Genomic DNA, 1,116,375 nt, shown 5'->3' on the forward strand with positions numbered 1-1,116,375 from the left:
ACACTGCTGCTTGTGTGGCTGCACAGTGAGGTGAAAGCAAGAACGGCCGCCACTCATCTGCCAGGAAGGCAGGCAAGCTCCTGACTTCCCCGTAACCCTCCGGAATAGTGGCCAGGTGGTTGTGTGTATGACCTCAGTCTTTAGTCACTTGTGTGTTTTACTGGTTCCTGTACTGCAATTTTCTTTAATTTATTAGACCTCGGTGATATTTTAGTCTAGAATGAAATCACATATCAAGAAATCACTAATTAAAATGGAGGCTCTGTAACTAATTTGAATGCTGTGAACCCTTTGGGGAATGGGTATACAGATTGATGTTTGTGACATGCTTAATATTCTTAACAAGGAAAACAGGTTTACCTAATTAATGATCTCTTCTGATGACAGGAGGAGGTAGTTAATCCATCTTTTGATGCATTATATACTAACTGTTGGAAATGCTTTACCTTAATACTTTGAGATGTTGAGCTTTAAGGAATAGTCTACTAAGTTGTGGTTGTGAGTCATATTTAATTCTTCAAATATTTCTTGGAGGGGAAAAAACTCTATTTTCTCATAACACGACATTTGCCCTTAGATCACTGAAGTCCCCATTCCTTTGGGGAGACTCCACATATCTCTGGAAAGAAGAAGACTCAGCCTGGAATCTTGGGCTTGGGGTGAGCATACCATTTCAGAAACACTTGAATCCAATATCTCCCTTGGACAGCTTATCTAGCCAAAGCCATTACTCAAACCCTGCTATTCAAAAGCATCAGGGAGAGAACATCTGTTGAAAAGTAAACCAAGAGCTAATTATACAGGATTAAGAATATTTAATATGCAGCTATTTTTATCTATGAAATTAAAAATAAGCTCCTGATGAAGTGAAATACTGAGGCGAGTCTCACAATCAGTGAAACCTACCAGACGGGGTTCTGCGGGGAGAGCAGACTTAGCCCGCTCTCCCCGCAGACAATCGCTACTGCAGCTGTGGGCAGCCGGATTGGCTGCCCATACGACTGCCGGCTGTGTCACAGAGCCGGCAGGGGCTGTGGGGATTGGGCTGTGTGGCCCCGGAAGTACTTGCAGTCTCCCAGACAGGGGTCTCCTCGTGTGTGCGTGGCAATACACAATCAGGAAGCCCGGTTTAGCAGAGCTCTCGCTCCGCTAACCTGGGCTAAGGGGAGGGCTACTTTGGCAGGCTAGCAGCCAGGGAACCACCGGGCTCATCTGCGAGCCTGCTGATTCTCACAATGACAGGAAAGCGGGCTAAGTTCCCTTAGCCCACTTTCCAGTCACCGTGAGAATACCCTCACTGAATGAGAAGTAAAATGAAATACGTTGATAGGGTCCCCACCCCACCCCCACTTCGGAACTGTACATTGATACAGGCGTCCCAGTTCTGGAATCTTTTTAAGCATCTTGTGTAGTCTTTAAAAATTCTGGCTTGATATACCATTTGTTTGTTGATAGAAATTGATTCAACTATATGACATCACTATTGTAATCAAACCTTCACAGCTAGAGCATACTAATGACATTTAATGTAACCAGATGCACCAGGGAACAGGGCGCCTGTGGCTATAAACATGTGTAGGAGGAGAGTTAGAGAATGTGCAGCTTGTCTCAACCCTGCAGCACTATAATGTAGCTGCTCAGATTCCTTCTTCTACACCAGGGCTGCTTAACTTCAGCCCTCCTGCAGATGTTGGCCTACAACTCCCATAATCCCTGATTATTGGCCTCTTGGGCTGGGGATTACAGGTGTTATAGTCCAAAAACTTCTGGGAGGCCTAAGTTGAGTGGGCCTGTTCTACACAATGAGTAAAGGTACAAAGAGGCCTGTTCTCTGTTGAATTGGTCACCCTAATGACAACAAACCCAAGCCCCACTCATAGTGCATTCAGTGCTCTAGAAATGCTTAGTACATGTTGTATCCAGTATGGGGGGTGCAAAGTGAGGTGACAAGAGAAGCTTGATGATTATATACCATCCATGTATGGCAAATCCATAGAAAAGCACCAGTGCAGACATTTCCTTGTGATTGCATGCTTTCTTACAAATCCATACTTGGTAGCTCTAAATAAGCGGTTGGAAAACATTAGAACCAAATGAAGAGAAAAGGACAAACTGATCTGTGCAGGCAAGTTTATTAAGCTGATTTCCACATTTCTTCAGATGTCTCAGACAGCCCTCTCTTTGCCCCCATGCTGTGACAAAGCTTGATTTCTTGGTTTCTTCAAGCAAACACAGTGAGGTGCTACATTGCTCCAAGAGTGATCTTGAGACACAGCTGTCTGCAGCTGCTTCGGGAACTGACAATCACTACAGCTGCCAGGAGTCTTCTTCACATGTAAATGGTATAATGCCTTATTAAGAGGCAAATGGATGAACCAGGGCTGCATCCCCAGAGAAAAGGGTGGCTGTTTTTATCCAGGCATGGTTTTTCACTGCTCATGCTCCCAATAGCTCACCTGATCTCAGTTCCAGAATGGAAACACAAGCAGTTGCCATTAGTTATCCCTTCAGTGTACCCAGTGAGATAATTTGATAGGAAAGAAAGAAGTTGGTATCTTTTCCATAGGAACTTTTTCATACAAACATCCAGCTTCCCTCTTTCATCACCTTACTTTCTCCACTGAGAGCAGCTTGTTGCTGTTACACTTTTTTGATGGCAAGTGATAAATCATCAGCATGGGCTGTGTCCAAAAAGTAGACAAACCTCTATAGAACAACTCTTGGATTCCCCCTCCCCTCCTGTGCTCTGATCTCACATCAGTACACCAGCACAATTGGCAGAGAATCATAAGCAAGCCTTGGCATAATAGGCTTTTCATTTTTTTTAAAAAAAATGCTACATTAAAAAGGCGAATGGACTTAGGAAAGATATTTTAAAGAAACAAAAAATAGAACAAAGGGGAAAGAGACTGGAATGATCAAAGAAGGCACACATCTATCTAGGTACATGTGTTCCTGATTTACTGCCAGTCTACATATTTTATGCAGGCTTTGGGAAAACAGAACTGAAAGACAAAATTGTGAGTGGCAGGCAAGGTAAAAATTCTTAGTTCTAGAAATTCTTAGCAACATCATGTGTCTATAGAGTAATATTTTGCTATATACTTCATAACTGGAAACCTATATCTCAAGATGAGGTTATTCAAATTAATAACCACCCTACCCATGGACACATACACCAACCATTTGGCCTAGTGCTCTAATGTTCCATTAGCTATCTGGTTTTTTTCTTCCCATAACAGAGTGCTGCTTTCCTTGATCCTAACTTTCCCATTAGTTCCTGACTGCTTCATTTTCCTGCCTCCTCAAGCTAGAAACCCCACGGCTCACAGACATTGCTCTGACTGTCCCTTTTTAAGTGTTCAGTAAAATGTATCAACACTAAAATGTATCAAATTCATTTGGGTACCCAGATGCACAATCATATGAGAAAATAAGCCTTGCTTGTTTGTGTGAATTAGCCATCTGCTCTCTGAACTCTGCCTCTACCAGCTCCTTGCTTTTAGCCTTCAGCCTATTGCCTACTTTCTCCGTCCTCTTTCTTCTTAGTCACCCTGGTTCCTAGTATCCTGTCCCTTAGCTTTGATACTGCTAGGACCCCGTTATACTTACAACTCAACCAGAGGCGCTCTTACCTCCAGACTTCGGGCCTGAAGTCCAGGGCCTCCACAGCCCTTAGGGGCCCCCAAATTCTCTTTATTATGTCCTGGGTAGTGTGATTACCCAGGCAAGCATGATGCTGCTTAATTTGCAGGGGGGGGGGTCTCCAATGGCCTTTAGGTCCAAGATCCAAAATTACCTAGGTGTACCTCCAAACTCAACTTTCAAATCCAAATTCCTATGCTGGCCAGCAGTCCTTCCAATTGTCTACCAAGGTATTTCAAAGAATTATGGGAGCTGAAGCAGTGAGGTAGACAACTAGAGCACAAATGGAGAAAGACTCAACTTGCATCACACAGATCACAACATAAAGCATATCTGAAGATCTGTGCTCCAGTAATACATGTGGCAAAGAAGCAATTCTTTTCTGCCTGCATTGCATACACAAGTTCATGTCCAGCGGAGTTGTCTAGGGTTGTGAAAGGGCTAATACGATCCCCCTCCTCCTTGAACCCAAATTTAGAACCATTGATTATTCATTGTGATGCATTCAATGATTTTTTTTGCAGAATAAATCTCTCCTGTTCGGGCCAAACTGGATTCCACATTTATTGCAGAGTTTAGTAGGGAAGCATCCAGCAACTCTTCTTATGTGGTCAGATTGGATCACTTTCAGTTCGTGACTCCTGAGGATGTGGACAAGCTGTTTCGGACTGTGCAATCTACCACCTGCTCTCTTGACCCTTGCCCACCTTGGCTTATTTAATCTAACTTTCAGATAGTTGGAGAGGGTCTGGTAATATCATAAATGCTTCTCTGAGGGAGGGTAGGATGCCTCCTTGTCTTAAGGAGGCTATCATTTGACCATACTTGAAAAAAACCTACATTGGGCCCCCTCAGAGTTCGGCAACTATAGGCCCATCTCAATCTCCCATGGTTGGGCAAGGTGATTGAGAGGGTGATGGCCTCTCAGCACCAGACACTCCTGGAAGACACTGATTATCTAGACTCATTTCAAACTGGCTTTTGGGTGGGCTATTGGGTGGAGACTTTCTTGGTCGGCCTGATAGATGAACTCCAATTAGGTATTGACAGAGGGAGTGTGACTCTGCTGATCATTTTGTATTGCTTGATGGAGTTCAGTACCATTGACCATGGTATCCTTCTGGGTGACCTGAGGGAGGTGAGATTAGTTGGCACTGTTCTACAATGGTTCTGTTCCTATCTCTCTGGTAGATTCCAGATGATGTCACTTGGTGCAGGGAGTTATAAATATGCTGATGACACCCAAATCTATTTCCCCCTGTCAACTTCATAAGGAAATTGAATCTTCCATAAATGCCTGCCTGGAGGCGGTAATGGGCTGGATGAGGGATAACAAACTGAAGTTGAATCCAAATAAGATGGAGGTACTGACTGGGGGGGGGGGGGTCAAGACCCAAGTGATGGTTTAGATCTGCCTGTTATGGACAAGGTTACACCCCCCTGAAAGATCAGGCATGTAGCTTGGGCATATTCCTGGATCCAAAACTCTCCGGTTTCTCAGGTTGAGGCAATGGCCAGGAGTGCTTTTTATCAGCTTAATCTGATGTGTCAGTGTAACAATCAGCCAGTAACAGCCTTTCCTTTCCCCTAAAGAGTGAATCAGAAGTGTACCGTGTCCTGACTGACAGGCTAGTGCTTTGCCGGGCCTTCTCTGTGGCTTCCCCAGGGCTTTCAAATGCACTGCATGTCAAAATTAGAACTTCTCCATCTCTGATTGCTTTTTAAAAGACTTAAGACACACCTGTTTCCTCAGGCTTTTAATTAAAATTAATTTTAAACTGTTTAATTGTTATCCTGTTAAATTATTTTAATTGTTTCATTCTATGCATTGCTTTTAATTGTTTTTATTCTGTGAAAGTTTTTTGTTTGTTTTTGTTTTTATAGTCTAATTTGGATTGCGTACACTGAGTAGAGATGTATATATCAGGTGGTGTGTGTGTGTACCCACACACGCACACACGTATGTATGTACACACACACACACACACACACTTATATCAACAGTGTTCCTTGCCTTTAAGTTTCGTTAAGTGTTTCATAGCGAAAATAATCTTTCACTTCCACTAGTGTTTTTCAATATTCCATCATTCTCAGTAGTTAGAATGTCTGTCGGTATTCCATGACATCACAGCATCTTAGTCAACAGTGGCAGGACATTCCCAACAATCTTTGGAAAGGGGAGGCCCAGGGCCAAATGGCATGCACCATAGAGGAACTCAAATGTAAAATTGTCAAACTCCTTGCAAAAATATGTAACTTGTCCCTACAATCAGGCTCTGTACCAGAGGAATGGAAAGTAGCCAATGTGACTCCGATTTTCAAAAAGGGTTCTGGGGGAGATCCGGGAAATTACAGGCCTGTCAGCTTAACTTCAGTGCTGGGTAAATTGATGGAAAGCATATTTAAGGACAAAATTGTTAAACAAAAAGAAGAAAAGGCCTTGCTGTAGGAGAACCAGCATGGCTTCTGCAAGGGCAGGTCTTGCTTCACTAACCTTTTGGAGTTCTTTGTGAGTGTCAACAGGCATGTGGATAAAGGTGATCTGCTTGACATAGTATACTTGAACTTCCAAAAGGTTTTTGACAAAGTTCCTCACCAAAGGCTCTTGAGTAAACTTAGTCATGGGATAAAGGAGCCGGTTCATGTGTGGATCGGTAATTGGTTGAAGGAAAGGAAAGAGAGAGTAGGAATAAATGGAGAGTTTTTACAATGGAGGTAGGTAGGAAGTGGGGTCCCCGGGGGATTGTTATTGAGACAAGTGCTCTTTAACTTGTTCATAAATGATGTAGAAGTTGGGGTAAGCAGCTAAGTGGCCAAGTTTGTAGATGACACTAAACTATTTAAGGTAGTGAAATCCACAACAGATTGTGAGGAGTTCCAAAAAGATCCCTCCAAACTATGGGAGCAGGTGACAAAATAGCAAATGTGGTCCAATGTTAGCAAGTGTAAAGTGATGCACATTGGGGCAAAAAAAAACCCCAACTACACATTATACACTGATGGGATCTGAGCTATCAGTGACTGACCAGCAGAGAGATCTTGGGGTTGTGGTGGACAGCTCACTGAAAGTGTCGGCTCAGTGCGGGGCAGCTGTGAAAAAGGACAATTCCATGCTAGAGCTCGTTAATAAGTGGATTGAAAATAAAAATGCTAATATTATAATGCAAATCTAGGGTGCGGCCACATCTGGATTACTGCATACAGCTTTGGTCACCGTATCTTAAGGATATTGTAGAACTGGAAAAGGTGCAGAAGAGGGCAACCAGGAAGATCAGGGGCCTGGAGCACCTTCCTTATGAGGCAAGGCTACAGCATCTGGGGCTCTTTAGCTTAGAAAAGAAACAACTAAGAAGAGACATGATTGAGGTGTACAAAATTATGCATAGAGTGGAGAGGGTGAAGAGAGAGAATTTTTTCTTCCTCTCTCATAACACTAGAACCAGGGGTCACCCCAGAAGCTGCAGGTCAGGAAATTTAGGACCGACAAGAGGAAGTACTTTTTCATACAGTGCATAATTAATCTATGGAATTCCTTGCCATGGGATGTGGTGATGGCCACCAGCTTGGACGGATTTAAAAAGGGTTTAGAGAAATTCATGGAGGACAGGTCTATCAATGGCTTCTAGTCTGGTGGCTGTGGGCCACCTCCAGCCACAGAGGCATGATGCCTCTCAATACCAGTTACAGAGGAGCAACAGCAGGAGAGAGGGCGTGCCCTCACCTCTTGCCTGTGGGAAGAGGTGCTCTTACCTCCGGACCTTGGGGCCCCAAGCAAGCCCATCATAATCTATTTCAACTGTGCAGGTGTGCTGGAGTGCCTCACAGTTATCCAGAGTTTTTGGCCAGATGGACAGGCCCAGCAGTTGCTCCAGCTGCTGCTGCTAGGCAGGGGGAAATGCCTGCTCAGCTCACACACACCCCAGCTGCCACCCCTCGGCCACAAACATGGCAGCTTGAATTATGGGTGGGAGGTTTGGCACAGCAGGGTGGGGTGGCTGCAGGAGGCCCATAAAAGTCAATTGGGTGGACCTCATGGCGGGGGCAGTCTGGGTGCCAAATTTTCCTAGGTGCTCCTCTTTCTGTGGGCTCCCCAGCGGCATTTGGTGGGCTACTGTGTGAAACAGGATTCTGGACTAGATGGGCCTTGGGCCTTATCCAGCAGGGCTGTTCTTATGTTCTTATATAACTATAGAGTTAGTAAGCATGTTTTTAAGAAAGGAAGTTTTTCCTGATTTCAGATAATTACATTCTGACTCAGTTGGCCAAACTGAGACAATTAATAATGATCAGTTTCTGTGATAAGCTGTATTCTTCTCAGTCCCACTATAGGCAAAAAAGTCTTTTCATACGAGTGTGGCCCACAGGATTCTCCCCCTGCTCATCTTTTGCATGCTCTCATATATATTCCCTGTGAAAACAAAAGTCAGCTTTCAAAAATCACTATTATTTTTGGAATATAGTCCATATTGTGAAATCCACTACAAATAATACAAACAATTCCATCACTCAGGGCAATGGCTGACATACAGAGCAAGGAAGCACAAGTGCAGTGAGAGGAACAGGCTGAAATAACTTCTGAAATAACTGAACTGGCACAGGGATGAAGCAGCAATTTTTGATGATCTCTCCTTTCCCAGGAAGTCCTCTGTTCCATCCTCAAATATATCCCTGAGAGTTGCATAGCCCTCAGGGACATATTTTCAGGTGGTAGACAGGGCTTCCTTGAGAAGGGGAGGTCATTTAAAATTACCCCTTCCTCAGTGCACCAGTTCAGTTCAGAGATTGCTGTTAGACTATTCCTCTCACTACACCGGTTCTTCCATGCTCTGTATATCAGCCACTATGTATTAGTTAGTCTTTAGCAGCTGCATAGTTGTGCTTACTCTGACTTGCAGGGCTTTTCTGGGTTGTCCAGCTATTGCCACGCAATTCTCTCCATGCTTCCACATTGTCATTAATAGTTTTGCAGCAGCATGCATAATGGGAAGCAATTGAAAGGCAGCAGCCATTCTGCTTGGTGTCAGCGCTCACCACAAATGAAGCAGCCACTTTGCATGAATAAAAGTGCCACAAATGTAGGAACATGTCCTGATTTTAAAAAAATATTAAATTCCAAGGGCTCATTGACCAGAACTAGCCTAAGGAGCATGTTTGGAAAGCACGAATTCTCACCCAGTAGTTCAAAAGCAAGCTCCTTGCCTATCTGAAATAAGAGATTAATGTATAGAGCTGGATTTTCCAGCAGAGGGAATAAAGCAACAGACCTCCAGTCTCATAGGTGCTCCAGGTATGTAATGATGGGGAAAGAAGTTTTGCCAATGCCATATTAGTCTCTGTGTTAGTCGTGTGTGTGTGTGGACAAATCAGTCTCATTCCCTAACACAGAAGTCACCCATAAATTTAGTCTTCTAAAATAAGAGCATCTTCAATTCTCGACCAGACATCTGCCAACCCATCCACAAGGCTAATAAGTACCAAGCCACTGTTTTGAAATGACTAGAGCAGGATGATTCTCTCCTTATTGTTTCCCAATCCATAGCTTCATATAGCTAGCTTCATATGACAGCTGCCATACAGCGGCCTGAAGATGCATCCACGTGGCAGCAGTGTCACATGGCAAGATAATAAATGCATAGCAGTTCCCAATGTAAGCTGGCCACAGCCCCTACTAACTGGGCAAAGAGGCACCTTATTAAAGTGGTAGTTCTCTTTATTGAGCAGGGGGAGAGCAACTGGCCTTATCCATCCCCAGCATTGTACCCCTCCAGTGACGGTTACTGGTGCCTATCTTATGGATTTTTAAAAATTATTGTGAGCCCTTTCGGGACAAGGATCCATCTTGTTTGTTTGTTTGTTATTTCTCTGTGTAAACCACTTTGGAAACTTTTGTTAAAAAGCAGTATATAAATGTTTGTTGTAGTAGTAGTAGATGCTGTGATGTGTCTATACCTACAAAGATTAGAACACATTCAGACAGTGGTTTACCCCATGATACTTTATGGGTACAATAGCTGGTCTTTGAAGAAGCAAGATAGAAAAACTATTGACACTTTTGAACTTTGGTGCTGGAGAAGACTATTGAGGATACCATGGAGAGCCAGGAAAACAAACAAATGGATCATAGAACAAATCAATCCAGAATTTTCAGTCGAGGCACAAATGACCAGGCTCACACTTTCATACTTCAGGCACATTATGCGAAGACCCAGCTCCCTTGAGAAGTCCATAATGCTGGGGAAAGTTGAAGGAAAGAGAAAAAGAGGACGACCAGCAGCAAGGTGGATAGATTTGATTACAACAGCAATGAATGCACCACAGAGAGACCTTAAAGGCCGAGTTGAAGACAGATCATCCTGGAGAGAATCTATCTATGTGGTCGCACTTGATGGCACTTAATCAATTTTTTAAAAAATCAGTAGTAGTAGTTTCTTCCATGCTGCCACATACTATTCTCAGGAATGTTTTGAAGCAGCAGGGAAACAAAACGATATAGCAGAAGTCAATCCACATGAGGAGCTGCTACTTGAGAGCCGTTTCCCACACGGAGCAGCCATTATGTGTGGAGCGGGTCTCATTAACACAGGAACATGTTCCGATTTCAAAGCAGCTATTAATCTAAAGAGCTTGTTGACCACTGCTAAACCTCCTAATAGGAGTAAATTTGGAAAGCGTTCAAGTGAATTCTCTCTTGATAAGTCGGAAGCCAGCTCCTTGCTTTCCTGAAACAGAGGTTAATTTACAAAGTTGGTCAGAAAGTTTAAACAGCAATTAATTTTTTGAAATATTAATGCAGAACCATAGCTTGGTGCCAGGGAGGAAATTGCATTAGAGCTGCAATAGCCCTGCTCTCTAATGTCTACACCTAAAATGTATGCTTGGTTTTTATGCGCTGCTATTCATTTGATGGAAGACTCTAAGGATTAAATTTACAGTAAAAAAATTATTTGAGGTTATAGGTACATTTCTGAATTTATGGCATTTTGACACTCAGTGTGTGAGACTGAATTCCTACTTCCATAACCTACTAATTACCCATGCACAGAGTCAGGTAATGAATTGAGTGAAGGACAGCAGAGCAGAGGAATTTGGCTGCAATGAATCACCAAGCAGTGCATTGAATGGGAAACCTCTATGGCAGGTAGCTGAGCAGAAAATATTTTTTACTTGACTTAAGCCAGGGTCAAAGAAAGGAGAAAAGAGAACTCAGTACTTAATACGTAGCCTGGAGGCTTGGTGGGCTCCTTGTTAACTTGCCACAGACATTTCCCATGATCTTGAATAGAGCCAAAAAGCATTTCTGAGTGATTAAAATTTCTTTAACAATTAATTGCTGGCACTCATTGTTTTAATACCTGCAACTCTGACAGGATCTATTATCTCTTCCTCTGTTGGTGTTTTCCCCGCCATCTTTTTTCTTTTTTTGGCATTGTTTTCTCTACCTTTAGGCTCTAGGGCTGGGAGGAAGAGGGAAGGAAGTTTGGCTGGGTGAGGAACAAGCCCCTACATATTATAGAATCCAATATGTAGGGGCTTGGTATGCAAGGACAAGGCAGTGAAGTGGAATCAGGAATGTTAATAGTTTAATGAAATAGATCTTATGTATTAGAGAGGCAAGTGCAGTCTGTCTTCAGTGCTCTTGCTGCCAGCTATTTGTTAGCCCTGCCTCTACCCCCAGAACTGGGATACAAGTCACTAAAGAATCATTCAAAGGTTGTCTGGATTTAGGAATGGATTAACCAAAAACATACATAACCCTTTCAGGTGCAACAAAATGGGGGCTTCTCCGCTAGGGGGTCCTGAAGGTAAGAGGCCTTCTCTGATACCCATTAGTTTCAATGGGAAATCCATCCTAATTGAACCTTTAAGGACCAAAACAAAACAACAGCCACAATGAGTGATAATACCAAATGGTCTCCACATCTATGACAGGGGACTGTTTGATATGACCGCAGAGGATTTCAACAGTTGGCAACTTTAATTGTAGAGCTACTACCACGTGGACAGAACCTCCACATCCCCATTTCTCTCAGGCTGTGGGGGAGCTTTGAAAGAATGAAGGAACAGATTTAAATAGGGAAAAGAAAATGGGGAGGGAAGAGAGGGGACACAGTTTGTTGCTTCACTTCAGTCAGCACAGAGTCACATACATGAACTAGGAATTCCTTAGTGATAATGCTGCAATCTGCTTCAATTGTGTCTTATTTTCTACAGCTATATTGCATTCTTTATCTTTTAGTGCTAATGAGTACTGGGTCCTGCAATTAATTCACTTTTTGCGAAGCAGCAGACCCTATGCAATTATCTTTTTTCAAACGTTCCATTGAATGGTTTTCAAATTAATGGATACACAAATGTAGCTCAGTTACTGATTATGAATATGCAAGTTGTCCCCCCCCCCAATTTACTTGATTAATCAATTAAAACCATGGTATTAATCAACTAAATATTTTTACTCCTCCAATAGCCCTGATATCTCTTTTATGCACAAGAATACTTACTGCAATTCCTGGCAGTTGATGTGGGGAGGGGAGGGAAATGAAACCTCAAGAAGCTGTGATTAGAAAGGCCTCCTTGAAGTTACAGAATAAGACATCATTCCGGGTGCAAAACTGTGGGAAGATACTCCAGGCCCAAGGAGTCTAAAACCTTCTATTTCCATCCACACATATTGTCTCCACTGACACTGCTTCAGTGCATTCACATACCTTCTCCAACTGTTGTATTTGGTACTGCAATTCACCTTTACAACAGTGTGGATTAAACTAGAATTAAGCAACAACAACAAAAAACCAAAACAGGGTTGATTTTTGCAAACACTAGCTAAGGTGATGGGCAGTCAGATCATAGCTGCATTGAGACAGGAAGCCTTCAGAGTACTTGCCCTGCAGCTTGATGGGCAGGACAGAGCACAGGAAGATTGGGAAGTGATTTTTGCTTCTCTCTGCTCCCTCCCTCTTTTGCTTACAGAAATATGTTCCTAAGAGCTGCACAACCCTCGCAGGTATATTTCTGGCAGTGAACGGTGCTTTTGCAGGGAGGAGAGAGAAGGGAAAATTGCTTTCTCATCTCCCTCCCTGCACACTATCCTGCCTGCAGGACAACTACTTTGAAGGTTCCCTTTCTCAACGTAGCTCTGATCCTTTCAATGAATCATCCACAGTTTTCCTGAAAGGAGCCTTCACTTGTGGACATTAGGCAGAAGGGAGTATGGGAGCGGGGAGCTGAAAGGTTCAGAAGGTGTTTGGGAGGTGAAAATAAATGCCAGGTTAACCAGACTGTTTTGGCATGCTGTGCTTTGCTGGTGGACCAATGCAGTAACACAAGACAGGGAGCATCAGCATCAGAAATGGGCCAATGAATTCCCTCTTCCTTGCTCCATTTGGAGTGAGGCAACATGCACGTTTCATCTGTAATGTAACAACATTGGCCACATTCGTACATAACACTGGACCAGTGGTAAACATGACAGAGGGTTGAATTTGCAGGCATCTGAATACATTAAACTGCTGTTTTGTCACCCACCCATGTCTTGGTTTTTGACCTCAAAACTGAATTTGAACCTTCAGTTGGTAGTGAGTTTTGCTGTTGAAACCTCAGGTTCCAAAGGGCCAGTGAGCTGGGTCTCATGATCTGTGAGACCCGGTTTGGGGCGGTGAGTGGGGACAGAGGGCTAAGTCGAGCTGAGAGGAGCCCTGGGTGGCCAGATCGGCTGCCCACATGTCTGCCGGCTCTGTGACCATGCGGCCGCTGCAAGCCCCAGTATGCCCTGAGCGAGCACGCAGGGCATACTGGGGAGACCCCCGGAGATGGTAGGTGGCTTTTTGCCTCCCCTCTGGGGGTCTACTCACGAGTAGGCATGGCACAAAGCCACGCCACAGCTACTCACGATACTAAAAACCAGGTTTGCGGAGCAAGCACTCCATTGCGGAGCAAGCATTTTTGATCAGAGGTTCTTGAGTGGTTTACCCACTCTAGAACCACCGGGCTCACAGCCGAGCCTGGTGGTTCTTACGATTAACAAAAATAAGGCTAGGCTCTCCTAGCCCAATTTTTGTTAATTATGAGAATAGCCGCATTGTTTCATCTAAATTCTGTCACCATTGCAACCTGGATTTTGTGCTGTGGCTCCTCCCAAAACTATAAAGAGGGCTGCTCAGAGCAGCCCAGAAATGGGTCATCTTTATGCTGGCTGTGCTTCTTGTTGGCCACCTCTTGGAGCTGTTGCCCAGCCCTCTGCATGGGCAGTGGTGTAAGTGGTGTAAGGAAAGGGTTAAAATGTATTTTCCCTGCCAAGGGCGGACCAAAATGGCATGATTGCAAAAGCCATGCCCAAAAGGCATGAACAAACTGGGGATGCCTCCTCAAAGATCGTAGCCAGTGGTTGCTGTTTTACTGACATCCTGATGCCTTGCTTGTGGTCCGACAATGCACGTGGTATGGAGCTTGCTGAGCAGCAGCCTCGGCAGAACAAGAAGACGGATGAGTTTCCCTGCCCAGGAGCCAGAGTTTGCTGAACTGCAGTTGAACGATCATCTGCAGGATGATTTCTGCCTTCACAGATTAACCACAGGTTTGTCTACCCAAGGTTTCACGTTATGTCCAAATGTGCCCAGTGCCAGATCAGATTAGTTACATGCCATCTCACTGGTTACATAATCCCTGATCACAGATCATGCAGACAGCAAGAACAAGTTCACTCTTTTTTTTTTTAATGTACTTTTAAACAAATTGAAGTGCCAAGAGAGGCAATAATCAGGTGCAAAAAACAGAAAGAAGAACTTTCAGCAGAGTGACCCCCAAAGCTCCCATTTAAGCTAAAAATGTTTGATGGCAATCATGATGAAGCACAGTTCTAGGGACCTCAGCATTTCAACCAGGAGCTCAAAGATAAGACGGAGCCTACCTGAGATTGCATAGTTTTAGGCTTCAGAGCCTAAACCTTTTACATTTTCATGCCCAGAAGCTAGGAGGGATATGATGTATCAGTCTCTGTGCCTGGCAGTTAGTATGAGGTCTCCTAATATTTATATCGCACCGAGGGAAGCTCTTCACATGATCGGTGAGAAGAGCTTCTGTTGGGCTTGCAGGGAGAGTGGAAGCCCTCTCTCCCTGCAGATGAGCAGCCGGTCGTAGCTGGGTGGCCGAATCGGCCACCAACACAGCTGTCGGCTCCGTCACAGAGCTGGTGGGAGCTGCAGGGACTGGGGGCTGCACAGCCCTCAGAAGTTCCAGGATGCCTTGTGCGAGCACGTGGGGCATCCTGGAGAGACCCCCGAACCCAGGAGGCTGCTTGCAGCCTCCCAGTTGGGGGTCTACTCGTGTGTTGCTGCATGCCATGGAGACACACGAGAAAAAATGAGGTTAATGGAGCACTCACTCCATTAACATCATTTAAGGGGAGGGGGAATCAGGTGGGCTATCTGCCTTGGGAGCACATGGCTCGCCTGCAAGCCTGATGGTTCCCACAATCCCTGGAAAGCGGGCTAAGGTCCCTTAGCCTACTTTCCAGGGATGATGGGAATATTTATTTATTTGTTTATTTATTTAACATATTTTTATACCGCCCAAAACGCAAGTTCTCTGGGCAGTTTACAAGACAATAAAAAAAACCCAATAAAAAGATTAACATATTTCAACAATTAAAATTTAAAAAGTTAAAACTATTAAAACACAATTAAAACAGAATCAAAATAGTCTCTAATTAAAAGTCTGGGTGAACAAATGGGTCTTGACTGCCCTTTTAAAAGTTGTAAGAGATGGGGAGGCTCTTACTTAAACAGGAAGTGTGTTCCAAAGCCTGGGGGCAGCAATGGAGAAGGCCCGTCCCTGAGTTGCGACCAGACAAGCTGGTGGCAACTGCAGACAAACCTCTCCAGATAATCACAATGGGTGGTGTGGTTCATAGCAAAGAAGAGGTTGTCTTAAATACCCAGGGCCTAAGCTGTTTAGGGCTTTATAGGTTATAACTAAAACCTTGTACTTTGCCCGGAGACCTATCGGCAGCCAGTGTAGCTCTTTTAAGATAGGAGTGATATGGTCTCTCTGAGATGACTCAGACACCAACCTGGCCACAGCATTCTGGACTAACTACAGTTTCCAGACTACGAACAAAGGCAGCCCCACACAGAGCGCATTGCAGTAGTCGTTTGGAGGTGACCAGCAGATGTACTACTGTTCTGAGGTCATTTATCTCAAGAAATGGACGCAGCTGGCGTATCAGCCAAAGCTGATAAAAGGCAACTCTGGCCACTGCCTCAACCTGGGACACCAGGAAGAGTTTTGTGTCCAAAAGCAGCCCCAGACTGCATACCTGTTCCTTCTGGGGAAGTGTGACCCCATCCAGAACAGGCAGATCAAAATCATCTCCTGAGTTCCAACCCTGCACAATATGTATCTCCATCTTATCTGGATTCAGTCTCAGTTTGCTACATCTCATCCAGCCCATCACTGCCTCCAGGCAGGCATTTAGGGAGGTTATGCCTTCTCCTGATGACGTTGACATGGAGAAACAGATTTGGGTGTCATCAGTATACTGATAACACCCTGCACCAAATCTCCTGATGATCTCTCCCAGTGGTTTCATGTAGATGTTAAACAACATTGGAGACAATACAGAGCCCTTAGGGACACGATATCGAAGTTCGGTTTTTGAAGAACAACAGTCCCCAACAGACACCATCTGGAATCTGCCCAAGAGGTAAGAGTGGAACCACTGCAAAGCAGTGCCTCCAACCCCCAACTCCCTCAGACGCTCCAGAAGGATACTATGGTTGATAGTATCGAAAGCTGCCAAGAGGTCCCAAAGGACCAACAGAGTCACTCTTCCCCTGTCAATTCCCAATTGGAGACCATCCATCAGGCCGACCAAGGCAGTCTCCACCACATAGCCCACCTGAAAGCCGGTCTGAAATGGGTCTAGATAATCAGTTTCATCCAGGACTGCCTGGAGTTGGGAGGCAACCACCCTCTCAATTACCTTGCCCAGCCAGGGAATCCAGGGCAGGCTTCTTCAGAAGTGGTCTAATAATTGCCTCTTTAAGACAAGGAGGCATCCTGCCCTCCCTCAGAGAAGCATTTATTATCTCTACCAGGCCTTCTACAACAACGTTCCTTCCAGATAGTATTAGTCATGTCAGTCAAGGGTCAAGAAAACAGGTAGTAGGCCACATCGCTCCAAGCAGCTTGTCCACATCCTCACGAGTCACAAACTGAAGGTTACCCAGCCCTAACCACATAAGAGGAGTCACTGGACACCTCCGATTCAGACACTGCAGTAATTGTGGGATCTAAATCCATGTCGGCCCGAATACGAGATATTTTATCTACACAAAAACCATTAAACACATCACAGCGAGTAATAAATGGTTCCAAATTCTGATTCAAGGGAGAGGGGCACTCACTAGCCCTCTCACAACCCTGGACAACTCTGCCGGACATGAACTTGCAGACGCAATACAGGCCTAAAATAATAGCTTATTTGCCGCCCGTATTGCCAGAGCATAGGTCTTCCAATGTGCTCTGTGTTGTAATCTGTCAGATTCGAGTTGAGTCTTTCTCCAATTGCACTCCACTTGCACTGAGGAATAGCCTCAGTCTTTTGTGCTTCCTTGGTCAGAAGAGGATTCTGCCTTCTGTACTTCAGCTTCTCCAACTTCAGAAACTCTTCTCAGAGACCCTGGACTGAATCACTTACCTGCCAAGTGTAAATTTGGATATGACTACTCTCTGCTCCAGCCTCACCCTGACATATAGCAATATTGGGGGCTGGGGGTGGTGTAGATAAGAACTGCATTCTTGAATGTGATTCAACATCCAACTATTCCAGGATTCTCTTTCCAGGAACGTCCAGACAGATGTAGAGGAGAGCTGGTCTTGTGGTAGCAAGCATCACTTGTCCCCCTAGCTAAGAGGGTCCACCCTGGTTGCATTTGAATGGGAGACCACAAGTGAGCACTGTAAGATATTCCCCTCAGAGAATATCTCTGGGAAGAGCAGAGGTTTCAAATTCCTTTTCTGATTCTCCAAGAGAGGGCTGAGAGAGATTCCTGCCTGAAACCTTGGAGAAGCCGCTACCAGTATCTGTAGACAATTCTGAGCTAGATAGACCATTGGTCTTCCTATGTTCCTATGCCTTTAGGAAGCTGACAACATGGTGCAAAAGCAAGAGTTTGCCCTGTTCCTAGTCCCTAGCATCTGACAAGTATACTACTCCTGAACATGGAGATTCCACTTGACTATCATGGGTAATAGCCATCATCAATAGATGTATCCTCCATGAATCCTCCATGCAATCCCTTTCTAAAGCCATCTAAGCTAGTGGCCATCTTCACCACATCTTGTGGCAAACAGTTCCACATGTTAATTATGCATTATGTTAATTGTGCAACATTTCTTTTCTTTTTTTGTCATGTATCTACTGCCAGTTAAGTTCACTAAGTAACTTAAGTCTGGTGTGATTTCTATGAGAGGGTATAACATTTCCTGACCACACTGTTCCCCATCGTCAGTGCTCTGGATAAGGAGATTATTAGGATTTGTATTCAGTACAGAACTGGAGTAAGAATATTAGTTGGTTTCCAATGGTAAGAGGGGCAGAGCTGTCAAACATAATATGCCACTGTAGCTACTGCTGCACTGTAAATGACTATTTGTACTGTGGATGGACTTACAAGACTCAGCTGCTATTTACTATTATATTCAGTGGCCACCATTGAAAATGATGTATTGGGGTTTGGGATTTTTTTAAAAGGAGCTGTTTAACATTACATTGTTGGAATTAGCTTATTGCTCAACAATTCCAGGAAAATAGCCCATGCATGAGACTTCTTGAATAAGAGTAGCCTTCAGAATGACCAAATTCAGTTATAGCTGAAATTATAATGAAGTAGTAATAAAAAATAAAGTCTTACTCTTTTCATCCAAGGGCAATAAGTATGAGTAATGGATCCTCCATGACTTCTTTTTAGTCACTCTTCTCTTAATTATGAATGGATACAAAACATTCTTGAAGATTGGGCTTCCTAGATTTTCAGATGCGTGGTGATTGATAGCACAATCACTTTCCACACTCCTTGTTATTTGCTGTAATTCAAAAACATGTGCAAAGGAATTCTGTCAAGTTTATTGATGGGTTGCAGTGAGTAGAGCTTCTCTTAAAGCATTATATGGCTAAAATTATTGACTCTCTGTGCATTCCTCATAAGAACATAAGAACAGCTATGCTAGGTCAGGCCCAAAGCCTATCTAGTCCAGAATCCTGTTCCACACAGTGGCCCACCAGATGCCTCTGGGGAGCCCACAGGCATGTGCATGCCCTCTCTCCTGCAGTTGCTCCCTTGCAACTGGTATTGAGAGGCATCATAGCTCTGAGGCTGGAGGTTGCCCACAGCCACCAGACTAGTAGCCATTGATAGACTTATCCTCCATGAATTTGTTGAAGCCCCTTTTAAAGCCATCCAAGCTAGTGGCCATCACCAGCCATGGTGCTCCTAAATTCCCCGACCTGCAGCTTCATGGGGTGACCCCTGCTTCTAGTGTTGTGAGAGAGGGAGAAAAAAATTCTCTCTGTCCACTCTCTCCATGCATAAGTTTGTACACCTTGATCATGTCTCCTCTTAGTCACCTCTTTTCCAATTCAAAGAGCCCCAGATGCTGTAGCCTAGCCTCATAAGGAAGGTGCTCAAGGCCCATAATCATCTTGGTTCCCCTTTTCTGCACCTTTTCCAGTTCTCCGATATCCTTCTTAAGATACGGTGACCAAAAATGTTCACAGCTACCAAGCACTGAGTTGACACGTTCAATGAGCTGTCCACCACAACCTTAAGATCCCTCTCCTGGTCATTCACCGACAGCTTAGATCTTGTTAGGTAGTGAAATCCACAACAGATTGTCAGGAGCTCCAAAAACATCTCTCCAAACTAGGGGAGTGTGTGACAAAATGGCAAATGCAGTTCAGTGTAACCAAGTGTAAAGTGATGCACATTGGGGCAATATGTAGCTGGGTGATTGGCCGCCCTCACAGCTGCAGGGATTGGGGTTCCAGGATGCCCTTCACGAGGGGCATCCTGGAGAGACCCCCGAGCCTCGGAGGCTGTTTGCAGCCACCCGGTCAGGGGTCTACTCATGTGTCGCTGTGTGCCATGGCAACACACAAGCAACAAAATGCAATTAACGGAGTGCTCGCTTTCCGTTGATCATGGGAATAGCCTCATTGTCTCCTTGCATTTCTTTTGCCAGAGTTTATGTTCCTTCCTGTTCTCTTCGTTTGGGCAGGACTTCCATTTTCTGAAGGAAAACCCTTTCTAACCCTTTCTAACCCTTTCTAAGCTTTGCTGACTTTACTTGTTAGCCATGTTAGGATGTTCCTGAACTTGGTGGTTTTGATCCTAGTAACACATTTCCTTTGTAATTACAATTTGTAATTATAGACCTTTTTCCTTATTAAGGTTATTTCCATATTTTGAGTTACCCTAGTGATCTTTATTTCCTTACGATTCTTCCATTAATTTGTAACTCTTGCTTTAAGAGGATGATATTATGATATCCTTTAAAACATCATTACATTTCATCAGACTTATCTGATTTTAATTAGATGAAGTGGATGTGAACCTAAAAAATGTAGATCCTACCAGAAGCCTAAGCAGTGCACTTGCTCATCTTCATACATCTTTTTTCCTGCGGGGCCTACACAAGAGAAGCTTCCAGTGGATTCCCACCATGTAACCTTCCCACCATGTATTTTATTACCAGTGGGGAGAAGATGTTGTGCTACCAGCTTGCAACTCATTTCCAACTCAGATTTATTTGAGCGAAAGGGTGAACAAAGTACAAGAGAAAGACCTGAGAGGTACTCAGATTCCTCTCAAGTATAATTAAGTCATGGCATAGCCATTTACTGCATTCTGTAGAGGGTCAGCATGGCACTAAAAGCTTAACCTCTCTGTACTGGGGAACAGATTCTATGGTGCAAAGTAATAATGGACAATATTAAAGGCCAAGGTCAATTAGACCTTATTAACACAGGAACGTAATTAGGTGAGCTCACATCTAGTAACGATGTTGCTGGTAATGAATGGCTAAGTGGTTTATCAGGCAAACAAGACTGTAATAAGTAAATGTATGCCAAGGCAATGCTTCTCAAATGTGAACACCTGAAGTGAAGTCCATCATTATTCAGTACAAGGCTTCTGATGGCTTCACCAGAGCCATTGGCAACTTGGTGATTAAGCGCATTAAGGTTGAGCTTTCCTCCCACTGATGAACTCAGATTGTGGATGGAGAAAAAGAATACTCTGAAAAAGCCAACATATGACTGATTATCAGAGAAAGAGCTATCACACTGAAATTGTAGTTATGAGATATAGAATGCGGCTATGTGTGCATCTTACTGATATAACTAAAATAGAAAGGGCTAAGGCACATGGAAACATAGGAATCTTCCATATATTGAGTCAGATCATTGGTCTTTCTAGCTCAGTATTGTCTTCACAGACTGGTGGTGGCTTCTCCCAGGTTAGAGGAAGGAGTCTCTCTCAGCCCTATCTTGGAGAAGAAAGGGAGGGAACTTGGAACCTTCTGCTCTTCCCAGAGCGGCTCCATCAGGGGATATCTTACAGTGTTCACACATGTAGTCTCTCATTCCTATGCAAGCTGGGTGGACCCTGCTTAGCAAAGGGGCAATTCAGGCTTGCTACCACAAGACCAGCTTGTCTCCTCCCTTTCTAGGCAGGTTAACTGGAATAGAGCTGGATAATGCAATGAGGGAGGGGACAGCCTTGTTTGCAGGTAATAATAAAGCACTCTTGAAAACCAGATTTGTCTCAATCAACTCTGTTAATAACACACAATCTCATAATGTTTTCTAACCTGAGCTTAGACTGTAAAGTAGAAGAACACAGATGAGGTTAGGAGTTATAGAAAGCAAAGGAAGAGGTGACAGTGAAATAGATCAAAGAAAGGAGAAGCCCAGGACAGAAAGCTCTTGCCCAAAAGCGCCTTAAAAAGCCCCATTAATCGCATGTGTGGGAATTTCTCCCCCATCTTCCCAGGTGTGACTTAAGACCTATGTGCCTTGTGGGAAGGTAAGGAAGGAGAAGGCCAGGTAGGAAAGCTCTTGTTAACAACTCCTGAGGAGACCACATTGGCCTGACACAGGATAAGTTCATTTTAACTTTGTAAAACTTAACTGTTGTTTTAGTAATTAAATACTTGAAAATGATCTTGAGTGCCTTGGCAGAATGGTTGTATATACATGGTGGAGGCAGAGAGAGGGAGAGGGAGAGAGATGCCCATGTGTTCTGGTTGGAAACATACCAGTGATCCCAGATATAGGGAGAAGGGGTAGTAGGATTAAGGTTTACATGTACGAAATAGTCTGCGTGACAGGTATGGTATCAAAAAGACCTACTTGTTAAAGGCAGTAATTGGGAAACTTGTTTCTGAGAGGGTAGAAAGACCTATAGATTGTGTTTTTGCTCTATTTAATATGTCAATCCAAGTCCTGTTGGATTGTGGGTTATGTGCAAAACATTCCACATATTTGATTGCCACATTCCTTGTCAAGTTCATTATCTACTAGGATGACAACAACAACAAATATTTATATACTGCTCTTCAACCAAAGTTCGCAAAGCGATTTACATAGATAAGTAAATAATACATAACTAAGATGGTCCCCTGTCCCCAAATGGCTCACAATCTAAAAAGAAACATAAGGCAGATACCAGCAACAGCCACTGGAGGGATGCTGTGCTGGGGTTGGATAGGGCCAGTTGCTCTCCCCCTGCTAAATATAAGAGAATCACCACTTTAAAAGGTGTCTCTTTGCTCAGTTATCAGGGGTTAAGATCTTGTGGCCATACTTACTGTCAAAGGAGTCTAAATTTCAGCTATAGCCCCCTGTGGACAGAATTTTATGAACTTCCCCTGCATTTTGAGATATGCCGCTATTCATTACTTCAGCTGATGACACATACACATTTTTTCCACAGGAGTTCAATTCTAGATGTGTTGAGATGAGGTTTGACCATAGGCTGGTCAGAAATTCCAAGGCCATGCTTGGATTCCTTGTATATTGCTTTGGAAATAACTTGTTTCTCATTTTGTTTTTGAAAGCTCCAATTTTAGAATGACCAGACTAGAATCCAAATCAGGGTGAGCCTACTTTATCCAATATAACCAGAACAGCAATTGAGAAACTGACCTCTTCATGCGTGGTTTGGAGAGCTGAAAAAGCAAGCTGTAAGGGCTACAAAATAAGTTCTACCTCATTACAAGATTAATTGTATCTAAATGAAAAGCAGCAGGTAGTAAAAACTTTGAAGTGCTGAAAAAGTATTGCCCAACAGACAGGTAATCCAGTGATATATGGTGTACGTGCTGCCTTTTGATATGCATTGGCCTTAATTGTAATGAAATGAATTAAATTAAATCCCTGTAGAGTTAAATATTTTCATTGTGATGTGAAAATGCTAAGGTGTAGATTTAGCCAGCCAGAATTTTAAAATTGCGTCTGTTTGATAGATCAGAGCATCATTAGTTCAGAATGAAAGATGCAGCCAGTTCTTCTTTTATTTTAACTTAATTGCTGCATTTCCCCAAAACTCAAAGTAATATAAACCCCTGCTAACTTGACACAGAGGCACCTTTCAATGTGGTGATTCTCTTTATTTAGCAGTGGGAGAGTAACTGGCCCTATCCACCCGCAGCACAGTACCTCCAGTGACTGTTGCTGGTGTCTGTCTTGTGTTTCTTTTAGATTGTGAGCCCTTTGGGAACAGGGATCCATCTTATTGATTTATTATTTCTATGTGTAAACTGCCCTGATCCATTTTTGGAAGGCAGTTTGGCAGTATAGATTAAAATTAATAACTAATAAAAATAGAAAACAAAACAAAAACACATTAAACTCGAAGAAAGAAACAGAGGGTTTAATATTGGCTGCACAAGAACAGGCACTAAGAACAAATGCAATAAGAGCCAAAGTTGAAAAATCAACAACAAACAGCACATGCCACCTTAGTAAAGAAGCAGATGAAACAGTGGACCACCTAATCAGCTGTTGTAAAAAGATCGCACAGACTGACTACAAACAAAGGCATGACAAGGTAGCAGGGATGATACACTGGAACATCTGCAAAAAAATACAAGCTACTGTAGCCAAAAATTGGTGAGATCATAAAATTGAAAAAGTTGTAGAAAATGAAGATGGGAAGAAAGAAAAACAAGTTAAAATAATCAACATAGCAATACCAGGGGATAGCAGGACAGAAGAAAAAGAAATAGAAAAAATCACAAAATCCAAAGATCTACAAATTGAAATTGAAAGGCTGTGGCAGAAAAAGACCAAAATAATCCCAGTAGTAATTGGCGCCCTAGGTACAATTCCAAAACACCTTGAAGAGCACCTCAACACCATAGGGGCCACAGAAATCACCATCGGCCAATGATAAAAAGCAACTTCACTGGGAACAGCCTATATTTTGCGACGATATCTATAATAACCAACAGTATTGATGATAAAATTCAGCCATCCCAGCTCCTTGGGAAGGACTCGATGTCTGGATTAAACAAACCAGTCAAAAACACCTGTCTGGCTGTGTAAACAAGAAATAATAAAAAAGTAATATACAACTAATAAAAATATAAAACAAAACAAAAATTCATTAAACACCTCATTTTTTTTTTTGCTTGACCCAAAAAATTATAACCTCTGTAAAGAGACAATAGAGAGGAAGCTTTCCTTACCTCTTTTGTGTTAAGAAGTTTCCACAATTTGGGAGCTACCACTGAAAAGGCTCAAACCCTGGCATCTAATGTCCCAGATATTTAATGCACAGCACGGACAGCCAGACTGACTGATCTGGTCTCAGGTGGTGAGCTGGCTCATATGGAGAAAACGGTTCTTAAGTTATGAAGGTCTAGGCCATGTAAGACTTCAAATGTTAAACATTTTAAACCAGCACCTTGAATGGACCCAGAAGCAGAGCAGCAACTACTGTAACTGGTACAGAACAGATTATTTGCCCACCTCCGTGTGTGTGTGTGTGTGTGTGTGTGTGTGTGTGTGTGTGTTAGAAGGCAAACCACTACATTCTATAACAGTTAAACCTGAGTAATCTTTGAGGGCAGCCCCACGTGGAGTGCATTTCAGTAATCAATCCCAGCTGTTCTAGAAGCATGGATGAGCATGGCAAGAGCAGACCTATCTAAGAGAAGAATGGAAAAAGCATTCCTGGCAACAGCTCAGAGCAAGAGTTGCCAGAGCAAGCACAAAGGTTTCATTTGGTCAGATAGGAAAACACAGGCCCCTCTCTGGCAGGCTCACCCTCCAGCATCACCTCTGTCTTGCTTGGATTCATTTGGAATCTCTTCTATCTTATTCAAATGACCATTGCTGGGAAGTTCTGTCAAACTCTAGCATGGCCAAGAAAGGGATCCCAAGTCAAGGTGATAGTGCAGAAAGTGAGCTTGGTTCTGCAGGGTGATAGTGCAGAAGTGAGGAATTATCCCTATATTGCATTTATGGGGTTGAAACTGAGAGCACGTGTTGCCTAAGTCCTAGTGAGTTACTGTACTACACTGGGGCTCACTGTTATATGAGTCAAGAGTAAACAGCACCACCATCATTCTCTATTGATTTTGGTGAGTCATACTAGCAATGCTCAATAGTCTCATGAAATGTTCATATTTGACAAATAAGCAGACTGTTAGAACCTGCTTAAATGGAGCTATAGCATGTAATGCATACTCTAATGCAAAATCAAGTGTTTTCTGCAGAATCATATATCTACCTTCAACTCTTAAAAAGTAAGTTCCTAGTCCTCACCAATGAAAAAAAAAAGGAACAGTATTGGCAGATGAAAGTTTGGTCTCAGCACAAGCACATGGGGCTTTAAAAACTCTTCAAATGGCCACCTTGTTGCAACTGGTGATTCTGTTGCTAGATTAGCCAGTTCATTTAATGTGTCTGTTGCTTTTCAGTAGACTTATCTGTGCAATACAATGCATTTTGCTTGTATATCTGATTTCAGTAGAGGTGGCGGTTGTTTTGCCATCCAGCAAGCATTATTTTCAGTTGACTAAATCCTCCACAGAATGATGTTGTGCAAATCAGAAACTGCTTCACCAGCTACAGCAGCATGCCGGTCTATGAGCTGCAGTATAAGAAGAGGATAATAAAAGATGTTCTGGAAATAGGCAATAATGTTAAAATGATGTTTTGACAAGGAAGCCCTATTTAGTGAATGGGGGGAATGAACAGAGTAGATTAGAGAGTCAGTGTTGTGGCGGCGGGGAATAAAATACAGGAGCAGATTAGACTGCTATTCAGCAGATCCTGGACTAAACTGATAGATTTTGCAGAATAATTCTCAGGTGTTTTTCTCTAGTGCTCACTCTGTCCTGTCCACAGACTGCATCCTGGGATCACAACTGGTTATGGCCAGCTGCCCCTGGTGCACCAGGCAGTACCAGCAAGCTCTAGAGAAATAAGGACTTAAGTAGAGCATATCCCATCCTGTAGACAAAACAGTTCCTCTTCCAGGTTTTCATTCCAACTAAGCATCCTCTAGCCACTTCATTAAATATGGAATGCAAGGTCAGTTTTGACTATTGGTATGAGAATTGGTAGTACAAGGGAGGGGTGATTGCTCTGAATACAGAAAATTCTGTTCCAGTCCCTCACATTTCCAGCTAAAAGATTTCAAGTAGCTGTGCTTGAAAAGGAAGATCTAACCAGCAGTGACTCTCTCAAACAACCACTGCCCGTCAGGGACCCAGGACAGCTGGACCAATTGTTTAACTATTTTATACAAATTTTTATATGACAGGGCTGCACAACACAACACAGGGCTGCACAACTCAAAAAAAGCTGCTGTTGGACTACATCTCCCTTCATCCCCAACCACAGTGGCCAATAGTCAGGGATGATGGGTGTTGTAGTCCAGCGCTTTCAAGAGAACCAAAGTTGTGCAATCCTGATATAAGGGTATGAAACCAAGCAAGGCAGTCTTATCATTGCATGTACAGTAGCTCTACAGAGTTACAGGCCAATATTCTGAAGGCCAACTAGGAAAATATGTATTGTAGGTGCACACACAAAATCAGAAACCGGTTAGAAATGCATACAAATGATCCTAGCATTGTTTGAAAGTGAGTTCCAGCATGCAAGATTATCATATGATCCCTGCGACATGAAGTTATGATGAACAAGTGAAACAACCAGCAGATCTGGCACCGTAAGCAGAGCTGTGCCTGTAATCTTTGTTGAAATGGTATACCAAGGTTTCAGAAACTGAGCCTTCTTTCATATGCAATCATTCAATCAATTCCTTTATTACAGTCACAGACCAGCAGAGTTTATAAACAGAAGCCCAACAAAAAAACCTACATAACCTACAGGGTTATGATACAGTAGTTAAGTACATAGTTAAGCATAAAGATCAGTTAATAATGATTCTTAATGAACTCCTGGTGAATTTACTGGCTATTAAACAGAACTTAGCCACATTATAAGATCTCAAGTCATTCTGGTCAGTTAAAAGATAATCAAGATAAAAAGAATCTGTACAACCTGGATGGCAGTTAATAAAAGGGGTTATATGTTTATGCCGTATATCTTGGTAAAAATGGCAATAAAGGAGCACATGAGCCATTGTTTCAATATCTCCCGATCTGCAGAGACTAGTATGTTCTTTATAGGGGATTTTTTGATATCTCCCTTCCAGGACTTCTGTTTGCAAGGTGTTGCATACTTAGGTGTTACATAATCCATATGTAACAGGCAGGCAATGCTCTGCGGTATTTTGGCACAATTATCTGGTTTAGGTATCTGGCAGGGTTGAAACTCAGAACTTGGTTGCCCAAATTCTTTCATATTCAAATCCCAAGGAATACCAAAGCAGCATATATACTGTAGCTCCAGGGAAGATATCTTGCCACAAACATACAGTATCGAAACAAAAAATTATAAATATGAAACCAAAGCCTTATCTTCAAAGCTTGTGCTTACACAGAAGATTGGTTCATATGGGTTGTGGATTTCCATGCACTTTGGGTCATTCTATGGGTAGAACAGTTCCCAGACATGACCAGCTCCTCGGAATACCTCTCTGGAAGCCATAGCATCACAGTGCTTTCCTGTCTTTTTCTAACCAATCAAGAACACAGTGCAAATGGCCCAGAACAAACTTTATATGATGTTCAAACTCTTTACAATCCATATGTAACAGGCAGGTAATGCTTTGGTCTATTTTTATATACATGTGATCCCGTATATCCATATCCATATCCATGGTTCCTTTATCCGCAGTTTTGCATATCTGTGGTTGGGAAATATGGATCTGACTTTATTATCCACAGTATTGCATATCCACAGTTTTTGACACACAGTTTCGTCCTTCTATAGTCATGCTCCTCCTGCACGTGCTCGTGGGTTGTGAGAGGAGGATGGCCTGCATATTTAGAGTTTTTTGTGTTTCAGTAATTCATTTTTTAGAGCATTTGGTATCCTTGGGGAGCCTTTAGGAGCCATTGCTCCAGTGCTTTTTGAGCATTTTTGGAGATGTTTCTGTGGAGCCTTTGCAAACCTGTGGGAGCCTTTGGGAGATGTTCATGAGCCATTCCTGTGGAGCTCCTTGGAGGATCCTCTTGCAGCATTGTGCAGCCCTGCTTAGATGCTGATTATCATTTGAATAGTTTTCTTTTTCATTTTGAAATTCAAATGAAAAATTCAATTTTAATCTTGAAAATTAATTACAGTATGGTAAAGTAAAGTAAAGTTGTGCTGTCGAATCGGCATTGACTCCTGGCGACTACAGAGCCATGTGATTTTCTTTGATAGAATAAAGGAGGGGTTTACCATTGCCATCTCCCATGCAGTATGAGATGATGCCTTTCAGCATCTTCCTATATCGCTGCTGCCTGATATAGGAGTTTCCCATAGCCTGGGAAACATACCAGCAGGGATTCAAACCGACAACCCCTTGCTCCCTAGGCAAGTTACTTCCCCACTGTGCCATTAGGTGGCTAGTATGGTACTGTATGGTACTGTACAGTATAACTGTAGTTAATTTAAATTGCAATTAAAAATTCAGTTGACTTTAAGTATTCATTAAAATTGCTTTTAAATACTCTATCCATTAAAAATTGATTTTAAATACTGTACTGTATCCATTGAAAATTGATTTTCATTATCAATTACTGTACTGTACTTTATCAATTTTGTGGATGGGAGTTGTTATGCAAAATTACTGTACTGTACAGCATTGTGCAATTATTTCCTTCCTCCATAGCCAAAATGAGCAAGCGCACAGTGGAGAGCTCTGCTGAGCGAAGTAGCAAAAGGTTAGCCCCCATAAAAGGGGGTGAGCCCCCCTTCACCAACATCATTGTACAAAAAATATACCTTAGCCATTGCATAATTCCTGGTTGGGGATGCCTTTTAAACCCAAACCCAGGTATGACTGCCCTGCCATATATGGCCACCTCAACATTCTAATGGGGTTGCCCTGCTTATGTTGCCACCTTGAGTCCATGTGCCTGTCAACATATATCTTTGTTGCTTCATTTTTGGGGAGCAAAGCCATTAGTGCCTGTCTTGCCACCTCCTGGTTGCAAAGAAGGAGAAGCAAGGGACAGCGTAAGAAGACGGCATGCCCCTGTGTGACTTTGCCATTTGACAGGATGGCTTGGAGCGGGGCGTCATAGCATCCCTGTTGCCGGGCAAATGCTTTGTTGGATCAGAGATGGGGGTCGGGTGAGTGCTTGGAGAGGAAGCCAATGAGAAATGCTGCAGGCCCTGGGTGGGTCTGCGCTGCTGTCTCTATGGTTATGGTTCCAGAAAGTGGACGAAATTGCAGTTATGGTGCAATCCATGTTCGGATTTAATGCTGTCACCAAAAAACTCAGGTCAGGTAGCAGAACTCACTACAAACTGAAGGTTCAAACTGAAATTTGGTGAGGCAAACCTCAGGTCACTTTTGCAGTGAAATCATGGTTGTACACATTTGGATGGAACAGAATTCCAACATCTGCCCTATATGTGTGAATGCAGCCAAGGTTTCATTATCCGTGATTTTGTTATTTGTGGATCTTTTATCCACAATTGATGGAACCCCATGAATAATGAGGGTCACCTGTACTAAGTAATATTTCCTTAACAAGGATTAAGTTACATATATTTCATTTTATTTTAGGAATTTAGAACAAACTCCTTCTAACAGTGATAATTAGTTTTTATTTTGTCATCTTTCCTGATGTGTTCTTTCACTCCCTTCTATTTATTGTGTTGTGATCTGTTATATAAAAATATGTCAAAATTAGACTTTTTAAAAAATAATGGCTCTAATGTGTTTAGATGAGGTTCTTTGTGCCCTAAAACTGCTGCTGGAGAGAGAAACACACCACCAACAAAAAAAAAACTAAACTGAGGGGCATGGAACCCCCAAAATTCAAAGGGCATGGGGAAACCAGAGTCTAAGTCAGCTCATCCTCTAAGCAGCATGCAGAGGTGCTCTTTGTGGGGACGGGCAGGAGGAAAAGGGGGGCCATGTGGGGGAAAATAGCACAAAACCTCCAAGATGCCCTTCTGGGGTACACACCAACATCTCAAGGAAAGGAATTGGTGGGACAAACCCACCCACTCAAATGAAGTATCAAAAGGGAACAATGCAGGCGACAGAACCTTGCTGCTGCCACCCTACTTTTGGGAAATCTGGGAGTAACCCAAACAGAAACAAGAGACATCATTGCTGATGCATACTGTATAATTGAGAAAGCCAAAGAATACCAAAGATAAGTCAATATGTGCTTTACTCACTACAGAGAAGCCTTCAATTGTGTTGACCATGTCAAGTTGTGGAATATCCTTAGGAAAATTGGTGTCCCAGAACATCTCATTGTTCTCATGAGAAACCTAAACAGAGGACAGGAAGCCACAGTCCAGACAGAACATGGTGAAGCAGATTCGTTCCAGATCAGCAAAGGAGTAAGACAAGGCTGTATACTTTCTCCTTCTTTATTCAACTTATATGCTGAACATATACTGAGAGAACTAGCTGGATTGGAAAAAGATGAGCATGGGTTTAAAGTTGGAGGAAGAAACATCAATAATCTGCACTACGCTGATGACACCACTCTGATAGCTGAGAATGCCGATGATCTGCAAGCTCTAGTAATGAAAGTCAAGGACCACAGTGGAAAAATGGGACTACAACTAAATGTCAAGAAGACTAAACTAATGACAATGGGTACAGCAACGAGACTCAGAACTGACAATGAAGACACTGGTGGATAGCTTCTGCCTTTTAGGACTGACAATCAACAGTAAAGGATCCAGCAGTCAAGAAATATGCTGCAGACTATCACTTGGTAGGGTTGCAATGAAGGCCTTGGAAATATTTAGATGCCATGAGGTGTCTATATCTACAAAGATTAGAATTGTTTAGACAATGGTTTCCCCGATGATACTCTATGGATGTGAAAGCTGGACTTTGAAGAAGCAAGATAGAAAAAGTATTGACGCTTCTGAACTTTGGTGCCAGAGAAGACTTTTGAGGATACCATGGACAGCCAGGAAAACAAACATATGGATCATAGAATACATCAATCCAGAATTTTCACCCAAGGCACAAATGACCAGGCTCAAACTATCATACTTTGGATACATTATGTGAAAACCCAGCTCCCTTGAGAAGCCCATAATGCTGGGGAAAGTTGAAGGAAAGAGAAAAAGAGGATGACCAGCAGCAAGGTGGATGGACTTGATTACGACAGCAATCAATGCAATACTGAAAGACCTTAAAGACCAAGTTGAAGATAGATCATCCTGGGGAGAATTGATCTATGTGGTTGCTGAGAGTTGACACCAACTTGATGGCACTTAATAAATCAATCAGTGAGTTTAGTATTGATTGTTAGAATTTGACTTCAGACTTTCAGGTTTCCGGAGAACTGGGTGTTTGAATTTTGATTTTGTATGTAGCTTAGCATTTAATAAAAACCCTGAAATTCAGATTTTATTAATGAAACATGACTTCTTCCACAAATACCCACATTTTCTTCCAGTATGTCTGTCTGCAGCTGAATCTGTCGATTCTGAATGTGAAAGGTTTTGAATTCCTTTCTCTTTTTATTTCAGCACTACTTAGTTGCTTCAGAAATGTGCCCTCTGAAAATGCAGTGTTGAATGCCAAGGGTTATGGATCAAAGCGTGGTGTAGTGGTTAGAGTGCTGGACTAGGACCGGGAAAACCTGAGTTCAGATCCCTATTCAGCTGTGAAAACTGCTGGGTGACTCTGGGCCAGTCACTTCTTTCTCAGCCTAACCTACTTCACAGAGTTCTTGTGAGGAGAAACTCAAGTATGTAGTATACCGCTCTGGGCTCCTTGGAGGAAGAGCGGGATATAAAATGTAACATTAAATTAAATTAAATTAAATTAAATTAAATTAAATTAAAAGCCCCAGTCCAATTCACTGTGCTGGACTGACTCCACCCATTTTCTTTTCCCTGATTAGAACAGGACCAAATCCCAAATAAAGAAGGTTCTGTCACTCTATTTGGCCAGAAAACCAGTAAATGTGGGATCTGACTGATACTTAAAGAAAATCTTGTAATTTTGATTGAAACCAAATTAAATCCGGACCTGTAGATGACCTTCATGTGTATGTGTGGAGCTGCCAAAAAGAGTAGCCGCTTTAATAGACAGGGAGGTGAATATTTTTCCTTGCATATTACAAGATCGAGTGAGTAAACAAATAATTATAAATCAATGTTAACACTTGCAGTTGTGACATTTGCCTTTGACTTCCTGAGGATTATCATGAAGTTGAAATACCACCTTCCTATTAGCAGTGAGAATATCATGCTTCATTCAATATTGCTTGTAAGAACCTCTTATAATATGCAAGAGATGCCCAAGTAATTCATGTGCTTGAAGTCGCAAACCTGCTGCAAATGTACTAGGGATGTGCAAAATGTTTCAACATCAAAATGTTCTGACTTGAAATGGGCCATTTCGAGTGTTTCAAATTTCAAACAAAACCCCCTTTTAAAACAGCTTGAAACAAAACAACCCTGTTTTGATCATTAAAAATTGAAGTTTTGAGCACCATTTTGGAGGCCTGTTTTTCCCTTGCTGATTGGTTTTATGGCACTGGCTTCTAAATGGCTCCTTGCTTCTTGGTTGCCTTGTTATCATACAAATCAAGTGTCATCATGGGCAACTGTGCCCCCATTGGCTGGGGGAGGGAGGAGGAAGGGGAAAACACAAAAGGAAGGAGTTTCAAAATTATTCAAAGGGCTGGGAGGCAGAGAGAGCCCTTATGCCTCTCTTGAAGAGGATACATAAGAGAGTAGGAAGGATAATTTGATTTTGTGGTTTTCTTTTATCAGCATTTAATATAATATGCTGTGATTGATGCTATAACGATCTGGTTTTGCTGATCTGAAAGGCAGAACCTGGGTTCCTGCCTTCCTTGTGTTGTGGTTTGGTTTGGTTTGTTTGTTTGTTTTTTTAGATAGTGGGGCAATTCTTATGACTACCCTGGGCAGGCAGGGAGGGCACAGGGTAAAGGCTGCTGTCCACTTACCTCCCCCCCAGATGACCAAGCTGGTTGGCTTTGGCGTGCCTCCCATGCACCCACACGGACAATGCTGCTTCATGCAACTCTGTGGAGCATGGAACAGGGCAGAGGGATCTGGGGCCAGAACATGTTGTTCCGGCCTCCAGGCATCCCTCAATGCAATGTGAGGCATGCACATTGCATTGGGGATTTCCCCTTTGCTGGTGCTATATGCACCTGTCTCTGTGATTCCTCAGGCTGCACAGTCTGAGGAATCGCACGATTTCCGGTTGCCAGGTTAAGGATGCAAGAGCACCCTTAACCTTGGCTAATAGGCGGGGTTATTAAGGGGGATAGGTAGGAGGGGAGTGGAGGGATCTGTGAGGATCCCGCTGCTTCTCATGAACAGCTTAACCCTGCTTGGGGCAGCCCAGGCAGGATTAGACAGGTCGTGAGAAAAGCCTCAGTGTTGTGGAGAGAAATAGATAGTGGACTCACTCTCTCTCTCTCTCTCACTCTCTCTCACACACACACACACACACACCCATAATATTTCTTGGTGATTGCTGTGATGAGCTCCATGTCTGGCCTTGAGACTAATTTGTGCTTCCCTCACTGCTCTGCTCTGCTCTGCAAATGTGTTCTGCAAATCTGCATTTCGACTCAGTCAAAAAGTGGCTGGAATTGTTCTAGTTGGGTATATGGGGGTGCTGCTGTGGTGGTTGTTGTAATGCTAGGAAGTAAAATGAGTCATAACTGTGTGTGAGAGAGCAACTTGTGCCAATGATGCAGGCACTGTGGCTGACAGTGGATTCTGGGTCAAGGATACTTTTTGGCCATTTTTGGACTGTCTTTTGATTCTGTGTCAGGAGGGACAGATTCCCTTTACTGTGTGCTTCTGCAGTGTTTTTTAAGCCTGGGTTGCAAACTCTGTGCACTCTGCTTGTTCTGGCCATAGGGAACAATGGGAAGCTTGAAACACTTCATTGTTCCTCATGAGTATTTCTTAGGGACACCAAATTGAGTTGTGTGGTAGGGCATGGTGGGTGCCACCTATCACCCAACCCACAAAAGAAATGGCTACGAGGGTGATTTTAAAGCAATATTTAACCTTTCCTCACAGGATCATGTGGGGTTTTGGGGGAAAGGTTAGAAATTTGTTAAAAATCATCTGCTTGCCTATTTCTTTTGTGGTTTGGGTGGTAGGTAGCACCCATCATGCCCTACACTCTGGGGCACCCACCTGTTGTCTAGTGGCCCTATGATCCTGTGATTTAGCACAAGAAGCATCCTATGATTTAGCACAAGAAGCTGCAATTGTAATGGGAAATTGAGTGGATCTGAATAGAAGTGTGGAAGTGATCAGGTGATGATTAGATCAAGAAGTCACTCTGAAGCTATCAAGTTTTTTTTTGCAACAATTGCTTATCAGATTATACAACACAGCACAACAAAGAAGCACAAGGGACAATTTATATGAAACTGTATCTATATATTTTCTCCTATGAAATCCGACATCCTCATATCTTTGCTCATATGCAGTGGAACATGTTTGCACACATGCAGAGTATTTCCATTCCACAAGAATGGAAAAACTATTGCATACATGGACTGAGGCTTCATTGTCTTATGTGTTCCCATTACATTATTTTCACATTCAAATATTGATCCCGTTCTCATGATCTATGAGAAAGGGCATGAAGGGCAGGAGAGGAAGGCTCAAAAAGCTGACCTTCCTCTCAGATGATCTCCTTTTTTTTTGCTGAGCAGGCAGATCACCTGCACAGATGATTGGTGGCTGTTGCTGGCAGCAGGGAGGTTTAGTGGCTGGAAGGCCCCTGGAACTCCCATAATGCACCGCACATGTCCACAGTGCATTATGGGGATTCCCCCAGCAATGGGTGGTCACCTGTCAGTGTCAGAGCATTGGCTGAAAGCAGCTGACACTGCCACATGATTTAAAAAATTGGACTAAGGGAGTACTTGCTCCTTTAACCTCAATTAAGCGAGTGGCTGCCTCAGTGGGTTTGCTGCCAAGGCACCGCCAGGATTGGACATGATCCCGGCAGTTCCTAGGCATGGGCAAGACTGGGTTTAGCTTCGTTAGCCCAGTTTTGCCTGCACATGAGAACAGCCTCATTTCTAGCTCAATCCCCTGACCTAAGCCAGATTTTGTAACCAGTGTTTGCTCCAGGCATTAACCCTTTTGTAGATTAACATCATCCCAAGAGGCTGTAAGCAGGATCCCTCACATTCCAGCAATACCCACACAAGAGAACTTTGGCCCCACCTCCTCCAACCTAGTCATCTCCCCCCACACACACACACCTTTGTTCCCTCTCTGGTGGACTGCAGTCAGATCTGTTTGTTCTTCCCTAGTTAAGCTGGCCTCAAAAGACTTTATAAGTAACCCCTGCTAACCCCTGAGCAAAAAGGCATCTTTCAAAGTGGTGATTGTCTTTATATTAAGCAGGAGAAAATCTGACTCTATTCTGCCACAGCACAGCATCCCTGCAGTGGCTGTTGGTGGTGGCTATCTTGTATAGGACAACCTTGTTATTTGTGGAACCCTCGTTCGCAATTCCATGTATCCACAGGGTGTCCAATAGACACCCATTTCCAGTATCTGCAGATACAATTGTTAAAACTCATATATCCATGTTTCCTAGAGGGCAAGGAGTAACCACAGGGGTTACTTCTGCCCTCCATTTTGTCTCAATGAGCCATTTTGTGGCTTGTTTATTGCAAAAATCTGACTCCCCCCCACCATTTTTCTCTTTTCTGAGGCATTTTTTCTTTGGGGGGAATTCCTGGGTACATTGGGGACCCGTGGAACATACCACGATAAGTTCTCGGCCATTTGAGGGCATTAAAAAAAAATTCCCTCCACCCTGGAACCTAACCCCCCTTTCTCCATAGCCGAAATGCCTCATTACTCATGCTTCCATTACTCGCAGTAGTAAGTAGAACCTCTAGTAGAAGTAGTAGTAGTGGAACCTCCGCGAGTAACAAGGGTCTCCTGTATTTCCTTTTGCACTGGGAGCCCTTTGGGGATAGGGAGCTGCATTCTTATTATTTTCTATGTAAACTTCTTCAAGAACGTTTTTGTTGAAAAGCAGTATGTAAAAAATAGTAGTAAAAGTTATATGCAAGGGAGTGTGTTCTTGGGTGAGCCAGCATGGTGTCGTTGCTAGAGTGCTGGACTTGGATCAGGGAGCGTTGATTTCAATGCTCTAAAAGTAAAGTGTGCCGTCGAGTTGATTTCGACTCCTGATGCCCACAGAGCCCTGTGGTTTTCTTTGTTAGAATACAGGAGAGGTTTAACATTGCCTTCTCCCACGCAGTATGAGATGATGCCTTTTAGCATCTTCCTATATTGCTGCTGCCCAATATAGTACCAGTGGGGATTTGAACTGGCAACTTTCTGCTTGTTAGTCAAGCATTCCTCCGCTGTGCCACTTAAGGTGACTTATGTCTTCATCCTAGGCATGCATTCTGACTCCCAGAGTTCCTTTCCACCTCACTCACATACCCTCTTAACTCTTTCTTCCCAACTCCCCTCCTTCACAGCTCACTGAATGGCCTTCAGTTAGTCGCCAGTTCTCAGCCTAACCACCTCCATCCATGTTTTTTTTTTAGGACAAAATTGTGGTGGTACCATGTAGGTGGCCCTGAGTTTCTTCCTTAGAGGAAGTATGGCTAACAACATAGGAAATAAATGGCCAGTTGGTGCATTTGAAGTTTTGGTTGTGTAACTACTTTACTTGTTAGCTGCTTTGAGTTATAAGAAAATGTAGGACATAAATGATTAAAACCAATGTCATGTTAATATAAGTTAATAACATGTTTGCCTTCCTAATCCCAATGATAGTGTATGTCCATTTCACAATGCAGACTACTCCGTCATTTGCTGCAGAAGATGTTGGCTTCTTTCCAGGATAATTCATGGCTTCAGGTTTATTGCAAATGTATGTTTCTATCTCTTTTTCTTGAAAATAAAACAATGATATACTTGGATGTGCTGTAGAGGCAACCTGTGGAAAAGACAGCCCTGTGTGCAAGGCTCTGCCACAATGATCTCTGTTGATCCAGAAGCCTGTACTTCTTGCCTGTAATTCTGAGATGCTGGCAGTGCTACCATGGATACGGCTGGTTGAGGTACCCTTGCTCAGAGAAGATCGGGTTGATAGCAGAAAGGAAGGTCACGTTCATAGCACTGTGATTTATTATTTACAGTGCAGCAAAGCTGAAGGCCAATTAAATATCTTTTGTCTTTCTGAAATAGCATTGGTACAATTTATTTTTATCTCCTGTGTTGAAACAACAAAGCTGGTTAATAGGGGGTCAGTTGCTGTGGTTACTTGATGTGACAAAGTCTTCGAGTTTCTCCTGTTGATCCATGGCACAGCCTGGGAGAAATCAGGAGGTGGGAAAAGGATAAGCATGAATAAATGTATATTTTTTCACACTCAACATAAACTGGTAGCAGTTTCAAGGGGATGTCATTTCATATTCTTTTGCAGAGCTGTATTTGTTTGCCTCAACAAAAGAGTGAGCTGTTAGCCTCCTTTTTCCTCTGGAGAAAATTAAAGGCATCTGTTATGCTTGTTTCATCAAATGAAGGGTCATTTCATCCCATTTGGGAGATGTGTGAGAGGTAGGATGGGAAGGTAAGATGAAAAGAATGTTTGTTCTTAAATTAGCCTTGGCACTGAACAATGAAGTATATGGAGAAAACACATTTTTGTAGAGAAAAGAAGTGCCAGAACAAAGGCTTGGTGTGTGATCTAGTCCTAATCACAAAGCTTAAAACAAAAACCAGCCATAGGTGGGATATTCACTGTTTTGACTGATATCTGAAAGTGAAGTAGCAGTCTCAAAAATAATTTTAAAAACCACTAGACAGCACATTCACACAACCATTTGGGGGTGGGTAGGACCCAAGGCAAACTGCTGCCCCATCAGTAGCGCATGAGCATCACCTCAGCTTGGCTCGACAAACCCAGCAAACATGCAAGCATGACTGCTGAGACTCCATTACAGAACTCAGCACAGCAGATGCAATGGCGGATTACCGCATAGGCAGTATAGGTAGCCGCCTATGGTGGCAAACCTCCACCCGCCTCCTAAACCATCACAGGAGGTGAGGTTGGGCACTGGAGGACAGCAATGAAAGAGGTCCTCCCTCAAGCCCAGCTTACTTGCACATGAGGCAGAGTGGGCGATTTTGGGCCTCTACACATGAGTGTGCAGAGGCCCGAAATCACCTGCTATGTCTCATTTGAGAGTAAGCTGGGCTTGAGGAAGGACCTCTTTTGCCGTGGTCCTCCGGTGCCCGACCTCACCTCCTGTGATGGTTTAGGAGGTGGGCGGAGCTTCTGTCAATACATGGTGGCATTTATAAAGGTAAAAGACAGAAATAAGTTTCCCACCCCCCGCCAAGCCCCCTTATCCTTGTCCCTGGGGCAGCAAATCTGGCTGCTTATAGGTGGCCAAAAGATTAATCCGCCCCTGAGCAGATGCAAGCCCCACCTCTTCATGGAAGGCCCTCCAAGAGTACGGATGTCTGCTCAGCATGCTTCTCAGCATGAAGGAGCAGGAGGCAGATGCAGTCCTTTCAGAGCTGCTCCAGCTTCAGGGTCATAGTGTGTGCTTTGCAGGATAGCATGTCCACTAGGACTGTACACATTTACTGACTGTAAATGTCAGAATTTCATTTCAGAATGCCCCCCACCCCCACCCATGAGCTTCATCACTCCCTGTCTGCCCCTCCCAACACTCCCAAGGAGTGCTGCAGGGGCCGCCCAGCTTTCCCTGCAGCAGTGCTAGGTGTTGTTTTTTTTTTAAGTCACCACCACCACCCTCCTTCCTGGGGCAGTTGCTTCCTTTTTGTGGTAGGAGCTGGGACTGCTGTAATGGAATTCCAACATTTACCCATGTCCACTGATGGCAGATGCCAAATGCACAGATCTCTATGGTTTCCAAGCAGGGGAGGGCATACTGAGTTCCAAGTGACTGGGTAAAAGGGTCATGAGGAAGACTTTTAGGCATCATTCCCATTTTACATCTTTTGCAGAGGCAAACTGCAGCAGGTTTGCCACCGAGCATGTAAACCAAAGACAAAGTTGTACCAGGGGTGGTCCAAGACATTATACTGTCTGGGACAAGCAAGGACAATATGATGCTCCCTGATCTGCAATCCCACCCACACACCCACAGTGGTGGGGGATGGCTCTTCCCTATCCTTGCATCCCTCCTCAGACTTGCGCCTGAAGCAACCACCTCGCTGTTTCATGGAAGTGATGCACCTGGACTGTAGCCAATCACAAATCTCTGATGAATGCACTAGTATAATATACCCTGGCAAACATATTTGTTACATTCCTGCTTTACGTTTGTAGAGCGTATACTCATAAAATCCCCCCTAACTATTTGAGGAGTCCCACTTCATTTTATTGAATGACCCTGCCAAACCTAAAAATCCATGTCTTCCCCCAAAAAGTGTATTTCTCCCCTGCCAAACCTAATGACCCACATATGCCTGCAATGTTTCTTTCTCCCTGCCAAACTGAACAAGGCATGTCTTGCTCCCAAAAGTGTCTCCTCCCCACTGCCAAGTCTAACAAGCCAAGTATCCCCCACAAAAGTGTCTTTTATCTTCCCCCAAAAAATCTGAGGTGTTGCTCCTCAAACCTTCCCTCTGTCTGCAACCCTATATAAAATCATGTGTGAAGTGGCCCAAGGAGAGAGGGCAACGTGAGAAATTGTAACACAAATTGTTTTCTCATACAGAGGAAAAGTCCTATCACATACCACACATCTGGAATGTGTTTTGTCCTTTGAATAGTGAAAAGGGCAAATTCCATTCTGGGGATCATTAGGAAAGGGATTGAAAATAAAAATGCTAATATTAAAATGCTTTTATACAAATCTATGGTGCGGCCACATTTGGAGTACTGTGTACAATTCTGGTCACCATATCTTAAGAAGGACATTGTAGAACTAGAAAAGGTGCAGAAGAGGGCAACAAAGATGATCAGGGGCCTGGAGTACCTTCCTTGTGAGGCAAGGCTACAGCATTTGGGGCTTTTTAGTTTGGAAAAGAGGTGACTAAGGGGAGACATGACAGAGGTGTATAAAATTATGCATGGAGTAGAGAGAGTAGACAGAGAGACATTTTTTTCTCCCTCTCTGAAAACACTAGAACTGTGATCATCCCATGAAACTGAAGGCCAGGAATTGTAGGACCAACAGAAGGAAGTACTTTTTCACAGAACATAGTTAATCTATGGAATTCTCTGCCACAGGATGTGATGATGGCCACTAGCTTGGATGGTTTTAAAAACGGCTTAGACAAATTCATGGAGGACTGGTCTATCAATGGCTACTAGACTGTTGGCTATAGGCTACCTCCAACTTCAGAGGCAAGATGCCTCTGAATACCAGTTGCAGGAGAGCAACAGCAAGAGAGAGGGCATGTCATCACCCCCTGCCGATGGGCTTCTCAGAGTTATCTGATGGGCCCCTGTTTGAAACAGGATGCTGGACAAGATAGGCCTTGGGCCTGATCCAGCAGGGCTGTTCTTATGTTCTTAATCAGTGGCCATTCCACTCCATCATTTCTAAAGTGAACATTCTGGAGTCTGCATCGCCTCCCCACCGCCATCTCTCTGCTCTTTCTTCTTCCTTTTGTGTCACGTCTCTGACTGTGTTATTCTAGTGAGAATCTGTCTATTCTGTTCTTTGTACAGTGCTTACTAAGCAGCATTTTAAGTGCTTCATGAATAAGAATAATTATTAATAGTCAGTTGTCAAAAAAGACACAGTGACCATAGCGTGTTATAGTAGATAAATGATGAGATCTGGAGAGTTCACAATGTAAAACATTATCATGACGATTGCAAAAGGCTGTACAGTTTTCAATCTTTCATGCTCTGCCCACAAAGCATTACTACAAAGCTTATTTCTCCATTATTTGATTGTTCTTGAGAGTTCTTGACATTCATCTGCACTTGGGTTTTGCCCTTGACAGCCTTTTGTTGTTGTTACCATAAAACTGTTTTGGTTTGTGTTTGTGTTTTTTTTAACTGAGAAAATCAGTCAAAGAGATTTATCCTTGCCAGTAGTAACTGTGAGTGTTCGCAATACTCATGTTTCACCAAATCAATACTACACTGATCACTGTAGCTAACTATAATAAGCACATTTCATTATGATACTACACAGTAATGTCAATCACACAATCAAAAACTGTGTTCTACCCAGGTTTGGGAGCTGTGTATGCTCCTAATTTTTGGTTGTGTAGAAGCAAGGTAAAAGGAAAACTTGGGTAGAAGTGATGGTGTGGAAGGAAGGTAGGAGGAAAAGCTACCCTCTCTACCTTGCTTCCACACAACCAAAAATGGAGAGCACACACAACTCCCAAACCTGGAAAGAACACATTTTTTGGACTGTGTGAATGACCTGAGTGTTTTGAATTGTTATATCTCTGATAGCTTCTGTCATGTCATCTCCCTACCAAAAACAACAACAACAACAAAAAACACCCACCAATGACTTTATTTGCACACTAGGAACAATGTTGTTGTTTCTGCCAATGAAACACATCTTATGAACATTGGACTTCTTGACTTGCCTCTTACTGTCAGTTGTGGCATGAGTTCCCATAGACAAGACACATGATTTGAAACTGCCTTGATCCATTTTTGGAAGGGTGGTATAGAAATCAATCAATCAATCAATCAATCAATCAATCAATCAATCAAATAAATATTTGTACCCAAAAGATGTTGGATAATTGGAAGTATACAGACCCAGGGTATACAGGAGGAGAATTCTGCTTTACAAGGTTGAATGATTTCATTGGAAGCTGCCTTATGCTAAGTCAGACCACTGGTCCATCTGGCTCAGTGTTGTCTACTAGGGCTATGCAGTCATGTCATTCTAACAGGCAAGTTGGACTTGATATGCCCTCTGTCGAGCACTGTCGGAATGAGTCCAGACATGACGGGGGGAGTCCTGACAGCCGGAACCTCCAGCTGAGTCACTCAGTTTCATTTCTGAACTCAGCTGGAGTGCCAGCATTCCTGTCAGACCATGTGAAATGGCCCATGAACCACCTCTCAGCTGATAGGTGCTGTGCTGGACATTTAACTTCTAAATGGCCTGTGTGCCGCCTCTCAGATGAGCTTTAAACATTTATCTTATTTATTTTTTTCTTTGTAAACTGCTTTGAGAACTCTTTTGTTGAAAAGCGGCATATACAAGGGATGTGCACAAACCAAGGTTGGTGCACTGGTTCAGCACCACAGGGAAGGGAGCAGCGAGTGGCATCTTTTTAAAATGAGGAGAGCATGTACTTACCTGCTCTCTGCCACCACATGCAGCTTCCTGCTGTGATGGTGCTGCCCCCAAGAACCCACATGTGGCGCTGGCATGCACATGGTGTCCATGCATGCGCGGGTGCCATTTGCATGGTCAGCAACATCATGCACATGGTCAGCAACACGTCAGTTTGTGCTCATCCCTAGCTCATACGTTCAGCCTCTAGGCATCAAATGTAGCTACATCAAGTGGTGAACATGCAATGTGTAAGATTTAATTTACCAGAATCAGGGCCAGTCATAAGAAAAGGGAGTGAGCACTGGGAAGAATTGCCAGAGTTGAAATAAGCCATTCGTAGCAGGAGAATAAAACACATTATGGTCTTTGATTCCAATGAGGAGCGTCCTATGAAAGTGTAATTTGATAATGAAATGTCTTATTTTGTCACCTCATGCATATATGTTGTCTGTCTGATATACTGTATATCTGAAGTCAGTAATATGTTGCAATCTGTTCTGCATCTGGACATTACTATTTTGAATTTGATGTGATGTAAAAATATTATTAATATTATGTTTGGTCTTTTTGTTGTTTTTGTTCTTTAGACTGCAGACAAACTGACTGGAGAAACCTGGAAAGACCCATCCTTGCAGCTGAATATTTGGCCAAACACAGACTGTAGGTGCAATAAATTTATTTTGGGGTAATTTAATTTCTCTTGAAATGTGCACATGTGTGATTAACTCATGTATATACTGTATATCATAATGTTGCAGTCAAGTGATTAACATCCATTATGTCTGAAATGCCTTTTGGAGTCAAGCTGAGGAACATTCGGTCTTTGCAAGCTGCTGCTTTAACCTGCACCAGAAGAGGAGTAGGTCCCCCAAGAAAACAAAGATAAACAGCAAACTGAAACCTCAGTCAAAACCCATAATCAAATCAAACAAATGGCAATAAATCTGTATTAAAACTACAAACTGTAAGTACAAAAAGTCATCAACATATGTATTGATTATGGTTTGTATTTACAGTCATTTGTAGCTTTAATGCAGATTTATAGTCATATTTTTGATTTGATTAAGGTTTTTTTTATTGAGTTCTAATTTGGCTCCATCCAAAGCTTAGCACTGCATTTGACACCACTGTGTTGGTAGTAACTTAATCACATGTGGTCTCTACTCCAACCATGAGATCCAAATCAGCCCAGCATCCTCATGTTTTATCTGCTTTTTAAGCATTTTTTGGTTTAGTGATCCTGGGAGACTGAAATATACTGTTAATGGCAACAAGAGGTGCTCTTGTGTAGACATACCATGCCCATGACAGGAGGTGAGAGCTAGGGGTGTGCACAAAACCGGTGGGCCTGGTTTGGGTCGAGTCTGAACCAGACTTGAACTGGACCACACCGGTTCCATTTTGCACCCCCTAAAAAACCCCAGGTTTAATTTGGGGGGGTTGGTTCAAAGTTACCCCCTCTGTGGGAGCACTGCTGTGGCCGTGGGGGGTCTCTGGAGGTTCCCCCTCCCCCAGAACCAGCCACGTAGAGGCCCATGCAGAGGCTTCCAAAATGACCACTACAAGGGCAGGCCTAGAACAGGCCAAAGACCACCTGAACCGCGCAATTTCTGGCACTAATGGAGGCCAGCGGGGGAGGGGAACCTCTGGAGACACACACACACAGCTGTGGAAGTGTCCCCCCAGTGGGGGTAAGTTGAACCCCAAACAGGTTGGTGGGTTCAACTCGATGCCAAACTGAACTGGGTGTGTGTGTGTGTGTGTGTTTGGCTCGACATCGAGCCATCGATCTGAACCAGTTCTGTGTTCTTTGCACATCCCTAGTGAGAGTGGTGGTGATAGGCTACTTGATAGTTGTAAGCATTTGAGAATGTTGCAAGGCACAGTGTCCAGTTTACTTGCACTTTGGCAAGTAAAGGGTGCTTATAATCATTTGTGTCTGCCTACTTGGATTGCTGATTACACATCAGTAAGCTTTTTTTCCTGGCACTTATCACAGCTGTAGTCCTCTGTGGGCAGAGCTGATATTCACATTTCAAAGAAAGGTTAAGACTAAAGCAGGCTAAATATAACACAGATTGTTCTCTTAAAAAAAAATAAAATAAACAAAAGGTGTTTGTGTTTTTTTAACCAGATCATGGGGGATTGGCACCAACTGCTTCCTAGATGTTAACCAGTGATACTAAGTTTATAAGTGAAGTTGGGATGGCAGAATTATTATTCTTATGAGAATATAATAATTCTCATATTATTCTTATGAGAATTTAGGAATTCAATTGGACTTAACATTAGTTATGAGAAACTTGTCTTGTTGATTTTGATGGTGCTTAGTCATGACTAACTAGTCTGGATGCTGTTCACTATTATTAAAGAATATTACCATTTATAAAATAAATAACTTAAAGTTATTTTTATTACCTATCTATGCTTCTCTGGGGTGGTGTAGGGTTGCTCTACCTGGCCCTGGTTAAAGCATAAGGCTGGGGGGGTTAATGATTGGTTAGGAGGAAGAAGGGGGGAATTGGAGCTGTTGAAACTCTTGACCTCCAACTCCTCATTCAGTATTTTAGCTGCATTCCTCCCACCTGCCCAGGAGAGGAGTGTGAGCTTTGGCTGGTCCTCCTGTTGGAAGCCAGAAAGAACTTTTGGCTCTTTGACTGATTGGCTTTTGAGGGAAAGACATTTTGCCTACCTCATACTGGAGATAATTAGGTTCAGATTGTTCACAACTGACAGGCCCAATGCAGATCAGAACGTTTACTGGTGAGCACCTTACAGCATGTGTTTAGTGTGAAGAAGAGCATGGGAAAAGCTACCCAGGTTTTCCTCCTACCTTCCTTCCACACAATCACTTCTACCCAGTAGAAGTGATTGGTTCTCCTCTTACTTTGTTTCCACGCAACTGAAAATTGGGATCATACAAATCTCCTAAACCCAGACAGAACACAGTTTTTGATTAGGTAAATGAACTCATAGTCATTGGGGCTATTCTGACGATCAGCAAAAATCGGGCTAGCCTCTGCTAGCCCGATTTTTGCTGATCGTCAGAACCACCGGGCTCACAGCCGAGCCTGGTGGTTCTGGAACGGCTAACCCGCTCTGTAACCCCTGGTAAAAAGCAGGTTTGTGGAGCGAGCACTCCGCAAACCTGCTTTTTACAATCGCGAGTAGCCGCAGTGCGCCTTCGCGCCACGCCTACTCATGAGTAGACCACTGGCCGGGGGTCTCCCCAGTATGCCCTGTGTGCTCATGCAGGGCATACTGGGGCTTGCAGGGGCTGCGCAGCCCCCGCTTCCCCCCTGCCAGCTCCGTCATGACAAACGTGTGGGCGGCCAATCCGGCTGCCCAGGGCTCCCTGCCCACTCATCTGCGGGGAGAGCGGGCTTAGCCCACTCTCTCCGCAGTTTCTAAAAAAGCAGGTCTCATGGATCGTGAGACCCACCTCATTCTCTAGTGCCTTTTTTTCTCAGGGTATTTCCAATGAGAATGCTCTCAGACACTGGGGCATCATCAGCGTGAAAGGCTGAATGCTTTAGGGTGTGGAGTGGTGTTTCTGGTGTTACCGTGACCTCACTTTGAAGCCAGCTATGAGGAGTAGGAATCTGCTTCTGGGCTGTGATGCTGCTCTGAACTGGGATGTAATCACTTGAGAAGTTTTGGCAAAAGAAGTTACATCTTGCCTGGCTCAGAGACATTCTTAGTTGCGCAGGGCATACTGGAGCTGGGAGGCAGCTTTTCGCCTCCCCTCTGGGGGTCTACTTGTTAGTAACTGCGGTGCGGCATGAAGCCCTGCCGCACCAACTCACGATCTTTAAAACCAGGTTTGTGGAGCGCTTGCTCTGCAAAACAGGTTTTAGGGCAGGGGTAGTTCAGCCGGTTACCCGCCTAGGAACCACCAGGATCGCAGCCGAGCCCGGTGGTTCACATGATGGGGCAAAATCGGGCTAGCCTCTGCTAGCCCGATTTTGCGCCATTGTGTGAATAGCCTCCATGTCTCTCCTCTGGCTAAGTGTAAGAGAACCCAACTTGTGTAGGGGAGATTTTTAGTCAACCCCTTATTCAGCAGGGAAACCCAGTTGGATGAGAACAGAGCTTACAGAGAAGATCTCAAGACAATGAGGCTCTACACATGATCCGTGTGTAAAGCCTAACCCGGCTCTGCAAGGAGAGTGGGCTTAGCCTGCTCTCCCTGCAGATGAGCAGGGAGCTCACCCTGGGCAGAAGGAGCAGCCACCCACATAACTACCGGCTGTCACAGAGCCGGTAGGTGTGGTGGGGACTGGGGGGGTCATCTGGTCCCCAGAAATCCCAGGATGCCCTGCGGAAGTGCACGGTGCATTCTGGGCAGACCCCTGAGGTGGGGAGACTTGCTGTAGCCTCCCAGTCGGTGGTCCACCCACGAGTCGCCGCGGTGTGGAGCCGCACCATGGTGTCTCATGATCAACTAAACAGGGTTAGCAGAGTGCTTGCTCCGCTAACCTCATTTAAGGGGCGGGGCAATTATGCCGGCTAACCACCAGGAGCCACATGGCTCCCAGCAGTTCACACGCCGGGGGAAACCTGGCTGGGCTCCCCGGTTTCCTCTGCATGTGTGAATAGCCTCAATGGTTTAAGGGCTAAAACAAGTAAAGGTTTGTTTTAAGAAGTCACAAACTGCATGCTATGTTAGCTACTTCATGGTGGGAGAGAGGAGGTGGCAGTCCTATACTCTCTGCCTCCTAATGTCCCTAGTGGACAATATGAATTATTGTTGTTAAAAGAGTTGATGCCTATGAAGTCACATCTCTAACAACTTGGAAGGTATGTCTTTCCGTAGTTAGCTGGGGGACATAACCAAGTGCGATAAAAAAAATAGTGATGGTTCATTCCCATGAACACACTGCCTTATAAAACACAAAAGACATTCAGAACAGACTGTGTGGATGGTAAATTAATGTTTGTGTGTCTTCAACTCAGCTGCCACTCCTCCCCTAAGCTGAAAGCAATTTAACGGGATTCCTTCATATGGGAAGGAACTATTTGTAAAGGCTGGAAATATGTTTTATGCCCCACATAGAACTTTGAAATGTGCAGAATGCATCGCCCATTGAGATAATCCGGAGAGGTTTGTCTTCAGTTGCCACCGGCTCGTCTAGTGGCCACATGGGAATCAGCCTTCTCTGTTGCTGTCCTGATACTGTGGAATGCACTCCCTAATGAAATATGAGCCTCCCCATCTCTGACAACCCTTAAAAAGCAGTTGAAGACTTACCTCTTCACCCAAGCTTTTTATTCTGACTCCAGTTTTAAATTGTTTTAAGGTTTTTATTTTCTGTGCTTTAACCTGCTTTGTGTCGCTGTAAACTGCCTAGAGATGAAGGTTTTGGGTGGTGTACAAATTTGATAAGTAAATAAATAAATAATCTGGGGAAAGACATTTTATTGGTTTTGAAAGCAATTCTGACCGAATGAAAACAAATGATGTGAAAATGGCATTTTTAACCTCTACTTTGAAATTGTGTTATCCACTGAACAAGTTGCTGCAGATTCCGTTCTTCCATTCTGCAGATTCCATTCTATAATCATTATCTGGTATCTGTTTACTGCATCTCAGAAAGAGAGATGCAGATTCAGATACAGATGCAAATGCAGATGCATGTTGCTAGACCCAAAAGCTCATCCCTAGATAAAGAAAGCAGAACTGCAGACTGAGGTAAGTCTCAAGGTCAGCTTCCCCCTTGTTCCTGTGGGTCTCAACCAGTCCATAAAGCCTCAGAGCTTGTACCAATGAGGAAAGGGAGGTTACTTCACTTCTTCCCCCATGGCCTCAACATGACAGTTTCAGTGAATCACAGGCACAGCCAGCATCCTTCACTCCTCTCTTCCTGGCCACCCTCCTGGTCAACAGCAGTCAAGGGATGCTTATGGATCCAAGCCTCTCCCTGGTCTCCCAGGTTGAGGCAGTGTCCAGAAGTGCCTTCTATCAGTTTCAGTTGATACGCCAGCTGCGTCCATTTTTTGAGATGAACGACCTCAAAACAGTGGTACATCTGCTGGTAACCTCCAGACTGGATTACTGCAATGCACTCTATGTGAGGCTGCCCTTGTATGTGGTCCAGAAACTACAGTTGGTCCAGAATGCGGCAGCCAAGTTGGGCTCTGAGTCATCTCGGAGAGATCATATAACTCCTGTATTGAAGGAGCTACACTGGCTGCCAATATGTTTCCGGGCAAAATACAAAGTGTTGGTTATAACATATAAAGCCCTAAACAGCTTGGGCCCTGGGTATTTAAGAGAACATCTTCTTTGTCATGAATCCCACTGTCCACTGAGATCAGCTGGAGAGATCCGTCTGCATTTGCCACTGGCTCGTCTGGTGGCCACTCAGGGACGGGCCTTCTCTGTGGCTGCCCCGAGGCTTTGGAATGTGCTCCTTAGTGAAATAAGAGCCTTCCCATCTCTGACAGTTTTTAAAAAGTCTTTAAAGACACATCTGTTCACCCAGGCTTTTAATTAATATTGTTTTAAGGGTTTTAATGCTGTTTTAAAATCTTGTTTTAAAAATTTTAAATTCTTGTAATGTTTTAAACTTGTTCTTTTTGTTTTAACTAATGTTTTACTTTCTGTTTTTATTTTGTTGTAAACCGCCCAGAGACGTAAGTTTTGGGCGGTATAAAAATATGTTAAGTAAATAAATAAATATAAATATTAGTGGAGCTTGATTTAAATAAGACCTGGCAGGGTGAACACATTCACCTATTGGTGGAGTTTCCACCTCGAAAGGTTTCCATCCCTTGTGTGGATGGTAAGGAGCCCTCCAACTGACTGACACACCCTTTGGGCTGTCCCAAAGTGGCCCCTGATGACCTTCGCCAGCTGATGATATCATCAGCCGGTGTCACCAGGGCCGACGAGGGGGTGGGGAGCTGGTACAAATTACTAGGGCCCGCCAGTCCAGAATGGGCCTGGGCCAGGGTGGTGTGCATTTGCACTCCCTGCTCTGGGAAAGGGGGTGATCTTTTAGCTGTTTTAGGTGGCCGGGTGTGGGGAGACTGCTGTACTACTGCTTGCCTGTTCACCCTTGCCCAGGATTGGCGAACAGAAGCACCCGTCCAGTCACAAAAGCAAACTTGGGCTTGCTTGGAAGAGCTGTGCAGAATTCAGTCCAGCTCAGCAGGGAAAGTGCCCGGGCTGTTGTGAGGGGAGAGGGGGTCACTGAGTGTGGTAATACATGCAGCCTCCTGCCCCCCCCCCACACCCTGCCCATGTTTCTTTGAAAGCAAACCCCACTGTTTTCAATAGGACTGACTCCTAAGTAAGTATGCATAAGATTCTTCTGGATATTAGTGCACTGTTAGTCCCGCTTACCTCTATCCTCATCACCTTGGATTTTTACACCCTCACATCTGCTCCTTTGAAGGTTGTTCTGCCTTAAAAAGCAAAATACCTGATTCTATCAGGCGCTGGACAAAAATCAGTTCGGGTTCTGCTGCTGCGGTTTGTTTACATGATTATATGGTTTGTTTACTTGATTTTGGGGAGGTTTCAGGGAGTATGGATTTGAAGTCTCAGGGGAAGGATGGAAATTGCAACCTCCGGCCAAAACTGAGCACTTCCAATGGGAGAGATTGGCACTCAGCAGCCCTATCAATCCTTGGCGTTTTTTCCCCTCCTTACCCCATCCAAAGCAAATATGGTCACCATATCAGCATTGCAAAACAATACCTATAGAGAGGGGTGTGGTGGTTAAGGGTATTCATGATGTGGAGAAGGGCGATCCCTCCAAATATGTGGCATCATTGCCCGATATAAAGGAGGACCGTCTTGGAACCAGCTTCCCACAAAATCTACACCCTTCTTGCTTTGCATTCCTGTCTTTCCCGAACATCCCGAGTTTTGTTTGTTTTAAACCCAGCCACCCTCTACTGGCTTCGGGTGTCCCTTTTTTTGCAGAGGTTTGGAGCCACGTGGACTCTGCTACCCCTTTCTGCCACTGCAGGCTGTGCAAGCTCACATGCGCCCGCTGGTTGGTTGCCACCTTCCTGCCCCTTCTCGCAACCCGCATTCCAGAGCCTGCAAACACTCTTGACAAAAGTGGGGGAGAGCCTGCAAACACTCTAAGCAAGGGCACATAGGGCTGCAGCCTTAACCATGTGCTTTATTCTCCCATTTAAATCAAATTTCAAATGCTTCACCTTGACTGGATGTTGCCTTCTCTTGAGCAACACCCTTCCTGTCTCCATCGGTGCACCTCACAGTGAAGGCCCCAAAATCTCTTTTTCACCTGGGCCCGAACCAGCTCTTGGCAACCCTGGGTGTTACCATGGACAACAGACAGTTTGCACAAGGACAGCGATGTGTCCAGGCAGCTGCTCAGCTTGTGCCACCCAGATCCTGACACTTTACTCCAAGTAGTCCCTCATCCAAGGCCAGGCAGTCAGAGTTACTGAATGACTTACTGAGACCTAGCAGTATCTCCGTTGACTGTCAAGGGACAATCTTTGAACCCACAAGACCTTTAGATTGGCTACTTTAACATCTCACTTCCTTTCACTCATTGATTTTGTAATTTCTGTTGAACTTGATGCTCAGCAGATTGATCATTGTGTATAAACCTTAGTATGGCAGCAACACCAAGTCTCATGAGCTTAGAAGAGCGGTTTTCAAACTTCTTTTCTTGCAACCCAGTTGAAAACAATCACTTATCCCTGTGACCCAAAAGAATAATTTATTCTCATAAGAGTGTTCTTAAAATCACAGTAGGGCAATACATGTTAGGGCTTATTGATTGCATTTTGAAGCTCACATCTCTGCAGCAGCGAGCAGGAAGGTATTTGTATGTGTTGACTGACTACATTCAAAACTGCTACTTTGTGCACATAATGTGTAAGCTTAAATTTAGCAATCTTACCAGAAACAAACAGTTTGCCCTATATCTGAATGCCTGTACTTTTACTTTAAAAATGTATAATTAAGAAATGTATATGATCTCTTAAAATGAGATCATAAACATTTAACTAGCAAGAGATCTAGTGCCTAATATCCTGTGACCCAAAAGTCATGACCCTTATTCTGAAAACCACTGGCCTATGTTCACAGCTCGGAGGTTCTCCTGTTTTATGTGGGGTTGCCCTTGAAAAGCATTTGGAAACTACAGACAGTGCAGGTTGCGGCAGCTAGATTGATTTTACAATGCACATGTTACAGCACTATTCTAAAACACTGCACTGGCTGCCAGTCTGCTTTTGGGTTCAAGGTGCTGGTTATTAGCTTTAAAGTCCTAAATGACTTGGTCACTGTGAGCTCAAGGACCACTTACTCCCAGCTGAATCTGCCCACCTGACTAGGTTGGCTGGGAGGGTTCTGCTGCTCCATGTGTTGATACCTAATTAGGACTGTTTGTTGACTACACAGGACAGGGCCTTCTCAGTGATTGCTCCCAGGCTGTGGGACTTGCTTTCAGATGAGATCTACATGGCTCCCTCACTCCTAATTTTACAGACGAGACTGAAGACTGTCTTCTTAATGCAGACTTTAGCCAATGGGTAACCTTCTGGTTTCCTTTTAGTTGACTGTAGCTGTATCTATTTTGAGTATGCCTTTAATTTTATTGTGATTTTTAAATTGGTTGTTCACCACCTGGAAGTCTCAGGGGGAAGGGCAATATAGAAAGGTAAGTGAACCATGTGAACCGATGATCAAATATCTAACCTTGGCCATATGTCTGCACACCCTCATCATTCCGTAGATTGAAGTTCTATGTACTTGTAAAGGTAACATTGGTGAGAGTTGCACAGCCCTTAGGGACATGTTTTTGGGAGGAACAGTGGATTTTGGAGGGAAGGGGAGATGGTCAAAGGGGCAGCAATAGTATGTGTGTTGCACCAGTGCAATTACCTTACAGGGTTATTGTAAATGGGGGTGGCAAAAAACATGTGTGCCGACATGAGCTCCTTGGAGGGAGGATGAGATTAAAATTTAATTAATAAATAAAATGAATGAATGAATGAATGAATGACGACTCGCCAAAGGCAAAACAGGCACAAAATAGATACAATGTTGTGCCAGAAAATTTGGACCATCGTTGGGGTAAAGAGGCTACTGGCACATATTAGAGAGCTTGGGAGATTTCTTTATCTGCTCCAGCTATAGTGGAAGTACACAGCTAGCTAAAGGAGAGCACTGCTAACTACTATTGTCTGGAGACGTGGAGTTAAAGTTCTAAATAAAGTAGTTTATTGGGAAATCCATCAGGGAGATAGATTAAGGCCTACATGCCTTGCTGCGAGCTGCGTACAGGAAGAGAGAAGGGAGAAGAAGGAAGTTTCTCTCTCCAGGTGAGAGAATGAAACCTGAGGCTGTCAGTCTAACCAGTGGCGGAGCCTGACCGCCGGCAGCCTCTGTGTGGCTGCGGTGGTGGCCCTGCTGGCCCCGACCCCTGCATCTGACATCAGACACAGGGGCTAGCCACACCCCCACATCTGATGTCAGATGTGGGGGGGGCATGGTCTGGCTCCTGAATGGAGCCTTGAGGCCTTGAGTTGGAGTTTAACTGCTGAAGGGGCCGTGCGGCCCCTTCGGGAGCTAAACTAAGGCTGGTGCTGCGTTCGCAGCGCAGCCAGAAGCGGCTCCTGGCTGTGCTGAAAACGCAGTGCCAGCCTTAGTTTAGCTCCTGAAGGGGCCGCACGGCCCCCATTCACGAGCTAAACTTGCACCCCTGTGTCTGACATCAGATGCGGGGTGTGTGTCAGGGCCGTGAGGCACGGCTCCTGATTGGGTGCAGCCCGGGTTCTTTGAACCCATTGACCCAATGGTGGCTCCACCCCTGAGTCTAACAAAGGGGAAGTAGTGTAGAGAAAGCATGGTCAGAGAGGGAATGCCCTTATTGGCTGTCTCTACCCCTAATGCCCCTAGTGGCCAATAGGTTCTCTGATGCTAAGAGTCAATGCCATGCAGGAGCTGCATTTCCAACAGTACATAGGTAGGTTTAGAGTGCTACAAGCCACTCCAGTGCATCCAGGACCAGGAAAAGGACTTTCAAGGGCCAACATCACATTTTAGAAATTAAGCACTGTCAGAGTCTTTTCCATTTGCTATGTTGTCACTTCTAGAAGGGTGAGGTACATTCATTAATTCTTCTGAGGGGTCACATCACATCATTAGTTTTTAATCTGACCTCCACATTGATTTCTTAGAAGAATTCATTATGAAGTTTGCTATAGAAGGAATTAATAAGAAGTTCAGAATTCAACTCTAAATTAATTAAGGGAAACTTCTGAGATGAACTGATCGGAGGCAATACTGTTTCTCAGCTCCATGAAATTGTTTCTGGTATATTTCCAACTTGGGTCAAAGACCAACTGGGAAAAAAAAAATAGGGTTCTGTTTATTCTAAACAATGATTTAATTAAGCTTTGCTTCTCAAAGGAAAGGAAATCTAAAGGGTAATTGCAGTTGGTGAATTTGCCATGTGGTGGCTAAATCAAAGAGCCCTTTCCCCTTAAAGGCACCTCACTGATGCTGGACAAAGAATATCACTGCATGGTAGGAATGGTCATCTCCATATGGTGCCAGGGGCTGTGCAGAATATTCAGCTTTGGCCAAAGCTTCACATAAGCCAATATATAACTAGTCATGGAGCCACGCTTAGGGTTAATGGAGGCTGACCCTGGCCCTGGGCCTTACAACGTAGTGTACTGGTTTAAGTCACTGCATAGCTGCTGCTGCATCAAGCTACACCATTGGGGCTGCTTTTCAGGTTCCATAGCTGCCCCACCAGGTCTCTAATGTCAGTGTTCTGCTGTGTAGAATGCTGGTGGGCCACTGTCTGTAGAAATTCTTCTGCTTAAGTTACTGTTCCCTCAGCAAAAGAGAGCCCAGTTCATAAGCCTAGGCCAAGATCCATGAGCGATGTTGTAAGCTGTATGGTCACTTTCCAATGTGGTTGTGATTTTAAGCTCATGTAATTCTGTTTGAGCCTGTACGTATTCCCTAGATCCGATGGGCTTTTGAATTGCACCTTATTGGCAAAGATTAATTGGTGCTAGTGCCTTGTATCAGAGTGTCTGTCGGGCTTGCAAAAGACATGGGCTGCCTTCGTACATAATGGCAAACAATGTCAATGGACACACAGTTTGCTCCCATTCCGCCACCACACTCCCGGATGATTCCAATCTTCAGTCCTGGAGACTGCAAGTGGGGAGGAAGTGGCTGTGCGGGCTTCCTCCTTCACATGAAGGAAAGCCAATGCAGCCAATCAGAGAAGGAGGGAGGGAGGAGCTTCCTACCCTCAACTCCAATTTTACACAGCGGCAGCCTTCAGACAACACGGTGCAGCTTTCTGACCTGAGGTTTTGGCAGTAAAACACGTGTGGAATCAAAGGTTCCAATTCAGGTTGGTTACTTTTGTGACAGAACCGTGGGTTCCCGCATTTGGATCACCACAAACCTGTACCTCTGGCATGTTTGCCTCCGGTTGGGTGTGATGTCCAAAGGAGGCCATGGAGACACAAATAGATGAAGCTATCTTATTTCAAGTAAGACCATTAGTATGTTTCTGGGCTGCCTCTGACTGATAGCTGTTCTGGTCTTTGCTAGCCTTTATACCTAAGTTTAATTGTTTAAACTTAGTTTTAATTTGGAACCATCTACAATGAAAAGTGTTTTTACTTCCACTGTGCTTTGCATGCTTCCCTTATGGTATTTGCTGCTTATGGCATGTGATCAGGTTTCCTTTAAAAAAAAAAGTTTGAGTGAGACTTCATATTTAGCAGTTATGAACATGACGATGTCACAGGTGCATGCCTGATATGAGAACACATTAGGAGACAAATACAGGGATGCTTGCAAATTTCTCCCTTCTTTAAGGTTTCTGAATAACCTGGTCTTTTATATGGAGCAAGACCAATATGTTAGCAATCTGCCAGTCAATGTGTCATTTTTCATTTCTGTACTCTGCTTAGATCTTTGTGCATGCACAGTTTTCAGTTTGCATTTCCCCCTTTACTGGTTACCAGAGTATAACAGCGCATATGCACATGATTAATACACCAGGCAAAAATAAATCCTGTGATTGCATAATCATGTCAGGATATCTGTTTACACTGTGATTTAATTCATGTTTGAGCTGTGTTTTAATCAGTGCATATATGCACATGTGCACATCAACAGTCAGTAAGGAAAAGAAAATGTGAACTAAAAACTCCAGCAAATTGTGCATGCATCAATTCCAAAATTAAATTTATTAATTCTCCTAGTTAGACTAGAAGCCAGGAAGAATGGAAGGCAAGACAGAAGACCAATCCACAGAACAATTGCAAAAGAGAACAGGGGACATACACTCATCTCTAGAAATCAGAAATAGCCTAAATCTAATTGGAATTTTTTCTGTTAGTCTCTGCAGAAGTGAAGTAAAAGGGAAAGATGACCAGAGGGTAGAATGAGAAGTAGAATATATATTATTTCACTGTGTGGTTAAGAGTTTCTAAATTAGCTTCATTCATGCAAAATACCACAAGCTATTTCTTGGCACAGAAAATTCCAAAATGTGAAGGGTTATCACGTTCCTTATTTTATGCACATTGGAATGGAAATACAGCAAAGATGCATTCAGAGAAAACTGATTTGCAATAGAGATGGGGCTATGGGGCTGAGTGCCATTTTTGATGTGAATAAACAAGCTTTGAAAACAAGATTTTTTAAAATATATATATATATATATATATATTTGCTTATATATTGGAAAGAGGTTTTAACTCCCAGCATTATATGCATTTATTGTACAAAACACTCCGTAACTTATTAATGCACCTCCCTTACTTCCCTTAATAAACATCTGTTCCATGTATGACTAATCAAGCCAAATGCTCCTTAGTTGTGCCTTCCATATGATGAACACTAAATGATGGGGGGTTTTCTCCAAGTACTCCCACTTTCTGAGTGTTGGCAGCTGGTGACTGGACAGGGGGCTTTCTCTGTGATGGCCCCCAAACCATGGAACTTCCTCCCTACCCATGTTCACTTGGCAACATATCTGTTATTTTTTAAATGCTATTCAAAATCCATACTGTTCTCTAATGCTTTTGATTGTGTTTAAGGACATTTCAGTAACTTTGAGTTGCTGTCTATCTGCTGGCTCTGTTGTTGTTATTCTTGAAATTTTATTGTTGTGTTGTGGTCATGGTTGTTTTCTAGGAAATTCAAGAATAGAATAAAATAGAATAAAATTCTATTGTATGTTACGGCTTGTTGTGAGCTGCCTTGAGGTTAATTGTGTCAAAGGGAGGGGATAAATCCTATGAATGAGTGTATGTCCAAGGATAAATTACCTTTTTAAGGAAATTATTTTAATAAAAAGGGGATATATGTTTGCAGTGGCAGATAAAAAGTAATCAAAATAGCTCCATTAAAATTAAAAGAATAAATCTCTAATTTCAGTGGGACTACTTTGAGTAAAGTTTCACATCATGTCAGCCTTATATATGGTGTGAGGGTGAGATGACAAGTAAAGATTTTTTGTTCATCATCTCACTCTCAGATTTCTGGCAAGATTCATCCCCCCCCCCCACTCTCAATTTTAGATCCAGAGCCATGCCAAGGACTTGTCCTTGCCCTTCAGAACATATTAATCTATAACATATTCCCACCCTGTCCTATTCCCTTCCAGCAATGAAGTCTCACATGTATGATGGGTCAAAGTTTCAGTCACAACAGAAGAAAACATTATTTTGCCATTGAGATTGCCAGAAACTATAACAGAAAAGTCACAACTACACGCTGATTTGTTTAGTTTCTTTAAATGTCCATTCTGCCCTATCCTGAAGGCTTCATAAGGATTAGATCATGAAAACAATAATCAAATGAATAACTCCATTGTACACACAGTCTCTCTTATGGATCCCAGCTTCCCCAGATGTGTGGAAGCTTCCAGGGCTACAATTCCAGCAGATGCTCATAGTTTGAATGCAATCCTCCTGGCCATTCCCCACCAGAATTAAAGCAGATTGGGGGCACACAGAGGGTCCTATTCATGGCATGAGGGCTGAAGAAAGGTCTGAGGACTCTGGGCCATGGCTTCCAGGGGGGGTGGGATCTGGACCCAATCCAGAGTTTACATAGGAACACAGGAAGCTGCCATATACTGAGTCAGAGCATTGGTCTATCTAGCTCAGTATTATCTTCACAGACTGGCAGCAGCTTCTCCAAGGTTGCAGGCAGGAATATCTCTCAGCCCTATCTTGGAGAAACCAGGGAGGGAACTTGAAACCTTCTGCTCCATCCCCTGAGGGGAATATCTCACAGTGCTCACACTTCTAGTCTCCCATCCATATGTAGCCAGGGTGGCCCCTGCTTAGGTAAGGGGAGAAGTCATGCTTGCTACCACAAGACAGCTCTCCTCCTCTATATTAATATTATTGACATCCACTTGTATTTGGATTATTTCTAACTGTGGATTGAAGGGAACAGAATCTTCTCTATTGACTGTATCTACGAGTGCCAGATTTAGGCACAAGCCAAGAAATTATTAGCCTAACTGATGGCATAGATTTGAAATTTATTTTTTCAAGAACGTCCTAGAGCAAATCAGTACTTTAGAGGTGGAAGTGCACCCACAAATCTCACTTGGCTATAGCATTGCCCAGCTGATGGCCAGAAAATTGCTGTGAGACATAATCTAGTGATGTCAGTGGAACTGGTTGCGTCCATGAGGATCGGGCTCAATAATCTACAGCAATTCCTATAGCTTTATATGCTCATGAAAAATAAAAGATGAATTACATTTTTCCTACCCTAATTCCTCTATCCATGCTCCTTAACAGAGTGAGGCTACAATCCTAAACACACTTACTTGGGAGTAAGTGCCAAAGGAAGTTAATTCTAAACAAACATAGATAGAATCATACTGTGGCCCCATTCGGACATAATGCCAAACCAAAGGTAAAGCAGAGGTTTGAATTCATAATAATCATAAATCGTGAAGCCACATTTTTGTCACCTGACCTTGGCTACATTTTTTTTCGCCCAAAACTGAATTTGAACCCTCAGTTTGTAGTGAATTTTGTTGCTGAAACCTGAGGCTGGAAGGCAGCATTGTGTTGTCTGAATTCTGTTGCCACTATAACCTGGGTTTTGTGTGCAAGTTTCTCAAGCTACTATCACAGCTCAAGTTCGAGCCAGTTTGAGGGCTCACCCTTGAGCCGGACCAGGCTCAATTTGGCTTGACCTCAAGCTGAACAACCCAGGCCAGCTCAGTTTTAAAGTTTAAAAAGAATTAAAGTTTACTAGCAGGTCCAGCAGCCTCTGGGGGTGCTGCCATGGCAGCAGGGGGTCTCTGGAGGTTCCCCCTCCCACCTGCTGACCTATCCTCAGTCTTCTTTGGGGCAAATTGGTCCATTTTGTGGACGTTTTGGCCTTCTCCATGGCTGTGGTGGCCATTTTGGAGGCCTCCGCACATGCACCCTGGCCATTTGTGTGGCCAGGTCATGAATCCCATGGGGGAATGCCCCATTCTGGGGGAACAGGCATTGTACTGATGCCTAGGGCAACAGTCATAATGAGCACACCTGGCCACATGTAGAAGGAAAGCTTTCACAGTCTATCATTAACCAGGTAAAGTAGGAAGAGAGGGGCCCAATCCTCTCTTCCTGAGAAAGGGAGGAAGGGCCCCCCAAATCCTTTCCTCCCCGAATGGGAAAGACTGTTTGTCTCCCCCCAGGGAGATTAAATGAGGAACCCCCCCAAGGAGAATGGAGCGATCCTCACAACCAGAAGTGACAAGCCATTTTTTGGGTGTTCAAGGCCAACGTGGTAAACAGATTCCCCCTAGGGAGAGTCCATTTGCTGGTTGTAGGCTCATGTCCAATGGTGGGGAGTGGGTTAGCACTGGAATCGCTACCAGGGCATGTCCCTATGACAGTGATCACAGACTACAAACAGAACCCCCCTCCCCAATCTTTAAGCTGGGATGCATACAACGCAGGTAACACTGCCTGCCCAAAGGTGGTGGTTACAATGGCTTCACCAGGTGCCACCTTTTGGGGCAGGCAGCAGTTCCCAGAAACACCAGCAGGGCAACAATGGGCAACCATTAATTTGCATCATATCTGCCACTGGGTCGGGGATCAGCTGTGCAGACACCACATGGCTTCAATTCTCAAGGTGCACCACCCCTTCTTGCACCCCCAAACCAACAGCCCACCACCCACTTGCCCCCATTCCTCAGGTATTTTTCAGCATTGCTTCCCCCAAATCCCATGACAATTTGATAGTGCCCCTAGCCATCCTGCAGTTGTCAATTATTGTGTTTGTGCATGACTGTCTGGTTTCATAGTTCTCACTTTGAGTGCTGCGAGGAAAGAGTTAATATGTATTCGCCCTGCCAAGGTCAGGCAATCAATGCAAAAAACAAAAACAAAACAAAACACACACCACACACACGACCCCTCTAACATCATAGTCAATGGTTGCAGCTTCACCAGCATGCTGATGTCTTGACCATAGCCTGGTGACACAGGTGGAATGGAGCTTGCTAGGAAGCAGCCTGAGTGGAGGAGGGAGAGGGAGGAGTTCCTCTGCCCAGAAGTCGCAGGTGTCAAAGCCACATTTGAATGATCTTCTGTGGTATGATTCCTGGCTTCACAGATTAAGCGCAGCTTCATCTACCTGAAGTTTCATGCTACATCCAACGGGGCCTGTACATCATTGAGGATCCACTCATATATGTTGTTGTTGTTTCTGTCACGAAACCAATCCTGTACCCATATAATCCAAGGAAAGGAAAAGAATGGAAATGACAGTTGGTGCAGCCAAACACAAAAAACAGCAGACTTGTTTTCTGGAGAAATGAAAGGCTGAAACATTACATTTGGAAGCCACAGCAACTTATGACATTGCATGGGTGGAAGGAGTAGGTTGTACTCCTTCTGTTGTACAAAGAAAGGTCTTCGGGTGCTGGAGGGCTCAGTTAAAGAGCACATATCTGAGAAAAAAACAAATCCTCCCCTCCCAGTCTCTTGGTAGTTTACCACTACCTTGTTGAGATCTGGCTAAGCACAGAAGACAGCTGACAGCAGCACCAATAAGCCAATCTCTGCCTTGTTAGCATGTTATACTTGTCTAATTAAATGCCAATAAACAACACATTGATGTGAAGACAGTGGGAGGGGAAGTTGTCTAAGCCATTCATGTGATTTGCTGAAAAATTAATTTGAGATCTTTTCTGGTTTTTTCATGTCCCAGACTGTAGAGATAATTCATTACCGAAGCATTGATGTTCTGTCACAACTTGAAAACCAGTAAAGTGTGGGGTGGAGAAAGGAGTTCCATGACCAAAGGCCAGGTTTCACTTTCATGTGAGCTTCACAGTGGGCCTCTAACAACTGCATTTTATCATGCTAAATTCTTAAAAGGAACAATGATGTTTTGTGACATGAATGCTGTTGCTAACAAGCAAATACAGAAGCAGCTGGTGGCGATGGAATCAATGGTGTTTGAACATTTAGCAATGTTCATTCAGCACTTAATGTCACTGCAGCTCTCTGAAGGAGAGTGCTGTATTGTCAGGATTATGGGAAATCATTCTGTGTATTCTTCATTGCAGCATCCCACCGTGCCCTTGTGACGTTTTTTAAAGGTCAACCAAGTATTGTTAATCCATTGTTTGGTTTGCTAATACTGAAACAAAACTACTCATGTATTTTTAGCTTGTTCATGTTTTCAGCTGTTTCTCAACACTTTGTCTTGCGTAGCCTTTCAAGGTCATCATGATAGAATGTTTCAAAGCAAATGGCCAGTTTAGGAACACCAGTGATTTCTTTGAGAGCTAGCATGATGCTGTATAGACAGAATGATGGATTTGGGCAAGCTCAGGTCCTGTTCAGCTACAAAGCTCACTTGGCCTTGTGCACATTTTCTTGGCCTTGTGAAATTTTCAAATTTCATGTCATGTTAGTCATGACTAACTTGTCCCATTTATTTCAATGGAAATGAATAATTTTGTTGGGATGTCAGTCAGTAAGGCAGTTCACATGACCATGAACTGGGTAGGACAAGTGTGCTACCCAGCTTTGGGAGCTGTGTATGCTCCTGCTTATTGATCTTTGACCTAAAACCTAGGTAGGAGTTGGGGAAGTGATCATGTGGGAGGTGGGCACAGGTTTTGATGGCATTGTCTTACCCAGCACTTTTATCCAGCAAATTGCCAAGGGTGGAGGAAATGCCATCAGAGCCTGCACTCGCCTCACAAATGCTCAGTTCCCTTGATTCCTACCTAGGTTTTAGCTTACTTATGATTTTAAAAAATGGGAGTGTGCACAGCTCTTGAAGCTGGGTAGGAAGCTTGTCCTACCAGTTCATGGTCATGTGAACTGCCTTGCTGTGTTTCTGATGAACCTAGCTGACAGGATAACATGGAGAAGTCATTAAGGACAGATTCACATGTAGTTTCTAGTCATAACTAGTTTCTCCATGGACTCATGGAGTCATAGATTATGCTGGGAAAATCCATAAAATAATGAGAAAATAAATGTGGAAAGGAAAAGATTGCTACAGTGATTAATGGAATCCCAATCAGATTTTTTCCCCCTCCCAGCTGTACAGTACTGATGAAGATCTCCTGAAATCTAGAAGAGCCCAGCAACAGGAGGTGGGGGAGTAGCTACTTTGCTATTGCTTAAGGCCATAAATTCTACTTCAAGCTCAAAATCAAGGAAAAGTATGAACCACCCAAATGTCTTTAACAGACTGACATTTGGATTGATTTCCACGCTTGTTACAGGCCACATCTCAGGTATTGCTTTAATTGGATTCTAGTCTGGTCAAAGGGCTCATAAAGATACCAGCATCAATATCTCCTTTATGTCAGTTGAGAGGCTTAAAGGGGAATCTATCCAAACCTGAAATTGTATCATTAATGCTATACTTGTAAAAAAAAAAACTAACTAAATTCTCTTTCAAGTTATCTGTCACTGGTTCTGCCCTAAGTACATTTTAGTTAATGTAATTAAACCCTTCTTTGTATATCAAAGGTCTTTAGCGAGTCATACATTTCAAATGCAAGGTTAGGCTTTAATGATTCCCATACAAAATAATAGTCATCTCAACCCAGAGAAGAGGTAGAAATAAAGAACTTAATGGATCAAATAGTCCATGGAGCTACGACTATGCAGGAATCTGGGTTACTCATGATGTCCGTAGGTGAGTTCTGCAAATGTTTTGAACCTTGCTCCTCCTTGTGAACTTCCCTTATCATGTGGCTTCCCTAACCCAACACCAACAGTCTGTTCTAGAGGTGAAGGACTGGAGATTCCCAGTTGCACGTACCCTATTGAGCTGCATGTACCCTGTTGTCACATGTCAGGATCTTTGAGTTGGAGTACTGAAGTGAAGGAAGCAGCTATAAAGGTTGCTTAACATACTGGCTCACCCCGCATGCCGCTCGCAGCTCCCCACTGCCATTTGGCTCCCCACTGCCATTTGTCACCGCCCAGTAGAACTGAATCACTGGCTGGATGGCTCTTTAAACAGGCCACCTGTGCGGTGCTGGTGGAGTTCAGCAATGATCACGCAAATGTCCTCCACGCATGCATGGAGACCACACAAATACTTCTGTGCGTCCATGGAGGGGGTGGCAAGTGGGGGTGGGGAGCGTTGGGGAGTGGTGATCAGGGTTGAGCCAGTAAGAACCTTGTAAGCAACCTTTCTTAATACTCCCCCGCCCCATTACTTGTCAAGGGGAAACCTCATGGTTTCTCCTTTACAAGTATTCCTGCCTGAACCACCAAACTGGTTCAGCGAACTGCATTTTTGGGTTCGTGCACACATCTAGTTCTTTTCTGTCTGCATTGCTTCTACAAGCTTGCATCCAGTGGAGTTGTCTAGAGTTGTGAGAGGGCTAGTACATACCCCTCCTCCCTTGAAAGAGAATTTGGATCTGTCAGTTACCCATTGTGATGTTTTAAATGATCTTTTTGCAGATAAAATCTCTCATATTCAAGCTGAACTAGACTCTACAGTTACTGCAGAGCATACTGTGGTGGTGTCCAGTAGCTCCTCTTGTATGGTTAAATTGGATCAATTTCAGTTTGTGACTCCCGAGGATGTGGACAAGGTGTTTGGGACACTTAGCCTTACTACATGTTATCTTGAGGCTTGCCCAACATGGCTTATACGATCAAGCAGGGAGGTTATTGGAGAGGGTCTTGTTAAGATTATTAATGCTTCTCTAAGGGAGGGCAGGATGTCTTGTCTCAAGGAGTTAGGCAATTGTTAGACCACTGTTGAAGAAACCTGCATTGGATCCCTCAGAATTAGGCAATTATAGGCCTGCCTCCAACCTTCCATGGTTGGGTAAGGTGATTGAGAGGTAGAGGTGTACAGAACCAGTTCAACCAGTTCATGCTCAAACTGGAATGCCCCCCCCAAAAAAAAAACCAGGGGGACAGTCCAAGTTCAAACTGAACTGGACCCAGTTCAGATCAAACCAGTTCGACCAGTTCGATTGCTTTGTTTCTAAAAAGGAATCTGGTAAGGATTCCTCATTACAATCAAAGGGGGGTTCCTATCTAAAAAGGGGTTTGGGGGTGGGCGAGAGGGCACCTTACCCACTGTGGTGGCAAATATGGTGGCAAAGGCAGCTTTGTGACAGCAGCCCCTCTCAGCCCCACCGGTGCTACCAACCTCCACCACAGGCCAGCGGGCAGCCCAGTTCCGGGCTCCGCACATGTGCAACAAACTAAGAGAGAACAAACTGAGGCTGAATCTAAGCAAGACGAAAGAACTCATTGTGGGAGGTCAGAACTTAGGTAGCTTAGATCTACTTGATCTGGATGAGGTTACAGTCCCCCAGAAAGACCATATACATAGTCTGGCAGTACTTCTGGACCCAAACCACTCTCTGCTCTCTCAGGCTGAGGCAATGGCCAGGAGGGCATTCTATCACCTTTGGCTGATATGCCAGCTATGTCCATTTCTGGAGATAAACGATCTTAAAACAGTGGTGCATATGCTGGTAACATAAGACTTGATGACTGCAATAAACTATAAACTGAGCTGCCTTTGTACATAGTCCAGAAACTGCAGTTGGTACAGAATGCAGCAGCTAGTTTGGTCTCTTGGGTTATCTGAAGAGATCATATTACACCCATTCTAAAAGAACTTCAGCCAATAGGTTTCTGGGTGAAATACAAAGTACTGGTTATTACCTATAAAGCCATGAATGGCTTGGGTCCAAGGTATTTAAGCAAACATGTTCTCATGAACTCCGACACCTATTAAGATCATCCGGGGAGGTCCGGTTGCAGTTGCCACTGGTTTGGTTGGTGGCAACTTGAAACTGGGCCTTTTCTGGGGTTGCCAGGGGACTTTGGAATGTGCTTCCTAACAAATTTAGAGCCTCCCCTTCCCTGGATGCTTTTAAGAAAGACCTGAAAAAGCATGTTTAGTCTGCCTTTTAGTTTATAGTGTTAAAGTTTTAAATTTTGGAGTTTTTATCTGTATTTTAAACTGTTTTAATTGTGTTCATGTTTTAATGGTTGCATTCTTAGATTGTGAACCACCCAGGGAGTTGTGTGTGGGATGGTATAAAAATGTGTTAAATTAATACAGTTGTCTCTCACCAACTGTGTGGGTTCCATTCCTGGAAACTCACATGGTTGGCAAATTTGCGGTAGATGAGCCATTGGTTTCAGTGGCAAATGGGGGTAGGGAATCATGGTTGTGAAGTGAATGAAAACAAGGTAAAAAATTGAAAGAATTGCCCCCTGGCCTGCAGAAATGACCCCCTGACCCCCAGAAATGTCTCCCTGTTCCCCAGAAATGACCCCAATACCCCAAATCACCCCCAACCCCCTCAATGACCCTCTGACCCTGGAAATTTCCCCCTGACCCCCAAAATTACCCCCCAACCTCCCCCCATTTTTAAAAAAATCACCAATCCACAGATACTCAGGTCATGGTTGCCGAGGGTGGTCACAATTTCCCAGTCACAGATACTCAAATCCACAATTGGGGAAACTGTGATAGGCGAGGGATGACCATAAATACAATCCCATTGACTATACTAGGATTGTGCACTTATATCTAAGCAGAAAGGAGCAACCTAAATGTGGAATAACCAAATTAAGTAAAATTACAAAAAATTCTACTTAACTTTAGAAAGCGGTGATTTCTTCCATGTTGATCACTTTCACAATATCAATCTGCTCTGGCTCCATTTTAACTCTTGGTTGAGTTTAATACACATATTTGATATGGAAGAGCAATTCATTTTTAAAAGCACAGTAAACATACAATTCCACTGATCTGATTTACTTCTTATGAGCCACAAAAGGTCCATAATTACAGTTTATAGTAATGTTGACTATAGCAGTGGAGTAGCCTGTTTATTCCTGCAGTCTAGAAAATAATTCAGTGATTTTTAAGATTTATCAAAGGCCTTTCAGCCCTATACTTCAATTCTTCATAATTTCATATGAACTCTCAAATTTTAGAGACAGGAACTAGGGGATTTCTTCTCCCCCAGTAGTTTGGGGATCAAAGTGGTGTAACTAAGAGGGGCGCACTTTGCTCGGTTCATTGTATAATAAATGCTCAGAGATGCTAACTCCCAGGAGCAATATTTGCAAAAGAAGCAAATTCTAAAAGCAGCCAGCTATTAACACAGATACAGAAAGTCTTGCTTTGCTAGGACAATGAAGGGACTACTGTGTAGTGCACCGACCACACGAATAGTTAAAAGACATCAATACAAAATTGTCTCCCCACCCTCATATTCATGCCTGTTCCAACAAATACCACATTAATAAATTGACTCACATTTTGCTTAGAACTCCACACTTGGTACTGAAATCATTTCAACCCTGGTGACTCAAATGGTCCTTACTGCATGTCGGTGGTAACTCACAACTGTTTTTGAAAATTTCTTCCTTGAGTGTTATCTTGACTAGATTTGGAGCTTGTTCTCATGATCAGCTCTGTCTGGGCTGGAGCAGCTCTACCCAGGTGGAGTGGCTTGTGCGAACTGCCAGGGTTGATCCCAATCCCAGTGCTCCTCAGCAGTGCTCTGTCTTCAGCTGGGGAGCCTGGGATTTTTACCTGGGCTAAATGTAAGGTAGGAGGGCATGTGCACGTGCTCTTACCCTACCACCTGGTCATGTGGGCAGCCATTGAAATGATAGAGGCTAGGGGAAGGAGCCACCCTGCCTCTAGCATTTCCACAATGCACTGTGCTGCTCACACAGTGCATTGTGGGCTGGACTTCACTTCTCCAGCCTCCAGATTGCTGTGCTACTTGCTGAAGTGGCAATCATGTGGGCTGGTGAGCGGTGCAGCTGCAGCAGAACTTCAGTCATGTGGGAGAGAGAAGGAATGATCCTGCCCCCCCCCCTGCCACCAGACCTCCCTAGCCAGGTATAATGGTCACGAGAGTGACCTTTTGGTCTCTAGAGATACCCATGTCTATGAGATTAAAACTCACAGCTAGAGTGTGTTCCAATGTTGAACTTTAACCTAGGCAACCAGATTGAAATTCCAGTCACAAGCCCTCCATGCCGCTTTGTTGTCACAAGCCCGCCATGCCGCATGCCGTATCACTGTCACTATTTTAGACTGCAAACTCTTTGGCCCTTTTGCTTATTTTACTCCGTAAACCATCATGTATATTGATGGTGCTGAACAAATAATAAAATGATACTAATAAGGATAATGAGGCCTCAAATCTTTGCTTTTTTGATAATTAAATATTTTATTCTATGAATATTTTTTAAAAATAGTAAGAAGGGAAAGTATCAAAAGCAAAAAAATCCTTCTACCCATTAATACTAGAATTATCAAGACTACACATATAAACAACCATAATACATACAAATGGAAAACTGCTTATGACATCAAAAAACAAGTCTATACTATTGTAAATTAAGAATTAATATTGCAACATTTTGTAAAGTGTGTCCAAGTTTGAGTAAATTCATTCTACTCCATTTTGGAGTCCCATCCCAAGATCATCTCTTTTCTAAGGGTTTTAATTTTGCAAGCATGAATCACAAATGTTCTTATTCAACAAGCATACCCTTTTAAAGCAGTTGCACCAACCAGCTATCCTGGTTGTCATCAGGAACATTAACACCAGTGTTCTCTCTCATTTTTGTTCTGGGTGGCAGCATCAAGGCCATGCGTGCACATGCATTGAGAGTTGAGCCTTCCTGATTCAACCTGAGTGGGATCTAAAATTAACTGAGCTGACATCAAAAAACTTGTGAGTTTTTAGAGGGAACACCGGTTAACACCAAGCTTTTCATTTCTTAAAAGTCTGAATGCAGTTCAGCACCATCCCCAGTGAGTTGCTGCAATGGGGCCATGTTTTCAGGCATGGTTTTTTTTAGCTCTCTTGCTCTAGGTGAAGAAACTGAGGAACAAATGTAGCATGGCAGTTCTTGTTCCTTCCCCAGACACATCGGGATTGCAAATGGTACAACCATCACCACAAGGCACAATACATCACACGGTTGATCCTGTGTCACAAGAGCCCTTCCAGGGTCCTCTGCCCATTGCTCTCATGCCAAAATGTGATTCACTAAGGCTGGCAAAGCCGAAATGGCTGCAGCTGTTAGAGGTTTATTGTGACTTCTGAGCCAAATCCACTGTTCATTTGTCCTCTAGGGCAGATTACAACAGCCCTTGAACAAGCAGGAATAAAATCCCTAGATGTGCTGGGGAAAATAGATGATATGGGCATTCACTACAAATTCTAAGTGGGGAAAGTGTAGTGTGATTGGAATCTGGATTGTGGATTGTGTTGCAGATTGACACCAGCATGAGAATCTGGTGTCAATCCACAGTTTTGCCAGCTGTGCTCAGAATAGACTGATACTCTGGTCAAATCCATGTGCAATCTCTCTTCTCAGCTTCATTGTTTCTCTTTGTATCTCTCAAATCAGAGGTAAAATTCTTCTGAGTATTATGGAGAAGGAGGTTATGCATCCAAGACGTGTACTGATCTTGCCTTCTTTACGTGAAATGAAGTCACATGGGGATTTTGCAACTTAGTTTAAGGAGTAATCTGATTTTATCTACTGAAGAGCATATAATAGATTTGTAGGCCACTATTCCCAGACTTGCAGCCCACCAAAATGCCTGAAATATTCAGGCAGGTTGGACAGAAATTTCAGTAGATCTTTCCCATTGAATTGAATGGGAAATAAAAGCAACTGATGAGTGAAAGTGGACAAAATTCATCACAGAACAATGTGGTTTTAAAAAATGAATAAAGAATGGATGGAATGTTAATAGTGAACATGAACAGAATAATGAAATGAAAAACATTCTTGCATACCACTATTGGGTCATATAGTGGTCTTCTGAGAGCACCAGCATGCAGTCAGGTCTGGCTTTGGCATGCAGCTGGATTTTGGCAACCTCACTTCTGTAGAATAGAAGTGATGGAGTGGGAGTTCATGCCCCCATCATGACTGTCTGGAAAGTTGGTTTGTAAAGTCATATTAATCCACCTCATTGCCTTTCTTAATATACAACGGCTTGATTGTCCATTACAGAAGAGATGTGCAGCTTAGAAATCGCTAAAATTGCCTCAAATTTTTAACCTTTCCCCATATGATCCTATGGGTTTGGGGCAGGAGGTTAAAAACATGTTTAAAATCTCCCACTTGCCCATTTATTTTGTGAGTTGTGTTGTTGAGTGGTAGGAAGCACCCATCGTGCCCTACCACCCAACCTACTTTGGTTTCCCTAGGAACTACCCATGGGGAACAATGAACACCCCATTGTACCCTATATCCAAATCACTTGAGTCATTTTGAGGTTGATTCATCGGTTTCAATGAATCATTTCAAGGATTTTGCTGTTCGTTTCAAAGAACACTTCCCCAGGAAGAAAGAGGAATATACTTCCTGAAGCAACCAGGAAGTGCATTTTATCTCATTATTTTAGTTCTTACTGGGGGCAGTGCCAGGAGGAGTCCCCTAGGAATCAGATTGGCTGGAACAGCTTGAGTAGCAACTCTTCCAGCCAGTAAGACAAAAACAAAAAGTTATAGGCAGGGGCTGAGTAGCTGTAAGAAGCTCCCTGCTCTGAAGGTTTCCCTGGCTGCTGCTAAGTCTGATCCTTTATTAGCTTGTTTGTTTTTGTTGGGTAGGGACACTGCCCCTCCTGACCAGCCACCACTGGAGCTGGGTTTTTAAAAATCTCACTATTGAAACTTTTCCCTGGCTATCCATGAGCACATATGCTCCATTACTCTGGGGTCTGGTCCTTACAGTTAAATTGCGCTGTTTGTGTATCTGCATACAGAGCCTGCCATTCATGAAAATGGTCCATTTCCATGGCAAAACATTCTACTGGTTCCCAGATTTCAATCTTGAGATAGTGCCCTTCAAGGTGTAGTGGAAAGTATGTGCACAATTTCATTGCACATAAGGCCCATTCACACATTGTTCAACACTTGTATGATGAGTCTACAGTGTACACAGGTGCAGATCTGGACACAGGTACAGTGATATGTTGAATGCAGGTACAGAAGTACACTTCCTATCTTAACCATGCATTTGAAGGTCCTGTATCCAGGTTCACTATTAAAATGAACACAGGTACAGTCATTCACACAGACATGTTTATGCATGTACGGACATTTATACACTTGTACAGCATAATGTCTGATTCGGGCTGTAGACTCAGGAATGAAGAGATGCGATACAAGATCTGAAGTTAAATAAAGTTCAAAATTTGGAGTAATTATTAAAGAGTATGCAATGGAATGGGTTCTGTTTAGCTTTTTAGCTTTCTACCTAGCACCCTTCCCTCGTGTGTGTTTGTATTTGATTGGTTCCTACCAATCAAAGTTCATCATTTTATTAGCATAGAAGGTGTAATTTACAATATACTTTAATTAACAATAAAAAGTAATAAAAGCTCATCATTTTATTACAACATGAAGTGATGGGTTGCATGTGTGAATGAGCTATCCAATCAAATCATCTTTATTACGGCCCAAGACCAGCATAAGACAGAGCAGTAGAGCATGATTCAAAATGATTAGATAATAAAAACAAATTATGTAACCATAAAACTATATTACGTGTGTGTGTGTGTGTGTGTGTGTGTATAGACTATATTTTATATAAAACTATATATATATATATATATGTATATTACTATATTACTATAAAATTACTACTCTAAAAGTATAGCTATATTATAATAATATAAAGCTGCTATCCTTAAAGAATATCTATGAGATTAATAAACAGCTGCATTAGAAAAATTATGAACATATAAAATATGAAATATATAGGATGCAAAAAGCGGTGGCTAAAACAGGATATATAAAATAAGGCGTCTAAATAGGAACACTAAAAAAGATAGAATAGTCAGCAGTTTAAAACTATGCAGAAGTGATGCAAGGGCATGGCCTGGCAGTCACTCACAACCCAACGGATACTACTAGCTGCCATGCAGAACTTGGCAGTGTTATTCGTGAAGGCTGTGTCTTCATCCGAAAGCCATAACTGTGTATAGGCATGGTTTGGGTGGCCAGGGTATATGTGAAGTAGCGGAAATATAAGCTTGGCCTGAATGTCTCTGTAAAGGGGGCAAAAGAGGAGTACATGTTCTTTGGTTTCTACCTCCCCAGTGTCACAGGGACAAAGTCTCTCTGTAATTGGGATCTTTTTGTATTTGCCTTCCAGTACAGCAGAGAGAGTCACCTTAAGTGGCGCAGTGGGGAAATGCTTGACTAACAAGCAGAAGGTTGCCTGTTTGAATCCCCACTGGGACTATATTGGGCAGCAGCAATATAGGAAGATGCCGAAAGGCATCATCTTATACTGCATGGGAGGAGGCAATGGTGAACCCCTCTTGTATTCTACCAAAAGAAAACCACAGAGCTCTGTGAGCACCAGGAGTTGAAATTGATGATGGAGGGAAAGGCATGACAACAGAAGGGGGTATAAACCCTTCTGTGGCTTGGGATTTCTAGCTGTGACTGGTATGCGGAAGGGAGGCAGAGTATCTGAGCCTTTCCAAGGACAGGAAGGATGGGTGGATGGATGGATGAGTTATCACAATATGAGGTTGCTGCCTGTAGAAAGAACTGCAGTAGATGGTACTACTAACCCCTGCTAACTGGGCAAAGAGGCACCTTTTAAACATGGCGATTATCTTTTTTTAGCAGGGGGAGAGTAACTGGCCCTATCTACCTCCAGCACAGGACCTCCAGTGACTGCTGCTGGTGTCTATGTTATGTTTCTTTTTAGATTGTGAGCCCTTTGGGGACAGGGAACCATCTTACTTACTTACTATTTCTCTATGTAAACCACTTTGAAAACTTGTTGAAAAGCAGTATATAAATATGTATTGTTCTTGTAGTTGTTGTACAGCTTCTCTGTTAAAATCCATCTGTCATGCTTTGGGACACAGATCAAAACCAAGATTTGGGAAAGGTAAATTTATCTGAAGGTTAATGCTCCTTTTTATGCTCCTTTTTATGGTATACTGTAGGTGGCAGGTGGCCATGAGGTCCAGTGTGAACTTTGACTTGGCACTTATTTGCATTTACTGCCTAGCACCATAAGACTCACACCTGGCTCATGCCCCTAGATGCTACAGCAAAAGAAATTTCAAATGGCCATAGCTGAAAATATGTGCACGGTCAAAGCCTAATATGAGAACTGTGACCTGAACCAGCTAAGACATGATGTCTCAAAGAAAGGACCGAGGAAATTGCCAGGGCATGCGGAAGCAGTGAGCTCCCTTAACACACAGAAAATAGACAGCCAGGATGTATTTCTCAGCTCCTTGATCAAGGGCTGAATTCTGTCAGTTCTAAGGCTATTGTGGTAGCAGCGATAAAATATATACATTAGACAGACAGACAAGCCAACAAGTTATTTGAACTCTATGTTCTGGTATGCCTAAGGCTTAGCGGCAGTGGTTTTTTGGAAAGGTAATGACAGGAAGGTGTGATCCGATTTACAGGGCAACAGATAGAAGTGACATGACTTCCAGTGTTTATTTAGTTTTGAAGAATAGCCATGATAGTTACGGGGAGATTAGAGATAGTGTTAGATGACAAGAAGGGTTTGTGCGGCTATCAGAGAGGTGCCATTTCAGTTGCACTGTTAGATTACTCAGTTGCAACATCATTTTTGGGCATATACATTCAACAGCTGACCTCCAGACTAAATTACTCATGAATAGTCCCATTGAAATTAAGGGGACAAGTTAGTCATGACTAACTTGTCCCATTAATTTGAATGAGATTAGGATGTCAGTCAATGTTTTTAAATGTCCACAAATACTATTTTATCAGGTTACTGATGCCTGGATCCTCAGGTTGCCTTGAAAATTCCACCATAAGAAGCCTGCAGGGAGCACGAGAGCCAGCATGGTGTAGTGGTTAGAGTGCTGGACTAGGACCAGGGAGAGCTGAGTTCAAATCCCCATTCAGCCATGAAACTAGCTGGGTGACTCTGGGCCAGTCACTTCTTTCTCAGCCTAACCTACTTCACAGGGTTGTTGTGAAAGAGAAACTCAAGTATGTAGTACACCACTCTGGACTCCTTGGAGGAAGAGCGGGATATAAATGTAATAATAATAATAATAATAATAAGAAGAAGAAGAAGAAGAAGAAGAAGAAGAAGAAGGTCCTTGGGAAGGACTCGATGTCTGGATAAAACAAACCAGTCAATAACACCTGTCTGACTGTGTAAACAAGAAATAATAATAAATATCTCAGTTTTATTGATTTCTCCCCACCTCCAGTGTGTCTTGTGATTTTTAGTCATTTGGTTTTCTCACTACTCTGAGTGACCTGTCTCCCTGTAGAATTTGAATGAGCTTCTATGTGGCCAAAGGCAGCTCTTCAATGAGGCAAGGTGAGATGACAGCCTCAGGCTGCAGCTGCACCTTGGGATGGTGAGAGTGGACATCTTGCCCCACCCACCACTACCTGCAGATGTTGACTCTTTTCCTTGCTCTGAGCAAGAGAGAAAAAGGAAACTATCCAGGTGACTTGCAAACCACCTACAGACTGGGAGATGCCATGTGCCCTGATGCTGGCCATGCCTACTGATGCGGATGCATTGGCATCAGGGGGGCTTACTGGCATCAGGGCATGGCCAACAGCATCTTGACATTGCTTTGGGCCATGCAGCATTCAAACAAGCACTGGTTCCAAGCATAAGAGGCAACACAGGGACAACAGGTGAAGTCATCTGAGGGAGGAAAATAATTTTAGATGGCCGAGGTCCATGGAACTGGAGAATAGAAGGCCACAGGCAAGAATGTGTAGGGATGTAAGAGCAGAGAGATATGTGGAGGCCAAGGCCATGGAGGGTTTTCTTTAGTTCACATACCTTGTGTGAACCTCAAGTCTTCATTACAACAAGGCTATCCAGCCTAGGTAATTCTGTATAGAAATGCTAAAATAACTGATTACAATTGCTTCAAGTAGTTCCATATATAACCAGGTTAATTTTTAAATGGTTGATTACAGTAACAGGTTACACTTAGAAGTTGCTGCCCCAAAGAGCTAGTCTCTGTTCAGAGCAAAGGCAAAATACATTGGTAACCATCATATTTATTTCTCGATAATCATGTCAAAACAACATCATCATGCTTGTTTGGAGCTGGAGATGTAAAAACTGAGGTTCTCTCTCTCTCTTCTACATTTAGACAAGCTTCAGAGTCGTATAGCCTGATCCTGTCTGTTGAAGTGCTATTTGTGTTTACAGTGCCTCTCAGAACAAAAAAGTAAAGATGAACTCTGGTTAACTGTGCATTAATGAGGACAAATATCACATTACTAAGCTTCAAAATAACTGTTGCAGAATTCTCTTCTTTATTTAGCCAGAAGAAAATGGAAAACCCTGGCCAGTCTCAGCATAAATCTGTTGTGCAGAAAAGCAACTATTAAAGTGAGACTTGTGGTATTGGTTCAGGTAAGAGCTTCAATGAAATCTCAGCTCAGTTTTTTGCAGTAATCCCCAAACTTTCCCTGTGGCCATCCTGGAGAGTATTTGGATCCTGTTGGGCCAATTACAAATTAATCTCATACATCTCAGGGCTAAGAAAAGGTGGGATACTGTAACAAAACTTAATACCTGCCTAAACCCTCTGCATCATATCAAGGTAAGATGCCAACCCTTCTGCTCAAATCAGTTGGATACCTTCAGCATAGCAGAGGCATGAGATAAATCTATAATATACTAATAGTTAAAGTGTGGTCTGTGAGCACAGAAAAACACAAGCAATTGCAACCAATTTTTTTTAAAAAAAACCCTGAAAACATTCAGCGGAAATTCTTGGGTATTAATTTGCAAAATGGGCAAAGGATTGATGAGAATCTAATTTGGGATTGTGTACGTTCAATAGATTTTTATAAGCAGATATGCATGTGTATTGTAATCATTAAAATGGTTTTTGTTCCTTGATGTATGTTATTAGGATTATAATATATGTTACATTTATCTGATTAATGTAATCTCTCTTTTATTAATCACACAGGCTTTTAAAAGGCTGCTCTATATAAGACACAAAATGAGGCCATTAATTGATCCTAGAAAAGGTTGGGTTCAGTGCACAAATTGTGGAGGGGGAAAATACAGGGGCTGATATTGAAAATACAGTCCATCCCATATTGGTTTTCCCTCAATTTCAGCCAAACTCTGTTCATATACCTGTATCCTTATAAAAAGAGTAGCTGGAAGGAAACATGTAATGTAATGAGGTACCTCCCTCTGCCCCCTGTATATCAGGGTTTGTTCTGATGTGTAGCTGGACATATTTTGTGTAGTGTGGGAAATTGTGCAGTGGGAACTAGGTTTTTGTGTGGTTGGGAATATAAGGCTTTAATAAAGAATTGATGGGGTATGTGAAAGACATAGACATGATTACTGTTTCCTTTCAATCTTCATAGCTTTATATTGATAGTATATTATTGGGACTAACTTCTTGAGTAGTCAAATACATTCATTAACTCATTGAATTCTATATATAAACAGTATAAGTAGGTACAAGTTACATAGCAGTAAAAAACCAAACATATGAACATAAGATCAGCCCTTCTGGATCAGGCCCAAGGCCCATCTAGTCCAGCATCCTGTTTCACACAGTGGCCCACTAGATGCTGCTGGAAGCACACAGGCAGGAATTGAGGGCATGCCCTCTCTCCTGCTGTTACTCCCCTGCAACTGGTACTCACAGTGAATGAATGTGAAGACAAAGAATGTGAAGACAAAGAAGTCTTCAATGATAATGTCACGTGTCATTCCTCCTCTCACATTATATCAATCACTGTTATGTTTTTTTTCCCCCCAACTAGGATTTGGGAGGTGTTCAAGGATTGGGGATGGTGGGGGGTGGGGGGCTGTGCCAGCTGCTTGTGAACCTGTGGTGGCGGGGAAGTCTAGAATAAACCCTGCTGTAAATCAAGCAGATTCCAAAATACATAGAAGCCCAATGCAGGCTAGTCGCATTTTCTGAAACAGCACCTCAATTCCTCATTTCATTTCCACAATATTCTCAGGATCTCCATTAACTTTTCCTCTGTCTGCTGCCACCAGCAATAGCAGAATCCACAACTCACTTCTTCTAGAGCTATTCCGTTGACTTTGATGCAGCTACACTGGAGTCAAAGGACTGCCTCCCCATTACAATGTGACCCTGATTCCTGAACTACTTCTTCTGACTGAGAATCCTAGACAACTCCATAGACCTGTTCCAGCATTAGTGATCTGAGAGCTGCAACCCAGATTTTATCTACATGACCAACCTGTCTCCAATTTTCATTTAACATGCACTAAATTTAAGCACTGTTGGTTATACTTGAGTAAGGAAGTCTACTGAGTGAAGTATACCTGCAAGGACTGAGTCTGGTGAAAAGGCAATAAGAGAGATGATGAACTATGAACCTTTTCTTTAGTACCCAACCCGCTGGTTATGAATTTTATTTCCTAATTTAATGGAAAATTTGGAACAGTAGCAAAGAACTCCCAGGTTAGTGTTTTTTTAATGGAAAAAAGAAAGGGGGACAAGTCACAAGAGAGAAACTGCTGCAAAATCATAGCACAGCAAGGCGGTCACACCATCATCAATTGAGAGGGGAGTTTAAGCACACAGAAAACTGGAGGAGAGCTTGGACATTTTATAGAAGGGTGACATAATGTGGCACCATTCCCAGCAAAGGAACTTTGACATCTTTATCTTCCAATTTTATGCTTTCACCTGCTTGCAAAAAGCTAGACAAACGTGAAAGAAGATTACAGATAAGGAGATTGCAGATCTTTATTGAATAACTACTGCAGTGCCAATGAAAATATGTATGGAGATACAGTCATACAGGTACATGGAACCCGAGTCATGGGGGAATGTAAACCCAGACTTCCTTCCATGGAAGGAATGGATATTATTTTCCCCCTTTCCTCTGGTTTATCTCTACTGCTGCCTCTCTTCCCCCATCTCATCTGCACTCTTACTGCATCTCTCTCATGCTACTCTCTAGTCCTATTCAGTGGTAGGTCTTCTTTGTGGTTATGTTAGCAAAATGGAAAGTAAATGTTTGACATACAGTATATCAAAATATAGTGAAAAAGATGGGCTGTGGCTGGGTAAACAGATGAGTGGCAACCCCAACTTCAGCGCTAGAACTGCCACACTTGTCTTACTATTGGTCCCTACTTACAGAGGTTTGGCAACTTTTTTTTCCCTTGGCAAGTGTCCTAGACTTTTAAAACTGCTTGGCATGCTCAACAGAAACCACTAAGCTGTTGCTGGATCTGCAACAGGTTTTACCTTCCCATCTATCTCAGCTATCTTATAGTACCTCTCCTGCTCATGCAAGTAAAATGGCTCAATAGGAATGAGGTAGGGAAAATTTGCATGCACAAATATTTGGGGCACGATGATAAAATTAGAAAATACCAGTCTATCCAGGTTAACTGGTGGAGTATAATGCCTAAAAGCATGAATTGTGACCGAGCCCATGAACTCACTGGATAGCCTTTGGCAAGCCATGCACTAGGTACATTGCCTTTTGAGGAAGGATTTTCTATCTAGACCCTAGTCTTTAGACCCTTCTTCAATATGGGAAGGTGTGACTATAATGGGAACAGATGAAGGGAGATTGCCTATGAAAATATCCTCGAGCATCCTCATCTTGAGCAACCCCAGCTAACTTGGCAAAGAGGCACCTTTTAACATGGTGATTCTCTTTATTTAGCAGGGGGAGAGTAATTGGCCTTATCCACTCCCAGCACAGTACCTCCAGTGACTGTTGCTGGTTTCTATCTTATGTTTCTATTTAGATTGTGAGCCCTTTGGGGACAGGGGTCCATCTTATTTATTTGTTATTTCTCTCTGTAAACCGCCCTGAGCCATTTTTGGAAGGGCGGTATATAAATTGAATGAATGAATGAATGAATAAATAAATAAATCTTGAGTGACATCTGCTGGTTGGCTGCTTGGCAACCTTGGTCACTAGCCTGTGGCTGGCTGCTTGGCAACCTTGGTCACCAGCCTGTGTCTCAAAGACCACCGCCTCCTTTCCCCCCAGGCCCAGCCTATATACACCGTCTGTTGCTCTATCCCAATTGCAAAGCAACAGTTAGAATGCCTTGCTTCGCTGCTACCCGAGAGATGCTGCTAATTTTTTTTTTTTAATCTGTTGAAGTGTCTGCAGTATGCTTTAGCCTTAAGGTGGCAATGCGTGTCTATTAAACCTTATGACAAATGTTTCTTTTAGCAAAGTTCATCTCTTAGTTTGTGGTCCTTAAGTTCAGACTCTGCCTTCCTCGCTAGTGTTCAGACAGAATGGTGTTGCCCGGGAATTCTAGGATTACGTTAGGTATGATGCTACTCACTGGACTTGGACTTAGGGCCAAATTGCTTCCAGATCTCTGCTTGAGCTCTCGATCTGATCCCTTGAGAGGGGCAGGTCGCTCCAGATTCTCTCTCCCTCTGCCCCACGTTGTCCCCTTCCAAAGGGCATTTTGGAGTGAAGTCACTGGAAAGAGAAGGATCGGAGAAGGGGGCGTCGGGCAGAAGTCTGCTCCACGCAAGGAGCTGTCCGCCATCCTGTGGTGCTGAACGCGCCCTCTCCACTTGTCTCCTTAACTCTGGAGTGGGGGCGACGACGAGGCTGGGCCAAACAGCGTCTCTTGAAGCTTGGTGGGACTGCGCCATCTATCTGCTGAACAGGAACCGAGCGGAGATGTAGCCAAAACGGTGGAGAGACACGAGGGTGGGAGGGGGCATCCACGCGCATTCGCAGCAGCAGCACGCCCAGCTCCTGCGCCCTCTCGGTGTGCCTGCTGAGCGGATAGGATAAGAGCGCCCCTGGCAAGCACCTCCCCCTCCCTGCGCCCGCCCTCCCCTGCCCGGGCAACTGGAGTAAGCGCCTTCAGCATCTGGATGGCAGCCCCACAGCCCATCTGCTGAAGTGGCATCCGGGAAGACGATGGAATGGCATGCTAAGAGAGCGCCTTGCCCAGAAGGTAAGGTGAAAGGCACACCGGAAGAGTGGGGTGTGTGTGCGCGCGTGTGGTGGAGAGAGAAAGACAGGGGGAGGATGAATTGCCTCGCAAACAGTAAGAAACACGAGTTTGCATTTCTCCTCTCAAGTCTTTCCCTACATATTGGACGGGGGATGCTCTGGAAGCGGTATCAAAAGGAGGGATGCTAACGGTCCTTTCTCTACAACGATGTTCTTTCCTCTCCCTGTTTTTGGGGTTTTGTTTTTTGGTTTTTGTTTGCTTTGCTTTTTCTCGTTTTGCTCCCAGAGCTTTATCAATTACCTATCCGCTCATTCCTCTGAACTCACACACACACACACACACACACACACTCCTTAAGTATAATCTGAATCTCCGAATGAGATGACGCACGCCGGGAAAGCAGCTGAGCGCCTGTATTTCTTGTACGTATTTGTCTTACTTTACCGAAGTCACTAAGCCTCGCTGCAGCGCATCAATCACTCCCTCGGGTCTTCCTTAACTCACAGGGCAAGAGTGCTCTGTTTCTTGTGATCCCTTGAATGGAGACTTGTGCAAGGTGGGAAGCCAGGACAATGCGGAGTTCACCCAAAAAAGGCGGAAGCAAACAGTTTTCCACACTGGGTGTGGGTGTATCTGTGGAAAACTGAAGGAGTGGAAACTTAGATCCCAAAGAGGTGCATAAGAGAGGAAGAGAAGAGCTGAATCTCCCTTCCATCGACATAAAAATGAGCATCGCGAACTTTGGCTGCAAGATGCACCTGGGGAAAAGTGGCTGGCTACCTAAGTGGAAGGGTTTCTCTCCAACAGGTGACTTAGTCCAGCCTCCAACTCCTATTAACATTCCGTGTCAAACCTTGTATGTTTATGAGTGACTTCATTGATTGGTGTCACTCTCAGCACACAAAGCCTGTCTTCAGCATAACAGAAGTGTCTGTTAGAATTTGTTTTCTAACTGCCTTCCAGAGGAGACATTCCTAACTGGTCTCTGATTCTTCTTTACCAAGAAAAGGAAAAGTTGGAGTGTTTGGAAATCAATAGCATTTCCAGACTCATCAGGCACATCAAATCTTCAAGCTGGATTTGAGGGTGGAGGGTTGTTGCATGTGTCTGTCAACTCAGTAGCTTGAGCAATAGCAAGGTAAGCTGTTTAGTCACCTTCTTCTCTACTTTTCCTGTGCTGATGACATTTCCTGATTCCTCCTACCTGCATGTGGTAAATCTAGAGAAAGGCAAGACAATTCACATGCATCCCCACAGACTAGCCTTTCCCCCTCCCTTCTAACTCATTTTGTGGGTGCCTCCTTGATTGTGTGGATATTTTCTTTCAGGTATGATCAAGGCAATTGGGGTCTTTGTGTGGTGTTGGAGGGGAATGCAAAGTTGAAGTTTTCATGTCTGTCTTGTTGCACTACTACACTTTGCTTTCACTGAGTACTTCAGCTTGGGAAAGAAGAGATGAAGAAGCCCTTTGCAAGCAGTTTTATTATCTGCCATGGGGGAGGAGAAGGAGGAGGAAGGGATCTAATTGAGAAAGGGTATAGCAATCTCATCTGAGCATAGTTTGCATTTTAAATGAAAAGATCCTTGAAACTGGAGTCTGACACACATAGAATAGGATAAAGAAAGGAAAAGGTGGTAACCAGAACACCAGCTTTCTTTTCTTTTCTCTACTCTTTCTTTCATGAAACTTCAACTCCTCCATTCATCAGCTTCCCCTCCCCCAGACACAAACAAACAATCACACTCTGAAGTTAACTTATATAGAATAAGATTTTAAAAAACAACACCACCTGACTAGGGGTGTTCAGAGGCACCCCGATCTATTAGCATGGTTGGCAGATGTTAATGAGAATCCATCATTTATTTCCTGTTCCTCCCGAGTGAACAAGAATAAATATATGTTCTGTAAAGTTATTCTCCAGTGCGCTATCGATCCCAGAAAGGAGGATGGATTTGTATTTTCAAAGTAGAAATCAAATTATTGTCAGCCAAGCAATCTGTAGCTCAAACAAGGCTTATGTCTATATACGTAAGGATGGATGGGGTGGCAAGAGAGATCAGATCTTCAAAGGAAAGGTCATTTTCAGAAAGCAAGAGCCTTTGCTTACACTTTTCTTTGCACCCTTTGGGTGACCTAGAGAAAATATAGTCTGTTTGCTTCCTTGATGTTGACATTTAGTTTAAGTGAAAAGGGTCATATCATTCTTCGAGTACACAAGCTCCTCTATTCTAAAAACCATCAGGAGAGTGATAGCTAAAGGACACTGGCAAGACAGCTGTATGTATGGCAAGACTGTCTGTATGCAATATACTTAGTAAAAAAAACCCCACTTATGCTCAGTTTATGTCTCTATGTGTCTAATTGAAACTGAAACAATTCCCCCCTTGGTTGTGTTAGATATTTGGAGGATGAAACATTTACACTATCTACTTTGCTTCTAAAGGTATCCTTCATGGCTCAAAATTCTGTCTCACAGCAAATGCTATATTTGTGTAGTTCTGTGTATGTAAGTGCTTTTCTCTATATTCTAGGGAAGACAATTCAATCAAAAGCTTTGTTTAGCAGCAAAACTGTGGTAAACCAGATAGTCCATATCATACCCACATGCATAACTGGATATGATGAAAATAGCTGAGAATTCTTTCTTTTCTCCTACCACTTTTTTGGCATTTATTTGGCAAAAGAAAAGATTGCTTGCATATAATGTAAACATAGATCACCCTTTTAAACACATACACTTGAAATACTATTTTGTTCTAAATGGGATGAAGAGTGAATTCACATGTACACATTCAGCACTCAAATGACTACAATATCGCATGATAGTTTATATGTACAAAACAGACATAAAAAGTAAACATCATAGTCAAAACTGTCTCCTCACATTACTTCACATATAGTACTTTTCAATGGAGGTTGTTCACAGCCCTTGCAGCAACTCACTGAGTGAGATGTCATTAGGTGATGTATACATATGTGAACCAATCACCATTCCAAGAAAAGTTCATTTGCAACCCTCATTTCACTTTGAGGCAGCCTTTAGAAAGCCATTGAACTAATAGTTAACTGGTTCACATAATGTCAATTTTGAAGCGGAAAAGTTATATTAGAAGCAGAGACTTTACCTGTTCTGTTTCTGAGCAACAAATAAAAAACTTTGTTGGCACTCTGAATATAATGTGTGTGTTGGTCACAAGCCAATAACCAATAAATTTACTTAACATTCCCTATACTTCCTTCACACCCTGGCCACTGGTAACTAAATGATAAACTTTAACACAGAGGTTCTTAAATTTGGGTCCTCAGATGTTGTTGGACTACAACTCCCATCATCCAAGCCACTATGTCTTTTGGCCATTGTGGGAGTTATAGTCCAATGATATCCAGCGACTGAAGCTTGAGGACCTCTGCTTTAACAAGTAGAATGTTCACAATCATCACTCACACAATTTCTTTGCAAGATAGCTGGGGTTTAGTGTTTCCCATAAAACACACACAAACCTGGAATAATCTTTTTGACAACATTTTAAAAATGTGTAATCTATTTGTGAACTATTAGTGTCTTAGTATTGTTTTACGGAACGTATTTAGAGTGCCTTTGGCAACAGTGGGGTGGGAGTGACTCAACACACTGACAGAATTTATAAGAAAGATCTACATTATGCAGCTGTGGATTCTGATGCCTCTGAGGAATTTTGAGAGAAACTCAATTTAAAATACACAATTACCACATAAATCCAGCATTGTTCTATGCCCTTCCAATATGTTCCAAAAGTCCCTTTTGGGCAGCCCAAGTGTGGATGTTCATAATGGCTTTTCCCATTAAAATTGTTTAGCCATGTGAGCCGAGAGTGGTTTGATGTGTCCCCTTGATGTTGTCAGAATCCTTTGCACAGTTCTATGTTGCCACTAAAATACAGCAGACGTGTGTCAAGAGGCTTTCTTACAAGAGATCACAAATAATCCACTTTCCTCATAACTGATTTCACTGTTTCTTCCTGGAAAGTGGTTGCTCAGGTGAAGCTTCTGAGTTCAGCTTCTTTAACAGCTTTCAACAAGCATCCCTTCTTGCCATTTTCTGAGGAAAGTCATAAATGTAGCAAACAATCATGTCACTGCTGCCATGTTTGTTCTAGAAAATGAAGTACCACCCAATAAGTTGATTTTTTTTACACGATGAAAACTTGTGGGTGTCACAAAACTCTTCTTCCAGTCCAAATTAAAGCCCTTTGTTGACATCCTGACTAAATTACTTGGTGGAAGCCCAACTGAAATTAGTACAAGTTAGTCATTACAACTTGTCCTATTAATTTCAACTGATTTCCACTGAGTAATTTACTCAGGATGTTAGCCAGTATTCTACTCTTTCTTCTTTTCCTTTTTTCTACATTCAATTCTATCAGCAGAACTTGTCCACAATAGGTCAGGATGTACCTCTATAAAGCAGCCACTTAATGACACAGTGGGGAAATGACTTGGCTAGCAAGCCAGAAGTTGCCGGTTCGAATCCCCACTGGTTCGACACTGACTCGATGTCACACTTTACATTACCTCCATAAGGGAGAGCAGTGCTTGCTTCATTGGCTCCTGCCTGTCTTCCTTTTATCATAGACAACAGATGCCAAACAAATATACTAGAATAGCAATTAGCTTAATGGTGTGATTTTAAGAATATTGAATTGTTGAAAATTATGTGCTCTACTTTGTGTTTGTTTAGCTCGTGAAATCCACTATTGCAGTAAGTAGGAAATATCACCTATGAATCCTGTTTAAGTCCATGGGGCTGTTTCTTTCAGTGGTGAAGGTGGATTATATTTTTTGCCAAAACACTAATATTTTGTTAGTACTTTGTAATGATTTCCTAATACTCCACACTTTTATGTTTATGCTAATTTTCAGCTCTGATTTTTTTTAAAAGTCTATTTATCATTATGTTCTGGTAATAACCAAAAAGTCAATATATTCTCACCCATCTTTATCCTGTATTAAAACCACTAATTTCTATAATGGGGCAACATGTACTGCAGAGTGAATGTGAATAGTCTGCACCATCAGCATCACTTTGACATTTATCCAATGCATTCTTGTAAGTAGTACAAAGTAGTTCACTGTATTTGGGAGGAAACACTCACTCCTAGCCCTCTTGAAAATGGGTGCAGAGATGGAGCTTTAGTTTTAGGAACATTAAAGGTAAAGTGTGCCATCGGGTTGGTGTCGACTCCTGGCAACCACAGAGCCCTGTGGTTGTCATTGGTAGAATACAGGATGGGTTTACCATCGCCATCTCCTGTGATATACATATCAGGTGGTATTATGATAGATAGATAGATAGATAGATAGATAGATAGATAGATAGAATGATGCCTTTCAGCATCTTCTTAAATTGCTGCCAGCTGATAGAGGTGTTTCTCATAGTCTGAGAAACATACCAGTGGGGATTCGAACCGGCAACCTCTGGCTTGCTAGTCAAGTCGTTTCTCCGCTGCACTATTAGGTGGCTTTTAGGAACCATATACTGAGTCAGACCCTTGTTCCATCTAACTCAGTATTGTCTACACACTGACTGGCAGTGGCTCTCCAAGGTTTCAGGCATGAGTCTTTCCCAGCCCTACTTGGAGATTCCAGCCTGGAATCTCCAGGGATTGAACCTTGGACCATCTGCATGCAGAGCAGATACTCTTCCTCTATGTCCTGCATGTGCACATCAACATTCATGATGATATCTGTCCTCAAGGGAGATGCCATGCTATGTCTATATAGTTGAAAAAATGTGCAGTGATTGAAGTGGGGGTTCATCCTTGAAATGTGGAATGTTTTTCCAAATGTGCCCCCCAGGTTTAATTCTGATAGTTCAATTTTCACTGTAGATACTACATTGCATTTAATTTTGCATGTTCATTACAGGTATGAAGGTCAAGCTGGGCTTTTTTCCATGCTTGAAGCAGAGAATGTTGCCCTGAGCACAGCACCATGTCCATTGTGACATCTCAGACTTTGTGGAAGATCTCTTATAATCACAGCATTATATTTTGTATTTTCCTCCTTCTTTGAGAATGGCTATGGGGGTAGAGCTGGTTTTGAAACCTGGAACATAGAACTGTGCCCTGAAGTTCCGTGGGTCATAAACCACTGAGCACTGAAACCGCAATTTCAATATCTCACTGTTCAGTGGAGTTTTTGTGTCACAAATGCATTTTCAAATGTAACACTGAACAGGTCAAAGTTAAGCCAAGGGCCTTGCTTTCCTCAGCCAATTAAATGGTGTCTCTCTTCACTGTCTTGCACCAAGGATTTTAGTTGGGTTTTTTGTCAAGAAATGTGAAGTTGATGAATGTTGTTACAGTGCTCAGTAAAATGAGCATTGTTTGGTGATCGTTTTAACCAGTGATTAAACCATGGACTGGTTCTCTCCATTCCAATTCAACATTGCAACAACATATTGTTTATGTCAGTTGCTGTGGGGTCCCGAAGAGGAGTGTAGAACTCTCTGTATCAGTAAAAGGAAAATGCTTCATGGTTAAAATAACACTGTATAGAGAAATGGCATGGATCCAAAAAATGAGATTGTTGTGTGTTGAGTGAACTAATTAGAAAAGAAATCGTTGTCATTTTTGCCCCGGTACATTTTTCAGTTAAACCTCATTTTGAATATAATATACCTGCAAAATGCCCAGCATGATCATGGGTGTAGTGTATGGTGACAGAAGGTTTATATGTTGCAAAGACCTGTGAAGAGGTGCAATGTGATTCACCCCCTGCAGTATCCACTGTTAGTAACAGTACACACACACACACACACACACACACACACACCAGAGGCTGAGAACAAACTCAAGAAAAGTATAATGTAGCATTTTACTTTTCATGTACCACAGAATAAATCTGAACAGTATGACACTCTCAACATCACCTTCAGCATTTTATTTTTCTCCAGAGGAGTGAATAATAGCCATTCACTTGTATAGGAATAAGAAAGCAAAGAGATCATACCAGGAAAGGGCTGTAGCTCAGTGGCAGAGCAAATGCTTTGCATGCAGAAGCTGTTCAATCCCTGGTATCTTTGGGTAGGAAGAGAAAGACCTCTGTCAAATCTGGGGGGGGGGGCATTTCCAGTCAATGTAGAAAATATTAAACTGTTAAACTGGGGCTTAAACTGTTTCCTTGCAACCCCAAGCATTAAAAATCACTGCTACATTTGTCTGCATGGTTCCAGCCTCTTCATTTTCAACATCCCATCCTGAGTTCTATTTCCAAATTCTGCTACAGTATGACAGAAAGTTTGAAACTGGCTCTTCTAGATAGTGCCTTGACCAAGGCTATTAGTCGCTAATCTGTGCAACTGTTTAGCAGCAACTAAATAGTTGCTACTGTTTTATTATAATTTCTGCCATTTTACTGTGTGTGACTATTCATTTTATTGGTTTCAATGATTCTCTTTCTCCTGCTTGCTTGCTTGCTTTGCTTCTTTTCCCTACATGTTTTGTAATTATATTAATAGGTTGGTACAGCTTACATTAATTAATGGCTGACATCCTGACTAATGCTGTGTGCCTGCTTCAAAGAACAGAGTGCATGCAGTGCTAGCTCTCACGCTTCCAAAGTGTGGGTGCTCTTGGGCAAGAACATGGCTATTTTTGTCACTCTACTTGCACATCAGAAGCACACAGTGGAAACACATCCCCGAACCCCAGGATATGTTTCTGCTGTTTCCAGGGCACAGGGAGAGTTGTGCTGTTGTGCAAGACAGCCCATGCTTTGGAATTGTGGGGACCAGTGTGGGGGCTAGTGTTGTATGTATGTCTTTCTTAGAAACAGGCAGCTGTTAGTCAGGGTGTTAGCCAATGTTTTTATCAGGGTTTTTTTTTTTGTTTTTTGTTTTTGGCTTTATTTGTTGTGAATCATTTTTCAGGCTGCACAGTGGGAAAGTGACATGAAAAGACGTAAATTAAACAATGCAGATGTGAGAGTGAATGCAAAGGAAAACAAGGCTATAATAAAGGGGTGAGTTGATGAACTGATGGAGACATTTGCAGTCCAATCCTTAGCATGGCATAAATCATCTATCACCAACAGGCATCGACCAACATCCAGGCTAACCTTCCACAGATGCAACAGGTTTTCCTGCTGTGCAAGAAGGAAGGGGTGGTTTTCACCTCTCTCCCCTCCCCTCTGCAGCTGGTTGTGCCTCTCAAAACGATGTCCTCAAAAACTGGAAGAGTTAGGGGGGCACAGAGGTGGCTGCAGAGGGAGGAAGGAATTACTTAAAATTGCCCCTGTCTCTTTTGTACAATGGAAACCTCTGTAGAAGGTTAGTCTGGATGTTGCCCTTCAGCATTTCGTTCTCTGAATTTAGAATATGCCTTTTCCTCATGGGTTTTCCAGTAATAACTCCCATATACCTACTTTATCATTCAGTCCCTCCAAGACTGGAGCTTTGGCTAGCTAGAACCCCCTTTGCTTTTCTTCCTTCTTCTTCTGAGAATGTTGCATGTTCATGTTATGTTTGCTTTATTTATGCCAGAATGGCATGCTGTGTACACACAGAAGTGCATGTCCAGTTCAAAATGGCTGTTTTCAGAAATGCTATACAGTGTGAGAATACTTTGAGTAGCTTATAGTGGTCTGATATCCCACTACAGAAAGGCTGGATCTTTCTGAAAAGACCAAAAATGCCATCTGTTTAGCAATAAGTAAGTAAGTAAATCTCAATTTGAGGAAATGCATTATTGGACAATATTCATCTAGTTATAAGAAATGAGGTGGAATGAAAGTTTGTTCCTTATCAGTTGAACAATTTTTTCCTGATTAACCTTAATTTGGCTTTTGCTTTACGCTTTATGAGTGGTTTGGTCTCATTGAAGCAAATATCTCAAATTAAGTAGTAGGAGAACTGTCCTCATTTACAGGATAACGTTCCTTTCAATTTGGAAACAAACTCCCAAGATTTTGTGAGGTTCTACAATTCTAATTCACACCCTGATTTTGCACCCAGATCCAATGAAGACATGAGACAACTGTAATGGATTAAAATGGGCCACAGCTTTAATAACAACATTCAATTTAAGGAAGGAGGATTGGTGCTTGACCCCCTACAGTGCAGAAGCTAAAGACTTGCTGCTGCTGTGCCAGTCAAACCTAAATGTATAGGGTGACACGCCTTGACTCCCAAGCAGCATCCACCCTAAGGTTGGTGTTGCCATCTTAGCCATCCTACTGTCAAGGCACTTACTTTAGGGATCACCAGCCCCAAGACACAAAGCCTTTAAGGCTAGTGATTCCACAGCAGGTTGAAGTGAATCCAAAACCAGTGCTCCCTGACCTGCAAAGCCTCTAGGGACTGACAGGGGCTCCTCCACATGCCAAACACTTCCCTATAGGTGCTCACCAACCCTATACTACCCGATGGAAACTGCACTGTACCTACCACAAGAAGAGGCTAGCCTAGCTTAGCCCCTTCTCCACGCACCACCCTTCCAAAACCACAAACAATCCTCCCTTCAAATCAGCCAAAAGAAAATTTGAACCTAAGGGAGACAAATGTACACCATCGTCCCGAAACAATTCAGGATGGGTGAACACAATGAGGGACAAATCCACACCCCACGCAAGCTGAAACAAATCTGCCCAAATCCCAGTTAATCTTTTTACATGACCTGTCAGTTTTACCTGGCCGCCCAATGCCTTGCCACACTTGGCGCTGCAACAAGTCAGACCAAAGTAGGAGCACTGCCAGGACCCAACGCTGAATAACTTCAAGATCACCAAGAGCCTGAACTGACACAGCCAGCCCTAGTCCCAAGTTGTTCTCCCCCAGATGGAGTAAGCGAATATCCAGAGGTGGGTTGCTCTAAAAATCCCCAAATTGCAGGGAGAAGCTGCTCAAAAAGCATTCCCCTCCTACTGTTCCATGAGATCAATGCACAGTGACTCAGCCCAAGCTGTGACCCAAAATTGGTTCCTCTCACCCGCTTGGAGCGCAAAACACAATTGAATATCCAGTGATCAACATCCTTGCTGGTCTGGGAGGCAGACTGGGAACTGCCAAGAGAAAACAAAGAGTTAGGCAACTCCATTTCCCACACTTGTCAATGGTATGCCTTGGAACACCATCATCCAATCCTCTTGACGTCCTGTTCAAAAAAGGCAAGCTGCTGGTGCTGCTCCAATCTGAAAGGAATGCAAGGAAAATGCACCCACCAGCCAACCCTTGCTCTGCAAAGCATGCTAAATGACCAATCAGAACTGGTATTGGGTCAATGGAGACCTGTCCTCATGGTGAAACAGGCACCCTTGAAAGAGCCCTGCCACAAAGAGGTAATGTTCCAGAGCCCGAACAGGGCATAAAGTTGAGCTCTAATCCCTTTGGAGTGTAATGAGTTGACCCTGACCTCTCTGGGCCATTTTGGGAAAATGAAGCATGATAGCCACATGCCGAGGGGAGAACCTAACTTCTGCCCTCTGCACAACCAAGGAAATGAGCCCATACTTTCCCCTTGGAAAAAGCTCAGATGCCCTAAACGCACCAAAAAATGCTACCAGTGTCATAGTGTGAAAAGGGGCTGCACAGTGAAGGAAGGAGGTCCAATACCAGACTCCAGAATGCCTGGTGTAATGGACCCCCTGGAATCAGGCTGGGGTGGGTATTCACGAGACCAGCCTTCCACCATCCTCCACACTCTGAAATCCAAGGTAGAGTCTTTCAGACCCTGTGCTTTGAAATAAATTGCCAAAGCCGCAAGATACCCAGCCAGAGCAGTGGCAGAAGCCCAGCAGATCTAAGATGAACCAGGTATTGCATCAAGTAATCAGCTGGAGTGGGCCAAACCTTATCTAACCCTAAATGAATTCCATAGGACTGCCAATACAAAACATGTAGTGGCCCAGCCTTGCTTCATGCCTCATTATGAGGCCATGGCAAAGAGCCCACCACCCACCCATCCCCAACAAGATGAGGGGCTAGGCCATAATCTAATTGGAACAATTTTGCAGTCAGATAATTTACAGGGATTATTTTTAAATGCAATTATTACATTTAATGCCCTGCTCTTATGCTTTTCAGTTATAGCATGCTGCCAGCAACAATGATAGCATCAATTAAAACATAAGTGCTTTTCTTCATATGAACCAGCACTGTAGCTGGTTGCTATGTAAGTATGAGTTTATCTCTAATGATACTTGGAAGTTTATAGTTCGAGACTGCAATTCTATGCATGCTCACCTGGAAGTAAGCCCCTTTGAACATGGTAGGACTTACTTATGAGTAAGCATGCATAGGATTACACTGTACATTTTATTGCCCTATTCAACATAATTTTTGAGCCCCCCTTTCTTCGGGGGGGCTCCCAGGGGGGCATCCTTGGGAGGGGGCATTCACTTTCCCCAGCACTCCCCAAGCATTCCCCCCTTTCTCTTTTCCAGTTTTATTATATTGCCCACCGCATGGGAGGGGAGCTTTGTAGGGAGGGTTGGTTTTCACTGCTTCCCTCATTGTGTGGGTTGAAATTTTTTTTCAATCAGGTACTCTATTCATCATTTATTGATAGGCAAATCTGAGGGGGGAAATCATGCTCATTCCGTCTAGTTTAGTCATTCAAGATATCCTAACATATGGCATTGAAAACTATCTGCAATCCACTTAGAGACACTTCGGTCGCATTGAAAGCATAAGCAAGTTACTGTGCATTTGAGCCTCATGGAATTCATTGGCTTTTACATTTAACTTTCTCCAGATTGCACTCAGTTTGTAATGTGTGCTTTCTCTATCAAATTCATAATGCAATAGCCTGCAACCTATTATTAGCATACAAAGTATTTCAATAAGCAAATCAGTAGGTAGTGCTGCATTTCTTGGGATAGTTCAGTGTTAAAGTACTGGAACCCTGTGTATAAATGATGTAAACAATTCTTAAGCATTAGAGTGGTGTGGTTGTTCGTGTATGTGCATGTGATTGAGTTTATGCACACTCTTGGTGTAAGTAATACTGTCTCCCATGATTGGTGCAGGTGATATGCTCCACTCCCCTATTAATTGATCCAGAACAGAAACATGTTAAGCCTATTCTCATGACCAAGAGTTGGAGGGTAGGAGGCAGAAAAGCCAGCTATTGCTGGTTGTGGGAACTCAGGACTCCCAACAATTCTGGGTAGCCTGACTTTTCTACTAAGGTACTAACTGAGGTAGGATTAAAATAGCAGCTGGCTTACCTCAGAGTTTGGTCATGTGTTGAAAATGGTGCTTTAAAATCTTCCCGGCTACCAGCTGCCATGTTTGCAATAGAGTTCTGTGGCTAGGGGGGCTGGTCCAAGGAGAGCTGCTGCTGTAATGAGGCCTGCCTCTCTGCTGCAGCCAGGGGCATAGCAAGGTTGGAGTGGGCCCAGAGACAAGATTTTAAAATGCCCCCCCCCTCACTCACTGAAGCTCAGCTCATGAAGTAAAGAAATCTTAAATGAGGCTGAATAGTACTGTGGACGATGCAAGTCATTTAGTGGTATTAGAGAAAGACATGCTGTGGTGGTAGCTCCAGGTCTTAACACTCACATCAATTTCGGAGGATGAATACAACTGAAGGAAGCCCGGGCGGGTATGCAGCTGGGGGAGTCAGTCATGTGACTTGCCTCTTGGGGGCCCCAGACAACTGTCTCCCCTTGCCCTATTATAGTTACACCCCTGGATGCAGCTGTAATGCATGCTGGGAGACTTAGAGTATCCAACACTGTTTGTGGCCCTAGTGTTGTGGTCCTTGAGTATACTGAGGTTCCTGCTGCAGACCTTGCAGAGAAACAAAACTATATTGTCTAACCACCTAGAGCCTTTGGAGTTAGGAAAAAGGAAAGATGTTGACACCTGGTGACCACAGAGCCATGTAGTTTTCTTGGTAGAATACAGGCGTGGTTTACCATTGCCTTTCTCCCGTACAGTATGAGATGATGCCTTTCAGGGCCTTTCTGTATTGCTGCTGCCTGATATAGGAGTTTCCCATATTCTGGGAAACATACCAGCAGGGATTCAAACCAACAGCCCCCTGCTCTCTAGGCAGGTTGCTTCCCCGCTGTGCCATTAGGTGGCTCTTGGAGTTAGGTGGTATATAAATTGAATGAATGAATGAATGAATGAATGAATGAATGAATGAATGAAGGTATAAAATACATTTTCATTCATATTGACCCTTACCTGATGGTGAGTGCTATGTTTCATAGGGTCTTAGTCTATTTTTATTTATGTTGTTATTACATTTGGTGAGAGTATTACAAATCTATCTACAAATCTATCTTGGTCTTGTGATAATAAAAATGTACTCTGCTGGATGAGTAGCCAGTTAAATAAATCAGCATTTCCAGTTATTTCTGACAGCTGTATCTGGAGTGATCCTATAGAACAGAGGTTCCCAACCTTCAATCCCCAGATGTTGTTGGTCTACAGTGCCCACCATTCCCAGCCACAATTGCTTAATTTGAGGACCCGTTGGGAGGCCCTGCCATAGGACATGCTCAGTTTATTATCCTACATGTGTGAATACCGCCCTGAGCCATTTTTGGAAAGGTGGTAGAAATCAAATGAATGAATTAATGAATGAATATTGATATGGCATCACTTCTTGGCATTTTGGCTAAAATAAAGTGTAGATATGGAGCTCGCGCTTTTGGAATAGCTGTTCTGCATGTGGAAAAATTACACTGGAGGCTTGTTCACACAGTCATCTGGGGATGGGTAGAAGGGCAGGAGCATTCCTACCTTGACTTCCAGATGACTAGAACCTTTGAGTTTGCAAACTCATCACCCAGACAAGCGAGGCTCCGGTGGTAGGCTTCATTGAAATCAGGAGCTGCAAGCCCCGCCCATCTGTGGATGGTCCTCCAAACATGCCCCTGCCTTCCCAGCATGCATTGTACTGCTAGATACCTGGAAAAACCTCATGATGGCAGTGTCTGCTCCCTGCCAACCACTCTGGCCATGGAACTCTAGGGTGGGATGTGTGGCATTCTGCCCAGTGAAAAGCTTGCATGTGCCCACACAACTGGTGGGAAATGTAGGAGAGGACTCTTTCCCCTCCTACATCAGCAGTGGTGGCTCTTGTGTATGGGCAAAGTGGGCTTAGCCCCCATACAGATCTCCTTCTGCAGCTGCCATGTTAAATTATAAGTTGCAGGCATCATTTTGAATTCAGAAACATATGCATCCTCTCTATCTCTTAAGACTGAACTGCTCCAGGACCTGCAGTTTGTGTGGCTATGGTGGGCTCCAGGCTCTCTGTGCTTAGCATAAGAATTCCCACCCCAATTTTAATATTAAAAAGCCACTGAGCCAATAATCAGCTTCTTGTTTGTTGTCACATGGTGGGCTAATCCTCCAGGAGCCTCAGTCAATAAGGAAAGGCTCAGCTATTTGAATTACCTGACCACTAATCAGGAGCACATGGAGGCTGGCACAGTTTTTGAATGAGGCTGGGAGGAAGCAGGAAGCCCCATTTGTATTAGAGAGAGCACATTGTATTGGTGTTCCATCTTTTGTGAAATGTGGTCATAGGTAGTGCAAAATGGGGGCACTCAGTCTGCAAGCAAATGGAGTTCAGAAAGGTAGGAGCCCAACCAAGCCCTCAGAAGGCATTGGATTTCTCCGGCACTTTATGGGAGCTTTTCTTCCTTCCTTTCCTTTTTTTTGGTATTAGAATTTTGCTAGCAAATCTTAGTAACGTTCAGAGATATAGAAAAGGGAGTGGGAAAGGGGTAGGGATGTGCATGGAACCAGTGGTTCCGCCAGTTTGAAGGTGGCGGGGGGCTCCCTTTAAGAGCAGGGGAAGGGTACACTTACCCCTCCCGCCGCCTGCCACCCTGCCAGTGTCAGGTTTTTTAAAAGCCCATTGGGGTGGCAGCGTACCTTCCTGCTGCCCCATTGCCCTCATCTTGCAGATATGACCGGAAGTCGGCAATGAGCCTGTGTAGAGGAAAAGGGGTGAAATATGGTGGACTGACACTTCCTCTGGGGAGTTCTTTTCATAACAAATGACCACTTCCTTTCTTCCTACTCGTTCTGGGACTTTAAGGCAGGCCTATTGCTGGCTCTCTTGTCTTTCTCTTAATTTCTCACCTCTCTGGAGGGAGGGAGGGTTGTTGTTGTTTTAAGCTTCCAAATAAAACATGGAGCCGGGTATCATGATCAGTGAGACCCGGTTTGTTTTGTAGCCAAATTTTCCAATTCCAAATCTGAATCGATTTGTATTTTTAAAAAGGGTCCCAGGGCAAAAAGAGTGGGTGGTGGTGGTAGTGTCCAATAGGTGGAAGCTACCACCCAAATTTCAAAGGAATTAGGCAAAGGACTGATATTTTTTGTTATTTTTTTAAAAAAGTTTACACATCTTTAAGAATTTTCCCACAGGGAATAATGGGGATTCCAGCAAATGTATCGCTTCAAATCAAGGGGAAAGGGATGACCCAGAGCAGAGTGTGGTGGGTGGTAGTGCCCAATGGGGGCAAGGAAACTTCCAGAATTATTTCAAAGGAATTGGGCAAAGGGCTGATCTTTTGTGATTTGTTGAAGTTTATGTGTCTTTAAGATTTCTCCCATGGGGAATAATGGAGGTTTCAGCAGCTCCATAATTCCACTTGGGGGGCACTGGGGTTGCCCAGAGCGAAGGGTTGTGTAGTGCACATAGGGTGCCAACCACCCCCACACCCACAAGCCTGTGGGGTACTGGGTATTGTTGTTTCTGAGGTGTTCATTGTAGATTCTCTGGTAGCATATGAGATTTTCAGTGAAAAACAAGAATCCACTCTCATATGCTACCAGAGAATCTACACTCAGAACACCACAGAAACAGCAGAACCCAGCACCCCATGGGTTAGCAACCCTTCCCCTGGCCAATGTGGGGTCAGTAAAGAGTGGGAAGAAGCAAAAGAGCCAATGGGGAACAAGGAGGGAATTGTCAGCAGGTCACCCCATGCTTCACCGATCAGAAGGCTGGAAGGGTGGGAAATTCAAAGAGATGTCAAACACAAAATGGAGACTGACTCAGAGATCACCTCAAAATGGAGGTTCGAAACAACAAAACGTTTTGTAGCCGAAACAGGAATGTTTTGTTTTGTATACAAAACTTTTGGATCTGGAAAATGGGTGTTTTGTTTTGTCTACAAAACACCCGAAACAGGCTCTTTTGGGTACAAAACGTTTTGTATCTGAAACGTTTCGCACATCCCTAATTGAAAGGAGAGATCTCCAGCATAAATTCTTTGGTCAGGTCTGTGATCTATCTGTCTATTTAATTCTCTTAACCGGCATGCGTGTCCTCCTGGATTTGGTGGCGGAACTCTCATGAGAGTTCCTAGCATTGGGCGAGAGTTCAAGGCAAAGGAAAAATGGCGGCTGCTGGGAGTTGGCGGTGGGATGACCTGGCCTGGCCAGGCCATGCCATCCCAGGTAGTGGGGGGAGGCAGCAGCGGCAAAGCCCAGCCTGCCCGCAGGAGGTGAAAGGGAGTGGCGGGACGGCTGTCCTGCCCATCCCAGGTAAGGGGAAGGCAGCAGCAAAGCCCAGCCTGCCCGCGGGAGGTGGGAGGCCATGGTGGAACAGGCGGGGCTGCTGTCCCAAGGAAGGGGGAGGCAGCAGTTGCAAAGCCCGGCCTGCCCGCGAGAGGCGGGAGGCGGTGGCGGGATGGCCGTCCCAGCAGTCCTAGGTAAAGGAGAGGTGGGGGCAGTGGCGGCGAAGCCCGGCCTGGCCGCCAGGGGTGGGAGGCGGCATGCCAGGCCGGTGAGACAAGTAAGTGGCGGGGAAGCAGCGGAGAGACTGCAAAGGGGGTGAGTGGGAAAGAGAGAGTGCAGAGTGGGGCAGGAGGGAGGGGGAGGGGGCAAGAGAGAGTGGGGCAGGAGGAGGGGGGCAGGATGGAGGGGGAGGGGGCAAGAGAGTGGGAAAGGAGGGAGGGGAGAACAGCCAGCCCCAAATAGCACACAGATGCTCTGTGCGGGTAGGCTAGTATGGCTTACTTTTCAAATTGGATAAAGTAAGTGTTGCCTAGAATTGCAGCCAATTCTGTATACAGTTTCCAAGTAAAGCTTTAATGAGCTCATTACTTACATACTTACTTATTTGATGTCTATACTGCCCTTCCAAAAATGGCTCAGGGCAGTTTACACAGAGAATGAACAAATAAATAAGATGCATCCCTGTCCCCAAAGGGCTCACAATCTAAAAGAAACATAAGATAGACACCAGCAACACTGGAGGTACTGTGCTGGGGGTGGATAGGGCCAGTTACTCTCCTCCTGCTAAATAAAGAGAATCACCATGTGAAAAGGTGGCTCTTTGCCAAGTTAGCAGGGGTGGGGGCTTACCCCCAAGTAACTGTTGTGTGCAAAGGATTGCAGCCTAAGGACATATCCTTAGGACAAATTTTAAAATGTTTTAAAATTTTCAATCTTTTAAATGATTTTAATTGTTAAGTGATTTGATGTTTTAAATTATTTTAATGGTAAACCGCCCAGAGACGCAAGTTTTGGGCAGTATAGAAATAATAATAATAATAATAATAAGAATAAGAAGAAGAAGAAGAAGAAGAAGAAGAAGAAGAAGAAGAATAAGAATATCCTAGAAATGTTGTGTGTGTGTGTGTGTGCGCGCGCGCAGCGCTGTCTTTAGGGCGTGGCAAGCAGGGCAACTGCCCCAGGCCCGGCTCTTTTAACCCCCACTAGAATTAACTGGAAGGAGGCCCCACACTGGCTAATTTTCCCCCGGGCCCCCACACTCTGCCAGGGCTCTCTAATGACAGGTGTGTTTGTGTGTGTGAGTGAGAGAGAGAGAGGGAGAGAGAAGGCTTGCATTTTTAAAAAAGTATGCATGTGTGTATTTGTGAGAAGAAAGGAAACTAGTAGGTTCTTTGTGTGCAGGTGGGGGACAAATACCTTGTAGTATTTTCAAGCAGTGCTATTTCCCCACACTGACACCACAGTCAACCCAACTAAGGCCATGATTCCTTTACATGCAGGCAACCGAGGGGCAAATTTAGCACTAAACCATCAACTGTCCAGTGCTGTTATGAATAATGGAGATTTTGGTTGAGACAAGCAAACAACTTTACAGACTGGAGAAAAACATGGGTGGGCAATTGCCTTTACACTTCTTTTTAACACGTCCCAGGGTTGGCCCTGCCTACTCTTAACCTAACCTATGGTTACCGCCCTGCACTGCCCCAACAGGCAGCCACCACTTTACATCAGTTAAAAACAGGGTAGAGGGTTACCCAGGTTTGAAAAAGCTGTGTTGGAGGGATACCCATGGCTCCACATTAGCCTGAATAGCTGGGTTTACTGCTCCTACCCAGAAATTGGTGGTTGTGAGAACAGGCCTTGAATCTCATGATGCACTTGTGGAAAAACTGCACTGGGTCTTATGATGCTGGATAAAATTAGCAGAGCCAGACATTCACCTGTTTGGCATGTGGGCTATCACTGGAGGCATAACTGGAAAACTGAGTAACCCCAAAAGATGAGGAAATGGCCTACAGGACATTATTGTCATGCATATGCCAATGCAATGAACTGCCACCCCACAAGACATTGGAAGATGTACCTTTCTGTCTGCCTCTAGATGATAGTGTGAATGCTACACCAAATCTCTCATCACTGTGAATGTTTTTTCCACATGCAGGGACAGTTGAATGCAATGTCTTGTTGCCCAGAGTTTACAGTTGTGGTATAGTGTTGCCCAGTCTCTACACCTCTGGTATATATTAAGTCTGTATATAAGGAAGCCGATTTGAATTAGTTGTGTTGATACTACCTTTACATGCTTTTAATGAGGAATGATTTGCTATTCAAATATTCTGTATATAATAGCAGCCTAACTTTCCCATGCTGATTATTGTGTGCATTTGTAAACCATCTTGTTTTTCTAAACAGAAATCTGAAACAGGTTTGAATATTAAGGACTGAAAATGAAAATGGAGGTGGGGCGTGGGACATGCAGCCCACTCCTTAGAAGTGACAGAGACTTGCTGCACAGGAAGCCTCTTTCTTTCACTATTAGAAATAAGCCTATGGGCCAAAATGGACAGGGGTTCTGGGAATATAATAGCCTGATCGGATGCCTTTCAGAGCTGGGCTGCTTGGTGACTGGGTCTCTGAATCTTCAAGTAGATGTCAGGAATGACTTTAAATGCAGCTGAGGTCACATACAATCGTTGCATTGAAAACCTGTTTCGTTTGTTTTAGGGACATTATAGAGCTACTTAAAGCCATCATATGATCCCCACCGCATGTTCAGGTCATCTGGAGAGGTCCATCTCCAGCTGCCACTGCTGTGTCTGGTGACGACTCGGGGCAGGCTTTCTCTGTAGCTGCTCCTGGGTTGTGGAATGCAGTCCCCACAGAAATTTGTGGTTTAGAAACATTGCTGGCCTTTAAGGGAGCCCTTAAAACTTTTTTGGGGTGGGTGGTCTGGCGTTCCAGAGTTTTTCAACTGCTGTTTTAAACAGTGCTTGAATTGTTTAGATTTTATGTGGCTTTAAGTCTGATTTCTAAATGATTGGTTTTGGTTTTGTAAACCACCCAGAGCTGTTGAATGGGGAGGTATAGAAATGTAATAATAAATTTTTAAAAATTAATGGTAAAAAAGAAATGTCTGCTCACATTGTATTTTATTTTATTTTTAGATGGAAGTGAACTGAAGTCAAGAGGCTTATAGACAAACTGCCTTCTGCCATCCTGAGCTGAGATCCATCATGGCAGCGGGTGTAGCAGCATGGCTGCCCTTTGCCAGAGCAGCTGCCATAGGATGGATGCCAGTAGCCAACTGTCCTATGCCACTGGCCCCAACGGATAAAAATAAGCGGCAGGATGAGCTGATTATTCTTAATGTGAGTGGCAGGCGTTTCCAGACATGGAGGACTACACTGGAGAGGTACCCAGACACTCTGCTTGGCAGCACAGAGAAAGAGTTCTTCTTCAATGAAGACACAAAGGAATACTTCTTTGACCGGGACCCTGAAGTTTTTAGGTGTATCTTAAATTTTTACAGAACTGGCAAACTGCACTACCCAAGGTATGAGTGCATCTCAGCCTATGATGAGGAGCTTGCCTTTTATGGGATCCTACCCGATATCATCGGGGACTGCTGCTACGAAGAGTATAAAGACAGGAAACGGGAAAATGCGGAGCGGTTGATGGACGACAATGATTCTGAAAACAATCAAGAGTCCATGCCAGACCTGAGCTTCCGGGAGACCATGTGGCGAGCTTTTGAGAACCCCCATACCAGCACCTTAGCCTTAGTCTTTTACTATGTCACTGGCTTCTTTATTGCGGTCTCTGTGATCACCAATGTAGTAGAGACTGTCCCTTGTGGCACAGTTCCTGGTAGCAAGGAACTGCCTTGCGGAGAAAGGTATGAAATGGCATTTTTCTGCTTGGACACAGCTTGTGTGATGATTTTTACAGTTGAGTATCTTATGCGACTTTTTGCGGCTCCCAGTCGCTACAGGTTCATCAGGAGTGTGATGAGTATCATCGATGTGGTGGCCATCATGCCCTACTACATTGGCTTGGTGATGACAGACAATGAAGATGTCAGTGGAGCCTTTGTGACTCTGAGGGTTTTCAGGGTATTCCGAATTTTCAAGTTCTCCCGGCATTCCCAAGGCTTGCGCATCTTGGGGTACACACTGAAGAGCTGTGCCTCTGAGCTTGGTTTTCTTCTGTTTTCTCTCACTATGGCAATCATCATCTTTGCTACTGTGATGTTTTATGCAGAGAAAGGATCTTCAGCCAGCAAATTTACCAGCATCCCGGCTTCTTTTTGGTACACTATTGTCACCATGACAACCCTTGGGTAAGTGCTGCACTTCTCTTTCTGGAGCAAAGGTCAATTGTTGTGATTGATGGGATTTGGTAACATTCTGAGGTCAAATGTCTGCTTTTCTGGAAGACTGGCCAAAAATTTTAGCAGCTGTTATAGATTTTTTTCCTCTTTTATTGCCACCTTAACTTACAACAAATCAAAGTATGCTTTAGACAGTTTCATATCTCCCAGAAGAGAATTTCATTGTGAGAGACTTTGCAGCAGTGATAGCTGGCCAACAGTGTTGTGGAAAACTGGATCCTGTGTTTTACTCTGGCATTACTATAAGTTTTATAGAAGGATCAGGGACTGTATTACTTGTGAAAGCCTTTATTTTGTATTGGTGTGCACTTTTAATCCATATTGTTATCAGAATACATTCCACATTTCCTTTGACAGAAGATAAAATGGTAGCATATCCAAATAGGAATCAAAATGAGAAATAGGGCCACATTGAGACAGCAAAATGGGGAGGGAAGCAATTTTAAAGTATAAAGAACCAAATGTATTAAACTTTCTTTAAACAGCTCACCTATTAATGTTTTGAGCATCTGCTCTTCCTTAAAGATATCTACTTAAACATGGTAATATTTATCTTTGTATTGCTAGCAATACTTCTCTTTTAAAAAAAGTTTCTTTCAGCCTATCTTTTAATTGTCAACTCAAGCCAGAGGCGTAACGATAGGGGGGGCAGGGGGGGCACGTGCCCCCGGCGCCATCTTTGCAGGTCACGTGGGGGGCGCCGCCATAACCGCTGCCGATCCCAAATTTTTTATTTAAATTTATTATTATTTTTTATTTGAATTCCCCCGAAAAATTCTGGGCGGGTGGCAGCGTCTCTCTGGCTCCAGGGTGCCTGGGTGGTGGTGGACCTGGCTGGCATGCACCTGCAACCCTGCACCGCAGCAGCAGCGCACTCAAGAGATCTCTAGGTGGTGGGCGGCGGATAAGCGCTCCCATTGGCTGGCGGTGAGCATGCTCCTGCCAGTTCACTCGAGAGAGTGGCGAGAGAGCGTTGTCTGCTCTACTGTGCTGCTCCTCCTCCTGTGCTGTGCTTCGAGCTGCTGTGCCTGCTTGCATGCCGTGATCCTCATCAGCGTGTTACTAGCTGCCTGCTGCTGCTATAATCTTGAATTTATCTCTCTAAAGTGTGTGCAGAAAAAGGTAACAAGTTAGTTGCTTCACTTGGTTCCCCTTCTTTTATCATCACCACGTGTGCTGAGTCCAAGTTGCAGGTGGGTGCAGTGCAGCGGGCAGGCACAAACCCAACCCACTTTGTTTCCCCCAATGGGAGTGTTGAAAAGACTCTTGTTTTGGATTGCATTTGTGTATGTTTGTTGTTGTTTTTCTTTTTAAAGAAAAGTTTTTATACCCCATGGAGGGGGGCGCGTTGAGGAAACAGTTGGGTGAGCTGGCTTCTGGGTGTGTGTGTGTATCTTGGGGGCGGCGGGGGTGACCTGAACCCTCTCCCCTCCCTTTGCTAATGAAATTGCCGTCCAGTTCCGCCCCCAGCCCCTCTCTGCCTTGTAATGCGCTTGGAGGAGTAAAGGAGGAAGTTTCAATTATATCATTTAGGGACAAGTCTGAACGGAGAATCGGGCAGTGGAGGGGCGGTGGGTGTGCTGAACAATTCAAGGGAGCCCACTCAGCCCCGGCGCAGCAGCCTTCCCTTAGCTGACGAACAGAGCAACCAGGCACACGCGCTGAGTTGGAGAGTTGGTTAAACTAACTCTCCCCATGCGGTTTCCTGGTCATGTGTCATCTCTCCTCCTCCTCCTTCCACCCCCCCCCCCGTGTGTGTGTGTGTGTGTGTGTGTGTGTGTGTGTGTTGAGCTGCTGCCTGATTTTTCACTTTGGTATCTATTCTCTGGATGGAAATAAGAAAGGAGAAGGAGTCCTGGCCTCGCCAGAGTGGTGGGGGTGGGGGCTGGAGCAGAGAGCGGGGTGGAGGGTGAGCTCAACAATTCAAGGGAGCCCAGCCCACTCAGCCCCAGCACGGCAGCCTTCCCTTAACTGAGGAGAGGAGCAGCCGGGCACACGCACTGAGTTGGGGAGTTGCTTAAACTAACTCTCCCCATGCAGTTTCCCAGTAATGTGCCATCTCTCCTCCTCCTCCCTCCACCCCCGTGTATGTGTGTTGAGCTACTGCCTGATTTTTCACTTTGGTATCTCTGGATCCGGACTTGAAGGAATAAGAAAGGAGAACGAGCCCTGGCTTCACAAGAGGGGTGGGGTGGGGGGTGGAGTGAAGAGGGAGAGATTTTTTTCTTCTCCAAGAAGATGACGCTGCTGCTGCAGTTTCCTCGGGAAAGGGAGTCAAGTTTCTTATTTTGAAAATGTTTTGAGAAACTTCCTCATATCGTTCTGTGACAATAGCTGATGGCATTTAGATAATGGGGTGTATAGAGAGAAGCTGTCTCCCCACCATAGTCCAACAAGAGGAGCGTGAAGCCCCTTTGGGGAAGATGCTGGGAAATGTTAACTGGGTGGAGTGAGTGATATATTGGTTGAGTGCAAACCAGTTACATTTCTCCTCATTTATTCTGCACTTAACTTGTAGCCTTCTCTTCTCCCATAGTGTTCAAGTTGAAATGCCTTCCTTATGACCGTTCACTCTTTATCCTTACCCTAAAATATAAGACAGCCCTCAGTGATGAAATGATTAGCTGAAAACTTTGTCACCACAGTCACTGTTGTTAAAGGCTTTCTAAAACTCATCTATTTTGTCAAAAAGAAGACTGTGCGTCAGACTGTAGTACAACATTTAGGATGAAGTTGAAAAACAAAAGCTTCCATTATATGTTCCTGCTTGTAAAAGGATGAGGGGGGAGAACTTATGGAAAGGTTGGGCAAACAAAGGCAACCTAAAAACAGGTGGGGAAATCATGGGTTTTGGAGAAGACTTGGCATTGAAAATGACAAATGATGTAGACTCTGCTGATCCATTGGTTAGAGAGTGTCAACTTTAATATTTTGTTCAGATATATCATTTTTTATTTTGGAATTGTTGGCTCCTTAACAAGTGATCCTCCTCATGACTAAAGAATACAAACACAATGCAGGAATGCCTTTAAGCTAAGCCAGCAAGCTGTGTAGCTTAATCCTATACATGTTTACTCTGAAATAAATCCCATTTAGGTTGGACCAAAAGGTGTCTTGTGTGAGTGAAAAGATAGTTTTGCTTGCACAAGACCACCCACCCCTCTCGTTTCAGCCAATTGCTCTTCCTGCTACAGATCCCTGCCCCCCATCTCATGCTATTTTGAGGGATTCTCTTACTTTCAATAACAGATTTTGAGGGGACTAGGGTGGGTGGGTGTACAGGGCTTCAATCTTTACATAATAAGCCTCGGATCACCACAGCACAGAGTTATAGGTTTGGATAGATAAGGAGCGGGTTCGGCCAGGATGAAGAAGAGCAGGTTACACACATGAAGGGAAGTTGTTGTTGCCCTACTGTATAAATGCATATTCAGCAGGCTAGTGAGTCTAACTAGCTCAGCATGAACTTTAAAACCAGACACAGCAAGGCACAATGGATTTCTTTTCTCTATACATGATTTTCTGCTGGGAAACATTATAGCTTGTAGTCCAAGTGATTATGTATATGTATGTATGTATTTAAACTTCTATACCATTTCTTTCCATTACCAGAATCATTGCACTTCATCTGTGCTTCTTGAGGTCCCAAAGTAACTACACATTATCTTAAGTGCATCCTTGATTCTGATGCCCTTAGCTTTTGTTTACTAAATAGCAGCTATGTGGTATGGAGTCAGAATCTGTCTTGGGTCTGTAGCAGGGAAAAGCCACAGTCCCAAAACAGATATTTACTCCAAAAGCCGCCCACCCCATGCTTTGCAGATGGCAGTTCAAGAAGGAGAGGAGAGCTGGTTTTGTGGTAGCAAGTATGACTTGTCCCCTTAGCTAAGCAGGGTCTGCCCTGGTTGCATATGAATAGGAAAATTCAAGTTTTCTGAAAGATGCGTGTCAGATGTTTGGGCGACGGGGGGTGGGGGGCGAAATTTCAGTGCTTGCCCTGGGCGCCGTTTTCCCTAGTTACGCCTCTGACTCAAGCAGACATCCTAGCATTTTAATATTTTCGTTCTCGACTCGGTTTGTTCACTGCCCAGGAGATAAAATGAGTAGTACTGAGAAAAAGCATAAAAGCACTGGGGTGTCTGTTTAAAATGCCTATTAGAAAATAAATGGAAATAAGTTTTTATTATTGCTAGCGATACAAATATGAATATTGTCATGTTTAATAAAACATTCCTGAGGAAACACATATCCTCAAGACATACATTGGATTTTTGAGAAAGTTTAATAAATGTAGGCTGACACAATGCACAGTCCTAGTGGGGATGGGAGCATATTATGGTGCCACTGCTGTGGACTTGGAATCTATGGGCTACCAGCACTACCATAGTTTCTCCCATTTGCTCCAATGGGATATAACAACCAGTGTCCTCACCCATGGCACCACTGAGAACGGGTAAGGTTAAAGAGACAATGAGGCGCTTCACACAATTGGTGTGAAGCGCTGGAGGGGGTTCTGGGGGGAGAGCGGGCTTATCCTGCTCTCCCCACAGATGATCAAGAGGCAGCCCTGGGCAGCCGGATCGGCCACCCACACAACTGCCGGTTGCATCACGAAGCTGGCGGGGGCTGCAGGGATCAGGGACTTTGTGGCCCCTGGAAGTTCCCGAAGTTCCCGGAGAGTTCCAGAAGTTTCCAGAAGTTCCTGGCAAGGCCCCTGGAAGTTTCTGGAGAGACCTCCAAGCCCAGAAAGCTGTTTGCAGCCTCCTGGTTGGGTGTCTACTTGTGTGTTGCCACGCGCCGCAGCAACTCTTGAGCAAAAAGATGAGGTTAACAGAGTGCTTGCTCCGTTAACCTCAACTAAGGGGAGGGGTAATTAGGTGGGCTAGCTGCCTTGGGAGCACTGGGCTCGCCTGGTGGTTCCCATGATCCCTGGAAATCAGGCTAAGCTCCTTTAGCCTGCTTTTCAGTGATCGTGAGAATAGCTTCTATGATTGGCTTGTTAATAAGAAATTACCCTGTTTACACTGTTGACTTATAGGTCAATAAGAGAGGAATTTATTGTGGCCATTGTAACACGATGGCCAAAATCTAACAAGAGTTAAGCATGCTTAAACGCCCTGAAATAAATGTGTTTAGATCATATGAATGTATCCTAATGGATACAGACAGTGGTTAACATCCTGACTAAAGAAACATGTGCTCTTCTACCATTAATGTCCACACAATGCTAGTCTCTGCTGCACTGGTCTCCATGCTTTCCAAAGTGTGGGCACTCTTGCACAAGAGCACAAATACTTACTGGTGCTCGCCTGTACTCCATAACTTCTCTTTTAGAGTAGAAACATATTTATGGGCAAGCTCCAAAAAATGTTTGTGCTCTTGCCCTTTGGAGAGTGTGGAGACCAATGCCATGGCTTCATGAGCACTGATGTTAGCAGCACCCATGCTTTTTTAGTCAGGATGTCAGCTAGGAAACTTTTACTCTATAGGAGATGTGTGGGTTTTTTTAAACTTCATGTTGATTCTGGCATGGCAGCTTCTTCCAATTAAAGTTCAAATGGGTGATTCTGTTGCTAAGAGCTGAAGGTTCTATTAAGAGAAATGTATTCTCTCTCTCATGAAGGATGATAGTAAATAAAGTCAGTGTTAGTTGCTCCAGCTATTTAAAGCAGTCCAACCTACCACCATTTCCACATGTAATTAGATACAAGCTGGCATTAGAATGTTATTGACAAGACTAGAAAATGTGAACATTTTTCATTCAAGTATATTTCTACCTTGGAATTCCCGTAGCTCTTCATTTTTACCATACATTTTTAGCGTACAATTATAACTTCCTTGATCACTAGAATTTGTTCAGCGCTGCTTTTGTTTTTATAGGCTTTCACACTGAGCATGAACGTGCAATCTATCACAGGTTGAAACTATTAAAACATAATTCATCTCTCAAAAAGGCATACAGCTGTGCCTTTGGGATTTTCTATCATCTAGGAAATGTACAAATGGGAAACCTTAATGAGCATTATGCAATCTACTCAAGATCTCATTTTAGTGAATGGTCATATCCTTACCAATGTCAGGCTTTTCTGTCAAATCTGGAACATTGCCAGAGGAATGAATGAATTGGAATGTCTACTTCTTAACTATACTGGTGTATACTTGTGCATGCTTTTCTGACAACAGGTCAAACATTGTTAGATGTTTTAGCAAGTCATGGTCATCTGGAATGGACAGAAATGTGGACCTTTAAAAAGCTCATTTCTTCTCGCACATACATTCAAGTGATGGTTACAAAAGAAAAAGGTGTTTTTGAAAGAATTGTACTTATTAATATTAATAAGTACAGTATTTATTATTGTATTATGTTATGTTGATGATGTTGACAATGATTGCAAAGGTTATAATGTTATACTAGTGTTTCATTGGTGGGTCATGTTTTTTTAAAAGTCATTTCCAGAATGCTCTCACTAATGTTTAAGATGGGGGAAAGAATGCATATCACCTGTGGAGTTAACGCTTTTAAAAATGGTCCATGATGTTTCACTTTCTATTACTCCACATTTCTAAATGCAAATCAATATAAGAGTGTGTAGGTGCTCCTAAAAATGTTGCTATAATGTCAGGATATGGAATGGTTTAATAAAGCAAGACTTGAGAATGTTGGCAAACAGCTAGCATTTGAAAAGAGAGGCACTTTGCTACTATTTTCCCCTTTGTCAATGACAAGATACTCTGAAATGAAACATACCTCCTTGTCAAAACATATACGGAAGAATTCAATGGTTTTTTTAGTTATCTGTTTGGCGGAATGAAATGGTCTCTTGCAGAAAGCACCTTTCCTTTCTGCATATAATGATAGTCCAGACTGTTTCTGAGTACTCTAAAGTGTTCTCAGTCTAGGATAATCATATAAATTATAGTTGGAGTGCTCTAAATTGGTTGATGAGGCTAAAAAATGTAGACACTAAAATGGGATGTTTAACATTTTTTAAAAAGATCTATTTAAGCTTTCCACAAAGTACTGTCCTCCCAAAGAGATTAATGTGCACATATCTGTTATTATTGTTTGTCTGTGATGATTTTAAGTGGAAGAACCAACTATAGCAATCAGCATGTGTAATCTAGATTTCTGACATCTTTTTAAGACATCTTTGATACTGACTAATAAGGTCAAAACATCAGATAATGACAATTGTTCACTCTATGTATAGCTTTCTTTAATCTGACATGCTTACATATCATCTGTTGCTGTGGCTGCTCTGACAACTTGTTGCTTTCCAGATCTTGTGGAAATCCCATGCTGTCATGTGGCGAATCACAGATGTAAGCTTTGCAAAGGGCAGCCCTAAGCCAAGATGGACACCAGAACGGTTGCCAAGGTGTTTCTGTACGATTTGAAACTGTTGTGGAGTTCAGTTTGGTCCAAAGAGTGGTTGCCAATATTAGTTTCTGAACCAATATCAATAAGCAGGATTTTTGAAAACTAAAACCCAAACCTTGATTATTATTTTTTTTAAGGCTTTTGTTAGAGTCAACTCCTATCAGGTTGTGGGCAAGGGAGCATATGGGAAAGATGTAGGGGCTTAGCCACAGGGAGGATGTGGGGACCTAGCTTTCTCAAGGATCTTCCAGGAAGTTTTTCACACCCATCTTTTAGTTTGCATCACCTCCGGAATGGAGGTGTGCGTTCACATACTGGCCAAATTTACCCTGAAGTCCCTGAGAGCTATCAGGGAGCACTTCACACACAATTTGGGTTTTTCATCATTAAAGATTATAGCCCAATTTATATCCAGGGTTTTAAAAATCCACTTTTGGCATTGTGTTTATTATTGTGTGTGTTTTTAAAAAAACTTTGAACTCGCATAAAACCCACGCTAAAGCCTACTGTTTAGGAAAGCTCCTGGCCCCATCCCTGAAAGAAAATGTTCTTTCTTTTTTAAGCAAGTCTATTTTATTTGTGGCAAACCAAGAGAAAATGTGTACTCAGTAGTCTACCCAACTCTTCACTAAGAAGTACTGCAGATTCATAACTTTAAACATGCTAGACTACCTGTCAGACTGTTTTGCAATGAGATTCCACTTCCTTAGCCCCCCACTACAAAATTTCTGGTTATAGGCCTGCAAAGGGGGTGGAAGCAACTGAGCAAGACTAACCTGGAAGCCTTTATAGATGTCAAATGACAGGCTGGTTGATGTGGGGTTCCTGGAAGTTTTTGAATAAAAAATGTTCTGGAATTTTTAAAATCTGATTTGTCCTCATATACATAGAAATTTGCATAAGATTTTTTCATTAGAATATGTTACTATGAGAAATATATTGATGCCCTAAATAGATACGGGTCTGATTTGCTGTGCTATTTGCCTTGATGTGGGTCAGAAAGTTCTCAGCAGAAAAATTTGGTAGCAGGAGATATTCTGGTCCGCATTACTGCTGCAGGCAATTAGTACTATAGTTAATAGGTTTCCTAGCTGGGTGGTTGGTTAATTTCTCAATAGTTCCCTCTTTTGGTCAGTGCTGGGAGTAGTATGCAACACATCCCTGATGTCCCTCAAATCCCAGATTCAGCACTTACTGTGGGTTTGAGTTCTAACATCAGAACAGTAAAATGTGACATTTTGATGAACCACCTAGGACATCATCTGGGTGGGTTAAAGCTCAGATATAGGTTGAGAATTCTATAGGTTTTGATAAAGTCTCAAAGCCATCATTGGTGCTGCTGCTTAACAAGTTTCTTAGAATAAATATACTAAGAACTGTAAAGTACTTTGGACATTCTGAATTGCCGTAAGACAGTGGGAGCACCAAAGAAGGTTGAGGGAAGGCACAGAAGGGGCAAAGTGCATCTATGGGTGGGCAAGCTTTGTCCCACATATTAATTTTTTGAAATAGAAAGGGGGGCAGATGGGGGGCAAACACTTATCTGAGGGGGCTCTTGTCCTCCTTGCCCCTGTCTGGAGCTATCCTTGCATGTAGGAAAAAGAAGTAGATAAAGGAAGATCAGCCTTACCTAAAGAATGTCTCAGATTGTTTCAACCCTACTCAACTAACATATGCATTACACAACACTTATTTATAGCAAAAGATCAAAAACATCAAATGTGGGAGCTGTACTCAAAACACACGAAAATCCATTTGTCACACAAGTTCGAAACATCTTAGCCGTATCTTCTAAATCTCTGTTAAGCTATAATCTGAGTCTGGGACACTGTTTCCTTAGTTTATTTTTAAACACAGGCAGTTTCAAACTAGAATAGAAGAGTGTTTTCATTTGAGGGAAGCTTTAAGCTACCATTTCAGGGGAAAGCATTTGGTGTCCCAGTTTAAGCGTAAGGTCAATTAGATGTATCATCCTCTTCACCGTTTATAAAATACCTCAAAAATCTAGGTGCTGTAAACTTAACCACGTACTCCATTGCTAAAGTAATGTGCATATCAACAGTGGTGCCTTTTTGATATAATGAAGGAAATGTGAGAATTCATTTTTAATAGATACTTGAAGCAAATAACTACAACTCAGATTTAAAGTTTAATACAAAGCACTAACATTGCCTCTGGAGTTCCCCTCTACAAAACTAGCTATTGTTGTACTAGGGGTGTGGAGAACTGATTTGACCGGTTCAAGCTTGAACCAGACCAGCCCCGCAAAAGAGAGGGCCGGTCCAAGTTCGAACCAAACTGGGCTCAGTTCTGATTGAATCAGTTTGGCCCAGTTCAATTGCCTTGCTTGTAAAGGGGAATCCGGTAAGGATTCCCCTTTTCAAGCAGAGCGGGGTTGCCTATGTAAAAAAGGGGTTTGGGGAGCCTGCGAGAGGGCACCTTACTGGCTGTTGCAGCAGCAGCACTGGTGGTGGCATCTTGGCAGATGATGGACCTTTCCCCCATCCCCATATTTAATTGCAGACTAGGCTGAATGTAGCCTGATGAAGCTACATTCAGCCTAGACATGATTTTGACACCTAGACATGATTTTGAAACTACAGCACAGAAAGAAATGCTGAAAGTTCTGATGTCAGTATTGTGGCATGATAGAAAGGATCTTGGCGATGTAGAAGCAAGGTTTATTATAATGTGCTGTACATATTTGTGGACTGCAAAAAAAAAAAAAAATTGTGTCATGGAAACTAAGGTTTTGTGCAATTGGGCCTATGGGGTTTAATAAAGAAGTAGGAAAAAAGAGTAAAAGAGAGCAAAGAAGAGAGAAAACTGTTTCCTTTCAGACTTTATAACCTTATATAAAAAGTGTATTAGAGCCTTCCTTTACTCTCTACCATTCTTTGCAATCCATCTCCAGGGTTGCCAAATTTCAGGGGTATACTCGTGCCATCTCCATTTCCGCCGCCCCCTCCTCTCTGTCTTTCCTCCATCCCTCTCTTCATTCATTCATTTCCCCTCTCTCCCTATCTGTTTTTCTTTTTATGTTCATTTCTATTCATTCTCATTTCCCTTCCATCTTCCTTCCTTCCTTTCTCTTAGAGAATTCTGGAGTAAGGAGCCTCGACTTTCAGGGGCCCAGGGACATTTGAAAACCCCACACACACACCCCCACACACAAACTATGTTCCTGGTCACAGCACTAGAACCCTGTAAAGGAATCGGCTCAGAGGAGTCAAGAGACTGCTGAGAGAAGATGATAGGAGTAGAGGGAGAAGAAAGGCAGAACTGGAAGCTGTAGCTGCTATACAGTTGCAAGTCCCATGCGAAAAGGAAGGAGACTTTTGCTAACCTTTGAGGGCTCAACTATGAGTTTAAGGAGTTATTGCCAGTGGCAGAGCTATAATTGGGCAGATGGATTCAAAGAACTCGGAGTGAGGAAGAGGACAAATAAAATACTCAGCCCACGATGAAACTGTCTGGGAAATGAGCTGCAGAGGGTGCTGACCACACCCCCTGCGTGGTACCAAGGGACCACCAGGGAGAGGGGCCACTCTCCCCTAGCTTCACACCTGGTTATTGTATTGTATTAATATTTATAAGCTGCCTACATCTTGCTTTAGAAAGGCAGGACAGACATCCCAGAAATAAACGAATGGATTGATAAGAAATCGGAAGGATTACTGAGATAATGTATAAGTAGCACTTTGAATAGTTAGCCCAGAATAGGAACAACATTCGTGGCTACATTATTCATCTGAATAATAATTGCATGTATCTGAATACAAAGAAGAGGTGACTTAACATGGTTTTTGGTTTCCTTATTATTTACTATGTGATGGCTATTTATAAAAGGTTTCTTTCCAACTTTGAGCTTCAGTTTTCCTACAGCAGAGGCTGAGTGCTACTTTCCAAGTCATTCAGAGGTCTCTTTCCAGCCAGGCATACTTAAACAATGCACTTTGGGGGCCATTTTGGCAGGAGCATATTCCTAATTAGTGTATATTTGCAATTCCCTACCTGTTGTATGTTGCCAAAACCATCCAACCCTGCTCTCTAGTGTACCACACAATAGGCCTGTACCTTGCCCATTTACTGGCATCACAATTTGCATCTGAATAGTTCTCTGAGCTTTTATAAACATTTCTAAATTATTGGCTCAGTTGCACTTTACAGCCCAATTAGCATTTTTGAAATTGGGTTGGACTAGCCAAATTTATGTGTGCTTTAAAATAAGAATTAGAAGAGAATGTGCATTTATTTTATGCATCAAATAATTTTATTTGGGTAATTGAGTGACTGGACTTGTTCTTGTTAGTAAAACAGATTGATTTATAAATACTTGGGAATATGTAGGTTAACTTCCCTCACATTTGGTTCATTGAGGCAGATAGAAAGGTTTGCTAAAATGTATGCATGTCAAAATAATAATTAGATATTTGTAAGTGCTTTACTTGCTGTTTTTTTTCTTACAGACCAATCACAATATATTTAATCGGCATGCTAGGTTTTGCAAGCACTTTTCATTTAGGGTTGGACCAAAGAAAATGCCAGATGGAGGTGAGATTCATGAGGCACTTGATAAAGGGCATTTATAAGCCGCCTTTGGACATAATGCCAAACCAGAGGTAACCGTGCCAGAAGTTTGGTTATGTGGCCGTCCGAATGTGTGAAAGGAACCCTTTCATTAATAACACCCCTGAGCAAATGTGGCTGCCCAGCAAGGCATCCTTTCTAAGGTGTTGTGTGAGGAGCATGATCAGTCAGCAGGGCATTGATTTCCCTGGATGCCTGGACAGTGCCTGTATTATTAAGGTTCTTGTGGATGGTGCTGCTCCCTCCAACTGTATAGAGAGGTCCACTAAACACTGCACATATATGTATGCGTATCCAGATGACTAGCCTTGCCCCCCACCCCCCAGGTGCCCCAGACTGGTGCGAAACCATGCATGCCGGCAAAGGAAAGTCTACCATCAATGAGAGAACCTGAAGTTTGAGTTAAAAGATAACCCCTAGAATTTATAAGTGGTTCTGTTCTGTTGTCTTTACCAATTTGTAGGAGAAGACAGGCCCAGCCCTTTCCCCTTGGGTGCAAGCATGCAGTCACAGACATACCTCATAACCATCCTGGGTTAAACCTGGATGATGTTTGGACAGGGATGGGCTCAAAAGCTCAGTGTGATAACAGAACATCCAATATGTGTACGTCTATTCTCCCAAGGATTGCTCTCCACTTCCATGAGAATGACAGGCTATAGAGACATGCATGCGGGCCAGAGGGCTGTTGTTGCCCAGCCTGATTGCTAGATCCCTGCAAGCCCTGGAGAAGGGTACGCCAGCAACACCTTTCCCAGTCCCAGTGACTGCCACAAAGCAGGAGTCCAAGCATTCCCTCTGACATTCTGGTCTCTCCGCAACACATACTATTGGGTTGTGGGTTTTTTTTTTTTTTTTTGCTCTGCATGGCCACCTGGCTTGCCAAGGATTGCTGTAATCCATGGATGCCCTGACCCAGGATGCCTCGCAGTGTCCAATCTACATATGCCACAATGCTTGTCCCAGCCCAGGATGTTTGGATGTGGACTATGATCTATCCCCAGTGTTTCCCTTTTCTGCCCACCCAATACCAAGTGGAGATGGGAAGGTCTGGAGTATGAATTTTGTTATTAACCAGAGATACAAGGGAGGGCAACATCAGTGGGCCCCCTATAATTGGATGGCCTATCTCAAGAGAATGCAGTCCAGTGGAGACCCAAAACTCATAAAGCCTCTGGTCCTTTCCAATGGACTGGCCCTCTTGTGAGAGGGCTAATCACCAGCCGATACAAAGGCAGGAGTGTGCTCGGGCTTCCTAGACTGCTTGGCTCAGGTCTGAGTCCAAGAGTATCCTTTGTCACAGTGGACCGAACTCCCCTCCCCTCCTTGCAGCCTGGAAATTCCTTGTGCCAGGGAGCCTACAATAACTGGCAAGAGCTCAGAAGTTGCCCAGGGCTAGGGCTCTATCCTCTAGCAGAGGTTTGTTTCCTTCACAAGGCCTCTGCTGGATGTTCCTGTCCCTGACTCCAACCTAAGTAATAGAGCTCCTGCTCCTCCAAACCCTCCTCGAGGTCTGGCTTTTCATCACTGGCCAGTTGGTTCTTGTACAGCTGCTGGCACTCAGAACAGCTCTGCAAAATCTCAGCTGGAGTTGAAATCTGATCAAAATCTCACAATAACTCACTAAGCCCTCTCAAGATGCTCCCCAAGTCTTGTGAGGTCTCTGACATCCTGGTCTTCCTGCAGGGGCAAGCTCTGGAGGGCATGGGCTGATGTCTCACTGGTGCCATGGCATATTGGGGTAAGCTGGGCTGTTGGGGATTCCCAAACCTGGGTGTCGGCACGATCCTCCCAGCCCTCCTCCCCCAGGTTGAGGATTCTCCCACACCCAGGATCCTTTGCCCACCCTCATATACATGTTCCCTCCTAAGAAGTCATCATGGCCCCTTCCAGGAGTAATGAAACTAGTGCCCCTCTGCACCCCCCCCCCCATACCAGTAGTTGTGCTTGTGCAAGACTGAATGGCCGCGGGGCCCTTTCCCTGCTCTGGGTGGCCAATTGATGTTGAAAAGGTGCAATTTCACTAGGCATACAACCCATTGATCAAGGCCAATGGTTGCCATTCTACCAATGTCCTGATGGCTTGCCCACAGTCTGGCAATGTGAGTGCTATGGAGCTTGCTGGGATGTAGCCTGGGCAGACCAGGAAGAAGGAGGGGCCCCTCTGCCTACAAGCCAGAATGTGGCTCAACGATTGTCTGCAGGATTATTCCCGGGCTCACAGATTAACCACTGATTCGTCTGTCCGAGGATTCATTCTATATCCAAAGGTGGCCATAGAGTGCTACCTCAGTGAACAGGAATAATAATTGTAAGTGTGACTTAAACGCTGAATTGACACCAGACAGGGGTAGTGCACTTTGTGTCACTGAGCTGTAATTAGTCGCCTCTGTAGAAGAACTTGCCAGAACATGAGAGAGAAGAGATTGTAAAGCTGCCTATTCGTATTTGCAGGTCCACAAGGCTGGATTTAGAGGAGGCAACCCAGGAAGCCATCTGAAGTGCTGAGCATTTCAGGTGCTGAGCATTTCAGTTATGCATGAAATTAAAAAGGTTTCTGTACAATTACAGAAACAAATTTGGTTTTAGTTGCTTGTACATGGTGTGTGTAAATGGAGGTTTTCAGATCCATATGTGCAAATTTATCATCTTACATTAAAGGAATAAATCAAAGGCAAATGTAATAAAAACGGAGATATCAAAGCATTAAATGTGAAGTCACTCCTTGGCTGGAGCACCATTTGACTAAGGCTAGACCTACTACTGGTGTGCGTGTGTATTTTAAAGGGACATCAAAACCACAATTGATTTTAAAGCAAAATTTTGAGATACAACTAATCTACTTCAAAATGTTAAATAATCCTGTGCTACTTACAAAGATCTCTACCATCTTCGTCTTTGCAGTCATCATGTGAAGAGGGCCACTCTTATTCCCATTTTACAAGTAAGAAATGTTTCTGCTTATGATACAGCTAATGTTGTCAGACAGAATTCTAACACTTTGCCAGGTTTGGGGGCAGCACACAGAAAGAGCATGGTCTGGAGACAAAAGGGGCAGAGCTCAGCAGAGGTGTATCTAGGCAAAATAACGCCTAAGGCAAGCACTGAAATTGCACCCCTGTCCAAACATCTGACACTCATCTTTCAGATAACTTTACCATAATGTCAGCTGAAAAATACAAGTCAAGCTCATTAATCTTTTAATATTTCAAAAAGTATTTAGTTGTGGATCTAGCCAGACCAAAAAAATGCTGGAAAACTACACATTTCAGTGTGCTGGGGCTCATGAAATACTGAAATACTAAGTGGAGTTATACTTGGAAAACTAAACAGAAGTGCCTGTCTAATTCTCTACTATACATTGTAGCATCACTATTACATAAGTTTTAAAAATAAATGGAGAATTTGACGTTTCCCAGATACTCTGAAAATAATTAAAGGATATGCAGAGTAAACTGTGTCACTGCTTGGAATATATTCTAGTATTTCAGAAAGACAGTTAAAATGAGAGAAAGAGAGCAAGAAACACCCAGTGGCCTTAATACTAAGGATTTCACACTGACTCAAAGACAAACTCACCATTAATAGCCATATTATTAAGACAGCACATTTAACTCACTTATCACATGAATAAAATCCTAGCTCATAAGCTTCAGCTCAGTATTCTCTGTACATAGTGCCAGTGTGAATATGTGTACAGGGACTAGATAGATAGATAGATACACACACCTGTAGCCTCTTCGGGGGCCTTCCTAAAGGCTGTGGGGCGGGGTCTGCAAAGGTTCCCCCTCCCCCACTGGCCTTTAGGGCCTAGCAGGGACTATTTGAGCATGTGCAGTGGCCATTTTTAAATTATTATTTTTTTAAAGGCTACTGAAAACAAAATGGCCACCGTGCATGCTCAAATGGCCTCTACAAGGCCTGGCATGGCCTAGGGCCTCACAGAGGCCATTTGAGCATGCGTGGTGGCCATTTTGTTTTTAGCAGCCTTTAAAAAAAAAATTTAAATGGCGCCCCCCTTCAAGTGGCGCCGGGCACATGCCCTGCCTGCCCAACCCTAGATACACCCCTGGAGCTCCGCAGTAGATGCAGATAGAAAGGTGTGCAGCTATTGTCTAATGCTTGCAAGGCTCTGGTAAAATTCCTCTATAAAGGAGAGACTATTTTAAGTTTAAACTCATCAATTCCTTTATTGGAGATCTCATGTTTTCAGGAGAGAGCTCTGCTTGCTTGCATTTATCACACACTCCCGTGTGTGCAACCCAATTTTAATCAATAACAAAACTAATAAACTCTTAAAAGGATTATTCCCAAGACCCCTATCACCAAGCATATTGTTCATATGTACTACTACTGCTACTACTACAGATATTTATATACTGTTGCTCTTCAACCAAAGTTCTCAAAGCAGTTTACATAGAAAAATAAATAATACATAAGTAAGATGGTCCCCTGTCCCCAAAGGCCTCACAATCTTGAAAGAAACATAAGGTAGACACCAGCAACAGCCAGTGGAGGGATCCTGTGCTGGGGCTGGATAGGGCCAGTTGCTTTCCCCCTGCTACATATAAGAGAAACACCACTTTTAAAAGGTGTCTCTTTGCTCTGTTAGCAGGGGTAAATACCAGGTCAACACAGATCAGCCCAACAACCTAGACTTGAACTGCTTCACCAAGCAAGACCTAAAGGTGTATAACTCAAGTAGCTGAGCCCAGGCATATGTATATACGACTCATTCATCTATCTAGCATATTATTAAGCAATTAAGCATTTAGCAGATATTTGAAACAACACCTACTCATTTCACTGAGAGAAAACACTGAGAGTCTCTAGTGTGAAGGGCAACCGATGACAGAGAACTGAAAACCCACATAAGGTTGATCATTCAAGGAAATGGGCCAAGTTGCAGGCTACGTATCTATTGAATGCATGGCAGTAAACTCAAAATCTGTGCAGAATAGATCAGGTCACTCAAAGGAAAAAAAAAACCTGAGCCAAATTAGCTACACATCAAGTCACAATGAAGCTCTTCTCACGTTCAATGAGAAGAGCTTCTGGCGGGTTTGTGGGGAAAGCAGCCTCCAAGCCCTAGGCGGCTGGATCGGCGGCCACCCACATGACTGCTGTTTCCATCACAGAGCCAGTGGAGGCTGCAGGGATTGGGGGCCACCTGGCCCCCAGAAGTTCCAGGATGGCCTGTGCAAGCACGCAGGGCATTCTGGAGAGACCCCCGAGGCCGGGAGGCTGGCTTCAGCCTCCCAGCCAGGGGTTTACTCGTGTGTTGCCAAGTGCCGTGGCGGCACATGAGCTAAAAATGAGGTTAATGGAGCACTCGCTCTGTTAACTTGATTTAAGGGGAGGGGGAATTAGGCATGCTAGCCGCCTTGGAACCACCGGGCTCGCCTGTGACCCCGGTGGTTCCGACGATCAGTAGAAAGCAGGCTAGGTTCCCTTAGCCTGCTTTCTACTGATCATGAGAAGAGCTTCAATATGTATTATGTGGTCAAGGAACTGAAGGGAAATGTACCTGTTGCATACTCCCCCATATGTTCTTTCAGTGGCAGCACCAGAAGAAAACATTGAGGTAGACATAGAAGTGGCAAAGTGCATTTATGGGTGGGTGAGCTGTGTGTGCCCCACATATTAGATTTATCAAACAGAATGGTGGTGGTGGGGAACTATTTGCCCCCCTTGTGCTCCCTCTGGAGCCACCCTTGCACTCTCTGAGACCCTTTCATAGATACATGGAGTCACCTATAAAGCCCTAAACAGCTTGGGTCCTGGGTATTTAAGAGAATGCTTTCTTTGCTATGAACCACACTGCCCATTGAGATCATCTGGAGAGGTTCGTCTGCAGTTGCCACCGGCTCGTCTGGTGGCTACTCAGGGACGGGTCTTCTCCATTGCTGCCCCAAGGCGTTGGAACACACTTCCTGCTGAAATAAGAGCCTCCCCATCTCTTAAAACTTTTAAAAAGGCAGTCAAGATGCATTTGTTCACCCAGGCTTTTAATTAGACTTTGGACTCGGTCTCACGATCAGTGAGACCCGGTTTCTTCCACTGAGCGGGGAGAGCGAGCTAAGCCCACTCTCCCTGCACACGAGCACGGAGGGAACCCTGGGCAGCTGGATCGGCCGCCCACATGATTGCTGGCTCTGTGACGGAGCCGGCGGGGACTGGGGAGCTTGGGGGCCGTGCAGCTCCCGGAAGCCCCAGTATGCCCTGCGCGAGTGCGCAGGGCATACTGGGGAGACCCCCAGAGCCAGGAGGCTGCTTTTTGCCCACCCTCTGGGGGTCTACTTGCAAGTAGCCACAGCGCGGAGCTGTGCCACAGCTACTCACGATCAGAGAGCCCGGTTTTGCGGAGCACTCGCTCCGCAACCCCAGGCAAAGGGCAGGGGTACTTGAGCGGGTTAACCACTCAAGAACCACCGGGCTCGCAGCTGAGCCCGGTGGTCCTTACGATCGGCAAACTATTGATCGTCAGAATAGCCCCATTGTTTAAACTGTTTTTAATTGTGTTTTAATAGTTTTAACATTTTACATTTTAATGTGTTGATCTTTTTATTGGTTTTTATTGTTTTGTAAACCACCCAGAGAACTTGCGTTTTGGGCGGTATAAAAATGTGATAAATAAAAATAATAAAATAAATGATTGCTGGCTGTTGCTGTCCTATTCCTGTGGTGGTTGGGTTGGGTTTGTAGATTGGGTGATGGTGGACGTCTTAAGCAGGCTGAGTAAGTGAGTCAGCCAGCCAGTCAGCACAATGTGGCTTTTCACCACTTTGCTGTTTGCTCTCCTCCTCTCAGCTGTGGCACCATCTCAATCCATGAGCGAGGAGCCTTCCAGGCTCTTCATTGCCTCACTCCCAATGAGAAGGAAGACCAGGCTAGCTAGGAACAACTAAGTCAAGTGTGCAGCAGCATAGATTTAAATTTCTCCCAGTGCTTTGTACAAACACACCTCCTTCCAGGGCATCCTGACCCAGTATACCTCAATGCGCAAAATATAAACATGTAAAGATTAAACAAAAATGAAATGGAAGATGATGCAGGGGTAGGAAAACTGGCTTTCATATCTGTCACTCAGGGACTGAGGGGGAAAGAAGCCCCAGACCAGTCAAGTTAGTAGTTTTTGACTAGTTAGCAACTCAAGGTAGAATTCCACAACAGTACATCTCTATTTGGATTTAGGAAGGTAGACACTGTCCTGCACAAATCTTTGGAGAACAAGTGAATATGAAGAGACAGGTAATGATAGCAGCCCTTGCAGAGTGGGAAACAAGACAAAGGAATCAAATTATACTGATCCTGCATCTTTTCTGCCTCTGTTGTGCTCATCAGTTTCTGATTTAACACAGGCTGTTTTTAATTTAGCATCATTTAAATTTTACTCAGGAGGTTTTGTAATGAAAGTGTTATTCTTGGGTGCATCTTTAATCAATCTGAATTACTGAAACAGCTCTTCAGAATTAATTCTAAACCAGCTGCCCACTTCAAGGCAGAGACTTTCTCTTCTGGAGGTTGCCAGCCTCCTCCATCCTTCTGTGAAACATCATTCAGTCTCTGTGTGTATGCCTCTGTTGTGCATGCACATGTGTGCATGCACATGTGCGTGCAGTGGGTCATACCCATTCAGTGTACATAGTGCTGCTTATAGGTGAACTGAGGAGACTCAAGTCCTCTTTCAGCTGGACTGTGGTCATGTCTCAGTCATGGGGGCGATTCACACAATCATCCCTGGGCAGGCTGGAAGGGCATGGGGGAAAGGCTGCACTTAACCTACCTTCCCCCAGATGACCAAACTTTACTTTCTCAGCGTGCCTTACATGCACCCACATGGTCAGCCCTGCTATGTGCAGCTCCTTGAAGCATGGAGCAGGGTGGAGGATCTGAGGCCAGAACTTGTTGTCCTGGCCTCCAGGCATCCCTCAATGCAATGCTTGGCTCATGCGTTGCATTGGGGATTCCCCCATCAGACAGGCACTCTATGAGCCCATCTCTGTGACTCTACACACAGCCTGAGGAATCATATGATACCTGGTAGCCAGGGCAAGAGTGCGAGAGCACCCTTAGACTCGCCTAAAAGTCAGGATTGTTAAGGGGGTTAGGCGGGCGGGGAGTGGATGGATCCACGAGGGATCCCGCCACTTCTCATGACCAGCCTAACTGGGGCAGTCCAGGCAGGGTTAGGCTAGTCATAAGAACAGCCTCAAGAGCATTCAGCCTAACCTTCTTCCTAGGGTTGTTGTGAGGATAAAAGGGGTGGACTCTGAACTGAGCTCCCTGATGGAAGGCAGGATACAAATATTAATATAATATGAACAAGAATAATATGATATGAACATATAATATGAACAAGAATAATAATGGTTTATTCCCAGCCCAGCTTTCTAAACTCATATTAAAACTGAAGATGCAGAAATGGTACCTGAGTCTTTCTATATGCAAGCATTTGCTCTACTACTGAGCTATGCCACTTTCCTTCTAAGATGTTCAGAGGTGCCACTATCTTCATTCTCCTGAGCAGGGTGGATTCAGACAGGCCACCTGCCATTTCCCAGAAAGAACTAGATGCAGAGAGACATTGGGGTTGAATATAAGGACCATCTGACCCAGCAGTCAACACTCTCAGCCACATAGGGCTTGTAAATGTTTGTCCACAATGAATCCCTCCTTGTTAGTCTCTAGCTTACTATATATTTAAGATTTCTGCTTCAGCGTGGAAGCAGAAATCTCAATTCATACGGAGGCCTGCCAACAACTGCAAGGTGAGGTGGGCAAAGATGCTCTTTTGCATGTGTCTGTGCCAGTCAGGGCCATTGCTTCCCTTTCCCCACCCTTAATGGCTGGTGTCAAAATGCCTAGGGATCACTACTCTACACATCCAGCAACAGGAGGTGAGGATGAGTATCCTGTGGAGCTATAAGCAGACTGGATCAAAATTAAGGTGATGGGTCACTTTTTAAAATGCTCCTCTATACAATATGAAAAACTCCTTGCAGGTGGTATTTCAGGGAACAGGCTGGGTTAAAATCTTTCTCTTTTGAGGTGCTAGTTTTTACTTGCAGGTAGGTGGGGTTTAGTTGTTTGTTTTACACGGGGAGCATTAAAAACTGGTATCCCTGTCCATTCCACCATCCCAGGAACTTACCACCTCATTCTGTTGCATGTATAAACTGCAATGTGAAGGAGAAATTATTTACAGTTTTCCATTCCTATATACTGCATTGTAGCATCATGCAGGCTCTGCACGTAATCAGACTCTGCATGCTTTTTCTAAAAGCCTGATATTAAAAAAAACCCTGAGTACATCCTGACTAAATTGCTCAATAGTACTACTCAGGTGCTTCTCTAAAGGACTATGGAATTTCAATAAGAGTTCCTATAGGAAATTTAGTCAGGATGTCAGCCCGAGAAATTTAGATTACTCCTACCAAATACATTCCAGACCTGATGAGATAGACCCCAAATGGAGTCTGGTTATGCTTATAAATTACTTACATTCCAGTCTACAGTTCAGTTTTGTGGATTATAAATAAGGGCTTCAATCAACAACAGATTCTGGTCGTCTTTGCACATAATGCCAAACTGGAGGCGAGCAAGGCACAGGTTCGATTTTGTGGTCGTCTGAATGTGTGAAACCATGGTTTTGTCACAAAAGCAACCCGAGGTTTCAGTCCCCAAACTGTGAATTGAATCTTCAGTTTGTAGTGAGTTTCTCTGCTCATACCTCAGGTTTGAAGGCACTCATCCAAATTCTGCTGCCACTGTAACCTGGGTTTTGTGCTATGGCTGGTGCCAAAACCATAGAGGGCAACTCAGACAAGCCCAGAAATGTGTCAACTCTATCTCGGCAGCACTTCTTGATGGCTGCCTCTCAGAGCACTTGCCCAGCGTGCCCCCCCCCCGCCCATGCCCCCTTATGTCTCCACACTCCTCCAACTGTTGCTGGGCAACAGGGATGCAGCATTACCATGCCTTAAGCTTCAAAACATGCAAAGAGGAAAGGCTGCATTGGGGGATGTCCGCTTTCCACTGTGTCTCTGCAGAGAAAGGGGATGGGATGACAAGATGGGCCCTTTGTGGAGAGGTCTCCACAAATCAAGTGATGTCTATATACTTGCACCAGCACATAAAGTCCTGCTGGCACCATAAATTGGGCAACCCAGTTGTTTCCTGACAAAGATATCACATGCCAGGGGAATGATACATGGGGTGTGGGTTGAAAGGCAGCCCCTGGAATTCTTGAGTTGCTCTGCTCTAATTTTTGTACAAATTAATAGGGGAAGGGGGCCCCAGCCCCTAGCCCTTGGGTGCAAGCATGCAGTCTCTGGCATTACTTATGAGAAGGGGTACACCAGGATGGTGATTCAAGGGCTAAATTGTTAGTAATGTGTGCTTATGCCCCTTCTCCCAACGACTGCACCATAGACACACACATGCCCCTTCTCCCAAGGACTGGCCATAGAGACATACATGCAGGCCGGAAGGCTTGCACCACCCAGCTCTGTTGCTAGATCCACTCAAGCCCTGGGGAAGGGTACTACACATACATCTTTCCAGGTTGTGGCATCTTGCGGAGACCAAGAGTACAGCACTCACTCTGTCAGTCTGGTCGTCCTTTGGCACATATGCATGTTGCTATTTGCCCAGTATGGCCACCTGGCTTGTCAGGGAAAGTTAAAAATAGGGGCTTCCCTCACCTGCAGTGGCCAATCTGCATATGCCACAACACCGGTCCCAGCCTGGGAATGTTGAATGTGTACCAGGAGCCATCACTGATCTTGCCAGACCAAGCCCACAGGGAAACAGCCAGACACGTGGAGTGGCCCAGGCCCCTTGGGAGTCAATAGGAGTTGAGTGTAGAGGGGAAGGCGAGGAGAGTGAGTTATATTCTTTAAACAGATCTATTGGGGCGGGGGGGGGGGCACATCAGCAGGGGCCCTGTATTTGGATGCCCTAACTCATGAGGCTACAGTCCTATGGAGACCTGAAGCTAATGAAGCCTCTGGTCTCTCCCAGGACTAGCCCTCCCATGAGAGGGCTAATCCCTGGCTGGCAAGCTGACACATGGGCAGGAGTTGGTGGTTCCTGGACTATGACCAGGTCTGCTGTCACAAGAGCATCCTTTGTCACAATAGAACAGACCCCAGGATCCTTTGCCTGCCTTCATATACATCCTGAGTCTATGCATATGTGTGTGCAAAACCAGGCTAAGGGAGCCTGTGCTGGTTTTGCACGCACGTGTTAACTGCCAGGATTTGGCTGATCCCAGGGGCTCCATGGCAGCAAACCCACTTAAATAGCCACCCTGCTAAATGAGGTTAAGGGAGCAAGCACTCCAACCTCATTTTCTTGATCATGTGGCAGCTGTGGATGCCATACTGCAGGGAGCCTGGGGAGAGGAGGGGGGATCCCCATGATCCTGGTCGTTCTGGGGGCTGGGGCAACACATCCCAGCCCCTACCCTCCCTGCTTCCTCAGCAAGCAGGGGATCGTCAGGGAGCACACCCAGCAACACAAGTGGGATTGTCTGTGGGGAGGGTAAGTTTAACCCACTTGCCCCACAGCCCGCTCTGGAGCCCTTCTCCATAATCATGAGAAGAGGCTCACTTCTTCCTAGGAAGTTGTCATGGTCCCTTCCCGGAGTAATAGCGAAATATTTTCCCTCCCCACCCATTACCAGTACATGTGCTTGTGCGAGTCTGTTTTGGCTGCGGGGCTCTTGTGAGGGCAGTAAAACAAGTGTTGTGAGGGAAAGTGTTTAAATGCCATTTAAAAGGGTTTAAATGTCCTTTCCCTGCCCAGAGCGGGTGGTCCATGCTGAAAAGGCACAATCACACCCTTGAAGATCGTGGCCGATGGCTTCTGCCCAGCTGATTTGCTGATGCGTTGCCATCAGTCTGGCGACGTGAGTGCTACAGAGTATGCTGGGATGTGGCCTCCATAGACCAGGAAGAGGGAGGGGCTCCTCTGCCCTTAAACCGGAGGTTGCCTGGCCCAGGTTGGAAGATCATCTGCCAGATGATACCCAGTTGCAGGATTTAACCTCAGGTTCATCATGCATGATGACAACCATAATCTTTGTAATAGGAAATTACAAAATAGGAAATACTTCTGTCCAGCACAAAAATAACCACGAGAATTTCAGCATTTAATGAGAATTTTAACAATAATGATAAAAAAGCAATGAAGTAAATTAGTGAATGATGAGATGCTAAAAATGGAGGAGAGAATTGCCAATTAACAACACAAGCCATTCATTTTGGGATAAAAAAGGCAATCTTGAACACAAGCAGGCTATTATGGGCACATTAAAAGAAAACCTGAACACTTTTTCTTTTAATTACCTTCATTTCAGCCTCAGTATGGATTTTACTTTTTGGTCCCATGGGTTTATTATTATGTCCATTTATTTATTTATTTATTTATTTGATTTCTATACCACCCTTCCAAAAATGGCTCAGGGCGGTTTATACAGAGAAATAACAAATAAATAAGATGGCTCTCTGTCCCCAAAGGGCTCACAACCTAAAAAGAAACATAAGTTAGACACCATAAACAGTCACCGGAGGTACTATGCTGGGGGTGGATAGGGCCCGTTACTCTCCCCCTGCTAAATAAAGAGTATCACCACATTAAAAGGTGCCTCTTTGCCCAGTTAGCAGGGGTATATTGAAATGGCCCCCTCACTGAAAGCATTTCTTAGAATCATAGAATGTTAGAGTTGGAGGTCTTATAGTCGAACCACCTACTCCATGCGGGAAACTACTATAGTATCCTTGACAGATGCTCTCTAGCCTCTGTTTGAAAATCTCAATTGAAGGAGACCCTGAGGCTATTCTCCCAATGGGGGGAAACCAAGCTAAAGTAGCCCAGCCTGGGTTTTTCCCCATCGTGAGAACCAGCGGGCTCGTGGGCGAGCCCAGTGGTTCTCTGGCAGCTAGCCTGCCAAAGTAGCCCTCCTCTTAGCCCAGGTTAGCAGAGTGAGCATTCCACTAACCCAGGTTTTCTGATCATGTGCCGCCATGGTGCAGCTCCGTGCCATGGTGACACATAAGGAGACCCCCGCTGGGAGGCTGCAAGCAGCCTCCCAGGTTCAGAGGTCTCTCCAGGCCATGCAGCCCCCAATCCCCGCTGCCCCTGTCGGCTCTGTGATGGAGCTGGCAGTCATGTGGGCAGCTGGCCTGGCTGCCCTGCTACAAGTGGCTGCTCATTTGCGGAGAGAGCGAGCTAAGCCTCTGGCGCTTCACACCAATTGTGTGAAGCGCCTCCCTACCACAACATGAGGTAGACTGTTCCATTGTTGAACAACTCTTACAGTTAGGAAATTCTTTCAAATGTTTAGCCAAAGTGTGCTTCCTTGTAATTGGTTGTAATTAGTACCCTGCTAAATGAGCAAAGAGGCACTTTTAAAAAGTGGTGATTCTCATTATTGAGAAGGGGGAGAGCAAATGGCTCTATCCAACCCAAGAACAGCATCCCTCCAGTGGCTGTTGCTGGTGTCTATCTTATGTTTCTTTTTTTAGATTGTGAGCCCTTTGGGGTCAGGGATCCATCTTGTTTGTTTATTTCTATCTACATAAACCACTTTGGGAACTTGTGCTGAAAAGCAGTATATAAATATTCATTGTATTCGTATTGTAATTTTAACCCATTGGTTCTAGACCTGCCCTCAGGATCAACAGAGAACAAGTTCACACCTTCTTCTGTGTGACAGACAGTGAAGATGGCTATCCTATTTCCCCTTAGTCTTCTTTTCTCCAGGCTAAACATACTGTACTCCATTTCTTCAACTGTTCTTCGTAGATCTTGGTTTCCAAACCGTTCACTTTATTGATTTCCCTCCCCTGAACCATTAGTGGGAATGATAGCGTTTTAAAACATTTTAGCCTGTAGCCATTTTAGCCTGTTTTATATAAATAATTCACATAAATGATGTTCTCAGATTTCAAAACTGAAATTTTCCAGACTTGAAAAATGTCAGATTGTGAAATATCAAATTTCCCAAGATGCAGAATGCATTTTTCAAACAGCTTCATATGCCAGTAGTATTACTGTGCCCATTGTTAACACAATTAGCAAGGTTTGTGGAACGTGCTCCCCGTGGATATGAGAGGATTATCTTCCTTGGAGGCCTTCAAGAGAGCCTTAGGCCCATCATTTTAGCCTGGCCTTTAATGTTATTTAATTTTAATTTTAATTTTAATCTGCTTTTAAATGGTTTTTTAATTGTAATTGTTATGTGTTTTTGATTTTAATGTAAACCACGCTGAGCCACTTTAGAAAGGGTGGCATATAAATTGAATGAATGAATGAGTGAGTGAGTGACACAATTAATATTCATACACCAATATTCCATTACAGCTCTGTGGATACAATATTAGATTTGCATCCCCAGCCATGAACTCAAAGTTAGTGGGGAGGAAGCCTCAAAAAGCTTACCTCCCCACAGACCAGCAGGTCCTTCCCTCTGGGTGGGTGGATTGCCCGCCCAGGCCATTATTGGCTACTGCCAGTTGCTCCAAGGGTCGGGGTGCTGGATGCTTCACCCTGCCCCCCTGGAGCTCCCATAATGCACCATGCAAGTGCATTATGGGGACCCCCCCTTCCCTCCCTAGAACAGACCAGGAGCTCTACAGTCAGCCATGGCTGGTAGATGATTGAAAAAACAGGGTTAAAAGAGTGCTCGCTCTCCTAACCTCCTTTTAGAGCAGGGATTCTCAACCTAGGGTCCCCAGATGTTGTTGGACTTCAACTCCCATAATCCCCAGCCCCAGTGGCCTTTGGTTGCGGATTATGGGAGTTGAAGTCCAATAACATCTGGGGACCCAAGGTTGAGAATCCCTGCTTTAGAGGGAGGCTCCATAGGTGGGTTTGTTGCCATGGTGCCGCCATGGTGCCACCGGGATCAGGTTTTCCACCATGGTGCTTCCAGGATTGGGCCTGATTCTGGTGGTGCAAAACTGAGTTGGGCTTCCTTAGCCTGATTTTGCATGTCCATTTGTGAATCGTTTCAATGCATGACAAGATAAAGCCAGCATGATCAAGTTGTGGGTAGACCATAGTCCAACAGAAGCCATGTTCAGACATTATAAAAATAACTGTGGCACACAAATCTGAAAGTTCTGCCCCCGCGTGTCACTATCCCCTCACCTATGCTGCTCACAGTTATGACATTTGCCTCAGAGGTGAAGCCACCATTGTGTGGATAGGTCCAAAGAACCTGGCCGCCACTTCCTGTGGAACCACCCCATCCACCCAGTGTGTGTCATCAGGCACAAGGGGTATGGCCATATTTATTATTATTATTATTATTATTATTATTATTATTATTATTAAATGTATACCCCGCCCAAACTTAGGTCTCTGAGTGGCTGATTTCTGGTTTCCCTATGAGGAAACGGGGCCCCGTGGCGCTTCAGAAGGCGCTTCAGCCAGCGCTGGGTTTCCAGCCTGGCTGGGAGCACCTTTCCCTGCCTCAAAAGCAAGAGAGGTGCATTCCCTGGGAAGACAGCCAGGCTGGAAATTCAGTGCAGGATGAAGCACCTTGCGAATGGGGCCGCATGTCCCCATTTGCTCATATGGCCACACACTCTGCATCTGATGTCAGATGCAGGGGGGCATGGCTAGGGAACCTAGGGGCTGCTGGAAGTGGGTTCAATCCACAGTGCCACCATCTTCCTACGCACCTGGTTTGCCACTTCAGACTAACATCTCCATAACCATGAGCAGGGGGGTGAGTGATGCACCAGAGTGGGACTTCTGGACCCACTTTTGGTGGTGCTGTAAGCATGTGCCATGGTTCTTTTTATAATGTCTGCATAGAGTCCTTGTAGAATCAGGTCCAATCAAGAGCTGGTTATGGGAAATGCAGAGAAATTTAATCAGATTATTTATGTTAACTAAAACGAAAAAGAGGAATACTTAACAATAAATTCATTATAAAAAGATTTGCCCCAGAGATAAATTCCATCAAAAATGGAAGCCATGAGTGGCCCAGGATAACAAGCAGCGAGCTAGGAGTTTGACAGTAAAGAGAGAATTCTAGAAACACTGGCTCTTTTTTCTAGCTGAGACTTTCAGCATGCACACAAAAAAGCAGCTACCAGAAACCAATATATTAGGAAGGGCAAGTTGAGAATTATTGGCAAAAGTCAATAACGTTGCAGCAAAACCAGCTGTTTATCAGTGCCTCATCAACTTCTTCCTGTTTCCTTTTACTAGGGTTACTAGGAGGTTACAATGGTCAGTGCAGGGCAGAAGTGAGACTATTTGTGCTATTGAGCTGTTTGATCCCAGCTTAGATACCAGAAGACAGGAGTTAAGCAATGCACACCCTCCACAGCTAGAAGGTGCCATTTTACTTTTAAAATTATTTTCTGACTGTGTTCTCATGATGATGGTGAGTGAACACCAAGCCCTGTGGACACCAAACCCTGCACAATACTGTGCAGTGTGATTTGAGAATGCGGTATTTCTGGGCAATCCTGGTCAAATTACAGTGATGAAACAGCATTTGATTGGAATCAATAACCAATCAATCTGCCGTGCTCAAGGTGTCCGGATGGATGACTAGCCCAGATCTGATCCTAGATATAATATCCTGGTTTACTCTGTAGAATCTAACTAGGATACAGAATCTAACTCTGTAGAATCAAACTATGATCACACTAATCTTGGTCAACCCCATTTAACCAAGATTAACACAGTCATGAGAATGTGGCCTAACTCAATTGCACTCCTAATGCAGCGGCAAATTTAGACAATCTTTTCTTCCCCAGGAAGTGCTCTATGCCACCCAAAGGACCCTCTGTCTCTGAAGGTTGTACAGCCCTCAGGGACATTTTTTGGGTGACACAGAGGGCTTCCCGAGAAAGGGAAGGAAATTGAAATTCCCCTCCAGATGTACTGGCATCGGTGAAGCGTTGGTCTAGAACTCTTCAGAAACACTGGTGCCACACTGGTGCTTCTCCCATTGCACCAGTGCTTTATTATAGGATGTCAGCCTCTGGGTGCAATCTACTAGCTCTCCTTTGTAAACCTTACAGAAAAGAATGAAAGGTGTACAAGAGTACTTTAATTTAATGAGGCTTGTGCAAGGGAATCCCTTGTAGATTGCACCCACTGATTTAGATGTTTGTTTCCCTCAGAAATGGGAGGGGGAAAGGAAAATAACAAATCAGTTACAGACCAGTGTTTTTCTCTGGATCCAACTAGGAAATTTTTGCATCTCAACAACCATATTTAATTTGTTATAGTTTGAACAAGAATAATTCAACTCCTTCCAAGAAAAATAATAATAATTCCAGTGTATTGCCATCCTTCATATTTTAACATAGTTGATGGAAGGACAGATGAGATGCAACACAGACCCTTCGTAATGATCAACACTGACATTCCAGCAGCACCACTATTTTCTACCAAGCCAGCCAGCCTAATATTTTCAACCCAAAGAACCGCTTGAATTTATTATAGTGAAAGTCCAATAAAACAATAAATTGCTGAAGCTATATAAAGAAGTCATTTTTGGAGCCTTCATTCTTATAATTCTAGCTTTTTTCCTGTGCACATTTCCTTTTCCTGTGCACATTTCCTTTTCCTTTCACTTGAAACAAAAATGGATATCAATTTTTAGCCTACCTCCCAGTAGGCTTATGAGATCACCCAGCATTCCGTGTATGTGTGTGTCCCATCAACTTCTCAATGCCTGGACCAATATGAACCAAATTGGGTACAGTTGTAGGAACTCATAGGGACACCTCAATGGCATAGTTTGTGATGATGTCATCCACTCCAATTCAAGAGTGTTTTTATCCATGTATAGTTTTTTGTATTTGTATATTATATATTTTAATATCAGATTGTTTTTATATTTTTAGCTAGATACTTTTAATTCATTTTTATTATGTGTTTTAACTTTTGTAAACTGCCTTGTGATTGTTTTTAATGAAAGGCAGTATATAAATTTATTATTATTGTTATTATTATTAATAATAATAATAATAATAATTCAGTTTCTACACCACCCTTCCAAAAATGGTTCAGGGCGGTTTACAAAGAGAAATAACAAACAATAAGATGGCTCCCTGTCTCCAAAGGGCTCACATTCTAAAAAGAAACATAAGACACACACCAGCAACAGTCACTAGAAGCACGGTGCTGTGGGTGGACAGGGCACCCCTAATCTAGGAATAAAATAAAATAAATAAATAAATAAATATAAGATGGTGTATGAGTAAACATTTGAGGCACAAGTGGGCTAACCTGTGAACTGCCTAACCAATTTGAACCAAATTTGCTACAGGTGTAGGGACACATAGGTAAGGCTCAAGGGCACAATTTGTATTGATGTCATCTACCCTGATTCAAGATGGCAGACACATGAATATTTGAGGTGCAAATGAGAACTGATTTGGACCATATTTGGTACAGTTGTTGAAACACTTTGAGACACCTCAAACACATAGTTTGTGATGATGTCATCCACCCCAATTCAAGATGGCAGATGCATGAACCTTTGAGGTGCAAGTCAGCTAACTTGTGAACTACTTAATCGATTTGAACCAAATTTAGTCCAGTTGTAGGGACAGGTAAAGGAAAGTAGGCAGATTAGTTCTTACTAAAACAACTTTTAAATTAGTAAAAGATTTGTAGATATTACATCTATGGGTGGAATTTATTTGAACTGGGGTCTCGGGATGTGCACTAGTGTTTTGTGCACATCTTGGGGGTGGGACAGAGAGTGGTTGCTTTAACAGGAGGGAGGCAGGTCTTACCTGCCTCTCCATTGCCCATTTGCCACTGCTGCCATCCCAGTGCAGCACTGTCTGTATTAAGCAGTCACCACTTATGAATGGACAGTGGTGGCTGCTTAATACAGGCAGTGCCGTACTGGGACGGCAGGGTGTGGTGGAGGAGGGGCAGTGGAGGGGCAGCTAAGACCTGCTTCTCTCCTGTTAAACTGAACACTCACCCCCACCAAAAATATTCAGCTGGGGCAGCTGGAAGCTTTTTGGCACCTCAAAATAGAGATGCCGAAACACTTGGTGCACATTTCTACTGGGTTCCATTCTTGCCTACAATTCAGATGTGTAAATATTTTGTAGGATGCAAGTGCTAGTTAAATCAGGAAGCAACTCTCTGGTTGCTGTGGTACTTTTAAAGAAACAAGCACAATCAGAACTAGGGTTGCCAAGATAGTCAGGGGAAACAAATAAAAAACATCCAGGGCTGCTCCTGCTTCTTTAATAAAAGTTTGCTATGCACAAATCAGCAAGTGAAACATTTCATCAACCAGAAAGAGAAGAAGGTTCCAGAAGCTAAAGACCAACAGACCAAAGGTAGGCAACAAACTTGAATTTCAATCAAAACATAAAAATAAATCTCTACTGAAACTACAGGTAAGTGGAAAATACAATCAATCCGCATATGTAATATACATGCATGGCATGCAGTCCATGACAAGTGATGAGTTTTCAAAATATCGGCTCATTTCAATGCTTTATCAAACAATACAGAAATTAATACATGTACATGAGATGACTCAGTGAAAGTGACCCATATCAGGCTACAATCCCAAACTTAAATATAAGCAGCTGAATTCCTCAACTCCATAGGATTGTACCTGAATCAACCTTATTAATCTTGTAGCAATTTTTCACAGGCAACTGTTTAGTAGGGCTATGCAATTGTATCAACTGGAAAGGAATATTGGACCAATATACCCACTATCAGGCCCTATTGGAAGGATTTCAGATACGACAGCAAGGCGACCCAATAGTTGTAATTCAAACTAAAATACCTGTTGACCTATTGGAAATCCTTCTACTTTTGATAGGGGTATCAAAACAAAACCAGCCCTGTGGCTTAGAGAGATTTTCTCTCCACACTGCCTCCAGGCTGGCTTTTAAGGACTATATCCCTGAAATCATTGGCATCCTGTTGGTGCTAACTTTTAAATAAAACTTTAATTACTGTTCTGTGCATTTTCCCCTTCAACTTTCTTCTCTCTTTTAGCTTTACCCCCGGCAGTTAAATAACAACCGTATTTAACTGCCAAAGGTAAAGCTATAAGAGATACAAGAATAGAAAGCAAAGCTAGAAGAGAGACTGTATAGTACAGGTCTGCACACAGTAAGCCAATGTGGGCCACCAGAGTGTGTCTGATTCAACAAAGCATTGGTTGACCCTGGGGTTAAAGGTTAGCACCAATAGGAAACTAGAAGAGAGACAGGAATAGGAGGTAAAGCTAGAAGAGAGACTGTATAGTACAGGTCTGCACACCAGAGCATGTCTCATTCAACAAAGCATCAGTTGAACCAGGGGTTAAAGGTTACCACCAATAGGATGCCACTGTAGTTATATTCTAAACAATTATGTGTAAGATACATTTAGACATTGGAATCCTTGTCTTTTGGAAATGCAGGTTGCCAGTCATAATGTTTTGACAAAGGGTAAACTTTTACTGAATCTTGCAGTTCAAAACTATAGCTTCAGTTAAATTATTTGGCAATGTATTTCTTTCCCACGTTAAGACAAATTCTTTACTGGCATCATAGGTTTAGTCTCCCCCCACCCCCCGGCCCCATTGTATCTGGAATTTCTGATATTTGATATGGATTTGGGAATTATTCTCAGCAAATCAATTTTCAGTTCTCTTCAGCTCCCTCACAAAACGGCAACACTTATGATGAGAAATGTATCTTTCCTCCTTCAAGGAAGAGAAGCTCAGAGAAATAAAAACCTGCAGGAAGCTACTAAGTCTCATTTTCCAAGGAAGCTGTTTGTTGCTAGGCCGCAAGGCCAACACCAACACTATGGCCTGAAGAAGCCTGCTGCTTTAATCATGGCTGGCCATCTGTGTCAGAATTGAAATTCAGATCTGTTCTAGCTTTTTGCCCTCAGCCCTTTGGAAAACCTGGCTAGAGCGTCTCCCAGTCAGGTCTCTGAGATGGAGCTACAGTGTAGCCTCCACAGAAATTATAACCTCATGGAATTGTGCTAGCAGGTGGGGAGAGAGAGAGAGAGAGAGAGAGAGATATTTCAGTTGAAATGAATGCTAAATGAACAAAATCCACAACTGCAAGTTAGATTGTTGCAGGATTGTGCATGCAGGATTGGGGGTAAACTTGGCAGTAGTTTCTTCACCTAATGTCCTTTGCTTGTACACCAGAGCTTCTGGATCAGATTGCACAAGAAGAACTGCTGAACCAGATTATTTAAACAGCAAATTGGAAATGAATGCAAAATTACAGTTGGGAAATCTTGTTTAAAACAGAGATTGAATTTTCAGATAAATACTGGCCAATAAGGAAAGAATTACTTACAAGAGAAGGAATACATAAGGAGGAGTTTGATTCTATTTTCAGAGAGGTGTGATTCTATTCAGCAGCTGTTCTTACCTAAAGTTAACTTTTAAAATAACTGGCTACTCTTTATTGTCTATCAATTGCTTTTTGTTTGAAGGCAACTGTATGGCTTTCAGGGGAAGAGGAATTGGGAATTGAGGGTACTACAGGTTTAATCCTTAGGTATAAGCAAGTATGCATTGCTTATGTAGCTTTCTGTATCTACAGTATGCTTTGTTTATTTGCACTTCTGAAAATCTAATTACTGTTAATAACAAAAATGCATGTCAGTATTATTAAAACTAATTTCCAAAATGTTGGTATTTTGGAGATTGACAGTAGCCCTATTCAGACATTTTTAGAATGCCGCTGTAACTGTGTACAGCAGCGCAAATGGATCAAAAGTCCTGGTCCTGATCCGTCACTCACTGTCATGCTGCACTACTCATACATACAGTGGTGTTTGAACAGGAAAGCACTGAAATAAGCACTGGGTGCTTCACCAAAGTTTCACCATGGCATAGAATTGCCCTGAAACAATACAGAAGTCTGCTTTGTTTTTTCAGTACCCCTGAAGAAAAGGATTAATTCAAAACCCCAGGTGTAATAAAACATTTCTAGTAGGGAATGTATGAATTGATTTGTGGCTAAATTGATTAGACTCAAATCTGGGCGATTCAAGTTTCAAACTCAAATTGAATCACACTTGAAGATGCTTACCAGTTTTGAGGTCGAATCAAATCACCCTCAATTCTAGCTCAAATCAGTTTGGCAATTTGAACCTCCATTTTGTCCCCAGCAATCTCTGTTTTGTTCCCTCTGAGCTTCTACCATCGCTGCCAGGGGTGGATTTTTAGGAATTTTTACATGTGGATTCTCAGTTGTCAAATGACTTCTTCATAGGGAATCTCTTTGAAGAAGTCATTTCACAACTGAGAATCCACAACACATAACAATTCCTAAAAATTCACCCCTTTGCCTGATTCCTTTAGGGGTTGGGTAGCAGTTGGCACCCATGGGGCCCTGCCAGCCAAGCTGCTTTGGTGCACCCTAGCCCTTCAAAATCTAGCCAAATTTATGATTCAAACTCAAATCAAATTGCAAAAATAGATTTGTGCACATCCCTAATTTCTAGTGCACCTGTGAGGGCGCACTCCTCTGTTATTTTGACTTCTCCTTGGCCAAATTCGTGATACCATTTAACTAAACTGGTCCAACTCACATTTCCCAGCAGCTGAAGTGGCTTATTACTGCTTTGCACTTAAGTTTGTACTTTGAAAGCTGAAACCATAATGACTTCCCATGAAAAGCATGTAGTTCAGTTAGAATTTGTGCTCCTTCTAGATGTCAGATTCTGCAGTGAAGATTTCTTTTAATATCTCAAACTGCAGGCCCACACCCATACACCACAAGAAACCTCATCTTGGAAGTTTTTTCACATTAATTTGCATTCCATTACAGACCACCAGACTTGTGAAAAGGGAGGCCACTACTTGTCAACAATGAATGTTTGTAGCTCCATGTGTCACACAGACTACTTCCTATCTTTTTTACTCCAGTCTAGAATTTGTTTCAGTGAACATGTACAGTGTGCTAAGCCTCTCGTACGCATCAGTGCTGTAGAATGTGGGTGGGGTGGAAGGAAAAGATGCATGCTGCTATCATCATCCTGATGGCAGAGCACCTTACTGCAGATCCCAGTGCACTTGCTTAGGAATTGTGTTGTGATGGATTGATGCCCGATTATTCATTCCCTTAAGATTAAAATTCCTCTTAAAAGAAACTCTTCTGCTCATATGGATATTTCGTGTTTGATGTAGAAATTCCTGGGCCATTGGTAGAAATTGTTGGGCTATTGATAATCTCTGCACCCTATGCTGTGCTTTACATCATGACTCAAAACTTAAAATTCTATAGATTCTAAATGTTCTAGAAGCCTCATACCTGACCTCAGCATTACAACAGTACAGTTAGATCTTTTACTACTACTGCTATTATCACTGAATGATTTATCTACCCAATTGGTTTTGCTACCCACTCTGTTGTATTAATGACTGAAATATTTAAAGAGGATATTTAATGGCTATTTTGTCGAGGTTAGAAAGAGATCATTTTCCATTTATAAATGTTTTCTATTATGGTGAGAAGCTTCGTATTCATTTTGATGCTTGATAGATGGTAGGAAGGGATAGGAAGGAGGGTGGATTTCCAGAAATGGTCATTAGCTTGTCTTGCCAGTTTGAACTTTGCTCTGGTAGTCTTGCAGTAAGTGTGAGCAACATCAAATTAGATTTCAGCGACATCAAATTAGATTTATTCTTGAAAGATGAAGATGAATTTACTATTTTTTTTCTAACAATGGATGCGGTATAGATTTGTTCTGTACTGAACTTTTCATTCAAAAGTTGCCAAACACCTGGATAAAGCCACGTTTATTATTTTATTTATTTATTTATTTATTATTTTATCTAATACATTTCTATACAGCCCAAAATGCAAGTTCTCAAAATGTTGGCCACTTGCAAAACTTGCGGTCTGAGTTGTAGCATTTAAATATGGGGCTGTGTTATTTGTATGATTAATTGTAGTGAATATTTTTCATATGTCTAATTTACTTGATGGTAGGTCTTCCAGAAGTTTTGCCTGAACCATTTCATTTACTAAATTTTATGAAAGTTTACTTGGTATAAGCTAGAGTATTCAATATCCAGATCTTTCCTTTCATGTTAGCTGAGTTAAATAGTCAAGCCAGTAAAATCACAATGAGCTGAGAAGCAGTTCAGTTGTGTGATGAAGCAATCCGATGACTGCTTACCATGCAGACACATATTGGTAGTAGGCATGAGTTAATTAGATGTAAGACCCATGATACAATGCTACAATCAATTTTTGCATTGAAAATTAGCCTCTTAACATGTTAATTCCTGTTAAAACAGTCATGTTGAGGCTATTCTCACGAGCAGCCTAGCCTGGGCTAGACTGCTTGTATGTAGTGCTGGGATCCACATGGATCCTGGTGCTCGCGCCCAGCCTAATCCCACTCCTAAACCCAGCTCTTAGTGCTTGCTCCCTTAACCTGGCTGCCAGACTTGTGTGTCGCCTCAGATTCCATGGAGCCCAAGGAGACACAGAGAAGAGTGCTTAAAGTGCCTGTCTGACAGGGGAATCCCCCAAGGCTCCGTGCTCACAACACAGTGCATTGTGGGATATCTGGAGGCCAGGAAGATGTGTCCCGGCCTCTGTTGAGCCGTGCTGCCAGGAGCAGCATGGCTAGTGATCCATGCTGCTCCTAGCGTCGTGGGTCATGTGAGTGTGTGGGTCATGCACCAAAGGGGAAAAGCTCGATCATCTGGGGAAAGGTAGGTTGAACCCTGCCTTCCCCCCATTGAATAATATAACTCTTGACCAACTGTTCTAAAACTGAGATTTGAAAAATGGAAAGGTGGGCACATTTAGAGATCAATTGATTTACATGGTGCACATTCCACCTTTCCATCAAGTTTCTCAGTACGGTGTACAAACAAACCTTCACGTTTCATTCTGCCAAGTTAGCAAATTTACACTTAAAGACATTTGTAAGTGACAGGACTACATGGTAGAGTACATGCTTTGCATGCAGGTAGTCTTAAATCCTAGAGAACTGCTACCGGTCAGAATAGACAATACTGAACTAGATGGAGCAGTTGTCTATAAAGCAGCTTCTTATTTTTCAAACAATTGAATGTATTATCCATTTCCTCCTTCATGTTCCTTCTCCTATCCCATTGAACTCAGTGGAACTTAGCTTTTAAAAGAAATGCATAGGGCCATGCTGTCTACAATGCATTTTTATAAATCTGGCAGTGATTCTATACCTCAGACAACCATTAGGGACTAAGCTGGAATGATTTCTGCTTTTATGTGTTTATTGGACTAGCAAACGAAGCCTGCTGTAATGCTATATCTCCATCATATTACTCTGCCAGTAAATAACCCTGACCTTATTTTATTTATTTATTTATTTTTGGAGCTTAGAAGACATTTCAGTCTGGATGCCAATTTAAAGATCTCTGGGAACTGCCTTAGTAAAACCTGACAGGCATGCTGCATTGTGACACATTTTTTGGTAGATATATTATAAAGAGAGGATATAATCCTTTGGCTCAGACATTTAAATCTCTGCACTCAAAGATCTGGTCTATTCCAAGGCCATATGCTGATCAAAATTGTTTGCAGTCATACTGAGTGAGAAATACAGAATAGGTTTCAAATGGGGGGGGGGGATCACAGACATCTGTGCTGTTAAGTGTGTTGAACCTTAGAACCATTATTAACAGATTCCCTTCTAAGGTACAAAATGCCTAGAGGTGGCTTTGGAGATGCACTTAGTAGGGCTGTGCATTGAATTGGAACAATAATAGGATCTGGCTCAGTCGGCAGCATTTTGCATTGTATTGTTTTAGATGCAAGATCACTAACCTTGGCATCACCTGATACAATATTTTCTATGTCATATTGGATGGATGGTATCAAACTCCATCCAGTGATTGGATGGTTGTTTACATACCTTTCTCTGCTGATATCACAAATCTCGTTTGCCATCAAATCTTGTGATGTGCTGTATATGGGAAATGCTGCATCGGGGTGGGAAGAACAGTGGTGTGATTGACATCTCTGCTTCAGTGCCTCAGGCTTGCAGCTGCTCCAAGCATGTTGCAATTGGTTTATCTCCCTTCCAGTCTCAGTGTTTGGGAGAAGGGACATGAAAATGTATATTGCAAGGTATTTGAGCCCTTCTGTAGTGACACTTTAGAGCAATGTTGGGAAGGTACTAATTGCCAAGGGAGGTTGCACTTGAATATTGTTGATCACATCTGAATATAAATATTCAAAGCAAACATCTCTGGGTGTTTTGGGGAGTCATGGGCATCTGGGGAGTCAAGAGTTATCCCCCCCCTGGATTGAGTCAGTTCCCATGTAATTCCATGGGGCATACTCTCAGGGAGGAGAGATATTGGATTGCTGCCCGCCCTCCCGGAAAGAGTCCTGCAAATGCCCAAGCTTCTCAGAAACCTTGACACATCTGCATGAAATTGGAGTGGTGTCAAGCTCTAAAAAGGGTCCACCATCAACTCTAAGAGAGGTCTACCATGTGTGAAAATTTTACCTGATTCTGATGTGCAATAATATATTTCAGTGATTTCCTATGGGCCATTATATCTTATGGAACCATGCAACCATTGTATCAAACAATTGAATCTGAGCTGCTCAGTTATTGGATGCACAATTCAATAACTGATTGCTTTGGATTGGAATTGGATCAGATCTGATCATTTTGTCTGGCACAGCCCTAGCACTCAGAACTCTGAAGAATGTGGTTCCTTACAGATGTGGTCACCACACATACAAATGCATGCCTTCATTGTTTATTTCCAGCATTTTCCATGCTTAAAAATAGCAGACCACCAAAAAGCCACCCTCCAATTTCACTTTTGTTATTCTCTGAGACAAGATGAGTGGTCTTCCATGAATGGAGTTTGGCAGAAGTTTGACATTCAACATCAGTGACAAGTGAGTGCTTTTTTTAAAAAAAAAGAAAGAAAAGTTTTGTTGTTAGGCAATCATAAATCACAGTTGCTTTTTAGCATTGTGTTTCCCAGTCAAACCTGAAGGGACTGTTCTCTTATTACATATTTATCTAGCCAATCCATGTTTACTCACAAGTTAATTAAGTATGTCAAAATAATATCTTGGATCACAGGAGAGCACAAAGGAGCAAGCACAACCATGCTTGCCTTGAACCTGACAAGAATCAGTGTCTTATATACCAAACAGTGAGGCGGGTCTCACGATCAGTGAGACCCACTTCTGCCGGTTTTGCGGGGAGAGCGGGCTAAGCCTGCTCTCCCCACAGACAAGCAAGACAGGAGCCCTGGGCGACCAGATCGGCTGCCCACATGACTGCCGGCTCTGTGACGGAGCCCGTGGGGGCTGGGGAGTTCGGGGGCCGCACAGCCCCTGGAAGCTCCAGTATGTGCTGCTTGAGCGCGCAGGGCATACTGGGGAGACCCCCAAGCCGGGAGGCTGCTTTTCAGCCTCCTGCCGGGGGTCTGCTCATGAGTAGCTGCACCGCGGAGCCGCACCGTGGCTACTCATGATCCCAAAAACTGGGTTTGCGGAGCGCTCTCTCTGCAAACCCAGTTTAAGGGCCAGGCTACTTGAATGGGTTACCCACTCAAGAACCACCGGGGCTCGCAGCCGAGCCCATTGGTTCACAGCATTGTAGGAAATCAGGCTAGCGGAGGCTAGCCTGATTTTCTACAACTGTGTGAATAGCCTCAGTAAGTCACCTGAGTCTGTTCACACAACCAGCCTAATCCAGCCTGGGGCAGCCCAGCCTGGGTTAGGCTGGTTGTGAGAAGTGACAGGATCCCTACAGATCCCAACTCTTCCTGCCCACCTAATCCTCCTATCAACCCAGCTGTTAGCTGAGGTTAAGGGTGTGCTTGCACCCTTAAAGTGGCTGTATCATGCATCTCCTCTCTACACCCATGTATCCTGTGTTTCCTCTCTACATGTATCCTGTCTCCTCTCCACACCCGGATCCCTCCGCCCTGCTCAGTGCTTCATGGAGCAGAGCTGCTCATGTGAGAGCATGTAGTGCACTCCCACCACCAAGCCTTGGACTGTCTGTGAGGAAACTAAGCTCTTTGGAGCCTTCCCTGCCCCTCCTGCCCACCCGCTCTCAGCGGTCACGAGAATTGCCCCACCTGTCTAAGCAACAGGCATGCTTACCACTTCTGAGCTGGCATGGCTTTGCGTGGGGAGCCTCCATGTTTACTAATGAGTGCATCCTCTCATTCTACTGCATCACCCATTGGGAATAATGGAGGTACATAGGAACATAGGAAGCTGCCATATACTGAGTCAGACCATAGGTCCATCTAGCTCACTATTGTCTGCACAGACTGGCAGAAGCTTCTCCAAGGTTGTGAGCAGGAATCTCTCTCAGCCCTATCTTGGAGAAGCCAGGGAGGAAACTTGGAACCTTCTACTCTTCTCAGAGTGGCTCCATTCCCTGAGGGTCTTGCAGTGCTCACACATCAAGTCTCCCAGTCACAGGCAACCAGAAGCACACCTGTCACTATGTAGGATGAGAGCCAGTATATGATACACACTGTTGTGACAAGCAGCCAAGGCATAATGTAACAAAATTCTGCAACAGTGGCATTTCTACAAATGCTGCATAGCTCTAAAGCAGAGTTAGGCAACCTTGGCCCTCCAGTTGTTGTTGTTGAACTACAACTCCTATAATCCTTAGCCACAATATATGGCTGAGAATGGTGAGAGTTGTAGGTCAACAACAGCTGGAGAGTCAAGGTTGCCTACCCTTTCTCTTCCATAGCTTTGTCAAGGCCCACCCAGAAAGTTTTCCTTCATTCTTATAATATTTTTGCTGATGCAAACTTTATAAATTATGTTGATGGGAGAGTGAAGTGTGCCATAAAGCAGGTCCATCTAACACTATGCAGTTGTTATATCCCAAAATGGCTGCTGCTGTAGCTGTTCTATCTAGACTTGGGATGAATGTGCTCCAAAATATTATCTGAAGAGTCTCAGGGGGAGAGCATGAGGTGGGATGAAGGTTGCCATCTCCCCCAGATTTTCAGGTATTTACTGGATTTTAAGCATTCTCCACAGTGCCCGGTTAGCCATTGGCTTGTCTGGATCCCCAGCTTTCATTAAAATGAAGAAGAAGCTAAGCTCTAGCCCTTATGAAAGTCGAGTTAAGGAGCAAAACCTGTGGTCACTATTCTGTTCATCTGCTGGACTTAGAGAAAGGCAACTGAAGCACAGGAGACTGGTGGGAAAATAAATAAATAAATAAATAACAAGTTTATTATTAGTTCAAAATAAATCTCCCTGAGGAATGTTGCCTTTTCGGGGGCGGGGACAGGGGATCTCTATAGGGCAGTTGAGAATATAGCTTGATTTTGATGTAAATCACTGTCTACTTGTAGAGATGTGCATGACCAGGTTCATGCCCTCCCAGGAGGTGGGGGGTTACCTTCAAAGTGTAGGGAGGGTGCCTAATGCCCACCCTCCTTGCCACTCCCCCACCCAGTGCTGTTTCCAAAAATGGTGGCAGGGGGCTGCTGTGTACTTCCTTGCAGCCCCGGTCAGCATTATACTGGAAGTGGCTGGTGCGCATGTGCACATCGCATACATGCATGCACACCAGCCACTTCTGGTACGACACTGAATGGGGCTGTAAGGAGGTACGCAGCAGTGTTTTTGGAGACAGCAATGCTGGGGGGATGGGCACCCTCCCGGCTCCTTAAAGGTAACCCCCCACCTCTGAACCAGTTTGAACGCCAGACCTCTGGACCAGTTCGATGGTCTGTAAAAAGACTGCCAAACCGGTTCATGCACATCCCTACCTACTTGTGTATTGTAATGTTTGAAGTGTTTAGCTTTATAGTGCAATCTATCTGTGCATGCCTGCTTAGAAGTAAGTAACATTGGTTTTAGGGGTGTGCATGAATGGTTTGGTGCTGAACCGGTTTGCCTTGAACTGGGCCAGTTCAGAGGTTCAGTCATGGACCAAACTGGGGGCAATTTGGTCCACGATCAAACTGAACTAGGCCCAGATGGACTGGTATGGTGCTGAAGAGGTGGCCAGGGGAGCAATGAAAGCATTTCTTTAGAAGTTTGATTACCCACCAAGTGCTCTGCCTGTGCTGCCACATGCCCTGCTGGCACAGCCCATAGCTAAAGCATGCATGATCCTCCCTCCTTTACCAAGCCACTCACTTGGCAGTGGCTTGGTTACGGCATCCATGCATGCGCAGACTCTGGAGCTGAGCTGCCGCCAAGTAGGTGGCTTGGTAAAGGAGGGAAGATTGTGTGTGCTTTAGCTATGGGCTGCTCAGGAGGTGAGGGGTGAGAGGCAGTGCAGGATGCAAGCTTAGCAGGTAAGCAGACCCTTTAAGTACCTCTTTCACTGCCTCCCTTCACAGGAGCCAGGGTCCCCCACCCCTTTCTTTTTAAAGGGGAATCCTCACTGGATTCCCCTTTGCAAGTATTAGCCATCAAACCGCCGATCCAGTTTGGTCAAACAGACAAAACCGGTTCAGCAGTACGTAGTTTGGTTTGATTTCAATTAGAATTTGATCCAACCACGATTTTTGGTTCATGCACACCACTAATTGGCTTCAATCAGATTTTCTTCCAAGTAAGTGTGTATAGGTTTGCAGCCTCAATTGAAAAAATCAGTGTATTTTTTGTTCTCTTGCTCTATTCATATCTCAAACTTAGTTCCATTTTTTAAACAGATATTATTTTGGTTGAGTGTGCTTTTAAATTTTGTTTTCAGCCACCATCAATTCTCTCTGCCCCCTTCCTTCTCTTTGCCAGCCTATACTAGTATTATAAATCAAAAGGAGTTATTCTGGTGTTACATTTTATGTACTTATCTGAGGATGTAAATGGTGACTGTGACAAAGCTCAGGCATGAAAGCTTTAATCCCTAGTGCCGGTTTTGTAGGGTCAATTGTAGAATTTAGTGGTGATGAAAATGCACTTGGCACTGCTCCTCAGAGTGAGCTTTGATTTGGTATCTTCACCTTTGCAATAAATAGCATATTTAAATTAGTATATTTAAGCCAATAAATAGCACATTTATTCACCAATAAGAAGCATATTCCCAGGGATGCAAGTTTTAGGTGGGATATATATATATATATATATATATATATATATATATATATAACCTAAAACTTGCATAATACCAGAAAATATATATTTATTTAGATAGATAGATAGATAGATAGATAGATAGATAGATAGATAGATAGATTCCGGTATTAGAAAATGGAGTGGGGTGGTAGTCTGCAATTGGTGAGAAATCCACGGTTGCACTATATACAGCTAATTATACAAAGTTAAAAACTGAACTTGTATATTAGAAAGTTCTGGGATATAAGTCTGGATGTTTAATGCTCAGGTAAAGAGATCCTCCCCACTATTGCTGACTGATATCCAGGGCAAATACAAATCAACTTCATCTGCTGATTTGCATAGCATGCAAATTTGCATGCCTGCTGGATTTGGAGAGCTTGAATATGGCAACCCTAAGTGGGATTGATACTTTTCTGCTGAGCTTCAAAATACAGTATTCTTCAAATATTCACTGAATAATTCTCATGCTATCATTTCCAGAAAACATGTTTTCTGGAATAAGAACTAAGCCCCAAACAGGTTTATTTCCTGGTTAAGGGAAATATAGAACAATTAGAGTGGATCGTTCTGGACTAAACTGATCTTTACATTTGAACCAATTGAACCATTACATCCCAGCAACATGTAGCTCCTAGCCCTGCTGCTTATTTGCAATACTATATATCTACATATATCACACACATAAAACAATGACCATGAAGGCAATACGACACTTACCCATATACAGACTTTTAAAAGTCAAATCTTGCAGTAAGAATAGACTAACAACTGTCCGTGTTAGTAGTACCTCGTCCAAGCCAAAAGTTTTATATTAGTATGAAATCAGCATTGGCAGTTCCCATGGTCAGGCCAAATGTGGTTGCTGAAGTTTAAGCATTACTCTTTAGAGATTACATGAGGTGATCTTGGTTTGGAGTGGGTGAGCTCTCCCTTGCTTATTGCATATTAATTCAGTACTTATCTGATTTCTTCCTGAAAAACTGAGAAGAGACTGGATTCTTTTCTGAGCCAACATGAAGCTTGGAAAGGTCTACCCCCTGTCCTTCAGCCCTCCAAAGCATGCCCCTTACTCACCTCTCTGGCATCAGCAGCAAGTAGAAAGGGGTGGGGGAGAGAGACCTATGTTCCTTCTTACCCTGGACTGTAAGGCACATTAACCTGGCCACTTTATACCAGGACAGGAATAAAGCATGGGAAGTCTGAAGTCTTTCCCTGACTCCTCCCTCCTTTCTGTTGTGTTGACCTGATACACTGTGTCCTCAATACGTCTGGAAGACAGGTGAGGTTGAGCAGCTGGTGGGAATTGTAGGGTTTACAGCCTGGCCTGCTACTGCTCCTACTGTTAGTGTGTGAGTGAAAGATGCATTTGTAGGGTTTGAAGGGCTGGTGGGGAAGGTTGGTAATAAGGGAGCAGACTTTTCTGAGTTTGGGCTTGGAAGTGAGCTTTGAGGGTTTGGGATATTACCTTTTCTTTCACGGGGGCTTTTATTAGCCTTCAAAATTTGTTTCCAAGCTGAGCTGAGAGAACTTCACTGGCATCACTAATCTTGGTGGGTGGAATAGCTCTGTTGTGTCTTCTTCATAACTCTCCTTTCCCCACATTTTCACTTAAATATGTTTACCACAGCTCCCCTCAGATACTGTATAAATGGCAACTATATTCAGCTGAGAGAGAGAGAGAGAGAGAGAGAGAGAGAGAGAGAGAGAGAGAGAGAGAGAGAGAGAGTTATTATATTAAGGCACTTTACAAACCAAATGTGTGGAATTTGTATAGTGCCATTAATATCTACTTTCCCAGCAGTATCAAAACATAGTGAGCTGACATTGCCTGTGTTGCCTTATATGCACTTGACTATGCATTAAATTAAGTCAACCATTAAATGATCACAGCGAATGAGAGAGCTTTTATCCGAATCTGTATGTGCAGAATGCTCTGCCTATAATGTGGAAAACTCATGGTGAAGAGCATCCGTGCCCGAAATCCCCACAGAAAGCAATCTGTGCACATTTGCAGGAAACAAGCATTGCTAATTCATCATCTCAGGAAGAAAGGCGATTCCACACAACCTCTGGGTAAGTAACGTGCTTCTAAGTGATCAAGACACTAGTAGTATGTGTAAAGAGAATGTATATGGTATCCTAGAAGTACAGCACCAGCTAATAAAATACACACAGAGCACTATCGGAAGTATTAAAGGCAGAATCTGAATGAGTTTCATGGCTCAGAAACCATAAAATGCCCAGGAAAATAAAATCTTGAGTACTCCAAGAAGCTGGTGGGAGCAAACCTCACCCTGTTAACTGAGCAAAGAGGCACCCTTTAAAGGGGTGATGCTCTTTATATCAAGCAGTGGCCCTATCCAACCCCAGTACAGCATTCCTCCAGTGGCTGTGGCTGTTTTTACTGTGACATTTTTTGGGATGGGAACCATATTATTATTTCCCTATAAGAACATAAGAACAGCCCTGCTGGATCAGGCCCAAGGCCCATCTAGTCCAGCATCCTGTTCCACACAGTGGCCCACCAGATGCCACTGGAAGCTGGTTTGAATCCCCGCTGGTATGTTTCCCAGACTATGGGAAATACCTATATCAGGCAGCAGCAATATAGGAAAGATGCTGAAAGGCATCATCTCATACTGTGTGGGAGATGGCAATGGTAAACCCCTCCTGTATTCTACCAAAAACAACCACAGGGCTCTATGGTCGGCAGGAGTCAACACCAACTCAACAGCACACTAGTAGCAGCAGTAGCAGACCTCTCTTCTTCCTCATAAATTCATTGGGATAAGCTGACAAAGAAGACATATGAATGAACAAAACAAACTGGGGACTGTCTAGAAAAGTGAAAGGAATAGAATGTCCCAATCTATGGTGAAAGCAAATTAGAGAAAATATATTTACGTTAGCTGGCCCAGACACAGAGCATCTGCACCTTTAGTTCTCCCTTGTTCTCAGCCCTCCCCTTCCTCTTTCCTCTTCATCTCTCCCATGATTTTTCTCTCTGGCTGGCCACCTGACCAGCTGCTTTTGCCACTCTCCCCCACCTCCGGCTGCTGCCGCTTTCACCCCGCCCCGCTGCTGCTTTCGTTTTCTCTCCTTCTGCTACCGCTTTCTCTTTTTCTCTCTCTGCCACCGGCACTTTCACTTTATGTCCCCCTGCCACCCCCACTTTCTCTCCCCACCCGCCTGCCTACCCATTTGCTTTATGTTCATTGGCCTTATGTTCCCCACTGCTGCTGCTGCTTTCCTCCCTCCTTTCACTCGTGAACTCTCGTGAGAGCTGCCATGCGTGGGATTAGCCACAGGTATAGATAGATAGATAGATAGATAGATAGATTCACACTCACACACACACAAACCAGAAGGATCCAATATATGCATACATGTGGTTCATCCATAACACTGGATACATATTATGCCTCTTCAATGTAAGTATTTGATATTCCCAAAATGCTAAAATGTATTTGGTTTTAGTAAGCAAAATAACAGTCAAAAATCTGAAGACATATTGAACATATTGTTTCTCCCACTTTATAGTGGGAAGCTAAGAGACCTTTCAAACACTGCTCTGCCTTCTTTGGAGAGTACACTGGAGTCTATATGACATTTCTGCCAGAATCTGCTCACACATTTACAAGCTAAAAGGATGGAGGAGGAGCGGCCATTAGCACTGCCAGTTCCCCTCCTACAACACAATCAGTGCAAATCAGGACCTCACTAGAACCCTGCACTGTTTTTCTTTTATCAGTCTCTCCAGCTTTCACCTGTTACTCCAAATCCTCATAACTCCACCTGGGACTTTTACACACAGCAGGTTTTACCACGAGTTTAACAGGAAGCTTTACTGCAAACTCAAAGTTGTCCCAAAAAACTGCTGCAAATAGTGGATTTTTTAAAACCCCAGGTATAAATCAAGTTACACTCTAACACGCAGTGAAAAACTGAAATTGTGTATGAAGTGCTCCCTGTAGCTTGCAGGGACTTTGGGGTAAATCTGGCCAATATGTGAATCCAACCCTTCCATTCTGGAGGAGATGCAAATTAAAGGGCTTCAAAAGCCCTGTGTGAAAAGCTTCCTGGAAGTTTTTCACACAGGGCTTTTGAAGCCCTTTAGCTCACATCTCCTCCGGAATGGAGGGGCTGCATTCACATATCGGCCTGATTTACCCCCAAGTCCCTGCAAGCTAACAGGGAACACTTCATAAACAATTTCAGTTTTTCACTGCGTGTTAGAGTGTAACTTGATTTATATCCGGGGTAAAAAGAAAAATCTACTTTTTGCATCAGGTTTTTGGGATAACTTTGAATTTGCAGTAAAGCCTCACAGAAAATTCATGGTAAAGCCTGCTGTGTGGAGAACTCCCTGCTTCATTTGTACATCAAGGACATGCTCTGTGGAGATGTCATTAAAGATAGTAATTGAAGAGGTTACTGGATTTCTCTCTTGCCAAAATTTGCAAAGGAGCACATCGAACCGAACCCCTACTGCATTCCCAAGTGGACTGGATTTTCTAAACAGTGGTGATATCTATGGGTAATATACATTTATTCCATACATTTGTGGGAAATATGTATTTAAATGAGTGCTTCATTATATATCATTGTGCCATTTGTGAAACCACCCCTTCCTTATTATATGTGCAAAAGGTTCTGACATCACACAATGTTAGTCTGCATGTGGTCTCACTGTTGGCTTTCTCTTCACACAAAGAGTTTCTGTGCTCTCATAGACATATCAACTTGATTGATTGATTGATTTATAAATTTCTATACCGCCTTTCATTAAAACAATCTCAAGGGGGTTCACACAAAAGTTCAAACAAGACTATAAAGACTACACAATTAAAATATTAAGCTAGAATATAGAAGTACAGATCTGATTTAAAAGATTTTAAAAACAAGGACAGTCTAACCATAAAAAATACAAAGCAGCAACAATAGAAACAACCATATAAAAGCCTGGGTAAAAAGCCAAGATTTCACACATTTTCTAAAAACTGTGATGGAGACTGAGGAGCAGATGGCCACCAGGAGAGCATTCCAGAATCTATGGGCAACAACTGAGAAGGCCCCGTCCCGTGTGCATGACAGCTGATCTTCCCTCATTGTTGGCACCTGGAGCAGAGCCCCCCACATGACCTTGTCAAGCGGGCAGCAATCCTTGGGTGCAGGTGGTCCCTCAGGTATCCAGGGCCCAAACCATTAAGGGCTTTAAACATCAAAACAAGCACCTTGAATTGGACCCAGAGACAAAACTTGCTGGTATTACATGATTAAATATAATTATAAGTATTGTATGCAGAAGTTTCCAAATTCCCTCCTGGACATCTCCAAGATAGGGCTGAGAGAGATTCCTGCCTACAACCTTGTTTGGAGTCTGTGTAGACAATACTGAGCCAAATGGACCAATGGTCAGTATAAGGCAGCTTCCTATGTTCCTATTTAACAACCCTTACAGAGTTTCCTTTCAGGACATGAGGCCTCTGACCTTTTACTTTTCCAACATATTCCCTCTTCAGTTTTAGATTTTGTTTTGATAGACAGATAGATAGATAGATAGATAGATATTGTAGGGAGGATATAATACAGTATTTACCCCAGCATCTGTTGATCTGCTCTCAATCTGTAAGATACAAACACCTGGAACACTGGCTGACATCCTGACCAATGATCCTGACCAATGAAGTACTGGTGCAATGGGAGAACCATTCATATTTCTGAAAAGTTCCACTAACTCAGCTCCACTATTGGCTCAGTGGTGGGGGCAAAGTTTGAAAACCTCCCCTTCCCCAGAAAGTGCTCTATGTCACCTAAAATATGTCCCTAAGGGTCTCACAGCCCTCTGGAGCATATTTTAAGGTGACACAGAGGGCTTCTGAGGGAAGGGGAGGTTGTTGAAATTCATTCTCTCTCTCTCTCTTTCCCTTTCTCGCATGCACAAGCACAGCATTGGTCTGGAACTCTTCAGAAGCACTGGTACTACACCAGGAATACACTTCGCTCATCGCAGCAGTGCTTCATTAGTCAGGATGCCAGTCATTGTTTAGAAGTGTAACTTGTTGGTAGCACAAATGCTTTGCATGTAGTACTACGTATCAGATTCAGTTTCTGACATCTCTAGGTAGGATTGGAAAAGGCCTCTATCTGAAATCATGAGTACTACTGCTTGTTGGTGTAGACAACTCTGAACTAGAAAGACCAATGATCTGACTCAGTATAAGACAACTTTATATGCTTTTTGCTAGCACTGATTTTTTTAATCAATAAAAGAACAAAGGCTAGCTATCTGATAACAGTAGATTTATAAGAAGTTTGTACAGTACAGTGTGCATATCAAATGTTTTTTCTGCATCTGTGGTGGCTTGTTTTAATGATCAACAACTGTACTGGTTCTGACATTCTGCATATTATATATTATATACCAGTCTTGGTATATACAATATTCTTCATATTGTATATATGATATACAATATTCCGCATATTGTATATTGAATTATGGTTTCTGTTATGACCTATGTTCCAAACAAATCAATTTTCTTCTCTGGGAAAGAGTTTCATTGAACCAGTTGGTCAGTTTTTTACAACCAAAGGTTGATCACTCTCGAGAGCCTATCTACAAATTGCCTAATGTTACACGGAAATGACCAGTGCAGTAAACCAAACATCTGTACAGGACTGCTGCTTGTAATGAATGGAGTAATGTTTGGTGAATTGAACCCACTTTTTCTAAGTTTTCCAAAATATGTAAGGTTAGCACTGAGCACAGTTTCAATTATAAGATTCTGGAGGCGGGGCAGGGAGCAGTAAATGGGTAGCACTTTGTATTTCATAGGAAGAGGATGATTTAGCCTTCTTGCAAAATTAATTTACAATTCCCTCATAAAATGTTGTAAATTAATGTACGCTCAAGATCATTCTGCCAGGAAGACTGTATATCTCTAGGTTTCACCAAAATGTATTATTCAATAGAAAAAATGCTGTAAATGAAGGATTCCTGTTGGGTTTCATGAATTATTGTGGTAGTTGAGCCTATTTCATCTTTGCCCATAAATTAAGGTTCCTTTTATAAATAGTTGATAGAGGAAAATATATATTAAAAGATTGATATCATAGTGGGATTGTGAACCCAGTATGAAAAAATGACACATTACTTATAAATGTATACAGCATCTTTTACTCAAGGGTCCCTCTTCCCACTCTCATTTTCTAGGCCCTATGTGGTCATGCTTCAGCATCAAGTAAGAGGCTGTTGAAAGTCCAAGGGATCAAGGAGAATGCAGTCCACCAAAAGCATATAAGACAAAACAAGTTTAATATCTTGCTGCCTGGCCTTGGGTTGGTAGAGAACATGGTATACTGCTGAGACTGAATCTGCTGTCCACAACGCCTTCTGTTTCTTCCTTGGACCAATCCAATCTGACCAGAAAAGGCCATTGCTGTGAGAGGGAAGTGCTGCTACATAGCTATGTAGCTTCCCTCAAGCCAGTATCACTATTAATAATAATGATTATGGAAAATGTATACATCGCTTTCAACAAAGAAGTTCTCAAAGCAGTTTGCAGAAAGAAAGAAAGAAAGAACCCTCCCTGTTCCAAAAAGACTCACAGTTTAGAAATGAAAACATTGAGGCTGTTCTCCCGAACATCCTAACCCAGGCTAGGGCAGTCCAGCCTGGGTTAGGCTGCTCAAGTGAGGCACAGGGATCTTTGCAGATCCCGGCTCTGCCTGCCCACCTAACCCCACTTTTAAGCCTAGCATTTAGCGCACCCTTAAACCTGGTGCCAGGATCATGTGTGTGCTTGAGCACAGATAGGCTCCTAGAGTGCCGTCTCATGAGGGTATTCCTCATGCACCACTGTCATCATCTGGTGCATTGTGGGATATGTGGGAGGTTGGGATGCATCGTCCTGAACTCTGGAGATCCGCACGGCTACATGCAGCACGGATTGTGTGAAGCTTCCCACCAATGTAGAGGAATAATCTGGAGAGGGAGATATGTTTAATGCAGCCTTCCCCCTGCCTGCCCTCCCCACCCTCCCTGCCTCCCAGTCATCTGTATACCCTTACTGTGTCCAGCATCCTGACTAAGCTTGCTGGTGTGTGCTCTAAACAAGTGTCCCTGCTGCAGAGAACATTCTTAGCTCTACAGTGTCCAACAGACAAAAATCACAGGGCGATTTTTACCAATCCCATCCTTCCCCCAGAAGTTCCCAGTGTCACCTGAAAAGATGTCTGAGGGCTACACAACCCTCGTGGACATATTTTTGTGAGGCACAGGACGATTTCAGGGGAAGGGGAGATTAGCAAAAATTGCTACTCCTACACTATAGGCACTACAGGGCTGAGAAAACTCTCCATAGCATCCGCATACATAGGACACTGCACACACCAGCAACAGCTACGGGAGAGATTCTGTACTGCATTGAACAATTGCTACACTCCTGACTAATAAATGAATGCCACCACTGCCTCTCTTATCCAGTAAGAAGGAGTTAATCTATAGAGTGCAGAATTTCTGCCAGGAATCAAATTAAAAGTGGCATGCTCGCCTAAAGTCCTGAGTGATTCTGTGCATGTGTGATGCATCTAAAGCAGATGGACATCACTGCCATGGATGATCAAGCAGTAGTGGCTGGTGCAGGTGCTGCTGGGGCAGCGGCGAGAGGAACCTTTGAGCATAAATTAGTAGCTGCTCACCTCCTCTCTGGCCACACCTGCAAGCTACTCTGAGCAGCAGCTCTCCAGCAAGCACTCCTTGCAGCGGGGGATCGGCTCCACACCTCACCTGGCTGCTGGTGGGGGATCAGCTCCACGGAAGCCATGGAGCTGATCCCCTGCCATAGGGAGTGTATGCCCCCTGCCCCCCGCAGCACCCACACCGGCCACTACTGTGTTCAAGGTATGCACAGGAGCCTACTACAGCCTCTGGTGGTGAATAGAACTCTATTTCTGCCATCCTCATCACTTGGTAAAACAAAGGGGGTGAGCTTAGTGGATGGTGGGAAAGGCCCCATTAACAGCTTGATGCTATAGCAGGATCTTGACCCCCAGGTCCTTGTACACTGTAGTGATTACATTGTTGCTCATAAGGACTCAGGTGTTTAACATTTGGAATATCAATACAGTTGTTCTGGATTATTTTTCTGAAGTGGATTGTGGACATCCCCCCACCATCTCTAATTCAGCTCACCCAGTCCTCAAACTCTTTCCCTTACAATCCCCCCCCTCTCATTTTTGTTGAGGATGGCATTTGCATGGCACAGTCCTTCTACATCTTGAAATAAGTGCAAGGCAAGACAGTGGAAAATCAGTTCAATTTTTTTTTTAAGTTGCCTTAAGCATTTGAGCTTCTCTCCTGCAATCCAGGTTAGTGTGTGCTTGCATTTACCATTTTAAGATCACTTTTTATTTTCCACATAAACAGTGGACACAGTAATGGAGCACAAACCATTGGAGAGTCTAGGAATCACAGAATGCTCCAACCATTTGCTAAACATCTTCTGTGTGCCTTTCTCCAGATGGTAGCCATGTCAAGTCAATAACACCTCCCTCTCCTCCACTCCTGAATAGCACCAAGTCCCTATTACGATATTCATATTCACAGCTGTTGAGCAGATCAATTACAAATATTCATATTAGGAGATGGTATTTAAGGCTATGAAGATTATTCATCATTTCCATAGTACTTTCGATGTACACCATTTATCTAAATGTAGAGTTATTTAGTGGAACTGTAAATTCAGTGGGTCAATTTAACTTTTAATTTCTCAATAGCATGCCACAAATCTGAAAGCATCAGCTTCACTGTTGTATTTAAATAAATCATGCACATTTGTGAGGGTTTTTTGTGGTGATCACTCACACTCTAACAAAGGAATGAGGCCATGGTTGCATAGCAGAGATGCATGGGGTCCCAGGTCAATCCTTAGCAACTTTGTATATCAGGTGACTGATGTCTCCTGATATACAAATATACAACAATGATGTCTCACATCTTTATTCTCGGATCTGCAAACATTTGTACAATCTTGTGCCAGCCTTTATTTCTAAAAGAGGAAAACTCTTTCGCGATGATTCCTTGCAATAGATGGAGCTGATGGTTCTGCCTCCCTTTCTAAGGAGGCAGGAACAAATGACGCTACTGTTGCTGCAGTAGTTCAAGTTATGATAGTGAGATGGATTGCTAGGAAATAGATAACTGGATTCTCTGGTGTGTAGGTCAGGTATCAAAGGTTTGGGATTTGAGACTCATAAGTAAATTTTAGAAATGAAGTCCACAGGACTACTTTTGTAGAGCTGAGAATTGTAGCCCTACGTTCACATATCACTTAGAAGAACCTTTGAGTAGTGCCAAGTCAAAACAAGATGCACTTTATTAAAGCTTTTGTCAATTTCAAAAGCATCACAGAATGTGTCTTAATGCCTTTTGGGGTGGGGCTGCAATGTGTCCATCTATTCAAGGTGAGGGCAAGAAATGTTGCCCTCACTCTGAACTGGCTGTGTAACATCATCGCATAGCCAAATCCTATTGGTTATGTGGCATTATAGTGGCAGCACTAACATGGACTATGAAATTCCTGATTTCCTGTGATCAAAATCCCATTCAGCAGGAAATAACACTTGAACAATGGCAAAATAAGCATATAAGGAGATGATGTGTCAAGGCCCCAAGAAGAGTTCACCACAATGCCATGCCGAGAGGCCAGTCTGGATCAATTTTGTGGAGGGGTGGCTTCCCTCAGTCCACACCTTTGTGTACTTCTGTTCTTTTCCAGATGTTAGGTGATGGGACTACAGTTAGCTCCATGCCCTGTCCTCATTGCTCATTCCCTGGGGCTCTAGCAGCTGCTTCTGAGCTTGGTGTCCTGGCCATCAGGCAGAGAAGGTACCCAGGTTCCTTCCTATTCTCCCTCTAACTGCTCTAGGTTGTCCTCTCCTCTCTGTGCTGAAAGAGGAAGACATTTTTAGTCAACTCTGAGAGGAACACACCTTCCCACTTCCCCTATCTTGCCCAGCTTGCTACACTACTTTAGTGGCTTTGGTCCAACCTGTGTCTTGTTGATCCCTCAAGGGTAGTGCAGCTGCCAAAGGAAAAGCCAGCCTGGATTCATGTTGGCAGTAGCATTAAAGTTTCCTGAGCTTCAGGAGATGGATCCAGCAAACTGATAAGGCGTGGAGGTGGCACCTGTGGCCAGCAGAGTATAAAGGATCGAGAGTGCACCCCCAATTCCAGATAACTCCACCCAGAAACATCCAGTGGTTGATGTGTCCAGCCGTATAATGCAGGTGGTGCAGACCTACCATTGCTTTCACATAGATAGTGATGCTGCTCCTCAAGAGGGCTGTTCTGTAGCTTACCTTGTGCAATCACAGGTTGCACACTCTTTGCCAGGAGTGGCCGGTAAGGGCAGCGCTGGGGGAGGGGCAGTAAGAGGCTCCTTTAAGTTGGTAATAAGAAGATACTTACCTCTTGCCACACACCACTTCCCCAGTGCTGCCCTCACAAACCGCTCCTACCCTTTGAATTATTCCCAATGCATCACACTGCAGGTCATATCAGCTGGCGTTTTCTCTCTGGGTCTGTCTCTTATAAAGGGTTTGTTGTTGTTGTTGTTTTGCTATCATCCTACCACAGTCCCTCAGCATAAAGGGGGGATCATTCTTTCCACATTTTGACAAGTATCGCAGTCTAAAAACTGGAGAGAGATTCCCAACTATCAGGAGACTCTCTCCTGTCATTAGTTTCCATTGATTGAACTGATCATTAATCAATCACCCTGGGCTATTAATGAGCAATCAGCTTAATGGTCAGCCAGCCATAACACTATTTATAATATCCGTTAAATGAGGAATCTGAAGATTTCTCAAAGCAATTGATAGTGTGTGCGTGCGCATGCATGTGCGTGCATAGGCATTATCAGTTACTTTGGCACTCCTCCAAATTAATTTATTTCATTTCCATTTAAGCCTTTCTCTATAGGTTGTTTTTTCTCTTCCATCTGAAATAATTTCCAAATGAGTTGTGGTATGACATCACTTGGCCTGGCCTTGCAACGCCATGCAAAAACAGCAGTTATCAGAGGCGGAAATATAGACTCATGCTGTGCTTGTGCAAATATCCCAAAGCTGTGCAAATATGCACAAGCACAAGGATGTTGCACTAGCTACTCTGTGTGCTCTGTTGCACACAGAGCTTGTGTTTCAGATTAGTGTTGTGCTCGTGCAATTTTGTTGCACTATCTCAATGACATAGTGCAAAGATATTGCACAAAAGAAGGAATGTCTGTTCCAGACTAGTCCTTGTGCTAGCACAAGATACTGACAATTTGCACAGCTTTGTAGCACAACCTTGTATATTTGTAGCACAGTAACCTTGTATATTGGAGAAAGTCTTCTACTATTGGTTGTGCAACATCACAACTTTACGCAGCTTTGCAAACTTCTTACAAGTCTGCAACTTCTTGCATTGTGCTAGTGCAATGCTAGTCTCGATATTATGCCCTGTTCTACTATCCTTGTTGCGCAAGTGCAATGCCTTGTTGCCCAAGTGCAATGCCTTGTTGCCCAAGTGCAATACCAGTGCAATGAGAGCTCAAAAGGTTATGCAACTTTGAGCATCCACAGTTATGCAGTCTTCTTTTCATGTGTGCAAATTTGTTGCACTAGCCCAAAGTTAGTCTGAAGTAGGGATCTGCTCAAAACACAATTTGGCATCTGGATTGCGGGCACATCCCTTTAAAACCAAGGGCTTACACAACCCTTTTAACACAGAGGAGAGCAAGTCCATACTTGCTCCTCCTCTGCTTGCTGCCACTTCTGTAATGGCGGCACTCCCCCCAGCTATGACCGTGCACTGGTGGCCGCCCCTGTGCGACGCCAGCACACACATGGCCTCTGCGCATGTTGACCATGCAGATGGCCACTACACTTGCATGGAGATCATGTGCGTGCCAGCATCACACAGAGGGGCAGCTGGGAAATGCCCCACCAGCACTTGGTCATAGCTTGGGGGAGTGCTGCCATTACAGAAGTGGTGATGAATGGAGTAGGAGCAGGTCCTGCTCTCCTCCATGTTAAAGGGGCTGTGTAAGCCTTCAGTTAGGGATATGCATGGATGGCTCAGGCATTTGCGTGCTAATGCTGTGTGGATGCTGCAGGGAACAGCATGCAGCTGCACAAGACCTTTTGGAGATTCATACTGTGAGAGCTTTGCAAAAACGGAAGAATCTGTACAAAGTTTACACCATTGCACAAAGTTTAGACATTGTGTTTAGCCTGTTCCTCCTTCATTCAAGGAGACTGTCTACTGACATGAGTGATGGAATGTGGGCTAGGTTCATAGATCTGTGCTGCAGGAATATCTGCCATTCCTCAGTTGCCAAGTTCTAGTTTCCAGAGATTGAACTTCTGTTAGTAAATAAATAATTAAATAAAATAGAAATGCATACATACAATGAGGGCTCATATTTCTGTAAGATCTATGAGCTCTCATTTTTATTTCTTTTAAAAATATGGTGGCTGTCTTTCTACAGAGAGCACTCAAGGTGGATTAATGGACATATAACATCATCAAAGTACAAATATACAAGTACAAATTAGAACATTCACAGCGGCAGCCAAACAAAGGTATGTCATAATACAAAAGGCAGAGCCACAAAATCAGTTGTTAAAATGTTAAGCCCCCAGAGATAGAGGAACACAAATATCACAACATTCAACTAACTGATAAATATACACTAATTAAACAACCACCTGGTGAAACAGACAGACTTTGCTGGGTGCCTAAAGGATAATAAGGATAATATAAAGCCCTTAGCAGCTTAGTTCCAGGGTACTTAAGAGAGCGCCTTCTCTGTCCTGAACCCTGTCACCTATTAAGATCATTTGGAGAGGTCCGGTTACAATTGCCACCAACTCATTTGGTGGCAACTATGGACCGGGCCTTCTCTGTGGCTGCTTCAGGGCTTTGGAATGCGCTCCCTGCTGAAATAAGAGCATCTCCTTCTCTGTTTGTTTTTAGGAGGAACCTGAAGATGTACCTATTTCCCCAGGCTGTTAACTGAAATCTATTTTTTTAAATTTTACAGTGATTTTATCTCTTGTAGTTTTTATCTGTTTTATGAATTTTAAATGTTCTATATTTTATATTATGTTTTAATCTGTACACCACCTAAAGATTTCTATATTAGGTGGAAAGCAATTCAATAAATAAATAAATAAATAAATAAAGCACTTGATGTGTTATATGGCACATGGAAAAAATATTTCCTGTGAGTGTAGAAGGTAGTCATCATAAGATGTGGAACAGACTCTTGTATTGTTGTTCAGATTCTTTACACAAATAAAGAACTTTATCTATCTATCTATCTATCTATCTATCATTTTTATATACCACCTGATACGTGTATCTCTAGGTGGTGTACACTGTTTAAAACACAACAAATATATAAGAGTAATAACACAATTTCGCAGAAAAAGTTAAAACAATTTCATGGGATACAAATAATTAGACAGTTTAATTTCAGTTAATTTCAGTTAAAACAGGTCTGTCTTGAGGGTCTCTTTAAAAGCAATCAGAGATGAAGATGCTCTTATTTTGACAGGGAGCATTGTGATGGGAAATGTGATGCATATGAACTTTCAAGTCTAGATTAAAGGTTGTTTCACATGAGCAGAGCAATCTACGTTAAATATCAAATCCAAGATTCACACAGCATCCATATTCCTGGTTTCCAGTTGTGAGAACCTGGACTTTTTCAGTGATGTCAGAAAGCATCGTGCATACCCAATTTTTAACGAGGATCAACAACCATAGTTGAAATCATAGATCAATGATCCTTGTTAAATCTTGGCTTGGTGTGGTGCCCACCTGACATCGCTGAAAATTCTGAGTTCTTACGACAGGAAATCAGAAGCCCAATCACTGTGTGAATCTAGATTTAATGTTTAAGGAGATTGCTCTGATTATGTGAACCAACCCTAAGAATATGAAGTCTTTCTCTTCCATATTCTTCACATAAGCAATTATTTTTGTGCATGTTATTGACATTCACATACATCTGGTATCAAATCATTGCACTGCTTGAGGACTTCAATTGTTTTGGGTCCCTTGCATCACAGTTAATCTAGCTCTAAACTCTTGGCATATATTCTGTTTTGTTCTGCACATGCTGCCCTTTCACCTATGTGATGTAACTCTGACAAGGTCAAACAGTATTAAACCATTCAAGACTGATGTGAGTGTCTTCCTACCCCTTGCTTTATCAGAATTGCTTCTAAGGATAGTAATTTTTTTCCTGTTTAAAGTTAATTAGGCATTTAGTAGATCATCTCCTAGGAGTATCAGCTTTGCTTAATGGGCTTTTGCATCAGTTTATTCATATGCATCTTCCATTTATAACTTAACTTACCATTATTGATGGGGAGGAGATTAATCTTTGGTCAAAGAAGGGAGTATGATTGCTTTTTTAGTAATGCTGTTGAAAGAGCAAAATCCCTAAAGGCTTTGGAAAAGCTCTTCATCTCCAATCCATACTTCCCATGATGGGCAGGAGAAAACACTGCCAATGAGACAGTCCACTGTAAAGAGACATTCTGTGATTATTGCATTATATGTTGATCAAAATATTCTGATGACATGAGTAGCATGATGTCCTGAGATCCTCAAGCTGAGTTTTATTGTGATGTTTTGAGATTGTTCTGGAAGATATTTCCATGGATATCTAATTTTTGCACAAATGGATGCACCTATTTTTATTTTCAACAGCCTACATGGTTTTGATGCAAGCAACAGGTAGCTCCCAAGCAAAGAATTGTACCACACTCTGAAAATGTTTGCCCCTTGAGATTATAAATCAGATACAAATTTATATCCTGATGTGGAAAACACTTTGTACTCGTGTCCCTATTTGTTTCGCCATTGACTGGGTGAATCTATCCAGATGAGGACTATACTGGTAATCAGATTGGGCTCAGTTTTATCTCTATTTAATATATACAAATGGCACCAATTGAATAATTTTAACCTGAGATGGGCAAACTGATCCATTGCAGCTGGCATGGTATAGTGGTTAGAGCATTGGCTAGAAATGGGGAGACCAGAGTTCAAATCTCCACTGAGCCATGAAACTCACTGGATTACTCTGGGCCACCTATCTCTCAGTCTAACCTATTGCATAGAGTTGTCGTGAGAGTAAACATAAAGCATGTACACCACTCTGGGCTCTTTGGAATAAAAGCAGGCTAATAAGCAAACAAACAAACAAACAAATAAATTCCCATTTGGGATAAGCTGGGCATTTCTGTTCTTTTCTTTTCTTTTCTTTTTGAATTCAAGGAAAATCGTAATCTTTATCTCAGAATTCTCCAGAGCTTGGAATGACTCTGGGATCTAGAGAGCTTCTTCACCATTCTCTTGACTGCCAACTTCTGGTCAACCTTTTCCTTCCAGCAATTTCCAAAAGTAACAGATTGCAAGGGATGGGAAGGAGGAGAGAAAGCAGCAGCCCATTCATCTTTCAAAGGCTGAGTGCTATGCTCTCCCTAACTTTACAAGGCAATGAAAAGATCTGAGCTTGCTCAAACCCTCCATGATTAGGTGAAGCTGAAAACTGTATTCTCAATTATTTATTTCTTTTGGTAAATAAGCCCTTCCCAAAGTCAGCAATGGAGACTCAGAGTGTGAGGATGTTCATACATGCAGCAAAGACTGGGCTTAGGAAGCCAAGCCTGGTCTTTGCTGCACATGTGAACAGATGGGAGCTAGCTGGCTCCTGGAGGCGGCGCGGTGGTAAACCCTTTAGGGAGCCCCAGGTGTTAGCCAGGGTTAAGGGCGCAAGCGGTCTTGTGGTAGCAAGCATGACTTGTCCCCTTAGCTAAGCAGGGTCCACTCTGGTTACATATGAATTGATGTGTGAGCACTGTAAGAGATTCCCCTCAGGGGATGGAGCCACTCTGGGAAGAGCAGAAAGTTTCAAGTTCCCTCCCTGGCATCTCCAAGATAGGGCTGAGAGAGATTCCTGCCTGCAACCTTAAAGAAGCCACTGCCTTTCTTTGAAGACAATACTGAGCTAGATAGACCAATGGTTTGACTCAGTATATGGCATCTTCCTGTGTTCCTGTGTATCCCAGCTAACTGATCATGTGTTGGTGCCATGTGGCACCTACACATGAGTAGCCTCCCAGCCTGCGTCAGGAGGCTCCCCATAATGCACCGCACACTCACACAGAACATTATGGGAGTTCCCGGGGCCTCCCAGCCTCCCAAACCTTCATGCTGCTGAGAGCAGCCAGCAGTCATCTGGCTGGGTGATCTACCACCCAGCAACAGCAGGGAGCTTGTCTGTGGGGGAGGTAAGCATTTTGAGGCTTCCTCCCCTTGCCCCTTTTGAGCCCTTCCTCCAGATGATGAGAAAAGGCTAAGTGTCTTCAAAATATCTTTCTCTGAGGGAAAGGAAGCACTCAGAAACAGCCCTTGGCTTAATTCTAGGAACTGAAGATATGGTCCTCCTGGCCAATGAGTCAGCAAGAACAACCAGAGTCCACATGTGAACAGGAACAACACAGAGAACAGGAACAGCTGAGATGCAGTCTATAGTTTTAGCCTCAGCTGCTGAAGAAGAGGAAAACTGACTGAAAGACTGATGCTGACTCTTTCCAAGCTAGAACAAGACTCAGCAAGAGGATGAACTTGGCTCATAAGGACTAGGAGATTTCTGAATTGAGGACTTCACTTCCATATCTCCCATTTCTGAAATCCTTCTCCATCCCTAATTCTAACAAGCCCTGTAACTGTTTCTCCCCTTCTCTGAGACATTTATAGCTATGAGTCACTTCAGTTTGACTCAGCAACAGAAGCAAATTATCTACTCATCATAATCCTCCAATGCAAATACACACAACTGTACTAAGTACAATCTCTTAGAGGAAGTAGGAAAGGCATATGGAGAACTTGCATAACCACTTCATATTTTACATTTTTTTAGTTGTATACCGAAGATCTCTTGAGTGTGTATAGAAATGTCAAAAGCAAATGCAGCAATTGAAATTTATGTTTAATAAATTGTTGGCAAAAACAATACAAAGTGAATGCAGCAAACACATTTGTGGAAACACATATATCATGCGCACATTTGCATGCATGCATGTATATGCTCCCTGTTGCATATAAATTCAGAAGGCAGCTGAGGTTTTCTTTCTGTTGCTCCAGATTTAGCACAACTAGCTGGAGCAACAACGTTGTGCTAGCACAAACACAGTGTTAGGATATAAACTATTAGCTTCAGATTGGGTTTTTCTATCAAAACCCATAGAAAATAATGATGTTTTGACTTTTAAGAAATGTTTACAAGTGTGGAATTGTGTACAAAGTTCATTTTAAAAAATTATATCTCATTTTTCTTCTATAATTTGAAGCTCACAAAAATGTGAAAATACACATTTTGTTTTGTTTTGTGAAATACACAAAACAAACAATAAACCCATAAGCAAGTATTTCCTGTTAAAAACAGCAGAGAGATAAAACCAACCAAGTGTGGGAAAGCCAGTTGAAATAAGTAGGTTTTATGGCTGGAGAATACAGACCAATCTTATTGTCCATCTCTAGAGATCCCCTATGTACAACTCAAATTATCTCAGAAACAATCAGATCCCTTTCCCCCAGATCAGACCGTTTTACAAGCGAATTTGAGGCTTCCCTCACAAAACAAATGAATAGTCTACACTATGGGAAGATATTAGGAAGAAACATTATAGCACTTAGAGAATTTTTAAAAACACGTTATAAGATATTAAATCACACTGCAGATAATTAAAGGGCACAAAGGAGTTAAGTGCGATCCTTTGTTTCACTCACCTCAAAGTTCAAGTAATACATACCAAACCAATTTTTAAAAATTGTGTTTTCCCCACACACTGCTTAAAAATGCACGGAAGTGTTTTTTAACCTTTAAAACTAATGACTCTTTTCTAAAATGATCAGCCTCGTTTATTTGCATGTCATCATTCCAAATTGCTGCTGTTTGATATTCAAGAATCAATGTAATGAATGCAACAAATTATCTACTTAGGCGATGGACAAAGTCCAGTTTTGGAATTTTTAAGACAATCACTCTGCTTAATTGTTATTCACTGGATCTTTTCTATTCCCTTGTACGGATCTGTCACTGGGTGATAAAATAGCACACGATTACTATTATCCTGAAGCAATTACAAGCTACATGCACAATAGGGAACTTGGAGCACACAACACAAACACTTTTAAAATATAAGATGTAATTGCTAAGTTTTGTTCCCTTTATGGGAACCAGCTAGAATTCTATTCATGCTGAAGAGAAGAGGAGGAATTCCGTTAAGGAGGCTAAAATTGCAAGCAACATCTCTAGGTACGCATTAGGTCTGAAGAAGATCCAGTGAGAAGAAAGAAACTCCATGCAGCATTCTGTGTTTATTTTGAGCTCTAAAATTTACATATAGAGACAAAAGCAGGAACTACTGTTTGTGAAAAGTGTGAAAAACCTACATGAACAAAAAAGGCAGTTTGACTTGAAGTTGTTCCCCAGCCAATGGATGCCAATTGGAGCAAGTGTGGCATAGTGGTTTGAGTGCTGGACTTGGACTAGGGAGACCTGAACTCAAATCTCTGTTCAGCCATGAAACTCACTGGGTGACCCTGGGTGGGTCGCTTATCTCTCAGTCTAACATACCTCATAAGGTTGCTGTGAAGATAAACATTAGGCCTGTGTGTTTTCAAAAAAATTAGATTCAGATCTGACCTGATCTTACTTCAATGATGTCAGATTCAGATTCTATAGGCTCTGGCAATGTCAGATATCACATCAGACTCGGACTTCAAATCTGAATTCTGACTTCAGTTTACATGGAGGGGAGAGCTGGTCTCAAGCATGACTTGTCCCCTTAGCTAAGCAGGGTCCACCCTGGTTGCATATGAAAGGGAGACTAGAAGTATGAGCACTGTAAGATATTCCCCTCAGGGGATGGAGCCACTCTGGGAAGACCATCTAGTTTCCAAGTTCCATCCCTGGCATCTCCAAGATAGGGCTGAGAGAGATTCCTGCCTGCAGCCTTGGAGAAGCTGCTGCTAGTCTGTGTAGACAATACTGAGCTTGACGGATCTATGGTTTGACTCAGTATATGGCAGCTTCCTATGTTCCTATGACTTAAATTCTGATTTCCCCCCCATAGTAGTCAATGGGGAAACTGGGGGGAAAAATCACCAAAAATCACTGGTTGATCTTAGACCTTGAAATGTGCTACACATGTGGAGAAGGAGGCCAGAGCTCCCTGTCATGAATTTGAAGATCATTGGTGAATCTCCTTGTTTTGGGTAAATTTTTGATTTTTAAAAAATGGCTAAAAATGGTGAAATCTGGCTTGTTTCTGGATCTGAAGCCCCTACTTGGACCATCATCCCACCCCCAAGTGGAAGGGAAAGGACATTCCTTTCATTTTATGTTAAAAAAATTTATTCTCCATTGCAGGAACAAGCAGACCTTTTACAAGGGATTAAAAAGACTTTACACCTTTTAATCTCTTAATAGCTAGAAAGGAGAGTGAGGAAATACTTTCTAATCTAACCACAGAAACAGAAACATTCAAAATACTTCACTTTTACTGAATGTATGCTTCCGACATTTAACCTCGCATCAGTTAACAAACCATGGTTTATTTTGGGCAGTGAAACCAAGATAAGAACCCAAGGTTTGAAGTTAGCTTTGTGGACAAGTTCACATGATTAATACAATGTCAGTTTGGTGGGAATCTGATATCCTCGCTGTGTGCACTATCACAGAGAAAGGAAGCCATGGAAGTGATTAGCAAAGCACTTGCAAGCTAGGAAATGTGGGAGGGTGTATGTACCCTGATGCCCTGGTGGCAGGAAGCAGCAGCAAAGGCAGGTGAGGCAACAGCTGCGGGCAGTGGGGACATAGCAATAGCAATAGCAATAGCAATAGCACTTACATTTATATACCGCTCTATAGCTGGAAGCTCTCTAAGCGGTTTACAATGATTTAGCGTATTGCTCCCCAACATTCTGGGTACTCATTTTACCGACCTCGGAAGGATGGAAGGCTGAGTCAACCTTGAGCCCCTTGGTCAGGATCGAACTTGTAACCTTCTGGTTACAGGGTGGCAGTTTTACCACTGCGCCACCAGGGGCTCATTACATGTGCCACCAGGGGACATGACATGCCCACATTTGCTGCCCCAGGGCACAAACTATCTATCTATTTTATTTATTTATTTATTTATTTATTTATTTATTTATTTATTTATTTAACATATTTGTATACCACCCAAAACACAAGTCTCTGGGTGGTTTACAACAAAACAAAACAATGAAAACAACAAGTAAAAAGGTTAAAACATTACAACCATTTAAAACTTAACATTGAAACTATTAAAAATCATCAAACTATTAAAACAGTATCCAATTAAAACCCTGGGTGAACAAATGTGTCTTGACTGCCTTTCTAAAAGTCGTCAGAGATGGGGAGGCTCTTATTTCAAAAAGGGAGCACGTTCCAGAGCCTCGGGGGCAGCAGTGGAGAAGTCCACAATTGCTTCTCCTCATCTCATGCGTGAGCATGGAACTCCTCTACATAGTTTGAATAAATAATGGCCACTTCTGCTACTCTGTAGGAAGCCATTTGAGTGTGAGAACTGAACTGCATGGGAATCTAGCTCTGGGTGGCTCATTCACACAGTCCAAATCCACGTGGATCGCATGGCACTGTGACTGCAACAGTTATAGCACTCCAGGAAGCTGATGAATTATAATGACAAAAAGAGGAAGCTACAGATCAGCAAGTCTTTGGATCAGTGGCATGGCCAGCAGAAGGGTGGCCCATGTCCATCCTGCTGGTGGCCCCCACATGTGATGTCCATATGCATTACTATTGTTGTTTACACAGTCAGACAAATGTTATTTACTGGTTTGTTTTATCCAGACATCAAGTCTTTCTCAAAGACCTGGGGTGGCTGAATTTTATTATCTGTATTGTTGCTGTTATTATTATAGATATCGTCGCAGAATATAGGCTGTTCCCAGTAAAGTTGCTTTTTGTAATTGGCTGGTGGGGATTTCTGTGGCCCCTTTGGTGTAGAAATGATCTTCAAGGTGTTTTGGAATTGCACCTAGGGCACCAATTACTAATGGGATTATTTTGGTCTTCTTATGCCACAGCCTTTCAATTTCAATTGGTAGATCTTTGTATTTTATGCTTTTTTTCTATTTCTTTTTCTTCTATTCTGCTATCCCCTGGTATTGCTATGTCGATTATTTTAACTTATTTTTCTTTCTTCTCGACTACAGTTATATCTGGTGTATTGTGTGGCAGATGTTTGTCTGTTTGTAGTCGGAAGTCCCATAATATTTTTACATCTTCATTTTCAACTACTTTTTAAATTTTATGGTCCCACCAATTTTTGGCTACAGGTAGCTTGTATTTTTTGCAGATGTTCCAGTGTATCATCCCTGCTACCTTGTCATGCCTTTGTTTGTAGTCAGTCTGTGCGATCTTTTGACAACAGCTGATTAGGTGTTCCACTGTTTCATCTGCTTCTTTACAAAGGCAGCACTTGCTGTTTGTTGTGGATTTTTCAACTTTTGCTCTTATTGCATTTGTTCTTAGTGCCTGTTCTTGTGCAGCCAATATTAAACCCTCTGTTTCTTTCTTCAAGCCACTGCCACGTCTTGGTGATGTTTAATTTTCCACTTATATTGTGCAAATATTGACAATGCAATGGCTTCTTTTTCCATTTTTCTACTCGGTTCTTGACTTGTTCTTTCTTGTAGGCCTGCTTTGTTTCATTGGTGTTGAATAGTTTCTCATTATTGACCATTTTAAGTGCATCTTCTTCACTGTCCTTGATATATTCTTCAAGGCCTCTTTTCTCCTCCTCTACTGTTTGATGGACTTGCAGCATTCCTCTTCCACCTGAGCTGCGAGGGAGGTAGAGCCTATCTACATCACTGCGGGGGTGCAGAGCATGATTGATGGTCATGATTTTCTTGGTCTTACAATCTAGCATCTCTAGCTCTGCCTGGGTCCAGTCTATTATTCCTGCAGTGTATCTGATAACAGGTATAGCCCAGGTGTTTATGGCTTGTATGGTGTTCCTGCCATTGAGTTTGGACTTGAGGATTTTTCTAACTCTCCTGATGTATTCACTTCCAATTTTTCTTTTAACTTCAGTGCTTTTATTTTTATTTATTTATTTATTTATTTCATTTCATTTCATTTCATTTCATTTCATTTCATTTATAAACCGCCTCATCCAGAGGCTCTGAGCAGTGTACAACTATTTTTTTTTAAAACCCATAAAAGCAAACATCATGTAAAACACACTACTTAAAACAATATAAAAACAATTTTAACACAATTTAAAACTAATTAAAATGCTTTTAAACAATTTTAAAACCTTGGAAGGCCAGGCCAAACAAGTAAGTCTTTAGGGCTCTCTTAAAGGCCCACAGTGAGCCTAAACTGTGGCTATCTTCCAGAAGTGCATTGCATAGGCCAGGAACAGCTACAGAGAAGGCCCGATTCCGAGTTGCCACCAGACGTACTGGTGGTAAGTGGAGACGGACCTCTCCAGATGACCTCAATGTGCGATGCGGATCATACAGAAGAAGGCACTCTCTAAGGTAGCCCAGACCCAAGCCATTCAGGGCTTTAAAGGTAATAACCAGCACTATGTATTTTGCCCAGAAACATATTGGCAGCCAGTGCAACTGTTTGAAAACAGGCATAATATGGTTTCTCTGGGTTGCCCCAGAGACCAATCTAGCTGCCGCATTTTGAACTAACTTAGGTTTCCAAACTATGTACAAAGGCAGCCCCACGTAGAGTGCATTGCAGTAGTCAAGCCTGGGGGTAACCAGCTGATACACCACTGTTTTGAGATGGTTCTCTTCATGGAATGGACACAGCTGTAAAATCAGCTGAAGTTGATGGAAAGCGCACATGATGTACTCATCTTGTCACACGCAAGGGGGACATGGCCAGATCGCCACTGTGCAATTGGGGTGTCGTCCGATAGTCAGAGGGCCCACCTCAGCCCTCTTGATCACTTTTCCAGACAACAGTTGCTGGCTGGATGAAGTTATTTTCCTTTTGCTCCCTCCAGTGATGGACAGAAAGGGAAATAAAGGCATCTGTCTGCAATCGGGAGGGCCGGGGTGGTCCTTAGGCCATGCCCCCTTTGTGTGTGATGTCATGCTTAAGGAGGGCACTGGAGGCCCTTTTAATTGGTGTCATTGGAGCCAGCGAGGTGTAGTGGCTAGAGTGCCGGACTAGGACCGGGGAGACCTGAGTTCAAATCCCCATTCAGCTATGAAACTAGCTGGGTGACTCTGGGCCAGTCACTCTCTCTCAGCCTAACATACTTCACAGGGTTGTTGTTGTGAGGAGAAACCTAAGTATGTAGTACACCGCTCTGAGCTCCTTGGAGGAAGAGGGGGATATAAAAATGTAAATAAATAAAAATAAATAAATAAATTGGTGGACTGGGGTCTTTGAACCCTACTGCGCAATGGTGGCTCCACCCCTCCTTTGGTTTGGAACTTAGATCTGCATGAACCTTTGTCAACTGTAGTTGGGAATGGGTGTGTTTCAACTGCTTATAAATTGCTAGTGGGTCTGTATCACATAGATTCATGTGCCTCTGTCCCAACCCCATCTCTGCCCTAGCTTCAGAAGGGTCAGGTCCTTCTTTTTCTTGTTTCCTTCCCCTCTGTTGCCCTATTCACACATTCTGTTCAACACTTGCACAACAAGTGTGCATTGTACATAGGTACAGATCTATACACAGGTACAGTGATTCACATGCTATATTGAACATGGCACAGTGACTACACAGGTACAGCAGTACACTTCTTGTCCAATCCATGCATTTATAGGGCCTGTATTCAATTTCACTTTAAAAATAAATGCGGGTTCAGTCATTCACATAAAAGCATGTGCAAGTGTTCAGACATCTGTACACTCATACAAGATAATGTCTAAATAGAGCTTGTGTAACTGTGCTGTGTTGGGCAATGCACTCTCCCTCCTATTTCCTTGTGACCCGGATATGGCTGTGCTTCTTCTCTCCATTCTACAAGGATTACTAATATTCTCATTCTTCTGTGCTGCAACTCCATAATGTCGCTGCTTGGATAATATATAATTAGAACTGACTACAACAAACAGAATAAACTTTACCAGAATACATGGAGAGGGGGGCAAGTCTCCTTGGAGAATTATTTTTGGAGGGGTAGAGTTGCAAAAGCTACCAAATAGCTTCCATTTGAGTCTGTAGGAATTTCTCTGGTTTGTATTAGGGCTAGATCTATCTAATCTACCATCCTCCCCCTCCCCCTCTCTTCCTAGTGATAGGACTAGCAGTTCTGCAGTTTCTTAATCAACAAAACACCCATTAAGAAGCCATGTCTTTACACATGCCAGATATATGAATTAATAATGTCTTCACAGAGCCAGGTTCAACACATTTCCAGGTTCAACACATGATTCCCATCCTCGTTATTTACAACCAAAGATATCTGCTTTGATGAAAGGAGCTTTGTTCTGCCTCATCTTCCCTCACCCCCACTGCTTGTCCCGGACATTGACATCAGAACTGTCCCTCTTCCGCATCATACCTTTGCAACTGTTGAAGCCCAATTATATGCTAGAAGCCAAGGATTTTGATGTCAGGTGGAAAATGAGCAGCAGGAAGTGCTCATAGCAAGAGACTCTGATGGAACAAAGCATCAACCTTCCAGCAAATGACTACAGTTATGGATAATGAGGCTCAACAAGTATGAGAAAGCAACAGAAGTACTTCTAAATAGGAGGCTTTGAAGACTATTCCATGAGGCATTCACTGCTGGCTTTATCAATGCCTTGATCTTAAACTTCTGAGGCAAAAAGAGATTATTTTAAAAAGAAGTCTTTTTTCATGTGTGGCCTCCTGCCTCTTTATGTAACACACAATAGTGCACTTTTTAAAAGTAGGTCCGCAAGATGTGAGTAGAGGCAGTGGCCTATAGAAAGTACACTTATGCAGAGGTGCACCTAGGTAGTTTTGGAGCCTGGACCTCAAGGCCTTTGGAGCCGCCCCCCCCCCACTGCAAATTAAGCATCATCATGCTCCGCTGGCTGACCACACTACTTGGGACAGACTAAAGAGGATTTGGGGGGCCCCAGGGGCTGTGGGGGCCCTGGACTTCGACCCAGAAGTCCAGGGGTAAGAGCACCTCTGCACTTATACATACTGTTTGAAATAACCCTTGTGAGTGCCTCAAAGCAGGAAGGGGAAGAGGCTGCTTGACAAAGGAGGCATGACTCTTTCTGAACCCCTTCCCGGGTGCATGTTGATGTGTAGCAGGCATATTTGGGGCAGATATCTAGCCGCATAAAATACACCAACAATGCAGTCTCGTGCCTATTTACTCAGAAAAGAGTCTCATTAAAGTCAATAGAATTTACTCCCTAGTAAGTAATTTTAGGATTGCCGCCTAAGTTACTGACCATGTGGTGCAAGTACTACAATAACTGTTTAACCATTTTATCGTAAAATATGTTTGAGTGCTGGGAAAAGGCAGTGGCTGACATTCCCCATAGGAATGTCATTTGAGGTTGCAAAGAGCTCAGGAATGACCATATTTACCAGCACAGAAGGTGACTATAAATTTAGGATGAAGCCTAAAAGATAGAGATTAAATATAGGTTATATCTGTATTTACCCAAAAGAAAGAGGACACTAAATCTAAGATGCCCCCCCTTTAACAGAAAAGAACTGGGGGGGGGCTTGTCTTAGATTTGGGTAAATATAGTCATTCTTTGCCTTCTTATCTCTGCAGCCCAGCAGCAGCAGAATGGGGGTGTGGGTGGTGGTATGTGAGTTTAGCTGCTTTCCTGTCTCTCCTGAAAGCACGATTCCCTTGCAGGAATAAGTCCTTGCCATAAGGGACACATTCCTGCATGTAAATATTGCCATTCTTAAAGGAGAGAAGAGAAAGCAGTTAAAATCACATCCATCTCCACCTTCCACTGCTGCTGAACTGTGGTGGCAAGAAGACACACAACTAGTTCCGGTGCTCTCTTTGTATCCTCACAGGGCTCCTTCCATTGTCTGAGCACTGTCAGCTAGGGATGTGCACAGAACTGCATGGGGGAGGCTCGAAGGCGGCCAGGGTGCTGCTTTAAGAGTGGGGTAGAGTACACTTACCCCTCCCGCTGCTCCCCCCCCCCAATCCAAAATAATGTATGGGACCAGACAGGTGCAGGAGACAAGCTGCTTCTCTCTATCTTCACTCCTAGCCACAAGGCAGCAGGCAACCATCTTCTGTGGCCTGAATTTTAAAATGGCTTCTTTTTTTGCTTCCCCTGCAGTCCCAGGAATGGTGCAGGTACTCCTGGAATTTGTAGGCTTTTTGGAGGCTGTGGCCATAAAAATACAAAACCAAATGGGAAATGAACGGGTTTCAAACAATCACCTCATTCATTAGTATCCACATTCATTTTGGAACAAATAGAAAATGAACTGAATAGGCCACATATGGTTGGTTTCTCATTTATTCTGAAAATGAATGCAGAGCCCTATAAACTGCAGTTCTTCAGCCCACAGGATTGATGTGAGAGTAGCTTCAAAGCTGTCAGATCAGATGACAACAATGTTCAGAGAGGTCTCTCAAATAGGCAGATAATAACAACTTCAGACATCCACCTAAATGTCCACATTCATATAACACTGACAAATGCTTGTGGGCTTGCCTTATGTCATTCTTCTCAGCAGATGGCATTAAAATTGGCTATTTAGTACTGCTAATGAAGTCTCATCTTCATGTCACCTCAGGGAGGAAAAAGGAGCCCGAAAAGAGGTACTTGCTCCTTTGTTTGAATGCAGGTTATGGTTTGTGACCCTAGCTTAATGCAATGATGAATGAACCTGTACAGCTCTTCTTCACTTGCCAAGAATGGTGCATCTAACTCTTTGGAAAGTGTCTGCTTATATGTATTACCTAGTGTGAGAACTTTCAACACTTCCCTAAGATAATCTGACAGTTGGGATCACTCCAGCCACAATCAGAAAACAAAGAAACATTTTTTAAAAAAATTATTTCCCCAACGTTGGATTAAATAGTACCCATTGGATTAAATAGTATGTAGACATATCTATATAGCTATCTCTGGACTGTGGCCAATATCATACTGAACTGAGCCAGGGCAAATTGCAGTGTGCTTGACTGGACACTTCTAGAAATGCTCGGTCAAATTCCCAGGATCTGCCCCCCAAACCATCGTCTTTTCTGTCATTGCCCTGATTTTTGTACTTCTGGACATATTGGCTGACATCCCAACTATTAGAGTACTGATGCAATGGAAGAAGCACTGCTGCTTCTGAAAAGTCCACCTAACTAGCTCCGCTGCTATCTCAGTGGTGGCCCCCATATAAACGCCCCCCCTTCCCAGGAAGTGCTCTGTGCCACCCCAAAATATGTCCCTAAGTGTTGCAACACTCAGGGACAGATTTACAGGTGACACTGAGTTCTTCTGGGAGAAAGGGAGGGCACTGAAATACACACACACACATTCAAGCTGGTGCAACCGTAGTTTGGAACACTTCAGAAGCAATGGGGCTATACCAGTGCAGCACTGCTTCATTGATCAGAATGTCATGCCATTCTCATTCTCATCATTGTTTGTTGATTAACTATAAATTATGTTTCCAGGGGTATCAGGGGCGTAATAAGGCTGGAGTGGGCCCAGAGACAAAATTTTAAAATAGGACCTTCGCTGATACACACACACACACACACACACACACACACACACACACACTTACTTCACAATATGTGACTTGCCTCTGGGGGACCCCTTGAGGTGTGGGGGCTCCCAGGCAGCCGCCTCCCCTTGCCTAATAGTAGTTACGCCCCTGATGGGTATTGTTTCCATTATTCCACTAATGGTGTTAGCTTTCACAGCATCAGTTCTTAGTTTAGCAGGTATGGATGTGGCTACTTCATTCGTTCCCAGATTTACCATCTGCAGCACTCTCTCCCTTTCCCTCGGAGCAGAACTACGTGTTGCAATAAACACAGGGCTGCTGTCAACAATGTGTTGAGCTCTCCCTCCCTCCATAACAGGTAGAAAAAACTAGTCATCCTGGCATCATCATGCTGTGTATTTCTCTGCCTCCCGCATCAGCAACCTATTTGGAGCAGCACAACATTATGTTATCAGGACCTGGGTACGTGTCTCTACACCAGCATCCAAACATAATTTCTTGAACACTGTCTGAACATTTAACATGGACCCCCATTCCATTCTTGCCACAATTACTTCTCTACTCTGAAAAATTAACAAGAAAACCATTGCCTATTTTGAAAAAAAAAATCAGGATTCATTGTTGTCCTTTTAGTTTATTTTGGTTCCTTTTGTTTATGCTCCTCAAGTTTCTAGCTGATGGATTTATATTTAAAGTCAGATCCAGCAGTATGGCATTTTGTGTATTAATTATACACTAGCCGGGCCAGGCACAGAGTATCTACGCCTCTAGTTTCCCCCACCCGCTGCCACTACTTTCTTTCCCAGCATGCCTGCTGCCGCTTTTCCACCCCTCCCACCCACAGTCACTGTTTTGTTGCCTTGGCCATCACCATTGCCATTTTCTCCCACACACACACACACACACACCTGCCCCCGCCATTTTCCCCCCCTCCTGCCCCTGCCGCCGTCCCCCCACCCCCCGCACCACATGGCTCTGCTGCCATTTTGTCCCCCACCCTGGCCACCCTTTTGTTTCCTGCCTCGCCTCTGGTGCTGCTGCTTTCCTCTTCCACTGCTGGCAGCTTGCTTGTGAACTCTCATGAGAGCTGCCACACATGGGATTAGCGACAGGTACGCTTAAGAGAAATATATATATAGATAAGTTCACTGACAAATGCTACTTCTCTGTCTCCAGAATCTAGTGACAGTTGTATGAATGCTGGAGACCAGAAGCCCCACTCTAACTCATTGAGTCACATATGGTATGGTTCCCTGTAAATTCTACCAACAGAAGTGGCTTCTGCTGTCCCTGGGATGTATCTGATTGTTATGGTGCTTGTTCCTCCCTCCTTCGTCAGCTTGTTGCTAAACACTATTGGCTCCTCCTGGCTGTGCTTAGGAAATGCCAGCAGCAACTGGTAACAAGAGTTGGTCTTGTAGTAGTAAGGATGAATTGTCCCCTTTGCTAAGCAGCATCTGCCCTAGTTTGCATTTGAATGGGAAACTACATGTGTGAGCACTGTAAGGTATTCCCCTTAGGGCAGGGTTTCTTAACTTTGGGTCCCCAGACACAAAATCCATGGCTGGGGATGATGGGAGCTGTAGTCCAACAACATTCAGGGACCCAAGACTAAGAAACCCTGCCCTAGGGGATGGGGCCACACTGGGAAGAGCACCTGCATGCTTACACACATAAGGTTCCAAGTTCTCTCCCGGGTACCTCCCTGGTACCTCCAAGATAAGGCTGAGAGAGACTCCTGCCAGCAACCTTGAAGAAGTCACATAGGAGAGGAGAGCTGGTCTTGTGGTAGCAAGCATGACTTGACCCTTTAGCTAAGTAGGGTCCACCCTGGTTGCATATGAAAGGGAGACTAGAAGTGTGAGCACTATGAGATCTTCCCGTCAGGGGATGGAGCCACTCTGAGAAGAGCAGAAGGTTCCAAGTTCCCTCCCTGGCTCCTCCAAGATAGGGCTGAGAGAGGTTCCTGCCTGCAACCCTGGAGAAGCTGCTGCCAGTCTGTGAAGACAATACTGAGCTAGATAGACCAATGGTCTGACTCAGTATATGGCAGCTTCCTATGTTCCACTGCCAGCCTGTGTAGACAATACTGAGTTAGAAGGCCCAATGGCCTGACTCAGTATAGGGCAACTTCTTATGTCGCTGTGTTCCTAACTATGGAACTTTGAGACTTGTAGTTCTTGAGAGAGCACAATACACTGAAAGGTACATATTTCATTGTCTCTCAGACTAAAAACTCTTCCTCTTCCCAGTCCTCTGTTCTTGAAGACTTGAGTTCGCAGCTTACAGATCAAAATATTAGTTCTGTTAACATTGATTGGCTCCAGCAGATCTCTTAAGATCTTGCAAGATCTAGATGTCTAATATATTTTGGGGGAAACTTGCATAAACATCCTCAAGCAGGATCTATAATTTAGCCTCCATTTTAACTCATAGGAATGGGCTTGCAGTCTGGACCAGAGCCCCGGGCTCTAAATGTATGTGGCGCTACATGTTACAAAGGGGAGTGAGAGAACTTGACAGCAAGCCAGCATGTTTAGGCAGCAACGCAGCATTTATCTGACTGCAGCTCTATCCTCAATCCTGTTGGTTCTTACCTAGAGATCTGCATTAACTTTTCTATCTTATTTGCCTCTGCTTTATTTTTTGGCTCCTGTTGTGGCAGCCTAATTATGTAAATGAGCTTACAGCCACATATGAAAGTTTGCTCTGTAGGTACAAAAACATGTCATTAATATTGGTATGACCCTTAACAATTGACAACTGCTGTGGAGCTAATCTGAAGCACTATTAAAATTGGAGAGTGTCATGAAAACGTGAAGGAAAAAGAGATCCTACTTATTTATCACAAAGCAAAATGCATGCTCAAGGCTTGCAGCAAAGGGAAGGATCTAAACATGACTGTCACTACCTTGGGAATTAAGCCATTCCAAGAAAAGCCCAACAGTAGCAGCTTAAGCTAAAAAGCCAAGACTTAGAAAGTTTTAGTTTTTGTGTACACCCCACTGCAATATCTATCTATCTATCTATCTATCTATCTATCTATCTATCTATCTATCTATCTATCTATCTATCTATCTACCTACCTACCTACCTACCTACCTACCTACCTACCTACCTACCTACCTATGGATCACAATTTCTGGTTAGCATTTACAAGTCTTTCCAGAGGATAATTTCACTGTGCAGTAAATGAACAGCTGTTGCTCATCTTTTTATGGACATCCAGATACCTTCCACAGTTTGTTGTGAAGCAAATTGCATTTTCCCAGCACTCAATCTGCAATGTTTTATCACTGAGAAAATGCAATTTCCTTCCTGCCACCTCACTTATTGCAATAGTGAGTCCTGAATGAAAGGATTGTGCAGGTTTTCTGGGAGAGTGCCTGTAATATTACTCTGATAAGCCACACAGATCTCCTGTCTTCCACCCATGATATTCTGTGATCTTTAAAAATGTTCTACTGTATTATTTTATGGTTCATACTTAAAACATAATTTAAACATGTTAGACAGAATTTATATCAACCTTCTATCAACAGCAGCATGTGGGAACAGGATATCACACAGCACTACTCTCATGGCATATTGGCTAAAACCACAAAGGAGAGTGGTTTGGAAAGGACCTCTTCAGAATGATACCAAAGACGAATAATGGGATTGTCTCAGACATGGATCCTTATCACTATAAAGCCAAATAGTTGAAAGAATAGAATTTGAAGACATTCTAGTGGGGTTTCATACTACATCAGAGTTTGCCACTGGTGGTCTTACTGGCTGGCATGTCACACAAAGGTAGGCCAGCCCAGAAATATCTGCATGCAGTTTGTGCAGCTGTGTAGACTGCACAAGCCCCCAAAATGTGGAGGCCATGTTACACAAAAGTAAGCCTATGAGAAATGATGGGCATACTCTTTCTGTAAAGTTTGCACAATTTTTGTATTTGCATAATTGCACAAATTGTGTGCATACAACATTACTGGGTTGATGTACCCTGGCATGGTATATCAGCCACTGTATTTTAAAAACTTAAATATGGCCATTTGTCTCTGCTGACTGCATGTAGTCTCAGAGGATGCTGCAGCTGGTTGATGGAATCCTTTAGCTTGTGATGAATTTGGTTGTTATCAGCTGAAAGAAGAGTTTAGACTGGGCTTCCAAGTAGACAGGTGGCTGAGGAGGTGGCTGAGGAGGTGCCGCTATTTCCCTCTCTTCACCACCCGGCGGGGGGTGAGTGGAGAGGATGAGGCTACCACCCCTGGCAGCAGTGGGCTCAGACAGGCCTCCTCCCCATGCATGTGTGCAGAGGAGGGCAGTTTGCGCAGGATGAGGAGGCCCGCCTGCACCCACCACCACGGGGGGGGGGTGAGTGGATTGGAGCAGGCAAGCAGTGGCAAAGGGGAAATAGCAGCAGAGGCTGGGTAGCAGCGGTGGGGCATCGGGGCACTGTGTTCCCCCCCAGGCATTTGAGGGGGCCCAGGAGTCAGCAGGCCACAGACCCCCACCCTCTGGTCCATGCCTAAATGTGCCACTGCCTGTCAATAAACCATGAAGTGCCTAAGCAGTGTTTCCTTCCTAATACTTGTGTAGGGGCTGGGTTTGGGGGTGTGAGGGACAAGATGAGAGAATTGGAGAAGTGCTTAGTTCTTCCCATGCTCACTGGTTCTCACCTGCAAATGCCCTCCTAGGCAACTTTTAACTTTTTTCCAGCTGATCTCCAACCTGGACAGACCCCTTCTAGCAAGGCCATTAAGTGATCAGGAGCAGGTAACTAACTCTCAGTTCTGCTTATATACAGTCCTGCTGCTCACTAGCTTTGATCTCCATTGGCTGGCCAGCTCTGACTTGCTGGATGCTACAACAACCACAGCACTGAGCCCTCGAGGCTGCTTTTCTTGACATTTGTACAGGTGGTTGAGCAGCATTCTTGCAGCACAGGAGGAAACAGGCTGCATTCGCACGTAATGCAAAAGTGGAGTTGAAGGGGCCAGAGGTTGCCAAACTTGTACATCCAAATACAGGACACCCCTTCCAAATGCCGGTTCCGTGCAGACTGCGACTTGAGGCTCTATTCTCCAAACTCCAGTTTGAACCCTCAGGTTGTAGTGAGTTTCACCACACCAATCTGAGCTTGAACGCAGCCTGTGTTACATGCAAATTCTGAACTGCAGGCTGTGTTCTCTGAAACCAGAGGTGAGAGAGGAAGCTTCTCCCTTTCTCTGGCTGTGTTTGGCTTTGTGGGCTGTCCTTCATGAAAGAAGGAAGCTCACACAGCCAATTCCCCCTCCTCTCTGCAGTCTTGCTGACTGCAGGCTCCCTGCTCTCTTTTATGTCCAAATTCAGACAGGAGAGCAGGGTGGGGAGCAGAACCACAGGCCCAAGGGACCCACGGCTCTGTGTTACATGTGAATACAGCAATAGCCTGTGATTTCTAGTCCCAAAACAATTCTCAATCCAGCACCTCACAGCCTTATGTTAGCTCCTTGGACAAAGAATTTTTAAACACCACTACTTTTCAGCTTTCCGACACACATGCAGACGAGTCAAGCCAGTTGCACCCTCCACACTGCAATGTTCAAGATACATTCCATGTGAGTTTAGAAAAAAGAGTAATCAGATTTTCAAATGGCATTCATTTTCTTCCATACCTGCCAAAGCCAAAAGGGAGGCCATACATACTATATGGTGATTCATACCATCATGCTGTTGCTTAGCAGACCATGTGATTTTTTTTTGTGCTTCCACAGCAGAAAAAGCTATATGGGAAGGCTAAATAAATAAATAAATAAATAAATAGTGCACTTGTGAGTTTACATGAAGCATCACATAAAATTCTGTTTGATACCAGAATCAGTCTACCCAATTTGTGTGTGTGTGGCGGGGGGAATCTGTGGTTCATATCCTATCTAACAGAGTAGCTGGAAGTAGACAGAAACTTCCAAAGATTAGTCTGATGAACCAATCACTTATGGCTGTCAAAAAGTTCCATTTGTATACCTTAACAAGCTGAATCTGTGGTCAAGGATACTTAACTAGAGAATAATAATTCTGTCAAAATAGTTGCTGAAATATTCTCCGGTTTCTCGTGGATATTGGCTTTGTGCTTACTTTGAATAATAGGTTTTGTCAAAAATGATATATTTTAAACTAATTAGAACTCATGGTTGTCTTTCAAATGTACATAAGAAACTACAAAGAGCTGTGTTAGCAGTGATCTGCCCAAAGACTGCTGTGAAATGAGAGTTTGTTATGTCTTGTGTGTGTACACACACACACACACACAGCCAGTGTTCAAGGAGTAGGAAGCATTGCTCTTCTGTTTTGTTATAGAACTAGTGATGAACGTGGTCAGGGATGGATATGGAGGACAAGCAAAGCATTTCAGAGTTCTGGCAAAGCTTCCACCCACATTTATTATCCAGCTTGGTGTAACACAACACATGTAAGCCATTTTCAGTGCCATGTAGGAGGTTCAATAGAAACTCATTAATAGAAGTGTGAATTCCGCTTTCAACAGGCAAATGCTTGGCAAGGGATCTTAGAGCCCATTTGCACCTCTGCCAAAGTGGGCACTCTAAATTTGTGATGGAATAAATGGAATCTTCTTTTTGATCTCAAGCTGAGTCAAAGACTTCCTGTTCATATTGTCCTTGCAACATAATCCTTCTCATCTGATCTTCCTCTCTGGCCTGATCTCAATGCTTTCAAGAACCTGCTATCACTATTCCATATAAATATTACCGCAGGAGCTGATGGGGTTGATAATTCCCAGTTACTGGGTCCTTTCTTGACTGCCTACACTTCAGTCACTGAGTAAGGAGGCACACACTCATGTCTCTTGTCTGTACTATAATGCCAAGTGTTGAAGAGAATCTTAGCACTCCCCCACTTCTGTGGATTTCAGGTGCAGAAGTGTCACAACTCGGCAAGACCTTTCAACTTGACAACTGATCAAATGTTCCTCAGAGACTCACTTGAGCAGTCACCTAAGGAACTGCTGAGTGTGATGCCATTACAGGTACTATGAACTACCTCTACATAGTATCCAAGGCACTGGAAGTGTCAATTTTGGCTGATGTGAATTTCACACTGACCCTTTAAGTTTTCAGCTTTGACATCATCTTTCTTGCTATAGGACAGAGCATACATAGAAAAGAGAGAAAGCCACAGGTTTGCTTTGCTGTTCCCCTTTTCTGGGTAGCACTCAGCCCAGGCGTGTAGCAAGGTTGGTAGTGGCCGTGGGGCAAGATTCAAGGATGGGCAACCCCCTCCCCCTGCCCATCCACTGCCTGCCGACCTGCTTACCTTCTTCACTGCCACTGGCCTGCTGGTTGACCAGCAGCCTGCACTGCCAGCACCTGCCTCCCTACCTGCCTTTCTGACTTATTCTGTGTTGCCACCAACCAGCCAACTGGTGGCCTTAACTGCAACCACACCTGTACACCAGTGCAGCTTGATCAAGCTGGTGTGTAGGTGTGAGCTCAGTGGGGCCAGGCTGCAGTGAAGCCGGATCGCTGTCTGCAAAGCATCCAGGGTAGGGGGTGTGGGATGAACACCTATCAGCCCCCAAGCAGCAGTGGGCCAGCAATGTCTTGACCACAGCTACACCTCATCACAACTGTCTCTATGCCCCTGAAGCTCTCTTGTGATACTATGATGGGGAGGGATGTTCATTAATTGAATGTAGCAAACCCTCTCTATAATTTAGATTTTGTCCTCTTGGTCCTTTTGTCCTTTTAAACAGAGCATGTGTGTTATAGCTATAATGCCTTAAACTGGAGGAAGTCTTATGATTACAACACAAAAGCAGTTTTGTGCTGCAGTGAGTCTGCAATTCCAGGAATGCCCTATGGAGGCCACAACACAAACATGAGATGATGACTTACTACTGACACTTGAGGTTGGCTACATGGTATTTACTTTGTCATCTCATTCATTTCTTGGTCCATCTTCTCTCTGCACATACCCCCTGCCTCTCCAGAGAAAGGTCAAATAGTTTAATAACAGAAGTCAGACACATGCGCACACCGCTCTATAGACATATCTGCTCAGCACACACATGCAATTTGGCAGAACACTGTAGAATCCAGAGGAAAACGTTGTGGCATGCAAGGACAAGGCAGTGGAGTAGAATCAAGAATATTAATGGTTTATTGAAATAGATATTATTTACAGAGAGGCAAAGTGGTCTTTGTGGCTAGCTGCTTCTTAACCCTGCTTCTACTCCAGGACTAGAAATAAAAGTAACCAAAGCACCATTCAGAAGCTGCCCTGGATCAAGGAATTGATTAACCACAAACACCACAAACACAATCTCTTTATTTTCTACAATTGAACCTGGTTTAGTTTTGTGGATAAATAATGAAAGAATAAAAGGATATGTTTTTGTTTGGTATCTGGGTGATCAAGTTCTTTCAAGTAATACTGGGTGGGGTGGGGGCGGATTCTTTGTCCCCTTGACAGTTGCTAGAAATACGAGGGGTGTGTGGTTTTATAGCAACCTGTCGCCTGAAAACAGAATTTATTACATGTTTATAGTTCATTTTCAGGCAGACAGCAATCACAGGTTCTAAAAAGCTGAAAAGCTTTTCACACATTTAGAGACAAATGTGATGTGTATGTGTGGTGTTTGTTTTTTAAAAAGAGATGTACATGCAGTAAGGGACAGTGGTTTGTCATGGCCTTGCTGGTAATATATACATATAATTCATGCCATGTTATATGTCTTCTAGAGCAGGTGTTTGTAATCTGTGAGGAAGATTTTTCGAGTGTGGCATGTGAATTAACCCTAAGACAGTACCGAAACTGTAGTACTCCTATGGTTATTCAAGTATACTTCACACCTAGGGTTTGCACACTCCTATAAATGGCAGAAAAGGTGAGCATTCCCCTTAAAATGGTATATATTTCAATTCACATGATACCTTACCACCGTTTACTACGAGAACAGAAGTGAAGATAAGGTGAGTTAAGTCTTGAGAATGCCAACTTATACATAAAGGAAGAATGCACTGAGTCCACAGAAAATTAGGAAATGAAAATAACATTGCTTTGTCAGCTTGGAAGAGAGGATGTGGTCCTTGGCCCTTTAAATTCCAGTAGTTCCTTATGACCAGCTAAATGAGACTGAATGGATCATAACTTAAGCTAGACTTACACCATGGTGCCAAAACTGAAGACAAACCTGTCTTCCTACCTTGGAAGACAAACCTGACTTCTTTCCTTCTCATGTTGATCACAAATTGGGTCCATACTTGGGTCAAGGGGATTTAGGTCCTCTTTATAGTTGAAGCACCCTGCTGCAAGCCCTCCATGCTACCAATTTCATCAGGTTTTAAAAGCCCAAGTACAGAGCTCACAATTGCAGGCACAGGCTGGTGGGCAGGTGGGGGGAACCTACCTACCTCCCCCCTCCCCCTGGTTATCTTTGCCTCTTGGGCATGCTGCTGCATGCCCACACAATCTGCGCTGCATGGAGCAGCGCAGATCTCTGGAGGCTGGGACCCGTCCTGGCCTTCAGAACTCCTACAATGCACCATGTGATGAGCATGGTGCATTGGGGGATTCCCCCAGGAGTGGGGGCACTCTAGGGGCTCAATTCTGTGCAGATACATGAACCTGGCACCGGGGTTAAGTGAGCTCATGCCCTTAATCCTGGCTGAAGGCCGGGGTTAAAAGTAGGGTAAGGGTGGACGGGAGCCACCCTAGCACTGCACATCAATAGCCTAGTCCAGGTTGGGCTGCCCTAGCCTGGGTTAGGCTGCTCATGTGAACGGCCTTATAGAAAGCTAGCATGTAAGGGAGAAGAGTTCAGCCTAGCCTTCACTGTATGCTATACCTGGTATACTATTTTGTCGAGGAAATGTTTCTACAGGTTTGGGGTTGTTGTTTTTTGCTAAATGTGCAAACTGAAGCTGAAGGTGCCCTTCAGGGGGATTTTAATTTCCTCCTCAACTTAAGAAGGCTCACTGTGAAACAGCAAGCAAAGATTAAGGAGATGTTCTGACTGATGATATAATTAAATTTGATGGTAACTTCTGGGCAAAACTGAGTAGATAGTCCTTCTTCTGGTTTTGAAACTGATCTGCAAGTGAAAGACTGGATCAGGCCAATATTTTAGAACCATCACTTTATTCAGCTGTTCATTGCATTTATTCAGTGTCCATTGCATCAAAGACAAACAAGTTAACTCCCATATATTTATGACTAAGCTTGACATTAGCTGAGGCTGTTCTCACATGCACTCTAACTCAGGCTAGGGAAGCCCAACCTGGGTTAGGCTATGCATGAGAACCGCTGGGATTGGGCCCAATCCCGGGAGGGCAGTGCAGCCTCTCCAAGCTTTCCAACCCAGCTTTTAGCCTGACTTGAACCCTCAAGCTAGCCCTTAACCCTGGCTCTGAGATCATGTGTTCAGCCCCAGCAGGCACAGAGATGGATGCCTAGAGCACCCTTGTCCTGGAGGAATCCCCTCCAGGACATGTCGCACAGTGCATCGGGGGATATCCAGAGTCCAGGACATGTCATCCCAGCCTCTGGAGCATCGCACTGTGCCACACAGTGCAGATGGTCTGGGAGCACAGTCAGTGCTCCCAGCAACATTTCAGTGATCGTCTGGGGGGATGGTGAGTTGGACCAGCCTCCCCGCCACCCGCCTACCCAGTCATGTGATCCTGGAACCACAGTTGTCATACCAAGTCACCTGAGCTCAGGATAACTGGGAGACCAGACATTAGGGATGTGCGCGAACCAGGTCGGAGGAACATTTATAGGCCTCGGAACTGGTTCGATCGACTGGCAGTTCTGCCAGTTCAAAGGTGGGGGCGGGTATAGCTGTAAGGACAGGGGAGGGTGCACTCCCCCCGTAACACTTCCTCCTCCAGCCCTCTGTGTAAAAATAGTCTGGCGGGGCAGGAGCGTACCTCCTTGCCTCCTCTTTGATCTGCCGATTGGAGGTGCCCAGAAGTGCCCAGCGCGCATGAGCACATCACGGGTATGCGTGCATACATCATGTGTGTGTGAGAAGTGTATGTGTGTGTGCCCACAATGTACGCACACATGCCAGGAACTTCTGGTCACTTCTGGTCAGGGAATTAACCGGGGGGGCAAGAGGTACTCTGCCGCCCTGCTGAACTATTTTTACACAGAGCACCGGAGGGGGAAGAGTGACGCGGGGGGGGGGGGATGCACCGTCCCGCATTCTTAAACCTATCTCCCCCACCATCAGCTCGAAGGGTGCCGGTTCCGTGCTCATCCCTATCAGACATATGCAGAAACCAAATGATTGTCAATAAATTGCCCATCGAGGAGAACTCACTGTTTTACCTCTTCCAGGAAATCAAACATTTTCCATGCAGCAAGAAAAAAAATAGATCTCAGCCTTTGAAAAAAAATGACAATATCTTCATACAACACGTCCAGGGACTTCACGTAGCCACATAAAGCCCAGCCAGAACTAAAGAGCATTTTGTGGTTTTTAATTGCATCCTAACCTTTCATTAATTGGGCTCTGTGTAACAAACAGCATCACAATAATAGTTCTGCAGCCTCTGTACAGAATGCAAATGGGCATCAATCAGGGGAGAGATACCTGAGAATTGTGGACTGGCATTCTCCGCAGGAGCTAATGCGATCATCAAATACCATGGATGGTCTCTAATTATCCATCAGCCTTTTGTTTCACTAGAATTACTCTGAAAACAAGTGACCCATGAATAGCACACTTTTCTGCCAGAATTGCTGAAAGTATTGGCAAGTGTATGTTAAAACGTGACCAAAAAACCACGCCAAGACATGACCATAGGAAAGAGTAATCTAGGACTGATGGATAAATACATGTGAAGAAAACATAGAGGTCATCCACACAATCAAAAACTGGGGCCTTTCACATGATCACATGAGAGAGCGGGGGGGCAGGGTTAAGCCTACCTTTGCAGACAATCCAGGCTGTCCCAAGCCATGCCGCTGTGCACACGATCACCATGGTGGTGATCTGTGTGCCTTTCCAGAGGTCGAGGGAATCTCAAAATGCACTGTACATTGAGCGCAGGGCATTGGGGGATTCCCCTGGCAGACCGTAGCTCTAGGTACTCGTCTCTGTGCACACCTGATACATGATCCTGGAGCCAGGGTTAACGGTGTGCTCATTCTGTTAACTGTTAACTGAAGCTGGGCTTCGGCGCTGGGTTTGGTGCTATGGCACCGTGAGAACGGCCTCACAGTGTTCTACCTAGGTTTGGTAGCTGGGTGTGCTCCCAATTTTCAGTTGTGTGGAAGCAAGGTAAGAGGAAAACCTGGGTCGGAGTGATGATGTGGAAGCACGGTAGGAAGAAAAGCTATGCAAGTTTTCTTCCTACCTTGCTTCCACACAATCACTTTTCCTTAGGTTTCCCTCCTACCTTGCTTCCACACAACCAAATATTGGGAGCACACACTGCTCCCAAACCTGGGTAGAACAGTTTTTGATTGTATGAATGGCCTCTTTGTATTTGCTTCTCTTGAATACATAGGAATCTCACTGCATTTGAAACTGAGGGGAGTTTCAAAAGCAGTGTGAGATCTGGCATAGAGATCAGATATTCAAAGACAAAAGGTTGCAGATCCCACTGAGCTATTGCAAGTCCTTTCCATGAGTCTCAGAGGACCTTTGGATTCCAGCCAAAACTCCAAGTGGTTTGAGTCCATTATTCATGACTGTTTGCACTGTAGACAGAAAAATGTGCTTCATCTTGCTGTAATATACTCACCACTCTCTCCTTCCAATTCAAGCATTGATAAAAGAGAAAAATCAATATATAGGGACATGAGCTTTCATAGGCAACATACTATTTCAAGTGTGTCATCCATGACTTGTGCTGCACCAATTCAAACTTAACGAACCAGCCAATTACTGTATTCCTGGTGCTTGCAAATAGAGGGAGGCAGCAAAAAAGGAGGTTTATTGAGCCTCAGGTGGGACACTGTGGAGCTCTTCTCATGACCAGTGAGAAGAGCTCTGGGAGAGCGGATTACACTCACCATCCCTGCAGATGAGCAGCTGTCACTCCTTGGGCAGATGGATCACCTGCCCAGACAAGCACAAGCTCCTGCTGGTTGCTCCGGGGCTTAGGGTGCTGGGAAGTGCCAGCATGCATGGCCCCACCCCCCGGAGCTCCAATAATACACCACACAAGTGTATCACATGAGAGAGCAGGGGGGCAGGGTTAAAGGTGTGTGGTGCATTATTGTGATCTCCTCCCCTCCCCAAGTGTGCCAGCCACAGCTTCAAGCAGCTCCATCTGACACACGAGCACAAACATGGGGTTAAGGGAATGCTCACTCTCTTAACCTTATTTCGAAGGGAGGCTACTTAGGCAGGGTTGCCGCTGTGTAGCCGCAGGGATCAGGCCAGATCCCAACAATTCACACAAACGTGGAAACTGGGCTGGGTTCCCTTAGCCTGGTTTTGCACACATGTGTGAATATCTTCAGTGGCTGATGGGTTGTGCTTGACGTGATGGCTCACATGTCACGTAGGCTTCAAGTAGAAAAGCTCATGTCATACTAGATCCATTTGTCTTTAAGGTACAGGCTATTGCAGAGTTATGTGGCAGCTCTTCTGGCATTTGTATTGGTCCCGTCAAATTGGTTAAGAAGCTACGGGAAGGACCATAGCTCAGTGGAAGATGATCTGCTTTGCATGTAGAAGATCCCAGTTAAATCCCTGGCATTTCCAGGTAGTGCTGGGAAATACCCTTCTGGAACCCTGGAGAGTGTATACAATACTGAGCTAGAAGCTGCTCTCTTCCGAATCAAAAGCCTGACTTGGAATAAGGCAGCTTCCTATGTAATCCTATGGTTTCAAATACATGCAAGTGTGTTAGCGTCAAGCTGAGCAAACCAGTTACTCTTTAAAATTCAGATTCTGAACTATAAAATGGACACGATCGTTCTATGCATTGCATAGGTTTTCCAACGTGCAAATTGTGAGCTGGTCATTCTGGACAGACATACCCTTGGCTGGCCAATCTGCAGGCTGGAAGGGCTGGAAATTCAAACAGATGTCAAAACTCAAAAAGGAAACTGAAGGAGAAAGACTTGTCGCGATTGCAAAATGGAATTCCAAAACAGCCGAAACAACAAAACATTTTGTATCTGAAACATGGACCTTTTGTTTCGGCTACAAAATTTTCTGTTTTGAGCACTGGGTGTTTTGTTTTGGCTACAAAACAGCTGAAATGGCCTGTTTTGTGCTCAAAATGTTTTGTATCCGAAAAGAAACACACATCCCTAGCTCTTCATGGCTTCTGCTGTTGCTGTAGGACTTGGCTTCCTGTGGGCCAGCAAAAAAGTCCCCGTGGGCCAGATTTGGCTCCCGGGCCCTATGCTGTGCAGACCTGCTTTATAGGAATGTCCAAAAAATGGCTGTAATCCAGTGAGGCACAGTGAAACCAAGACTGCTCCACTTTTGCTATTAAAATGAAAGTTCTCTCTGAGCATCTTCACATGACATGAAGCAGTCCATGATCCACTGGTTCCCAGTGAGCAAGCACTCCTGGCTCAAGCCACAAGTTCTGGTCCCAGTGTGTTGTGTGAACCTGCCAATGTCAGTTTGCCAAGACAGTCTCCCATTGTCACCTAACCAAAATTTGAACTTGGGTGGTGGAGGGAAGTGCAGCTTAGCTACACAGTACACTGGGACCAGAATTTGCAGCTCCTGCCAGAAGTGCATGCTCACCAGGAACTGGCAGTTTGTGGCAGCCGTACTTGCCACATGTCGTGTGAAGCCACCTTCTGTTTGTGAAGCACTTTCTTCCCCATAAAATGCACACTTTAACTCTTCCCTATCTAACATGATTTCCTAGATCACAAAAGTTATGGTCTCTTGAGCACAAGACCACCTAAGTGAATAGAATTTTAGCAGACACAAATGTGGGTCAGATTCCAAACTGGGCCTAAAGAACAAGACACATCCAGTATCATTGCACTCATTGCTTGTCCAGTGGACCTGCAGATTATATTTCCCAACAGGCTCCTGTTGTCTGTTGGCAAATACGATGCCATTTGTTCTAATTCTTGTTGACATTTCATTTCACATGCTATTAAATGAACCCCTTCAGAAGGATGAAAAAAAAAGTGCTTTAAAGGAGAGAATGTGTGATTTGGTGTAAAACAAGCTCTTGATTTATGCTTCTGATCATACAGGTGGCACTAATTATTTGTGAGGGTTGCGTTCTTGCCTATAGGCACAAATATGGAAACCACAATTAATGAAACTTTACCCCTATGGGAATCTAGGGGTTAGCTACCTACACACAAAGGCTAAAAATGGAGTGGGGGGAGCATAAACAAGAGAAATAAAGTACTCTACTTTGCTCTTCAGGTCTCCAGCAATGTCCCCATTTAGGTCCCAATTCCTCCAATTTTCACAAAAAATGGTGGTTTTTTTTTTTTTTTAAGTCATAAAATGGCTCTGCGCTGTAGAATGGTGGCCAGAAATGACATCGGAAGTCATTTCTGGGTTATTCTCAGCCACTCCAAAACATGAATCGGTGGAGTTTAGCCTATTTTTATACCACAGATATATTATTTTTATATATCACTAAGACCTGTCTGTGGCTATGCAAAACTGTGGTTGTTGAAACCGTGGACAATGAGGGCCACCTGTATATATGGAGCAAAGCATCCAGCAGCCCTGGTCTGCATAGTGGTGTTTGATGTAATATCGGTATGGATGACTATGACAGTGAAGTCACTAATGTAATTTGATGCTTGCAGATGCTTCTGTTATTATTATTGGTTTCTAGACTTAACAGTGATATTTCTAACCCGCTCTTACTAACCTTTTCCCTTTATTGGATAACTGGATATGAGCATACCTTCTTTAAACACCCAGTTGCATTGCCCTTTATAATTTGAAAGAACAGGTACAAAAGAGCTAAAATGAATCATTTTTTATTTGCTGAGTTTACCAGTGGCATATTATGTCAGTGGCTGCCCTTGGGGGGAAAGCATATATCATGTCAGTTTTTAAACACATTTTGAGATTCAGCAGCATAAAGAAATGAAAATAAGGTACCACCTCCAATGGCAACATCGGAGCAATATTAAGTAGGAATGAGTTGCACTGCCAGAGAACATTATCTTCAATTTCAGCCTTTTTTGCAACATCTTCACAAATCTGATTGACTACATAATGTTGGGACGTCACTGTATTGATCACATTACCACATTTGGCTGGGATCACATTCTGAAGACTCTGAAACATCAGCCAATTGGGGAGAAAAAAGAGTAGCAGACGGGATAGTAAACAGGTGAAAAATGAGGTGAATGATGGGGTCAGAAAATATCCCCCCTACCCCGCAAAAGCTTCCCTTTTACTCTGAAAAATGAAACAGACCAACATTCTGCACAGCCCTAATATTAAGGACTGTTTCACACAGGCAAACAGCACCCATATGACTTCTCAGTTTCTCGAGTACAAGAAATTCAGAATCACACCCAAAGGTATGTAGAATATGTGCTTGTTCAGACATACAGAGCCAGGTCTCACGATCAGTGAGACCGGGCTTGTAAGAGTGAGCGGGGAGAGTGGGCTAAGCCTGCTCTCCCCGCACACGAGCAGGGCAGGAGCCCTGGGCAGCTGGATCGGCCGCCCACAAGACTGCTGGCTCTGTGACCGAACCAACGGGGGCTGGGGAGTTCAGGGGCCACGCAGCCCCTGGAAGCTCCAGTATGCCCTGCACAAGTACGCAGGGCATTCTGGGGAGACCCCCAAGCCGGAAGGCTGCTTTTCAGCCTCCCGCCAGGGGTCTACTTGTGAGTAACCACGGCACGGAGCCGCACCGTGGCTACTCATGGTAAAAAAGACTGGGTTTGTGGAGCGCTCACTCTGCAAACCTGGTTTAAGGTTTAAGGGGCGGGCTACTTGAGTGAGTTACCCGCTCAAGAACCACCGGGCTCGCAGCTGAGCCCGGTGGTTCTCATGACTGTAGAAAATCAGGCTAGTGGAGGCTAGCCCAATTTTCTACAATCGTGTGAATAGCCTAACAGTGTTTGTTACTGGAGTATGACCGAATGTGGGAAACCACAGTTAAGCCTCAAAAGTTAACTCCAAACTCCAATTTGAACTAGAAATTTTCCCCATGGTTCGCCGCCAATAACTGCGGTTATGCAGCATTATACCCAACTGCAGCATTATACCCAAAGACAGACCCATCCCTAACCTCAGTTAAGCACCCAGTTCCTAACTCCAATCACAGAGGCGGTGGCACAGACCCACCTGAGGATGTGGCTGCTCTAGGCTTTCAGCACTTCTTGCTGTCAGCCACTTGAAAAACCAGCCCCCCACTCCTGTCAGCCACACACCTATGGAGTTGCCAGGCTACAGGGACGCCAACACAACCCATCCCAGACTGGCCAGCCTGTCAAGCAGCTCAGCCACCTGAGGGCAACAGGCATGGGTGTCCACAAGCACCCCAAGTGGAAGCACAAGTCAGGCATCCCATCATGGCACTGGGAGGGGGAAGGCCAAAGGCAGACCCAAGCAGAGCAGCTTCAGCAGCCAAGTTCTATTCTTCACACAGAAAGGGTGGGGAAGAGGGGGCAGCTGCTTCCCTTGGTGGGGTGTTTGTTCACTGTGTTATACTCATGAGAAGAACCATCCAGGGAAGTGATCAGAATTCTCATGTGATGCAGGTGTGGCATCCAGATAGCACCCTGCCTTTACAGACCAGGACTGCTCTCTCATGAGAGTGACAGGCCATGGTGGCACACATGTGGGCCATAGGGCTGCGGATGCCTAGATGGGATACTGAGGCTATTCACACGATGGGAGAACCACCAGGCTCGGCGGCGAGCTTGGTGGTTCTTAAGTGGGTCACCTGCTTAAATAACCCTCTCCTAAGCCCAGGTTAGTGGAGTGCATGCTCTGCTAACCTGGGCTCTATGATCGTGAGTTGCCGCAGCACAGCTCTGCACCGCGGCAACTCACAAGTAGACCCCCGACCGGGAGGCTTAAAAGCAGCCTCCCAGCTCGGGGGTCTCTCCAGCATGCCCTGTGTGCTCGTGCAGGGCATGCTGGAGCTTCTGGGGGCTGCACGGCCCCCAATCCCCCCCAACCCCTGCTGGCTCCATACTGGAGCCGGCAGTCATGTGGGCAGCTGGTTCGGCCACCCAGAGCAGACTGCTGGGTCATCTGTGGGGAGAGCAGGCTAAGCCCGTTCTCCCTGCTAACCCTGCTGAGGTGATTCCCACTGATTGTGGGAACCGCCTCACCATGTCCCTGCAAGCCTCAGGGAAGGGAACCTCAGCAACATCTTTCCCGTTCTCGGTGGATGGTAGATAGCAGGATCACAACCACTCACCTGGCAGCCAGGTCACCCCATAGCACATATGCATGGATTTCTCCACCCACCACACCCAGGCAGCTTGGCAGGGATCACTTGAAATGCCCTCTCCTCTTGTCCGGGGTGCCACGCAGTGGCTCATCTACCTATGCTGCAATGATGGCCCTGGCCTGGGGATTTTGAATGGCTGGAAGGGCCTGCTTCACAGCCCAGTGCCCGCACCATCCATGCAAATGGTTTGTGTGGGGGAGTTATTGCTGAAGTCTGAAAGGCAGACGCAGATGGGATTCCAGAGCAGCCAAGTTCTGTTTGTCACCAAGTAAGGGTGGGGAAGCAGGGAGAGCTCTGCTCCCTAAATCTCGCTCATGAGAAGAACAGTCTATTAGGAACTAGTGCAAACGGCATGAGGCAGTACTACTGCTGTACAAGCAGGCAGTTGTGGTTTGGGCAACAATGGCGGGCCACAACCCCATGGTCCATGCTCTCACAAGAGTGGCAGAGTAAAGGGAGCTAGGGAGGATCCTCTGCACAGGAAAGCTGCAGGTATGGGCACTTGGACAAGCAGTGTCCTCATCTTAGTGATTGGCCACAAAGCTGCTGCCAACCCCTCTGCCCTGCCATCCCACCCACCAATGTGGAGATGTGTACCCCTTCCCATGGCCCCAAATGTGTGAAGCAGCCATTCCAGGGTGGCTGGAAACTGGGGCTCTCTAATCTTGGGAATCTCAGCTCCTACAGATTGTGCTCCTATAGAGCTCCTATGCTGGCCTATAGAGCACAATGTGCTCCTATAGAGCACAATGCTGGCCCTGGGCCAGGAGTTTCAAATGCCTTGAACGGTCTGCTCCGCCACCCGATGCCTGCTTCTTTATTTTGGTTGTGGAATGAAAGGTTGACCCCAAATGGATTCCAGAGTGGACAAGTTCTACTTTTAAACCAAGAAATGTTGTGGAAGCGGGGGCCTGGCTCCTTCCCCTTTTGGGGGTGGATGCCCACAGAGGCTAGCTCATGAGCAGGACAGGTCACAGAGGACAGTCTTGGGCCAGCCAAGATCATTTTTCAAGGAAACCACTGGCTGATCCAGGGCTCAGTGTCCAAGCATGAGAGTGACATTCCATGGGGTCACCCCCCAAACAGTTCATGAGAGGTAGCATCAGAGTAGAGAGGAAAGAAATGAATTGCCCAGACAAATCTGCCATGATGTCTGATGGCAAAACATCCCTTTCTTCACCTAACACCTCCCTCATGAGAGTGTAAGGTCATGAGTGCTCTGAACCGCGATCCTGGGGAGCACATTCCTAGTCTTGAGGACCACGGGCATGCTGCCACAATACCATGCCCCCTTCCTGCCTGCATATGCATAGAGCTCTAGGGAAAGCCCTGGAAAGAACTCCACTTCCCAGCACTCCCTATTTGTCCTCCAAGATGGTGCTAGAATGCAGCATGGCTCCATTCTCTTTAAGGGGCCTTCAGAACCAGTAGGGAGTTAGGGTTTCAGGTCTCACTCCCCTCCATGTGCTGGCAGCTGGACTGTGTGTATTATCCAACTTCAGCTAATCAGAGCTAAATATCTGCACAGGCCTACTAGTTATGATGGCTATGCATTACCTCCCGTTTCATGCATCTGAATATGAGTTGTTGGGAAGCACCAGGATATATGGCTATTTGCATATATCTACATATCCCACTTCTGGCTTCCCAGAAGCAGGTGGTTGGCCATTGTTGGAAATGGGATGCTGGATTCATGGAACCTTGGTCTAATCCAGAAGGGTCCTTCTAATTTTCCTGTGGTACTCTAGGATACCAGTAGCCTAAGATGTATCATAACACACATATGTTATCCATGCCATCCATTAAGAGCAGACTATGCAGAGGTGCACGTAGGGAATTTTGGAGCCCGGACCAAAAGGCCATTTTTTGCAGGTAAAGGCCTGCAAATTAAGCATCATCATGCTCAACTGGGCAACCTCACCACCCGGAACAGACTAAAAAGGATTTGGGGGGCCCCAGGAGCTGTGGAGGCCCTGGACTTTGGCCTGGAAGTCCAGGGGTAAGAGCGCCTCTGAGGCTATGAACTGTTCAACTTCCAATCAGACCTACTGCTGCCATGAGAACTGCTCCCCACCAGCTAACACCAAAGCCTCTAGACAATGAGGCTATTCCCAGGATCGCCCAAAAGCAGGCTAAAGGAGCCCAGCCCGCTTTTGGGTGATCGTGTGCTGCAACGGGAGCTGCGTGGCTCCTGGCAGCTAGCCTCATTAAATCCCCCTCCCCTTAAACGAGGTTAATGGAGTGATCACTCCATTAACCTTGGTTTTTTTGTTCGTGTATCGGCACGGCACACTCACCCGGGGCATCCTGGAACTTCTGGGGGCCACGCGGCCTCTGATCCCCATAGCCCCCACCAGCTCTGTGACGAAGCCAGCAGCCATGTGGGTGCCTGATCCAGCCGCCCAGCTATGAGTGAGCGCTCTGCAAACCTGGTTTTAATTATCGTGAGTAGCTGCAGCGCTAGACTTCATGCCGTGCCTACTCATGAGTAGACCCCCGTAGGGGAGGTGAAAAGCCGCTTCCCAGCTCCAGGGGTCTCCCCAGTATATGCTCACGCAGGGCATACTGGGGTTTCCAGGGGCCATGTGGCCCCCGAGCTCCCCAGCCCCAGCGGGCTCTGTCTCGGAGCCGGCAATCATGTGGGCGGCTGATCCGGCCGCCCAGGGCTCCCTCTGCACTTGTGAGCGGGGAGAGCGGGCTTATCCCGCTCTTCCCAATCACTGCCCCAAACCAGGTCTCACGGATCATGAGACCCAGTCCACAGTTAAGGGATAGAGCATTTCCTTAACCCCATTTTCTGGATCATCTGTCAGCCATGGCTGTAAGCAGCCGTGGCTCACAGACTCAGTGAGGGGGATCCCTATAATGCACCATGCACTTGCTCAGTGCATTATTGGACCTCTGGGGCTGGGGTGGGGCATCCTGGCACCCTGACCCTCAGAGCTGCCAGCAGGCAATCTGGGTGGGCAATCCATCCACCCAGGGACATCACGAAGTATGTCTGTAGGGAAGTAAGCGCTTTGGGGCTTCCTTCCTGCAGAAATGGGTAGCCCTTTCTCACTGCACATGTCTCTAAGTCGTTCTGTCATTGCTACCAAAGGCCTCTGTTGCACCTGTTTAATACCTCACTGCTTGTTAGCTTTTCTTAAAATGCCAGCCTCCATACTTAACGAGGAAAAACAAGTTAGTTGAAGCCTTTTAGGTTTTGTGAAACTCGTTTATCAATTTCATAGCACATCCCATTTATGTCCATACATCCACCCAACAAAGAAGCAAACCCACAGTGAAGGTAATCTCCAGTTATACATAGTCATCTCCATTTTGTCATCTCCATTTTATTATCCCAATAAACTGGCTAAAGGAAATACTCCCTCTTATAACCATCTGAGAAGGACTCAGCATATTGTCATCTTGCTCAGGTTTGATGTAACTAGGAAACCAAGGACCCTTGTGTTCTCAAAAACCACATTTACATCCCTCACACAAAACCTTCTATTTAATGCACAACCAAGAGCTGCTGCCATTCCTCACCAACAGTGGTGCAGCTGTAGGGAGCCAGAGTCTGGCAAGGAGACCCAACTCTTTGTTCGACAATGAGGCTCTCCACATGAGCAGTGTGGAGAGCCAGATGGGGTTGGGCGGAGAGCGTGGGCTTGACCCGCTCTTGCCACACATGAGCATTCAGCCCTCCCTGGGCAGCCGCTTTGGCCACCCACACAATTACTGACTCCGTCATGGAGCCAGTAGGGACAGCAGAGATCGGGGGCCAGGGAGCCCCAGAATGCCATGTGCGAGTGTGCAGGGCATTCTGGGGAGCCTCCTGACGTTGAGAGGCTTGCTGCAGCCTCCCAGTGGGTGGTCTCCTCGTGAGTCACTGTGGTGTGGAGCCATGCCATGGTGACTCATGATCTGGAAAACTTGCTCTGCTAACCTCATTTAATTGCGGGGGGGGGTTAAGCGGGCTCGCTGCATGGCTCCCAGCAGTTCACACGTGTGGGGTAAACCGGGCAGTTTCCTCTGCATGTGTGAATAGCCTCAACATTTTTCACGCCCTCGTTCATAGACCCAGAGGCCAAGAAAGTGAAGCGTTATTTCTGAACAATAAGGATACAAGACAGGAAAGCTGAAATAAAACAGTTGATTTCTGCTCGTTGGATAGTCCAAACTATTCAGAAAATCTCTCCAAAGAGGGATAGAGTGAGAAAATACGTTCTGTGCATCATTAAGGAGGCATAACATTGTGCTGTGGGGCTGCAGTGGAGCTACAAGGCAGCCCCCACACTTCTGAGACTGGGCGGTTATGCAAGCAGCACTTTCACAGATTTCCCTCAATCACATCGTCTGAAGAACACTGGGATTGCCTTAGGTTCCCTGTTAACCCCAGAGCCCAGCATTATGCTTTGTAACACTGCACAGAATGTCAGCCAGAGCTGTTTGTGCTCATACAACTTCCTTGGAACACTATGGTGGGGAAAACTTCGTGAACTCATATGAATATGAAAGCCCCACTTCTGTATACCAGGTTTCCTCATTAGTTCAAAGCTACCCTGTCTGGCATTTATTTTATGACAACATATGGCTAAGGAATACAAAAAAGCAAAACAGCCCAAGGTCTTGTGACACCTCAAAGACTACCATATGTATTGTGGCATCAGCTTTGGACTAAAGCCAGTGACATCAGATGCCCTGGGTCAGGTGAAGTAGGTTCTGGTCCCCCAAAGCTTATGCCACAATAAAATGTTCATCTTTACGGTGCCACAAGACTCTTGGTGGTTTTTGCAGACTAAGACCGCTACGCCTCTGGAATAGAAGCAAGCAATCCTGCTTTCAGTAGCCTATAGCAACTGCATTGCACAACCATCTATTAGAACCCTCTTGGGCTCATTGTATAATACATAAAATCACAGTGTAATGACAGCTGTACTTTTAATCATGCTCATGTGCGCAGGCCTTCAATCAGTGGCCAACCTAGGAATATGATCCATCTATCAGTCTGCATCTAATCCTTACAAGTACATAAGGCTTTGGGCAGCTGAGGAAAAAAATACCTAGATGTTCAGAACATTATGTATTTGGATTGATCTCTGCCCAGACACAGCAGAAAGCCGGCCAAGACACTGTTGATTCTGGGACAATTTATCAAACCCTCTCCACAATTCTATTATGAGCTAGCTGAGTGTAGCTTAGTTTTATTGCTGTGCCGGCAACTGACACTTTGTATTTCTCTCTCTTCTTGTACTCCGAGTATCTTCATTTCCATTCAGTATTTTTCACTTTGTCAGAGTGGGCTTTTTTAATTTTCATCCATTGGAACTTGAGTCCCCTGTCAGGTCCTTTTCCTTTTCAATTAGCATCTTAAAAGAAAAACATTGTTCTCCAAAATGAATGGTTGTGTTAAGCCAGAGCTTCCATCAGTCGGTAGCAAGACAGTCCATTACTTTCAGTAGGCTGTGCATTAAGCATTTCACAGTATGCAAGCTGAATTCCATTAGGTACTGTTTATAAGGCGTCACTTGTGAGCAGCCCCTGGAGGAGACAAAGAATGCACAGAGAGGCACTTCACACAGCCGAAGCTGTGCCGGACCCCAGAATGACAGAGATGCCATTGGAGGGCTCTTTGGAAGGAGCAAAGGGGGAAATGGACCCATAAAAAGCACCAAGCAGGTGTCCCCATTACAGACTAGGAAAGCTCAGAAGAGCATTCTCTGTGTAAAGCTGAAGCACAGAAAGGAAAGCCAGTTCCATGTGGGAAGTCTCTAAAGACAAGTTTCTGCCTAGGATGCCAAAGCACTTACAGGATGCATTTATGGTCACAGCCTGCCTAGCTTTTATCCAGGAGCTCTGAGAGTATCAGACTAAGAAAAGCCCACAGACAGCACTCCCTTTTGCCCATCTCACACTGCACAGCACAAGGTCTTGTCAGGCTGCAGGTGTACCTGAGAGCAAATGCCTGGAGCTTTGGACAGTGATCTCAGGGACAAGACATCTAAGGCCACAGCCGAGGATGAGCCGCAGCTCACTGGAGACCGCTTGTCTGCTTCTTTGCCAGCTTGCACATACATCTGCTTGCAGAATGGTGTACCTGTCTTATGAATTTTAATAAATGCCATCTAATTTGAAACTTACAAATAATTTACTTCAGAATGTAGCTGCATTGACTGCAAGGGATAAAGTGAATAAATAAGTTTTCACAGTGGTGGATCCTCTTGGTGCCTAAGATTTTATTTTATTTTTTAAGCATCATGGAACACATTTCTGAGGATGAACGGCTTACAGTGAGATGCCAGTGAGATTACTCTGGGCCAAATTTCAAATAGTGATATTTCCCAATTGCTCTCTCCTCTGCCCCCCACCCCAGAAAAGCACTTACAGGTGGCTGGAACCTGAAGCAGAGGTCCAGTGCTGAGGTATGACCACTTGCATTTTCTCTGCCAAGAGTTTGCTAAAATTGTCCCTCTAGCTGCTTTTCCTCAGACAGGGGGAAGATACACAGATCCATAGCTCATGAGTTCGAAAGGAGCTGGGGAGTGATTTTGAGTGGGCAAACAGCTGGCAGCAGAATGGTTAAAAAGTCCCTCCCCACTCCAGAGTTCCGTTTAATGAAGGTCCTTTTCCCTCTAAATAAATAGTTGGGGGAAAGAATCATGGAACTACACTTGATGTAATTTTACACTCAGAAATATGTCCCCCTAACTAAGCCCATGGAACTTACTTCATGGTGTACAATGTGTGCAGAACAGCAGATTTTAAAAGATGATTTTTTCCAGCCTGAGGGAAAAACGATAACTTGGGGATGATTATAAAGGTTTATACAATTATGAACAGTGAGGAGGGAGTGAATCAAGACAAATTATTCTCTCTCAGACACAAAAACATAAACACCTCATGCTAGGAGAAAACTGAGAAGATTCAGGACATTTTTTTCAAACCAAGAAGAAAAATCTCTTCACACAATACGTAATTAAGTTAAGGTATTTATTGCTGCAGGATGCTGTTGCAACTAATAGTGGGGATAGCTTTCTTAAATGTATATCAATGAATGGTAGGAATAATCCCTCTATCTTCAGAGGCATAATACTGGGACAGTTATCTTCTTTATGCTCAGTTTGTGAACGTTCTGGGGCATCCGCCTAGCCAGCATTGGAGACAAAGAAATGGACTAGGTAGAATTTTGGCTCACAAAACATTATCTTGAAAACTTTGATGGTTAAAAAAAGAGAGGACAGCTGGCCGAGAACAGAGGAGAGCTGGTGTTGTGGTAGAAAGCATAAATTGTCCCCTTTGCTAAGCAGGATCTACTTTGGTTTGCATGTGAAAGGGCAACTTCATGTGTGAGCACTGTAAGATATTCCCTGCAAGGCATGAGGCTGCTCTGGGAAGAGCACCTGCATGCTTGCATGCAGAAGGTTCCAAGTGCCACCCTTGGCATCTCCAAGAGAGGGCTGAGAGAGACTCCTGCCTGCAGCCTTGGAGAAGCCACTGCCCGTCTGCGTAGACAATACTGAGCGAGATGCACCAATGGCCTGACTCAAGGAGGCTATTCACATGATGGGAGAAAATCGGGCTAGTGGAGGCTAGCCTGATTTCCTCCCTTCGTGAGAACCACCAGGCTCGGCTGCAAGCCTGGTGGTTCTTAAGCGGGTCACCCGCTTAAGTAGACCGGCACTTAAACCAGGTTTGTGGAGTGAGCGCTCCGCAAACCTTGTTTTTCTGATTGTGAGTTGCCGTGGTGTGGCTCCTCACTGCAGCAACTCGTGAGGAAATCCCCGGAGGGGAGGAAAAAGCCTCCTCCCAGCTCGGGGGTCTCTCCAGCATGCTGGAGCTTCCAGGGGCCAATCAGCCCCCGCTCCCCCCAGCCCCCGCCAGCTCAGTAACTGAGCCAGCAGTTGGCCACCCAGAGCAGACTGCTGGGTCATCTGTGGGGAGAGCGGGCTAACCCTCTCCAGGCGGCTCCCATGGATCGTGAGAAACGCCTCAGCATAAGGCAGCTTCCTATGTCCCTAAATGAAGAAGTGGTGGGGCCCACATGGTTTGGGTGATGAACCATACCAAAAAGCATCCCCCTCCCCCAACAAACACAGACAAAGTGGTGGTTTAGCTCTTCTTGATGATTATAATCCGTCTGATCCACATGGAGCCCACTTCACACAAGTGGCTATTGCATGCAGAGATGCCCACACTGTTCTGCTTCCTGATGACTGCCACACCACTTGGTTAACAGGTGAATTTTTCCTTTCATCCCCTCTAGCCCAACAACATTGTTCAATATTGCTCAAGCAATAAATGGTCAGGGCAAACCCTTGTGGGGGAAAGTTAGTTTGAAAATCTCTAAATGGTTTCTCAACAAAGCCTGGACTCTTCCCATTATTTATTGTTTAAATCAAGATAACAGCATGTGCTATACTGAAAGTGACCCCCACCGCTGCCTGGCCCCAGCACTTTTTACAGTGAATAACAGCTAATCATCCATTTCTTTTCCTTCATGGTACTGTCCTTCTAAATTTGTCTATCTAATTAGCTCTTTTTTTCCTAACACAATATGATTAAAAGCTCCCAGGGCAGGCACACCTGAGTGTTTGCTAAATTTAGCAGAGGACAATATCTAATGGGTTATTTTAAATGAATGCCGGAATTGCTGCATAAATGCATTTTGATTTGAATTTCCACAGCCTCTTAACAGGATTTTCCCTCACTTCCCCGGCTCCCTTAAATTGTATATCAAGAAGATTAGAGAGAATAATGGGCAAATCTACCTGCTGCCATCCATCAAACATATTTCAGAACTACATTAACAATGAGCCCGTCATGAAAAAAATATCAGGGAGGTGGGGGAGGGAGCTTGAGAGTTTCTTTGTACTTCACCTCCTTCATTTCATGATATGTCAGAATAGAAGCCAACATAATACAGCTTTAAAAGGTGCTTTTAAACAATGGGACTTGGATAAATACCTTGTGTTGATTTCCGCAGGGAGCAGTTGATCTGCATTTTGGGAAGAGTTTGCTTCAATGGATTAGGTGTCAATACAAGGCCGACATTTTTCAGGATTATGAACTTGGATTCTAAAGCACAAGACTCTGACCTACTTTGGAAGGCAGGCCTTGCTGCTATGTTTAGGATACTAGTGGTTCATACTGGCAACAACCAACATTGTCAGATGCAAAAAGAGAATTGGACTACATAGGCTGAGGCACAATGAAGTAATTTAACCAGGTGAGCACTCAGGACAATAGGAAAGGAAAGGAAAGGTCCTGATAGTTGAACATCAATAAAATTCATAAGGGCTGTTCTCAGGACCATAAAAGCTGGGTAGGTGAGAGCAAATCCAGCATTTGGGGGTCATCTGGGCCCACATCTGTCCCATTTGGACCTGGGTAACCTGGCTTCGTAACCCAGGTCCAAACTGATGTAGGAGAAAAACAGCTCATCTCCTAGCCTTGCCTTTGGTCATCTGCATGTGTGATCAGCAATAACTGCAGCTCTGGCTGCTGGCAGCCAGCAGTATCAAAGGGTCCTGCAGCTTGCGGGGCCAGGCAGAGTGGAGTTGCTGCAATACTGAAGGCTGCCTTTCCGCTGCTCATGCAATGCATTGTGGAATACTGGAGGAACAAATCTGGGGTTTTGCCCTCCTGGAGCCTGATTGTAAACCCAACTGGGTGGCTGGGTGGGTTGTCTGGGAGGCATAGGGTATGAGCATGCCTCCCCTCTAGCCCATCCCCATATGGTTGTGTGAAAAAGCCCATAACCTAATATTGGAGAGGGCATGAAATATTAATAATAAATACTAAAAGTGCATACAATATATACCAAAGGAAAAGCAACAATTATACTTGGTACAGGTATATGGAGAAAGGACCAGACATAATCCTTATTCGAAAAGTGTTAGTAAAGCAGCCAACTTTGTTAAGAAATTCTAATCCTGTAGCCTCTTGTTCCAGTACACATTTTAAGTACTATGACTCTAAAGTCTGATGTAAATGTTCTCCTTACCTGATTTCTATACATGTGAGCCTTGTTTAGGGATGTGCAAGAACTGGTTTGATCCAAACAGATCCAATAGATGCCTTTAAAATTAATTTAGTAGTAGTAGTGGTACCGCTGCTCCGGGTAGCTTCCAGGTGTGGTGGCGCTCCCCCCCCCCTCCCCAAAGCCCATGCTGCTGTCATGAGGGTTGCTGGAGGGATGTACCACCACACTTAGAAGCTGCTTGGAGCAGTAGTACCACCGGTAAGGACCTACTAAATTAATTTTAAAGGTGCCTCTCACTGACTCACTGACCCTGTTCTCATTAGCCCTCAAATGGCAAACTGGTTTGAGCTGGTTCAAACAAACCGACCGTTCAACTGAACCGATTCACAGACTCATAATTCAGTTTGAATTCAATACAAATTTGGACCAAACCATCAAAATCAGTCCGTGCATACCCCTACTCTCATTATTTGTGGTCCTGGCACCCACAGTTTCATGTATCCTTGGTTGGGTCATAGGGACCCAGTGTCTTTAACAGCAGTTTTAAAAATAGGTAAAATTCAACTATCTGCAGTTCCTGGGTGGCCAGAAATGACTTCTGATGTCATTTCCAGCCACCATCTTGCAGCATAGAGTCATTTTGTGGCTTTTAAAAAATAAATCCTCAAGAGTTTTGGGGGAAAATCTCAAAATTTTGAAGGATTTGCAGGCTTTGGAGGGCCTTTCTGGAGAGCTGGAGGCCTGAAGAGCAAGGTACTGTTTTATTCTCATTATTTCTGCTTTTTGGACCCCTTTCAAGAAACCTAGCCCCACAATTCCCATGGAGTCAAAGTTTCATTATTCACAGTTTCCATATTTGCACCTGTAGGTGAAAGCGGAACTCCCGCAAATAAGGGCCACCTGTATATTTCTATTTTTATGGTCCATTCATTCTCTAACTAAAGAGCTGTTCCTTATAGCTGATGAAAACAAAAAGGAATTGCTGGCAGGTGAAAGATCATAGTGGACCAACTGCTGATCATATGGAGAATGTTATTTGGCCTAGTAATTGAGTTGCCGGAGAAGATCAAGGAACAGATCTGGAAAGAGGGCTTATTACCGAGCTTGGTACTTTGATCTGGAGATCTAAAAGCTCTTTTCTGCAACTGGTTCCCTGTGTGCCCTTTGGCTCCATTCCTCTAGTCAGAGTCAGCACTGAGACTCTGCACTAGCAGGATCATGGACTTTCTCTTTTCATCAGTGTCCTGTCTGTGCAAATGGGAATGAAGCCCTCTGCTTTGTCTTCCTTTGTTAAGCAATTTTGGAGGTGATGAAGAAATTGGAAAAAATGTGATCTTCTGTCACTAGATCATGCTTCCACAGAGTTATCTAGGAGGATAAAATGTTAATGTCAGTGCCTGCACATGTTAAAACATGTTTTAGTATGATGAGCAGGAAATACATAAGGGATTAAGAGCAGTCTACCCTTTGGGGTGATTTATGTATTCACTTCCCTGATACCAAATGCTATCACAACTTGGACCTCTGCTATCTCTGGACCTCTGCTATCCTAACTTGGACCTCACAACTTGGAGCATCAAACTACAAGCATGAAACTTTTGGAATCATACTGCATGATTCTTTCTAAGTCTGTAGTGATCCAACGGATGTGGTTTCTGATATGAACAATTCTGCTGGTGCCATTAGTTATCCTGAGTGGGGGGGTGCATGAACAGTTCATCCTGAACCGGTTCACCTCAAACTGGAGCTGGTTCGAAGGTTCGATTGCAGACTGAACCAGGGGCAGTTTGGTCTGTGATCAAACCAAACCAAACTAGTTCGGGATGAACAGGGGCATTTCTGAGGTGGTGGCAGCAAGAGGGAGAAAAGCTGGTTACCCTGGCTGTTTGCTCCCACTCACTCTCCCATCCTTGCCACACTTTCCATGTGCGCTCTCACTTCCTTTAGCCAGCTGCCGGCTCACTAAAGGAGGGGAGAGTGTGCATGACAGGTGCAGTAAAGGAGCCGAGAGCGCACATGGCAAAATTGGCACGGCCAGGAATGTTAACGGCAGCAAGCGGCTGGGATAATCAGCTTCTCCCCCACTCTCACCGCTGCCACCTTGGAAATGCTCCGCAGCCCCTTTACTTGTAAATGGGAATCCTCGCCAGATTCCACTTTAAAAGAATATCCTCTAAACTGGTTTGGCTCAGTTCAATGGACAAACCGGACCAGACTCAGTTTGGGTGGACACAGAACCGGACCAGGCTGGGTCGGTTTGAATCCAGTTCAGATTCAAACCCAACTGGACAAACTGGTTCTGTGCACACTCCTAATCCCAAGGGCACTCATTAAGTCTGATTATATCCAATATACTTTCTACTGGTGTGGAGGAGAGGAGGATATTGTGAATGGATGCACAAAACTCTTGCATAAGCTAGTTGGAGGGGGAAAGTGATTGCTGGATATGGAAACTAGCTACCCCTAATCAGGAATTTAAGACAATGGAGTGCACATCCAACTTATGCCTGCGGTTTCTAAACAATATCCTTTCTTTGACATTTCTTTGAGGCCATAGAATAGAAAAACAGAATGCTCTCTGGAAATTAAGACACAGATTTCCTGGAGATGTGCAAATTGATTTGTTGAATCAATTTGAGCTTGAATTGGGCCAATTCAAGTGATTCAAATTTGAATTGAATCGCCCATAGAATAAAGGGCCTGATCCAAATTCAAACAGAATTGTCCCAAACATAAGGACATAAGAACAGCCCTACTGGATCAGGCCAAACTCCTATCTAGTCCAGCATCCTGTTACACACAGTGGCCCACCAGATGCCTCTGAGAAGCACACAGGCAAGAGGTGAGGGCATGCCCTCTCTCTTGCTGTTGCTCCCCTGCAACTGGTATTCAGAAGCATCTTGCCTCTGATGCTGGAGGTGGTTTCAAGCCAGGGGCAAAGCCATCATTGGGCGAACGAGTTCAAAGACCCCGGGCTGCCACCAATCAGGGACCATAAGCATGGGCCCAGACACACCCCCGCATCATGGCTAGCTGGCCTCCTGCATCTGACGTCAGCCACAGCAGGGACAAGGGGGCTGCAGTGGCGGCCACACATGGGCCACCACCAGTCTCCCTGTGCTTCTGTTTCAAGCTCTAATCAATTTGAGTGATTGAGTGCCATTCTGGTTGGCTCCTCCCCTCCTCACTGATTGGTTTTCTAGCACTGGCTTCTGATTGGCTTGAAAACTCCTTGCTTTTTGGTTGGCTTGTTATCATACAAATCAAGTGTTGTCATGGGCAACTGTGCCCCCATTGGCTAGATGGAGGCAGGAGGAAAGGGGAACAAAAAAGGAGGGAATTTCTAAATGTTTTCAAAGCGGCTGGGGAGGAGAGGCAGAGAAAGCCCATGGTGTGCCCCTGAAGAGGTTACATCAGGAGATGAGGAAGGAAGGAATCATGGAAGGTATGATTTTGTGGTTTTATTTTCTCAGCACTGAGTATAATATGCTGTGCTATTGCTATATTATTAACTATCTTGCTTTGCTGGATCTCAGATGAACAAAGGCAGAACTTGGGTGCTTGTCTGCCTTCCTTGAGTTGTGGTTTGGTCTATTTGTGAGATAGAGAGGCTATTCTCACAACCATTGGGAAGCAAGCTAAGGGAGCTTAGTCCACTTCCCAGTGATCATGGGAACCACCGGGCTTGCTGGTGAGCCCGGCGCTCCCGAGGTGGCTAGCCCGCCGAATCCCCCCTCCCCTTAAATGAGATAAACAGAGCAAGCGCTCCATTAACCTCATTTATTTGCTCGTGTACCACCATGGCGCATGGCAACACATGAGTAGACCCTTGACTGGGATGCTGCAGCCTCGGGGGTCTGTCCGGGATGCCCTGTGCACTCGCGCAGGGCATCCTGGGACCTCTGGGGGCCAGGCGGCACCTGATCCCTACAACCCCCGCTGGCTCTGTGACTGAGCCAGCAGTCATGTGTGTGGCTGATCCGTTCGCCTCAGGGCTGCTCTTTGATTGTCTGTGGGGAGAGTGGGCTAAGCCCACTCTCCCTGCAGACCCAACAGAAGCTCTTCTGTGAGAAGAGCTTCAGTGTTGTGATGAAAAATGGACAGTGGCAGCTCAGCTGTTTATGTGTCTGTGTAATATTTCTTGGTGATTGCTGTGATGAGCTCCATGTCTGGCTTTGAGACTAACTTGTGCTTTACTCACTGCTCTGGTCTGCTCTGCCATTTGCATTCAGTATTGCAAGGTATAGTTAGTCAAACTGTGGGTGGAGACGTTCTAGATGAGCTTATGGATGTGCTTGCTGGTTCCAAGGGTGCTGCTGTGGTAGCTGTTGCAATGCTGAAGTAAGGAGTCATAATTGTCTGAGAGAGAGCAACTTGTGCCAGTGATGTTACTGCAGCACAGGCACTGTGGCTGGCATTGGATTCTGGGTCAGTTGTTCTTTTTTGGCCATTTTTGGAGAAATATTGTTCTGCAAAATATGGTGTTCTGTGTTGGGAGGGACTGTATGCTTTTGTTCTGCAGTGTTTTTCAAGGCAGTGTTGCAAAATTTGTGCACTCTGATTTGTTCGGCCATAGGATAAAATGGGGAACTTGAAACATCGCATTGTTCCCTGTGGGTAGGTCCTAGGGACACCAAAGTGGGTTGGGTGGTATGGTATGATGGGTGATACCTACCACCCAACCCACAATAGAAATGGGCAAGTGGGTAATTACATTTTTTGCCCTACCCCCAAACCCCCATAGAATCCTATTGGGGGGTTGGGGTTGGGAAAGATTAAAAAAAAATAAAGACTGCTGCTTGCCATTTCTTTTGTGGGTTGGGTGGAAGGTAGCACCCATCATGCCATACCACCCAACCCACTTTGGTGTCCCTAGGACCTACCCATGGGGAACAATGCGGTGTTTCATGTTCCCCATGGTTCCCTATGGACAAATCGCTAGAATTACTTGAACTATTTGAGTTTATTCATCAAAACAGCCAGCAATAGCTCCTGTTTTGATGAATCGATTCAAGTATTTTGTAATTCACTTCAAGCTAAAAATCACATTGCGAAATCCAATACTTGCAAATCTCTACAGATTTCACACATTCCTAAAGGTTTTTCCTTAAAACAAACCTGAAATGTGACCCATTTCCACCTCATTTTAGAGCTGAAGTAAATGGAATAGGGCTCCCATAGTTGTTTCTGCTGTGCCAAAATAGCCATTTTCCATAAATGCCATTTTTAATTAGCCTACTTTTCTTAAGGGAAGCATGATTATGAGATCACCTGGCTGTGTGTGTGTGTCTGTCCCTATAAACTTTGCAGTGCCTGGACCAATACGAACCATGCCTGGACCAATATGAACAATACGTACAGTTGTAAGGGATATGTTGAGGGACACCTCAACAGCATAGTTTGTGATGATGTCAACTATCTCAATTCAATATGGCAGACACATAAACTTTTAAGGTGCAAATGAGCTAACTTGTGAACCAACTAACCGATTTGAACCAAATAAGCTACAGCTGTAGGGACACATAGGGGCTCCTCAATGGCACAGTTTATAATGATGTCATCCACCAAGTTGGCAAACACATGAATGTTTGAGGCACAAGTGGTTTAATTTGTGGACTGTCTAACCAATTTGAACCAAATTTGGTACCATTGTAGTGAGTGACACACAGGGATGCTCAATGGCGTAGTCTGTGATGATGTCATCCACCCTGAATCAAGTTGGTGGACGCATGAATGTTTGAGGCACAAGTGGGAACCAATTTGGACCAAACTGGGAAGAGTTATAGGGATACATAGGGATACCTCAAAGGCACAGTTTATGATTATGTCATCCACCCCAGTTCAAGATGGACGACAAGTGGGCTAACTTGTGAACTGCTGAACTGTGAACTGCCTAACTGATTTGGACCAGATTTAGTCCACTTGTAGAGATAGTGAAATTTAGTCCAATTGTAGAGATAGTGAAAGGAAAGTAGGACTTCTTGTTATTCAGTTCCTCTGGCTGGAAAAATCTTGCTTGCCTATTTAAGGGGGAAAGATGCAAATTTTATGACAAAAGTGGAAAGTCAGTATCATCTGTCCCCACTTAGCTATGCACCAACCCCTTTCATAAAAGTCCGTTTGTCCAAAAAGAAAACCACACACAAAACACAATTCCATCTCCATAATTACAAACATGGCCACCACTGGAGACATTAAAGTGTTTTCTTACTGAGGAGCTGAATTACTTCAGTTATTGCCTCTGAAATCTTCCATTCAGGAAGGTGTAAAGGCTGGGAATACCTTAAAAGTAATCAATTTTGCCTGATTGGTTATGTCCAATAAAATTAGAGGGAGTATCTCTCTCCCCCACCCCCGTTTCCCCTTTATCTGATGCTGGTAAAATCCCTCTGTCATCTTCAGAGATGCTATTTCCACCCAGCAAAGATTAAGGAAAGCCATTCTGTGGAAGCAAATTAAGTGTAGTTTCTGGCTCTAAAATGATAGCTAAAAACCACACAAAGTCCAAAAAAGTCCTTTGCACTTTGCGCATTAAAGTGCTATTTTCCAGTCTTTTAAAAAAATGTATTCTATTTCTTGATCTCAGCACACTTCAGCACAGAGGAAAGGACTGCTAACTCTACCTCATTGTTAAGAAAATTAAAGCATAAACCTCAACAGTGGGAGAGATGGAATATAGCTTTTGTATTCAACAAATCAGAATGGTCCAAGGGGTTATGTGTAAAGTTGTGTCTTGGATGGGTGTACAGTTCCAGTTTACACCAATGTTCTGGTTCAGATTATCTGGTCCTGGGCAGCCACCCATCACACAGAGAGGAGCAAGGACACACTGCTACTCCCTGCTCACCTGGTTTGTGACCCCCACCCCTGTATGGCTATGTGGGGCTGGAAAGTCCAAACTGCCATGTGGAGGCAGCATGCTAGCTGAGCAGGGATGTAGCAGTGTACCCTTGCTCCTCTTCACAAGGGGCTCAAGGCCACTGCATCCAAATGATCCCATGGTATTCTGCATACTGGAGACCCTCATTATTTGCGGGTTCACCATTTACATATCTGTGTATCCATGATCAGGTCCTAGGGACCCAGTTTCTTTATTTGTGGAGTGAAAATATGGATACTTTTGCCTATCTGCCGTTCGTGAATGGCTGGAAATGACTTCTTACATCATTTCCTGTTGCCATTTTGTAGTGTGGAGCCATTTTGTGGCTTTTTTCCTGCAAAACAACAACAAAACTGAACAACAATTGGAAGATTTGGGAGTTTGGGGGGCATTGCTGGAGAGCAAGGTACTGTGCATATTTTTGCTCCCTCCCGCCCCCACACTTTTTCTTGTGTTTTTTACACACCTCTGTGTGCTTATGAACCTATCCCCCCAAAGCCTGTAGGGTTAAGCACTTATTATTCATAGTTTCATTACTCAGGGAAGAGGACCTCTTGCATATGCATATCAGTACTTTTGTGTTGAACTCCAGCCATATATACACAGTCCTAAAAAAAATTAGCCGTTTTTGGTAGCTGACTATTCCTCTCCAGAACCAGATAATGTTTATTTTTATTTTTATTTTACTTTTTATTTATTTAACATATTTCTATACCACCCAAACTCACGTCTCTGGGCGGTTTACAACAGAAAGGTTAAAACATTAGTTAAAACAGAATAAATGACCGAAAAGTTAAAACATTAATTAAAACAAAATAAATGATAACAGAAAAGATTGGCGCATTACAACAATTTAAAATGTTGCTTACGATACATGTAGAAATACTAGCCAACATGATACCCAAACCTTACAGTGATGTGCTTATATTGCTGCTGTTGCAGACACATGACTGAACAATTGTAGTGAAGGGAGAAACTGAGGTGATGCAGATTGAACAACCATGGGTCCACAATTGTGGCAACATTGCTTCCATGTCCACAGCAGCTGCAAAAGTCTCACCATCGCCATAAGGACTGTGCATTATGTCAGTCATTAAATGGACGTTTTCATTACATTTGTACTGTATTCTGCCCTTCCTCCAAAGAGCTCAGGGCAAGGTACACAGATTCTTCCAGTCACCATCTCTCAACCTAGCCTAATGCACAGGGTTGTGCATTAGGTTAGGTTCAGAGATAGTGACCAGACTGAAGTCACCCTGCAAGCTTCATGGATGGATATATTAGCCCAGTCACCATCACCAACAATATGAGCCAGGTCTCATGATTGGTGAGACCCAGTTTGGGAAGCACAGCGGGGAGAGCAGGCTAAGCCCGCTCTCCCAGTAGATTATCTGGGCGGGAGCTCTGGGCAGCCAGATCAGCTGCCCACATGATTTCCGGCTCTGTGACGGAGCCGGCGGGGGCTGGGGGGACGGAAGCTCCAGCATGCCCTGCACGAGCACGCAGGGCATGCTGGCAAGACCCCCGGAGCCAGGAGGAGTTTTTTGCCTCCCCTCTAGGGGTCTCCTTGTGAGTAGCCGTGGCGTGGAGCTCATGATTTTTTTTAAAAAAAATGGGTTCGCTCTGCAAACCCGGTTTTGGGGAGGGGTATTTAGGTGGGTTAACCGCCGGGAGGCAACCAGGCTTGCTTGCAAGCCTGGTGGCTCCCAGCATCAGCCAAAATCAGGCTAGGCTCCCCTAGCCCGATTTTGGCTGATCGTGGGAATTGCCTCTATATATGTGAAATTCAGGTAGTTAATGGTTCTGTAGTCTGAATGGTTAATCAGTTATAGCTCTATTCAGATATTAAGGCTGTAAATTTGATCAGATGAATGGCAGAGGTTGTTTCCCTTCTGGCTCTTTTTCATTCTCAAAATTGCCTCCCCAACTGTTTTCTCACTTGCGGTAGGGTAGGGTGGGGGAGAAAGGACTCCCGGGAGTTGTCATTCCAGAAAGCAGAGTGCTGCCACTCAGCTGAAGAATTCATCGGTTTTCAGGAAGGATGGACTTGCTTAGTGAGCAAAATCCAGGTGCAAGCTTGACCTCAAGTATAATGAGGTTCCCTGGGTACTAATTAAAATACTGTTTTTCTCCCTCTGCTAGTCAATAACATAAACAGTAGGCCATCGGCATGCAAAGGACTTGTTTTGGTGCACTGTGGATTCTCTAAGAAACTTCACAGCATTTAGGAACACAAAAGCAAGGCTGCTGATGTGTTTATTGTTGTGCAGACCCTGGGTCACTATTGGCTTTCAGCTATGCCTTCAGCAGGGGCGTAGCAAGGTTGAAGAGGGTCTGAGGGCAAGATTTGCAGCAGCACCGATGCAGCAGCTCAGTGGCATCAGAGAGTGACTGGCCAGCAGGAGTTGAGGCAGAGTGCCTAGTGTGGGAGGGGAGGTAAGAGTGGTGGCTGGTGGCCCCTGGATACTCATGGTCCCCAGGCACACAGACACACACCCCTACATCCCTATCCTTCGGGGGGGGGAGCAAGTGGTAAAGCCCCCATGAACTGTACTATTACTGAATTCAAGCTTGCAACACACACAAGCTCTCTACAGTGCAAAAGCTGATACCTCAAGAGAGTAGGATTCTTGATTAGGCTGTGTACATGGGGAACTGAGCATGGGAGATACAGATCTGAGAAAGCTCTTTATAAATATTGATACATGTTTTTAAAAATGAGGTGACACCACATTTGTAAATGTTTCTCTTCAGCCATGAGGACTAGAAATGTCTATTGTATTAAAACCAGGAGCTAGGGTTTGCAGGTTTCTACATATGCAGGTTTCTACATAGGGTTTGCTGGTTGCCACCCTTATTTAGCACATCAAAGCCTTGCTGACCATGGGATGGGAGTGAAAAATATAGGCCGTAATAGTACTGATTAAAATCCATCTCTCTTTAATCAGTTCTTCGTTGCATCAGGCACAGGCATTATAATGAGATTTTGATTCTTATTGTACTGTCCTCAGGGAAGACAGCAGCAGATGTACTTGGGAGCTGAAAGAGGGCAGTAGCTGATGGGGTCTAAGGGCATCTAAATTTGAGTCCACTTTTTCAATCAAAGGCCCCAAATAGGTTGAACTGAGCTGATTATTCAAAGCCATATGCTCAGCTCTAATGTCTAGGCATGATGCAGGCAGTTGCCCCCATCCAAGGAACTAAAGAAAAGAGCTGTGCCCATTCTGCTGTGCTCACATAAGCCCAGGAAATGATTCTCCAGGAGAACCCAAGAAAAGTCTGCATGATGGGATCCAACTGGGGTAATGCATTCTGTATATGTTACTACACTATTAAATGTCGATTCTCCCTCCTCCATCCCCAAATAGCAGCCTGTTTCATCCCTGGTAAAGCAGATGCACACATAGAAGTTGTTTCCTATGCCTGGCTGCATCCAGCCTAATGAAATACTTGCTGCAGTGATGCTACATGTGCTCCGAGGGAGGGGCGATATTCATTTAGCTCCTCTTCCCTCTGAAACCAATGGTGACTTCCAAAATTATGTCACTGAGGGTCATGTAGCCCTAAGGGACATATTTTTGGGAGTCACAGAGGGCTGTGAGGAAGGGGAGATAAATGAAAACCATCCTTCTATTGTTGTGTGCACAGTGTTAGCAGTAACAGTATTTTGTTAGTCTGGATGTCAGTCCCTGATTACCAGTGCTGCCCAGGAGACCAGTTATACAATCTCAATAGCACTCCAAAGGCTTCATTCAAAATTCTGGATTATGCCACCTGATGAGGTGAAGCACCATAGGCCTAACCGCATTGGTCTCCAGACCTCCTGGAATTATCTCATGTACTGCACTGGTCACACAGTACTTGAATTTCCTGATTTTCTTCATCCCTTCCTGTTCTTCCTACCTTTTGTATGATGTCTATTAAACTGCAAGCATTTGCTATAAACTGTGAACTGTCTTGAGTTCATTGGCATAAAGGCACTATTATACTTGTGATAGATAGATAGATAGATAGATAGATAGATAGATAGATAGATAGATAACCTGTCCAATCCCAGACTGTGATCTTAAAATGATTCAGAAAAGTATGTTTCGTTTTAAGATCTGAAGACCTTGATCTGAAATCTCATACAGCTGCCTGAGAATGCACTGTTACTTTCAAGCAAGAGACCAAATTACAGGAAGAAATGATTTCACGTACTCCCTAAGGAAATTAAAGAGGTCATATTAGAGTCATCCTCTATCTCTGAAAATAAAAGAGGCCCATGTTATCTGTGAAGCTAACGCTTTTGTGAAATAGCTGTGTGCAGTCACAGACAACTCTTGCACTGAAATGCTTCTGTTATCACAGGAAAACCTTGCAGTGTACTCAGGACTTCCTTTGCGGTGGGGAGGTGTTATACATAGAAACATTTTAAATGTGCCTTTTATTTGCTTGATTCAATTTTATGGGACTGTGCAGCGTATTAGGACATTGCAGCAAAAATATCGTGATGTCTTAAAATGTGATATGATGACGTTTTTCTTTAACACTTCACACAGACCTCCTATCAGTGAAAAAATAGTTGAAGCATTCTAGTATCTGCAAAAGTGTTGGTAGTCTACAAAATAAGGGAAGGCATTAGGTAGTTCAGGAGCTACTAGTAGCTGCCGGGCTTATCTGAAGTAGATCTCCAGGCTTTGGGATTCCCGTCCCTTCCACTTCCAGCCATATTGGCTGCCTTCAGATAGCACTCACTTACATTTATATACCGCTCTATAGCTGAAGCTCTCTAAGCAGTTTACAATGATTTAGCATATTGCCCCCAACATTCTGGGTACTCATTTTACCGACCTCGGAAGGATGGAAGGCTGAGTCAACCTTGAGCCCCTGGTCAGGATCGAACTTGTAACCTTCTGGTTACAGGGCGGCAGTTTTACCACTGCGCCACCAGGGGCTGATGTAATTACTCTGGCTGGTGATCATGTGTGTTGGGCTTCCCCCAGGACTGCTGGGCTCCCCCCTGGACCGCTGGGCTCCCCCAGGACCGCTGGGCTTCCCTCTGGACCACTGCCATTTTAGACAGCGAGCTGGGGATGCGGGGGGGGGGGGAGAAGTGGCCATGCAGAGCAGAGCAGTAAGGATAAGGGCATCAGTGTGCGCACACATGCCTCTCCTTTAGCATCTAGCTCCCGTGGTACTGGAAAGCCCACTCATCTCTCTTGTCATTCAAACGAAGAGGTAGGCGAACTTCCCAGCACTGCACAAGCTGGATTCTAAATGAGGGGTGTGCACGCGTCCTCATTTGGCGTCAAAGCACAGTCAAGAATTCTCATTTAGTATAGTATCCAGCTCCCATGGCACTGGGAAGTTTGATCTCCCCTCTTGTTGCTCGAACAAGGAGGGAGGTGAACTTCCCATCAGCTGTGGATAGTGAACTTCCCATCAGCTATGGAGGTGAACTTCCCATCAGCTGTGCAAGCTGGATACTAATTGAGAAGTGTGCATGCACCCTGATTAGGCACGCACACCTGTTATTTAGCATCCAGCTCCTTAGCGCTGTGTAAGTTGGATGGGGGGTGGCAGCGAGGAATAGCAGTGGCAGCAAAGGAGGAGTGTGCATGATGAGGAGTGCTGCTCACCCCCAGCCCAGCACTCTCCCAGGTATGGCCCTACAAGCCTGCAGAACCAGTCTTCTGCCCTTTATGTACAACATGTCAAGGCAATGGATCCAACCGTGTATTTTTCCACACACTAACTGGCTTATCAGGATTTTTCTTAGGTGTAAGTCGATCTGACTTCAAAGAAGGGGCGCACATCTCCACATATAATGAACAGTGACTAACCTGGATCCTAGCAGCCAGTTCACTTTGAAATTCCCTCTTGATCCAAGGGTTTTTCATTGTGTTTGGTGCAGGGACAACATTCATCTCCTTATTGAGTGGCTTAAAAAACATTACATTGCAAATCCCTGTGAAGTTCACAGAAGCTTTTGTAAGGCTTACGTCTATTAAATATTGAGGCTGGAGCAGTCGAATGATGTGGGAAGAGGGAACCAGTCTGAGTGGCAGGAGCATACTCCAGGGATGCCCTTCGTCTGTGCAATCAAATCCACTTTGTAGCTGCTCCAAAATGCATAGCTGCAGCATGACACATTAACAAATAGCAGCAGTGGCTGAAACTGCATCGCCTGGAATTTAGAATAAGTCAAGGTATCATGCTGCAATTTTGTTGTGTTTGTGTGTTACATATTTATAGCCCTTCTAGGTTACTTGTAAGTCTCCGGGGCCCGCTTCAAACCCATTATGCAAGAAAGATATCTGTAGGCAAGGATGCAATGCTTAGGCTTGGTCATACACGTTCTCAGGTTCAGTTAGGAAGCATATTCTCAAGAATGTGCATCCAAAGAGGTAACTCTGCCCACCCAACTCAGTTCATTCAAGTCAATATATGGATAGCTGACTCAGTTCCTTGATAATGTGTGTGCGATCACAAAGTTCAAAGTGGCAGTTCATCAGTTCTGAGCAAACTGGATGGAATGTTGCTAGAACCCCCAACTGGACAATCTGTGGTAGATAAACAGGGAAGTAGACAGCAATACGTTCAGGAACTTCAGAATAGGATTTTTCTTGTCTTCAGTTTGTTATGACTCTAAGAATCTGTTCCTTTATGTTATCTCTGCCATATAGCTTTTTATCTCCAGCCACACACTTCATTTCTTTTCCTCCTCTTGGTCATATGCACACCATTCCCCACAGCTGAGAGGAAGGCAGACAGAAATCTTCCAGATGAATATATCTGCCCATCAGGAGCTTGACCTTGATCCATCTCTTCAGGCACAAATCACAGCTGATGGGAACCAGCAGCAAAAGCAATCCAGATGCTACATGTGGAACTTGCTGGGAGCTAAGCATGGCAGACTCTTATGATTCTCTTCAGCATAAATGGAATTGCAAAGCTTGGCAGCTGGGTGCTGCAGATGCTAAGTGTAACCTTCTGTGGTCCACAGAACTGGCTCCTCTGTTGTTTTGAAATATCAGAAGGAGAAAGTGGAAAGCATGAAGTTCAATATCCCAGCAGCACCAGCGTGGATGAAACATTGTTTACAATCCACAGGCCAATTCTGCTTTGTCATGAAAAGACTATTTCTAGAAGTTGCAGATCAAAGCAAGATGCATTGCCTTTACTCTGGGCTGGCTCTACTAATAGGCTGGGTAAGGTGGTTGTCAGAAATTGTCAGTTATTTATAATTGCCATATATACATATATATATCTCCCCATCATGGTGCCATATGGATTTTCTGCTTACTTCATTAACATTTCTCAGGTCACCTCTGTAGCTTTTTCAGATGCTAATAAATAAATGAAATGAATTTTGCATGATGCGGAGGAGCAGCATTGTGGCAGCAGTAGACTCATCCCATTGTCTGTGTGTCCATTAGAATATGTATAGAAAGCCCCTGCTTACAGATAGATCTGTGGTGACTCTCTACGCATGATGTAATGAATGCATGAAGGTTGGTGAAGGAGCCTGCTGCTACAATAGGAACCAAGTCAATTGGTCCATCTAACTCAGTATTGGCTACCCTGACTGCCTGCAGCTTTGCAAGGTTTCAGGTTGGAGTCTCTTCCAGCCCTACCTGGAGATGTGGATGTGCCCGAACCAGTTTGGCAGCTCCTTAGGGGAAGTGCCGAAATAGTTTGGGCACCGGCATTTGAACCAGTTCAGTGGGGAGAGGATTGACTTCATATAGACTCAGTTCCTAGCAGCCTGGAACACACATGGCCACCACACATGTGCGGCAGCCATTTGCATGGTCAGCATGGTGTTGCTCACAACCATGTGCATGCCAATGTCACGTACAGGCTGCTGGGAGCAGCACTGCAGCTGTATGTGGCCTTTTGAAGAGTGTGCACCACACCCAGAAAATCAGTGTGGCAGTGGAGGAGCAGGTAAGGTCCTGCTTACCTGCTTTCAAAAGGAACTGATGCCCGCCTGCAGCTGCATGAGCCATTCATGCACATCCCTACCTGGAGATGCCAAGGATTGAACCTGGGACTTTCTGTATGCAAATCAGATGCTCTGCCACTGATCTGTGGCCCCTCCCCACCACCCACAGATGATTAATGTCTGAAGAGGGCTAGCATCTTCCTTAAATGTATAAAGCAGGGTTTGTGTTTTTCTTTCTTCAAGCTTCAGGTGTAAGAAACTAGACATAAAGAGCAAGAGGAGATGCAAAAATGTTATTGAAATTCAGAATATGGGGAAATTGTGCATGCAATACTCATTAAAGTTTTTTAGACATGACGTTGTACTTGTATACAGGTACAATGTTCACATGTACATGTTTTTGTATGAATGACTACTACACATGTGTTTACTCAAAAACTGAATGTGGATACAAGACCCTCAAATGCAGGGTACAGATATGAAGTATGTGCTGTGTGTGCATTGAATAATATGTGAATAACTATATGTGCATGCAGATCTGTACATAGATTGTACATACATTTAATGTTTGAATAGGACTTTTCTCAAAATATATCCAGGATGACTGAATGTGTGTAGAAGGGAGAACTATAGTACATGCATTCCTGGGAATGTCTATATGGAGTCAACCCACATACAACAGTATGAATGTAGGGCTTTTCTCCCTGCAGTTGAAAACCATGCTTTTCCAGGACTCCCAATCTCATGAAGAGAACCCTAACTTGTATAGGTGTACTAACGTTGATTCCACACAGATACAGAAGAGGATTCACATAGGTCATGGCAACGTCTGCTGCCATGATCCCATTCTCTGCCCTATGGATATTTACTCACCCTAGGTATTTCATGAGAACAGGGCTCTTATGGAAATATTCATAATTAAGATATGAATAACCAGAAAACTAATTAAAAGGAATGCCATTATACTAACCTGCAAATGTACTGAGAACCCAGAGAATAGGGGAAAGGTTTCCAAAAAATCTATTAGGGAATATTCTACTTAACTTTGAGTTACTCTTAAGCATTATAGGTAAGATGGTATTTGAGGGAGTACAGTCTGTCACCTGGTGATTTTATCACCTCCTTTTAATGTGAGGAAGAGTTTATGTGAAATAGGACTCATGGGGAAATGGGAACAGGTTCCATATGAAATGAATCACTTCAAAAATAGAATTTCCTCTGATAATTATCACATGGAGAAGTCATATGAAAATAGAAATGATCACATCAGGATTTTGCCACCTCCCATAAAAACATAAGGATCAATCCATAGCAAACTTTTTCACTGAAGTATTTGCATAAAACACCAGTCCAGAATTACTTGGTTTGCTTATTGTGCAGGGGACCAATGATCCAAGTGGTCTTGGGATAGCAAGTATGAATTCTCCCCTCTGCTATGCAGGATCTACCCTGGTTTGCATTTGAATAGGAGACTACATGTGTGAGCACTGTAAGATATTCCCCTCAGGGGATGGGGCCGCTCTGGGAAGAGCACCTGCATGCTTGCATGCAGAAGGTTCCAAGTTCCCTCCCTGGCACCTCCAGATAGAGCTGAGAGAGACTTCTGCCGGTAATTGTGGAGAAGCTGCTACTAGTCTGTGTAGACAATACTGAGCTAGATGGACCAATGGTCTGACTCCATAGAGGGCAGCTTCCTATGTTCCTATGAGAGGTGCGCCCATGTGTTTGTGAAGGTAGGGCTACTCCATGGCTACTGAGGAGTGCATCATCACAGTTGTGAGGCAGCTCCCATCATTCACAATGGTTCCCTGTATAATATGTAATCCTCTGTTTCTTGGATTAAGTGCAGGGCCCATGTCAGGGGTCATTATTGCTATTCAGCTGTCCAGAGCCTTCAGAAGGACCCATGGCTGATCCCCGACACCACCTTTGTGCCCACAGCCATCATGTGGTGGCAGCAGCAGGAATCTTTCAGGATCTATTCAGCCAGACTTGTGGAAGGCAGTTTGCCAAATGTCTCATGAGTCCTGGAGCTGACCCTGATTCAGGGATATCCATAAGATCACTTCTCATCTCAAAGCCCCCTAAATCTGAAGCAACCCCTCTAACAGTTGGTGTTCATGCATGGTTCAGCATTTTTCTATCACCATTTAAATCTGAAGTTGTCACATATATATTTTTAATCCTTCAATGAAAACCAAAAGGTTTTGGTGTAATCATTTGTTTTCATCTTTTGAAATGTTGCCTTATAAGAAATAGCAACAAACACCGAGGGATAAAGTGATTCCCTTCACCTCTTTAGCTTCTCTTTCCTTTCATCTTCCTCTTTCTTCCCATTTCAACAGACACTCAAAAGAAAACATTGCTCTTTGTGGATGTAACTTTTAGCAATAAGGGGGGGAAATAGTTATCACAGAACATCTTGTCTTGTACCTTTTAATGATCAGTGTGGCACCAGATTTCCCAGAGGGTGTCTCTTGGGGTGGGATGTTTAAAGGAGCTCGGCTTGAAGAACGCAGATGGGTGTTGACCATATGGCTTGGCTGGCCCAGAAGCATTTGGAAATCTTTCTGTTATACACCTTAAAATTGCTAAAGCTTCACTTTCACTTGAGAGAACAAAAGCACCATTCACTGTATGCCACTTTGGAAGCTGATTCTGGTGGTGGTGGTGGTGGTGGTGGTGGTGGTGGGGAGGCACTAAATAAATGCATACTATTAGAAACAAAAACATGTTTAGGATTTAGGTGTCAGTATCCAATTTGCTATAGCAGTATATGTTGTAGTAGTAGTCACTTTATTTCGATACATGACCAGAAACAGCATTATATGTGATTAGAGTCAGGTTGCAAAATTCAGTGGTACTTGATTATTACTAATTTGCACAGGACTATGCCCACTGAATCTAATGTTTAATTCTTGCACTTCTTTTTGTTCTCATAATCCTAAGGGTTACATTGTGGCATTTTTCCTTCCCTTCTCCTCTGCCCCACACGGCTAATGTACAGGTGTCTCTCTCTTTCTCTCTCTCTTCTACTTAAACAAAAAGCTACCTGTACTTTTTCTGCATGCATCAGTGTCAGTATTCATCCAGCTACCTATTAATTTATTTAGCCTCTTCATTCTCCCTACTTCCCTCTAGGAATTAACGCTGCACTTATCACCATGAAATCTGGAATCGAAAATGACAGTAGAATGGTCAATTGAGCAAATACATTTCATTCATAAAAATAAAAGGCACTAAAGTGGGTCAAATGGCAAAGGATTGGGCTCAGTGCCAAGGGTAATCATATCAGGGTTTAAATTTAGATCCTTATAGCAGAGGTGCTTGAAAATGTTAATTGCTAGGCCCGATTCTGCCTGTTCCTAAGTACACAAGCAATGCTTACTTAGCAAAGCTACCCTGTAGCATATATGCTTTTGAGAGGGCTGTTAATTTGGAAAAGGTGCAATGATAATTGACATATGGGTACACATCCCTTGAAGGAGACTGTGGAGTATGTTGACTGAATGATGAGTACGCCCACTTTGTAAAATGAATGATCAAGAGATGAATAAGATGAACAAAAATGTGCATAAGTACAGATGCACATATGCTACATGCATGTACTATAAACACAAGTATAGCGGTACAGGAACATGCCTGATAGCTCTGCCCGCCCCCTCCCTACATGCACAAAGCATAACTTGTGAAATACCCTGCACATGTATTTATTTACTTATTTACATTTACATTTACATTTCACTCTTCCTCCAAGGAGCCCAGAGCAGTGGTTAGGTTTATTGTCACAAGAACCCTGTGAGGTAGATTAGGTTGAGACATGAATGATTGGCCTGGAGTCACCCAGTGAGTCACCCAGTGACTTTCATGGCTGAATGGGGATTTAGCTCTGTACATATAATCAGCGACTCTGCAAATAGGAGCAGGACACAAAATATGGATGAATCCTATTAAGACAATGCTTAATTCTGCATTGTAACATCTGTTCTTGATTGACTCGCAACTGAATTTTTGAAAATATTAGTTTTCTAACCCTAAGTCAATTGTAGAAAGTTGGTCACTCCATTGCTCTTGTTGGATGTAGTGGATTTCCTATGGCAGGGCCTTTCTGGCTGATCAAACAAAGCTGCATACTTGTTTGTAGATAATGTAATGTATTATGTTACGTATGTATGTTTTTGTTATGTATCCATGTTTTGTATGGATATTTTTAGTTATGTATCCATGTGCCCAGATGTTTGTAATAATCAGTTTTAGAAAGTTGATCAGTCAAACCACTGATGCCATTGGAAGATTTGTTCCTTGGAGTAAGGTCAGCTTTGAGGTGGACATATTTTTGCCAGGACTGAGGTGTGAGGGCAGGGGCGTAACTACTATTAGGCAAGGGGAGGCGGCTGCCTGGGGGCCCCCATGCCTCAAGGGGCCCCCCAGAGGCAAGTCACATGAGGCAAGTCACATGACTATATATTGTGAAGTGTGTGTGTGTGTATCAGCGAGGGGCCCATTTTAAAATTTTGTCTCTGGGCCCACTCCAGCCTTGTTACGCCCCTGTGTGAGGGGACAGCTTTAAGTACTTATTCTTCCCAGTCCCAATCCTGATCACATCCTGTGGTTCCTACTGATAGGACTGCTGAGGAGTTGGGGTACAGGAAACCCTGTGGTTTCCCCCCCAGCATGGGGTCTGACAGGGGCAGTGGGGGGGGATGCAAAGCTATGCATACATACATGGAATGGTCATTCCATTGAACTTACTCTTGTGTAAAGAGTAGGATCAGAATGTCCCAGTTTCTCACAGAGCTTGTGTGTGCTTGTGTGGCTGGAGGGGGGAGGAGTAATGGCTGGGCAGCAGCAGCAACAACGATTTATATACCACTTTTCAACAAAAATTTACAAAGCGGTTTACATAGAGAAATAACAAATAAATAAATAAGATGGATCCCTGTCTTCGAAGGGCTCACAATCTAAAACAAAACATAAGATAAACACCAACAATGGTCACTGGAGGTACTGTGCTGGGGGTGGATAGGGCCAGTTACTCTCCCCCTGTTAAATAAAGAGAATCACCATGTTAAAAGGTGCCTCTTTGCCCAGTAAGCAGGGATAAGGGATAGCAAGCGATCCTTGCCCATCAGCAGTTATTTCCAGTAGATCGTGGATGGAAGGCCCAATTCATATACAGTATACAACACTCAGAAAATCCTGTTGACTTGACACCCTTGACCATTTCGCTTAAAACACATGTGCATATGACTAGACCACACATTTAATGTAACATGTAGTTTATCTCTCAATGTGCAGAGGGAATATGCTACTGAATACCAGTTGCTGGGGAGCAACAATGGGGAAAACCTGTTGTTCTGCTGGGAGTTATTTGCACATGGCTTCATGCTGCAGGGTAAATGTTGAGCGAAGCCACTTCGAATCACACTCACGACATTGAGGGAAGCAGCCCCTCCCCTCTGCTCTTCGGTTTTGTTTTGGTGCAAGTTCACATTGCATGCCTTCGTGTTTTCCTTCTAGCCAATGGGTGGGGGAGACTTCTAAAGAGTTATATCTGCATTTCTAAAGACAGTATCCCTTGTATCATGCTAATGATTCTATGTCAGTGCCCCTCCCTATTTGCTCCAGCATTTTCAGAAAAAGTAGCTTAAAACCAGCATTTTAAAAACTCTAGCATTTGGAAGACAAAGGCCAGTTTATGTCTGGAGTGCTTCCAAGGATCAGGGACTTCAGGGTAAGTTTGGTTGGTGTGTGAACTCACACACTGTCTTCCAAAGGAGATCCTGGGTAACAGCCCTGTCTGTAAAGCCTCCTGGTGGGCTTTCTGAAAGCATCTGCTGACCACTATGGGAAACAGGATGCTTAATTACAGAGACCTTTGGTCTGATCCAGCAGGGTTTGTTCTATGTTATATTCTTAATCCCATGTAGTATCTAACATAGAGATATGTATTGGAAAATATGTCTGTCACTTTAAGAGAAGGGTGCTCTCATACAGGAATGAGGATACAGAATAGAAAAGAACAGGGAGTTGCAAGCTAGGCCAGATACTATTCAGTCTGTTCAAGGCTGAATGTTATGCTCATGTTTTAAGTAGCTTAAGAAAGCTGAGCATTACTCATCAGCAATAGTATACCCTTTAAGGTAGACAATAGCATCCAACCAGCAATGCCTCCACCTCCAATCATGTGAGCAATGTGTGTGCACACACAACTCCACTCCACCAAATGCACCATTCTATAGTCATGTGTGGGATGGACCATCCAGCAGAAAAAATCTCTGCCAATGGACTGAATGTATATTTGTGCATCTCTAAACTGCCTGAAAGGAAGGAGAAATACTAAAATAACAAAGACAAAGCTGTTTGTTATTTTCAGACTGTTTTGAACGGTCTTCTGAGGGAAAATAAAGTCTGATTTGATGAGAACAGAATCACATTATCTGTGTAAACAGAACACAACACATTTCCTAATTTGCTGTGTAAACTAAAACAATAAAAATAGATTTACAGCAACTGAAAAGCCCGGTGATATCGAGCCATCCTTAAAAGCAGTTCCCACACCTTTCCTTTATCTAGCAATAATTGTGCTGCACACCTTGGTAAATTTTCAAATTGCTATATCTGCTTACACGTTGCATATTTAAGAGGATGCTAGATGCAGATTGTGACTGAGCCACATACTTAATTGTACACCTCCCTCATTTATTACCATATGGTTAATAAGATTTCCAGGAAGCATTAAGAAGCAGTCAAGCCCTATCACGGAACATGCAATTTAAAGCCCCAGCAGGGAGATGCAAGACCAGTGAGGAGGAAACATCAACAATTCAGAAGCATGAAGGAAACAGAAAAGCAAAGAGAGAAAGTTCAAGATGATGCCATATGTTATATAACCAGAAGGTGTGTCTATGCCATCGGCAATGCCAGAGTCTTGATTCTGTCTAAGGAAGGAAGGCAGTATTTGACATATGTGGAGTAGTGCAGAGTCCTAATTATGTCAAGCCCCACTGGACTTCTACCCCAAAGAAATGCCTCTTCTTCTGTCAGATTTTGGCCCACCATGCCTTCCTTCTGGACTCAGTCAGTCAGCCAGCCTAGACTTCAGATCCAATGGCAATGTTGTACAAAAGAGAAATACATCTTGTCCTACCTTATTCAAGGCCATTCATGACACCAGACTGGCATGGGGAGTATTGGGGTGTGTGTGTGTGTGTGTGTGTGTGTGTGTGTGTGTGAGAGAGAGAGAGAGAGAGAGAGAGAGAGAGCGCATCTATGCAGAGATTGGTAACAGGATGAAACTGGGAAGTGAATAGATGATGTTTGTTTGTTTGTTTACATTTATATCGTGCTCTTCCTCCAAGGAGCTCAGAGCAGTGTACATGCTTATTTTTATCCTCACAACAACCCTGTGAGGTAGGTTAGGCTTAGAGATACATGACTGGTCCAGAGTCACCCAGTGAGTTTCATAGTTGGATGGGGATTTGAACTTGGGTCTTTAATTTAAATCCAATATTAAAATTTAATTTAATGTCCATTTAATATTTAATTTAATATCCAATTTAAAGATTGGATATGCTAAATAAATGTAAAACTCCATGTAGGGAGAAGAAAATATCAAGTCTTGAAGTCCATGTCAATTTTCTTGCTCACTACAATGGGCTTGTGCAGGTAACCATCAATATGGGGGGTGATACATATTATTTATGTGTACACATAAGGATTCATAGCCTGCCTTCTTGCAAACAACCTTGAGTAGGTTCACAAATAAGATGAAAACAATAAAATAACAAAACAGAAGATGACAACAATAAAAAAGTAGCAGATTAAACTGCAAGACCATGAGTCAGTAAAACCAGCAAGGACCAAGGAATCATCAAGACTTCCGTTAGGCCTGTGCGAAGATTCAGCTTCAAAGAGTCAAAGCTGAATCATGTGCATGTTGCTGCTGGCCCTGCATGGAGGCTGCTGCTCCCACCTCTTACCTCCTTGCAGAGTGTGCACAGTGCTGGGAAGGACCCTTGAAAGGAAATGGAGCTGTGGGAAGCCCCAGTGATGTCTTGGAAGGTGCTCAAGGGCGTGCTAGGAAATGTAGTACTTCCCAGCACTGTCTCAGTAGCACTCTGTGATGGGGAAAGTGCTGAGAAGGACTTCATTTCCCACTGCTCCACACACACTTTCCATCACTGGTGTTGTGGCCCCATCACCAGGGCTTTCCAGGGCTCGGTTTCCCTTTAAGAGCCCTTCCCAACACTGTGCATGGGATTGCTCTGCAAAGATACTTCAGGGAGCAGAAGCAATATGCTCACAATTTGTCTTCAAGCCTTTAAAGCCGGATCTCTATACAGGCCTAACTTTCATCTATTTAGAAGGGGGTCCAAATGTCATAAAAGGCACTCAGATGCTACTAAAAGCCCCCCCCCCCCGGCAAATAGGAAGGACTTTGCCTGGTGCCTCAAATATATAAATAAAAGTGCCAGGTGAACATGCCTAGGGAGAGAGTTCCACAATTAAGGTGCCATCACTGAAAAGGCCCCCTCTCCAGTAATTACCCTGTTAAGAAGGGAGCAAGGCCCATAATAGTGGTTTGTAGATGCGACTTTTAAAAGTTTTTAAAATGAACTAGCTAACCTGACGCAGAGCACCTGCGCCCCTAGTTCTCCCTGTCTGTCCTCCCCCATCTTCATTTCTTTCTCCCTGCCTTCAGCCCCATTTTTTCTCTCTCTCCCCAGCCCCATTTCATTTCCCCCTGCCCCAGCCCATTCTCCCTCAGCGGCCAGGCTGCTTCTTCTTGGCCAGTCGCCTGCCGGCTGCTGCTTCTCCTTTCTGGCGGCCTGGCGGCAGCAGCTTCCCCTGCACAGCTGGCCTGGCAGCCAGCCACTGCTTCTCCTCCGCAGCCAGCTGGCCTGGCATGCCGCTTCTCCTCCCGTCCCTATTGCTAATTGGCAGCTCACTCGCAAACTCTCACGAGAGCTGCCACACACGAGATTATCGATGGGTGCATTTAAGAGAACTAAATATATAGATATTCCAACTCTCCAGGCCCATTTGGGTGATACTCGCCCGCGCCACCGAACCAGCCCATGCAATTAAGAAGGTGGATGTGCTGTAAGTAACCCCCCCCCCCACACACACACACATTCTGGCACATTCCAATGTCCTGCCAAACCACCCCCACGTGATAAATAGAATGTGCTGGCAGGATGTGAGGATGTGTGGAAAGATGTAAGGACATGCACACTGTTAGCATGTCCCCCTTTTAATTCAGGTTCAGGGAGAGGGAAGAAGTATCTTCCCAACTAAACCATTGTTTGAACAATATCTCTTTCAGTGCTGAACAGCTTTCCCACATCTTCCTGAGGATGTTTTTCTTCCTATAGAGTTGCAGCAAGCAGTGTGTCTCTTCCACTTGCCAAGACATTTCTTCGTTGACCTCAGAGCTAATTGAGACAAATGCTGTCTGCATGTCAGCACTGACTTGTCAGAAACAGCCTGGATTCTTCAAGTTCTCTCCTACCCATCATGAATTCCTGCTTCATGATGTGTTCTAACGTAGCAACTGCAGGATGACAAGAGGAACAGACAAGGCCTAAAGAAAGCTGGGATAGCACCCTAAATATATGAATGCTGTACTCAAAGGTGCCTAGACAACATCATTATTTAGAAGTGAACCCCCTCCACCATAGTTGGTGCTCCAGAAGGTTTTTCGGCTTTCAGAAGGGGCTTTGCTCTGGGATACTGGATACCTTCTCATGAAGGCATCAGAACCCTCCATGCATGTTCAAAAGCTCTCAGTGTGGCTCTTCTTTATCCACCCTATTTGCATTAAAAGGTCTTGTGCACTTTTTGAGTCTTGTACACCTGTGTATTCGTGGGGCTTTACTCACCAGGAAGCTATTCACACCCAACTTTTAGTTCACATCTCCTCCAGAATGGAGGGTGTGCATTCGCATATCGGCCTAATTTACCCCTGAAGTCCCTGTGAACTATCGGGAAGCACTTCACAAATAATTTGAGCTTTTCATTGCACATTAGAGTGCAGCCCAATTTATATCCAGGGTTAAGAAATGGACTTTTTGCATTAGTTTGTTTGGGCAAATTCAAACTCGCAATAAAGCCTCATAGTAAAGCCGTGGTAAAGCCTGCTGTCTGGGAAAGCTCCAGTGGTGTGCATAGGATTGTTGCTTCTGCTGACATACTGCAGTCTAATTAGTTAGTTAATTAGTTGATACGTATCCACAGACTGTTCAGCTGAGACTGCTAGTATATCTTTGTGAGCTAGTAGTGATTCCATCCAAAGCTGGTGATGATACTGCAGATCAGGGGCATAGTCACCATAGAGACCGGAGGTGTGGGTGCCCAGGGGCCATGCACTGCCTCCTGACCTCCCTGCCATTCTCTGAAATCAGCCAGACTGCCCCATCCCAGTGAGAACAGGCAGCCCTTTTAAGGCAGCCTGTTCTTGTCACATCAACACAGCCCTCCATGGGCTTGGTGATATCAGAGACAGCTCTGAGAAATATCTGGACCAGCCCTGTCTCTCTGCCCCTCCCTCTAGTTGAAGAGTATCACCTTCTGAAACTCAGAGAGAACTTCCAGGCCATCAGGAAGCATTACTGTTATTAGTTAAGCTCCCTAGAAACTCATTGGTCACTCTTTCACAATGCTCAAGTCATTCCACGCTCATGACAATGAGGCCTTTCCCACATTCTTGGCTGCCCATTAGAAGCGCTGGATTGCAGTGGTGCCACAGTGCCAAATCTAGTGCCGAAGCCCAACTCGTACCCGAGGTTACGGGCATAAACACACCATTAACCTGGCTCCCGGGATCGTATGTCAGCACAAGCAGTTGACACAGAGACAGGTGCCTAGAATACGCAACCCCTGGAGGTTCCGCAGCATCCTGCCCATCTTGCGGCACTGCGAGAGAGTAAGAGAGATCCGGGGTTCCAAACCCATGCATTATGCCATCTGCTGAGTTGCTCTGAGATTGTCAGAGACCAGAAAACTGTTAAGCTGCTTGACCAGCAAATTGTGTCCCACCTCCTCTACTTTTGGTTTTTGGTTTAAGAAATGTTGTTCTATCTTAGTGGCAAAATAGAAATGAACTGGACCAGAGCGATCCGCCATGCTCCATACTGCACGGAGCAGGGCTGGTCCTGTGGGAGCACACTCCCACCAAGGACTGGCCGGTCATCTGGGAGTAAGGCAAGCTTTGCAAAGCCTTCCACCTGCATACCCGGTAGGTCATGTGAATGGCCCCAATATATTCTTACAAGGGTCAGTACCAATGTGTTATGTCCTGCACAAGTAAGTGTTGCCAAAACAATATAATGGGAAGTAATGATTTGTAACAACAGAATGGGAAGATATATTGACTGATTACAGGGAAATATAGAATTCAGAATGTGCAAAACCTGTCCCCTTATTGCAGTAAGGTTTTTCCACCCCATGGTCTCAGATGATGAGGCTCTACACACAATTTGTGTGGAGAGCTTGAGAGGGTTCTCCCTGCAGATGAGGAGCCAGTCATGGAGCCGGTAGGGGCTGCAGGGATTGGGGGCAATCTGGCCCCCAGAAGTCCTAGGGAGACCCCAACACCGGGAGGCTTTTTAAAGCCTCCCATTGGGGGTCTCCTCACATGCAATGCGGAGCCACGCCATGATGACTCACAATCAGGGAAACGAGGTTAGCAGGAGGGCTTCTTTGGTGGGCTAGCTGCCAGAGAACTATCGGGCTCGCCCGCGAGCCCAGTGGTTCTCCCATTGCGAGAATAGTCTCATTGTGGAAATGTCATGGGTAACTTGGATATCCTTGTTTTTATAACGAGAAACCTCTGGTGTAAATTGGATGAGTATTGAAATGTGCACCTGAATGTGAATGCCCTCTTCCCGCTCCATTCCTTTCAATGGGTTGTACATTTGGATGTACATTTGGATGTGCATTCCATATTTATTCTTAAACTCCAACTCTGTTCTGAAAGTGTTTCTCTACATCCAGATGTCATTTTCTTGCCTTTAACTAACTGGTGGAAGGATTTATGCATTCAAGTAATGATAATTTTTCCCCGTACTGAAAAGTATATCTGATGGAACTGGTCATAAGGAAAGCTCAGGATGGGTTTCCACACCAGCAGAGAAACAAAACCAGTATCAATCGTATTGATTACTCCACCATTCCTACCAAAACATGGAAAGGAAATAAGAACATTAAAATAGCCCTACTGGTTCAGGCCAAGACCTATCTAGTCAAGCAACCTGTTTCTTTCAGTTTCCCACCAGATGCCTCTGGGAAGCCCACAGCAGGAGATGAAGAGTCTACATGACCCCTTTCCTGCCATTTAATTAAAAAAAAATCAGGAAAGGAGGTTAAATTGAAATGAGCTCATCCTCCTATTTCAACAGTTTTCTACTTTTCATTTCTACTGTTTTCTCCTGTTCATCCCAATCTTCTAAAACTTAGGCTACCTGGATACGGTTTCACAATATACATAGGAGTAAAATGTGATTAAAATAATTCTTTCTAGCTTTGATTTTCTTCCCTCTCTGATCTGCTTCCCTTCTCCCTCCCCATACTTTGTAGGGTGACAGCAAGGAGTTGTCATGGCAACATAACACAAAGCCACCCTCTTTTGTGGCAAGAAATGTTGAACAGCTAAAAGAATTGACTTGGGGGGGTGCAGGAAGAGGTTACCTGGGAATGCAGCTAAAAATAGGCAACTTAATAATGGATCCATTAAGGGGAAAGCATCTGGGGGCTTTGTAGCCTCTAGCCTTTTTTCCTGAAGCCTTGTTAGAGTACTAAATGTAATTTTGCATCTTTTATTCTGAGAAGGAGTAAGGAGGAAAGAGAAAGGGATGCTTTATTTCCAGCTGTGGAAAGAAAGATGACAGAGTATATGTCCATGTCCAATTTACTGCACTAATTACCAGCCCCATTCCAGAGTCATAAAATAAAACCCATTCTCTTTTGGAACCTGGAGTGCATCCTTCATCCCTTTCTTAAATGTGGATGTAGAGTACACCTTGTTCATTACTGAACTATAAATCAGGACAAACTGCATTTTGATGCCTTTTCTGATTTTACAACTTGCGACAAATTAGTCCTGTTATAATGTTCCCTTTGATAACCACTGTGGTTACATTAATTATGATCAATGCCTTCTGCACTGGCAACATGGGAATCCAGTGCATAATTCCACCAGAGCAGGATTTACAGGTCCCACACATATTCAATAAAACAACTCGGAGGTTATTTTAGCATGTCAGTTTTGTGTGTTGTTGATGATGATGATGATGATAATCATCAAACAGTAGAGGAGGAGAAAAGAGGCCTTGAAGAATATATCAAGGACAGTGAAGAAGATGCACTTCAAATGGTCAATAATGAGAAACTATTCAACACCAATGAAACAAAACAAGCCTACAAGAAAGAACAAGTCAAGAACCGAGCAGAAAAATGGAAAAATAAGCCACTGCATGGTCAATATTTGCACAATATAACTGGAAAATCAAACATCACCAAGACCTGGCCATGGCTTAAGAATGGCAACTTGAAGAAAGAAACAGAGGGTTTAATACTGGCTGCACAAGAACAAGCACTAAGAACAAATGCAATAAGAGCAAAACTCAAAAAATCGACAACAAACAGCAAGTGCCGCCTTTGTAAAGAAGCAGATGAAACCGTGGACCACCTAATCAGCTGTTGTAAAAAGATCACACAGACTGACTACAAACTAAGGCATGACAAGGTAGAAGGGTTGATACACTGGAACATCTGCAAAAAATACAAGATACCTGTAGCCAAAAATTGGTGGCACCATAAAATTGAAAAAGTTGTAGAAAATGAAGATGTAAAAATATTATGCGACTTTCCACTACAAACAGACAAACATCTGCCACACAATACACCAGATATAACTGTAGTCGAGAAGAAAGAAAAACAAGTCAAAATAATCAACATAGCAATACCAGGGGATAGCAGGACAGAAGAAAAAGAAATAGAAAAAATCACAAAATCCAAAGATCTACAAATTGAAATTGAAAGGCTGTGGCAGAATAAGACCAAAATAATCCCAGTGGTAATTGGCGCCCTAGGTGCAATTCCAAAACAACTTGAAGAGCACCTCAACACCATAGGGGCCACAGAAATCACCATCAGCCAATTACAAAAAGCAACATTACTGAGAAAAGCCTATATTTTGTGACGATATCTATCATAATAACAGCAACAACATTGACAATAAAATCCTGGCATCCCAGGTCCTTGGGAAGGACTCGATGTCTGGATAAAACAAACCCGTCAATAACACCTGTCTGACTGTGTAAACAACAACAACAATAAAAAAAATTGGAAAGGGCCTGATAATTAAAGTATCAAATCCAGTCAATAACATCTGGTAGACTGTGTGTAAATAGCACAATAATAATAAATATAATATATAAAACCCAGGAGATAGAGGAGCTGACAAATTTGAACACCATCTTGACACTTTTGGCATCAATAAAAGTACAACACATCAACTATACCACGACAATAACTTTATTTTTTCTTTAGTTATCCTAGACGCTTGGAAAGGGCGCAATAATTGAAGTACCAAATTCAGTCAATAACATCTGGTAAACTGTGTGTAAATAGCAGAGAGAGAGAGAGAGAGAGAGACAGACTCTCTCTCTCTCCCCCCCCCCCGGGTGGCTCACAAACCAACATTAGTAACACATGAAATCACTAGAGATGTGCACAAAACTGGTTTGCCCAGTTTGGTTTGCATTCAAACCAGGTTCGAACCAGGAGGGGGTGGTTCGATTTTGGTTTTGCTCGATCCTCCCCCTGGTTCGGTTTGAATTTGAATTGTTTTGAACTGGTTTGAACTGGTTTGGACCAATTCAGACATCCAAAAATAGTAGGGTGGTATCTGGCACCCAGAGGTATCTGCCACCCAAACCCCAAAGCAATCAGACACTAGTACGATTTTTTATGAATTTATGAAATATATATTTATTTATTTTTCTCATAGGGTTAAATGGAACTCGAACCAGTCCATTATTCCCTATTGTGTAGCACCCATGAGTGCCAACAACCATGCAAACCCTGAAGCAATCAGACACTCCAATAATTTTTTATGAATATTTGAATGATTTTTAATTATTTTTCTCATAGGGTATAATGGGACCCAAACCAACCCATAGCCCCTATTGTGGAGCACCTAGGGGCACAAAAGTGGGGTGGGTGGTAGACACCCAGGGGTGCCTACCACCCACAAAGTTCCAAGGCAATCAGACACTCCTCTGATTATTGGTGAATTTTTAAATTATTTTGGAATTCCTCTTAGAGAATAATGAGGATTGCAGCAAATGTATAGCTTCACATCGGGGAGAAACGGGTGTCCTAGAGTGGAGTGTGGTGGGCGGTATTTCCCAAGGTGGGCAAGGAAGCTATCAGAATTATTTAAAGGAATTGGGCAAAAGGCTGATTTTTAAGTGATTTTTGAAATTTGCACGACTTTAAGGTTTTTCTCCATAAAGAAGCATGGAGGTGTCAGCAAATGTATAGCTTCACGTCGGGGGCAAAGGGGTGGCCTAGAGCAGAGTGTGGTGGGTGGTAGTGCCCAAGGGGGGCCAGGAAGCTATCAGAATTATTTGAAAGGTATTGGGCAAAGGGCTGGTTTTTAAGTGATTTTTGAAGTTTATGTGTCTTTCAGATTAGCAATGAGAGTGGATTCATGATTTGTCATTGAAAATCTTATATGCTACCAAAGAATCTACACTCAGAACACTTCAGAAACAACAAATCCCAGTACCCCATTGGTTAGCAACACATGGAGGTGGTTGCCACCCTTGCTCTGGGCCACCCCATTACCCCCCAAGTGCAGTTATGGGGCTGCTGAAACCTCCATTCTTCCCTATGGAGAAAAACCTTAAAGCCACGTGTGGGGTGCTGGGATGGCCCAGAGTTAGTGGTGGCCTAGTGCAAAGAGGGTGCCAACCACCCCCATGGGTTGCTAACCCATGGGGTACTGGGTTTTGTTGTTTCTGAGGTGTTCTGAGTGTAGATTCTTTGGTAGCATATTAGATTTTCAATGACAAATCATGAATCCCCGGTCATCTGCTAACCTTAAAGATGCGTAAACTTCAAAAATCACTTAAAAATCAGCCCTTTGCCCAATTCCTTTCAAATAATTCTGATAGCTTCCTTGACCACCTTGGGAACTACCACCCACCACACTCTGCTCTATGACACCCCTTTGCCCCCGACGTGAAGCTATAAATTTGCTGCAATCCTCATTATTCGCTATGAGGAATTCAAAAATACTTTTAAAATTCACCAATAATTGGAGGAGTGTCCAATTACCTTGGGGTTAAGTGGGTGGTAGGAACCCCTGAGTGCCTACCACCAACCCCACTTTTGTGCCCCTAGGTGCTCCACAATAGGGGATAATGGGCTGGTTTGGGTACCATTGTACCCTATGAGAAAAAATAAAAATAAATTTCAAAAAATCATTAAAAATCGTACGAATGTCTGATGGCTTTGGGGTTTGGGTGGTAGGTACCTATGGGTTCCAGCTACCACCCCACCAACATTTGGAGGTTCTAACAGGTTTGAACTGGTTCTAACCGGTTCAAATCAAACCACCCCCTGTTTGGTTTGAATTTGAACCTGCAGCTTGAACCTGATGGCTGGTCTGGTTTGAATTAGAACCTTTGAACCACCCTGGTTCAAATTTGAACCAGTTCAAATTCGAACCGGTTCGCACATCCCTAGAAATCATAACACACCCAAAAAACAAAAAAGTGCCCTAATGTGATAAGAGTTGGCATTTACAGCACCATGGCAAATACATTTTTAATGGTTCACTCCTAGCACGCACATCTTTTGCCGCACATGCCACAAGGAGTGAGTGCAATAATGGCTAGAAACACATCTTTGCAAAGAGTATGCACTATTGTTCTATTATATCCAGTAAGCTTTTGTAGTTTGTTTGTTTGTTTGTTTGGACATTCATCCCAGGGCGGATCCCATAGAGAGTGTGTGGGGGGGGGGATTCAGAAAGGAAACTGGAGGGAAATGAGAAGAGAAAATGGACTTGTTGCTGAATAAACCTTTAATTAATCTACATAAGATTTCCTTGTGTGTATGAAGGAAGCAACTATTTAAAAAACCAAGCTTTTATGGATGCACACAAATGGTATTTGTGCAAAATGTAATGACTGCAATGGCCCATAATAAATACCAGCTCATGCCATATGAGGGTGAGAAAAGGAAATATTTAGCATGTAAACCAAATTCTTGGTGCCTTTACTATGCCAGAAAGTGGGATTGTGTGAAGCTTAGGATTGCTATTTTGGTTTGGTTTAGATTTGGGCTAAATAGGGCATTGAATAGCTAAATCCAAATCGAATAGCTAGACCTCCTAATTGCATCAGCAATGTCTGAACCGATTTGGTGAGATCTGGATATGCTGTGGCTTTTTTCATGCTGTTTTTCAGTGGCAAACATTGTATTGTTGAAACTGAGGAAAGGAAGAGCATAGGATGATCTTCCATATGTGGAAAACACAGAGGGTGAGAAAGAATGTTTTGGAATGGACATAGCAAGTTGGTCAATTAATTTGCTCAGCCCCTCAATTCCCTTCCAATCACATTGCATTGTGGGAGGGATGTAGAAAGGATTTATCAAGTTCTGTTATTCTTTTTTAGCTGAAAAAAGGCACATGTGCAGTGCTGACACCTCTGCTTCTGAAATATGGGGGCTTGCATGTGGGGTGACTTTAACCTTTCTCCCCTTTCACCAGAAGTGCGCCATGCAACCAAGAAGTAATTCTCTGAGGGGTATGTGACCTTCAATGAACTACTTTCTAGGTCACATGTACCATTTCCAGAGGAAGGGAGGGTCAGCAAAAATTGCCCCCCTCTGAACCTTCAGAGGGAACAAGGGCACTAGTGCTACACATGTGCCCTTTTGAGCTGCATGCATGCAGCATTAGGATGTCACAGCCAGTACTACTTAAGTGATATAATTCTCCCATTTTACATAAACCAATTATCTACCTGGTTGTGGTGATTTCCTTCAAACTACTTAGTATTAGCAGAACTTGAACATAAATCCTCCGTTACTATTTATGTGGGTTTTTTTTAAAAGACCTTGGTTCAAGTATTGTTTGAAAAGATCCTTCTGAAAAAATCACTTTCTATCAGTCATTTTATCTGAAGCACGACAAGCTTAGATGAGCACTTACTGATTCATCCCATTTTTAAAAATGTTTAAATACACTTTGCTGAAGCTCCATCATAATGTCACCTGTTTCTCCAATGAATTATTCATCTTGTGCAATTCCTTTGGAAATGCTAGAAGGATTCCGAGGCCTCTTCAGACTGAAATGGTTGCAAAAACTTACACGAACCAATGAAATCTTCAGCATAAGCAATCCATATTAGTCTTTACTGAAGTCTTGGTGTGTGGAGACTATGCATGAGTATCCATTGTATACTGGCAATGTAAGTTTTGTAAATCAGGCAGGTCTTCCCTGAGCCGATCGCAATGAGCTATAGTCCAATTCTGTCCTCAGGAGTCCCTCCTAGGAGTACATAGAAACAGACAAAAGCTTACTGCCCCTTATGCTTGGAACAGAACACCTGTGCAGATCCAGAACACCTGTGTGCATCCCCCTCTCTTACTTCCCTCAAATCCCTCTTGAAAAACCCCTTCTTTGCTGTGAAGCCTTTGGCATAATCCCTTAGAGCAGGGGGTTCTCGAACTTGGGTCCCCAGATGTTGTTGGACTACAACTCCCATTATCCCCAGCCACAATGGCCATTGTGGGATACATATCCCAACAACATCTGGAGACCAAGTTTGAGAACCCTTATCTTAAGCACAAACAAGACATGAGGTGGAAGTTACTAACCGGAACATTCATTTTTCTTTCCTTCTTCCAAAAGACAGCCATGGGTTCTGTTTGGATGACGGCTGTGGAACCCTGGGGAAGGAATTCTAATATTTTACTCTGCACTGTCATTCCAATCCAAATCATCCCCCAAAGCTGGTATTAAATGTGGAAGGAAACAACAGTGTGCCCATCGGTTCACCCCTCCACCAGCTTGGGGAGGTGCAGTTTAAGACAGCAACTGGTATGGAGATTAAGTCTTCCCTCCTTCATGCCCCTTAGCCTTGCTCCAAATAAGCCCCCTGGATTTTTGAAAATGAAGAAGTCACTGGGAGTAGAGATGTGTGGGCCAGCTCACATTGAGCCAGGCTCAACATTGAGCTGGCTCAGTTCAGGCAGTCCAGGTTTGAAGGGGTGCTGGTCTGAGTTCGAATTGCGGGGTATATGTCAGGTTCTATAACCGGGGAGTATAGATGCCAACGGTCTTCTCCATTGCCACCCTGAGGCTTTGGAATGTGTACCCTGCCGAAATAAGAGCCTCCTCATCTCTGACAGCTTTTAAAAGGGCTGTTTAGCTGCATTTACTCATCCAGGCTTTTAATTATTCTTATACTAATTCATTATGATTTTTAAAAGAAATAATGTTTTGGTTTTGATTTTATTGTAAACCTCCCAGATATGTGAGTTTGGGGTAGTACAGTACAGTATATAAATATGCTAAATAAGTAAATAAAAGTAGTAGTAGTAGATGTATCCCTTCTCTTCCCACTCCCCAGTCCCTGGATAATACAGTGGTACTGTTCAGAATCCTGTTTTGAAATGTATGGAAACTGTTTGGATAGATAAGAGTGAACAACATTAAAGGGGAGTGTCTAAGAGGCAAAATCCTGTGGAGTTGACAAAATGGTGTGTGTGTGGCCTGAAGGGGTCAGAGAGGCTCTTACCCTCCTATTCACTGTGCTGGAAACCATTTTCCAAGGCAAGTGAGCAAGAGGGGTGAAAGTAAGGAAAGTAAGGCCTCACCTCATATGCAGAAGAATGAAGGAGCAGAATCCTCAAATGGCAGAAGGCATCTGGTGGGCCACTGTGGGAAACAGGATGCTGGAATAGATGGGCCTTGAGCCTGATCCAACAGGGCGGTTCTTATGTTCTTATGCTGAATGGATGGTACCTCTTCAGACTGCAGGTACTGGGAGATACCAGTTATGAATGCTACTCCATGTTAAAACTAATACTGCAGGTTAAAAAACTCACAGACTAAAAACCAATTGAGAAGATTTCTAGCTCAGCCCACTTCTTGATGTGCTAATTTCCTGTATCTAGAGATTGGGTTTTAAACAAAAGATCCTCCTCCCTAACCTGCAGTCTGAAATGGCACAGTACATTTTACCATAGCCTTCCCGGCTTATTCTTCTGCATGTGTAGATCAGATCAAACTTGGAAGGTCAATCAGCTTTGTCTAACAGAGCCAGCTTGGAGTGAGCTATACACTCCACCCAACCCAATATGATGCACCCCACATCTTAGAACATGGTTCTTCATTGTAAGGCCTGGGGACCAGTCATGGCCCCCATCCCTAAATGCAACCCTAATTGCTTATTGGGTCTGTGTGAAACTGTGTGAAAGGTGAATACTCGGCACAGTCCCCCTGGCACCACGTGGAGACAACCAATGCCACCGTGCAGTGCTGCACTTTGCTCAGTGCCGGGAGAAGCTGCTTTAAGGGAAATTGAGTCCATTTGAGCCCCTGCACCAGCTTGCAGATGGTATGCACAGTGTGCTGGGAAGTGTAACCCTTCCCAGTGCTTTCCTCCTAGAGTTCTTAAGAGAGGGCTCTGTCTCTCTCTTAAAGGGCCTTCCCAGCACTGAGAAAAGTGCAGTCCTGTCCAGAGGTCACCACAGTGGGAAATGGCTCTCACGTTGCAAGATTTTTTTGCCAAAGTGGTTCCCACTTGAAAAATAGTGAAGATCACTGTCCTAGAATATAAGAGCAGCTTCATATGTCATAGTTTTAAAGAGCAATCCACCACTAGAAACCACTGCCTCTTTTTGTAACATTTGGAGGCATTTATTTGTGTGTCTGCAAATGCTCAATAAGCACTAGTCCAAGACTTATGTTTGGCTGAGGTTCTTGTGTATGTGTCCTCAGAAATACAGATACTATAGAAATAACATACTCAGTCCATAGTAGAATAAGAATCAGTCTTCACTATAAGATGTGAAATGGCCCTAAAGGTATAGAAACTGGGGGGTGGCGGGGGAACCCTTGAACTGTCTCCTTACATATAAATAGTAAAAAAATAAAAAAATAAAAGAGACATAGGGCAATGGAACACTCTATAATCAGATGCCAAGGCATATCTGTGAATCAGTGACAAGTGCAGAGAAAACTCTTCTTGAAGATGTCTGTCAAGCAGCCATATCAGAAATGACATTGATTTTTCCCCCATGCTACTACTACCTAAGGGAGGGCCTTTGTCAGTTCTATATTTAGCCATTAGATTATGTGCATTACTAATACTCAGGTAGTGCTTCATCAATTTCCATCGCAGCAGGGAGCAGCCTGAAAACCTGGCATGAATGTTGCTTTCTATAGAGCTGCTGTTTGTCAAAGGGGGAAAAAGTCTTAATACAAGGGGTGGGAATGAAAGAAAACCAGGGAATTTGGCATAATGGCTAGAGGTACTTCAAACAGCAGGGTAAAATGACTGTGTTCAGCAGAGGGTATAAATGGTACATTTACTTGCTGGGGTCAATGCCATGGAATCCATCAAGGTGATAAGCAGGACCAGACAATTGAATGCAGCTTGTACCTTGTTTAGAAATGATTCAGACTACATCCAGTAAACAGTGCGCACACAGCCACTGCAAACAGTAGTGACTCCTTCACATGGCAAAGGAGCCAAATGGAAGTTAATTGCATGGATGGGTTGTTCTTGTGAATTTCATATATTGTGATTCTGGAGTCTTGAATTATCACTTTAGATGCAGATCTCCAAATAACCACATCATGATTTGTAGTATAAAAGATGCCCAGTTTTCAACTGAGGTGGCATTTCTATACATTTGTGTATGTGCTGGGGAGAAAGGATTTAATATAAAAAGCATATATATATATATATATATATATATATATATATATATATATATACACACACACACACACACACACACACACACACACACACACACACACACACACTTAATAAGAGAAATACAGTTTTATTTAACTCAAGGGCTTTCTTTTGGACCACAGATGGAAAGTCCGCTGCTTAATTTCTTAAATCAGCAATTCTGTGGTATAGATTCTGCTTATGGTTATGCAATGGCGAAACAAAGTTAGAAACAGCTGATGGTTCTGTTCATGCACTAGGACTGGGTCGAACAGGTTCGGCCCAGTTTGGCATGCTTCCAAAAGGGAACCCAGTAAGGATTCCCCTTTACAAGCAAAGGGGGAGCCCTATGGGCTTGAAAAAGTTGGGTGGGGGCCGGGCAGGAGGTCACCTTATGCTCTGCAGTGGAAGCACAGCTCCTTGGCGGTGGCGGGCCGCCAGCAGCTCCTCTGGGCCCTGCCGGCACTCCCCCCACCCATTAGTGCTCAGCCCCCCCCCCTTTTGGGAGGCCGGTCAGGTTTGAGCTCGAACCATTCGAACTGGTTCTGCACATCACTATCAAGAGCGTTGTATCCTGTCCTGTAACATATATGGACTGAAGAAGAGGTTAGCAGGAGGTGTACCATGGGTTGCTGAAGTCCACTCTGTTGCACCAGTGTTGCACAAATGTAAGGATGTTGCACTACCTACTTCTGGTAACTTGGGAGCTTGTGTTCTAGGCTACTGTTTATTTTTACGTGTATATCCTCTCTTCCTCCAAGGAGCCCAGAGCGGTGTACATGGTTATGTTTATCCTCACAACAACCTTGTGAGGTAGGTCAGGCTGAGAGATAAGTGCCTGGCCCAGAGTCACCCAGTGAGTTTCATGGCTGAGTGGGGATTTCATCTCAGATTTCCCTGTTGAATACAAAAAGCTTGCTGTGGTCCAGGAAAACATATTTTGGCATATATATTTTTAATATGATAAATTTTCTCTTTGGGGAGGCAGGTTTAATGTGCTTAAATACCAGTTTGATACAATATGAAGCATCAGTATATAGGCCTTGCATTCTCAGACCAAGATGGTAAATAGTATTTTACATAAAAAATATTGATTTGCATTAACATATAGAAGGATGATTTTATTATACAAAGGACTGGAAGGAGTTTGAAGGTCACCTTCATGATACAACTGCAGGAACTCAAAAAAGGGTGTTCTGTATAGCATGGCCTACCCTTTGAAACTTTCTGCCCTGTCTATCTGTTTGGCCCTACCCCAATGGCATTTTTCTGCCATGTATAAATCTTCTTATTTCGTCATGCTTTGGCACAATTATTGAATGATTTTATCTTCTGCTTTTTAATGTTAGTTGCTTTGGTTGTTTTATTGTTTCACTGTTAGGAATTGAGGAAGCTGCCTTACTGAGTAAGACCATTGCCCCACTAGCTCAGTACTGTCTACGCTGACTGGCAGCAACTCTCCAAGCCCTACCTGGAGATGCCAGGGAGTGAACCTGGGGCTATTTGAAGATGGTCTTCCATGGAGCTATAGCCCCATCCCCTAAGGCATGGGTTCTCAAACTAGGGACCTCAGATGTTGTCTGGGAATCCAAGTTTGGTAACCCCTCCCTTAGGAGCCTTTGGTCATTGTGGCTGGGGATTATGGGAGCTGAAATCCAACAACATCTGGGGAGCCTCATATCACCCGGAGATTTACTCATATCACCATGTATAGATGATTATTCTATTTTCAATATAATCTACATTTATATATTTATTGGGGCTATGGTTTTCTGTTATATCATTGGATCTGTTAGTTTGCTTTTTGGATTCTCTTATTCAGATCAGTAACACTTTTTGTTTGAAATCCAACAATATCTGGGGAGCTGAGTTTGAGGACCCCTGCCCCCAAGGGGAATTACTGTACTTACATGTAATCAACCAACCAAATGCTAACCAGGGTGGACTCTGCTTAACAAAGGGGACAATTCATGTTTGCTACCGCAGAACCAGTTCTTCTCTCCAAGATTATCTGTTCTGTTCCAATGAACTGACTGGATGCAACTTGTCATGAGGATGAGGATATGGCCACCTTTGGACATCACGCCAAACCAGAGGCAACCATGTCAGAGGATCAGGTTTATGGTTATCTAAATGTAGGAACCTGTGGTTCCATCCAAAAAATGATCTGAGGTTTTCGACTCCAAACCTGAATTAGAACCTTCGGTTCCACTCGAGTTTTACTGCTGAAACCTCAGGTCAGAAAGGGGCATCATGTTGTCCAAAGGCTGCCACTGCTTAAAATTAGAGTTGAAGGTAGGAAGCTGCTGCGGCTTTCCTTCATGAAAAGGAGGAAACCATACAGCCAGTTCTTCCTCCCTTGCAATCTCTCTGATTGCGAATCAGCATCATCTGGGAGCACAGTGGGGGCATGGGAGAAAACTGCAGGACCGTGGGGCTGCCGTTTGCCATTATGTGTGAAGGCAACCTATAATTCCCATCTGGAGCCCACTGCATTGTTGCATGCAAAATGTATAGCCAAAATGCTTAGCACATAATCACATACAGCAAAAAAGAGATCCATGACCATGACACATGACGATCTACACAGTTTCTTCTTGGAGGATATCCAAGTTCCACATGCAGTGAGGTGATGGAGCAATCCAACAGCTCACACTTTTGTCACCAGCACACCTAAATGTGACATAGATATATATGCACATGCCCATATATTGGTGTGGCCTATCTGCTTGATCTGTCCCTGTCAAAAAGAAAATGAGTGGGTTATTTAATTGGAGCCATATGCACATGGGAAAGTGCATGCATGAAATACAGTGACCCAGTCCATTTCATGTTCATGGCTAACTGTCATACTTCACAGCATATAAGTGCAGGGGTGACATGTGGGCCAGCAGATAAAAACTTAAAACTTCCAGGAAACTGTCTTATATCAAGGCAGACCCAGGAGCGACTTGTCCTAATAAGCCAAGCGGAGTGAAAGGATCTTTCTCTTTCTTTCTTTCTTTCTTTCTTTCTTTTCTTTCTTACATATTTGTATACCTCCCAAAACTTGCATCTCTGAGCAGTTTAGAATAAAACAATACAAACAAAACAAAATAAAAAGGTTAGAAACATTATAATAATTTAAAATTTAATACAATATTAAAAAACTATTAAAACAGAATCTAATTAAAAGCCTGGATGAACAGATGTGTCTTAACTGCCCTTTAAAAAGTTGTCAGAGATGGAGAGGCTCTTATTTCAACAGGGAGTGCATTCCAAAGCCTTGGGGCAGCAATGGAGAAGGCCCTTCCCCCACGTAGACAACAGACAAGCCGGTGAAAACTGCAGATGGACCTCTCTGATGCTCTCATGGGTGGTGGGGTTCATGGTGAAGAACATGTTCTATTTGTTTGTTTGTTTGTTTGTTTAACTTGTATACCGCCCAAACCTTTGTCTCTGGGCGGTTAACAATGACATAAAAACAATTAAAACAAATATAAAAGGTTAGATTTGAACCCTTTGGGAACAGGGGACTTTCCTTCTTTCTGCAAATTGCTTTGAGAAGTTATGTTGAAAAGTGGTATATAAGTAGGAGGAAGAAGAGGAGGCTCATCTGCCTCTCTTTCTAGGAGCTCCGTTTGCTCCTCTTACCTCAGTGTTTTCTACACTGACCGACAGCAACTCTCCAAGGTTTCAGGCAGGAGTCTTTCCTAGTCTTACCTGGAGCTGCCAGGCATTGAACCTGGGACCTTCTGCATGCAAAGCAGATGCTCTGCCACTGAGCTGCAGCCCCATCAATTGGAGCTATCTATAATATACAACTGTTCTTTTACTCGTGTGCTGTACTGATCTGATGTAATCTGTAAGCATCTCACTTGAACAATCACTTTTATTTTCTTATACAGACAAGCCAAACCAGAACTGACCAAATCACTTCCATCTGAAAGAACCAATAACTAAACGTGGCAGCCATTTCCACAGCCTGCCAACACATGTTTGCACATTTTGTGCACAACAGTGGCAGGCTCACTGAAAGCAAAAGAACACGGAATTTCTTCACTTTCCCCCATCCTATTTGGAATTTGTTTTTAGGCTTAATTAATTCCCAACAATATTGGCCTGCCACACCATTTTAGCTGAGCACAGACTTAGTTGCTAAGTAAGCTTTAGAGATGTGTACATTGAAAGTGTGTACCTTTCGTTAGTCAGTTGAAATTTGGAATTATGACTTTTCTTTAGCAGAGTTGAAACAACCACACCCCAGAATTTATTAGAACAGAGAATGAAGTATTCTGGTTTCAAAAGGCAAATTCAAGGCTGACAATCCAAATGTGTCTGCAACCTTAATACTGCTGATGTATCTGCTAAAGCAGAGGTTCCAGGGTGTGTGCGAGTGTGTGGGTGAGAGAGAGAGAGAGATACATGCATATGGTCTATGCATACAGCAGAATGAAGCAGCAGAATGGACTCTGCCATGTCAGGATGCAGATGGGCAATCACATTTTTGAATGCTCCCCTGTGTTAAAAACATTCTGGAGATGGAAAATGGCCACAGCTGGCAGAGCAGAGGGCTGGGACAGAACCTCTCTCTTTGCTGTGCTAGTTTTCTATTTGAAGAGTCTTTTCTGTGAAGGAGCATTTAAATGTGGAATTCCCCACTTGCAGTGTCAACTAATGTAATTCATTTTGCTGTGTCAATCACCTGGAGCTTTCCCAGACAGCAGGCTTTATGGCGGGTTTAGTGTGAAGTGTTACTGCGAGTTCGAATTTGTCCCAAAAAGCTGGAGCAAAAAGTGGATTTTTAAAAAACCCGGACATTAATCGGGCTAGGCTCTAATATACAATGAAAACCCCAAATTGTGTGTGAAGTGCCCTGCAATAACTCGCATGGGCTTCGGTGTGAATCCAGCCAATGTGCGAATGCACACTCTGCATTCCAAGCTAAAAGCCCCATCTGGAAATGCTCCAGCATATGTAGACAAATTCTGTGCAACTGTAAAGCATCTACATAATGAGCAAAATTTCAGTAAAGAGGTTAGCAAATGAGATTTTCAATGAGACACCATGAATCCACTCTAATATGCTATCAGAGAATCCACACTCAATACCTCAGAAACAAGAGAACCCTGTACCACCACTCACTCTGGGCCACCCCAGCACCCCCTCCATGTGCACTTATGGGGCTGCTGAAAGCTCCATTATAACTTATTATGAGGAAAAACCTTAAAGACACGTAAACTTCAACAATTAACCAAAAATCAGCCCTCTGCCCAAATCCTTTGAAAAAATCCAGGTAGCTTCCCTGCCCCTACCCACACCACTCTAGGCCACCCCTTTCCCCCCAACGTTAAACGATACACCCTTCATTATACCTAATGGGGGGAAACCTTAAAGACGCGTAAACTTCAAAAATCACTTAAAAATCACCCCTTTGCCCAATTCCTTTCAAATAATTCTGATAGCTTCCTTGCCCACCCTAGGAACTACCACCCACCACACTGCTCTCTACGACACCCCTTTCCCCCCAACATGAAGCTATACATTTGCTGCAATCCTAATTGTTCTCTATGAGGAATTCAAAAATAATTTAACAATTCACCAATAATCAGAGGAGTGTCCAATTGCCTTGGGATTTTTTGGGTGGTAGGCACCCCTGTCTGTCTACCACCCACCTTGCGTTTGTGCCCCTAGGTGCTCCACAATAGGGGATATGGACTGGTTCGGGTCCCATTATACTCTATGAGAAAAAATAATTAAAAATATTTCAAATATTCATAAAAAATCATAGGGGTGTCTGATTGCTTCAGGGTTTGCATGGTTGTTGGCACCCATGGGTGCTCCACAATAAGGAATAATGGCCTGGTTCAAGTCCCATTATATCCTATGAGAAAAAAAATAAAAATAATTTTCAAAAAATCATAAAAAATCATACGAGTGCCCAATTGCTTTGGGGTTTGGGTGACAGGTACCCCTGGGTGCCAGCTACCATCCTACAAAATCTCAGGTATCCAAACCAATCCAAACCAGTCCAAACCGGTTATAACCAAACCACCCCGGTTCAGTTCGGATTCGAACCGAACCAGGGGTGGTTTGGTTCAGATCCGAACCTCCGAACTGGAACCAGTTCGGATCTGAACCGGTTCGCACATCCCTACCTGGGAGTGGAGTCTCCTACCTCACTGCGTGCCTCCTACCTTACATGCCTCCTGCCTCACTGCCTGGTCATGTGGCCACCTGTGCTGCTGACAGCTCCTACCAGGCTGTTGGCAGCCATCCTGGCCATAGAAGCCAGGGGAAGGAGCAGCCTGGCAGCCAGGAGATATCCCAGTACAAGGCGCTACTAGTGTGGTGCATTGTGGGATATCTGGTGCTTCAGATGCCTTCCCCCTGCCTCCTGCTCATCATACCAGTTGCAGCCGTGCCACTTGTGTGGGTGCACAAGTGGCAGAAACTTCTGTGGGCTCAGATCATGGGGTGGGTGGAAAGGCAGGTAGGCTTCTACCTTTCCCGCAGCCCCCAGCCCCCCAGCCCCAGCCCTAAGGTCGCATGAATGACCTTATCTTGTCAGAGAAAGTGCTTGGAAGCAAGAATTTTTTTAATTCTCTTTTATGTTGTTTTAAAGGGTTTAAAAAAAAATGTTTGTATTGCTTTTTTTTTGCTTTTTTTAATTTTTCTGTCCTGTATTTTAACTTGTGTGAACTGCCTTGAGATGCAAGTTATAGAAATGCGTTAAATAAAGCAAACATATCTTCCGTGTCAGATATTTGAATCTGGCTTTTGTGCCAAGAGGGAGTTTAAAAAACAGACATTCCACTGACAAATGGTAGCTTCTCAACTCCTCATGCCCCACCTCCCTGCAAATTTCAAAAAGTATTTTCAGAAGTGATAAATTGTGTCCATCAGTTGTCTGTCTTGAAGAGCATTCAAACAGACACCAAAAGATCACCTTGTGGAGATTTCTCAGTGACCACCTCTGTTGTTGATCTGAATCCCCTCTAACTCAGAATAAGTTTATTGTGGGAAGAAATTCTCATGCACCAGACTACTGAAATAATTTAGTTGACAAATCACTGTGGCTCCTTGACTTAATCTAAACCTTTTGGCCAATCACAAAGGGTCTAAATCACCCTCTCTGCTCTTGTCAATTCATGATTGCCGGGCTCGCAGCACAGCATGTCCCACAAATTATGTATCAAATGGCACATTACAGTGCATCCAAGTGCTTCCCAATGTCTCTGAATGCGTCATTGCCCAAGTTCAGAGTTGAGGACCAAAAACCTTCATTTTTATTTCATGAATATTTTACACACACTTCTGAAGGAATTCCTATACTGCATCATGCAACTAACTCAGTTTGAAATTTGAAAGCATCTGATCCTTATTGTTACACATTTCAAGGATTATTGGGAACGCTGAACCCTATCATTTCTGGCACACCATATCAAATTCAATCTGTAAGAATAAATTGAGGACATCCTTCTAGGACAGCTCTGGATATAGTGTGTGGCTTTGCTATAGACCTGCTGTAATAAACCACATAGAACTCAGACAGAACTAATTCACATCGAACTAATATCAAGGACTGAGTGGCCCCATTCTTGCATGAACTAAACTGTGGGCAAAGGGCGCTTTAACCCCCCCTTTCCCAGCAGTGGAGCAATTGGAGAATGGGTCTATGTTCATGCACTGAACATGGGCAGCCTCCCTCCCCCATACCGCTTCGCCACTGCTCCTGCCACCCACCCACTCACTCACCAGGGCTCCCAGGCCCATCTTGTTTCCATTGGGCCCAGAAGCCCCCTGAGAATAAGGGCAAACATATGCCCAGTGTCTCCATCAGGGCAGATGTGTGCCCTCCTACCCAGCAGGCTCCTGGCCTGAAGGAAGCAGGATGGGCTCGGAAGCCAGAGCGAGTGGCAGTGGGAGGTGTGATGGTCAGCTGGCTGGCCAGCCAAATGGCCAGAGGGGGGTGGAGCTGAGGTCTGCCTCCCATTGCCTGGGAGCTGGTAGACAGAGGCAGTGTGGGTGGTGGGTAGAAGACAGGTGAGGAGCTGGCGGCGGCAGCAGAAGTGGCCGCCTGGCCACTGAAGGGGGAGCGAGGCAGCTCCCAGATGCTGTGCAGCTTTTGTTCCACTGGCTGACCCTAGGATTTGGTACTCTAGGCAAAGTATGCCTTTGGTGCCCTCCCAGCTGAGAACTGCAGAGTCCTGTGTGTATGCATGCCCAGCAGCCAAAAGTGGTACATATACAGGGGTAAACACCTTTTCCTCCACAGCCCTCAAGTCCTAACCTAACCCAAACCTTGCCCCCTCAATGTCAGGAGACCAATGCAAGGCTCCACAGGGTGCATAGCTCACTTTCTCTTCTTTCATGGGAAGAGAGTGCTTGGTTAGATGGACAGTGCACCCAGATGCACAGGGCTGCTGCCTTTGCTGGATGATATCAAATGCTTTCGGGTAGTGAAATCCAAAACAGATTGTGAGGAGCTCCAAAAGGATATCTCCAAATTGGGTGAGTGGGCAACAAAATGGCAAATGCGGTTCAATGTTGGCAAGTCTAAAGTGATGCACATTGGGTCGAAGAACCCCAACTTCAAGTATACGTTGATGTGATCTGAGCTGTCGGTGACTAACCAGGAGAGGGATCTTGGTGTCATGGTGGACAGCTCGTTGAAAGTGTTGACTCAATGTGCGGCAGCTGTCAAAAAGGCCAATTCTATGCTCGGGATCATTGGGAAGGGGACTGAAAATAAAACGGCTAATATTATAATGCCCTTATACAAAACTATGGTGCAGCCACACCTGGAATACTGTGTACCATTCTGGTCACCACATCTAAAAAAGGACATTGTAGAACTGGAAAAGGTGCAGAAGAGAGCAACCAAGATGATCAGAGGTCTAGAGCACCTTTGTTATGAGGCAAGAGTACAACACCTGGGGCTTTTTAGTTTAGACTGCAGGGAGACCTGATAGAGGTTTATAAAACCATGCATGGTGTGGAGAAAGTGGATAGAGAGAAATTCTTCTCCCTCTCACATAACACTAGAACCAGGGGTCATCCCATGAAATTGATTGCCAGGAAATTTAGGACCAACATATGGAGGCATTTTTTCACACAACGCATAATCAACTTGTGGAATTCTCTGCCACGATGTGGTGACAGCTAACAACCTGTATAGCTTTAAGAGGGGTTTGGATAACTTGATGGAGGAGAGGTCTATCAACAGCTACTAGTTGGAGGGCTGTAGGCCACCTCCAGCCTCAAAGGCAGTATGCCTCTGAATACCAAATGCAGGGGAGTATCAGCAGGAGAGAGGGCATGCCCTCAACTCCTGCCTGTGGGCTTCCAGCAGCATCTGGTGGACCACTGGGGCACACATTCACCATAGCTCAGCCCAGGCCCTGCTAGTCACCACCAATGCCTCCTCCTCTGCCTCCTCTTCATTGCCACTGCAACATCAATGAAAGGGCCCAGCTGGGGCAGCTGCTGGGGTCTTGGTGCCCCTTAAAACTTGGTGCTCTAGGCAATTGCCTAGGTCACCTATATGGACAAGCCAGCCCTTTTAGTAAGAGACTTCCTCTTGTTGAACACCTTTCTTTTCTGCCAGGCATTGGCCTTTTAAATCTCTCTCTCTCTCTTTTAAATCTCGGATGCTGTTCTTGCCTGTATACCGCCCTGAGACTGTGGATTGAGTGGTATATTAAATCTCAGATAGATAGATAGATAGATAGATAGATAGATACCTCAACTACTTATCTCAAGACCCAAGCACAAGGCTCTAGCAGAGGCTAAATAAGCCCTTGGGAGCTGAATTCACCACCACTGCTACCACCACTATTTAGTGGTGTGCAGAAAACCGGCTGGCCTGGAACCTGAACAGGACCAGGCCAGTTCGGTTTTGCCCCCCATGGACGCCCCCCCCCTGATTTGGTTCAGTTCAGGGGGGTTCGCAAGTCAAAATTTTAAAAAGTTTTTTTGTCCTTATCCCCTTCAGGGGGCTTATCTGAGGCTATGGGGGGATGTCTGTGGAGGTTTCCCCCCACACACACACTGACTTCTCTTGTGGCAGAAATTACCATTTGAATGTTCTTCGGCACTTTCTGTGGGCCTCTTGGTTCATCATCCTTGGGTCATGACCCGGCCATGCATGGGCTCATTGTGCATGCCCGGTGGCCTCTAAAATGGCTGCCACAATGGGGGAAAGGCTTGGAAAGTGCCAAAGAACACCTAAGCTGGGCGATTTTTACCACAAGGAAGGTCGATGGGGGGAGTGGGAACCTCCATGGACCGCATCCCCGCAGCCTTGGAGAAGCCCCTTGGAGGGGGTAAGTGCTAATTTTTTAAAAAAATAATTGACTCACTAACAGCTGGGCGGGGGAGGGCAGGTTCAGTCCAGGGTCTGTGGTTCATTTTGACCCTCAACTGTCAAACCTGTTTGTACATTCCTACCACTGTTGTCTGTCTCCAAACCAAACAAAACCAAACACATTGGACAACAACTGTGATTCAGGATGGTCACTTCTGCCTTAGGGTTTAAGGTGATTCAGGATGGCCTTAGGGTTTAAGGTGTGAGATTCAGGATGGTCACTTCTGCCTTAGGGTTTAAGGTGATTTCCTTTTCATTTCTCTTCAAAACAATCCTGTCATTCACATTCATTTGATATCATTCATATTCTCATCTTACGATTGGAGAACTGAGTGGTTTTTCTCAGCCCACTTAGAAGGTTTATGGCTCAGGAAGGCTTTGAGTCCAAATCTTCCAAATCCATTGCTCTAATGAAAGAACATGCTTGGGTTTTTTCTTTTCAGAATCAGAATTTGTCCAAGACTAACTAGCGGCTCCAGGGATTTGGATTCAAATCTCAATTCAGCACTGTTTTCTGGACCACATTGGATCTGATAAGTGAAATGTGGTCTGAAGGTTGAGCAGAAGTAGGTTCTTGAGTCTGCAGTTGCAAAAGGCACTTAAATGACAGAGGACGGAAAGATAGTTAATGAAATGAAAAAATTGTCTACTGTGGAAATCTATCATTCAAAGCCAAGTATCAGGTTTGTGATTGTGAGTTTCACTAAATACCTTCAGTAAAGTAGACAAAACATTCCATACAACTACAAATCTCAAATGGTTGTAGTGCCATCAAACCACAGAATAAGAGAGCCTACAGCTGAACATTCTGAAGGTACTGAAGGGCTAAACTAGATGTGATTTGGCAACCCACATATATCATCCACATGGTGCTGGGCACACACATGACTCAGTTGTGTCTAGTTTTGTCCTTATCATTTCTGAACATTGTAAACAGCAACCATCTCTGTATAAAAGGACTGCTAACAACTGTGTATTAGGAAAGGACTCTTGCCTTGTGAAAAACCATGACAGTAATAGATGCCTTCAAACCCCTCTCCTAGAACTAATCTGAAGGCTGCAGTGTGAGTAGCTATGGAATTCCAGGCACAAAGGAAAAAAGTTGTTCTAGTAAGAACTAATCAGCAGACTTTCTTTTCACTGTCTCTACAACTGGACTAAATTTGGTTCAAATCAAGGACCACAAAGATCTCTTGTATCTCAAATGTTCATGCATCCACCATCTTGGATCAGGGTGGATTAAATCATTACAAACTACACCATTGAGGTGTCACTTTGTGCCACTCACTACAACTGTATCAAATTTGGTCCAAATCACTTAGATAGTCTTCAAGTTAGCCCACTTGCACCTCAAAAGTTCATACGTCCACCATCTTGGATCAGGGTGGATGACATCACCACAAACTACACCATTGGGGCATTACTATGTGTCCATACAGCTGTAGCAAATTTGGTGCAATTGGTTAGACAGTCCACAAGTTAGTGCACTTGCGCTTCAAATGTTTACATGTCTGCCATCTTGAACTGCATTGGATGACAGCTGTAACAAATTTGGTTCAAATTGGTTAAGCAGTTCACAACAGCAACAACAGCAGCAACAACAACTTATATACCACTTTTCAACAAAAGTTTTCAAAGCAGTTTACAAGGAGAAATAATAAATAAATAAGATGGCTCCCTGTCCCCCAAGGGCTCACAATCTAAAACGAAACATAAGACAGGCACCAGCAACAGTCACTGGAAGTACTGTGCTGGGGGTGAATAGGGTCACAAGTTAGCCCACTTGTGCCTCCAAAGTTTACATATCTGTCATCTTGAATCCGTGTAGATGACATCATCACAAACTATGCCATTGAGGTGTCCCTGTGTGTCACTCAGTGCAACTGTATGTAATTTGGTTCAAATGAGTTAGACAGTCCACAAATTAGCCCGTTTGTGCCTCAGATGTTCACACAGCCACCATCTTGATTTGGAGTGGATGACATCATCACACACCACACCATTAGGGCATCCCTATGTGTCCCTACAGTTGTAGCAAATTTGGTTCAAATCGGTTAAGCAGTTCACATGTTAGCCCATTTGCGCCTCAAAAGTTTACATGTCTACCATCTTGGATCAGGGTGGATGACATCATCACAAACTATGCTGTTGAGGTGTCCCTATGTGCCACTCACTAGAACTGTATATTATTTGGTTTAAATTGGTTAGGCATTTCATAAATTAGCCCGTTCGTGCCTCAGATGTTCGCACAGCTGCCATCTTGAATTGGAGTTGATGACAGCATCACTTACTATGCCATTTGGGCATCCTTATGTGTCCCTGCAGCCATAGCAAATTTGGTTCAAATTGGTTAAATGGTTCACAAGTTAGCCCACTTGGCCTCAAAAGTTTACGCATCCTCCATCTTGGTTCAGGGTAGATGACATCATCACAAACTATGCCATTGAGGTGTTCCTATGTGTCCCTACAACTGTACTCAATTTGGTTCATATTGGTCCAGTTTTTGCAAAGTTGATGGGCAGGGGACACACACTGACACACAGACAAGCGGACACATTGACACCCGGACACATGCACAGAATGCCGGGTGATCTCATAAGCCTACTGGAAAGTAGGCTAAAAAGCCAGAATGGTGCTTCTTGTAGGAACAGAATTCAGCTAGGATGGGGGAGAAAGCAACCTTGTTTGATGCTTGCTTTTTAATGCATTATGTCATACTATTCCCAGGTAATACATCTAGCACTCTCCACTACACACTCTGAATGAAAAACGAGGCTACCTCTTTTATCTCTCTGTGGGTTAAGCCTGCCCCAGTGGAAGCTAAAATTAAATCTACTTCCCAGTAGGGAAGGAAGCCTTTTTCTTTGAGCTGGCATTTGTCTGCATCTTCAAATGCTGCCAGAGTCTGACCCATTTAAGGCCAGCCACCAGGGATTTGTGTTTTCTTCTCTCTGAAAAGAAAAACAGAACATTTCAGTGTAGGGTTAAATAGCCCTTGAACTCGAGTCATCAAGGTCTGGGAGTAATTTCTGGATGCCAGTTTAAGGATGAATCTTATTAAATTAATTTCCTTAAGGAGAATTTTATTTTTTTAATGGAGGGGGAAACCCTTGATCATCCACATGAAAATTGATCTCCCACATAAAAATGTTGTTAAAAGAATACTAACTATTCAGAAGCAAGTTGATGGAGAAGGGCATAGCTCAGTGGCAGATCACCTGCTTTGTGTGCAGAAGGTCCCAGTTTTAATCTTGTTCTCGCCAGGTAAGACAGGGAAAGACCATTGCCTGAAAGCCAAGAGAAGTGGAGTAGGTTAGACTATACTGAGCTAGATGGATCAATGATCTTATTCAGTATAAAGCAGACTTGTAAGTTAACATAAAGTCATTAGATATGTCACCATATGTGGGAGATGTAATATACTTTTTTGAGTGTAAAATCTTCGTATTGATTGTAGTTATTTTATTTGCTAACTTATTATATATTAAGGTTGTTCACAAGAGCAGCCCAACCCAGGCTTGGGCAGCCTGGGTTTGGTTGCCGGTGTGAAGTGCTGGGATCAAGGCTGATCCTGGTGCTGCCTCCCCTGTACACCTGGGGATTTATTCCAGGCCTTAACCTGGGTTAAAGGGCACGAGCACACCCTTTATCCCAGGAGGATCGAGGTCGTGTGTTTGTTCGGGCTGCACACAGCCCAAGCAGAACCAGAGCCAGGTGCCTAGAGTGCCCGACTCACCGAGGAATCCATAAATGCACCATGCTACTTGTGTGGTGCATTTAGGGATTCCTGGAGGCTGGGACTCATTTTCCTGGCCTCCAGAGATCCATGCTTCTGGGAGCAGCACAGATCATCTGTGCGTACAAGTAGCACATGGAGCCCTAAGATGCCCTCTGGGAAGAGCATCTAGGCTCCAAGTTCCTTCCCTGGCATCTCCAAGATAGGGCTGAGAGCGATTCCTGCCTGCAACCTTGGAAAAGCTGCTGCCAGTCTATGTAGACAATACTGAGCAAGATGGACCTATGGTCTGACTCAGTCTATGGCAGCTTCCTATGCTCCTATGTTTCATATGCAACCAGGGCGGACCCTGCTTAGCTAAGGGGACAAGTCATGCTTGCTACCACAACACCAGGTGGTGGATAGGGGAAAGTAAGTTCAATCTTGCCTTTCCCCTGTGCCCTTCCCCCCTGCAGTAAATGGTTGTGTGCATGAACTTATCGTATTGTCAAAGTCAATCATTATTTTTAGAACCCTAATATTTTCATTCAGGTGGCATTCATATTGTGAAAGGTAGGACAACAGATTTTGATATTTTGGCAAATTCTTTAGATAATGAAGCCTCAAGGGAAATATACCTTTAATGTGTCCTTTGAATCCCAACCTTTTGACCCCCGGCCCAATTTTGTGGTGACTGTTCCACTCAGTTCTCAGATATTTCCCCCCTGACCCATGTGGGTTTTGTATACACTCAGGGTCTGTTATGACGGATGGGCACCCCAGTCATTTTATTGGAGAGGACTGATTTGTATGCGGAAGAGCATGTGAATGTGGATCTGCCTTCTCCATTGAAAGGAATGGACAAATGTTTGTGGATGGAGTAGCTCTGTGTATGCATCAGAGTTTCCCCACCAGTAGGAAATTACTAGAACATTTTAGGAGAAACATTCAATTTGTGCCATGCACCATGGTTCAGTGGCTTTGACAACAAGATGTTCTAACTACTCATTGATACCTAACAGTCACCACCAAGCTCAACATAATGGTACATTTTCCCTCCCTTATTCACCTTGTTAAACAGACCCTGAAATATAGTTGCTATTTCTGGTGCATTTCTGGGTTTTGTTTCTCTCTGACCCCTTGCAGAAAAAGCCTAATAAAACCATATAATGAATTTTCTCAGAAGAAGAGCTTCCCCGCCAGGCTTACTCTGGGCACCTTTGGCCTTGTATCCCACAGAAATTGGTCTTTGCAACATTTCATGCCTGCTATCTGTTCACATTGCATTTAACATTGTGTTCTAATCCCTAGTGGCTTTGACTCGAATCTGAACTAGACCCTCTGTGTGTGTGTGTGTGTGTGTGTGTGTGTCTGGAATCAGTTTTCAGTGTGTCTGTAACATTTTCTTTTAAAAAAAAAAACACCAGGAAGCATTATTTGCGGGGGAGGGATGGAATCCATAGCTATATGAATATATCTGAATAAATAGATGCAGAACTAGATACATTGTTTTCTTGACTAACCAAATATGCTATTCGTCTGGTTTATCAATGCTTCCAGGTTTTTGTTTGTTAAATTTAAACTCTGAGGGTTTGGGAATAAACAAACACCATTCACAATCATTACCCTTGTTTATTTTGGTTAATAGTATTAATGAACTTGTAAGTAATTAGCAGGGATGATTCCCCTGTAGGTTACCAATAGCAGTAGAGCGAGTCAGCTGTCATGGCTGCATTTGATAAACTGTTTGCAGCATGCTGGTATCTGGATTGTTTTATGGGCTGAAAAACTAGACTACTTTGAAAACAACAATATATAATAGTTGATTCCTTTTACTATGTCTTAAGAGAAAGCTCAAAGATGAATTGATCCTGGGGAGCTAACTGCCCTTTCAGCTCACAACAGGTATTAAGTGAACTATCGACTTCATTGAAACTGATGGAAAGTTTAGCCAGTCTGATGGTAAATGTGTCAGAGGTTTGGGTTTGTGGTCATCCAAATATGTGAAACTGGTTTCATCACCCATCCACAGCTCCGTTTTTGCTCCCAAACCTGAATTTGAACTTTTAGTTTGTCGTGAATTTTGCTGCTGAAATCTGAGGTTAGAAGGCAGAATTGTGTCATCTGAATTCTGCCACCACTGTAACCTGGGTTTTGTGCTCTAGCTTCTCATGAAACCATAGAGAGGGTAGCTCAAAGCAGCCCAGAACTGGGTCAGTTCTATGCTGGCTGTATTTCTCGCTGGCCGCCTCTCAAAGCAGTAGGGCATTGGTTGCTTTGCATGCCTAAATATTGTCTGTATTTTAAAAGTCCCTGGGGACTTTACTTCCGCCAACTGTACAGAGGGATGTGTATATATATAGAGAGAGGGGGGTGTGTGTGTCGGGTATCCCTTATCCGGACACCCAAAATCTGGAATGCTCCAAAATCCGGACATGAGAAAGGGGGGAGCACCTCAACTCACTTTTAAAATACGGTCAATCCGCCCCCCTCAGAGCCAGGCTAGGCCAGGCTGCCCCACTGCCGCTCACCCACTCCCAGCACCACTACTCGCCAACCTCCACTGCCACTGGTGCCTCCCACCCCCTCTGCTCACCTCTTCAGCCATCCGCCTCCTCCTTCTCGCTGCCACCATTGATTGTAGCCCCTGGAACTCTCATGCGCTCTTGCGAGACTTCCACCTCACTATAGAATATACTGGACGTTTCCAAAATCTGAAAAAGTCAAAAATCCAGAACACTGCTGGTCCAGAGGAGTCTGGATAAGGGATACCGGACCTGTATGTGTGTATCTAGATGTTCAGCTTTGCTCCCCACCCCCAGTTTGGAGGTACCCCAGACCTTGTCATGCCTTTGTTTGTAGTCAGCAAGGATGATACACTGGAACATCTGGAAAAAATACAAGCTACCTGTAGCCAAAAATTGGTGAGACCATAAAATTGAAAAAGTTGAAGAAAATGAAGATGTAAAAATATTATGGGACTTCCGACTACAAACAGACAAACATCTGCCACACAATACACCAGATATAACTGTAGTCGAGAAGAAAGAAAAACAAGTTAAAATAATCGACATAGCAATACCAGGGGATAGCAGAATAGAAGAAAAAGAAATAGAAAAAAATCACCAAATTCAAAGATCTACAAATTGAAATTGAAAGGCTATGGCAGAAAAAGACCAAAATAATCCCAGTGGTCATTGGCGCCCTGGGTGCAGTTCCAAAAGACCCTGAAGAGCACCTCAACACCATAGGGGCCACAGAAATCACGATCAGCCAATTACAAAAAGCAGCTTTACTGGGAACAGCCTATATTTTGCAACGATATCTATAATAACCAACAGTATTGATGATAAAATTCAGCCATCCCAGGTCCTTGGGAAGGACTCGATGTCTGGATAAAACAAACCAGTCAATAACACCTGTCTGACTGTGTAAACAAGAAATAATAATAAAGTGACTGGCCATGGAGACACACATGCCGGCCAGAGGGCTGTTGCCACCAAACCCAGTTGCAAGTTTCATGCAAGCCCCAAGGAAGGTTCTCTCAGCAAAACCTTTCCCAGGCCCAGCAAATGCTGCAAACCAACAGTGTAAGCTCTCTCTCTGACATTCTAGTCACCCCATAACACATGTCCATGCTTTTCTTTTCTTTTTTTGCCCAGCATGGTCACCTGGCTAGCCATCGATCACTCAAATTTGCAGGTGGGATGCCCTGGGATGCTCCATGCTGATTTACATACTCCACAACACCAGTCCAAACTTGGCCTGTTTAGCACTGGACATAGGATCCATCCCCAGTATTTCCTAACTCTGTCCACCCAGAACCGTGTAGACATATGAAGCGGATCAGGCTCCTTGGGAGTATGGAAGGGTTGGGTGGAGAGGGGAAGGTATGGAGTATGAGTTCTATTATTAACCAGAGATTCCGTGAGCCCCACATCAGCTGGGGGCCCTGTAGTTGGATGTCCTACCTCATGAGATTGCAGTCCATCCTCATAGACCAAGAAATTACTCAATAGCATTCAACAGCAACAATAAGAGCTTCTTTCCTGAGGCAAATACCCAGACTGGGACCATGGTGAACACAAAGAGATAACACACACACACATATACTGACCCTATGCTATGTGGATCATAGACACACCTACACCCTGAAGCTCTTATTAAGGGAATAAAAATCCAGCACCTCAAAAGACCTATTAAATTAATAATATAACCTGCAGTGTGGCCTATGGCTTAACACAGAGGTGGGTCAAGTGGTTTTGGAAAGACAGTCTTGACATTCTAGGTTAGACAGGAGATTTACAAGACAATTAGCTATCCATAACTGTAAAATGCAGACAGCAGCAGGCAGTTTTTGAGTTTGGCAGAAATGTAATAGGATGGTGCTTAAGAGGAATGGGCTATCAATTACGCCAAGGAAGGAAGCATTACAGGTTTTATCAGAGCATTGTCAGGTGAAGCTTGGATAAGAGAAATTTACATTCAAAAGGGATGATTGACTTAGCTAAAACCTGCACTGCCTGGGTACAGACAAAGTGCAGGGGGGTGGGGAGAGAATAAAGAAATGCTTTTACCAAATGAAATTGTGACTCCTAATTTAATAGAGGTCTGATATTAGAGACAGAACTTGCATGTGTCAATACTAGTAATGCAGAACTGAACAGCTCAATCTTATGCAGAGCTGAACAAGCATATGACCATTGATTGATTTCCAATGGGTTTTCAGGGCCACGCAACTTTGGCTCTCCTGCAGATGTTAGCCTACAACTCCCATCATCCCTCACTACTGACCACTGTGGCTGGGGATGACGGGAGCTATAGTCCAAAAACAGCTGGAGGGCTGAAGTTGAGCAGCCCTGGTTTAGATACAGCTAATAGTCTTTGCATCTTAGACTGCCAGGCTGTAGTCAGCTACCCCTCTGTTGCCAGGTTGGAGTTGTGCAGTACTGGTATCACACAATTGCTACAGGGGTACTTATGGATGGTCGTGCCTGTATGCATGCTAGGTCTATCGGTCAACATAACTCTACAAATTGTGATGTTTGTTCAGCAGAAAAGGCTTTGCACCCAATTCTACACAATTTATGGTTAAACCACTGATGTCTAGAAACTGGTTTCACCTTAGCTTAATTTCCAGCATGCCAGCTTACCTGAATTCTAAATTGTACAACCAAGCCTACTTTTTGAAAGGGGATATGTAATATACGTTTAGAATTTTGATTTAAGTTCCATTAAAACTCTAGTTTCCTTGGAGTATGCACAAATGTAGTAAGCATTTCCTTCTGGAATTTTTTTTAATTCACATGCTGATTTTGGAATGCACTTAAAGTCCCAGGATGTTAGACATTCATGTAAAATCATATATTCATATTTAGTGCACATGTCATTTCAATAAGTTTTCCTTAGTGATCATTGCTTGTGTACTGTCTTGAAAATGAGTTTGCTTGTTTTAAGGGTGGGTTTTATTTCTACTTTTATTTAGATTGTGTTTGTAATTTAATTGTTCATGTTCCAAATGTACCTCTGAAAGTACTCATCTCTAAGCTTTACAGCTTCCCAGAGAGTTCATAACCATTCTCCTATTGTAATCAGTTGGCTAGTAGCAACTTTCTCAAATTCTTTGCATTCTACAGAACAACAAATTACTCAGCGGACCGGGTCTCACGATCCTGGTGAGCGAGAAGTGCGGGCTAAGCCCTCTCTCCCCGCTCACGAGTAAGCAGGGAGCCCTGGGTGGCTGGATTGGCCGCCCACACGATGGCCAGCTCTGTGCAGGGCATACTGGGGAGACCCCCGAGCCAGGAGGTGGCTTTTCACCTCCCGGCCGGGGGTCTACTTGTGAGTAGGCACGCCGCGAAGGTGCGCCGTGGCTACTCACGATTGCAAAAAGCAGGTTTGCAGGACCGCTCGCTCCGCAAACCTGCTTTTTAGCAGGGGTTCTCGAGCGGGTTACCCACTCAAGAACCACCGGGCTCAGCTGCGAGCCCGGTGGTTCTTACGGTCACCAAAAATCGGGCTACCCTATGCTAGCCTGATTTTTGCTGATCATGAGAAGCACCCCAGCAAGTTCCTATGAGCCATATAGTTTTCTATCAGTTCAGATCAATGTATAGACTTGGTTCAATGACCCACACTAGCTATTTCGGGAAAGGAATAAAATACACATTTGTAAACTTTCTCCTGTGCTTTGGCAAGTGAAAAATAAAATTAGCCACAAAAAGCTGGTCATTTCAAGTTTGGTAAAGTCTGATCCTAAAAGATGTTTTTTTCTTTTTTTTCTTTTTAGTGGCATCAAATATTATAGATGTCTATTTTATTTTCTATGGTTTTGTTTAGAAAGTTAGCATGAAGCAAAAATGTAAGTCTGTTTTTAGTGGTAACTTGTTCCTGTAGCCCTCTCTCACAGCTGTCTAACTCTTCCGATAAGTAGTGACTGGAGAATTTTGGATTTAGTGAGGCTGTAATAGAGTTGTTATGCGCATCTTAGCACACCTATGGTTTTTTCTTGTGCCTCTGTATATTTTTGGACACACCAGCCTCTGCACAGTGAATAATCATAGCCATACCCACTCACCCCCTCCTTTCGTGGAGAATATCTACCAAATCACTAGCTGCATTAGTGCATTACCTAGGACTTTCCAGGCAGAAATGTGCCTCTGATGGGTATGCAGGGTACATCTCCCACACCACTGAATAACCAATGATGCCCCCTATTCCCCACCCTCTGTCCACTTCAGCAATCATATCTATTGAAACACAGGTTACCATTTCCGTCAGGGGCATAGCAAGGTTGGAGTGGACCCAGGGACAGAAAGTGAAGATGGACCCCTTCCTCTTCAGAGGTGGGAGGTGGGGGCAAAGAGCAAGCTGTCACCCAGCCAGCCAGCCACACCCCCCATTCCTAAAACCGCTGCCTCAGAAGGCCAGGGACATTTGTCCCCTCCTTTTTCAATTGTGGCTGCACCCCTAACATAGTATGCACATTTGACAGCCTAGATTTGGGAAACTGGAATATGGCATAGTACTCCTGGGTAATTGCACATACAATAAGATAATTATGGGATTCTAGAGTTGGAAGGCACTTTGGTGGTCTTCTAGTCCAGGGATTCTCAGCGTTGGGTACCCATATGTTAGTGGACTTCAACTCCCATAATCCCAAGCCCCGGTGGCCTTTGGTTGGGGGTTATGGGAGTTGTAGTCCAATAACATCTGGGGACCCAATGCTGAGAATCCCTGTTCTAGTCCAACCCCCCCGCTCAATGCAGGAGACTACTACAGCATCCTTAACAGATGGCCAACCAGCTTCCCATTTGAAGACCTCTAGAGAAGGATATGTCTAGCTCCTTCTCAGTCCCCATTCTGATGTGTATTTGTTTTATGGCTAGCAAATGCACAAAACATGGGGGGTGGGGGAAGTCTAACTGCAGCCCCACTTTGAACTGAATGATCTGGATGTCATGATGGTAAAGGAAGAAAGGATGTTTCATATACCATTTCTTGTAGCACATGCCAAATTATTATGTCAGAAGCTGTGTGAGAAAATAATGACAAAGGTAATCAAACCATGAAATTAATGCTCCTTGCTTGCAGGGAATAAGTTGTCTGCTTCAGTAACTAGTGTAGACAGGTATATGTTGCATGGCCTCAGCATAGCTGCATTAAATATTTAATGTTACAGCCAATGGGCTCTGAAGGGCTGAACTTCTAGATGACTACCAGCTATAATGGAAGGGTTAAGAGAGGAATACAGAGACGCTGGGATGACAAAAGGGATCAATGACAGCTCTATCTCTCAGCTGCAAAGTAAGACAAATGAGGTCCTGTTAAAGCACCTGATAAGAAACGATATTCCTTTATTAAAAAGTAACAGTTCATTCTTTACATTTAGTTTAATATTTTCTGTAATTACTTAGCAGTTGGAAAACAATTTGCTGAGTGTATATATATTTTTTATTGTTCAGCATCTGAATTTTTTGAAAAAGAAAACAATCACCAGGAAATAAAGCAAAATGAGATAGGTAGCAGAAAGTATGATGTTTAAATGTTTGCACAATAGAAATTCCAATAAGGTTTAAATGAGGCATAAGACAATTTTGCTTTTGTTGTCACTTCTATTGTTCTGTTGTTCATTACTTAAGATGCTGTGTGTATGATTGCACCTTTGCTTGCTCAAGTAGATATCCAGAGTAACCTTCATATCGCGTGCAGAGTTTCTGTTGATGCAGCATCAATGTCAGGCAGGAAAAGGTCACAGAAACGGCAATGTAGGTTCTTTCAATGCTTTATTTACTGCACAGAATGCTATGCTACCTCAATTACATTACTATTCCATAATTTTGATGGTCTTTTCCTTCAAGTATTCCTGCATTTTTGACAAGCCAGCAAGACAAGCCATTAGCTCCACTTTACATATCATAAGTTTGGAAAGGACCAAAGGTCCCCTAGTCCAATTTTCTGCCCAAAGTAAGACAATCTATCCATTTGGCTCTATAAATTAACCTGTATAACCTATAGTGTGCTGCAAATAGAGAGCAAGAAAATATCTGCAAAGAAAATAGCTATGTGGCTGAAAGAGTCAAGGTGCAGTGGAAGGCAGCACCAACAACCCCAGAATATCTAGCTAATTTGACTTGGGGGGACCTTTATGACCCCAGCTCTGTGATGCAATTGGCCAGTATGTTTGACTGCTAAAAATAAAACAAGTGGCTCAAATCCACCCAGGAACAGCTACAGATGTGTCTGTGCTCTACCCTCAATGTGGTGAGGTGGCCTAGTGAAGGTCACCTTATCGGAAGCTAAGCACCACTGGCTTAGACTGTAGTACCTTCTCTCATATGTAGCTGCTCATACACTGTGGTCATTATCACAGGCATTATTCCATGATATTCCATGCCAGCCTTCCTTCACAAATTATTATTACATTTACTGTTAATTACATTCATGATTTATATACCACTGTTCAATATAAAGTTTACCAAGTGGTTCATATGGCAGGGAAATGAAAGAAAAAGGATCCCCTGCCCCATCAAGACAAGGAAGGAAGGAAGGAGAGATACCAACAACAGCCATTGGAAAATATTCTTTGCTGGGACAAGCCACTACTTAAAAGATGCCTCTTGCCGCATTTAGCCGAGTTAAAATTTGTATAGTGTTTTGAAGTGTTCAAAGCTCTTCACTTGATTTATCTTGATGTAATCCTTAAAACAACCCTGCAAGGTATTATTATTAACCCTATATTTGGGGAGGGGGGTCGATGAGGTTGAGAGAGGATGGCTTGCCTAAGGCTACCTAAGGCTAGTGGGTTCATGGCAGAGTCACGATTCAAACCAGGGAGGTTGTGATTCACAGCTTAGTCCTTTAGCTACTGTGCTATACCAGAGCTCTACACCACATATGAGGAGTTAGGGGAGGGGGGGATAGGGCTTTTTCAGTGGTGGTGCCCAGATTATTGAAGTCCCTTTTAGAAGAGTTGTGATGGCATTTTTCCATCACCAAGAAGATTGATTTATTGAAGTGGGCTTTTGCATGGGCAGAGACTGCTGTAAATACAGAAAATAAGTAGTGATGAAGGAGATTGACTGCTATTCCATTGTGTTCTGCCTGCTTGGGTACCACTCTCACTGCCATGTCAGAGGAAGGAAGGACCATAGAGCATATGCTTTGCATGCAGAATCCATGTTCGTACACTGGCATCTCCAGGTAAAAATGATAGCAGATATTGGGGCAGTGAAAAGACCGAGGTTCATGCACATCCCCAGAGACTTCTGTCTGAGATGTTGGGGAAATATTGCTAGTCACAGGCCTAGATGGACAAGTCTGACTCAGTGTTAAGCCAGCTTCGTCAGTTCAACTAAAGCAATCTGTCCGATCCTAAGCAAAAGCAAAGCCCACTGCACAAGTGATCCTGATGAAAACGGTCTTGGTGCAACTCCATGCTGCTTAACATTCTGACAGGTGGTGAGAATTGAGAGTAAAGGAAACAAAAGGCAACACCAAGCCTGCCAAGTTATGTCTTTATTGTTCTGCTTTTATAGCAGACACAAATTCAAAACTCGAGTTGTTGTTTAATTCATGACTGGCAAAGAACCCCAAGATATTGGTTTCATTCAAGCTGTTACGGACATTATCCTCCACACGAATAATGTGAAACATGTGTGTGTGAGGGGGGAGTAGAGCTTTACCTACAGGCCAAGCCCTGACATCTATATGCCCTTTTAGCCATGCCTCCAACACCCATACATCCCATCGAATATGTGAAATAGGTCTCTACATGAATGCTTTTCAAATGATCTCTGGGTTATGGATACCACAGACACCGAGGCTATTCTCATAAGGGAGGAGGGAGCCCAGCCTAGTTCAGTATGGGCATGTGCTGCAACGGGAGTGGCATGGCTCCCAGCATCAAGCCACCCTAAATGCCCCTTCCTTAAATGAGGTTAGCTGAGTGTGCGCTCCACTAACCCCGTTTTGGGGATTGTGAGTTGCCACGGCATGGCTCCGCACCATGGCAACTCACGTGGACACCCCTGCCTGGGAGGCTGCAACAAGCCTCCCCACCTATGGGGTCTTCCCAGAATGCCCCACGCACTCACACAAGGCATGCTGGGACTTCCGGGGGTCAGGTGTCCCCCAATCCCCACCACCCCTACCAGCTCTGTGATGGAGCTGGTAATCGTGTGGGCAGCCAATCTGGCTTTCCAGGGCGGGCTAGCCACTCGTGTGCAGAGCAAGTGGGCTTGAACCACTCTCCCCATCAAACCCCTTACGGCTCTCCACACTGCTCATGTGGAGCCTCACCATGGGCCTGACCAGATAATAATAAAACTTTGTTAGCCGCCCCATAACAAATTGTTCTCTGGGCAGCTTATGCACATAAGCGTCAGGAGAGGTCAGTCTGCAGTTGCCACTGGCTTGTCTGGTGGCTACTCAGGGACAGGCCTTCTCCATTGCTGCCCCGAGGCTTTGGAATGCACTCCCTAGTGAAATAAGAGCCTCCCCATCTCTGACAGCTTTCTAAAAGTCTTTAAAGGCACATCTGTTCACCCAGGCTTTTAACTGATACTGGGGCTATTCTCACAATCAACAAAAATAGGGCTAGCAGAGGCTAGCCCGATTTTTGTTGGTCATCAGAACCATCGGGCTCGCAGCCGAGCTGGTGGTTCTGGAGCGGCTAACTCCTGCAAACCTGCTTTTTGTGATCGTGAGTAGCCGCGGTGCGCCTTCGTGCCGTGCCTACTCATGAGTAGACCCCCGGCAGGGAGGCTTAAAAGCAGCCTCCCGGCTTGGGGGTCTCCCCAGTAGCCCTGCAAGCTCGCGCAGGGCATACTGGGGCTTGCGGACGCTGCGCAGCCCCTGCTCCCTCACCCCCTGCCGGATCCGTCTCGGACCGGCCATCGTGTGGGCGGCCGATCCGGCCACCCAGGGCTCGCTGCCCACTTGTGAGTGGGGAGAGCGGGCTTAGCCCGCTCTTCCCGCTCACCAGACAAAACCGGGTCACAATGATCATGAGACCCGGTCCACTGTTTTGATTGTTTTTAATGTTGTTTAATGTTGATTTAGAGCATTGTTTAAAAAAAAAATTAATTGTTGTGTTTTAAATTTCTTCTTTTCTTTTTAACTAATGTTTTAATCTGTTGTAAACCGCCCAGAGACACAAGTTTGGGGTGGTATAAAAATATGTAAATAAATAAATAAATATAAACACCAAGAGCACGTGGAGATTGAATATATGGCCTTGGGGTGTGCTGTCCTCCTCTGCTCCCTGCTCCACATGTTCACTGAAATACATGAAGAATAATTCTTGAACAGGGTTTCAGTGACAGTAGCATATGTTCCAGCAGTGAAGAGCACGACAAATTCTGCCCTCATTCAACAATAGTATGTGAATGAAGCATATTTGGTGGAGCCAGCGACATCAACAAAAGCTGTGTGAAATGTGCAGCCATTTTTATAATAGCCAAATTTGACCATAGGACAACTATCACTTTGTACCAAAGTATTCATTTTACATTAGTCATTAGGAAGAATCCTTCACTAATCAATTGCATGTACTATCCAAGGTGAACGTGAACCTTGTTGACATTGTTCAGCCTAGCTGAACTCACAGGGTTGTTAAGTCTTGACTCAGGCGTCACTAGGGTTAGTCAGATAACCTGTTTCAATCAGCACCGAGAGTAATGATGAAGAATAAAGTTATTTTGATCATCTACAGAGTGTTGTACCCTTATTGAACATTTGCTAACAGCCTTAACAAATCTGGAATCAGGGTGACGCTCCTAGGTCAGAAAGGGAGACTGCCAAGCTGACACCTCTTACAGTAGAAAATAAGCATAGTTGTTTTGGGGATGAAATGAAGTGTAAAGCAGTTTCACTGCAGGTATGAACATACACATCAGTGGTGACAGGAATAATTTATCACAGATTTTTATGTTGCAGAATAGTTGCTTATTTAGGAAGGCAACTTTAACTGAGAAACAAGAGTTTGATATTTATTACTTACGAAACATAGGCTAAGAAAATAATAAATAGGCTAGCAGTCTCTTATGCAGGGAGCAGGAGAACCTTTCAGTTGGAATTCAAGACAAGTGTGACTCTGCCCCCAAGCCAGTATATAAGACACATTCAAACATAGATAAGGATGGAGACAATGCCTATGGCAAAGTGCCAACATTTTCAATGTATTTCTATTTGGCTCAAGGGGAGTAGGGCCAATCGTCGTAGTTTTGTGGGTGGGTCTTGAAACAACTGCAAATATTTTGGGGTAGGGGTTGACTTATCTTTTTTTTTCTTTTACAGAAGGTACCTTGCCTGTGCCTTAATCACTGCTGCTCTTCCAAGCAGCTAGTTAGTACCAATCATCATTTCCCTCCCAGAATGCACTAGGCCCAGTGGGGAGATGGTAGTCCCATATTATTGTATTCTGGGCAAAGTTTACAACACCAATACAGAGCACAGATGTGACATAGCCTTCTGCTATGAACTCACTTTTAATCATGAATAACTCCACCCCAAAAAACCTGCTAGGTCTCCATCACAGCAGGAAAGTAACCCTTAGGTTACCACATCTATACAAGGGGCCACCATTTTTTCAGCAAATGCACTGGGAATGATGCAGCATTTTACGATGTCATTCCTGGGGCATTCAGGAAATTAAAAAATGATTATCTGTACCCTGCGTTTCTTGAGTAGTAAGAGTTATCTTATACTTAGTAACTCCCACCTCACAAACAGTCATAAGAATTGACTGTGTTGCTGAATAAAGATAGCACTTGCCTTGGATGGCGGGTGGGGGGGAGGAATCTATTTTTGCTTCTAACTCTAGCTTAGAAGGTTTAGTCTGCATGTTCCTTTGCGGTTATTACACATCCATGGATTGTTTTCTCTTCTCGCTAATTAACCAGCAGAGACTGGGGCTTCAGTTCGGATTTATAAATTAAATGGAAATCTCTCTGAGCAACTGCATTTAATCCTCAGTTTTGCACTAGCAAATTGTTATGGTCAAGTTAATATCTTCTGAAAATAAGAATACGTTGTTATGGCTATATAACTATCTGAACATTTATGAAAGCATATAGGGATTAATCTTAGTTTTCTTTCTCGCAGAACAGCACTCGGGGCGTTTAACCTGTAGGGGAACAAAAACTAGAAGCTACTTAATCAGACATTATGAACTGCACTTACTCATTCAGATACTAACCTAACCTAACCTACTTCACAGGGTTGTTGTGAGGAGAAACTTAAGTATGTAGTACACGGCTCTGGGCTCCTTGGAGGAAGAGCGGGATATAAAGTGTAAATAATACATACATACATACATACATACTAGGAAGATACGCATTCAAATATTCATTATTCAGATATGACAAAGAACAAAGAAAGCAGAAAGTTACTCATACTTCCTATGTTTTCTCTTCTTCATAGTACCTAACCGAGGCCTGCCCATTTTCCACATTGGGAAATTCATGTTCTGCAATGCAGGAATAGCTCATGTATTTCACTATGCCTATAACCTAGAAGCCCTATTCAGACATTCCAGTGCCTGTACACACGTACTTGTTTTTGTGTGAGTGACTATGAACCTGAGTGCAGGCCTTCGGAATTACAGGGTACGGATGGCAAAGGTATTCCTGTACATGCTTTCAACATAATGTATTAATAATTGCACATGTAGAAAGGTCAGTGCATGAGTACATTTTGCACAGTATATGCATTGAACAGAATGTGTAAATAGGGCTCGTCGATTCTCCTGCCTATAGTATTGAGAAGAAAGCATGAAGCAGCTGTTATTTAATTTACTTACTTACCAAATTTATATACCACACAAAACTTATGTCTCTGGGCAGTTGCCACTTAACTTTAAGGTTGCCTTAAGGTTGAATTTTTTAAGGTTGCCTTTTAAGGTTAAGTTAAGGTTGCCACTTAACTTTTTTAATTGGACTGGCCATTACCAGACAAGTACTCAATTTATTTTTAATGGAAATGAGGAATAAGCCATGTGAGACTCGTGGATTTTCTGTCTGGCCTCAACATGGAAGGAATAGCTGCCCAGGAGCATAAAGTCTACAGTCTCTTTCTTAGAAATAATCTGTTTTGTAGATTCAGTGGACAGTGTGCAATTGTCACGTGTTTGTTTATTTATGACACCGGTGTTCCGTCCTTTCCCAAAGAACTTGGGGACAGGCAAGAATCATAAGACTCTCCAATGTCATACCCCCAGAACAATGCAGTGAGGTACTTTAGGCTGAGATTAACTTGATCAAGGCCACCCTCCAACCTTCATGACTAAGTAGGAAACTGAACCCAGGTAAACACATTATTTATTTATTTATTTGATTTACATACCGCCCTTCCGAAATGGCTCAGGGCGGTTTACAATTAAAACAAAAAACATTAAAAACAATTAAAACAGAGATACAAATATAAATAGCAATTTAAAACAACTTAAAAAACAGGCCAGACAGATAGGTTTTAAGGGCTCTCTTGAAGGACAGCAAAGAATCAAGATTACGAATTTCCGCTGGGAGTGCATTCCACAGTCCAGGAGCAGCTACAGAGAAGGCCCGCCTCTGAGTCGTCACCAAACGAACCGGTGACAACTGGAGACGGACCTCCCCAGATGACCTTAATGTGCGGTGGGGATCATGTAAAAGAAGGCGCTCTCTAAGATATCTTGGACCCAAGCCGTTCAGGGCTTTAAAGGTAATAACCAGCACTTTGTATTTTGCCCAGAAACATATTGGCAGCCAGTGTAACTGTTTTAAAACAGGCATCATATGGTCTCTCTGGGTTGCCCCAGAGACCAATCTGGCTGCCGCATTCTGAACTAACTGAAGTTTCCGGACTACGTACAAAGGCAGCCCCATGTAGAGCACATTGCAATAGTCAAGCAGGGAGGTTACCAGCTGATGCACCACTGTTTTGAGGTCATCCTCTTTGAGGAATGGGCACAGCTGTCGAATCAGCCGGAGCTGATAGAAAGCACTCCTGGCCATGGCCTCCACCTGAGATACCAGGGTGAGGCCTGGGTCCAGGAGTACTCCCAAGCTACGCACCTGCTCCTTCTGGGGGAGTGTAACCCCATCCAGCACAGGAAGATCTAACTCACCCCTCAGATTCTGAGCCCCCACAATGAGCACCTCCGTCTTGCTTGGATTCAGCTTCAATTTGTTCTCCCTCATCCAGCCCATTACTGCCTGTAGGCAGGCATTTAGAGAATGAGTGCCATTTCCTGGGGATGAAAATGAGAAGTAGATTTGGGTGTCATCAGCATACTGATAACACCCAGCACCAAACCTCCTGATGACCTCACCCAGCGGTTTCATGTAGATGTTAAAGAGCATTGGTGACAGAATGGAGCCCTGAGGGACTCCATATAACAGCTCCCGTTTTGAGGAGCAACTGTCACCAAGCTCCACCATCTGGAATCTGCCCAAGAGATAGGAACGGAACCACTGCAAAGCAGTGCCCCCTGTCCCCAACTCCCCCAGGAGATCCAGAAGGATACCATGGTCGATGGTATCGAACGCCGCCGAGAGATCCAGAAGAACCAGCAGAGTCACACTCCGTCGATTCCCCAGTAAAGGTCATCCATCAGGCTGACCAAGGCTGTCTCAACTCCATAGCCCATTCTAAAGTCAGTTTGAAATGGGTCTAGATAATCAGTTTCCTCCAAGACTGCCTGGAGCTGGTCAGCCACCACCCTCTCAATCACCTTGCCCAACCAAGGGAGATTGGAGATTGGCCTGTAGCTGTCCATCGCTAAGGGGTCCAGGGAAGGCTTCTTTAAGAGTGGTCTAATCATTGCCTCCTTCAGGCAGGGGGGCACCCTACCCTCCCTCAGCGATGCATTTATGATATTAATTAGGCCATCTCCAACAATCTCCCTGCTAGGTAGAAGCAGCCAAGTCGGGCAAGGATCCAGAGAACAGGTGGTAGGCCGCACCGCCCCAAGCAGCTTGTCCACATCCTCAGGAGTCATAGATTGAAACTGATCCAATCTAATACTGCAAGAAGGATTGCTGGACACCTCCTCCATAGACCTTGCAGAAATAGTGGAGTCCAAGTCAGCCCGAATACAGGAGATCTTATTCGCAAAGAACCCATTAAAGGCATCACAGCAGAGCAACCCCGGGGACTCATTGGAAGTAGAAGGAGGAGAAACCAAACTCCTCACAACCCGGGATAGCTCCGCCGAGCGTGAACCTGCAGCTGCAATGCGCGCAGACCAGAATCTCTTTTTCGCTGCGTGCACTGCCACCGCATAAGCCTTCAAATGGGTCACGTGCTGAATCCTGTCAGATTCGAACTGAGTTCTCCTCCACTTGCACTCTAATCGCCTACCCAACCGCTTCAGCCCCCGCAGCTCCTCAGTATACCAAGGGGCCCTTTTTGCAGCAGGTCGGAAGGGACGCTTAGGAGCAATCATGTCTACTGCCCTGTTGAGTTCCCTGTTCCAGGTTCCCACCAGGGCATCGACAGAATCACCGGCCGCACCAACGTCAAAATCCTCCAAGGCCTTTTGAAATCCCACTGGGTCCAGCAGCCTTTTCGGACGGACCATCCTAATAGGTCCACCACCCCTGCAGGGGTGGATTGCGGCTGTGAGACCAACCTTAACCAGGTAGTGGTCCGTCCATGACAATGGGGAAACCACTGGATTCCCCACCCACGGAACACCCCCCTGATCCGAACAAAAGACCAAATCGAGTGCATGGCTGGCAACGTGAGTCGGTTCAGAAACTAGTTGAGATAGGCCCATAGTTGTCATGGCTGCTATGAACTCCTGAGCCGCACCAGACAAGCCAGCCCCAAAGTGGATACAGTAATCCCTCGACCTACGAACTACTCAACTTACGTTTTTTTCGAGTTACGAGCGACAAAAAAGACCGGAAGTAGTTGCCGGTTTAGAATCAGTTTACTTGACCTACGAATGTTTATATGCGGCTTCCTCGAATTACGAGTGTTTTGAGACTTCCGTGGTGCGCTCCTCGACTTACGAAAATTTCGACCTCCGAACGTGCGTTCGGAATGGATTATTTACGTAAGTCGAGGGACCACTGTATTGAAGTCCCCCAGCACCAAAAGTTTGGGAGACTCCAACACCAACTCCGCGACCAGCTCCATCAGCTCAGTTACGGAGTCAGTTGGGCAGCGGGGTGGACGGTACACCAACAGAATCCTCAATCTACCCCTAGTTCCCAGCCTCAAAAATATGCACTCAATAAAAGTCAGCTGTCTCACAGGGGCCCTGGTAAGGGAAATGGTATTCTTATGGACCACAGCCACTCCACCACCACCCCCCGCCCACTTCCCCTAGCCTGTTCCACGACAGAGTAACCTGGTGGGAGAAGCCGAGCCCACACAGGACCACTCGCCTCCCCCAACCAGGTCTCCGTTATACATGCCAGGTCAGCTCCCTCATCCACGATCAGATCGTGGACAATTTCAGTCTTATTCTGAACTGACCTGGCATTGCAAAGGAGTAAGGCCAGATTCTGTGGGTCATTGGAGCTGCTCCCCAAGGTCGAAGAGTTGACAGAACAGTTGGAAGTGGAAACAGTTATTAAATTACTGACTTCCCTTCCCCTGTAACGGCCAGCTGCTCTTCCAGTGCCAATTCTTCTATTCCCCACCACTACAGTAATAGCTGCCCCCGAACTGCCAGGCACACCCCCAGCACCATCCCCCCCAAGAGAGCCCAAACACATGTCTGCAAGAGGCCTGGCCCAACCCAACCCCCCAGCCCCACCCCTGAAGGCCTACAGGCGGCCTGACGGCCACGCCAACAGCTACGCCTATGGCGAGCCTCCTTGCTTTTAAGCCTGCAAGCCCCAGAAGCCACTCCTCACACAAGCAGCTCCCAGGACAGGCGGCAGGTGGTAGAACTTCAGCAATCTTCAGCAAGCTGGGAGGCTGGCAACCAGCCAGCTGGAACTTGGCAGCCAACAAGCAGGCTGCACTCCGTCTGAGCTGGAATGTCCATGTAGGGACAATGGAGATGGGGGGATGTCCCTTGGCATTGGGGTCTAGTGGGGCATCTATCAAGATGCCTCCTCATTCCCACCTCACTTAGTTATCCCTTCCCCACTGCTTCTCCCCACTGCTTCCCACCCACTGCAGAGGTTAGGCATGCGATTGCATGCCCACCCACCCCCCTTCCCCTGTATCATCATGTCAACACAGGGGACATGACCAGTACGGGGGGGGGGGAGTGTAGAGGGAAAGCAAGCAGCAGCGGCAGGCAGGCGGGAAGGAGGGGGGAAGAACACAGATGCACTGCGCCCAGCCCAGCTAGTATATATCTATAAGTCTTGTCAAAATAAGTGCTGAAAATGTCATAGCCTTAAAGCTGGTATTTACCATTTATTTTGGACTTGTCCTTTGATTATGCAGTTCTGGTTGAAAGTTTTGGATATTATAAAGGAAATAACAGGATATGTGTTTTTTTTCATATGATTCAAAAATAGTCCTCTTTGGTTATGTCAAAGAAGTCGTTCTAGAGAATGATTTAGAATTGGTATTTTGTTTGCTATCAGCAACAAGATTTTAAGGTCGTTCACACTACCTTAGCAGCTGAGGCTGTGGAGGGCTGGGGAGAAAGTAGGAGCTTACCTGCCTTCCCCCCACATGATCCTCACTGGTCCCAGCTCTGCCATGCCACGTGCCCACATGACCGTGTGCGAGCGCTGCTAGAATGGTGAAGAGGACTGGGGAAACCTGGCTACATCCTCTGGGATCCCACAATGCACTGTGCAAGGAGCATGGTGCATTATGGGATTCCCCACTGCCAGACTGCTCCTTCGACCAAGTTCTATGGAAGCTCAGGCTGCTGGTAGTCCAAGCTTTCACATGACTGGGTGGTGAGGTAGGAGGGTGTGTGGTCCCGGTCCAAATCCCAGCGGTTCTCATGACTAGCCCTACACAGGCTAGGGTGTATTTCATCTTTGTATTTCATCTTATTGGAAATCCCTGTATCCACACCCATTAATAGATTGGTATAATATAAATATATTTAAAACATCACGTTACTTAAAAATTAACTCCTTTTAGAAAATCAGAAACTGAATGAAAAAGCAGACATTTGTACAATGGTAGATTTTATGTATTGTTTTTTTGAATCATTAATTTTTAATAATGATGTCCTTCTTACTCTTACTTTGTTGTGATTGTATTGTATTGTATTTTTAATTAAGTTGTTTTTAAAGCCCTTGAAAAGTGCACCCCAACAAAAAGATGTGCTTCCAACTGGAACACCTCTCTTTTACCAAAAACAGCTGAGTGGGGGGCAGTACTGATAGGGCAGAGATAGAAGTTAACTCTTTCCACTCCCTTTGATTTCCTGCCAAAGCATCCCCCTACCCTCAGCAACTGTTTGCCCCCAGAGTGGCTACAGTATTTGCTACAAGAACAGGTACAAGATCTTAGGCTCAAGAAAAGCTGAAGTTGAACCCAAATAAGATGGAGGTACTGACTGTGGGGGATCAGGATCCAAAAGATGGTTTAGATATGCCTGTTCTGGATGGGGTTACACTCCCCCTAAGAGATCAGGTACATAGCTTGAGAGTGCTCTTGGACCCAAAGCTCTCCCTGGTTTCTCAGGTTGAGGTGGTAGCCAGGAGCGCTTTTTATCTGCTTCAGTGGATACATCAGCTACATCCATTTCTAGAGGTGAATGACCTTAAAACAGTGGTACATATTCTGGTAACCTCCAGGCTTGACTACTGTAATGCACTCTACATAGGGCTGGTTTTGTATGTAGTCCGGAAACTACAATTGGTACAGAATGCGGCAGCCAGATTAGTCTCTGGGACAACACGGAGGGACCACTGGTTTTGAAAGAACAGCGCTGGCTGCCAATATGTTGGCACAAAGTGTTGGTTATTACCTATAAAGCCCTAAATGGCTTGGTCCAGGCTATTTAAGAGAGCACTTTCTTTGTCATACAGTAAACCCTGCTGTGAAACAGGATACTTGACTAGATGGGCCTTGGGCTTGATCCAGCAGGGCTGTTCTTATGTTCTTATGCCTGTTACAATCCTCTGGAGAGGTCTGGTTACGGTTGCCAGCAACTTGTCTGGTGGTGACTCAGGACCAGGCTTTTTCTGTAGCTGCCCCAGAGCTTTGTAATATGCTCCCTGCTGAAATAAGAGCATCTCCTCTGTTTGTTTTAGGAAGACACTCAAGACTCACCTGTTCTCGCAGGCTTTTAATTAGAATTAATTTTAACAATTTGTTTTTAAAAATTTGTGTTATGCTACTGTTTTTATTGTGTTTCTGCTTTTATGGTGCTGTTTTTATTATTTTGTGTATTTCTGTGATGTTTAGATATTTGAAATTTTGTACACTGCCTAGAGATATACATATCAGGTGGTATACAAATATGATAGATAGATAGATAGATAGATAGATAGATAGATAGATAGATAGATAGATAGATAGATAGATCACTTTTTCGAAAGCAATGAGCATTCATACAAAACTGGACATTTTGTTTCACTAGCCAAGATATGAAAGTAATGAGGAAGGAGCAATGGGTTTGTTGTGAAGACAAAACAGCAGCAAACCATTCCTGTTGTAAAGGTTACAGTGCATAATGCATTTATTGTACCCAGTTCAGTCAATAAAGATACAAGCAGACAAACCATTCTCCTCTTCCTCCACCCCATCCCCACATATCTCAGAAGCAGGTTCAAAAATGTGGAGGGGAGCAGAGCTTGATATGTCTACCAGACGCTAAACATATCTGATTCACTGATGAAAAGATGAGCCACTGATTTGCTGTTGCTCTTATGAACATTCATCAAAAACAATTTCATGTGCTTCTGGAAGGGGGAAAAGCCCTTCAATGGGTTATTATTATATTTTGTACATTACGCTCTGGTAATGGCTAAAAACAGGTTGTGATGGTTGCTAAGTGCATCTGTAAAGATTCTTCCTAAGAGGTAAAATGGGATTTGGTTTGGGAAGGAAGGAAGGAAGGGTTGGAGGTGGGGGGAGAGAAACAAAGACACCAGAAAGATGCCTTTGTGTCACTCAAGAAACTAGCTGCATACCAATTGCTTGATTTTCAACATAAAAATAGGCACTTGTTTCTGCCAAGCCTTTCTTGTGATCAATTCAAATGACTATGAAACCAGGCTGAAAATATGGGTTGAGAAAGTGGAATTCATGCATGTGGTGAAATGTTCACATGACAAAGTTATCATATGCCCAAATCCCAATTTTTAAAGATGAACGATATTTTGCAGTGCCAGTGCTTGTTGTATTACAGTAGACTGTCTGCCTTTTGCATGTGAAAATGTGAGGCTTTGGTGCATAGTGAGGCAATAGAACAATTACTCACATGCAATCAGGTTATATTTCCTCAATGGGGTGGGGCCACAGCTTAGCAATAGAACATCTGGTCTGAATGCAGAAGGTCCCATATTCCAGCTCTAGTGTCTGCATTAAGAAAGCTAGGGAAGTCTTGGGTCTGAGATTCTGGAAAGTTGTTGCCAGTTGGAGCAGACATCACTAGGCTTGATGAGCCAAACGTTTGACTCAGAAAAAGGCATCTTCATATACAGTATGCAATGGAGGTAACACATGCACTCATCTGAATTTGTTACCCCTCTCAGAATTCTCTCAAACACTGAGCCTGGGAAGGATGCAGTAAAGAACAGACGGAAACCTACCTGGAAGAGGAATGTGACCTTAGTGTAGTTTATGTCTAGCAGCAGCAAACTCATTCCCCAGAGAATCTGTCCCAGAGAAGCAATTTCCTTAATAGTTCTATTATAATAATAGTGCTTTGATAATGTAGCTGTATGAGACAACTTTTATATATCACATCTCTCAAGCAAATGGTGTCCCCTGCCCACTTTATGGCATCAAAGTGATAAAATGGTGGACATTTTGCATAACAAACGACTGGGAACAAATGTATAAAGGCATGTATGGTGGAGAAATTAAAGCACTTAATCTTCAGGCCAATAACTGAAGGAAAGAGGCATGTTAAGAAGTAACAGGAAAGGGGAACAAAGTCATAGTCCTGGTTCTTACCTTCAAAGGTTCTTGAATACATGTACTGGGCTGGTAAGAATCATAGTCCTGGTTCTTACCTTCAACAAACCCTTGTGGGGCTTGTTGCCTGTTTACCTACAGAATCGCCTCTCCCATCCAGTTACATCCCGTCCTGTTAGATAATTTCAGATGGCCCTTTTGTCGGTCCCTGGTTTTCGAGAGGTTCCAAGTTCTAGGACCTGCTGCCCCACTTTTTTTGGAATTCTCTTCCCCTTCAGATTTGTCTAGCCTCCTCTTTACTGGTCTTTAAATCCTTACTGAAGACCTTTCCTTTCCACCAGGCATTTGCCCTGTAGTTTACTCTATTTCCTTTCCATTATCTATTTTAGTTTGCAATTTTTAATGTAATTTTTGATGGTAATTTTTAATGTTACCTTATTTACATGTTATTGTACACCGCCTGGAGTCTTTGGAGTGGGTGGTATATTAAATGCTTCTAATAAATAATAAATAAATAAGTACTTAAAGCTGAAATGAGGAAGGCCCAGTACATCTATTCAAGATGTAAGCAGTGAAAGAGTGATCTTCCCAATTTTTTAAGCAGGTGCCATTTTGGCCAAAAAAAACCCACCCAAAAAACCCTTTAATGTGAAAGCTATTTCCTACTGTGTTGACCTCTGCACAATACTGTACTTTTCTCAGTGCTGGGAGAATCCTGATGAGAGACAGAGCCCGCTCATAAGAGCTCTGTAAGGAAAGTGCTAGGAAGGGTTACATTTCTCACACTCCAAGCATGCTTTCCAAGATGCTGCAAGAGCTCAAGAAGGCTCAGTTTCCCTTAAAGGAGCCCCCCTCTCTGGCACTAGGCAAAGCACAGCCCTGCAGGGTGAGAGTGGTCATCTCCATATGCTGCCAGGTGGACCATGCAGAGTATTCAACATGGGCCAAGGCCAAAGCTTCCAATAGGCCCAATAAAAAACTAGAGACCAACATGTACCACAACTGGCCCCAAGGCCTTACAATGAAGAACACAGCAGTAAAGGGTAAAGACAGACAGACAGACATTCTAAGTGGGGTGTAAAATAAATTGTTTGAATACACCTTCTCTGCTCTGGAAACAAATCCTTGGAAATCAACAAATGTGTATTTAAGCCACTTATACCATACTTCAGAATGTTAATGCTAGCAAGCATCAGCTTTATCCTGTTTTAGATAATTATGAAGTATACAAAAGCTCCCATTCCATTTAAGAGTCTAAATTCTATGGCCCACATGTGGACTAAGGCTGTATGAATATGTTCCACACCAATGCAGTATTAGATCTCAACAACTATCATTTGGAGACGAAACAAGAACAAACAGAACGGGAACAAAGACTTACAACCAGCGGGCCTGCAGCTCTCTACGAAACTGCGGAGTCACAGCTTACATTCTAACAAAGAACCCCACAATCAGGAAGCATCTTAAAGCTACAGAAACTTATTACACCAAACTGTTCCATACAAAGATACCGTCAATTCCTCTTGAAGTGTTGCTGGTGTTGCTGCTGCACTATAAATTATTTCAGCTTTATTTTTTGTGCACGATGTGCAATGTTCACCAATCTCCTCTGCCACTCTTGCAACCCAGAAGTAGGTCCCCAAGGGCAGCATGACCCTCAGGAACCTACTTCTGAGTTGCACAAAGCACTTCTAGGGTCATGGGAGATCAGGGGGGAAAAAAAACCCCTCCGCGCAGTCATTAGTGCAGACGTGCTCTACGTCTGCGTGCACATCCAGGCGTGTTCTACATTGGTTCAGTAACCTAATAGTGATATAACTTTCCTTATCCCTAGTTCTGCAGTGTTAGCATGCAACCGGAAGAGCAGGAAGCATCCCAGGGAAAAACAGGGAGCTCCTCCCCCAAGACAGTTCTATGGGGAAGCCATTTATTTGGAACTGCACACAGCTCACACTGGTCATATATCTTAATTGTGTTCTTGTCACTGAACATTTTGGACAGTGCCTCTCAGGGACTCTGAGTTCTGCAAGCCTGATGGTCCAGTCTGAGTAAGAGTAACCTACAGAGACCATCTCAATGAAGAAGGCTTTATACCTGAATCTGTCTGGGACTCAGATGCTTTGCATTATGAACCTGAGCCTGCTTTTCTCAAGCATCAAAGCAAGAACCCATCCTGTCTTCATTTTCATGACATACTGCCCTTGGAAACTCTGATAAGAGTGACATTTCTGCAAAAAGGAGAAAACAAACAAACATATGGAGCATTGCTTGATTGTTCAATTTGTATACCATCCCAAGGCAGTTTACAAAATGCAATCAAACTCCATAAAAATCACATTTAAAGTCTTAAAAACAGTTTAAAAATGAAAACCATAAAACACACACACACACCCCATAAAAATGATAAACAGAAGCAAGAGAGTGGAGACGAGCAATACCTCCATCTTGTCTGGATGTAACCTCATTTTGCTAGCCCACATTCAGCCCATCACTGCATCTAGTACATCCACTGCTTCCCTAGAATCTGATGTCAGAGAAAGGTAGAGCTGGGTGTCATCTGCATATTGATGGCACTACAGTCCAAACCTCCTGATGACCTCTCCCTGCAGTTTCATGTAGATGTTAAACAGCATGGAAGACAATACTGAGTCTTGCGGGACCCCATAGTCCAAGGAGTCAAGCAGAAGTGCCCCAGCACCACCTTCTGGAACTTCCCACCAAGAAAAGACTGGAACCACTGCAATGCACCACCCCTGATCCTTATACCTGAAAGGTGGTCCAGAAGGATAATATGGTCAATAGTATCAAATGCCACTGAGAAGCCCACCAGAACCAATAAGGATGCACTCCCACTGTCTAGTTCCCAGGGTAGGTCACCCACGAGGGTGCCCAAGGCAATTTCAGTCCGAAACCCAGGGTGAAAGCCAGATTGAAAAGAGTCTAGAGAATCTGTATCATCCAAGACCCTTTGCAGCTGCACAGACACCACATGCTCTATCACCTTGCTTTAAAAGGGACGATTTGAAACAGGCCAATAGTTAACAGGGTTGGTGGAATCAAGGGAGGATGTTTTTTTAATAGTGGCCTTAGCACCATCTGCTTGAGGCGCGATGGCATCTTTCCCTCCCTTAGTGAAGCTTTAATAATTGTCTCCAATCACCTACTTGTTCCTTCCCTGGCAGATTTTACTGGCCATGAAGGCAATGGAGGCTGGTGGTCACTGGGGCTGGGAGGGGCAGAGAGTAGGACAGAATGGAATACACTCTGCTTGTGCTCAGAGGCACTCTTTCCACTCCATCACTCACATATTCTTCAGACTATGTCAACCTTCAGCTTAACTCTTCTGCCCACCTCACCCATATTGCCACCCCAATCTGATGCCAGGCTTACCATGGCATACCATCTGCCTGTGCTCAGAGACCTTCTTTCCTCCTGCTGAAAACATATTTAGATTTCCTGAAGACTTTGTTCCCTTCATAGTTACACTTACAATCTTCAAAAGCTCTCTGAATGCAGTTTATCTGCCTTTTACAGAAGATAAAAATGAACATGCTAACCTCCTTTATTTCATGTTGCGGGGCAGGAAGATCCTCCAAGAAAATCATCAGTGCTTCATTTTTGTGACAGACAGCAACACAATGAGGCTATTCGCATGAGCAGTGGAAACGGGGCTAAGGGAGCCCAGCCCAGTTCCCACTGTGTGTGAGACAGGGGTGTGCAAACAGGTTCAACGTCGAATGTGTTCGACATTGAACCAATTCGGTTTGACCATTCGGGGTCGAATCAAACCACCCCCTATTCGGTCCGACCCTGGACTGAACACTCGGAGAGGATAGGTGGTTGGAGAGGAGAGCTGGTCTTGTGGTAGCAAGCATGACTTGTCCCCTTAGCTAAGCAGGGTCTGCCGTGGTTGTATCTGAATGGGAGACTTGATGTGTGAGCACTGCAAGATATTCCCCTCAGGGAATGAAGCTGCTCCGGGAAGAGCAGAAGGTTCCAAGTTCCCTCCCTGGCTTCTCCAACATAGGGCTGAGAGAGATTCCTGCCTGTAACCTTGGAGAAGCTGCTGCCAGTCTGTGAAGACAATACTGAGGTAGATAGACCAATGGTCTGACTCAGTATATGGCAGTTTCCTATGTTCCTATGTTACCCCCCAAAGTTCAGGGGGTTCACAAGCTTGTAATTTTAAATAATAACAGGTGCACGGCCTCCATAATGGCTGCCGGGACGCCAGGTGAAGGCCAAAAAGTGGCCAAACCAGCCGAGGGGGTGATTTCGAAGGCTGACGGGGGGTAGGGGGAACCTCTGCGGACACACACACCCCTGCTGCCTCCAGGAACTCTCCTGAGGGGAGTAAGATAATATAGTGTGTGTGTGTGTATGTGTGTGTGTGTGTGTGTGTGTGTGTGTGTGTGTGTGTGTATTAATTTATCAAGAGTTTAAAGAAATTCTTATTCCTGAATTTTTAGTGATGTGTAATGAGTAACATCAGGGCAGCTCTTTCCCAGGAACTTGCAACGAGTCTAAAATAACCATGATCCCCAAGGCTGGTAAAGATATGCAAGAGGTAACTTCATACAGACCGATTTCATTACTTAATGTAGACTATAAACTTAATACTAAATTATTGGTAAATCATCTCAAGTCAATGATAAACAAAATAATACATTTAGACCAGTCCAACTTTATTCCAAGAAAGAATATATCCAGTTCTATCAGGAAACTGTTAGACATATATTTTTGTAAAATTAATACACTTTCATTAGCAATATGTTGATTAGATATATTTAAAGCTTTTGATTGTTTGGAGGGATCCTTTTTAAAACAAGTACTACAGAAATTTAAATTCAGTCCCCTGTTTCTTAATATGATTGATCAGATTTATAGTCCAACGAAAGCTCGGATAAGGATCAACAACCATGTTTCAGAACAGATTTCGATTTCTAGAGGTACTGAACAGGACTGTCCTTTATCTCTTTTGTTGTTTAATTTAGCAATGGAGGCATTGGCTATTGCATTGCGTACTAATAATCAAATTTGTGGGATAAAAATACAGGCTAAGGATTATTTATTAAATTTGTTCATGGATGATATGATCCTAACTCTTGCAAACTCTGGATGTTCAGCTAAATATATTAAAGAGGAGTTATAAGGTTTTGTGAAAGTGTCAGGATTAACAGTTAATTTTAAAAAATCTCAATTGATGTTTTTTCATACTCCCCCTATAGTTCAGAAAGAGGTATCTAATATTTTGGGAATACCGATGGCTTATCGTTCTTTTCGATACCTAGGTATTAATGATACTAAAAATTTCAATAAATTATTTAATAATAATTATATCCCAGTTTGGAAAAAATTAAGTAAAGAGATGAAACGTTGCGGGGGACACATATTAATATATTTGGTTGGATCGCAGCGGAAAAATGATGGTTCTTTCAAGATTTAATTTTTTGTTCTAAACCCTCCAAGTGGAAATGGCTGATAAAATATTATCACGATGGCAGAGGGAAATTGAAAATTTTTGTTTTAGCTCTAAGATATTGCAGACTAAATAGGAAGATTGTATATAGACCACAGAAAAAGGGAGGATGGGGAATTTCAAATTTAAGTTTATATTACCAAGCAGTAAACCTTGGACATATGATACCATTTATATTAGAAGATTAAACAGTGGGTCCAAATAGAAAATGTTCAAGGGGCAGATGGTTTTTTAAATACAAGTTCTTTTTTGTTCAAAACATTTTTCAAAGATAGCCAAGATTAACCATTTATTTACTAAAGCTATGTTCCAGATATGGAAGAAAAGATATAAGGACTTGATGGGGACTATTTCCCCATTAACACCTTTAAAGACATATTTTGACCCTGGTAATAAATACACACTGATTCAGCTGAATTTATTGAGGAAATATGGGTTATATAGATTTTAGATTTTTTTTTTTAATGAGGAGGGGTCATTTAATAGGGAATAGATTGAGTATAAAATAGGTTATCTCAATCACTTAGTATTTTGAAAAATTAATTTTGGCTTATCAGGATCAGCCCAAAAGGATTGTTTCCAAAAATTTTATTCTATTGTTACAATTAGAAATAGGGGAACCCTCCCCCTCAGAAAAGCTCTGAAGGATATTTGGGAAGTGGATTTGGGAAGTCCTATAGAAGAGAGTAAATGGAAATCATTATGGAAGTCTGCGGGATTCCTGTCAGCTTCTATACAAGAACTACAATGGAAGATTATACATCGGTAGCATTTAACTCCACTAAAATTAGCATACATCTCTCATAATTACTCTGCTCAGTATTGGAGGGGGTGTAAGCAAAAGGGAACATTTTTCCATATGTGGCGGTCCTGTGAAAAAGTGGTATGCTTTTGGAAGAAAATATTTGGAGAAATAAGAATTATAATGAAACAAAACATTAAATGCTCTTCGGAATTAGGGTTATTACATATTTTTGTAGGAAATAATGCCTAGTTAAAAAATAAGGAACTTGTAATTTTTTTTAATCCTGGCAGCGAAAACACAAATTGTTCAACAATGGAAATAGTTGGATCAATTAACAATTGAGCAATGGTATAATAAGGTGTGGTCAGTTGTGCTTTTGGAAAAGATCACGGATAAGATCAGGTTAATGCAGGCTGTGAGAATAGAATCACAGTTTCACCGTACTTTGGCAGATTATATTTATTATATTAACAGTACTAGATTTTATTCTGGAAAATATGATTGTTAGATATACTGTCTTATTATGTTACTGTTCGATGTTATTATGTGAATATTGCAAATAATATGCATTATTGCAAATAATTTGTAATATTCACATAATAACATCGAACAGTAACATAATAAGACAGTATATTTAACAATCATATTTTCAAGAATCAAATCTAGTACTGTTAATATAATAAATATAATCTGCCAAAGTAGTACGGTGAAACTATGATTCTATTCTCACAGCCTGCATTAACCTGATCTTATCAGTGATATTTTCCAAAAGCACAACTGAACTATCTATCTATCTATCTATCTATCTATCTATCTATCTATCTATATATGACAAGCTCATGAACCCCACCCCCAGACTGAACCGAACTGGGGGTGGGGTTTCGAGGGGGTGCCAGACTGAACTGGTCTGGTCCAACCTCGAATTCCGTGCACATCCCTAGTGTGAGAACCACCAGGAACCGTGCGGCCCCCGGCAGCAGCAAACCCTCTTGGGTAGCCCACCACCTAACATGGGGTTTGGGGTACAGGAAAAGCAGGTTAACTGCTTGTGTTGCTGCGGCACAGTTCCATGCTGCAGCAACTCACAAGTAGCCCCCCAACTGGGAGGCTACTCCCAGCATTGGGGGGGCTCCCTCGAATGCCCCATGTAGTCACGCCAGTCATTCTGGGACTTCCGGGGGCTGGGAGGACCCGAACCTTGCTGCCCCAACCAGCTCCATGACAGAGCTGGTAATCATCTGGGCGGCCTTCTTCCAGGGCTTCTCCCCTCATCTCCCCCATGCCACCATTCTGCAGCTCCTTGGACTCAGACTGCCAACCAACCTGCCATCCTTCCTGCCATCCCATCTTTCTACCACCATCTTTCCCCTCTTTCCCAAAGCGTCTCACTTCCACCCAACTCCTGGCCACTGAACAAGATCTTATGGATGGAGCAACCTGGTTTCAGTCTTAAAAAGCAAGGTCACTCTTCACCCCTTTCACTGTGTTAGCAGGGATATGGGATAAGTGGTGGGGGGTGAAGTTGTGGGCCCAGCACAAGAGATGGGCATGTGAGCTGCCATTTTAGTCCCCCAGCAATGACACTGGTGGACCAATCATAAGCAAGGAGTGGCTGCATAAGCAGTTGGCTCCGTTGCTCTGTCTTTCAGTTGCTCTATGGACAGACACCCTGTCGCCTGCCCCTGGGCTCAGTGAGGGATATTCCAGTCGCCATTGGGGCCAAATAGGGATTTTTTAGGTCTCAACAGATTGGCTTATGTTGGGGCCTTTCTTCGCCTACTTCTCACTGATTTCATTAAGGCAGTCCCAGGAGTTAATTGGTCATTTTGCAGATGAGTGCAGGTCAGGGTAGGTTAATTTACATTGGTGTTGGGCTGGAGCGCCATTGTGGTGAATGGGAATATGGAGGAAGGCTTGGTCATCTCGTGACTCTCAGGCTAGATCTGCTCCCACTCGGATGTATGCCAGTGAATGCTGCTCAGTGCCTCATGACCTGGGATGAGGTGGGCTGGCATGCATCCCCTTGATGGGGGTAACCTTGTGGTAGAGAAGAGGTTTGGACTGGGTACAGAGCCAAATCAAAGCCCGGTCCTTCACCCCCCTATGAGATTGACCCACATAGGGGATACCCGCACTTTAGTTAAGATTCCTTGTTGTAGGTTTTGTAAATATTCAATAAAGTGACCCTAGTTTTTTTCCAAATACGCGTGTCCTATCATTATTTGGGCCTGGGTTTGCAATCCCTTCTCTCAGAGGTGGGCAGCCACTGAAGTGACTCTGGGGCACATCATGGTGCCTAATTGCCCCCCAAACAAGTTGCCAGGCAGTGTGTAGAGCCTGCCTGGAGACTGCCCTCTTGTTGGCTGCATGGGGAGCTGTGAGGGTAAAGGAGGAGAGGGAGGAGAGGAGAGGAAGCAGAAGCAGGGCCCAAAGGAAAGGAAAGGAGGCAGAAGGGGGGAGAAAGGAGATGGCACAGAGGAGGGGACTGCATGATTGACCCCTCCCTCCCTGCCAGCTTGGTCAGTCTCCCAGTGAGCTCTGTACACTTCCCAAGCAATTTGGATGAGCTGCAGTAAGGAGCTGTATCCCACAGCCACTTCAGCTGCTGCTGCCACTAGCAGCAACACACTTGCCTTCCTCTGCACCCTTCTTCTCTTCCCAGCCAAATGGAGCACATGTGCAAACTCAGCCTTTGCAAGGCGAGAGTGGCAACGCTTCCCCCCCTTTCAGGAGTTTAAAGAAACCTGCAGAAAAACAACGCATTGTGGGTTCTTCTGGGGAGTGAATATGCTAATTGTGTGGGACGGGATTTGGTCCAGCATTTACTGCAATTGTGAATGCCAGATTTGCCGCCCATCTTTGCGACACACATTTCTTTAGGACTTGTCTTTGCACACAACACAAAGGCAGAAGAAGTCCCTGCTTGGACAGCAGTGGAACTGCAATCTAGTAAGTTTTCTGACAGCTAGAGGGAGATGGAAGTAGAAGAATGGATTGTTTGTGTCTCTTCAGTAGAGGGGGAGCAGCGCCCTTCCTGCCCTTAAAGACTAGCTGCTCATGCATGAAGGGCAAGAGTCCAGAGCACGTTGTCCACACACTGCCTAGGAAATTGTCCACTTCCTCAGGCTGCACTAACTGAAAAGAATCCATCACAATAGGACTAGATGGTTGCTGAGGCACATCTCCTGGAACTGCCAAAATCCTAGAGTACAAATAGGCATGGATTTGAGTGACTTTATATGCAAAGTGACAAGCAAAGTGGTTACAGCAGGCTCTTGATGGTTCATGCCCAGTCACACGAGGCCTGTGTGAAGCAGTGACCTTGCCACATGAAACAGTTCCTCTGGCCTACACTGGGCAGACACCATGGAAGTGGAGAAAAAACATTTTTCACCACCTCCAGCACCACGGAGTAGTCCCTAAAATGGGCTCTAGCCCGTGTTTGGTCAGATTCATTATGGGTTTTCCTCCAGCATTATTCTAGCCACTGTCCAAGTTATTTCATTGCCTTAAGCTCCAAGGAGAGACAAAGAGCAGAATGGGCATCTGGGAAATAGGTCATGGTGTTGACCGGAGTCACACAGATGGCCAGTGATCATGTATGGTGGCCTACAAAATGGCACCACCAGCATGAAGAGGCCCAGAAAAGGCTAAAAACCACCTGAACTGGACCATTTTGAGACTAGGGGGAGGCTGAAGAGAGGACAGTGGTGGGTAGGGGAAACCCCCAGAGATCCCCCTGTGGCCACGGCAGCACCCCCCGAAGGCAATGAGTTGTTGTTGTTTAATTATGTTAGAACCCCCGGACCGGCTTGAATTTGGAGTGGGGGACTGAACATGCCTGGTTCCGTTCGAGTCCAGTTAGGACTTGAACCAAACCGGGCATACCAGTTTTGCACATACCCCTAATTCTCTGAGGATGAGGAGCAGGAAGAGCTACTGACAGGAAGATGTGAGGGATCACTGAGCCTCTCTTCATTTAGGGATAAGTTTGTGGGACACACACACACCATCAGGGGGCCAAGGGTAGGGCTTTACCCTAAGACAACCTGCTGTCTTTGCTGATCTCTAAAGGGATTATCACATAGTAGGGCTGTTTTCATGATTATTATTAGGCTAGAAGAAGCCTTCTATCCTCATTAAGGATCTGTTATTTGATCATGTGTTAGATAAAAGCAAGGTTGGAGGTGGGGAGCTTGCTCATCTGTGTAGTAGGGTTTTTTCTCCTACCATACATATATTTAGGTATTAAGTGCAGATGCTGGTGAATGCCAACAGCTTGCAAATTTGCATCACTTACCAGCTAGAATTGAAAAATGCTCTGAGTGCTCAGAGTAGATTGAGAACATTTCTGTTTGTGTACAGGTGTCCATGGGTGTGCACGGCCTGGTCTTGGGCCAAAGGGTGAATGGTAAATAAACCTAGCCTGTCTCTCTGATAAAAGGGAAGGGACTTGCTTTTTTAAAAAATGTGACCTCCTTGGACACATGCACATACAGCTTGCATTCTCTAAATGAGATGCAGACTTGATTGCCACTGCAAATGCCACTTCCATCAACCTACGGTTGGTCTTTTCATGCAAAGTGATAGCTTCTCATGCTTGCATTCCATCACATTTCTACTTGACCGGCTTTCTGCTGATGTGCTGGCTTCTTATGTGTGGTGTATATACTTGGACTGTGTGCACACTTTAACTGTGAGACATAAAAATGACACGTTGTGTGCATGCTTTGACTTTTGGCAATCCAAATGATCCAGTTTCAGCCTTTGTTCACAACCAAGACATTTAAGTTCAGCTTTATTTTTCTTTTGCAGATTCATTCTAACTATTTTTTATTCTCTCATCAGTGAGTCAACTGGTAAGGCTTAAGCATCTGTTAAATGTACTGTATATCATAAATTTATCAGTACAGTTTGCAGTCCACATACACAGGTAAGTTCCTAGCTGCCACCACAAATGCCCCTCTGCCAATGTTAAGAAGTGTAGTGATCGAATGTTCACATTCCAACATCCCATCTGGACCTCCTAGGCAGTAGGGATGTGCACAGAACTGGGTGGTTCAGTTCTAGTCTGAACCGGACCAGAACCAGACTGGGCCAGTTCAGTCTGGCAACCCCTCGAACCCCCCTCCCCCGGTTTGGTTAGGTCCGGGGAAGGTTCATGAGCTTCAGTCTGGAGAAGGTTTGTGAACAAACCTTCTTTGTTCTCCGAAGGTTTGTTGTTCTCCAAGGCAGCTGGGGGGGTTATGGAGGTCCCCACCACCGGCCAGCCTCCCATCCATCCATCCATCCAAAACTAGCCTATTTCCCCCCAGCACAGCAGCCATTTTGGAGGCCACCCTGCCTGTACAATTGTCCTCCAAAATGGCTGCCGCGGCAGTGGGAGAAAGTCCCAAACGGGCCATGGATTGAATGCTGTCAGGGGGAGGGGAAACCTCTGCCCACCCCCTCGCTGCCACCTCAGAGACGTTAAAAATGTTTTTTAAAAAATTTAAACAAACAAACAAACTCGCAAAACCCCTGAACAGGCTGGCGGGGTTCAGTCTGGGGTTGATGTCAAACCTGTATGCACATCCCTACTGCCCAGCAATGTGGTGAGGTGTTGGCTGCTGTGAGATGGACTTCATGCCCTGAGTATGCTGGAAAAGAGAGTCAGAGATGTCCAAGCATCATATATAAGGACAAGCTAACTTGAAAAGAATTGTTTTTACCAATCCCCAGTATACAGTTTGCCTTTATGGGTTTTAGAGCTAAATAAAAGTACATGTTAGTAATAAATGTGTTAATAATAATAGGCCATTTACTCCTGGCTTATATTTAGCAGAGAAACATATGAGCATATAAAGCTGCCTTATATGCAATCAGATGACTGATCCACGTAATTCAGTATTGTCCACTCCCAGAGCTGGCTCCCAGGGCCCTCAGCAATTGCTCTCCATGGGCTTCCTCCTACCTAGTGATTCTATTGGAGGAATCACAGGCTGCCCAACAATGCTGACTACTGCTAGCCCAGTTTGCTCTGAATGGCAGTGACTCTCCAGAGAGGTCCCCCATCCCCAGCTCTTCTTGGTATGCCAGGGATTGAACCTGACACTTTCTGCATTAAAAACATGAGTTCTAACAACTCTGCTATGGCCCCTCCCAAATCTTTAGTTAGCATCCTCTAATAAAATCTGTATCTCTTCTCAACCCAACAAGTGTAATTTGAAGCATGTTCTTGGCATTACGTCCTTCTGTAGGGATTAAAAGTAGTTGCCATGTTGATTACTCAGTGCTTGGTTCTGTGCATGACCCAAGTCCTTATGCTAACAAAGCTCTTAGTCCTAAAGCAGTTACTACTCTGTGTTTTTAAAAACTTGGAATGCAAAATTCAAAACTGATTCTGAGATGGGATGACTTTCAATTAGAACCATATATCTTTGTTATAACTGCTCATTTTCTTTATTGCCAGATGATTGTCTCTGTACTTTAATGACAATGGCAGCCAGTATATCCCCAGCAAAGTATTTTAGACCTTAGAAAAATCACATGAGTCAGACAAATGGCAAATATAATGTTACTTTTCGTGCACTATATACAGTTACAGTAAAAAGCAACACACTATTTTTAACTCTGTTTTTAATAAAACACACATCCTTACATTCAAAATCTATGCATTATAAACTCCTGTTTATGGGTAACTTGGGAATTGTAGTTGTTTAGATTCAGAACGTTCAGAAATTGGAAACTTGTCTCCCACCTATACCGTTCTCTAATTCAATCCAATTTCCTCCCACCCACCTCTTCCTATTACCTCCCTCCTTAATCATGGTGCTTACTTATCCCAACTCTTTGCTCTCCACAAAAGCTTCTCCCACCTTCAAAGATCCAGGCTGGCTTTTTGAAGAGTATGAATTTTACTCATGCACTATCTTTGCTCATTGATTAGAACAAATATTATTTTGAACACTTAAAATTCTGCTAAGAACTGAACAAAGAATCAAAATGGGCAGGTTCCTAAAGAATAAGAAACACTGGAGGGAAGAGGAAATAATGCAATCCAGAGATCATGTCAAGGTACAATGACTGACATACAGACTAATGAAGCGTGCATGCAGCATGATGCATTCCAGTCTAAAGCAGTACGGTCACTTAGATGCATGGGGAGTGATTTTCACTTATCTCCACTTCCCTTTGGGGTGACCCTCGGGGACATATTTCTGGGTGGCCATAAAACCATATTTTTGTTTGGCCATAAAACCCCATTGGGAGATGGGGCCGCAGCATATTGGTAGAGCATTTGTTTTGCATGCAGAAGGTCCCAGGTTCAATTTCTAGCATCTCCAGGTAGGGCTGGTCTGGGGGAGAGAGCTGGACTTTTAGTAGTGAGCCTGAGTTGTCCCTTTTGCTAAGCAGGCCCACCTTGGTTTGCATTTGGATGGGTGCCTACATGTGAGTGCTCTAAGTGATACCCCTTAGGGATGGGGTCATAGTTAGAGCAGTTGCATCCTTGCATGCAGAAAGTTCAAAGTTCATGCCCTGGCATTTCCACATAAGGCTGCGAAAGACTCCTGCCTGAAACTTTGGATAGTCACTGCCAGTCATTGTAGACAGTACTGAGCTAAATGAGTTTTATTTTATTTTATTTTATTTTTTATTGAAAGTATTTAACCCCACCCCTCCAGTACACTACTGCTTGGAGCAGCTCACAACATAATAAAAAGATAACATGAAAAATAAGACTAATAAAGTTAACCAAATTTAAACTAAACAAGTTAAAAGACCAAGCTAAAACCACATTTAAAATTATGGGTGTGTGTGTTTTTAAAAAAAGTTTCATATTAAAAGTTATTTTAAAAGCTAAAAACAGAACTATAAAAACTAAAGAACCTATCAGATATAAACAGAGACAAAACATTTAAAAGCCTCTTTTTAAAAAATGTGTTTTCAATTGTTTTTAAAAAAATTCTGAGGGAGGGAGCACGGCGAAGCTCTTCAGGGAGGGCATTCCAAAGCCGAGGGGTCACAACCAAAAAGGCCCCCCCCTCTCTCTAGTCTCCACCGGGGACAAGCATCTTATCACTTACTTTTAAAGGCTCTTGTCACCCTCCTGGCCGCCCTTTAGAAGCCTTTTGTGAAGGATTCACAAAATCTTTCACAAAATCCTTCACACACACAAGATTTTGTGAAGGATTACCCATTGCTTGTAAAGGGTTATCCTCACTGGATTCTTCTTTACAAGCCCCTGTACATAGTCCCTTGAACTACCAAACCATTTCGAGCTGGTTCAGTCGAAGGGACCAGCCCAGCCAGTTAGTTCGACCGAACCCGCTCGCAGACTTGCAGTTTAGTCCAAATTCGGATCGAACTGCAAAAAAACGGTCCTCACACACCCCTGCAAGCAATATGCCCCATGCTTCTATGTCTGCTCCTTGCAAACATACAGAATCTCCATGGCACTTAAGTACAGTGTCATCTCTGTAGCAATGCAGTTCTCATTAGGAATTGAACCTGACATTTTCTTCATTAAAAACATGAGTTCTACCAGCTGAGCTATGGCCCTGCCCAAATCCTTTGTTAGCATCCCCTAATAAAATTTTTATCTCTTCCCAACCCAAGAAGTTACTAAACATGGTTACCTATAATTAATATCTTGTGTATTAATTCGGGTTTTTAAATTCAGCTTTTCAGGTTTTATCTAATTTCTAACTACTGTAATTTAATAATCAGTTTTTAATGCTGCTTTGTATTGTATTTTGTGTTTTATTTTCACTTTTCTTGTCTGCTATGATTTAATGTGTTATGTGTTTTTATTGTGTGTATTAATCCCTGTTGTAAGCTGCCCAGGCACTTTCCAGACTAGCCCCTACAACGGGGTCAGGACGTATTTCTGAAGTGTGCTTCCACTGCATTGTGACACCACAGTCCCTACCCAGACAGCAGAGTGCCATTCACATTTCCAATGCCTTGTTGCGAATTTAATCGCTGTAATACACAGCAAGGATGTTGTATATCCAGTGTGAAAAAGTTGCTGTTTTTTCAAGTTGTTAGTTGCTGCAAGTCTGCGCGCCGTGCTGTTTACATTCTGAATGTGACTTGCCCGAACGGAGGTATTTTGCTGCTGATGAGCAGCTAGTCTGGAAAGCACCCCAGAGAACAATTTGTTATGGGGCGGCTAACAAATAAAGTTTATTGTTGTTGTTGTTGTTGTTGTATGTGTACATTGTACAATCAACATACATGTGATTGTTGATCTGATGCACTTACATGTCAGGAGTATACCTTCTTGGTTATTTGTATACACATTATGTATGATTTTCACACTCACAGTGTAACTGGTTATACTTCATTGCTTCATTTCACATTAGCCAGCGGTCTGGAAAACAGTCTTGAAAACGCTTGTATAGTGTTATACAGAAGCTTTGATTTTTCATTATGCTTAAGGCAATACAGATGTGGGTGGGTTTTTTACTTACTAAATGTCCAAACATTCAGCACTGAGATAACTGTTGGAGGTTCCAGCTGTGCTACTATGTTTGAGGAATTATTTCCTCAGGAAGTCTCACCTGGAACCTACACTGCTGTTTTCTCAGAGCCAGGCAGAAACCTTCTTATTCTCCAAGACCTTTAAAATGCTGTTTGCTGCTGCTTTTAATCTGTTGTTTTATTACTGCACTTACAACTGTACATGCAAAAAACTCTCTGGAAAAGCAGGGTTCCCACTCATGTGGAGGGAGCACTGCGTGTGCACGATTCAATTTGTGTTCCTTCCATGCAGACATTCAAGTGAGCATATGTACATCAAAAGGCAGAGCCTGCTGTCTCATCCTGCTCCCCTCTGCATACATTCACTCGCCCTGAAAAGCTTATTTGAAAATCAACATGCATTTATTCTTTTTTTATGAACATTTGTGCACACTGGCTAACATGATACACACTGCCTAAGATCTCTGTAATGCTCTGCCCTGGGGCTGCTACAGACTCGGAAGCAGCCTTGACACTGTTCTGAATGAGTGGTTGCATAAGCAGTGCTATTGCAGTTTTCCTCATTCACACAACGGCTTGTTCAGAACAGCATCAGGGCTGCTTCTGAGTCCACAACAGCCTTGGGGCAGAACCTTATGGAGACATTAGCTTGTGCATCACGTCAGTGTTGTATTCTATCCAGTAGCTTTTATATGTTGTTGTTTAGAAGTTTTTCCCAGTGGGGATCCTGCAAAGAGTGGTGGGCGGGGGGGAGTCAGAAAGAAAAAGGGAGGGAAAGGAGAAGGAGAAAGTGCAATTGTTTCTGAATAAACTCTTAGTTAGCTCTTTATAAGACTGCATTGTGTTTGTGAGGGAAGCAGCTATTAAACAGTCAGCCACTGTGCACATGTGCAAACACCTGTAAGTGTTCCCTTACTACATGTGACGTGAATACAGCTAGTCTGTATGAATGTTAAAAGTACTTCCTGATAACCCAACATGCAAATAATTTTGTGGAATTTCTTTACACCGGACTTTAATGTACTTTGAACTGCCTCGATATTTACTGTACACTCATTGCTAACCAGAATTTTAAAACTCATTTGCTAGAACGGGTCATATTACAGTGGTTGATAGAGTGTAAATCTTTTTTTGAATGGGTCTCACTTCCTTTCACATTAAATTAAAATTGAGCAGGAAGGTTAAAAAGAAGAAGCAAAAAGAGCAGTGGGAAATGATGACAAATTGTGCAAGCCTCAATGGGCTCTTGGTTTACCTGGGAGAATTCGGTGAGATTAAAATGCCAGCAGATATCTAGGAGCCTCCGGAGTGAATGCATAAGTTCAACCTGTGTGGGAACCTGATAAGAAACACGGACACTTGTGTGTGTATTAAGCTAAAGAGTCAGGCTGTGGGTCAAGCAAATAACACTGCCAGTGCATTAGCAGGAAAATAAATCCAGAGGGTACAGTGCTAAGAGGGAGGAAGGCTCCATTAAGGGGAAAGAACAGCAATGGTGTGATATTAAACCAAGGAAAAACTAAATTTAATAACAGAAAATGCTTTCTAATAAAAAAAAATCTTGCAGACAATGTGTAGTGCCCCTACAGAATTCTGTTCTATTCTGGTGTGTATATAGCACAGGCGTGTCTCCAGGAATCCATTTTTGCTACATGCTTCTAAAATTCAACTGAAAATGACTACACGAGTATACATTAGGAACCATTTTAAGACTCCTGGGTTCTCTTTTTTTGTCAAATATCAGCTTCTTCATTTTTCCCATTAGAATTTTGTTCTTTGCCTCATTTATATAGTCAATAACACTTGAGAACATTTGGGAGCTTTTAAAACAACCAAGTAGTTGTATACAATTTAATGCAGACATCCCATTTTCCTGTAAAGCCTTGTACACACACATACCATCAAGTAAACTGGGGAAGTGTTTCTTCTTTTGATTCCTATTTATATTATAGCTGGGTTTGTTTGTTACTGTAAGCACATAAGCAAAGGAAAAAAGATAATATGGAACAGAAATACTTTAAAATTATGGTTAGAGAGCCTTCTGAAATGTTGAAGATTTCAACTCAAGCCCCTGAAGCTTAGCCTATGGGATTACTTTGGATAAAGTGGTTTGAGGAAGGCTGCTTTATAAGAACAGTTTTGAAGGTCAGCTCACACATACCTGGGTGTTTCCCCTATAGCAGCATGCTGTGTGAAATTTCATAACTGCTTTTTTTGTAACTTGAGGGGCAGAAGGGAAATGAGAAAATTGTATTCATTTGGCACTGGAAGCCGCTGTGGGGGAAACAGTTTTCTAGATCAGGTGTCTACAGTCCATTTTTTACATCATAAAATCTCCCACACAGAGTAGCCTTCTGGTAGATGGATTAACATGTGAGCTGAGGACCCCACTTCAAATACTTAAGAGAGTGCACAGTCGGGATATCCAAGATCATATAACACAGACAAATTATGCATAGCAGTTCAGAGTTCCTGATTATGAACTCTTGCTTTGCAATTTTCAAATACGCATCAGAGGGCCATGAGTGTTTTAATTTTCTTAATTTTAAAGAAGTAGACCGCACAAAACTAAAGTCAGTCAACCAGTGATCTAAAAGACATATTTCCCTACAGTACTTTTCACTGTGAATATGCATGAAATAAAGTAGGTAAGGCTGGTAATACTTCAGGGATGTGGCTAAATAGAATTTGTGCTGTGGTTTTGAATGCACTGGCTGAATCATTCAGTGAAGAGCTGATTTGCAAAGATAATGCAACCTGAGAGAGAGAGAGAGAGAGAGAGAGAGAGAGAGAGAGAGAGAGAGAGATCTCCAAACCAGACCCTTTAGTTCCATATCACTGTATAATCAGTGCACCTTGAAGAGATAAATACATAGACTACAAAACATAGAATTCCATCATTTCAGAATTCTGACTGATGAAATCACAATATTTGTTCTGAATTCTATGTTTTGTTCATCAAGATGGCACTCTAATACACCTGGAATGGCTGCATTCTGGAATGACTTGATTCTGGTATCCAAAATCTCCAACAGATCTCAAACCATTCACTTATGAGTTATGGCTATATGAATATTATTTACACTTGCAACATAGTCATTTCTGGGGCATAAAATAAACAGCATCTGCACATCTAGTTCTTCATTCAGCTAGGATCACAAAATATTCTAGCTGGATGGAGGCGAGTATCTTCTGATCATCCCTGGGAATGCATGTATAGACAATGTATGTAGATACAGCTCCAATAATCCAGCAGGGATTTCCTGATAGCATCCTGCTAGGTGGATGCAACTGTATCTTTGGACATGATAGGTTATACTTTATGTTTTCCATATTGTTGCAGGCCTGCATGCAACCTTGGATGATTCAGGGGGCATTGCACATTGGCACATTGAAGATTTGACTCTTCAAGAGGTATCTCACACTGCTGTTTTGAGAGATATGTTGTAGTGAGCCTAAGGTTGTAACAAACCTCCTAAAATATATTTATACTTTGAATATAGAAGAGATTTTTAAGATTTCACTTGTTAGTGTCTAAAAATGAGCAGAAGATGAGCAAAAAACTCAGACACTTTCATAACCTTACATAGCTATGTCTCATTGGATTTCTCCTGCTTAATGCCTTAGTGTGGAATTAAGCTGGATTTATTACTGATAGATAGCCCAGGCATCTATCTAAATTTGACACAAAACATTTAGAATTTCAATAAGGGCTGAAAAAAATCAGTCCAGAACTTTCCTATAAAAGTTGAATCTCAAGTACCCATGAGCCTGACATGGGCTATTCAAAGGACTGTTGGACTGATTTTTTTTTAAGTATAGCATTTCTGATCTACAAAACCTCCAATAAGATCCAGTCAGTCCCTCTGAATACCAGCTGCTGTGAAGCAGCAATTGAAGAGGTTATTTACCTATATGTCCTACTACTGGGCTTTCCAGAGGCATCAGTTGGCCAATGTGTGAAAAGGTGCTGAACTAGATGGACCTTTTATCTGATCCAGCAGGGCCCATCTTATGTTCCTTATGAAACATGGGCTTGCAAAGCTCTGAGGGGGGAAATGAAAATTAGAAATACTGAGCTCCAATTTTTTTTCTATAGGATCATGGTGTAGCGGATTTACCCAGCCTTTGTCTCAGAGCAAGCCCACATGAGGGGAAGCAAAATGCTGAATCATCTCCCCTCTGAGCTTTCTGAACAAAGACTTCTCCCCAAAACTTTCCCATACTTAGAAGTTTATTTGCTGCAACCACACCCTATTAACAGAGTTCATTCCCCCCCTAGCTTGAGTGAATTTCCAGGGAAACTCTCCTTTTTGTACTATTGGAAAAGTACAAAAACCTTCCATGTGCATGCTTACATGTGGTGAGAAAGCTTGGTAGCTGAACGATCAAATTGAGATGTGTTTGCACCAGAGTAAACCCCTTTCCAGCCCCACTTTCATGAGTTAAAATCCACTCAAAGAGGCTTTTGAAATTGTAAAGAACAAAAAAAATAAAAATAAACTTTATTCAAAATACTACAGACTGCTTCCATCTGAGGCTCTCTCAGCTTTTAGTTACAGGTAAATGAAACACTCAGTAGTTGCAAGAATACTTCAAAAGGTACCCCAGTTGCAAGGAACCAGGATGTAGGAACATACAAAAGCACCTTTAAAAGTTTACAGAGACTTTTGCAACACCCTGGAAGGATGGGCACACGCTATTGTTTCTTATCTTCGTTAGATTACAGGTAGACAGTCTTAGACCAGTTGCAAGGATATACAGAGAACACGAAAGGAAAATAAAAATCCAACACAAACTGACTAACAAACCTTTCCCTAGGCTAAATTTCCAGAAGCCCTAGCTTCCTCCCCCCTTGAACTCACCCTAAACTCCAGGAGAGAATTCACACCCCTGCAGTCTTATCTTCCAAGAACTACAGTTCTCCTTTCTGCAGCCATTTCCCTGGCAACACATCCTGCTGCAAGCCCAGCCTAGCTTCAACTGAACAAAGAAAAATCCTTCTCTTCCTGCCTCATGGTCCTCTAGTTCTCACCCACCTGCTGGCTGATTGGTTGAGCCCTGGAAGTCACCCGCCTGTCAGTCAGGACAAGGTTCACTTCCAGTTTGCTCTTTAGGGGAAGGGAGGGGTTGTTACTGGCTGATCATTACACATGGGTTAATTCATTCCACTTCCATAAACATGAAGACTGGTTCATATATGCAGCAGAATGATGCAGAAGAGTCTTGTGCTTCCAACCCCCACTCCATCTTCCACCAGCTTCCACTGGCTTCCACTGAGTTTCCATACTACATCTCATAGAATAAGAGCATTCCCTCTGATATGGTTATTTAAAAAAGAAATATTCAGGAATCTAATTCAAGAAAGCAATTAAAAATCTCTGCACACAATCTGAAGTGGTACAACCCATTCTACCATCTCAGATTCTGTTACCTCATTCTGCTGTGTGTGTAGACCTGGACTGAGATGGCCAGCAGATGGGCATATTTATTTTATTTTATTTACATTTTATATCTCGCTCTTTTTCCAAGGAGCCCAGAGTGGTGTACTACATACTTAAGTTCCTCCTCACAACAACCCTGTGAAGTAGGTTAGGCTGAGAGAGACGTGACTGGCCCAGGATCACCCAGCAAGTATCATGGCTGAATGGGGATTTGAACTCGGGTTCAAATCTTGAGGTTTGAACCCATAAACATTGGGTTTATGGGTTTATGGGTTTTTGAACCCATTGAATCAAATATTGAGGTTGTTCGCATGACCAGCCCTACCTGTAGCCTGGGTAGGGCTGGTTGCAAGAACCTCTGGGATCACTCCCGATCCTGGTGCTCCTTTGCTGGGTAGCCCAGGTTTTAAACCCAGGCTAATAGTGAAGTAGGAAGATGCACACATGCCTCCTTCCTCACCTCCCATGTGTGTGGAAGCTTGGACTTCCAGTAGCCCAAGCTTCCATAGGGCTGGGGGTAAGGGATGGCATGGCAGTAGGGAATCCCCTGATGCTCTGCATTCCTCATGCAGTGCATTATGGGTTATGGGAGGATGCAGCGTGGTTTCCTTTTGTACCTTCACCACCCCAGGATTGCTCATGCACCAGTCGTGTGAGCATGTGGCAGAGCCCCAGAGCAGCAAGAATAATGTGGGGGAGGGAAGGCCTTCCCCTCAGCTCTCCCCAACCCTGGCATAAATGGTCACGAGAATGGCCTCATTGAATGAATCTTCCATGATTCAATGTTCCATGATTCTCTATACACACACACACACACACACACACACACACACACACACACAAACCCCTGAAGACTTTCTTTTATCTGGTACAGCAGATATAGGCACCTTCAGATTGAGCAGAGGTATGGGGGCTATTTAACCCCCATACCTATTTGATGAATTTGAAATGTTTGTTTGTGAAGTTTACTTCTTGTTCTCTGACTTTCACCCCTTATTCTTTATGATCTCATAGTTAGTTTTGGACAACCACATTTGCTGGCTTGATTTTTAAAAACAGCATTTTACTTTCCATTTTTAGTTTTCAGCAGTTGTTAGTGGAAGAGATGGATATTCTCCCTATTTTCATTCCATCCAAACTTCACAGTTTCCTGTTATTTCCCTTCAACTTTCTTCCATAAAAATCCTCATATCTATTTCCATCACCCAAAAAAGTATTTAAAATGCATCTTCCCAAGTATTTTCACATATTTCCTACCCAAACAGCTAGCACACTAATATGTTGCAAAGAATGCATATAAATACAGGTTTTTACACAAACATGTTATCGCACCAGCTGTTTGGGTATGAAATATGTAAAAGTACCCAAAATACTTTGCAGTGATGAGGAAAAAAACCTTGGGATTTCACAAGATTCATAGAATCCGTTAATGTCACCATATCTTTTTAAATCCACTCTGCCGGGGATTGGGAGGGGTCTAAGAGCCATGATTTCATCACACACCTTTTGGCAAAAGAGGAATTTGGTAACATCCCTAGTTAGAGGTCAAATGAGCAGTATTTGGCAAGGAAGTGGCAAGTATTTATGTGCTTACTGATTGATAGAGCTGCAAAGAAGCTTTCTTCTTTTAATCTTCATGTGCTGCATCCATCACTCCAATAATTTAGTATCACTCATGGCACAGCAGGCACCATCTTCAGCGCAAACTGAGCCCATTGCATTGTCCTTTGATGAAGGACACACAGACAAGATGGAGAGGAAGGGCTGTGGCATTATTTCAATGAGTATGCACACTCCTGCCCCAGCACACAGATGCATAGCATTATCTATCTATCTATATAATTCTCCTGGGTGTGCCTTTAGAATGTGCGTCCCGGCAGCCCAGCTGATTGGCTGGGCTGAGGGGCGCCTGATTGGCTAAGGCGCACCCAGGAGAATGCAAGGCAGTGGTGGCGGGCCTGGCCATGCAAGGCGGCGGCTGGCGGGCCCAGCCCGGCCGCAGATGTGAGGCGGCGGCGGCCCGGCCCGGCAGCACAGTGGTGGTGCAGGAAGAGCGAGGCAAGTCAGGGAGGGGCCGCCTGTGGGCAGCTGCCAACCGTGGGATCATGAAAAGCCATTAGTCACTAAACCCAGAGTCCCTGTGTATTAGTCACTAATTCACAGTTAAAACTCTGGGTTGCGCTTTCCGCATCTTCCCGATCCCTCAGGGCTCTGCTCCTCAGTTCCTCCTTGCTCTCCCCCTCCCCCTCACGGAACTCTTTCCACCATGGGGTCTTTTAATCTTTCTTTTGGGGGTGGGGGAACGTGATTCTAGGGGTTACGTGAGTCGTGACCCACACAGCTCATCATCTCCATCCCAAATGGAAACGGTTTAAAAAATCAAGGCGCAGGCTAGAAGAGCCGAGGGTGAAGCTGCTTTATACCGACGTCAGACTCCGCATTGAGAAGCAGCATCAGTCAGGTCCTAAAAGAGAGAACCTTTGAAAGGGAGGACTCGCCCTGCCTGTTGCCTCCACCGCTCTTTTTCCTCCTGCCAGGGAGATAGTAGCTAGGGGAGAGGGGGCCCTGTTCACCCCTCTCTCTTGCAGCCCTCAGTGAGGGAGATAACGAAGAAAATAGGGAGGGTTGGAGCTGTGGGGGCGTGCTCTTAACCCTTTTGCTCAATTATAGCTACACCCCCCTGCCTCCTGCTGAACATTCTCCTCTCGCAATCCCCCTCCTCCTTTTCTTCCGCCTTTAAACTACATTATATAATTTATTCCCTATAAAGTTATGTGTATTCCTCTTTGTATAATCAGACAAGTATAAATGCAGATCAGAATCGCCAGTCCAAGTGGTTCAACCAAAAGCAGTATCTCAACTCCGCCCCCCACCCTAAACCAAACACACCAAAGCAACAGGCAGCTCGCCAGTACCGTCGTCGGGTCTCCTCCACCATTATAGCACAGAGGGGTAAGAGAGCGTGGGGCAGAAGGGAGGGAGATTGGGGCAGGAGGGAGGGGGGAACAGCCAGCCCCAAAGACTGCACAGATGCTCTGTGCGGGGTCAGCTAGTATATACATAATATTCTCAGAAATGCATTACAGTTTTGCACAAATATCCAGCATTTCTTTCTCAAATTCATTTCTTTCATATGAATTCAAGTGTTCTGTGTGGATCTGAAATTATTATATCCCACTCTTATTGGCAACTTGCTGTCTGGGTTGTCAGGCCAGACTTGCCAGGAAAACAAGCATCAGGGGTTCAGGATGCTTTCTGCTAAGGAAAGCATTAGAAATCTCTGAATTCTGTTTTGGCTCACACAGTATTTTTCTGTTGAAATCCATGGAAACATTGATGCAAGGAGTAGCCATTGTAGGGGCAACCCTGACAGGGCAAAAGCTTAATTGCTGCCCCTCCACACTGTAGTCCTAGTTTGGATTAATGCTGCTATGGCTTCTATTTGGAAGAGAAAACAAGCACATAAGAACCAATCATATGCTGGCCATAACATGTAGTTTGGCTCTTACACAAGTGATTTCAAACTGTTTCTGGTAAGTACAGCTAAGCAAAGATTCCTCAAGAAGAAGTTCGATATTTATTTTGTTCTCTGGGTATTTAAGAGAAAATCTTCTTTGCCATGACCCCCTTCTCCATGACTCCCACTGTCCTTTGTGATCATCTGGAGAGGTCCGTCTACAGTTGCCATTGGCTTGTCTGCAGCTACTCAGGGACGGGCCTTCTCCGTTGCTGCTCCAAGGCTTTGGAATTTGCTCCTTGTTGAAATAATAGCCTCCCCATCTCTAACAACCTTCTAAAAGGCAGTTAAGACACATAAGTTCATCCAGGCTTTTAATTAATAATAGCCTCCCCATCACTGACAACCTTTGAAAAGGCACTTAAGACACATTTGTTCACCCAGGCTTTTAATTAGATTTACAGTTTTCTTAATCATTTTTAACAGTTCTAACACTGTGTTAAATTGTAAATTGTTTTAATGTTTTAATTCTGTTTTAATTTCTACTGTTTTTATTGTAAACCGCCCAGAGACATACGTTTTGTGCAGTATATAAATTTGTTAAATGAATAAATAATAGGGCAGACATTCCTGAAAGACAGTTGGGTCACTAGTCCAGTATATCCTAAAATCCTAAAATCCTCTGCTATGCACAGTGTTTTTGTGACAGACACTCAGGTATGTTCCCTGACCTGCACAATCCAAGACAGAGCATGTCACATTCAAATATCCAAACTCTACTTTTCTAAATATTTGCAAAGCAAATAGGGCCAGCCAAGCTCAGTCACCTGCAGAAACCATTGCCACCAGTACCAGTAACCAGTTTCACCTGGGACAAAATCTCTTTCCATGTATTTGAAGAGAACTTGAGCATCAACAAAATCTAGTATGCACCAAAACTCACATTCATTTGTAGATACTTTCTCTCCCTGCCGCCCACCACCCTGGATTAGCAGAATGGGGTATTTTAAAAGTTATACATTTGATATTAGTAGTTCGTATTAAACGCCATTCTTGTGTGAGGTAAGCCAGTGTTTAAATCTGAGTGATATCTTGTAAGTGCAGTAAAGCAGCAAATAACTGGATCCAGTGACTTACAGGCAAACATGTTTGAGGTGCCAGGAATCCACAGCATCTGCTGAAATTAAGAGATTTGAATTGGTTCTCAGATTCATTTTAAGCTGTCAGGCCATTTGTGTCCTTTGATTACTAACATCAGCAAGGACAGTGGGATTAAGACGACAACATCATTGATTAACCTTTCCCCTTAATCAAGGAATGGAATGCAGGAGGCACCCCAGCAGATATGAAAGGCCATATTTTCTGCTGCTATAAATTAATGAAGCTCTGAAGTCAATAGAGCAGATGAGGTTATTTATGGCCGTAGATAATTTGGCCCACATGCCTTGATTAGCTCAGTAATTTGTCTGATGGTGGCTTTTTGCATGAACGTGAAGAGTAAATGCTCTGCCAGCATGGTCTGTTTCCTGTATCCTTGTATAACTTTTCAGGGCCTTATATTTTACCGTACACTGAATGAGGTTTTAAGAAAATGCCTGCTGAAGCTGCTGATGGTGATAAAAATAATTTCTTTTAAAACCATACACAAATACAGAACCTCCTTACTGGCACATGCTAGTAACAAATGTTTTACTACCCGAGGTAAAGCCTCTATCTCCATCGCCTCACAGTGTAGCCTGTCATATCCAATCAGCTTCTGGTCTTCTGAAACTTACTTGCACTTGAAATAGAATGGAATTTTCAGTCTATTTCTGCATCAAGGAAGCATCAACCTGCCATCATTTCACAGCTGCTTTTCACCAGAAGTGTCAAGAAGGGTGCTTGTGATGAATTAACATTGCCAATATGTCTTAATTCAAGGGGGACAGGGCAGCCTTCAGCCCTAGCTTATTCCTTGTTTACTCTGAGGTAAAACAGCAAAAGTAATGACAACAATACCTACTCGGGCTTATTTCAAAGTGCAAAGCATCAGGCTATCAATTTTAAATATATATATCTATTCCTAATTTTTCCCACTATTTTTGTTCTCACATCAAAGAGCTAAATGGAGGTTGTTAACGCAGATCAGCCCTATAATCTTATAAATTGTGCTCAATGCATACAGATCTCAGGGGTGCCTGATGACTGGTTTTCTCAAATCTCTGCTCCCGTGGGAAGCAGCTCCTGTGCTCTGTCTCGTGAACCAAGTAGCTCCCTCAAGGTGACATGGTCCTGTAATGATATTTGTCACTGACAAGCCTCTCAGTATGGTGAGTCGCTGTCAGCATGGGGGTGAGCGAATGACACCTCCAGTATAAGATGCTCTCAGGCACATGCTAGAAATAAGCTCTAGATATAATCTATAAGATGCTGAGTACCTTCTTTAGGGTACACTAGCTTTCTATTTTGTGAGTGTGTGCCATCTGGGTGATTTTTCTTCCATTTTGGGAGGCACATGTGTCTGCAGAGGAGAGTGATAGCCAAGAATCACCCCTCACCCATGAAAAACCCTGGTGCATCAGCGGGGGGGGGGGCATTAGTCTGGATATTGGTCAATGTCAATCAACACAAATATACAATTTGAAACAGCAAATGACCCCAAAAACTTCAGACAAGAGATGGGCCTTACAGCTGTTTCAGTGGCTTACATGCAGTGCCCCTTCAATTAAAAAGTAGGAACACAGGAACACAGGAAGCTGCCATATACTGAGTCGGACCATTGCTCCATCTAGCTCAGTTTTGTCTACACAAACTGGCAGTGGCTTCTCCATGGTTGCAGGCAGGAATCTCTCTCAGCCCTATCCTGGAGATGCCAAGGAGCAAACTTGGAACCTGCTGCTCTTCCCAGAGCGGCTCCATCTTGAGGGTAAAAGCTTTCAGTGCTCACACTTCTAGTCTCCCTTTCATATGCAACCAGGGCAGACCCTGCTTAGCTAAGGGGACAAGTCATACTTGTTACCACAGGACCAGCTCTGCCCATGCACACTGGTTCAATGTGGCCCATCTATGCTGCTAGCGAAGGCTCGGTGCTCCACGGCTACTAAGGGCTCTGCCTTCACTGTAGTGACACTTCTTCCATCATTCCCAATGGGAGAAACATCGCTACAGTGGTGATGCACTCCTTAGTTGTAGGTGTGTACACAGACTGGTTTGTGGTTGAACCAGTCCGCCACGAGCCGAACAGTTCAAACACTTTGATTGCAGTTTGAGCTGGTTTGTTGGTTTGACCAGCTCAGCCAGTCAGTACAACTGAACCAGTTTGCAGAGCAGCGGTTCAGAACAAATTTGAACTGAACCACTGCAAGCTGTCCATGAACAGCCCTACTCAGTAGCCATGCAGCCCTCCACCTTTGCTATCAACATGGGTAGGCTTTAAGGTCACATGGAAGCAGCATGCATGCCCCGCTCTCAGATCAGTGGGGTACTGCGTAGAATGTTAGTCGGTATCAGGCAGCTTCCAATGTTCAATATTGCAAAACTCAAATTGTGTTAGGATTTCATCTATCAGACCTTTCAAACTTGCCTCCTCAGACCTCTCCCCAACCCCCAAACCACTTTGATAGGAACATAGGAAGCTGCCATATATCGGGTCAGGCCATTGGTCCATCTAGCTCGGTATTTTCTACACAGACTGGCAGCAGCTTCTCCAAGGTTGTAGGCAGGAGTCTCTCTTAGCCCTATCTTGGAGATGCCAGGGAGGGATCTTGGAACCTTCTGCATGAAAGCATGCAGGTGCTCTGCTCAGAGCAGCCCCATCCCCTGAGGGGAATATCACACAGTGCTCACATGTAGTCTCCCATTCAAATGCAACCACAGCAGACCTGCTTAGCAAAGGGGACCATTCATGCTTGCTACCACAAGACCAGCTCTCCTCCTATGGTCCTTTATGAGAAACATGCTTCAGGAACAAACAAAAATGCTTGCAACTTTATATCATGAGGGGAAACAACAACAAAAGCAGCAGCTCAAAAGTGCTTAAAAGTGTCTTTAATACAAAGGATTTTTAAATGTCCAGCACACTTTGATCCTCCCGTGACTCTTCCTAAAGCAATTCCAGAAAAGTTAGCTAGAGAGCTAAGTTTTCCCCACTTTCCCCCATCTTCTAAATGCCATGGACTTAGAAAGATCTTGTGTATTTAAGGCACTTTTAAAGAACCTTAAGGACGTCTCCTTTTGTTTCTTCTCAGAAAGCCATTGAGATATGATTGCTATTCCACTGGTTTCCATTCTACGTATCTGGGCAGTTGTGACTAATCACGTTCCAATAGTAAACTGTGGAAATCATAATCATCAACATTTTTGTCTGGGGATTACATAGGAAACTGTCTTATACCAAGTCAGACCATTGATCCATCTAGCTCAGTATTGTCTATTTTGACTGGCAGTAGTTCATCAAGGTTTCAGACAAGGGTTTTTTCCAACCCTTCTGAGTTCTCTACACAGAAGACTCTACCGTGAGTTTTCTGTGAGGTTTTACTGCAAACTCAGTGCTATCCAAAAAACCTGGTGCAAAACGTGAATTTTTTTACCCCAGGAATTGAATGAATAAATGAATGAATGAATGATAAATCAGGTTGCATTCTAACAAGCAGTGAAAAATCCAAATTGTATGTGAAGTGCTCCCTGATAGCTCGCAGGGACTTGTCGGGTAAATCTGCCCAAAATGTGAATATGCCCACTCCATTCTGGTGGAGATGTGGGCTAAAAGCCGGATGTGGAAAACTTCCTGGAGATGCCAGGGGTTGAATTTGGAACCTTCTGAGTGCCAAGCAGATGTTCTGCCACAGCCCCATGTATGACACCAAATACATGCTCAGAACCACCATACCACTTAGTCATAGTTTGGTGAGGTTAAGTTTATCTTAATTCTCCTACTTTTTCTGTTACTCTTAACTAATACACTTAGTGGATGCTAATAAGCTAGTGGGTAGGGCCATAGTGCAGTGGTGGGTCATCTGCTTTGCATACAGGAGGTTCTAGGTTTAATTCCTGGCATCTCCAAGTAGGTCTGGGAAAGATACCCATCTGAAACCCTGGAGAGACAATGCCAGTCGAAGTAGACATTATTGAGCTAGATGGACCAATGGTCTGATGAATTATATGCCAGCTCCTATGGAAGCTTCTTTGCTCTCCATTTTTACTACCGCTTTTGTAGAGGCAATTTCCAGTTGGGAAACAGGAAAAATGGTGTGGAGTGATGGTCTTCCCTGTACTGTTCCATCCCTAGTCTTTTCCTTCCTGCCAAGTTAAAGTTTCACTTTACTGGGCTGTTACCTCATAGCTTGATATAATTTCCTGTCACTACCAGTTCCGACTGGTTTGTGTAAATACTCAGAGTCAAAACACATAAAATGCCAAACACGACATTTCTGTTTTCAGTTTCTTTTCTCAACTAAAATAGCAGTTGCAGGGGCGGTGGAACAGGTTGGGGACTGCAGCATATGGAAAGAGGGCATCTAACCCTTTCCCTGTGTGCCGTGTTGCTGATGAAAATGTCTATCCCAAAAGCTCGTACAAGCTCCCATAGAAGCTTCCACTGGTGCCAATGGCTTCCTTCCAGTTTCTTCCAATTTCCATTTCAGTAGTTGGCTTTCTTCTGTTTTGTAGGTGGTCTCCATTTAAGGCAGTCTCATTTAAGGCACATCCATTTAAGGCAGTCTGCTTTGTCTTAGAATTCCAGCCTTTCCCCACTCAGGCAGACCTGTTGAAATTTTAATTTATTCACCTTGGAGACAAGGAGTCAGTGTTCCTTGTGTCTGCCTCAGAGGCTAGCTACAAATGCTTGCATGACGTATAATTCCATAACCCAAATGCTATTGTATTAAGCATGGAACACAGACACCATCTCAGAGGGGAAGTGTCAGCCTCGACTGCTGTTGTCTTCATGGTGGTTTATCTTTTTTGCATTCATTATTCATTTTATAGCAACCATAAAGGGGCCTTTCAACACTCTTTGGTTTCCTAAGGGGAGATTTATGACTTTTCTAGGATGCTTGTGGGAAGACCTAACTACAATTATCCAAGCACTTCTAGAGTACAGAAGGAAGCCAAAGGCAGATATGACAGAGTCCAATAGAGCCTGTTCATTAACAAAGTTAGTTTGCTTCTCTTACCTGATGGGATTGACATGGGGTGCCAGCAGCTTCTTTCATATTAATTTGTTCAAAGCAGGTTGCAGCACCTGTTCAATGTCTACAATAAAATGATATCTATATTTAGAGTGTTATAGAATAGGGAATGTAAGATGTCCTCAGTCCCTTCCTCCTCCATTAAGGCCAGACTGAATGAGCCTATTCTTCTCGGAAATATTGATCATTCCCTGAAATATCAATAGATGTTTTCTCTGAAATATCCATAATTGTCCAATACTTTCAGGGTTGGTGCACACATGGCCCAAGCAGGTTGGTTATTCTAATGGTGATATGTGAGTGTGAACCATTGGCACCCATTCCCACCTTAGTGTGATCAAAAGCAGCACTACAGAGAGGCCCTGTGTGCATTGTCTTGTGTGGGTCCAAGTTCCCTTCACAGTCGGCACATGCTTCAGGAGGGCATGTGGTTCATCCCTGCATTCTGCCATATGGATAATCTCTGTGCTCAGTCAAACCGTCTTACTAGCCCTCATTCAAACACTTTTACTTAAGGTTCTGGAGGCAATTTGTCATCTATAGGCAGCTTAATATGTAACATGGCAAGCAGGGCTGTCATGCACTGCCAGTTCCTGAATGCACATGGGAAGCTGACTTCTGCTGTTGAGAAGGCTATGCCAACACTGAGTGTGCCATTCGAATCTGCCAGTGGCAGCATATTCTACCCTACTTGCAGTTCTGAATGTGTAACCACCTTCAAATCTTGATTACAGATGCCAGGTCTGAGCCATAAGTAGGGTAAAATATGTCAAAGTTGGAGGGTTCAGACAACATGCCTGACTTGAAACAGTTACACTGGCTGCCAATATGTTTCCTGGCAAAATATAAAGTGCTGGTTATTACCTTTAAAGCCTTGAACGGCTTAGGTCCAAGTTATTTTAGAGAGCGCCTTCTTCTGCATTATCCCCACTTCATATTAAGGTCATCTGAGGAGGTCCATCTCTAGTTACCTCCAGTTCGCCTGGTGGCGACTTAGAGGCGGGCCTTCTCTATAGCTGCTCCTGGGCTACAGAATGCACTCCTGGCAGAAATCCGTAATTTGAGTTCATTACTGTCTTTCAGGAGAGTCCTTAAAACCTATCTGCTTGGTCTGGCTTTCCAGAGTTTTTAAACTACTGTAAACTGTTGTAAATTGTTTTAGATGGTTGCCCGGGTTTTCCAGGATTTTTAACTGTTTAAATGTTTAATTGGTTTTAGTCTGCTTTTATAGTTTATATTTTAATGGTTAACTGGTTTTAATTGTTATAAAATGCACTGAGCCATTTTGGAAGATTGGTATATAAATCAAATAAATCAATAAATGCCCAATGTCAACATCGCCTTCCCAACTCCAGAAGTCAGGCTCCTGTGTGCACTCCAGGAACTGGTGGTTCATGAAAACTCTATGAGATCAGGAGTCTTGTGGTAGCAAACGTGAATTGCCCCCTTTGCTCAGCAGGATATGCCCTGGTTTGAATTTGCATGGGAAACTACATGTGTGAGCACTGTAAGATATTCCTCTTGAGGGATGGGGCCGCTCTGGGAAGAGCACCTTCATGCATGCATGCAGAAGGCTCCAAGTTCCCTCCCTGGCATTGCCAAGATAGGGCTGAGAGAGATTCCTACCTGCAACCTCGAAGAAGCTGCTGCTCGCCTGTATAGACTATACTGAGCTAGATGGACCAATGGTCTGACTCGGTATATGGCAGCTTCCTATGTCCCTATGTACTTGCTATGGTACATGTGAAGCTGCCCTATGAGTCCATCTAATGATCTTCCAGAACTGAGGCCAGGGTTCCTTTATCAAGGAACTTTTCTAACTTCCCTCAAACAGGGTGGTAGAAGCTGACAGAGGCTTCTTCTAGAAGCTTTTAAAAAGCTACATTAAGTGATGAATTCAACAGGTGCCTCTGCCTCCTACCTGCACCTCTATGACACAAAAAGCTGTTTCCGTGTAATTTCATCCTGTTGTGCAATTGCAAAGGGAATGTGAGCCTCAGGCAGGTTCTTCTGACAATCCTAGCAGTGAAAAGAACATGTTAAGATCTGGTCCTTTAAAAAAAACCTTTTATGCATATAGGGTTCTTCTGATTGACAAGGAGAACCTAGTCTAATTTTGCCCCCAGGAACTAGGTATTGTTCCCCAAGGGCAGCAAAGATTATAGAAGTGACCTAAATCTTGCTTTCCTGGTTACAGCTACAGTAATGAGCAATCCAGCCCTTCCCTCTTCATTTGTTCTGCTAAACTGAAAAGTGTCTTGGCATGAAAATCACAGCTTCTGCATCCCCTTCTGTGCCACTGTGATAGTTATAGGACATGTCAACATGTTCACTGGTATTACAGTGTGCAATACATGGTTTCTGTACCCTGGGGCATTGTGTCCCATATTGTTAGCTGTTTAAAATAATGGCTTCATTTAATCAAATAGTCGGGACCTTATGGAGAGAGTACCTGATGACTGCTGCTAGCATTAAATCAGGGTTTTATATGACACTGTAAACTGTGTAAACTATACAGTTTGCTTGGTCTGCCTCAGTGTTAACTTAATGTAACACAGTTGCACATTCTGACATGCTACCTCTTGTGAGCCCAGAAAACTATTGAATGGCCCACGATGATAACCCTGGCTTTTCAACAGGGCATCCAGGAACCTGCAAGGAAAAGAACAACAACGTTAACCACTCATAAATGCACATAATGCTTGTAAACATGAGATTGCCAGTGCCCAATGCACATGACGTCGCCCTTGGGAAAGGCCAACCTTGCAGCCACAGACTCAACCCCAATCCTGAAGGAATAGAGAGAGAAAACCCCAAGAGGCCAACCTCCCCACTCCAAAGCCTGCTTCATCACAGCCCAAAACTGATACTCCATCAACGGGGAATCATCGCTATACTGGAAAAGGCAGCCCTGCCAGTCCCCTAATAGCACCAAATAGTGCTCCAATGCCTGCACCGGGCATAAAGTAACCAGTTCAGACCTATGGAGCAGAACCATCTGGCCCCATTTGGTCTGTCTTTGAATACTGCAACTTGATTACCACCCTGTCAGGATGCAGCAGCACCAATGAGCACTGTACGATTCTGCCCAAGGGTCCTGCCCTTCCCCTAGGCAAGAGTTCAGAGGCCCGAAATGCACCAAAGAACATGACCACAGCTACAGCACAAAACAATGCAAGCTCATAAGGTGACAGGCACACAAGGAAGAAACCCAGAATAGATTCCATAATCTCAGGCATGTTGGGCTGCCTGGAATCCCACTGAGGAGGGTGCTCACGAGACCAGCCTTCCACCATCCGCCATATGTGGAAATCCTGGGTGGAGTCCTCCAGACCTTGGGCCTTAGAATAAAAAGCCAAGGCTGCCAAATGCCCTGCCAGGTAGTTGGAAGAATGAGCAGTGGAACGCAAGTGCACCAGATATTGCATAATATGATCCACTGGGGCTGGCCAAGCACCCCTCAGCCCCACCCACTCTCTAAAGGATGGGAAGGCCCTAATCTTCCTGCTGTATGCAGCCCTGGTGCTTGGAGCAAGCAACACCCACACAGTTCTTTGGGCTTCTATTCACCAAGGCTCTATAACCATAGTGGCATCCTGTCTGGGTTCTGCCTCACCCCTGGGGCCAGCATGCGAAAACTTTCCTCCTCTGAATGAGAGAGTGCATCCGCTATACCGTTCTGCAGCCCAGGGACATGTCTAGTGATGAAAAGTATGTGGTGCCACAGGCATTGTAAAACAAATGACCGAATTAAAACCATGATCCTGGGGGACTTGGATGTTTGTGCATTGATGACATGAACAGTGGCCAAGTTTAGGGGTGTGCATGGAACCGCGGAGCTGCAGTCCGGCACTGGGGTGGAGGGTCCCCTTAAGGGCAGGGAGGGCTTACTTACCCTTCCCGCCGCTTTCCCCCCTCCGGCACCCGTATTTTATTCAGTAATTGGGGCGGCAGGATACCTCCCTGCCGCCCCTTCTCCCGGTGCTGCTCTGCTCTGCTGCTGCAGTGTGTGCAAGCACACATATTTTCTTGAGTAATTGGGCAGCAGGATACTTCCCCACCTGTCCAGGCACATCACTAGCCATGTTATCACACCAAAACCAGACTGTGGAATCAGCAAAGGCAGAGACCCATATGTGAACAGCAACCACAATGGGGGGGGGGGGGACTCCAGAAATGTAAGGTCTCGAGTGAGACCTCGCTTTACCCATTCTGCAGGCCATTGCGCAGCACACCAATGCCACCTAAAATAAACACCAGAACCAAAGCCCCCAACTGCGTCCAAGTGGACCTGCAGTTCAGTCTCTAGGAGGCATGCAGAACACTAGAAGGAGACCCCATTAAATATTTCCAAAAAACTCTCCCAAACCCGGAGGTCCTCCCACATCTGGGCTGAAACCTTAAGCCTATTGTGTGGGGCCCTAAGACTCATGGTAGCATCACAGAGGTGCCTGCCAAGTGCAGTCACTCAGCAAATGAAGTCAAGGTGCCCCAACAACTCCTGAAGCTGTCTAAGAGAAACTTCTGATGCAGATAAGCAGTCCTTTATTAGTGTCCTCAGTACCTGAAGCTTGTCCAGCAGCAGTCTAGCAGAGCCTACTACAGAATCTATCTCAATGCCCAGAAAAGTGAGCTGCCCCATTGGACGCTCAGTTTTATCTTTTGCCAAAGGCACCCCCAGTTCCCCACACAGCTCCATGAAGGAACTGAGTAGGAAAGAACATTGCCCTGATGCTACAGGCCCAACCATCTAAAAAATGTGCTGTGGTGCTCAGGCCTGTCCATTTCTGCAAGGCCCATTCAAGCCAAGTGCTAAATGCCTCAAAGGCTGCACAAGAAATAGAACAACCCATGGGCAAAGCATGGCCTACATAATAATTCCCCTGAAAACAAAACCCCAGCAGCACAAAGTCTTCAGGATGTACAGGCAGGAGGTGAAAGGCTGACTCAATGTCACATTTTGCCAAGAGTGAACCAGCCTCACAGCCTTGCATAACACCTCATCAGAAGATGTATAGCGCAAAGAGCAAAGCTCAGGCGGGATACCGTTGTTGGGAAAGGAAAGGTGGTGAATTAATCAAAACTCCCCCAGAGCCATTTTGGGAACCAGCCCCAGTGGTGAAATTTGTAGTTAGGCACGGGAGGCATTGTAAAGGGGCCTGGAACCCTTCCCAGCCTAACTTCCTTGTTGATTTTTCTGAGGATGGTGTCCTCCATGCCCTGTACAGACTTCAGATTCTTAGAAAAATATGATGTCCTAAGAAATATACATGGAATCTGAAAACCTAAAGTAAAACTATCCAACAAATAGTCGGCTTGCAGATACCCCTCCAGCAGTTGCCGGAGAACCCTTACATCTATGGGACTAGGTCCCTTTTTCAGTAGTACCTGGTGTGCCGCCAGCTCCTCCCTTTCTGTTCTGGCCTGCGTCCTTACCCCCTCTAAAGTTCCAGATTCTGGTGCAGTTAGTGCTGGGATGCTTAGCACCGCAGAATCCACAGTTGTGATGGAATTTGCACAAGGAGTGCATGCACCTCCCCCTGTGTTGAAGTCCCAACACACCACCTGGGGTTGAACCAGCTGGCCACCTGTCCCTACGGTGACAGACCCGGTTGAGGTTTTTGAAAATCATGTGGCCCCTATCGGCGCATTCCCCTTGCATAGGATGGGAAGATGGCATTATGAGAAGCCACAGTTCCTGGTGCTGTTTATCCTGGGAAGGGTGGGTTCAAGGGATGCCCTAAGGCAGAAACTCTGGTCATAGCACTGCCATAAGTTGCCAGAGAAATCCCTATACCCCCTATAAATAATATAAAAATATTTCTCTAGGGCTGGCTCACGAGCGGACTGGACTTGGAACACTACACCCATATATATGGTAAAAGTAGATCACCAGTTAGACCAATTCCACTGAATGACCTTCTTCTTGCTCTTACTCACTCTCCTTAGCAACTGTCTCAGGCTCCCTGTAAAGAAGCTGAAACACATCAACATACTGGTGGGGAGCCCCGCCCACTGATGGCCCTCCAGCCAATGGCTGTCCATAAAATGCCTCGTGCCTTTGTAAAGACCATGGCAAAGATCCTCCCCCCCCCCACACACACACACACAGAGATACGCTGGGGAGCAGCGGACCAGTATGGTCTGCACTAACTGGCAGCAGCTCTCCAAGATTTCAGACAGGAGTATCTCCCAGTCCTGCCTAGAAATGCAAGGGAGTGAACCTGGGGCCTTCTGCATGCAAGCAGATGCTCTTCTGCTGAGCTATGGGCCCATCCCCTAAGGGAAATATCTTACAGAAGACAGCGCTCACATGTAGTCATACATCTGAATGCATACCAGGGTGGATCCAGCTTAGCAAAAGGGACAATTCATGTTCACTACTGCAAGACCAGCTATTCTCCCTGTCCTGTGCTATGGCTCTACTACACCAGAGTTCAAGTCTGTTTAGTTCCTTATGATATAGCATTTGAATAAACTTGTAAAGTATGAAAAGTAAATAACACAGCCAGGAAAAGGAAGATGTAATGGTAATCATAGCAGAGCAAGAGGTTCAGTTAATCAACAAGAGAGGCCTAAAAAACCCTCCCACCAACTTATTAAATCACTATCTATTATAACAGATAGCTATACCCCTGCTAACTGGGCAAAGAGGCACCTTTCAATGTGGTGATTCTCTTTATTTAGCAGGGGAGGAGAGTAACGGGCCCTATCCACCTCCAGTGACTGTTGCTGGTGTCTATCTGATGTTTCTTTTTAGATTTTGAGCCCTTTGGGGACAGGGAGCCATCTTATTTATTTGTTATTTCTCTGTGTAAACCACCCTGAGCCATTTCTGGAAGGGCAGTATAGAAATCGAATCAATCAATCAATCAATCAATAGAGAACAATAATAAATAATAGAAACATAGGAGCGGAATTACAATTTACATTAAAATAAAAACACAATGAGGGAAAATATATGTATATCATCCTTTTGGGTGGTACAAAATTATGGGGTGGGGGTGGGGGTGGGGGTGGGGGAAGCTACTCATAATTAAATTGTGTCCCTGAATTATGTTATGATAAGAGACCTCTGTGGAATTGCTATAGATCCTGTTTTCTATCAGATAATGGTAGGAACGGGAACAAAATGGAAGATCACAGGGAAACATTGGGAAATATTTCCCAAAACCCACCAGAGAGAGACTTTGGACCTGATGGTGACCTGCAGCCCGGCTATTAAAGAAAAAGATCTAAACACTCTTTGCCTTGAAGCATATCAAAAGAAATGTATGCCTAAGTGAAACTGTGACAGCTGTTTTGTTGGTCTCCCTTCACACCGAGACTGAACCTGTGTGACCTGTTCACTTTTCTGCATGTAGAGCTGTATGATCAGATACTGTAAGCAGATGTTGAAACAGATGTGCTCTGAACCTGGATCAGTCTCAAAGGTAGCCACAGATAGCATATGCCTCATCATGCAAGGAACACATTTCAAACACTTTGTGCACCTTCTGGCTGTTGTTGTGCTCAGTCTGCTCTAACAAGAATACGAGTTCCAGTGTTTCAATAATAGTAACTCCAGTCATGCAGTGAGTTCCTTCAGTCACCTCCAGCAAGCATAGGCAGAGACAAGCATTTTCCTTGTTTGTAATGCATGGTGTTAGGGCAGTTCACACAGTCACACAGAGGAGATCTGGTCTTGTGGGAGCAAGCATGACTTGTCCCTATAGCTAAGCCAGGACTGCCCTGGTTGCATATGGATGGGAAACTAGAAGTGTGAGTACTGTAAAATATTCGCCTTAGGGGATGGAGTCGCTCTGGGAAGAGCAGAAGTTTCCAAGTTCCCTCCCTGGCTTCTCCAAGAGAGGGCTGAGAGAGATTCCTGCCTGCAACCTTGGAGAAGCCGCTGCCAGTCTGTGAAGACAATAGTGAGCTAATAGACCAATGGTCTGACTCAGTATATGGCAGCTTCCTATGTTCCTATGTCATGATTAGGGTAAGAGAAGCAGTAGGTGAAGAGGCTGTGGACATCTTGCCTCTCTGACACCAGTAATTGACTTCCCAAGGCTACTGTGTCACCTCTGATGGTACACGTGAATGAAAGGATCATGTGCCATCAGAAAAAGTAGGAGGGTCTTAAACACCATTGTGCACTCTAACTGCTCATATGACCATTTGCGTTATGTAAATAAATCTGCCTAGAAAGAGAAAAATTGCCGTGGCAAGAGTCTATGGGTTTTTTTAAAAAATAGTCTGCAAAATTATTAATTTATATCACTCCTCTCTTCTACCATGGAACATGAGCACATAGGGTCCCCAGGCAGTTTCCCATCCAGATCTAGCCCTATATAGCTTCAGCAAGGTTGCCATATCATGTGTCATCATCAGAGATGCTTCTTCCATACTTTACTCTATGAAGAATCTGTTTCAGAATCTCTGGTTGAATTTGTAAACTCTGGATGGAAGAATTTTGGTTTAAGGGGTTAAGCTGTTCAAGGCATGGTTTTAAAAACTCTCCATGGGAAACTTTTAGAAGAGCACAACTAGCAAGCAAAGCTGCCAAGCACTGTTCCCCTTGTTTCCAGAGATTTGCTGGGCACCCTTAGGCAACTGGCTTCGCTTCTCCTTGCTTACTCACTGTCAACGCTTGTATAATAATATCTACAGGTCACAGGGGTGCTAATTAATTGAAGTTTCTAAAGTTCATTGAGATTCTTGGATAATATATGCTGCATAAATTCAGAATGCCACTATAGAAATCGTGATCCAGGAGTCTAGCAGAAGTCAGGCAACAGTAGTCTGCAGAAGGGGCCAAATCTTTAATAATGTTGGGGTCCCACATTATTAAAGAGATCTGATATAATAATAATGATGGAAGAGCAAAAGTACCTAAAGGAGCAGTTCATGTTGTGGGCATAGCATTATTGGATTTTGCTCTAAAGGTGCTGGATGCAGCATCTAAGGATTTAGATATCTGGGCATGTTAGACAACATGTGGATATGGTATTTGCTCATTCTGTCCGATGCATATCTAACTTGGACTCCAAATGCCCTATGGCTATGACATGATTGTATCTCAACTGGAGTTATTGTAATATCCAAAGTCTGTTGGCTTAAACTCTAATACTTGATATTCAAATTCAAAAATTCAGTGTCAGACTTCACCAGGGAAATGCAATGGAGAGTGGCACCAGATCCCTGGAATCAGTTAGACTTTGGGGATTAAATTAATCAGTCAAATGGTATATACTGGGCAGAGCTCCAACTCTCAACAAATCACAAATAACTCACCAAAGACATCCACCACATTAGTGGTTGGAAAGAGCTGAAACTGATCCACATAAACAATGATGAACACCATCCGCCTTGCATTTTGACCTTAGAATGAAGGGAGACATGGTTGGGAACCAAGATAAGTGTCAGTTTCATAGGCATGCAAACATGACACTTATTTCTCATTCTAGCTGATGTTGACAGCAGTGTTCCCTCTAACAGGGATCCCCAGATGTTGTTGACTACAACTACCAGAATCCCCAGTTGCAATGGCTTTTGCTTGGGGATTATGGGAGATGTCATCAACAACATCTAGGAATCCTTGTTAGAGAAACACTGATTGACAGGAACCACCAGCCAATCAAATCATTTAAAAGGAATGGTTGCCTTCCATATGGATCCTGCACCTTTAAAGCTCTTGCAACTGAGAGGCTGCATTCTCAAGTAACGGCAAACCACGGTAGATGAACCCGAGGTTAATTTTTGTAACTGTGAATCGCATCGCAGACGTTCGTCCAACTGTAGCCCAGCAACCTCCGGTTTCAGGGCAGGGGAGACACTCCCTCTTCCTGGTCTGCTGAAGCCCATCCAAGCAAGCTCCATAGCGCTCACATTGCCAGACTGTGGGCAAGGTGTCAGAACGTCTGCAGGGTGGGAGCCATTGGCCATGATCTTCAAGGGGGTGTGGTGAGCACGACCATGCCTTTTTGGAATGGACCTCAGCAGGAAAAGGCCATTTAAATCCCCTTAAATGGCATTTAAACCCTTCTCCTGACAGCAATTGCACCGCTGCCCTCATAAGAGCCTCGCCACAAAACAGTCTTGCACTAGTTTTCTGGGAAGAATCATGATGACTTCCTATGAGGGAATATACAAATGAGAGGTGGCAAAGGCTCCTGGGGTCTGGTCCACTGTGACCAAGGATGCTCTTGCGATCACAGACCCCAGCAAAGGAGTCCAGGAATATCGAAGCACACTCATGCTCCGTGTCTGCTTGCTGACTGGGGATTAACCCTCTCATGAAAGGGCCAGTCCACTGGGGAGGACCAGAGACTCATTGAGCTTTGGTCCTCTGTTGAACTGCAGTCTCATGATGTAGGCCATCCAAAGAAAGGGTGCCCCCATATGGGACCCCCATTCTCTCTGGTAAATAATAGAACTTGTGCACCGTGACCTCTCCTTTCCAGGCAACTCTTTCATACTCCCAAGGAGTAGTGGCTGCTCCATGTGTCCAGGCAGTACCATGTGGACAGACAAGAGAAATACCTGGACTGGGGATAGATCTTTAATCTCATTCAAATTTCCAAGGTTTGGACCGGCATATTGCATCCTCAAGTTCACATCCAGAGGAGTTGTCCAGGGTTGTGAGAGGGCTAGTGCCCCTCTTCCCTTGAATCGGAATCTGGAACCATCTACCACCCTCTGTGATGTGTTTAATGAATTCTTTGTGGACAAAATCTCTCGTATTCGGGCTGACTTAGATTCCATCTCCACAATTACTTCAGTGTCTGATGTGGAGGTGTCCAGCGACTCCTCTTCTGTGGTTAGGTTGGATCAGTTCCAGTTCGTGACTCCTGAGGATGTGGACAAGCTGATAGTAATGGTGCGGCCCACCACCTGTTCTCTTGACCCTTGCCCAACATGGCATGTTCGATCTAGCAGGGAGGTTGTTGTAGAAGGCCTGGTAGAGATCATAAATGCATCTCTGAGGGAAGGTAGGATGCCTTCTAGTCTTAAGGAGGCAATTATTAGACTGCTTCTAAAGAAGCCTACCTCGGATCCCTCGGAGCTGAGTAACTACAGGCCTGTCTCCAACCTTCCATGGCTGGGCGAGGTAATTGAGAGGGTGGTGGCCTCCCATCTCCAGACAGTCTTGGAGGAAACAGATTATCTAGACCCATTTCAAACTGGCTTCCGGGCTGGCTATGGGGTGGAGACTGACTTGGTCAGCCTGGTGGATGATCTACAACTGGGAATTGACAGAGGAAGTGTGACTCTTTTGGTCCTTCTGGACCTCTCAGCGGCTTTCGATACTATCGGCCATAATATCCTTCTGGAACAACTAAGGGGGTTGGGGGTGGGAGGCACTGCTCTGCAGTGGTTCTGCTCCTACCTCTCAGGTAGGTTCCAGATGGTGTCCCTTGGAGACTGTTGTTCTTCAAAATCTGAAGTTTTGTATGGTGTCCCTCAGGGCTCCATATTGTCTCTGAAGTTGTTTAACTTCTACAAGAAACCGCTGGGAGAGATCATCAGGAGATTTGGTGCTGGGTGTTATCAGTATTCTGATGACATCCAAATCTATTTCTCCATGTCAGCATCTTCAGGAGAGGGCATAAGCCCCGTAAATGCCTGTCTGGAGGCAGTAATGGGCTGGATAATGAATAACAAAGTGAGACTGAATCCAGATAAGATGGAGGTACTCATTTTGTGGGGTCAGAACTTGAGAGACGATTTTGATCTGCCTGTTCTGGATAGGGTCACACTTCCCCGGAAGGAACAGGTACGCAGTCTAGGGGTGCTTCTGGATCCAAGTTTCTCCCTGGTGTCCTAGGTTGAGGCAGTAGCCAGAGGTGCCTTCTATCAGCTTTGGCTGATACGCCAGCTGCGCCTGTTTCTTGTGACGGACGACCTCAAAACAGTGGTACATCTGCTGGTAACCTACAGACTGGATTACTGCAATGCACTCTATGTGGGGCTGCCCTTGTATGTAGTCTGGAAACTACAGTTGGTCCAGAATGCGGCAGCCAGGCTGGTCTCTGGGTCATCTAAGAGAGACCAAATTACTCATGTATTGAAAGAGTTACACTGGCTGCCAATATGTTTCCGGGCAAAATACAAGGTGCTGGTCATAACCTATAAAGCCCTAAACAGCTTGGGCCCTGGGTATTTAAGAGAATGTCTTCTTCGTCATGAACCCTACTGCCCATTGAGATAATCAGGAGAGGTCCATCTTCTTTTGCCACCAGCTCATCTGGTGGCTACTCAGGGACAGGCCTTCTCCGTGGCTGCCCCGAGGCTTTGGAATGCTCTCCCTAGTGAAATAAGAGCCTCCCCATCTTTGACAATTTTTAAAAAGTCTCTAAAGACACATCTGTTCAACCAGGCTTTTAACTGATATTGTTTTAATTGTTTTAATGTCGTTTTTAGAATATTGTTTTTAAATTGCTGTGTTTTAAGTTTTGTTTTTAACTAACATTTTATCTTTGTTTTTATCTGGTTGTGAACCACTCAGAGACATAAGTTTTGGGCAGTATAAAAATATGTTTAAATAAATAAATAAATAAATATGCAGATCGGCCACCGTGGGCAATCTTTGGAGAGGTGGGGCCCAATTATCAGTGATCCCAGGAAAGTAGGGTGGCTGTACCATGCAAAACCGAACATGGATATGTGCCAATGGATGACCGAACTAGCAGAGGGACTACTTGGACTGCTTCATTGGGGCAGTCACCAAGACAGGGAAAGGTGTTGCTGGGTACCCATCACTGTGGTTTGCTTGTATCAACCAACCAGGCGGGGCAGAATCTGCTGTCCAGCCTGCAGACATGTGTCTATGGACTTTCAGTCTCATGAGAGAGCAGTCCTTGGGAGAAGGGGCATCATCATACATTATTAATGATTCTGCCCATTCTCTTTGTACCCCAGGATGGTTCTTCTCATGAGTAATGCCAGAGACTGCATGCTTTTACCTAAGAAAAATGGAACCCCCCTTCCCAAACTTTATTGTACCAAAAAATAGAGCACAGCCATTCAAGAATTCCTTGGTGGGGCTGCCTTTTAAACCTGGCCCCAGGTATCACTGCCCTGCCATGTGTTATCTTTGCAGCAATCTAATTGGGTTGCCTTGCTTATGGTGCCATCACATTCCCAGAGGGGGGAACAAGAGAGAGTGGAAATCAGGTATCCTCCCAAGGTGACCTTTCCCTTTAATAGGCTTAGAATGGGACAATGTGGCATCCCTGTAGCCAGGCAACGGCTTGAGGAGTGCAGGTACGGAGGGGTGGCGCAAGTGCTCAGAGAGGCTTGGAGAAGCACAGCAGGCATGGAGTGGGCACATTCCTAGGTGGATCTGGGCTGCCCTCTATGATTTCTGTTCCAGAAACAACATGAAAACACGGTTATGGTGGTGTCTGTGTTCAGACGTAACACCACCACTTCCAAACCTGAGGCTGGAGCAGTGAAACTTGCTACAAACCAAAGGTACAAATGGGAGTTTGAGGAACCACAGGTTGCTTTTGCTGCAAAACCACAGTTTCATGTGTTCAAATGTACACCAACCAGTTATCCCACAGTGCACCGCATGAGCAACATGGTGCATTGGGATACCTCCCTGCTGCCGAGTCACTCCTTCCCTCTGACTCTAAGGGTAAATGGCTGATGGAAGCCCGGGAGGCGATGCCAGCAGACCGCTCACCTGCAGAACGAGTGAGATAGAAAGCGTGTACACATCCTGCACTGTAAGCCCAGGTAGAAAAACAAGGCTACCCGAGAGAGGAGCAGTGTGATTGGGAGTGATCCTGGTGCTTCTCACAACCAGCCCTACTCGGGATAGCCTTATCCTACCTATGTAGGGCTGGTCATGAGAACAACCTCAGTGGGTTCTTTTGTGTGTCAAATCCAAGATTTGATAGAGGGCAGGGAAAGCAACATTAAGAAGCATGGGTACTAAATATCTGGGGACATAGCTCAATGGTAGAACGCATGCTTTTCATAATGAATGCTCCAGGTTCAGTCTTTGGCATCTCTATTTAAAAGGATCACAGATAATGGGACTGGGGAAATTCCTGTTTGAATTGTTCCCAGTTGATAATACTGGGCAGTAGTCTGACTCAGTATACGTCCAAGTTCGGTGAAGGTCTCAAATAGAGTTTTGCACAGACCAAGGGTGCCCATATGATACAAGCAAGTGTGTGTGTGTGTATGTGTGATGTCAGTCTTAGATATGAGCAGAAGGGCCTGCTGGTCTAGTCGCACTTGTACTTCTATGGTTGTTACTCAATTTCATCTCACTATTATCATCTCACTCTAACAAAACTACATCACAGGGAGGAGGGTTGCTAGAATGCATGCTAGAATTCCACTACTTCATACTTTGGATTTGACTTCTGGCACACTTCCTATTTTTCTTCCCTTCATTCCAGCACTTTATGTGAATGTGTATTAGTGTCTATTGAATGCATTTGACTGCATTAGTTAGTCTCACAAGATTCCCTGTATGGATAGGAATGCCAGCACCATTATGACTACATGTTTCTGACATGTGCTTGTATAGAATCAGATACAGGCTTCAAACCCAAATGAGCTCCATGAAGTTTAATTACTAGAAAGCAACCAATGCCTGTTAAATTGCCTGAGGAGGGGCAAGCTCTTAGGGATTCATGTAGGATAGAGGATAAAATGCAAATCTTGAAGGCATTAGTCATGTAAGTACAAATGGCAATCACAGAGATTCACTAGTTTGTATTTGTCAATCATTTGTCAATCCTTTATGAATCCCTTGAGTTGTAATACTGTGATGTGAAGTAACAGCAGCCTACATCTCTAGAGGGGTTCTCAGGGAGAATTCACAGATAACATGGATGCAGGGCTACAATAATGACCATCCCTGAATACATGGGAGTAAATGGAATGTCTGAACTAATTAGTGCATAGGCTAACATTTCCATAACACATCCATAAGACCTGGAATTCTCAAATGAACTCAGTTACAGAGCTCCTTTACCAAAAAAAGGACCATGTGTTGTGCAGTGGTCACACAAATATCTCCAGGATCAGGGCAATAGTGATCATTGTGCAAGGGGGGACAATTGTCCCCAGGCCCCAAGGGTCTGCCCCCCTCACAAGGCTCCCCTTGCCATCATCAAGGGCACCCACCTGCTCCCGCCCACACCCAGCCAGCAAGCAAAGCGCCATTGGCTGGGAGCACGAGGCACATCCCTCTCCTCTCCAGCCAGTGTTCACACTGGCTGGGGAGGGACAGACTTTCTGCTCCCCCCAGGCAATGACCCCTCCCCTGCATCTGGCATCAGATGCAAGGGGACGGGCTCAGTGCAGAGAATCGCCTGCTGGTTCAAAGGTGGGGGGGGATCTCTTTAAGGATGGGGGAGGGTGCTCTTATCCCTCCTGCTGCATTTCCCCCACTGGCCCTGTCTGTTAAAACAGTCTGGTGGGGCTGCAGCATACCTCCTTGCCACCCTGGCACCTTCTTGGATTGGAAGTGGCCGGAAGTGCCCACTGTGCATGTGCACATCGTGTGTGCGTGTGTGTGGTGTGCACACGACATGTGTGTACATGTGACATGTGCACATGCATGACATGTGCATGCACAGTGGGCACTTCCAACCACTTCCGTTCCAAGGAGGCAGGGTAGCAAGGAGGTACACTGCTGCCTGCCAGACCATTTTAACAGACAGGGCTGGCGAGGAAAATGTGGCGGGAGGGGTAAGAGCACCCACCTCCATCCTTAAAGATATCCCCTGCCACCTTTGAACCGTCCCAGCTGCCGGATGTTTGAACTGGTTTGTGCACATCCCTATTCATCAGTGGCTCCTCATCAAGCTGGAAGGAGGTTTCAAGAAGGATGCCACAGGGCTCTGCCCAACACGGAGGTAGGCACATGCAAAACCTTTGAAATCAAGCAGCTTCACATTCATTGCAATTCATCTCCACTGAAACTAGAGGAACAACTCAAGTCTTAATGCCTTCAACAGGACTTAGTCATGATCTGCACAGGCTGGTCATTCGACCAGGCAAATGTGCAGCCTGCATGGCACAAATTAAAGCTGTTGGCTCTGCACTTCCTAAATTTCACTTAGGACACCAAAAGCCCTAGGAGTCATAACGCCCCTGACTCTCAGCCCTACTGGAATAAGAAACAGCAAGTACAGCTGGAAAGAAAAAGTTTTTAAAATAAATGAGTCAGTGGCATCACTAAAACATAACTCAGGATGAGTCAAAAGCAAATGAATAAACATGAGATGTTCTGAGATACGCTAATTGTTCTTGAGTTAATGCTACAGGCAGTTTGCAGCTGGTGCCCCTGTTCAGAGAAAGATGATGGAAGGGTTGTGGGTTTTGTTTTGTTTTAAGCTAATATGTTAGCAACTAACTAACAGCTTGTGAGCCTTTCTGCTGCTTTCCTCTCCTTTTCTCCCAGGTTTCCAAAAGCAGTTCCCTGACTTAGTGTTAAACTGAGAGGTTTTGGTGTTTTGCTAGACACCAGATGTCTAGTAACGTGTCCGCATCTAGCCGGCTAGTCATTCGTGCAAGTCTCAGCTTTCATGAATGAACATGTGCAGATGTGTCTAGCCAAGCTGTAAGTGAACCTGGCAGGCTATTTATCTGGATGGCTCCCAAGGCCAAGGGGTTGAGCTCAGTAACTCCAGAACATAAAAGTGTAGGGGTGGGTGGGGTGGGAGTTGTCTGAGAGAGCAGGCTGTTCAAAAAGAAAAAAGAAAAAGGCGGGGGGAGGCTGAAACCATCCAGAGGGAGATTAGAAGAGCTAAAGCTGAACTTGGATAAAAATAAAAGCAGAGGAATGTTCAGCAATGAGTTGAGTGGCCCATCAGCAGCTATTGCCAAGAACAGGAGGCAGCAGACTAGATTAGGAGAGTAATATAAAAGCAGGACGAATCTGTTTGTGTTGTGACATGTAGAAATCCCAAGTAGGATTCACAGAGGAATTCCCCACGTCCCATTGCAATCATTGGCCAATTAACTAGGAACATTTTACAGGCAGTAAAGTGGAATGTACAGAACTTATGCATGCGATTTGGAAGCCATTCCCTAGCAATTTATTGGGTGATAACATTGGATCTGTCCAGGGCACCAAAACAACTATTTGTGGTGCAGGAAAGAAAACCTAACTGAGAACATAAGAAGAGCCTTGCTAAGTCAGGCCCAAGGCTTATCTAGTCCAGCTTCCCTGTTTCCCACCGTGGCCCACCAGATACCTTGAGAAGCTGCACAACCAGTAGATGAAGGCATGCCTTCGTCTCTTGACATTGCTCTGCTGCAACTGGTATTTGGAGACATCCTGAATCCCATGGAGGGATTCAGGACATGGAAGTAGCCTAGGAACTGATAGCTAAGGAACTGAAAATGATAAACCACTACATTAAACAAAGTGATTTCCATTTTTCCTCTCTGCTTCCTAAGCCTTTTTGGCCTTGTTATTTCCATAAGAGTAGTGTCATGTGAATAGAACTTGGTTTGACGTAGTTCATATGTGACGGAATAGTGCCTTGAACTAGGAAAACAATGGGAAGTTTGTTGTTGTTAATTTTTTTTTAAAAAAAAATTCAAAGCAGTTTACACAGAAAAAGAATAAGAAGAACATGATTCCTTGTCCTTAAAGGGCTCACAATCAAAGAAGAAACACAAGGTAGACACCAGCAACAACCCCTGGAGGGATGCTGTGGAAGGAACAGGAACTGTTACTTTCCCCCTGCTAAATATAAGAAAGCCACCACTTTAAAAGATACCTCTATATCCAGTTAACAAGGCAGAATTACTATTTTGAGTGTGCCATACTTATGACCAAAGAATGCCAGTATACTCATGTAGAGATTTTGTGTGTCCTAGAACCTAGAAAAACCTAGGTTCATCTCTGATGTGAAATTTTGAGCATTTCCTGTTCAAATTACTGTACCTCACTTACTTCTTAGTAGACGGAAATAAAAGACAACAAACTACTGACCACTTTTGTCTTGGCTTTATGTAAAAGAACTCTTCACACAAATTCTCTGCCTTTACAAAGCCTTGGAAAAGACCAAGTGCCTCTGGAGTCATTTTTCCAGACTGGCTTCATTTAAGCATCCGGCTTCACTAAGAACCCAATGCAGCAACGTATGCCATGTAAATCTATAGGAGTACATCAGACAAAGAATGAAAGCCTCACTGGGATTAGGTTTCCATCTCTTAACATCTCTCTACATGACAGATGGGATTAGTAAATGAATACACCACTGAAGTAAGGAGGGCAGATTAACGATGGCAAATAAAACAGGTAGATAATCAGCCCTCTGGAAAGGAGACTTCAGGCGCACCCAGCACAAGCAGCACTGGTTTATTTACCGCATTAAGAGAGCGATATAGAAAATGAAAAATGGAAAGGGCTGTTTTTCATTAATCCACAGGCCTGGCTGGGACTGGCTATGGCCTGGGAAAGTCAATTATGAGCCACTAACAAGAAGAGAGCACTCCACACAAATGCCCTGCCCAGCATAATCACCCCATCACAGGGCAGATTAGAATCCCATTTCGGTTCTCATTGCTTATAGAAGGCATTTAATCTCTGATCCTATGCAAGTCATTAGAGAGAATGACGGTATGATTGATAAATGACTAACTCCTGCGTTTAGATGCTCGAGCAGGGCACTAGATGATTGCAGCCTAATTCCTCCTGTCATCAAGTTTAGCTAGCTACCTAGCTCTGGTAAAATCTCAGGGCTAAAACTCCCAATGAAATATCTGTTTATTAAAATATTTAGTATTTAATCCACAGCCCCGAATCATGATGATGAGTAGATAGCAATCTTGATATTATCAGGTAGTTTTTTAGGAATATGCAAAGGTGTTTTGTTTTTTTTCACTCCCCCTTTTCCAAGAAATGGGAAACATTACAGGGTTAGTTTTCTTTGGACAAGGGATAGTGATATTGTTGTATTCTATCTAGTAATAGTTTATTTGGTGTTTTTGAGAACTTTGTTTCAGTGGGGATCCTGCAGAGAGTGTGGGGGATAGAGAAAGAAAGAAAGAAAGAAAGAAAGAAAGAAAGAAAGAAAGAAAGAAAGAAAGAAAGAAAGAAAGAAAGAAAGAAGGGAGGGAAAGGAGAAGGAGAAAATGGAGTTGTTGCTGAATAAATCTTCAGTTAAATTTTTGTGGTTTAACATCTTTACCAGCCTTCAAAAGAGCACTTAAGACACATTTTTTAGGCTGGCTTTTAGTAATCTTTGGGAAGAGTCTCATGATCACAAAGGGCGGGCGGGGAGGGCACAGGGGAAGGATGTTTTCAGCTTACCTTCCCCCCCAGATGACCAAGCAGCAGGTCATCTTCGGTGTGCTTCTCATGTGCCCACACAGGAAGCCCTGCTCAGAGCTGCACGGAACAGGCTTGAGGGATCCAGAGCTGTAAATTGATGTTCTGGTCTCTGGGCATTCCATAATGCAATGCATGGCACGCTCATTGCACTGGGAAATCCTCCATCAGACAGACACACTATGCTGAATTCACCCCAAGGAGACACACGATACCCAGTAGCCAGGTTAAGGGTGTGAGTGTACCCTTAACTTTGGCTAATAGGCAGGTTCGTTAGGAGGGTTACGTGGGCGGGAGCAGAGAGATTTGCAAGCATCCTGCTGCTTCTCACAACCAGCCTAACCCAGGCTGGGCTGCCCCAGGCTGGGTTAGGCTGGTCATGGGAACTGACTTTAAATCTTTTAAATTGCTGTTTTAACAGTTTGTTTTATTTTGTTTTTATTGTGTTTATTCTTGTGAACTGCCTAGAGCCTTTGCAGTCAGGCGGTATATAAATTACATTGATGATGATGATGATCATCATCATCTACTTAAGTTTTCTCTGTCTGAATGAGGGAAACAGCTATAAAACATTTGATGATGAGATTTTGACCCAGCTAAGTGTGTGAGCCTGCAAAGCATATGAAGAAGAGCTGGTCTTGTGATAGCAAGCATGACTTGTCCCCTTAGCTAAGCAAGGTCTGCCCTGGTTGCATATGAATGGGAGACTAGAAGTGTGAGCACTGTAAGATATTCCCCTCAGGGGATGGAGCCGCTCTGGGAAGAGCAGATGTTTCCAAGTCCCCCTCCCACACCCCCTGGCTTCTCCAAGGTAGGGCTGAGAGAGATTCCTGCCTGCAACACTGGAGAAGCCGCTGCCCATCAGTGTAGACAATACTGAGCTAGATGGGCCAATGGTCTGACTCAGTATATGGCAGCTTCCTGCGTTCCTATGTTCCTACTTTTCAATTGGAGAAGTACTGCATGTAAGCCAATGAAACAGCTGTGAGGACCTTCTCTTGCCTGATGTTTCTGGAGTTGTTTGCTGTTTCAAATTGCATATTGGTCTGACTCAGTATATGACAGCTTCCTAATGTACCTGCAACCTCATTTCCTTGCATTACTGGGCCTGTGTTCCTGAACTCTTCTCTACTGTTGCTGCTGCTGATTATTATATCTCCAGCTTCCTGACCAGCACAACCCCTTTTCCCTCATCAATCCTGGATTCTGTTGTTCACTTGGATGCCCACTGCAGCATGGCCAAGATCCCACCACCACCTTTTTTCTTGTCCACCCCAGGGGAACCGGCTCTTCCCTGGAAACAATGGAGGTGCTTTTTCTGCAATTACCTCCTCACTATACAGAGCCCTGATTTTACTCCAGCAAAGCAGAACGCTATATTACTTCACTGCCTGGGACCTGAAGACCACAGAATATAGAATCATTTGCCCTTTCCTACCAAATTGGAAAGGGGATTCCCATTCTTATGAAGCTGCTCTTTAAGCCTTAGATGATCATTTCAACCCTACTTTGAAAGTGAATGCTGAATGTGATGAGTTCTATTCTAGATCCCAACTGCCTGGTGAATCTATTGATCAATATGTCACAGCGTTGCATGCCTTAAGTGTAACCTGTGAGTTTGCCAACTTTACTGGTAAAATCATCAGGGATCAGGTTGTTATGGAAACAAACTGCTCCAAACTCCATGAAAAACTGCTATGGGAGTGGAAACTTGCCTTTGAAAAAGTTATAGAGATGGCTAGGATGGTGGAAGATGATCTTCACTGTACCAAATTGCTATCTTTGGTACTCCAAAACCCACCTCCTGAAATCCAAGATGTTCAGTCTAAATCCTTCCAAACCCAATCTTCTAATATGCCACTGTCCCAGAAAGTGGCAGCACAGGAAAGGAGGTGCTACCAATGCTACCAATGTGAGGACTGCCCACAAAGCCAATTTTGCTCACTGTTCTGCACAGAAGGTCACTTGCAACAGGTGAAAAAAAGGGGCACTTTGCTCAGGTTTGCAAGTCTGCTATCCACTTCATTACTGAGTGGATGATGAGGATGAGGCAGATGAATCGCTTCCTGACAGCCTTTTAAGTGTGACTGAATCAGAGCCTGCTTCTCCACATTGTCAAATTAAACTTAATAGCCTTGAAGTGCAGATGCTGGCTGATTCTGGTTCTCCTTACATGATCATTTCCCATCTACTTTACAAGAAACTCCTCACTACATCAGATCTACACTTGAAGCCTTCCCACATCCACCCATGGGGTTATGCAGGCTCCCCTATTGTCATAAATGAATACTTCACTGCTGTCCTGGAATACAAAGGATGTACTGCGGAAGGGAAAGTGTATGTGTCACAAAAAGGAGTCTCAATATTGGACTGGCAACATCAGAAAGTTCTACAGATTGTGTTGGATCCAAATAGCACGTAACCCATATTACAGGTGATGGAGCATCCATACGCTGATATGAATGCTGATTTCTCAAATTTTTTTGCTGATAATCCTGGCACTGCTATACATTTCAAACATAAAATTCAGATGAAGGCAAATGCTATATCTGTACCACACAAAGTGAGGAACGCACCCACAGCATTGCTGACATCATAGAACCAGTTGATGCATCACAATGAGTCTCTCCCATTGCTCTTGTGCAAAAATCAAACAGAGGGCAATAGCCCTCTGGCCTGCATGTAAGTCTCCATAGCGTTCCCCTTTCATAAGAGAGTGGTCTGCTCTGGAGCATAATCTGTCCTCAACCAACAAAGGAGCATTATCTTCCTCATCATACAGGAATGTTATTTGATTGAATAATGTTCCAGATGGACAGTTCTTCTCATGAGTTATGCCAGAGACTACCTGCTTGCACCTAAGGGGAAGAGTCTGGGGCCCTTTAACCTGACACACGTGTACAAAAAATAGAGCAGCACCACTCAAGAATTCCAGGGGCCATCTTTTTACCCAAATTTCAGTTATTGCTCCCCTATCATGTGTGATCTAGGGGTGCCAAACTAGTTTGCCTCAAACAGGGCCAGTTCAGCGGCTCAATCACTAACCAAACCTGCGGCAGTTCAGTCCGTGATCAAACTGGACCAAGCCCAGTTCAGGTGAACCAGTTCAGCAGTGAAAGAGTAGGCAAGCGGTGGCAGCAAAAGAAGTAGAAAGGTCCTTACCCAGCCCCAGCCCCAGCCCCAGCTCCAGCTCCCCGCTCTGCCCCAAGCACACACAAAGCTTTTTTTTTCTGAAGCTGCCCATGCAGTGCTGGTGCAGTTCCAGCTTCTGCACATCCATGGAGGCCAGAATCACACCACTCCCAGCAGGCAGCTTCCGAAACAAAGCTTCACACGTGCTTGGGGCCACGCCGGGGGGGGGGAGCAGTGGCACCGGCAGCCACACTGGCCAGGTAAGGACCTTTCTATCTCTCTTGCCACCCCCGCTAGACCACCCCTTAACATGTCCTGGACCCCCACACCTTCTCATTTACTTGTAAAGGGGAATCCTCACCTGATTCCTCTTTGCAAGTATTAACTGCCCGAACCGCTGAACAGGTTTGGTCAAAGGAACCGGACTGACCGGTCAGTTCAACTGAACAAGTTCCGCAGCATGGAATTTTTCAAATTCGAGCCAAACTGCATTTCTTGTTTTGTGCACACCCCTAGTGTGATCTTTATTGGGGAACAACTGAGCTGCCTGGTTCCTGGTGTCACTGGGACTCCATGTGATTGTGCAAATACTTCTGTAACCCTTGCTTTGTAGAGACCTCTCCCATTGTGCCCATCTTGTCATCCCACCCCTTTTTTGTGCAGATTGGGAAAGGGGGGAGCATAAGATGTAGTGGAAAGTGGACCTCCCCGGTGTGGGTCTCTCCCTTAACATGCACTGAAGCTTGTAACATGGCAACGCAGTGTCCCTGTTGCTGGGCAAGGGCAGGAGAAGTGTGGAGACTCTGGAGAGTGGGGCAACTGATCTTAGAGGTAGCCAGAGGTAGCATGGCAGACTGACACATCTCTGGGCTTGTCTTCTCTATGGTTTCAGGAGCAGGCACAGCACAAAACCCAGGTTACCGTGGCAGCAGAATTTAGACAACATGATGCCGCCTTCAAACCAGAGGCAATCTTAGCTCTCCATTTGTTGTTGAACTACAATTCCCATCATCTCTAGCCACAATAAATGGTGACTGGGGGTGATGGGAATTGTAGTTCAACAATTGGTATATAGATAATCCAGAGCATGGTGGACCAATGAACTAACTCAGGGATTCCCAACCCTGAGTCCCCAGATGTTTCTGGACTACAACTTCCATCATCCCCAGACACAATGGCAATTAGCCATTGTAGCTGAGGACGATGGGAGTTGTAGTCCAACAACATCTGGAGACCCAAGGTAGAAACCCTTGGTCTAACTCATAAAACAGCTTCCTGTGTTCACATATGACAACTAATGGGGGAAATGACAGAGATTTATAGCATGGTGTGATAAAAGTAGATAAAAGGAAGTATATTCTCCCTCCAGACTAGAATTCTGGGCCACCCAATGGAACTGATTGGCAGGAGACTTGTGGAAAACAAAAGAAAGCATTTCTTCCACTCAAACATATTTTATGGTAATCTGGGGAGTCTCTTCTGTATCTTCCACCACTCAAAGAAAGACGTCTGATGTGCACATGGGAAAGAGCCTTCTAGTTAAAAGAGCCCTTGCTGTGCAATGCCCTGCCTCAGGATGTTCAGCTCAGCTCTTCTGTAGTTTGCTTTCTCCATATTTACCCCTTCTGTAGTTTGTTTTCACCACTGTCTGAAAATGTACCTTTTAAAATGGGCTTTTAATCTGTCCCCACCAATTCTTGCATTACATGCTTTTGGCTGGACTAATTGAATCCTCCAAAAAACAATACTGAAAATAATTTCGAGGCAAACTTGATAATTAAAAAGTGTAAAAGTAATCAACCCTCACAAATACATATTCTACACATTTAATACATGTGTATATTTAAAAGAAAACACCCAATTCCCAGTTCAGAAGAGTAGAAGATATGTGGTGTAAATGAAACTGGTTTTGCCGGTTCGAATCTGGACTGGATTCAAACAGCAGCAGCCTCCTCAAAGGTACAAGTACCTTTTCTTTCACACACACACATACCCGCCCCCACTGGCCTTTAGAATAGGGAATGCCGGATTCCCCTTGCCGGATTCCCTTTTACAAGTATATCCCCCAACCAACTTGTGAATGGGTTCTTAGAATCAGGCCCATTTGATTCGAACCATGGGTTTGAATCGAACTGGCTCACACATCCCTTGTAGAAGCCAGTAAAACAAAACAGACTCCAGGAGTCTCACAGATTTTTGTAATCCACACAGGATGTGATTACAAATCCTCATGCTTCTCTGCTTCTCCTCATGCTTCTCCTGCTCCTCATGCTTCTCTGCAGTTCTTAGGCCCAGTCTTCCTTGCTCCTGGTACTGAATCTGCAGCTGAATGAACAGTGCTGGAGAGAAAGCTGCTGTTGTCTTCTTTTAAAAGTTCAGTCTTTCCCCTTCCTCTTCTTGTCACAAACTCTCCTCTTCTTAATCTCCCTCCTTCTTTCTTTTCCCTCATGAAATCTTTTCCTCAGAATTCTCTCCCTCACAGACACTACCCTATGGCAACCCACTAGGGCAAAAAGTTATTAAATTCACTCCCCATCCAATAGTGGGCTATACACACTCAGGGTTACACTTTCACTGCCTGCTTAGGACTAGGAAAACTGCAGGTGCAGGTCAGTTACCTGACAATACATAGTTGGTGAGCTGCATTTAGTTTGATGGGTCACAATCTGCATTTAGCTTTGTGGGCCACCAGCCCTAGGCTAGACGCAGCATTGGAAAGATCTTTTCTCATATTTCTGCATTTTCAATTTAATTATGATTTCATAGCCAGTTGCGGCAATATTGCTTCTTTACATATTCAAAACATCTCTAAGTTAGTGCATTGATGGTTTCAAATAAGGTTATATACTTCCTGGAATAGAAATTTATTAAAAAGAGTGTTTGCATTTTATTGGCTTTCCACTGAACCTTGAAGCTTTCCTGCTGTCACAGGTGCTGAAGATTGCTTAGCTGATTAACACCTGTGAAGGGAGAGGGAGGCAAAAATATAGCAAACTTGTGAAAAATGAGCTCTGCACTATAAATAAGGATGAGGAGACCCCTTGACTTTTGAAGAGGAATGTTTGTACTAAAATATGCAATCGCTTTTATTAGAATATGTGCTGCTGTTTCTGTTTTAGTTTCTGTCAACTGGCCTTCAGTTCTACATGAGTAAATATTTAAATATCTTGTGAATTTTAAGAATACATTCGTGTGTGTGTGTGTTCACACCTTGTTCTCGAATAAGTTTAAAGGTTCTGAAACTTGGGTCCCAAGATGCTGTTGCACTACCATTCCCATCATCCCTAATCATAATGACCTTTGGCCCTTGTGGTTGGGATGATGGGGGCTGTGGTCCAACAACATCTGGGGACCCAGGTTTGAGAATCCCTGGCTTAACTGAGGCTGGTGTGCTGGTCTATGACTGTAACGATAACCTTGCTTCCTTACTAGAGTAGGTTTTGAATGTCCACAGTTGCTCTGGATTAGTTAAACCAGATTCGAACAGACTAGATAACCAGACAATTTTTTATTATTTATTTATTTATTAAAACATTTTATACCGCCCAAAACTTATGTCTCTGGGTGGTTTACAACAGAATAAAAACAAAGTAAAACATTCGTTAAGACAAAAATGGGGGGAGGGGACACACACATTACAACAATTTAAAAATTTTAAAATAATATTTTAAAACAGCATTAAAATCATTAAAACCATTAAAACAACAACAACCATTAAGACAAGCAAGCAATTTTAGATTTATTAACACCGGTTTATCTTAAACATTTTTATAGTAAATTAGGACTTAGCTTTCCAAATTGACAGTTTTAGTTTATTCAGATAAGTTGCTCTGTGAGAAAAGTAAGAGATTCCTATCTTTATTTGTCATAAAGTGATCTATTATAGGCTGGTTTAGCTTGTTCTCAGATTTAAAGAAAACAAAAATAAGTCACCATTTATTAAATATATTGTTTAAAATGTAACACTTTTAAACTCTAAGTAGGAATGTGCATCCTTCTAAGTAGGGATGTGCTCCCAGGCACTCCTGGGAAGGCGGGGGGTTGCGGAAGGCACTGCCTACCTGTCAGCCCCCACTGAGCTGCTGCAGTGTTCCTGCTTGCAGGCCTGCGTGTGCATGCCAGCCATGAGCATGGCGATGCTGCTGGGGTTGCAAGTAGGAATGCTGCAGCCCAGCACACCCGCTTTTCTGGAGAGCACCTGTGGGGGGGAAGCAGTGGGGCGGGGAATGGCTGGTAGGCAGCACCTTCTCTCTCATTTAAACCAATGCCTGCCCCCACCCCGCCCCTGCTCTCTGAACCATTTCAAATGTTGGTGGATGGAACCCGTTCGAACGCCAGTGGCCAGAACCGATTCCATGCACATCCCTAACCCTAAGGCAGGCTTGCTCAACTTTGGCCCTCCTGCAGATGTTGGCCTGCAACTCCTATAATCCCTGGCTATTGGCCACTGTGGCTGGGGATTATGGGAGTTGTAGTCCAAAAGCAGCTCGGAGGCTGAAGTTGAGCAGGGCTGCGGGGACTTTTATTTGCAGAACATACTCTGTATGAGGAATTGAGTTCAGTCTGTTGCACCAGTTACAATAGTTCCTTGTGTGCTTCTAGGCCCAAGCCAACTTCCTGTTTTTAACCTTTAATATCTTGCATGGCCTGGAATCTTCATACAGTAAGTACCAACTCTTTCTATATGAGCCCATTCCGCAACAGAGGCCAAATCAAGCAGCCTTGCTGTTTGTATTTAGTAGGTTTGGACAATGGCAGCTTACAGTAGGTATTAGTCTTTTCAGCAGTAGTCCCCAAATTGTGGAACCTTCTCCCCAAAGAGACAAGAAACCTGTCTCTCTGTTGTCCATTTGCAAAGATTGTAAAACATCTTTGTCTTGTCAAGCCTTTGAGTGGAAATGTATTTTTTGGAGGTGTTTTGTTTAATGTCTGATAATGCTGTGGTTTTAAATATTGTTTTAGTTTGTTTTGTAGGTTGCGCACTGCTTTGAGCTTTGGGGTATTTTAAATAAATACAATTTTAAAATACAATTTATTTTAAAATAATACAATTATTTAAATAAATACGTAGAAATGAAAATTGTTCCCTGGAACCAACAATGGTTTTACTTCTGGGATCTCCTGTATTTTCTATGGCAAAGGTCAGTCACGAGAAAAGGAGGAACAAGTGTCTCTAGAGCTAGAGAGGGTTAGGGTCTCTAGACTATAAAGTCATACACTTGAACACTGCAGCCCAGCAGGGAGGGTGCAGGGAGGAAGGAACGACCAAACTTACCTCTCCCCCCCCCATGATCTCCTGTGTTGTGAGCAGCACATTCCTCATGTGCCCACACAAGCTCCACACTGCTCCTGGCAGCGCAGATCTCTGGAAGCCAGGAAAATGAGTCCTGGCCTCTAGGAATCCCTAAATGCACTGCACAAGCAGTGCAGTACATTTAAGGTTTACCCCATGAGTTAGGCATTCTAGGCACCCAACTCTGTATGCTTGGGCTTCCTGCAGTCTTAGCATACACATGATCCCAGCGCCAGGGTTGATGTGCTCACACCCTTAACCCTGGTTAACCCTGGTAAACCCTGGCAGGAGGGCAACGTTGGGATCAGGACTGATCCCAGCACTGCACACAAGCAGCCCAACCGAGGCTGGGCTGCCCTAGCCTGGGTTGGGCTGCTCTTGTGAACCGGCTTTATGAGTGCATTAGCTGAGCTCTTGAGGAAGTATTAGTCAGAGGGTATGACACATGCATTTTTGACCATTTGACTAATTTTTATGTCTAAGTGTTAATTGCAACCCAGAGAGTTCCAAGACCGTTGGTCTGGGGGTGTATTGCCATATGTTATGTGTATAGTTAATTAACATAGCGCAGCTGCATTTCTATCCATCTGTATTATAGATTAGATTGCTAGCACACTTCTAGGCAGGAATCCCACAATTCATATTTATGAAAATAATTACCCTGAGAACACGATGGTTCAGCAGCACTCATTCAAGTAGCTCAACATTGCTCTGAACTAGGAATATTGTCTGCTTACTTATGAGGCAGTTGAGAACTCAGTTGATGGACAAGGTTACATTTAAATAGGCAGGGCTTCAAACAAGCATTTAAAAACAAAACAAAAAAAGGCATCATTTTATGAGGGTCAAAGGCATCCAATTTTAAAACCAGGATGATTTCTAGGGCTGTGCATAAAACTGGAAAACCCGGTTCAGTTCAGATCAAACTGGACTTGAGCCAAACCGGGTCAGTTCTGGTTTTGTATACACTTGAACCAGGCCTGGTTCAGTTCAGACCAAGCCCGGTTCAGGTGGGCTCAAAGCCGTAATGGTAAAGGATCCAGCAAGGATTCCCCTTTACCAGCAAAGGGGAAGGGGGGATCACAGGGTGTAGCTAAAGAGTTGAGGTGGCAACTTTGAGGTAAAATTTAACTCCCCTCCTGCCCCCTGCCCCTCCCTTCCCGGATTCCCCTTTACCACTATGTTCTTAGCTGAACTGGGCCCGGCACGAATTCAGACCTAACTGGGCCTGCTTCGGCTCAAGCAAAACTCCATCAAGCCCAACGGCTTGATGTCAAGCCAGCTTGCACACCCCTAATGATTCCTTCTTATTGCCTTCTCCCCCATCACGTTCTGTACACATTTAGCTCATTAATTAATTTGTGTGTATAAATAGAATGACTGCTCCTCTTTCCATCACTTATTATTTTTGTTCAGAAATATGTCTGTGTCAGAATGGCAATAAATATGCAGTCATTCACATACATAAGCAAACATAAACACATATTAGTAATAATGGCTGATATCCTGACTAATGCAGCATGGGTGTTTCTGACATCAACGCAGACACCATGCTAGCCCCTGTGCTAGTCCTTGCACATCAGTGTTCTTGCACAATAGCGCAAATACTTTTGGCGCTCACCCATTGCTTGACCCTCACTGAAGCATTTCTGCTATAACAGAATGCTCCTAAATGCACGCAAACTCCAAAGGTGTTTGCACTCTTGCGCACTTTGAAAGCACAGGGACTAGTGCAGGCCCTAATGTTGCACAGGCATTGATGTCAGAAGTGTCCATGCTGTGTTAGTCAGGATGTCAGCCAGTGTTCACAACTGATGTTAATACTCAAGGGAGTAATAATAGGGAGAAGCTATAGTTCAGTGACAGAGCTCATGCTACACGTGTAGAGTTTCAATCTAGGTTAAATCCCTGGCACCCTTAGGTAGGCCTGGAAAGACTCCTATCTGAAACCCAATAGTCACTGCCAGCACAGTGCCCTCCCAGTCCAAGAGTGGGGCACACATGTTCATTCCATGCCTCACCAAATAGTACCCACACTGTCAACAAGCTTGCAGAGGCTCTGTTGCTGCTAATGATTGCATCATAGCTTCAGCAATGAGTCTCACATTGGGAATAATGGGGAGCTCGTTGCCAGGGGCGTATCTAGGGGTAGGGCAGGCAGGGCACGTGCCCTGGGCTCCACTTGAAGGGGGGCGCCACTTTGCAAAATTAATTAAAAAAAAAAAAAAAAAGGCTGCCAAAAACAAAATGGCCACCGTGCATGCTCAAATGGCCTCTGTGAGGCCCTAGGTCTTGCCAGGCCTTGCAGAGGCCATTTGAGCATGTGCAGTGGCCATTTTGTTTTCAGTAGCCATTTTTTTAAAAAAGATTTTTAAAAATGGCCACTGCATATGCTCAAATGGTCCCTGCGAGGCCCTAGAGGCCAGTGGGGGGAGGAGGAACCTTTGCAAAACCCCACCAGCCTTTAGGAAGCCCCCCAAAGGGGCTACAGGTAAAAAAATAATAATATATAATATAAGTCACTGTACACATATTCAGATATACAGAGAATCAGGGCTTGTGAATACTGAGCTGATGCTTATGAGCTAGGATTGTATTCATTTGCTCTTACTTTGCTTCTTGTGATAAGTGAGTTAAATGTGATGTCTTGCTAATATGGCTATTAATGGTGAATTTGTCTTTGAATCAGTGTGAAATTCTTAATATTAAGGCCCACTGGGAGTTTCTTACTCTCTTTCTCTCATTTTAACTGTCTTTCTGAAAGACTAGAATATATTCCAAGCAGTGACACAGTTTACTCTGCATATCCTTTATTTACAGAGTATCTGGGAAAAGTCAAATTCTCCATTTATTTTTAAAACTTATGTAATGGTGATGCTACAATACATAGTAGAGAATTAGACAGGCACTTCTGTTTTGTTTTCCAAGTACACCTCCACATAGTATTTGGGTATTTCATGAGCCCCAGCATACTGAAATTTGTAGTTTTCCAGCATTTTTTGGTCTGGCTAAGTCCACTGCTAAAATAGGTTTTGAAAGATTAAAAGATTAACGAGCTTGATTTGTATTTTTCAGCTGATATTATGGTAAAGTTATCTGAAAGATGGGTGTCAGATGCTTGGACAGGGGGCGCAATTTCAGTGTTTGCCCTAGGCACTATTTTCCCTAGATACGCCTCTGCTCGTCGCTGCATTGATGATACAGTCATTAGTCGTGATGGAGCCTCTCTGAGCTCATTAGCAGTATGGATGCAATTTGGAGAGGAATGAGCATGTGTGCCCCACTATTGGATTGGTGGGGGGCTGCGCTGTATGTAAGCCCATGTAGACAATACTGATCTAGACGGTCCAATAGTTTGATTCATTATAAGGCAGCTATATATGTTCATATAAATCGTAACCCAGGTTCAAGCTCTTTTCATAATTCATGCCTGTTTGAATTTGAGCCTCTTGCTTTGCTTCACTTTGCTTTTCTTTGCTTTCATTACCTTTTGATAGCATCCACCAAACTCTTTGCAGTTGTATGTAGATGTACTGTTGCTTCAGCAATCTGGATCAAACAATAAGTGGAACACTAAAAATAAGTCAGAGTTCCATTGAAAATGACACATCAACATTAATTATTTTACAGTGACATCTCATCACATCACACTGCTTCAGAATTATTTTGACACAATGCACAGATCTGGATTCATCAGCCAAACTTGCAGAGTAATAGATTGAATCTTTCCCCTGCTAATATGAAGTTTCCTAGTCAGAAGTCAAATCTGAAAATTGAAACTGAGCTGAGCTATATGGATATTTCAAGAAAGCTTGCAAGACAGAGCGTGTTTTAATATACTAAGTTGTATTTCTTTACTAAATTTGGAATGTGGATAATGAAATATATACATATGTGTGTGTATTTTGCCTGCATATTAAGAATTAGGTTTGGCATGGGAATTGTTTGCTCTTTTCCATACTCCCATGTACTAAGCTCCTTGAGTCTTTCTCAACAGTAAATTGTACCAACTCCAATGTTGATTTTCATGGGGAATGTTGCTGCCCGTATATAAATTATGTTCATTCCATTCCACACTTTTCTACCATGAATAGTCCTCAAATCCATGGAAAAATTAAAATTACATACCCTGGTTTGCTGGGTGGATTGTGGGAAGAGATTTTGAATGTGTTAGATTGCAGCATATAGACACTGTCACTGGGCTTCCATTGGAGGCGTAGGTGGGGCCATTGCCTTCTCTGGGATGTATGGGGTGGGTTTGGGGAGGAGGGGAGGAGTTTTCTTCATTCCTGTCCACACCTTTCTGCCTTGGTCATTATTTGCACTTTTTTGCCTGCATTTTCTGGGCTTCTGGGAAGGAATGTGTGGCAGCCCCCTTCCCCTCTCCAGCCTGCAAAGAGCTTGCTTCATGCTGGCAGACAGGATGCTTGGGGGAGGCATCCCACTGTCAGGAAGCAAGTTCTTCACCTTGGAGAGTCAGTAAGCTTCTGCATGTTTCTTCCCAGCCAGCAGGAAGACTCAAGGAAGAGGAGTGTAGCCAGTGCATGAGAGTGCTTGGCCTCCATGAGGAGGGAGAGAAGTATGGCAGGAGAACATGGTAGAGAAAAGGCAGTGGTGCTGGGGGACGAAACTGCATGTCATTGGTGTGTGGTGGAGGGAGAAACAGCCATCCAGCTAGCTGTGCCCCTGCTTAAAGGGGATGAAATTATAACCAGCTGAATGAAAGAAAGAAAACCCTTTAGTCTTATTGGGCAATAATACAGTTTGCACAAACTGCCCATGTGGGCAGAAAAAGTTGGCAGCCATGGCGTGTGGAGAGTAAAGGGGGCGGAACTACCATTGGGCGACCAGGTTCAAAGAACCAGGGCCGCTGCCCCTCAGGGGCTCCGCTTCGCAGCCCCAACACACACTCTGCGTCTGACGTCAGACGACACGGGGCTGGTTTAGCTCCCAAGCGGGGCCACACAACCCCATTTGGGAGTTAAATGGCCATCACTCTGTTCGCAGCATGGCCAGGAGCAGATCTTCCCTGCCTTTAAGGCAGGGAAAAGCCGCTCCTGGCCACGCTGCGAATGCAGCACTGGCCTGAATCTAACTCCCAAATGGGGCCGCGTGATCTGACGTCAGATGTAGGGGGTTAGGGCGAGTGGGGCCGCTGTGGCAGCTGGCCACTGGCCACTGCTGGTCTGGCCCTACTACTGTCTGTATTCTATCTAGTAACCTTTTATGTTTTGTTGCTTGGAAGTTTGTCCCAGTGGGGATCCGATAGAGGATTGTGGGGGTAAGAGTGTGGGGGAAAGAGTGTGGGGGGGGGAGTCAAAAGGAAAAGGGAGGGAAAGGAGAAGGGGGAAAGTGAGTTGTTTCTGGAATAAAGTCTTCATTAAATCCACATAAGATTGTGTTGTGTTTATGAGGAAAGCAGTTATAAAATGTGATGCATTAAACTAGCATTTTGTAATGTGGAAGACTGAGGAGTCTCCACAGGAAAATGAGCAAGAAACAGTAGGAAAAACTGTCACTTTGGATAAAATTAAGTGTGTAAGGCCATAGATCTAAATACAACAAACCCTCTCTCTTAGAAAGGCTCCTTCTTCCCTTAATATCATTCAAATACACCTTTTCTCACTGTTGAAGTGTATGTGCTTAAATGTCCAGATCCTTCCCAGCTGGTGACTGATTTATCCTTTCTCCTTATATTGTTCATTCACAAAGTCAATTCTGTCTCTTGACATGTATTTATTTTACATGCTTTTCAAATAAATAAAGCTTCATAAACATTAGGCATGTACCCTGCCTCTGATGAATGGCCAATAAACGTATACACTTGTTGCAGCATTTAGTATTCATTGAGAATCTCTCACTGGAAAAAAAAAATCTAACAGGCATATTTGTATTCCTAGGCAAGAAAGGTCTCTGGCAGCTGCAGTGGAAGCTTTTCTCTTATGCTGTGCATGTCCCATCTATTAAACCACTTTCTCTGGCCTGGGGAATATGACCAGCTAGCGTGCCAGCTCAGTGCCAAGTGTTTATACTAGTAATGAGACTAAGATCATCAATCATTTCAAAGAGATTTCCCAAAATATGTCTCATGGTCAATGGTCAGAAAACCTGTTTAGAAAGACCACTTGAGCCAACATTTACAAAAGGGCATCAATGTTCTCTATTAAAATAGCACCTGTTCTTTCAAAAGTACATTGGGTTTTTTTATTTTATTCCATGCTTAGAAACTCAGATTTTATAGTTCTACTTACAGGCCTGACTGAATTCAGTTGCCTAGAGTGGGCACCTACATTCAAGGTAAGAGCATTTGTGTGTTTTTTTTTACACACATATATGCCACCCTATATAAAATTTCAGGGCATTCTACAGTGTAAACAAACAGCAACTATAACCTAAAAATAATATAAACCAGATTAAAATTACCATAAACAAATCTTTAAAACATTGAAACATCATAAACTAAAAGCCTGATGTAACAGGAGTGTTTTCAAAAGTCATTTAAGAACAAGCAGAGATGGGGAGATTCCGATTTCATTTGGGAGTGTGTTCCGGAGCCCTGGGGCAACTCTTGAGAAGGCCCACTTTCGGGTCACCACCAAGGAAGCTGGTGGCAACCAGAACCAGACGTCCCCCAATGATCTTAATAGGCGGTGGGGTTCATGAAGAAGAAGGCACTTTCTTAAATGCCATGACCCAAACCAGGGCTTTATGTAATTTAATAACCAGCACTTTAATAACCAGATGGTGGTGGGTAAGCAGCCCAGTGGGGGCTATGGAGATGAGCAAGCAGTGGGTAGGTGGGTGACTGTGGAGGTGAGCAACCGGTGAGTGGTAGTGGTGTGCATGGAACATTGTATTTTACCTGGAAACTAATGGGCAGCAGTGTAGTTCTTTTAAAATAGGAGTAATGTGGTCTTTAACAGGTGGCCCTAGATTCCGGTGGAGATTCCTTCAAAAGTGGTCTAACAATTGCCTCCTTGAGACAAGGAGGCATCCTGCCCTCCCTCAGAGAGGCATTGATGATACCAAGACCCTTTCCAATAATGTTGCTGCTTGTATGAGCCATGTAGGGCAAGGGTCAAGAGAACAGGTGGTAAGGCGGACTTCTCCAAGCAGCTTGTCCATGTCCTCAGAAGTCACAAACTGAGTCCAACCTAACCACACAAGAGGAGTTGCTGGACACCTCAATAATAGACTTTGCAATAACCATGGAATCCAGTTTGGTTTGAATCTGAAATATTTTATCTGCAAAAAATTCAATAAAGGTGTCACAGGGAGTCACTGATGATTCTAAATTCTGATTCAGGGGAGGAGGGGCATGTACTAGTCTCCTCACAACCCTGGACAACTCTGCTGGACATGAGCTTGTGGATGCAATGCATGCAGAAAAGAACTGCTTATTTTTGTCTGAGCATAGATCTTCATATGTGCTCTGTGCTATAATCTGTTAGATTCGAGTCAAGTCTTTCTCCACCTGTGCTGTAACTGCCTGCCTTGCTGCTTCAGCCCCTGTTATTCTTCTATATACTAAGGGGCTAATTTAGAAGTGGGTCGCGAGGGGTGCTTAGGCGCAATCGTGTCTACTGCCCTAGTTAGTTCATTATTCCAAGTCTGAACCAGGGTGTCAACTCGATTGCTGGTGGAACCAACCTTAAATCCTCTGAGGCATCTTGGAATCCTATTGGATCCAATACACTTCTCAGGTGGACCATCCTAATAGGGCCTTCACCCCTGCAGAGGAGGGTTGTGGAGGTCAGTCCAAACTTAACCAGGTGGTGGTCTGTCCTTGACAACAGGGAAATCACAGGTGTTACCACCCATGGAACATTGCCCTAACCAGAGCAGGAGAATAAATTGAGCATGTGATCATCAATGTGTGTCCGTCCTGAGACTACTTGGGACAGGCCCACAGTTGTCATGGTCACTAATAACTCTGAGCTGCTCCTGACAAAATGGTCCCAAAGTGAACCATCAACCTGGGTGACTCCAGTGCCAACTCTGCAACCAAGTCAGTCAGCTCAGGGATTCTGTTGAAAAGCGGAATGAATGGTACACCAACAGAACTCCCAATCAGTCCCTGGTCCCAGACTTAGGCCCACTCATTTGACATAGGTTAATTCCCTGCCAGAAATCCTGGTAAGGGCAATATTATCCTTATGGACCACAGCCACTCCACCTCCCGCCCATGTCCTCTCACTTACTCCACAACAGTGTGCTCTGGCAGGAGAAGCCAGGACCAGACTGGGCCACTAGCCTCTCCAAACCAGGTCTCTGTGATACACACCAGGTCAGCTCCATCATCAACAAACAAGAAGTGGATTATTTCTATTTTACTTTGAACCAATCTGACATTACAAAGAAGCAAAGTGAGATTCTGTGGGTGATTTGTACTTCTCCCCAAGGTCAAAGAGCTGGCAGGAGAGCTGGAAGGGGTAACAGCTATTAGGTTTCTGATCTCCCTTCCCCTGTAATGGACTGCTGCTCTGCTAATGCCACATCTCCTTCTGCCTATGTAATAAAAAGCATATATGCATAGCAAGGATCTCTGAAGAGAAACCAAAATAACCCAACATCATTGTTCAGGCTGGAGATCTGACCAGCACTTTTTAATTTGTTCAATTCTTTGACCAGAGGACAAAGGGGTATTTTATTAAGCAGACAGCCAGGTGGGCAACTTGATGAACCAGATGTAAAATGGAACTGCATTCACTGATCACATACTGGCAATAATTTGAGTCTACAGGTCAAATTTTAATATTGTTAAGCAACCAGTTTTTGGGCTAGATTTTTCAGAAGACCTCTGCTCTCGTATATGTATGAGCATTATTCAATACAATAATGCAATTTTATAAATGCTGAGCAGCCAGTAGTTTCTGCTAGAAGATGACTCGGCACTGGCAAAAGAGTACTGGGACACTTTGGACCAAACTAGACATGTCATTAATCACATCATGCAGCCCCACATATTTTTGATTTTGAGAGTTGGTAGCTGATTAGGATTGAGATTGCAGTGGGGTGGGGGTAAAGAGAGGCTTGAATGCTTTTCCTCTGCTGCAATCCCAGTTTGGACTGGAATCTCTGTGGTGGTTGTTCTCACCATTAGAGAAACTCTGATTGACACAGACCTACAGACATCTGACTGATTAAACATAGGCTAATGGCTAGATCTTTAGTATCTACCTGCCGTCTCCACTCACTAGGGATGTGCACATAACTGGTTCGGCAGCCCTTTTATGGACCTCCGAACTGGTTCGTATGTCCGAAGGTGTGTGTAGGGAAAACCTTTAAGGACTGGGGAGATTCTTACCACCACCACCCGCCACATTTACCCCTCTGCCACTGTCATTAAAATCGGTCCTGCGGCATGGCAGTGTACTTCCTTGCTGCCGCGGTACATCGTGGACCAGAAGTGGCTGGAAGTGTTGGCTGTGCATGCTCATGTTGCACTTGTTCACATGCATGTCATAACATGTGCAGGTGTAGCAGACACTTCCAGCCACTTCCAGTCCATAATATACCAGGGCGGCAAGGAGGTATGCTGCCACACCGCTGGACCAATTTCAATGACAGTGCCGGTGGGGTAAACACGGTTGGGGGGAGGCTAAGAGCACCCTCCCCAGTCCTTAAAGATATCCCCCTCTTTGAACTGGCAGTCAACGGTTCCATGCCCACCACTACCGCTCACCAGTTGCTCACCTCTGCAGTCACTCACCCACCCACTGCCCACTCGTCTCCATGGCCGCAACTGGGCTGCTCACCCACCCCCATCATCACCACCACGAACTTGCCTCTTTTTGCTGGCCGCAATCTGGTCTAATGACATCACCACCCCAGCACAAGCCCATCCCAGCAATAACAGACGCCAGGGCAGTGACATAATTAGACCATGCTGTGGCCAGCAAAGTAGGCCAGCTGGTGATGGAAGTGAGTAAGCAGCCCAGCAGGGGTTGCAGAGGGGGCAGTGTGTGGGTGGGGGCTATTAAGGTTAGCAGCATACCCCTGGGTGATATACATGAGGAGGTGCACATCAGCTCTCCCACCTCCTGGCCCCATTTGGCAGCCCATATGCGATGCACATATTTGTTCAATTATAGATGAAAATATGGATGAAATATCTTTGTCATCTGGCCTTTCCCCATCTTTGGCTGTGAGAGGGTCATGCTGCTGTTCTGGCTTCTGCTGTCTCCCTGAAAGTTATCTTTAATGTGTAGCACCCGCTGGAGGGAGGCCATGAGAGAGAGGTGGGGCTGGCTCTCCTGCTGATAAGAGGGAGATGAGTGGCCATCTGGTCTTTGGCAGCCAGCTTTAGTGTGGGATGGATGGTGCATTGTGTTTGTTTGTTTTTCTTGTATTTCTGACAGACTTTGGGTGGGGTCAGAGATATTTATAGCCAGTTTGTGGGGGAGACATTTTTGTAGGAGGTCCTTTCTGTGATTATTTATTTGTTTGTTTGTTTGTTTGTTTGTTTGTTTGTTTCAATTTCTATACTGCCTTTCCAAAAATGGCTCAGGGTTACTTCTCTTACACAGAAAAATAACAAACAAATAAATAAGATGGATCCCTGTCCCCAAAGGGCTCACAAACTAAAAAGAAAAATAAGATAGACACCACCAACAGACACTGGAGGTCCTGTGCTGGGGGTGGATATGGCCAGTTACTCTCCCCCTGCTGAATGAAAGAGAATCACCACATTAAAAGGTGCCTCTTTGCCCAGTTAGCAGGGGCTGCTGTTTCAGTTCCCTTAGGTGTTCAGTGTACCATGGAGCCAGTTTTGAAGCAGAATGGAGAAGGCATTTAAGGGTGATAGTGTCTACTGCCCTGGTAAGTCCCCTATTCCAGCTCTCCACCAGGGCATCAACAGAATTATGAAGGGACTCTTTTTTCCTCTTTGTTAGTGCCCAGCTAGTTACAGTTATGTGTCAGGGCTCTGGTACAGATGGGGGAGTAGGGAGTGCCTTTGGGGGTTCAGGAGTGGTTATTACAGTAGTGGTGGGGAATAGTTTGGTGTTGGCAGGTCAGCAGGCCGTTACAAGGGAAGGGAGACCAGAAATCAAATAGCTGTTTCTCCTTCTGGCTGTCCTGTCAGCTCTCAGGCCTCAGTGAGTAGTTCCAACCCCCCTCAGAACCTGACCCTGCTCCTTTGCAATGCCAGGACTTGATCATGGATGAGGGAGCTGACTTGGCTTGGATAACTGACACCAGGATGGGATGCTATTGGCCCAGTATGGGCTCATCTTCTCCTTGGTGCTTACTCTGTGGTGGAGCAGGTATGGGGAAGAGGCGGGGAGTGGAGTGACTGTGATTTATTGGAATAACTTCTCCCTTACCAGAATCCCCGTGAGACAACTGAACCATATTGAGTGTGTGTATCTTGGCCTGGGGAATTGGGATAGATTGCAGGTTTTATTGGTGTATCCTGTTGCCCAATGGAGTCCCTAACTGAGCTGACAGAGCTGGTCGCAGAGTTGATGTTGGAGTCACCCAGACTTTTGGTGTTGGGAAACTTCAGTACTCACTTTGGGACTGGCTTGTCTGGTCCAGCTCAGGAGTTCATAGTGGCCATGACAATTATGAGACTATCCCTATTGGTCACAGGGCCAATGCACAATGCTGGTAACACTCCAAGAGGCCTTTGAGAATTTTAGAGTTGGTTCTGCTGGTGATTCTGTTGATGTCCTGGTGGAGAGCTGGAATAGGGGACTTACCAGGGCAGTAGACACTATCACCCTTAAATGCCTTCTCCATTATGCTTCAAAACTGGCTCCATGGTACACTGAACAGCTATGGGAGCTGAAACAGCAAGGGAAAAGACTAGAGCATAAGTGGAGAAAGACTAGACTTGAATCCGATAGGACACTACATAAAGCCCATCTGAAGGCATATTCTGTAATAATATGTGCAGCAAAGAAGCAATTCTATTCTGCATGTTTTGTGTCTGCAAGTTCACGTACAGTGGATCTGTTCAGAGTTGTGAGGGGATTTGACTCAGTTTGCCTCCTCTCTGAACTTAGATTTGGATTTGTCATCATCCCACTGTGATGCTTTTAACAATTTTTGTGGATAAAATCTCTCACATTCGAGCCGGACTCCATGGTTATGGCGGGGTCATTCACAGAGGTGTCTAGTAACATTTCTGGTACAAATAGAATGGATAGTTTCAATTTATGACTCTTGAGGATGTGTACAAACTCCTTGGAGCTGTTCAGCCTACACCTCCTTTCCTTTGGATCCTTTGGATCCATTTGTCCTTTGGATCCATGCCCAACATGGCTTATAACATCTAGCAGGGAGGTTGTTAGAGATGGCCTAGTTGACATTATAAACGCCTCGCTGAGGGAGAGCAGAATGCCTCCATGTTTGAAGGAGGCAATTCTGTGACTTTTACTTAAGAAGCTTGCTCTAGTGCCCTCAGTGATGGATAGGCCTGTCTCCAACTTCCCTTGGGTGGAGAAAGTAAATGAGAGGGCGGTGGCTAATCAACTCCAGGTAGTTTTGGAAGTTATTGATTATCTAGATCCTTTTCAAACTTGCTTTAGAGAGGGCTATGGGGTGGAGAGAGCCTTGATCGGCCCGATAGATGATCTGGTGGCAAGGAATAGTCAGAGGAATAGAATGGAAAGAAGGGGGGTGACTCTGTTTTGGACCTCTCTGTGACTTTCGATACTATCGACCATATTATCCTTCTGGATCGTTTGAGAGATTTGGGAATAGGTGGTGATGTTTTGCAGTGGTTCTGTTCCTATCTCTCAGGTAGATTCCAGATGGTGTTGCTAAGAGATAGTTGCTCTCTGAAACGAACCCTATTGAATGGTGTCCATTCTCTCTCTGATGCTCTGTAACATCTACATGAAACCACTGGGTGAGATCAACACGAGATTTGGAGCAGGGGGTTATCAATATGCTGATGACACTCGAATCTATTTCTCCATGACATCATCATCAGGAAATGGCATAACCCCCCTAAATGCCTGTCCACGGGCAATAATGGACTGGATGAGGGATAATAAATTGTAACTGAATCCAAACAAGATGGAGGCACTCATGGTAAGGGGGTCATACTTCAATGGTTGTGATAGATCTTCCCGTTCTGGATGGGGTTGCACTCGTCCCAAAGGAACAGGTACATAGCTTGGGAGTGCTTCTGGACCCAGGACTCACTCTGGTTACTTGGGTTGAGACTATGGCTAGGGGTGCTTTCTATCAACTTCAATTGATATGACAGCTGTGTCTATTCCTTTAAGATAATGATCTCAGAACTATGATGCAATCTCTGGTTACCTCTGGGGTTGACTACTACAATGTGCTCTCCATGGGGCCACCTTTATATGTAGTTCAGAAACTTCAATGATTCAAAATCTAGCAACATCTAGATTGGTCTCCAGTTTTTCTTGGAGAGATGATATTATGCCTTTTTAAAAACAATTGCTTGGGCTGCCAATAGGTTTTCAGGCAAAATATTAAGTGCTGGTAATTACCTTTAAAGCCCTAAATGGCTTAGGACAGGGTTACCTGGGAGAGCACCTTCTTCTGCATGATCCCCACTGCATATTAAGGTCATAGAGAGAGATCCTTCTCCAGATGCCAGCAGCTCATCTGGCAGCGGCTAGGGAGTGAATCTTCTCTACAGTTGCTCCTGAGTTGTGGAATGCACTTCCTATAGATATTTGAGGCTTAAGTTCTTTATCAGCCTTTTAAAAAGTCCTTAAGACACATTTTTAAAGCCTGGCTTTTAGTAATCTTTGGATGTTTTAAGTTGTTTTAATTCATTGTTGTTTTAATAGTTTGTTTTATTGTGTTTGTATTGTATTTATTGCTTTTAACTGCCTAGAGCCTCAGAGTCAGGTGGTATATAAATTAAATACGAATGAATGAATGAATAAAACTTTCCACTGGACAATCTTCTTTAAGGAACTTGCCCATGAAGAAATATGTCTGAGTGATGATAATCTATAACCATTTGTTGTAGTTTAGACTCCAAACTTAGATTCCACGTAGACTCTTGTTAGATCAGACTACCATGTTCTAACCCAACCAGCTCCAGTTCATTTTCATGGAATTTATGCGGAATCACTTCTCAGTGGATTGTGACCCATGAAGGAGTGCCATTTCAGTGTTACATCTCAGGCATCAAAATGCCTGGCTTGTAGTTGTGAGTGAGCAAAGTCATGGAGTGCTTCATTGCTGCTCTTCTTGCCTCTCTGAGCCAAACTACATATGACATTTAGAGCATGATTAGCCCTGATGGGCTTTCTTATTCTTTTGTCAGAAACACCCAGACTGAGCTCCCTGCAGATTGGGACCATGGCAGGAGGGCGGGAAGCTTGAACTGCATGGGGGAGGACTGATCTGATTGGTTTTTAAGAAAACCAACACCATCAGATTTAATAAAACTGTAACATCATATATAGTATGGCCCTCCTACTCTTGATGCTTGCAATATCAGACATGCTCTGGACCCCCCCCCCCAAAAAAGTACTCAAAATGTATCAGAGGAGGAGGACGAGGTGGATAACATCATCCTTTCTCCTCCAGGGCTCTCTACCTCCTCTCCAAGTTGCTGCTTGCACATACCATTGAAATAATTTGCGAATTTGCAAGCAATGCTGAAGTGCTTTCAAAGAACTTTGCATACTTTTTCACAGGAACATGTATATTAGCCTTAAGAGCCCACATCTATCTTTCTCTTCATGATTTAGAGTAATGTAGTAATGTCGGGGAGGAAGGTGACTCAAATACAACTTTGGGCCCTGGTAATATTAGGGGGCAAAAGCTAATGGTGTGGAAAGTCATTGGGCTACTTTCAATCAGCCTTCCTGCTTGACAGATGAAGCCAGACATTTGCACATTGCCAGTTGAAGAATCTGGGCAGGTTTGGGTTTAGATTGTAATTAGAAAAGAGTCACTTTAGCTGGAGGGCAGAGATAGGGAGATGCCTAGGAGGGAAATGCTTAAATCATCAGCCGTCAAGTTGTTTTCCTGTGAGGGGATTTTTCTTTTATTTATTTTTAATTTTTCAGGGATGTAAAAGAAAAATGAACATGAATAATAATGGCAATACTGCTTGGAAAAGCCAGAGAAAAGGGAACCAGCAATACAGCTACAGATGTCTCTTTAAATGAGAAACTATCTTTGACTGATACTTTCAGTATTCACAGTTTAGAAATTATTTCACCTCTTCTCCAGCCATGAGGGTAGTTCAACATTCAGCGTTCAAGGACAGACATGGGCTGCTGCTGCTAAGAATATTTATATACAACTTTTGAATAAATGTTCTCAAAGCCGTTTATACTGAAAAATAAATAATAAACAAATAATATAGTTCCCTGTCCCCAAAGGATTCAGAATTTATTTTTACATATACATCCCATTCTACCTCCACAGAGCTCAGAGCAGTGTAGATGATTATGTTTATCCTCACAACAACCCTGTGCAGTAGGTTAGTCTGAGAGATAAGTGACTGGCCCAGAGTCACTGAGTGAGTTTCACGGCTTAATGGGATTTGAACTCAGATCTTCGTTGTTCTAGTCCAACATTCTAGCCACTATACCACAGTGGCCACAAAATCTAAAAAAGAAAAAAGAAACACAAGGTAGAAACCAGCAACAACCACTGGAGGCATGTTGTGATGGGGTTGGATGGGTACAATTTCCCCCTGCCCCATTAAAGAATGAGACAAAAGCTCCTCTCTTGGGTTCAGTGATATTTATTTGGGACATACAAAGCGGTAGTTGGCAGCACTCCACCCTTCTCAGGATCCTATCACTTGAGGAGGCTCATTCCCTCATAGCCCACCTCCTACCCTCTGGGCTCTTGCCATTGGGCTCACACTGAATGTCAACAGTCCTTTGGGTGTTGGCCTCTCTTCCTCCCCTCATATGTGGTGAGAAATTTCCTACTGCAATGTGTAGTTGGCATCCTGCACCACCCTATTCTCTGGCCAGCCTAACATTCTTCTAAGAACAACTTGAGCTGTGTTGGCATGTGCCTGCTGGGCACATCTGAGAACAATTCAAAGTGCTGAAACGGATAGCTTGGAACCCATCCTAAAGGACCATTTTTTCTCACAGGAACCTGTTAAGATCATCTTTGAAGGGCCTTCTGTGAGTGCCCCCAACTTCAGAGATGAGGCAGGTGGCAAGTGACCTTCTCAGGTGGCATTTTCAGTGGCCTTCTCAGCTGTGGCTCCCTCCTAGTGAGCACCTTTCTTAGAGAACCTTTTGCCTTTGGGGCACCAAGTGAAGATCCCCACCACCACCACTTTATCTGGACATTTTAATTTGCTAGGTGAGGGTGCCATTGAAGGGTGAGGTAGTAACTATCCCAAATAAAATAAAAAAATAAAATAAAATAAAATAAAAATTGTTCCCCAGCTGAAGGGACACATCCAGAGGCCTGATGGAGAAGTTGCTGGCTCCCTGCAGGTGCAGTTTATGCAATAAGAAGCATCTGGTCTCCACAGGGAAATCCCCTCAGATGACCCTCCGTGCCCTAATGGTTCAAGTCTTCCCAGGGTCAGGGAAAGTGATGGGTGTTTGGTTTAGAGGGAAGCAAAAAAAAAAATCCCTTACAAAATAAAGATCATGCCCACGAACCCAGTCAGCATGAGGAGTGAGACTCATAACATATCCTCAACCATACAGATTCTCCTCCTAGTACATATATACTTGTATTGAACTGTATAGTCTCAGTCAGCAGTTCCCAGCTGATGGATGTAGTAAGAACTCTTTCATTACAATTTAACTCCCGCCCACATGATTTGCTCTACCCCATCTGAGCAACTACTCACAAGACTAAATTCATCAACAGTTGAATTGCCTATCAGCAATCCTGTTGGTCCATGCATTTGTACTTGTCACAACTCTTTCCTTTTCCTTTCTATGGAAACATCCCTGAGACATAGTTACATAGGAAGCTGCCATATACCAAGTCATCCCATTGGTCCATCTCACTCAGTGTTGTCTACACAGACTGGCAGCAGCTTCTCCAAAGTTGTAGGCAGGAGTTTCTCTCAGCCCTATCTTGGAAAATGCCAGGGATAGAACTTGGAACCTTCTACATGCAAGCATGCAGGTGCTCTTCCCAGAGCAGCCCCATCCCCTAAGGGGAATATCTTACAGTGCTCACATTTAGTTTCCCATTCAAATGCAAATCAGGGCAGACCCTGCTTAGCAAAGAGGACAATCCATGCTTGCTACCACCAGACCAGAAAAAATTGAGCTAGATGGACCAGTGGTCTGACTTGGCATAACGCAGCTTCCTATGTTCCTCTGTAAGCTCCCAACTTAGCAGAACTAGTTAGTGCAATGTCCTTAAGCTAACTGAACACGTTTTCTCAAGCGCATAGGTCTGGAGTATTCCCCACTGTGTTCAGGCTAGCCTGCATGATGGCAGCCTTAACTTCTAGAGACAACTCTACTCTTTTTCTTTTTTCTTTTTCTTTTTAAACGAAAATCAGGACACTGAGTCAGTGTCACAGACTTACCAGCAACAGGGACTAGAAAATAGGGACTGTCCCTAGAAAATATGGACAGTTGAAGCATATAATTATATGGTATCAGAAGTTGTTCCATTTTCTCACTGAATCAGCACATGCCTCAACTAGCAGATTGTAAGCTACAATAATAAACAGAGCCATTTAGGAACCCACCAGTTATGCATAACAGGCAACCTGGATGAATCCTGGAGATGCTTGAAGTTATTTCTGATTTACCTGACAGTTAACAATGGCAATTCTCCAAAAAATTTAAAACTTGCTATTATACTTCATTCTATTAGAGACAGAGCATCAGAAATGTATAAAAATATGTGGAATGCATAAGCAGATCCTGCAAATAAAACTCGAACAGAATCCGTAAAAGCTTTTTTATTGTGAATGAAGAAGGAAGCAATTTTTTGAGGGGTAGGAAGCTTACTTTTTGAAAGCATAAATGTGATGAGGCAGGTGGAATAGATAACTTTGTATTAGGGTGAAAACAAAAAAGCAAGAGGTTTGGAATTTGGAGATTTGAGTACCTGCATCTTTTTTCCTGTGGGACAAAGAACAGTTTGGAAGGTGCAGTTTTGACCTGAAAAGCATCCTGCAGGAAACAAAATGTGCCCCCCTCCCATGTGGATGTTTTCGATCCCGGTTGCAGTTTTCAGCCACTGGCTTTGGGTAAACAAACAAATAAACCTGAGGGTTGAATTCAGGCAGAAAATTGTTATTTGACTCACAAGTTCAAGGAAAAGCTCCTAGAAAAGCCCACTCTAACACATGCCCAAGCTGTTGATATTTGCAAAGCAAGACCACTAGCAAGAGCCCAGGCTACAGTTAGCATGTGTAAAAAATACTTTGAATTGTTCAAGAGCAACACACACCCGGCAGTCAGATCTAAAGTAAGAGAGTCCTCATCCAAATGAGCTGTACCAAATGACAGTGATGCAGCACATCACTCCTGTAGAACGTGTGGATATGTTCACAATATGCCATGCATATGGCATTACATGTCGCAGGTGCTCTGGCACCAATCATTTCATCAAAATGTCTCAACACATTTTCATCAAAATGTGAAAACACAAACAATCCCCTAGCTAGAGAAGGCCCTATCCAACATGCACCTCATCCCTCCCGTGGCTATTGCTGGTGTCTACCTTTTGGAGGAAGGGGATGGGGCCATCGCTCAGTGGCAGAGCATCTGCTTTGCATGCAGAAGGTCCTAGGTTTAATCACTGGCATCTCCAGGTAGGGCTGTGAAAGACTCCTGTCTGAAAACCCGGAGAGCTGCTGCCAGTCAGTGTAGATAACACCGAGCTAGATTGGCCAATTGCCTGGCAGGTTATAAGCCAGCTTCATATGTTGCTTTGATTTGTTTTAGATTGTGAACCCTTTGAGGACAGGAAACCATCTTGTTTCTTTTTTATGTTAACCATTTTGGGCTTTTTTGTTGAAAAGCAGAATATAAACATTCATATAGTAGAAGTACTAGTCGTAGAGAAGAGTGTGAGTGCATTGTTTGCTGGAATAATGTCAGTGGCATCACAACCAAAAAGCAGAAGGGGCCAAGATCCATATTGCTGAAATTGCAGGTTTGTGAAATTCCTACAAGCAACAGTGGAACTAAGGAAAATATGACAGTAGCACTGGACAGCAGAAAACATGACAGCTGCACTGGACAGCCGGGTGCAAAAACATGCACAAACAGCTTACTAGTTGCATTGACAGGTATCAGAGTCCTAATGAAGCAGATCTCACACTTTTACATCATGGACCATCACTGCTTGGCAGGGAAGAATGCACCACCCCTGGACTTCATTGGAGGGATTATGAAGTTGTAATATTGCTTCGCTAGGGATGCTTACATCCAAACGTTTGCCTAGATCTTGGGGTTTCAAATTATCTGTTTATTTTGCATGTTTTGTGGAGCACAAAATATGTTTGGGATCGGCCATTTCCCCACTTTTGATTTCCAGGTCTTGTTCAGACAGCTGCACATGAGCATTTTTCTACAGTTTTCAGTTCATGGCAATTTTTTCTTATGGGTTACCAATGCACATGAGGGGATATGTGCATTGATTAGAACACCACACAAATAGGTGGAATTGCACAGTTGCCTTAAGATTCTGATTTTTTGTGCTGTGATTGCTCACATGTAGAAAATTATCTACTGATGGTGGGCCAAAGATAACAACTGAGGAGCAAGAATGATTGTGGCACTTGGCTCATCAAAGCACTCAAAGGACTAACAGTTATGTAGTGGTCATTGGTCAAATATGAATGCTCCAATTGAACTCTGGGCTCCAAACATATGCCATGCCAGGAACTCCAACCCAGCAACTTAAGGGAGTCCATGATTTCACATTATACCTTTTGTTGTTGTTAAAGATCCCCTTAAACATCTTTGACTTCTACAGAGTTCTTATTGATGGTAGATTATTTTTCAAAATAACATATTATAAGACATGCGTACGTGTGTGTGTGTATTTACATACATGCATACATATCTATATTATATCAACTTCATGAAGATGAAAACTGTGTCTGAAAGCCATGGGATTTCTAAGGAATTAGTAAATTCCATTGGCCAACTGGGTGATGTAATACTTTACGGCTGAGTGGAGCATCAAACTGATCCATTCAAATCCAGACCACCTTCTGTCTAATGGGCAAGCAGTCCATTCAGACAGTCAAACACATGGTTTTGAAAGACATTGCAGGACAACATGTAGAACTGCTGACTTGACTTTTGCCCCTGCTCAAGAATTAATGGGAAGATTGTTATGTAGTACTGTACCCACTACTACAGTGTTGTGTCACAAGAACTGCCAGACATAATATCAGGGAGGTATCTAGGGTAGGGCAGACAGGGCACGTGCCCCGGGCGCCACTTGAAGGGGGCGCCATTTTTCAATATCTTTTTTTAAAAAGGGCCACCAAAAACAAAATGGCCACCACACATGCTCAAATGGCCTCTGTGAGGCCCTAGGCCATGCCAGGCATCTAAGATGCCATTTGAGCATGTGCGGTGGCCATTTTGTTTAGGGTGGCCTATATATATATATGTGTGTGTGTGTGTGTGTGTGTGTGTGTGTGTGTGTATAGGGCCACCACACAAATGGTCCCAGTGAGGCCCTAGGCTTTTCCAGGCCTCGCAGAGGCCATTTGAGCATGTGTGGCAGCCACCATGCCTATGTTTGCAGGCCCAAACAGGCCCGAAAATCAGCATGAGACGGGCTGCGGAGGTGAATTAAGAGGCCAGCAGGGGAAGGGGGATCTTTGCAGACACCCCCACAGCATTTAGGAAGCCCCCTGAAGGGCTACAGGTAATTTTTATTAAATTTTATATAATATAAGTCACTGTACACATATTCAGTTTGGCACTATGTGCAGAGAATCAGGGCTTGTGAATACTGAGCTGAAGCTTATGAGCTAGGATTTTATTCATTTGCTCTTACTTTGCTTCTTGTGATAAGTGAGTTAAATGTGATGTCTTAATAATATGGCTACTAATGGTGGGTTTGTCTTTGAATCAGTGTGAAGTCCTTAGTATTAAGGCCACTGGGTGTTTCTTGCTCTCTTTCTCTCATTTTAACTGTCTTTCTGAAAGACTAGAATATATTCCAAGCAGTGACACAGTTTACTCTGCATATCCATTAATTATTTTCAGAGTATCTGGGAAAAGCCAAATTCTCCATTTATTTTTAAAACGTATGTAATAGTGATGCTACTATGCACAGTAGAGAATTAGACAGGCACCTCTGTTTAGTTTTCTAAATATACCTCCACATAGTATTTGGGTATTTCATGAGCCCCAGCATACTGCAATTTGTAGTTTTCCAGCATTTTTTGGTCTGGCTACGTCCACTGCTAAATAGTTCTTGAAATATTAAAAGATTAACAAGCTTGACTTGTATTTTTGAGCTGATATTATGGTAAAGTTATCTGAAAGATGGGTGTCGGATGTTTGGACAGGGGGCGCAATTTCAGTGCTTGCCCTAGGCACTATTTTCCCTAGATACGCCTCTGCATAATATCTTCTGGGAACATGAAGTATACTAACCAAAAACCAGGGATCAGATGTAACCAATTAGATTAACAAATATTAAGATTTAAAGGCATCAGAGATTGGATTTAAAGAGAGCCTTTGGCCCTGAATATTTATTCCACTGGTTCCCAACCTGTGGTCTGTGGACTAATGGTGGTCCACAAAGATACTGCAAGTGGTGCAGCAAGGGCGGGTTGTGGGGAGAGATAATGCCATAATAATCAACATCAGCTTTCTCATTAGGTAAGTGTACCCACTGGTAGGCCTACTGCAGGCAAATGTCCTGTGATGAGTGAAGTATGTTTGTGAGTGAGCATAATATATTATGCTGCATTTTAAATACCCCTTGATAAATATGTTTGACTCCTGTCAGTCATAGGCTATGTTAAAAATATTTAAAATGACTTGCTTACGTGGTGATCCGCAAAAGCTTTTGATGATGACGTAGTGGTCTGCATAAAGGAAAAGGTGGTAAACCACTGATTTAGCCCACACCATGACTGGGTTATTGGCTTGCTAAAGTAACATCAACCGCTTTTTAATAACATATTCTGAAGACCCCATTTTCCACCTAATGCAGAGCACATACACACCAAATTAGAAAGCAAGCCCTTTTAGAGTGAACTAAAGACAGTATCTTCTCCTTGGCTGAGGTCACACAAGTCTAACAGCCTCTCAATTAAACAGCTAGAAAATTAATATTATTGTGCAATTGGTTCAACTAGTTTAGCTTTTTTGATTTTAATTATCATCTCAATGGTATATCAAAATAGCAATTATGACAAGCTGTACAGGAAGAGGAAGGGAAGGAGACCAATCTCTGAGAGTCAAGTGAAAGTTTGTGAATAAGCTTTAATCCTTTAAAAAGATCCAGGGCATTATGTGCATTCTTTACTCACTGTCTCTGCTCGTTAATGTTTTCGTATTTGTAATGCTCAAACAACCCAGAATTCTAACAGAAGGTTTCTCTTCACACAAAAGCTGCTTATCAGCATCAAAAGGAGTGGATTGAATAAAAACGATGGTAAGAGGGAAAATGTGATCTTGGGGGGGGGCGGAATTGTGTTGCATTAGGAGTGTGTTTGGCAGAACTTGCTTTTAAATTCAGAAGAAACGTTTTGCTTGTATTTTCAAGGTTGGCCCCCAGTCACAACTTCTGAAATAAAAAAGCTAATAGCACAGCTTAGACAGAGTAAGGTCCCTAGGGCTGATTATATCTCTGCTGAAATGATTCAAAATAATGGTGACTGGTGGGCCTCAATTCTGGCAGCTCTTTTCACTACTATTGATCATGCTGTGCAGATTCCCAATGACTGGGACCTGGCGATAATAGTCCCCCTCTATAAAAAAAGGAGTGATATCTGAGCCTGCAAATTATTGGCTGATTAGATTACTTAGTGTAGTGGGGAAGCTTTATGCCAGACATTTATGCCGGAAATTCTGGTCCTGGTTGGACAGTGAGAGAACAGTTAGGCTGGCCAGTATATGATAGATCAATGTCTAGTCTTACAACATTTGGTAGAGAAGTACAGCTCTAAGCCATGTGGAACTCTGTTTACTGCATTCATTGATTTCAAATCAGCCTTCAGTTCTATTTCCAGGGAAGGACTTTGCATAAAGTTGGAGATTTCCTCTGTTGATCATAGATTGCTCACTCTTATTCGTATGCTTCCTATTTTCAAGCAGTATCTGCAGTCTAGATTCGAGTTTTGGAATTTCTTCAGAACATAAGAACAGCGCTGCTGGATCTGGCCCAAGGCCTATCTAGTCCAGCTGATCGGGAATTGTCTAATATAGCGCATCAATAATCAATAAGTATAAAAAAGTTGATTCAAGCTTTTAGCAAAAGGCTTCTAACAAAGAGTGTCAGGCAAGCCAGGAAGAGGTTGTTGTTCAAGCCAAAAATGCGAGGTGTCCGGCCAAGAGATAGTGACTACAAAAGGATGCCTATAAGAACCAGACAGCACCTCAGCTAGTTGGCACCTTATGAATACACTGTCTATTCACCCGAAGTCCGATAAGAAGTAAGCCAAGGAGAAAAACAACGGTATGTGCCAAGTTTGGCTGGCAATGTGTGAATACATCTATTTTTTAATGACAAAGATATGTATGTGGAGCCTAGCTGATTTGTTTTTGATTTGCCTGCTTACTTATTTGTAACCTATAAAAACTAAGGAGCAAGAAAACTTGGGCCCATAGCGCATGCCAGATTCTTAGCTTGTGCTATGATTTCATGGTCCGTGGCTAAAGACTAATGTTAAACACACACACACTTGCTGTTTGCTTCAGTTGTTGAACAGCAAGACTTTTTGCGGGAACCTGGTCAATCCAGAGGAATTCCCACTACACAGCATCCTGTTTCGTTCAGTTGCCCACCAGATGCCTCTGGGGAGCCCACAGGCAAGAGGTATGTGCATGCCCTCTCTCCTGCTGTTGCTCCCCTGCAACTGATATATTGAGAGGCATCGTGCCTCTAAGGCTTGAGGTGGCCCACAGCCACCAGACTAGTAGCCACTGATAGACATCTCCTCCATGAATTTGTCTAAGCCCCCTTTAAAGCCATCCAAGCTGGTGGCCATCACCACATCCAATGGCAAAGAGAGAGATAAGTTTATTCAGTCATTGACAAGCAAACACTTACAATAAAACAGTATTTTACACATAATACAATAAAACAGTATTTTACACATTTTACATAAAACAGCATTTTACACATAATTTAACAAAACTTGGCCACGCCAGAGATAATGTCATTATCCACATTAGTTAAAGATAATTTAAGTAAACTCATGGCAAAGAATTCCATAGATTAATTATTCACTGTGTGAAAAAGTACTTCCTCTCGTCAGTGCTAAATTTCCCGACATTCAGTTTCATAGCGTGACCCCCTGGTTCTAACGTTGTGAAAGAGGGAGGAAAATTTCTCTCTGTCCACCCTCTCCACTCCATGCATAATTCTATACACCTTGATCATGTCTCCCCTTAGTCGCCTCTTTTCCAAGGTAAAGAATCCCAGATGCTGTAGCCTAGCCTTATAAGGAAGGTGCTTCAGGCCCCTGATCAACTTGGTTGCCCTCTTCTGCAGAAGGAAATAAAGAATGATTCACACAAAGCATTTCTCCTCTACCAAAGCAGAATTGTCCTTTCTTGGTAACATATGTTCACAGGTAAATATATGAGTTCATGGATATGGTCAGCAGCAGCAACTTAATTTCTCGGGAAGAGAAATAGCATCCTTATACTACGCAACTGCAAGTTTTCCATACCATAGAATCAGCTACGAAGGGGACATAAATAAACATTACATTGGAGGCTGAGTTTTGCAACTTTCTAATTAACAATCGAATAATTTGCCAAGGGAGGTCACTGCAGCTAAGTCTCAACTGAAGATGGAGGGCACCAGAGGTAGAACATAAATAGATTCAAACACCAAGGTCACCTGGATAGATTAGATGGCCTGGATGGTCGATTCCAGCTTTATCTTATGTGATTAACATTTAATTAAAGATACTGAAGCAGTTCAAATGTTAGCTAAGGAGGAGGGAAAACCTGTTTCAAAACTGCTAGGTACATTGTTCCTTTTGAGGCATACGGAACTGTTTCCTAGAGGTTTTAGTAAAAATATTCACATGCATATCATTTGGAAGTGGACAATGTTTTTATTTATTTGTTTGTTTGTTTGTTTGTTTGTTTGTTTGTTTGTTTGTTTGTTTGTTTGTTTAAGGGATATATCAGATATTTATGCCTATCTATTGCCTACTGAGATCATATGGGGAGGTCCATCTGCAGTTGCCACCAGCTCATCTGGTGGCTACTCAGGGATGAACCTTCTCCATTGCTGCCCTGAGGCTTTGGAATGTGCTCCCTTTTGAAATATCTCTGATAGTTTTTAATAAAGCAGTTAAAACACATTGGCTTTTAATTAGATTTATAGATTTCAAGATTGTTTAAATTTTAAATTATTTTAATGTTTTAATTTTGTTTTAATTTGTGCTGTTTTATTGGAAGTCACCCAGAGACATAAGTTTTGGACAGCATATAAATATGTCAAATAGGTAGGTAGGCAAGTAGGTAGGTAGATATACTGTGCCCACATCAGCATAGCTATTTTAAGTGGATCAGGGGCATTTCCATTGCACTCATAAGCAGCCCACAAGGCATGCAAGTCTTTACACACACACACACACACACACACACACACACACACACACACACACCAGTTTAAGGGCCAGTGTGTGTTGCTTGATTTGCTTCAACAGAACAACAAACGTAGCATAACTTTGCATATGTGCATTCATCTATCTCAGCTTATAAGAAGGAGGAGTTTGAAGGAAATGAAGAGGAAATAATATATGTTGGTTTAAGCAGAACTGGTCTTGTGGCTAGAATGAATTAATCCCTATGTTAAGCAGGTTCCACCCTGGTTTGCATATGAATGGGAGACTACATATGATCACTGTAAGAGGCTACTGTTAGACCTTATTTGAAGAAACCTGCATTGGATTCCTCAGAGTTAGCTAAGTACAGACCCGTTTCCAATCTTCCATGGTTGGGCAAGGTGATTGGTTGCCTCTCAGCTCCAAGCAGTTTGGGATGATGCAGAGTATCAAGACCCATTTCAAACCAGCTTTCGAGTGGGCTATGGGGTTGAGACTGCCTTGTTCGACCTGATGGATGATCTCCAAGAATGTGACTCTGCCAATCTGTTTGGATCTCTCAGGGGCTTTCGATACCATCAATTATAGTATCCTTCTGGGTCGCCCACGGGAGGTGGGATTGGGTGGCACTGTGTGACAGTGATTCCATTCCTACCTCTCTGGTAGATTCCAGATGGTGTCACTTGGAGACTGCTGCTCTTCAAAGTGAGAACTAAAGTATGGAGTACCAAAAGGCTCCATACTGTCACCAGTTAGGGATGTGCATGAACCAAGATTCGTGCAGTGATTCAGCATCCAAGCAGTGATGCTGATCAGCATCCAAGCAGTGATGCATCAAAGCAATGATGTGCAGTGGCTTGGCATCAATTTCAGATGAGGGAGGTGAGCAGCAAGCGGGATCTTTTAAAAAACAGGAAAGCAGGTCCTTATCTGCTCTCCACCACCACATGCAGCTTCCTGATGTGATGGCACCGCCTCCCCGAAGAACCCATGTGCAGCACCAGTATGCACATGGCACCTGCCCGTGTGTGGGCACCATTTGTGTGATCAGCATAGTGTTGCTGACCACACAAATGGTGCCCACACATGTGCAGACACCATGTGCATGCCGGCACCATGCACGGGTTCTTGTGCTGCTGCAGCAGGAAGCTGCATGCGGTGGTGGAGAGCAGGTAAAGACCACCTGGAATTCTTTGTGTGTGTCCATCCAAACATGTTGTTTGGCCCTGATTCTCCATGATTAGAAACCTCTGGGAAGTTCACACACTGAAGGGAAGGGAAGGGGAAAGGAAGGGAAGGATTGTTACAGAATGATAGTAGTGCATATTTCGTACCCTGAGGCTCCAGCATTTGATCTCTCATATAAACTCTGAGGGCTGGTTCTCATGACCACCAGCAAGGTCAGTTTACCAGAATCCTAGTGGACACATGATCCCACAGAGCATGTCATGTGGGTTGCTGATCTCCAGTTGGTAGCACCCCAAGTGGACATTTAACCCAGATCAGTCATCTGATATTTGAACTCATGATGGTCAATCCATGTTAAATGTTGGTTGGCAACAATGTTGGTTGGCAACTGATTAAAAGAATATTCTGAATAGGATACATGAATATGCAGGATGTGGCTGACTAATTTTGCATGCAGCAGCTAACTCTATGAAAGAAAGAGGATCTCACTGTCCTATCCTAACTGCTGGCAGGAGCCCACAGAGCACAAGGAGGTTCAGAGGGAGGCGACTCAGCCATAGTCAGTCAGTCAATCAAGGTAGCAAGTAAGGTCTTGCTACCCTGATTGACAACCCAAGATCGGGAGGTTTTTTGCAAGCTACACAATGTGCTCCATGCGAGCCCACACCCACTGGGTATCCCAAATTTCAGTAAACTGACATTGCTGGTGATCCTGCCAACCAGCCCCGAGATTCTGCTTGAAACCTTGGAGAGTTGAGTCTGAGACTTGAAGATGCTGTTCAGCCAAATCAGTTGGACTGTGTCCTGGGGAATCCTGGGATTCCTTGCAAGTTTATTAGTGGTTTGTAAATAAGAAAATCAATTAATGGTGGATAGGTTTTCCCGAAATACAGGAAATCCTGCAGTGGAGTATACAGGCCATGCTCTCTATTCACAAATGTTGACAAGAAGGCCCTTCCAGTGTGACATGTCCCCCCACTTAGTGTGGGTGCTAGAACATGTCCCAGGATCCTTTGCAACAGAGAGGCAGTGGGGTGCTAGGCTCCAGGACAGATATCTACCTCTTTGAGAGTCTCTATTTAAGTGCAGACATTGTTGGAGTAAGTGGTCTGCTTAGAGCTAGTCAGGTTCCTGGAACTCCATTTGGACCTTACTTGCTACCTGAGTGACAGACTGACTATGGCTGAGTTGCCTCCCTCTGAACCTCCTTGTGCTCTATGGGCTCCTGCCCGCAGTCAGGAGAGGACAGTGAGATCCTCTTTCTTTCAGAGTTAGGTGTTGTATGCAAAATTAGCCAACCACATCCTGCATATTAATGTATCCTATTCAGGATATTCTTTTAATCAGTGTTTCCCAAAATGCCATGCACAAGTAAAGTACGCATGCACTTCTTTCTTCAACCTCTTTCCTCCTAATTTGACATGAGCCGAAAACTGCAAGTAGGTCACACAGGACTCTGCAGAATTCAAGAACAAACATTTCTCCGGTGAACTGTTCAGTGGCCTAGATCTTGAGTAACCAAGCCAAGAGGGGCAGAACATTTCAAACAGCACTAAACAAATGCCAGCAGTGTTTTTCAGGAAAAGAGATGAAAACTAGGGTGAAAAGCTACAGTCCAGACCTAAGTCCCTTCCCAAGTCATATAAACATGTGGCTGACAAGGAAATGAGACAGTTGTGTTTCTGTTGTCCAGCTTGCATGATAGCACTGTTTTTTGCATGCATTTTACTATTTTATTTGTTTAATTAATTCCAATTTCTCTTTTCATATTTAGTAAACTTTCCATGAATTTTTCTTGTCCATCAGCACATCCCGTAGCAGTGAGTTCCACAGATGATCTATGTGCTACCTCTTACAGAATTTCAGAATTGTTTACCTAACATTTCTGATCTCACTTTTTCTTCTTGTGTAGTCCATGTATTATTTATTTATTTAGAATATTTATGCCCCAGCCCTCCAGCACAATTACTGCTCGGGGCAGCTCACAAAATGTCTTGAATACAGAACTCACAATTAGCAGCTTAAAGTTGTATTCTATTGATATGGACTTTTCAAGAACAAACTAAAGAGCATAGGGGCAATCAATAATCTACCTAAAGAAGCAATGGGTTCTGGGTATTTAGAAGCATTGTATATCAACACAAGTATTCCAGTCCTTGCATCTTCTAGGTCTTTACCATTACGGAGAGTGAGACAGCCTGCCTCAGGTGGCCTATTTTGAAGTCCCCAGTGGTGTTAGATTTTCTTCTTCAGTCACCAAAATATCTTGTACTGCCTCTACTCATGTGAAGTGTTATAACTCATCTGACAGCACATCAGACACCACCGGCTCTGCCAAAGCATCAGGAAGACTTCAAGAGTTCTTTGCCCAACAGAGCAATCCCCCAGAGAGCCTGAGACTGCCCAGCAAAAGAATGTTGCTGATCTCCTCCCAGTACATGATCACAAGCTTCCACCAACCCTGCAGGCCAAACCGGTCAGGATCTGAGAAAAAGAACCCATCTCCCCAGTAGAAGAGGGTGGGCCTTCCAAAAGACAAAATGGCTACCCAAAGACTTTGAAACCTGATATGGATCTATTATAGTTTCTGGCTTCAGTGATGGCTGTGAAGAAGCACATCCTTTTCCGCCTGATTCAGTTTCTCCCTGACAAAAATAGTGGTAGTGGTCAACAAATAGCTGAAATGAAACATAAGGCTTCATTGTGTATGAACATGGCCTTCTCCCTTGCTTTTAAGGGTCAACCATACACAAGAGCCCACTGAACACTATTTGGTGGTAGACTCTGCCACAGTAGCTGAGTTGCGCTGGTGACATTATCAGCAGACACCACCTGGTCCGTCAGTCCACCTGCTGCAGTCTGGCCACCCACTCTGCCTCTGACCGGCAAGGGAACACCTCCCACCTCACCTGTCCTCCTATCCAGCCTCCTGCCCGACCTCCCCATGCTCTCGCCCTCTCTTCCTCCATCAAGGTAAGCCGAGGTTGCTGGCAGGGAGGCTGGACAATTGATGTTAGGTAACCTATTAGATACATCATCCTTTATTTCTGTGATTTCCATGTTCACCGTATTATGCTGTGTAGTGACATTAATGAGCTGATAGCATTTACACCTGTGAACACACATCTCATTAAATTGATTAGCTTTAAAAATGCATCTTTTTAAAAGTATCTTGATATTTACTCGTTTTTGCAGCTGTGGTTCACAGGGCAGCTGCCAAGTTATATTGATTGTCCCTTTATTTGAGTAGGAGTAATTGTATAAACTGAGCATTATACCTATCCTGTGTCTCAAATGCACTTGCTGTTCCCTTGGCTTCAATAATGTTTTCTTTAAAAGGTGCCACCTCCTCTAACCAATGAATATGTTTTGCTGGCATTTCCACTCAGTACATTTCTCTGAGGACTTATTGGCTTGCCTTTAGTCGATTCGGCTGTGATTTTGGAAAACTGGCATTTAAACCTAATTGAACTTGCATCAATATCCACTCTCCTGGCTCCAAGCAACAAGCAAACTTTGTTCATCTAATGATCACGCAAAAAATTCAGTGATTGGGGAGAGAGAGCAAGCAAGAACACATCTGTCAGAATGGCCTGGGTGCTAAATGGGAAACATGATTAATCGTGCTCCTGCTCATCCTCTCTTTGATATCTGTGCAAATTCAGTTAGTGGGTTTAAAAAAATAAATAAAATGCATTACACTTATTCCTGGATTTAAATAAAATCATTGGCTTGGAAATAAAATGCAGACGCTAAGATGACTGAAGTAAGCAAGTAATGTTTAATGCAAGACCATCACAGCATCCATTCCCTCTTTTCATATGCCCCAAGCATCATTCATATAAAGAAACAACACTGGCCAAAAATAGACTCTCTAGGATGTCAAACATTTGATCATAATTTGGGCTTGGAAAAACTGCCTGCTGTTCCCATTACTGTATCAGAGAGAGGTGGTTCAAAGCCAGCTGGTGAATTTTGCCTGAAGCCTTAGCCAAAATGCATGACACATAACCATATTCTCTCTTTTTTTTTTCCATCTGCCACTTCCATTGCCATTGTGGCTTAGTGCACTGAGGACATCCACTGCCATATAGGACTGGTTCACATGATCAAAATCAATGTCTGTTTACTGGGAATCTGGGATTCCTGAGGGGCACACCCTCCCACAGAGCATATCATGTGGGCAGCAAAAAGCAAAACAAACAAAAACCTGCCCACTCCCAGGTTGTCATTTGCCAACCTGACATTAAACTGGGATTGGTAATCTGAGATTTGAACTTGGTCTATCATTCCCGGTTAAATGTTGGTCCGTGCACTGCCAACCTTGGTTCAGAAGGATTTTGCTACCTACACAATATATCTGCAGGAGCACATGCCTGTCAGAAATCCCAGATTCCTGGTAAATGTACATTGATTTTGTTCAAGCAAACGAGCCTTTAGAAATGTTTTTCATTCATAGCACATGTAACTGCCTCTAGCTTAGATGTGCATGCACTGTGGCCACTGTGCATGTGCAACAGAAATCAAGATAGAGGTAGGAACTGAGAGAGATATCAGTGTGGTTGAAACAGAAAGAGTTTGCCTTTGCACATAATGGCAAAGCAGGGGTCCAATGGACCCACAGTTTGCCTCCTTTCCCCCCATGCACTCCTAGATGAGCCCGAACTGCAGTCTAGGCGACTGCAAAGTGAGAGAGACACTGGCTGCAAAGGTGCCTTTTGACACATGAAGGAAAGCCACAGCAGCCAGTCAAGTAGGAGGGAAAGAGGAGCTTCCTACCCTCAACTCTGGTTCCACGCTGTGCCCAAATTTGGATGACACGATGCTGCTTTTGAACCTGAGATTTTGGTGGCGAAAGTTAAAGGTAACCAAGGATTCTAGTTCAGGTTGCGGGGCTAAAACCTACCCTCAGTTTGGAGACGAAACCGTGGGTTCATGTATTCAGACAACCCAATTTTTGAACCTCTGCCATGGTTGCCCCCAGTTTCGTGTTATGTCCAAAGGTGGCCTCAGTTAAAACCAAGCCTAGAGGTCATCTTTCAGCCATTGTTTTAAAAGATTAAATAAATGCTGCTAATTCAGCCTAATGTCTTAACATAAAATCTTTGTATGGGGTGGGGGGATTAATCTCAGCCTCCAAAAAATTCACCCCATGAAGATGCTTGAGCTATAGGAAGACAGCCTCTGCTCTAAAGTATTATTTTATCTTAACTCAAACTCACATCGGGTTTAGTCCTCTGCACATTGACTTGGTAATAAAACTCATTGAACTACCTTCCAAGTAAACATAGATAGCATTAAGCTGACTACCAAGTATTCCTGTCTTTTCTTACTGTCAAATCCAATGATTAGGTGAAAGGAGAAAGATTGAAAGAAAATATAAGGGTGGAAACAAAGACTCTAGAACTTTACAGGTGAGTGAAGGATTAGATTAATGTTATGGCTGCATAAATAAAACATAGAAAGCCTATGTAACTTACTATGGCCTGCAGAGAAGTACACAGACTGAACCATATTTTATTCATAACAACCAAACAAAACAGAATAGACAAGGAAGGAGGCTCCCCAGATAGTGAGTGATGCAAATCCCTTGCTCAACTTTTAATATCCAGCTTCATACACAAGCATTTCACCAAACGCTTCTATACTATGCATCTTTTTGGCCCTCATCTCCATAGTTTTCAACAGATCCCATTTCAAAGAGCCAGTCCTCTTTTTTTAATCTCAGCATTTCTAGGGCATGATTTCACCTTAATTTTGTGTTTTTTACAAGTAGTACAAAAGTGCATCGTGATTTGAATCTGGATAGAAAGTTGGGATGGGGCCATAGGTCAGTGGTAGAGCACATGCTTTGTGTGCTGAAGGTGCAGTCCCTGGCAGCTCCTGCTACAGCTTCAAACACCCCTGCTGAAACATTGGAGAGTTGCTGTCAGTCAGTGTAGACACTGGGAACTCGAGGTATTAACTTTCTGATTCACTAGAAGGTAACTTCATGTGTTCACCCCCAAATCCACGTTTCTGCCGAAATGTGAAATGTGAACTAGAATGTTTTTTGCTCTTTTATGCAAAGAGTTATCTTAAGTAGTTTGTTCTCTATTTTAAAAAAAACACCATGATTAGACTGCACAACAAATGATGTAAAATAAATTTATGATTGCTCTGAATTTTAAGATATAAGTAAGAACATAAGAACAGCCCTGCTGGATCAGGCCCAAGGCCCATCTAGTCCAGCATCCTGTTTCGCACAGTGGCCCACCAGATGATGCTGGAAGCCACAGACAGGAGTTGAGGGCGTGCCCTCTCTCCTGCCATTACTCCCCTGCAACTGGTACTCAGAGGCATCCTGCCTTTGAGGTACTAGGTACTAAGTACTAGGACATATGGAAAATGTGAGGAAAGTCACTCAAAGGATTTTAATAGCACTGTCTGGCCCTATTCATCCCCCAGCACAGCATCCCTCCAGTAGCTGTTATTTCTTATCCATCTTATCTTGCTTTTTTAGATTGTGACCCCTTGGGGGCAGGGAGCCTATCTATCTATCTATCTGTAAACCACTTTGGGAACTTTAGTTTAAAAGCATTATATGAATATCTGTTGTGTATTAAGTGGTGCAGCAAGGAAATGCTTGACTAACAAGCAGAAGGTTGCCAGTTCAAATCCCTGCCAGTATGTTTCCCAGACTACGGGAAACTCCTATATCTGGCAACAGCGATATAGAAAGATGCTGAAAGGCATCATCTCATACTGCGCAGGAGATGGCAATGGTAAACCCCTCCTGTTACTGTATTCTACCAAAAGAAAACCACAGGGCTCTGTGGGCACCAGGAGTTGAAATCGACTTGACAGCACAGTTTACCTTATTCATTTGTGTAGCAGTGTACCCCACCCAATGTGCATGGCATAGAAGCTCAAGCTAGACTGAGCAAAATGCAATATAGATCTCATACACTAGAAGAAGATCTGTTAAGCAGAAGCACCTCATTGAGGAACTAATTTTGTAATAGTGATGTCTGTGAAACAGAAAATCCTTTCTGCCACAGTCACACCTGAAATCAGAACTGCCTCCGAAACTCTCTCATTAAAAGCACTCAAACAATCTCTTGGGTAGGAGTGTGGCTGGCACCCTGAGCAGAACCTCTAGCTGTGATAAGCCTCTAATAGCAGGCACAACACATGTTGCATGATGAGTGAGTTAGGGAAGGGATAGTATGCCTTGTGTCTTTATAGATATATCCTTCTCAGCACCATCCCCCAGCTTTTAAAACATGATGTTCTCTTGATTACACAGCTGGAATCAGCTCTTGATCCTGATAAGAATGGCTGCTTCCATGTGCCAGTGGGGATGGAGGCAGAGGTAAGAATACATATACTTACCTCTGCCTACCTCCAAATTGGTGCATGGAAATCTGTATATGCTCAGAGAAGTCTCCCCCCCATCCCCACCCCAACCCTGATCTGTCTTTGACATCTCTGAAAGAACTCCAAACTCTTCCTGTGGTTTTCTACTGTAGCTAACTGCATTGTGATTTTTGAAAATGTATACTGTTAAGACATACTTATGGTGGTAATCTTCAAAAAAATGAGATTTGCATATTTTAAAAACAGGCAGAAGAGAGTGAAAACCCCCTTGATACAATAGAGAGTGAGAGATATGATTTGCATAAGGTGACACATACACACCGAATGAATTCTTCTAAACCGAAGCAAAGAACAGTAACATGAAATACTCATTTGTGCCTTACATGAATCATGCACTTTGCTGGAGAATATAATATACTAAATGTATTATTCTTAGTGGCTTATGTACTGAGCAGCACCCCACTAACCCAAGATTGGGGTGTGTCCACTGGTTCTGAAATATCCGAGACCTATATCGCTGCCACTAGCAAATGTGGAGAGTCTCCATGGCTCCTAAGGATTGAGTCGCCATTGCAGCAATGCTGCCCCCATTATTTCCAAAGGGAGCAGCATTGCTACAGCAGTGACGCAGTCCTTACTGAGGCTCTCCACATTTGCTGACAGCAGTGACGGACTCAGCAGTAATGGATGTGCTGCTCAGTATGTCAGCCTATATTTTTGCACTCCCTTACATAGGTTACTTGCTGACTTTGAGAAACAAGCCAGCTCAAATAACAAAAAGCAGCACTTTTAAATAAGCAAAAACAGATTATGAGGAACATTCATTTGCCGTGTAGGAAACATGAAAGATGGGAGGACCACCATAGGGACATTCTTTCCTTTATTTTCCCCCCAGTTACCTATTGGGGGATCAATTTGGTATTGGCCCCTTTATAGGTACAACTGGTTTAAATTTGGTTTAAAGCAATTGTACCTATAAAGTAAAGTGTGCCATCGAGTCGGTGTTGACTCCTGATGACCACAGAGCCCTGTGGTTGTCTTTGGTAGAATACAGGAGGGGTTTACCACTGCCATCTCCCGCTCTGCGTGAGATGATGCCTTTCAGCACCTTCCTATGTCGCTGCTGCCAAATATAGGTGTTTCCCATAGTCTGGGAAACATATCAGCAGGGATTCAAACCGGCAACCCCTGGCTTGCTAATCAAGTCATTTCCCCACTGCAGTAATCTAAATTGGTTTAAATTTAAAATGATTAATTTTTTACCAAAATTTAAAGTGCTTTCAATTTTATCTTAAGGACTCAATCTGGTTGGTGGGAGAGGTTTTAAACCTTCTGTCCCAACTATGGTCCTGATCAAGACTGGGCCTACTTCAGCTGCTATTTGCCCTGAGGAAACCCTCCCATCTGGACAATGGGAGCATCAAAGGAACATAGGAAGTTGCCATATGCTGAGTCAGACCATTGGTCTATCTAGCTCAGTATGGTCTTCACAGACAGGCAGCGGTTTCTCCAAGGATACAGGCAGGAATCTCTCTCAGCCCTATCTTGGAGATGCCAGAGATGGAACTTGGAACTTAGATGCTCTTCTCAGAGTGGCTCCATCCCTTGAGGGGAATATCTTACAGTGCTCACACTTCTAGTCTCCCTTTCATAAGCAACCAAGGTGGACCCTGCTTAGCTAAGGGGACAAGTCATGCTTGCTACCACAAGACCAGCTCTCCTCTCCCCACTAGGCAAATACTATGAGGCCTCAGTCTGGATTGGGACATGGCAAGGAAGAGGGCAAAAACCCCTTTCCCCCATGCTGCATTTCCAGTCCAGCTGCTCTTTGCAAATAAAAAGAAAATTTGCTAGCCCCAATCACATGCTTAAAATATACTGATAATAGTCAGCTCAGACCTTCCTTTCTATCAGAAAAATGTTCAGAAGCATCAGCTACTGCAGAATGTGGCAGCTAAGTTGCTCAATGATGTTGACCCGATGGACCATGTAACACTGGTATTGCTGTGACAGCACTGTCTCTTGATTCACTTCTGAGATTGATTTAAGTTGCAGTTGCCTTTAAAGTCCTAAACAACTTGGGCCCAACATTCCTGAAGGACCGCCTTCTCCCCATATGACACTTCCTGCTGTTTACAGTCATTGGGCCAGTTCAGACAATACTATCAATGTGTGATTAGGTTCCTCTTTACATGTACAAATGATCATCCATACTGAAAAACGTACATTCAGTAGCCTGGATTGAAATACTAGACACAACAACGTAAGTTTTTATCCAGGATAGGATCATTCACCCTACCCACATTAGTCTATTTGTCTAAATTTGTTTTCCAAGTGGGTATTAAAAAAACCATAGATATATTAATTGTGTGTTTAAAAGTCTCATCTGAACTTGCCCATCTGGGGAGGCTTTCCTGGGTGTCCCACCTTTATTAGAAGGACTGTTGGTGGGCACATGGGAGAGAGCCATTTCTGTGCAGCATCCAGCTTATGGAACCTCCTCCTTCAAGAGACTCATTTTGCCCCCTCTGCATCCTGCTTCCATTGTAATCTAAAGATGTATCTGTTTAAAACATTTAATGTTCTTTGGCCATTGTACTACTCTGTTCTTTTTAATTGATTGCTCTTATTTGATTGTTGTGAATTGGTGGGATATAAGCATTTTAAATAAACATGGCAGCATCTTGCTTGATCCATGCAAGTGAGATCTCAGGAACCACAGAATATCTTAAGGTTCTCTATAGGAACATAGGAAACTGCCATATTTTGAGTCAGACCATTGGTCTATCTAGCTCAGTATTGTCTTCACAGACTGGCAGCAGCTTCTCCAAGGTTGCTGGCAGGAATCTCTCTCAGCCTATCTTGGAGAAGCCAGGGAGGGAACTTGGAAACTTCTGCTCTTCCCAGAGCAGCTTCATGCCCTGAGGGGAATATCTTGCAGTGCTCACACATCAAGTCTCCCATTCAGATGCAACCAGGGCAGACCTTGCTTAGCTATGGGGACAAGTCATGCTTGCTACCACAAGACCAGCTCTCCTCTACCCAAACCAGCTCTCCTCTACCCTCTACGAGCAGTGTGGAGAGCTGTGAGGGGGTTTGCGGGGAGAGCGGGCTTAACCCACTCTCCCCACAGATGAGCAGGGAGCTTACTCTGGGCAGCCGGATTGACCACCCACACGATTATTGGCTCTGTCATAAAGCTGGTTGGGGCAGTGGGGAGCTTGGCCCCTGGAAGTCCCAGAATGACCCGCATGAGTGCGTGGGACATTCTGGGGACACCCCCCCTCCGATGCCAGGAGGCTTGTTGTAACCTCCTCATGAGTCACTGCAGTGCAGAGTCACGCTGCAGCAACACATGATCCAATAAACGGGGGTAGCGGAGCGCTCGCTCAGCTAACCTAGTTTAAGGGGAGGGAGTTTTAGGGAGCCTTGCTGCCAGGAGCCACGCAGCTCCCACTGCAGCACATGTCCAGGCGAAAACGGGCTAGGCTCCCTTAGCCCAGTTCCACCTGGCCGTGAGAATAGCCTCCTTGACTACCTCTGTGAAGTCTTCAGTCATCTGGAGCAATACAATGGTAGAGACTAGCTTCTGGCCACTAGGATCTCAATTTCATGAGTCAGTGACAAGAAATCAAAAAATTAGTATGGCATGGTTATTCTTAGAAAAGCAAATCAGCAAGAGTGTAATGAGGATGGAACTAAGCTGTATTATGGTCCAGGAAGCATCCACAATCTGAGGTTTGAAAAGTCAGTATCAGTTGATCTCTGTATAAAATACCTGTAGCATGGAACTATGACTGTCCTTATCATGAAACCACTGGAGTTGAACATCAGACTACAGGTTCAAATGCATTTGTTCTTTGGTACGTTTAAACAAAGTCTAACCTTTTGAAACAGTGACTGTCAAAGAGCTCATGAATATAAATCAGCTGTTTAAAATTGCCTCACTCAAAGCTGGCACTGTTATTTCTATGTCAGGGTTGTACATTTTAAACCACTCAGAGTCTAACTCATTTCCTTACCCAAAGGACCAGATAGGAATCTAAGTGTGAAACAGATGTGGAATGGATCCAATCTTTATGAATATTAAACCTATGTCCAAAACAACAAGCTCAGGCATTCTCCAGCTCTGTGAAATTAGTCTCTGGGGTAACAAAATTGCCTCTAATAAGGGACTTTAATCTACAATGTGCCTACAATTTTAAAAGGTGGGCAGCATCCAGACTAATGCTGCCCTTGTGTTAGAGTATTTTGTGTACACAATTTTTGCCACCACCACCCCACCTTCCTTCTGATGCCTGGGAACACCACCACCCCCAGCCACCAGGGGGATATTGGGGGGGGGCAGGAAAGATTGGCAAAAATTGTTTGCATGAAACATTCCTACCTGAGGACAGTGTTAGTCTGGATGCTGCCTACTATGTGTTGTCATGTGGATGGGATCTGTGTGAGCAGAAGTAGGGATGTGCGGACCGGTCCAGTGGTCCGGTCTGGGGGTTCGGGGTTGAACCGAACCACCACCACCCCGGTTCTGTCGGACCGGAACCAGACCGCTGGGTCCGCTCCAGCCAGTCCGTGATTTTTTTAAAAATTAAATTTGATGATAAATGCCTTTAGCCCCTTTGGGGGGGCTTGCTGAAGCTACGGGGGGGGGTCTGCGTGGGTTCCCTCTCCCCCTACCGGCCTTCCTTATCACAGCTGCGGCTGGGTAACTTGAGAATTTTTGGCCCTTTCGGGCCTCCGTAAGAGTGCATGGCTGCCAGTTTGGTGGCCTCTGCACATGCACCAATGCCCTCTGTGAGGCCACGGCCTTGCAGAGGGCATTGGCACATGTGCAGCAGCCACCAAAATGGCGGCTGCGCCCTCTTAAGGAGGCCTGAAAGGGCCAAAAATTCTCAAGTTACCTGGCCGTGGCAGTGATCAGGAAGGCCAGCGTGGGGAGAGGGAACCCGCGCAGATCCCCCCCCCCAGCCTCAGCAAGCCCCCCCAAAGGGGCTAAAGGTACTTATTATTGAATTTAATTTTAAAAACAAAAAATTCACGGACTGGACCAGGACTGGACCAGACTGGGAGGGGTTCGACGGGGGACTGGACCAAACTGGCCCGGTTCCATTCGAGGCCGGTCCGGCCTCGAACCGAACCAGTCCAGATGGTTCCGTGCACACCCCTAAGCAGAATCAGGCTTCTATAGGGAAGGAAACATGCATGTAATATAAACACAACAGAAGGGGGAAGGATTTGGTGGGAAAAACTTTCTTCCCAGAGGAGTGTGTGTGGAGGTTGCAGTTGTGGATCTTGGGATTGACACCATTAGGGGTGTTCAGAAATGATTCAAATTGAACCGGGTTTGATTTTAACCGGCCCGGTTCGACCAGTTCAAACTTGAATCAGACCAGCTTAAAAAAAAAAAGGTGGCCTGTCTGCGTTCAAATGATATGGACTGTACTATACAAGCAAAGTAGCGGGGAAATCCTTATAAAGTGTTTTAAGGGAGGTCAGGGGGGTGGCGAGAGGGCACCTAACTGGCTTCAGAAGCACAGTGGCGGCTCCTCTAAGCCCTGCCAGTGCTCCCTTCCAGCAGCGCAGGCCAGCAGCGGCCCAGTTGCAGCCTCCATGGTTGCGTGGAGGCCATTTGTGTGACTTCTGCAGATGCAGTTTTAAAGGATTCCTCCACCCCTTTTACAAGGTTAGCCCTCAAACTGGGTCAAACCACATTGAACTGGTTCGACCCAGTTGGATTGAATAGACCAGACCACTGGCTGGTTGTATCGAACTGGCTCGTGGACCAGCGGTTCGGTTTGAATTCGGTTTGGATTTCAAAATCCGGGCACACCCCTAGAAACCATTAAGCATCATCCAAAACTTCAGTGTACACTTGGAGCACCCAGTGAGCATGGGCTTTCACATTCACTGGAATGTTTGACAATAAAATTGACAATAAAATTCAGCCATCCCAGGTCCTTGGGAAGGACTCGATGTCTGGATAAAACAAACCAGTCAATAACACCTGTCTGACTGTGTAAACAAGAAATAATAATAATAATAATAATAATAATAATAATAATAATAATAATAATGGATCCAGAATTCCAGAAAGGGTCCATTCTGGAGGGTATTGGAGATAATTCAGATACAAAATAGGGAGGCCACTTTTGGTCCAGAATTATCCAATACAGTCTGCATTTTTCCATGATCGCACTTGGGTGGGGGGCATCTTCTGTCAACTATCAGCCTGTCTGTGCATTTTTTATTTATTTTATCATGATTATGATTATGATTATTTTGTAGCCAATAACAATATGAAAAAATAAAATGGTAAATTCTCGTATGTTCAATGCTTTCCTCTAAGATTCTCAAATGTTACATCACTTTTCTTCCATGATTCCCTATGAGTGCAATTTCTGGGTTATTTTTTTAAAAATTAGTTTGAAATCGACAAATGGTTGGACCCACTTGTAATTAATTACACAGAGTCCAACCATCCTTACCTACTTGTGTGCCAACTTTCAGAGCTCCCTTTCTAGCCAATTTTTTCAGTGATTTTTAAAACTTTCCTCTTAGATTTCTATGGGGATTTTCTCTGTTACAAAAGTGAATTCTGAATCTGATACCAGAATTCTGAAGGGTCCAGAGGACCAGCACTGATATCTGTGGTTCTGGATTAGATCTGATCTGATCCAGAATTTGTGACCATGCACAGCCCTATAAATGCAGTACCGCCATGCAAAGGAAGCATGCAACTGCCGCAAGTTCAAGTGACGAGAAGAATAACTGGGGTGGGGGGGACAGGAGTAACATTCTAAAATAGGGAATTGGAATTTCAAGCCTTCGAAACATTTATCTGCCTCTCTGAATATGATATGACCTGCATCAGGTTATCTTTAGTTTGTTCTGGGTCTCTCTGGCTGCTGAGACACAATTGTTCAGATACACTGCAGGTTTATCTTCATTTTCTCTGGTACCAAGAATCTGGAAGCACACAAATAAAACTTTGTAATAACTCTCAGCTTGTGTGCATTCAAGTCTGCTTCTGAGTTGGATCATGGTTCTGAATCCATGATTGTGCTCCAGGATCCTTGCTGACATTGGAAGGGATTCTGGGATGCATCTCTTGGGGAACATATTGGCTCAATGGATTCCGTAAACATATTGCCCAAGTAGCCACTTTAGTTGTCTGTGCAGTCAGGCAAGGCCCACTCCAGATTGGATCATAAGAGTATGTGGGGAGCTTAGTGTTCAGTCTGTGGGAAGAATTAAAGGGAACAACATCAGAAAAATGAAATCTTCAGACAGGAAATCCCAGAACTTTCTCTTTGGAGAATAAGAACTTCAGGCTCTGTTCCCTGCTGAGAAAGATTTTAAATCAAAAAGGTACTGAGCTTCTCGTATTCCTTTTTCTTCAAGGGTAGGTTTGAAGAATATATACTAGTCACAAGGATAAACTTTCTAGTTTCATTATTGCCTCTCTTCTCGTGAATTTCACTTCCATTATAGGACAGGGATGTTTAATTGGGACAGGGATGTTGTGCCTGTTATGCAAATAAAAGACAGAATTATGACAGGTGCAGCTTTTTCCATTTCTGCAGCAGTCTAAAGGGAGATACTTCAAAAATGCTTCCTTCCATTTAGCTGTTCTGTATAGTGTTATGTATCTTTAGTAGCGAATTTGACAACCCTCAGGCAAACCTGAGCACTATGAAAGGGAGCATGAAGCAGTGCTGGATAAGCAGGTGGTGGGGAAGCAGTACAGGGGCTTGTTTTTTCACTGCTAGACCACTTTTGCATGGAGAAAGGGGGAAGCACTGCAAAAAAGGTTCCTGTCTTGGAAGACCATTCAAACTATTTGTTCTCATAGGGCAGCCTGCAGCTGTCATGTTTCTAGTCCTCTGGGAGGAAGTGGTTTAGGACTCTAGGTAGGGATGTGTCCAAACATCAAGCTTCGAAGCACGGTTCAAGCACTTTTAGGCAATTTTTTAAAAAGAACTTTAAGAAAAAGGAGAGCAGGTCCTTACCTGCTCTCCACAGCACTATTCAGCTTCCTGCTGGGGAGGCACACATCCCAATAAACCCCCGCATGGCATCAGCATGCACACGGTGTCTGCGCATGCCAGCATTTGCATGGTCAGCAATGCTATGGTGATCATGTAAATAGTGCCCATGCATGCGCAGATACCATGTGCATGCTGATGCTGCATGGGGGGTTATTGGGATGCGCACCACCCCAGCAGGAAGCTGAATGGGGCAGTGGAGAGCAGTTAAGGACCTGCTCTCTTTTTTTCATAAAGTTCCCTTTCTAATTTCCCTAAAAATGCTTGAGCCACACTTTGAATCGTTGTTCAGGCACCTCCCTAATTATATGAGCTGCTGCAGCCCCACAGCCTGTGGCAATAAAATAATATGTGTATTGGGTGAACATCTTCCTTCCTGAATATGGTATAGTCTTCCAAAATTAGAAGACTAGTATAGTTCCACTTCAGTGACATGGATGGAGAACTGTTCAGCTGTACAAAAATCACAAGATGTTGCTTCAGAAGATTCATTTCAGAATCTCTGGCAGGTCATTTACTTTCTTTCATGGGTCCTGAAACAGACCTGCCTTTCCCCCTGAAAATACCAGCTGATGTCCAGTCTAAGGAAGTACTGGTGTTATTCCAACTTCATCAGGGAATGGCATGACCACCCGCCCCAAGTGCCTGCCTAGAGGCAATATTGGGCTGGATGTGGGATAACAGGCTGAAGTTGAATCAAAACAAGACAGAGGTACTGTCTGTAGGGGATCGGGAGCCGAGAGATGGTTTAGATCTGCCTGTTCTGGATGTGGTTACACTCCCCTTAAAAGATCAGGTTCGTAGTCTGTGAGTGCTTCTGGATCCCAAGCGCTCCCTGGTTTCTCAGGTTGAGGCTGTGGCCAGGAGTGCTTTTTATCAACTCCATGCCAGATATGTATAGTTCTAGAAACAATTGACCTTAAAACGGTAGTACATATGTTGGTAACCTCTAGGCTTGACTACTGTTATGCGCTCTATGTGGGACTGCCTTTGTACATAGTTCAGAAACTACCATTGGTTCAGAATGCGGCAGCCAGATTGGTCTCTGGATTTACCCAAAGCGACCATATAACACCGATTCTAAAAGAACTGCACTGGCTGCTGATATGTTTCCAAATGAAATACAAATTACTGTTTATTACCTATAAAGCCCTTGACGGCTTAGGTCCAGCGTACTTAAGAGAATGCCTTTGCTGTTGTGAACCCTGTTGCCTATTAAGATCATCTGGAGAGGTCCAGTTATGGTTGCCGCCAACTCGTTTGGTGGCAACTCGGGACTGGGCCTTCTCTGTGGCTGCCCCAGGGCTTGAAATGTGCTCCCTGCTGAAATAAGAGCATCTCCTTCTCCGTTTGTTTTTAGGAGGACTTATTTTCCAAGGCTTTTAGCTGAAACCAAAGTTTTTATCTATTATGATTTTTATCTTTTTATGAATTTTAAATGTTTTAGATTTTATATTATGTTTTAATTCTGTACACCGCCTAGAGATTTCTATATTAGGTGGTATATACATTAAATAAATAAATTTTGAATACAATGAATGAATTTGAGAAGTGGCCTTGTGGATTTCCTGACTTGTGCACCAGCGGTGCTTGCATGGTGGAAGGGCATATTTCAAAGACCTCCCCTTTACCCAGAAGCACAGGGCTGTGTGACCCTCAAGGCCATATTCTTCCATGGCACAGAGCACTTCCAAGTGAGGAGGGGTCAACTGAAATTCACACACTTACACACACACACACACACACACACACACACACCCCGGCATGATTGCTGCTGCTGAATTAATATTATTTATTTATTTATTTATTTTCACATAATTTTATACCACCCAAAACTTACGTCTCTGGGCGGTTTACAACAAGATAAAAACAACATTAAAACATTAGTTAAAAACAAAAACAAGAAATTTAAAACACAATTTAAAATTTTAGAACAATGGTTTAAAACAATATTAAAACGATTAAAACAGTATTTAATTAAAAGCCTGGGTGAACAGATGTGTCTTTAAAGACTTTTTAAAAATTGTCAGAGTCAATTAGTCAAGACATTGGGAGTGCCACTGCTTCTCGCATCCATGTCTGAATACCAGCCACTCGGATGCACCACCCACTTCTGAGTGGAAACAAAGAAACTCCACGGGCAGCACCACAGAATTTCATTTCCTTTGGGTAAGAGGGCGCTCATGATGCCTGTGTAATAGGTGATTTATTTACCAGTATGTAAGCAGAGCATAATATGGGCAAATACATCCCTATAAACAGACACTGCAACCAGGCACGTAGGAAACTGGCAGTGGCATGGGTGCAACCCGCCATCGGTGGCCCCTAGGTGCCCTAGCCACACCCCCTGAGTCTGACATCAGAGGCAGTGGGCATGGCCATATGTGGAAATGGGGCCATGTGGCCCTGTTCGCAAGGTGCTTCAGCCAGCGCTGGGTTTTCAGCCTGGCTGGGAGTGCCTTTCCCTATCTCAAAAGACAGAGAGACACATTCCCAGCCAGCCTGGGAACACAGCACTGGCTGAAGCTTCTCACAAATAGGGCCATGTGGAGGCAGCTGGCAGGGGCTGCAGATGGCTAGCAGTGGCAGTGGCAGCAGCAGGAGCCCCAGCCAGAGGGAGGGGAGCTCAGCAGCTCCTCCCAGATGCTTGACAGCACCCAGAACAGGTTCTTTGAACCTGCCTGCTCTATTACAACTTTGCCCCTGGAAAGATAAGGTGAAACATGAGAGGGGAAAAGGCTCGGCACCTTTTCTCTCATGCATGCTCCTTTTACTGTTAGGTTCTTCACACACACACTTAGAATGAAAGAAACACGTGTCCACCACCGCTATGCAGTGTTCCCTCTAACAGGGATTCTCAGATGTTGACTACAGTTCCCATAATTCCCAAGCAAAAGCCATTGCAAGCTGGGGATTCTGGGAGTTGCAGTCAACAACATCTGGGAATCCTTGATAGAGGGAACACTGCTGCTATATCTAGCATGGCCCTCTATCCTACCAGCAAACTCTTGATGGGTGTGGCATTCCAAAGGCTAGAGCCATCAAACAACATTATGGTTCATTTATTGAATCCCTGTTCCCCATCAGGTAAAATTATAGCGATAGATCCACTTACTGCAATCAAGACAGCTCAGATTCACAGCAAAAATATATATATATCCTCCAAAGAGACTTTCTGAGTGATGCTCAGAAGCCTTGAACTAAAAGGAGCTCTGTGCTGGAAACACTCACTAGGGACTTCAGCATTTGCCAAAAACTCTCACAAACTTCCTGTTATTTACCCATTAGGAAAGTAAAAGACCGATTTAAAGGCGCTGCCAAGAAGAATCAAAGCACAAGCTGCCAGAGATCTCATACTGCTCCAAGTGAACTTGTTGAGAAGCAGCAAAACTGCTTGAAGCTTGGCTGCTCTCCTCTGACTGAGAACACAGAGATGTGAGGATTCACACAAACAGAACTTGGTCTAATGATTCTCCCCGTCTAAAAGTTAGCAACATCAGCACCACCCACCCCAACTGAACCTAAGCCATCTATACCACAGTGTACTCCAAGTAGCGCCCCCACCCCACAAAAAAATGCAATTTATTTTATTGCCTGCAGAACAATAGCTTGTGTTAACATGAGCATGTTAAGTCAAGCCATCTTAAGTGCAAGGGAAGGGGGGAAATCCTCAGGCCATGGCACTGAAATTTCACCCAAAGTGAAATTTCAAATAAGAAATTTCACCCAAAATGAAATCTAAAGCGATGTTAAGGGTTCCCGGCCAAGGCAAAACATCCTGAGCCATTTTGGAAGGGCAGTATAAAAATCAAATAAATAAATCAAATAATAAAAATAAGCCAAATGTGTGTCTATAAGAAAGTGAAATTTCTCAGGGGGGTTCTGCTTATCCTTCTCAAGGGGAAAGTTCTTCCTGACTAACAAATAGACCAAAGAAACCCCAATCCCCAACAGTAAAGGGGAAGCAATATCTCTTTAATTGTGACAGAACCTAATGATTCAGTGTGGAACAGGAGGCATGGGAGAGAAACATACATGTACAGAAGGGACATTAGGATCAAACTAGACAAAGTTCTATCAAATGAAGCTAGCCGAGATGACAGAGATTCACATTTTCTCTAGTGGGCAAATAACAGGGCCACGAGGGGTGGGAATGATTTTCCTCAATAAAATAAATGACACAGGTAGAAAAAGTGAGCCCCCCCCCGAGCACTGTGGAACTGATCCAGAGTGTCATCACCTGCTTTGCAGCTGCTATCAGGGGTGTGCACGAAAACGGCTTGCCCAGTTGGGGTGGGTATTTTTTTAAATTGTTGTAATGTTTTAAATGTTTTGTTTGTGTGATTGATAAATAAATCAATCAATCAATCAATCAATCAATCAATCTGGACCAGACTCAAACCAGACCGGGCATGTTGGGTTTTCTGCACCCCCGAACCCCCCCTCCCCCCAGTTCAAGCCAGTCTGGGGTTTGAAAAGTTTTTAAAAATAAATAACTCATTGCTGGGCCCAGAGTAATTTTGCCATCTCGGGGGGGGGGGGGTGTTCCCATGGTGATGGGTGTGACTCTGAAGCTTCCCCCTCCCCCCCCGCCTGCTTCACCCTGGTCTTTTCCGGGCCAGTTCATCCCATTTTGGGGCCTTTGGGGCCCTCTCCCTGCTCACAGTGGCCATTTTGAAGGCCACTGCAGTTGCGCATGGGTGAATGCTCAAATAGCCCATGCAAGGTCAGGACGGTTCGCACATCCTTAGCTGCTATTTGCCAAAATTTAAAGGTCTCATTTGGGTAGTCCTTAGCCCCACTAAACTCCACCACATAAGTTGCACAATTTTAAAAGTGTTTTTTTAAAACGCTTGTGTGAGGTTGCATCACTGTTTTACTTGTAAATTCTTTTTGCTTGTTCTATTTGCATCTTATGCCAATTAAACTTTGACAGCCAGCATGCCATTTTATTCTGGGTCTTTCTAACAGCACCATGAATTTGCAAACCAGGCAAGGACCACATCCATACAAGTATGTGATAGCGGCCTTTTGCCTTACAATTAGAGGATCAGCTCACAAAAATTATCTTCCAATAGCAATGCTGAATTGTCTTCTTCTTTGGGGCAAAAAGTGTGAGGTCCTGAATCATAGAGCTCTATAAGTGTTATGCTTAAGAGGGCTGTGCACAGATTTAAATAGGAATCATTATTGGCCCAATCCCAGTAAGTATTAAATTGTGTCGCTGAGGCTGGAGGTGGGATGGATCACATTGAGCCAATACATGGTATAAGCTCAATCAATGCACTGCAATGCAATGCAATGACAGGCTTACCTGTCCTGAAGAACCAGCTTCTTCTGATCTTGTAAGTAGAAATCATCTTTGCAGTGGTGACATTTTAAAATGCTGCCTTTCTTTCCCTCACCCTGCCCACCCCCACAATGCTGTGGAGAAGGAAACAATGACATAACGTTACTGGAGAGAAACATGGCCACACTTTTCAGCTATATCATGATGTTGCTTCCTTCCCCACTGCTTTGTGGAGTGAGACAAGGGAAGGGAAGGCAGCCAATATTTACTTACGAGACTGAAGGAAGCTGGTTCATAAGAACATAAGAACAGCCCTGCTGGATCTGGACTAAGGCCTATCTAGTCCAGCATCCTGTTTCCCTCAGGGGCCTACCAGATGCCTCTGAGAAGCCCACAGGCAAGAAGTGAGGGCATGACTTCTCTTGTTGTTGCTCTCCTGCAACTAGTATTGAGAGGCATCGTGCCTCTGTGGCTGAAGGTGTCCCACAGCCACCAGACTAGTAACCATTGATAGACTTGTCCTCCATGAATTTGTCTAAGTCCCTTTTAAAGCCATCCAAGCTAGTGGCCATCACCACATCCCGTGGCAGAGAATTCCATAGATTAATTATGAACTCTATGGGAAAGTACTTCCTTTTTGTCAGTCCTAAATTTCCCAACCTTTATTTTCATGGGTTGACGCCTGGTTCTAGTGGTGTGAGAGAGGGAGAGAAATTTCTCTCTCTCTACTCAATCTACTCCATGCATAATTTTATAAATCTCTATCATGTCTCCCCATAGTCACCACTTTTCCAAACTAAAAAGCCCAGGTTCAGTGTGGTACAATACAATATCTTGGGGCTATTCCCACAATTGGGGGAAATCGGGCTAGGAAAGCCTAGCCCGATTTTCCCTGATCATCAGAACCACCAGGCTCGGCTGCAAGCCCGGTGGTTCTGGAGCAGGTAACCCGCTCGAGAACCCCTGCCCCAAAACCAGGTTTGCGGAGTGAGTGCTCTGCAAACCTGGTTTTTTAAATTGTGAGTAGCCATGGCGCAGCTTTGCACCACACCTACTCATGAGTAGACCCCCAGAGGGGAGGCAAAAGGCTGCCTCCCAGCTCTGGGGGTCTCCCCAGTATGCCCTGCGCACTCACGCAGGGCATACTGGGGCTTCCAGGGGGCACGCAGCCCCTGAACTCCCCAGCCCCTGCAGGCTCTGTCTCAGAGCCGGCAATCGTGTGGGCAGCCAATCCGGCCGCCCAGGGCTGCCTTCCCACTCACCGCCCCAAACCAGGTCTCACGGATCGTGATACCCGGTCAGCCAATTACAAAAAGCAGCTTTACCAGGAACAGCCTATATTCTGCGACGATATCTATAACAATTGACAATAAAATTCTGGCATCCCAGGTCCTTGGGAAGGACTCGATGTCTGGATAAAACAAACCAGTCAATAACACCTGTCTGACTGTGTAAACAAGAAATAATAATTTGATTTCTATACCGCCCTTCCAAAAATGGCTCTGGGCGGTTTACATAGAGAAATAATAAATAAATAAGATGGATCCCTGTCCCCAAAGGGCTCACATTCTAAAACGAAACATAAGATAGACACCAGCAACAGTCACTGGAAGTACTGTGCTGGGCATGGATAGGGCCAGTTACTCTCCCCCTGCTAAATAAAGAGAATCACCATGGTAAAAGGTGCCTCTTTGCCAAGTTAGCAGGGGTTAACCAAGTTAGTTAGATCAAATTGTATATCTTTATAACAGACATTGTACAACAGGATCATTTCTAGTGAAAACTTCACCAATACAGCTTGCATCACCTTGAATCTGATCATTGGTCCAATTTGATGCACAGCTCTAATACATATATTTATTGCATTATCTGCTGAATTTCTTGACTTTATTTCTAAGTTTTGCTAAGGTTTTTTTTTTTTTTTTTTAAACTGTTGAAGCTGGAGTGTGGCCATTGCAGGTATGAATCTCTTGGCTGAGAGAAAACAACATTTGTTAGGTTATGAGCTGCTGCCACTTGCCATGGATGCTAATAACTGAACAGAATAGAAGTCTAAATAAATAAAGCAACGCAAAAGTCAGTGTATCTCTTCTGGGACCAGGATCCTTTTCTGGCCACCACTACTGGCTCTAGAAGACGTAGTTATTAATTCAGCACTAAATTCCCACAGAAAAAACACATTTCCAGTTATTACAAGAAATTGACTTTTTCAAGCAACCACTCAAGAGATATAATCTATCCAATAAGATAAGGGAAACTCACACTAAATAGAAATGTGGTGTGTGTGTGTGTGTGTGTGTGTGTGTGTGTGTGTGTGTGTTGTAATAATGATATTGGTTGCATCTTATAGCTGCTTAGTGCATATTTGAAATCATGACCAATATTAGCAAAATGCTAATTATTATGATCAGGAGTGAGAGGCTATTAATTAGAGGGAGAGTCTGTATTTTTCAAGGACTAATATGGGAGACATATTAGGGGGAAAGAGCTGATCTTAAGCATCAATTGTCCCCTTTGCTAAACAAGGTCTGCCCTGATTTGCATTTGAATGGCTGACTACATTCAAATGGCTGCCTACATTCAGTTAAAGCCCTGCTAACTGAGCAGAGAGACACCTTTTAAAGTGGTGATTCTCTTATATTTAGCAGGGGGAGAACAACTGGCCCTATCCAGTCCCAGTACAGCATCCCTCCAGAGGCTGTTTCTGGTGTCTATCTTATGTTTATTTTAAGTTTGGTTATTTTTATGTTTATTTTTAGTTTGTGAGACCTTTGAGGACAGGGGGCCATCTTATTTATGTATTCCCCACCCCCATGTAAACTGTTTTGAGAACATTGGTTGAAGAGCAGTATATAAATAGTAGTAGTAGTGGTAGTCGATGATGATGCATTACAGCACCGTCTGCTGTAAGATATTAGGAAATAAGGCCATAGCTCAGTGATAGAACATCTTGCCTGCAGATGGTCCCAGGTTCACTCCCTGGCATCTCCAGGTGGGACTGGGAGAGACTCCTGCCTGATAGTTTGGAGAGCCACTGCCAGTCAGTGTAGACAGTACAGAACTAGATGGACCAATGGTCAATATAAGGCAGCTTCCTATGTTCCCATGACACCATTGTTTGTCTTTATGAACTGTGTCCATTGATTGCATCATGGAGAGTGCAATCTAGCAGTGGGCCAAATGGTGCCCCCAATGCAACAATGTGCCCAAGCTCTTTACTTTTTCCTATAGAAGGGAATGACAATCATTCAGTTATATGGGAGGAAGTGGAGGAGTTAAGGCAGGGACTGCAGCAGCTAACCAATCATGGTCCTTGATTGCCCTAGTGTCTGAAAAGAAGAACAGCCTTGCCAGTTTACCTTGTCCCAGAGGGAAATCTAGGCAGGATACTAAGGAAGGGGACATATTTTACTCCCACTCATCCATATCTTAGATTCTAGCATATTTACTTTAACCCACAGAACAAAATGGAAGACACAGAGAACCACCACCACCACCCCTGCCCTGTCTGCAGAGTGCCATCCAAAGATATGCATAGTCCTTTTTAAAACTTGGTTTCTTGGTCACAATAAAGTACAACAAAGAGGTAGAACTGAGGCAGGAAAAGGAGCTGTAGCTCAGCAGCTGAGCACAGGACTTGTAAGCAGAAAATTCCAGGTTCAATTTCTGGCATCTTCAGAGATGACAGAAAGACCTTCATCTGAAAGCCTGGAGATTCACTGATAATCAGTGTAGACAATACCAAGCTAGATGGACAGATGGTCTTACTCAGTAGAAGGCAGCTTTGTATTAACTGAGGAGAATGGCAGCCTGATGATATCATGATTGCAGTCTATGATGAGTCCATAGAGAGTAGAGGATGGGATGTCCTAATAGCAATGGATTGGGTCCGGTGGGAAGAACCAGAGAGGGACAGGAATGTCAAGGAATGGCATAAAGACCTGTGGAGATAATGTCGTCTCTCAGAGACTTTCTGCCTGTGAAATTTTGCTGCTGGCTTTTTGAAACTCGACATCAGTCAGTCAGAGAGAGAGCCAAAGGGCCGGGTGAGCCTAATGTAAGAGTACAGCACTCTCTGAGTCGCACCATTTCAGATTGAGTGCCTTGCCTTGCATCATCACAGGCTGCTGCGTTCTGGCTTGTATTTCATTTCATGCACATTGATAGTTCACTCTGCTGGCTCTAAACTGTCACAGTAATGTGTCCTGTACTTCCATTAAAGCACAAGTGACTTCCTTCCTAGCTGCTAAGATGGGGACTGGGAAAGGGATCTACAAATTCAGAAGTAGATACAATATGCTACTGGCTTTTGAGTCTGTCAATACTTCATTTGTTGAAAGCAAAGGTCATCATACAGAAGGAAAATGTAACATGGGGAAATAATTTGAGTGCAGTTCAGCACAACTAATCCAAGATGTACCTGTATAATACAAATGAGACTGTAGATCAAATACATTAGCATCATTCTTGCTGTGGGGAAGAAGCCATCGTTCAGTGGTATGGCACATGCTTTGCTTGTATAAGTTCTTAGTTTAGTGCCTAGCATCTCCAATTAAAGGATGTCAGATAGCAGGTCTGGGAAGAAGCTATGACAAAGAGAGACCCTGGAGAGCCACTGCCAGTCAGAGTAGACAATGTTGGGTTTGCTGGATCAATAGTCTGATTCAGTGTGAGGCATGTTCATATGCTCATAGCATGATAACCTTATACCAAGTGATCAACTTGACAGGGTATAGCAGTAGATTAAATATGCTTGTCTCTAATTTTCTCAGCTGCAGCTGCATTCTTATTATAAGTAACTTATCCACATAAGCTACCAAATAAATCAGCTTGTTCACTTTATAGAACAAACAATGTTGGAGGCATTTTTTGTACAGTTGACTGTTCATGTGGTTTTGTCAGAAAGTGAGAAATAAGATGCCAATCAAGTATTTGCTGAAACACTTGCTGAGGTGTGTGCATGTCTTCAGGCTTCACAAGCCTCTTCTTCAGGCAAAATGTACTGTTAATAGGGAAATGGGGCTATTATTTGAAATAATCTAGGTACGTTTTTAATATGGCTTCACGATGTGAGCCACAGGCCAGAAAAGCTGAGGTCCTTTCCTAAATTCAGATAGATGGGTGTAACTATTTGTGGATCATAGCCAGATAGCCCAACCATATGTGTAGGTTTTAGTGTTTTGCCCTGTGAATATAGGGACATCCTGTATCTAGCAAGCATGAAAAACTAACAGGTTTTCCAGTTCGGGAAATGCATACAGAGATCTTGAGCTGCTGCAACCCCAGTGCTTTGCAATGAGGTCATTCACACAACCAAAAACTGGGTAAGACAAGTATCCTACTCAGGTTTGGGAGCTGTGTGTGCTCCCAATTTTTGGATGTTTGGGAGAAAACAACTAGGTAGGAGGAGGGAAAAGTGACTGTGTAAAATCAAGGTAGGAGGAAAAGCTGGTTATTGCTTGATTGATTGATTGATTGTTGCGTTTATATACAGCCTTTCTTTAAAAGACAACCCCAAGGCGGTTTACAAAAATTAAAACATACAATAAAAAGACAATAAAAATATTAAGCTAAAAATATAAAAACAAACCAAATTTAAAATCTATAAAATACAAGCATAAAAACAATACAACAGGTAAAAACCCACAGAAGCAGCAGTAAAAACGGTTATGTAAAAGCCTGGATAAAAAGCCAAGTTTTAACAAGCTTTCTAAAAGCCGTGATGAAGTCCGAGGAGCGAATGGCCACTGGGAGAGCATTCCGAAGTCTGGGGGCAGCAACAGAGAAGGCCCTGTCCTGAGTGCATCACAGCTGGGCCTCTCTCATTGTCGGCACCCGGAGCAGGGCCCCCTCAGATGTCCTCGTCAAGTGGGCAGCAACCCTTGGGAGCAGGCTGTCCCTCAAATACCCCAGGCCCAAACTGTTAAGGGATTTAAAGGTCAAAACCAGCACCTTGAATTGGACCCGGAAACGAACTGGCAGCCAATGTAACACTTTCAGAATGGGGGTGATGCGCTCACAACGGGCAGCTCCAGATAAAACCCTAGCTGCCGCATTTTGCACTCTCTGGAGTTTCCAGATATTCTTCAAGGGCAGCCCCACGTAGCGCTCGTTACAGTAATCCAGCCGCGATGTGACTAAGGCATGGGTAACCATGGCCAGATCTGCCTTCTCGAGAAAGGGATGCAACTGGCGCACTAGCCAAAGCCGTGCAAAGGCACCCCTGGCCACCGCCTCCACCTGAGCTTCCAAAAGCAGAGCCGGGTCCAGTAGTACCTCCAAGCTGCGTACTTGCTCCTTCAAGGGGAGTGCAACCCCATCCAGAACCGGTAAAATCTCCTCATCCCGATTGGCTCTCCTACTGACCAACAGTACCTCTGACTTATCCGGATTCAATTTCAGTTTATTAGCCCACATCCACCCCATCACAGCTTCCAGCCCCTGATTCTGGACATCCACCGCCTCCCTAGGATCAGATGACAAGGAGAGATAGAGCTGAGTGTCATCCGCATATTGCTGATAACTCAGTCCAAGTCCCCGAATGACCTCTCCCAGCGGTTTCATGTAGATGTTAAACAACATGGGGGACAAGACCGATCCCTGCGGGACCCCACAGGCCAACGGTCATGGGACCGAGCAGTAGTCCCCCAGCACCACCTTCTGGACCCTCCCCCCAAGAAAGGACCGGAACCACTGCAACGCAGTGCCTCCTATTCCCATACTTGAGAGGCGGCCCAGAAGGATACCATGGTCAATGGTATTGAACGCCGCTGAGAGGTCCACCAGAACCAACAGGGACACACTCCCCCTGTCTAGTTCCCAGCGTAGGTCATCCACTAGAGCAACCAAGGCAGTCTCATTCCCATACCCGGGGTGGAAGCCAGATTGAAAAGGGTCCAGATGATCCATACCGTCCAAGACCCATCCAAGCTCCATCACCTTGCCCAAAAAGGGAAGGTTAGACACAGGTCTATAGTTATCCAGGTTGGAGGGATCAAGGGAGGGCTTTTTTAATAGTGGTCTTACCAGCACCTCCTTGAGGCATGATGGCATCCTGCCCTCCCTTAATGAAGCATTAATGATCACCTCCAGCCATCTGCCTGTCCCCTTCCTGGCAGCTTTTATTAGCCATGAAGGGCAAGGGTCAAGAGCGCATGAATCCGCCCACACACTGCCCAGGATCTTGTCCACATCCTCAGGCCGCACCAACCGAAAATAATCCAACACAACGGGACCAGATGGTACCAGAGGCACGTCTGCCGGAACTGCCAAATCTCTAGAGTCCAGGTCAGCACGGACGCGAGCGACTTTATCTGCAAAGTGACAGGCAAACTGATCACAAAGAGCTGTAGATTACTCCTCCCCCATTGTCTGGGGGGAGTGGAGCAAGGTTTTTACCACACGAAAAAGCTCTGTTTGTCTGCACTGAGCAGGCGCAATGGAGGCGGAGAAAAAGCATTTCTTCACCGCCCCCACTGCCACGGAGTAGTCCCTAAAATGGGCTCTAGCCCGTCTTCAGTCGGATTCATCACGACTCTTCCTCCAGTGTCGTTCCAGCCGTCGCCCGAGTTGCTTCATCGCCCTAAGCTCCGAGGAAAACCAAGGAGCCGAACGGGCTCCACCAAGCCAGAGAGGGCATTAAGGAGCAACCGTGTCAACAGCCCGGGCCGTCTCTCCATTCCAGAGATCAACCAGGGCCTCGACAGGGTCACCAGCTCTGGACACTGGAAACACCCTGAGGGCCGTCTGGAATCCAAGCGGATCCATAAGCCTCCGGGGGCAGACCATCCTAATCGGCCCACCACCCCTGCAGAGGGCAGACGGAGCAGTCAAACTAAACCACACCAGAGGATGATCTGTCCATGACAAGGGAGTCGTCTCAAATTCCCCAACCTCCAGATTATTTATTTCCCGGTCAGCAAAAACCAGATCCAGAGTGTGTCCCGCCACGTGGGTAGGGCCCGATACCAATTGAGACAGGCCCATGGTTGCCATGGAGGCCATGAAATCCTGAGCCGCACCCACTAGGGGGGCCTCACCGTGAACACTGAAATCCCCCAAAACAATAAGCCTGGGGGAACCCAAGGCCACCTCCAAGACCACCCCCGCCAGCTTAGGTAGGGAGACTGAAGTGCAGCGGGGTGGTCAGTACACCAGCAGAATCCCCAGCCTATCTCGGAGGCCCACCCTCAAGGACAAACACTCAAAATTCTGAGATTGCCTGACCGGGCACCTGGAAACAGGGAGGGTCTCTCAAAAGATGACTGCAACGCCTCCTCCCCGACCCTCGAGGTGGGGCTGCTGCACAATCTGGAAACCTGGAGGGCAGAGCTGAGAGAGACCAACCCCCGCCCAGCCCATCCAACCAGGTCTCTGTCACACATACCAGGTCAGCATGCTCATCCACAACCAAATCGTGGATGAGAGAAGTTTTAGCATTAACTGACCTGGCATTCAGCAGCAGCACCCTAATCCTTGAGGGAGTTCTCAGAGCTCCCTGGGGTCAGAGGGTTGGGAGAAGGGCCAGAAAAAGGAACAGGCCTCAGTTTCCTGGACCGTTTTCCCCTGTAACGGCCTGCCCAACTCCCACCACCATACCTCCCTCTGCCCGCTACCTGTGATATTGCTGCCCCCACTCCATCCCCGCTTTTCTGCTCTCCCAGACACATCTCCCCAGACTAACCCACCACAGCTTCTTGGGTTAATAAAAACCAGAACCAGACTTATGCAATCTCTTGCTGGCTTCTTGGTTGCAGGAAGAAAGGTCTTCTGGGCTGCAAGGAGAAAGGTCTTCTGGGCCCCAGGCAGCTCGCCCCACGGCTGAGAGCTACAAGGATGAGAGCCCTTGGGCCAGCCTGCCCTATATAGGAGCAGGGCCCAGCCACAGCAGCAGCAACAGCCCAATGAGATCCTACACACCTGAGGAAAGGTGGGGCAGAGGCAAAGACAGGACAGTCAGTGCTCCACCCAAGCTGTTCCCTTCTTTCTTCTTCCCCCAGGCCCTTGGGCCAGCCTGGTTAGGACTGCTTTCCCTCCTGATTTTGTCAAATGCTGGGTATGAAAGCTGGGCAGGACAGCACTGTCCTACCCAGCTTTTCCTCCCACCTTGATTCCACACAATTACTTCTCCCTCTTCATAGAAATATAGGAAACTGCCATATACTGAGTCAGACCATTGGTCTATCTAGCTCAGTATTGTCTACACAAACTGGCAGTAGCTTCTCCAAGGTTGCAGGCAGGAATCTCTCTCAGCCCTATCTTGGAGAAGCCAGGGAGGGAACCTGGGACCTAGATGCTCTTCCCAGAGTGGCTCCATCCCCTGAGGGGAATATCTTACAGTGTTCACACATGTAGTCTCCCATTCATATGCAAGCAGGGCAGACCCTGCTTAGCTAAGGCGACTAGTCATGCTTGCTACCACAAGACCAGTTCTCCTACCTCCTACCTAGTTGTTTGCTCTCACACAACCAAAAATTAGGAGCATATACAGCTCCCAACCCTGTAGGACACTTGTCCTACCCAGGTTTTGGTTGTGTGAATGACCTCAGTATCTTTGCACAGCACTTATAAGCCACATCGTGTTATGGAACCTGCCTTCTGCAAGCAGGGGGAAAAAGCTCCGTGGAAATAATGTCAGACAGGATACTCCTGGAAGAGGCAAAATTTCACCTGGATTAGATCCAGTCCTTGCAACAGAGAAAAGCACTTGTTCTCAGCAACACAGCAACAATACTACTACAACTACTATGAATATTTATATACTGTTGCTCTTCAACCAAAGATTTCAAAGCAGTTTACAAAGAAAAATAAGATGGTCCCCTGTCCCCAAAGGGCTCACAATCTAAAAAGAAACATAAGGCAAATACCAGCAACAGCCACTGGAGGGGTGCTGTGCTGGGGTTGGATAGGGCCAGTTGCTCTCCCCCTGCTAAATATAAGAGAATCACCACTTTTAAAAGTGTCTCTTTGCTCAGTTAGCAGGGGTTAGTTCAAGCCAAGAGTGACATCTTGAGCCCTTTCTAATGACCAGTGAAAAGGGCAAGAGGGTTAACTCCCCACAGATGGGAAGGTTCTTCCCTCTGGGTGGGTGGATCACCCACCCAGACAATTACCGGCTGCTGCTGTTGTTCCAAGGGTTGAGGTGCTGGATGCTTTGCCCTGTATCCCCCCTCCCCCGAGCTCCCATAATGAACCACGTGAGTGTGTGGTGCATTATGGGAACCCCTCTCCCTGGAGCCGATCAGGAGCCCTGCAGTCAGCCAGCCGTGGCTACAAGCAGATACAGTTGACAGACAATAGAAAAAATAGGGTTAGGAGAGTGCTTGCTCTCCTAACCACATTTTCGAGGGAGTCTCCATAGATGGGTTTGTCGCCGCGGTGCTGCCAGGATTGGGCCTGGTTTTGCACACACCTGTGAATAGCTTCATCCTCTTCTGCCAACATGTGAGAAACAAATGGGACAGGCCTCCAATACAGAGTTTTTATTCTGATCTCATAAAAGCATGCCTTTCTCTCCTTTATTCTACAGCGGATATTGACAGGCAACCCGTAGGCAACCCCACCTCTACAAATCATCCAGGGAAGACCTCTAATGAGCACTGAGATGCTGTTGCCTTTATTAAACAACGCCTTGCAAATGTCAAATATCACTTGACTTATATGATGAAGCTGGATGCAAAGGAGAAGTGGGAACAGACACTGCCCGAGTCCCCTTCTCAAAGACCAGTAGGTAAAATAGTCATGATCCCTGAGCTGCATCCTTTGCACTCTCCTGTAATCACAGGAATGAGTAGGTCATATAGGTTGCCTTTCAACATCGACTGTCATGCTTGTATGAGATCAAAGTAAAAGCTCTGTATTGGAGGCCTCTCCTATTTTGTTTCTCGCATATTGGCAGAAGAGAAGATGTCACTCTTAGCATGAACTAAACCTACATTAACACTATGAAAGACTGCTTGGGTGCCTCGAGTATTCAATCACCCACCATAGCTCCTATCGTTTAATTGCCTTCTAATGAACACGGATGCTTTTTTTTTAAAAAAAACACACACCAATGACTATATATGCTTATTCTGCATCCTAGTCAAACAGATGGAGTGGGAGAATTATTGGAATTAAAAGCACAGAATTTGATAGAGCTTCTGGGGAAATTCAAGTCAGCCTCATTGTATAGTATTAGCTTACCTATTTTACTTTTTTAGTGTGATGAATATTTATGAGGAAATATAAATACAATGCTGCTCCTTTTTCCTATAGATTGCTTACTGTTGATGAAGCTACTTTTTTTGTTTTGTTTTACTGCACCATGGGCAATATATATATATATATATGTGTGTGTGTGGTGTTTGTGTGTGTGTGTGTGTGTGTGTTTATAAGAGAGAGAGAGTGAGGGGGGGTTTAATTCATTAAAAAAAAGTACTCACCCTTCTGCAATTTGTAAATGTTCATATTGTGTAAGTGGAGCAATATGTGTTGGTTTATTGCCGAGTGGAGACAATCATAATTATAATTATTTACTCACACAGCTTCTTAACAGTCAAAGGTGTCAGTTCATTTGACAAAATAGTTTCATACCCCAGAATAACTGGTCGATGGGCAAACTGAAGAGCAGAGGTGCTAAATTGCTTCCGCAAAGGTACAAATTGTCTGCATAACTAGGAAAAGATTGAACCCATGGGTTCTGCCTTGGCTATAAAACTGGAGATAGATGGTGCTCCATATGCATATGAACAGATGCCTGCCAGGAGGGAATCACTGACTTACCTTTCAAACATGAAGGTCTCGCTAAGCAACTGTCCTGTGAAGTTAATGGAACATCTTATATAAGGTGTGCATGTTTAAGGACACAACTATCCACAAGAGGGGACTGTAAATAGAACTGGACCATCTGAAATATCACCTGAATCCAAGAGCAACTGGGTTAGTTGCGAGAAATGTCCTTTTAGTTCAATCACCTGAATACAACACAGCATCAACAAGAGAGCGAGCTAAGTTTAAAATCTCTCTCTCTCTCTCTCTCTCTCTGCATATGAGAGAGGTTAAGTGGGAAAATGCTCATAAATAAGAGGCTCTCTAGAGTTCATCACATGGTGAAACTCATACAGGATTACACCCTTTCAGACTGCAGGTGGGAAGTTGAATGACAATGTTTCTCAGTATGCAAACTTTCATTTTACAGAAAGAAATAGATGTCAGGCCAGCAGTTATAGCCTAGCTTTCCCCCTGCAATGCTTGTTTTTTGCATGTAGGGATTTTTGTTCTTGGAAGAGCATTCAGATGAGTGACTGAATATTTCTCAGTATGCAAACATTCCTTTTGAAGAAAGAAATGGGTGTCAGGCCAGCAGTTATAGCCTAGCTTTTCCCCTGCCATACTGAGAAACATTCAGTCAGTCCTCCACCTGCAGTCAGAAGTGGTGCAGTCCACGGACTGTTTTGCCACTGTTTTGTCTAGAAAGCGTCTAAGCCCATGTATGCTCCTCTGAACACCCCCACTTGCATATCCTGCTTTGCACATTCACAGTATTGAAAGGTACAGTGGTGGGTATTGTGCATATCATCATGCTGTGATTAATAAAAGTGGGCTGGTTCAGATAAACACAGTCCTCTATGTAGGATAATGTCTGGGCCATGCAGAGAACGGCCTACCCAGTGTCACTAAAGGATGTGCTAATGCAATCTCAGCATGTCCTGTAGTCACGTGTGAGGGGTGTTCAGCGGAACTGCCCCTCTACACACAATGCAAAATCAAGGGCTTTGCAGCGCATATAGAGGGGCAATTCCAATATGCACCCTTCACGTGTATTAGAGGATATAGGATCATAGGAACATAGGAAACTGCCATATACTGAGTCAGACCATTGGTCTATCTTGCTCAGTATTGTCTTCACAGACTGGCAGTGGCTTCTCCAAGGTTGCAGGCAGGAATCTCTCTTAGCCCTATCTTGGAGAAGCCAGGGAGGGAACTTGAAACCTTCTGCTCTTCCCATAGCAGCTTCATCCCCTGAGGGGAATATCTTGCAGTGCTCACACATCATGTCTCCCATTCATATGCAACCAGGGCAGACCCTGCTTAGCTATGAGGACAAGTCATGCTTGCTACCACAAGACCAGCTCTCCTCTCCAGACCAGCTCTCCTCTCAAATATGCTGAGATTGCATTGGCATGTTCTTTGGATATGAGCATTGGATATGCTGAGATTGCATTGGCATGTTCTTTAACAATGCTGGTGTGGGTGAGTTCTCATCATCGCCCCAACGTTATCCCATGCAGAGGGCCTTGTTCATCTGAACTGGCCCCAGATATCGTATAATTCTGTATTTTTGCAGGTAAGTATGTGAATCACATCATTAAAAAAAAGGAAAGGGTTTTTTCCCCCTTCACTATGCTCTGAGTTTCCATTAACAGTCCAATCCTGTAAGTGCCTAGGGCACACCAACTGCTACACTGATGCAATGTCACAAACTATGGTGCATTGGATTGCAGTAACATTACAAAAGCAATCAGCTCAGATACAACTGAACAAAAGCTTAGCATCTCAGTGCTAGCTATTATTATCATTTTCCTTTGTCACATTCAAAGTGTTTTGCAACCTTTATCTTGCTTCACAGCAACTTCTCTTCCAAGTGTAATAATTGAAAATGGAAGGATAAGTGACCAAACTCTCCAACATGCCACAGATGAAAAACAGGGGCACACCAGTGCATGCATTACTATCGGCTAGGCCCAGGGGAAAGGCTCAGGGGGCAACAGTGAACCAGGAATGGGGCCTGGCAAATCAGGTGACATACAAATGAGAAAAATTCACCCCTTCACTTCTTTGATGATGATTTTAACATGACAGATGCAGAATATTATGTGTGTGTGGGGGGGGGGGGTGTTTATTGTAAGCCACCGGGATATAAATATTTTGAATAAATTAATTAAATTACTGTAATCACTATTCCATATTAAGCGATATTGAATTAACAGCCTGTATGAAACAGTGCCCCACAATGGAGATCATCTTATACAGTCATCTCTTGCCAACCCATAGGGTTTCATTCCAGCAAAACCTCGCCATTGGCAATTTTGTGGTTGGCAAGCAATTGAAATCAAGGGGAAACGGGTATAGAAGGGGGGGGAATCAAAGAAAAACATACCCCCAAAAAATGCGAGAAATAACTCAGAATCCCTTAAAATCACCAAGAATAAGCAAGAGTAGTGAACGATTGAACCTCTGGGAAATTTTGAACCCACCCCCCAAATTGCTTGAAGGCACTTTTGAACTTTCAAAAAACCACTCAATGTCACTTTAAATCAGGAGGAGTTGGCGATTGGCCAACTCGCGAGGAGTTGGCAGGGTCAGCAAGAGGAACAAGCAGGTTGAACTTCTGAACCCCACAAAATTGTGGAAACCCCCCATCACTAAAAAAAACTCACCAAACCACAGATATTTGGGTTGTGGATGGCGAGACTGGCCACAATTTCCCAGTCACAGATACTCAAAACCGCAATTGGGGAAACCACGGTTGGCGAGGGATGACTGTATCCCACTTCACTCCAGACCTCAGGATTGTTGGTATAAAGAAGGTAAAGGCATGATAAAAACTGCAAAATGCATTGTATGTCAGTAGATCAAATTTTGGAGGTGTGGCATTTACACATTAAGTTCAGCACTTGTGCAATGAGTGTACAGTACACACAGGTACAGAAGTGTGCACAGGTATTGTTATTAACACATTCCATTAAAAACAGGTTCAGCAGTACACTTCCTATCTGTATCCTGCATTACAGAGGGTCTGCATTCAGGTTCAGTTAACAGGTTGTGTTAACTGTGTTAACACAAACACAGGTGTAGTCATTCATACAAAAACATGTTTGAGTGAACAGACATCTGTACATTCATACAATATAATACCTGAATACTATGTTTCCTTTTGGGGCATGTAGAGTTTTTCATGACATGAGGCAAATTCTCATAAACAACTATTCTGGGGAAATTAAAAAGTCAAGCAAAAGATAAACACAATTGTGTTTCCTGTATTGTTTCAGCCTAAGTTGTCCCTTTTAATTTAATTCAGAGAGTAAGTTTCTTGGAGGCAGGGACCTGTCTTTTGCTTTTGTTACTCTATAAAGCCACAGTAGACTGGATGACATAATGTACATTGGATTGGGTTACTTGTACATTTGTGCATCCGTATCAATGGCTATGGTCCAAGATGTCTATTTTGCTGTACTTACTAGTAGGGATGTGCGAAACATTTTGGGTACAAAATGTTTTGTACTCGAAAACAGCATTTTCAGGTGTTTTTTATATAAAACAAAACAGAGAATCCAATTCCGAAGTTTTTTGTATCCGAAATGAAACAACCCTATTTTGGATCCAAAAGTTTTGTATTTTGGAAAAAGTTTCGGATCTCCATTTTGAGATCACTAGAAATCATTCATCTCAGTCTCCATTTTGAGTTCTGACATCTGTTTGAATTTCCTGCCCTTCAAACCTGCAGATTGGCCAGTGAAATCAGGGGCTGATCTGCTGGCAATTGCCTCCTAATCCCTTTTAAGAAACTTTTAATGTTTAAATTCACCCTCATTGGCCAGGTGGAAGGCAAAGAACAGCAAGGGTGGGGGAATTTTCAGAGGGGTTTTGCACCAGCTTATTTATTGGGGGGTGAAGGCACCATTTCTTCCTTTCTGCTGTTTCCTGTGTGGGAGAAGAGAGAGCTCTATTGCCTGATTCCTCAGCCTTGATGCCCCATCATCCACCATTGCTTCCAGTTGCTCAGCATCGCTGCTATTATTGTCCAACATTGCCACCATTGCTTCCTGCCAGCCTGCTACATCTACCTGTGCTATACTCTCCTGCATTTTTTGCTTCTTCTTTTTTAGAAAGAGAGATTTGGAAGAAAAGACAGGTTTTTTTTGTTTTTTTTAAGTTTTCTGTTTTATTAATTATTATGTATTAGTTATTTATTGAATTTCCATACTTCCCCTCCCAATTTGGCCCAGGGTGGTTTACAAACAAAACAAAAACAGTTAAAATCAGTCAACAACAAAACCAAACATCTTAAAATACCATAAAACAATCAGTTAAAAAACAATTTAAAAACCCTAAAAAACCCAGTACATTTTAAAAAAACAAAAAAAAAAACCTTACCACAATCTAACTCTTTAAAAATCAGCCCTTTGCCCAGTTGCATGCCTCAGGCATGCCTTCAGTGATTTATAAGCCTCTGGCAACCCAGCAGCCCCTCCTGCCACGAAGGACTGCTGGACTAACACAGGTGTTAGATATCAGGCTCTTCTGAAGGCAGCAGCTGGAACAACGCCACAAGCTGGCAGGCAGCTCCTCATCTGGGGTAGGAGATGGAAAACACAACCCAGAGGGGGCCTGCTGCTGAGAGAATTATCAACCATAGCAGTGGACTACAGAGAGACCCAGTGTTTGAGAAGACTGAGTGAGAGTACCCATTTATAATTTTCAGACACACATACCGCCACCACACCACACACACGTCTCTAATCTTGATTTGTGTATTTGGGGTTTTTTCCTGTATGGAGGGAGTTCTTGGTTTTCCCTTGTCACATTGTATCTATGTGGCTGCTGCTTGTTATTGACATTGTATCAGACCCATCTGTCAATAGAGTTATTATTTTGATACATTGTTCCATTTATTTATTTATTTAACTCGTATACCACCCAGACTTTCATCTCTGGGTGGTTGACAATGACATAAAAACAATTAAAACAAATTTGTGTCCGATTCAGTTAAATTTCTTGCTTTGGAAACCTGGAGTTGTTGGTGGTGTGCACTGTTAATGTTCTTTGGGGCAGATTCAGGGCAGAAAGGGGGCTTCCGGGAAAGAAGAGTGGGTTGGGTGGTAGGAATTGGTTTGCATGTCTTTGGGGCAGATTCGGGGCAGAAAGGGGGCTGCAGGGGTTGGGTGGGTTGGGTGGTAGTGCCCCAATGGGCAGTGAGATTACAAAGGAATTGGTCAAAGGGCTGATGTTTTAGGAACTGTTGAAGTTTGAGTGTCTTTGGGGCTGATTTGGGGCAGAAAGTGGGCTTCGGGGGCAGAAGAATGGGTTGCATGGTAGTACCCCTATGGGTGCCTTCCCACCACCCCAATTCCAAGAGAATTGGGCAAAGGGCTGATTTTTAAAGAATTAATGAAGTTTATGCATCTTTAAAATTCCCCCCCATAGGGAATAATGGAGGTTTCAGCAGCCCCATAACAGTACTGGGGGGGGCACTGGGGTGGCCCAGAGCAAGTGGCGGTGTAGTGCACATAGGGTGCCAACCACCCCATACCCACAATCCTGTGGGGTACAGGGTTTTGTTGTTTCTGAGGTGTTCTGAGTGTAGATACTCTGGTAGCAGATGAGAGTGGATTCATGGTTTGTCATTGAAAATCTCATATGCTACCAGAGAATCTACACTCAGAACACCTCAGAAACTACAAAACCCAGTACCCCATGGGGGTGGTTGGCACCCTATGTGCACTACACCATCACTCGCTCTGGGCCATCCCAGTGCCCCCCAAGTGGTGTTATAGGGCTGCTGAAACCTCCATTATTCCCTATAGGAAAAATCTTAAAGACACGTAAACTTCATTAATTCTTAAAAATCAGCCCTTTGCCCAATTCCCTTGAAATAATTGTGGTAGCTTCCATGCCCCCATTGGGCACTGCCACCCACCACACCCCACTCTGGGCCACCTCTTTCCCCCTGACATGAAGCTATACTTTTGCTGAAACCTCCATTATTCCCTACAGGAAGAATCTTAAAGAAGTACCAACTTCAAAAATTCACCAAATAACAGCCCTTTGCCTAATTCCTCTAAAATTTGGGTGGTAGTTTCCACCCATTGGGCACTACCACCCACACCCACTCGTTTTGCCCTCGTTTTGCCCTTTTTTAAAAATCCGAAATGTTTCAGATTCAGATCACAAATATTCGGACCAAAAATGAAATTGGTGTGTTTCAGATGGGTTGATTTCAAACAAAAAACGAAATGGGGGGTGGGGTTGGATTCAGTCCGAATTGAAACAGAAAAAAAACTAAATGCACACCCCTACTTGCTAATCTATTTATTTGTAAGAAAGTGGCAATAGAAGATAGAAAGGTACAGTTTTATTGATCAGACTGGGGCTGGTAACTAGAGATACACTTAAGAAGGTATATTTGCAAATTATTCAGAAACAGAATAGATTTGCAGCCTGTCTCTTTGAGATATTGTGATTTTATTCAGTGCTGCGTGGTTAATATATTTTTTCCTCTTGTACTCCACTTTGAGGGCTTTTCTGGTCAAAAAGTGACATATACATTTGAAAGATGAATGCAAATAAATTATGTAAACCTACTACTGCGAGTCCCTTACATTCTTATTGCAGCGCAGCTATAGACAGATATTTGCATCAATATGTTACATATTGCATATATGTATGGACAATAATATATACAATAATCAGAGTAGCTGTCTGCATCACAAGATATATAGGCACCTTTCTGTTGTGAAATAGGGCCAAAGGAGACAAATGCAGATTTATTAAAACCCTATGAATATTATATCCTATGATTATCATATACTGCATTAAAAGCAGCCAGGGAGGGGGCTGAACAAAACTGGGGAGGGGGAGAGTGTTCCAAAGAAGAGGGGTGGCCACAGAGAAGGCCTTCCTTAGTGTCCCAGGCCCTGGTGTAGTGTGTAGTCCCTGAGCCCATAGGAGGGACTTCTCTGTGGCCACCCCTCTTCTTTGGAACACTCTTCTTTCCCGATTCGTTCAGCCCCCACCATGGCTGCTTTTAAGGCCCTTCTTAAGACTCACCTGTTTTGCTAGGCATTTGCCCTTTAATTATTATTATTATTATTATTATTATTAACAACAACAAGAACAACAACCCTTCCTCTCCCATGCCATGTTCCTCATAAAAACTGCCATTTCGTCTATAGCTTAAGTCACACTGGTCAACATTCCACTCAGTGAAATGCTGGTGTTAAGGACCCGCTGGTCAAAGGACCTGCTGTGCAACATGAAAGACATCCCTGGTGGTGTTGTGGAGGTGAGGAGTTGCACAATGAACTAAAACAGCATCCAGGCACTTCCATGGCACAACTTCCATTGAAAACAATGGATGTAGCACTAGAGTGCTGTTTTAGGTCACTGTACAACATCCTGGCTGGTGTCCCACTGCACAAAATGTCAGCCACAGATATCATCAGGACAAATAGCAGCTTCAATGTGTGCATTTGTGATTCTTAAAATCAGGAACTTTAGTGCAGGCAGAAAGGATAAAACTCCGCCCCACCCCCAGCGCCAAAACCCCAATTTTAATCTGGGCACCTGGTGCCTATTAGTTCACAGGGCATCCTATTCACCAATCTTCCATGTCTCACATCTAATTTAGCCTTTAGATCTCCTCTTTCATTTTAATTGAGTACTTGACAGGAAAACCAAGGTTGCTCAGCAAAAAGAGTCTTGGAATGGTTATGGTTGTATGCTGGTGGTTTGTCTCCAGAGGGACTACAATCACAACTCCATTTAGCAGTTGTATCAGTGCCGCTCACTCTATTGCTCAGCACTCTGGAAAAGCAGCTGGCTTTCCGTCAATGAGCTCAGCTCCCTCTGTGAAGGAGGAATTTCTGTAGTTTGTGGGAGGCTTGGCGGGTGCATCTAATTGGATCCCCATGCTCTCATAGACAGTGGAAGAAAGTAAACAGTTCTTCTCTTCTAACAGATGGTACCCATCTAAGGTAAAAGAGGCTCTTATTCCAGCAGCCTGCATATCCACGGATAAAAATGAATCGTTGAGATAGGAGAACCATGAGCAAAAGGACAAAGCTGGAGAGTTTCCTATCTCAGGATCTCTTTCTGCATCATGCAAATTGCAATGAGGCAAGGACATATCTATGTTTGAGGAGTGGGGGACAAATTCCTCTGGCCACTGGTGTCCAAAGACTGCCTGGTGGCCCCCTTGCCTCCACACACACCCCCGGGCTTCCAGCCAGTGAAGTCGTTTACATGACATGAGCTGTTTGGGCAGGAGGGAGTTTATCCAAGCTGTCCATGTTGTCTGGGCCATCGGGAGACCTTCTGACCCAGCTATTGCACACCCAGGTAGCCCAGATCCGCTACCCAGGCAAAATGTGAGGTATGAGGTGAAAGGAGTCCATCCTACCCTACATATTGATTGTGTGCACTACTGCAGCTCTGAAAATGGCCACTGGGAGAAGTAGCCATAGAGCCCAGAGTACAGCATGGCCAGGGAGAGGAGCTCTTCTGCACCGGTGAAGGCTGCCTCTCTACTGCCCACACAGTGCATTGTGGGATGTGGAAGGACTTCTTCCTCCCGATCCCACTTCGGGCATCCACCACCACACTGGTTGTGTGGGCACACAAGTAGCACAGCCACAAAGAGGCTCTGATCATCTGGGAGAAGCTAGATAGAATCCTGCCTTCCCTCAAGCTCCCCACATTTGGTCATGTGTATTACCTTAGTGAACGTGCATCAGCTGTGAAAGGCCAATGGGCAGTGAGTCCATAATCACCAGTCATGACGCAGGCTGTGCAGAGGCCCATTGGGGGGTTGTTGCGATGGGGGTGAGGCCCAGAATGGGCTGAAGACCACCTGAACAGGGTGATTTACAACAGAATGAAGGTCAATGGGGTAAGAGGGAACCTCTGGAGGCCTCCTGCAGCCTTGGAGAAGGCTTCCCCGGAGGGGGTAAGTACAAAATTAATTAATTAATAATAAATGAAGACTGGGGGGGACTCCAAATCGAATGGATGTAGCACTAGAGGGGGGTTGAAGGGGTGACAGACCAAGCTGGCATTCTCCAGTTTGGGTCCAATTTGGACCTGAACAGAAATCGGGTAGCCAGTTTTGTGCACACCCCTAGTGTGTGCACATATATTCAGAATGCAGCCTTCCTGATTCAGCCTGAGCAGGAACTAAATTTAACTGAGTGGACATCAAAAAACTTGTGTGAGCACACAAATACTCACACCTTAGAGGGAGCACCGGTCCAGGCACTTGGTAGCTGGATGCTTCCTTTTTCTCCCTCACTCTGAACAAGGGAGATGAAAGAAGTGCCCAGTCAGTACGTGAAGAACTCCCCAGCTGCGAGAGGCTAACAGGTGACACATCCATATCCCAATGCTAGCCACTCCCTTGATTCCAACAGGTTAGTGTCAGGGGTGTGGCCAGTGCCTGAGGGCAGGGCTGGCATGGGCCCCATTTTCAAATATAGTCCCAGGGCCCACTGTAACCATGTGATGCCTCTGCACTGAGGCAACAATCTCTGGCATCTTCTGTGTTCATTTGCTAGAGCATAAAAGCATACTTCTCTAGCTGCATCCCAGATTGCAACCTACTCAAAAGGCAGCTCACATCTCCCACAATGGGGCACACAGATAGCACTTTGCAAGCAGAAACAGATACCTTCCCTATTCTATGCATTTCATCAAAAGCACCAGCCAGGTAGTGTATGGTTAATTATACACACATTCCTCTCCCCCTCCCTGCCCGCTCCCTTTGCTCTGTAAAACTCATTTCTTCTTCTTGATGAGATAATATGCAATGTTTGGTGCAATAACTCAGCATTGCCAGGTGGCCATTGTCATCGCAACCCAGAGCTTTTTAAAAAATATGTTGGCAAACCTCTATCCTGGAGCGGGGAGAAATAATTTGACTAGCTGTGACTAACACCACCCAATCTATCATGAAGAAATGGTAAACATTTCATACAGACAGAGAGGCTTCTTTGGTAGAGGAATTAAGACAGATCTTCTGTTCCTCTCACCTTAACCCTTTCCCATGATTTGTTGGTAATTTGTTTTATTTTCCCCATTGATCACTAGGCTTGGAATACAAATTTAAGCTGGAATTTGGATTTGGATTCTGAATCCAATCCAATATCCAACATTGCCAGAGCCTGTAGAATCCAAATCTGAAACAGTCAGAGTCAAATCAGGTCAAATCTGAATCCAAATTTTCTGAATGCACACAGGCCTACAAAATAGTCACTCATTATGACAGATCCAGCCCTCAGACTATGAGAATTCAGACTATGAGGGATCATTGGATGCTGAACCACACATTATTCCTTACATCTGAATTCTGATATCTGCTGAGCTCACTGGTTAGTATGTAGCCTTACTCAAAGAAATGGTTGACTAAATGTTGCTTGCTGAATTTCATATGTATATAGTACTTCATGACACAGTCAATGTGGCTTCCTCACCAAGAAAAGTATGCCATGTGATTTAAGGTAATAACAGGAGGAGATGAGATGGGTGGGAAACGCACTCGAACGGAGAGAGATGTTTATCCTCCAGACAATTAGATATATAGAGCCTGAGACATCCGCTGGGATGGAATACATCCCATAACATTCTCAGGATGCTAGTTTTATTGGCAAGATCAGTGGCTTGGCATCCCACGGCTGCCACCAGCTTGTATGATTTGCTCATGGAATCATAGGGCTGCTTCTCACTTGACATTATACACAGATTCCTGACTACAAAATTCATGTGACTTGTGAATGATTCACGCATCTTCAAATAAGCTCTTTCCTTGGCAGCATTACTGAGAAGAGGGGCCCAGTTTCTTCCTGATTGCCACTTCCAGGCACACAACGACTCTATTGATAGTAGGAACATTCTAGGCAGTATGCAATTGACCTAGGCCATATTACATAGACATAGACCATGTTAGACTATGCTAGTCTAAGATGAGTGGTTAAAGCCAGTTTCCAGCACAGGCAAGCAGAGATCCAATGTCAAGAAGCATATGACATGGTCAAGGATGGGCTGGAAGTCAGATTCCAGAGTAGTCAAAGAGGCAAAGCACATTCTGCTCGAGACAAGAACCTCAGGCTGAGGAGCCAAACCAGGAGAATTTCATATAAAGAGCCAGTGGAGACTGTATTGGCTCCCCAGGTCACCTGATTCCACCTGGGCTTGTTTCCCTTCTGGAGAAAGGTGCTGTGTAGCCAGAATGTGCAGGTCATTGTTTTATAAATGCTTCCCTCATAAACACAAAGTAATCTTATGCAGATTTAACTAAGCATTTATTCAGAAACAAGTCGATTTTCTCCTTCTCCTTGCCCTCCCTTTTCCTTTCTGACTCCGCCCCCACTCCACTCTCTACAGGATCCCCACTGGGACATATGTCTCAACAACAAAACATAAAAGATTACTAGATAGAATAAAACAATTGGCCAATCTTTCTCCCTATGAGCTGTCTTGGTAGCACAGAAAGTACAGTTTCTCCTTTGAGACTCCTGGTGCTTTGCTTTCCAATTAACTGAGGAATTTGATTTAATGTTCAATTAAGATTTGTAACCCACTTTCCTGAGGAAGACCTAAAATGCCGAATGACACAAACCAAACAGTAATCAATATAACACAGCATAGTAAACATAGATCCTGTTGGATATGCATACAAACAATCCAATAAATCCATGCTTTCTTGGCAATGCCTTTGCATTGTTTATGGGCCCACCTCAGGCAGAGCGGGTCGAGAATCTTATGCTCAGGAAATGCAGACAATTCCTGTGACTCCCTTGTTAATGGAAGAGTAGAATGAACCATCACTGCTGTGAGGCTGTTCTGGCTTGGGATCTCCTAATCAAGCAGAGCACCAGCAACTGCCCATCAACACTATGCTGATGGCACAGGATGCAAAGAAGAAGAAGTCCATGTCTCCAAGAAGATCTCTGTGCCCTTCTGCCAACTGGCTCTGTGGTTTCAATGGAGAGAATGGCCAATCTGTGCCATGGGGCTGAGCTGCCCTATGGTAGTGGTGACAACCACTGGGATGACAAGCCATCTTCTACCTAATGGCTTTAAAATGCAGGTGGTGCTTACTCAATGCCAGAGTATATTTTGTCTCTATAGCTTTGTGGCAACAGTGATAGATCCTGTTGGATATTTCTACCCAGCAACTATTCAGACAGAGACAACTGGCCAGAGTGTTCCCTACTTTCCAGGGCTGAGTAGCCCCAAGGTAGTAGGGGCGGCAGCTGCTGGTTTCGTCTGCCTGTCTGTTACCTTAGCAAATACATTGGGTTAGGAGAAATAAACCTGGGAGAAGGGGAGGGAAAGAGAGTCTCCTTACTCCCTCTGCCATACCCATCCACCACTGCAAACAACCACAAGGTCTTATGTACTTTTTCTTCCACCCTTTTGGTGATTGTCATTGTCTCCCATAAAACTAAAGGAACTATTGCCATATCAGCTTTTTTAACAGCAGCAAAAAAACGGGATTGCCAATATGCCACTTTCCTTTGTCCATGCATATAAAAGATGTGTTTCACAGGATGATTTCACATAGGCTTACTCATCATGCAGTGACTGCTGTATCAAGGCAAGCAAGGACTTGCATGTGTGAATGAGCCATCACAACACAAACGCCACCAATGGAGATCTCATATCAGGCAATGCCAGTCCAAAAACAATCATTTTCACTGGAAGCAGTTCACACACGTTCAGTCACTGACTGATAGGATATCAAATGATGTAGATATTTATTGATATCATCCCTGATATACACAATTTACAAGGCAATTCTATGCTTGTTTATTCAGGAGTCAGTTCCACTCTATTCAGTGGAGGGTACTTTCAAATAAGTGAACATGGTTTCAGCCTCAGGAGGGGGACACTATGACTCCCAGAACCACCCATGCAAAGTGGCTACTAGAGCACTCTCTCCAGACTGAAGAAGACATGAAGCAGCCTGTCTCCTTCCCCCACCCTGTTCCAAGTAGAGGCAGGGAGGAGGTGGCAGGGGAGATCAGAGGAGGACAGTATAGGGGGGCGGGTCTAGAAGACATGTCGGGTTTTCAGCATGATATGACACAACAGTTGGGAGGGACCAACAAGGACACTCTGTGACAGTGTCTGGGATGGGTCAGGTCAGAATCCATTTTAGGCTGTTCATGGGCCTAGTTTACACTCTCTTAAAGTGGATGACTTTCTATGCCATGCAAGAACATACAGAGCAAGAGTAGAAGGGGAGGTAATTTAGAATCGGCCAGGTTGTCTCTGTGTATTTTTGAAGAAACAGAACAGGATGGAAAATAAATACTCTTTCTCAGGTTGCTGCTCTGCTGTGAACCTGATGGAATTCACCTCCTCTTGCACTGAAGAGCTGTGTTTTAAACTTGCCAGCTTTCTGACAAGGTGTTTGAATGACAGAAAATGAAAAGGTAGCTAGCAGGGAATAAAGCGATTCATTTTCATCTCCTTTGGTGTCAATGTTTCTACTGTCCTTTCCTAAATGACTGTGTAGGGCTGTGTCTATAGGTTTTTGTTGGAGCAGGAGAAAGGTACCTTTGTACGTGAGATATGAAAAATCTATGTTTGCAATACGTTATTATTGTCATTCTAATACAGTACCCTTATAGAATTTTGCCGTGACATGGATTAGGTTATTCATGTAGAGTTTGGAACATAGGCATAGGAAGCTGCTTCATACTGCATCAGACCATTGGTCCATCTAGCTCAGGACTGTCTACAGAGACTGGCAGTGGCTTCTCCAAGGGTGCTGGCAGGAGTCTCTCTCAGCTTATCTTGGAGATGCCAGGGAGGGAACTAGCAATCTTCTGCATGCAAGCATGCAGGTGCTCTTCCCAGAGCAGTTCTATCCAGGGGTGTAGCTATAATTGAGTGGATGGGTTCAAAGAACCCTGGTACCACGGCTCCTGATAACCCCCCCCCCAGCTCCACCCCTCCCTATTTTCTTCATTATTTATTTTATTTATTATTTATTTGATTTATATACTGCCCTTGCAAAAATGGCTCAGGGTGGGTTTATCTCCCTCACTCTGAGGGTCCGCCAGGGAGAGGGGCGAACATAGGCCCCATCTCCCCTAGCTACACCACTCCATCCCCTAAGGGGATTATCTTACCGTGTTCACACATGTAGTCTCCTATTCAAATGCAAAGCAGGGCAGACCCAGCTTAGCAAAGCAGACAATTCATTCTTGCTACCACAAGATGACCTCTCCTCTGTAGTACAGTCTTGTCAGTATAGAGTTCTACAGTACAGAGTGGTTCAGTCCATACAGAGTTGTAGTACAGTCCCACCCATGTACTAACACATTGTACAAGGTCCAGTATTTTCTGGAAAATACAAAGTTGCGTTCAAATAATGTATATGGAGGGCAGGGTGCATATATCATAGCCAGTGTTCCCTCTAACAGGGATTGCCAGAGGTTGTTGACTACACCTCCCAGAATCCCCAGCTACAATGGCTTTTGCTTGGGGATTATGGGAGTTGTAATCAACAGCCTCTGGGAATCCCTGTTAAAGGGAACACTGAACATTGGTCCTTAGAGAGCCCTGGTGGAGTGCGGGACCCAGGGCAAATCAGCCAGTGCGGTGCCCCCTTCTATTTAATTCTAATGGGGGTTAAAAGAGTGGGGCCCAGGACGGTCGCCTTGCTTGCCATGCCCTAAGGACAGCCCTGATCATAGCCACCAGACCTCTACAGCTTAAGAAGCCAGGATATAAAGACATACATATCAGAAAGAAAATGATCACACTCACCTCTTTAACAGTGAAGCGATCCTCACGATTGCATGAGGAGGCTACTCTGTTTTGGGGCGAAGAAGCCCGAAAGCACTTGCCTCCTAGCAAACAATCGCAGCCAGGCCTCTGAGCGGGTGGATCGGCGGCACAGACAAGCAGCAGCTCTCTTTCCGTTCCGCCTGTGCCTCGCCTGGCAGGTCCGGGGGTCGGGTGAAGGGAAGCGCTGCCACGTGGTGCCCCACCCCCTGGAGCCCAAATAAAGCATTATGTGAGTGTGCAGTGCATACTGAGAGCCCCCTCCCCACCCCGAGTGTGTCCGCCATGGCTGCAAGCAGCCGCGGCAGATACATGATCATTTAACCCATTTTTTGTCGTGCTCGCACCCAAAACTCGGGTTAAGTGGCAGGCTCCGTAAGCAGACTTACCGCCGAGCCGCTGCCAGGGGCCGCGTGGCTCCCGTTGGTGCACACAAGCAGCAGGAACCAGACTGGGCTCCCTTAGCCTGGTTCCTGCTGCTCGTGAGAATAGCTTCATTGTGCGATGTTTCCCATTGAACACTCACCTGGCCCAAGATGTTATCCCATAGCTTTGACTAGAAGAACAGACAGGAGCAAATACTCACTCTCTCACTGGAGGAGGAGGAGGAGGAGAGTGGAGCACCTCTTCATTCTTCCTTCATTCTAAATAGCCACTGGTCCCCATTCTGCTCAGTGAGCTGCCAGTCTAAGCAACAGGCACACTTGCTGCTTCCAAGGCAATGTAAAGTCCACACACACTGCTTCCAGTGTCAGGGCTGCTGCATGCTATTAAGGAGTACGTAGGTGCAGTAGTGATCCCCATCGCTCCCATATAGTCCTCCCATGGTACGTTCTGTGCATCTGTTAACTGAGGGCATCAATAGTTATTTAACAGCCACTTTGCTAGTCCTTTTCTCCATAAATGTGGTGGTGAACATTCACCCTCTCAGAGCAGAGGAAGGCTGTGGCCTATGCCACATGTGGCACAGACATGTAGGATAGACATGTGACTTCTGGTTTCCAGCTCTCTTACTTCACTCATTACTGTATATGTTATCTCAGCATTACTACATTACTAGTGTCTTTTAGGATCAGGTATTCCAGCCTGAGCTCATCAGGAAATGCAGTTACAATTTTCATGATCTATTTTGTTCAGCTTATGAATGAGAGTCAGGTGTTGGATGTTTGCTGGTTCTTAGGCTTGTTTACGTGATCAAAGATATGCAGAGATATTTCAGAGCTTACTGACTGTGGATTAATATTCCAAATTGAAATTCCCTGTTTATATGAGCAGGGAAATTCTTGGATGCTGCAGCCATGTGGCTTTGGATAATTTGCAGACTACTGTATACTTGTGTTGATTTCTGAAGTCCATCTATTTCTGCATACTGGTGTCCATACTACTGCTATAGTGGAATGAATCAGAGATATGTTGAAACCCTTAAAAAAAAACACCAGGTCTCCTGTTCTTATTTTCAGCTTGCTTCAACCTCTGATCAACCCTTTTAAAAAAGCAAATTCAAAACTAACATATATGAAAGAGGTAGATAGTTTACCAGAGCCCAACAGAATGTTTTGACTCAAATAAGAGCCTTTTCTTGCCCTTGGAACCAGCTACTGGTCTTCAATTACGTTATCTGTATGTTACGTATGATGCTTCTGAGCAGCCTTCTTCCACCCACCTACTGCTGCACAGAATGTGAGCCAGTGTTTTATACTGAAATCTTCTGCACTCATAGCATGTGTTCTTCATAGGAACATAGGAAGCTGCCTTCTAATGAGTCAGACCATTGGTCCATCTAGCTCAGTATTGTCGTATTGTGGCTGGGAATGATGGGAGTTGCAATTCAACAACAGCTGGAGAGCCATGGTTGCCTACCCCTGGTCTGCACTGACAATCGTATTGTCTGCACTGATTGGCAGCAGCTCTCCAAGGTTTCAGGTGGGAGTCTTTCCCAGCCCTACCTGTAGATGCAGGGACTGAACCTTCTGTATGCAAAGCAGATGCTCTGCCACTGAGCTACAGCCCCATCCTCCAAGGAGAATATGTTGCAGCAGACAGTGTTCACATATAGTCACCCATCCAAATGCAAACCAAGGTGAACCCTGCCTGGCAAAGGGTACAATTCAAGCTTGGTACCACAAGACCAGCTTTCCACCCTTCCATTGAGCCACCTCTTTCTGTCCACGCATTTTAGACATTCACAACGACTGTCATCGTGGAATGGAGCCCCGTGACACGGCCACTATTTTCAGAGAGGAGCACAGAGCTTCCAAAAAACCAATGTCATAATTCTGGTAGTCCCTGTGATTTCTTAGGCTTTAACTCTTATTTTATATATATTTGGGGTCATAAGGACTAGAAGACTCCTTAAAGGGCATTTTCTATTGGGCTGCCTTTCCTCACATTCTCTGCAGAATTCCCCTTACTTGTCCAGCTCCATTATTGCTGAGCTGCACAACTTCAGCCTCCTGCAGATGTTGGCTTATAATTTCCATCATCCCTGACTTTGGGCCCCTGTGGCTGGGGATGATGGGAGTTGTAGTCCAACAACAGCTGGAGGCTAAAGTTGTGTAGATTACTTGGATTCACCTCATTGGGTTGCCCTGATTCTCATCATCAGTGTTCCATATTGGGGATTGTCAGCTTTGACGTCATACAGCTTTGGCTTCCCTTGAGCCCTTAAAATTCAGTGTCAGGCCCATAGGGTAATACAGACTTGCCAGAGGCATTTTGCATTATTCATTAGACAACTGAGGGTTTAAGGTCAAATGATTTTTCCCTTCTTGTTGACCCTGCTTTGGAAAGCAGGACGAGGTCATTGAGCAGACAGCAATCAATGAAATGGCATTTTTCACCTCTCCACCTCCCCCATCACAGCAGCTGCTATTTAGATGTAGGGATTTGTGTTTTTTCACCATATTCCATTGTGCTCATTTTCATGATGCTACCAATATTATTTATGATTAAACTGAAGGGCGTTCGACTGATCCAAACATCTTTTACATCTCAGCAATATCCTGAACATGCCACAGTAATTTTTCAAGCCCCATATTATTTTTCTTTTAAATTTCCTGATTGCTTTCCAGGCTGCTGTTATTATGGCCTGCTTCAAACTCCCCCTGCACACAAATGTGAGCAGGAATGGAGATTGTTCCTGTAAAACAAATCTGCGACAGCCAGATTGGTCTCTGGGACAACACGAAGGGACCATGTAACACCAGTTTTTAAAGAACTGCACTGGCTGCCAATATGTTTCTGGGTGAAATACATAGTGCTGGTTATTACCTATAAAGCCCTTAACAGCTTGGGTCCAGGGTGCCTCCTTTGTCATAAACCCCACCGCCTGTTACAGTCTTCTGGAGAGGTTCAGTTACGGTTGCCACCAGCTCATTTGGTGGCAACCCAGGACCAGGCTTTCTCTGTGGCTGCCCCAGAGCTTTGGAATTTGCTCCCTGATGAAATAAAAGCATCTCCCTCTCTGTTTGTTTTCAGAAAGATCCTCAAGACTCTCCTGTTCTCACAGGCTTTTAATTAGTAATAATTTTAATAATTTTAATAATTTGTTTTAATAACTGTTTTATGCTATTGTTTTTATTGTGTAGCATATTTTAATGTGTTGACTTTTAAATATTTTAAATTTGGTACACTGCCTAGAGATGTACATATCAGAGAGTATAAAAATATGATAGATAGATAGATAGATAGATAGATAGATAGATAGATAGATAGATAGATAGATAGAATTAACTATGCTCCACAGTGCAATTGCAACTGAATGACTATCTCCAGATGGAGGGACAGCACCTCCATCTGAGAGGAGAGGAGAGGAGAGGAGAGCTGGTCTTGTGGTAGCAAGCATGACTTGTCCCCTTAGCTAAGCAGGGTCCACCCTGGTTGCATATGGATGGGAGAACTGATGTGTGAGCACTGTAAGATATTCCCCTCAGGGGATGGAGCCGCTCTGGGAAGAGCAGAAGGTTCCAAGTTCCCTCCCTAGCAGCTCCAAATGGGGCTGAGAGACATTTCTGCCTGCAACTTTGGAGAAGCCACTGCCAGTCTGTGAAGACAATATTGAGCCAGATAGACCATTGATGATTTGGGTGGTAAGGAATGGGTACCACTTCCTGGCACTATAGGGGTTTCGCATCTGCCAGATATTAAAAATCAGACATCGGATAAGCTTATAAAAATGTATATATCACACCTCTGTTGGAGTTGATTCCTGAGGTCCTGGCCATCTCTGGTCTCTCTCTTTCAGACACAGCACTATCAACTTCAATCATGTTGTTACAATCTCAGGACTTAATTGTTGCAAAATGCTGGATGTTGGCTGCATGGGACGGAGAAGGCCCAAACCAGCTCGCTGCCATCCCAGGCTACTTTGGAGGAGGTTGGTGGGGGCGGGGGTGATCAGCACCACACACCTTTGCCCCCATTCCACCCCTACTGCTGCTGCCACCAAAAATTGAGTTTACCCCTGACTCCCTTCCCGCCCCCTCTCTAGCCTTAGGGTAGCCCCCTGCCACTTTATTAGTAAAAGGGAATCCACATTGGATTCCCCTTTACCAATGGGTCTGGTTCAAACTGGGGCCAGTCTGGTTTGAAATGGGACTGGCATCCCCCATTGAGGGGACAATCTGGTTCAAACTCAGACTGGCTGAACCGGGCCAGTTTGATTCAAACTCTGGTTTGAATCAGGCTGGCTCGCAGAAGAACGGCACTGTGGAGATGCTGTGCTGGGACTGAATAGGGCTCATTGCTCTACACCTGCTTAATACAAAGAAAATCACCACTTTGAAAGATGCCTCTTTGCCCAGTTAGCAGGGGTCACCCACTTCCCTTCCTTTCCCTCCTACCAAATGTCTTGGGCAATGGTAAGGAGCAGCAGCATGGTGGCAACAAGTTCTTGCTCACCCTTCACCCCTCTCCCCAGAAGTCTCAAGTATGGGAACCCTGGAGAACTACATATCCCAGGGTTCCTTTTGCTGAGGAGTCTGCTGAGCATTCAACATGGCAGAAAGAGAGAGAGAGAAGGAGGAAAATGAAGGCCTTCATAGAGCAAGAGAGTGAGGGTGAGACGGGGAGATGTAACTTGGGGAATGGAAGGAAGAATTCGCTAGCAGCAGTGCTGGTGATGGATGAACCCCTTTGTGAAGCAATGCAATCCCAGGCCCAAATCTGTGTTCATATTGAGATTAGGCATTTCAAATAGATCTCCCTCTGTTTGAATTTCACCTCCATTCTCTACTGGGGGAGAGGTGGGAAAGGGTTGTGGCAGCTGTACAACCTCCTGCTTCAAGGAAGAACTAGGTGCAGATGGAAGCCCTCGGAGTTCTCTGAAATTTCAACCCTTCTTTCACAAGGACTAAGGTCTTCTTCAAAACCAAGGGTTTTTTAAAGGAGGCTAATTTATTCCTCATAGGAGCATTTTGGACTCTGAACATGTCTCAGGGCTTGCTTTTCATATAATCAGTGTTAGCAGCTCATTAAAACACACAGCATGTGTGTCATTTAACTGTGACATGGCTCAGCAAGGACACCAAAAGCTGCTTTTTAAAAAAAAAAACCAGAAAACAGGAGGGAAATAAGTGGAGGTAAAATAGAACAGCTTCTGCTTGGAGCTGACACCATAATTAAGAATTTCAGACAGAGGTTACAGTGTCTTTAACCTTCATTTTAGCTGAAGAGATTAACTGATCAACATCCCCCTTTCAATTTCCAGCTGTGATTTCTTCTACATATCACTTTATGGTTTTCAAAGAAATGGAATCCACTGGTAGCTATTTTAAGAGACTTTTCAACTCCATCCAACATGATGATGACTCTGCCAGTGAATTGCAGATTGGATCATTTAAAAAAAAAGTTCTCCAGCATGCACAGCCAGAAGATAAATAACCCCTGTTTATCAAAAGGGACATGGTACTTTCCTTTCACTTAGTTTATAATTTAAATAATACATTGATACTTGTTTCCTTCTATAAAATATTCATATAGATAAGTGCAGGGAAAGATGTATAGGAGGAGGAATATGGGTGGTGATGGTGGTGGTGGTGGCAAGAGTAGTCAGCCAGTGCACTAGACCATCCCACTGTGAAAGGTGAGATGGGTGGTTAGATAATAAGGAACAAAGGGTGCATTTATTATTGCTTCTGAGTACGTCTGGATGTAGAGGTCTCATGCTATCCTTATATTCAAAGCTGAATCTGAGCCAGGACTCACCAGGGCCAAGCCCCGGAACCATCTTTAATTGCCAGCGGTATCAGGATACAAAGCTGCCTTATTCTGAATCAGACCACTGTTCCATCTAGCTGAAGATGGCCTACACTTCATTGGCAGCAGTCCTAGAAAGGAATATTTCCCAGTGCTACTGAAGATGCTAAGAAATGAACCTGGGACCTTCTGCACATTCTTCTACTAAGCAAAATCCCCTCTCCAGATTCAGCCATGAAATATTGGGGAAAGAGTTTCTATGTTGCCTTTAGCACCTGCTCACCCACCCCCCCATCTCCTTTAGCATAAAGAAATAAATGATTGCAACCATCCTACAACATCGGTATGGTTGAGGTAAATTATCTTGCCCAAGTCCACCCAATAACAGCTGGTTGGAATGTTGCATAATTTACCTGAGCCTATTATAAACATGTAGTAGGAAGGACCCCTTTCTTCTCCCCTCATGAAAGCCTTCAACCCTTTTAAAAAGAATTGAGGGTTGATGTCTCTTAGCTTCTTTTAGTTCACTTTGCTGCAATGTCGTACATTTCTGACTGCCTGATATGTATTTGTAGCTAAATACAGCAGTATGACTGTATATATATATTAATATACTCACGAGAAATGCCCTGTAGAGAGTGTGCAGCATCCATATTAAGTTACTCAATAGTAGTATTCAGGATTTACTCTATATGACTACTTAATTTCAACAGAACTATAGGAGTAATTTAGTCTGGATGCTGCCTATTGTTCCTATCCCTGGGATCTTGAGTCTGTACTTCTATGCACTGTGGAGACTACAGGCTGAACTCATCTGGACTGCAAACCTATGCACTCCTACCTGGAAGTATGCCAAACTGAACACAGTGGGACTTACTTCTGAGCAAGTATGCATAAGATTGCACTGTTGGTCTCTATGTTCTGGGATGAGTAAATTTTATCAGGAGCACTGGCTCCTGCGGACCCAGGGATCAAAATAATTGTCCCTGATAATAATGGTGCTTGTCCCTCCCTCCTGCTGCCAGATGCTATTAGCTTTTTCTGCCTGTGCAGTACAAATAGTTTATATGAGGAACTTTTGTTGTTGTTGCTGTGCAACTCCAATACCAGTAGCAACTCAGGCAAATTTACTTGTAGTTCATAAGGGAGCATGTCATATAGTGTGGCATGCAGCTTTCTGCCTCTCTTACAATCCCTAGAGCTTCCTTTGCAATCTCTCTCTCTCTCTGGTCGCATTCACACATAGTGCTCTCCCATCTGAATTTGGACATGACAGAAAGCACCCTCTCTTCAGTCAGTGAGACTGCAGAGAGGAGAGGGAACCAGCTGCATGGGCTTCCTTCCTGACTGAAGAACAGCCCCGGCAGCTAATCATAGCTGGAGCGATGGAGAAGAATGAGACTGCCGTGCCATGTTTGATAACGCTGGCACCGCAAAACCAAAGGTACAGGTGGCAAAACATAGTTCAAACCAAAGGTACAAATCAGAGCCTGGGAAGGGAAACCACTGGTCCATTTTCCATCTAAACTGTGGTTGCACACATTCGGACAATCAAACATTTCACCCAGAGGCCCCTTCAACTCTGGTTTTGTGTGACATGAGAGCCAATCTCTCTCTCTCTCTCTCTCTCTCTCTCTCTCTCTCTCTCTCTCACACACACACACACACACACACACACACACATACACACACACAGAGCAAATGTCCTTAAACATGTTCAACAATTTAGTAGAGACAAGTGCTGACCCTTATTGTCTTGAGAGAATAAGGTGCAGTTGCTTGAGTGTTTTCTGGCCATTTATATTTGAACCAGCAGTATGTTCCACCATGGAATAGTGCCCAATGAACCTGTACAACTTACAGTCAAATCCTTGAACAATTTATTTAGCTTTTCAGTGCCCTGTGGACAGAGCTGACAAGAAGTGTTGATCACAAAGCTGCAAAGCATGCCTTTTGGTTCCTCCATATGGTAGTGGGAAGCAAGTCTGCAGTGAAAAATGTAGCAAACTGTTGTGATTCTTCCTGGGGACGAGCTAGGGAAGCAGAGGAATTTCAGCAGCATAATTCACATGTCATTGTACACCGCCCAGAGTCTTTGGAGTGGGTGGTATTTTAAATGCTTCAAATAAATAAATAAATAAATAAATAAAGTGGCTGATGCCTCTTATATGGGGTATATGTTGCTGAAGTCTTTACTGGAGGCAGACTATATACTGTAGCATAACAGCCTGTTCTGTCACAGCTTTCATCAACAGTGCTACAATTTTATTTATTTAATCAATGTATCCCTCACCTTTCCTCAAGGTAGTTTAAGATAGCCTACATGTGGTTCCAAGGTGGCCTCCCATTCAAACACCAACCAGACCCAAACCAGAAATGTGCCTTGTGCCCTTGGACTTTTTTGTGTGACCCTAAGAACATTTATGAAGGAAGGAAGAAATTCAACAAGTGGTGAAAGAAAATGAAGATGACTATTGTTTCCTTTCAGTCTCTTAATAGCATATTAATATCTCTTAATAGCATATTACAGGACTAATTACCTGATTAGTCAAAGGCATTTATTGGTTCACACTGAACTCTGTTTAAACAGTATATGCATACCTGACAAGATCTTCCTATTTCCCCATTCAGGTGAATGGGAAAAGGTGGGTTGGCAGATATGGTGTATGTAAGTATATCACTGTTAAATAGCTTACAAAACAAACATAGAAGAGAATGATTTCTCATTTTACCCTTTCCTCTTTCCTGTTCTCTTTGGAGCCAAAAGAAAGAGAACAGGAAAGAGGAAAAGGTAAAATGAGAAATCATTCTCTTCTATGTTTGTTGTGGTGTGTGTGTGTGTGTGTGTGTGTGTGTGTGCGGGTGTGTGCGTGTGGTGTGCAGGCAGCTGCTTTGTTAAGTAGGAGGGAAAGCTTAGAATAAACCCTGGCCTGAAACTAGTCCAAGGTCAAGATATGAAGACACATGTGAAACAATCATCTTAAAGTCTTAACAGATCTGAGCGCAGTCAGTGTCTGATGGGAGACTACCTAGGAACCCCATGTAGATTCCCTTGAGTGCCAAAGGAAGAGAGCTGAGAAATAAAAGTAACAAAGAAAGAGTTACATCCCATAGCCAAGCCTTGACATTGGAAAAGGTACCAAGCTTAAATTAAACTTCAGTTTAATTTAACCCTGTCACCTGCTTGATTTGCTTCTTGAGCCTATATGTTTAGAAGTACATCCCACTGAGTTCAATTCAGTTTCTTATTATGTATGCTCACGGCGGCATCCTTAAGCTGTACGTCTCACTAGGAGGTGATGCTGTTTGGAGGCTTCGAGGAAGAAAATTCACAAAGGTCTCACACACAACCAAATAAGTGAGTGAGGTGGGGGGTAGAGACAGGCTCCCTGCACATGTGCAATTTTAGTCTCTTCGCTCTGTCACGCACCCAATACATGATCGGTGCCACGGTGAGCAGCAGAGCAGAGAGCCGAAGGAGGAAGTCTCCATCATTCCTTAATGCATTGTGCCAGGAGTGCAGTGCATTGTGGGAACCTCCCTCAGACAGGCGCTCTTGCCACCCAGCTCTGTGCACTTGCACCCTTCAACCTAGGTTAAGGCCTGGGGTAAATTCCCAGGCTTGGGCCAAGGTACCTCCAGGATTGGGATTAATCCAGGCAGTGCACATGGGCAGCCAAGCCCAGGCTGGGCTGCCAAAGCTGGACTGCCCATGTGAATAGCCCCTTTATGTTTCCCCTCTTTGCAACAAATACAGTGGCTCCTCAGGATCTGGTACCCAAACTATGAAGACACTCTCCTCCAGGAATACGAATGCTATATTGTAATCAAATTAGGCAATGCTTGTACAATGATTTCTTCTCCATGCATACTGTAATCACAAGCTGTTAAGGAAAGTACCTTTGAGCCTTATAATTGGCATTGCAGACTTTCCTTTCACCTGCATGCTGGAAACAGCAGTACATCCATGGTTAATTGAAAAAATATATTAAAAAGTAAAAGATCGATGCAAGGTGCCTCATTACTACTTAATAAGAATTCAACAGCTGCATGGTTTGAAGGCCAAAAAGAACCAGCAGATGGCTATTGTCTTGCACCAATGCAAGGCCTAATTCTTATAAATGGATGTAACTTCTAGAGAGATTTCCATAGAATTTAAATCAAATTAAATATTGACCTAGTCAGTACTTGCTGCCAGTTCCAGGGTGAAAAGCTTCAATTACCAAGGAAACAGGAGTCCTTGAAAAACACAGCATCATAAATTCACCTTGAGCGGAGAAGGGGAAATCCACTATTTGAAGACCTATGGCAAGACTGGGATAAAGGGGTAAATGGGAAATAAACAACTTAATGCTGATTCCCTCAGTACTATAACCCTATTCAGACATCATATTGTATTGATGTCTGTACACCTAATGGTGCAGCAGAGAAGTAACTTCCTTAGGGAGCAAGAGGTTGCTGGTTCGAATCCACACTGGTATGTTTCCCAGACTATGGGAAACACCTATATCGGGCAGCAGCGATATAGGAAGATGCTGAAAGGCATCATCTCATACTATGTGGGAGATGGCAATGGTAAACCCCCTCCTGCAGTCTACCAAAGAGAACCACATGGCTCTGTGGTCGCCAAGAGTTGACTCGACACTGACTCAATGGCACACCTTTACTTTACACTCGTACATGTACTTGTGTGTATGAGTGTACCTGCAATCATTTAAAAAGTGAACCTGGGTACAGGCCCCTCAAAGGCATGGTACAGGTAGGAAGCTGTAACTGTGTTCAACACAATGTGTGACTAACTGTACCTGTGTACTGATTGTGTACACTGTACTTGTTGTGCAAGTGTTGAACATAATGTGTGAATAGGGCTTATATGGTTCTTTTAGAGTGCTGAAATCCCTGGCCTGATCCAGTAGGGTTGCAGACTTGAATTATTCCTGTTGATACACACTCTCTACTTCCTCAAGTGATAAGAAGTTCCAGGGGCATCATTAGCTGGGTTTGGGTAAAAGGTGAGATCGGGGGCAGTCCTTCCAGTGTGGTGTGCAGAGGCTGACAAAAAAGAATCACTGGCTCAGAATCCACTGCTAGCCACAGTGGCTGTGCTGCAGTAACATCATTGGCACAAGTTGTCTCTCACAAACAATTATGACTTCTTACGTTACTTCCTAGCATTGCAACAGCTGCTACAGCAGTACCCTTAGCAGCAAGCTTAGCCATAAGCTCAACTAGAGCAACTGCAGCCACATTTTGAACTGTGCAACTTGCAATGCAGATTGCAGAGCAGACCAGAGCACTGAGTGAAGCACAAGTTAGTCCCAAGGCAGTCCATTTCTCACCACAACACTATCTCAGAAACAAAACAAACCACAGCACAAGGAAGGAAGGCACCCAAGTTATGCCTTTGTCAATCTGAGATCCTACAAAACTAGATAGTTATAGCACCAATAGCACAGCATATTATACTCAGTGCTGAGGGGGAAAACATCACAAAATCAAACCTTCCTCCCTCCTGTTCTGTCCTGATGTATCCTCTTCTTCAAGAGAGGCACAGTATAAGGACTTTCTCTTCCTCTACCTCCCAATTCCTTTGAATACATTTTGAAATTCCTTCCTTTTGTGTACCCCCTCCCTCCCCCCAGTCAATGGGGGCACAATTGCCCATGACAACACTTAATCTGTATGTTACAAGACAACCAAAAAGCAAGGAGATTGCAAGCCAATCAAAAGTCAGTGCCAGAAAATGTCAAAACGTTTTGACTCAAAATGGGGTTGTTTTTCTCCAAGCCTGAAATAGGCCCTTTATTTAAAGGGTATTTTGTTTAGAGCTCAAAACACCCAAATGGCACATTTCGAGTCAAAACCTTTCTACATCGAAACGTTTTGCACACCCCTACTGTTAATGGTAGGTTCTTATCATCACTGCTCCCCATCCAAGTGGTTTAAGTGAAAGAATATTGGTTTGTTCTGCACATTTGGATGGCTTCAGATTTTTAGACCCATAGTCTGATTTACAACCTGAGTATGGTAATGAGACTCTCCCTTCAGCTTAAAGATTCTGGGTGTCTGTTGTGGCCTGATCTGGCCTAATCCAGTATCTTGTGTTGATAATTGGCATCCTGCTGAAGGACTCAACATTCTGCCCCAATGAAATGTATCCTTTACTTGAAATTAATTCAGCACAGAAGAAATACTATGGCTTAAATTGTCATTGCTTCCAAAGAGCAGTGGTCATCGTTGTCCCCTCGCCCTATTATATTTGAATCAGCTTAGCATAATGAAGGCCAGTCTGACATTGCTGGTGCAGCATGATCATTTTCCTCCATGAATTTCAAATTCAAATTGATTCCAAAAGGTAGAACATGATCTCTCTGCCCATTAGTACTGGGTGCCCCACCTGCCTTCTGGAAAAGAAACCCAACAAAGCCGTTTCTGCTACATATATCATCACCGAGCCAGAGATGAGGAACTGGGAACTTCAGGTGACAGCTTTGCTGGTGAAGCCATGTGGCAGAACACAACATTGTTCTTTCTGCACTATTTTTGGTGCTACTGCTGCAAAGAGCAAAACATTCTCAGAAGGCGGAAGAGTCATGAATAAACATTATGAATAAAGAGAGTGTGGATAGGTTATGGCTGGAGTTCTCCTGTGGAAGGCTCAACTCAGAATTTCTTACATTGATTATACACTGCAGTGAAATTCCGTCTCCCCCCACCTTCTGAATAATGCTTAAATCGATAACACTTTCCCACACTTTTTAAAACAAGCTGAAGGTTTTAATGTCCAATTGGTCGGCATCCCAATGAAATGTTGCCAAAAAAACTAACACAAGCTTATTTGCATTTACAGTCCCTACAGGATGTTAAAATGGTATATCTGAATGCTCATTGTCTGTGGTGACCAATAAAGAATGAGAGAGAAGAACCACCAAAATACAATTTCCTAACTGAACAAGCAGCTGTTTACATTTGTGTTGTGCTAAAGTTGTGTATCTGTTCTGTCTGTCTGTCTGTATTTATTATCTATCTATCTATCTATCTATCTATCTATCTATCTATCTATCTATCTATCTATCTGATTTCTATACCACCCTTCCAAAAATGGCTCAGGGTGGGTTACATCAAAACTAAACTAAAATAAATTAACTGTTAAAACCAAAAACTGTAAAAACAACATAAAACCATTATTAAAATAATTAAAACAGTTTTTAAAACCCTGGAAAACCAGGCCAAACCATTACAGTTTAAAAACAGTTTAAAAACCCTGGAAGGCCAGGCCAAACAGATGGGTTTTAAGGGCTCTCTTGAGGGTCAACAAAGAGTTGAGATTGCGGATTTCTGCTGAGAGTGCAATCCACAGCCCAGGAGCAGCTACAGAGAAGGCCCTCCTCTGAGTCACCACCAGATGTGCTGGTGGTAACTGAAGACGAACTTCTTTAGATGACCTTAATGTGCAGTGAGGATTGTGTGTGTGTGTGTGTGTGTGTGTGTGTGTGTGTGTGTGTGTGTATGTATGTAACATATTTTTATATGCCCCCCAAACCAAAGAATGAATAAAAAATAAGCCTTGCCCCAATGGGAATCCAGGGGTTAGGTTCCTTAAGTTTAAAAAAAGGGCCAAAAGCAGAAATAAGAGAAATAAAACACAGTACCTTGCTCTCCAGATCTCCAGCAAAGCCTGTCTCCTTCATGTATTATCCTTCATTTTAGTTTTCTGAAGCACCATATCCTAATGGTGATTCCTTGTTTCATGCTTTTCTTCACAATGCTCCATTCCCCCAAACACTCACAACATCTCCTTATTTAATGTTGCAGCTTGGACCAGGAAGCACCCATACTAATGCACAATAGGCATGAGCAGACATTACAGCAAAATTTTAAACTGTGCCCTGTTTTCAACACAGAATCAGGTTTTAGAATAGCCTTGAGCCCTTTCTCATGAGCAGTGAGAAAGGGCCACCCTGTTTGCGGGGAGGAAGCCTGAAAGCGCTTCTCTCCCCTGCAGTCTACCATTGTGATCTCTACCAGTCTACTGCTGGGCAGGTGGATCGCCCACCCAGACAAGCACCGTCTGCATCTGGCGGCTGTGAGCGTTGGTGTGCCGAGACGTGCTGCTGTGCATCGCCCTGCCCCCTGGAGCTCCAGTAATGCACCCCATGAGAGTGTGGTGCATTATGGGGATCCCCCCTCCCCTCCCTGAGTTTGCTAGCCATAGCTGCTTGCAGCCATGGCTGACGCATTCGCTCTCCTAACCACATTTTCAAGAGTGGCTCTGTAGATGAGTTTTCCACCATGATGCCACCGGTATCAGGCCTAATCCAAGCGGTTCACACAAACGTGCAAAACCGGGCTGAGCTCCCTTAGCCCAGTTTTCACACACATGTGAATAGCCTCCTTCTGTGTTTTGAAGTTGGGGGGAACCCTGATGGAACTAGGCCAGATAAAATAAATGGGAAATGAGCTGTAGAATTGCTATTAATAAAAAGAATTATTTCTAAAAAGCCAATATCCAAAGGTCAATTCATTCTTCTTTCTACCTTTTGAGGAAGAAAACAGAGCAGGTCATTGATTATTCCACCTCGCAGAAGTGAAGAGAAGAGAATTATTTCTACTTCCTTAGAAATCTGTCTGAAGCTTTTTCTGCTGCTCCTCTCCTAAAGTTCAGTGTATATGCCTGAATCTATCCATTTGTGATGATTGTATATTAATCAGAGCACCTGGTCATCGACACACATTCTCATTTCAGCATATTAGCAGCGCTGAGCCAGAAGTGTGGGAAGGAGTGCAAAAAAGCAAATTATATGATTCCCCCCCACTGGGGGTTCGGCACTAACATTGTGGAGCCAATTGTACAGACTGCATGATGAAGGCACTGATCTCCAAGGATACCACTGAGGGAGGGGACATCATTTCACCCTGCTGTGGTGTTTTAGAGCACATGTGGTTGTTCTGCATCTCTTGCCACCTCCTTGGCTCTACGAATAAGCAATTGTTACAAGCAGTGAAACTGTCTGGGCTGGTTCAGACAATACTTCATCCACTCACTGCAGCACATGTGATTAGGATGTGTGTGCACTGCAAGTGTGTATATCTTTTCCCATTCCTGGGCTTTCCATAATTGTATAGTGGGATAAATCATCCAAACTGTCCCCTCTATGTGCTAATAATACTAATTTAAACTGGTATTTGTAGAGTGTAGTTGTTTGGATGAACCATTCCCTCATGAAATTAGGAAAGGCCACCCCAGTGCACAGAGAGTGGAGGAGGAGGACAAACTGGCCCCCTGAGAACCAGGAATGCATGTCAAAAGCACAAATACCTTTGTTTATACACACACACACACACACCCCAAAAGGGATAACTGTCTGTGCTAATGACATGACTGCAGTTATTGTAAGGTATGGAAAAGAAAATGTATACAATATTTTTTTAAAAAAACAATGCTTTTTTGAAGCTCATCTTCATATCTTTTATAAGGCTTTATAGATCTATTAAATGTCTATATCCCCACTCTCTAAGATAGGTCAATAAAATGACAGAAAGCAGAAGTAAAAAAACACAATAGAATGTCAGCACCAGAATGTTTAAAGGTCACAAATCACCCCTAAACTCATTTACTGTTTGATAACAGCCTAGGCTAGTAGAAAAGTGATATCTTTGCCTAAAATTCAGCAGGGATGGCACCAGGTGAGCTGATCTGGGGGGTGGCATTCTAAAGCTGGGACTGTACCACCTATTGTGGGTTGACCTCACCTCATCTCTGTTATTGGGAGCACCCAGAGCAGGGCCTTAGATGATGATCTTAGACTCTGCTGAAGATCATCTCACATAGATTATTAGTTATGCAGCTCCATCCATAAACATGTGTGGAGGTTTACAGGCTGTCATAAATTACAAAGTGAAGCTTCTGCCCTTATTGTGAAAATTTTGTCTTATGTGCTTCAGCAAATATATCCACCTCAGTGTGCAGTCAATGGCCGCACATTGATTCACACATAACGTGAAACCAGAGGTTGACGAAGGCGTGGTTGCAGTTTTAAACTGTAAACCGCATTGCAGACATTTGTCCAACTGCAGTCCGGCAACCTTCAACTTCAGGAGAGGGCAGCCCCTCCCTCTTCCTGGTCCACCGAGGCAGCATCCCAGTAAGCTCTGTAGCGCTTGCATCACCAGACTATGGATAAAGTGTCAGCATGTCACCAGAGCAGCTGCAATTGGCCATGATCTCGAAGGGGGCATGCTGAGCGAGATTCTGCCTTTTCGGAACAGTCTGCTCGCCTTCGGCAGGAAAAGGGTTATTTAAATCAATTTAAATGTCATGCCATGCCAGCGCTCCTTCTTACAGTGACTTCACTGCCCACCTCCTAAGAGCCCCACAACAAAATTGTCCCACACAAGCACAGTTTGGGGGGAGGGGTTCTTGGGGGGAGGGTCTTGGGGGAACACTTTTTAACTGGTACCCAGGAAACAAAAAGGAACAAGATGATTTCTTAGGAGGGGATATGTAAATGAGGGAGGGCAAAGGATCCTGTGGGGTCTGTCTCGCCATGACCTAGGATGCTCTTGAGAGGGCTCACCCTGGCAAAACAACCCATGCAGACCAAACCAGATCTCTGCTCCCCTGGCAGCTTGCTGCTGGTGGATTTGTACTCTCATGAGAGGGCCACTCTACTGGGGAAGAACATGGAGTAAATCTCCCTCAGTCTTCTGTTGGACTCCATGCTCGTGAATTGAGCTAACTCAACAAAAGGGGCCCCACTTTGTGTGGGGGCCCCATGCTCTCTGGTTATGGTAGAACCTTTGCACTGCAGTTTCCTCCTCCCCTGGGAAACTTTGCATAGACCCAAAGGAGATTTTGACACTCCATGTGTCGGAGCCTAGCCTTGTGTGCAGACAGGGGGGGGGACACTGAGTATGGGGATGGACTTTATTCCCATTCAAAATTCCCAGGTTTGGGCTGGCATTGTTCTATATGCAGATCTGCTACTACAGAGAATCACAGGAGAGGGGAGCCCTGATTTGCAGCAACCCCAGGAAAGTGGAGTCACTGTTTTGGGGCACAAGCAAGTGTACATGTCCACATGGGCGGATGGACTGGCAGGTGGCAGTCACCAAGTCAAGGAGAGCAGTTGCCATGGTACCATTCCTGCAGCTTTCCTTTATAGAACAACCTGGCTCAATATAGAGCCCCAGTGTCCTGGCACTCCCATAAGAGAGTAGTATGTGGGAGAAGGGGATGTTTTGTTGTTACGCATTATTAGAGACCTCCATCCCCACAGATGGTTCTTCTCATGAGGGGGTGTCCCCATGACTTCACATTCTCATGAGTAAGTGGTCTACTTGGGATCAGCATCCATCATCATCACATATGTCAAATCACTCCTTTCACTGGGGCAATGCTGATACTGCTGCCTGGCCCTTCTCATGAGTACGCCAGGGGACTGCACAGGTACCCCAAGGGGAAGGGGCTGGAGCCCCCTTGCCCAACTTTTTTGTTTTTTTTTTAAAAAGGGATTGGCTGTTCAAGAATCCCTGGTTGGCAATGCCTTTTAGACTCAACCCCAGGTACCCCCAGCCTAACGTATGTGCCTGTCATGGCAATGTAATGGGGTAATGGGGTGCCCTGTTTATGTTGCCACCTGGAGTGTTTGTGATTGTGAAAATACATCATTGTTGCTTCATTCTTGGGGAGCAAAGCACTTAGTGACATAACACTTCAGTAGCCAAAATTCAGATCTCAGTGGCAAACCTTACTGCAAACCAAAGATTCAAATGGGAGTTTGGTGAGGCAAACCACAGGTCACTTTTGCTGTGAAACCATGGTTGCACGCATTCAGATGTAATGGAGTTCCAACCACTGCCCCATGTAACTCTGGTTTCTCGTTACATCCAAATTTGGCCAATCAGTAATAAGCGAGGACTGAAATTTAAATATGTGATTAAATTGGCTGTTTCCTTACTTGGCATATCCCCTTTGCTTCCCTGGATTATACCAATCTGGTTGCAGTGGAAGCTGACTTTTCAAATGAAAATGGAGATATCTTCTCATCAAGGTCAGCAGCAAGATGAGGAGCAGCCTAAAAGGCTGCAATTTATGGAAGCTGTGACATTTTAAGCCTTGCAACATACAGCTGATGGGGCTATCACAGGGAATATTTTTAATGGATCAGCAAGAGAAATATTCAGTGTTTTGGCTATAAAGTTTATGGTCATGTTTATGCAATATCTTCACCAAGGCTATACAACTGTGCTTATGCTATATATTATGTAGGTAGATTTGCATGTCCTTTCTAGGAAAGTGAGTCCATACGTATGCCTTTTTTCAATACCCTCTATATGAATACATATCTCAGTCTCTTCTGCTTAATGAATGGAGGTACAAGGTACTTGATTAGCAGCATCTCTTCAGTTTATGACCCGTTGATTTAGCTTTCTGACCTACTTCCCTGGCAGTGAAATTCCATTTATAGCTGCAACTCAGGGCCTCTCTGTTTCCCAAGTTTAGGCCATCTGTCTTAAGAGCCTTCAGGCCAAGAAGATTAGCCAGGCTAAGGAGCCAATGTGCATATATGACAATTATATGTATTTTCTCTATACTTTATGTCTAAGTTAGCTGGCATACATCTCTCTTGGCTTGTTTGGAATGAGGTTGGAGAGTGCATAATTGAGGGAGCATGTTGAGGTGGATGCACATAAAATCTTGTGCCAATAGCAGCCGGTGCGGGTGGCAAGAGGCACCTTTAAGAGTAAGGTGCCTTTAAGAGGCACCTTTAAGAGCTTGTCTCTGCTACCGCTGCACCTGAAAGCTGCTTGGAGCAGTGGTGCGCCACCCAGCACCCGCTGCAGCAGGGGTTTGGCTCTGCCACTAAACTGACAGAGGCCATTTGCATGGTCAGAAAATAGCCTCCATGCATCTGCAGAGGCCAGCTGAGTGGTGGAGCCAATTCCCTGCTGCAGGAGGTGTTGGGTGGCATGCTTCTGCTCCAAGCAGCTTTTTAGGGGCAGCAGTAGCAGAGGTAAGCACCTACTAATTTACTCTTAAAGGTGCCTCTCGCCACCCCTGTCGGTGCCTGCACCGGCTGCTACTTCCTTGTGCAAATGAGAGCTTAAATGTCTAGTGTTCAGTGGTGGGGCCAGTGAGTGTGATCCCAATGCTCCCATGCTTCCATTGCTACACTTCATTATGTCTGTACAGGGCTTGAGAAACATATGAATGAAACCCAAAGAGCAGATTTACAAATTGCATTGTTCTTAATCATGGGCTGCTCATAACTTCACAATGAACCAAAGACACTTAAGTAGCAATGACCGACATTCCAAGAAGCATCAATTGCGCTTGGATTTGCAATTTCATATCCCCGTACTAGCACTTTGGCTGATATATGTAATTTCAAACAGCGTTAACGATGGCAGTTTACTGCCCCCATGCAAATATTGCAGACAATATATTCTGATAAAAACCCACAGCTGCAAACTAAACTAAACATAGCCGGAACTGAGCACAGTTGAGCACTTACCAAGCTTGGAACATATAAAATAAGTATCCTTAATGCATCCTTAATGTAAATGAATTCTTGCATGAAATGGTCTCTGTATTTTCCTAGACATGGTTGATTTGCTGTTTAAGTTTGTCATTTGACTGTTTTCTTTTTGCTGCTTCTGCATCTGTCACATTATGGATTTGGAAATAGCCCGCTCTTCTGAAAACATGCCATAGCTTCATTTGCATGCCAAATTTCTGGGTATTTGCTTCTGTAGCTTTACAAACTCCATTTCTCGAAAATCTGTTAAGTCATGCTGAGAAACACCAGAGATAAGCTACAGTTCAAACATTAACAACATAGAAATAGATTTTGCAAAGATACTTGGAAGTGCATAATGTTTTTAAGGATGAGTGGCTTATAGACCTTACAGCAGGCCTCCCTCTTAGTTAGGAAGGGGCTGCTAGACCTATGAGGAGACATCACTAAGAATTTCTCTTTGATTAAAGTCCAGAGTCATCTGAATGCCCAGGATTTTTTTTTTTAAGCTAGTCAAGTGTCATGCGGGATAAGAGCTACCCCTTAGAATTCACATGGAAACCAAAGGACAATCTAGGAAGAGTCAATAGTTACGTTTGGCCAGAACAAAATAGAGAAAGATGACACTCCAAATAAAGCAGAATTGGAATTCTGGAGTACCAGGAAGGCCAGTGCATAACGAAAAGATCCAAAAAAACAAGCCCTCAGGAAGCCTAGGCTGCTTAAAAGAGATTGAGACTCTTCTCACAATCGGTGAGAAGAGCCTCTGGGGGTTTGCGAGGAGAGTGGGCTAAGCCCGCTCTTCTCGCAGACAGTCTGCTCTGGGCACCCGCAGCTCTGGGCACCCGCAGCAGCTGCCCACACAACCACCAGCTCCATCACAGAGCCGGCGGGGGCTGGGAGGATCGGGGGCCGCAAGGCCTCTGGAAGCTCCAGTATGCGTGAGCATGCAGGGCATATGGGAGAGCCCCCCGAGCTGAGAGGCTGCCTTTAAGCCTGCTGGCTGGGGGTCTACTCGTGAGTAGCCGTGGCGTGGAACTGCACCGCGGCTACTCATGATTTTGAAAAACGGGTTTGCTGTGCGCTCGCTCCGCAAACCCGGTATAAGGGGAGGGGTAGTTAGGTGGGTTAACTGCCTGGAAGCCACCAGGCTCTCCTGCGAGCCCGGTGGCTCACACAGTCAGGGGAAATTGGGCTAGGATCTGCTAGCCCGATTTCGCCTGATCATCAGAATAGCCTCGTTAATCACTGATAGGTTTTTCCAGATTTTTAAAACATAGGTTGTTCTCACACTAGCCCTTTTCTCTAGAATTTGCCACCCTTTGTTCACTCACCTTTTATGGGAAATCTGCATGATGTCATAAAATCATTTCATTCTCGTATTCTTTGTGCATTGCGCTACTGTGTTTTTTCATACCTGATTTGTGGGTTTTAAATTTTTTCTTTGTATTGTACACCATTGAAGGATGCCCTAGCAGCACATCAGGGCATCCTTCCATGATGTTAGGGTGGGTGCACTCCCAGTGCATCTCCACCCTCCTCACATGTGCTGAAGGCTGCTGGGTCCAGTATCATCAGAACTGGTGCGTGCACACACACGTCCACACCATGGAGAAGAAAAGCTGAAAAAATAAGGGGCACTTAAAGAGCAAATCATCATGGATTTCCCGCCACACTGAACAGGGAAGCAACAGAATTGGCTGAACCTGCGAACAGGAAGTTTTCAATTAACGTTAGAAAGGACCTTTGCTCAACAGAACTTGCTTATGAATAGGTGTTATAGAAGGCTCTTGGCCACAGGGAATGGCATTGCTAGATAATATAGTGCTATATTGAAATGCTGTGCAGAACCTCTACTTTTAATTGTGCTTTCAGCTGACTATGCAATATTAATGCCTCAACAGTACTAGCCTAAAGGATTCTAGTGCTGAGCTCTAAGCTAAAGGGCTCTAAGCTGGCATAATAAAGGCATTTGCAATATCATTACATATTGGACCGGGTCTCACGATCAGTGAGACCCGGTTTTGTCCAATGAGCGGGAAGAGTGGGCTAAGCCCGCTCTCCCCACTCACGAGTGGGCAAGGAGCCCTGGGCGGCCGGATCAGCCACCCACATGATGGCCGGCCCTGAGACGGAGCCAACGGAGCAAGCGCGCAGGGCATACTGGGGAGACCTCCGAGCCGGGAGGCTGCTTTTAAGCCTTCTGGCTGGGGGTCTACTCACGAGTAGGCGTGGCGCGAAGGCGCGCCGTGGCTACTCACGATCGCAAAAAGCAGGTTTGCAGGAGTGCTTGCTCCGCAAATCTGCTTTTTGCCAGGGGTTCTCGAGCGGGTTAGCTGCTCCAGAACCACCGGGCTCGGCTGCAAGCCCGGTGGTTCTGACAACCAACAAAAATTGGGCTAGCCTCTGCTAGCCCAATTTTTGTTGGTTGTGAGAATAGCCCCAATGAACATTTTCCTTCTATATTGTCTGGTTTCTCTATTGTGTATTATTAATTAGACCAGAGAGTTGTTTTAGCCACTAGTCATCAAAAAGATTCACCATGCCCTTATGAAGAGTGGATTAAGGTATGGAGTTGCTTATATGGTACAGTCTTCCCATGCAACTGTAATACTTCAGAATACACATGGGGGGATACCTGTATAAACGTCTCCTTCCACCTCAGTGGCACATTTTACATGTGGAAAGTAGGGGTGCACATGGAACCAGCTGATCTGGTTTGGTTTGAGTCCAAGCTGGAACCAGATTGGACCGGGCCAGTTTGGTCTGGCACCCCCAACCCCCCCCCCCCAGTTTGGTTGGGTCCAGCGTGGTCCGCGGGCCTTTTTAGGGGAAATATATTTTTTCCAAAATAGCCACCGTGCTCGGGGAAAATGGCCAAATGGGGCCGCTTTTGAAGGAGGGGAGGCCGGCAGGAGAAGGGGATATGTCTACAGACACACACACACCCCACCACCACCTTGGAGAATCTCCTGGAGGAGGTATGTTTTTTTAAAAAAAAATTAATCCCCCTCCTCCAAACCCATTAGTGAGTCCCCCAAACGGGCCAGGGGGATTTGGTCCGGGGTCGAGCCAAACCGGGGTCGAGCTGAATCAGGAGTTCTGAACCTGTTTGCACATCCCTAGTGGAAAGTGTTCAAAATGTGCAGTTTCATCCAAATGTTCCATATGTATACTGGGTGGTACAGTTGAGAAAATTCTACCATATCTGGACATTTGGATTAGAACATGAGAAAATCCCTGCTGCATCCAGCCACAGGCCTGCCTAGCCCAGCATCCTGCTTCACACAGTGGCCAACCAGGTGCATCTCAGACGCCCACATGTGTGGGGGGGACACACCCCCTTCTGTGTGTTCCCTAGACCTAGTGTTCAGGGCCATGCCCACTCTGATCCTAATGAACTTACATACAGCCTTTTAAAGACATAGAGGCAATTCTCATGATCGGGCAAAATCGGGCTAAGGGAACCTAGTCTCACCAAAGCAGGTAACCCACTAAAGTTACCCTCCCTTAAGCCCAGGTTAATGGAGCGAGCATTCCGCTAACCCGGGCTTTCGGATCATGTGTTGCTGCGGTGCATCAACTCACGAGTAGACCCCAACCGGGAGGCTGAAAATCAGCTGGGGCCTCTCCAGCATGCAGGGCATGCTGGAACTTCCAGGGGCTGCGTGGCCCCTGATCCCTGCAGGCCCCACTGGCTCAGTCATGTGGGCAGCTGATCCAGCCACCCAGGGCTCTGTGTGCGCTCATCTGCGGGGATTGTGGGCTAAGCCCGCTCTCCCCACTTAACCCCATCTGGTGGTTCCCACTGATCATGGGAGCTGCCTCATAATTTTGTTTTATTCTATCTAGCAGTCTTTTATGTTTTGTTAATTAGAAGTTTGTCTCAGAGGAGATCTGTAGGGGTGAGGGAAGGAGAAGGAGAAAAATGGGGTTGTTTCTGTATAAAGCTTAGTTAAATACACAGAACATTGCTTTGTGTTTATGAGGGAAGCAGCTATAAAGCAAAATTGCTTTAAAATATAGGAAATCCCCACTTTCAAGCTGGTATTTCAATTTCCTAACTGAGAGAAGTCAAAAATAATTAAAATATGATTCATGCCTTGCCCCATTGACTTTGAAAAGATTACTCACATGGTTAAAGTAAATAATGTTGTGCGGCTGTTTCTGAACCAAGCACTACCCAGGAGCAAATGTCTGATGTTTGTAAGAGCTGCCAGGGGGCACAAGCAATATTATTTTTAGTATCCTATTAGGAATAGCACAAACCTTAGATTACTTGAGGTCGAAAGTGGCATTGGCATGACTGTGTGCAGTCACCCCTGTTAAATGGAAGGAAGGACATTAGCTCCTCTGAGCCGTCATGTCTACTGTATGTGGCATTTCCAATGCAGCAGGATCATTAGAGATGGCCCCCAAACTGTAGAAATGAGGAATTTCTACACTATTCAGAATTTGAAGCATTCGGAAACCAATTAGAAACCAATCACTCCACAAGATTCAGAAAGCAGTAGGTGGGAGCACATTTCAACATGCCAGGTCCGCCTGCTCCATTCTATAAGAAACTTCAAAGGGAGATTCCAGTGTGAAACTCTTCTTTTGTATTTCTTGCAGGCTTTGCAAGGAATGTGAAGAAAGGAGCTACACTAGTCTCAAAGAGCTGTTCCTATGGTGGCAGTGAGGGGCATCTTTAAAAATGGGGCCTGCCCCATCAAACCTCCGCTTTTGGGGGAGAGGATCTTACAATGTCTGAGCGATGACTGCAGGGGCGAACAGAGAAGTCCTTCTCCCTTCTCCCTCTGACATCACGGGCTTGCGACAATCTCTAAACTGCACAGGCATTCCTTGCAGTTAGTTAAAGATGCTGGCCCATTGCCCCCAATGATTCGATAGCCATTGTTTCATAGTCACAAATTGGTAAAATGTTTATGCACAGCTAACCAGTTTGGCTCTAGACCAGGGCTGCTCAACTTTCGCCCTTCTGCAGATGTTGGCCTACAACTCCTATGATCCCTGGCTATTGGACACTGTGGCTGGGGATTATGGGAGCTGTAGTCCAAAAACAGCTGGGCCTAAGTTGAGCATGCCTGCTCTTCTAGACAATGCACCAAAGGTTGGTTTGGATAATACTTCTCTGACTGGCCCAAACACATGTGATAAGGACAGGTGTGCTCCATGAGTGTGCACTATGCCTGCCTGGCCAGCTCTCCACTGCTCTACAAACACTACAAAATACTTGTATTTAAACTACCACCCCCAAAGGGCATGCACACTTATGGTGCACACACAATGCACACATATCCTTGTCACGTGTGGTTGAGCCAGTCAGAGAAGTATCAGCTGAACCAGCCTCAAATTAACATTTGCTATTGTTAACAGATCTGTTCCAGAGTGCTGGCCAGGCACTCTAACTATGTTTTTAAACTATGTTTTAACTGTGATCTAATGTGGGGAATCAGCTTGACTATGGGGGGAGCAGTCTTTCACAGTTCTAATTTCAGCGGCGTTTTGGTCTGGAAATAACAAAGAGGCAGAATGTGGTTCAAGGATTTATTTAAGGATAAACAGGGGTACAGGAAATGAAAAGATTAGTTAGGCAGGCAATAAAATCTTAAGTAACAGTCTTAATGTGAATCTCATGAAGAGGGATTTTAGCTTAAGGTCCAAATTGTAAATGAATCAGCTTAAGGCATGCCATAGAAAGGGCTAAAGAGCAAGCTTGAAGGGGGAAGAGAAGGGGACACAGAGATTTAGAGGGGCAGGAGGTTAGTATTACCGTACCTGATCCATTGGTGCATCTGGTGCACTTATAGATGGGCAGCTGAGCAGGTCTCCTCACAGGGGGAAGGCAGCCAAAAGGCAGAGGGGAAAGGGGCAAATGGTGTAGAGCTACCACTCACAAGCTTGAGAACAAGTATGGTGTTTGGAACTGAGGTAGGGATGTGTGAATCAGCTCGCCTCCTAGCTGGTTTGCATTCAAGCCAGCTGAGCTCAAAGTCTTGCCCCTCGGGCCAAATGGGGGGGGTCTCGGTCCAGCAGTGAGCCAAGCAAAGCCCCCCACTTGCAAGCCAGCTTTAGGGCCATGTAAAGGCGAATCCAGCAAGGATTCCCCTTTGCATGTAAAGGGCTATGGTGGGGGGAAGGCAAGGGTAAAGTTCCCCCTTTAACTGCCGGTGTGGGGCAGGATGGTGGTAGCAACTGAGGGGAGGGCGGCGAGGGTTGCAGTGAGTGGGGAAGGCTCCCCTTTTATCTCTTAAAGTTGCGGGATGGGGTTTGTTTGTTTTTTAAGATTAAAAGTTGAACTTCCCTCTTGCCTTTCCCCCACCAACACCACTTTCGTAACCCTTTACAGAAGTCCTTGCTGGATTCTCCTTTACAAGTATGACTATCGAGCCATCAAGCAGGCTTGGTGGCCAGACCGGACCAGGTCAGGGCTCACTGAAGCCACCCAGGGGCAGTTTGAATCCATTGGATTCAAATTAAACAAGGCTGGCTGATTCCATGCAAATCCCTAAGCTGAGATGAGTAAAGTAAAGTGTGCCATCGAGTCAATTTCGATTCCTGGTGCCCACAGAGCCCTGTGGTTTTCTTTGATAGAATACAGGAGGGGTTTACCATTGCCTCCTCCCGCACAGTCTGAGATGATGCCTTTCAGTATCTTCCTATATCGCTGCTGCCCGATATAGTACCAGTGGGGATTTGAACTGGCAACCTTCTGCTTGTTAGTCAAGCATTTCCCCGCTGAGGTACAGGTAGGCAAATTCATGCCCTGGGGCCATGCACAAGTCATGCACCCTGGCTGAACGGGCTGAAACCTAGGCTGAACAAACAGACTCATAAAACCGGGTCTCATGATCAGTGAGACCTGGTTTCTTCAGCAGAGTGGGGAGAGTAGGCTAAGCCCACTCTCCCCGCTCACAATCAGAGTGGGAGCCCTGAGTGGCTGGATTGGCTACCCACACAATTGCTAGCTCTGTGACAGAGCCACAGGGGGCTGGGGAGCTTGGGGGCTGTGTGGCCCCCCTGGAAGCTCCAGTATGCCCTGTGTGAGCGTGCAGGGCATACTGGGGAGATCCCCGGAGCCAGGAGGTGGCTTTTCACCTCCCCTCTGGGGGTCTACTCGTGAGTAGCTATGGCATGGAGCCACACCGTGGCTACTTATGATCGGGAAGCCCGGGCTTAGGGGAGGGCTACAAAAGCGGGCTAGCCGCTTGTAAGCCACCAGGCTCACCTGCGAGCCCGGTGGTTTACACGAGCAGCAAAAACCAGGCTAGGAGGCTCTCCTAGCCTGATTTTTGCTGCTCGTGAGAATAGCCCCATAGTTGTATAAACCAATCAACGTGGGTGTAAACCCACTAAACAAAAGGCTGGAAATGGCTTGCGTGAGGGTGAGGTATAGGTGGAAGGTTTAATGGCTCAGCTTAACGCTTTATCCAGGCAGGAGATGTCTCTTTTTCCAGGTGCAAGATAAATCTCCTGAGTTTTAATGAGTTTTCCTCATTCTAGTTTTTGCCAGCTCATTCACTATTGACAGTGAGGTGGGGAGTCGTTGCACTTATCTTGAGTTACTGCAGAGAAGATTCATTCATGCTATTTCTCTTGTGAAAAGGAGTTTGTTACTTCCCTAGAGAGTGTTCCGACTTGGGCGTCTTCTTTGCCAGCTTCCTTCTCTTTGGCAGAGAGACAAAGAGAGGTATTTCACGATAATTCCCTTTCAGTCTTCATTGTTATTATGACCTCGGGGTAGCACTGCCCATATTTTGCTTGTGCTTGTTTTGCCAGTTCAGTTCAGTTCATTGCGATCTTTGATCAGATACCTTGAGGCTATTCACACGATGGGATGAAATTGGGCTAGCGATTTCATCCCATCGTGAGAACCACTGGGCTTGGCTGAGATCCTGGTCATTCTTAAGTGAGTCACCTGCTTATGTAGCCCAGCACTTAAACCGGGTTTGCGGAGCGAGTACTCTGCAAACCCGGCTTTCCTGCTCGTGAGTTGCTGCACCGCGGCTACTCACTAGGAGACCCCCAGCCGGGAGGCCGAAAAGCAGCCTCCCAGCTCAGTGGTCTCCCCAGCATGCCCTGTGCGCTCACGCAGGGCATGCTGGAGCTTCTGGGGGCCACATGGCCCCCGAACTCCCCAGCCCTGGCTGGCTCCGTGACAGAGCCGGCAGTTGTGTGGGCAGCCACTGTGGACGCCCAGAGCAGACTGTCTGCTCGTCTGTGGGAAAAGCGGGCTAAGCCTGCTCTCCCCGCAACCCCCCTAGACGCTCTTCTCAGCAATCGTGAGAAGAGCCTCCTTGTCTTGCCAAATATGGGTATGTGCAAAATTCATGATCTTATGAACGGAAGTATCCAAATTCTAAGCTGTGCTTCCATAATTCCAAGCATATGGTGGGATGCTGTCTGCTACGCCACAATAAAGCTGTACAGTATAACACATAGAGGCTATTCACACGATGGGGTGAAATCGGGCTAGCAGAGGCTGCAAGCCCAGTGGTTCCTAGGCGGGTAACCCGCCTAAGTACCCCTCCCCGAAAACCAGGTTTGCGAAGCAAGCGCTCTGCAACCCTGGTTTTAAAGATCGTGAGTAGCCACACCACGGTTACTCACAAGTAGACCCCCAGAGGGGATGTGGCCTCTGCTTATGTGCAGAGAGAGCAGGCGTAGCCCGCTCTCCTCGTGCACTCTCCAAAACCGGGTCTCACTGATCGTGAGACCTGGCTCATAGAGAGGCGAGTCTCACAATCAGTGAGACTCACCAGGAAGGGGGTTGCGGGGAGAGCGGTCTCCCTACAGACGAGCAAGGAAGCAGCCCTAGGTGGCCGGATCAGCTGCCCACACGACTGCCAGCTCCGTCATGGAGCTGGCGGGGGCTGTGGGAATCAGGGGCCACATGGCCCCAGGAAGTTCCAGGATGCCTCGCACAAGTGTAGGGGCTTGTTTCAGCCTCCCGGCAGGGGTCTCCTCATCTCTTGCAGTGGCGTGGAGCTGCACCGCAGCAACACATGAACAAATAGATGGGGTTAGCGGAGGGCTCGCCCCGCTAACCTTGTCTAAAGGGAGGGGGGATTAAGAGGGTTTGCTGCCGGGAGCCACATGGCTCCCGTGGCAGCACACGATCCACCAAAAGCAGACTAGGCTCCCTTAGCCCACTTTTAGTAGGTTGTGAGGATCTCCTTAGAGCCTAGCCCGCTTTTGGGTGATCATGTGCTGCAACCGGTGCCTCCAAGCAGCCTCCCAGGCTCGGGGGTCTCTCCAGGATGCCCCGTGCACTCACGCGGGGCATCCTGTAACTTACAGGGGCTCTGCGGCCCCCGATCCCCATGGCCCCTGCCGGCTCCATAATGGAACCAGCAGTTGTGTGGGCAGCCGATTCAGCCACCCAGGGCTACCTTTGGATCGCCTGCAAGTAGAGCAGGTGGAGCTAAGCCCATTCTCCCCACAGACCTGAAAGAAGCTCTTTTCACTGATCATGAGAAGAGCTTCATAGAATGACTATACTGCACCGATGCTGCCATCCCCTGATACATCACACTGCCCAGCTGCCATGCTACAAACAGAAAGTGTTGTGCTACCTGGTTGGTGCACCTGCAACAGCTTCTGGTTTGGAAATGGGGTGCCATTGGCTTAGAGTCCCTTGCTAGGGAAGTGCTGGGTCTGGAGAGAAGAGCTGGTCTTCTGGTAGCATGCACAAATTGCCCCTTTGCTAAGCAAGGTCTGCCCTGTTTTGCATTTGGATGGATAACCACACATGACCACTGTATGATATTCTTCTTAGGGGTTGGGGCCATAAGCTCAGTGGTAAAGCATCTGCTTGGATGCAGAAGGTCCCAGGTTCAATCACTGGTATCTCTAGGTAGGGCTGGGATAGATTCTTGCCTGGAGCCTTGGAGGGGAGTTGCCAATCAGTGCAGGCAATACTGAGCGAGATGGACCAATGATCTGATTTGGTAGAAGGCAGCTTCCTGTGTTCCTCTGCACTGCCAGTTGTTGAATGACAACTGGGCCACATGGCCTTCTGACCACAGGTATGCCTGAGGATAATTTGCCAGGGCTGAAGGTACTTGAGGCTATCAGTGCAGCAGTCCATGGGGCGGAATATAGCTGAGTTGTGGATCAAGCCCTGAATTAATGATAGAAGGAGGCATAGGCTACTTACTTAAATCTGAGGGGGAGTGGGGTGTTTTCAGTTAGGAATGAACCCGGACCGTTCCGGAGGCAATTCTGAAGGCCTCTGGACCTTCTGGACTGCACATGAGGGCGGTCCAGTGGTCCAGCATAGGTGTGGGGGGCTCTTTAAGGGTGGGGGAAGGTGTACTTACCCCCCCCATCGCGTTTCCCCTGCTGGCGCATTCGTTATGAAAAGCTTTTGGGGCAGCAGGATACCTCCTTGCCGCCCTTTCCCCCAGTCGTCGGCAAAAGGCTTCAAGAAGCCTTTTGCACATGCGCACGTCACGCGCGCACGTCACATCTCTGCGACACACGCGCACGTGACACAGAGGCGTGACGTGCGCGCACAACATGCGCACATGCAAAAGGCTTTTTGAAGCCTTTTGCCAACGACTGGGGGAAGGGGCAGCAGGGAGGTATCCTGCCGCCTCAAAAGCTTTTCATAATGAACGCGCCGGCAGGGGAAACGCGGCGGGCGGGGGGCGTAAGTACACCCTCTCCCACCCTTAAAGAGTCCCCCACATCTATGCCGGACCTCAGCTCCGCGGTTCCATGCACATCCCTATTTTCAGTTTGGCAAGCAGAATCAATTTGGCATGCAGCTTCAGAAAAGAAATGTTCCCTTTCTGATATGTAACTATAGTTTGTGTGTGATTGTTTGTTTGAGGTTGAGCTGAAGTAATGGCTTCTAATGGCCCGTGCAGCACAGTGTTACTTAACCCCTTTAAGAAGGTTGTGTTCTGGGGCAAAAATAAAATCCTCTAATTCATTTGATATATTCACTCATTGCAAAGGGAGGATGGAGTTTCCAGCTTATCTTTTCTGCACCTGGAGAAAATGAATGAGACAGTTAATTGTATAATAAAGATAGCTGATGGAGTTTAAATTTAGATTTTAAAATGTTTTAATTGTTTTTAAATCCCAGTACAAGTTAATTAGTTCCTGATACTAAGGAATAGGATGCTAATGCCCCCACTCTGCAAGCTGTTAAGATAAGACTTTTAGATTATGAAAGGAGCCAATTGGATTACAGCAGTGGCTGTAGCTGGGATGCCATTGGTGAAAGGCAACTTCTCCAGCAATGGTAAAGGGTACTGTTGTTCTGTTTCTGGCCCTCATTTTTCTCAAGACTTAGTAACATTTGCCCCAACCCACAAAGGAAGTAAATAGAAGCAGGCTTCCATGTTCAGAGCCCATTGCTTGATCAAGCCTCTTATGTGCAACAGGATGCTGCCAACATAGACAGATTGTCTATGTCATGGCCCAGTCTCAACCAATTCCATGATTTCAAGCTTCACTACTGCCACCAAGTAGACTTTTATATTTTCTCTGGAGCCTACTGAAACAGGCTTCCAAACCTTTGTTTCATTCAAAGTTATGTAGTGTGAAAAACTTCTAAGTGTGGTCAGTGTTCCCTCTAGCAGGTATTCCCAGATGTTGTTGACTACAACTCCCATAATCCCCAAGCAAAGGCTACTGCAGCTGCGGATGCTGAGAGTTGTAGTCAACAACATCTGGGAATACCTGCTAGAGGGAACACTGAGAGTGGAGTGAAGAAAACAGATAGAACCGACAGATTGTTTAAAAAAAATTAAAAGAACATTTACTCTAAAACAATTCAATTCAAAACAGTAGTTCTTTTAGAAAATTTAGAACAAAGAACCAGCAGCTTTATGAGCATAAAGGAACAAATAAAACAGGATAAAAATGCATCCAATCTAACCTGCACCTAATACTGTGCTTTTACCCAGAGTCCTTACCAGGAATTTTCTTATCATCCGCTTCTGCAGTAAGCCTGGCTTTCCCCCTTGCTCAACTTCAGGTCTGGCTCTTCCTTTCCAGTACTGGAGGTTCAATTCCAGACTGTTCCTTCAGCTGCTTTGAGGGTGATTCAGATCTCAAGAGAGTGTTCAGCTTAAGTCTCCCAGTGATTCCTCACCTCTTAATTACAGCAGCTCTTTCAGCTTAATTCAGTTAGCAAGGCACACTCATCCCTCTGTGCTCAATGGTAGCCACGCACCTGATTCCAGACCCACACCTGCCAAAACAAGCAATGGATGCTCTCAGGATCTGGACTCAAGCCACAAAGTGTCCAGGAGCTGGTCTGGAGTACTGTTCCTTGAACTACTACAGCTATGAACAACCTTCTTACATTCAGGTGACTTTATGGGCTCTTTGACTTGTCCCTGCTGTGATTGGTCCTTGCCGCTTCCTGCCTCTGCACAAGCTTCCCTGTCTCCAGACTTCACCCATGCAACAAAGCCACATGCAGCTTCATACTGCAAGCCTGCAAGGCTCTCCTGCCTATTTGCCACCCACCAGTCAGTCTCACTACATGCTGCCCTCTCCACACCTGCTTCACCTGTCTGGACCTTCTCCTGAGTCTTGACCTTGGCCCACCTCAGCCTCTGGTTTGATTCCTCAGCTCAAGTGAGAGTCTTGGGCCATCTCTGTTTGCTCTCAAGTCCAGTAGTACATCCATTATACCCCCAGCAGCTTTACAGAGCTGCTGGAGTAATTCAGTCACACATTAGAGTCAAATATTTCTATAGTATTATCAGTGAAGCATTCACAAGCTGCACGGGAGGTTTGAGATTTTACACAACATATTCTATTCTGCTACTATTATTGTGTGAATTAGATCTGTACAGCTGTCTCGTGGGATGATAGTATTTCCTAAGTAACTATCTGCCTGATACCTAACATTCCCCCCCACACACAAATTAAAGATTAAAGATAACATTATATGCATCTATTGAAACTAAACAGCTGAGAAATCATTTTGAAACTCAAAGCTTTGATCTTGAAAGGAGAGAGGTAGAGAAAAGTTCTTCACCACTTTGCAGAAAGAAGGCTTTTAGAAAATAACACTAAATTCAATTTAGCCTTGTATGTCAGTTTGCCTAGATCTGCCTCTCTTAAAAAGTTGGACTGCTATATTCCCAGGTTTATATAATGTGTTTGTCATTTAATTCATTGCAACTAAAGGTGAAAAGAGGCATGTAAGCGACTTAACCTACTTGATTTAAACCTCAACTACAGCTCTGCTAGGTGATTGCGAGACTTGAATTAAAAATGGTGCAAGGTTATGGCACCTGAATATTTTAGCTGCAAAGATTTATAGCTGGTAATTAATTCAGTGTTTGGATATAAGGACAAGAGCTGTCTTAAAGTGAGTGAGACTAATGGTCTATCTAGTCCAGTTCAGTACTGTCAACCCTGGCTGAAGCACTTCCCTGGGATTTTAGGGGAAAGTCCAGTAGCATCCCATGGTGGGGAGGCGGAATGTTGAACTTCTAAGAAGTTCACAGAACTTGTTAGACTACAGTGAAGGTCACTGTGTCTGGGGATCAGGGTAGGAAAGAAAGGAAAGGTTTGTTGTAGAGTCGGTGTCGACTCTTGGTGACCACAGAGCCATGTGGTTTTTCTTGGTAGAATACAGAAGGGGTTTACCATTGCCTCCCCCAGCACAGTATGAGATTATGCCTTTCAGCACCTTCCTATATCACTGCTGCCTATATCACTGCTGTTTTCTATATTCTGTGAAACACACCAGCAGGGATTCGACCCAACAGTCTCCTGCTCTCTAGGCAGTTTGCTTCCCTGCTGCACCATTAGGTGGCTGGGATCAGAGGTGCACCTAGGTAATTTTGGAGCCTGGACCTAAAGGCCTTTCGAGGAGCCCTCTCCCCCCCCCCGGCCCAGCTACAAGTTAAGCATCATTTTTTAACATGTAGGTTCTTGAGGGCACAAGAACCACACCACCCCGGACAGACCAAAGAGGATTTGGGGGTCCCCAAGGGGTGTAGAGACAATGGACATTGGCCCCGAAGTCCAGGGGTAAGAGTGCCTCTGCTGGGAATGATGGGTGTTGCAGTCCAATGACATCTGGAGACCCAAGTATGAGAACCCCGGTTCTAGGCCATTTATTTATTTATTTATTTATTATTGATTGATTTGATTTCTATACTGCCCTTCCAAAAATGGCTCAGGGCGGTTTACACAGAGAAATAATAAATAAATAAGATGGATCCCTGTCCCGAGAGGGCTCACAATCTAAAAAGAAATATGATGTCTATAAAACAGACACCAGCAACTGTCACTGGAGGTACTGTGCTGGGGGTGGATAGGGCCAGTTACTCTCACCCTGCTAAATAAAGAGAATCACCACATTAAAAGGTGCCTCTTTGCCCAGTTAGCAGGGGTTAGCAGGTCGGCCATTGCCGCTGCCATCAAGAGGCAGCCCAAAGGAGGGAATGGTCTGTGTGCACCCCAGCTGCCATTGCTGAGCAATATTGATCAGCTTGGAGGCCACTATTAATCAACAACAACAACTAGTATTTATATACCGCTTTTTAAGAAAAGTGCCCAAATCAGTTTACACAGGGAAATAATAAATAAATAAGAGGGATCCCTGTCCCCAAAGGGCTCACAATCTAAAAAGAAACATAAGATAGACACCAGCCACAGTCACTGGAGGGGTACTGTGCTGGGGGTGGATAGGGCCAGTAAGGATGTTCTCATGAGCAGCCTAACCAAGGCTAGGGCAGCCTAGCCTGGGTTAGGCTATGCATCTGAAGTGCCGGGATCTGCGTGGCTCCAAGCACTCTTGCCCAGCCAAATGTTACTTTGAAGCCTGGCTTTTAGTCAGGGTTAAGGGCATGGGTGCGCCCTTATCCCAGCTGCCAGAACTTGTGTATGCTTGGGCTGCTTACAGCCTGAGTGCACTCAGAGATAGGAGCCTAGAGTGCCCATTTCACAGGGGTATCCCCCAATGCACTTCACTCAACGTGCAGTGCATTGTGGGTTATGTGAAAGCTGGGACTACGCATCCCAGCCTCCATAGATCCATGATGTGTGCAGCAGGGCAGATCATGTGGGAGCGAGGTCTGTGCTTCCCACCAACATGGGATACTCATTGGGCGGGGAGGTAAGTTTTGCACAGCCTTCCCCCTACCCTCCAGCCTGCCACCACTTTGGTCATGTGAATACCCTTTTGTGAATCCCACTATAGACTTTTGCATAGTTGAAACCTCATAGCACCTGCCCATTGTGATCTAAGCCCTCACCTCATCATTAGTCACCTAACAATGGTAGCATCCAGTAATTGCCAGGTCTGCCAGCTCTCCAAAACTGGAGACACCCACCCCCACTGCGCCCAATATTTTTCCACAATATTTGTCACAATTTCAGTCAATTAAAATGTCTAGGGTTGCTTTCAATAGTCACCTGGAGATTGATGCTGATTCTAAAAATTCCAGGTCAATCCTGGAGCATTGGCAACATTTTCAAGCCCTCCACCCTGTCCTTGGCTGCAGGAGACCTGCCTTTGACTCACAAAGCACAGTACCCCAGTACACACAAAAGGTCTTTTTCAGCCTTCTGGTTATCTTTTAACTGAAGTAGAGGCTTTTTAACATCAAGCATATGCTACGAGGATCACTTTGGAATCAGTTCATTGTCTCAGATATTCTAAATGAACAACTACACTTTGGGGACCAAATTATGTTTGCAGTCACCAGTAGCTGGTTTGGGCTTAATTTGCATGTGTGCCATCATGCATGACAGTGTGAGCACTGGCTGTCGCTGATATGACTGAAAAAGTCAACATGGCTTACCTGAACACTATAGCTACAGTGGACTCAGAAGGTTATACAGATAGGTTCTCAACTGGTCGTCTTTGAAAAATGATCTTAATCGGTGGCAGGGTTCATTCCGTAGTGGGGGGGATGTTGAATGCATTCAACATTCCTCTACTACTGAATGAACCCTGCCGCCATTTGAGATCATATGGCGAGGTCTGGTTATGGTTGCTTGTCTCCAGCTTGTTTAGTGGCAACTCAGGACCAGGCCTTCTCTATGGCTGCTCCGAGGCTTTGGAATGTGATACCTGTCAAAAGAAGAGCACCTCCATCTCTGGCTGCCTATAAAAAGACCCTGGAGATGCACCTGTTTTCTTAGACTTTTAGTTAAAATTAATTTTAAACTGTTTAATTTGTTTTTACTCTGTAAAATGGTTGTAATTGTTTTTCTGTTTTTCCATTTGTTGTATTTTTAAATCATGTACACTGCCTAGGGATACACATATCAGGCAGTGTATAAATATGATAGATAAATATTTGCAAGTTGGAAAATATATTCATCTCCATCGCCTGGTTGTTGTGGGTATCATTAAGGTAGAGAATATAAACATTGGACAGCATCGTGACTCAGTTCCATTGAAATTCATGGGGCTTCAGTTAATCGTGGCTAACTTCTCATTGATTTCCATATTGTTTATGCATGACTAACTACTCTAGATGCTGCCCATTATTCCTTGTGGTCAGTGCTGGATCAATCATAAATATTTTTAAAAAACCAAAAAATTTCCTTCACCTTTCTCAGAAATCTGTCACAGTCCGGGTTTTCCAAACAACTCAACACCATTTATTTACCCGTGACAATAATTTCTTTTGAAAATTTAGCTGTGGTCAGCTTAATGGAAGTTGACAGGTTAGGTATCTTTGTTTTGCAAACTTCAGGCCATGAATTGATAGATAAATGAAAATACAGTCCTGCTCTTTGGAAATCTGTCAGTTTCTCTGTCTCTGTGAGTCTTCGTGACTGTAAACTTAAGAGACAGCTCTGTATTACCTCACAGGGATGTCATAAGAATAAATACATTCCAGGCTGTGAGGCAACTGAGTGGTACTTATATTTCTAGCTGATCCTTGTCTGAGGATTAATTTGAACTAGCTGACCTGGAACAGAGCATCTGCTCCCCTAGTTCTCCCTGTCTCTACTCCCACCCATCACTTTAGCCATTCTCCTCCCCCACATCCCTTCAGCCCCAGTTTGTTCTCCCCCCACCCTCTTTCAGCCCCAGTTCATTCTCACCTGTGGCCAGGCCAGCCACCCCTTCCGCTTCCTGCCTGGCAGCCAGGCCGGCCACCACTTCCTCTCGCCGCCTGGCAGCCAGGCCAGCCAATGCTTCCTCTTGCTGGTCGCTCACCTTCCTCCCCACTCCCCTCACTCTCAAACTCTCGCAAGAGCTGCCACGCATGGGATTAGCCATGGGTACATCTTAGCATATTATATATATAGAAGATGAGGACTTAGCTCCACCACCTGTTTTTCATGTTAGGGTTCAGATACAAAAAATGTCCAGGCCCTGGAACTTCTGAAGTGATAAGAAATGAGGTTGTGCCTCTGAAAATGTGGATAGTACTGTTGCCTCAGTGTTAAAGCATCTTTTCCTGCCCAACATGTATATCTGGATTGGGGCAGGCTTCTGTGTCATCATGGATCTGGCTTTTCACTAAAAATTGCAACAACCAAATGGGGAAGAAAAGAGCAATCTAATCAAAAACTGCACTTTGCAAAGGCTTAATTATTTCTGCAGCTGCTAATGTCTCTACACTGTAGTTAAGGGTCTTTCAGCCTTTTGATTATAATCCTCTATTTTTAGGGGTTCTGTGTGTTGTTGCAGGGAGGAGCAAGAGAGTAAGAGAGAGGGAGAGAGAGGGAGAGAGATACGATCATCAGAGAAGGCTGCTGGGAAAGCTATTTTTAGACCCGATGAGCTGCTCAGCACCTTATTTATTGCCAGCTGGAGGAGTTCAAGCACTGTCCAGACAACTTCTCTGCTTGATCCAAAATCTCTAGACAGTGACCCCTCTTTGATCACGTTTTTATTTAGAAAAAAGGAGGATAGATACTATTAAACTTCACATCTAATTGTCTAATATAAGCACATGTCACTCAGCCCTTCTAGTAACCAAAGAATTAAGCAATCTATCACGGATAATAGTTTTTCTGAAATCAGATTCTCATGAAGAGTGAATTGATTAGTTTTGCTAAGCATAAAGATTACAGCAGTTAGTTTAAGAATGAGATGGGAAGGGAGGAATAGTACAATCAAGATTTATGCACAGGGTAGAAATAGGAGCCTCTGGATGGGGTGGTTTATAAATGTAATTAATAATAATAATAATACTTTGCGCTGTCTCTTATCTCAGTGACAGTGGAGGACAGACTAGTGAGTCAGAGGGCTAGAGGGTCAAGACATTGGTCATCCCTTCTCTACTGCTCTGACACTATCCCTTTGGAATGTAGATTGCTACTCTTAGGGACACTTCCAGCCACTTCCTTTCTCTCTCCTTCTCTTTTCAAAGCAGGGTCTTGGTAATGGCTTAGTGAGTAGATCTGCAAGCATTTCATTTGTTGGGCAGTAGATAAGCTTGATTAGTCCATCCTTTTGCAGAATGATACAACAGTATTGATGATAAAATTCAGCCATCCCAGGTCCTTGGGAAGGACTCGATGTTTGGATAAAACAAACCAGTCAATAACACCTGTCTGACTGTGTAAACAATAATGAACAGAGGGGAAATAACAAAAACAGAAGGAATAGAACTGCCCAATGGAAGCAACATCAAGAACCTGGAAGAGAAAGAACATTACAAATACTTGGGCATTCTCCAGGCTGACAACATCGCACACACTGAGGTTAAAAGAAAAATCGGAAGCGAATACATCAGGAGGGTTAGAAAAATCCTCAAGTCCAAACTCAATGGCAGGAACACCATACAAGCCATAAACACCTGGGCTATACCTGTTCTCAGATACACTGCAGGAATAATGGACTGGACCCAGGCAGAGCTAGAGAAGCTAGATCGTAAGACCAGGAAAATCATGACCATCAATCATGCTCTGCACCCCCACAGTGATGTCGATAGGCTATACCTCCCTCGCAGCTCAGGTGGAAGAGGAATGCTGCAACTCCATCAAACAGTAGAGGAGGAGAAAAGAGGCCTTGAAGAATATATCAAGGACAGTGAAGAAGATGCACTTCAAATGGTCAATAATGAGAAACTACAGGTGAAACTCAGAAAATTAGAATATCGTGCAAAAGTCCATTAATTTCAGTAATGCAAATTAAAAGGTGAAACTGATATATGAGACAGACGCATTACATGCAAAGCGAGATAAGTCAAGCCTTAATTGGTTATAATTGTGATGATCATGGCACACAGCTCATGAAAACCCCAAATCCACAATCCCAGAAAATTAGAATATTACATGGAACCAAGAAGACAAGGATTGTAGAATAGAACAATATCGGACCTCTGAAAAGTATAAGCATGCATATGTATTCAGTACTTGGTTTGGGCCCCTTTTGCAGCAATTACTGCCTCAATGCGGCGTGGCATGGATGCTATCAGCCTGTGGCACTGATGAGCTGTTATGGAAGACCAGGATGCTTCATTAGCGGCCTTCAGCAATTCTGCATTGTTTGGTCTCATGTCTCTCATCCTTCTCTTGGCAATGCTCCATAGATTCTCTATGGGGTCAGGTCAGGCGAGTTTGCTGGCCAGTCAAGCACAGTACACTGTATACTTTTCAGAGGTCTGATATTTTTCTATTCTACAATCCTTGTCTTCTTGGTTCCATGTAATATTCTAATTTTCTGGGATTGTGGATTTGGGGTTTTCATGAGCTGTACGCCATGATCATCACAATTATAACAAATTAAGGCTTGACTTATCTCGCTTTGCATGTAATGCGTCTGTCTCATATATCAGTTTCACCTTTTAATTTGCATTACTGAAATTAATGGACTTTTGCACGATATTCTAATTTTCCGAGTTTCACCTGTATTAAACACCAATGAAACAAAGCAGGCCTACAAGAAAGAACAAGTCAAGAACCAAGCAGAAAAATGGAAAAATAAGCCCCTGCATGGTCAATATTTGCACAATATAAGTGGAAAATCAGACATCACCAAGACCTGGCCGTGGCTTAAGAATGGCAACTTGAAGAAAGAAACAGAGGGTTTAATACTGGCTGCACAAGCACAGGCACTAAGAACAAATGCAATAAGAGCAAAAGTAGAAAAGTCAACAACAAACAGCAAGTGCCGCCTTTGTAAAGAAGCAGATGAAACAGTGGGCCACCTAATCAGCTGTTGTAAAAAGATCACACAGACTGAATACAAACAAAGGCATGACAAGATAGCAGGGATGATACACTGGAACATCTGCAAAAAATACAAGATACCCGTTACCAAAAATTGGTGGGACCATAAAATTTAAAAATTAGTTGAAAATGAAGATGCAAAAATATTATGGGACTACAAACAGACAAACATCTGCCACATAATACACCAGATATAACTGTAGTCGAGAAGAAAGAAAAACAAGTCAAAATAATCGACATAGCAATGCCAGGGGATAGCAGAATAGAAGAAAAAGAAATAGAAAAAACCACCAAATACAAAGATCTACAAACTGAAATTGAAAGGCTGTGGCAGAAAAAGACCAAAATAATCCCAGGGGTAATTGGTGCCCTGGGTGCAGTTCCAAAAGACCTTGAAGAGCACCTCAACACCATAGGGGCCACAGAAATCCCCATCAGCCAATTACAAAAAGCAACTTTACTGGGAACAGCCTATATTCTGTGACGATATGTATAATAACAGCAACAACACTGATAATAAAATTCAGCCATCCCAGGTCCTTGGGAAAGACTCAATGTCTGGATAAAACAAACCAGTCAATAACACCTGTCTGACTGTGTAAACAAGAAATATATCATATCGGTAGAAGAACCGGAGGAGACCCAGGAACCTGAGCCATGTTACCTTTTCAGTCTTGGGCCTTTCCAGACTGCATTTTACTGCATGCTTTTTAAAATGTCCACAGTATTTTCTTATCCGCTCTGACATAACATCCACAAGCTTCCAGGATGCTCCGTGGTCTCTCGTTGCTTCTCAACCTCTTTCCTAGAAGGTTTCGACACTCTGCCCACATACTTAGGACCTTCTTTTCACTATATTTGTGCAACCACCTGTTGGTCAGTGCTTGTGAACCTGTAACTTTTGACTGTTATCTTAAAGTAGTACAGTAATGCCTTAGTTCAGCTGTTAGGTCAAGTCCTTGGCAGAGAGCATTAATCTCTACCGCATCTCCAATTGGGCACCAGATAATAGATAAATGTTTGGGGGGTTTGGGGGGGGGGGTTACATTTTATATCCCGCTCTTCCTCCAAGGAGCCCAGAGCATGTGACTACATACTTAAGTTTCTCCTCACAACAATCCTGTAAAGTAGGTTAGGCTGAGAGAGAAGTGACTGGCCCAGAGTCACCCAGCAAGCATCATGGCTGAATGGGGATTTGAACTCGGGTCTCCCCGGTCCTAGTCCAGCACTCTAACCACTACACCAAGCTGGGTCTATTTCTCAAATATTTATAGGAACTAAAAAGAGAGGAGGCTTCCCTTTTTCTAGGGATGGACAGCTCTTCAGTCTAGTGAGAAGGCTTGGTATATCTGTGATATAATAATGATCTCTGGCCAATCTGAAATTAGGATTTTCCTTCCACACCTAAGGTTCTCCTCCTATAATGGATTTTGACTCACATAACTAAATATGAGTCTGGAGTATGGACTAGATTGGTTTGCCTATTTTTTAAAAAAGGGGATTAAGGGTGTACCTTGATGGCTTAGACCACTAAATGGAAGAAGGTGGGGAAATGTTCCTCTTCAGTGGGAAATCAAAGTCCCAGATGCTGGTGGCACGTTTGAGCTGTGGGGTTTGTCACATGCACCCTTTCCCTGTGATGCCCCCAATGTATGTCCTTGAGGGTCTCCCCGCCATTGATGACATATTTAAGAGGAGCATTGGAGGTATGGGATGGAGGGCAGGGACCAGGAAAAATGCTGCATGAACAGTAAGACATTGCTTGTAAGTCATAAGGACAGCATTAGTCTGAGCACTGCTCAGTGTGACTTGTTCCGATAGGTCTCAACTGAAAATGATCGAGGTAGGTTATGAAAGGGAATGTCTGTATTTCCAGCTGAATCCAATACCTTCAGAGAAACTCAGCGTGTGAAGAAAGTTGTAGATCAAACAACTCCTGTCCTATGATGATGAATATATTTTTATTATACTATTTTTAGTCCTGGATGATTTACTGTGCATTCATTTTGGAGACACCAAGGTCCTTGCTTGATGCCACAGCATGATATTAATCCATCAAAACAAGCCCCTGCAGATCCAGACAGCAGCAGGAAAAACTGCCTTCAGAATGTTTTAAAAATTTGTATATCTTGTCAAGTAAACAATGTACTTTATACAACTGCCTAGATGCAAAAATGTGTCATTTGTGGCTTGCACAGAAGCATCTAATTTTACAAAGAAAGCAGGTGGGCCAATCAAATAGGCTGAATAATTTCCTTACTCATCCCACCTGACTGCTGTCAGCTAAACAGCAGCTGCATGTACATGGAGCAACCAGCCAGTTTCCAGCATATATCTGAGGCTTTAAATAAGATTATGTTGATATTTATTACTGAAACTTTTGCTGCAGTAAGTGTTACAGTAGCATCTTGCATTGTGCCTGGAAGGTAATAGGAGCTTATGAACACGATCAAGCAAAGCAGACACCAGCCTCACTTTCATTCCTTAGCATAATTCTCCTGCAAGCTCTGGTAGTGTGGTCTCCAGTTTGAACTGAATAGAAGCTAAGCAATGAATTGCTTCCAAGCATTGTCAATTGCACTTATACAAAGACGTGAAACGAGACTGACAGTTGTTTAAGTGTTCACGCGAGGTGTGCGCTCCACTGTAAGAGAGAGGAACACGACTTTCTAAAAATCCTTTTTAAAAAAGAAAAAAATTGTGGAAATGGCAGAGGCATTTCTACGGATGGGGGAGTAGTATTATTCACACAGTTAACTGAGCAAAGAGGTGCCTTTTAAAGTGGTGTTTCTTTTATTTAGCAGGGGAAGAGCAACTGACTCTATCCAACCCCAGCACAGCATCCCTCCAGTGGCTGTTGTTGGTGTCTGTCTTATGTTTCTCTTTAGATTGTGACCCTTGGGGGACAGGATCCCATCTTATCTATCTATTTATGTCAACTACTTTGGGAACTTTTACTGAAAAGTGGTATCTAAATATTGGCATTATTATTTTTGTTGCTGCTGCTGTTGTTATATTACTTTACATTTTAAACGCTGAAAAAGTAGTTTACATGATAAAGAAAATAAGACCATAGTTCCCTGTCCCAAAGGTGTTCACAGTCTTAGGAGGATCCAGGAAGCAATGGCGGACTACCACATAGGCAGTATAGGCAGACGCCAATGGTGGCAAATCCTGGGGAGCGGCAACTTGGAGGGAAACTTAATTCTTTTTTTCTCAACTTTTAAACATGCCACTGTGTAGCAGCAGAGGCTCCACCCGCCTCCTAAACTGTCACAGGAGGTGAGGTCGGACAATGGAGGATGGCGGTGAAAGAGGTCCTCACTCAAGTCTGGCTTCCTCACAAATGACACAGAGCGGGCGATTCTGGGCCTCTGCACACATGCACATTTTAAAAGGTCAAAGGCAGCATTTTTTAATGGTAAAAAATTTGACACAGCAGCATTTTTAAAGGTAAAAAAAAAGAATTAAGTTTACCCCCCACCAAGCCTCCTTACTCTTGTCCCTGGGGCGGCAAATCTTTGGCTGCCTATGGGCAGCAAAAAGATTAATCTGCCCCTATCAAGGAGACAGCAGAAAATAGCCACTGGAAGGGATGCTGTGCTGGGATGTGATAATGTTGTTATCCCTCTGTTGAATGTGAGTGAACCACTAAAGGTGCCTCTTGCCCAGTTAGGAGGAGAGTAGCTTTGCTGGCATCTGTTATTCTTGTTTGTTTAAGGGTAGATGAGCACTCCTCTATTTGAATGGGTCAACAGTGAGTAATGAAATGCTAACTTTTTTAATTTAGAAAAAAACTTGCAAAAAATAAAATGGTGGAAAGGAATTTAGTTCTTGCCAGTAATGACTGCACTGCAACAACCCAACAGGTGCTCTTGCACAACCAGGCTATTTGAAGTTACAATCACAATGGAATTCCTAGCTGATGGGGAAATTACATATTCCCAGCAGCAAAATATAGCTTGTGGGGGAAATGCAGTTTCAGTGCAAGAAAGCCCCACATAATTGAGAGAGGACAACTGGATTCCTTCAGAACAATTGAGTAACAAGTTACAGGTCTTGCAGAAGGAATAATACCTAGGCAGAAACTATTGAAAATAACTGCACAGTAAACATGATGCCCTGGGGGAATCTTAGGAGGTCAATAAAGATGTGTGAGCACTGCTGTGATGTGCTCTTAGCAATGCAGGAGGTGGAGCATCATAGCAAGTTCCAAAGGTGGTTGGTTCTTCATTTCTTGTCATCAAATACCACAGAGTGCATCATAGTAACCTTGTGTAGTGTTATGGACCCATGATTAGGGGATGGCTGAGAGAATTCTGCTGGACAGGCAGGAACATCTGCCCTGTTGGTCGAGCCTATACAATGTCCAGGTTCATCATGGCCTTGAGCTGGGATTTCTCATTGCTTTAGCCTCAGTTTTCAGAGAGCTAACACTACAGGAATAGTCGAAGTGCAGAGTGGAGGAGGGCTCCTTGGATTTTGCATTCTGCTAATATTTTGCATATCAATCCAGGAAACTATTCACACGCACAGGCAATACTGGGCTAAGGAAGCCCAGCCTGGTGGTTTGCCTGTGCGTGTGTGCTGGTATTGGGCTCAATCCCGGTGGTGCCTTGGCAGCAAACCCACCTCTGGAGCCACCGTCCTAAATGAGGTTAGGAAAGCAAACACTCTCCTAACCCCATTTCCCTGATTGTCTGCCAGCCCAGGCGCAAGCGGTGGGGGCTAGCAGACTGCGGGGCTCCTGGCCAGCTTCAGGGAGGGGAGGGGTGATCCGTGTGAGTGCACAGTGCATTATGGGAGTTCCAGGGGGCAGGGAAATGTGGGGCAATGCACCCCAACTCCCCCCCCCCACTTCTGGCAGTATTTATTTTTATTTATTTATTTGACATATTTTTATACCTCCCAAAACTTACGTCTCTGGACAGTTTACAACAAAATAAAAACAGGAAGTAAAATGTTAGTTAAAACAAAAACAAAAAGTTTAAAACATTACAACAATTTTAAAAATGTTAAACAATATTTTAAAACAGCATTAAAACCATTAAAACAATATTAATTAAAAGCCTGGGTGAAGAGATGTGTCTTTAAAGACTTTTAGAAAGCTGTCAGAGATGGGGAGGCTCTTATTTCACTAGGGAGCACATTCCAAAGCTTCGGGGCAGCAGCAGAGAAGGCCTGTCCCTGAGTGGCCACCAGACGAGCCAGTGACAAATGCAGACAGACCTCTCCGGAAACATATCGTCAGCCAGTGTAGCTCCTTCAGTACAGGAGTTACATGGTCTCTCTGGGATGAGTAGCCAGCAATCATCTGGATGGGTGATCCATGCACCCAAGAAGGAGCCCTCGGTTGTCTGCGGGGAGGTAAGCTTTTTAAGACTTCTTCCCCACGAGCCCTCTTGCCCTTTCTCTCTGGTTGTGAGTGACTGGCCAAAAACTGGCCAAAAACACGTGACTAGCCAAAAACACAAAGAGGACTTCCTTTCCCTTTAGGTCAGGGGTAGGTAAACCTAGCTCTCCAGTTTGAACTACATCTCCCATTGTTGAACTACAGTCCATTGTGAACTACAATCCATTGTAGTTTAACTACAATACAACTACAATAAATTGTGAACTACATTGATGAATTACAATAAATTGTGGCTGGGGGTGATGGGAGTTGTAGTTCAAGAACAGTTGGAGAGTCAAGGTTGCCTACCCTGTCTTAAGGGATGAAGTCTGACCTGAATGATTCTGACCCTAAGGAAAATCTATTTCTTTTCACCCGAGTTCTATAGCGCAGTGGAAGAGCAAGAAGGTCCCAGGTTCACTCCCTGGCATCTGCAGGAAGGGCTGGGAGAGATTCCTGCCTGAAACCTTGGAGAGCCACTGACAGTCACTGTAAACGGACCAGTGGACTGACTTGGTGTAAGACTGTTTCCTATGTCCCTATCCCCAGTTGCAATTTATTGTGGCTGGGGATGATGAGTTTGCCACTTCTTGCATCGTCTTTAACCTACAAAAGTATATTTCATTACCAGCAGTAGGAGGACATTTTATGGCCTTGACTGCTCTGATGTTGCTTACAGGGCAAATAAGGTCATCTGACCATTCATCACAAGATGCTCTTTTATCTTGCAGCTGTCCTAATGGGGCTATTGATTAATTGCTTAAAATCTACTTTCACAAGAACTATTTGGTTCTTTTTTTAAAAAAAATCCCATGGATGTGATTAGTTGTCCTTTTAAAACAAATTAATGGAGACAGTTCTGGGGTTCTTGACTCTTGTCTGTGAAAAAAAATGGAGAACATTTGGGTTTGGAATGCCCAATTAATGCTCATTGAAATACAATATTTTTGATTGCTAGGCAATTTCTCCATTATAAATGTGTGGTGAGGCTATTAGCACAGTCGATGCTATTGATCAGGGACAAAAACAAGGCGGCAGCATAGCAGGCAATTAATATTACTCCAACCAACCACACATGTCACAAGTAGTGAAGATATAGCAGCTATGGTCAAATAGGTTTCTTCAAGACCCATTCAGGTCAAGGCAATTCTTCAGGTTAATTCCCACAATCTCTTGGCCTGCCATTGGGACATTTCAAAGATTATGGGTGTGGTGTTTATTCTATGGAATTCAACCCAGACAGTGATCAGAACTTCTTATTGTTGGGCAGCTAGATTGTTCAGCCTCTCCTTGATGTCATTCTGTGCTACTATGGCCAAGAACGTTGATAGTCTTGGTCATTGGTTTAATGATATGAGTTAGTACAGAAGACAAAGGTTAGAATTTAGAAAGCTGGAGTAAAAAAAACCTCAACAAAAAGTATCACCAAACTTGAAATCCTAAGAAGTGTGTTTATGTCCTCATGGTAGCTATGTCTGTTCAGAGTCTTACTATTTATCTGGTGCTGAATCGTTCTTCAGGGGAGCTCAGGGTGGCACACAGAGGGTAATCCCATCTTATACTCAGAAGGTATGTCAAGGTGACTAACTCAAAGCCATCCAGTTATTTTCATGGCTGAGCAAACATATGAACTTGATTTCCGACACTCCAACTTGATTGATGGATGCATGGATTAAAATTGATACCATGTTCACTCTCTAAACAACCCACTGGCACCTCATAAGAGATGGGGTTGCATGTGTTCATGCCAACACACAAATGCCAGTGAAGCCCCCCCCCAAAAAAAAATCGGAGATCTGCATATATCTTTGTGACACTCAGGGATGTTACATTTGATGATGATCGTAACAGATCAAAAACCAGAAAGAGAAGTTTAAATTACCACTGAGCCAATGATTTCTAATGGAAGTGGTACACACATGCAAAATTTGAACAAGATCTCTGTTTATTCAAGTCAGTAGGTTAGAATAGACAGAGATTGGTCAGACCAGACATCACAACTGAGCTTTGTTTATTCTGATCTAAATCAGAAGAAGCAGCTTCTTTAGGCATGGTAGGGGTATGCTCCAAAGACTCAGGGACATTGGATAGGACCAGGCTTAACCATGGTTCTATGTTACATCTGAACTAGCCCAGGGTTCTAGTTATGCTGGTCAAAATGATGAAGAAATGGAGTGAGTGAGTGAGAATGGAGAGATGCTTACCTTGAATTCACCAGCTGGTCTTGTGGGAAGCAAGCATGATTTGTCCCTATTGCTAAGTCTACCCTGGTTGCATTTGAATGAGAAACTACACAGGTGAGCACTATGAGATATTCCCCTTAGGTAATGGGGGTGCTCGGGGAAGAGAGCCTGCATGCTTGCATGCAGAAGGTTCCAAGTTCCCTCTGTGGCATTTCCAGATAGGGCTGAGAGAGATTCCTGCCTGCAACCTTGGAGAAGCCGCTGCCAGTCCATGTAGACAATACTGAGCTAGCTGGACCGATGGTCTGACTCAGTAGAAGGCAAGTTCCCATGTCCCTATGTACTAGCAGTCACCGCAAATATTCTACAGGGTAACAGCTCATAAACATTTCTCTTTAGCCATGGTGTGCAAATAACTAAGTAGTTTGCTGGTTGTAAACAGGGAGCCCGGTCTCATGATCAGTGAGACCCAGTTCATAAGCGTGAGAGGGGAGAGCGTGCTCTCCCCGCTCACAATCAGAGCGGGAGCCCTGGGTGGCTGGATAGGCCACCCACATGATTGTCGGCTCCGTGACGGAGCCAGCAGTGGCTGGGGAGCTCAGGGGCTCCCAGAGCCAGGAGGCAGCTTTTCGCCTCCCCTCGGGGGTCTACTCATGAGTAACCATGGCACAGAGCCATGCCGTGGCTACTCACGATCTGTAAAACCAGGTTTGTGGAGCACTTGCTCCACAAACCTGGTTTTAGGGGAGGGGTACTTAGGCGGGTTACCCGCCTAGGAACCACCGGGCTCGCAGCCGAGCCTGGTGGTTCACACGATGGGGCAAAACCAGGCTAGCCTCCACTAGCCCGATTTCACCCCATCATGTGAATAGCCTCATTGGCAAGCTTATGAGGAGCCCCAGGGTTCTCCGGAACGTGGTTTGAAAACCACCATGCAATAGAATGAAAACACTGCAGGTCTGTGGTCTCTGTTTTTAATAGGAAGAATAATGAAAAATGCTGTTCTCTGTATTTCCATATGCCTCATTTCAAGAACAATCTCATTTCAAGAACACCTTTTATCTGGAGACTTGGGAAGAACCATCAGATTGGCAGCAACTAGATATCTGCTTATGCACAGTAGATCTTCGTTTGCTCCTAGGAATATATAATATAAAAGAAAATGGCTGTAGCCAATTACTGGGTTTTTCCTCTCAAAGCATAATTAGCTGACTGTCATTCATAAGAGCAAATTGGCAATTTAGAATTCCCTCAGGTGGATCACGCATTGACAGATACTTTAGTTTTATGGTGGTGGTTAATCCATGCTTTCGGAAGAAGCTTTTAATGACCATCTACATTGGAGACCAGTGAAACATCTCATCAAGGCCTGATGTCTCCTTTATTAGGCATTAAAGCTACTCAAAGTTAACTTACAAATTCTTTGCATTGTCATGTTGCATGAATCAACCTGCTCTGCACCCACAGACTGCTCGGAAACTGAAGCCAATAGGTAGGAGTGGGTGAGAGAGTTGCACCAAGTCACTATTTAATTATGGAGAACATGTTCAGATGGCATTGGTTTCTCAAGTGTTAATTGAGCTGGAAGGGTCATGCCTCTTCCATTGTAAAAAAACACACAAAAACTCTGGTTTTCTTACAATGAAAAACCCAGAAATGTTTCAAAATCACAACACAGCCGTGATAGTTTCACAGAGCTGATGGAGTCAATGGTAGCTTGGAAACCAGACTCTTTGAGGCAAAGCTTCTGACATCTGGTACACTCACACAAAGCATAGTAATCACATCTCAAAGACTGGTCAATGAATTCCATCTTCAGCATTTGTTTTCTACAGTATCTTGCATGTATGAGTGAGCCATAATTGACTGATACAACTTTCATATGATATTGCATCACTTCAAGCACTATGTTTTTGAATGCAGTTTCTTCAAATGATATGTTGATAACCAGCTCTTGAACTGCCTTCTGTGGAAACATTCTTTATTATACATACAGACTTTTTTGAATGCATAGTGCATATCTGGTGCCTTGGCAAGAACGATATCTTCCCCCTTTTAAGTTGTCTTCAGTGTTGTTTATTTTGGTGCAGGTTTTAAGAAAGCCATTGTGGCATCATGATTAGAATGTCAACCTAGAACTGGAGAAGACCTGAGTTTCAATCTCCATTCAGCTATGAAACTCACTGGGTGACGTTGGGCCAGTCACTGTTTCTCAATGCAACCTAGCGCACAGGATTGTTGTAAGGATAAAACGAGGGAACGAATCATGCATCCTGCCCTCAGCTTGGAGGAAGTACATAGGAACATTGGAAGCTGCCATATACCAAGTCAGACCATTGCTTAGTATTGTCTACATCAGGGATTCTCAACATTAGGTCCCCAGATATTGGACTTCAGCTCCCATAATCCCCAGCCCCACTGGCCTTTGGTTGGGGATTATGGGAGTTAAAGTTCAATAGCATCTGCGGACCCAACGTTGAGAATCCCTGGTCTACACAGTCTGGCAGCTGCTTCTCCAAGGTTGCTGGCAGGAATCTCTCAGCCCTGTCTTGGAGATGCAAGGGAGGGAACTTAGATGCTCTTCCCGGAGTGGCTCCATCCTCCAAGGGGAATATCTTACAGTGCTCACATGTAGTCTCCCATTCAAATGCAACCAGGGCAGCCCCTGTTTAGCTAAGAGAACAAGTCATGCTTGCTACCACAAGACCAGCTCTCCTCTCTACTCCTGCTAACTTGGTGATTCTCTTTATTTAGCAGGGGGAGAGTAACTGGCCCTATCCACCCCCAGCACAGTACCTCCAGTGACTGTTGCTCGTATCTATCTTATGTTTCTTTCTGGATTGTGAGCCCTTTGGGAACAGGGATCCATCTTATTTATTTATTATTTCTCTGTGTAAACTACCCTGAGCCATTTTTGGAAGGGCGGTATAGAAATCGAATGAAATTAATGAATTAATGAATTATTAAGATGTTGATGAGTATGATGAGGAGGTCTGTTCAACAACTTTTATCACAAAAGGAAGGTTTGATATTGGTTTCTAACACATACCACTGAAGGAGAAGAAACTGGGTTTTATTACTGAAAAATCATATAAGTATCAAAAAGTCCTGGGAACCATCCATTATGTCTATCATGCATCAAGAGGGGAGAGATAGTGGTTGTGACACAGAATGGGTTTAGTATTTGTTAACTTAAAAGAGGTCATAGTCTCCACAGAAAATCCCAGAAGAGAGAACTCATATGGGATTATTGATTCACGCATTCATATACATTGCTTGACTTCTTTTCATCAGAGTATTGTGTTTCTTTTTAGATTGTGAGCCCTTTGGGGACAGGGAACCATCTTTTTGTGCGTGTTTTTAGTGTAAACTGCATACTACTTTGAGAACTTTGGTTGGAAAGTTTATTTACATATGTGTAGAATTAGATAAATGAATGTAATTTGAATGTAAAAGCTATTGTAAAATCCAACAAAAATTTAAAATGAAAAAAAAGAGAAAAAGTGGTATATAAATACTTGTAGTAGCAGTAGTAGTAGTAGTAATTCAATAATTTGAGGATGTGTGAACTGATGCCACTGAAAAGCAAGGTGTTTGGTGTGGCACTGGCTGAATATGGAGTTCTATCTATTGTATTTGACCCCTTCACCCATGAAAGTCATCACTTGATGTTACAGTTGTCAGGTGATGAGCAGCATGCATATATGAACCAGGCCTATTAAGAACAAATTAAGAACTTCTGGAGAAGAAAGGTGCAGATGGAGGCAGTAAATGCTAGACTTGCTTTCTCTTTAAGGATGGTATAATATACATAGAGAATGACCAACATTGTTACATACCTATCAGTACTGTATATGATCCATGATTAAGCCAGAATAAAAAGGAATCTTGTGGCATCTTAAAAACTAACAAATTTATAGTATTGTATGCTTTCAAGGACTACAGTCACTTCATCAGATTCTAGAAGTGTTATCCTAGTTGGCAGACAGACAGACAGACAGACAGACACACGTATAGAAAAACAAGGGGGGGGCAATGTAAACAGCAAAGACAAATGACCATGAAAAAGGAGAAAGAATAATCTATAACAATTCTGTGTAAAGCTTAAATGCATTTTAGATAAAAGGAATAAAAGCATAGTGACAGTTCACAACAGCAATGACTGGTAATAGCAAAATTCTCCTAGCTATGCTAAGTTAATTTACCTTGTTAAATGTTAGAAGACCATTGTCTTGATTCAAGTCTGAATGGCTGGAATCAAACCTCTTGAGAAATTCCAGTTCAGCAGTTTCACCCTGGAGTCTCCGTTTGAAGTTCCCTTGCTGAAGAATAATAACTTTCAAGTCAGTACAAGGGTATTCCTGGAATCCTGAAATGATCTACACTAGATCCACACTAATGTCCACACTAGTTTTTGAATGTTGCCAGTGCCACCATTTGTATGAGATTTGGGTCCATTAATTCTTTTGCATAGAGACTGTGTACTGTAGACAGCAGAAGAGTACTGATGACAACATATATCACATTGGAGGATGAGCAGGTGAATGAACCCTTGATGGCACAACTGATGTTAGGAACATAGGAAGTTGCCATATACTGAGTCAGACCATTGGTCTATCTAGCTCAGTATTGACTTCACATACTGGCAGCAGCTTCTCCAAGGTTGCAGGCAGGAATCTCTCTCAGTCCTATCTTGGAGAAGCCAGGGAGGGATCTTGGAATCTTCTGCTCTTCCTGGAGCGGCCCAATCCCCCAAATGGATATCTTACAATGCTCACACATCTAGTTTCCCATTCATATGCAACCAGGGCAGACCCTGCTTAGCTAAGGGACAAGTCATGCTTGCTACCACCAGACCAGCTCTCCTCTTCCATGTTATTTGGCCTTGTATTCCTATTGCCTGAGTAGATGTGGGGACAGAATTGGATTCTTGGTTTTGTCGCAGTGTCTGGTCCCCCTGTGTTTGTGTCTGTGTTCTGCTGTTGCTAGTGAGTAGCTGTTTAAGACTGGGAGGCTGTCTGTAAGCAAGGGCAAGCCTGAGTCACCCTCACTCCCAAACTGATAAGCATTTGTCTGTGATATGCACTGTGTGTGTCTGAAAAAATGTTTACTCACTGCTTGCTGCCCCCAAGGGGGAAAACAGCTTCTCTTTTGCCAGCATTCAATTTATGGCCCCTCTGGCTAAGCCAAAGAATCAAACAGCTGCAGAGCTGATGGGAAATTGACTGTGACACATGAGAAAATGTGTAAAGGTCCTTCCTTTTTTTGTTGTTGTTTGGCAAATTGTTTTGTTTTCTGCTGTGCTGCATTTTGTAGCTGCAGCTGTTTTGTGAAATGCCAGAGCATTAAATTATCTGCATTACAAATTTGGCTGGGGAATGAAAGTTTATCGGTCTTTCATATAAGTTTAAAACAACTTATGACTGAGCTGTGTTTTGAACTCTGCAATATCGAGTTCAGTTACATTGAACATTGAATGGTTTGCTTTCGAGAGAGCTGGCATCAATAACAGTGCGGCATGATTCCTTAAAACAGATCTGTGTTATTTGTGACCCACCACACTTAACACTGTGCATCAGCCATATACTGTCACCTGTCGCATGCTGGATACCCTGACTTTTTTGTAGTCTTAAGAAAGCAGCAAAATCAGGAGGTTATTTGAGGCCAAATAGGCTGCTGTATCAAATTACTGGGCTGCTTTCAGCGTGTAGCAGGTCTCAACTAGAGCAGGTCTTCCTATAGGAATGACTTTTCTCCTATTGGCTGCACTGGAGATATTTCATGGTCACTTTATGAATCTATACTTGCTACTGCAAAATGGACTTGGAACTATAATTTGACTGATAGAAAGAAAATCTCAGTTGGTCTTGTGGGTTGAACATTGTCAGCACAGAGCTGCAGTGAGGCAAAGCAAACACAGATTAGTTTCCTGGTAACCGAGTGAAAAGACCTGTTTTCAAAACTTAGAGCAATATGGGACTCAAGTTTGTCTAGAACATATGGAACTGCTTTATGCTGAGTCAGACCACTGGTCCATCTGGTTCAGTGATGTCTACAGTGATGACTGACAGCAGCGCTATAGGCCGAGGAAGATGGCATACTTACTGAACTCCTTTATCCAGAGATGCCAGGGATTGTGTATGCAAAGTATGTCTGCATTTGTATATAATGCAGAACCATGGGTCCAAGGGACCCGCGGTTCCATTCCCTGCTCCCCACCCCTGCTCTCCTGTCTGCATTTAGATAAAATGGAGAGCAGCCTCTCTGCTTTCTGGGAGACTGCAGAGAGGAGGGGGAACTGGCTGTGCAGGCTCCCTTCTTGCTTGAAGGACAGCCCACACAGCCAACATGCACAGAGAGAGGGAGGAGCTTCCCCCCCTCAACTCCAGTCTGACTGGATAAACCCTCCAGTGCTGCATTCGGACATAACAGCAGCATAACAGATCCCCAGTTATGAGCAGCAAAACTCATTGCAAACTGTAGGTTCAAATTGGAGTCTGCCAATTTTGGGTTGCTGGATGAGCCTGACCAGAGTTGCATGCATCTGGACATAACCGTAAGGAAACCTCTGCCCCCATGCAACTCCAGTTCCACGTTATGTGCAAATGCAGCTCATGTGTTCCACTGTGTGACAACCTCTCTTCCAAAGATATATATTGGAAAGCTCTGTTTTTAGATGTATGGTGACTGGTTGTGGTGTGGCAGCTTAATCATGGATAATATGCCTTGCACATGATCATTTTCCCCCAAACAGTCAAAATCTGTGGACTCGGGATTCCAAGCCTTCTCATTGCCATCTGCAATTCCCTTGAGGCCCTCCAGCTGCACACCAACTATATTCCCCTGTCCTCTTTTTTCTAAACTGAATGATCTTACTCCATACAGAAGTTTATCCACACCCCGAGTCATTTCATTGTTCTTCTTGTACCATTTCCCATTTTATATTAAGAGGCGCTTCACGCGATTAGTGTGAAGTGCCTCGGGTGGTTTGCGAAGAGAGGGGACTTAGCCCACTTTCCACGCAGACGATCGCCTGTGGAGCCCTGGGTGGCTCGATTGGCTACCCACATGACTACCAGCTCTGTCATGGAGCTGGTGGGGGCTGCAGGGATTGGGGGCTACAGGGCTGGTCAGCCCCCGGAAGTCCCCGGAATTCTGGGGGACTGGTCAGCCCCCGGAATTCTGGGGGGAAACTCAAGCCTGGGAGGCTGCTTGTAGCCTCTCAGCCTGGGGTCTATTCATGTGTTGCCATGTGCTGCGGCGGCACACCAGCAGAAAAATGTGGTTAGCAAAGCATTCGCTCCATTAACCTCATATAAGGGGAGGGGGATTAGGTGGGCTAGCCACCTTGGAACCACCGGGCTTGCCTGCAAGCCAAATGATTCCAGCCATCATCAGGAAGCGGGCTAGGCTCTCTTCGCCCAATTTTTGGTGATCGTCAGAATAGCTTCTCAGTTTATTACAACAGCAACAGCTGCATTCTAATACTTTTTGTGTTTGTTTTAATCTGTTTCCTAATAATTCGAGCCTCCTGTTTGCATGTCTGTCTGGACTATTCTGACTTAATAATTCCAATAAACAAATACTCCATTCTTGGGCATCAGCCACTAATTTCGGAACTAGCACTCTACAGTTAATCAACACAATATTGACAATGGAATCAATAGCATTTGCTTCTGCCATTTCATTGGCAAGTCATTTACTTTTACAATCTACGTCTGTAATAACTTCACTATGTTGAATACTTTCTATTATTTCAGCTAAATCCTGATAATGTCTAAGAAAAGGGATGTTTTATGTTTATGGTGATGATCTCAATTTTGAGTGCTCCACAAACCCGTTTTTTTTTTTAATTGTGTGTTGCCGTGGTGTGGCAACTCACGAGTAGACCCCCAACCGGGAGGCTTACATCTATAAGCATTTGATGTATAGCACCTCACTCCCCAATAGCATTCTTTGCCATCCCTTTGCTTCTGTCGGTCTTGTGGGGTGAGCGGGCTTAGCCCACTTTCCTCGCAGACGAGTAGCTGCCCGTAGCTGGACAGCCGGATCGGCTACCCACATGGCTGCCGGTGGGGATTGGGGGCCGCTTGGCCCCTGGGAGTCCCAGGATGCCCCAGGTGAGCATGTGGGGCATCCTGGAGAGACTCTCAAGCCTGAGAGGCTGTTTGCAGCCTCCCGGCAAGGGTCTCCTCATGTGTTGCGATGGCGTGGAGCCATGCTACGGCAGCACACGAGCAACCAAATGGGCTTAGCGGAGTGCTAGCTCCGCTAACTTCTTTTAAGGGGAGGGGTACTTTAGGTGGTTTGCTGCCAGGAGCTACACAGCTCCCATGGCAGCGGATGACCAGGAGAAATTGAGCTAAACTCTCTTAGCCCAATTTCTCCTGGCTGTGTGAATAGATTCAGGGAATATTTTAAAGCCAATTTAAACCTGTGATATAGGTTTGCCCTTGTACTCTTATTAAGTCAGTACTGGATTGTTTCATATCATAATTGCCTGCTCATTCATGCAAACTCTTCCTTCATCCTCTCTATTAAACCTTTATCAGACAGCATGTCCAACTAACATTTTTGGTATTAGGTGGGTTTACGCTTCATCCTGTAAAGCCCTGTGTAATGAGACACCTCACACTTTATATGCAGGGATGTTCTTTTCAGCCAAGCCCATCGAAGTGGAGTCTATGCCAAACAATTTATATGCTTTGTGTAAATATAAAAGAAGCCTTTCTTAGAACTCTGGGCTAGCAAGTTCATATTTGAAGCATATGATCAATTTGCTTATTAGTTAACAAAAGCCTTTACACTACCTTTGGATAAGATGATATCTCAAAAGTGTACTTTATTAATTAAAGCCATCACAAGGGGCTTTGGAGTACTGGTTTTAGCAGAATCCAGAAAGAGGCCTCTGTGTGGTACCATGAAGCTTCAGCTAGGGTGTGATATATAAAGCATTGACAGAGTTGTAACAATTAAACACACACACACACACATTTTGAGCAATGCTGTCACTCAGTTCTCAGTGCTTCATAGCAAGATTTTCTCTGCTGGAGAGGAGTGCAGCAGCCCAGAGCTGATCAGTGTCGTAGGCTTTTATTTCAAAATTAGTCCTGTTGGCCTTCCACCTTAACAAAAGGTGCAGAGTGCAAGCAAGAGACAGCAAGTACTGCTTTGGCTCGTCTGTGTAATGGCTTGGAAGAGCAAATCGCCATTTTGTTGCAATGAAGAGGATTTTGAAAGAATTTAATTCAGCGATTCTGATCATTTTCCTTTTTGTCATTTGCTCTTGATCAAAATTAGCTTCCTGCACTGCCATCAGGTTTTGATTCAAGCTCTATAATTGTATGCATATAACATGGAACTGAGGGTCCAATTGACCCGTGGTTCTACTCCCCCCCACCCCACCCCCGCTAACCTGCCCAGGACTCAAACTGCTGTCAGGGATCGGAGGGGGAACTGGCTACATGTGTGGGGGAACTGGCTGCCAGGCTTCCTCCTTCACATGAAGGAGAGTCACACAGCCAATCGGGAGGGAGGAGCTGCCTTCCCTCAACTCCAATCTCAGAGAAGGCAGCCTCCAGCTCAGCATTCAGATGTAACGCTGCCCAATGCAAAGCTCAGGTAGGAACAGTGAAATGCACAACAACCCAAGGGTTCAACTTGGAGTTTGGGAAGGAAAACCTCAGGTTGTTTTATGAATGGGACAGAGGTTCCATGCATTTGGACCTACAACAAATCCAACCTCTGCCCTGTTTGATTGACTCTGGTGTCCCATTACATACGAATGTGGTGGCAAAGATCATGGATGGTGCGAGAGGGAGGCAAGGGGGCAAGCTCTTCTCCTCCAGAGAACTAGCTCTCTCTGCTGCCCCGCCCATTGCTTGCCCCCTCCAATATTATTCTCTCATGCCACCACTAGGAAAGACAGATTTTCCATTGCAAGTTTAGTAAACTGACTGAAAGCCTTTTATTTATTATGTATGTATTCATTCGATTTCTATACCACCCTTCCAAAAATGGCTCAGGAAAGTTTACATTAAAACAAAACAATTAAAATCAATTAACAGTTAAAAACAGGGTCTATAAAACACCCTAAAACAATTAACAATTAAAACATTCAACAGGGTTTTAAAACCCTAGGAAACCAAGTTACAGCAGATTAAAAACATTAACAACAATTTAAAAACCCTGGGAGGCTAGGCCAAATCAAAGGCTTGCAAACCCAAACCACCCCTCATTTTCAATAACATATGTATTTTACCATTGGCATCATTTATCTCCCACAATAGATGACAAGATGACATCATCTCCTCCTTCATACCAGCTGAGAATCAGATGGGGTACTCCCGTGCGGCTGTGCAGCTCCTGTTCATTTCAATTGGACTTATGCAGGAGAACTTTTCACTGATTTCTGCTTTGGGGCTCCATTCCTTTTGTGCCCATGAAGGGGGGGCGGGAATCACCTGGTTATTTTCCGGACTATGAGATTTGCACAGGTTAAAGTGTTACAAAGTGCAACGGTATGAGGCAGAGGCTTGAAACTGCGAGTACAGCGTTTTTCAATGCATCATGACAGGGTTTATACCATTCATATTGCCCACCACTGCAGCGGGTTTTCCAGGCAGGGGGTGTCCATATTCCACCAGAATTGTGTTCACTGCCCCCGCCTCTTCCTCTTCCTTCATTTCAGGCTAATGGGGTCGTGGAGGGGGAGGGGATCCGCTGACATGATGAGCTCTTTGGGGAAAAAATCTTGGTGCCTTTGCACAAAGCTGCCAGCAGAGGAAAACACTGCTCCTTCTGTTCTGCTTGCGCAAACAAGAGCATCAGGAAATGAAACGGAGAGGAAATATATTTTAGCGGGGGGAGGTATGCCCTTAAATATCCTAGATCTGCGGAATGATCCAGCCAATCCACAGCACAAAAAATAAAAAAGGAGGAAAAATGAACATGTCCAAGAAATAAATCTGATGAAAAACAAAAGCAAATGTGATTGGAATCAAAAGCCAAAAGCAGATGAGAATCGGGTTGCACCTTTGTGCAAAAACCCAGCTGGAAAGATTAATTTTAAAAAATTATTTCTCATACACGGGATGGAAAAGGGCTGTAAATATCAACAAATCATTGTACCGCGATTTGAACCATCCACACCACACCACGCTGTAACGCATAAATGATGAGGCAAGCCTCCTACAATGGAAAAGTACAGCTACTTTCTTGCAACACATGTACAACGTTGTAGGGCTACAACGCATCAATAAAATCCAAAACAAGGCATCAGAAATATGAACGGCACCCTGCTGACAGCGCATCGACCACAATGTCGCAACACGGGCAATACGGAGGGGCACTTAGTAGACATGTTGAGAAACCGTTGCAGTGTGTAAGCTGGAAAACGCCCTGTGCCCCATTTGTTTTACAGAGTTTCTTCTCTTTTGTGTACCGCTGTTGCAATCATCCATGCTGTCATACTTTTCTCTTAACGTTATGGTACTCAGGATAGGTATTTCATGCTTCGGGTGATGCCTCCTTACTAGTGCAATAAAGAGAACTCTGTCGGTTGTTCCCTAATGAAACATACAGGGCTGCAACTGCTCAGGACTAACAAGTGTGATTGACTGCCCTGGCTCACCAAGTACCATATTACAGCTAAGGTAATTGGGATTCTGAATTCTGATTTACAACTGAGCATGACACATTCCCCCGTAATGCAGCACAGATGATTGGACTCTTAATTCTAGCTGACTGGCCCATCAGTCATGATCCCGTTACATCACAGCACAGCTTCTCAGGATTCAAAATTGTAACCAGGTACCATCTCTTACCACTGGGAAAGTAATCACCTTGGATTCTATAATATATATTTATGACCTTATGCTAGGAGAGGTTCACAGTTCAGTGTGGCACCCTGAGAGATATTCTGGGTGCTCCGTTTTGCAACCAGCTGTTAGACATGATGTAAAAATGAGTTAGATAATAGCTACAAATCCTTCAGCTTGCCTTCTCTTTTGCACTAGTCTGAGTACAGTTCAAAGATAGTTATTCAACTCAGTAAATATGTAAAGGTTACCCATTTTATGTAGACCACCTTAAGTAGCACAGCAGGGAAATGCTAGACTAACAAGCAGAAGGTTGCTGGTTCGAATCCCCACTGGTATGTTTCCTAGATTATGAGAAACACCTATATAGGGCAGCAGCAATATAGGAAGATGCTGAAAGGCATCATCTCATTCTGCACGGGAGGAGGCAATGGTAAACTCCTCCTGTATTCTACCAAAGAAAACTACAGGGATCTGTGGGTCCCAGGAGTCGAATCAATTCGACAACACACTTTACCATACGCATTTAATGTATGGAGTCTCATGATATTTCCTAAAAGTTGCCCTTTTTTAAAGAGGAAATACTGTATCACCCTTCCAGCACTATTTTGTATTTGGAAAAATGTTGTTTCCACTCCCAACACACAGCATCCATTGCTACCACTGTGTGGAATGTGCTTGCCCAAGCATCATGCCCATTGGTTGGATACTCTCTATGAATGCTAATGAGTAGTACAACCCTCTCCTTCTTTTCATGCCTTCTTTTGTGAGTTTAATTTTGTTTTAATTTTGTTATGTTTTATAGCTTTATAGAGAGAACTCATCTAGCCCCCTTCAAAACTGAAACTGTCATGGGGGCAGGGAGAAGTTGCCAACAGCAACCTTCCCTTCTTTCCTTGTGCTTCTTGCAAGTTTTGCAAGGAGTGTGAAAGGCACTCCTTGCAAACCTTGAGGTTGCTCTCAAAGAGCTGCTCTGATAGTGGTGATGGAGAGCATCTTGAAGCCCTGCGGGCATCACAATAATCCGCTGCCTGGGGCAATCTCCTTAGTATGTCTCATGAAAGGGCAATCCCTGGTTATAGAAATGGGGACCAATGTACAAATGCCATGTGTAACATGCATACAAATAAGCTTGGCAAAGTCTAATCTGCTCCCTGTGGCATCGTACACATTGCTACCACTGCTCCACAGTCTTTCTCCAGAACTTGGCGCATACTCCAGAATCTCTCTGGAAGCTCCAGATGTTTGACTCCAAGTCAGTGCCACTGGAAAAAGAGTGTTCCAAACTGCCTACTTTTTAATGAAAGACACAGTCCTTCATGTGAGATAGCCATCTTCACACTGATTTGTCTCCAAGGTGCTTCAGCTAACTCACGGCTCGCTCACAGCTCTTGCTCTCTCTCTCGCTCTCTCTCCAAGTTGTTTTTTTTCTGTTTCTCATTACACACACACACACACACACACACACACACACACACACACACGTGCCCCTTCCCTCCTCTTTTTCCCCTCCCTGAGGGGAAGATAGTCACAATTCCAAAGCTCTGATGGGTATCTCCTCTGAACACAAAGACACATTATGAACTATCCCCTCATTCCTTTGAGGAAACACCAACCAATCCTTTTGTGCCATGAACCAGGAATCTGACCAACAAATGAAATAGTTGCCCAGCAGCTATAATACAAGCATTATGGGTTTTCTGTCAGATTATTGTGAATATCACAATGACTTTGCCTTAAAGGGATGTCTGCTTAGAATCCGGGATCTGGCAAAATGTTCATGTTCCTTAATGGACAGTTGATGTCTTGTTGTGTTGGAATATAATTGTTAGAAGATGGTTTCTCCATACAGAGATCTTTCTGGAATGTTTGGAATAAGAAAGCTTTCAGATTGGCAGGGAGGTGACATATCCCACCATCCAGATAAAGAGAGGGTGAAGATGGTGTGTGAAGAAACATGTGGGCAGTTAGGAACATAAGGAGGCGAGTCTCGTGATCAGTGAGATTCACCTTTAGGGGGTTTGCAGGGAGAGCAGGCTTAGTCCGCTCTCTCCGCAGACGAATGGAAAGGAAGCCCTGGCAGCCGGATCAGCCACCCACACGACTGCTGGCTCCATCACAGAGCCGGCAGGGGCTGTGGGGATCGGGGGCCATGCGGCCCCCAGAAGTTCCAGGATGCCCTGCGTGAACATGCAGGGCATCCTGGAGAAACCCCCAGGGTCAGGAGACTTGTTTCAGCCTCCTGGCAGGGGTCTCCTCATGTGTTGCCGTGGCGCGGAGCCATATCATGGCAATACACAATCAAAAAGACGGGGTTAGCGGAGCACTCGCTCCGCCAACCTCAGCTAAGGGCAATGAGGAGGGTTTACTGCCGGGAGCCACACAGCTCCTGTGGCAGCAGACGATCAGCAAAAAACAGGCTAGGCTCCCTTAGCCCACTTTTTGTTGATCATGAGAATCTCCTCAAGAAGACTTAGAGGCTATCACACGCATGTGCAAAACTGGGCTAAACCGGTTTTGTACACGTATGAACTGCTGGGATCGGGCCAATCCCAGCAGCATGGCAGCAAACCCGCCTAAATATCCACCCTATAAAATGAGGTTAAGAGAGTGAGCACTCCCTTAATCTGCTTGCAGCCGCAGCTGCCACGCTGCAGGGAGCCCAGAGAGGGGAGGGAGGATCCCCATGATGCACTGCGCACTTGCACAGTGCATCCTGGTCATTCCAGGGGCTGGGAAGACACATCCTGGCCCTCTCCACTGCTTGGCCGCATGGATAATAGCAGGATAGTCTACGGGGAAGGTAAATATAACTCACCTTCCCTGCAGCCTACTCTGGTGCCTCTCTCTCTCTCATTCTCTCTCAATATTTTATTTTATATCAGACAAATCAAAAACAAACAACTCACAGACAAAAGAAGACACATAAGACATCTCACAACCAACCAATAAATCAACTGGAACTCTACTTCCCCCGCCACCCACTTATCATTTCATTCTAACTCAGTAACAATTAAATAATATATCTACGTATCCTCAGAGTTGAAAATATAGAACTTGTGGCCTTATTTACAAAGAAAAACTGACTCTCGGATGTGGCGTTAAACCATGCACTGAATTATAATGTATAAATGGTTCCCACATTGAAACAAATTTATCCTCTGGTTTGTTCTTTATATATAAACTAATCTTAGCCATTGATGCATATTCCAAAAGCTTAAGTTGCCAGTCTTCTGATGACGGAATTGAATTAACGATGATTGAATTAACTTTCCAATATTAAGCATAAAGAATTCTAGCTGCAGTTATCATATATAAAAACAGCTCAGTATATTTTACAGGTACTGTAATATTATGACAATATTAAAGTCATAATATTACAATATGACTTTGTAATATTTAACAAAAAAAACCAAAAAACCCTGGAGCCCTTCTCACTAATCATGAGAAGAGGCTCTTAGAACAGCCCCACTGGGTCAGGCCCAAGGCCTACCTAGTCCAGCATCTTGTTCCCCACAGTGGCCCGCCAGATGCATCTAGGAAGTCCCCAAGCAGGACATGAAGGAATGCCCCCTCTCCTGCTGTTGCTCCATGCAACTGGTCTTCAGAGGTATCCTGTATCCTGCCTCTGAACCTGGAGGTTGCCTATAGCCATCAAGACTAGTAGTTATTGATAGTCCTGTCTTCCATGAATTTTGCTTAAGGCACCTTCACCTTGGGGTACAGGAATATTTTTCTCTGAGAATTTGCTGTGGAGTGGTGGGTCAGCTGCACTACTGTTGGTCTCCACCTATGCCCTACTTGTATATCTGTAAATAGGAGGAGAGTTGGTCTTGTGGTAGCAAGCATGAATTGTCCCCTTGGCTAAGCAGGGTCTGCATTTGAATGGTGTGCCACTGTAACTTTCTGAGTTGGCTTGTGACATTGGTGCAGTATAAACAGGTCATGTTGCTCTGGGAAGAGCACCTGTATACTTGCATGCAGAAGGTTCCAAGTTCCCTCCCTGGCATTTCCAGATAGGGCTGAGAAAGACTCCTGCTGTTGAAAAAGGAGAAGCCACTGCCAGTCTGTGAAGACAATACTGAGCTAGATGGACCAATGGTCTGACTCAGTATACTGCAGCTTCCTCTGTTCCTATGAGGCAAATATTAGAAAGATATCAATCATCTCCAGTGCTCTCTTTCCAAAGGAACCCAACCCAGGTAGTGTTACTGTGGGAATTTCCCAGCACATTCATATAGTATGTTACTATATACTAGAATCTGTGAAATTTAATGATCTTGGGTTATAAAATTGGGTTTAATGGTGTAAGTGATGAAGACTTATCCTAAAGCTGCCATTTTATTTTCTCTTTTCTACCCCAGTTATGGAGATATGGTGCCCAAGACTATTGCTGGCAAGATCTTTGGCTCCATTTGCTCGCTGAGTGGTGTGCTGGTCATTGCTCTGCCTGTCCCAGTGATTGTTTCCAACTTCAGCCGGATTTACCATCAGAATCAAAGAGCTGACAAACGAAGAGCACAAAAGGTAAGATGCTGATGCACAAAACACTACAGTGTATGTACAAAATTCTGCTGTGATGCTGCTTTCATGATACTGGCAAGGCCCAGCAAAACAGCAGTGTTGAGAAATTCTCTTTCGACCCCCCCCCCCCGATACTTTTTTTAAAAAATGCTAAGTTGCAGGTGTGCATTTATCATTCAGTGACTGAAACATCCTGTTGTTTGAAACAGCCATCAAAGATCAAATCCCACCAGCAGACCCTTTTAGAACACTTCAGATACTTCACATAATGCTCTTTGATGGAGGCACATTCAGGTGTGAATTGGCAAGCAGTAGCAATGAACAGAGTGGACTGCTTTAAGTCAAAGAATGAAAATAGTTGTGCTCGCCACTATTTTCACCTGTGGAAGAACAAGGTTTGGTAGCCAAACCTTCTCTCTCTAAAGCATGGTAACTCTATGGGGCAAGTCACACGATCATCCTGGGCGATCTGGAAAGACACAAGGGGAAAGCTGCACTTTACCTTCCTTCCCCCCAGACAACTAAACTTTTCCAGATTCATATGGGCAAATGAGGTCCGACAGGTACCCCGGCCCCAAGCCATGTAGAGCTTTTAAGCAAGACCAGCACCTTAAATATAGCCTGGAAGCGGACTGGTAGCTAATGAAACTGACACACGATGGGTGTAATACTCGTGAAGCGACTTGCACCCACGAGCATCCTTGTGGCAGCTTTCTGAACCAGCTGAAGCTTCTGTACAGTCTTCAAGGACAGCCCCACATAGAGCACATTGCGGTAGTCCAATCTGGATGTTACCAATGCATGAGTCAGGTCAGGTCTGGCTTCTCTTGATCAAGTCCAATATTCTGGATTGATGTCTGTTGTCATGGGATCTGGGAGAGGAGCACCTCAAAGTCCACCGCCTCCATTATCAGGAAGAAAAGAAATACTAATAGTCCACATCATCAGATGCTTAACTTGCTCAGTGACTGTTTATTTCTGTCAGTACAATCCACACCACTACCCAGCTTTGCAGAGCCCTAGGTGCCAGCCTTCTTTGGGGCCATCTACCTAGCAAGCTAAATGGGAAAAGGCTGGAACTCGTCCCTACCACCCCACCCCCAGATCTTTTTCTCAAGTCGCTCAGTTTCCTGCCTATCCCACTTATTCATCTGCATTCTTTCCTTGAGATGTTATTGGACCCAAAAAGTAGTACTACAAGCAGTGGTACAAGGTCACTTAAGGGTACAGGATGGACTTGGCTTCCCCCCATGCCCAGTACCACTCACTCTAGGGCATGTCCTCAAGTTCTGGGTTGGTGCTGGTGGGAGTCGCAAAGAAATCCACCTGCCTCTGGACCAACTCTGGTTAAAGGTGTACAGTAAAAAGAGGAGCTCTTTTCTCCCTTGCACTCTGTCTGCTTCTCCTTCTCTGCACCTTCACCTGTCTCCCTTTGCCACGCATTGAGGCTGTGCACACGAGGAGTCAAACCCAGGCTTGGGTAGCCCAGCCTGGGTTTGGCTGCCTGTGTGCACTGCTGGGATCGGTCCCAATCCCAGTGCTGCCCTCACAGGTAGCCCAACATTTTACCCCGGCCTTTAGCCAGGGTTTAAGGGTGCAAGCACACCCTTAACCCCAGTGCTGGGGTTGTGATTATGCTCAGGCTGTATGCAGCACGAGCAAATTAGAGAGTTGGGCACCTATAGCACCAGACTCATGGGGGTATACCCCAATGCACCACGCTCATTGTTCAGTGCATTGTGGGATTCCTGGAGGCTGGGAAAACAAGTCCTGGCCTCCAGAGATCCACACTGCATGGAGCAGTGCCTTTAACTCGCCTGTCTTTAAATCTTCCTCCTATTGGTCTGTTTCCCATTTATGGTTGCCATGCCTCTGGATTGCAATGCTTCTGGATGACATAACTGGCACCAGGGCTCACCATCAAGAGGAGCCAGCCAAATTCTAGCTATGGGTGCAAACAAAGAGAACTACCCTTTGCTGGCAGATGGCACCCATGATTGGTTGGCAAGGTAAACAGAACCCTATTTTCTCTTGTGACCACAAGTAGAAGGGAAAGGAGGAAGCAGTGATCTCAGACACCTCATTAGCTCCAATGAGGAGTTCTTACCCACCAGTGGGTGAGATAAGGGACACTCTACATGAGTAGAGCATGAAAAGAGGGTCTGGAAGTTCTGCCTGATGGATCACTCACCCGCTCCCCTACACTGCTCACTGTTAGGGCAGCATTTGTCTGAAGAGGCAAATGCTGTAACCATGGTGGTGGGTGTTTCCATGATCAGCAGCCTGGGGTATTCCACCCTCCCAGTGTTAGAAATGCCCACCATCACACAGCTACGGCATTTTCCTCTTCAGACAAATGCTGTAGGCATGTGGACAGAACCAGCCGGCATGGTTTGGTTTGAATCCGGACCGGATTCCAGCCATCCCAGGTGGCTTGGTTCGGGCTCGAATGAGGCCAGGCCCAGCCTGGTCCAGCCGTTGGGCCAGTTTGAAGGCTCAACAGAAATACTTGTAAAGGGGGATCCAGCACAGATTCCCTTTTACAAGTAAAGCGCTGCAGGGGGGAGGGCAAGAAGAAAGTTCCCCCACATGCAGAAAGGCCCAAAATGGGCTCCAGATCGGTCTGCACTATCATTTGGGAGGCAGGTGGAGAAGTAGGAGCCCCTCCCACTCTCCCCACAGCTTCTGGGGCCACCACTGTGTGCCATCCCACTGTGCAGTGGCACAATTTTAAAAGATAAAAAGGGGAACTTTCTCCTCTCCCCCCCCCCCCCCACAGCAGCCATTTACTTGTAAAGAGGAATCCTTGCCGGATTCCCCTTTACAAGTATGCCCTCGAGCCAACTCATGAGTGGGGAGCTTGGCTCAGTTCACCACCAGAATGAGCCCCACCTCCCGCAGTTTGGTTTGAATGCAAACCAGCTCAAGGGCAAGCTGGTTCACACAGCCCTAAAATGCTGCCATAACTGCGAGCAGCATGGGAGAGCAACACACTGGGGCAGGACTTCCTTGTGACGTGATTTAGACACTTGTACAGCATCTTTTTAAATAACGCCCGAAGAGGGTTCTTTTATTCTGCGGGTAGCATTTATTAGCCATTCTATTCTTTCCTTGCTGGTGTAACTTAATGATAGGATTGCACTGTAATCAGCATTAAAAAATAGTTCGTAAACACTGATACTCCAAAGGTCCAAGGAAGGTTTTTGTTTTCTTATGGTTATTTTTTGTTTCCTAGCAGGAGTGAACATTAAATAATGTTCTCAGTAAATCTGAAAATAAAACAAAAGGCAGCTGATGTGACTGTCTGGCATTTTTAATCCTCTGGGGGAAAATCTCTGGTAATTGACTTTCTTCTAATTAGCTCTAATAGCACCTCAGCACCTCCGTGTCTTTTGCAGAAAAGGCTGAAGCAGAGCTATTGCATATCACAGTGTCTGCTGGTAAGTCCAAATGACAGGCGGAGTGACACAAGCCGTAATGAGTTGGATTTTTTTCCCTCCTGCAACAAAGAATGAAGAACAATCTATTATTAAATATGTGGTTTATAAACACAGAAAGGAAATAGCAAATGGAAAGGACTGAGCTGTAAGAGGAGGGGAAATGAATAAAACATGGGCCTACTTCCTTGCCTCTCACTCACAATCAGATGTGATTTTATTAATAAAGTTTAGATTTAAGTGAACATAACATTAGAACAGCCCTTCTGGATCAAGCCCAAAGCCTGCCTAGTCCAGCATCCTGTTTCCCACAGTAGCCCACACCTACAGGCAAGAGGTGAAGGCAAGCCCTCTCACTTACTGTTGTTCCCCTGCAACTGCTATTTAGAGGCTGGATGGCCTATAGCCATCAAACTAGTAGCCACTGAAAGACCTGTCCTCCATGAATTTGTCCAAGCAACTTTTAAAGCCATCCAGACTAGTAGCCATTACAACATCCTGGGGCAGCAACCTTAGAGAGAGCCCTGGTGAGGTGAGAGGCCTGGGGCAAATCAGCCAGTGCGGCGGGGGGCGGCGTCTTCCAGTTAATTCTAATGGGGGATAAAAGAGTGGGGCCTGGGGCGGTCGCCCTGCTTGCCATGCCCTAAGGACACCCTGGGCAGCAAATTCAATAGATTAATTATGTCCTGTCTGGAAAAGTACTTCCTTTTGTTGGTCCTAAATTTCCTGGCCTTCAGTTTCATGGGATGACCCCTGGTCCTAGTGTTGTGTGTGAGAGAGAGAGAAAATTGTCTCTGTCTACACTCTCTGCTCCATGCATAAATTTATTCACCTCTATCATGTCTCCCCATAGTCATCTCTTTTCCAAACTACAAAGCCCTGAAGCCTTGCCTCACAAGGAAGGTGCTCCAGGCCCCTGATCATCTTGATTGCCTTCTTCTGCACCATTTCCAGTTCCACAACGTCCTTCTTAAGATACAGTGACCAGAACTGTATGCAGTACTTGAAATGTGGCCACATCATAGATTTGTATAAGGGCTTGCTTGCTTGCTTGCTTGCTCTATCTTTCTATCTATCTATCTGACATATTTCTACACCACCCAAATTTCTATACTGTCAAAAGCTTTTGGACTAGGTGGTGCTGCTCCACTCAGATCAGGCCCGATCCCAGCAGTTCTCACAGGCAGCCTAACCGAGGCTGGGCTTCCCTAGCCTGGATTAGTGTGTGCATGAGAACAGCCTCAATGAGACACTACCCATGAATGTGGTCAGTGAATCACCTCCTTAGTGACTGGATCTCTCCATGGTATCTACAAAGCATTTCAAATTCTGGTTTAAAAGCCAGAGTTCATGGCAAAGGTAATGACAACAGAGGAGCTGGACAGCAGCAATGATTGATGGTGCTGAATTGGCATGGTGCTAGAATCATCAATTGACATGGGTTTACAATGAGTATGGATGTTGATGCATTGACATTCAAAGCCTGTGGCTTTGGTCACTGACCAAGTGAGCATCCTTGATATCAGTAGCAATGGGATCATACTGTGATAAAATTATTTATTTTTACATTTATATCCCACTCTTCCTCCAGAGAACCCAGAGCTGTGTACATGGCTGGGTTTATCCCCACAACAACCCTGGAAGAGTAGTGACTGGCCCAGAGTCACCTAATGAGTTTCATGGCTCAAAAGGGATTTGAACTCGGGTATCCCCAGTCCTAGTCCAACACTATTTAGAGTGAACTAACTATTTTGAGATGAGCTGTCCAGCAGGAATGCCTCTCTCATGCCCTCTGGGTTGGAATCAAAGACTATGAGGCAGAATCCAAAGGAAAGTTCTTTGGTATGAGTGAACCCCATAGAAATGAATAGGAATTCATTTGTCTTGCCCCATTCACAAGTAATGTGAAACCAGAGTTTAAGGGGGCAGAGGTTGCCAAACCTGTAAGTCCAAATCAGGCCTGCTCAACTTAGGCCCCCCAACTGTTTTTGGACTACAGCTCCCATAATTCCCAGCCACAGTGGCCAATAGCCAGGTATTATGGGAGTTGTGGGACAACATCTGCAGGAAGGCCAAAGTTGAGCAGCCCTGATCTAAATGCAGGAAACTTCAGTTCTGCATGGAGAGTAACCCAAGGTTTTCTTCTCTAAACTCCAATTTGAATCCTCAGGTTGTAGTAAGTTTCTCCGCTCCAACTTGAGGTTTGCCACAGCCTGCATTATGTGCAAATGTGGCACTGCAGGCCTGGGTATCTAGAACCGGAGTTGAAGGAGGAAGCTCCTCCCTCTCTCTGGCTGTGATTGGCTGTGCAGGCTGTCCTTCATGCAAGAAGGAAGCCCTCAAAGCCAGGTGTCCCCCCGCCCTGCAGTCTCCCTGACTGCAGAGAGCCTGCTCTCCATTACATCTGAATTTGGACAGGAGGGATGGGGAGCGGAACCATAGTTCTGTACTACGTGTGAATACAGCTGATATGGTTCATTCAATAAACTACAAGTGAAGCTGAGAAGGAATTTAAAAACTCCCTTTCATTTATATGAGGGTCATATAGATTGGATGGCAATTGGTTATTGTAAGGGATAGAGCTTGCACAGGAACCTTCCCAATGGTTTGTTAGATATCACCTACAAAGTTGTAGAACCATCCAAACTTTGATTTCTAACAGTATGTTCCATTTCTTCATACAAAACTGCAGAATCATTGCACTGGAAGATCACTTCTTTGCTTCCCCAGCCTGTCAAAGTCCAATATAACTTTTCCCCCTCCTGCTCAAGGATGCCCCTGCATGCAATTAATAGATTTACTTTTTTAAAATTTCTCTGCTAATTGCTTATGCAACAGCTCTGTGTGGAAGCTTCCTTGCTGAGCATTTTAACCAAGCTCTGCCTAATCAGACTTTTCTGGACAGCTTCCTGCTGTTTAGTACCGCTCCTGGCTTGATCCCTGGTCTGACTGCCCTGACCTTGTTGGACAGGCTCTAAGTGGTCTAGGTCTCCGACCATTTGTGTCCTCCTGCAGCCCTCGGGGTAGGTAGAAATGGACAGTGAAGCCTTCTCACAATCCGTGAGAAGAGCTTCTGTTCTGTCTGTGGGGACAGCAAGCTTAGCCCGTTCTCCCTGCAGACGATCAAAGTGCAGCCCCGAGCAGCTGAATTGGCCACCCACACAACTGCCAGCTCCGTCACAGAGCTGGTGGGAGCTGCAGGGATTGGGGGCTGCATAGCCTCCAGAAGTCCCAGGATGCCCCGCGTGAGCGTGAAGAGAAACTCCCGAGAAATCCTGGAGTGGTGGTACCACCTTGTGGAATATCTGGAAAGTGCAAGCGTCCAGTAGCAATATAGCTGGAGTCCCGGCCTGGCTCCTCCTCCTCCTGGACCGGCTCCCATCCTCTTTTCCCTTCCCAAATCGCGCGCTGCTGGAAGAGCCAGCGAGCCAATCGCAGCGTGGGAGGAGCTCCCCAAGTTGCCGGTTTCTGTTCACCGCCAACATAATCATTGCACCCTCTTCTAGCACGCAGAGATGCCTTCAGCGCTCCCGCCATTGAAAGTATGTTCTGAAAATATGTCTAGAGTACTCACTGACAGCTTCTCATTTTTGAGAAATTCCCGAGCCCGGGAGTCTGGCTGCAGGCCGACACACGAGTAAAAAAATGAGGTTAACGGAGCGCTCGCTCCGCTAATCTCATTTAAGGGGAGGGGGAATTAGGTGGGCTAGCCGCCTTGGGAGCATCGAGCTCGCCGGTGGTTCCCACAAACACTGGAAATTGAGCTAAGCTCCCTTAGCCCACTTTCCGGTGATAGTGGGAATAGCCTCAGTGTGTGAACCTTGATGTCTGGCATGTGTGGATGGACTCCATGAAAAGGAATTTTGGGTTTGAGGCAATGTGAAGTGACGCACAATTCTAACTGGAGTGTTTGATCTGTGATGGGCCATTCACACATGTATGCCATCACTGATACTGATTCCAGCACACATGCATGCCATGTGGTGCTGTAGGCATTAGAGTATTGTCACGATTCTGTGCTTTATTGTCTAGTTCAGGAGTTCCCAACCTGTGGTACTCCAGAACTACAGCTCTTGTCCCCCCCCCCCCCCGCTACAATATGTTTTGGCTAGGGATGGTGGGAGTTATAGTTCAGCAACATCTGGAGTACTACAGGTTGGGAACCCCTGGTCTAATTATTATTATTTATTATTTATTCGATTTTTATACCGCCCTTCCAAGCTGGCTCAGGGCGGTTTACAATTAAAAAACAGAAATCATTAAAAACAATTAAAATAGAAATACAAATATAAACACCAAATTTAAAAACATCTTAAAAAACAATTAAACTATCAAAACAATTAAAACCCTGAAAACCAGGTTAAGATTAAAACAATTAAAACTAAATTGCATACATCTCTGTTTGTTGTACCTTGGATCAAGCAATATACAGAAAAGATATATAGATCTGTGGCAGCCTAGATTACAGAGGACGGTCCTTCAGCTCATGTTATTGTGACACTGAATGACCTTGAGATGCACATTCTTATACTATACATATGGACTTGAAGCTGATTCCTGGATGTTAATAATGCAGATAGGGCTTAGCTTTTAGTGCTTCTATTCTGGTATTTTTTTTCTAGCACTCCAATCTAATTTTACAATTACACACAAAATTCTACTTGATTGAATTGTTAAGTCTGAAATAGCACATCCGCCGTGTGTGTGTGTGTGTGTGTGTGTGTGTGTGTGTGTGTGTGCAACTCAACAGGTAATGAACTAACCTAGCTCATCTTACCACCAGTATAACTGAATATCACACAGCAACAATGTTGTGTCATGAGAAATTTAACATTTCAGATCTATATTAATTCTTACCTGAATTCTTCAAATACTCCAGTTTCATAGCTTCAAATATAACACAAAATGCAACCAACATCCTTTCTCATTTATGTCCCAGCACCATGACCTTCTAGATCAGGGGTTCTCAACCTTGGGTCCCCAGATGTTATTGGACTTCAACTCCCATAATCTCCAGCCCCAATGGCCTTTGGTTGGGGATTATGGGAGTTGAAGTCCAACAACATCTGGGGACCCAAGGTTGAGAACCCCTGTTCTAGATAATTCAAATACCTTTTAAGAACCCCTAAGCAAAGCTTATTTTGTGATCAGTGACAGCAGCATTCACACCTTCAAACCTCTCGTTTAACAAAAATAGCACTTCAATTGCTTAAAATAGCACTTGTGATCACATGTAATTTGAAAGGAAATAAATGCTTTTAGAAGAAAATGCCATTCTGCTAGTTAAACATGAAATCATTGATGCATTATAATATTATTACAATTTCCTAAGATCAGTGGTGCATCAGAGCCAGTAAGCTATTGTTGTTTAAGGACATTGGTGCACAGATGCCCACTACTCCAGGATCTTTGGATTAGGGCCCAGGAGTACTGAAGTATCCGCTAGCCTGATTTTCTGCAGTCGTGAGAACCACCGGGCTCGGCTGCGAGTCTGGTGGTTCTAGAGCGGGTAACCCGCTCAAGTACCCCTCCTCTAAAACCGGGTTTGCGGAGTGAGCGCTCCGCAAACCCAGTTATTTTTATCGTGAGTATCCGTGGCATGGCTCCATGCCACGGCTACTCACAACGAGACCCACGGAGGGGAGGTGGAAATCCGGCTCCCGGCTCTGGGGGTCTCGCCAGCATGCCCTGCACGCTCACACAAGGCATGCTGGAGCTTCCGGGGGGCGATCAGCCCCCGCTCCCTACAGCCCCCACCAGCTCTGTCACGAAGCCGGCAATTGTGTGGGCGGCCGATCCGGCCACCCAGGGCTCCCACTTGCTCATGTGCTGCACAAACCGGGTCTCACTGATAGTGAGACCCGGCTCAGTATTTCTAATCTGACTTGTATTATCCTTGCTCACAGCCACCTCTACATTTATCCCATTTTTATTAAGAGGCAGCTACATCCATATAACAAACGTGTTCTTTATTATTAGAAAAGTACTTTTACGCATCACAAACCAGTTCAAAGGTCTTCCATGTTAGTCTGGTATAGATCTTTGGATATGTGAAAATATTTGATGAGCTGGAGAAAAAGCAGCATTTAATGTTTTTACCCAAATCAAAGGTGACGTTGAGGCTATTCACACAATGGGAGAAAATCGGGCTAGCGTAGGCTAGCCTGATTTTCTTCCATCATGTGAACCACCGGGCTCTGTAGCCCTGTGATTAAACTGGGTTTGCGGAGTGAGCGCTCTGCAAACCCAGTTTAAGCAATTTTGAATAGCCATGGCACAGTTCTGCAGTGCAGCTACTCATGAGTAGACCCCCAGCAGGAGGCTGAAAAGCAGCCTCTCGGATAGGGGGTCTCTCCAGTATGCCCTGCATGCTCGCGCAGGGCATACTGGAGCTTCCAGGGGCCACATGGCTCCCGATCCTCCCAGCCCCCTCTGGCTCTGTCATGGAGCCAGCAGTCATGTGGGTGGCTGATTCGGCCACCCAGGGCTCCCACCCTGCTCGTCTGCAGGGAGAGTGGACTTAGCCCGCTCTCCTCTCTTACCTTCGCAAAGCGGGTCTCACTGATCGTGAGACCGGGTTCTCTAAATGTAAGATGTTTCCCTTTAAAAGTAGAGGTTAATAAAATTGATACCTGCATTTACTTGAAAGGAATAGGACTCTGAATTGAAGATGACCTCCTGATTTCTAATGCCAAAGACCTTGGAAAATACCAAGTCTTGGATTCAGGTAAATACAGAGCCCCTTCTCATGAGCAGTGAGAAGGGCTAGAGGGTGGGCTGCGGTGAAAGCTAGTTAGATGTACCTTCTCTGCAGATGAACAGTGCCTCCTTGGATGGGTGGATTGCCCACTCAGATAAGCACTGAGTCCTGCCAGTACCTCCAATGGTTGAGGTGCCAGGACATGCCACCCCCCACCCCCCGGAGCTTCAATTATGTACCGCATGAGTGCATGATGCAATGTTGGGATTCCCCCTCCCCTCCACCCCACCAAGACTGCCAGCCACGGCTGCAAGGAGACACACAATCGGGGAAATGGTGTTAAGAGAGTGCTTGCTCTACTAATCCCATTTTGAGGGGAGGCTCCACAAGCGTGTTTGCCACTGTGGTGCCATCAGGATCGCAGCCAGGGGCATAACTACTATTAGGCAAGGGGAGGCAGCTGCCTGGGGGCCCCCACGCCTCGAGGGGCCCCCCCAGAGGCAAGTCACTTGTGGAGTGTGTGTGTGTATAAGTGAGGGGCCCATTTTAAAATTTTGTCTCTGGGCCCACTCCAGCCTTGTTTCGCCCCTGATCGCAGCACCACTAACCCTAACCCTAAGGAATCCCAGCCCGGTTTTTCACGCGCTTCTGTACGGTTGGGATTGGGCTGATCCTGGTGGCACCACTGCAGCAAACCCATCTATGAACCCTCCCTTTAAAATGAGGTTAAGGGAGTGAGCACTCCCTTGACCTCATTTTTACAATTGGCTGTCAGCCGTAGCTGCAAGCAGCCACAGCTAGCAGGCTTGGGGAGGGGAGGGGATCCCCATAATGCATTGTGCACTCACATTATTGGAGCTATGAGGAGCAGGGCGACACATCCCGGAACCCCGGCCCTCGGAGCTACCGGCAGCAGCCAGTGCTTGTCTGAGCGGGTGATCCACCCAACCAGGGAAGGCGGAATGATCGTCTGCAGGGAGGTAAGCTTTTTAGGGCTTCCTTCCCGCAAACCCTATAGCCCTTTCTCACTGCTTGTGAGAAAGGGCTCATTAAGTCCAGGGGTGTAACTACTATTAGGCAAGGGGAGGTGGCTGCCTAGGGTCCCCCACACCTCAAGGGGCCCCCCTAGAGGCAAGTCACATGACTACATATTGTGAAGTAAGTGTGTGTGTGTGTGTGTGTGTGTGTGTGTGTGTGTGTGTGTGTGTGTGTGAGCAAGGGGCCCATTTTAAAATTTTGTCTCTGGGCCCACTCCAGCCTTCTTACGCCCCTGATTAAGTCTATTGTATAGAAAGGAACACCCCCTGAGGTGTCCAAAGATTTTGGAGTCTCATTTCATTATTTGTAAGAAACAACATTCTCGCCACTGTCCAAAATGGCCAGTGGAAGTCCTATTTTTCTTTGTTTCCTTTCTGACCTTTGATCTGTTTTGCAAAGAGAGAGTATATGTTGCTAACCTTGATGCTGACATGATTGATTGCTGCTCTTATCAGGTTAGTCTTGTTGACAGACACAAATGTAAGCATGTTTTATTTTCGCATCACATTTGAATTTCTAATTCTCCCAGCGCTGGATAAATGGCTGGATTAGTAAACTCATATTCACTTTAAATAGGTGACTAATTTTCACTTGCTCAACATAGTAGAGCTGCCTAAATAGGAGCAAAGCTCACACAGAGGCACTTCACAGGATTACTATGAAGTGCTTGGATGAGGTTGGCGGGGAGAGTGGGCTTAGCCTGCTCTCCCTGCAGATGATCATGCAGTAAGCAGCATGTGGGCTGGAAACAAGCTGGGCTCTGTCCCTCTGACCATTTTTTTTTAATTATTTGCATTATTCACATAATAACATAGAACAGTAACATATAACACAGTACATTTAACAATCATATTTTCCAAACGTCACAAGAAAATCCAAAATCAAATCTAGTACTGTTAATATAATAAATATAATCTGCCCAGATACAGTGAAACTGTGATTCTACTCTCACAGCCTGCATTAATCTTATCAGTGGTCTTTTCTAAAAGTGCAATGGACCACACCTTATTATACCATTGCTCAATTGTTAATTGATCCAAATATTTCCATTGTTGAACAATTTGTGTTTTCGCTGCCAGAATTTAAAAAATGACAAGTTCCTTATTTTTTAACTTATCATTATTTTCTACAAAAATATGTAATAGCCCCAATTCCGGAGAACACTCAACATTTTGTTTCGTTATAATTCTTATTTCTCCAGATATTTTCTGCCAAAAACATACCACCTTTTCACAGGACCACCACATGTGGTAAAATGTTCCCTTTTGCTTACACCCTCCAAGCAGAATAGTTATGAGAGATATTTGCTAATTTTACTGGAGTTAAATGCCACCGATGTATAATCTTCCATTGTAGTTCTTGTAGGGAAGCTGACAGGAATCCCCCAGACTTCCATAATGATTGCCATTTACTCTCGTCTATAGGACTTCCCAAATCCACTACCCAAATATCCTTCAAGGCTTTTGGAGGGTCCCTTATTTCTAATTGTAACAATAGAGTATAAATTTTAGAAACAATCCCTTTTGGCTGATCCTGATAAGACAAAATTATTTTTTTCAAAATGCGTAAGTGATGGAGATACTATTATTACTCAAAACAGATTTAATTTGAAACCAAAATAACCATGACAATTGATAACCTATCTTATACTCAATCTGTTCCCTATTGAGTAACCGCTCCCCATTAAAAATATCTTGAAGTCTATATAACCCATATTTCTCACCATTGCAACACAGCAGCTGAGTCTGGAGGAGGTTGTGCCCAAGCCGCAGCAGTGGCAGCAGGGAAGCCTCTTGGCCAGGTGAGTCAGCCAATCCCTCTGCAGCCTCAGAAGCAGCGGCTGCTGCCAGCATTGCCAGTCCCAATGACAATGTGAGCCTGAACTGCCATAGTCACCTCCTCCTCCTCTAGCCCACACACCATCAGCCAGCTAGCTGAGCTTCCCCTCCCACAGCGAGTGAGGTAAAGTTGAGAGAGAATTGTAGAGTTGAAACAAGGTGGCTGTTTACAAATATCTTAAGTGCCGTTTGTCTTAACTGGAAGCATCTTAAGTCAAGGACTGTCTGGACTCTTTGCTCTTGTAGAAATTAAACTACCAATGCTTCTCCCTGCTTTGTTCCCGCAGTAAGAAGAAAGCAATGAGGCTATTCTTGCAATGGGGGGGAACCCCATCGCTAAAGAAGCCCAGCCCGGTTTTTCCCCATCGTGAGTACCAGCGGGCTTGTGGGCAGGCCCAATGGTTCTCTGGTGGCTAGCCTGCCAAAGTAGCCCTCCCCTAAGCCCAGGTTAGCAGAGCAAGCACTCCGCTAACCCGGGTTTCCTGATCATGTGCCAACACAGCGCGGCTCCACACAATGGCAACACACAGGGAGACCCCCACCAGGAGGCTGCAAGCAGCCTCCCAGGTTTGGAGGTCTCTCCAGGATGCTCTGCACACACACGAGGCATCCTGGAACTTCTGGGGGCCATTCAGCCCCCGATCCCCACCACCCCTGTCAGCTCCATGACTGAGCCAACAGTCGTGTGGGCGGCCAATCCGTCCGCCCAGCTACGAGCGGCTGCTCATCTGCGGAGACAGTGGGCTAAGCCCACTCTCCCCACAGAACCCCCTCAGGCACTTCACACCGATCATGTGAAGCACCTCAATGACTATTTTCTCTTGTTCTCCCACACAGGGAGGCCTCAGGTTTCAGTGGTGGGAGGAGGACAGAGAGATGTTAATGGGGGGGGGGGCAAAATGGAAGCAACATTCAATAGTGAACTCTTCAATATATTCAGGGTTAAATTGCACAGAGATCAGGTGGTGTCTGGGGCAGTGGTTCCCCCCCACCACCCATGCACTTGCTGTGGGCCACCAAGGACAGTAGCATGAACACCAGGGAAATGAGGAGAGGTTTCACCACCATATCCCCATTCACTGTCTTAGCTGCCCACCACCCAGAGAAGTCAAGAATGGAGTTGATTCCATCAAAATGGTTTGAACAGAAGCCCCTACCCACACAGGTTTCCCTGGGAAGCAGTTGGTTGGTTGGTTTTATTCATTTGATTTATATACCGCCCCTCCAAAAATGGCTCAGTTACATTTGATGCTTCCTAGAAGAGGGCTCTTCCCCCCATGGGTTCACTATCCATCCCTAAGGGCAGCAACAGTGCTGGCAGGAACACTGCCAGAGAGCTGAGAGGAGACTTCAACACCCTGGGGCCATTCACATGACCAAGCAGGGAGGTGGGCAGGGGAGGCTACTCAAACTCACCTCCCCCCTCCAGATAAACACAAAAATGCTGCTGGGAGTATGGACCACCCTTTCAGATGTTCTGCACTGTGCAGAACACCTACAGCATTGTGGAGATCTCACAATGCACCACAAGCAGGGATCCCTATCAGATGGGCACTCTAGATGCCCGTCTCTCTGTCTTCTCAGGCTTTGTGCAGTTCAAGGAGACATATGAACACGGAAGTCAGGTCAAGGGAGTGCTTGCTCTTTGGCTAAGAACTGGGCTTCGGAGCAGGGTTAGGCTGGGTGGGAGAACCTGGATCTGCATGGATCCTGGCACTCCACACCAGCAGCCTAGCCCAGACTAAGCTGCACTAGCCTCGGCTAGGCTGCTTGCGAGAACAGCCTCCTTGCCTCCTCAGCATCTTTTTTAGCTGTGCACCAACTGAATGAAGCAAGTCACATGAGCAGTGGGAGGCACCAAAAGGAGGTCTGCATTCTCCTCGCAGACGATCCAAAGGTAGCCCTGGGCAGCTGGATTGACTGCCTACATGACTGCCGGCTTTGTCACGGAGCTGGCGGGGGCTGCTGGGATTGGGGGCCACACAGCCCCCAGAAGTCCCAGGATGCCCCGCATGAGTGCGCAGGGCATCCTGGAGCAACCCAATGGGGGTCTCCTCGTGTGCCGCCATGGCGCGGAGCTGTGCCGTGGTGGCACACAACCAAAAAGATGAGGTTAACAGAGCGTGTGATCTTTTTGTTAGCCATTTTGAATATGGTCTCATAGAACAGTGGGTTATAAATCTATTAAATAAATAAAAAGCCTTGCCTTACAATGATTGCTTTTTCCATCTCATAGTAATGAGAGAGAGATGTGATTCTGAGGAACAACTGGCTATGGTCTGAGCCATGTGGGCAGGCAGGCAACTGTCCCCTCACTACCCACTTTAAATAGCGCCTCTGCCCATCTGATGTTTAATGAGCATAAATAGGCAACTCTAGACACCTATTCTCTGACTTGGACAAGAGAAGCCCTAGCAAATGGATTTTATTGTAGCCATGAAGCAGCTGCCAAAAAAAGTATGCTTGGGACAAGCAATCCTTGCCCAGCAGTAACATTTAGACGCACTCACCATGGGCCTCAACACCCATCACGTTGTGAGACTCTTCACAGCTGTGATTCAGACTCTACATATCCATGACTGTCGGGGTTAGGGGAGACCTGAAAACTTTACAGCTGAGGTAGAGAATTCTTGCTATGGGAAGTTATTTTCAACGGCAACCCTATAGTAATTCTCAATTGCTCCAGTGGAGAGGCGTAGCTACCATTGCACGCGGGTGGGGGTTGCGCCTGGTGCCCCATCCCCACCCCATTCATCTGACATCAGCCACAGGGGGCGTGGCCACATCAGCGAACAGGACCCACATTCCCTGTTTGCAAGTAAATCTTGGCCAGCGCCACATTTGCAGTATGGCCGGGAGCACTTTTTCTCTGCTTGAAAGGCAGAGAGATGCATTCTTGGCCAGGCTGGGGACCCAGCACCTGCTGAAGCTTCTCAAAAATGGAGCCGCACAGCATTGGTGTCACAGCAGAGCCAACATGGCTGTTGTCTATTCTGGGGGGCATAGGCATTGCAAGCCTTGATTTCAGCTGTGTATGAGCTGATTTCAGCCAAACAAAAAGACCCAGTGAACTTGTAATTACTTTTTGGTGAGAACTGAACAATATATTATATATATTTAGGACACATCCCTATTAGAGGGGAAAATGAGAACCACTTGTGGGGTGTGTTGCAAAATAGCACATGAAGCTCAATATTTACATTTGTAAGAGAATAAGATAATGACCTACTAATTTATTTGTTTGAGTTACAGCTCAGCCTCTAACTACTTTTACTTTTGATTGATTTTTTTAACACCATTTCAATAGCCCAAGGTGATGTACAAAAGTGGGGGGAACCCAAAGACATCAATATTATACTTCATTGCATATTATAATAAATCAGGCTTCCTCTTATCATTGGCAAACAAGTTGAAAGAAAAAAGTCTAGCATTGTTTCTGAAGTATAATGAGGCTCAAATGAACTTCCAAGGAGAGGGAGTTCTATCTTGTTGGAGCTATAACAGAGAACACTGCCTCCTGTGCCTTTGATGTTTTGATCTTGCTATAAGTCAAATGCTCTGAATGTGTGCACCCAAAACACCATCCCCTGCTGATCTCAAGGATGTACAGAAGGAGGTGATCAGTGTCCCCTCTAAGGCATGCACGTGCATATGCTCACATGGTTTTTTATGTCCGCACAGTTAATTTTAGATCCCGCCCAGGTTGAATCAGGAAGGCCCCACTCTGAATGCATGTGCACACACAGTGCCTTGATATTGCCTCCCAGAACAAAACTCATTCTGCACACAGATTTTTTAAAAAGCAAGAACACTGGAGGTGATCCTTCAATTATGTAGGGCCTAAAGCTTTTATAGGTATAACAGACATCTCCAAATGTACCTATATGTTTTCCAACATTTTGAGGATCGATCTGAGTTGGATGCTGCTAGCATATTTCAGGCAAGATGCCAGCAAGTGAGTACTTTATATACCTCTTTGATATTTAGACAGTGGGATCTTAAGGAATAAGAGTTCCAAATTGCAAGCCAGTCCTCATCCCCAACTTGTCACTCAAGGTCCTTGTTCCATCTTCTCTATAGGAGGGCTTAGAGGATGCTTGTAAATCTAATACAATCGAATATAGTTGCACAAGAAGACCCCTATACAATGTTGTGTTATCCATAATTCATGTTTTTAAAAATGTTTTAGTTCTAGGAGATTTTTTTTATCTTAATTGTACTAAAAAGAAACAATATACATGTTAATGTACCTAGAAGTATGCAAGCAATGTTGTCCATGCACTCTCAAAATTGTTGGGCCAGATCGACAGGGAAATTGTCAGAGTGACCGATGTGATTCCCCCAAACTGCTGAGTTTGGCCAGGTCATGCAGGAAATCTGACAGTTTGCTGACATTGTTAGAAACCACATCCACCCTTCTCCTGCATTCCCTTGCCCTCCCCTGCACCCTCCCCATCCCCCTCTCTTACTTGGGACTCCAGAGGATACAGAAGAAAGAGCAGGAAGGAGAGGTACATATAGGCTGGAGTCAACTCCTGCCAACAGCAAGGGACGATTTTGGAGGAAACTGATTATCTAGACCCATTTCAAACTGGCTTTAGAACAGGCTATGGAGTTGAGACAGCCTTGGTCGGCCTGATGGATGACCTTTACCAGGGAATCAACAGAGGGAGTGTGACTCTGTTGGTCCCCTTGGATTTCTCAGTGGCATTCGATACCACCAACTATGGTATCCTTCTGGGTAGCTTGGGGGAGTTGGGAATAGGGGGCACTGCTCTGCAGTGGTTCTGTTCGTATCTCTCGGGTAGATCCCATATGGTGGAGCTTGCTGACAGTCACTCCTCAAAGCAGGAGCTGTTATATCCCTCAGGGCTCCATTCTGTCACCGATGATTTTCAATATCTACATGAAACCGCTGGGTGAGGTCATCAGGAGATTTGGTGCTGGCTGTTATCAGTATGCTGATGACACCCAAATCTACTTCTCCCTCCCTTCTTCTGGAAATGGCACTCACTCTCTAAATGCCTGCCTACTGGCAGTAATGGGCTGGATGAGGGATAACAAATTGAAGCTGAATCCAAGCAAGACAGAGGCGCTCATTGTGGGGGCTCAGAATCTGAGGAGTGACTTAGATCTTCCTGTGCTGGATGGGGTTACACTCCCCCAGAAGGAGCAGGTGTGCAGCTTGGGAATACTCCTGGACCCAGGCCTCACCCTGGTTTCTCAGGTGGAGGCCATAGCCCGGAGTGCTTTCTATCAGCTTTGGCTGATTCTACAGCTGCGCCCATTCCTTGAGGAGGATGACCTCAAAACAGTGGTGCACCAGCTGGTAACCTCCCAGCTTGACTATTGCAATGGGCTCTACATGGGGCCGCCTTTGTACGTAGTTCAGAAACTTCAATTAGTTCAGAATGCAGCAGCCAGATTGGTCTCTGGGGTAACCCGGAGAGACCCTATTATGCCTATTTTGAAACAATTGCACTGGCTGCCGATATGTTTCCTGGCAAAATACAAAGTACTGGTGATTACCTTTAAAGCCCTGAATGGCTTAGGCCCGAGTTACCTTAAAGAGCGCCTTCTTCTGTGTGATCTCCACCGCACATTAATGTCATCTGAGGAGGTTTGTCTCCAGTTACCACCAGCTCGTCTGGTGGCGACTCGGAGACGGGCCTTCTCTATAGCCGCTCCAGGGCTGTGGAATGCGCTCCCTGCGGAAATCTGCAATTTGAATTCTCTATTAGCCTTCAGGAGAGCCCTTAAAATGTATTTGTTTGGCCTGGCTTTCCAGGGTTTTTAAATCTGTTTTAATATTCTAACCTGATTTTGGGGCTTTTAATCACTGTAATTGTTTAATTGTTGTTTTAAAATGTTTTAAAATTGTTAATTTTTGTTATATTGTTTTTAATTTGTTTTAGCTCTTTATTGTTTTAGTGGTTTGTTTTAATTGTAAACCGCCCTGAGCCATTTTGGAAGGGCGGTATACAAATCAAATAAATAAATAAAATAAATAAATAACATGTTGACCTGATTAGAGGAGAAGGACTGATCACTTTGCACATTCACAAGGCCATTTACACCAATCTTTCAAAATCATGTTCTAAGAATAGAATAGGGATATGATGTTGTGAAGTGAATGTCAAAACTCTTGTAGTCTGAGAAATATATTTTAACAGCCCAACACTGGAGTGCCTCTCTACAGTGAACTAGCTCTTTATGGCACTATTTTTCTTCACTGCTAAAAATTCATTTTGTGATGTGCCTTCAGAAGAACAGAGAGTAGAGTGGATGAGCAAAGATCTGAATTGCATGACAAGGATGGTGATGATAATGACCCTAGCTCTCAGAAGCCTAGAGACAAAAGTGTGCTTTAGTGCATACTAGAGAGATACTGGCTACTTCTCACAATTAGATGTAAGGAGGAGAAGTCTCCAGTTGAGAATCAGGAGCTGTGTGCGCGCCCAATAATTGATCTTGTGGGTAGCAGTAAAGTTGGGCAGAGGACTGGTAAGTGATTGTCTGCGGCAAGCAATCCCAGTCAAGTGGCGAAGGCAGCAGAACTCCTCCATTCTACATCAAATCCCAGATCACTAACATCAGCTACCCATGCTTCCCGGACGGGCTTGTTTGCTGCAGGTGATCACTTCCTGGTCCCCTGATGGACATTAACCCTGCCCACACGATTGATTATAGGAAGCATGCACAGCTCGTGAATCTCAGCTGGAGCCGCCTCCTCCTTACATCTAATCATGAATGAATAGCTGCTTTATTATGACCACTGATCAGTCATACAAACAACTGATCATACCACAGTCAGATAAGAATTCAGTCAAACCATGCACACCAACACAATAACCATTTTGTAGCAGCATCCGGGAAACTGAGGCGTTAAGTTAACCATTGGCGGATCTTAACAGCAGCCACACAAAATTTGGCAACATTACGAGTGATGGAGGATTTCTCAGAAGAAATGTGGTATAAAATTCAGCAGTTGGGCCAGAAAAATGTAATAACAAGGGAATAATAAGATTACACTAACCATCATATAAAAAGAACAATATAACAGCACATGATGGACAGATTCAACCTTGCCTGAACCACACAGGCAGATCTGACTGGCCAAAGGGGTTTCTGAGATCTTTTCAAATAAAACTTGTGATGGTAGGGCATCATATCTTGGCCTGAGAAACATTCAGCGGGTCCCTGGCTAAAATCACCAAGGTGCCCTCTTATAGTTTCTGAAATGGATTTTAAGTCATTTGGGTGCTCAATAGCCAAGATTCTCTGGCCGCATTCAGACATAGCAGGAACTGGCTTAGAACTGTAGTTTCAAAACTGGGGATCACATCGCAGACAAACCTCCATCCCTGGTTTGGGAAACTCCAAAGGCAGGTTAGAGTTTCTTCGCCCTCTTTCTGGTCCTCTGAGTTTGGTTCTGCCCACATGTATAGCCATGCTGTTGCCAGCCTCTGGGCATGGCTTCACAGCTCCAGGAAATCACTCACAAGGGTTTGGTTTTTTTTAACAGGTCCAGGATGTCCAGCATTGACCTAACACCGTCATTGCTGCAGGGATCACAGACTTCAAGCAGTGCTCCCCTGGCAGTGCTGCTAGCCCTTTAATTATAAGAGCAGCAGGGCCTGGCATGCCTGTTGACAGGCAGAGGGAGTAGGAAATGTGAGGGGAGGTGCATGGCATTCAGTCAGGGAACACACCATGGAGTGCTGGGTAAGTCCTAGAGCAGGCATCCCCAAACTGGGGCCCTCCAGATGTTGCTGAACTACAACTTCCAGCATACCCAGCCACAAAAAATTGTGTCTAGGGATGCTGGGAGTTGTAGTTCAGCAACATCTGGAGGGCCGCAGTTTGGGGATGCCCGTCCTAGAGCGTAATTGCTGTTGGTTCTACTCTGAGCTGGCCTCTCACTGGTCGCAGCCGCCACTTAAACCAGTAACCACAATGATATAGCAGCAGATGCATGCAGACCACACAACAGCCCCTTCTAACAGAGATTTAGAGCAGTGAAACTGAGGAGTAATCCCAGGTCCAAATTCCAGTATGGGAAGTAAACTAGACCCTGTGGTTTGGTTGCGAAGCCGCAGTTGTACATATTTCAGACATTGCACACATCGCAGACATCGCTCCTTGTCTTGATTATATCCTAGTAATGACAGGTGTTCAATAGAAAATCCAAATGATGAAAGTTTGCCCCCAAAGTGCTTGTTTCCAGAGGGATTGAAATCTGTCAGCCAGCACAAGGGGAATCATCCCAAAGGGGGAAACTTGATCTTAAGCCAGTAATTGAAGACTGAAATCCATGCTTTTGTTTCCACCCTTTGTAGGCCCATTTCCAACCTTAGGGCTGCATGGGAAATACATCTAGGGGCCCTAAACACTGTGCTTGTAAACTTAGATTGAATCATCTCCAATGCTTTATAATTAGGGTAGGGGCCCAATTGTGTACCATATAGGAATTGGGTCGATGATTTGGCAGTAAATAGCTTTAGCACTGCAGGGATAACCTCTCCGTCTTTGTAGCAAAATAATCTTAATATTGCTGATGCACGCCTTTGTGCCTGTTGAACAACATAGTCTACATGGGCCTTCCATGACCCTGTGGCATGAAAAACCACACCCAAATATTTGAATTTATTTATTGACCTGTTCTATCCAATGACCCTCTATGTACCAGTTAATTCTCTTAGGCCTCTTATCAAAGACCATCACTTTGGGTTTCTGAAAATTAATTACCAGGTGATTATCCTTGCAATAATTAGCCCAGAGCTTAAGAGCAATCTTAAGACCTACTGGAGTTTGTGAGACGATAGCAGCATCTAATCATGAGAACCAGCCCATTTCTCATAGTTTGGACTTGATTTGCGGTACACTTACCAAAAAAGTAGATGAAGACAGAAGCATAGACACAGTATGGCAACCCATCTATAGGATGACTTTATGCTTGATTTGGTGCTTTAGCACTACATTGGAAATCTGGTGAAACCACCATCTATACCCTTCATCCAAAAGGAGTATATGTACTTACTATACATTATAGTACAACACTTCTAGTTGCTCTCTTTAGTTCCCAGCAACCTGCCCTTTTTGTCAAAATGTGCCTTCAGCCTAGACCAGCTGATGTTCTCACCTCTCTCAGGTGGGATCCAGTGCTACCACTGATTCCTGCATTCTGCTCCCCCTCCCCAAGATAATATTCCTTTCTGCAAGGTAGATAAGTGGGATACTAACATGTGGTCAATGTGGGAATTGTGTAGCAGTCCCCCAAAGGTCTCCCCCTCCCCCAACATGGAGATAAGCCCTAATTATCTTTGGTTTAAATCAGGAATGTGTTCTCTGTGTTCAACTATGCCTATTACCACTTCACCTCCTCTGCTGATGGTAGATCCTTGTTTGTGGGGACTAATGTAGAAAATATATGGAAAACATAGAGAGAAGAATATCACATTAGACCAGTTTGATGCCAGTCAACATCACCGTACATTCTGAGAATTGTAGGCTGGATCGGCCTAATGCCAGGCTTTACCAAAAAAGCAATTTATGTCAGAGAGAGAGAGAGAAGAAATGAGAGAATGACAAGTTCAAAGCAAAGAATCTGTCCACAGAATTGTTTCCAAGCAGATTTTTTCCCCAAGTGGCACAATAGGCTTTATGTTTCCTTGTTCTCTCCAGGAACACTGACACATGTCTTGGCCTTTGTACTGCTTAGATTGTCCGACTTTAAAAATAACCAGGGAGAGACACCTCATTGAGTCAAAAAGATTCTATTAGATGAAACAAATCACATTTGTTTGTTCTGTTAGTCTTTGAAACCAAGCTCCTGAAAGGGGTGATCAGTACCGCTGATCGAACAGGAGAAGAGAATGAAGGAGGTTGGTGAGCTTGGAAGAAGAAGAAATCCCATTGTTAACACTGATTGCAAAGGCTCTTGTGTTGGTTAAATACAGAGCATCCCTCTTGCTGCACTTAGATGTCATGAAATGAAAGGATTTGGTACACTGAATACTTTTGAAAAGACTCATTTAATTCGGTGCAGCCCTCCTTTCCAGCACTGACAGCGGGGGATCCTCCACAGCTAATTCCATTTACAGACTAGCTAATTCTGTAACTGCAAACTCATTCACACAATGTTCTCATCTCAGGGAGAATGAAGTATCAATGGAAAACTGCAATGTAAGCATTCAGATTAGGGATGTGCAAACCAGTTCCAATTTGAACTGGTTCAAATTTGAACTGGTTTGGTTCAACACTATGAATTTGAACCAAACCAGGCATTGGTTTGGCCTGCCGGTTCGAATTTGAACCAAACCAAGCCTGGTTCGATTTGAACTGATTCAAACTGGTTTGAGCCTCCAAAACTGGGTTGGGTGGTAGGCACCTATGGGTGCCAACTACCACCCAAACCCCAAAGCAATCGGACACTCCTATGATTTTTAATGAATTTTTTATAATTGCCCATTATTCCTTATGTGAAGTACCTAGGGGCAAAAAAGGGTGGTAGGCACCCAGGGGTGCCTACCACCCTCCAAACTCCAAGGCAATTGGACACTTCTCTGATTATTGGTGAATTGTTGAAGTATTTTTCAATTTTTGTATTCCTCCCATAGGGAATAATGGGGATTTGAGGATGCCCCATTCCCCACCGGGGGGGGCAGTGCCGGAGCACCCCAAAGTGGGTCCTGGGGAATGGCAGGGCCAGCATCCACCCCTCTCCCAAGGCACCCCCAAGTTGATAGGATTTATTGTTGATTGATCAGGAATTTTTAAAGAATAAATTTTTGACTCCATAGACATGCATTGGCTCAATAGGAAACCATTGCCTGAGCCTTTTCCATTCAGTAAGAACACTGTGTTCCCTTTCACCTTAATCGCTTAATTGCTTTGACTGGAACACATTGTTCAGAGCAATAAGCAATTAAGGTCAGTAGGTGAAAAGGCACTCTGTTATTTCCTATGCAGCCAATGCATGTCTATGGAGCCAAAAATCTAAATTATTAATTCTCTAAGATGGCCATGCGTGGGGATGTGGTAGAAAGGAGGCAACTGGCTGACAGAGTTTGCAAGCAGAAGCACCTGATTGGGCAGTGGGGATTCCATATGCAGATAGGGAGAAGGAGCCTGTGAGAGCAGAAGCACCATGGTGATTGGGCAGTGGGGATTCCATATGCAGATAGAGAGGAGGAGCCTGTGGCACTGTGGTGATTGGGCAGTGGGGATTCCCTATGCAGATAAGGAGGAGGAGCCTGTGATGGTTAAGGTCAGTTGGAATGCAACTGTTACTGGTCAGAAGATGTTCTTGATTGTAGAGGAGAGGAATATATATATATATATATTCCTCTCCTCTACAATCAAGAACATCTTCTGACCAGTAACAGTTGCATTATATATATGGAGGGCAGGCAGGGGTCTGCAAAAAGACGGGTCGTGAGGGAAGAAAGAGACCCTTCAGGAGGAGGAGGATGCCATTGTGTGAATTAAATTGAGGAAATAAGATGAACAAAAGGGAGGGAGGGAGGGAGAGAGAAAACATGAAGGGAGGGGGAAGAAAGAGTGGGGAAGAGCAAGTGGAGGAGAGAGAAAGAGAAAAAGAAGGGAGGGGGGAGAGAGACAGAAGGAAGGGCAAGGGACAGGCATGAGCCTGTCAGCAGCCTGAGGGGAATGAACGGCCATGGCAGGACTAGCAGCAAGGAAGGGTCCAGTCAACCACTGCTGCTGTTTGGGGCTACCGAGGCCATTGTCAGAGGAAGGCAGGCAGGCAAGGGATGAGCCCGGGCCTGTCAGTGGCCTGAAGGGAACCAGCAGTCATGGTGGGGTGGTAGCAGTGAGGAACGGCCCGGTGAACCACTGCTGCTGCTCCTGGAGGGAGGAGCAGGAGTGGGGCTCAGTTGAGGGTGGGGAAGTCTCTGGGGATAGGGGGCTGCAGCTTGGCCAATAGGCAGCAGCAATGCTGCAGCCATGACCAAGAAGGGTGAGGGGGTGGAAGCAAAGGGATGAAGGAGGAGCAGGAGTGCAGCTCAGGTGAGGGTGGGGAGATCTCTGAGGTGAGGGGAGCAATCAAGTACTAATGTGCAAATGCTCTAGAGCGTGCAAGAGTTCCAGCATTGAAGTGGAGAGAAATAATGGCGGCAGCCAGGATGCAGAGGTGGAGGGCTGGCAGGTGAAGGCCCTCCAGCCAGAAGAGGTGGGTGGGTGGTGGGCGATGTCCCACCGGCCAGGAAGAGGAGGCGGTGGCGGGGAGAAATAATGGCAGCGGCGAGGAGGTGGGCAGACGGCGGGCAAAGCCCTACCAGCCGGGAGGAGGAGGAGGAGGTGGGAGGCAGTGGTGGGATGGCCTGGCCCTTGCCTGCCCAATGGGGAGAGCTGCGGGGGGGGGGAGCGAGTTGTAGGGGAGAGAGCGAGCGAGCTGCAGGGGGATGAATGAGCAAGCTGTGGGGGGAGAGCAAGTGAGTGAGTGAGCTGCAGGGGGGAAAGCGAGTGAGCTGCAGGGGGATGCCACAGGCTCAGTGCACAACTGCACAGATGCTCTGTGTGGGGTCAGCTAGTTAATTCTTTAAAAATTCATAAATAAATACCAATAATTCCTATCAACTTGGGGGTACAAGGGGGGAGTTGAGGCCAGCCATGCCATGACCCCAGACCCACTTTGGGATGCTCTGGCATCCAACAAGGGAGGGGAATGGGGCATCCTCAAATCCCCATTATTCCCTATGGGAGGAATAGAAAAATTGAAAAATACTTCAACAATTCACCAATAATCAGAGAAGTGTCCAATTGCCTTGGGGTTTGGTGGGTGGTATGCACCCCTGGATGCCTACCACCCACCCCAGTTTTGGAGGCTCAAACGAGTTTAAGCCAATTTGTACCACTTCGAACCATTTTGAACCAGGTTCGAATTCGAACCAAACTAAAGGGGGGTTCGAGCAAAACCAAAACCAAACCTCCCCACTCTGGTTCAAACCTGGTTTGAATTTGAACAAAACTGGGCAAACTGGTTTTATGCACATCCCTAATGCAGATCCCATGTTCCTGGAAATGCTAACCACAATTTCCATCGTAGGAAATCTCCTCAAAAGGTGTTGAAACAATATACAGTATGGTTTTGTCATGCTCTGGGTTAGGGTAACAGAGAATTCACAAGACCAGTTCACCATATTAAAAGCGACTAAAAAGATATACTTGGGTCTCTTTTGCCACATAAAGTATGATCCTTGTCACCACGGACAGGTTGCTTATAGCTAAATATTCAAAGATTACAGGTGACTTTATACCGCCACTTTGGGACATGTTCTTTTCTGGGCATTGCTCTTCACTACATAGAGAAACATATCCATCTTCCATATGTGCTTGCCTATCATTCAGCTCTTCTGGGGGAGGGTGGCCCTTGCTCTGGGTCCCATCCTTCTCTGAGGTGTGACTTCTTGTAGTCTGTGACATGACCTTCTCAATGGCAGCATCTGTACTTTGGAATTCCCTGCCCCGTGAGATTTACATTTTGTTGTTCTTTCAAAGTCAAGTTAAGAAACTGCTGTTCTGTCTACTATTTTTAAGCTGAATAATTTGGACTTTTGGTCAGCTCTGTGTATGGTTGGTTATATGTTGCTGGTTTTAAATGGTTCCTTCAGTTATTGTATTCTATTGCAAATTGTAATTTTGGGACAGTACCATACAGAGAAGGAAAAGCCCAGAAGTACACGTTTTGTAAAGTTGCTCTAATGTGCAAGCTTTATAATGCTGATTTGCACTGGATAAATAAAACAAAATATGTGAGGGTATATGGAATCATGAGAAATAATAGTGTAATGAAGGACAGCTCAACTCCTTAAGTAAACTCAAGTCAACTAGGATTAAGAGAAAATAGCTGAGTGGTTTTAGATTTGTGTGGTCTGTATGATCTTCTGCCTTGACTATGCCTATGTTGTTTGTTGACCAGTTACAGCCTGATTGCTTCCTAGGGCTGTTTAGCAAGCCTTCTGGGAAATCCAGGTAGACATTGCATTAGAAGCCTAATCTTTCAGATGGTTTCTAGTTTAAGACTTCAGGCTGTTCTCTAGTCTGACTCTCTTTGCAGCTTGTCTCTTTACCTTGTTAGTGGAGTTAACAAATCAGCCAGCCATACAGAGCTAAGAGTTTCTTCAGAACTAGCTGGGCCAGGCACAGAGCATCTGCGTCTCTAGCTCCAGAGCACCGGCTCCGTTTACCTTAAAGAAGCCGCCCACCGCCCCCACAGAGGAGTGTTCACGAGCTGCGCCTGCCTCCGAGGCTCCACTGGCAACCACGTAGCTCCTGGTGGTCCTCACTGGTAGCCAAGCCTAGGCTTAGCTGCTCTAGCTCGGTCTTGGCTGCTCATTAGAATAGCCTCATTGTGTGACAGGAAATCAAATGGGTTGAAGCAGAACTACAGGAAATCATCCCAACTAGCAAACAAACCTATAAAGCTCCAAACATCTTGTGTCTCTATCTGCTTGCTGGCGGAGCTGTTTATGTTCCTGACTGCTATACTGGTTTAATTCCACTCACATGCCATTGCTTTTCCAACATATTTCACTGGTTTTCCTTATCGGCTCCCCTACCTGGTTACAAGCCCTGGAGAGCCAGACTCATGATTAACAGACTATTTCTGGAGTTTCAGTTTTGGCCTGATAATGCTTGGAATTCATAGAACATTCTGCTGCAAAGACTGCTGGATATGCTTAGAAACAGCACTGTATGTATGCTATGCATGTAGCCTCGTGAGTCCCACCATTATGCCTGTGAACCTTGTAATGGTTTAGGTGCTCATTGACAGGGGTGTAGCTATAATTGAGTGGAAAGGTTCCAAGAACCTGGGCCCCCTAGCTCCTGAGGTCCCTCCAGTTCCACCCCTCTCTATTTTCTTCATTAACTCCCTCACTCTGGGCAAACATGGGCCCCATCTTCCCTAGCTATGCCTGTGCTCACTGATGCAGCTTGGTGGAAGAGGAAGGCAGAGATTTGGTCTCTGCATGGACCAAATCACTCTTTGGATTTTCTAGATCTATGGAAAAGTCTTGCAACGTCTTTGGGCTGGGAAGAGGAGGAATGATTAAAACTGCATTACTTTGTTCAAATGGACAGACATGTTCATTCTGCCATGTTGAATCTGACCCATTATTGTGCTGGAGATTTGTGACACCAAAGTGACACTCACAACCAGGGGTGTCATTGGTAAGTTATTTGTTTGTTGGTTTGTTTATGTATTTATTATACTTGTTCACCATCCTAAACTTACGACTCTTGGTGGTTTACAGCAACATGAAACATATTCAACAGAAATCAAAACATTAAAACAATTTAAAACCACAAGTCTAGTTAAAAAGCTTGGGTGAATAAGTGTATCTTGAGAGACTTTTTAAAAGTTGTCAGAGATGGGGAAGCTCTTATTTCAGCACGGAGCACATTTCTGAGTCTCAGGGTGGCAATGGTGAAGGCCTGTCCCTGAGTAGCCCCCAGACAAGATGTGGCAAGTTTAGATTGACCTCTCCAGATAATCTCAGTGGGTGATGGGGCTCATAATGAAGACGACGTTCTCTTAAATAGCCTGGGCCTAAGCTGTTTAGTGCTTTATAGGTTACTAGCCAACCCGCACAGAGCATCTGTGTGCTCTTTGGGTGCCTGCTGTTCCCTCCCTCCTGCCCCACTCTCTCTTGCCCCCCTCCCCCGAAAAGGCCAAAAAAGGCTCCACCGCCGCCATTCCTGCTCTCGGCCATTTCTCCTCTCAGCCGCCCGTTTCCCTCCCACCCTGGCCTCCGACGGGAGCTGAGGCTGTGCCCCACAGCCCGTTACCTCTCTGCTGCCGCCCGCTGCCGCTTCTATTCCTGGGACGGCCAGGCCACGCTATCCCGCCGCCCACGTCTCCTGCCAGGTTCAGGCGCCTCCCACCAGGATGGGCCGCCGCGTCTACCGGGAACGGCCTGGCCTGGCTGACCCACTGCCTCCATCTCCCAGCGGCCGCCAACCAGCCTGAGCCGAGGCGGCTCTCCTCTGGCCGTTTTGCGGCTCGCCGCGGCCACCATTTTGCCCTTCCTCTTTAACTCTCGCCCCCGCCGGAACTCTCGCAACGTGTCGCAAGAGTTCTGCCGCCAAATTCCTCAGGACATGCACCGGCTAAGAGAATTACTATAATAGATAAACAGTGCCTTGTGTTTTGCCCAGAAACATATTGGTAGCCAGTGTAGTTCTTTTAATATAGGAGTAATATGGTCTCTTTGAGATGACCAAGAGACCAACCTGGCTGCTGCATTCTGTACCAATTGCAGTTTCCGAACTATTTACAAAGGCAGCCCCACATAGAGCACATTGCAATAGGCAAGTCTGAAGGTTACCAGCATATGCACTATTGTTCTGAGGTCGTTTATCTCAAGAAACAGACGCAGCTGGCATATCATGGGACATGGGCCCCCAATGAATTGCTCAGAGCCCCAAATCTCATCAGCCACCTCCCTCCTCCATGACCTCTTCCAGAAAGCAAGTGCAGAAATGGAGGCACCTGCACAAGGCATGGGAAAGAGCTCCTAGCCTCATCTGGCTCTCTGTTGCTTCCACCTTCATAGGTGCAATGTTATAATATTAGAAACTTTTTTTAAAAACCATAATTATTCTTGGATGGATATGATTGAGTTTAATTATCAAAAGGGGTCTGTAGGCCCAGGCCCCAATACCTTTTTGTTTGTGCTCTCAACTCTCACAAATCACCTTTCCTGCAAGCTCCTTGAATTGAGTCTTTTCTTCTGATGCTGTTGTTTTCCTCTGGAAAGAAGCAGTGCTTCTATTGAATTTGATTAGCTTGCAGGTTTTGCGCAATGATCTCGTTATTTCCCAGTCACGTACATGCACTGTCTTTATATCCGAGCATTTGTAGCATTTACTTAAGCTAAAGTCATATGCCTAGGTTTCTCTCTTCCTTCATCTGCTTGCTTGTGTGTTTTTTTGCTTCGGGCTTTCTAGTGTGTTAATTCAGTGCAGCCAGCCTCAAAGTGTTTCAAGGTCTCCCCACCCCCACCCCGTCCCCAGTTTGTTTGCTTGTGAGCTTGCTTTGGAAGGGCATCAACAGACCAGTTACTAGCCTGTGCCACGTTCTGTGCCCTGCGCTAGTGGGCTGGCAGCCAGCTTTACAAGGTAAATAGGCAGCTTGGTGTTTCTCTCTCCTCTAAAGCACTTTTTCAATTTTTAAAAAGGAGAACAGGATTACACCATGCTTATACGTATGCACTGCAGGTGCTCATTATCCAGATTGCTGCACAGCTTTCCTTCATATAATGTTCCACACAACCCAGGTCATCAAAATGAGCTTCTCAGATTGATTTGACCATCACACTTGATGGCTTCTTATCATCAAAAAGTGATAAGATTGCATGATCTGAGAGATCTCTTTCCACTTTTTTGCATGTTTATAGAACTCCTGATTGGTACCTGCTTCAGCACTGATATAGCACTTTTGGTGGGTAGTATTTTTTTGTCTTCAGGCCTGGCCCAAAGCCCCCTGAGGCAACATGATATGCCAACACCCTCACCCGCACCATGCAGAGCACCCATTGCGACTGTTTCCCCCTTTTACATTGTTTAAAAGGTAAAGTAGTAATAATTTATGTTGTTCTTCCTTACAAATGCTGCATGTGGTAGGTCATTAATATTCTTATTTTGCAGAGAGGAGAATGCAAAGTAAGAAACGTTGTTTGCCTAAGAACACTGAAAGAGGCTAATGGGTAATCCAGATGTTATTCCAATGGGATGGCTTCTATCAGGATTCCAGAGCATGTGTGAGGACTGAGCCAACATGGAATGGGTGCTCTCATGATTTTCCCCACTCCCATGCAATGAAAAACACCGTTCTCCTCTCTTCCCTTTTGTGGATTTTCTTGGGTGCTTTCCCCCCTGCAATTTTTATGCAGGTCCTGCAGAGAGAAGGAACCATGGAAAGTATAATTACATGTGAACCCCACTTCTCTGAAAGGTGAGCATCTCCAGGAGTGCTGTGTTCTGACTTCCTCTAGAGGAGATATCACTGGAGGCTTATAGTATCTTTGTAATATTTGGTTGAGGACTTGACAGAGTTGAAATAGCAGAACAGCACTCCTAACAGTCAGTAATGGACTACATGAGTTCCCAGAGAGTGCCCCTCCAAGGTGCTTCAGCTCTCTCCTCAGTGGCTGCCTTCGGACGTAATGCCAAACCAGAGGCAAACATGCCAGAGGTTTGGATTTGTGGTCGTCCAAATGCGTCAAACCCCAGTTTCGTCACCCAATCATGAGTTGGTTTTCTACCTCAAAGCTGAATTTAAACCTTCGGTTTGTAGTGAGTTTTGCTGCTGAAACCTCAAGTTCCAAAGGGCCATTGTTTTCTCCAAATTCTGCCGCCATCATAACCTGGGTTTTGTGCCATGGCTCCTCCCAAAACCATAGAGAGGGTGGCTCAGAGCAGCCCAGAAATGTGTCAGCTGTATGCCAGCTGCGCTTCTTTCTGGCCGCATTTCTACCCCGCCCTCCATCATCTCCCCCACACTCCTCCTGCTGCTGCCTGGCATCACATCCCTAGCATTCACCAATTTAAAGGGGGAGAACCACATTGTAGAAAGCCTACGTTCCCCTGCATCTTATGGGCACCCCTTGTCCATCCAAACAAAAAGGATGGGGTGATAAGATGGGCACAGCAAGAGAGGTCCCCAACAGTTCAAGACCACAAAGATATGTGCACAAACACATCAAGCCCCAGTAACACCAGACACTGAACAACTTGGTTGTTTCCCCACAAAGGGCACACATTCCAAGGGAGTGATACCATGTTGCTTGGCAGAAATACTAATGTTCTGACCCCATGCATAAACTCACAAAAGCCCTTGCTGTGGAAACCTTCCTACTGTCCAGTCATATAAAGCAAGAGACTACACGTAGCCCCACTAGGGATGTGCATGAATCAATATCTGCAATTCGATTCAAGGTCGAGTCGAATTTCAGACACCCAAACTGATTCATCGAAAGCAACTGGCTTGGCCAGCTGCCTCGAAGAATCACCACAATTCAACCCAAATCAATTTGGGTGAATAAGGTGCCATTTTGAGGCCCGTTTTGCTTGGGAAATGGATCTCAAAATGGTGGGGAGAGCTGGTCTACCAATTAGGATTAGCAGGTAGACCAGCTCTCCAAGGCAGGAAGATGTGCTAAATCCAGAGCAGAGGGTTGGTCTACCCAATTGGTAGAGCAGCTCCACCCAGAAAAGCAGGAGAGCTGGTCGACCAAATGGGATCGGTGGGTAAACCAATCCTCCATCCTAGATTTAGCGCACCAGCCTGCCTTGAAGGACAGGACTACCTGGATAGAATACAAAATGCTGGTTATTACCTTTAAAGCCCTGGATGGCTTAGATCTGAGTTATCTTAGAGAGTGCCTTCTCCTGCTTGATGCCCACCACTCGTTAACTGTTAATTGGTTTTATGCTGTTTTTTATAGTTTTGATTTTAATTATAAATTGATTTTAATTGTTTTTATTTTGATTTAAACCACCCTGAGCCATTTTTGGAAGGGCGGTATATAAATCAAATGAATGAATGAATGAATGAATGAATGAATGAAACCATCCATAAAAGCTATACAACAAAGAAACAAAGACAAGCAACAGATGATAAGACTGACATTCAACAAAACGAATTCAGAGTGAAGGCAATGATTCCTGAATAGGTGTTGCCCTTACTCTAAATTAGCTTTGTTTTCCTCATGATGCTGTGCAGGATCCAGATTAAGTTTGTCATGACTAAGCACCACTGAAATAAATGAGAGATTGTGATTGATTGTGATCAAATAAATGGGGGGGGGGATTTTAGATTGTGAGCCTCTTTGAGACTGGAAATCATCATGTTTATTATTTATTTTTCTATGTAAACCACTCTCGGGATTTCCTACCCTCCTCCGTGAGACAGGGTTGTTTACCCAGTCAAATGGCAATGTGCCAAGAGAAGCCAGGACAACCCCCATAATTACCTTTCAGAAGTCAGGAAGGGCTCAGAGAGGTGTGCAACAGCTGCTGGGGGAAGGAGCGGGGACAGCCCAAGAGGCAGCAGAATGGTGGAGAGGGAATAGCGGTGATATCAGCTCCACAGCTGCAGATGGGTGTAGAAATGCTATTGAAGGGGGTGGAGGTGGAGAAGAGGTCCCCTTTGGAGGCCGGGGATTGCGTGGCCAATCCACTTGCCTGGCCAGGGAAGAAGGAGCAAGCTGGAAGGGGGTGTGTGTCCTAAATGTAGGGCTTTATTTAAGGTAGGGGCTGCTGAAGATGAGATGATCAGCAGGGATGGCGTTTGTTGGTCTGGTGGACTCCCAGAGAGGAGCTCAGACTTTTGGCTTCCGCTGATAGGTGAAAGAGTGGAATGACTATATTTCCCTCCTCCCCCAACTCTGAGGCAATGCCCGTGCCTATAATTTAGTGCAAGAGGGTGGAAAGTTTACTTAGCGAATTCCTCCTCCCTAAACATGGACAACCACTTTGAGCATTTTGTTGAAAAGCAGTATAGTAGTAGTAGTAGTAGTAGTAGTAGTAGTAGTAGATGATGATATGTCTGAGTTAAGCCCCATTAATTTCAATGAGAGTTAGTCAGCTTAGTTTGGATGCTGCCCATACAGCCAAATCAATTGTCAATGTGACAGAAACACTGATACTAGGAAGGAGAGCAATTCTGAAACAAAAAATGGCCTTGAAGAAGCATCCAACTGGAGCCCCAATATGGCATGGGGGGGGATTACCATGAAGGAATCTTTCAAAAAACTCTTCAGCCCTCCCCAAAGCCCCTTTTTCATGCTAAAAGTATTCACTCGACTAGAGAACATCTGGATCAGCCCTAGAATCTAATCTTTTGGTTTGATACCTGTGTGAAGTGAACAAATTTCCCCAAGTGAACTAGGATGCAATAAATACCGGCCATGATGGAAGGCCCTCGGGTGGCAACCGTGCTCTTATAAGCTTCTTTAGATATCACTGCTTTAAGGAGAATATACTATATAGGAATCAACACCCCATAGTTAGAGAGACTCTTCCCTTCACCTGCAGATCTCATTCTGATGTTACTACAGCTGGCTTGTAAGCCTTCCCTGGCTACTCAAAGATGCCCTACTACTCTTGCAAAAAGACAACTGGAATTTGTTCAAAACTCAAACAACTAAGTGAAGAGCCATTCTTTTTCCTGTAATGAAGCATTGTCTTTTCCACCCATTGCACATAGCAGATGAGGCAGAGATGTAAATAAATGCTCCGAAGTCAACAGATTCTGTGAGCAACACTGCTAAAGCAGACTTATGATTAATGGCTAGACTTGCGATGCCAGAAAAGATATTAAAACATCTGATAATCTCCAAGGGATTAGCTTGGGTTTAGCAATGCATTTCAAAGGCACTAAAACGAAATAGTCACTTCCATAAGCATAACAATTCAGGATTTTACCAAGCAAATGCTTCATTACATGTGGAATAAATATGGTTTTTAGCCTTCTAATCCATATCGTGTGTATCCATTTATTAGCCAGTGACCTCTGTTTATGTAATTTTGGTGCTGCAGTCACAGAGAATGTTGAGAACCTCCTTCCTTTTTTGTACATTCTAAGCAATTAGCAAAGATTTGGATGTCAAGTTATGAAAGAGGGGGAAGTGCTACATTGTGGGACATGGGTGTTTAGATTAGTTGGCATATAAAACAGCATCTCAAGATGATGTTCCAGCTTGGAAACAGATGGTTTCCCCTTTTGCTTGAAATAGCTCTATCTACCAAGCCATCTCCATTATCTCCTTCATATGTCTCCTCCTTAATGGCCTTTCCTGGACTACCTTTTCTTTATTTTTTCTAATGTGCTGATTCTCTTCTGTAGCATTCTGTTTCTTTTTTTATAGTACTTTAAAGAATACCCCCACATACACAAAATGAAAGAAAGAAAAATAAGGAAAATGAGAATGTTTGAAGCGGGGGGAACCTTCAGCTCCGTTCATGCATCTGACTGCATGGATTTTCCAATTCATTGTCTATAAACATGTGTGTGTTTGCAACTGCATGATACTGTTTAGTGAAGGTCTGTTTTGTGCATTAGTTCTTATCGCAAAAAAGCATTTGCTTTCCAAAACTCTTTGGGGTTTTATTGAAGAGGTAGAGACAAAGATACTTCCCCCGCCCCGCCCCACCCCCCCCCCCACCGCTAACCCTTCAAAATGTTACAATTTCCCTCTGCCTCTTGTCTTCTAACCATCTTAGAATCTACCAGTTATTTCAGAACATGAGAACTACTAGGAAAGTCTTGCCATCCCACTTCAGTCCACAGTGCCATCTGTCTTGTGCACTCACCTGCATGTGAAGGATTTGGATTTGGACATCCCACTGTGATTGCTCAAAAAGCAATCATTTGCAGTGGCACTCCAAAGGACACATTGAAGTTCTTCTCACGATCAGTGAGAAGAGCTTTGGGGCTAACTGCAGGGAAGGAGGGTTAACCTTACCTTCCCCACAGATGATTCTCCATTGGTCTTCAAGCAGTGAGATGAGCAGCAGCTTCCCTGTGGTGCTCCCACACCTTGCTTGGGTGCTTACTTGCGCGGAGCATTACTGGGAGTCCCCCTCCCCGCACCACCGAGTGTGCCAGCCATAGCTGCAAGCAGCTGCGGCGGACACACATTCACCACCGCCGGGAGGCGCATGGGTCCTGGAGGTTCTCATACACAATGAAAACCAGGCTGGGCTTCCCTAGCCCAATTTTCGCTACTCGTGAGAATAGCTTCATTCTGTTTGTGGCAGCACATGTGCAGAACTGAGTCATGAATATTGTCACAAGATGTGGTTATAGTCACTAGCTTAGAATGCTTAAACGGGATTAAAGAAGATGATGGAGGACTCTTATGACTACTGGTCATGATGGCTAATGAACTCACCAGGCTCAGCGGCAGTTGTAAGGTTGGCAGGTTTGGCTTTTTTTAAGCCAAACTTTGGGTTACAGCCCATTTGACCCACGAGTATACCCCTTAGGTTCTGGCAACCAATAACAGAACATGCTATTAACTTCATCCCCTGAATGTGGGCTTTACAGAGGCATCTTAATTGGCTACTAAGTGTGACAGGATTCTGGGTTTGATGGTCCTTTGGGTTCACCCAGCAAGACTCTTGCTTTGCATGGAACTTGTCTGAAATATCTGGGATCAACAAGGCTGTTCCTGAATCTATCAAATATCTTCTGAGTAGCCAAGCAATGGCTCTGTAACAGGATTGGCATTACTCACTATTGGGGGCTTCAGTTAATAGAGTATATGCACTGAATCAAGCATTGCTGGAGGATTATATACAAAGCCCGGAGAGATGTATAACAAAGTCTGGAATTCCTTTCACAGGCAGACACACAAAAAACTCGGGGCTGTAGCTGCACATGATTTGCATACAGAAAGTCCCTGGATCAATCCATAGCATCTTAAGGCAGGGTTGGGAAAGATCCTGCTCTAAACCCCCAGAGAGCTGCTGCCAATAAGTGTAAATAACACTGAACTAGAAGGCAGTGGTCTTACTGTGGCCACTTTTGCATGTAACGAGAAACTGCAGTTAAATGGGGCAGAGGTTGGAATTTGTGTTTGTCCAAATGCATGAAACCACAGTTTCACAGCAAAAATGAACCCTCACCAAACTCCCATTTGAACCTTCAGTTTGTAGTGAGTTTCACCACCCCAACCTGCGATTTTGGCAAGGCAGAGTTGCATTCAAATGCGGACAACGCCATAACCATGGTTTCATGCTGTTTCTGGAATTGTAATCATAGAGCAGGTGGCCCAGACCTGCCCGGGAGAAACACCCACTCCATGCCTGTGGTGCTTCTCCGAACACTTGCCTCCCTGCCCCCATCTCTAATCTAATAAAGCAGTTACTCGGCAACAAGGACACTGTATCCCATCCAAAGCTTGTAAACCTGTCAAATGGGACAGCTGCATGGGTGCATGCCCTCTTGCCACTCTGTTCCTTGTTCCCCCTGCTGGCAATCAGGAGAGAAAGGAGACAGGATGGCAAGATGGGCGCTATGTGCTTTGCTCTCCGAAAATGAATCAATAAAGATTATGTTCACAAGCACATGCAGCCATGGTGGCACCATAAACTGGGCAACCCGATTAGATCACTGGGAAGGTAACATATGGCAGAGCAGTGATAACAGGGGTCAGGTTTAAAAGGCAGCCCCAACCAGTAATATTTGAATGGCTCAGGTCTATCTTTTGTACAATGTTGGGGAGGGAGGGGTCCAACCCCTTCCCCCAAAGTCAACATGTTTGGTCCCTAGGTTTACTCATGAGAAGAGTTGTGCAGTAGGATCAGCACTGCCTCTAGTTAATGGAGAGAGTCTTCATATGTGATGAGGATGGATGCTGCTCCTGAGTGGACTGCTCTCTCCTGAGAGTGGAAGGTGATGGGGATACCCCTTCAAAACTCATGAGAAGAACTGTCTGGGGGGACAGGGGGGTCGGGAAGAATAACTAATAATGTGTGATGAAAGCCCTTCTCCCATGTACCACTCTCTCACAAGAAAGCCATGGAGGCATGCATGCAGACCATAATGGCAGATGCCACCCAGCCTGGTTGCTTCACACAAGCAAGTCACAGGGATGGGTACCCCAGCATCACTTCTCCCTGTCTTGGTGACTGCCATGCAAAAGCAATCAAAGTGGGCCTTCTGCCAGCCTGTCTAACCATTTGAACGTATCCATCTTTATTTTTGCCCAGAATGGCAACCCCACTCTCCTGGGGTTGCAGATAACCAGACTCTCCTCTCCGACAATTCAACATGGAAAACAGATCTGCATATGCTGCATTGCTGGTCCGAACATGAGAAATTTGAATGAGAGTTAAGATATGCCCCCAGTCCCAGTGTTTCCCAGTCTACCCACCTGGTAACACCGATAATTATACAACATCAGATTCTCCTTTGAATGTAGTGTTCCCTCTAATTTTTATCATCAGTGAGCAGAAAGAGTTTTGTTCTGGGCATGGCAGTATCAAGGCAGTGTGCGCACATAACTCTCTAACACTCTCTCTCTCTCTCTCTCTCTCTCTCTCACACACACACACACACACACACACAGAGAAATAATTATTGCACAAAGTTTTTTTCCTCCCCCCACCCCCAGGCCCCCATTACCATTAAAGCCAATGCAATAGTCAATTGTGCATGTCACAGCTAACATACAGTATTTCCCTAAATTCTGCACACTTTTCTGATAAAATACACTATGCAACTTGAAATTCCTGAGTTGAAAGGCTGAAGAGGTTCGCTCAGAAGGCAGAGTTTGCTAAAGATAAGAACATCCACTAATATCACTCAAAACACAAGTATATATATTTTAAAAACTTTAGTATATATATTTTAAAAATCAACACAATGAGGCTATTCTCATGATGGGGGAAAACCAGGCTAAAGAAGCCCAGCCCAGTTTTTCCCCATCGTGAGAACCAGTGGGCTCGCGGGCGAGCCTGGTGGTTCTCTGGCAGCTAGCCCGCCAAAGCAATAGCAATAGCACTTACATTTATATACCGCTCTATAGCCGGAGCTCTCTCAGCGGTTTACAATGATTTAGCATATTGCCCCCAACATTCTGGGTACTCTTTTTACCGACCTCGGAAGGATGGAAGGCTGAGTCAACCTTGAGCCCCTGGTCAGGATTGAACTTGTAACCTTCTGGTTACAGGGCGGCAGTTTTACCAGTGCACCACCAGGGGCTCTAGCCCTCCCCTTAGTAGTAGCCCTCCCCAAAGTAGCCCTCCCCTTAGACCAGGTTAGCAGAGTGAGCGCTCCACTAACCCGGGTTTTCTGATTGTGTGCTGCCACAGCACAGCTCCGCGCCATAGCGACACATGAGGAGACCCCTGCCAGGAGGCTGCAAGCAGCCTCCCAGGTTTGGCGGTCTCTCCAGGATGCCCTGGGCGCTCATGCGGGGCATCCTGTAACTTCTGAGGGCCGCGTGGCCCCCGTTCCCTGCTGCCCCTGTCGGCTCTGTGACAGAGCCGGCAGTCATGTGGGTGGCCGATCCGGCCACCCAGCTACGAGTGGCTGCTCGTCTGCGCAGAGCTGCTCGTCTTCACGCCGGCCGTGTGAAGTGCCTCGCTGTTTATATCAAAACGCTGATTTGTGGCCAAGTCATAATCATTAAAGCTTGGTTGATGGACTAGAGTGAATATCTCCACCTTAGTGCCATCATCACTACATTTAATTTTAAAAGTAACATGAACAATCTATCCCAGCACTTTCTCCTGTGCAGACTCTGTTGCAATAGATGGGGTTTTCACAAGAGCCTGGCTGCACTTGTTTGCAATCCTAGTCATTTCCATGGCGTGCACAGGAACCTCATTGAAACAAATAGAACCAAAACCATTCCATTTCAACTTTCAATTCCATTTGAAAAATAAGCAGTGAATGTTGACTGGTTAAATTCACTACAAAATTACCTTTCACAATATAAAACAAAAAGACTTTTTCTATTTAAAAAAAGCCCCACACCTTATCCTTGAAAATTACTACAGCTTGAATAAATTGAGACCTTTATCATGTATTGCTAGCTATTGCTGTGAGTATTGCCATAATGAAATAAATATGTCACAGAAATACCAATAACATTTTTTAAAAAATTTCGCCAGGCCCCCACCTTGACATTCTGTTGGTCTTTTGAATTAAGTTTTTTTTTTTTTTAAGCCACTGCCATTCCCACTTTTGCCCCCTAAAGATTGCCACTGCCAGCGGCAGGGTGGGGCAGCCCTTCAAGCCTGTTCGGAAGCCCATAAAAGGGCCTCTGAACAGGTTTGTGCACATTGTACCCCTATTGTGTGGTGGTTTAATTGTTTGTAGAATGCTGTGTTTCTCTATTTGCATTATTAAGGCTATGCACATGAGCAGCCCTACCCAGATTAGGAAAGCCCTACCAGGATAGGACTGCTTGTGTGCAGCACCAGGATCGATCCCAATCCTGGCACTGCCTGCCCACCCCCCGCCCACCCCGCAAGCCAGGGGCATAGCAAGGTTGGAGTGGGCCCAGAGACCTGATTTTAAAATCGCCCCCCCTCACTGAAGCTCAGCTCATGAAGTAAAGAAATCTTTTTTTTTTGCTTTAAATTTTTATTGATTTTAACAATATCTTGGAAATCTCATTACATCAAACATTAAACAAAAATTAACTTCCAGCTCACCAATCAGCGCAAATCTTTAACTATACAATTAACCCTTGCTATAATAATTCAAAACATATATCCTATACCTTTCCAAACTCGATTTTAGTCTACGCAACCTGCTAATATTACAAAATTTCAAACCCTGTTGAAAAATCAATATTAGGAAAATAGTTCTTTAGGTACAGTAAGAATGGTTTCCAATCTTCTTTAAAACCTTCCAAATTTTGATCTCTTATCAGTACTGTAAGTTTTGCCATCTCTGCATATTCCAAAATTTTTATCAGCCAATCTTCTTTTGAGGGCAGTTCATTGTCCTTCCATTTCTGTGCATATACTATTCTGGCCGCCGTGGTTGCATACATGAAGAATGTTAAATTTATTGTGGAAAACTCTCCTTGCGTTATTCCCAGCAGGAAGCATTCTGGGCTCTTAGGAAATGTCATTTTTTTAAAAAAAAATTAACTCATTATATATCATGTCCCAAAAGGCCTTTGCCTTCCTACAAAACCACCACATATGAAAAAAAGTTCCTTCACAATGTCCACATTTCCAACATTTGTTTGAAACATTTTTATACATTATCGCCAGTTTTTTAGGCGTCAAATACCACCTGTACATCATCTTATAATAATTTTCTTTTAAAGTGTAACATGCAGTGAACTTTAAATCAGTTTTCCATAATTTTTCCCAAGCTGCCATATCTATATTATGACCCACATCTTGAGCCCATTTTATCATAGTCGTTTTAACCACTTCATCTCTTGTCTCCTCCAAAAGCAACAGCGTATACATCTTGGACACTAATTTTTCATCATTTTCACATAGCTCATTCTCAAATCTCAACATTTGATCCTCAAATCCAAGTTTGAAATCCTTCTTTAAAACTTCATTTAACTGATGGTACTGAAACCAATTACTGACCAAATTTTGTACTTCAATTAGATTTTTTAACTTACAGCCCTTTTCTTGAAAACACAATAGATTCCTATAGGTACCCCATTGCGGTTGCATATTTATCTCTTTACGTACTAAAGCTTCAATCGGGGATAACCATAATGGAGTTTTAGGTTCGGATGGCATTCATATTTGTGGTATGACAAAAGTGAAATACATAAAGATTTTCTGAATCACTATGTAAGAAGGAGTCTAATGAGAGTGTGGGTAAAATACAAAAAATACAAAATACAAAAATACAAAAGTAGAGAAATCTTAAATGAGGCTGAATAGTGGTAACAAAAATATATATAAAATCTCCTATGTGCCACAATAGAACATCATCCTAAATTGTTTTTTTTAAGGTTTTGTAAATTGTGGACGATGCAAGTCATTTAATGGTACTAGAGAAAGACATGCTGTTCTGGTAGCTCCAGGTCTTAACACTCACATCAGTTTTGGAGGATGAATACAACTGAAGGAAGCCTGGGCGGGTGCATGGCTGGGGGAGTCAGCCATGTGACTTGACTCGGGGGGGGGGCTCAAGGCAGTGGGCCCCCAGACAACTGTCTCCTCTTGCCCTATTATAGTTATGCCCCTGCCGCAAGCCCAGGTTTTGTACCCGGGCTTATACCTGGGCTAAAGGGTGCGAGTGTGCCCTTTACCCCAGGTATGTAGTCGTGTGTATGCTCAGGCTCCTGGGGAAATCCTCCCCCAGTGCACTGATTGCACGGTGCATTGTGGGATTCCTGGAGGCCAGGACACCAAGTCCTGACCTCCCAAGATCCACACTGCTTTGTGCAGCACAGATCGTGTGGGCATGTGGCAGCATGCCGAAGAGCACCTTCTGGGATCGTCTGATTTCCTACCCACCCACCTGAACAATTGTGAGAATAGCTCCATTGTCTTTTAAAAATATTTTTCCTCCCTTTTTCATGTTTTCAATCATAAGCCATCTATGACCTCATAAGAAATAGGTGGGATAACAAAATAAACAAATGAAAATGCAGAGGAATTTCATAATTACAATTCAGGGCCAAGGGAGAAGTGATATCCGTCGGGCCTTTGAGCAGGGGAAGTTTTCTATGGCATGTAGTGACTTTTGTGGTAAATTTTAAGTACACCGCAATGAGACCAGTCAATATCAACATTTTTCATTTTACTGGCTTATGAGAAGTACATGAAAACCAGCAATATTCTCAGCTCCACAGTCCTTGTCCCCAGAGATGTGATGGCAGTAGGCAGAGGCAAAGATGAAGAGTGATGATGAGAAGAATGTTTAACACTAGATTTATGGCATCATATTGCCTCTGAGAAAGATGTCTCGCACATCTGTCAATAGAGATGCCACTATCATAACAGATAGGCTGCCAGACACTGAAAAACTTCAATTATCTAAACAAACAAACAAAAACCACCTCTCAGTGCCCAACAAAACACAAATAGTGGGGTTTGGAACTGTATATGAAGGTAACATCTCCCCTTCTTGAGATATCCAGGCCAAGTGTGATGGGAGGAAAACACCTCTCTACACACACACACACACACACACACATACACACCAGAGTTTTGTGGAACTGTATAGCCATGTTCACATGTTAGGTTCAATGCATTATAAAATCTGTGTGCACTGTATGCACATACACTGCACACAAATCTGTTTGCACATATTATTTGCACATACAAGCCCTATTCAGACATTCTGTTGTACCTGCATTCAGAAGGTACACTTGTGCATGTTTTTCTGTGAATAACTGTATCTACATTCATTTTAAAAGTGAGTCTGAGTACAAGCTCCTTCAAATATAAGATACAGATAAGAAGTGTACTGCTGTACCTGCATTCAACATAATTTGCCCCTCCCAGCTCTGGCTTCAGAATTCTCAGTGGGCAGAATCACTGCTCTGCATCCTTAGTTATTTTTCCCCTGATATTATGGGGATTTCACTAGATTGATGTTTTTCAAACCAGCAAAAGGCACTAGTTTAGCATGGAGCTTGTTTTTTGGGTAATACTACAAACACATAAAAAAATTAAAAATATACATTATTTGTGGTGAAAAAAGATCACCAATGGGTGTGCAAAGTCAGATCAGGGCGGTTGGACCTGGCCCAATATGGCCCAACATTGGCCAAGTCAGAGGGTGTTGGAGATCCTTCACCGCCTAGTTTGGATCGGAGTTCTCCAACCCTGTTTGGGGGAAATTGGAGCTCTTTGGAGTTCCAAATGGTGGCAGGAGTTTTTCCCCTGTGATTGTGCCTGGCTGGGGTTGGGGGACATCTTTTGCCATTTATATCTGCCCACCATACATTTATTTCTGCTTTTAAAAAATTTAAAGCCTATTTTAAGCCTACTTTCCAGTAGGCTTATGAGCCTACCCAGCAACATTCTATGTGTGTGTCTGTGTGTCCCCCACCCCCCATCAATTTTGCAACATCCGGACCAATATAAACCAAATAGGGTACAGTTGTAGGGACACACAGGGACACCTCAACAGCATAGTTTGTGATGGAGTCATCCACCACAATCCAAAATGGTAGACATGTGAACTTTTGAGGCACAAGTGCACTAACTTGAGGAATGTCTAAGTGATTTGAACCAAATTAGGTACAGTGAGTGTATTAGGGAGTGAGTGATACATAGGGACACCTCAGTGGTGTAGATTTTTATAATGATGTCATCCACCCCAATCCAAGATGGCGGACACATTAACACTCGAATCTAACTTGTGGACCTCGTATAGCCGAATTTAGTCCAGTTGCAGAGACAGTGAAAGGAAAGTTGACTGATTAGTTCTTACTAGAACAACTTGTTAAACTTACAGTTCGAAAATAAAGTAGACAATTTCTGGGTTTCCCCTGTGATTCTCTGGTGTTAGGTAATTGATGCTTGACTAACAAGCAGAAGGTTGCCAGTTCAAGTCCCTGCTGAAACACCTATATCGGGCAGCAACAATATAGGAAGATGTTGAAAGGCATCATCTCACACTTCATGGGAGGAGGCAATGGTAAACCCCTCCTGCATTTTACCAAAGAAAACTACAGGGCTCTGTGTGCACCGGGATTCAAAATTGACATGACAGCACACTTTACCTTTTACCTTTACTTTTAAAAATTAATTTAAAGGTTGGTCAAGAACATACTTGAGCCTGGCCTCAATATCTAAAGGATCCACAGAACACTGAACTGACATTTGAGGGATCTGATGTTGGACCTGATACCAACATTTACAGCCCTAGCCACCAATAGGGATGTGCACAAAACCGGTTTGCCCAGTTCGGTTCAGATCCGAACCAGGTCCGAACCAGGAGGGGGTGGTTCGGTTTTGGTTTTGTTCAGACCACCCCCTGGTTCGGTTCGGATTCTAACCAGTTCGGACCGGTTTGGATAGGTTGAGAAACCTAAAAATTGGTAGGATGGTAGCTGGCACCCAGGGGTACCTGTCACCCAAACCCCAAAGCAATCGGACACTTGTACGATTTTTTATGAATTTTTGAAAATTATTTTTATTTTTTTCTCATAGGATATAATGGGAATCGAACCAGGCCATTATTCCTTATTGTGGAGCACCCATGGTTGCCAACAACCATGCAAACCCTGAAGCAATCAGACACCCCTATGATTTTTAATGAATATTTGAAATATTTTTAATTATTTTTCTCATAGAGTATAATGGGACCCAAACCAGTCCATATCCCCTATTGTGGAGCACCTAGGGGCACAAAAGCAGGGTGGGTGGTAGACAGACAGGGGTGCCTACCACCCAAAAAATCCCAAGGCAATTGGACACTCCTCTGATTATTGGTGAATTGTTAAAGTGTTTTTGAATTCCTCATAGAGAATAATTAGGATTGCAGCAAATGTATAGCTTCACATCGGGGGGAAAGGGGTGTCGTAGAGTGCAGTGTGGTGGGTGATAGTTCCTAGGGTGGGCAAGGAAGCTACCTGAATTATTTGAAAGGAATTCGGCAAAGGGGTGGTTTTAAGTGATTTTTGAAGTTTACTCGTCTTTAATATGCTAAATCATTGTAAACCGCTTAGGGAGCTCTGGCTATAGAGTGGTATATAAATGTAAGTGCTATTGCTATTGCTATTGCTATTTAAGGTTTTTCTCCATAAAGAAGCATGGAGGTGTCAGCAAATGTATAGCTTCACGTTGGGGGCAAAGGGGTGGCCTAGAGCAGTGTGGGGTTGGTGGTAGTTCCAGGTAGGGGCAAGGAAGCTACCTGAATTTTTTTCAAAGGATTTGGGCAGAGGGCTGATTTTTGGTTAATTGTTGAAGTTTACGCGTCTTTAAGGTTTTTCCTCATAATAAGTTATAATGGAGCTTTCAGCAGCCCCATAAGTGCACTTGGGGGGTGCTGGGGTGGCCCAGAGCAAGTGGTGGTGTAGTGCACATAGGGTGCCAACCACCCCCATGGGTTTCTAACCCATGGGGTACAGGGTTCTCTTGTTTCTGAGGTATTGAGTGTGGATTCTATGATAGCATATTAGAGTGGATTCATGGTGTCTCATTGGAAATCTCATTTGCTATCATAAAAAATCATACAAGTGTCCGATTGCTTTGGGGTTTGGGTGACAGGTACCCCTGTGTGCCAGCTACCATCCTACCAATTTTCGGGTGTCCGAACTGATCCAAACCGGTCTGAACCAGTCCGAATCAAACCACCCCCGGTTCGGTTCAGATCTGAACCGAACCGGGGGTGGTTCGGTTTGGATCCGAACCACCGAACCGCCCCCGGTTCGGATCTGAACCGGTTCAGATCCGAACTGGTTCGCACATCCCTAGCCACCAACACTCAGACCCCACTTTTTAGCAGCTAAAATTTAAAACTACTGTATCTCAGTCATTTTTTAACAGATTTGCACTGAATATGGAGGGGTGGTGTCCCTTGTCACCTTGTGGACGTTTACATTTCAGAGGCTTGCATGGATACTTTTGATTTTATAAACAACAGAATGTTTAAGGCTTATAATGGAATGTTGAAACTGCATTTTAACTATACTGGCACTACCATACCAATATAATATGCCTACATTCCCCTTGGGGAACAGTAATTGTTGTGCACATTCACCAGTACTGCACACTAAAGGGGTTGTGCGATTGACAACTGTGCTCTGAAAACTTTGAATTGACTTCTACATAGCACTCGAAGCTGACGTTTTTGAATCTTCACAGTGGGATGCAGGATGCTGATCCACACACTGTTTTGCCTGTGTGATCAACAGTTATGTAAGCACCTCATCCCATGGTACTGCCAGTTACCATGTACAAAAAAGCCAGTGTCTTGACCCCAAACCCTTTAAATTGGCAGCTGACCTTTGGACCTTCTATGTGTGTCCTAGTACTGTGCTACTTGCAAATAATATATACTTTAGGAGGAAAAACCAACCAAATGGCAAGCAAAAAACAGCAGATGAATTGACTTTGTACATACTGCTTTTCATGAAATGTTTTCCAGCTCCAACGTTGCCCTCTAAAGCAGATCATTCCTGTTTACTGTGCAGATGGCTTTTGAGCCAGCTCCTGTTCTCCATGTAAGTGCAGTTGTTCCACTCTAGATCAGTTTTATGTCTAACCAAAATGAAAACCAGAGAGGCAATTCAGACATTGGCTGCCAGCTCTGTAATATGGCAGCCTGTCCATTTTGGCATACATAAGCAGCTCAAGCTTCATTAGCCACCAGTCAGGACAATTAACGGCTGTTCTAGTTAAGATGTGCAGCAACACCATGATGTAGAAACATGGTCCAATGAAACAAGTCACCATGACAACTAGAGGTTTTTTGATAATAAATGAGAGAAAGCTTTGGGAACCTATCCCATATGTGACCAGATTTTTTTTTCTACTCCAAGACTGGCTGAAGCCATTTCTTTCTTGCTCTTCCGTATGCGAAGATGTTATACATGTCCCAAAGAGCTGCCTTTTAATGTGCTGTGATAGTCTGTCTTAGCAAAAATCTGGCTGCGAGGAAGAAGGTGGCACTATGTACCTGAGGCCCCATAATTAGAAAAGAACTAGAGCGCTTGGGCTTTTCTGGGGGGCTTTTATTGGGAGTTTTGAAATATTTGGCTTTTGTGTCTGTTTGAAGTTTTAAAAATGAATCATCATCTTCACAAAACTTAAACATTTGCATAATGTTGTTATTGTTGGCTCTCATTCTGCATAGTGTTAGCAGGATGTAAAAGACAGTGAGACTATTCCCACGATCAACAGAAAGTGGACTAAGGGAGGTTAGCCCACTGTCCGTTGATCGTGGGAATAGCCTCACTGTATGTGCAGAAACTCTGTATCGGAGTTCCACCCAGCATTTTGCCAACCAGACAAAGGCTGGAAGAGGAAGAGATGGGAGCAATTTTTTTCTCTTCTTCTCTCTGCCAAAGTACTTTTTTGCTTCAAAAATATGTCCTTGAGGGTCATGCAGCTCTCAAAGACATATTTCTGGAAGGCACAGAATAGTTTTGGAAGCCAGGAAGATCAGCAAAAATCACTCTACCCTCTCCATACATGCTTCATTGCTCAGGATTTGGAAACATCTGGGAACCTCCAGTTGCAAGGACACAGCTCCTGCTGCATCCTTGCTATGTTGCTCTGTATGTCAGCCAATGTTACCCTCTTCCTCCTTAGTCAGCTACCCACCCTGCTTCAGCTTTCTGTGTGTGCACATTTCCTCTTCTGCAACAGAAAAATAATTACACTGAAATACACAAAGCCACCAAGTCTCTGATGCTGTTACATAGAGACTGTCTCCTCCCCATGACTCATGTCTGGGTGGTAGTGAACACCATACAAAGAGAAACGAAGTTCCAAAGTGGACATATGGAGTTTACTGTTTCATTTATATAAAAATGAACACCCCATCTTCCAACAAATATTTAAAGCAGCTAACAAATACATCAAATAAAAACATGAATTACAAAAAGAGAGAGGTTGACTAGCACTGTGCCATTGTGTAAGGGGGAAAGGGGCAATTTTTGCTGATCTCCCAAAAATGTGTCCCTGATGTTCTCACAGTGCTAGTGTAGTTGTCAGCATTGTTGTCCCAGCACACCGCTCATCTGGCTGTCAGCAAAAGAGGTCACAAAAACCATAACAGCAGACATGGCAAAACATAGGAGCATAGGAAGCTGCTTTATGCCGTCAGACCATTGATCCATCTAGCTCAATATTGTCTAAGCAGACTGGAAGCAGCTTCTCCAAGTAGCAGAGGCTGATGCAGGCGCTGCCTGGGGGCGGGGCAGTGGGAGGCGCCTTTAACTGTAAACCAATAGGTGCTTACCTCCCGTGCCACCACACCTGAAAGCTCTTCTCAGCAGCGGCGCACGAAGTCTCTCAGCTCTATTTTGGAGATGTCAGGGAGGAAACTTGGAACCTTCTGCATGCAAGCATGCAGATGCTCTTCCCAGAGTGGCCCCATCCCCTTAGGGGAATATCTTACAGTGCTCATAGATGCGTCTCTCATTCAAATGCAAACCAGGGCAGACCCTTCTTAGCAAAGGGGACCATTCATGCTTGCCACCACAAGACCAGCTCCAAAGAAGAAGAAGCATAACAGAACCATCAAACCATTCACTGAAATCAAAAGCCTCCCTGAACATATGTCTTCAGGAGGCATTGGAAACAATGTAAAGAGGATATTAGGCATATAGCCCAGGGCAGAGTTGCGCATCCTGGGTTTCTCTCCAGCATATTTGCCAGCTCTGCTTCCGATAATGCTGGGATATGCAAGAGAGCCCTCCATATCACTATCCTAAGCCCCCTAAGGAAAATCTACCTTTATCCTCATGAATATGTGTGGAAGAAACCATCCCTAATTAATTCAGATCAAAATCTAGCCCAACAGGGAATATTATCATGAATTATGGGAGGGATTGCGTCAGTTTTAAATGTGACTAAACACAACATGAGCTAGCTATCTGTCTTTCTAATCTTCATGTCTATCTGTGCCCACTGAGTTCCTTATTTTGTGCATTATTCTATAAATAGACTGGAAATGATGTTCTCCTGAGTTGAAGAAGATGAAATGATACCCTGTGTTTGCAGTGACGATCAGTTGCTTTAACAGGGCCAAGGGCAAATAAGATTAAAAAGGAGTGCCACATAAGAAGAACAGGGAATCTTTAATCTTTGGAAAGTAATGAAGATAGATCTCGAATAAGGTGTAGTCACATACAGTCAAAAGTTTATCAAATTACAGAGGACTGTAATGAGTTCTACCCAATTGAATTTCCTTGGGAGTCATTAATATTTAATATTTTGGAATGGCAGTTTCAGATTTTCTTTCTCTTAAAAAGAGAACACATAAAGGGTTTAAAGGAAAAGTTCCAAATACATTTTCCCCTTTCTTTAAAAAAATAGATTAAAAATAATTGGTCTTATCATCATTATCAGTCTTTGCATTTGCATTACTTGCAAATGCCATTTTCCATTTGCATTCAACACCTAACTAGGCAGAAACACCTTTTAAAAGTGGTGGCTCCTTTATATTAAGCAGGAGGAGGACAGCTGCGATTCATTCCAGCAACTTGTCCCTCCCACTGCTATTTGTTAGAGTATCCCTTGTGTCTTTTTAAAGACTGTGATCCCTTTTGGGAGGGACAGCGAGCCATCTTCTTATACCTTCTGCTATGGAAACCACTTTGAGAACTCTTTTGTTGCAAAGCAGTGTGTAAATATTTTCCATAAATACATTCTAAGTACATGTTCTCAGGTCTGATTCTTGTGTGGGAAAACTGTTTTATAAGTATGCTAATTAATAAGTGTGAGCTTCTATATATATAAAATGCTTAGGTGGTATGTGGCAAGCTCTGTCGCTGCTGCAGCCATGACCAATAAAAACGCAGGCCCGTCCTGCAGGAGGAGGAGGAGACACAGAGAGGAAGTGGCCATGACAGGAAGGATGGTAGCAGCAGGGCTGTGGCCAGCGGGGCGCAGTGTTCAAGTGGCACAGGTGGTGGAGAAGGGAGACCGAGGCGGGCATGGCCACAGAGATGGTGGCGGGGATGTGGACGGGGGACGGCGCTTGTGGCAGATGGGGAGACTGAGTTGGGCATGGCAGCAGAGGCAGTGAAAGCTCCTTCCATGGGCCCTCCTGCTGCCCAAATGACAGGTTGAGCCATTTTGACCCCATTCACAGCTCTCTACACACATGTGAAGAGAACCCCCAAATGGGCTGAAAATGGCCCAACCTGTCATTTGGGTAGCAGAGGGGCCCCCAGAAGGAGCTTTTCCACCTCCACCACCATCCAGGATGGCAGGGGGTGGCTTAAGATGGGGGGGAGTAGGCGGGGCAAGGGGCCGGATCAGCCCATGGAGGTTAGAGGCAGGGATCACTAGTGCGCAGATGCTCTGTGCCACACGCTCCCCCTTCTCTTGCTTTGGATGCAAAGGGACCCCAGTCCAAGTGACACAAAGTGGATTGAGCCTCCTGCATCTGCACCTGTCCTCTTGAGTCTGAGGGTAAAGATGTGCACAACATAGAGCAGGGAGCTCAGACCTCCCAAGGCTGCAGAAGTAAACTCAGCAGTGACCCAAAAAGAAAGAAAACGAAATGCTAGTTTACAACTGCTGAGGCCACAAAGTCTGATGGCGCAGCATTCAGGCATCCACAAGAGATGTATGACTCTAAAACTGGAAAGGCTCTCAAAACTATTTGCAAGTGTGCAGGACTGGCCCAAGACTAGCATGCGCCTGAAACAATATACCAAATGTCTCCTGATCAGCATGATCAGATGGCATGTTCACATGGTGTCACATGTCATGATCACATGGTATCTTCCAGTGGTGTGTGGTGCCTTGGCCCCTCCTCACCTGGAAACCAAGACACTTTGCCACTGTCCTCCTAATTGTTGGCCAAAGTAGAAGGAGCCTCTGTTGCAGCTCCTCTTCCTTCTCCACTCTCTGCCCTTCCTTTTTAAATAAAGTGGGGTGAGGGCAGTGGTGCTGTTACCCCTGGCCTTCAGGATCAGAGTCCAGGGCCACCACACACCCTGGGGGCAGTGTTCCCTCTAAGAGGGATTCCCAGATGTTGTTGACTACAACTCCCAGCATCCCCAACTACAATAGTCTTTGCTTGAGGATTATGGGAGTTGTAGTCAACAGCATCTGGGAATCCCTCTTAAAGAGGACATTGCTCTCCCCCCCCCCGCAAATCCTCTTTAGTCTGTCCTGGGTGGTGTGGTCATCGCTGGCCTGCACTGTGCTGGGCAGCCAAGTGGATTATGACCTGTGCCAGGTGCTTTAGAGACAGAGGGGGGGAATGGGGAAAGAAATATGTGGGATGGGAATATGTTAAGTTGTATGTAGAAATGTTTCTGCTAATGCATATTTGCATAAATATACCTGTTTTATATTCGTACATTCTTGTGAGTTCAGTTGCTGCTTGTGCTGAACTAGGACCGGAGAGACCTGAGTTCAAATCCCCATTCAGCCAAATACTTGCTGGGTGACTCTGGGCCAGTCACTTCTCTCTCAGCCTAGCCTACTTCACAGGGTTGTTGTAAAAGAGAAACTTAAGCATGTAGTACACCGCTCTGGGCTCCTTGGAGGAAGAGTGGGATATAAATGTAACAACAACAACAACAACTCATGGGTTAAAAATACTGTGTTTGTCATGGGGTGTGTGTGTGTAAGGGGATGATGCTTAACTTGCAGGGGGGAGGGGCTCCAGCAAGGGTGGAGGCTCCAAAGGCCTTTCGGACCAGGCTCCAAAATTACCTAAGAGCACCTCTGGGTGAGGGTAGAGGGGCAGAGTAGAGGAGAAGTGGCGGAAGTGGCTGTGGTGCTGACTGCTTCAGTCAACCTCATGGACAGGCTGGCCCTGCAAGTGGTGCTGAATATTCATGGCAGCTGTAATGCCAAACCAACGATCACGTGAGTACAGAAAAATGCCCAGGCCTGCAAGTTTTTGTGCAACAAAGTAGTTTGACCTTTACTATAGTGTGGAGGAAGCACTGAGACCGTCTATCTGCCAGGGATGTCTCAGTGGAGATGTGATTTGCTGGGGATCAAAGACTGGGGGGAACATGAGCCACAAATACCAAGGGCAGCAAAATGCATCATATACACTATAAGTGCAAGAAGAGTGTACAGACTTGTTCATATTAAAATCAGAGCTTAATTTGAGCAAATGAAACATTTGTATCCAAAGCTCTCTGATATAGAAATCAAGTATTTTTCTTGGCAAACATAAGAAAAGGTTTTAGACTAAATCACATATTTCCTTAGGGAAATTGTTGCTCTCTAGACTAGTATCCCAACTAGATCTAGGTGCAGATCTCATTAAGGTGCCATGTTAAATCAGTGATTTAATATGTTCACTGTGATTAACTTCCTCCAAATACATTCTGGTTATTTGCGGGTGAGGTTTCCAAATGTTCCCATTGAATCACCCCTGTGACAGATAATCCAGTGGGAAATTACACCAAAGAAACAGATCAAAATAAATGTGCGGATTTCTTTCATTCCTTAAGTTCATTCACATGACCTTTTGCTGGACTGCGGAAGGCAGGTGGGGGGAAGGCAAGATAGCATCTCCCTTCCCCCCAGCTGATACAGCAACAATCACAGCTGTGTGGATCATGCACCCACCGACTGGTGCTGCCATGAGCTGCGCAGTATTCTGCAGGCTGGAAAAATGCATCCCGGCCTCCAGATATCCCACAATGCACCGTGCAACGAGCATGGTACATTGTGGGATTCTGCTGTGAGCTGGACACTCTAGGAACCTGGCTCTGTGTCTGCTCAGGCTGCATACAGCCTGAGCATACACATGACCCTGTACCTAGATAAAAGAGCGTGCTCGTGCCCTTTTACCCAGGGTAAAAAACCTGGACTGCCTGGGGAGTCAGCGCTGGGATCAGCCTCCATCCCGGCACTTCACACAAGCAGCCCTACTCAGGTAGCGCTGCCCAAGTCTTATGTCCACAGCCTCCTTGTCTTCTTTCCCTGCCATTTTGCAACATTGTTTCATTTTAAAGCAAAAGATACTTCATTCACTGCTAATATTTCTAAAGAGAAGATGACCCTTTAAAGACTCATATTGGTGCTGTTTGGTGGAAATTAGCAGAGACTTTTCAAATTACATTCGTTTAAGTTCTTTCCTATCTTTTAAAAGTTGCCTGTATATTCTGGTTTCAGGAGAAAAAAAGAGAAATAAATTAGGCATTTCAGATTACCTGCAATTGTCACATTTTAGTGACCTATATGCTAAATGCAAAACTACCCCGGGCCCTTTATTAATGGGCAGCATTTACGGAATAGAGCTCAGGCAGTTGCTACAGAAAGCAGTAATGTGACTGTTCAGGCTAATCGTACAACTGCTGCTTATTTATCAAGGGGATAATCTGGAAAGAATCTGTTCAGATCAACTTTCCATTTGGTACAAGTGATGCTAATGTGGGCCAGTTATGTCCTGTATTGGACTTCCCCAAAAGTTCTCGGGTTCCAATTTTCATATTGAAAATAGTAATTTTGGTAATAAATTATTTCCTCAGAATACTTATATGAATATTCATCTTTTAAAATAATAATCAGCTATTCCCCCCCCCCGCCCCCCATTCCCAGTTGTTGCTTCTTTCTCCTTCTTGGATCAGCCGCTTAGATTATCCTGGTCAAGCAAAGATCACAAAGTGAGTGGCACATCATCATGACAATATAAAGCCAATCAGATCAGGTTATGTGATTACATCAGTGAAAGCAAATGAGGTCAATTGACAGTGAGGGCAAGTCAGGGGAAATAATTTAATATCCTGGCAAAAATATTTTTGAAAAGCTGTGAGTAGTTTTTGGCTCAGTCCTATTGAGAGGATGGGGGCTTGCTGAGGCCGCCGGAGGGGGGGTTCCATGCGAGTTCCCTCTCCCCCCACCGGCCTTCCTCATCACCACCGTGGCCAGGTAATTTGAGCATTGTTATCCCTTTCAGGCCTCCGTAAGTGCGCACAGATGCCATTTTGGTGGCCGCCATGCTCTTACGGAGGCCCGAAAGGGCAAAAAATGCTCAAATTACCCAGCTGCGGCAGGCTGCAGCGGTGATGAGGAAGGTTGGCGGGGGGAGAGGGAACCCACGCGGACATCCCCCCCACCCCCACGGCCTCAGCAAGCCCCCCGAAGGGGCTTAAGGTACTTATTATCTGATTTAATTTTTAAAAAAATTGCGGACCGGCTGGACCAGACCCGGTGGTCCGGTTCCAGTCCAACAGAACCAGGGGGTGGTTCAGTTCGACCCTGAACCCCTGAACCCCCAGACCGGACTGCCGGACATCCCTAATGTATGGTACTCAATGCCCACTGTTGTCATGCAGCCAACTGCTACGTCACCTGCTGTTGACTCTGGCCATGCCCATGGCTGACCATGGAGTCATTTTTCCCAAGTATGACTCCACAGTCTGCCGTAGGCATGGCTATAGGGAGAGGAAGAGCAGAACCATGTGGATGTGCTATGTATTTAATAAGCACAATTTGTCACATCATCATGGTCATTCAGTACTGAAAATGAAGAGGTTGGTATATACTAGGAACATAGGAAGCTGCCATATACTAAGTCAGACCATTGGTCTATCTAGCTTAGTATTGTCTACACAGATTGGCAGCAGCATCTCTAAGGTTGCAGGCAGGAATCTCTCTCAGCCCTATCTTGGAGAAACCAGAGAAGGAACTTAGAACCTAGATGCTCTTCCCAGAGTGGCTCCATCCCCTGAGGGGAATATCTTACAGTGCTCACACTTCTAGTCTCCCTTTCATATGCAACCAGGGCAGACCCTGCTTAGCTAAGTGTACATGTCAGGCTTGCTACCACAAGACCAGCTCTCCTCTCTCCGTTCATTGCATCAGATGTCCTGTTCTTGGAGTTGATCCACTCAACAAAATCTGGATTTGTTACAGGAAGGTTAGAAAAACAGCTCTTATTTACTTCCTGCTTCTTCCCACTCCAGTTATCAAGAACCAAAGCACCAGATCAGAATTGCAAGAACACAACATTTCTGGAAAGACTGAAGGTCTCTTCTAGGTTCTAGTCGTATGATTTTCTACAGAGTGTTATCAGACAAGACCAGTATGTTGGAGATGAGAACCACCCACTTACCAATAGCATTGATAGTGCACACAAACTTTTGGTTATCAACTGATCTTTCGGCCCCGAGGCTTTGGAACACACTTCCTGCTGAAATAAGAACCTCCCCATCTCTTACAACTTTCAAAAGGGCAGTCAAGATAAATTTGTTCACCCAGGCTTTAAATTAGATACTGTTTTAATTGTGTTTTAATAGTTTTAACTTTTTAATTTTAATTGTTGAAATGCTTTAATCTTTTATTGGCTGTTTTTATTGTTTGTAAACCGCCCAGAGAACATGTGTTCTTTGGGGCAGTATAGAAATGTATTTAATTAATTAATTAATTAATTAACTGATTACATTAATGAATTAATTTCATAAGACTGGTGGGCAAATAGTAGAGTGCCATACTGATCAGAGCAGATGTGACTACAGCTGATATTCAGAGTATTAATTACTGGGAGAAGAGAAAATGTGAAGCAGCTGTTAATTATGCAGAGTATTTGGGGTTATGCAGATCAAATTATATGGGTTGGATAATGCTAATAAAACCAGTTTGCCAATAGTTAGTGACTCTAACACATAGGATAGGAGCGGTTACCTTGGTTTGTAGAGGCATGCAAAGCTCCTATTTTTCAAAGGGTGCTAACGTTTTATCATGGCACAATAGACAAACACTGCAGAGTTTTTGTTGTTGTAATGCAGTAAAATACCAACCCACATGGAATATAGTTACGCATCCATTCTTGTACTGTGGAGCTTAAGCTTTGCCCCACTCAGCTTTCTGAACCATGAGGCTGAGGGTGGATTTCTAGGGAGAGACATGACAAAAGGGCTAAGCTGATTGATAGGGAGAGAGTAGGAATTTTTTCCTCACTGATTGATCATTGTCAGGCTCACTGGGTTTCTTTGCCTACTCCATACTACTTTCTATTGTATAGGTTATGTTTACTGTTTTAGATCAGAACAGGCAGGTACAGTGCACATAGGGGAAGATGTAGCAAGTTCTTATTGGAAAAGGCACTTCTAACAAGGGGAAGAGTATTTAATCAGTCCTTCAAGACTTGGTGGCATGAGGGGTGTTGATTAGGACTTCTCCTTGAAACCAATGGCATTTCTAGTCTCCAAGGCTGAAGAGCTTGGTTGGGGAATCTACTGGGAGATATCTTGACCCTTTAGAGCAGGGATCCTCAACGTTGGGCCCCCAGATGTTCTTGGACTTCAACTTCCATAATCACCAGCCAAAGGCCACTGGGCCTGGGGATTATGGGAGTTAAAGTCCAAGAACATCTGGGGGCCCAATGTTGAGGATCCCTGCTTTAGAGAACTGACTAGAATGGGCAGGGATCAGCATGGTATGGATCTGCTGCTCTGAACCAGGATGTTATCACCTGACAAGGGTAATGGAAGAAGGATGTTAAACCTATCTATTTATTTATTTATTTATTTTTCTAGCCTACCCTATACCCAAAGATCTCAGAGCGGGTTACAATAAAGCCAATATAAAATATAATTAAAATACAACATCATAAAATCAAAAATACAGTTTTAAAAAATACAGAGCCTGAAAGGTGAGGAACCACTACATCTCTATATTATTCATTCATTCATTCATTCAGTTTTTATACCGCCCTTCCAAAATGGCTCAGGGCGGTTTACAATTAAAACAAAGCAATTAAAATCAGTTAACAATTAAAACAAACATTATAAAACAGTATAATACAACAATTAACAATTAAAATATCATAAAGCAGTAATTAAACAATCACAACAATTTTTTTAAAACCCTGAAAACCAGGTTACAACATTAAAACCAATTATAACTATTTAAAAACCCTGGAAAGCCATGCCAAACAGATAGGTTTTGAGAGCTCTCCTGAAGGCCAGTAAAGAATTCAAATTGCGGATTTCTGCCGGGAGTGCATTTCACAGCCTAGGAGCAGCTATAGAGAAGGCCCGCCTCTGAGTCGCCACCAGACAAACCGTTTGTAACTGGAAACAGACCTCCTCAGATGACCTTAATGTGCAGTAGGGATCGTGCAGAAGAAGACTCTCTCTAAGATAACTCAGACCTAAGCCGTTCAGGGCCTTAAAGGTAATGACCAGCACTTTGTATTTTGCCTGAAAACATATTGGCAGTCAGTGTAACTGTTTCAAGAGAGGCATAATATGATCTCTCCTGGTTGGCCCAGAGACCAATCTGGCTGCCACATACTGAACTAACTGAAGTTTTTGAACTATGTACAAAGGCAGCCCCATGTAGAGCGCATTGCAATAGTTAAGCCTGGAGGTTACCAACTGATGCACCACTGTTTTGAGGTCATCCTCTCCAAGGAATGGGTGCAGCTGTCAAATCGGCCAGAGCTGATAGAAAGCACTCCTAGCCATGGCCTCCACCTGAGATACCAGGGTGAGGCCTGGGTCCAGGAGTACTCCCAAGCTGCGCACCTGCTCCTTCCAGGGGAGTGTAACCCTATCCCACACAGGAAGATCTAACTCACCCCTCAGATTCTGAGCCCCCACAATGAGCACCTCCGTCTTGCTTGGATTCAGCTTCAATTTGTTATCCCTCATCCAGCCCATTACTGCCTGTAGGGAGGCATTTAGAGAATGAGTGCCATTTCCTGAAGATGAAAAGGAGAAGTAGTCTCTAGTCAAAGGCCAGGGTAAAGAGGTGCATTTTCAACATTCTCCTGAATGTGCACAATGTCAGAGCTTGGCACACCTCAGAGGAGATGGCATTCCACAACCTAGGGGCCACAACAGAGAAAGCCCTCTCATATGCCCCAACCCCTTTAACTGCTGACAATGGTGGCACTACCATTGACTCTCTATTTGAAGTTATCTTTACCTTCTATTTGAAGTTAGTGCCCAAACTATTGAAGAGGTGAAGATTTTAGACTCATTTCTAATAAATGTGTGGCCCTTTTGAACTAGGGATGTGCACGGATGTTTCAGCATGTCAGAGAGCGTTTAAGCATGAGTAAAGCAGGTCCTTACCTGCTTTTCTGCTGCCCCACTGCTTTTCCAGGCTCTTCACCCAGCAACCGGCATGCGGTGGCAGGATCTACATGGCCACCGTACATGCACGACAGCCATATGCGTGGTCAGCATGCAGTGGCCATGTGCATCCTGCTGCTGCATGAAGGTTGCTGTTGTGGACTTCTGAGTGGCTGCTGGATGAAGCCCCGTGGCTACACATGGACTTCTGTGTGGCACAGCACCACACCCAAAAAAGTGGCAGGACATCAGAGGGGCAGGTAAGGACCTGTTTTACTTATGCTTAAAGGTGCCTTTGATTTGGTGGGCCACGCTGAATCGATTTATGCACATACCTATTTTGAACCAAAGTTGATACCAACCTCAGGGCTTCACTGGTGTGGGAGCAAAAAAATAAGGATCAACACAGATCATTTCCTAGATAGTCAAACTCACTAACTTCACCAAAGCCATCATTCAGCCTGCTTTTATAGCCGTGACAGCTGACCAAAGTTTACCCTGTGTAAGCTTTTTCAGATAAGCAAAACATCATCAGGAGAAGAACTAAACACACTGAACTGCTTGAACTCTTTCACTGATATGAAATGAAATGAGGCTTTGCTAAGAATCCTATATATGGAAGGTGAGTCTTGTTATTCATGGGGGTTCCTATCCAGCCTACAACTGCGGATAATGAAACCATGAATAATTAGACCTTGAGTCTATGGGAATTGGTGGTTAGGTTCCTTAAGCCTAAAAAAGGTCCAAAAAAGAAGAATTAAAGAGCACAAGGCCTCCAGATCTCCATAAAGCCCCCCCCCCGCAACAGACAAATCCTCCAAATTTTTGAGATTTTTTCCCAAAAATGGTGGCTGGAAATGACACCAGAAGTCATTTCCAGACACCCAGAAACTGGGGATAGGATAATTTCCTTTATTTTATTATTAACCACACATAACAAGGTTGAGTCTATATTGCCTGAGCACAATATGTGAAACCCTGGGTGCTGGGACTGCAGATAATGAGGGCCACCTATAGATGTATTGCCACAGATAAAAACAACTGTATAAATTATACATGGGTCCTGCTCCTTATCTTCTCCTGATCTTGCTCTTTAGTATCTTCTAGTATAATTTCTAATCATGGTGGTCTACTAAGACATTCAAATCTAGGTTGAAAATCTTATAATAAAGTAAAGCACTTGTGCAAAATCCTATGGAATCTGGAGTTAGGGCTTAGAAATTTGATTGAGATCTGTGTTTTATTTTGAATGGTGTTCTCATCAAAGCCTACATCAAATGCTGTGATGAGTAGTGGCTGTTTTGGTGAAGAGACTTGTCGAAGCTGAGAGGTGGGTGGGTTGATTGGCTACACGTGCCTTGAAAAAAATAAAGTCTTTCTAAATGTCATCTTAAGGCAGTGACTCAGAAAGACTAATGCGACAGAACTTGCAACCCCTATTTCTGGATATCATTTTGGCACAGATGTTTCTCCTCTCCCAATCCCTAGAATGAGCACATCATGGTTGCAAGCCTGTAAATATGGTGTTAGTGTAGAAATGGCAGGGTGAGTTGCTAGGAGACTACATTGACATGAGCATTACAAATTCAGAAAGTAATTCATACAGAATGCTAAATGACAGATTCCACAGACACTTAAACGGTTGCATTTGGTGCACAATCACAACTGAAAATGTGGAAGCAGCCATTTAAGCAAGATTTGACACTAGGCATAGAGGTCATTCACACAATCTGAAAACTGTGTTCTACCCAGGTTTTGGAGCTGTGTGTGCTCCCAATTTTCGGTTGTGTGGAAGCAAGGCAGGAGGAAAACCTTGGTAGAAGTGACTGAGTGGAAGCAAGGTAGGAAGAAAAGCTACCCATGTTTTCCTTCTACCTTGCTTCTATGCAACTGAAAATTGGGAGTACACACAGCTCCAAAACCTGGGTAGTTTTTGATTGAGTGAATGACCTCATAATCTCCCTCTATGGTCAGATTTTGCCCTCATTCTTCTCTTCATAAGGAGTCAGTGAAGAAAATTAGCTTAATTGCTCGAGATTAGCTCAAGCCTGAATGCTTAAGGGGCCGAGTGTGCAATGGCCCCCACGCATCCACATGGAAGGTAGGGCTATTGCAAGACTGGCTAAAACTGTGTCGTCCACACAGTTGGGTTCCAGTACACTTCCTGAACACCGTTGGGTACCCAGAACATTTCATGAACTTAGTATTGGAGAACTGAAATCAGGTGTATAGTTAGGAGAAACCAGTAGGAAGACTTGGAGACAACATACAGGCTGCATTCGCACGTACCGTGGAACTGCAGTTGAATGGGCCTGTGGTTCCACAGACTACATTTGAATGTGGGCAACCTGGATTACACACAGCAATGAAACCAAGGGTTGAGATTTGGTACTCCAATCTGACCCTCAAGTTGTAGTGACTTCCATTGCCACAACCCAAAGTTCCATGCAGCCTGCAGCACATCCAAATTCAGAACTGCAGGCTGCTTCCCCTGGAATTGGAGTTGAAGGAGGATGCTCCACCCTCAACTCTGGTGTGATTGGCTATGCAGGCTGTCCTTCAGTAAAGAAGAAAGCCTACACAGCCAGATCCCCCTCCTCTTTACAGTCTCACTGACTGCAGAGAGACTGCTCTCCAGTACGTCTGAACTGAGACAAGAGAGTGGGGGAAGGGGCTGTGGAACCATGGGTCTATTGGAACCGCGGTTCCATATTATATGTGAATGCTGCCACAGTTTTGAAATCTGGCAGATAGAACTTGGAAGCTCCAGATAAGAACAAAGCACTTAAAAAAATAAGGTCTACTACAAGAAGCCACCTAATGGCATAGTGGGAAAATAGTTTGCCTAGTGAGCAAGAGGTTGCTGGTTCGAATCCTAGCTGGTATGTTTCCCAGACTATGGGAAACACCTATATCAGGCAGCAGCAATATAGGGAGATGCTGAAAGGCATCATCTCATACTGTGTGGGAGATGGCAATGGTAATCCCCCCCCCGCCCATATTCTACCAAAGAGAACCACCTGGCTCTGTGGTCGCCAGGAATCAACACCAACTCGACGGTGCAACTTTAATTTACTTTATTTGATGTGTTGATATCTCTTGAAGAATTGAAACAAAAAGTTCCCTTTCCAAATTACAAGTGTGAATTCCACAATGCAACACAAAAAGTCTGAATTGATTTGCATTTTTTATGCCCATGAAAGTCTAATTTTGAAATGACATTCAAATGCCATTGCAAACGTTGGACTTCTTAGCTAGATTTTGCATGCAAAAAACATGCGAACCCCAAACCAACTTTCATCTCCAGACCTCAGTTTTCTGGATGCAAAATGGTTTGGAGCACAGATTTAGTGCTGCTCTCTTGCTAAGACAATTGCCACCAAATATCCCTTATTCCAGCAGAATACCTTTATTAAATAATATTACCACCCCATGGATCATACCCATGCCCCTTCTTTGGGAACGCTCTGCCCAGCTTCCAGATTTCATTGTTTGATGGCACACCTTGCAACTCCACTCACAAAGCACTGCATATGACTGGCTTCCTTCTGGTCCCCTTCCCATAACTGAACTCCTACAGATCCATATCCAGGACATAACATTGGCTGGGAATTTGTGTGTGTACATTCAGGTTCAAAAGGTTAAACAATGCTTATTAATAGAGCGCCAGACACACTGATGCGTAAATGCTAATAATGCTTCTTGCCTCATTATGTGCACAAGGGTGCATGGTAGAGATTTACCTCTTTCTGCATTGAGGTTTTACTAAGCAAAGCAAATTAAAGAAAAGAACCATACAGAACCATTGCAAGCAGCACACTTCAGTGTAGTCTTTTTTGTTTTTGTTTTTGTTGCAGCTAACTATACAACGGTTGCCTTTTAAGACATTTCGGTAATTAAGACGGCAACCGAATGAAACATGTACTTGGGAGGACATCCCATTCACCTCAGCATGATTCGCTTCTGAGTAAAAGGCTGTAAAACAAATCAACCTCATCCCAAAGCATTGTGTTGGTATGGCATGCCAGATGACTATTGCCAGAAAACAGCAAGATAACAATCTCATAAAGTTTCTCTCGTGGATTGAGGTATAAGGCGGTTAAAAGATTAGGAAAAACAACATAGCACTGAAGCAAATTAGGACAACTTTAAACTTTCTTTGAAAACCACAGAGAGATATTCTAAACCTGATGCTTGCATTAGTCAATATGACTTAGTTCAGTCCTCTAACTACAAAAAGATTCCAGTGTTTAAAAGTTAAAAAAAACACCAAACAGCAGAACAAGGCCAGCTCATTTTATGAAATGAAACATAGGAACAGAAGAAGCTGCCATATACTGAGTCAGCCCATTGGTCTATCTAGCTCAGTATTGTCTTCACAGACTGGCAGCAACTTCTCCAAGGTTGCAGGCAGCAATATGTCTCAGCCCTAGCTTGGAGGTGCCAGGGAGGGAACTTGGAACCTAGATGCTCTTCCCAGAGCAGCTCCATTCCCTGAGGGGAATATCTTACAGTGCTCACACTTCTAGTCTCACATTCATAGGAACATAGGAAACTGCCATATACTGAGTCAGACCATTGGTCTATCTAGCTCAGTATTGTCTTCACAGACTGGCAGCAGCTTCTCCAAGGTGGCAGGCAGGAATCTCTCTCAGTCCTGTTTTGGAGAAGCCAGGGAGGGAACTTGGAACCTTCTGCTCTTCCCAGAGCAGCTCCATCCCCTAAGGGGAATATCTTACAGTGCTCACACTTCTAGTCTCTTCTAGTTCTAGTCCCTCTTCTGGTTGCATTCATATGCAACCAGGGCAGACCCTTCTTAGCTAAGCGGACAAGTCATGCTTACTTCCACAAGACCAACTCTCCTCTCTATAGGCATTGTGGTGAATTACCTTTTTGTTGCTGCAGAGCAATTTCTTACAGAGTATATATATTCTATAGGGGGGAAATAGAGGCTAAGGTGTAGCAGAATTCCCTCCCGGGTTCATAGTGAAGGATTGGGCACCAGCAATTGAGAGAAAACAGATTTTATTTGCTAGCAAAGACTCAGTGGGATAATTCCTGGAAAGCTGAGCTCCGATTACATTCCAGTTTCAGTATTTATACTCATTTTAATTACATTCAGTGGATACATTCCTCATTGGTTCGCATCACTTAATCGTCACTTTACAATTATTATAATTAGACAACATTCCTTTATTATAATTAAGCCTTTCTTCTTCTTTCTGCATATTGATAAGCAAACTATCTTACTCTTGTCCAGATGTGACCTTGAAGGTGCTAGTTTGCTCACTTCACTATCTACAGTTTCCAAACCAGGGCCTCTTGCCAGCATTCCACAGGAGACAGATTTATGACTTGTAGCAACTTACAATTAAAGCCATTTGGTAACACAGACCCTTTAACCATTTTTTAACCACAACCTGAGTTCTACCTCAAAGGTACAATATATCAAGGACAGGGAGTCAAGGAACCTATGTGGCTGAACCTTGCCCTGCAATCATTCAAGCATTCCCTTTGTATAATCATGCAAGTATTTAGGCACCCTTAGGCTTCAGAGCTCTCTGTGCATCCCAAGGAATTCCTATCAGCCTTAGCATAAGTATATACAGTAATCCATCGACCTACGAACTACTCGACATCCGATGTTTTCGAGTTACAAGCAACAAAAAAGACCGGAAGTAGTTGCCGGTTTAGATTCAGCTTACTCAACCTACGAATTTTTAGATGCGGTTTCCTCGACTTACGAATGTTTCCAGACTTCCGTGGTGCGCACTTAGACTTACGAAAATTTTGACCTCCAAACGTGCATTCGGAATGGATTAAATACGTAAGTCGAGGGACCACTGTACTTAGATGATATTAACTGTATCATGTTCCACCGTGACCTGTGGCTGGCCTAGTTTCACCCACGTTTGTTTGTTTGTAATATTTATATCCTGCCCCTCCAGTGCAATGCTTCTTGGGGCGGCTCACAAAAGTAATAATGAGTACTACTACCTATGTGCATTAAAGTGGTCTCGGAGCTATTCTGAGGTAGAGCCCCTCACACACGGCTGCAGTCATGTGGGAGCTGCTTTTGTAGAACTGGCTGTGGTTGTGTGTGAATAGTTCAGCTGCATAGGTGATTACCAGAGCTGGTATAGAGCTGGTCTTATGGTAGCAAGCATGAGTTGTCCCCTTTGCTAAGCTGGGTCTGCCCTGGTTTGCATCTGGAGACTACATGTGAACACTGTAAGATATTCCCCTTAGAGGATGGGGGCCGCTCAGGGAAGAGCATCTGCATGCTTGCATGCAGAAGGTTCCAAGTGCCCTCCCTGGCATCTCCAAGCTAGGGCTGAGAGAGATTCCTGCCTGCAGCCTTGGAGAAGCCGCTGCCAGTCTGTATTGACAATACTGAGCTAGATAGACCAATGGTCTGACTCAGTATATGGCAGCCTCCTATGTGGGGGAAATCATGGGTCTTTCCCATGTGATCAGCACCCTCAAGAAAACCCTGCCAGACCCACTCTCAAGCATAGTTCCCAACCACATGGGAACACATCAGCAAAAAGCAAGTCTTGTGCAACTGACTGTGGCTGCACGAGAAGGACACCTGAGTGGAACAGGTATGTTGAGTCACTCAGACCAGCTTCTGGTTTTGTCTCACTTTCTCTCATACCCACTGATGCATTCACACAAACAAGTGTATATTTTCAGTTGTCCTAACAGCTTCCTGATGCAGAGAACTCTAAGAAAATTGAACCAATCCGCCTGTTACAATGGAAACCCGACTGCTAGGGGGTGGATGGCTGAACAGCCTACATGACACTGTACTGAACTCCAGTAGGTGGTCTATGGAAATGAGTCAGAGTGCAACCCACAGCCTCATTATGCTACGTGCAAATGAGCTGAGCGGCTTTGTTTGAGCCAGCATGCGAGGAAGATTATTTTGAAGCAAGGAGAGATGAACTAAAGGTTTTTATTAACACTGCATGTGCAGTTTAACAGTCAAGTTTCATAGTATACACAGTCCTCACACCATGTAAACTGAACAAATTGAAATGGCAAGGGACAGATAAGAGGGACACGCATAGGAAATGAAACACAAACAGAAAACTAGGGTGAAAGCTTCTAACCTAGCTCCTTGACTTTGCTGGTTTTATTTTTACGGGGAATTATTAATGTACAGGAACATTACAAACATGATCAGCCTCCAACACATTCAAGTGATGCACTCTGTTCTACCAGCTCCACATTCTACCCTCACTCTGCCTCTGATGTAGATCAGGCCTCAGTGGCAGGATGAAAGCTTTTAAGGCTATTCTCATGACCAGGTAGGGTTGGTTGTGAGAATGGTTGGGATCAGTCCAGATCACCAGGTGCCCGGGGGTTTGTACCATCCAGTTATGTGGGCACAAGGGCTGCTGGCCATTAAGCAGCCATTAAAACTATAGAAGCTGGAGGAAGGAGTGACCCAGCCTCAGGAATCTCTACAATGCACCATGCTGCTCACATGGTGCATTGTGGAATATCTGGAGGCTGGGTGTCCTTCCCCTGGGCTCTGGATTGGTGTGCCGCACACTGCAGCACAGATTGTGTGGGCGCACAAGCAGCAATGCCCAGAGCAGAAAGGATCATGTGGGGAGAAAGGTAGGTTGGATCCTGCCTCCCCCCCCATCATTCCCCAACCCAAATGATCATGTGAATGACATTGTTTGCTTTAGCTCTGAGTCCCACTTAAAAGATCTCTGGTTGCACAGCTGTGGAAAACTTCTTCTGAAACACTGCAGGTCATTATGGACAGTACTGTGCTAGATTGAGCATTGGTCTGACTTAATACAAGGCAGCTCCTAATAACAAAATAATGAACATTCCCTTGTTTCTCATTATGACAATTACTATGTGGATTATTAGCATTGCTCATTTTTTCCACAGAGCTCCAATAAACATAAACATCTCACTCTGGAGTGAATCATGGGGGGAAATCTATTGCAGTTAATATCCATTTTATTCAATTTTCCCATAATATTTTGATTTTTAGTGGGCGGGGGGATGACCTCTTCAGGCTACAGAGAGAGCATTTTGCCCGCAATCAGCAAAGATAGATGCTTTGTAACCTTGGAAACACTGGTAGAGTTTGTGTGCCAAAAAGGTAGTGCTGAATTTGAAATGTTATGTTTCACTGTCAGGGATACTGAAAGTACACTTAAATACAGTTTAACTTCTCTTCCATTAAACCACTGGATGGGTTTCAGGAACAATCAGAGCTTAACATGCACAGGGAAAAGGAGAGCGATCCTTTCAGGAGGAGTTCTGAAATAAACAAAATATTAAAAACATATGCAATTCGGACCAAAAATGCAGGTACAAAGTCATGTTGGTCCATTTGCGGGGGGGGGGGGCGTCTAAAGAACAGCAGTACAATAATACCTGCCTTAGGATTGGAAGCCACAAAAAGTGTGGTAGCTTTCCAGTTTCACAGAAATCTTCCTCAGGCAAGATGTTCTGCTGAGAGTTAAACTAGATGTAATGTAGAAACTCTGTGGCCAACATTCTAACCAATTTTGCATGAATGTAACTAAAAGATGCAAATAGATACACACCTGCTTTTGCAGTGCAGGCACTCATACACGAGGGACCATTTGGGCTGATCTCTCCTTCCCCAGAAACATTGTTTTTGCACAACTCTCAAGAGCATACGTGCAATCTCAGCAGGTTGCACAAAGTGAATTTTGAGGGAAGGGGAGATGTGTGAAAAATCACTTCCCACACACTGCAGAAGCAGAAATGGTTCCACTGCACATGTGCTTCTTTTGACTGACATTTGCACAGCGTTGGTTAGGATGCTGGCCCATGTTTTGAGTTCCCAGTGTTGTTGTTGTTACCTCAAAGCAGCTGCAGTGGGGCCCTGGTTTAGATTGTGGGCCCTTTGGGGACAGGAAGCCTAATTTGTAAACTGCTTTGGGGACTTTTGCTGAAATGTGGTATATAAATATTCATTGTATTCATATTCATATCTATATGGTTTAGGGCTATGGCATGAGCCCTCATGTTCCAGAGATGACTTAACCAGCCCCATTAGCTGGTTAAGTGATTAGCTGTGGAGGTGGAAACTATTGTGCCCATAAATTTTGGCAGCTAATGACAGCTTGCACGAGGTGGTTTGTCAGGTCAAAGGGCTTAGGACCCTCTTTCCTATACCATGGTCCTGATCCAAACTGTCCCTCACAGCTGCTTGGGGCATACAAAAAAGTTGCAAGTTCTAAACAGTTCTTGTGTCATGTTTGGCCCATAGAAGATGGGAGCGGGAGAGAAAAAGACCCTGGCCGACATGATGTGCATTCCCTCATTGCTGGAAGGAGGGTTGTAGGTCAGCAAGAAGTCTTCAGCATCTCTGCACTGAAAGTTTCTTTGTGTAGCAGACCAGGCATAGAGGGGATGGTGGGTGGGTGAGGGGGTTCTCCATTGTATACATCTGTTCCTGAAGGCTGTGTGACCCAGAAGAACAGATTTATACAATAAAGGGCTTTGCGGGGAAAGGGCAAGACATGAAAATCACTCCCATTTTCCTCTCTGTACCCGGGCCACTGCAGATTATGAAAAATTACAAATATTTCTTTTTTGAAAAATTTAACACAACTTTCATTTTTTAAAAAAACAAAAATATGTTAGAAGCAAGCTTTTAAAAATATTTAGGAAATAATAGAACTAATATGTGAAGAATATATCTGCTCTGAAGCCTTAAAAATTTAAAAATCTTTCTTGGGCTGCACCAAAACGAAGTTGAGGATGGACTGGAGACTAAAAAGGACTTCTTGCTTCCTTTCACAGAAAGCCCGGCTGGCCAGGATCCGTGTGGCCAAGACAGGCAGTTCCAATGCCTACCTTTACAGCAAGCGCAATGGCCTTCTTAATGAAGCACTGGAGTTGACGGTAAGTGTGGGGGAAACAAACCCTTTCGGGAAATGCTGAATGTATCTCCACCTCTTGTTCCCCTTGTCGTTCCCTGTAGTCGTTCCCTGTGTCAGCTTCATAGGCAGAGCTCTGCTATAATTACACTGTAATTTTACTGTATGTGCTAAATGTAGATAGCAGGAGTACATTTGCAAAAGGAAGAGATTTCAGAGGAAGCATCTTGGACTCTTTCTTGAAAGTACAGAAATAATTTAGCCCTCTAGCAATGACAGAAAGGCAAAGTACTTCAATGAGCCAAATTCTTCACTGGCACCCACAAGACATCATTCTCAATGGAACTATACTGGCATGAATGTCAATGGAATAAGGTTAGAGCCCTTATTCATGAATGGTTCCTCCATTAGGCTTAAATAAGGCATTATCTTAGGTTAAAGATAATACCTTAATTAAGATTAGGTTATTGAGAAGCATAAAATCAGTTCAGCAATGGAACAGGTTGCCTAGGAAGGTAGCTGAAGTGTGTGCATGTGAACATGTGCACATTTAAAGTTTATCCAGGCACCTGTCAGGGATACTTTAGGTATTGCAAATCCAGTGCTTGGACATGGGTCTGAACTAGATTACTGATAATCCATTGAGTCATATGAACTCTAGGAAGCATTCAGCATACCAGAAATGTATCCTGACCAAGAATGCTCATAATAGAATATAATGTATAAAGAATGTGCAATTTGATTCACTTGCAAATCAATTCGCACCTAATTGGGGGTAATTCGTGGATTCAGCCACGAATTGAGTCGCCCCTTAAATGAAGGGACTGATTTGAGGTCAAATAGAATCAGCCTCGATTCAACATGAATCTATCTGTCTGATCCGTGCGGCCATTTTGGCAGGCGTTCTCCCCTTTCTGATTGGTTTTCTGGCACTGGCTTCAGATTGGCTTGAGATCTCCTTCTTCCTTGACTTGTTGTCATTCAAATCAAGTGTTGGCATGAGTAACTGTGCCCCCATTGGCTGGGGGGGGGGAGGGAGGATGGAGGGGGAACACTTTTGAAGGAAATTTCAAAATGTATTCAAAGGGACTGGGAGGCAGAGAGAGAACCCTTATGCAAGAAGAGGATACATCAGGAAGAAAGAAGATTTGATTTTGTCGTTTTCTTTTCTCAGCACTGAATGAGGCTATTCACATGCGTGAAGGAAACTGGGCTAAGGGAGCCCAGCCCACTTTCCCCTCTGTGTGTGTGAGAACAGCTGGGAGCTGTGCGGCTCCTGCCTAATCCCACCCCCCACCCCCCAACCATTTAAACAAGCTTAGTGGAGCGAGCACTCCGCTAACTCTATTTTGGTGATTGTGACCCACTCTCCCCACAGAACCCTATAAGGCTCTACACACCAATTGTGTGTAGAGTCTCAATATATTATTGACTGTTTTGCTGGATCTCAGATGACAAAGATGACAAAAAAGATGACAAAAAAGGAGGGCATTTAAAAATGTATTCTAAGGGACTGGGAGGCAGAGAGAGCCTTTACAGCAGGAGAGGCAAGGAGGTTTGATTTTGTGGTTTTCTTTTCTTAGCACTGAGTATAATGTTGTCCTACCTATTGCTGCTATAGCTATCTGGTTTTGCTGGATTTCAGATTGGCAAAGGCAGAATTTGGGTGCCTGCCTGCCCATCTTCCTTGAGCTGTGGTTTGGTCTGGTTGTGAGATGGTGCTGTGGCGAGAAATGGACAGTGGCAGTTCAGCTCCATGTGTCTCTGTATAATATTTCTTGGTGATTGAGCTCCATGTTGGGCCTTGAGAGTAACTTGTACTTCATTCATTGCTCTGGTCTGCTCTGCAATCTGCATTCTGCATTGCAAGGTATACTAACTCAGTCAAAATGTGGCGCTCTCTCTCTCACACACTCTCTCTCTCTCTCACACACACACACACACACACACACACAAACACACACAGAGAGTATCTCAGTAGCTGTTTCATTTTTAATGACAAAACATTTGGAGGCTAATCTTAGCAACATGCGAAAGAAGAAAAGTCTGAAGTTCATCAGATTTCTCGGCAGACTCAGCTTCAATGAGAAGCAGTTATTATATTAAGCTTGATCAAGACCAGAGCAGGTATTAACACATTGCATGGATTTCATTCTAAATAAATCAGCCCTCATTCAGGGAGAGATTGCCTAATTGAGCTGCAGGAGTCACCTAATGTGCAGCTCATGCATCTTTACTTCCTAATCTGAATGGTACATGCTCCTGCACGTGGGCCTCATTAAGAGAAATGCTTGCAGTAGCAAGCATATGCCTGTTAGCAAGCATCACAGACTGAAGCTGTGAACAAGAAAACATGTGATTGGAAGTTTAGTTTTTTTTTTTAAATCAAGAATGTAGGACCAGACTACAGTCACTATGAAGAGGCCACTGAAAATTCCTGCGGTGAATGACCCAAGCTGTAAAACATTGTAACAAGCTTGGGTTTAGAATTATGGAAGTAGCTGGCCAACTCTTTTATATGCGGTATAGATTAGGCTTGTGCCCGAAACGTTTTGGAGGCCATTGTAAAGGCCTCCAAAATGTTTCGGCGCTGGGGCGGGATTCGGTGCTTCGGCACTGGCGGGGGTAGTACTTTAAGGGCGGGGGAGGGTATACTCACCCCCCCCCCGCGTTTCCCCTGCCAGCGCTCTGCAAATTTGAAGCCCCTCAGGGCGGCAGCGTTCCTCCCTGCTGCCCTGTTCCCCCCATTGGGTGGCTGCCCCTGTTCCCCCAGACGGGTGGGCGTGCACACACGATGGGCGCACACGCGCTCTCAACTTCCGGCCACTTCCGGCCAACGGGGGAAACAGGGCAGCAGGGAGGAACGCTGCCGCCCCGAGGGGCTTCAAATTTGCAGAGCGCTGGCGGGGGAAACGCGGTGGGGGGGTTGAGTACACCCTCCCCCGCCCTTAAAGTACTACCCCTACCAGTGCTGAAGACCATTCGGGCACATCCCTAGTATAGATGTGCAAGTCATTTCTATTGGAATCTATTCAAGTTTGAATCGGGATGATTCAGGTGATTCAAGCTTGAATCAAATCACCCCTAAAATGAAGAACTAGATTCAAAGTTGAATCAAATCACCCCCAATTCAAGCTCAAATCCATTCAAGTGATTTGAGATGTGGTCCTCATTTTGTCTCCGTGTTTTCCCCTTGCTAATTGGTTTTCTGGCACTGACTTGTTTGGAGATCTCCTTGCTTCTTGGTTGGACTATTGACCTTCAAATCAAGTGTTAGCATGAGCAACTGTGCCCCCATTGGCTGGGGGGAAGGAGCAGGGAGGGGAAAGGACAAAGCAGGAATTTCCAAAGTGTATTTAAGGAGCTACTTGAAGACAGAGACCCAAAGAGCCATTTGTGCCTTAGGAGAAAAGGATCAGAGACAGACTGCAGCAGCACAGACAGGAGAGCAGAGACTGGTGGTGTTGGTTTTCTGGGCCTGCATACACGTCTGCCTATCCCAGTGAGGAGAGAGAGAGAGAGAGAGAGAGAGAGAGAGAGAGAGAGAGAGAGAGCCTGCTGGGCTTATAAAGTAGGAACCATACAATTTACTGTCAGAAGGCACATGTCCCAGCCTGACCAGTGTCTGACTTGGTTGAAAGCCTGGGCAGTGGCAGCAATCTGAAACACTGTGTGGTGCTGTACTGGGCACTACCATCTTCTTCTTCTTCTTTTTACGCAAGGGTACACTGTTGCTGTTAACCAGCTGCTGAAGGCTCTCCTCTTACCCTTTTGTTTGTCCCTCTCTGCCTCGCTCCCCACCCTCAAATTTTTTTATCCTTTTCATTAGCAGTGCCAACAACAGCTGTTATTTTCTTCTAATTTTCTTTTAAAAAAAACAGCAGCCCCAGGGCTTGAATTAGGTGCTGGATGCTTGGGATTTTTTCCCCTGTGTCTCCCGCCCCACTTCTAATTGATTGTAGCTAGTCCTAATAGCTTTATTAAGTGGGGTGCTGTGCATATTTATTTATTTTATTTTGCAGCCCTGCCATCTTTGCTGCTGCTGCCTGTGTGCTCCCTGGTGGATTAATTTTGGGTTTCTGTAGGCTGATGTGTGATGCCCAGCCTGCCAGGCTCCCTCTGTTTCCCTTTATTCGGCGGCGGGGGGGGGGGGAGTTGTTTTGATGGTTTGGGTGTCAGTAGCCCACCTGCTGGTACCTCTTCCCCCCCGTCCGCCCAGCTGTTTAAATCCCAGTGTCTGCTCTGACCAAAGTAACTGCAAGAGCAACACCTGGCAGACTCCAGCCAAAGATGCCAGAACAGAAGCCTCCAGCAGAAGACACCAGAAGGTGAGAGGCCTTGGTCAGGTTACTAGAACTTAGAGTTCTTTAAATTGGGCCTAGTTTTGGGAAGTGGGGTTTGGCCAGTGGCAGGACTATAGGACAGGATGAGCCTGGCCCCACAGTGCATCTGCCTGCAGTGACTGAGGTAGAAGTGGGGGGGCGGTTCCTCTCCTGTCAGGGAAGAAGGTCTTCCTGTGACAGTGGTGGAGGAGGTGTTGTCAGCTGCTAGCCCAGCCAGACCGCTCACTCCATCCTCCCCAATCCCCATTGGCAGTGCGACCCACACCCCTCATCTGAGACTGAAGAGGAGCAGGCAGGAAGCAAGCAATTCCGGTTGTTCCTGGACCTTCTCAGCCCCTGAAAGAGAGCAATAGTGGTGGCGGCGGCCCCCAGAATGAACCAGAAGCCCCAGTACCACCACTACCAAAACGATCCCAATAGCAGCATGCTGTGGGACCACTTTGAGCTCTGCCATGGTGACCCACACCATTTTTTCAGTCACCAATGCAGAACACAGGTCAGCAGGGATAAGGACTCTAAGCATCTTGGGATGGCAGGGATGCTGCAGCATCTGCGACAGCATCACCCGGGGGTACCTGCTGGCAGCAATAGGCCTGCTGTGTCCTCAGTTAGCAACAAGACAGTGCTCCTGCTCCCAAGCAGAGGAAGTTACCGGCACAGTGGGTGTAGTCAGTGTGCAAGTGGTCTGGTAGCCCAGAGGGCCATTGGGGGGGATGATGGCTTTGGATGACCAGCCATTCCAGGTGGTGGAGAATGCCAGCTTCCACCAGCTGCACCAACTGCTTGCACCCAACTACAGCAGGCATGTGGTGCCCTCCCTGTACTGGGCATGCAGGGAGCCTGACACCAGTGTGCACTTCACTGCGGATCTGTGGACCAGTCACAGTGGGAGGAGCACTGCTTTCCTGTCCCTCACAGCACACTGGTGGGGGCAGAAGAGTGAGGGGACATCCGCTGCTGGTGGTGTGGCCAGCCCCTCTCATGCAGTGAAACACAGGTGGGCTGTGCCTCATGTGGAGGTGCTGGACCATATGGCAGGTGAGTTGTTGGTGGCCATGAATCACAGGTGGGGGAATGTCTGTCTGGGCAGCCAAACCTTCACCAAGGGTTCATGGTCACCAACAATGCTGCCAACATAACTACGGTAGGCTAGCCAAGCAGGCTCAGTTTGTGTCCATCTGTTGTGTGGTGCACACTCTGAAACTGGTCATGCAGGGTGCACTTGGTGCTACTAAGGCTGCAGCCAGGCAAGACATCCCCGCTGCAGATGCTGGGCACCATCCTGCTGCTGCCATGGCTGCTCTTTTAGAGAGCTGCCACAAGATAACAGCTCTCTTCCACTGGAGCAAAAAGGGTAGGCAGATTAAAAGAAAAACATATGGCTCTTAGTCGCCAGGAGTCGACACTGACTCAATGGCACAACTTTACTTTACTTTAAACATAGGCTAAAAAAACAATAAACAGGCTAACAGCCCCGTGTTGCTTTTGTTTAATCACATTCAATACATTTGACTTTGATTTGCATGGTTTAATCTGCAAAGAGAGGGATAACCTATCCATTTGAATTCAGGACAGCAAGTGGAGCAAACAAACACTGTGACTCCACCCTCTAGCCAGTACTGTACATACATACATTCAAAGAGAGAATGCATGCCCCATACAAATAACTGAGACAGTGTCTATGGAAAAATCCCAACATTCCCCTTCTCATTGTCTTGTTCTTGAATTCTGAGTCCCACGTTTTGTTTTACGATGTGATGCAATTTTTTCCTTTCCCAATTGCAGCTATGTATCTGTCAATAAATCTGGCATGCCTTCAGTTTTTTGCCAGTCTGTAGATTCTAGCATTTTCTCCTCTCTGGCTGCCAGTGACAATCTTTTTAGGTGGAATTAACTCTGCTTGAGCGTCTCACTTCTTTTCCCATCTCAGCCTCTCCTTCTTGATTGAAACTCTCTGGTTCTGTCTCAATCTCCCCTTCATACTTCTAGACCAGGGATTCTCAAACTTGGGTCCTCAGGTGTTATTGGACTTCAACTCCCATAATCCCCAGCCTCAGTGGCCTTTGGTTGGGGATTATGGGAGTTGAAGTCCAATAACACCTGAGGACCCAAGTTTGAGAATCACTGTTCTAGACATTTCAATCAAAGTTCTGTTATTTCTCTCTGTCACTCCATTTTTCTCTGGAGTATAAGGTATTGTTCTCTCATGTTTAATTCCTTGTTATTTTAAGTATTGCTCAATATACTTCCCAGTATATTCCCCACCATTATCAGTGTGCAAGGTCTTAGGTTTTCTGTCAAACCTGTTGCTTACTCTAGCCATATTTTCTTTAAGTTTTGGCAACATCTTGTTTTTCTCTTTGAATAAGTAAGATTAAGTATAGTGGAAAAAACCAACTATGAATATCAGGAAATAGATACTCTTTCCTGGTGTCTTTATTGGAAAGGGCCCACAAATATCACTGTGAATCAAATCCAAAACCCCATTGGATTGCCTTCCTGTAGTTTATGAATATGTGCCTCTTGTTGCATTTGTTTTAACACATTCAGTGCATTTGACTTCAGATTTGCGTGGTTTAATCTGTAGGTTTTTTACCAATTGTGCTTTTGCTAGTTTTGAAATGCATTCCTTGCTTAGATGTCCAAATTGGCAATGCCATAAACTTGTGCAATCTTTGTGTGCGCACTCACATGCAGCACTAGCTTTTTCTCTTTTGCAATCTATTTCATACAGTTCACCATCTTTCAACATGCTTTCATCAGAAGTTTACCTCCTTTGAAAATAAAGACATGGCCCCTTCTGAAACTCTACATCCATGCCTTGTAGCTGTTTTTACACTCATTAAACTCTTTTGCAAACTTGGAATATAGTATAATCCTGGAGTACACACTTCATTCACTCTATTTGCACCAAAATTACATTTTAGATAAACTGTCCCTTTTTCTTCTGCAAAAATGTGCTGCCCATTAGCAGAGTGTATAGGACTCAAGTGCATGCAAGCTACCAAGAGGGTCAGGTTGGGGATGGGGCTATAACTTGGTGGTAGGGTAGAGCATGTACTTTGCATGCAGAAGGTCCCAAGTTCAATCCTTGGCCATGTTCCCTCTAAGGTGTGAGCATGTACATGTGCTCGCAGGTTTTTTGATGTCCACTCAGTTGGTTTTGGATGCTGCTGGGTTGGAATGGGGAGGGCCCCATTCCGGATGCATGTGCACACACACTGCCTTGATGCTGCTCATAACAGAACTCATTGCACACAGAGATGGAAAAAAATAGAGAGAACACTGATCCCTGGATCTGTAAATGGAGCTGGGAAAGAATCCTGTCTGAAACTTTCGAGAGCTGCTGCCAGTCAGTGCAGACAACACTGAGTTAGATGGTCTGCCTCAACAGAAGTTAGCTTCCTAGGTTCCTATGGCAATATGAACCACCCTATATCCACCTGGTTAGATGGTGGTCTTGTAGTAACAAGCATGACTTGTCCCCTTAGCTAAGCAGGGGCAACCCTGGTTACATATGAATGGGAGACTACATGTGTGAACAATGTAAGATATTCCCCGTAAGGAATGGAGGCACTCTGGGAAGAGCAGAAGGTTCCAAGTTCCCTCCCTGGCATCTCCAAGATAGAGCTGAGAGACATTCCTGCCTGCAACCTTGGAGAAGCTGCTGCCAGTCTGTGAAGACAATACTGAGCTGGATGGACCTATGGTCTGACTCAGTATATGGCAGTTTCCTATGTCCCCATGACTGTTATGTTCCATGCTTATCTCAGAGAAATCTTGCATATTATTGAAGAAATGTGAAGTAGCTCTACTATCCTTTAATCATTCACACATCTCTCTTGCTGTATTTTTACCTTTTTAATGAAAGATTCACTGATCACTTACAGTCAGAGATATGTGTTCCAAAGCTTGCTTGTTTACAGAATCCCATCTTGTTTTTTCTCTTCATTCTCTGTTGGTCTTTGTTCTTCCAGAACACAAGATAGTCCAAGTGTATTCAGCAATATCATCACTCTGCAGGACAAACTTCTCTAGTTTGTTTCATTGAGCAGTTCAACAGTGGGATGCCTCTCCACAGATGCAAAAATAGTCATCTTGTCTAGCTTTCTTGCCTACAAAGAGTTTTTGAAGGCAATAACTTATTTGACTCACAACTTATTGCTTCACATCTGGGCCCTAACCTAATGTTGAAGAGAAATTACTTATCCTTTATAAGTAATTGAGCAGGAAGCCAACTTTAACTGAGAAACAAGTAGGGATATGTGAAACGTTTTGGGTACAGAACGATCTGTACCCGAAACAGTGAATTTAGGGTGATTCAGATCCGAACCGAATCACCCCCGAAGAGCCCTGAAAAATTTCGGATCCGAAACGAATCACCCGTTTTGGATCCAAAATATTCGGATGTTTCGGACCTCCATTTTGTGTCCAATAAATGCCTTCTCCCCCCCCCCCCATTTTGAGCAATGACGTCTATTTGAATTTCCTGCCTTTTTGCCTCCCATTGACTTCATTGTAAAAAGGTCTGATGTGACATCTGCTCGAATTTCGGGTCCCAGGGGCAAAATACTGGGGTGGGTTGGTAGTGCCTAATGGATGGAGGCTACCACCCCAATTGCAGAGGGATTGGGCAAAGGGATTGGGCAAAGGGCTGATTTTTGGTGAATTTTTGAAGTTTTAGTGTCTTTGGGGCAGATTGAGGGCATAACGTGGGATCTGGGCAAAAAGAGTGGTGTGGTGTGGTAGTGCCTAATGGGTGGAGGCTACCACCCCAATTGCAGAGTGATTGGGCAGAGGGCTGATTTTTGGTGAATTGTTGAAGTTTACGTTTAAGGTTAAACCTTTACGGTTTCCCCCCATTAGGTATAATGGAGGGTGTATCGCTTCACGTCGGGGGGAAAGGGGTGGCCTAGAGTGGTGTGGGGTTGGTGGTAGTGCCAGGTAGGGGCAAGGAAGCTACCTGAATTTTTTCAAAGGATTTGGGCAGAGGGCTGATTTTTAGTGAATTGTTGAAGTTTACGCGTCTTTAAGGTTTTCCCTGGAGAGATCGGAAGCCAGTGACAGAAAACCAATCTGCAATGGAAAAACAGGCCTCCAAAATGGCACTGGAAACATTGAGATATTTTGAATTGAAACAGGTTTGTTTTGTTCTGAGCTTGAAACAGGCCCTTTATTTAAAGGACATTTTGTTTTGAGCTCAGAACTCTCGGAATGGCCCATATCAAGTCTAACATTTTGCACAGCCCAACTTTGCATGCAGAAGTTCAATCCCTGGCATTTCCAGGTAGAGCTGGGAAACTCCTGCTTGAAACCTTGGAGGGCTGCTGCCAATCAGTGTTGACAGAACTGAACCAGATGGACATAAGAACAGCCCTACAGGATCAGGTTCAAGGCCTATCTAGTCCAGCATCCTGAGGGCATGCCCTTTCTCCTGCTGTTGCTCCCCTACAACTGGTATTTAGAGGCATCTTGCCTCTTGGGTTGGAGTTGGCCTACAGTCTGACTCGGTATACACTTCCTGTATTCCTGTGTTGGTAGTCCTAATTCTGGCAGCCAATAAGGCAATCATCACAATAAGCAGATCTAGGGTTTGATTTCCCTTGTATGCAGAAATGCAGTTAGTGAGAGCATTCACTGGTGGGGTGTAATTGTGTCTTCTCAGACGAGTAAGTGACCACATCTGACCCTGGTTTTCTATTTATTCATTTCCCATTCTATTGCAGGCAATTGCCTTGTTAGATGCAGGTGCCAGTGACACCCCCTGGAAGGAGTGTTAAAAGTATTGAGCAGATTGCATTTACTTTTTTAAAAGATATCCTAGAAACAAAGATTGCTAGCAACACATAATGAATTCTTTGAACATGGCACTGTATTGTTGACTCGTGACTTGGCTCAGACTCCAAGTGCCTGCTCAGTCAAGTTAATAAGATTCTATGATTTAACTACACAGCCACAGAAAAGATGCTACAGAAATCTAAATCATACCCAAGATTGCTTGCCTTGCATGGCAACCTTCACGGCAGCTTGGAACAGCTGTGCAGAACTTACTGGATTTTCTTCTCTAGCCTTTTACTTTACAATATGATTTCTTTGTTGCTAAATGCTCTCCACCAAGATATCTTGCCAAATAGATAAAATCCAGAGCTGGGTAGTATCTAATTGTCTCCCCAAAATTGGGGAATAGAATATTTAATGAGGCTTTGCAGATGTTGCTGACGTTCCAAACTCAGTTGGTTAACAATAGCAACAAATGAGTGGGCTCCCCTCCCCTCCCCCATTAGGTTGCTGAAATAAAGAATGATTTGCTTGTTTGTTTATAAATAATATAATTATATATTACTTATTTTATTAACAGGGGATTATGTATCGCCTATCTGAGCAAAGAGACACATTTTAAAGAGGTGATTCTCTTATATTAAGGAGAGAGGACCTGCCTCTATCCAAACCCAGCACAGCATCCTTCCAGTTGTTCTGACTGGTGCATCTCTTATGTTCCATTTTAGATTATGAGCCCTTTTCGGACAAGGAAGCATCTTGTTTATTATTTGTCTATGTGAACGGCTTTGAGTCCTCTGATGAAAAGCGCTGTATAAATATTCATTGTTTGTAGTAGTATACTGTTAAATGTATATACCACTTTTCATTAACAATAATCCCAAGGCCGTTCTCTACATATTAAAAACAATAAGAACTATTTTAAAAGTTTTTAAAGCCAAATAAAACAGTAAAAATGAATATTTGAAGGGTAGCAGGTGAGTTTTTGTGTAAAACGATTGTGAGCCCAGTTCAGCTACTAAAAAATCCTGAGCTGAGCACATGCTCCGAAACATCCTCCTCCCAAATTCCACATCTGCCTTGCTAAGCCACTCTTTTGCATCTGCCTCCAGCTGGTGGACCTCAGGATTCTAAGAAAAAACAAAGTAGATCCCATAAGCCCCAAGTTTGTCCACTCTTGGGATAAATCAAAACATTCACCTATGAGAGCAACAGTTGGCATAAATTTAGCAAAGAAATCCTCCACTGTTGTGGTTTTCTTTCTGTCTTGCATACAAACCAAATACTGCAAAATTCTCTTAGCTTTCATGGTAAAGGTTTGCATATTTCATCTTTGATTCTCTCATCCTGCATTTTGCTCCTATTGTTCATGCTGAAAAAGAGAGACATTATTTGTATTCATCATGTTGCCCTTACACTTACTCCCTTTGAGCTCTTGTTTTGTTTTGTTTTGTTGTCAAACTGTGCTGCAGTCTGCAGCCCCCTCCAGTGGAAACTGTGATTTGATTATTTGTCCAGAAATCACAAAATCATAAGGTATGTCTACTCACCACATTCTTAAATTAGTTTAACAGTCATTCCCTCTTTCCACCCACCCAGCCCACTCCCTACATACATTCCTAGGGACTATAGTTCTTTGACTGAATATAGCTAGGGATCTCCAACTAGACATGAATGAAGGTAATCTCTACCCAGTGCCTGACATGATCCGCAGCCATTACAGAGATGGAGGGAGGTGCAGGGATGCTTCTGTAGAGTTCTAAGCAGCAAAGATGTTGCTACTGATGCACAGGTTAAAAAGCAGCATCCCCGCTAGACTTGTAGAATAATATTCTCCGATACATTCAATAGAATGGGTAGAATAATTCTCCGAAATATTATATCCTATGCTAAATAATGCAGGAGAATATCCTTTTACAAGTCTAAATTCCCCACAGTTTCCCCCATTCGGCACAATTCTTTCACACCCATGCACTGGCAGCAGCATCTGCATTACACAGGAATTCTCAGCCGCACCCCCTCATCTCCCTCCATTTCCATAATGGCTGCAAACCATATCAGCCACTGTTTTTGTTTTATCTTCTTTTCTCTGGGATGGGTGGGGAAGGGAGCAGAAGAGAATGATCATTAAAATGATCTCCTATTCATCATTTCTCCCCTTTCAGATTCCACATACAGGAATAATTTGCATATCCATAGCAGAGTGGCCCATGGTACAAGCAGACCCTCTAGAACAGGGATTCTCAACATTGGGTCCCCAGATGTTATTGGACTTCAACTCCCAGAATCCCCAACCAAAGGCCATTGGGGCTGGGGATTATGGGAGTTGAAGTCCAAAAACATCTGGGGACCCAACATTGAGAACCCCTGCTCTAGAATACCTAAAGGAGCATACTCAGGAATAAAACAAAGGCTGACATCTTGACTTAGCTTTTGTGGACCCACAAGATGTGTCCATGCTGCGGGGAGCTTCCCCAGCTGCAGGGCACTGTGCGTGCAGCCAGAGCAAGTGAATTCTCTGCCTCCAGAAATGACCCATGTCACTCAAAAATATGTCCTTGAGAGCTCTGTGACCCTCAGGGACATATTACTGGGTGACACAGGACACTTCAAGAGGCAGAGCAGATCATCAAAATTTGCTCTTCACACTGCATGTGCAGCAGCAGTGGGAAAACTCTCGACTGGATCGATGCATCTTCCTGGCACATGCACGCTGCCTTAGTCAGGATGTCAGCCAATGAACTGATAATTCTATTTTTTTAAAAGTAAGGCTCAAAAAAAAGATGATAGATTCTCTTTTATGTTAGAAAGCAGTTTATAAGAAATATCAGAGCAGAGAAGCAACACACACAAAGTCCCTCTATGTCCAAATAATTTTTTTTCTGTAGTCTAAAGACACAGTACATTCACTTGCAATCTAAAGGGTTGCCCTAGCAACCCGAGGAGCTGATTTTTTCCAAACAAAGGAAAACTGATTAACAGGTGTTTAGTATCCATTCCTCATCCTCCTGTGACTCTCCCTTCAGTTGGTGCTGTGACTGAACTTATGCCTCTGTGACATTCACTTTCTATGCCTCCTGTCCATTAACATTAGTGACCGTGGACATGTGCTAAACACCTGTTCAGTTCTGTTCTGGAGTAACACCGTAATCCATTTTTAATTACTCTGAGCATGTCCAGAGCTCCTCAACATGTGCAGAGTCTTCACTACCACAACTGCATCCATGTAAAGGAATGAGGTGTGTGATATTTATTTATTTATTTTACATTTTATATCCCGCTCTTCCTCCAAGGAGCCCATAGCGGTGTACTACATTCTTGAGTTTCTCCTCACAACAACCCTGTGGAGTAGATTAGGCTGAGAGAGAAGTGACTGGCCCAGAGTCACCCAGCAAGTCTCATGGCTGAATGGGGATTTGAACTCAGGTCTCCCCGGTCCTGGTCTAGCACTCTAACCATTAGAGTATTGAGAGACTAGGACCAGTGGTGTGTGTGGGTGGGTGTGACCCAAGTTCAAATTCCCTTCTCTGCCATGAAGCTAACCAGGAGACTTTGCAGCAACCACATGCTCTCAGTCTAACCTACCTCACAAGGTTGTTGTGAGGATAAAAGGGAAATCATAAAGTGTTAGAGCTGGAAGGGATGTTGGAGATCTTCCAGTCCAACCTTTTGCCCAGTGCAGGAAGCTACTACAGCATCCCTGACAGGTGGCTGTACAGTGTTGAAAAATCTCCAGAAAGTAGAACCCACCACTGTGCCAGGTGGACCATTCCTCTGTCAGGCATCTCTTAGGATAGGATTGCAGAACTAGGGACTTGTATAGAGGACATGCGACTATGTTGGAGACCAAACAACTTTTTTCTTCTTCTTTTTTGCATTAGGAGGAATAGAGACTATTTTGGGGATCAAACAACTTTTGCATTTGTTGTGGTGTCCAAAGTTCTGGAGAGCAGCTGGAACATTTTGTTCTCTCAGAACACTTTGCTCTCATGCAGGGGTGTAATGATAGGGGGGGCAGGCAGGGCATGTGCCTGCCCCCCCCAAAAGTGGCATGCCCCCCGACCCCCCCCCGATCGCGTGTCGGTGGCAGGAGGCAGCGGGAGTGAGCGCGGCGGTGGCGGGTGGCGGCGGATCGCCGAGTGCGGCAGTGGCGGGCGGTGATCCAGTGCGGCGGTGGCGGGCTTCCCAACTGCACAGGCACGTCTGCACAGTTTATGAACTGCGCAGGCACACCTCGCAGTTGGGAAGCGACGCTGGGCCAGACGGCAGGCCTCGGTGTCGCTCTGCTGCACTCGGCGATCCGCCGCCGCACTCAGCGATCCGCCGCACTGGATCGCCGCCCGCCACCACCGCACTCGGCGATCCGCCACTGCCCGCCACCGCCGCGCTCACTCCCGCCACCGCCCGCCACCAACGCACGATCTGCCGCCGCCGCCGCCCACCACCGCCGCACTCCGGCCAGCCCAGGTATGTGGGGGGGGCGGGGGCACAATGTCAGGGGCAGAGCTTGCCCTGGGTGCCGTTCCCCCCCCCCCCGTTACGCCTCTGCATGAGCTGCTTCTTTTTCTCTGTCTCTTTCCCCTGCCAGCATCCTACTTAGCAGCCATCCAATGGGAAAGCCAGAGTGGAGGTTCTGCTTCAGTGGCAGCTTGCAGAACCACATGATGCAGGAATATGAATAGGTGAGCCCACACAGGTGCAGCTTGCTTCTTTCATGTGGTGGCAGTGAGAAGTTAGCAGTCAGCTAACTAACTTTATTCATTTAGCAGCTACCCCTGCTAAATGAGTACAAAAGGCACCGTTTAAAGTGGTGGATTTCTTCTGTTTATCATGAGGAGAGCAACTAGCCCTATCCAACCCCAGCGCAGTACTCCTTCAGTGGCTGATGCTGGTGTTACCTTGTGTTTCATTTTAGATTATGAGCCCTTTGGGGACAGGGGAGCACCAGTTATTTTTATTTGAAAATCACTGTGAGCCCTTCGGTTAAAAGGTGGTATATAAATGTTTGTAGTCACAGAGAACAGCAAGTGAGTAGAGACTGTGCACGTACCGCTGTGCCAGCATGCAAAGAGGCTGGCTCGGTAACTAGCGGGCTGCCTTTTCTTGAGCCAAGAGGTGAATTTGCTGGCCTGGCTTGGTAGAGGGGGATAATTCTGAAATTGTCCGATGTTTATCAAAATATCATACCTGCTGGCATATCCCTATTCACCTGAATGGGAAAATGGGGACATGTTGGCAGGTATGAAGCATGCAAATATAATACCACTAAATATATGCAAATATTATGCAAAGCAGAGAATTTTTTTGGAGATTTCTTTGGTGAAAAGTGTCCTCTGTTTCCACTCTTTTTGTTGATGGATATCAACTTTTTTCACCATCTGGACCTGGGCAACCCTAAATTAAGAAAATCTGCTTAATGGCCTAAATCTGCTTCCTTGTCATTCCAATCAAATGGCTCTAATCCTGTCCACAGGAGCAACAGAGAACAAGTCAATTCCTTTGTCAATGTGACTGCCCTTCATATATTTGAAGACAACTAGCATATTCAGATGTGGGACCCTTCCAACAGACAGCAGTGAGAAGTGTGCTGTAGTGGTTATAGAGTGTTTACTGTACTGGGCGTGGGAACCCAACCTTAAAAATGCTTCTCAGTCATGAAGTAGGGATGTGCACAAATCACGATTCATGCACTGATTCAAAGGGTCAGTTTGGGCACCTTTAAGAGCGAGGAGAGTGGGCCCATATCTGCTCCTCTGCCACTCACCACAGCTTCCTGCTGTGGTGTCATGCTCCCCAGCACCCCTTGAACAACAGTGTCATGGTGGAAGCATGCACATGGCCTCCGTACATGCAGGATGGCAATGTGTGTGCCACTGCTGTGCTGCCATGAGGTGTGCTTGGGAGCGTGATACCACAGCAGAAACTGTGGCAGAGGAGGAGCAGGTATGGGCCTGCTCTCTGTGCTCTTAAATGTTCCCAAATCGACCCTTCAAATTGGTGCACAAATCATAATTCATGCACATCCCTATCATGAACCGAATTAGATGACCTTGCAGTTGAACATTCTATGGTTTGCCTTTTATCCTCAGATTAAGCCTGCTTTTGACAGCATGGCCATTATGGCTGGGGATGAGGTCCAACAACATCTGGGGGCCCAAAATAGGGAATCCCAGCCATAAGGCATAGCACAAGTCATCTTTTTTTTCTGAAATCCTTTTCTCCATTCTGAAACCCAAGGGTAGTGTGGGGAAGCACAAACAATGCAATGGCATATTTAGGTGTCTCAGAATATTCCTTTTGAATCAACAGAACAGAGAATGAAGATTGTTGGTAGAGGATTTTTGTCTGGGTATCCTGGCTCAACCCCCCCAATACTCTTCGGGCCTTTTTTCCAACAAAGATTATCCTGCTAATGAAGAGGTTGGCTTCACATGCCTACAGCAACCTGAGACACATCCTCTGCTCAAATGCACTCTTGAAATTCACAGCCATGCTTCTATGAGCACTTCTGTAATACTTGTACTTAGGCTGTCTGCTTCCATTTATCACTGAAGGGGCCGATTTGAGTTGGTTGACATGAGCTGTGTGTTTTAAGCTCAGAAATACTGAGACTGAAACTAGTAAATTATTAATCTTTACAGTGAATTGATTATTTCCTTAATTACAAGTTACAAAGTGGATTGTTGGCTGGATCTTAATCAAAACTCTCCCCTGAAAAGTAGCATTCAGTTCTATAAGCAATTCATGTACGTCTCTTAGAAACACTTGCCTTCATTAAATATTATCCATAATGAGAACAATGTCCTAGATACTTTTCCATTTCCAAAAGCACTGAGCTCCTCATTTCAAGACATTAGCTAAGCCCAAATTATACATGTTGTTATCATCTGGCTCTGTGCTCTGTTTTCCAATAACTTCAAGTCTCCCCTCAAGGTGGGGGATGCACTGCCAAACTGTAATGCATTCTAAGAGGATCTGAAGGAAAGTATTTTGCCAGAGTCAATGAACGCTAACATTTACCCTGTCAGAAGTGGACAACTATGTAGTAGGGATGTGCATGGTACCAGCACCTGCCAGTTTGAATTGGGGGGTATCTTTAAGTATGGGGACAGGTGCTCTTACCCCTCCTGTCTCATTTTCCCCACCAGCACTATCTTTTAAAACAGGGCAGCAGCGTCGTGCATATGCATGTGCACTGGGCACTTCTGGCCATTTCTGGTACGAGGAGGCACTGGGGTGGCAAGGAGGTATGCTGCCACCCTGCCGAACCATTTTAAAAGCCAGTGCCAGTGGGGGAAATGTGGCAGGAGGGGTAAGAGCACCCTCCCCCATCCTTAAAGATATCACCCCCACCCTCAAACTGGCTGAACCGCCAGGCATTTGAACTGTTTCGGAGATCCATAAAAGGGCGTCCGAACCGGTTCATGCACATCCCTACTATGTAGTAAAGAGCCCTGTCTAATTCAGATTTTGGTTTTCCAGACTATCTTGGGAAGAAATCTATTAATAATCCTATTGGTAGATAAGGGTATGCTTTCCCTACTTGCTCTGCTCTTGATATGTTGGGGTCTGCTAATAAAGCTCTATGAGCATTCCATTAGCTTCACAGGAATATACAGTGGAGGTCCCATAATGGTGGATCCATTTTCTTTGAGGTGGTCAGTTTTCTTCATACAATTAGCATGATGTGTGAGTCAACAGTCCAAGTGCCCTAGGATTGTGGATGAAATATGACTTTGCCCACCCATCCCCTGCCCCATTCTGTTAAAATTATTTTCTGTACTGTATAGAATATAATTTTAACTGAATGGGGGGCATCAAAGTTATACTGTATTTACCCAAATAGAAGGTGACTTTGAATATAAGATGGTGCCTTAAAAGGTAAAGGCCAAACACAGGTTATACCTGTATTTACTCAAAATAAAGAGGAATCTGAATCTAAGATAACTCCCACCACCACACACACAAACACACACACACAAACACACACACATCATATTTAGCAGGAAAGTACTGGGGGGAAATCATGTCTTAGATCCTGCTAAATAGGGTACTTGACAGAGGAGGCACTGAGGAATCAGATTATACCTTTTAAAAAATCATAAAATGCCCTGCAGTTGCTGTCCTGCCCAGCTCCCTGCTGCCCCTCTCCATGTTGTCTGCCTCCGCTGTGTAGAATCCAAGGGGATGGAGTTGTGGTATGGAAGGACAAGGCACTGGAGTGGAATCAGGAATATTAATAGTTTAATGAAATAGAGATTTTGTACAGAGAGGCAAGTGCAGGCTGCTTTCCAGTGCTCTTGCTGCTGGCTGTTTGTTAGCCTCGCCTCTACTCCAGGACTGGAATATAAGTTACCAAAGTCCCCTTCAAAAGCTGGCCTGGATCAAGGAATGGATTAACCAAAAACACCACCTGCTGCATGTCCCACCCTTGCTGCTCAGCATGTGCTGCTCAGCATTAGAGGGGTCAGTCCAGCAAGCTTTTTACTGAGCTGGCCCCTGAAATGGCCACTGTTTGTGTGCATTAGCCTGCTGAGTGGTAGGGAGGGACAGGGCCCTCGGCTGGTGTGGACTCGGTGCAGAGTGGGGCAGCGATGCATGGACAGGGTGGCAGCAGTGAAACACGTTATGAATTTTTAAAGGTATAACCTGATTCCTCAATGCTTCCCCAGCCCAGCTACCACTGGGAGCCACTGTAGCTATTAGCTGTGGAGGTGGGCAGCAGGATGCCCCCTCAAGGTCTGGTGTCCTAGGTGACTGCCTACATCTGCCTAGTGCACGGGCCATCTCCCCCAGAAGCACAGTGGACTATGCAGTATGTAAGCCTGTATCTATAATCATGCCATTTCCTACATAAAGGTGCTTCAGATGCTGGAATTTTGTCACGTTCAAAACAGAAATCTGGTGAAGGCAGCATGGAGGGCCACAGCCGGGCAGCAGGGCCAGTCTCCAATTTGCCAGTATTTCCTACAATCCCGCAGGCCATTAGAGCCCATCAGCCCCAGATCCCAGGTCTTCAATTGCTCAGTTATGCGTGGACACAGGGCAGAGCTACAATAAGGCAGACAGATCTGAAGAACCCAAGCCTGCCTACCTTCAGAGCTGCCTCACCCTCTCAAGGGGCTTCCTCACTTGCTTCCCCTCACCTCACCTCCCTTGCTGGCCAGTGCGCTGCCCATCCCTAGCATGGCAGTGGTGCGCCTGAAGACCCCTGTTGCTTCCCAGCTGCTTGTGGTCAAAGCCACCTGGAACATGGATGGTGGGAGCATGGCTCCGCCATTGCTGGGGGCAGAGGGCCGCCACACACACACCCCACATCACACTTCTCAATTGTCACTGACAGGGGTCGCCGAGTAGAGCTGCCCTCCCTCTGCCACTGTGTGGACAAATTCAGCCAGTGACTAGAGTGAACTTCAGGATCCCGGTTCTATCATTGACCTCATTGGTTGGCCTTGTATGGTTAATGGTTCCCTTCTCCCCCACTTAAGTGGCATAGCGGGGAAATGCTTGACTAACAAGCAGAAGGTTGCCGATTCGAATCCCCGCTGGTACTATATTGGGCAGCAGCAGGAGTGGAGCCAGGCTGGCGGCAGCCCGTTTGCGGCCGCCGCCACCACAGCCCCCTGGCCCTGCCCCCCTGCTTCTGACGTCAGACGCACCTGGCTAGGCATGCCCCCGCTTCTGACATCAGGCAGTATATAAATCAAATGAATGAATGAATCAATCGTGAAAACTTGAAAAGCGGCAGGAGCTTCATATAACTGAGGTAGATGCGTCCAAGTCTCTCTACATCTGTCCCACAATCATCAGAAGTTAGGTTGAAATGAGTTACCCTCCCATCGTGTCCTAAACTGAACCATGCCCCCCCCCCCGCATTCCACCCCGCTAAATGAGAAGAAGCCACTCCACGCCTTGTGTGCTCCAACCACTGAATGCAAATAAAATTGATGGCAGTGATCACAGAAGACATACTGTGAAATTGAGGTGGAGTTCAGGGTCAAGGAATTTAAATTAACAAAAAAAGAACTTTAGCATGTAGTTTCTAACCACAGAAAAGGGAAAACTCAAGAATCCTGTTTCAGTATATCAGAAAGACTTGGCAGCCTGCATCTTGTTAGCACCTTTCTCACTGTTATCGGGCAAATCTTGTCTTTGAGTCAAGGGATCAATGATGTGCTCAGCCCAGTCACAATATCTGGGCCTCTGTAATACACACAAAAGCATATCAGGCAGAGGCTGACATGTGCTTTAATAATAGATGATGTCCTTATTAGAACAGCATTATTGCCACGTAAGTCCAGGAAAATGGGTCACCCAAGGTAGATAAGCTGGCACATTTTATCTGAACTAGCCAAATTGGTGAAATGTCCACTTTTCAAGTTTCACTTTCAGCATATAAAGCTGTCAAAATATAATAAACCAAGGAAGATAAGTGAGCGATGTTACTATTTTTGCTAAAGTTGCAGACTGTCTCAAGCAAGCTGAGATTTCTACTCAGACTATTGGTTTTTACATTTGCCATAGTTATACATTTTACAGCTTGAGCTAATACTCTGTTCCCAAGTGCTTTTAAGAAGCTCCTAAACAGCATTGCTAAGCCACTCCAGTGTGGAAAAGGGGCAAGGGAGACATGGAGATGGAAGAGACACTGGAACCAGAAATGAAACCAGATGTCCCAAGCACTGTCCTAGCAGCCCCATCTCCCATGAATGGTGCAATATACACTTGTCTAGAACATACAGTTCCCTTTCAGGGAGCTGTGCTTCAACAGTAGCAGCTAAAAGCGGGGATAAGACTAGGATGAAGACTTGTCAAAAATGCACATGAACTTGCCTTATATTAAGTCAGCCTTGTTGCTATTGGCTCTTCCTCTGAGTGTCAGCGGCTCTGTGAGGTCTTTCTCTAGTCTAAAATCATTTAGCTGGAGATCCCAGAGTCTGAACCTGAGAACTTATGCTCACAAAACATGTGATCTATCCTGAGCTGTGGGCCTTCCCTTCAGAAAGGCCTTGTTCAAGTTTCCAGACAGGGTCATGCAGCTGTTATGAGAGGAACGTTTTATCCCCTTGTGGGATCTTGTAAGAGCAGTTATAAAACAGACAGTTTTCAAAGAAAGTCACAACCACAGGTTTAACAGTCCAGACAAAAGTATATTTTATTGAGTACAAAGTAAGAGGGTTAACTAGGATGTTAACAAAGGGATTCCCACATTGTGCAGACATGCAAGATGTCAAATAAAGTGAAAGAAACCTTAAATAAACCGCCCTGAGCCATTTTTGGAAGGGTGGTATAGAAATTGAATAAATTAAAAATAAATAAATAGACTTGTGTGTTTCTTTCAAAGTACAAGTGCAAATTTTCCCCCTAATACCTGGCCAGTAGTGGGGAGGGTGATGAGTGGTCCAGGTGATTGGATGGAGCAGGGGAGGACACGAAATCCCCCTCTCCACCCCAACACTTGCTATGTACAGAATGGACTGTACTTGGTGTACAACATGGTGCTTGGAGGGCTTGCTTTTATTTAACCTGGAGAGGTTGATCCATGGGTCCCTTAGTTCAAAGACCGGAGAGTGCAGAGGGAGGAAAAGCTTAGTTATCTGGCAACCATGGAGAGGCAGTGGCATGTTTAGACATGGACCATGGGGCAGGGGTCCATGGCCTCCTGCCTCCTGGGGCCCCCAAAATGCTTGGAGGGGGGCTCCCCAGAGCCCCAATGCCCCACCACTGCTGCCCAGCCCCCACCACATGCACCACTTTTATTCCCGCTCATCACTGCAATTTCCCCCTCTTCACTGCTGGGTGGGGGGTGAGCAGAGCGGAGCCGGTTACGCCTATGGGCTGCACAGACCGGCCTCCTTGGCCCGCGCATGTGCACAAGCATATGGAATGTCGCATCCCATAATGTCACGGGATGCAACACTCCATACTCTTACTGCACACGCACACAGGCTGAGGAGGCCAGTCTGTGCAGGCCGAGGAGGCCCGCCTGCACCCGCTGCTGCCAGGGGATGGTGGCCTGCTCCACTCCACTCACCACCCTGGCTGGGAAGAGGAGGAAATCGCAGCAGCAAGGGGGAAATAGCGGTGGCACGCACAGCAGGGGCCGGGCAGCACAAGAGGTATTTTTTTAAAAAATTAAGGGGGGCTCGCTGGGGGGAGCCCTCGCAGTGAGTGTGGGGGCCCTCCGAAGCCTTTCAGCCTCAGGTCCAGGCACCAAAAATACCTAGGTGCACCGCTGTGGAGAGGGGGATGGCAAGCGAGCTTCCCTAGGACCCACACCCCAATGCTGCCTGAATCTAGTCAAATGCCTAAGGGTTTAAACAATAAAGTGTCCCCTCCTCAAAGAGTGCCCCCCTCAAAAAAACCCACATCTGCATGTGCCCCTTTGGCAGTCCTGTCCATCAAGGAACTAGCATGCATTCCCATGCTCTGCTGCATATTTATTGCAAGGACATAGCTGGGAGTTCGGCAGGAAAGAGGTTAAACTGCCATTGGTCCAACAAAGCCAGCCGGCAAAGCCAGAACAAGCCAAGCACAATTGACACGCCCTCTTGGGGATCATGGCCAATGGCAGCCAGCTAGATGACGTGCTGGTGTCCTACCCTCAGTCTAGTGACACGAGCAGCATGCGGGTGCCTGGAATATAGCCTCAGCGGCCAAAGAGCAGGGAAGGGTCACCCTGACTTGAAAGTGGAGGCTGCTGAACCGCGGTTGGACAAACATCAATTCAATTCAATGCAATTCAATTCACGGTTTCAAATCAAAACCATGGGCTCGGTAACTGCCCGTTTTGCATTATGTGCGAATGCAGCTGTGGTGTCATTTGAACAGACATTACAGATGTGCCCAGAGCTGGCCAGGGCAGTTCAGTTCCAAACCAGTTTGTGGACTGGTTCAGGAGTCTACTCATAAAGGGAAATCAGGTGAAGATTCCCCTTTACAAGTTAATGGGCAGGGTGGCTTCCTAGATCTAAAGTGTGCAGATGCGGAGTCAGGGCTACTTACTTTAGTTGACGGCGGAGGGTCATGGTGAGGGCAGTGACTGTCCCCCATCCCCATCAGCCTCCTCCAGAGTACTACGGGCTGGCTGTAGCCTGGTTCTGGCCTCCATGCATGCATAGTATAGTTGTGCCGTCCAGTCAGTGCCTCATGTTGGCGACCACAGAGCCCTGTGGTTGTCTTTGGTAGAATATAGGAGGGGTTTACCATTGCCATCTCCCGCGCAGTATGAGATGATGCCTTTCAGCATCTTCCTATATCGCTACTGCCCAATATACCATAGTCTGGAAAACATACAGCGGCGATGCAAATCGGCAACCTCTTGCTTCCTATGTTTGGGCCTCCATCCAAATTGGTTTGCACACACCTAATGTACATTGAGACCCTCTTGCAACTATTGAGCAACAATTGTACATTTATAAAGAGGTTGCCTGAGAAAGACCCCCAGTTTCTCTTTGAAGGGATGAATACCAATCTCACACACTTATGAGAGATGTGTGAAACATCTTGAAATAGCTCTGTGAAGAAACATTAGCTCTGCATACATGCTGAGTATTATCAATAAATTATGCAAATGGAACCTGAGACATAAATGTCACAACAGATCTGAAATCCCATATATTATAGTGGTGAGGATGGGACAGAAGAGGGCATTGATGGGCAGCAGGAAGGTGAAATGACGGGTTCAGTGGATCTTGTCAGAATGGAATTCTTTGTTTTCTTGTTTGTTATCATTTATTTTGTTGCTTTATCATCCCCCCCCTTTTTTTGTTAAGGATTATTTCTTTTTGTTTTTAGAACATCCTCTCTTTGTTTTTGAGTTTGCATTTTCTCCCCCTTTTTTCCTTATATAGCTTGTGCTTTGTGTAACTGTTAACACCAAATGTCACCAACTGTCATGTCTTGTCAATGGGTTGTGTGTTGTTGTTGTTTTGCTCGCTCCCTCGCTCCCTCCCTCCCTCCCCCTCTTCTTCTGATTCTTTCTCTCACCTTCTTCCCCAAGCTCAGCTTCCAGTGTTATTGGCTGTGCCCTTTTGATTGACAGGAGGAGAACCTCCTTCTGAAACCTTTCTTCAAGCATTCCCTGAGGAGATTCTCACGATGGGCCAAAAGTGGGCTAAAGGAGCCTAGCCCACTTTTAGATGAGTGTGAGAACCCAAAAGGCGAGCCCGGTGTCCTCAAAGTGGGTAACCCGCTTAGGTAGCCCTCCCCTTAGACGAGGTTAGTGGAGCGAGTGCTCTGCTAACCCCTTCTATTTTGGCAACACATGAGGAAATCCCCGCTGAGAGGCTGAAACAAGCCTCCTGGCCCTGGGGGTCTCTCCAGGATGCCCCGTGTGCTTGCACAGGGCATCCTGGAACTTCTAGGGGCCACACGGCCCCTGATCCTCAGAGCCCCCACCGGCTCCATAATGAAGCCGGCAGTCGTGTGGGCAGCTGATCCGGCTGCCCGGGCTGCCTTGATCATCTGTGGGGAGAACAGGCTAAGCCCGCTCCCACACAGAACCCCTTCTGGTGGGTCTTACTGATCCTGAGACTCGCCTCCATGTCTGCCATGGATACAGTATATACTCTGCTTCTTCAGGGTTGGTTTTTGGTTCTAGCAGGGAGGTCTGCCCCCCACCCCAAAACTAATATTTTCAAGTATACCTGGTGGTTCATACCTCTGCAGATGTTCCCCACCCTTAGTGGGAGCTATCCACACACTATTAATAGTTAACCATCCACTCAACCACAGCTCTTAACCCCTGGCAAGAACTGAGTCATTTATCATTATTTCAAACAGATGAAGCTGCTTGTCATCCATGCAGTGTCAGAGTTCCAAATATGTCTTCTTGTCTCTTAAATTACTCACTAACAAGCATCACACAAAAAACATTAGTCTGTTAGCAGATCTGTGGTGAGTGAGGAACAATAGTCAGATATTGCCTGATGCACATAAATTATCTTGTACCTTGTAGAAAAGGACATCTTGTACCTTGTAGAAAAGAATAGAGAATCAAAAGATCTCCCTTTATGTTCACATTAACTGACCACTCCCCATCTCCTCTCCCATCTTAGCCAAGATCATGTGTTTCATTTGCTATATCATGTGCTATTTTATGTTCAGTTTATAGATTGGAACATTTATTTATTTATTTATTTTTATTTTTTACATTTATATCCCGCTCTTCCTCCAAGGAGCCCAGAGCGGTGTACTACATACTTGAGTTTCTCTTTCACAACAACCCTGTGAATTAGGTTAGGCTGAGAGAGAAGTGACTGGCCCAGAGAAAAGTGAATGCAAAGCTAGCCCAATACAAGCAACTCCAGTATTTGCTTGAGGTGGTGGGTTGCTTTTTTTTTTTTTTTTAAGAGACCCGCATGATTTGAGAGGCGTACCCCAGCCTCCTCTATGACATTGAAAGGGATCCAGGGGTGCATTTTGGGGGTTATTATTTTTATTGAAATATTTATATGCTGCTTTTAAAAATAAATTTCTCAAAGTAATTTGCAAGGCAAAAGGAAGGAGAAAATGGTAGCCTGTCCCAATAGGACACAATCTGAGAACAAACACAAGACACCAACCACCACCACTGGAGAGGTGTTGTGCTGGGATTGAACAGGGCCAGTTGCTCTCCAACTGCAAATTACAAGAGAGTCACCACTTTAAAAGATGCTTCATCTTACTCTTCTGGCAGGAGGTATATAGTGTAGTTGTGGTGCTAGCAACATCTCTTGGAAGCCAAAATAGTAGGTGCGTGCAGGGAACTGGTCTGGGTGGTTTGGTTCAAATTTGAACCAAATTCGTCTGCAAGCCGGTTTGGTCTATTCGGTCGACCTAGTCTGACCAGTTCGAGGGGCTCTGCAAAGCCTCAAAACAATGCTCAAAGACTGTATTAGAGATGCAACCTGCCCAGTGTGCAGAAATTGTAAACTTTGAGAAATTGTAGCACACTTCTTCAATTTCAGGTGCAGAAATTGTAGCAAAAGCATATTATTCTGTTTGAGCCAAGGGAACTGCCCCTGAAGATGATATAATATCCAAAACACTTTGAGCATTTTATATCTATAATAAACTCTTTGAGCATCTTTTTGAGACTCATTTGTAGCCTCCGAATTGCATGGGGGGGCAGTTAATTCAAACTGCCCCTCACACAGTTTAAATACCGTGTTTACTGAAAAAGAAGATGACTGCATTTAAGATGACCCCTTTAAAAACAGAGGTTAAATATAGGGTATACCTTAATTTATCTGAAAGGAACAGGACTCTGAATTTAAGATGATGACCAACCCACCCCCCCATTTCTAACACCAAAGAACATGGAAAAAACCCTAGTCTTGGATTTGGGAAAGTACAATATTGCTTTAAGGTAGTATGTAAATTACTTGTGAGGAGTGATTTGGATAAACTGCCCCCTCGTGATTATGCAGCACACTGGAAGGCGGTAGGGGTGTGCACACAAAACTGGCTGGCCCAGTTTGGTTCAGACCTCCGGAGGACACTCTCGCCATGGCCTCAGAGAAAGCCCCCTGGAGGGAATGAGTATGCAAACCCCCCGCCCCAAATGGCTGGGAGGGTTCGGTCCGAGACCGAACTGAATGGGGGGGGGCAGGTTCAGTGTGGTATAGGACCATTGAACCAAACAGGTTTGATGTCAAGCCTGTTCAACATCAAACCTGTCCACATAGAAGGCAAGGCAGGACATGTGTGCTCAAATACCTCATTGCCTAGTAGGTAAGGCCAATTGGATGTATCATCCAAAGGAGTCCTATATGCCATGGGATATGGAGATGGCCACCAGCTGGGATGGCTTAAAATGAGCTTAACCCTAAACCTAACCCCTGCTAACTGGGCAAAGAGGCACCTTTTACCGTGGTGATTCTCTTTATTTAGCAGGCGGAGAGTAACTGGCCCTATCCACCCCCAGCACAGTACTTCCAGTACTTCCAGTGACTGTTGCTGGTGTCTGTCTTGTGGTTTTTTTTTAGAATGCGAGCCCTTTGGGGACAGGGCTCCATCTTATTTGTTTGTTATTTCTCTGTGTAAACCACCCTGAGCCATTTTTGGAAGAGCGGTATAGAAATTGAATTATTTATTTAATAATAATAATAATAATAATAATAATAATAATAATAATAATAATAGAGGACAGGTCTATCAATGGCTTCTAGTCCTGATGGCTATATAGTCCTGGTGGCAGGCTGCCTCTAAATAACAGTGGCAGGGGAGCCACAGTAGGAGAGGGGGCATGCTTTCATCATCTGCTTGTGGGCTTTCCAGAAGCATCTGGTGGGCCACTGTGGGAAAAAGGATACTGGATGAGATAGGCCTCGGGCCTGATCCAGCAGGGCTGTTCTTATATAAATCTTAAATGGGTGGTGGGCCTTTATGGCTTTTGACTGGGGCAGGAGATAGAATTCCATACCCTCTTTAACTCTTTCTTTGGGAAGCTGTGTGCTCCATTCTTTATGTTGACTGGCAATGATGGCAGTTCATGGAGACATTTCCCATTTTTCTAGATTTTTTAAAAAACTTGCTTGCTTTTCTAGGGCTGCATTCAGGGGCGTATCCAGGGTAGGGCAGGCAGGGCATGTGCCCCTGGCGCCACTTGAAGGGGGGCGTCATTTTGTAAATTTTTTTTTTAAAAATGGCTGTCAGGGGGGAAATGGCCACCGCGCATGCTCAAATGGCCTCTGTGAGGCCCTAGGCCATGCCAGGCCTTGCAGAGGCCATTTGAGTATGCACAGTGGCTATTTTGTTTTCAGTGGCCATTTTTTTAAAAAAAGATTATTTTTAAAAATGGCCACTGCACATGCTCAAATTGTCCCTGAAAGGCCCTAGAGGCCAGCGGGGGGAGGGGAAACCTTTGCAGACCCCCCCCCCAGCCTTTAGAAAAACCCCTGAAGGGGCTACAGGTAAAAAGATTTTTTAAAAAATTAATATTATATAAGACACTGTACACATATTCAGATTGGCACTATGTACAGAGAATCAGGGCTTGTGAATACTGAGCTGAAGCTTATGAGCTAGGATTTTATTCATTTGCTCTTATGATAAGTGAGTTAAATGTGATGTCTTAATAACATGGCTATTAATGGTGAGTTTGTCTTTGAATCAGTGTTAAATTCTCAGTATTAAGGCCCACTGGGAGTTTCTTGCTTTCTTTCTCTCATTTTAACTGTCTTTCTGAAATACTAGAATATATTCCAAGCAGTGACACAGTTTACTCTGCATATCCTTTAATTATTTTCAGAGTATCTGGGAAAAGTCCAATTCTCCATTTAATTTTAAAACTTATGTAATAGTGATGGTACAATGCATAGTAGAGAATTAGACAGGCACTTCTGTTTTAGTTTTCCAAGTACACCTCCACATAGTATTTGGGTATTTCATGAGCCCCAGCATACTGAAATTTGTAGTTTTCCAGCATTTTTTGGTCTGACTATGTCCACTGCTGAATAGTTTTTGAAATATTAAAAGATTAACAAGCTTGACTTGTATTTTTGAGCTGATATTATGGTAAAGTTATCTGAAAGATGAGTGTCAGATGTTTGGACAGGGGGCGCAATTTCAGTGTTTGCCCTAGGCGCTATTTTCCTTAGATCTGCCTCTGGCTGCATTCACACAATCACAAGGATTAAAAAGTGAATTGATGGTTAAAAGTGAATCAGGATTAGTAAGCCTAGCAGAGCTGGTTCTGTGAACGCAATGTTTCAGGGCAATCCTGGTCAAAACGCTTCAGTTAACAAGCATTTAAGCAGGATAGATAACTAGTATTCAATCCTGCTTATCTATCCTGGTTAAATGCTGGTTAACCTGAGCAGTTTGACCAGGATTCCCTGGTCAATGATGCTGGTCCATTTGTCCCTCCCTTTTCTTTTGACTCACCTGCCTCTGTGTCATGAAAAAGAGAGAACAGTGCTAAATACATTGGCTCTTTTCTCTGTTATGTTACACTTGAGAAGGCTGACTTGTTTTGGTTTCAATGCAGGGAGGCTTCCTTTATTTATTTATTCATTCATTCATTCATTTAAAATATTTCTATACCACCCAAAACTTGTGTCTCTGGGTGGTTTACAATTAAAAATCATTTAAAACACTTGCTGATAGGCAGCTTCAAAGTAGAGGAAGATGAAGCACAAATGGTGCAAGAAAAAACTTTTAGGACTGAGGTGTGCAGACTGTTTTAGCATCTTAGCTTTCAGATTACCTTCACAAGTTTGCCTGACCTCCACAGCAAATCTATTCTATTCTATTCTATTCTATTCTATTCTATTCTATTCATGCATTTGTTTAGCCATCACCATAACAAAGATAAAATTTGACTCAAAAAAATAGGTGGTTAAAACAATGGCATTAAAAAATTGCAGGACACTCAAAAAATACAATTGTTGACTCGGAATAATGCAGCACAATTCTTACAGATTGTATCAGCTTGCCATGTACTGTACTTTGATGGCGAAACTAAAAAGCTGGCTACTTTTCTTGTAATCTAGAGCCTAGTGTCAGCTAATTAAAAAATTGCATAAAGACCTCCCTGGATAAACCATAAGCAATGGCCAAATATATACTTCATATCCCAAAGCAAAGCAAATTTAAGAACACTTGTGTTTAAAGATGTATATAAAGTTATTCCCCTTTCCCGCCCCCTTCTCTCTGTTGCCTTCTGAGTTATCGACATTGTTACCTTTCCCTCTGTGCCCAAGATCTCACAAATGCCTTTTCTTTCTGTTTAGGGGTCTATTGAAGATGAACACATCAGCAAATCCACTTCTCTAATTGAAAGTCAGCATCACCACCTGCTGCACTGCTTGGAAAAAACAACTGTAAGTAGCAATAGGAAACCTTCTAACTCTGCTTGAATCTCACACACCTAGGTGTGGGCTTCAATTGAAGAAGAGATGGGTATGCTACAGAGGACATCACACAAACACAAAGGTGTCTATACTGCAGTGGACCTGAAATATTGAACCTTAATCTCTGTGACCAACAATGATATGCTATTATGGATAAATCTTTTTATAGTAGCTTAAAATGGATGTTAGCTCACTTCAGGGTGGAAGGAAAGATTCTTTGTGATGTTTTGTTATGCAAGTTTACATTTTTATATCATCTTTATGACACAGCTAGTTCTTTTAAGCTAGAGTAGCTGGTCCATAGATGGACATCTGGCAAATTTTTGATGGACCACTTTTTGCTTTCTGGCTGATGGAATTCTTGCAAAAAATGCCCGACTAAATGAATTTTGATGTGATCCAGTATGGAAAAGTCCAATCTCAGGTTTATTTAACTTACAAATTTAGTTTAATTTCTGAGTATGCACACTTGCTCTGCAAATTTTAAATACGTTGGTGGACAACTGGTGATTCTAGTTAAAGAAAACAATGCAAGACTCTACGGATCTCTTAAGATGCAACTAATCTATATTCTGAGCATGCACTGTTGCCTAAGAACATAAGAAGTGCCATGCTGGATCAGACCAAGATAGTCCAGCATTTTTTGCAAGAATCCCAGCAACCTGCAAACACTAGATGTTTCTCTAGGGTTGTCCAGTGGTCCATCAGTGGACTATTATCTAACTTCTGCTCACTCACAGCTTAAAAAAAATAGCATTATGAAAAAGCTGGAATGCAAAGTATAAGTTTATATCACAAAGCATGATCATTCCTTTTGTTTTCCTCATGGTTATTTATATCAGTGTGCAATGAATATAATCATTTGGTGTCAAATGCAGCAAATAAAAGTTAAACCAAGCAATGAAGGAAGTGTCGCTTAAAATCAACAATAGTGACTCCTTGACCTTTAAGTACATTTTTTCCCCTGCAGTTGTAATGAGCTTAGGGCTGACCTTGGCTTGGAAATGAATCAAGTTCTTGACCTTTCATATTGCCAATGAATAATTTCACTGACATGGACAGTTCTCACCCAGGAATCTGATTCAAAAAATCCTGGGGTCCCTCCAAGAACAGGTTGGAGAGGTTAACCATTTAAATAAACAGATTTAAATTTTTAAGAGAGAAATTTCAAAAGGGCCTGAATACCTGGAAAACATGACTTTCCAGCACTTCCTGTTAATAGTCCATTTAAAATATGGATTCTCTAAAAGCATTATCAAACAAATGAAATCCACTCATTGTATAGTGAACATATGAAGCTGCCTTATACTTAGCCCATCTAGCTCACTGTTGTCTACTCTGACAGACAGCAGCTCTCCAAGGTTGTAGGTACAGAAATCTTTCCCAGCCCTGCCAGCTGAGATGCTATGTTGAATTAGAACTGTTAGAAACTAAACCTCAGAGCTTCTGTCACTAGCGATGGTCCCTTCCCATGATGTGTGTTGAGAATGATGTCTTGGCATATGATATCTCAGTCCTCTGTCACGTGCAGTCCATTTTATGCTCAGTGCAGAGGACTTTATGGCATCCTGGCATCTGTTCCAAAACTAGTATAAGAATATGCAGGAGGATACCAATAAACTTCCACCTGTCACAGGTTCAGGATGGTGCACCTTCAACAGATCTGTCACACTGATATCACATTCTACTGAATAGCCAGCAATGTTCTGAGCTGCATCTAGTATACAGAACAGATTTCCTGATGTACAAGAGGGCCAGATGGATTCTGCTCTAGGGCAGTTCCATTCACAAGATTTAGCTGAGGCCTCCTAAAGCATTCCAAGGATCTCTTTTAGACATTAATATATCATGTGCAATACATTGCAGCAAAATAAAGTTATGGTTTTTTTCATGACTCAGTTCAATGACCCCGCATTGAGTCAAACCATAAGATTATCATCAGAACTCCATCCATTTTGCACTCTGTCCTCAAACTCTTTTCTTTGGAAAGCTCCACCAACAATTTCAAAATGTGTTGCCTAACAAGATATTGCCACTGAGATTTAAAGGAAAAGATACTCAGGGCTTGCCTTTACTAGGAATTTGCTATGGGTCAGCATCAACTTGAGATGTTTGGCCCACAGTGTATACCTGATCTGCATCAGCTGCAGCTTGTTTTGGTAACATCTGGGAATTAGAGTCACATGAAAACTAGGCTGAAAACTATATTTATATTTATCTATCATTTTTATACCACCTGATATGTAAATCTCTAGGCGGTGTACAAATCCCAACATTAAAATCACAGGTTAAAATACATAAAACATGATTAAAACAATATAAAACAAATTATCAAAATAATTAAGATTCTAATTAAAAGCTTGCGAGAACAGGAAAGTCTTAAGGGTCTTCCTGAAAACAAACATAGAAGGAGATGCTCTTAGTTCAGCAGAGGACATATTCCAAAGCCCTGGGGCAGCCACAGAGAAAGCCCCTATACATTTTAGATGGTTACATTTCTCCATTTCAATTGACGATGTTACAAAAATGAGTGAATGGAAATCTTGTGGATAGGATATGACCGTTGCCCAGACCCAGCAAGGCAAATTCACATGGAAGCCGTCTTCCACACATGCAGCCAATGCTGATCTAGATGTGCATTCTCATATGCATCATATTGCTTATCTAGGTCCCATTGAATTGCTTGGATATATCTTTTGATGCATATTACGATGCATATCCTCATCCAAGAAGTATTAGACATGACTATCTGCTCAAAGCTGCATCAAGACTTGTTTTATAATCTCCCTCCCTGCCCCCTCTTGATTCAAGATATTCTAAAAAAAAGTCTTCAGGAAACAGAATAAGTTCCATTTAGAATAAGTTCCATTTGCATAACTTCTTAATTGAACAGAAATTCCATGTGCAAGAGGAATGGAAAATGTTTGACAACCCACCCCTTCGCTCTGCAGCCGCCACCCCACCCCCCGCAATCTGCTCCTATTCTTAAGTAGGGTGGAGGGTGCCCAAGGGGCTGTAGAAGGAAGTGCGGATAGGCAAAAATAACCCCTCCTTCCTTGAGCTAATGTTTATGGATACGATACAAACTTCTGTACTTGTGTTCTTAGGATACAACCCAGGGTTGTCAGTCTTTTGATGCCTGTGCTTCTGTGTGGGCATTGATGCAGACAACCAGAAGCACAGGAGCTATCCATGGAAGCTTTTCCCCCTGGGATATTCCATGTCAATTGTCACTGCAGACTGCACAGCCCAAGCAGATCTCAGCCTGCCAGCTGTAGGAACAGGTAGAGAAGACAATCACAGCCAGAGGCATGGCACACATAAACTGCAGAGACTGATGTGCTACCTGAGCATCTTCAACCCCGCCAAATAAATATTGCTAACAAGCCAAAAGTGTCGGCTCCATGATGAGAAGTAACAGAAAACTCAAAAGTTGCCTCTTCACAAATGTGCACGGATGTGCAATGGTTTAATTTCAAGTAAATGGAAACAACTCAGTGCTTCTCCCTAAACTGAAGGTTGAAGGGTACTATTCCTACACTATGTGTTAATACTTTAACTTGATGCATTAGAAGCCATCTTTCTAAAAATTAAGGAAAGGTGCAAGGTCGGTAAAGGGTTCTAAAATGTGAAATCCTGTCAACCATAATTGAGAGGCACTGTGCTGTAATCGTGGGCAGAGTGTTAGATGTAGACTGAGGAGACCTCCCCACTCAGCCTTGAAGAGCTCTGGGTCACCTTGCACAAATCACTTCGCTTACTGGGTTTTGTGAAGGTAACATGAGAGAACTTCATGCAAGGAGCCCTGAACACTGCTGAAAGATGCTACAAAAATGGTGGTAAAGAAACAGGAGCACTATTTACAGTAGCCCTTTTCAGTCAAGAAATGTGTGAAAAATCAACATGTGGAAAGAGGAGTAGAACTGCACCACTTGGTCCTGTCTCCAACCTCTCACAATCCATTAGGTCTTCTGGAGAGTGTCTATGCACTTAAGCTGTTCAGGAGACCCAATAGACACATGTAATTTGGGGCAGGGTTCACAGCTGATTGGTTAAGGAAAATTCCTGACCAATGTGGAACCATATTCTAAGTGATTGGAAATATATTTGCCATTTCTCTTCTCTCTGGCTAAGATCATAATGAGGAAAAAGCATTATGCCACATCAGGAAATGGGAAATTGTTTTTAAAATCAGGTGAAGCTCACTGTAAGCCCAACTGGCATTAAATGGCTGCTTGGTTCTTAGAAAAGGTGTGCTGCTGACCTAAACCATCCATCATTTCCAACACAGAGGTTGTCATTCAAAGACTGACATGCAGCATGTTTAGTGTATGCTTTTCAATGCACTCATCAAAACAGTTCAATCAGCTTTTGTGCTGAAAATGCATGTCTTTCCATCATACTTAACCTATTAATAAAACATCACACTAACAAAAGAAACCTCATCATAGCCTGTGAATTCTTGACACACCCAAGAGTCATTTTGTAATGTTACCAGGTTGCCAGTGGAATGAGGAATGATCCATGCATCAGAATTATCCACAGGTTTCAAAGGGCAATTCACCTTTCCTCAAATCAGAGATCATCTTTATGGTATCTCCTACTACCATTAAAATGCAGTGTTGATCACCCCCAGAGCCAGTGAATTAAGTGAAATAAAACCTGGAAAGAGTTGCTACTAAATGCAAAAATAAAAGGAACCATGTTAATGGAACCCCTGTTCATCTCTTTACTGCACATCAGTGGACAGCCCATACATTCTTTAGCAGCTCTATTTATATTCTAATCAACAAACTGACTTTCTAATCCAGTCTCTGGTTTGTGTTGCTTGGGTGCTCCCACTTGGGAGAACCTCAGATGATTTGTTATATCCTGGGCCATATGGCTCTCAAAGGAAGCCCAAGCCCCTTCCAGTATGATTGAAACTGGGTTTTATTGTATAAGGCAATGATATTGTTTGAATCAGAGCATTTGGATATATTTGGGGTTTGTTTGTTTTTAAAAGATGTACTTACCCCCCACCCCCCGCCCCACCCCCAAAAGGATTTCAAACTCATGAAGTTAAAGGAAAGGACTTGTTGCCCCTTCAAACTTCTGTGATGCCAGTTGGAATGCTGGGACTGAACTTTGGAATGCTGGAATGGACAATCAATGGTGTTTTTATCTTTTGTTGACATGTTGTCCTGTAGGGATTGTCCTATCTTGTGGATGATCCTCTGTTATCTGTACGAACTTCCACCTTCAAGGTATTTCCTTCTTAATTAAATCCCTTTACTGCAGTCTCTATGTCATGTTTTTGGTATTGTTTCCTTCCTTGTCAGTGACTTTTGGCAGACTGTGCATGTTGCAGCTCTTCTGCGATCTGATGGCTTTGAGTGCTGTTGAGAAAAAGAAAAAGAAAAAAAAACCCAAAACCCACCAGTAACTGCTTTATTTATTTATTTTTGCGCTTTCTAGCTCTACCAGGGAGGGTAACATTAAATGTGAATGTCAAGCATTATTTATGTGGCCATGGCAGTTCTATGTGCTGAAGTTTTATAACTTTTAGCTCAAGGTACAAGAAATTGTTTCCCCTGTGTTCTGCATTCCCCCCATCTGCCACCATTCCCCCCATCTGCCCCCATTCCCACCCCCGTCTGCCTATAATTGTTGTCAGGAGTATAGTGAGTTCGAAGGTGGATGCTCCTATCACCTGCATTCACAGCCCTGCTGCTGCCACCCACCCTCATTATTTACTTATTCATCAAGCTTGTATACTGCCCCAAACTTACATCTCATGCACACCCACTACTGCCACCTGCCTGCATGTGCACCTGCTGCCACCGACCTGCCTTTTTCAGCCAACACCTATCTGTTGAGACCAAGCGCAGCACTTGGCCCAAACTCCATGCCCTCTGCTGAAGTGATGTGCTGCCCCATGCCAGTGTAAGAATAGGCCTGCATTCAAGGAGCTTCCTGTTCCCAGTGGGATGGGGCAGTGACCTGACACTGGGCCTGAGCAAGGGGCCAGCAGGGAAGGGGATGGAAGGCCATGGAAGCCCCCACAGAGACCCACAGTTATGGGCTTTGGTCCAGTGGTGGCTACACCACTGATTGTTGTTCTAGGTTACATAGCATGACATTTCTAGTCTGGGGTGTCCTTCTTATGTGTTGGCAGTGGCATGGGGGAGATATAGATCCTATGCAGCAGCCTCAATATTGTAAAGCCTGGTACCATGTGGGCAGAACCAACTGCCTGAGGTTTTCCCATCCAGTTGATCTTGGCCAAGTGGCCCTTGCCTGGGAAGGGCCTGAATGATTGCCCCTCTCATACAATGCCAGGCTTTTAAACATTACAGCAAGAGCATAGGATGAAGCCTCAGGGAAATGTTCCTATACTACTCCAATGACATATGAAGGGCACCTTCAGTTTCCCAGAACCAGAATGCTAGGCTGAAGCTTTCCCATATATGGTCCCCCAATCTGAAAGACATAATGGTTTTTCTGTCAAAATTACAGTTCTCGACTATTCACATAGGTTGGTTGCAAAACATCCTTTCCCTGACCATGTCCTTTTCACTAACATTTGTCATTTTATCCACCATCATGCTGTAATTATATTAAATCCCATCTCAGCTGTTTAACTCAAATCAGGCATATCATATGATATTATGTTATCAAGATCCTTGTACTACAGTAACTGAATTTTCCAACTAGGTGATTGAATTGTCCCATGGGACATCTCACACAATGTGACATACTGGGATGTTGGACATTCACATTGTTGTGACTCACCCTCTTTTTTTATGCTTCTAAAGAATTTGGAAAGTGAAGAAATAATGGGCTTATACTTGTGTAACAAAATTTGGGCAAATTTTGCAGTTGCACAACTTTTGTGCATGCAGAGTTACTAGGCTGACAAACCGTTGCACAGTACATCAGCCATTCAAATAAAAATGTAGTGAAACATAAACAATGTTTACAAGGAATAAAATACTACACAATTGGTATTAAAATTACGCATGCCCGCTTAATCCCAACTATTACAAGGCAGCCCAAATAATTAAAATCATGCAGAGATTTTATAATGGTATGATGCATTAAATCCCACTTGTAGTGGAAAGGTACCTCATATATTGTAAGAATCAAAAGATGAAATGAAATAAAGATCCAGACTCGGTTACTGGAAAGTCTTCAAGGGAAGGAAGTTTCACAACAGTGGGGCACCTACCGAGAATATTTTTATTTGTGTCTCAGTGTTTTGAAAATGATACACAGATAAATATTCATGAGAGAGCGCACTCGGCAGATTACCTGCATATGGATTCTTGATAAGATACCCAGAAGTAGGAATCTAGTTCAAAGTCTAAGGTGGCTTCCATGGGCGTACCATTAATAAGACAATGGGAGACAAATGTGTCCTGGCCCACAGCCTCTGAGGGGCCCCCTAGGGTGGTCCCCAAGGGATGGTTGCCCTGGCCCTGCTCTCCAAGAGGCTCCAAGACCGAGTAGCCTGCCCCTGCTTGCTGCTGTGCTGCTCACTCTCTCTGTAGTTGCTGCAGCTGCAGGAGCAGCAGGCAGAGAGGCAGCAGCTCAGCTCAATGTTCTGGGGGTAGATCAGGGGGGGTGTGCGCGCGCGCGCGCGCAAGAACAGTTACACTCCCTATGAGTTTTGATCCCAACCGGCATTTCCTGGGCAGCAGCAGAGTCAAGAAAGGGTTAATACTCTCACACTCTCTCTCTCTCTCTGCTATTCCCGCCCTCTCCCCGAAGGAACTTCATGATTGGTTCTCCTGGGGTCTTGTGCTCCTCCTCCCCCCCCCCCCGCTCTGACTGCATTTTGGCAGAGGTTGGCTGTTCTGCTTGTCTTCCCCCAGGAAAGTAAAACCAAAAACCCTCTCCTTTGCTTAGCCAGTGTGTTTCTCTTCCGAAATAATATCAATTTGTGTGCATGTGATTCGTGTGTGAGAGAAAGAGTTTTACATGTGTGGTTTGCTTGAATGTGTGCTTTACTGGAGTGCTGGTTGTTTTTATAAAGTAGCCTTTTTCCAAAGTCCCCTTTTTGCAGACTTTTCTAGCATTTTTTGTATTTTGGACTTAAGAGAAGAGGATTTGCCCTATTTCATTTCCCTATGGTTCACCCCAACTTCCATTCCTCCTCCTGGAGTCCTGAGTTGGGGAGGAGAGCTGGTCTTGTGTCAGCAAGCATGAATTGTCTACTAAGCAGGATCCACCCTGGTTTATATTTGAATGGTAGACTACATTTGTGAGTACTGTAAGATATATCTATATATAGATATAGATAGATAGATATAGATAGATATATACACACACACACACACACACACACACACACACATATATATATATATATATATATATATATATATATATATATATATATATCAGCTTCAAAAGATGGAACAAAAATGTACAAATTAATTAGTCTACAAGTTAAGGCCCTTATTTAACACTCTGACTTTGGCAAGCAGCTAGTTTGGTTAATCTAAGGCATGTGTTAGCTCCAATCTCCAGGATATTTTGGAAGGAAATGGGAAGCCTACTGTGACTGACTATCTAATTATAGGGGCAACTAACACTCAGGAAATCAATATTTTACAGGATAAGAGCATGAAAGCAAAGATTAATTCAAATTTAAATAAACTTGTTTATTGAAAGTTGTTTATTTTTCTTATTATTATTTTAATTTTATAGGCCACTTTTAACCACCAATGGCAAAGACAATTGCTATTAAAACAGAAGGCAGACAAATAGAATTGCAAAATACACTTTTTCCCTTCCCTATTTATGGTGTGTGTGTTGTATCAATAGTGGCACATAATAATGCACATGCACACACACTGCCTTGATACTGCCGCCCAGAACAAAACTCATTCCGCTCACTGATGGAAAAATTGGCTCATAATTCTTGAGGGTTGGGGAAGAGTGGATCTAGCTAGCATCTTGGATTATTTTCTAAATTTAAACTGTGGTTTGCCTGGATATCCCTTCACCTGCCTTTTCCAAATGAAAAATACTGGGTTAAAAAAACAACAAACCACCAATTTACAACCCGACAAAAATTGTTAAGGTTGGAACAGAAGCTTCCTATGGAACCCACAGAAGGGGAGGAGAGCTGCTCTTGTGGTAGCAAGCATGAATGGCCCCCCTGTATTTCACAAAGCTGATTATGTTGTATTATTTGGTTCTGCTGTTGTTTACACCTTGTAACTGTAGTCTCCTGTCCTCTGTTAATCTGCTACACATTTGTCCAAATTTCACTCTGTTAATCTGTTACACATGTGTACATGTGCCCAAATTTCCAAAATCATCTTCTGCAGCAGAGACATGGGGCCAGGAGAAGGAGAGGAAGACAGTGAGGGGCCCATTTTAAAATCTTGTCTCTGGGCCCACTCCAACCTTGGTACGCCCCTGGTGGCTTCAGCCATTACCTGAAGCACTGCCAGCCAAATGCACAAGAGACTTTCACATTTGGCTGGTGGAACTTCCTGGTACTGTCCAAGAGCGCTCACACAGGGGAAATGTACAGGCTGTTGATGTAGATACAGATAATTTCCCCTGTGTAAAGGGTTATTTGCAAGATTAGTGGATTGCCACCAGCCAACCATGTCTTCAAGCAGAAATTCTGCTCTAGATTCTAAAGGCATAGCAAGAGAGAAGGCACAAAAGTTCTTCTCTAAAAGTTTTGGCCACTGGGTTGCTTTTTTGTTTGTTTTTTAAAAGTCACATTGCGCACTCACTGACATTTGTTGATGTTCTCCCCGGCAGAACCACGAGTTCATTGATGAGCAGATGTTTGAGCAGAACTGCATGGAGAGCTCAATGCAAAACTACCCATCCACTCGCAGCCCCTCGCTTTCAAGTCACCATGGCTTGTCCACCTCCTGTTGTTCTCGCCGCAGCAAGAAGACGACACACCTCCCAAATTCCAATGTGCCGGCTACCCGTCTGCGAAGCATGCAGGAGCTCAGCACCATACACATCCAGTGCAGTGAGCAGCCCTCGCTCACAACAAGGTACAACCAAAGGATTTCTATGCATGCAGTGCCAGCCCAACCAGAGAGATGTGTCTCTGGCACCAATACTCCAATAAGGTGTTGAGCTGGGATGAATTCTAGAAGAGTCCAGTTTGGTAGAGCTGAGAATGGACATGAAAATGTGCACAACATTTGGAATTCAATCCGGGCACCTTTATTGCATGGCAGAGGGAAGGGCATTGAACAAAGCAGCCTTTTGGACAGACAGCCCCCCCCACCTACCTCCCCCCCCCACACACACACACAATAAAGGAAAATGCCAAGAGGGCATCAGGACATCCATAGAAGATGGCATGACAGGCACATTCTTGGCACATCCCCTTTCTTATCATGTGACTCAGTAAGCTAGCATACATACCCCAAAGCTTTTAAATGGCTAACACGTGGCACTCAGCCATCTGAATTATCTACCATCTTCAGTGATACTGGCATGTTAAACGAGTCCAGTATACACATCACAATTTGCTAACTCCTGGAAAATGCCCCCAAACAAGGCAAACTTGACAGGTTTGCCATCTGGACCCATGCTGATAGTTTGTAAGCCCAGTTAAACATACCAAAATGCACTGTAAAATAAACGGTGAGGACCTCCCCACCCCCACCTTCTCATAGTCCTTGGAATGGTGTGAGTACTCCTGGGATTTGCAGTCTTTTCTAAGTCTGCTATTGCTGTAGACTAATTTTTAAAAACTACATTTCCAAGGAGCAGCCGCATCATTCCCAGGAATCCAGGGTAAGAAAATAAGTCATTTTAAAAGTCAAGTCACATAAGATGGCTGCTTGCTGCCTTGTGGTTGAGAGCAAAGCTAGAGGGTGAAAGCCTGTCACTTGCCCCCTGCCTGGTCCTGTAAGTAGTTGCTTACATTTTGCCCCATGCCCGATCCAAGAGTGGGGTGCACACACTGGTTCTGTGAGATTCCAAAGCCCATCCATGCCACTAGTGACGGCAGAGGGCTTCCAGGGCTACTAAGGATTATGTCCTCTCTGTAGCAATGCTTCTCCCACAGGGAATTATGGGAGAAGCCTTGCTATAGCAAGGATGCAGAACTTAGCAGCCACAGAGCCCTTTGTCCTTGCTAGCAGCATGGATGAGCTTTGAAGCACACATACCTCATTCTTGGATTGGCAGGGTACTGCACAGAAATTAAGCCAACCTTAGGGTGGAGGAATGGTGGGGTCTATTCGGCTTTTTTGAAGCTGTGGAGGACCTATTTGGCTTTGGTCTGATTTGCCTTGCTTTAGTCCCACTTTTAGCCACAACCAGGTGTCCTGCTACTCTGGGCGAAAGCAGGCCCAAAGTGGGCTGAAGCCAAATAGGCCTCTGAAGCTTCATACCTTCCCAATACAACTTCCAGAATGCAGAAAGTCTCTCTGCTAGCCTATCAGAGAATCTGCTTATTTCCTGCTGGGCTTGAAGAGGACTGTGACCCCTAGTATTATATACTCTTATGTGGCTCAGTCATTAAAATGCTAGGCTTAGCCCTTGTGATGTCTAGTTTTGGCTTCATTTATAACATCCTTTTTCTGCAGGGCTGCTCAACTTGGGCCATCCTGCAGATGTTGGCCTACAGCTCCCATAATCCCTGGCTACTGGCCACTGTGGGTGGGGATTATGGGAGTATTAGTCCAAAACCAGCTGGTGGGCCAAAGTTGAGCATGCCTGTTTTACTGAGATCAAATACTGCAAAAAATATCCAGACCTTGGAATGAATATCAGCTTTAGTCTTTGCATCTACTCCTCCTCTATTATTTGTTGTTATTATTTCTTGTTTACACAGTCAGACAGATGTTATTTACTGGTTTGTTTTATCCAGACATCGAGTCCTTCCCAAGGATCTGGGATGGCTGAATTTTATTATCAATATTGTTGTTGTTATTATTATAGATATTGTCATAGAATATAGGCTGTTCCCAGTAAAGTTGCTTTTTATAATTGGCTGATGGTGATTTCTGTGGCCCCTATGGTGTTGAGGTGCTCTTCAAGGTGTTTTGGAATTGCACCTAGGGCTCCAATTACCACTGGGATTATTTTGGTCTTCTGCCACAGCCTTTCAATTTAAATTTGTAGCTCTTTGTATTTTATTATTTTTTCTATTTCTTTTTCTTCTATTCTGCTAATTAAATAATAATAATAATAATAATAATAATAATAATAATAATAATAATAATAGAGCAGAAGCACAGATTGGAGCATTGTGGAAGAAATTTGTTTATTTCTGAATAACAAGATCTCTAAAGTTAAAGTGCCGCCCAAGATTTTATTATTACAATGAAAGTTGTAAGGTATGTTTGAATGAGATGTGAGTATTGAGATTTTCGTACTGATGGGAAGATCATTATGAAGGACTTTTTTAAAAAAAACAAACCACTGTATTTTGTCTTCTAGTCGTTCCAGCCTAAATATGAAATCAGATGATGGGCTGAGACCGAACTGCAAAGCCTCCCAAATCACAACAGCAATCATCAGCATCCCCACACCACCGGCTCTGACTCCAGAAGCCGAAAGCAGGCCTCCGCCCTCCAGCCCCAGCCGCTCTGTGAACATTACCACTGCTAGCAGCAACATTGTCAAGGTTTCTGCCTTGTAAGGCTGTGTTAGGAGGTGGCTTGGAAGGCCAACTTTTCTCTCCCTTTCCCCACCTCCATGTTCCTTCTTTGCTGCAAATTGTGCCTAGATGGATGGCTGGATGGACAGCTAGGCCAACCTGATCAACATCTAAGGATTAACAGTGGGGGCCTAATGGGGCAGCTTCCTTCAAACTCCCATTCATGCTGCAGAGTGAGCTCAGAAGAATCAGGAAGCTGGGGTGGATGGATCTCTCTTTGTTCGTAGACGAGAAGAAGTCTTGTTCCACGATATGGAGCATAGAATAGTTTCCAGATGGAAAAGAAGGCCTGTCATAGCAACAAGAAAGTCAATAAAGAAGCAGAATTATAACACTGTGTATCTCAGCACCTTTTTAAAGGTTTTTAATGGATAATATTTATTCATGAGGAAATTACTGAAAAAGGTGATAAAAATGGATATTGTGAATTTTTTTCTTCTTCATGCAGCAGGATCTTTAATCAACCAAAACTTCACATTTTCTTTTCTTTTATAGCTGAAGAAGCCACCTGTCACAGGAATTTAATTTACTTTCTTTTGTGTGTGCGTGCGTGTATGAGAGCGAGCAAGAGAATTACAAAACTGGCACACTTTAACTACAAAAGATCTGAGCACACTTTCCTGTTTCTGGGCTCAACCCTGCAAAGACTTACTGTTTGCATGGTCCACCAAATGCTTTAAGTAGCTCCTGTAGAATCAATGGTTCTACTCACTGTGCATCCTTTTCTGCATGAGTGTGTCTTTGCAGGCTTCAGCCTTTGGTACACAGTAGCAAACAGACACCTGCATGCAATCACACACACAAGTACAAATAACTGTTTCATTGTTGATGGCATTCTTTCTTAAGACAGTTTTGTAATTGCCTTTTAATTCAACACAAATTGCAGTTGCAAACAGTGTATTTGTCTGCTAATTATTGTCTGGGGGGGGTGAGTCATATTTGTGGGGAAAGGCAGGCTTGAGTAGTCCACCACAAATTTCTGCTCGTTATTATTTTATCACTGGCTTGTAAAGAGTGTGGCTAGATTACCAGCTGACTAGATTACCAGTTCTGTATTTTTAAACAGTTTTTTAAAAAAAACTAAGCCTGGGGGCATTTTATTTTTTAATCTTGTACACACACATTTCAAAGAGGGCAAAATCATTCAAAGCAACTGCTCCAGATGTTCGTAACAACTCCGTAATCTATGCCCATCCTTTCTTCTTTCTGTTTTATATGTGTTTCTTTGGTAGAAATGGAAGTGTCTCCCATTGTATATAGTAGCCAGATAGTCAGTGGATCCGTCCTGGGTAAGATTACTTCAGGAGCCTGCCATTTTGCATGGACTGTCTTTCTGTCTCATTTTGTAATACAGTCCTGTGGCTCTTTGTGACAGCTTCTGGGTTGCATCAGCTTGGCAGAGAAAGCAATTTAACAATATTTGACTTCCCCTTGTTAAAACATAAGTTCTTGTCAAAGAGGAGGATTGCTTCTAGATTTTGGGGGTCTACTTTATATTAGAGTACCATTCCTAATCAATTTATAAGACACTGTTAATAGATGGTTAAATATATGTTTCAAAATAGCTCGCCAATTGTTAAATATTGTTATACTGTTTAGAAAGTTTAGGACTGTGAATTATAACACCTATAAGGTTTTATACTCACATACTCATCATGTACTTGCTGTGGGTGCAATCCTGCAGGACCTCCATCCTTGCCAACAAGGCTTACATTAATACAGAGCTCTGTGAATTGTGCCCTACTGTTGTCACATAGTTCGTGCAATTTATTGACCTTTTTGGACATATAATTTTAACACATTTTGTGTCCCTTTTCTAAATATATTTGAAGCGATCCACATCATAATATCTTGCAGCTTTGCTTTCATTTTGGAAAACCAGCATACAATATAGCCCAGAAAATTCTGAATGGGAAATTGTTTGGTTGGAAAATTGGAGGGTTTTTTTGCAAACCCAAAATAATATTCAGAAATGAAGCAGTTCCACTGGAAAAGGTCATCTGTTCTCTTACCTTTTAACATTAAAGTTAAAGGCATCAAATGGCCCTTAAAGGTCCCCCAAAAAGTTCAAAGGAAAACCTGGCCCAGTTCTAACACCTTTTGGCCAGTCTAGAACTAAAGCTCTGTATGGCATAGGACCCACTACTAACTACCAACTAAATTCTTGGTTTATTCTGTTGTTTCAGAGCACACTGCTTCTCAAGCTTCCTAGTACCCCCCAAGATCCTTTCTGTTTTGATATACTGAACAAGGAACTACTGTGTGTTAGCCACATAGTCACTGAGTCCATAATGAGCCCTATGATGCAATCTCAGTTCATTCAGGATGATGGCCAACTGATTGGGCCAGCTGAAGTCCTGCGTAAACTACTACATCTTATCAGGGGCATAGTGACTATTGAGCAAGGGGGACAATTGGCCCCAGGGTCCCAAGGCTCCCCCTCGGCGAGGGAACCCCCTTGCCCCCTCCTGCACCCAGATGGTGAGCAAACTGGGAACATGAAGTACGCCCCTCTCCTCTCAGCCAGCATTTCATATTGGCTGGGGAGGAGTAGACTCCCCCCACCCCCCAACATTGATGTCTCCCCTGCATCTGAAGTCAGATGCAAGGTAGGCGGGGTCAGTGGCAAGAATGGGGCTGTTACAACCCCGGCAGAGTTTTATTTCCCATCAGCAGTTGGTGGAATCGCTGAAAGAGTACTCCTTTCTCTGGAAACGAGCTCCCTTTCAGCGATTCCACCAACCACTGACAGGGGAAATGAAACTCTGCCAGAGCTGTCACAGCTCTGTTCTCGGCACTGGCCCCGCCCCCTTGCTTCTGACATCAGACATAGGAGGTGTGGCTTGGATGGGGTGCTTTGCACGTGAGCAAAGGATCACCCAGGGGGCAGGGATGCCACCAGCCTGACTTTATCCCCTGGCTCCCGCCAAGCTCCTTGCGCCCCTGCATCCTATAATGGGTTCAGCATCCACCAGTGGCTGTGTGTTGTGGGAAATGGTTATTAATGTTAGACATGTTGTGAACGTGTTCACCATATTCAGTCTTATCAGCAAATCCCTGGTAAGCATCTGAAAAACTGCAGGATTCCAAGCAGCACAGGTTGAAAACCACTATTCCAGTAAAATGAGGCATGCCTTCATTTTCCCCCCAGGGTTAATCCAAGGATTCTCTTTCAATCCCAAGGTTTAGCCTTGGCACAAGGGAAGTACAATTGAAGATGGAAGTGCCTTTGTGTCTCTGTTAAGTAGTATTTCCCCATTGCTGAGTAATGACAACCTGGCTGCGCCACACATCTGGGTTTACAGATTTCGGACACCTCTGCATTTACAGACTAAGCACTCTGTGTAGTCCTTGGCTCCAAATCTTTCATTATCTCAATGGTGATCCTGTCTGAATTTAACAGAGCTGACCATTAGATGTTCTGTGATGCCTAATTCCAGTGAATTTAACAGAGCTGACTATTAGATTTATTCTGTGATGCCTAATTTAAACATTCCTTTGCTTCGTTTAACTTCATTATTCCTCATTATACCGTACTGATCAGCTCCCGCCTAGTCAATTTGAAGCTTGATCCTTCACCATCCTTACCATATTGTGTTGACGTTTACATCTTTGCAGAGGAAAGCTAAAAAGCAAAGTGTCTAATTGACACATGCAGTTCATTAGGAAAGATATGCTTTGTCTGATAGAAGGTAAAAAAGAGCCTGACCTTACTAAGCCACAGTCATGTCCTATTGTATCCAGCCTTTCCAAAGAAACCTTCCTCTAACCCCTGTCTCTTGAAGTCAATGCAGGGTTATGGCTCTAATTAATCCAAACAGCTGATGCGTTGCCACAGAAAATGGCCCTCTCTGTTTTCCTGCAGTGTGGCAGAGGTATCTCTTCTACGCAGGTCATCCCTTCCTCCTTTACCTCTGATCACCCAGTAGTGAGTGTGCCTTTATTTCAACAGTTGCACGTCATGATTCTTCCTTTCAGTATATGGCTGCAATAAATCAGAACACCAGAATGTGGAAATATATAGTTTGGTTTTAAAACTTGAAAATTACAATGAATAGTTCACACTATTTTGAAGTATTAGAATTTGGTATTTATTCCAAGCTTCAAAGTAATTTCTCTGAATCAGAACCACACACTTGCATTTAAAATGTCAGTGTTTGAGTGGAATACTTGCTCAGTGTCCTGTGATGGTCAAATGTTGTCATCTGCTTTCCAGCACATCTGTAATGCACTTAGGAGAGCAGGATACTGTATTTCCAAAGAGTTGACAAAACATGACAAGGATTTACAGATTGATCTTACAAGTTTCTGTACTAGTACAAGACAACTATAAGATCAAGACCCTTGTGTCTCAGGGTCTGGCTCAAAGGTTCATGATTAGAGTTGCCGACTCTGATTGAAGCTATCTCTGGAAATATTTTTCCCCAATATTTATCACAATATCAAGCTATTAAAAGCTCCAGTATTGCTTTCAATATTCATCTGGAGATTGATCCAATTCCTGGAGATACCAGGCCAATCCAGGAGGGTTGGCAACCCTACATGTGATGCAGCAACCTTGCTGAAGCTGAGCAGATGTGAGCCTGGATGTCCCATGAGAGACCACCTGGGAATCTCATGTATGCTGCCTTGCGTTCCATAGAGGAAGAAAGCTGGGATATGTAATCGCAAAATGGTGTTATAGGAACATAGGAAGCTGCCATATACTGAGTCAGACCATTGGTCCATCTAGCTCAGTATTGTCTACGTACACAGACTGGCAGTGGCTTTCTCTACGTTTGCAGGCAGGAATCTTTCTCAGCCCTATCTTGGAGATTAGGAGTGAGTCCGAACCGGTCCGGCGGCCATTCTAAAGAATGGCCGAACTGCCGGACCGGTTCGGCGCTTGCTGGTTCGGGTCCGGGTGGGGGGTATTGCTTTAAGGGCGGGAGGGCTTGCTTACCCCTCCCGCCTCTTTACTCCCTCCAGCGCCCGTATTTAATAGACTAATGGGGCGCTGGAAACCAGCCGCCCCCGCCCCCCCCCCGCCGCGAGCAGATTTCTCCAAGAAGTACCCATACCCCTGCCGCCGACAGCCAGCCAGCCAGCCCTTCCTCCCTCCCTCCCAGCTGCCCGCCCGCCCGTGTCCTCACCGGAATGCTTTGTTAACAAACGAGAGGAGCTCTCGGACAGAGCTCCTCTCGTTATGAAGGCCTGCTGCAGAATGAAGGTGCTTTGCGCGTGCGCGCATGCACACACCGCAAAAGACGCCGATCGCCGGAGGCCCGGTCTACCCGGCCCTTTCCCGGCCGGGTAGACCGGGCCTCCGGCGATCGGCGTCTTTTGCGGCGCATGCAAAGCGCCTTCATTCTGCAGCAGGCCTTCATAACGAGAGGAGCTCTTGTCCGAGAGCTCCTCTCGTTTGTTAACAAAGCATTCCGGTGAGGATGCGGGCGGGCAGCTGGGAGGGAGGGAGGAAGGGCTGGCTGGCTGGCGGGCTACGGCGGCGGCAGGGGTATGAGTACTTCTTGGAGAAATCTGCTCGCGGCGGGGGGGGGGCGGGGGCGGCTGGTTTCCAGCGCCCCGTTAGTCTATTGAATAAGGGCGCTGGACAGGGCAAAGACGCGGGAGGGGTAAGTAAGCCCTCCCTGCCCTAAAAGTAAGGCCCCCCCTTCGGTGCCGGTCCGGACTGCTCCGGACCGTGCACATCCCTATTGGAGATGCCAGGGAGGTAACTTGGAACCTTCTGCATGCTTGCATGCAGAAGGTTCCCGAAGCGGAATATCTTACAGTGCTCACATGTGTAGTCTCCCATTCAAGTGCAACCAGGGTAGATCCTGCTTAGCAAAGGGAACATGTCATACTTGCTACCACAAGACCAGCTCTAAGGATCCTACCTTTCTTCCATTCCATAATGGAACTCAAGACAGAATTACATGGGATTCCAGGCACGGTTATCCAGGTGTGGTTGAGACCAAGACTTGCTCAGCATCAGTAGCATTACAGCACATGTGCCCAATGGAACTTAAAAGTCCTAAACTTTAGCTGGCTCATACTCTTGACTTGGAAAGCTTCATAAGCACAAACATTTAGAATGCAGTGTGGTGAAACCAGCAATTTCTATCTATAGATATAAATCCTATTCTCAAGAATCCTTCACATTCTAGCATGACTAAGAATGGAACAATTCAGATAGAAGCAGGCTTCATTCTCAATTGCTGAAGTCGCTGAAGTCACCAGAGGCAGGGAGCGGGTTTAGCCCCACCCTAATGGTGTCCCTCAGATAATCCCTTTCCTTTTTCTCACAGGATGCATGGCAACCACGCTTAAGCAAGTACAGCATTGCACTCAAAGAGACATTATTAAATGAACACAAAACCGGCCCTACAAGCCTGACAGTAGGTGGTTCAGCCTCCACAGGGAATTCAGTAGGTCCACATTATTAATTATTATTTATTATTATTATTAATTCAATTTCTATACCGCCCTTCCAAAAATGGCTCAGGGCGGTTTACAAAGAGAAATAACAAACAAATAAGATGGCTCCCTTTCCCCAAAGGGCTCACATTCTAAAAAGAAACATAAGACATACACCAGCAACAGTCACTGGAAGTACTGTGCGGGGGGTGAATAGGGCCCCTATGAAGGTGCCATGTGCAAGGAGTCCTTGCAGTGCACAAATCCTCTCACATAAGAATAGCCCTGCTGGATCAGGCCCATGGCTCATCTAGTCCAGCATCCTCTTTCACACAGTGGCCCACCAGATGCCACTGGAAGCTTACAGGCAGGAGTTGAGAGCATGCCGTCTCTCCTGCTGTTACTCCCCCGCAACTGGTACTCAGCTGGAGGTGGCCTACAGCCCACCAACTAGTAGGGCCATGAAGTTATCCAAACCGCTCTTAAAGCCATCCAGGTTGTTGGCTGTCACCACATCTTGGGGCAGAGAATTCCACAAGTTGATTATGTGTTGTGTGAAAAAGTACCTCCATTTGTTGGTCCTAAGTTTGTTGGTCCTAAGCAATCAGTTTCATGGGATGACCACACATACCCCATGCAGTATATATTGATGGGCATTTTGCTATCTAGTCAATAATGGCCCGTGTATAGCCATATTATGCTTTCCAATTTTTGTTTAATATGTAATTGCCCATAAAAATATAGAGCAACAAACTAAGTTAGTACTGTCAGGCCAAGGCAACACCCTTCTTGCCCAGAGCTGCAGAGCTTCAGTCCTCCAGCTGTTTTTGGACTACAGCGCCCTTCATCTCCAGCCACAGTGGCCAATAGTCAGGTATGATGGGAGCTGTAGTCCAACAGGAGGGTTGAAGCTGTGCATCTCTATGCTTGCCTAAGACATTTAGAAGTATTGACAGTTGTGAGTCCACGCTCCTCTGGTTGAGATTTAAGGCTTGGTCATGTGTCTAGTTAGTCTGCTGAAACCATGATGGCTTCAATGACATTTAAGAAGGATCTGCAGCCTTAATCATCATTAATAATAATAACTCTAGCTCCTGGGGTCCCACAATTAGAAGAGAAAAAGCAATGAAGTTTCTAAATCCAGTGGTTGTGCAGGAAAAAAAACTATTTCCCAGCCGTCCAACCATTATGCCCTAAAAGGACATATCAATCAGTTTAGTTATGGTGAATGTGTTTGCTTGTTTTCCATTGAATTGTTTCACAAAACCAGAGGTCCTGTGCTAGGGGTGTGCACAGAACTGGCATCGGTGGTCTGGTTCGAATTAAAACCAAATTAGAACCAAACCACCCAGTCTAGAAACCAGTTCAATTTATGGTGTCAAACTAGGTTGACCCTGTTCAATCCAGTTTGATGGCATTGCTTGTCAAGGGGAATCCAGTAAGGATTCCCCTTTACAAGCAAAGGGGGATTCCCTGTTTTAAAAAAGGGTAAGGGGGCAGGAGTGAGGACACCTTATCAACTGTTGCAGAGGCTGCTGAAGTGGCTCCCTGGTGGGGGTGGCCCCACAGCAGGGGAGGTAGCCCCTCTCGACCCTGCTGGTGTTCTCCCCCTGCATTGTGGGCCACCCGCCAGCCCATGATGTGGGTGGGGGAGAACTAGTGGGGCCGAGAGGGGCCACTGCAGCTCCGCAGAGCTGCTACCGCCACCACGGAGCCGCCACAACAGCCACTGCTGTAAAAGCCAGTAAGGTGCCCTCTCACCCACCCACCCCGAACCTCTTTTTAAACAGACAATTCCCCTTTGCTTGTAAAGGCAAATCCTTACCAGATTCCTCTTAACAACAACAACTATTTATATACCGCTTTTCAACAAAAGTTTCCAGAGCAGTTTACATAGAGAAATAATAAATAAATAAGATACAATGCAATCAAACCAGGCCCAGTTCAGTTCAAACTCAGACCAGGACCCGCCCCCGCTTTTTTTTTTTTTTTTTAGGGGCTCAAACCAGTTCAGCACATCCCTATCCTGTGCATTTTCCATCCCTGGCTTGTTCTGAAACACTGATTATTCTATGTCATTTAGCATTTGACATTACATTTCATGTAAGTGTATTACCATCCTTAAGCAAACTGGCACAAACATGAATTCATTGTCCATAAAATAACAGTGACAGAGACCCTGTGTTCCATTACTTTGTATATGTGGCATCCTAACTTATTAGCATATCACCTAAAGCTTAAGTCTAACCATTTATTATGGGGATTCTGAACCATGGGTCCCCAGATATTTTTGGACTACAACTCCCAATATCCCCAGTTACAATAGCCTTATGGAGGCCGCCTTCAGATGTAACATGGAACCATGGGTCCAGTGGATCCACCGTTCTACATCTTCCCTACCCCTGCTATCCCATCCACATATGGAAAAGCTGCCTCTCTGCAGTCATTGAGACTTCAGAGAATCAGGGCTGCTTGCTGTGTGGGTTTCCTTCTTGGCAGAAGGACAGTGCTCACAGCCAATCAGGCCAGAATGAGGGAGGAGCTTCTTCCCTCAACTCCGGTTCCATGGGGCCAAAACTGCAGTGCCAGAATTAGGATGTAATGCTGGCACTGAGGAAATGGAGTTTGGGGAGAGAAACCACAGGCCCCTTTCTACCACAAACTCCATTTCCCCAAATTTGGATATGCGGGTGAGGAAACTGGAGCTGAAGGGACCTCTAGTTCCTGTTACCTCTGAATTAAGCTGTAGTTCAACAACATCTAGGAACCCAAGGTTGAGAACCCATGATTTACTATCTATTTTGTTGTTGTTGTTTTACACCACCAAGAGCCTTCAGATAGGGCTATAGAAATGTAATGAGTAAGTAAGTAAGTAATCTTACTGAAGTCAATTGGTATGACCCAAAGCATCTGATGCCCAGGGACTTCTGATTCTCTTCTGTAAAATAGACAAATGTGCTTGGGAATTCCATTTTGCACACATAGCCACCTCCTGATTCCAGAAGAAAACAGGGATATTCCTGGTTATGTAGATCTCCATAGGCATATCAGGGTTGACGGACAATGGGCACAACCCAAACATGCTTAGGTCATCTTGGTTTCAGTAGGATTATAGACGCACGGCCATGCCTGGAAAGGGGGAAGTGGGGGAAAACAAACACACAATCAAGGCAATTTGTCCAACCCTTAGGAAACAAGGAATAACTACCTTGTCATTGTCTGACCAAATGTCATAAAATTCTGACAAAGAATGGCTGAGTTACAGTAATGTAAATTTTTATTTTTAACTAGATGTGTAATGCTGTTTCCAACAATTTCCCCCTCATCAGTTTGGCAGTTTAGGTTCTGCCAAAAACCCAAGACTTTTATGAGGGTGTGCCTTTAGCTAGTTTGGTGAAAATCAGTTAAAGGTAAAGTTGTGCCCTCAAGTTGGTGTCAACTCCTGGTGCCCACAGTGCCCTGTGGTTTTCTTTGGTAGAATACAGGAGGGGTTTATCATTGCCTTCTCCCACGCAGTATGAGATGATGCCTTTCAGCATCTTCCTATATTGCTGCTGCCCAATATAGGTGTTTCCCATAGTCTGGGAAACATACCAGTAGGAATTTGAACTGGCAACCTCTGGCTTGCTAATCAAGTCATTTCCCCACTGTGCCATTAGGTGGGTATTCCTAAATTATAACATTTTCAAGTTCCCATTGTAAACCAGCCAATTGATGAAGGGCGCCATATTTCAGCTCGTTAACCAGCTGAAATTACCCTGGAGCTGGTTCAATGCCCAGCTAGTTGTCTTCACCTGATAAAGACATGAGCATCCACATCTTTCCCCAGATGATACCATTTCTTAATTGCTTAAAGATGTGGGTCATCTAAACTGTCCTGGGGTGTTTTAGATGAAACATATCTCCACAAGATTAAGAAACATGGCACTGTGGAGGGAGTTGTGCATGTTCTCAGCTTGCTGATATCTTTATTGTAGTAAGTAGGCCAGTCAAGGAAAGTATCATCCAAACCTGATGGCCCTAAAACAAAAAGTGGCTGCCAGTGGAATGAGCAGGCCACAGGGCTGTGTATTTGTATATGAGGATAGAGAGCTGCTGCATCAGTGTGTGTGAAGAACATGTATTAAGTGATTTCAGTACTTTAAAGCACTGGTATTACAAAGTCACAGTGAAGTTAATTCTCCCTGCCAATGCAATTCAATGACGTTCCTTATTAAAAAAAAAAAAAAAACAAAACAAAAACATCCTTGGATTCAAGAAAAATCCTGGGATTAAAGAAAAGAGATGAGTTGAGGTACTTACAAATTCACTCATGCACCAAAAAACATGGAAATTGTAAGTTAAGGTGTTACCTTCACTTCTGCTCCATCTAAGCAGAAAACATTCTGTAGTCTCACAGATTGTGCTCATTTATGATTTCTTCTTCATGCACCCACACTTGGTCTTTCAGCCTTAATCCTCTTCCTATGCAGGCTGAGAGCAACACTAAAGCTGGGATCAATGCAATATCAGTGTTTAATAGGATACATATTTTAAGTTGTAAGCCCTTAATTCTGACAACCCACCTCAGAGCAAGCATATCCGTAAGCACCAGAAACTTTAAGTAAAAGTAAACTTATGAAACTAATTATTCAAGCATTATCATTCAGAACACAAGACTTGCTCTGCTACTAATAAACTCTAAATATTTAGAACAGAGACATTTTAACAGAGCCAACCTGTTGCAACAGCCAGTCTTATGCACTACAAGACTGACATTTTGAGAACTTATCCACTTGCTTCTTTCTCTTGTTGATTTGTGTGTGGCATCTCATAAGGCAGACACCAGCAACAATGCTTGCCTTCTGTCTCTGTCTCTACATCCTCCATCTTGTTTCCCCTACATATAGCCCCTCACTACTAATATACACCATTTTCTCTGAGAGCTTCTAGTGAAAGCAAAGGGTCAGTACACAACTGATTGGCCTCCACGCCAGGAAAAGCTCACTGCTAAATCCCTCAGATCACTTCTGGACCCACTGACTTCATGTGGTGGTAGAGTGACTATCTCAGGGCTGGCTCAGCTGTGTTCCCTATAACGGATTCCCAGATGTTGTCAGCTACAAATCCCAGAATCCCCAGCTGCAATGGCATTTGCTTGGGGATTATGGGAGTTGTAGTAACATCTGGGAACACTGCTACCCAGGTAGGAGAGGGCCCATGGAGGATAGTTTGCCAAAGGCCCCTTGAAACCTGGAGCTGGCCTTCACTACCCTGATAATATCCTGAGCATCAGTGTTTCCCCCAACCTGCAGAAGAAGAGAACTGGGGCTGAAAGACCAATGGAGAGTGTGGGTGCATGGAGGCTAAGCTGTAAGCAAGTACAATATGTGAGACTGTTCACCATCTTTATTACTTATATAGTGTAAGCCAGGAATTCTCCATGTTGGGTCTCCAGATGTTATTGGACTTCAGCTCCCATCATCCCCATCCCCAGTGGCCTTTGGTTGCGGATTATGGGAACTGAAGTTCAATAACATCTGGGGACCCAATGTTGAGGATCCTTGGTGTAAGCTAAGGTGAGCACCTTAACTTCAATTTCCATGCTCTTCAATGCATGAGTAAATTTGTAAGCCCCTGAACTCTTCTCTTAAATTTGAGATTTATTTTTTTAAAATCCTACATGGATTTCGTATTGCAATCAAAATTGCTCAATTTTGGTTGGATCTTTTCCAGTGTGACTTCTGAGCACTCCCGCCATTGGAGATCATTGTCTCACATGATGTCTTAGAATCTGGGAGGTGTGATGTATGCCTTATCTTTTTTAGGTCGGTAATTAGAGCTTTTAAAACAATATTTACAGTTGTTTTGCTGTGAATATAGAAATAACAAAATGAGATCAGTGCATGCATTTATTGGACAAAATGTTAATCTGACCAAAGGCTCTGCCTCTGATCTGATGGCTTTCATTGTATTTATGAATATATTTTTCCACTTCTCTCTAATGAGCTCGATAGCTGATCCACAGCAGTAGAGCAGAACTTGCTAAATACATTTTTCCATTAAAACATAATTTTGTCTTGTCTTTTTATATTTCCAACCAAATGTCCCTCATAAAACCATTAAAGAAATAAGAGTGTGGGGAGGGGGGATCACAAAAAAGAGAGAGAAAAGCAATAAAAGGATGTGTTTTATTTATTTTAAAACTCTGTTGAACATTTCTTGACGTGTAAAACTTTTTCTACAGAAAGGAGCATCTTTTTTGCAATGGTTTTAAATGCATAGAAATCCTGGGGGCGGTTGTTTGTTTCCCCTGGGGAAATGAATTCTTTTTAAACTCAGTAGCTAACTAACTTATTGTTCTCTTCCCTCTCAAAAACTGGTCAGTCATAGAAAATCGATCTGTGTCTTTGTAACTCAGGTTTTCAATAGCAATGGCCATAGACTGATGTCATCTCCAGTGAAGAATTCTTTCTAGATTCTTTACAGCAAATGCAGAGTGGTTCAATGATTAGGGCCGCAATCCTGTACATACTTACTATGGAATACGTCCCATTAACACTGATGGGAGTTAAAGATTAAGCATGCATAGGATTGTGTTGTACATCTATTGATCAGAACGCCTGAGTTCTGTTCATGACTCACTGTGTTTCTTGGAAAAAGCCACTTTGATTTTCTAATGTCTCAGTTGATCAACCTGTAAAACGCAAGTACTTTTTTTAAAAACACCAAAAAAACCAAACACCAGCCTTCTAACAAGGCTAAATTCATGAACATGTGAATTAATCAATGGAAATTTTAACAAACTGCACAAAAAGCAATTTTGCACATAAGATGCCAAGTGAAATGTCCCATCATACTGTGTTATCACCTATGGGAGAAATTAGTTTTTAAAGGAGCTAGACAAATACCAATGGCTCTAAGCCAAGGTGTTTAGTGTCTATCAACCCTGAGGCTACCAGATCTTCAGAGCAAACACTGGGGAACCAAATATTCCATTGTTCATCTGAGCTGTTTTGTTCTGGAGCCTTCAAGCATGACACCCATAAGGCACCAGAGTAAATTGGTGATTCTTGCTAGTAAGAGACCTACCTAGAGAACGGAGGAGTCTTGTGAGTGGGTCATCAGATGTGAGTGTTGGCGTGAATGAAGGGGCATCGTGCAGCTCAAGATGTCTTAATTTTCAAATCCAGGTTGAACGATTTGGAAGTACAGATTAAGAATTCCATTGGTGAGTGAAAGGTCCAGAACCCAAAGGGCTAGGTGTGCCATTGACCCAACTCAGTAAGGCAGATCTTGTTTTGTTCTTATCACCAACTGTAGATTAATCAGTCAACGGGACCAAATGACAAATACTACTCCACCTCTAGTCTTGCTTGTAGTCAATGATTTCTTAGTTTTGTGCATGTTTGCATATGTGTGCATCGCTTTTCATTTCTTTGCAGACTGATGTTAGTCATGGCAGGCTAAAAAGCCATGCCAGCAAGAGGTTAAGATCCATATCGTATATTTTCCTTAGTTCTCTGTCGTAACCATGACTGGAGTTTCAACTGACTCCACGGACTAATGAAATATATTACAGAACATTTGTGATGGTATATTTTTGATAAATCAGTGAGACATTCCAATGCAATGGTGTTTGCGTTAGAGGTTTTATGTTGTTACCAGAATCTTCTCTCAAGTGTATTCTTTTCTATTTTCATACTCTAAATGGGCTTTGCTTACAAAAAACATCACAACTGACTGAGACAAAATGTACTGTACAAAACTGCAGGTAGATTGATCTGAGAAAAACTTTCTAAAGAATCCTGAGTTTCCTGTTGTCTTCTTTTTGGAACTGTAGTGCATATGTTGAAACTTGTATATCATTTACAGTACTGCGTCTTGTGCCACTGCTGTACCTGATGTATCCAATCTGGATTAAATGGAATATGTGCCACAAAGCACTGAAGCCTACTGTAGATTTCTTTAGCTGGTATCTTTACTTACATCATATCAACCAGATCCAAGCCCAGCTCTCTATCCACTAGGTCATTGCTTCCCACCTTGGGTCCCCAGATGTTGTTTGGACTACAATTCCCATCGTCCCCAGCCATCAGGTCATAAGAATGTGGAAGAATCTGCTGAATCAGGCTAAAGGAACTTCTTGTCCAGCAACCTTCTCTCCACTATGGCCAGCCAACCGATTATCTCTGAGAAGCCTGCAAGCAAGGCATGGAGTCAATAGCCCTCCCTGCTGTTGTTTCCCACCTAGTATCCAATGGCATACTGCCACTGAACGCGGGAGTTCCATAGAGCCATTACGGATGGTTATTGGCTGATTGATAGACCTATCCTTCATGAATTTGCCTAATCCCCTTTTAAATTTATCTAAGCTAGTGAATGGGTATCTCCACATCTTGTGGCAGTACATTCCACGGATTAATTATGTGTAGTTTGAAGTCATTTCTTCTGCTCTAAATCTACTGAGAATCAATTTCATTGAGTTACTCTGAGTTCTAGTATTATGGGAGGAAAACTTACCTCCAACTCCATTATACTGAGAGAGCTGAGTCAAGCCTGTCTTTCCTAAGAGCTTTATTTCAACTAACAAGCCTAGAGCCTTCCTGATAACACCCTACTCAACCTGACAGTAGCATATAGCAAAAGCTAATGGTGCAGCAGGGAAGCAACGGGCCTAGAGAGCAGGAGGCTGTTGATTTGAATCCCCCCGGGGTGTTTCTCAGAATATAGGGAACTTCTATATCAGGCAGCAGCGATATAGGAAGGTGCTGAAAAGCATCATCTCATACTGCACGGGAAGAGGCAATGGTAAACCACTCATGTATTCTACCAAGAAAACCACATGGCTCTGTGGTCGCCAGGAGTCGACACCAACTCAACACCACAATCAACGAACCAAGATTATCCCTTACAGCCTCCATCTCTTGGTCCTTGAATGATGGACCAAATCTATATGCCAAGCAGTGGAGACAGGGTCATAGACTAGTAATAGAGTACGAGCACCTGAGACGGATCTCTGTCTGCAACCCTGGAGATCCACTCCCAGTCCATGCAGGCAATAATGCCCTAGATGGTATTAGGAACATAGAAACTGCCGTATACTGAGTTAAACCATTGGTCCATCTCACTCACTATTGTCTATGCTGAGTGGCAGTGGACATCCAGGGTTTTAGGCAGAAGTCTCTTCCAGCTCTTCATGGAAATGGCAGGGACTTTCTGCATGAAAGTATGCAGATGTTGTTCCACTGAACCATGGCCCCATCCCCTTTGGGGAAAACTTTACAGTGCTCTCATCCAATATCCTGTGGACTCTGATTAGCAACGGGGGACAGTTCATGCTCCAAGACCAGCTCTCCTCCTTACCTGGTGAAAAGCAGCCTCATTTTAGGGGTTGGGCTGTAGCTAGGGATGTGCCCAGAAGCCATGTGTGTGCTGGTGCTGTGCAGGGGTACTTGTGCCATGTGTCACCCCAGCAGGAAGCTGCATGGGACAGCAGAGAGCAGGTAAGGACCAGCCCACCTCTTTCTTAAAGCTCCCCCATGCCGCTCCCAAAAGGTGCTCATACCTTTCTTCGACCCATGATTTGGGCACATTCCTAGCTTGTAGCTCCATCTTAGACCTTGCCATTTCCAAGTACAACTGGGAGATGCCTTTTCCAGCCCTGAAGAACTGCTGCCACTCAGGGTAGAGAAATAAAGGTCTGATCTGGTGTAACCAAACAAGAAGGGGAGCACTACACCAACAATAATGGAAAGGGAAAGCAGGAACGGCGCAAGGATGATTTACTGAAAAAACTAAGTCCCAGTGCATTGCAAGGTTAAATACCTCTTATTCAAGGGGAAATTGGCATGTAACAAAATGCAAAACTTCTCACAGACTGCTGACTGTTCTCCCCTTCATATGTTCAGTAGCTGGACCATGCTCCAAGTTCCCATTCTTGCTTTACTGCAGATTTGTTTGTTGTCTTTATATACGGCCCCATATAAAATCTCTGAGTGATTTACAGATTAAAACACAACTAGTAGTAGTAGTAGTAGTAGTAGTAGTAGTAGTAGTAGATTGTGAGCCCTTGGGGGGACAAAAAGAGGAATAATCTTATCTATTATTATTTATTTACACAGTCAGACAGGTGTTATTGACTGGTTTGTTTTATCCAGACATCGAGTCCTTCCCAAGGACCTGAGATGGCTGAATTTTGTTATCAATGTTGTTGCTGCTGTTATAGATATCGTCGCAGAATATAGGCTGTTCCCAGTAAAGCTGCTTTTTGTAATTGGCTGATGGTGATTTCTGTGGCCCCTATGGTGTTGAGGTGCTCTTCAAGGTCTTTTGGAACTGCACCCAGGGCGCCAATTACCCCTGGGATTATTTTGGTCTTTTTCTGCCACAGCCTTTCAATTTCAGTTTGTAGATCTTTGCATTTTGTGATTTTTTCTTTTTCTTTTTCTTCTATTCTGCTATCCCCTGGTATTGCTATGTCGATTATTTTGACTTGTTTTTCTTTCTTCTCGACAACAGTTATATCTGGTGTATTGTGTGGCAGATGTTTGTCTGTTTGTAGTCGGAAGTCCCATAATATTTTTACATCTTCATTCTCTTCAACTTTTTCAATTTTATGGTCCCACCAATTTTTGGCTACAGGTAGCTTGTATTTTTTGCAGATGTTCCAGTGTATCATCCCTGCTACCTTGTCATGCCTTTGTTTGTAGTCAGTCTGTGCAATCTTTTTACAACAGCTGATTAGGTGGTCCACTGTTTCATCTGCTTCTTTACAAAGGCGGCACTTGCTGTTTGTTGTGGATTTTTCGACTTTTGCTCGTATTGCATTTGTTCTTAGTGCCTGTTCTTGCGCAGCCAGTATTAAACCCTCTTTTTCTTTCTTCAAGTTGCCATTCTTAAGCCATTGCCAGGTCTTGGTGATGTCTGATTTTCCACTTATATTGTGCAAATATTGACCATGCAGTGGCTTATTTTTCCATTTTTCTGCTCGGTTCTTGACTTGTTCTTTCTTGTAGGCCTGCTTTCTTTCATTGGTGTTGAATAGTTTCTCATTATTGACCATTTGAAGTGTATCTTCTTCACTGTCCTTCTCCTCCTCTGCTGTTTGATGGACTTGCAGCATTCCTCTTCCACCTGAGCTGCGAGGGAGGTATAGCCTATCTACATCACTGCGGGGATGCAGAGCATGATTGATGGTCATTATTTTCCTGGTCTTATGATCTAGCGTCTCTTGCTCTGCCTGGGTCCAGTCCATTATTCCTGCAGTGTATCTGATAATAGGTATAGCCCAGGTGTCTATGGCTTGTATGGTGTTCCCGCCATTGAGTTTGGACTTGAGGGTTTTTCTAACCCTCCTGATGTATTCACTTCCAATTTTTCTTTTAACTTCAGTGTGTGCAATGTTATCAGCCTGGAGAATGCCCAAGTATTTGTAATATTCTTTCTCTTCCAGGTTCTTGATCTTGCTTCCATTGGGCAGTTCTATTCCTTCTATTTTTGTTATTTTCCCTCTGTTCATTATTAATGCAGCACACTTGTCTAGTCCAAACTCCATTGCTATATCGCTACTGAATATACAGACAGTGTTTAGCAGTGATTCAATTTCTGACTGGGACTTTCCATACAACTTCAGATCGTCCATGTACAGCAGATGATTTATTTTACTTGATGTTTTAGATGTTTGGTATCCGAGGCCTGTTTTGTTTAGTATTTGTGAAAGTGGGGTCATGGCGATTACAAACAACAGAGGGGATAGTGAGTCCCCTTGGAAAATGCCTCTTCTAATGCTAACCTGTCCAAGTGTCTCGCCATTGATTGTTAACTGTGTACTCCACATGCTCATTGCTTTTTTTATAAATATCTGAATGTTTTTGCTGACACCAGTTGTTTCTAAACATTTTAGTATCCATGTGTGAGGCAATGAATCGAAGGCTTTCTTGTAGTCAATCCATGCAACACTTAGATTGGTTTTTCTTCTCTTGCCATTTTCTAAAATCATTTTGTCAATCAGCAGCCGGTCTTTTGTGCCTCTGGTGTTCGGGCAATTTCCTTTCTGTTCAACTGGAAGCTGTTTGTTAGTTAATAAGTGTTGCATCACTTCATCTGCTATTATTCCAGTTAATAATTTGAACATGGTTGGCAGGCAGGTGATCGGTCTATAATTACTTGGAACTGCACCTTTTGCTGGGTCTTTCATTTTGAGATGAGTTTTCCCAGTTGTTAGCCATTGTTCAATATCACCTCCTTGCAAAATGTGATTGAACTGTTTTCATAGTTGTTTATGAAGGCTTGTTAGGTGTTTAAACCAAAAGCCATGCAGTTCATCGTCACCTGGCGCAGTCCAATTTTTAGTTTTCTTTGCTCTTTCACTTATTAATTCTGGTGTTTTTATTAGATCTTGCATTTGTTGGCTACATTTTTCGACCTCTTTCATCCAGCCTGCTTTTTTATTATAATCTATTGGATTGTCCCATAATTTCCCCCAGAATTTCACTGTTTCTTCTTTATTTGGTGTTCCTAGGTTTCTTGCAGTTTCTCCTTCTATGCTTTGGTAGAAACGTCTCTGATTCGACTGGAATTGGAGATTCTGCCTGTTTTGTGTGATTCTGGCTTTGTATCTGCTAATCTTCTTTGACACTGCTGTTATTTGCTGCTTAATTATTTCCAGGACTTCTCTAATTTTCCTTGAATCTAGGTGGTATTTTTGGATCAGATACTGTTTGGTGTTTTCATTCTTCAGCTTCTTGTCTTTCATATCTTTCAATTTACTAGCATCTGATCTGAGCCTGGAGATTTTATTTTCTAATCGAATCTTCCATTTAGGTGATGTACTGCTTTCTTTTTATACAGGTCCACTGATCTTATATCCGAGCTCTTGTGTGGTTGTTGTTGCTGCACTGTACATTAGTTGGTTTGTTTCTTGCAAATTATTGGTTGTTATTTCTGCAAGTGTAGCACTGACATCTTTTAATGCCTGAGTAGGTTGTTTTTTGGCAACTGTTTTTAGAGCTGGAAGTCGAACCCTGGTGGTTGTTTGGTTCATGTGCTCAGTTATTTTTTGCTTTAGTTCTTGTTGCTTTTCTGTTAAACGGCATTTGGGTTTTTGAGGTGAAGGCAAAGGGGAGGTTGCCTGGTTTTGATTTTGAAACAGTAGAGCAACAGTGGCATCCTCTATTTCCAACACCTCCTCCACCTGTGCCTGAGCAACTTCTTCAGTTGGTGGTAATTCTTCTTCCATATCTTGAGCCTGTGTTGCTCTTTGCAGTTCTTCCAGCTCAACTCCTGTGAATACTTTATTTCTGATTATGTATCTTCTCTGGTCTGCTAGCCTTTGTTCTGTTATTTCTGTATCTGGATGCTTCTCTTTCCAAATTTAGTACATTCTTTTTAAATAACCTCTTCTAGTTGGACTAGACTTATAATAGCAGATCATTATTTCCTTCTTGGCATTTTTCGTATATATTTTTTGGTTAAGCGTTTTTTGGTTAAGCGTTTCTTCCAGTAACCTTGCAGTCTCCAGCCCTGGTTGCTCAACTGAAGATCCTGAGTCCAGTGGCCCACTTGCCACCAGATGTCCAGGGACTTCAGCACCTGGCGCGGTCCTTGTTGACCCAGGCGACGACCGATCCGGTATAGATTTATTAAAGTTACGTCTCACCATATTGTTGATGGGAGAGGCACTCTTTGTCTGGCTCCTCTGGTGAGACCTGTCCAGTATGGTTGGACCCCTGGCATAGCTCTCACCTTCCTCAGAGCACGCAAGCCCCACAACCACACCAAGGTAGTGCCTCACTGGGAGAATTATTATTATTATTATTCCAATTTCTATACCCCCCCTTCCAAAAATGGCTCAGGGCAGTTTACACAGAGAAATAACAAACAAATAAGATGGAACTCTGTCCCCAACGGGCTCACAATCTAAAAGATAATGTAAGATAGACACCAGGAACAGTCACTGTAAGTCCTATGCTGGAGGTGAATAGGGCCAGTTACTCTCCCCCTGCTATATAAAGAGAATCACCACGTTAAAAGGTGCTTTTTTGCCCAGTTAGCATTTATTTATTTATTTATTTTATTCTATGTAAACTGCTTTGGGAACTTTTGTTGAAAAACAGTATATAAATATGTATTGTAATGAATGTGATCCCAGGGTAGTTATAGCCGCATGAGACAAGAACAACAAAGCAGGTGGAATTACAGGTGAAACTCGGAAAATTAGAATATCGTGCAAAAGTCCATTAATTTCAGTAATGCAAATTAAAAGGTGAAACTGATATATGAGACAGACGCATTACATGCAAAGCGAGATAAGTCAAGCCTTAATTGGTTATAATTGTGATGATCATGGCGTACAGCTCATGAAAACCCCAAATCCACAATCCCAGAAAATTAGAATATTACATGGAACCAAGAAGACAAGGATTGAAGAATAGAACAATATCGGACCTCTGAAAAGTATAAGCATGCATATGTATTCAGTACTTGGTTTGGGCCCCTTTTGCAGCAATTACTGCCTCAATGCGGCGTGGCATGGATGCTATCAGCCTGTGGCACTGATGAGGTATTATGGAAGACCAGGATGCTTCATTAGCAGCCTTCAGCAATTCTGCATTGTTTGGTCTCATGTCTCTCATCCTTCTTTTGGCAATGCCCCATAGATTCTCTATGGGGTCAGGTCAGGCAAGTTTGCTGGTCAATCAAGCACAGTATACTGTATACTTTTCAGAGGTCCGATATTGTTCTTTTCTTCAATCCTTGTCTTCTTGGTTCCATGTAATATTCTAATTTTCTGGGATTGTGGATTTGGGGTTTTCATGAGCTGTACGCCATGATCATCACAATTATAACAAATTAAGGCTTGACTTATCTCACTTTGCATGTAATGCGTCTGTCTCATATATCAGTTTCACCTTTTAATTTGCATTACTGAAATTAATGGAGTTTTGCACGATATTCTAATTTTCCGAGTTTCACCTGTATTCCTCTGTTTGGAGGTAGCATTTTAAAAGCTAGAAGAGAACTTTCAAGCCACTCAGAACACTTCTTGAGTCTGGAAGGAAGGAAGTAACCCTCAAATTGGCTTTTGTATATAACTGAAAAAGTATGGGAAGAAAGGCTAATTTTTGGTAGCATACATGCTGACCTGGGATACTTACTGTCGGGTCTCTTTGTGTACTAGGGGTAGGACACACCAAGTGCAGCTATTGCCGGATTCCTGCAGGGCATTACCTCTAGTGGGTCAGGGCATCTGGGGAGGTGCTAGGACTGGAACTAGGACAAGTGAAGTGATGGGGAGCAGCTAGTAGACTTTGTGGTGGGGAACGGAGGCTGGGAGGGGTGGTGTGGAGTTTCCCCTGCCTGGGAGAGAAGGGGCTGGCCACACCTTTGCTTGCAAATGCTGACAGGTAGAGCCAGTGAGGCTGAGACCCCCGAAGCACCATCTTTGTGGGAGGCACCTGTGAAGCTGCCCTGCTGTAGCCAAACGATTGATGGCCAGGGGTACATTTCAGGCCGGGGCCAAGATCTCCTTCCAGTGAATGATGGCTTAAGGTGCAGGGAGCCGTCCCAACCTGGACAATGCAGGGAGGGGAGTGGGGGGGGGTGCATTTTTCAGAGCTCCTCAGGATCTGGAAAGCTCCAGGGAGGCCTGCTGGCCAAGGTGTGGTCTCTGGGCACACGAGCTGGCCTTGAGAAACAGGTGAGTTTCCTGCATGAGTTTGCCAAATCCCCTTTTCAAGACCGGAGGCCTTGATCTGCACATCTTGGCGGGGGTCGGAGGGGGGCAGAGTGCTGTCCATCCATCATCATGTGCTGTGTGCTTGGAGGACTTTGCTGCCAGCCTCATTGGCTGGCCCCAAGCTCCAGTCTTCTGAGGAAGAAAACCCTGGTCCTCCTTCTCTCTCCCCACCCCCATGCATTACTTTATCAGCCTCCATCCCTTTCCCCCCACCCTCAACCATGGATGTTCTGGAGCCCCCCAGCCCACTGCAGTCTTCAGTTTCATGCCCCACACACGTGTGCCCCAGTGTGGGGAAATCTCAGAGATGGATTGCCACTCGTGAAATCCAGATGGCCAGTGCTTCAGCTCCACACACAACTTGCACGGGAAGGTTAGGGACTGCCTAAAAGAAAGGGGAGCCCACCAGAGGTGTCACTAGGAACATAAGAAGCTGCCATATAGTGATTCAGACCATAGGACCATCCTGCTCAGTATTGTCTACACTGACTTGCAGCGGCAGGCAGTAATCTCTCAGCCCTGTCTTGAAGATGCTGCCAGGAAGGGAACTTGGAGCCTTCTGCAACTGGGGTGCTTTTTGAAGGACTCTGGCAACTACTGAGTGTTTTTTACCTGTAACTAAAAGCTGAGAATGCCTCAGATGGAAACTGTCTGTAGTGTTTTTGAATAAAGTTTTTTTCTTCTGCTCTTTGCAAGCCTCTTGGTTGGATTTTTAACTTGGGAGAGTCTAAATTTTGATTGTTCAGCAACTCTACCAGGCTTCTCACCACTAGTATGCTGCACGTGGAGGTTTTCTTGTACTTTTCCAATAGTAAAGAGAAGGAGAGTTCCCTGGAATTTCACCCAAGCCATGATGGGGGAAAGAAGCTCTTGATAAGTGGGTGTGGTAGCAGCGTATTATCTACCAGGAAAGATTTCGGGAGAAGCCTTATTGATCAAGCATGGAGGGAATTATTTGAGGGCTTGCTTGAAGACAAAGGCTGGGGTTCAATCCCTTAGGGTCCCCAAGTTAAAACTTAAATCCCTAAAGGGAATCTCTTACAATGCTCATACATCCAGTCTCCCATCCAGATGCAACCAGAGTGGACTGGCCAGGTCAGGCTTTCCCCTGCATACCTTGCAGGGGAGACCCCCACCAAGACCCTCTTCCTCATCCCTTGAAAAAGGCGGTATGGACGGGGGCCTTTCCTCCCAGAGATCTGCTGCAAGCTGCAGGGGACTTTCCTCCCGGAGATCCTGGGCATCCCACAGGGCTGCTGCCGTGGGCTGCAGGGGACCCCTCTCACCAGGGGAGGATTCCCCTCCCTGTCCAGCTGGGCGCTGCCTGCAGAGACCTCCATACCCACTAGATAATAGTTCCCCATCGCTATTTAAATGAGCCAGAGGCTGAAGACCTGCAGGTGATGGGGAGTACAGGAGTTTCAACTGAAGATACACCTCCTAAATGGGCACTGGGAAGGAACAGCACAGAACAGCTGGCCAGGATAAACATCCACAATTGTTCACATATCTCAGAATTTTTGGTTTTCCATTTAAAGAGGTGTTTTTTCTTAAAAAATTATATGTATATGCCACAGAGGGCCATAGTCTGAGCAGGATGCAGATGAGTGCTTTACGATTGGTTGGTTGAGTGGGCATTGCTGGGGGAAGGACTTGAGGTGGAGGCAGCCACTCAGGTTGTCCCATGGCTTGAGTGGCAGTTGGCGCTCTTGGGAGGGGCTGTTGCATAAGAGCCAGCATAGCATAGTGGTTAGAGTGTTGGACTAGGAGCGGGAGGACCCAAGTTCAAATCCCCAGTCAACCATCAAACTCACTGCATGACTCTGGGCCAGTCATGTAGCTCTCAGCCTAACCTACCTCACAAGGTTGTTGTGAGGATAAAAATAACCACATACTCTACACATCGCAGCCCAGGCGGGCCTCATCAGTGGTCCCCCTCCAGTCAGGATTGCTTGGCTTTTCTCTGGGCCCTCCCTCCCTCCACACACCAAGGCTGGCTACCTTCTCTGGCTGCTTCCCTCCTCTTCCTCTTCCCTCTGCTTCTTTAATCATGAGGACCACTGGAGAGAAGTCATTGACTCATACCACAGTCTGGGCTTGACCTGTTATTGGCCTATTTAGCTCTGAAATTCATAAGATTGTCAAATCGTATTTATTTCTGCATCGAGAATTGTGTCTTCTTTGAGGACAGGGAGCTGCCAAAAGCATAGGAAGCGGCCATAGACTGAGTCAGACCATAGGGCCATCTTGCTCAGTATTGTCTACAATGACTCACAGCGGCAGGCAGGAATCTCTCTCAGCCCTATCTTAGAAATGCTGCCAGGAAGGGAACTTGGAACCTTCTGCAACTGGGGTGCTTTTTGAAATATTCTTACAACTACTGAGTGTTTCTTTTACCTGTAACTAAAAGCTGAGAGAGCCTCTGACAGAAATTTGCTCTCAGCCCTATCTTAGAGATGCTGCCAGGGAGGGAACTTGAAACCATCTGCTGTTCCTTGAGTGGCTCCATCCCCTAAGGGGAATCTCTTGCAGTGCTCACACATCAAGTCTCCCATTCATATTCAACCAGGTTAGACCCTGCTTAGCAAAGGCGTCATGCTGGCTACCACATGACCACTAGGGGATGGCCTTTGGGCCACAGGCTCTCAAAGAATAGCTCAGAGGCCAGGGTCTCATCAGCCTCCTCTGTGGAAACGCAGCAGTGAAGGCGCCTGCCCAGGGCAGGGCAGGGCAGGGGAGGGAGCTCCTGGCCTTTCCAGGCTCTCTTGCCTTCAGAGAGACTGTATTAGAATGATACAAAACCTTTTCAAAACCTATGTCGTTCTTCTTGAGGGGTGTGATGGAGTTCATTGTGACTTTGGAGTCCCTTGAAGCAGAAGTACCCCTGGAGCCCCCCAGGCCTCCCACAGGGGAGACACTCAGCAGATGTGGGCCGAGGGTGGGGGACAATGGTTGGGCTCTGCCAGGGGGCCAGCTGCCTGCTCCTGCCGGGGTGGGGCTCTTCCTCCCCCTGCATCCCCTCAGCCCTGGCACTGCCCTGGCCATCCGTGGTGCCCCGCAGAGGCGCAACAGTGGAGGCCCGGGTATAAATCTGCCCTGCTGCACCAGGTGCGGCCAGCCACTTGCCGGCCTGCCCCCTCCACCTCCCCCGGCATTACTGCTAGCCGCCTGCTGCTGCTGGCCTGTCTGGCCCCTGGGGCCGTGGGGCGCCTCTACTGCACAATGCTCAACGTGTCCAACGGGGGCACTGCAGGGGAGTGGGGGCGGCGAGAGTTCTGCCCCTCTGGGTACTCAGATGGCTTCTCTGTCAAGGTGAGGACCCACTGGCACAACCCCTTCTGCCCCACAGGTGTGAGTTCCTATGGGGAGCAGGTTGCATGCCTCGGGAGCTGCGCCATGGAGGGTGGTGAAGTCCAGCCCTGGGGGGGGGGGAGGCAAGGTCCAGCCCCTGGGCTTTCTGCTTGCCCTTTGCTTTCATATCCTTGTCTCCCAGATGCTTTTGCTGCAGAGTGGCCATCGTCAGGACAAAAGAGGCCACTGCCCCAAACAGCTTACAGTCTAGAGTTCAGCGGTTGAGAACAGAGAGCACCAAAATGCAGCCTCACGGGGAGTGGGTGGCGGCCCATGGCTTGGCACCACAGAAATCAGGTTTAACAGACCTGGCACATCTTGGCATAGAGGAGGGCAGAACTGCAATTCCCCCCTTGCTCTCCTCCCCCCTCAGCTGGAGACCCACCGGGGCTTCCTCCTTGGCCAGGACGACACAGCGCTGAATGGGACCCTCATGCATTGCACTTAGGGAGGCGACCTCACTTCATCGGTGGGCAGGTGAGTGGTGCCTGGGGCAAAGAACTGGGCCCAGAGGAAGGAAGCTGCCATATACTGCGTCAGACCCTTGGTTCATCTAGCTCAGTGCTGTCTGCACAGGCTGGCAGAGGCTTCTCCAAGGTGGCAGGCAGGAGTCTTCTCTCCCTGCCCTACATATAAAGCCTGCTAGAGACTGATCCTGGGACCTAGAGAGCAGAGCCAGTCTTGTGGTAGCAAGCCTGACTTGTCCCTCTTGCTAAGCAAGTCATTCATTTACCTGGTTGCATATGAATGGGAGAACAGCACTATAGGATCTTCCCTTCAGGGTAGGCATCCCCAAACTGCGGCCCTCCAGATGTTGCTGAACTACAACTCCCAGCATCCCTAGACACAATTTTTTGTGGCTGGGTATGCTGGAAGTTGTAGTTCAGCAACATCTCTGGAGGGCCGCAGTTTGGGGATGCCTGCTTCAGGGGATGGAGCTGCCACTCTAGGAAGAGCATCCCGGTCCTAAGTTCCCTCCCTGGCAGCATCTCCAAGATCGGGCTGAGAGAGATTCCTGCCTGCCACCTTGGAAAAGCCACTGCCAGTTTGTGCAGACATACTGAGCTAGATGGACTAATGGCCTGACTCAGTATATAGCAGCTTCCTATCTTCCACTTTCTGCCTGCAAAGCAGGGGCGCTAACCCTGAGCTGCAGCCCCCGCACCGCTCCCTAAGGGAAATATCTCACTGCACCCACATGTAGTCACCCATCCAGATGGGAACCAAGGCAGACCCTGCTTAGCAAAAGGGAGCCTCCACACAAGACTAGCTTCAGTTCTGAAGGACTGGCCGTTGCATTGCAAGAGCAATGTGTCTGTTTGTGCATCAGTAATCACTGCCTTGAAAACACCTAATGATATCTCTTGGTACAGGTACCAAGGAATAAAATGTAAGATGGGTTCTCAGGCCTACCAAGATGCTCTTGGTCAACATTCAGTTTGCCAGTGTATTTCTCATTTTAACACAGCAGATGAGATGTGTATTGTTCTGGAAGCAGAGGAAGAGATGATGGACAAAACCATTCCAACATTTCTTCTGAAGTGTTGCAGTGTATTGAAGAAGAGATGCTGCATCACTGGCCCAACACGATTCCACATTAACTTCTGCCCACTTAGTGCTAAAATTACAATGGTCGTGAGCAAAGCAAAAGGTGGGGCTTTGAGCAGTGCCCTTTATGCCTCTTAACAACAGCCCCCACTAATACAGTCCCTGCAGCTGGATATTAGCTTATGTTTCATAACTGGGGGACAGAAAAAAATCAAATCAATTTTTCTTTTTTCAGCTCTGCGAGGGTAATGCATTATATTCAAAGGGTCTGTGTGGGTGTGCTTTTCAATTTGATTTTTGACTGTAAGGGTAGATAGGCTTTCAAAAGACAATGACAGAGCATAATAGTTAATTTTTCATGTTTGATTATGCCCTGTGTGACATAAAAGAGAAGAGGCCTGATTAGCCTTTAGAAACAAAAAGGGACCTTGATGACTAAGCAGAAAAATGTAGCTTATTCCCCATCTTCTACATTATTTTATGCTACCCAGCAGTTTGGAGATCAGGTTCTTCTATGGCATTTCTTGCTATGTGGTGCTATGGGGAGTCAGAGGAGGAAATAGAGGAGCATGTAGTGAAGCACTGGGGTATGGGACAATGGTAACTTCAACCTCCCAGCCTTGAAACTCTTTCGTCAACCAAGTGCTATTGGTTCATCACGAGTCATATTACAAGACACCATCAGAAATGAACTGGTGGTGTCCCGTAATAGTAAATATATCCCTGCAGCATTGCTCTTCAGTCAAGAGCAATACTATAATGATATATTTGCAGTTACAGGACACTACTGGTTCATAGTCACGGAGAATTTCAACTATTTAATTGGGCTTTTGTTTTTCAGAAAGAGAGAAGGGCTTATAAGGGGCCAGAACCATCTTAGATGTAAAAAGATAATTGCATTAGGGGAAAACATACATATTGAGGTCATTCACACAATCAAAAACTGTGTTCTACCTGGGTTTGGGAGCTGTGTATGCTCCCAATTTTTGGTTGTGTGGAAGCACGGTAGGAGGAAAACCTGGGTAGCTTTTTCTCCTACCTTGCTTCCACACAATCACTTCTACACAGGTTTTCCTCCGACCTCACTTCCACACAACTGAAAATTGGGAACTCATACAGCTCCCAACTGGGGTAGAACCCAGTTTTTGATTGTGTGAATGACCTCAAACTCTTCATCCCTTTAAATCCCTTAGTTCAAAAGCTTAATAATGCAGTGCAAGTCAATCATAGGTTGCATCTGGTTTCCAAAAGGATTTTGAACCACTGTTCAGGCATCCAGAACTGAATGAATGGGAACTTGCCTTTGCAAAACCACCTTAGCAGGCGCCCAGGTTCAAATAGTCAATGGCATAACTGGTGGGGAGGTCCAACCCTGAAGCAGCTTAGAGTTAAGATCAATAGCTCACTAAAATTAGGAAATTAGCCATTGCTAGACCACATTCTTCCAGTGGCTGCTGGTGGTGTCTACCTTATGTTTCTTTTTAGAATGCATGCCCTTTTGGGACAGGGAACCATCTTATTTATGTAAGATGGTTATTTCTTATATATTACACATTACATAAGAAATATGTATGAAATATTTACTTATTTCTTTTTCTATGTAAACTGCTTCAAGAATGTTTGTTAAAAAGTATAAATATTTATAGTAGTAGCAGGAGGCTACTCCAGGCAGAGGCCCACAATAATCATTTTATAGCATTAAGCAGCTGTGGGCAACCTATAAGTATCATAGCAACATGCAGCCTAACATGCTCTCTCAGAGGATGTGCAGTTAGCAGTGGCTCATTCATTCATTCACTTGAAGAAGGCAGGTACCTTTCCCCAGTACACTCCTGCATTCTGTGCAGAAAGCCAGTTATGCAGACTGACCAGCCTGCCCTGGGCATGCACTCATTTGCCTCAGCCCATGGACTGGCAAGGGCCCATGGGGGCATAACTCAGTGGTAGTGCATCTGCTTTGCATGCAGAAGGCCCTAGGTTCAATCCATAGCATCTTCAGATAGGGCTGGAAAAGACCCCTCCCTCAAACCTTGAAGAGCTGCTGCTAGTCAGTGTAAACAGTGTAGGTAGACAATGTAGACAATACTGAGATGAACCAATGGTCCAAGTGCCTGAGAACAAGTGATAATGCCACTTTGCTGAAGTTGAGCAGATCTAGATTTGGTCAGTGCCTTCCTAGCAACCCTGTGTGTGCCACCTTGAGTTTAATGTTAGAAGAAAGGCAAAATACAGAGGTAATAAATAGTAACTACAATCTGGATGCACTTGGATTGCTTCTAGGTTACCTAGAAACCATCTCAACATTTTCCCTTTGCAACTAAAAGCAGGAACATACATACATTTAAAGTTTTGTGGAAGTGGTAGTTGAAAAGTTGTGATATTCTCCTAAAATGTGATATTTTGGTAGTATAATTATATTTCTTTTATTTAAAATATGTATATCACACCCCTCCAGAACACTACTGCTCAGGGCAGTACATATATAAGATATATAAAATGTAAAATAAGATTAAATGAAGTTAAACAAGTTAAAAGACCAGGCTAAAAAGTCATTCAAAATTACAATTTTAAAAGAAGTTACAAATTAAGTTATTAATAAAAAGCTAAAAACTGAGAACTATTAAAACTAAAGAACCTACCAGATATAAGCAGCAAATAAAACATGTTAAAAATAAATGATATTCAAATGTTGCTCACCTGCCCCCAACAGCTTCAATATTCTTGCAGTTTAAGGTTCTGCAGTTGGAATTCAACTGAGAGGTGGAGGCAAAACCAATCAGGTAGTGTGGCTTACAGAGGCTTGACCAGCTGACCAGTGACCAGCAACTTACTCCAAAGCAGCAGTGAACAGGATAGGCTAAGCAAAAAAGGGGGAAACCAAACTATGATGATAACTAATAAATAAAATATGATTTATAAATAAATAAGCTTCAGATAAATTCCTTTCAGAAAGCAAAATTAAGAAGTGAAGAGTAGCTAAGTGGTATATAAATATCGGATGCAGTAGAGTAGTACTACCGTAGCACTGCTGCTAAACCAAAGAATGGTTACAATTAATCATCAGTATGCATATATTATTTCTTCATATAAGACAGATATACCACTAGATGGCATCATTCTTCTTTTACCATTATGACATAGGTAGGCTAAAACCTATGCTGCTTTTACATAAGACGGCCATTGCTGTGAATGCTGAAATGCTACTTCAGTTGTTAAAAAGCACAGCATTCCGTCTCTAGAACATGAGGACTGCCTTGCTGGATCAGACCAAGGGTGCATCTAGTACAAATCATTCTATTTCCAACAGCCACCTGGCCAAGACCTCTGGAAGCTCATAAGATTTTGCAGATGACTATGCCAGGAGTTGACACCGACTTGATGGCACACTTTATTTTACCTTCTCACGTATCCCGTCTCTTGTACTCTCAAAACACAACAATTTCTAGTGCTGTCTTCTGTGGTCAGGTTTATCGTTTCTGTCTTGGCTGAGTTTTCATTACACTTTTGAAATGTTTGAGATAAATGTGACATTGAATTCCCTCTCTCTTTGGCCAGTGCTTTAGCAGTAAATCAGAACTGGCGGGACTGTTCTCTATTAGGAAGAGGCATAATTGCATGCAGGATTTTGAGCAACTGAGACATCTATAAACAGTGAAGGCTGTTAAGGGGTGACATATTTCTTGCCGGTCTCTGCTGCACTGCAAATGCATACCGGAGGGCCAAATTTGTCTTTACAGCACAGATCCGTGATTACTATATTCGGTAGTATTCAAAAAATAGCAGCCGCATAGAGTGTGCAATTCAGATAGCTCCCTTACCCCACTTTTCCAATTAAAATACTCCTCTGAAGTTATTTATTCCCTGAGATAATCTGTCAGATCTAATTTTGTCCTGGTACTTCCTTCCTTCTATTAGATATATACCACTTTTCAACAAAAAAGTTCTCCAGCGGCTTTCATAGAAAAAGAACAGTAACAAGAAAGTTCACTTACTAATTTGCTATAAAGTGGCCTCCACCACTGTGATCCCTTCAGTGTCCTATTTCCAATGCACAGAGTGTGTTACTTTACCCATGAGCTCTCCCATTCATTTCAATGGAAAGAGCAATTTTGATGCCTGTAGAGTGGCCAAAATTAATGTGACAGCCCTTGCATGCGGGGGCAGTGTATGCACCCACTGGCACTCTGGCTTGGGGTACATGAATATCTGTGGATCATCATCATCCTCATTGCCAAGAATTAGGTTAAGTGTAAGTGTAAGTGCACAGAGTTACGCACAAGACACTGAACACAAGTTGTAGCAACACTCTCCTATTAACCTGTGCAGAGTCCGAATTAACAAGATGGTGAGATAGGGCTCTGTATGCCATTTACTCACCCATTCCCCCCACCTCCTCCTATCATGTCATGATTTTATACAGCAAATAGAGCTGCTGAAACAAAGCAGGCCAATTAGTTTCAGAGCTAATAGGTAATTTCATTTCTAATTAAAGTTTTTCCCGTTTGCATGGCAGCCTGATACTGGTACTCTCAGGAGGATGGTTTAAATTACAAAAGCTTCATACAGGGGTGTGTGTGTGTGTGTGTGTGTGTGTGTGTGTGTGTGTGTGTGTATATGTGTGTGTATATATATATATATTTATATTCCCTACCACATGGCCAACCCAATCTAGCTCCAGAAGTGTTATTTACACAGTTTTAATTAATTTTTATTCAAATCAGCAACATGCATTAATTGAGATATGCCTCTTTTTATTTACGCTACTTCTAAGCAGAAGAAAGAGTTTAGTAAGAGCCATATCATTTGCAGCAATAATTAATAGAGAAGGATGGGGCCTTTTGCTAAAAATGTTTGTCTTTCAATAAAGTACTGCAGTGGCTTAATGCCAATGGATGAAAAGAAAGTGTATGCCTACAAGCAAGGAAATGGGAGCATAGAGGTGGTAGCTTACAGGCAGTGAAGAAGCCCTTCTGTAAGTTCGCAGGTATTTAGGTGATGCTAGCTGTGCACATAATTATTTATCATGATAGCTCAAAATGGAGATCTAGTGTGGCATAGTGATTGCATACAAAAAGTTTCAAAGTATATATTTACTTCCAAAATTCTTATCTTCTTTATATATATATATTTCTCTAAGGCATACCAGTTGCTAAAACACATGTGTGGCAGCTCTCACGAGAGTTCGCAAGTAGCTGCCGATTAGTGACAGGGACAGGCAGAAACTGCTGGGGGCGGGGAGGGAAGACACACAGGGACAACTAGGGGCTCAGATGCTCTATGCCAAGTCAGTTAGTTTGTATTATTTGTTGTAAGCTGCTTTATGTCTCTGAGAAAAGCAGAGTAAACATCTTCTAAATAAAACAAGTACACAATTCAAATGTCCCTTAACCTAGTCATTTGGTGACCTTAGACCAGTCACTATCTCTCAAGAGACAAATACAGCATAAAATTGAAATTCTATAAACAGAACTACCAGTCTTTTTCAACCAGCAGCCATACGGGACAACTTTGACTAGGGCCGTGGCGGGGTCTAAACCTTTATCCTACACTTCAGCTTCAACCCAATTCTTCACTGAAGCTATAAGCCACAAAGGAAAACTTACAGGCCCCAAATTGGTGCCTCATAGCAGCTTCAGGGGTAGAGAGCAAGGAGTTAAACAGCTGCCTGTACAACAGTAATCTGCCTAGAGAGCAGGAGGCTGTAGGTTTGAATCCCTGCTGGTGTGTTTCCAAAACTATGGGAAACACCTATATCGAGCAGCAGCGATATAGGAAGGTGCTGAAAGGCATCATCTCATACTGTGCAGGAGATGGCAATGGTAAACCACTCATATATTCTACCAAGAAAACCACAGGGCTCTGTGGTCACCAGGAGTCAACACTGACTTGACAGCACAATCTTTCCTTTGCCACAGTACTGATGCAAGTCTGGGACATGTCGTCCCCCGCCCCCCCCACTCCCTGGGGTGGCGGGGAGAGAAGAGGCATCAGGCATTTGAATCATGAAACTCCCCTGGCACATCTAATTTGGCCTCTAGACTAATGTTCAAAAGGTTCTTGTGAGGGCAGATGGGTGGGGAGAATTAAGGTATGTAATCTTGAGCTTCTTTGAGTGCGATAATAAAAACGTAATACAGGTGGCCCTCATTATCCACAGTCCCGGCACCCATGGTTTCACACATTCACAGTCGAGCAATATAGACCCAACCTTGTTATCTGCAGTTAAACAAATAGGCAAAATTCACCTATATGCAGTTCCTTGGGAGCTGGAAATGACTTTCAATGTCATTTCCAGTCAGCATTTTGCAGCCTCGAGTCATTGTGTGGCTCTTTTTAATAATAATAATCCACTGCCCCCCCCCCAAATTTTTTTTAAAATATCTTTAAAATTTTGATGATTTGCATAGGTTGGAGGGCCTTTCTGGAGAGCGACATACTATGCTTTATTTCATTTCTGCTTTTTGGACCTTTTTTAGCCTCAAGGAACCACACACACACACACCCCTATGGACTCAAGGCCTCTTTATTCTGTTTCGTTTTCTGCGATTGTAGGCTGGAATGGAACCCCTGCAAATGAGGGCCATCAGTAATAAAGAAGAAGCTCGCTTTATTAAAAAGGGAAAGTCAAGAGTTCGTGTGGCTATAGATTGCATGCTAAAGGGCAAACACACAAAATGCAAATAGCAGCATGTATGGAATATATGATAAAGAACTTAAGAGTGCACTTCATCAGGAATGAAGTTAGGATTTTATTTTATTTTTTAAAGGTGACTTCTTACTTTGAACAGTGTTTTCTAAAAGGTTCTTTCTGAACTGTTTTTCAAAGAACAGGTTATGGTGCACAGCCCGGCATTAGCCTTAAGTGCCTAGACTAGATTCTATCTAGATCTTAACATTCTTTGTCCCTTCCCAGTCAACTAAAATGGGTTTCTCCTACTCCCTTTTATCCACTATTAGCCACCTAAGGAAAAGAGTGGCAGGATAGGCTATTTGGAAGAAGAAATAAGCATTCTAGATAATTAGGCTGCAGCTCCCATTTGAACATTTCCTGGAAAGGAATACAGTATAGACATTTTGAGGAAATAGTGTTTTCCCTTCAGCTTTTGCAAGTATACAATATGTCCATCTGGAATCATAAAGACAAAAACTGGCTATACTTTATCCCACTTCTGAGAGCTAGACAAGTTATTTTCCAAGTGCATATTCCCAAATAAAGTGATGGGGGGGGGGGGGTAACCATGTTTGACTTGTTTCCCAATTAGTAGGTGCCAACATCACAGGTCAGTATAACATCATGAAAATACCTTTAGGTATCTACACAATGGAAATACAATTCCACCACTATTTTCATATTGTTTATTGGCATCACAAAGCTGTTGCAGAACTTCACCTGGAATGTATACCAAATAGTACACACATGGAATGAAAAATATTTAAAAGAATTACATAGACAGGTGGCCCAAAGATAACAGTAGTACAGTTAGGTAGCAGGAGCGAATCCCATCACCGACCACCCCTCAGCAATTCTTCAAAATAGACTGCATTGGCATGATATGCAGGCAGACTGTTCAATCGTCTCTGATACGTTTGGTAGTATGAATGAGAAGCTGCCGCATAATGGTCCTGCCAGGCCCGGTAATATGCTTTCCAGTATTCTGCATAGCTCTGATTTTCACAAGGAAGGGAAGCAGCATAATCGTCCTGGAACGCATCTTCTATAGCCTCTCTCTTGGAGGGCTTGGCAGTATGAGGGTAGTGGAATGGCCTATTCTGTTTGTTCTGTTTCACATTCCATTTCATTTTCTTTGGGAGCTGAGGAATTTCTCGGAACTGCTGTCTTTCAGGGACGCCACTGAATTGCTGAGCAGGAGTCTGATCTGCTGACAACACAGCATTGACTCTTTGCTGTGTATCTGAAGAGGCTTTGATACATGACCGATCCTCCACACTAGAAGTGGATGCCCCAGAACTGCAAGAGCTACTGTCGCTATCAGACTCTCCAGTCCATTCAGCTGTGTGTGCACTAGATTCTATTTTTGTCCTATCTAAAGCATCATTTTCTGGGTGTTGATGCTGCTCTCCAGGACCTGTATAGCTTCTTACAATTTCCACATCTCTCTCTAATCCTTCCTTAATGAAGTACTCATAATCCTCAATAAATTCAGCCATGGTCCATGTACTGGTGGACTGCTGGTTCTTAAAAGATGACAGGCAAGGGATCTTGGGGAGCATACTTTGCAAAGTTTCCCTGTCCATTTCCTGCTTATTGTGCTGCTCAGCAGCTTGGAGGTCAGATTCCTTTTGGCACTTCTGCTCTGCAGTACTGTGAGTAGACTGTGGATTCCTAGATGTTGCCTTTGCTTTGGTATGCTCCATTTTGCTCTTGAGTGGCTTCTTGTGTTTGACATCCTGTTTTGGCTTGGCTGCAGCAGGAGCAACAGGAGAAATCTGCACACTGGAACTTAATGCTCCATGCTGCACTGTCTCCTCTGGTCTTCCAGCAGGGAACAGAGGAGCATGTTGTGAAGCATTGGGATATGGGACAGCAGTGACTTCTACATCCCATCCTTCAAACTGTTCCATTAACCCAGGAGGTATAGGTTCTTCACAAGAGAGAAAAATGCCATCAGTCAAGAGAAATACCACAAGGCTATATTCAGTATTACAGGATGCCACCAGTTCCAAATCATCTTGAATTTCAACTGTTTAATGCCTCTGCTTATCCCTCCCATCCCAAGCATTTTCTGTATTTAGGGGCAAAAAAAAAAAAAAAAAAGGTTTTACTTTATCATATCCCCAAACTGTTTAAATCTCCTTAGTGCACCAGCTAAACCTAAAACAGGAACTTCTAAGTGTTCAGTTTAAATGGAACATGTTTTGAATGCAAACACATCTGATGCACTTTTACTATACTGTTCTTATTTAAAAGTTAAATAAATCTATTTTAAAAGGAATATAAAAGCATTGCCAAATAATCACTGCAGAATAATCAGAGACTGAAAGGAAACCAAGGACCATGTCATCCACCCAAACTTGATATCCCAGACCCAGTTTTTTCTTGAAATGCGCCTTCTTTTGAAAATCTCCAGCAGAAAAACGTACTGTGGAATGGGCTGCCTGATGCAGTGATGGGTTCTCCTTGCTAGAGGTTTTCAAATAGGTTGGCTGGGGATGCTGTAGCAGTTTCCTGCTCTGAGCAAGGGATTAACTAGGAGACCTACCAGGTTTATAAGGTTCCACAACCTGCCTAGGCAGCTTATTCCATTTCTGAACTGCTCTTACAGATAGATAGCAAAAGCTTCCTTAACTTACCTTCCTCCTCTTCAAAATCCTTGTTTGTTGCCCAGGGCTGAACTATAGCTCCTCTCTAAGCTTTCAACAGAACTCTATTCCAACTAGTATACATTTTAAAGGCTACAAGATTTTTGCCACAAGCGGCTCCCACTAGTGTGCATTTGATAAAATGTTATTTTTTTCTTTAATATCGTAATTACTATGATTTAAGAGCAGTGTGTTGGGGTGCATGTTCTTAACTGTTCTAAGTCTCACAAGGTTAGCAATACGAATCCTTGCTAACTTTGTGAGACTTGGAACAATTAAAAATTACACAAACCTGCTCAGCTCAATACACTACTTCCCAGACTTCCAACTCGGGAGAAGGCTCATCAACCATTGTATTCCAGAATAATGGGTCTAAGCCTGTGTGATTAGCTTGCTCTCCTTATTAACCCTCTATGTCACTATTCTTAAAGACACGCTAGAAATATAAAGGGACAAGTTCTCCTGTACAACAGAGAAATCTGTACCTGGTAAAGGAAGAAGTCGAAGGTTACATTTCTGCGTGATTTTCATCATCAGGTTCTCCTCCTCTCCACGGCAGCAGTATGTCACAGCTAGTCCTAAAGTTCCTGAAATACAGAGTGTTAAGTTAGCAGCAAATAGTTATAGTTCCACCACCTGCCATTCTACAGTCAATTAAAAACAGTGTTTACCAAAGCGCCCTGCTCTGCCAATCCGATGCATGTATGTTTCCCAGTCCAAAGGCACATCAAGGTTAATGACTAGATTCACCTTCTCAGCATCAATTCCACGAGACATCTAAGAGCAGAAAAGGGAGGGGTGGGTGGGTGGGTAAATAAATAATTCCCAGACAGCTCAGGACAGATGTAGAAGTAGAAAAAGTCACATAAGGATTCAACAGACCCCTTTGCTCCAGTTTGGGAGAAGCTTGTAATATATTAGGTTGCACATTCTCTCTTGTTGCTACAGAGTATTTGTTACATTAATATCCCATCTTTATTGCATCATAAAACTCAAAGGAGCATACATGGTGTTCCCAGGCAGTCATCCATCCAGGCACTGTTGCTTACGTTCAGCAAGATGGCTATATCATGTGCCTTCAGACATGACCTGAGACACGATTAAAATCAATGAGCACAATCCAGAACAGACATATTCAAGCCACTTGAATATTGACTGAGGAATATAATATTGTCGTATAAACTGTATTAATCTCAATGCAAGCAACAGCCAGAAAAACTGTGTGAACTTCCTCAAACAGACTGTTCTACAAATGTTAATAATTAGGTGTCAGAAATGTGAGCTTTTTTAGCTTGCAATTTGGATAACTCTTACCAGAAGAGATGTTTAAATATGTGTTGGTAGACTTCAGGGAAGCAATTAAAAATGCAGGAGACAATAAATAGCTAGCTGTCTTCATCAAGTTAAGAACATAAGAACCAAACAATCCTCCTGGATCAGGCCCAGGGCCCATCTAGTCCAGCATCCTGTTTTACACAGTGGCCCACCCAATGCCTCTGGGAAACCCACAGGCAAGAGCCAAGGGCATGGCCTCTCTCCTGCTCTTCTTCCCCTGCAACCGATATCTAGAGGCATCTTGCCTCTGAGGCTGGAGGTTGTAGTGCTTAATATTGTTCCTCTTATCAAGTTATATATAATTTACCTGAGTGTAATAAAAGCATGCTTTCTTAGATCTATTTTTAGAAGAAGAAGAAAAGCGAGGTATAGCTCAGAAGCAAGAGTGCTAGTTTTAGGAGTTTCGAGGCCCTTCAAGTCATAACTACATTAAACACAGTCATTTAATAGGGAAAAACTTACCAAATCAGTTGATATCAAGACTCTGCAATGGAACTGCTTGAGTTTAGCCATGGCATCTAGTCGCTGGCTCTGATTCATACTGCCTAAAGAAACAAAGACAAACTGATAAAACACTTTTAAAACCCCACATACACCCTACTGCCAGTCATTCAGATAATTTCTTCTGCATTTTTCAATCTGATGAAAAACAAAGCTGAACAGAGTCAGTGTTTGATTGGAGCTTTTTCCAAGCATGCATTTCTAACTTATAGTATGTGTTGAGAAAGGAACACTCAAAATTATAGAAATAGGCAAGAATCCCTTAAACTAAAAGGAAACACTCTGCTATGCATAACATCCTAGACTAAAACATATCTTGTGCCCACTTAAACACACACTCATGTCTTGAATACCACATACCAATACTGCATAACAAATGTCAGCAAAGGAAAACGTGAACAGACTTGCCTGAAATGCATTCAGCAGGAAAGCCTTTGGATGTTAGTAGGTCTGCCAGATGTTGAGCTCTTAAAAAGAGGGGGGGGGGGCGGGAATCAAAGTATCAGCAATATAACCAATTAAGACATACCCACTTCCCAGCTCTCCAAACTTCCTGACAAGAAAATGGGCGACAATTCTATATAAATCAAAGAGTGTATTGCTCCTTGCACAGTACATGTTGATATATCTGGTTAGTATCATTTCTTCCACAATTGCATCATCTATTGTATATGTGAACTCTTGCTTCATATGAGTTCATGAAAAATATTAAAAAGAAGGGATGATGAGCAGTTTCACAGCCAAATTGATTCTACAATTCTAATTAAATCCAACCCTATGTGGTATGCAAAGTTTGACACACCTTAGACATCCAATTTTACAGACCTATAGACTCATCACCATGATGTTTTTGCCCAGTATTACATTCATTCAGACATTCAGCTACTGGAATTACCGACTATGTAGATTTGAGAAGACCAAAGCCTGGTTGAACGGAATCTTGCTGAAGAGCTCCTGTAAGTTTTCAGCCTTCTCCTCAAAAGTCTTATGAGGTAATGGGTGAGAATTCACAACTTTGATGTACTGCTTCAACCCTATCCAAGAGATAAAAACAGGATGGAATTAGCTAGCTCTCACAATCTCACATGACCGGGCAGGCGGATGCGCAGGAAGGCTGGTTAAACTCACCTTCCCCTCAGATGAGTGTAGGTTTGTTGCTGGAGGCATGGTCTGCATTCCCAGATTATCCAGGCTGTGTGCCACAGTGAGGAGCTCCACAGGCCAGGATGGCACATCCTGACCTCTGGATGTCCCACAATGTAACATGTGACATGGCACCTATCTGTGTCTGCTGGGACTGAACACAGCCCCAGCAAACACACAATCCCGGAGCCCGGGTTAAGGATTCATTCAAGAGCTGGGTTTAAAAGCGGAGCTCGGTGGTGCTGCTGCCCCGCCAGGATTGGGCCCAATCCCGGCAGTTCTCACATGCAGCCTAATCCAGGCTGGGCTTCCCTAGCCTGGGTTAGGGTGCACATGAGAAGAACCACGCACCCTCTCTAGGAGCAAAAACAAAATACACATTTAATAATTAATACAAATTTGTACCAATATGTCTATCTGAAAAAGTAGTATAGCAGATTGAACACCTATTCTCAGCACTTATTTATCATTGTGGTAAGCTTTAGAATTAAGTATACATTTCTCAAGTAGTTGGGGTTTTATGGAAAAATATTTAAAATGAAATAATTTGTGCAGCAAAATAACTTAAGATAGCACATTGCAGAATGAATTTGCTTTTTACTAATATTATACCTTCTAATACATAGTGTCAGAAATAAAGATTCCTCACCTACTACAGATTCTCACTACAAACCCAGCTTGGGTAGAGATGTGATGACAAAAGGGGCACAGCAAAAGAAAGATGTGGAGAAAGACCTCTTCACAGTCATGAACTTTAAGTATGACTCTCTAAGTCTAAAATCTTCTTATGGAGAAGGCTGGGGAGTGTGTCTATTCTATTTATATGATTTGCATTCACTGGAAATTGTAGAGGCATTTTACAATTCATTTCTTAAAAAGCTAGCCAACAGGCTCTCTGACAGAACAGAACTCAGTTAGGAATCTTAGGCTGCAATCCTATGTGGATTTACTCGGGAGCAAGACTGAGCTCAGTAGTACATAATTCTGAATAGAACATGTTTAGAATCATATTGCAACCCTGTAATCCTACGTATGCTTATTTAGAAGTTTAATCCCACTCAAATCAATTGGACCTTTGACTTGTACTGCAGATCAAGTTGTAGGACTAATTATCTACCAGCAGTTTTAATCTATATAAAGCACATATAAGCCACCATAACACACTTCACACCACAGAAAATATATGAACAAAAGAACTTGCCTTATAGCAAATCAGACCCTTGGTCCATCTGTCTCAGTACTGTCTACACTAATTGGCAGCAGTTCTCCAAGGTTTCAGAGAGGGATCTCTCCCAGACCCACCTGTGAAAGTACCTGAGACCTTCTGGGGTTGAGCCTGGACCTTCTGCATGCAAAGCAGATGCTGTACCACTGAGCTATGGCACCATCCCCCTAGTATTTAGTGATTGGGAAAATGGGCCCTTGCACAGTAGCCACTATTGTTCTTGAACTGGGAAGGGCATTATTCAAAGCAGATAAATTAAAAGGGCATTATTCAAAGCAGACAGTTAAAGCCACAATGAGAGCATTATTAAGATTTGCTGAACTAGGCACGATATATGTTTGAACAACCTGGAAATATATATTTTAAAAAACAGAACTGTCAGATCACTGAGATTATTATGGCAAACACCCAGAGCAAACTGCAAGTGGAATGAACACTGTTATAGCACTAGAGGATGGCTTAGCTGCACTAAAAAAAGGGGGGGGGATTTGCAGAATTGCATTGTAGTGCTCTTCTGTAAAAGTGCCCATGAAAACAGAAGAGGCATGCATCGTTGCACAACACTAGTCCGGAATGCAAATGTCAGACTTGGTGCAACACCTTTGGGCTAGCACAACATCCTCCTGTGTGCTGTTTATGGTTCTAGATGCCAGCCACTCTTCTTTAGCTTGAGACTTGAAGCTGAAATTGATCCTGTATTCAATCAGAGTGCATTTGTTACTGAAGAACATATACGTACCAATGAGACTGGGATCAGTGGGATTTAGCCTCACGAAGGTAGGATCTCTCATGTATCTACTCAAACTATTAGCCAAGGATTCAGGATATGTGGCTGAAACAGCCAACATCTGCTTGTTGGCTGGTAGAGAAGAATAAATCCAACTAAGGGAGAGAAGGGAAGGGAAGAAAGCAACTTTCAGAGCAAATGCTTCAAACCAGTATATATTCCAGAAGCAACAAATCTGTACAATTACTCATATTCTTACTTGATTTGTTCCTGGAAACTGCCTTCTTCTAGAAGCTTGTCTGCTTCATCAAGAATAAAGAGGCGAATGCTGGCTGTATTCAGATAGTCCAACTCTATGAGTTGCTTTATGCGACCTGCCGACAAAAAGAAATCACGTTATCACATAAAGTACATTAATGGAAACAATTATGGTTATTTAAATCTAGAGTTTATCATATAATTCACCTGATAAGACAAACATTCTTTTAGGAATTTAAGAACAGCACCCTTCCGAGAAGTCCTCTCGGGGTATAAGAACTCTCCTCTACAGTACAGTATGCACCAGCGACAGCATGTACCAGTTTTTGTAGCAAAGGACAGGTCATCACTAAAGTGGGACATGATTATTATCTAGTAATGTAGCTCTTACCAGGGGAGCCAACTGCTACGTGACACTTCTTCAGTCTGATTTTATCTTGGTTTAAAGGAGTCCCTCCTATGAAGACATGACATTCCAAGCCTTCCATTTTGCTTCCAATAGTTGTAATAACTGCATGAATCTGTACAGCAATCTCTCGGGTAGGAGCCAAAACCAGAATCTGAAAGAATGAAGTTTAGGCTCTGAACGAACAGGAGGGGCAACAAACAAACAATATTTCCTCCAGATTTTCATCTCGAACACAGTTCAGAACACCAACAGCCAGCCATTAATGCAGGGCTTGACAAATTTCAAGCACCAAGGAACCATGGCACCAAAAAATTTAACTGTGGCTCCTAGACTAGGATATTCAAAGGCATAGTTGTTTAATAAAATCTTGATTTGTCCTGGGCAGCCCTGTTTGTGTTCAAAGTATGTTACTTGTTAAGACAATAAAGAGAAGAACATGTACCCTCCCTCTCCACAATGTCTGTCACTAAATCTGGAAAATGTGTCCAAGTGTCCATTTTCTGAATCCCAGATTTTGGAGCAGGCTCCTAGATACAAAGAAAATTTGTCAAAGCCTGCCTTAATTTTATTCATGAGTGGCTAGAAGCATCCTCCCAGTTCGATTTGACCAAGTATTCTACCAATAAATGCATATTGGCACCTACTACTACTACATTTATATACTACTCTTCAACCAAAGTTCTCAAAGCGGTTTACATAGAAATAAATAAACAAACATTTCTCTCCTCTCATTCTTCCAAAGGTATACTTAACAAGCAGTATAAATGCATCTTATTATAATGTATGCAGGGAATTGGGAGTGGAATGAAGCCATCACTAAATCTGCTGAAATAGTAAGGTCAGTTCTACTCTTCATCAAATGTAAATAACATTTCTAAATGTTCTAAATGCATGGCAGAAAAACACACCAATGACTTCTGCCTTCAGTTTCAAAAATCCATCCCTTCTGGAATGACAACTGGTAATTCTGCATTTTTGAGAAAGAACTGTTTTCAGGAAATCAGAAGGGTAAGCATTTGCAAAGTGGGGTGGGTGGGGAGAGTTTCTCCTAGGCTATCAACACAGCATAAATAAGATTTGTATGTGCAGATGGGCTGGTAAACATTTTAGCAGACAAGTAAGCACTGCAGACTTGCCTTCAATGGTTCAGAACACTTGGAGATCTCTTGCAAAACTGAACATACATGTATGCCAACAGCACTCACCTGTGTAACTGGGCTTTCCAGAATTAGGGAATCAAGAGCAATAGTGGAGAAGACACAGGTTTTACCAGTTCCAGATTTTGCTTGCACAATGAGATCTGAAAGGAATTAAAATTGTACAAAATAAACATTGTATTAAATGTACAAAATGTATTAAATGTACAAAATCCTACATCTATTAGGATGGTAGTTTTAAACCTGTGTTTCTGGAGGCCTGGGATTTCTTATAAACCTATTAGGGATTCCTTAATTAGAAAACTACTTTGCAGAAATTCTTTCCTAGAAAACAATTTAACCATCTACTAATTTTCCTCTGCCATGTGGTAGTCAGAATAGAATGCTGGGTGGATACTACGCTGTGCACTCACTTCACAATGTGGCAGTACATATTTATTTATTTGCTTGTTTGTTTGTTTGTTCTATTTTTAAACCACCCTTACAAAATAGCTCAGGGCGGTTCACAAACATCAAAGACCCTTTAAAACAATTTAAGAGCACTGGAAGGCCAGGCCGAACAGGTAAGTCTTTAGGGACCAAGTGTAGATCTTAAAACAGTAGTCTTAAGCCTTTTCAGACAAGAACCTACCCTTAGCCCAACCAGCTACATAGGACACACTTTTAACTTTTTGCTTACACAAAGCCTTATTATTTTCTTCACATCTATACATCCTATCTTCTGCTTCACCCCTTCTTTATTCCTTCTTTTATTAAAAAAAATTTTTTTTTTTAAAAAAAAGGTTATTTTAAGCCTAGTAAAATCTCTTTTGAACAAAAGTCAATACCCTAAAGCATGCAGCAGCATAGCAAGTTTTCTTGGGAGAAGTGTCTACATGGAAAAGGTAAAGGTAAGTGTGTCGTTGAGTCACTGTTGACTCCTGGCGACCCCAGAGCCCTGTGGTTGTCTTTGGTAGAATACAGGAGGGGTTTACCATTGCCTCCTCTTGTGCAGTATAAGATGATGCCTTTCAACATCTTCCTATATCACTGCTACCCAATATAGGTCTTTCAGCAGGGATTCGAACTGGCAACCTTCTGCTTGATAGTCAAGCATTTCCCCGCTGCTCCACTTAAGGTGGTATTTGGTAGAATAAGCCTTCCCTAAAAATAGACCACACTGCACTACACGATTTAACATGGCTCCAACAGCTAACTGCAAAGGCTAACGGGTTATTATCTTCCACCCACGTTGCTGCAGCATCCTAAAGGGCAACAATACTTTCCCTTCCAACCCAAAGATGCACATCAACATCCCATTCCTAACACCAAATCTCCCACCCACAACGAGCAAACATCCCCCTACACAAGAGCCACTTTCTAGAGACCCAGCGCCCCTCACCGAGGCCACAGCGCCCCAATGGTATAGCCTTGAGCTGCACCGGGGAAGGTCTTAGGAAGCCAGCAGCCTTCAGCCCTTCCAGCACCGGGGTGGACAGAAGCAAGGACCCAAAGTCTTCGGGCCCCTCCGGCATCAGCACATCCCGGGTACGGAGCCAACTTTCAGATTGAGCAGGCGCTACTGCCGCCGCTACATCGGGAGCCGCCATCTTGGAAAGAGATACGGCAGGCTGGTCGAAGCTATCGCGAGACGTCAGAATGGCAGGCGCACAAGCAAGCCGCGGAAAACCGAAAGGGAGGAGCAACCCTCTGCAGGCGCGCGGCGAAGCACGAATGGGCAAGGAGAAACCATATGAGGGGCGGGGAGGGGAGAGAGAGAAACAAAGCTTGGACTTGGAGGCACGCGAGAGAGGGAGGGCGAGAATGATCGGACGACTGATGGAGGACAGAACCACTGGGGCGAGCTACAGGGGTGGGCGTAGGAACCTTGAAGGGCCGCGAGGGTTGCCGCGCGTGCGTAAAATGAGGGACGATGGATTAGAGTCGTTCAGTAGAGCTTGCCGTGCCGGGAGTAGTGTACGCCGTCATTAAAATGCTCATAAAGTCGCTTTGTATCCCCTTTGAGGCTGTAATTCTCATTGATTTGGAAATAAGCTCCATTCCCAATTAAAAAAAAATGAATGGGGTCTGACTGTAATCCTAAACACATTTACTTCGGAGTAAATCCATGGAAACTAATGGGACTTCTGAATAAAGATAAATAGGTTCCGGCCTTAAGCATGGTGGTTCAGAAGCAAATGTATTACAAATGTTTTAAGTATTTAGGGGTCGCATTTCAGGATTCTGCGAGGAAAACCGCTCAAATTAGATATGCTGCTGCTCAGGCAGAGAGAAGTGTGTCGGCAGCTCTCAATTTCCACGGGCGGCAAGGAGGGATGTTGATTCCAGCTGCCATCAATTTATTCAAGGCGAAGTCGATGGTTCAAATGTTATATGGGGCACAGGAGCTGGGACCCTATGTTAACTATTCCCTCTTGGAACTCAGCGGGTCCAAGCCAGGTTCTTAAGAACGTTATTTCTGACCCCCAAATGTATTTCTAATGCCACTCTGATTCTGGAAGTGGGTATTATCTCAATAGAGGCCAGAGCTTGGTATCTAATACCAATAAACTGGGCAAGAATCAACTTAATACCCTCTGGTCTCCTTCCCTTGTTATTCTTGGATAGGCACTACTCAGAGTTGGTAGGAGAACTGTATTAGGAAACTCCATACCTACAGTCTTTCACCTGAGGCAATCCTCTCTGTGGGATTGGTCAGGGCCAAAGAACTTATTAAATGAAGGATCTGGGATACTTGGTTTCAGTATGACCTGTCGAGGACATCTAGGTCATTCTACCTGCTCAGTGGTGGGATGAGAACTCGCCCAATAGATTATCTGTACCTCCTCACCTTCCCTAAACATAGATGATGGGCCTTCTTGAGGGCCCATATGAATGCCCTCCCCTCCAAACTGGCTGGCAGATATAGCAGAATTCCCGTTGAGCAGAGGTATTGCCCCTGTAACTCTGAGGAGATCGAGTCAGTTGCACATGTGCTCCTGCAGTGTGTCTTTTATATAGGTCTTAGGTGAAGGTTAATTGACCCTGTTTTACATAACCTGCCAGGATGATCGGACAAATTCTGTGTCAAATATTTGTTAGCAGATGCAATCCGCCTGTCACACACACAGTTGCGAAATTCTGTTGTTCTGCGATACAAGTCTGACGCGCTCTGCTCGCTAATGGTTAGATCCAGTGTACAGATATGTTATTCAATATGGCTATGTTTAAATTTTACATTTGTTTTAGATGTTTTGATAATGGTCAAAGACCGTAATAAAGACTGACTGACTATATACACTGAAAAAATGTTGGTTGCATTATGACCAAAAATAGTAAAATTAATGTGGCTTAAATAATAAGATAATTTGTATGCAGTGGCCAGCAATATGGTTTAATTAAAATCCTTCACTTTGCCCTCTGTGGGAGGGGAAAACCCTAAACATGTGATGGAGATTTTGCTACCTCACCACTGCAAGTTTAATAAATGAGTTTCAGTCCGACTGGTAATTCACATAAAATTTGGTTTAATTTAATAAGTATTGTGTATGCTGTTTCTCACCAGAAGAGGGTGCAATCCGTGCATAAAAATGATTTCTGTTTGTTTGCTTTATATGGTAGTATAAATCAAAGTTGTCCCTACTTTGAGTGTGTAAACCTGACATCAGTAAGCAAAGTATCATTTTATGTTTGCGGTTGTAACTTTTGCTAATGAGAAACAATGATGACAATGAACCAATCAGGTTTGTCAAAGACCATGTGAGAATGCACCATGGAGTAGAGAGATAAAATTGTGCACAGAGTAGAGAGAGTGGACAGAGAGAAATTTTTCTCCCTCTCTCACAACACTAGAACCAGTGAATTTTAGAACTAACAAAAGGAAGTATGTTTTCACACAGCACATAATTAATCTATGGAATTCTCTGCCATGGGATGTGGTGATGGCCACTAGCTTGGGTGGCTTTAAAAGGGACTTGGACACATTCACGAAGGAAAGGTCTATCAGTGTCTACTAGTTGGGTGGCTATGGGCCTTCTCCAGCCTCAGAGGTAAGAGGCCTCTGAATACCAGTTGCAGAGGGGAGCAACAGCAAGAGAGAGGCATGCCCTCGCCTCTTGCCTGCGGGTTCCTCAGAGGCATCTGGTGGGCCACAGTGAAACAGGATGCTGAACTGGATAGGCCTTGAGTCTGATCCAGCAGGGCTGTTCTTACGTTCTTAAGAGCATTATCTGGCCACAGTTTCCATAGACCAATAACCAGAATATTTTCTGAAAGGGGTGCAATAAATATTTGGGGGGTTTTGACTAACATGTTGTGACTGGGATGAGAGATTATTTATGTTAGTGTGTTTATAATTTGTCTTTCAGTTCTGTTGCCCACATTGAGTATATCAGCATAGGGTGGGTTAAAAGACTTTTATAAATCAGTTCAACTCTGGCTGGTTTTTCTTTCCCCCCCAGATATGCAGCCTGTTTTATAAGTAGTGAAATATAAGCATACTGCTGGGAAGGTCTGTATGGCTTACATTTCCCCATAAACCATCCAGTTCTTTGAATAGAAGTTTCAAACAGCTGTTTTGAGCTTTGCTCCATTTCATTCTTCTGTTTCACTTAATGTAACGAGCAGCCACTTTGTGAGGTCAGCTCAGATTTAAGGGTGGGGCAAGAGGTGAAGAAAGAAAGGTCTCATCTAAAGTTTTGCACAAATGATTCATGATTTCAAAGCATTTCTTGGACTTACCAATATTCCAAACTGGTGGCCACCAGAAGGTTTTTGTTATTGTTGTCCAGAGCACTATGATCTGTCCAATCTCTTGTTCCAAACATGCAGTGATATCACATTATGAGACGTGGATCTAAGAGACCTTATCATTGTCCCATGTGGGAGAATTACATATTCTTTTCCTTGGAATCTGTCCCAAAACATGGAAACAGCTGGCACCTAGCCCTTGCACAACGTTTACAATTACACCTTTGCTTTTGAGTTTTCTACTGGAATAGACTCTCCCTGCTAACTCCCCTTCCTCCATGTTCCTTATAACTCAGCATGCAAGGAACTGATATACTGGTGCACACGTACTGGCATGGAGAATGACTTGCTGTATCAAGTGGCAAGTTGGAACCTTTCCCTCCTAGCAGGTTAGCTCAAGAGAAGATGTCTCCACTCACATCTCTTGTGCATTCTTATTTTGGTGGCTGAAGTGCTGTGAATGCATAGAGGGAACAGAAATATTCAATAGGTAAGGACAAAGAAAAAATAAAATGGGGGGTATGTTGGAATCAGTGGTATGGACTGCATAGGCTTGAGAAAGCCATTTAGTTTTTCCTCTACTCTGCTTTCATTTCCACCTGTGAAATTAGTGTAATTTTAAAGCTGCACAAGCAAGCTTCATTATGATTTAAAATCAAATTTTAGTTTACTCAAGTCTCATATTTTGAAAATATTAGAACAACAAAAACGCTTATCAGACTGCAATATCTCTAGAAAAGTGCATGAGTATGGAGCTGACAAGCTAATGGCACAGAGGGGAAGCAACCTGCCTAGAGAGCAGGAGGCTGTTGGTTCGAATCCTCACTGGTGTGTTTCCCAGAATATGGGAAACACCTATATCGGGCAGCAGCGAAATAGGAAGGTGCTGAAGCATCATTTCATACCTTGCGGGAAAAGGCAGTGGTATAATAATAACAATAATAATATTCACTCATTCATTTCATTTAGTTTCCAGCTTGTTTTAAGAGCAGCTTCTTAGGGGAGCCGGTGTCAAACGAGTTCAGAAGGAATTATGTTATATTCTGCTGCATCTGCCAGAAAAGATAAATACACACACATCCCTTTAGTAAACTAAAATTGACAATTGTACAAATGATTGCAAAAATGTCTTGCTCAGAAATGGCAGCCACGTACGGCTGGGGCATAAAAAGCACTCTGCTGTAGTTGAAATCCCACAAATGGGGGCTGGGGTTTGGGGGGAACTGTACAGCTGAAGTGATTAGTTATACCTTTTAGCAACAGAGTATGATCCTTTAGGGAACCTTTATTTTGCTCTTTATGAAATCAACCTCAATTTATTACAGGCTAAGGCAATGTCATAAATAATATTGCCTGTTTGGCATACCGTTTATTACAGGCTGATATGCAATTTAACAGTGATGCTGACAATATGATCTATTAGCTGGCGAAGTTATGCTACAGATTCAAAGGCAAGTAGGTGGATTTTAATTGACAGTGTGCTTCTTTCTGAAATGTAACACAACTGGCATTATCAGTGATTGCAGAAAATCCCTTTGCTCTTAGTTATTGGATATGTCAGGCTGCATATACACCAGTTTAGGTTGTTTTCACTGTTATGGCGGTGGGGGAGTTAGTCTGACATACTCATCTGCAGACTTGGCTGCTATCCTGAGTACTGAGAAGTACTCAGTAGGACTTATTTTCTCTTTCTTTTTTGAGTAAACGTGACTAGGATTGTGCTGTTAGCTTTACACCAGTGCACTCTTCTTATAATAGATATGGCCATTATAGAAGATGGATGCTATAAACATTGTTCCTACCATTACCAACACCCTGATGTCCTCTGCAGGAAATTGTCACTGATTTTAAATCATTTTAAGGAGTTGTCTGTAGGAAGCACATCTCTTTAAAAGGACACCACTCAATCTAGGCCTCTACAGCAATTCTGCAGACTTTTATTCAGGTATTTCAAATCTGTATGTGCATATTCATATGGAATAACTTCAGAAGATGTCAGTGCATAAGGTTATTTAACTATCATCTCTCTGGAAGTAGGCTTCAGGACAAATTCGCTTCTCATGGTCTGACCAGAAGTGTAAGAGTATTACCTTTCTTCTTGATCTCCATGGAAAATCTCAGAGTGAAAGGCCAGAAGCAAGGATTTGGCTGTTTCTGCTTGACTTGAGAACTTCTGCCCTTTACCCGACCCCCACTCAGGGTCAGCTCCAGGTTTGCAGGGGCCCTTCTCCTCATTGGCCCCCGCCTACCCATGAAGGCTCCTGGTGGAGCTTACCTTGGCAGGTGGAATGCAAGAGAGGAAGGAACAATACTTTGAACTTCTCTATCTAGCTATCTAGCTATCTAGCTATTTATTTAACTTCTATACCGCCCAAACTTTCATCTCGGGGCGGTTAACATAAAAACAATTAAAACACATATAAAAGTTGAAACAATGCAACAATTTAAAAACAGCCATAAAATTAAAAACAGACAAAGCTGGGAAAGCTTGGGTGAAAAGATGGGTTTTCAGAGACGATATGCATTTAGAGAGGATATGCCAGCTCCTGAAGAAGTTGACATGGAGAAGTAGATCTGGGTGTCATCAGCGTACTGGTAGCACCCAGCTCCAAATCCGCTGATGATCTCTCCTAGCAGTTTCATGTAGATGTTAAAAAGCATTGGAGAAAGTATGGAGCCTTGAGGGACACCATACTTGAGCCCAGATCTCGAAGAGCAACAATCTCCAATCGATACCATCTGGAATCTGTCTGAGAGGTAGGAGCAGAACTACTGTAAAACAATGCCTCCCATCCCAACACGCTCACACATTCCAGAAGGATACTATGGTCGATAGTATTGAAAGCCACCGAGAGATCCAAAAGGACCAACAGAGTCACACTTCCTCTGTCAATTCCCAGTTGGAGATCATCCATCAGGCCGACCAAGGCGGTCTCCACCCTGTAGCCCGCCCGAAAACCAGTTTGAAATGGGTCTAGATAATCAGTTTCCTCCAAGACCGCCTGGAGCTGAGAGACCACCACCTTCTCAAATACCTTGCCCAGTCATGGGAGGTTGGAAACAGGCCTATAATTGCTCAACTCTGAGGGATCTAATGCAGGCTTCTTTAGAAGAGGTCTAATGATTGCCTCCTTAAGACAAGAAGTCATCCTGCCCTTCCTCAGACAAGCATTTATTATTTCTACCAGGCCTCCTACGAGAACCTCCCTGCTAGACAGAACAAGCTATGTTGGACAAGGGTCAAGAGAACAAGTGGTAGGCCTCACCGCTCCAAGCAGCTTGTCCACATCCTCAGGAGTCACAAACTGAAACCGATCCAGTCGAATCGCATAAGAGGAGTTGCTGGACACCTCCAGTTCAGACATCAAATTAACTGTGGGGTCTTCATCTAGATCGTCCTGAATCTGAGAGATTTTATCTGCGAAAAACTCTTTAAACACATCACAGCGGGTAACTGATGACTCCAAATTCTGGTTCAAGGGAGTGGGGGCAGATATTAGTCCCCTCACAACGCTGAACAACTCCGCTGGGCATGAACTCGCAGAGGCAATACGGGCAGAAAAGAAACACTTTGCAGTACATATTGCCTGAGCATAGATCTTTAAATGTTCTCTATGTTGTAGTCTGTCAGATTTGAGTTGAGTCTTCCTCCACTTGCGCTCCAGTTGCCTACCTTGCTGCTTCAGCCCCTGCAGATCTTCCGTATACCAAGGGGCCAATTTTGGAATGGTCAGAGGGGACACTTGGGGGTAATCGTCTCTACTGCCCTGGTGAGCAAGTTGTTCCAATTCTCAACCAGGTCATCAACAGGATCACCAGCAAAGACAACATTGAATCCCTCCAAGGCTTCTTGGAATCTTACTGGATCCAATAACCTCTCCAGGCGGACCATTCTAATAGACCCATCGCTCCTGCAGAGGTGGGAAGTGGTTGTAAGTCTTCCCTAAACCAGATGGTGGTCCGTCCATGACAATGGGGAGGTCAAAGGAGTTCCCATCCATGGAACACCACCCTGATCAGAGTAGAAGACCTAATCAAGTGTGTGACCTGCAATATGCGTCGGTCCTGAGACCTCTTGGGATAGGCCCATAGTTGTCATGGCTGCTATGAACTCCTGAGCTGCACTGGACAAATTGGTCCCTAAATGAACATTGAAGGCCCCAGCACCAAAAGTCTGGGAGACTCCAACGTGAGTTCCGCGACCAAGTCTGTGATCTCAGTAAGGGATTCCGTTGGGCAGCAGGGTGATTGGTACACCAACAGAAGTCCCAATCTATCCCTGGTCCCTAAACTTAAGTACACACATTCAATATGGTCCAATACCCTAACAGGGACCCTGGTGAGGGAGATGTTATCCTTATAGACCACAGCCACTCCACCTCCCCGCCCACGTCCCCTCACCTGCTCCTCTACAGAATATCCTGAAGGAAGAAGCTGGGGCCAGACTGGACCACTAGCCTCCCCCAACCAAGTCTCGGTAATACATACCAGGTCGGCCCCTTCATCCATAATAAAATCATGGATGAGTTCAGGCTTATTTGGGACTGACCTGGCATTGCAGAGGTGCAAGGTAAGGCTATGTGTGTTGTTGGCAGTGTTCCCCAAGGTCAAAGAGCTGGCAGGACAGCCGGAAGAATGTTAAATCCAAGAGTGTTAAATCTAGGACTCTTCCTTCAGGTGTCCTCCCACCTGCAAGTGGAAGGTCCTCATAATATGGGCCTCTGAGGTAAAGCTCCCAATTGCACATGGGATGGAAGAGAGAAACTGATATTTAAGTGACTGCTTTGGAGTCACTCCACTACCCCAGGGCTATGGGGACAGAAGTGGCCTTAGGAATTGGCAATGGACCTTCTGAGGACCCTGGGCAGCTTGATGCTGACTTCTGACGCTGTCCCGCTCTGCCATCCACCTTGTGTCCATCAGACATAGTTAAGGCTCTTTCCCTGATCTACCAGGTGCTGCTGTTGGTTCTACCACCTGGACATGGGATTCAGCCAGGGGAGTAGCTAGCCCGTTGGCGGCCCATGTGCGGCTGCAGCGGACGCCCCGATAGCCCCGCCCCCTGCGTCTGACGTCAAACGCAGGGGTAGCCACGCCCCCGCGTGGGCTGCACTGCGAAGGCAGCACCAGTCTTAGCTCCTGAAGGGGCTGCATGGCCCCTTCAGGAGCTAGTTAGGCTAGTGCTGCATTCGCAGCACCAGCCAGGAGCGACTCTTCCCTGCAGAGAAGAGCTGCTCCTGGCTGGCGCTGCGAACGCAGCGCCAGCCTTTGTTTAGCTCCCGAAGGGGCCACGCGGCCCTCGCACGGGAGCTAAACTACCGCCCCCGCGTCTGACGTCAGATGCGGGGGGCGTGTCAGGGCCGCGAATGGCAGCTCCTGATTGGGCACGGCCCGGGTTCTTTGAACCCGTTTGCCCAATGATAGCTCCGCCCCTGGATTCAGCCCTTAACTTGAAAGAGGCAACCTGATCTGGAGCAGCTGTGATATTTCAGTTCAGGATCCCAGACCTATGTACATAGAAATATATTCCAGTGAAATCCATGGAATACAATGAGGTCATTCATACAAGCAAAAACTGTGTTCCACCCAGGTTTGGGAGCTGTGTACGCTCTCCGTTTTCAGTTGTGTGGGTGCAAACAACTAAGTAGGAGAAGGGAGAAGTGACTGTATGGAAGCAAGGTAAGAAGAATAGGTACCCAAGTTTTCACTTGTGTAAATGATCTCAATATGTAATATATTTTGAACTGGGGTGTTAAAGACTCCCATGGTGAAGAGCTGAAGTGGTGCAGTGCTTGTAATATTTCATATGGATATGAAATATTTATTTCATATCTGTGCTGAGCCTTGAAGCTCACTAGTTGACCTGGGACAAGTCACTATCTTTCAGTTTAACCTACTTCATGGAGCTGTGAAGCTAAAATGGCACTCTGAGATCTCTGGAGTAAAAGTGAAGTGTAGCAAAATGAATAATTATAAAGTAAATATTAATAGTAAAACCTGCTATTACAATGATATAAAATACAATTGTGTCTATTCTGTTTGGTTATCTTGGGGCCAGTTTTCAAATTCTGTAAAATAAAGTAGTACATATTTTCCTAGAATGTACCACTGTGTGCTGCAGGAGGGGAGTCAAAAAATTTTAATGCTCTTCCACAGAAAATGACTCATTGTGTGTATAAAAATAGCACATCATAGGGAAAGCTAGATTCAGTCAGCGCTTTTACCTGTGATGTGTTATTTTTCATTGTGCAGGGAGTTTTAAATATGTAATTCCTCCTCTTGCAACTTGAACTGGTGCAGTCCAGGAATATCTTTACCACATGATTTTGCCGAGTGTGCAGACTAGCCCTTAGTCCTCCAATGGAAGCTATGTTTATTTGTCAGATTATTAAAAGTAACCTTTTGTGTCTTAAGACCATTGATTTGTTTCCTCATGGAATTTTACAACTGTACCTGTGCAGCTGCTGTTCAGGTATTTTTCTTCCTCTACCTCTCTGTGAAATTCAGTACAGAATATGTTATACGGGATATATGTGTTGTGTACACTGCAGAGGTCATATATTACATTTTTGCAACTAGTCATAATCTGATGTTTTGAAATATCAGCGTTTGACTTTGAAGAAAGAAGGGAAAGTTGATTTCAAACAGAAGGGAGTGAGGATCCACATCAGAATTCTGGGCAGAAATTGTTTTGAGAAAATAGTTTTAAAAATCAGACATAGATAATGTCTGTCTGTGTCTGCTGTGGAAATAGTGACACACTGATAGAAATTGGCAGCCAGAGAATAAGCTTTGGGAAAGATAATTCCCACACTGACATGCGATATTACAGCTAATTTTGTAACTGTGATATTCTGCTGGAGGTGTCACTGACATCAGGTTGGCAACCCTACAAACTTCCTAGAGGGGGTTGTTCAAGTAATTGCTTCCTCCTCAAGGACAGTTTGCCAAATCCTAACCCCTCAAAACCAGTCGACATAGTTTGCATAATATATATTCCAAGTGTCCTAATCATGCAAATTATATGTACAAAATTAATCTGTCTCATTTACATAACTTATTCTGTACACTTCATTCCACTCCCACCAAATACCCTAGGCCACAAAGAAAGCAACAATGGAGGATGTTCTCAGCCAATTTGTTTGTGGGTTTTTTTGTATTTTGTTTTTTGCTGCCTGATTATGCTCATAGCAGGCTTAATGATTCTAGGAAACAAGGTGACTTTCTTTGAGGCTGTTCTCACATGCAACCTATCCCAAGCTAGGGAAGCCCAGCCTGGGTTAGGCTGCACATGAGAACTGCCGAGATTGGGCCCGATCCTTAACCCGTTTTTTTAGCCCGGCCATTACCCAAGGTAATGGAGTGCTCCCTCAACCCGGGCTTCATGTGCTAGCTCAGACTGCTTCCAGCCCAGCCACACAAAGAGATGGGCACCTAGAGCACCCATCTCCTGGGGGAATCTCCCAACACACTGTGCTTGGCTCATGGTGCATTGTTGGATTCCTGGAGGCCGGGACATGTCATCCTGGCTTTCTGCACATGGATTGTGTGGGAGTACAAACAGCGCTCCCACCATTTTGTCAATTGTCTGAGGTGGGGGAAAGGTGAGTGAAATGAAGCCCGTGTTTCATTGCAAATATAAGCCCAGCTGGGCCACATCTGCACACACTGTAGCTCAAATGCAGTTCCTGCAATGATAAAAGCAGTCAGCAGTCTTTGTGGCTTTGGATTGGCTTTCAGCAGCTATAGTTAGAGCTACAGTTCTATACACTTATTTTGAAACAAGTCTCAGTCAACTCAGTGGAACTTAATCATGTAGGGATCTGGGCTGCATGTTTCTATGGCGGGATTGCCCTCGTAATATTCCTTATTAGAGGTGGATAGTGTGTCAGCTGATACTGGAGAAAGATCACTAGTTGCATCTACATGGGCTGCCAGATTGTTTCTGGACACAACTTGAAATGCAGATTTTAATCTTTAAAACTTTAACCTAACTAGTTTGGGATCAGGGTAGCTGAAGGGCCTCTTTCTCCCACATGAACTCAACTATTAAGATCATCTTCAGAGGCCCTGCTCTGAGTGCCCCCACATTCTGAAGTAAGGAGTGGGTGGCAGCAAGGAAAAGAGCTTTGTTGTCCGTGATATCTCACCTCTGGAACATTTGCCAACCTCTATCCTTGTTGCCTTTCAGGGTCAAAGTAAATGTGACCTTAAACATGTTGTTGAATTCATGTCTGGAATTCCCAGCATGATCCCCCCACACCCATCAAAAGCAACAGAAAAGGGGCTGATCTGGATCAGGACTGTGGAGATGGAATTAACTTTTTCCTCTCATGCCATTTTCCTTCTGAAAAATAGTCCCTTCCTGAAGCTGCTATTTGTAGCCACTTGGGGGTTCTATTGTTGTGGGAAGATGGCGCAATTAGAAAGAGTCAAACCTTCCCCACCCCATGCCATGGTCCTCATCCAGATTCATTCATTCATTCATTCATTTATCTATTTATCAATCAAACTTCTATACCACCTAAACTTCCGTCTGTGGGAGGTTAACATAAAACAATTAAAACACATATAAAAAGTTAAAACAATTCAACAATTTAAAATCAACCATAAAATTAAAACAGACAATTTTAAAAAGCTTGAAAAGCTTGGGTGAAAAGATGGATTTTCAGATGTTTTTTTTAAAAATTGCCAGAGATGGGGAGAATTGTATCTCAACAGGGAGCACATTCCACAATCTCAGGGCAGTAACCGAGAAGGCCCGTTTTTGTGTTGCCACCAGACGGTTTGGCAGTAACTGGAGACGGACCTCCTCAGATGACCTCAATGGGCAGTGTGGCTCATAGTGAAGTAGACACTCTCTTAAATACCCAGGGCCTAAGCCGTTAGGGCTTTAAACTAGCACTTTATATTTTGCCCGGAAACCAATTGGCAGCCAGTGAAGCTCCATCAGCAAAGGAGTAATGTGGTCTCTCCGAGATGACCCAGAGAACAAACTTGCTTGTTGGTTATTCTGAACCAACTGAAGTTTTCAGACTACATACAAAGGCAGCCACACGTAGAGCACATTACAAAAGTCAAGTCTGGAAGTTATCAACAAATGTACCACAGTTTTGAGGTCATTGATCTCGAGAACTGGGCACAGCTGGCGTATCAGCTGAAGCTGATAGAAAGCACCTCTGGCCACCGCCTCAACCTGAGAAACCAAGGAAAGGTATGGATCCAGAAGTACTCCCAGACTGCAAACCTGTACCTTTTGGGGAAGTGTGACCCCATCTAGAACAGGTAGATCAAGATTGTCTCTGGAGGTCTGACCCCGCACAATAAGTACCTCCGTCTGATCTGGATTCAGCTTCAGTTTATTTTCCTTTATCCAGCCCATTACTGCTTCCAGGCAGGCATTTAGGGAGGATATGCCAGCTCCTGAAGAAGTTGACATGGAGAAGTAGATTTGGGTGTCATCAGCGTACTGGTAGCACCCAGCTCCAGATCCGCTGATGATCTCTCCCAGAAGTTTCATGTAGATGTTAAAAAGCATTGGAGAAAGTATGGAGCCTTGAGGGACACCATACTTAAGCTCAGATCTCGAAGAGCAACAATCTCCAATCAACACCATCTGGAATCTGTCTGAGAGGTAGGAGCAGAACCACTGGAAAACAGTGCCTCCCACTCACAACACCCTCAGACGTTCCAGAAGGATACTATGGTCGATAGTATCGAAAGCCACCAAGAGATCCAAAAAGACCAACAGAGTCATACTTCCTCTGTCAATTCCCAATTGGAGATCATCCATCAGGCCAACCAAGGCAGTCTCCACCCCATAGTTGTTAGACACCTCCAGTTCAGACATCAAATTAATTGTGGAGTCTCCATCTAGGTTGGCCCGAATCCGAGAGATTTTAGCTGCGAAAAACTCTTTAAACACATCACAGTGGGTAACTGATGACTCCAATTCTGGTTCAAGGGAGTGCGGGCGGATACTAGTCCCCTCACAACCCTGAATAACTCCGCTGGGCTTGAACCCACAGAGGCAATATGGGCAGAAAAGAACTGCTTCTTTGCCACACATATTGCCTGAGCATAGATCTTTAAATGTGCTCTGTGTTGTAATCTGTCAGATTCGAGTCGAGACGTTCTCCACTTGCGCTTCAGTTGCCTACCTTGCCACTTCAGATCATAGCTGCTTTAAATAAATAAATAAATAAATAAATAAATAAATAAATAAATAAATGTTGGGAATCGCAAGTACAGAATTCAATGACATGTTTAATGTCATGTCTAGCTGACCCATAGATAGACATGGAAATTCTCCTCAACATTTAACATGACCTGAGATTGGTTTTCTCAGTTTAAATGAGTCTACGGTTGTTTAACAATGCTACAAGTTGTCTACGACAAGTCTACAGATGTTTAACGGTTCTTTATTCTGTCACATTTTGTTTTTTATTTATTGTGGCTTTTGGAAATTGTTAGTCACCTCATGAATTAGTTTTGTTTTAAAAGATGCAGGATATAAATATTTAAAATGAAATAAATAATGTTTGCATTTCCAGTATCCATACTTGAGAAATTGGAACTGAAAAGATCCATGTGTTATTTGTAGAGGTTTATTTACAAAGCAGCACCAGGGATTTAAAAGCATAGATCCTACTAATTGTATTTTCAGACCTCCTACTCAATGGCTTTTGAACTGTTTACCCTCAGCCTCTCCTGTCTGAGGGTTGTCTAGTTTTAGCACTGTCATTTAAATATCCAAGAAATCAAGATAAAGCCAGTGAGGCTTGTACATCCTTTATGCATTTTTGAAGAGAACTATTTAAAGCTTTTTAAAATGTCTGTTTTTGTGCTTCTATTAAAGAGCTTTCCTGAATCATCAGAGGCAGATTGATTTTTATTTCAGTTGCTCCAGGTTGATTCCGAAAGGAAAGCAAGCAGAGAGATCATTATCAGTGCTTCATCTAGGTCCTAAAAGAGATAAGGAGACCTTTTAGCTGTATCCACATGGCAAATAGTTTGATTAAATAAAATCCCTTCTAACCATTTTACATTAGATTGATGAGAAGTAAAAAAACAAGGGCAGCAGATAATGTGTTTAATGTCCACAGGAGGTTTGAAGTAGAGTTGATAGAGCAGCCCCATAAATAACCACTGATTAGATCTCTCTCTTTTAAATTTCCTGTGCTGTAATTTTTCTTAGCTTATGATAGAACTAGACATTACAAGCGACATGGAAAGGTTGCTGTTCCATGCCTCTTTTCTTCTCTTCCTCATAACACCTAGCTTAATATAATGGAGTTTGATACTGCTATCTGTCAATGGAACATCCTATTCCAAATTCTAATCTTCATTATTTAAACTTGTTATGCAAAGTTTATACTCCAGTTTTATCATTATTGGACTGGTTCAGCTGGCACACAAAACCATGGACTATTGCATGTGCACCCTCAATCTTCCTCCTCAACTACCTCCTGCCACCAGCCATCTTCTCCAGCTTAAGCATACACAGTTCCTTTCCTCATAAGTCTTGTTTGTCAGACTCCTAACCATCTTTGCTGCTCTTTTTTGAACCTGTTCCAAATTATCTACATATATATTTATCCATAGTATTCCTATTACTACTATATACCACTTTTCAACAACAACAACAACAACAAAACCTCAGTGATTTATAGAGGAGGAGGAGGAGCTAAGAGTGTAAGAAGAAACACAAGAGTGATATCAGTAACATTCCCTGATGAAGGGCTAGCTGCTTGCCTCTCGCTCGCTTACTTAAAAGAGAATTACTAACTTATTATAGGAATAGGCCATGGTTCACATGTGTGAACTGTGAATCAGCCATCACAGACTAATAATTACAGATGGAACTTTATATGACTTGTTGACAAACAACATACTTTTCCAGTGGATGGGTGTAGCAGAAGAGAGGAGGAAAGAATGAGGACAGGGGCGTAGCAAGGTTGGAGCGGGCCCAGAGACATTTTAAAATGTCCCGCCTTGAAGCTCAGCTCATGAAGTAAAGAAATCCTAAATGAGGCTGAATAGTGGTAACAAAAAGCATAGTAAAATCTATCTATCTATCTATCTATCTATCTATCTATCTATCTATCTATCTATCTATCACCTATGTGCCACAATAGAACATCATCCTAAATTATTTTTTAAAAGGTTTTGTACATTGTGGACGATGCAAGTCATTTAATTGTACTAACTAGAGAAAGGCATGCTGTTCTGGTAGCTCCAGGTCTTAACACTCACATCAGTTTCGGAGGATGAATACAACTGAAGGAAGCCCAGGCGGGTGCACGGCTGGGGAGTCAGTCATGTGACTTGCCAAGGCAGTGGGCCCCCAGACAACTGTCTCCCCTTGCCCTATTCTAGTTACGCCCCTGAATGAGGAATGTGTAACAGTCATGGCACTGCAGACGGGGTAAAGCAATCATGAAAGAAATAAGAAATAAAGGGGGAGGGGGGAGAGAGAGAGAGAGAAAGGAAGGAAGGAAGGAAGGAAGGAAGGAAGGAAGGAAGGAAGGAAGGAAGGAATAGTTTCCATGCCACCCCACCCACACAACCTGCAGTTCCTTCCCAGGACAGGAGTCATGACTATGTGTGTTGCCCAATTGGTCTTGCCCCTCTAACCCTACACGACGACTACCAGTCTAGCTGGGCTCGGGCAACTGAGGCCAAAATAGCTACCCTGGGCCTCTCCCCACAGATCCTGCTTAACATGGTTCAGGCAATCAGGCAAAAGTAACCACTAAGCAGCGCATAACAGACACTGAGTGCCAAACTGACCTTAGCAGTGTTCCAAAATTTTATATCAGTAAGGGGCTTAGATATATTGCCTCTCCTGCAGCATATCTTACCCAGCTGGAGGCCCTAAACCACAGAAGGGCATTCACCTTGGCTTGCTGCCATGGCCTCCCCTCAGCAATGCTAGAAGGCCATTATAGAAGGATCCCATTTGCAAAGCGACTATGCCCCTGAGGCTCAGGACAGATCTAAACTACTGAGCATGTCCCTCTATACTGCCCATTCTATAGAGACACTTGTGCCTTTCTCATTGTTAAGCAAGTTCCTGAGATGTCCGAGCCAATTCTACAGCTTCTTGCTACTCTCAGACTCTAAGCCTGCCATTACATATAGTGTTGCCAGGTACTGTGTGGCTGCAATCGGCATCCATCGGAAGATGACTAGCTGCAAGCCCTTCTAGCCTCAATACGATTCTTGGTGATTCTGAATAGACCTCGTCCTTGCTCATGCCTCCCTGTTCAATGTTTTTTATTGCTTTTTATAGCACCTTATAGTTTTTAACCTGGATTTTTCAGTTTTATTACTATTTTATGCTTTCTTATAATAGAAACAGTATTACTTTTTATCTCTCCTGTGCATTTTTATAATAGAAATAATACTATTTTATCTCTTTTATCTTTAGTAGTTTTAGTTCTTTTAATGTTAACGTGTATGTAATCATTTTTATCTATCTTATCTTGTCTTTTTTAAAAAATGCACCTAGCTTAATTTTAGCCCTTTTATGATATGTATCATCATATATGTAATCACCTTTATCCTCCCATACTTTTTAACAGGCAACTTTTAATATGAAATTTTATGCTGGTCTCTGACCGTAATAAAGACTGATTGATTGACTATGTATGTGAGCCTGTGTCTCTTTATAAAGCTATTCTGCTGAACATCGCATGCATTACAGCTCACTTTTTGCTTTATAATTCCTTACGGATACTGGCCAATGTGATGAGCAGTGCTCCATCGACGTTATAGACCTGCTGAGGCTACTGTGCAATTTGAAAGGCAGCTCCAACTATATAGGGTGATGGGATTGCTGTGGAATGCCTTAAAACTGCTTCAGGGCAGCAGGTCTGAAGCATTAGTTCCACTGAAAACAATGCAAGGAGCCCTGCACTGCTGCCTGGAAGCAGTTGTAAGGTATTCCGTAGCAGTCCTGTCATTCATGCTATACTGTTGGGGCTGTCTTACAAGTTGTGCAGCAGGCCCTGCAGGTCCCTGACACTGAGCACTGCCCGTCCTGTCGGCCATTGTTGCTATAGAAACAGCGCATACTTTCTGAAGCTAAGCTAATACAAGTTTTTACTGTTTCTTTAAATGTAGAGCCATTCCTCATGTTAACAATTGTTGTTCATGGGAGTGTACTGCACAGACACATCATTCCCACAATAAAAATGCTAGCATTGGTAAGATTTCTTTATATTACTTTCTACTTAAAAATCAGACACATCTGCTGAGCCACTCCCAGATATAACGGATGTAGTGTTGTAGAGACGGTGGTGGCCTGTGTTCTAAATGCTGAAGCCATAGCCACACCCTTTCTCCCCCACCACTCCAGCCCTATAGCTGCCACCTCAGTGGCAGCCCACCTCTCTCCTCCTCCTTGCCTTCCTCATTGTCGCCACCACCACTTCCCTCTTCTGCTGTTACTGCCGCCGCCTAGCTCCTAAAGCTCCAGGAGCAATGGGTCCTAAGCTTTCCCCAGCCACTAGTGCTATAAAGACGTCATGGGTTAGGCTGTGACGTCCACTGGCGGGGAAAGCTTAGGATCTGCTACTGCAGCTAATGGAGCTTTAGGAGACATTGTGATAGTGATGGTGTTCCCTCTAGTGACGGTGTTCCTGTTAGAGGATGTCCCCTCTAACAGGGATTCCCAGATGTTGTTGACTACAACTCCCATTATTCCCAAGCAAAAGCCATTGCAGCTGGGGATTCTGGGAGTTATAGTCAACAACATCTGGGAATGTTAGAGGGAACACTGGGTGGTATCTAAAGCTCCTAAGCTTTCCCCAGCCACTGCACGCTATAAAAAAATCATGGCCAGCGACAGGTGCCAGGCTGTGATATCTTTATAGGATCTTCAGCTGCCAGCACAGCTCCTAGAGCTTTATTTATTGTTTGTTTATTTATTTGATTTGTATACCACCCTTCCAAAATGGCTCAGGGCAGTTTACAATTAAAACAAACCACTAAAACAGTAAAGAGCTAAAACAAATAAAAAACAACATAACAATTAACAATTTAAAAACATTTTAAAACAACAATTAAACAATTACAGTGATTAAAAACCCCGAAATCGGGTTTTGAATATTAAAATAGATAAGATATTAAAACCTGCAAAATTTAGGAAGCTGAGAAAGCTTGGGTGAAAAGAAGGGTTTTCAGGTGTTTTTTGAAAATTGCCAGAAATGAGGAGGCTCGTATCTCAGCAGGGAGCGCATTCCACAATCTCGGGGCAGTGACCAAGAAGGCCTGTCTCTGTGTAGCCACCAAACGGGTTGGTGGTAACTGGAGACAGACCTCCTCAGATGACCTTAATGGGCGGTGGGGCTCATAATGAAGAAGATGCTCTCTTAGATACCCAGAGCCTAAGCCATTTAGGGCTTTGTAAGTTATAACTAGCACTTTGTATTTTGTCCAGAAACCTATTGGCAGCCAGTGTAACTCCATCAGTAAAGGAGTAACATGGTCTCTCCAAGATGACCCAGAGACCAACCTGGCTGCCATGTTCTGAACCAATGGAAGTTTCCGGACTACGTACAAAGGCAGCCCCACGAAGAGCACATTACAAAAGTCAAGTCTGGATGTCACCAACAGATGTACCACAGTTTTGAGGTCACTGATCTCGAGAAACGGGCACAGCTGGTGTATCAGCTGGAGCTGATAGAAAGCACCCCTGGCCACTGCCTCAACTGGAGAAACCAGGGAGAGGTGTGAATCCAGAAGTACTCCCAGACTGCAAACCTGTTCCTTTTGGGGAAGCGTGACCCCATCTAGAACAGGCAGATCAAAATCGTCTCTAGAGTTCTGACCTCACACAATAAGTACCTCCATCTTATCTGGATTCAGCTTCAGTTTATTCTCCCTCATCCAGCCCATTACTGCTTCCAGCCAGAAGAAGCTGACATGGAGTAGATCTGAGTGTCAGCAGCGAACTGGTAACACCCAGCTCCAAAGCCCCTGATGATCTCTCCCAGTGGTTTCATGTAAATGTTAAAAAGCATTGGAGAAAGTATGGAGCCTTGAGAGACACCATACCTAAGCTCAGATTTTGAAGAGCAACAGTCTCCAATCGACACCATCTGGAATCTATCCAAGAGGTAGGAGCGGAACCACTGTAGAACAGTGCCTCCCACCCACAACACCCTCAGACGTTCCAGAAGGATACTATGGTCGATAGTATCGAAAGCCACCGAGAGATCCAAAAGGACCAACAGAATCACACTTCCTCTGTCAATTCCCGATTGGAGTTCATTCATCAGGCTGACCAAGGCAGTCTCCACCCCATAGCCCGCCCGAAAACCAGTTTGAAATGGGTCTAGATAATCAGTTTCCTCCAAGACCGCCTGGAGCTGAGAGGCCACCACCCTCTCAATTACCTTGCCCAACCATGGGAGGTTGGAAACAGGCCTATAATTGCTCAACTCTGAGGGATCTAATGCAGGCTTCTTTAGAAGAGGTCTAATGATTGCCTCCTTAAGACAATGAGGCATCCTGCCCTCCCTCAGAGAAACATTTATGATCTCCACCAGGCTGTTTTCAACAACCTCCCTGCTGGATCGAACAAGCCATGTTGGACAAGGGTCAAGGGGACAAGTGGTAGGCCTCACCGCTCTAAGCAGCTTGTCCACATCCTCAGGAGTCACAAACTGAAACCGATCCAGTCGAATCACATAAGAGGAGTCGCTGGGCACCTCCAGCTCAGACAACAAATTAATTGTGGAGTCTCCATCTACGTCGTCCCAAATCCGAGAGATTTTATCTGCGAAAAACTCTTGAAACACATCACAGTGGGTAACTGATGACTCCAAATTCTGGTTTAAGGGAGATACTAGTCCCCTCACAACCCTGAACAACACCGCTGGACATGAACTCACAGAGGCAAGTCGGGCAGAAAAGAACTGTCTCTTTGCCGCACGTATTGCCTGAGCATAGAACTTTAGATGTGCTCTATGTCGCAATCTGTCAGATTCGAGTCGCATCTTCCTCCACTTGCGCTCCGGTCGCCTACCTTGCTGCTTCAGCCCCCACAGATCTTCTGTATACCAAGGGGCCAAATTTGAAGCAGGTTGGAGGGGACACTTGGGAGAAATTGTGTCTACTGCCCTGGTGAGCAAGTTGTTCCAATTCTCAACCAGGGCATCAACAGGATCACCAGCAAAGCCAATATTAAATCCCTCCAAGGCTTCTTGGAATCTTAGTGGATCCAATAACCTCTTCGGACGGACCATTCTAATGGGCCCCTCCATGGCAACTTTAGGTGTTGCCATGCAAACTCCTAAAAAAAAAGGAGTTTAGATGCAAACTTTAGGAGGTGCCATGGAGGTGCCAAGCAAGCGTTGAGGGGGGGACCAGAGGGCCCTTGGGTGGGGCAGAGGCAGCCCAGGAAGCAGCCCCTGATGGTGAGAGGCTTATATTCCTTGAACACATCTGCTCAATTATAACTCTGCCCCAAAAGGATGCAAATCTTTCACATATTACAATTTTTCCATGCATGTAACTTGCCAGGACACCCGCATGAAAAAAGGTTATAACGAATGAAACACTCTTTCAGCCCAGTTCTAAACATGTTTACTCAGAAGTAATTCCAACAGATTTCAATGGGATTTCCAAAGAGGTGTGCATAGGATTATAATCTTAGGGCACAATTAGAGGTGCTGATTGTACTGCTGAGATTAGGAGCACAAGAAAAACCTTGAAGTGAGTGAAGAACAAGCCTACAAGAATGTATTCCACCTACTTCACACAAGATTGCCTACACAAGTATCACTTTTATGTTGGAATTGGACTAAAATTGAGATTCTCAAACTTTAATCCCCAAATGTTGGATTACAACTCTTATCATCAGCCTTTGACCATTTGTGGTTGGGGATGATGGAAATTGTAGTCCAACATCTGGGGCTCCACCAAAATATTTTAAAATAGGCTACATTTTGCAGACACCTCAATCAAAATTACACCATCTATGAGCTGGAGTCACTGAACGATTTCATTCTCTCACAAAGAATTTCTAGTCAACCAAGTCCATTCTTTTAGACTGCGTTAAATCTAGCCACAAGCACTTATAGAGATCTTAAATCCAACCGGCTTTTTGCAATGGCGAACAAATTCATTTGCAAAGTGCATAACCCAAGCCACATTATTCTTACTCTCCTACTTCCCTGTAGCTATTTCCATCACTAATCTCTTTATTATTTTTCTCCAGCCCAAAAATCAGTCCTGAGGGTTGTTGAGCATGTTTGTGTATTTGCTTTAGCATCTGTACCTTTTAAAAAGTTCTACCCGGGGCCATTTTAGCCTTTAGTAGCAACATGTAATACAATTAAATTCCCATAGCCATTTTTTCTGGTATAATTAATATATACACTTTGTGCTGTTTTCGAGTATCATCAACTCATTCTACCACTGTTAGTTTCTACTGTTTATAATACTTGGCATGTTCTATCTCAGTTATGCTGTACTGTCAGGTATATTTGTTTTTTAAACTAATCCCTCTTCAAATAGGTACAAAGTCTGTTGCAGGCACTCATCGTCTACTCCTCCCTTGTGGTGTCCCAGATCAGCATGTGTTCACTGCGTGAACCCCTTTCCATCAAGCATTCTTTGAACATGGGAGAGGCACATGGTATTTACCCCCTTTTCAATTGTCCGGATCATCTTAGTCAAGATCATCATCTCGAACTTGGGTTGAACTACAGCTCCCATCATCCCCAGCTTTTGGCCATTGTGGCTGGTGGTGATGAGAGTTGTTGTTCAACAATATCAGGGAACCCAAGTTTAAGAACCTCTGACTTAGTACAAAAGCAGCATAACAACAGAGCGCCAGGGCATTATATTTTTGTCCCCTTAGCAGGGATCTGAAACATGGGCATGGTCCAAACAGGCAAGTCCAGTTGTCTCATCATTGTTGTCACCTGCTGCTCATGGTTATTCAGATGAAGGGCAAGGCTTTTTAGGCCTAGGTGAGCTGGGACTGGTCTGTGGGGCCAGCTGACAGTTACTGTGGCCTAGGTGGTGCCCTTGCCCTTGTCAGCCATATTTGTAGAGGAGGCAGCGCATCAGTGGTGCAGGAGCGAAGACACTAGGTCCTGAGTGGTGGGTGGTTCAAGACCTCTCCCCCCAGCACCACAGCACCATACACATACCTGTATTTCCACCCAAATTATTTGGCCAAAGTATGCTTTTCATGAATGGATACCATTTTGGGAATCTGATGCAACTGTTACTGAAATGAAGAGATACGAGCAGAAAAGGTATCACCTCAGCTTGGATGTGAGTATAATTTATTTATTTATTTTTCTATCACATTTGTACACCACCCCAAACTTTCATCTCTGGGCGGTTAACAATAGCATAAAACAAGTTGAAATATATACAAAAACTTACAACTATTTAACAATTTAACAATTATCCACAAATTAAAAACTTAAAATTTTAAAGAACTGAAAAAGCTTGGGTGAAGAGGTGGGTTTTCAAATGCTTTCTAAAAATGTTCAGAGATGGGGAGGATTGTACCTCAGTAGGGAGCGCATTCCACAGTCTTGGGGCAGCAACCGAGAAAGCCCATCCCCGTGTGGCCACCAGCCAAGCTGGCGGCAACTGGAGACGGATCTCTCCAGACGACCTCAATGGGCGGTGGGGCTCATAATGAAGAACTGCATTGTGAATAGAACTGCAGGGTGACAAGAGCAGTACACACAGGAGGGACATTTAAAAATCAAAATAATCAGAGTTGGAAATCAAACCAGGAATTATTTCATATCTCTATACCATAGTGCAAAGTGACTTTGGAGAGAGCTTATGGCTTCTTTTCTGCAGATTCTGCAAGCACATCCAGCTGCTCTATGCTCACACAAACCTACACCGAGCAGAGAGGCACTTTTTAAAAGAGGCAGTTCTCTTATATTTAGCAGGGGGAGAGCAACTGGCACTATCCAACCCCAGCACAGCAACCCTCCAGTGGCTGTTGCTGGTGTCTAGTTTCTTTGTAGACTGTGAGCCCTTTGGGGTCAGGGGAGGGACCATCTTATTTATGTATTATTTATTTTTCTATGTAAACTGTTTTGAGAACTTTGGTGGAAGAGCGGTATATAAATATTATTAGTAGTAATAGTAGTACACGAGCAGAGCTCCATTAAAGTCAAGTACACAGAATATTGACACTGGGACTGCTGAGAAGCATACAGGAAGGATCAGATTTCTAGGCACAGCTATTGCACAGGCAGAAAGGAGAGTTCAGCAGCTAAAAGTTCTACTTTGGAACATGGGTTCACTTTCCCTCTATCGTCTTTTTTTGTGACCTTGATCGAACAGCTGAGGCTGCTGCCTTCAAAGTGTTAACTGCAGAACAGTGTCATTGTGTTCAGTTTGATTAATCTTCAACAAGTATATTGGAAACCTCACTGTGCCTAAATCATCTATGTTGCAGTGGGTTGTGAAGAATACCTGTACTAAGGATTGTGAGGTGCTCAGTCATCATATGATAATGATTATTATTTTTCCACAGGTGCAACTCTGGGCCAGTCACTTATCTGTCAGCCTAACCTACCTCACAGAGTTGTTGTGAGGACAAACATAACCATGCACACCTTGAAGGAAGAGTGGGATAGAAATGTAGTTTTTAAAAAACAGACACACATTTGTGGTCACCACTGCTTTAAAAACAAGGCTTTCTCTCTTTGTGTCTTTTATTCACAGATGGGACTTGGTGGGTTTGCGCTCCCTCTAACCTAGAATTTGCGAAGCCCTTCCCAGATGTGACTGCAGAACCATCACACTGTCTGAGGGGAGTCTCTTTACTTTAAAATATATTGCTCTTAGGATTTCAGAGCTGTTAAGAAGCAAGCACCCTGGCTCTTCCTTGCCATTCCTCACTGATTTCCTCATCTGGTATCATCTCAGCCTTCAACTTCAACTTCAAAGAGGGACCCTTTTGTATCTGAGAAGACAAGATATGATTTAGGTTTATTTGATAGGCATATATTTTAAAAGTGAGATAATCTCCTCCCCCCCCCCCAACCCGGGAACACTGCTGTGAATCTGCTGAGTCCTCTTCAGCAAGCGGGATTCATTCACAGGGCAGCAGTATATTTACATGTGTTTTTATGTCTCCATGGTGACTATTTTCACTCTCCGGAATCAAAGCACTAGAATGAAAAGAGGCCATTGACTCTGGCACGAACACTCCCTCCATATTCATCATTGAAATGAGTGTCCCTGAGCATCTTTTGCATCCATTTTCTTTATGAGAAAGACACTGTAATTTGTCCATCAGTGACAACATTTTAGGGCAGCACTTAACATCCCAGTTGCTCTGACAAATGGTAAAGTATCATTTTTCCCAGCAGGACTGATATAAGGAGCTGCTCCAGATGATGGTATAAATAGGGTCTAGTACATCCATTTAGATTGTGTTTCCTCCTCTGACAACAGCAAACGATTCCTTTTATTTTACTATACTTTATCAGCCATATTTCCAAGATAAACTCTGCCCAAGCCTGCTAACAATAAAATCATGCATGCGAGAATGTTTCTTTGAACTTGGCTAACGTTACTGCTATTTTCATATTGGTTCCATGTTATGATCTGAAAGCACATGATATAGTGGCCATGCTGAAGAATTTGGTCTGGGTCAGGTCAGTGCCTGGAAGGGAGTCTGCTTTGGAATTCCATGTATGTCACCCTGAGTTCCATGGTGGAATATATCAATAAATAAATATTAATTAATAAATATCTATCCATGTACCCAATCCAGCAAAGGAGATCAATGGGCAAAAGCAGGCCTCTGGATGCACATGACAATACCCATGGGCTCCCAACAAACTGGCTGCAAGAGTCTTTTGATGAAAATAGAGACATGCATCTTCATCCGTAGCTCACTAAATGATACATGTGTGTTGGCATACGTCAGGTGCGGGGTGGGAAAATGCAGAAGTACTCACTCCTAAACCAGGGAGAACCTGGCTGTTATGCTGCGCACCCCATCCACCATCCCATTTTAGCAGAGGCAGCAATGCCACTGCAGTCTGTCCGGGCTGAGTATGACCTAGACAGGGAGCATTAGCCGAGTGTTCGAGTGATGGTGAGATTCCATGTGGCTTTAGGGGACTCTTGTGGGATTTCGGGGCAAGTTCTTGTTTTGACCTGAGATCTCACAAAACCTGCAGGAGCTGCCGGGACCTATATAAGGACAGACTGGCTGATGATGATAGGCCAGTCACCGATGAGGGCCTATGCTGGCTGGTGAGTGCCTGATGATTCAGTGGATTAAGGAGCACTGACAGGCACCTTAATGCAATCAGCTCTCTACCTGTGCTAAGAAACTCTGAGGCCTGTCTGTTCTGGGCATGAAAGCCCTTCTCACAGCCCGGGGTACTTTTGGGCTTGACAATGTGACTAACTGTAACACAGTCCAATGTGACACAATCCAGTCCAAAGCTGGATTGTGTCCACGGGGTTCTTATTGGTGTACATGCTGAACATTTTTCAATCCAGTCAACATGAAAAATGAATGAATTAGTAGAACTGATATCGTATATCTTTTCTTCCAAGGCAAATTTCTCCTAAAAACTCCTCCAAAAAGTTACAGAATGGTTGACAAACTGATTTTCTTTTAGTCTGTTAAACTGTAAAATAACATTAGAATGTTTTCAAATGCTCAGTATTTCTAAGCTGTTGTTTTAACAATGTTAATTTTTAACATAGCTGGAAATTTATTTTAGAATAGGTTTGACTGCTTCAACTCTTTTCATCAGCATAGATTTGCACTCATTGGCTGACGTTCCGATTAAAGAAGCACGTGCCGAACGATGTTGCACTGGAGCAAAGCTGTTGCATAGGTGTAGCATGTGGGTTCTGAAGGCCCCAAACACCAAAGGAATTTGTAAGAGAACATTAAAAGTAAAACAAGTGATAAATATATTTATGCAAATATAAATAAACAGAAACATTTAACTGTACAGTTCTCACACATGTCCTTCCCACACACACAACCCCTTTGTCTTTAAAAAAAATCCAAAGTTCAACTGATCCAATCAACTTTGGGAAGAAGGAAAGTAAAACAACCGTCCCACTTGAACTCTTGGTTTGATCCAGCTCTTCTGTTTTCAAGCACTTTACTTGCAGCTTTCCATGAAGGCCTACAAGACAAATTCAAGAATTACAGCCCTGTAATTAAATAATATGCACATAATAGCAGCCAAACAAAATACGCCCCCCACAATAATTAAATGCACATCGGCGTACTTAAGCGAGGGGTTAGTATGGTGGGGTTTACAGCCAGGGAACCAGCTAGTGAAATTCTTAGGGAGATTGCTCCCCAGCCAGCTAGGGAGACAGTGGCCGCCCTCACTTCTAGCATCACTACATGGAGAAATGTTAATGGTTTGGAGGAGGGCAGCTCTATCACTATTAGTAATATGAGCCTTGTGGAAGCCAAAGAATTGGCAAAAACCTTGCCAAATCTATGTGCAGACACCATTGTAGAGTGCATGGCTGGATTTGTCCGGCTTCAAGCAGACATGAGGCTGACCTTAGAGGAAATGAGAACTTTGTTAAGAGCTGCTGCTCCAGCAGGATTGCAGGCCAGGCTCCTACAAAAGCTCAACATGCATGTAACAAGGGTTAACCACACAGATATTCTAGACTTATGGGGTGCATGTCAGGCCATGTGCTCTGTAATACTGCCAGCTGGAGCAATGCAGGAAAAGGCAGTCACTGCTAGGCAAAAACCTGGGGAGGATCCAGTCAGTTTCTTCTTCAGAGCAGCTATGGGAAGATTTTTGGCCAGTTTACTAATTGTGCCACATGCAGCCCCTAGTCTCGCTGATGCACAATGGAATGTGAGAGACCTAAAGGCTCTCTTACGGGGTCTCTTACCCTGGTATAAACTGGGCCTCCTAAGAGAGAATGAGCCAGCAACTTTTGAGGCTATGCTAGACTTAGCTCAGAGAGTGACTGCCCAATATGGTTTTGATCCAGAGGGAACAGAAAGGCTTGCCCGCCAAAAAGTGGCAGCAGTCACTGAGACTGTAAGCTACAGTAACAAGGGAGGGGTTGTCCCAACACAGAGAGAAAGCCAAGGATCCAATAAGCAGGGAAGGCACCCACAAAAGCCAATGTCTGAAAGGAATGGAGAGGATATGGAAAGGTAGAATGGGGCTGCCACAGCAGATCTCAGGCGCTAGGCTGAGGAACTAGCTAGTCGCCCAGTTCAACACCAGGTGTGGGTTCCCCCAGAAGGATATCAGGAGAAGGGAAGGGCAGTGCAGGCAGTTAGAGAAACTACTGGAACTTGTGACTCCAACCTGTCAATTCAAACCCTAAATAAGATCTTAAGCAAGGTGGAAGCACTAGAGGTCACAGCAAGCGTCCCCACAGACTGCTTCAATTGCAGCCATAACCGAGAGGGCCCAGGTGGTCCCAGCCTACCCACAAATGTTAGTTAACAATCAGATAGCTTCCCCGCCAGCAGTCCCAACACCAGTATCCAACCCATTCACCACAGTAGCTGGAGTCAGCTACAGGGTACAACCCCAGGTGGGGGCACAGACAACAGGGACATACTTTCCTCCCCCACCCACTGTAGCCCTGTAGGGGTGCCCTGATGCCAGGGAAGAAACTGAGCAAAGCCAAGAAAACTGGCATCTTTGGGGGGGGGGAATCTTGGGATCAGAATGGACATAGTATAGAGGAGCCTTTGAAACAGGGTGTGGCCAAGACTGATGGCAGTTCCGCCACACCAACACAGAGACTGAAATGTATAGGAGCTTGGCAGGCCAGCTAAGCTGTATCTGCCTTGACAGTAGAGGAGGAGGAATTCTGGAAGTGCCAGGGTCCCAAGTTCGTTTCCACAGAAGCAGGGGCAGGAGTAGCCCCTGTTACTGAGGAATTGTTACAGCAGAAGGAATTGTTGCAGCAGAAATTTATAGGGGCTTGGCACGCCAACCAAGTTGTCTCGGCTTTGCCAGCAGAGGAAGAGGAAACCTGCAAGAGTCAGGCTTCTGAGTCCAGTTCAGAGTTGAACTGTAGGCTGGCTTCTGCAGAGGCAGAGGCAGCCCTTGCCACTGAGGAATTTTTGCAACAAAGAGTGTTGCCAGCATTGGACTCAGATGGATTAGCTGAGTCTTGTGAGTGCACACAACAGTTTGGTGAGGGGTGGGAGTCCCCATCTGACGTACTGGCAGAAACCCAGAAGTTTGGAGAAGTCCAGTTGGCCCCAGTCCAATCACAACAGGACGTTTATGGATTGGTAGTGGTTCAGTTGAGTACCCCTGAAAGCAGCTATTTGAGAAGTACAAAAGTACAGGTAAAACCTCTCAGAGACAGCACTAGCCAGATCACACTTTGCACAAGAGAGCTGTGTCAGAGAAATGAAATCACTAAATTAGCAGAGGAGGGAAACAAAACTGGAAGATCCATTCCAGAGATCTTTGGAGGAAATAACTGTAGTGTAAATAAAAGACCCATTGATCCAGGAGGAGTTGAGTAAGACACACTCCCCCTGCAGGACATTTGGGCACATTTTGCAAAGCCAGAGATCACAGGACACTAGTAGCACAAAAACCATGATCCCCTGGAGCAAGAGGGGGAACCTGGCATAGCAGATTCCCAAGCCAATATGTCAGCTCCAGCTGTTCTGGAGCAAGAGAGGGAAAACTTGGCATAGCTCCAGCTGTTCCAGCTCAGGATGCATTTAGTCAAAGCCACCTAGACACTGGCATCCAAAAGGTCAGATAATTGATGATCAGAGGGCACCACCCCCACTGATTTTTCTTCAGATATCTGCACATCGCTTTTCTCTTAAGAGTTACTCCTCCTGGTCACCCCTTCTATTCCTCTGCACCCTCCCCTGCTTGCTAGAGTTCCCCTACTCCCCTCTTTGTTCAGTCTGGTGAGAGGACATGGCAAGCAGACAGAGAGAGTGGACTGAGAGGAGACTGAGACTGAGACAAGACTGAGACTGAGGGAAGGATCTCTTTTGTAACCACCCTACACTCTGTTCCTGATGAGACCTGTTCCTGATGAGACCTGCTCATTTCCTCCTGATGGATGCAAGGCACGCCAACCCTGAAGAGTAGGCCACCCATTCTGCCTGGATTGCACAGCTTGAAGATCCCCCTGATTTTCAGAGACCCTGCCCACTCTGCTACTCCTATGCCACAGACTGAACCCCAAGCCAGACAGCGCACTCAAATTGCAACGATCCCTAGTTCCTGCAACCTGACCCCCTCCACAACCTACACTGATGTCAGCAGGAACTATTGCTTGCCAATGCTTGCTAATATAGAAGAAATCAAGAGGGGGGAGAGACAGACAGAAATAGATTATGAACATGTTTTCTTCTGCATTGTGCCTGGTTTGGGCACTCATTCTGTGTCACTGTATATTTTGCCTCATTCTCCTAACTCCCTCCCCAACCTGAACACTGAAGTCCTTTGCAAAATGTATCTGTGCATATGCATTCATGTTGTACACTCAGTCCCTGCAAAATCTATCTGTCTGCACATATTTACTTATGTTGTACTTATGGGTTTAGTCTATGTGCTAGAGTTCCTAGATGTTGGGTTTATAGGAGTGTATAATTGATTGAGTGTATATTTGATGGAGGGTATATAGATTCAAATGTATTAAAGCACTTGGCCTCTTGGATTGCAGGACTCCACTCTGCATGGATCCCTGTGAGCTGAGAAAGCCAAGGACCAAGGGCAATTGACAGACCTCTGTTGCTGTGGGATCTGTGAAGTTGTAAACTCTGCCACATTTGAAGGCAAATGCTTGGCAAACTATTTGGCCATATAAAATGCTCTCTCAGACATGTGCTTGTGTGACTACAGCCAATGTAACTGTGAGATGTACTCAAAAGAAATTGGACAAGACGGGGTGCTCCCTTCTGATCCAAACTCTCACAACAGCAATATTGAGGATATGTTTATCTTTAAACTACTTCCCCAGCTGCACAAAAGGTGCAGCAGTGGAGGACTCTGTATTGGAGCGCCTGTTTAACACAATCTGGTTTTAAAAGATGCAACTGCATCTGCTGGTGATTATTCATTCATTCATTCATTCATTCATTCATTTATTTGAAAAGCCCTATTGGGTCAGCTACTGACAGAAGGAGGGACAGCTATTGAGACTGTCTACTGCTATGTTGGGCACCCCAACATTAGATCCAGAAGTACCGGCCCAGAAGAATTCAGGCTTGTGTCTGATTTCATTTTATATTAAGAGTTCAATTAAATGCCTGAACTTGAGGTGAACATGATGCCCAGATCTCATGACTGCCTGGTAAATGATTTGTAAAGGCAGGGGTAATCTAGCATTGGTTATCAGTGTTTGTGGAACTCACAAGAGACACAATGGGTCAGGCTTAATTACCAGTTTCACACTGCTGAAATTAACCTGCCATCCAGTAATCCCCTTACCTCACTGACAGGATGCTTCTGCCTTAGTCAGATGTGTTGATTAACTTGCCTCACACATGTACCCCTTTTTGATGTTACTTTAAATAATTTAATTGCTATCTCACACAAATAGAACTAACTCTTTCACTAACTCCTGACTTTTAACATTCTTGGGACAAGGCAGGAGAAGATGTAGATTTGTTTTGGGGAATGACAATAGAACAATACTCTGCTAACAGGAGAGACCCTGTTTACCCTGGACTGACCAAATATCCTGAGCTAATTTTGATAATTAAAAGACGATAGATGCCTTTTGTGATCCAGAAGACTCAAATGAACATTAAAGGATGGAACCACTATAAGAAGGAGTCTCTGGACATGGCAGAGGGGAGTCTTGTGCCTACAGGCAGTCTTGTGCCTACAAGCAAGATCTGCTCATGAGCAATCCAAGGGTTTGCTGCCCAAGCTGCGGGGCTAGAGGCAGGAACTCTTTCCATGGGTGAAGGGACTGTTTGTGACTTCTGCTGCGAAGTGAGAAGTCAAGACTTCCCCAGCCATGGTGCTCTGACTCTCAGCCATGCTCTGAGCAAACTGCATGCTTGATCTAAAAGCTCCTGTCTCCAGCCAAAAGCCTCTCTCCTTCAGCTGAAAGATCCGCCATTCTCAAGCCGCTGATCCTGGTAATATGCCACCACACAAGCCTTGGATCCCTCCATCCTTTCCCCTTCTTCTCCTTTCCCCTCGTCCCTCTACTAATTCCTGATCTCCCCAAACCATGCCAGCCCTCAGCCTTCCTTACCTCCCCCACCCTTTTTCCATCTATATCTGAATTGCATTAGGCTCTAGGAAGATTTAATACACACACATATGTTAGTTAGGAACACTGGGTGAATACTGGTGCTGTCTAGGGTTGAAATACTGTTAGTAATACTGATAGAATGTTCTGCTTTCTGCTCAGTTAGATTGATGTTGTTATTCTTTTATACTCAATAGAGCCCATTGAATCATTTAGGATTGGTTTGATCTCCTTTCTTCCTTGCGCCCAGATCCTACATGGTCACTATATAAAAGAACTTGGTCACTTGGTGACACTGATGAGACAGGCCTAATTTTGTATGCTAGCTAATGAGCATATTTAGTATACAAATCAGGCCTGGACCACGACACTAGTCTGGAACACTAGTTCCAGACTAGTGTTGCATAACAGCAAGCATGCCTGTACAACAGATGTGCAACCTGAGGCATGCCTCGTTTGTTCTGCAGGGAACTTTTACCCAAGAGTGCAATTCTGCAAATCCCCATGTTTTTTAGTGCAACTATGCAGACTTCTTGCACTAGGGCAACTTTTGTTAATTAGACAAGCACTTCAATATTCAGGACACCAGCCCTTTTTTAAAACAAAATGAAAGAATCTCTTTGAACAATACTGAAGGGCACCACAGAAATACTGTTTGGGATGATAAGGAGGACAATTACAAGAAGGAAGATTTAGGATGGGAGAGCAAGAAACAATGTAAATTGTCTAGTGGACAGAATGTATATTTCCCTTTGCGAAAGGGAAAATCCTTATTAAGAACTGTAAGAAAAATGAATGGTCAATGCAAAGAATTGAGTCATTTGTCATTTTGTGAGAGCTAAGTCCAACTATAACACCCAATAATACAATATAGCAATGATTATGACTGTTTTGTCACCTCCTGGTGGCTTGTTTCAGCTTAAGAAACAGTTCCATATTTTGGATTGCAAACACTTTTGCTTGCATGTACACTGGTATTATCTCAGTGCATCAGACACATATGGTGTGAACAATATAGACCCATGTTGAAGAACCCATGTACAAGGATTCCCAGATTCATGTATGCAGGTGTTTAAATATGTCAGTACAGCATCCACACTGAACATGTTTGCTACAGAAAACAGGCAGCAATAGTATTTCTTGTGTAAAGTGTGGTGCTAAAAATGTCATATAAAGCTGGATGTTATTGAGGCTAAACAGGCATCCCTCCTAGTGGAAGGACATTGAAAGGTTTGGCTCAAGAGCATGAAGTTATACACATTTGCACACACACATACACACCTCCAGATACAAGGAAACATTGAAGCACTGATGTCAGCTTCGCAATAAACAAATGCAGTCCCTGAGAAGCTCAGTCAATGAACAAGAAGGCAAGAAATGCAGGAGGAACAAACACTTAGCAACAGATGCGTGCATGTTATTCTGATGGAAAGAGCTCATTACGGTGTTTTAAGTGAAAGGAGGGTTTCAAAAATTATGGAACAGTCTCCAGGGAGCAGTCATTTCTCTCAAGTTTTAAAACAGAGATGGATATATATTTATGAGGAACACTGTATAATCAGTGTTGATCTGAGGAATCCTAGGGCCAAGAACACTCCCTCACATGCTGAAATACAAGAAATGGTTCCAACTGGAGAAGTAGATATCAGATGAAACAAACTGGTGATAAAAAGGACTAAGTTAATGTGGGAGGGGAGGTAGGGCAAGTAATCCCTTTCAGCTTTAAGCAACTTTTTCCTCTCTGTGGTTTCAGCAAGCACGATGATCTGGCCTGCTTGGGTTGAAACATACCGGCACATCAGCATTACCCTCAGCCTCTGTGGCTCAAATTAACAGTGGTAAATGGAATGAATGCAAAAGCTGAAGGAGTTTTCAGTGTTCACAGATCACACAGCTCACTGGTTCTGCAAATTATGTATGAGAGCCCCAGAACAATGCTCTCACAGGCTGCTGTGTACATAGGAAGCCATTTCCTGCGGGTATTTCTGCATGCTGGACTATTTAATATTTGCTTAACCCAGTTTTTAATGCGTGGAATGACCACATGCACCTTTTTAAGCATCTGAATTTTTCAAAACGTTCAGGCTGGCATGCTTTAAAAATAAATTTCCTGGCAGAAGATAACAGTGTGTTTTCCTCTGAGAAGTTCTTGCTGAGTAGGATACTTCGCCTGAGTCATCTGCCATTTTGGAATTCTCAAACTCTATCCCACGTGGCTACCTTTGCCCCTGACTAAAAGGGCCCCAAGACGGGTAAAGGGTATTGCTCTCTTGGACTGGAGGGTGGAGGGAGAGAGGAAATTGAAGGATTTGGTGTGTGGCGGGGGTGGGGAGAACTGGAGAAATATGGGGGGGGGAGACTGTTCATGAACCACTTTCCTTTTCAGCAGTGATCTGACTATACCATATTTATTTGAATCCAGTGCTAGTTTTCTTCCACATTCTTTGATTTTATAAATTAAGAGTGTGTGCACGTGTGTGTCTTAAATCCAGAGACTTCTTTCTTTCTGATATTTTTGATATTCTGATATTTTTGATATAATATTTTTGATGTTTAATCTCTAATTTTAAAAGGATGCTGTTGTCTTCAATTTGGGTAAATACGATGAGCCGGGTCTCACGATCGGTGAGACCTGGTTTGGTGAGCTGAGCGGGGAGAGCGGGCTACCTGCTCACAATCAGGGAGGGAGCCCTGGTCCGCCAGATTGGCCTCCCACACGATTGCCGGCTCTGTGATGGAGCTGGTGGGGGCTTGGGGGAGCGGGGGCTGATTGGCCCCCGGAAGCTCCAGCATGCCCTGCAAGTGCACACAGGGCATGCTTGCGAGACCCCCGGAGCTGAGAGGCAGCTTTTTGCCTCCCCTCCAGGGGTCTCTTCGTGAGTAGCCGCGGTGCGGAGCTGCGGCACGGCTACTCGTGATTTTAAAAACCCAGGTTTGCAGAGCACTCACTCCGCAAACCTGGTTTTAGGGGAGCGGTATTTAGGCGGGTTAACTGCCTGGGAGCCACCAGGCTCGCTTGTGAGCCCGGTGGCTCCCACCATCAGACATAATCGGGCTAGGCTCCCCTAGCCTGATTTTGGCTCATCGTGGGAATAGCCCCGGTATTAATTTCTATCTACATCTCTAAAAAGTTCCTTGTGTCTCTTCATGATTATTGGAACACATGTATTCTTGGATTCAAAAGTTCTAGCCATGGTTGCTGTTGAGGAAATATTGCATTACTAATATTCCCCACTTTCTATATTCCCCACTTCTAGATACAAACAATATAATTCATCTCTAACTTCAAAGTACAAGAAATAAATGGCCACTTTATGTCATGTTGCTGAAACACCATAGCACAGGTCCATAGCTAGAACATTAGCACAACTGATGTAGGAGGAAATATACACACACACACCCCAACATAACTAAAAATATTCAGAATAATGTCCATACAGCAAAATATTTCCCCAACCTAAACAATTAGGGTCTAATAGATTTAGAGAAAATATATCATACTAGGAGATGTGGCTTGTCATTGACCAGGCAAAGTCATTTTGTGTAGATGACACTTATAGGAAAATTCAACAAATGAAATATATGTCATACAATATTTTATTAATGTGTTTGCACAAGAGAGATAAAAGAACAGTTTGAAATTTGTAGGATTTCACCTTCAAACATTATTAATTTTATTGAATAATCACCATACATAGTAAATTCAAACCTTTCACCCAGCATATACTGGTGTAAAAAGTAGAGCATTCGTCTAATTTAAGTGGCAGGACTGTGTATGCAAAATTTGGTGTCTGTATGTAACTGGGAAGCATGACTTTATTTTGCACAAACAAAACCACAAACAAACTCTTCAAAATGTATATCATGTATACTCACCCACCCTGCAACATATCATTATTTTTTACATTATTATTATTTTTACATTTATATCCCGCTCTTCCTCCAAGGAGCCCAGAGCGGTGTACTACATACTTGAGTTTCTCTTTCACAACAACCCTGTGAAGTAGGTTAGGCTGAGAGAGAAGTGACTGGCCCAGAGTCACCCAGCTAGTTTCATGGAACATTATATAACATTCATTTAACATTAGTGGAACCAGGAGATCGTCTATGATGACGACGACAAAGAATATTCATATACTGCTTTTCAACAAAAGTTCCCAAAGCGGCTTACATAAAGAAATAAAAAATAAATATGGATCCCTGTCCCCAAAGGGCTCACAATCTAAAAGAAACATAAGAGACACCAATGACAGCCACTGGAGGCTATCAATCTTCTTCAATGGTCTTTGTTTCAATCTCAGAGGAAGAACACAGGAAACAAGGTCATCTTGTGTAACATTAATAATTGCCAGAAAACAGACTTCTCAACTCGTCCACTTAATATAATGCCATATTGCATGTGTCTTCTACAACTGAGTATCTGTTCAAAGCTGCTGTATGACATTTGATATCCTTGCAAAGCCAGAAAAAGATATACCCTAATCTGAACAGTCTATAGGGACAGTCCAGCCAGCCAAGAGGAGCAGACAGATTTCACGATAAAATGTGCAGTGTGGCCACGGCTTCTTGGCTTTGATTTTATACAATCATCGAGATTGGCAAATCTCCCGCTTGCAAGGTGGAAAGAACCCCCAGTGGAAATGATGCACTTCTTAATAAAATCCTTTCTATGATATATGAAACTCACAGCCCAGAGTCAAAGTCTTGTGTAAGCAATGTATTTTGTTTCTTGCCTTCTTTTTAATGGATTAGATAATGGAAATTCTAATACAGAAAAAAGACAGCCTTATCCACAGGGCAAGGCAGGGCTTTGGATCACTAGGATAAACAATAAGGTAAAAAGAGTGATGCCGTCAGATTAGTGATGTAAAGTTGGGCAGGCAGTGGTGGTGAAGTTTTGCTAAAGGCATTGCAGTTGGACTCCCTTTAATATGAATATGATTAATATTTATAGACTGCTTTTGAACAGAAGTCCCCAAAGCGGTTTACATAGATCTAAATAAATAATAAAAATGGCTCCCTGTCCCCAAAGGGGTCACAATCTAAAAAAGAAACATAAGATAGACATTAGCAACAGCCACTGGAGGGATGCTGTGTGGGGGATGGATAGGGCCAGTTGCTCACCCCCACTAAATAAAGAGAATCACCACTTTTTAAAGGTACCTCTTTGATCAGTTAGCCGGGGATAAAACAGCATTTTATTTAAAACTGTTAAAACAGCGTTGTCAGTGCATCAGCCCAAACACATTTAGGCCGCGTTCTCATGACTGCTTTCCTGGCCCTTGATGTTAGCCAGAATCAGTGGCTGTGCCTGGCATAGGATCAATTTTGTTGCCAAGTTGCTGTGGTGCAGCCCCCCACCACGATCCCATTAATGGCTCTGCGAGAGTGAACTGGGGCAGCCCTTCCAGCAGCCCCTGCCTTGCACCACACACTGCCCTAACCCTGGAAAACATTCAGTACATCACTACACACACTCCCATTCGCCCCAGTGCTGAAGTGGGTGGGTGAAGCAGGTCCAACATGCTTCACAGCACTCAGTAATCTCCACCCCTTGATTTTTAATAATTTTTTTTTAGAAAAAGTTTTAATTTTTTAAAAAATCATTAAGCATGGCCTGATTTCCTTGAATGTCCACACATTTAATGCTACCACCATGTGCTACTTCCATATGGAATTCAGTTTTCTGCCCAGCTATTCAAGAATTATTAATACTTTTGGGTTTCCCATTGATCCCTATGGCATAATTAAAATTTATGTCAGAAATTTGGACATGACACCCTCTAGTGGCAGCCCATTTTCATTGCACACGTTTGCTCAATTGTAGTTCTGCCCCTTGGCAGCATGCTGTGGCAGTAAGGCATGGATCTAGAACATTGTGCCTAATGGACTTTAGCTCATTTAAATGTCTCCTGGCTGTCTACCGTTCCATTATTAGATGAGCATTTATCACACCATATCCATGTGTAACCTCTTTTCTCATTATACAACCAGGATGTGTTTAGGGACTTAAGAATACTTAGAGGCAAATATTTCTTTTAACATAGCAATTAGTGTATTTTCATAAGATATGAAACTCAGAAATTTGTTTGTGTAACCACTTCTATAATTCAAACTGCAATACAGATGAAAACCAGGATTTGCAGAAAGGACATTTCACTACAGCAACAGCCCTCTCTTTAAGCCCTAGCCCAGATTGTTCCAATTTTATATTAGGTTTGCTTTTCTGAAGAATTCAAATCCAAGCCTCCTAGGCCTCCAGCTGAACCCTGTGAACCAAAAAGACTACAGATCAGAACATGCCCAAGCATAGAGGGGGAAAGGGAGTTTTGAACCCTTCCTTTGTTTTGTTTACCAACCTGAGCCAAGATGTTCAAGGCCTAATTATCTCAAAGATTCATCTCCTTCTGTTTTCTAGCAGCAATTGCTTCAAAGGGGAAAAAAAGATGACTTCCCATTCTCTCAACGCAAGGAGGAAAGCCTCAGACAAAAACTTCACGGAATACAAATACAGCTACTGTATACTCTATCCACTCCCTTTCAGGAATTTAAAAGATGTGTCACAGGGTTTCTTCCAGGGTTACCCATGCTCACCAAAGCAACTTTGTATTGATCCAGTCCTTTTAACATGAATGCCTGTGCAGTTTCTTGCTTACAAAGTTGGCAACCTTGTGCATTAATCATATTCACAAACATGGGCGGTCCTTGCATGAGGAAAAGTGAAGTATTCACCTCAGGTGTCATCGGAGCAACTCTTTGAGACCAACCAGACTCTTGCAGGCTTTGCTGGGAGCAGAGGTGCACCTAGGTAATTCTGGAGCCTGGACCTAAAGGTCTTTGGAGGCCCCTCTGGCCCCTGCAAATTAAGCATCATCATGCTCGGCTTGGCAACCATGCTATGCGGGACATTTGTGGAGGCCCTGGACTTCGGCCCCGAAGTCCAGGAATAAGAGCGCCTCTGGCTGGGAGTGCCCCTCCTCACACTCCTTGAAAAGCTTGTAGGAAGTACAAGAGAAGAGGGACTGTTAGCAATCTTCCCTCTTCCCTCTACACTTTCAAAGCTTGCACAGGTTGGTTGCACAGGGCTGGATTCCACCAGGATCATGGGCAATGTTCCCTGTAACAGAGATTGCCACATGTTGTTGGCTACAAATTGTAGCCTTTGGCCATTGCAGTAGGGGATTATGGGATTATGTAGTCAACAACATATGGTAATCCCTGTTACTGGGGACAGTGGTCATGGGGCAAGGCAGCACTTGGTACTTTGCCTCAGGCTCTGTATTAACTTGAGCCGCCCCTGTTCACAAGCTCAAGTTGAGAGACCAAGTCTCAGTTCTGACAGTCAGTATTCACTTGTGCAGAGGCTACCATACTTTTGTGTTGGTTGTCCTTCTGCAAAGTGTGACTTCACCCAGCACATATTCATACAGATACTGTTCACAGAGGCTTGAAAACGCGGTGAGCTGAAATATCTTTAGGGTCTTTCCGTACACACTGGTCCCTTGTGTCAACATACAGTTATAGAACTTGCAGTCATAAAAAGCTCAGCACACTGAAAGGTGGAAAAGCCACCCTTTTATACCATCTCTCTGTGGTGTCTGTGTCAGCATTCACTCAAATCCCTCCATAAACTACAAGGAGTTTCCAACAGCAGCTGCGTCTTTGAAACACAGCAATATTAGCAGGAACATAATCCATTTTTTTGGCAGACTAAAGGCAATGAAAGAAAACTCATGCTCTTCTGAAAATGAAACCGTGGCGGAAGAATTAGCAGCCATTGCTGCTCACAGACCAGATCACAGCTGACTCAACCGTACAGGGCAGGAGCTTGGAGTGGCACAATTAAAGAAGTGCCCACCATGGCAGAAACAATGAGCAATTCTGGGCCTTCAACTCTGACCCCTGCCATGGTCAGCTCTCCCGCATAAACTGAAAACCTATTCACACATTATATTCAACTTTCGTACATTCTAGCCCTATCCAAATTATGTTCAACTCTCGTGCAATGAGTGTGCAGTGTACACAGGTACAGATCCATATACAGGTACATTCATTCACACGTTAGATTGTAAGGCTGGTCTCACGTGCAGCCTAACCCAGGCTAAGAACCACCGGGATTGGAATCGATCCCAGCAGGCAGTGCCAACTAGCCCAGCTTTTTAGCCTGGCTGTTAGGGTTAAGGGCACCAGCGTGCCATTAAACCCAGCTCCCTGATCGTATGTGAGCTTGGGCTGCTTCCAGCCTGGATGCACACAGAGATGGATGCCTAGAGCATCCGTCTCCTGAGGGAATCCCCCAATGCCCTGTGCTCAGTGCATTGTAGGATACCCAGAGGCCAGGATGCATAATCTCAGCCTCCGGAGCTGTGCGCTGCTTGGCACAGAAGTGTTCATCTGGGGGTACACTCTGTACTCCCAGAAGCATGTGTGTGATAGTCTAGGGGGAAGGTAAAATCTGCACAGCCTTTCCCCCCAACTGCCCGTGTGAATAGCCCCAGTATTTACCTGAATACTAGATGACCCTGAATTTAAGATGAACCCCTAAAAAACTGAGGTTAAATACAGGTTACATCTATATTTACTCAAAAGGCTCTGAATTTAAGATAACCCCCTGGTTTCTAATATCAAAGAACGGGGGGGGGGGCGCAGCGGATTAGTATTAGATTCAGGTAAATACAATATTGAACACTGGTACACTTCCCAGCTGCAACAAGCATTTGAGGGGCCTGGAAGCAGGTTCACTTTTAAAATGAATGCAGGTATAGTAATTCACACAAAAACATGTACAAGTGTACAGACGCCTGTACACTCATACAACATAATGTTGGAATAGGACTTCTGTGTACACTTGACAGATCTGTACACAGCTACCATTATTCATTTGCTGAAAGCAGGAAACAGTACACTTCTTATCTGTATTTGCATTTCAGGGGACCTGTACCACTTTTACTTTTACATTGCACATACAGTGATTTTGCAAAACACGTGTGCAGACATCAGAACAGAGGCACAACATAATGTCTGAAAAGGGCTTGATGAGTGTGCCCACAAATCATTTGCAACATTGGTTTTATTAATTATTTATTTAAAATATTTCTAAACCACCCCAAACTTGCGTCTCTGGGCAGTTTTGTGGATGATTCTCCGTTTGCACAAGGATGCTCTGATTCTGCCACATTTGGGCCACAAAAACCCATCAGTTGGCCTGTTCCTGCTTCCCACACGCACCCACACTGCCCATAAAATATCTGGATGCATATGAAAAGCAAATTAACAATTAATATGCTAAGTGAAGGATGTATGATGTAAGTCATTGCTCTGCTCATGGCAACCATTTTTTCCTTAGCTCATGGAAGCAATCTGCTCATAGTAAATGGGCTGCCTTGGGGACAAACTAGACGCGACTTGAAACATGTTGCCTGGCTGTACAGTTTTGCTTGCTTTTTGCTAAAGAGCAGCTGCAGGGGGTCCCAACTGAGATCGTAACCATGGCAGGGGCAAAAGGTTAAATCTCCTTCTCCCACGCCATGGTCCCAATCCACATTGCTGTCTCCCCACAGCCACTATTTAGCAAAAAATCAACACACACAAACAACACAAAACAATGTGTTTAAAGTCACATCTAGTTTAGTCTTTGCTTGAGAACTGTCTGAACATCGGCTGAGCAACATCATGCAAAACTACAGCTTCTGTTTGTGGTGAGTGGTCCACATCTTCCACAGTGTTATGAGGACGGAAGAAGGGCTCCACTCTTGCGGAGTGGCTCAAAAACCGCTGCCTCAAAGCCTTACTCCACAGCCCAGTGTGGGCAGAGAGGAAAATGATTTTCACTTTTCTCCTCTTCCAAAAGCCCTTTCCCCTTCTAGGACTGGAGTATGTCTCTGAGGGCTGCACAACCCTCAGAGACATATTCCTGGGAGTTATTTGCACATGATTTCATGCTACGGGGTAAATGTTGAGCGAAGCCACTTCGAATTACACTCATGGCATTGAGGGAAGCAGCCCCTCCCCTCTGCTCTCGGTTTCTGTTTTTGCAAGTTCACAAGGCATGCCTCTGTGTTTTCCTTCTAGCCAGTTTGGGCGGTGAGGGGGGGGAAGATATTACTAAAGCTCTATATCTGCATTTCTAAAGACAGTATCCCTCTTATCATGCTAATGATTCTATGTCAGTGCCTTTCCACATTTGCTCTGGCGCTTTCAGAAAAGTAGCTTAAAACCAGCATTTTAAAAACCCGGAAATAAATCGAGATAAGCTAGAATTTGCAAGACAAAGCCCAATTTGTGTGTGGAGTGGGTCCAAGGATCTTGAAGGGACTTCGGGGTAAGTTTGGTGTGTGAAGGCACACACTCTCTTCTGAAGGAGATTTGGGGTAGAGGCCCTGTCTGTAAAGCCTCCTGGCAGTGAAGAGGGCATTCAGAGGGAGAGGTGAGAAATGAAAATCACTTCCCCTGTGCTGTGCTGAGGAGCAAGGCTTCAACGCAGCTACTCTCCAGCTGCTCAGCAATGGCAGAGCCCTTCTTCTGCCTCTGTAGTGCTGTGGAAGATGTGGGCCAATGAGTCAGACCACCTGTTGGCTAGAAGCAGCCAAAAGCAGAGGGAAAATGGCTGCCATAAGTGGAGCAATTGTCTACATGAGAGTCTCACTAAAACTGAGTTTTTTTATGAGAGAGGTCTCATGGATCTGTTCCATTAAAAAGTCATACTGTATAATACATAAATGATCACAATTCAGTATTAATTTATGGCTATAATAATTCATTAAGTGTTAATTTCCACAAATAGAATTGCATCTGAACGTTAAAAGACTTCATAAAAAAAGATATGGCTCTTTTCTACTAGCTGTATTGTTTCCGACCTTGTGGTTTATGAAATTGCAATGTTCTGTGCAATATTGTCAGGAACTCCATAACAAGCTTCACAAAAGGTTTGCTGAGTACATGACAACAAATATTGTACCACTTCTCATTGATCGTTCAGGATCCATGATTGAATATAGTTCAACTTGGACAGCAATCTCTGCAGAGTATATTATACTGTAAGTCTGAGAGTTATAGTTAAAATTTAAGAGAAAAGGCCAGTAGAGAAACAGCCTGGATATCAAAACATATTTTTCCATTACCCAGGGAGAGAAGGCTTTCACTCAGCATGTTCCTGTCTAAAAGCTGCTGTAAAAAAAATAAAAATAAAAAACCCGCTGAGTGCATTGGTGGGTCTGCCCCGCTCCCCTTAACAGATCATAAAGAAAAGACAGCTCTTCCAAAGCAGAAAAAAGGGCCTGGATAACAAAAGATGAAAAGAGTTGCAGCAAGGGAAAAGGGCAATTCCCAGAGCAACTTCTAAGCATTTAAGTAGCCAATGAAAACATACGGGTAAAATAATAATCTTCTGTGATCAGCCATCATTGATCAAATGCCACAGAACATAACTTTTACATTTAGTTTCTCATATCACCTCAAAGAGCGTCCAGTTCTTACATTTAGCTGCAAATTTAGTGCTGAGGGATGGAGGGATGATAAGTCAAGTGACACAGATGCATGTGTGAACTGTGTCAAGGCACGTCCTGTCTCCAACCCCTCCTTCACTAGTGACTCCAAGTGGAGCCTCCCTACTGAGGAGGGAGCCAGCACAGGCCCCGTCCTGGTTCCCACCAATGTAGAGTGTGGGAAGGCAGGGCCAGGCCTGGCCCACCTACAGACCACATCACACCACCGAACTGGAGGCCGAGGAAGCCCTGCAAAGAACCCTCTCAAGTTCAGGGGCCACTGAGGTCATACCCATGGGACCTGAAACTGCCACAGAGCCAGCCTCTCTCCCAGCACCACACCCCTCAATATCGGCATGCCAGCACTGCCAGGAAACCAGGGAAGAGTCGTTTGAACGAAAGGGGAACAGCACCAGACTCTGAGCAGTGGCCCCTATACATCTCAGACACTGCAGGCATGGATGCGGCAGAACCCAGGAGTAGCAGAAGTCTGAGCTCCAGAGCACTTACTTAAGGGCTTAGTCTGCCTTCCAATGGTGGTGAGTCAACTTGGACCCTGAGATCTCTCTCCAGGGCCTGGCATCATCACCTGGCCTGGCATCAAACTTGCCTCGCCTCAGTCTGGCATCAACCTCACCTCAGCCTGGCTTCTGTTGAGATGTAGGAGTATATACATTGCCTTTGTTCCTGCCACTGATGAACTGTATGTATAGCTGTGTATAGGCTTGGGGTAGAGTTTAGAATGTTTGTGTCAATCCGTTCAGTAGACTGATGGGTCAGTTTGTATTTCTTTTTGGACTCTTGAGACTGTTGGTTTTCTATTAAGATGATCTTTCACACAAAGTAGGATTGTTGTCTATGATTTGGTAATCGTTAAGTAATAAACCTTAGTAACTTTGTTCAATAAATGTAACAAGTCTCAGTTTCCGCTCTGTTACACTCTGCTACAGCTTCAGCCTCAGGGGCACTTAAGGTAAAGGTAAAGTGTGCCACCGAGTCGATGCCAACTCCTGGCGACCACAGAGCCCTGTGGTTGTCTTTGGTAGAATACAGGAGGGGTTTACCATTGCCATCTCCTGTGCTGTATGAGATGATGCCTTTCAGCATCTTCCTATAATATCGCTGCTGCCCGATACAGCTGTTTACCATAGTCTGGAATACATACCAGCGGGGATTCAAACCGGCACCCTCTGGCTTGCTAATCAAGTCATTTCCCTGTTGCACCATTAGGTGGCTGTCAGGGGCACCTAGCTCAGGACAAACTGGCCTCAATGTTGTTCTTTCAAACATGCAGATTTCTAGTTCTTGCAGCAAAAAAGCTTGAGAGCATGAGGGTAGTAGTTGTGAAATCTCAGACATCTAAGGGTCTGGGTAGGGCTTCTGTGTCACAGCGCATGAGGTTTAAGTGCCTAACATTCTCCCAAGGCTATTGTTCCTTGCTCCTGCTGTCCTTTATTCTCCCATCTCCATTCTCTGAAAACCCGCAACTGGAAAGAAATGAAAAAGAATTATGAGAAGCATAATGCCCATCTGTTTAATCACAATTTGGGTTTCTTTGGCTCAGAGCTTGAATTATTTTGGTGAAAAGTATAAACAATCCTGCAAAACACAGACAAACCTAATGGAAGTGGGCATCATACCCAGTCCTGTTAGCAGACCTACAAATTCTGCAAATATGATGGCCAGAGTCCGCATGAGGTGGGCCTCTTGTCTACAGATGCAGAAGCGAGATTTTCAGCAGCCAGCCCTTCTGGCATGGTGCTCTAAAAAGACTGAGTTGCGGGGGTGGGTGGGTATTTTTCTAAAGCATTCTGGGCTTCCTCCCCTTAGCTTTTGCACTGTGAGCTTAGGGACACCAAAATGCCTGAGATTCAGACCCTGGAATTCAGAGGTGGGACTTTGAAGACAAGAGGTGCTGGCTCATCGAACAAGGAGTGGAGACTGAAGGGCTAAGGAACAAGAGCGCCAGGTGAGTCGGGGGCACAATCTGGCTGTACTTTGTGGAACCAGGTTGATATGAGTTAGAGCTAATAACAAAAGCTCCCAAACCAACCAAGCAGAAAATAGTTTAAGTTCTCTTCCATCACCTTGAGGTTTTATTCCTTCCTTGACCTGAGTAGGTTAAATCCCTAAAACTTCAGGTCAGACCCTGAAGGTTTGGCAACTAAGTGGGCATGCAAAAGCCCACCCCCTGGAACAGCAAAGGCTGCTTTGAGTATTATGGTCCCCTATGTGCCAGTTGCTACAATTTACTTTCTTTTATGACAGCATTTCATTCAGGTATGGTTTGGAAAGGGTTCACAATCATGGAGATCCCTTCAGTCACACAAAACCCCTATTTGTTGGTTATATTTATATACTGCTACTCAAAAACATGTTAAAACACTTAAAAGCCATTAAAAACAATTTTAAACTGTTAAAAAAATTAAAAAGTCCAACTTGCTTCCAAAAACGGCTACCACTGAGCACTGTATTTCAGCAGTGTGCGTGTTCCAAAGCTGGGGGAGAAGTCCTGACCACCACCCACTGCCAGACTAGCTGGCAGCATCTGCAAGTGAGCCTTCCCAGAAGACCTCAGTGAGCTGTGGGGATTGTTTGGAAACTGCTCCCTTACGTAACCTGGACTCAAACCATTCAGAGGTTATGTTGTGTCTGTGCACAGGGACGTGTCTTTGTATGAATGATTGTAGCCTGTTCATTTTAAAAGTGAACCTGGTGGGTACAGGCCCCCTCAAATGCAGGGTACAGACAGGAAATGTGCTACTGTACATGGCGGAACACTCAAGTGTGATTAATTCACATGCATATTGATCTGTATGCACATACATTGTACACAAACTGCACATGCACTGAACATAACGTGTGATTAGGGCTAGAATGTTGGTGCCATCCATATGGTGAGTCATTTTCATACACAGAGGACTGGAGGTGGCAAGGTAAGAGGCTTGAACTTTGCCAGCTAGTCTCCTTCATTCGGACTTGGAGATTGAGTGCTGCCTCCCACCCCTCCTGCATGGCCAGAGGATCAGCTTTGCTTTCTTTTGCTCTTGCTAGGCAGCCTTCATTGGCGCTGTGGCCTTCCTCCCTGAATGCCTGATTAGCAGCACCTGTGGGCATTGAAGACCATCATCCAAGACTCGGGAGTCTCTCATGAGAGAGGAGGTTCTAGGTTTCTGGGGCTTATAAGAAAGGAGGGAGAACCAGAGGTGCAGCTGGCGGAAGGTGGCCAGCCTGTAGGTGGCCACCAAAGGGGACCAGCTCTTGGTGCCGGGCCTTCAGAATGGGACTGAGGGCTGGGGCAGAGTATATTCTTTTATGGCTTTTTAGAAGCTGAAGCTGTTGTTTAGATAGCTTCTGTTGTCTGAGTCTCGGGTGAGATTAGTCTACCATGTGTCTAGGCTTGTCTGGAGATGGGGAGACAGATGTATCCACTGATTATGGGGCGGCTATTCCGGCAGTGGTGGGGAATAGAAGTAGTAATGTTGGCAGGTCAGCAGTCCATTTCAGGGGACAGGAAATCTAATAGCTGTTTGCCCTTCCAGCTGTCCTGCCAGCTCTTTGACCTTGGGGAGCAGCGCCAACTACCCACAGAGCCTCACATTGCTCCTTTGTAATGCCAGGTTGGTCCAGAATATATCAGAAATCACCCATGATTGGATTATGGATGAGGGGAGCAACCTGGTATGTATCACAGAGACTTGGTTGGGGGAGGCTGGTGGCCCAGCTTCTCCCTCCGGGGTATTCTGATGAGGAGGTGAGAAGACGTGGGCAGGGATGTGGCGTCACTGTGACTCCATAACATCTCCTTTACTAGGATTCCTGTCAAAGTGTCTGACCATATCAAATGTGTGTACTTAAGTCTGGGGACCAGGGATAGACTGGTGTACCCATCACCCCGTTGCCCAACAGAGCTGATGGATTTGGCTGCCTGAGCTGATGGATTTGGTCTTGGGCTTGGCATTGGAATCTCCCAGGCTTATGGTGGTGGGGTACTTCCATGCTCACTTCAAGACCAGTTTGTCCGGGGCAGCTCAGAAGTTCATAGTGCCCATGGCAACTATGGGCCTATCTCAAGTGGTCTCAGGACCGACGCACATTGCTGGTCACACACTTGATCTGGTCTTTTACTCTGATCAGGGTGGTGTTCCATGGGTGGGGACTCCTGTGGTTTCTCCACTGTCATAGATGGATCACCATCTGGATAAGGATGGACCCACAATCATGTCCCATCTCTGCAGGAGTGAGGAGCTTATTTGGAAGGTCCATCCAAGAAGGTTATTGGATTCAATAGGATTCCAACAAGCTGCTTGGAACAGTGTGGCCAACCACATGTTCTTTTGACCCTTGTCACATGGCTTATACTATCTGGCAGGGGAGTGGTTGTAGAAGGCCTGGTAGATATTATAAATGCTTCTCTGAGGGAGAGCAGGATGCCTTTCTGTCTTAAGTAGGGATGTACAAATTGATTCAGGTACAAATGGATTTGTACACAAATCTAGCTGATTCGGGTGATTTGGAGACAGAACAAATCACCCCTGTGGTTCATTGGCTAGATTCGGGCACAAATCAAATTGTGCCTGATTCGTTTTGAATTGATTCAAGATTCGGATCCCTCCAATCAATTCCCCCAGATTCCCAGCTTTCATTTTTTTAAAAAAAGCTAAGCTCTAGCCCTTGTAGAAGTGGAGTTATGGAGTAAAATGTGTGGTCACTATTTTTCCAAGTGTTTGGATTCTTTGGTGTATAATAACTTTCCCTCAATGAATCGCTATGAGGATTCATTACGCACATTCATTTCTTCTATTCATTTTGACTGTCTTTTGGACAGTGCCAACTGTCAACTGCTATGTGCCAACTACACCCCACTCCCACCCGCAAGGCTGTTCTAGGAACTTTTTCAAGTGTTTAGGTTCTTTGGTGTCTAATAACTTTTCCTCATAATGAATCCCTATGAGGATTCATTACACACCAAAGAGTCTAAAAACCTCAGAAATTCCTAAAATATAAACTGAGTACCCAGTGGCTTGTGGGTTGGGGGATAGTTGGAAATTGGGATGCCACTTATTCCCCAACCCCACCTGCAAAGCAGTGGGGTCAAAATGAACAGAAGAAATGAAGGTGTGTAATGAAGACATCAAAGAATCTAAACACTTCAAAAATACCTTTAAAAAACCCTGAGTACCCCAGTGTGTGTGTGTGTGTGTGTGTGTGTGTGTAATTGGCACATGGCAGTTGACAGTTGGCACTGTCCAATGACAGTCAAAATGAACAGAAGAAATGAAGGTGTGCAATGAATCCTCACAGAGATTCATTGAAGAAAAGTCAATGAAGGAAAAGTCCATTTCAGGGACCCAGTCCTGAGATTTGTGTTTTCTATTACAGGTTCCTTTTTCTTTGGCATTCTGAAATTTTGCTAATAGTCCCCCTCAAGAAGTCTCATTTCATGCGGCCCCTTTTGGAGTTAAATGGCCGGCGCTGTTAACGCAGTGCCGGCCAAACTCCAACTTCTGAACAGAGCCACACAGCTCCGTTCGGGAGCCAGACCACGCCCCCCATCAGACGCTGTGGCTGCACACGGGTCACCAGCTCCACACCTGGTTTAGGTCCATTATATTTAACGGAATGTCTTCTTCACTATGAGCCCCATCACCCATTGAGATAATCCAGAGAGGTTCTGTAGTTACCACCTGCTCGCCTGGTGCTACACAGGGACAACCCTGCGAACAGGGATGTGAGGACTAGTCCGGCGGTCCGGTCTAGGGGTTCGTGGTCAAACCAAACCGCCCCCCCCCCCGGTTCTGCCGGACTAGAGCTGGATTGCCGGGTCCGGTCCGGCAGGTCCGCGAACTTTTTAATAAATAAATAAATAAATAAATAAATAAAGTACCTGTAGCTGCTTCGGGGGGCTTGCTGAAGCCGTGTGTGTGTGTGTGTCCGCCTGGGTTCCCTCTCCTACCACCGGCCTTCGTCATCACTGCCACGGCCGGGTAAGTAATGCCTTTTCGGCCCTCCGTAAGAGCAGGCAGCCGCCATTTTGGCGGCTGCCATGCATGCGCAAACGCCCCCTGCGAGGACCCCAAAATGGCGGCCACTTGCTCTTATGGAGGCCCAAAAGGGCCGAAAAGGCATTACTTACCCAGTCACGGAGGTGATAACGAAGGTCGGTGGGGGGAGAGGAAACCCACGCGGACACACACACACACAACCGCGGCTTCAGCAAGCCCCCCAAAGGGGCTACAGGTACTTCATTGATTTTGGGGGGGATTTTTTTTAAGTTCACAGACCAGTCTGGACAGGGGGGTTCAATGGGGGGCTGGACTGAACCGGGCCAGCCGGTTCCGTGCACACCCCTACCTGCAAGCTCTTCAACAGAGATAAGTGTCATTTCTGCTGTGTTTCAATGACTTCCTTGGTTGGCCCTCTTCCTAACCAACTTGGTTCTCATTCACACATGCAAGCTGCCACTTGATGCAGCCGGCATCAACCAATGTGCACGAATGTATAAAAGATCTATGAATGTGTAAAAGCAGGCCATCCAGTTCCACGTGGACCCCATGGTCTGGTGGCTACACAAATGCGAAAGAAAAGCGCGGGCACACACAAGTACTCAAAACAACACACAAATCCACCGGGGCTCACCCGCCAAGAGGGACTGATGATGTTACACTGACTTCCAAAAGCAGACCCATCCTTCCCCTGGCGGTGTGAGCCGGCTCGGTTCGTTTGGCAGCGGAGAGAGTCTCTCCTTTAGGCCTTGCCCCTACCACCACGTGCTAAGGAAGCTCCGACCTGCCCACCAGCAGCGACGACGCTCTGCCTGCCCCCACCCCGGTCGCTGGCTCTCCAGTTGGCTGGCTGCTGCCAGTGCTTGCACAGAAGCGGGGTTGCTCTTCTTTGCAGCGTGCATTGCAATCAACAGTCGCACGCGGAGCTTACCAGACCAGCGCGCAACGCGGCCAGAGATAAACACACAGACGCTCATTCAGGGCAGCTGCCTGCAGTGTTTGCAACGTCCTGGCGGCGCGCGGGCTTGCACAGCCCCGGACGATCCCACTGCACGGACTCAGCCCTGAGATTTTCGTGTTCTTAACTCTCCCACCCCCCCGCGCCCCTTATATAAGAAAGGGGGGACGTCGGGCTTCTTGCAGGGTTCTGCTGCTGCTTGCAGAATAGAGAGAAACTTTCTCTTCTCTTGCACGGAGAGAGCTTGCCTGGCGTTGAACCGCTGAAGGCGATGGTTCTTTAAAGGAGCCGTTGGATTACTTGGAAGAACGAGAATCCGCTACAGGAAAGAGCCTGCCCTACGCGAGTTGTATATGGTGCAAGGGGAACCGCCGTTGCAGCTGAGTTCCGTGCGAGGAGTTGCCCGATGGCCTTGGATGTGAGGATGGAAAAGAAAAACATGGATCATTACCTGCGGCGTCTGAAGCAAGAGTTGGTAAGAGCTGCCCGGGGAACGGGGGTTGTCTCTTAGGGATGGTTGAGCGAAATGTGGCAAACTACATGCGCGCACCCCCCTCACGTTCCTCCTCGGCTTGCAACTTTCCAGCAAGAGGTGCTAATGAATACGATTCCGACTCTCTCCAGTTGCGATTTCCCGGGCTTTGTTTGAAATCTTCCGGTGCCCTCTCTGTGCCTTCCTTTGCAGCTGTGCGACCTCCAGTTTCCCTACTTGGGGATTTTTTTTCTTATCCCCTGTGATGAGATGCGATGGGAAGGAAGAGACGAGCCCCTAGTCCTCTTCCTATCGCCCCCCCCCCCCGCAATCCATCACTGAAAGAGGTTTCTTTCACATTCTATTTGCACATCTCAGCTTTTCCTGTGACAGCGAAGCTAAATCCAGTTGACGCTGATTATAGGTATTTAACTCCTTGGTGTTTCAGCGCAAGGCAAGAATGAACCTCTTAGACATTTTTGCTAGGAGCACTGAACCCTCCCGCGCCGCTGCTATTCCTGTAGAGGAATTGTCTTTAAGTTTGGTTAACTGTGTCAGGCCTTGGTGAACTTTGCAGTCAGGTTCATAGAGGGAGTGGATCGAGAGCCTGACAGCGCCTGTCTACGATTAAAAACTGGCAGCACATCATAACCAGTTACTACTGTTAAGATTAGGGACTATCCAGATTAAAAAGAAACCCCCTCTTTCTTAATACCTTGCCTCACTTCACCTCTTCACTTCACTTTCCCCTTCCTGACATGAATTGTCAGGGGAGGTTTGCTCCCCTTCCTATAACCCAGCTGTTCTTTTCTCTGTTAGTCCAGATCCCAGCCCTTTTTCAGAGCACAGATGTAGCCGTGCATAATCTCTTCGGGCATTTTGTTCCACAGCCACTTCATTTAATTATACGGATGCCCACAAATCTTCTCTATGTAGGTTAAAGGCATTGTGTTCTGCAAGTGATGATTTCCGTTTCAGGGACCCAGTCCTGAGATTTGTGTTTTCTATTACAGGTTCCTTTTTCTTTGGCATTCTGAAATTTTGCTAATAGTCTCCCTCAATAAGTTTCATTTTTATGCAAAAGAGACACACAGGGCCTAATTCTAGAAGAGGCAGGACACCTTCAAAATCATTGTCTTGCAAGGAAGTGCTAAACCTCACAGAGTTTGCAACTATTAGGTTTTGAGCCTGCTTACTAGTGTGTGGGTACAAATGAACACTGTGGACTTCCTCTGAGGAAATCTGCATAGAGCTGTACTGTTAGAAATTTCCTCTCTGTGCATATTTCCTCACAGTAAATCTACTGTGTGAGTTTGGACTTGCACACTAGTAAGCTTGTTTAGGATTGCAGCCTTGGTCTAATTATCCTTCACACCAGCCTCATGAGATGGCCTTTTGTATTGTTCCCATTTCACAGATGATGAACTGAGGCAGCAAAGCAAAAGCCCTAGAGGATTTGAACCTAGGTCTCTCAAGCTGTGCAGTGGACCATATTGCCCTTTCATAGCCATATTCCACCACTGGTTAGAGACCTTTGCTTGGTTCCTATGGGCCAGAGTCTGCTAACACAGATTAAGATGGCCTTTTAATGCCAGGGGGGAGATGGAATCCTAGTGAAATTCCATGAAAGGGTAACATGAGCATGAATAAGTGGTTTGTAAATAAGTTAAAGGTAAAGTTGTGCCATCGAGTTGGTGTCGACTCTTGGCGACCACAGAGCCATGTGGTTTACCTTGACAGTGGAGACTTACCACTGTGCCTTGCAGTGCATTCAGGAAGATTTATGGTGCTGGAGGGAGGCCAGTCAGTTAGAATTCTCCCCACCCAGCATATTTTCCGCACCCAGGCTTTTTCCTTAAGGGCACAGACAGACTACTTTGCAAAATCTTACTTGGTTTATTTTGAAGTGCAGTCATATTATTTCTGGAACCCTTCTTATCTGCACATCGTAATGCTGGCTCTCACAACAACCCTAAGAAGTAGAACATTCCTTATGAGCCGAATCTTACCATCTTCAAACGGATAACCAAAAACCACCCAATGAGACTGTGGGCAGAGCTAGGGGTTAAGTTCATATCTCTTGAATCTAGCTTTAATACCGGATGTACTAGGCTGTACTGTCTCACAAACAGAAAGGGATCCCTGTTAAGAAAGAAGAGGAGCCTTGCTGGATCAGGCCCAAGACCTAACTAGTCCAGCATTCTGTTTCTCCCAGTGGCTTCCCTCTGGGAAGCCCACAGGCAAGAGGTGAGGGCATGCCTCTCTCTTGCTGTTGCTCCCCTCTGCAACTGGTATTGAGAGTCATCCTGTCTCTATATCTGGAGGTATCACAAGGAGGGTTTTCCGACAGCCGGCTTTAGTGCCAGTTTACTGCAAGGCTTTACTGCGAATTCGAAGTGGCCCCCCAAAAAAGATGCAAAAAGTGGTTTATTTATTTTTAACCCTGGATATAAATCGGACTACACTCTTAACGCACAATGGGAACCTCAAATTGTGTGTAAAGTGCTCCCCGATAGCTCGCAGGGACTTCGGGGTAAATCTGGTCGATATGTGAATGCACACCCTCCATTCTGGAGGAGATGCAAAGCCCTGTGTGAAAAACGCCCTGGAGCTTTTTCAGACAGCGACTTTACTGTGACTTTGCTTTGGGAGGTTGGGTGTGCATTCACATATTGGCCAAATTTACCCTGAAGTCTGTGCAATATTTCAGAGAGCACTTCACACATGATTTGGGTTTTTCTGTTCATATTGGAACGTAGCTCAATGTATGTCCGGGGTTTTAAAAAATCCTCCTTTTGTATCGGAGTATCCATTATGCCCCGAACTTGCAGTGAAGCCTTGCGGTAAAACCTGCTGTCTGAAAAGCCACCTGGAGATCTTCTGGAACCAACTGTCCATTGGGGCAGAGGCAGACCAGTGTGATATTGAGCACTGTGCATTAACATCCCACCCTTCCTCTACACCACTGTTCAGAGACAAGTGTTGCTAGCTGTGGCTTGCTTGGACATGCCCACCAGCAGGTGTTACTGATGGCCTAGTTTTTTGTTCCGATGGATTAGTAATGAAGGATCGGTATCCCTTGAAATCAAGCACTTGAATTGTTCAGCCAGGAGCCCAATGGGCTGAGAAAAGATGTGCATGTCACATGTGAATAAATAATAGCAAATGCTCTTTGAAAAGAAGGTCATGCAAGAGTCAAAATGGTAGGAAGAGCTTTGGAATACAAAAGGCTTCTCTTAACAGCAGGAAGATGACTACAACCTCAGAGCAAACTCCAAGCAGGGCCAGCCCAAACTGGAATGAATAATGTACTCCAGAGTCTAAGACCAGGAGCTGCCAAGGATTTAATCACAATCAGATTTGTAGATCACCCGTCTTTAAAGCAGCAATATTACTCAGGTGTCACATACACTCAAGTCCTTGACAGGATTGGTGCCTTTGTGTGCACACCATAGGCAAGGTTTGCAAACGAGCAGTATCCCCATTTACAACTCACTCCTGTGTATGTTTAAAGGCAAAGTGTGCCGTTGAGTCAATTTCGACTCCTGGCACCCACAGAGCCCTGTGGTTGTCTTTGGTAGAATACATTAGGGGTTTGCCATTGCCTCCTCCCACGCAGTCTGAGATGATGCCTTTCAGCATCTTCCTATATCGCTGCTGCTGTTTCCCATAGTCTGGGAAACATACCAGTGGGGATTCAACTGGCAACCTCTGGCTTGATAATCAAGTCATTTCCCTGCTGCATGTATGAGCTCAGGGCAGAGTCTCCCCCCCCCCTATATATATAAATTTAGGTTTCCAAACTTCTCTATCTATTTGGCTCATAGCTTATACTAACCATCCAAAAGCATAAATAATGCAACCCTTGCCCCCTGCAAAATCCCACACACTCCTAAGCAGTAAAAAAAACACTTTAAAGTCTTGAAGACCATAAAGCATGCGTATCCCGTACGTACCTAATCGCTCAATGTCTGCTTCAGTGAAACAAATCTTATGTTACAAAGTCTTACAGCATGTTGCATAGACCAGCAGGTTCTGAAACTAAAATGTTTAGAATGGAGGCTGGGTTTTTCGCTACCTGTTTGTAGCACAGAGCACTGGAAGTATCCTTCATCTGAGTATCCTTGCAAGCACTTGGACCAAGTTTTTCAAGTGGAGGCTGCTTTGGCAGCAGGGCGGAAATGGAAAGGGCTGGGGGCTGGGGGAAAGTTTGCAAACCACATAATGCCAAAAATTGTTGTTGTTTTTTAAAGCACCTTAAAAACAAAAACAAACCAACATTCAGAGAGAAATCCATTTCCACAGTGGAGACCTCTGTGAGTGCTGCACTTTTCTCACAACCGGGTGAGGCTTTAAATGAAATGGAACCCTGTCAAGCCCTGGCGCCATCTTAGGAGATGTGCACGGATGCTGGGAAGTATAGTCTTTCCCAGTGCTTTCCCCATAGAGCTCCATGTGCAGCTTCCAATATGGCACTGGGCCTCGAGAGGGCTCAGTTTCTCTTCAAAGAGCCCCACCAGCACTAGGGAAAGTGCAGCACTGCACAGTGGGTACAGTTGCCCCTGTATGGTACCAGCAGAGCTGTGCAGAGCCTTTGGCTTTGGCTGTACCTTTCCACAGACCTAATAAAAATAAGCCACGGAGCCACACTTAGGGTCGGTGGGAGATGCCACTGGCTACCGGGCCACACCGACCTAGACAGTCGCCCTAATTTCACGTTACATTCAACGCTTGTACAGTATGTTCACAAGTAGTGATCTGTATGCAGATAAAACTATTCTCATGCTACACTGAATGCAGGTACAGCAATACAGTTTCTACCTGTATCCTGCATTTTAGGGGGCCTGGACCTCTAACTTTTACTTTTACAATGCACACAAGTATGGCCATTTACACAAAAACATGTCTGTGTGTACAGATGTTTGAATGCAAGTACAATATAATGTCTGAATAGGGCTGTTGTAAAGGCCTAATCGTATAAGAATACGTAGTATAAGAATACATTGTTACCTGAGCTACTAATGAGTTTTTCGATTACAGCCTACGTTTTCCAGGCAGTGCCATTGATTGTAGTGGAGCTACTTGGGAGGATAAATGAATTGCTGCTATACTCCTAAATACAGTGCCATTGATTTTCATACAGCTACTTGGGAGTAAATGAGTTATGAATAGTTGCTGTACTCTTTAATATGAAGAGGCAATACCATAAATAGGTGCCCCCAGGTGATTTAAATGGAAGAGGGACAAAGGCTCTACATCTCCCATAATATGTCCAGGACAAGACTCAAGCCTGCTGTGTGTATCTGAGCATGACGCAGTGGGGAGAGGAGGGAAGGGAGGGGTTTGGCTAGACCCACTGAGGCTCCCAGTTGCTTTATACTTGCCAGCATGAGATTAGATTTCAGTTCCAGAATACAATTTTGTATATTGAATTTGTCTGCTGGTTTGTTAGGCCTGCCATGCTACAGATACCTTTTCAAAATTTCTCTGCAACCATTATGGCTAGAAGTTTGCTTTTCTAAACCGAAAACTGATATGCTTTTATTTGTGGTCTCGGTCATCTTGCCAGAATTTCTTCCTTGAGCAGATGAAGAGGTGAGAATCAGTGGCTGGTGGGGAGGGCTACCTTCATAACATGTCATTCTGCCCTGCACCAGCATAATAGCGTCAAGATCATTTAAGTGACAATAATCTGCTTCACACATTATGTTTTTCAGATGTACCCTTAGAATTTTTTAAGTGCGCATCTAATAATGTAACATATGAATGAGACAAACACGTCTGGAAACATCTTATGCAGGTGCACTTGTCAGAGAGCCAGGACTGTCAACAGTTCCCTGTCAAATGCTCACTCGATGGCAAACCACCGCAGTTGGTTGCCACTGTGTGTGTGTGTGTGTGTGTGTGTGTGTAATAGCCCCAAGGACTTGTGCATCCACTTCTATGTAGTACATTGAATGTACCCCTTGGTTGTTGTACCAAGAGGTCATTGCTATGCTTATCTTCAGGGCCAAGTTAGTTATTACAATAGCACATTAAAATCCTATGATGAGGACTTTTCTTTCATAAAAAGCAGCTGTAGGAGTCTCTGATCTGGATTAGAGATGTGGGGGAGAGTTCATGCTTCCCCCACTTTTCATTTTCTCTGAGGTCCCAGACCAGATGAAGGGTGTTCACAGCTGTTTTTGTGTGAAATCAAACAATTGGTGAACCCCAGTCACGATATTCCAACATATTCCAAAAGTAGCTGCACATCTACTTTTAGGCCATTCATGAACCACGAGTGAGCTTCCAGCAAGGTAACACTGCAAGTGCGCTCCAGCTTAGCTTTGGAGAGAGATGGCCGTCGTCCCAGGGTAAAAATGTCACCTGTGCTCAGAACGTAACAGGGCAGCCTAGAATCAGTATATTTAAGGGTATAAGAATTCAAGTCCTTTTGAAAATAAGTAGCTTTAAAAAAAATGGAGGTAAAGCTGCCATCTGTTATCTCACCATGCAAAGTATTCTCATAGATTTTGACAGGCCTTAAGATCTGGTTTGTGGACTTTAGTTTAGGTTTTGTCTATACTTGTGCTTGCTCTGCTTGGCTGCTTGTGCCAAGTGTCTATAAGTGTCTACCTCTACCACACCCAACCATGTAGACCTGGTAGTGTGGGAGTATTGCTGTGGGCCCTCTATTTCTGTGGGAGTTGTCCAACACTGCTCAGTGTGTGTAGCGTGGATTCACATCACTGTGAATCCACAGAACCAATATGGTGTAATGGTTAGAGTGCTGGTCTAGGACCAGGGACACCAGAGTTCAAATCCCTGTTCAGCCATGAAACTCACTGGGTGACTGGGTCAATCACTCATCTCTTAGCCTAACCTACCTCACAGGGTTGTTGTCGGGATTAACATAAGCATGTACACCATTTTGGGCTCCTTGGAGGATATCAATGTATAAATAGGTAAATTTAAGCACAGGCCTGTCTCAAACTCAGGTACAGTCTAGGCGGAGGATTGCCAAATCTGTTTATAACAAAGCTAGAGTGGTGACTTAGATAAGACAAGCTGCACTTACTGAATTTTTGCCTGTTGTGCAAGTGTTAAATGTACAAGGTATTGCCAGGAGAAAAAAACCCCAAACCTGGGAACCTTGCATGAAAGTGTAGGCCAGAATCATTAAATTCAGTGGGAGTTTTGCCATTGGTTCTAATAGAAACTGGATGGCAACCTCACTACCTAATCATAAGCGTATTTAGCAAGTTTATTTATTTCTTTTGAGTTTGATTTGTTTTCAAAATGTCGGCTCAGACCCTGAGCATTTAATTCAGTGATCAGACCCCCAAAATATATGGCTAATCAGAGTATATTTATGTAAGATCCCTCTCTAAAACAGTTCGCTCTATACTTTTTATTATTATCGCTACATGCAGGTATATTTATGATACCAGTTTAACAAGGTGCTGCTCTTCGATGAAACCGAAGTTTGATCCAGCCATGAACTTGAACATGTGTTAACTTTTAACCATGTTAATGAAGAATAGAAGGCACATCTCCAAGTTTAGCACATGTGTAATGACTGTAGACCTCTAGAATTTGGGTGCTTGTCTCGGTTTTCGACGCAGTGTTGATTTGTACTCATTTCTCTATAACTTTATACACTATCTAATTGAGCGGTGAAGTGAATTTGCAAAGACAAGAGTAATAAGTTAATTGACGTCATATTCTACTCCTGATATAAAGTATTTCAAATCAATACTCTCTCCATAGAGCCTGGAATTAAAATAGATGAAGTTATATTTTTTAAAAGGCAAGCAATTTAGCAGACAGCTGGAACCGTCTGGACTTAATGGGGGTGGGAATTGAATCTGTTGACCCTGACTTGTTCACTACTTTCTTCATTATTAGACAGGTCATAGCTTGAGCTACTAATGCACCAGAACCAAAAGCCATCTCTTTGTATTCAGATAAAGACAATAAACACCCTATGCACAGTTTAAGTAGGAGCAAATTTTATGCCTCCAGTTTTCAGAATTAAATGCTGATTTGCATTATGCACAACAAGCAGTTCTTTTCTTTGTCAACAGAAGCAGAATAAATGTCACACTGCAGAGAGGTCTTGTGAGGCTGGCCCACTTAAAGAAGCAAATCCCGTTAATGGTTGGCAATATAAGGGAGGGGAAGACGGAAAGGCAGACAGAACTGCAGGAGCTTAGTTGTGCTTTGGATGATGGACTCTCAACCTTTGACTGCTTGAAACAGGGGGGTGATAATGATAATTACCATGCCATATATTGTCAGAGCTTAAAATCAGTGGGATTGATTCTGAACAAAAATCTCATCTCATTGATAGCCTAGTTAGCTGTAGGCATTAAGTAATTATATATATATTTTTGCCGTTGCATGTTAAACCATTTGAAAAGTGATAGCAGAATGCTGAATTTGGTTCTTATGTAGAAGCTGCCAAATGGTCCCCCGCCCCGAGAATGCTTCTTTTTCAGGCAAACGCTTTACCAACAGCCACTCAGCCTGAACTATCACTTCTTAGATTCTTAGTGATTGATTTGGGATTCCTAATTTTTATTCAGGCCATAGAGTAGGCTTTGGTGTCTGTACAAATTATAGAATAGATTCACCCAAGTGAATGGGAAGGCCCTTGTGGGACTCATACATCCACAAGAAACTACTGGACTGGAACATAGTTCTATAGCATCCCTTTAAAAAGAGGGGTGGATGGGTTACCATCTTTGGAGGGAGATCTGGAGGAGAGCGGATTCACACAATCCACGTGTGCTCCCATTGGGTGTGATGTTTGAGCAGTTCCTGCATGGTTTATTGAGTTCCGCCTGACTTCTGTCACTAAGGTATGAAGTTGGCTTGACAAAGCTGGGCAGAACTCAATAATCCAGCATAGAAACTGGATTTGGGTGAGTTCAGCTGCCATACTCAACAGAAGTAATGTAATTTTACTGATTCCAAAATTCCTGACATTTTACTAATGTTATTGACTTACAGGCTTGCAGCAGACCATGTGAACCTAAGAGTAAAATTATTAGCAAAAGCCTGCTTCCTTGGCTTCTATAATGCAAATGCTATTTCCTGTTATCCTTAAGCAGTCTGCAGTCTGAGTGCTGGTTCACATATGCATCTCATTGGCTGTTTTTCTTCACGCAGCTTCTCCCAAGCATTCTCATACATGTGATCTCATGCAGGAACAGCACATCATCTGGTAGTGTGCTGATGAGTGTGGTAGCTCCCATAGCGCTGTCACAATCATGGAAATTGCTGCTGAATGTGTCTGTGTGCTTCTGGATCACACATTACATTTCTTCATGCAGTAACGTGCCTGTAGATATTCAGGAACAATCATATGGAGACAGAGAGCTAGGAAACTACAGTGTGAACAACTTTGAACTTAGTCTATATTGGCGTACTGCTGCTGAGCAGAATAACCATCTGAACAAAGACTGGTGCAATACAAGCAGAATTATCTGCAATGCATTCGGTGTCTTGGGCTTGTCCCATCAGTAGTCTGTCCAAGCAGACCAGTAGCTCAAGTGCTGCATCTGGTTTTATAGAGTTTAGCCACTGTATGTTGAACTGTGGGTTAAAACACTGATTTTCGAATCAGCTCTCAAAGTCTGTCCAAATGTCTGCATGATCACAACTCCCCAAAATAAATGTGACCTGAATGAATGGCATACTTTCCCCCTGTTTTGGTAGGGGGTTTCCCCATGGAAGCGGATAACCAGTTGTGCACTCAGATTTCTTTCCACTTGGCTTTCATTCAGATAATTTGAATTGCCCAGCTACAAGCATTTGAATGTTGTGATCCTCTCAGCTGGCATTTTCATTCAGGAGACTGTGCACAACTAGATAAACAGTAGGGCCCAGCAATTGGAAAGCCAGCGCATTTTAGCCATTGGGCCATATTCCCACAAGTGGCTTTTCACTGACCCTACTGCAGAGCCAGCTGGGTATAATGAATGTGGTGCTGGTGGAGGTTGCATTGCTGCAAAGAGATAGCTGTGCTGTGCTGATCGTGTATGTGTGTGTGTATTATATATAGTGGATCAGTGTGTGTTTGAGCTAAAATAGTAAGGGAGTGCACAGTTACTGTAGCTTTTTAAAAAAAGTGAAATACGTTTTTAAAAGTACGTAAAATAACGGGTCCATTGCTGTGAGGTGCTAGTCTTACTTAACTTATGTCCCCGTCTGGCAAGATTGGGCTCCTGTCCGTGAGATAAGCATATAAACTGTGAAGCCTAGAAGGACTGTGCTGTGAGGCATAGGTGCTGTAGTGTCCAGAGCTGCTCAGATACTCTGTTCAAATGTTACCTTTCCAGAAATTCAGCAGTAGTGTTGTTGAGCTAGCACTGCCGGTGGAATACACACCTTCGGTTTGTGTGCCTTGATGGTGAGCCCTACCCAAACATTTGAGCCCTATTTGGATGTTAGTTAAAGAAGGCTGCGTGCCAGCACCGCCATCCAGAAATGTTCCGGAAGTCCCGCCCAGTGTGTCGCTCACCTCCTCGCAGGCACTGCTCACAGTCCCAGCAGTGTGTGTCTGAAGAGGCGAATGCTGAAATCATGACAGCAGACGTTTCTATGATTGGGAGGCTGGGGCAAAGAGGCAGCTTCAAAAGTGGCAACTCTCTTATATTTAGCAGGGAGCGAAAAGCTGTCCATCTCAGCATATCATCTCTCTTATTGTCTGTTGCTGGTGGCTTGCTTGTGTTTCTCTTTAGATTATGAGCCCCTCTGGAACAGGGAGCCATTTTCTCATCCTTTTTGCTTTGTGTACACTTTGAGATGGTTTTTGTTGAGTAGCATATACATACTTTAAACAAACAAAGGCAGCCCTTTATAAGTAAACGGAGTGCAAAGTTTTCCTTAGGAGTGAAATTGACTAGATTTGCCACCATCTGCACCACCAGAGCCCCTGGTGGTGCAGTGGTAAAACTGCAGCCCTGTAACCAGAAGGTTGCAAGTTCGATCCTGACCAAGGGGCTCAAGGTTGACTCAGCCTTCCATCCTTCCGAGGTCGGTAAAATGAGTACCCAGAATGTTGGGGGCAATATGCTAAAAAAATCATTGTAAACCGCTTAGAGAGCTCTGGCTATAAAGCGGTATATAAATGTAAGTGCTATTGCTATTGCTAGATTAGAAGCTGTTTTCATCGGATCCAGTCAGTTTTGCCATCCTGGTGTCTTGTATGATACACGGGGAAGCATGTGCAATTAGGAGAACAAGGCAGTTAGACATTTGCATCCTCTACAAGGAAGGGCTTTCCTCCACTCCTTATATCTGAACAGTTGTCAGGCTACTAATGCTGAATTAGAGTTAGTGCCGTAGTACTGTAGCTGCAGTCACCTTAAGTGGCTCAGCGAGGAAATGCTTGACTAACAAGCAGAAGGTTGCTGGTTCGAATCCCCGCTGCAGAGGCAGTGGTAAACCCCTCCTGTATTCTACCAAAGAAAACTACAGGGCTCTGTGGGCACCGGGAGTCGAAATCGACATGGTGGCACACTTTACCTTTACCTTACTGCAGCTGCAAGGTGAGAATAGCTCAGGTCTTCCTCAGTCATAGAGGCCATTCACACAACCAAAAACTGTGTTCTACTTGGCTTTCAGAGCTGTGTGTGATCTCAGTTTTTGGTTGTGTGGAAGGGAAACCTGGGGAAGTGATTGTGTGGAAGCAAGGTAGAGGGAAAACCTGAGTGGCTTTTCCTCCTACCTTGCTTCCACACAATCACTTCTACCCAGGTTTTCCTCTAACCTTGCTTCCCCTGAACTGAAAATTGGGAGCACACGCAGCTCCCAAACCCAAGTAGAACACAATTTTTGATTGTATGAATGGCCTCAGTACCTACTATCAGTAGTCTGCATTATTGAGACACAAAAGGTGCAACCCACAACCCATGCACTCAAGGGCAGTCTTGTTGAAGCCTGTGGTATTCCTTTGGGGTGAATGAGCTGAAGACTATGAGGTGGTTCCCACGATCAGTGGGAGCCGCCTGGGGAGGGTTAGCGGGGAGAGCGGGCTTAGCCCGCTCTCCCCGCACACAAGCAGGCAGTCTGCTCCAGGCAGCCGAAGCGGCCGCCCACACAATTGCTGGCTCCATTACGGAGCCGGTGGGGGCTGGGAGGATCGGAGGCTGCACGGCCCCCGGAAGGTCCGAGACCCCCGAGCCGGGAGGCTGCTTTTAAGCCTCTCGGTCGGAGGTCTACTCGTGAGTTGCCGAGCCACGCTGCGGCAACACATGATTCAAAAAACCAGGTTTGCGGAGCGCTTGCTCCGTAAACCTGGCTTTAGGGCAGAGGTAGTTTAGCAGGTTACCCGCTGAAGGACCACCGGGCTAGCAGCCGAGCCTGGTGGTTCTCACGATGGGAGAAAATCGGACTAGCCTCTGCTAGCCCAATTTTCTCCCATAGTGTGAATAGCCTCTTTATCCAGAGTGGATTGCTCATAGTCACACAGAATTAGGAAACCTGGGCCGACATGCCAATTCAGGTCAGAGTTCAGCATTACTGATTTCACTCTTCTGTTTTGCATCCAGAGTTGGGAATCTCTGTAAATGACTTCATTCTGTTTCATGCTACAAGAGGAAATATCTAGATGTCTATGGTGAATATTTCCTTGTATGTATAAAGTACCCAAATCTCAGTCCCCCAAATCTTCTGTTGAATGATCCATTGCAGGGATGGGCAGACTTAAGGCTTGTAAGAGCTGCTACTCCCCCCCCCTTTTTTTTTTTTTGCCAGAGAGGCTGTGCACACTAGCAGCCAATGCAAGGCTAAGGCAGTCCGTTAGTTGTCTAGGGGAAAGGGAGGTGAAACCCTGTCTCCCAGCCATCCACTCCTGCCCATGGTTTGGTCGTGTGCATGGCCTTAGAGTCTTGGGAGCTACCAACACAAAAAAGCAGCTTGGGGATGTGGAGCAAGTCACAAAATGGCAGCTTGTACACACATTCACATTGAAAAAACAAGGGCTTTTAACATTGAAGCCTCTGAATTCCAGGAAATTTTTTACTGCAGGACAGGAGGGGAGCAAGAGAAGCTTTTGTGGGAGAAGAAACAGGGGAAAAATTAATAAGAGAGAAAGTAGAGGCAACCCTGGACTCTTACAGAAAGAGGAGAGAGAATGGCACAGCCATGCCCTTACTAAGCCAGGTACAGGATGGAGAAGGAGGTCAAGACCAGTGTTCCCTCTCTCTTTTTTCATCCATGAGCAGAATGAGTTTTGTTCTGGGCGATGGTATCAAGTGGTATGCAGTGTGTGTACATGTGCATTATTATGTACCACCAAAGATACAACACACACATACACACACACCCCATGAATATGGAAGGAAAGAAGTGTACTTTACAATTCTATTTATCTGTCTTCTGTTTTAAAAGTGCATAAAAGCAAGTGCATAATAATATTTTTTTGGTAGGGGAGGGGAAAATGCTTAATGTTTGTTTTAGCAACTTGTAATGCCACTTTCAAGAAGTTGGAGTATTTTAGTGCATTACAAGTTTAGGGTTTAGGATTCAAAAGATGGCCATTTCCTGGTCAACCCCATTTAAAAATAAAATGAGGAGTGAACTGAACAGTCACTGCTGACGGGCTCTGGGGATGCTGCTGGCCCCTCAACCCTCCAGATGCACAGCAGGCTCCCCCCACCCCCAGGAGTGTGTGCACTCACACACACACACACCAGGAAGGAATTAATGTGCTGCGCAAAGTGTGGTGCACAAACCTCCCCCCTCCCCCGACATCCTGCCTCTTACGTTGGCAGAATCTTGCCTGTTCCCTCCTTGTGGCGGCCACGCCGCGATGCTGAGTTGGCTCTGGGCTGCTGGGAGCTGCCGCCACCACCTCTCCTCCTCCTCCTCCTCTTTCCTCCTCTGGCTCTATCTGCACTCTGCAGATTTCACCGGAAGTCTCGCGAATGGGGTCTTTGGACTCTCCCAACGAGACTTCCAATGAGATCTGCAGCCAGAGTTGGAGGAGGAGGTGGCCCGGCAGGGAGGAGGAGGCCCTGCTGGTGGGAGGGGTAAACCAGTACCCTGGCGGGCAGTTGGGTGGCGGTGGCAGGAGCAGCAGTGCGGCGAGACTGTGTGGCTGCTAGAAACAGCTGCGTGGGGGGGGGGGGCTGAAATTTTGTGTGCACGTACACAGGTGCGCACCTTAGAGGGAACACTGGTCCAGACACCTGGAGAGCTACTTCTGATAAGCCTGGGAGGTATCAGTAGCTTCTGAGCTACATAATGCCCAGCCCTACCCTAAGCCAATGCAATGGTGCCACAAAACCATGCCTTTTTTCTTTTTTAAAGTCCCATTTGGCTCTTGGTCAGCTCATCAGCACCTGAGTAGAACTGTGAAGCAAATCAAATCCTCATCTAATTTCCGGTTCATAAATACTGCCATGAAATTAAAATCTCTGGTGGGAATGAATTGCTCTTCACCCTTACAGATAAAGAAAACAAATGACTCTTAGGAAGCCAAAGACGGTATCTTTCCAATTTCCTGCCCATAAATTGAGCTGAAATGCCAAGGAACTACATCGGGAAGAGTCCAAGGAGACACAGGAGCCAGTGTACGCAGTCGTCTTGCAAATCACTTTGCCAAGAGGAGCATTTGCAAATATTAATCCTTCACGATTTTGATGTGGCATGAATGGCACTCGCCTGCCAGCCTCCTCAGACACATTTTATTGTTGTATGTCAACAGGCTCTGAAAAAGGTGCTATCGCTTACTTGCAAGGAGCCTGCAGAAAAATTATTTTTCAAGGATAAAGGCTGTCATGCAAGAGAAAGATTTGAAACAAATCACCCACATCTATGTATTGTGTGTGCCTTCTCTGTGCTGAAGCCACATCCTGCTGTTGGGTGTCTGGGGATGGGGAGGGATGAAAACTCACGGATATTCTGAAACATTCAGAACTGTGTAGGCCCCAAGTACTAGGTAGCCTCTATCTAACTCAGGGGTAGGCAACCTTGGTTCTCCAGCTCTTGTTGAACTGCAACTCCTATCATCCTCAGCTACAGTTGTGTCTGGGAATGATGGGAATTGTAGCTCAACAACAACAACAACAGGAGAGCCAAGGTTGCCTACCCCTGCTCTCTTACTAGTGCCTACAGCTGTTTTTTTGTTTGTTTGTGGGCTCAGGACTAGGAATACAATGCGTTCTGGAATGAGTGGTGGAAGGTCAAAGGCCGAGGAGTCTATTCTCACAGCAGTAAATGAAGGCAAGGTCAGGTGTAAGCCAAGGCCAGCAGCTATGCAGTGAGTTTAAGACAGAGGCAGGAATATAATCAGAGATGTGTCAAGTTCTGTAGTTGAGGTGGTACCAATGGAAAGGGACAATGAGCAGGATATCATCAGAGGATGGATTGGAGCCAGTGTGGTAGGACAGGGAGCAGCTGGTAATGTGATTATAGGATTCCAGGAGAAAATCAAGGAAAGTCCTTATGAAGGCTCTGTTGCTTCTACAATGAACTGGAGGTATTTATACCTAGAAGTAACCCATCATTAACTTGAGAGCAGAGCCCTGCAAAGTGGTAGCATTGCCACATTCGATCCTCTTGTTGGATAAAGCTTGCAACTAGAGTGGGGCAGAAGCCTTCAAAAAGCAAGGCTCCCTCCCTCACTTCCTAGCACCCCTGTACAAATGAGAATCTGGATTTCTTATTCTCACCCACCGTTGTTTCTCCCCCCTCCCCACCTTTGCATCAGTATAAACAGTGGTGGAAAGTGTGAGACTGACTTTAGCAGACAGCTCATTAGTGATCCTTGCCAGTGCTATTAGCTATAAGACGTACCCAAGAATTAGAAATTAAGATTGAAACTCCCTGGCATAAAGTAGAATTTGAATAGTATTGGGGGAAAGCTTGTTCCCAGTGAGGTGATGACTACTTGACCATTTCTTTACTTGGCAGAATGCTGGCAAGAGGAGACCAGGGGATATTTTTTGAAGAGGGCATTATTTTTATTCATTCATTCATTCATTCGATTTTTATACCTCCCTTCCTAAAGCTGTTCAGGTCGGTTTACACTAAAATAAAAAATACAAACCAATTAAAATTAAAAAAAAAAACACCATTTACAAGCAGATTAAAATTTAACATTAAAACTAAATAGCATTAAAAGCCAGGCTAAACAGATGGGTCTTTTTAATGCCCTTGAGTTTCGTGATGGAGGAAGCCATCAGATCCTGGTAAAATGGCCTGCATCCACATCATGTGAGGGGTTAATATAATAATCTAAGGTGTTTCCTCCCTCCCTCCCTCACCCACCCACCCAGTGCATTAAGGAACAGAAAGCAGCAGCTTTGAAAAAGGACAGGCAGCCTTTGGGTGAGACAGAGTGCTTTCTCACAATCACAGAGAAAGGGCTCCATGCTGCAGGGGAGGAAGCCTTAAAATGCTTACCTCCCCCACAGATATTGGTGGTCTTCTTTCTGGGCAAGTGGATTGCTCACCCAGATGTTTGCTGACTGCTACCGGTAGCCGGGAAGTTTGAGGGCCGGGAGGTCCCCGGAACTCCCATAATGCACTGCACGAGTCCATGGTGCCCCACAGTCTCCCAGCCCTGGCTGCAAGCAGCCGGGGCTGGCAGACGATCAGCAAAATTGGGTTAAGAGGTTTGCCGCAAGGCACTGCCAGGATCAGGTACGATTCTGGCAGTTCTCACACACTGGCAAGACCATGCTTGGCTTCGTTAGCCCAGTTTCGCCTGCGCATGAGAACAGCCTCAGAGTCTTGAAGAGGCTAGAATGGGGAAGCTGAACAGAGAGCTGCAGTACTTTGGAATGCAGGATTTCCCCCCCCCCCGGAGATGTGATGTAACCTGTTGCTGCTTGTAGGAGTGCTCTGCTGTTTCAGCATCATCTAATGCTCCAGTTCAGTTTATATATTTGTGAATAATATACAAGATATCATAAGCCTCCAGGCTCCACTCCTCTAAAGGAAGCTAACATCCAAATGGTACTAAAGCTAGAATCCAAATTGTACTCTGAAGGAAGCTAGAATCCAAATAGTACCCTGGAGCTTCTCTCTGTTCTACAATGTTCTACATGCATACCAAGTTATTGTGCCTCCACAGGTCTAACTAAAGGCTAAAATCCTAAGCATGCAGACTAGTCCCATTGAGCTCAACAGAGCTTGCTTCTGTACAAACATGTTTAGGGATATTGACACCAATGGCAGATTCTCTCTTAAAATGAAATGCAAAGGATGACACTCCAAAATAAGATTTAAAAAACAAAGAAACCAAGAGCACATGAACAATATGAACCCTTTGATATATAAAATGAATAAATAATTTAAGGAGATGCTCCTCTCCTGAGGCAGAGAGTAGCTTGGTGAGGGGAGTTTCATCTGAACTGGGGTTTAGGGGGAAGAGGTTAAAATGCCCCACCCTGCACACAGTGGCCTTAATCAACCCCACTCCTTTACAGCTACTGTTTACAATGAAAAGTATACGTGCACAATGGCCCAATTATAGTTTGGCCCTATAGCGCCATTTTAGAAGAGGGATTTCAATTACAGGTTGTCCAAAAGATCTCGGGACAGACTGACTAAAAGAGAAGCAAGAGACAGATGCGTAGCATGGTTGGAGTGGGCCCAAAGACACGATTTTAAATTGCCCACCCCCATCACTGAAGCTCAGCTCATGAAGTAAAAAAAATCTTAAATGAAGCTGCATAGTGGTAACAAAAAGCATAGTGTGTGTGTGTATATATATATGTATGTATATAATATATGTGTGTATGTGTGTGTGTGTATGAATGAATGAATGAATGAGAAAGAGATATCCTATGTGCCACAATAGAACATCATCCTAAATTATTTTTTAAAGGTTTTGTAAACTGGACGATGCAAGTCGCTTAATGGTACTAGAGAGAGACATGCTGTTCTGGTAGCTCCAGGTCTTAACATTCACATCAATTTCGAAGGATGAATACAACTGAAGGAAGCCCGGGCGGGTGCGCAGCTGGGGGAGTCAGTCATGTGACTTGCCTCTGGGGACTCCCCCAAGGCAGTGGGCCCCCAGACAACTGTCTCCCCTTGCCCTATTATAGTTACGCCCCTGGCAAGAGAACAGGCGTCCTTGCATTTCCACCAAATGGACAAATATTCACAAGAAACATTAACATCAAGTGTTTAATTTGTAAGAGGAGAAATGTTTACATCTGCCTGGAACCTGCACTCTGACCTCGGATCTGCCTTACCCTAGACTTTTCCTAGAATTGTGCGTGGAGACTGACTATGGTTCGTCATTGGGGAGAGCAACAGCCCTCAGTTAACCCCTGCTAACTGAGCAAAGAGGCACCTTTCAAAGTAGTGATTCTCTTCTGTTTGGCAGGGGAAGAGCAACTGGCCCTCTCCAACCCCAGCACAGCAGTGGCTGTTATTGGTGTCTGCCTTATGTTTATTTTTAGATTGTAAGCCTTTGGGGGCAGGGAATTGTCTTATCGATTATTGGCTTATTTGTCTATGTAAACTGCTTTGCAAACTTTGTTGAAGAGCAGGATATAAATATTAGTAGTATATAGAATATGCTCTGAGGCCCAATTCAGCCACCTGAAATGCTCCAGGATGTGCTAAAACAGTTCATATACCAAGCTCTGAGCCTTGATGCTAAAAGTAACTTCTGGGATTGAGCTTTGATTCAAACCAAGCCCTACTGTCTAGCAACTGCCCATGCTTGATGGGGGGGGGGGCCCTCACACTTTGCAAACCAAGCACATTTAACATTTAATAGCATACTCCGTTATTTCTGGAGCAACCAGAATAGTTCTTGCACTGCTGTCACCTGTGGTTTTTGTTCAAAACTCTTGTTTTTAAACTCCATCTCACATGTGCTTTTATACTATTTATCTTATAGGGACATTCGCATTGCCTGGATTGAACCACTTATAAAAAACATGCCAGGTCGATCAGAAGAATATTACAGGTCCTTTCTTCTGGCAGACCAGTATACAGCAGTTGCTGCTGGGGTAGCAAGATTCTGTGCCACAGCATGCCAGCTAAGACGGGAGCAGTTGATTAATTGTAATTGAGACCTCTGTATGTATATGTTTTGATACTCGATTACCCAGTCCTGTTTTTGATTTGATTTTACTTTAATTTTATTTTTTGATTGCTGGTCACTGAGGGTAATAATAAATCCATTCATTCTGTTTTTAAGTGATATGTTGAAAAACAATAGTGTGAAGTGAACTTCCACCCCAGAATGTTAGAGCCTGATCCATGGCAGGTTTTCCCCACCCTCCTGTAATTAACAGTGCAACTGTTAGAGCATTCTTTGTGATGGACAGAACACAGTTCCATTCATTTTTACAGCCTGCCTCCTTCCGACTTCTCTTCTAGCAACTGTACATCATCACGCTTGCAAAATGCCCCACATATTCTCTTCCTGAGGAGAGCCTGTCTGGGTGGCTAAGATTTAGATGTTAACTCAATTAGCCACTAAGGCAATAATGTGTAAATGCAGCTCTAGTCGTGTGCATTATCCTGTTGACCTCCTGTTACCGTCTCTGCCTCAGCTGGCAGAATTCACAGCTGAAGAGCATTTGGGTTTACAAGTTGACAGCCCAGAACTGGAACAGGGAAAAGTGGGGGGGGGGAATCGGTGGAAAGGAACTGCTTCTTCATTGTGCAAGGAACCTCATGAAACACACAAGAGGACCTTTGCTCTTTACAATTCTTAGATAAATTTGCCTTTGAGAAACATTTGCTTCCATAATAAATGCTTCACTGCTTTTTCTTCTTCTTCTTCTGCTTGGGTGGTGTTGAATTGTGAAGGGGCACAATTATAATGTTTGTGGGGCCATTTCTACAGCTCTTTAAAGACTTCTCCACATGGAGATTGGGGAGCTGTTACTTATTCCAGGTACCAAGATCCACAAGCCACGTGGTGCCCATTCACAGCCCACCTGGATGGATTTTCTACCTGTTCTGCTGTAGTCATAGGGAGTCGTAGGCTGTACATATGTGCCATGGATCATGCACAGGAAATAAGGTTGCTGACATGAGAAGCGTCATAGCATATCCTGACTGGAGTCAGTGATGGACCGGATGCAGGCTGATAAACCTCAAGTCATTTGAGACAAGATTTATTTTCATTGATTGATTGATTGATTGATTGATTGATTGATTTATCACTTTTCATTAAAACATTCCAAAGCAGTTTACATTATAATTTAAACAATGCAAAATTAAAATACAAAAAGTGTGTATGTATGTATGTATATATATATATATATATATATATATATATATATATATATATATATAGTTTTAAACGACTATATATATATATAGTCGTTTAAAACTTATATAAAACAGTAGTACACAAAACACAAAGCGGCAGCAACAAAAACTGTACTCTCATTTCAAAGCCTGGGTGAAGAGCCCCATTTTAACTTGTTTTCTAAAAACTGTGATGGAGGCTGAGGAGTGGATGCCAGCCAGGAGAGCATTCCAAAGCTGGGGGTAATGACTGAGAAGGCCCTCTCCCACATGCTTGACAACTGAGTCTTTCTCACCATTGGCACATGGAGCAGAGCCTCCTCCGGTGATCTTGTCAAGCAGGCAGAAAGAAACCCTTGAGAGCAGGTGGTCCTTCAGATATCCAGGGCCCAAACTGTTAAGGATTTTAAAGGTCAAAACCAGCACCTTGAATTGGACCCAGAAACAAATTGGTAGCCAGAGCAGCTCTTTCAGAATGGGCGTGATATGAACCCAGCAGTTTTCGCGCATTTCACACTAGCTGCAGTTTCCAAATATTCTTCAAGGGTAGCCCCATGTAGAGCGTGTTGCAGTAATCCAACTGTGATGTGATTAGGGATGGGTAACTGTGGCCAGTTATGCCTTCTCGAGAAACTGACGCAGCTGGCACACAAACCGAAGCCGTGCAAAAGCACCTTTGGCCACTGCCTCCACCTGAGCATCCAAAAGCAGGGCTGGGTCCAGCTGTAGTCCCAAGCTGAACACTTGTTCTTTCAAGGGGAGTGCAACTCTATCCAGAACTGGTCAAATCCCTTCATCCCGACTGGCTCTCCTACTGGCCAACAGCACTTCTGTCTTGTCTGGATTCAGTCTCTGTTTACTAGCCCACATCCAGCCCATCACGGCCTCCAGCCCTCAATTCAGGTCATCCACTTCCTCCCTAGGAGGAGACTGATATCTCTCCTTATCAGGTAATAAGGAGAGATAGAGCTGAGTGTTTTCTGCATATTGCTGACATCCCATCCAGTCCCAAGATGACCTCTCCCAGAAGTTTCATGTAGATGTTGAACAGCATGGGGGACTGAACCCTGCAGGACCCCACAAACCAATAGCTAAGGAGCTGAGTAGTAGTCCCCCAGCACCACCTTCTGGACCCCTTCCCCCAAGAAAGGACCGAAGCCACTCGAAAGCAGTGCCTCCAATCCCATACTTGGGAGCTGGTCCAGAAGGAGACTATGGCCGATGGTCCAGAGAACACCACTGAGATTAGTACCTCCAAAGATGGAGGTACTTTTGGTGAAGAATTGACCTGACCAAAGAGGTGTTATTCAGTCTTTGCTGGATGGGGTACACTGTCCCTACAGGAGCAAGTAAACAGTTTGGGCATGCTTTTAGAGCCATACTTGTCTGTGGTGCTCAGGTAGCATCTGTGGCAGCTTTAGGCCAATTTATAATCCATTTCTTGTCTGCACTAGTAAAAGTAATGTGTAAACTGGCAGGTCTACAGATATAGCCAGCAGCAATTTCTAAGACTGTGACAGCAGTTTTTTTCCAGGCACGGCTGTAACAGAAATTCGTGCTGACTAATCCGTGATGACCTATTTTACATATTATATTTGCCAAGACAGTTGCATATGAAACGAAAACCCGGACTGCTTGTATGGACAAAAAGAGTATTATGTGAATCAGCACTAAATTAATTGCATTTTTTCCTCATAGTTTCATTGTACTATCTTTATGTAATCACACAAAGAGATTTCTATTTAAGGATCAAATTAGATGTTCTCCTAAGTGCATTGTTAAGAGAAGTGCTTCCAATTGGAATCACCTCGCTTTTTCACAAAATACACCTATGGGGGATCAATCCTGATCAAGACTGCTGGTGGGGAGGTTAACTCTTTCTTCTCATGATACATTCCCATCAAAATTCCCCCTCCCAAAGAGGTTCTTTGCCCCCTATGAACAGCTGCTTGGGGGCAAAAGCAGGTTTAAGGGATATTTTCAAAAGGAACACAGTGCAAGGGGGAAGACGTGACCTCCTCTCCTTGCATGCCATAGTCCCAGTCTTTGCGGCTGCTTTTTGTGAAAAAAGAGGTACTTCCAGCTAAGACATGCAGATGCACACCTAATAGTCTCCTAAGGCATGCCGTTGATTGGGAAAGGAGTACAAGAAGGGGCAAAGAGCAATGTTAGAAATTCCTTTTTCATAGATGATCTCCTCCCCCCCCCCGCCCCACCCAAGAGTTACAAGCTTCCTAAGTCCAGGGCTTTGGGAAGGTATACATGAGCACTTTTCCATCTTGTCCATGTCTCATTGTCCCTATGTAACCTTCTCCTGTTTTCCCCAGAGTCCACGCTCCAGAGACCAACACTGAAATGTATTTAGAGACAAATTAAAGAACATAATAAGCTATTAAAAACATTTCTATTTATAAATCAGCTTAAACAAATTAATACTGTACACATTTACAAATACTGGCTAACATGCCCCACAGCATTAAATGTGTGGTTCAGAACTGCCCACATCACTGCAGGGCTCTAATACACATGCATATGGTGCTGTGCAAGAGGGTGCAACTCACTCACCCATCTGCAATTGCAGGTTGTGCACTACTTGCAACATTTCAATAATTTCCAGTGGGGGAAATAATTATTTCCAATGAGGGCAAACTAGCAGCAGCTTTATTTTTCAAGGGTGAGTTGTATAGGAACAGCTTTCTTGCACAGCACCATGCATGTTTGTGTGAAAGCCCTGCAGTGACATTGGTTCTGAACCATCCATGTTACGCTGCAGGGCATGTCAGCAAATATACAAATAAGTATATCAAAATACTGGATCCCAATTCCCTCAAAGGGTGATTATTCAGGACAGAAGCAAGCCAGCAATACTGAAAAAGGAGACTCCAGAATTCTGTAATCCATAAAATGGGTGATGTAGCAAATCCTCAAGCTTATCTGCAGTAAGGATGTGCAAATCGATTTGAATTGAATCTGCGTGATTTGAATCAAATCACCTCTTAAAAGGTGATGCAAATATAATGTTTAGCCTGCTTTCCAGTAGGCTTATGAGATCACTCAGCATTCTGTGTATGTGTCTGTGTGTCCCCCTATCAACTTCTCAACTCTCGGACAAATATGAACCAAATTTGCTACAGCTGTAGGGACACATAGGGACACCTCAACGGTGTAATTGTGATGATGTCATCCACCCCAATCCAAGATGACAGATGTGCAAACTTTTGAGGTGCAAGTGGGCTAACTTATGAACCACCTAACCGATTTGAACCAAATTTGCTACAGCTGTAGGGACACATAGGGATGCCCTAATGGTGTGGGGTGTGGTGGTATCCACTCCAATTCAAGATGGCAGCCACGTGAACATCTGAGGTGCAAGCAGGCTAATTTGTGGACTGTCTAACCAATTTGAACCAAATTTGCTATTGTTATGCCCCCACCTGAGGACTATGAAGAAGAATAGAGGGACAGTCGACTTACCGGGAGGCAGGGAGACATCTGAGGAGAGTCAGGTTCATGATCTGAGTGGGAAGGCATCCGAGATGGGCCAGGGTGAGTGGTTGCCTCAGGAGGAGCCAATGGAGCCTCAAACGTTTATGCGTCCACCATCTTGAATCAGGGTGGATGACATCATCACAGGCTATGCCACTGAGGTGTCCCTGTGTGTCACTCACTGCAACTGTACCTGTTGTGAGCCTGCCAAGTGGCCTTTGGATGGAAGAGTTGGAGTCCGAGCAGGAGGTTGTGCATCCATTGTCTCTCAGAGAACACAGGCGAGAGAAGTGTCAATGGCAGGTTATGGAGTTGAGAAGAAGCAGCCAGTTATCAGCAATAAAGCAGCAAGAGACTGACTGAATTTATAGCAGCTGCCGGTGGTAGAGCAGTGATTGTGTGCACCTGGCTGTTGGCTATAAATTCTGCTGTTTGTGCCCTGAGCAGATTGTGACAATGCATATAACCAGCCTTCGTGACTCTAATCTGATGGATTGTGACCCTAGAATCCAGACCTTTGAATTTCTGCCAGAAGGTCTAGTTTATTGGATTTCAGTTGGAACGTTGGTGCCCTGACTATTTGCTTCTGTGTTCCAGGAGTGACTGGTTGCTCAGACATAAATGAGCAGGTAAATCTTGGCTCACCAAACTTTTGGACTTCTTTGAGAGTGTCAATGAGTGTGTGGATCAAGGTGATCCAGTTGACATAGTCTACCTGGACTTCCAAAAAGCTTTTGACAAAGTTCCTCATCAAAGACTCCTGAGGAAACTTAGTGGTCATGGGATAAGGGGACAAGTACATGTGTGGATTGCTAACTGGTTGAAAGACAGGAAACAGAGGGTAGTTATAATGGAGAGTTTACACAATGGAGGGAAGTAAGAACTGGGGACCCCCAGGGATCTGTACTGGGACCAGTGCTTTTTAATTTATTCATAAATGATCTAGAAGCAGGAGTAAGCAGCGATGTGGCCAAATTCGCAGATGATACCAAACTCTTCCGGGTAGTGAAATCCCAAACGGATTGTGAGCCGCTCCAAAAGGATCTTTCCAAACTAGGGGAGTGGGTGACAAAATGGCAAATGCGGTTCAATGTTAGCAAGTGTAAAGTGATGCACATTGGGATGAAAAACCCCAACTTCAAGTATATGCTAATGGGATCCGATCTGTCGGTGACAGACCAGGAGAGGGATCTTGGGGTTGTGGTGGACAGCTCGTTGAAAGTGTCGGCTCAATGTGCAGCAGCTGTGAAAAAGGCAAATTCCATGCTAGGGATCATTAGAAAGGGGATTGAAAATAAAACAGCTAACATTATAATGCCCTTATAAAAAACTATGGTGCAGCCACACTTGGAGTACTGCGTACAATTCTGGTCACCACATCTTAAAAAGGACATTGTTGAACTGGAGAAGGTACAGAAGAGGGCAACCAAGATGATCAGGGGCCTAGAGCACTTTTCTTGTGATGCAAGACTACAACACCTGGGGCTCTTTCGAAAAAAGTTGAAAAAAGACGACTGCGGGGAGACATGATAGAGGTCTATAAAATCATGCATGGTGTGGAGAAAGTGGAGAGAGAAATTCTTTTCCTTCTCACACAACACTAGAACCAGGGGTCACTCCATGAAATTGATTGCCAGGAAGTCTAGGACCAACAAACGGAAGTACTCTTTCACACAACGCGTGATCCACTTGTGGAACTCTCTGCCACAGGATGTGGTGACAGTCAACAACCTGGATGGCTTTAAGAGGGGTTTGGATAGCTTCATGGAGGAGAGGTCTATCAATGGCTACTAGTCGGAGGGCTGTGGGCCACCTCCAGCCTCAAAGGCAGGATGCCTCTGAGTACCAGTTGCAGGGGAGTAATGGCAGGTGAGAGGGCACGCCCTCAACTCCTGTCTGTGGCTTCCAGCGGCATCTGGTGGGCCACTGTGCGAAACAGGATGCTGGACTGGATGGGCCTTGGGCCTGATCCAGCAGGGCTGTTCTTATGTTTCTTACCTGTTGTTTATTATAAGTAAAGCTGAAACCTGAGACACTCTTACAACCAGCTACTGTGTCATAAATTCATGATCGGCTAATCCAGCTTGGCAGGCTCATAACAGGTATAGTTGTCGTGAGTGACACACAGGGATACCTCAGTGGCATAGCCTGTGATGATTTCATCCACCCTGTTTCAAGATGGCAGACACATAAACTTTTGAGGCGCAAATGGGCTAACTTGTGAACTGCCTAACCGATTTGAACCAATTTGCTCCAGCTGTAGGGTCACATAGGGATGCCCAAATAGTGTGGTGTGTGATGATGTCATCAACTCCAATTTGAGATGATGGCTGCATGAACATCTGAGGTGCAAGTGGACTAATTTGTGGACTTTCTAAATGATTTGGACCAAATTTGGTACAGTTGTAGTGAGCGACACACAGGGACACTCAATGGTGTCATTTGTAATGATGTCATCCACCCTGATCCAAGATGGTGAATGTGTGAACATTTGAGGTTCAAGAGATCTACCTTGTGGACCTCAATTTGAACGAAATTTAGTGCAGTTGTAGAGACAGAGAAAGGAGATTAGGCTGATTAGTTCTTACTAGAACAACTTGTTGAAATCTGAATTCAATTCAAGAGGCATTGGGCACCTTAAAAAAAAGCTGATTGATTTTAAAAGGTGCCAAAACCAGGTTCAAATCAAATTCAAAATGTATTTTCAGAATTCGATTCGAGTTCAAAACGAATTTCTGGAATTTGGTTCAAATTTGAAATTAATCAAAAAATTTGTTTTGTTCCCATTTCTAATCTGCACTTCTCAGAACTTAGTCTTTTTGGCTGTTGGTGCTGACCCTGTGGCTACATGAGTGCTGCTCAAGAGCAGAAATCTGCTGTTCCCTTCTCCTTTCAGTAGCGCAATTTCCTTTCAGTAGCCCCTTTTCTTATCTCCTTTGCTCTATTTAGACATTGGTTCCTGCATTCAGATGTCGGTACACTTGCACATGTTTTGTCTGAATGACTGTACCTGCATTCATTTAAAAAGTGAACCTGGGTACAGGTCCCTCAAATGCATGTTATAGATAGAAGGTGTACTGCTGTGTTCCACATAAGTGTACAGATTGTACATGTGTTGAAAGTAGCCTGTGAATAAGGCTCTTGTCTCGCTCACTTCACAAACCCTTCTTCATGATCTAATTTCTCCTCAGGATCTCCTCCTTTTTCCTCATGAAGCCTCTCCTCAGAATCCTCTCTTCCTGAATCTCTCTCCTGCAGCTTCTTCCCAGGACCAAAACAATACAACTCATTCCCAGTCCAACAGAGGGCTACATGCACACAAGGCTACACATACAATTGTGGAGTTGCTTGCTTTCCAGTCACTTTCTGCTTAGCTGTCTAAACTTTCTCTCTCTGGGACAAGTCTTGCAGATGTTGTGCTTTAACCCTCGGTCAGAGCTGATCCTAGGCTAAATAGGGCCCTGGGGAAAGATGGGTGACTGCCCGGCTTGCTCAACCCTATGGTCGGTCCAGCCCTCTGTTCATTGACAGCTCTCTATATAAAACTAACATAACATTTTAATGCTCCTTTTGCTGTGAAGCAACCCTGTACCCCCAACTCCAAAGGTAGCATAGGAGCCAATATTTGAACATGAGACTGGAGATAATGAGAAGGAAACCTAGACTAGTCTGGGATTGTTGCTTCATCAAGTATATCTGGAAGCAGTTGTGAGGACTGTCGGAGGGAAGCCTTGCCTGTGTATTTAGTCCGATAAGGTCTGGATAAGACTAGGAGGAAAGCTGAGTCAGCTACCCTGCCTTAGCCGTTCCTCCTGAGGTCATGGAAATGCGGTTTGTAGCTTATCCATGTGGCGCCAACCTTAAAATACCTTTAACTCGTATGACTAAAAGGTAAAAGCGTTGGTAGATTACCCTGCTGGGAAATGAGATTAGCACCTTTTGGCTAAATTCCCTTTGGTCTGTTACAAAGCTACAGAGAATTACCCAGGGCACACTGAGTCCCAGACGGGTCTGAAATGAGGCACTCTGAATCACTTGATAGGAATATAAGAGAGATACAGCTTTCTTGTGCTTCTTCCTTGATCCTGCACAAATCACGTAACTCTAAGAACATATTTAAACCCCGAACAAATCCCATTTAGGGGAAAGAGAAACTGTGCGTGCAAAACAACCTCGTTGCAGCACAATTTTTTAAGCTGCCTTCAGACTAATTCACATAATTTCGGGGGGGGGGGCGAGGAGGACTTTCCACTAGCACTATATTGGCACCAGTGTTCCCTGTAACAGGAATTTCCAAGTATTGCTGATTACAACTCCCGTAATTCCCAGCCAAAGGCAATTGCAGCAGGGAAAGCTGGGAGTTGTAGTCACCAACATCTGGGGATCCCTGTTACAGGGAACATTGATTAGCACTGTCCCAATCCACCAGCAGTGGCATAATATATTGATCATGCCTAATAAGCAGGGGGTAGCCTTGCTGAAGGCTTGAAATAGCAGGGCTGGCCCTACCATGAAGCAGGGTGAAGCAGACCTCTTCAGGTAGCAGATTGTGGGCTAGTTTTTAGGGAAGACCAGCATCATCCCTATGGATGGTCTGCAGAGGAAGAAAGTGACATGATACCATGCTGGTATATCCTTCCTTACTTTTCTGTGAGGAAGGGGGAGATTTCAAATAAGGAAGGAATGGGGATATTTCAAAGGAAGGAATGGAGGAAACCACTTTTTTTAGGAAACAAGGAGGAGTGCTCCTGCTTCAGGTGGCAGAATTCCATGAGTCGGCACTGGAGAACAGAATTTGCTGAAAGCTATAGCATTTTCCTTGGGAATGTCATCAGCAACAAGAAACATCACAGGATATACGTGTTTGAGCAATGAAAAGTGGGATTGGTATTAAAATGTTATAGAAGTAAGTAAACTAAATGGGCCGGCAACATTTAGTTGATTGATTAATCAATAAAAACTTTTTGATTGATTAAAGTTGTTCTAATTAATTGCACAGAAGATTGCTTAAAATGTGTTTTAGTTTTTATACAAGTACTTTTAAAGCTAACAGATGCCAGTCTCAGAAGATGAAATTCCCCACCCTCGTAAAGGAGGGAACAAGTCCCTTTCATACAGGAGGGGAGTGTCTCATATGATGTGTAGGCATCAACAGTAAACCAAGGAAGTGTGCTTCTTTCTTTAAATGTGTTATATTCAAATGCAAGTATATTCAGATTTAAACCATTAATTGATCAATCAGTTAAAATTAATGAGTTTCATTGGCTAAGATACTGTTAGCCAGGTGATAGTCCAAAAAATAAATGAGGATATTTTCAAATGATGACATGGTATTGCTTATACCCATTGGACTATCTTGCTATCCTGCTCTGGGCTGAGTGGTGGTCTCTGCTGTAGTAAGGATCCAGGAGTGCCAGCAACCTTGGACAGCTCTGAGGACCAGGAGTTGGAGCCCCAGTTAGTGGCCAGCAAGGTCACAAAGAACTGCGTATGGCAACAGGAACCAAAATTTGCTCCACTAGCGTCTCATAGCAGACTGACAGCTTTTAAGACTGCTATGCAGGCAGATTGACTTGGCTGTGCCCCTTCCCTAGGGAAGGATCTGTTTCTCAAAGGGACCTTGCCTGATTTTGTAAGCGTTGGCTCCAGGGATGCTGGGGCCCTTTGTTAATCCTGGTATGTCTTCAGGGGACTCCTCCAAGTCAGGGAGGAAAGTCAAGGCTGTGTCTTCAGGTCGTGGTGGAGGTGCGGGATCAGGTCCCCCCACCCCGGGCTAGGTGTGAGGGGTCCCTGGCACAGGGTCACTTGGGCTCTGGGTCATAAGTTATTCCTACCCTGTCTCATCCCCTGAGCTGTCTGCCTCATCCTTCAAGGATGTGGGGTCCTGAATCTAGGGTCGTGGCACTTGCTCAGAATTGTTTACAGTAACTAACTTATAGTGGATCTTCAGGGTTTCAGATGTGTCTTTCCCCACCATCGTATCTGGAGATTCCAGGGATTGAACCTGGGACCTTGTGCATGCAAAACATGATTTCTGCCTCTTCCCATACTAAGGCTATGTTAACACTATTTTTATGAATCAGAAAATGTCATGGGCAATGTTGTGTTGCTTGTCAATGGTGATGTTTTAAGTGCTATCCAGTAAGTTCCTGTGACAGCTGCATAACTCCAGCCCACAAAAGCAACTAAAAGTACTTTGGATGCCCTAGCTGGAAAAGACTAGCAGTTTCCTGGAAATAAAATATTGCAGTTTTAATTGCTGGAGACATGCAGTAAAATGTTATATTAAGTAGGAAGATGTATTGTTCTCTTGCAAGAAATGTTGCTAATTTATTTTGAAATGTATAATCCAGTACATGACACAACAGTGTCCTTAGGGTGGCTAAAAACATCATATTAAAACAACCACAAATAAACACACGAGTTACAATTGCACCATTGCACTAAATCATCGGGAAAGGTAGCACGCTCACTTAATGTAGTTCATCTCTTGGAGTTCTTCATCTGCCTCCTGGGAGAATGCTTTTTTTTTTTCTTCCCCAGCAGGCCATCCAAGTGAGCCAGTGTGTAGATTTCCTGCCACATGAAGTTATTTGGTCCAACTCCAAATAGAATTAAAATGTTTGACTTGTTTGTTTAGCTTCTCAGCAAAATTCTAGAGAATGTTGGCAGGTCTGTGTAGCATACATCATCTCTCTATACCTCAAAAATAAATAGCCTTTTGATTTTAAAAATTGCCTGTCCACACTAAGGTTTAAGAGTGTAACCTTGTGGTTTTGCGTGCCAGCTGCTGGATAACCAATTCATTGAAAGCCTGAGTTCACAATCCTTACCTTGTCTGATCTTGAGAAGACTTATTTTTTATACCCAGTCACAGAGCCTGATGTTCAGTTCACAGTATCAAGACTTGCGTTCTTAGGTTAGTTTTCAGTGGGGCAAAGGAAGGTGCCAATAAGGGGTGCTAGCGGAATCTCCTCCTCTTAGAATGCCAGACACATGCTCACACAATTTTAACGGCCCATGTTACCTATAGGAGCAGCGGTGTAGGGAGGCTGGAGGCGGCCCTCCCCTGCCCACTCCATCTGCTCCCCCTTGCCTGCCTTAACGGCCCACCACTGTTCACCCTTTCATCTACCCATTCATCTGTTGCCACCGCTGTGCAACACCTACCTGTTGGGGCCAGGCATCGCACAGCCCCAACTCCAACATGGTCATATGCCAATGTGAGAACAGGGCTGCCTTTTCTCTCTGGTAGGCAAGTGGTGAGACAAGGTGGGGAGGCAATGCAGTGCCTACCTGTTGGGCCCAAGCATGGCACTCATCCCCAACTCCACACCATCACCAGCATGGTCAGCTCGCATTGACAGAGTCTCCTGTTCTCACTGGCAGGCAAGCAGCAAGGCAAGCAAGTGCAAGGGGGCTGGAGGGGGCCCACAGCCCCCCAAAACTGGCAGCCCATTATAGGTCCACACCTGAAAATCACCCAAGTTGGGGCATGGCAATACTTCTTTTGCCACTTTGAGCAGAATTGGCCAGAATGGACCAGCAGAACTCTCTTGTGTCAAAAGTGCTGTTTTACTTATCTGCTGCATTTATATACCACCTTTCTGCCAAGGCATTCAGAGCAGTTTGCAGTCCAGAACAACAGAAACAAACAAAAACTGCAAAGGCCAAAAAGTAAAACAGCAGTGCTTCTTCAGGCCATTGATGGTCTCTTTAGGGGCTGATGACATAATCTCCCTGGCTTCTCTCCTTCCTTTCCCAAAGGGGACACAGGTCTTTCAGGAGCTCATAGAACTGTTAGAGAGAGGCTGTCTGTTGCATCTGTAAGCTCACCAAGGAGCTCAAGGTGGCATACATGGAGGAGGTCTCATTTTATCAACAGCCCAATTACTGGTTCAGACATCATGTCCAAACTTAGTTGGGCTGCCTCGGACCCATGTGCTCCCTTTCTCCACTTCTCATTTCCTTGTGGGCCTTGGTTCCCTCCTTCAGTTCCTGCTTTGTGATGACTGAATGTTACTGAGATGCACGGGGCGGTCAAAGAACCCAGGTCATCATGTCCAGGGGCTGCACCACACCCCTGCATCTGACATCAGACACACAGGGGGCGTGGTTGCATTTGCAAATAGGGCCGCATGCTCCATTTGCAGATAAATTACATCCAGCACCATGTTTGCAGGGCAGCAAACCTTGTAAAGGCAGGGAGAAGCGTTCCTGGTCAGGCTAAGGACCCAGCACTGGCTGAAGCTTTTCAAAAACGGAGCCATGTAGTGCTGGATGTAATTTACTTGCAACAAGGTGCGTGGCCCCATTTGTAAACACAACTACACCCCCTGCGCTTCTGGCTTGGGTGGCGGGGGCAGACTGGACAGGGGCCGCCAGGGTTCTCCCTACACCACTGCTGAGATGTCCAGATGAGACATGTCCAGATACTGCAAGCCATAGCTCACCTCCAAACCAGGGTTTCCAATTCTGGCTTCCAGTGACCATAGTTTGCCCAATGTAACCATCTTGGCAAATTGTGGTTATTGCAAACCAGGAAATGATGGGGGGAATCAGAGTGCTGAAGGGAGCGTGTGACTCCAAGGAACAGTCCTGACATCAGAACCAGACCTGTGAGAGAGGCTAGACTGAGATAGTGACTGCCTGATCTAGGCCTGGAGAGTTATGTGCTGAGTAGGAATTTGAACCCAGGTCGGCCTGATCTCTTCATACTATTAGCATTATTATTACCACTACATTGGCACTAATGGAGGAGCAGAAATAGCAAGCCAGTGCTGAGAAGGGCTAGACCTGACATCAAAGCTATTCTAAGGAGATCACACATATTGGTCTTTATTGTTTGAAAAACAATAGCCCTATATAGACATTGAAGCTATTCTCACGAGCTGCAGGAACCGGGCTAAGGGAGCCCCGCCTGGTTCCTGCTGCATGTGTGCACCAACGGGAACCACGTGGCAGCTCGGTAGCAAGCCCACTTCCTGCCACTTCCCGCCACTTCCATGTTTTGGGCGCAAGAGATGGGTTAAAGGGTCGTGTGTCATTGTCGCTCCGCACTGCACTGCCTTACGAGTAGCCTCCCAGCGTCGGGAGGCTCCCCAAAAGGCACCGCATGGGCGCACAGTGGCTTATGGGACTTCTGGGGGCCAGGACGCCCCCAAACCCTGCTGTTCCAGCTGGCTCCATGACAGAGCCGGTAACCGTCTGGGTGGCCAATCCGGACCTCCCCAGATGATCTTCATAGGCGGGAGGGTTCGTGACAAAGGAAGCACTGTCTTGAATATCCTGGACCCAAGCTGTTAAGAGCTTTATAGGTAATAACCAGCACTTTGTATTTCGCTGTGAAACATAGCAGCAGCCAGTGCAGTTCTTTAAGATAGGTGTAATATGGTCTCTCTGGGTTCTACCTATGTGTAAGCATAATGAATGGTGTGCATACAGATCTGTACATCCATACCCTGTATACAGATTATACATGTGTTAAACATGACGTGTGAATAGCCCTATGTCTTCTCAAAGGGACTTGCAGTTTCTAAGAAGAACTTAGCAGTTTTTAATGTTTTATCCTCAAAAATTCATGCTTCTTCACTGAAATATTTGCCGGAATATGAGCACCATCCAGCCATCCACAGAAAAAACAAAAACAAGAAACCAATAGTCATGATGTCATTTCTCTAAAATACTTCTGTGTTGAATATAGCATCCTCTTCCAACTATCCAAATATTGTTTAGTGAGGATTCTGTTTCCTCCTCCTCATTATTAAGAGCTGCCATGGCGATCCCCTCTTTCCTGTTCCCAGGGTTTCACTTAGCAATAACTTCCTCTCACAACACCTCTTTCACCCAAGGCCTAGACATCTGTCTTCCTTCCAATTATGAGAAGATTCTTCTGGCCCCTCATTCAGCTGGGCTGCGTTATCACCATTATTTTCCTCAGTCTGTACCAAAATATTACCCCAGTCCCAGGCAGCACAGATGTGGTGGCAAGCTAGAAACAAAAACAAATGTGACTCCAAGGAATTGGCTGAAACTGAATTCCAGGGGGGCATTGCAAACGCAGACTCTACCAATATGGATAGTTGGAGAAGAACAAACTGACTACATTTGATGACTTCTTTCCTGAACTCATTTCCAAAACCTTGAGATATTTGGTACAGGTGAGGAAAGACAAATGAAGTGTTGCCTCATTTCTTTCCCATCACATTAATAAGAATAATTCAGTTTCTATACCGCCCTTCCAAAAATGGCTCAGGGTGGTTTACACAGAGAAATAATAAATAAATGAGATGGATTCCTGTCCCCAAAGGGCTCACAATCTAAAAAGAAACACAAGATAGACACCAGCAACAGTCACTGGAGGTACTGTGCTGGGGGTAGATAGGACCAGTTACTCTTCCCCTGCTAAATAAAGAGAATCGCCACGGTAAAAGGTGCCTCTTTGCCAAGTTAGCAGGGGATGAAACATTGGCATCAGTTGTGTTTTTGTTCGCAGAGTAGTCATGTATTTTTGTTTTGTTTTAGATTTATTTAGATCTATTCTAAATAAATTATTCTTTAGATCTATTTAGATTTCTATAGGCCTGCTTGATTCTGAAGGCTTAGATTGGTTAGAGTTGGACTAAGACCGGAAAGACTCAAGTTCAACTCCCCATTCAGCCATGAAACTCACTGGGTGACTCTGGGCCAGTCATGTATCTCTTAGCCTAAACTACCTTCACAGGGTTGTTGTGAGGATAAACATAACCATGTCCTTTGCTCTGGGCTTCTTGGAGGAAGAGTGAGATATAAATGTAAGAACAGAATGGAAAAAATAAATATAATCTCTGCTACATACTTACTCACTGTGGCTCTGTGAGCCCCCCCCCCCTTTTAAAGCTCTTCCCTTTTTATTTCCTTCACAGCCATTTCCATTTCTCCTTAACTGTTAGACTGTACAAAAACACTGGCTGACATGACAAGGAGCGTAGAGCTGGTCTTGTGGTAGCAAGCATGACTTGTCCCCTTAGCTAAGCAAGGTCCGCCCTGGTTGCATACGAATGGGAGACTTGATTGATGTGTGAGCACTGTAAGATATTCCCCTCAGGGGATGGAACAACTCTGGGAAGAGCATCTAGGTTCCAAGTTCCCTCCATGGCATCTCCATGATAGGGCTGAGAGAGATTCCTGCCTGCAACCTTGGAGAAGCTACTGCCAGTCTGTAGACAAGACTGAGCTAGATGAACCTATGGTCTGATTCAGTATATGGCAGCTTCCTATGTCCCTATGATGGGCAGCCGTCCATCAATGTTGGGGAAACAATGGAAGGAGCATTGCATGGCTGCCTGGAAGCAGTTGTAAGTCATTCTGCAGCAGTCTCATCACAATACCCCACTGGGGTTGCATAGCATTGGCGAGTCCCTAACGTCAATGGAGGGCTGACTGTGATGCCGACCATCTTGTATTGCTTTACATATTTTCTTTGACTCTCCGTAGAGAGCCATAGAGTGTCCATGGCTTATATCCTTGCATTTCAAGTATAATTCCCATTGGGCTAGTTTGGATGATACTCCAGCCAATTCTCTTTAATTGCATAGAGGAGGAGTGTGGGCATGCACTTTTCCTCTGTGCAGCTGGTGCGCTAGTGCCTAATTATGCCTAACAGTACTAGTTTTAGTGGATATACTGATGACGCAATATGCATAATGGATCTACACCAAATTCTTCTCTCCAGACCTTTTTATTGCATAGATTAAAAGAAAATAAAAAAACTACAATAAAGAACAGATGTTTCGATGTATAGACGTTAACTTCAGAGTTCCATTTCTCACTGTTTAAAAACCACACCCTTATATCCACACTCTTATACTTTTTTCAGAGTATTTTTGGAATTGGTCCATACTGTACTGGCCCATAAGTCTTTAGAACCAACCTACAACTTGTTTGTGCACTCAGAAGGCAAATCAAAGGCTTCAGCAGCCTTGCAAATAAGTTCAAAAAAGTTTACTAATCCACATTTTCCCAGGATAACTGATGGTGTAAGAGGTACTGTAGGTATATCCCCTCCTCTCCACCACCAGTAACAGACTATTTGGCTACCCAAGTCTGACTGGTCAGAACATTAGCTGCCCCATCCAGAAACCTCACCTGAAAAAGGTGAAACCTTCATAACAAGCCTGTGAAGTTCAGAGGCAATATATCTTTAATTCATGGTCCCTGGGCATGGTCTGAGGGCACATGATGCAGCCGCCTTGTTGAAGCTAAGCAGGTCTAGGTCTGAGCAGTGCTTGGATGGGTGACCACCTGGGAGCCTCATCAATGTCACTTTGAGTTCCATGATGGAAGAGAAGCTTGACATAAACAATCACATGTGCGGGACAAACCATTGAGAGATGCCCAGTCTGTGAGTCTGCCAGGTGTATCCAACTGGCCACTGTTGGAATGCTGGACTAGATGAATGTTTGCTCTGATCCAGCTAGTCAACCCTTCCATTCCTAGGCCTAAATGTGTGGACAGTCTGACATCATTGATTTAAAAAATGTGAAATGCAACACATATATAGACTAGACTTTCTAAACTCCAGTTATGTTGCCAAATTTTGGGGGTAGGGGTCATACCATGTAAAACTGACTGTCAGCCTGATTTGTCAGAAAATGTTCTGGAGGTTACATTCTTTTGACAAGTTGCAAAGACATAGCTTTTTCGAGAATCCTTTTAAAATCATCCTCAATTACAGATACAGATCTTTATTTTTAATGCAGTCTAGCTGTTTTTAATGTCATATTTTGTTATTGATGTTTTATTATATTGTTTGCACCTTGGCTACATTTTGTACAAAGGCAGGATTTAAAAAATGTAATAAATATCCATACCACTCTTCATGACAAAGGTGTCCTGGAGAAGGGGCCTATTCTTGGATATGCTTATATAGGTTTCCCAGTGCAAAAAAATAGAGACCCTCTTATCTTTGCATAAATCCTTGGTCTGATCCCTCATAATTTCTACAGCATTTGTCCTGGGGTAGATTAGATCAGAGATTGTATAAACTAGCATAGATCAAGATTTAGGTCTAGGTATTTTGGATCTTTGTGGTTATAACCTTTTGCTTTCTTCCAGAATAGGTCTTTAGCTATGAAATACAATTGTTAGATTTTCCCATGGGTAAATTTCCATACTAAGAAATGTTCCTTTAGTTAACTAATGATGCTAAAATTTTCAGGAGATGTTACTATATATGCCTGTCAGTTGGCTTCAAGGGACCTTTTTCTGCAGAGCACATTATGTAACTCTTATGCCTGTTTATATAAGGCTCATCTAAATAATAAAAAATACAGCTCCTCATTTAATGATGACCTCTATATTGCTATATTCCCCTCTTCCCTGAGTGGTGAGAAGTTTTCAGGGGCAACTCTGCCTGGGTTTTAGTTTCCCTTGAAAGGGAGAACACTGGAGAGTTGTGGCATCTTTGTAATACATGTTTTACATACAAATGTGCAAGTATAGCACAAGGTAAATGGGCACTCAGTGAGGCAGCAGATCTGTCCAAGAGAAAGAGAGATCCCCCTGCTCCTCAACGTTCGTTCACCTTTCATCTCTTTCTCTGCTTTTTTCACTGTTTGTTCCAAAAACAGCTTATTTTGTTCACACACACACACACACACACACACACACACACACACACACACACTTACTTCAGTTTCATGGGATGACCCCTGGTTCTAGTGTTGCAAAAGAGGGAGAACAATTTATTTCTGTCCACTCTACACACCCTACCTTACTTCATCTCCTCCCCTTCTCTGGCTAGATAAGGTATGTCACCTTCCCAGAGCGTTCTCCTTCAAAACACTTAGAGAGGCTGCCATTCATCTCTCAACCATATCTTAATAGAGCCATGCCATCAACTAACCATCCTGGCCTATGAACAGGTAATCTGCCTTTCAAAAGAATGGCTGGGAGGAACTCTACCAATACTGGTAGACCTGAGCTGTAGCAGTTGATTGTGACACAAGTGCTCTGGGAATGAGTCACAGGTTTGCCCACTCCACCTTTTCCCCTCCTCCTTTGTGCAATTGGTCTTCTGGAAATTCTAGAGCTAGGATGCTACACAAGAAGACCCTATCCCCCATGGCCACTTTTCATGCCTCAGATGGGGAGAAACGCCTTGAAGCAGAACCCCTGATGAAAACCTGAGCAATTGGGTAGGTTCATGTAGGAAGAAGTGGTTCTTAAGATATCCTGGCCAAGAGCACTTCGGGCTTTAGAGGTCAAAGACAGAACTTTAAATTGGGCTCGGACAAATTAGAAGCTAGAGAAGAGTATACAGTATTGAAATTACATGTTCGATACAAGATTCGATACAAGATTCAGGAGGAACTGAAGAACTAGGAACTGAAGCTTCTGAACAATTTTCAAAGGCTGACTCACAGTAATCTAATTGGGTATCACAAAGGCAGATGTGACAGTGGCCAGATTTGAGCACAGGTGAGATCTGTGAGCAATTTGATTTCTCACATATTCAGAGCCACGAGTGATTCTAACCTGTGCAGTACCTGCTACAAACAAGGTCCTCAGGGTTAGAGAAATCCACATCTAAAACCTCAAAGAGCTCTTTTGGTGGAAGCTCCAAAGTTTATCATCTCACAGAGCAGAGCTTATAACACCTGATTTTCCCAACTGAGGAAAAATACGAAAAACTCAGATGTTTAAATGATCTACTATATAAATTTTATAACAGTAAACCAGAGATGGGTAGAAAGTAGATTCTTAATATTTGAGGTTGATAACCCTCTATAGGTCTCATTTGATCTGCTGGGTGCAGTTACTCCTGGAGTCTGGTAGTTGAAAGTATGCAACAATAAATAAGGCATGCTTAGGTAAAGGTAAAGTGTGCCATCAAGTCAATTTCAACTCCTGGCGCCCACAGAGCCCTGTGGTTTTCTTTGGTGGAATACAGGAGGGGTTTACCATTGCCTCCTCCTGCACAGTATGAGATGATGCCTTTCAGCATCTTCCTATATCACTGCTGCCCGATATAGTAGCAGCGGGGATTCAAACCGGCAACCTTCGGCTTGTTAGCTTGTTAAATAATGCTTATATCCTGGCTGCTCCACTTAGGTACTCTTTGTTAATTAGCTGCTGTTTTGATTTCTTTTGCAACCTGCAGTGATGCTTCAGCAGATTTCACAACACGGTCTCCCTGTGAGTGGCACAGAAGATCTGGCGCTTTTAGCCATCCTGCAGGATGGGTTATGTAACAATCCTTGCATAACTTCTGCTAAGAGCACCTCTGGCAGCATCATGCTGATTTTCTCTTGAGGTTTTATGCTGCACTGCAGACTGTGTCTGAGATTATATAATAAACCACCATAAATTTGTATTTAAAAACTTGATATGCAGCGCATTCCTGCAGACATGTACTCGGAAGTCCGTTGTATTCATTGGGACTTATTTCTAGGTAAGGGTCCATAAGATTGCAGCTGTTGCTAACACTTTACTTGGTCTGGTCTTTGATCCCTTAAACGAACTATTCTGTTGTTCAGTTGATATCTCTGTCATAGTTTTATCTGGTTTCCACCAGTAATATACTGATTCGAATCCGACAGGTTACAACATAGAGCACATCTAAAAATCCATGCTCTAGCAATACGCATGGCAAAGAAGTGATTCTTTTCCACCTGCATTGCATTCACAAATTCACGTCCAGCAGAGTTGTCTAGGGTTGTGAGAGGGCTAATATGAGTCCCCTTCACCTTGAATTCAAATCCATTGGTTATGCACTGTGATGCTTTTAAGATCTTTTCACGGACAAAGTCTCTCATCACTCAGCTCCAGACAGTCCTGGAGGAAACTGATTAGCTAGACCAGGGCTGTTCAGCTTTGGCCCTCCTGCAGATGTTGGCCTATAACTCCCATAATCCTTGACTATTACCACAGTGGTTGGGTATTATGGGAGTATATTTTTGGACATACAAAAACATCTGGCGGGCCAAAATTGCGCAGCCCTGATCTAGACCCATTTCAGACTGGCTTTTGGGCGGCTATGGGGTTGAGACTGCCTTGGTTGGCCTGATGGATGAACTCCAATTAGGTATTGACAGAGGGAGTGTGACTCTGCGGATCCTTTTGGATCTCTCAGTGGCATTCATTCATTTATTCATTCATCATATTTTTATACCGCCTGATATGTAAATCTCTGGGTGGTGCACAAATCTCAACATTAAAATCACAGATTAAAATACATAACACATGATAAAAATAATATAAAACAAACTATTACAATTATTAAAATTCTAACTAAAAGCTTGTGAGAACAGGAAAGTCCTGAGGGTCTTCCTGAAACAAACAGAGAAGGAGATGCTCTTATTTCAGCAGAGAGAATATTCTAAAACCCTGGGGCAGCCACAGAGAAAGCTCAGTCCCAAGTCAGCACCAGACAAGCTGGTGGCAACCGTAACCAGATTTCTCCACAAGATTGTAAACGGTGGGAGGGTTCATGACAAAGGAGGTGCTCTCTTAAATAACCTGGTCCCAAGCCATTAAGGGCTTTATAGGTAATAACCAGCGCTTTGTTTTTTACCCAGAAACATATTGAGGCTATTCACACGATGGGAGAAAATTGGGCTAGTGGAGGCTAGCCTGATTTCCTCCCATCATGAGAACCACCAGGCTCGGCTGTGAGCCCGGTGGTTCCTAAGCGGGTAACCCGCTAAACTACCCCTGCCTTTAAACCGGGTTTGCGGAGCGAGCACTCTGCAAACCTGGTTTTTTAAATTGTGTGTTGGCGCGGCTGCACGGTGCGGCAACTCACAAGCAGACCCCCAACTGGGAAACTGAAAAGCAGCCTCCCAGCTTGGGGGTCTATCCAGCATGCCCTGCGCACTTGCGCAGGGCATGCTGGAGCTTCCGGGAGCCATGCAGCCCCCAAACTCCCAAACCCCCGCCGGCTCCATGACAGAGCAGGCAGTCATGTGGGCAACTGCTGCGGCCACCCGGAGCAGACTGACTGCGGGGAGAGTGGGCTCAGCCCACTCTCCCCGCAAACCGTCTCTAGGCGGCTCCCACTGATCGTGGGAACCGCCTCATTGGCAGCCAGTGCATTTGATACCATTGACCATGGTATCCTTCTGGGTCACCTGAGGGAGGTGAGATTAGGTTGCACTGTCCCAGAGACCACATTCTGTACCAGTTGTAGTTTCCGAACTATGTACAAAGGCAGCCCCACGTAGGGTGTATTACAGTACTCAAGCATGGAGGTCACCAGCATATACACTACCATTTTAAGGTCTGGAGGCCCTGGGCTTTGGCCTGGAAGTCCAGGGGGAAGAGCGCTGCTGTGTGTGAGCCGTGAAGAATAACTCAATACTGAACCCAAACACTGGTCTGTGGCTCAGGACTGCCTGCCCTGACAGGCAATCTCTCTCCAAGACCTCAAGTAAAAATATTTCCCCCAGCCCTGCTACCTAAGATATTTCAACTGAACGTGTCATGAGTAAAATCGGAGGCCATATAAATTATACATGCAAAGCATGCGCTCTCTCCCTCCGCTACTGTCCCTCTAGAAAAATGGAAGGAAGGACATTTTCCCTGCATGGGAATTGAACCCAGGCCACTGTGATGCGAGTGCCAGAGCCTGACCACTGGGCGGCCAGACACTTGGACTTGTGCTCCTTTGTTATTGTTGTGCTCTCTTGAGATGGGAAGCTGGGAATGAGCACCTCTGAAATATTAATAATTCCTAATAGGTCCTTGTCACATGAGGCATGCATTGTGATTATACCCCTCCCCTTCCCCCAAATGGGGGAGTTAATTGAATCAATGAAGTGAACAGCACAGCCATCCAGCATATGCTGACTTTCTGATCAGCCCCAGTCATTACTGCAGGACCCTTTGTCACTCATCGTTGCTTGATTACACCACTTGGCCTGCGAGGGGATTTGATGGGAAGTGTCCAATGAGGGTCCAAGCTGTTTCCAAAGCCAGCTTTGCAAAGCCCCAGATAAAAAGGGGCTTCCATTAATAAGGCGAGGAAGGTTAGGAGGAGAGGCATTACAGCAAATCTGGAAAGAGGTAAGGTGATAGTTTTCTCTGAGGCTTAGTGAACAGATGGGCCCCCAGGAGGCTCTAAATATGGGTAACATAAGAGCAGTTCTATTATAGGAATATGGCTGTTACTTATGCAGAAGTTGATACCGCTTTCTTTGGAGTTTCCTAGAAACTAGCCAAGAACAGAGGCTTGTAAATGCAATCAGAAGTTAGGGAAACCCTCTGTTTAAAGCTGACAGCTATTAGATCTCCCTTTGGCAGGCAGATTGGTTTCTGCTTTGACTTCAGCTGTTGTTGTTTTTCCCCCTATATCTGATTTTGAACCTTAGTATTTGGAGAGGCTTTTGCACACGCTTGTAGTTGCATGCCGTAGTTTTCGTAGTATGGTTTCCTGCAGAACAGGAGCCTTTTTGATCTGGTGAGATTTTCCAGTCTCTGCTCCCAAGGAAACCGTGAACGGCAGGAAGCCGAGGTAATGTAGCGAAATGATAGCAGATAATGCAGGGGGATGTAGTTAGCAGCCAGGCACACAGGTGTTAAAGGGACAGCTGCAGAATAAGAGCTCCAAAAGAGATGGCAGTGAGTGTTTGAACAGAGTGTGGTGATAACAGATAGAGGTTTTTCTGTGTCTTTGTGGACCTGGCTGCAGACCTCAACCTATCACAGGGTTCCTTCTTTTTCTTTAGCCCTGCAACTGAGAGAGAAGAGTGAGCAGCGGCAGCTGTTAGGAATCATGGCCCATTTGTTTCATGATGCCGCTTTGGGAATGGGATCTGGTTCCTCCATAGGAGAAAGTATATGGTGAAAGGGCAGAGTGGAGAATTTAGAAGCTAGAGAAAATGACTGACATGTTTAGCATGGTATGTGGCTAATGAAAAAGGCATGCTACTGGTGTGTCTAGCTTGGAAGCAATATATAGAAGCGGCGTCTACTTTTTAAGGAATTTTAATTCTATTAATTTCAAATTTGATTCTACGTTTCTATCACTTCTTGGCCTGACAGCGTTTTTAAAAACCCAAAGTTATGGCTTCGTTGAGCAGCAGTTAAGCCACTTCAGATTTCAGGAGGAACCTCACACTACTGAATACTCCCCCCTACAAAATATGTTCTGCACATAGAAAACTAGACAGGAGGGAGAAAGCTGCTAGTTTCTGTGGACAGGAATTTAATTATGGTGGGACATTTAATCATATACGGTTGCAGTTTGAAGGGATGAAGTCCAGCCAATGTTATGGAGTAATGACATCATAGGATTAATTTTTTCAAGGGTACTTTTGTGTCTTCCAAATCTGATGTTTGGTCAAATGTATGCATGATCTGAAACAAAGGAAAAGATTGTGTGTCTCAGTTCTGTAGGGACTTGGGCAGACCTCTGAGCAGGACTATGTGCTACTTACTCATCTGGAATAGTTCTTATGAGTGAATCTTTAGCCCTGTTCACATTATGTTGAATGCATGTACAATCTATGTATGGTGTGCACACAGACAGATCTGTATGTACATGCAGGTCACTTGTTATATTCACCGCATGCACGTTAGTACAACTTCTGTCCAGTGTTTCCTCTAACAAGAATTCCCAGAAGTTGTTGACTACGGCTCCCATAGTCTCCAGCCAAAGGCCACTGCAGCTGGGGATGCTGGGAGTTGTAGTGAACAACATCTGGAAATCCTTGTTAGAGGGAACACTGTTCCTGTCTGTATCCTGCATTTAAGGAAACCTGTACCCAGGTTCACATTTTAAACAAACACAGTCATTCACACAGAGGGCCACTTTGGATGATACTTCCTCTGCCTACCTTAGCATACATGATAAGGACATGAGTGTGCAGGCCCTTTCTCCTTTCCAGTGCACCAAGGTGCCTAATTGAATGGGGAAGGCAGTTCAGCCAAAGTGTACAGTTCAAACCAACCACCCCTCACGTGATTGGGGAAAGATGCTCTAGTGTATCAGGAAGGGGATAAAATGTGTGTTTATGTGCTGGGGCCCACAGATCCAAACTATCAGCTCCCAAATCATGTAAATGTGTACAAACACCTGTACACTCACACAATGTAATGTCTGAATAGGGCTTTTGTAGTACTAAAATGTGATGTTTTGCACATATTTAACAATGATGAACACTTACTTTTCTAATGCAATCAAATCCTGAAAGACAGAATAAAGCAATTAAATCATTTCAGATATGTTTTATTTATATTATTTTCCTGCTTCTAAAACAAACTAATGTTTTAAAAATAAAATCATGATCTATGACTAGAAACATATAATTAAATGTTTATGACTGTCAATCTTTAAAAAAAAATTGAAAGGAAATCCACTCTGTTGTATAATATATGAGTGGAAGAGAACAGAGTTCACTTCTCTTTCTGTTATTTCCGTGAAACCTGCCTGTATCCCGCTCCTTCCTCCTCCTCTCCTGCACTCATTCAGTAACATTTTTTTCCCTCCCAACAGGTATCCATGAAAGAGGTTGGGGACGGGCTGCATGAACAGATGAACTGCATGATGGGTGCTCTGCAAGAGCTGAAGCTCCTCCAGGTCCAGACAGCCTTGGAACAGCTGGAGATTTCAAGCAGCCAAAACCAGGTTTCAGGAATTGGCCAGCATCAGTATTGTCAAAGCAGTCAAGAGGTGCCAAGGCCCAGGCATGAAGCTGGCTGGAGAAATGAGAAACTGCTGACAAAGAGTTCTTTAGAGGACTGCAGCTCTTCAGCATTTTTGTGCTCCTCTCCGGTGTCACAGTCCACCCACCCATTTTACCACATTACTTTGCCAGATAGTAGCCATGGGGACATGGCTTCATCCATTAGTAGCATAAGCAGTGAGGACTACTATCATGGCAGTGGGCCTTCGTCAACCGTGAGCACAGCAGAGTACCATTCACCAAGGACATTTGAGTCTTCCAGTGAGCACATGGCTAGAAGCTGGTTTTCCCAAGACACAAGCAGCTTGTCTGAGAGCAAGTCAGGGTGCAGAGAATGCCAGTTCTCTGATGAGACCAATGACTGGACTTCTTCACTGATGTCTCAGAGCAGGAATCGACAGCCTCTGGTCCTGGGTGACAATATATTCGCTGATTTGGTTGAGAACTGGTTGGATTTGCCTGAGATAGACAAAAAAGGAGAGAAGGAGACGTCCTTGTCAGGCAGTAAATCGCAAGAGTTCTACAAAAAGTTTTCTCTCACTGCGAACATATTCAAGAAGTTCTTGAGGAGCGTCCGGCCAGATCGTGACAGATTGCTCAAGGAGAAGCCTTGCTGGCTGCCCACGGAAGACAAAGAGGCTGAAATCTTAAAGAGACCCAAAAAAGTAAACAAACAGAAGGGGACCTTTTACTTCCCTGTCCATGGGAACACACCAAACTCTCATGACAAAGCAGAAAGGTGCCAAAAGAAGGAATCAAGCAAGGCCAAGAGCAAACATTGTGCCAAGAAGATCCACAATACAATAGACCACAATCAGTCAGGGTTTGATTTTAACACAGCTGTATGGGTCTGAAGTCCAACACTTGTTCTCTTCTTTGCCAAAACTGTTCAATCCCAGCTAAAAGATAAACCAGTGGAAAAGACGATAGAGATATCTGCCATTCATGGATTAGGTGAGGGAAGGAGAAGGAGATGATCTCCTTGAAATTTAAGTTGACACAGATCACTTCTACAAGCACAGCTTCTAGAAGAACCGTTTTAAGAAAAGAAGCCAGATTGTATGCAGAAGTTCTCCACAGCTGGTGCTTGTGAGAATCCTTCAGTTTGGAAATCAAAGGCATGTCTTATTAGCCTGTTCCTTTGTCCTTCCAGTAATAGAGGCTTCAAGTTTGCCAAACATTCAGGTAGCTGCATATTCTAATTCAGGTAGCAACACAATTTTAGGTCTAAATGTGTGTGTGCGTGTGTGTTTTTTTTACACTCTGCTTTTCCTTTTGTGCACTAAATCCTGGATTATGCACCAGGCAAATGAATAAGCACTTGATAGTTAAATTAAGAGTGAGTCATAAATTTGTAAGAACAGAGAGACTGTGGGACTTAAACCAGTGGCTGAGTGAAGTTGGTATGGCCAATCACCACAATGCATTTTGACTGTTCTTTTTCTAAGATGTGATCTCTAGTTACCCATCATGGTCTTTACTGTACTAGAATGTGTCTAAAGAGTGCTATGTAGTAAGTAGCCATCTCAATGGTGCAACTTTGAGGTTCCCAGAAGCTCTTCACCTCTTCATTTTGTCCTCAAAGCCTTAAACTCTGATGCCACACTGAGATCCCAAGTTGCAATAGACTTTTCCCTAGTTGTGTTGTTTCAGTTTGCATTTCTTGTTTGTATGCATTTAGTCTTCTGAGAATTAGCTCTTCAGTGGTCAGCTCTCCAAGAGTGTATTAATAAAGTGATGTCCCTGTCTCCAAATTGATTTGGTGGGACTGTTTGTACACCATGGGAAACCTGTGGAACAATTTTAATTCAGTTCTGTAGGCAGAGCAAACATCATAGAAAATAGTAAGGCTGTTCTCACGAGCTAGGCTGCTTGTGTGGAGCACCGAGATACATTCAAATCCCAGCACTCCCACCCAGCCAAACCCAACTTCCAAGCCCGGCCTTTCACCAAGGTTAAGGGAGCAAGTGTGCCCTTAACCCGGCTGCCAGGATCATGTGCTAACTTGGGCTGCTTACAGCCTAAGCACAGCTAGAGATGGGCTTTTAGAGCGCCCGTCACATGGGGGTATCCCCCAATGCACCGTGCTCATCACACAATGCATTGTGGGATACCTGAAGGCCGGGACGCATTGTCCAGGCCTCCAGAGATCCGCGCTGCATGCTGGTCTGCACGCCCAGCAGGAATTTTTGGTCGACTGGGGAGAAGGTAGGTGAAACCCTGCCTTCCCAACCGCCCTGTTGGTCATGAGCATAGCCTCATAGTGTTTTCTGTATTTTTAAGTGAGCTGAAGTGGCACATGAGGCAGCCACCTGGCTAAAGCTAAACTGAGCAGTGCCTGGGTGGGAGATTTCCTGGGATACCCATATACACCTCTTAGAGCTGCAACATTGAGGAAAAGTGGGATATAAGTGTAATAAAGAAGGACCATGACACTACTTTATTGGAACAGGCCTGTATTCCATATATTTTAATAATAAGCATTTGTTTATCACTTTTTGAGTTTGCAAGGCACTTTACATGAATCATCTTGATGCAATCCTTATAATAACCCTGGTAGGTAGGTATTATTATCTCAGTATTACAGCTGAGGCTGAGCACAAGCAGCTTGCCTAAGGCTACTTAGTGAGTTCTTGATAGAGGCGAGATTCAAACCAGGGAAGTCTTGATGCACAGCTCAGTATCTTTGCCACTATGCTACAGCAACTCAGCGTATCCCACTCTCCTCTCCTGGCCAATGAGAAGTTCAGGATTCAGAGAATGATGGAAAAGTTTCCACAATGGAGACTGCCTTCAACAATCTGGACTTTCACTTTGGAATGCTTTGTCTTGAACTAATTTAGTTCTGGATATTCTTGCCATTAGATGTCAATTGCCACACCCCAGTTTTGAACGTTCTTCTTGGTCTCAACTATTTCCCATACCACTCGATCCTCACATGATTGCCCAGCACTTGATGTCCCACAGTTGAATGTGAATTGCCTCCATTGGAATGTGTTGCATTTGAGGTGGTGGTTTCACATGTGTAAGTAACCACTTGACTTTGCACATTTGAATTGGTACTGAATTCCTGCACCTCTGCCTACCTGAAACTTCTCCAGAACTGTGTTCCCCACCTGTAAATGGGATGGGCTTTGCCCTTCTTCACAGGTGTTCTAGACAGCAACACAGACAGCTACAGTTATATTCCGGAAACTCCTTGAAATGAAGAGAAATGTGGCATCAGATCCATTGTAATCCTGTATATTATGCTTCCTTTCACAATAATGAATTTTACGATTGGCAGTATAAAGAAATACCTGCAAACTGTAGCTTCCACAGGGTTGCTCCTCCCCCACCTTTTTGTTTTGATTTGTTTTTGCACTCATCTAAATACTTTAACAACAACAGCATCGACAAACAAAAACAAGGTAATATGCATTTGGAGTATCTGTGAACTATGACTGATTCAAGGAGGCCACCTATGATCATAGAAGCTCTCTCTTGTGCTCAGTGGGACATCAGTTTTTCTGTTCCTTCCTCAGCTCCACAACTTCCCTTAACTTTCAGGACTACCTTCTGATAGACTGAGGGCTGTTTGCAGAAGGAGAAGTCTCCCTGTGCATTCAGAGCTTACATTGTGTCCCTTTCAACTGCAGCGTATGAACTTTGAAGTGCTGTCAAAGCTACAGCTGCAGGTTGAGCCACACTTACATAGGAACATAGGAAGCTGCCATATACTGAGTCAGACCATTGGTCCATCTAGCTCAGTATTGTCTACACAGACTGGCAGCGGCTTCTCCAAGGTTGCAGACAGGAATCTCGCTCAGCCCCATCTTGGATATGCCAGGGAGGGAACTTCAAAGGGCATGGGGAGTGTATTATGACATCTATCCTTTTGGATACTGTAATATTCACTACACAGGTAAAGTACGGAACTCTGCACCTGACTACACAACGGGTTTTTATTGTAGCAGCTACACAACGAAGCTTTTAGCACTGGCATTTTTGGCATAGCGTCCAGTCTTGTTAGTGCTGCAACACACATCAAGAGCAACCCACATTTCAAAGCATTTCCAAGGCGTGGTAAGCCGCTGCCTTGACACAGGCTGCCAGACTCTTTGTTAGAATGGATGCCTTGCCAAAAACAGAACCCAACTCTACCATATAACAATTATGTAGAAATTGGTCCATGAATTGGCTTTGTCTCAGAATGAGTCCATATTTGGAGACACGGGCAATTCTCACAATTGCCCCTGGCAGGTGGGGAGGGCGGGGGGAAGGCTGCTTTCAACTTACCTCCCCCCACCCCCAATGACCAAGTAGGTCGTCTTCGTTCAGCAGCCCTGCTCGGAGAAGGGCGGAGGGATCTGGGGTCGGAACTTGTTGTTCTGGCCTCCAGGCATCCCACAATGCAACACTCAGCATGTGTGTTGCATTGTGGATTCCCCTCTCAGACGGGCACTCTGTATGCCCATCGCTGTGTTTCTTCTGAATTCAGCCCCAAGGAGAAACACAATACCCAGTAGCCAGGTTAAGGGTGAAAGTGCACCCTCAACATAGGCTAACAGACAGGTTAGTCAAGAGGTTTAGGTGGGTGGAGAGTGGAGGGTTCCAGGAACATCCTATCGCTTCTCCTGACCAGCCTAACCCTGCCTGGGCTGGTCATAAGAACAACTTCACTGGCTGATGTACTGTGGAAGCGTACATCATGCTAGTAACTGCATTTGTGCAAGTTGCATTATGCAAGAGTAAGCCCACTGGGAAACAGTTGTGTTACTCTTGTGTAAGTTTGCACAAAAGCAGCATGTTACCCACTGTAATAACCACATTCATTCACTAGCTTACCCTTGCTATGATCCAGCATTTGGCTGTGCTGACATGGGCATGGGCATCTCGACTCTCATACACAAAGGTCCCATATTCATTTCAGTGAGTGAAGCAGATCTGCTCTTGCAAATGAACACATACATGGTTATACTAAGCTCCCTTCATTGGAATATGTTGGGTACCTACTTCAGGCAGAGAGAGCTTTGTGCATGTATCAGTCTTCTGCCATTGGAACAGATTGATCAGTCAAGACACAGGTCTGACAGAAGTTAATAAAGTTGTATGCTCAGGAAAGGTATATATGAGTGAGTATAACAAACATACTTTAAAAAGTTGTAACAGAAATCAGCTTGACTTATGTTTCTTTTTTAGGTATGAAAGTTCCCTGAGATTTTTCTCCAGGGCTTGCTGCTATATTTTTTGTTATTCAGTATTTTTCATCTCAGTTGTCTTCAACAAAGCAGGACTGTGCTGCTAATCCACTATTCCCAGCTTTGTTAACTTATAGGAGAGGCAGAAAAGTAAAAATATAAATGTTAGTGCTGTCTAATGAAGTTATATTCCTGTTTTAGCTCCCTAAGACAAACAAGCTGGTTGAAAGAGCCATCACAAAACTATATCTGGGTTTTTTCCTTCCTGCAAATGAATTAAACATAGGCACAAGACAAGCACTATTTTTTGCCCATACAAGGAATTAAAAGCTGGCAAAGGATCTACAGTGGGCATAGAAACACATACTTTCTCTTTTTTCCTCAGAAACTGGAATCATTTTTGTCTTCTCATTTCCCACTCGACAAATTGTTTTAAGTAGGCATTATTTCCACAATAACTATTGGTGCCAGCAGTAGGGATGTGCATGAAATTTGCTTGAATCTGTTTGAATTTGAATTGAATTTGAACCATTCAAATTGGAAAACATTGAATAAAATGGAGACCCACCCAAATTGATTTGGATTTGCCCAAAGTTGACTCGAATTTGGTTGAATTTGACCAGATTCAATTTGACTTTGGGTTAAATCAACTTCATTTGATTAAACTTCATTTGACTTTGGGTTAAATCAAATCAATTTGAGTGAATATCCACTCTATTCAATGGTTTCAAATTCAGTTTGATTGATTTGAGCTAACTTTGTGCACATGAAACCTCTCCGTAGTAGAATATTAACCTATGCCTTCTTGTTGCGTGTGCGTACTTCATACAAAGAAAAATGTGGATGCAAATCAAAATATGGTGATGCCCACTAGATACTTTCCTTGACTTCTTCTTTTTTAAACCCAAAGCATCCTGGACAGGCCAGAAGTTTGAGCAAAAGGACAGGCAAGGACAGGTCATTTATCCGCTCACAATAATCTTTCTCAAGCAGTTTTTTTCATCCACAGTGAAGATACGGAGATATTATTTCTTCCCCTCTGCAGGTGAAAAAAGCAGCTTTGGGAGGGAAATTGAACTGGAAAATACTGGAGGAAAAAGAATTAAGCAGCCCCTCTTTCACTCAGACTAATAGCCTGCCCAGCGTAGAAGAAAGAATCAGATGCATAATTTAAACCTCAAGATAGCTTTAAGCAAAGTGTGTACAAATTTATGGAAGATGGTCTCTGCCACTTACCATTTAAAATCTATTTTTGAAAAGGGAGAATTGAAAAGAAAAGCTACAAGAAAAGGAACCAACAGTAGATCTGCTAAAAGTACCAGGAGAGTCTTCAGGCACTTTGGGCTCTTCCAGACAGCAATAAAAGCATGATTTCATTCTCTTTCTGCACACTTCTGGAGTCTTAAGCAGCGGGAATCCACGCTCTGACCAGATGCAGAACAGGGACCTAGCACAATTCTCTCAGAACCATCTGTGGCCAACAATTCCTCTCCATGAAGAACTGATTTCTACTTTTCTAGTAGAAAAGTGGATGGATGGCAAATGGTAATTCTTCACAGAAAGCAGAGCTGGCCAGCAGGTGATAGAAAATCAGGCCAGGACCCTTCTTAGTATCGACAGAGCATGCATTCCTGCTGTAAGTGTGGAAACTGCACTTAGAAAAGCACAGTTCTGCTTTTTATTGCTGTCTGGAAGTGGGCTTTTCAGCGGTGAAGATGGAAGTGTCATGTCTGCGTCATGTGCAGCTGCTACAGGATACTCTAAAGTCAGGACAAGGAAGGCCAAGCAGAGAAACAGAAACGAGAACAAAAGGGGTCAAGAGGCAAGCCAGGGGTCAAAGCTATGCAGACAATCCAGGAACAGAAGACAAACCACAAGTAAGAGCTAAGGCAGGGGTCAAAGCTGAGCAAACTAGGGTCAGGAGACAAGTAAAGGCCACAGCCAACCCGTAAGTCACAAACAATGACACACCAGGATCAAGAAGATACCATGATGTTTGGAGTAAGGCTTTGCCCTGCTCTAAATAGGTGTTGGAGATGGCTTTCCAGTACACTGACCTTTTGCACCAACTATCCTGATGACCATTAAGGGCATTGAGAGTTGTAGTTAGTGAGGGTTTCCTTACCTTCCCATTTTCCTCTACTCTATGACCCCCTGCTTCGGCTCCTTTGACTTCGCAGGTACTTCCTGTAGTGAGTCAGTCCTCTTCCTTTCCTCCTAGAGAGAAGATGGAAACATCTCTCTCCCTACCTGTTTATTATGTAGCCCTTAGATAGGATTAGGTCTTTCCTATCCTAATGTATTTCACCAATAAGTAATTTAGGCTTTACAGTGATCTCCATGCGTGTTTCTTAAAGAGCTGCAACAACTAAACTCTGCACTCTGAAACTGGAGTGGTAGCTTCCTTGGCACTTTGTTAAATAACCACAAAACCCCAACAATAGGAAGTGTTTATGTGCCTCTCCTTCCTGTGCCAGAGAGGTCCAGTGAACCATTCAGATGGGCGGGGCCAGCCTAGCTCCTCAGAGCTCTATGTACGGGCAAGACTGTTGCAGTTCGACAATCAGCTGTCTGGGTCAGCTGTATGGAGAGTATGGCTTTCTATTTCAACCCAGGTGGTTCTTGACAAGAGGAGTATAAATTACGTGTGAAGGCATCCATCACACCAAAAGGCCGATCTTAATGGTAGGCTACAAAAATAATGGATAGTGCTTTAGCACAAACAGCAACTGAGCTGGGATTCCCAGAAGCTCAAGTATAGCCAGGCCTAAAGCTCTGTATGCCCGCAAATAGGGTGTATAGAGAGATGGGGAAGGTTATTGTACAGCTGGAAATACATACAGAACCCAAAGACTTTGTGAGATATAAGGGCAGTTCACATGATTGGTGCTTGAGCAGGAGGTGCATCCTACCCAAGTGCGAGGGCTAATTCGTTTACCGATCATGTGTGTATAAAAAACAAGATATGAGTGGGGGAAGTGATAATCTGCTAAGCAGAGCTGGGTCGGAGGGCTCTGTCCTACTGAGCAGCTGAGCCAGTAACGCCGGAGGAGGTGACGAGAGGCACCTTTAAGTGTAAATTATTAGGTGCTTACCTTTGCTACAGCTGCACCTGAACACTGCTCTAAGCTGCAGCACATCACCCAGCACCCGCTGTGGGGTGCACCACCAAGAGGGGATTGGCTTCCCGGAGGCTCAGTAATGGAGGCCTGCATTGGCCACTACTGAGCTGAGTGCAGCTAGTGAAGGCAGGAGGAACAGCCCTCCGACTCAGCTGCCACTTGGCAGACAAGCATTGCACCTCACCCATTCACACACACTCCTTGTTTTCTACTCACACACCATTGGTAAATGGGAACTTGGGTAGGACGCACCTCCTATCCAAGTACCGATCGTGTGAACTGCTCTATAATAGAGCAGAATGTTATTATTTATAATTTATTTGATTGATTGATTGATTTGATTTATATACCGCCCTTCCAAAATGGCTCAGGGCGGACCTTTATGCAAAGAGGGTCATTGTGGGGAACGGGATAAAAGCTCCTGACCAGTATTAAGTAGCACGAAAAATATGTGTGAGGATTCATTCCCATGCCACATACAACAGCTTTCTGACATTTCCCCTCTTTTTTGCACACTCCGCTATCCTGCCTGCCTGCTCACACACAGCCGGCAGAACCCTGCAAGTTCAGGATTTATAAATAAGGTAATATGAACTGATTTGGCCATGACACATGGTTCCTCGCAAATCCCCCCGCCCTCCGCCAGAACAACAGCTGTCAGCAGTCCTGTTTCCCTGCTGTCTGACAAGGAAGCCAACTGGAACTTCTCCTGAGAAAGAGACCTTTGGCCCCTCTTGACAGCTGCACTAAAGGCATCAGAACACAGCTCCTTCTCTATGATATGGGGTGGGGGGGATATTGGAGAGATAAAAGATTGCAAATAGGAAATCCTACCCTGCACTGCATTGCAGCTGAGAGTCCCTTAAAACAGCTGAATTAAAGACATTCCCCGTGGTTTGTGGGAGAATAATAACAGCTTTGGGGGGTGGGGCGGGAAGAGAAGTTCACACGTTTCATCTGTGTCTTCTTTATCACTGCATAGAGCTTCTGTTTGCTGCTTCAGTACAGTACAGTTTGAGTCACTCCTGCACCTGTTGAGTCGGGTAACTCCTGCTAACGACACGTTTCTGAAGTGCTTTGGTGGTCTGCTGTCATCTGGCTGGACTCTGTTTTGCTTTTCTGTTTCTTCAGTGCTTTTATTATGGTCATAATCCAAATTTTCTGACATATATACCCTTCTTACCTGCGCCCATTCTAGTATTCACCAGAAGCTGGCTGGCTGGCTGGCTGGCTGGCTGGCTGGCTGGCTCTCTCTCTCTCTCTCTCTCTCTCTCTCTCACACACACACACACACACACACCTACCTCTTTTTCTGATCTATTGCTGCATTGCAGTCCCTAAGGCATAACTGGCAACACAGATTGAAAATTACCCACAAATGGGGCATTTATGGAAATACCATCAAGCAAAGGAATTACATTTTTTTATTATTTCAGAAGTCGATGCCAGGAGAGAGACCACCCAGTGTCTGGTGAAGAAAGGTTATACAATGAAAGGGAACACAATGTAAATTGAACAAGAAATTTCACAGTTTCCTGTAAGGAAACTCTCTTTCCTACAATGCTGACAATGAAAAACAGGGGCTAGCCTAGGTACATTTTGTGCCCCTGAGACCTAGCCCCTGAGACCTAGCCTAGGTCTCAGGGGCTAGCCTAGGTACATTTTGCTAGGCTGCCAGCAAAAATGCAATTTATGTTGAGGAAATACCATACTGCACTGCCAGCCGGCATAGCCAATAGATGGACCAAAGGTCTGATTCGGTATAAGGCAGCCTCACATGCTCATATGATTTGCACTTATAGCGTAGTATCTCTCTCTCTCTCTCTCTCTCTCTCTCTCTCTCTCTCTCTCTCTCTCTCTCTCTCACACACACACACACACACACACACACGGCAGGAGAGAGAGAGATCAGGTGCATAGGAAGATGGAGCTCATTTACCTTTTATTAGTTATGCAGAAGAGGGAATTATGACAGTCACAGGTTGCTACTTATGGAAAAGAAAAGCTGCACGTGTCACAATTCCCTCTTCTGCCCAACCATTAAAGGTACAGGAGTCCTGCTGTCCTCCTTTGCACTATCTCCCCACCGCCCCAGGCCAAGGAGAAAGATGCTTTGACCCATATAGGATTATTTATTTATTTTAATTAAGAGTGGCTCCCATGTTGCAAGATATGGTTGCAGAGGCCCTGTGTCTGGAAAGACTAGATTTAGAACAGTGATAGGTAGCAAACGCCACACATCAGGTTTATCAGAGCACAAAAAAGGCCTCTTTATGGGTCTACCTGAGGTCAATTCATTTGAACTCCAAAGCAAGGTGTGAGTTCACAGCATAATCCCATGAAGCAAAGAGATCGTCTGTTTGTTCCATTTCATCACCAAGAAAAATGTATGAGGAGGATCGTAATCTCCCCTCTCACCTGATCCTGAATTGAAAATTGACCTGTGTTGGAGGATGAAGCCATCAGATGCCATTCACAGATGGGCAGGAGTGCTAACACACTTTACATTCACCACATGCTCCAAGCCAATGTCGGGGTCGCGCAAATTGGGCCTGAAATCATAACTCGAGATGGAATCTTATAACTCAAGCCATAAGAAGGCTGAAGCGCTGCTGAAATAAATGGAGCTTGGGCTGGTGAAATGATTTGTGAGTCACCACAATATAGTTTTGTCAGAGTCTGAAGGCAGTTGGCAGAATTCCCACAAGGGGAGAGTCAGTCTGCACCGACACTGTTGTACAGATTGAGAGACAAATGATATGGGGTGCAATGCAAGCCACAGCCCTGGTTGTGAATTCCATTTAATCTTGACTCACAGACCCCCTTGATCGATTTAGGTGGCGGTGGGGAGCTATTTAGTATTTCAAAGGCATCATTAATTGCTATCTCATTGCCTTAGTGACTTTCCCTGAAATAATATTTAAAGGGCTTTTCCCTTGCCCAATGGTATTTCCATAAAATGATTTCCCATTGTTAAGGATGGGACGTGCCTAATTAGCCTGACAGAGGTATTTAATGAGGCACCATCAGATTCCTGCATCTTGGATAGGATTTGTAAATGCAAAGCACACCACACAATAGGCCCATTACCTCTCACCCCACCCCATTAATTACAGCACATGCTCCCCCTGCATATTTCACAGAGCTTAAGTGAGGAATAATAAATGGAACACAGGCTTTGGGCTTATTCAAATTTGCCATCTTTTGCTGGCACAAACATTACTATGCTCATAAAGAATTCTCAAATCACAGGATTTGGGGACCCAAAGAACAAGTGAGCTTCTGCTCCCCAAAGCAGGTTCTGCCATCCAATTGTGCCCTTCAGGAGAACCCAAATAATTCAGAGCACAAGTATGCCACCAACAGGGAGCAAGAACCACTTCAAAAGGTGCATGCAGAGCTAATAACTGAATAAGATCTAGCTATTGAGCAGACAGAGAAAAATTTGTTATGGGGCAGCTAACAAATAAAATCATCATCATCATCCAGGAATTAATACATAAATTCTCAGTATGCAAACCTGATGGTGTTGGGCTCTTACCTAGTAAGGAAGAGACCTCTTGCCCCTTTCTTATCACACCAGTAGCACAGAACATCCCAGAAACAAGCCACCTATGCATCCTGGAATTCTCCTTACATAGTGACTGTGATACAACCAGTTTTCTATCCTGTATGTACTGCAATCCAAGGAGCACAGATTTAACTACAACTACAACCACCACAGCAAATACGTATATACGACTTTTAAACAAAAATTTCCAAAGTGGTTTACATGGAGAAGGAAGGAAGGAAGGAAGGAAGGAAGGAAGATCCCTGTCTAACTAGAAACATAAGATAGACACCAGCAGCAACAGTCTCTGGAGGGGTACTGTGCTGGTGGTGGAGAGAGGCAGGCCAATTGCTCTCCCTCTGCTAAATAAAGAGAATCACCACTTTTAAAAGGTGCCTCTCTGCCCAGTTAGCAGGGGCAATTAATTATATAGACTGATTTTGCCATTTAGGACCCAAGTTCAGACAATGTGGCAAAAGGCAAACTGCCAGTTACGAATACGAATATGATGAATATTTATATGCCGCTTTTCAACAGAAGTTCCCAAAGCGGTTCAGATAGATAGATAGATAGATAGATAGATAGATAGATAGATAGATAGATAGATAGATAGATAGTATGGCTCCCTGTCCACAAAGGGCTCACAAAGAAAGATAAGATAAACATCAGCAACAACCACAGGAGAGATGCTGTGCTGGGGATGGATAGGGCCAGTTGCTCTCCCCCTGCTAAATAAAGAGAATCACCACTTTAAAAGGTTCCGCTTGCTCAGTTAGCAGGGGTTCCCATAGCCCAGCAGCAAGCCTGACTTCTGGTGTCAGGATGACTATTGCCAACATTGGGCATGTTGTTCAAACCCACCACTCTTGTCAGCATATTCCACCTTACTTGCAATTTCAAACCCGACATCTGTATCCAGCTTCAAATCTTGATTATGGATGTCAGTTTTGGAACCACAAGTAGGGCGGAATATGCGACACTGTCAGGTCCAGATGCAATGCCCGCTGTTCACATAGCCGTCCTGACGCAGGAAGTCAGGCTTGCTGATGAGCTTCGAGAACTGGCGATTTGCCTTTTGCCATGTTGTCTCAACCTGCCCAAGGGAAAAATCTACAGTGTTTGCATACAGAAGCTTCTAATAAGATGTCATGTGTTTACACCAAGTTGCATTTTTCTCCTCTGTTATTTTTTGACATAATTTTCTAGCCATCAGGAAATTGGAGCCAGCTGTTGTTAGTTATAAATAGACAGATAGATAAATAAGAGAGAGCCAGCGTGGTATAGTGGTTAGAGTGCTGGACTAGGACCAGGGAGACCCGAGTTCAAATCCCCATTCATCCATGAAACTAGCTGGGTGACTCTGGGCCAGTCACTTCTCTCTCAGCCTAACCTACTTCACAGGGTTGTTGTGAAAGAGAAAATTAGAAGTATGTAGTACACCGCTCTGGGCTCCTTGGAGGAAGAGCGGGATATAAATGCATAATAATAAAATAATAATAATAATACATAAATAGATAAATAAATGATAGGGATGTTTCTACTTCCAATATATTTTTTTGCAGTTACTTGTGCATAATGGCCATGTTTTCCATGATGTGTAATATAATCTGCACAAAGGTTGTGAGAAATCGTGGGTTCTAGTCAGCACAGGTTTGAAGGGCTTTGGCTGAACTTTTTTCTCTCTTTTTTCACAATTTCCCTATTCCAGGATACTAATCCTTTCCAGTTTATGGCTCATTTAGCTGAGGGCATCTGCAGAAATAATGCTTGGGGCAGGATGAGCTCAAAGTATAACACATGTACTGGCCTGATTCTCTGAAGTCTTTATACCATTCACACACCCCAGCACCTCACACCATTACATTATGATATAAAGAAATAATATAGGCCACAAGAACCTGGTTGTGCTTATACAGGGGGTTTACTGCATTATCTAAGCCTTATTTGCACAATATTTTACATTTTCACATGTTACATTTATATCCCACTCTTCCTCCAAGGAGCCCAGAGAGGTGTACATGGTTATGTTTATCCTCACAACAACCCTGTGAGGTAGGTTAGGCTGAGAGATATGTGGCTGGCCCAGAGTCGCCCAGTGAATGGCTGAATGGGGATTTGAACTCAAGTCTCCCTGGTTCTAGTGAGTTCAACATATGTATAATCTGTGTACATTAGATGCATGTACAAATTTATATGCACATACAAGCCTTATTCAGACATTATGTTGAACGCTCGTACAAGTGTACAGTGTACACATGTATGGATCTATACACAGGTACAGTCATTCACATCTTACACTGAACATAGGTACAGCAGTATACTTCCTATGTGTACCATGCATTTGGGGGACTTGTTTTCAAGTTCACTTCTAAAATGAGCACAGGCACAGTGTTCACACACAAAAACATGTATGAGTGTACAGACCCATGTACACTCACACAACATAATGTCTGAATATGTCTACAGTTATTCACACATTGTGGTCCACATGTGTACAACAGTACACTTCTTATCAGTACCCTGCATTTGAGAGTCCCATATCCGGGTTCACATTTAAAAGGAACACAGTCATTCATACAAATGGATGTCGTATATACAATGTAATGTCCGAACAGGTGACGGTCTTACCAATTTCACGGCTAACCCTTAACAAAAATCTTTGTTTTGTCCATTCAACAATGCAAGACTCTAGACAGACAGGCATTAAAGCAGAAATCAGACCAGGTTCAAGGGTGTATTTCACATCTTTTACACAGAATCTATTATCTGTCTTGGCAGATAATATCAGGCTTCAGAAATATCAGGCTTCAGATGTGAAGAAAGTCTTGCTTTATGGATGTATAAGGTCATGCACACCACCTTGCTGGAGAGGCTGCAGAGGACAGTTGCTGTCCTCTCCTCCACTGCACTGCACACCCACATGAGTGGTGGTGTGCAGAGGGAGATGCTGGGAGTGGGAGGACTTACCTGCTCCCACATCCCAGGGGGCCCCAGGGCACGAGTGCAGTGGCTGCTCTCATTCGAGCAGCCGCCATGCTTGGTACGGCCACTCCTTCCCCCCAGCTAACCTGGTGGTGGTCACCCTGACGTTCACCAGCCAAGGTTAAGTGAACCATAAGTTCACTTAACCTTGGCTAAACGCTGGATTAAAAACCCAGGCCCTAGCCTGGGTTAGGATGCACATGTGAATACCCTTTATATCTGTTTGATTTTTTAAAAAACCAACAACAACATTAGAACTTTAAGTAAATTTAGAATTCCAGGTGGGGAGGGCCCTCTTATATCCCTCATGGCCAGCCATGGCTTTATTTTCACAATAACCCTGATGAGATAGGCTAGGCTGACTGAGCCAAGCTCAACCAGTGAGCAAGATGGATCAGTGTAGATTTGAACCTTGGCCTCCTGAATCCAAATCTACATTCTGTAGACGAAGTGCATGGCAGAACCAAATTTGTATTTCTGCCCAGTGCCCACATGATTCAGTCCTGGCCATTTTCTGACGTGTGCAGCTACTTTGGTAGTGATTTCCCCCTGCTTGTTCATCCATGGGGAAACATCAGTACTGAGAGTTGCTTTGGAGGCATTCCTAATATAGTAACAGTTTGGGCAGCTCCTATGGGTCTTGCCTGAAGAATGGACCTCAAAGATCAGCAACACTAAAGGGCAGGAGCAAGGCTTTTCAGTTGCCAACTAGAATTGCAACTTTGTAGCTTGCCCAAAGCTACAACACTCTAATTAAAGAAGAGTCTTAAGGGGGGGGCAGGAGTGGAATCAAGGCGTTTTAGGAATCTTTTGCAAAATGGGAATTTAATATGACAGCAACAAGGATCACGGGATCTTGCCGGTTGTGGGCAATATATGGTCCAGGGTCTGCCTACACACCATTAATTTAAATCTTGGTTCTTTCCTCCTGCTAAAGTGGCCACCTGGCCAGAATTTTACAAATCCATCATTTTAATCTCATAACCTCTTACCAGAACTGGATGATGGAAAACCAGAATAAATTCCATAGGAGATATTGTAGCTGATAGTGGGGGTGGGGGGTGGGGGGGGGAATCTATGTGCTGTCATAGAACATAGAATATGAATACTTAAGTGCCATGTGGGAAGGATGGCTGCACGTAAAGGAGTGTGCGTAGCATATATTTGCTGTGAATGTGAATGCAGTGTGGCTCATACTGATCCATATTGAAACTGACAGTAAAGCGCCACCAAGTATGGGTCAGTCCAACTTATGTTGCAAAAACAGATTATGTGCTAGACTGTGTTCTACAGGTGATGTAATAGATCATGAGAAGTGATGGTGAATTATAGAAACGGAGTTGTAGAGGGCCTTGGTGACCATCACAAAGCTACAGCAATGATCAATAGATGGCTATCCAGCCTGCACTTGAAGAAGAAAGCCAGCAAGGAAGAGCCTGCCATCCCCCCAGGTAACTGGTTCCATTGTCAAATTGCTCTTAGTATCAAGATGTTTCTCCTAATGTTCAACCACAATCTGCCCTCTTGTAACTTAAGCCCTCCAGATCTGGTCCTCCCCCCCACCCACTGGGGCAGCAGAAGGCAAATCTTTGCCAGCTGCTGTGCAACAACCCTTTAGGTATTTGAAGAGTGCTATCATGCCTCACTCACAGTCATCTTAGCCCAGTTCAGACGTTACTGAGCACCACAGCGCTCATGGTTCCAGCAGCAGAGATGAGGAGCAGCATCCTGCTCCCAGAAACGCCGCCCATCATGGTTATGGAGCTTCTCCCTTCAGACAAACAACACCATAACCGTGTGTGCCTGGCAGAAGGGGGTGAGTGATAGCTCCAGGGCAGGACTTCATTGCTGCTTCTCCTCCTGTAACCTTGAGTGCTGCGGCACTCAGTAACCTCTGGAATGGACTCTCTTCTCCAGGCTAAACTTACCTAGTTCTTTCAGCATCTCCGTATAGGCTTCTTTTCCAGTCCCATGACCATCTTCATTGCCCTTCATTGCCCTTCATTGCAAATTTTGTCAGCTTCCTCTCTGAAAGTGCAGAGCTCAGATGAGAGATCTCTGATGTCCTTCTTGTGACTTGGAAACTATAGTTTGATTAATGCATCCTAAAATCAGATTCATGTTTTGCAGCTGCATCATATTGCTGACACAGGTTCAACTTGTGATTAACAAATCCTGAGATCCTTTTCACATGCACTATTGCTAAGTCAGGTTTTGATCCCAGCCACCCACCCCCGCCCTAAATGCAGAACTTTGCATCTGTCTCCACTAAGGTTAATCTTGTTAGTTTCAGCCCTGTATTCCAATTGATCAAGGTAATTTTGAAAGGTATTCTTGTTTTCTGATGTGTTACCACCCAGTTTTGTATCATCTGCAAGAGGAGTCATTCATATAGAGCTTCTACAAAGGCCTTACTTCTATCTCAATTGAAAAAAAATGATGCCCAGTAAATGTACCTCCGGGTGAGCAAGAGCTACTTTTCTGTCCCATGTAAAAGGGGGCTGTGTGAAAATTATACAAGCCCATATGTGGGGCTGATTGCTGTGGGTCAAACCCATGGAATTGGCACACTCAGAGCAGGGTGTTGATTCCATGGAAAAGACCCACACAACTGTATCCACCCACAAGGTTGCACCATTCAAATGTAGCCCTCAGCCATTGATTGGCATTAATCATGATGATCATATAGATCCTCCATGTTTAGTGGTAGCATGCCTCTGAATACCAGTTGCTGGGGTGTAACAGTGGGCATTTTCATGGGCTTCTCAGAGGCATGTGGCTGACCCCTGTAAGCAACAGGATGCTGCTTTAAATAAACCTTTAGTTTGATCTGGTTGGGCTCTTTTCTTGTGTTCATAAGAGTAACTCTTGGGCAGTGGAAGGAACTCTAAAGGATGGGGATGAGCCTGTAGCTCAGTGGTTGAGCTTCTGCCTTGCATGCAGATGGTCCCAGGTTCAATCCCTGCATTCTCCAGGTAAAGCTGGGAAAGACTTCTCCCTGAAACCTTGGAGACCTGCTGCAGAGACAGTACTGACCTAGATGGGCCAATGGTCTTCAGCACTTGGTATAAGGTGACATCCTATTTTCCCATGATACTAGTCTGGATCCAAACTGAGGAGTGGAAGAGGAATGCACTGCACTTACTTCCAAGCTGAACATCTTGCCGGCCTAGCGAAGTTACTGCAAAGTTCTGACCATTGGAATGGACTTAGTAATGCACCTGGGAAATCTGCATGTGAATGGCTTCTCAGGCCATTAGATATTGAACTGCAGTGCAGAGACAAAAGTTCTAATTCCAACAATTAGAACTTTCCTCTCTGCACTGCATTTCAGTACTTAATGGCCTGAGACATTTTGCCGTGGACATTGTCTCAGTTCTTTGTGTGGGGTATGCTTGTCTATATTTGAATTGTCTATGTACTGGTTTACCACCTAATGGCGCAGCAGGGAAGTGACTTGAATAGCAAGTTAGAGGTTGCAGGTTCGAATCCCCGCTGGTATGTTTCCCTGACTATGGGAAACACCAATATTGGGCAGCAGAGATATAGGAAGATACTGCGTGGGAGATGGTAGTGGTAAACCCCTCCTGTAGTCTACCAAAGACAGGGCTCTGTGGACACCAGGAGTCAACATAGACTCGAAGGCACACTTTACCTTTACCTTTTGGTACTGGTTTTGGGGGTGGAGCCACAGTTTGTCTGCTCCTCACTTGCTGTCTTGAATTTCAACCTGAGAGGTTCTCTCTCTCTACAGAAGAGACTGGCCATTTATTGTTAGCCTGTGTTCAATTAGTAATAAATACCAAACTCTTGCTTCTCAGTTAAAGTTGCTTCCTATAAATTCTCTGCAACACTAATAAGAAAAAGAGAGAGGGCAATTTCAATGCCTGAAATGTTCAGCAGGGAAGTGCAGGGAAGTAGTTTCAGCATTATTGGCATAGGAGTCTCCATGTCCGATGGGTGCAAATAAAAGATGAGAGAAGTTAGGATTGCACACTAGATGAATTGGATGTATAAAAGCCTCTCTTCCTCTTTCCATAGCTCTCCTTATACAGCAGAGAACAGCCAGAACCTGATGTTAAGCCAGGATGTTAAGTCTCCAAGGAACTTTGAACTGAAAGAAGTGAAACAAAAGTTGCCAGCAAATCCATTTCACACCATATTGTACACTTCCATGCCATGTCATGGAATTTCCCCAGCCGGAAAAGTTCTGCTTATTCTTGCCTGTTAATTTGTATGATTGACACAGATAGGGATGGCCCAAGGCATTTTGCTGCCTGAGGCAAAGGACAATATGTCACCTCTGGGCAAGTGCTCAGTATCCTCAAGCCATGCTGCTGCAGCAGGGGAGTTCCTAGCTTGTGCTGGCAAGGGCAAGAGGGGAAGAAGAGACGTGTCCCAGCAGGATGAAGTGGGGGAAATGAATGGCATGCCCCAGTGGGGTGAGTGACAGGGAGGCCTGTGATTGCTGCCTCCTGTGCCCTCACACCCATGCCTGAGACAATTGCCTCGCCATGCCTCATGGAAGGGCTGCCTCTGGCCATACAATAACACACTGTGAATCTAAGAAACCTTCATTTAATCCTCTGCATATTTATCCTTTAAATCTTTTTTTTTTTTTATCACTCAGGGTTAGAGCATCTGCTTGGCATGCAGAAGGTCCCAGCTTTGATCGCTGGCACCTCCAGGTCAGGCTGGGAAAGACTGCTGTCTAAAATCTTGGAGAGCCAGTGCCAGTCAAAGGTAGGGATGTGCACAAATCCAGGTTTGTGTGCTGGTTCAGTGCCGAACCGGCTCGGCACCACAGGGAGGGGAGTGGCGAGTGGGACCTTTTTTAAAAAGGAGAGCATTCCATGCTGCATGCAGTTTTCTGCTGTGGTGGCGCTTGTCCCAAGTACAGCATGCACATGGCGTGGGCACCATTTGCATGGTCAGCAATCCCATGTTGACCATGCAAATGGCATCCATGCATGTTTGGACACCATGTGCGTGCCGTCGTTGCACTGCGGGTACTTGGGACAAGCGCCGCGGCAGCAGGATGCTGCATGTGGTGGTGCAGAGCAGATAAGGACCTGTTCTTCTTTCTTTAAAAAAGATGCCACTTGCCACTCGCCTCCCCGTGGTGCTGAACTAGGGCATAGCCCTAGTCAGAGCAAACAACACTGAACTAGGTGTATCTATGATATGACTCGGTATAAAACACTAGGACTGTGCAATATCAGATCTGGAATTCCAGAAATGGTCCAATATCATCAATTCCAGAAGGTATTGGAGATAATCCAGATCTGATCACAGGGAAGCCTACTTTGACCCAGAATTATCCAATACAGTTTGGGGATTTCCAGAGCGGTTTTTGGAAAGGAATCAGCATTCTGAAGCTCCAAATGGCAGTGGACATACAAAACAGAGTCCACATTTTCTCCCTTGATCACAGCTGGAGGCAAAAAATGAATAGAAAATAAAAAGAGTCATCTTCTGCCATGGATCTTCCCACCTGCCCATGCAGTTATTTCTTAATTTAACTGATTATTTTAAATTAGAAAAAATTAAGTGATGGATTGTTGGATGTTGCATCACTTTCCCTGAGATTCTCTGATGTTACATCATTTCCCCTGAAAATCTTGGGTGTTACGTCACTTTTCTTCCACAATTCTCTGATGTGAGTACAATTCCCGTGTTATTTTTTAAAATTAATTTTAAAACAATGGATAGTTGGAGTATTTAATTTGTAACTAAACTACTTGTGTGCCAGCTTTTAGAACTCCCTGACTAGCTGGGTTTGGGGTAGGTTTTTTGGGGGGTGGGTGGGTGTTGTGTGTGTTTTTAAATTCCCCATAGACCTCTATTGGGATTTTCACCAAAATTAATCAGATTTCCAGGAGGAAATCTTATATCGAATCCAAGACCAGAATTCTGAAGGGTCAGAGGACCCAAAACCGATATGAATGGTTCTGGATCACATTGGATCCTAATCCGATCCAGAATTTGCAATCGTGCAGAGCCCTATTAAACAGCTTCCTATGTTCCAATATTCTATAAGCCTGTCACCACTTCCCAGAATCCAGTAGCCTTTCTTTTCACACAAGGCTAATGCTTTTTTTATGCAATGCTACATTTAGTTTAGTGGGTAGTCAAAAGCTCTTAAGCAAACGAAGAGATCTTTTCAGACAATGGTGCCCTCTCAAGAATTTTTCCTTGAATCAAAGGCTAGCAAAATGTGAACTAAAGGCTGAGCATTTTTGTCTTGATTAGCATATTTGCCTTATTAACTCTGACACCTTCTCATTTACTCTTGGGGCAGCTCCTCGTGTTCCTGACTGGAAGGAACTATCTTGTGTCACAGAGGCAATTAAATGGCAGCACTGGTCAACAAAAGTAAAGAAATAAATTAGAAATCTCTCCGATCCATGGAAACTATGCCTGTGGGTTCAATGATCAAACGTCTTTTCTGGCAAGACAAAATTATAGGCATTGTCTACACTGAAACAGCCCCAATAATTAGGCTATATGAGTTCTGCATGCTCCCTCAAATTGCGGAGTGGGAAATAAAAGGGGCCGTGGCCAGTCTTCACCTACATATCAAGTCAAATACCTCCTCTTCCTGCTTACTCCAGCTTTTGTGTTGAAAAGCAGTTAGAGTTGCAGTGCAATGGTGTGCAGCTGAAAAGTGCAAAATCCTTGTGAGTGCATGACCAGAGTTTGAGCTCAAAGAGCAGTCTTTTGCCATAAGCTGACGCTCAGCTCAAGTATGGTAGCCTGGTGCTTTGCAAATGAGCACATCCATACTTGGAGCTGGAGTCAGTAATGGGTTGAATGAAATCTTAACAAACTGAAGCTGAGTCCAGGCAAGAGGGAGGTGTGCTCATTCAAATGAAGTGGTCTTCAGCCCATATGGACGGGGTTACACTTCCCCTTAAGGATCAACTTGGGTGTGCTTTTAGATCCAGTGCAGCTGGTGGATGTTCAGTTGGCATCCACACAACAGGCTCATCCATGATGCCAACTCAGGTGGCTGTCTTAGGCGGCGGTGGACTCAGCCAGTGCCACCCCTGCCAGCCTCTGGTCTGCCTCTCACCCAGCACTGCCTCTGACCCAATGGTGCACTAGCAGAGCGCTTCCACCACGACAGCTGTTTCTCTTCCTCCTGCTTCTGGTGCTCTTTTAAACAGAAGGGAAGAGAGCAGAACAGAAAGTGTGGAAGAGTGGAGAATATGTGGGCTAAAGCACTGATCTAGCTCACATCTCCCTCTCTCCTCATCCTCTACACTTCTGCTACTCTTTTTAAAACAGCGCCAGGAGTAGAACAGGAGGAAGTGCAGTGGTGGTGGTAGTGCTGGTGTTAGTGCAGCACTGGAGGAGAGGAGAAGGATGAACAGCCACCAACACTGCATAGGAGAGGCATGAGAGTCTTCAGGTTGGAGGCTGCTTGGCTGGCAAAGTACCATGCTAGGGGGGAGTGGCCCCTTGCCCCACTGGGTGGGGTTTAGGTTGGCACTAGGTATCTGTAGCTCACAAGGCCTTCCATCATCTTCATCTGGTGTGCCAGCTGCCCGTCTTGGAGAAAAATGGTCTGGATGACTAGATTTATCCATTCTCCAATAACATCCAGGATAGATTCTTTTAAAGCAGGAGTTCTCAAGCTTGGGTCCCCCGATGTTGTTGGACTATCACGCCAGCCACAATGGCCTGTGGCCATTCTGTTGACTCCGCATGTCAACTTCACCTGGCACAGGACAGGATACTTAGGCACCACATCAATTCCACTGCAATAGTCTTGTCTGTTTGGAAAGACACAGCGTTGCCTACCCCACACAAAACACGAAACTCATTTTAAGAAGCTAGGAATTTGCAAGATGGAAATTCTTATGCTTCTGTGCTTTTCAACTTCTCTTGGCTACATTTCTTTCATCATCTCCTGCAGCATCTCTAAAGACACAGGGACACTAAAAGGTTTCATTAAGTTCCTCCTTGGAACAGGCACACACTCATGAGTTCTCAAATGCCCTTTTGAAATCAGTAAAGCAGTAGCACAGCCCATCCCCTCTGGCAGACCATGTACTATGCTCTACTTTTTTATTCCTACTTTGTGCATTAGCAGAGAATGGACTCGTGTGCTACACCAGACTGAGCAATTCCACTCATTTCTTTTGCATGCTCTCCTGCATATAAAGAAGTAGGTCTTCATCAGAGGTGAATTCTTGCCCTAGAGAGTTGCTTGCTTCTTTTCTCATCCCCCCCAACTGACCATGCTGCATTTCAGCAGTCTGCTGCAGGGGTAGCCAGCCTGAGGCATTCAAGCTGTTGTTGGACTACAATTCCCACCATCCCTGATTATAGTCGGGGATGATGGGAGTTGTTGTCCAAGAATCACTTGGGCTGCAGGAGAACTGCAGGTTGATTAGTCCTGTAAGCGGTCCTTGTAAGTTGCTTACATAGTTTGTGTGGGTGCCAGCAGTCTCTTTGATGTAATTTGAAACCATGATACTATTAGGTAACTGCTAACTGAGCAGAGAGGCACCATTTTAAAGTGGTGATTTTCTTTTTTGAGCAGGGGAGAGCAACTGGCCCTATCCATCCCCAGCACAGCATCCCTCCAGTGGCTGTTGCTGATGTCTATCTTATGTTTCTTTTTTAGATTGTGAGCCCTATGGGGACAGGGAGCCATTTAATTTTATCTATCTATCTATCTGTCTGTCTGTCTATCTATCTGTCTGTCTGTCTGTCTGTCTAGGAAACATAGGAACATAGGAAACTGCCCTATACCAAGTCAGACCATTGGTCTATCTAGCTCAGTATTGTCTTCACAGACTGGCAGCAGCTTCTCCAAGGTTGCAGGCAGGAATCTGTCTGTCTAAACTGCTTTGGGAACTTTTGTTGAAAAGAGGTATAGAAATATTTGTTGTATTCTTTGTATAGGTTCTGCTTCAGGAGAGCAGCGCTGCTCTTGGAAGTGCTTAAGTTAAGTGCATGCACTCAGGACTGGTCTTCTAGGAGAGTTCAAGTTACATGGAGGGAGCCCCCAAACTTGTTCGTATGCTGAAGGGGAAAATAAAATGCTGGTCTGCAGCTACATAAACTGACATAAACTCAGGAGCAGATGTCTCAGTGCCTGGATGCAGATCCCCACAATCTGGGGAGTGGTGCAGCATCATTTCTGTTCACCACATATTTCAAGGATTTATCTAGTATATTGTGGAAATAGTGGCATTTAATGGTGGCCAGCCAGATGCCATGATTTCAAAAAGCAGCACTAGCTGAGTACAGAGGCAGTGCCACTTCTTCCTGTTTGCCCCCACCCCCTGGCAGCAATTAGTATTCAGAGGCACACTGCCTTTAAACATTGAACAGTCATGGCTAATAGTGGTCGATGGATCTACCCTGAATGCAGATCCATTCTTATGCATCTAGAGAAGTTCCCAGCAGCTCAGGGCGGTTTACACGGAGAAATAACAAAAAAATAAGATAAGATGGATCCCTGTCTCCAAAGGGCTCACAATCTAAAAGAAATATGAGGTACTGGAGGTACTGTGCTGGGAGTGGATAGGGCCAGTTACTCTCCCCCTGCTAAATCAAGAGAATCATCTCGTTAAAAGGTGCCTCTTTGCCAAGTTAGCAGGGGTTTAGCAGGGGTTGCCAAGTCAGCAGGGGTCTTGCCAGAGGAGAGAGTTTAGAAAGAGTCACCAGACCAGGTCCAACCCTTAGTACCTGCGCCACGGCAGTGTGGTGAGCTACCACCCCACACCTACAGTGTACTTTGAACACTATGCACCAATTTCCACCAATTTCCCTTTGCTGTTTCTCCACCCTGATATCCCCAAGCTGGAGGAGGCAGCCTTCACTGCCGGGATTTTATTTATTTATTTATTTATTTGATTGGTTGATTGATTGATTGATTGATATACCACTCTTCCAAAAATGGATCAGGGCAGTTTACATAAAATAAAAACAATTAAAATCAAATAACAATTAAAATCAAAACAAAACCAAATAAACAATTAAAATCATTTAAACATTAAAATCATTAACATTAAAATCATTTAAAACCAACATTAAAAATTTAAAACCATAAATCTAATCAAAAGCCTGGGTGAATAAATGTGTCTTCAGTGCCTTTTAAAAAGTTACCAGAGATACGGTGGCTCTTCTTTCAACCGGGAGCACATTCCAAAGTCCCGGGGCAGCAATGGAGAAGGCCCATTCCTGAGTAGCCGCCAAATGGGTTGGCGGCAACCACAGCCAAACCTCTCCAGATGATCATAACAGGCAGTGGGCTCATGGTGAAGAAGATGTTCTCTTAAATACCCAGGGCTTAAGCTGTGTAGGGCTTTATAGGTAATAACCAGCACTTTTTTATTTTGCCTGGAAATGTATCGGCAGCCAGAGTAGTTCTTTCAACATAGGGGTAATATGGTTTCTCCTAGATGACCCAGAGACCAACCTGACTGCCACATTCTGGACCAAATGCAGCTTCCGGACTATGTACAAAGGCAGCCCCACATAGAGCGCATTGCAGTAATCCAGTTTAGAGGTTACCAACATATGTACCACCGTTTTGAGGTTGTTCATCTCAAAGAAACAGTTCATCTCAAGAAACGGCATAACTCTTCTTCCTTCTCCCTTTTCCTTACACACATCTGTCTCCCTCCCTGCCATTTGCAAAGACATGTGGGACATGGAGTGCAAGGAACTGTGTGGAGGAGCCCACAGTTCCTTCCATTCCATGTCTCACCCCCTACCTTTTCAAACAGCAGGAAGTGGACTAGATGAGCAGCAGGAGGAGGAAGAGCAGACAGTGGGACCACTTCTGCTGTCACCATCAGCAGATAAGGGAAGCTTTCCACCTGTGAATGAGGTGGTCAGTGAGGCAGGTGATTGGTGGCAGCAGTTTGGCAGAGGCAGCTAACTCTTTGCCACCACCAATCTACCACCCAGGGAGGCTGCCTCACTGAGCTTCATGATGTGGGCTGGCCATGACAATTACACAGGAAGTGTTGAAACAACTGACTAATGCAAAACTCAGTACCCAAGAATGGTTTCGAGCTAATGATGCAGAGTTGGAATTTAGCCTCATGTAGGCTTCTAAGATTCCACTCTTGCAGAACTGAAGGTGTTAAGAGTTCTATTCAGGTCACGTTAACTGTACGAGGAAGCAGGTCATGTGGGACTTTCCCATAGGGCTTTGATGCACACATGACATCAGATCAACATCACTAATGAAACATCTGGAACCAAAGGATAACTAACATGACAATCTGTCTGCTTTAATTAGGCTTTTTACTCCAGAATATTTCCTGACAGAAATACAGTGTGTCATATCATTTGCCAGTGAGAGATTTAAAATTCTCACTATGTAGCAATAAAACAAGGGCAGCCCTAGCAATATATATATTTTTAATAAAAACAAATGCCATGTGGCAGTATAAATGGGAATGAAAACAGGGTTGCAAAAACTGGGATCAAGGCTGCTGTTCAGATGTGCACAGCACAGCATTCACTTAGACAACTAGTGAGATTTGTCTTCACATTTGATCAAACAAACAGCAAGCTCGTGCCTAACAGTGTTGGCGGATATAAAGACCCCTGCCCCAGTCCTTGATCTACAGCCCCATACAAAGGTCCAGTCTCCTCTAACACCCACTGGGCTCATTCACACACTTATTATGACTACTACTAGTAATTCGAGAGCTGTGTGTACTCCTATTTTGTGATTGTGTGTGAGGGGAAAAGCAAGGTTGGAGGTGGAGGAAAGAATAATCGGGGGGGGGGGGGGCGCTGTCCTATCCAACTCTTGTACCAGCATTTGCCAAGATAGGAGGAAACACTGTCTAATCCATCTCCCCTCTCCCAGATTATCACTTCCTCCACTTCCAGTCTTGCTTTTTCCATTGCACATGTTCTCAAAATGGGGGTGGGTGGGTGCACAGCTCCCAAACTAGGATAGGACATCCTACCCTAACAATAACAAGCGTCTGAACAAGCCTACCAACTAGCTTCCACTGAATAACCAGCATGCATCACTGAATCACAGCGCAGGGTGCTTTGACACTCATCTTCCCCCCCAACTATTGATGCTATTTGCTTATTTATTCCTGAGAATCCAGAAAATGTTTTGCTCCCAAGCCACATTTTTGCCCAGATGTCATGCTGTTGATTTTAAACTGCATGCCTATAGTGATTTTTAAAACTTGAATCTCAATTATAGCGCAATATCTTTCCAGGAGTGAACTGATGTATTTATATTTCTAATCTTGCATTGATGTCCAGCTTAACTTCTGTGCTATTTAAGCAAGTAAACACATTATAATGTTGTGCCTTTGGTCTGTCAATCTCAGTCCACTTCCTCTGCAGTTTGAGAGCAACTCTGGAACTGGAGTCTATGCAATATCAATGTTTAATAAGATACATGTGTTTAAATTCTTAACTCTTAATTTTGAGAACCAACCTCCTGTGTAGCTTATCTTAAGCTGCAGAGTTCAACCCTATCCATTTTTAAGATGAAGGTGATCTGCTTTTGACTTTACATCCACTTTGAATTCTGATAGCCTACTTGTGCAAAGCTTATCATCAGCACCAGAGTTCCATTCTATGCATCTTTAACCGAAAATAAATTCACTGAAGTAATTATTAAGCATTATCAGAACATGCCCTGCTCGTAAATTCATAATACGTAATACATTCTTTTAAAAATCTATTGCAAGGGCTAATCCTATGCATTGCAAGTCTGATGTTCTGAGAAACCTACCCATCTCCTCCTCTATCTTTCTGATTTTTGTGTGTCACTGTATGTGGATAATGTCAGAATTGTATGAACATAGTATGTGTGCTAGGCAAGGGATGGCTGACGTGTGGGTTTATTCCTTACTCTTTTTAACACATGTTGTTCCATTATTCTTTCCTTCTGCTTTTTGAAAGGATCTTTCCACTGTTTTCCCGCCCTGGCAATTTTAAAAGGATCTTTCCATTATCTCTTCACCCCACTCATGCTGCCCTTTTTGCCGGGCAGACCCTGCTTAGGAAAGGGGACAATTCATGCTTTCTACCACAAGACCAGCAATGGAGATGGAAGCTTTCTCAGAAAAAGACAGTAAGTTTCCTCTGTAGCTGGCAGGAGTTTTAGGGGCTTTTCTAATAGCAGCAGCAGTAAATTAGTAGATGATGATATTGGCTCACATGCTGCACAGAATAATGGGACCAGTTACAGAGTCACCCATGCTGCTGCAAGGCTCTCACAAACATGTTTGCACTACAGCAGAGCTGGAACTGGACTGTTCCACTTCTGCTAACCATTGCGCAAGTGGACATTATGATGCTGCATCCTTTGGAAAGAAAGGAAGGGGCATAGTTAGGGGAGATGGGGCTGTGTTCTTTGAACCTATCCACTCAATTATAGCTACATCCCTGGAAGGAAGGAAGGAAGGAAGGAAGGAAGGAAGGAACTCCACCTTTCTGGATAGTAGCAGAAATGGCTACAACAGGGGTTCAGTGAGCAGCAGTGGTAGCTTTGCAGTGCTGGCACAACTTTGGCTGCCCTGCAGAGATTAGACTACAGCTCCCACAATTATTAGACCACAACTCCCCTGATTATTGGCCACTGTGGCTGGGAAAGATGGGAGTTTGTAGTCTAAAACCAGCTGGAAGCCAAAGTTGCTTTAGGATGAAGAGAGGTATAATATGAAAAGAGAATGTGCAGCACATCCTGCAGCCATTAGAGTTGCTTTGGAAGCACACATAGACAGTGTTCTTCTTCCTCAGAGTGGGTTTTCTTTGAGGAGGGGAGGAGCTGCTTGTGAGTTGATCTCCAGCTTGTGGGCTAATCACCAGAATGCCTATGGGGAACGGTCAGATCACGTTTGCTGTAATCTAATTACCATCACCTGCCCAGCACCTCTTGGACCTACTGTAGTTTGAACACCTTAGCTATAGAAAAGCCATCCTGAAAAGCCGAAAGGAGCTGAGCATGCAAATCCTCTTATCGCTCTGTCCACTCCATTAGGCAAAGTTAATGTCCACTGGAGATTTATGTAATGCGTTTTGCTGTTTCTCTGGCCTTTACGAAAGAGATGTAATTAAAAAAAACTTCTTCAGTGACTGCAGTGCTTTCTCACAAGATAGACACCCTGCTTTTTATTACTGGGCATTGCTGCTAGGAGTGTAAACAAAACGTTCAATCCCAAACAGGTTCGCCTCAAACCAGACTGGAGGCCGTGACAAACTGAACTGAACCCGGTCTGGGGCGGACCGGTTTGGAAGCAAAGGGCTATGCTTGTAAAGGCGAATCTGGTAAGGATTCCCCTTTACAAGCCAAAGGGTGGGGAAATCCTTGCAAAGCCTTCTAAAAGGCAGCCGGGGTGGGGGTTGCAAGAGGGTAACTTGAAAAGTAGATTAAGGTTCTCACTTGCTCAGCTGAGACAGCAGCCCCTCCTTGAAGCCCCCCTGGCACAGGCCAAGCATGTGGCACTCCCTCCAGGAACCCGCGCGCACGGCAGTGGCACACTTCCGGCCTCTGCGGACACAGAGAAAACCACAAAACAAACCTTCCTTCCTTCCATCCTACCTGCCACAGAGAGGCAGGAGGACAGAGCATCCCCTTGCTCTACTGCCCTTACCAGTGTGCCAAGAGGGATCAGAAAGCAGCGTGCCTCCCACTAGGACTGTCCCACAGATCTGCAGTGAAGTGAGCGCTGATGTCAGGCACTGCTATGCACAGCAGCCCCGACATGGCCTCCCTGCATCCTTGGTACAGGGAGGGCACTACCAACTTGTTGAAGGTTATGCATGAGGGGATCTTGTATTTGGAGGAAGCAGTAGGAGCAGCCCTCGGAAGCTCCTTTTCTCCACCACCTGGAATGGCTGGTCGTCCAAAGCAATCATCTCAACAATGACCTGGGTGGTGAGATGAGGCTCTGCCTCACACCCTCCCAGACATCTTGGGGTTTTTACATAAGAACATAACAGCCCTGATGGATCAGGCCAAGGCCCATCTGGTCCAGCATCCTTTTTCACACAGTGGCCCACCAGATGCCGCTGGAAGCCACAGGCAGGAGTTGAGGGCATGCCCTCTCTCCTGCTGTTACTCCCCTGCAACTGGTACTCAGAGGCATCCTGCCTTTGAGGCTGGAGGTGGCCTATAGCCCTCCAATTAGTAGCCAATGATAGACCTCTCCTCCATGAAGTTATCCAAACCCCTCTTAAAGCCGTCCGGATTGTTGGCTGTCACCACATCTTGTGGCAGAGAATTCCACAAGTGGATTATAAGTTGTGTGAAAAAGTACTTCTGTTTGTTGGTCCTAGATTTCCTGGCAATCAATTTCATGGGATGACCACTGGTTCTAGAGTTATGTGAGAGGGAGAAGAATTTCTCTCTACCCACTTTCTCCACACCATACATGATTTTATAGACCTCTATCATGTTCCTCCACAGTCGCCTTTTTTCTAAACTAAAAAGCCCCAAGTGTTGTAGCCTTGCCTCATAAGGAAGGTGCTCTAGGTCCCTGATCATCTTGGTTGCCCTCTTCTGCACCTTTTCCAGTTCTACAATGCCCTTTTTTAGATGTGGTGACCAGAATTGAACGTGATACTCCAGGTGTGGCCGCACCATAGTTTTGTATAAATGCATTATAATATTTGCCGTTTTATTTTCAATCCCCTTCCTAATGATCTGTAGCATGGAATTGGCCTTTCCCACAGCTGCCACACATTGAGTTGACATTCAAGCCCTAACTCTGATGTGGGGGGCAGAGGAGAAGCGCCTTTATGGTGGGTATTTTAAAAAGAGGTGTGGGGTCAGAGGTGGTCTATTCATGCTGTGTGTGCCACACACAGTTATATCTATAGCACTGTAGTGCACAGTGCATATACAGAAGCTAGAAAAGTTACATCCCCACTCAAATAAGGAAGCAGGATTTGTGATGGGGGAGCTTTTTCGGAGCTGAGCAAGCAACTATGGGGTAAGTCTAAGGGAAGGGAAGGGAAAGGGCATTACTGTGGCCTCTCGTAAGTTAACCCACTCCTCCTGTCCTACAGTTGTACATACCTAGTACCTAATCCTTTCCCCAAACGCGTCACTATTTAGAGAACTCTAACCTGACCCAGAAGGGGGGCTGCTTACCTTCCGACGTCTTCTGCTGGTGTCTGACCAAGTGCTGCTCTCAGCCACTCATGCCGAGCAGACACTGAGACTCACTGAGACTCAACTGCTGGAAGTAGGGCAGGTGGGTTCTGGGAAGGCACCCACCCACCCAAAAAATTAAAAAAGCAGGGGGGAAGTGGGGGAATCAGAGAGAGCCTGGCAGCCTGGGTACCAGACAGAAGTCATAGAATACACCAGCCTACCAAAAGAGAAAAGGAAAAGGAAAAGGAAAAGGAAAAGGAAAGAAGGGGGGGGGAAAGAACTCAAATTTAGGCACACAGCAGCAGCAGCAGCAAAGGTACATCTGGAGGCTGGACAATAACAGAAAAAAAGTCAGCACAGCACACCCAGTTATTAAAGCCACTGGGGGCTGCCTACAAGAAGAGCTGGGGTGATCCACAGCAGCACCCAGTTAAGGCCATTGTGGCTGCAAATACAATAAACAAATAGGAGAAAAAGGTAATTGGTGTACTGGTGTACTGCAAAGAGAGAGAGAGAGAGAGAGAGCAGCAGGCACTCTTTGAGGCACATCACACGATTATTGTGAAGCACTGGGAGGGTTAGTGTGCACTCCCCGCACACAAGCAGAGTGCTCACCCTGGATGGCTGGATTGGCCACCCACACAACTACCAGCTCCGTCACAGAGCTGGTAGGGGTGGCAGAGATCGGGGGGTCCCCCTGGACCCCAGAAGTCCCAGCATGCTCCATGTGAGTCCCAGCATGCCTCCCAGTCAGGGATCTCCTCATGAGTCACTGCACCTGCACCACGGCATTTCACAACCTGAAAACCCAGGTTAGCAGAGCACTCACTTTGCTAACCTGGGTTAAGGGGAGAGGTTTTTAGGTGGGCTAGCCACCAGACAACCACCGGGCTTGTCTGCAAGCCATGGTGCTCACAACTGCATGAAAGTGGTCTGCACTGCATTAGCCTGCTTTCACGCAGCCATGTGAATAGTTTCAGTGTCTCTCTCTCCACTCCACTGGGCCAGGCAGGCTCCAGGCCAGCATCACCAATCTCAGTCTGTGCTGCTGTGCTGCAGTCCCTCCGACCCTTCCTCCTTTCTGGAGAGGCACACTATAAGGGCTCTCTGGCCTCCCAGTCTCTTAAATACATTTTGAAAATACCTCCTTTGGCTCCCCCTCCCTCCCCCCAGCCAATGGGGGCAGAGTTGCCCATGACAACACTTGACTTATATCATAACAAGCCAACCAAGAAGCAAGGAGATCACAAGCCAATGGGAAGCCAGTGCCAGAAAACCAACACCTGTGCGCACAGGCTCAGCAGCAGTGGGAAAGTTCTCTGCAGCTCAGACATATCTTCCTGGTGTGTCCATGCTGCCTTAGTCAAGATGTCAGCCTCAGTTCCTCTTCCCCACCAGGGGGAAAGAAGAATTACTGATTAAATCTCATTTTTCCCCTTTTAATTAATTGTGTGTGTGAGAGAGAGAGGTTCCAAGGCATTGCTTGTGAAGGTGGGACTGCTCTGTGCCTTCTAAGGAGTGCATCATTGCTGTCGAGCACCACTCCTATCATTTCCAAGTCCGGCCAACCGCCATGACACACTCTATTCCTCTGTTCCTCTGGATCTCTTCTCCCTCTGACTCAGCTGGGAACTTAAAATATTCTCCTAGGTGCTGCCACTCTGCTGCATCCATTTCAGTAAAGTACTTTTTATTGTTTGGTTTAGCTACTTGAATAACATTCAAATAACAAGTGTGTGGTGTTGGAATATTATTTGCAATTTTCTTGAGCAGCCAAAAAGCACAATTCGTTTGAATAGCACTTAGCTAACTAGGATACATGCCCTATAAATGGTGCCTGCAGGAATTGGTAGAACCCACCATGCCTTGAAGGTATTTTATGACGGCAATGGTTAAATGGCTAAAGGAATGTCTCAGAGGGGAAGGGGGGAAACCAAGGCCACTAGCCAGATGTAAATGGGAAGTGTGGCGCTTGATAACAAATCGGAACCTTTAAGGTTAAAGTAACACGTTGGCTTGTATACAATACGCAGGTGCGAAAGTTGTTGAGTACACAGTATAAAAAGACTGAGGATCTGCGAGGGGAGCAGCCGCACCCAGAAGCTTTTGCTAGCAATGATAAAGCTTTCTTTGAAACTTTTATGCTGGTGTCCAGTTAAAAAACTACCTAACCAAGAAACGAACGACAGGGAGAATCTCTCCCTTCTAACCGTGGGAAAATAATGGGAAGCAGGGAAGAAACATGCATTTAGGATGTGGAAGGGGAAGCACCATTCCTTCCCAAGAGGCACGTAATGAAGCAGGTGGGAATGACTTCAGAGAACCAGAAAAGAATTTGGTGTCAAATTACAAAAACATCTAAAAAATAAAAACAAGCAACTCCTTCAGCCACAGCTTGGCACATATTCTCAAAACGGCTTTCTCTATGGAAAATGCAATTTACTGCAAACAAACTTTTCCATGGTTTGTTTCCAGCCAAATCATCCACTCAAAGAATAGTTCTGGTTGATCAGAACAAACATTAAGGCCAAGCTCACGCTGAACACTGAATTTTCTGTTCTTTTCAAACAGCTTTGATAAATACAGCCTTTGGTTGTGCTGCAAATTCCTATTTGCACAAATGTATGCAAGAGTTAAAAATGGTCTTCAGGCAACAAGATAATGTGATTGCAATGATTTCACTCTCCTTGCTCAATTAATTATGTTTAAGCCGGACACCCTCTCATTAGATTTAATTACTTGCATAATTTGGAGTACAGTTTGCAATATGTGCCTATGATACCAATGATCAACAAGGCTTGGGAGAAACCAGGAATGCTTTGATTGGCCCCAAGTGGTTCAGCAATTCAATAGACTTCTGTGGACATCTTCCATTGCCTCCTTTAGGGAGGAACATCATCCTATTAATTAGAGTTAAAAACTAGGAGTTTGCACTTCACTCACCAGTAGCAGGATATTTTAATCATGTCACAAAAAAATGAGTGCTTTGACTGTGCCCATCATTATGTTACAGTGAATGTCCTAAATCTGGTCAATGTGGACAATCTCAGGCTAATTCTGTGAAAATACAAATATTTTCATATTCATATGAAATTTCAGACTGAAAGTTGACAGTCATAAGCTGCTAAATTAGATAGCTAGCATTTGTTTGCATATGGCCAAAAAACTAGGGAAATGTATATCTATGTGGGGGCATCCACATATGTTATTTGAGATTGTCAGCATTCACATGCAAATGGCAACATTTTGGATATTCTAGTGGCGTTTTCAGACATTGTGTGGGACCTGGGTTGAAGCTGAGTTCCATGCAATCTCCCTCAGCTCTGTGAGCACAAGTCCCCCCTCCCATCCCCTCATGAATGTCTTCTTCTTTTATGTTCAGATATACCAAGAATGGTTGCAATGTCCGAACCCAATCTCAGTTCACACTTACTTACTTACTTACTTACTTATTACACTTATAAACCGCCCCATCCGAAGGCTGTGGGTGGTGTACAACAAGTTTTAAAAGACACAAAAACACACACCATTTAAAACACAATGCTGAAAACAATTTTAAAAACAATTCAAAACCATTTAAAACCAATTAAAATACTTTAAAAACAATTTAAAAACCTTGGAAGGCCAGGCCCAACAATTAAGTTTTTAGGGCTCTCTTAAAGGCCGATAGAGAGCCTAAACTGCAGATATCTGCCATCGGCCAGCGGGTCGCCACCAGATGTACTGGTGGTAACTGGAGATAGACCTCTCCAGATGACCTCAGTGCGTGATGGGGAACATACAGAAGAAGGTGCTCTCTAAGGTAGCCTGGACCCAAGCCATTCAGGGCTTTAAAGGTAATAACCAGCACTTTGTATTTCACCTGGAAACATATCAGCAGCCAGTGCAACTGTTTTAAAACAGGCATAATATGGTCTCTCGGGGTTAACCCAGAGACCAGTCTGGCTGCCGCGTTTTGAACTAACTGAAGTTTCTGAACTACATACAAAGGCAGTCCCACGTAGAGTGCATTGCAATAGTCAAGCCTGGAGGCATTTGCTTCAGAGAGCTTGAGATCTGAATCTCACTTCAACCCTTGGGGGTACTTGCCATTTCTAAAATACTCAGGTAGCCATTCTCCTTACCAGATCCTAGATGCACAATTTTTCATCCTGAAGAGACTGAAGACTTCAAACACTTCTGAAATCCTCTCCAGAATTTTCAATCAAGAGCCTGGGGGCCTCCAGATGTTGTTGAACTACAACTCCCATCAATCCTAGCCACAGTCAATTGTAGCTGGGGCTGATGGGAGTTGTAGTACAGCAACTGCCCAGAGCCTTGTAGGGCATATAGAAATGACATGAAATGAAATCAACCAATCAATAATCAATCAATCAATCAATCAATCAATCTGGAGGCCCCCAAGTTGGGAACCACTGTTCTAGAAGAACCCATGGTTCAATCCAAACAGATAAATGAAGAATGGTGCTCAAGGGCACCCTAGCAATTCTTGCTTTTCACTATCCAACAAGAAAAGCTTGGCTCTGCAGAATGACATGATGTGTGTTCTCCCTGATTTTCAGAAAACACTGGAAGTGTCAGGGAACAATAAATTATGGAGGGGCTTCCCATAATGTGGTAACGAGGCAATTTATGTTTCTACTCCAGTGTTGCGAGGCGTGAGAATTCTCATACACATAGAATAACTAGCTCTATTTAAGTGTTTAGCTTGAACACATTGGGGGGGCGGGGAGAGCTGGCTACACCCAATGCTGACGTTCTCTATAGTCCCACCCCTGATTACTACTAGTACACATTTTGTCTACAGAGACAAATGCTCTATCCCAAAAGAGATTCTCCGCATAATCAGCAACATTGGGGTGAACAGTGTTCCCAATCATGGGGAGGCTCTCTATCCAGTTACAGCATTTATATCTGCAGACAAATGCAGCACTCATGATCATTGTGGGGGGAGGCTATGGCAGTGTCCGCAAAGGAGATGGGGCTTGTCAGCACACCCCATGGGACGTTGTTGCCATACATTGTTACCATGTACAACTAAATATGACTTATCTTCTACACAAATATATGAAATTTCAGGCTTCAGATTTCAATGTATCTCTCATTTTAGAATCAGATGTTTGGGGAAGGGCAGCATGGAAACAGTTCCCAATTCTCTCACAATACACAATTTCGCAAATGTGAGAGCATCTTCAATACTTCCCACTTTATTATTTGTTCCTGATTTGTTAGAGTATTTATTTATTTTTATTTATTTATTCAATTTCTATACCACCTTTCCAAAAATGGCTTAGGGCAGTTTACACAGAGAAATAAGAAATAAATAAAATGGATCCCTGTCCCCAGATGGTTCACAATCTAAAAAGAAACATAAGACACCAGCAACAGTTGCTGGAGGTACTGTGCTGGGGGTGGATAGGGCCAGTTACTCTCCCCCTGCTAAATAAAGAGAATCACCATGTAAAAAGGTGTCTCTTTGCCAAGTTAGCAGAGTAGTTCAGAATCCTTCATTAACTCAGAACAGGGAGATGTGATGTGAGCAAGGAGTTCCGATTCTTCCTGGTTCTCAGAGAGAAGGGATCAAGAAAGGAAAGGTTACCTATGGGCAGTATTCCCTCTAAAAGGGATTCCCAGATGTTGTTGACTACAACTCCCATAATCTCTAGCCAAAGGCCATTGAAGCTGGGAATGCTGGGAGTTGTAGTCAAAAACATCTGGGAATCTCTGTTAGAGGAACAGTGACTATAGGGCAATTTATAATGGCTGCTGGTCTTTCTTTCCCTCACACTGCAAAGCACAAAAAGACATTGAAGAGACATTTGTCATGGACTCTGTTGACTGAGCAAATGTGCCTCACCAGTAATGCTTCCTATGTGGCACACAATCAATATATGGCAAAAGCAGAGACTACAGACCATACCTACAGCATGGACAAATGCAAACTTCTGAGCAAAAAAATCTTGAGTGCCTAGACTGGGGCAGGACCAATGGGCATAATCCAGATCCTCCACATATTTATTTATTATTATTTTATTTATTTAGCATATTTCTATCCCGCCCAAAATGCAAGTTCTCTGAGCAGTTTACAGGACAATAAAAATAACCAAAAAAAAAAAAAAAAGATTAACATATTTCAACAATTCAAATTTAAAAAGTTAAAACTATTAAAACACAATTAAAACACATATTCATTTTTACCAAGAATCAATTATGAAAATTCTAATAGCTATGGTGCCACTTGATCATCATGTAAGCATTTCTGACAGAAGTTAATCAGAGTGGGGGTCCACCAGCAGTGCTTTATGGTTGTTAAAACATGTTATGCATATGAGATCCAATGAGTCAGAGCTCTGAAAATATGCCAATAAGCCAAATATGAGTTAAGCTTTTTTAAGAAAAGCACAGAACCAATCATATTCTAGAAACATCATTTTGTCCAGCTTGTTGCCGTCCATATGAACATCACTTTAATGAGCACATGCACACAAAGGTTTGCAACGTCAGGCAATGTCAGTTTGCTTGTTCCTGAGCACTGCAGGTTATTTGCTTGTACGTTTGTGTAGTTCTGAAGAACCTAATAAATGAATGCAGGCTTCAGGAAAGAACAACAACTCGAGAATAACAGATCAAGAGCTACAACTTTGGGGCTCAATTAATCCTGGGTATAAAACTGAACATGGAGAAAAGCTGAAATGGAAGTGTGCTGAGAACTCCAGACTCCATGACTTTTGAGAATTTGTGTGGGATGATTTGGGCACTTGTTAAACAAAACAATATGTAACTAATTTGTGAATTTGTGAATCTATCACATGTGGCTTGGCTTGCTTCCTGTTGGTTGGCACAGTGAGGGAGAGTTTTAACATGTGTTTTGGTTACTGGATTTGAAAATGCCTCATTTTCAAACTTAGCAATGAGGGCATATTGGCACTAATGTAGCACAGCTAGATTTTTTGGCCACTCCTGCCACGACTAGCCTCACCCGCCCACCTCCCTCCTTCTGCAGCTGCCCACCTACCCCTGTAGCATTCCCCATCAGCAGCAAAGAGTTGGCACGCAGGCTAATGATGTCACCACCTGGCACATGTGGCTGGGAGATGATGTCATGACCCGGAGCACAGCTCTTTGTCACCAGTGACGAGCGTGGAGGGAGGGAGGGAGGGAGGGAGGGATGGGCAGGCACTCTGGAGGCAGGCCGTGTGCAGCTCCGCTGGTCCTGACTCTATTGGGCAGCCAATGTTTGCTGCATATAGTTCCTCAGCAGTAGATTTGCCCCTGCACATTGGATTTGGTGTACACCAACCTTGGTTTTCTATCCATTGTGGAAGTAATTCTGATACTCCCATCAGTAAATAAGTCAGTGAGACCTAAGTGAATGTATAAATAGTAGAAAGATTGGAGACATAGAAGGAAAGACTGGATAGTCGGGGGGGGGGCATTTCAGAGCTTATTGCTGGGCCCTCGTCACTGCAGCGCCACCCTCACTGGCCTCCATTGGCCTCAGCTCAGCTGCTGCCACTCTGCCACTGCTACTGCCACAGGCTGGCCACCCATTTGACCTTTGCAAACCCTGCTACACATTGCTGTCACCAGTCACAGTATAATCATTAACTGGTGCCGAGCATCTGCGTGCTAGTACTTGATCTGTGTGCTAGTACTGTGGCAGGGGCTCTGCTCAGCCCCTGCCACAGCCCCCCTCACCTCAGAGATCTCTCCACCCTCACCTGAGCCACACTCCTGCTACTCCTCCTCCATCCGGTTGCTTCCATCCCCCTCACCCCTCTTGGTCACTCCTCCATCCCTTTACTTCACCCCCCTCATCCCTCTTGGTTGCGGCTGCAGTGTTGCTGGTGCCTATTGGCCAAGCTGCAGCCCCGTATCACCAGAGACTTCTTCACCCTCACCCAAGCCCCGCTCCTGCTCCTCTCCATAGGAGCAGCAGCAGCAGCAGCGGTTGGCTGGGCCCTTCCTTGCTGCCACCACCACCATGGCTGCTCGTTCTCCTCAGGTCGCTGACAGGCCAGGGCCCATCACTTGCCTGCCTGCCTGCCTCTGCCAATGGCCTCGGTAGCCCCAAACAGTGGTGGTTGACTGGGCCCTGCCTTGATGCCAATAGGCACCGCCATGGTCGCTTGTTCCCCCCAGGCCGCTGCCAGGCTCAGGCCCATCCCTCGTCCTTCCTTCTTTCTCTCTTCCCTTCCCTTCCTTTTCTCTCTTTCTCTCTCTTCCCCTCTGTCTTTCTTCCCCTCCGTTCTTTTTTCTTTCTCTCTCCCTTCCTGAGTTAAGAGATCTTCATCTTGTTTCCTCATCTAATTTACACAACGGCAGCCTACTTCTCCTGAAGGGGCTCTTTCCTCCCTCACGATCCCTCTCTTCGCAGACCCCTGCCCAATATCTCTATCTATCTATCTATCATCTATCTTCTCCTCTGCAATCAAGAACATCTTCCAACCAGTAACAGTTGCATTCCAACTGACCTTAACCATCACAGGCTCCTCCTCCCTATCTGCATATGGAATCCCCACTGCCCAATCACCATGGTGCCACAGGCTCCTTAATCAGCACAGTGCTTCTGCTCACAAACTCTCGTGAGAGCTGCCACACATGGGATTAGCCACAGGTACACCTTAGAGAATTAGCCACAGGTACACCTTAGAGAATTATATATATAGAAACTATGTTGCGGCCAGCAACCGCAACATATAGCAGGGGTCGCAGAAGCTGGGTCTGCAGGCAGGTTGCAGTGGCAGTAGCAACAGCAACATAAGGTTGGGTGGGTGGAGGCAGCAAATGGCAGGGTTCCCAGTGAGGTCCCAGTGGCCCGTGTTCACAGAACACAGGTGAATACCACTACAAACAACTCTGGAGATTGGCCTTCTGAATTCCTAACAAAACAATGGCTAGTCAGCATTAATGACTGAATTTGTGACCACAGGATATAATTCTGCATAAAACATACTTAAACCAAAACCAGTGCAAAGTGTCTGTTCCCAAATCACTGGTAAAAGCTCATTTCTGAATGGAACAGAACCGGGAGAAAATACTGTTGAACCTGTTCTGAGACCAGTTTTTTAATGATTCAACTCTCTGCTTCCAGGGTACAGCTCTGGGGTGTCCTTGTTCAGATTAAGCACTGGGGTAGGTTAAGCTATCTTGTGAAACTTGGGCCCAGTGGGGAACTGGAAACTGCATTTTCACCATTAAAACCCAACATGCCAGCAGCAGGGCCACACCTTCTGTCCAGGCATGCATGCATCCATGAACACCTAAACACACACGTGTGCAGACATACTAATGGAGAGAAGGTAAGACAAGTGCAGCATAGGGAGCATCCAAAGATGCATATCCCCCACCCCAACCCTTAATGTGTCACCATAAGGCGAGATGAGGCTTCCCTACCAACCTATTATGGGATGGGCTCACCTCCCAGCTGCTATCTTCCTGATTGTCATTCTTCATATGAATATATTTTCATCTGTCTCCTTTCACTTCCCTTTATTTTCCAACCCCCCTTTCCACAGCAGCTGCCAGCTAATTGGCCCTTTGATACCATCCATGGGTCTTTGCCAAAGATGTCTAACTAAAGGAAAGAGGCAAACAACCATTTGGTCCCCCGCAAAAAAATAAAATAAAATAAATTAAGGCCCAACCTGCCCTGTTTTGCTTTCCACAGAACCACATCCCCCAAAGCCCAATCCCTCCAGTGGATGAATGTCCGGCAGGGCAATCTGTTTTTTGTTTTTTTTTAAACACAACACTCTCTTTATTTGCAGCTTGACTTTGATTTCTATTCCAAAGCTACCACAGGCAGACTTAACAAATATGGGATTTCCCCTCCCCCAGTACTCACACTCCTTGCTTTGTTTCCTTCTCAATCTTTTGAGAGCTCCCGAATTAATTAGGATGCAAACAATCCCAGAGGAATGTTTAATTAATATTAAAAAGCAAAAATGGGATGATTAAGTGAGGAGGGGGATGCTATTATGTATACAGCAGCGCTGGCAGCCATTTGTTGAGTGCACAAATGCTGGCACAGAGGGCCAAATCCTTCTTTGTGGAATGTTGTTCTTTGCCCTCATGGTCTGCTGGGGGCTGGGCCTTTCTCCTCCTCCTCCTCCTCCTCCTCCTCCTCCTTTTTCTATATTTACTCAAGCAAGGGGTTTAAGCTTAATGGCTGACATGTCACGCAGCCGTTCACCCGTGTTAGGGAGCTGCCAGGGTTGTGCAACTGCCCTGTTGCACAGTCCAACTGTGTTGCGCAATGATTTAAAGCAGTGTCTGTGCAGTTGCGCCATGCTGCTTCCATTGGAATCAGGGGCGTAACTATAATAGGGCAAGGGGACACAGTTGTCTGGGGGCCCACTGCCTTGGGGGGGCAGAGGCAAGTCACATGACTGACCCCCCCAGCCGCGCACCCACCCAGGCTTCCTTCAGTTGCATTCATCCTCCGAAACTGATGTGAGTGTTAAGATCTGGAGCTACTGGAACAGCATGCCTTTCTCTAGTACCATTAAATGACTTGCATCGTCCACAATTTACAAAACTGTCACCACTATTCAGCCTCATTTAAGATTTCTTTACTTCATGAGCTGAGCTTCAGTGAGCAGGGGGGCCATTTTAAAATCTTGTCTCTGGGCCCACTCCAACCTTGCTACGCCCCTGACTGGAATCAATGGCTTCCATGATACGCACAGCATTATATCTCCATAGTGCTCCGCCCTGGGGCTGCTGTGGACTCCTCAGACAGCACTGGATCGCTGGCTAGCTGTGGACGGTTGACTCTGACAGTGGACTCCTCCACAGCCCCAGCAGTGCTAGGAATTAGTGGCTGCACAGACAGTGCTACTACAGTCAGGTCCGGCCCAAGGATGGAGGGTGCCCCAGGCAAGCCTAGCTTTGGTGCTTCTTTGCCCCCTTCGCCTGCATAGCATAGTGGTTAGAGTGTTGGACTAGGACCGGGAAGACCTGAGTTTGAGTCCCCATTCAACCATGAAACTCACTGGGTGATTCTGGATCAGTCATGTCTCTCTCAGCCTAACCTACCTCACAGGGTCGTTGTGAGGAGAAACATAGCCATGTACACTGCTCTGAGCTCCTCGGGGGGAAAGCAGGATAGAAATGTAAAAATAAATAAATAAATGGCCAGGCACCTCTGTCATACAGGTGAGCGATCCCTGTCACTCCCTCTGGTTAGCTGGCTGGCTGGCTGCCTGTTGCTGGTATCCTACTTAATGATAAGCGGTACTGCCATAATTATGAGAATTTCCAGCCGAAAAACAATGGAAACGTTCTCCCATAGGAAAGAGCCATCAAGCAAACAACACCTCCCAACAGGAGAACTTGAGAGCCAGTTTATACGCTCTGCAGAATGAAAGGTTCAAGCTTTTTCTGGACTGTTCCATTTCAGACTCAGCTGGGGGAGCTGCATGTGTGAACACACCCCATGGGGCGGGGGATGTTTTCATACCGAACACTAGCATGTCAAGAAGAAAGAAGGCTAAGCTAAATCCTTCTAAGCACAGGGAGCTTTATCTGCAGGAGTCAGAGAATATTACAAATGCAGCCTCTCCCACACCTGCAGTCTGAAATAGTTCAGTCCAGCAAGAGCTTTGCTATTTGATTCTGCTGACTGTAAAGTATAAACTGACCCTAATATATGATTCCCCAAGACATATGTAGCCAGAAGCAATATTGCTTGATCAGACATGCTGCACTGCTGTTTAACACTTCCTTCTTAACTCCTCCATCTTACTGCTGTGTCCCGAATGGTCCCTGGTGTAATCTTGTTCACCAGCGCAGTAGGAAACCTCTTTTCTTTTCTTTTCTTTTCTTTTTTTGACAGTGAGAAAAGGAAGCTCTGTGGTTTGATTCACAGATCACAGAATCACAGCACTAGAAGGGAGCAAAAAGTCATTTCGTCCAATGCCTACAGCCAGTAGAGCTGAAATGAAATTTCACAACATTCTGCAAAAGTCAGAATTCAAATTCCATGCTCCAAAACATGTTCAGATTTCTCTCTTGAAAACCAGTTCTTTCTTTAAGGGAAGGAAAGACTAAAATCTAAAGCAATGCGGTCACATTTAACACCTTTCTGTTTTTAAAGCCTCTGAAATTATCAACATCCAGTTATTTGCAAGCAAATTTGAGTTTGGAGAATTTGCTTGAAATCCTTCCCCAGTTTGCTTTCAGCTGTAAGTGTATGGTAGGAACATTCAGAAGTACCTTCTCCCCACTGCCACCACCACCGCCTGTCCAGTTGATTCCAAAATAAGTCCTATTGCAGATAAGAGACGCACCGCAGGAGGAGCCAGCAGAGCACTTAGCTAAGTGGTTCTCAGACTTGGTTCCCCAGATGTTGTTGGACTACAACTCCCATCATCCCCAGCCACAATGGGGGGCACAGAAGGGACAATGTGCATTTCTGAGTGGACAGGCTGTGTCACACATGTTAGATTTCTGGAACAGGAATGGGGGGGGCAAGTGGGGGGCAAACTACTAGTCTGAGGGGAGCCACCCTTGCATGCAAGCCAGCCAAGCCACATACTACCAAAGAAGGGGAAAATACTTCCTGTGTCCCTAGAGGTTATTCCTTGAGGGGATTTCCTCCCTAGCCTCAAATAATACAATCAATCAAATGCAGCCTCAGAGGAACAGTGAATTCAAGTAGTCATAACACAAGAGACGAATCAAAGGCTGGTCTCATATGACTGGACATCTAGTGTCAAGATGATGGTGATGGCCTGTAAAGCATACTGTTAATCTATACCAGGGATTCTCAACGTTGGGTCCCCAAATGTTATTGGACTTCAACTCCCATAATCCCCAACCAAAGGCCACTGGGGCAGGGGATTATGGGAGTTAAAGTTCAATAACATCTAGAGACCCAACATTGAGAACCCCTGATCTATACCAGGGGATCCCAACCTGGAGTCCCCAGATATTGATGGACTACGACTCCCATTATGCCCAGCCACAATCATTGTGGCTGGGGATAATGGGAGTCATAGTCCATCAATATCTGGGGACTCAAGGTTGGGAACTCCTGGTCTATACCAATTCACAGAGAGCCAGTCTGAGAGATGGGGCAGAAGGTAGGACTTTGCCAGGGACAGTGAGTGGGTGGGTGGGGAGGAAAACACCTGTGTTTAAATATTTACTTGGTGTGAAGCTCACTGGGTATCTTAGAGCAGGGATTCTCAACATTGGGTCCCCAAATGTTATTGGACATCAATTCCCATAATTTATTTATTATTCCTCTGTGTAAACCTCCCTGAGCCATTTTTGGAAGGGCGGTATAGAAATTGAATTAATAATAATAATAATAATCCCCAACCAAAGGCCACTGGGACAGGGGATTATGGGAGTTGAAGTCCAACAACATCTGGAGATCCAACCTTGAGAACCCCTGTCCTAGAGTCACTAACTCTCAGCCTCACCTACAAGGTTGTTGTAAGTCTAACCTTGTAAGGCTAAGGCTGTTTTAACAGCACATCAGTACATCATTATGAGTGAATGGTGGCTAATAAATACACTTTGCAGTCATAAGGGCATGCAAAGAGACATTCTTAGTAGTAGCCCTGTTATTTTCCAAATGCTGAGTGCCTGTGGCTCCAACTGATCTTCAGAGACACTATAGGTGCCTTACTGCCACCATGGAAAGCTCTGCCCAATGAGGCTGAAGAAAGAGAGGAAGTGATTTCTCCACCCCCTCCCACCATGTTTTCAAGCAGTTAAGAATAACAGGCAGTAAACAGGCAATTCAGCTCCCAGGGTTGTCAGGGCCTGTTTGGAAAAATCACAGAGATGAGCAGCTTGGAGACACTACAGCTGTTTAACGCTAGCGTGGTTCTGGGCGATGGACTGGGCAGCCACAGCAAGGCAGGAAGCCTGAACTACAAATTAAGTCTTTGTGCCACCCTCAATGCCGGCTCTATTATTCCTTCTCCAAAGCCACAATGAGAAAACCTTCTTTATGATTTCAGAGCCTGGAATCAATACAAAAGAGAGAGGGAGGGCCCTGTGAGCCGACATAATTTATTCTTTTAAAATGATTTTTGACACCCTTATTTGTTATAAACATCCAACTTCTCAGCGGCTTCTGGGAAATCCCACTGAGATTCAGCTCTGGTGTGCCAAGCAAAGATGAACAGAAAATAACCCAAGGTGCCAGGAAAACAGAGCACAGGGCAGGAAGACAGATGAGAACGGGTGGGGGGGGGAGGGATCTAAGCCAGATAGAAAGTTATATATGTAAGGACAGAGCTGCACTGAAAAGCAAGGAAAGGCAATTATTGGCCCTGAAGTAACCATGTGCCACAGAAGCAAATATGTGAATGTGACATGACATTTCTGTCAATATCTCTTTTGTCCTCCTTACAAATTGCTACCTCCTCTGATCCTTGATTGTAGTTTGAAGTAAAACCTCCAGTGGTTGTATATGGGTACCCTTCAGTCATATGCTCTTCGATGATGATGATGATGATGATGGTGATGGTGATGATGAATGAGGAGAAAGAGATTCATACACCATTTTCATCAAATGTTTTTGTAGTGATTTACATCAAAAACAAACAAATATTTCTGTATTTATTTATAATCTTAAGCAGATCTTAAAGAAACAAGGTTGGGAAGTCAATGTTCTTTGTTCAGCCCCTATGACCTTGAGACAGCATTTAGTGAAATCAAGACATTTATTATAAGAAATGTGAAATGGAGGATTGCCAGATCTGTGAGAATAAGGAAGGGAGGTGTCAGACAAACGGGGCGGTATATAAAGCGGTTTACATGGAATGCATGCATTTTTATATCGGAGAAACAGGTAGACTCTTGATAAAAAGATACAAGGAACATCTGGCAGACATACAGCATCAAGATAGAACAAAACCGTGGGCAGTGCATGTCAAAGAACATCATCAAGGGAGAGCAGTGAATACAAAGATATTCACCTTGGCTGTGGAGGTAGATGTGAGGAAGCGGAAAATTTGAGAAGCTATGTTCATAGAACAGCTGTGTCCTACCATAAACGATATGGAAGAAATGAGGGAAGCGATGGAATTCATTGGCTATTGAGTGAGTGAATTTTTACTCCCTCCCTCCCTCCCATTGTTACGCTCTCCCTCCTATTATGGATGATGGGAATTTTTACTCTCTCCCTCCTATTATGAGACATTGCGGGGCACGGGATGGGGGGCGGGGTTGAACAAGATTGGTTGACAGTGTAACAGGATTGGCTAATTCTTGTCAGTTTTGCTGAGTCATAATGTTGGGTTATTGCATTAAAGAGCACATTTCAGCCACTACTGTATAGCACCGAAGCTGGTGTGTCACATCAAAACGTCTGCTATTTTTAACATCTGAGGTTTTTAAACATGTTTTAATTATGCATTAAAGAGGCCTTTAAATAACTAACTAACCAACTAAGATGCTTCCTTATCCCCAAAGGGTTAACACTAAAAAGAAACATGGTAAACACCAGCAGCAACTATAGGAGGGATGCTATGCTGGGATTGCATAGGGCCTCAATGTGTGTGTGTGTGTGTGTGTGTGTGTGTGTGTGTGAGAGAGAGAGAGAGAGAGAGAGAGAGAGAGAGTCTGTCCTGGAATCTGTACCTGAGCTGACTTACATTTTCACTGCCAGCGTTGTGATTGTCAAACCTTGTCACTCTTCCTTGTCCTTCCTTTCTTTCCATTTCCACAAACACTTTGCCTTCCACGCGACACTTTGAGCTGAAGCAACTTGCTTTCCCACAGGAATTGCAGCTCTCAGCAGCACTGCTATGAAGAAGGAAGTCCTCCCTACTTAGCAGAACCACCTGGGGACACATCAGGACTGCCTCAAACCCAGGTTCCCTCCTTGATACTGCCTGGTACTCTGCCTGATACTCTGCTGTTGTTGCATGTCTTGCTGCCCCCCACCACACACACAGTAGCAAGAAACATGCAAGCACGCACACTTTACACTCACACCCCCTCTCCAAATTCAAAGATACTGTTACTGTATGATGCTTTTAAATAATGCTATATTACAAATAGGCAAATATATTTGGGCAAAGACAATGAGTGCTTTTAACCCCCTTCTGCAGCATTGGGCTTGGATAGTTGTTCAGAGAATCATATACATTGACCAATAAGATCTAGTACTTTCTTCTATTGAAACAGATCTATGCCCATCCAGTTTCTCAATGATTCTGCAGTGTTTCAATCAAGTCCTACCACAGAGCAGGGATTTCATTTATTTATTTATTTGGAAGATTTGATATACCGCCCACTCCGAAGACTCTGGGCAGTGTACAGAAACATGCAAAACAAGACAGCATTAAAATTACATTCTAAATAAAACTAAAGTAACTAACAAAGAGAAAAAGAAAACAAAAAAAGCAAATAGGTAAACTACAGGGTAAAAGCCTGGCGAAAAAGAAAAGTCTTCAATAAAGATTTAAAAATCAACAAGGAAGGAGCTAAACGAATCTGCAGGGGAAGGGAATTCCAGAGAAGTGGGGCAGCAACCGAGAAGGCCCGAGAAGGGAACTGCCTCATATAATATATTCTCTACACACAGTAGGTGATTATCTTAAGCACAGTCCCTTTCTCTGTGAATGCAGAAGCGTGATTTTGTATCATATGCCTAAGTCCTATAGGACATTGCCAGATGTCTAGTCCAGTATGAACTATCCTAATAGGCTCCCACTTCATCTTTTCTGAGCGAGCTTGTTAATTAACCCCAGGGGACCACACCTCTTAAGAGGTCATGAAGAGAATGGTGCTTTCATAGCACGACAGATTCCAGAATTGTGCAGAAATAGAGGAGGTCTTCGCAAAGAGGGACAATAGAGAATTAAGAGTGGTCTTTATCATATACTGCCCTCACTCTTCTCTGTCAATCAATTGACTTACTCTAGGCACATGTGCAGAATTTCAGGATCTTACAGCCTAATTGCACAGCTATCAAGCAACATTGAATTTAAGTAGTGTCCTATTTCTATCATCAGGGCCAGGGGCATCGCAAGCTTGGAGTGGGCCCAGAGACAAGTTTTTAAAATGCCCCCCACCGAAGCTCAGCTCATGAAGTAAAGAAATCTTAAATGAGCATATATATATCTCTCTCTCCTATGTGCCACAATAGAACATCATCCTAAATTATTTTTTTAAAGGTTTTGTAAATTGTGGACGATGCAAGTCATTTAATGGTAAGAGAGAAAGACATGCTGTTCCAGTAGCTCCAGGTCTTAACACTCACATCAATTTCAGAGGATGAATGCAACTGAAGGAAGCCTGGGCAGATGCACGGCTGGGGGAGTCAGTCATGTGACTTGCCTCTGGGGGCCCCCCAAGGCAGTGGGCCCCCAGACAACTGTCTCCCCTTGCCCTATTATAGTTATGCCCCTGATCAGGGCTGGCTCCAGGTTTCCAGTGGCCCTAGGCAAACTGCCCACCATATATATTAGTCATGTACAGGGACCACTGTTATACAAGGAGATTAGGTGTTGTAGGGGGAGAAATAAAAGTGAGCCCTTTCTCACGACCAGCCCTACATGAGCTAGCCCTGTCTTACCCAGGTAGGGCTGGTCATCTGGGGCCCTGGGATCGCTCCCTATCCCACCACTCCTCCCCTGGATAGCTCTGATTGGCTACACAGGTCTTATGAAGGCTTCATTAGGTCAAACCATGCTAGGTGCAAGCGTAATTTCAGATTGCATCAAATAGTAATGGATCCTAATGACAAGTATTACGCCACCATTGCTTTTAGACCCCCCCCCCCACAGAGACTAACACAGCTACCCATAGAGGAAGGCATAGTTGGTAGCTGCAGGAAATTTGGGAGAGAAACTTGTAGCCCAGTCTGTTGCATATTAACATGTAAGTCCTGCCAAGTTCCATGGGCCTCATTCCGAAGTTAATGTGTGTAGGACTGCAGTCTTCCTTCCTTCCTTGGATGAGATGTGTCTTCCTACTGAAACCAGTGAAAATGTTGTGGTTGGTTTCAATGACAACTGAACTGTCATAGGAACATAGGAAGCTGCCATATACTAAGTCGGACCATTGGTCCATCTCTCTCAGTATTGTCTACAAAGACTGACAGCGGCTTCTCCAAGGTTGCAGGCAGGAATCTCTCTCAGCCCTATCTTGGAGATGCTGCCAGGGAGGGAATTTGGAGCCTAGATGCTCTTTCCAGAGCGGCTCCATCCCCTAAGGGGAATATCTTATTCACTTCTAATCTCCCTTTCGTATGCAACCAGAGCGGACCCTGCTCAGCTTAAAAGGACAGGTCATGCTTGCTACCACAAGACCAGCTCTCTTTGTCTCCTCATGCCTCAGCTTTCCCATTCCTGAAATCATGGGAGTGCAGAATTCCCGATGAAAACAGGAAAGGAAAGAAATGATCATGCATGGAATAGAATTCATGGGCAAGAGAGACCAACAATTAGGGCTGGTGTCAGGTTGTGGGAACCTCAGGCAAACCCCTGTGCTGGGCCTCCAAATTGCACACTGCCTCCATGGAGCATGCTGCCCCTCCAGTGGCATGTGCTTCTTCTTCCACTCGAAATGGTGCCCATCAGTGTTCCCTGTAATAGGGAATTTCAGCTGTTGTTGACTATGACTCCCATAATCCCCAGCTGCAATGGCCAAAAGCCTTTCCAGCTGGGGGTTCTGGGAGTTTTAGTCAACAACATCTGGGAATCCCTGTTAGAGGGAACACTGGTGCCCACATCTTTCTCAGTATCAGACACCATTGAGGGGGGAGCAGGGAACTAGCAGGCATACCATGTTCTCTTCTTTTGGTGCTACTATTCCGACAGTGGTGCTAAAGGGGAGGATGTCCTCTGGCTGGTTATCTTTCTCAGGTACTATCAGGGAGAGAAGAAGAGGATGAGATAGCATGCCCACTGGACTCGGATACCAGTATGGCTACCCAGACAGCACACATGCTCCTCCTATAGCATCTTTAGTGCCTTCACGTTACCCCTGACATCAGCCCTGGGATATTTCCAGCTCCCAAATGACCATGGCAGCTGTACCGTCTACATAGAATAATACAGGTCTATTCTTACATGGTTATACCTGATAATTTAAGGTATGCAACTGATACCTGACTTAAGATATGAGACTGATAACATGAAGTGTCCTCTATTTCTATGTCTTTTTTTCCTTTGGAAAGATTTTTTTGCCTTTTGGGGAAATGATTTTTTAAAATTAAAATGAAAAATACAGCTTTAAATATATTTGCAAAATAATACAGTCTGCCCAAATAATACAAGGCACTTCAGATTAAAATTTGTTAAAGCAACTGCAGCCTCAAGATTTCTTGGTCGAATACCATATTCACTCTCTTGTGCTTTGGTGATGACAACATAACCTGGACAGAAGGAAGGAAGGATTTTTTTTTTTAAGGACAATAGATTCCTGCTTCCTAACCATTTTCTCCTTTGCTTCATCAAAAGTAGATCCCCAAGTTCCATCACTCTATGCCTGTGTGAACAATGCCTAATCATTTAATCCCATTTGTAGGGTTTGCATAATCTGAACAATTTCCACTGCATCTGGGAACTCACCGTCTGCACTGATAACTAATCCTTTAAGAATGGTTGCAGGTCTTTGCAGATTAAAGTAAAATGCAAAGGACAGAAAAAGAATGAATGATAATCAGTTGTTTTGAGCCTCGCTCCCCTTCCTATTCACCCTGAACACTTTGCAGTCTTGAATGTATTTATATTTACAACCTCTTAGGAGGCTGGAAAGCAAATTTTATCACTCCTTATTATACAGACCAGCTACAAAAGTACAGGAATGAGCGGTTGCATCTTCAAAATGCTTGTATAAGCAGGATGGGCCTCCTGATATAAACTGCCCTTTTTGAGATTCAGACTGTGTTCAGTTTATGCATCACAGAGGGCCTGTATTACAGTGGAGTCAACGGTTGGGCTTCCCATGTTGAAGGCTCGAGCTGAGAGATGAGCTTCCTGTATAGTAAACTGGGCAATAGGAGTGGCTGAAGGTAGATGTTCAAGACTTTTCTTAAGCTGAGCCTGCTCATCAGAGCTAATGAAAGTAAGCTGTATGGCAGAAATGCTGAACTGTGACAAAAATCTGCATGTTGAATTAAGCCACAAGCATGGACTGGGGGAAGAGTGGTTGGCAGAGTCCGATGATCATTTATGTCTCTTCTGGTTGGTCAAGTTGTGAGGTTTGACACCTACAGGTAGCAGGTGGGCAGGATAAAGAGGGAAGAGCTGTCTCTTGGACACATTTGCAGACAGGGCTGTTCCGGGGGAGGGGGTGCGGAGTCCAGGCAGCAGAGAGATGTGGGCCCCCTCAGAAAAATGGCCCCAGCAGGGAGATCCCTTCCTGGGTTGGCCTCCAGAGCACAGCTCCCACCACAGGAGCTGTGGCCCACCCAGCCGGGTCCCACGGCACACTTTGCTGTATGTATAACACTGTCTTTACACCATGTATGGGTTACTTTAAAATTGGCAGTGCAATCCTGCCTTGTGGGATTTCCCTTCCTCTAACTTGCCATACAAATGAACACAATATAACAATTAAATGATAAATTTTATCTTTCTTAACACAAACAGCAGAACTTGCAAAATAAAAGGAGTTAACAGAGACTTGCTCAGACTCATGTGTCTCAAGTTGAGTCGTTTTTTTGGTGTTGCTGCTGGCTTGTTTGTTTGAGAGTTCTTTCTTGGCTGTGGGGTTGAGATACAGTCTGTTGTTGCTGTCTCCTCTTCTTGAAGTCTGAAAGTAATAGGAGCTCTCTAGGCAGGGACTTTCTTCTGCAGGCTCTGGGTCCTCTGAGGAAACACACACACACACACACACACACACACACACACCATATATGGTAGTCCCTATTCAACATGTAGCCCCCTACTGGACGAGCCTCTATCACCTAATGTTTTGACCCTTAAAGAGCAGGGGTTACATATGCAATGGTGGCCCTGGTTGGGCTGAGCTCTTTTCTGGGCAAACCAGAGAGTTTGGCACTGTCTGCAGATACCCTTCTTTCAGGGCAGAGCCATGGGCAGCATCCACTAGGTGGCACAAAGTTTGAGGCCAAGAATGGGAGAGCCAGACAACCAGTGAAGGGTCAAGGCCCAAATCAGTAGCCAGAAGCCAAGCCGAGCAGACAGCCAGGAATTAAGGGACAAGGCAGTAGCCAAAGATCAGGAATGCACCAGAGGTTGAGGCAAGCAGAAAACAAACACACCAGAAGAAAGAGACCTTGATACTGAGGCTCTGCTGCCCTAGACAGGAATCCTTCCTGCTACAAGGAGACCCAACGGGTGATCCTACAGGGCAGGACCTACTCAGGAATAAAAGGCTTAAGATCCTAGGGCAATGCAGCAAACTGCCACAAGCGGCAGCAACATGCAGAGCCTCAGGGCAGCTACATGACAGCTACAAATCAAACGTCATGTTCCCACCCTGGCATCAGATAATTGGCCAGAATTATTTACAATAAAGAAGATACTAGGCGAGAACATTATAGGAATCAGATGGGGTGCATACCATAGTAATTGGAGTCAAAACAATAAAACAGCTGCATCTTCGGAAAAGGGGATTTTCAGCTTCTGTAGATTATTTTTGAATTCACTGATGAGTGAAGACAGACCAGAAGTGGCAGGTCCTTCTAGGCTAATTCATTGATGTCCCTCTTACTAGTTACTCTAAGCCAGTCTGCCTCTCCATTTCATTTTGAATCATGTTCAGCCATTACACTCCTAATTAGAGCAGCAAACATTTTCCTGTTCAGGGACGCTTTGGCAGGACCTCATACCCTTGCTGTCAGCTCTGGCCTTGGCATACAGGGCAATGCTGCTAGAAGACAGGTCCAGCTTCTGGCTCCTCAGTGGCTTAATAATGATGTACTGGGGGAATCCAGTCCATTCCATCCACATGGCTGCTCTAAGAGGACCCCATGCTACAAGTCCTCCACTTAATGGGATGTGCCCCAGATTCTTATGGCTATCTCTAAAGCCAAGGTCCACACAATGCAGGAACTCTGTTGACATCAAAGGGAGGTGTAGATGCTGCCTGGAGATGGATAAAGAATGGTGTCATTCTGGGCTATGAAGTCTTTGGCATTCTAGGCTATGAGGTCTTTGGCATCTCTAAGGAACTAGCTTTCAAAATGACATCAGGATTGCTGGGTGACTTCTGATCTGGGGCTTTGTAAGACACATCTTAAGAGCAAGTCCCACTAAAATGGGTAGGACTTAATTGTGCTATTGGGACATTCTCATGTCCCAACTTTTGAAATGGGTAGGACTTAATTGTGCTATTGGGACATTCTCATGTGTTTTGAAGCCAACTCTTGTGTGAGCAAAGGGGATTTACTAGCATCATAATATAAGGCTTTATCCAGTTTTGAACAACTCCGGAGCAATAAGTAAAACGATATCACAGAGGCACTAACAGCAAAATGGAACTCTGGTTAAAAAACTGCATCAGGACTGCATTCACGGGGACTCCTCTATCACAGACTCCCCGTGTCATTTTGAGTTAAACGACATTCAGCTGAATCCACACACCCGATTAAGGAATTTAGTCCCACTGATGAAACTGGCTCAAATCCAAGCAGACCACTGAACATGGCTGGTGAATAGCCAATCTTACTCTCCCCATGTCTCCGTATTCCAATCATGATGAAAATGATGCATATATTCTCTAGGTAGAAAGCAATAAATTGGGGGTGGGGGGAATAGTTTCACTATGGCCATCCTGTTGCGGGCAGTACTGGTCATCTGTAAGATAATTGTGAAGAAAGGGATACCTGGGCTGCGAATGGCACCTGTTCTCCTTCCCTCAACATGCTTACCATATCAGGGCTGGCTCCAGGTATCAATGGGCCCTTTTCTGAGCGGGCCCCTTGCCCTCCCTTGGGGAGGAAGCTGGTGAGGGAAAGAGTGCTTCAGTGCCCAAACATGGTCGCTGTGGGTGGATCTTACAGCTCCCCCATCATGATGGTGGAGGCAGGGGCAGCTGTGATGGGCCACAGTCCTGCACCAGGCAGCAAGTGGGCAAGCTGTGGCAGAACTTCTTCTTCCTCACTTGTGAACTCAACTCTTCAAAGAGAGGAGAGAAAGAGGAGGCAGAGCAGAGAGGCAGAGAGCAAAGAAAGAAACACATGATGCAATATCCACCCAGCACAAAGGTAAAGTTGGGTGGGGGCACCTCACTGGTGATCACTGGTTGATGGCTAGGCCCAGTCATCTTTTGGGGACCTGGGGCAGAGGGGGAAGGTAGGCCTCTCCAGAGTGGGCCAACCCAGGGTGATGGTGGGCCCTCAGCAGCTGTCCTGTGAAGCTGGCCCTGTGCTGCTTGGTACCATCAGATTTCATGGTGCTCATCACTGATATGCACCCTAGATGCTAGCTGCAGGGCTTTCCCTAGACTGTGGTATTCATGTTCTGCCTTGGCAGCAGGGCTGGGCCACGGACTGAAGCACTTTTTTGTTCACTCCTTGCTTTCTCATGCCATTTGCTATTCAGCAGTTTGTAATGGTCTGCAGCCCTGAGCAAACTGTTTGCTTGGGTTGTTTTAAAACAAATATTAATAAAGAAATGTTTCTAAAAATAAACACTGTATTTTTCTTTCCACTGAATTAAAACATCAAAAATCCAAGACACTGGAAAATGGAGAAGCAATGGACTGAGTATATCTTCATTGCTTACTGAATCCTATTACAAGTCAGCACAATGCAATTGAGCACAGATGAATGATTTCAAGTGGGATAAACCAATTTGAAGAGGCATGATGAGATCACGTCATTTAGATTCCAGTCTACAAAGACATGCATGCACCTGGCCAGATTCCTCTTGGCTGTCCCAGACTTTGGCTTTAATCTCAACATTATAATAAACAGACATTTTGGAAACAGTATCCATTAAGTCAGCTTTACAGTCACAATCGGTCTTCTGATGATGCCCACAAAGTACCTGTGACATCCAAAACCAGGCTTTGAGATGCAGAGATCTCTTATGGAAGTAGACTTGTGTATGATTAGTTCACAATATGTGAGTAACCCTTAAAAAAAAAGAAGAAACAGAAGAATTTATATGTGATGTTTTCCAGACATATAGAGCCTTTGTGAGAGACAGCTTCAATTAACATGAAGGTGATCCTGAAAATTTACTGTGGGCTGTTAATTTATTTATAGAACTACTACCACTACTACTACTATGAATATTTATATACCAATCTTAAACAAAAGATCTCAAAGCAGTTTACATAGAAATAACAACAACAACAACAACAACAATAATGTAAGATGTATGTAATTATAGAAGGCTGTTACACATGATAAAACTATCTGATAAATTGCAATATTGCAATTCCTTACTTTTACTGAAAAACTTTTAGGGTTGTCAATTTTTTTTCTGTCAATTCTCAGAAGGAAGAAATGTATTTGCTAATGTGACTTCCCCCACTCCTATCCATTTTGTAAGTTAGCTGTCTCCAGTCTTCTTCTGAGGCATGGCAATTCAAGAAGCCTAACTAAAATTTCTCTGTAGCAGGGTGCTGAGAGTCTTGGACATTGAGGGTCCTGGACAAAGCCCCCAGGGAGCCTAGCTCTTGCCCCATGGCACTCTAACCACCCTCCAGCTCATCAGGATAGATGAGCTGTCTGTTGTGAGCCGCCCAGAGAACAATTTGTTATGGGGCGGCTAACAAATAAAGTTTATTATTTATTTATTTGTTTGTTTGTTTGTTTGTTTGTTTGTTTATTATTTCTTGTTTACACAGTCAGACAGGTGTTATTGACTGGTTTGTTTTATCCAGACATCGAGTCCTTCCCAAGGACCTGGGATGCCAGAATTTTATAATCAATATTGTTGTTATTGTTATAGATATCATCACAAAATATAGGCTGTTCCCAATAATGTTGATTTTTGTAATTGGCTGATGGTGATTTCTGTGACCCCTATGGTGTTGAGATGCTCTTCAAGTTGTTTTGGAATTGCACCTGGGGCACCAATTACCACTGGGATTATTTGGGTCTTCTTCTGCCGCAGCCTTTCAATTTCAGTTTGTAGATCTTTGTATTTTGTTATTTTTTCTATTTCTTTTTCTTCTATTCTGCTATCAGCTGGTATTGCTATGTCGATTATTTTGACTTGTTTTTCTTTCTTCTCGACTACAGTTATATCTGGTGTATTGTGTGGCAGATGTTTGTCTGTTTGTAGTCGGAAGTCCCATAATATTTTTACATCTTCATTTTCTACCACTTTTTCAATTTTATGGTCCCACCAATGTTTGGCTACAGGTAGCTTGTATTTTTTGCAGATGTTCCAGTGTATCATCCCTGCTACCTTGTCATGCCTTTGTTTAAAGTCAGTCTGGTGGGCTGCCTGTGGGCTCCTTGCTAGGTCCCCAACTTGGCCAATCCCTGATACAGTCCCTGCTTTGCAGGAAGCTGCAGGTACAAGGGAAGTACCAGATCAAGACAGTGGGCAGTGCTTTCTATTAGACCAGCTGATAGAGAGCTGGGCTTTGATACACTTCATCTCGCTGTATATCAGGGCCCTAATGGATTTTGCGTCAGAGCTGAATCCATGTGCACAGGTTGGGAACTTGTGCTGAGGCTGGCTGGAGAATACATTATCTCATGGTCCATTAGAACCTGTCACTTGCCAAAGGGATTTGCATAAACATCTCCCCCTCTTAATCACATAGAACACAGGAGTGAGGATGGTCTTTGTTCTGCTGCAGCTATACTTTCAATTGCACATAGTCCGCACGTGTTAGAGGACAAGAAGAGATACGGTGTGAGGTCCTGCTTTTCACACAGTGGCCCTCACAAAACCAGAGATGGTTTTTAGTCAGCTATGGTTTACTGCTCATATGGAGCCTATCTGGCCAAAGGGGTGTAATGAGATTTGACTCCTGTACTATGATGACCAGTGTTCCCTCTAATTTTTATAATCAATGAATGGAAAGAGTTTTGTCCTGGACAGCAGCATCAAGTCAGTGTGCGCATATAACACACACTCTTCTCTCTCTCTCTCTCTCTCTCTCTCTCTCTCTCTCTCTCTCTCTCACACACACACACACCTGAGTTATTGATGATTGTTTTTTTAACCTTTTCCTCCCTACGGATTTCCCGCTGCTGCCTCCTGTCCTCCTCCCCCTGACCCGCCTCTGGTCTTTCTGGGTTCTGTCTAGGGAGCCACCGATGGGGGGAACCACCATGACCACCTCCTCCCATCCTCCTCCCTCCCAACCTCTGGCTGCTCCATTTGCAGCCACTAGGCATGAGCTGCCACCGCCTCCCGTCCTCCCCTCGGGCCCCCAGCTCTGGGCTCTGTTTGGGGAGCCGCTGGGAGGGGGGAGCCGCTGCCGCCTCCAGCTGCTGTGGCTGCAGCCAGAACTGGAGGAGGAGGCCTGGCCCGCAGTGGGGGGGGGGGGCGGAGGAGGTGGCAGCGCAGTGCGGCAGCAACCTGGCTGGGGAGAGGGGGAAAGTGCAGAAATGCTTACCAGCCAGGGAGTGGGCGGGGGGGCGAGACAGGGCAGTTGGGCAGCAGTGGCGGGTGCAGCAGAGACTGTGCGACCGCCAGAAACTGCTGCGCAGGGGCCTGGGGGTTTGTGCGCATGCATGTTGATGACAAGTGTTGATGACAACAGATATTTATATGCAGTTTTCAACAAAACGTCTCAAAATGGTTTACACAGAAAAATATACATATATACATACGTACATACATACATGGATGTTTCACTATCCCAAAGGGTCTCACAATCTAGAAAGGAACATAAGGAACCAGCAACATCCTCTGGAGGAATGCTGGGCTATGATTGGATAGGGCCAGTTGCTTTCCCTCTGCTAAATAAAAGAAGCACCACTTTAAAAGGTACTTCTTTGCTCAGTTAGCAGGGACCATGTTAGAACCCAGTGAGATGCCTGCCCAGTCGCTTAAGAGATGGGTATTGAGTTTAGGGCCAAAGCTTCCAAATCTCAGTTTCCTATAACACTCACTAGAGGGAAGCAACCAAGATAATCTAAACTGAAGAATGTTGAGCACACACAGATGGAGACAGATAGAAGCACCACAGAGTAGAGGGGAACCCAACAATGACAAAACGTTAGGTAGCAACTGTAAGTAAAGAGCTCTCCAGTTTCAGATACTCATATTAATTTTTTTTGCAAAGGGAAAAAAGGTGTCCAATTTATAAAATCTTACAAATTCTATCTAATCAAAACAAAGACTGCTTGAAACAACCACAGTGCAGCAAGAAATATGTTGAGTGTTCATTTGGCTAGGACTGGTCTGCTACTGCTATATGGAGGAGCACACAAAGCATGTTACTAGTTACAGTGGTTTTATTTACCATATGAGATCATCCAAAACTCCTTGAATAAAGCAAAGAACCATAAGACTGACCAGCACTGAGTCAGAAAAGGAACATTTGCACAATATAATTCAGCAGGACTTTGTGAGTTCACCTTTTTGCATGGCATATGGATTTTATCATTTATGTGTTCTTATAGAAATTGGATTTTTAAAAACTTTTTCTTTATTTCAAATAATAACTAATACAACTAAAATTCATATATAATCAAAAAAATTTAAAGAAGAAAAATGGGGGTGGGGAATCCACAAAGATGTATATAATCCCTCCCTCCTAATCAGGGCCAGTTTAAGCACACTGTAACGACTGCAACTGCAGGGGGCCACAATATTGAGGGGGGGGGCTCATGCTGCACTGGGGTCTGTGCAGAAGAACAGCAACAGGAGGCGAGAGAGGGAAAGAGAGGGAGAGAAAGAGAGAGAGTCTTAGAAGTCGTACTCTTGTGAGATGGCATTTCAGGCAGGCTGGCCATGGAGCAGCCGAGGATGACGCCAGCCATGGAGAGCTGAAGGACCTGGCACTTTCTGTGTGCAAACTTAAGCAGGGGCTCTATCCCCTAAGATTTCCCTGGACATAGAAAGCTGCCTTGCACTGAGCCGGGACTTTGGCCTACCTAGCCCAGTACTGTCTTCCCTGACTGGCAGTAGCTCTCGAAGCTCCTCCCCAGCTCTGCTACCCAAGAACCATGCAGCTAGAAACTGAACCTAGGACCTTCTGGATGCAAAGTCGTGTATGTTCCGCCCACTGAATTCCTTAGATTAATGATACACAGTGTGAAGCAGTCCTTCCTTTTCTCCATCCTAAATCTCCTGCCAATCAGCTAGCTTCATTGGATGACCCCTGCACTGAAAATAAGGCAAATAAAAAGGAGGAAAGGAGACGTTGTTTGGAGGCTGCTTTTAGTTCTCTTTCTTTTGTGCTGATCATTGCCCACGTAGCTGAGGCAGAGGAGCAGCTGAGGGGTCAAGGTGCTGACAACCTTCCCACTCTTAGGCATTTAGCTGTACAAAGGGGCCCCCAAACCTAATTTTGCAGTAGGCCCGAACATTTCTAGAACTGGCCCTGCTCCTAATCTTCATCTTTTAAATATAATATTTATCTCAGTACCACGAGAAAGAAATAGAGGGACCAAACAAACAAGCAGGTTTTAAAAAAAACAGCAACCCCTCCTTTAAAAAAGCCCAAAACCAATCTTCAAAATCCTTATGCCTCCTAGAATTTCTCCAGGATGCCACCTCACATATTTCAAAATCCTTCCCTAGATGCCATCTTTTCTGTGATGCCTTTGTCCCTAGCTTGCATACCCTGTTATTACTAAACTTAAGTACATTTATTTAATTAATGTAATTACTGAGTTAGTTAGTTAGTTAACACATTTCTGTACCACCCCATATGCAAGTCCCTGGGCAGTTCACAATAATTGCATCATCTCTCCCAGTTTATCCCTGGCTCTACTTCTCCCATTTCCTCAGTTGTTTTCTTCAGCTGGGTTAGGAACGTGGGATACTGCCTTATAACGGGTCAGACCATTGGTCCATCCAATTCAGGGTGCTTTCCATATTAGACCCTGCGACGGGGTCATGTCGTATCTCGGAAGTGTGCTTCCACACTTCCTGCACTGCGACACCGCCGTCCCTACGCAGACAGCAGGGTGCGGTTCACATTTCCAATGCCTTGTCTCGAATTTAATCGCTGCAATATAGAGCTAGGACGTCGTATATCCGGCGTAAGGAAGTTACTGGTTTCTTCGGGTTGTTAGTTGCTGTGAGACTGCTCCCCCTGCTGTTTAAGTTTTCAATGCGACTTGCCTGAATAGAGGCATTTTGCTGCTGTTGAGCAGCTGGTCTGGAAAGCGCCCAGTACTGTCTATCAAGCAGGAGTCTTTCCCAGCCCTACCTGAAGATGCTGCCAGGGATTGAACCAGGGACCTTCTGCATGCAAAGCAGATGCTCTGCCAATGAGCTACAGTTACACCCACTAAGGTCACATAGGAAGCTCCCTTATATTGAGTCAGACCCTTGATCCATCAAGCTCAGTATTGTCTACACTGACGGGCAGTGGCTCTCGCAGGCAGGAGTCTCTCTTTCAGCCCTATCTGGAGATGCTGCCAGGGACTGAACCTGGGGCCTTCTGCATGCAAGCATGCAGATGCCCTTCTGCTGAGCTTTGGCCTCATCCCCTATGGGAATATCTTACATCAGACAATGCACACATGTAGTCACACATCCAAATGCAAACCAAGGCAGACTGTGCTTAGCAAGGGGGGTAATTCATGCTCACTCCTGCAAGACCACCTCCAAGATGATATATCCAACCAGCCCTCTGCAACACATGATTAGGGATATGAGCGCACACATCCCTCTCCCTCTCCTGGCACACTGATGATAATTATGAAAATCACATGATTATGAAAAGTGGAACAGTGCACAGCAGTGTTCCCCCTAACGGGGATTCCCACATGTTGTTGACTACAGCTCCTAGAATCCCCAGCTGTAATGGCTGTTGTTTGGGGATTCTGGGAGTTGTAGTCCACAACATCTGGGAATCTCTGTTAGAGGGAATCTCTGTTAGATGGTGCATAGGGAGGGGAAGTGGGATGTGTGCTTATATTCCTCATTGCTTGTTGGGCAGAATCAGTTGGGTGTGTTATCTGAACTGGCCCTTTGGGTCAGTTGTCCCTAAGAGGCCCTTAGGAGAAGGACCTGTCTTCTAATGCTCTCCAAAGCAGGGTTCGGCAGACGCCAGGCTTCTGGGAGCTGCTTTTTAGGCCAGAGCCTTGGAAGCTACCAGCACAAAAACAGTGGCTTGGAGAGATGGAGTTATTTACAAAACGGGGGCTGGGGACTGCAGAACCAGTTGCAAAAGGATGGCTTGTACAAACATTTACATCAACAGAACAAGGGATGGATTTAACATCAAAACCCTGAATTCCAGGAGGCCTTTGATGCAGCAGGACAGGAGGAGAGCAAGAGAGGCTTATTTGGGGGGAAGACACTGAAGAGAAATTTTATTTATATATATACATGCCCCCCCCCACAAAATATATATATATAGTGGGGGGGGCATGTAAAAGCAGCACCCAAAGAAAAAAGGATTTAAAATGGCACAGCTTTGCCCCTTCTGAGACAGCCAGTCAGATTTGCAGCATTGACTGGAAGGGAAGGGAAGGAGAAGCAAGTCCAGTGTCTAGAGAGCTACTTCAGATCAGCCCAGAAGCTGTGAGTAGCCAGGGGTAGTCCAGGATATTGTGGGACCTGCAGCAAGGCACCTAATGCTGCCTTGCCCCATGACTCTGGTGGGGGCCAGCTCCTTTTCAAAACTGACCTTTGCAAGCTTTGAAAGTGGCACATGGGCAGAGAGGAGGGAAGGTTGCCAGCAGCCTCCTGTTCTCTTCTTGCGCTTCTTGCAGGCGTGTGAGGAGAGGTGCTCATTGCAAAATCTTTAAGGGTCAGATCAGTCCCAGAGATGGCAGCAGAGAGGGCATTTCCCCCCAATAGTCTGCCACCTGAGGTGACTGGCTCACCTTGCCTCAAGAAAGGGCCGCCCCTGCCAATGGCTCCCAAGCCGCAAATGCCTGCCCCTTTGGTAAAGCACCCTGCACACAGATGGTGCAATAACAATAAGCATAATGGCAAGAACTTTGTAGATAAAATAAGAACAAGAGGAGGAGGAGGAGGAGGAAGAGGAGGAGGAGGAGGAGGTTGTTCTGTGGGTGGTGGAGAGGGGCTGTAGTTCAGTGGTAAAGCATCTGCTTTGCATGCTGAAGGTCTCAGCTTCAATCCAGGTAGGGCTAGCAAAGACTCCTGCCAGTAACCTTGGAGAGCCTCTGCCACTCAGTGCAGACAGACAATATTGAGCTAGACGGACCAATGGTCTGGCTCAGTAGAGGGCACTTTCCTATCTTTCTAATAATAACAATGATAATAACAACAACCAGAACATTGTAAGAGTTTGGCCTTTTCTCATGCCAATTGAGGAGAGCTGGTCTTGTGATAGCAAGCATGACTTGTCCCCTTAGCTAAGCAGAGTCCACCCTGGTTGCAATTGAATGGGAGACTAGAAGTGTGAGCACTGTAAGATATTCCCCTCAGGGGATGGAGCTGCTCTGAGGTGAGCATCTAGGTTCCAGGTTCCCTCCCTGGCATCTCCAAGATAGGGCTGAGAGATATTCCTGCCGGCAACCTTGGAGAAGCTGCTGGCAGTCTGTGAAGACAATACTGAGCTAGATGGACCAATGGTCTGACTCAGTATATGGCAGCTTCCTATGTTCCTATGTATTAATACCAAGACTCTACAGCATCTAAATTTCTAGGCGGGGAAAATGCACCTTCCCAAGCATTACGAGGTCACTCAGCCATTGAAAATCCCATTGTTTGCTATTAATACAAGCCATTCCTGTGCCTTGGCTGTTTGTAATCACACAGCACATCGCACGCTTCAGCTCCGCTCAGCGATTAGGCAACTCCTTGCCTTGGCAGAGCCTAGCCTTCGCCCTCTGCCCTAGATATGCCCGATTGTGTCATTCCTTTTGCAAATTAAGAGGTGGTAGTGACACAGCCAGTTAATGAAGGGAGAACCCTCATATCAAATGTTCATTCATTGCAGGGATTATCCTGCGGGGGATCCCTACGCTGTCATCTTCAATAGGCCATCCAGGATAAAAATCCAGCGAGTTTGCCTTGGAGCTTAGTTAGCCACACTGACAGCAGCTTGGCGTTTCTTGCTTGAAAGGCTAAGCAAATCATAGTGGGATGCTGCACTTCTCTTCTGCCAGCTTCCCGAGGGCCCCCCAAGCGCTTTCCTCTCTGTTCACTGTTATTTGCAGTACAACAGGGCTTAAGGGCTTCTGTCGAGATTGGGGTCATACTGTTGATGCACGCTGTGCAAATCCGGTTCGTGCCCCAAGGAGGTGGCAAGCATCTGAGAGCATTGGACAGAAAAAAACAGTTTGGGAGAGAAAATGATTTGCCAAAGTGTACAGAGCACATCGGTGTCAGAGAGGGAAGAACATTCCAATCCATTGGTAGATCACGCAGTTCACATATGCATGATCCCCACTTGATGACTATATCAAGGCTTGTATCAAGTGTGACTTCAGAGAGGGGGCAAGGATGGGCACCCCCCCAACAAGTAGTTTGACCCTCTTCTGCTCCCCGATTTGTCTCAGAAATCTAATACATAGGACGCAGTGTGCCCACCCATAAATGAGTGGGCAGGAGAGCTGGCCTTGTGGTGGCAAGCATGACTTGTCCCCTTTGCTAAGCAGGGTCTGCCCTGGTTTGCATTTGAATGGGAGACTACATGTGTGAGCACTGGAAGATATTCCCCTTAGAGGATGGAGCTACTCTGGGAAGAACATTGCATGCAGAAGGTTCCAAGTTCCCTCTCTGGCACGTCCAAGATAGAGCTGAGAGAGACTCCTGCCTGCATTTTTTGAGAAGCCACTGCCAGTCTGTGTAGACAATACTAAGCTAGATAGACCAATGGTCTGACTCAGTAGAAGGCAGCTTCCTATGTTCCTAAATGCACTTTGCCCCTTCTCTCCCCCACCCCACTTTGCTCAGTTTTTTCCTGGTGCTGTCACTGGCTTGCATGTATGAATGAGCCATCACAAATACCGATAGAATTTTCACATTGTCTCATGTCACCTGGAATCCAAGGCTTTTCAACAGTATCAGTCCAGATACTCGGTGATTAACCCTCAAGAGATGGTTCACACATACATGTTCCAATAACTGCAGCATCAAGAGATAACTTGTATCCGTGAATGGTTCATCACGGATACAGCACCACTGATAGAACTTCAATGGCACCTCATCTCATCTCAAACACAAGCAGGTGGGTCTCACGATCAATGAGACCCACCTCCAGAGGGTTTGTGGGGAGAGCGGGCTGAGAGCCCTGCCTGGGCAGCCACTGCGGCCGCCACACAACTGCTGGCTCCATCACGGAGCCGGTGGGGGCTCAGGAGTTTGGAAGCCCCGTGTCCCCCAGTAGTTCCAGCATGCCCTACGCAAGCACACAGGGTATACTGGAGAGACCCCCGAGCCAGAAGGCTGCTGAGACCCCCGAGCCGGGAGCCACGCTGTGGCAACACACGATCCAAAAGCGGCTGTTAGTGGAGCACTCGCTCCGCTAACCTCGGCTAAGGGGAGGGGGGATTAGTGGCGTTTGCTGCCGGGAGCTGTGCGGCTTCTGTGGCAGCAGACGATCCACTAAAAGCGGGCTAGGCTCCCTTAGCCCGCTTTTAGTGGATGGTGAGAATCTCCTCAAGGTTTTTTTTTTTAATGAAATTGGTTCACACATTCAGCCACTACTCATCAGCTGCGCAGAAATCAAGTTGACAGAAAGCAAGTGGTGTGTATTTCAGTGCCCATTTGTAGGATGCAATGGCCTAAGCACATTTTCATCTTGGTGCCTCCCAGGTAAAAAGGAAGCCTTGCCTTCCTCCTGCAGACACCAGTTCTCCGTAATGCAAAATCCAAACCGTTTTCAACAAAAGCTTCAATTGCTTCCCCACCCCACCCCATCGCTGTCCATTTTCACCTCAGTGGCAAATAAAAGAGGAAAGTACAAGGCGCACATCCAGGGCAGGAAGGAAGCAGAACCTTTGACAAGACAACTCAGTTAGGGAGTCCCAAAGCAACAGAAGTGCTCTCTTCACAGGCAGCAGTCAATGTTTCTAGCTACTCTGAGTTTCTATCCTTAGTCTATTCCAAGAGCAATGAGTGATGTGTGAGATCTGCTGCTCTACTAAGGGCCAAACTAGATGCGAAGCCTGGAGGGGTGTGATCAGATCCCCTGTGGTTTGGAGTTTGGCTTTTTCTTTTCTTTTTTTTTTTAGATCAAAGCAGCTGCTCAAAGCAGAAGGTGGGAGGATGATTGGATTGAGGAAACAGCACTAGGCAGCAGAGTGTTAACCCTTTCCCTCCATGTCATTTTCCTGATCTGAAACTCTCCCCCCACCCCGCCCCGCCCTCCAGTTATTTGCCCAGCAGGGGGAAACATATAGATACCTTTATGCTGCCTGTGTGTTTCCCCTCTGTGGCAAATAACTGGAGATGGGGCATTCAGATCTGGAAAATGATATGGAATAAAGGGTTAAATATCTCCCCAATGCCTTTAACCTGTTCCAGTTGCATCACCCTCATGGGGGTGGGGACATCTGTATGCTCTGAACTTCCTTCAAGGGAAGGAAGGAAGGAAAGGAAGGAAGGAAGATGCAGCAAAGCCAGCGATGAATCTCCTGGAGGCTTTTCAGACAGCAGGCTTTACTGTGGGTTTACCACAAGGCTTTACTGTGAGTTCGGGGCATACTGGATACTCCAGTGTAAAAAGAAGATTTCTTTACCCTGGGCATCCAATACAGAGTGGGGAACCCAAATCGTGTGTGAAGTGCTCTCTGAATAATTGCACGGACTTTGGGATAAATCTGGCTGATATGTAAACACACACACACACACCTCCCAAAGTCATAGTAAATTCGCCCTCTGAAAAAACTCCTAGTGTCTCTAGTTTGACTCTTTGTCTTCATCTCCACCTAGTGCACTGTGTAAACAGTTGGGAGCAAAAAGAATCTGCGTGGGTGGGGGAAGTCAGATGTAGGAGGCTTCTCTTTGTACGTATGCACAGAAAAAGAGAATGAACATTTGTACAATCACACCACCATTACACTTCTGACACCAGGATTGTCCTATAGCTGGGTGGACAGAGCATTCTGGATTCCAGCAGGCCTCACCATATATCTGAAAATCACCATTGTAAGTTATCCAATGCTTATTTTCCTCTCAAGGCTTCCAAGACATTGTTCTTTTGGTCAGACCCAGAAGAATAGGGATTCTTCTTTAATTATGCAGTAGTGAGTTCCATGCATTGTGCGCATGCTCGGAGACTCCGTTTTATGTATTATTAGTTTGCGCACATCCCAGGGCTGAGACTCACCCCTCACACACACACACACACACACACACACACACACACACACACATACACACACACAGTATTTGAAATGGGCATTTCAACTTGAGCCCGGCCCCAGACTCTGCCTGAGCCATGGTACCAAGGCTGTCCTAAGTATATCATATGCTTCATTATTCAGTCTTATAGACATCTGATGACCATTTGGGTACATAAGGGTGCACTATATTTGCCACATAAATGAATACTTGAATTTGATTTTGTAGCTTGACAGCCTCTCATAATTTCAGCCTTAATTCATTCCTCTTTTTCCATACTTATTTCCAACACGCCAATATTAATTCTGACATCTCATCGGTTTGCAGTGACCAATTACCAATGGCTGATTTCAGTCCCATCACGCCAGAAACTACACATGACAAACTCATTGTCTGGAAGGTGGCAATTTCTGGCACTATAGCAATGTTACAGAATTTATAGCCAGCTGTTTTCAGCTGTTCTTCCCTTGACAGATGGATTCCTACATAAGAAGAGTGCAAAGAAATGTCGCTGATTTTCCTATCAATCATACAGTAGAGGCTTCTTCTCAGTCAGACTTGAATGTCAGGCTGAATATTTTATGTTGTAAAAGACGGACTTTCTATTCATCCATTATTATTCATTGAACAAGTAGATGTCATTTGCAAATTTAAAGCATCAACTGCTATTAGTACTGCTCAAATACTGTTTCTGCATTTTGACAGTCAAGGGCTGCATATTTTAAACATTTATTTGAATATGAGAGAAATACTTTAATTGAAAAATACCACAGAAAAGTTTTTAGAAATGTGTAATGTTTTCCAACTGAAAATGGGGATAGTTGGCAAGTTTACAACATTACTCTTTTGATTGTTCTGTATTCTACTTTCTGTTCCTTGTGAATTTAATTTTCACCCTTTATGGGGGGAAAAAAGATTTAGAAAAAAGACAACTGTGGGGAGACATGATAGAGGTCTATAAAATCATGCATGGTGTGGAGAAAGTGGATAGAGAGAAATTCTTCCCCCTCTCACATAACACTAGAACCAGGGGTCATCCCATGAAATTGATTGCCAGGAAATCTAGGAAGTACTTTTTCACACAACGCATAATCAACTTGTGGAATTCTCTGCCACAAGATGTGGTGACTGCCCACAACCTGAATGGCTTTAAGAAGTGTTTGGATAACTTTATGGAGGAGAGGTCCATCAATGGGTACTAGTCGGAGGGCTATAGGCCACCTCCAGCCTCAAAGGCAGGATGCCTCTGAGTACCAGTTGCAGGGGAGTAACAGCAGGAGAGAGGGCATGCCCTCAACTTCTGCCTGTGGCTTCCAGGGGCATGTGGTGGGCCACTGTGTGAAACAGGATGCTGGACTAGATGGGCCTTGGGCCTGATCCAGCAGGGCTGTTCTTATGTTCACCCTCATTTTCAAAGATTTGTTTACCACACAAATATTTCTACTTCCAAGGTTTGTTTGTTTTAAGAAACAAACCCTGGGATTTCCTGAAGTTCAATAGCTGAGAGAAGAATTGTATCCGAGAGAGAGAGGAATGATTTATCAACCCTGAATCTTATCACTCTAGAAACAAAAGAAATAAACAAATTCAGTAGAAATACTTAGGAAATTAGCTAAATACACAAGAAAGAAGGATTGGATTCTTTAAGGCAGGGGTTCCTCCAACTTGTGGCACTCCAGATGTTACTGAACTGCATGTTCCATCATCTCCAGCCACAATAAATCATGTCTGGGGATGATGGGGGCTGTAGTTCAGCAACATCTGGAGTACCACAGGTTGGTTAGCCCTGCTTTAAGGGACAGCTCACACCAGGGGTGCCCTTGCTATAGGCAAGGTGACGTGGTTGCCTATAGTGAGAGACTGGAGGAGGCAGTAGCTTGGATGTCTCTGTGCTACTGATGATGATGAATGATGTCCCATTGCGACCTCCAACCACCTCACCTAAGCCAGACTCGCTGGTGTCCCACTCTCTGCCTGTTCAAAAGGCAGATGGTGGGGATGTTGGAGTGGCAGGAAGTAATAAAACATGCTTCCTGCCCCCTCAGCTTCCACACCCTCTACTTGTACCAGCAGAAGGTGGAACACAGCCAGGAAGAGAAGCTGAAGCAGCAGCTGCCACTCCTTCCACCACCAGCAACAGGAAGGTGGGAGGAGGGGGCTCATTTTCCTTTCAAGCTTTTGCAAGGGTTGAACCACTAGCTTCTGGTCTTACCTTTGCAAATCCTTTGCAAGGGCTTGTCATGAGGAGGGAAGCTGCTGGTGACCTTCCTTCCTCACATGGAGCTTTTGCAAAGCCTTTTGCAAGCCCTGGGAACTACATTCTGACTCTTGCAAGGCTGTGTTAGGACAAGAGGCTGGTGACTGGCTGCTATTTTTCATTGTCATGCCCCCCCTTGCAACTACGGCAACATCAATGATGAATATTTATATACCCCTGCTAACTTGGCAAAGAGGCACCTTTTAAAGTGGTGATTCTCTTTATTTAGCAGAGGGAGAGTACCTGGCCCTATCCACCCCCAGCACAGTACCTCCAGTGACTGTTGCTGGCATCTATCTTAAGTTTCTTTTTAGATTGTGAGCCCTTTGGGGACAGGGCTCCATCTTATTTGTCTGTTATTTCTCTGTGTAATTATTTCTCTGTTATTTCTCTGTGTTATTTCCCTGAGCCATTTTTGGAAGGACGGTATAGACATTGAATAAATAAAGAAATATAAATAAATAAATAAATAAACCATGTTTCAACAAAGATAGAAAAGTGGCTTTATACAGAAAAATAATAAAGATGGTTCCCTGTCCCCAAAGGGCTCATAATCTAAAAAAGAGGTGACCAAGGTAGCCAGCAAGGTTTTCTTCTCCTCAACTCCACCCTCTTAAAAAATGTTTCAAAGGATGGGGGAGAAAGGTGAAGCATTATTTTTCACCTCACCTCAGGTCCCCGAGTGCCTTGGGCCACCTTTGACATATATCCTGACTAGGCTCAAAATATCATGAGAATGAGAGGCCCTGTAGTTATCGGTGGGGGGTGGAGACAAAATCCCTCCTCTAGCTGTGAGGAGATTTTTTTTATATGAGCAGATTCACCCTTCCAAGGGAATATTCTGGGAGAGTGAAGTGGAAAACCCCTCTGTACAAGAAAGGCTTGAGCAGCCTTAGGCCTTCAAGAGCGTGTGATTAGGGTAGGACCCAATAAGGAGTGATACTCTATAACAACAATAAGAATGTATTAATAATTGGGTTATAAGGAAAACTATAGAGGCATCAACAATTGCTGCTTCCATTTAAGTAAAACCCTTTCCCAGGAACTACAAGAACCATGCAATCAGATCCAAGCACTTAAAAAAATTCCCTGATACAGCAAAATAAACTATTCCGTACCCTTCCTACTTACTTCCAGGTAAGGAACTTCCAGTCAATTCCCAGCCCAAGGCTGTTAGTCTCCCCTTTCCCAATAGTAGCTGCTGATCACACCCCACTCAGAAGCCTCCAGGGAAGAATTTAACTCTAACACACACCTCCCCAACTCCTCTATTGGCTTTGTCCAGTAAACCCTGCCCCTCACAATGGATTGGGCCACCCGGATTTGAATCTCCTGGACTTTCTTCCGCATTTGGAGAAGACCACCCTCCAAGTAGTTACTGTAATTGAAGCCTAGTCCTCCTTAAAGCCGGAATATCACTACAGGCCCCCTGTCCCTTATTCTCCACATGTTGGGATGTAACTAAAATAGGTGTCACCTTGGGCAGATTTGATGTCTCTAGGCATGGATGCAATTAGTGCTAAGCTGGGCAAAGGCACTCCAGGCCCTAGCTCTTACCTGGGCATCCTTACCTGGAGTCAGGCTCACCCTCAAATCTAGCTCTTCAAGGGAAGTGCTACCCCGTCCAGCACAGGATGAACTCCAGTACCCAAGTCATCAGGAGCACTAACCAGGAGTACCCATTTTGTGTCTGAAATAAGTTTCAGTTTGTTTTCCATACTGTCTTCAAATACCAGTTCAGAACGTGAATGGTTTCCCTGGAATATGATGGGAAAGAGTCAGCTCAGTTGCATATTCATGACACCATGCTTTAATACTTGGATGACCTCAGTTGCTCTCTCCCTGCTAAATAGAAGAGGATCTCCACTTCAAAACATTTCACTTTGCTTGGTTAGCAGGGTTGTTGAGCAACAGGGTGGGGGAGAACCTTGTGAGACAAAGGCCAACACCCCATGTGTCAAACAGCTGTTGCCCAATACCACTTTCTGGGAGCACTCCTCCAGGAAAGACCAGAAACACTGCAAAATGGTGTCCCGAAGTCCCATCCTGGAGAAATGTCCTTTTTATACCAGGCTGGTTCATACAATCAAATACTGAAATATGGTGCATGCAGTGGGCCTGGGTATGTGTGTGTGCATACATGGAACATAGGAAGCTGCCATATACTGAGTCAGACCATTGGTCTGTCTAGCTCAGTATTGTCTTCACAGACTGGCAGCGGCTTCTCCAAGGTTGCAGGAAGGAATCTCTCTCAGCCCTATCTTGGAGAAGCCAGGGAGGGAACTTGAAACCTTCTGCTCTTCCCAGAGTGGCTCCATCCCCTGAGGGGAATATCTTACAGTGCTCACACTTCTAGTCTCCTTTCCATATGTAACCAGGGCAGACCCTGCTTAGCTAAGGGGACAAGTCATGCTTGCTACCACAAGACCAGCTCTCCATGTGCAGCTGTGTGAACACCACATATAATAAACTGTGTGATGTGAGCTCAGTTTGTGTCCTTGAAATCCAGGGCAACCTACACACTGTTTCTAAAATCTCCATTTTAGGCTATGACAGAAGAGAAGTCCCCACTAACAGTTCAGTAATTTCCCATTTTATTAACAAGAAAAGCTTGAAATGGTCCAACTGAATGCATTATATCCTTCCCCCTTAGAGAAGTAATGTCCGTTAGGCAAAAAGACTGGAGTGTAAGAAGATGTCATCTGGCTGTCTGCCCCACAGTGTAGGCTGTGTGCTTAGGTTACAAGTGCCCTACTGTTTGCCCATGAAGTTATCCTTTGTGGTTGCAGCTTCAGCTGTCGCAGGGGAAAGGACTGGTTGGGTGCTGCATAGCTAAGTGCATTGCTTATTGGGCACACAATGAGTGGAGCCCAGCCAAGGCCAGGATGGCTTAAAGGCTGGCTGCCACCCGAATTTGCTTCCTTGTAGTTCTTTAACATAGCATAGAACCGTAGAGCTGAATGGGACTCTGGAGGTCTTCTCGTCTAATGCTCTGCTCAGTGTAGGAATCCACTACTACAACATCCCAGACAGACGCCTGTCCAACCACTGTTTGAGAACCTCCAGCAAAGAAGGGTCTACCACTGCACAAAGCAGACTGTTCCAGTGTTAAGCAGCTTGGACAGGAAATTTCTTCCTATTGTTCTAAATCTTCTTGCTTTTCATTTTGACCCATTGGTTCTAGTTGGTTTTAAACCCTGCTTAAAACTGGTAGTAATCAATTTATTTAACAATTTCAACATTCAAAGGCAAACATTTGTACTAATTAATACTGCAATACAAATATGGGTGTGTATGTGAGGCTGGTACAAGAGGAGAAAGTGAAGTTTCAGGTAAGAGATTAAGAGGCTATTCTCATGATTGCAGAAAATCGGGCTAGGCTCCACTAGACCGATTGTCTACAATCGTGAGAATCACCGGGCTTGGCTGTGAGCCTGGTGGTTCTAGGGTGGGTAACCTGCTCAAGTACCCCTCCCCTAAAACCGGGTTTACGGAGTGAGCGCTCTGCAAACCTGGGTTTTTTATTGTGAGTAGCCGCGGTGCGGTTCCATGCCATGGCTACTCATGAGGAGACCCCTGGAGGGGAGGCGAAAAGCCACCTCCCGGCTTGGGCTCTCGCCAGCATGCCCTGCGTGCTCACGCAGGGCATGCTGGAGCTTCCGGGGGGCGATCAGCCCCCCGCTCTCCCCAGCCCCCGCCGGATCCATCACGGAGCCGGCAATCATGTGGGCAGCCGATTCAGCCACCCAGAGCTCCCGCTTGCTTGTGTGTGGGGAGAGCAGGCTTAGCCCGCTCGATCCCGCTCTGCTGCACAAACCACATCTCACTGATCGTGAGACCCAGCTCTATAAGTTTTCATGGAGCCTCTGGGGGATGCATGCCCAAGGGACCCCAGAACTTGGTATAGCTTAGACAGATTTTCTTTGGGAGGGCTTTGTAATTCAGGGGCCAGAATCCTGACTAAGGCTGCATGCATGCAAAAGAAGTGGCTGTGTTGCATAAGCAGCAAGGATGCTCATGTGTGCAAGGGGGTGAATTTTTCCAATCTCCCCTTTCCCAGAAGCACTCTGTGTTATTCAAAACTATGTCCCCAAGGGCTGGGAAACTCTCAGGGACATAATTTTGGGAAATGGTAGGTCAGTGAAAGGTGAGGTCAGGTCACATTATTTTGGGTGGCACAGAGCCCTTCTGGGGAAAGGGGAGGTCAGTCTTCTTCTCTGCATGCAAGCTTCCACACTGCTGAAGCAGAATTACAGTCACTGCACACGTGCTTCTTTTCTTGCATGCACAGCCAGAATGTTGGCCAGCAACTTGATGGAACTTCCTCATTGTAAAAAAAATATTATTTTTGAGCAGTAAGGAGAAAATGAACGTATATGAACATACAATGATAAATTGGTGTATTTGTATAAAGAGTCATGCTCCTACTTTTATTTGCAAACAAATATTGCTGGACTGAACACATGCTAATATTACACACTATGGATTTTGCCCTTTACTGAATCTCACTGAGACTATTAGACTGTAGCCCCAATGGACCCTGCTAGGCTATGGTCCTGCTAGACTGTGGTCCCTATGGACCCTGCTAGACTGTGAGAGCTCTTGGGTCATTCAACAGATGTGTGAGGAGACACAAGTAGGGATGTGCAGAACCAGTCTGATCGCAAACTGGACTGCCACGAACCAAGTGGTTCAACTGCGAACCGTTTCAAACTGATTTGAGCTGATTCATCGAATTAACCAGCCCAGCTGATCAGTTCATCTGAAACAGTTTGTATACCTGCATTTCGGTCTGAATTTGAGTCGAATTTGGACCAAATTGTGCTAAATGGTCTGTGCATACCACTAGACAAGAGGAATATGAAACTGGGGTGCAAAGCACTGGAGAAGGTGAAGACGTGCTTTCTGGAACTGCCCTCTCATGATTTGGCCCAGACCCTATGGTCTCATATTCCTCCTGTCCTTTGATGGTCAGGAGGATCATCCGTCAGGGATGTAATTATGCCTTCTTCAATGCCATCCTCCTAGTTTAGAAGACTTTTTCTCATCCTCTGGTCTTGCCATCACAACTGGCTCCACATTATAGTCCTTATAGTCCTTATAGCTTGGTACAGGAAGTTTCAGACAATTTGTGGTCATTCTCTCCCTTGCTCTGTTCTTCGGCCTTGATTGATAAGCAGTAGCTGTCAAACAACTATCGTCAAACAATAGTTCACTCTGGCCCCTATCCTTCCTAGCTCCTTATGACCATCAAGTCTTTTATTGACACTTCAATAAAAGTGAGGATTTAGGAGGAAAGGGGGAGAGGGGCAGGGTCACAACGAGGCTTCCCCCCCATACAGGGTAAGCATGCCAGGCACTTAAAACAACGGCACAGCGCATATCAAAATACAGATTTGTGCCTATCCTTTTCTAAGCTATGGCTCTGATATATTGCATATCTTTCTTATTTGATTGATTCATTCATTCTATTTGTACACCAACCCAAACTTCCATCTCTAGGTGGTTTAAGAACATAAGAACAGCCCTGCTGGTTCAGGTCCAAGGCCCATCGAGTCCAGCATCCTGTTTCACACGTTGGCCCACCAGATGCCACTGGAGACCTACAGGCAGGAGTTGAGGACATGCTCTCTCTCCTGCTGTTACTCCCCTGCGACTGGTACTCAGAGGCATCCCGCCTTTGAGGCTGGAGGTGGCCTATAGCTCTCCAACTAGTAGCCGATGATAGACCTCTCCTCCATGAAGTTATCCACACACACCCCTAAAGCCATCCAGGTTGTTGGCTGTCACCACATCTTGTGGCAGAGAATTCCACAAGCCAATTATGCATTGTGTGAAAAACTGCTTCTGTTTGTTGGTCCTAGATATCCTGGCAATCAATTTCATGGGATGACCCCTGATTCTAGTGTTATGTGAGAGGTAGAAGAATTTCTCTTTTCCCACTTTCTCCACACCATGCATGATTTTATAGACCTCTATCACGTCTCCCCGCAGTCTTTTTTTGGTTTACATCAACATAAAACAAATTAAAGCAGGAATTAAGATCTTTAAACAATTTAAGACCACAAATCTGTTTAAAAGCTTGGGTAAATGTGTCTTTAGAGACTTTTAAAAGTTGTCCAAGATGGGGAAGTTCTTATTTCAGCAGAGAGTGCATTCCAAAGTCTCGGGGCAGCAACGGAGAAGGCCCGTCCTTGTGTAGCCCCCAGATAAGCTGGTGGGAACTGGAGATGAACCTCTCTGGATCATCTCTATAGGTGATGGGGCGTAGGGCCGGATTAAGCTAGTTTGGGGCCTGTAGCATGTGTTATGAAGGGGCCCCAAATTTTTAAAAAAGCACATAAATATTGAAATGAAATATTTACTTGCATAGTAAAGTAATTCAATTTTTTCATTTGCCTAGTGCCCCCCCACCAACCGCCCCATGCCTCCACTCAGCTGAGCCAGCCATTCAACAAACTTTGCAAAACACCCCCCCCCCACACACACACACTTTTGTGACTCCTGACCATGGGTTCTCCTTTGGAGTTATTTTCACAAAGAGAAAGGGGGCGGGGAACAAAACTCTGAATGTTTAAATTAAAAGGTTCTCAGGAATTCTGTACTTTGAGAAATCTGAACCTATTAGCAATTTTGGCACACAACAGTGGATGTTTGATTCCAATGTGTGCAGAACATATTGGATCCCAGCAGCCATCACATTAAAAGGGCCATTTGACAATATTAAGAATATATGTTTAACCTCTTGTGCAAGCCTGAGAGGAAAGCAGATGTATATTTAAAATAGCTGATGCATTGAAAATGAATGTGATTATGATGAGGTGCATTAGCAACTTCCATGAAAACAGAAGTATCCAAAAGACAATCTTTTGGCAGGAGGCACAGCCTCTTTCAATTAAATTACACTAACATGCTTAATATTAAAAGGAGGAAATGCACAAATCATTCAGTGCAACCCTAAGCATGTTTACTCAGAAGTCCCACTGAACTCAATGAGCCTTACTCTCTAGCAAGTGTGTTTAGGTTTGCAGCCTCCATTTATCTTTGGACAATTTCAACGGGCATCTCAATGTAAAGCTAATGAAGTTGGCAATGCAGCAGTAGTTATTTCAGTTCTAGAGGAGAGGAAAGGAGCTCACCTTAAATTTGGCAGTTCCTTGAAAAGCAATGATCGCAAATTCCCTCCCAACAGCACTAGATACCAAAGGAGGATATAAGTGACCTTATCCAACAAGACCATAATATAATCTCCTTCCAAGCTCCCCTCAATTGATCCACTAAACTTTGATACTCCTCTTGCCGTGCATCTGAGTTACTTCCAGCTTTCTTTTTCCTCTTAAAGGTACACATTCTCATTGTTTATCTTTACCCTCCCCAGTCAGTCGGAAAACGCTGGCAAAACGCTGGTTAGAGTGCTGGACTAGGACAGGGGAGACCTGAGTTCAAATCCCCATTCAGCCATGATACTAGCTGGGTGACTCTGGGCCAGTCACTTCTTTCTCAGCCTAACCTACTTCACAGGGTTGTTGTGAGGAAAAACCTAAGTATGTAGTACACCGCTCTGGGCTCCTTGGAGGAAGAGCGGGATATAAATGTAAAAATAATAAAATAATAACATTCAACTAGCATCTTCTTTAGCTTCCTTTCTTCTGCCCGGCATTAATAGTTAGTTGTTTTTTAATCTAAACTGCTTTTATTTCTTTTACTCTCTCTGTGTATGTTTTAAAAAACTTTTACAGTTTAAACAAATAAGGACCAACTCCCTGGCGATTAAGTCATGTTTAAGACTTCTTTGCAAGCTATCTGTTCCCACTGTTGTTCTTACTACTCCCTCCCGTGCTGCTTAACATAATAGATAACCCAATCAACACCATGGTGCCAGGAAGACCTTGCTTAAATGCCCTCGAACATGAGGCAAGGCGAGATAAGAATGGGCAGCAGCAGGCAATGAAGAGAGTCAGCAGAGAGCATCAAATAGAGAGCAGAAAGAAGGAGCAGACGTTCAAGCCAGGCATGTGGGGCCCTAGAAAATGTGGGGCCCATAGCAAATGCTACATTTGCTACTATGTTAATCCGGCCCTGGATTGGGGCACATAGTGAAAATGACAGTCTCTTAAATACATGAACGTAACTAACATGAGGCTTGAGACTCGGCTTAACTAGCTTTCTACAACATAGGCAACAATCAGCAAGGTCACTGTGGCTGGCGTTATCTTTTCCTTCAAAGTAGCTGCAGCAGTAGGCTTGTGCCTTGAATCTGGCATAAGCGAGAGAAAGTTTAAGAAAAGAAAAGAGAGAGAGAGGACTGGGGTGTTCATAATACTAACTTTGAAACTGAAAGGAAGTAACAGCAGGAGAGAGGGCATGCCCTCAACTCCTGCCTGTGGCTTCCAGTGGCATCTGATGGGCCACTGTGTGAAACAGGATGCTGGACTCGATGGGCCTTGGGCCTGATCCAGCAGGGCTGTTCTTATGTTCTTAAGAAGAAGAAAATAAAAGTCCAAGTATGGAGTCCAACTCCAGCTCACAATAAAAGGTTCAGATATTTAATTCTTTAATGGTCGTGTTATTACAGTGTGAGAACATAACAAGCGCATGCCACATTTCCTGCAAACCTGGTGGGTTTTTGCCCCTTCCATATGAACTTTCGGTTAATGAAGCTGGGTTGTAGTGAGGCTTTTCTGTTTCTGTCATAATGTTAAAAAAACCAGATACATGATTTAGTAAGACCCATGTGTGATTTCAGAGTTTGGTTTTGGCAAATAGTCATGCAATGACTTTGCTCTTCCCACCAGCAAGGACAGATGAGGAGCCCCTCAAAGCCGTGTGCCCCACAGCCAGAAATGTCCTCCATCCCATCTTTGCTTCAATGCAGCTCATAATAGAAGAACTGAGAAGAAAAATAAGAAGCCTATTTTAAGCATTTGCTAAAAGGAAGATGTAAATGCAGTGAGTAAGAGACCCACCCAGCAACAAGCACGGCAGAGGGGATCTTCAGCATCACACAAGAGGAGCCAGATGTATTTCTTTTTCTCATTGTCTGCCAACATTCTGAGGAATTGGTCTGAAAAACAGTTTAGATTCCAAAGTCCAGCAGTCCTTGCCTACCTTGTATCCCTCCACCCTTTGTGGTTGGTAATCCAGACTGCTCTTCTGGGTGAATATCGCATGAGGTTCAGGCTCTGTAGGATTAGGAAACTATCCTTGACTTCTTGTAACAGAACAATGCCCCCCCCCCCCATTACTGCATCTCTCTAAGTGGGAGTGGCAGCTATGGAGGCTGTCATGGAGAGCGCCTGCACTTCTGAATTTGCAACTACATCACTGTACATGAGGTTCATATAGCTTCTGAGCCTTTCCCACATTATTGGTGTGAAGAGGAGCATTTGTAATGCAAATGAGCAGTCCAGCCAATGAAGGTGTAACGCACACTGACTGAAGTAGGAACTGCTTTGTGTTTCACATATTTTAAAATGTGCGGGGGAGAGTAACTGGCCCTGTCCACCCCCAGCACAGTACCTCCAGTGACTGTTGCTGGTGTCTATCATGTTTCTTTTTAGATTGTGAGCCCTTTGGGGACAGGGATCCATCTTATTTGTTTGCTAGTTCTCTGTGTAAACCGCCCTGAGCCATTTTTGGAAGGGCAGTATAGAAATCGAATGAATGAATGAAAAACCCTAATTTAGCAGATATTTGTCAGTCTGCTCATAGTCTAAGCTGCCCTTTTAGAGAATGGAGGTGTAGCTGGGAAATCTGCAAACAAAACAAAACAAAAATTGTGGAATGCATGCAAATATCTGGAGAAGTGCCAAGGAGCTGTTGCATACATATTTCGCATTTCTCCCTCCCAGCAGTGCTGTTTAGCAGCTACCATTTTTAAATCATTGTTTGCAGACCAGCTGAAAGGGCACTAGGAAATATTTCTATAGCTAAAAATCCCAAAGGCTGTATTGCTTCCATGCAATACAGGTACTGCTTGCTGTACAACTATACGAGATTAAAGGTTACTGCTTTATGGGATGAGAGTAACGGAAAGATAAATTGTTACATTTTACCCTCCTGCTCTATTTTCCCATCTGTCCATGCAGGGTTTCTTCCCCTTGAGTCACTCTCTCTCACTCTCTCTGTGCTTTGGCCTCACTTTGTCACTTATTCACTCAGCCATTGACATGAGTCACAAAAGATAGAAACCTGCCGTTTTCGCAGGTAGATTACAGACCTCGTCTAGACTACAAAACAAAGAGAAAAAGAAAAAAAACAACCCCAGAACTCTGGAAATATCCCTTACTTTCCCAGAATATGTGGGGAAACTCTCCCATTGGAAAGCATAGGGGATGATACCTCATAGAGATAGAAAAAGACTAGAGTCGTAATAATACAATAAGATGTTCATATTCTTGCAAACTGCAAGTCCTGCTGTGTGTGGGGGGGGCACATTTTTTACTTCAGCTAAAAGATTTCAGCATTACATTTTAATGCTAACTTGGCAAAGAGGCACCTTTTAACGTGGTGATTCTCTTTATTTAGCAGGGGGAGAGTAATTGGCCCTATCCACCCCCAGCACAGTACCTCCAGTGACTGTTGCTGGTGTCTACTTTCTATCTTGTGTTTCTTTTGAGATTGTGAGCCCTTTGGGGACAGGGATCCATCTTATTTATTATTTCTCTGTGTAAACCGCCCTGAGCCATTTTTGGAAGGGCGGTATCCAAATAGAATGAAATGAATTAATGAATGAATATATTTGAGGCTCACTTATTAACCTTCTAATAAAAGCTCCATTGCATTGGGGTCAGATGCAATACCATCCGGATGCGGTTAGACAACTGTGGTAGCTACACAGTATAGCATATACTGTTTCTTCTCCATTTAACTCATGCATTTTATTACAACAATTGATATCTGCAATAAAGACGAAAGCAACAAAAGTAAACATGATAGTGACAAACTTGTCCAGGTACCCTAAATTTTATAGGACACCATGAGCCATTTTGTTGGTGTCAGGATATATTTGGCATTCAGGCCTGAACATCATTGTTGTGTTCATTTCATTTCTTATATTTAAATCTTATTCCTTCTTATATGTAGATCTTCTGCCCTCCAACAGGACGTTTGAGGGGTGCTGTTCATGTGACAACAGTCACAACACTAAATCAATGAACCATAGGGCTGAAAGCAATTCTGCAGAGTTAAAGAGCCAGAAAATGTGCTGGTTGGTATTTTTTCCTTTCTGGTCCTCTGCTGAGAAAAATATATGGTATACCCTACTTATTAGGCTATTTATTAAAAAGCTTCACTATAGTGGTTGAAAGTGATAATCTACCTCCCCATCACTTTACATTGGCATACAGATCGTGTTGCCACCAAAATGTTACCTCAAGTGAAACTGGAGGCAAATTTCAGGTTTCCTCCTTAGAGAAAATAGCTGAGGTTTTTTTTGAGGGGGGAGGGGAAGAGTCAAAGAGTGTTAGTAAGACTAGTGAAGTTTCTAAGAAAAGTAGTTCATGTACCACACAGTAAAATAGGAATGGCTGAACACCTGCATGTGGCGGGGTTGCAGAAGAGGGCAGTTCCACTCCAACTTTCAATTGTGCAAACACAGTTGTGAGACACAACACCCATTATTTCCAACTAGCTGAACCCATACAGAGCATTTGTGCGGTAGTTTACTTCCATTTTGGGTTTAGTTGGGAGAATTCGTTTGGCTGGTCTTCCCTTTGTAGCCATGCATTGCACCCTGTTCCCCACTCTCCCCCCACAGCTCTCTCACTCACTCTGTCCCCCACCCCCCAGCTCTCTTGCTTGCTGCCACCCCACAGCTCTCTCGCTCTGTCTCTCCCCTGTGCCTCTCTCGGTCTCTCTGTCTCTCCCCCATGCCTCTCTCGCTCTCTTGCTCCCTGCTGCATCTCTCTCACTCTCTCTGTCTCCCCCCACCCAACGCCTCTCTCTCTCTCTCCCTCCCCCTCGTGCCTCTCTTGCTCTGTCTCCCCTCACAGTTCCTTTTTTTTTTTGCATGGGGGGGTCAGGAAGACTGTCTGTTTTGGGCGGGGGGGTGCCAGCGGCTGTCCCGCGCTGTCCCTTCGTGGTTTGTTTGTTTGTTTGTTTTTGAAGGGGGACTGGGAGCTGAGGGTTTTGTTTGTTTTGTTTTGTTGGTGGTGTGGGGTGTGGAAGACTGGCTGGTGTTTTTTTGGGGTGTGTGTGTGGAACAATGGCACTGGGTTTGGGTTTTTTCTTTTTGGGAGGGAAGGTCAGCAGCGCGTCCTCACAGTCCCAGTGGTTTTAACGGCCCCTTACCTCCCAGCGATTTTGGGCTTCATTTGGCTTCATTTGGTTCAATGTTCTGTCTGTTCTGCCATTTACCTGCCAGCCACCCCCTCTCTGTGGTCGGTTTCCTCTGCCTTTCCTTTCCTTTCTGCTCCATCCCAAGTCTGCTGATTCCCACCTCCCTCGCTGCTGCTCCCTCCCCAGGCAATGGTTCCTCTTTTCCCCTCTGCCTTTCCTCCTTTCTTCTTCTTTAGTCTCCTGAGTCTGCCGATTCCGCCTGCCTCCCTAGCTCGCTGCCCCTCCCTTCCCAAGGCAATGGCTTCAGGCATCCGCACGGCTCCGGACGCCTCCGGACGTAGTCCTCAACTCAGTCGTCTGTAAGCGAATTATATATATAGATGGGTGTCATATCACACAACTGTGTTGGCACAGTTTAAAGTCAGAGTGAAACTGCCCTGTTCTGCAACACTTCCAGTGGGGTTTACACACACAGCAGCAGCAGCAGCACAGGTGCATTTTGCTACACAATATGTGTGCCAGTTTCCAGGCTACACTCTATCACCAGATTTGACAGAAATTGAATTACATAATAAACTTGGAGGCGAGGATTTTTCTATACATTAAATACCTATGGGGCAAGGCAATTCATGTTATCAGTTTATTTACCTTATTGATGAAGCCTGCTTGACATTTTCAAACTTGTACAGAAAATGGGCCAGATTTCTCTTAGAAAATACTGAGGCACTTCACACGAGCAGCGTGAAGTGCCATAAGGCGGTTTGCAGGGAGAGCGGGCTTGACCCACTCTCCCCACACACAAGCAGGCAGCCGGATTACTGGCTCCGTCATGGAGCCGGTTGGGGCGGTGGGGATCGGGGGCCTCCCAGCCCCTGGAAGTACCAGGATGCCCCGCACAATTGTGTGAGGCAATCTGGGGCTCGGGGTGCTTGTTGTAGCCTTTCCATTGGGGATCTACTAGTGAGTCGCCATGGCGCAGAGCCGTGCTGTGGTGACACACGACCAGGAAAACGGGGTTAACCTCATTGAACTGGGGTGCCCAGAGCCGTGTGCCTTCTGTTGCAGCACACAGCCAGCTGAAACCAGGTGGGGCTCCCTTAGCCCGGTTTTGGCTGGTCGTGCGAATAGCCTCACTGTCTTTTTGGATTAGTCAACCCCTTTCAGTCTGCTTTCCAGACTACCTTTCTCTTCCTGTCCAAGAACATGTAAGCCTGGGCCAGCTGAAACATGCAGGGGAAATGTCCCTGCACCCTCCCCCCATGCAAATGGTCTCACCCTGCCCCATTTCTGGCCAGGGAGGAAGCTAAGATGTTGGCTCCTGGGAGTCTGGAGGAGTCTCCTACCTACCCAGCTGCATTGGCTTCTGCTGCATGTTCTGGGGTAGCGGAGTAAGTGAATGAGGCTTTTTTAAACAATGGAGGCCTTTTAAAATGATAAATTCAGGCAACAGGACTGTAATAGATTATAAAGTCATTCACACAACCAAATTCCCTGGTGGCTAGGGCGGGTTGGTGGGGGGAGGCAGGATTATACCTACCTTCCCACACACGACCATGGTGATCCTCTTGATGTGGAGCTCAGTCATACACAGTCATCACTGCAGTGAGCAGCATGGCATTCTAGAGGTAATGGAAATGCAGCCCAGCCTCCAGAAAAGGAGTGTGGTGCATTGGGGGATTTCCCCACAAGCCGGGCACTCTAGGCACCCAGCTCTGTGGCTGCTTGGGCTGCAGGCAGGTGGAGCAGACACACGGCCAAGGTCCCAGATCTTGCACTTGCACCCTTCTACCTGGGTAAGAGCATGGTGGTGGGTGCGGGGGGGGGGGGAACGGGACCTCAGGCTACCTGATGGGGCACTGCCGGGATTGGGCTCAATTCTGCCTCTCCACACGAGCGCAGGCCCAGTTAGGGCTGCTCATGTGAATAGCCTCTATGACTGCATAGTCTGAAACTTTGCATTAAAGTTCTGATCTGATGGATGGGGGAGCGAAGGGGAGAGCAGTAAATATTTTGGAGGGAGTCCCTGCTCCCCCCTTGCTATCCCCTGGAGGCATCATGAGTTTCAAGGAAAGTTTCAAGGAAAGTTTCAAGGAAAGTCCAAAGTGCTTCAGTAAGACTGTCTCAAGGAAGAGATGATGCCCCAAATCTAACCCATTAATGCTGCAATGGAATAAAGGAAACCACACTGAGCTTTTTGAGATCAGATCAGCAAATAAATAAATAAATAAATAAATAAATAAATAAATAAATAAATAAATCCAATGATGGAGAGATGAACTATGATCATGCTGTTTGTCAAGGATTATTTGTTGCAAACTATTTTGGATATTATTTTTAAATACAAAAGTCATATGCGAGTATACAAAACTTTTAAACACATACATAACATATGCCTCTCTTCATCTTCTTTAAACCTTGGCTACTGAGAGACTGCAAAACTTATGTAGGGGGGGAAACAGAACCTCTTTTATTGTTCAAACTGAGCTAGATTTATAGATTTATATAAGGACTTAACACTTCTTACTGGTGATGCTACCAAAACTCATTATTAGCCAGTTCATAACACAAATCTATGGCGTGTATATTTCCTGTATCTATAATGAGCCTTGATTTCAATGCATGGGAATTATTACCATGCAATTAAAAAATTAATTGCACCTGTGAGGTCGATGTAGTCAAAATGAATCAATGACTAAATAGAGGCAAATCCTGGCAGGTTCTCCTCTGTTGGCACATGCTCAAATGCTGCTTATTTTAACACGTTAATTGCACTTTGAAATGTAAATGTCCTTCAGGGTGTTTTCCAAATTACACGCTGCAGCAGTTTGTTGTGTCCACTAAGTGTGCTTCCGTATTGCCCATGTTTTGACATCATGGTTGCTGCACTGTCAGCAAGGTGCTGTTCATATTTCCGATGCCTTGTTTCGGATTTTATTGCTACGTTGCGGTCCTATAACATTGTATATGCGTTGCAGGAAAGTAGCTGTATTTTTCCATTGTAGGAGGCTTGCCACATTGTTTTTGCGTTGCAATGTGGTGTGGTGTGGATGATTCAAATCGCAGTGCAACAATTTGTTGATTTTTACAGCACCTTTCTATCCCATGAAATGATTTTTTAAAAATTTCCACTCAGGGTCTTGTGCAAAGGAGTGACCTGATTTTCGGCTTTTGATTCCGATAACATTTGCTTTTGTCTTGCTTTTGTTTTTCATCAGACTTATTTTTCAGACACATTTATGTTTCCCTGTTCTAGTACACTGTGGATTGGCTGGCTCATTCGGCAGATCGAGGATCCGATGATAGGTATATATTTTCTTTTAATATATTATCACTCTGTTCCTTCTGCAAGGCTGCAATCTGCTCTCGATTTCATTTCAGCTTTCGGCAGTAGCTTTTGGTCACATATGTCTCTGCGATTTGATATGTAGAGCCACATATGTTTTAAATATATATATATTTCTGCTCTGTTTCATTTCTGCCCTTCTACCGTTGTTAGGAGGATGGGAAACGGCCTTATGCATAGTCAGACCATTGGTCCATCTGGCCCTGTCATCATGCCCCACATGTTCCCGGTGCTCTTGCTTGTGCAAAACAGAAAAGTGGGAGCTATGCTTCCCCCTGCTGGTGGCTTTGCAAAAGGCACCAAGAACTTTTTTTAAAAAAAAGAATTTGTCATGTCAGCAGTTCCCTGCCCCCTCTGCGACCCCATTGGCCCAAAATGGAGAAGGCGGAGGGGGAAGTGAATGCGATTCAGGTAGAATATGGACACCCCCTGCCTGGAAAACCCACTGCAGTGGTGGGCAATATGAATGGCCACAACCCTGTCATGATGCATTGAAAAACACTGTACTCGCCGTTTCAAGCCTCTTCCTCATACCGTTGCACTTTGCAACACTTACAACAAAGATCCTAATCTGGAAAAAGTCCTGGCTTGCTTAATCTATCAGTGTAATCCTATACATGGTTACATGAGAGTAAGTCCAACTGTATTCAGTGGGACTTACTGCCTGGTAAATATGTATAGGAGTGCAGCCTTAATCACTTTTCACATCCAAAAGACAAAGCCTTGAAATATGTTTCTTCCTCGTGCACATAAGAAGCTGCCTTATACCGGATGAGACCCTGGGTCCATCTAGCTCAGTATTGTCTACACTGACTGGCAGCAGCTCTCCAAGGCTTCAGGCAGGAATCTTTCCCAGTTGTATCTGGAAATGCCAGGAACTGAACCTGGGACTACATCTGCACGCAAAGCAAGTGCTCTGCCATTGAGCTATGGCCCCATCCAGCTTTAGACTAATTTATTTTCCCAAATAAACCACAGTTTCTCTGTGGAACTGGGAGCCAATTTCCTAAACTGCTACCTCTGCAGCCTCTCCATACAGCTCCTTTACAAAAAGAAAAAAAGTGGGGAAAGGGATGGGGAGGTAGTGGCCAAAGCATCATGATACATGACATCAGTAATAGCAACAGCATCACCGCCCCTCCTGTTCCCGAGATGCACTTCAGAATTGCCCTGAAATCCAAACAAGATTTGAAAGTGCAGAATACAGGACAGTTTTATCCGAAGTTTGCTTTCATCTGAACCCATGGAGTACAGCCAGTTAGAAATTGCAAGAGGGTAAGTTTGTCCATCGCTAATTCTTTCCAGAAATGACCTCCTGGGGAAAGATTTGGGTTCCCCCCTGCCTTTGAGAAACCAGAATTAGGATAATCTGATCATGGAGAGACTCACAAGATGAAATCTAAGGGCTGCTTGATGGATTCCTTCCTAGGTGAATTTCCTCCACATGTCGTGGACCCTTTTTACTTGCGCCTCTACTATGATGTAATGGATGACGGGACAAAGAGGTTCTAGTGTTGCCCCCACTTGGCTCAGAGGTGTTTGTTAACCACATTCATGGACTCAGTGTGAAAGTAAAGGTTCCTGTTGTGATCAGTTCACTGTGCCGAGCTTGGCCTATGAATAATAAAACCTGAGTGCTATTAGAAGGCTGCTCCTCTGGAGCACAGCAGGAGCTAAGTAGAGAATAAAAAGGTAATGCCATTTCAACAGTAACTTCTCACTCGAGCAGAGGAAGAAAAATGACCCTTTTTTAGGGAGCTGTAGCATAAGAGAGGGCATTATGGGGAGAAATGGCATGGATAAAGTTACAAGACTTAATGATAGCCTTCAGCACAGACTCCAGGAAGATGCTCCACTGCACAAAGGGAATGCTTAGGAATAGGACTGTGGGGAGCATGAATTTCCTTCTTGTTGAAGGCAGTCTCTCTTAATTATTTCGCCTTGTTAGCTCTCCAATCCACACAAAACACAGGAAGCTGTTGGGCTTGAAAATCAACAGAGGGCAGAGATGCTTTCAATGGAGTATAGTCAATGGTATAGGATGGAGAACTTAATTCATCAATGGTTAGTATAAAGAACTTAGCTAAAGCATCCTGCAGCCTGCATAGAAATGTCTCTGTGGCCACACTGTAGCTGAGCCAGAGAGGTGTTGACTTTTGTCCAGGGAATGCGTCAGACTGCTCGCCTGAAAGATGCATCTGCTGGTTTTTCCAACGGTCCTGAGGAAGCCTGAAACAGCACACATTAGTAGCCCAGGATTTCTGATGGAGAATACAGCAAGTGTGTGAAAAGAAGACCTGAAACCATGGTCCTTTGAGTCACAGGGGATAGACATTCATACCCCCACCTCCTTTTGTGTAGCGTTTGTGCCACCAGGAGGCAAGGCTAGAGATGAACTTGGAGCACCATGATGGAAACAGATCTCAGGGTGGCAGCTGCCAGCCTTCATGTAAATGTCTCCAGCACAATTGGCAGGAATTTGTTACCATTCAGCCCACTTTCCCCCATTCTCCCACTTTTCAGCTGAGCCCCATTTCTGCTCTTCTATACTCACCTCCTAAGATCTCCCCCATCACTTACCCTTCTAAAGGACTGCTCAGAGGTGCTCTTACCCCTAGACTTTGGGGCCAAAAGGCCCAGGGCCTCCACACCCCTTGAGGCCCCCCAAATCCTCTTTAGTCTGTCCTGGGTGGTGTGGTTCATACCCTCAAGATCCTATGTATTAAAAAATGATGCTTAGCTTGCAGCACGTGGGGTGGGGGTAGAGGCTCCAAAGGCCTTTAGGTCCAGGCTCCAAAATAACCTAGGTGCACCTCTGGGGCTGCCTGTGAAAAAGAGGACAGATTTTTTTTTGTAGATGCACAGAAGAGGAAACTTCAGCTGCTGCAGCTTTTCTTTCCCCTGCACGACAAGCTGCACCTTCTGAAACCCCCGCTTCTTAAAGTTACAGGACACCTGTCCTCTTTTCCATATGGCAGCCCTAGGCAAGTTTGGAAATACATATGCCATATTTACCCAAATAGAAGATGATCCTAAATTTAAGATGACCCCCTTAATAAATAGAGGTTAAATACAGGTTATACCTGTATTTACTCAAAAGGAAGGGTGCACTTACCCCTCCCTCCGCTTTCCCCCCACCAGTGCCCAGTATTTCCCGTCCTACGGGGCGGCATCGTACTTCCCTGCTCCCCCATTTGCTCTTCGCCAGACGTGGACAGAAGTTGTGGGTGTGAGCGACCGCACACTGCCCAATGTGCGTGCAGGCCCACCAGGTGCATACAGGCCAGCTACTTCCGGCCACTTCTGGCCGAAGAGCAAATGGGGCAGCAGGGAAGTACGCTGCCACCCGTAGGTCTTGGGAAATACTGGGCGCCGGTGGTGGGAAAGTGGAGGGAGGGATAAGTGCACTTCCCCCCTGCCTTTAAAGTGCAACCCCCCCCACCTTTGAACTTTGAACTGCCCGGTTCTTGAACCTGTTCGGAGGCCCATAAAAGGCCTCTGAACAGGTTCGTGCACATCCCTAGAGGCAGGTTACCTGCCTCCTCCAAGACGACTGGCAGCTGTTCTTCACTCTGCTGATCATGCACCCACACAAGCAATGTGGCGGTAATCAGTGGAGTTGGAGGAGAAAGTCCCCTGGCATCCCATAAGGCACTGCACCAGATGCATTGAGGAATTTTCACACTGCCGGGTACTCTGGCCAGTAGCCACCCAGCTCTGCAGGCAGCCTGAGCATTCACACAACTGGTGAGTGGAATAGGAGGCACACGTGCATCCTCCTACCTCACTTTTAACTCAGGTTTAAAAACTAGGCTAATCGGCCAAGGATTGCTGCGATCCTGGTAATTCTCACAACCAGCCCCACCGGCTACAGGTCTCCTGCCTGGGTATGGCTGATCATGAGAACGACCTCACTATATTGTAAGTAAGTCAAGTCAAGTCACCCACAGAGCCCTGTGGTTTTCTTTTGGTAGAATACAGGAGGGGTTTACCATTACCTCTTCCCATGCAGCATGAGATGATACCTTTTAGCATCTTCCTATATCGCTGCTGCCCAATACAATAGCAGCGGGGATTGGCAAACCTTCTGCTTGTTAGTCATGCATTTCCTCGCTGCACCACTTAAGGTGGCTTCACTATATTGTAATTCATTAATATTGGAATAGGTTGGAAGTTGCATGAGGCTGCCCTTCCTGCTCTGAGAACAGATCAGCTAAGGCAATCGCAGCTAGGTGAACAATGATAATGGTACCTGCCACACTTTTGTGGCATTGGAACAAATCAGCTGCTTACTGAGTGACAACGCTCACAGCCAGGCCATTCAGCTGTGGCTGTGTTGTACCTTCCTTAAGTATCACTAATTCAGAACACGACCCCAGGTGTGGAAGCCATGAAAGGCCCAGGTGTACAGCACCTATGGATGTCTCAGTGGGCCATATCTTCATTTTTTGTTGTCTTTCGGAAGATCAGTGTGTGGACTACATGGGCATGAAGCTTGGGTTAGCTTTCGCTGTTTGGGGGAATCAATTCACAACTTTGCAAAGTGGATGTAAAAAGAGAAGAAAGCTACAGCAGCTGCGAGGATAAACATCCACACTACACCAAGAGCCATTGATGACAACACACACTTTGGGCTTTTTATTTCTCCGTGAACGCTTTGCATAGAAACAGGACATAAAAAGATAGCTTCCTGCAGCTGCTATGATTTTGCTACCTTCTTTGGGGTGTAATGAATTGTTCTGGCTCAGACATTTTTACTGCTGCCAGGGGTTTATTTCAGACTTTTGTCTGAAATCTTGGAGGCCAGAGGGATCTACCGAACAGACGGAAGTGGCTGTGCTGCTTGCCTTTTCAGCAGTCTGGAACCCTTCCAGACTTGTCCCTCATTGCCTTTCATGTAACTGGTTTACAACTGGGGCTGGTTTACAAAACACACTTGTCTGTCAACGTGAGCAGCCCCTACCTTGCTTGGCTGTGCAGGCGCAGGAACAGATGCAAGATGGAGATCAGGTGGGCACAGTTATGGCCAGCTGCAGTTCCCGTGAAATGAATGTCTTCCTCATGCCTGTCAGTAGCTTAAATCATGCTTACTACCTATTTGAATAAATAGTGGCCAACAGGATGAGGAAATGAGGAAAATTAGTTGGAGCAGTTCTGTAAAGGGGCAAGTTAGGCAATGGGACGACTCTGAGTAATTTTCCTCAACATGTCAGCCGTTATTTAATTATTTGATTTCTACACTACTTTTCTAGCCGCTTTAAGTGGTGCAGCGAGGAAATGCGTGACTAACAAACAGAAGGTTGCCGGTTCAAATCCCTGCTGGTACTATCATCAGTACTAAGATGCTGAAAGGCATCATCTCATACTGCGCCGGAGGAGGCAATGGTAAACCCCTCCTGTATTCTACCAAAGAAAACTACAGGGCTCTGTGAGCGAAATCAACTTGACAGCACACTTTTACCATACGTTACTTCTCTACTTGCATAGTGTGAAAGTTACATTACAATTTATTAAGTAAAGGCTATCAGATAGATTAAATATCAGAAGCAAAGAGCATACCAGAGAGAGTGAAACAGTAGAAAGATATCAACAAGCAAAGGCTTGTTGGCAGTGGGAGTGGGGGGGCGGGGACGGACCCTGATAATGAAAAGAGGCCATGGTAATGAAAAGTAGAACCCTGTTGAGCTTCTGTGGAGAGAGAGGTCTGTAACCCAATGGCTTGGGCCCAGGGTATCTAAGGCTGGAGTCACACACCACACCGTGGACATAAGAACATAAGAACAGCCCTGCTGGATCGGGCCCAAAGCCCATCTAGTCCAGCATCTCGTTTCGCACAGTGGCCCACCAGATGCTGCTGAAAGCCACAGGCAGGAGTTGAGGGCACGCCCTCTCTCCTGCTGTTACTCCCCCGCAACTGGTACCCAGAGGCACCCCGCCCCCGAGGCTGGAGGTGGCCTACAGCCCTCCGACTAGTAGCTGTCAATAGACCATGAAGTTATCCAAACCCCTCTTAAAGCCATGCAGGTTGTTGGCTGTCACCACATCTGTGGCAGAGAACATGATCTCAAAGGGGGCGTGTGCTTTGCACTCAGCCAGCTTCCTTGGGCAATGGCAGCTTAACCCCTTCCTCACTCTCTACTCCTAGCTATATTGTCCTAATAGATTTCCTGCAAAGCAGTAGATCGTGGGACCAATACTTGGCAGCAGAGGGGCAAGTAAGGTCCCTGCAGAGGGGTTCACCCCTCTGTTCTCTCCTCCCTATTTTCTTATCTCTTTTATTGTTTACTTTTCTGGGGGACAGAGTGATCGTTGACATCCAAGAAGAGAGTTTCGAACATGAAAGGAAGCTGAAGGTCCACAAGCAATGGGCGCTGCCTATAAAAGCATCCGAGAAGCATGGTGATTTTGAAAGAGATTCTCAGACTGCAAAAGGAAGCGTCAGCAAATTGACAGACTCTCTGCTTCATGAGTAAGGCTTGGGCTGGCCACCCAAAGCACAACTCCGACTAATTCAGTAACTGTGTGCATAAGTGGGGTGAATGTGAGCGTAACCTAGGACTTAACTGATTATCTCTTCTATGAAGCTTCAATAAAACACTAGTGTTAGAAATACAAAGCTTCTGTCCGATTCCTTTCCCTGTCCTGCTACAAAAATGTGACTGCAGCAGTGCTGCTTGTGCAATCGCACATTCTCTGCCTTACGGGTCTGCAACAGCCCTGACATGCTTCACAGCAGCACCTTACTGCTGCGCATCATGTCAGCCATTAATAATTATGAGCCGTTGTAATATCGTAACCCAGATAACATTAAAGTAACAACAAATGTGTTCATACATAGACATGGCAAATTATATACAGCACAAGGACTTGCTGATTAAAGAGCGGAGAGCCCATGTTTGTTCCATCCTTCTTGAAACCGCATTGATGCCGCTGGAGAGCCCGCAGGGAATAATAATTAGGAATAATGGGAGAGAGGTGTCCCTATGCATTGACACTGTTCTTAGGAGCTGTGGAGGCTCTCCAGCAATGTGAAGGTGTGATTTTAAGATGGATGGGAGGAGTGTGGGCACCCCTGCTTTTGAGTCAGCAGGTCCTTGCACCGTATGTAGGCCCATTACCTGCTAATGAGCAAAGAAGCCCCTCTCAAACTTTTGGCTTGCTTATATTTAGCAGGGGGAGAGGAGCCGTCGCTATTCAATCCAGCACAGAATCCCTCCAGTGGCTGTTACTGGAATCTCTCCAGTGCTTCTTTTAGGCTGGTTTCCTGTCCCCACAGAGTTCACATTTTCTCATTCCTTTTGCTAAGTGTTTACTTACTTTGATAACATTTTTGTTGGAAAGCAGCATATAAATTATTCTAAATAGTATAATACAAATAGATAATAATAATAATCTGCAGAAGCCATTCACAACTATGGACTAAGTTTTGCAGTCTTTATGACCCTTCTTATACATTAGGCCAGGGGTTCTCAAATCTTTTGTCCCTGTGACCCCTAAAACAATATATAAGGTTACCTGATGCTCCCTAGGATTAAAGCCACTGATTTGATTAGGTAGAGATAAGGAAAGCACATTTACCTTTTCATTGAGAAGGATGAATTTGCTTGCTTGCTCCTGCTTAGTTCTTCAGACCTGGACCGTATGTTTGAGACTACCAAACTAATTTCAGGCTCCAAATTTATTTTTGATACTTGCTCTTTAAATCTGCTGGAAATTCAGATTCATGCAAGTATTTTCATAGCCTTTTCACTGAATTATCTGTACGCAGCTTACACATTAATCCAAAAACCAGGAAGAGACATTGTTAGGAACTTAGAGTGTTCTTGAAGAGTTGCTCCAACATCTCCGAGGTGGACAGGGAGACCGGAGCCGACAACCACTCAGCTCCTCCCTCACTCATAAAACTGAGGGCAGGTATAGCAGTGGTGCTTCTTTGGCTAAGAGGCTGGAACAGAGAGTTCCCTCTTTGGAGACACTTGTGAGAGCTCATTTCTGGGGAGGGAACTCTCTTCTGGTCCATTGGCCAAGCACGTGCTGTGCTTGCACTTGACTTTGTGAGCAGCAGAGGAGGTAGGGGGATGCCCACTCCTGCCTGCCTGTTGCCACCCAAATGGTCCCCATGCCTCTGAGATGTTGGGTAAGGCTTCTGCTTCCCAGCCTCTGACTTCTGAGATCCCCTTTAAAGTTGCTTGTGGCCCCCTGGGGGAGCCTCACCCACAGTTTGAGAACCCCTGAATTAGGCTCTGTAAGTCCACTGAGGAGCTTCAGCAGATGCAGAATGCAGCAGTCCCTCTCCTTCTTAAAGGTGTATCTGCAAGAGAACCCAGCAATTGCACCACTTCTCTGTTGTCTTCTGCACACAAGGCCAAGTGCTGTTTGCCTTGTACACAGAGAAGATCTCTGGATGGTTTACAAATTAAGCACAATGACAATTAAAACCTTAGATCACAGAAAACAATTTAAAATAACCATCAATAAAACTTTGAAACATCCAAAAGTCTGATAAAAATAGGTGCATTCTCAAGAGTCGCTTAAAAACAACCAGAGAGGAGGTGGTTCTCATTTCTTTTGGGAACACGTTTTAGACCTCCTCCTTTTGATTTTTATAGTGCAGTTTACCTCTTGATTATTCCTAACACTACATAAGTCCACTTTACACGTTAGATTTTACATGGACACCTAAAAATGTGTTAAGTGTGCACCTAAACATGTAAAGTATGAATTCAGGAAACACACATATCCTATAGGTGCATTTGCTGGACAGCAAAGATTTCTTGTTTGTTTCCAGGCTCAGTTTAAAGTGCTGGAACAAACCTTTACAGTCCAGCACTAGGGACCAGGCTAATTTAACGATCACCTGATCCCATAAGAGCCCTCTGATTAGTTTCACAAGCTTTGCTCTCTGGCTGACCTTGAGCACAAATCCATTTGGTGGGTCCCAGGGAAAGGGCTTCCTGAGTGGTGGTGCATCACCTTTGGACCTCCTTCCTCAAGATGTTCCTCAACAGGCTCCTACTTAAAGCTTTTAATAACATATTTTGACCAGGATTTGGAACTGGCTGCCACTTAAAAAAAATTATTGCCAGTTGATTTTTGATATTACTATTTTATGTATTTAATTCATAAAATACTTTTCAACAAAAAGGTGGTTTTCATAGGAAGAAGACTAAGAGAGGATAAGCATGACTTGTCCCCATAGCTAAGCAGGGTCTGTCCTGGTTGCATATGAATGGGAGACTTGATGTGTAAGCACTGCAAGATATTCCCCTCAGGGGATGAAGCCGCTCTGGGAAGAGCAGAAGGTTTCAAGTTCCCTCCCTGGCTTCTCCAAGATACGGCTAATTTCTGCCTGTAACCTTGGAGAAGCCACTGCCAGTCTGTGTAGACAATACTGAGCTAGACAGACCAATAGTCTGACTCAGTATATGGCAGTTGCCTATGTTCCTATGTCTTGTGGTAGCAAGCATGACTTGTCCTCTTAGCAAATCAGGGTCCACCCTGGTTGCATATGAAAGGGAGACTAGAAGTGTGAGCACTGTAAGATAGTCCCCTCAGGCGATGGAGGCACTCTGGGAAGAGCAGAAGCTTCCAAGTTCCCTCCCTGGCCTCTCCAAGATAGGGCTGAGAGAGATTCCTGCCTACAACCTTGGAGAAGCTGCTGCCAGTCTGTGTAGACAATACTGAGCTAGATAGACCAATGGTCGACCAATATGGCAGCTTCCTACGTTCCCATGACTGCTTCCTGTCCTAAAGGGGCTCACACTCTAAAAAGCGCCACAAGGGAGACATCAGCAACAGCCACTGGAGGAACACTAGGCTGGGATCTCTGGTAGCCAGCATGAATTGTTCCCTTCGCTAAGCAGGATCTTCCCTGGTTTGCATTTGAAATAGGAGACTACAAGTGTGAGCACTGTAAGATATTCCCCTAAGGGGATGGGCCCACCCTGGGAAGAGTACAGGGGCCCACCCTGGGAAGAGTATCTGCATGCTTGCACGCAGAAGGTTCCAAGTTCCCGCACTGGCATCTCCAAGATAGGCCTGAGAGACACTCCTGCCTGCAACCTTGGAGGAGGTGCTGTGTGGACAAGACTGATCTAGATGGACCAATGGTCTGACTTGGTATAAGGCAGCGGCCTATGTTCTTATTTATGTAAATATAAGAAAACCACCATTTTAAAAAGGCGATTCCTTGTGCAGTTTACAGGGGCCTTAAAAAATGGTTTTATCTTATTCGTGTTCGCTGCTCTGGGAGGAAATGGACTCACGAAGAGCGAGGTATAAATACATTGCACATATAAAGGCTGGCTGCAGATCTCTGTTGAGTGGAAAGCTAGACTTGCCCCAATGCATGGAATGATGAGTACTCCACAGCTAAGGAGGAAACCCCTTGGCCAGAAATGTGCATCTACCCACTCCATGTGCTCTACTCATTTGAAGTTGGCTGGAACAGTGGGTCTAAAGTGCTGAAGCTACACACATCCAGAGAAGCTATTCTGCAGAAGCTCATTGCCAATGTCGGCCCTTGCTGCTTCATCCCTGCCAGTGCATTACAAAATTGAACCCCATGTGCAGGCAGTATCAGTGAGGCACAACCAGGGCAGTCCCATACATTAGTGGGTTCACAGCTGTATACAGAACATCTTTTTACCATCCCATAATGCGAAATAGAGCTATAGGTCTTTTAAAAAAAGAAAACTACATGTGCCTATCACAACCAGTAAAATGGTCCCTTGGTCCCTATGTTGTATACAAGCTGTGAAGCATACAAATATATAGACTTTCCCCACAATATTATATTATGGTTACTTTCCTAGCCTGCAAGCTCAGAATGGGACACAAAGTCCTACCACATTTTATCCTCTGTATTGATCCAAGCAACCCATCTCATGTTCACTATTGTGGTCTGAAAAATAACACACGTTCAAGCATGATCATAAGATTGCGTGAGCTGCACTTAATCCTTTGTAGAGATTCAACTGCAACCATATTCCAGTTCAGTGTCTTCACACACCACCTGGTGGAGACAATTACAAAAAGTAGGACAGCAGCCTGCTTATCGTCCCTGCAAAAGAAGCGATTGGCAAGTTGGCGTCAAAAAGTGTGCGAAATCTGCCTATTTTGCATAGCTTGCACTGGAAGATGAAATGTTTGTCCCCCACGAATTGACTTCTCACAGTTCTGAAGTTTCTCAAACATTGTCCATAGTAGCCAGCAGCTGCTATGAAACACGATTAACAGGGAAGCTCTATCCAGATCCACTCAGAAGGAAAACCGGTAGAACTCAGTTGCATTAAGCAGCGGCAGAAGGAACTTGCCTAGCGAGCAAGTGGTTGCCTATTCGAATCCCTGCTGGTATGTTTCCCAGACTATGGGAAACACCTATATCGGGGAGAAGCGATATAGGAAGATGCTGAAAGGGCATCATCTCATACTGCACGGGAGATGGCAATGGTAAACTCCTCCTGTACCCCACCCTCCAGAGGATGCCCCTGAGTACCAGTTGCAGGGGAGTGACAGCAAGAAAGAGGGCATGCCCTCAACTCCTCCCTGTGGCTTCCAGCATGATCTGGTGGGCCACTGTGCGAAACAGGATGCTGGGCAAAATGGGCCTTGGGCCTGAACCAGCAGGGCTGTTCTTATTCTACCAAAGACAACCACAGGGCTCTGTGGTTGCCAGGAGTCGACACCGACTCGATGGCACAACTTCACTTTTACTTACTCCTAGGTAGTTATGTGGTCCAGGCGCAAAGCCAGCTGAGCTGAGGCCTGGGTCCAGCCCCACTCGGCAGCCCCTCTGTTGACATACCGGCCGTGCACTGAGAATGAACCCCTGCCCGGGCTACCGGGAGCCAAGCGTCTATTCTCCTATCTCTAGATGCTTTCAGGCAGCAAGCGCTGCCTGAAATGAAAGGGAAGGGCTCAGTCGGGCTCTTCGGAGCCCAGGGCCACACCACTTTTGCATGTGACATGCACAAAGGGGGCATGGCCTCGAGCTCTGAAGAGCCTGAGCAAGCCCTTCCCTTTCATTTCAGGCAGCGCTTGCTGCCTGAAAGCATCTATTCTCCCTTTCTCTCCCTCTCAGAGGGAGAGAAAGGGAAATAGATGCTTTCAGGCAGCAAACACTGCCTGGAAAAAGATCAGCTACTGTACCACTTCCTGGCTCCCAGTAGCCTGGGCCAGGGCAGCGGCATTCATTCAGGGCTCTTCCAGAGCCTGAGCCACCCCCCACCCCCGTGGGCTTCTTTGGCAGCTCCTGCCACTGGCGGCCTGGGTTCTTTGAACTCTTTCGCACAATGGTGCCTATGCCCCTGATGTGGTCACTAAGAATTAACACCAACTTGATGGCATAGGATCATAGGAAGCTGCCATATACTGAGTCAGACCATTGGTCTATCTAGCTCAGTATTGTCTTCATAGACTGGCAGCGGCTTCTCCAAGGTTTTAGGCAGGAATCTCTCTCAGCCCTATCTTGGAGAAGCCAGGGAGGGAACTTGGAACCTTCTGCTCTTCGCAGAGTGGCTCCATCCCCTAAGGGGAATATCTTACAGTGCTCACACTTCTAGTCTTCCTTTCATATGCATATGCAACCAGGGAAGACCTTGCTTAGCTAAGGGGACAAGTCATGCTTGCTACCAGGAGAAAGATCAGCTTTTTCTCCTGAGAGGCACTCAATCAATCAATCAATCAATCAATCAATCAATCCCTCCTAGATAAATATATAAAGGATCATTGACTTAATCAGATCTCAGATATCCCATTTAAATTCGAGGTGTACATAATGCACTATTCTGGGCAACTATCCTGGCAATTAGATTATTTCCCAGTGAAAATAGGTACAACTGCATCAAACTAATGGTTGCCAACATCTCACACTTGCTTTAACTCTGGAGCAGATCCGAGCCCTGGAAAATGGTGCCTCCTGCCTACACTTCTGAGCCGTTGGAAGCATCTCCAGTTTTGATCCACACCCAGACAGGCAGCTGTACAGCTACAACAATTTTGGGGACAGGAGATACAATTTAATAATGTGGCCTCTCAGCCAATGCTATTAATCCTACCCCCACCCCCACCTCCAGTAAGGAACTTGCAACTGTTACCAGCTGAGCTTATTTTGCCCACTCTCAGAAGCCTCCCTGGTTGCAACCATATCTCCCGGCTTGGAGATTGCACTTTTGCTATGCTCAGGAGCTGCACCGCAACGTGAGCTCCCAGTCTATGTTATGCATAGGACAAGTCGCTTAGTTGTCAGTGGACTAGTTGCCACTAGATTTGACTACAAACCCCACAAATTGGAAAGGGGATTAACTTCACACTCTGTATGAGGGGTGCCCAGCTAAGCAGATTCCCAGGACTAGCTACTGCAAGTGTCTGGCATCTAAGATGTTTTCAGCCTTGGAATGAGATCTAAACTTCCTTCTTCCTCTCACAAAGAGAGACAATGCCTGGCCAAGTTTCTTATCTGCAGCCTCCATTACAATAGGGATGAGTAAGTGAAGTAACTTCGAAAGTGTGCCTGTTTTAACTGTTGATAGAATTATTGGTAGAATCAGTCCCGGCACAGGATATTCTTTAAACACACCTGCACACTCCAATTGTCCTCACAATCAGCCTTGAATGCCATAGGCGATTCACACACATTCCTACCCAAGGACATCTAAGACACAATGCATTCTAAAAAAAGGTTGTCTGGGCTCCTCTGTTCAGCAGAGCAAGTCAAAAGACAAGTGCCCTCACGGCATGTTTTGGGATAGAAGTATCCTAACTCCATGACCCAGTGTGCTTCCTCGTGTATTTACACCTGAAACTCCCACTGAAAATGATCTGAGTATTCCCTTGTGCCTCTCACTCTGGACCCCAGCAGACTGCAACAAGGGACTCCAGCAGACCACCTTGGTGTTCCCCTCTCCAGGACTGGTGATATAGCCTCCTGCCCGGCTTCTTCAGGGCCAAACCTATCCCTTTCTCTTATTTCTGAAATCTTGCCCCTCTATCTTAAAGTACCTCTCTAGCCCACCTGGGGATTTACACACAATTTGGAACATGGTGTAGTGGTTAGAGTGCTGGACTAGGACCGGGGAGACCCGAATTCAAATCTCCATTCAGCCATGAGACTAGCTGGGTGACTATGGGCCAGTCACTTCTCTCTCAGCCTAACTTACGTCACAGGGTTGTGAGGAGAAACCTAAGTATGTAGTATACCACTCTGGTCTCCTTGGAGGAAGAGCAGGATATAAAATATAAGAATAATAAAGCAGCTCTTCTGCAGAAGATCACTGCTAACGTCGGCCCTTGGTGCTCCACCCCTGCCAGTACACCATTACAAATCTGAACCCCATGTGGAGGCAGTATTAGTGAGGCACAACCAGACTGCCTTGCCCCCTCCTCTCTTTTTAGGCTGCAGGTGTGCATTTTATTGAGGACGTTTTTATCCATGTTTTATTGTTGGGTTTTTAACCTGTTCTCCACCCTGGGGTTTTTGAACAAAGGGTGGCATCAAAATAGATAATGAATAAATGAAATAATCCATCATCAGTAGAGGGAAAATTTTGAAGCCGTCTCCTGTGCATTATTGTATGGCCATTTCCCCACTAGGTGGCGTGTGAAGACTGTTTACTGAAATGTTAAAGCTTAAAACAAAAAATTAAGCAACAAGTATGGCTCAAACAATTCTATGAGCATACATGAGTCTACACTGCAGAAATTGTGCAGAACAAATTCCAGTCTGACCATGATAAATGCTTCCCCCCACTGCATTTATGCCTACCTTTGAATTCCTCATCAGAAGGCTTCCCCCACCCCCACCCCAGGACTAACTTCAACTTGTACGACCGACGCACAGAACAGGGCCTTCTCTCAAGCGTTGTACCTCTGCCCCTAGAAACTAGAAGAATCTCTGTTGCTGTGTTGCAGTGCAGGCCCCTTGTATGTACAGGGACCCGGGCTAACCCCCACCCCTCCTCCCAACCTGTCTACCTTTTTCCTTATGTCCTCCCAGAAATTGCTTTAGACATCTTTATTTCAGTGGGTCTTTACTGAGCAAGGTGCAATTTTGCACCTGTCTTTTATATTCTTGGTTTTTCTGTGATTTTATTGTAATTTGTATTTTGTTTTTAATTACACTATTAGCTGCTTCAGGGTTGCGATGTGAAAAGCAGAATACAGATTTAAAAATAAATTTTATTATAAACAAACTAAAAAAACATCTTGAGTTCACAATCTCAATCCTTCGTTGTGTCATATCTGTTAGATGCATTAATAGTTTATTAATAATTGTATTATCTAATATGACTGTGGGCTCTCCAAAATGAGCCAATCCCATTTCCTTATGTGTTAACTATTTTGATATCATTTCTGCCTGAAGAGTTCTATGAAGCTCAAAAGCATGCACAGGCTAGCCAACAGAATTCTATGCAATGGAAACAATCATCTGCCTATTTTGGTCACCATCTACTGGGAACATTTCCAGAGCAAGTCCTACTGAAATAAGTGGGAGTTGTACAATGTGTCTTGCTAGTATTTACTATTACAGATTTTTAATCAAAATACCAAACCTAAAACCTGGAACAGAAACACACAAACAAAATGAAAATGTACTAAAATTTAATCATTCATAAAAGCTGTAATTTAATCTGTGACAGTAAAACACAAGAAGCAATATTAGAGTTGGTTTAGTATATTATATATTTTAGCTTTCAAAGCCATAGAAATCAGTAATCCCAGGGGTTTTTTTTCCTATAAAAAGACCCATTTCCCCCCCAAAGCATTATGCACAATTTTAATTAGAATATAATGGCAGAATGAAAATAATGATATTCCATAACTTTTTAAATATAAAATGAAGTCAATGACTTAGAAAGTTATCTGCTGCAGTGAGTTCAAAGGGTAAAGTCTGAATAGTTATATCATGATAGATATAAACTATTAAAAGTGACTGACCATTTTTAGTGCTGGATGGGAGAGGAATTATAAGAGGTCAATATGAAATTATAGTAGCAATACCTAACATTTGAAATGCATCCATGCTCTTTTGTATAATCATACAACTAGAGTCAATTATATTTATTATCACATCTGTTAACTGCTATTGCAAAGGAGAAGTACTATTGTCTTTAATTTCCAAGAGATATACACAGAGCCATGTTCTTTTCTTTTCCCCAGGGACCTTTGTGCAAACCATTATAAGATCTAAATTCTTCACATAATATATAAAAACAGAAGCCTCTTCAGATATGTTGCTAATTCGTGGTGTAGTTCTTTGAAGTCTGGAATGCTGGCACTTTCCAAATTAGGCAACAGTTCTTCATTCCTGTAATCCTGGGCAAACAGACAAGGAGGGAGAGTTACCGCCCAACTCTGAGCATACTAGTATTTATTTATTTTCTAAGTTAAAGACTTGAAAGTACTCTTAAGTCAAGGATTTGAAGGAAGGGTTTCAGGTACTCTCTCAAAACATCATTTGAAAGAAAAAATTTAGAAAGGGATGCTGGTTGTTTCACTGAGTCCAGGTCTAAGAGCTCCACTGGAAAACATTCAAAGACACAGTAGGGTAACTGCACACATGGTGAAACTATAGGGCGCTTTCCGGGTGAGCTGCTCAACAGCAGCAAAATGTTTCCGTTCAGGAAAATCGCATTCAAAACATAACCAGCAGGGGGAGCAGTCTCGCGAAAACTAACAACCCCCCCAAAACAGCAACTTCTTTACGCTGGATATATTACATCAAAGCACTATATCGCAGCGATTAAATTCGAAACAAGGCATTGGAAATATGAACGGCACCCTGCTGCCAGAGTAGGAACTGTGGCATCACAACACAGGAAGTGTGGAAGCACACTTCAGAGATATGTCCTGACCCCACTACAGGGTCTAATCTGCAAAGCACCTAGCAGTGTTCTTCACTATTTTTCAAGTGGAGGTCACTTTGGGGAAAAACCTTCCACGTGAGAGCCATTGCCCACTGTGCTGACCGCACAGTACTGAGCTTTCTGCAGTGCCGGGAGGGCCCTTTAAAAAGGGGAGAAGAGCTCTAGAAGGAAAGCAATAAGAAGGGCTACATATCCCAGCACTCCGTGCCCACCTTCCAAGATGGTGCAGGGGCTCAAGAGGGTTCAACTTTCCTCAAAGGAGCTCCCTCTACCCAGTGCTGGGCAAAGCCCAGCACTGCACAGTGAGAAAGTGCCAGGGAGACTGTGTAGACTATTCAGCTTCTGGCAATAGGAATGAGTAATAAAGAATTAGACAGGGAGTCACACATCGTGTTGATAGGGGCTGCAACTGGCCCTCAGGCCTTGCAACGAAGAACATTGCTGTGGATGGTTTAGGACCAAGGCTTCCAAGGGACCACCTGCTCCCATACAAACCTGCACATTGGTTACAATCATCTGTGGATGTCCCCCCACCCCACCATCAGATGTTAGGTGGTGACCAGAAGTGGCACCCCACCCCACCGCCTTTTCTGGTGCCACCTTATTTTGGAACTTCCCTCCCTATGTTCACTTGGTGCCCATCTTTAAAGGTGTAGTTTTCTTTGGTAGAATACAGGAGGGGTTTACCATTGCCTCCTCCCGTGTAGCATTGAGAGGATGCCTTTCAGCATCTTCTTATATTATTGCTGCTGCCCGATAGAGTACCAGCGGGGATTCGAACCGGCAACCTTCCTCATGTAAGTCAAGCATTTCCCCGCTGCGCCATTAGGTGGCTCAGCTTTAGGCACCAGGATAAGGCAGCTTTATTTGCCTGTGCAGTTAATAGAACAATTAAGTTGCTGTCTTATTACTGCTGCACCACCAGTTACATCCTTTTTGTAATGATGCACTTGCTTTTACATTTTATTGCTGTTATGGAGTGTTGGGTATTTTTAGTGGCTTTGTAAATCTTCTACAAATACTTTGAAGATATAAATACCTTTATTGGGACCAATTAAAAGCTTTGGAGTTCATCAAAACTCTTATCAGGCTGGATGCTAAGCATAAAAAATAAATGGGGGGTGGGGGGAGAGAAAAGAATGTTGCCAAGCCTGATAAAAGTCTGCACAATCTTTCCCATAAAAGATCATGGGAAATCTTACGCAGACTTAATCAGGCTAGGTTGTGCTTGGTTAGGCGTAGGTTACACCCAAGGCAACAGGGACAGAGAATCACGGCTGTCTGACTGGGACTTCTCGATTCCACCCTCCCCCCGTGCATTGGACCAAGATGGCTATATGCAATTTTTGTTTAGGATGGCATAACTGAGAATGCGATTGCTCAAACAGTTCTTCTCTATGCAAATGTGGGGAAAAGGGGAAAGAACACAACAGTGCATCTGTATTTGGTATTCCTGTTTTACACACACACACACACACACACACACACACACACACACACACACAGGATCAAATAGGAGGGAGGTTAAGAACTAGATGCCAAATACTAAGGAGTCAGCAGGTGGCAGTTCAATGTCAAGAGGAAATGTGCATGCACTGCAAACCTGAGTGTGCATACTGATGGCATATTGGCCACTGCCTAGAGCACAGGAAAAGGGAGGGGTCGCAAAAGATTGCTGTTTTCTGTCACCCTCCAAGGCTGCTCACAATATCATTGCCCACCCACCTCGCCCAGTGTAAACCTTGTGAAGCCACCGCCACATAATTTAGTTTAAGCTCGTCTTCTGCATTCAGATGGGTGGGAAAGGGGGCAGGGGATGAGACCACACACATTATGCCTCTTTATATCACCCACATCTCTAGGGACCTGGAGAAGTACGGTAAGTTCTGCTTCCTATGCTTTATGAACAGCAAGAACTACTGCCTGGCCCAGTGGGAGAGCCAAGGGAGAAAGGGGAGACTTTCTACTGGACATTTCTTTTGGCCAAGGATTTTGATGTGCAGAGATATGGGCAAACTGTCGGCAGAGCTGGGACTCAGTGTAGCTAGTTAAACCAGTCTTTGCTGTGCAACAGGAATATTGCCTTACAGTGTACTGGGGACAACCATACAGACCCACAAGAAAACAGTACATCAAGACTGCACATAAAACAATGATATCAGCTATTTTTGTCACCTCTGCAGCCTATCAACTCATTTCTCAGGATCTGTTAATGAATCTTGGCTGTGCCCACTGCAAAGGTGGCTATTTTAAAAGTCACCTTCTTATCAATATCTCTAAGTTGACTGGGACTGCTCAACTTTGGCCCTCCTGCAGATGTTAGCCTACAACTCTCATAATCCCTGGCTATTGGCCACTGTGGCTGGGGATTATGGGAGCTGTAGTCCAGAAACAGATGGGTGGGGCTAAGTTGAGCAGGTCTGCAATAGACAGTGTGTGTAGTTCTGCATACAAGGGTAGTCACTGTGCCATCATCCCTGAAAAGTGATTGGGGATGTGGGAAAGGGTAGGGGAGGGACTGGCAAGAGAGCAAGGAGGAGTGCAAAGAAGAATGTAAAATAGCAAGCACTGTGACAAGCTTATAGTGTGAGAGATATTTCTTTCTAGGCTTTGAAACCTGGGGAAAATAAGATTTTTGAGGCATCCTTTATAACTACCGGAGCACAGAGAATGCTTGGTCAAATTACACAGGACAACTATTTATAGCATGTACCCCAAACCTGGAATGTTTGGCAGCTTCTCATTTCTTTGCCAAAAGAAACCAGGCAGCCTCCACACACCCCTCCCTAAAGTTTATAACTATCCTTACATCACATAGCAGCTGGAGAGAGTGGGGGGATGGGGGGGGGAGACAAACACACAAGTACCAGCCCAAGTCCCTGGAAGGCCACATGATTACTGTTGGAGATGCAGCTCCTGAAGGTATTGACGAGAAAGTGAGCAAGGGAATCCCCTCTCTGACTATGCTTTGTCTACTCTACTTCTCTTTTGTTAAACTGATAGTCTGAGGTTTCATTCTCTCACCGGGAGAGAGAGACGTCCATCTCGCCCTTCTTCCTGTATGTAACTAGCAGCAAGGCATGTAGGCCTTAATCTATCTCCCTGATGGATTTCCTAAAAAATCTACTTTATTTAGAACTTTAACTCCATGTCTCCAGACAATATTAATTAGCAGTGCTCTCACCTGCGCACTTCCGCTGCAGGTGGGGAAGCTAAAGGAACCTCCCCTCCAAGCTCTCTAACCATTATGACCAGGGAAATAAGAGGACAGACAATTGAGCTGTATGCTTTGGACAGTGGCTCACCTGGCTCAGAGCTGCTGCAGCTGTGGGTCTAGAGCAGCAGACATGATTTCTTTTTAGGCTTCTTCTTTTCCACTGGTGTTTTTCTATTTATCTGTCTGACGAGATCATAAAAGATCTGTGAGAGAAAAAGGAGATAAGTACAGGGCGCAATTAGAAAAGCGAGAGTGAGAGAACAGCCACCTTTGATGCAATTCTGTGCAATGATCTAAAGGGTTTTGGCTAAACTAATTGAGAAGATGAGAAATAAATGGGATCAAAGAAAGGGGAGACAGCTAGACTGCTCTCACTACTTCCCCAACTTTAATCTGGGTCAGGCACAGTGTTCCTTCTAACAGGGACTCCCAGATGTTGTTGACTACAATTCCCATAATCCAAAAGCAAAAGCCATTGCAGCTGGGGATTCTGGGAGTTGTAGTCAACAACATCTGGGAATCCTTGTTAGAGGGGACACTGGTCAGACATCTTAATCCTGTGCCAGGGCTACTGCAATCCGGTCAAGGCTCTGAAGATCTATGCTTCCTACGGGGCTTCCCCAGCAATGGTCTAGCTGTAACTGCTTTCCGCTGGCTGCATCATAAAGTAGGACAGGAAATCTCTAAAATTCCCTATGGATAAAAATCACCTTGCCACAAAGGCAAGACAAACACAGTGCAAATGGTCATTTGACAGCTCTGCATTTAAGAAGATTGGCAGCTGGTCACTCCTTTTGCTTTGGGCAGCCCTTTTCTTATCTGTCTGAACTATGGCAGAATATTATTTCTGAACTCTTGCTGTATATACAAGGACCACCTAGCAAGAAGAGTCAGCAAGAGAGAATGGTCAACCATTAAGGTCCAGTTATTCCTCTTGTGAAATGAGTGATCTGCGGCCATTCTTCTTAAATGTAGGGCTGTCATATGGCCATTTGCAGCCACCCTATATCAAGTCAGACCACTGCTCCATCTAGTATTTACTCCAATTGACAGGGCAATGTCTGCAAGACTGGCTTCAGCTGTTGGTATGAGTGTGGCCTGGGGGGAAAAGGTACCTTCCTTTTGCAGGGATTTCCCTCCAGATTCCTAGCTGTGCACTGCAGTGTCCAACCAGGAACTGGAGGATGTATGCAAACATGCCTTGGATTAGATGAGCTTTGTAGGAATGCTACTATAGTATTGAGGCTCACTGAAAACCCCACTTAACACCCTTCCCCCCCTAACCCCACATGGCCCATACATTTGAACAAGATCTCAATCTATAGTACTTTGTCTGAACTTCAGTACTTCGAAACTGGATACTGCCATGATATCATCTTAAAAACAAAAGAAAACACAAAACAAAAGCCTGAAGCGCAGTCAAGTGCTTCCAAAAAGCCCGATAAAGCCAGCATCTCTCTCACTCTGCACAAAAACACTCGATAACAGCATTTAGGTTTCTCACACTCCCTTCCCACTAGGTTTACATGGTTTTTATGCTGTCAGCCTAAGGGCAAAACATATTAGCTTGTACTCCAGTAAAGTCAACCTGGCTTCTCGCTAGATGCTCAACAGAGCTGGGAGCTCAAAGATTGCTCTGGAGAGACCAGAGAAAATTTTAGGGAGAATCCCAGTAGGGACATGTGTGCAGGCAGAGGGGGTCTACATTTTTTTTTTCTGATAAAGATTACTCAGAAACCCTATACCTTATTCACAGTTTAAGTCTCTGAAGTGTTTTGTAATCTCCGTGTGAATCAAACATAGCCATGGAATACCCTGTTTCCCCAAAAGTAAGACCTACCCTGAAAGTAAGACCTAGCAGTAATTTCTGATGTACCGCTAATATGCCCTAGTGCATTTTTTGGGGCTAAAATTAATATAAGACACTGTCTTATTTTCGGGGAAACACGGTAGTTACATATCTCAGACTGGTCCACAAGGCCCATATATATGGGACTAGAAGCTTTGTTTTAGCCTATCCAATCCTCAAAAGACACCACTGGAGTGATCTGGCAGACACTGATTCCTGCTCCACCCTCAGCTATTCACAAGACTGAAAGAGGAAATATGGGGCCAGTGTGCACAGTGCAGTCTACATGCCTGGATTCGCAGCATAAGAGTGCAGGGGAGTAAAGAAGCGCGAGGCCAGGGCAGCTAATCGGGCAGACCAGTAGTGGCTGGTGCAGCTGCTGCCGCCAGGAGGCACCTGTCAGTGTAAATTAATAGGTGCTTACCTCCTGAACCGCCGCACCAGAAAGCTCTCCCCAGCAGCAGTGTGCCACCAAGCACCCACGGTGGCGGAGGATCAGCTCTGCCACTCAGCTGGCCTCTGCACATGCATGGAGGCCATTTGCTGGCCATGCAAATGGCCTCCGCCAGCTGAGTGATGGAGCTGATCCGCCGCCGCAGTGGGTGCTGGGTAGTGTGCTGCCACCGCCGAGGAGAGCTTTCAAGTGCAGGGGTTCGGGAGGGAAGCACCTACTAATATACACTTAAAGGTGCCTCCTGCCATCCTGCTGGCGACGCCCACACCAGCCACCACTGAGGCAGACATACAGTATTCCCATTTAACAGATGGAGAAGTGAGGCTGACTGAGACCTGATGCATTTATTAGAAGACTTGATCCAAGTCACTCAAAGTCCAGAATAGAGAGGAGGGACTTCAGTACCAGGCTAGTGCTCGACTTCCTTCACTATATTTGACATTTTTAAAAAAATAAAAATCAATTTATATTCTGCCCTTCAGCATAAAAACATTGGTGTCCACCTCCTCTCAAGATGTCTCCTTAGCGAAATAGGGTCCACCCTGGTTGCATTTGAATGGGAGACTACATGTGTGAGCACTGTAAGATATTCCCCTCAGGGGATGGAGCCAGTCTGGGAAGAGCAGAAGGTTTCAAGTTCCCTCCCTGGCTTCTCCAAGAGAGGGCTGAGAGAGATTCCTGCTTGCAACTTTGGAGAAGCCGCTGCCAGTCTGTGTAGACAAGACTGAGCTAGATAGACCAATGGTCTGACTCTGTATATGGCAGCTTCCTATGTTCCTATGATCCATGCATGCAAACCCCATGCCTTGGTTCAGTTGCTGTGCCAAAAGGGACAACCTACTCCTGGGAATCGGCGTGTCTCATACTTCCAAGTCTGGGATAGCAAAGCAGGACTAACCCCCAACTCTCTGGCATCTCCCTTCCAATAGCTGCATGGCAGTTGAAAGGTTTGGCTTTAAACCAATCATTGCTGCAACCTCAGAGGCTGCTGTTCCAGATAGTACCAGGAGTGTCAAAATATGCAAGAAATGAAGAAAGCTGCACAACCCATGGTTTGCCTATACATCTAAAACTCAAACTAGGGTTAACGCAAACTACCATATTGTGTTACCCTGAAATAACGCTTTGTTGCTTACAAGCTGAGTATTGACTACAGAGAAATGCATTTACTTATTTAATGAAATTAACTTCATTGGGAGTCTGTGGTTTAATAGACCTTTCCAGCAGACTCTGGCTCCTCCTCCACTGCTTAAGATCTCCATCTTTATACATCTTTATACACCTCCATCTTTATACACCTTGAAACTTGCACAATTCCTCCATACTGACCTATCTGATTTCCAAGGGACACATAAGTGCGAACTCTGGGCACAAGATTAAAATGTGGTGCATGGCACACCTATTTATACAGGTGCTTGCAAAGCAAACATGGCAAAACCCATTAAAGCACTATGATTAGTTCTTCTCTAAAGCAACAGCTGCTGGTATATGTGTGTGTGTGCACACACACACAGAGCTCTGAGTTAAGGGATTAAGCTTTCACTAAAGGTAACTTGATAGCAGAATGAATCATATATTGATGATCAGAAGAGCTAAATACTAATATGCTGCAAAAGGGGCTTGTGTGCTTTGCACTGGCCATTTGTCCTGCCGCAAGTTTCACTTTTAATGAATGCAGTTCTGTAACCAAAACAGCAGTGGTGGCAATGCAAAAAGCATCCCTTAAGAAACCCTTCACAATGGAACCACAAAGATGTAGGTTTCTGAGAGGTGCAAATGGCCAATACCATGGGACTACAAGAATCTATATACCAGGAGTGGTATGACAGACAGACAGACACCAAATGTAATTTGTATACTACTTTGTCCAATATCAGTTGATAGTTACCTCGTTAACATTGATTTTAGACTTTGCAGATGACTCTAGAAAGGCACAGTTACACCACTGTCTTGCTAAGTTCTGTCCCTGTTCTTTGCCAACTACACGTTCGTCTTCCAGGTCACATTTATTGCCAACCAGAATCATTGGAACCTGCACACAGAGAAAGAGAGAAAGCATAATTAAAGTGTGTGGTTAACCTAGACTGGCCCACCAAGATAATTGTTGGCCAAGATTTCCAGTCTCTTTTGTTCAGCTACAACTAAAGCAATTGACCTCTTTGTGGTTTTTGTGGCTTCCATAGTTCCCCCCCCCCCCAACAAATTGCTTTCACTACACTGCTTTTTAAATATCAACATGTTTAAAAAGCAGAAAGATGAAGAATTCTGATTCATAAGATTGAGCGCTTCAAAAATGCATTATTGGTTTCTCGAAAAATGGTGACAGAATCTGAAGTTTCCCAATAACAATTCTGCATCTTGGTCAGAAAAGAAGTCTATAAGATCTATATTTGCTAAGACACAAAACCCCTGATATTCTCTGGAAAGCAGAACTCCAAAGGACATTTTGTATCCCAGAATCTAGATTATGCTTTCAGCACCTATACGAAAGGAAGCAAACAGTTTTGCATCCTGTCCTTACCATGGCTACATTGCACTGATAATCAAACAGTCTCATGGCAACTATCAAACAAACAGAGATACTATGATTTGAAAGGTTAATTGATATGCCATTTATTTTCTCAAGCACTTACTATAATGCCAGTTAAAAAACAAAAAACAAAACCATAGCTGCCTTGCAATTTAACCTATTTTAGATGACAGGATGTACATCATTTCCTAAGAAATATGTGGTATGTGTTGGCCTTAATGACTTGCCTTGCTTAGTCAATAAACGCCCTTTCCCCCATTTTTGAAGAGTCATTGCTGAGTCATGAAATGCAAAAGATTAAACGTTTGAGGTTTTATGAACAGATCTGCCTGGGCGTCCCCTGTTTGGGACTCCCGGGGCAGTTCAGGGAGAGTCTCAATACAGAAACAAAGTAAAAGAGCAAAAAAATAAAACAAAAGCAGAAGAGTATACCACCTCACTGAGAGAGCTGGTCTTAGGAGAGGAGAGCTGGTCATGTGGTAGCAAGCATGACTTGACCCCTTAGCTAATCAGGGTCTGCCCTGATCGCATATGAATGAGACTTGATGTGTGAGCACTGCAAGATATTCCCCTCAGGGGATGAAGCCGCTCTGGGAAGAGCAGAAGGTTTCAAGTTCCCTCTCTGGCTTCTCCAAGATAGGGCTGAGAGAGATTCCTGCCTGCAACCTTGGAGAAGCCGCTGCCAGGCTGTGTAGACAATACTGATCTAGATAGACCAAGGGTCTGACGCACTATATGGCAGCTTCCTATGTTCCACTTTGTAAAGCTACAATAAACCAACAATACTGATCTGACCTTCTGATTTGCAGACTCAAATCTTGCAAAAACAGAAGGTGGATATGAGAAAGAAAGAGAGAGATGGATGCTTGCACACATTATTAAATTCTGCGCCTTGCCAGAAGCAGATGGGAAAATGGATAGTTACTTTTAATGTACCTGATTTGGTACAGAGATATTTATTCACTGTGGCCAGGATTCAAACCGACACTTTTTAACATGCACAGGTACTCCCATGGGTTATGGAGGCATTCCCCCACCACCCCACTTTTGTCTCTAGCCACAGCTCCATGCTCCATGATGCGGACCACACTCTTCTCTCTCCTCCTGCCAAGTTCCAGAAGTGGCTCGTTGGGAGTCAAGGAGCCTGTGACCAAAAGAAAGGCCTCAGAGTCCCCTTGCACATGAACAGACTCCCCAAAGACAGTTTTGGACCACTCTCTTTTTAATGAACCCCCCACCCCATCCCGCTTCACTACTTACGGGCATAGACTGGGTTTGATTGTGGTTTCAAAATAAATATTTTGTTTCTTGTGCTTTGGCAGTACAGACCATATGTATTTGTAAAGGATCATGGCAACACAGTGGGTGGTAGGAGTTGGGAAAGAGCCACTGATTGGCTGGCAAACTAGAAGCAAGAACTAGCAGGGATTATACTTCACCATGAGATTTGAGGCCTCACTACTGGTTTACGCTCCTTCCTCTCCAAATTTACCTGTGCCTTATATCTCAAACATTTCGCATCTTATTTGCTAGCTAACTCATTTCTTGACAAAAGAATTTGATGAGCTTGATGGTCTCGAATGTTATAAACTGGGGTTCTCAACCTTGGGTCTCCAGATGTTGTTGGACTGCAACTCCTGAAGGCTATTTTGGCTGGGGAGGATGACAGTTATAATCCAATTACATCTGAGGACCCAAGATTAGGGACCTCCATATAAAGGGGACACATTTAGGCAAACCTGCTCTATCTGCTCAATATACATGGAACTTGAGACACTTTGAGGTCATTCACGCTATCAAAATCGGTGTTCTACCCGGGTTTGGGAGCTGTGTGTTCTTCCAATTTTTGGTTGTGTGGAAGCAAGGTAGGGGGGAAAAGCTACCCAGGTTTTCCTCTTACCTTGCTTCCACACAACCAGAAATTGGGGGCACACACAGCTCCCAAACCCAGGTAGAGCACAGATTTTGATTGTGTGAATGACTTCATACTCATTACTTAGATACTGAATTTGAAAACATCTAAAGTGGAAAAACTTTAGGGATCATGAGCACTAGAGCAAAGATCCTGGCCATAGTCAATAACTTGTAAGAAAACAACAGCCTTACAGGATTATTCTGTTTCAGCAGTAGCTAGATAGATGTCTCTGGGAAGTACTGTACACAAGCAGGACAGCCATGTCCTCTTCCCCCCCCGGCATTTGGTATTCTGTAGCAGAGTGCCTCTGAACATGGGATGTTTCATTCTTCCTTATCACAGGCAGTGGTTGCCAATAACCCTGGCTTCTATAAATGCTATAAAACACTATACATTTGTATACATCCATTTTTAAAGCAAAGTATTCATAGGATCAACCCTGATCCAATCCACTTCCCTAAATGAAGGCAGGATCCTTCATACAGAGGAATAAATAACACCCTACCAATAGATTTGGATTTGAGGTTTCATTCATTCTTAACTGGAAAGCAAAAAGTCCAGGGGAGGAGCACCTAGGTAGAAGTGGTGAATGATGCTGCCCATCCCTCATATGCAAGTTACATCAGCCTCAGCTAGTCCTGGCTTCCTTGGCAGTCTACCTGTTTGAGTTCAGACAGAACTCAAGCTCTGAGTTGAGCTCTGTTTCCAGGAACAGCTTTACATTTTATCAAGTTATGAATGGAACAAATGAGCAACAATTCGTTCTCTCATACTTACGGCTTATAATATAATAAACAAATTATGCAATGCATAATTAATACAGAACTCATTACCACAAGATTTGGCAGTGACCACTAGCTTAAATAGCTTTAACAAGGAGCAGTCAAATTCTTGGTATGGCAACGATGCATCTATTAGCTAGGAAAGCTACCACTTAAAAAAAGAGAGAGTCATGTTTAGAGGTAACCTCTCCTGCTTACAGGGGCAGCTGACTGGACACTATTGGAGAGAGAATGCTAAGTTAGACTGGTCTTGGGCTGATCCAGCAAAAAACAATTCTTATGTTTTTATTTTGAACTGTCTGGGCAAGATACATTTTGACAGCACACTGCACATGAAGAGTTTATGATAAACCCTAAACATCCACACACACCCATCCTGTTTCTCCTGAGCTTTGTAAAAGCACTATAGACAGAAAGCTGCTGCTAATGGGTGTGCACACCATTCCATTTCCTGAAGTATTTAAACACCAACACACACACACTGCAATGCCTGCACCTTCCAGAAAGTACACACACCAAAACAACTATTTGAAATAGTTAAACCTGGTAATATTGAAATTAAATCAAATTTCCCTCAAGGAAATTATGAAATCAAATCTCCTGAAGCAACTGTTTTTAATATTTGTTTTTAATATTTGTTGAAACTTAGGAACATCCTCTAATTTGCACAGTGATTGCAATGTGTTCCATTTCAAGGAAAACTAGTTTTTCTGTAATGCAGCTTTGCAGCGTGCACCACCAAATCCCTTATCAAATCAGCCCTATCTTACAAAAACAGATATGAAGGCCATACTGAGGAAGAAATACTTGGTATTAAATCATGCACAATTAAAGAGAAATCATTTTATCTTCCCTTACATGAAAGACAATGGTACAAATTTATTTAGGGATTTCAAAAAGCAGGATGAGGGAGAGTACGAGAAGATGTTAATATACAGGTACAATCCTGCTTTGGAAAGCTTGTTAGGTCCTATGAAAACCATCAATTTTAGCACTGCACAAGCATGCATACCTATGCTTTGAATTGCAGCCATAGAAGATAAAGTTGAGCAGGTAATTACCATATTTTACAGACTATAAGACGCTACGGACTATAAGACGCACCTTAATTTTAATCCAGTTTTTCAGAGTTTTAACATATTAAACTGTTAAAACATATAAGACGCTCCTGAATTTTGGCAGATATTTTTCGAGGAAAAAAGTGAGTCTTATAGTCCATAAAATACGGTAATGTAAGAGGAAGTTGATCAAATAAGAGTATGATAGCAGACCTTAAGGCTATGCACATGAGCAACCCCACCCAGGTTAGGGAAGCCCTACCTAGGTAGGGCTGTTCTAGTGCAGCGCCAGGATCGAACCTGATCCCAGTGCTGCCTTCCCCACAAGCCCGGGTTTTGTACCCAGGCTTTTACCTGGATTAAAGGGCGTGGGTGTGCGCTTCATCCCAGGTATGGGGTCGTGTGTATGCTAGGAATGCAGGCAGCCCGAGCACACACGAAGTTGGGTGCCTAGAGTGCCAAACTCCCGGGGGAATCTCCCAATTCACCATGTTCGCCACATGGTGCATATTGGGATTCCTGGAGGCCGGGGCAATGAGTCCCAGCCTCCAGAGATCCGTGCTGCTTCGTGCAGCATGGATTGTGTGGGCACATGGCAACGTGCCGAAAAGGACTTCAAGGATCATCTGGGAGGAAGGCAGATCTGCCCCTGACTCCCATGTTGAGAACAGAAAATATTTTAGCTGAACTGCATTACATTGCAATTATTATTGAGCAAACTCAGGGCCCCCATTCCTATTCACAACACTAGAAATAAGACAGAAAAAATGAGCACACTGAGATCTGGAGGCTACCAAATAGCACAGAGAGGCACATTTAGCAGCCAATTAATTGTGCCAAAAAGGCAGAATTAGTAGCCCCAATAGAATTAGGGGAATGGTCTCCCCTATGATTCATTTGACCTGTCCTATGATACCAGCATCACTTCAAGCAGTTCCACAGCACAGTGCTTTGACCTAAATGCTAAGAAAGGAATCAAGTTCAAAGGCTTTGTGTGGACATAATCCCCACCTAAAAGAAGATTAGTTTTACTTAAATAAAGAAAGTGTAGCTATTTAACCAAAGAGGGTAACAAAAACAGTACCAGGGGGAGAAGCCACAAATAATGATCGACAGAGATCTAGAAACCAAAGAATAGAAAGATGCAACTAAAGGGCATTTCAACTCAGCTAAGATTGCCTGTCCCCCACCTACACATCTTTTAGCTGACCTTGAGGGTGAGGTTGTGGCTCAGCAGAAAAGCACATCCTTTGCATGCAGGAGGTCCCAGGTTCTACTCCCGGCATCTCTAGGTAGGGCTGGGGAAAGAACCCTGTCAAACCCTGGGCAGTCAGCAGAGACAATACTGAGCTATATGGACCAATGGTCTGACTCGGTATAACGCAGCTAACTAGGTTTCCTCTGACTCTCCATGAATGGCTACTGGACTAAACTAGCATATTAACTGATGTTCTGGAATAATTTATCAAAAAAATGGAAAGCCCACATACCACTTTTGACATTACATTGCTGGTACAACAATTGCAAATTCTTCTATCATTCAAAGTATAGGTTGTACTGTCAATTGATGTTTTCAGGTTCCATACCTGTCTCCAGAGCAACTGTTAAAAGCAGACCTGCTAAACCAAACTAAACATCCATTCAATCCAACATTCCACTTTCAAGTGCATCTTAAGGGAGGAACTACATATTACACAACCTTCCACAATTTGTTTTGGGGTTTTATTTTTAATTTTTTATTAATCTAAGATAGCTACTTAAGTTGTAGTTTGAAGTAGGAAACTGGCACTGGAAGGGGCGCCTCTTAACCGTTCTCTCCTCTAGTGCTGTTTTCCAGTAAAATACTCCCTCCCCAAACTGATTTTAACCATGCTGGGCAAAAGATGTGCCATTTTCCAGTGAAAATCACCCTAAGTGGAAAAGATTAAAACGCCCTTTCCTGTTCTACCTCCAAACATCAGTTTTCTACTTTGAATTGGAGACTTGGTGCCTAAACTCTGTTTGGTTTTTTTTAAAGGCCCCCCTTCCTCATCAATGTACAAAAAGTGCCTCTATCATCTAGTTTTCTCCTTAAACCAGCATTCTTCATTGTATAGTCCAGGGGCCACAGGCAGCCACCATCAATCCAAAGTGTGGCTCCCTGACGAATTGTTTATTGGACCTCTGTGAAGCTTCAGCCAAAGCTGAAGACTCTGCACAGTCCCCCAGCACCATGCAGAGTCAGCCTCTCTCAATGTGCAGTGATGCACTTGGCCCAGGGGCTCCTTTAAAGGGAAAAGGGCCCCTCTTGAGCCCCTGCACCTTGAAAGGTGTACACAGAGCACTGGGAAGTATGGCCTTTCCCAAGAGGTTGCTGCCTCTGTTAAGGGGCCCTCCCAGCACTAAAAAGAAAAGAAAAGAAAGTACAGTACTGCGTAGTAATGGCTTTCCTATTGAAGGGTGGGGTGTTGTTGTTTTTTGCCAAAGTGGTCCCCGCTTGGAAAATAGTGACGATCACTGCCTCAGACCTTGTTGGAAATAGAGTGCTGGTTTAAAGGGGCGTTTGCGGAATTAGACCAAAGCTACTCAACAGATGCAATGGATACCCGAAATCATCCATTCACAAAGCAACCAAGAGCATGAATGATGCCAAGGAACTGATAATGCGATACAAAGCCTATCAGCTTAGATTACACAGTGATCAGTAGTGATTATAGTACAGTACCCATTTAACAGCTGTGTGATGGAATACGACACCAAGCCCATCCAGGTACAGATCCTATCCTTTATCACTGGTGGGACCCCTATTGGGAAGGTCAGATACCATAACAGCCAGCCAATTGCCCTCCTTAGCACTGCCCTGCCAACTGGCAGACTTTCACACTATTATGAGATTTTTTTTTTGTTCTAGGTTATATGAAGTGAATGGTACAAGCTCTTCCGCTTTCCCTAATATTTATAACTGGCAGCACAGTAAGCAAATCAGTTTATATGTAATGCAAAAGACATTGAGCCAAAATGCAAGGTTTGCATGGGAGGGGGGCAATTTTAGCAGTAAGCCGAATAGGAAACAGCATGCAAGAGCCTTCAAAAATGAACTTGGAGGCCCAGACGTTGCAGTATGCTAACGCCTCTGTGAAAATAACAGCCAGACTCAGTAACAGGAACTAAGGCTTCCTGATAAGCAAGTGCAAGATGCATTGCTGCCTTTGCTTTCAGTTACTACACCACACAGCCACACTGCGTTCAAAACACAGCCACAAAAATAGCGCTGAGCACCATATTTTCTCTGAATTTGGTTCTCAAGGCAATATTTCTTCAATATTCACTGACTTGGGGTTTTGTCAGCACCACCATCTCCAGAATAAAGTCATTACTCTCATGGCAGAAGTTCCACATGGTTACAAAAAAGACTGGATTAGAACACACACACACACACACACACACACACACACACACACACACACACACTTAATAATAGACTCAGTTTGATGGAAATCTCTGCAGTAAGGAAAATATACTTGCTGACATCCAGACTAAAGCTGTGTGTACACAAACCAAACGATTCATTTCCCATCGTGTTAGCATCCCTGCTTCTGAAGCACAGGGTATTTTGAGGGGGAGGAGTTTTGTGCCACACAATCCTTCCTTCGAAAAAACTCTGAGCAATGCACACTTATGTCCCTCATCCCTTCTGTGGAAGGGGAGATAAGTGAAAATGGCCCCACTCCCCACACGCACCTGCACTTCAGAACTCCAGAAGTAGGGATACTATTGTTATAAGCATGTATCCTCTGGCTGCGTATCTGCTGCTTTAGTCAGGATGCCAGCCATCATCTGCTGGATTCTACCCATCACAAAGTCCACATTCTGCACATGACATAGAAATAAGCTTTATAAAAAGGCAAATGGCTGGTACTATTATGAAACCTCTTAGAATAATTACGTCCCACTTTAACCGCTTGCCAAGGTCAAGATTCAAGGCAATAGCTATTAATGTTGCTTCAAATGAAAATGCACACCCAACATTTTTACACATGAAAGTTCAAGGGAAAGGACAGTGCAGCAGTAAGAACAAGAGAACAAAATACTTTGGGTTCAATTCCCTGATGTGCCACATGTTGGCTATATGGATTGGGACCAATGCTTTATGCTAGCTACAAGGGCACATCTAAGCAAGATGGCAAAGTACAAGTCACTCCAATATCAAAATACAAATCCAGTCAAGCAGACAGGATGTATATCTTGGGTGGGCAGGAGTGTGTGCATATACGCGCGCACACACACACACACACACACACACACACACACACACACACAGAGTCTTCACAAATGAAACAGGACAGTCTTCAGCAAGGCACATAAAGCATGTCTCCTTCCCCTGTACCACAATCAACAGTGCATCGTTGAGCTACATTCTGCAAATCTTATCATCATCTGTAGACTGTGGATGCAGAATCACCGAGTTGGAGGGAGCCTTTTAGACCACATAGTCCAACCTCCTTCTTGATGCAGCAAACCCAGAGCCAGAACATCCTCCACAATTGGCTACTGAGCTTCTGCTTGAAGACATTCAATAAAGGAGAGTCCACCCACTCATCCACCCACCCCAACTAACCGATGCCACTGTCAAACTGCTATTACAGATAAGAAGCTTCTTCTATTGTTCATCCAAGATAACCTGCTGTACCTTAAGCTTATTAGTTCTAGTCCTGCCATCTGGTACAGCAGAGAACAAATGTTTGCCCTCTTCTGTGCAACAGTCCTTCCAATATTTGACGAGTATGATCAGGTCCCTCTCAGTCTTCTCTTCAGGCTAAACATACCCAATTTCTTCAGTGTAGTCTCTGGAACACCATGCTCCCAGAACATGTGGGAGACAATTGCTTATGTCCAGCATTCAAGACCAAATGTGGTACAAGGAAGTTTGATAGTACTATCTTGATCCCACTAATAATTATGTTAGTGTGTTACTAAGAATTAGTAATACACATCACAAACTTCAGAATTTACCCATTTTGCTATTACAAAGTCTATGATTACTATTTGGACAGAAAACCATTTTCTTGCAATGGTAACCAAAGCATCTCTACTACAAAACCACAAAACTCATTTTTAGAAACAAATTATGAAGTCTGTATAATGAGCTTACTCAGTCTTCTAAAAATCTAGCTACCCGTTCAGTTACCTCAGTGGGAACTGATGTTTGAGGGGGGAAATCCAGTTTGAATGTCAAGAGTGTGAGCTATAGAATGCTGCTAAAATCCCAGTTCTTATGGAAGTTGAACTTTTCCAGAGTTCACCCCCAGTTGGGATGCTGGGCATCTGTGACTAACTGTCCAGTAATGTCCAAGTGAATAAAGAAAGGAGGTCTCTCAAATGTCTAAATAGAGAAGTTTATTATATTGCACTAAACACTCCAAAACAGTGTTCTTCAGTCATCTAGCAACTGTGCAAAAACAGATGCTGGCTTGTTTAGTTAGAGAAGGATTCCAATGGTTGACAAAAGCAAGAAGCCATTTACTCACATCTTCAGTGTCCTTGACCCGTAAGATCTGTTCCCTCAGGTCCTGTAAGTCATTGAACGTGGACTGTGCTGTAATAGAATATACTAGTGCAAACCCCTGACCATTCTTCATATAGAGATCCCTCATTGCTGTAAATTGCTCCTGGAATCAAATATTAAACAAAAATTAATTGGCTATTTAGTATAATTGGCTGTTCAGTATACACACAGTGTGGGTTTAAACAGACACAATGTCATGGCTAACTTTCAAATTTCCACTCTATGCTCTTGCACAAATCCAGTAAAGCATGCAAATTTAATTTTAAAGAGGCTGTTTCACAACTTCTAACAGAAGTGCACATCTGCTTCTTTTCCTGCTGTGAAAGGCAGCTGCATACTCCACACACACTGTGAGCACTCAACGGAAACATCATCTGGAGCATCATCAGGAGCAGGGGCCTATCCCCACTCCCTGGCATACATATCCATTGTAAACATATGATGAAGAAATGGTGAAGTCATCCCACACATTGTGGGAAGAAGTGGATACATACTACATCCATAAAAGATAACCTACTTCTACTGAGAGATCTGAAGTAACCCCAGTTCCAAAAAAAAAGTGGGGAAATCCTTTGAGACAGTATCAAGAACCTACATAGGCTTCTAGGGATAAATAAGCCAGGTGGAGGTACTGTGTCCCCTTAAGGGGCAATTATGTGGTTGCACGTGTTTTAACAGAAGTAGTGTGCAGCATGGACATACACACTTCCACAGCCAGCCAGCTTTGGAATATTTTAAAAGCTTTATCTGAACATTTCAGAATTCTGACACAATATAGGTGAAGTTCAGATGAAAGATCCTTTGATTGAAATTCTACCTTTGGATCTGAAATTCCAACATGATAAATATTTCAGTGCGTTCTGAATAAAAACAACACAAACAAGGAATACAGATTGAACTATTCTGAACAGTGTTACTTCATTAGAAACAAGAACTGATATTACTAGCATTGTTTAGGTAAGATTGTTAGCTTAAAAGGCACAGTAACAGAAGCAGAAAAAGACAGGTCCCTGCCCCCAAATCTTACAAGTATAAAACTTCTTCGGATCCTCGTACAGGGCTGCTCAACTCTGGCCCTCCCGTTTAATGCTAGACTACAACTCCCATCATCCCTGACTATTGGCCACTCTGGCAGGCAATGAGAGTTGTTGCAGTTCAGAAACAGTTGGAAGGCGGAAGCTGTGCACTCCTGCCTCAGTATCTGCTTCAAGATAAAGCCTTTCAGGCTTCTACAAAATAGATCTCACTTACTGTCCCTGCTGTATCGAGGATTTCAAGCATACATTGTTGACAGTCTACTTCGACTTGCTGAAAGACAAAAAGTAAAGACCAGCAGCATTAAACTCACTCACTCTCCGCGGGGGGGGGGGGAGAGATTCTAGATCAGGCCTGCTCAGCTTTGGTGCATAATCCACTATTCCAAGCCTCTTCACTATTTCCTAAGTGTTCATAGGAAATGCAGTCAACATGATTGCAGGTGCTAGCTAGGCAGTAGAAAGAATATCTTGAGTTCTTCTGCTCACACTCACCACTGGCTAGTATGGATACAGTTGTTCCTGATTACTGCCTGCTAGTGTCCATTAGTCGCCCTCACTAAAAGCAAGCAGGAAGTCACACTTGTGCAAGGTAATAACATTGCTTCCATCAACATCATTTTGTTGCTCAGCACAAACACACACTAGATAAACAAGTGTGGATGGACAATCCTTAACTGAGCAGTATGTGTAGATGATATGTATAGAATCATATCATCACTGATTTTAGAAAGGAGAAGCGCTTGGAAAATATAAATGGATTTTGTTTCTACCTGGCACCTTAAATTTATCCTCGCTTCCTGCAGAACCTTTCAAAATCAAAGCCTTTTTGCCATTCATTTATATTACCCAACTCAACTTATTAAAATCCAACTCATACATCTTTAGCCACACACTTCCATTTTATTCTCTTTTAAAACATCCTGGGGCATGAGTGAGCATCTTCTCACTGACATGAGTAAATGGAGCAGGATTCTGGCATTCTATCAACCCAGGGAGGTGTGGGAGGCAGAGGCAGTGTGGCAGTGCAATGGGGCCAAATCTGCATCAGCCATGAAACTTGGGACCAAATTTGGTCCCATGAAACTGGGACCAAATCTGCATCAGCCATGAAACTCGCAGAGTGACTGTGGACAAGTCTCTCTCAGTGTAACCAATTCTGCAGGGCTACTGCAAGAATTAAAATGGGAGAAGGGGACAGAAAGAACACAGAATGTCATCTTGAGCTCCCTGAAGGAGGGAAGACCTAAATATGTAAAAAATATAAGAAAAATAAATTGCTTTGCTCAAACTGGAAATTTTTTCTATCATGGAAAATTATGTAAGTGGGATAAATATAAAAATAGGCTAGGTATAGCAATGTCACCAGTAATTTATGATTTAGAATTCAACTCCGAGTTCTAGGAAAAATCCAATTTATGCAACAAATACAATCTCTATAGGTACAGGGTTTCAGTATGCAACCATCCATTACATACTTCTGACAATGTATACAGAAATTAAGAAGTGGTATGTTTGAATACCTGCAGATAAAAAGGTTTTGTAAAGAAATTTCAAGATCATGTCCAGCTTAGAAAACTTACTGGTTTTTGGGAAACAGCAATATATCTGTTTAGCTAAGAAATATTTAGAAGCAAAGGTTTACTAAATCCTGCTGGAATACACTATGAAACAGTGTAAATTAAAAACCACGATAAGCTGTAGGCAAAGACCTAGGCCATTCATAAACAATGTTTGGGAAAATATCTGGAGATATACTACACTTTAAAACTATACTACTTTTCAATATTCTATACTGGAAATGCAAAAGAAAAAGGAATTTGTTTTCACTTGTTTATTTGCTAAGAAATACTGGTTCAATATTAGAGCAAATAATAGAATTACAGGGACAAATATAAAAATATAAAAATCTTTAACATAAAGATGCAAAAATAATTTATAACGTAGGATAACAATTGCTAGAATTCTTCTTATGAATATGCATTTTAAAAAAATTTAAGAGAGAGCCAGCATGGTGTAGTGGTTAGAGTGCTGGACTAGGACCAGGGAGACCCGAGTTCAAATCCCCATTCAGCCATGATACTTGCTGGGTGACTCTGGGCCAGTCACTTCTCTCTCAGTCTAACCTACTTCACAGGGTTGTTGTGAAAGAGAAACTCAAGTATGTAGTACACCACTCTGGGCTCCTTGGAGGAAGAGCAGGATATAAATGTAAAATATTATTATTATTATTATTATTATTATTATTATTATTATTAATAATAATAATAATAATAATAAATCTTATGGTCACTTTTCTAACAGTGTGCTATAAAAACCGCTAAAATAAACAACACTACACACAACAAAATTAACCACAGCAGATTAAAAACAGTATCAAGACCATTGGCTGATATCTCTCACCCCTTCCCTCTAAAGCCCACCCATGCCTCCTGAAAATAAATCCCTGGTGGTCATATGGCCATCAGGGACATATCTTCTCGAAGCAAGGTGGGTTTTAGAGGGAATGGGAGAGTGGCAAACTTTGCCCTGTGTGGGGGGGGGGCATATGATGGCACAACATTACTTTGGGTGTCAGTACTGTTGCACTAGCATGGTGCTAATCCAGATGTAAGCCATTGTTTATAAAAGCTCTGGGTGGTTGCTGTTTTCTGGTCTTGGACCATAATAATAAACTAACTTATATACTACAAAAGGTCTTGGCGCACAGACAAGTCTTTGCCTGGCACTTGAAAGACAATAATGTAGGTGCCAGGCAAGCTTCCCTGGGGAGAGAATTTCACAAGGCTCTCTCCCTGGTTGCCACCTGCCTCACTTCCAAAGCCAGAGACACCTTTAGGAATATGTGGTAGCAGATATTTCTTCAGGAAGGGCTAAATTTTAGCTAAATTAATGCATTGCATAAGAACCAAAAGGAGGACAATAAAAATGGCACACATTCAATGAAAGTGCAGAGATTACCAGTTACTGAAATGGCATAGCACATACTCCAATGACTGTTAACCATATATTTAACTTTTAATACAGGAATATTGATATGTCCTATGTTCAAGGGAATATCTAACAGTCTGCAAGCACCATCATTTTAGAAATTGCTTATATGTATGTGCCATGAAACTGTAGTATAAATTATAAAACTAAATATGCTTCATGAGATTGTCCAGAAACTTAGGCTTCTAATTACAATCTTAAGCAATAGATTTTTCAATAGGACCAGAGTTTTCTGTTGAATGTACAGTGATTTTAAAACACACACTATTAATGGAAATCAAACAGAAAGCAATTGGTATTTCTCTAATGAATAGGAAACCTAAAGATTCTGAGGTGCAACAAATATTGATTTACATATGTATTCAGATATTATGAGGTGAGACAATATGACATTCAGCCACAGCTTGGTACAACTGAGCAGGCCATTTTGTGTGCAAAAACTAGTGACAGGCCACCCAGAATGTGATCCTAACTTTGGAGTTGCACCTTACATATGCCCACAAAATCTTGCTCAAGTGAAAATTGAAAAGTGGATCATTTGGGTGGAGAAAATATAACTTCATACTTTACCTTTCTGTAGGAATCTTCTATTGTGGGATCATATTTTTCAACAAATATTCCCTGAACAAACTGTACAGTCTGGAAAGGAACACACACACACAAAAATGGGGGGCGGGGGCGGGGGGAGAGAGATACACAGACAGGGTTAATCAGATGCCTGCAACTATAGTTATTCAACAGGCTAATCAGGAAAACTTTTGTGGAGCACAGAGTTCCCTCAGTCTTGTTTGCTGACCACTAGTCTCTTAATTGGGACTATATATATATATATATATATATATATATATATATATATATATATATTTAAAGAAGCTTAAAAATACACACATGTAGAAATGTAAAAGTCTGCATCAAGTACTTAGCCCCCATCTCTAGTATTTAAATCCCATTTCCACAAAATCATTCTGATACCAAATAGATCATAGGCCCATTCACATGTTATGTTCAGCACTCGTATATGAGTGAACAGTGTACACAGGTACAACCATTCATGTGTTATGTTGAACACAGGTACAGCAGTACACTTTGAATCTGAACCATGCTTTTGAAGGACCTGTATCCAGGTACACTTTTAACATGAACACAGGTACAGTCATTCACACAAACACATGTACAGACATTTGTACACTCATAAAGCATAATGTCTGAATTGGGCTCATGTCTCTCCTGTGTGTAACTAAGGAAGTCTCATCAAACCAACCCCCTGAGTTGTCTGAAGAATTATGCATTATTGGACAGGGCTTTTGTAACGAAATGGTAAAGCAGGCTAATTGCCTATCCATGACCTGCTATTTGTCACTTGGTTCCACAAACCTGCTGTCATGGGCAACTCCACAATTCACAACCGTGTTTGCGTCACTTTGGAAAAAAAGGAACAAAACTCCTAGGGTCACACTCCTAGGGTCACAACATGTAAACACACATGGGTTGTCAGCAAACTGGTTTAAACTCATGGTCATTTTAAAAAACTTGCTTTCTTGCAAATATATTGTGGAACACAGCTGCTTCAGAGGCAAATAGCAGCTTTGGGAGGGCAATTTTCAGCAGGAAAATAATACTGGGAGAAAGGGGTAATCCCTTCTTTCTCACACACAGCAATCCCATTCTGAATCGCCCCCACCGATGCCTGCTTTTAGCAAGAGAGGCATCACTTCTGGGATTAAACATCTGGTCATTTAAAAAGAACACAATTAGGTGCATGTCTAGTTTGATTTTATTACAAGTTTACAGACTTGCCAAAGAGAAGCAAGCAAGCAAACCATTAACAAAGTTTTCCCAGGGCTGTGCCTCACAACTGAATGGACCTCAGTGACTCACATGACATGTGTTCCTAATCACCTGGCGCTGCTCTACATGTGGTGGAAGCCACCTCTGGCAATGCCGCACAAAAGCACAATTACTTAAACGAGCAGTGCTTCGGTACTTACACTGGAAAAATTGAAGTTCTGAGCAAATGCAGGCACACTGTTTTAAGTAGTTTCATCACCACACTCTTGTGCACACTGCCAGGGCTGGCTTCCACATGCACAGCAGCACCAGACGAATGGAAATGCTGCCATTACCTAGCGCATCATGTGGGCTAGTATTCATTTACTTAAAAGATTTATACCCCACTTTTCAGACCCTTGCTTAACAAGGCAGCTCTCAAATGGAATCTTGTGCCCTTTCCATGGAGTGGTGTTTATTCTTGAAAGTGCTGATTTTTAAAATAAAATATGTAGTGGATAGATATCAAGCATTTCCCTTATAAATACAGCAACAGCCTTTTCTACAGTGACTCGCATGAACAGCTTTTCTAACTGCTCACTCTTAGAAATCACAAGCAGCCTCTAACAACCACCCCATTTGTTCAGGGTCAAAGCTGGGATTTTTTTCTCATGATGACAAGACGCACAAGTACCATCACTCCTAATAAGTGGTTTCAGATTTTGAAAGGCCAGTTATCTGCGAAAGGCATCATTGTATTTTGGAGAGTGCTGAATGCTTCAATGATTTCCTAACAAGAGAGAAAACAATTTTCTAGTGTTCATGTTCAAGGGTATTTTCCTGCAGATGGGGGGAGGGAGGTTGAAAATCCATTCTGCTATCCTTGCCCAACTTACACTGTCACCTAGAAAGATCAAGGCACTTGCCAGCACATCAACACAATGGAAAATCTGAACCTTTTTTGCATGTCATAGTACAGGCCTTCCCAACTGCAAATAAAGTTATGTGTGATGACTGACCAGATAATTCTGATTAAAACCTGAAATCTAAGTTTATCTGTAACAATAAGAAAACACAGATTTTATTCTGAGATAATATTGTAAAATCTCACTGACTAAGGAGTCGTTTGTAAATGGTTAAACAGTCATCAGATTCTTGCCTAAAGTCTGTAGCTAAGTGTTAAATCAAGGGAGATGGGAGGATATATAGGCTCCCAACACCTCCAAATAAGAGTTTATATCAATCTGTGTATACACTTAGAGGCTCAGATCATTTTATATTTTGATATTTTAATTTCATTGTTTTTTAAGGCATGAAATTATGTGCATGTATGTTCAAATTTCACATCTTTAGTCTTAAAGCACTTTAGGATGTTTTATTTATTATTTATTTATCATATTTCTATCCTGCCTGATATAGACATCTCTAGGTAGTGTACAAAGTTAAAACATAGCAAATGTAAAACAGTTAAAATTCACAAAAAAGAGAAAAACAATCTCAAAAGATAAAAACATTTTAAAATTTTCAGTTAAAGGCCTGGGAAAAACAGGTAGGTCTTGAGGTTCTTCGTAAAAGCAAGCAAAGAAGGAGATGCTCTTATTGAAAGAGGGAGTGTATTCTAGAGCCCTGGAGCAGCCACAGAGAAGGCCTGGTCATTAACCTACATTAACTTGTTTAACAAGCTGCAGAACACAATCCTGGGCATAACACAAGTTTAGCAGGAGGTTGTTTATCAACATTAAACAATACTGATGTAAGTGGGCCACTTCCACTTATCTATTAGAAAATGGAGACCAACCCTTTAGACCAGGAGTTTCTGACTTGGGCACCCAGGATGTTGCGGGACTACTGCTCTCATCATTCTCTCTTCTATATGCTCAGGTGGCCATAGTGTGTGTGGGTGAAATACAAAGGCGGCCTTTATCACCAGAGGTCTGATCTATGAATTCTGTCTTCTAAATGAAATAGAGAAGACATCATCCTTTGTTGGCAGGTACATCGGGATATACATGGATGCAGAGGACACAAGTTCGTAAACAGTAGACAAAAGCACCATAAAATGCAATGATAGAAGTGTGACAAGACTAATGCCATGAAGAGTCAAACGGTCTAATTTCTCTGATGGGAAGACAGACGAAGAGGCGCACATGCCATCAGCTCTTTTAGGAAGTGGCAATGGACTGAGAGAACTGTTGGGGTATCTACTCCCCAATTTCCCCAGGGCCTACTTAAGATCTGCACCCCCCTGTGATGGAGGAAGAAGAAGAGAACGTGAGCTCTGGGGAGCTCATATTATCAGCTCCTGAAGGGACTGGTTGTGGCTTGAGAAAATTTTGTTTTAGCTTATGTAATTCTTGTTGATTTTTTACATTCTAAACCACCTTGAAAGTCAAGGCTGAAAGACAGTATATAAATGCAGTAGGAAAATACAAACAATAAATATACAAGTGCCAGTTCTTGTCTTTTTTGTTATGAAAAAGGGGCTTTTTGCAGTGGCACCTGCAACCTCAACTAAATTCACATTTTGTAGAGCTGAATTTGCTGAAGTTCTAGGTCAGCAGTTTCACTCTGAAGTTTGTCTTCATTTGTTTGCTTGTTTAAAGCCATAAATCATCATGAAGAGAGAAACAGTGTACAGAACATCTAAATTAAAATAAATGATACCTGACAAAATACAACATTTTGAGAGAGAAATTTTTGTCCAATTTTTCATGCACCAACCCTTTTAAGCAGTAAAAAAAATATCAGAATGAAGTTCAGATGTTATCTCAAAACAATTGCTAAATTCAGTCTCAGAATAACTTCCTGCATAAAGGGGGCAATATGTAACTAGATCTTCTGCAAATTAATAACTACATATACACAGGCAGCTATCCAGCACTGTTTTCTGATACCTTCCTTCCAGGTAAATCACTTACATAGCCCAGAAACAGAGGACCGTGAATGCCCCTGTCAGAGAACTAGATGTCACATCCAGATGTGATTAAAATGTTAATAGTAGCACAATTAAGGAAACAGCAAATCAGTAACAAATATCATATATAGATCAGCCTTCACCTCTTTTACTGGTTCCTTTAGCCAGAGATCTTAAAAGGCATGCAGAAAATGGTATGCCTACAGGAATCACTTTCAGACCTTCTGGGTAATGAATGCAGTAATGTCAGGGATGGGGCCAGCAGGCACCATCTTGTTATGCCCATCCAGCTGTTTAGCCAATATATGGAGGGAATGACTGAGAGGGGCTAAAGTCTCCAGGACTCTCTGCTGCTGACTTCAAAGTCACAAACGTTAGATTAAAAAAAAACAAAAAACTTCAATGGGATGATCTTCATAGAAGTGTGACATATTGCTACCTTTTACATGTCATGGCCATTTGGCCCCACTGCTTACAGACTTGATTTCTCCATTTCTACAAAATGTCTACAAAAGGTATACACTTTGACATGTTGCTCTGTACACTGCTTGTTTTACGGTGATTGCTTCCACATGTGCACACAGACTGGACAACAATGGAAATGCTCTTCATGCATCTAAGTGGGCTCTAGTCCACAGGCTTATTAGAAGGTTTTCTCCAGATAATATTATATTCCATGGAGGCCAAATGAGGTCACAGGAGCAAGGCAAGATACCAGTTGGAATGACTATCATAGAAAAGAATGCTCTCTTTCTCTCACATAAGGGGTTACTGATCAGAGATTTTATGAGCTGCTCTTATTATGCCAGATTATCTATCACCAGATATTCTCCAGAAATACTATTAGGGAATATCCATGGTACAGACTGAAATAATGATCCCGTGCAATATTGAGCAGGTGTTCAACCACGCATTGCTAGACTTTGGGAACAGCCAGCAATGCCCAATATCAAAAGCTGGCACCTAAAATTCTGGGACACTGCAGTTATGGAGGAGATTACAGTTATATTAAACTTAGAAAAGCCAGACCTCTCTCAGATGCTTTCAAATGAAACTGCACTCTCAGTTTGGGAAGAGCATGGACAGGGTTTTAGACTGTGGTTTCTGACATTGATTTGGTTTACTGTGTATGTTTTGAGATTATGGCAACATACTATCCTTTGGTGTCCATTTTCTATTTTCTAACAGGCCTGTTTTCTAAATTAATAAAAATTAGAGGAAGGCTGAGCTCGAGACACATAAATGACTACAGCGCAAGTGGAAGAAGACTCAGTGCACTGTTTTACATTGGTTCCTTTCCTACCTCTCTGGTAGAGTCTAGATGGTGTGACTTGGAGACTGTTGCTCGGCAAAGTGAGAATTAAGGTATGGAGTTCCACAAGGCTCCGTACTCTCTCTAATCCTCTTTAACATCTACATGAAATCGCTGGGAGAGATCATCAGGAGGGTTTGGTGCAGGGTGTTATCACTATGCTGATGGCACCCAGGTCTATTTTTCTATCAGCCTCATAAGGAAATGCCTGCCTGGTAGCAGTAATGGGTTGGATGAGGGATAACAAATTGAAGTTGAATCCAAATAAGATGGAGTTACTGACTGGGAGGGGTGGGACCAGAGATATGGTTTAGATCTGCTTGTTCTGGATGGGGTTACACTCCACCTGAAAGATCAGGTACGTAGCTTGGGAGTGTTCCTGGATCTAAAATTCTCTCTGGTTTCTCAGGTTGAGGCAGTGGCCAGGAACACTTTTTATTAGCTTTGGTCAGTACACCAGCTACGCCCATTTCTGGAGAAAAGTGACCTTAAATAGTAGTGCATATGCTGGTAACCTCCAGACTTGACTACTGTAATGCATTCTACATGCAGCTGTATGTAGTCCAGAAACTACAATTGGTACAGAATGTGGCAGCCAGACTGGTCTCTGTGACAACCTGAAGGGACTAGCACACATAATTTTTTAAAAAAAGAATTGCACTGGCTATTGATATGTTTCTGAGCGAAATACAAAGTGCTGGTTATTAATTATAAAGCACACAATGGCTTGGATCCAGGGTACTTAAGAGAGCGCCTTCTTTATCATGAACCCTGTCACCTATTAAGTCCAGCCGAAGAGGTCCGGTTACAGTTGCCACCAGCTCATTTGGTGGAGACTTGGGACCATGCCTTCTCTGTGGCTACCCCAGGGCTTTGGAATATGCTCTCTGTCAAAATAAGAGCATCTTCTTCTGTGTTTGCTTTTAGGAAGACCGTCAAGACACACCTGTTTTCTCAGGCTTTTAACTGAAATTAATTTTAAACTGTTTAATTATTTTTATCCTATGAGATTGATTAAACTTTTTGTTCCAAGCAAATTGTTTTACTCTGTTTTATATTTGTTGTGTTTTAAATTGTGTACACCACCTGGAGATGAACATATCAAGCGTTATATAAATATGAAAGATGGACAGAGTAAGCCAAAATGATATTCTGTTCATTCCATTAATCCAGATTGCAGGGAGAGCTACAGGAAGACATTATTACAGGATGCCAAAGAAAGAGTATCAATGTTTTCTATTACTATTGCTTACAATGTCAATACTGCTTTAAGAGTGCGAAGTGAAGTATGTTATTTTGAGTACCTTTTGGTTTATCATCTCATCTCACTATGATTCCCATAATTGTTTTGGACAGTGTTGTCTAGGACCACCCAACACGTCCAAATCAAACATTATAAAGTGGCCAAGCTAGTTTAGAAGCTTATTTGCTTTGTCACCACAACACAAACACTTTTTTGGAAAAACGAACCCTCTCTTGGGTACAAAACTAGCCTTCATTCCTTTTTTTTTTTTTTTTTTTGGCTTTAAATCATTATTTAGGCAATTGCTAAGAATCCTCTCCGCATCCTGCTATTGCAGTTTTTAGTCTGGATATCTCTTCGGCATCACTGAGAACAGCAACCCGACAGTCCTAAAACGCCACAACTACTCACACCACCCGTAATTCATAGCTTCTCAAGGCCACCTCTACATATACTTTATTTTATTCTAAGCTGCATGTCTGGAGGAGGAAAGTAAACATGAGGGAATAGCAATTTAAAGCTTCTAATTTAAAATAGCTACTGATGTTTGCCAGCCTCTAAAATGTGGTATTTTTAAACTTCCAGCAACAATTTAGCTCCAGCAACTGAGATGCAGTTAGCCAGATTACAAGCAGAGACGTTTAGCAAGCTGTAGGGTTGTGACTGTACCACAAAAGCACAGACCATGCCTTCCAAGAGAAACCAATAATCCCTACAGAACCCTAGAGACCAGCACTTAAAATCATGACCTATTTCTGCATATTTTGAAAGTCAAAAAGGCCTAGGAAAGCTGGCCAGTTATCAAGGAAGTCGTCAACAGTGGTCCCAATCCATCTCAACAACTTCCCATTTATCTTCATCATGATCATGATTATGATCATAGTTTTATTGTATATGATTAAAAGCCTTTACACATTTATCTTGCTCTATAAGCAAGACATGTTTGTGTCTAAATACTTAGATGAAACCCAGCACTACATTTCCTATGTGTGATAAAGCACAGCAAATGAAACATTTGCAAAACATGCCAACACAAGAAATAGAGGCAAATAGGCCTAAACCAGAGCTATCAAAATGGTGGCTCATGTGTCAGAAGTGGTTGCCAGCCTCATTTTAGTGAGCTGTGACAACCCTCCCAAATTTTAAGCAAGATGTGGTAAAGAGATTTGTACAGTGTCACTTGTAAAGAAGAAGAAGAAAGAAATATTTCTAGTTGTAAACAGTTAGACCTATTTCACAGTCTACAGTTATACCTTTCTTGGATTTTGTGTCTGTCATCTAAGTGTACATGCTTGCCAAGCAAGTTCAACACATACACAATTTACTTCAAGAGAGAAAGCTTCTCAAAAATGAAGGGACTGGTTAAAAAAAGAAGCTGAAAACGAAACTGAAACATTAACTGTATCTAGAATGGATGGAAGTAATTTTAAACCACCACAACAGAAGTTGATCAACAAGTATATCACAAAGTAGAAATGGTATCTCCAAACTCAAGAGGGTGCCTGAATGACTGATGAACAGAGGTGAGGAAGCTCTAAAGGCAAGACGGTTTCCTTCAGAAACCAGAAGTGTTGCCCAAATGAGAACAAAAAGGAACACAGACTCTGGCAAAGATGGCGGGGGGAGGCGGGGGCAATGAAGCCCTTGAGGAGTACTGTATATGGCTAAAACATTAAGACAGACTATAAAAACTTATTTAAATGCATCATGAGCAGGAAACCTGCCAGAGAAGTGGTTGCACCCTTGGAGTGAGAGGTACGGAGTGAGAGGGAGTGAGTGGTTGCACCATTGGAGTGAGAGGTGGTTGCACCATTGGAGTGAGAGGGACATTTAAGGAGGATACGGTGATTGCACAGAAGCTGAATGAATTATTTGCATCTTTTTTTCACTGCAGAGAATACAAGGACAATATCCAGGAAGTTTTTCACACCTGGCTTTTAGTTCACATCTCCTCTGGAATGGAGGGGATGCACTCACATATCGCCCACATTTAACCCAAAGTCCCTGAGAGATACCAGGGAGCACTTCACACACAATTCGGGTTTTTCACTGCACGCAAGAGTGTAGCCCAATTTATATGCAGGGTTTAAAAAAAAAACAACCCATTTTTTGCATCAGTTTTTGGGGGCAACTTCAAACTTTCAGTAAAGCCTCACAGAAAACCCACGGTGAAGCCTGCTGTCTGGGAAAGCTCCATGCTCAGAACTGATCTTCTTGGGGAGAAAGTCTGAAGAAGTGAGTGAAAGAGATGACAAGGAATTATGTTCTAGGTCATATTGATGAATTAAAAATTTACAAATATCCAGGCCCAGAGAACAGATTTTTGAAAACAACTTAGATGTGCCATTGGTGACCTATACAGTTTACTGCCACGACGTGATGATCATCACTAGCTTTAAATGGCTTTAAAAGGAGGCTAGACAAATTTATGGAGAACAGCTCTACTCCATGTCTTGATGTCTACATGCCAACTCCAAGACAAGTTCAAAGGCAGTATGCCAGTATACCAATTGCAGAGGAGCAGTGGCGGAAGAGAGGTTATGCCTTCATCTCTGGCTTGTGGGCTTCCCAGAGGCATCTGGTTGGTCATTGTTAGGATGCAGGCCAGATACGCCCGATTCAGCAGGGCTCTTCTTAAGTTCTCTAATGCTATACCTGAATATATATGCTATATAATTCTGCAGTCTTTACTGCTAGATTTTTTGAAGGGATTCTGAACATACATGAGGGGTCATTTGTGTAGCAAGACATCTTTTATTCCCCAGAGCACTTTCTGGAGAATAAAGTGGCCCTTATGAACACGTATTCTAAGCAAAAGAAGCACAGGCATCCTGGTTGCAGAATTGCATAGTTTTCTCCTTAAATGAGGAATTCCTAAACTAAAAAGCTTAAATTACTTCAATGCTCCAACACTTACCCCTAGGAATATACCATGAATTTTATTGTTTGTTGTATGGAATGTCAATATCTTGACTATTAATTATGTCATTAATGGTCAACTGAGGAGTTCAAGATTGTCTTTTGGCAGACTTGTCAGAAAGGCATTTTTAATTGAAGAGTCAACTCACCAAAGCAGACTTCCCCACGCCGCCCGAGCCAAGGACGACTAGCTTGTACTCACGCATGATGTGGTCTATTCAAATACTGACAGTCTGAAAAAGAAAGGAGAAGACAATGGAACCAAGGTTGCTTTGTATGAAATACACAGGGAACAGTTACTAATTATACAATGCATTTCCCCAAAGAACTTCTATGTCTCCATATGCACTTGCAGAGGTCACCATATATAAAAAGGTACACTGTATCAACTTTAAATGGCCAACAGTAGACTCCACTTGACAGCTTGATAACCAACATACGAAGCTGCCTATATACAGCAGTGTGACTGGGGTGGGACAGAAATATTTAAAATAAATAAAATGGTACCGAGTCAGATCATTGGCCCACCTAGTTCAGCATTGTCTACACTACTCTGATCCTGACCAGGGGCTCAAGGTTGACTCAGCCTTCCATCCTTCCGAGGTCGGTAAAATGAGTACCCAGAATGTTGGGGGCAATATGCTAAATCATTGTAAACCACTTAGAGAGCTCCGGCTATAGAGCGGTATATAAATGTAAGTGCTATTGCTATTGATGTGCAGAAGATCTCCAGAGTTCCGGGCAGAAGTGTTTGCCAGCCCAACCCGAGCAGTAGTGCACTGGAAGGGTGGGGTATAAATACTTTAAATAAATAAAAATAAACTGAACATGGAACCTTTCGCATGCAATCTACCACTGAGCTACGGCCCAGCTTCCATGTATCTAAGACACTGAATGCGATACCAGTGTATAGCTGGCTGCTGCCGCTGCCATACTTTCCCAAGTTTTCTGACAAATGCAAAGGACTCAGGAAGGGAATACGTCAGCCTCTCACTTCTTCCTAGGCTTTGCAGACCTCAGAAGCAGCCAGAGGACTCAAGAGAAAGGATGGGCCTTCTCCCCCACACCCAGCACAAACTCCAGAGGACCCTCCTTAAGGGAACTCTTTCCCTCCTTAAGAATACTCTGCAATGCACAGAAAACTTGTGGGATGTGTGTCTCATGCTGTACAAGTACTCAACTCACCAGAAATTATTCATGTTCACCAATGGTGAGCACACTTGTGGTCACCACTGGACTGGACACCTGTAGAATAGAATGTAGACAAAGAGGGAGGCTTCACATGACTGCTAGCAAGTCAGTAAATAAGCTGGAAACATGTTGGCAACTGAGCGCGCACACTCCTAGAAGACATGATTTCTACACCTGCCCAAATTCGGTTCCCACACCAGATTCCAGAGATTCACCCAACATTCTCCTGAGATTCTCTGTCCAACTACAGGTGGGCAAAGAATCGGGGGGAAAGTCAGGTGAGTCTTAGGAATCTGGTGCAAGAGCTGGACTTCAGACGTCACATCTGCTGGGAGCACACGATCTTGGTTCCCAACATGTGCCCAGCATGTTCCCAGCTTACTGACTCACCAGCGGTGTGTGAAGCCACCCACAAAAGTTGAACAGAATACATTCGCTATTCTTGTTTGGGAGTCAAATGCATCAACCTTGAGGTCTCTAGAAAATTATTTTAGTCACTTCTGCTACAAGACAGATTGAAGCAGTTTAATTAAAGTGAGCTCATTAAATTTTAAAAAAGCAAATGAGAAAATGTGTTGAAATTGCTGTATATGGTAAATATTGTGTGAATACATGAAAGTCTTCTGCAATACTGTTATCTTAAATAATGTGTCCTCTTTTCAAGGAAATATTTTGTATGCTAATGTTAAGGGGGAAATAAAAATGAAAAATATTTGACATACAATAGCAGAAAAAAATCTAGCGGTAGCCACCTAATGGTGCAGTGTGGAAATTACTTTACTAGCAAGCCAGATGTTGCTGGTTCGAATCCCCGCTGGTATGTTTCCCAGACTATGGGAAACACCTATATCTGGCAGCAGTGATATAGGAAGATGCTGAAAGGCATCATCTCATACAGCACAGGAGATGGCAATGGTAAACTGTTTAACTTTTGATTGTTTATTATTTGTTTTAAACTTTGTTTAGTATTTGTTGTGAACCGCCCTGAGACCTTGGGTTAGGGTGGTATAAAAATATGCTAAATAATTAATTAATAAATAAAATAAACACCTCCTGTATTCTACCAAAGAAAAACCACAGGGCTCTGTGGTTGCCAGGAGTCAACATCAACTCAGCAGCATGCTTTACCTTTACCTTGAATACATCTGCTAGAGATTTGCCTATGTACTGTACATTACACTACATATACATTTTTGATTGAAATGCTAGGTCTACAGGCTTTCAACAGTTTCAGCATCCTAATAAGCAAGTACATGAATCTTTTTCCAACTTCATTTGCTTGCATGCATTTTATTGCTTTTTATATAAATAAATACATCACACACACCCTTACATGCATACTATATAAAACAAATCAGGCTTCCCCTCATATAGCTGGTTGATAAAATATACAGCTGGTTTATAACAACCAAAGAGGGCTAAGTCAAAAGAATGGAAGAGAGAAAACACTACACAATAAAATTTTATCAAAGCGTTCCAATTTTTATTTTGAATAATTGGTCAACTTTTGGACATTTAATAGAGTATTTTCTCCCAGAAAGCTAGTATACATAAATAAGAAGAAATAGTATACATAAATAAGAATAAATAAATAAGGCTCAGCTTGATATTTGGTGGAGAGATCATTTTCCAGTGTTCCAATGTTTAATTATTTGCCACTATGGCATAGTTAAACCACATATAAGCCATCTAATGGCGCAGCGGGGAAATGCTTGACTAACAAGCAGAAGGTTGCCGGTTTGAATCTCCGCTGGTACTATATCAGGCAGCAGTGATATAGGAAGATGCTGAAAGGCATTATCTCATACTGCGTGGGAGAAGGCAATTGTAAGCCCCTCCCGTATTCTACCAAAGAAAACCACAGGGCTCTGTGGGTGCCAGGAGTCGAAATCGACTTGACAACACACTTTACCTTTATAGTTTAACCATATACCTTTATAGTTTAACCATAATGCATCTTCAAGACACTAAGCTAAAGAAACATCTCCAAACCTCCTTGCATAAACAGTAATGGCTCAAAGTAAGCACTTGTAAAAGGGCAAATCTCTCCAGGGTTGATTTAGAATTAAGAGCACTGGAGACCACCCCATAAGCCCCCATTCCTCCCTCTAGACCCCTTTTATCCAACTTTTGGGGCAGCAAGTCTCTTCCCCACTCCCTTTAATTGGCTACTGTAGCTGCTGGAACTGTGAGAGACAATAACTCGCTCCCTCTGTCCACTGCATGTGACAGGTTTGTGGGGGACCTTGGCCAAGTACCTTTGTACCCTTCACAACAGGAGGAGCAGCTGCTCTAGCAGCCACCCACCCACCCCATGCCCTTGTTCCTGCTCAACTGTCTGCAACAGCAGGAGCACTGCATTATAGATGTAAAAACCCACAGTCACTGCCAGAGTACTTTGAGCTGTTGCCACCAGTGCAGGCAAGATAATACCTCACAAGGGTTTGGGGAAGGGATTACTTAAGCAACAGCAGCTTGGAATACTTCTCAGTAGTTTTAACACCACTTTTTTTTTTTAAAAAAAAACTGAGATCTCAGGGGTCAGCTGTGGCCCTTTGATGGCTCTGGGCCCTTGGCTGACCCTTGACACAGGCCTTGCTTCTGTACCTGGTGCATGGACTGCTGCTGGAGACAGGGAACTACCACCATCTCAGCAACATTATGCTGTTGTGTAAAGGAGGGGAGTTGGGAAGAGTTAAGAGGGCGTGTGAGCGAGGAGGAAAGAAACTCTGGGAGTCATAATGCATGCCTAGGCTGAAGATATAAGCCACCTTAAGTGGCGCAGTGATGAAATGCTTGACTAACAAGCAGAAGGTTGCCGGGTCAAATCCCCGCTGGTACTATATTTATTTATTCATTTAACATGTTTATACCGCCCAAAACACAAGTTCTCTGGGCGGTTTACAAGAGAATAAAAACCACCAACAAAAAGATTAAAACATTTCAACAATTAAAATTTTAAAAAGTTAAAACTATTAACACACAATTAAAACACAAGTAAAACAGTCTCTAATTAAAAGTCTGGGTGAACAAATGAGTCTTGACTGCCCTTTTAAAAGTTGTAAGAGATGGGGAGGCTCTTATTTCAGCAGAAAGTGTGTTCCAAAGCCTTGGGGCAGCAGTGGAGAAGGCCTGTCCCTGAACAGCCACCAGACGAGCCAAAACAGTTATGGTTTGGCCATTATGTCCATGCCAACCTAACCTGACAGATCTTAAATTTTTTCCCATGGATTCATTTGTATCATCAACCAGCACACATTTCCCAGGGTTCCTTCAAATAATCTGTTCTAAGTAATGTTTAAATGCTTTCCATTATTATTACTGCCTTTTGGTTTAGAATTATTGTAAGACATGCACAAAATCCAGTCTAAAAACAAAAAATACATGATGCAAATCCATGTATCATCACTGATGCCTTGGCTTAAGCTAATGTTTGAGCCAACAGTGAATAAGGCATGAAAAGGTCTTCCTCATCTATTAAATCATTCAAAATACAATGCCCCAATCATTCCACATCATTGATTTATTCTGGACAGCCGACATTCCACACAGTAGAACATGGACATTAGGGATCCGCCAAGGCTGCTACAGAATCTGACAGGACAGCTGCGGAAAAACGTAACACAATTTCCAGGTAATTCACTCAGTGCTACTTCTAGTGTTCCCAATGGAACTGGGAACTGCACAAGTTTAGCGCTGCACAATTTCCATTTTAAGTCATTCTACAGCAGCTCCATCGCACATCATCATCAGGGCTGCCTTTCACACTGTGCATCGGCCCCAGCGCCGACACTCCATTGCACAGAATGTCAGCAAGTATATGGTAGTGAGTCAGTTTGGGGACGGAAACTCCACAAGGGAATGGATCAGATGAACAACTGTGCAAATGGACACCATCTATGCTTAGTAGCAACCAACAAACATCATAGGCATCTGAGCATTCTTGGCATCAGAGTCTTCATCCAGAAAAACAGCAGCACTTATGCTGTTTTGTGTGTTTTGTTTTCACTTTCAGAATCGCTTGCTCGTTAAGCCTCACTGTATCCCACAAGTAGCAAGGTGGGTCTGACTAAAGGCACAGTTATTTCTCTAAGTAAGAGATTCAGCTTACATTTCCAAGTCGCACTACTTGCATCAGCTCTCCAAACTGGCCTACTGCAGATGTAATGCTCCTAAACTGCTAACTGTACAGTAGTTAGGGAATGGGGAGTGTGCCACAGAGTTGTGCACTCTGTCCTGCCCTATATAGAAGTACCCTCTCTGGCCTTTTCAGAACTGACCATGATGCAGCATTGTTTGCCCCCATGCTAACCGCAGCACTAAATCAAGTTCCAAACTAGGCTGCAACCAGTGTTAGAAACTGACTTGCAGACCCCTGGTTAAAGCAAACTTAGGAACATTTATATTACACATACACTGATACTTATCATATAATCCCAGCGCATGGTCTGCAAACTTCTTCATGACAGCCAAAGTTTCTAAAGTAAATTTATGAAGCTGCCTTATGTTGTCAGACATCTGATCTACCTATGGTTGAAAAGCAGTATATAAATATGGCGCAGTGGGGAAGTAACTTGCCTAGGGAGCAAGAGGTTGTTGGTTTGAATCCCTGCTGCAGTGTTTCCCAGTCTATGGGAAACACCTATATCAGACAGCAGCGATATAGGAAGATGCTGAAAAGTATTCTCTTGTATTCTACCAAAGAGAACCACATGGTTCTGTGGTCGCCAGGAGTCGACACTGACTCAACGGCACAACTTTACTGTAATAATACCTAGCTCAGAAGCATCTACTTTGACTAGCAGCAGCTCTCCAAGAACTAAAGCACACATCCTTCTCAGCCCTGCAGGACCACATTCTTTTCAACTAGAGGTGCTGGCAACGAAGTCTGGGTCCTTGTGCATGCAAAGCATGTGCTCTGCATTGAACCATGGTGAGGTTATGAACGTAATCTCTACAGATTGTATGCCTGGAATTTCAGCGTGAGAGCAGTGGGTATGGGGCTTGGTTTGGTTTTTAAAATATTTGCTGTGTATAAATGTATTCTGCTTCCAAAATTTAGATTTCCAAATTGTGTGAAGAAAAGCATTGGGCAAGGACTGAATTTCAAGGAGGAAGAGAACAGAGCTTTGTGGGGGGCAGGGATAGGCAGTAAAAAGAACAGTGACAGGGATTAAAGAGTACAAAGTGGCTATGGAAGGAAGCAAAGCATTAACTGCTAGCCACTGGGAGACCTGCCCAGCCTTCCAAGGTTTCTCAGCTTCACGAAAACTCTGCCTATATGTCTGGAACACATACTTATACCCTTTTACAGCAATAAACACAAAAACTTACTTTTCTTTCTGTCATTTGATCAACACAGTTCTGGTGGATAACACTTTGTAGCAATGACACACAGGACAGCTACATGCCTATCTGAAGAAAAAGGCCTCCCTAAAAGAGCTACCCTCAGACACATTAATAGTTGCTTATGCAATTTATTTTTTCACACTCAATTGCACAGAAGGATGTGCAATTAAGCAGAAAAGAAATTATAGCGGGGAGATGCAGGAGACTGAGATTGCTTTCCCATCGTCAATAGGGAATGATTTAGGTCAATATTTTCTCTCTGTAAAAGGTCAGGACTCACTTACCATTGCCAACTCAGAAACCTTTCTGCTCCTCAAAGCAATTCTTGTGCCTTTTTATGGAAATCTCTCTAGTCACTATGCTGTACCAGAAAAGCTCTCTTTCTCTTCAAGATTACTTGACAAATAAGGAAAATGACAAAACCAACGACAAACATTTTAACAGTGTTTACATGATAACCAGCCTTTGCTGCCCCAACAACGGAGCCCAGCCAAGCCATGACATCACTTGCTAATCATCTTTTCAACCATCCCCCAGATAGCCTTGCTCCCAAGTAAGGATTCAGAAAAAGCAAACGCTGCAGGATTAGATCAGCTTTTGCGTAGAGCTTGCTTACTATCCAACTTCAACACAAGACGTCTGAGCTTCCCTGGCCATAACTCTTACTGCTGTTATCCCCAGAAAAGCAATGTGAAAAAACTATTGCGACAATTTATTCGTAGTATATGGAACATCCCATCACGTTGAGGATGCCCTCCCCATACCCTGGAAAAAGGATTGAATGCAACACTGGAAGGACAAATCTATGGATTTACAACTTTGGATAACTGATGTGTGTGTTTCCTGTCTATAATTGGTTTCATTCTGGCGAAGTGGTAAAAATGGGTTTTCAGATATTTGGGCTAACTTTAATGATCTGTTTGTGCTTTGAAAAAGTTATCCTTAGGAGGTTTTTCTTTAAAGACCTTTTTTGTGCTTTTTAATTCTTTGATTTATATATATATATATATATATATATATATATATAGAGAGAGAGAGAGAGAGAGAGAGAGAGAGAGAGAGAGAGAGAGAGAGAGAGAGAGAGAGAGAGTGAGTTAGAGAGTTAGTTTAATAAAGAAAAAGAGTTGTGGCATAAGTAGAAAAGTATATTGCCATGTGCACAAGACAAACCATGAACATTTTTTGACCACTGTGACCCTATATTGTATGAATAACTTCACTCAGAAGTGGTTGTGTGCTCAAGTGAACAGAAGCTATTCACAATACAGCATAAAAAATCATCATCAACCAACATGGATAGCAAAAAGTCATAATCATATTTATTATTTATCTATTGATCATATTTATAGGTAGCCCAATATGTATATGTAAACTGCCTAAGAGCCTTTGGAGTCAGGCATTCTATAAAATAAATAAATGTATATCTCTAGGCAGTGTACATGGTTAAAAAATACATCATACATAAAAGCAGAATAAAAACAATTAAATCGGTTTTACAGAACAAGAATTAAAACAGTTCAAAAACATTTTAAATTAAAAGCCTGAAAAAACAGATCTGAAGGTCTTTTTAAAAGGTAGCCAGAGATTGAGAAGCTCAGGGGCATAGCTATAATTTTGCAAATGGGTTCAAAGAACCCAGGCCCCCTAGCTCCTGAGGGCCCCCCCTTCTCTTCACTATGTCTCTCACTCAGAAGAGCTGCCAGGGAGAGAGTCGAACATGGGCTCTCTCTCCCCTAGCTACGACCCTGGAGAAGCTCTTCTCTTAACAGGGAGCACATTCCAAAGCCCTGGAATAGCCATAGAGAAGGCCTGGTCCCAAGTCATCACTAAATGAGCCGGTGGCACATTTATTTTTAGACTGCCCTTCTTCCAAGGAACCCAGGGAGGTGTACATGGTCATCCCGCATTTACCCTCACAACAACTTTGTGTGGTACATCGGAAGCTGCCATATATTGAGTCAGACCATTGGTCTATCAAGCTCAGTATTGTCTAAACAAACTGGCAGTAGCTTCTCCAAGGTTGCAGGCAGGAATCTCTCTCAGCCTTATCTTGAAGAAGCCAGAGAGGGACCTAGATGCTCTTCCCAGAGCAGCTCCATCCCCTGAGGGGACTATCTTACAGTGCTCACACTTCTAGTCTCCCATTCATATTCAACCAGGGCAGACCCTGCTTAGCTAAGGGGACAAATCATGCTTCCTACCACAAGACCAGCTCTCCTCTTAAAGGCTAGGCTGAGACTGGCCCTGGGGGACCCAGTGAGCTTCATGGCTGAGTAGTGTTTTGTAACTCCCTACGTGGTAATTTCTGCTGAGAAAGAGACCAAGGATTGCCCATGCAATTCTACAGCCAACAAAAAGAAATTTACCAAATAGAGCTTCCTTATATAGGGCTACATCTACACCTGCTGTTTCCCCCCAGGTGAAGTGAAATCTACATCTCATTTCCACAGGGCCCCAAATCTGGGATTTTTACACACTCGAGAGTACCCTCTTTATCAGGATATACACTTCCCACACAACATTCCAAGTGCATGATAGAAAGAGCAGGCTGCAGACCTCTTAACAGATCCAGTATTATAGAAACAGAAGACTGGCAGTATCGTGGAGCAAGCTAGACCTTCTCTGTAAACACCTAGCTGAAAGGAAAGGCTGCTCCATCTTCAAATCCATTTTCAAGGAAGAACTGCAACCCACTGCATGCAGCGACAATCTGAGAATGTTTTCAGCCAGTGGATCATTAAGTGTCATAAAAGAGTGAGTAATTATTTGGATTTAAGCCTGGAATACTCCATGCAGCAAGTTCACTTGCTGGTCTTGTGGTAGCAAGCATGACTTGTCCCCATAGCTAAGCAGGGTCTGCCCTGGTTGCCTATGAATGGGAGACCAGAAGTGTGAGGACTGCAAGATATTCCCCTCAGGGGATGAAGCCGCTCTGGGAAGAGCAGGTTTCAAGTTCCCTCCCTGGCTTCTCCAAGATAGGGCTGAGAGAGATTCCTGCCTGCAACCTTGGAGAAGCTGCTGCCAGTCTGTGAAGACAATACTGAGCTAGATAGACCAATGGTCTGACTCAGTATATGGCAGCTTCCTATGTTCCTATGTTCCTATGACAGAGAACCACCATCTTATACTGGAAGCCAGGTGATCACTACCCTATACATACCTACCATCCACAGCATACCCCCTGATCTATTGCATACAGCCTAGTCCTGTGATCAGAGGTGCACCTAGGAGTACACCTAGGAGATCAGAGGTATACCTTTGGAGCTTGGACCTAAAGGCCTTTGGAGCCCCCTGCCCCTTGCAAGTGAAGCATAATTCTTTTTTAACACATAGGTTCTTGAGGGCACAGGCCACACCACCCAGGATAGACTAAAATGGATTTGGGGGTCTCCAGGGGGTGTGGAGGCCCTAGACTTCAGCCCCAAAGTCCAGGGGTAACAGCACCTCTGCCTGTGATACAATACCACTGGCTTCAGTCTTTCTGCCAAAGATCAACATCTCTGCAGGATTTACGTCAGGCAGCATGAACATACTTAAAAACTACAATACTAACCATGGGAAGCCATGAAAGAAATCAGGAAGAGCAAGCAGATCCTCAACAGTCACTGACTATGGATCAGTCCCAGAATCCATGCCAGGATGCAGTCCCTTCAAATGGAAAAGCACTCTGCTCATGCCCAGGAGTACCTTTCCCTTCGCTCCATTCTTGGGGAGGTTCTCCAGATTCCCACAGGCCCTCAGTTAGGGGTATGAACGAACTTCAAACAGGGAATCATGGAAGCTTCAGAAGCCCCATAACTGCACTTGGGGGGTGCTGGGGCGGCCCAGAGTGAGTGGCGATGTTGTGCACATAGGGTGCCAAACACACCCATGGGGTACAGGGTTCTGTTTCTGAGGTGTTCTGAGTGTAGATTCTCTGGTGGCAAATTAGAGTGGATTCATGGGTTGTATTGAAAACCTCATATGCTACCAGAGAATCTACACTCAGAACACCTCAGAAACAACAGAACCCTATGCCCTATAGGTTAGAAACCCATGGAGATGGTTGGCACCCTAGGTGCACAACACCGCCACTCGCTCTGGGCCACCCCAGCACCCCCTAAGTGCAGTTATGGGGCTTCTGAAGCCTCCATGATTCCCTATGGAGAAAAACTTTAAAGAGATGCGTAAACTTCAACAACTCACCAAAAATCAGCCCTCTGCCCAAATCCTTTGAAAAAAATTCTGGTAGCTTCCTTGCCCCCCTTGGGCACTACCACCAACCCCACACCACTCTAGGCCACCCCTTTCCCCCCCAATGTGAAGCGATACACCTCCATTATACCTTATAGGGAAAAACTTTAAAGATGCGTAAACTTCAACAATTCACCAAAAGTCAGCCCTTTGTCCAATCCCTCTGCAAGTTGGGTGGTAGCCTCCACCCATTACACACTACCACCCCACCCCACTCTTCTGCCCCAGATCCCACTTTATGCCCCAAATCTACCCCAAAGACACTAAAAGTTCAACAATTCACCAAAAGTCAGCCCTTTGCCCAATCCCTCTGCAATATGGGTGGTAGCCTCCACCCATTGGGCACTACCACACCACACCACTCTTTTGGCCCTGGGACCCATTTTCTTGATCCGAATTGATTCAGATTCAGATTAATTTGGATCCAAATCAAATCTGGGGTGAATCGGATGGGTCAGATTCAGACCCAAAAATGAATTGGGGTGTCTTTTGATTTGGATCCTAATCAAAACACTGAAAATCTGAATTGCACACCCCATTGAGCAGGGCTGCTCAATGTTGGCCCTCCTGCAGATGTTATTTATTATTTATTTATTTGTTACATTTATAAACCGCCCCATCCAGATGTTGGCCTACAACTCCCATAATCCACTGTGGCTGGGGATTATGGGAGTTATCGTCCAAAAACAGCTGGGGGGCCTAAGTTGAGCAGGCCTGGCCTAGTCATGACTACCAGAGTGCATTACATTTGCTATAGAAAAGAGGAGCCATCATATCACCTGGCCTAGTGCTCTGTAGGGTTTTGGAGAAGGACTGGACTCATGTCTTCTATATGATAGGTTCTGCAGTGAGCATAATTTCCTCTGCATTTTGTAACCATTCTAAAACACCAATGCTTTACAATATTCAATTATTCTTTGACAATATACCACCTGAGAACAGGTCAAGGTATTTTGTTGCAGCCAAGGGGGGAGGAGAATGAGTCAAATGCTAACCCTGTCTTGCTTGTACTTTATGCATAAATGGATGAAGATGAAACAAACAGAGATTAACAAATAACAGATTAGCTTCCCAGCTATTTATATGCGTGTGTGTGTCTGTCTCTCTGTCTGTGTGTGTGTGTGTCAACGGCAAAGGCATCATCTCATACTGCGCAGGAGAAAGGCAATGGTAAACCACTCCTGTATTCTACCAAGAAAGCGACATGGCTCTGTGGTTGCCTGACACCCACTCAACGGCACAATCTTTCCTTTTTTCTTTTTGTTTAAATTGAATAAAATTTTATACCGCCCCATATACAAGTCCCTGGGCAGTTCACAATCTAAAAAACAAAACCATCAAAACATTTGCACAATTAACACATAGTTTAAATAATCGATCACATGTAAAGACTTAAAAATTCACTGGGGCATGAGATGTAGATTGTTGACAACAGTAACTTAAAATATTCTTCACTGCCCGGCTAAAGATTTGCATTTCATGACCCCCATTACAAATCAACACCTTTCTGGGGTACAGGAAGACACAGTTCTATTAAAAAGATACAGGAGGCCAGACACTACATTTGCATAGTATCCGGTCTTCACAGAGTTGTCTCCATAGTTGCCATGCCACCCCGGAATTTCGGGTTTCATCTGCATTTTAAGCATCTCACCCAGATTGCTTAGCCCACCTGGATTCAAGCGTTCATGTTTTTTTTAAAGGGGGCAGGAGCTAAGCTCTAGCCCTTGTAGATGCGGAGCAAAATGTGCAGTCACTCTTCTGCTCAAAAATTATTCGCAAGCCAATTTACATGATATGCAAATTAGGTGCCCGGATTTGGAAAGCCAGAATATGGCAACCCTACTCCATAGCCACTCACAGCAGACAGGCACGTAGACTCATACTGCCTGACTTCTGTGAGTGCAGCTGCTTGAAGGACTCACAGGAAGTCTGTGACAGCTGGTGCCAGAACTCTCCCGAAGCAAAGAAGTAGACCTTTCTCCCCGCTGCTCTCTTATTCCACACTCATGCTGCTATTCCAAGACTAGGGTTTCCTCACTGAATAAAAGCTTGATGCCTGACTAAGCACAGGCACACCCACTGGAAAACCTAGCAGGTCAAATCTATCCTATTCATTTTAGTGGCACTCATAAGTGTGTGTAGACTGAAAATGCCCACAATTGCAATTGCTTACTGGTGTTCTACTATGTGTGTCATTTAGTTAGTAGGTCACGAGGAGGATAACAATTCGCTGTTTGTACAGGAATCTGAGTCAACTGTTCTGCCAATTGCTCTACTGGCTGGCAACTATGGAAAGAGCGCTGAAGTTCTGAATAATTACCACGCTGACTCGTCTTGAAAATAGCTTGCAAAGGAATCTTTTAAATAGCTGTCTATCTAGTGACAGAGCAGCATACAAGGGAGTATTGGCGACTGGGAAGTTAGGAGGCCCACCCTTGGCCAGCAGAGCAATGACAACCCTTAGGCAAAAATCATGCGTTTATTATTTTAGTCTGGTCCTGCGTAAAAATTTGACACACACACAGCTGATATTTTAAAAGCATTCTGCTAGTAGATACACATTTAAATGGATGGCTTTTACTGCTATACAAGTTTAGCAATTCCCATCTTTACAAACTGCCAGATTCAGTCATGGATAAAGGGCTTAAGTCCAACTCAGCTATAAATGTTCTGTGACAAAATACATCTGTGGAAATTAGAATTGCCAGCTGTCATTAACTAAAAAGGCACTCTTAGAAAGTGAGTTTCCAAACATCAGGTGATCAAAAGCTCACTAGAGAGTCAGGTGTTTGCCAGTGTTGTGGACAGGGTCCAAACAAATCCGCAATTAGTTCTGTGCACCCAAGGAGGCTTAGGACTTGCTTCTCCATCAGAAGGCTTCCCTTCTCCATGCTGCATGGCAAACTCCTTTTGAAGGGCGGGGGGACGACATGCAGGAGAGTTGAGAAAGGCTCGTAGCTCATTGGTAGAGCACATGCTTTTGCACGAACAGGATCCCAGATTCAACACCTGGCATCTCCAACTAAAAGAATAAGGCAATCCGTGGTCCAAAAGATCTCTCTCTCTCAGACTTTGAAAAGCCGCTGCCTGTCAGAGTATACAATTATGACCTCGACGGACCATTGGCCATTGTTACAAGGCAGCTTCATAGACTTGTCCAAAGAAAGCAAAACAAAAAACTAGACTAAATGACTGCTTAGAATCATCTTTCAGTTCCCAGCCTGGATCTGGGCTAGTGCAGATGTGCACTAGCCCAGATGCACATCTGCACTAGCCAGATGTGTTCAAAGTTTGCTTTGCTCACCGAACTGAGTCTGCACTGGAAACAGGATCAAGTGCAGCATTTACAAAGTAGAAACAGTCAAAAGGTGTGCTCTTTAGACAGGAACTATTTGTTGCGCAATTTCTCTCATTTAAGATGGAACAGGAGTGTGGGGAGAAATGCAATGCAGACATGACCTTCACACGGAACTACGCAACTCTCCCAGATACATCCATCACGTGCCACTGATAGAACAGCCACCATGCTGAACTGGCTACTGATCTAAGTGCATGTACTCACGGCTCTAAGCTTCACCGCCCCCTTGTGTAAAATACCACCACCTGGCCTCATTCCCTCGCAGGGATGTTTGGAAGTTTAATTGCCATAAAGCTTTTGGCAGAAATAACAAACATTATTTAAAAGTGCAGGTGCAGGATGCTTAAGCGTATCCACAGTATCCCGGCAGAACTGCCAGGGGCTTGCTGAGGTACTTTGCTTGCAACAGCATCTCAGTTACTTTGGAAGGTTTTCTAAAGTTTCTCTACAAGCCTGGCCACCCCCTTCTTTTCTCTGCTTTCAGGAAATGCAGAGGGTTCTTTAGCCACCCAACCTTCTTCCCAAGTCTAGGTGGGTTATGTCAGCAGGAGTTTATCCATGAAAACAAACTCATAATTTAGGGCCTGCAACACCAACACCCAACAATTTCCATCCAGTTTGTCAAGAAAACTTTTAGAATGTTACCTGTGGGACTTGGCATGGACTCATTAGGAATTTTCAGGGGAGGAAGTATGGCAGAGTTTGCTCTTTATCTGGCACCTTTCCCTTCCCTGTAGCAGCAAGTACCTTGAAAACCTTGCATTTGGGAAACAGCCATTATACAGAATCTGTGCCTCATATCTCAGGGGGCTCAGAGTAGTTCCCACAAATCTGTATATAACAGCATAACACTAACTAAACAGGAAACACTGGAGTTATGTGGACAAAAGGTCAAAGGGCTTGGCAACATGAAGAGAGAGAAAAGCAAGGACATCAAAACAGCAAAACGTCTTTTCAGTTACAAAGTCCTCACTGCACAAAACGAAGAGAACTGCTTTTCTAGGACATGAATAATTCCAGAGTATAACCACCTAATGGCACAGCGGGGAAATGGCTTGACTACCAGGCCAAAGGTTGCTGGTTCAAATTCCCGCTGGTATGTTTCCCAGACTATGGGAAACACCTATATTGGGAAGCAGTGATGTAGGAAGATGCCGAAAGGCACCATCTCCTACTGCACGGGAGATGGCAATGGTAAACCCCACCTGTATTCTACCAAGACAACCACAGGGTTCTGTGGTCGCCAGGAGTTGACACCGACTCGACGGAACACTTTACCTTGATAGATATAACAAAGAGTCTTGGGGTACCTTAAGGACCAACAACTCTTTCATCGCATAAGCTTTCATGGGCCAAAAACCACTTTGTCAGTCATAGGAAAGAGATTTGTTTTTGACATGAAGATAACAGAAGCCTCTTCAGGTATTAATGAATTCCAGGGAAACAATGCAGGCAATACACAGAGTTGAGAGTGAGACACAGATAGTGTGAGCCTTGGCAAACCTTTTGTTTGGTTGTTTCAAAACAGAGTCAAATGCAGACAACTAAGCATGGGAATGCGTTATGAGATGAGATCAGTTAATAATGACTGATAAATCCAATGCAGAATTTTGCAAATTGGGACATATCAGTGCAGCTTGAAATTCTAGACAGTCATATTAATCTCAAAAACCCATTACCACCCCGTTTGCAAAATTTCTAGGTCTCAGCTTGGAGAATAAGTCTTGAAAATTTCTTCAAAGCGAGGAAAAATAAAAACTTTTTTTTAAAAAAATGGGGAAGCTTGAATCCTAGCAAAGGTCAATCACACTTAAAACTGTTGAAAATCTGCTTGAATGCCTGACACAATATTACAGTACTGTGATTGTACTAGCCAGTAAGCAACTGTAGTAATGGGAAATGCTTTCCAACTTCTACTCCAATGTTTCATGCAATGAGCCACTGAAGTCATAGGCAGACATAATCATGGTTTAAGTACTCAGACAGAAACTTTAACCTTGGTTAAGGACTGGCCATCATCTAGAATGTGAAAAAACCATAGTCTGGAGTCAGTTTGCACTGAGCATATCATGAAAAGATTGTGCCGTTGAATTGGTGTTGACTCCTGGCGACCACAGAACCAGGTGGTTTTCTTGGAGTGGTTTCCATTACCTTTCTCTTGCACATTATGAGAAGGTGCCTTTGCCGTTGTCAATGAAGTGAGCATCTGGCTCCAGCACCTTCCTATATTGCCGGCTGCCCAATATAGGTGACTACAAATATATATTTACTTGGCACAGTCTGGAAAGCACACTGGCGGGGATTCGAACTAACAGCTTCTTGCTCCCTAGGCAAGCTGCTTCCCCACTGCGCAGCTGAGTAAATTTACCAGCTTATCTGCTGACAAGGTGACAAGTAGGTCTCACTGATGTATTTCTTCTCTCCCCCTCTGTAGGCTAAACTAAGGTTTCACAGTGCATTTGGCATCTTAACCAACTTAAGGCAACATACCATGGGTTGGTGCTAACCATGATCATGCCTTCATAGGAGTTTACTATAAGCTGTGCTTGGTACACACAAGAAATACTTATAACCAGTCTGGGACCCTGAAATCCATAAATGCAAAACCCCACTCAGATAATGACACAGTATGCATGAAAATGAAAACTGTATTTTAAGAATGTATATCTAACTTTATCAAATTACTATTGCAGCACCTTAAAGCATAAAGGTTTCCTCATAATAAAACTTAAAAAAAAATACAATACAATTTTTAAAAAAATGGTTCAAAGTACAAAATTGTTACAATTTTATTTTATTTATCAACATCACTTCCACTACTCTAGTTTCAGTGAATTACTAAAATGTGGCTGAAATCTCCTAGTATCAAATGCAGATCATAAGACTGAGTCACAGATGGCACAAGAATTTTAAGACAGAATTTGGGTCACCCAGGCAAGCATTTCCCATGACTATCTGTGTAGAAACAAGAGATGTCTACATTTTCATACAATTGCTTGCTTTACTACTATGAAAAGATTCCTTGATAGCATACAGTGGCTTTTCTATACAGATATCTTAAATGTTCACAGAGTGGCATTTACTTAACTCATTTTCATCCTACTTTCAATCATTAGCCACTTGGATAATTTAAAACAAGAGCACAATAAAAATAGAACTTAAATCCCCCATACAAATATAAATAAAATAGCAATTTAACAATTTAAGAAAACAGAATTAAAACCATGCAGAACAGAATGATTTTCAAACTCCATCTAGAAAATTCCAAAATTGCCTATATTCGCACCAAAAAAGCCACTGACAGTGGCCATATTCAGCCAATCCTTCAAATTATCTTGTTGGGATTTCTGTGTATATACATTGCCTTTGTTCTTGCCACTGATATATTGTATGTATATCTGTGTGTAGACTTGTGATAGAGTTTAGAATGTGTGTGTCAATCAGTTCTGTAGACTGATTGGTCAGTTTGTATTTCTTACTGGATGCTTGAGACATAGTTTTCTGTTAGGTTATCTTTCACTTAGTGTAGGACTGTTGTCTATGATTTGGTATTGGTTAAGTAATAAGCCTTAGTAAAGGTAAAATGTGCCATCGAGTCAGTGTCGACTCCTAACGACCACAGAGCCCTGTGGTTGTCTTTGGTAGAATACAGGAGGAGGTTACCATTGCCATCTCACACACAGATTATGCCTTTCAGCATCTTCCTATATCACTGCTGCCCAATATAGGTATTTCCCACAGTCTGGGAAACATACCAGCGGGGATTCAAACCGGCAACCTCTGGCTTGCTAATTAGGTCATTTCCCCACTGTGCCATTAGGTGGCAGACAAACCTTAGTAACTTTGTTCAATAAACTTAACAAGCCTCAGTTTCTGCAACTGTTACACTCCGCTACAGTTGTGTATATGCATGTTCCCTCTCATGAGAGGGGCTTAATTTCTTATTTCCTGTTTGTTCTTCCTCTGTCATCACAACAATCCTTCCTCTGTCATCACAACAATCACAGTTTGCCATGATGTCTAAACCCAGAAACTGTGCTTTGAGTGATTCCTCCAAACCAGGATCAAACTAGGTTTGCAATCCTGATTTGGAGGATTCAGATGTCAAGGCAAGCAATGGTTTGATTCAAAATGGAAACCACCAATTAAGCCCCATGCACGAGGAGGAGAAAGGAGCATGTGCATACATAGCTGATTCACAACCTCCCAAATTGTGTCTTGAGGATTGCCTAAACCAGGGTGCAGATTCCAGTGTGATTCCTCCAAATCAGGATTGCAAACCTAGTTTGATCCTGGTTTGGAGGAATCACTCAAAGCACAGTTTCCGGGTTTAGACATCATGGCAAACTGTGATTGTTGTGATGATAGAGGAAGAACAAACGCCCAAAGCATTTGAGGAGCCCACTCCTCATTTTCTCTTTAATAATCATTAAAGATTATTATCTCATTAATAATCCATACTTCTCCCACAGACAAACAAGTCTTTCCTCCATCACAAAAAATAATTAAGTGAGGAGCTGCTCCTCAAGCCTTCCCTCTGTCTGCACCCCTGGTCTGCATCGAACTACAGTAGTGTTTTTGGGGTTAACTTCTTCATTAGCTTTATTGGTGACTACTCTTCTGCTGGAAGATTTTCCTAAGTGGCAACATTCATTTCCTTCATTTTAGAAGACAGCTGCCTTGCACAGAAAATAGAAGGGGGGAAGTCTAATTGGAAAAAAAAGAGAAGGAAGTTCCAAAACCAGGCTTTAAGAAGAGCTAAACATTTCAAGGGAAGTGCAAAAAAACCTTATTTTATGCAAATTCTTTTCTGCAGACCAACTTTAAAAAGCAAGATAATCAAATAATGGGATATATATGGGAGATTTTATAAATAGCTGTAATTCTCTCCCTATCAGCTTCTCTTTAGATATCTGCATGTGGCGGCAGTGATGGGTGGCAGGAAGGACACAAAGTTACTTTAATTTTTGGACTTCTGTCTGCGTTTTCTTTTAGGCAGATCAGCAAAGACCCTGATGATTCAGAAGTAAACTTGGTTGATATTTTTATTATTATTATTATTATTAATTCCAGCTCTACCTTTCAAGCTATAATGCCTCACAAAGTGGCTTACAAGATTTGAAAAATACAGGTTAAAAGTTAACTAAAAACAGTGGCCCACACTCTCTGCAGCTATATGAGGGGAAAGCTCTTGCATGGAGTCAGGATACTAGTTGTGCTGCAGGCTTGCCTGGCAGCCTAGTGCGTGGGGAGGGGATGAGGAAGCTATTTTTGCTTCTCTTCTCTCCCCCACCAAAGTCCTTTTTGCTTCTACAAATATGTCCCTGAGGGCTGCATGACCCTCCAGGATATATTTCTACATGCAAACAGGGCTTTTGCGGGAAGGAAAGAGAAGCAAAAATTGCTTCCCTATCCCCCTCTCCGTATGCTGGGCCACCAGACAAGACTACAGCACAGTTAATATTCAGGCTCTGTGTGAGGGTGGCACAAGAGCTCCACCCTCATAAAGTTGTGGATAATGTGGGTCAGAAGTGTTGGAAGTGAAGGACTCTGCGCTGGCTCATGCCTCAGTGACAGAGGGAGGCAGACTAGTGAGTCAGAGGGCTAGAGGGGTCAAGACATTGGTCATCCCTTCTCTACTGCTCTGACATTATCCCTTTGATATGTAGATTGCTACTCTCACGGACTTCCTTCCTTCCTGCCTTGCCACTTCCTCTTTCCCTTTCTTCTCCCTCGCAACACACACGCTCCTCTCTCCCTGTACCATGTGTGCAGAGATGTAGAAACCATCCCTCTGCATCCCTCTAGCTAGCTAGATTAGAGATCCTATCTCTCCACTTTACTATCTAGAATGGAGTTCTCCAATAAAGACTCCTTAAATTGATTTGAAACTATGAACTGGCTCCAAGTTTCTTTTACTCTCAGCATACATGCATGCCTAGGCAGACTCCACTGTGTTGTGCCTCAGTGCACTCTGCTGTAATAGAAGGGTATCTCTTACCAGAGAGAATTCCCAACAAGAAGTCTGAAAACAACTTAAAGCATCAGGCATGACTTGTCACTGTAAAACCAGTGAGAGTCAGCTAGTACTCCTAAGCAAAAAGATATGTATAAAGCAGCATCACATGCCCTCTCCAGGCATTATACAAATAGGTAAAAAGTCCTGGAGGCTGGAGGGTGAGCGAGGTGGGGGGCATGCCAGGTTGCTATGCCACTCTGCATTGCGGCACTCTCTGGCTACATCCCCTGCTCTCCCTGGGTTCAGAGCTTGTCTGTAAAAGGCAAGTGCTGAATTCAAGGAAGGTTTATATCAGCATTCTGGAAACTGTTCCTGGGTTCAGTGCTTGCCTCTGCAGGTAACTTGCTGAACCTTGGGAGAGCAGAGAATATGGCTGCAGTGTGTGCTGGCATGGAGGTGCATGGCTGGCCGGCACATTCCCACCTACCCCCAACTACACTGTGCTCACTTTCATAACACCTGAAGAAGGCGGATGTGTCTTAAATATCTCAAGACATTTAGGCAAGAGAACATTTTTGTAAAACCATAGGCTTTAGGGGGTCTGCCATAGGTCTGAGCTGAGACTAACATAAAGCACAGTTAAGGAAACTTAGCTATAGTTTGCTGTGTTGTCTGAATTGACAAACTATAGTTAAGGTGGAGCAAAAGCCATTAGAGTTCATTCACTACACCTAAAGACCAGAGTCCTGAACAGATTGAAAAAGCAAGCAAACGTGCCATCCTATATGCCTACTCAAACCATGGTTTTGGGTTAGCACTAGCCATAGTCTGGTGTGGTGTGTAAATTGAGCTATAGCAGCCTTGCCAGCCTATTTGAGATGTTCTATCACCTGTACAATCAGCCACATGCCAGGATAGAACAGAAAGAAATTTGTGACAAATGGTTTAAGCTTCCAGAATAATTTTAGCATCAGCGTAGGAGTAGACACAGGTTAGCCAGTAAGGCTTTGCCCATCCAGATCTCATCTATATAATTCTAAAATGATCACTCTATCTTATTGGTTAAATTATGTCTGCTGTTGGTTAATCAGCATCCGCCTCAGCCAGACTGTCTGCAGGTTTTAAGCAGCCTCACTTTAGATGGATTGTGCAGGTAATAAACATTTATCAACTTTCACAGTTTAAGGACTCCAGCAGAAAGAGGGATATAATTTTATTGCACACAGGTCAAATGTGATATTCTTGGCAAGGAGCTACATGTTGTTTTCCACTAGATGACTCTATTAAATTCATCTGTAAACATAAAGGTCTGCTATGACTTTTCTTTGATGGAAAGGCTAACCAAGCTGTAATGCACTTGGTCATTACATCTGAGCACAGGCCACGTGCGTGCCAGTGTCGCTCAGGGGCAGCTGGGTGATGCCCTGCTGACACTAAAGCATACCTAGAGGGGGGGCAATTATGAAAGTGGTGGCAAGCGAACAGGGAGCAGGTATGGACCTGCTCTCCTCCATGTTAAAGGGGGTGTGTAATCCCTTTTAAAGGGATGTGCTGCGATTTGCTTTCCGAATAATGTTTCGTGCACATCCCTACTCCATGATTTCAGGGAGGTAAAGAATGCTATAGGTAAGTCATCAACTTACCTCACGTTTAGGTTACAAACGAGGAGGGGGCTTTTAATTATTGAAAATGAAAAGAACAAATCTTGACAGATCAGCGGGGGACGGGGGGTGGAGAAAAAATCTCAATAATACAAAAATTATGTATTAGCCAATTATGATGAATATTGTTGGATTTCTTTCCCAGGTTCCTCCGTTATGGATCATTCAGACCAGATACTTTTCTTGGCTTTGGGGCCTCTTTCACCACACACATGCAGTATTCCTCTGGGGTATCAAAACTTGCCCAGATCAAAGACAAGAGTGACATGTGGGCCAGTAAATATGACACATTAGGTTACAGATAAGTTTTTCTCATACCAAGGGTCTGATAAATGCAGGGCTTCACAAATCCCAGGTGCCAGGGAGCTATGGCACCTAGAAATTTAATAATGGTGCCTAGATTATGATATTCAGAGGTAGGCATTTGATAAAATCTGTATTTAGCCCAGGCATCCCTGTTTCTGTTCCAAATATGTTAATTGTAAATGGGATAAAGAGAAACCCATTTACCTTTCCCCCACAATATCCATCACAATTACCAGTAATTTTGTCAAGTGTCGGTTGTCTGGCTCCCAGACATTAACAAAATTTGTCAAGGCCTGGACTAGTGGCCACAGTCCAAAGTCGTAAAAGTACTTAACCAAGGTTGCATTTGCAGCAACCATGAGGTATTTTTACTCGCTTTGTAACACAGGTTTCTTTTACCTGCATGGATCTGCAAGGATATTTCCTGCAGCGCACCAGCTCTCAGCTTGTGTAATGTTATGGTGAAGTTGTGAGGTGGCACAAAAACAGAGTAGCTTGTAGGGAGATGAATGGACCTACCTCATGGCTGGAAAATGGGCTCACTATTTTGGTACCTTCCAGTGCTGTGATTTTATAAATAGCTGTATCAGTAGAAAACTAAGCTACTAAACAATCTGAGTTGCAGATTAAATCAAGAGGGTTCTGCTGACTTCAATGTAAAGGTAAAGTGTGCCATCAAGTCGGTATCGACTCCTGGCAACCACAGAGCCCTGTGGTTGTCTTTGGGAGAATACAGGAAGCTTTACCATCGCCATCTCCTGCACAGTAGAAGATGATACCTTTCAGCATCTTCCTATATCGCTGCTGCCAGATATAGGTGTTTCCCATAGTCTGGGGAAAATACCAGCAGGGATTTAAACCAGCAACCTCTGGCTTGCTTGTCAAGTCATTTCCTCACTGCACCATTAGGTGGCTGCAGTGTAAAGTACTGAAACTTAAACTTGTAAAACCAGTTACTGAGAAGATGTACCAACGTAGGCTGGCTTACTGCCAAAGTGCACTCACACTTACTACTCAGTCACTGAACCCATAAGCTATATCACATTTTTAACTGCTGTCAGACAGTACCGATCTATTTCCCCATGGCCCTCCCTTATGAGTCGGCATAAGTGTACCATTTTGTACATGTTAAAGGCAATTTGGGTATGGCCATCTTCCTCACTTTCACTTCCTGCCAAGTCAGCATTAAGCTGCACTAGATGCAAAGATGCTACCAGACATACTGAGAGGCAGAAGTTGCGTTTTGAGGTTATGAAATATAGCAACCCATATTTAAGCACAACAATGGCAAGAGGATGAACAAATCTAGAAGCAGAGTAATAATTTGAGCACTTGAAATCACCCCTTCAAAGAGATGCAATGATGGAGTAATGTCTTTCCCAGAAGAACTGGTTATATCAACATTTGGCCATGGCAGAAAATATATGGTTTAAAACAGAATACTTAATAGTTTTTAACACTAATAGTCTCCTCAAACTCCACAGTTTCATACTTTTGGAGGCCCCATTGCTCAGTGACAGAGCACCTACCTATTGCCTGGCATGCAGAAGGCCTTAGTTGTATCCTCCGATTTCCAGTTAGATGGTATTTGTTAAGAGGTCTGGGAAAGACTTCTATCTGAGGCCTCTGAAGGCTGCTGCCAGTCGTAGAAGACATTATTGGGCTAAAGCAGGGGTTCCCAACCTGTAGTACCCCAGATGTTGCTGAACCTGCCCCAGTGGCCTTTGGCTGGGGACTATGGGAGTTGAAGTCCAATAACATCTGGAGACCCAACGCTGAGAACCCCTGATCTGGAGTACTTCAGGTTGGGAACCTCTGGGCTCGAGGAACCAGTAGGCTGACTCAGAATAAGGCAAAATATTCACATACGTAGACATAAATAGCCATGACCGAGCATGAAACAAAAAATCATACCTTGGCATACAAGATCTCTCATCAGTGTTGGCAGCACCTGCTAGAGGTCTTCACAAACTCCCTCTAAGGGACTGGAAAAGAAGAGAAAAATTAGAATTAAATGGTTTTTTAAAAACACTTTAAAAATGTTTTGTGAAAGTTGCTTAACATAACTAGAAAATCTAATCCTCAACTGTTGTCTCTCTCAAGAGACTTTGAAGAGGTTTCTTTCCTCTTCGCACTAAATAAAGAAATGTTCTTCCAATATACATATAATCTCAGACAGCTGAATCCACCTCTCAGCAAATAAAGCAATCTACAAATTGAAAATGAATATAAATTTTGCTATCCTGGCATTTGTTTGACCTTATTAAACTCAACTAGGGAAAATATTTGGAAGTAGGAGATCATATGTATTTGCATCAACAAGACTCAAAAGGGCAATATCAATATACCATTTCATTACAAAATGTCTCTGAGCCTTCTGAACACGAAATTGTCAGCAGAATATTTACATGCCCAACATTCTCCAGCCTATAAAATTTTAAGTAGCACACAACTCCTAGATTCAGATGTTTTTCAAAAGCAACACCCTTCTCCAGATCACGGAGCAGAATAATATCCTAGCCAGCTCAAACAATTTGATGCTATCCACTGAAGCCCACATCCTCCCACTGTGCGTACATTCTTACATTATATTATGCTAACCGCTGAATAGGCCAACATTGTCTAACAACCACCATGCTGTATTGGAACGGCTAATACTAGAAAACAATCAGATTTTTGCATGAGCTGTTTGATAAGTTTTGTTTTAATTCTCGAAGACTTCAAGCATTTATTTATTTTTAGTTTATCCAGTACCGCTACATGGCTCAGTACATACAAGGGCCATACACATGATCTAGTATCTCTGGAATGGGGAGACAGCTCAGTCAGTTGTCACGATCATTCCCAAGCGCCCTCTCACACAGAGCAGAGCCCATGCAGCACCTCGGCATACATCTGAGTTGAGTGTGATAAAGCAAGCTGGAACGCAAGTGGATCATTGAGCCTATTCTATGGCAGTGATGAAACAGAAGAAATGGGTTTTTTCTGTCCACCATTGCATCCTCTCAGTGTCACCCAGTGGGGCTTTTCCGGGTGGTGTGAGGCCTCTTGAAACCCTAGGTAGCATGCTGTGATACATTTGCACAGCTCTTTAAAGCTATAGTCACTTGCATTCGCCAGGAGATGGTCTCTACAGCTGATGCAGTGTCATTGGGATATGTGTCCAGAGTACCACCTAGTCCAGTTTTGCTGGAAGAGTTTCAATTTTTGGTGCCCGAGGATGTGGATAAGGTTTTTTCTGTCCACCATTTGAGTTTGGCCAATCACGTGCATGCTCAACCCTTGCCCTTCATGACTTATTAAGTCTAGTAAGGAAAGAATTTTAAGCCAGGTCCAGCAAGTTTTAAATGACTCACAGAGAGGGAGTGGTCCCAGCTTTGTTGAAGAGGGCTATTATTCTACCATTCCTAAAGAAACCTAGTCTGGACCCAGAGAATTTAAACAACTATAGGCTTGTGGCCAATATTCCCTTCCTGGGCAAGGTGCTTGAGTTTGTAATGGCTGACCAGCTCCAGACACTCTTGGAAGAAACAGATTATTTAGATCCATTTCAATCAAGCTTCAGGCCTGGCTTTGGAACAGAAATTGCTTTGGCCACCCTATGGGATGACCTGTGGGGGGGAAGAGGGAGACAGGGGGAGTGCAATCCTATTAATTCTCTTGGATCTCTCAGCAGACTTCAATACCGCTGGTACCTTTTGGGATAGACTAGCTTAGTTGGGTGTTGGAAGCGGTGCTTGGAGATGGTTCCACTCCTACCTCGAGGCCCATTTTCAAAAGGTGGTGCTAGGGAATTATGGTGCAACCCCTTGGGAGTTGTGCTTTGGGGTTCCGCAGGGCTCCATTCTTTCCCCTACACTGTTTAACATATACATGAAACCGTTGGGAGAGGTCATCCGGAGATTTCGCCTAAGGTGTAATCAGTATGCGAATGACACTCAGTTGTATCGCTTTTTTTCTTCAGATGCAGGTGAGGCAGTAACTGTCCTGAATCAGTGCCTGGATGCAGTAATGGGATGGAGGAGGATGAACAAGTTGAGACTCAATCCAAACAAGACAGAAGAACTATTGGCTAGTGGTTCCTCTGCCTGAGTGAATGACACTCAGCCTGTTCTAGATGGGGTTGCACTCCCCCTGAAGGACCAGGTTCGCAGTCTGGGGGTGCTCATCAGTCTGGCATTGTCGCTAGAGGATCAAACAGCCTCTGTGGCTCTGAGCGCCTTTTATAAGCTTCGGTTGATACCCCAACTGCGCCTGTACCTGGATAGAGATAGCTTGGCCACAATTACTCGCGCTCTGGTAACCTCTGCAATGTGTTGTTTGTGGGGCTGCCTTTGAAAATGGTCCAGAAACTGCAGCTGGTACAAAATAGGGGCTGCAAGATTATTAACTGGGACTGGACGTTTTGATCATATTACACCAGTGCTTCATCAGCTCCACTGGCTCCCAGTCAGTTTCTGGGCCCAATTCAAAGCATTAGTTTTAACCTTTAAAGCCCTAAATGGTTTGGGACTGGGTTACCTAGCCTTGCCCCATATGTCCCGACTCGGTCCTTCTTTGGAGGTGCTGCTCCAAGTGCCCCTGCCAAACAAGGGGAAGCGAGAGACTACTAGGGAGAGGGCCTTTTTAGTAGTCATACCCTGTTTATGGAACGGCTTCCCCAGTGAGGTTCACCTGGCACCATCACTTTGTTCTTTTATATGCCAGATGAAGACCTTTCACTTAGGCTTTTTAAAACTGATTTTTTAAATTGACTTGTTAAAAACTAAGTTTTTAAAAAAGAAATTCCCCCAGTGTGTTGCATGTTTTAATTGGATGTTTTAATGTTGTGTTTTGAGTCGCCTAGAAAACAATTTGTTATGGGGCGGCTGACAAATAAAGCTTATGTTATAATATTCTTAGCATCAGTTAGTAATTTTTCTCAGAAAACAGTTCGACACTCCAGCAAAAGGAAGGGGGGGGGGATCCCAATGCTGTACTGAAGAAATGCAAAGCTACAAGAATCTACAACAGCTCAATGAACTTCTGTTTTCAACAGAGCTGAAGCGAGAGCTTGCAAGCTATTGCAGACCCCTTTATGCAGAGTATGTGGCTTATGCAAGAAGGACACACCACACAGCTATTTCTGTTGAAGCGACAGAGGTCCTTGAACTGTCTCTTTTACACCTATTCCCTTGTAAAACTTAGAATTGTAGCAGAGCGGTTCAGAGTATAGTCCCACAGTTGAAGCCTTTTTCCTCAGGCAAATGGCCGCATTAGAAGTTAACCAAAATTAAAAGAGCAAGTTTGGATGCTAAAGGCATGAAATTGCTGAAGTTACCAGTGAAAGTGGCAGGTTTTAATGCACCACAAAAAATAGCTGCCTTTCGCTGTTATGAATGCAGGACCAATACATTTGTTTGAACAAATGTTGCCCCGAGAGCAAGTGCTTAGGATCTCAGTCCAGAAAAGAGAGTGCATACTAACACTGGCAACGTCTTCTAGGTCAAAGAAAGGAAGGTCACCCCCATCACCCCTGGTGAAGCCTGCATTCTTGAGTATGGTACAATTCTGGATTATACTGGCACAGTCATGCCAGTATAGTTAAGATGAATGTTTTCAACATTCTACCATTATAAGCCCTGAATATTCTATTGCTTATACAGTAAAAAGGTATCTGAAATCATGCACACAACTAGGGGGAAAGAGACACCTCCCCTCCAAATCTGGTGCAAATCCATTGCAAAATGGCTGAGATATAGTGGTTTACGTTATCTCCTAAATTCAGGTTTCAAAGTTTTGGTGTCCCTTTTTCTCCCCCTTTCTCTCACCCACACCAAAGGGGGGAAGCTGAGGCCTTCAGGAAAGCTTGGAATAAATTACAAGAAAGTAAGTCCATTGATTCCACTGACTGGAGCTAACTTCTGAGTAAACACACATAGGAACTGGGACCAGCAGGGACCAAGGAAATAATGTGGGTTCTCTCTTTCCTCCCACCCTTCCTTTCCCCCAGCCCATGAGCAAAGCTTAGAAGGGGGAACCCCATTTATTTCTCTGGGGCTTACTTCTAAGTAAGAATGTGCAGGATTGGGACCAAAGACCTCATGCTAGGGAGTTCTAAAGGACCCATACTTTGCCTTGGTCTTTCAGTTGGACATGATGCATTCAGGCAGACATTTAACAGGTGCAGTTCCCCTAAATACTTCCTAGAGATGCCCCTGATGGATTTCTGCCTGATGCAAGGCAAAGTGTGATCTGATCAAGGCAAAGTGTGGGTGCATGGAGCCTCACTTCTAAAGACATCAACATATACCAGACTGTACAAAGTCTTTACAGCTTGTATGGTGCAGAAGACAAGATGGGCACCTTAACTTGCAATCTCCATTCTTTTTGGAGCACAAGTGAAAATGTAAAACATCTTAATTCTTAAAACAAAGGTTTTTGAATTACTGAATTATATTTAGGGGGAGTGAAATTCAGGGAGAGTGATACTAACAAAGAGAAAACAGACACACACTCACACAGCCACACTGTCCTAGCAAGCAGAAGTTTCATTAACATTAAAAGGTCTTTAGAAAACAAAGAGTGGTTGCTGGGTAGTTTATGATCACCACTCCTCAATGTTTTTTTCTTACTACAGACTACATCCTACTTTTCATAGACTTTCTTCAATTGTTCTGTCAGTATATTTATTTAGCATACTTATATACAGCCCAAAACTCATGTCTCTGAGCAGATTAAAACAAAACATTAAAATAATTTAAACACAATGATAAATTCTATAAGTCTAATTAAAAGCCTGGATGAATAAATGCATCCTAACAGCCCTTTAAAAAGAGGTCAGAGATGGGGAAGCTCTTATTTCGACAGGAAGTGCATTCCAAGGCCTCAGGGTGGCAATGGAGAAGGTCCGTCCCTGAGTAGATTTGCTGGTGGCAACTGCAGATGGACCTCCCCAGATGATCTCAATGGCGGTGGCAGCGGGGGGCACTTGTAATTCTAACACACATTTTCAGTAAGTTTGCCGCTTATCTTAGACTGCATATTCTGACCATCAGTATTAAGTGTCCAGTCCAGGAACCAAAAGGTCTAACTTTAAACCCTGCCAACTGGGCAAGAGGTACCCATTTCATGTGCTCTTATATTTAGTAGGGAGATAGCGACTGTCTATTCATTCTAGCATAGTGCCTTTTCTAGTGGCTGTTGATGGTAGTCTGTCTTTTTGTGTGTGCCTATCTCTTAATAAATATTTTGAGCCCCTTTGGCACAGGGATCTACTCCCCACATTCCACATTTCCCTGTAATGTAAACTGCTTTATGAACTTTGTTAAGAAAGGTGGCATATAGATATTCTAACACACACATCTAGACAACTGGCTAGTTATTTTCTAGTTCCTGAAGCTCAGTTGCATTGACACTATGGTAAATGGCCACAAAATTGGCTCTGGAGAGACACAAGAAACTAATGTTTTAGCAGTTTTGATCCACAAGATCACCGAAGCATTTATAAGCTAAAATTAGAAGGTTTCACTCACAGGCTGAAAACCAGCACAAAATGTCTTTATTGAGAGATGACAGCCCATTACTGTCATCTCTGGAATTGGAAGACCTGGCTGCAGGCCCATGAAAGTCTTTCAGGGACGCAGAGGAGAGTATCTCAAGTAGGCTTGGTCTCAGGCAACCAGCTGAGGCCAGCTGGCTTTTAGCCTGGGCAACAAACAAAAGTAGAGAAACTGCTCCCCATAATGTGTTCTATTGAACACAGGGCAGTTTCCTTCTTGGGCTAATTCTGGAAACAAATGTGGCACTTCCCAAAGTTGGCTACCAGCCTGGACCAAGAGGTTACCTGAATGTACAGGCTAAAAACTCTTGCTAGCCTGCAGAGTTCCCTTTACCACTGATGTAAAGTGCTAATGACATGTTGGGTGCTTTGTACAGGTGAAACTCGGAAAATTAGAATATCGTGCAAAAGTCCATTAATTTCAGTAATGCAAATTAAAAGGTGAAACTGATATATGAGACAGACGCATTACATGCAAAGCGAGATAAGTCAAGCCTTAATTTGTTATAATTGTGATGATCATGGCGTACAGCTCATGAAAACCCCAAATCCACAATCCCAGAAAATTAGAATATTACATGGAACCAAGAAGACAAGGATTGAAGAATAGAACAATATCGGACCTCTGAAAAGTATAAGCATGCATATGTATTCAGTACTTGGTTTGGGCCCCTTTTGCAGCAATTACTACCTCAATGCGGCGTGGCATGGATGCTATCAGCCTGTGGCACTGATGAGGTATTATGGAAGACCAGGATGCTTCATTAGCGGCCTTCAGGAATTCTGCATTGTTTGGTCTCATGTCTCTCATCCTTCTCTTGGCAATGCCCCATAGACTCTCTATGGGGTCAGGTCAGGCGAGTTTGCTGGCCAATCAAGCACAGTACACTGTATACTTTTCAGAGGTCCGATATTGTTCTGTTCTTCAATCCTTGTCTTATTGGTTCCATGTAATATTCTAATTTTCTGAGATTGTGGATTTGGGGTTTTCATGAGCTGTACGCCATGATCATCACAATTATAACAAATTAAGGCTTGACTTATCTCGCTTTGCATGTAATGCGTCTGTCTCATATATCAGTTTCACCTTTTAATTTGCATTACTGAAATTAATAGACTTTTGCACGATATTCTAATTTTCCGAGTTTCACCTGTAGATCCAGCAGGTTACAGGGTTCACAATATATATGAACTGGACAAGAGCAGTCATGGAAAGACAATGATGAATGAGGATGGAAGGGACTATACATGGTGGTTATCTAAACAGAAGGAACAACATTACTGTATGCAATGACACAGAAAGGAATTTCAGTCCCTGTCCTGCTCTGGCCAGCTTCCTTGTCCTCGCTGTCAGATATAAGGAAGATTTTTTTGACCTTGGTAAAGCAACACAGCCCTGCCTTGACAGTACACGGACTTAGCCTTGCTAGTAATTCCAGCTGTGCAGGCCAACTCAGCACAATACACCATTTATTCTGCTTGGGGATATAGTCAGCAGTAGGTTTTTGCCCCTAGCAAATGCCTATGCCATAACCTAACTGCATTTCATATACCTAGTAGACGTACCAGTTACTTAAAACACAGCCTAAAGAGCTCCTTTGCTGAGGGCAGGGGAGAGGAGCTGTGCCTTGCATCATAGTAAGGCATGTCCCAAGTTGGAACCGTCAAAGTGATCCAGCTTGCTTGCCTCTCAAATAGTTCACAACCCATAAACCATTAGGGACCTCTCCACTCATCGGCACACCAAACACTAAGTCGGAAAATTATGGTGTCTAGCAAGCAAACGTATATTCATCCACAGAACTGATATGCTTACTAGATCCTTCTTAAGTATGTTTTCTAACCCTGTGTGAAAACAAATTTGGAGTCCCTTTCCAAATTCAAACTGCCATGGCCAAGAATCTACAAATCCACGTGGCAGCTCACCAAGCGGCAAGTGCCCCATGTGCTCTGGCGAGCAGGACACCCAACACCACAGATCTCCTCTCCAGAGGCCTCATTTCCAAGGTAATTTCTGAGAAGGTAAGAAACAACAGGTATCCCTTTTGATCAGTAGGAGAGGGCTCCCACTGTGTCTTATTTTTTATTTATTTATTTATCTATCAAATTTATACCCCGCCCAAACTTGCATCTCTGGGCAGCCAAGAGTCGTACCCTCTTCATAGCCCAATGCAAACAAGAGAAGAATCACTTTTCTCCGACGCGCTCTGCCTGTGTGGCAGAAGGGGTTTGGCAGAGAATAGGGTGTTGATAGAGAGCACAAGTAATAGCTGGCTAGTGAGCCAAACCTAAATTTGTGGACTCCTGGCCATGGCCACGAGCTAACCATAGGTATAACTCAGTCCATCCATGCACTTTTCACAGGTTGCCTGCCAATAACATAGCACTAGAATTACGCTCAAGTCCCATTGAAATGAACAGAGGATGGGAAGCAGCAGTGCTTGTAAACCTCTTGACTGGTACAGATTTACCATTCACTAGTACTAAGCTAAAATGGGAACACTCCTAAGATTACAACTGTAGGTGTATCTTAACATTGAGTAGTTGCAGAGAGGAGGTGTTAACAGTGAAGGAATTGCAGGAATATATTAGGAATGGTTGTCCAGCTGAAGTCTCCAGTTACAGGATGTATGCACGTATGTGCATAGGTACACCCACACACAGTTTTCCTGACACTTGTGCACTGATCCATTCAAAGTCACTATTCATACACATTTTTACACAAACGAAAGGAAGGTTTCATTTCCTTAAGCATCACAGAAGCACATGTGCATGCTTCTCAAGTATCTGAAATTTCTGAAGTCACTTCTGTTTGGTTCGGATGCAGTGGCTTGACAATCCATTCTGTGGACTATTGCTATAGCACTCTCTCACTTGAATAAGATGATATATCAGCAATGAGATACGCATTGCACTGCTCCACAGACCAACTTCAAAATGACCTCCCTAATGCGTAAAAGATATTAAAATAACTTACAGAAGCTGAGAACCAAAGCAGCAAACAAATAACAGATAACATATGAAGGAGGAGAGAGCAGACATCTTCTTAATTTTTAAAAAATTCAAGTCGGGGGGCCAAGACAACAGAGGCAATACAGTCCCACAGTACAGGCCAAGTCAGCTGGGACCCTACACAGTTGCCAGGGAGAGCCATGACACATAGGAACCCACAGACTGTGGATGGGCCAGCATGGCCCAACAGATTGCCTCCTGGTAGCAAAGAGGAGAAGGCAGGGCCTCACCTGCTGGCAAGACAGGCAACAGATGAAGGAGGAAGGATGCAGGCAGCTACACTGGAGAGGGTGGAGTCGGGAGAGGGTGGTTGGGATTGCCCTGATTGCAGGGCTTTATTTAAGGCTTGGATGGCCAGGGATGAGGAGGCCTGGAGAATTGGGAGTGAACTGGACCTAGAGTCTCCCAGCGAGGAGCAGTCTTAACCCTCTCCCTGACAGCTGGTAGAGGAAAAGGGTGACAATCCCTGCATCAGCACTTCTGAGGCCACTTCCACAGCCTAAGAACAGGATCAGAGGAAGGGAGGCGATTGGATATTGTGATCCCAAGCCAGTGCGTGTCAGCTTTAATATATTTTAGGTATTAAAGAAGTTATTTTGAAGTTTGTGTATCTCATTTGATTAGCATCATTGTTCCGTAGTGGTTCCTATCTGTCACCATTGCTCTTTTGGAAACCTTTTCTCTTCCTAAGAGCAATGGTGACAGACAGGGACCACTACAGAGCAATGACACTGAGCAGATAAGACAGTATTACAGCAGTGGCCCTCGAATCGCTGTCAGGCCGTGGCACCAGAACCAAGTGGCAGCTCTCAGTGCTAGCTGAGTGCTTTAAAATCAATTAAAGAGCTTTAATCAATTAACATTGTTTAATTTATTCAGTTTTGATTTCAATTGTTAATTGATTTTAATTGTTTTTATTTTGATGTAAACCGCCCTGAGCCATTTTTCAAAGGGCGGTATATAAATCAAATGAATAAAGTAGGTGAAATGGGAGCCCAATATGAATGTCAAAAGGTTGAAAGTGCAGTCCTTCCTGGAGCAAGTTTAGTCAGGATGTCAGCCAGGGCACATTACTTCGGATTATGTGCAGACATCCTTGTGCTGCACTTTTGAGATTAACTCAACCTGTAATATTTGCACTATTAATCTTAACTGAATGGTGCAAGTATGAGAATAGGTCCCATGTAACAGGTTCAGGCTACAAGTTTGTTCTGCTTTGCATGGGTTCTGAATGCTCTCAGACATGGATTCATCTGATTTTGGGCTTAGCTCGTGTCCTTGAGGTCTCAGTATTTCCCATATGTAAAATGGGTAAATTGGTTTACCAGAATGTCTTTTGTTCAATTCCTTAATAATATACTACATATATGGCTTGACTACCAAGCCAGAGGTTGCCGGTTCAAATCCCCAGTGGTATGTTTCCCAGACTATGGGAAACACCTATATTGGGCAGGAGCAATATAGGAAGATGCTGAAAGGCATCTCATACTGCATGGGGGGAGGAAATAGTAAACCCCTCCTGTATTCTACCAAAGACAACCACAGGGCTCTGTGGTCGTCAGGAGTTGACACCAACTCGATGGCACACTTTACCTTTATGCACACTTATACATGTGACTTGCAATTTAAACTGTAGCTTGGGACTCTACTTTTAAGGGATGAAATGTCCTCCAAAAACTAAGTAAAACACCCCACTCAACTTCAACAGACTTTTAACCTAGTGCAACACTTAATTATCCAGCTTTGACAATAAAGTCTTCTTTCTCCTTTTTTTTCCTGATCTCTACCTTGGAAGGAACCTGTGAGCTTCAAGTGAGCACTACAGACTCGACTAAATAAACTTCCAGATTCTAAGTTTCCAAAATATTGGGGTACAGTCACTTTTTTGCTTCCTTTATCCAAGCAGCCTTGTGAAACCATCAGCCTTTTAGAGACTGATCCAAGTCTGCATAAAACCTTCTAAACTGCATCTTTAGATATTACAAACTGCAGGCGACTGGGGCACCTCCAACAAGCTCCGCTCCCCCTCACCTTTTTGCTTACCATCTAGCCAGATGAAGAGTTCTATAGCAGGGATCCTCAATGCTGGGCCCCCAGATGTTCTTGGACTTCAACTCCCATAATCCAAGAACATCTGGGGGCCCAACGTTGAGGATCCCTGTTCTATAGGACTCAAAATCTTACTCTTTGATGCTTTGTTGCTTTTATTTGGACCAAAAGTATTACCTAATTTGGATTGTGGATTTTTCTTCTAAGGAACCAACACAGTTACCTAAGTTTTCATGATTTGAGAAAGATAAATATTCCTTTTAAGCAACCTGACAAATCATAGTATAAAAAAAATAAAATAGCTGAGCTTTATTTAAGATTCTCGAAGTAAAATTCCCAGTGACTGGAGAGTCACTGGACTGATTCAGACAATACTTTGTCCACTGGCCTATGCACAGGTGAGAGCTGATTTAGAAGAACCTGGCTTAAGACAAAAGGCCCACAAAGCCTGCTCACAGCAATGTCTCCAGTACTGAAACTATCTCTTAAGGATGAAAGACTCCAACTAATAACTGAATTCTTTTTAAGCCGCTATTTCTATAGTATCCTTACTGTTACCTGAAAACATGTATTCAACGCTTTGCTTACTTTGCACAAAAACCTTGCTAGTTCACTATGCTGATGGTTTATTAAGAAAATGGGAGAAAAGACAGCTTCTACAACAGGCTCACATTCACGCAAGTCTTGGAACTGCGTATTAATCCTGGTGTTTATAGCCATCTTGATTCCACAGAATGAAGCGCACAGCATGGGCAATCTATCTTGTTCCAATTTAAGATACCATTTTACCTCTGTGTCTCAACATTTCATAGGAAATCTTTTGATCCTCTTTATAAAGCCTTGGAATGGGAAGACGACAACTTGAAGCATACAAATCAGGACATTCTTACTTACTTACTTACTTACTTACTTACTTACTTATTTATTTATTTCTCTCTCTCTCTCTCTCTCTCTCTCTCTATCTGTCTATCACATTTTTATACAGCCCAAAATGCAAGTTCTCTGGGCGGTTTACAAGACAATAAAAACAACCAATAAAAAGATAAACACATTCCAACAATTAAAATTTAAAAATGTTAAAACTATTAAAACACAATTAATACATTGTCTAATTAAAAGCCTGGGTGAACAAATGCGTCTTGACTGCCTTTTTTAAAGTTGTAAGAGATGGGGAGGCTCTTATTTCAGCAGGAAGTGTGTTCCAAAGCCTCAGGGCAGCAATGGAGAAGGCCCGTCCCTGAGTAGCCACCAGACGGAGCCTGTGGCAACTGCAGATGAACCTCTCAATGGGTGGTGTGGTTCATAGCAAAGAAGGCTCTTCAAGATAGCCTCATGCTCACTCTTTTAGCACTGGATGCAATGGCAAACACAAAGAATTTTTGATACTAAACACTTAGGACCTCAGTTAAGTGATTTTATGCTTGCAAAACAAGCACTTCAAAACTGTATTCCAAGTGAGCAATTAAGGGAAAATAAAGCATAAAGCTGACATTGGTCTCTGGAAAGCTGAGCTGATAAGACTACCAGCATTTTCCTCCACACCAGCTCAGCACCAACAATACAAGGCCTTGTTGAATCAACAATCAAAACCCGTCCCTGGACTTTACATAACACTGCCTTGCAGCATTTGAAACACTTGTCCAATTGCACAACTGAAAGCCTTAAATAGCCCAGACTTCTGAATAAATGAAGGCCAAACATGATGTTGTGACAGCTGACCTGCAGGTCCCAGTCACTTAGAGAAAGATGGGATGTCTGACTTTTAATAGCAAAAGGGGCGAGGGGTGCAGAACCCTTGCCCGTGGTTTATATCTCCACAAATTCTCCACACCGAGGTTTTCCGCCCACCCTTACTTAATCCTGGAAGCTACTACATCTGGGCTCAAAGCACTTGGGGGAGAGGAGCTGAGCTGTGGGGAGAAAAGAGGTAGGTGTGCTGATGGTTAAAGCACTCCTCTCCCACAGGCCTCGATTGCTGTTAAAACTGGACCCCTTTGCCCCATGTGATATAGCAGCAGTTTTGCATTTAAACACACAGTTGACACTGTCACGTCTTGCTTGGCCTCATGTCTCAAGGAATCCCAACATTTGCCATCATGCATTGGATGATTGTCCTATCCGCACCAACAGTAATTTGGTAAAATGAGCCTGGCATGCTCATCAAGTCAGAAAGATCACCTCAGGGTTGCATTTCACCATCACAGCTCATTAACTAGTGGTGATTTTCAATGTACCGATTTCTAGCCAATATTTCAAGAGGTTCTCAATTTCCTCCCTGCTCCTGACCACCTCTTTTTTTTTTTTTTTTTAAGGCATTTCACTTGTCAGCACAGCACACAGTTATCTAATCCATGGGCAATCTGTATTATTTGCACAAAATGGTCCACACAAATTATTTTCCTTTTGCTATCACTTCCTGGACAAATTAACTAGCCCAGAACAATAGAAATAAGTTTAGATAACTGTTTAAATAAGAATTAGTGCTGCCCTTCAGAGCTGCATCTGCTTTTATTTTCCGTACCCAGATAAAAATACAGCATGTCAGTTTTTCCCTTGAAAATACGCGCAAGTGACAAGAAACAGAAGGATCATACCCCCACCCCTTGTGCATTTCAAAGAAGGAAGCAGTAACCATTTTCTCTTCCCACACATCATTGCAAGCTTAATGTCTAAATGGATTGCCAGCTCCTCCTCTGCTATTCAGTTATTCTGGGCCCAAAGTGGAAGATGTATCCGCTTTTCTGCCTTTTTTAGTACTTAAGTTTCCCCCTTTAGTCAGACAGCTTCCTCTCTCTTTTGCAGTGCTCTCCATCCACTCCTAGAGCAGCATTATCTTCCTTCTACCAGATGTACCATTTCTATAGGCTTTTCTCTGTTTCCAAAAGCATATTGTGCCATGGTACTGTTTTTGCACCATGTAGGTTCAAGCTGGCAATGATGCAGTATGTTTAAGAAAATCACAAGATTACTCTGCAAAACATTTACATAGGACTATATACACAGTGATGCACAAGGACATTCATTTGCATTTCTTTACGGCTGTATTTTACACTTCCATCTTAGCTTTAACAGGTTTTTCCTAAACAGGTCAAAATTTCCAAGCACCAGAACAAGAATATACTTATAGGCCCCAGAGCAGTGAACAAAGGGTTGAAGATATTTTCAGTACACTTCCCTCCCGACACCCCAAATATCCCTCCCACCCACCTTCACAAACATCTATTAAATCCAGAGTCCCATGCACTAAGGAAAGGACATGCTACAAGAATAAACTGGGATATTACTGCTCATTTCAGGCAGTACACTGCACCGTAGTACACACAACAGAGCTGGTCTTGTGGTAGCAAGTATGAATTCCCTTTGCTAAGGAGGGTCCGCCCTGCTTTGCATTTGAATGGGAGACTACTTGTGTGAACACTGCAAGATATTCCCCTTAGGGAATAAGGGGAGAGCACCTGCATGCAGAAAGTTCCAAGTTCCCTGACATCTCCAGATATGGCTGAGAGACTCCTGCTTGTAACCTTGGAGAAGGGCCTGCCAGACTGTGTAGACAGTACTGAGCTAGATGGACCAAAGGCCTGACTCAGTAGAAGGCAGCTTCCTATGTTCCTAACCACCAGCTAACGCAACATGCAATAACTATGCTCGGCTGGAGATACAAGGTGGTCTTCACCTTACAACATACGACCAAAATGCTCTTTTAAGGAGCTAATACCATCCATTTGCGCTGTAATCTCACGATTAAGAACAGAACTAAGCACTGTGAAAAACTAGGGCTGTCAGTCACTCAATTAAATACATTTCTATTAATTGTATACATTCTAATTCATTAAATATGTCTATTTGCACAATTGTTATAAAGAAGCAAAGGTGCGAGTGTGTGTGTGAGAGAGAACACACACAGAATGCCTCTTCTGAAACAGCACTTGCTACCTGCAGTTTCACAAGTTTAAAATAATTCATGAAGATTTCAGGTGTTACCCCTTGAACAAAGGCACCTTCATAGCTACTCAATACAGTTCTAATCTATTAACTATTAGCTGCTGCGGACAGACAAAAACACATTGTGTGGGTACTGCTGAGGTCAGCAGCCCCACATCTTTCTTCCCATAAGCATCTTGTAAGGTTATGGGGGTTTTTTAAAAGTGACATAATACCCATGTGCTTGAATTTTCCTGCTCCCACAAGTGACCATGGCAGCCATTGAGATTGAGGCACCCATTGAAATAGAGCAGAGGCAAGGAAACAGTGGGATGATGCCACTTTTGCCTACTAGACAGGGAGATGGGGTGCAGTTTTTGGTGGCAGCTATGCATCTCTTGCAACATCTAGTTCCACCCTAGCACATGAATGCTGGGAAAGACATAGGTTAGTGTGCAAATCATTGCAAATCATTCATAGAATTCACAATTAGCTAAGCTTTGTGTCACAATAATATAGCAAAAAAGCAAACCCCAGACACCACTTCCTGGAACAAGTTCATAGTACCATGTCGATTCCATTCAGCATCTGCAGAGACCAAAATCTAGCTAAAGGACTACCCGGCTTCTCCACCAGTGATTGCCTGATAAGTGGGGGGTCAAGAAATGTTGGCTCAGTTCACCAGCCAAATATTTTACACATCAGATGGTTCCCTGAGCTATGTTGGTACATTACTCATCAGACATCATTTTTGCTTGTCATAGGCTAGTGGGTTTTCTTAGCCCTGCTGATCAGGTTCTTAATAGAAAAAAAGTAGGGAAGTCAAAGCAACTTATAATTCCCCAACTCTGCTTTAAGCAAAAGTACATGTGATAAGAAAAAGTCATCTAGCTAGCTAGTACTGTGTAGCAATAAAGGGTATCAGGCTAGGACCTGGGAGATCTGGGTTCAAATTACTACTCATGGGAGAGTCCTTGGGCCGCGCAATATTTCTCAGTCTAACCTACCTCGTAGGGTTGTCTTGGATAAAATTGGCAGGAAGGAGAGAACCGTGCACACCACCTGCAGACTGCTGGGGGTGGTGGGAGAAACAAGATAACAGTGCAATCTATCAATCTTTGCTGTTTTCTCTAGTGTGTGTATTCTCATTGTACAAGCAGTCTCCCAACCTGCTTCCTTGTATCTTGTACACCTCCCTGAGAGATGGGAAACCAATTTATTAAAGTCATGAGGAGAGGGGTCTCTAATCAGATGGGCCACAAGGAATGAAAAGCCTGACTGGAACAGCCCTGCCAGTGGTAATAATAATCATGCCAAAACTTTCACTTGATAATTAATTCTGTAGCTCATACTGAGCTGCGGCTGGCACAGCTACTGTTTGGGGAAACATGTGCAATTAAAGAGAACACGTTGGTGGATATTCATAAGACTCCAGCAGGCAACCAAGAGACTTTGCACTGGTTATTTCATTTTGTCTGACATGTTTGGATGGGAGTAGGTTAAAAGATCAGGAAGTTGTGTGTCCATTAACACATTTCATTCCTTATGCATGGTAGATTCTTGCTTCTTCCTATTTGCACACAGCAGCAGCAGCAAAAAAAGAGGAAATTACGAGTCACAGAATTGCTGAAGTATTTGCTTAAGTGAGTCATGATTTGGAAACAATATATATGCAATTGTTTAACTGGGGCTTAGTAAAGGCCCTTCCTGAATGCATCGTGACACCAAACACATAAAGCATGCACTTAAAACCTGCATATCTGTAAAATCTGACATTTAGTACTTTACACCTTAATATGTTATAAGCAGTGAGAGTCAAAGCCTGTCCAGTGACATTAGAAAACTTCATTATATCAATTATATTTCCAATTTGCCCAAAATGGAGAGAGGATATTAGTGACAGAGTCATGTCGAGAGCTAGTTTTTGGCTTTCAGTCCTATGAGAATACCACCACTCCCTTCTGTTTATAAAACTCATTCACACACATTTACTAAAAATATGCTTCAGTATTTTAGGAGCCAAAAAGCTGTGCGCTAAACCAGTGTTTCTCAATGTTTTTGGAGTCATGGACCAATACATTCTTCGTGCACAGTTTCCTGGACCAGCAGCAACTAGTAAAAGGGGTCACCCCCCTTGACCCCACCCCCAGACACCCCACGAAAAACAATTTCGGGATGGTGGGGGCCATCTCCAGGAGTTCTCCAGAGCTCATTTCCGGGCTACCCTCACAGCTAGGCAATGTTCATTGGGCTTCCTCGGAATGGTCATTGGGCTTCCTCGTTATCCAGCAGCGAGGGCTGCCTGAAAATAGTTCCAGAGAGTTCCCAGCAGCAGTGACCCCACCAGCCCAAAATTGGGGGTTTGGGGGGGGCGATTTTTTTTTTTTAGCGATGCCTCGTGGATCAATCCCTATGCCTTGCAGACAGGCACCAGTCCGCGGACCGGCGATTGAGAAACACTGGACTGAACTAAACTAAACTAAACCTAAGCAAACAAACAAACTATCCCCACTGGTTCTGTTTTTATGCTCTTCTGTTTCTCTGTGTTTGATACTTTTTGTCATTTTTATGCAATTGTCAGCTGACATTTTTAATTCAGGGTGGCAAGCCATCTTAGCAGTCTGTCTTGTGACCAAAAAGGTATAAAATTGTATAGATAAAATAAATAGTAAGTCATCAGCATGGAAAAGCTCTATGGATGCATCTCAGCCCCTCAGAACTGCCACCTCTGGAGCAGAACTTGTCTAAAGCTTAAATTGGGATCTCAGCAAGAATATAAGTGAAAACACACTTCTCTTCAATTTGTATTTTTAGAAGGCTAGTTCATCCCTAATTGTTCTTTCTTAATGACCATGTCGGTATAGCAGCACACTGTGTCTCCCTGATCTAGGAAGCAGCACGGGAAGCTGATCTTGTGGTAACAAGCAGGAGTTCTCCCCTTTGCTAACCAGGGTCCATCCTGGTTTGCATTTGAATGGGAAACCACATGTGAACACCATGAGATGGGTCCACTTTGGAAAGAGCACCTGCATGCTTACATGCAGAAGGTTCTAAGTTCCCTCCCTAGTATCTCCCAAAATAGGGCTGAGAGAAACTGCTGCCTGTATCCTTGGAGAAGCTGCAACTAGTCTATGTAGACAATACTGAGCTAGATGGACCAAGGGTCTGATTCAGTATAAGGCAGCTTCCAATGTTCCTATGTGTACGGAACTAAAACAGTCTCAAAAAGGATAGCATTGCAAGGGGGCAAGGTAGGAGGGAGGAATAGATAGGTTCAGTTTTCCGCTCAGATATCCCATAGTTAATTGCTACATGTCTGCATATGAACAGCAAACTGCATGATTGCTTTAACTATAATGAGGTTGCCTCCTTATCATCTTATACCTGCCCACATGTCCCTATTTTCCCATTCAGGTGAATGGGAAAATAGGGACATGTGGGCAGGTATGTTATCTTAGTTTTAAGGTTCACTTTTAGCAACATCACCACAGATGTGGCAGCTCTAAGGGCCCAAAGTTAAAGGGACCAATGAATTATGTGGCCATCAGACTTACACCATTGAAGCACCATTGCAGCCAAGAGCAGATGTTTTGCCCCACCTTGATCTAATATATGACTTGCATTATGAATTTCCCTTTGGCCAGTGCCAAGTGAGACACAGCTTTAACCCTCTGCCTCTACCATGGTCATGAGTCCATTGCTCCCCCGCTCCCACTGTTAGCCTTGGGAAATCTCCCATTGGCATCAATGGAAGCTTTGTCCCTTAGGGCTAGCAACAACAACTTCTCCATGATCCCCACCGCATGTTAAGGTCATCTGAGGAGGTCCGTCTCCAGTTACTACTGGTTCGTTTGGTGGAGACTCAGAGGCGGGCCTTCTCTGTAGCTGCTCCCGGGCAGTGGAATGCACTCCCAGCAGAAATTCGCAATCTTAATTCCTTACTGACCTTCAAGAGAGCCCTTAAAACCCATCTGTTTGGCCTGACTTTTCAGGGTTTCTAATTAGTTTTAATTGTTTTAATGCTAACCTGGTTTTTAATTGTTCTGATAGTTTAATTGTTTAAGATGTTTTGTTATTTATATCTCTGTTTTAATTGTTATTGGTTTTAATGGTTTCTGTTTTAATTGTAAATGGCCCTGAGCCATTTCGGAAGGGCATCGAAAAATCGAAAACAAACCATGGAGAATGCAAGTAGACTGGGACCACAGTAGGGACAGAGGGTTAAAACCAGGGCTACACAATTTCAGCCCTCCAGATGTGTTTGGACTACAACTTCCATCATCTCCAGACACAGTGGCTAATAGTCAGGGATGGTTGGAGTTGTACCCCAACATCTGCAGGAGGGCTGAATTTGCACAGCCCTGGGTTAAACTCTGCTCTACTCATTGTGCTTACAGTCTATAGGGCAGTGATTCTCAAACTTGGGTCCTCAGGTGTTATTGGACTTCAACTCCCATAATCCCCAACCAAAGGCCACTGAGGCTGGGGATTATGGGAGTTGAAGTCCAATAACACCTGAGGACCCAAGTTTGAGAATCCCTGCTATAGGGGACCCTGATCCAGCTAGTTAATACTGAAAGCAAGTTGTTCTGGTAAGAACTAATCTGCTAACTTACCTTTCACTATAATCTTAATAGATATTTACCATCTTCACAAGTTAGCCCACTTGAGCCGTAAACGTTCACACATCCGCCATCTTGAACTGAGGTGGATGACATTACCACAGATTAAGCTGTTGAGGTGTCCCTATGTGTCACTCACTACAACTGTACCAAATTTGTTTCAAATAGGTTAGGTAGTCCACAAGTTAGCCCACTTGTGACTCAACTGTTCACGCATCTGCCATCTTGTACTGGGATGGATGACTTCATCACAAACTATGCCTTTGAGGTATCCCTACAACTGTACCAAATTGGTTCCCACTTCCACCTCAGATGTTTATGCACCGCCATCTTGAATCAGGGTGGATGACATCATCACAAACTACGCTGTTGAGGTGTCCCTAAAACTGACACAAATGAACCAATCTGGTTCATATTGGTCCAAGCATTGTGAAGTTGATTGGGCCAGGGTGGTGGGGCACACAGACACACGGAATGCCGGGTGATCTCATAAACTCCATTAAATTGTGTTTTGTTTTGTTGTTGTTGTTTAAACCTAACAAAAAGGATCCTCAATTAAGGTTGTGGACCAGCAACATGGTTACCAAGAGCAAGTAAATTGGAAAAAGGCTGTGGTAGCCTTTCCGGCATGAGTGTATGTGCAAATACTAACTAGACCAAGAACCACCTTTTAAAGAGGTGCATCTCTTATATTAAGCAGCGGGAGAGGAATTGTCTCTATCCCATCTTAGTAAAGCATCCCTCCAGTTGATGGTGTCTACCCTGTATTTTCTTTTAGACTGTGAGCCCTTTTGGGACAGGAAACCATATTATTTATTATTTAATTACTTTTCTATGTAAACAACGTTGAGAACTTTTGTTGGAAAGCAGTATGTAAATATTCATAGTAGTAGTGGTGGTAGTACTAGGAAGTGCTAGGATTAAGACTTCCATGCTCCAACAGTGACACAAATCATAAGCCAACTCCATGCAAGTCTGAAGCACTGGAAAGCTCCAAGACATACTGCTCAACTGGTGATTGCCATTCTCAAAGCAAGGGAAATGAAGTAATTGGTTGAGAAGAGTGTCTATTGAACTGTTTACATTTGCAAGGAGTAGAGCCCTGAGTTGCAGACTAACTGCGCACGTGCGTGCGCACACACACATACAGACACACACACACACACACACACACACACACACACACAGAGACACTGATGGCAGCAGAGTCAGTCAACATGTGTGAGCATGAGGTCATGCATTAAGTACAGCAAGACAAAGACTGAGAACATCTCCTCCCAACTCAATCAAGAGAAAACAAAGCCAGGCTGAGATCAGTATTTTATCAAGCTATTCTGACCTCTTAACTGGAAATCCTCCAGCAATTAGCATACTGAGATCTCATCAGTCCTTCCAAGTTAACACATTTGTTCCTCAGTTCTAGAGGAATGTATTTCTCAATTTTGTAACCCACCTTTCAGGCCAAGGCTCCTGAGGTGGTTAAGAATAAAATTAATAACACAACACGATACAGTAATCAATAAACCAATCTACCAAACCCGTAGAGAAAAAATGAAAGAAGAACTGCATCAATTGCATCATCTTTAGGAGAAATGGCATTACAGCCAGGAAACTGCAGGAGCTCAATGATCTGATTTCCTCTGCTCTATGGTCCATTTCAGTTTCACCTGGAAGTTCCACATGTGCGGGGGTGTGGGATTGAGCATCAGGCTTTCCCATCCTCTGCTGTCACATGCAGAGCCTTCAGTGTCAACTGGCTTCTCACTGTAGGCTCTACATGACAACCAAATCTATGAAAATTAAGATCAACAGCAGATGAATATCAGCCGGTAGGTCTGTAGCATATGTTATTTAAGAACTGGCCAGCATGCAGACTTTTTTAAAAAAAAAATCTCTATTCAAGATTATATACAACAAGTCAACTAGAATAGCACAAGGTTGGGTAGAAAGCCACTTCCACAATTAGTTGCAACATGTACCTAAGATAAGGCAAACAAGTACTATCTCAAAAGTCAATCCCAGTACACAGTAATTATGAGGATGAGTCATCAAACAGAACCATGGCAATATTTTATCACCCCATTGCTTTGGAGTCAAACATGTTTGAAATTCCCTGTACAAAACATCTGCGATCAGGAAAATCGCTATTTACTTGAAGTTGTGTGCCTCCCCATCCAAAATGCTGAGCAAAGTAATATGTTCTATCAGTGAAAACCTAAATAAATGTAAAACAGTGCTGAGTTTTGATGCATTTCAAGTGGAAAAGAAGTTTCATAGCTGAGGAACATAGATGACCAAGAGCTTCAGCACCAGAGAAGAGGATACCTGCCCTAGCTCAGCAACTGACTCTTCAGGATGCCTTCTGTACTCAAAATGGGGTTAATCTCTAGGCTTGAAGATGCCAGTGATGAGGGCATCAGGACATACACAGCAACAGAGCCATAGCTCAGAGAATCGGCTTAACATGCAAAAGGTCCCAAGCTCAATGCCTAGCATCTCCAAGTGGGGCTGAGAACAATTCCTGCCTGAAGCCCTGGAGAGCTGCTGCCTGTCAGTGCAGACACAATATTGAGCTAAACAGACCAATGGTCTGACTCCGTAGATGGCAGCTTCCTACATTCCTCTATCCCCAGACCTCAGCAATGCGTATAAGACCAGGAACTGGCACCACTGGCATCAATCTTCAAACATTGGGGGGAGGGATAAGATGGCATTTACCCACAGAAATGATCACATTAAAGTTTTCTCAGATGTTAGGAAGATAGGAAGCTGCCTTATACCGAGTCAGACCCTTGTCCATCTAGGCCAATATTATCTACACTGACTGCCAGTGGCTTCTCCAAGGTTACAAGGAGTCTTTCTCAGGCTTATCTTGGAAGATGCCAGGGAAGGAACTTCGAAACTTCTGCTCTTCCCAGAGTGGCCTCATCCCCTAAGGGGAATATTTTACAGTGATCACATATAATTCATATTCAAATGTAAACCAGGGTGGACCCTGCTTAGTAAAGAGGACAATGCATGCTTGCTACCACAAGACCAGCTATCCTCCTCTTCATCTAGTCTCGAACTGAAAACAAATGCCTAATAACAAAACTATAAAAAATGTAAGGCTGAAAGGTGTTTGAAGGTCATCAATCCGGTTCTAACACTTTAGCAGCACCCTCCACTCTCAGTCTCTCTTATCAGCGAGCCCATATCAAGCAGAAAGCAACACGAGCCGAGTGTATATTGTCAGAACTGCTCAAATAACAAGGAATATATTTAACACAACACACTCACGTGGCTTAAGCAAGCCATTCTACACGTTACAAAAGAAGGAATGATACATCCATTAAAATAATCAGCCAGTCTAACCTGAAGGTTTGCTTTATCTCAATCCCAAAAAGGTCTAACATCTTGGTGGGTGGAGGGGCAGGGTTGTGAGAAATTTGTTGGTCCAATTCCAAGAATAAAAAAACAAAACAAAACCCCATCTTGGGAGTCTCTTGGGATTCACCATCTTGCAGCCCATCAGCCAATCAATCAATCAATCAGGCCTCTGTGACTTGCCATATAAGAATCACCAAGTTACATGCCAAGCATAAAGGCAAAACCTGCCCACAGAGCTTCCTCCATCAAGCAATATTTTTTGTACATTAGACAAGACAACTCCAGTATTCTGCCTTCAGGTGCTGAGATGTCAGCATATCACAAAAATGCTGCTACGATAGAAAGAGGTATAACGTCATTCTGTGTGCCCCTGTGGTAAAGTGCAGAATGTCCAGGCTGCTCAGACATGAAACTCAATAGGTTTCGGAAACTCCCCTTAACTAGATGGTAGTGAGGTTACAAGAAGTATGCATAGCCAGTGTAACTTGCACTGAGCCCTCGAAACGGGGCTGGTGGTGAGGTGATGGTGGTGGAATATGAATGTGTAAAGTTATTGTTATCAACAAGCACCATAAGACAATGATGTCCAAATCCACAGTGTACTTTGTCTATGGATTTAAAAAAATGTGGAATGCTGGCCCAATGATTTTTTCAACTGATTCATGTACATGTATTATTTCACAGAAGGGACATCATGAAAAGATGTTGGGGTTCACGAAGAATTATGTCGTTGCACCAAACTGCCATTTATCTCAAAAGGTGAGCTTCTTGTATTTGCACAATTGCTCTCTCACATCAGGCCAACGCCTTCTCCAGACATGCCACAATTGGTGTTGTAAGTGCAGTCCAAAGTAAAGAGTGGGAAGATATTTTGCTTAAGATAAGCAGCTATATCATTGTCAGAGCTGTTGTCATCCAGGAACTCCCAGCAGTTTCTCTCTCATGAAACATTAGGAGAGATTATGCTTGAGAAGCCCAAGGATGCAGAGCTTCTGGAGAAGTGCAAGAAAGACACTTTCAGAGGTAATCAAATCCACCATGGCGTAAACATACAGCCAATTCAAAAACTTAATAGGAACTGGGAGTGTGTTTGTATCACCTCAGATATGCATGTGAGAGAACTGTGTGTCTGCATACTTCCTCCTCCACCCTGAAGGCTCTCTACAAACGCAAGCCAACGTATGAGAGAGAAGGTGTCTAGCCTTGACACTGATGTACTAAATCTGCACACATGCTGAGTTTGACATGGGGTTACTTTCAAGTAAGCAACTTTCCATATACAGTTCAAAAAGAGGAACTATTTCATGAGGGCAGTTTCATATTACTTCTAGCCCTAAACAAATGAACCACTTTATTTCAGGAGTGGGCTAAAAACTGGAGATCAGAGAGGAAGTGTGAATAGGGATGATCCAGCAGACACAGTATACTTTGATTTCCCAAAAACCTTTAACAGAGTCCCTCACTAAAGTCTCCTGAGTGAACCTAGAAGTCATGGGATAAGAGAAGAGATTCTCTTATTAACTGGCAACTGGTTAACACTTGCGAACTGAGCAAAGAGACACCTTTAAAAAGTGGTGATTCTCTTTATTTATTTAACACATTTTTATACCGCCCAAAACGCAAGTTCTCTGGTTGGTTTACAACAAACCAAACCAAGAAAAAGATTAAAACATTTCAACAATTAACATTTACAGTGCTAAAACTATTAAAACACATTTAAAACAATATATAATTAAAAGCCTGGGTGAACAAATGTGTCTTGACTGCCTTTTAAAAAGTTGTAAGAGATGGGGAAGCTCTAAGTTATTTCAGCAGGAAGTGTGTTCCAGAGCCTCAGGGCAGCAATGGAGAAGGCCTGTGCCTGAGTAGCCACCAGACGAGGTGGTAGCAACTACAGAAGAACCTCTCCAGATGATCTCAATGGGCGGTGTTGTTCATAGCAAAGAAGACATTCTCTTAAATACCCAGGGCCCAAGCTGTTTAGGGCTTTATAGTTTATAACCAAAACTTGTACTTTGTCTGGAAACTTATCGGCAGCCATTGTAGATTTTTTAAGATGGAGTGATATGGTCTCTCAGATGACCCAGAGACCAACCTGGCTGCCGCATTCTGGACTAAATGCAGTTTCCGGACCATATACAAAGGAAGCCCCACATAGAGCACACTGCAGTAGTCAAGTCTGGAGATGACCAGCAGATGTACTACTGTTCTGAGGACATTTATCTCAAGAAATGGACGCAGCTGGCATATCAGCCAAAGCTGATAAAAGGCACCCCCAGACTGCATACCTGTTCCTTCTAGGGAAGTATGACCCCATCCAGAACAGGAAGATCATAAGAACATAGAAACAGCCCTGGGGGATCAGGCCCAAGGCCCATCTAGTCTAGCATCCTGTTTTGCACAGTGGTCCACCAGATGCCGCTGGAAGCCACAGGCAGGAGTTGAGGGCATACCCTCTCTCCTGCTGTTACTCCCCTGCAACTGGTACTTGGAGGCATCCTGCCTTTGAGGCTGGAGGTGGCCTATAGCCCTCCAACTAGTAGCCATTGATAGACCTCTCCTCCATGAAGTTATCCAAACCCCTCTTGAAGTCATCCAGGTCGTTGGCTGTCATCACATCTCTTGGCAGAGAATTCTACAAGTTGATTATGTGTTGTGTGAAAAAGTACTTCCGTTTGTTGGTCCGAGATTTCCTGGCAATTTCATGGGATGACCTCTGCTTTTAGTGTTACGTGAGAGGGAGAAGAATTTCTCTCTATCCACTTTTTCCACACCATGCATGATTTTTTTTAGACCTCTATCATGTCTCCCTGCAGTCGTCTTTTTTCTAAACTAAAAAGCCCCAGGTGTTGTAGCCTTGCCTCATAAGAAAAGTGCTCTAGGCTCCTGATCATCATGGTTGCCCTCTTCTGCACCTTTTCCAGTTCTACAATGTCCTTTTTTAGATGTGGTGACCAGAATTATACACAGTACTCCAGGTGTGGCTGCACCATAATTTTGTATAAGGGCATTATAATATTAGCCGCTTTATTTTTAATCTCCTTCCTAACGATCCCTAGCACGGAATTGGCCTTTTTCACAGCTGCCGCACATTGAGTCACAATAAGTACCTCCATCTTATCTGGATTCAACCTCAACCTGTTGCCTCTCATCCAGCCCATCACTGCCTCCAGGCAGGCATTTAGGGAGGTAATGCCTTCTCCTGATGATGTTGACATGGAGAAACAGATTTGGGCATACTGATAACACCCTGCACCAAATCTCCTGATGATCATTCCCAGCGGTTTCATGTAGATGTTAAACGTCAGAGACAATATGGAGCCCTGAGGGATACCATACTGAAGTTCAGTTTTTGGAGAACAACAGTCCCCAAGGGACACCATATGGAATCTGCCGGAGAAGTAAGAGTGGAACCACTGCAAAGCAGTGCCTCCCACCTCCAATCCCCTCAGACACTCTAGAAGGACACTATGATTGATAGTATTGAAAGCCGCTGAGAGATCCAAAACGACCAACGGAGTCACATTTCCTCTGTCAATTATCAATTGGAGATCATCCATCAGGCTGACCAAGGCAGTCTCCACCCATAGCCCACACAAAAGCCAGTCTGAAACAGGTCTAGATAATAACTTTCATCCAAGACTGCCGGGAGTTGGGAGGCCACCACCACCACCCTCTCAATTATCTTGCCCAGCCACGGAAGGTTGGAGACAGGCCTATAGTTGCTCAACTCTGAGGAATCCAAGGCAGGCTTCTTCAGAAGTGGTCTAATAATTGCCTAATAATTTAGGAGAGCAACTGGCCCTATCCAATCCCAGCACAGCATTCCTTCAGTCGCTGTTGCTGGTGTCTTTCTTCTGTTTCTTTTTAGATTGTGAGCCCTTTGGGGACAGGGAGCCATCTTATTTATTAATTTCTGTATGTAAACCGCGTTGGGAACTTTAGTTGAAAAGCAGTATATAAATACTCGTATTCATATTAAGCAACGGGAAGCAGTTAGGGGTGAGCAGTGAAATAGCCACATTTAAAGATGAAAGCAAATTATTCAGGATGGTCAAAATTCAAGCACCCTTCAAAGAACTCCAAAAAGATCACTCCGAACTGAATCAAGAGACAATAAAATGGCAAACAAGATTCCATTTCAGTAAGTGTAAAGTGATATACTTTGGGGCAAAACAATCTAACAGCCTATATACTGGGGTCTGACTAAACAGGAGAGACTGGAACTTGGATTTGGTAGATAGCTCGGTGTGTGTGTGGTGGAGACGGGGTAAGGGGAGACATCAACTCTGCATGTGACAAAGACCAGCTCCATACTAGAGATTGCTAGGAAATAGAAGGCAGTTCCAGGACTGTAATGCCCACATACAGCTCTATGGTGCAGCCACCTTTACAATAGTGTGCACTGTTCTAACTGCTCCATCTCAAAAAGTCTATAAGAGACCAGAAAGGACAACCAAAATCATCATGGGACTGGGGTGGGTTTGCTATGAGGAAATGCAAAATGTATGGGGGCTTTCGGTTTAGAAAAGACACAGCTAGGAGGAGATCTGATAAAGGCTTATGAAAGTTATGCATGGTGTTGCACAGGTGGACAGAGATACGTTTTTCTCCCTCTCACATAATCCTGGATATCAGGATCATTCAATGAAACCCGTTTGCATAAGATTCTAGAGACACAAAAGAAAAGTACTTTGTCATGCTGTGCATAATTAAGTTACAGAATTCATTGTAACAAGATGCAGGATGGCCACTAGCTCAGATGCCATTAAAAAGGATCAGACATATTCATGGGGGATGGGCCTATCAGTGACTATTAATCATGACAACTATATGGAAACTCTAGATCAGATATTTCCAACCTTGGGTCCAGAGACAATGTTGGACTACAATTCCCGTCATTCCTAGCCACAATGGCTGAAGAGGTTGGTGGGGGTTGTAGTTCAACATCTGGGATTCCAAAGTTGGAAACACCTGATCTAGATGCAGAGGCAGTATGCCACTGAATGTCATTTCCTGGGAAGCCTCTGAAGCACCAGGTTGCCACTTCAAGTAACAGGCTGTTGGACTAGATCAAGGCTGCACAACTGCAGCCCTCCTGCAGATGTGAGACTTCCACCATCCCTGATTTTTAGCCACCTTGGTGGGGGATGATGGGCATTGTAACCCAAGAGTAACTGGAGGGCTGAAATTGTGCAGCCCTGGCCAAGATGGACCTTTGGTCCAATTCAGCAGGGCTCTTTTTAAGTTATTAAACATGCATGTCTTCATGTGGTTAGGTTTCCTTAAGACTGAGAGCAGCATGGAACGTTCATTAAAAAGAACCACTTTTTCAAACACCAAAAAATGAAACATACCAGCAAGGCTACTTTTTATTATTATTAAGGAGTGAAGGAAATTGCTTTATTGCAAATAGGGCAGGAAGAAGAGAACACTCAATTCTTGGAGCTACACCATGCTGGTATCTGCCCAGATGACCATACTCCACACACCACACTATGGAGGCAGGGCTGGTTGTAAGTGAAACTGAGTAAGGGGGTAATGCCAAAATTGCAGCTTGAGGAAACAGTTGCACCCACCTGTTGCATCAAGTTGTTCTCACATTACACAACCTGATCATGTCAAGTACGGAATTTGTTGAAGGAAAGGCTAAAGAAAGGAAGGGGAGGAAGTACGGTTTGGACACTTCCAGGGATTTCCTCCAAGTTCTCAAATGGGCACAGGAACAATAAGAATACTAGGGGCAGGGGGAGAAAACGAACAGAAGCAACATCTGGAATATGTACTTATTAGACAGGTTCCGTAGGTCATGAAGATTCTTCCTCTTATTTGTAAGACTGTAATTTTGTAAGAATTTGTAAGAACTCTACATTGAGAGAGTTAAGTGAAAGCAACCTCAGAATGAAAACTGTGAGAAAAGTCCCGTAATGAGAAGCTCCGCAAATTAATTTTCACTTGGTCAATATTTTGTTCAGGGAATTTCCACTGTCACCACCCCCTCAAGAATGAACTGCAGGCTAACAAGTCAGCAAGATTTTAGTCAGCAGTGGTGAGTAATATGTGAAAAGACAAAGAGAGAGAGGAACGCAGAGTGAGTCCAAGGATGGAAGCAACTGCTCATATCACAACTTCTACTTGCTGAATGAATCTTTTCAGCTTTATTATTAACTAGATAAAAGTGGCCCGAATAGAGGGGAAAGGCACCTGATAAGGACACTGACTAATATTTCTCTAGGCCTTGAACAGATTTGCAGATAGAACTTCAGCTAAACAGGCTGGAAAGCAGTTTCTGTTCAACAGAATTACAAACAATATGAAGATTTCTGGAAAATACTCTGCAGCAAATTGGGGGAGCCAAACTATTATTTATATTTATATATGTGTATGTATGTATGTATGTATGTATGTGTATATATATATATATACACATATATATACACAGAGAGAGAGAGAGAGAGAGAGAGAGAGAGAGAGAGAGAGAGAGAGAGAGATGCGCACCTACCCTCAGATAAACACACAATTTTTTCTGGACTCTTCCAGATTTAAACACAGAAAACAATTGCACTCAAAATCTTTGAACAAATGCATTGTATTTGGAAGCCATGTAAGGAACAATGCACAAAATGTTTTCAAATCACCCAGAAAAAATCAAAGCCACAGTTTAAAACCTGTTCTAAAAAAAAGTGCAGGGGGGGAGGAGGAAGAAGGGTTTTAGAAATTGGTAATTCATCCAAAGCCGAGTCAAGCAGGAACATAGTCAGGAAACTTTGAGATCTCAGTATGCAGACATTGCAGGTACACAGATGGGCTGATTTCAGAATCAGAAGTGGAACTCTGAGTAAAGCACAGGCCAGGTGAGTGCGTCGGTGAAGTAAGTCATTAGTATCAAAAGGGACATTCACTAAAGAAGACTCATGGGGAGGAACACTCTGGCAGGGACCAAGCAGTCCTATGCAGCTTCAATATAGGCCAACCATTAGGTACAATCAATGTAAACCAGGAACAATGAAGGTTGTATAATAAGATAGGAGTCATAAAAGGTCTTGGCTTCTACAGCACTGTTGACTTTGGTCCATGCACAACCCTCTTAAGATAAATGACAAGGCATCAGAATCAGTCGATCGAATCTTGTCAAAAGAACTTAATTACAGTATTCCTAAAGATAGATGCGAGGCTGCAGCACGGCAAACTTTCATTTTTATTCTTCAAAGCTGTGCTGCAGCTATAGAAACCCAAGATATGACATAGCAACTGCAGGGTCCATTTCCACACCCCATATTGCACCACACGAGGCCAAATTAAGCAACAGTCACCATCCCTCCTGGCCCCAAAGAGCTATATAGTTAGGCCTAAGATCTGAAGGGACATCAGACATTGGCCTCAGGATATCAGTAACTTTTCTTTTCAGCTCCTACTGCTGTAGGTTTCAAAGCGCAATATTATAATGTGCTGTCATACTGTTTTGGTAAGTTAGGAACGATCTATTTAGAATGGACACTGTATGCAGTTTTCAGCTATATATAACATATGCAGATAAAATACTGAGGCGCTACACACGATCAACGTGTGGAGCCTAACTGGGCTCGCTGGGGAGAGTGGGATTAGCCCGCTCCCCTGCACACAAGCAGGGAGCCATCCCTGGGCAGCCAGACTGGCCACCCACACAGTTAGTGGCTCCGTCACAAGTGCACTCACAAGGAGACCCCTGACCGGGACATTCTGGGGAGACCCCCGAGGCCGGGGGGCATGCTGTTGCCTCCCGGGTGGGGGTCTCCTTGTGAGTCACTGTGGCATGGAGCTGCGCCGTGGCAACTCACGATCAGGAGAATGGGGTTAGCAGAGCACTCGCTCCACTAACCTTGTTTAAGGGGAGGGGTACTTTGGGAGGTTTGCTGCTGGGAGCCACGCAGCTCCCACTGCAGCACACGGCCTCCCCAAAGTGGGCTGGGCTCCCTTAGCCCGCTTTTGGGAGGTCATGAGAATAGCCTCACTGAGTGTCATTCCATTATATAATTAAGGCCCTATTCAGATTATTCACCTATTTTAACTCTGCAGTAGTTGAAAATAAGTGCCACAGCGATCTAACATTGCCAGGCAGACATCTAGGTTGACTCCAAACAACTCATCCTGAAAATTGTTTTAGGTTTATATGTTTTTAAAAAGCTAATATATATGTTGTACCTTATAACAGAGAAAACAGAACAGAGCAAACACCTTCCAGAATCACATGAAGCGAAACAAGTTCCTGCTAACTTGGCAAAGAGGCACCTTTTAACGTGGTGATTTTCTTTATTAAGCAGGGGGAGAGTAACTGGCCCTCTCCACCACCAGCACAGTACTTCCAATGACTGTTGCTGGTGTCTATCTTATGTTTTTTTTTAGACTGTGAGCCCTTTGGGGACAGGGATCCATCTTATTTATTATTTTTCTGTGTAAACCATGCTGAGCCATGTTTGGAAGGGCGGTATAGAAATCGAATGAATGAATAAGTCTGGGTCTGGCCAGTGCCTGGATAGGAAAGCAGACTTCCTGGGAACCTCATGCACACTGCCCTGAGCAAGAATACTGAGGAAAGGAGGAGTATAAATGCTACAAAACAAAACAGTTCCAGGGTTTTACAGATAATGGTGATGGAATGCCTTCTATAACTTCATTTCCCACCTAATGCTCCATCTGAACATCAGTTAACCATTTCATTAGCAATAGCAATAGCAATAGCACTTACATTTATATACCGCTTTATAGCCGAAGCTCTCTAAGCGGTTTACAATGATTTAGCATATTGCCCCCAACATTCTGAGTACTCATTTTACCGACCTCGGAAGGATGGAAGGCTGAGTCAACCTTGAGCCCCTGGTCAGGATCGAACTTGTAACCTTCTGGTTACAGGGCGGCAGTTTTACCACTGCGCCACCAGGGGCTCCTTTAAACTCAGTCTGCTGCATTTTCCAACTACTAACTGATCCAGGAGAGTATCTTTCCATCTCTTTTGTTTTTCTGGTTGTGTTAGCCACATATTGACAATTAACTCTCAGAGTGAGGCAAGTCATCTAATAAGAGTCATAATCCTATCATGTTGCAATGTATCTTCACAAGATGGTTTCCCAATCTCCCAATTTAAATGTACCTTTAAATCAATGGATTGCATTATAAAGTTGTGAGAACACATTGTATAAAATGGCTACATAATTTCTCAATGACTCCAGCATCTAACTGGTCAGAATCGTGTAAAATCGAGAGGAGAGCTGGTCTTGTGGTAGAAAGCAGGACTTGTCCCCTTAGCTAAGCAGGGTTCACACTAGTTGCATATGAATGGGAGACTAGAAGTGTGGAGCCACTCTGGGAAAAGCAGGTTCCAAATTCCCTCCCTGGCTTCTCCAAGAGAGGGCTGAGAGAGATTCCTGCCTGCAACCTTAGAGAAGCCACTGCCAGTCTGTGAAGACAATACTGAGCTAGATAGACCAATGGTCTGACTCAGTATATTAGCAGCTTCCTAAAATGTAAGATAATTCTAGAGAGAAGAAAACCCTGAAAGGTTCATAGTGTATTGCAACTGCTGCATCAATATGAATGCCTTTGAAGTTCAATTGACTTCTACACAAAAACTATACTGTGGGTGAAAACAAAATCAAGTTCCCTCATTATTGGCTTAAAATACAAGATCAGTCTGATCATTTAACAAGATAAGCTCACACAAACATACGTGTGGTTGTTTTTATCTCAATACCTTAGGTGTACAGTACTTTCCTTCAACTATTTATTCCAATGGAACCTACAGGGCAGGGTTTTATGGAATCTGTATTGGTCCACCTCAGGGGCGGAGCCACCATTGGGCGAAAGGGTTCAAAGAACCCAAGCCACCAATGGCAAGAAGCCACTGAGAAAGCCCCGCCCTGTGTGGCTCGGGCTCCATAGGAACCCAGAGCGAACTCCCCCCCCCCACACCCGGGCCGCCGAGAGCCCGGGCAAACTTTCTGCCAAGTGTTTCAGGCAGCTCCCGACTGCCTAATAGAACGTTTTCCCCTTCCTCTCCCTCTCTGGAGGGAGAGAGAGGGGAAAACGTCCTATTAGGCAGCCGACCCTGCCTGAATTGACGCTCATGTGCCATGTGCAGGGGGGCGTGGCCTGGGCTGCCGAGAGTCCGAACGAGCTCTCAGAGCGTCATTTCAGGCAGAAAGTTTGCCCGGGCTCTCAGCGGCCCGGGCGTGAGAGGGGGGAGTTCGCTCTGGGCTCCTATGGAGCCCAAGCCATGCCCCGTGCACGTGACGTCACGCGCACGGGCATTTCGGAAGGGGCTGCCAAGCGGGGCTGGACACAGGCCGCCGCTCGGCTGGCTCTGCGCCTGAGTACCGTCGATTAGCAGCAGCTCTCCACTTTGCTTGGGGAGGGTCCTTTCCAATTCTACTGCCGAAAGTCATTTTAACAGAGGAGGCCACAACTTAACCTGGAATCTTCTGCATACAAAGTGTGTGCTCTGTCCACTGAGCCATGGCCCCTTCCCCATCCCTGAGCCTCATTCAATTTTCAGCTGGAAAAGACAGACAAGATGGTATACTCTGTGCACAACAGCTGGTACAACTCTGACGCAAGACTGAAGAGTAATGAAGTGGTTTGTTCGGTACATCTTTCATGCCTCCTTGGCATCTAAAACTCCCATGAACTCTTGCTGGGCTAAATATTCCAAACTTAAAAGATGGTCATGTATACAGGCATACAAAGGCTGTCAAATTTATCAGGGCAACGTATCTACAGTTTTCTTCTCTGCATGTTATTAAATGTGGTATCATGTTAAACATAATGGGTTGTACCTTGGACTTGCGAACCAAAACAAGCTTACATGAGGGATAGTACACATGGGAAGCGGGGGGGGGGGGGCTGCCAAAAACTGGGCAGAGATACCTTGCACAAGCAGAGCTTGTCTACAGCTCTCGTCATTTGCTTCACTCACACATACCTTCTTTCAGCAGTCCCACAGAACTCTGCTGTGAAACACATGATCCACAGTTAAAGAACGGGTATCAGAACAGTAAGCTGTAGGGAATACACTTGAAAAAGGAGACTTTGAAAATAGAGTGATCTTTAAAGGATCTGCAAACATACATCTCAAATCCTCGCTCAAGACGCGCATGCATCAGAGCAGGTTTCTTGTTTGCTACCAACGATACCAGGAAGAGTTACTGGAGAGAGATTAAGATGTGCATTTAATACTTCACATTGAACAGCAGAACAGTCATTCAATTTCTGCATGTCACTCTAAGCACTTGCTATTTCCCAGAGAGCAAAATAATAATCATCCCTTTCTCTTGCTTATTCGTATCAGATATTTGAACTATCAAGTCCTTATGTCAGGAAACTCTGTTATGAATACATATCACCATACAAAGTGGAGACTAATATTATTAAGATGTAAGTGTGCTATCAACAGACACAATAATCAAGGCTTCAGGAATCAATGACTGGAAAGTTCCTGATCCCGCTTTATTGAATGCTAAATTAGAAGCCTCTCTCTCTCTCTCTCTCTCTCTCTTTTGGCTAGTCTGGGTCACTAAGCCAAATTTGCTGTTATCTGTTCCCCCATCCTTTGCTGCTGCAAAGCAAGAAAAATAGGCCTAAGGCTTACCTACTTGGCTGCTTTTGAGCTGCAATGCTCCAAGTGCCATGGTCAAGCAGTAGCCAAGACCAAGGTTCCCTCTAACAGGGATCCCCGGATATTGTTGTCTATAACTCCTAGAATCCCCAGCTGCAATGGCTTTTGCTTAGGGATTCTGGGAGTTGTAGCCAAGAACATCTGGAAATCCCTGTTAGAGGGAACATTGGCCAAGACCCACCTCACTTTCCTGCTTTGGAGCAGAGAGGCAGACACAAGGATCTTCACTCAGATATACTGCTCAGCAGAGATGTCCCAGGCACTGCAGCCAAGGACTACCACCACCTCTTCCTGGATTTGGAACAGGAAAAGCAGGCGTGAAGCACTGTCTGTTCAGCTACCACTTGGGCAAGGTACTCAGTTTTGTGGCTGAGTAGCACCGACGAACCCACCCCGCTTCCTGTTCCAGACCAGGAAAGCGTGTTGTATAGCTGCCAGTTTGGCTTCCAAGTGCTGCAGCAATGCAGTGGCTAAACGACGCCCAGGCTTCCTCCCAACCTCAGAGATAGGGAAGGTGCAGGGATCATCAACACAACTGTCAGGACAAACACTTCTCACCTCTGCAGCTCCAAAGTTGAGAGGAAGCCCACTCTCTATGGTGAGCCAGGATCTGAACTTAAAGGACTCTTCAGTGGACATCACTGAGAAGGAGGAAGGGCACAAAGCGAGACCAAAACAGTTTCCCTGGGACCATTTCCCAAAAAGCAGTAGCATTCACACAGCACATTCCATTCTACATTATAAGTTCCTACTCTCTGGAGGTTGCCAAAGTGGTTGAAATAGTGGTGTAAACAGGAGACTAGCGATATGCTCAGCATCATCATCAATTTTATTACAGCCATTGGCCAGCAGAAATAGAAATAACAAACATATCCAATACAACAATACTAAAACACAATAAAGCAAAATACAGTCATTCATAAAAAACTAGTTTAAAAAGCATAAACAGCTCCCACAGTTAAGCACTTAATTGAGACCTTAACCTAATGGCAATATAAAAAATTTTTGCTACAATTTTTGTAATCTCAGAGCTTACATCCGCAAGACAGTAATATGTATAAAAACGCTCGCACCTCCCAGGAAATTTGAGTAACAAAGGGGAGATAAGTTCTTCTCTAGCATCCCGATACAAAGAACAATATAACAGAACATGGGTGACAGTTTCCAGGAGGCCAGTACCACAAGGTGTGTTCCATCTGTGGGGCTGACTCTGTGGCTGTAAAGCTCAGGCTGGGCCAGGGCCTGAAGAAGGGAAGAGGGAAGATCTTGGGCTGGCAGTGACTGTGTTTCTGCTTCTGCCCTACCTTTCTTCAGGTGTGTTCCATCTGTGGGGCTGACTCTGTGGCTGTAAAGCTCAGGCTGGGCCAGGGCCTGAAGAAGGGAAGAGGGAAGATCTTGGGCTGGCAGTGACTGTGTTTCTGCTTCTGCCCTACCTTTCTTCAGGTGTGTTCCATCTGTGGGGCTGACTCTGTGGCTGTAAAGCTCAGGCTGGGCCAGGGGCGTGAGCCTCTTGGCGTGAGCCGAAGGGCGAGAGCACAAGGGCTCTCGTCCTTGTGGCTCTCAGCCGTGGGGTGAGCTGCCTGGGGCCCTGAAGATCTTTTCCTTCTGCCCTGAAGAACTGTCTTCCCACAATCAAGAAGCTAGCAGGAGATCACGCAAGTCTGGTCTTGGTTTTTTATTAAGCCAAGAAGCCGTGGTGGTTTATTCTGGGGAGATGTGCCTGGGGGAGCGAAAAAGTGGGTCTGGAGTGGGGGCGGCAATATCACGGGTAGCGGGCAGAGAGAGGTATGGCGGTGGGAGTTCGGCAGGCCGTTACAGGGGAAATCGGTCCAGGCAATTGAGGCCTGTTCCTTTTTCCGGCCCTTCTCCCAACCCTCTGACCCTAGGGAGCTCTGGGAACACTCCTTCGAGGATTAGGGTGCTGCTGCTGAATGCCAGGTCAGTTAACGCAAAAACGTCTCTTATCCACGATCTGATTGTGGATGAGCGTGCTGACCTGGTATGCGTGACGGAGACCTGGTTGGATCCGCTGGGCGGGGTTGGTCTCTCTCAGCTTTGTCCTCCAGGTTTCCAGATCGTGCAGCAGCCCCGCCTCGAGGGTCGGGGAGGAGGCGTTGCGGTCATCTTTCGTGAGACTCTTCCCGTTTCCAGGTGCCCGGTCAGGCAATCTCAGAATTTTGAGTGTTTGTCCTTGAGGGTGGGCCTCCGAGATAGGCTGGGGATTCTGCTGGTGTACCGACCACCCCGCTGCACTTCAGTCTCCCTACCTGAGCTGGCGGGGGTGGTCTCGGAGGTGGCTTTGGGTTCCCCCAGGCTTATTGTTTTGGGGGATTTCAATGTCCACGCTGAGGCCCCCCTAGTGGGTGCGGCTCAGGATTTCATGGCCTCCATGGCAACCATGGGCCTGTCTCAATTGGTATCGGGCCCTACCCACGTGGCGGGACACACTCTGGATCTGGTTTTTGCCGACCGGGAAACAAATGATCTGGAGGTGGGGGAATTTGAGACCACTCCCTTGTCATGGACAGATCATCACCTGGTGGGGTTTAGTTTGACTGCTCCGTCTACCCTCTGCAGGGGTGGTGGGCCGATTAAGATGGTCCGCCCCCGGAGGCTTATGGATCCGCTTGGATTTCAGACGGCCCTCGGGGAGTTTCCAGTGTCCAGAGCTGGTGACCCTGTCGAGGCCTTGGTTGATCTCTGGAATGGAGAGATGGCCCGGGCTGTTGACACGGTTGCCCCCAAGCGCCCTCTCCGGCTTGGTGGAGCCCGTTCGGCTCCTTGGTTTTCCTCGGAGCTTAGGGCGATGAAGCAACTCGGGCGACGGCTGGAGCGACGCTGGAGGAAGAGTCGTCACGAATCCGACCGAACACGGGCTAGAGCCCATTTTAGGGACTATGCCGTGGCGGTGGGGGCGGCGAAGAAATGCTTTTTCTCCGCCTCCATTGCGTCTGCTCAGTGCAGACAAACAGAGCTGTTTCGTGTGGTGAAAACCTTGCTCCACACATCCCCCCAGACAATGGGGGAGGAGCCATCTACAGCTCTTTGTGATCGGTTTGCCTGTCGCTTTGCAGATAAAGTCGCTTGCATCCGTGCTGACCTGGACTCCAGAGTTTTGGCAGTTCCGGCAGACGTGCCTTTGGTACCATCTGGTCCCGTTGTGTTGGATTCTTTTCGGTTGCTGCGGCCTGAGGATGTGGACAAGATCCTGGGCAGTGTGCGGGCGACTTCGTGCGCTCTTGACCCTTGCCCTTCATGGCTAATAAAAGCTGCCAGGGAGGGGACAGGTAGATGGCTGGAGGTGATCGTTAATGCTTCATTAAGGGAGGGCAGGATGCCATCGTGCCTTAAGGAGGCGGTGGTAAGACCTGTATTAAAAAAGCCCTCCCTTGATCCCTCCAGCCTGGACAACTATAGACCTGTGTCCAACCTCCCCTTTCTGGGCAAGGTGATGGAGCGTGTGGTGGCGTCCCAGCTGCAGAGGGTCTTGGATGATACGGATTATCTGGACCCTTTTCAATCTGGCTTCCGCCCCGGGTATGGGACTGAGACTGCCTTGGTCGCCCTAGTGGATGACCTACGCCGGGAACTAGACAGGGGGAGTGCGTCCCTGTTGGTTCTGCTGGACCTCTCGGCGGCGTTCGATACCATCGACCATGGTATCCTTCTGGGCCGCCTCTCGAGTATGGGAATCGGAGGCACTGCGTTGCAGTGGTTTCGGTCCTTTCTTGAGGGGAGGGTTCAGAAGGTGGTGCTGGGGGACTACTGCTCGGCCCCATGGCCGTTGGCCTGTGGGGTCCCGCAGGGATCGGTCTTGTCCCCCATGCTGTTTAACATCTACATGAAGCCGCTGGGAGAGGTCATCCGGAGATTTGGACTGAGTTGTCAGCAATATGCAGATGACACTCAGCTCTATCTCTCCTTGTCATCTGATCCTAGGGAGGCGGTGGATGTCCTGAATCGGGGGCTGGAGGCCGTGATGGGTTGGATGTGGGCTAACAAACTGAAATTGAATCCGGATAAGACGGAGGTACTGTTGGTCAGTAGGAGAGCCAATCGGGATGAGGAGATTTTACCGGTTCTGGATGGGGTTGCACTCCCCTTGAAGGAGCAAGTACGCAGCTTGGGGGTACTACTGGACCCGGCTCTGCTTTTGGAAGCTCAGGTGGAGGCGGTGGCTAGGGGTGCCTTTGCACGGCTTCGGCTGGTGCGCCAGCTGCGTCCCTTTCTCGAGAAGGCAGATCTGGCCACGGTTACCCACGCCTTAGTCACGTCACGGCTGGATTACTGTAACGCGCTCTACGTGGGGCTGCCCTTGAAGAATATCCGGAAACTGCAGCTAGTGCAAAACGCGGCAGCGAGGGTTTTATCCGGAGCTGCCCGTTGGGAACATATCACCCCCATTTTGAAAGAGCTGCACTGGCTGCCGGTTCGTTTCCGGGTCCAATTCAAGGTGCTGGTTTTGACCTTTAAAGCCCTAAATGGTTTGGGCCCGGGGTATCTGAGGGACCGCCTGCTCCCACGGGTTGCTGCCCGCTTGACAAGGACATCTGAGGGGGCCCTGCTCCGGGTGCCGACAATGAGGGAGGCCCGGCTGTCGTGCACTCGGGACAGGGCCTTCTCTGTTGCTGCCCCCAGACTCTGGAATGCTCTCCCAGTGGCCATTCGTTCCTCGGACTCCATCACGGCTTTTAGAAAGCTTTTAAAGACTTGGCTTTTTACCCAGGCTTTTACATGATCGTTTTCTACTGCAGCTTCTTTGTGTTTTTATTTGTTGTATTTGTTGTATTGTTTTTATGCCTGTTTTTATGTTTTTATATTTTTAACATGATGTTTTTATTGTCTTTTTATTGTATGTTTTTAACTTTTGTAAACCGCCTTGGGGTTATCTTTTTAACGAAAGGCGGTATATAAATGCAAAAATAAATAAATAAAATAAATAAATAAATAAGGGCAAAAAACCATAGCAGATTGGTCTTTAGCAAACCTCCGTTCCAAAAGAGAAGAGGGCAACACGTTTAACCGAGCCGAGCAAATGAGACCCGAAATTTAGAAAAGTGCAACATTGTTAAGTAATTGGCACCTCTATCTCCCCTAGGTGGCAAAATCCCAAAATGCAGAGGGGAACAAGTCCTGTTAGCCAGAGACATTAGTTCCTGATATGCTCAGCTACAAACTCTGGGGACATTTGATGTTGTCTCTCCAGCTTCTAAAGTGGTGATCCATCACTCCAATTATTCTTTAGGATTTTTCTCTCCTCCACCCAAGAGGGATCTGTCTGAGAAGGGTACATAAAATCAAAACTAAAGCAAACACGCAAGCCCATACTATCTCCAGATTAGAAAGCCTGCACAAAATGCAAGCAGAATTAACACACCACTCAATCTCCATGCTCTCCCAACAGCAGCTCACAGCAGCAGAAGCAGACGCCCTTTCCTGAAGGACAGCTGGACCTCCATTATCCATCTTCTCCTGCAATGTGGAGTATGGGACTGTTCTAGGCTGCACCCTCAATTCACTTGGGGCAGCAGTGAGGGCCAACAGGCCTGGTTAATGCAATGCATGAACTGAATGTGTGCTTTAGCAAGTACTAGTGATCTTCTACAATGGGCAGGAGTTCCCGACAGATGAGAAAATGGAAACAGGGTTTCTAAATGTAGAAAGCTTGAAAAACCTGATACAGAATGCAGCAGCTCATCCATGCTTGGCTTAAGTAATTTAGCATTCTACAAGTTAAAGACCATGTCCAATTGTGCCTGAAGAACTACAGACTCCCAATGCTGTTGAAACATGCTTGTTAGCAGCTTTAAAATGAAACAAGACAAGCAGTTGCCTGCCATAGCAGATTTCTACTGCCACCACCCCAGGAGAGCTGGTCTTGTGATAGCAAGCATGAATTGTCCCATTTGCTAAGCAGGGTCCACCCTGGTTTCATTTGAATGGGAGACTTGTGTGACTACTTTAAGATATTCACCTTAGGGGATGGGGATGCTCTGGGCAGAAAATCTGTATGCTGAGGGTTCCAAGTTCCCTCCCTGGCATCTCCAGATAGGGCTGAGAGAGATTTCTGCCTGTAACCTTGGAGAAGCCGCTGCCAGTCTGTGTAGACAATACTGAGCTAGATGGACCAATGGTCTGACTCAGTATAAGGCAGCATCCTATGTGAGGAGGGAGGGTTACACCACACCCCCTCATTTAAGAGAGTGATATGTGAATTGGTACTACAACTTTGGTGGATAAGGCATCTAGATCAGTGTTTCTCAACCACAGTCCGCGGACCGGTGCCAGTCCACGAGCAGTTGGGTACCGGTCCGTGAGGGTACTGGTCCCTCACACATAGAGGGGCGGAGCCTGGGCTCCATGGAGCCTGGGCGAGCTCTCCAGAGCTCATTTCTAGGCAGGCAGTCCTCATTGCTCGATAACATTAATTTAGTTCCCTCAAATGAACATTCTCCAGCAATGAGGGCTGCCTGGAAATGAGCTCCAGAGAGCTCCTGGTGGTGGCCCCTACCGGCCTAAAATTGTTTTGGGGGGCCTGGGGTTGGGGGGTGACCCCTATATTAACTCCTGGTCTGGGAAACTGCACACGAAGAATGTACCGGTCCATGATTCCAAAAATGTTGAGAAACACTGATCTAGATCAACAAGAATTTCAGTGCTTACAGTTCAAAGCAGCTTCAGACTTCAGTGAAAACCTGCACAAGCCTTTTACTAGTCATGTGCACAGCCAAGAATAAAGTTCTGAAGAGAGAATGCAAAATGGACTTCCACATTCAAAGTTTGCACATTCACTCTGCACAAGTTATTTGAGCTTGCACAGCTTCTCATTATGATGTTCAAAGTCCTTCCCAGAAGAGAGTCCATTTAGGTCTGGCAATCATGGAAATCCTTTCAGAGCAGCCCATACATAAACCACTGTACCCATTTTTCTTTAACATCTGAAAATTACATTTTAAAACCAGAGTTTCATTCAATGAGTGGTCACTGAGGGGTTCCCACATATATCCTAGTTTCCCTCCTCATTCCTATAACTTCTAATAACTCTGTCAAAAAAATGAGGGGGATGGAAGTATCTCATGCAGGCCTTTGGATTTCAGCATTCAAGTACATTTATGGTCAGCATTCCTCCCTGTTATCTACTTCCTGTGTATCCAAATCCTCTTCTCTCGTTTAAATGTTCTTTAATACCCGGCTGTCATGGCTCATCCTATGTGGGCTCTCATGGGCTGTGCAATACAAATCCATTACTGCATCTTTATTTTTCAGATTTGAATGACAAGGACCCTGCCCTAAGGAAATTACACTTGCTTTTGTGAAGCTCTCTGTACACATTACAGCATTCTGAGTTAAATTATACTAAACCTCTGGAAGAGTACCAAATGCACAGACCGTTCCCTCACTCCACTTGTGTAGTCACACATCTGACTACTTCTAATCACTGATTATATCTGCATCATCAGCTTTTTCCACCTTCTTGACATAGTGCCGCTATCCTCTCCGCTGTTTACAGAAACACACATCTCAAAAATTCTCTTTATGATTATAAAGGTCTTGCAGCTGAAATGATGCACCAGTTTGGAACAAGGCTCCCTAGCAAACCATCTCTGCACTGTTAATTCAAGAATCAGGACACCCTTGGCTGTTTGCTGCATTGGTGTGCTTGTCTCTTTCACTAGCACATAAGCAGAGGACAACCATTGCAAGGGAGGGCAGAATTAGTTATCAGAAGGGTCACAGTGGCATGAAGAGGCTCAATAAACAAACTACTCTGTATTTTAAAAAGGATTCTTGTTTCTGTCAATTCTGGGTCTGCAACCATCACTAATGGTGTCTTTGGGATGCTTTTGTGGAAACTCCAAGCTGCTGCCTCCTTGCCCTAATTCTTGCATCAAAGCAGTAGTTTCTTCATTATTTTGAGCACCAGAATAACTTCTGATATCACTTCTGAAGACATGAACTTGCATAAGGCAATATGGAAACAGTAATACATGCAATAAGCACAGTTCTGGAGTTTTACCAAATTCTGCAAAAGAAATGTATTACGCACATTCATCTTTAAGGAGTAATACTAAAAGCCACCCCCAATAATGAATTTCAGAACTCGGACATTGAGAGGCGTGCCTCAGGCAAGGATGCATGTAGTAAGCAGGCACCTGTAGGCAGGTTTGATTTTCAAGCTGTGGCATTCAACTATTTGTCATCCACAGGTAGACAGAAGAAATCGATAATGTCAGCTACCAGTATCCAGGGCTGTATTAGTCTCATATTGTAATGAATTACATTTGGTATCTGGTACAAAATAGAGATTTGCGAGAATCTCTGATTTAATTTTAAAAACAAACACTTAGCCCTATAGGTAAAAGACCAGAAGCTCAGCTACCTTAAAAAAAAATATTTTCGTGTAAATGAATCTTCAACCAGTGAAAGCCACCTGTATGTGCTTTACCACCTGTAAAGAATCATGCTCCCCTAAGCTGGCTACCTCAGGCACATTTGGTTGGCAACCTTATTGGGCCAGCTGTAGTTATGCCCAATTTGCACCTCAAGTTCATCTACAGCATGCACTGCAACATCACTGTGTTGCAAAACATGGATCTTGTCCACCAGATACGGCTTCATGGGGGGGGGGATGTCCATTTGATTATGGTGGTAATTACTACTCTTTTTATTATGAGGGCTGGGAGTTTTAATCAGCAGATCAACTAAAGCTTTAATTATAAACCAATGAATGCACATTTCAATCAGTGGGGTTTATATTAAAGGCACAGTTTATTTTTTGAAACCGTTTTGACTCTAAATTGTTATTATGTAAGGAGCAAAAAATGAATTTTTCTTCCAACAACAGAGTGGTACCTTTTGTTTATTACAGGAATTATAAGTTTTTGTGCTTCCTTCTGTATCTAAAAAAACCCATCTATATTGACAATTAGGTAATGTGCACACATATTTAATTATAATGACAACTCTAGTTCTACTTCACATTTGACACTGAGTGTATGTAGAACTTCACATGGGTGGGTGACCACACCCACCCATGTATGCCATGTTCAGAAATCCTGCTTCACACCCCACCACCATCAAGTAGACTTTTGGTGGAGATGTGCAACAGGGTCTTCTCCCCTGTGGCGCCCAGACTGTGAAACTCCTCACCCCAGGAGGCTCATCTCACTTTGTACCCCATGGTCTTTCAGCATCTAATGAAGACTACTTTATTTTGCCTTGCTTAGGGGCATGAATGGCCCTTCCCCATACTATCAGCTGCTATGTCTGTTTTCTATTAATCTGATGCTGTGTTTTCTTGTTTATTTTAACAAGCCATTTTTAGCCACTTAGGGGGTCCCAATGGGATTCCTTAATAAAAGGAACTATATCAATATTGCATATGGGGAAGGTGCTCTAAGGCTCAGAGACAGTTATATGTACAAGGCTGGGGTGCACAGGGCACAGTCTGGTGACCATACATGGCCTGTAGCACAGTCCATGCAGCCCATGGGGCTTAGGAGCACTCTGCTCCTCTTCTTGAGCTGCTGCATTGACTGGTCGCTGCCCTATGACTCCAAATGGTAAGGTGGAGGGAGAGAGTTGTTGGGCCGGTCAGCTTAAGAAACTGGCTGGCCATATGTGATTATTAAGCGCTCCAGTCTCATGAGAGACATCTGGGACCACTCAGTGAGTCTTACCTTCCCCAGTGCAACAGAAGGCCCCAGGTCCTCTTCCTGTGCTGTTGCTCTGGCCAGCAGCTGCCTTGGACTGACTCGGAGATGCAACAGGGAAGGGGGCGGGGGGAGGACAGTAAGACTCACTGAGTTGTTGAGCCAGTTTATGAGCACTCTTATTCTTCCACTCTCACGTGCATCAACTCTGTGAGAGGGGTTGGGGAGGAGCATGGCTGGCTGGGCGGCCCCAGATGTCTCATGTGCAACTGGAGCCTTTCATCACATGTGGCTTTTGCTACTGTGCTATTAATAGCCAGTGTGAGGAAGTTGGGCGCGGGCAAGAAGAGAGGTGTGCTATCTGAGCAAGGAAATCAAAGGCAAGGACGACTTGCAGAAAAGTGCTCATAGGAGACTAATCAAAGGCAAATCTATGTTGTTTTTGGAAACACTGTAATAATTTATCTTCCATTTTCATCAGCACCAACCACTGCATGAACAAATATGTTAGGAGTCCACCACTGTCGTCCTTTGTATGGATGTTGCAGACGGGAAGCTACTACTTGGATGAGGGGTTTGGCTTCAGCGCGGATAAGGTGCCCTAAAGAAGGATCATCCCCACCTCCCTTCCCCGATTTGAAGCAGCAAAGGAGAGGCACAGAGCATGCCTATTTGACTGCTGCTCAGACAAGGTGCACTAGGCAAAGAACCACCCTGTCTTCCTTTCCTGCTTGGAAGCAGCACAGGAGAGGTGCAGAGCATGCCCGTTTGGCTGCCGCTCTGTAAGGCACACCAGACAAGGACCCTCCCTGTCTCCATTTCCTGCTTTGGAGGAGAGGCACAGAGCATGCCCACTTAGTTCAAGTCTAGTTAAAGCTGATGCAAAACCTCTCGTGACTTTCGCAGTGGGCCCATGTGGTCAAGATTGATTCTAGCCCCCATGGACATTTGAGTAATGCACTCCTGCTCCAAGGCCACTGCATACATTGTTGTGGGAGGAAAGCTAATCTTATTGTAGCAAGCATGAATTGTCCCCTTTGCTAAGCCGGGTCAACCCTGGTTGCATATGAATGGGAGACTACATGCATGAGCATTGTAAGATATTCCCCTTAGGGGATGAAGCCAGGAAGAGCATTTGCATGCAGAAGAGCACCTACATGAAGACGGTTCCAAGTTCCCTCCCTGGCATCTCCAAGATAGGGCTCTTGCCTGCAACCTTGGAGAAGCCGCTGCCAGTTTGTTTAGACGATAGTGAGTTAGATGGACCAATAGTCTGAGTCAGTACAAGGCAGCTTCCTATATTATTGTTGGCACAGCAGAGCCAGAACCATGGGACTTCCCAGATCAGTTTCTCACTCTAACCATGTCCTATAGAAAGTTCTGCATTACTCACAGCAAGGCAATCACAGCATGGCATAAGTAGCATAGGAACATAGGAAGCTGCCATATACTGAGTCAGACAATTGGTCTATCTAGCTCAGTATTGTCTTCACAGACTGGCAGTGACTTCTCCAAGGTTTCAGGCAGGAATCTCTCTCAGCCCTCTCTTGGAGAAGCCAGGGAGGGAACTTGAAACCTTCTGCTCTTCCTAGAGCGGCTTCATCCTCTGAGGGGAATATCTTGCAGTGCTCACACATCAAGTCTCCCATTCATATGCGACCAGGGCAGACCCTGCTTAGCTATGGGGACAAGTCATGCTTGCTACCACAAGACCAGCTCCACAATGCAGCCCTTAGCTTATCATCTCCCTTGGCTGCACACTTGGCAGGACAGGCTGAAATTGTCACTCTCTGTTCACAAATAGAGAGTGCTGTTTTCAAGGGTTACTTTTACAACATCGTGCAATACAGGAGGGAGAACTTTTTTTGTGTGGACTGGAACACACTGAAACACGATCAGTGTACACTATTTAGAGACTGAAGCCCTATAACTATGATTTTTTTAAAAAACCAACCAAAAAAACCAACAGCATCACAGTAAACTGCCAGACTAATTATAAAGCTACTATGAATTAATACCACTGTCCATAATAGCCTTCAAAGCCAATTTACTATTCCTATACCGCTATCACATGTAGTGTATTACAGCTCTTCCTTTGGAAGTTAACTTCTTTTACATTCAGTGTCTGTACTATAATCAGACATAGTGCCTACACTATTCCGATACAGAACAAGTAAACCATTTAAGTTCCATTTTTTATGCTAGTTTGGCGTTCTGTTTTCTATTCAAAGTTGGCAAAAGCTTTGGGAGCCATGCATACAACAACAAATTGCCTCTAAGCAGAGAGTTGGCATGACCATGTACTTCACTATGCAAGACCTTCACAAGGGAGCAGTAAACCCTTATAAACATGGGTTCATGGGAACTTTGCTTGCTCCCATTTAGGAACTTCAGCACCCAACCAGAAATATGGGGGAAACTGCCTGAAAAAGAAGGTACAATGCAGTAAAATAATTTTCCGTGCCAAAATACCATCTATGGTCATTTGGACAAGGCAGTCCTTGCTGGCCCAGTTTCATCACCATCTGCTGTGAAGAAGGGTACAAGACCATCACAGATCTGTATGCTAAAACAAGCACCATTTGATCCTCATACAAAACCACAGGCAGAAATGCTCTACGCGATGGGTAATGGAGCAAGATCCCATATCACTGCAGCTCTTAAAATAATTCAATAATCTAGCTGTAAAGCAAGGCAGTCAATCAATTTCCTCTCAAGAGAAAGCATACTTCTTTCTAGGAAACTTTCGTCTGAAATTGATTATTCACAATATATATTTTCAGCTACTGAAGGAACTGGCACACGTTCTGTTTATTATATATTCGTATAAGAAGAAAATTCATCACAGAGCAGCTCAAATAACTGGTCAAATAGTTCTTGCATACATTACTGCACAAGAGGTGGAGACAAACAAACATTTCATCTAGGTATGTGCTCTGAAGCGCGGCTCGGGCACTTTTTGGGCAGGGGGACCACGAACTTTAAGAAAATGGAGAGCAGATCCTTACCTGCTCAACCAACGCTGCATGCAGCTTCCTGCTGGAGCAGTGCACATCCCTAGAAGACCCGCGGGCATCAGCACGCACAATTTATTTATTTAGTACATGCATGAGCACCATTTGTGTGGTCAGCAACACCATGCTAACCAAGCAAATGGCACCCACTCGTGCGCAGATGCCATGTGCGTGCTAACGCTGCATGACAACCCAGCAGGAAGCTGTGTGGGGTGGCGGTGAGCAGGTAAGGACTTGCTCTCCTTTCTCTTAAAGTTCCCAGTCCCCGTGCCTGGAAAGTGCTTGAACAACAGTTCAAACTGCAGTTCATGCACATCCCTAATTTCATCACACTTTCTCTCGCTTATCTGCACCTGATTGGTAGCACAGGTCTTGATAAATTTTCTTTGGATCTAGGAAGCAGCCCCAAAATTTAGGAGCCAAACAATGAACACTTGACAAAATTACCAGACTTAGTGACGGACATTGTGGAGCGGGCTTCTCTTTATCCTCTCTACAAGCAACATATTTAGAATAGAAACAGGACAAATGAAGAGTTCATTAAGTAACTCTTACCCCTAAATATCCTAGTCTAGATGCCATGGTTGAATTTCTTGGTGCCATAACTCCCTGGGATTTGTCAAGCCCTGGTGTAGTAAAATCCTCGTTACCATCTGACAGGATAATATAGAATATCAAGCTATCGTGAGATGACTGATAATGTAACTATAACAAACATTTGATGGAAGGTTCCAGTATTGAAGATCTTGGAATATCTCATACAAGCTGGGTACAGATCCAGTTCTGAGGACTTTATGCATAAGAAGTAACATGCAATTCTGTTGTGATGTGTAAATTCTCCCAGTTTCAGCAAGCCGCCTCCAAACAGAGGTGAAGGGAAACAAAAATCAGGCAAGTGTTAGCTCAGATCACATGTTGCTTCCTATGCATGATGGCACAAGTGTATGTTCCAGGCCTGTGTTGCACCAAATGCAGGGTATTATTATTACTATAATCATTATTATTGTTTACACAGTCAGACAGGTGTTATTGACTGGTTTGTTTTATCCAGACATCAAGTCCTTCCCAAGGGACTGGAATGGCTGAATTTTATTATCAATGTTGTTGCTGTTATTATAGATATTGTTGCAGAATATAGGTTGTTCCCAGTAATGTTGCTTTTTATAATTGGCTGATGGTGATTTCTGTGGCCCCTATGGTGTTGAGGTGCTCTTCAAGTTGTTTTGGAATTGCACCTAGGGCGCCAATTACCACTGGGATTACCACAACCACACCAAGGTAGTGCCTCACTGGAGGTTATCACCATCACCATCACATATTTAAGAGCTGGTCTTGTGGTAGCAAGCATGAATTGTCCCATTTGCTAAGCAAGGTCCACCCTGGTTGCATTTGAATGGGAGACTACATGTGTGAACACTGCAAGGTATTCCCCTAAGGGGATGGGTCCTTTTGGGGGAAAGTACCTGCATGCTTGCATGCAGAAGGTTCCAAGTTCCCTCCCTGGCATCTCCAAGATAGGGATGAGAGAGTCTCCTGCCTGCAATCTTGGAGAAGCTGCTGCCAGTCTGTGTGGACAATACTGAGGTAGATGGACCAATGATCTGACTCAATATTAAGCAGCTTCCTATATTCCTATTTATCATATTTATATACCGCCTGATATGTGCATCTCTTGGCAGTGTACATAATCCAAAACAAAAAAATCAAAATATAAAAACTATTAAACAGTTTAAAACTAATTTCAGTTAAAAGCCTGAGAGAACAGGTGTGTTTTGAGGGTCTTCCTAAAAGCAAACAGAGATGGAGATGCTGATATTTTGACAGGGAGCATATTCCAAAGCCTCTGGGTAGCCACAGAGATGGTCTGGTCCCGAGTCATCACCAAATAAGCCAGTGGCAACCGTAACCGGACCTCCCCAGATTATCTGGGCAAGGTTCATGACAAAGAAGGCACTCTCTTAAGATCCTTTGACATCTTAGTCAACCCTTCTTATCACACATTTCAATAAAACTGTTTCCTCACAACAAGTTTATTTCGCCCATTATTATCACCTGTTTTTGATACATGAATAGACCCTAAAATAGACAAGCTGCCAAAACACTGGATTGTGGCTGGAATCCAAAGACTTGCTTTCTGTGCTCCAAAGGAAAAAGGTCAAGTATTTCCATTGGAACAGCAGACTTCCCCACCCATGTCAAATCAAAAACTGCTTTCAAAATGCCCCTTTCAAAAGACCTTCACCCAATGGCACTGGATGGTGGGTGTGGGGACATATTGAACAAGTTTCTTGTTCAAGCATGAACAGTTCTTCAAATACTGTACAGTACAGAACCTGGTGTCTCCTTGACACTCATCTTTCACCAACCAGCTACCAGCACTCAGATCCTATTGTATGAAACACAGATGCAATTGTGTTTCAAGTTGTACTCTGATAACCAAGTAAAGCTAGCACAATTATTCCAACAAGCTCATAACACTGCTCAACTGGAGAATGCTATCCTCTTGGATCATCTTCTTTTTAAACCAGGAATAGGTTTTTGCAGCATATTTCAGACATAATCCTCAGATTTCTGTATGGCACTGTGAAATCACAAGAGGCTGCTTCCATCTGGTTAGACCATCCACATCCAAGCCTACTGCCATTTCTTAGATTCTGGGAGTCATGTGAAACACACCCCCTACACACACGTGTAGGGAGATACCCCTTTCTTTCCTCCAGCTGTATGGAGGGAAAAGAGAAGGACATTGCACTTTACCTTCTCTAAGTCACCTTGTAGAACCTATCTCCAAAAGAAGAAAATTGTATTTTACCAGCTCTAACCCTATTGAACATCAGTAACATAATATCATCTACCTGCCATGTATTTGTTGGTGGTATAATATAATTTTAATAGATGGAGGAGAGCTTGTTCATGGCTTTTAGAATAACTAAAAATTATTTTGGGGGATGCAACTTAGATAAATTGAGAGAAAGAAAGCACAGTCCTTAAACTATTACACATTTAAAAACAGGCTATCTGTGCATTGCAGAAGTGGGAAAGTGCGGGGAGGAAAGGGGAAGTGAACTTGCTCAAGAGTACATTTTTAAAATGCGTATCACTGACATTGACCAGGCCCAATGTTCTTCTGCCAGCTAATTACAGAGCCAGTTGATTTGGCAGACAAATTGCCACACACACACACACACACAGAGACACACAGAGAAACCCCTTAGCCAATTTCAACTTCCATGCCCGTTGTCCTGTTAACTCTATCAACCAACACCTTTTCTGAGATCTGATGAGCATAAGGGTACCTGAATCTTGCATTCAATTAATTCTGCAGCCAGTTCATTTTATCTGAAGAGGTGGCTTGCCTCTCGTGCCAATGAGCCAGGTTTCTTAGTCATTTTAAAACACGAGAAACAGTTAAAATGGTCTTGGCTCCCAAACCCCTAGTCATTCGCATCCCCTACACTTAAGGAATATAATGAAGGAAAGATAGGGCACCATTCATCATAGGCATTATCCAATAGCTGTCTATAATTCTTGAGCAATCACAGTCTATCCAGCACTCCAAGATGAAAGAGATTCATAAGGGATATACATATAGATCAGTGCTGCACAACTTTGGGCCCCTGGCTATTCTTCGACCACAACTTCCACTGTCACCAGCCACAGTAGCCAATAGTTAGGGATTATGGGAGTTGAAGTGTAGGAAAGCTGAAGTTGCAGCCTTGTGCAGCCCTTATATAAGTGCATGATCCTACAGTGCATTGAATATAATGCATGCATAACTATACACACATATAGATCAAACCTGCATATAACTATAAACAGATTATGCATATATGCACAATGTAATGTGTGAACAGCCCTACTATCTTGGGGAAGAACTGCACTTTCCCAGTGATGAAATAGGGTTGTTTGAATGCTGGCAACTTTGTAACATTTACACTCATTTCCCTCAAAACCATCACCAGAGGAGATTCATCTTTTGAGTTATATTCATATTTTGAATTATATTCATATTATTCAGAACACTATATCCCAAAGTTCCCTTGCAAAGTTGAACTTGATTTTCATTTTAATCCTATGAGGTAGCTCTCAGTGCTAGCCAGTGTACCCTCCCAGGATCCAAGCCTTTTAGCATTCCACTGCATAGATCTACTTTTTATTCTACTGGTCCTCATTTGCAGGAAGTTGCACAGGATGTGTGCCAAAACTGACAGAAGGGAAGCCAGAAGCAAAGCTTGAAAACAGCACGTTACACCCTTGCTTAGAACAAAACATAGCTTCGTTGGCGGCAATTGGCAGAAACCTTTCTAAATGGACTGCAGTCTTGGCACAGACTTCATAATAATGAACATGGCTGTGAGACCGGAAGGATAGGAGCCTACCTAAGTTATGTGTGCGTTGGTTTTTTGTTTTAGGAAACAGGGAGGAGGGAGGGGAGAAATGAGATTGATAAGAACATAAAAAGAGCTCTGCTGGATCAGACCAAAGGCCTATCCAGTCCAGCATCCTGTTTTCCACAGAGACCATCAGGAAACCCACAAGCAGGAGATGCATACCCCTGTCATTGCCTCCCTGCTGCAACTGGTATTCAGAACCATATTGCCTCTTGACCAGGAGGCAGCATATAGCCATCATGACTAGTAGCCATTGATAGACTTCTCTTCTATAAAATATTTTGCTCCCTCTTACAGTTCTGAACCAGGGTCATCCAGTGAAACTGACTGGCAGTGGATTTAGAATGGAGAAAAGGTATACAATACCTTTTTAAGTATGTAATATTCTATGGAATTCACTACCACAAGTTTTAGTGATAGATTAGTTTGGGAGGCTTTAAAGGGGCATTAGACAAATTCTCTATTCACTTTCTCCACACTTATGCATAATTTTATAAGCCTCAATCATGTCTCCACTTAGTTGCCTTCCCCCCACCCAACTAAACAGCTTCAAACACTGAAGCCCAGAGGTTCACAAACCTTTTGATACTGTGTTCCCCCCTAAAATAATGGATAAAGCTATGTGACCCCACCCCCAATGTTTAGAGCTACTAGCTGACATCCTGGCTAACATAAACCAAAAACATATTGCCGAGGGTCAAGCAACTTGCTTCCAGTCTAGCAGAATGCTCCCAGAGCACAGGCAAGCTCAGAAAAATATTTGCGCTTTTGCACAAGCGTGGAAGATTGCCCATGTTTTGGAAGCATAACGAACCAGTGCAGGGGCTAGTGCTTCATTGATCTTAGAAGAACACACTCTTTATTGGTCAGGATCAGTGTTCCCTCTAAGGCGTGCACACATGCGCACACTCACAAGTTTTTTTGATGTCTGATCAGTAAATTTTAGAACCCGCTCAGGTTGTATCAGGAAGGCCCCACTCTGAATGCATGTGCACGCACAGTTTTGATACTGCTGCCCAGAACAGAACTCATTCTGCACACAGTTGGAAAAAAATAGAACACTGTTCAGGATGTCAGCCATTTATTTGATTAGGTAGAAATAAATAAAGCACATTTATCTTTTAAATGAAGATGAGCTTGCTTGCTCCTACTTAAGTTTTTCAAACCTGAGTTTTATGGTTGAGACTGTGAAACTAATTTTGGGCTCCAAGCAGTGTTCTCTCTAATCTTTGTCATCTGTGTGTGGAATGAATTTTGTTCTGGGTGGGAGTATCAAGGCAGTGCGTGTGCACATGTGTTCAGAGTGGGGCCTTCCTGACTCAACTTGAGCGGGATCTAAAATTAACTGAATGGCCATCTGCACTTTTTCCAGTTTTACCACATCATTTTGGGGATGTAACAAGCATAACGGTACATAGTATTTGAAGTGTGGCTGTACCACAGATATGTATAAATGACATAATATTAGCAATTTTATTTCCAGCCCCTTTCCTAACAATCCCTAACATAGAATTTTCCCTTTTCACTGCTGCTGCACACTGGGTTGACATTTTTATAGAGAAATCCACCACGGTCTCAAAATCTCTTTCCTGGTTAGTCATTGGCAACTTAGACCTCATTAGCATACATGTGAAACTTTTACCCCAACGTGCTACATTCTTTTGTTGTGGCATATAAAAAGAAAGACAATATAAGTGCCTTGACAAATAGGAAGGACTGTGTACTAACACTGTGGAAACTGAAGGTCAAAAGCAAATCACACTGTTCAGATGTAACAGCCACATATGACTAAATGTCACTCTGAGCTGCCAAAATACATAGTTAAATACAGCCTTCTCATGGCATGGGGCTACAAAAGGTTTTCAACACAGGATGCGCTGAAAGGTGGAAACATTCTCAGTAGATTTTTCCCCTCTTCCACTCCTACAGGACAAAGAGGAGACAGATCTTTCATTTTCCATTCCTTCAATGCAAATACAAGCTAAACAAATACCAGCTCATAGACCATAAATACTAGTTCCTAGATCAAGTCCATAGTCCTAACAAAACACTGAGCGGCAGGGAGCAGCCAGTGATGCTTCTGAGTATTTCTGTTCTGAAACACAAGAACTCCAGCATTATGAGAATGAACATTCTCGAGTATAAATCTTCTTCAGCATCCATTGAAACTTCAGGTCTGAATTATATCCTACCACACATACCACGTGGGGGGGGGGAGTTCTTTTCACTATTAGATCTGTCACTTTCCAAAATCCCTATGACCATTACCTTTGGGTAGACAGGGGAAACATTTGAGCATAACTTTCAGATTCCATAATCAAACAAGTACAGAGGGCAAAGTTTTGCAATTCATGTTGAAGTTTTTTATTTACTTATTTATTTAAGAGCGAAGTTCAAATTGACTCTCTGCAACAAGATGAGCATTTCTGTTTCTGAATAATGGACAGGTTCAGATGATCATCAAAACCACTGTTTAGATTGCTGTGAATGAGCCCACACCCACTTCTGCAGGCTCAAACAGCAGCAGCAGCAGCTTATGCTTTACAATAAACCACCATCCTGCATTATGTCCTAACTTGGGGGACTGTGGTTTATTTTAACCACAGTCTGTTAAAACAAGCAGGATCTTGCTTTAAAGAACTGCTTAAATGATAAAATATAAGGATTATACCAGCAGCCAAACTCTTTCAGCAAAAGGTTCTATTAGCCACAAAACAGAAGATGAGCATTAGGTTTTCTATGCTTACACGAGGTAATTGTCCAGTACTATCCACTTACCTCAGCAAGGTTGCTATAGCAATCCTTTGCCTTCAGGCAATGCCTCATCTTCCCTTAAGTTTCTAAGGATGGCTCCACACTTTATGTAGCTGAGTTGACTGCTGTGGGTACACTGCTGTTATCCATAGCAAATATGTAAAATGTAGATGACATTGTTACAAGTTTATAAATTTGTAACTGAGAACTATGATTGCACCAAGTGTCCAAGACATGTACAAAAGTGTTTAGATGCAAGTATGACATCCATCCTTTATGTATTAACTGCAGGAAACACCCGCCTGCTGCAGAAAACTTATCTGTGGCATCAAAGTGTACACACACATGCGCGTGCGCCTGCCTCAGTGGCACTGCTAGACCATTAAGAACAGCATATGTAGATCAAAGGTTAGCAGTTTCATCTGCAGAACTCTTATGCAAACCAAGATATAAGCAAGACATCTTTATATTGCTTTATAATCAGTGTGTTTAGCATCTAAGTTTTTTTGAAACGTAATAAATATACACTAGCTGGGTCTAGTGCAGAACATCTGCGCCTCTAGTTCTCCCCCTGGTGCTGCTTCTTCCCCCCCCCCCACCAGCGTGGTGCAGTGAAAGCCAGCAAGGTGTAGTGGTTAGAGTGCTGGACTAGGACCGGGGAGACCCGAGTTCAATTCCCCATTCAGCCATGAAACTAGCTGGGTGACTCTGGGCCAGTCACTTCTCTCTCAGCCTAACTTACTTCACAGGGTTGTTGTGAAAGAGAAACTCAAGTATGTAGTACACCGCTCTGGGCTCCTTGGAGGAAGAGCAGGATATAAATGTAAAAAGAATAAATAAAATAATAACTGCCCGTCGCCATTTTCTTTGCCCGCCTGCCACCATTTTCTCTCCCCCCCGCCCACCACCACTGCTGCTTTCTTGCCCACCGCCACCATTTGCTTCCCCCAGCTGCCGCCACTGTTTTCTTTTCCCCCTTGACCACAAGCCTGCCTGGCGGTGCCACTTTCCTCTCCCCCTGCCGGCAGCTCGCTCACGAACTCTCATGAGAGCTGCCACACATGGGAATAGCAACAGGTACGCCTTAGAGAAATATAAATAGATAGATAATATTCCAAGCTGTTTTCCCCCTCTTATTCCTTTAGCTTAAGTGAAAGATCAGAACAAGTAGTTCGGTCATGCGGTCTCTTCAAATTATACTGCCACACATATACACAAAAGACAATGGCCAACGTCCAAAGCAGCCTTTTGGTAGCACATCAGGAAGACATGTTGATGTGAGGGAGAGCTTTCCTAGCTGCGCTGGGGCTCTGTAGCTTTGAACGTGCAGCAGGTGGAGTGAATTTTAAACATTTGCTCTACTCCAGAAGTGACTTGTGTCACCCAAAAATGTATCCCCAAGGACTGGAGGACCCTCAGGGACACATTTTCAGATGACACAGGGCACTCCCGGAGTCAGAGTTAATGGTCAAAATTCGCTGCCACCACCCCCATCCCCCCGAGAGCTAGAGAGATCTACAGAATTCTTGACAAGCTTCTTCTTACAGAAGTCTGTGGAATAGGAAATACAGAGAGAAGGAAAGAGTTATATTAGCTATATATATATTCCTAAAGCTCCGTATCAGTCAGCCATCCAAAGCAATTCCATGAGTGTGTTCGCAATATTCCACTCCTGAGAAACACAGGGTGAGAACTGAAGAATCAAGTGTGCTTGCTTTTCAGCCACACATTAACCTGGCTAGGTTACAGCTTAGTTTTACCTTTACTCTATTGATTGCTTTACTCCAGGGCTGTACAACTTTGGCCCTCCAGCTGAGGTGGGACTACAACACCCACTGATTACTGGCCACTGTGGCTGGGGATGATGGGAGTCATAGTCCCACAAGAGCTAGAGGGCTGAAGTTGTGCAGCCCTGCTTTCATCCAAGCTACTTCAGTTTTCAAAAAGCTTTATTACCAGAGTTATGTGCTGAAACCAAGAGATGAACAGACATGTCTTGACCCAATAAGGGTAGTCCACACGTAGAAAAGAGGCAATTTAGCTAACCCAAAATGAACAAGCACTGAAACCAAACCTATGCCCATACAGGGCAAAATATTAGCTCATCAAAAGCCACACATTTTTTTAGCATCTGCCAACAGCGCTTGCTTGCTTACTTAAAAAGCTCTAACAAGAGTCACATACAGTGGTAAGCTTTTCAAAACACACTTTTCAACTTTCCTGAAAAGAGAAAAGAGCAACTGCAACAAGTAAATCTGTAGCAACACTGCCCATTTACAGCAGGGAGAACAATACACTCTACAGAGTATATATGGACAGATGTTAGATAAAAGGGTCTATGACTCCTTGCTGCAGACCACTCCTAGCATCCAGACTAGTCAGTCACAACTAAGCACCAGTGAAATCAATGAGATAAGTTTGTCATGACTAACTTAAAGTGTGCTGTCGAGTTGGTGTCGACTCCTGGTGCCCACAGTGCCCTGTGGTTTTCTTTGGTAGAATACAGGAGGGGTTCACCACTGCCTCCTCCCGCACAGTATCAGATGATGCCTTTCAGCATCTTCCTATATCACTGCTGCCCAATATAGTAGCAGCAGGGATTCGAACAGGCCACATTCTGCTTGTTAGTCAAGCATTTCCCTCCCATTAAACTCAATGGGACTTAGTCTGGGTGCTGCCCATTGTAGTAATTTTTTTTCCTTTCCAACAGAAAAGATAATGGTTGAGGAAAGATCTATCCAGGAAAAAGCAGACAACATAGCAGCCCATGGGTCTCATGTCCCACTCTACCTACACTGTGGCCCCGCAATTCACTTTTTGAGAACAAAAAAACAAAAAGAAAAAAGGGGGGGTCAAATATAACCTCTAGCTATCTAGTTTGCAGGTACATGCCTTGAAAGCAGAAGGACACCTTGCTTAAAATACTCAGCAACTAGAAAGCTAAAGCAACAGTCTTATATTTTATAGCCACCATTATATTAATTTGTCATGGGACAACTACTAGGCAGGCCACAAACAATATCAGAATGTTAAGGCAGCTCTGGTTCCATACAGAAAAATGGCTGCCCAACAAAAACCCAGCAGTATAGACTCCTGAAATGAGGAATACTGTGGGCAAACCCTACTCCAGAGCTGCACAATTTCAACCCTCCAGCTATTTTTAGACTACAACTCCCATCATCACCAACCACACTGGCCAATAGTCAGGGATTACAGGAGTTGTAGTCCGACATCTGCAGGGGGGCCAAAGTTGTGCAACCCTCCCCTATAGCTTCCTGTATTCAAGAGGCAGAGCAGGCATCTGATGTCTGCTCTACCTCTCTATTCAAGGAGTAGAACAGGCATCGGAACAATGAGCCTCCCCCTACATTCATGTCCTATAAAGAACAGTTAAGACCAGCTGGCTCAAGATTTACCCATTTCCCACAGTCAGCATTATGATCAGGTAAAAGCACATGGGAAATATGAAAATGAAGCTGTTACCCTTACAATCTGTTGTGCTTTATGGTGCTATCTGTTTGGCTTCATGAAAGGGTGCAGGACAAAATTAGGCTCCTTGTCCCTAGGACAGAAGTTTTTATTCTATTCTAAATATTTGCAATTAATAATCTAGCATTTAGATTATTTTATTAAATGCAACTAGGCACCCCAGCCGGTTGAAAGATTCATCTAAAGAGATAGGACCATACTATGGTCTAAATGTTAGGGCGAGTCCCCCATTCTAATAGATATCGTGCCATAAGGTCCATGCATTTTCAGCACCGGCATTCAGGGCTGAACCACCTGAACATTTCCAAGAGAGTTTCTTCAGCAAGACCAAAAGCATGTCTTAACTCCCAGCTATCTGAAATTTTAAGTGCATTCCCATTCTTTCTCTTGTGGCTGGCACACAGCCTGTAATGCTCCAGTTCTATTTTGGAACATCTTTAAACAAAGGAAATAAAAGCTAAGAAACACGGGAATGAACTCAAGGATTTTATTTCACCTCCCTTTGCTGGCTTATCTACCCAACAGGAACCCACATCTCATTGACTAGTTTAAATGTACTTTTAATAGTTAATAGTTCACACTTCTTCTAGCCACCAAAGTGGTCTGGCACTCGCTTTCAAAATCTTCCACCTAATTATACAAGCTGAACCACCTCCTCATCTCCTCATGCTTTCATTTAAATCTCCTTGGAAGCTGACAAGTCTCTCTACAAAGTTCAGTACTATGCAACACAGAAAATTAAACAGACCAGGCAGCAATAACCAAGAAGCCAGAGGGCATGTAAGTTCAGTAATTGGATTTTGCATTCACAAAGGTCATTAGAAATGTTTCCAGAGATTCTCTTCCGTATTCCTAAGATTCGGCATTCAAAAGGTCTTTCATCAGACTCCAAACATCTCTTTGACACCAATATTTTTAGGTTTTCTGGAAGGAAAGGGAGGAGGAAAGCTAGTTTTATTGTATTCTGGGGCTCATACTACTGTGGTTCAAAGCTCTCCAACAAAAGTTGGAGGTTTGCGTTTTTAATTTTTAAGAAAAGCTAGGAAATTTAGTGTTTTGCATGACACCAGGCCAATATTAAAAATACTGCAAGTATCTGTAGCAAAGTCACAAGAGTAGGTCGTAGTACAATAAAACCTCTACCACAACAGCATAAGAACTCTACAACTGTGTATGCACAAGGGCAGAGGGATCAAGAGACAGTAGGAAGAACCTGCATCCCTTCTGCATCAGAGTTCTGTCATTCATGGATGTGCATCGTCTTTGCCAAGGGCTGGAGCCTAGGAAATGCCAACAAGAACCTCCCTGTATACTCAAGGTTCGAATGCTATAAAATGAGGATCATGCCTCCTTTTCTACTATGTACTCTGCCACAGCTCAGATGTTCCTTATCAGTTTCGTTGCCTCTTGGCATTGTCAAGCCTAAAATTTATTCTCAGCTGTTCAACAGAGATCCCTTCAAGCTGACATAAACCAGTACATCAACCTCCTCCTCACTATAAACATTTGTGTGACAGTCTTAAGATCATATTTAATCCCATTACAGAGGGGAATTAAGGAATATACTACCAATGACAAAATGAACGTTTTCAAAGAGTGGTTTACTCTGATTCATTAAAATTATTTTCTGCTTCTATTACGTGTGTGCGTGTGTGTGTGTGCATAGACAATATGCAACCTATAGACATGCCTATGAGTTCCCACTGTCTTAAAAGTACTGTCATAATTTCATTCCACAAAATGGCAAATACAATTATCTTTGTTTCCCATATACAGTGAGACACAATTAAAAGGTCTGCCCTAAAAATACTGAATGAACTATAACCTACCATATGGCCATTAATTAAAAATGTGTGGTGTTTCATTTTGTCAGTGTTCTAAGAGATCAAGAACCTTTTATCACAGTGACACACAGCTGCCAAAAAAAAAAAAGATCATACTGAAGTTACTTCCACACTAGCCCTTTTCTCAGGATTTATTTATTATACTTATACACTACTCTTCAACAGAAGTAATGTGAATATGGTTCCCTGCTCTTCCTCCCCCCCATCTCACAATTTTAAACACACATGGGAGACACTAGAAACATCCACTGAAAGATACTGTACTGGGGCCAAATAAAGACAATTGCTCTCTCCATGCTAATGTAAGAGACCCACAACCACAACTTCAAAATGTGGCTCTTTAACAGGCGAGTAGCCATCCTTTGTTTGCACACTTTTCATGGAGAACTGCCATAAAATTGCTTTTGCTGGGCTGGTAGAAAAGCAAAAATTGAGTCCTCATCCCTCTCCCCTTGACCTGCTCTGTGATATAAGCCGGCAGGGCAGCTAGTTTAACCTGTTCTTTATGAGGGCAGAGTTCTGGCTCCACCCTCCTAAGCCTGAGCAACATGTGGGCCAGTGTCCTGTTTGAAAGTCTTCCCCATTATATTGCTTCTGGTGATCTCAATAGGAGCTTTTTCACACAGGGCTTTACATCTCCTCCAGAATGGAGGGTGTGCATTCACATATCGGCCAGATTTACCCTAAAGTCCCTGTGAGCTATCAGGGAGCACTTCACACACAATTTGGGGTTCCCATTGTGCGTTAAGAGTGTAGTCCAATTTATATCCAGGGTAAAAAAAATCCACCTTTTGCAACTTTGGGGGGGCAACTTTGAACTCGCAGTAAAACCTCATAGTAAACTCGCAGAAAAGCCTGCTGTGTGAAGATGCTCCAGGAGTGGGGGAATTACAGTTGAACTGCTCCTTAAAGAGCCTCTCAATTACCTCAATGTCAGTTGCTGTTCCCAAGGACGCGACTTTAATTATTTATTTTCTTGCATCATTTTTATTCATATTTTTATAGCAAAATAACTAATTTCTCAATAAGAATACACGCCCATGTATTGTACACCATGCTAATTTTCAAAAGAAAGTGGAGGAACATAGTTGTTTCAGTTTTTTATACACACCACTGAACTTGGACTTGTTTCTCTTCCCCCTGAATGGTCTGGATAAGGAGAGCTACTACTAGTCAGTACAGATTCTATACATTGCCTTGGCAGGATACAGGAAGCAGTTTTCTTATTGGCATGGTCAGGAACTCCTTGCACTTATAGTCTAGTACTGAGTACAGTGAGAGAAGAAGGTGGGCAGACCCACCATTCAGAGCCGATTTGAACCCATTGGTTTAGGGAGAGGAAAGGGTGGAAGCGTGTGGCTGAGGGGCAAAGAAAGAAACACCTCTGTGAAGGAGATATTAAAAATGTCCCTCTTTTTTCCTATCAAAGACTGAGGCTGTTATTAAAGGTGGGGAAGCATATTAAAATTGGGAAATTGTGGCATTTCACTATTAAAGAGGGAAAACTGGAAGAAGGAGGAAAACACTATAATTCAAGTTTCCTCTTGCCCTGTGGGAACAGAAACTGACAATGGGACAACTCCAAGAGGCTATTCAAGGGACGATTCATCACTAATCCCCAACACAAAGCAGATCAACATGAAGTAGTACAAGGCATAGGACCTGCGAACAGGACACTCTTCATTAAAACAGGAAAGAGCTTTTGCTGAATGGGGCTTATTTGTGAGTGAGTAAACATTACAGAAGGATCTGGCCATATGGAAGGAAAGCACCATATAATCTAGCGTTATATTAGGTACTGCATGAAACTTCTTTTAGTTCCACTTCCACCTAGTGCAGAAAAGTAGGGATGTGCACAAATCAAGATTCGTGGACTGATTCGAAGCTTAGCCCAGCCACCTTTAAAAGTGAGGAGAGCAGGCAGGTAACTGCTCCTCTGACACTCACCGCAGCAGCACCTCCCCGCTAGCACCCAACATGCAGCAGCACACACGGCAGCCGTGCATGCACGGTGGCCATTTGCGTGGTCAGCAACCATGCCTCTTGATTTGTGCGCATCCCAACAGAAAAGCAACGCCAGAGCAGTGCTTTACTGTGGAATCAACCTGAGGCAACATATCAAACAAATATCATTTTTTTAAAAAAGTAATAACTTATTCTGCTACACTCTTTATATTTTCACAGTTTTAGAGCAGGGCTGCACAACTTTGACCGAGTGCACCAACGCCATTTGTGCACCAAGGCCACGCAAAGGCTGCTGGGAACAGCATCCCATCAGCATGGTGTTTTAAAGAGGCCATGCTGCGTTCAAGTCAAGTTTTAAGCACAACAGCTGCAAGGTGGGGCAGCAGAGGGCGGGGGTGGCTCAACGGAGGAGCAGGTAGGACATGCCTGTCTGCTTTTTAAAAAGGTACCCCTCGCCTCCTGCTGAAAAGTTTCGGCGACAGGAGCCCAAATCATTTTGGCACCTCTCCAAAGAGGTGCCAAAATGATTCAGGCACATCCCTAGCAACTGCACTGCTCTGGTAAGCACATGAACCCAACATAAATACATTGATTGGAGCAGGGATGGAGAACCTGCAGCTCTTCAGCTGTTGCGACAACTCCCATCAACTCCAGCGGCAAGCAACTGTGGTTGGAGATTATGGGTATTATAGTCCAAGTCCAGCTGAAGAGCCAGGTTGGCCACTTCTACATTAGACGAACTCTATATCCACTGCTAAAGAGACCGAGAGTAAAAAAATAACTCCATTTGAAAATAAGCTGCTTCCTTTTTCTTCCTAGAAATCCTTGAGAAGAGGTCACATTTCTATTTATTTTTTAAAAATTTTGCTGAGAAGTAGTCACATTTCTATCTTTATTATTGTTTTTAGTTCTCTGTGCCAAACTCTAAGGCTGTATTTGAAGTAAATATTTCAATGTGAATAACTAAGTGGAAATTTTAACTCAAAGTATGGCCTTTTTAAGAGGGCCATTTTTAGTTATTGGAAGCTCTTCTATCTGTTCACACTTAATTTGTAGGATGGAGGTGCTGCAAAGCCAATGAAGGACATACTGCCAAGCACAGAACCCCACGAGCATGCAATATACCCTAGCTAGCCATACACAGTTGCGTTCCAGTCACTCATGGACCAATGCCCCTCCTACTTCAGTCTCCTCACAGACTGAAAATGCCAGCTATCTGGTAATAATTGTGCATTGTAGAAGCAACATGAAGTAACATACCAAAAATAAACCATCATAAAATAACCTGATTCTGATATATTCTTGATATGATTTAGATAGAGGACTCTGTTTTATTTTTGCTTGCAAACCACACCAACACCTGTTTCCAACAAACAGGAATTTGAGGATTCATCTGGGTCTTGCCTTTTGCACAACATGGGTCAACAAGTCCCAAATGGACAATTTTTGTTTGACACACCTTAAGCAGAGTAGAATCAAGCACATACATGAAGCGTGAAGGAAATAAATATTCCAAACTGTTCTGCAACCTACCAACCCCCTGCCCCTTAAACACACACACACAGACACACAGAGATGGCAACACCCTTCAGCAAACTATTTGCTGCTGCAATGCAAAAGGTTTACTCGAGTCACTAAATTAAACTATAGCTTTCTATATAAACAGACGACCAGATGGGCGACATGGTTAATGATGGTGTAAAAGCATCTAGTTTACAACAGCTTTCATATAAGCTTGCAAAAATGCATCTACAATTGTTAAAAGCGAAGGCATTGCACTGGCAAATGACACTCCAACCCATGCAAAAACTGCGAATTTCCTTCCCATTCCACATATTTTGAAGCAGAGAGCCAAGGGTGTTCAGCAGACTTTTGCAAAAAAATATGCAGGTGTTTAATACTTACAAGATCTTCCATGTAGCAAACTGGAAGGGGGAACCAGTGGGAGTAGTTTGTATCTTGTAATAAGCACAAGATGCTTAAATACTGCCCAAGTAGAAATGAAACAAAATCTACAGTATACTCTGCCCATTGCAACATGGGGCTTTCCCACACTCTTAAGTTACGTCTCTTGCAGTTTGACAGGGTGGTCCTCTATCTTTTCTCAGCAAGCTTCTGCAGTCCTCACCCACACATGGCTTTTTGAGGTCTTCAGGAGGAGTTTTATGTCAATTAGAGCTAGAAGAACCGATTCTGCCACTTGCAGAAACTGAAAGTGGTGTGGGGAAGAACAGACTCAGTATTGCTACGTCCCATTGATACACCTTACCTGTTAACTGAACCAGTATTATTGATAACTAGTGGACCCGGGCGCAAAGCATCTGTGCCTCTAGTTGGGCCCAGCCGTCCCCCCCCCATGCCACCGCCGTCTCACCCCGGGGGGGGGGCTAGGGCCAGGCCGTCCCACCGCCTCCCTCTGCTTCACCGTCCTCCTCAGAGCGGCAAGGCTTTGCCCGCTGCCCGTCCTCCTTTCACCCTCCTCCTCAGGGTGGCGCTGCTGCCTCCCTCCACCTCACCATCCTCCTCCTCGGGGTGGCAGAGCTTCGCCCACTGCCCGTCCTCCTCCCACCACCCATTGTCCTCTTGCCCGCCGCCCCAACCAGCTCCTGGCATGCGCTCCTCCCTCCCACCCTCGCACGTGTCGCCTCCTCTGGGCCCGCCACCGATCGAGGATGCAGTAGGGGCAGAGCTTGCCACATTCAATCGCATCCCCTCTACAGGAATTAATTATATAGCGAGGTTTTCTTCAAAGGCAGACTTTGAAAGCCAGCATGGTAGCCCACTGAACTGAAAGTTCCAAAAACAGACTTCAGGGGTGGCAGCCCAGATGGAGACGCTAGTGAATGTATAACATTTACCAAGCGTTCTGAAAACTTTGGCTCTTTCTGGGTCTGCCTGGCTTAAATGGACAGAGAGACTTTGGCAGCCCACCCTAAAACCACTGAGAGAAATTAATCTGGCACCCATCTTTAAAAAGAAGCAGTGTGGGGATAGAAAGGCTTATTAGAGTTCAACCCAGTGGGACACAAATGAGTGTTTTTTCTAGAGAATCTAGACTTTTTAAAAAAATAGTTATAGGAATCCTCATCGCTAGAAAGCAGATTTTTTAAACCTTATAAGTAAATGCAGACTTCACAAAGCAAACATTATTATTTTAACATTCTGTATGTCTGTGTTTGTTTTAAAGGCGTAATCATTTGAATAAATTTGGTGTTCAATATTACAAGCTTACCCACTGAGAAGCCTGGTTCTAACAGGGTCCTGAAGTTTATATACCCATCAGTCTTTCACTGAGCGTACGTTTTCTAGTGCTTACAGTTTGCACTATGTGGAATCTCTTTGGCATCAGGTGCTAAGGAAGATGACCTTTCTATCTTCCCATCCAAATTCTCAGAGCATTCCAATTTAATTATTATGGCATAACCAACATTACAAACATAACCCTGGAGAGTGATACAATGCTGTCATCCAATGCAGGTTGCTCATGTAGAAATGTTTTGACCTACTAGACTGGATATTTTTGTTTGCTTGCTTGTTTTTTTGTTTAGTCTCTTCTCCCTCCCCACTCCAAAATGCTGTTTATGAAATAAGACTGCACACACACAAAAAGGTTGTGACAACTTTCAATTTGTTCTACATAGTTTATTGAGCGCCGGTACTGCCAGATTCTAAGTAATTGGCCTTGTCCATGTTTCTTAGAAGCCACTTAAACATTCTGAATTTTCTTTCCATAGTTGAACTACACCATACCATTCTAACTAACTGTCATGCAATCTTTATTCAGAAGCCTTATCTACTCTGCAATCTCATTCAAATATATTATACACACACATATGCGTATGGCATCAGGCTATGTGCCTAAGAAGTTCATATCTTGAGATTGTATGCATGGGTGTATATATTATAGAGTGTGTGTGTAATAATATAATATATACATCCGTGCATACAATCTCAAGATATGAACTTCTTAGGCACACAGCCTGATCCAATATGCATTATAGCTTTCATAATCTGACTGCAAGTCTATTTTAATAATAATAATAATAATAATAATAATAATAATAATAATAATAATAATAAATTTATTCAAAATTAATATAAAGGCAGCATAAATGAAATATACTAAATTTGATGGCAATCCAAATTATGCTCCTTACAATGCAATGCTATACATCTGTATTTGGAAGCAAGTCCAGCTAGGTACCATGGGACTTGCTCTCAGGTTTGCAACATGAAAGTGAGCAAGTTAATGCATATATTTCCATTATTTATTCATGGCAACATCAAGTAATTACATCTATGTGTGAAACAGACTTCACAGATCAAAATCACAGATTTCTACCTTATTAGCTCACACAACCTGCAATTTAATATTTTCCAACCTAAGTGGTTGACACATACTACTACCAAGTCAGAATGATGAGATATTAAAGCCCCATTCAGGTAGGAAGGATCTCTCCCCACAGATTTTGTCTTTGCAGACAAGCACTGTTTTCACAGAGAGTGGGTGGCACAGTTAAGAAGCACATGGGCATGGGGCTTGCTAGTATTCCCTCTTTGGTGCTTTACCTGGGCACAGCATCCACAAACTGAGGACACCTGAACAGAGCTGAAGCATTGTCTTAAAAGTGCTGCACATGCATGATTGAAACAGACTTTATCTACTGTGGGACAGAGGTGAGGGAAGAAGAAAATACCTTTGCTATCTGGACAATGCACTCTGCTAAAGCAGTTGGATAAACTATAGAGGGTAGTAGAAACAGGTATTATTACCCAAGCAGTCACCGTCAGCAACAAAACTATTTGTACTATTGAGAGTGGACAAGACAACCATTTGCAACACGATCACTGCCTTAAAACATGCACCTGGCAAATCTATTTGCATGGAGAGCCAGCTGTTGCCTGCCTCCTCTAACATTCAGAGAGCCCACCATTTAGAAGCCTTCATTTTAATCAGATACTCTCTGAAATTTCTTGTTTGGACACCTAGGATTTAGTAATGCTATATGAATAGGAACCTGAGAACCACCCACCTCCACTCCTTCAGAAAGCCAGTTTAATAATTATAGGCTAGCTGCCTCCTCCTTCTCACCTTCCAATTTCAGTAGAAATGCAATACTACAAGTTGCTTTTTTTTTTTAGTTTTGCTATAGGATGTGACACTATCCAGGCTCACTTAACTGGGGCAATGCAACTCCTAAAGGGCCTGGCTTTTTTCCTGCTGTGATTTGGACTGCTCCTTCACTAGTAATACAGCTAGAGTAAAGAAAATCTCAAATTACTACATATCACACAATCCAGTCTCATACCCATTCTAAGTTGGTAATGTATCAGATCTAGAGTTTAACCAAATCCTCCATCTTTCACTTCAGCTGATTCCCTTTCCTGAAACTCTGCCATGTTGTACAAGTCAATATTTTCTTTTATTTGAAAATCTGTAGGTTGCTTTTCAGAAAGACTCCCAAAGTGGCATGTATCAGAGATAGAATACAATTATTAGAGCTTTAACTCTTCCTTCTAATTCAATGTTTTTAAAAAGTATTGTTAGGCAGTTCTTAAGCTTTAATGAGCAAAATTATAGCAAAGTTAAAAAACACAGTGCCGAGCAGCAGCTATTAATGAACAGTCTAAAAGATAGTACAACACATTTCCAACCTTGCCAGCATCGCATGGGAACAGAAGGTGCTTTTTCCAGAGATCTGCCTGGTGGAATTAACAGCACATTAAAAAAAAACACCATAGCCAAATTAGAACTATTCTGTGGCATAATGGAAGAATCTCACATTCTCAGCAGCTGAATAGACTACATAAATCTCATACTAACGAATTACTTTCAAAAGCATGAGTAGGCACCAAAAAGTTACAAATGTTTGAGCCACAGAAATTAGTACCTACATGTGACACTTCAAAATCTAAGGTAGCTGTGCTGAACCATAAGGGGAGGAAATCCATAAACCAGAGTTTAAAACAGAGTAGTGCCTTTATTAGAACTAAAACTTACAAGTCAGAAATAAGTAAGATGTCAAACTCATCCGTTTATTTAACATTGAACCTGATGAATAATTACGTAGAACTCAAAAGCTAGCTACTTAATGCTTTGTGACTACTGAGTTAGTCCCAATAACAGCATTATCCCACTTTTAATTGTGGATGGAATTCTAGTACTAATGCTGTCACATTCATAACAGCAAACTAAGACTCATGCATGGCAATTAACAGGGCCTCCAATTCTCACTTTGAAGGCTAAATCAAGCACACCAGCTTCAGTCATTTTCCCTCTCACACACATGCCATTTTCACAATACTTTAGTGAATGGAGGACTGCATGTATACATTATTACCTCTGAGAGAATACTGACAGAGCAAGATCATAATTGGCACAGTTACTCCAGAGTAAGTACACATGTCCCAGGTGAAGGGCCCCTGTTCCAGGTGAAGGGAAACTGTGAATGCTACCTGATATTCACAATCTGAACAAGGCACTTGGGTAAAAAAGTGACCATGTCAAATCAACATATTGTTCAATGTAACACAATTATGACAACACAAAGTATTAAGAACAGAGCTGAAATGTCTGTAAAATGAATTTTAATCTGGCTTATTAACAAATGGCAAGAGATCCATATCAAAGGAACCCAGCATCCATGCTGTGCACTCAAACACTGCATCTATGAACACAGTTTAAATACCCAAATAATTTCATGACGGTAATCTAATTTAGATCTGCCTTATCTCAATCCTTCAAGTCAACAGCGGACGAAATGATGCAAAGACCAGTCTCTGAAGCCTCTGTTCTCTAATGATGACACATTATCAAAGCAGTGTCAATGAAGAAAAAGTACAATTGCTTCAAGCAGCGGCAAGCAGCGTAAGTACAGAGAAGTGCTCTAATGAAATGTGGGAAGAGGCATCATGAAGGTCTTGCAATGATATGCCTTTGCTCCTCTGTGCCACTTTAAAACCAAGGACCTCAAAGCAATTTCTGTAAATGCTGCCTTGAAATGCACTTGTGAGAAGAGAGCATTAAAATTACATGCCAGTTAATAAGACACCGCAGAAGGGCTCTGCTTTATTATGCTGAATAGTTCCCACGTTCAGTTAACTAAAATAATTTCAGCTGAAGTTCACTTTAGCACATGGAACGTCATTAGCTAAATGTGCCTGGATAATAAAGCATCCTAAGCCATAATCTGTACCCTATTTTCCCCTGTTTATTAATAGGTCACAGGCAATGCACGTTTTTACACCACCCAGTTGCACCACTGGAATCATCAGATCTCAGATGAGAATTGAAACTAACAACTGACTGAGAGCAACTTCAGTGCTGCGACAAGAACTGCAAGCAGAATTTCATTAAAGCACCACTTTTAAAAGAATTCAGTAGAATTCCTTAGACAGGTGGTAGTGGAAGAAATCAAAGAAATCAAACTGAGACTGCTCCTCACTTATTAAAAAGCCGTAAGCCACAACTGACTCAAATATAATATAATCAAATATAATTAAGTGGTATTCTCTACAAATGCTGGCTAACATCCAGACTAATGCAGCACTGGAGCTACAGGGAAGGGGTGATTTTTGCCAGTCTCTCCTAGGGATGTGCAAACTCCAGCATTTGGCCAGTTTGGCGGCAGGGGAGGTACCTTTAAGAAGCAGGGAGGGTGCCCTTACCACCCCCCACCACGTTTCCCCCACGGCGCTCTCGCCAAAATCACTGGAACACAATGGCAGCATACCCCCTTGCTGCCCCAGTCAGCATCAAACCGGCAGTGCCTGATGCATGTGCACATCATTTTGGCGAGAGGACAGACGGGGGGAAAGCAGGGGCGAGTAAGGTCACCCTCCCTGATCCTTAAAGGTAACCCCCACCAAAATGCTGCACAGGTTCGGATGTCCGGAAAAGGACCTCCGAGCCGGTTCATGCACATCCCTAGTCTCCCCTTCCTTCTGAAGCCTACCATGCCTCTTAAAACTGTACCCACCATGAATCTCAAAAATATGTGCCTAGGGGACATAATTTCCCATCATGAAATTCATATATGAAATTGATATACTTTTAATGTAAACTGCCCTGAGCCATTTTTGTAAGGGTGGTATAGAAATCAAACAAACAAACAAACAAATAAATAAACAAACAATGTGTCCTAAAGAAAGGTACATTACAAAACATAATGGTTTGAAACCAAATAGAGATTTTAAAATTACCTAAAAGCATAATCCATAATCTTTGGTCATGTAGTTAACATGCCTTTTGTATGGCAGAATTATATCTGCTTAGAGAAAAGAGACAAATTTCCTGCTCTGTATACATGCAAGGCTATTAAGTGGTATCACCTACTTGACATCTAAACCTGCAATCCCATTTACTATGGGATTGCAGGTTTAATTACAGCCAGTGTGGTATAATGGTTAGAGTGCTGGACTAGGACTGGGGAGACCCGTGTTCAAATCCCCATTCAGCCATGATACTTGCTGTGTGACTCTGGGCCAGTCACTTCTCTCTCAGCCCTAACCTACTTCATAGGGTTGTTGTGAGGAGAAACTTCACTATGTTTGGGCTCCTTTGAGGAAGGACAGAATATAAAGGTAAAGAAACAAAACAAAATAAAATATTTAGAAGGAAGCATCTCTGAACAAGGTGGGACTTGCTTCTGAGTAAACATGTCTAGGATAAGAACCATGCCAGGTCAGCCCCAAAGCTCAGCATCTCATAGCAACCAGATGCAACCAGGACACAAAGGCCATGGCTCCTCAGCAACTGGCATTTGGTGTTATACTGGCCCAGCAGGGATGTGCACGAACTTGTCCGGAGGCCATTCTAGAGGCCTCCGAACCAGTTCGAAGGTGACCCTGGCTCCAATCCAGGGGGTGGTTCTTTAAGGGCGGGGGAAGGGGCACTTACCCCTCCCGCCGCTTTCCCCCCACCGGCACTCTGTTTTTAGGGGAATCCATGGGGTGACAGCATACCTCTCTGCCACCCCTTCCCCTGTTCTTGTCCAGAAGTGGCACCTGTGGATGCACCCATCACATGTACATGCATGTGCACGGGTGCACACACAGGCACTACTTCCGGACAAGAAAGGGGGAAGGGGCGGCAGGGAGGTACACTGACGCCCCATGGATTGCCCTAAAAATGGAGCACTGGCAGGGGGAAAGCAGGGGGAGGAGTAAGTGCACCCTCCCCCGCCCTTAAAGAACCACCACCCCCAGCACTGAACCGCACCTCCAAGGTTCCATGCACACCACTATGGCCCAGTTCAGTTTGTAATGGGAAACTCTGGTTTCCTAAGTGAACAAATCTCTGCAAACCATGGGTTCGTGTGTGCCCCCCCCCCACTCCCCCATCTTTCATGTGTGGAAGGAAAAGCTTTCACTGAGTTTTAATATGGGAATTGTTTTCCTGTCTTCCTCTCTCAAGCACAAAACAGAGAGGAGAAAGCATGAGCCGGTAGCTCACAGAGGTTCATTCAAGCAGTGAGAAAGCATAGTTTCCCATTAGGTCTGAACCAGGCCACTGCCTCTGAACACAGTGGTACCATTTAGCTATTATATCCAGTAGGAATGTGTGAATCAATTTGGGTACAAATCGATTTGTACCCAAATCTAGCTGATTCAGGTGATTTGGAGACAGAACAAATCACCCCTGTGGTCCATTGGCTAGATTCATGTCCAAATCAAATCACACCATATTCAATTCAAATCGATTCAAGATTTGAATCCTCCTATTAATTCCCCCAGGTTCCCAGCTTTCTTTCTTTCTTTTTTTTAAGCTAAACTCTAGCCCTTGTAGAAGTGGAGTTATGGAGCAAAATATGTGGTCACTATTTTTCAAGTGTTTTGATTCTTTGGCGTATAATAACTTTTCCTCAATAAATCCCTATGAGAATTCATTACATACCTTCATTTCTTCTGTTCATTTTGACTGTCTTTGGACAATGCCAACTGTCAACTGCAAACTACACCCCCCCCCCACCCGCAAGGCAGTGGGGTACTACTCAGTTTATGTTCTAGGAATTTTTCAAGTGTTTAGACTCTTTGGTGTCTAATAACGTTTCCTCATAATGAATCCCCATGAGGATTTATTACACACCAAAGAGTCTAAATACCTCGAAAATCCCTAAAATATAAACTGAGTACCCAGTGGCTTGTGAGTTGGGGGATAGGGGTAGTTGGCACATGGGATGCCACTAATTCCCCACCCCCACCCACAAAGCAGTGGGGTCAAAATGAACTGAAGAAATGAAGATGTGTGATGAAGACACCAAAGAATCTAAACACTTCATAAATTCCTAAAAAATAAACTGAGTACCCCAGTGTGTGTGTGCAGGGGGAAGGGGGGTAGCTGACAGTTGGCACTGTCCAATGAGAGTCAAAATGAACAGAAGAAATGAAGGCATATAATGTGTCCTCATAGGGATTCATTATGAGGAAAAGTTATTATACACCAAAGAATCCAAACACTTGAAAAATAGTGACCACACATTTTGCTGCATAACTCCACTTCTACAAGGGCAAGAGCTTAGCTTTTTTTAAAAAATGAAAGCTAGGGATCCATGTTAGGGTTAGGATAGGGCAACTTCAAATCCCCATTATTTCCTATGGTGGAAATATACAAAATCATTAAAAACTAAAAAAAAATCATTAAAAATCAACCAAGTGCCCCACTGCCTTGGAATGAGGGTGGTAGGTGGTACCCATGGGGACCTACCCACCACCCAGATTTGATGCCCCAGGACCCTTACAAGTGGCCCAAATCAATCCAAATCTAATCTGCGGTGATTCGGGGGGACAGGTTCAAACACAAAACCAATCAGGGGTGATTCAATTTGAGCACAAATTGAATTGAACAAATCAATTTGTGCACATCCCTAATATCCAGGGCTCAGGAAACCCATTAGTCTGTTACAAGTGAAAAATGATGCCAGAAGAGTGAAAAAACTCCTGACGAGTAATGTACCAACATTGCTCGAGGAACCAGCTAACGAGTAAAATATATTGTCTGGCTGATGAACAGAGCCAACATTTCTTGACCCCTGATTATATCCCCTAGCTGCTGAAAGACCTAAAGTAACCAACCTATCCTCCATGAATTTGCCCATTTTAAAAAGTCATCTAAGCTAATGGACAACTACCACATCTTGTGGAAAGAAGCAAATGCCAAGTAGTACTTTCGATTGTGTATTCTGAATCTACTATCAACCAACTTAACTGGATGACCCTAACCCTCTACAGAGGTTCTCAACAAATGGGTGTGTGGGGAAGGAGATAGCAGGAGCAAGCTGACTGGCCACAACTCTGACTAGTTGGCTGATTAGCCACAAGAAAAACTGCCAAAGTCTGCAGCACATTCTATATGAGCATATGAAACTGCCTTATACAAATAGTCCATGTAGCTCAGTATTGTTTATACTGACCGGCATCAGCTCTCCCAAGTTTGAGAAAATAATGTTTCCTTACCCAGACATGCCAGGGGCTGAACCTGAGATCTTCTGCACACAAAGCATGTGCCGTACCGCTAAGCTACAGCTCAGCCCATCAGCGCTTATGAACAGCATTAGGCAATACCTGGGGCGATTAACAAGCAGTCTGGAAAAGGATGATCCTTGCTAAAAGTCTTAGTAAGCCTTATCTCATCTCACCAACACAGGCAAAGAATTCTAAAACTATCTCTGCTACTCTATGCTGAATGTTTCAGTTGCAGAAGCACCATATCAGAAAACAGGCAGGCAGTAAGAAAGCCATGTCTAAAACTATCAGCACTGTATAGATTTGCAGGTGCGTCCACAACAATTATTAGATCACAAAACATTTTATTAGCTGGCTTATTAGTCATTTGTGCTAACACATCAATGGCCTAAAGAACGGACTCTCTTGCAGTTTATAAGCATCTCTCTTACCTGGTCACCCACAGTTGATTATTCTCTGCTAGAGGCAGCTAAGGGAGCAATCTTGCCCCAAAAGCTTGGCTTTTCACTCACACTTATTGAATAACAGAAACAAGAACATGGACAAGGGACAAGGTAAGTTCCTTACCAATCAGATAACATTCCTCTACAAAAGGTGGTAGTATGGGGTTGCTCTCATACATAACTAGCACTAGAAGTCCAGTCCAAAGTTCTTCCTGGTTTCTGAGCATTCAGTAGACACTTACCAGTTTTCTCTGTAATCATAAAAAGTTATTTTATAATTATAAAAGCTTTTTATTAATTATTTTAAATTTAAATTAAATCATTTAATATAAGATAATAAAAAATTAGTTTAAGATGAAGCTTTATGAAGCCAACAGTAATGCCAAATTCCATAACAATCACCTTCCCCATGGAATGAAAACCTTTCATTTAACCAAGACAATACACAAGAGGTTGCTCCTCTATAGGGATGCTAGATAAAGGATAATCATTTGGAAAGAAGGCTTGAATAGTTGACTCATCTTGAGATACTGAATGTTGCAAGGCCCCTATCACTTTCTGGCCAAGATGAACTGTATGGTCATGTATACAATTTCTTGAACCGTCTCTCTCCTATCCCAGATGACACTTTATGCACCTTTTCCCATTCATATCCTGCCTTTCCTTTGTTCATCCTCATGAGAGTAAACATTCATAGCAATAATTTAGCATCACAACCATCTTGTAAGGCGAGATAGCAACGGGACCAATAATATCAACTAAATGTCGTATTTAACACAGGACTGGACAAGTCCCAGGCGCCAGGGAGCAATGGCATCTAGAAATTTAACTGCGGCACTTAGACTAGGAGTTATTTAATATGTATATGTCCCAGGCAGCCTTGTTTCTGTTCTATGTTACTTGTAAAGCAAGGAGAAACCCATTTACCCTCCCCCATCTCAATGTCTATTGCGAAGTCCGGCAATTTTGTCAAACACCCATTGCACCGCTCCTAAATTGTTGGGCTGGCTTCTACATCCAAGGAATATGTGTTAAGGCCTGACCTAACAGATTTGAACCTGCATTTCCCACATTCAAGCTGAATACTGCAGCCATTGGTCCTATAGTGCACCAACTTTATCCCCATAAGGGGTTCAAGAAATAAATGCCTTAATTTACTAGCAATCCTCTTTTCTATCAATCATGTTTAGAGTTGAAATGTTTTTCCAAACACTCAAGACATTGTTTGGAGAAAATAAGTCACCAGCCATACTTCATGGAAACAGTCCATTTCGTTTGACCTGTGAGGATTCTCTGTTGTGGGCTGCTTAGACATTTATTAGGAAAAGTAAGTCCAAATCAATTCAGAACATATTCAACTGGGGCCTGAGAGCTTAGATTAATGCCCTTTAATCTCATAGCTATTTCAAAGGCTGACAACCTTCTATGAAGTAGAATTGACACAACATGATTTATAGCATAACCAGGTTTTAGCTTTACAATCTTATATTGTAAGAACAAATAATACTTTCTGAACTAGTAAAAAACACTTCAACATGGTAACCATGGAACAGTGCATTCTATGGTTAGTTGCAACATTCATTGGAGACATGCTTTTTAGAACTTTAAACTCATAAGACAGGTTGAGTAAGGGCTTATTAAATGCTGCTGGAGAAGTGGCATCTCAAGAATAGCCTTGGCAATGCACACAAGCATTTAGAATCAGATCCAGAAAATCATTCTTTAAAGACACAGGAGGGGAGAACACACAGAATAAAAGAACTATTAAAAAAACATATTCAATTCGTCACAGTCCAAGGCACAAGCATGACAGAAATTGGGCTTAAATTCATGCCGTTATCGTCAGCTAATGAGAGATAGTATAGTCCCATTCAGACATTATGCTGTACATGTGTACAGCATATGTACAGGTGTTTATGTGAAGGACTGTACATGTGTTAATTTTAGATGTGAACCTCGGTACAGGCCCCTTAAATGCAGCATATAGAGAGGCAGGGCACCACTGTATATGCACTGAACCTAATGGGCCAGTTTGGACAAGCACCGCCCAACACATGATAAGGCTGACGATATATCATGAGCGTGCCCTCCTGATACACTCTTGAGGCATCCCTCAGTCACTTGATGGGAGCATTCATTTGCATTGCCCCTTCTACACAGGCCACAAAACAGTGTTTTGGAGCGCATATTTAATGCTGTTTTAAAATATTCTTTTGGAAATTTTACATTGCAATGTGTTAAATTTTTCGGTTTTTGTCTTAACTAATGTTTTACTTTGTTTTTATTCTGTTGTAAACCGCCCAGAGACGTAAGTTTGGGGCAGTATAAAAATGTTTTAATAAATAAATAAAATAAAAATATTTGAATCGCCCCTCTACACAAGCACCAAAACAGAGTTTTGAAGTGCATGTGGAGGGGCAATTAAAATGAATGCCCCATCACGTGATTAAGGGATGCCCTCCCGTGACATCAGGATTGGCAGTCCCTCAGCACGTCCCCAACCTAATTGCCTGTGTCAAGTGGTACTTGTCCAAACTGGCCTAGTGTGAGAACACCTATACATACATATAGTGTATACAGATTGTACATAATTGAACATAATGCGTGTGAATAAAGCTTGAGCTGAAGAACAAACTGCTATCTGGTCTAATTTCTAATTTTAGTTGTTTTCTGGCCTTGTATCCCAACTGCTCCAGAGAAGTAAACAGCCGTTTTTTCAAACCCAGTCTCCCAGGGTAGTTCAGTCCTTATCTTTCAGAATAAATAATCCAATTTCCATGGCCAAAAAACAACTCTTAAGGTAATTGCCCGGCTCCAGAGCCAAAAAGTTAAAATTTAACCATCTAAAACACCAAAGGGAAAGAACTGGAGGAGGATAAAAATCCATCACAGAACACCCTGTGAAAGCCGTTACCGTGATGCCATCTTAACTCCTCCCCCGGCCCCTGGTATCTGATCACTTTTAGGGGGGAAATTTATATACTTATACATTTCTGCTTATATCAGCAACCAAAGCTGGAGGGGCAGGGGCAGTCACCAGGCAAAGTCAGCCATTTTTAAAGATTTGATGTGCCAAGTGGGAGCATCTAAAGCCGGATCCAAATGAGAAACCATCTTTACTAGCTTAACCCGCACAGAGCATCTTCGCGCTAGTACTTGACTGCTCCCCTCACCCCACCACAGCCCCCGTCACCTCGGAGATCTCTCACACCCTCACCTGAGCCGCATTCATGCTGCTCCTCCTCCATCACATCCATCCCCTCACCCTTCCTGGTCGCCATTCCTTTACTTCATCCCCCTCACCCCTCTTGGTTGCGGCTACAGCGCTGAGGCACCTAAAGGGGCGGTATATAAATCAAATAAATAAAATAAATATATATTGGCCAAGCTGCAGCCCCCTATCCCCAGAGACCTCCCCACCCTCACCCGAGCCCTACTCCTTCCCACAGCAGCAGCGATTGACCAGGCCCTTCCTCGCTGCTGCTGCCGCCACCACCACCATGGCTCAGGCTCTCAGGTTGCTGACAGGCCCTGGCCCGTCCCTTGCCTGCCTGCCTCTCTCTGCCAATGGCCTCGGTAGCCCTAAACAGAAGCAGTGATTGACTGGACCCTTCCTTGCTGCCACCACCGCCATGGCCACTCATTCCCCTCAGGCCGCTAACAGGCTTGGGCCCATCCCTCACCCTTCCTTCTTTCTCCCTCCTCCACTCGCTCTTCCCCTGTCTTTCTTCCCCTCCCTTCTCTCTTGCACTCTCTCTCTCCCCCCGCCCCCTGAGTTAACAGGTCTTGTTCATCTTGTTTCCTCATCTAATTCACAGAACGGCACCCTCCGTCTCCTGAAGGGGCTCTTTCCTCCCTCACAACCTCTCTATTCGCAGACCCCTGCCTGCTATCTTTTTATACATATAGATTTCTCTCCTCTATAATCAAGAACATCTTCCGACCAGTAACAGTTGCATTCCAACTGATCTTAACCATCACAGGCTCCTCCTCCCTATCTGCATATGGAATCCCCACTGCCCAATCACCATGGTGCTTCTGCTCTCACAGGCTCCTCCTCCCAATCTGTATATGGAATCCCCACTGCCCAATCACCACGGTGCTTCTGCTCACAAACTCTCATGAGAGCTGCCATGCATGGGATTAGCCTCAGGAATGCTCTAGAGAATTATAGATAGATAGATAGATAGATAGATAGATAGATAGATAGATAGATTAGTAACTTCCATATATAGTGATTTGATAAGGAAGGTGAGAATAATGCTGACACACAAACAATTCCATCTTCATTTCAACTTAAATGCACATACAGAGCCAATGACTGTATAAGAGGCCCCACATAAGATCCTTTCAAGATGCCCCACATAAGATATTTTTAGGCTTGAATGCCTGACAAGACCAGGAAGCTCCCTCCCCCTAACACGTGGATTTCAGAGATTCTTTCATTTACTGCCATTGTGCTGGACATACTAAAGAAGTGGGGACACTTTCAATAAAAGGTGCAAACTATTTCTTTATAAACTGGTTACATCCTAATTAGCCCATTATTCCGGTCACAACTTTGCCTGCTTTCAGGATCCTATCTGATCATACCTCTGGTTTTAAATCAAGGAGATGAGGAAGATGGCAAAGTTAAGGCAAAACTGAAAGGGTTCTTCTTTAAGAGTGACACACGTTTGCCCCTCTGGTACAATAGTTTAGAATGGTATCTTGCTTCTTCCTCTCTACATAAAACATTTTATTTGCCTTCTAGGCCAGGTGTTCCTAACCCATGGCCCTCCAGATCCTGCTGAACTACAACTTCCATCATCCCCAGCCAAAATTTAATGGAAACCCCTGTTCTAGGCTATGCCTGATCTCGATTATTTTGTGTCCTTCTGTTCCTCATTTCTCTCCCCTCATGCCACATTACAGCAGTCATTCAAAGCTGTATTAAATCAAGGTTAGCTCCAACCAGAGGTGCTCTTATCCCTGGATTTCAGTGCCAAAGTCTAGGGCCTCCACAGCCCCTGGCCACCCCCAAATCCTCTTTAGTCGGTCCTGGGTGGTGTGGTCACCCAGCAGAGCACAATGATGCTTAATTTGCAGGGGGAGGGGCCTCCAAAAGCCTTTAGGTCCAAAATTACCTAGGTGCACATCTGGCTCCAACTATGGGGAATGTGGGATAGAGCCTAGTTCTCTAGCCACATACCACAAAACAAATATTCACTAAGATGCGACAATGGTAACTCATGGGAAACTCTTCTGTTCTTCCGTAGGAACAGAAAGCGAGTGGGGGAGGCTAGCTCTGAGAAGTCAGACATGCTTTAAAATGCGCAAAACTGTGTTTGTATTATCAGCTAGTTGGAAATCATGGAGACTTTGTCCCTAATTTGTTTATACTGTATCCAAATGTGCAACCAATATTCGCTTTGAACGTGTATGCCTTTCTCATCAAATGGAACCATAAGGAAGATTATTTGCAATCCTGTCCAATAACTGTAAAAACCTGCTTAAACTCTGATTTCCCATTTACACACAAGAAGTTTTTTTTTTCCCCTTACTGAAAAAGACCATCATCTAGAGAAAAAACACACCTTGGACATTAGTCTGAAAATTTTAGACTGTATTATAACATTGCTATGACACTTCAGGAGTAAACACAAACAGTTCTCAGTTGCTAGGGTATTTCCAGGAGAGAGAAAAAAAGTGGAGGAGGGGGTTCCTGTATGTGGTTTCATCTCTGCTTCTAAGCAAGGAAGCCGGGTAGATTCCGTTGTGGTTTGGTTTGCAATCCATGGGGATTTCTAAAATCCAGGAACTTTTGCTGCAGATACACATCCGGGTAATTTTACAAGTAGTCAACTAGTGGAAACCACAAGGTTCATAAGAATTGTGCTTCATTTCCTACATTTCTATTAAATAAGTTTTAAGAAACATTTTACTATTTTCAGGGGTGTATTCTGTATTTAGCCAAATATTTTACAATCACATAAATGATGTTCTCTTTTAATCATAACCTATATAACACCAAATAAGTACCACTAGTCTACCACCTTATATACCATCAAGGATGCAGCTAACCTGTTACATGGCTCTCTGTATATATGAACAGACTTAAAACACTGGGGCCAATCCCCAAACCCTCCAACTTTAATGCGTTCCATGCATCTTTGGCCTTTTGCATTTCCACTTGAGAACTCTGGTTAGGCTGGTGTCACCTGGAGTGTGGTAAAAATACAAATTATCCTGTGATATTACATACACAATAGCAATCTTTTGATTACGATTGCCGAACTCTCATTATTTTGACAATGTTCTGTATCAAAACATCAGAATTCAATAAAAAATAAAAAAAACCTGTTAGGTCAGAATAAATATTGCAGCTCATTCGCTCTTTTCAAGCATTATGTTCAACCCTCATACAATCTCTGTACAGTTTATACAGGTACAGATTTGTACACAGGTACAGTTATTCACATCTTATGTTGAACACAGGCACAGACAAACCCCGTTATCCACGGGGGTTCCATTTTTTGCTATGACTGTAGATAATAGAACTGTGGATAATGGAGAATTAAATCAATGGGAATGGTGGGGTAGGTTCCTGGAGGCTGCAAAAAAACATACAAAATGTCAAAAAGGGCAGAAATAATGGAAATAAAGTCCCCTACCGTACTTCATGGGACTGAAGCTGACCCATAATGCCCCTCAAAAGTCCCAAATCTGCCATTTTTGACTCCTTTCCTTAAAATGGTGGCCAGAAATGACCTCAGAGGTCATTTCTGGCCACCCCGAAACTGTGGAAGTTAACCCTTTCAATCCCCTTTTACCACATATCCCATAGTCAGATGTCAATTACCCAACCGTGGATACGGTCAACCACAGTTGTCGGGTCCATGAATGGTGAGGTCCGCCTGCACAGCAGTTCTGTAACTAACTATACCATGCATTTGAGGGACCTGTAACCAGGTTCACTTTTAAAATGCAGGTGCAATTCTTCACACAAACATATGTGTGAGTGTACAGACATCTGAACACATGTACAACATAATGCCTGAACAGGGCACTCCTAGCATTCTAAAGAAGATAAAAAACCCCAAAACATTCTTCATTTTTGCAATTCTGATAAGGATCTGCTATATACTTAACGCTCTCCCACTGAAATCAAGGGGACTACTTATTTGGATTGTGGCAAAAGAATGTAATATCACATGTTCTTTGCGAGTTTTACATGCTTACAGCAGGCTTTGCCACAACAGTAAGTCCTTACAGGTCTTCCACAAATGGTAGATCTCAAGCTCATGAAATGCATGTGTCACTTTATTTTGCAACAAGTACATATTGCAAGCATTCTAGCAAATATCACCGCAAGTCAGGGTCCAACTATTGCTCAGCTAAAGTTCCTGAAGCAGTAAGTTATTCTGCACCAGCATACATTTCTAAAGCCTCAGCACTACAAAGATTTTTGTTGTTCTTTTTCACATTCTATAGCTACCAAACTAAATTCCACTTTATGCCAACAACACCCTCCAGCATGAAGGAGGGGGCATGAAACCTATAGCATTTGGCACATCAGAGCACACACTTTCTCAGTCTGTAGTTTCAATTATGAATTATTCATTCTTTACACAACTGCTTCAAAGCAAGTTGTAATATGAAAAACTGCAAATAACCTGGACTAATACATTCTATTCAGTGGCCACTACTGCTAAGCAGCAAATCCATTAGACTCAGTGGAACTTACGCCTGAGTAACCATGCTTAAGATCATGCTCTTACAGTCATCTCATGTATGTGCATTTAAGAGTAAATTGATGCAGCAACCACTTATATTTGCTGCAGAAACCTCACACAAGTATGTAATGTCATATGCACAAATACATGCATCTTTAAAAATCCATACACACATCTGAAAACCCTGATGGATTTCCAGGTGCATGCAGATTTAATATATCAACTGGACTTAAGTCTCAATTTCAACAGGGTTTAATCATGTTGCATGTGCATAGTTCTCCAACTTAGATGTCCTATCAAAATTTACTCAGATCAGAAGCAAACTAGTCAAATATATTATTATTTTATGTCTAATTCAAGCCCTCAATTTATCTGTTAGTATTTGCTCTTTGATTAGCACAAGGGCCTAATAATGTTCCCTTGCTTATATTAACTTCAAGGTTAATCGAAAGGCTTTGGGGGAGGGAATCAGGCTTCCACACATTAATTAAATGCAATACAGCTATTAAAGGAAGAAAAACTCACTCCAGTTGTTCAATTTAGGTGACCTTACAACTTTCTGAAATAATAGTTGTTTTGCTGAAGGGCTTTGATGAAAATACTGTGTATGAAAATAGATTTATTTATAGACTCAGCAGAACACGGACTTCCTGTTTCAGCTCAACTCCACCTTAAAAACTAAACATATTCTCCTCTTGGTTCTCGCAGCTAGTAGTTCTTAATCTCTTTCACCAACTGAAAGGAAAATAAAGATCTGTAACAGTACAAACTTAGTCCATAACTCAGGAATTATCAAAATATTTTATTGTTCATGGCAATCTCTCTCTCTCTCTCTCTCTCTCACACACACACACACACACACTTCTACTGAAACAAGAAGATGCAAGCACCGACATTCACAGAGCCTTTCCAAAAGCGTCATAGTAATAATAATAATGGAATTTCACCTTACTTCTAAGACTAAATACTTACAGGCTCAATCCATTCAGCACTTCTCTCACACATGTGCCTTTAAAATAAGTGCAATTGCACAGAGCATCTATGCTTTTGCACTACTAGTAGTCATAAATACAGCCCTGCTGGATCAGGCCCAAGGCTTATCTAGTCCAGCATCCTGTTTCACACAGTGGCTCACCAGATGCCTCTGGGGAGTCCACAGACAAGAGGTGAGGGCATGCTCTCTCTCTTGCTGTTGCTCCCCTGCAATTGGTATTGAGAGGCATTGTGCCACTAAGGCTGGAGGTAGCCACTGATAGACCTGTCCTCCATGTCATCTTATATAACTGTCAGCTCAGTGGAACATGCACTGGGTCCTAGATACTTCAGGACACACTAGCCCAAAGAATCCTTTACACATATTCAAGGGACTTCTGCACATGCATAGAAAAGTTGCCATACATGCTACATTGAATGCCGTTCTAGAAGGTCCACCACTAGGCTAGTGAATCTCTTGTCAGATTTTCTTAGATTCTCCAGAATGTCAAATATGGTAGGCAAAGGTTCCAAGAGTATGTGAGCAAGTTCTTTTTGGACCCTATGATGCAATTGGAGCCAAGAGTATGTGATCAAGTTCTTTTTGGACCCTATGATGCAATGAGAGCCAGTGTGGTGTAGTGGTTAGAGTGCTGGACTAGGACCGGGGAGACCCGAGTTCAAATCCCCATTCAGCCATAAAACTAGCTGGGTGACTCTGGGCCAGTCACTTCTCTCTCAGCCTAACCTACTTCACAGGGTTGTTGTAAGAGAGAAACTCAAGTATGTAGTACACCGCTCTGGGCTCCTTGGAGGAAGAGCGGGATAGAAATGTAGTAATAATAATAATAATTTCTTTGTCCTCAAAGAGCTGAACTCATTTAAAGTAGATAGGTTTTTCTAAACCAACACATCAACCTTCGACTGTGATCCTGACCTGACCCCTCACCTTTTGTGCTTCTTGTGTGAGGCTGCACACAGTTCCCCTCTTGGGAGAAGAATAAGGCAAAATGGGAGTTAGACAGCTCTGCCTTGTCTTTGTCACCTGAAAAAGCCCTTTATGTTGCTCTTAGAATTCCTCACCAGCCTTGGCTCATACTGAGTTGTAATGTTCCTTACACTGACTGACATCCCAACTAATAAAGCATATATTAGAAGACTTGCAGGGACACAATGGGGCCTCCATTCACACCCTCCACCCCAACACAGTCCTCCTCCACTTTGTTAGTTTAGATATCAGCCACTATCCCTGAAATAGGGGTGTAAACAAATGGTTTGGTGCCAAACCAGTTCACCCTGAACCGGGCCAGGATGGAGGTACAATTGCAGACCAAAATGGAGGCAGTTCAGTCTGTGATTGAACTGAACCAACCCTGGCTGGTGTTGGGGCACCGAATGAGCGGTGAGGTGGTGGCAAGATAGTGAATGGCTCTCCTTACCCACCAAGGGTCCACGCCACCGCTCCCCGCTCCATGCAGCCCATAGGTAAAGTGTACACGATCCTCCCTCTTTACCAAGCCTCCCGTTCAGCGGCACCTTGGTTCTGGCCTCCATGCATGTACGGACACCACGAAAATGCCTCCGTGCATGCACAGAGGCCAGAACCAAGCCACCACCAAGTGGGCGGCTTGGAAAAGAGGGAGGGAGGATTGCACACCCTTTACCTATGGGCCATGCTGGGGTGGGGGGGAGCAGCGGTTTGGGCAGCACACTTGGCGGGTAAGGAGAGCCTTTCACTATCTCTCTCATCACACACCCCAACACCCCCTCACACTGGAGCCATGGTCCCTCACCCTTTACAAGCATTAGCCACCGAACCAGTCAAACGGATCGGATCAGCCAGTTGATTCAGCAGCACATGGTTCAGTTCAAATTCAATTCCAATTTGAACCGAACCATGATTTTTGGTTCATGTACATCCCTACACTGAAAGGCTGGGCAACTCACCTCAATTTATCGTTGGTGACCTATCCTTCATTCCGCTTCTTATAAATGACATTTTATTTTCATCTCATCAAACAGCTTTTTGAGCCGCTACATGGGCTTTTGTTGTTGTTATCTCCCAGTTTCCTCAAAAATTAGAGTGGTTTGTGACTGCACCTTTAGTAACTCTTTCTTAAAACAAGTACAGTACTTGGACAGCCTGTACAATGGTTGTCAGTTCAGATGAAGCCCCGCTCAATAAAGGAACATGCCAGGACGACGCAGGATGTCCCAAAAAAGACACCTGGATGGGCATGCTCGGAACACGCACCCCTTCTTAATCTTGTCGACAGATTTGGGGAGGAATATCATTTGAACTGGCCCATAACCAACTTTCCTGAAATCCAAGGTACGCATCCTCCCAAAGTTCTCACTACTTCAACCTCACAGAGCAACTCTTCCTATTGGTTAAGAGAAAGTAAAAGATATCATGTCCCTCATGTTTTCTTCCACCTTCTGAAAGGACAATTGTCACAAGGCAATTGCCACCAATCTGTTGCAGATTCAATGTTTAGCAGAGTTTGTCTCCCACAGTTTAAGTGAGGTATCTCTGTCTAAATTTAGGTGTGCCTTTACTTTAGCACGTCTTAATGCACTACCTACTTGGAGGCAAGTTTGGAGGGATACCTTTTTCCTCCAAACTGTGTCCATGTGGCACTGGGGCCATAGAGACCACTTCACATGTTATCCTATATTGTGTTTTCTATAAGGATATTCATTTAAGATTAATTTCCCCTCTATTGGAAAACCTCCCTGGACGTCCTGATGACTTTTATTTAAATTTTTTATTAGCAAACACCAAAAAGGAGATTATTTGCAGAATGGCTAAGTTTTGTTATATTGTCTGTAAAATTCGTTCTATGTCTATGTAACTGTACTCTTTTACTGGTCAATGACTGAAATAAAATTTATCTATCTATCTCCCAGAGGATAGCTGAAGTAGGGTACTTGAAGTTCTTCAGGCAAGCAAGAATTGCTTCTTTAATTTCTGTAAAAATTACAGAAATTTCAAGCAAATAATCTGTAAAAAGCATCACCCCAGATCTTCTCTTTGTTACAGTGGTCTAGGGATGTGCCTGAACTAGTGGCGTGCGCGCACACGTCGACCACTTCCGGTATGACACTGACCGGGGCTGCAGGGAGGTATGCTGCAGCCCTGCACCAACACTTTTGGGGAGAGTGACTGTGGGGGAAAGCAGCAGGACAGGTAAGGATACCCTCCCTTCCCCTTAAAAGACCCACCCGCCTCCAAACCAGCTCAAATGCCAGACTTTCGAACCAGTTTGGCACTCCAAAAAAGGAGCACCAAACCAGTTCATGCACATCCTACAGTGGTTCATTACAAGTTAGCTTTTATTTCCTTCTCCACTTATTTCTACCCAGATGTTCTACACTAGGCTACCATGTTCACTCCCATGGATTTCTGTGCATTTCTAGACACATCTTTGACATATAATGCTTCTCTTCTTCCCTTCCTGTTACATCTATTCTTTCCCATCAAGTTATATATTTCAATTGCTACATTCCAATCCTGGGAGTCATCCCACCAAGTCTCAGAACTATCAAGTCATATTTACCTTCCTGTACTTGAAGTTCAAGACCATCTCGCTTATTTCCCACATGTATTTTTATTTCAGTCTAAAAATATACACCACAATAATTCTAGCAACACAAACTCCTTCCCATTCTAAAAATGCAGAAAACTTCATTTATTTCATGTCAGTTTCTCACTGATATTGATAGCTGCTGTTGTCGCTTGAGTTTTACACATCTTAACTGTGTCTGGAAATTCTCCATACTCTTTCTAGAAAACAAACTAACAAGCAATGGCGCATTAATACCACCTCAGGGATTACTAATGTAGTAAGTCAACTATTTTGAAAGTTTTCCAGTCAAAGAGAATACAACACCCTTAATATAAGACCCTGAGTAACATGCGTGGGATGTTTACAGACCTTTTGGAATTGAAACACTATATATACCAAGCTATGTAAGTTTCTAAATAATCTCGCATAAGAAAGATATCCTCTTAAGATTCACACAAATCAGATTTCAGCCACCATCGACTCTTTAAATATATACATGTTTTGAAAATATGGGGTACTGTTCAGGAAGGAAGTGATGTATATAGAACAAAATTGCTTTCCCTGCCATGTTAAAATAGAAGACAAGTTTAAAACAAGTATTCAGAGCATGGGTAAAGCTGCCATTTGGATGAACACCCTACACACACAAGTAGCATAATATTGGTGTGTTCACTTCTAATCATGTGGGAAGGCAATGTATCATCTGTACCAGCCCAAAGTCTGAATAGGGCTAATGTCACCTCAGCAAACACTGTTAGCCAGTAATCAAGCCAGCAATTCAAGTTCCTGGAGAACAGAGATTCCTGATCCCAAAGTGATCACTTGGTGTGGGGGGGGGGGAGTGGGAAGAGAAACCACACTCCCAGACTACTATTGGGTGGTGCATACAATAGCAACATCACTAGTCTCTCCCTGCATCATTTCAAATTATTCATCCATCAAAAAGATAGTTTTGTTGATGTCCAATCCCTTTGTAAATCCAGAGGTTACGCTTTCAGAGCCTCTGCAGTGTTTAAACACAAGCCTGTAACAAAGTTTAACAAAGAGATTCCCCACTGTGGAGAGAGAATGACCAGTGTGGGAAGAAAGGGGCACAGGCACTGCAAGAGAGGGCCCTTCATATGGGAGCAGCCAAAGAAAGCAGCACACAAGTCAAGAGGCATCCTTTGACCCAAATATGCACCTTCAGCAGAATCACTCTTATAGAATGGAAGACAAGACCTACCTCATTGCTAACACAGCAAGAGGGTGGTAGCAACAGGGTGAACCCATGAGCAATATGGAGAAGCCAGGGTGGCAGGGATCTTCCCCATCAACCACAACAGCCCAGAACAGAGAAGTACAGAGCCTCTGGCGCCTAGTTGCTTCTCCTGATATCCTGTTGCATGGGAAAGTGTGAAGAAATTCTGTATTTCACTTCCCCATTGCTAGCACCAGCAAGGAGTCGAGATCTGAAGGGTTGGTGGGAGAGGAATGAAATCTGCTCTGGCAGAAATGACAGGCCAGGACCCACCAATGCTTGACAGAAGACCTTGTGAGTGCCATGACAAGCTGTCAGGAGTGGGTGCCAAGGACGTGACTGGCTAAATAAGTTTAATTCTGCATTGGGGATTGTAGCCTAAAAGGAGATCACACACAATGATCAGATTCTATTGGACAAACCCCCTTAATCCTTATGTAGAATTTGAGGAACTACTACTATACACCACACAACAGAACTGACCACCATATCAACACCAAACACATCAAATGGTAGCCAGAATAAGTCTGAAAATCCACCTTTGTGCCCCCTCAGTCCCCCAACCCCCACAGAAGAATCAGCAACAGGGCCATGCCACCATTCATCTAGGTCTCCTTGAGTGAAAGTGAACACCCTCACATTACATTAGCTGTAAAAAGGTTGATAGCACCTAGCAGTTGTAAAAAGCTTTAGAGCTTCACTACCCTTTGGGCACCCTTGTGTCCAGATTTTCCAGGCCAGGGTGGGATGTTGTTAGAAGGGGCATTCTCTCTCTCTCCCTTTTGCCAATCAATCACACCTCTTTGACAGGTTGAAGCAAACCAACAAAAAGGGGGCTTCCTCAGAGACAGCTCTAAGCCATGGCGGGGTGGAGGTGGTGGGGGGCGATGTGGCTCTATGCTGTCAAATCATATAAGCAACCCTTCTCTCGCCCCCAGCCGCCCCATAAGGGAGCCTCACTTCCTTACCCCCTTGCTCATCAGCAGCAGCAGCAGTGCCGCCAGTGGGTGGTTCAAGACCTCCCCCCCCCAACACACTCTGTACATACACTCCGTCCGGGCAGCAGCCACTTCTCTGGCCCGACTCCAGCCTGGCTGGCTGTCACTGCCTCTCTCTCCTGAGTCCTTTTCCCGGCCGGCTGCAATGTCCTCCCGCCCGCACCGCCCCTTGTTTTTTCGGAGGGTGGGGGGGGGGAGATGCTCCAGCCCTCTCCAGATCTGGAGGAGAAACTCCCGGACCCCTCCCTCCCGGGCCCTGAGCCAAGGGGAAGAAGGAGCAGCAGCAGCAGGGCCCCTCGGCCTGGCTGCGGGAGAAAGAGGGAGGGAAGCCAGCGGGCCCCGCACTGGGCCGGGAGGGAAAGACCGATCACGCCGCCACCGCTGCAGCCCCTTCCTGCAGCCGCCGCACTCACCCCGTTGCCGCTGCCTTCAGGGGCGAGGCAAGACGCCCGCCTCCTTCCAATTCTCCAGCTCTTCGCTGCCTGCCTGGCTCCGGGCTCGATAGCTCCTGTACGCGGCGGCGGCGGCTGCTCCGCTCCGCCCCCCTTTCCTCCCTCGGACTGGGGCGGGGCTACCGGGGCCGCGAGGGCGGAGCGAGAGGGAGGGAGGGCGGAGCGAGAGGGAGGGGGGATGGAGCGCGGATCAGCGCGGCGAGTCCGTGGGACCCAGGCGGGGCAGTGCCGAGAAAGGGGGCTCGGTGGGGCTGCCGTGCTCGCGAAGGAGGAGGCGGAGCTCAGCCCCCGGCCGGAGCCGCTCCCCTGCTCCTCCTACTCTTTCCTAATGGTACCGAGGATGGTGTCTCTGAGCGCGTGTAGAGTGCCGCCGCTGCTCACCTCGAACATAAACTGGAGGTACACGTGGTTGAAAATGATGTGGTTAGAGACTGCAGGTGGGAGAATGGGCTGAAATATTTCAGAATGTAGGTGCAGAATGCTGATGTGTGAGCAGTGCCTTAGGGGATGAAGCCGGTCTGGGAAGAGCAGAAAGTTTCAAGTTCCCTCCCTGGCTTCTCCAAGATAGGACAAGATTATTATTTTTTAAATAGGACAAGATTTTTTAATTGAACCAACAAACTACCGAAGCATACAGTATGTTGCCAAAGCACAATTATATACAAAGTGGTTGTTTGTACATGATATATCTACAAAGATTTACACACAAGGATTTGGAAACCCACAAGCTTATGAAGTATATGCAGGTAGTACTGTAACTTGGGGGTGGGGGATTACAAGGCACATCAGGTAAATGGGGGGTTACGTCCAACGTCCATTTCCATAATTTGTCCCATTGCTGTTTAGAAGAGATATTCTTGTCTTTTTGCACATAACCATACAAACTTTTCCAGAAGAGATTTACTGTCTCATCTGTGTGAACCTCTTGGTCGCGTCTTCCCTCCCTATTCCGATGCAGGAGCATTGCATAAATGACATACAGATTTACTAACCTGATTACGAGAAGGGGAACACAAGATAGGGCTGAGAGAGATTCCTGCCTGAAACCTTGGAGAAGTCGCTGCCAGTCTGTGAAGACAATACTGAGCTAGATAGACCAATGGTCTGACTCCATATATGGCAGTTTCCTATGTTCCTATGAAGGTTTCCAGTCCTCCAGACTGACCTGGAGGAGACCCCAGGAATCGGCATTAGTCTCCAGGCAATTGTTGAAAGCAGTCGTGGAGATTTTAATGGCTTGATGCAGTATTATGAAAAACACTGGGTGGGAGGGGGGGATTTGAACGGAACACGTCTCTGGTGCTGGTGACCAGAGGAGGAGGAGTTAAAGTAACATTTTCTAAAGTGCTTGCTTCCTCCTGCTAACAGGAATGTTTCTAGGGTGGGCATTTAATCATTGTAGCCCTCACCTACGATCTGATGTGGTACAGCCCACCCTACCACCTCATTCTGCTGCAAGTGTTAATGCTTCCTCCATAATCCTATTCATACAACCATGTATTGTGTATTTGTGGTGACCTCAAGCAGGGACAAGCTGAGCTAACAGGAAACAAGCTGAAATGGATATGTGACATCGAATGATCCGCAGCTAGCTCTCCCTAAATTAAAGCCACAGCCAGCAGGCACTGGGTCGTCATGCAAATAAGCCCTAACAATGTGTCACTAGGCAGAGACAAAACTTCAATTAAATGATGCACTCATTTTTAAACTTAGGCGTGTTTTGCATTATCTCTTTGTTGAGTTGTAATTATTAACACTGTCCCTGGTTTTGAGAATTCCAGCAATCAAAACATACAAGCAGCATTCCAAGATTTAAGCAGGATTTGATTTGTGGGCTTACATAATCATTGTGATTGTGCAGTCAGGCTAATTTCTGTGGCGAAATACAACCTGTGATGAGCCACTTGAGACTGTGATTAATCTCATGTGATGACGGTGACTGTTGGGTGATAGCCTCATCATTTGGAATTTCTGATATGGCCTTTTAGTCATAGTACCTGTCTGTATAAAAGGAAGCTCAGACATGATAATGAGTACTAGCTGTGTGGACCTGCTCCCTCTTTAGTATACATTTTCACATAAGGGAAATTCATTGTCACACTTCCATTTTCATTTATACCGTGTATATGCCCACACAAACACACATACATACACAGCCCTGAACAAAAGAGGACTCTGAAGAGTCCTCTAAGACATCCCCTTAATTTTTAACAACAAAGAATTTGAGGGAAATCTTAGTCTTGGATTCAGCTAAATAATATACGGTATATGAAAATTAAAGCATTATATATTCAGACAAGCCGGTACTGGATCCTAGAATGATGCAATTAATCACACACACACAAATTATTTACAGCAATTTGCATAACGGAATTACAGATTATATAATGCAAAATGTTTCTGCTTCCGCCTTTCTCAGTTGCTCTGATAATGGAAGGTACTGGGATTAACTAAGACTTGCAGAACAGAGGATGGAATGCATATGCTGTTGTCAGAAGATATCAGGTATAATCATCCAGGTTAGGCCATGTGGTGTTTATGTATTCGAGTCTATATATCCAGAAATTATCTTGTTTCTGGGGTCTTTTTTTGGATCAGATAGCATTTACAGGGCAATGACAGATAAATCAGAAAGGTTGTGATTATCTGAATGAAAATGTTTGGCAACTAGTTCTAATTTTTGTGTTAATATTTCAGATTTGTGGTTTCTAAAGCAAGTATGTACGTCAGTGGTACTTTCCCCCACATATTGAATATGGCATCCTGGGCATTTACATACAGTGGCGTAAATTACATTATAGGATCAGCTTGTGTTTTGTTGAATTTAATAATTTCTGCCAGTCGTAGTTCTCCTGAAGGTGATTGTCTCTTTAATACAAGTGATGAAGCATTTGGAATCACAGCGATGTGATCCTGGATTATTGATTGGGGTGGTTTAAATGCTGCTCTCACTAGTAACTTGCAAAGATTGAGCAGTTGGTGAAATACGATTTGTGGTGATTGGCTCTGATTTAGACAGACCTTCTGAATTGGCTAGTATTAGGTCGCTTTCTCTGGTTGTCAGGGAGCTGTTAGGTGGAAGGAACTACAAATGGGGTGTTTTGTGTTCTGTATGTTTCTGGCTTACCTAGTTTTGGGGGTTTTTTTGTCATTCAGCAACTGTGCTAAGTATCTCATTCTTCAAAATAAGCAGCACATGTCATAATACCGAGAATCCCGCAGAACCTCCTGAAAGCACTGTACCTACTGCAGACATCAGAGACAGGCTGCAGTGAAATAATCTCAATATGCATGAAAATGTTTTTAAGATCAGGGACAAATTGTATAGTTTGAAAAGGAAGCTGCAATAAATAGTTGGCCAACGACAAGGAGAAGGTAGGTAGAGATTTTATGGTGCAGAAGCATCTAGGCTGCGTTGTTTCTGACAGTGTAAAGAGTATGAGGGCAGTAAGATGTGGCACATCAATAGATGCAGTAAAATATATGTGTCGGGCAGAGTACAATTCAGCACTGTGTGCACAGGCTGGGTGACCAATATCCACCTACAAGACTTGTGTAAATCCTGTTTTGGAGCCCTTTATGAAACTGGGGTGGGAGGGGAGATAGGTAGTAGTCCAAAGAGGATTTCATCCTAATAAAGTATTAAAATGCCTTCTTAGAGTTCCTGCAGATGTCATGGCAAATCTGGATCTTAAGGAGTACCACCATAGGCTGCCTTTCACCCATACGGCTTCCGGATCTCTCTGCTACCTCAGCAAGCTTTTTCTTCCGCCGGACCACATTAATCCCCAGTATACATTTGTATACCATCTTTGAAATAAAGAAAGCGGGTTTAGGCAGTGGTAGCAGAGGAAGGACAAGCCGTGCAAAAGGAAAGAGAGCAAGTAATTCCGTAGATAGGGTTTCCCCTGCTTCCCTCCTTATCAGAATAGAAAGTGTGCTGTTGACAGGGTGGAGCTTAAGAGCTGCAGTGCACAAGGAAAGTAAATAACCTATTAATGCTAGTTGCTTTGCATCTAGCACAAGTCTGGTTTACTTTGGAGAGCTTGGAGCTAAAGCAGCCTAATCATTAGAGAGAGAAAACTGTCTTATCCTAAGTTCTTAATGGCAATTTGGGTTTCTTCACCATTTCTTTTTGGGCTGTTGTTCATCCGGTACTTGGATACAAAATCCATATTTTCCTTTTCTGTGGGCTGAGTCCCCGCTTCAAAATGTACTGTACTTTATCCTCTCTCATCGCCTAAAGTATCCGCTGTGTTGTCATGTGAAACTTTTATTAGGAAATCAATGAAACCAGTTGTGAAGAAATGTCCTTTAGTAGATGATGGCCATAAAGTTATTCGAATGCTGCTGCAGGACTGTAAACGTTTCTTGATTGCGGAAGAAAAGGCTGCAATTGTCTGTAAGCCTTAAATAGTAAAATTGGTTGAAAGAACAGATGCGGCATGGCCTGTGTTGCTCAATGCCTAAACACACAGCACAAATCTGGAAGAGGGGTCATTTGTTTGGCTATCTAGAGACTTCAATCTGTTCCTTCCCTTCTTCCTTATATGTCTTTTTTCTTCTTCCCCTTCTTCTTCTTGTAGAGCAGTGTTCTTCATTGCAAGGCCTGGAAGCCAGTGGCAGGTCCACTGACCAAAGGGCTCCAACTAATTGCTTATTAGGCCTATGTGAAGCTTCGGCCAAAGTCGAATACTTTGCACAACTGCCTGGCTTTGCTCAAAGGCTACTGTTGCCATCAAGTAGGGCTGCACTTTGCCCTGCACTGGTGAGCCCTTTAAGAGAAATGGAGCCCTCTTGAGCCCCAGCACCATCTTGGAAGGCATGCATGCCACATTGAGAAGTGTAGTCCTTCCCACCACTTTCCTCATAGAGCTCTATGGGGAAAACGCTGGGAAGGACTACACTTCCCAGTTCTCCGTGTGCACCTTCCAAGACAGTGCTGGGGCTAGGGAGGGCTTCCTTCCTTTTAAAGGATCACACTAGCCTGAGCAAAACACAGCACTGTGCAACATTCTCTCATATGGAAATTTTCTTGACACAGTGCCCCCTATTTGAAATTCAGTGAAGATCACTGCTATAGAGGGTCAGAAAGAATATGGCTAGAAATTGGGTTGGTGTAATATAGCAGAAACACTCTACATTTTCTCTTATACCTCTAGTACTGGGGTCCCCAACCTGCGGCCCTCCAGATGTTGCCAAACTACAATTCCCATCAGCCCCAGCTACAACTTATTGTGGCTGGGGCTGATGGGAGCTGTAGTTCAGCAACATCTGGAGAGCTGCAAATTAGGGACCCCTGTTCTAGTAGATTCAGATTCTCCTATTTTCGAGATGACGCTTCCTGCCCAGTGTGGAGTAATGCATTCAATATCTGTCCCCATCCTCAAGAAGTTTGTACCATTCCACCTAGCTGTATTCATCCATTCATCTGTTTATTAAAATTTTCTTATATACCGCCTCCTCCAAAGACTCTAGGTGGTAGACAACAACAATATCAATCACAATTTTAAAAACTGTATGGCCCAATTTGTTAGAACTTCAGAATTGATTGAGGGATTTTGGCAGTCATGCTGATCACTAGATGCTCAGCCTGTGTTGACGGAGGTGTATGGCTGTGTGCATGGAACAGGCCTGCAAAGAGCAAGGTGTAGTAATGTAGGTTGCTGGTCTGTTTCGCTCATGGTTGAATTATTAACACTAGAAATTTTTGTGAACACATCTGAAGGCCTGTCTCCCTATCTGTTTGTATCTGTTGTGTTTTGTGCAGACCCCTTGAGTTTTCTCCCTGATTTTCCTAGATGCCAAGAAGATCAATGCTACAAATTGGAATGATTTAATAAGGAGCCCATTTAAAAAGGGTTTTATTATAGAACACATGTCTTTGCTTTACTAGGTGGTTTATAATTTGACTACTACTACAACAAATATTTATATACTGCTTTTCAACAAAGGTTCTCCAAACAGTTTATATAGAATAATAAATAAGATGGCTTCCTGTCCCCAAAGGGTTAACATTCTAAAAAGAAGCATGAGGTAAACACCAGCAACAGCCACTGGAGGGATCTTGTGATGGGTTTGGATAGGGACAATTGCTCTCCCCCTGCTAAATATAAGAGAATCGCCATGGTAAAAGGTGCCCCTTTGCTCAGTTAAGTAAGGAAAGATTGTGCCATCGAGTCAGTGTCAACTCCTGGTGACCACAGAGCCCTGTGGTTCTCTTTGGTAGAATACAGGATGGGTTTGCCATTGCCTCTGTGTAGTATGAGATGATGCCTTTCAGTACCTTCCTATATCACTGCTACCCGGTATAGCAGTTTCCCATATTCTGGGAAACACACCTGCGGGGATTTGAACCAACAACCTCCTGCTGTCTAGGCAGGCTCAGCTAGCAGGAGTTAAGTCTTAAGTTGCACAAACAAAAAGGAAAACCAGAGAGACTCGAAAGACAACATCTCACTAAAACTCTTCAAAGAATCAGAATTTTCCAAATGTGGTGTATCATATATAACCCCATAAAAATAAAAGGATTACTAATTAATAGAATTGTAATGGTGCAGCAGGGAAGTAACTTGCTTAGAGAGCAAGAGGTTGCTGGTTCGAATCCCTGCTGGTATGTTTCCCAGAGTATGGGAAACATCTCTATCGTGCAGCAGCGATATAGGAAGATGCTGAAAGGCATCATCTCATACTGCGCGGGGGATGGCAATGGCATTGGGAGATGGCAATGGTAAACCCCTCCGGTATTCTACCAAAGACAACCACAGGGCTCTGTGGTCACCAGGAGTCAACACCGACTCGACGGCACAACTTTCCTTTCTTTTAATACACTGTCCTACTTCAGTTCAAGCAATTTTATTAATTAGACTTTCATCTCACAATTGTTTCTGAAGTGTTCAAGGTAGCACATATTGTTACTCATGTTATTCCCACAGCAATCCAGCGTTAGGGTGAAAAATAGAAATTGACCCTCAGTCACTCAGCTTCATGGTGGATTTGAACACAGGTCTCCCTAGTCCAAGTATATTGCACTTCCATTGCAGTGTGTACATGCTAAAACCACAGCATTTCTCTTCTTCCCCACCTTTTTTCCTTTAAAAAATTTAAAATCTTACAAATCATAGCATCAAAAACAGTTCATATTGGTGTACAGAATTTTGCACTTTCTCATACCAATATTGGGCAAACAATTTCAAACTAGACACAATTTTATCTATTGTATCCTTGTCCCTGGAATGTCTACAATATGTGAGATTTAACCCAAAAAATCATGTTCCAAATTTCTCTTAAATATTTATAAATTTAAATGCTTCAGATGGGAATTGGAGAAAATTTCTCTCCGAGACTAAGCTTTCTTCCTTATTATCCACTATTGGGTTGAAGTGTCAAATACATTTAAATGTCAAGAGGTAAAGGGAAGTCAATTCTGATTCATCCAGTTATCCAATATCTTTTCTCTGACAGTACCCGTTATTTTTAGTGATAAATTTAAAGCTAAGCCCATGAAATGAGGTACTGGAGGAATCAATGGCTGGCTCACAGTCCCACAGAATGTCGGTGTTGCAGTCTGTAAGGTTAGAAGATCAAGTCTCTTTGAAACCACTGAATTAAGTAATTTTTGACTAGAAAACACAGCTGGATAGCTCAGCTTTCTATATGAAACTGAGGCCCATTCCACTACTCTCTCCTTACCTTCTCTGCCCCCTTGACTTAGTGGACCTGCATTGATTATTACTCGGTTCTCTCCCCCACTGACCATTCCATGTGATAACAGCACATTCGCCTTTATACTTTCCTTAGCCCTCTTTCTCCTTGACCCCTCCTGCCTCTTATGGGCTTCTACTCCGACCTTTGCCTCCCCACCCAGACTTTCTCAGGTCCCCTTTGGTTCTCAGTTCATGATGTCATGTTGTTCAGTCACCCTGCCTCCTAGGCTTCTGTCCCTTGGTTCTTCAGTCCTTTCTCCCCTTCTGCCATCACAGCACTCCTAGCAGTGATCATCCTCCTATTCAACAGTAAACCATGCTTCTGATCCCCAGGTCCTGTAAAAGGTTCTCCTTTTGCCTTTTACTTCTCTTGCATAATCTGTACTGTTTATCAACATTCTATTTCTGAACCTTTGCCCTCAGCAGTTCTAACGCCTGTGAATATTCCATGATATCCCAGCTCAGCCAATGGCAGGGAAGGATTGCATACAAGCATCAGGAAACATTTAGCCTAACAGAAAAATGATAGTTATACTAAATATGTTAATGGCCCATTCTTCTTTGCAATATTTTTAAAATAGCTCATTCTGTCACAGTCTTTACATTTTCTTCTAGGAAGAAAACTACATGCAAGAAAAATTAAAAATGCCTCAAACCACTACAGGTAGCTGGAAATGTTTCATGCTTTATGAGTTTTACTTTATAGCACATTGAAACATGGCATCTGTTTGCAAGCACAGCTACCTAATCAGTTGCCAAAGGACATAACAAGGACCACAGCAGCCTCCATCCCTTGAGAATTCAAGGTTAGACTAGACAAAGGACTCTTGGGATACTGTGAGAGGTGAACTTATGCTTTCCTGGAGCGGTGTTGCAAAGGGACAGAAATGAATCACTGGTGGCTGTACACTGTGCTTGTGTCTTACATGTTCTTTGGGTGTTCCATAAATCAGAAAACAATAGAAACCAATGCACTATTGCAAACCAATGCAGTATTCTGCACTTCATTGCCTTTCACGCTACAGTGGTACATGGTGAACCTCACCAGATCCACTGGATGATTTTAGGATTATTTACGGTGCAATCCTAACCATGTTTACTTAGAATTAAGCCCCATTGATTTTCCTGAGATTTATTCTCTGCACTCCAAATTGCAGCCATAGGTACACAAGTGAGAAATATAGACACGGCCCAGAATGATTGAGGCAAGGGTTTTTTTCAGACATGGATTTATTGTAGGCTTTTTTAAGCTTCCTCAGTAGTTACTTACAGGTTCTTGTGCACAGTTCACACACTTGGATTGTCTAGATTTTCATGCTCCTTCGTAGTAGGTTTCCATGCTTTGGCCACATACTGAGCACAGCCTTTGCACAATTTTCAGAGTGCCATTTACCAGCAAGTATTTGTGAATCCATCCCATTACTGCATGAAAGTAGTAAATAGTAATACAAAGGGGCAGACTCGCAAGCACTGGCCAGCAGGTGGTGCTATAAAAATAGCACAAGGGCCATGTTCATTATGTGGCCAGAGTGCTGAAACACACTCGGAGGGAGCAGAAAAATCTACAGAAGATGACGAAAGCATCTGAACTGTGTGTGAGGGTCCATAGGAAACTATTGCAGAAGCTTTAAAAAGCCTGCAATAAACTCATGTCTGGACAAGGAGTGTCTCTTTCCTTGCACTTTGCCAGAAGGGGCAGGGACTGGCTTCAATAAATTATTTGCCTACTTCAAGATGAATGGAAATGGATAGCAGCTCCAACCCCAGAATTAAGTTTCATGGTATCATCAGAACACTCACGGCCTTTGGGATTGTGCATGATAGCTTCCTGTTCCCAGAAGTAGTCAGTTACTACTTGGCTGTTTCTTACAAAGAAGATCATGCTGGCCTTTACAACTCTAACAAAAGGTCATGTCCAGTCACTGCCTATATTCAGTACAGATATGGACCAGATCCTCAGTTGGTGTAAATGAGTATTGCTCATTGGCAAATATATAACCAGCTCAGCAAAGAGCCTACAACCGGTGCTAAATTAAGAAGTAGTAATTACAATAGAGATTGATCCTCTCCCCTGCACAGCATAATTGGACTCTAAGCTACAATTCATTGCCTTCCTGCTCCACTGTTTATGGTTTGCATCTTAGCTCATTTTGAGATATTCCCTTTTGTTGCTGATGTTGTATAAGAGGCTGTGACTGGCTGGGTGGACGAGATTTTAATTAGACTCTCAAAAGTTCTTGTGTCCAGGACCCCCTGTTCTTCCTACAGAAGCCCGCAGACTCTAGCACAATTCCAGCCTTCCAGCAGTTGCTTGGACCTCAACTCCCATCATCTCCAGCCACAGTGGCCAATAGTCATGGATAATGGGAGTTGTAGTCCAACATCTACAGGATGGCCCACGTTGTGCAGCCCTGTGTTAGACAATGGTTGGGCTATCATCGATACTTGTTCCCTACTATACTTCTGACTGTGCATGTGTTTCTCTGTGTAGCTGCCTTCCTGGTTTTTGATAGGGACTTTGACTTTGCAGCTCTGTGGAACTCACTTCACCAGTTGAAAGAAACTGCATTTACCAACCTGTTAAAAATATTCTTCCATGTGTGCTGCAAATGAATTTGCCTGTGGATTTCTAGGCACAATTCAAGGTATTGGTCTCTCAGGTTTGTAGTCTTCAGTTCTACAGCTGCTTCTGGAAGTCCACATTGTTCTGGTGGCCAGAGAGCCTGTAAAAGGAGCTCCCAATAAATGACATATATGCCAGTTGCAGGGGAGCCACAGCAAGAGAAGGAGCATACCTTCATCTCCTGGTTATGCAGCTTCCCAAGGCATCTAGTGGGCAGATGCCTTGGGAAGAGGGATATCTTCTCAAGAGGAGAGGAGAGGAGAACTGGTCTTGTGGCAGCAAGCATGACCTGTCTCCTTAGTTAAGCAGGGTCCACCCTGATTGCATATGAATGGGAGACTAGAAGTGTGAGCACTGTAAGATAGTCCCCACAGGACGGAACCGCTCTGGGAAGAGCAGAAGGTTCCAAGTTCCCTCCCTTGCTTCTCCAAGATAGGGTTGAGAGAGATTCCTGCCTGCAATCTTGGAGAAGCCGCTGGCAGTCTGTGAAGACAATACTGAGCTAGATAGACCAATGGTCTGACTCCATATATGGCAGCTTCCTATGTTCCACTGTGGGAAATGGGATGCTGGACTAGATAGCCCTTGGGCTGGATCCAGCAAGGTTCATGAACTTAAAAGATGGTACATAAGAACGTCATCATCTGGTGCACACGTGCGCACGCGTGCGCACATACACACACACAAATCAGATTCAGCACCAAGCAAGTCTCTTCGGGGAGGGCATTTATAAGCCAGAACACCACAAGAGGACCCTGTTCCCAGTCACCTCTGAAGGTGGAAGGACACAAATACCTGGGCAGGTTCATATGGGAGAAGCTGGTCTTTAAGATACGGATCTGAGGGCGATCTGACTGCGACATCTGTCACCCCATTTATCGCCAAGGTTGATTGGTCTTTAAAATACCAGGTCCCAGGCTGTTCAGTGCTTTAAAGGCAAGTACTGACACTTTGAACTGAGCCAGGAAATGGGAATAGACAGCGTAGTCATTTCAAAACTAGTGACATGTGTTCCCTTTGATCATCACCAGCCAGTAATATAGCTGATGTATTTTGTACCAACTGAAATTTCTGAGTAGTCTTCAAAAATTGTTTATCCATCTCCTTTTAATTCTTGTCCTAATAATTACTGAATTTGCCCATCTTTCATGGGTTCTGTTGTTATCTTTGTTCTGTTACATTGTGTAAAGGCTAACAACAAACCAACAATACTGGTACACTGAATCAGTCAGTCAATCAGCAATTCAGCATTGCTTCTGAGCAGGAAAAAAGGACCTTATTATTTAAAAAAAAAATCAAAAGCTCAGGTTCAGTTGTGTGATTAAGGTGGGATGACAGGGTACAAAATAAGCATAAAAGATAATGTAATATTTTGACAGTTGCTGCAAAAAGATTAAATTGTTATATTTTATTTACAGTATGGTATAATTATCATACTATACCAAATTCTATGGGGGGTTGGGGAAAAAGTTAAAAATGTGTTTAAAATCACCCACTTGCCCATTTCTTTTGTGGGTTGTGTGGTAAGTAGCACCCATCATGCCCTACTACACGACGCACTTTGGTGTCACTAGAAGCTACCCACAGGGAACAATGGGGTTGACAGGGATCATGGGGAACCCAACCCATGGGGAACAATGGGGATTGCAAGTTTCCCCATTGTTCCTCTGGCCAAAACCCTCAAAACGTTCCGAGTTGTTTCATCGAAACAGCTGGCTTGACCACTGTTTTGACAAAATGTTTTGGCCATTTTGCATTTTGTTTTGAGCTCGAAATAAAACACAAAATCTGTTTCATGCACATCCCTAGTCATAGGTGTAAAATGCATGCTTCCTCTGAGCACAGGTCTGAATGTGAGCTTAATGTAAGCTAAAACTAACTTTGCCCCTACTATCTGTTCATCAGGATCTTTTACCACTCAGCACTCTTTGGTCTGTATTGTGGTTTCACAGCACTCTTATCTCTTTCACACTTAACCGTGGTGATGATCAAGTTGTCATTTCTAAATAGGGGCCCAAGCTGTGCGTTTAATTCAGCCCAGAGACCCCCATTATCTTTGGTTATGCTTGAGAGCGGAACTTTTGCAGCAAAGTGTAAACGCTGACCCAGTTTGTTGATGAATCAGATTCTCTGAGCCTGTATAACTAGACTGAACGTAAGATACATTTTTCTGTTGAGGGAACAATCTAGCATACACACTTTACTTAACATTATTAGTTGTGTGAATAATAATATCAGTCATTTATTAGTTTAGTAGGTTCTGCAAACAGTAGCTTATTTGGCAGCCCATTTATGGGATATTGGGGGCATAGCTTAGAGGTGGAGCATCTGCTTTGCATGCAGAAGGTCTCAGGTTCAGTCCCTGGAATCTCCAGTCTGGGAAGGACTCCTGTCTGTCTGGAGAACCACAGTCACACAATGCAGACAATACTAAGCTAGGAGGACTAATGTTGCTGTAAACTGCCCCAGTGACATATGTTTGCGGCAGCGTCCAAATATAATTAATAAATAATGGTATCAGGCAGCTCCCTACGTTCCTATATTGGGTGGGGCATGAGGGACTGGACAGAAAGCCAGTGTGGTGTAGTGGTTAGAGTGTTGGACAAAGACGAGGGAGATCCGAGTTCAAACCCCGCATTGAGTCATGAAACTCACAGAGTCTGGGCCAGTCATTTCTCTCTCGGACTAACCTACTGTGATATCTTGGCAAAGAATAAGGCAAGCAAGAATACTACAGAACATGCTTTATTCGTCACGCCCACAACACACACAAAAACCAAGAAGGGCTGCATCTGAGTAGAGTCATACTCTTCTGAACAAACTAAAAGAAGCTCCAATAAGACAAAATGAAAAACAAGCAAATTCACATGCTACACCTACCATTCACATGCTACACATGCTACACAGCCCATTCACATGCTACACCTACCTCACAGGATTGTTGTGAGGATAAACATAACAATGCACAGTGCTTTGGGCTCCTTGGAGGAAGAGTGGGATATAAAATGTAAAATAAATCATACTAGCTGATCTGGTGCAGAGCATCTGTGCCCCTAGTCCCCCCTGTCTCTCCTCCCTCCCTCCCTTCAGCCCCAGTCCATTCTCCCCGTCACAGTCTGCTTTCCCTTCCCTCCCCACCCTCTGGCCTGATGCTTTTGTTCCCCGCCTGCAGGCCTGGCCAGTGCTTTCCCTCCCTGGCTGCCCCGGCAGGCTCTTTCGCTCGCCGCCCACGGCTGGCAGTGGCGTACCCATGGCTATCTGGCAGCTGCTTGCAAACTCTCGCCAGAGCTGCCACACATGGGATTAGCCACGGGTATGCCTTAAAGAATTAAATATATAGATTGTAGGAACGACAGGGGGCTGGGGAGCTTAAAGGCTTGAATGGAGATCTGGTTCAGCACAGAGACCCCCATTATTTTCTATTACTGTTACTTTCTTTTTCTTCCCTGTTCTGTTTCTCCAAGTCTGCCCTTGGGATGTCTCCAGCTGACCGGTCAAGCCGTCCTTTTAACAGCGTAGTTGACCTCTAGAATGGATAATTGAACATATGAAGCGGCCTTATACTGAGTCAATTCAGATATCACGCAGAACCTTGGACAAAGTTGGACTCCACACAGCATCCCCAGGTTTTAGGAGTATGCACTTCTCCTCTCATCCCTGCGTAAGCATCTACTTCCTATTTAGGTTAAAATAAGATTAGATTAGTCAAATCTTAGCAACTAGTCTAGGCTTATTCAAACCTACTTGCTCCAGATAACCCAACATCGGTAGCTCACCTCAGTCTTTGGGTACAGATTTGGCAGATTTCAAATTATCTGAAGCAAGTAGGTTAAAATAAGATGGGTTTGGCCAGTTCAAATGACACGACCAATCTCCGCTTATCTTAACCTAAATAGGAAGTAGACGTTTGCACAGGGATGGGAGTGGGAAGCATGCACTCTCAAAGTCCAGGGCACAGCCCAACTTTATCTCAGGTTCCGTGTAATGTCTGAACCGGCTCATTGAGTCAGACCATTGTTTCATCTAGCTCATTATTGTGTACAATAACTGGCTGAGGGATTCCAAAGTTTCAGACAGGGGTCTTTCCCAGCCTTACCTGGAGATGCCAGGGACTGAAACCTGGGACCTTCTTCATGCAAAGCAGAAGCTTGTGGCTTGCCTGAAGAGCTCTTGAGCATTCTGTAGTGGAGTGTAACTGAGTGGAAACTGAGGCATGTTAATTTTATTGAACAAAGTTACTAAGGTTTATTAGGAACATAGGAAGCTGCCATATACAGAGTCAGACCATTGGCCTATCTAGCTCAGTATTGTCTTCACAAACTGGCAGTGGCTTCTCCAAGGTTGCAGGCAGGAATCTCAGCCCTATCTTGGAGAAGCCAGGGAGGGAACTTGAAATTTTCTGCTCTTCCCAGAGTGGCTCCATCCCCTAAGGGGAATATCTTACAGTGCTCACACTTCTAGTCTCCCATTCATATGCAACCAGGGTGGACCCTGCTTAGCTAAGGGGACAAGTCTTGCTTGCTACCACAAGACCAGGTCTCCTCTCTTGTTGCATACAACTGGCAACAGCAAGAGAGAGGGCATGCCCTCACCTCTTGCTTGTGGTTTTCTACAAAAATGTGAAGAGCAGCTGCAGGGGGATCTGGATCAGGGTCATGGGGAGAAAGGGATTAAAGCCCCTTCTTCTACACGGAGGCCTCAATTTTGAACAGGGTGCCCTATAGTTCCTATTTATATTTTAAAGCACACATCCATACAACATGTCTGAAGTCATTTCAAGCATGGTTCATAATGCCTGTGCCAAGTCAGTGACAGACTGGATGAAGATGACTAAACCAAAGCTCAATTCAGATAAAGCAGAGATTATGACAGCAGGATGCTCAGTTGATTAGTTAGTTTGGGAAAATACTTGTTCTTGATGGGGGCCATACTTCCCCCTAGGGATCAGATTTGCAGTTTGGAAGTGCTTCTAAACCCAGCAACTTCAACAGACATGCTAGCTGTTCCCACTACTAGAAGACATGAATCTGGCTACCGTCAATCACACTTATAGATTAGATTACTAGTATGTACTTACATAGGACTGCCCTTGAAGATAGTCTGGAATTCAGATGCTCATCTGCTGACAAGTCTAAGCCTCCATGAACATGTAACACCTGCTTTGAAACATCTTTGTTGGCTGCCAGTCTGTTTCCATGCTGGTATCCAAAATGACAGTCCCCATACACCTGGCATTACATGCCTGAAGTCACAAGTTCCAGGCAGGCATTCTTCTCAAAAATTAACTACTGAAACAGAGCATTATGGGCACCGTGTTCCATTCAAAGCTAATAGTTTTACTTCTTTATTCTTATACTTGCTGTAAGCCACTTTGATATTTTTGATCAGAAGTAGGTGTTCCCAGAATATGGGAAACTCCTGTATCGAGCAGCAGCGATATAGGAAGGTGCTGAAAGGCATCATTTCATACTGCCTGGGAGAAGGCAATGGTAAACCCCTCCTTTATTCTACCAAGAAAACCACAGGGCTCTGTGGTCACCAGGAGTCAACACTGACTTGACAGCACAATCTTTCCTTTTTAAATAAATGGATTAAACAACATCTTGGTCTACCATAACATTCTCTGTGCAGATATGCATGTATTTACCACAGTAATTGGGGTGGAATGTGTTGGGATTTATATGTATATACATTGCCTTTGTTCTTGCCACTGATGTATTATATGTATATCAGTGTATAGGTTTGGGACAGAGTTTAGAATGTTCATGTCAATCATCTGTTCTGTACACTCATTGGTTGGTTTCTATTACTGGATGCTTGAGACTGTTAGTTTTCTGTAAGGATGATATTTCACTCAGAGTAGGTCAGTTTATTATTTGGTAATAGTTAAGTAATAACTGTTGGGGCGAGGATAGCTGGTCTTGTGGTAGCAAGCATGACTTGTCCCCTTAGCTAAGCAGGGTCCACCCTGGTTGCCTATGAATGGGAGACTTGATTGATGTGTGAACACTGCAAGATATTCCCTTCAGGGGATGAAGCCGCTCTGGGAAGAGCTTCTAGGTTCCAAGTTCCTTCCCTGGCTTCTCCAGATAGGGCTGAGAGAGATTCCTGTCTGCAGCCTTGCAGAAGCCGCTGCCGGTTTGTGAAGACAATACTGAGCTAGATAGGCCAATGGTCTGACTCCGTTTATGGCAGCTTCCTATGTTCCTAATAAACCTTAGTAACTTTGTTCAATAAAATTAACATGAGGGAAAGGAGAGGAGAGCTGGTCTTGTGGTAGCAAGCATGATACCCCCTTTGCTAAGCAGGGTTCACCCTGGTCACATATGAATGGGAGACTATATATGTGTGGACTGAAAAATATTCCCCTTAGGGGATGGAGCCACTCTGGGAAGAGCATTGCATGCTGAAGGTTCCAAGTTCCCTCCCTGGCATCTCCAAGATAGAGGTGAATGCGATTCCTGCCTACGATCTTGGACAAGCTGCTGCCAGTCTGTATAGATAATACTGAGCTAGATGGACCAATGGTCTGACTTGGTATAATGCAGCTTCCTATGTTCCTAAAAATACGTATGACTGCCATCGGCCGTAGGCTGTGTTAAAAATGTTTAAAATGGATTGCTTACCTGGTGGTGCACAAAAGCTTTTGATGACAATATAGTGGTCCATGTAAAGGAAAAGATTGGGAACCTTTGCACTGGACTTTTTCTAAAGTCTCATGGAACTTCCTCCCTCAGGAAGCCCATCTAACCCCTTGACTGCTGTCTTTAGGATGATACCTAAAATGCCCTGTTCCACCAGGCTTGTGGTCTTGCACGAGGACTGCTGATGGGATAGCTTTTCAGTCTGCATCTGCCGACCTGCTAAGGTATTTCCCTAAGGGGAATATCTTGCAGTGCTCACATGTAGTCTCCCATTCAAATGGAATCCAGAGTGGATCTTGCTTAGCAAAGAGGATAATTCATGCTTGCTACCACCAGACCAGCTCTCCAAGATGTGCGTAATGGCTCCCTGCAGCCCCATTTGGTGGTCTGTGTGCTCTGCACATGTTTGTTCAGTTATAGATCTGCACTGGTGGTTTATACATTTAAAGACAGATCGAATGATAATTCAGCTATTTATTGCTTAAAAATAATTGGAAAGATCCAGGGCAGAAAAACCCACGGATTAGTGAAATAACAAGTACAGGAGGAGCTCATTAATCATGGGTCCAGCACCTGCAGTTTTGCAAATCTGCAGTTGGGTAACTGGCACCCAACCACAATATTCACAAGAAAAAAATGGTGAAAAGGGGGTTAGATGTGCGTATCCATGAATCAGAAATTACCTCAGAGGTCATTTCCGGTCGCCATTTTATGGACCGGGAGCCATTTTATGGATCATTTTTTTAAAACAGAAAAAAAAATGGGGCCAATCTTTTACTCTTGGGGGGCATTGCTGGACTGCCGGGGACCCCCAGAGCACAGTAGGGCACTTTATCTCGCTTTCCCCCTATGGCTTTAAACCATTTTTGACCATTCCCCTGCTCTTAGGAACCTAAACCCCGGATCTCCATTGCCCCAATGAGGCAGTACACAGTAAGACTCACTGAACCTTGTGGGATTTACTTCCAAGTAAACCTGTATCAGATTGTAGTGTTGGAACATGAACCAAATAAAGGCAGTACTTCTTGTGCTTCATGATATTAATAACATACTAATGGCCTAAACATAGCAGCAATGAATGCATTTCCATTTCAATGGAGCATTGATCTGTTGTTCTGAGTATGACCTCTCTTCTCCAGCGCTGTGATCCCACCATGCAGGCATCTGTGCTCATTATGAGCATGCATCTTTTCCCCCTGAATATGATTAAATTGGCAAATGGGTATTAGCGAGGCATTTGTGTCAGCTTGAGCCGCGATAATTTATCCAATTGGACAATTGCAGTTTTGTATTTGACAATGATCTCATGGGGATTATGGTTTGTTTTCATCTCCCTGTTGCAGAAAAGCAGAGCCTACATAAATGATCTGTTGTTTCAGGAGTGTGGGTGTAAGTGGCTTGTTTAGGGCTGCCATATGGTCTCCTGTAGCTTTAAGAGATGCACAGAAGAGGGAATTTCAGCAGGTGCAGCTTTTCTTCCCGCTGCATGACAAGCAGCACCTGCTGAAATTACCTCTTCTGTGCATCTTTTAAAGGTACAGGATACCTGTCCTCTTTTCTATTTGAACCCTTAATGATCAGGCTAGGTTAGGCTGAGAGATACGTACATGCCTAGCCCAGAGCCACCCACTGAGCTTCATGGCTGAATGGGGATTTGAACTTGGGTCTTCCCAGTCCTAGTCCAACATGCTAACCACTATGCTGTGCTGGCTCCCTATTGAATTATCTCATGTTGTGATCTGACTTGAGTCATTGCCAGTAGCTCTGGACATCAGTAGCTCTGGACGTCAGCCACTGTCCAATGAACCAGTGTCCAGTACTAGGCAACTCTGCATATTCAATATTCTTTCCCATGCTTTTTAACATCTACATTAAATCTCCGTGTGGAATCATCCAAAGATGTGGAGTGCAGTGCCATCAATATGCTGATGATGCTCAGCTCTGTTTCTTATCAGATCCAGGTAGGGATGTGATTCCCATAGGGCCAAAGTAAATGTGATCATAAACACAGTGGCTGAGATTCCCACAATGCTCCAACAATGGAGGAAGCCCTGTGGGGATGCAGAGGTTGGAAACTAGTAGCACATCAGCCCAGCACAGGTGGAGGAGCAGGTTTCACTGCTCTTTCTTCCCTCCAAAAGGACTAGTCACTTGCAGGAATGTGTCTCTGAATGAGTTGCGCAACCCTCAAGGACATATTCCTGCAAATGAATAGATATTTCGGAGGGAGGCAAGAGACACAAAAATTGTGTCCCACTCCACCCATGCTGGGCTGCAGAAGAATTGGAACATGCTGCTACCATATTTACTCAAATAGAAGGTGGCTTGGAATTTAAAACAAGGCCTTAAAAGGAAAGGTTGTGCCATCGAGTCGGTGTCGACTCCTGGCAGCCACGGAGCCATGTGGTTTTCTGGTAGAATACAGGAGGGGTTTACCATTGCTGTCTCCTGCGCAGTATGAGATGATGCCTTTCAGCACCTTCCTATATCACTGCTGCCCAATATAGAAGTTTCCCATAGTGTGGGAAACATACCAGCGGGGATTCAAACTGACAACCACTTGCTCCCTAGGCAAGTTACTTCCCCACTGCTCCATTAGGTAGCTACATAAGAGGTAGGATTATTTTATTAAATTACACACACACACCCCCACACACACAGTCCACCTGCAGTACCCTCATGGAACAGTCCATGGACCACAGGTTGGGAACCACTGGTCTAGTGTGTGTTTCTTTTTTCACATATGCAATAGATTTTCCCTTTCAGTAAGAGTGCATGGGATTGCAGCCTAAATGTACCTAATTTTCAAGCAGTGAATAAATATAAAATTCTCTGTCCTGCCTTCCACACATTTCAAGAATAGCATCTGAGAACAAACACAGTGAAAGACTTGCTGGAATAAAATACAGAAACCGCTCTGAAATCCAGGCATGATCATCACTCCTCCAAGTGCTTTCTCGAGTGTGTCGTTGGACAAAATTAGTATTAACAAGGCATAATAATGGCTATAACATTTTTACATAGCAATGAATAGCCTAGTGCATGGGGTGTGCATGCAGGGATCACTTTATTTTTATTTTTTAGTGTTTAGTAACAGTTAGGTGCAATGCAATGAAATTACAAAAAAATTAAAAACTCCTCTACAGCTAGAGTTTAGGCTATATAAAATATTTTAGAATGCACAGGTGTTTTTCAACACATTTGAAGGCCTCTGAAATGTACTATGGCAGTGACGAGAGTGGGCAGAGAGAGGTCAGATGGGTGCCTTTCTTCCATACATTTTGTGTCTTCAAGCTGCTGGCTCTGCTTGTATAAAACCTGGTGCTTTTTGACCTACTGTCAGTCTGTACAACCTGAAGTAGCAAATTCTTAGTTCTCACACTTGAGAAGGCACAGGATCTTAAGTGTCTGAGTCCAACAAGAGTTCCAGACAACAGGTTTGAAAAATTTACGAAAGCCACCTGCCTGCATAACATCTTAAGATGGTCATTATAACTCAGACTGTTTAAAAAAACAAAAAATGGCACAGCTTTATAATCTTATTCCATTTGCTGTCCAGCTTTCCTAATAAATATTAATTTTACAGGCTGCATGTGAAGTTCAAAAACCATGCTGTTTCCCAGACATTTATTTTTTAGACAGATTTCTATCATCTGGACATGCTTTTAGGAAGAAATAATTCCTTTGTAAGGCCCCCTGTGGAATATAACTTTCTGCATCAAGTGGTGGCCCATTCTGTGCTCCGAATAAATTATTTGCTTATATTTGCCTCATATTAATATATGTATTTGAGTTTATTATAATATCTGGAGTATTGTTAACCCCTGCTAACTTGGCAAAGAGGCACCTTTTAACGTGGTGATTGTCTTTATTTAGCAGGGGGAGAGTAACTGGCCCTACCCACCCCCAGCACAGTACCTCCAGTGACGGTCGCTGGTGTCTATCTTATGTTTCTTTTTAGATTGTGAGCCCTTTGGGGACAGGGATCCATCTTATTTATTTGTTATTTCTCTTTGTAAACCGCCTTGAGCCATTTTTGGAAGGGCAGTATAGAAATCGAATAAATAAATAAATAAATAAATAAATAAATAAATAAATGTGTATTAGCAAGTGGGAGGTGGAAATTAGGAGCATTTTTATATATTGATCTTAATCCAGCTCTTACTTTGCTAAGTTTGTAAAGTGAATATAAAACCTTCACTACCAGAATTTGCATTTAAAATGCCTCTCCTCTGCTTCTGCTTCTTCGCAGTAATAATGAGCAGAAGTTAACAAACAAGAGAGGGTCTCAAAGGCAACTTAAGCCTCGCATGTGAAAACACGTGATCATGTGACAACACAATATCATGGGGAAGGACAGGAAACCGTGGAGGGTACAGAAAGCCTGACCTTTGGAACATGAAGCTCTGCCTAAGAGTGCCCACCCACCTTCTCTTGGTTGGTTCCTGAGTCAACAGCAGACAGCTGCTTACACACACTGTCAAACTTGCACAATCAGTCAAAAGTTGCTCCCATATATTCAGAATTGTGGATCATAGTGGGTGGGAGGCAATGATAGATAAATAATATGTTGGGATTGACCTTGGAGAGGTTGCCTACGCTCAGTGGAAGGAAGGAATTGCTAAGTACCCAGTAGATTCAAAGGGTGAATCCACTGTTTCCTCTGTAATTTCCATGACTATCTCTCTGGAGCAGGAGCCAATAAAAACAATGCTCCAAGAGACACCACAGTGAATTTCCTATTGCATTGTTACCCCGTTTTCCTCACAATTGCAGTTCATATATCTCCTTGAAGACAAGAGCACAGAGAAGCTAATAGGCCTCTGCTAACTGTCTTTTTTGGTGACACGATGGGCAGCTGATACTTTCTTCCCCTGCAGCAACCTCATCTTCTAATTTAATTCACAAAGGCCAGCAAAACTGGCTGGCAAGAAGACCAGCCCAGAGCAAGCCTGCTGCTGCTCAGAGCTGGCAAGAACTTCCTCATTAGCACAGATGGGGGTTCTCATTTTTTAGGCTAATGGAAACTTAATGGACTGGCTTTATTATCTGCTTGCTCCAAGCAAAAGCTTCACTGCCCACGGGACTGCAAAGTTTCCTTTGGGCTGCGACTCTGCGAGGATGTGCTGCTGGTTGAAAGATGACCCTGCATGAGCACTGAAAGGACCCTTCATTCCAGTTCACAAATATCACAGGTAGCCACATTGGTCCTTTAGAAACCATCCAGAAGCTGCAGTGGAGGGCAGGAGAAGTTACAAAGACTGAAACTGATTAGCCTTACTAAGTGCCAGGCACCATTCCCAGGGCTGCTTGGACAAAGAATAATGTCATTTCCTAGTAATTTTAAAATACAAAATCTCATCTTCAAGTGGTAGATCACTTTCCTCCATATAGAAAGGGATTAACAGACTATGGCTTTTTGAAGAAGAGCTGGTCTTGTGGTAGCAAGCATGAATTGTCCTCTCTGCTAAGCAGGGTCCACCCTGTTTTGCATTTGAATGGGAGACTACATATGTGAGCACTGTAAGATATTCCCTTTAGGGGATGGGGCCACTCTGGGAAGAGCATCTGCCTGCTTGTATGAAGAAGATTCCAAGTTCCCTCCCTGGCATCTCCAGATAGGGCTGGAGCTATACTCCTGCCTGCAACCTTGGAGAAGCCACTGCCAGTCTGTGTAGATAATACAAAGCCAGATGGACCAATAGTCTGACTTGGTATAAGGCAGCTTCCTATGTTCCTATGTCTGTCTGTGGAAATGCACCTCCTGACTGTGAAATCATTTCTACTACTACCCTGTACTGCTGGCTGACAACCTGGTGAACCAATTGGCAAGGCTCCTGAGATCCACTGGTAAATTTCCTCTGATCACTCAGAAATTTGCCTCATCACCCATATGAGGCATCTTCATTTGTTCCTATGATTTTTTCCTTATGGATCAGCATCACTACCTACAATGTCCGGGTGCTTTGGAGAATTCTGCATTTTGCCATACAGGAGAGGAATCTTGAAACTGAAAGTAAATTGTATTCTACCATCTGAAGATAGGACTTTACTTTGTGGGGAGTTCAATATCCTCCAAGCCCTGGGTAACAGGATTTGGCTTGTTTTGACTCTAGTGACTACCTAAATGAACTTCAACTTTGCTAATAGAAAGACAACTACGTTTATCTTTCTTTGTGTTCTCTGCCTCATAAGAGACCCATATGATTTGATCTGTGCTGGAAACAGAACTGAATCACAGCTGTATTTCATATTTTCTAGAAACGAGGGAACAGTCATTGTAGTCCTGGATGCAGCACCTGGCTTCTAATGCAGCAAATCAAATTAAATACTGTATATGTAATTCTTCTGCTTCATTTAAATTTTTTATAAACTGCAGATTGAGGGGATCTTCAATAAGCCCCACTTCTCCCACCCACCCCCACCATCTTTTTCCTTTGTTTTGTTTAGTATCCAGTCTGTGTGAAGCCGGGAAATGCTTGACTAACAAGCAGAAGGTTGCCAGTTCGAATCCCTGTTGGTACTATATTGGGCAGCAGCAATATAGGAAGATGCTGAAAGGCATCATCTTATATTGCATGGGAGGAGCCAATAGTAAACCCTTCCTGTATTCTACCAAAGAAAAACCACAGGGCTCTGTAGGCACCAGGAGTTGAAATTGACTTGACGGCACACTTTACCTTTACCTGATGTTAGACTTCAGAAGAACTAAAAAGTTTGCTGCTCAAATCATTTTGTTTGGTCCCAATACAGGTATTACCAGACTGTGGCGTTTGGATTTTAACTCTGGTTGTGCCACTCCTCTGCTTCTTATTCCCTTCTCAGGCGCTTATTTCATGTCTATATTTGTAGTAGTTTTCCTGGCAATGGAACCAGTCAGCCCCTTCTGCACTAGTTTATTCAGGGAGGAGAGAATTCCTCCCAGAGTGTTTATTTATGGACCGCACAGGGAGTTTTGTGCTTTGCAATGCAGGAGTTACACTGTGGGAGTGATTCTCTGCTCTCTGGTATATTATGCATTCATAGTCACCTGAGCCATAAAAGTATAAAGGGAAGGGGAAACCATAACTGGGTAACATTACACTCTTAACCCTCTGGCGACAATTTTCTGAGTGAAACGTGTTAAATCACAATGTGACCCACCCTAAAAAGGATGTGTGGGGTCATCATCTTCTGGCAAGTATTGCTTTTCCTCCAGTTATGGAAATCTTTACATTTTTTAATTTTAAAAAGAAGTACCTATCTTGTCAGCAGGAGCACCTGTCATCTGTCTAAATGAAAAGACTGAACACTGAACATTCGTTCAAGTAAAAGACAAAATGACTTTGAATTTGATGTTAAAGGGATCCTAGGAGGCCAGCATCATGAACATCTATTTTCTTCAAAGAGCCCAGAGAGAGAGTGGAAGAGAAATGCAAGAGATTTATTGCAGCTTGCTTCCTAATGCCCTTTCTCTTGCAGTTAAACCTAAACACTCTTTACAAGGTGCAGCAAAAGATGCTTATGCTAGCCCCTTCCACTTTAGGGCACTTTGGAAGCAATCCTGTCACTGTGGTGCCACACGGCACTTAATATCATTCCCTCTAATAGCAAAATCAATTTCCTATCAGTTTGAAAGCAAAACAGGAGCCCCTATTCACTTATTATATTCAGTGTACACACAATTAGCATTATAACTTCTAATTAGCATTATAACTGCTAATATTATAATGCCGTTATACAAAACTATGGTGTGGCCACACCTGGAGTACTGCGTACAATTCTGGTCACCACATCTAAAGAAGGACATTGTAGAACTGGAAAGGCTGCAGAAAAGGGCAACCAAGATGATCAGGGGCCTAGAGCACCTTTCTTATGAGGCAAGGCTACAGCACCTGGGGTTGTTTAGTTTAGAAAAAGGACGGCTGTGGGGAGACATGATAGAGGTCTATAAAATCATGCTTGGTGTGGATAAAGTGGGCAGAGAGAAATTCTTCTCCCTCTCGTATAACACTAGAGCCAGGGGTTATGCCATGAAATTGATTGCCAGGAAACTTAGGACCAGCAAACAAAGGTACCTTTTCACACAACGCATAATAAACTTGTGGAGTTCTCTGCCACAGTTGCTTCCCCGCTGAGAACCACCACTTTAAAAAGGTGCCTCTTTGCTCAGATAGCAAGGGTATTACTTAGTAAATCACCTAGGCTTGTGCTGCAAGTTTTCAATCCTGTGCAAATTCACTCGGGAATACGTTCTACTGAAATCTACTTGTTGATGTACACAAGTGCAGAATTGAGTTACCATTTGCAAACCATGTGGATTGAACATGATTTCGCATACATTTCTCAACCCCACTCCCCACAAAAGGCAGCCACATGATCTTCCCAGGGGTGTATCTAGCGTCGGGCAGGCAGGGCAAGCGTCCCGGGCACCACTTGAAGGGGGGCACCATTCTTAAAAATTTAAAAAAAATTAAAAATGGCTGCCAAAAACAAAATGGCCATCGTGCATGCTAAAATGGCCTCTATGAGGCCCTAGTCCATGCCAGGCCTTGAAGAGGCCATTTGAGCATGTGCGGAGGCCATTTTGTTTTCAGTGGCCATTTTTTAAAATTGATTTTAAAATTATTTTTAAAAACGGCCACCGCACATGCTCAAATGGTCCCTGTGAGGCCCTAAAGGCCAGTGGGGGGGAGGGGAAACCTTTTCAGACCCCACACACATGGCCTTTAGGATGCCCCCCCGAAGAGGCTACAGGTAATTTTCATATATATATATATATATATATATATATATATATATATATATATGTATGTCACTGTACACATTTAGTTTGGCAGATAAGTGAGTTAAATGTGATGTCTTAATAATATGGCTATTAATGCTGAGTTTGTCTTTGAATCAGTGTGAAATCCTTAGTATTAAGGCCCATTGGGAGTTTCTCATTTTAACTGTCTTTCTGAAATACTAGAATATATTCCAAGTAGTGACACAGTTTACCCTGCATATCCTTTAATTATTTTCAGAGTATCTGGGAAAAGTCAAATTCTCCATTTATTTTTAAAACTTATGTAATAGCTATGCTACAATGCATAGTAGAGAATTAGACAGGCACTTCTGTTTAGTTTTCCAAGTACACCTCCACATAGTATTTGGGTATTTCATGAGCCCCAGCATACTGAAATTTGTAGTTTTCCATCATTTTTTGGTGTGGCTACGTCCACTGCTAAATAGTTTTTGAAATATTAAAAGATTAACAAGCTTGACTTGTATTTTTCAGCTGATATTATGGTAAAGTTATCTGAAAGATGGGTGTCAGATGTTTGGACAGGGGGCACAATTTCAGTGCTTGCCCTAGGCGCTATTTTCCCTAGATACTCCTCTGGATCTTCCAGAGCCTGTGCTTTCAGGACTTTATGGGATTTGAAGGTGTAGAGTAGTGGAGACATGGAATATTAGGGTGAAACTATGCATTGAGAGAAAAACACTCATATAGAAGCAATTACAATATTCTCAGCAACAAAGAGCACACATTCATGAGACAGATGTCTAACCAGAGTCTAACTGTGCCTATTACACAGCTTTACCCAAGTATTCTTTAGCATCAACTAAGCATTCTCTAGTCTAGCTTAGCTCATAGATTTACACCAAGAAGGAAGTGTGAATAAAGCGACAGTCTGAAATGTTATCACACTAGGCAAACTTCCTTACTTATTCCTAGTAATGAGGCTCAGCAAAAACGAGTTATAATCTATTCACCACATAAAGATAAAAGATTGCTTACTCCATTCAAGTAACATTGCCCAATGCTCTATGACAGGCTGCTGAGGCCCCATTAAATGATTAATTAATCCAGAAGAACATAGTAGACATATAACATCAATTTCTAAGATAACACATCAGCTGCCACACTCCTTTTCATCTCACCACAAGCCCCAATATTATTTCCTGCAGTAAGAACTACCTAGAAACTGTTTCTGTTTTTGACTAAACAAATCTACTGAAAGGGGGGAAATCTATATAGTCATGAGGTGGGAAGCATAAAATAACAACATGTAATTAACTTTACAATTTGGAGATAAATGGTTGATATTCATAAGTCAATAATTAGATCTCCACCTGTGATCTCCACACTTTTCACTCTACCACTCTCAGACAATTGAAGGCCACCTGTCCTCCCTTCAGTAATTTTGCCCATTCTCCCTTGATCTCCCTGGATGAATCTCCCTCATTGAACAACTTTGTGAGTGATGTTGCCTCTTTCCATCCCTTTTGTGTTTTTGTTCTTTTTTCATTGTATATTTAATTTCATTTGCTTTTAGGCCAATTGCCAGAAATGTAAGGGGCAAGACTAGATTCCCCGCTCCCCAAATTTTTAAAGCGATACACCTTAGTCAATAGGAAGCTTTTGCACATTGGGCTCTTCCCTCAGACCCAACTAAAAACTCTAGGCTCCACTGCTGGACCTTCCCAAAATGACTGGCTTCTATATCCTGGTTGTATCCCTGCACTTGCTCTGCCTCTGGGGTCTGTTCCAAGGCCTCACCCAGGCACCAAATTTATTTGTTTGTTTGTTTGTTTATTTATTTGATTTATATACCACCCTTCCAAAATGGCTCAGGGTGGTTTACAATTAAAACAAACCACTGAAACAATAAAAAGCTAAAACAAATTAAAAACAATATAACAACGATCAACAATTTAAAAACATTTTAAAACAGCAATTAAACAATTCCAGTAATTAAAAGCCCCAAAATCGGGTTAGAATTTAAAAACCCTGGAAAGCCAGGCCAAACAAATGCGTTTTAAGGGCTCTCCTGAAGGCTAATAAAGAATTCAAATTACGGATTTCCTCAGGGAGCGCATTCCACAGCCCCGGAGCAGCTATAGAGAAGGCCCGCCTCTGAGTCGTCACCAGACAAGCTGGTGGTAACTGGAGATGAACCTCCTCAGATGACCTTAATGTTTGGTGGGGATCACGCAGAAGAAGGCGCTCTCTAAGGTAACTCGGGCCTAAGCTGTTCAGGGCTTTAAAGGTAATCACCAGCACTTTGTATTTTGCCCGGAAACATATCGGCAGCCAGTGCAATTGTTTCAAAATAGGCGTAATATGGTCTCTCCGGGTTACCCCAGAGACCAATCTGGTTGCCACATTCTGAACTAATTGAAGTTTCCGAACTACGTACAAAGGCAGCCCCACATAGAGCACATTGCAATAGTCAAGCTGGGAGGTTACCAGCTGGTGCACCACTGTTTTGAGGTCATCCTCCTCAAGGAATGGACGCAGCTGTCAAATCAGCCGAAGCTGATAGAAAGCACTCCTGGCCATAGCCTCCACCTTAGAAACCAGGGTGAGGCCTGGGTCCAGGAGTACTCCCAAGCTGCGCACCTGCTCCTTCTAGGGGAGTGTAACCCCATCCAGAACAGGGAGATCTAATGCACTCCTCAGATTCTGAGCCCCCACAATGAGCACCTCCGTCTTGCTTGGATTCAGCTTCAATTTGTTCTCCCTCATCCAGCCCATTACTGTCTGTAGGCAGGCATTTAAAGAGTGAGTGCCATTTCCTGAACATGAAAAGGAGAAGTAGATTTGGGTGTCATCAGCTTACTGATAACACCCAGCACCAAATCTCCTGATGACCTCACCCAGCGGTTTCATGTAGATATTGAAAAGCATTGGTGACAGAATGGAGCCCTGAGGCATTCCATATAACAGCTCTTGCTTTGAGGAGCGACTTTGAGAAGTGACTTTCAAGACTTTGTGACCCTATGCACGAGGTTGCTTTATTCAGTAGGACTGAAATGGTGTGAGTCAGGACTGGGAGACATTCTTTCCCCTTTTCAGGGGCCCACATTTATTATGCAACCTCTCCAGTTGATGTGAATTGAATATTGTGTGCAAGGGTGTATCACCGGTTCAGGTGATATAATCCCTGCCTACACAATTAGGAAGGGGACACACCAAAAGCACATCTGTTGGAACATCCAGTCCTTTATCACAGGAGTGGGACTGTTCATCTGAATGGCCCCTCAACAAGCCATTCAGTGTGCATACAGGGGCAATTTGGATGAACAGGCCCCACCACCCCTGTGATAGGGACATTCCGGAAGGATGTCCCATCAGGTGCACTCTTGGCACATTCCTTTTCTAACTGCATGAGTGAGGACGGTACTGAACTGACCCAAAGCTGACCCATGTTACAGATAAAACCATGAAAATGCTCTTAGCAACCCTTGCAAGTGATTGGCCAGTTCCCTGATAGGACAGGGATTTGAATTCAAGTGCTAATTTTATTACTATCCCCCCCCCTCACATTTCAGCAAGGGAGGCTCCAAAAGCAGCGACAGGTTTAATGTCTTAATGATGTGACCATGTTTACTTTTGCTGGAGACTGTGAACAAGTCCTATTATGTCCTAGTCCTAGTTCAAGTCAAATCTTTGGCAGGGTTGAGAATGAGCGGTTGTAAAAGCCATAACTGTATGTTTGTTTGTTTGTTTGTTTGTTTATTACATTTATCGACCGCCCCAACCAAAGTTTCTGGGGGTGATGCACAACAAGTTTAAAAACATAAAAACAAACACTATTTAAAACACACTGCTTAAAACAATATAACAATTTGAAAACAATTCAAAGTTATTTAAAACCAATTAAAATACTTAAAAACAGTTTAAAAACCTTGGAAGGCCAGGCCAAACAAGTACATTTTTAGGGCTCTCTTTAAGGCCAACAGTGAGCCTAAACTGCGGATATCTGCCGGGAGTGCATTTCATAGGCCAGGAGCAGCTACTGAGAAGGTCTGGTTCCAAGTCGCCACCAGGTGTACCGGTGGTAACTGCAGATGGACCTAGATTTGCTAGCTAGGTTTTACACAAACAGATATAATGCATTTCCTAGATTCTTGCCCACTCAAAACCCACAAATTTGCTTTCCCCCACATCCACATCCACCACCACCACCAACAACAACAACACGAAATGCGGACAATAGACTAGAATCCTTACCATACCGAAGCTCATATGTCTGACTCAGACATATTGGCTGCAAATGCACAAGGAAACTACATTTGTAGACAGTGGTCAAAATCTAACCCAGAGTTAAGCATGCTTAAGCCCATTTACTCAGAGTTGTAATGTTTTTCACATGTATTTCCCCACAGATAATCTTCCATGGAGAAAAAGTGACAATGTGGGATGGATGTGGGCAGAACCAGTCCTGCATCCTCCTCTCTAAGGCCACCATTGTTGACTGTCAATGCTCCCATCTGGCCTTGAAATCTACATGCCTAGATTTTTCTGACAGTGGGAGTTTTGATGCCAGCAAAAAGACTTTAGAAGAAATTCTTTCACATGTTCAAAAGCTGACATTAAGCTGTTCGGAACCGAGTCTAAGAAAGTAAAGGTTATTTCCTTTAGGCTGCATGATCAAAATGCATTTGCTGATTCAGTGATCAAAGGCAGCTGCAGCCTCACACAAAGTTTCTGCCGCCCGTAACCCACTTCCTGTTGCATATTACGCCTGCTTCTTCTAACTTCATTAGCTCAGCACTAACTTCAAGTAGTATTTGAAGGTCTCCTGCCTAACAGCTTTTTTCTTTTCTCTTCTTTTCTTGTCTTGCACTTTGACAGAAACAAATGGAAAATGAACTATTTAATGTGACGTGATCAAATCTCTCTCCATTTAAAAAGCATGCTGCCTACGCTTTTTTTAAATTCTAGGGTCTGCAGAAACCAGGAAGTACAGAGGAGTATTGCTGTGGGGGGTGAAGCAACATGGAATCTGAGTGGGTTCACATCGTTTTATTTGAATGACCAAAATCTGGGGCATGAACTGAAGTTTCTGGTTTCATAGCTGCAGAAATAACAACACCAGCTTTGCCCACGCTTCTCACAGGATCGTCTTAACAGAAACGAACAAAATTCTTGCCCTCTTTTACCAAGGCAGTTTATCTTTTAAGCAGTATGTCTTGGTGGCGGTGGTGTTTTTGTTTAATCCAGCTTTTGAATGGTGCTTTAGTTACTTTTATTATTTATTTATTTATTTATTTAACTTGTATACCGCCCAAACTTTCATCTCTGGGTGGTTAACAATGACATAAAAACACTTTAAAAATATATAAAAGGTTAAAACAGTTTAACAATTTAAAAACAGCATAAAATTAAAACCTACAAATGTAAAAAGCTGAAAAAGCTTGGGTGAAGAGTTGAGTCTTCAGACATTTTTTAAAAATAGCCAGAGATGGGGAGGATCGTATCTCAGCAGGGCGCGCATTCCACAATCTTGGGGCAGCAATCGAGAAGGCCTGTCTCTGTGTGGCCACCAGACACGCTGGTGGTAACCGGAGATGGACCTCCTCAAGTGACCTCAGTGGGCGGTGGGGCACATAATGAAGAAGACATTTTCTTAAATACCCAGGGCCTAAGCCGTTTAGGGCTTTATAAATTATAACTAGCACTTTGTATTCTGTCCGGAAACCTATTGGCAGCCAGTGTAGCTCCATCAGCGAAGGAGTAATGTGGTCTCTCCGAGATAACCCGGAGACCAACCTGGCTGCCGCATTTTGCATTATTCCAGTCCTGGAGCAGAGGCAGGGCTAACAAACAGCCAGCAGCAAGAACACTGAAAAGGAGTCTGCACTTGGCTCTCTGCACATAATATCTGTCTTATTAAACCGTTAATATTCCTGATCCAACTCCACTGCCTCATCCTTGCATACCACAACTCTCTCCTCTGGATTCTATGGTGGCAAATCCTCAGTTGTTCCGTAACTTTGGACTTATTTATTTATTTCATATATTTATATACTGCTCAGAACTCACATCTCTGGGAGGCTTACAATTAAAAAGACAGATTAAAACAAAATTAAAACATTAAAACAATGTAAAAACAACGATGGATTCTATAAGTCCAATTGAAAGCCTGGGAGAATAAATGTGTCTTAGCCCTTTTTAAAGCTTTAAGAGGTGGGGAGGCTGAGGCTCTTATTTCAGCAGGGAGAAAGCCTCAGGTCAGCAATGGTGAAGGCCCGTCCTCAAGTAGCTACCCGATGAGCTGGTGGCAACTGCAGACAGACCTGCACAGATGATCTCAATAGGTGGTGGGGCTCATAACCGGTAGATAACATGTTCTCTTAATTACTTTGCTTCTCACAGTGTTTTCAAATGCAGCTGTAATTAAACCCTGCTAATTGAGCAAAGAGGCACCTTTTAAAGTGGTGGTTCTCTTCATTTAGCAGAGGGAGAACAATTGGCCCTATCAATACCCGGTACAGCATCCCTCCAGCAGCCATTGCTGGTTTCTATCATATTTAGATTGTGAGCCCTTTGAGGACAAGGAGCAATTTTATATTTGTTTGTTTGTTTGTTTGTTTGTTTGTTTGTTTAGTACATTTATACGCCGCCCCATACAAAAAATGTCCCTGGGCGGTTCACAATATAAAACCATTAAAACATTAACATAATTAAACTTATTATGTAAACTTAATTTTACTTATTCATTCATTCATTCATTCATTTATATCTATGTAAACTGCTTTGGGAACTTTTGTTGAAAAGTGGTAAATAAATATTCATCGTTTTCATTTTTTTGTTTAATTGAAAAGCAGCTGGTATGTGTTGTCTTCTTGAAACTATTGACAACAAATTTTGCTTCTCCAAAGTCTGGTTCCTCTTTGTTTTCAGACACTCAAATGCAGATAATAGCAATAGCAGTAGCACTTACATTTATATACCGCTCTATAGCCGGAGCTCTCTAAGCGGTTTACAATGATTTAGCATATTGCCCCCAACATTCTGGGTACTCATTTTACCGACCTCGCAAGGATGGAAGGCTGAGTCAACCTTGAGCCCCTGGTCAGGATCGAACTTGTAACCTTCTGGTTACAGGGCGGCAGTTTTACCACTGCGCCACCAGGGGCTCTTGTGTGTGCATGTGGGGCAAGTATGTCTCATTTGTGACATCACTGGCACTAGCCAATCAAATGCCATGGCAGCAATTCAGTTTGGCACAGTGGCAGCTCAAGACCTCTTTGCACCTGAGGCAGGGTGCCAAATGCTGCCTACCTTGTGCACACCCTCTTCCCTCCCCACCCCTTTTTAAGTGGAGATAGGCAGCCATCTTGCCAGTGCCTCAATAATCTACTGCCTGAAGCAACTACCTCACCTTGCTCATGGAAGCACTCAAAGAAATCTCAATAGGAACAGAAGCATATGATGGAGGGAAGCTTGCATTTAGAGATTGTTGCTTTTCAAAGTGGGAGCTTCATATGGAGTCCCACAGGGCTCCATTCTATCTCCAGTGCTTTTTAACATCAACATGAAACCGCAGGGAGAGATAATCAGGAGCAGGGTGCTACCAATATGCTGATGACAGCCAGATATATTTCTCCATATCAGCTTGGTTAGGAGATGGCTTAACCTCTCTAAATGCTTGCTTGGAATTGGTAATGGGCTGGATGAGGGAGAACAAATGGAAGTTGAATCCAAACAAGACAGAGGTACGCGTTGTGGAGGCTGGAACTTAGGAAGTGGTTTAGTTCTGCCTGTTCTGGATTTACACCCCGCCTGAAAGATCAGGTACATAGCTTGGGACAGGAGTACTTCTGGGCCCAAACCTTTCCCTGATATTTCAGGTTGAGGCAGTGGCCAGGAATGCTTTCTATCAGCTTTGGCTGATATGCCAGCTACGTACATTTCTCGAGACAAACTACCTTAAAACAATGATGCATATTCTGGTAGCATCCAGGCTTGACTACTGCAATGCGCTCTACACTGGGCTATCTTTGTACATTGTTCAGAAACTGCAAGTGATGTAAAATGCAGCAGCCAGGTTGGTCTCTGGGCCCACCCGTACAGACCATATTAAAGTAAAGTCATGCCCTCGAGTCGGTGTCAACTCCTGGCAACCACAGAGCCATGTGGTTTTCTTTTGTAGAATACAGGAGGGGTTTACCATTGCCATCTCCCACACAGTATGATGAGACCATATTACTCCTATGTTAAAAGAACTTTACTGGCTGCCAATTAGCTTCCAGGGAAAATACAAAGAGCTGGTTATTACCTATAAAGCCCTCAATGGCTTGGGCCCAGGGAATTTAAGAGTGCCACCTTCTTCATGAACCCATTGCCTAGTAAGGTCATCGGGGGAGATCCAGTTGCTGTTGCCACCGGCTCACATGGTGGTGACCCAAAACCAGTCTTTCTCTAGGGTTGCCCCGAGCTCTGGAACATTCTCCCAAATGATATCAGAATTTCCCCATCTCTTATTGTTTTTAAACAAGTTTTGAAAACACACGTGTTTTATTAGGCTTTTAGTTTATTATGTTTTAAAGTTTTATTTATGGTAATTTTAATCTGTTTTATATGATATTTAGGTTTTACTTGTTGTTTGTTTAAAATGGAAACTGCCCTAAGATATTAGAACATAACTTAAGAACATAAGAACAGCCCTGCTGGATCAGGCCCAAGGCCCATCCAGTCCAGCATCCTGTTTCACACAGTGGCCCACCAAATGCCACTGGGGAGCCCACAGGCAAGAGGTATGTGCATGCCCTCTCTCCTGTAGTTGCTCCCCTGCAACTGGTATTCAAGGCATCGTGCCTCTTAGGCTGGAGGCGGCCCACAGCAACCAGACTAGTAGCCATTGATAGACCTGTCCTCCATGAGTCTGTCTAAGCTCCTTTTAAAGCCATCCAAGCTGGTGGCCATCACCACATCCCATGGCAAGGAATTCCATAGATTAATTATGTGCTGTGTAAAAAAGTGCTTCCCTTTGTTGGTCCTAAATTTCCCGACCTTCAGTTTCATGGGGTGACCCCTGGTTCTAGTCTTGTGAGAGAGGGCGAAAACTTTATCTCTGTCCACCCTCTCTACCCCATCCATTGTATACCACCTTATTATATAAGGCGGTATATAAATGTGATGAATTAATGAATGAATAAATTTAACCAGCGAGCTCCAAGTGGGGTCTGAGCACTGACTTCTAAGCAATAGTTCTTGTGACCTGGAGGGAAGATCACCCAAAGTTATGGGATGAGTTTGTTTCATACAATGAGAACACCTGTACCCAGCCAAAATTGTGTGAGCATTAGGGTGGAGTTATGTCACTTCGTTAGTGATGCCACAGACACTATCCAATCGGCACCCATGACATTCACATGGCCATATTCAACACACAAAAGCAATGATCGTACATTTTCCTCAAAACAAAATATTATCTGAAGACTTGGAAAATGCAATGGTCACAGAAGCACAAACTTGATGGAAGGCATCTGAATCTTACATAACAACACTACAATTGTCCAAAGGCCAAAATAAAATAAAATTAAAATTCCAAAGTCTGGAAGGCCCTGTAGTACATATGACTCTCAACATAGGCTAAATATTAACACAAATGCATCGAATCAAGGGAGCATAGTACTGAGAGAAGTCAGGTTCTCCAGTTCTATCAAATTGGAATGTTTTCTCTCTTTCAGTTCAGAATTGGTTTATTTCAGAGAGAACACAGATGGCTTTCAAGAGAAAAGGAAACCCAGGGATAAAGCAATTACTTTTTCCTTTACCCTTGAGTGTTGAAGAGAGGAGAACACCTGGCTGAGTGAGTTAAGAGAGAAGCAGGATTCATCTTGAGACATATGTGGCAGAGAGATGTATGAGGCTAAGTGGGCTGTCAAAAAGACAGTGAACTGATTATGAAGCGAGAGCTCCCTCATTCGTGGTTGTTTCCGACTAAACATATTCATCCAATGCCCTTGATGGCCATCTGGCAAACAGCTGCAACACCTACACTCCTTTGCTGTTACAGGTGCAGTTAGCAACAGTTAATCTTGGATCCGCTGCTCTGGGAGATCTGATTTCAATCTCAACTCTTAAGCAAAATTAAATGTATAACATTTATAAGATTTAGTGCTTTCCAAGTGGCTTTTAGGAAGCAAGCACATACTAAGGTCTCACCCGCTTCCTCATTCATGGTTTCTAGTTATGCATGGTCAGCTTAATGAGAAGCATAGAGGTGTTCCAGGAAAAAGGAGGGATCTTTCTTTTCTTGGAACATATTCTCACTCAGCCTGGGAAGTCAGCTATCTGGATTGCACAGTGTGTATTTGAATTCACAGCAGTCTCTTTAGCAATGAGGACTAGTGGGTGCCATAAAGGTTAAAACACCCCACAAGTCTAGAATGCAAACAGGATTGGGACCACTTGATCCCCCGGATACTATATCACTATAGCCTTTTTCATACTTTGGGGGTAGTCCACTAGAATGCAGTAAGGCAAGTGAAGGGAGTGTTGTGATGCAGCCCCCCCTAACCTAAGCAGCCCTCCTCAAAGGGCCTTTTAAAGACTCTGAATGGCTCAGGGGCAGAATGTTCATTTGAGCTTCCCCCACTTTTCTCTGACTGGCATATTGTACATTATGCATGCAGTGGAATGTAACATTTATACAGTTGTGCAAGAGCGCCATTGTGCAAGTGCAAACATTGCACAAATGGAGTTATGTAACAGTGCATCCATTATATATGATGGCTACTGTCACACCTTAAGTGGTGCAGTGGGGAAATGCTTGACTAACAAGCAGAAGTTTGCCAGTTTGAATCCCCACTGGTACTACACTGGGCAGCAGCGCTATAGGAAGATACTGAAAGGTATCATCTCACACTGAGTGGGAGAAGGCAATGGTAAACCCCTCCTGTATTCTACCAAAGAAAACCACAGGGCTCTGTGGGCGCCAAGAGTCGAAATCGACTTGAGAGCACATCTTTATCTTTACTTTACTGTCACACAATTCCATTTGTGCAATTTTTGTGCTTGCATTACTGTGCAAAAATTATGTTGCATCATATGTGTAACATTGCACAGTATGTTAGCCACTGTGTCAATAACCCCAAATACTGAAATAACTCTTGAACTTGGGGTTATATTTTAACTGATTAGTTTTACTGCACTGAATGAAAAGGATTGATCTGATCATTTGAAATACCGAATCATACTTTGGATCCCCACCTGCATGTGTGGGCTCTGAGGCAATGGATCCCTTAATCCTCCCCCTACAAGACCCTGCCCTCTACTTATGCATATTCATTGCAGCCCCAATGCATTTCCAGTCATCCCAGACATCTGGAAAAGGGCTATGGTGGCCTCTACACAGGTCTGGCTCCAGATTTCAGGGACGCCTTGACATACTGCCTTTAAGGCCCCTCTACTACCTGGGTGGGCCCCAAGAAAGCTGCTCCATCATGACCACATAAAGGCTATGGGCACAGAGGTCATCTCGGGGCTCTGCCCTGGACCTTCAGCATCTGTTTAACTATGCTGACCCTTCATGCTGCCCTTGCTTCCATGCGTAGCAAGGGGCGTAGCAAGGGGCGTAGCAAGGTTGGAGTGGGCCCAGAGACAAGATTTTAAAATGGGCCCCCTGTCACTGAAGTAAAATTTATATATATAACCTATGTGCCACAATAGAACAGCATCCTAAATTATTTTTTTAAAGGTTTTGTAAACTGTGGATGATGAAAGTCATCTAATGGCACCAGAGAAAGACTAGTTGTTCTGGTAGCTCCAGGTCTTAACACTCCATCAATTTCGGAGGATGAACACAAATGAAGGAAGCCCAGGCGGGTGTGCGGCTGGGGGAGTCAGTCATGTGACTCGCCTCGGGGGAAGGCAAGGCAGTGGGCCCCCAGACAACTGCCTCCCCTTGCCCTATTATAGTTACACCCCTGCTTCCATGCCAGAACTTGAAGCTGGAACCATCAGGTCTATTTAGTTAAGAAAGTCAGCAACCCCAATCAACAACAAATGTGTTGATTGATCACGTGGACAGGAAAGCAGCTTTGCACATGCTGGGGCCTTCCTCTGCCCCCACCTGTTGATCCAAAAGTCTGAACAGAGCTAGGGAGCAGCTCTAATTGGTGGGTCCAATGTCCCTAGGCCCCTGAGGGAGGGGGTGCCCCTGGCTGAGCAATAGCTCACTCTTTGCTCTTGGGAATGGGGAGTGTGTGTGGTATTATTTGGATAGGAGTGAGAAAAAAGGCATGTGGACAATATTTTGTTTTTTGCCATGTCCTTCTGCATCAAAGACACACAGAGAAAAGAAGGCAGGTGGTGGAAGAGGATTGGTGGCCCTCTTCACTTCTTGTGCCAGGTCCACTCCAAGCTTGCTGCCCTCTTGAACAGAGCTGTACATGAATAAACTCTGTACATACAGAGTCTTCATGAACTCTGTACATACAGATGTCTTCAGATATCTGAAGCAATGTGTGGAGCCAGACGGAGCACAAGTAGGTGCCATCTCATTTCCCCCTTCCCATATTTATTGGATGCACATTTTTGGTGTATATAGGGAGAAAAAGGAATAGGGCTTAAAGGGACGAGTAAGAAAAAGACTCAATCAGGTAACAAGACCTTGGTGAAATATAGTGACTATAATAAATCCGACACAATCCTATACATCAGGAGTTCTCACACTTGGGTCCCCAGTGTGAGACCCAATACTACAACTTCCATCATCCCCAGCCACTATGTCCAAAGGGGGATGATAGGAACTGTAGTTCAACATCTTAGTGTAAGCCGCCCTGAGTCACTTTAGGAAGGGCGGTATATAAATCAAACAAACATCTAGGGACCCAAGTTTGATAATCCCAGCTATACACACGTACCTAAGATTAAGTTTTGTTGAACTCTGTAGATTTACTTCTGAGTAGACATGCAAAGGATTGCACTGTAAGACTATGAGTGGTGAGCTGTAGAATCCCTGCCCAAATCTCACCTCAGCCATCGATACACTAGCTGGCCTGAGACAAACTAACAGTCTCAATCCCATATATGTAGTATGTAGACAAGAACATAGACTTTTATGGATCAAGCATAAGTGTTACCCATACCACAGCTGGTTATACGCTTTCCAGAACAAAGGGAAGCTCATCCGCATGAAGTACCTGGTCATAATGGCTTGTAGGAGGAATTATCATGGCTTCTTGCCAACACAATTAATTCCGTCCTCTGTCCTACAGGCAAGACACCTTGAAACTGGTGCTACTCTATGAAGCGTCCCATTTCTGTGATCTAGTGAGTACATACAAATAAACAAATAAAAAAACACCCCAACTCTTCCAGCAACAGTACTTGCCTAGTTACAACATTCATAGGAACACAGGAAGCTGCCATATACTGAGTCAGACCATTGGTATCTAGCTCAGTACTGTCTTCACAGACTGGCAGCGACTTCTACAAAGTTGCAGGCAGGAATCTCTCTCAGCTCTCTCTTGGAGATGCCAGGGAGGGAACTTGGAACCTTCTGCTCTTCCCAGAGCAGCTCCATCCCTTAAGAGGAATATCTTACAGTGCTCACACATGTAGTCTCCCATTCATATGCTACCAGGGCAGACCCTGCTTAGCTAAGGGAACAAGTCATGCTTGCTACCACAAGACCAGCTCTCCTGTCATCTCAGCATAGATGGTGCGGCTTTCTATGGAGCAGGATGAGGTAGAATGAGGCAGTCGCCTCAGGTATGGATGTGGGGAAAGGCTGGACCCCTGCCACCACATGTGGCACTCCACCACCCACTGCCATGGCTCTTCTTTGGCCTGCTGGGCCAACTGTTCATTTTCAGCCTCCTCACTATGCTAGGGGGCATCTCTGTTTTCCCCACTCCCAATTTGTGCCAGGAATGCTCCTATCAGCACTGCCTGGCTTGACAACATACCTTGAGAGATCAGATTTCACCACCATGGCCTCAACAGCGTGGCCTGAGAATTTTGAGCACCCACCCACAGATGGGGGGAGGGCATCATTTCGTCCTAAGCAGAAAAATATTTTGGATCACTCCTGCAGTGTTGCATCCCTTCCAGTGGCTGTTTGCTGAAGTTACATGTGTCTTTTTGAGAATGCGAGCGCCTTTTGGACGGTGAACCATTTTCTCATTCCTTTTGGTACATAAACAGCTTTGAGCTTCTTCTTTTTTTTTTTAGGTGATCTATAAATATGCATCACAATAATAACCACGGTTATTATTACTACTACTAATAAGTTATATTTATTCAAGGCTTATGTTGGCCAGAATAAAAGAGCCCCTGGCCCTGATTATGACCCTCGATAATGCAAGATTTCCTTCCACTGACCTTCTGGCTGCTTCTCTGGGTTCATTTGCAAAGCTCTAAGCTGTACTTCTGTCTTCTTGTTGCTAAGGCTTATCCCAGCAGGATCCTGCTTCTTATAAATGTCCTTCCTAGTCTCACACCGGCATTCCAAGACACCAGGGGAAATAAGTGCAATGAATGTATCTATCTGCCCTACCTGCACATTGCTTCAAGTTAGCCCCAACTAGAACAAACTATGCACATATAAAACTAGCGCTGCAAAATTTAATCAAATCATTGGTTAGATTTATCAATTACAATCATTTTGATTACCTAAAAAGGTGCCCCTACTTAATACATCAGCACATTTTATTTTTTTCACAATTATTTTTCATAAAAATACTTATAAAAACTCAAGATAGCAAGCACCATCTGAAAAAGCGGCATTCCCTCCTGCCCCATTTTCTCTAACAGGAGGCAATGCCTCTTTTCAAGGCAGTGCTTACTATCTGAAGTGTTTATAAGATTATACCTGCCTTTTTTTCCTCATATGGAAAAATGGTTGCATTTTTAATTGATGAATTGACTGAAACTCATATGATCACTCAACTGAGGTTCAGACAATACTTCCCTGGACCACCTCCCTGAAAGAGGTGCTGAAAATGCACCAGTTGTGATATCTTCCACTGATGTCCCATTCCCCGCTACCTGCGTGTCCTTTGTTGTGTGGTGGCTGTTCATCTGAATTGTAGTTTTCAATGTGCGCCAAATGCGAGCTTAAATTAGTGTATGGAGCACATGTACAGCTGCCTTTCAAATGAAAAGTCTGCAATGCTTTTCAGCACCCTGCAATAAATGGGCATGAGGGTGCCAGGATATCTGTGGAACATGTCACGATGGGCGTATGCTTGGTGTGTCCCCCCCACTTTAATTGTGTGAATTGGGGAAGTATTGTCTGAACTGGGCCTTTTATCTCCTTACATTGGTGACAATCCTACATAAGACCAATATATTTTCGTGTAGTCTACACTGCGGTATTCTGTTCTCTTCAGGAGCCATGAAGCAGCATTTCTCCCTCACATCAGATCCTTTACATCAGATTGTAATTCAGTGGCAGAGCTGCTGCTTTCCTTTCATGAAATCCCAGGAATACTTCCCCCCGCCTCCTCTAATAAACCCTGGGGAGCAGATCTCCCCTACTAAACGTTTGAGGAGTTCCCCCCTCATTTTAATGGACTCGCCCAAACATATTTTCTCCCCCAAAATTGCCCCCCCAACACCCCAATTTGAGTGGGGAGTTGTTCCTGAAGCTTTCCCCCTGCCTGCACCCCCGCGTAAAACTGTCAGGTAGCAGAGTTATGGCAAACCTCTGCCTGTGATTCTGGAAAGCTCCTGACAGTCAGGACTGAGAGTGCTGGACTGAATAGACTCTTGGCCTGACTCCCTGCCGATGGAGTGGGAAGGATGGACCGCTGCAACAGCATATAGTGTGCGAGGGAGGATCCAGGAGCTCTGTCTCAACGTAGGAGGTCCACATGATCAGCGTGCTCTTATGCACTTCCTCTGACTTCTCCTCCGGCCCCATGTATACCATGGGGCCAAGAAAACCACTGCATAGCCACAAGGGTGTCTCTCATTTCCATGCTTTCTGTGCTTGTACTTTGCCAGTTACAAAGCAGCATCGTTCCAAGTACATCATGCTAGTTTTTACTGCATGGCTCAGGCTAGATGAAGATCAATCTGTTGATATAAATGAGAAGGGACAGGTTTTTAAATAGCCTGGTGTTTAACGATAGAAGGAAGTTATGTGAAAACAGCAGAGTACGATGCGAGATGTATAACAGATGGTCTTCCTCTATGTTGCAAACTGTCCTCAGTTTTCTATTTCAGGGACCCCAAATCACAGACTTTTCTAGCTTTACAAATTGCCACAGATCAGAATGGATCAAGCCAGATACAGTTCAACACATGCACAATGTACAACACATGTACCCAGGTTCACTTTTAAAATAAACTCAGATACAGTCATTCACTCAAAAACATGTACAGTATGTGTGTAAAGTAGAGTTGTGCCGTTGAGTCGGTGTTGACTCCTGGCAACCACAGAGTCCTGTGGTTGTCTTTGGTAGAATACAGGAGGGGTTTACCATCGCCATCTCCCGCGCAGTATGAGATGATGCCTTTCAGCATCTTCCTATATCGCTGCTGCCAGATATAGGTGTTTCCCATAGTTTTGGAAACATACCAATGGGGATTTGAACCAGCAACCTCTTGCTCCCTAGGCAAGTTACTTCCCCCGCTGCACCATTAGGTGGTATACACCTAAATGCAAACACAATGTAATGTCTGAACAGGATTAGAGCCACTGTTGAAAACAGCAGACCTGCCAACATGTCCCTATTTTCCCATTCACCGGAATGGGAAAATAGGGACATGTTGGCAGGTATGAAACAGGATGCTGGACTAGATTGGATTCTAAGGATCCAGCAGGCAACAGTACATTATAGACAAACAGACAGAGAGAGAGAGAGTCCAGCCAGCTTTTGAATGATAAATGGGAATGGCTTTTTTCTAGCTAGGATTGCAGGATTAAACACCAATAATAAAGAGTTGGAATTGTGATGTCTCAAACAGAGAGAGAAACTTTGTGTTTCACACAACACCAACTTCTTATGAAAATGATACATAAACCTTTATGAAACTGACACACACACAGAGCCATGCAGATATAATGTTCCAGATTTTTACAATAAATTGAAGCCATCATAAGTATGGGATCTCAGAGTTATAGTATTAGCTTCCAGTAAATGAGAAACAATGTGCCAAAGAGTGTACCCCCATAAAAAGTGGGGCTATGAGGCAGGGATGTGTAGCAGCGAGCTTCCAAAATTGTCATGTACCCAAGTTTAAGTTCCACTGCAAGAAAACTAGCAGAAGGAAATAATGATATGTCTAGGTACATGGGTATCACAGCACAAATGCAGCATTTAAACAGCATTCTGATAAAGAAGGAGAAGAGGAGAAACAATAGTTGTCCAGAGAAATTATTTGAGACTGGCATGCAAACTAATCCTAGAAAAGTTGTAACTCTTAAATGAGGCACAGATTTTACCCCAAGAAAACCCAGAAGTGGCACACAAACTAGGAACAATGGGAAAGTATTCTTCCACTCTGTGCATGATTAGTGTGGATATATTCTAAGAGGACAATGTCCCTTACTAGATCTGTCCAGGCATTTCAAGGAGCATTTGCGGGGAAGTGGATGCCTGTTTAATGACATTGCTAGGAAAGCTCAGGAAGCAGAGCCTTTTCAGGATACCAGCTGGGACAAGCTGACCCTCTTACCCTGGATGGGGTGCAGATTGCTCCAGCACTTCCTTGAATGTTCTGGGCTATATCCCAGGGAAAATACAGGCATACCTATGTCTCTCCCATCCTTATGGCCCCATTATGATCAGTGATTTATTCTCTCCCTACAAATGTCAGCACATACTTTATTTCCCTTCTGGCTCTGCAGGAGAAAAGGATAATATGCCAAAACCTCACCAAGACAGACTCGATTCCTGCTTTGGAAAACACTCTTATTCTCATCCATCCGAGGTGCAGTTGTTAAAAGGAAAGTTGAGTGCATTTTTTTCTTTTTGCAGGAGTAACAATTTACTCATAATACACACTGGTCTTGATTTTGGCTGTAAAACATTGAGTTCAGCTGACAGAATGCCTCATAAACCTTCTAGTGCTGAGATACAGAAGACTCTGATTTACTCTTGAGTATCTGATCTGTGACAAAAAAACAGCATACACTGTGCATTTGGGACACTCCACCTCTGGGTTCTCTCAGTGACATGGGGACAACCCTCTCCTCCAAACCCATGATGTATATTTTTGTTTACTATGCAACTACTGAGCAGTTGCCTTTGCCCGAAGCTGGGACCAGGCTATTGCATTCTCTCTCAGGTGGGGGAGTTGTAACGCGGGGCATGATTTTTGTGCAGAGGTGCTTTCAAAAAAGCAACTCCTCCTGTTCCCTGTAACAGGGACAATTTAATATTTATTTATTTATTATATTTATATACCACCTGATATGTGTATCTCTAGGCGGTGTATAAAATTTAAAACACAACAAATACAGAACAGACTAAAAACAATTAAAACAATTTCACAGAATAAAAAGTTAAAACAATTCCATGGGATAAAAACTAACCGTTTAAAATTAATTTCAGTTAAAAGCCTAGAAAACAGGAATATCTTGAGGGTCTTCCTAAAAGCAAACAGAGAAAGAGATGCTCTTATTTTGACAGGGAGCATATTCCAAAGCCTCAGGGCAACCACAGAGAAGGCCCGGTCAAGCGGCAACCGTAACCGGACCTCTCCTGTCCAGAGAAGGTGCTCTCTTAAGTACCCTGAACACCTTAAGTGGCTCAGCAGGGAAATGCTTGACTAGCAAGCAGAAGGTTGCCAGTTTGAATCCCCGCTGGTACTATATCAGACAGCAGCGATATAGGAAGATGCTGAAAGACATCATCTCATACTGCGTGGGAGGAGGCAATGGTGAACCCCTCCTGTATTCTACCAAAGAAAACCACAGGGCTCTGTGGGCGCCAGGAGTTGAAATCGACTTGATGGCACACTTTACCTTAAGTACCCAGGAACCAAGCTGTTGAGGGCTTTATGGATAATAACCAGCACTTGGTATTTTGTTCTGCAGCCAGTTCCATTCTTTTAAAATCAGTGTTATACAGTCCCTTCAGGTTGTCCCAGAGAGACCAACCTGGCTGCCTCATTCTGTACCAATTATAGTTTCTGGACCACATACAAAGGCAGACCCATGTAGAATGCATTACAGTAGACAAGTCTGGAGGTTACCAGCATATGCACCACTGTTTTAAAGACATTTTCCTCCAGAAAATGACACTGACGTTTCAGACAAAGCTGATAAAAAGTACTCCTGGCCACTGCATCAACCCATGAAACCAGAGAGAACTTTGGATCCAGGAGCACTCCCAAGCTATGTACCGGTACCTGATCTTTCACAGGAGGAGGAGTAACCCCATCCAGAACAGGCAGATCTAAACCATCTCTTGGGTCCCGACCTCTCACAGACAGTACCTCCATCTTATTTGGATTCAACTTCAGTTTGTTATCCCTAATTCAACCAATTACTGCCTCTAGGAAGGCATTTAGGGAAGTTATACCATTTCCTGATGAGGTCAATATGGAGAAATAGATTTGGGTATCACCAGCATATTGATAACACACCCTGCACCAAACCTCCTGATGATCTCTCCCAGCAGTTTCATGTAGATGTTAAAAAGCACTGTGGATGGAATGAAGCCTAGAGATGTGTGAACTGTCTTGAGGTTGAGCTGGTTCACCATCAAACTGGGCTAGTTTGATGGCTCACTCTTGAGCCAAACTGGGACCAGTTCTGTTCAGCTCGACCTTGGAGGTTCAAAAACAAACTTACTGCCCAGTCCAGTGGGCTCCAGAATGGGCACGCAAATGGCCAGTGCACAGGACAACTCTTCACCAAAGTCTCAAAAGGCTGCTTACTTGTGCAAGTGCTCTGCTCTCTGAAAAGGCCTGTAAATGGGCTGAATCAGCCCTAAAAAAACTGGGGGAGGCTGGCGGGGGGTGCAGGGACTATTGGACACCACCCACCCATGTGGTTGTGGCAGCAACCCCCGAAGGCCACCAGACCGGGCAGTAAGTTTTGTAAAAATAATTTGTTTTGTTTTGTTTTGTTTTGTTTTGTTTTGTTTTGTTTTGTTTTGTTTTGAACCCTCACCCTGAGCCGGGCCTGAACCATTTCAGCCTCAAGCTGAACTGGGGCCCAGCTCGACGTGCACAGAACCGAACCAGGCCCGGTTCGATTCAAACCAAACCAAGCTTCCTGTTTCCATGCACACCCCTAATTGAGTCTTGTGAAACTCCAAATTTTAGTGCTTGCTTTGCAGAGTAGCAGTCTCCAAGCATACCATTTTGAATAAACCAGAGAGGTAGGAACGGAACCACTATAAAACAGTGCCACCCACATGTTGTTGACTATAACTCCCATAATCACGAGCTGCAATGGCCTTTGCAGCTTGGGATAGTGGCAAAGGCCATATAGCCATATGGCAAAGGCAGCTGGGGATTATGGGCGTAGTCAATAACACATGGGAATCCCTGTTACAGGGAACACAGCTTTTCACCTAAAAACAGATGTGATGCAGCCCCCTACAATGACTGTATCATTTCAATGGCTGAGCATTTGAATCAGTCCTTCTTCCATCTTCCTGACATTTGTGCTTAGAACTTGTGTCTTGCCTCTCCATAGCTTTTCTGACAGGTATGACCCATACTGAGTGTTGTGTATTTCTAATGCTGCAATCATACTGGGAGTATCTCAGTATCTCAGCTGAGAACACAGGAGGACTTACCTTTGAGTAAACATGTAGACAATCAGAAGAACATCTCTACTTGTGATGGAAAGTAGGCTCCTTCACATGATCCTAAACAGGGTTGGAGGAACACTCAGAAAGGCTAGGAGTGTCGTGCTCCTGCTCTGTGGTTGTGTGAATTCAAAATGCAAGTTAGGAGGAGGGGAGAGCGATTGTGTGGGAGTTGTGTGTTGGGTAGGATGGCTTTTCACCCACCCTCGTTAAAATGCTGGGGATGGAATGTGAGTAGGGCACTCCTGTCCTACGCAGCTCCCACACCATCCCTCCCCGCTCCTCCTCCCTTTTTTTTTGAGTGCACGCAATCACGGATTGAGAGTGCACACAACTCTCATACCCTGGCTGGGTGCTCCTCCGACCCTGTGAATGAGCCTGGTGTGTGCTGAAGGGCTGGAATAAGATAGTCCCATCCACGTAAGTGATATGTTCAAATATGACATGAAGTGTAATGTGCTTGATGCACTGACTCACTTCATCACTAGAGTTGCATATCCCAAACTCTCCCCCCCCAACCCACTTTGTTAATGAAATGTGTATTGCTTTGGAAATCTGTGGAGATGCACCTCCTAACTGGGAGATCATTCCTACTACCCTGTACAGCTGGCTGACAGCCTGGTGAACCAATTGGCAAGACTCCTGAAATCCACTGGTGAATTTCCTCTCACCGCTCAAAAATTTGCCTCATCACCCATCCACTGAGCTATTGTGCTATGCATTGTTGTACTAATCCTCTAATTCTGGCTTCTCATCAGCACATTAATCCACTGTGGCATGTGTCCACTGACGCCTTATGTAATGAGCCAAATATAACCATCTTCTGTCAACCTAAATGTCCCAGTGCCTATACTGTGTCCCACAGCCAGGATCATAATCTGTGAGCCATATCTGTGAGCCTCTCCCTCTATTTACTAGGCTTAGAAACCACATACAGTGTCCAGGTGCTATAAGACAACCTGCAGACTCTTGGATATCTTAAGAAATTCTGAGTTGTTGTTTTTTTAATCCTGCCTCTCCTGGGATGGGTGTGTGTGATTCTGCTTGCCCTCCATACATGCAGTGCATAAAATGGAACATATTTGTACTAAAGTTGGGAATCACTATACTAGTAGCCCAAATGCCTCAGGGGGTGGTGGTTAAAAAAAAAAATCAAATTTCATGATTTTAAAAACCCATTTCACTGCTTTGAATGAGTAACTGGAACATGCGCTTGTGCTCAGCTATATGATGCAGTGGCAAGAAATGGGAAATCTGAGTGTGCACCCAGTCTAAAATTATTAATTTTTTTCCTGCAGGGCTTCTATTACTGTTAGAACTGCAAAACAAAGGTCCAGCAGTTCACACTGTTTCTGTCATGCGTATTCAGTGATGGGGAAAGCTTCGCTGGAATGAATTCCTGCTTGTCACACAACTGTTCAAGCAACAGGAGCCTTGCCTGGAAAAAAAACCCATGCACATATCTGGCTCCCAGATTACAAAAGGAGACTTCCAGGCAGGCTTGGACCTTGGCCTTTCATTTCAAGATCTATGCTCCGGCTGACTCACAGATTTTTCACACATGATGTGAGTAATCATTTCAGTTTATTTTTATTTCACACACACGCAGCCATCCACCAAGAGTCAGTACAACGCACCAGCCAGTCAGCATGTAAATCCTGTGGACTACCTGCTGCTCAGTCTGTAAAGCAACCACAGCCCTTGACTCATGGAGTGTCTCTTGTCTGCCACAAGGGCACTGAAGAGGTTTCTCAATCCTGCACCCAGCCCTGGCCAATTCTCTAGATGAGTCAAAACAGAAGAAACACTGTCTGATGAGTCTCACCCTAGTAGCCCATCTGCTTGCTTCTAAGCCCCTATTAGGCACTGCTTCAGTTCAGTCAGCTCCAGGCTTACTCACGAACGAGTTTCTTCTGAAAGCTGCCATGCTCAGGAAATGCACTAGGCAGGAAACAGACTGGAACCAGTTTCCTTTCCCGTGGGGGAAGGAGATGATAAGCCTACAGAGAGGGTGGAGCTGCACATTACACAGATGGAAGAGCATGGTGCAAGGATGTTATTCTTGGGTCGTGGGAGGAGGAGGATTGCCAGCAAGGAGGCTCCAGGCCCTTGGGCAACGAGGCAGCCAGCCACTCCCTAGGAGAGACTAATTGTTTCCCTTTTTGAACAGCAAAAAGGAGCAGCCGTTTTCAAAGAGCAGCAGCAAGCAGGCAGGAATGGATCTGAGAGTTTTCCGGTCCGGAGGAGAGCTCCATTTCTGAATAGGGATGAACATGAGTGGGTGGGAATGTAGCCGTGACCTTTACTGGCCACTTGGTTATGATGAGAAGCAGAAAAGGGATGGAGAGGATCTGTGTGCCTGTGGGCTGGACTCGCTCTGCTCCTTTTGCTGGCAACAAGGTTTGGGTCTCCTGCAAACGGTTGCATACTTTATTGGTTAAGCAACTGTTGGATAGATTGATTTCAGCTGGCTGAAGATACCAGGATAGGCAACAATATATTTTAAAACAGATTAAAACATTAAATATGGCCATTTTAATGCACACCAAACCAATTTAATTCCATCAGCCTAGTGACAGCCAACATAAGAAAGCAGAGGCAACTGGTGCCCACCAAGTTGTGAGGGAGATAGCAGTTCCACCACACTGCCAAGCTATTTCTAGCATACCCTATCTTGGCTCCATCCCCACCAAAACATCTCCTACATGCTCTGCCCAGATCTGCCTGAGGAAGCCTCTCCTATTGCCATGTATGCTAAACTGAGCTTCCATGTTCAGAGACAATTTTCCTGCACATATCAGTTGCTTAAGACAAACAGTGGAGGGTGGGGGTTGGGTGCTGTTGTGTACTTTTCAAAAGCATTTGGCTGTCCACAGTTGGAATGGGAACCAGAATAGACTAGATGGCATGGTGGAAGACACCAGTGCGTGGCTGCTGATTGGACAGCAGCTGCCCATCTTAAATATTGTGTGCCCACCTGGAGGCAGACAGTGTCATAGCGATACTGAGGGCAGGCCTGGGTGAGATTTAGAGAGTTCCCCACCACGGCCCATCACTCCCACTGCTCATCCTGCTCATATAAATACCACTCGCATGTTGCTTGGCCAGCTAGCCTGCCTCCCTTTGCTGGCCATGACACGGTCTAACGACATCACAGTACTGGTCTGAGCGAGCTCAGTGACGTCATTAGACTGCATCACGATTGGCAAAGGGAGGCAGGCCAACAACCGAGCCTCTCAATCATGGAAGTGCCTGCCATCACACTTACAACATTCGTCTCTTCAGATGAACACTGTACACGTGAGTGGCGCATGCAGTGTTCAGAGTCAGACACATACAGAGTCAGGCAGGACTTCCAGAGGCTGTAGGCAAGCACAGCCTCCATTACATAACATCTGAATAGGACTAGAGAAGCCCTCTTCAGACATTGAGGCTATGTATACAATCAGAGGGCAGGATGCAGTAAACTTACCTTCCCCCCAGACGATCCCAGAATGGTGGTGAAAAGCACAGACCATTCTCCCATACAATTCATGCTGCTGTGTGCTGTGCAGATCTCAAGAATCCAGGATAATGCATCCCACCCTCACATATCCCACAATGCACTGTGAAACGAGCATGGTGCATTGGGGAATACAGGCACTCTAAGCACCTGTCTCTGTGTCCGCTCAGGTTGCAAGCAGTCTAAGCAGTCTCACACAACCTTGCAACCAGGGTTAAGAATGCACTTGCAATACCATCTACAATGGTATCCTTCTGGAGAGCCTGAAGGGGTTGGGAGTGGGAGGCATGGTTTTGCAGTGGTTCTGCTTCTACCTCTTGGGTAGGTTCCAGATGGTGTCATTTGGAGACCATTGCTCTTCAAAACAAGAGCTCTGGTATGGAGTCCTGCAAGGCTCCAGACTGTCTCCAATGCTTTTTAACATCTACATGAAACTGCTAGGAGAGAGCATCAGGGGATTTGGTGCAAGGTGTTATCAGTATGCTGATGACACCCAAATATATTTCTCCATGTCAACTTCATCAGGAAATGGCATAACTTCCCTAAATGCCTGCCTAGAGGCGGTAATGGGCTGGATGAGGGAGAACAAACTGAGGCAGAATCCAAGCAAGATGGAGGTACGCATTGCGGGAGGTCGAGACTTAGGAAGTGGTTTTGTTCTGGATGGGGTTGCACTCCCTGTTCTGCCTGTTCTGGACGGGGTTGCACTCCCCTGGAAAGAGCAGGTACATAGTCTGGGAGTACTTCTGGACCCAAACCTCCTCTGGTTTCTCAGGTTGAGGCAGTGGCCAGGAGTGCTTTCTATCAGCTTTGGCTGATCCACCAGCTGCGTCCATTACTGGAAATAAATGACCTTAAAACAGTTGTGCATATGCTGGTAATATCCAGGCTTGACTACTGCAATGTGCTCTACATTGGGTTGCCTTTGTACACAGTTTGGAAACTGCAGTTAGTACAGAATGCAGTAGCCAGGTTGGTCTCTGGGATTCATTCATTCATTCATTCATTCAATTTCTGTACCACCCTTCCAAAAATGGTTGCCCGAAGAGATCATATTACACCCATTTTAAAAGACACTGGCTGCCAGTGGGTTTCCAGGCAAAATACAAAGTGCTGATTATTACCAATAAAGCCCTAAATGGCTTGGGTCTGAGGTATTTAAGTGAATGCCTTCTTCTTCATCAACCTCACCACCTGTTAATCTGTGGAGGTCCAGTTGCAATTGCCACCGGCTTGGTTGGTGGCGGCTCAAACCCGGCCTTTTCTTGAGGCCTTTTATAGACTCTAGAACATTCTTCCTAATGAAATTAGAGTCTCTCCTTCTCTGAATGTTTTTAAGAAGGACTTAAAAACTTACCTGTTTAGTCAGGCTTTTAGTTTATAGTTTTAAAGCTTTGGTTTTAGAGTTTTTATTGTATTTTAAATTGTTTTAATTATGTTAATGATTTAATGGTTTTATATTGTGAAATGCCCAGGGACTTTTTTGTATTATTATTATTATTATTATTATTATTATTATTACATTTCTATACCGCCTTTCATTAAAACAATCCCAAGGTGGTTCACACAAAAGTTAAAATATGACTACATAAATTATACAATTAAAATATCAGCTAGAATATAAAAATACAAATCTGATTAAAAGATTAAAAAACCAATCACAATATAACTATAAAAGATTCAAAACAGTAAGAACAATCATATAAAAGCCTGGGTAAAAGGCCAAGATTTCACACGCTTTCTAAAAACTGTGATGGAGGTTGAGGAGTGGATGGCCACCAGGAGAGCATTCCAGAGTCTGGGGTGGTATATAAATGTACTCAATAAATACATACATACATGCAATAAAAGGCCAGGTCCAAAATGTGGGTTAGGCGCTGCATCAGCTCCAGCCAGGATCTGCCTCGATCCCAATGCTGCACACGAGCAGCCTAACCAGGGCTGGGCTGCCCTAGCCTGGGTTAGGCTGCTCGTGAGAACAGCCTTAATAGGTTGTATCTGTGTTCACATGTCCGTACCTGTTTTTGTGTGAGTGACTGTACCTAAATTCATTTTAAAAGTGAACCTGGATACAGATATTCCTCCCTATATCCTGAAATGCAGGATACAGATAAGGTTATAAGAACAGCCCTGCTGGATCAGGCACAAAGCCCATCTAGTCCAGCATCCTGTTTCACACAGTGGCCCACCAGATGCCTCTGAGAAGCCACAGGCAGGAGTTGAGGGCATGCCTCTCACCTGCTGCTGCTCCCCTGCAACTGGTATTGAGAGGCATCTGCCTCTGAGGCTGGAGGTGGTCCATAGACACCAGACTAGTAGCCTTTGATAGAGCTGTCCACCATGAATCTGTCTAATCCCCTTTTAAAGCCATCCAAGCTGGTGGCCATCACCACATCCCATGGCAAAGAATTCCATAGATTAATTATGCATTGTGTGAAAAAGTACTTCCTCTTATTGGTCCTAAATTTCCCGACCTTCAGTTTCATGGGGCGACCCCTGGTTCTAGGGTTGTGAGAGAGGGAGACAAATTTCTCTCTGTAATAGGAAGTGTACTGCTGTACTTGTGTTCAACATAACATGTGACTAATTGTACCTGTATACAGATCTGTAGCTGTGTGCAGAATGGATAAGTGTTGAACATCACGTGTGAATAGGGTTGGAGAAGGGTTCTCATTTTACCTGCAGACCAACCATCCCTTTGACCCAACATTTGCTGTTGCCACACTCATTTTACAGAATGAAGAGTGACAAAGCCGAGACACAAATTACTTGCCCAAGACCACAAACTGAGGACAAACCATATGAGGATAGTGATCCCCCAGACAGCCACCCTCCAAATTTTTTTCGATTTTCAAAACTTGACCCAGCACTTGCTGCAGTGCCATGGTATGCCACTCTCCCAATCGCTCCTTGCCCCACTTCTCGTGTTTGCAGAGACAAAAGCAGATACAAATCCAGGCAGCCTTCCAAAGCTTTGCTGCACATTCCCCCCCCCAACCACCCCACCATATAATTAGTACAGAGAATTCCCTGCCACAAGGTGTGGTGATAATTAGGCAAATTCACAGAGAACAGCTCTGTCAACAGCTATTATCCAGGAACTATGGAACGAAACTCCCTGTTCAGAAGTAGAATCCCTTCAAGTAGCAGACGCTAGAGACAAACAGCAGCAGAAAGCCTTCACCTTCTTGTGAAGCTTTAAAAGCTGGCATCTGGCTCACCTACATCCCCACAAACATTAATTCTCTTAGGAACATAGGAAGCTACCTTATACCAAGTCAGACCGTTGGTCCATCTAGCTCAGTATTATTCTGTAGGGATGTGCATGGAACTGGCTGGCCCGGTTCTGTTTGGGTCCGGAATGTACTCGAACCCAACTGTCAGCAATCTGGCCACCCAGAAGGGAAGTCCAGGAAGATAGTCCACAATACAAACTGGGCTGCAGAAACGAAACACGGCTCGGAATAGTTCTTTATATCAGGCTCGGGCTGAAAGCTGTCGACACGAGGGTTGGCAAATGTTGTCTTCCAGCAGCTAACAGAAAGCTGTCTACGTGCTTTATAGTCCAAGCTGATAACTCTCAGCTGGCAGGGATTCAAGGCTTATCAGCCCTCTGCAAGAGGCATTTACTCCTCCTGATAGTTTCCAGCTGTGCTCTCCGCCTTGTGACACGCCGTTGCTGTGGAGTCAGTGGGGGTTGCCCACACAGCTCATCCTCCAGTCTGTCCGTTGCTGTCTCCGCTGCCCCAGACTGATGTGCCTGCTCCGAAACATCAGCCGGACCTTCCTCAGCCATCTCTTGGGAACTGACAGCTGGGCTCTGCCCCTCAGGCACCCCTGCATTGGCTGAAAGGCTGTCAGCCTGCCCTTCCTCCTCGCTATCTGAGATCGAGGGTGTGACACCGACCAGGCCAGTTCGGTCCGGCACCCCCTCGAACCCCACCCCAGTTCGGTCCAGTCCGGGGGTTTGTGGGCCATTTATTTGGGGGGGTTGTTTTTGTTTTAATTAACCTTACTCCCCTCGGGGGAGTTCCTGGAGGCGGCGAGGGTGTGTATGTGTGTCTGCAGCTGTTTCCCCTCTCCCTGCTGGCTCTTTTCATGCCCCCATTCAGCTGTTCGGCCGCTCTTCGGCCAGTTTTCAGCCTTCTCCCGGTGGCGTGGTGGCCATTTTGGAGGCTGCGTGCCTGCGCACTTGGCCTCTGCAGGAGGTGGTTTGGTTCAACCCTCAACAGTCAAACCAAATAGGTTTGACATTGAACATGTTCAACATAGAACCTGTTTGCACATCCCTACTACACTGATCGACAGTGGTTCTGAAGTCTCTCCCAACCCTACCTAGAGATACTGCCAGGCAGAGATTAAACCTGGGAGTCCTTCTGTGTGCAAAGCAGGTGCTCTGTCACTGAGCTACAGCCCCCTCTCCGAAGGAGAATCTCTTACAGCAGTCAGTGCTCACATGGAGTCACCCATCCAAATATAAACCAAAGTGAACATGCTTATAAAGGGGACAAGTCGTGCTTGCTACCACATGACCAGCTCTCCACCTTTTCTCTCCTCTCTGCTTCCCCAAAAGAAAATCCCATTTTTTCTTGTTTATCTCCAGCTTTGATTCCCCTACTCTTTTTCAGGCACTCAGTCCAATCCCCATTTTTCTCACTCAGCAAGGAATCAGTTGCCAGGAGTACTAGATTTAGGCTCAAGCTAAGTAAGCTACAGCTTAGGTCCTCACATTATGAGGGGCCCCTGAAGACCACAAAATGACTAATTTTCAAGTTTTATATAGTTAGGTAAAAAATAAAGGAGAAAGGGGGAAAAGACTCTAAAACAGACATTATTGTTCTGTTAAGGCAAAAAATATATTTATATGGCTACAAAAATATCAGATTGATTTTATCAGTCTTTGCAGAATAACTGTAAATTATATTAAAAAAATTTATACCAGGGCATGGTTAACATCAACACCCACTACTTGCCAACACAGTTAGAGGCAGCCTCTTCAGACAAATGCTGCTGTAACCATGAGCAGTGAGGATGGGGTGAGTGATACACCTGAGTGGAACTTCCAGCCCGTTATGTAATGTTATGGGGCCTTTTAAGCTTGATATAGCTTAGGGCCCCTCAGCATGGGGTGAAGAACAGGTTTTGTGGTAGCAAGCATGAATTGTCCTCTTTGCTGAGCAGGGTCCATCCTGATTTACATTTGAAAGGGAGACATGTGTGAGCACTGTAAGATATTCCCCTCGGGTTGGGGCTACTTTGGGTAGAGCATATGCATGCAGAAGGTTCCAAGTTCCCTCCCTGGAATCTCCAAGATAGGCTGAGAGAGACCCTTGCCTGCAACCTTGGAGAAGCTGCTGCCAGTCTGTGTAGACAATACTGAGCTAGATATAGACCAATGATCTGACTCTGTATAAGGCAGCTTCCTATGTTCCATGCCATAATCCGGCCCTAGTTGCCAGGAGGAGCTCTCCGCTTCAGCCATCCTAATGCCTCTGTTCTTGCTTTCAGTTTCCAGGAGCTTTTCCAGACGAGTGACTCTACTGCAGCAGGAAGTGTCTAAAGTTAAGCCATTTTGAGCTCTGTACCAAAGTGCTCCTTTTTTAGGACACGTATAATGTGCAGTATCTGTGAATTGTCATGAGCAAAGCTGAATAATGCCATCGGCTGTATGAACGACGCCTTCTGTCACTGTCCTGACGTCGCGGTAATGGTTCCCTCATATGAACTCCCCCACCCCACCCCAAGTCCAAATGTAGCAAAGCTGCATTCAGTCGCCCTCTGGAGAAGCCCCAGGCAGGAGAACAAAGGCACAACATTTAAAATGGGCAGCTTCTGCTCAGTCAGCAACCACATGCCAGGTACCTGTGCTGCACTCAATGCTAGTTTATAGAAGCAGGCAGGGAGCAAGCTGTGTGAATCCTTTCTTTGCTCCTGCACTGGCACCATCCATGGTTCCCCTTTCAAATGTAAAGACACACACATTTAAACAGCAACTTGTGCCAATCACACACCTGGACATATTGATCTTTAAGTGTTGAGCTGGTTTCGGGTTTCGGTGTGTGTGTGTGTGTGTTGGCTTTTTCAAAAAACGACAGATTTTGCAGCGCTAAGAAGCTGCCATTGCAAGAAAGGTTGGAGTTCTGAGCATATGTAACAACAAAAATGAAAACAAGCCCCTTTGAATTCAGTGGGTCTTTCTTCAGATTGCATTTGTTTACTAAGATTTGAGTGAAAATCTTGCCCTGTTTCTTCCAGGTTTTCAAGCTAGGGCTTGACCATTAGGGTTGTCAACCATTTTTCCAGGCACACACCTCTGCATTTAACAGCAACCCGATTCAATGCAGGAATTTAGCAGTTGAAGTTTTTTCTTGCATGGAGATAATACAATGAGAAAAACTTCCACTGCCAAATTTCTGCATGTCAGGCATAAAGACCAGGAACTGTGGACCAAACTATACACATTACAGCCACATTTGCATGTAAAACAGAACCACAGGTCCGTGCCCTCCCCCTCCCTGCTCTCCTGTCCAAATTCTTACGTACTGCAGAACTGTCTCTCCGCAGTCAGCAAGACAGCAGAGGGCCAACTCCCCTGCCTTCTTTAGTGAAGGACAGCCCGCAGAGCCAATCATGCTGGAGTTGAGGGAGGAGCTGAGGGAACTTCCTCCCTCAACTCCGTTTCCAGGGGAAGCAGCCTATGGTTCTGAATTTGGATGTACTGCAGGCTGCCTGGAACCTCAGGTTGCAGCCATGAAATTCACTACAACCAAAGAGTTCCGAATGGAGTTCCAATTCTGAATCCTCAGTTTTGTTGCCAATCCAGAATCCAATTCCCCACATTCGGATGTAACATCTGTGAACCGCAGGTCTATTCAACTGCGATTCTGCGTTACATGTGAATGAGGCCTACATTTAATGCTTCATTAGCCCTGGCTTAACTTCTCTTTACCAAATAACGGCTGCAGGAGAGTGAGGGATTTCCAGTGGGAATACAGGGCAGGGTGAAAAGATCAGATCCCCCCTCCACACATGCTGCAGTCCTGATCCAGACCACTCTTCCCCATAGCTGCTATTTCAAAGGAGAAACACACATGTAGAAATGGATGGTGTATATCATGTCTTGTCTAGATGTTTGACCTAGATGGACAAACTAAATGCAATGTGGTGAGGCTTTTTCAAAGGGAAACTGCACCATGGTATGTGACTGTAATGTGCATGTGTCATGTACGAGACTACAACACACACCTGTGCATTTTCCTTGTCTGTGCACACATACTTTGTTGCCTAGAGTCACATTCCATGACATATAGAAGCTGCTACAGTGAAAAATCCTCAGAACTGGGAATTTGACAGTGCCATTGCAGAAGAGTGTTAGATGCATTGGTGAAGACTCTGTGGAAAGCATATTTGGCAGCGGGAGGAGAAATTGATATGCTTGATGGGTCTGGGTTCTAGAGGATCCTAGACTACTTTATTGTTTGTTTGTTTGTTTGTTTGTTTGTTTATATTTATGTACCACCTTTCATCCTAAGACCCCAGGGTGCTTAACAGCTTGCTTTTTCTCATTATCAGTCACCTTTTACATCAGCTAACATAATACAACTTTTGCATGCCTTGGCTTTGTTCTAAAATGCTCTTTTAGAATTGCACGTTGATTTTTAGAACTGCAAGTTTTGTGTCTGGTTTTATCTATCTATCTATCTATCTATCTATCTATCTATCTATCTATCTATCTATCCGATTTATATACCGCCCTTCCAAAAATGGCTCAGGGCTCAGGTTTACAATAAAATAAAAACCATTAAAACCAGTTAACAATTAAAATCAAAACTATAAAAACAGGATAAAACCAATTAAACATTCAAACAGTTAAAAACCCTGGAAAACCAGAGCAAACATTTACAACTATTTACAACTATTTAAAAACCTTGGAAGGCCAGGCCAAACCGATCGGTTTTAAGGGCTCTCCTGAAAGACAATAATGAACTCAAATTACAGATTTCTGCTGGGGGTGCATTCCACAGCCCAGGAGCAGCTACAGAGAAGGCCCACCTTTGAGTCGCCACCAGACGAACCAGTGGGAACTGGAGATGGACTTCCTCTCATGACCTTAATGTGCAGTGGGGATCATGCAGAAGAAGGCGCTCTCTAAGATAAATGTGGTTGCATTTTTTTAAAAATCCCTGAGACATGGGGTTGGAACAGGTCTCCCATTGGTTTTATTTTAGGTTAAATACAGCTATAGGGGTGGGTATTAATTTAAGTTAGGGCCATGGTGCTGGGGGAGGGAGTTTCACCCTTCTCTGCAACATTTCCTCAGCTTAAATCACCACCACATCCAGAGATGATATTAGCTGTAGAGGAGAATGGAAAATGTATCTGTATTATGTGTGTCTTCCCCCCACACACAGTGAACAGCAGCTCTGGGGGACATTTTTGTTAGATAAATTGTGCATGGGGGGAGGGTTGGTCCCCCTTCCACGAGCCAAATTGCTGACATGACAGCTTTTATTCAAAGATTCAATGAGGCGATTCTCACGGCTGTCAGGAATGGATGGGGAGAGAGTGGGGGGAAGGCTGCTTTCAACTTACCTTCCCCCCAGACGACCAAGGGGACCATCTTCAGTGTGCCTCCTATGTGCCCACATGTTCCGTGCTCCATGAAGGAGCATGGAGGGATCTCCAACTGGAACTCCAGCTTCCCATAACCCACAATGCACTACACTACATGCACGTTGCGTGGGGGATTCCCTCATCAGATGGGCACTCTAGGCACCCGTCTCTTTGTCTTCTCGGGTTGAACTCAGTCTGATGAGACACATGATACCTGGCAGCTGGGTTAAGGCTGTGCTTGCACCCTTATTAATTTATTATTTCCATCGTATGTATGTATGTATGTATGTATGTATGTATGTATGTACTGTATGTACTGTATGTATGTATGTATTATTCCTCTATGTAAACCACTTTGGAAACTTTTGTTGAAAAGCAGCATATAAATATTTTTTGTTGTTGTTCTTGTTGTTAACCTTGGCTAACAGCCGGGTTGGTTTGGAGGGTTAGGCAGGCGGGAAGCGGAGGGATCTGTGGGGATCCTGCCACTTCTTATGACCAGCCTAACCCAGGCTGGGCTGCCCCAGCCCGGGTTAAGCTGGTTGTGGGAACAGCCTCATTGACTGATGCCATTACTGATGTCCCGTCTGGTTTGGGTCTAAAGATGTGAGGAAACTAACTAACTTCTGAACTGGCTGAGGCAAATACATGGAATTCCCCAGGTGTGTGTGTGTAGCACACTCCTGGAAGATAGTTGGCCAAGCAAGGGTCTGAGGAGTTCAAAAGACACCTACCATCTTATTTCCAACTATATTTTCCTACACCTTTGGGCTATTTCATATCTTCAGAGAGAGAAAATGATGTCAGAAAAAACCAAGTTCAAAGTGCCCTTACCCAGTGTTAAAAATTTATAAAAAGAATTTTCTTTTATGTTAAGAACACAGCTCCCTTTTAGGGTTTTTGTCAGTCAACAGCCTGTTAAATTGTGCTTGGAAGACTATAGGAAGCCATTAATCTTGTAATTTTGAAATTGGTATCACTTGTGATAAAATCCTGATGGGTTTCATGCTAAATAGCAGCTGTCATAACAAAAATTGCATATTTCAAAGCATATCAGTCCCAAAGCAGATATTACATGATTCACCATAGCATATTTATTAATGTTGCAAGACAACCTTGCCTTCTGATACTGTGAAATTTTGCAGAAATTTATAATGACTGTGAAACGGTATTCTGTTGAAGAGCAGGTACGGGGATATGGGTGGGAAGGTGGAGTGGCTGTGGTCTATAAGAATAACGTCTCCCTTACCAGGTTCCCAATTGATGTCAGTGGCCATATCGAATGTGTGTATTTAAGTTCGGAGACAAGGGATAGATTGGGACTTCTGTTGGTGCACCAATTACCCCGCTGCCAAATGGAGTCCCTAACTCAGCTGACGGACTTGGTCTCTAGCTTGGTATTGGAGTCTTCTAGGCTTGTAGTGGTGGGGAACTTCAATCTTAAAATTATGACCAATTTGTCCAGGGTGGCTCAGGAGTTCATAGTGGCCATGACGACTATGGGCCTATCCCAAGCGATCTTGAGACTGATGCATATTGCTGGTCACACACTTGATCTGGTCTTTTACCTGGTCTTGATGAGGGTGGTGTTCTGGGGACTTTGTGATTTTCCCATTGTCACGGATGGATCACCATCCGGTTAAGGTTGGACTCACAATCATTTATTTTATTTATTTATCATATTGCTAAGCCACCTGATATGCACATCTCTAGGCAGTGTACAAAATTTAAAATATTTAAAAGTCACAGATTGAAATACATGACAATAAAAACAATAGAATAAAATAGTTATTAAAATAAGTTTTTAAAATTATTAAAAATTAATAATCATGTCCCACCTTCGCAGGTGAGGGGCCTATTAGGATGATGTACCAGAGAAGGTTATTGGATCCAATAGGATTCCAAGAAGCCTTGAAAGGATTTAATGTTGGCTTTGCCGGTGATCCTGTTGATGCCCTGGTGGAGAACTGGAACAGCCAAATTACCAGGTCAGTAGACACGATTGCTCCAAAGCATCCTCTCCAACCCACTTAGAAATCAGCCCCTCAAGGTTGACTCAGCCTTCCATCCTTCCGAGGTCGGTAAAATGAGTACCCAGAATGTTGGGGGCAATATGCTAAATCATTGTAAACCGCTTAGAGAGCTCCGGCTATAGAGCGGTATATAAATGTAAGTGCTATTGCTATTGCTATTGATATATGGAAGATCTACAGGAGCTGATGTGGCAAGGTAGACGACTGGAGCACAAGTGGAGAAAGACTTGACTCGAATCTGACAAATTATAACATAGAACACATTTGAAGATCTATGCTCAAGCCAAAAGTGTGGCAAAGAAGCGATTATTTTCTGGCCGTATTGCCTCTTCAAGCTCATGTCCAGTGGAGTTGCTCATGTTTGTGAGAGGGCTAGTACATGCCCCTCCTCTCATGAATCAGAATTTGAAACCATCAGTTACCCCCTGTGATGTTTTTAATGTGTTCTTTGTGGATAAAATATCTTGTATTCAGGCTGACTTAGACTCAGACCCTGCAATTACTGCAGTGTCTGATGTGGAGGTGTCCAGCAACTCCTCTTATGTGGTTAGGCTGGATCAGTTTCAGTTTGTGACTCCTGAGGATGTGGACAAGCTGCTTGGAGTGGTGCGGCCTACCTACCTCCTGTGCTCTTGACCCTTGTCTGACATGGCTTATACTATCTGGCAGAGGGGTGTTGTTGTAGAAGACTTGGTAGATATTATAAATGCTTCTTGGAGGGAGGGCAGGATGCCTCCTTGTCTTAAGGAGGCAATTATTAGACCTCTTCTGAAGAAGCCTGCCTTGGATTCCTCAGAGTTAAGCAACTATAGGCCTGTCTCCAGCCTTCCATGTCTGGGCAAGGTAATTGTGTGGTCCCACCACACATTAAGATAATTTGGAGAGATTCGTCCGCAGTTACTACCAGCTCATCTGGTTGCTACGTAGGGACAATCCTTCCATGTTGCTGACCCAAGACTATGGAATGCGCTCCCTGAAGAAATAAGAGCCTCCCCATCTCTGACAACTTTAAAAAACTCTCTTAAGGCATATTTTTCACCTAAGCTTTTTAACTTGACTGTGGTTTCTTTTAAATTGTTCTAATTTTTAATCTGTTTTATGTTGTTGTAAACTGCCCAGAGAAGGAAATTTGGGGCAGTCTACAAATTTGAAAAATGGATGAATAAATAAATTTATAGCTTTAATTCATAAAACTCTATCATTTACTCAAATCAGAGTACATAAATCTCTTTGGGACAGAGCTTTAATACATTATGTGCACAAGACCTGTAGGATCTGTTCCATGGATTCTGTTTACCATTTGTCTGCTATTATCATATTATTCAGCTCCACCCATATATGGGCAAATTACTCAGTTGAAGTTCCTGGCTACAATCCTCTGCTCACTTAGCCACACTCAAATTCCATTTGAGTGGTGGAGTATTCCAAAGTTCTTACAAACTTTTTGCAGATAATAAGGGTGCAATTAGCTTTTTAAATATTTAAAATATTAATAGCAGCTGCAAGGGGGTAGCAAATTTGGATCTGGACAATGCCACTGGAGGAGAGTTATCCCTTTCCCATGGTGAAATTTTCCCAGTTAAAATCCCTCCACAAAGCCACTATTTTGTCCTGTCCTGGTTGCCAGCAAGGCAAAGCAAGGCCAGTCTGCAGGACCTTAGAGAGCTTCAATGGAGTAAGTTGATCCAGTGGAGTCCCAGCTCTAGCTGAGCCATTTTATGTCTCTTGGCCCTGACTCTGCTGCAGACTATGGATTCTTCTCCCGGGGCCTGGAGCTGAGCAGTCCACTGTCTCTAGGCCACCTCTCGCCTGATGCATTCCCAGTATTGGTGAGTGGGCACTGAAGGGCAAGAGGTACCTGATACATCCAGGTCTGACCACTTGGGTGAGTCCAGCTCAAGAGTGAGCATCTCTAGAGTCTGGGTTTGGGTTACCAGGTCTCATCCTTGCCTCCAGCTTCTTCCCTTACAAAGCAGCCTCTCTTGCTTCACTCCCACCCTGCAGCAAAATTTTCCTGGAATTCAGTGGTTTTGATATTTTATTTGTTTGTTTGTTTGTTTGTTTTATTTAACACACTTATATACTGCCACAAACTCACATATCTGGGTGGTTTACAACAGGCAAACAAAAAGTTAAAACAGTTAAAATAAATGACAAAAAACACCTTGAAACAGTAGTTAAAACAAAATAAATGACATAGTAAAAGTTAAAACGTTACAACAATTCAAATTTTTAAAACAACATTTTAAAACGATGATAAAACTGTTAAAACAATATTTAATTAAAAGCCTGGGTGAATAGGTGTGTCTTTAAAGACTTTTAAAAAGTTGTCAGAGTTGGGGATGCTCTTATTTCAGCAGGGAGTGCATTCCAAAGCTGTGGGGCAGCAGCGGAGAAGGCCCATCCCCGAGTAGCCACCAAACGAGCCGGTGGCAACTGCAGACGGACCTCTCCTGATTATCTCAATGGGCAGTGGGGTTCATAACGAAGAAGACCGCTGGTTAAGATTACCACTGGTTAAAATACATTACTCTGAAGATGTAAACTTTTGCACAAGCTGCCATTTTGTGACTTATTTTGTTGCCCTAAGCCACTGTTTTGTCGCTGGCTTAGCTCCCCCCCCCAAAAAAAGCAGTTATTTCATGCAGGTAGCTCCCTAATCTGTCAAGAAAGAAAGAAAGAAAGAAAGAAAGAAAGAAAGAAAGAAAGAAAGAAAGAAAGAAAGAAAGAAAGAAAGAAAGAAAGAAAGAAAAGCTCCCGGAGCACTGTTTCCGAGGTTTTAGATTGGGGTCTTTTCCAGCATTCCTTTAGATGCTAGGGATTGGACCTGGCAGTCTGGGGCACATCTTCTGTATGCAAAGCATGTGCTCTATCACTCAGCTACACCCCTGCCTCTTCCACCACCTCCATCAAAGCTTTATGGAGACCCATGAAATGTTCCACCAAATGAAAAAAACAAGTGGTTCTGTCAGCTGTCAAAAGTATTTCTGTCCTTTTTTTAGTATTGCAATCTCAAATTTCAACCATTCAGACCACAAGAAGTGATCTTTTTCTATGAACAATTTCTAACAGGATGCACTGAGAAATTTATATTCAAAGCATGTTCATTGTCATCTCTGCAAAACAGGGGCTTAAACTCTTGTGATGATCTCTAGTTCATTTTCCCCTTGTAAAGTGTGTGTCCAAGTCAAGGGAGCACTAAATTATACAGGGAATATTTGCCATCACAATGAAGGAAATCATTTACGAAGGCTAAACCAATATTTGGAGAAAGGCAATGGAAAATCTAGCATGAGGCAAATGTAGAAGAAGAGGAGTCAGATTGTGGAGACAGAAGTTATCTCTGTGGGTGGGGTAGGAACTTGTTTGACATGAACTTTCTTGTTTGTTTCAATATACTTCTCGTCTTAAAAAATAATAGGATCAGCATGCACATAAATAGTATTTGCAGAAATAGCCACTTTTAGTCGATATTGCTACTTCAGGGGGAATTTTCAATGTGTAAATGGTGGAGAGGAAAATTCGGATGTTATAAAGGAATTCCCACCCCTGCTGTGTCAAACATCTTCACGCCCCACCACTCATGCTTTCGGTGAGCCCTACCCATCATGGCAAGTGTTTCCATGATTGCTTGTCTCAAGCAGGAAAAGCCCTAACTGTGATGCCAATCACAGAAGTGCCCACCACCACACTTAGGGCTCTTCCCACTTTAGACAAGAATGAGCGGTGGGGCGCGAGGGCAATTGATGTAGCTTCCTCCCCATTCATGTCACTATACATGGCTACAACAGTGCGGTCTTAAAATGTCTGAATCAGGATACTGTATGCAGTGCTTCACTGAATCGGGGCCTAGTGACCATTTGGGAGCTTAAAAAGACTATTTCCATTCCTTTTCCTGTTGTCAGGTTAAGAACATAAGAACAGCCCTGCTGGATCATGCCCAAGGACCATCTAGTCCAGCATCCTGTTTCACATAGTGGTCCACCAGATGCCACTGGAGGCCTACAGGCAGGAGTTGAGGGCATGTCCTTTCTCTTGCTGTTACTCCCCTGCAGCTGGTACTTGGAGGCATCCTGCCTTTGAGGCTGGAGGCCTATAGCCCTCCGACCAGTAGCTGTTGATAGACCTCTCCTCCATGAGGTTATCCAAACCTCTCTTAAAGCCATCCAAGTTGTTGGCTATCACCACATCTTGTGGCAGAGAATTCCACAAGTTGATTATGCGTTGTATGAAAAAGTGTTTCCATTTGTTGATCCTAAATTTCCTGGAAATCAATTTCATGGGATGACCCCTGGTTCTAGTATTATGTGAGAGGGAGAAGAATTTCTCTTTATCCACTTTATCCACAGCATGCATGATTTTAAAGACCTCTATCATGTCTCCCCGCAGTTGTCTTTTTTCTAAACTAAATAGCCCCAGGTGTTGTAGCCTTGCCTCATAAGAAAGGTGCTTTAGGCCCCTGATCATCTTGGATGCCCTCTTCTGCACGTTTTCCAGTTCTACAATGTCCTTCTTTAGATGTGGTGACCAGAACTGTACGCAGTACTCCAAGTGTGGTTGCACCATAGTTTTGTATAAGGGCATTATAATAGTAGCATTTTTATTTTCAGTCCCCTTCCTAATGATCCCTAACATGGAATTGGCCTTTTTCACAGCTGCCACACATTGAGTCAACACTTTAAGGTTTCAAGGTTTAAGGTATCAAGATAGGTTTAAGGTGTCAAGTAGTAAGTCCCTGAAGGTCCACCTGCTGCCATACTTTACCTCAGCAGGGTCTCTTGCATGTTTTTCATAAGATGATCCAGTAGTCCACTTGTCTTTTGGTTCCACTGCTAGGCTGCACATGACAGAAGTGAGATTTGGGCCTTGCTTGAAGCCCAAGGACTGTCCTATCCAAAATGCCGAAGAACCCCTTCTCAGGTATCCTTCCTTGCAGCAATGAAACCTTCAGCCAGGTGCAGCTCACAGAGAGGAGGAGGAGCTGGGGGAAGTTCTACTTGGCCACTCCTCAACTGCTCTCTAGACACGCACAAAAACTGGAGCAGGATTGTGCCCTTTGTCTCTAAATGTCACCCTGCTTCTCACAATTTCCAGACAGTATTACTGAAGGCCACTTTCCACTGCCTATAAATGATCCATTTGATATAGCAATTCTGCTATTTTGGGAGCCATTTAAAAGGTTTGCCTTAGGTTGCTTAGTAACCAGAATGGCTGGGAGTTCTTCCCCTACCATGTTGACTCTTGTATTGAGCTTCCTTCCATAATAACTACCATGCACTGTATGAGATCATTCTGATGCCAGTCAGTCAGGGGGACTGGATTTCCTCCATAAATTGGTCTTCCATGTGATAAGAAAGTCAAACATTTGCCAGCATTCAGCAAACAGCCACATAAAAGGTCCAGGGATCCTATATGGCAAATGTCATTAAGACTTTTTCTTCTGCATAGGCCACGTTTTGTACTCCCCAAGGAGAGTAGAAAACAAAGGACAAAAGTACAGGACCTGGTACGACTCTGGAGTCAATACCACTGTGTAACAGAGAAAAGAAATGGTTTGGTTATATTGCTTACTTAGCTGTGCAAGCTACATTCCCACTGCTGGACCACATAAAAGAAGAAACTGGATGGCCTCCTTTCAACCTATTCATCCCTCATGCTGCCTTTCCACTTTCCACTTGTTCCACTCCTCCTTCACCCACGGCTGTCTGCATTATCCTTCTAGTAGAGTTTCTCATTATACTCATTTTGCTATTTTTTCTAAAGATATATGCCAACATCTAACAATCCACAGTCTACTATACTGAAGAAGCATGTAGGATACCATTGAAAAGACACAGAATCACAGACACATATATTCAGTACATACACATGAGGCTGCAGCTATTTAGCACAGCTGCATTAGCTGAGGAAGCCTATATAAACCAGTCTCCTTCTGACCTGGTTGGTAACTGGGACTGATGACTTCCGGTAAGTCTGGAGACATGGCTTGTTTCTTTGTGAGTTTGTAGGAAGCAAGATGGCATTCAGTAGTAGTGGTGTGCCCGAACCGGTCCGGCGGCCATTCCAAAGAATGGCCGAACTGCCGGACCGGTCCGGCCCTGCCTGGTTCGGATCTGGGTGGGGGGGTATGCCCTTAAGGGCGGGAGGGCTTGCTTAGCCCTCCCACCTCCTTGCCCCCGCCAGCGCCCGTATTTCCTAGTATAGGGGCGCTGGAAACCAGCCGCCCCCCCGCCGCTGCGGTGGCGGCGAAAGAACTCCCCATGCCAGCCCTCCCTCCCTCCCAGCTAGCTGGCCGCCCTCCCGCCCGCTCGCTCACCGTTCACCGGATAGAAAACGAGAGGAGCTCCGGCACAGAGCTCCTCTCGTTTAGAAGGCCTCCCGCAGAATGGTGTTTTGTGCGCGCGCGCATGCGCGTGCAGCAAAGCACACCATTCGCCGGAGGCCCGGTCTACCCGCCGGGAAAGGGCCGGGTAGACCGGGCCTCCAGCGAACGGCGTGCTTTGCGGCGCGTGCATGCACGCGCGCGCAAAACACCATTCTGCGGGAGGCCTTCTAAACGAGAGGAGCTCTGTGCCGGAGCTCCTCTCGTTTTCTATCCGGTGAACGGTGAGCGAGCGGGCGGGAGGGCGGGCGGGCAGGCGGGCAGCTAGCTGGGAGGGAGGGAGGGCTGGCATGGGGAGTTCTTTTGCCGCCGCCGCGGCAGCGGCGGGGGGGGGCGGCTGGTTTCCAGCGCCCCTATACTAGGAAATACGGGCGCTGGCGGGGGCAAGGAGGCGGGAGGGCTAAGCAAGCCCTCCCCGCCCTAAAAACAAGGCCCCCCTTCGGTGCCGGTCCGGACTTCTCCGGACCGTGCACATCACTATTCAGTAGGGACACCTTAGCGCTTTCCAGATTAGCTGCTCAACAGCAGCAAAATGCTTCTGTTCTGGCAGATCGCATTCAAAATATAAACAGCAGGGGGAGCAGTCTTGCAAAAACTAACAACCCCCCAAAACAGCAAATCCTTTACGCTGGATATACAATGTCATAGCACTATATTTTGCAGCGATTGAATTTGAAACAAGGCATTGGAAATATTAATGGCACCCTGCTGTCAGTGTAGGGGCTGCGGTGTCATAACACAGGAAGTGTGGAAGCACACTTCAGAGATACGACGTGACCCTGTTCTGGAAAGCACCCTTGTAACAGTTCCTTTAGCTATGATGTTCTCCTGTCTGCCATGGGATACAACTAGAGTGGCAAGGGAGGATTGATCTGAGGAGTGAGAAGCTGGCACTTTGGGGGTTCCTCAGAAAATAAAAGAGATCCTCTTCTCTTCAGACAAACCGTCCACCATCATAACAGGGTGGTGCAGAACGAATGTGAGGAGCAGTCAGGATTTAGAGGCTGGCCACACAAGTGCTTTAATAGACTCTGATGCTTGAAACTTCAGACTGCTGCCCTGAATGAAGTGGGACATTGTGACTGCACGCTGCTGGACTGAGTACTGTGGTCAAAGGGGAAGTTATATTTGGTTTCAAGGGAAAGGGGGATACTGACAAATTTAAAGCCTTAAAATATAAATGAAAATTTTTGTTCCATCCAAGCGTTTGTGTGGACTCTCTAACCCGCTTCTCAGATTCCCTTTGAAAAAACTCATCACTTCCACCTGCCCCATTAGACTTAAGTGGACTATACTTCTATACACAAGAATTATACTAATGAATACCAAATGCTGGAGACAAGGAAAGCCTGTCGTCTTCATTGCCAGGATCCAAGACTAGATGGACCCTTGATCTAATTCAGCAGGACAATATTTTTTTTATTGCTTGGGCCTGTGCTGATGTGTCATACATTCTGATTCTGTTGTCCCCCAAATCGCAAAGGAATTGACTGCCTGAATCCTCAGATGAAGTTTACACTCTATTTATGGCCCAATTTTTATTTATCTGAGGCTGTAATCCCATGAACAATTTACTTCAAAGTAAGTCCATTAAGCACAATGGAACTTCTTCTGAGTAAACAAGCATAGGATAGGGCTCCATGGTTATAATCCTAAACTTACCTGGAAGCAAGTCCCATGGATTTCAGTGGTACATACTAAACATATTAATTAATATACGGCTTTTCAGCAAGAAAAAAGTTCTCAAAGTATTTTATGTATAAAAATGAATAAATAATGAATAAGATTGTTCCTCGTGCAAATGGGCTTACAATCTAAAAGGAAATACAGGTGATAGATTGTGAACCACCCAGGGACATTTTTGTATGGAGCAGTACATAAATGTACTAAATAAATTATCCGCGGACTTGCAGATTGCGGTTTTGCCTTTCCATGGCTGGGTCTTAGAGACCCATTTTCTTTATCCACAGGTAGAAAAACAGGAAAAATTCACCTATCCATGGTTTTGAGTGGCCGGAAATAACCCAGAAGTAGCTTGTGGTGTCATTTCCAGCCGCCATTTTACAGCAGAGAGCCATTTTGTGGCTCTCTTTTTAAAAATGTCTAGTATTTGTGAAACTTTGACCATATTTGGGGTTTGGAGGACATTGCTGGAGAGCTGGACACCTGAAGAATAAGGTACTGTGATTTTCTCCTATTATATCTGCCACCCTTGCGGTTTTGCTCCCCACCCCCTTTTTTTGTTAGGAACCTAACCCCTAGATTCTCATGGGGTAAGGTTTTGTTATTCATGGTTTCCGTATTTGCACCTATAGGCAAGAACGCAACCCCCACAAATAACGAAGGCCACCTGTATAAAATATATACCAGCCTTTTTACTAGCAACAACCAACCATTGGAGGGATGTTGTGCTGGGGTTGAATAGGGACAGTTGCTCTCCCCCTGCTAAATAGAAGAAAATCACCACTTTAAAAGGTGCCTCTTTGCTCAGGTAGCAGGAGTATTATTTAGTAAATCACCTAGGCTTGAACTGCAAAGTTGCAATCCTGTTCAAATTCACCTGGAAATAAATTCTACAGAAATCTACTTGTTGATGTATGCAAGTGTGGAGTTGAGTTACCATTTGCAAACCACGTGGATTGAACAAGATTTCTCTGAGCAAAATAAGTGCATTTTCACCCATTTTCTCCTTATTAGGGTCTTCAAGCATCACTATGCAGAGGAATTAAAGAATGGTACCTTAATTCACAGAGCCTCTGCTCATCCATTCTAAATATTTCTTCTTGAGTGAAATCTGCCCAGCAGTTCCATCATCATCTTCTGTAGTACACTTCATCATGCCACATCCTTTTTACTAGGCTCTGAAGAGCTATCAAGCTGAATGAAATAGCCACTCAATAGTTTCCCCACATTGCTCGAAATCATGTCATTATAGCTTGGCAAGCAATCAACTCTATTCATTCCCTTCCATTTTGGAATGTGCATTTTGTCCAGAACCAGCCTCAGCTGGATGAGTGCTCCAGGCTCTGTCACAATCTACTCAGCGAGCAGATTGTAACAGAGCCTGGAGCACTCATCCAGCTGGGGCTAAAGGAAACTCCTAATGCAGATTCCCTTGCCGTTTCTGAGATCACAGCACAAAGAAGAAGACTGGCAGCACATCCCTTTTGGAGTGGCAATGATCCAAAGTATCTGCAGACAGCATCCTTGGAAGTGCTGAGTCCAATGGCTAGGCAGCCTAAATCAGTGAGTGGACCCAGTCTTGGTCCTGCCCGGCATTTGGGACTGACTGTCTAGCAAGAATGCCTGCTGCATAACTGCATGGCCTGCATTAGTCCCACATGTTCCTCTGCCTGTAGAAAGGCCTAGAAGAGACAAATGGAGGTACAGTCGCAGGAAGAGCCCAGGTGCAGCACTAAGAAGGCAACAAAGTTGACTCAAACTTCATCTCAGCCACGAACTCGTTAATAGGGATGTGCAAACCGGTTCGAATTTGAACCAGGGTGGTTCGAAGGTTCGAATTCGAACTGAACCAGCCATCAGGTTCGAGCTGCAGGTTCGAATTCGAACCGAACCAGGGGGTGGTTCTATTCGAACTGGTTAGAACTGGTTCAGACATCCAAAAATTGGAAGTATGGTAGCTGGCACCCAGGGGTACCTGCCACCCAAACCCCAAAGCAATCAGACACTCGTACGATTCTTAATGAATTTTTGAAAATTATTATTATTATTTTCTCATAGGTTATAATGGGACTCAAACCAGCCCATTATGCCTTATTGTGGAGCACCCATGGGTGCCAACAACCACCCAAACCCTGAAGTAATCAGACAGTCTTATGATTTTTTATGAATATTTGAAATATTTTTAATTATTTTTCTCATAGAGTATAATGGGACCAGGACCAGTCCATATCCCCTATTGTGGAGCACCTAGGGGCACAAAAGAGGGGTGGGTGGTAGACAGACAGGGGTAACTACCACCCACAAAACCCCAAGGCAATTGGACACTCCTTTGATTATTGGTGATTTTTTAAAGTATTTTTGAATTCCTCATAGAGAATAATTAGGATTGGAGCAAATGTATAGCTTCACGTCGGGGGGAAAGGGGTGTCGTAGAGCGGAGTGTGGTGGGTGGTAGTTCCTAAGGTGGGCAAGGAAGCTATCAGAATTATTTGAAAGGAATTGGGCACAGGGGTGATTTTTAAGTGATTTTTGAATTTTACACGTCTTTAAGGTTTTTCTCCATAAAGAAGCATGGAGGTGTCAGCAAATGTATAGCTTCACGTCGGGGGCAAAGGGGTGGCCTAGAGCAGAGTGTGGTGGGTGGTAGTGCCCAAGTGGGGCCAGGAAGCTATCAGAATTATTTGAAAGGAATTGGGCAAAGGGCTGATTTTTAAGTGATTTTTGAAGTTTATGTGTCTTTAAGGTTAGCAATGAGAGTGGATTCTTGGTTTGTCGTTGAAAATCTTATACGCTACCAAAGAATCTACACTCAGAACACTCCCGAAACAACAAAACCCAGTACCCCATGGGTTAGCAACCCATGGGGGTGGCTGGCACCCTCTTTGCACTAGACCACCACTCACTCTGGGCCACCCCAGCACCCTACAAGTGGCTTTAAGGTTTTTCTCCATAGGGAAGAATGCAGGTTTCAGCAGCCCCATAACTGCACATGGGGGGTGCTGGGGTGGCCCAGAGCGAGGGTGCCAACCACCTCCATGGGTTGCTAACCCATGGGGTACTGGGTTTTGTTGTTTCTGAAGTGTTCTGAGTGTAGATTCTTTGGTAGCATATAAGATTTTCAATGACAAACCATGAATCCACTCTCATCTGCTAACCTTAAAGACGCATAAACTTCAAAAATCACTTAAAAATCAGCCTTTTGCCCAATTCTTTTCAAATAAATCTGATAGCTTCCTTGCCCACCTTGGGAACTACCACCCACCACACTCCACTCTAGGACACCCCTTTCTCCCCAACGTGAAGCTATACATTTGCTCCAATCCTAATTATTCTCTATGAGGGATTCAAAAATAATTTTAAAATTCACCAATAATCAGAGCAGTGTCTGATTGCCTTGGAACTTTGTGGATAGTAGGCACCCCTGGTTGTCTACCACCCACCCCACTTTTGTGCCCCTAGGTGTGCCATAATAGGGGATATGGGCTGGTTTGGTTCCCATTATACCCTATGAGAAAAATAATTAAAAATATTTCAAATATTCATAAAAAATCATAGGGGTGTCCAATTGCTTCGGGGTTTGCATGAGTGTTGGCACCCATGGGTGCTCCACAATAGGGAATAATGGGCTGGTTCGATTCCTATTATACCCTCTGAGAAAAAAATAAAAATAATTTTCAAAAATGCATAAAAAATCATACGAGTGTCTGATTGCTTTGGGGTTTGGGTGGCAGGTACCCCTGGGTGACAGCTAGCATCCTACCAATTTTTGGGAGTCTGAACCAGTTCAAACCAGTTCAAATTCAAACCGAACCAGGGGGAGGTTCGAACAAAACCAAAACTGAACAACCCCCTCCTGGTTCGAACCTGGTTCGAATTCGAACCGAACTGGGCAAACCGGTTTTGTGCACATCCCTACTTGCTAAGAGGTCTAAAGGAAGCTACTCTTCTCAGCCCTGCATGTGCAAAGTAGAGATGAGACTAAAGGTAAAGTAAAGTGTGCCGTCGAGTTAGTGTTGACTCCTGGTGACCACAGAGCCCTGTGGTTGTCTTTGGTAGAATACAGGAGGGGTTTACCTTTGCCATCTCCCACTCAGTATGAGATGATGCCTTTCAGAATCTTCCTCTATCACTGCTGCCCAATATAGGTGTTTCTCATAGTCTGGAAAACATATCAGCAGGGATCCAAACCAGCAACCTCTGTCTTGCTAGTCAATTCATTTCCCCGCTGAGCCATTAGGTGAGACTATACTCCGGGGCTTTTTAAAGGTCTACAAAGCTAATGTATGTGATAATGGCTCCATGGGTTGGATATGCATGGGATAACTGCTTTCCACTAAAATCTAGATAGGTACAAATTTAGGGTGTTAACTAATTGCTGGTAAGCAGGAAACCTTTTTAATGAAGTGAATTAGTTCTTATGTGTTAGACTGCTACTACAGACAACTACATGTAAAAAGTGTATTTCTGACTATTTGAAAGAAAAACAGTTGCTACAGAACCATTTACAGATCAAAGGGATTCAGCAAGAAAACCTTCAGCGTCTGTTGTGGAAAGGGCAGGATCTAAAACATATGTCCTCCATCTAAAATAAGGCACAATGTTTCCGTTCCAAATATCTTCCTCTTCAAATTTTACTCCAAGGGCAGAAAGGATTGTCCCACTCCCTTTCTTGAAAGGAAATAGGAACATAGGAAAATGCCATATACTGAGTCAGACCATTGGTCTATCTAGCTCAGGATTGTCTTCACAGACAGGCAGCAGCTTCTCCAAGGTTGCAGGCAGGAATCTCTCTCAGCCCTATCTTGGAGAAGCCAGGGAGGGAGCTTGAAACCTTCTGCTCTTCCCAGAGTGGCTTCATCCCCTGAGGGGAATATCTTGCAGTGCTCACACATCACGTCTCCCATTCAGATGCAACCAGGGCAGACCCTGCTTAGCTATGGGGACAAGTCATGCTTGCTAACACAAGACCAGCTCTCTTGGAACTGCTCATATCCTTCTGGGAGTACCTAAGGGCTGATCCACATAATGTGATTCTTTCTGGGGAGGTGGGGTTCTCCTCCATAACTCACATAGCATGATGTGCTGCCTAAATAGTTCTCACAGATCCCACATGGCACATGTGAGAAATTGATTGTATATAGCACAGGTGGCCAAGCTGAAGTTCTCCAGCTGTTGCTAGACTACAACTCCCATCATCCCCAACTGCAATAAATTGCAGCTGGAATGATGGTAGCTGTAGTCCACCAACAGCTGGAGAGCCTCAGCTTGGCCATTCCTGGCATAAGGTTGCCCATGGAAAAGAACGGTAAATAGGTTATAGGTTAGTTCCAAGCAATGGGCTTTACCAAGTGGACCATATAGCAATAGCTAATTCCTATCTCTCCCACACAAATCATGACATCCCTACAACCAGTTGCTGGTTTCAGAGGTGCTCTTACCTCTGGACGTCCGGGCCAAAGTTCAGGGCCTCCACACTTCCTGGGGCCCCCCAAATCCTCTTTAGTCTGTCCCGGGTGGTGTGGCTGCCGGTTGGTGTGGCTGCCATCCCGGGTGGTGTGGCCTCTTTAGTCTGTGTTGTGCCAGGCGGCTGAGTGTGACTGTGACCTGAGCCAGGTGGCCAAGCATGACCTTTTCTTTAGAGACATTGGGGGGAGTGGAGAAAGAAAGATGTGGGATGGGAATATGTTAAGTTGCTTTTTGAAATGTTTCTGCTAATGCATATTTGCAGGGCCAGCTCTTACCAGTAAGCAGATGATGCACTGCATCGGGGCGCAGTCTTCAGGAGGGCATTGAGCCAATGAGTCGGGGCGTCGCTTCCCAACTGCAAGGCGCACCTGTGCAGTTAAGTCTCTTAACTGCGCAGGCACGCCTCACAGTTGGGAAGCAATGCCAGGCCAAGCAGCAGGCCACGACATTGCTCTGATATCTTCTGCCACCGGGGGGGGGGGGTAGAAGGACACACATGCACCCCCTCAGTCATCCCCTCAGCCACACAGCGGCTCGAATTGGCGGGAGGCAGCGAGACGAAAATGGGCCCAGACGTGGTGATGATGGAAGAGGGAGGAGGAGAAGGAAGCGGTCGGCGGCCTCATAAGGGAGCCTGGCGAAGGGCGGGCGAAAATGGCAGGGAGGGAGGGAGCCCGGTGGGGAGAGAAAGCGCTGTCAGGGGCGGGGGAAGCTGCCTCTGGCAGGATGTGGACGGGGACCTCCAGAACAATGGGGAACTGACTCTCTCTTTTTCTCGCCAAGACTGCTCCATTCTCTCTCTCTCTCTCTCTTTCTCTCTCTCATTCAAGCCAAGACTGCTCCATTATCTTAAATACCCAGGGCCTAAGCTGTGTAGGGCTTTATAGGTTATAACTAGCACCTTATATTTTGTCCAGAAGCGTATTGGTAGCCAAATAGCTCTTTAAGTATAGGAGTAATATAATTATAACAAGCCGACCCCCGCACAGAGCATCTCTGCGTTTTTTGGGGCCGGCTACCTCTCTCCCCCCTCTGCCCCAGTCTCTGGCGGGGCCGCCGCTGGCTCCACGTTTGGGCTGGGCCCGCCACCGCCGACCTCCCCGCCCGGGCCAGGGCCCCCGCCACTGCTGGCCTCCCTGGCTGGCCAGGCCCGCCGCCGCCTCTGTCCTCCACCACAGACGCGCCTCAGACAATCAGGTGCGTCCCTCCGCTCCTCTGCCCAGCCAATCAGCTGGGTTGTCAGGACGCATCCCCACAGAGGCTGAGGCACTTCTACGGGGATTAAATATATAGATTATATTATATACATATTATGTACATAATTATATTATATACAATGTTATGTACATAATTAAGTAAAATCTTTGTGTATTAAATTTTGAATACACACTAATTGTAATTATTTTGAATTTTTATTTTTTACTGGGGGGGGGGGCGCTCAACAGAATGTTGCATCGGGGCGCCAGATCCCCCAGAGCCGGCCCTGCATATTTGCGTGTCTGTGTGTGTGTCTGTGTGTGTGTTTTATATTCTTACATTCTTGTCAGTTCAGTTGCTGTTTGTGCCCTCAAGAACCCACGTGTGAAAAATACTGTGTGTGTCATGGTGTGTGTGTGTGTGTGTGTGGTGGGGTGGTGGTGATGCTTAACTTGCAGGGCTGGGGACTTCCAAATGTCTTTAGGTCCAGGCTCCAAATTAACCTAGGTGCACCTCTGACTGGTTTCCAATTCCTAGGACTGAGGTTGCCAATTGAATTGTCTGGACTATAGTTCTTCTCAGATCAGCTGGTGCTGTGCAACTATCCCCCTCTCAATTATAGTGTGCAGGAGAGATTGTGAGAATACCCTGTGTTTTTGAACTGTTTTCAGTTCTGGCTACATAGATTGGACAGGAGCAAATGCATATACTCCAAGCTTGCTGGATTCTGGTGCTTATAAGCATCCTATCTTGTGGCTAGCACCTAGCACCTGAGCCATCTTCTGCTTCTTGTGTGTTAATAAGGAGATTTTTTTTTTTTACAAAGATACTATTGCTCTTTCTCTTCTCCCAAAGAAATCTGACTCTACAAAAGCAGCTCTGAATCTCCCTCTTGCTTGGAGGTAAAAGGGGCGAAGCCCTGGCAGAAAATGTCAAGGCTGGCTCAGGCCTCATGCAAAGCTTTTGGCTCCCCACCTGTCTCTTTGTCAGACGTCTATCACCATGGCACCTGAATGATGTCTGGGAACTGTTTCCCTCTCCCTCGGGCATGTCAGGAACAGCGTGGATGTTGCAGCCAGGAAGTTATTTTCAAATCTTTCACCCTTGTCTGAACTTTCTGTGCAGGAAAGGAACAGTAAGAAAAGATGCCTTTGGCTGCTATAGCTCAGGAAGTTCATGAGCACTGTGACCGGTTCTTTCCACTGCTTCCTTCCGTAGCATCCCAGACTGAATCAGCTGGAGGTTCTGCAACTGACTTTCCATAGGGCTTCACAACAGCTAAGAATCATTGCAAGGATATCTGCTGCACCACGCTATGTAGCAAGGAGGATGTACCAGTGGTTTGAAAGCTGGTCTAGAGTATAGAAAACTTCTATATCCCAGAGCCAGTCTTCTGAAGGCAAACCTACATGTGTTGTTAGGAATGATACACATAACTTTTCTTTGGTAAATAGCAGCCACAGGGCCCCCAATCTGGATTGGTACTCTTGTGTAAGGTGAGGCATGATACCCCATCATGGTCCTGATCCAGATTGGGCCCCTCACAGCTGTTAGTTTTCCAAAGAAAATTTAAATGTGTTGTTCTGTAAACTGGCTAGAGACTTCAGTAGTGGTCAATATACACATAGGTTAAATAAATAAAATAAATACAATTCCCAACAATGCATTTAACTTAATGTGTAGTTTCCCCTTCATTTTGCTGCATTGTGAGCTCAGCTGAGTTACTCAGAGTAAAACTTCCTGGAAAATGTATGACTTGGGAAATTTGAGGTTAATATTATAACATGATGGCTCACACGTACATAGAAGACGTGCACTCATGGTAATGCTCTTGCATGAGCAAAAGGACATTGCTCAAGGCCATTACATACAGAAGGTAACCTCTGTTCCAGAGTAGTTATTGCACTAGTGCAGGGGTGCCAGGCAGCCTATCCAGCTGTTGCTGAACTACAATTTCCATTGTCCCTAGTTGTGATTTGGTGTGGCTGGGGATTATGGGAGTTGTAGTCCAACAACAGCTGGAGACCCTCAGGCTGGTGTTGTAGAGAAGGTTTTTTGATTATCCCAGTTATAGGAGAGCAAGTGTGTGAGAGAAGAACCAAGCCCAATAAGAGTATTGTATCTTGAGACAGACATTTAAGATCCGAATACTCATAAAGTTTGATTAAGGAAATTACGTATTTGGATAGGAAGCCTGTGCCCCTGAGCTTTATATCTCCATAGTGCAAGAGCAGAAGAAGGAAGGATAAAATGCAACAAGCAGGTAGGAAGAGGAGGGCAACCTGAGAGTATCAGCCTACCAATCAAAGGCCAGAGATGAGATAGAGAGGTAAAGGTAAAGTGTGCCATTGAGTTGATGTCGACTCCTGGTGACGACAGAGCCCTGTGATTTTTCTTTGGTAGAATACAGGAGGGGTTTACCATTGCCATCTCCCATGCAGTATGAGATGATGCCTTTCAGCATCTTCCTATATCGCTGCTGCCCAGTATAGGTGTTTCTATTAGTCTGGGAAACATAGCAACGGGGATTTGAACCGGCAACCTCTGGCTTGCTATTCAAGTCATTTCCCCGCTTGCCATTAGGTGGCTGCCTGAGATAGAGAGACAAGAAAGGAAACAAGGAGGGACCTTGGCTTACTATCTCTATTCCTAATGCCCCTAGTAGTCAATAGGATAGAAGGTGCAGATGCTCCTGGACCTCTGTCTCCAATAGTTGGCCAGCCCTGTGCTAGTGGAAGATCTTGCACGTGTTGCACTAGCCCTTTCACAAGCTCTTCTGCTGCTCGCGGCCCTTCTTTTGCTAGCAGTTGCACAACATTGTGCTGCACCACTATCACTAATATGCCTTCCATCCTGCGGACGCTACTCAGGGTGTATTCCCAAACAGTGTTATATTTAATAATAAATGGCCTGTTCATACCAGATGGACTGGTGTCATGTAGTGCCTAAGAAACAAAGCTATGAATCAAGACTTCCCAGATTTGGATCTCACCTCCACTCTAAACTCATTAAGTGGTCTTGGGCAAGCCACTCTCTCTCAGGCCCAGCTACAATATGGGGATAACAACACTTTTCAGGGAGCTGGTTCAGATTAACATCCTCCTCTATACACAAGAAGTATGGGGCATCCTGTGGAAACAGGGGTTTGGAGCATGTGTAGAGGGGTGATTCCAGTGAACGTCCCTCACATGCAATTAGAGGACATGCCAAGATCACGTTGGCGCATCGAAGTAGACACTTTCTCACTACAGTGCAGTCCTCATCTGAAGGTGTTTGTCTGAACCAGCCTGGGGTTGGTCTAAGGATAATTCATGTGACAATACTCTGAATACTCAAAAATTCTCTACAAATGCTATTATTCACTTTGCAAAGTTAAGCTTCACTAAATCTGTGCTTCAGTTCAGTTTCTTCTGTTGCTTAAGAGAAAATGGCTCGATAGATAGATAGATAGATAGATAGATAGATAGATAGATCACAGTAAACTGCCACTCCAAGAGGGAAGCATGTGTGTTGCTTGGGAGGCACACTACAGCCCATTTGTGCTACTTCCAAAGACAAAGTTGCTCAGTGCCTGCTAAGGAATATGTCACTGCAGTTGCAATGCTACTCCCATAATTCCCAACGGGAATAGCATCACAGCTGTGATGATGATGATGATGATGATGATGCCTGGCTTGGTGGCAGAGTCTGAGAGTGTTCACATGTCACTGTCACTGCCATGGCAGCATGTCCTGAGAATGCTGAATAACCACCCACAGATGTGTGTATGTGTGTGGGTGTCCTATTATCCACTTCAGGCAGCAAAATGCCTTGGGCCACAGTTGTTTATGTGGGGCATGATAATTATACCAATGTTTGGAGGAAAAACAGTACAATACGGAGTGTTACCAATATCTCTTACTCTGTGTCTTGGACTAAGAAAGCTAGACCCACCCCACTCACCTGCCCCATCCCACTTCCCAAAATGTCCCTCTTCAAGTTTTCTCATTAACTTTGCAATCCTTCCCCTTACCTATCCAATATTGTTCAGATACAACTAGTATACATTAGATTCTTATAGTTTCCCATTAATGGAGAAAATATCTTGTTAAATCCCCTTCCTCCATAATAGTTGCAGAGTAAATCTCCTGTTCCAAACTACTTTCCCACTCTCATCCCACATCTCGGTTAAATTAAAGAATAAATTACATATTTCCACTGTTTACACATTCAGTGTAGACACAGCTGTCATATGCAGATTATATACACATCTCAGTAGATTTATAGATTGATTCTACGTCCCCTGCAGGTTCTTTGTCTCTGATTTGTTATTTTTGGCTTTAGCAACAAAGTGCTCTTCATTGGTATAAATAAGGAATATTAATGTTCCTTTTCTTGGAAAAGTATTTTACTAATATAGGATTGGATCACAATTAAATCACAATTTTTTAAAAAATATGTATTTGACAAATATTCAAATTTGGTGTAAATGTATGAACTTTTTGTTAAGAATGGTGGTTTATAGTACAGAGATATAACTACACAGACATTTGTTAGCATTCAGATTAGTTTCTCACTAGTGCAAATGCTGTTTCACTAGCATAAGGGCATCGTGCACGTCATTGTGTGAAGAAATCCAGCTTTGTTCCAGTCTAGTTCCTGTGCTTGAGCAATTTCTTGTGCAGTCTGCTGTGCAACTTCTAGAACAAGCTTGGATGTATTAGACCTGTGTGAAGGTTCAGTGACTAAATCAGGGCTAAATCTAAGCAGGCCAATTTGGCCCAATATAGCTTGATTCAACCCAGACAACAGGGGCGTAGCCACTGGGCTACTGGCTTCAAAGAACCTGGGTTGCGGCCCCGACATGCCCCCCATGTCTGACGTCAGATGTGTGGGGGGGGGCTGGTTTAGCACCCGAGTGGGGCCACACAGCCCCTTTGGCATTCACAGCATGGCCAGAAGAGGCTCTCCCTGTCTTTAGGGAGAGCCACTGCTGGCCACGCTGCTAATGCAGTGCTGGCCTGGATCTAAGTCCCGAATGGGGCTGAACGGCCCCGCTTGGGAGCCAGACCACACACACACACCCCGCATCTGACGTCAGACATAGGGGGCAGAACGATCAGGGCCGCAGTGGTGGCTGGACATGGGCCGCTGCTGGCCTGGCTCCGCTACTGCTAGACAAAATCGCCATTCAGTCTGGGTTGTACAAGAAGAACATAAGAACAGCCCTGCTGGATCAGGCACAAGGCCCATCTAAGTCCAGCATCCTGTTTCACAGAGTGGCCCACCAGATGCCTCTGGGGAGCCCACAGGCAAAAGGTGATGGCATGCCCTCTCTCCTGCTGTTGCTCCCCTGCAACTGGTATTGAGAGGCATCATGCCTCAGAGGCTGGAGATGGCCCACAGCCACCAGACTAGTAGTCATTGATAGACCTGTCCTCCATGAATCTGTCTAAGCCCCTTTAAAAGCCATACAAGCTGGTGGCCATCGCCACATCCCATGGCAAGGAATTCCATAGATTAATTATGCACTGTGTGAAAAAGTACTTCCGCTTGTCCGTCCTAAATTTCCCAACCTTCCATTTCATGAGGTGACCCCTAGCTCTAGTATTGTGAGAGAGGGAGAAAAATTTCTCTCTGTCTACCCTCTCCACTCCATGCATAATTTCATACACTTTGATCATGTCTCCCCTTAGTCACCTTTTTTCCAAGGTAAAGAGCCCCAGATGCTGTAGCCTAGCCTCATAAGGAAGGTGCTCCAGGCCCCTGATCATTTTGGTTGCCCTCTTCTGCACCTTTTCCAGTTCTACAATATCCTTCTTAAGATATGGTGACCAAAGCTGTACACAGTACTCCAGATGTGGCTGCACAATACATTTGTATAAGGGCATTATAATATTAGCAGTTTTCTTTTCAAGCCCCCTCCTAATGATTCCTAGCATGGAATTACCTTTTCCCCCAGCTGCCGCACACTGAGACGACACTTTCAATGAGCTGTCCACCACAACCCCAAGATCCCTCTCCTGGTCAGTTACTGACAGCTCAGATCCCATCAGCGTATATGTGAAGTTGGGGGGGGGGTTGCCCCAATGTGCATCACTTTACACTTGCTTCTATTGAACTGCATTTGCTGTTTTGTCCCCCAGTCCCCCAGTTTGGAGAGATATTTTTGGAGTTCCTCACAATCCGTTATGGATTTCACTACCCTAAATAGTTTAGTGCCATCTGCAAATTTGGCCACTTTGCTGGTCACCCCAATTTCTAGATCGTTAAACAATGTTTAACTGGCCTATTTGTGCCTGCTTGGATTCAGCCCCCATTGGGCAACTTCAGCAGCTTTGGTTTCTTGCCCTCCAGAAGGCTGCCTATTTAATGCTTCCCATCTCCAGGCAGAAAGGCAGTGCCCAGGAGGGGTAGTCTGGGCTCAGAGGTAATTAAGGGCTCTGTCTGCGTCTGACTGGTGTTGAGTCAGCTTGTTCCCACAGACCTCTCTGAGGTCCTGTAGGCTGATTTCCCTTTGCCTTTGCTTCATGGTCTCACCTTGTCAGCAACCAGAGGAGAACACTAGTGTCTCCGCGGTGAATGGCCTTGCTGTGAGGTTTGCCTACTTCTTTGTAACACCTGAAATTCTTTGAACATATAAAGCCGCCTTACACACGAGATCAGATTGGTTCATCTAGCACAGGACACATTCGCACATAACGTGAAACCAGAGGTTGCTGAACCCGTGGTTAATATTTCAAACCATGAATCACATCGCAGACATTTGTTCAAACATAGTCCAGCAACCTCTGTTTTCAGGGCAGGGGAGCCCCTCTCTTTTCCTGGTCCACTGAGGCTGCATCCCAGCAAACCTGTAGCGCTTGTGTCGCCAGACTGTGGGCAAGGTGTCAGAACATATCCAGGGCAGCAGCCATTGGCCACAATCTTCAGGGGTGTGTGCTGAGTGCCTCATGTCTTTTTCAAATGGACTGCCCACCCTTGGCAGGGAAAGGGCATTTAAATCTCTTTAAATGCCATGGAAGCACCTCATCTGACAGTGATTGTACCTCTGCTCTTGTAAGATCCCCAAAACAAAACAGTCTAGCACAAGCACAATTTATGGTGGGGGGGGGATGCTGAGGAGCACTATTTTTTTCTGTTACTCAGGAAATGGAAGAGAACATGATGACTTTGTAGCAGGGGATATGCGTATGAGGGAGGGCAAAGGATCCTGGGGTCTGGCCCACTGCGACCAAGGATGCGCTTGTGATGGCTCACTCTGGCAAATTAGTCCATGGAGAGCAAACCACACTCCTGCTTCCGTGGTGGCTTCCTAACCGGGGATTAGCACTCTCGTGAGAGGGCCTGTCTACTGGGGATGAACTTAGGCTTGCCATCTTTCAATTTTCCATCGGACTGAACACTCATGAAAACTGCTTGCATGGGGCCCCAGTGCTCTCTGGTTAGTGATAGATCTTTTGTGTAATGACCCCCTCATTGCCAGGGAAGCCTTTGACATACCCAATGGAGATTTTGATGCTCCATGTGTCCGGGTGTAGTCAGGTGGGCAGACAAGGGAAACACAGGAACAGGCCACTCTCATTCAGATTTCCTGGATTCAGACTGGCATTGTGGCATATGAGATCTGCTGCTGCAGAGGATTGTGAAAGAGGGGAATCCCAGTTGTCTGCGACACCAGGAGAGTGGGGTCACCATTCCAGGCAAAAATAAAGATGGACATGTTCAAATGGGTGGACAAACTGGCAGAGGTTTGACTGCTTTGACTGCTTGCAGAGCTTTGGCTGCTTCTTCACAGCAGTGTCCAAGACAGAGAGAGATGTTGCTGGGGTACCTGTCCCTGTGGTTTGCTTATGTGGAACAACCAGGCTGGGCAGCATCTGCCATCTAGCCCACTTGCATGTCTCCATGGCCTGATCACTCTCATGAGAGAGTGTTCCATTGGAAAAGGGCTTTCATCACAAATTATTAGCGATTCTTCCTGATCTCCCTGTACCCCTGGACAGTTCTTCTCATGTGTTGTGAAGGGGTATCCCCATGGCCTTCCACTCTCATGAGAGAGCAGTCCACTCAGGAGCAGCATCCATCATCATCACATGTGAGGAATCTCCCCTGTCACTGGAGGCAATGCTTATCCTGCTGCCTGGCCCTTCTCATGAGCAAGCCTAGGGACCACACACGTTCACCAAGGGGAAGGGGCTGGGGCCCCCTTCCCCAACATCATTGTGCAATAAATAGACCTGAGTCATTCAAGAATTCCTGGGTGGGCTGCTTTTTAAACCCAACCCCAGGTATCACCACCCTGCCGTATGTTGCTGTCCCAGCGATCTAATGGGGTTGCCCTGTTTATGTTGCCACGCAACTGAATATGCTTGTGATCATACATCTTGATTGCTTCATTTTTGGAAAGCTAAGCACATAGTGTCCTTCCCCTTTCTCTCCTGTCTGCCAGGAGTCGGGGTACAAGGGACAGAATGGGAAGAGGGCATGCCCTTGTGTGAATTTCCCATTTGACAAACTTGAAAGCTTGGGATGAGATGTGGTGGAATCCCTGTTGCTGGGCAACTGCTGTGTTGGATCAGAGACGGGGGCACAGCAAGTGTTCAGAGAGGTAGCCAGAGAGAAGTAACACAGGCATGGAGCAGGTGTGATCCCGGGCAGGTCTGGGCCACCCTCTCCATGATTACGGTTCCAGAAACGACAAGAAACTACAGTTAGGGTGGTGTCTGCATTTGGACATAATGCTGCTGCTGCAAAACCTCAAGCTGGGGCGGTGAAACTCACTAGAAACCAAAGGTTCAGAATGGAATTTGGTGAGAGAACCTGCAGATCAATTTTGCTGTGAAACTGCAGTTGTACAAATTCTGACGTTCACAAATGCCAACCTCTGCCTCCTTTAGCTGTAGTTTTGCATTACGCGTGAATGTGTCCGCCGTGTATGTTATGTGTGAATGCGTCCACAATGTAATATGTTACACTATGGTTTTGCATTAAGTGTAAATGTGTCCACAGTGTAATATGGTCTGCATTGACTGGCCACGGCTCTGCAGAGTTTCGGAGTTTCACAGCCATACCTGGAGATGCCAGTGACTGAACATGGACCTTCTGGATGCTGAGCATGTACTCTACCCCTGAGTGATGGTACCATCTTTTTTGCTCTGAAATCCACTTTTCTATGATGCAGCTGCGCTTTGCTTGCTCTCTGGTGGGTTGGTAATTGAATGGACCAGATTTGGGGCAATGGAGGTGGACTAGAGATGGCCTTGTTGTCATGTTGTGACAAGAAGACACATCTCTGCTTAGCAGCACAAGGACTTTATAAACTGCCAGAACAGTTTATTTGGGTAGTCCAGGGGATTAGGAATCTCTTAACTGGGCCAATTCAAAGAAGCAAAAACAAAATTTCTCCCACTAACACCTTTCTCTCTCCCTGCAATAAGAATGAAAGGGACAAGCTTTTTAATCTCTGGAGCAATGTATTTGATGAGCCTCTACTTGAGAATGGCAGCTGTCAGGACCCCCAAGGACCATTTGTTTGCTGCCACTTGTCAAGTGCATGATAACAGGTAAATGAAAAAGGCATTCAGAAAGAAATGGAGAAGCAATTTGCTGTAACTTTACACAGGAAACGAACACTCAGAAACTATTATCACTTGATGCATTTTGTGACTACTTCTGGGAAGCAAGCAAGAGAGTGACTCTTGGGAACAAAGCACAAGAGCATTAGATAAGAGCTTGGAGGGGAAAAGAGAGAGAGAAACCACTCTAAGCTCCTTCTTGTATCTTCTACTTGTTTATCATCATGCCAGATGGATTCATGTGGATATGAAATTCTGAAGGGGGGGTGCTTATTGGCTTTTCCATACAGAAATAGGGTTGCCATATCCAAGCTTCCCAAATCTGAGAGGCCTAATTTGCATATTATGCAAAATATATGGCAACTAATTTGCATTTTATTTATTTATTTGACAGATTTGTATATTTTCTCCTCCTTCTCTGCCCTCCCATGTGATTGGATCAAGATTAAAATCTGGGCAATCTGGGCAGCACATTTGAAATTTGTGTAAATCTGGGTGGAATTTAGCAGCCAGGTGGAGGAGCCAAAATCCAGGGGCTACCCTAAATTCTGGGGGACATGGCAAAGCTATACAGAAATTATAGCAACAACTGAGTGCAAACAAGAATGGGATCTCCTCTTGGTTCCATTGAGTGCTTCTTTACAAAGGCGGCACTTGCTGTTTGTTGTTGACTTTTCTACTTTTGCTCTTACTGCATTTGTTCTTAGTGCCTGTTCTTGTGCAGCCAGTATTAAACCCTCTGTTTCTTCCTTCTTCCTTCAAGTTGCCATTCTTAAGCCATTGCCAGGTCTTGGTGATGTCTGATTTTCCAGTTATATTGTGCAAATATTGACCATGCAGGGGCTTATTTTTCCATTTTTCTGCTCGGTTCTTGACTTGTTCTTTCTTGTAGGCCTACTTTGTTTCATTGGTGTTGAATAGTTTCTCATTATTGACCATTTGAAGTGCATCTTCTTCACTGTCCTTGATATATTCTTCAAGGCCTCTTTTCTCCTCCTCTACTGTTTGATGGACTTGCAGCATTCCTCTTCCACCTGAGCTGCGAGGGAGGTAGAGCCTATCGACATCACTGCGGGGGTGCAGAGCATGACTGATGGTCATGATTTTCCTGGTCTTATGATCTAGCATCTCTAGCTCTGCCTGAGTCCAGTCTATTATTCCTGCAGTGTATCTGATAACAGGTATAGCCCAGGTGTTTATGGCTTGTATTGTGTTCCCACCATTGAGTTTGGACTTGAGGATTTTTCTAACTCTCCTGATGTATTCACTTCCAATTTTTATTATTAGTATTAGTATTAGTATTTAGAATAATATATACAGGAGGACCTTGATATCCACGGATTCAATATCCATGGATTTGCATATCTGTGGTTGGGTAATAGACATCCGACCTTGCCATACATGGTAAAGTGGCGGTGGGGCAGTGGGGACATGCTGACCTCATGTATCCATGGAGGCGGCCAGAAATGACTGTGGAGGTAATTTCCAGCCGCCATTTTGTTTTTCGGAGCCTCAAAATGGCCTCTTTTTTAAAAGAAAGAAAGAAAAATGGCAATTTTCAGCCAATTATCAGCCAATTTGGGAGCATTCCGGGGCACAGCATGACTCAGGGGAAGCAGCTAAGTGTGGTGGGAAGCTTCCCCCGCATTTCCCCCAGAAATTTGATATTTTATTCATGTTTTCCCTCAACCGGCAACCTAACCACCGATTCCCCATTGCCGCAATGACTCAATATTTGTCGTTTCTGTATCTGCAGTTGTACTGTGGGATGGAACCCTCATGAATATCGAAGTCCTCCTGTATAAACAACTTCCTACCTGTGCCATGTAGCCAGGTTCACTTTTAAAATGAACACAGGTATCATCATTCACACAAACACGTGTACGGGTGTACAGACATCTGTACACTTGTACAGCATAATGTCTGAATTGGGCTTATGTTACAACTTGGCAAAACTATCCTCTTGCTCACACATCACCAACATCTCAACTAAAGCAGAGATGGGGAAGAGGGGACTGTAGAAAGGAGCATAGCTCCCAGTCCTTTTCCCTCACACGATAAAAGTCAGGGAGATGGTGCCTGCTTCATTCTCCAGTCTCTTCCCTATGGGTGTCCAGAACTATGCTCCCAAAGCTGTTTCCATTGATGTCATAATTACTCGTGTATATGAGGTCTATGTGCCAGTTAGTTAGTAGCTTTTAAGATGTATCAGATCCCTCCGTTACAATTTAAGTGACCTTTAATTACTACTAGGATATAGGATACACATCAAATTTTAATTACTACTAGGATAATGGTCAAGCCTGTTAAATTTCAAGCTTGTCAAAGTGCACCTTAATTTGATTTCAGCTTTGTTAGTTTCACTATCACTGTTAATTTCATTTAGCTATTTCTGAGTGACTGATTTTGTTTTTAACATGTCTTTGTGTAAGGAAAGAACACACAATCAACTGGGCAAGAATATTCTTGTTTATTTTATAATATTTATATCCCGTCTTTCATCAACAGAACTCCAGGAGATTTCCCAGACAGCAGGCTTTACCACAGGTTTTCTGCAAGGCCTTACTACAAATTTGAAATTGCCCCCCCCAATGGACACAAAAAGTGGGTTTTAATTACCCAGATATACATTGGGCTACACTCTAATGGGCAATGAAAACCCCAAATTGTGTGTGAAGTGCTCCCTGATAGCTCACAGTGACTTCGGGGTAAATTTGGCTGATATGTGAATACACACCTCCATTCCAGAGGAGGTGTGAACTAAAAGCCAGGTGTGAAAAACTTCCAGGCAGCAGTTATAAGAGTCCATGACAACCTACCATCCCATTGGGTGAGAATGGGCTAATGGGAGAAAGGGAGAATGTGCTAGCATAGTTATATTCCTGTCTGCCAGATTATCATGCATGTGGGACAGACACAAATTAATATTTCTAATATGCAGTATTATTAGAAATCACTGCCTGAAGTTTGCAGGAGATTGTGCTTACTTTGGACTTTCAACCAATGATTTGCTACAGAGATGATGTTTTTGTTTCTTAAGTACTTTGTTAATTGATTGACTGATTTGTTAGTATTGTGTAGTGCCAGGTTAGAAAGCTTCAGGATAAAAAGGCCATGTGAGAGAACTGGAGAAACAGTTTTTCAGCAGACTCAGTGGTTAGGCCTGTGAGTTGTAAGCAATAAATAGGTGAGTTAATAGAAGAAATCTGATGAGTGCTGCTCTTCTCATCTATTAAAACCAGGTCTGTCAACAGATTAAAGAAGAGTGGCTGACATGCTACGCAGTCTTAGAAGGGCAGAGCAAGAGCTCTGTACTCACAAGCAGTGACGTTACTAAAAGCACATGAGGTTTGCTTCACAGCTGCAGCACAAGAAGAAGGGGAGAGAGAAGCAATTACCACAATTTATCTCTCTCTCCTGTCTTGTGGAACTCAACAGTGCTGGGCTCATGGCAAGGACTCACTCAAGGGAGTGAGGCATAAGCCAAGCCATGGTCACAAGCTGAAAAATGAGGTCTACACAGGAGCCTGGTAGAGCAGGTCAAGTCAAAAGCCAACAGATCGGGTCTACACAGAAGCAAGGCACAGAGCAAGGATCAGGCTGGGAATTTGACAACAATGTTGCTTCAAGGCCCTGCAGAAGACTGAGCTCTTTTGATGGGGAAGTGGAGCCCCCTGGTCTGGAGTGCTGGAAGACATAAGCTCACCTTGTTATGCAGTTGCTGGCTGCTGCAGAATAGCTGAAGCACTGGTGATGGAGCTGGTGTGGCTTCAGCCTCCTCTTCTGAGCTGGAGGATGAGGAGAAAGAGGGCAAAGTGGCATCCTTAGGTTCAATAGGGGGTTTGGGAGATACAGGGTCATCCACTGAGTCCAGGAGTGGGAGGACTTAACATACTGCTTCTCTCTCTGTGTCCTTGGAGTCTGTCTCAGATGGGGGTGGGTGGGTCATACTCAGACATCACCCTCTGAGTCCTCAGGGTCTGTCTCAGACAAGTGGGGGGTCAGGCTCAGGGACTGTGACACTCACAAAAGTCTACTTTGCATTCACGAATATGTTCATGAGGGTTGTGCAGCCCTCACAGAGTTCCTGGACATGTTTCATGACATATCCCTAGACATGTCCCTAGAAAGGAGAGGGGATAGAAGCAAAAATCACTTCTTCCTCCACCCATGCTGCTGCTGTGAAGCAAGCCTCACACAGTTAGTTAAGTCACTTCTTGCAAGAACTGAACTCTTGCTCCGCCTTTCTAAAGCTGTGCAGCATGTCAGCCACTGGATTGGCTGTATTCTTTGACAAGTATCATTTGAGCCATAATTAAGCTTGATTATTACCAAACCCTAATTACATATGCCTTTGGAACATGGAAGGAGGTTTTGAGATAACTTTTGTTGGGACCCCTCCTACCTGACCTGGCAGGCCCCGAAAATGAGATCTGTGGCAGCACTCCAGCAAGAGAGTGGAGGAACCATGCCACTGGCCAGAGCTCTTCCCTCCATGCCAGGACAAGCCTGACTCACTCCTGATGGCACGGAGACACAGAGGGAGTGACAGCAGGTTGGGTGGAGCTGGTGCAAGCAGCCCAGTGTCATTATCGAGCAGTTGCTCAACTGAAACACAGACGTGGATGAGGAGAGGGAAGCCCCATGGCCACCAGGGAATTGGGAGAACAAGGAGGGAGGAGCAAGGCATTGCAACCAACCAGGGACTGGAGGACTGAGCAGGAAGGGGAGGATGTGAAAAGGAGGAAGGGCAGAGTTTGCACAGAGTTCCTAAAGGGAAGCAGGCCACCAATGAGACAGTGGCTGTATGGCATCTGAGAATTCCGGAGAGAGGCTGAGTGAAATGCAGATCACCAGTTGAAGGAGGAACAGGGTTCCTGAACCCCCTCCCCATCACTCTGAAGTGCCTGGCAGGACTCCAAGCACCCACAACTTTCAGATTTAATAATTATAATAAAAGCTACTACTCATGGTTATGGAGGAAGGTCATCATTCATCTTTTCTTTTTCATGCCCTATTGTAATAACACAGAACAAAAACAGCTTCAAAAATCAAACGTGTGCCCTTAATTCACAGCCCATCAATTAAAATTTGCCCTGACTGATCAACAAAAGCTATAATTGATTAATCTACTGATTAAAGCCTACAGCCCTCATCAAAACAGAATCAGAGTTGATTAAAGACTGCAATCAAATCACGATGCCCTCATTGCATGGGAGTCACACTCTCTAAAAGACTCAGTATAGCTGATTAGTGACAGGAAGCTTGGATAATAAACCCACAAAAGAAAAAGAAGGGGGAAAGAGAAGACATTATCCTACAAATGAAAATCCCCCCTTCATGTGATGCTTAGTACTACAGAGCAGCCCCTCTGTAATGACATCATTTTTCTCCCCACAACAACAACAAGAAGAAACCCAGTATGGTGTCACGACCCACACCCTGTAAGTAATGACTCTGAATCTGACCCTGAGGAGGCAGGGCCAACATTGGGCTCAGTCCCAGTCCTGGACACCAGTTCAGAACCTGAGAGAGCTCCTGAGTTGGAGCCCTCTGAAACAGCATCAGCAGAGCCAGAGCCCCACAAAGTGACACTATTGGAACTCAAGCCCCCTGAGGAGCTGGCCCCTGATATCTTCATGCCAGCACTGGCAACAGACTAGGCAAGATCAGACCCAGAAGAGGAGGCTAAACGACTGCCCCTTTAAGACTACTATTTTTTTAAGGCAAGGAGGTGGAGCCCAGGTGGGGTAGTCTGAGATCAGAGGTATAAAACAAGGAAAGTCTACCTCTGACTGCTGTTGGAGCAACTTGTCCTATGGAGCTGTCTGTGGTGCTGCAGCCTGCCTTGCCTCTCTGCCTTGGTCCACAGGACAAGAAGTGCTAAATGTAGTGATCTCCAAGGTGCTTGGCTAGGGCATGCATCATGGGGATTGTGGTCAGCTGATGCATGCCTGCTGCCTGCCGCTCCCCAGTGTTCCCTCTCTATGAATAAGAAATGCCTGGATGAATAAGAAATGCACTAGTTTGCACAACTTCCTCTCCTCAAGAAAGAGAGAGGAGAAAGCGCAAATGAGGCCTTTGCACAACCCAGTGTTCATGCTGAGGGACTGGTTCACAATGTGGACTCTGCTGCTCTGCATGATGGGAGAGGCCGACTGCTCTTGATCATACTGCTACCAGAGAGAATGTATGGAGAATGTATGGAGGCATAAAGGCAAAGAGGCCATTTGCTCAAGACAAAAACAAACAAACAATGGCATACATACTGCACAAGGAGCTGCCAATCTAAGAGAGAGCTGCGCATACTCTTTGCGAGCACATGTAAAGCATGCCCATGCAGCTTGTGGAGTTGGGGCTGCTCCATGGCTACTAAGCATCATATAAATGCTGTAGCAATGATATTACCATTGGGAATGATGGGAGTACCATCACTACTGCAGCCATGCAATTCTTAGTAGCCATGGAGCAGCCCTGCCTCCACAAGCTGCATGGGCATGCTTTACAGGTGCTCGCAAAGAGTATGCGCAGCTCTCTCTTAGATTGGCAGCTCCTTGTGCAGTATGTATGCCATTGTTTGTTTATTTTTGTCTTGAGCAAATGGCCTCTTTGCCTTTATGCCTCCATACATTCTCCATGCTCACAAGGAGCGTGCACATTTCTCTCTTGGATTGGTGACTCCTTACATAGTATGTAAGCCACCATTCATAGATGAGTTATTATTATAACAAAAATGTTCATAATTCTACTTCACCATCATCTGTCAGTAAGTGGTTATTAGATGATTGATCAAGTGCCATCAAGTTGGTGTCAACTCTTAGCGACCACATAGATAGATTCTCTCCAGGATGATCTGTCTTCAACTTGGCCTTTAAGGTTTCTCAGTGGTGCATTCATTGCTGTTGAAAATGAGTCCATCCACCTTGTTGCCTCTTCTTCTCTTTCCTTCAACTTTTCCCAGCATTATGGAATTCTCAAGGGAGCTGGGTTTTTGCATCATGTGTCCGAAGTATTATAGTTTGAACCTGGGCATTTGTGCCTTGAGTGAAAATTATGGATTGATTTATTCCATGATCCATTTGTTTGTTTTCCTGGCTGTCCATAATACCCTCAAAAGTCTTCTCCAGCACCAAAGTTCAAAAGCTTCAATGCTTTTTCTATCTTGCTTCTTCAAAGTCAAGCTTTCACATCCATAGAGTGTCACAGGGAAAACCATTGTCCAAATGATTCTAATCTTTGTAGGTATAGGCACAATCTAAATATCTTTTCCAAGGCCTTCATTGCAACCCTACCAAATGCTAGTCTGCAGCGTATTTCTTGACTGCTGGATCCTTTACTGTTGATGGTCAGTCCTAAAATGCAGAAGCTATCCACCACTTCAATGTCTTCATTGTCAGTTCTGAGTCTGGTTGCTGTACCCATTGTCATTAGTTTAGTCTTCTTGACATTTAGTCTTTGTCCAATTTTTTTACTCTTCTTCTTGACTTTCATTACTAGAGCTTGCAGATCATCCGTATTCTCAGCTATTAGAGTGGTGTCATCAGTGTAGGAGGATATTAGATAGCTCGTATTTAATCAGAAGGGAAATATGGGCTTCATTTCCACTTTTTTGCAGTGTCAGAAACATATGTGCATGCTTTTAAATTTGTATTTAAATTATGTTAAATTGAGTATTTCTACAAAAGCATAAACATACCACAAGAAATAGCAAGCCTAGCTCAATAGGAGAAAATACTTCTGGGGAAAACCATATGCATGTAAATATAATATATAATAGATGATTCTTCTATGAAGGGGAAAAAAGGTTGTGAACTTGTTTGTGTGTATAAATGTGTGAAATTGTTGGAATTTCAGTGATGGAGAGCTCCAGTGACACCTGCTCTCCATCTGGAGCAGAATAAAAGTACGCAACATAAACCTAAGGAAGCATTGTGCTTTCCATTTGATTGCTTTGGGGTGACATAATGCAAGGAGACAAGGACCAATTCATCTTTGTGAGATGTGTCGCAATGCGAAACATCATCCTGTACTAATGGAAAAGGAAAAATGTGGCCTGAGGAATTGGAGAGGGTGTTAGCTACCTGCAGAGACGTAGGTCAATAGTGCACAAAGCCATTTGGAGGTTCCTGGAAGCACATACTGGCTGTGTGATAAAACATGGTATCACATCACCTTTCCCTGTCTGTACAAGGGATGATGGGGGAAGGGCTGACTTACACTACTCTTTCTGTATGATCATACTGCTGCCTCAGAGAGAATGTATGAAGGCATATGGGCAGAGAAGCAATTTGCTCTCCAAATTCACATGAAGAAACAAGTTAATGGATAACTCAAGAATAATAGTGATTGTTTCTAACAAAGGGTGAGCTTCCCCCATCTGGCTCACTGGATTGGCTCAGGAACAAACTGAGTATTTTGCCCCAGTCAGGAAATAACTCAATAGCCAATCTGAATTTGGATTAATGCCACTCACCATCCCATTAATCCCAAACTTCTTCCCTTCCACCCACTGATCCTCAAAAAACCCCAACCTTCCTTCTGCCTTGTCCAACTTGCGTGGCTGCTGCTGACACTTAGAACCAGCTAGTTGGGTGGGAGATAGGGAGGAGGGAAATTCTTCTCCTGCTTCAATTAAAATCAGAGCCCGAGAAGAATTTAGGACCATAATTAGTCATATATGAGGAAGGCTTTACAAGTCTTAAAGACACATATTTCCAAGCCCAGAAATACAAGTCTTGGAAACATCGTTTATTATTACTGTGCACTTTTCCTAAGTGCTCAAAGCACTTCATACAGAGTCATTCTCACACATTATGTTCAATGCATGTATGATCTGTATATAGTGTACACACATACGGATCTGTACATCTGCACAGTTGTTAACACACTTACTACCTGTACCATGCACTTAAGGGGGCCTTTATCCAGGATCACTTTTAAAAGTAACACATGTACAGACATTCACACAAAAGCTCATACATATGTGCAGATATGCACAAGGTAATGACTGACAGTGAATAGGTCTATAGTCAGGGGCGTAACTATAATAGGGCAAGGGGAGACAGTTGTCTGGGGGCCCACTGCCTTGGGGGGCCCTCCAGAGGCAAGTCACATGACTGACTCCCCCAGCCGTGTACGCACCCAGACTTCTTTCAGTTGTATTCATCCTCCGAAATTGATGTGAGTGTTAAGACCTGGAGTTACCAGAAGAGCATATCTTTCTCTAGTACCATTAAATGACTTGCATCGTCTACAATTTACAGAACCTTTTAAAAAATAATTTAGGATGATGTTCTATAGTGGCACATGAGAGATAGATAGATAGATAGATAGATAGATAGATAGATAGATAGATAGACAGATAGATAATATATATAAATTTTACTATACTTTTTGTTTCCACTATTCAGCCTCATTTAAGATTTCATGAGCTGAGCTTCAATGGGGGGGGGGCATTTTAAAATCTTGTCTCTGGGGCCACTCCAACCTTGCTACGCCCCTGTCTATAGTGCTTCAAGTTCTTTACAAAAACCCAGTAAACTAGATGATGTGCATGTCTCTTTGGCAAAATAAGACTCCTAGGTGGAGTCTCTTCTCAAAAGAAAAATGACCATCACCTAATTAAGCAGCCTGTGAGCCCTTTCACACAATCATATGGGGGTGGTTTCTGGGGTAGGGGTAAAGAGCTCCTACCTCAGTAGCCACAGATGTGCAGAATCTCCGTTTGGGTCTGCAAACCCAGTGTACACACATGATTGATGCAGCTGCAGTCTCCACTGCAGAAACTAGCAGCTGGGTTCTCCGAGGATTGAGTTGGCCATCACAGCATGTATTGTGCTGCCAGTAAACTGGCAAACCTCATTGCATCATCAGCTGTCTTCTGGTTGGCCATGAAGGGGCAGGAGTCTGGCTCAGCCCTAAAGAAGACACTACAAGCGGAAGGATCATGGAGTGCTCAGCAGAGCAGAACATTTACAGACAGCAGCCCCTGTAGCCACAACACTCTATGGTAAACAGGGCTGCTGATTCCTGAGACTTGCTACTGAAGGTAAATGCACCCAGATGACCAAACTATTGTAGCAGGAGACCTCCTCTTTCCCTCCTACCTAGGTAAAGAGCAGGAAGCAGAAGATATGGATTACCTAGATTTGAGTGAGCTGGGTTGGAGGTATTCCCCTGGGATCACACATAGCTGTATTTGCTGCCTCCTACCCTCTTTTTGCTGGTCATGAGAATGAGCTGCGTATGTAGAGGAAAAGGACAGTACTGTGTGTACACATGTAAGAGAGTGAGGTGTTGTCAGGGCTGTCCTTAGGGTATGGCAAGCAGGGTGACTGCCCCGGCTCCACTCTTTTAACCCCCATTAGAATTAACTGGTAGGGGGCCCCACACTGGCTGATTTGCCCTGGGCCCTGCACCCTGCAAGGGCTCTCCAAGGACAGCCCTGGGTGTTGTTGCTGCATGTGTATATGTGTGAAATGCTACCTTTGTGTGCAGAGGAAGAGGACTAGGTCTGAAAGACCAAGGAAAAGTGAGGGTGTAAGGAGGCTAGGTTGTAAGCAAGTGCAATATGTGTGACTGTAGAATATGTTTGTTAGTTGCATGGCAAGGATGCTAAGGTAAGCACCTTAATTTACTACTTCCATGGGCTTTGTGTGTGTGTGCATGAGCGAATTTGTAAGCCTCTTAACTGTTCTTTCAAACTGAAGGGTTTTCTTATCCTGGAATGATCATTTGAAGGTCTTGAAAGCATTGCTCTTGCTCCTAACACCACTAAATACTGAATTGTAGGGGCCATTGAAGTGCATCAGGCGGTTCCCCCCACCCCGAGCTGTCATAAAGAGAAAGCGGCTATCTGTTCATGCTCTCAGAGAAAGAATTCTAACAGCCAACCGTTATGAGTGTGATCATTTTTCCCCTTGAAAGAATACCATATCCCTACATGGAAGCAGCAATTAATGTGTGAGTCCCCTGTACTTACAAGGAGCTAAGCTCACTTAGCAGTGGAGGCAGCAGCCAGATCTGGCAGGCCCTCTCCTAGAGGCTCTCTGCCCAAAATCCACTTGTATAAAACTTCCCCTCATCATATTCCCTTCCTGCCCACAGTACAGGCCTGCTGTACATCACCAAGGCAAAAGGTTGGAGCTGTGTTTTTGAAAACTGTCAAGTTGTCAAGCTATTAATCTCTCCCCGGCCAGGCAGCCTGCACAATCCCCAGAGAGCCATGCAGAAGGTTGTGCTATTGTTTACAGTGTTGAATCTTTCCAGGGAGGGACAACATGTGCCAAGTCTGCAAACTGTTGTATTTGCTAAAAAGGGAAGGGTATGCTCAAAGTTTCGTGGTGTCACAGTACCTTATCTTGACAACTGGAGGCCTGCCAGGCAGAACCCTTCATTGCACATACACACACCGAGAGTCATCTTACGAGCCTCTCGACTGAAAGGAATACCCTTGTTCTTCCCGCATCGGCTTTTGTGCCAGTTCATGGTCCAGCTTCTCTGGTAATCAGAATGCAGTGGTAAACAATGCTGACAACTTGCATTTGTTTTGAAGTGGTCAAACTACCTTTCTGCCATTGTTCACTGGGAATCATTCCCAGAGCTGCCTCACATCATGGCAGCTGTGCTTCTGACCAGCTTTTAGCTGCACGGCTGTGGGTTGAGGCAGTCGCGTGGCTGCTGTGTGCTATGTCGCAAAGCACTCTCTGCACAACAGAGTTGGCATTCAGCCACAGCTGCTGCTTTATGGGCATTTGGGAATGACTGCTAAAATTGGAGCCAACCAGATTGAGCTGCCCCATTGGATGGTGTTGATTTACAGTCATCATTTGAACAAGTCCAGTGTGGACCAGGCTACCAGGCTTTTTGAAACTGAGAAAGGAAAGAAGGAAAGGGATGGAAACAAAAGAGGGAGGAGATCTCAAAGGTACACGAAGAAAAATCTGTTAAAGCCCCAATGTGTTTAGAGTTGTAAGAAACTTTTTTCAGGGTCTTCAAGAGTTAGTTAGCTGAGTTAGTTAGCCGAGTTAGTTAACTCAGTGAGTTAGTTAACTCAGTCTCTTTGAGAGTTAACTAAAACAATGTTGTATGCTGTCTGTCAGAATAACTTTTGTGAGTGACCCTTCATATATTATTCTTGGTGTCCCTTTGTTCCCCCCAAAAGTCAGATTTTTGAGGAATGCCAAAAGTGAGATGGCTTCAGAGTCATTCATATATCAGACTATTTCAAACAATCTAGTTCCATGAGGCTCATGCCATGTCATAAGAAAAAGGATTCTCTGGCTCTACCTGAAGCATTGACTTAATCTATCAACAGTGGCTAACACACTGCACAACCAATACAACAACCTAGGAACATTGCATTCATGCAATTTTCATACATTACATTACACAAGAGTAAGCCTGTAGTTTTTTTTACTACTACAAATATTTCTTACCACTTTTCAGTGAAAGTTCTCAAAGCAGTTTACATAGAAATAATGAATGAATGAATAAAATAAAGATGGCTCCCTGACTTGAAAGGGCTTATAATTAAAAAAAAAAACCAACAAAAACATATAGCAGACACCAGCAACAACCACTGGAGGGATGCTGTGCTGGAGTTGGGATTTTCAATAGGCTTACTCTTGTGTAATGCAATCTGTGTGAACTTGCATTTGCACAATTTGCAGAACTTTGGCAAATCGCTTAAATGCAACGTTACTAGGCTGATGTACTGTCAGCCATTGTTTGCAGTTGATTTGTGCTTTTACTTGGCATCTGCATGTGGAAAGAGCGTTATTGTATGATCTTTCATCTGTCAGTTTGTCTGAGTAAAAACAGGGGGGGAGTGTAGTGATCGAAGTAAATGGGATGTAGCAAGGGGAGAGGGGCCTGTGTTCCCATATGGGTGGCCTCTCCACTCTCAGGGGCTCCTCCATGGGGTGTGTACGCTCATGTGTGAACAACCTCCATCCACCCAGCTCCTCCATCCATCAGCCAGAGGCCCAGCCAGTGCAAGCAGGATTGATGGAGAGCAAACAGCCAGAGGGAGCTGCTGGAGGTGCTGCTCACCCCCATTTGCTGGGCTCTGCCCATCCTCCTCTTTCCATTGGCCAGGAGCTTGGCCAATGGAAGGAGGATGGGAAGAGGGCAAGTAGCTGGAGGCAGCACATATCCCCACTTTGCCTATCCTTCCCCCATCGGCTGGGCTTGAGGCCTCATAAAATAAAGTTGTGCCCTCGAGTTCCTGTCGACTCCTGGCAACCACAGAGCCATGTGGTTGTCCTGGGTAGAATAAAAGAAGGAGTTTACCATTGCCATCTCCTGTGCAGTATGAGATGATGCCTTTCAGCATCTTCCTATATTGCTGCTGCCTGATAGAGGTAAGTCTGGGAATCATACCAAAAAATCAAGAAATGTCCCTCCAACTAAGTACTCTTTCCAGCAATACAATATAGATATAAATACTGTGGATAGTTACCTTAAGAAAGGCCTGTCTGAAAAAATGTCCACTTTGTGCCCATAACTACCATGATCACATCTTGAATTGCATATTGATTATTTGTCCTTAATAGCCTGTTATCTGGAGTGAACAGCGATATGACATGAATACAAACAGTATTCCATTATTCCTTTGAGGTTTTTCCCCATATCCTTTGGAATTGCCTTTCTGCCACCCTAGGTGTTAGTTCTGTTTCTATGCATCACAACTCTCTAACATCTGAAGCCATTGTGCGCCAAGCACTTGAGCAAGAAGTGGGCCAGATGCCTGGCTGGTGTAAATCTGTTGTCAATCAGTGGACGTCAGTGGAGAAAACAGCTCAGTTATTGAAATCAATGAAGCAACAGCCGCACTGATACCAGCTGTAGCCTTGGCTCCATGCTAAAACAAAGCCATATGTATCTAAGATTGAGCAAGGCTTTTGGATACATGTTATGTTCTCTCAGCCAGCACTTCTTATCTGCTTTCCTGTAAGTGCAGTTTGATGCTTGGGGCAATGTTCCTACAGGATCTGGAGAGAAAAGCCAGCATCTCTCAAGTTTTCCCCTGATATCCAGGCACACCTGCACCTTTCCCCCAGCCTCTCTCATTACTTTACAGAAGTGACAATAGATTTAATTAATTTACTGTTGTTACTGTTGCATTTATAGAAAGGCAGAGTCAGATCACAAGCAACTACGCATATCTTTAGCTGCAGAGTTCTAGCCATTCATGCCAGAATGAATGCCATTAATGTTATTGTGGCTACACGTGAATAAGTGGCTGACGATTTGTGGTTTCTGAATGATTGTCATTAATGTTGTTGTGGCTGCTCATGAATAAGTGGCTGGCAACTGTGGTTTTTGTCAGACTCAGTATTTCCCCCATTATATTTAAAACATCTTCCAGTGATGTAAAATAATCACGAATGGCAGTTCAAATTATGTCAGTGGGTATCTTTTTCTTCATTCAAAGTTTGAGTCATCTGGCTTTAGAACTGTCTGTCCTTAATGTGGAGGTTTGTGTGATTTGCGGGGGTGGGGGGGACATTTCTAATTTAACATCACAGCATGTATCCAGCCAACCATCGTTGCAGTTTCAAGGTACAGGTGTGGTTTGTGGACTGAACTAGAGATCTGCACAAATCATATTTGATTCAAGTAAAAATTGAATTGCAAAATACAACAATCAATTTGTTGAAACAGTGGCCACTGTGGGCTGTTTTAATGAATCAACTCGAATCAATTAGAGTGATTCAGCCATACATAGAGAACAATGGGGAACTTGAATCACCCCATTGTCCCCATGGATAGGTCCTAGGGACACCAAAGTGGGGTTGGCTGGTATAGCGTGATGGGTGCTACTTGCCATCCAACCCACAAAAGAGATGGGCAAGCAGGTGATTTTTAATTTTTGTTAACCTTTCCTGAAAACCCACATAGAATACTATAGGGTTTTTTGGGGGGAAAGGTTAATTTAGGTGGGGGGACTCATTGGCTTGCCCATTTCTTTTGTGAGTTGGTGGAAGGTATTATCCATCACATTGTACCACCCAACCCACTTTAATGTCCCTAGGAACTAGCCACGGGGTACAATTGTGTGTTTCAAGTTCCCATTGTTCCCTTTGGCAGAAACAAATTGCGCTCACAGAGCACACACAAGTTTTCATTGCAGTTTGCAATGCATTTTGCATCCCTGCCTTGCAAATTTAACACTGCAAATTAGAAGCACCCCATAAAAGGAAATCTGTCCCTCCCGACATAGAACACACATTTTTTCAAACACAGTTTGGCAAAAAAGAAAAAAGGGGGAAAAAGAATCACGGACCCAGAATCCACTGCCAGCCACAGTAACTGCACTGTAAGTAACATCATTGGCACAGGTTGCTCTCTCACACACACAATTATGACTCCACTGAAACAGCTGGCACAACAGCAAGCTTGGCAACAAGCATAGTCATAAGTTCAATGAACAACATCTTTGGCCATATTTTGACAGAGTACACCTTGCAATGCAGAATGCAGATTGCAGAGCAGACCAGAGCAGTGAGTGAAGCACAAGTTAATCAAGTCCAGACATGGAGCTCATCACAGCAATCACCAAGAAATATTACACACAGAAACATAGAAATGAGCAACCAATGTCCATTTCTCACCACATCACCATATCACACACAAAACACACACACGCACAACTCAAGGCAGGCAGGCACCCAGGTTCTGCCTTTGTCAATCTGAGATCCAGCAAAACCAGATAGTTAGCATATTATATTTACTCAGGGCAGAGAAAATCACAAAATCAAACCTCCCTTCTTCCATCCTGTCTGCCACAGAGAGACAGGAGCACAGAGCAGTCATGGCCTGATGGACCAATGGTCTGACAAGAAACAAACCTTCCAGCATACATCCCTGCCTGTCTGCCTGTGTCTGGATAACACCATGGCCTCAGATTGGTGCTGGGCCCTGGCTGACAGCCTGACACATGGGTCAGAGCACAAGTCCATCTTCTCATCATTGGCCATGGAGGTAGTGTGAATGTGTGACTCATGTGTCAGCAGCACTAATGGGCAGACTGTGACAAATCTGGTTTTGAGGTTGGCCATGGTGGGGTGAGCTGCCCATGCTGTTGCAGTGGGTGGGTGGGGGTGACCACAGGTCACTCATCCTCCATGGCCAGATCTGGATAGACCAGCAGGGGGAGGTTGGCCTTCAAGAAGACCAGCCTCTCCACCATGTCAGCATCCATGCATGCACAATGTGGTATCACCATGTCCCCGGCCATGGAGAACACCATCTCACTCTGGACGCTGGTTGGTGGGCTCAAGAAGAACCATCTGGCAACCACCAGAAAGTCCGGCTAGACTTGTCAAAACATTGCCTAAAACTGGATCAGCTCCATCTCCTGACCTGCCACTGGCTCCTGCAGGTACTACAGCACATACTGCTCAGCACTGCTGCAGTGCTCTGTGGACCAGGAAGCCACAGTGATGCTGATGCTGCTAGGTGGATGGTGCTGCTAGGGGTGGTGCCTATAGCACTAGTAATAAGCGCCCCAGCCTCCTCTCCTTGGTTTGCCTAACCTCTGCAACTAGGAAGTCCTTTCACCTGGGCAGCTCTTGACACCTCCAGTTGCCAAGAAAAGGTACCATGACACCATGACACTTTGAGCATACCCTTCTCTTTTTAGCAAATACAGCAGTTTGCAGACTTGGCACATGTTGTCTTTCCCTGGAAAGATTCGACACTGTAAACAACAGCACAACCTTCTGCACTGAACTTCTTTATTGCAATTATTTTGGGCCAAGGCTAATTTTTGTTGAATGGATGCTTCCGTCTCTCAGATCCTCAGAAAATCATCTCTGGATTTAGAGTGCCCTTTTCTATTCAGAATCTTCTGTCTTTCAGGCATGAGGTAGCCAAATCTCTTCTCAGCACGAATAGCTTCTTCAGAACAAATGAAACAAGGAAAACCAGCAGCAGTTAAAACCATGATGGATGAATGGATACTGACTAGGATCAGGAGCTGGAAAAGAAACTGAAGGCTGCTGTCCTCTTGCAAGACTACAATGGAGAGGGCCCTTTCCACATTCAACAGTTGATGAGACATTGCATAAGAGGAAGGAAACGATGATCAGGAGGAGCCCAGTCTGATGTTCTGCTGATGAAACTTATACTGGTGCACTCAACAGTTTGCTACATAAGCTGTAAAAGCTGCTTCTGTCTTAGGGAGTGATCATTCTTCATCCTAAGTGACAGGAGGGAATGTAGTGACATTCTTTTTCAAAGAAGGCAAATTGCCAGCAATGGGAGGAATGTTGCCACCTCTCTGCTTGGTGCTGGGGGAGGCGTTTTGCCTCACCCTACTGTTGAAGCTGCCGGGCGATTGGGGTGGGAGAGCCTGAGTCTAGGAGGAGATGGATTTCAGTGGCCGTTTGGCCAATCCCTGCCTCTTGGCTCATTGGCATCTCTGCAGGTTTGGGGGCAGAAGCTCATTTGAGCTTCTCTGCTCTGGCCTGTGGAGAAGAGGCAGTAGGCACACAGTAGTGGTGCTTGAGGAAGCTTCCAGGCTGCAACAGCAATGGGAGGCAGCAGACACAGGCGTTTTTGGCGCAACTGGGGTGGTGAATTGGGGAGTGGGGTCTGGGCAGGCCTGCCTCAGGTAGGCCACTGGATCTCCGTGGTTGTGATGCATCACCTTCCCAGGGATAATTTGCCCCCCACACACACACACCGCAAGCAGGGTGGTAGCAGCTAGGGCAATTGCCCAGGAGGAGGCAACTTCTGGGGTACCTTTTTTCTGTATCCATGACTTTTTTCTTTCCCCATGTTCTGGGACAGCAAAGGGAGGTAGTAGGATTTGGGCCCAGTTGGGGGTGATTATACCCCCTTTAAACACAGATTTGGAGCTAGCCTGGTCTGTGATTATATCTATATCTATGGAGGTCCATGACAACCCAGTAAGCTGTACACACACACACACACACACACACACACACACACACACACACACACACTCACAATATCTATATATTAAGAGGAAGTGAAAGCATATACACATACTCCATTTCAGTGCTATATAAATACTTGTGGCTACATATAGCAGACACTTGGCTTATTGGGGTCTTCTTTTCTGTGCTGGGACACTAGGCTTGACCTGCACCTTAACTGTGGTATCCTGTGCTGAGACGACTATGCCTCGTAAAAAAAGCCACTGGTAAGAAAGGAGGCCATCCTATTGGGAACCCCAAGCCCCCCCCCCCAGTTTTCTTCTTCAGAGGATGAGGAGGATATGGGAGAGTTGAGGGCCCAAATAGCATGCATGGAGATATTGGAGCAGGCAAGGTAGGAGAAGGCGGATGATGGTGTGGCACCCTCTGGTACTGCAGCCATAGCTAAAAAGCACACCAGGGTGTTTCCCAGACTATGAGATTTGCAACGGCTAATGCCTTGCAGACTGTGGTAGAATAGTGTAACGGTTTCAAAATGAGAGTAAAGGGTTATTTAATGCTTCTTTATAAAGCTGGTGGTCATTCATTATTTTCCATCCCCTGAAATGTATTTTCCAGGCAGGAGTGTCCATATTCTCCCTTTACCTCTCATTGGCCACTGCTGCTCCCCCCTGCACACGTGGCGGTGGCTGCGCTGGCTGCTGTGCTGCTGTCGCCGAGGCGGGCGAGCGGAGCAGGCTGCTCACCACTCACTGTCTTCGCTGCCCTCCAGGATGGCCCGGCCGGTAGGAGGCTGGAGCCGAGTGATCAGTGAGGCCAGCTGCTCACTGCTCACACCACCGACACAGCACTACCACCGTGAGGCCCCTCCAGACGCTCAGCCCAGGGTGATCACCCAGGGTGATCAATCATCTTGCTCCGTCTAGATGTACAAGGTTGATAGAGAAGTATCCCAACAGACTCAAGGCTGTTATTAAAGCAAAAGGTGGTTCAACAAAATATTGACATTGGGTGGGGGGGTGATCCTTTTTCCATCTCAGTAATTCTTATTTTTTATTTCTGACACTTTTTCTGGACTGTAATTGTGATGTTTTTCAGTTGGATGTTATAGGTTGCATTGGATAAGTACAGCTGGTGAAGGGAATTTTCTTTGTGTTTTCATTTCAGGATGTAAGGGAACCAGAATTTAAGGTCTATCAAAGGGGGTGATTCTTTCCTATACCCACTGTATGCACAAATTATTTTTGAGATTCAATTTGAACTCGAATCAAATTGCAAAATCCTTGAATCAATTCATCGAAACAACTGCCATTCCTGACTGTTTCAACTAATCAATTTCAATCAATTTGAGTGATTTGGCCATAGGGAACAATGTGGAACTCAAATCACCCCTTTGTTCTCCATGGGTATGTCCTAGGAACATCACAGTGGTAGACCATGATGGGTGCTACCTACCATGCAACCCAAAAGAGAAATGGGTAAGCGGGTGATTTTTTTTTTTTTAACCTTTCCCAAAAAACCCATAGGATCCCATGGGGGCTTGGGGATAAGGTGTTTTTTTTTTAATTTTAATTGCCCACTTGCCCATTTCTTTTGTGGTTTGGTTGTGGTTTGGTTGGTAGGTAGCATCCATCACGCCGTACCACCCAACCCACTTTGGTGTCTCTAAGAGCTACTCATTGGGAACAATGGGGTGTTTCAAGTTTCCCCATTGTTCTCTATGGCTGAAACAAACTGCATTCACAGAGTGCACACTACAGGTTTTGCATTGCGATTTGCAATGCATTTTGCATCCCTGCCTTGCAAAGCACTGCAGATTAGAAGCATGAAGTTAAAGGGATCTGTCCCGCCCAACACAGAACACACATTTTTTGAACACAGTCCAAAAATGGCCAAAAAAGAACAACTGACCCAGAATCCAATGCCAGTCACATTGCCTGCACTGCAGTAACATCATTAGCACAAGTTGCTCTCCCTCACACAATTATGACTCCTTACTTCAGCATTGCAACAGCTGCCACAGCAGCATCATTAGCAGCAACCATAGCTATAAACTCAAGTAGAACGTCTTCAGCCACATTTTGACTGAGTACACTTTCCAATGCAGATGGCAGACAGCAAAGCACACTAGGGATGTGCAAACAGGTTCGATTCTGAACCTGTTCAACATTGAACCGGTTCAGTTCGATGACTCGATATCAGACCATTCCAAGTTCGGTTCTCGAGCCGAACCCCCTGGACTGTTTGGGGGGTTCTAGGTTAGGTTTTTAAAAAAAGAATGTTGTTGTTGTTATTTGTTGTTATTATTATTATTATTTTAGAAAAATAACTCACCACTCCCACTTTGGGGGGCTTGTCTGAGGCCATGGGGGGGCCTCCGGAGGTTCCCCTTCCCCCTGCCAGCCTCCATTACTGTCCAAATTGCCCAGTTTAGACAGTCATCAGCCTGTTCTTGGCCTGCCCTCCTTGGCGGTGGCCATTTTGGAGGCCGCAGCACATGCCCAATGGGCCTCTGTGTGACTGGGTCAGGCCATGCAGAGGCCCATTGGGCATGTGTGGCAGCTTCCAAAATGGCCACCGCCAAGGAAGGAAGGCCTGGAATGGGCCGAAGACTGGCCGAACTGGGAGATTTGGATAGTAACGGAGGCCAGGGGGTTAGGGGAAACCTCTGGAGACAGCCCCCCTGTGGCCTTGGAGAAGTCCCCCAGAGCGACGATGCCAAGTTATTTTTCTTTATTTTTTCTTTTAAAAACCGTGACCCACCCCCCCCGACCACACATACTGAACCAAACTGGGGTAGGTGGGTTCAGGGTGCACAAAACCAAACATACTTATACTGAACCAGGCAACCCAGTTTTGTGCACAATGCACACCCCTAGAGCAGTGAGTGAAACATAACTTAGTCTCAAGTCCAGACATGGGACTCATCTTACAGCAATCACCAAGAAAATATGACACACAGAGACACACACAGCTGAGCTGCCACACTCTCCATTTCTCACCACAACACCATTTCACAAACAGATCAAACCACAACGTCAGGAAAGCAGGTGGGCACCCCAGTTCTGCCTTTGGCAATCTGAGATCTAGCAAAACCTAATAGTTAATAATATAGCAGCAATAGCATAGCATATTATATTCAATGCTGAGAAAAGCGCCGGCGGGGGGGGGGGAATCAAACCTTCCTTGATTCCTTCTTTCCTCTTCTTCCGATGTATCCTCCTCTTCAAGGGCACATTAAAGGCTCTCTCTGCCTCACCTCCCCAGACCCTTTGAAAACATTTTGAAATTCTCTCATTTTTTTGTCCCCCCTCCCTTCCCTCAACCAATGCGGGCACAGTTGCCCATGCCAACACTTGATTTGTATAATAACAAGACAACCAAGAAGCAAGAAGATCTCAAGCCAATCAGAAGTCAGTGATCTCAAGCCAGTCAGAAGTCAGAAGTCAGTGCCAGAAAACCAATCAACAAAGGGGGAAAGCCCACCAGAATGGCTTTTACATCACTCAAATCTATTTGAACTCAAAATGGGGTAGTTTTGATTTGAACTCTTATCAGGTCATGCTCTGATTCATACTCTGAGCCAGGCTGTGTTGCCACATGAATTGCAAGGAAGGACATGTTAGGACTGACCTCCTGCCTGAGTTACGGTCACACTGCTGGAATTCACCTTTAATCCAGTTCTTTAAATTGGCTATGTTTAATAAAGTCATGGCCGTTTCACCCACTATACTTGTCTTGAGTTTTTCTTTGCTGCATAGCCTCGAGTGTGGGGGGCAAAGAATATTGTCAGATCTTGCATCAAATGGCCCAGCAAGCACAACCCTTGTACTCAAAGATTTCCAGAAACACTGCAAGGTTTCCTATTAGCTGAGCTAACAAATTCCAATAGCTAGCTGTAGTGACTAGCCTGTACCCTGTGCCCAGCTCACTTACATGAGGGCCATGAGATACTTGTATTTCAAAAGCATATATTGTTCTTTAAAGAGTTCCAAGATTAAGTTTAATTTAATTGAAAGCTAGTCAAGGAGAGTCCATTCTCAGCTGCCTGACTGATTTAAGGGGCCCAGCTGATTAAATAAATAACCAGGAGAGCAAAAATATACAGGAGACAGCCAAACGGCACAAGGAATTAAGTCTGCTCTGACTTCATTGCAAGGACTGGGAGGGCTCTCCTTTCATTACGTTTTTGCAAGCACACCATTTTTAGAAGTGGTTTAGAAAGCAGAGGGTGGATAGATATCTCTTGAAACAGGAAGCCTGTGTTGCATGTGGGAGAGGAAGGCACACAGCACCCTCAGGCTGTGGAGTCTCTCTCTGGATAATGGGGACTTTTGAAACACAAAAAGACTGTGGAAAAGGGATAAGAACAGGAGGGATGGACAAAGATCTCCTCTTACAGTGTCAAAGTGATGCAAGTCTAATAACTGGGTTGTTCAGTTTGGGGCCGGAAACAGATGCTGTCTAAGAGAGGAAACATCTGTACAAAAGACAGGCAGTTTGTGTTATATCTGACAGATTGATAGGAGACATTGGATTCATTGCACTTGGGCTGAGATGCCCAGCACAGCCACAGCCTGGCCAGGTGCTTGGAATGCTGGCTGGAAAGTGCAATGGGCACGGCTGGCATCAGGGGTTAAGCTCCTGCTCATAGGGGGCCCACTGCAGGTCCTTTTGCAGCCTCCAAGCCCTGGTACTCGTCCTTGCAGAGCGAGTGAGAAACAACAGGAGCAAGAAGCAGCAGCAGAAGCAGCAGTCTCAACTCTCTCTCTTTCTGTGGTGGGCAGATCTGGCCTATAACAAGCAGGTGAGCAAGTGAGCATCAGGGACAGCACAAAGAGGATCTTTCCCAAGGCCCCCCAGATTATCAATGGACATTATTTGTTTTGGTTACTCCCCATCCCCTAAAGGTATGACTGATCTGCCTTAGAATTGCCAAGTAGGTAAAGGTAAAGTGTGCCGTCGAGTCAATTTCAACTCCTGGCACCCACAGAGCCCTGTGATTGTCTTTGGTAGAATACAGGAGGGGTTTACCATTGCCTCCTCCAGCGCAGTATGAGATGATGCCTTTCAGCATCTTCCTATATCGCTGCTGCCTGATATAGTACCAGTGGGGATTCGAACTGGCAACCTTCTGCTTGTTAGTCAAGTATTTCGCCACTGTGCCACTTAAGGTGATGCCAAGTGGGTAGGCTGTGATAACTAGAATATGCTTTCCATATCCCTCTTATACTTTTCATTTTATCCCTCTTATAATAGCCTTTTTGTTGGGGTTTGTGATTATTTAGCAAAGCGCCAAGGAAGCTACCACTCCAGTTACAGAGTGCAGAGTTTAATTGTTGCAGCTACTTAAGTAACACACATGGAGATCACTACAGAGTCTAAAATAAATTGGTTTATTAATGAAGTATATTTGAGATAAGTCACCTTAAGTGGCGCAGCAGGGAAATGCTTGACTAACAAGCAGAAGGTTGCCAGTTCAAATCCCTGCTGGTACTATATCAGGCAACAGTGATATAGGAAGATGCTGAAAGGCATCATCTCATACTGTGTGGGAGAAGGCAATGGTAAACCCTTCCTGTATTCTACCAAAGAAAACCACAGGGCTCTGTGGGTGCCAGGAGTTGACTTGACAGCGACTTGACGGTACACTTTACCTTACATTTGAGATAGGAAAAACCTATCCTATCTATCAGCTACATAATGAATAGGTAGGGAGAGAGGGAGAGATTTTTCCATCTTCTCTCTAGGAAAGGAAGAGGACTTGCTCAATACAGAAGTACCTGAGGAGTCAAGACAGGCAGAGGTCATAGAGCAGAGCCAAGCAGGGACAGATAAGGAGACCTTCACAGCTCTCAATGCCCCTAGTGGTCCTTAGTTGGTGCAAAAGGTCGATGCACAGGAACCCCATCTCCAACACTTTTATCTCTCTTATACTTTCCTGTAGAGGGATTCTAGGCAGAAACTGACTTGTAGCTCCTTTGATTACAACATTTCATAGAAATGCATCAGGTTTTCTAGTGTCTTTTTTGCTGAATGACATCAATCAAGCTACCCTGTTAAAGGTAACAAAATTCCTTGCTGGTGCCATCCCGATTAGGAGCTGGTTTCATAAATCTCATACTATTTTATTATTGTTATTATAACGAATAACAATGTTTCATTTTTGTTTAGCTAATTCTGTTTCGTTTAATATTTTAAACTTTGTGTTTCCTTTCTGAGTTGCTGATCTGAATCATTTTTGTATCCGGATGGATTTTGTTGGCATCATTACTCTTCTCATTTTGGAATGGTCTTATTCTTTGGCTGAAATAAAGATACTACTTATCTACTTGTACTTTTATGTTTATTACAAAGTTTATTCTTTAGCTATGAACCAATGTTTATTCTTTAGCCATTTACCCTGTCTTCAGGAGTCCTTTCTTTAAGTAGAATCCTGAAGGGGAGCGATGGGGGAAGGACCAGAAAAGATCTTCATTCCCAATGACAAAGTCATTTGAAGCAGGACGGTGAAGATCGGGAAATATCAGGGAGGAATAAGTTTCTACATCAAATTACTAAAATGAGGGACATTGTAGAAGTGGAGGTCTTCTGAAACAGAGAAACATTATATACAAGTTAGAAACTGGCCACATGATTCCTGTTTACACAGGCTAGAGAACAGGGGTGGAGCACCACTTGCACTTTGGGATTGATTGATCCTATACTTGTGAGCGCTTTGCAGAATGGTGGAATAATCTGTTAAAGCCACAAAAGAACTGGAGTGCCCCTCTTAGGATTCTAGAACATGGAGAGGAACAGAGGGAAACCAGTTTTAGTTGTGCTTTGTTGCGTTTTTAAAAGCAAGAAGTTTTCTAGACGGCAGTAAAACATGCCATGAACAGAGCTTGCAAATAAATATAAGCCAAGAGCTTACAAAGAATTCAGACACTGCCACAGATTGTTGCTGTCTTTACTTCCAAGATCTGATGGAAAGCAGTGTTGCCTGTAACAGGGATTCCCAGATGTTGACTACAACCCCCATCATTCCCAGCTGCAGTGGCCTTACAGGCAACACTGTAATGGGGAGGTCAAATGGGAAGAAAATTCCTGGCCCAGTTTCTGCTGCACCTCCTGCTGGTCAACTGTTGCTTTTTTGAGCTTAATGCACTTTTGCCAGAAAAGAAATTGGAAAAGGGGTGGGTCAGCTCTGTTTTTAAAATGTTTTACTGCCATCTCGGAAACCTCTAATGCATGATACACTACATTATGGTGGCACTGCAGTGCTACTCCTGCCCTTGGACTTTGGGGCCAAAGTCCAGGGTCTCCACACCCCCTGTGGCCCCCCAAATCCTCTTTGGATTGTCCTGGGTGGTGTGGTCACCACTGGCCCACACTGCACCAGGTGGACGAATGTGATTGTGACCTGTGCTGGGTGCTTTAGAGACAGAGTGGGGAGTGGGGAAAGAAATATGTGGGATGGGAATATGTTAAGTTGCATGTTGAAATGTTTCTGTTATGGCATATTTTCATAAATATACCTGCTTTTAGTCTACTTTCCAGTAACTTGTGAACAGTCTATGAGTCTAACCCATTGAACCAAATTTGCTGCAGCTGTAGGGACCCACAGGGACACCACAATGGCATAGATTGTGATGATGTCACCCACCCCGATCCAAGATGGTGGGCATGTGAACTTTTGAGGCGCAAGTGCACTAACTTGAGGGCTGTCTAATCAACTTGAACCAAATTTGGTACAGTTGTAGCGAGTGACACACGGGGATACCTCAATGGTGTAGTTTGTAATGATGTCATCCACCCTGATCCAAGATGGCGGATGCATGAACATTTGTGGTGCAAGAGATCTAACTTGTGGACCTCGATTTGAACCAAATTATTTCATTCTTGTGAGTTCAGTTGCTGTTTGTGCCCTCAAGAACCCATGTGTGAAAAATACTGTGTTTGTCATGGTGTATGTAGGGGGATAATGCTTAACTTGGGTGGGGGGGCTCCAGCAAGTGGGGGTGGCCTCCAAAGGCCTTTAGGTCCAGCCTCCAAAATTACCTAAGTGCACCTCTTGGTGGCACAAGTCCCTGGACTAAATTTTCTTAATAGCACTTCTGAGACTGTTCTTGAAATAGACCTTTTGAATCCTCTTCAGAGAGGTAACCCTGTTAATCTGTTGCAGCAACAGCCACAAAGAGTCCTGTGGCACCTTAAAGACTAACTGTCATAAATCTGTCAGGCTAGCCAGACGGCGCATAAAAGAGGCAGAGGCAGAAGTAGAATAGCAAAGTCTTTCAGGAATAAATTCTCCAAACCAGGTTCAGTCTGAATCAAATCCAATCAATCCAACAGAGTCCAAATCGCAGTCCACGGGCAAGTCAACACAGTCCAGGGTCCAAACATGGTCAAGGCAATACACGAACACAGTCGATTAGCTCACAGTAAATTAACATTGCTATCAGCAGGGTAGCTATGGTTCAGTCATCTTAAATAGGCTGACCCCCAGTGCTGTTAATCAAGAGAGCCTGAGTCAGCAGCTTTGCCTGTTGTTCTATGCATGCGGTTCCTTAACACTTGCTTTCTCTTGGACCAACGCCTCTCCACAGCTGAGACTGGTCATGCCTCCTCCACAAGATCTGCCTCACCCAGCTCTAACTAATTTTCAAATCCACGTGCATTGGACTCACTCTTCTTTGAAACTTCTGGTCCTTGCCTTCCCTCCTCTGCTGTAACTTCCATCCCGTCCTCCAGCTCCTCCTCGGAGTCTTCCAGCATGCCCATGACACTAACACAATTATTGTGGCACAAGCTTTTGTGGACTGGAATCCACATCATCCAGTACTTGAAACATTATGTTCCATTGGAAGGTTTATATATGGACACAGAAGAAGACACAGGGATACAGAAGGGGGGAAACAGTTTGAAAACAATGGGGCCAAAATATGATAAAATACAAGGGGTAGCAGTGGGGTGTAACATTTCTCTGCAGAGAGCTCTAATGTATACAGATAAAAACATCATGGAACCACTGTTGTACTTGTCCTTGGTACATGCATATTGGGTGTACTTATGGAGCAACTGCTGAGAAAATCAATCAAAACTAATCATTGTAACTTTTGAAAGGTTGCTGAAGCATCAGTTGGATAAAGATTTCCCCATCACCAGAAAATGGGTATGAGAGGGTGCTGGTTGGCAGATGACAGTAGACTCATCACCTCCAGGGAATTGACCATCTGGCACTGTCCTCCCATGAAAATCAACTCATGGGACTCCCTTAACAGAAGAGTCACACAGCATTAGGACTTCCTGCAAGAAGTTGCTGCCATCTTCTGGCCATTTATTTTCAAGTATATTTTTGTGTTGTATGTTGATGTGAATTCTGATTTTTCCAGGTGTTTTTGTCCACAACAATTCATATCTGGACTGGCAGCTGAGGTAAATGGAACACAGACCAGAGTTTTCCTAAAGTCCATCGGAGCTAAAGAGAATATGGCTATTCCTTTTGAAAACAGGGGAAATTGCTGGGTTTGGGTACATAGATCTATAGTACTCTGTCTTATATGGAGTCAGACTAATGGTCCATCTAGCTCAGTATTGTCTACACTGACTGGCAATGGCTCTCTGTGGTTTCAGGCAGGAGTCTTTCTCTGCTTGATAGGAAGATGCTAGAGATTGAACCTGGGGCCTTCTGCATGCCAAGCAGGTCTCTGCCACTGAGCTATGGCCTCATCCCCTTTTGCTCTGCCCCACAGGCTATGAGCCAAGAGTAGTGGAAAAGTAAAACTGGCAACCCAACAAATAAAAAATAAAGAAGGGAGTGAACATAGGCTACCTCTTAGAAAATGTGTTCACACTTTGTGTAGGGTTGGGTGAGTGATCTGCTTCTCAAGCATATATAAATGAAGAAGAATTCTCTCCTCCTCCTCCTCCTCCTGAAATGGCAAGTTACAGCTACAGGCAAACAGAGGGAGAGATTTAAAAACAAATAAATGATGATACCATTTTGCTCTGATGCTGGTCAGGAGGACCAGCTCTGGGACTGAAGGGGCCATTGGCAAAGTGTCCTATTGGGCTGCCTTCTACACTGGTTGAGCCCTTCCTGGGTTACTGGCAAGATGAGGAGGACAGGATGGCAAGTTGGAGGGTGAGCAGGGCAGCAGTAAAAGCAAGCTACAGTGGTGGCTCCAGGGGGCGCGTGGGTGGGTGTGTGCCCCCTCAACAAGTAGTCTCCCCCCATGCCTCCTATTTATGAACCTAACAGGATTTATGTCAGTGAAGATATGTTCAGGATGAACATATTATTTCTGTTTCAAAAATCTAATGTATAGGACACAGCTCACCCACCCAGAAATACACTTTTCTTTCTTTCTTTCTTTCTTTCTTTCTTTCTTTCTTTCTTTCTTTCTTTCTTTCTTTCTGTCTATCTATCTATCTTTGTACACTTCCCCAAACTTACAGGTGAAATTAATGGACTTTTGCACGATATTCTAATTTTCCGAGTTTCACCTGTACATCTCTGAGCAGTTCACAGCAACATAAAACAAATTAAAGCAGAAATTAAAACCTTAAAACAACTTTAAACCCCAAGTCTAGTTAAAAAGCTTGGGTGTACAAAGTGTCAGAGAAGGGGAGACATTTATTTCAGCAGGAAACACATTCCAGGGTCTTGGGGTGGCAACACAGAAGGCCCGTCCCTGAGTAGCCACCAGATAAGCTGGTGGCAACTGCAGATGGACCTCTCTGGATGATCTCAACGGGCGATGGGACACATTTAAATTGTGCTACAGCATATTGCAGTAGTCAAGTCTGGAGATTAACCAGAATATGTACAGTGGTCCCTCGACTTACGAAGCACTCGACATCCGAAGATTTCGACATACGAACAACAAAAAATACCGGAAGTCGTTGCCGGTTTAGATGCGGCTTCCTCGACCTACGAATTTTTAGATGCGGTTTCCTCGACTTACGAGTGTTTCCAGACCTCCGTGGATGCGCTTTTCGACTTACGAAAATTCCGACCTACGAACGTGCATTCAGATCGGATTATCTTCGTAAATCGAGGGACCACTGTACTGCCGTTCTGAGATCATTTGTCTCAAAAAATGGATGCAACTTTGCCCTTTCTGTACTCACACCCCATAATATTTTTTATGCAGCAAGCATCACTGAAAAACCTGTGATTTTTCTACTATTTGTGTATGCATTTTTTAAATAGGCAGGTAGAGCTGCCCTTCTAACTTCAGCATGCATTTGTTCTCCACCTTTGTAGCTGGACTTTGCTTTATCTGTGGCTTATATAGATTTATTTACTTTGATATGTCTAGCCTATACTTCCTCCAAGAAGCCCAGAGTGGTGCACATGGTATCATTTATCCCCCCCCCCAAAACAGTCCTATGAGGAAGGTTATGCTGAGAGATAAGTGACTGTCCTAGAGTCACTCAGTGAGTTTCATAGCTGAATGGGGATTGGAACTTGGATTTCCCCAGTCTAGTCCAGCAGATTAACCACTGTACTACTCTGGCTCAGAGTTCTTTCTGGTTGTTTTTAATTGTATTCATTTTTGAAATAATCAGGCAGACAGAGCTGCCCTGGTAACTTCAGAATGCATTTACTCACCTACTGAAGCAGCCTTTTGTAGCTTGCCTGCGCTTTACTTGTGGCTTGCACAGTCCTTTTCGTGAGCGTGTGTGTGTGTGTGTGCTTGTGTTTGATCCTGCCATGTTAGATACAAATCTACACACTACTGTCGTCCTGTTAAGCACTATAAAGCAACAGATGTTTTCCATATTTCTCTGTATCTCTTGTGTGCCTATATGTGTGTTTGTGGTTTGATCCCACTCATTAGTAATAATTGGCAAAGTGCTGATTTGTAACTAAGACATCTGCCTAATCTTGGCTCTACCTCTGCAACTGCCCACAATTGATTCCACCTCCCATTACCTGTAGCTCCACCCATCACCTGCCCTGCCTAGCCCTGCCCCCTCATCCCAGGAACCACCACCAGCCACTGATTTTTACATGGTGCTCTTGTTCATGTATAAGGCACATGTAGGAGGTGTGTTGAATCTCTTACTTTCTACTTCTAGAATTCATGTCATGAATTTGGCCATATCTTTGCATGCTGTTGCTCTCTCGTGATGTTGTGATGGTTTTCATTATGACTACACATGGCATGGCTCAAGCAGACATCATTAGTCCATTCAAGCAGCTAGTGCAGCTGCCACTGCTGCTGATCTTATGGAAACAACCTAGGTGTTTCAATCTCTGTGGTTGTCCATAGTTCTGTATCATGTGATATATATATATATATATATATATATATATATATATATATATATATATATATATATATTTAACCCCCTTAGAATGTCTTGCTCAAATGAACTTATCACACATCACCAATGTATTCTTAAAAATAAAGAACATCTGTAAATAAAGAACACATTCTACCTCATTTACCATGCCTGAGCCTATCTCTGTGTAGGTGTAACATCTGCATTAGCTGCAAGATTCAGCATTTTTATAAATCTGTTGTTATGCCCTCATGGAAACTCCTTCAGGCCCATTCTGATATATAGCCTCATCAAAGAAAATTGCATAATTAGTGTTGCCTTCTGAGAAGTCTTTGATTTCCCAAGAAAGCCAGACTGATTGTTGGCTACAAAACATTTTGCGAATTTTCTATTTAATCACTGTAATGACTGGTCAGGGCATTTTACAAAGGGATGCTAATATTTGTTAATGACTGTGAATGTGCTGTTCACTTTTCCATGTCTGAGATGAGTGACTGGCAGATTGTGCATGAGAAACAGGAGTGCATTTGGGACAGGCAGAGAGAAAGAGAGAAAGTTTCTGGATGGAGGACATAGCTATAGTGAGCAGATCCAAAATATGTTGAAATTGACAAATCAGTGGGATGTTGTTACATAGCTACACATTCTGTGGAAAGAACAGGGAAGGATATATTGGAATGGTATTTCTCTCATGGGGAGCTTCCTGCATTAAGGCTGAGAATCTGAGGACCTGCCTATCGCTGCTCCATGTGGCAGCCAGCCTGCCAGAGCACGGAGTACTCAGATCCTGGTCTGACCTTACCCAGCCAAGTTGTTCTCTGGATTCTTTCAGGACAAGGAGGAGGATAGAAAGACTTCCTGTTTGGGCTCAGCCTTTGTTTCAGTTTCAGGAACTCTTTGGTCCTGGTACATTGTGTTTTCTAGTACGGATGTTCAAACAGGTTCAATGTCAAACAGGTTTGACATAGAATCTGTTCAGTTTGATGGTCTGGTGTTGAACTGAACATCCCCCAGTTCAGTTCAACACTGGATCAGACCCCCCGTGTGTTGGAGGTGGTGGTTAATGAACCCTTCCCCCTCCCCCCCAAAAAAGTACTTACCCCTTCAGTGGGGTTTCTCTGAGTCTGCGGAGTGGGGTGTGTGTGTGTGTGGATGTTTCCCCTCCCCCTGCTGGCCTCTGTTATGCTGCAAATTGCCCTATTCCGGAGGTCTTTGGCATGTTCTGGGACTCACCTCTGTCACAGCAGCCATTTTAGAAGCCACCGCACATGCCCAATGGGCCTCTGCATGGCCTGTGTCATGACCCGGCCATGCAGATGCCCATTGGGCATGCACGGCAGCCTCCAAAATGGCCACCATAATGGAAGAATGGGCTGGTGGGGGGAGGGGAACCTCCGGGGACCCCTGTGGCTTTGGACAAGCCCCCCAGAGGGGGTAAGTGTGTGAGTGGGGGTGTGTGGAATTGAACCAAACCAGGCCAGATGATCTTGTGCACGCCCCTGTTTCCTAGTCCTGGTTCCTGCTGGCTTGACTCTTGGGTTTGGCTCTTTTTGCCTTCTCTTTCACACTTGGAGTCATGACCTTGACCTCAAGTGACACCCAGTACTCAAATCCTGAGGAGGAAGACAGACCCAAGCAAATTCCCAGCACCAACACCAGCTGCCATGGTGTGGGATGAAGGCGGCTCCAATGACAAAGGCACACTGGGCAATGCAGAGCCCCAGCAATCCAAATCCAGACCCCCAAAGCTGAAATCACTGGAGGAGTTGGACCCGGATGAACAGCAAATGTCTTGTCCCTCACTACCAGGCAACACATCTGTTTCCTCACCTAATGCACCTGTGTCACCTGATGCAGGGAACTTATCAGGTGAGAGGTGGTTAAGAGATGATTGAGTGCTCAGCTCCAGGGCATCCCTTTTAAGGATCCACACTCTGCAACCAAGAGTGGTGCCTGAGTGAGGTAGTCAGGGCCATAAAAGACATAAAAGGGCTCAGCTGAAGCTGGAACTCCATTGCTTCTACTTGCCCCACTGGAGCTTTCCAAGGTTCTGCAGACTGGCCTGGCCTTCCCTGACTAGGCCTTGCCTTGCCTTGCTTCATTGGCCCCTGTAAGAGATCAGATAGGACATATGGTTTCTGCTTGGCTTGGCCTCTGGCTTTGGCTTTCAGCTTGTCTTGCATTTCTGGTTCTGTTTCACTGGACCCGATCTTTGGTTCTGATTTTTGGCTTGTCTTCTGCTTCTCATTCCTGTTGTTTACTAGGCTTTGACCTTTGTCTTCCATACAGACTTCTGGCTTGTTCCTGGTTGACTCTTTGCTCCTGGTCTTCTGCTAGGTCCTCTGAGTCCCAACTTAACACTCCAACCTTTCCTCCAGTGGCTGCCCATGACCCAGCACTGACAGTTGGGCCCCTGTGATTGCTATTTAGTAAACCAAGGGCCAACAACAATGCATATGATATAAAGCATAGTTTGACTGTCAGATTACTTTAAATGGGTATTAGATAAATTAATAGAGGAGAAGTCGATCAATGGCTGTTTGTCATGACGGGTATGTGGAGCCACCATGTTCAGAGGTAGTAAGGTCATTCACACAACAGTTTATGCTGGGGTTGGGGTTGGGGAGGGAGGGGCTCCTGCTTAGCTTCCCCCCCACATGACTGGAGACCCTTCCTTGGCACCGCCACTCGTGCACACATATGACAAGCGGCATGCTGATGCAGAAGTCAGGGGAAAGAGCATCTCAGCCTCCAGAAATACCACAATGCGTCACACGTTGTGGCCATTCTAGAGGCCAGGATACTCTTTCCCCTGGCCTCTATGGTAACACAGGTCACCGATTTCCCTAACAGGGCCACATGACCAGCCAGTGGGGTAGGAAGGCATGCATGCAACCCACTACGTAACTTTTAGTCTGGGTAGAAAACCCAGGCTACCCAGCAGGGGAGTGCCAGGATTGGTCCCAATCCCAGTGCTCCACACAACCAGCCCTATCCTGGTAACAGCAAGCCAGGGTAGGGGTGGTCATGTGAATGGCCCTAGTATGTTGTTGCATACCAGGTGCTGGACAGCAACAGCGGGAGCTGTTCAAGCTGTTTGTGGGCTTCTCGGAGGCCATAGGGACATAGGAAGCTGCCATATACTGAGTCAGACCATTGGTGCATCTAGCTCAGTATTGTCTACACAGACGGGCAGCGGCTTCACCAAAGTTGCAGGCAGGAATCTCTCTCAGCCCTATCTTGGAGAAGCCAGGGAGGGAACTTGAAACCTTCTGCTCTTCCCAGAGCGGCTTCATCCCCTGAGGGGAATATCTTGCAGTGCTCACACATGTGGTCTCCTATTTATATGCAACCAGGCAGACCCTGCTTAGCTAAGGGAACAAGTCATGCTTGCTACCACAAGACCAGCTGGAATGAGCCCTGGGACAAAAAGTGAAGATGGACCCCCTGCATCCCCCACCTCCCCTTTTTCTTGGAGAAGTGAGAGGGGAAGAGCAAAGAGGAAGCTGTCATTTAGCTGGCAGGGCCCTCTCCCTCAGGGGTACAGCCTCCAGGGGCATTTGTCCCCTACCCCCTTGTTCAAATATAACTACACATAGTGCTATCTCAGCAGCAGAAAGAACAGAGAAATGCCGGCAGGCATCCAATGCCACTGGGCTGTTGGACCAACCTGTGGTCCCTCCAACAAGGATTCCCAAATGTTGTTCACCACAGCTCCCTAAATCTCCAGTTGCAGTGGCCTTTGGCTGAGGATTATGGGAGTTGTAGTCAACAACATCTGGGAATTCCTGTTAGAGAGAACACTAGGAACAGCCAAATCTTTCCTGACCATCAAAGAATACTAGTTCATGGAGACCAAGCAATGGCAGCGTCTGGCTGTTGAGGCAGGGTAGGTGGTGGGTGGAGGGAAGTGGAGGGAGCTAAAGGTAACCATAGGTGGGGCTAAGAGTAGGCAGGTCCAACCCTGAGACAAGTTGAAAAGTGGAAGGGCAATCACCAGCCCATGGTTTTCTCTAGTCTGTAAAGTGGTTTATTTACTTGTCTCAACCAAAATCTCCATCATTCATACCAGCACTTGCAGTTGGCGATTTAGTGCTAAATTTGCCCCTCAGTTGGCTGCAAGTAAAGGAATCATGGCTTTAGATGGGTTAACTGTAGGTGTCATTGTGGGGAAATAGCACAGCCCCTCTTTCTAAAGTCCCCATGCCTCTTCTTCCCCTCGGTGGCTCCATCCCTGCTATCTGCACTGCCTCGATTTCTTCCCCTCCTTGAAATCTCAGCCCTCTCCTCCCCATCTCATGCAGGACTAGGCTAAGCAGACCACCTGAAATGGGGGGGGGGAGGGCTTGCCTTGGAGTCTTGAGCACCTATTTACAATTTCACAGCATTTTCGAGTTTCACACTGCCTGAAAATGCCACAAGATATTTGGCCACACATAGACCCTATTAGTTTCCGTTCATCTCTGAAATTCAGTATGCACATGCATACTTAAAAAAACAAAAAAACAAAAAACCTCCCACATCATCCCGCCGCCGCCCCCCCCACACACACACACAATATAAACATTTCTGGGGTATGTCCTTGGGCTGCAATCATATGCACACAACAGTTACTTGGGAGTAAGCCCTCATGAGTTCATTAAGGCTTTACCTGGAATACACTGTATAGAATTGTTTGCAATTCTATGCAACATTTACTTGAGATGATCCTTTATCAGATTTGTAGGGCAGGGTGTACCCACTTCGCCACCACACAGGAGCCACCCCTGGGGCCAGATGACCTGCTCTGGAGAAGGGATCCATTAGGCTGGTGCTACGGCTGAAAAGGCCTGGCTCGTTGTAGCCATCTGCTGTATTTCAGTAAGTAGGGGGATATGTAGCAAGACCCCAAATGTCAAACGGCAGGGTGGGGGTGGGGATACATGTCGGAGAAGACTCAAATACCAAGCTTGGGTTGGCTTCAATGCCAGTTTTGAAATTAAGGTTCCAAAAATGAATTTGTGGATTGTACCTGCCCCCAGATTCTCTGAAAGTGACTTGTTCTCATTGCTCACTTTCTTTCCAGCTATAGAGGCCTTCCTTCCCCCCCCCCTTATTATAGAAGTAGCATAATTTCATCTAAAAAATGCCAGAGAACAAAGCAGGGTCTTTATTATGTTCCAACAACCTTTAAGTCTCTGGTGTGGCCAGTAGTGTAGGGAGGGCACAGGCAGCCCATGCTTGGTTGGTCCCCCCCGAGGCACCCCTCCCCCTGTGGCACCCCTCCCCCACGGCACCCCTTCCCTTTCTACCGCTTGTGTGGGGCACCCCTTCTCTCACCGCCACGCATGGCGGCAACAGAAGTGGGGGCTGAGCAGTGGGCTACTCCTTCAGTGAGGCTGCTGCTGCCGCCATGCACACAGTGGGGGAGAAACGGAGTGTTGGGGGCTGCCACCAGGAGCCCATCATGACAAGCGAAGTGGCTCCAACAGCAGCTGCATCCGGGTTCTTGGAAACCGTGTGCACCATTACAGCTTCTCCATGGGTATACCCATGTTATACATTCACATTAGTGGGGGGCGGGGGAGTACATAGGAAACTGCCATATACTGAGTCAGACCATTGGTCCATCTAGCTCAGTATTGTCTTCACAGACTGGCAGCGCCTTCTCCAAGGTTGCAGGCAGGAATCTCTCTCAGCCCTATCTTGGAGAAGCCAGGGAGGGAACTTGAAACCTTCTGCTCTTCCCAGAGTGGCTTCATCCCCTGAGGGGAATATCTTGTAGTGCTCACACATCAAGTCTCCCATTCATATGCAACCAGGGCGGACCCTGCTTAGCTATGGGGACAAGTCATGCTTGCTACCACAAGACCAGCTCTCCTCTCCCAAAGTATTAATATGAATATTTTATTTATGTATTGCTTTTCAGCAAAAGCTCTCAGAGTGCTTTACAATAAAACATAATGGTAAACAAAGATAGGATTTTCGGTGGGGCTATGCCTCCATTTCAGATATTATCATCAGTCACTCCCTCTGATGCTGTAATCTCAGCTCTAGGCACATCTAATTCTTGTTTCAAAATCAAGATATACGTTTCTCTGAACTTCTTGATCCTGAAGGCATAAACAACAGGGTTCATGGCTGAATTGGCGTGGGAAAGCAGAATGGCAACGTCTAACAGATACAAAGGAATGCTACACGTTTGGCAGAAGAGTGTGAAGGAGTTGATAACTATTAGAGGCACCCAGGAAATAATGAATAAGAAGAAGACCAGGGCCAATGATTTGACCATCTTGAACTCCTTCCCATAAAATATTCTTCCTTCTTTGGCACCTGTTACATTTTGTTTCAGTTTTGTTTGCATGATGTAGAAGATCGCTGCATAGAGAACACACATGATCAGCAGTGGGACAACAATCCAGGAAAAGAAGCTAAAATACACCACATAATCCATGCTCATCACTGCTCGGTAATAACATTTCAAGTAGCTGGAGCTGTGGGGATCCCTTTGGTTCCATCCAAACATGGGCAGAAGCCCGATCAACAGAGACACAAGCCAAGAGGTGCCAAGAGCCACCCAGATTCTTCTTTGTGTGACAATTGTCCTATACCTGTTTGAAAAAGAAAATCTTCAACATGTGAATTACAAATCTTTTAAATATTTATTTGCAGCATCCTCATACAGTATGACTGGTAAGACTCAAAGACATTTCAGGCCAAGGAAAGATCACCTTTGGGGGCATTTGTATTCACTGAGTGACATCCTGACTAACATAGCACCAGTCCAGTGCAACATCAGAAGTACCAGCACTGCTGTTGAGTTCCTGACTAATGCAGCACGTTAGCCAAATTCAGACATTATGCTGTACAAGTATACAGATTTCTGTACACTCATACACATGTCTGTGTGAATGACTGTACCTGTGTTCATTTTAAAAGTGAGCCTGGATACAGGCCCTTCAAATGCATGGTACAGATAAGAAGTGCACTTCTGTACCTGCATTCAGCATAACATGTGAATGACTATATCTGTGTACAGATTAGGGTTGTGCACGAAACAGATTTTCCATTTTGTTTTGAGCTCGGGGGGTAATGTCGGTGGCCGAAGTGTTTCATCAAAACAACAATTGAACCAGTTGGAACAAACTTGAAATGTTTCGAGTGTTTCGGCCATAGGGAACTGTTAAGAGAACAGCCTGTCTGAGGGCTCCCAGCAGCACCCCTACATCTGATTTGGAACTACAGGCTTGTAGTTTCCATTTTGACTTGTGGGATTGTGAGCTCCCCATTTGCCTACATGGGCTAACTCCCAGGAATAAGTCACCTAGCAGGTAGCATGGGAAGGTAACTCCAGTGTCAAGCCTGACATACAACTGAAAGAGGAACTATTCTCCGTGCTTTTCATGCACAGAGGATGTTGCCAAGTTAAGGAGAAGCTATTTCTCTAAAGGAGTAGCTGAACCTCTTATTGGTGTGGGCACAAAAGATTAGCCTTCTAGCTAATCGCCTGGACAGGAAGAACAGATAAGACTGCAGCAGGCTTATCCCTCTAACATATGTGTTAATGGTTGGCATGAATCATGGGGAAAGTGCTCCTTATGTTAAGGGAACATCTTCCACCCAGAAGGTCTTCCGGACACAAGATAAGATCTGGGTCAATGGGTTTTTTTTACATACAAGTTGTCTAAACCTTTTCACTTCATTGTGCCTTAGAGCAAACCCACCTAGGATTGAAAAGGACAAAATGTATTCTTTTGTCTGCCGCATATGCCACCCTTTTCTGCAAAGAGGTATGGTCAACATTTGGCCCCAGGGCAGGATTCTGCCTATTTGTACCACAAACCCCATCAAGCAGTGTGCTTCTTCTCTAGATTCACCCACTGCATGTACGTGCTTTTGGGCATCAGCTATTCCATCTGGCTGTGCCTTGGCCCTCGTGCCCATCCCACTTTCAATCTCCAGTTTGTCCCTGTCTCCAGGCCCAATCTGTGCAGCACATTTGGCTGCATCAGAGAACTGGTCCCCTGGGATCAGGCCATCTTTTAGACTCTTACTGGCTTCCTGATCCGTGAATGGCACACGTATCTCCACTCCTAAATCCCGTTTTTCTGCTTGTCCCTGGAGAGAGGTCCCTTGGCACCTGCTGAGCAACAACTATCCGACATACCATTGGAAGGATACAGGTGTATTAACCAACCTCTAATCCAAGCTCTTTTGCTCTCCTCCCTCCTTGCTAAAGCTGTTTTCTAAAGGCCCATTTCTCCAACCTCCTTGAGTTGATTTTAATTTGGATCTCAAGCGAAAATGCCTCTTCATGAGTCTCAATTTAGTATTATTCATCTTATTAGTTTTGTCAGTTAATATTGTGTTGCTTATTAATCAATAACTCCTTCCTGTATCCCTATTACCCTAAATAAAACTGATTTTATTTTGATTTTAACTCTCTGTCATCAATTTCCAAGATCAAAGCTTTGTACAAATTTATTCTGCAATGAGCTGCTCACTCTAGATTCAGTTAAATTTGCCTTTATCTGAGAAGTGACTGATAACCAGCCTGTTCAAGCAAATGGGAAACTGGAAAGATGGCTTTGGTGCCAGAGATATGGAACTGTATACAGGTTGTCATTTATATTTGGGTGGGTTGGAAGAAAGCACAGGGAGAGTATTTCATCCATCCATCCATCCCCACCACAGCATCCCTCCAGTGGCTTTTGCTGGTGTCTATCTTGTGCTTCTTTTTTAGATTGTGAGCCCTTTGGAGACAGAGGACCATTCTATCTGTCTGTCTGTCTATCTATCTATCTATCTACCTATCACTGTATACCAATTTGGGTACTTTTGTTGAAAAGCGGTATATAAATATTTATCGTATTCATCTTCATGAGCTGTTACACCACTATGAAATAAATTGCAACTTCCTCGACTACAATCCTTAGTCCCAACTTAATGGTACTACTCACCGTGTGGCCAGTTTCACTCTTAGGTACCGATCAATTGCTATGGCCAGCAAGGACATGATGGATGCATGACAAAAGACCATCAGTATGCAGCAGATGAAGAGGCAAGCATAGAAGTGGAGCACAATCCCCAAGCTCACTACGATGGCCAAAGGAATCACAAGGACCCCAACCGCAATATCAGCCACTGCTAAGGAGACAATGAAGTAAAAGGTGGTGTTCTGGTAAGCAGGGGTGAGTTTCACCACCCAGATGACCAGGGCATTTCCCAAGGTGGCACTCACTGCTATCAAGGACTCAATAATGATGTAGACAATGAGTTGGATGTCCATGGTCTGGTTGCTCTCAGTCATCTTTGGTTAGAAGCCAAATGTGAGAATCCAGTAGGAAAAAGCTGGGATGTGAACCTTCACCTGAGATGGCAACCTGTCTTAATTTTTTCCAAACCTGAAATTTCACTTGATATGCAATTGCAGATGTTGTGTGAGCACACCGCCTCTCAAAAATGTAAGTTTTGTGTAGGAATCCAAAGGGGGGAAAGTTGTCTCTAGAGGTTTATCCTTGTTAATCTCCCAGAATCCCTGGTGATCCTTCAGATTCCAGGTGTGCTTTGGCAAGTTATCCTGAAACAAACAACACATTTGAAGCACTGATAAAGATCAATAAACCAATTAAGTAGAGCCTTTGAGGAGGAAAAAGAAGAAGTATAACCAAGATGTAACATGAAATTCCATAACCAAAAAGCAATCATACCAACTTCACCAGCAGATTTCCAGGTAGTACCCTAATTTTGCTTCTGACAACTAATTTTATCACAGGCTAGATAAGGATACCTATTACCTTATGCATACATCCCCAAGATCTCCAGTAAAGAAGGACTCTTAAATAATTTTTTCTACCAATTAACTAGAAATGTTGAAAAGGTTTCTGTTACATTGCCCAACCTCACAGGAAGTTACTAGCTTCATTCAAGAACTAAAAAAAACATTTAAGGGGAAGTGGGCTTGTATATCTATGTATATCTATGTCCGCTGCAAATTAAATTCAGCTCAGGTTGGAACCCATGATCCTAATAATACATTCATGCACTATCTGAAAACAATGAAAGTAAGTTCATGGTTGCCTTTATAGGGCAAGAGTGCTTGAACAGAGAGCATTGGAGACTTATGCAATAGATTGTGAGGTTTTGGGGGCAGGGAACCATCTTTTTTCCCCTGTGTAGGCCACTTTGAGAAGCAGTATATACATGGTAATAGTAATACACTGTTTATTTAAGAGAAACATAGGAACATAGGAAGCTGCCATATACTGAGTCAGACCATAGGTCCATCTCACTCAGTATTGTCTACACAGACTGTCAGCGGTTGCAGGCAGGAATCTCTCTCAGCCCTATCTTGTAGATGCCAGGGAAGGAACTTGGAACCTAGATGCTCTTCCCAGAGCGGCTTCATCCCCTAAGGGGGATATCTTACAGTGCTCACATTTCTAGCCTCCCTTTCAGATGCAACCAGGGCAGACCCTGCTTAGCTAAGGGGACAAGTCATGCTTGCTACCACAAGACCAGCTCTCTTCCTTAAGAAAAGACACAGGCTGAGCAACAAATCAATCTTATTGTGAAATAAGGGCAGCTGGTTCTAAAAAAGGTATCATATGCTGATTCACAATCTATAGCTCTGGGTTCATGGCACACAGAGAGAGAGAGAGAGAGAGAGCAGTTTCCTGGGATGGTGGAATAGTCGCCTATTGCTCTTCTCTTGTAGCAATGTAACCTAGCACCACCATTGCATTCTGCAACTGTATGCATTATGGAGGCTCTCCATGATCCAAGCGAGCTGGTCTTGTGATAGCAAGCATGACTTGTACCCTTGGTTAAGCAGGGTCTGCCCTGGTCCCATATGAATGGGAGACTAGAAGTGTGAGCACTGTAAGATATTCCCCTTAGGAGATGGAGCCACTTTGGGAAGAGCAGAAGGTTTCAAGTTCCCTCTCTGGCTTCTTCAAGATAGGACAAGATTTATTTATTTTTTTTAATAGGACAAGATTTTTTAATTGAACCAACAAACTACCAAAGCATACAGTAGGGCCGAGAGAGAATCTTGCCTGCAACCTTGGAGAAGATGCTGCCAGTCTGTGAAGACAATACTGAGCTAAGTAGACCAATGGTCTGACTCAGTATATGGCAGCTTCCTATGTTCCTATGTCCCTATGTTATCCTATTTATTACGAAGTTATGCTTCACCACACCCTCATTCTCTTTGCATGTACGATTTCATTTACTTTCCAATCCAGAGTGGAGTATCTAAGGATTGCACTGTTGAGTGGTTATTATAGTGGGACAGAAGTAAGTACATAAGTTGACAGTGCTAGTCCAATGCAATACCACTGAAAATCTTGGCTGCCTTCAGACATAATGGGGAGATGGAGGCAAACATGCAAGAGGTTCAAGACTGTGGTTGCCCAAATGCGTAAAGCTGTGGTTTCACTGTTGAACCGTGGGTCGGGTTTTGACCCCAAACCTAAATTTGAACTTCCGGTTTGCTTTTACTACCGAAACCTCAGGTTTGAAGGCAGCATCAGGTTGTCCGGATTCTGCTGCCTTGTCCTCTGGTTCGTGCAAACTATATAAACCAGAGTTAAGGGTTGGAAGCTCCTCCCTCTCTCCTACTCAGTTTAGAACAAAGCTAAAATCTGTAAGTCGAATTAAAAGCCTGGTGAACAAATGTGTCTTAACTGTAGAGATGTGCACAAAATGAATTTTTTAATTCATCTCAAATTTGAATCCAATTCCAAAAATTTGTTTCTAATTCAAATCAAATTTCAAATTGATTTGACCCTGTTTTGGTGCCTTTTATAACCAACCAGGGAGCATGAATGGTTTTTAAAAGGTGCCAAACAGCTCTGGAATTGAATTCAAATCAAATTTTGAAAACCCAATTTGAATTCAAATTGAATTGCCTTTTTAAGGGGTGATTCAATTTGAATCTGAATCACTCGAATTACCCAGACTTGAGTTGAATTTATTTGGCTCTGAATCGATTTGCACATCTCTACTTAACTGCCTTCTTAAAAGTTATCAGAAATGGGGAGAACTCTTACTTCAACAGGAGTACATTCTGAAGCCTTGGGTCAGCAATGGTGGCAACTGCAGACAGACCTCCCCAGATGATCTCAATAGGTGGTGGAGCTCATAATAAAGAAGGCATTCTCTTAAGTTCCCTGGACCTAAGCTGTTTTAGGGATTATAGGTTATAACCAGCACTATGCATTTTGTCTGGAAACATATTGCTGGCCAGTGCAGTTCTTTTAGTATAGGTCAGGCCTGCACAACATAAGTCCTGGAGGCCGGATTCAGCCCACAGAGACTATTTTACTGGCCCCCAGGAACCCTGCTGCTACACTGGAGCTGGAAACTGCCTTATAGCGCCATCCTATGCATGTTTGCTCAGAAATATGTTCCATGGTGTACCCAGTGAGGTTTAGTCCCATGTAAGCGTGCCTAGGATTGCAGCCTGAAAGCAATGACAATTTAGGGAGAAGAGAGGAGTTGGCATTTATTTTGGGCTGGCTTGCACTCCAGGGACCCCACTGATTGAGCAGGTACAGGACCTATTTTCTGGTCACTATTCTTGGGTCCATTGACAGGGGGAATAGATCCACAAGTAACTAATATATATTTTAAGTTTAATGTAATAATGTGCTAAAAATTGACCTTGGCCCCTGCATGACAAGTTGTGGTTGATTCTGGCCCACTAGGGCATTTGAGTTGTGCTGCCCTGGTATAGGTGTAACGTGGTCTCTTCGAGAGTTACTGGACTGCGTACAGAGGAAGCCCAACATAGAGCACATACAGTAATCAATCTGGAGACACCAGAGAGAGGCTTGGATCCAGAAGTACTCCTAGACTGCATACTTGTTCCTTCTAAGGGAGTATAACCCTATCCAGGACAGGCAGACTGAAGCTGTCTCTTGAGGTCCAACCCCACACAAAAAGTACCTCCATGTTATTTGCATTCAGTCCCGGTTTGTCAGTCCGCATTGCTAATGGACGTAGGGGCTGCTCTGTGTTTACTGATTTATACATCGGGGCAGTTGTGATCCACTCCCATTAGCTTAGTAGGCACGAAGTAGCGCCCAGCTCCACTAGCAATGCAGATGGGCTGTTGACTGGCACAGAAACAGCGAGTGCACCTTCCTCTTCAAAATACCACGGCTAATCTCTCAGGACAGCCTTTCCATGAGGAAGAGTGAACCTCATGCAGAGGTGTCTGAAGAAACTCAGAAGGCAGCAAGCAGTAGCTCCTTGACAACATGGGCATCACCCTGCCACATGCTGCCACTGCTCATCCTCACCCCTCGGGGATGCTGTTCATTTCTCCATCCCTATCCTGCTGGGATGTGTCTCTTATTTCCCCTATCCACCCTGACATGGGCTAGGGACACTCCTGCCACCACTGCCTGACTTGGTGGCATAGTCTGAGAGTGTTTGCATCCCATCACTGCCTCAGTAGTATGGCCTACAAGTGCTGAACAACCATTTGTCGATTGGCAGGGGAGAGACGACCTTCTTCTCAGGCAGCAAAATGTCTTGGACCGCCCCTGTGTCCCCATACAAGGAATTGAGGGAGATTTCTGGAAGTTTGAAAGAAGGGGCAGGAATGGAGTGTACACAGTGTAGGGCTTTGTTTGACCCCCACGCAGGAGTCTTCGAACTTCAGCACTTGATGGTCGTGAAGGGAGAAGGGGTAGAATAATGCCCTTGATGATGCACAGTGGCACGGCGGCACCACTGCACACCGGATTTGGGTTACTGTGCATTCATAGGACAGCCCTAAGCCTGCAAGGAACAAGCAGAACAAACCTTTTTGATGGCCCCACCAAAATTATGTATTTCACACTTTGGGAGATAAAATTCTGTCTTTGGGCCTAAAATAAACCTTGGGTTTGACATCTACAGAGGACACCGCAGTCTCAAAGAGGTACTCGATAGCTATCACTCGAGTTCTATTATGTTCATGCTCTTTTATCTTAAAATCTTGTTCTTTACAATAGTTATGAAGCCTAAAATAAAGATGTTCTCTGAATCTTCCTACATCAGGAGTACATCTATAGATCAGATCTACTTTTGTCTCCACATTTTGACTGAGATGTTAAAACCACTTATAAAACCCACAGTTCAGGGCTGTTAAAATGTGCAACTGCCGTTCATTCTTTTTTTTTAAAGGAACAAATAAAAACAGCCCTGTTAGATCAGGCCCAAGGCCCATCTAGTCCAGCATCCTGTTTCGCACAGTGGCCCACCAGATGCCACTGGAAGCCTACAGGCAGGAGTTGAGGATGTGTCCTCTCTCCTGCTGTTACTCCCCTGCAACTGGTACTCCTGCCTTTCAGACTGGAGGTAGCCTATAGCCCTCCAACTAATAGCCATTGATAGACCTCTCCTCCATGAAGTTATTCCCCTCTTAAAGCCATCCAGGTTGTTGGCTGTCACCACATCTTGTGGTGGAGAATTCCACAAGTTGATTATGCATTGTGTGAAAAAATACCTCTGTTTGTTGGTCCTACATTTCCTGGCAATCAATTTCATGGGATGACCACTGGTTCTGATGTTATGTGAGAGGGAGAATTTCTCTCTGTCCACTTTCTCCACACCATGCATGATTTTATAGACCTCTATCATGTCTCCCTGCAGTCATATTTTTTCTAAACTAAATAGCCCCAGGTGTTGAAGCCTTGCCTCATAAGAAAGGTGCTCTAAGCCCCTGATCATCTTGGTTGCCCTCTTCTGCACCTTTTCCAGTTCTACAATGTCCTTTTTTAGATGTGGTGACCAGAATTGTACACAGTACTCCACGTGTGGCCGCACCATAGTTTTGTATAAGGGTGTTATAATAGTAGCCGTTTTATTTTCAGTCCCCTTCCTAATGATCCCTAGCATGGAATTGGCCTTTTTCACAGCTGCCACACATTGAGTCGACACTTTCAATGAGCTGTCCACCACAACCCCAAGATCCCTCTCCAGGTCAGTCACCAACAGCTCAGATCCCATCAACGTATACTTGAAGTTGGGGTTTTCATCCCAATGTGCATCACTTAACACTTGCCAACACTGAACCGCATTTGCCATTTTGTCGCCCACTCACCCAATTTGGAGAGATCCTTTTGGAGCTCCTCACAATCCATTTTTGATTTCACTACCCAAAAGAATTTGGTATCATCTGCAGATTTGGCCACCTCGCTGCTTACCCCTACTTCTAGATCATTTATGAATAAATTGAAAAGTATCGGTCTGAGTACAGATTCCTGGGGTACCCCACTTCTTACTTCCCTCCATTGTGAAAACTCTCCATTTATCCCTACCCTCTGTTTCCTGTCTTTCGACCAGTTAGCAATCCACACATGTACTTGTCCCCTTATCCCATGACTGCTAAATGTTACTGGCCAACATGATGAACAGTGGCATGGAACCACTGTACACTGCATTTGGGCTGCTTTGTACACATAGGACAGCTCCAAGCTTGCAGGGAACAAGCTGTTGCACACTCAATACTAGGAACATCGGATGCTGCCTTATACCATGTCAGTCCATTGGTCCATCTAGCTCAGTATTGTCTACCCAGGCCGTGGCTTCTCCAAGGTTACAGGCAGGAGTCTCTCCCAGGAGATGCCAGGGAGGGAACTTGAAACCTCCTGCATGCAAACATGCAGATGCTCTCCCCAGAGCAGTTCCATCCTGAGGGGAATATCTTACAGTGCTCACAGGTAGTCTCCCATTCAAATGCACACCAGAGTAGACCCTGTTTAGCAAAGAGGACAATTCATGCTTGCTACACCAACACCAGCCACTGCTATCACTCCCATTGTCCAAAATGGGAATAACTTCAATAGCACTGACTGCACAGCTGCTCATTCCCTATAGCATCAGGGCTGCCTTACAAGCCTGCAACAGCCTTGATGTCGTGCACAGTGGTGCTGTACCACTGCATGTGTCAGCCAATGGGAAATTAGAAAATATTCTCTTCCTCCCACCACTCATAGCAGCAGAGCTGTGCACAAGTTTCCCTTTATTCTCATGCTGGGTGAGATATATTGTGTCTGGATGAGAGGTGGCCAAAATAAATGCTCTGCTCCCCAGGGGAGTGAAAGAAGCAGTCCCATTCACATCTACTGAGCCCTTCAAAAGCACTGGGGCGGGGGGATCCTTCACAAGCAAAGGGGTGGGGAATCCTTTAAAAGTCTTCTAAGGGCAGCTGGAGTGGATCCTCACCAGATTTCCCTTTACAAACATAGTCCTCAAACCAAGTCGAACTGGTTTGTATCAGACTAGGCCTAACCCAGTTTGATTTGAACTGTTTCTGCACACATCTAAGGCCCGCCCTGACAAATACCTCTTGTTATATAAGCTGTGGTGGACTAGAACCCATGTCACTAGATGCATGATGTGTTATACTCAGTTGGTAGATATGGTGTTATGGCAGCTGGCCAACCACTTCTTTATCAGGCAAATTACTAGAGAATAGCTGAGGATAACCAGCTGATGAGAACTAATGATTAGGAGATACACTGTTTCCACAGTAGCCCTTTTTTCTCTATAAACCGTTTCTTACAGATAATTCAAACACATTGAATTGTTGCATTCCAGTGTTGTCTGTCAGAGGCGTAACTAGGGAAAACGGCGCCCGGGGCAAGCACTGAAATTGCCCCCCCCGCCGCCGCCGCCCCCACCGCCCCTTAGCTAAGCAGGGTCCACCCTGGTTTGCATTTGAATGGAGACTAGAAGTGTGAGCACTGGGAGATATTCCCCTCAGGTGGTGGAGCCACTCTGGGAAGAGCATCTAGGTCCCAAGTTCCCTCCATGGCAGCATCTCCAAGATAGGGCTGCAAGAGACTCCTGCCTGCAGCCTGGGAGAAGCCGCTGCCAGACTGGGTAGACAATACTGAGCTAGATAGACCAATGGTCTGACTCAGTATATGGCAGCTTCCTATGTTCCTAAATACTACTGCAGCACACACACAAGACACCTGTCCCATCCTGACACACAGCCAACTTCCATAATCAAGATCCTACACCTACACACACACACACACACACACACACACACAACTGCCTACTCCTAGATTTACAAGGAATACAAGCCACACCTAATGGCACAGCAGGGAAGTAACTTGCCTAGGGAGCAAGATGGCAGCCAGATGTGCAAATGCTTGTGCATGCTCAGGGAAGAAGTTAGATGTGGCTGCCAAAACCAGCAGAGCAACTGCCACCTTGTTCCCAACTTCTGGTATGCACCTATAGATCTTCACTCTATATACGTTTTAAATCTCTTGCCAATGTTATTTCTACAAAGAAGGATCTTCTCTGAAGGAAACAAGCCGGCAGCTGGAACATTGCTCAAGCAAGTGGGAAGTAAACCAACACACAGCTTTTTCAATCACTTGATAAATTACACAGAAACTCCTAGATGTCCTAGATGCCTCCCAGTTTCCATGATATCTGACACCTCAGGGTGGAACTATGTAAATAAAATGGTACAGAAATAAAATCCACATAATTTACCTTCAGTATCAGAAGTGCACATTGGTGGTCCTAAGGCACTTGGAGGGATAGTAAATTCTTTACAGGTAACGCACAGCAGTCTCCAAGACTGGTTGTGAGACAACAGTCAAGATAGAGATCTTTAAAGAATGCACAGATATTTTTTTAAATGTGCTCATTTTCAACAGATATCTATTTTTAATTTCAAATACTGCAGAAGTTGGTACGCCACATCTGCAAGATGTTTGCTACACAAATAAACTTCACATAAACCCCAGAGATCCTAATGGAAAACTATGCACATCAAACTACTTCCTCCTGCTGCCTCCAGCAATGCATTAAAAAAACAATCAGTTTATAATATAGAACCATCAATGTTGCTTCTATATTGCTGTTCACTGACACATTATTGCCTCTTTGTGTTGCACCACCAGTTAAGATTCTGTGCAAGCTACAGTTCTACACTAGGGTAGTTGTAAGAAGTTTTCAGCAACTGAACAAATATAGCTTTTCCATTTTTAACTTTTATTTAGTCATATATATGATCAGTCTAGCATCTCGGTAACTGTTTAATGAAGTAATCTGTGAATTCACTTAGTTATATATTAAATTTATCTGTGTTATCCAGTTATATTGGTGGTATAGATATAAGCTAGCATACAAAAGAAAAAGTAAATGGTAAATCACATTACTAGACAATTCATGAAGGTCATGAAGGTCTTCTAATAACATTGGGAAGATAACACTAGGGAAGTTCTCCTGCAGTTCCAAAGTCAAATAATACAGCTAAAGTGGGCTGGGTTGAGAATGTAACTAAGCAATTCCGTAAGATGTTGGGCAACATCAAGACTTTTGTCAGATGAACAAGTTTTTTTGCCACTAAAGGAACACAAGCTTCAGCTTCTTACTTCACCAACACAAATAGATTGAAATCAATCACATATACATGTGATTCAAAAAGAAAACATACTTGCAGTTATGGGCAGCAAATAAAGTGTTTAGAACACTAGAGCAGCTACATGACTTGCTTACATAGTCCATGAGAAAAAAACAAGATTTTACAAAGTCTATAAAATAACACTCAGGTTTCAAAGAGAAACAGTGGGTCCATCTGCTTCTTTAAACAGTTTTTTAATGAGCGAAAATTACCGAGTCACTTTAGTTTAATATTGATATATTATTATTATTCTTTTGAAAACTTAGCCTACAGAACTGTTGCCACTCAGCTTTCCTTGTGGAGCAGGATCAACCACTGTTTTCTCAGGAGGAAGAGGGGGGAGAGGCAGAGAGGAAGGAAGGAAAAAGAAAAGAGGAAGAGGAGAAAGGGAGAATGAGAAAGAGAAAGGGAGAAAGAGAACAAGAGGAAGGAAGGAAGGAAAAAGAGAGAGGGAAAGGAAGAGAGAAAGGGAGAAAGAGAATGAGAGGGAGGAAGAAATGAAAAAGAAAGAGAGAAAGAGAAAGAGAGAGAGAAAGAGAGAGGGAGGGAGGGAGGGATAAGAGAAAGAAAGAAGAGAGAGAGTGCCTTGGATGAAAAGAGGAACAGGAAGATCTGAACTGATGGGGGCTGTGGGCTCTTTCTTCTCCTCACCGAGAGTTCCACATCAAAGGGTCCATGAGGGTTGTTAGCAAGTACAGAGGGAGGCTCTGTACAAACAACGCTTTGACAAAATCGAGAAGGAAACGATACTCGCCCAGAGAGAAGAGGATATGAGGGGAAGATCACCAGCAGGGTTAGGGAGATTTGCCTCATACGAAGACTGAGGGGCCGAGAGGGAACATCAAGCATTAGAGGCGCCGCCGCGCCGGGCGTCATCCTGCTCAATTCTCAAAGAAATGAAGCAGGATTGTGCCTTCTTTGGGGGCGGGCTTGTTTTACAGCACCCCAAGTCCGGCACTCCTAAGTCCACTTTAACTGAGCTAGCATCAGAGCGGAGTCTACACGCCCAGCTGCGCTGCGCGTGCCCCAGAATTGCACTGCGTCCCTCGGGATGGAGAACGCGCGCCCGGTCAGGTCGCGGGCAGGAAAGTGGGGTGTGCTTCTTGGCCGCCGGCACCGGCAAGAAAAGGGGGATCACTGTCTGCTAGAACTAGAAGAAACCAAACCACCAGACGGAGGCAGAAGCCGCCGCAGTGAGTGGACTGCTCTGCTCTGCCGGGCCCTTCCAGAAGGAAGGGCACTACTCTGATCAAGTTAGTTCAGTTCACCCTTCCCGCCGGCGGCGCTGAGCCGCTAACAACGAGACCACGATTACAGGATCCGCACCACCCCTCCAAAAAGCACCATTTTGTAGACCCCGCGGGGTCAGACAGAGAAGAACATAACACACACACACCTTGACTGAGAGTTCAGTGCACGCTTGATGGCCCCGACTCGAGGTCTGTCCACCCGCCCCCACCGGCCCTTGTTGTGTTGTCCCCGTCCGTGACCCGTCGTGCTGCCCGGTCCTCCTGCCTGCCTGCGCCAGCCCCAGCAACGCTCTCCTCTCGGCAGCAGCGCCACGTGCAGAAGGCGAGCTGAGGACAAGCACACTTTCACGCATGCGCAGCGCGACTCGGCACGCCGGCCGAGTCGCGCGTGCGCTGCTCTCTAGTTCCGTGAGAAATGCATGTTGCTGTAAGCATGAAATTAGGCGCCCGCCGGCCCGCCGCCAACAAGGCAAGCCAGGCTGAGGCCAGCAAAGCAAGGGGGGTGTGCGGGCGCATGGAAGGGACCGCGTGGGGGAGGGGGCGCCGACGAAAAATTTTTTATTAATTTTTTTTAATTTTTTTTTTTAAATTGGCAATGGTGGGGGTCATGGCGGCGCCCCCCACGTGACCAACAAGGATGGCGCCGGGGGCACGTGCCCCCCTGCCCCCCCCATAGTTACGCCACTGTTGTCTGTATTGTCCTTCCATGTTCCTTCAGTCATGATTTGTGCCATTTTTGTTTGTCTGTTTTGCAGCATTCAGACATGATTGCAGCACCAGCCTGTCCACTGTGGACAAATTGCTATGGAGGCTTTTAAGTGTGCCTGTGCTTTTAATTAAGAGCTTCTTCTTTGTCAAATTCTACCAATTTGATTTATTCTTGTTCTCCCAGGGGAAAGGCTGTAATTACTAGTTATTTTATTCATTCATTTATTCATAATTCTATCCTGCCTTTCTTTCAAGGCAGCTTACAAAACACAATTTTAAAACATCATTTTTTAAAAACAGTCTAAAACAATGTAAATGTTAGCCAGACCCACTTTACAACTAAAAGAAACATACAGAAAGCAAGAGCTCAAATTTCAGAAGAAAACCTTAACAAAAACCCAGCTGGAAAAAAGTCTTCATCCTATGCTGGAAAGACACACAGAGGAGAGGTCAGCCAAATTTTAAATGGGAGGGTCTGTAGGTTCCTTCCTTCCAAATCACATAAGTGTTATTTTGCTATAAAAGAAAGAAAATGAAGGAATGTTTCTGAGCCCCTGAAAAAGGATTTTTCTGAAATGTGTAGGGTTGAATATAAATATATGTGAGGCACAGGGTTCCCCTTCCTTTTTTTTTTTCTTCAGTGGTGCCTCCACCCTCCTTTTTAATTCTGAGAATGGCAGTTGAGCAGAAATAAAGAAGGAACCAATGTTCTTCCTAGAAACCTAGAAACACTGGGATTGGAAGGCAACTGATAACAACTATTGACCTCATCAGTTGCTAATGGCCAGCTTGGTTTGTCAGTCCAAACATCTTGCCCCTTCCCTGCCTCCGCATCTTCCAAATAAGGCATTGCAGTTTCACTTGGGCAACATTGTTTGCACTTTCAGAAGCCCTTAAAGAGTGCTGATAAATCTGACAATTCTGACAGCAAATCTGACAGCATAGATCTAGCCTGATAATTCCGACCCAAAAGAGGCTCCCTGCTATCATGTCTGATTAGAGCTCATAATCCAACATAGTACTAGTGTGTCTGAAAGCTCCATAATATCTGACATGATGCACAACCCTGCTATTTATATATTGTTATATATGCATGTGCTATTCATTTAATTAATTGATTTTTACACTTATATCCCGCTCTTCCTCCAAGGAGCCCAGGGTGATGTACATGGTTTAGGTTTATCCTCAACCTACCTCGCAACCTTGTGAGGTAGGTTAGGCTGAGAGATAAGTGACTGGCCAAGAATCACCCAGTGAGTTTCATGTCTGAATGGGGATTTGAACTCGGGTCTCCCTGGTCCTAGTCCAACACTCTATCCAATACATCATGCTGGCTATGTATGCTTATAATGTATGCTTTGTATCTGGCTGTCAGGACATGGGTTACAAATGGGTGTTGTTCTTTATACTTTGAGTAACTGCCCTCCCGAAACAACACAATGGACTGGCAATCCCCCATGCCACCCCTTCAATGTGTATCTGACTTCCAGCGCATGAGTTAAAAAGTGGTATTGCTCTGTGTGTGTGTGTGTGTGTGTATATATATATATGTGTGTGTGTGTGTGTGTGTGTATAAATTTATTCACACAGACAGGTGTTATTGACTGGTTTGTTTTATCCAGACATTGAGTCCTTCCCAAGGACCTGGGATGGCTGAATTTTATTGTCAATGATGTTGCTGTTGTCATACAGTAGATATCGTCGCAGAAAATAGGCTGTTCCCAGTAAAGTTACTTTTTGTAATTGGCTGATGGTGATTTCTGTGGCCACTATGGTGTTGAGGTGCTCTTCAAGGTCTTTTGGAACAGCACCCAGGGCGCCAATTACCACTGGGATTATTTTGGGGTTTTTTTTTTGTCACAGCCTTTCAGTTTCAATTTGTAGATCTTTGTATTTTGTTATTTTTTCTATTTCTTTTTCTTCTATTCTGCTATCACCTGGTATTGCTATGTCGATTATAAATTAATTAATTATTGATGATGATGATGATGATGCCACCCTTCATCCAAAGACCCCAGGGCAGTTAACAAGAAGATAAAAACAGTAATACAACTTAAAACAGTAATACAACTTCAACAAAAACATACTGATTAAACAAAACAAAACAAACCAGCTATGTTAAAAAGAGAGTCAGGGGCCAATTATTGGTCAAAAGCCTGTATTAAAGGGGTGGTCTTCAGATTCCTCCAAAAGGTTGGGAGAGAGCCATGTGGATCTCAGCTGTGAGCAAGTGACTATAGATAGCAGATCAGCCAACACACACACACACACACACACACACACACTCTCTCTCTCATTGACATTCATCGAAGCAAGCTAAGAATGGGCAAGTGCCCATTATTGGCATCCTTTAGGGGTACTGAAACTTTCAAAATGAGAACCTTCTATCAAAATCAGAGCCAGCACTAATATAAAGGGCTGAAAAGAGCTTTTGACTTCCTCTTGAAATGAAGAGGAAGGAGGAGTTCCGTTCCTAAGAACATAATCATGCTTATCTGCAAGGGACATATGATTTTTCTTCTTCTGAGAATTGCATGACTATGAAAGTAGAGTGGGCCGGTCCTTTTGTCAGAGAGCCTCTTTTTGTTGTTCTGTCAGAAGACTCCAATTTTCAGTTATTTCACACTAGATTCTCCAGCCTTGAGGAAAAGAAGTTGACTACCAAGATGACAGCCATTATGGACTATGTTTACTTTTCTTTTGAGGCTGTGATTGCAGTACTTGCTATCCTGGGTAATGCCCTGGTCATCTGGGTGATAAAGCTGAACCCAGCCTTTCAGAAGACTGTCTTCTACTTCATTATCTCACTGGCACTAGCTGACATTTGTGTTGGGCTTGTCATGCCTGTGGCCATTGTGTTGACTTTAGACATCCAGATGCAACACATTTTCTGTGTCTTCATGTGCTGCCTGCCAGTGGCATTTACACAAGCCTCTATCATGTCTCTGCTGGCCATAGCCATTGACAGATATCTGAGATTGAGGCTGCTGACCCGGTGAGTTGAACTTGTCAAAGCTGCCAATTTTACCAGGATGGATTTAATAGCAGGGTTTGAATGCTCAAGCTGAGATGCAGGGGGTTTGTTTGCATTAGGTGTTGAATGTGCTCAAGTATCAATTTGTGTATTTGACCAACTGGGTTCACACATGTACATTTTCAGCATATAGGTACTGGTGCAGATAGGATTGAATTTTCAAAGTGGCTTGGAGAGAACAGTTTTTGACACATTAGCTTAGGTTTGTATGCAATATTTCCCTCCCCCCACCCTTCCCATAAAATTGTAAGTCTACAGTAGGCTATTTAATTTATTATACAAATTCTAGCACATCTTTGGCTGTTAGACAGTTGTGCAAATTTAGCAAATTGCACCATTTGTTGCACAATTCAGAACATTTGTTTAAAAAATATTAAATAAATGAGAATTCAGGAGCACCATTTCAGATCTGGCGGTGGGGTAGAATTCTAGGAATGGACTTGCCAAGAATATTTTCTCAGCAAGGTTTCAATGCTTAGGCAAGATTAATTTTTTTAAAGTACACCTTAAGAGCATTTATTGTGATACTAATACCTCATGGGGTCGGGGGGGGGGGGTAGGGCATGGTTGACCAAGGCCTGGGGGGAAAGTGTGAACAGCTGGTAGGGGTACACACAAACTGTTCAATGTAGAACCGGTTTGTATGGAACCGGGCCAGTTTGATCACTGACTGAACTGAGGCCGGTTCAGTCTGCAATAGAACTGAACTACGCCCAGTTTGAGAGGAACACTTTTACATTGAAGGGAGCCAGCGGGGGAGGGCAGCGAGAAAAGTAATATCAAGTACTCTGGCCGCTCACCCCCTCCCTGGCACTGCCCAAGTGCACGGAGGGCTGTATTTACCAAGGCACCCACGTAGCAGCAGCCTTTGCACATGCCCAGAGGTCGGAACCATACAGGCAGCTTTGTAAACATGTACTTCCGCGGACTTGGGCAGTGCTGGGGAGGGGCAAGTGGCAACCCAATTCTAACGGAACCACAAGTTAATTGGTGCAGACCCCAATCAGCTAGATCCAGTCAGGGATTGCTTCTCCCCTGACTTCTCAGGCAAAGGTGTATACCTCCACCTCCCAGGGACTGAGAGAAGAGTGTGACCAGTTGGACCCAACTGGAGAGTGCTTCTGTTCTGCTGCTTTGTCACGCCAAATGTGTCACTAAGTGTGATCTTGGCAATGCACTTGGAAGTATTGGAGGTTTGATTCTTTCTTTCCTTCTTTAACTCATATAGTAAACAGTAGTAGTTTTGTAAGGCTATGAGGGAACCTACAGTAATTAAGGAGTACAGCTCTGAAGTTGGTTGCAGCTGCGAACTATCCCTTCCCTGTCACTTCCAGTTTTGGAAAGTATTGAAAGGAAAGTTAAGGAAAGTTCTGATATTTGGGTTTATGTATTTTAACTGTTATAGCCTAATACCTCATAACAATGCTATTGTCACATATGAATAATCATTTTTTACTAGTAAGCAAAGATATTCATGCATTTGGGTGCTTTTAATTGTTTATAACAGTCAGTGTGTAAAGCCTGTGGCTGACATACCGCACAACTTTTTGTTCACATTGCAATGTTTTGCTTGTGCAGTTGCACAAAATCACTATTTGTGCTATTGCAAAAATTGCACAATATGGCCATTATTTCCAATGGTCATACTGTTGTGCAACTCTGATTGCCCCATTTTTTGTGATAACACAAATTTTGCTTTTCATCAGCTGAGCAAATGTATCACCACATGAATGTAAAGTTGTGCCCTATGACAGCTAGAAAGAGAACGCTCCTTAGAAAGAATATGTGCTTTGAAATTGTCCCTAAACAACTCTTATAGCAAATGGGGACCCGTGAGCATGTTCTTCCCAAGGGCTCACAACTTTTCTCAAGGGATCCCCCCCCCCATGGAAAGGGTAGTGCAAAAGCTCTCTACAGCTGCTCTCAACTTGTTTTCCAAAGGCAACACAGTCTTTGGAATAGTTGCCTTGAAGACTCATCTAATTGAACGAAGCTTTTATTTGACTTGACTAGCAAGCTAGAGGTTGCCAGTTCGAATCTCCGCTGATATGTTCCCCAGACTATGGGAAACACCTATATCGGGCAGCAGCAATATAAGAAGATGCTGAAAGGCATCATCTCATTCTGCACAGGAGATAGCAATGGTAAACCCCTCCTGTATTCTGCCAAAGAAAACCACACGGCTTTGTGGTCACCAGGAGTTGACACCGACTCAATGGCACACTTTACCTTTACCTTTTTACCCCCCCCCCCAAATAGGTACAAGATGATAACCAGTCGGAAAAGAATCTGCATGGCTCTAGGAATAGTCTGGCTCCTGGCTCTTGTGATGGGATTTCTTCCCATGTTTGGATGGGCAACAGGAAAAGAAGAAAATTCAACCAGTGTGACATGCAATTTCACTGCTGTGATGGATATGGAGTACATGGTATATTTTAGCTTTTTCTTCGGCACTCTCGTCCCACTGATCCTCATGATAATCCTCTATGCAAAGATCTTTTGCATCATCCAAACAAAACTGAAGCAATGTTCTCTGGGCATCAGAGGAACAGGAATATTTTATAGGCAGGAGTATAAAACAGCCAAGTCTTTGGCCTTAGTACTTTTCTTATTTGCTGTGTGCTGGCTGCCTATGTGTATTCTGAACACTATCACCCATTTCAACAAAACTCACGAGATCCCCAGATATGTCGTACAGATTGGCATCCTCCTCACCCACTCCAATTCAGTCATGAACCCCATCATCTATGCTTTCAGGATAAAGAAGTTCAGGGAAACTTGCATTCAGATTTTTAGAACCTACGACCTGTGTAAAGACCCAGAACGTGATGTACCTCATGTTACCACTGCATCTGAACACATATAGCCATCTTCATGGAATCAGATCATCCATCCCACTAGTCCTAGAATTTTCTGCTCTGACTGCGGTTTTCCAAGACTTTGGGGCAGAGGACTTTTGCAGCACTGCTACCAGCTGGAAATGCTAGGGATTAAACCTGATGCCTTCTTCACCACCACCTGGAGGGAATCCTTCCCACCATACAGTGTTGTGCCTTGCACAGTGCTGGACGACTGGGCAAAGAGGTTTTTATGGGGGAAGCACTGGGTAAAACTCTCTCTCTCTTTCAGTGCTCTGAACACACCTCCCAAGATGGCGCTGTAGCTCACATGGGCCCAGTTTCTCTAATAAACCCTGCTAACTTGGCAAAGAGGCACCTTTTAATGTGGTGATTCTCTTTATTTAGCAGGGGGAGAGTAACTGGCCCTATCCACCCCCAGCACAGTACCTCCAGTGACTGTTGCTGGTGTCTACCTTATGTTTCTTTTTAGATTGTGAGCCCTTTGGGGACAGGGTTCCATCTTATTTTTGTTTATTATTTCTCTGTGTAAACTGCTCTGAGCCATTTTGGGAAGGGCAGTAAAGAAATCAGAATAAATAAAAATAAAGAATAAATAAAAAGGAGACCCCTGATGCCAAGGACTGTGCAGGGGTCAGCTTGGTGAGAAATGACTCTCACATTGAAGGTTCTTCTCCCCGCAAGTGGCCTCCACTTGCAAAACAGTGACGATCATTGATCTAGGAAGAGATAAGCTTTTGTCACCATCTAAGGGAAGTACAGACTCATCTAGTTAGTCAAGCAGAGGCGTAACTAGGGAAAACGGCGCCCGGGGCAAGCACTGAAATTGCGCCCCCACCACCACACCCCCAACATACTGTGCATACATAACACATGTTTGCCCACCATAAGCAGATTCCTACATCAGATGCCCACATGCAGTATATACTCCTATGTTGTGGAGGAGGAGAGCTGGTCTTGTGGTAGCAAGCATGACTGGTCCCCTTAGCTAAGCAGGGTCCACCCTGGTTTGCATTTGAATGGGAGACTAGAAGTGTGTGCACTGGAAGATATTCCCCTCAGGAGATGGAGCCACTCTGGGAAGAGCATCTAGGTCCCAAGTTCCCTCCATGGCAGCATCTCCAAGATAGGGCTGCAAGAGACTTCTGCCTGCAACCTTGAAGAAGCCGCTGCCAGAATGGGTAGACAATACTGAGCTAGATAGACCAATGGTCTGACTCAGTATATGGCAGCTTCCTATGTTCCTAAATACTACTGCAGCACACACACAAGACACCTGTCCCATCCTGACGCTCAGCCAACTTCCATAATCAAGATCCTACACACACACCACAACTGCCTACTCCTAGACTGACAAGGAATACAAGCCACACCTAATGGCACAGCAGGGAAGTAACTTGCCTAGGGAGCAAAAGGTTGCAGGTTCTAATGGAAACACCTATATCGGGCAGCAGTGATATAGGAAGATGCTGAAAGGCAACATTTCATACTATGTGGAAGGAGGCAATGGTAAACCGCTCCTGTATTCTATCAAAGAAAACCACAGGGTTCTGTGGTTGCCAGGAGTCAAAACCAACTTGATAGCACAACAAACCACACCAGGGCTACCAACTTTCCAATAAGCCTCTGTACCCCCTTCTCAGTGTTCCAACAAGCCAGCAGCCAAGTCAGGTACAGAAACATCAAATTGCATTTGACTTAAAGCAAACATATATAGCCAGGAAGGAAGGAAGGAAGGAAGGGGGAAGGAAAGAGATAGATACATAGACAGATAAATAGACAAGAAGTGAGGGAGTAAGGGAGAGCGAGTGAGAGAGAGAGAGAAGGAAGGAAGGAAGGAAGGAAGGAAAGAGATAGATAGATAGATAGATAGATAGATAGGAAGTGAGGGAAAGAGAGAGAAAGAAAGAAAGAAAGAGAAGAGGGAAGGAAAGAGAGAGAAGGAGTGAGGGAGAGTGAGTGAGAGAGAAAGATAAAGGAAGGAGGGAAGGGGGAAGGAAGGAAAAAGATAGATAGATAGATAGATAGATAGATAGATAATAGGAAGTGAGGGAGAGAGTCATCAATCAATGACTATCAAACACTAAATAAAGGTCATGAATTATATCCGTGGACTGATTTTAGTACCATATTATTAATTTTTCTTTAAAGCTTTTCTAGTGCAACGCAGCTCTCATATCAGAAGTGCTTGGTTATTATCTGCTTTAATAGAGAGCTCTTCGAAAAAAATCTAAGACAAAAGCCAAGTACTTCAAAACTTTCACAAATTTATATTAGCCTCTCCATGACGGTTCAGCTCTATTGTCCTTCCCTTTCTCTCTCAGCAATCATTCCTTTGTATGTGCAATGGAATAGCTGAACTGGGGAGGGAGCAGGGCAGGAGGTCTTCCACAATGTTAAGCACTTAACTACTTATTTTAAAACTAGAATGATGACACTAAAAGAAATAATAAAGTACCATCTTATTCCATATATTATTGTGACACCAGAAAAAAAAACTGAGGTGGAGCACAGAAGGGGGAAAGTGTACTTATGGGTGGGTGTAGCAGCTCTCCCCCTATGAAATCACCACTTTAAAAGGTGCGTCTCTGCTCAGCATTTTCTCCGGCACAAAACTCAGTAAGCTCTAGAGACAAAGGGGTTAATTAGCTAATTAGGCACTGCGGCTCGCATGACACCTGAAGGAGATCTGCATTTTTGTCTCACTCAGCAGCGTCCCATGGGTTTGCAAGCACTTCGCAGAGAGGAGGGGCGGGACAGACAAAGATCGCCTTTCGTGGTGGCGCCTGTTGGGCTCACGCGCGCAGCCTCCCAGTTTTGCCACACCGACCCTCGACTGTAGCTGCCTGGAGGAGCCCCCGCCCTCCTCCTTCTCCATTCAATCAGCCCCGGGCAGGAAGGCTGAGCAGAGACTTTAGGCGCTATAAGGACGGGGAGAGAGGCACTCTCTCTTTCTGGACACACACAAAAAAACACCACAGCATGAAATGATCCTGCCCGGAGTGCAGCAGGGCTGTGGCGGCTGCTTTCTCCTTCCCAATGCTCCTCCTCCCACCAGCCCCGCTGCTGCCTGCGCCCCAGACAACTTTGGGGTCAGCAGCTGCTGCCAGCCAGCGCCAGCTCTCGCGCTATTTTTAAAAAAATAAATTTTCAAGAAGAGCAGACAGAGAACACACACACCTCCTCCTTGTCGACGACGATCACCAAACACTCGAGGTCTGTTGTTCTCCACCCGCTCTCGCTGTGGCTCTGCCTCCGACGCCACGTGCAGAAAGTGCTGGGGATGCCGACACACGCATGCGCAGCGGCGCGACTCAACCAGCTTACACTGATCAAGAATGCGTGTGTGCCCGCCCCCTAGAGGGCCTGCCGAAGCAAGCCAGCGTCCCGATTCCCAAAGGCAAGCAGCATTATAGCAAGGCAAGGCAAAATAGGTGTCTGGTGCGGTGCCCGCCGGCAGGCTGCCGCCGCCCGCCAACCACCTGACTCTGAGCAAAGCAATGGGAGGGCACGGCCGCGGCAGGGACTGCTGGGGGGGGCGCCACCACGCGCCTCCTGAAGCTAAATAAATTTTTATTTTTATTTTTATTTTTAATTTAGATCGGAGGGGGGGACTTTTTGGCGCCCCCCACGTGACCAGCAAGAGTGGCGCCGGGGGCACGTGCCCCCCCCTGCCCCCCTATCATTACGCCCATGTAGTCAAGTCCCAAATAAGCAATCATGAGAGTGCAGTTTGAATCCTCTCTGTGCATTGTTCTTAATCTGTTCCAAGGTGACAGCAGCAGAATACTATCAGACTCCATCCTAGCACAGTACAATTCAGTCACTGAAATGTAGAGTCAAATAATCAGACCGTTAATCCAAGGGCGATATTCAGAATTAATCTAGACTGGTTTTTGAGGAACTAAAGAATAGGAGAGAGGAACAAGTGATATAGAGGAACAAAAAGAAGATCAAATGCTTCCTCAGAACCCTATGCAGACGTTTGGAGCAAACAGCAAAGGAAGAAGGCAGAGATCCAAATGATCACTCAGCGATATAGCTGAAGAGCAATTTTGAAAGGATATGGCAGATAAAGTTAGACTCAGTCCTTTGCTGCTTGACTATCTACAGCACATTCAACCCAGACCTGTCATGAAAGCCCTATGTTATGCTCTGCAATGCAGAGTCTGCACACATAAATTATGTGTAATGTGTATGCACCTAAAGATCTGTACATGCATCGTTATTCACACATTATTAATGCACATGCAGTAGTTCATTTACTATCTGTACCCTACATTTGAAAGTGCCTATACCTAGGTTCACTTTTAAATGAACATACGTAAATAGGGTTGGCATATTCTGGCTTTCCAAATCTGGGCGCCTAATTATGTAAATTGGCTGGAAAATAATTTCTGAGCAGAATAATGACTGCATGTTTTGCCATAACTCTGCTTCTACAAGGGCTAGAGATTAGCTTATTATTATTATTATTATTATTTAAAATGACATCTGGGAGAATCTGGGTGGGCTAAGCAAGCTGGGTGAGATGCTTAAAATCTGGGAGAAACCTGGAATTTCAGGGGACTTGGCAACTCTACACATAACGACATTTAAACACAAACATGCATGTGTGCAGAGAAATCTGTATGTATGTACAATGTAAGGTTTCAACAGGGATCAAAACTTGCAACTGAATCTTAACCTAACAATGTTTGAGATTTTACAAATGTACATTAGGAAAGTTAGAATGGTTGCATATACCAGTTGTACAAACTCTGGCTGATATACTGCACAGTTATATATCATGCCTGCACTGTTATGCAACTCTGTACAATTTTTGCACTTGGGTAACAGCACTCTTGCAGAACTGCACAAGTGTTGCATTCTACTGCATGCATTGTGCAGCATGTCAGCCTCTGCTTCTAAGTACAGTCAGGTGAGCTCTCACATCACCGATTGCAGCTTTTTAAAACAGCGGACCTAGTGCAAATTGCCCTATCCACACCAGCAGTGTTCCCTCTAACAGGGATTCCCAGATGTTGTTGACTACAGCTCCCAGAATCCCCAGACCAAGACTGTTGCAGCTGGGAATGCTGGGACTTGTAGTCACCAGCATCTGGGAATCCTTGTTAGAGGGATCACGGCACACCAGTACTGTTTCCTAGGGTAGTTATACAGATGCTGCATGAACATTCCTGAGGATTACTTCTCACACTATTCCCCCTGCAAAATGTAGGCAGTATTATCCGATATGTAATCCTGTGAGGATATAATGAATTGTCAAAACAGTGGACAACAATCACTGTTGTAGGTTAATAGTGCTCTGCCTTAGAACTGGTCTGGAGTCCGAGGTGGTTAACAACTGACCAGGAAAAGAAAAAGTCTTGCTTCTTTATGCCTTTAACCGCAGCTTGATTGGCAAAAACGGGCAACTTGGCAGCAATTCTTCACTGAGATTAGCATTACCACCTGCATGCCTGTTGATAAACTTTAGTAAAGAAACAGAAACAGCACGCAGTAAGGAAGTTGGCAATCCTAAGATGTGGCATCCTATATATGCACTCATTTGTAGAATTTTGGCCAAACAAAAACGTTCAAATATGGGCCGGTACTGTGGTTAAGTGGTCAAAGTCACAGCAGATTCATTTACACATATAGCAAATTAATTGCATTTGCCACAATACTGAAAAGGCAGTTATGGACAATGGCATCTGGCCAATGTCCGTCCACTAGCCCTGTGGAAAAATCCTGTGCTTTTCCAAACAATCATCCCACTTCATCGCATTCAATCATGTTCACACAAACATATCTGTCACATGAAGCATCAACCCACAATTTGGAAAATACAGTTTCTGTCTCTCAGCTTGTCCCTCGCTCTAAATATCTGTGGATGTCCCATCAGACCCTGAATGAGTTGATTCTCTTTATGTCTTTATCATGAAACCAAGTGTCATCCCCCCAAAAAGAAAAAAGCTCATTTGGTATCGTCTCTTGCTGTACTCAAGAATGAAATCTATTTATTCAATGTGCTAGGATATGCACATAGTAATAGCATTTACATGCCCATTTGACTTCTGTAGGCAGCGCCTTACTGTCAGTATCTGCGGTAATGCAGAGTACGGTAAATGTCATTAGGTGGCATAACACATAGGGAGCCTTGCAGGGAGGAAGACACCTTAACATCTGCTTCCCAGAGAGGGCTGCTGCCCAATGGTGAAAGCCTGTGTAGCTCTCATCTGCTGTTGTCAGCCTGCATGCCCAGTGTGGGGCTGTTGCTTCTGCCCTGTGGGTGAGTCTGTGCGAGATCAGGGCCAGGGGGGAGTGAGTCAGCAGTTCCTGAGGAACATCTGCCCAGACTAGCCATCTTTCTGGGCTTATAAAAGGGCTGTTGCCCTTTGGCAGTGGAGTCACCACCAAAGGCGGTCACCCCTTTGGGGGTGGCGAGGGTGAGGTGGTATTATTTTAGCTTCTGTTGTTTTTAGACCCTGGGTGTTTCAGATGTGTCTTGGTTTGTCTGGGGATGGAGAGAAAGGTGGCATGTCCACTGACTATGGGGTGGCTATTCCACTGGTGTTGTGGAATAGTAGAAGTAAAGTTGATATGTCAGTGAGTTGTTACAAGGGAAGGGATGTCAGAAATCTATTAGCTGTTTCCCCTTCCAGCTGCCCTGCCAGCTCTTTGACCTTGGGGAGCAGTGCCAACCTCCCACAGACTCTCACCTTGCTCCTCTAATGCCAGGTCTGCCCAGAATAAGTTGGAAACCATCCATGATTTGATTCTGGATGAAGGGTCAGACCTGGTATGCATTACAGAGTCTTGGTTGTGGGGAGGCTGGTGGCCTAGTCTGGTCCCAGCTTCTCCCTCCAGGGTACTCTTGTTGAAGAGCAGGTGTGGGGATGTGGACAGGGATGTGGAGTGGCTGTGGCATATAAAGAACAACATCTCCCCTATCAAGATCCCTGTTGAAGTGTCTGACCATATTGAATGCGAGTACCAGCAGTACTCAGCAAGATGCTAGCAAGATGCTGAAAGGCATCATCTCATACTGCATGGGAGGAGGCAATGGTAAACCCCTCCTCTATTCTACCAAAGAAAACCAGTTCTGTGGGTGCCAGGAATTGAAATCAACTTGATGGCACACTTTACCTTTACCTAAGTTTGGGGACCAGGGATAGACTGGGACTTCTGTTGGTGTACTGATTGCCCTACTGCCCAATGGAGTCCCTAACTGAGCTGACGGACTTGGTCTTGGGTTTGGCGTAGGAGTCCCCCAGGCTTGTGGTGCTGGGGGATTTCAATATCCACTGGAATCAATTTGTCCAGGGCAGTTCAGGAGTTCATAGCGGCCATGACAACTATGGGCCTATCCCAAGGGGTTTCGGGACCAAAGACGTTGCTGGTCACACGTTTAATCTGGACTTTGACTCTGATCCAGGTGGTGTTCTGTGGGTGGGGATTCCTGTGATTTCCCCATTGTCATGGATGGACCACCATCTGGTTAAGGTTAGACTCCGTCGCAGGGGCGAGGGGCCCATTAGAATGGTCCACCTGAGGTTACTGGATCCAGTAGGGTTCCAAGAAGTCTTGGAGGGATATAGTGTTGGCTCTTCAGGTGATCCTGTTGATGCCCTGGTGGAGAATTGGAACAGCAAACTCACCAGGGCAGTAGACATGATTGCTCCCAAGCATCTTTTCTGACCCACTTCAAAATTGGCCGCTTGGTATACAGAAGAACTACGGGGACTGAAGCAGTGAGGCAGATGACTAGAGCACAAGTGGAAGAAGACTCGACTCAAATCCGACTGGTTATAACATAGAACACATTTGAAGATCTATACTCTGGCAATACAGGTGACAAAGCACCAATTCTTTTCAGCCGTATTGCATCCGCAAGTTCACATCCAGCAGAGTTGTTAAGAGTTGTGAGAGGGCTAGTAAGTGCTCCCTCTCCCTTGAATCCGAACTTGGAACCATCTATTACCCCCGTGATGTGTTTAATTAGTTTTTTGTGGATAAAATCTCTTGTATTGGCCGACTTGGATTTAGACTCCACAATTACTGCAGTGTCTGAATTGGAGGTGTCCAGCAACTCCTTTTATGTTGTCAGGCTGGATCAGTTCCAGTTTGCGATTCCTGAGGACAAGCTGCTTGGAGCAGTGTGGCCTACCACCTGTTCTCTTAACCCTTGCCCAACGTGGTTTTTACTATCTGGCAGGGAAGTTGTTGTAGAAGGCCCAGTAGAGATCATAAATGCTTCTCTGAGGGAGGGCAGGATGCCTCCTTGTCTTAAGGAGGCAATTGTTAGACCTCTTTTGAAGAAGCCTGCATTAGATCCCTCAGAGTTAAGCAACTATGGCCTATCTCCAACCTTCCATGGTTTGGAAAGGTGACTGAGAGGGTGGTAGCCTCCCAGCTCCAGGCAGTCTTGGAGGAAATTGATTATCTAGATCCATTTCAGACTGGCTTTCAGGTGGGCTATGAGGTGGAGACTGCCTTGGTTGGCCTGATGATCTCCAGTTGAAAACTGACTGAAGAAGTGTGACTGTTAGTCCTTTTAGACCTCTTGGCAGCTTTCAATACTATTGACCATAGAATCCTTCTGGAGTGTCTGAGGGGATTGGAGGTGGAATAGGGGCTCCACTTTTACCTCTCAGGCAGATTCCAGATGGTGTCTCTCAGGTACTACTGTTCTTCAAAATCTGAACTTCGGTATGGTGTCCCTCAGAGCTCTGTATTGTCTCAGATGTTGTTTAACATTTACATAAAACTGCCGAGGGAGATCATCAGATTTGGTGCAGGTTGTTTTCAGTATGCTGATGACACCCAAATCTCCACGTCAACATCATCAGGAGAAGGCATAACCTCCCTAAATGCCTGCCTGGAGGCAGTGATGGACTGGATGAGAGATAAACTGAGGGTGAATCCAGATAAGATGGAGGTACTTATTGTGTGGGGTTGTAACTAGGGGGATGATTTTGATCTGCCAGTTCTGGATGGGGTCACACTTCCCCAGAAGGAAACGGTATGCAGTCTGGGGGGTGCTTCTAGACACAAAACTCTCCCTGGTGTCCCAGGTTGAGGCAGAGTCCAGAGGTGCTTTTTATCAGCTTTGGCCGATATGCCAGCTGTGTCCATTTCTTGAGATAAATGACCTCAGAACAGTAGTACATCTGCTGGTCACCGCCAGACTGGATTACTGCAATGCTCTCTATGTGGGGCTGCCTTTGTATGTAGTCCAGAAACTGCAGTTGGTCCAGAATGTAGCAGCCAGGTTGGTCTTTGGGTCATCTCGGAGAGACCATATCATCTTAAAAGATCTTAAGTTTCCGGGCAGAATACAAGGTCTTGGTTATCACCTATAAAGCCCTAAACAGCTTCGGGCCTGGGTATTTAAGAGAATGTCTTCTTCGCTATGAACCAAACTGCCCACTGAGATAATCAGAATCATCTGCAGTTGCCACCGGCTTGTCTCCTGCAGGGTGACCTCTTTTTATGCCGCCTTTATCAATCTCAAGGCAGCATTCGACTCCATCTCACGTGTCAAGTTATGGAAACATTGGAAGCCTCCTCCATCAACTGGCGCCTGTTATTCTTTCTTCGCACCCTGCATGTAGATACATCATTCAAGGTGAGATGTAGCCCCCAAGGCCACCTCACAAGAACTGTACCAACTCAGAAGAGCGTCAAACAAAGATGCATTTTGGCCCCACTCCTCTTCAATCTCTACATCAACTCTATGGTGGGCCAGCTCAGGAACCCAGATTTCCACCCTCCAAAGCTTGCGGGGAGACACACTGCCATCCTGTTATATGCGGATGATGCAGACATACTCTCAAGGACTCCCATTGGCCTTAGAAGAGCACTGAGGCCCTGGCATTGCACTGCAAGGAGGACTGCCTGGAAATCAACTTTCACAAAACTATGATTATGGCTTTCACCAGGAGACCCTAGATCCACTCTTGGTGGATTGAGGGACACAAGACTGAGCAAGTTGCACACTTCAAATACTTGGTAGTAGTTTTTCATTCTGGCAGCTCTAGGAATGCTCATGGAGAACACCTGGCTTTAAAAGCCGAGAGAAGCTCCTCTGCCATTCTCAAATTCCTGCAGACAAGAGGAGGCCAGTATGTACCTGCAGCTCTTGAACTTTCCTCAGCCAAGTCAATAGCTCAGCTTCTCTATGGTGCTCAACTGGGCCCTTTCCCCAACATTGCAACTCTCAAACTTGTACAATCTAAATTCCTGAGAGCAGCACTCCAAGTACCAAGATGTGTCTCCAATGCCATTCTGCGCCTGGAGACAGGCTTGATCAAGTTGGAGCCTAGGGTGTGGGTGGCCATTCCCTGTTATTGGCTCAGACTATCCTATTGCCCAATTGGCCTTGCCCCCCTAACCCTACACGATGATTACTAATCTAACTGGATCCAGACAACTGAGACCAAAATAGCTACTCTGGGCCTCCCCCCAGCCTTGCTCAACATCAGGCAAAAGCAACCATCAAGCAGCGCATTATAGACATTGAGCGCCGAACTGATCTAAGCAGAGTTCCAAAATTT

General features: G+C 44.3%; 6 protein-coding genes and 5 long non-coding RNA genes across 18 annotated transcripts; 5 read left to right on the forward strand and 6 right to left on the reverse strand.

Annotated features, from left to right (window-relative positions):
* The first annotated feature begins 37,076 nt into the window (after positions 1-37,076).
* On the forward strand, positions 37,077-44,857 carry LOC128324940 (uncharacterized). The gene is made up of 3 exons (XR_008307172.1): positions 37,077-37,175; positions 37,731-37,877; positions 43,137-44,857. It is a non-coding gene; the product is annotated as an uncharacterized LOC128324940 (long non-coding RNA).
* A 33,918-nt stretch (positions 44,858-78,775) lies between these two features.
* Positions 78,776-582,264, forward strand: KCND3 (potassium voltage-gated channel subfamily D member 3). Of its 3 annotated transcripts, none has more exons than XM_053246959.1 (8): positions 78,776-79,026; positions 98,663-99,837; positions 469,640-469,802; positions 537,784-537,885; positions 567,700-567,789; positions 573,009-573,065; positions 577,588-577,835; positions 580,243-582,264. In XM_053246959.1, exons 2-8 carry the CDS (start codon positions 98,732-98,734, stop codon positions 580,442-580,444), a joined length of 1,968 nt encoding a protein of 655 aa, XP_053102934.1. In that variant the 5' UTR covers positions 78,776-79,026; positions 98,663-98,731; the 3' UTR covers positions 580,445-582,264. The 3 variants fall into 3 exon arrangements, with proteins under 3 accessions (XP_053102934.1, XP_053102937.1, XP_053102936.1); XM_053246961.1 differs by lacking the exon at positions 78,776-79,026 and adding an exon at positions 79,483-80,164; XM_053246962.1 differs by lacking the exon at positions 573,009-573,065.
* Positions 580,042-584,358, reverse strand: LOC128323578 (uncharacterized). The gene is made up of 2 exons (XR_008306358.1): positions 584,172-584,358; positions 580,042-580,751 (listed from the first exon to the last, which is right to left on the reverse strand). It is a non-coding gene; the product is annotated as an uncharacterized LOC128323578 (long non-coding RNA).
* Positions 584,359-614,817: 30,459 nt separating this feature from the next.
* On the reverse strand, positions 614,818-625,256 carry DDX20 (DEAD-box helicase 20). The gene is made up of 11 exons (XM_053250434.1): positions 624,933-625,256; positions 623,600-623,694; positions 622,377-622,545; positions 621,987-622,101; positions 621,740-621,882; positions 619,528-619,666; positions 619,037-619,099; positions 618,594-618,672; positions 617,468-617,573; positions 617,282-617,383; positions 614,818-616,078 (listed from the first exon to the last, which is right to left on the reverse strand). Exons 1-11 carry the CDS (start codon positions 625,138-625,140, stop codon positions 614,979-614,981), a joined length of 2,319 nt encoding a protein of 772 aa, XP_053106409.1. The 5' UTR covers positions 625,141-625,256; the 3' UTR covers positions 614,818-614,978.
* A 25,281-nt stretch (positions 625,257-650,537) lies between these two features.
* Positions 650,538-674,848, reverse strand: LOC128325314 (uncharacterized). The gene is made up of 3 exons (XR_008307375.1): positions 674,623-674,848; positions 668,494-669,470; positions 650,538-651,441 (listed from the first exon to the last, which is right to left on the reverse strand). It is a non-coding gene; the product is annotated as an uncharacterized LOC128325314 (long non-coding RNA).
* On the forward strand, positions 674,782-721,550 carry INKA2 (inka box actin regulator 2). 3 transcript variants are annotated; one of them, XM_053250965.1, is made up of 2 exons: positions 674,782-675,421; positions 719,607-721,550. In XM_053250965.1, the coding sequence occupies exons 1-2, from the start codon at positions 675,353-675,355 to the stop codon at positions 720,648-720,650; spliced, it is 1,113 nt and encodes a 370-aa protein (XP_053106940.1). In that variant the 5' UTR covers positions 674,782-675,352; the 3' UTR covers positions 720,651-721,550. The 3 variants fall into 3 exon arrangements, with proteins under 3 accessions (XP_053106940.1, XP_053106942.1, XP_053106941.1); XM_053250967.1 differs by lacking the exon at positions 674,782-675,421 and adding an exon at positions 713,212-713,307; XM_053250966.1 differs by lacking the exon at positions 674,782-675,421 and adding an exon at positions 717,366-717,623.
* On the reverse strand, positions 719,324-736,803 carry LOC128325313 (uncharacterized). The gene is made up of 2 exons (XR_008307374.1): positions 736,559-736,803; positions 719,324-720,255 (listed from the first exon to the last, which is right to left on the reverse strand). It is a non-coding gene; the product is annotated as an uncharacterized LOC128325313 (long non-coding RNA).
* An 82,279-nt stretch (positions 736,804-819,082) lies between these two features.
* Positions 819,083-964,618, reverse strand: RAP1A (RAP1A, member of RAS oncogene family). 3 transcript variants are annotated; one of them, XM_053250696.1, is made up of 9 exons: positions 964,462-964,618; positions 876,293-876,363; positions 852,468-852,551; positions 842,734-842,802; positions 839,390-839,446; positions 838,101-838,241; positions 828,197-828,340; positions 824,094-824,208; positions 819,083-820,237 (listed from the first exon to the last, which is right to left on the reverse strand). In XM_053250696.1, the coding sequence occupies exons 3-8, from the start codon at positions 852,522-852,524 to the stop codon at positions 824,122-824,124; spliced, it is 555 nt and encodes a 184-aa protein (XP_053106671.1). In that variant the 5' UTR covers positions 852,525-852,551; positions 876,293-876,363; positions 964,462-964,618; the 3' UTR covers positions 819,083-820,237; positions 824,094-824,121. The 3 variants fall into 3 exon arrangements, with proteins under 3 accessions (XP_053106671.1, XP_053106672.1, XP_053106673.1); XM_053250697.1 differs by lacking the exon at positions 964,462-964,618 and adding an exon at positions 964,099-964,208; XM_053250698.1 differs by lacking the exon at positions 964,462-964,618 and adding an exon at positions 949,679-949,741.
* Positions 964,619-964,681: 63 nt separating this feature from the next.
* LOC128325187 (uncharacterized) lies at positions 964,682-1,020,021 on the forward strand. The gene is made up of 3 exons (XR_008307300.1): positions 964,682-964,899; positions 1,012,256-1,012,523; positions 1,019,968-1,020,021. It is a non-coding gene; the product is annotated as an uncharacterized LOC128325187 (long non-coding RNA).
* A 65,427-nt stretch (positions 1,020,022-1,085,448) lies between these two features.
* On the reverse strand, positions 1,085,449-1,109,218 carry LOC128325182 (adenosine receptor A3-like). Of its 2 annotated transcripts, XM_053250694.1 has the most exons (4): positions 1,109,015-1,109,218; positions 1,097,069-1,097,187; positions 1,088,518-1,089,137; positions 1,085,449-1,086,168 (listed from the first exon to the last, which is right to left on the reverse strand). In XM_053250694.1, the coding sequence occupies exons 3-4, from the start codon at positions 1,088,865-1,088,867 to the stop codon at positions 1,085,565-1,085,567; spliced, it is 954 nt and encodes a 317-aa protein (XP_053106669.1). In that variant the 5' UTR covers positions 1,088,868-1,089,137; positions 1,097,069-1,097,187; positions 1,109,015-1,109,218; the 3' UTR covers positions 1,085,449-1,085,564. The 2 variants fall into 2 exon arrangements, with proteins under 2 accessions (XP_053106669.1, XP_053106668.1); XM_053250693.1 differs by lacking the exon at positions 1,097,069-1,097,187 and having other exon boundaries at positions 1,109,015-1,109,215.
* On the forward strand, positions 1,102,503-1,105,937 carry LOC128325186 (adenosine receptor A3-like). The gene is made up of 2 exons (XM_053250699.1): positions 1,102,503-1,102,937; positions 1,105,236-1,105,937. Exons 1-2 carry the CDS (start codon positions 1,102,609-1,102,611, stop codon positions 1,105,840-1,105,842), a joined length of 936 nt encoding a protein of 311 aa, XP_053106674.1. The 5' UTR covers positions 1,102,503-1,102,608; the 3' UTR covers positions 1,105,843-1,105,937.
* Positions 1,109,219-1,116,375: the final 7,157 nt, after the last annotated feature.

This window comes from Hemicordylus capensis, chromosome 4 (genome assembly GCF_027244095.1).
Source record: "Hemicordylus capensis ecotype Gifberg chromosome 4, rHemCap1.1.pri, whole genome shotgun sequence".
Classification (NCBI taxonomy): Eukaryota; Metazoa; Chordata; class Lepidosauria; order Squamata; family Cordylidae; genus Hemicordylus; species Hemicordylus capensis.

Coding starts and splice junctions, on each gene's coding strand:
- KCND3 (XM_053246959.1), top strand. CDS start 98,732: ATGGCAGCGGGTGTAGCAGCATGGCTGCCCTTTGCCAGAGCAGCTGCC. Junction 469,803..537,783: donor ACAAACGAAGAGCACAAAAG/GTAAGATGCTGA, acceptor TTCCTTTCACAG/AAAGCCCGGCTGGCCAGGAT. Junction 567,790..573,008: donor ACTGCTTGGAAAAAACAACT/GTAAGTAGCAAT, acceptor GTTGTCCTGTAG/GGATTGTCCTATCTTGTGGA.
- DDX20 (XM_053250434.1), bottom strand. CDS start 625,140: ATGGCGGCTCCCGATGTAGCGGCGGCAGTAGCGCCTGCTCAATCTGAA. Junction 621,883..621,986: donor AGTTTCCAGGAACAAATCAA/GTAAGAATATGA, acceptor TCTCTCCCTTAG/TTGGATTTATTCTTCTCTAC. Junction 619,667..621,739: donor CACTGATCCCAGTCTCATTG/GTACGTATATGT, acceptor TCTCTTGGATAG/GGTTGAAGCAGTACATCAAA.
- INKA2 (XM_053250965.1), top strand. CDS start 675,353: ATGGCCTTGGATGTGAGGATGGAAAAGAAAAACATGGATCATTACCTG. Junction 675,422..719,606: donor GGCGTCTGAAGCAAGAGTTG/GTAAGAGCTGCC, acceptor CCCTCCCAACAG/GTATCCATGAAAGAGGTTGG.
- RAP1A (XM_053250696.1), bottom strand. CDS start 852,524: ATGCGTGAGTACAAGCTAGTCGTCCTTGGCTCGGGCGGCGTGGGGAAG. Junction 842,803..852,467: donor GCGTGGGGAAGTCTGCTTTG/GTGAGTTGACTC, acceptor GTTCCTTTCCAG/ACTGTACAGTTTGTTCAGGG. Junction 839,447..842,733: donor TAGAAGATTCCTACAGAAAG/GTAAAGTATGAA, acceptor TTTGTCTTTCAG/CAAGTCGAAGTAGACTGTCA.
- LOC128325182 (XM_053250694.1), bottom strand. CDS start 1,088,867: ATGACTGAGAGCAACCAGACCATGGACATCCAACTCATTGTCTACATC. Junction 1,086,169..1,088,517: donor AGAGTGAAACTGGCCACACG/GTGAGTAGTACC, acceptor TTTTTCAAACAG/GTATAGGACAATTGTCACAC.
- LOC128325186 (XM_053250699.1), top strand. CDS start 1,102,609: ATGACAGCCATTATGGACTATGTTTACTTTTCTTTTGAGGCTGTGATT. Junction 1,102,938..1,105,235: donor AGATTGAGGCTGCTGACCCG/GTGAGTTGAACT, acceptor CCCCCCAAATAG/GTACAAGATGATAACCAGTC.